The sequence below is a fragment of the Haemorhous mexicanus genome, chromosome 5 (assembly GCF_027477595.1).
Source record: "Haemorhous mexicanus isolate bHaeMex1 chromosome 5, bHaeMex1.pri, whole genome shotgun sequence".
NCBI lineage: Eukaryota > Metazoa > Chordata > Aves > Passeriformes > Fringillidae > Haemorhous > Haemorhous mexicanus.
Window position 1 is genome coordinate 4,794,554 of NC_082345.1, and position 1,037,978 is coordinate 5,832,531.

The 1,037,978-nt window shown below is 44.1% G+C and overlaps 15 protein-coding genes and 1 long non-coding RNA gene across 25 annotated transcripts; 8 read left to right on the forward strand and 8 right to left on the reverse strand.

Annotated features, from left to right (window-relative positions):
- Positions 1-244: 244 nt before the first annotated feature.
- Positions 245-19,525, forward strand: BID (BH3 interacting domain death agonist). 2 transcript variants are annotated; one of them, XM_059848098.1, is made up of 6 exons: positions 245-338; positions 12,913-12,979; positions 14,863-15,049; positions 16,342-16,484; positions 17,295-17,498; positions 18,668-19,525. In XM_059848098.1, exons 2-6 carry the CDS (start codon positions 12,971-12,973, stop codon positions 18,677-18,679), a joined length of 555 nt encoding a protein of 184 aa, XP_059704081.1. In that variant the 5' UTR covers positions 245-338; positions 12,913-12,970; the 3' UTR covers positions 18,680-19,525. The 2 variants fall into 2 exon arrangements, with proteins under 2 accessions (XP_059704081.1, XP_059704079.1); XM_059848096.1 differs by lacking the exon at positions 245-338 and adding an exon at positions 11,418-11,526.
- Positions 19,526-19,745: 220 nt separating this feature from the next.
- On the reverse strand, positions 19,746-58,961 carry BCL2L13 (BCL2 like 13). Of its 3 annotated transcripts, XM_059848093.1 has the most exons (7): positions 58,784-58,953; positions 52,661-52,818; positions 44,277-44,387; positions 43,194-43,350; positions 41,175-41,244; positions 35,937-36,080; positions 19,746-26,988 (listed from the first exon to the last, which is right to left on the reverse strand). In XM_059848093.1, the coding sequence occupies exons 2-7, from the start codon at positions 52,779-52,781 to the stop codon at positions 26,182-26,184; spliced, it is 1,410 nt and encodes a 469-aa protein (XP_059704076.1). In that variant the 5' UTR covers positions 52,782-52,818; positions 58,784-58,953; the 3' UTR covers positions 19,746-26,181. The 3 variants fall into 3 exon arrangements, with proteins under 3 accessions (XP_059704076.1, XP_059704077.1, XP_059704078.1); XM_059848094.1 differs by lacking the exons at positions 19,746-26,988; positions 35,937-36,080 and having other exon boundaries at positions 41,175-41,264; positions 58,784-58,955; XM_059848095.1 differs by lacking the exons at positions 19,746-26,988; positions 35,937-36,080; positions 41,175-41,244 and having other exon boundaries at positions 43,242-43,350; positions 44,208-44,387; positions 58,784-58,961.
- Positions 58,962-60,123: 1,162 nt separating this feature from the next.
- On the forward strand, positions 60,124-71,024 carry ATP6V1E1 (ATPase H+ transporting V1 subunit E1). The gene is made up of 9 exons (XM_059848099.1): positions 60,124-60,282; positions 63,635-63,700; positions 64,597-64,706; positions 65,186-65,252; positions 67,031-67,120; positions 68,347-68,415; positions 68,810-68,904; positions 69,752-69,839; positions 70,409-71,024. The coding sequence occupies exons 1-9, from the start codon at positions 60,250-60,252 to the stop codon at positions 70,469-70,471; spliced, it is 681 nt and encodes a 226-aa protein (XP_059704082.1). The 5' UTR covers positions 60,124-60,249; the 3' UTR covers positions 70,472-71,024.
- A 10,646-nt stretch (positions 71,025-81,670) lies between these two features.
- On the reverse strand, positions 81,671-181,584 carry LOC132328251 (chromatin remodeling regulator CECR2). Of its 2 annotated transcripts, XM_059848100.1 has the most exons (19): positions 181,323-181,584; positions 132,416-132,510; positions 112,434-112,617; positions 111,615-111,754; positions 111,040-111,144; positions 110,389-110,438; positions 107,938-108,107; positions 107,138-107,215; positions 102,210-102,366; positions 98,384-98,513; positions 98,058-98,095; positions 97,881-97,972; positions 97,481-97,607; positions 95,666-96,099; positions 94,426-94,554; positions 93,525-94,341; positions 90,608-92,012; positions 89,642-89,747; positions 81,671-89,435 (listed from the first exon to the last, which is right to left on the reverse strand). In XM_059848100.1, the coding sequence occupies exons 1-19, from the start codon at positions 181,506-181,508 to the stop codon at positions 89,430-89,432; spliced, it is 4,449 nt and encodes a 1,482-aa protein (XP_059704083.1). In that variant the 5' UTR covers positions 181,509-181,584; the 3' UTR covers positions 81,671-89,429. The 2 variants fall into 2 exon arrangements, with proteins under 2 accessions (XP_059704083.1, XP_059704084.1); XM_059848101.1 differs by lacking the exon at positions 107,138-107,215.
- Positions 181,585-208,530: 26,946 nt separating this feature from the next.
- On the forward strand, positions 208,531-229,456 carry ADA2 (adenosine deaminase 2). Of its 3 annotated transcripts, XR_009486723.1 has the most exons (11): positions 208,531-208,708; positions 209,696-210,021; positions 212,341-212,566; positions 219,144-219,354; positions 221,901-222,028; positions 223,084-223,174; positions 223,475-223,583; positions 224,520-224,677; positions 225,494-225,696; positions 226,341-227,176; positions 228,274-229,456. XR_009486723.1 is itself a non-coding variant. In XM_059848103.1 (10 exons), the coding sequence occupies exons 2-10, from the start codon at positions 209,709-209,711 to the stop codon at positions 226,447-226,449; spliced, it is 1,548 nt and encodes a 515-aa protein (XP_059704086.1). In that variant the 5' UTR covers positions 208,531-208,712; positions 209,696-209,708; the 3' UTR covers positions 226,450-229,456. The 3 variants fall into 3 exon arrangements, 2 of the variants coding, with proteins under 2 accessions (XP_059704086.1, XP_059704085.1); XM_059848103.1 differs by having other exon boundaries at positions 208,531-208,712; positions 226,341-229,456; XM_059848102.1 differs by having other exon boundaries at positions 226,341-229,456.
- Positions 229,457-234,572: 5,116 nt separating this feature from the next.
- HDHD5 (haloacid dehalogenase like hydrolase domain containing 5) lies at positions 234,573-242,476 on the forward strand. Its single transcript, XM_059848104.1, has 8 exons — positions 234,573-234,668; positions 234,751-234,951; positions 235,148-235,260; positions 236,069-236,162; positions 236,595-236,628; positions 236,985-237,159; positions 237,460-237,648; positions 238,259-242,476. Exons 1-8 carry the CDS (start codon positions 234,588-234,590, stop codon positions 238,614-238,616), a joined length of 1,245 nt encoding a protein of 414 aa, XP_059704087.1. The 5' UTR covers positions 234,573-234,587; the 3' UTR covers positions 238,617-242,476.
- Positions 242,477-247,239: 4,763 nt separating this feature from the next.
- Positions 247,240-248,766, forward strand: TMEM121B (transmembrane protein 121B). The gene is made up of 2 exons (XM_059847797.1): positions 247,240-247,416; positions 247,699-248,766. The coding sequence occupies exons 1-2, from the start codon at positions 247,240-247,242 to the stop codon at positions 248,764-248,766; spliced, it is 1,245 nt and encodes a 414-aa protein (XP_059703780.1).
- Positions 248,767-252,762: 3,996 nt separating this feature from the next.
- Positions 252,763-273,519, reverse strand: IL17RA (interleukin 17 receptor A). The gene is made up of 13 exons (XM_059848106.1): positions 273,347-273,519; positions 267,094-267,118; positions 265,081-265,227; positions 263,250-263,374; positions 262,135-262,261; positions 260,711-260,758; positions 260,466-260,623; positions 259,215-259,292; positions 258,710-258,785; positions 258,611-258,625; positions 257,295-257,396; positions 256,221-256,262; positions 252,763-255,627 (listed from the first exon to the last, which is right to left on the reverse strand). Exons 1-13 carry the CDS (start codon positions 273,479-273,481, stop codon positions 254,126-254,128), a joined length of 2,580 nt encoding a protein of 859 aa, XP_059704089.1. The 5' UTR covers positions 273,482-273,519; the 3' UTR covers positions 252,763-254,125.
- A 1,660-nt stretch (positions 273,520-275,179) lies between these two features.
- Positions 275,180-734,054, reverse strand: CACNA1C (calcium voltage-gated channel subunit alpha1 C). Its single transcript, XM_059848110.1, has 48 exons — positions 733,451-734,054; positions 664,091-664,414; positions 659,565-659,668; positions 470,899-471,038; positions 463,884-464,023; positions 443,502-443,663; positions 441,713-441,909; positions 421,451-421,554; positions 415,312-415,484; positions 394,903-394,993; positions 385,605-385,631; positions 383,514-383,674; positions 382,487-382,712; positions 376,280-376,487; positions 375,344-375,464; positions 373,413-373,527; positions 372,257-372,377; positions 372,060-372,129; positions 366,295-366,427; positions 364,524-364,653; positions 360,857-360,916; positions 357,388-357,494; positions 355,875-355,962; positions 354,712-354,819; positions 353,727-353,779; positions 353,487-353,633; positions 352,425-352,626; positions 351,762-351,920; positions 350,456-350,566; positions 333,213-333,296; positions 332,457-332,540; positions 313,187-313,219; positions 310,158-310,286; positions 306,198-306,263; positions 303,077-303,168; positions 301,734-301,899; positions 300,775-300,902; positions 298,046-298,142; positions 297,303-297,405; positions 295,576-295,677; positions 294,170-294,297; positions 292,945-293,079; positions 291,147-291,499; positions 288,803-288,931; positions 288,258-288,367; positions 286,217-286,320; positions 282,690-283,007; positions 275,180-282,440 (listed from the first exon to the last, which is right to left on the reverse strand). The coding sequence occupies exons 1-48, from the start codon at positions 733,578-733,580 to the stop codon at positions 282,144-282,146; spliced, it is 6,570 nt and encodes a 2,189-aa protein (XP_059704093.1). The 5' UTR covers positions 733,581-734,054; the 3' UTR covers positions 275,180-282,143.
- On the forward strand, positions 721,304-761,371 carry DCP1B (decapping mRNA 1B). 3 transcript variants are annotated; one of them, XM_059848107.1, is made up of 9 exons: positions 721,304-721,463; positions 722,752-722,792; positions 724,965-725,092; positions 743,903-743,969; positions 745,745-745,880; positions 750,035-750,163; positions 750,915-751,754; positions 758,436-758,678; positions 760,418-761,371. In XM_059848107.1, exons 1-9 carry the CDS (start codon positions 721,329-721,331, stop codon positions 760,496-760,498), a joined length of 1,800 nt encoding a protein of 599 aa, XP_059704090.1. In that variant the 5' UTR covers positions 721,304-721,328; the 3' UTR covers positions 760,499-761,371. The 3 variants fall into 3 exon arrangements, with proteins under 3 accessions (XP_059704090.1, XP_059704091.1, XP_059704092.1); XM_059848108.1 differs by lacking the exon at positions 721,304-721,463 and adding an exon at positions 721,859-722,249; XM_059848109.1 differs by lacking the exons at positions 721,304-721,463; positions 722,752-722,792 and adding an exon at positions 736,512-736,565 and having other exon boundaries at positions 725,013-725,092.
- Positions 761,372-777,971: 16,600 nt separating this feature from the next.
- Positions 777,972-900,832, forward strand: CACNA2D4 (calcium voltage-gated channel auxiliary subunit alpha2delta 4). Its single transcript, XM_059848111.1, has 40 exons — positions 777,972-778,078; positions 782,805-782,886; positions 787,933-788,049; positions 789,524-789,583; positions 791,181-791,343; positions 794,615-794,746; positions 795,662-795,722; positions 796,648-796,798; positions 798,329-798,403; positions 799,485-799,574; positions 805,792-805,905; positions 806,977-807,055; positions 809,108-809,241; positions 810,120-810,137; positions 811,379-811,456; positions 812,700-812,780; positions 814,944-815,018; positions 816,002-816,088; positions 819,300-819,371; positions 823,612-823,673; positions 824,361-824,428; positions 824,545-824,590; positions 826,056-826,153; positions 828,315-828,408; positions 829,344-829,439; positions 831,593-831,720; positions 835,637-835,717; positions 876,562-876,623; positions 877,735-877,749; positions 880,157-880,201; positions 881,132-881,194; positions 886,674-886,744; positions 887,609-887,684; positions 889,466-889,518; positions 890,442-890,497; positions 891,843-891,863; positions 896,675-896,792; positions 898,944-899,056; positions 899,332-899,414; positions 899,845-900,832. Exons 1-40 carry the CDS (start codon positions 777,972-777,974, stop codon positions 899,929-899,931), a joined length of 3,312 nt encoding a protein of 1,103 aa, XP_059704094.1. The 3' UTR covers positions 899,932-900,832.
- Positions 849,744-860,134, reverse strand: LRTM2 (leucine rich repeats and transmembrane domains 2). Its single transcript, XM_059848112.1, has 3 exons — positions 859,980-860,134; positions 855,553-856,143; positions 849,744-854,039 (listed from the first exon to the last, which is right to left on the reverse strand). The coding sequence occupies exons 1-3, from the start codon at positions 860,044-860,046 to the stop codon at positions 853,585-853,587; spliced, it is 1,113 nt and encodes a 370-aa protein (XP_059704095.1). The 5' UTR covers positions 860,047-860,134; the 3' UTR covers positions 849,744-853,584.
- Positions 900,833-906,180: 5,348 nt separating the features above from the next.
- On the reverse strand, positions 906,181-950,847 carry ADIPOR2 (adiponectin receptor 2). 2 transcript variants are annotated; one of them, XM_059848113.1, is made up of 8 exons: positions 950,703-950,847; positions 928,365-928,600; positions 915,881-916,000; positions 913,914-914,085; positions 913,308-913,494; positions 912,057-912,244; positions 910,644-910,837; positions 906,181-908,943 (listed from the first exon to the last, which is right to left on the reverse strand). In XM_059848113.1, exons 2-8 carry the CDS (start codon positions 928,530-928,532, stop codon positions 908,812-908,814), a joined length of 1,161 nt encoding a protein of 386 aa, XP_059704096.1. In that variant the 5' UTR covers positions 928,533-928,600; positions 950,703-950,847; the 3' UTR covers positions 906,181-908,811. The 2 variants fall into 2 exon arrangements, with proteins under 2 accessions (XP_059704096.1, XP_059704097.1); XM_059848114.1 differs by lacking the exon at positions 950,703-950,847 and adding an exon at positions 950,321-950,468.
- Positions 924,239-927,990, reverse strand: LOC132328066 (uncharacterized). Its single transcript, XR_009486673.1, has 2 exons — positions 925,080-927,990; positions 924,239-924,321 (listed from the first exon to the last, which is right to left on the reverse strand). It is a non-coding gene; the product is annotated as an uncharacterized LOC132328066 (long non-coding RNA).
- A 7,795-nt stretch (positions 950,848-958,642) lies between the features above and the next one.
- WNT5B (Wnt family member 5B) lies at positions 958,643-1,029,198 on the reverse strand. The gene is made up of 5 exons (XM_059848116.1): positions 1,029,109-1,029,198; positions 974,446-974,576; positions 973,501-973,748; positions 967,696-967,988; positions 958,643-960,320 (listed from the first exon to the last, which is right to left on the reverse strand). The coding sequence occupies exons 1-5, from the start codon at positions 1,029,112-1,029,114 to the stop codon at positions 959,862-959,864; spliced, it is 1,137 nt and encodes a 378-aa protein (XP_059704099.1). The 5' UTR covers positions 1,029,115-1,029,198; the 3' UTR covers positions 958,643-959,861.
- On the forward strand, positions 994,166-996,887 carry FBXL14 (F-box and leucine rich repeat protein 14). The gene has a single exon (XM_059848115.1). It carries the CDS (start codon positions 994,226-994,228, stop codon positions 995,426-995,428), a length of 1,203 nt encoding a protein of 400 aa, XP_059704098.1. The 5' UTR covers positions 994,166-994,225; the 3' UTR covers positions 995,429-996,887.
- Positions 1,029,199-1,037,978: the final 8,780 nt, after the last annotated feature.

Here is a 1,037,978-nt window from a genome sequence, read left to right on the forward strand (position 1 = left end):
AAACGAAAATCTGCGTTTACATGGCGAGAAGTGGCTGTAGATGGCGTACGAGGAGCCTTTGGCCAAGTAGCACCAGGTCGGGACCCATCAGAACTCCAGAGCGCGGATCGCGGTCGGGAGAACAGCGGGGGAGCCCCGATCGGGCGGGTCCCGGGCCCTTCCGGGCCCTCACGCCCTCAGCCGCGCGGGGCTGGGCCCTCAGCGGGCGCGTGCCGCGCGCCGCGCCTTCCCGCCCGCCCAGCCAGCCTCCCGCGGCGGGGCGGGGCGAGGCCGCCGGGCGTCAAATATATTCCGCGTCCAGCCGCCCGCATAGCACTGCAGCTCCGGCCCGGGTCCTGGTGAGTGTTGCAAGTGGCTCTCCCGCCGCGGGAGCGGTTCGGCGGCGGCACCGCGTCGGGCGGGAAGCTCGCGGGGTGTGCATGGGCGGTGTCCCGGCCGCGCTCCGAGACTCGGTGCTGCGCATTCCCGCCCGGGAAGCGCCGGTGGCTGTGGCGGGCTCGGGGCGAGTGTCGGGCCCGCTGGCTTCTGGGCCGCGGGGCATCAGCGTCGGGGCCGGAGGTGCCCGCTGCAGCTCGCAGCCCCCCAAGCCTGGGGGGTGAAATAACCCTGCGGGGGTCCGTGTGCGCGTTCTCCTTTTTCTTCTGGCTGCTGGAAACTCCTCTGCCTCCCGGCCGATCTCCCGGTTCCTTTCTGCCCGCGGAATCTGGCCTTACGTTTCAGCGGTGCGGTTCTTTCTTCCTTTGCTCCGTTTCCTGCTCGGTCGCTGCCCCTGTCCCGCTCGTCCCTCCTCGCCCGCTGGGAGTGCCCCCCATTCTGCCACCGACCCCGGCCCCTGTGCCGCTTCCCCCGGCGGGATCCGGCCGCTCCGCGCCTCCCCTCGTCCCTGCTTCTCTCGCGGATCGGCCAGCCTCCCGCTCAGGTTGTGTTTCCTTAAACCACAAAAAGTTCTCTTTGCCTTTGGACTCCGTGGTGAATTGCAGCATCTCGCCTTTAGTTTCTGGTGAGAGTTGTCAGACACGAGCGGTGTTGGCCGGGCAGTGCAAAGAGTTAATCCTGTGGTGGCGACCCCTCAGCCTTCCCGCAGCTGCGGGATGTGGGAGTGGCAGCTCCAGCAGGAAGGCGAGGTAAGGCAAGGCGAGGATTTCTAACAATTGCGGTAACCTAACTTGTAGGAAGAGCAGGTGATTTGTATAGATGAGTCAGTTCAGCTATTCAGCAGAGCTTTTCTCTCTGCTCCTTGCCTTCCCCAAAGCCGTGGGTGTCTGGCTGCCTGTGGAAGTGGTGAGCGCCTTTGGCTGGCCCTTTGTTCCCCGTGAGCAGCACTCACATTCCCGGTGGCACACGGGTGTGTTGGGCTCAGGGCGAGTGAAGGCTGGAGCAGGAGACTGCGCAGTGTGTGTGAAGTGGAAAGGGACGGAGTGAGCAGGCTTCCTTCCTTAGAAGAATATTTCTGTAAGTTACATGCTCTGGTGATGATCTCTGTGCCTTGGAGTGACACTGCCTCTGAAACTGCTGGGTTTGGTGAAGGGGGGATGTTCTTGTCTTCTTTTAAACAATATTTTGTTGCTTTAATAATAATTTTTTAAAGAAAGAAGGCATAGTGCCTCAGAGTTATTTAAATCTCCAAAGTCTTCATTCAGGAAGCCAATGCTTATGTCAGAAATGGTGACATTTTCTTTATGTCTCTTGGAGTATCTGGGCCATAATCTTGTCGTGGGATACTTGTTATCTGTTCAAAACGGTTAGAGTGTTTGATGGAGGAAAGAGCAAAGTAGTTCCCCGACAGGAAATTGTTTTTGTAGTTTTTGTTTTGGTTTGTTTTTTTGGTAAAGGACTTTTTGCAAAAGTCCACCTGTGGGGAAGAGTGGTTTTTGTTCTGTTATAACTTCTTGTCACTAATCAGACTGAAACTGTTTTCACCTGCCTGTGGAAGCATAACATCTTAAAAGGTGTTATTTAAAAAGAAGGGGTTTTCTGTGTGGTTTTTTTTTTTCCTCTCTTTTGCAACCTCTTTACATGACTTTAGTGCTGTTCAGTGTCTTTAGGATAATTTTGCAACACCCAGTTTTGGAGATCTCTTCTGTGCCACTGATGTTACACAAAAACGCTGGGGGAATGCATTTATAAAAAGTAACATTCTAGTACCCTATTATTCCCTTGGGATTTCTGCAACCTGTCTCTTCCCATATTCTTGTCTTCCTTTCTAGGTCTCTTGTCTTTCATTAGAGGAAACTGGCAGGGCTTAGGGACCTGCTGAGGTGAAACACTTAATTTTGCATGTGCAGAGTGTAACAGTTGATTGTGAACTTGTGGATAGGCTGCCCTGTACCAAGAAAGGCTGAAACCTCCCCTTCTGATTTGTCAGCCCGTTCTTGTTTGCATCTGGTGACATTTGCTGAATTTAAGAAGAAAAAATGTGACTGATTTTTGGTTAGGTGCTTTTGTTGGGTTCCTGCCCTCCCAATTTCTTAAAACCAGATTAGGCCAGCTGAGGCTGTGAGTTCAGCTCAGTTTCTCACTGTGCACAGGCAGCAGAACAGTGTACAGCGCTCCACCAGGGCTGCCAGTGCAAACCTGGAGCCTGTGCTCCTGGGATTTGGGCATGCCTGAACCCAGAACCAGGACACTGCACCTCTGGGTAATGTGAGGGCCTTGCAAAGGTGCTCAGTGTGGCTTTTCATTTCTGTTAGATCCTAAACCAGTAAGAACTGTGATATATAATTAGGGAATTATATGGGGGGTGTGTATATTCACTGAAACTCTCACCTGAGGTTATTTATGCCATGTTTCCCTATATTGTGTTTTTCCTCTGCAGCAGGATGACAGGAGTCATCCACACTCAGCAGGAGTCTGAGGAGCTGACAGATGAAACAGGGTTGGTTTTTTTTTCTGTAATAGAATGAAAATGTTTAGAGTGGAAGCAGACACATAAATCTAGTGATTTTGGCCTTTGGAGACCTTCCTGGGGCATCCTGGTGCTGGGAAGTCATCAAGGTGGGGGGGGAAGAAGGTGCTGTCTCTAATAACTCTGAACAGGTTTTGTGCCTGGTGCAAGGAGTGCTGCTGTGACTGTGGAGGAACAGCCTTGAGATGTTGGTTTCTTGATAAGGCAGCTCCTTTGGCCTCTGGGTATGAACTCCCCAGCAGGAAAGAGCCAGCCTGGTCTGCGGTTTCTCTGCTGAGGGGAATTGTGTGCAGATGGGCAGGTTTCATTTTCTCTGCTTAGCAGTTCCTAGAGGACTGAGCAGAAAGAGCAGAATTTACTGTCAGTTTTGGGTTGGTTTTTTTCTCAAGGAACTGGCTTCTCCTTTTTTTCTTGGCACGCTATGGCTTTTTGTCTGTGCCAAATTACAGAGTTTTGGGGGCTGGAATTACCTACACGTCTGTGTGCTGTGCGAAGCCAAGTACATGGAGGTATTTCTAAGTAGTGAGTGGAGGTCGTGGCTTAGCCAAAGATGCAAAACTCTTGGAGGTCTGAGCCCCTTTTAGTTTTGGATGGCTTTGCTTGGGGTTGGAAGAGGTTGCAGGGTGCTGAGTTTAGCTTTAACTAAAGCTTATCAGTTATGATTATGGTATGTGCGTGGGGGGGTCCCTTCCTCAGGTATTTTACAAGTCTGATTTTTTTGACCCAGACAAGATAAGAAGGATATAGGCAAAGAAGGGATAAAATATAGAAGGAAATGTTGAGTCACACAGTGTGCAATGTCATTCTTTAGATTTGGTAGCAATCTTTTAAGGTTCTGTGATTGCCTTGACTTGTACCAGATGTCTGTAGTGAACCATGTCCTGACATCCTTCTGTTAGCTCATCCATGCTGGGAAGAGAACAGGACTCTGTGGAGCTGCCAGTGGTGTAGCTTAGGCACCTCCTTGCACCTGGATGAGATGGCAGGGATTGCCTCCTGAGTGCTTTCTGAAGCAGCTGCTCCGTGTAGAGCATAGGGCTGTGTTGATGTCTCTTCCACACCCTTCTTGGCAACAGCTGCTCCAAGAGTCCTTCAGCCCCCTCCCCTTGAGTAGCCCCATGACTGGGAGCCTTGTTAGCACTGCCTTGGACACTTGGTGACTTCTGCTCTTGATCCAGCCTGCTGCTTTCCCTGTCTCTTTGCACCACCATGGCACTGCTTGACTCGGGTGGGCTTTGGCTGGGCTGCCCTTGCTGGCAAATATGGGAAGGGGTTGCAGCCCTTCATGCATTATGGGAATTCTGCTCTTTCTGTCATGAGAGGACTGTGTCCTTGGGGCTTTAAACTCCTTCTACCTCAGTAGCTTGCTCCCCACTTTCCTGTAAACTATCAGAGCTTTTATTCAGCTTCACTAAAGTATCAGCAGAGGAGTTGGGCTGGCGCAATCATGGCACACACGGATGTTGCATTCTTGTTTAAATGTCTGCAGACCTGCTCTATTACCTGATAAAATGCTGTTGCTGTGACCTTTGGTCAGTTTCTACTGCTCTTACTGCTGTTTATAGAATGGGCAATAGCCAGGTCTCTCAAATATTTTGGACTATTTCCTTAATCTTTAAAGGGCACATATGTTCCTTGGTAAGTGTAGCTTCTGGTTGTTCAGTGTAATTGCTGTAACACCCATGTGTTTGATTGACAGCCACGTGAAACAAATCCCCTTAGATCAGCAGTTGCTGTATTTTGGCTTTGTAAGCTCTTCCTGTGTTTCAACATCAACCTATTCCTCCTAAGGTAGAACTGAAAGTGAAATGGTCTTGCTTTGTTTCATGCACAGTTGTCTGTTTCCTCCTAGAAGAACAGATGTTTTCTCACTGTGTGTGTAGACCTACAGCTAAGAGAGCCTGTAGGTGTTGAGTGGAAGAAGCAACGTGCTGAGGCATCTCCTGTTTGCCTGGCACTAGGAAATGTGTACTCCTGCAGGCACCTATTTGCAATTTTCCTGTCACGGTTCCCAAATGGCTCCTGCAGCGTTTCTTTGAGTATTTTCTTAGCTCTGTATCACTGTGAAAGGTGTTTAAAAGAGATGATGCTTTCTTTTATGCTGACAGTGTATGAGCTGCTGCTGTCAAACAGCATTGATCACAGTATGAATGCTGCTTGGAGTTACTGTTATTTTTGGCTGCCTGGTTTGATACACAACTTTCTTTTTAAGATTCTTGAGGATTTCTGGGCTCCTGTCATAAGAGATTCCTTCAAGATTATCATGATTACTTTTTAAAAAATATTTTTGTACTGGCTTCATCAGTTTAATTGCCATGGTGGGAATGGAGGTTGCAGTGCAGCACACAAGGAGAAGGGAATCAAAGGATCTGTGTCAGACTTTCCTTCTGGGGATCATATCAGGCTGTCTGTGCTGGTGCACAGTTGTTTCTTAAATCTGAAGCATGTAAGAGATGTTTACATCTCTGATACACTTGATGTTTAGGAGAAGGAGAGCCTGTTGAAAATCAATTTTCATGTTTTGGGAAAGATGTCAAATATTGACACAGGGTTGTGGATGCTGTCAGAGCACATGAGTGTGCAGCTGTGAAGATTTGTCTTTGTACCACTTTCTTAGAAATGCTTTGGATGTTTTTATGATGAATGTTCAGAGCCTGAGAGGGTGAGCAGGCTCCACTGAAGTAATTCTGGGGAATACCAGCTGTGAGAATTCCCTTGACAGTAAATTGTCCAGTGCACTGAATCATGGCTTAGCAGCTCAGCGAGTGCAGTCCTGGCTGTTGCATCAGCGCCCTTGTCTTAGCTAAGCAGGGAGCTCCTGAAGTTCTGAAATAGTGTTCTTTGAATGTGTCATTTCTGATGGGCCACTCTGGTCCAGTATTTAAACTTCATACTGAAGCATTTGTTTATTCCAGAAAGCAGTGCAGATATCCCTGGTGCTTACCAGTCTGGAAAGGCAGATCTTGCCTACTCCTATGGCCTGAAAGGCAAAGGGAATGCTACTGTTAGGGGCCACCTGTGTCCATAAAGCTGTCTTTTTGAATTCTTTTTTTAATTACTTCTGACCAGTTTCTTGCTTTGCTTGTCTAACTTGCCAGTCAGGCAAAGGAAAGACAGATTTACATTCCTCTTTACTGCTGGTATCAGCTGTGAAATGCATCCAAGTTCCAAAATGACGTGGCATTCCTGATTTTCTGACTGATGGCTGGTCTGTGCTCATGCTGGCACTGAACAGTAGTACATGTATTAAAACTAAAATCAGGAGCATTCTTTTGTCCCGTAGGTGGCATGGCAGTTCTTGTACCCAGTCCTACTTTCTGAGATCCTATGGCTGAGAGCCTGTCCAAGGGGCACCTGCAACTCTCAGAGCACTGTTGCCAAGTGCTGGGGCTGTGTCTGCTGCAGGAACTGGGCACTTTGTCACTGCTCCAGTGTAAAAGCAGCTTTGCCAGAGTGCAAGGGTGCAGTGCCCATGGCCCACCTGGGCCATGCTCTAAATTCAGAAGTAAGTCTTGCATTTCTCTGGTTGGACACCATCACTTGCACATCACCAGTGATGGCTGGAGTTTGTCCCAGTACTGCCTGCTCTCAGTCTGTTTGTCCTTCCTTGATAATGTCAAAACACTGGAACTGTGATTCCTCAGTGCTTCCTGCTTTTCCATCATTTCCAAGAGGCAAACACAAGAACTGCTTGCACATGCACTGTGCCATTACAGCAGGGGTCTGTCGCAGCTGCTGGGCTGCAATAGTTACATTTTGAACAGGAAGCCAGCCCTGTAAAGAGCAGCAATCATGTGTTGTAGTGGTGATGGTGCTTTTTCATCAGGGTTTGCTCTGCTCCCTCCAGCCAGGCCCCGAGGAAAGATAGAAGTATTTCCCTAACCTTAGCAAGGAGGTGAAGTGCAGGAGGAGCTTGCTGGGCTGGAGTTCCTTTGCTCAACGGCAGAGGAGAAAAACTCAGCCCAGTGCCAGATCCAGGAAACTGCCTGCACTCTGCTAGCCTAGATCCAAGTCCTGCCCTTGCCTCTCAGGCCTGGCTGTGCCCAAAACATGTGGAAATTCTGTTTGGGTCCAGCTGTAGTTAGCTGAATTCAAATTCCAGCTGCAGGCTTCCTGCTGACTCAGTTTAAGCTCAGCTGTGTCTGTAGGCTGGCTGCTGAAGAATAAAATATTGTCATGCTGCCTCTGTTACTGATCCAGTACAGAAACCACGCTGATGAAAAGTTCCTGCCTACCTGGTTTTTTTAAGAGCATTAGTAATATGGCAGTGCTCCTTCTTACTCATTCATGTGCTGCATGGGGGCTGGTCACCAGAGCTTTTTGAGCCAAATGAGAAGGGTGGTTGATCAGGGATTTTGATGTTTTTCTTCCTAAGAAGTCAAAGTACTGCCCTGATAACTGAAAGATTGCTGCAATTCATGTCATTGTGAAAAGACAAAAGACCTTCAGAAACTTAAATAAATTTCAATCAAAAAAGCCTACTGAGAGCTTATTTTTAGAATTGTCTCTAATAAAGTTTTTTTTTTTTTTCCAAAGAGGAAGATAAGCCCCCTTTAAACAAAGAGTGAAATGTTTTTCTAAGCCAAAATACACAGCTGAGAGTGCTTGGTGTCCAGGCTGGGATGATAATTCTGTACTAAAGCAGCATAAAGAAGCAAAAGTAAAAATGCCCCAGCTAAGGCAGTAGTTAAGTATTTGGCATGTTTTTCATCAAGGGTATGAGGAATAAATGGCTTTATGTTTGTGCTGGGTTTTGTTTTCCCTTGCTGGAGAAGTTGGTAGTGGCATTACTTACATCCTAAAGAAGGAGGCAATCTGAAACTGAAAGGAAGAGAAACAAAAGCTGAAAGCCTCAAGAAATCAGCTGTCCTGCTTAGGAGTATCAGGCCGAGGTCGTCCTGGTTGGATTTTAAGTAGTCTCATCATTCCTGACTGACAGGGCATTCCTTCCAAGAGCCAAGCAAATAAACTGCAAGTGACTGGGGGATGAGGTGTGTCCTGCTCTGGGCCACTGAGCTGCTGGTGTCTCCAAGAATGCTCCGCATGGCTTGTCAGTTTAGCACTTCCAAAACGAGCTCTTGATGTTGCAACTTCCCTCAGAGCCAAATGGGTAGAAAATACCCTTGGTTTGGAAGCAGTGTTCCCTGTGGCAGGGAAAGTCCTGACACTCTCCAAGCCAATAGCTTTGGTGGTAAGCAGATGTACCAACCCATCCTTTAGTTTCACAGTTTTCACAGCTCTGTGTGTGTGCATCCATACATGCCCAGAGGGTCTTGTTGAGCCCATCCTTCACCTGGCTTACACATTGCAATGTCTCTGTCCTCCTGCCACGCTGCTTCTCTTTCCAGAGCCTAGAAGCAAATTCTGCTTTAGGAGTGAGTCTCAAATGAGGCAAAATCTTGAGGCGTTCTAAATGCTGTTACAGGCTGGCAAATCCTTTGCAGGGTAAGGAGCAGTGGGGGCAGATTTCCTGTGGTAATGATAACATCCTATTTGCTCAGCACTCTTGGTTTGGCACACCAACAAGGTACCTTCCCTGGGCTGTTAGATCCTGTTGGGTTTATGGGCTAGAAGTGGAGCATTGCTTTTGGTGACTTTGGGCTCTGTGATGTGGTATTTACCTACACTCTCCTGACCTGAAGTGCTGCAGACAACAGTGGCACAGCTCAGAATATCCTCAAGTAAGGAACTTCCTAAGCCTGTGGTGCTGTTTCTCTTTCTTTATTTTCCAGTAGTGACTGGATATGTAAAGTAGTTGTGCCTGTGACATGTTCTCATGAGGACAGTAAAATTGAGTGGTTATGGTTTGATATATGGATTTAAAATGTCAGGACATACCACATACTTGGTTTCCCTGCTGTAAAATGATGCCCTTGCTCTGTAGCTCAGCAATGAAATATCTGCCTACAGGACAGGGAAGTGCCACCAGGCCCTGGAATGGAGAAACAGTTACTGTTTTACCTCTGCCAATACTGATGTCATCCTGTCTGCCACACCCAAAGTTCTTACCTTTCAGCTGCCGCACAGGGAAAGCAATTCTCAGATTGGAAGTTTTTGACTTTGCAGTGGCTGATGCTTTATTGTAATTTCTGCTTTGGAGATTTTAATTGCTCCTAACTCAAACGTGAGACATAAACATCTTGACAGCTCACACAGTAGGTCTATTGACCCGTAATCCAGGCACAGTATTAAAGGAGTCAGTCTTTACAGGTCTGTGCCTTCCCTGCTGAAAAGAGTGTTTTCCTGACCAGGCATATCTGCTGGAGCTGAAATAGTAACTCCAGGCTGAGCTGTGAGGAGAGGTGAAGAATCTGAGGGGAAGTGATGGTAAGCAGAGGCACTGTTTGTGGGGTGGCTTCTTTTCTGAGCTGCCTTGAAGATGTAGCACAAGTGTGGAGATGAAAACTGATTTGTAGGGTGACTTAGCACTGCTGCAGGGATTCTGGGACCTGCTGCTGTTGTGGCAGCCCTGAGAGCTGTGGGGAGCTCCCCCAGCAGGTAACCATAGTGTTACACAGTGTGTGAGGCTTTTCCTTTGGATTACCCCTCTGCTTGATGTGGGAGAGAGCTATGGAGTGCCAGTTGTCTTGCAGTCCGTGTTTCTCCCTCTTTTCCACCCTGCAAACTTGCAGTGCCATGTCTCCTTCCCCTGGAGTCAGGGGGTTCTGGCCCTCCCTGCTCTTGGCTCTAGTAATGCCACCCTTCATTGCAGGGCTGCATATGGGCAAAGCTCCTCTGGTGAGTTCCTTGTGAGATTTAAAGGATGGTGTGACTTGGGGATGAGAGGAGGAAACACAAGATGGGACACCAGACCTGAGGGAGCTGTGTTATTGGAGAGCAGTAAGTCCCTTCCCTCAGGGTGTGCTCAGCCCCATCTAAAGAGCCCTGGAGGAAGCATCCACAGAGTTCACTTGTGAAAAATCACAGAGTTCACTTGTGAAAACTGCTGTGTGTGGGTGGAATGAGGTCTTTCCTACTGCACTGGCAGGCTGCTGGTGGATGTGCTTCTCCAACTGTAATTGTTTTCTTGCCATATGCCTCTCCCACAGTTCTGCACCCCATGCAATGTTGAGTTGGAATAAACACGCCCTACCTTGATTCTCTAGAACTGATTTAAGGGTCTTAAACTTGTCATTAAAGTACCCCCTTCATTTTTTTTTCCTAAGAAAGAGAGAGAGAACAGGTTGTAGTCTGGAAAGCTGGTTGTAGTGTTGTGTTGAATGCTTAAAGACATTTAGTGATTTCTCAGAAGCAGCTCATTTCTCACAAAGAAATATGAGCTTCTCACAAAGTTCATTTGTCTAATGAGTGAATTGAAGTAAAAAATGAACAATGTATTAAAATTAGTTGATGCTTCAATTAAAATATCATATTCTGTAAAAATTCATTCCAAGATTTCAGCAGTACTAAAGCAGTTTTAGCAAATGTTCTAGTTTGAATCTGAGTCTGAGTGCAGATGGTGTTTGTACCCTTTATCAGTCTTTTCTCCTTTTCCAGCTAAAGATTCTTTTTACCCAATATAAGGTAACCTTTTTCCCTCCACCAGAAACAGTCTCAAACTGAATCTAAAACTACCAGGATTCCAAAGTCTTAATGATTAAAAAATTTGAATGGTATCAGCATGATTACATTTGACTTTTTTGGGTTCTTTTTTTTGAGATTCCATTAAGGGATTTGACTTCTCAGCAGGAATTCATGACTGTCAAAGCCCTTTGCATTGATTCAAAGTAGTTACGTGAAACTTGAGGTTCCTGTAATTACTAGTTGACTAAAATAAAAAGTAATTTGCCCTGTACTGTAGAAGTAGGAAGCCATTTTGGGATGGAGTGAAATCCTTTTTCCTCTTTCTGGTGTGTTTTTGACCACCCAAGCAGAACTTTCTTATCTGAGGGCAGGTATTGCCTTCAGGGTCATTCACTGCATGGGTGGTCAGTCTTTGGTTTAGGAAATTCAGTTTGTGAAGTTGTGTTCAGGCTCCCTTGTCTTCATCTTTTGCCATATTAGTACTTTGGAGTGTGGTGGAACTTTTCATTGTTCTGTTTGTGTGTTTATCTGTGTAGGAGTAGACAAAATTGCTATTAGCAGCTATAGTGGGTGACTTTTTTCAGTGTCTCTGTTTTTGTGGACTTGGCCTGAGGAGTGTCTGTATCTACACAGAGCTGATTTGATCCCTGAGGGAAGGGAAGAACCCACATGTGTTGTAGGTCTCTTCTCCCTGCACAGCCACTGACATCTGCAGGTGCAGCTGGCACCTAGCTGGGCTGGAGCAGTCTGTGCCTCTTCATTTAAAGCAGAGAGTGAGAAAATTGCATTGAAAAGAAATGTTATCTCTAAAACCAGAATATGTGCAAACTGAGCCTTTACCTAACCTACAGAAATACTGTTTGTGTGGACAAGTTTGCACAAAGCCAAAGTCCTGCCACAGACTTAATTCTAAATCCTCACTTTCCTCTTAGTCTCAGTGTTCTGTGTCGAGTTCTCACACCTGAATCAGCATCTGTGTCTCTTCCAGCAAAGTCAAGCTCAGAAGAAAAGTGACCCTGACCTGTTTCAGAGCCCCTTCAGGTCTCAAAAAACAGGACAGAGGACTCTCCCCAGCCAGAACACTCCTTAGGGTAGAGGTGAGTAGCAGCAATAGGGATTTGAATGGAACAGAAGAAAATGCAAAGCAGCAAGGGATAAGCCTGTGTTGTAGCTGTTAGTCTGACATAATTTCATGAAAAGAAGAGCTCATGGTTAAGAGGCTTCCTGTGGGCTGCTGTGTGTTTCAGACATGGCAGATTGTGTTTTGGTCTTGGACTTCTAAGAGCCTTTGAAAAGTTGGGAGATTCATGGTTTCTTAAAATATGACTGTGGTTTGCTTCAGAGTTTGAATTTCTTTCTGTTTTCACTTCCCTCTTTTCTACCAGCATGCTTAGTTAAAACACAGATGTGAGGGATTGTTGTGATGTAGTCATTTATCACTAGCCCAGGTCTTTGATGGTTAGCAGGCCTTTTGTTTGGGTTCCTTAGTGCTTCCAGCCCATTTTTGGTGTAGAAGGTGCCTGCATAACAACCAGGTTGTTGCCCTGGGTGAAGAAGGCTTGGCAGGGAGAGAGTGCCCACTTTCAGCCAGGCCCTGCTATCAGGAGTTGAACCAGAGACTTGTGTGTGCAGCTGTGGGACTGTTGTGTCTAAGGCACCAAATGCAAGGTTCTGACCCACCCATCAGCTGCTCCTGGCAGGATGAGGAGGGAGCCCTGTGCTCCTACATCTCCCCTTTGTGAGGGAGAGAGGGAGCTCCCCTGTGCTTTCCCTCGCTGGGTGCCTTTTCCCTTGGGCTCTGTCCTGCTCTCTCCCTTCTTCCTAGCTAGCCTCCCTAGAGGCCTAGCAGAGTTGCACTCATGTGACTGGAAGCCTCTGTTGGCACTTGATCCAACCTTCCCCATCATGATATTTGTTGGGAAGTATTGAAATGAGCCTGAGTATCCACGTGGATCTCTTGCCTTGCATGGAAGGTGGGGAGAGGCACCCTCAAGGCCCTCCCCACCCTGCCCTGGATGTGCAGCAATGTCAGCTGGGTTTTTAATTTCAGAATATTCTGCTGTGCATGCAGACCTGTCAGCTCACCTGCTCTCAGAGGTGCTCAGAGTTCCTCTCTGATCACCCTGCTCTTCATTCCAGCCTCTGGCTCCATGGAGGGTTGTTCCACACTTACCCAACAGCAGCTCTTGGCTTTAAAGCCCTGTTTGTAGGTTGTGTGACTCCTCTGTCTGGCCCAGTCTATGGCAGGAAGGAGATTTGTGCCTCTCATTTACGGGACCCCTCTCACTGAGACAGTTGTAGTTTCCTCAGCCCTTTTTCATGACTGATGGTGTGTGATGGGTAGCTCTCTCCAGAAATAGGGCTATGCATCACTAAAAGGGACATTTACTGTGAGACATGGCCAGACCCATAAGTACAGCTGCAAGATGTTTATTTACGGGATTTTTTTTCTTTTCACACTTTTCTTTCTTACTCTTTCACAGGACGAGGATTCCTGGTCTGAAGCAGAGGGTGACACGAGCTGCTGTCCCTGAATCCATTATGGAACAGGTTAGAGTCAAACATGTCTCAAGTCAGCTATTCACAGTGTGCAGTGGTTCTCTGGTGCACTTGTCCTGAGATAATTCCAAGGGGATAAGTCTCAATGTTGGCTGGTGTCCTTCTTGAATTTCCCAGAATTCTGCAGTGTTCCTGGCACTGCTCTGAATGCAAGGAAGTGGATGGAAACAGTTAGGTTGCAAGCTGCTTCCTTGCAGCTCTCAGTGTGACACTTCCGCTTGGGACTGCAAGCTGGAGATGTAGCTATGTAAGAGACTACAATGTTTATTGACAAAGCTACAAACTGCTGAAACTAATAAAGGAATGGGCAGAGCCCTGTGATCAGTGCATTGCACTGGTTTTATGATGCTGCTACTTTGCACACTTAAATCTTACACATTGAACTGTAACTGAAATGTCTGTCATCCTCCCCTAGCCCAGCTGATTTTAGGATATAATTCTAACTCCCTACTCTGCCCTCCCACAAACCTTTTGAACACAACATGATTTTAAAAAGTATCAGTGATAAACCCAATGACCCGCCCAGCAGGCCGTAGATGGGGATTGCCACTGGTGCCCCAGTGAGCTTGGGTGCCAGGTGACCTGAACTACTGTCTGCAAACATGCATGCTCAGATCATGGAAGGTATGCCTTCTGTTCATCTCTGACTGATCATATCCTTTATTTTCCATTTGTTTCCATTTCTGAACCCTGCCTTTTGTTGGCTTTGTTCTTCCTTTTGTCTGCCCAGTCAGATATGGTTATGTCAAGGTTCCACTCCCCAAAACTCCCTTTCAGTTACCAAGTTCATCCTGGCTGCACATTGTCAGCATAACAAACCATTCTTCTTTAACTATTTTTCTTCTCCCTAGATAAAATTAGGCCTAAGTATTTTCTTACAGGCAGACCATCTACATACCAGAGTAAAGATTTTCTTTCTTTCTTTCTCTGTGTGTGTGTCTCTGTGTGTGTGTCTCTGTGTGTGTGTCTCTCTGTCTCTCGTGCTTATACCACATCCTACTCTCTTACCTGTGCATCTAAATTTTTTGGACAGTCTCCTGGTTTTTTGGAGGCCTTAGTTGGTTATGAGGCCTGGTGTTCCAGTAGGACCTCTTGCTCACATCAGTCTGCCTGTCTCATGGACCTCCTCAGCCTAATTAATTTGGGCACTCTGTGCTACCTTGCTTAAAGGCTGCAGGTTGCGTGGCCATGGAGACAGCATGTGTCCATTTACTGGGGGTTAATGTGGCAGTGGAGGTGGCACTGATCTGCCATCTCATGTCAATTTTCTTGTGAGCAGCTGCTTGGGTCTCTGTGAGGAGCTGAACAGGTTTATTATGGAGCTGGTTGAGGTTCCTTTGAAGAGGGAGAAGAAATGTGAACCTTGCAGGGTTTTGCAGCCTTAGTCTCTTATCTCTATTTCCCACCTTGTTACTGCTCTGCTCTGATTACATGGAAGTGGGGAGCTCCTGCCTTCTTTATGCACAGCAAGGAGAATGCCCAGTTCCCAAATACAGGGGTAAAACCCTTCCAAACACAGCTGTCTGAGAAGGGAAATGGATGGGTTTTGCTGAACTCACACCTGTTTCGAAAGAGGAACTCGGGTTGGGGTTGCTGCCATTGCCACAGCTGGAAAGGTGAGGAGAAGCTGAGCTGGGTTTTCAACACCAGTTTGTAAGAGCAGAGCCTTCTGTCATTCCCCATGGGACAGTCCTGTGTGGGTCCACATCTAGGAGTCAGTCTGCATTTGCTGAGGCCATGTGGAGCTGATGCTGTTCAGGGTGCCCAGAGGAGGCCATGGAGACGTATTGGGGTTGGAAAACAGTACATGCCTAGATGCTCTGAGTGGGACATTTTCTAGGCATGGGCTTAACAGTGATCTCCTTACGTTTCAGATCAATGGACCTCTTCAGATGGAGCATGCATTGCTGTTCACCTTCCTGGAGGCATCCTCTGACTGTAAGTTCAAAGACCAGCTGCATTCCCTGCAAAGCCAGCAGATCATGTTGTACCAAGGGACCGATGACGATGAGCTGCAGACCGATGGCAATCGGAGTGGCCACTTCCGGAATGGTGACCTAGGTGAGCAAGCTTTTCTCCATCCCACATGTCTCCCTGAACATGGTGGTTTTCTTTCCCCATTTCCTGTCTTTGTTTGTATTTATTGTCTGTTTCAGAGGAGTAATGTTTTCTCTTTTGAGAAACTTCACTGTGTGGCTGTTGGTGGTGTTGGTTGGGAATTTAACACTCAGGTTATGACAACTGGTGCTTAGCACTTTCTCTCTCCACGGATTTCTAGAGCACCTGTCACTGGGTTTTGTCTGCAGCACATCAGACAAAGACACAAAGCTGCCACTGGTGATAGCTGCCCTCAAGGAGTGTGATACTAAGCAGTTAAGCTAGGCCTCACGCTGCTCCTCAGGCAGTATCAATACTTGGGCTAGGATCATGGAACAACTTGAGTTCTGGTACTGGGTGAATCCCTTTCTGCCCTACCAGTCTGGTGAAAACTGTTCCTCAAGTAGCTTCTGGTCCTGTTCCTGCTTTGCTAACCATCTGCAGGGTGGCTACTGCCCCTTGCCCAGGGTGTATCAGCTGGCACATGGACCTCAACTGAAGCAGGGTGAGGAGGAACTGCCACAGTAAATAGCCCTCTCACACAAATTTGCATAGGTCTCATGCTAAAAGCAGGTAGGACAAGGTGTAAGGTTCTCAGCTGAAAAAGGACAGATTCAGACTAGATGTAAGGAAGATTTTTACGATGAGGGTGGTAAAACACTGGCACAGGCTGCCCAAAGAGGTGATGGATGCCCCACCCCTGGAAACATTCAAGGTCAGTTTGGCTGGGGCTTTGAGCAGTCTAATCTAGTTGAAGATGTCCTTGCTTATTGCAGGGGTTTTGGATGAGATGGCCTTTCAAGGTCCCTTCCAACTGCAACTGTTCTATGAGGTGCTGTATTTTAGGTGGTGCTTTAGAGACAAGTCCTGACAAGTCACTTAAAGTCTAGAATAATGAGGTTGAAAAAGACCTTCAAAGTCTTGCGCAGCTTCTCAATTCCCCTTTCTGGGCAGGATGTTGGCAGTAACTGTCCTGTTCAGATTTTGGTTGGACATGTTCTAACATGCCCTGCAGTGATTTTTTTTTTGGGCAGGGTGCAGCTGCACTTTACCTAAACTACAGATACAAACCCCTGTTTGCCACAATTTCTTGTAAGCAACCTGGGTACACTTAAAGAAATCATGCTTAGACCTGTCATGAATACACTCAGGGGTGGGAAGGAGGTTGCTAATGGATATTGGCAAAATGCTGTCACCTGTACTGGACCTGGTCTGACTACAGCCTGTGAACTAAATTCTGCTCTTTGTGTTGGCAGGGTTGGCTCCAACAAATGAAGAGGTTATCCGGATCATTGCTGCTCAGCTTGCTGAGATTGGAGACCAGTTTGATAAAGAAATCCAAGAAAGAGTAGTCAATGGCCTAGTGCAGCACTTTTTGAATGAGAATCTGTCTAATGAGGTGAGTGAAAAGCAGCCTGATAAGCAGTTCTCCTTTTAAATATTCTGCATCCTTCCTGCTGTGACTTTGCAGGCATCTGAAAATTAATCCCAAACATTTCCCTTTAAAGATTTGTTAGAGGTGATTCTGTGGCAGAAGTTAATATGTTAATTGGGTTCCTTGGGCTCATCTCCCTTCTACAGATGGTGAAATGGTGGTTGTGGAAAAGGACTGACTTTGAGGCATTTTGTCCTTCTTTTGATGGCCCCATGGCTTGTCTTGGAAAATTAATGGTCTGGCTAAGGCTTAGTTTTAGTATTTAAGATCTTTGCACTTTGGTGCCGAGTCCTGTATATTTTCTTGCCATCATAAGGGTAAAAATTGAGCAGGTTAGTGACAGGAGCTTAACTTGTGCTTGTTACTGAGCACTGAAGAGACAGCAAGCCATGAGACCCTTGTCTGATGCTGTGAGAGTGTTCATAGGCACAGTGTTGGGAGTAGCAGTGGGTTTAGGCCCCTTCCTAGGTGCAGTTGACCCAGCATCTAACATGCCTCGCTGCTATGCAAGGGAAGTAGAGTTTGAGGTCTCTTGTGTTAAAAAGGAAAAGGAAGGCTATCCAAGGATTAGATCTACATCTGGATCAAGTGCCATAGTTTTTTAGGGTTGTTTTTTTATGTAACAGGCTGGTTGCCATCGCTGGGAGGAAGAGGAACAGCATCCTGGAGTGTTGCAACAAGCACATCAGTTATTAGCACAGCCCTGGCAGGCTGTGCTGAGAGCCCTTGCTGCCACAGCTGTTGCACTGAGATCCCTTTTTTCCTTCCATACAGGAGATAAGCCGGCACATGTCCAGGGTAGTGAGAGAGCTCATACAAGCCATCCCCTCAGACATGGAGCAGGAGAAGGCCATGTTGGTGCTAGCAATGGTCTTGACTAAGAAAATCGTGAATACAGTGCCCTCCCTTCTACGCCGTGTCTTTGACACCACTGTGAACTACATGAACCGGCAGTTCCACAACTACATTGTTGAAATGGTGAGTGCTGTCAAACAGCTCTGTGGGAGTCACAGCCAGCCTTTTAGCTGCCCTGAGGGGTGGCTTAGCTCTGGACTGCCTATGGCCTGCTGGCTTCTCTGTAGTGCTCTAGAGGTTGGGCCAGAAGGCAATGTCAGTCCCTGCAGAGCTCTGGAAATGAGTGTGCTTCAGGGGGTCATGTCACATCTGCTTGCCCCCCCTGTCAGAGCAGCCAGTGAACAGAGTGCATTTGTTCTGTCAGGCAGAGAGAACTGTGACTGCTCCTCTCCTCCTGCAATCTCCTCAGCGAGCTCTACAAGTAATATTCTGGTTAATGATTCTTTCATTCCCTCAGGGAAAGAAAGCCTGACCTGAGCTCTACTGGCTGCATTTCCCCAGTGTCTTGACCCTGAGGTCTCTGCTCTTGTCTTCCTCAGCTCCCTAGAGCTTGGGAGAGCTGGAAGGGGAAAGGAATTGCTCTTGAGAATTAACACTAGCAATGACAAATAGTCAAATCCGTTCTTGTTCTCTGTTGGCACTTGGGCAGAGGTGGGGAGGCTGTGCAGCTCACAGGCAAGCCAGACTAGAGGCCCCAGCTCCAGGAACTAAGGGTTCTGGGGAGGGGAGAGGACAAACACACTGCTGGTAGGACTCAGTGGTCCTTGAGAATGAGATTTGAGTGGGCAGGACTGTGATCCTTGCCCCCCTGTGAAGCAGAGGTGACACAGTTGTGCTCTGCTGCAGGCCTGTGGCACCCTCCTCCACTGCAGCTTTGCCAGGGACAGTGCTGGCAGCAACCTGCAGCTGGGCCTGGCTCACACTGTCACTTTGCCTCACCCTGGGCATGGTGTCACTGTGTCATGTCCTTCAACTCTGCCCTTCCCTTCACTCAGTTTGGCTCCAGGGTGCTGAGTTATGTCTGGCATAAGTCACTTGTGTGAGACTGGCCCGTGCTGCTGCCCCAGCTGGCTAGCAGCACCAAGGGCAGGGAGAGGGCTGGAGCTGGGCCCCGGGGCTGTCCCACACTGTCCCCGTGGCCGTGTCCCTGCTGCTGGCACAGGCAGGAGCACGGCAGGTGGCAGTGTTGGTGCACGCTGGAGCTGCCCTGGGCAGGCAGAGGGCAGGGCTTGGCACGGGAGAAGAACCCTGCTGCTGTTCATAATGCCCCTTCTGTTTCTCTCTCTCTCCAGCTGGGTGAGTGAGCTCTCCAGGCCTGTGTAGAGCACATGAATCACAGAAGACTTTCCTTGATGGACGAAGATTATTTATCTTTAACTTTTGATATACAGCTGTGAAAGGGATGGCAGAGTTTCATAGATAGGCTTTTGTAGACTAGCACAGCAGTAATAGTAGTGTGAGCTGCCTGCCAGCTCTGCCAGTACCTGTAGGGAGTAGTGCTTGCCTCTCTCCTTTCACAGTATTTTAAATTTAGCAGCAGCAGCTTTTATGCAGAGCCTGCCTTGTGCCTCCACAGGCCCAGTGGGCACAGGGCCTGTCCTCTGTGTTTTTTCTAAGCAGCTGTAGTTTAGTTACTCGCTTCCCAGCCCTGCTGCAGCTGAGCCATGCTTGATGTGTTTCCCAGGAAGGCCTCAGGCTATAGAATGGGTGGTTCATCAGTGGGCGTGGGTGGGAATCATGTTTATCTTGATGAGAAGCTGGAAGCCAGAGGGAAAGAGCCCTGAGGGATGGGGGAGAGGGGGGGGGGTGTACCCAGAGAAGGGTGACACTAGGATACTTCAGTATCAATCACCATCCACCTGTTTGCTTGAAAAATAAAACTGACAGAAAAAAAATGTAAAGAAAAGGGTGGGGTAGTCAAAGGGAAAGTTTTTTGAGAATGCAACCTGCATATGCCTAAGAAAAAGTAGTATATTTTGTAATCACCTCTCAGGCTGAACAAACTTGGACTCAGGTTGTTTGAAACATAATTAGACAAGGTGGCAAATGTGTCACCTGTGATCCAGCTGCCTCAGGACTTTTCCAAGTATGTAAATATTTTGTAGGGTTTTTTAACTTAAATAAAATGTTCATTTCTGATGGCTACCACAGCTCTGCAGACTTTCAGTCTCCACCTGAAAATTTTTTGTGCAAGTACTCATGGCATTCTTCTAATTCACCATGGCTTCTGATGCAGCTGCCAGCAGTAGAGACACTCTGGTCCTGTCCCTGTGCCTTGCATAAGCAAGTTTCCTGTAAGTGAAACCACCTCTTCTTCTGGTGCCTGCACTAAAACAGGGGGAGAGTGGAAGCACAGAAGCAGTCTACACGTTGTTTTTGAAAACTGTACCATTTATTAAAGTGCAACCTGGGGGCATGGTCTTACAGCAGTGTCCCATTAGCAGAGGGAATAATGTTCATACCCCTTCACTTGAACTGAATATTGAACAGTGAAGCTGGAAAGAACTTTCTTGTCAAGGTGGAAACACTTTTATTAACCAAATGGCACAAGAAGCTTTAGACAGTTTTCCCCAAAAGGGCTGCACTTGCACATTGGAAGGAACAGTATGTTGAGTTCCTGGGATAATGGGTGACCTGAGGACCAGTCAGGGTCTCTTCCCCCAGGCAGGCCTCTTGAGAACAGAATCCAAAATCCCTGCAAGTCTGTCACTATTTGCTTACACCCAGCAGAAGCCTAGAAGAAGAAATCTCCTAACCTGCAGCTTCAGAGTCAGTCCCATTAGTCTTTACTACTTAACAAATCAAGTGGCATTCTTTTGGTCTGAGTGGGTTTTTAGGTTTACAGTTGAATAAAAGCTTATCCTGCAAGTTAAAACTGAGGAAAAAGCCCCTAAAGGTATAGCAGTAAGATGCATCCTCTGCAGTTTGTTGTGTCCACATCGATAGTGTCCCTTCCCTGCCCTGCAGATACTGCAGGGAGATCAAAAGCAGCTTCCACTGGAAGCCAACAGGAGTTCCCCCACTTCTACAGCATCACCACAGACCTCTAGCTTGGAGGAAGCAAGTCAGCCTACCCAAGAGACTGAAAGTCAGTCAGCTCTAAGTAGAAAAAAAAAGTGATAAAGTTATTTAACTTAAGGAGGTGGAGCTGAGTGATGTGTTGTGGTTCCTCTGGACTTAACACTACTGACCCTTCTGAGCTGATGTCATTCCCCAGCCAAGTCCTGGTCAGGTACCTTCACTGTACCAGACACAAACTGAATTCTGTTGCCGAGACCTGGCCCTGCAGTCCCTGCTCCTTCTGGGCTTAAGAGATTGCTCTACCTGAGTCAAGTAGTGCTAGGTTAAATTTTATAAACACCCCCCCTTCCATTTTTTTTTTGTTATGGCAAGAGCTTGCACTCTTAAGCATAGGTACGTACATTAAGTCAAAGTAATACTGTTCTTGCAACCTTCCTCGTGCTGAAATTAAGCAGTCCAAGCCACAGCTTTTGCCCTCATTAGGTAGAACAGATATTGTGCCTCACTCCTCCATGTTTCACAGAATCACCTAGGTTTGGAAAAGACCTTTGAAATAAAGAGTCCAGTTCATGACTGAACACCACCTTGTCACTCAGACCATGGCACTGAGTGCCACATCCAGTCTTTACTGAAACACCTCCAGGGACCATGACTCCACCAGCTGCCTGCAGCCTATTCCAAAGTCCAATCACCCTTTTTGTGAAGAATTTTTTCCCAGTGCCCAAACTAAACCTCCCCTGGCACAGCTTAAGGCTGTGTCATCCTGTCCTGTTGCTGTTGCCTCAGAGAAGAGCCTGACCCCCCTGGCTACTCCCTCCTTTCAGGTACTTATGGAGTGACAAGGTCTGCCCTGAGCCTCCTCCTCTCCAGGCTGAACACTCCCAGCTCCCTCAGCTGCTCCTTGCAGGATTTGTGTTCCAGACCCCTCACCAGCCTTGCTGTCCTTCTCTGGACTCACTCCAGCCCCTCAACATCCCTCCTGAGCTGAGGGCCCAGGACTGGGTACAGCACTCCAGGTGTGGCCTCACCAGTGCCCAGTACAGGGGAAGAATCACTGCCCTGCTCCTACTGGCCACACCATTCCTGATCCAGGCCAGGAGCCACTGGCCTTCCTGGCCACCTGGGCACACTGCTGGCTCATGTTCAGCTGCTGTCAGTCATAACCCCTGGTCCCCTCCTGCTTGGCCACTGTCCAGCCACTCTGTCCCCAGCCTGTAGCACTGCAGGGGGTTGTGCTCAAAGTGTAGGACCTGGCACTTGGTTTTGTTGAACCTCCTATCACTGAACTCAGCTTCTGGATCCAGCCTGTGCAGGTCTCTCCCAGAGTCCTCCTACCCTCCAGCACACAAACACTTGCACCCAACTTGGTGTCCTCTGCAAATTTGCTAATGTTAAACTCGATCCCCTCATCCAGATCATCAATAAAGATACTAACCAGGAACTTTTCACTGGGACACACTTTCTCCCATTGTGCTCCAAATACGAGCAGACACAAATAAAGGCCAAAATATGACATTCTACTGAAGCCCTGGGCTTTCTGATGCCTGTAGGCATCACACCTGGGCCAGCCAAGTGCACCTCTCCACCCCACTCCCCCCATTTCACAGCAAAAGATTCTAGTAATTACACTCTGAAACTCTGTAACAGGAACTTGCTCTGGCTTAGTGAATGAGCAACTGCAGAGCCAGAAGCATTTCTAGTTTTAGCCAGAATAGCAACATCTACTTTACTAGGGCTTTGCCAGTACTTCCATAACCCTGTAACTGACACTGAATATAGGGAAAGTTTATAACCTCAGATTATTTTATCTACTACATTAAAATGAAAGAAGACCAAACTTCAGCAGCTTGCTTGTTTAGTACTAATTAAACTTTTCATTTGTGACCATGAGAAAGCATTGATTAGTTAAAAAATCCAGTCCAAAGTTTTAGCCTAGCTGTGATCAGGGCTATGGGAAGGAAGGAAATGGGATTCTGGCAGCAAAACTTGTTCTGTGTAAGAGCACTCAGCACTGTAAGAGTACTCAGCACTGCAGCTTCCACCTGGCACTTGAGCTACAGCTGCCTGAACACAGCCAGAGTGAAAAATGAAGCCCTCACAAACAGCAAGGATGGATTCCTGTAGTGCTGACTTGCCCCACAGCTCAAGGGACTCGGGAGCCCACCAGGCTCCACCCAGCACACAGGAGCTGCAACTGGCTGGGACAGGGCTCTGCATCTGCACTTTGGGAACACAGGAATTCTGTCTTTGCTCTCAGCCTCTTGTTCCTGCAGTGCCAGCTGAAGAAATTCCATGCCCAGCTCCCAACTAAGCATAGCTTAAAATTAAGCACAGCTGAATTTAGGTTGCACCTTACCTTGAAAGTCTTTCCCTTGACAGCTCCTTATTGAGCATGCTGCCCACTGCAGTTCCTTAAGTATTTCCCACTTTTTTTCACAGATCCAGCCCTCTGCTGTTTTAGTATCTCAGCTTTAGGGTACGCTAAGGATAAAGTGAAGACAGAATGGGTCTAAGGTAGATATTTTGTTAAAGTACAGGCCACTAGAGGACAGATATTGAGGCACTTCTGAGAAGGGTATGAGCAACACAAGTGAAAGTAATTCTATATGCCCTTTTGCAAGTATCTAGCTCCTGCCTTCCCTCTGCCAGCTAGGAGAGATCCACTAAGGAGAAGCTGCATCACACCTTTCAGGGTAACTGGACCCTGCAGTTTAAGGTTACTGTAATATATTTGCAGATGGGGGGAAGAAAACTTCCATTTTTTAATTCACACCTCTTTAACAGAGCAGCCTCTCAGGTCTGTAGGAACAGTGCCATCTGAGCTTACCCCCCCCCTTTGGTGACTTCCATAAGGCCTGCCCCAGCTGTGACCACAGGACTCCAAACTCTGCAGAATTCAACCCCACAGCTGACCTTTTTAACTAATGGAGTGTTCCTAGAGGAAAGAGACTCATACAATAAATTTTCTGAATATGTGGTCGGTTCAAATTCTTGCTGATTTGCCAAATCAAAAAGACCCCAGAAGGAAAAGAACATTATAAAGGACCAAGCAAGCAAAACATACTGTGCAACTGATGCCCCATGAAATGTAGCAACACACCAGACACTCAAAGCTTCTGCCTGACCATGAAAATGCCTAACACAGTCATTTAGTTTCCTTACTACTGCTGCCACCTTCTCACTGCTGTGCGTGGATGCCTTTTATTTCATGCCCCACTGTGCTCCTTGTGGCAATAAGTTTTTAACTTCTTCCCTTGCCAGCCTGGATTTATTCTTGTTTGTCCTCTACCCATCTCCACACTACTACTGAAACAAGCCCCTCTACAGAGAAGATGAAGTAACACCAGCTCCACCCTCCCCTATTGGTACACAAGTTATCCAGAGAGTCCACAGACTCCATCACTGCCTCAGAGTAACCTGCTGGGTGCCTAGAGGTGGGGCTGTACCAAAAGCAGGTTCATTGTCTTCAGGAAGGAGGGGCTGCAGGTTAAGAACACTTCTCTCCCACAGTGAACGTGCCCAGAGAACCCAAAGCCAACAGCAAAGCAGGAGAGCCCTGCCCCAACCTGACCAAGCAATAAAGCTGCCCTTGCTACCTCAGAGACTGTACCATTCCCTGATAAACATGACATGTGAAAGGAAGCAAAGCTGTTCCTGCATGTCCATGGAGATAAGAGACCTCTCCTCCATGTGGGGGGAGCTCCTGCAAGGGGCCAGGAGGGGGAACTGCCCTGCTGGGAAGGCAGACACCAGAGAGCCCGTTTGGCATGAGGAGGTCCCAATGACCCCTTCTGGGGACACAGCACAGCAATGAGTACCAGCAGGGCACCAGAAAATGGCAAAAAAACCAGTCAATTCCTTTTTGCAATGTGATAAAAGATTTGGGTTTGTTTTTTTTCTTCTCTCATAAGGCCAACCTGATATGTTTTGTACATGGAAGAAGAGCATCAATGATCAACAGTACAGTCCAGAACTCCAGAACTCCAAGTTCAGTCCACAGCTGCAGTATACACACAACCCTTCCTCTCAATAGTCAACTTCACACACACAGAGTTCAAAATCCAATAAGTTTTCTACAAAATCCATTTCAAAAAAGCTTACACAAAAATAATTCCTCAGAATCTGACACATTCTCTTTCCAGCATCCTGGGATAGGAAAATGCAGCAAGAATATCCTAAAATAGAGAATATGCTAAGACCTCTTCATTCTGAGATCCCTTAAGAAACAGGCTCATCAGGAGATGTACTGCAGATGTGGTTATTTAGAAATAAGAGTACCTTGTCTTTGTGCTTTGCGAAGACTCCCCCATAAGCTCATGTTTCATTTCTTACATTATCACAAGTTCCCATTCACCTTCCTCCATCTGGTCTAAGCCACAGTGCCAGCACCAACCCTCAGAGATCCATCAATTCTACCTGGGAAGCCCAAGGTGTTGCCCACGGAGCTGCAGCTGGACAAGGACAGACACACAAATGTGCTGAAAGAGGAACACTTGCGGCTGGATCCCACTAAGGAGCAGGGCAGTACTTGAAAGGCTTCTCTCCACACACACGTCAGGTGTTGTGATTGCAGGAAGGGGGATTTCCTTTTTTTGCCAAAGTTAATTACTCATAATTTGTGAACCTGTAAGTTGAGGTAATTACAGATTCACAGTCACAAAAGAAATCGCACTGAACAGCACTCCGGGCCAGGTCAGGAACAAGCAGATAGAGATGTTTAATGCTCTTTTGCTCAGTTACTAGAATCCATTGCTTTATGTATCTGGGATTCTGTCACAGGCAAGACCAAGTTAGGACTAAATACACTCTGTGCTTAACTTGGGAAAGACAATGCAGACTGCAGCGTGACACAGGACAGCAGAGCATTTAATATCTGAATTGCACTTGAGGCACTGGCCTTGCTTCCACACGGGTTTGCTCTATTTTTGCTGAATATACCCAGATATCAGAGTAGTGATCCCAAGGGCACCGTGTCCAGCATCAATTTCGTACCTCTGGTAACTGAAGGGCTTGCAGAAAGGTGGGCTGGGCAGGAGCAGAGCAAATGGATTCTCAAACCAGCAAACAGCAGTGTCCCTCCCACCCTCCTGGGCAGCACCTCTGCCCCAGGAACACCAGGATGCTCAGAGATAATACAGCTATAGAGAGGCAGCATCTTCACAGGATGGGGCTCCAGTAAACGTTAGGGACCAAAACCAGTGTGAGCCAAGAGGTAAGAATAAGCACTGTCCCACTGGGGCTTAGGAGGAACCTGGAAGGTTACGAGGAGCAGTGCTGTACCTGAGAGGAAGCTGAGACAAAAGGGACACCAGCCTCTCGCTACAGGACTCAGGTTGGCTAATGTTTGTTAGGAGAGGCTCGGGGGCGCAACGGGAAGTGACAAGACAGCACAGCTGCAATAGCGGTCAATCTGAGAAGCCAAAATCTCCAGGGGCTGGCAGCAGCTGGCTCTCCCCTTCCCCTGGGGATTTTTTGTTCCAGTTCCTAGAGTATGAGCACCCCTTTCTTCAGCACCTGCACTTTTAGTTCTTAAATTTGCAGATTTTTTTTGTTATTTATTTTTTAAAAACACCCCCGTACTTTAATCACGAAAAACCAGTCCCCGCCCCGATTCTACTAAAAACATGATTGTCCGTAGCTGGAGGCTTATTGAACAACCTCACCTCATCACCACTGAGTTACTCAAATGTCCAATTAAACAGCAGGCAGCTCAACCTTTAGGTAACACAACTACAAAAATTGGATGTGCTCTCTTCTCTCCTCCCTCCTCCTCGAGAGAGCTCCATTACTTTTTCCTAAGCGCCAGCGCTACTCCGACTGCCACAGCCAATATAGCGACCGCGGCAGCCCCGCCGTACAGCAGTATAGATTTCCCTTCTGGCAACAGGATAGGCTTCTCCTCTGCAGCTGAGGATTTCTCTTCTATTTCTTCCAAATGGCCCTCTTTCCCCGCTTTTTTTTCCCCTGGAAGTAGTATTTTCTCAGGTTCTGGTGCAGCCTTTTCTTCTGATGGGGCTAACTTTGGGACAGGTTTACTTAACACAGGGATTTCAGGTTCAACAAGCTCTTCAGCTGCTTTTCCCTTTTCCTCCTGTTTTGTACGCAGAAGTGCCGAGGGATGTGCTTTTTCAGCAGCAGCAATTTCAGGTTTTATTTCCTGTAAAGAAGCAGAGGTTTCTGGAAATGCTGCCTGTATGGTCTCTGCAGCACCAGCTGGCACCACTGCTTCCTCAATCCCCTCTGGTATCTCTTCCTTCTCCACATGAACAATGTCGGAGTTGGAAGAGTTGTTCTCACTCCTCTCTTCAGCCCCTCCGTTGCTGTCCAGGCTTTTGACCTCTTCGGGATCCATGGCCACCTGCTGCCAGGACTCAGGTCCCAGGGACACTGGCAGGCTCTCCGTGTGCCAGCTCTGACTGGCCGACAGGGAGACGGGCAGGCCCTCCGACTGCCACGACGTGGTCACCGTGGGGGACTCTGGGGGGCTCACTTGCCCTGAGTTGTCACTGGTCAGGATGTAGATGTCATTGCTGTCCTCTGCAATGAGCCCGGGATACTCTTCCTCTTCGGATTCCAAAGTGAAGACTGTTCCCTACGAACAAAAAGGAGGACACAACACGTGAGTGATTCCTTCGGTGTTCCCTCCTGTATGGGACAGAACAGGACACCTGGAAACTTGGTGAGCTGGAAGAAAGATGAGAGGGCCTCTGCAGGAGCAGCAGCTGCCTGACCTACATTTCAGTAGGGATTACAGAACCCAGCTGGTCCAGCTGGCGTGTCCAGAGAATGGAACCCCTCACATGAGCTTTGCTGGGAGCTCCTCCTTTCCCTGACTTTATCACCATGACATCACCAAAATGCACCACATGGTCATTATTAACCTGACAAGACACTTAAGTCTGAAACCAAACTGCAATGGAACAAAGAAAAAGAAAGCAAATGCAAGTACACAATCCCAGCTGAATACCACTCCCCACTCCTTTCTGTGCAAGTGCTCTCTATTGCTTGTCTGTTTTCATCTACCAGTGTTCCTCTTATATTAATTTTATCCCATTTCCAGTGCTATGTGAAGCCTGAATTTCTACTTTGTACCAGCAAGTTGGAATCTTCAATAAATCTAGTATTTTACTACAGTTTTAGCTATTTTTCAACAAGTTCACTTTCAAAAACTGCCATCGTAACTTTGGCTACACAACTGAAACAAAGAACCAAGCACAGACATCCAGAGATGGTGACAGGGTTTGCTTGCTTTTATTTAGCTAGGAAAAATCTGTAGGCATCCTTAAAATTTGACAATGGGTTTCAGCTGGAGAAACTGCAAGTGAATACTGATTCCCTGCAATCAGTCCAGTTCATGTACTGGGCTCTATGTTCCATGGTCTGGAACATCCCTTTGGCCAGTTCAGGTCAGCTGCCCTGGCCACGCTCCCTCCCAGCCTCCTGTGCCTCTCCTCATTGGCAGAGCATGAGACATTGAAAAGATTGCACAATCACTGCTTTGACCAGCAGGTTTTGTCCTGGATGTTGTTAAGTAGGAAATACTTTCACTGGAATATAAGCCACTAACAGACACCTACAATCAAAGTAAATTTTTTATTTCCACAGGTGATACAGACTCAGAAGAACTGCAATTAAACAACAAAAGAATTAGGGGTAAAACCTGCAGTCTCATGAACCTCTGTACTATCCTCCTCATTGTTCAGCTCTCCACTCCCACAGATCAGGATGATTTCCTGTCCACACCACATCACAACACACTAGACCATGTCTGTGGTGTGACATTAGAATAAAGAACAGGGACACACACCACTGATAACAGCTCTGCTCTTGACATTCCAATGGAAGTGCACACATGCACTGACTCACTCAGCATGAGACAAATACAAAAATACTCCAAAACCACTATGCTGCTGAGGATTTGTGAGCTCTGGTGATTGTAGCAAAAAAACAAAACAAAACAAAACAAAAAAACACCAACAAGGGCTACACTGAGATGGCCTGAATTCCCCTGAAGTCACACACTGTGCACTGGTGAAAGCCAAGAGGCTTTGAGCCATGACTCAGCAGCCCACAGAGGGGTGAATGGAGCCACCTGTAGTCATGGGGACAGTGGGGACAGAGACTGCCCTGAAATTACAACCAGGCAGATACTTCTAAATACATACTCTCATTGGAGATCTGCTTCTCACAAAATACAAGCAAGATCTGGGCACATCCAGAGGGTAACATGCAGGATAAACTGCTTTGGAGAGGGTAAGGAAATGAATGGATGGTTATACAAGGAACATGGGCCATCCTCCTAATTTCAAATACCTTGTTAATAAGTGTAGCAACACTACACCACAGCCTGCCTTCAGCAGGGAGGGAGGAATCCCAAAGGGACTCAAGAGTTTTATTGTTCCTTTTCTCACGCAAACTGTGCTGACCTCAAAAGAGTTATCAGCTGCTGGCTCCCTATAAATCAGAGCCTTATGCAGCCTGGCTGATTCCTTTCTGTCTTTACAGACAATTTACCTTCCGTGTCAGTGCCTCAGGGCCACAACTCCCCAGGCCTGGACAGACAGATCTCCCTGGCAGGGAAGGCTGGGGCAGAGCTGACACACTGGCAATTCCAGCACTTTTTCGTTAAAAGCTTATGAAGCTTTAATTGAAAATCCAGACAGTAATAGGCATTATTTAGGATACATGATTAATATTTCTTGAGCTGAATTAAGATTTAATACGTAAAGTCAAGCGGATAAAGCTTGGATTTTGTGCTGGTTCAGTTGAGGTTTGCACTTTGGTTGGTTTTTTTTTCCTTTTAAAGCAGCTGTGATAAAAACTGAATGACATTTAGGACAATTCTCTTGATTCATCTACAGATGTGACCCAGAAGCAAAGCTCCAACAGGCAGATTATTTCAGGACAGGATGGAACATGTGGAAGGATTTTTAATAACCTGAGGAAGCCTTATATAAGCCCTACACTTTAGCTTTAATAGTAAGTAGGGAATGTATGTAAGCATTTCTTTATCTGCTTTGTTTATTGTAAATAGACAATACACTGCTTCAAACCAGAAACATCAAGGTTGCTCTTTTTCATATTTGTGGTTGGAAACTTGCAAACATGGGAGTGCTTTTCCTCATCCAGCATATTTAGAGGTAGAGGTGTGGTAGAGAAGCTGGAGTCCCTCACTGCAGTTCCTGCCACTCCTGATCCCAACCACTACCACTTGAGGGAAGAGTTGGCACAACTTATGAGGAGACAGAGAACTGCACATTTCCCTGCTTGGTTAGAACACAGCAAGAATGGCCACATCCCATGAGGCAGTTTTGGGGAAAAGATCAGCTACAGAAATCAATCACTGTGCTCAGCCTATAGGGTTTGACCCAGGAATGCTCCACAATCCACAAGTTCCACTTCTACAAGTGACAGGAAGCACTGTTAACAAATGTGGCACACCCTGCCCTCAGGAGAGGCTACAGCCAGTCTACCACAGGGTGAGCCACACTGGACAGCAGCAAGATGGTAACAAAATAATGGAAAAAAAGTCTGAAAGCTCCTACAATAATATAGTACAGAACTCTTACTTAAAAACACCTGTTAACTTTCAGTTATGATTTAAAAACAGCAAACATAACAAAACCTCCCCCAAAACATAGAAACTGACTGTTGTGTTGTCTGTATCATCTTTCAGTTTTCAAATATGTCTATTATTAAGTGTATACAAACAAACAGGCTCATTACCTATAGTATATATTTGGTAAACACAAAAACCTTTAACTACACATAAAGAAAAAAAATCCTTACTTAAAATAATAATTTCAGCATGATTTATGCAAAGCTGCTTCTGGTGCCAAGAGATACTCAAATCAAAATTCTGAATGTCTCAAAGATAAGAGCAACTCTTTTCTCTACAAAAAATAGTAGGAGTAGTAACACACATTGCATCTATAATAGAGATGAGATGAGATTAGAACAGGAGATCCCCATTAAGGTGTCCAACAGAGCATTTGCTGCATCTTAGAGCAGACTTTGAATGTCCTGCACTGTAAACTCCAAAGACCAGGAAAATGCAAAACACTGTCTAAAACTGCTGTTGAAGCTTCTTCTAGGGTTTGGTTTTAAGAGGAAAAAACCTCCATGTTCCCTGAGCTTCAATCCCTCAAGATGAAACTAAACAGAGCCACATAAAATCCCTGAGAAAAAGAGTATCCTGAGGTTCAAGAGGAAATGCTTGCAGAACACAGTGTCCCAGGAGAGCAATCTTGGCTATGATAAAAATTTTGACCACTCAATTCAGCTAGGAAGTTTCTTAGGTGAGGGCACTGACTATCTTGTAACATAACCTATCCCAGAGAGAAATGAAGTTCCAGAGGTGCCTGGACAGTGCTCTCAGGCACAGAGTGTGTTTCAGGGCTTGGACTCAGGGATCCTTGTGGGTCCCTTCCAACTCAGGAGCCTCTCTGCTTCTGTGGCCACCTTCCCTACACCAGTGTCACAGCAATGAGCACTGGGAACCCATCAAATGCACTTGTGCTTAAAATCCAGCGTCTGAAAAACAAGAGGCAAGAACTGGCCTATGTCCAGGGATCCTAAGGCATCTCCCATGGGGAAATAAGCAAACTTCCACAACAACAAACTTCCCTAGAGCTGGGAATGTGCTCATTGCATGATCTGTAGCTGTGGCAGAGGAGCAGCTGTGTGCTGGAACAGGGGTGCCTGTGCCCAGGAATGGCTTCACTCCCACCTGGGTGTACTCCCTGTCTCCATGCCCAGCCCAGACCCTCGTGGAAGTCAGATCTGACAGTATCACCCAGCTAATCCTTCAGAGAAATGCATTATAAAGAAGCTTCTGACAACACTCAGATCCAGAACAAAACATTTTAAAAGAAGTCCCAAAAAGCCCTCAAGCACTTACTGTGCTTCTCTGTTCATCCCCCTGAAACTGTCAAGATAGGCGGAGCCAAGAAAAAGAGAGCAGAGTTCTTACAAATAGGATTGTACTTTTTATTAAGGAAAAAAAAAAGGAAAAGAAGGTCGAGTGAACCACATCAGAGCACTCTGCTATTGCAGCCACTGCTCTCATTCCCTTCAAGGAATGCAGAAATTATCCTCTTCCATCCCTGCCTTCCAACCTAACCTCTACAACCAGCAGAAAGCCAGCACCAAAGCAACACCCTTTAGGTTTCAGTCTTATGGGTTTAAAATGAGGTAAATTCAGTTATTCATAGACCACTTCTTCAGATTTGAAGATGTTGGAAGGAAAAACAGAAAGGAGATCTAGTTGCTCCTTTACTATTTAATGTCCTTTTTCAGCCACAGTGCCTAAAAATTTAAAAAACCTATTACTGTACCAAAGAAATTGCATATAAATAAAAGTGAAAAATTTGCTGCAGTATCCCATGACACAAGAATAAAGCAGAATTATTTCAAAAGGAAAATTCCTTTCTAGGACTCCTCTAACTAGACTGCCTTTTCTTGCATCTCTGCAACATTCAACTTACTTCTCCCTCCTCCAGCAGAGCACGTCTCTCTATTTCTGCACTGTCATTCCCAGGGCAGACACCTGGACTGCTGCAGGAGATTTTCATCTTGGGAAGCACAAACTGACTACCTCACTTCCCTAGGATGACAACTGCCTCTTTACTCTCTTTCTCCTCCTGATTGTTAACACTCTTCAATATGTGTATTATTCAATCACCAGCAGCAAAGAAAACAACTAAACCAGCTGCAAAGCACAAGACAAAACACTGGAGACACAGAGAAAACAGCTCCTCTGAGACTGAGATAGGAAACTGTAAACACTATGGAAATTTCAAGCAAATTTACTTTTACCCCTTCAACATGGGCAGTTAACAAGTTAAATGCAAATCCAGGTCTGAACTCCATGAGACAAGACCCTTGGGAAGGTAGAGACAATTTCTGCCACGGGTCACAATATAACTCCCAGGCTGAGAAGAAAGGTTTTATTAACTGCACTCTGATAAACAGGTTCAAACAAGGGAAAGCAGAGGGGCTGGTAACAGGAATGGGAACCAGAGAGAGGAAAAAAAAAGGCACCTAGCTTCCAAGAAAACTTACACTCTTTCCTCCTTATAGACATTCCCAGATATTTCTAAAAAGATGAAATCTAACCATGGAAAACAGGATCTGCAGAACTTGAGAAGAAATAAATTATTTGGGAAGGGATGGGAAAGGAAGAGGGGGAAAAATCCTTACCAACAGACTGGTCTTACTGTGCACTTTTCCAGGAGACCAAGAATTGCTTCTGATGCAGCAGCATTCAGCCCTGGAGAAGTCAGAGAGAGCAAAAAGGCAGGGGAGGTAGGAGGAGAGAAGGGAGGGGAGAAGAGGAAAGGGGAGGGGAGAAGAGGAAAGGGGAGGGGAGAAGAGGAAAGGGGAGGGGAGAGCATGTACACACTGCCTGTCTGTGTCTGTAGAGCCCTGACTTTGCTTTTGGGAAAGAAAAGAACAAAGCTACTTGTAAATCCAGCTGGGTATTGTTTTGCAGTGGCTCAAGATGATGAAGGAAGAAGGTCTGAGTAGGAGCAGTGGACCCACTGGTCAGGAGGAAGAAATGTGTGTCCCCCATGTGTCTGTTTAGAGAACCTGGAATGCCCAGCATGCTTTTTGCTCCAAAAGAGAGGTCAAGCTAAAACTTCAAGAGTCAAACAGGTAAATGCAAGACTTGCAGTCAAACCCATCAGAGCAATTAGTGAAAGAGGGAACATAAAACTATGCCAGCCATTCCCTCACCAACCCAACCAACCCACCAGTATATTCCAGTCCCACACTGTCATCAAAGGTTAGCTGAATTACAGTTTTAGTGCCTGAAGGGAGAATGGGAGGGGAACACTCATTGTTTCAGCACACCATCTCAGCACCATATCCCTGTGGGACTGGCATGGAAAATAAAAAAGCAACTTCTCATCCTCCCGTATATCAAATTTCTCATTTTCCATAAGCCATGCCAATTTCTTGAAATCTGCTGCATAGCTACTCAGTTTGTAAACCTTTATTCCCTTGAGCTGGAAATTTTGCTTCTGGTTGGCTGTCTACCATCCTCAGTCAGATGCTTTCCTAGACCCAGAAGCCTCCTGAGCTCACAGGAGAGCCTCAAGTCTTGCACACATGCAGAAACCCAGGAGCTCTTCCAGCTGCATCGTGGCTGCAGAGAATGATGCAGCAAATGGATGACACAGCTCTGTGGGATTCTGACTCCACAGATCTGCAGTGAGGCACAGGAAGGGCTCAGCTGACCCCTTACCTATGACTGGCTACTCCTCTCCTGGCAAAGGAGGGCAGTAGCCCTTCAATCCAAAAACTGAGGAAGATCCCAAATGGTGCCAAGGAATGAGACAGCACCAGAAACACTACAGAGCTTTTCAGGTCTGCCCCTGAAAAGCTGACTCCTGTGAAGCTCTCCTCTGCTCCAGATCCACAGAAAACCAGGCAGGCTATTCTTGCATCTCACTTTTAAGCAAGCTCTTAGCTGCTGCAAGAAAGACCTAACTTTGTACAGCTCCAAAATAAAACAAAAATTGAACCTCTTACTGTCACAGCAACATGAGTCACTGGAGACTCCCAGGTTTACACATTGCCCTTATGACTCAAGCAAATTACTGTCAACTTGATCCAGCACACAGAGCCCCTGTGGCAGATGCTTATCTTAAAAAATGCAAACACTCCAACACTTCCCTGTGGCTACCAGCCTGCCAGGCTCTTCCTGGCCCTTCTCAGAACTCAACCCCTCCCATCCTGGCCCCATGCCCTGCTCCCAGCACTGCCATCCAATAGACTGGGAACAAACCAAGAAACACACCACAGGGTGAAAATGAACCTTTTCCTTACAGGGAGGAAAAAATAAAATATAAGCATATATTCCCCTTCCTCTACAAAAAGCCACATGCCCAGTGGGTCCCCAAGCCCATGCCCAGAGCAACTCACAAAGATTAGTGCAGCTACATTAATTCATCTGGAAAGGATTTTCATCACCTAGTCTCTTTCCTCGCCTCTTGTGCTGTTCCAAAATTAGCTGTGCCTTGTTTGCTGCACTGCCTGTGTCAGTCTGATTTTCTGCCTGGCTGGATGTGCACAGACAGGCTGGGAGCTCACTGGACACCCCCTCCCAGATCTGTCCATCCCTGCACAGCCAGGCAGACACCAAGCATGGAAAGCTGTTTGTTTTCAGAAGCTTTGAGCTCCGTGAATTGTGTTTACAGCAGGCCACAAAAAGGGGCTGGAGAACACAGCACAGCTCTTCTGGAGGTCAAAAAACAAGGCAGAAAAGCACAGGAGCACTAACATTAATCTGTGTAAAAGCTGCAAGTAAGGGCCTGCCCAGGGATGAAAATACTTTTGAGATATGAGTGCATTTATCAAATGACCCAAGGTTATTTGGCTGTGTGCTGTTAGTGCTTCTGTCCATTAAAGACAACAATCCCTCCCACAGGCCTTGTGAACTGCTCTCCACAACTGCCAGGAAGAGAACAGGCAAAGAAGGTGCAGATATTCTGGAACAAGCTACTCTTCAAAAAAACACTCAGGTAAACTCTTGAAATATGAGAGCTTCTGAAAGAGGTTTTTCCTACTAGTACTTTTTTATCACGGGGTTTTCCTGAACAGCTTTTCTTTTTAGAATAAATCAGCTTGCTGGAGCCATTTCACAAATCCCAGATTAATTCCATTCAAATCTGGCATTCTTCCCAAACCCAGTAATCTTAGGCTCAGCCTTCAAGACCCAGCTCATCAGCTGTGAGCTGCCTTTCTGAAACATTTCTAAATGAAACTTTCTCAGCATGCCATGACTCAGGAACACTGCTTACCATGAATTAAAGATTTCTACAAGGAAAAATGCAGCACAGAGAAATTCTGATTGCTTATTCTATGCATGTTCCTCTACAGCTATAAACTCTAATATGCATTAGCTATCTTATCACTTATTATAAAAACAAATTAGTACCTATTGATATTTCTGTATGAAGTGCTCCCCAATTACCCATCTGCTAAGAAGTCTCTGAAATTTAAGAGGAGGAAAAAACCCAAATATCTTTTCCAGCAGTCACCAGAGGATGAAGATACCATTAAAGGAGGAGCTTCTCAGGTATATAACCTCTCGTTACAGGTGTCTGCTTCCAAATGCAGTGCTCCATGTATATTAACAGGGCAGCACAAAGCTCACCATACTGCAACAAATGAGCACCTTAACACACACTGTATGAAAATCAGTTGTTATCTGACACCTGAGCACCTCTTCAGTTTCAACAGCAATCCAACAAACCGTGCAAAGAACTGGAACAGACTGCCTGGGGAAATTGTGGAGTCCAATCACTCAGGTCTTTAATATCAACATCAGAAATGAATGGGTGAAAGTCAATTCTGCCTTGGGGCAGAGAAGAGAGAGAGATGACTGCCCCAGATCCCTTTCTGGTCCTGACTTCCTGATCATTTTTTAAATTTCTTCTTCTGAGTCATTCCTCCTTGCATCTGCTTACTTCTAGCAACCCCTCTTAGCTTTCACTCCTACTAGGATCACACTTAGAAATGAGGTCTTCTTACCCATCCTCCTTGTTCAATGATATAATCTGCAGAATAATCTTCTAGGTATGTCACCCCAAAGTTCACAAGGGCACTCAGTGGTTCCTGGCCCCTTCTGGTCAGCTCCATCAGAAATTGTTGTAACAGAACCAGGGGCACCAAGACCTTCAAAAAAAAAAAAAAAAAGGAAAAAAAGGAGAGTGAATAAATAAATGCAGAAAGCATTATCAATACTACTTTGCAGCTAGAACAGAATTCATGTGTTCACAGAAAAGGTCTGAGTCTTCAAGTCCAAATGTACCAGGGGACTATGCACTTCATTTCTGAGAAGACACAAAGCAAACACACAATAAAATGCAAAGGAAAGGAAGCACTTAAAAAGGAAGCACTTAATCTGCTAAGCAAAAACCCACAGTCTAATTGAGTTAGACTAAGAGAATTTCACATTTAGAATTAATCTAAGAGAATTTCACAGAACACCACTGCAGTGTTTTCTTAAGCCCCACATTTTTTCCTAACACAGGGTTCAGGTAGAGAAGCAGAACAGGTCCAGAACTTGCTCCCAGAGGTGGAAAGACACAACACCATAAATAGCTCAAAGGGATATGCATCCACATGCAAACAGCAAACTCATACACATTCTTGAAAAGGGACACTGCACTAGACAGTCTCTTTAGAAATTCACACTTAGCTTTGAGGCAGGACAGAAACACCTCCACCCAGCAGCACAGCATTACAAACATGTTTAAAATGACAAGCACAAAGCCCTTTCCATGTCAAACTCTCCCTCTGATGCCAAATTTAACACAGAGAGATCTTCCTTCCTCATTTCCTACTCCTATTCCTCTTTAGAAACCTTTGCTCAGCCTTAACCTAAATTGCTCTGGAAGATGCAAGACTGTGAATCCACCTCCTTCACATTATACAGTTCTAGACACTTCCTTCTGACATTATGTTTTTGTTTACCTATACAACATGCAGTTGAACTTTTAAACTCTAAATTTATTCTCACAGAGCATGCAAGTGGCCCTCTGGGCTTTGTTCATATGCAGCACCTCGCCAAGGTCAGGAAACTGGCATGAACTGAAGCCATTAGCATCTGAAAAAGCTTTATTATGACACAAGAGAAAAATATTTGTTTTACTGCATTTTAATTGAGGCAACTGCACTGCACATCTATTCACTGTGCAGACTGGAATGCTGTTTCCCAGCTGCACAAGGGAGATGAAGGCTCTGCTACTGCTCACAGTCACTCCTAATGCCTCCTTCCCTCTCCAGTCTCTTCCCCCATCAGCCTGTTTTTTTTTTCTGTCAATATCCTGCACTACTATTACCAGAAATCACTTCTTAGTGTGAAAAGCTGGAGGAGGATGAATAGGCAAAGTAAGCTGAAATTGAGATTTGTTCTAAATTCATGGTGGCATCACACTGAGATTGACTACTAAAACCAGATAGGGCCTAAAAATGCCCATAATCTGATAAATTTAAAATGTTCCAGCTGATTAACAAAGGAGTCCAAGAGTGTGGCAGACAGGTTATGTCACAGACAGACAGAGAAATTATAAAATAAATTTATAAAAGAATTTAGAATATATTTATTTTTTATTGTATTTAGAATATTAAATAATTTAGCAGAGCAGGTTATGTCACAGACTGGTAGAGAAATTATAAAAGAAATTTATAAAAGAATTTTCAAAGAATTTAGAATATATTTATTTATTTATTATATTTAGACTATATTATAAAAAAATTTAGCAGAGCAGGCCTCACAAGATCAGGCCTGCTCTGCTAAATTAATAGCTGACCTGTCACTTGTTCTAAGTGCAGCTAAGTACTTTGCAAGTTCCCATGCAAAAACAATCTTGGTAGGAGTAGTTTGTTAACACAACAACCAATTCTTGGGGACAAAAACAACTAGCACCTGCATAAACATTGAATCTGTCCCATGAGAATCAGTGAGGAAAATATGTAAACAATTCAAGAATAGAGATTTGATAGACAAGTAAAATATCTCTTACTGGCCAATGGCAAGAAAGCTGTTAACCAATTAAAGGTGCACACAAGGACTGTAAAAACTGTATAAATTGAGTTGTGTGAATAAAGAATTGGCTTTTCCTGCATTAAGAACATGGAATCTCAGCTGACTTACTACGACAAGGTTATAGTACTGTTGTTCTGTGCTGAACAGTTAACACTGGTAACTGTTAACACTTCACCAGGGATGTGTCACTGTGCCAGAAGTTTAAAAGCATTTTAATTTTAAAACTGTTGGGGTTTTTGAGGTTCTTACAATTAATCTCAACTCAGAGGCAAAAGAGATGCAAGATCACAGTGCAGAGATATAAGGAACAGGTCAAGATGAGGCATCAAGAGGAATCAAAAAAACTCAAGCTCAAAGCTAGGGATTTTTCAGAGGCTTTGGGCACACCCACATAACTCTACAGCAGCATGAACACTGAGATCTCAGAATATTTGACATTTAATGAGGCTGAAAGCAAAAGAAACAAAAGCTTGGGAAATGAAGGGAGCTAAAATGCTGGCATAGTGAATATGACTGCTGCCTTCTTCCTTTGCCAGCTTGATGCCAAATCCACCCATTCAGCCCAAATTCAGCAAGTCTCTTCAGGGCTCAGAGTGGGGGACCAAGCTCAAACTCAAACATCCAATCCCACACAGACCAACAAACACCACCCAGCTTTCCCTTCCTGCTGAAATTCTGACACTCCTGCCTCTGAGACCAGCAGGAACAGGAGAGGCTGGCCCTAAATTCACAAAACAAATCACCTCACAGTACTTCCATGGAAGTTAACAGAAGAGCAGCTGTGTGAACAGTGGTGAGAATTAACTAGAACAAAGTAAAAATACAGCCTCTGCAATTCAAAGCAACTGCAACTCCCTCCACCAGGATGCCTGGGAAGGAATGCTAGGGGCCATTTATATCTTGACTGAAGAAAAACACACAGAGAAAATAGCTGGCAGGAGAAAACTTCTAGGGAATCATTATAAAACCCACTTTGCTATCAGAAGATAGCTGATTGTGTAAATGAAACATTTGTGTCCACTTTTGCAGTCTCACTGTACAACATTACAAATTAAAATGTACACAAAAAAGACACAAAGAAAGTTCAGAGGCTTTGAGGAAGCTGTATTTTTTTGAGGAAGCTATATCCAAAATTATTGCAGTTCTGTGTACCTTTTGACTATCTCAACTTAAAATTAATCCAATTCTTCACATGATTATTTCTTATATTTTTGTTGCACTGTTCTTTGCCCCCATTAATCAGTAAGAATGGGACACTAAGATGACTGCTACCCTACTCACCAGTTCAACTGGCTCTCAGTACCAATATCTGTTATCCTTTCAGATGATGCACAACAGTGGGATTATGCCTTCTGGATATATGTATTTAATATTCAGTTTTAGTAAAAAGCATAAAAACTCAGCAGTGCAGTACTTAAAAATTTTTTATTATGTTCATTTTATTATAGACATTCAATTTGCCCGGTCTGAGGTGGTTTGGAATTAGTTTTTTTTTAATGACAGCCTTATTTCAAATAAAAGATGAAGACCCTTGTCCTTTATAGAATTCAACATCAACATGTTTCTCTAACAGCTTCTTCAGAGTAAAAATTAAGCTGAGCTGAGATGGCAGGAGGGGTATCTAGATTTCTTCTGTTACAAAACACAATTCTGATTAAGATGATAAAGGAAATTAAAAGGAAATGAAACCAACACACATGTATTGCATCTCCTCAAAACAAGGATTATTGAAGGAACTGCTGGGCATTCCTGGAGCTCCAAACTACCAGAAAAACAATACAAACAGATGCTGTGCTGGGGTACAAAACTTCCCCTCTGGTTTGCTTTTATGGCATTTTCATATGGACTGTGTGCTGTGTGTTTTGTAGCAGCACATGTTACAGGCAAGCAGAGTTGATGACAAAGATGTTCTGGATGATGCTCTCCACCACAACTGATGGGGACTGAAATCCACTGAAATCCTGAGCCCCAGGAGCTGCAGGAATGCAGCAGCAATGAAGGCTGGATCATAAAGCCCCAAATGCAGCCCACTCATCCACCCAGGAGGATTGATCCATCTTCAGGAGGTGGGGACCCAAAGCACCTGGACCTGAGAAGCCCCATGCACCTCTCCCTTGCCAGCTGAGCCACAATGACTGGTTTTATGCTTGGTTTTAGCTTTCACCAGCTGAAAAGTGAAATGTGCTAGCTTAAGCCACCTTCTTGATAATCAGATTTCATGGTTGTTTAAACCAAAATGCTGTGAATCACAAGATGACAAATTGAAAGAGCACACACATAAAGCAATGATAATTGCTGGAGCCATGGGCAGTAACTTGTCATGCAATGTTTATTAAACTGCTTTACAAGGGCCCACACCCTTGGTTAGATGAACAGTTTCTGAAGTAGGCAGGGAAATCTAGTCAGGGAAAAGTTTTTCTGGAAAAAAAAAATGTAAAGAGGAGGGAAAAGATTTCTTGTTCTATTTTAAATTTAAGACTACATTTTAACACTCAAATTGTGACTACATTTGCAAGTAGTTATTTCATTCTTTCATTCTTTTTTGATGCCCACTGAACCCATCAGAGAATGATTACGGTGATGAATTTGAGCGAATAATGAAAGATGACTGGAAAGAGTAATCTACTCATTCTACATTAAAAGTCATTTAAGATAATTCATTTACAAATTTGCATTTTGTTTAAAAAAGAAGATTCCTATCATTTGAGATAACTACTCTTGAAACCAGGTAGGAACACCATCCCTGCATTTTCTGAACAATTTCAATATCATAAAGATACGGTCAATTTTTATTTTCACCATGTTCAGCACTCTTTTTTACATTTATTTTAAACCTGACATTGGAACAGAGAAAGAGTAGAGAAGTGTTCTGAAAAAAAAATCTCAGATTTCATTCCAAAACTGCTGCTGAATCAACCTTCCTTGAGAATTTAAAAAAAATTCATCAAGCAACATGCCTAACTTTCCATTTTACCAAACTAAAGGAAGGTTGACCTAACACTTCAATTCAACAACTTCTAGCTAAATTATCTATAAAACTACCCACTATGTGCACACCTACCACTCTGAGAATGTCATTTAGTTCATACTAAAACCAAGTTCTTTCTATTTCTGGCCTTCTGTGAAGCACAACTGTAGCTAGTACAAACAATATGGACATCAAGGAGACACAAGACACATCCAAGGACATATCCAAGTGCAAGTGACTGATCTGGTACCTTGTTCCACCCACTGGCATGAGCAGATGCCTCCTGCGTGCGCTCCCGATACTCCTGATACGTCACCGGCCTGCAGAAGTTAAACCAACACTGAAAGTTATAAAAGGAAACAAAAGAACATGAATAAAAGAAAGTTCTCAGTTTCCAGAGAACAAAATATTTGCATATGTATTACAGCAAGTCATTTTCAAGAGCTAACAAGTCTTGTGGTTCAGGACATAAAACACCAGCACCAGACAGGGTCAGGAAGGCATCACCTTTCTCCCACTTACACACTTTGATATAACTGGTGAATTTCCTAATTATTTGATACTCTACAACTTAAAAGACATTAGATAAGTAGGTTCTCTGACATGCTAGAAAATTTCTAAGCTCTTGCATATGTTTTTTTATAATCTAGGATTTGGAAGACAGAAAATTCCACAAAGAAATTCATACCTGAGCTAGAGGCCAATGCAGGGTAAAATGCTATGGACTACTACAGACTGTTTGACTGCATTAACATTATGTGCGAGTTGAAACCTTTATTTGCAAGACACAGCACTTTTGATCACAAAACCTCTTCATACTTCAGTAGATACCTCTATTCTAGATTTATCACATCTCTATTTCTCTGAATTGGGATGATAAAATTCCTCTCTTCCATACTCTTTTCTCCAAGATCATTTGGCAGCTAAGAGTCAATAACAGCAAAAGTTTTCTGCCAAGTGACAGCAGAAGATGCACTGCTTCAAAAGCAACTGTCAGCCCATATGATTACAAAAAGCAAATTCAGACTTCAGTTTAATGGAAATAGTGGTAACTGGCATTGGACAGAAAACTGCTTATTGAACTCCAGGAACCTGTCATAATCTAACATCTACTGTACCCTAACACTTGTTTATATGCATATCAGAGGGCAGGAAAATAAAAGCCAAATTAATAAGCATTGCATCAAATAGCACTACTCTAGCAACAGGGGGAAAAGAACTGAGTTAAAACACAGTGGGGAAAACATAATTTGGGTTTGTCATTTTAAGGGCATCCTCTTGACTTCCTTGGCACATTAATTCTTTGAAACCAAATCTAAATCAATCAGTGGGATGAGCAGAGCAGGAACAGCTGCAGGAAGGATATTATCAGGAGATTAAACATTAACTCTAGTTTGCCTTAGAAAACGGCAACGTGGTTTCATAGGCATTTCTGACTTTATGTATGTACATGCATAAACAAAAAATTATTTAGAAAGCAAATATTTTCCTACAGAAAACATAGGAAGCCTAGAACATCAGAATATCAACAAACTAGAATAATTTAAATGCATGGCTGCATTTATACAACTCTTCCTAAAGCAGCACCTCCCAACTCCAGCTCTCTACCAACACATTTTGGAGGTCACTCAGAAAAGCCTCAAGTAGTTCCTGTAGATCTATTAAATTTATAACAGAAAACCAAGCAACCCCAACAATTGTACCAATTTGCAAAGACATTAATTAAGGTACTAGCATGCCAACTGCAATGTGCTATTTACACAGTAAGTTTAAGCTGGCAGGACAGCTGTTAAGGCACCAAGGCTAGCCCACATCTGCTTCAGATGTACAGCTAAAGGTTGGTCACAAGGTCTGTAGCTACAATCCTCTCCAGGAAACCCTCCCTCTCCTCATGGGCCAGACCACAAACAAACCCTCAGCTCCACTCTATAAGGCTAAGGACATTAATGCTACAGCCCAGCATTGATGAAACTGACAATGGCAGCTGCCAGTTTCACCAGCAACTCAAACTGCTTGAAGCAGCCTCAAAATTCAGCAACAAAAGCTTAGAAAAATTTTAGAACTTACATTGCTGCAAAGGGTAAATACCACAAAGAAGTATTTGCACATTACATTGCAAAACAAAACAAAACAAAAAAAAAAACCCAGCCAGATAAAGGAAGATTGAAAAAGAAAGAAATGCAATACAAGATGCAGTCTCAACTTCAGCATTTCAGCAGCAGTCACAGTGCAAAAGGAAACACCCTTGAAAAAGCAAAGGGAAACTCACTTGCTAAGCAAGCTCTGCAGTGCTTTGTGCAGATGTTCCTTCAATTCCTGGGACACTTTCTCCCCCAGATGAGCCAGGCAGTCTTCTATTGAGCTCTCTGGATTGGCAGGGCTGAACACTGGGGAAGTGTGGCAGTCAAACCCTGTAGTGGTAAATGCTGAGAGAAGAAGGTACACAAAATCAAACAGATTCACAGAAGAACATCAGCAGTGTCAGATTTCTTATCCCAGCAGTTTACACAATTTACATAAGGGATGAAAAAAATCACAGCTTGGTAGTCAAAGAATGCAATGAACAAATCATAGTAAAATTGTCCAAATACATTCTGAAAGTGCTACTTACAAGGCAGAGATGACTTTGAGCTACATTTCCCCATCAGCTCTTGTTTCACAATTGCATCCTAACCAGCAAGTTTGCTGAATGTGCAGCTGTTCTCCCATTTTAAGCTGATGCCAACCCTGGCATCTTCTCATAGTAAATTGGCCCACACATGGACATCTCTGCAGCAGTACTAGAGTATCATTTTTTAAAGTATTATTTTGTTCATATAACCTTTTCCTTCTCAGTTTAAAACTTCCAAGGAAGCTCCATATGAAAGAACTTAAACAGCTCTAGCGTGTTTCTATTTCAGATTTCTCATTTGACACACATAAAAAGCAAAAATGGGTTTGAAATCATTCCTTGCTGGGAGTCCTACAAAAGCCACATCTACAGGTCAAAGCATACCACAAAAAATAAACCTGGTGGGAGAAATCTGATGGTCTAAGTCCACACTCCTTGACATATTAGCTCCTGAGGACTTCTGCCATCAAGTGCAGCAGCTTAAGGGCTGCTTACTTTTCATTATTTATAGTAGACTATTAAATGTCATCCAGTTGTTTGCTTTGGCCAGGCTCCACCACTCCAAATGGTAATGCTTAACTACTTTACTCCATGTGGCAATGTGTACAAATCTTGTGGGGGGAGGAGGATAAAGAGATTCAAGGCATTCAAAAATCTCTTTAACTGGAGTACCTGTTACAAATTAACCACCATTACAGTGCATAGAGATTATGGATTGAAACTGGAAAACCTGAAGAGCACCTTCCAAGATTTCTTCATCAAGACGTTTTAGCTCCTCCTCGATTTCTATTTTAATCTTCTCCAAAGCCTCTTTCTCCAGAGCATGTTGTGCCATAAGCTGTTGTTGAGTCCCTGAAAGAAACCAGAGAAATCATTTAAATGTTTTAATTTCATGTTTCAAACAAGGTAGATAATAGTACACAGTATTGGAATATTAAGTATAAAGGAATTTGAGGTGCAAGTTGGATTTCAGACAGCAACAAGTATGATCCCTCCATAGGACTTACTACAAAAGTTTTATTACACAAACCCAGAAACAGATAAATTTCCAGGCCTATTCAAGGTAGAACTGGTGCTTTAAATAAAATCTTAAAAATAAAAAAAAAAAAAAGAAGAACTGTAGAGGTACAAACAGCATACACAGGAACTTTAAAAGCAACATCATCAATTTAGGACCAAAAGCAAACAAAGGCACATCAACAATCAGCTATTACATCTAATGCATTTATTATCAAACGACACCAAAACAAAGCAGACTGGCATAAGCTTGATTTTTAGCAGCAAAATATAAAATTTATATTGATGCCTGCAAAATCTACAACATTCTCAAAACAACTATGCAATGGCATCAATGAAGAGTCCAGAAACCTGTGAACTGTGCATCATTTCCCTGGCCATGAGGAGTCCACAGGCCACAATTTAACACTGGGTTCACAAGCAAGACTGGAGGCAAAGGACCTCACAATTGTGAGTCAGTTGTCAATTCTCCTCTCTTAACCAAGAAATTGAGGAATTTGAAATGGCTACATATCCCCAGAAGTCACATTTTCCAAGTGCTGACTCTAGATAATGGTAACAAGTTGTTTCAGCCATATCAGTCAGGGTTACACAGACTCTCAGTCATCTTAATCATTATGCTGTACCAAGAGACACAAAACTGTTTCCAACCAAACCCAGGTATTGAGGACATCTGAATTTCTCACCCTTTCTGCACCTACACCCAGGGCTACAGTTCACCCAGACATCCAGACGATGCTCTGCTCTACAGACATTCTTCACTCAGTAGAAGAAAACAAAAGGGAAAGGATTTGTATCTGTAATGCTGGTGTCATCTGACTCAATTTCCTACTTATCACTTTCACTTCACACCCAGATCTTCAGCTAAGTCCTTTAACAGCCAGGGGAGCCTTCTGGCACATCTTCTTTCATTCCTGTTTTGAAGGCACTAAATCATAATTTGGTGGTCTCATGAACGACAGCTTTGTGGCCTGTTTCCTTTGGTTTGTTTCTCTGCTGGAACTCACTTTATGTGTTGTTTTGCCTTCCCTTTTCTTCCACAATGGACACATATAATCACTAAATTTCATTAAAGGATGTGTGAAAACTGTGAAAGCACTTAACACACACAGCTGAGTAGTTAACTAAACACTAGTGAAGTACATTGTGCATTTCCTGGAATTAAAAAAAACCACTAGACAATTAGCTTTCAAGGTCTCCTACAATTAAAAAATATGTTAAAAATCCACAGTATCAACCCACTGAACATGTGTTAATGCTTAAAAACTCAGCACAGGGATCCCTCTAAACCAATGTATGCTTAAGTCAGTATAAAATGTTTTCATATATTTCTGTGACCAGTCAGTTTAATTCCATTTGACTTAACCACACATGTTCAGAATAACTTCTCTTAGCTTCTTAAATCCCTTCCCAAGTAGAATCTCTGCCACTCTGAGTAATAAATTCCAGAGAGGAGCAAACTGTTCCTGCTTTTGGCTCATGCCCTGTCAGTCCCTCTCAGCTGTTTCTTTGAAGACCTGAAGACTCCACTCTGGAGTCAAGTGCAACAAGTGTGTGCAAATTCACCCCTTGTGTGAACCTGTGCTTTCCCTGAGTCTGGAAGGACAGAGGAGCACCCATTCTCACAGGAATAATGTGACAATGATCACTCATGACAAGCTGTCATACCTGATAAGAAGTCACCCAGAAAATGGAAGGAAGAGAAATTCCACTGCTGCCAGTGTACAAAAGAGCTGTTTAGATAATCAGCACTGCACTCAATGGTTTCCATCTCCCAACACCCACAACTTTGCAGCAGCTGCTGATTCTGAGAGCACCTGACTATTCAGCCATGCCAAAATATCAAAACCCCACCCCTCCCAGAGCAGTGACTTTGCACTGTTTATTCCCCAGATAAAGAATGGATTCCAGCTTTCTGCATCTCCTGGATATTGACTGCTACCAACAAACACTGCACATTGCAAAGGTCCTAAGTGAGGGCTATGTTTTTCTCAATTATCCAACTTCCAAGTCATAGAAAGGTAGAAGAAAACAGGAAAACCAGCTTATTTTAGGTGAGAATATATTTTCATTATCACAGATGCAAATGGTCACACCAGAAATGGTGTTTGTAAGAGCCATAATAAGCACTGAATGCTTTCCTGTGCTCAAGAAATGGGTTTGCCTCTTTTGGACTTTTGGTAAACCAACTCTGCAAGGCTCTTCTCAAAACCAGCTTATTTTAGGTGAGAATATCTTTTTGTTATCAAAGATGCAAACACCAGAAATGGTGTTTGTAAGAGCCATAAGAATTGAATGCTTTCCTGTGCTCAAGAAATGGGGTTGTCTCTTCTGGACTTTGTTAAACCAACTCTGCAAGGCTCTTCCCACCCCAGAGGCACAACAAACCTCTGTTACATGCTCTTACACAACCAAGTTAGTGCATTCTACTTTCTATTTATGGAATAAATGTTCACTTTGGCATAATTATGTTCCTGTTAAGATTTTGGGTTCCAGGTATCTGGAAGTAACCTAAAAAGCAGAGGAAAATGTGTTCTGAAAGTCCATCAAGCACTGAATTAGGGAGCATCTGACTACTAAATAAAGGTAATACTTCAGTAAAACTCCAGAAGCTCAGAAACAATACAAGAGTAACCCGTTTGCCAGGGTTGATCCCAGGAGGAGGAGGTTTGGAAGTCATTCATCAGAGCTACAGAGTCTGCACATCTCACTCTACACTGCTTGAGCCAAAATTTCAGCTAACAAGGAACAACAGGGACTATGAGGAGAGACTGGAAAGATGTTATGCCTTTTTAGCTCAAGGGAATGAAGGATGATTGGAAAAGAAAGCCACTGATGTCACAGATTGCTCTTGATATTTTTTCTTTCATGCCTGTAATTTTAATTTAGCAGTATCTTCATTTTTGAGTTCTCCTAGTCTCTATATTAACTTCTTTCCAGTTGACTTAAAAATTTACTTTCAGCATGACTGTAATATTTCTTTAACATCTCACACTTTTTAAAACATTAAGTAAGACTCTAAAATTACTGTAAGCTCTGTAAAGTGACAGACATACAAAATCTCTTTACAACTGTATTTATCTGCTTCCTTTAATAAAAATACATCCATTACACCAGCAAACTCCAGACCATGGGCTGCCACACATGGATGTAGCCCTTGATTTAAGAAAGGTTTAAAAGAAGCTCTTGCTAAACCATAAGAAGGCTCAGCTTAAAAGAAACTGAAAAAGTCGAAAATATTAAAAAGATACAAGATATTGCCAATCAACACTATTTTTTTTTTTTTTTTGTGGGCAGAGAGGAAGCTTAATCAAGTGGGAATTCACACCCCAAAAAGCTCATTTTCCTTCTCTCAGTTCAGGGAAGAGCTCCCTTATTACCATGAACTGGATTGCTCTGACAGCCCAAAAGCAACCTAAAAAACTCAGTTTCCTACAAGCCAACAGTAGGTACCATGTGTGAGAAACCAGGAAAATGGCTCAATCACTAACTCCAAACAGCACTTCATATGGTCCTTCCAAAAAGACAATAAATGGCCAAAAGGACATTGTGCACCATAATTGGATTAAAGTGCTGTGGATAGCATGAACCTCAGGGAAACTGTAAAACTGTCAAAACCTTGCTCACCTCTTGACTAACCTATGTCACCATGCAGTAGTGCAGTGACTATAAATCTTTCAGATGTTCTGTAAACTAAGTGATTATTTATGATTTTTCACTCTGTCAAGAAAAACACAGAAAACCTACTTTTCTTCACAGTGTTTGTTGTAGCCACAAGCTCATGGGATGGTTTCAGGAAATGGGGAAGTAGATTAAAATAGAGAAATACATTAAAAGTCACTCCTTGATAAAATATAAAGAAACATTTATAATACAAATACATTGAATCACAAAACCAAAGTACTTTGACTCAGTGGAAAACTTAGTAGTACTAACAACTGCAGCACAGTGGAAGCTTCTGTCATGAGAGTGACTTCAGGGGGAAAGTGTAGAGATGTTTTCCAATACTTAATTATTTTCTGTGTCTGAACCAGTACTTATAGGTATGAAAAGAGTTCTGAAAAAATACAAAGCATCTCTCCACAATCTAATGAACAGACAACTGAGAGCTTCCACACATTTTAAATACAGGTACTCATCTGTTGCCTCAAACCACACTGACTTACCCAGGTGATGCTACTCTGTGTGTTTTATCAATTTATCTGATTTGTTCACCTACCAAAAAGTAACTGAATATACTGCTCCTGGATTTTGCTTTCAATAAACTGCAGTGACTGTTATGCAGAATCATTATTCTGGAAAAACTAATAGGAAAAATCTCTCAAAGCACTGGCCAGTTAAATTTGCTGGATTTACCTCTGGAGACACTGAAACCCATTACAGAACACTATGGAGCTATAATGTTTAAAGACTGGCTTGCCCAGCAAAACTGTCTTTTCTTCAAGAGTCTGGAAAACCATGGATGGCTTTCTCTTCAGTCCCTGTGCTGAAAAGAAGATAGTAAAATAAAAATTTCCAAGTGCTCATCAGGTGTTGATTTAGATCAACCTTATTTGCTTGAAGCCAGAAGTGATTTTAGTGCTTGTAACTAAAGCCATCCTTCTTGCAACAAAACCAAGACCAACCAAGAGACCCAAAAGGACACCCAGCAATATAATTTTCTATGTAATTTCTCTGAATTTTCTATTCATTGAATAAAAACCCTCCAAAAACCATCAGTCTTGCAAAGCACATTAGGCCTACAAAGAATGAGAAGTTTTAATTGGAAACCTATCAACCTATCTTAAAGTTTTATTCTTATCTCTGTTTTTGAAACAGAAAGATGCACACCAGAAAAAAAAACTAGTACAAAATGCAGGAAAACAGAGGCAGAAGATGGTAACAGAGGCAGTTCTGGCAGAGATTGCATAGTACCACTCCTGTTGGGAAGGATCACTTTTTTGGTTGGGTGTTTTTGGGTGTTTTTGACCCACCAGATACACCTTCTACTTTAACTGGAGTGTCAAAACTTCACTGAAATCTGGGACACTGTGGTAGGAGACTCAAGGGAAATACAGAAATCCTACCAACACCTAAGGCACCTTTTTTCTCATCTCCCATGTTTGGTACACATGCAGTGGAAAGGCAGAAGATCCCCAGTGGTGACACAAGGTGGCTGGAACTGGGATCCGGCACTGAACTGCCCTCTAGAGGAGTCCCTCACTCTCCCTCTCAGGCAGACAAGGAGCTTATCTCCACCAGGGCAAGCTGAAACTTGTCTTCCTGGATACTCCCATTTCACTGAATATGATTCAGAAAACTTACCAGGAGTACAGTCTTATTTGGATCTAAGAAAAATAGATGAAGAAAAAGTATTGCAAAGCAGAGTCAAGGCCTCGTATGAATGAAACACAAAATACAGGGGTTTGTTCTGCAGGTGGAAAGGAAACAGGCAGTAGGCAAAAGTGCTGCTTCATTGTTTCCCATGGAAGGTCTGTCAGCACAACATCCATCAAAGCAAAATAAGATTAAAGACAGGTGTTTTTTATTGGAATCCTCTCAGTTCACAAATCAATGGTGTTCAGCCATAGAGCAGAAAGACTCCTGACCAGCATTTTGAAGTGCTACAGAAAACTACAATGGAAGGAATTTGGGATCACTCAAAGTGTTGTATCAACAACTAGTGATGGTGAAACACACTGACAAGCAGGAATGCTGTGCTGCTGTCACCCCTCCTGTGTCTGTCACCAAATCCAGAAGTCTCCTCCTCAAGATGGGATTCCAGACAACAACAGTTCATTTCCATTTCCCAGCTTTCCATCTCTCGTTCTCACCAGGTTTCTCAGCTCACACTGGGGACTGTAACACCCAGCTACACCTCCCAGCAGTGCATTAGGCAGGGCAGGAAATATCCATTATGGGCTGTGCTCCCCTCCAGGGGATTGCAGATTACAGCAAGCAGGCATCAGCCAGGAGCCAAACAACCAGGAGATACACACTGGGTATATAAACTGCTCAACAGTCTGTGGGGATGCACACAGCACTCTGAAATAACCACACACAGCCCAGCAGTGCAGCTCAAACACTGCTTCCTGACAAGCAAGGTGAGCAAAAGTAGGAGAAAGGGTTTCTAAAATGTAGCTAGTGGACAAAAGAAACCTCTCAGCAGCATGGAAGGCAGAAACACACCACCAGGAAAAGTGAGTTAGGAAAGAATGAACAAATCCTGAAGCAGGAGGATAAAGCATTTGCTTAGTTCAGTACAGCCTGAAGTCCATTCAAAGCATTACAAAACAGAGTGAGAAACAAGCTGGCAAATTAAAAGTAAGGCAAAATTATTTAATCCAAAGGCTTTGATCAGAAAACTGCAAAAACACTGAAAGACAGACCTAATTAAAGTGAAACATGACCAGGAGAGGAGACATTGTGGTCACTGTCTGGTTTGGGGAATGAGGTGGGGAAAATGTAGGAAGATTTCCTCTCTAGAAGTTGTAAAGTATGAATGCTTTAGAGTATTTTAGTAGCAAATCCAACTACAGACTGCTGTGACACAAACTAACACATCTAAACAACATCTGAGAAGTAGTCCTCTTAAGTCACTACAAAATGTTCATGTAAGAATTTGTAGCTTCCTCTTTAGAAATTTTAAATATACCTCTATAATTCAGATTAGAAGCTCAGAGGTTCCAGTAATGAGAATCAACTGATTCTCAAAAGAAAAGGTTTCATCTCAATTTGCAAATATTTCAAAGGTAACTATAGCCAAATCATTTTTAAAAAGCTTTAAGACTTTCCCTTTCTGAATCTTCTATTTCTAGAACAAAGCAGACTCTTACACATTGAACCTTTATATGTACCCAATACATTTCCAGTTACAGCCCAGTTATAAATGGGTGGGATGTTCAGAATGAGATGTCATTGCTAAAATAAGCACATTTTTCAACAAAGGGATTTATGAAACAGCTAAGGTTCCTCTCCTTTAATGGACCACAGATGGAGACAAAGTGGAAGTAGCAAACATACCTTAAATACACAAAGGTATTTATGAATTACAGTTCATGAATTACATAACATTAATTTAAGGAATTATATATAATATAACCAGCACGTGCTATGTGATTTAGTACCAAACTGAAAAGCAGTTCTGCCATAACTTTGTTACAGTCTTTTCTTTTCAGGAATTTCTTACCTCATGACAGGTAAGTTCAGTAAATGACAGCATATGCATTCTTAAATGATTGTTCAAAGAAAACAAAGATTGTGAAGATTGTCTCTATTTGGTTTTGGGTTTTTTAAGTCTCCTTTCATCAGAATAAGTTCTGAATCACAGAACTAGTAGTGACTAAAACATCATTAAGAAGTGACAAGTCACCCAGGCAATCCTGACAAACAGCATTGCTTAAGTGCTTGCCACCACAAAATAAAGAACAGTTTTACCTCCCAGCTTCATGTGAAACACAATCTACCAAATTTCTTTTTTTCTGCCTTCTATTTATTTATTTATGCTCTTTTATCCATAAACTTGTCCTGGAAGAAATATCTGACTCTGTGAAGTCCTTGACTTTGCATAAATAAATAAATAAACAGAAGTAGCATAGGCCACATCTCTGTACCAGTACTGACTGACAACAACAGCAGCCTCAGTGTAATAGGGCGAAACTATTTAGCACAGGAGATTGCTCAAGACACCACTCAGTTTATGCCAGTAAACATCACCTCACCCCTGCTTACTTCCACTTGTGTCCCAAAAAAATAGTAAGCATGGGCTGAAATTCTCATGCTGGTTCAACAAAGGTAATATACACCCATCCAGAGGTAATATATATCCATCCAGAGGTAATATACATCCTAACCTCAAGACACATCTAAAACCACTTACTTGCTTCCTAAACACCAACCAGCCCTGGCATAGCTCAAATTAAAACAGTAATCTACACACAAACAGCTTTGTTTCCATCAGCATCTCTCATCTTTCAATTGAAATTTATTCATTTTTCACTGAATAAACCAAGAGGTTCATTACACCGAACATCAGGCTCACGCTCTGCACCCCTGCAGAAACACCTCAAGAACTAATTGCAAATCCAGGTGCACATGGAAATGGCTAGAGATGAATATGTAAATATTACCTTGAGTTGGAGGAGGAGGATGCTCCTGTGGCTTCTCCTGTGCTAAAAGGCCCAGGTAGCTGAGCACTACGTATTTGGTTTCATAGTGAAATCCTACAGGCACGGCAGTAGCGGACGCCATCGGGGTGGCTGTGCTGCACTCTGGGGAGCCAGGAGGGCTGTGAGGGAACAGGAAAGGGGTTGTTGTTGGTTGGTTTATAAGGCTGCAACATGCAACAGGTCATGAACCCACACGTAACAAGGAATTATGTAACAATCCAGCAATATCCTGATATCCTATGCATTCTTATTTTAATAAGAACCATGCGGAGTAAGCCCAGCTGTGCCTCAGTGCAGCTCCTGCCTGCTGCCAGCAGTGGCATTTCCCACTCCTGCCTGCCACAGTCACACTCCCATGGAAGCAAAACAAGCAGTCCCTCAGCACAGGTTTTTGTCAAGTTGGTGTGGCTGCGGAGATTTATTTTTTGGGCTATCCATTGCCCCAAAACAGAATTATCAAAAATTGTTCCTTGTAAAAAATGTGTATATGATACAGAAGAATTTTCATTATGATACTAAAGGTGCTTCTATTTTCTCTTTTTTTTTTTTCTTTCAAATAATCTGGACTATTGAGTCTATTACATCATTTACGTGAAAAAATTGCATTTAGAATTAGAATCATCCTGAGTCTATAATTACCATGGGTTGTGAACTAATAAAAAAGTGCACTTTTTGCCCCCACAAATGTGTTTAGAAGATTGACCTTAAATTCTACAAGCATCTTAGTCCAAGTCACAAACTTGAAAAGGACAGAAGTTGTTAGAGACCAGGCAAGTGTCTTTCTGTTAGCTGTAATTGTGTTTTAATTGGCTAAATTTGCAGGACTGGTAAACTTAGGAGTGGCTATCCTCCAGTATCTGAAGAGTCTAGCTCTTAATTTCATTGACTAAAATGCTCACCCATTGTTTGGTGGTTCCATTTAAACACATTGGTCAGAGATGTACTGATGCTTTTTCAATGACAGTAGGTTTCACAGTTAATTTTTTCCCAATATTTGTAGCATTTAATTCATTTTGATGAAGTTCTGTATTAGATTCTGAGTTTACACCTCAAGCTGAAAGTGTAGCCCAAAACCAGGATGAAGCAAGCCTCAGTAGGGTGGAGGGAAATTGTCAACTGGCAGTTTTCCACAACCTTTCTTAATTCCCTGCTGTTACAAGAACAAAACAGCTGGAGTACACCCCACAGAAAATAAATTCCATGCTTGGAAGTATAAGTCAGGGCTCAGAGCCTATGGATTTTTATGGAAGTTAGAAAGAAACCATTAGTCTCATGTTTTGACAGATTCTGAACATTTTCTTAACCACAACATGTGGTAAAAAGACAGGTTCTGAGGACTCTCCCTTTCCCAAAGCCTCCCATGAATATTTTCTCTGCTTTCTCAGATTTGCTACTGTGATGCTTAAAAATTGTAACACAGAAAAAGTGACCAAAATTGCCTCGAATTAGTTTTACTGTTCCAACAACAATGGAAAACATCCGGTCAACAGAGTAAATTCCACATTCATTGGAGGGATTGGAAGAACAGATGGTTGTTTGTCTGGATTTCTCACCCAGACATTATTAAGTATAAACCAGAAATCCACACCTAACAGCAACATCTGGCCAAAGAACTCCTCCCTGTTTCACTCGAATTGTTTTGTTGCTTTTTTCAAATATCCAAATAAGACCTTCAGGAAAAACTAAGGTAGAGAGAAATTAAATGCAGCATGGTAAAAAGTAAAATCCCAAACAACAACATGCAAGTGGGGGAAAAGCCATGCAAGAGATTAAAAGGATGTTTGAGATTAATCAACATGTTCTAGCTGGTTTTGTTTGGTGAAGTCTGGACAACTACTTCCCCCATGCTGTCAAGTTAATGGATCAAATAATACTATCCAGGGCTTTCTTACAAACTCTTCAAGTTAAGCTCTCCAGGACTTCAAAGAGTCACTGCCAAACAAGCAGTAGCCCATTTTTGGCCACCAGAATGGATGTGTAAATGAAAAGCACACAAGGAAGATTGTGCTACAGAACAGCTACTGAACAGGCACTGAAAGAGCCAGATAACTGAGTAATGTGAGATGCAGTTACATTTAGATTTTTTATCAAGTTTAAGGTTTAAAGCAGTTAGAATGAGCAAAATGCTAAATACAAGGAAGAGAAACTAGACCCTCTCAAGAGAATTATGGATTGCACTGGAAATGCCTTGGGACTAAAAGAAAGAATCAGGTTCCAAAACCAAAGAACAATCTGCAAATGAAGCCTTGAGAATAATAATAATAATAATAATAATAATAATCTGAGAAAGCAAAAGAAAAGCACTTGCCTGTCTAGCTGTTCAAGATGCCTGGGCTAACTTCTAATCCCTCCTCCCTGAGAAGGAATTCAGATTAACAGCAGTTGTACACTGGTTACTGAGGATAAACAGAACTAGAACTGGGCTGTGGCATGGTTGCTGTGGGAATAGGTAGCTTGGCAAAGAAAAATTTACCACCAAGCTAAAAGCTGTAAAAGGAAAATAAGTGGTGTAAAATTGGCTGACTATTCTCTTTAGAAACTCTAGCTTCTGAAACCCATTCAGTACTGAAAACAGAAAAGGGCTCTCTGTTGAAGACCATACTATGGCAGCCCTGCCTCTTGCTCCATGTATTTAAAAATGCCTGAAAGCCTTTACCAGAAAGGTTGGGTTGTGTCTTTGCTGCAGCTTGAACCAAAGTAGCAAATTATATGCAAAGGAAACAATAAACTTGGAGTTAACATTTATCTATGCTGCCTCTTCCACCCCAAAGTGCTCCACAGGCAACACATCCTGCTTCAGAAACCTAAGAAATCTCAGCAGAGAAGAACCACAGCTTTTGCACAACAGTTACCCTTGAGCCTCTTCCAAAACTGAGATTTTTATAGAGCAAAAAGATCTGGAAAAAAAAAACCCAAACTGCTCTGAAGACTTTAGGATCCATTACCAATAGAGCTGCTCTTCAGACCACATGCAGTCACCACATCACATGCTGACATCACCAGGTGGGAAAGGTGCCATTCTCCAAAAAGCAAAAGCTCCCCAGCCTGTTTCAGTTCTGGTTTGTTCAGTAGAGATCCACAGCCCTGAAATCAAAATGCTTCTCACAATGCCTACACAGTGAATGGGAGCTCTTCCAGACAACCTGAACTGATCTCTCCTGAAAAAAATCAGCCTGACAGATGGTCCAGAGACATCCAGAAACTGTGCTGTGGACCAAAGAACAAGTCTGGATATATAATAGATTATTCTTCAAAATATAATTCCAAATCAATGAAGAAAATTAAATTAAAAAAAGCTGATCAAACCAAGCATGATATCCAAAGCAGCACAGTGCAACAGGGAGGCCTAATTCACAAAAATTACAGCTCAGCACTTCGGAGGCAAGGAGGGAAAAAAAAAAACAGAGAGAGAGGGAGAATGAGACCACTGATTATTTAAATAGTAACTAATGTTTCCCTGTGGAAAGAATGATTTTAAAAAAATTACCTTGGTGGATATATTTTGAGAGGCAGTTTTATAATGAAATGAGAAAGGAGACTTAAGAACTTGAATGGAAGAAATCTTCAAATTCACATAAAAGAGTGTAATGAGTGGAAGTGCACTTCAGAATCTCTGACCTTCCTTTGAGAGAAGCCCACAGCACAGTAACTGAATGACTCGTTTAGGATTGAGAATGACTGGTTTTGTTTACAAAGACAAACACAGAAATATTGACTCAGATCCTGTAAATATCTCAGAAAAGGCCATTTTTCAGGAATGAGGGGGATTGAAAAAGGACACAGCTTGAGAGACCAGATCAGAGGAAAGAGAGCTCTCCACTAAAGGAGCAAAATGGAAGAGAGTCCAGAAAGTGTTTAAAATGAAAAGCTTGTACAGGAGATGCAATGGAGCAGAGGAAATAAGGTGTTACACAGACTCCCTAAGTCTCAAAGCCAGGGCAAGAGGGCTGCTTCAGGTTTAACAAGATCTCTGCAGGAATACTGTCCTTAAAAAACTACAAAGATCGACATTGTTACCAATTACTGCCTACAAAAAAAAAAAAAATCACCTTTCCCAGTTCCTGCACCCTTGGGGGGTAGAAGGCTATACCTGTTGATGCTGACTTAGCTTGTCACTCCTCCGGCCCTGCTGTCACTTGTTTCATGTGGGCTGAGCTGCTCAAGCGACCTGAGAGCAGGAGTTGCAGCAGGACTGACATTTCCCCATCTGTCACGTCCTAATCCACAGCAGAGTTATAAATTGGATAATGGGCAGCACAAGCCTACCAATGAATACAGTGAATATAATCCCCAGCCATGAGGCCAGGCTGTGTTTCAGTCCCTATCTGTAAAACCCCACTGTGCATCAAGACATGTTTACTTGCATCATTCAAACCCCAAAATGCAACATCACTGCTCTACTGCCCAGAGCAGTTCAACTGGTTTTTACAAACAACATCACCTACTGATTTCAGAAACATCAACGCTGCCAGAGCTTTTTCCAAACAGCAGCAGCACCACGGCCCTCAGCTTCCAGTCCAAAATGGAATCACTCCAGAGCTGGATGCATTCCCCACCTAGAGCCCAGGCCTCACTCACCAGTCACCCTGAGCTGCTGTGGCAGAACACCTCCTGCTGCTGCTGAATTACTGCCACGCACCCACGGCCCCGGCCAGCAAGCACTGAGCCGAGCAGGGGCAGGCACAGAGGCAGCAGGATGGCAGCACTGCAGCTCAAATCATTTTTAGGGCCTCCTGACCTCGATATGCTCACGGTTTGGGTCGTCTTCCTGACATCAATCTCTGCAACAGGCAGCCACTCTCAGCTCAGCTGCATCTACAGCCTCGGTGTCCTTCAATTTCAAGGAGTTGCAGGTCTACAAAGCCACACCCCGTATCAACAAGATGGAAAATATTCAGGCACTCTGCAGCCTTACCAGATGTGGGGATTTTGGGTGAGACTTGCATGTGTGGGCTAGTTAAACCTTGCAGCAGTTTGTCTCTGAAAACACTTCCCATAACAGGCAGGACTATCCAAAGCATCCAGTTGTGATCAACTTGGGAGATAAATTCTCCGGAGTACTTTTCCAACTGTGTATGAGGGTATGACTAAGAGACTGTTTATAATAAACTGAGAGCTACTCAGTTCAAAATTCAAACATGTCAGTTCCTACTGGAAATGAATCAATACTGCAGCCACTACTGATCCTCTGGTGGCACTTAATGGATGGAAAAACTGGAAAACATAATTCTTCTTCATCTGGACAGTGGCTGTAGCTGACCTTTGACAGAAATGCAATTACGTGAGCATTCTAGGCAAACGCGGTGATTTCTCTTCTAGGAAGAAAAACAAAAGCTGCACGCGTTATCCACTACAAAGGTCCTCAATCCTTTGCAGCTTCAAACCATCTCACCACAACATTAAATTATGACAAACACAGCTTTTATCACCGAGCTCCCATTCACCTTCTGTCTTAACATGCCTGTTTGGGTTTGAGAAGCCGAAAAAAGCCGTTCCAAGTTTCAGCGGCGCCGGAGCCGCCGGCGGGAGCGCAGCGTGAGCCGCTCAGTTACTACGGCGATGAATGAGATATTTATACCCGGGCGGGCGGGCACGGCGGCGGGATGACTCACCGGCGGGGCCGTGCGGGACTCGCAGCCTGCGCGCTGCCGCGGCCCCTGCAGCGGGGGAGCCGCCGGCTCTCCGCCGCCGACGGGGGCCCGGCACGGCCCCTTCGCCACCGCTGCCCGCCGGGTCTGGGGGTGCCCCGGCGCTGCTCCGGGGATGTCCCGGGGTCCGCGCGTCCTTCGGTCGCGGCGGGGGTGGGAGGGGCACCGGCCGCCAGGGGGCGCGCCTGCCCCCGCCGCGCCCCCGCCGAAACGCGCGCGCCCGGCTCGCGCCCCCCGCCCTCCTCCCCACTCACGGACGGGGATGCGCGCGCGGGAGGGGAGGGGGAGCGGGCACCGGCGGCCCAGCGCGCTCCCGCTCCCCCACCACCCTTAAATTAATGAGTAAACGCAGACAGACAGATAGGGAAAGAAATAAATAAACAAAATAAACAAAAATAAATAACCAGCCCGCCCGCTCCTACGCCCGTTTCCTCACCTGCGGGCGCCGCGGGGAGGAACTGGAGGAAGAGGAGGAGGCGGAGGAACGGCCGCAGCTCCCGGGTCGCTCCCGCCGGGGGCGGTGAGGGGGGGGAGGCGGGCGCGCGCCCGGTGCGCGGGCTCTGCCCTAATTTTCCGCCGCCGCCATGATGGAGGGGGCGGGGGCAGGAGCGCGCGGGGCGCGGCGCGGCGCGTGCCGCGCGTCACGGCTCGCGCCGGGGGGGCGGGGCCAGGCGGGGGCTCCGCCCGCGTCACTTGGCTGGGCGGGGCTGGGCGGGAGCGGCTCGCGGCAGTCACGGAGCCTCTGCCGCCGGGAAAAAGCGTGGGGAGGGGGGGTTTGTGCCAGCCTCCCCCGTTTTCCTCGAGGATTCGGGAGAAAAGGAGCCGTTGGCAGTGCAGTTCCCGCCGCCCAGACCTCACGTGGCTACAGGTGTGGGGTCGGTGGGTCACAGTCCCAAACCGAACGCCCCCGGCAAGGCAGGGGGTACATGGAAAATAAACAGCCTGGATATAATTCCAAATGTATTTGTTATTTTATCTAGCAATATTTATTTTATAATAGTAGACATCATTATCATTTGCTATTATATAGTATTTTTTCTTTATTAAAACTTGGTTTTAATATTATTTAGATGGTGCCTGAAGTAATAGTAAAGCATTCTCCAGACCCAAAGTACCAGCTGATTTTCAGCATTATAAAGGCAATATGAAAAGTCAGCAACGTTACACACAGAGTTTTATCATAAGCCTATCCACACAGGGGAAAAAAAAGTGCAGAAAAAATTAAGGAAATGGAAATAAATAAGGAAGAAGCACTTGACAGTGATTTGTAGAGGAATGGTTTTCTCTTTTCCACCAAATGTTCCTGCAGAGTGGAAGTGGAAGCCTCTTGCCGATTAGAACAAATCAATACTATTATAGATTATGAAGTTTGCTTGAATTTGTAGTTTGTTTGAATTTTGCCATAATTCATTAATTATGAAGTTTGTTTGAACTTTGCCATAAAGAACGGCCGCAGTAACAGCGCTGCTGCCAGGCCCTCCTTGCCCTCCCTTGTCCGGCTGTTTCCTGCGTCCTTCTGCTTCTCCCTCCTGCCATGGGCAGCCCATGGCGCTGCCAACACAACGCTGCTTTGGGGCCTGACAGGCGAGCTCGTTCGCTCGCATTTCAGCGCTGTCTGCTGCAGCTTTAACTCCCTCTAAACACCTCAGCGACACTGACAGTGACACTGACAGCGACGCGACACCCACCCCGCTATATATGGCGGTGTGACGTCACTCCTTCCTCGCGTTTCTATTGGCCCGGAGACACGGCGGGCGGGGCGTGTGGCGACCCCGCCCCGGCCGTGACCCGAACCGGATCTGATTCCGCTCGCGGCCACCGACGGCACCGGCCGCGTCTCCTGGGCCTGCGGCTGCCACCGTCACCGTCACCTTCCCTGTCCCTGTCCTTGTCACCGCCGCCATGGCGCTCAGCGATGCCGACGTGCAGAAGCAGGTAGGGCCGCGAGCCGCGGCCCGAGCGGAGCCCCCGAGGGGCCGCGGGGAGCGGGGCTGGCGGCGCCGGGCCCGCAGTGCAGCGCTTGGCCCGGGCCTTCTGTCCTGGGGTAGGAAGATCGGTGGAGAGGAAGGATCCTGGCTTGGATAGAGGAGTCTCCGGACAAGGCGATTCTTCCCCTGCCGGGGTGGATGCGCCCACGGGGAACTTCCTTGAGGCGTTTTGGTGCCGCTTTAGGCCAGGTTGTAACGAGAGGGTTCCCGAGCAGGCTGTGTGCTGTCTGCTGGGTTTGGTTGCACCCCAGGGCCGGTAAATGCAGAGCCTTAGATGAGCTCTGTGTTTTTACAGGCTGCTGGAGTATATGCTTAGAGGTGAGGGCTAGTTTCTTTTTCGGTGCATGTAGTGGGAGATCCAGGGAAAGCGGCCTTAAGCTTAGACAGGGGAGATTCACATCAGATATTAGAAAAAAATCCTTCACTATTAGGGTAGTCGGGCATTGGAATAGGTTGCCCAGGGAGGTGGTGGAATCAGCATCTCTGGAGGTGTTTGGAGGTGTCTGGATCTGAAGTGGTTTAGCGGATTAAAGGTTATGGTTGATGGTTGGACTGGGTGATCCCGAAGGTCTCGTCCAACCTTAATGATTCTACGGTTCCCTAAGGACTTCCCATCTCTTTTTTTGCTTGTAGCTGTGTTACCTGCAGTTAGCTGTACCTTAGCATTTGGGTGGGCTGCTCAGTGTTCCTGAATGCCCTTTTCAGCTCTACATCCTAAGCAGGGTGGTGCAGCCTGGGGCTGGCTTGCAATGGAAACTTCCAGCCCTGAAGTCTGGCTGTGCACAGTCCTCCAGAGGCAGGACACCCTGTCCCTGTTGACAGTAAATACTGCCCTCAGCTAAAAAAACTGCTTTCAGCTGGGTTGGAGGTGGTGTGTGGTGTTAAAGGTCGTGGGGATCCAGTCAGCACTGGTCTGGGGAGTTTCTTGCAGGTGATGAGCAGCTCAGTTGAGTTCCCTTTGTCCTCTGCATCACAAGTACTTGTGTCTCACTTTCTCATTCAGTAAACATAGTCTCTTGGCAAGGAAGCATCACAATGAAAGTAAAATTGGTAGGTTGCCTTCTCCCGAAAGAGAATTGTAGCATTACATTGTATTTCTTTTATCTGCAAAGCTCAGGGTTTTTTTCCTGCCTCTTCATGAAGATAATAAAAATAAAGCTGACATTAGGGTGGTCATGCTCAGCCAGAATGGACCTGAACTTCAAAGGGCAGTTCAGGCTCTGGTGAAGTATCAAACATGTAAAGCTGATAGCATTTCACATCTGCAGCATTCCTGTCAGTGCTCTACACTCCTGAGCCCAGGATGATCCTGTTAACTGGACAGTGCTGGTGGCTGGCAGTCCTGCATGTGGATCAGTCTGGCATGAACTTGCCAGCAGGTCTTCTTAGCTCCTTGCCACCACTCTTCCAATGATTGTCACTCTGAAAATCATCTCTGATTGAGACTTTTTCCCACTGTTAGACTTGCTTTGTTGTTCTGTCGAAGCTATTTAATATATTGTTCCATTTGGTCACTTCTAAAGCCCATCTAACATCTACAATTTCCCTTGGAAAGAATAATCACACTGCTCCCAACAGGAAAGCCCCTTCTTCCTTTCTATAGGAAATACTGCTTTAAAATAAGTCTCTCACTTCAAAATACATTTTTGTCACTGTTATTAAAACTAGTCCTATTTATAGATGTGAAAATCTTACTTTGTATCTCTCTTCGTTTCCAGAAAAAGCAAAAGGAGATTTCAGTAGCTCTTGAAGGAAGTAACACTGTTCAGTCTTATCAAGCATTCCATATTAGCTTGCTTCCAGCTCATTCCTTTTCTTTACACAGTGGCTGTTTCCTGAACACCCAGAACTGTTTAAAGTGCTTTTCCAAAATTCAGAAACCTGACTACACTGGAGGAAGTGACTCAGTAACATAAGGGCTGCGGCTGCTAAGTTCTCAAGTCTTCTTCAACAATAGGCTATTCAGCAAAATAAAAACCTTATTTTAAATGCCTCTCTTGTCCTTTCTGAAATGCAGAGTAGGTAGACAAGCATTTGAGAGTCTTTGCAGACACTAATTAAAAGAAAACCTGCTGATTTGATTTTTGAGGATGTAGATGTTACTGTTCACTTCTTCCACTGTGTTAACATGTGTTTAAAATCTTCTTGTCTCTTCACTTCTGTTTTTTCATCTCTATGGGCTTAGTGCTGCACATTGGCTCAGTTTTCTCCTTGGCACATTTCTAATCTCTTTAAAACATTTAATTTCAACATGAGATTCTATTTCTAGAGTCTTTTGTGTGAGTTTATTCAAACTGGATTTTCTGCAAAATATGTCTCATCACTAAGTGCAAGCAGAAAGTCAGTAGGTTTTAGGGTCTGCTCCATCTGGCCATGGAAGTGTCTGTACCTCATCCCAGTTGCAGTTTGGTTGGGAATGAGTCCTTCCAGTCTGCCCCAAATGGGAACCTGAACTGAGGTCTGGTCACAGAGAGGCATGTGATGCATGAACAGAACTTGGTCTGATTGCTTTCCTGCTCTTTCAGCTGCTGGACCTGGGCTTTGTAGTGCTTTGAGGTGGCTTCAGAAATGTTTTTCAAGTAGAACTTCTTGGTTCCTGTGAGGCTCTGAAGCAGCATGTGACATTCTTGATGTGGTCTGGGTCACAGAGCATTGCTGCTGCTGTCTCCTTCCCCAGCCCCTCCAAAGTGACCTTATAGGTTTTTATTACAGAATACAGAATTTATTACAGTTTTCCAAGAGAAGGGTCTCTGGTGTTCAAAGGAACTTGTGGCTGTACAGATCTGACCAGAGTGGTCAGTGGCACTTTGCTTTGCTTCACTGTGCACCTGTGGAAGGCCTAGGTTCATTCAGATGCCATCTATGTAATCTTTATGTTTCATGGAAATGTCATAACAAACAGACTCATTTTGCTGTGTGAGGATTTTTGAAGTCTGGGAGTTGGGCTTATTAATGAAGAACAAAAATACCCAGCCTTGCATTTATACAAATTTACTTTGGGGCTGGTTGGTTTGTCTTGGGTTTTTTTTATGGTTGGTTGCATACCTGAAGTGCATTCTTCTAAAGGCAGCCAGTGAAACAGCATTATATAGAATTATTGGGGAAAATAGTTTTCTTGTAAGATATGTCAAGATTAATTGACTCTTGTGTATGCTCAGTGAAATTTCCTTGCAAAACAATATTATATGAAATAGTAAATGAATATGGAGGATCTACAGATGGGTGGATATAAACATCTACTTCCTCTGGTCAATATCCTTTCCTACAGAAAACATTTTCTTTCCTGTCCGCTGTTACAGATCAAGCACATGATGGCTTTCATCGAGCAGGAAGCCAATGAAAAGGCTGAAGAAATAGATGCAAAGGTAAAAATGGAAGTTCTCTGTCAGTAAGTGCAAAAGGAAAACTGCCTCCCACATCCTGCTCGGAAAGTTGCAGTCAGAGAGAACTAGAAACTTTTGTAAGCTACAGCTGGTTTCTGTTTAGTTACTACATAGCAAAAATTGTACCAAACAAAGGTAGCATTTCTTAGCTTTTGACAAATGAAAATGACTCAGAGCTGGTTTTGGTCAATGTTTTGGTGGTTCTTGAATATAAATATGTTCATATCAAAGTTCAGCTCTTTTTGTGAGCAATCAGGAGGGCTGAGAGGTAACGTGATTCAATTAGATTGAGTAGAACACCTTCCCCTACTAAATTAGTATTTAAGGCAGGAGTTGAATTACTTGCTGAATGCTTCACTTAGGTCAAGCCACAAGAGACTGGGTTTAATATTAACCTGGTGTTAAGAGTATAGATGTTTACTGAAGAAGGATTAATGGTGCCTTTCAGCCCCAACAATCTGCATTATACCACTAGTGAAATGCCTTGTTGGTATTGGGCTCAGCATACATGTTGCTGATAATATTTAATCTCCCTTAAACATTTAGGTTAACACAGATATTTAATCAGTACTGAAACATGTATTCCTGAAGATCTGCAAACAGAATTTAGAAGTTGAGATTGGATTCTCAGATATAAGTGGGACAATTATCCACATGTTTTTACATTCTGTCTAGTGAGGCTTTGCAAAAAAAAAAATTAAAAGCTGTGCTGTCACCCTCCTTGTGTAAGAATTACTTAAAGAGGTGAAGGGTTTTTGTATGGAACCATAAATTGTATCATCCTATCCTGTCTGTGAATGTGCTCTGTTACATTTTGGTTCTGTTTTTTTCAGCCCAAGGAATCAATTTCCACTTCAGTTATTTAATTTTTACTGTAGGCAGAAGAAGAATTCAACATTGAGAAGGGTCGCCTTGTTCAGACACAGAGGCTGAAAATCATGGAGTATTATGAAAAGAAGGAGAAGCAAATTGAACAGCAAAAGAAAATGTAAGTTGCTTGGGCTAGACAGCTGACTTCAGAGCCTGAGCTTGCATTTTGTTGTTGATTTTATACAAAATTCTTCTGCCCTTGCAAACACTGAAATTGTAGACAACATATTTAGTTCTAATTAGGAGTTCCTGTTTTTTTCTGGGGAGAAATGATCAAAGCTGAGCTGCAGTGGTATAACAGTGTGATGAAAGAATCCTTCACATTTCTTTATGTAGTTAACATCTAGAACTTTACCCTGGTCTGTTACCCTGGGACAGATGATCATGTTGAGTTTAGTTTGGCTGGGTCTTCACCAAGAAAGGGATTCTGCAGTTTAATCTGTTGTGCAAGTCCAAAAACAGATTCAGACAGGTGAACAGACCTTGGTTTTAAGTGTTGTAGAATTATTACCTTTAAATGCAAAGTGTGCAGTTAAATGTTACAGTTCTTCTGTCAAAGGCTGATGGATTGATTCAACTTTATCATGCAACTTGCAGTCAGATGTCCAACCTGATGAATCAAGCAAGGCTGAAGGTCCTCAAGGCAAGGGATGACCTTATTGCAGTGAGTATCTCTGAAGTAAACACACAGTCTCTGTTTCTGCCATATGTTAGGAAATAGAACTGTTCTCTACAGAAAATATGATTTTTGATTGAGTGATGTTTGCTTCAACATACAAAAATGGCTTTCCAAGCTGCTCTGAAAGGGCCTTGAGGATTTAGTCCAGCTTTGCTATCTCCTTATTTTCACAGTTTCCATTACCTGCTGTTTTAGGGAAGTACATTGGTCTGCCAGGAACATTGCAGGCAATGTTGTATCTGTCATTTGCACAGTAGCTTGTTTCTTTAAACAGCAGCAACTCTCTCTTGCACAGTTGGTAGAACTTGGAAATTCTGTTTGCCTGAAGCAACGTTTATTTGAAAAACCCAGCATGGCATAAGCAAGGAGGCTTAAACCACCACTAACTGGGATTTTTGGTGTCTTTCAAAGGCCCATAGGCCATGAAAAGTTTTGCTTCTTGTTCTGGTGACCATTGTGTGTGTTGACACAGAGGGTGAATAATCATTCATCAGAGCAGGCTATATTCAGGCCTGTTTGGGCTTCCTGTGTTTATCTCTCACCACGGGCAGTGTGTCCCCATTCTGCTCAGGGAGCAGCTTTGCTGTGCTCTCCCACCTCTGAGATAATTTGGGTGTTCCATGTTCTGCTAGATGGGGCTGTTGAGCTGTTGGAAAAGCTTGAGAGGCCCGTGGAAGTCAAAAATAAAAGATGGGATAAATGTTCACGTTGATGCTACCATGAAAAAGAAGAGTTAGCAGAAGAAAATCACCAGTTTATTGATTCTTTAAAATGAGTTTCAAACTTTAGATTGTATTCCCAGAGAGGGGGAAGGTGGATTGCTCAAGGGCTAACTCTGTTGTCTTAGTCTCTGCTGGGTAATCTCTTCCTCATTTATCTGCTGACTCAACCTCATGCTTCTGAGTAATTCTAAACAGTCTTCCTCATTTTAAGACATTTAAAGTCACATGCTGCTCACTCTTTCTTTCCTTATCAGATCTTTGGCTTCTTTTATGAGAGATGAGCAGTTCCAGAAATGCAGTGTTTCTCTAGGGAGGACAGAATAACTAGGTTTGACCATGACAGTAAACTGTGATAGTTTTATGTCTTCATACTGATTGTGTTACTGTGCACTCTTTTTCTAAACACCATGAGGTAGGACAGGAGAGTTTCTCTGTCTGAAGTATTTCTGATGGTTCAGTTTTAGGAGCTTTGAGTTGATTTTTTAAAAATTTCTTAAAAATTCAATCCCATCCAATGCTGATTTGCTGAGTAAAGATAATCAAGACAACTACTCAAAAATTAAAAATAAGCTCTCTTTTTAAAATTTTGATTTGTGTTTACTTACAATTAAAGAATACCTAACCTGAATATTACTTGATGGAAAAATAGTTTGAATTTCTTTGCTCGGCCATAAAGCTGAAAAAAATTTATTTGGACAACTGTATTATTTTACATGAAGCAGTTATTTACTACATATTTAATTTATCTAAGTTAACATTTAAAGTACCATCCTTTTACTCCTGAGCTCTCCCTTTTTCACACAAAAGGAATTATTGTCAGGTTGTAATGAGGTCAGCCCAGGGCAGGAGGAGGAGAAGTGTTGGGCAGGGATGGTGTGCCATGCACAGAGATGGAGGTCTAGCTTGGATGAACACCAGCTGGAGTGTACATTTACGTGTTGGCAGGGTGTGAGAGCTATAATAGAAGTACAGAAAGTTGGTAGGCATGAAACCAAATGCCAAACAGATGGGCTCTGCTGATCTGATTTCTTCTGAATGTAGGATTTGCTGAATGAGGCCAAGCAGAGACTTGCCAAGGTGGTGAAGGATACTGCCAGGTACCAGACACTGCTGGATGGACTAGTTCTACAGGTAAATATTTAAATTGTAAAAAATAGATCATTGCTGCCCTAGCCCCCTAGGTTTCTTTTGTCAGAAACAGCCCTCTAAAAGTTACAGTTGTATTGGAGTCTGGATCAAATGCTGAGCTGGGTGATCCTTGAGTTTTAAACATCACTTCAATATCTTTGAGTCTTGGGTTCTGAGCAGACAAGGTTGTGGCTTACTTTGAGCTGTAGAACCTGGGATACCAGCAGCAAGTGCATTGTAAGAATAATTGCAGGTGTGCACACTCATTTTAGGGTGCACACATGGAGCTCCTGTAGCCATGAGTTGGCTCAAGTGCTCCTTTGTCAGAGGCTGTTCCTCCAAGCCCACAAGTCAGTCAGTACCCGTCTGCTTTGAAAACCTTTCCAGCATTTGAGACTTAATAAGCCTTGACAAATGTACTCTAGTATGGAATGAGCCTGTGACAGAAGCAGGCACAGAAAGCAGAAGCCAGAGCTTTGCTTGCCTTGGGCAGGTCAGTGCTGTGAGCTCTGGTGCCTCCTTCTGGCACAGACTGGTCCTGTTGCTGTGAGCTCCCAGGAGCCATCCACGAGCTCTCCTGTCACACTTGATGGCAGAGTTTTCTCAGTAGTGTCTCCTACCAGCATGTGCCACCAACTGGGTGTTGTTTCTTTCTCACACTCAGGTCTGGTGTTGCTGTACATCAAAAAAAAAACTTCCTTGTTCTTGCAAATTGGCCACACTTCTCTTGGCTCGTTATGTTAGATCCAGTGAGGGATCTGTGCTCATAGCTGGACCAGATGATGATTGTAAGACCCTTCAAACTGGAACTAAACTCATTTTATTCTGTTCTAGCTTCAGGTATTACCACAGGAACTGCAAGGCAGGAGTTATTAGAACAGGCATCTGAGACTGCTGCATGTCTTCAAGGCCTTGGTTGCATGCTCTGTCTGCTTAGACAGTAGTGATCATTATGTGTAGCTGGCCACCACAGTCCTGATTTTCCATATGTTTAGTTGCACTTGAGTTCCAAAAACATCATCCATATTTGGGCTCTTCCCCAAATATTGGTGCTGTCCTCTCAGAATGGCTGCGTGGGGTGAGCAAAGATCTAAATAAATGAGGCTGATATTGCTGGGACTTGAGTTTCAAATTGATCAGCTTCTTTCCTTTCTTGGGGTTAAATAATTGTGACAAAGAAAACATTGAGCTCCTGAAACTGAAATGGTTATAATGGTTATTCCTTGCAGGGATTCTACCAACTGCTTGAGCCCAGATTAGTTGTTCGGTGCAGGAAGCAGGATCTCCCCATGGTTAAGGTGAGACACCTGGAATATTTTGACAGTGCCCTGCTCACTCTCAGCAGAGGCTGAGACCTGACTGCATGGATTTGCTGCTCAGTCCCCTCTCTGTGTGGTATGGAAACAGGCTTTGCTTGTTGCACTTCTATTGCAGCTACAGTGTGCTCCCAAAGTTGGGGGTCATTTCCCTGCTTGGATATTACTTTGGAAACTTTAGACATGGCCACAGTACTAAGAATAATAACTGGGTTTGGCTGAAAAGCCAAACTGAAATGCATTTACTTAATTAAAAAAAAAAAAAAAAAAGAGGCCTCAATCCCTTTTTTCTATTAGTACAAGTGATTGAATGCTCAAACCCAGGTGCTGCAGTAGCATTTGTCAGTGCTAACTGGAGGTTTATCTTGTGTCCTAGACTGCTGTACAGAAGAGCATTCCCATCTACAAAAATGCCATAAAAAGGGATGTGGATGTTCATATTGACCAAGACAGCTTCCTGCCAGAAGATATGTAAGGAAAATGGGATTGTTTTGTACAGGGCACTAACTTAATGCAACTTTTCAAGCCACAGCTCACATTAGTGTCAGAAAATTAAGTATGGAATATCCTCAAAGTGGCTGCTGCTGTTCTTGTGGACCTGCCACTTCTTTGAGTTTATCAGACACAGGTGCTGCAGTTTTCTGCAGACAATCACTGTCTCCACCAAAAATGTGAGGAAAAGTTTTGTGCAATCTCCAGCCTGATCCACAGTACTGGAGCAGGAAATAAGTGTGCATAGGAACGGAACCACTGATGTTTTAAGGAGAGAGAATATGGGTGTAGCCATGCTTTCTGTCTCAAGATGAAGCAGACTGAGTCTTGAGGTGCTGCAGGATAATCACTTGTTGGGGTTTATGTCTGTTCTGTCTGCAAGGCTCTGTTTCCATATGGTATCATAGAGGTACCACAGACAAAGCTGTATATTCTGTCATCTTTATGTATGGGCCAACAAACAGTGCTTCTAGCTCTTTTCCTCACTTCCCAAAATGTGACAGCTGTCTTAATAACACAGAATCAGAAGCTGTTTTGAAGGGACAAATTGCAAAGCTCCACTTCCATTTAAAACATGCTAATGAGGGTCCTTGCACATACACATGGTCCCTGATAACTCCAAAGATACTTTGTGCTGCTGCCTCACTGGATCTCTTTGTGCTCATTCCTATTAAGATATGATCAAAAAGATTGTTTTTTAAAAAAAGAGAAATGTGAGCCATGTATCTGACTTCTCTATAAATGCTGATTTGGGATATGTTTGCCACATTCTGACCCTGACCCGTGAATTTCACTGAATTATTTCTTTTTTGTTGTCCATCTTTAGTGCTGGAGGTGTTGAAATCTACAACAGTGATGGTAAAATTAAAGTTTCCAATACCCTGGAAAGTCGGCTGGACCTTGTAGCCCAGCAGGTGAGTTTCTCCAACAACCTGGGTAAATAAAATACAACTAACTAGTTTGTTCTTGTAATGAAATCCTTGTGTTTCCAAAGTCACAATAGTGCATGGCATCAGATTTCATTGGGAATGACAAGTAGGAAGTTATTTTTGAATGGAAAGAAGCAAATTACAGCAAAAAGCATGGCTTTCCCCAGAATGATTCTTTTTGAATTAAGCTTAAGCATAAAACTCTATAAATTACGATACTGGAAGCCTCGGTTATGACTGCACTGCAGTCAAGATGCTGAAATGCTGAGGCTAACTTGAATTACTGAAGCTAGCTTGAGTACAAACTTTGAGACCTATTACACCCAAGTGCAGAAAACCCTAGCTCTGGCATCTCTTTCATGTGCTGCAGTACAGGCAGTGCTTTCAGTCTACAGAGTAGCAGGCAATGTGTGATCAAGGAAAGACTTCAGCAAGCTCAGATGAACTGACTTGTTAATTTTGAAGCCAACCTAACTATCCCACAGTGCCTGCAGGAAGAACCTACAGCAGTTTTATTGCCCATTTCACATAACTGATGTGTTCTTTCTCTACAGATGATGCCAGAAATCAGAGTGGCTCTCTTTGGTGCTAATGCCAACAGGAAGTTTTTGGACTAAGCCTCTACGAGAGAAGGTGGGATCTGTTCCACTGCCATACTGAAGGGGATGCAAAAGCATCTGCTAATTTAAAATCTTGAAATTTAACATTACTGTGTCATCCAGTATCTGTTCTTCAATCGAATAATTTTGCATACCTGCTGTGCTTAGCCTCTCTACTTGTGGTTAGAATGCATTGCTCAAAGGATGTGAAGACATACATATTCATCCAGAAGTGGCACTAGGAAATGGAGGCACTTGGGCTCTTGGCTTTCCTTACACTGTTGTGACTCTCTAAAGACAAGTGGTGCATTTAGGGTCACTCTCTTTGCTTTGGCCATGTCTCTCTCAGTTATCTGATCTGTGAAGTAAATTACTATGCTGCTGATCTCAAATCCCCTTTCAGTTATGGTCTGCAGTGTTCTAGAGGGCATGTATTCCTTCCCAAGGTTAGTAGTTCGATTTATGTTACTTGGTCAGGCATTTCCTGTTCTGTATATGTGATTTAAAAAAAAAAAAAAGCCTGAGCCTGTAAAACTCTATTTATTAAAATAAAAATGCGTGTGTGTATGGAGTACCTTGTCACTTCTCTCTGGGGCATTGGCAGCAGCCTTTGAAAAGTGGGATTGTTTGTGCAAGGACTTCCTACCTGAGCTGTGTGTATGAGCTGTTCTGTGAAGCTGGAATTCAAGAGCAAGGAGTAGTGTCAAGCTGTTTGCAGGAATAATGTTGGATTGCAGGCAAGGCTTTTGAGTAGGACTCCGGGATTCTGGAGCATCATTCTCCATGAAAAATGGGTCAGTAGTTCTGCTCCCTCTATCTTCTGTCACAGGAGAGAACTACAGTAACACAACTGTGCTGCTTAGATAAAACAAACACAATCCATTTCCCATCACAAGTTTATTGCTTCTGTGCAGGAGATCCAAACTGTACCCTGACTCTTCCTAATGCTCACTTTTGAGATTGCTTTCATGGAAAATAGAAGCTGATGAATTACAACTAAATATGTTTTGAAATCATCTTCTTTAAGGATTGCAGTGAATCAGGAACTGTAGGGATTTTACATTGTGCCATGAAGGGCATTTGCCAAGCTGCAGCAGCACTGGTTTTTATGCAGTGTTTTTAACCTGAGGCTCTAATGTGTGTGCCCTCATGTAAAGCAGACTCTAAATGCTAGATAAGCCTTTTATTGTCTCATTCCTCTCAAATGGAGATTGACTAAGGAAATCCTGATTCCAAGCTTATTTAATCTGTTTCTGGAAGAAATGCTTTAAATTTGCTCTTAGGAAATAAGATTGCTTAACAAGGTTGGGGTTTTTTGTTTTACTGCTCTTTGCTGCTGCTTTTAGGTGCCAGCTCTTGTTTTCCACATAGATGGTTATGGTATTTATTTCTTCACTTGCTTCTCAGCATGTTTCTGTGACTGGGCAATAAGTGTGTCTGGATTAAAGTCCCCTTCTTTCTAGATTTTGGATACCTGTTAGAGCTTTTATCTTTGCAACAGTCCCTGATTCAGCTTCCTGACTAAGCACTGGGCTCTTTCTTTGTGGCACACATGTGGTGAAGGATAAGCCTTTGCTTATCCATGTGCATGCTTAGCTGTGTTGTTTCTTGATTCAAAGAGTACTTCTTGAAGCAGAAGTGTTCTAGTCCTTTCTGATGGTTTCAGCTCATCAGTAAGCTATGTGCAGATGCTTGTCTGTGACAAAATGAGACTGTGCAGGATCTGATGGTCTGCTTCTTTCATGAAGGTAGCAAGACCTTCACAGATCCAGGTCTTGCATACTTTTGAAAAGCAAAATAATAACTACCTAAGTGTTTGACTGTGATTCTCACACTGAAGTTATTTACCTTTTACTTTTTCTCTGTTAGTTTTGTATCTTCCTTCTCAGGAAAGAGGAAGAAACTTGTTACACTTGGATTCAAAAATTGGTGTCCTGAGGAATGTGTTCAGTGTTAGTTAATGACAACAGTGATTCAAGCAGGTCATTAAGAAAGGGTCTCAGATTTATGTACCTCACAGCTGAAGTCCAGGACTAGGGGGGTTTGTACCCCCTATAGCTCCCCCCAAGCTGACTGAGGCATTATCTGGAACATCCTGGTCCTTTATTCCAGGTAAGAGGAGCTGTTACTAAGTTTTTTAGAGGTGTAGAGGAAAATGGGATATCCCATCCAGGTGTACCTAGTGCAGTTAGCAACCCTGTTATGTCTTCATCCAAACTTCCCTCAGTGTTTGTACACAGATTTTTGCAAGTCAAATGTGAAACAAAAGCAGCACTTCAGGACAATTGCAGAGTTCCTCCTGGAGAATTTGTTGCAGCACAGTTTTGTAGGTTGAGCTGTTCTGCTGAAAGTGGCCTGATGACCCAGGGCAAATCAATGGGAATACTGATCTTTATTCATCTTTGTATAAGCATGCATAATATTCCAGTTGGGCACAGTAGACAAGCCCTAAGCCAGATCAGCACTTAAAAAACTGGACAAGTACAGGGAGCAAAGGAGGCATTAAATGAGGAAAAAATTCACTGTAAAGTTGTGATGGGAGAGCCAAGCACTGCAGATTAACAGTGAGATGGTTGAGCCTAATGGAAAAGGAGTTAGGGAAATGGATAATATTGCACTTGTTCTGCAGAGTTGGCAGTGGAAAATTTAAGAGCAGGCTTGACACCTAAGTAGTCACCAGAGGACTTGAAATGTTCCTGCACATCTGAATCAAAACCCTGTTTTAGAAGGTAGTTTTCACACTTAGGTGTATTAACGTTAATCAGGCTGTATGAATGATCCCTGGAAGTGCATGCAAGTGTCCAGAGGAGAGAAAGCCTGGAAGAAAACACCCAGAAGCTGGCAGAAGGGTGGTACCTTGCTTGTTGCATGCCCCTGTCCTGACCTGTTGATGTTAGCAAGCAGAATCTGCATCTCCTGGAAAAGAGGAAAGTGTAAGCTCATCCCTTACACAGCCTAACAGCACACCCAGAGCAGCCAGGCTGGGGCCACCTCCATGGACACACTTTTCAGCCTGTGCCTGAAATATCTGGGGAGGTTAAAAGAAAATTACCCATTTATTAATTTCCAGAGAAAGTGCAGTGAAAGGGGAACAGAAAAATTGGGAAATAAAAGTGAACCACCCCAGGGGAAAATTCAAAGCAAAAAAATTTCTTTAAGTGAACTTTGAGCTGTTACTCTGGAGAGCAAAGATTTGATAGTGCAGCAAAGCAACTTGGCAAAAGGTGTTTAGCCCTAAGCAAGAGCCCAGACAGACTTCAGTGTGGTTTGGCTGGGTGTGCTGTTTGATACAGGCAGCTCAGAGAGGCAGGTGGGGGCCCCATCCTGCCTCTCAAACATGTTTGCAGGGAACAGGCCGTGACAAGAAGGCCCTTCCAGGGCTGGGATGTTCCTGCTGCTCTCAGCCAAAGCAGAGCTGGCTGGGAAACCCCAAATCTGTCTTCCTAGGCATCTCATTCAGAGCATCCCATACTGTTTCTTTGGCTTTGCTTTAGAGAAAGCAAGAAAAACATCTGTACAGGAGCATTCTTGGGTAAAAATCATACTGACAATGTGCCAAAAATGTCATTTCCCAACCCTTGGTACATGCTGGAAATCAAAAGCTGTGGAAATCGAGGCTACCACGTTATTTTAGGTAGTTCAAGGCTGATCTGTTGGGAGAGACTGCAAAGAAACTATCAAGGGTGGTCCCCTCCAGCATTTCTAGAGGCTGTTTTTCCTTCCTGTGTCCCCAGAGGGTTTGCAGGAGATCAGTTCCTTTTCCCAGTCAGCCCCTGGCCCACATGTGCACTGCCTGGACACCAAGTGTCTGCACAAACCCGAGCCCAGTGCAAACCCTGGGGCTGTTCTGTGGCTGCAGGTCCCAAATACAGAGGCTGGAAGTGGGCAGGAGAAGGGAACAGCTGTCTTAGCTGGGGAACTGAGCACAAGTAAGGGAGAGAGGGACACCTTGAAGTATTCCTGGTAGTGAGAGGGGCAGTTACCTTTTGCAAACCCTCTTTCACCACACATGCACAGTCTGCCTCGCTCACCTGGGGCCATTGCCTGCAGTGCCACTGGGACTCCTTTGCCCAGTAAAGGCCACTTTTACTCAGGTGGTTACAGACAAAACCTTTTTGGAACATCTTCTGAATGAGAAGGAAACATCTGAGTGAGAAGGAGAAAGGCTGCTGCTTCTCCTCAGAGGGCTGCAGAAGGAGAGAGGAGCCTCACTTCCAGCAGCAATACGCCAGAAATTAATCCCAAAGCAGTGCTTGGGTGGCAGCACAAGAAAATTTATTCTGTCTAAAAAATTATGATTGTTTTCCCCTCATGCACAAGAAATAAAGCAGTTCAAGCACAGCCAGTTGTTCCATGCTTCTGCTCTCAGCTGGGAACACTTAGAAGTGTTTGACTATCATCACTAGCCAGGGCTGGGACACCAGGAATTGGGAGGCTCCCTTCACCTGCTGCCTGGGTGACTTGCCAGGTGTCCTTGCCACCACTGCTGGGCTCTGTGGGGTAGGACTGCTGAGTTGCTGGACTTTAGGAATGGGCATGTGAGAATTTTAGCACTGAAGGCATCCACATCCCACCTCTGTGTGGCAGGAAGTGCTGCTGTTCTGTGTGCTCTTGAGAAGAGCACGAGCAGTTCATCACTCACGCTCTAAAATCCAGGCATTTGAAGTGTTAATCCCAGCATAACAGTGGCTACAGCTGCAATGCAGGTTAGAGGTGATAACCTATTAAAAACCTTTGAAAATGTTCCTTCTCTAGCTCTGTCAGTGCTGTTCTGCAGTAGGACATTCCTTGGTCTCCTCCACGTTATGTTGGCAGGCATGAGCTGTTTGCTTTCATCCAAGCTGAAGCATTTGCCTTTCAGTTTCACCAAGTGACCTCTTTGTGAAGTCATCTGGAGTTGTAAAGTAAATTGGATCAACCATCTGGCTTTTTTTTCTGTTCCCCATTTAATACATTGCTACCATATCTCCCTGCATCTGAATGGTTTTATTGCTCTGTGCTAAGCATTCATTTTTCATCCTGTGTTTCCCCTTTTCATGGAGCACCAGCTACATGTAGTGACTGGAAGGTCTCTGGCTGTGTTGTACTGGGGGAAAAAGAGGAAAGAGGCAAACCCTTGGAGCAAAACCTTGGATCTCACCAAAGCTTGGCTACTTTATCTCCATAAAGAGGTGTCCATGCAGTGATTGGGTTTGTGGCATTCAGGCATCACCTTTTGCTTTGATTTCAACCCTTTAGCTGGTAACTTAAGCCAGCCCTTTTGGTTGTGCACCCATACTGGTAAAAGTAAGAAACATACTGGGGGAATATGCCCCAAATAAATATGTTGATTTATAAATTACATAGTACTGCTGTACTAATTATATTATAAAGCCTAGCAAAACTATAAATTAAAATAGGATTATATAAATACGAAATTAATATGTTTTATTTATTAATAGTGCAAACTGTATTCTCCTCTTGCACCCCAATAGTGTTTTCGTCTGCATGCACCTCACTTTGGAGACCTGTGATGTAGCAAAAAGGCTTTCCATGCTGGTGAATAATGGGAACCCCTGTGCTGGAGGTGTTATATCACACCCACTCCATCCACAGGAGTCTCAGGACTTCAGAAGAGGCTGGGAAACTCCCCCAGGACTATGAGAGGATAAGAGGGCTGCAGGAATTTGCAGGGGGCAAAGGCAGACGTCTCCAGGGGTTTTCCTGGTCACTGTGGGAAGCTGACACCCCTCAGCTCCTCCCAGCCATCGTGGGTAGGAGGTTCAGGGGTGCTGCAAACACCCTCTGGGTGACAGATCCCTGTGCCTCCCACCCAAGCAGCACCAAGTGCCAGAGGCAGGGCAGCAGGGCGGAAAACCCGTGAGGCTGGATGTGGTTAGTGGGAGCAAAGGGTGCCTTCCCCTGCTGGGAGTGCCAAAGCAGAAACAGGGGTTTGGAGAGCAAACAAAGGAAGGGAAGGGAAGGGAAATATCTTGGAGAGAAGATAGAGAGCATGAGGAGTCTCTTGGGAGGCACAGGGGGTGTGTGCACACACGTGAACAGGAGGATGCAGGAGCAGAGCAGCCCCTTTGATCTCCAGAACATCTGCTCCCTCCGTGGGCACCCACCCACCTGTGGGGCAGGCCCAGAGCCAGGCGTGCCTGGGACAGGGGGCTGCTCTCCCAAAGCCTGCTGCTGTTTCCCATGCTCCATGGCCCCTGTCCTTCAGAGCACCCAGGCAGCATCAGCCCTGCTGGAAAGGCAGCTTGTGGCTCCAGCCCTGGCTCCTCGCTGTTCCCACACCCGCCCATGCCCAGGGCAAGCGCTTTGTGCCTGGCTTTAGCCCCTCAAACCTCTCTGAGCCACGTGGGGCTGTGGCCATGGCATGGAGGGGTGTCTGGGCTGCAGGGAGGGCAGCAGAGCAGGGCCAGGGGAAAGGAGAGCAGCTTCTGGGACTTGGATTTCAGTGAGGCCTGAGAATGGGTGCTCTGAGCCCAGACAAGATGACATGGCCTCTGAGATGGGCGTGGACACAGGATGGCAAGGAGGGCTGTGTTTTGTGTTTTGGTGGTGGCAAGTGCTAAATGCCAACAGGCCTGGGGTCAACACCCGGTGTACAAAGTGTACAACTGATCACAGTGTGAGGGGATGTCACAGACATCAAACCCCAGCCATTGACTGCAGTGCACACAGACAGAGAGGGGTTTGGGCTTGGTGTGAGTCAGGCAGACAAAATACAGATGCAGAGGGAAGTGGCGGGGGCATTCAGGCTATCAGTTGGCATGGGAGCAGAGGATCATTCCTACAGAGAGGTCTGGTTTGCCTTCTCCAGACTTTCTGGGGGACTTGTGTACCTCCCAGTCCAAGGAGCTACCTCACACAGCCTAAGGTTCTCAATTTGAGGTGTGAAAAGTCCTTTCCTTTATCTTCTCCTCCCCAAGCTCAACAGAACCTCATGAAACAAGGAAATAAGCAGGACATTTCTCCATATCATGCTCTGCTGTGCCTGGAAGTGAGCACTCAGCTGCTTCCTAGGGAAAAAACTGCCCTGGTAGTCATGCAAGTGATGGGGCTGGAAAGGAAGGTCTGGGTGTTACAAAGCCATGCTTGGTGTCACAAAGGGGACAGGTGAAACATTGCAACCCTCCCTGCTGACCCCAAAAGCTAGGTGCTCTCCAAGGGCCTCATCAGGGGGATAACTGACAGAGGAACTTCCCAAGGGAATCTGTGCATTTCCCTAGGGAAGCAGAGATCAGAGGGAGGGAGGCAGGGGCAGGCAGCCAAGGAAAGCAGAGTAGACTGGTATGCACAGGCTGCATTTCCTCAGGGGAGATTTGTTTCATATGCAGGTATGTCTTCAAAGGGGACACCAGGGTGCAGGGGAGCACCAGGGATGCTCCAGGGATGAATTGCCCCCCTGGGAACTTGAGTGGAGAGGCAGGTGTCTGTGGGAGCCAGCCATTTCCCAGGAGGGAGTTCTAGTTTGCTGCTGATTTTCCTAACAAACACAGTCCTATGGGATCTTCCAAAAACCCATGCAGCCTGAAAAAGCCAGGGATTAATAGGGGCTGGAACTTGGGAGGTTGTAAACCTGCTGTCTTCTCCCATTTTGCCCAGGTTCCTGCTAGAATTAGGTGCTGATGCAGCTGCCTGGTCTGCAGGGCTGGCTCTGGGCACAAGCTCTGCAGGACATCTTTCCCCACTCTGCTGATGCAGTAAATTGTAATCCAGTATCCCTCTCGGGAAAGAAAATGAAAGCAAACTCTCAAATTTCTCTTGTGGCCCGCACAGTGAAGTTTCCCTCACTGGATCCTACATTGGGAAGTTTGAGTTTCCAGCTGAGCATGCCCCCCTGCTCCTCACCAAACCTGAGGGGCAAAGCCATGTCCTTGTGCCCCCTGCCCCTCGTAAAGGCTCCCCCTTCTCCGCTCAGCTCTCTCCCCAGGCCAGGCAGGCTTTGATGGATTGCAATCCTCCTCTGCCATGGTCAAAACAAAGGTCACGGCCCGAGGAAATTGCTAACAACTTTTGCCCACCGGCCCCGGAAGAACAGGAGCATTCGTGACAAGGGGCTGAACTTTTTATGATCCCTCCACCCTGGCAGCCTCTTTGGGAAAGGAATTTTAAAACGTGGCCATGAGGCTTCCGGGAGCTGACACTTCTGTGGAGGAGGGGGCAGCCCTGAAATGCTGCCCCAGCCCATAGCAAACCCCAGCCCCTGCCCCTTCCCACCTCCTCCCTCTCCTCCAGCAAAATCTCTCTGTCTCTGCCTTGGGAATCGCCATTTGGGGGCTCTTGTTATGGTCCAGAACAAGTTTACTTTAATTTTAGCTCTTGGGAGACCCCAATATTCATTTTGTGAGTATATAAACATCCAGGCACCAACACTGCACCTCAGACCAAGCTCATGGCTGGAGCAAGGAGTTCAGGTACATTGTCATCCCACCAGGCCAAAGCCTTTGCTTTGCCCTCCTGTGCCTCTGACTTCTCCACCAAACAAAAACTGCAGCTTTGTGTGCTGGAGGGGACACAGCAGGGTCCCACCCTTCAAGAGATCCCCATCTGCTTGGGGAAGTTGCATTTTACATCTCAATGTGGGAAGAAAAAAATCAGAATTTTAACTTATGAGTGCATTTATTTTTCCTAATACCTACAAGTGAACATTTCTGCAATTGGAAATAATTTGATTTAGCCTAAAACTGAGTCTTCCTGAGCTACCCCAAAAGTTCTAATCTTGCCTTTCTGTGAAGTAGTCTCTCCCATGCTAAAGTGTGGTGACTAACAAGAAAATTCAACATGGGAACTTTACCTGCAAGAAGCTTTATTTTTTAGAGAAATACACAAAACCAACCAACACCCTCCCCCCCAAAAAGGCCACCAAAACCCAAAGCCAGAAAACCCCCAAAAACCACGGATCATGCCAAAGACATTCTGGTTCTTCCTTCACCATTAGGCATTTCCAAAATGCTGCATTTAGCTCCATTACAGCTGCATATCCTCCAGCTGTAGCAAGGCCTGCCTGGAATCAGAGCTTTCCCAGGGTCTGCCCCATCATGGGGGTGAGCAGCTGCCATTCATTTCCACACCCAAACTGGGCACTAAACTGGTCCCTGTTGAAACTGATTCATCAAATGCATCCCAAATTCAAGCCTACATGAACAAGTTGCTTTGAAGTGGCTTTCTTTTTGGGAAAAAAATCTGTGTTTGGGAAGCATCCCTATTCTCAGGGAAAAGGAGGCTAGAGAGAGTTTAAAGCCTCAGCCTAAGAGCTCAGGAAAGCTCCCTTTGCACAAGGGGCTGGGAGTAGCTTTGCCAGTTCATGGAATAAAGGAAAGAGAAGAATCAAGAATTGTGGATAGTAATAGAAAGAAAGGTAGGAAAAAATAAAAGGACACGTGGCTTGGTTTGACACTTTGTCAAGATCAGGACAAGGCATTTCCTAGAGCACAGATAAGCTTTGTCTTTCCCTGGGCTGCAAGGCAGCTCTGAAAGCAGCAGCTCCATCCGCCCCTTCCCCAGGACTGGTTCCAATTAGTGCCGACCCCACTCTGTGCTGGCTTAGCCCCAGGATTAAAAATCTCCCTGTGCCAATTCCCTCTGACCCAAACACTTCCTGGGACTGATAGGGGGACAAAATTCCTCCCCTTCTTAAATTGGACAGCTTGCTGTTGTCTCCCCAAACTCTGGCCCCTGTGGAGGGGAGAGGGGAGGGGGGGTTATGTGACAGAGAGCAGCCCTTCATCCTCCCCACGAGCAAGGAGCCAAGGTCCTCAGAAGCCTTTGCAGGGCCTGGAGCTGCAGCTGTTCTGGGAAAAACTCTGCAAACATCAGGAAAAACCTGATGTTTGACTTCATCTGCCTGCCCTGGACATCAGGGGCAGCTCTAGCACCTGGCTGGTGGGTTTGGTGTACTCAAGATGTCAGGGTGCAGCAGATCACATCTCAGGCTCCTCCAAAGGCCCAGCATGGGAAGTTGCCTACATGTGCTCCTGTGAGCTTTGGCCAGAAAAGATGCTGGCTCATGGCTTGGCCAGCAAGTTTGGAGTCCTGCACCACGGAAAAATATTTCCTGGGCATCTTTTTGCATTGGCAGTTCTGGTGCTGAGAGCCAGGAGAGTGTGCTCAGCTTGGGAGCAGCCCCAGCCCCAGTGAGGATCCCACAGGAGGGGCAGATGGAGCCCACAGAGCAAGCAGGCTACGCTGCAGGGCTGTTTTGGCAGGAGATGTGAGCGTCTGTTACCAGCCCTGGAGGAAACAGAGGGAGATTTCACTGGATAGAGCTGAGGAGGAGAAGGAAAAGGCTTGCAGCATGCACCTGGGAGCCTTTGTGCCCCCATTCTTCTGCTGTTCATCCCCACATGCTTCTGTTTGCTGGCACCAGCTTTTAAGGAAAATCACCTTTATTTTGTCCTGATGTAAAGCTGCAGAATCAGCAGAACTGAGCAAGTTATTTATTCAGGGAGGTCAAGTGCAAGCTGCCTCCGTGCACCTACAGCAGGCACCTCCCAGCATGAACCAGTATGGCCAGTGCCTGGCTGTGATGCTGATACCTGGTGAGAAAGAGCTAAGCTGCCTTTGAACACCTCCCTGTGGGGAGGGCTGCAACCCCTGCCCCATCTCACATGGGAGATTGAATAAACAGCAAACAGCAAGTGCCCTTCTGGGCCCAGTACTCATTTGGACCACCACACACGAGCTCCAAAGGCTTTCCATTCCTCTAACAGCCCCTGAGGGCCATCATTAACCAGCACAAAGGGGAGTCACAGAGGTTACATCAGCTCCTCCTTGGCAGCATCACTCCATGGGCTCCATTCAGGGCAGTCATCACTTCTAAAGCAGAGAAGTTTCAAGTGGGTGTGGGGACACAGACCACCTGTGCCCCAAAAGCATGGTGTGCTTTGGGGTGAGAGGTAGGCTTCCCTGCACACCTGGGCTGCAGGAAAACCCACAGCCCACCAGGGACTTTGGGGGGAAAGCAGTGACAGCATCTCATTTCCACGCTGGGTTGTTCATAGGCAGACAGCTGTGCTCCTGGACGGGAAATGATCCCGATGAGCTTTCCAGGTGCTCTCCTGTAAATGGGTTACAGGTGGTACAACGGTGTCTGACTGCAGTCCAGGGCTTTGTGTCTCTGAAAAAAAGCCCTCTGTGTTATCCTCCCACCCCCATCCGCTTCCCCTTGCAAAGGAAGAGGGAGACCATCCAGGAGACAAGAAAACACACATACAGCAAGGGTGATTGCTATTTTAAGAACGTACTTTATACAAAATAACCAATTCATATGGAAATAAAATCTACAGACCTCCAAGGATCAAGATTTTAAAAAAGTTCTTTAAAAAAATTACCCAACACACAGTATTAAACTAACTATTGAGGTAACTGTCGCTCTTGGGGAACAAAGGTAATCAGCAGACCAAGACAAAATATACACAATATAAAAATAAATAGCATTCCCCTTTCCAGTATTGACCAGGAAAGTTCACACAACTTTGCAGCAGCAGGAGAGAGAAGAGGATCCCTGACACTGTGCTCTACAGGATGGGGAGGAAGGAGAGGGCTCCTGGGCAACAGGTGATGGAGAGGTGCAGCCCCTGAGGCCCTGCTGGGGACAGAAGTGCTGGGATGAGCAGCTCCAGCATGAACTCCTTCTTGAGCTGATAAACTGAGCCCATCCAGTCCAACCCTTCCTGAACAGCATGAGCAGCTGTTCAGCCCAGTTTCCAATTGAGCTGAGGACAAGCAAGCCCAGTCCTCGAATGTGACACCCCAGCACACCCAGCAAAACACGCCAGTGTAGAGCCCCACTGCAGAGGTCAGATTTCCCCCACTGAGGGACACAGGCAGAGGCATTTTCACAGCTCGGTGTGGGAGGTCTCTGCAGCAGCCTCAGCTCACCCTCCTGTAACCCTGGGACAGCTGTAAGCTGTTGACAAGGGCCAGGCTTTTGCCCCCATGGCCACTAGACCCCTCCCTGCCCAACAACAAAAAGCACAGCAACATAAGAACTGCCTCACCCAAAAAGAGAAAGGCCCCCGTTTTCTCCTTGTGCCCCCGACAGACAGATTACATTCTTTACAAACTTACAATAATACAAAAACAACCCCAATGTTAGCCAACTTCAGAAAAATGAATGAATGTAGTGGCATAGGCTCCCCCAGTCCCTCCCCAGCAGTGCCAAGTGAAGCAGCAGTGGGTCACTCTCCTCCCCCAGAGGCATTAAATCAGTTCTCCACCCACCCCTCTTCCATGTGCCCTGCTCTGTGGATGGATAGATGGATAGATGAGGCTCAACTTTACCCAACTGCTCCCTTCCCTCTCTGCCTTCCCAAACACAGAAGCAGCAACCAGCTCTCTCATAGATACCTAAATCAACCCACCAGTCTCTGGGAAAGCAGGAACATGGCATGATAAAATGCAGGGCCACAGAGAGCACCTTGCTTCCCAGAGACTGTGAAAACCCCCCAGTGTGTTCCATAGCCACCTTAGCCCTAAAACAGTACAAGAAGGTCAAAGTTGCACTGTTGCATGTTATTATTGCTCAGAAAAAGATCAGGCAGTAGCATTCACTGATCCATCAAGGAGGAGAGACACGAGTTTCCACAGCTGTACACAGTATATGCACAGGCATTTTTAACCTAAACCCTCCTGGAGGTAGAAATGCCAGGATCACATGTGGGAGCCCTGCACTGGGACCAGGAGCAAACCCTTGTACTGGCAGATGGACAGATGGACACTGCTGTGCCTGGGTGGCAAACCCCAGGGGCACACAAGAGAATACTTGTGAGCCACTGAGGACACCCTAATTTCATGAGGAGACTAAATGTGCCCTCCCCAGCTGCTGTCTGTGTGTGTGCAGAGGAGGCAGCTGGCAAGGCCAGCCCTGTGCCCTTGTGCTCGCGTAGGCAGCGAGCTTTCATCTCTGCCCTTGGCAGCCACCGACTGCAGGGAAGCCAGCAGAGGGAAAGAGGCTTGAAAGCTGCAAGCAAGGAGAGGGGAAGGGTTGGCATATGATACAAAAGGGAATCAGAGGACTTTCCAGACTAAGAGTTGAGGCCTGGGCTCCTGGAGCTGCCTGGCTGGCTTCAGAAAGGGAGATTGCTCCCCTGCCGTGTTCCAGCGTTTGAGTGCACCAGGTGCCTGCAGGTCTCTTACTCATTTCATGTCCAAAGGAGTCCCCAGTGGCTCTCTGGTCTGACTTTGTTCACAACAAGGGAATTGTGCTCACACAGAGTCAATTCTGCTTTCATTTAGAAGATATTCCACTTACTGCCCTTATGCTAAGTGAGCCAAGAGTTTCCAAATAAAAGGGACTCGCTAGAGTTGGTGAAAATCCCAATTAAGCCTCAGTCCTAATGAATCCTTTGTCCCCTCTTTCCCTGGTGGACGTAGCGCTCTCCTGGATGCGCTGTTCACTTTGATATCCACGTTTCAAAAAGAGGAAGACCTTTGCCAAAAGAAATTTAGGCCATGGCTGCAAACGAAGGAAAGAAGCCCTCAGTCAAGGCAAGACCAGCAGTGTAAGATCTACAAAATGCTCCACAGTCTCTCAAATCCTGCATGTCAGCCAAGGTGAGACAGTGATCAAAAAGGGAAGGGCACAACACAGCTCACTTCAAAGGTACACTTGGATGTTACTATCTAGTTTCAAATCCATTAAACCCTGTCCTGAATTTCCCTGCCTAGGGATGGACTGAACCTTGCCCTGGTGGTACCCAGGGCAAGGAGCTCCTGTTGGGAGATAGCTGGAAATGGGTCCCTCCCCAGCTCTTTGTCAGAGTGGGAGGTGGGCAGAGTGAAAACCAGCAGGAGCAGTTCAGTATGTGCTGGTTAAAAGGGTTCTCCTTCACTCCATGGAAAACAGGTACGGATGGGGAGAGGCTGCAAGGGCAAACTTTGAGATGCTCTCTCCCTCACAATAAACACAGGCTCTTAAAGCTCACAGGGGCTGCAGCTGCAGCCCTCCTTGAACAGTCTGCTATCTCAGTCCTGGCCTTGCAGGAAGGACCTGGCACTCACACAACTGCTCTGCAACCACCAGCACCCACCTTAAAGCAAAACAGGAATTCTGCAAGAGCAAACTCCTCTGTTCCTCCACTGATGCACCACAATAAAAACTTTTTAAGAGGTTGCTCTGATTAAGTACAGACCCAGTTGCATGGCTGCTCTGCAGCAAAGGGAACCAGGACCAACTACACCATCACAGATTGCACTGCTGGCCCTCTCCAAGCCACCCTTAGGGATGACACTTCCCTGTCACTCATTTCAGCACCTTCTCTGAAATTCCACAGAGCATACATCAACACAGTCTTTTCAGAAAAGGAAAGGAGAACAAAGCCATCAAGAACAAAGAAACCACCCTGGCTGAACAGAGAGATGAACAAAAACCTGACAGGGATCAGTGGAGAAAATAAAGAAAGGTTGTTTTCTAATTATACTTTCATTTTAAATGGAGAAGTGTTGGGGTGAGAACCTGCAGGGAAGCTGCCTCAGTCAGCAGAATGAAAGACAGTCTCTGTGACTTGCTTTCAGATAAGACATCATAAAGCTGATAGCTCTCCAAGACCCTGAGAAACCACACTTACAAAAATATACACAGGCGATTTGCTTCGAAAAGTCTGCATGGAAAAGGCATTTGGCAGACAAGAAAGAATCAGAAGCTTCCAAGAAAAGTGTCTCCTCAAAGTCACAAATCAAACTAGTTGGACCTTGAAGCTTCAAATTTGCTTTCCTCTTTTGTCCTCCTCATTGCAGGCTGGTGCCTTGGATTGCTACTGAGTGGTTTGGTGGGTCACACCATGGAATTTATAGACTGCAAACTTCTTCTAAGTTTGCTATCAGTCACAGTGAAGCCTCAGTGACTGCCCTTTCCAGTTGAATTGTCAGGGCCTGTATCACCTAAGATGGCCAAAGATTCAGAGTCTCGGGGGGATTTTATACAAGAGCCTTTGCAAAGGCAACTTGACATCCAGGGAGCTTGGGAACACCACACACCACTTAAGAAGGAGGAAGTGGTGGGGAGAGCAAGAGGATAAAAAGGTAGAGTAGCACACAAAGCTCTTCTGAGAACATTGGAAATTTTTGTTGTGCTTGAGCATGGTCAACTTCATAATTGTTCTATGTATTATATAATCTCATTTAACATGAAATCTGTAATTATAGCAGAACACATCCTCCAGATGGGAAAAGTAATAGCTACAGGAAATTTTGCAAAGTCACTAGTTCAGGATGCTTTCTGAAAAAGGACCACCTGGTAATAAATTGTACAACAATGCTGGGAATGCACTGCAGTTTCACTGTATTGTGTTCAAAATTTAAGATAGTGGCACAAGCATGGCACTCAAAAGCCATGTTATTTTAAAGTGCAGCTACACTTCTCCTGCACTGCAATCCAACCCGTGGCACAAAACACCACTCTGTACATAAACAGCTGCAATGCTACTCTTCTAAATCCCTCAAACCTATCTTCCACACTATCTACAAAGCAGCATTGTTTGGAAATCACAAAATTCACATTATCTGTTCCTCCTTACATTTGCACAGGTATTCCAGCCCAGCAATCTTCTCCCAGGGCTGTTCCCTCTGAGGGGAATCAGTTTTCAGTGATTGGCTCAGATTGTAGCTAGCAAGATTGGGCTCTGATTTTGAGGGGATCCCTAGATACTGTAAGAGGGAAAGAAAAACCCCCAACCCTCACTTATGAACAAAGCATTTAAAAGTCTGGAAACTCCAGTCTAAGACTCCATCAGCACCTCAGCATGTCCTGTCCTCAGGAAAGCCCAGCCATAGCTCCCTGTATTCTCTATAAGTACTTGTCTAACAGAAACCATCTGTCCAACAGCAGCTTGTTAGCCACTTTAATGAAAATTACCGACTACATCAAAAGCCATTTACCTAGAAACCCTCCAGAGGAGTCAGCTTCACTTCTTGGTTTTGTTTTCCACACCTGTAAGTCAAACCCTTCTCCCAGATTTCCCTCATGTCAGGTGAGGGTATCTATCACTGTCTAACACTGCACTACCCTCTCCAGGCAGACCACAAGAAATTTTTGCCTTCCTTAGTTGTCTCCTGTTTTGTCTGAGGCTTGGTACTCATCCAGAGGCCATGACCACTAGAACCATGTTTTCAGTGCCAGTTCCAGCTGAAGTGTGCTTCAGCCTTCTTGGAGAGTTTTTATAGCATCTAAAACCCTCCTGTTCTGCAACGTTTACAATAGGCTGAATGAGAGGCCCATTCAATATTTCAGCTGGCTGTGATACAGAAGGCAGGCTGAACTATGGCAGGGCTTCTTTGCTGAATCTACATTCACATTTCCATAGTTTTCAATGCTTTGCTGCAAAGTGTACTTTCCAGTTCCTCTGGTTTTAAATCTGTTATTTCCAATTATTTTTATATCTACAGCGAATAAGACTACTTTACAAGGAGAAACAACTGTGTTTGTCCCAGCTTTGTTGCCTTAAAGAGGAGTTATACTTGCACAATTTTTCATTAATATCTACTACTGCTTCCGTGGCTCTGTTCAGTGAAGGATCTAGGCCTGCCTTTTGGAGCAGATGGGGCACCTCTGAAAACCACTGCCAGCTGATGAGCCAGATTTGGGACAAATTTGTAAGAGACATATAATGTTCTTGGCTGGGGAAAGCAGCCACCCATTTCTCAGTCAAAGGTCAACCTTCAGGACAATCTCTTCCAGTTTAGATCAATCCACCAGTCACAATTGCTCCCTGACAGATGAATACAAATGGAAAAAAAAAACCCACACCAAAAACCCCACCTTCCCTTTCCTAATGTAATGGCATCTGTAGATAGATATTGGAAATCATTCTCAGTACATTGACAGATGTCCCAGGCAACTGCCTGGCCTAAGCAGCCAGCAGCTACAGCTCCCAGGCTGGCTGCAGCAGTGGGTAAGAACTGCATCTGGAAGCACACTTGTGCAATCACACAAAGAATTTTAACTCCTTGGCCCTAAACAGCTCATCAGAGGCAAAAGTACTGTAGCAACAGAGAAGTGAGGCTCACTGGGCACTAACATGGCAGTCATGCCCAACTATTTCAGGAAAGAATATTTCTCATCTTTTGGGCTTTTTGTGCTTCCAAAAGCTTAGGACAGAAGGAGCAATGGCTCAGTCAGATGCTACCTGCCATTTACTTGAACAGCTTGTAGTAGATCTACACAGCAGGACAAAGGCAGCACAGCCATGCATCCTGGTGCAATCCAGCTAAAGATTTGGGTGATGGCACCATCCAAAATAAGAAAGCAGACAGAAAAATCCTCCAGAAACTGGAGACTTCCTCCTCTAGCTGTTATCACATAGACTAAAGGGCATGTTGCTCTGTCCTTCTGCTGCTGCCATACTCTGTCCCACTCCTTGGCAGACCCTCTTTTTAACCACTGTCCTCTCCCAGTGCAACCAGCAGCCTGCTCACAAGAGCTGTGCTCCCAGCAGCTCTTGCTGCCCAGTCTCATAACTTAACAACTCCCCTATTTTACTCCAGCTTCCCCAAGAAAAATCAACTTCTTGTTAGCTGTAAGATGTGTCTAAATGCAAATGAAATTCCTACAGAACTCACTTGAACAAGCAGGGGCTGTCCAAGCACTGGCACAGAGGGTTTTTCCCAGTGGCCCTGTAGGACCTGCTGCTTGACAACAAAGTAAAACCAACTCAGTTGGAGCATGCAGCCCTTTTGTCCCTCAGCTTCTGAGCCAATCAACCTCAACATCTAACTCTGAATGAGTGCTTGAGTGCTTCCCAATTCACCTGCAACTTGCAAATCCAACAAATGGCTCACACTGCAGTAATCCTACCATTCCCCCAAGGCAGCCTCTTGCTCTTCCTCCTCAGCAAAAGTGCTCAGGAAGCCTGTGGCACTTTCAGCTTCACTGCTGCTAAGAAGTGAATTTAGCCCAGGGTCAGAGAAAGAGGTGGGGACTCGGCTTCTCTTCTTGGGCAGCAGGGCAGTACAGATTTGCACAAAATTGTTCTACTGGATAGGTGCTGCTCCACCTGCAACTACACTGGTTTCACCAAAATAAGTTTTAAGATGACCAGTTATGCCATTTTCTGTTTTCTAGGGCACAATTTCTTCTATCCGAAAGGCAGGGAGAAGGGTACTATACTAGCAGAAGGGACAATGCCATGGGTGTCCTGCCCTGCTTTCAATTCCTGGTCCTGGTTTCCTTGTTCCCCCATGATGACAGGAGCTGGAAGTGCACTCAGGCCCTGGATCCAGAGGGGTGGAGGTGAGGGTGAGAGGGGAAGGAGGAAGAAGACAAGAGAAAAAGGAGGACATGTTATGCTCCTGAGCAATTCCCTCTATTAAGTCAACCAGCCATGGGGTCGTGTCTTGGTTGCAGAGGACAGGAAGGAAGATAGCAAATCATCCATCACACATTTCCTCACCTCTCCCCACTGCCCCCAAACCCTCCCCCTTATCCTGAAAGATTTCAGTGTGATATGATTGTAAACAGTTAACGATTCCTCCAGTGCTAAGCCCACTACAAGCTGGGCCCACCCCCTCCCCCATTATGTACAATACATTCACCAACAACAGAAATTTATTTAGAAAGGCAACAGGTTCAATTCTGTAAACTGGATCCAGCTCCAAAACACACACGTTAATACTACAAGTAAAATTCCATCATCATCCTCTTCCACCCTGAAAAATATACCTGAGTTTAGCAGTCAATGAAAGTTTCCGCCCCCACCCCCGCCCTCCCCACCCGAAAAATCCCTCAAACCCTGAATGAGACGCAGTCTCCTGTCACAGAAAGCCACTAGTTTGGGGTGCCCTGTGATGGTGAGCCAGCTCCTTGGCTGGCTGGGCCCAGCACCTCTGTGGGTTTCCAGCACAAAATCCGGCACGGCGCCGTGCTCCGCAGACCCGGGAAGCTCCATGCTGCTGGGGCGAGGGGAGGGTGGGAGCAAGGCCTGCCCCTCCTCTCCCTTGTCCAAATCATGTGTGGCTTTCGTCTTCATGAAGTCTGTCCTTTCTTGGACTAGCTCTGGAAGAGGAAGAACAAGAGTTGGAGCAGCCTTAGAAAGGAACAATCTCATGATTGCATGCAACCAGTTCAAAGCTAACACTAGTGATGTGCCCAAGTTCACAGCTTCCTCCAGTTCTTCCCACCCTCATCAAACACCTCAATCCTTTAACCATCCGGAGGAGAAAGACTTGCATTTCAGCTCTGCTCTCTCTAGCAGCCCTTACTTGATCCAGAGGCAACGCTGATGGTTTTTGTGATGTCAAATCCTCTCGGGACATAGTTGCTGTAGGCATCTTCGGGAAAGGAACTTGAGCCTGATGCATTTGCATTCTGGAGTCAGGTTGAATGGAGAGAGTTTTAGCACATGAATGTCAGGAGCAAATCCCCACTTTTGGTTAAAACTACTTCACTGAAGGCATACATACAACATTAGCATACAAGCATTTGTCTTGTATATTCTGTCTGGCTTTCCCCCAAAACACAGCCCTCAACCCATGCCATTTCCCCAATGGCTTAGCTTTAAGCCAAGTTCCCTGAATACTAGAAAAAGGAAGGACTTGATGCTGTGATGAGGACAAAACAGTAACAGTTGAGGAACAGTCATAAAAACTGAACAGGGAATTGTTGGAGTAGCAGTATTTTCCACTTGGGAATAAAATGTGATACGCAGTCTCAGTGAGAAGTAACTTTCTGTGATGGAAATTTGACACAGAGAGAAGGGGCAAAGCAAGAGGAGGGAAAGAGAGGGAAACATTAAGGATGCTTATAACAAGAGGCACACTTCCACTTTAGTCAGTGACTCTGCCCCACTACAAGCAAGATTAAATAAAACATTTGCAAAGAAAATGGCAAGAGTCCGTGTGATTAAGAGATGCTCAACCCTTGATGACACATTAGCAAAACACTGTCAGGGGAAGCTCAGCACTGGTGTAGGGATGAATGAAGCAGGCTGACAGGTTCTCCATGACAGAAAGTGCTCCTTGCTTTAAGGAGATGCAATGAGACTCTCTCTCCATCTTAGCACTCTTACTCCAAGAGTGCAAGAGCCACCTCTTAGCCTTTCAGCATGACTTGCCATCTCCTGTGACTCGAAGCCATATCCCTTCAAGGGTATATCCAACACTGAAGGTCACCCAGGCATCGCCCCCCTCCCCCTCCACCTTGCCTTCTTGCAGAAAACACGATCTTACCCCGAGGGTCTATACAAGTCCTGGGGTGGCCCCCCCATGCCACCTCCACTGCCTCTCTGATCCATCAGCAAGGCCTGAAAGTGACCCATGTTCTCCTCTCGGCAGCGGTACAGGGGGCCCTCCTGAGAGAGGCCGTTGGCCTGGCTGGAGGCTGGATGATGAGACAGGTGAGAATTCATGGGTGATCCATAGGTCCTGGGCTGGAAGTGGCTGGCAGGATGCCGGGATCCATAAGGAGAGCCAGTCTGTAGCATCACCCCATGGGGAGGGAAAGCCGACGGGCCGAATCCCATCCCCGCACCCAGGTGTGGCGGGGGGGCTCCGTAGAGGAACTCCCCTGCTGCCACTGAGCTCTGCCTCTTCGTGGCTGCATTGTGGTTGTCCAAATCAAGAAACTCTTTGGGACTCTCCGGTCTTTCCTGGGACTCCTCTGACTTCTCATCTTCAGGCCCCAGCTCCTGCCCGTCGCTTGGAGAAACCTCTTTGGCACTCGCTACGTCCACGCGGTTGGGAGAGGCCAGGGCGGCGCTCAGTGCCTCGCAGCCCTGCAGGCCGGCGGGGCCCCGCTCCGGGAAAGGGGGCCTGCCCAGGGACGGGTGGGCACCGGGGTGCCCGCTGGGGCTGGCCTGGGCGTGGAGAGGTCTCTGCCAGTCCGAGTAGCCCTGTGGGCAGCCGTAGTAGGGTGGTCGCTGGTAGTGGTGGTAGGAGGGTTGGGGCTGCGGCTGGTAAGGATACGGCATTCCCTGGGGTGGCCGGTACCGCGGGAAGACGCCTGGATGGGCGCTGCTTGGCTGGAAACCTCGCGGGGGAAAATGCTGGGGGTGGGAGGCAGGAGGAGGTGGCTTCCCCCCCATGACAGGGCTGAACCCCTGCAGGCCTGGGTTGATGTGGTACCGCCCGGCTGAATTCGGGTATTCCAGACCGGACATGTAGAGAGGATGAAACTGGTTGGGGGTGGCGTCCATGGAGGTGGCGTCCACGCCAGGGAGGCCGGTGCCCTGTCCCATGCAAGGCACGGCTGCTTCGGGCAGAGCCTTTCCCCCACCGCAGAGGGGCTTCTCCAGCAGATTGGCACCCAGCCCCTTCCCCTCGGGGCCGGCTGCCGGCCCCTCGCCCGCCGCTCCATTCTGAGGCAGGGGAGCCCCTCTTTCGGAGGTGGGCACCAGGTCCCTCACACAGCCTGGGTCGCCGGCGTAGCCGCTCTCTGCTGACCACGCACCTTTGCCCTGCCCTGCCTTCAGGTCGCCCTTCACAGCGGGGCCATCCCCCTCCCCATCCGGGGCCAAGGCGCGCCTCGTGCACTCCATGGGCAGCGGGGGCTTGGGATGAGGTAGGAGTTTGGCGTAGGCCCCGTCGGGAATGCTGATGCACTGAGCCTTCTCATCCACGCCTGCCAGTGCATCCACTGAAAGAGAGGGAAGGAAGTCAAACACGTCTCATTTTTGCAAATGTGGGTGATCTTTAAGAGCTGCTTCTTTTAAAAGTGCTCTTTTAAAAACTGCTCATGAGGTTGTATCTCTCTCTGAAAGAAGGCACACGTAGACACTGCAGTTTGCAAGCCACCACTAAGTCACAGCCCCTCTGGAGTAACATGGCACACGTGTTTGCTCTGACACAGAGGTGTGCAGAGACTGCCCAAAGGAGAGGCAGAGTTGGGGTCCACACGACAGCAAAACAAGGTGTTGGTGTACTGGCAGCTTGATTTCAGGCTGCCTTATACCTTCCGGTAATAGAATTGTAGAATAGTTTGGGTTGGAAGGGATCATGTAGTTCCAACCCCCCTGCCATGGAGAGAGACACCTTCCACTAGATCAAATTGTTCAAAGTCTCCTCCATCCTGGTCTGGAACACTTCCAGGGATGGGGCATCCACAGCTCCTCTGGGCAATCTGTGTCAGTGCCTCACCACCCTCATAGTAAAGAATTTCTTCTTAACATCAAATTTAAGCCCACCCTCCACAAACCCTGTTTGCATCCAGCTTTGGCAGAAGCACCACCACGTCCTGAGATACTGCAGAGATGATCACAGCCATATTTTAACCAACTGTGGCTCAGAGATGAGACTGCTCTGTCCTGCAATCACTCAACGTTCTCCCCTGTCTCTGTTCTATATCCAGCCAGCTAAATTATGATGATAACTTTTAAGCAATGCCACACAAGGAAAGAGTTTCCTCTTAGTGCAAGGCACACAAGGGATTGATAAAAGATACAAGGGTTTTGATCTCTAGTTTACCAGCTAGAATTAATAAAAAAAAATTTTTTTGATCTCCGAATTTTTTTGATCTCTACATTAGGTTTTATTTTTAAGGTTCTTTTTTTTTTATTATCTGTAGTTTACTGGATAGAACAAATGAAATTCAACCAGAAAGAAACTGGTAAGGGCATGCATGACATGTTGCCATCCCACCTGAACTGATACAGCTGCTCAGGGGCTTTTGGGCAGCACTGGCGTGTGAAGATTTTAAGATGTTGAGAGCTCATAAGGCAGATGTGCATTTCAGAGGAGAAGCTATACTTACACACACTCAAAGGAGTATATTTAAGGCATTTATTCACATAACATCTCCTCTCGTTACCTAACTCCAGATCCAATTTTTATATTAACTCCAGGTGAGCTCTAGAAGCATTAGACTATGCTTTGCATTTGCACCTCATGGCACACTGATAACTTGCAGGTAAAGCTGGGACAGAGGGGACCTCTGGCAGGCCACAGTGAAACAAAACAGCCCTAGAAAAATCTAAGCAATGCCCTGAGTAGAAAATGCATCCTAACTTAGATTAAAAAAAAAAAAGGTATGCATAAAAACTCTGTTCCCCCCCAGATATTTAATCAAGATTTGAATTATTTTCTGAGCGGTGGAGGTGACAGATGCAGGCAGGGAAGGTCAAGTGCTACCAGTGGGCACTCAGGGCGTTACCTTGGTTGCTGTCCATGTCCATGGTCTGGCCGGTTGGATCCTGTGAGCTCCCATTTCCCACGGCTTTTGGGGGCTGGCCGCTGGCAGAGGCAGCATGAGCCAGCTGGGGAAAGGGCCCGGGGAGGTGCGGCGGGGGCGGCTGGCGAGGGTGGTAAGGCACACCCGGCGGGCACACGCGGGACGACAGCTGCTGCATGGCGATCATCTCCGGGCTGTCCAGCATGGAGTCCCCGCCCTGGCACCCTCTTTGAACCTGAGGAGGTCCCCCAAAGAGAGCGGCCGGCGGCTGCGGCATCCTCTGACCGGTGCCTTTGCCGGGCGGTCGGATGTACCCTGAGGGAGGCACCCCGTGAGGTAGGAAATTTGATTGCTCGCTCCACTGGCTGGGAGGCAGCGGCGGCCTCATGGCCCGGGGGTCCATCATGTGACCCAGGACCCGGGGCTGGAGCGAGGGCCCCGGCCCCATGGGCGCCTTCTCCTCCGGCCCCACGGCAGCCTGGCCGGCAGGGCCGTGGCTGCCGTTCCACAGGGCCGGATGTGCGCGGTTCAGGTACTTGTAGGGCCGGTACATGTGTCCGGGGGGGACCTCCGAGCCCTCCGGCGGCTTCCCCGGGGGCCCGTTGTGCCGTGGCGGGAGGAAGCCCTGCTGGAACTGGGCCGGTGGGTAAACACCATCTGGTGGGGGGCCGCCCACGCGGCCCAGTTGCAGGGAGCCCAGCCGGGGGCCCAGCCCGGCCACGTGGGCCGGCGCCGCGCAGGCCTGCTTCTCCGGAGTGCCCAGCCGGTGCCCGCGGTGCTCGCTCAGTCCCACGGCCGGCTGCAGAGAGAGAGGGGGGGTCTCAGTGAGAGCCGTGGCACCTGCGGGGCCTGGGGTGCTGCACCCCACGCAGGAGGGGCTTACCTGCATGGCAAAGTGCTGGTGCTGCTGCACCGGGTCTCCGGGATGGGGCTCGGGCACTCGCGGAGAGCCGTACAGTTTGGTGGGATCGGATCCACGCAAAGGGCCGAAGGTTCCTGGCACTGCTGGTCTCTGAGGGATGGGAGGGGTGCAGGGGGGAGAAATAAAACAATTTGTGAAGTGTATAAAAGCAGCAGAAGTACTGCAGGTGAGGGGAAGCCAAGGCTGGAGTAATCACACAAATAAGCAGCTGGACTGTTTTGGAGGTACTGTGGAAAAGCTGCACACTCTCTTCTATGAGGTGACACAGCGTTATCAAAGCCACTCTGTCACACCTCAACCACTCACCCCTGAACTTAAGGCTGCAATACACTCACGTGCCACCCAAATACTGGGGGGCAAGAAAGAAGGTTGGAGGGGGCAGTGATTTGCTTTAAGAAGAGGAATGGACCACAAGAGCATAGAAGCAGGAAGACAACAGGGAATGTGCTGGATTTCCTTCAAAATACTCATTGCCTCCAGCTCTCCTACCACCTCCCACTATCTGCAGCATAAGAATCACTCTAAAAGTTTTGTTTGATCTCTAGCTAAAAGGACAAGGGATAGCCTAGATCTCAGGAGAACAGCAGATACACCACACCATAAGCCATCACTGGTTAAAATGGAAAAGGCAGTGGGTGAGGAACAGCCCAGAAGGGAGGCAGAACAGAGGTTGCATTCAGAGAAGAAGTGCTGGGCTAAAGATAGGTCACTGCTGCAGTCCAGGGTGGCCTTTGTTTGATTTAGTTTACTGCTTTTATAAATACACAAGCACAAAATGCAGTAGTACACAGATGGCACGAAGTTACCAGGCATCTGTAAACAATTGAGACAAAAGACCAGATTGTTCAGCTTCATAAACTGGGGGTTAAGGGAAGAAATGTTACAGCTTTCCATGCACACTGGGGCTATTCTCCAAGGAGAGAAGAGAACAGGGGCAGTCAGAGACATGGCTGTCTCTCAGGCCAGCCATGAGAAACATTAGGAGATTGACCCCACCTAATGCGGCAAAGACTTAAATTTCACCATTTTTAATCTAAAGGCTGAAAAGGTTTCACTTGGAGGAGCCATAGCTCTGACCCTTTATCTCTGGGAAAAGGTTCCTGACGTGCACCAAGGATTTCATGGTAGGAAGTTTCATTCCCCCTTACCTCCCTCCCTCCCTTGTCCTGATGAGCAAAGGACAGCAGGAACTGCTCCTTACCATCTGTCCAGGATGTGGCACGGGGCTGGGCATGCCGCCGTACTGCAGGGAGCGGGGGAAGCCTCGCCCGTTGGAAGGGCCCCCTTCTCGAGCAGTCTGCATTGGGTTGCCACTTGGGTCATCCACAGAGGACGAAGAGAAGGAGGAGGAAGAGGAAGAGGAGGAAGAAGCGGGAGCCCTGGAAGCAGCTCGATATGGTGGAGGTTTTCCTCCATTTTCCAGGCGTTGCTGTCTCTTGCCGGCCCCATCTGAGTCTCGTGATCGAGTCCAGACACTGCCTGTGCTGGAGCGGCCGGTCCGCCGGCTCCTCTTGTCTCGTCTCCCGTCCTCTCTGATCCAAAACTCCTCATCTGTGTCTCCATCTTCCCCAGGGAAGTGCTTCATCATTGCTCGGTGGAAACACCTCTCCAAGTTGTAAGCCATCTTTGTGTATTCTGCAGTCAAAAACCCCCAAGAATGTCAGAGCCTTGTAGAGAGAAGCAATTAAGCAATTATGCAACATCAGATAAATCATCTCCCCTCTGCCAAGTTTCTCCAAGGAAGACTTTTGTTTCTAACTAGTTGGCTTTGGTTCCTAAACTCCATAAGCAACACAGCATCAGTTCTGTTCAGTAACCTCACCAGAGGACAGGCACACAGGCATGACAAAGTACCACTGGCAGCAGGGCCTGCAGAGTCAGCGTTAACTCAGTGTTCCAGCCTAGTGCCAAGAATTACATTAGGGGAGCACCACCTCTGCTCACAGAGATGTGTGACCTGCACAGTTAGCCAGCAGGAGTGCTGAGAGAAGAAATGTGAACTTCCAGCAATGCTATTTGATTACTTTCAGAGGCTTTTCTTGGACTCGTTCAGGTCTCTGCTGTGGGCCACAAGACAGAGGAAAATCAGCAAACACATTTATCTGTGTAGTTTCCAAAGCACTTGTTGACCCTGACACAAAAGCTATTGCCAACGCCAGCGTCCCCACTGCATCATTTCTACTGGACAGTTCTGCTGAGACGAACTTTTACTTTTTGTTGAGTGGATAGGAAGGAAAAGACATGTGAGAGGTGCTGGTAACAAGGCCTTGAAGCAAGTGACTTTCCAGTTGTTTCCACTAAACTAACCCTGAAGTTCCTTGAGGAGCAGAGCTCTCCCACTGGCAGAGCAGGTATGCTTTTACTTGCAGCCAACAGCAACAAGCTGATTTGTTCTTAATGTTGCTCTCCCTTTCTCACCAGGTGTTGCTGGCAAGACAGTCTGCAGTGATGACCCACCATATGGGAACTGATTTCTTATCTAAGCAACACACAGAATTTTAATTGGCATGGCAATTAAACCCAGGATTTCCCATTTGCACACTCACATTGTTCCTTCAATAGCCAAGGAAGCTAAAAACTACATTTTCCATCCAAAGGACAGGCTTGGTTCACTCCTCACTTTCCTGTGGTACTCAACAAACACTGGCAGTTAACCAGACTGCAATGGTTTTCAAAGTCTGTATTGGTTACTATGAGGAAAAGGGACATACATAAACACATGAAGGGATGAGCTCAGAAAGAAACAGACTTTCCTCTTTTTGTGTTTTCTGCCTTCACCATCTACAAACATGGCAGTCCTTAGTATGCCATGCCCCAATTCAGCATGACCAAACTGTGCTAAAAGCCTCACTAAAACCCAGTGCAGGTCTCAGTAACTATTACCCTTTAATCTGGTCTCCCAAAAATATTCTGCAAGAGAAGAACTACAAATCAAGTACTGGTGAGAAGGGAGAGGGCACTGCTTGATTTGGCTGAGCACTTCAAATAGACAAATTTAGCATCTTACTGCTCTTACCACTGCCTTCGCCATTGTACTTGAGACAGTTCCTGAACATGGTCTTCATATCACCCACAAATTCATCCTTGGTGCAGTACTGACCTCCATTCAACTTCTTCTCCATGCTGGAGATATCCATGGGGGCCTGGAATACAACCAAACTTCCCTTCAGTTACAGAAAGCATAGTGGGGTGTACAAAGTTAGAGCTCAAAGAGGGCATGGGCAGCAGAGGATGCTCTCCAGAGAGGCAGCCATCCATCTTTGGATTCCTTGACTTGTAAGGCTAGAAGGGACTGCCAGAATCATGGAGATGGACTGTGAGAGTAATACAGCCCATCAAACTTCAAAACACTTTCAAAGAACTGCATCCCAGCCAACAAAGTGCATCAGTCAAGATGGCTGGGCCACTTTCCATACCTTAATGATCTGGTAGTAGTTGGGAGCATACGATTCATCAACGGGCTCCAGGAAGGGCCAAGAGTCCTTGTGAGCCTTCACCACATCTAGAACTGGCAGCAGCAAGAGAAAGGTGAATGGTTACACTCACACACACAGAGAAGTATTTCACTTGGAGAAAGCTGGGGTGGGACTAACCTTTGTACATGGCTGTGAACTCATCGTCCAGTTCAAAGCTGTAATGGGAAGCATGACAATGAATATGCAGACTGAGAATAGATAAGACATGCTCTGTACTTCATCTTCTCCTCCACCCATGCAGTGCCATAATGCTGGCCAACAGGCCTCCTCACAAACACTCCTCTCATATGGATCAAACCCAGATGTTTCTCAGCTTACTCCTCTCACTGTTCTCCATCCTCACTTCTCCCTCTGCATTCCTGTGAATGATCACACTCCTCTCCTTGCCATACTTACTCTGCTTCAATACACTTGTGTGCTGCAATGCCCCATTGTGTACTCACATGTCCTTGGTCCTTCGCTCTTCCCTGCCAGGGGAACTGGGATCCAAGTGGGAAAGCTCAGGGGGCAGCTCCTTCCCCTGTGCCAGCAGCCAGGCCCGCTCTTCACGAAGTTTCCTCCTCCTGGCCCGTTCTGCAGTGGGAAGAGATGAAAAACCACTCAGCACTCTTTGCCCACATTTTGCAGGGAAACAGAAGGTGTTTCTGCAGCTCTCAAGACCTTCAGTGAGATGGTCTTGTTCTTTCAGCAAACAGCAGCACCAGCACAGGAGCAGGTGAGGTGAGAATACAGTGCACCATCAACACGCCTCATCATCCTCCCTTGGTTACAATCACCAATTTTGAAGCACCACTGTAACAGAGTCTGCCTTAGGCAACTTCCAGAAATGGTGGGGTACAAAGAGAGAAATTCAACACCCAGTCCTAGGCACAGCTCAAGACTATGGGAAAAGCTGGCTTGTTGTTATCTTCCTTTAGGGGCTTCACCTCAGGCAGGTGAACTTGAGGCAGCTGCCTTTGCATGGAATGGGATGAAGAGCAGTGCTGAGGGAAGGAAGTTCTACCAGCTGAGTGGCAATGAGTAACTGGGGTAATTTTTACCCTCCATGGCTGGCTTTGGGAAGATTGCTCAGGTAGGTCATCATGGCCAGCAGCCAGAACGAGCAAGTTGCCACACACGAGGGCCACTGGGACAGCTTGCATTTAAAGAAGTGAGACACAGGAAGAAGCAATGCTGGTAATATAACCTGTGGTTTGCAACTAGACAGCTGGCTAACAGATTGCTTCATAATAGAAAGTTTATGGGCTCTTATGAACCTCATTTCCTTTTTCTTATAGGAAATCTGAATTCATTTGACTTGCGAAACACCTGCGGTTGGACCAACCTTCTGCAGGAGCAGAATTCTGTGAAAGTAATGTTCAGAGAGAGATGTCACAGGAACAGGCCATGTCAGGGAACACCCAGAGTGAAAGAAAGATGAGGGAGACTTGGCTAACATCCTCTAGCAGAGGCTCTGCCTTTGGAAAATGCCAACTACTCAAGAGATACCAGCTCTGGTGGAAAAATGTTTATTAAAGTCCTACTCTGTCAGTCAAAAATAAATTTGGGATAGAGAGCACAAGAAAAGTAGGAATAGCTACAAGGTGAGTAAAAGATATTTATTCACAGATAGGTCAAAGACTGGTAAAAGAAAGCCCAGGTTTCTTGTTAGAAGACTCAAGGTAGCACTGAAGTTGGGATTATAGGATTTACATCTGAGGTGTCCTACAGAATCTAAGAGAGTTGCATGACCAGAAGTCCAACATCCAATTTCAGGTAACAGAGAATATCTGAGTCTGTCCAAGCACTGTTCAGAATACATGCTTCTTTCATAAAATTAGCAATCCTTAGATAGCATTGCAATGGATGCCTAAGTGAGAAAGCTGAAGAGAACATGAAGTGATTATTTGGGCAGCGAATGGAAAATCTTGTAACAACAGCAGCCAAGAGGTAAAGCTTGTGCAGATTTTAGAAATCCACCATTTTCTGCCAAGGATCTGACCTGGTAAACTGACAGGAATCAAGGAGTGCTACCCTGGTACCAGATCTCAGCTAGGATTAATAGCAGGAGCCTCTACCACAGCTAGTGATTAACATTGTGTGTTCGAGATCACTGGCAGAGCTCATTCTCATACTGTTGGCCTGGGTTGACTCCTACCCAGCAGCTTTCAAGTATAAATAATGCTCTAAAAAGTATCTCAACCAGCTAGAAACTCTTATATGAGAGAGATTATGTTGAAGCAGCACCTGGAAAGAGAACTGGTAAAATCTAACCTGCTGTCATGGTAGAAATCTAGAAAGCTTCCCTAAGTTATAAATTCAGGAGAGTACAGATGGGCCCAGCAGGAAACTTGCTTCCTGGGGGGTGTATTGGAGTTGGGGGAAGTGTAATCTCAGGCTGGAAACAGGAATGTGATGTAAAAACAGGAATACCATCCAAAACTGAGAAGAAGGTGAAATTCATCACAGAAGATATTTCACATCTCCCCTCTACAGAAGGCCATATAAAATTAATATTACATTCAAAACAGACTGAAAATTAGAAGAAAATCTCTGTTACCCTAAAATTTCTGTTGTTGGATGTCCAGTTTTAACAAGTCTGAACCAAGTAAAACAAATGACATAATTTTCAAATCATTTCCCCTCCATCATAAGAATTGTCATGACAGCAAATGCTAGTGGTGGATGTGCTTGGCACTAAGAAAAGATCATTAAGAAGCCAGTTTTACCTGGAGAGCTGCTGGTTCTGGGGATAAAAAATACTGTAGTGATTGAACTGAACAAGTCAACATAACCCTTGCAAACAGCTTTTGCACCAGCTTAAAAGAAGATTTCTCCTGACTAAGCCTAAATGGACTAGAAAAGAGTTTAAACTAAGTGAAAGAAACTGCACAAAAAAAAACTAAAGCACCTGTGCCAATAAAAGCAAGAATGTATGCTAACTTGGCTTAAAAGAGGCTACTGCTCAACCTCACACCAGTTTCTTTGCATGGCTCTGATGCCTCTGAATCCAGTGATGTATTGATTGCATTTACCCAGAAAAGGAAGTGGCTTATACCAAACCAAAACCATTTTACAGGAACATTTATATTTGCAGCTCATGTGGAGCTTCAAGACTAATTTTGTCTATAAAGATGAAGCATTAAACCACAGAGAATATGCAATTTGCCAAGGGAAACAGATATCTGTGGCAGATATGGAAGCTGGATGTGCAGAGATTTAAAGCACCTGATTAGCTAGGACTAGCAACCAGGAATATACAAAGGCCAAGGAAGTAATTGGTTTTTCTAATGGTTAGAAAGGTAAGCAGGTAAAAGAAGCTATTCTTAGATAACATCTGGCCTCCTACCAAACATCTGGTAGCAAACTGTTTCGTTTTGGAAAGTTTACAAGGTTTGCATGAACTTTTTTTTTTTTTTCCTTTTCTGATTCTTTATCCACTTTGGGACTCATGATACTGATACTGCCCCACATTGCCACAGTTTTCTGAGGATGTTCAGCCTTTCTGTGGAACTACAACAGCCCAGCCAGTCATTGTGGTTAAAGCAGCAGCTAAAGGAATCCCCCATAAGGGAGGCCAACAGAGAGAAGGTGATCAGAAAGGAGATTGCCTGACACCCACACCTACATGTACTGGCTGAGTGCCTGATGTCTGTGCCTTGTTCTGATGTTTTCAACACAACATGGTTGTTTGTTCCAGAACAGCTTAAATCAACATTTAATTCACAACCACAAACGTTTTAGACCAACACCTGAAATTGCCACCTCTAGGGTTCTATACAGCCTGGTCCCTTTATTTTTAGTTCTCCAATTGGTAAGGCCAGCAGCAATATAAAAATACTATTCTTGCTACTCCCATGTTATCCCATTCCCTTTCTCCTCAAAGGGAATTCTTCTTTTATCATGCATTGGGCCAAAATAACCAAATGCTATCCCAGTGAGAACAAAGCAAGCTAATCCTGTACACAGGGAAATCATGAGGAGGCAACTGGGGAGACAGAACTGAGAAACAACATGAATAGCAGGAGAAAAAAATTCGACAGCTGGGGCAAGGAAGAAATTTAGCACAATTTGAAGAAGACAACACAGTCTAAAGGTGCCCTAGAGAACAGCCACCAACACTGAGAGGACAGACAAAGGAAAAGAAACTACAGTCAGACCAATTTATCAGAGGTAAGCACAAGAAAAGACTCTCATTGGTAAGTCTGGCAGGGGAGGAATGCAAATGGCAGACTTTAATTCAAGATCTCAGTCCTGACTTTGAAAGCTTCCACTCCTGCTCCACATTACCTTCCACTGCTTTGACCTTCTCCTCCATCTCCCTCTTCCTCTCCTCCTTTAGCAGCTGTTCCTGCTCTCTCTTCTGCACTGCTATAAGGATCTGGCGCTCCTCCTCTTCCTCTCTGCGCCTCTGCTTCTCCATTGAGCTCAGCACATTTGGGTTTACCTGTAACAGAATGATGCACCAAAAACTTCAACAGTGGCTCCCTGAAAGCTGGGCAAAGGCAGGTTTACTTTAGGAGGTATTAAAGCACACCTACAATGAATGACTGGGAGGAAAAAAATGGGAAAAAAAAGGATTTGAATGTATGATTTCCTAGATGAAAAGCAACATGGAAAGGGAAGTTATTTGCCAAGCAATGAAATCCTACTGACACAAGGACAATGGAAGGAGAAGCGATGGGTTAGACAAGCTGCCATTCTGTCAGGGATGCACCGTGTGCATTTCTCTTCCCTTCTGGGCAAAGGATTCAGGCTGTTGACACCCTTACACAACACCTCTACCTCTTCCAGCTAGCAGAGCTCTGACTGTAAGTGTGAGAAGGACTACTTTGCCAAACCTGTCTCTGCTGCAAAACACAGAATACTTCAACAGGAAAAGCGTCTGGTATAGCCTTGTGTCAAGGTACCATTAGGAATGTTTTCCTTTCCTGTTCAAAATTTCTGTGTGCTAATCTCCCCTGAACTGGCTCTCATTTGTTTGTTTGGACAGTTTTCCTGCTGAGTCCCAAAACCAGTTCTCTCATTCAAGGACACCTGGCTCTTTACTGCCCCACTTTCTCACCTCCCCACTGCCAGCAGGCTGCAAGGCTGTGTTTGATCCTACTTAAGACTTCAGGCTTCCCAGACCAGGGGCTGCCTGCTCCTATTTCTCCAGTAAAGTATAAGGTGTGTAAAGTATATGGAAGTGTGGAATTATCTTTATTACCTTAATTTAGTTCTAAGACAAACGTATCAGTCATCCACCAGCCACTCCTACCCCTGTCACCAAGATATGTCTGCCTTATCAGCAGGGAATATCAACCAGAAAAGAACAATGTACATACAGTTTGCTCCAACTTCACTTTCAGGGAATAACCAGCAACCACCACTTAGGCAGAAGGCATTTCCTGAGGATTAGCAATCAGCTGGGGTCCGTTGGCTGCTGCTCAGACCATCAACTTCTCCAGGCCCATTATTAATCCCCAGAGAAAGAAAAAAAAATTCTGGCACCATGACTACTATTTTGTCCTTGTTTCATTGCCCAGGAATGGAACCTGGGGGTGTTTTGGTGAACGCCTAGAAATGTTGTCTGGTTTCACTGCACATTCATTCCCCCTCTGCCTCCCCTTCCCCTACACAGCCCTGCGCTGCCCTACAAACTCCCACTCCACTTTTCTGTAGATAAGCACCATGCACCATCACCAGCAGAAACTATACATTAAGAGAATTATGCTTCAACCACCAACAGTCACAGAGAAGTGTCCAAGAGAGGGTCATGGGACTCTTGACAAAATTAGGACCATACCATGCATCTAGGGACAGATTGGGCAATAAAACCCACCTATTCCATGTTGATCCTTTAAGGTGACACCCAGAGCTTCATCTCACCATGAGAGAACCATTATGTTATTTTCCATTTTATATCTTTGTCAAAATGTTATCACTTTAGTTGTCTATCTCTTTCCTAGGGACATCATTCTGTGAGTTCAGGTGCCTTGAGATTAGACAGCTTGTCCTCACAATCAGTTTGATGTTTGTTTTTCAACCCCTCATTCCATCCAATAATTCCTAGTTATGCTCTTCTGGGAGAACATAAATCCCCTTTTTCTTCAGTCACATTCCAGCCTTTACCTTACGGACTTCCTCAGACACACACTACTCCCACATTTCTACAGTTAGATTAAATGTTTTCTTGTAAAGCAATCCTTTCAGCTCCTTGGCATGATTACTCCAGTTGTCTCTCAGACCTTTCCTCCCTGATCAATATCCAAACACCAAGATGCCCAGGATTGTGCTATGACAAGGACAACAGGTCAAGAACCTAGAGAATTGGGTTCCACATTTCCACTTTTGATTCTTTTTATATCCCTTTCTCAAAAGCTCTGCCATCTGAATTGCTACTCATAAACTGCAAACAACTTCCTTTCAGACCTGATCCTGACCACTGTCAGTTTTCCTCTGACTTTCTTGATAAATCTTTAAATTGCAATAGAAACCAAAAGAATCAGGTAAAGAGGAGGAACCCGCCACCAAACTTGGTATGCCAAGATATTTTAATGAGGATGTGACCATCAGCCTTTACATTCTCAAACCAGTAGATGTAAGCCAGCTTGGCATGTTAGGATTTCTTTGATTGCTGGTACACAAGTGAGACCTTCCCTTTCCCTGGATTAATACAACTTCCATCACTCATGGAAACAGGAACACAACATCCAAGCTGCAGTGCTCACACCAGGACTTCTCCAAGCCTGCAGGGCACACTCAGCACCCTCAGCTCTAATGGCATGACACAGGATCCACAACAGTCTCCAGACCAACGCAACACAAATATGGCATCAACAAAGCACTTTTAAACAAAGGAGAGGGTGTCATCCTACCAGATCTAGAAAGCAAAGAAAAGGGAAAAGCAGAACCCACAAACACAGTGTAGTGAGCCCCAAGGACTGCACCAGACACCCATAATTGCACTTACTCCCTGCAGCACTTGCAGGGCAGCAACAGTGCTGCATGGGCTCTTTGAGACACTTCAGACACAGAAACAACCTGATTTTCAGAGGCACCTCTGCCTGCTGTCCCACCTAAGTCCATTGGGGATGAGTGTGCTCAACTCAGGGTTAAAAAAAAAATACACAAACATGAACCAGTAAACTCCTACTGGGTTGGTGGAATCAGACGCTTATTGGAATGACAAAAGCAAGAACCAAGCACAAGATAAACTTCCTTCCTGACCACGGAGGTGGCAAAAGGAGCTGGCAAAAGGACAGGAGGCTTCTCCAGCTTCCTCCCCTCTCAGAGGATAAATACCACAGTGACCAAGGCATCACCACCTCCTTCCCTCCGGCAGAGAGCACTCCAGGACAACATCAGCTGCTGTCCCCTGGCCCTGGGACTCTGAAAGAGCCAAACTTCTGCCTTTAGCTCTGCTCTCCAGACACTGGGTATCAGACTTCAGGGGCAGAAGGCCAGAAGGCGCGGGTGCCCTGAGTGCCCTGGCCCCTCATCCGCCAAACCTTCCCTGCTCAGGTTTCCGCAGCAGCGTTCTCCTAATGAGGGTGCTGCTCAGGCGGCTCTTAATGAGGAGCTAATCTGAACCACCTGTTGAGAAATCCACCGAAGGATCAGGAGCCCATGGAGCAGTTACATCTCCAACTCAAGCAGCAGCCAGGAGAAAGAGGTCACCTGCACCAGGCTGAGGCTTTCTCCCCCAGGCTCACCGGCTGCCCACCCTGGCTTGAGGAACAAGCCATCAGGCATGCTGGCACTTCCCTGGCTGTCCCGTGGCAGGGATGGCTGCCACATCCTGCTGGGGAGCAGTGTGACCATCACCTCTGTGGCGCTGGCTGGCTCCCTGTCCCGGCACAGCGGGTGCCAGGAGGGCCCCTGCTCGCTGGAAAGGTTTCACTGGCCCACAGGCGGCAATTAACAGCCCTCAGCCGCTGCAGACCTGGAGCACCTGCGGTACTGATTAGCATCATTCAGGCTCCATGTGTTTCCCACTCCCCTCCTCCTCTGGGATTTCTGCTGCCTGTGAACAAACACGTGTCCCTGTGCTTCCTGCATGGTGGGCTTTGCAGAGAGCAATTCTGGCCCCAAACTGACCAGCGCTGGGGTCTCATTTTCCTCTCGGCAGGCTTTTATCTGCAGCATGATGAGAGGTTCTTCCTTCCTTTTATTCATCTGTTTCTAAGTAATTACATTTATTGCACAGGGACCTGTACTTTCTCCTTTGTTTTGGGGGAACCCCTGACTCTAGCTCACATGGCATATTCCCTGCAGCCTAATTTCCCAGGGTTTGACAAAACACCAGGTAACTACGTTTCCATTACGTCTACAGTGAGAGATTATGCCCCAGCCTGATAGAATTGAGACAATTTTTTCCTCTGAAGCTAATCTGGTGTTGTCTGACCGATTGCTTTGGGTAGCAGTTACCAGTTCAAAGACCCCCCATCTCCACAGCCCCGTGTCCCTGCCTGTGCTGGTGTGACTGTTAGGGGCTGTGTGGTGAACTGGATCAGAAAACTGATCTATGTTAAAAATAACCCCGACCAAAGAAAAAGGTTATATTTAACTCCAGTCATTTTCCTGGGTCTGGTTCACTGCACAGACCCTCAAGCAGCAGCAGTGCTGTTGCACTGATGGGGTATGGAGGAGATGAGGGTGAGGAGGCATGGAAAGCTTCGTTTAAGCCCACAAGGCTGCAGTTTGATAAGCACTTCTTTAAGTAGCCTAAATTGTGACTTCCATTTCCAGCTGACCCCCTCCTAGCTCAGCTCCATACTGCATCAGTCATTCTCTCCCTCGGCGCTATCTACACCCTCATGAGTTTGCAGCCTCACGTTTTCCCCTTGGCTGAATTTCTGTCATTTCCCTTTGTAAGCCGGTTCTTCTAGCCCTCTCATCCTTCTTCAACTTTTCTTTGAACTGCCTCGAATGTGCCAGCACTTTCATTGAAGTGGAATTCCCCAGACTGAGCGCAGATTTCCATATGCAGCTGCAGCGGGGTCTGCGGCGAGGCCGGTTCCCTCTGCGATGCAGAGGGCAGCACCTCCCTGCTCGCCATAGAAACCCCGGGTGTCAGCCTGCCTTTGACGGGCATTACCACCCATCTCTCTTTCAGCACAGGCACTTTCAAGCGACTCCTTCCCACTGAATGGCGATGCTGCGGTTTATTTCTTCCCCCAGGAGGCATCTGCTCTGCCTCCCTCCGTCGTCCTCCCCCTCGCACCCCCCCTCACCTCCTGCTTGATTGGTTTGATGGGCTGATGGTCAGACATCCACCTGGGAGAAAACTCTGTCCGCTGCAGACGCTTCTCCTGAAACAGGGTTGAGAATTGAGGGAAGGAAAAAGAGAGTGGAGGAAATTAGGGCACATCGGTGACACTGGCAGGAGAAACTCGGAGGGCTAGAAGTGACCATGAAATCCCTATTAGCTTTACAAGGGTAGCAAACAAGCAAACTGAACTCAATCCAAGAACAGCACGCTGACTGCAGAGCCTGTTTTACAAAGACATCGAGCCGAAGGATCCCTTTCCAGATCTGTCCCACCTGGAAACACTCAGCTGACGGACAACACCCTTCAGAGTTTTGGGGCTTAGCTAGGACAGCTAAGCAGCCAGTGCCCCTTCAGCAGAGCCAGCAGAGAAAGGGCAGTAAAAGTGGAATCACAGGCAGTTTGCATAGAAAAGCCAGGCTGTAAATCGCAGCAGTTCAAAAGCACAGAGATCCCCTGCTAGCAGGAAAGGGCCACAGGACATGGCTGAAGACAGTAACCCCTTCAGCCACCCTACCTACACTGCTGTGCAATCACCAACCAGATCCTCGAGCACCGACTCCAGCACTGCCACTGCATGGGGGAGAGTCTTCCCCCCATCCACACATCCTCAACAGCCCCAACATTCATGACACTTGCAGGCTGTAGGTGCAGGGAGCAGAACGGGCTGACAGGCTGCTTGGATTTAGCTCTCCTTCACTCAGCAAGCATCCATGCTCTTGGAAGTGGTCAAAGAGAGGTAAACAGGATGTCATGTCTCCTCACCTTCTGTGCAATCATGTTGCAGATCTCCGGCAGGAAGTCTTCACTCAAGAGTTTGTAGAGCTGCCTCTCTCTAAGGGAAGTCCTCTCTCTGAAGCTCTCTGTGACCTGCCTCCACTCCTCTTCCGTCTGGCACAGCAACCACCATGTCCCACGGCCAGGCCCCTGGGACCCTTCAAAAACATGAAAGGATGTTATCTCCACAGCAGTTATGACTAACAGCTCCTCTCAATCCCTTCTCTTCTCTTCTCAGGGCTCAGGAAGAGCAAAAGACACTGGCAGTGGCCACTGTTACAGAAAACATTCCATTTGCTATAGACCCAAAGCTCTCTTCATGCACCAGAAGCACTGCTACCTCTGAGAGTGATGCCAAGATAGAGAGGAAGTACTCAGGGGAAGAAATAATGGTGCCACATGGCAACACACAGGTAGTGTGACATCCCTGTAGCAAGCCCACATTCCAGTTATTGCAGACTAGAGAAAAGAATTTAATTTGTTTTTTGTAATGGGGGCTGTCAGCCAGAGCAGGACATAGGGAACTGCAAATGTTTGATTTAGTCTGGCAGCAGAATAAAGTCATCAAAAAATAATGTAATTTGAAATAAGCTTTTTTTTTTTAAAAAAAAAAAGCACTGCAAACCATTTCTGCAGGGAAACAAATCCTCCTGCTCCCTGCAAATGAAATATTTTGTTTGCAGGCACTTGAAAGAGCAGAAGAGGAAGCAAAGGACAGGGTTCATCAGGCTGCCAGATGAGAGGGAAGTTCCAAAAGTTCACATCCCATCCCGGCTTGATCCAGAGTGGGATTGAAGCAGATCACCCACTGCTCTGAAGCATGTCCCAACCACCAAGACACTTTGAGAGCTGTTCCACCTTGTGTGAAACATTTGAATATTAATTGTGAAGGAAAGGCTCTCTTGCATTGTGGTTGGAACACCCACCTGGAGATAGGGAATGTGGTTCCTGCTCCACAAATGTTTACACAGAGCAGGGAAGCCTCATGGGTTGCAACTTGTATGCTTTTGCCCCAGGATGCTCTCTGAGCAGAAAAAGGTTGTTGCCCTTTTTTTTGGGGGGGGGGGGTGGGGAAAGTCTTGGATCAAACACCTTAAGACTGAGGGGTTCTCAGCTCCCTCCAGACTTTTCTAGGGCTAACCACTGGCTCCCAGAAAGAAAACAATGGTCATCAGCACCACTGGCAGATGTCATGCACCTTCTGAACACATTTTCAAGCAAACTAACAATGAAAAACAAAAAGAAGTAAAAAAACTGAACCTGACTGGGCCTTTTGTGGATCTGGGCTGCGAGTGGCTCTGACATGCAAGCTGTCAGGTTGCCCTAGGAAGGCTGGAAAGCTGCAGGGTCCCTCTAGCACCTGCCCTCTGTCAGGTGCCTGGGGTGCAGGGGCAGTGGCACAGTTTCAGCTCTGTGAATGCACTGGGGACTGGTAACTGAGATAGCAAAGGTCCAGCCATGTGCTGGCTCTGCTGCTCTGGCTACACAAAGCCATCCATCCCTTGCCCACGTGCAGCAGGGAGCTTACCTGCATCCTTGTTTCCCATTCCCTTGCCAGCTGCCCATGGACAACTCATTTCAATAGCAAACAGGACTGAGGCACTGCTTTGTGCCAGCAGAAGATTACTCTGCAGCTGAAGTGACACAATTTGCTGGAAGACAATGATCTGATAAAACCCCCAGCGCCTCATGCGCATCGCTCTGGCTCTGCCGCCCGCTCCCGGCTCCCGAGAAGCCGGAGTGGCCGCCAGGAAATCTGAAGACAAAGGGCAAATGGAGGGAGGCACAAGAAAGACAATGCCACCCTTGCCTTTTATTGTGAGGCAACAGGCAGGCTGAGTCCCTGGGTTTTGTGGAAGCCAGTGGATACACATGTATGACAAATGAGTCCCAGCTCCCTTGAACTCACTTTCACATCATGTTGCTAACTCGCTTTTTGCCTCGTTAACCCTTAGCTGGGTACCCCCAAGACATCGTTTCCCACTCTCAGCCACCCAATGGCCACAAGGAAGGAAAAGTGAGAGGATCAAAAAAGTTCTTCCTTCCCTATCTTTGCATCACTGCCTCCACTCTCTTCCCCATCTGAAAAAACACAGCTGCTGACAAGAAGGGTGTGTTTTTACCTTACCCCTGGGAGACTGAGGACTGTTCAAAGCCTGCTTTTTTTAGGAGCCCTTGAATTCCAGTATATCCCAGTAGGTTAGGTTTCTTCAACCCAAACTCAGCCACGACAAAATGGGAAGCCTGTAGGTGGCCCAGGCTCCCAAAAGTCAGGCAGTCTGTAAGACAAACCCCTCCTTCCAAACTTGGCCCCAACCACCAGCAGAAGGACTCCCCTGAGAAAGGCTGGGCTGTCTCTCAGGCATCAATCTGGGTTTTGGTAATTTAAGAGTCTTATTAGTGGGTGGTATCAGCCCCAATACTGCAAAATCTCTTTACCATTTCTTATCTGAGTCTCGTGGATAAGCAAGCTTTCTTCTGCCTTCTCCCTACCAAAAAAGACAGAGAAGGAGTGATACAATAAGTACATTACTTCACATCACAGCTGTTTCTGAGGAGAAGAATAGGGAACACCACAATTATTCAGTGCAGAGCAAAACCATGAAAAGGACACTGCAGAACACAGGTTTGATACATATTTTCAAATATATATTTATCATAGCTTCATAAAGTTTTTATAAGAGAAGGGTGCAGGATGAAGTTTGTCAAGTACAGTATCTCAGTTCTTACAGGAAGCATCCCGAAATCTAAATGGACTCAAGTGGCCAGGATTTCTGGCTTCAAGACACAGAATGAAAGTATTGTTTATCAGGAGCAAATTCCCTAGCACTGCATGGTGGAACTGGATTTGAAGTGAGGTGATTGGAAGAGTGATGCCCACTGTTTCAGCAAACCTTCAGCTCAGTCAGAATTCACTTTGGAGAGTAATCAAAGCATCCACCAAGTCTGAGCTTGTTTCACTTCTGAGTAGCTTTGAAATTATGGCTGTATGGTAGATACATAGTTATTGGGGGAACCCCAGAAATACATTATACTTCCCTCTGGGAATGTATGTATTTTACATCTGTTGGAGGAAGAACCCTTCCATACCTCAGCAAATTTTCCTCCAGTAGTTTTTTCCGCTTTGGAGGTCGCCCTCTTCTCTTGCCCGTTTTCCCAGGAACATTTGGGGTGTTTTTCTGCCCCCCACATCCCCTGAAAAACAGCAAAACCACCATGAAATATCTGCCAGCACGGGAACCGAGGCCGGCAGGATGGGAGAAGGGCACGGAAATCAGAACAGCTGCTAGGATCCCAACCAAAGGAGGGATTAAATCAGAGCAGCAACAGGACGGGGAGGGGAGAGGAGGGATTCCCACTGGCTGGGAGCCTGATCTGGGAGCCGCCGGTGCGGGGCAGCCAGGCAGGAATGCGGTGGGGCAGGCAGCATCGCTCCCACAGCAGGCTCTGCCGGTGCCACAAAGGCTGCAGGCTGCCTGGACACAATGCATGGCTGCATGGCAGCCCCCAGTCTGCTTGGCAACTCCAGTCCCACCCGCGCTACCCCTCCCCAGGCCCCGCTCCCCCCGGCACAACAGCAGTCAGGCGGAGCCCCCTCCAGCCCGGGCCGTGCCCCCCTTGCCCCTGCACCCAGACATGGGAGGGGGTGTGTGTGGGGCTGTTACCTGTCTGCAGCCAGCTCCCCGTTGGTTTTGCCCTGCACCGGGTCCTCCTTGTACATCCTGGTGCCGTAGAAGTACCAGTACAGGGCGCCGCTGCTGTCCTCGCCCAGCGGCTCCACGCGGAGGCTGTCGGCGTCCAAGCCCTGCGCCCACCGGGAGCCCCCCGCCAGACGGTGACAAGTTGAAAAGCGGCCACATTGTCACACAAAACATGATGACACCCCTCGGTAAACACCTCCCTCCCTCCTTCCCTCCCACCATGCCACAGCAGCAGTACAGCTGCTCCTCCCGGCCGAGCTGGGAAAATGTTACTCCAGGGGGAAGATGACGTTGTCTCTCTGTCCAGGGAGGGATTTAGATTGGCATCTCTAATTTGAATGGCCTCTCTCGTTTTAACATTTCATCTCTGGTGCTCCTGACAGGGAAGGTCTAATTAGTGCTGGCGACAGTCACGCACAGCCCTGAGAAGCTCCCTCCCCCCTCCCCTGCTCTACCCTCCCCCAGCTCCCCCAGTATACTTCATCCCCCTTTCATCTCACAGCATCCCTCAGCAAGGCAGCAGTCTCTGCTCTCACAGCCCTGCCATTACCACTAAAGCACCTCCAAATTTACTCTTTGCAGAAAGAGTGGCCAATGCAGCCAACTTCCTTAGTGACTCCCATGTTATGAATACATCCACACAGGACAAGGGCCCAAGTTCTGAGTAAGGCAGACAGGGGCAAACTGCTGACCCACTGTGACCCCTTCTCATCCCAGGAAGATTCTGATCTGGCCCAGCTCCTGTGGCCACACATTTTCCCTCCTCCCTGCTGCCCAAAGCACCTTGAGGAGGTCGAAGACATCGTCAGCGTCGAGGCGGTAGTCACAGAGGCGGTGCAGGATCTCCACCCGTGTGCGCAGGGGCAGCTCCTGGAAAGTGCACTCCCTCAGAGGGTTGGGCTTCCCTTCCTCCAGCTCCCAGCGGTAGTTGATGATGTCCTCCAGGTAGCTGTGAAACGTCTGGGATCTAACCAAGGAAGAAAAGAATCTCACATACTTACTGTAGTTTGCCATGTCCAGAAACACCTGGTGCAGCAAGAAACTGCAACCAACACAAGGCAGGGACAGAGAGCACCCGAAGGAAAACTATCAGCTATGGTGGGTGCAGCTCCATCATTCACATTCCCAAAACACAATCATTGCAACATCACAGGATGTCATCTCACAGGCAGCTTTTTATACACAGAGTGTTATTTCTTTCTAAGCAGAATGAGCCAAACATGGTAGCAACTCATCTCCTTTCTATCCCAATGGGCAGTGCCTTGTGCTAACATTGACAGCCACCCTAAACTAAAATGGGGTGCAACAAAATTTATGAGTCTGCTCCCCTTCCAACTCTTCCCATTTGATGTGGAGACGATTTTCTTCAGATTTTCCTTTGCCCTTCACAACTGTCATTGCCAAGCCCTTCTCTACTTCAAAAGTTTTCATGCCATGGGGTTCAGTGGCTTGAGACTTTGCATAGCTGATTGCTTCCTTCCCACTTTGCTGCTGTTTGTGGTCCCTGGCCTCCTCTCTCTCCATCCCCACAGGTGCTGCCACTTTCTGCCTGTTGCTCCATTGGTGGCTCTGGCAGGACATCTGCACAGCCCACCTCACACACGTGGCTTGGACACTGCCACAGAACAAGGCTCACCCCCAACAGGAGCACACCTCCCAGAAAGGAGTCAGTACAGAAGACTCCCCCATCTGTACTCTTCCAGATCATCAAGATGAACACTTGAGCTCTTCATAAACATTACTATTAAAATGATATTTTCGATTTTCTAGCTGGGTCACATTAAGTCCTACTTTCACTGCCAGGAGTTCATCATAAAACCCAAGGAAGCAGATATTTCTCACCCTCATCTAGCACTGAGAGTGAATGTCCCCATATGACAAATTTAAGACCACTGATGGAGCTTAAGGCTAAAAGAACTCCTGTCTATATTTCAGTGAGACTTAAGCTTTTAGCCTGAATGCTCAAAATTTCAAGGGAAGGAATTTCAGGAAAAGGGGCCATGTCCCTAAATATAAAACTTTCTGAAGATCTGTCCATATGACTTTGTGTCCTGAGAGTTGCCAGGCTCGGTGTCAGCCTGCTGGAGTTGTGTACTCTGAGCACAGCAAAAGGGGACCCCCCCCCCAGGCCCCAGCCATTCTTGCACACACGGGAAGTCCATATGCCAGCAAGAACACCACTGGGTACACATTCCCACCAGCTCTCAAAAAGGCAGCTCCACTTGATAGGTTTTTGGCACAAGCAGATTACTCTATATGATTAATGGAACAGCGCCAGCACTACAGAATTGCATTTCCCTGAGAAATTGCTAACTTCTACAAAAGCTATTATATTTTAACAAAGAGGTGGAGGAGTGTGATCCAGCTGAAGAAAGATCATTAAAAGTCAACAAGAAGTTAGCTATTAGACAGGGGTCTTCACACATTGGGTAAAGACCAGACTTCTTTGCAAGGACCATGATGGGACAGTGACTGCGAGAATGAAGGAACAGATGCCTCAAGCCATGTCCACCTGGCAGCATTTCCCTTCCTCCTTGGGTAGAGAGAAGTACAGATCACCCTGCAGATCTCTCCTCACCAGCCTGCTTCTTTCTGACGTCAAATGCAAGCTGACCTCCCAGAGATGTCTGCTCTCACCATACCACTGTTGCCAGCCCTCTGGCTGTATTTAACAACAGATGCTTGAGTGTACCTGGACCTAGTGCCTTCTGCAACCTGGAGTTTGCTCCATCTGCATGACACAAGCCAAGCATCAGTGTTCCCAAGTATTGTTGTTTCACTAATGTCAGCAATCAGACAAATGTAACTTGGAACAGCCCCCTATGCTGACAAAGTTCAGTCAGAAAGAGAGGACTGACATTTTATGAAATGCCTCAGAACTGCCTCAAGTAGTAATTTTAGGGTGAAAACTACAGCAATCATCCTTTTTTAAAGTGAGATATTCAGTACACAGTACACCTACCTGAAGTAGCTGTGCATTCCTGCATTGTCTTTCTCAAATATCCCAAGACCAAACTTCAAGCAAGGACTTTGATTTGAGAACGGGAGCAATAATAGATTCCCGTCACAGACTTCTTAAGAGTGGTATTTGATAATGTATCTTAAATGTCATATATTTACAGAAGCCATTAGATTAAAACAAAAACAGAAAGAAAGAGAGAAAGAGAGATAGAGTGAGAGAAAGAGAGAGACAGAGAGAGAAAGAGAGAAAGGCAGCTTTGATTGTCTACCCAGAACAGAAACAGTGACTAGACCATCTTTTCCTGAAAGCAGTAAAGCATCACTGGTATTTGGATGCTTAGTCCAGAACCAGAAGGCAAATGATTGTAAGCTCTCAGACAGCATTCAAGTTTCAGCCCCACAACCTCAGTTCTTCAACTCTGACAGAGTTCAAGGCAGAAGATTATTTCATCAAATCTGATACAGAGGTGCTGGCTATTTCCAATAAAATGGACTGAAAAAGCAGTTTCCCTATGATCCTGAATAACTAGCAGATGAAAAGGATTGCCAGAAAGAAACCACAAAAGTAAAAGGGTTCTATCTACTCCTATTTTTTTTTTTCTACCTATAAAAAAGCAAGAAGGCATGGCTCAGACAGATACTTTTACCACTTGCACGAGTTCACTTATCTTGCTCTATCTTTTTGGCTGCTCTCAAAGAAAACTGATCCAGGAAGTCGTTTAATTCCAGAAGATCATTTGAAATCTTTGCCTATGTAACTCTCCTTCCCCCTAGGGACTGGCTCTGTTGATTTAACCAATTTGGTTTTAGTTTGACTTTCACATAAGTGGCTAACACTAGAAATTTCCGCCGTCCACCCGGTGTTCAATGCATTACAAGCTCTGTTCTTAAGAGTACTTTTGAGTTCCTACCCCCATCAATTTTCAAAGACAGCTACTGTGCATTTGTCGCTTTGAATAAGGATAGAAATAAGAACCAGAGATGGGAAACAGATGTCTCAAGGCATTCCCAATCACTCTCAATCTTACCCAATTTATATTTTCTCTCTTAATGGGAACCGACTTCTTTTCTCCAGACAAATGTATGGTGCTCGTCTTCACCCTGTCTGCCACACCTACAGTTAGTTTCACTTACCCCATCTCTTATATTTCCCTTTGAAAAAGTTTCTGAAACAGCTCTCTTGGTTTGGAAAAGAAAACATGCAGAGAGGACAGCAATCTGTGAGAACCCTGCCCTTTGGGCTCTTCCCTGCCCAAAGCAGAAATGCCCAGGAAGAACTGTTTAGAATTACCTATAAAATTAAAACCCAAGAATCAGAGAGACTGGATCCAGGAATGGAATTACCTGGATACAGCCTGTTAAATACCCTTCCTTCAAGCTCAGCAGTAGGACACCAATACACTTGTACACCAATACAAGTCCTACAGAGTCTCTGCTGCAACTGAGAACCTCCAAAAACTCTTTTGTAAGTGGGAAGAGGACAGGAAGGAAATCACTGAGCTGAGGAGACAGATGTATTTCTTCTCCAGAAGTTCTAAGCATCAATGAGATGTGCAAAAACACTCAGCAAGTGGAGGCAGTGTTAGGTCAGTCATCTCCTTTTCTCTACAAACTGGAGCATTCCCAAGGAGGTTGAACTGGTACATGGGCACATTTTGTCTCAGGGCATCTATCCAAAGGAAAACCAACCCTCTTCTGAAAGTAAATTGGGAGTCTTAGAAACAATTTCCAAGAAAAGTGTGAGACTACGGGCCATGACTCTCACCACCTCTCAACCACTTCCTGATGTATAGCACAGGCAGCTTCCACACAGCTCAGTAAGCAAGGAAAAGTACTACAGAGATCAGCTCTAACAGATCAGAAAAGGTACCTTGAAGAACTCTGCAACTCTAAAACTTCTCCCATACCAACTTGACTAGCACCATTAATATTTCATAAAACAGATAAACTTTCCCTCACTTGTCAAAACATCCCTTGCTTTGCAGTTGCCCCGTGATGTGCAAAGCAATTTGGATAGCTGTAGTGGGGCAGTGGTGGAATGGTACATGCATATCTATGTGCTACATCCCATGTGGATGCAGATGATTTTTCAAGAGCCCAGTGCAATTTTTAGTCTTATCCCTGGCTACACTCTGAAATCACAGGGCTGTTGTCAGAGGTCCCTATCTTTTGCTGCAAAGATTAGAAAGGAGGTCAAAGCTGAATTGCAACTGTGGTTGAAAGTTTTAATCATATCTTGCATATACAAAGAGAAATCTGGGGCACAGGGAAGGACACGACCTAGCACATCTGTGTCAAAGGGGAGGAACAGCATCAGACAATCCACAAGAGTACCACTGAGGCTGCAGCTCAAGTTGCCTGTGATCTTTAGCAGCAGCTGCAAAAAAATCAGGGCATAAAGAAGATGGAGCAAGTTGAGGGAGGGGCTCCTCTCCACCATGGGTATCAGCGCCCAGAGCAGCCAGAGAAATGATCCAGCCCTGACAGCTCAGCGCCGCAGCCCGGCCATCTGCTGCCCGGCTGCCTCCCAAAGAGGGAGGTTTCTCTGTGCTCCAGAGAGGGGAGCTGAGGACTCCTCCCCCTGCCTGGCAATCCCAGTGTTTTCCCCTGCTCAAAGGAGAGGCACCCTTCCCATCTCCTGGCTTTGAACGCGTGGGGTCATGCTCTGCTGTCAGAAAAAAGAAGCTTGGTCACTGCTCTCGTCACCGTGCCCGGCTTCCTAGAGGGGTTCCTTTGGAGACCTCGGGAACAGAGGGTGAGAATTTCACAGAGCTGATGGGATACATGGAAAAATTTGGTTGGAGCTTCTGGTGTGCAAGTTTGGCAGGGAACAGCTGCACCTAGAGACCCCAGCCCCACAGGGACACTGTAGGAGCAAACTCAATGTGAAATTCCTTCTGAGCAAATTGGGGCTGCAATTATGTGTACAGACACACAATGCTTATTTTTTTTATCCTCATGCCCAAAGGAAGCAGAGTCACTTGTGCTTTTAGTTTTAAAGACTCCAAAGTAAATCAAATCTTGGCTGGAAAACTGTAAACAAAATCAAGCCAAACAAACAAAAGCTAAACCAAACACTGATTCAGTAAGAGAGTCCCCGTGTCAATCTGTGCTTCCTGCAGGCAGCATGCCATGGCCCAAGTGTGGAATTACTGTCACAGCACATTGCCCTATCTGGTCTACTGCTGCCAATTTTTTTACAAGCCCTCCCCCCACACACATCTCAAAAAAAAACCCTAAAACCCACCCCTCACAAAATCTCTGGTCCTATGGGAGCAAATATTGATTAAAGGAAACATTAGGGTAAGGAGTTGAAATACAGGAGACAAAAATTTACCAATGATGTTTGGACACTGCTGGCACACACAAATAAGCCTTCTGAAAGTGTAGATGCCAAATAATTGCCTGGACCCACTAGCTAGAATATCTATCATGCTGACAGTGTTTAAAGTCTCTTGTTTCATTTAATTTACAAAATGCAGTGGAAGAGTAAATACTGGCATGCTCTGGAGCTAAAACTGCTGGGAAAAGGCAAGGCTGACCTGCATCTAATCCCAGACAGTATATTGTTCTTGAGATTAACACCAAGAACCCTGACAAAACCAGAGGATGACAGAGAACAGGGACAACAACAGACCTCTTCCAACTCCTGTCCAAGAGCTGTATGTGGGAGGAACATGGAAAACAAGACTGGGAGAGCTCAGCCTTTCTACCAAAGACCATTTAAACATAAATGGAATGACTCTTGAAGTTCCTATTACAGAGTTAGCCACTAAGGGAAATAATAGAGGTGATACTTCTGTCCAGTAAAAGCTTTAAAAGCTGAAAAAGACTCAAATGCATTCAGTCACCCAGCACAAGTGTGGATTTTAGGAGGTTCTTAGTACTAAATGAAAAAAGACTTCTTGGGCATCTAATTCACAGCACACAAGAGAACTGGCTTTGCCTCTGTGTTCTCTCTAGTTAAAAAAAAAAAGAAAAACCAACAAAAATCTAGGTCTTACCAGAACAGACGTTTTATAATGGAATTAATTTTATGGACTGAAGATATTTCACCTTATGGGCTGGCACCTTTTAAGTTCTGAATTGGCAAAAAGGCACCAGCTTGGTGTTGGGAGTCACTCAGGTGTTAATGAGAGCATTAACTGACAGATGGCATTCAAGATATTTCTCGCCTCTCCAATGAAGACAGCTCCTTTGCTGCAGCAGAGATCAGGAAAGCTTAATTCTTAACAAGCATACAATGCTTTGGCACAAAGGCAAGCCCTCTGGAAGGGAATGGGAAGGATTCAGGGTTTGCTGGGATGACCTCAGTCAAACATCATTAACAGGGTCAGGAGAAGCAAAGCCTATTTCAGAAAAAAAAAATAATAATGTAAGGGCCCCCATGATCAATCTATCGTGGCTTGTCAGAAAGAGAAAGCTTGGGCTGACCTTAGAAGCAATATGAGTTACTACTACCAGTCTGACCTTGAGCTCTCATGTAACAATGGAGACCTTTTTTTTACTGTATTAATGAGCTTTCTTATCTGAGGTGGGGGAGGAAGCTTCATGGACCAGCTTGTACCTCACCTTCAATTCACCCTACTGAGAAACTAAGTCAAGTATGATGCAGGGGGAAAGAGATACTGCCCCATCCTCCAGGGGAGAAGAGGGTTGGAGAGGAATCCTTCCAAGGCCTGTGTGTGCACCTGGCTTGGGAGGTGTGCAAGCAAACAGGGAGCACATATTGCTCTGACCAGGGGCCAACCTGTCACCAGGGTGACCAAACTGCCTGAGGCCCAAGGGACATGAGCACCCTGAAGGGCCTTTCCACAGAACATTCCCTGCAGCAGAGCAAAATGACCAAGGAGATCCAGGAGTCGTGACCTTGGGCTTCAACAGCCACATTTAGCAGTGCCACTAGCTGCACCACTGATGGGGACAGACCTCAAAAATTCCAGCCAAGGACAGTCTAGAGGGAGCAATAACTCCACACCATACTTGTGACAGACCTCAGCAAGGTCCAACAAGGCAGAGCTCTTGTGATGAAGAAAACAAACACTCAGACACATCCTGCTTTTCAGAGCCTGTTTTGAATCATGGCTGGAGAAAACCTGCTGTAGTGGCTGTGAACAAGAGTACAGCTGACATTAATGGACCCTGAAAGAGCTCACAAAGTAGGGAGGAAGAAAAATTCAAATTACATTGATCAGACCTCCAGAGTGAAGTATCTCCTCCCAGAGTTGTAAAGACAGCAGAGATTGCTGGAGCACAAGGCCATCACAAGGCATGTACAGGTCTGCCTTTTGTCCTCCACGGCAAGCTAGAACTAGTTTTTTGAATGCAGACATTGCCCAAACCTCAGTAATTCTGTGGCTTACCTGTGTGGCCATCAGGTAAGGGAAGAGAAAGACATCTGAAGAGTTAAGCAGGTGGATGGCACTGGGCTCTCCACACAAGGACATTTTTCTTCACCATTGCTGAACACGGGAATACAATCTTTCTACATTAGAATCATTGTTTTGTTTCAAAACAGAAGGACAAAAGATTACCTAGTTAGCAAACATTAAGTAGCAGCAGCTCTTCCCTAAAACAATCTGGCCTAACTCCTGGATTTGGTGGTCTGAAACATGAGCAATTGGAGGCTTCCACATCCCTGAAAGATACATCCATGTCTTCCACAAAAGTAAGGGACAGCAGAGTAATTTCAGCACCCTAGCAATTCCTGTTCCCTGCTCCTCATTTGTCCATCCCATAACTCACTTTCAGAACTGAAATGTGGCAGGGACCACCTTGAGAATATGCTGAAGTGATGCTTAGAGAAGACATCAGGGTTCTGGACTTTTCTTCCAACACAGTAACACTAAGCTAGGACAGGAGGTTCACCAGCAGAAGGGCAGCACAAACCTTCTAAAGAAATCCAACTTTCATGGTTGGATCTGATTTCTGTGGTTGGATTGACATGGTGGACTTCCCACCAGAACTCAGCATTCATCTTTAGGAGAGGGGAAAAAAATCTATGAAAACCCATGGCTGTGTCTATAAGAACACTCCTGCTCCTTGTCTTCCTCCATCTTCCATGCAATCAGCCCTGGGGAAGCTGGAAGGGGCGCTGGCAGACGTGCTGCATCCCACAGAGAAGCAGAATGGGAACAGCTCTGGAGCGAGGCAGTGTCTCTGGGGAGGCAGGGAGAATGGAGAGCTGATGTGGGCTGTCTGCTCTAATAAGGGATCACACCACAGGAGCATGTGCTGGCTTGACAGAAGCAAGTGCAGCCACTTAACCTGGCTATGACAGCTGAAGTGGGAGCATTGCTTTGCCACCCCCAAAAACAGGGGGGTATGAAGAAAGAGAGGGGAAGGCACAAGGTCACCACAGCTGCCCACCCTTCAGGAACATTCCAGGTCTCCTTGCCCAGATTTCTCACCCCAGCTACAGCCTAAGCAACCATGCCAGCTTGGGCTCCTTAGCATTACTAGACCACACTCAGCAAGTCTCAAACTAGATGGAGATACCCTTTTACCTCCCCTGAGCTGGTAGGTGCTGCTTCCCACCCCTTCTCCCTCACAGGAAGGACAGGAGGCAGCAAGTCCACACCTCCCAAGGAGGAGCTGAAGCCATCTCACACATCAGTGTGGCAAAAGGGCATGCTCTGATCTTCCCAGCTGCCTGTGGCCCACGCTTCTCCAGCGATTTGGCTCTTATCTAGCAACAACCCTACAAATGACACAGCTGCTGGGGCTGCCTTGTTTGTTACTTTGCTGAGGAAAGGCAGAAAAGCAGCAGAGATATCAGCACAGATACAGCACTGTCCTGCATTGGTCTCTTCTGGAAAGGCTCTTTCCTTAGGCTGGCAAATGCCAGGGACACGCAGGAGTGCTGAGATAAGTGTCTATTTGATCTTTTTCCCTCCATTCACCCTGGGTTTTTCACTGCTTTATGTTCACAAAACGCCAAGGCAGCTAATCAGTGCTCTGTGACCCCTGTTAATTGGGCTGTGTGAGAGAAAGGCAGCACTGGCAGGAGAAATCACACATACCTGTTACTTTGAACTGTCCTGTCATGTTCTGTCTCCCTGCTTGCAAGAGCTCCAAGCATCCTTCTGTGAGCCAGGGCTGCTCTGTTTTCATCACCATCCCCAGGATCAGCAGGAGGGGCCACAAGTGTTTTGTGGTGTGGCCCTGCCTCTAACACCTCAAAGCACAGGGAGGCAACAAAAAGGCATATTGTTGTTTCTCCTTCAGTGTGAGAAGGTGAAAGTAATTTTAGGTGAAGGAAACATGACCTGAAGGCACTGATGGCTCTTCTTTCACCTATGCCCAGCTGCTCCTCTCTGCCCTTATCTGCCTTGCTGTTTCCTCCCTCACCCTCCCCACCACAAGAGAGGAAGGAATGAGCAGATGCCCAGCATCCATCTCCCCTTCCCAAGAGACCAGCAGCCTACATGGCCAAGTGAGCCAGGCAAGGAAAGTGATTGGTGTGAAGATGTGAAACATTGGAGGGAAAAGGGCTTGGATTTGCCAAGCCTGGTGGATTATGCAGTTCTTGGAGGATGAGGAAGACACATATTGCTAACTAGATGCATGCTGGGTGCAGGGACCTGCATATGATTTTTAGGTAGAAGCAAGGGCTGCTTCAGTGGTTTTGTTGCTTGATTAGGAAAAGGAAGAAATAGGAATATGGTGTCAATGCAACCAGAGCAGCCAAAAACACCCCAAACAACAGTTGAAGGTTCATGGTTCCACAGGAAGAGAAAATCCTGGGGGGAAGGGGGATAAACAGGAGGATACATACACTGCCCAGACAGATTCAGGGAATATTAGTAGGACTAAAATAAAATTTATTTGTCTTTCAATTCTAGCTCAACCCCTCCTTCAAACTCAGTAAGTCTCTGCACAATCTCCACCAAGGGACGACTTGTGCTCTCACTACATGCAGGGTTTTGGACAGAGAAGCAAGAACTCCACCCCCCACTATTGATGCTGCAATTTGAGTGAAAACCAATAATGACAGATCAATGAGTTGGATACGTGGATTAAAAGAGGGGGAAAAAGAATTCTGCTAAAAGATCCTGAAACATCACTATGTTGAGCAAACTGTATTGCTATACATATTTGTGAAAACATGAATTAACATAGCATTAGATGAACAGAAAGGATTATTTACCTTGAATGCATAGAAAGAACAGACAATTCGAGACAGTTTTAAAAACTGTCTTGTTCCTTAACAATATCTGGATAAATACAATAAATTAAGAGTGATGATGCTACTTTCCATGGGCATTGCTGTTTTTGACTCAGGGTGACCATGTTCACACCAAATGTGTATTTAAACACACCTGCCAGTTTTGCTGACACACCCCACAGATACTCTGTATGTCACAGTTTATTCAATTTTACCTTAAGGGCACTACCCTGAAATCATGAGTCAAAGGGTGCAGGAACAAATCAGTTGCATTCAATGTGATATACAGCCTGTGAAAGCAGCAAGGGTAGCTCTAAACTGCAAGAGGAAAACAGCTCTGTAATCAGTCACTGACATGCATTATCAACCATCATGTTGAAACTTGCACTACAGCTCCAGCACAGAGGAAGGCTTGAAAATAGTGCCCTCAGTTCCTTGAGATATGGCTGAAATTGTAAAATGCTGTGCATCTGGAAATACACAGGAACTCCCAGAAAACTCCTGCTGAGAAGTTTGGTCAGACTCCTGCCTGTCTGAATGGGAAGAAAACTCCAAAGTCTGTCAAGAAGAGGTTTCTGCTTCTTTGGTGGGGGTAGCACTGAACAGTTCAGCAACCAAAGAGGAGACAAGCTGAGTGTCCCCAGAAGGGTCAGCTACTCTGTTCCTGCCTTGAGGAACCTGCTGAGCCATGTGAGCCCAAGAAAGAGGCAATACCAGTTATGAAAGCTTTCCCCAGCAAGGGAAGCACAGCAGGTACTACAACAGGGTGGTTCCAGTTCTGATGCCATCACATCTTACACCTGATGTGCCAAGGGAAGAAATTATCTCACACCATCACCTATGATAAATTAACAATAGAACTGAAAATGCCTATTACACCTAAAAAGCTTTGCTGTCAAGCTGTGATTCTACAAGAACTCACAAGGGAGATGTCTAAGTGCAGGCCATCTCCTGCCATGTGATGACAATAATCTTGGCTGGGGAAGGCCAGGGAAAACAGCTTTCATTAAGCAATGAATTCCCTGGCACGCTGGTGAATAGGCTTGGAGAGCTGAGCAGAGCTGGAGCCCAACACTTCCCTATCCAACAAGATCTGTCACCACAGCTACACTGAGAATATGAATTTTCCCCTCAGAGCATGTTCAGAACAAGAGACAAGAATCTCCCAAGACCCTGAGGTACACAGAACTTGGTCATGTTCAAAATCAGAAAGTGAGTGACAGAGACCAGTGGCCAAGGCAGAATGACAGGAGGCAGAAGAGAGGTCCTGAGCCTCAGAGCCAACAGAGGCTATGTGCTAAAGGCACAAACACTGGTACCAAAGGATGGGAAGATAATGGCAAAAAGATGTTTTCATGACAGGTTCTGATGTCAATGGCACTGGTGCACAAGACAGAGGGGCAGAGTAAGGCTGAAGGAACAATGCTCTGACCCGTGGAGCACAGCTGGTCCCCTGGTGAAGCTAAGATCACCAAGATAAGACTAAGCCATGCACAACAGCAGGCTGGATGACACCAAGAGAGTTAACATTATCAGTAAATGATGCCACTTTTTGGATGTGAAACAAAACCAAAGAACCTGGGTTCTCCAGAAAGCAGTACAGTAAATCCAAGACAGCAGCTTCTAGGGTCGGTTTTAGAGCTCAAAAAGCAGTTCCTGGACCTGAACACAAAACCACCTGACCTGGACATTTCTGCAAACAACTTAGGAAATGCAAGATACCTTTCTCCCTAATAGGTAGATTGGAAACCAGATTTTTGTCAGCCTTGTAAAAAAAGTCAAAGGCAGGAGGGTCCCCTGGCAGCTGAATTCAGTGAAATGCTGAATCTAAAAGGCCCTGGTCAGCAGGTGAACATCCTCCAGTCCCCACATGGATGGATGCCCCCCAGCACCCCTCAGGAATTCGGAGTGCTGCATTCTTTTCCCATTTCTTCCCCAAGGCTTATCAGACACCGAGGATGGGAATGGCTCAAAGGCATAAGGATCACACAGCCAGGACAGCTTGAAGCCCGGGGGCTTCTGCATTGCTGGTGTGTCAAGTACCTTCGGCTTTAAATAACAAAGGGCAATCTCTTGAAGGATCCAAACAAAAAGAGCCAGTGTCAGAACTATTAGCTAATCCAAAAACTAGTTGCACGATGTTTGATAGAGGAAAAAAAGGGAGCAACAGAGATCTGAGTGCTCAAAAGGGAATGAACAAGTTCCTTTGGGGAAGATGACTGGGGGGGATTTGGGTAACGCTGGTGGGGGGTGAGGGACACCTGGGTTCCTGCACGATGGGTACACAGCCAGCACATACTGCTCTGAGCTGGAAGAGTGCAGGGAGGGATGCTGATGGCCACACAGACAAATGAAGGGTGAGAACAGCTGCTGCACTCCCTGCTCCTGCCACAAGCTGCTTCACTTGCATGTTTTTGACTTTTAAAGCATGGATTTTTTCTTCCTTGTTTAGTGTCCTGTTCTGTGACCTCAACAACCAACCACACAAAGTGTGCCCCAACAAGAAACATGATGAAATGAAGATCAAGCCACAGTACCCTCTATCTCAGGAGAGATGAGCACAGTCTTCTGGATGGTCCAGAATAAACAAATGTATCTACAGCCCAAATTTCATCTTGTGATTGAACAGCAAGGGCTTTGGTTTTTCTGCAATGACAATTTACTTCTCCCATCGATGACCTCCACCTGCATCTAGCCAGGCTTCAATATGTACTTGCCAATTTTAATCCACATGCTTCTTTCTTTCTACTGCTGTTATTTGATTCTTTTTGAGAAGCTCCTTGGGGGCTGGAGCTGATTAACTTACAAAAGACCCAAATACATCTCCTATATTCTGAAGGAGCAAATAGGAATGGGGCTTACATGCTCCACATTGAGACTGGAAGAGGATCATTACTTGCTATTCATTCCTGGATCCTTGAAGAACAAGTGAAGCCAGCTTAATGCTGCATTGTTCATTCCTAGTGCCCATCAACAGAAAGCATGCTCCCAATTCACTGCCACAAGGAAAGACAACAGTGTTGCTGTGCCATAAGCACTTGTGATTGTCTGGGGGATGCAGAGAGGACCTTAGGGTATTACAGTGATGGTAAGCACTGTGGGGAAGAAGCTGGAGTTATTGTCTTGATGATGATGATGGGGAAATAGGACACATGCCTGTATTACAGCACAAATCCATATGAAACAAGTCCTTATGTGCCTTACTGCTCATAGAAAAATACACTTCATGTCAGAGAAAAGAGTCCCCTGTGAGGCACAAAATACCTAGTGTGGGGTTGCCTTGAAGCAAATAAGCTTAGGAAATTCATTTCTTACAACCAGCCCCACACATTGTAAGCTTCTGGAGACCATGGATAAACCCAAATTTTTACAGATAAATAGGTCCTAAAGAAGTCCCTTTTGGGATTTGTTTTTGAACAGGTCTTTCATCTTCTTTTCTCCAAATTTTAAACCACTACATTGGTTGAGGCAGAAAGAAACTGAGGAAGGCTGGAAGGTAAAATGGGAGAAAAAGTAAAAGCAAAGGTGACTTAGAACAGAGACTGACATGACACACCACATCATCACAGAGGCCTAGCAGCTGGCCAGCAGCTATTCCAGCTGTTCAAGCCCACTGAGGCTAAAAGGCTCCAAAAAAATTACTTCAGATCTTCTCCAGTATTCACCCTTGGACTAAACATTGGTTTCTGAACTTGGATGAGGTGCTGGGAAGTGGCCTGCAAAACCAACTGAGCTGGAGCAAAAATCCTGCACCAGTGTTTAGAAGCATCACTGCAAGCCTCAAGAGTGAGGGCAAAGGTTTCACATCAGGGGAACTTCCACACCCCATCTGTCTCTCTACCCAATCCTTTGCCTTCTTCCTTGAAAGGAGAAGATATTTTCACTTGCCTTCTCAGTTTCTTTTTTCATCATTGCTTTCTTCTTCTCTCCAGAGTACTTGGTTTGCAACATCAAGAAGTTATAAATACAGCTGTCCCTTTCATATTTCATGCTCTGACACTGGCATGATGACATCACTGCAATCTCCTTTGCTGACTGTTCCCTGTTCTTCCTTTGAAGTTTAGCCACCTATTCCTCCCTGTCAATGCTTTGCATAACTCCCTCTCCCCAGCAATCCAATCTGTTTGTCTCTCATCCATCTGCCCTGACAATAACAGCACAGCTTTTCCTTTTTCTTTCACTGATTTCAGTCCTTATTCTCCACCACTATCCATGGAATAGCACTTCCAGAACATGCTACCAACTTTTCTTCAAATTCTTCTTTAAAGATTCATTTTATCCATCTGAGAATCAAAGACATTTACTTAGCTTTAGTTATATTTCAACTCTATAATTTTATTCCACTGTGCTTCTCATTAATCTCTGAATGACCGTGTTATTTTACTGCTGTAATCTCATCCTTCCTTTGCCAACACCTGCCAGCTGCTTCATTTTCACTTTTTACCCTTTAAAAGGCTCACCTTGCATGGCTTGGCTATTACTATAATAAATATTAAAATTAGATTCAAGATGAGCAATGCAGCCACTTCATCTCCCTTGCCCCCTCACAGAATCTCCTGTGCTGAGATACCAGGCTGATTCCAGAGGCCATCCACCAATATCCATGATGTATGCAAGGCAGCACTTGTTAAAAGTCAGACTGTAAATAATGCTGATCTTGTTGATATTCACTTGGCATTCATGAATATGACTCTGAGTTAGTGAGGTGCTTTGTGGCCAGGCATGGAAGCAGTTGTTATAACCAAGGTCACTGGCACAACTGCAAGAACTGACTGCTTAAATTCCTTCCAAAGGTGGTGGGCACCAGGTCTGCTGCGACTGAGCTTAGGCTGGCTGTTCCAGCCTGAGGTTATGGCATGGGCTGAAGTGGTGAATTCATTCAGCTCACTCTCAGTACCTTGCCTTAGCTCTCTCCACAGTCTAGCTCACACAGTATCCATGAGACTGAAATCTCAGCTCTGCTTTGCCATTCCCATTGACCTGTCACTTTATCCCCCAGACCAGACTGACAAACAGCAGTTCTGGAAGGACACAGCTCATGTAGGCACATGCACAAGGGTGATTTCAAGATGCTATGCTCTCTTTTACCAAAATATGAGACCTGGGGTAACCCCAAAGCACCTGAAAGGACACAGTCTGCACAGAATAAAGGACAAGGCTGGACAAAAGTGACAAAGCAGAAGGAAAAAGCAAAACACCCAGAACTATTAAACACAGTCCTCAGAAACTGGTATTGCTCCTCAGTAGGTTAGAAGATTTTAGATTATCTCTCCCTTTCTGACGAAAGCTCAAATAAGTGATTACAGAACAAGTGTTAGAAAATACACAGAACAGACACAGTGTCCTTGACTGGCAAGTCAGCAAGTAGGAAATACAGCTCTCAGATGCCATACTGGGAATGTTTCTCAATGCCACCACTAAGGATAGGACAGAAATAATTTAAACAATTGTGGGGAAGGGAAGAGGATTTAAGGAATATCCTCTTATTATCCCTAACAGAACAAACCAGGTGCAAACTACAAGCCAAAGACTGCAAGGATGGTTTAGGGATCCCATAAGAGCTTAAGGAAGGTGCAAAACCAATGATCTCCTTGAGAAGAAAAAAATTCCAATGCATTAGGGAAGAAATAACAAGAAAAAAACAACTGAGATTCTAAAGGAAGCAAATCCCCTCTGGTGGCACAGGAGCCAAAAAGAGTTTTCAGCTATACTGATGGACCAATCCCCTGAGGTGTGAAAAAAGAAAAGAATCTCAAGGGGCATAGTGGGGGGAAAAAAAGGGAAGAGATTGTTTTTCGTCCTCCTCACATTCTGGCCTTTGTGCATGTTGAAAAAATAAAACATAAGAAAAAGCAGCAAAGATGTTTTTTGAGACAAAGCAGCATCATACAAAATGCCTCCCAATAAGAAACATGATAAAGTTACTGAAACTTTTTATGCCATCACATTAGAAAAACAGCAAAAGTGCAATAACAGAACATTGAAGAATGAGTTTCACCCAATGAAAAGCTGAACAGCAGGAGCTTTTCTGGAATATTTTAGTTGAGTGTACACATCCATGTCACACCATCACTTCTTACTTAAAAACAGCTGCAGAAGGCTCCTGCTGCGGCCGCTGCCGTTAGCTGAAGCTCTGATCTTCCTGTCTTCATACAAGTCATCAAGCCACATTTCCTGCTGGAATTAAAGTGGCAGCCCCTAGGGACTGTGCAGCTACCCAATTTATATCACAGAGAATCTGAAGCAAGCACCAGGATTTTTTTCCAACCGCTTAATTTTTGTTTATTTTTTTGCAACCCCTGAATTCTAATAAGAGTTTTTCTGGGCATTTGCCTTTTGAAGCAATTAAAAGAAAACATAGACATTTTAAGATCTGTGCAAAAGAGCTGGGAGCAGGAAAAACCTGTGGGCAATCTCACTGGTATCAAACCAAAGCATGCCTTGGGTACCTATTGCACCCATAGTAGTTACATACAGATGGTACATGGATACTATGAGGGGTATTTATAAAACAACAAAAGCTGCAGATCATGACACACAAGTATTTTGGCTCAGAGTAAAAACAGAGAAACAGGGAAGCTGTCCTGGCCAAGTGCTCAAACTACCTGGTGCCAGGCAAGGACAGCTACAGGGTCATTGCTAAAGATGCAGAAATGCAGGCAACTGGTTTTTGGTCTGTACTTCTACAGAACTTAACACAGCAAGAACCAGGTCAATGGAGTGTTCCTAACAGCTATGATAGGTTATGATAAATAAGACTTTGGAGAAGATCACATAGCATCCCATTAAACAGTCTCTGTAGTTAAACACAGATATCCATAACTCAAAGAAAGTCTTATGTTACCAGACAACACTCCTTAGACACCAAGCAGGGTAAAAAGCAGTCTCTCTTGTATGTGATTCTTTAAAAAAAAAAAAAAAGTCTGTCATAAATAATACCAAAATCAAGGCAAAGTTGCTCCACTTCAAAACCAAAGATCATAGAAGCCTACAAAAGTAATAATCTCTTTTTTTTTCCAAAGAATGGAAAGCAAATCAAACTACAGCATGTTAAATTGAGCATTAGAAGGGCTCTCAGCCACTTCCAAAATTACTTGAGAGCACATTATAATTAGCAAAGGTATGTGACAGTTTTATACCCCTCTATGATGCATGATTAAAGCCAGGCAGCCCAGTCCTGCGCACCGTCAAAACAGATGTGACAAGAACTGCAAGCTGCTCCCAGACAGACTGTGAGAAAGCATAGGCAGATAACATTTTGGCCATCAAAGATGTAAGACCCGACACAAAACTAATTAAACCTCAAAACCCCTCAGAGAGGTAGGAAAACTGAGGTTTTATGAAGCATCCCATACTTGAGCAGCAGTGCCCCAGCCCGAGAGCAGGGATGGGAACAAGCTCCTGCCTTTCTCTCTGAGGTGCAACAAGGAACAGAAATTTACAGCCTTGATAGGAACAGCTCACAGCCTCAGCACGAGGATGCAGGGCACAAATGCCTGGAGAGATGCTGCAGTAACACCACCAGGGTGATCTGTGACACTGCTGATTTTTCCCACCCAAAACTGATACCTCTTATCTGTCTGCAGCAGAGAAGAATGGAGTCCTGGGCCACTGTGAAAAGCCAAGTCTAAACCCCACACAAATCCTGCCTCTCACATTTGCATGGCTTTGTCTGCTGAGCACTCAAAATATCAATTAGAGGCTCAGCTTCCTACCACTAACTGAGGAAAAACAAGGTACAGAAGAGAAGCTGTGCATCAGCCAAGGCCTATGCCTCTTGAACTGGGGTTAGAGGGGGAAAAAGGTTTTGCAAGGAAACATGCAAGGAACATGGAGAATTTTAAGTGTGAAACTGTGTGGCAAGTTTGTTTCTAAGATGTGTATCCAAGCCATCACTTTTATTCTTATTTATCTTCAGATTTTCATATTTAGACTACATCTTAATGCTTCTTCTTTCATGACATCCCCCTGCATACAGCATCTTTCCCTTTTGTTTCCAAGCAGCTTCCCCTGTTGCTTCCTCTGCAGTGCTTCAGAGCTCACCTCTTCTCTTTAACATCCCAGCAGTTTCAGGCAGTTTTGCTGACATATCCCTTAAGCCATTCCCACTGCACTGCTCCTGTTGTGCCCTCTTCCCCATCTCCTCTGCAGAAATTTCTTTCCTCATTATCCCCTGCCCACGAGGTAACCCCCTTCTACAGGAGGCTGCAGAAATGGTGCAGCTGGTTTCTCCTTCAGGCACCTCAGGCCTTCCCCAGCACTACGTTTGGGTGACAGACAGACAGACAACTTGCCAGTGTCCAACGACTCACCCATGATCCATCCCTGAATTTTCTTAGTTAAAAGAGTTGCAAATGGGGAGGCAATTACACAGTGCAATCACTCAGTGGACACTTAGATCTGGAGAGTTTTGGACAACCTCACAAAATTCATGAATTTTATCAAAGACAAATCCTCCACTGCTGCTACAAGGGTAAGCTGGTTCAGGTGGGCAAAAACACTTGAGCCTCTACTTTCTGATGGCTTTGGTATGAAGAAATAAACTTGCTGCATGTTTACAAGCAGGTATATATTGCTCTGTGGCTATTTTGATGAAGAAGATACACATGACTGCAGACCCTTTACAATCAATCATTTGGAGATAGTAAAAGCAGTGCAAAAAAATAAAAAAGGTGCCTGATTCAGCTCCTGATACCCACTGATGCTGAATGTCTATGCAGCAATGAAAAGAACTTAATTAAGTGGCATGTGCATATATAAATCAACTATATAAATTTTGTTGAACATAATCAGTTAATTAGAAATAGAGCTCTCAATGCAAGCACCTATGGTTCTGCCTCTGCACTGGCCTAAAGCTCTCTACCACAGGGGGATCTTAGGGAGCAGGACCGCTTCCAAGCAACTGCATGTGTTGCCAAGCTGTCTTTGTCCCCACAATTATGCTTTGCTATTAACATGATTCACAAAAGAACAAATAAAACACACTGCAACAAGCCTTTGCTATCACTGGAAGCACATTTTGCTGTGAGAGTGGCAGTCCTCTAAAGAATGATGCTCTGCAGATGTCTCCATTTGGGAGGCTGCTTTAGTGGACACTGACAAAGTGTCTCTGGATGTCAAAACCTCAAGAGAATATGTCACATCACTTTCCAACATCCTGCAGCTGAAGTGATTCCAATACTTTTATTTCTAAGAAAATAATCATTGTTGTCCCTATGTAAAGCAAATGGAATCTTTCATGCAAGTGAGGTGTGTGCAGAGCAGCAAGTTTTATGTTATGCCATACATACAAATGTTGAAAACATATGTGATGACTTAATATCACTAATTTGACCAAGCAGAGTGCAGAGCATAACAGCAGATGTGAATGTTCACTGTGAGTGCCACAGCAGAGCATCAAACACGCTTTTGCACGGCATCTGAACAAAGGACTTTGCTTAACGGCTCCGTACAATTAAAAGCCTCCAACTCAACCCAAGAGAACCCGAATTCCCTTTCACTCTGTGAAGCATCTGGCCTGATTGCTGGTGGCTGCTGATCACTGCCATGTCATCACTCCAAAGCCGTGAAACATCCCGCCACCGTGTTAATTAGCTCCCCTTGCAAAGTGCTTAAGCCACGGAGCGAGGTTACTCACGTGATGTCTCTGCGCTGATAGCAACCTTGAAGAAGGCAAGCGATCAGGTCGCTGATAAACTCCACATCATCCCCGTGAAGAGCAGCTTCCAGTTCCTAATGAGCAGAAAGGAGAAAAGAAAAAAAAAAATCCAACCATTAAAGTAATTCCTTAAAATTTCCTTCTAGCTCATCTGGACCAAAAAGACACAAGCAGCCTCACGTATGGGTACGGCAGCAGAGCACACATGGGGTAAACTGACCTTCCTCATCATTAAAAATACTGCTTCCACTACCTCTTCACTGCAAGAGTTTATGGGAAGACCTTGAAAGGTTTTTACTGAATGTCACTCTCCAGCCAGAAGACGAATGCTTTTGTCTGGGTGCAGAAAAATAGGGTTCAGTGAGGTTGAGATACACTGCAGCCTAATAAGAAAGGCATGATTTCTCTCATGTTCACCTGATGGACAGGAATCAACAGTTCCATTCTTCTGCTTTACCTCCACTCACTGAGGCTGGTGAGCTCAATTTAAAAGATGTGCTCAGAAAGCAGGGCACTAAAAGCCACTTACAACCCAGAAGTAGCAGTTTCAGATGGATTGCCAGAAATGGCTGAAAGCTAGCAAGCAAATGCCTCAAGAAAAGCAGGCATTTTGATTATTTAACTTATTTCTTAATCAGCTCCTTTTTTTGTCAACTCCAGTAAGAGAGAAAGGATGGAGGGATGTCAGACTTTGTGACCCAAAATCTCAATCCTCAGTGGAGAATATCATGGCTTGTTCTAGCACAGCAGAGTTCACAAAGATGTGATGCAGAAATCGATCCACCAAAAGGATAAACTCCTGAAATTTAGTTATTATGAATTTTGCACATATTGTAAGAAATATCTTTTTTTCAGCTAGCAGTTTCAAGCTTTGTTTTCCAAATATCATTTGGTTAATTAGAGTTTTATTTGTATGCCAGAAAATTATTCACAGTAAGAAAAATCCACTTTCTCTAAGACTTATCATCACTAGCATACAGCATTTAACAAGATTTAATATGGATAAACAATATAGGCATAAGAAGCTATTCTTTTTGGGTTTCAGAGTAAATAATGGATTGAATACAAATTCCTACTTGAATGTTACTCAACAGACTGTTACACAAATAGCTAAGCTAATGGCTACAGAATAAAGGTTAATGGCCAGAGAATAAAGGATAAACGTTTTGGCACTTACCCAATAAAGAAGAGAAAGTGCTTTTTTTATTAGACCGCAGTAACTGCAGTAATAAAATTATTGATAACAGATTGCAGCTTAAATGCTGCTTGTAGCTTTTTATTGGAAATATATTAATAGCATATTTTCATTACCAACACTGCTCTTATTTACTTCTTGTGCAACATGCAAAGTGCTTAAGGAGCAGAAGCCTGACACCTGCCCTGTGAAGAATGCACTAAACACCTCTATTACACGTGGGAACTGGAGGTAAGGAAAGGGCAGCGTGCAGCCAAAGCCTGACACAGTGTCTCTGCCACAGAGATGGGGAAAGGACCAGGAATCTCTGTTCTCTGCTTCTAGATGAGCACCCTGCTTAATGACAAGTTAACACAAAATCTGCAGTTGCTGCTTGCCATCCCTTGGACAGAGTGATGTTATTGTTGTATAAATAGTAATCACGTTATATAAACAGTAATTACCGAGTGAATTCACTGACAATCATGGAATGTCCCGAGCTGGAAGGGACCCACAAGGACTGAGTCCTGCTCCTGGCCCTGGGCCTGCCTACCACCTGATAAGTGGCTAGTATTTTAGAAGTGTTGACTTACTTTATTTGTAAAATATTTTAGTGGACATATGCCTTCTATAAATATACCTGGAGGAGAGGGGAGCAGGGAGGACCTAAAGCACATGATACGCTAAACCATCCCAGGTGTGTTACCACATTACCACAATAAACCTGCAGCTTGTGAAAAATGACATGTCAGAACCCAGAATGATGGGCAGGGGGAAAGTAAGTCTCCAGGATGCCTCCCTGCATTCAGCCTCTCCTTCATCCACATACACTTGTTCATTAAAGCTGTCAGTCAGCAGTCTGCCCCTGCTAGGATGTGACAGCCTTTTGTATGAGGAATATTTAAACTGCTTCCCGTGAGCCTTTTCAGCCTGCTGTTTGACTAACACTCCTTCAGCAGTGGCCACAACTGCCTCAGATAGCCCCTATCTGCAGCCATTGTTTTCCAGGCCCGAGGGTGACCTTTACATTTTTGGAGTTGGCAGGTCACCCCAGGAGCAGGGGGGAATTCCTGGGGCACTGTGCAAGATGTCACTAAAACACCTGGATGGGCTGTTCCCCCGCCTCTCCTCCTGCTTTCTCCCTCCCAGAAGGGTGCTCCTTGTCCTTGTCTCCATGGCAGGTACAGCACAAATTTTGGGGACCCAGTCTCAGATGGATCTCACAGCCACTGGATAAAGGGGGCTCTGGGCATGCAGACCAGCGTGGGGCTGGTGCAGAGTCCCTGTGCCATGCTGGGTTAAGGGGCTCTGGAACAAGCCAAGATTCATCAGCACACACAGCATGAGGCCACTGAAAGCCCATCCCTGGCAGGTGTGAGGTTTTCAGTGCTTCTGTAGAAAGACACCTGTCCCATGCTCCCCAATGCCATGGGTGCTTCCTTGGAGCCCATCCTGATCTTCTGCTCCCTGCCAACAGTAGCACTCAGTGCCAGAATATTACAGTAAAGGCACAGTCCAAGTATTACTGTGATTATTTGTCTTGGAAAAAAGTTACTGACATTGTCCTGTAATGTTTCTGTCTACATTTCAACTATTGTTGCTTGTGACAGAAGGGTAGGAGCAGTGAGAGGAACCTGATGAATGAACACAGGGATTGAGCAATGACCCCAGGGCTGGGTCTATCAGCCCTGTTTATCTGAATGCCATGATTTTCTATCCCACTGGATTCTCCAGCTTCTGGTCCCAAAACACCCAAATTCTAGACTCTTCCCACACACCCAGAGTGCTGTGGGAATGACAGACAAGCTAGAAGGATGTGATGCAAATCTGAACATCTCAGGAACACAAACAAAGAGTTGGCATCCCTTCAGGTTTTCACCTAATGCTTCAGCCCACATTTAGCAGGAAGATTTTTCCAGCCTTCTCCCTTCAACAAGGGACAGCCAGCAAAGCAGCACACTGCTCAAGCAGCACATCTAAACAGGAGATGAATTGATGCCAGGGACTCTCAAGAGAAAGAAGCCACTAAAACTGCCCTGGTCCTAAGGGCAAACCCTGCCTGGGTCACCCATCCCCACACTCCTCCAGCCTGGCCAGGACAAGCAGCTCAGCTTCCTCCCCGCCACCATCCTCCCCACGCCTCCAATCCTTTTGTTTTTCCTCTTTTCTCTTTGAGCACTGAGCTGTGAGCACAGAAATCTGAACCTTGCCAAAACGCTTTGGGGACAGCATAGAAAGGAAACAGAAGAGGCAGCAAATCAGCAGAGGAAAAGGGGGGGACACACATCTCCTCCTCCTCTAGCTGGAGAGAGCAACAGACAGGAGAAAAGCAGGATTCTCCCCCTCTCCAGCTGGCGTCACACCTCATTAGGGAAAAGCCTGTTTAACGTCTTTCCCTCCCCCCAGCCCGGTACTAAATCCCCCCTGAGTCAGGCAAGGACTGTTGGGAAGAGGCAATTGCCAGAGCAAGGGTGGGAGCAAGGGTGGCCACCTCTCCCAGGAGGAGCACTGGCCCAAAGCAGGGCCAGCAGGGCGAGTGAGAGGCACCATCCTGTCTGTCCCCACTCCCTGGGAGAGGGCTGGGTACCCCCACCCAGCACTGGGGCAGGGATGGGTAACCCCACCAGCTGGGGGCCTGAAACAATCGCTGCTTTGGATGCCTGTTTGCTATCTGCCCGGATTTTTGAGTCAACCTTCCCGATGAAAGTAAACAAATGAATCCACAACAGCGATGCCACTGTCACCAAGCTGGCATGGGGTGACCACGGGGCTGCTGCACATGGGGTTTTTTTGAGCTGTGGAAAGCAGCCAGCCAGCCTCCAGCTCCTGCTGTAGCAAGCTGACTGTGCAAAGGGCAGCCTCACAAAGCCCGGGGACTTCATCTCAGAAGACAGACTGCCCCAAACCTGGAAGAGCCCAGTGTGAGCAGGCTGGGTGCTGAGGTACAGGACTATAGTTTAGAGGTTTGTCTGTGCTGGAGCTGATTCATCTATAACTGAATGTGATGGACATAACGAGTTTAAGCACAGCTAAGCCTTGTCCAAGTTAGCCATCAGTTTAAAAACCCCAATCCCTTCAGCTCTATTTCCATACAGCTGCTGTTATCAGCTTTCCATTGCAATGCTCCAAAGTGACTCAACAGGCTTTAGGAGATCACCCAAAGCCACCAGTGGGACGTGCTGAGCCAGCCCCAGCCCATGCTCTGAAATTTCAATGCTGTCACTGAATCAAGTCAGGATGTTCTTTTCTCCTCACAGATAATCAATGACAACAGGCATCTGGACAAAAGTTTGGCAAGCTCATGCCAAAGGGTAGTGGGATTGGGCAGGAAGATGGAAAGTCAAGTGCAGGCCTGAAATGCTTCCAAGAAGCACCATTTATCCCTCTGGTGTGAAGTCAGTGTGCTCAGCCCCCAGCACCTTCTCAGAATGCCTGAGGGAACCAAGCCCCCACCCAGCAGCTGCCTGCAGCCCAGTGCTGTGTTCTCCCTGCCTGGGATCCCTGCCACCATATGGAAATAGTTTCCAAAATATGAAGCCTACTGAGAGTGCTCTGCACAACAAGGCAAGAGGGCACTGCAGGGTATTAGGGGTGTTCCTAGGGCCAGGGTACCCTGGCTACCATAAATTCAGAAAGAAGTTATGGCTCCTAGTCCTAATGGATTCTCCCACACATGCCATCTTAAGTGGCTGTTGGAAACACTGTGTGTAATCCAAGTGTGCAGCTGGATGCACCTCTCCCACCTTCCCCAGAGTCCTGCAGGAGCCTGCATGCTGCCCTCTCCCTCTATGATCCTCCAGGGCTTTAAGGTTTCCTAAGCTAAAAGGATCCCCAATCTCTTCGCTCTGCCTTTCCACAGCAAGGAGAATGGTGCTGAATGCCCTCCCTGTGCTCCTGGCAGTGGGGATAAAGTCGGCAGCTGCCTCAAGGAAACACCATCATCTTCACCTCACCCTCAGGACCACAAGCTCAGAGGGAGCCAAGCTGGCCTTCTACAGTGGGTTTGGGGTGTGAGGTGAAGGGGTTAATGACACTCATCACCACAGTGGTCCCAGCTCCTCTCTGAGCCTCCATTCTGGTGTGTGCAAAGGTAAGGGATAAAGAGCAAACACCTGAGGGAGGAAAGAAGCTATTCTGTCAGAAGGGAACTATCATTTGGGGAGGGGGACAAAGAAAGATCAGAAAAGGATTCCCTTTCCCTGTTTCTTCAGGTTCCCCCTCAATGTCTGTCAGTGCCTTCTGAGATGTACACCTTCCTCGACTTTCTGAGAGCAGACTTTGAAGGCTATTTCAAACATGTTGTAAAATAGGAGCATAATGTTACTCCAGGGCTAGGCAGAGGTGTGAGATGACAGCTTTGTATGAGGGAGATTGGCTATAAACAGAAAGCCAGGGAGAATTTGTCACATTGCCTCCACGTTATGGCTGTTTGCAAAGTACAAATCCCACATGCTCCCTGCTGGTGCCAGCAGCACCAGGGGTAATGTCAGCCATCCTCTCCTCCAGCAGCTCCCTCCAGCTAAGAAAAGGGATGCAACAGACACTGAATTCTGCTCAGCTCAGCCTAAGCAGGTTTGCAAATGCAAACTGTTTGCCATGCCAGTGGACATTTTGGTCAGGCTAGAATTTCCAGACTTGGTTTAGAGGCAAACTTACATTGTGTCTTCTTTTACCCCCACTATCAGGATTAAAATTTGGGACCACCGTGCTCCCTATGTACCACCTATCCCACTTGCCAGAACAGTTGGAGTTCTCCATCCACACTAAGCTGCTGCCTGATCTCTCCCTCCCCTATTTGCACAGCATGCTGCTCCTTGCTCTCCCAGTGGAATTTTTCACTGCTGTGCAATACAAACACAAACGAGCAGCTCACTCACGTTGGATGGCTAAACTGGACTGAAAAGAGATTTCAGACTGATCAATCCAGTCTCCCTCATGCCCACAGCCATCTACCAGTGCTAATAAAGCTTTTTTCTCCTCCTAGCTCATCTTGCCTGCAGTGCAAGTGATTTGAGAACTACATTTGTTATGAATGTATGCACTGTCATCACTTTAAAGATGTAAAACTGCTACTCATTCCATTTCTTGCCCCTGGCAAAGAAGCTTTTCAGATGGACAGGGTGCAGCTGAAGTAACAAGTGAATAGTTTCTGTTTAGTATTTAGCTATTAGTACTTTATGCCTCTAAAGCAGTTGCCATCCCAGAGCATCAAAGCATTTCAAGACCATTCAGCAAAGCCTTGTGTCACCTGTGAAGAAAGGGGAGGCACACACCCACATGCAGAGCAATTTTGCAGACAGCCCCACTGACACAAGCAATTTTGCAGACAAGCCCCCCAGCATCCACACATGGGTCTGCTTCATTCAGTGGTGGGGCTAAGAGAGAAGCCATAAGGCTTGACACTTGATGCCACTGCAATCATCTCTCCTTTTCTGCAGTTTTACGAGCAGCCAAAGCCTTTGGAGATCATGCTATTTCCCTCCAAAGGATAATTTCTCCCTTTCAAAATAATCCCCTCTTCCTTCAGTGCAGATAATCTATGCCATTTACCATAAGCCAGTTATGCTGGCTGAGGGGCAAGCATTGCACTGGGCACTGAGCTGGCTTCACAGCACATTTTAGGCTCAGCAGAAACTCCAGCCTTGGCTTTGCAGAAGTCTTGCAGACCCCGTGGAAGAATTCCAAGAGGCCTGTGAAGGGCAAATAAGAAAAGCAAGCCTATCACCAGTCTGCCTAAATTTCTAATCAGGGACCTATGCCTTTATAGAAAAAGTATTGGCACTGTGGTCTTAAAAAACAGACAAACCAAAGCACTGCCCTCCTCCCCCCCATCCCAAAGTAGTGCCCAAGCCACAAGTTCAACTCCTCCAGCTGGAAATAGCCTCCAAACACAACAGTGTGAGGGGAAACACAGTCTGTTTGAATTGCATCCTGTTTGCCTCACCCTCAGACAGAAAGGTATCATTTCTTATTGCCTAGAAAAGCCCTCTCCCAATAGCTGTGCTTGTATGGAGTATCAGAATTATGCAGATAATTAAACTACTCACAGACTAGACTGCTCTAGGATTCTGGTTTTGTTTTTTTCCCCTGCAAAGACAGAGTGAGAAAAGTGGTGAGCAGAGATTGGCACCATTCTGAAACTAACCCAAAATACTGTACAGATCTAAGATAGATCTATAGATCATCACTAAGCTCTTGCAGTCCCATGCCAGCACTACCTTGCTGGTAAAACCCAACCAAAACAACCCCAAACTCCTTCTCTCCACATCTGCTGGATTTAACATTCCCATTTATGGACTAAGTACTACCAGCAGTTAAAGACTAAACATTTTAGCAGGTGTGTTACACAGCACTTTGGGTGAGCACAGTCCTGGTGGTGGGAAACAGCACCAGCTCTACCTGTTTGGATGCTGTTTCTGGAAACAACAGCAGCGGGTTAGCGATGCTCCCTCCCCAGACAATTCAGCTGCACGATAAATAAAGAACAGCTGATCCTGCCATGTCACCATCTCCTGTGGTAAGAGGCTTCCTGGGTACCTAGTGGGAGTTCTGCTAAGCTTTTAAGCCCATTGGCAACGTGGGGAACAGTCTGTAGCTCCAAAGCCAAGAGGCTCGAAGTAATAATCCGATTTCAAAGCTCCTCCTCCTCTCCAGCCAAAGGCAGCAAGGGAGGATGAGATCAGACTGTAGATGCTCTTCATTTTAGGTCTGGCCATTGCACTCATCTGCTCAGCATGAGCACCGGGAAGAGGAAGGATGAGTGCCAAAATCTGGAATGGATTGCTTGGCTAAAGTTTCTGCAAAGATTTCAAAACTTACTGGGAAAATATTTTTTTAAAGGGAATTTTCACTGCTTTTGATACAGCTGGACTGGTCTAGCTAAGCAACATCCACTCATGCAGTTCCTGCACTGGCCAAAACTCTAGGGGGATTTACTCCCTGCCATTATGAGGCACCAGGGCATTCAAGCCATGCAGCTGGTTTGCAAAAATCCCCCCAAAACTTCTCCTGTGCAGCAACCAGTGCTGCTCCTCTGGCATGTCCATTGCTCCCCCCTCCAGGATCTTATTAGCTGCCAGGTGATATGCAAGCCATGAAACAACTTATCTCCACGAGCCTGGAGATAAACAGAAAGTCCAGATCATCCCTTAAGGAGTCAGGTGATTTCCCCACATCCCTTCTGCCCCTCAAACAAAAACAACAACAGAGGAAGACAAGCTCTTGCTCACCACTGTCTGAAAAAGCAGGGTGAAACAGTAAAACACATTCAGGTAGAAACAGGCTGTAAAGCCTTGCTTTTTCCCTTTATTCTGATCTCCACAGCCATCCATTCTTCTGCCTCTCCTTGGATGCTGTGCAGAGTGCAGCCCACAGCACACACCACAAACAAACCCTTCCTGGGGCTCAGTGGGGAGGGTGGCCTGGAAGTGCTGCCAGCACTGAAAACTCTTCCTTGCTCCGGGTGGGACAAAAGAAAAGCCACCAAGAGAGAGAGGGAGCCAGCAGCCACACACAGGTGTCCCACGTGTTTCTGCCACTGCCAAGATGAAAGTGGGTGAGTCCCACCTTTCAAAGTTCCAGTACCATTTTTTTTCTCCTAATAATTTAGCAGAGAAGGATTTGAAAAAGTATGAGATAGCTGCCTACTGCTATCAGCCCTGATGAAGCAGCCAGGAGCTACTCAGATGTGTGAGCTGCCTCTTTGCAACAGGCTTAGTCTCAAGCCTAAGAATAAGTTTTAAAAACATGTGGCGTAACAGTTGCTAGAACTAGAGCTAATGGGTCTTTTCCATACTCTTAGATCTGTGTCTGCCCTCCTCTGGATTGCCAAAAGCATCATCTTGTTTATATATCAGGCTTTCTAAACTTATTCCATGCTTATGCAGTCCAGACATACTTCAATACAAAAATTAATGGTTTTTATACAATTTTTAAAAATTTTTACAACAAAGACAGATGCTACCACCTTAATGAGATGTATGTGCACTAAGGGATAAGCTTGAAATAGGGAATGGTGCTTCCAGGCAGTTGAATATTGTTATACAAGTCACACAGAGCTGCTTCCTAAGGCACGTCACTGCAGGATCCAATGTCAAAATAAATACAAGAACTTATCTCTCCAGATTCACACCCTATCTTCAGCCCTGTCCAAAAAGATCTGTATTTCATTGGGTATGTGAGAAAGACCACCCTGCCATAGTTTTTAGAGCCTGGTTGGGCTCAGAGCCTCTACCCCAGCGACTGCTGCCTATTACACCTTCCCCATCCAGTGCTTGTTCAAAACATCCTGTGGAACACGAGGTGCTGCCCTAATGAAAGCCCAAACAGGACTGCCTGTGACTGCTCTTGGGGCTAGGAGCAGCCAGGAGCACCATGGGAATTCCATTCCCTTCCCCAGAGCTGGGGAAAGGCAGAGGGGAGAAGGAGGTGCTCAAGAAAACAAAGCAAAAGCTGGCAGCCCCCAGGTTTTGAGTCGGAGTAAAGTGCAAAAACTCAGGAGCTGCTTCTTGCAACACACCACAAGCAACCCAACATTCTGCCCGTGGCCTGAAGTGACCATGAACCACCATCCACTTCACTCCCATCTGGAAGGAGCTTGGCTCACACGTGTGTTTGCCAAGGGAAACAGCACAGAGCCCTTTGCGTGCTTGGGAGTCGTGCTCTGCGTTTTACTCCACATCTGGCAGGGCTGCTCCATAAAAAAGGTGATGGAGTGCTTGTGGCTCTCCTTCCAGAGCATGGGATAAAAATCTTCTTCAACACACACGCCATGTAGGAATTCTTCTCCAGCTTAATTTAAAGCTGTCTTTATAGCCAATAAATTTGCAGATTGCTACAAACACTTGGCTATTTACAAAAGAATAGTTATATCTGCCAGAAACGGCAAATAATTATTATTATGATGTTCATAAATGTTAATGCTAACTACACTCTTAAAACATATATTATAAAAAGAGTTGTAATTTGAGAGAAGAGCAGCAAACTATTGCCCAGACACAGAGGAAACCAGCTCTATTGCTATACTTATTCTACAGACATTAATTGGAGTACCATTTTCTTCTAAATTTTCCTGACATCCAGAATATGAAACAAAGACAAAATACCCCAGTATAATAAAACAATGATTTGTTTCATTATACTTAAACAAAAAACTGACCCAAAAGTCTGTTGCATCTCATAAACTGTAATAGCCAGTTTTGTTCCTGCAATTCAGTGCAGAACTGATGACATTGGATTACCCAAAAATCTGCACAAAACACTTTGGTTGGATGAAATAGCTGATCTGCCTGAAGTGGGGGGAAAAAGCTTGCAATAACAGATAATTATATAACCAGCTTGTAAAAGTGTTATTAGTAGGGCATGGGATCAGGAAAGGCCTGGCTTTTATTCTCACTTCATGCATTCACAGTGAGAGCTAAATCTCTGTCCGTCTCTCCCTCCTCCCCCACCCAAATGTTAGATAATTTTTAGCCAACCCCGTAGAACACTTGCAATCTTTGAGTGAAAGCAAGGCTGAGGTTAATGTACTGCTACTCCTCTAACATTCAGATGCTGTGTTCCACTTTGACAACAGAAGAGAAAACTGGAAAAAAATCTCCCCTGCTGTTCAGATAAGGTAGCTTGAGGACTCAGGGGTAAACTCCAAAGTTCAACATTTTAGTTTGAAAGGACATTTCCAGTCATTGGCTACTGGAATTCAGATCTTGAGATCCTGACTAAGTGATAAAATACAATAAAAAAGAGACAGCTTTGCCAGAAGGTCTCTCTTTCTTTCAAGGAAGGAATGGGAACATTAGACATTCTATACATTAAAATGCATAGCAGAGCAAAAACCCTTGCATGGACCTTGTTCTCAGTTATCCACAGCTGGGTGTCTCTGGAAATCTCTGCTCTGCTCAGGAGTAAATTTTGCTCCTCCTTTCTCAGGAACAACAGAGTCGAATCCAACCAGGAGAAAAATTAAACTGGTGGCAACGAACCTTGAAGGTCTGACAGTGACCTGCAGCACCAAGGTCTCTGAAACTGCTTTCATTTGCCAGAACATAAATTAGATTCCTCACTAGGTATGGCACCAGGGTTAATGGGAGCTTTATAAAGCCTTCTTTGAACATACAGATTATTCCTTTCAAAAAACTGGTTTAAAGTACAGTACTGTGAGCCAGGAAATCCATTCCCAGCTCTGCCAGGCTGGATGACTTCAGGCAACCCACTTGACTATTCTCTGCTCTTTCTCAATGTGCACAGCAGAGACAAATACCTAAATCTCCCATGAGGCTGAATACAGCTTAACTCTTCACAGACCCCTCCAAGCAGATGATGTTTAGCCATTCCATACAAGCAGAGTTGCTCAAACTTCTCCAAACAGAAGGTGCCACAAACACCAGAAAAGGACACCTGCACTCATATGGGCAAGAATCCTGAGTCACAACTTCACCAACCACATTTTTTTCAGCAGTGAAGGAAATGTCTTATCCTATCCAGCATTACTGTCCAAAGGAGGTGCTCAAAAGGAGCAAAACTGAGAAATTAGGAAAAGTTCAAGTTTAGGAAAAGCCATGCTGCTGCCTGGACAACTCAACGAACAGCTTTCCTCCTCAGGGTCTGATTTCACCGCAAGAATGTTAAAAACAACTTCAAAAGACAACAAAATAAATTCAATTAAAAGAATAATGAAGCATTTCAAAAGTACAATACAAAAAAATACCAGAACTGTGAGATGACACAGAACATTCAGTGCTGGGAGCAAGGATCACTACTTTCCTTCCTAACAAATTCATCCTAGGCATCTCCACTGTGAAAAGCAATACTGGCTTAGAGTCTCCTTTCAGAAGGTGCCTGCCATCCCTCCCAAACTGTCATAGTTACATCCTCCTCATATTTTAGTGTCCCTGTAGTAGCCCCCTTCAAACTTTTAAATAAAATTCATACAAAACATTTGAGCATAAAACAATCCCATGATTTCCAAAGCTCCTTAAAAGAGAGCATGGAGAGCCTTACTTGTGCTCTGCACTGCAACATTTCAGACTCACATCTTCCCAGACTGAGCACAGCTCTTTTCTGCACACCCCTGCCCTTAGATTAATGCATTCACATGCTGCTGCTGTTTAAAAAACCTACTTGCCCACGAGTTCAGGTGACTCTGACCTGGTCACTCCCAGGGAACTCAGTCCCACTGTATTGATGTCTGGCAACATTTCCTCTGACTCAGCCTTGCTAATATAATAAAGCTTCAGCAAGAGGAACTCCAAAGAATGTTTCCCAAGTCATTCCCTTCTAGCAAGCAGAAATCTCAGGAAGTCGTTTGAACTCAATAACCTCCACACCATTTCCACACAGTCAAAATAGAACAAGAAAAGGCAAACAAACAAAAAAATCACATCTTCCTCTGCAGCCTACAAAATTTACTCATTCCAGGGTTTCTTGCACAGAAGACAGTTAAGCAACCACAACAAAGTAACGTCACTTCCTTTTCCTCCAAAATAAATTTTAGTGTTGAAAAAGTTCACCTATTCATTTACTATGAACAGCCTCAGTCAACACAGGAGCACATCCACATCCAGCAGTCAAGGAATAGCATTCAGGACTATCTTTGTATTGATTTCCAGCTGGGGTCCAAAGTTAGGAATTTCCTTCCCCCCTCTTCCCCAGCAGTCCATTGATCCAAGAAGAAAGAAAGGGAAAAAAAAATCCTAAGATGTTCAGACTCGCTTTTGTATAAACTGAGATATCTTAATTATTTTTCAAACAAAACCAAATTATATTTTCCTAACAGCAGTTGCAAAAGAGCTAGAGCAGTGTGATCCATTGCTATTCATTCCTTTGGACACAGATCCAATCTTTCAGCCACTCTGTGCTCATTGGCTATATGGAAGGTAGAGCAGCAAGGAGCACTAAAGGATTAATTCTCACAATAGTGGGAAGCAGGAGTCCCAGCTCTTGGGGGGGGTGAGTGGGGGAGAAGGGAGAAAGATGAGTGAGTAGGCTGCATCCCTGGTCTTCGGACTTCCTTGCTGTGATTTCATCTTCTACATAAAATTACCTTAAAAGGGAGCTAGCATGGAAAGAGTGCCCCAGCAACTTAAAATGTAAAAAGCATTACAGGAATTTTGCTTTAAACCTGAAAAGACTACAAGAAGGGGTTATATGTGAGATAACTCATGGCAGAGCTCAGCAGGGAAGAGAATAGCTAAGGCACAAACAGTTCATACTGTGTTTGTTGTGAGTCACACAGCAGCTGAACAGATTTATGATTCAGATGTTTTAGTGTTGGTTATCAGCGATTAGCTCCAACTGTTAGAAAAAGAGAGAAAGAGAAAGATTAAGCTTTTGTCTGCTCCAGCCCTCATCCTTCCTTTGCCTGGCAGCAGGGGTTACTGATTGTTTCTGTCCCTTTTTTAACATCAGAATGGCTCTGAGCCACACTCACTGCAGAAGCAGATCACACTGTCGATATTGCCATCAACATCAGATTCAGCAGTAATCACTGAAGCAGTGACATCATTTGTTCAGGTACATATGCAAGTGGATTTGTGACATTTGGTTATACAGCAGCTTTTAAGTGTGGGGTTTTTTCCAACCACAGACACCATTTGGGACACAGAAAGAAGGACTGGGCTGACAAAGAAGGACTGGTTTTGTTAACTTTATCTTCAAGCTCTGTATGAGCCCAGTAATAGACTCACAAGAAGACTTCATGCATCCTTATGGCATTTAACCTCACAACACCCATGTGGGCTTCTCACAGACAAGCTAAGTGACTTGCCCAAGATCACACAGGAAGCCAAATGCAGAGCACTAAAACTGAGCACAACAACTCTCAGGCTAGACCTCTGGCCATTGCAGCATGAACCAGTTTCTAATTTAGTTTAACTGAACTTAATGCTCAGCTAACAGATTTCTGCCAATCCACTATTAGGTGGAGCTCTACATTAGAGATCTGGGCTGTTCTGTGAATCACATCTTGATGTGTAAATGTAATGATGAAGCCTAAAGGATATCCTCAGCACCTCCACAGCTGGAGGACCTGAGATGCTGCTGACCTTCCAAACCACACTGCAGCTAAATTCCGTGGCTGTGGATGAGAGGGGAAGGAAGGCACTGCTCCTTGATCACTGCACCCACAGGGTGATGTATATCCCTGTCACAAAGGTCCCAAGTCCTTATGGGAGCAACTGAACACAGCACCCAACTTTTCAAATGCTCAGAGCTCATCACAACTCCATTCTGGAAGAGGCTGTACACTCTTAGGGCAGAGAGAGGGAATCAGGGCAATTTAATCATCTGCAACGTTGATATACATATAGCAGTATAACTGTGGGTTATACTGCTACAAAAACAGAGTTTCCCTGCAATACCTTGGTCAGAGTCACAGCAACACTAAGACTTGCACCTGATGGCAGATTCCTCTCCTACAGGTCCAGCCAGCACTGCTAATCCAAGACAATCTGGAGAAATGCTTATGTGCTGACCCAGTGTTCAGCATCAGCAACAACCACGATGCTCTGGGTGTGTGTCCAGCCTGGCCCCTGTGTGTTCCCTGCCCACAGAGCCTGTCTGTGTGTGATCCAGCGTGCTGGGACAAACAGGCTGCACATCTGCACACCTGCACAGCTGCACAGCAGGGCTGCAGCAGGTCCAACCCAGCAAAGGAACATCAGGCTTATTAGGCAGAAATTACATGCATCATGTGAGTGATTTCTATCCAAAAGTTCCCAGACAGGAACAGAGGAGGCCCCAGACTTTCCTGGACTGCTTCTGAAAATCAGAGCTGCTTTCCTTGAGATGCTGTGCACGGTGCAAGCAGATTAAGCTCCATTAGCATGAGACACTTTTGAGCAGTAGAAACTAGAACTAAACTTGGAATTAACTGGACTGGTGTAAAATTATACCTTAATGCCCACAGAAACCAGATTAGAAGACAGATGGTGAAGAGGAAAGAAGAAAAAAGAAGAGTGGATTGGATATACATATGTGGATTTACATTCTGTGAGCTTGGCACACATCTTAGAGACATTTTTTTATTTCCAGCATAATAGAAAGTTGCCTGACAGTGCTGGTAGACTAGATAAGGGAGGAAAAAAGAGCAGATGCTTTTGAAGGGCTTTGTAGTATGACTCTTTGACAGAAATTTAGAGATCAAGGTGGGTAGGAGCACTGGAGGAAAAAAGCCCTTTCAGATATGGAGGGAGCATAAAAAGGCAGAAAAAATAGGAAAAGGAAAATTCAGGTGAAGGAAGAGTAACTGTCAGGGTCCAGATCACAAGCAAGAGTGCAAGAAGCAGAGATGCAGCTCGGGCAGCAGTGTGCAGAACCCTGAAAGTAGAAGCAATGTAGTGGAAGCTGTCAAAAATGAAATAATAATAGTGGGCCTGCTGAGGAAAGGAACATAAAACATCAATACATGTCTGTATGAATGCAGAGTGAATCTACACTACAAGCACTGCACACAGTTCTGGACCCCAGATTTGGGGAAAAAGAAGACACAGAAGAACTGATAAGCTGGAGAACAACAGTGATTAAATGCATGAAACAGCTTCTGCAGGAAAAAACAATTATGCAAAACAATAAAAAGCCAGAAATGGCATGGAGAATGAATGAGTGCTTGCAGTCTCTTCTGAAAGAAGAATGGACAGACAGCAAAGAAATTATCAGGACAAACAACAAAAAGGAGACACTTCCTTGCAATAATTCTTGTGTCTCTTGGCCATGGAATATTATGGATGCTATAAGAGTACATGGGTTTACAGAAGTTAACAGAAGGTGGGGGGGAAAATCTGTCAACAGCTGTTAAGTACAAAATGAAGTTTCTGAGCTGTAAATGAGCCAGAGACTGGTAGCACAGTCTAGGGAAGTATCATTGCTTGATTGCCCTGAACTGACACTCTTCCATGGGTATCTGCTGTACAGCAAGAGACAGGATGCTGGGCTAGGGGGACCTTTGATCTAACCCTGAACATCCATTTTTGTGTACAAGGCAGAAAAGGGTTTCTATTCCATGCTGAATCAGGCTGGGGACACTAAAATTTGACCAGGAAAGAACGTGACTTAGATGCTAAATGCAGAAAATACTGGTTGCCTAGGGTTGAATGTCAGAGAGGAAGGAAAATGTGAGGGTCCTAAAAAAAAATAATAAAATCTTGTTACAGCATTAAAACCGAGGACAGAGATTAAACTTTTGATGGCAAGTATGTGCATGAATACAGAAAGCTGCATTTCAGATGTAGAAGGGAATAGAGACTTGATTCCACACAACTTGAGATGCAAGGAGGGAGGAAAAAGAGGGGATAAAAGAACAGTATTGAAGAAGACTCCCAACATGTAAAAACTCCACTCCCCTCCAGTGCCTCAAGCTATAAGCAGAGTCAAGAGAAAAGAGATGAAAAATGCAGTTTGACACGCTGGTTCAACTTGCACAGATGAATTTGAGATGAGGCAGTGGAGATGATCACGTAATCAAGGTACTGGGCAGACACGTGGAGATCAGAGTTCATCCCCCAGCTGAGCCACAGACTTCCTTCACAATGCTGGGCATTTCACTTTGCTGTTCCACAAAACCAAGAAAATATTTTCTTAATGCACAGGAAAGCCATGAGGCTGAATTCCTTAAATATCCAGGATGCACTGTGGGGGCTGAAGAAGCACAGTTTAGGACAGCAAACACCCAGCACTCCCAGCGTGGGATGAAACCACAGCAGCAGGGACAGGGGAAAGAATTCCATTGCAGGAAATCAGCTCAGGGAAATTAAGCCCAAGAAGGTGTGAAGGGAACAGGTTTTCAAGCCAGTCAAAATATAAGATGCAGGAAGTGTGCTTAAGGAGCTGGCAAGCTTGCAATGGCTCTGAAGGACAATGCTGATAACTATAGGAAGGAATCAGCCTGACACTAACAGGAGGAGAGATAAAAGGGATAATTTGGTACAATGTACCAAGTACTGCAGCATCTGTCTACATCCAAGATACTCTTGGTACTCAGAAATAAAGAAACAATTCTTAGCCTAATGTTTTCAATGCTTTCTACTGATTCCCCATCCCCCCACCCCTCAGGAATATAAGCCTTTAATTATTTGAATATTAACAGTATCACTAAAGCAAATATAAACTTGGAATATAAACTTGGAATACCAGCAGCAGCACAAAATCCTCAAGAAGAGCAGTACAGGCTCTACAGCAGTACAGGTTTGGATCCTCTGCTTTACTCTTAAATGCTTAGCATACACTAATATCTTTAAAACTTATCTAATGGTAAATTTGAAATTAGTCTAACCGGTAAGAGCTGAAGCTTTCCCTGCCTTTTAATCAATCATTTAAATTATACTTAGAAACTCCCAAACCAAATATTTGCCAAGAGGTGTAAAACAACTCCCAGACTGAACTGGCAGAAAACACAGAAGAGCCCAGAATAGACCTTACTGATAGGATAAATTGAGCCTTGACATGTGTGGAGCCCATCTGCGAGGAGTACGCGCTTCATTTCTGTTTATTCCCTTCACTCTGGGTGAAATTCCAGGGGTAACTTTAGAGCAACACTGCCCAGCTCCTCCACCTGCATGACCCCTGTGCTTGCTCACAGCCATAGGCACCACTGATGGCCAGGCTATGGGGGGGTTTTAGGGGTTTTACTCCTAAAATTGATTATCTGGCTGAGTTTTCTTTGCTGTGTTATTTTGCAGTGGATCAGCCTTTCTCTGCCCATCTCACATGCCCTGGCTGCTGCCAAGCACCTACCCACAGCCTGACCACAGACCTGAGTGCTCAGGGGAAGATGAGATGCTCAGATGGGCCACAGAGAGCCTACAGACTGGAAACAAACCAGAACAGCTGGCTAACTGCACTAAATCAGGTTTAGGTGCTAAGCATCTCATTTAAGAAAATGGAACACTAAACTTCATCATCAAACCAATTTTAAGAAAGTTGCAGTGCATTTTTCAACACAATTTTTTAACCAAATGCACAAATACAGGTCAAAAGAAACAGTTCATTCTGCAAACAGGAAGAAACAATTATGATTTTGTAACTTAAGACATTAAAACAAATTCAAGTAAATGAACATTAAAGCCATAAATTGCTCAGACATGCACAGAAGAAAATACTGACTTGAATGCAAAGACTTAATTTGGCTGTAAACCTCCAGATTGCAGCAAGATCCAGAAATAATCCAACTTTAACTAACATAAAAGGCAAAAAATGCAAAAATCATACTCAAATGATGCTCTGGTGCTTGCTTGTTTGAAGTTAAAAGTTAAAAACTCTAGTTTTAACAGAGCTGGTTGAGAAGTGTGAGGGTAAGGGGTTGTCAAGATATTTGGAAGAGCTTTTCAAATATCATCTCCACAGTGAGAGGCTGGGCTGGCTACACCAAACAGGCTGGTGTAGGAGAGGAATAGGAGAGGAATAGGAGAGGAATAGGAAGGCACGGAGAGCACAGCCCTGCAGGGGCCCTTGGCGGGCGCCGGTAACGAGCAGCTCAAGAGCAGGCGCTGTAAAAACCCAGGGCAGCCTGCCACTGATGCCTGGAGTCACATAAAATTAATTTAAATTGGAAACAAACTGGCCCAGGTAGCGCTGGCTCGCGCGAGTTTCAAACAACGTTAAGAGCACATCACGCGTTCTGCTGGCAGCTTGGTCATTAAAATTAAATAGGAAGTGGCAAAGCTGCAGGGCAGGTGATACCCTGGATTTGTGTATAAAAAGCAACAGTGAGCTTGGGAATTACAGGCACTTGTAAACCTTACTTTAGTACCTGGTAAAATGGCTCAACTGGGTAGTTATGAAAGCTAGATTAGTGCCATACAGCAGGCTCAGATTAGCGTGGTGTTTCCATAAGAAAAATGGGCACATCCGTGTTTTCTATAAGGAGTGCCAAGAGAGTGGGTAAAGAAAAATTGGTAGATATAATTAATTTGAATTTTCAAACAGCCTTTGGTAATATTAATCACCACAGTCTATTAGGGAAACTAGTCATGGGGTGAGAGGTAAACATCTGTCAATAGATTAAAGCTAATTTAGGAAAAACGAACAGCATGAATAAATGGCCAGTTTTCAAGAAGGTTAATGGGGGAAGCCCCAGGGGTGGATACTATGATCAACATTTAATATATTAAATGATCTGGAAAGGGGCATATACAATGTGAAATAGGGGGAAAAAGTTGTTGATGACACTGCTCTAAAAATTAAATAAAACCAGCAAGAACTAATAGTACAAGTCTGAAGCACCCACCCAAGTTACAGCAAATAAATGTTACTGCACACAAGTGCAAGGTTATGCAAATTGGCAAGGAGAGTTTGAACTAATTGTAGACACGGATGGGTTTCACATTAATTGTAACCATTTGGAGAAAGATCTAAGTGGCCTTGTGGACAGCACAGGGAAAACATCTGCTTAGTTTCCAGTCATCGTCAAAACCACAAACCAGATGTGGAGCTTGTATTAGAGGGAGATAAAGAGTAATATGGAAAACACAGTTTTGCTCTCAAACGTGGCATTCAACCCATTTGCCTCTGTAACAAAACAAAACCTCAGAAACTTAAAAGCCCAGAAGGAACTGACATAAATTTACAGCCCCAGTAAGATGCTCATCTGAGAATGCAGTTACAAAACACACACGTTACAAAACTCAAAGACTCACTGCACCCTTGTTAGCATGACTTTGGATGGCCTACAGTCCATTAAAAACTCTGCTGAATAGGAACTCTAATGATTTTCAAATTTCTGGGCTTCGTTCAAGGGGCGGTAAGAAAGAGGTGAAACTATCCAACCATATGATAACATAAAACAGTCAGAGAAAGCCATCTGGATGCACTTATTCTCCATTCCCACCCTCTTTTTCTCCCAATAGGACAGGAGCAAGGAGTCGTCCAACTAAATAATAGACAATAGATTTAAAGTGATGAAAGAAAACATTGCTGCACCCACACTTACAAAAGTAACCCACAGAACTCTTCTGTGCAAGGTATTTATTGAAGCAATAATACTAATGAGATTAAAAACCCAAAACATCAACAGTGTTAGCAATTGGAGTCAAGAGAATTCTGCAGTTTTCCCACTTGTCTTTATAGGATTTCACTCTTTCTTCCAAGGTACCTAATATTAGGCATGGCTTGAGACTAGAAATGAGAACAAGCTGGGCCAGAGGCCTCATCCAGAACCTGCTCAGAGGGTTCACTCTGAGGAGGTGGATGGTTTGTACATTAAAGTAGCTCAAAATGAAAGAGGAAGGAAACTGGGAAGACGCGATTTTAGCTTCATTGTGTGAGTTCCATTCAAGGAAAAGATGCTTTAAATCACCACATGAACAGCAGGGGGAAAATGCTGAGAAACAGGGCTTTTAATCTTTAAAACATTCAGTGAAAAGTGGTAGGAGCCAATATCAACTCTGCAGTTACTACCACCAACTCTTCCACCCAAACCAAAGGGGGGAGACTTTTTTTGCAGGTCTTCCCAACACTTTCCTATCCACTCAGATTAGAGAAAGGCCTGAAAAGCAGAATAGCTGTGGCTGAATTGCAATGTGCACAGAGCAAACCTGGAGTGGACATTGCTGTGATGTTAAAAGAGGAGGAGGGCTGCACTTCTGCCCTGGAGGTCAGGTACCATGGCCCACTTCAGGCAAAGAGAAAGGTGGGTGTGAGATTACTAACCTGATGGCCATCCACCATCAGTGTAAAAAACAGTATTTAATGAGATGCCAACCTTTTCTCCCTGTGGTGAGGGAAAACATCTCCATCAAAACCCAACCTCTGAGCAGAGCTGGCTGGCTTCCAGAGCACTGACATGCAAAGCAAAACCATTGTATATATGCCATCTAATTCCTTCTTAGACTTTCCAATAAATCCCAAGGCACTTGTTCAGTACCTAGCCTGAATCTGCCAAAAAACCACACAACTCAAGTGTCCCTATTCTCCTCCTTTTTCAAATAATTCTAGCATTGGCTACTGAGATGAACCCATGATATTAACCATCCCCTGCTTTCCAATCCACTTTATTGGGGGAAAAATTCAGGGACACAAAAGGCATACAAAATTCTATTTCTAACCCAGGACTATTTGTGGGCTACTCTGCCAGACACAATGTATTTGTCTAGTTTAAGTGTTTCAAGAGCAGAACTTCCTATTCCTGCTTAGGAACACTTCTTTGTGTTTAGAATTATTTTTGTTCTCCTTTCTTCTATTATTTCAATCATCTAATTTCCTTGTGTCTCTTGGTGTCTCTGTCCTACAGATGGAGGTAAGTATTCAGTATATTCAGGCCTTTCAATATTTCTTTCCAAAGGGATCATTCTCATGTTGTTATTCTGGTTGATACTCTGTGACTTCCCCAAAATTTTAAGAGGTTTTTTGTACCAAGACATCCAGAAACAAAGTTACACAAAAGGGTAGGGGCTACATTTAAGAAGAAAAACATCACACTTTTACTACCTCCCTTGATCCATCCAGTGATCTGCTTTAATCCATAAAACAACAAAAACATGACTCACAATGTTTTAAAAATTATAATAAATACTGGGTGCAATTTGGTTCTCTGAACTGGGAAAACACTTGGATCATGTTCTCTAAGTACCTTCAAGAACTGAAGGTTCAAGCAAATAAGAAATAGTGGTTTTGGCTAAAAGTCACAAGACATGACACACTTGTTCTCACATCCAGAATGTTCCCAACAACTACCTCTGATTTATATTATTTATGTCCACGTGTGATAGTGGACATAAATAATATGTCTTTCCAACTTGAATTTCTTTATCCATACTTTTAATCCCTCTTTAGGCTCTTGTACTTTTGAGTAGCATTCCTTCAGCATTTTTTTTACATCAATGAATTAATACACTGCCTACTTCTTCCTCTGAATTGTCAGTGAATTGGAGACAGAAACGACTTCTGGGCCCTGTGGCACCCTGATAAATATCCTCTCACAGCACAGGTTAGTTACAGGCTTGCCAACAGGAGGGAGGGAGGGAGGGAGAGGGTTTGATTATTGCTTTTTTGGTTCTCAGTATAAATTAAGAGGCACAATTGAGATAAATCAGGTGTTTTCTAATAACTAAGTTATAATCATGTGTTATCTACGTTGAGTGACACCACTTAATACAATGTCATATTAGCAGTGCTTAAATTTCTCAAGCAAAGCAGGAAGCCTGAAATTAAAGAAAAGGCTAAGAGTCAAGTCAACTTCCATCTAAAGAATTGCTCTATGTATTTACATGCTATTAATCAGCATGAAGTCTCATTTTAAGTCCACTTTCAAAGGCCCTGTGTTTTGGGCACACCAGAGGAAGCAGTTGGCTGATGAGGGCAGGTTATTGGAAGACAGGACTCACACAGACAAATTTTCTGGAAGCACATGAAGGGTCTGGAGCTCATCCACGAACACCACACCATGAGAGCTCTGCAGACCACGTCATGTGCCAGCAGGACAGTGGTGGAGCAGCCTGGTTTCATTTCCTTCCCCACTGCCCCCCTCCCTTGCCTGCCAGCCCAGCTCTCTGTGCCACCAGAGGACCTGGTCCTGATTCTGCTGGCAAAAAAAAGACACAGGAAAGGGACTCTGAAGGATCACTCACATCTCTACATGCTGTTAGCATTTCCTCAGCAAAACTGGGATGCCTCAAGCACAACAGATGAATCTATCTGCCAGATCAGGCCAGACCAAAGGTCCTCAAAGCTCAATATCCTGCCCCAGACAGGGGCTAGCAGCAAATGCTTGGTGAGTGCAAGAATGGTGCAAGCATACCATCAGGCTTCCCCCCTACCAGCTTCCAGCAAGCTGTGGCTTAAGACTTCCTGTGCCAGAGATTGTATCTTTGTGCTTAATTGCCCTCGATGAACTTCGCTTCCATGAATTTGTTTAATTGCTTTTTGAACCTATCTCAACTTCTGGCATCCACAACATCCTGTGGCAATGAATTCCAGTTTAATTATGTCTTGCATGAAAAAATACTTCCCTTTTGTGAAGGAAATTACTTCCTTCAAAAAAAAAAAAAGAAAACACCAAAAAAACCTCCCTCAAAACCATCAACCAACAACTATCACTATGTAAGACTCCAAGTTCTGGTAGATTTGCAAGGGCTTTAGAAAAAACCACTGCATTCAGTTGTCCCCTCTGGCCTTCTGCAAAGGTTATTGCCCAGACTATTAGGCAAGGGTGCTGGGGAAAAAGGTGGAGCTCTACATCATGATGGTTGATGATGGTCTAAACAAGTTGGAAACTTGCCCCAAGTGAAAAAAGAAAAAGTCTGCCTATGCTCCTGACTGTTGCATACACTTGCAAAAATCCAGTGTTTGTTCCCTGCTAGACTGCAACAGGGTCTTGAATTCTAAAAAGTATCCTGTGTTACACTTGCATAACTGTAGATGCTGCAACCCAATGCAAGTGATCATGAAGAACATCATTCTTTGCCTTGTTAGCATAATTCTTTTTTGTGGGTTTAATGGCAATTTATTCTCACTGTTTCAGGTCCACAAGAAATAAACCGAAGTACAGGAAAAAGACTGTGGAGACAATATTCTGTAAAGCTCTTTCTACTCTCCCCTCCTTTCTTGACAACCCAAATAGCACAAAGAATCTTTCTGCACATTGGGTTTTTCTGATACAGAGCAACTTTGGCAAACTGTAAGAGCAAAGTCTGAGGGGGTACCAGGGCTGACAGCAATCTCTGTGACAAACCAAAGCACTGGTGGCCTTTGCATTGCCAGGAGGAAAGCAGACACAGCCATCCACAGTTCCTCCTCACTGCCAGGTAAAGCATTAACAGGGCTGACTAATTCTCTATCTCCTCTCTGCTCCTCTTAATCTGCAGCCCTGCTTGAACCAGGCCACTCCACATTATAAATAGGTCTGCTTAACTGAGCTGAACACCTCTCACTTAACCCAAAATGAATGCCAGTGGCTACCCTGCAGTAACACAGTCCAGGTGCTGGAGTCTGGCAGGGGCTGCTCACTCCAGCACTTCCATGTGCTCCTCTCACAGCTTTAACACCACAACTGTAGATGTTAAAAAATTATTTCCCGACAAACCATGGGGTATTTGGTAATTTTTGGAGACACCGGAGAAGGTTCTAGAGGGCTTTGAAGACTCAGGCATTTTAGCCTTTAGTGCACAGCCTAAAGGAGAACAACACTTCCACTGCAGGCAAGCCACCTCACCCTGTGCCAAAGCATGGCAGGGCAGGAGCAGAGAGGAGAAGGGGAAGGGCAGCTCTCGGGGAGATCAAATTCCCCATGTGAAGACAGGAAGCTGACAGCTGGCAAGCACTGCCCTCCACATGTTTCAGAACACTCCTCCTCACGTTTTACCTATTTTTGTTATCATTTCTTGCTGACGTGCCCCTAGAGTGAGGCTTGGGGCCAACTTCTCTGGATGGGTGACAGCCACCAGAACAACCACAAAGCTCAGCATTCAGTTCTCCTGAAGCCAGGCCCTTCCTCTGCATCGGCCGAACACAGAAGTACACTCAAACCCCATTTTATTTATTTATACACGTTGCTGCACTCTCTATTCCTGGCAACTGGTGCTCATGACATAGTGGCCTGGGACACGCTGGGACAGGGCTCTGGGTCACCTTGCAAGTGGTGGCAGCAGCTGCCTCCTGGATCAAGCGTCTATTAACCAGCAGCTCGGGAGGGCTCTAAATTAAGTTCTCTGCTCCACTCCCAGAGAGGGGGAGGGAGAAAAATATACCACCACCAAATCCTTCCAGCAGGACTCCCTGGAGTTTCCCCAGTGCTCCCTCCTGTACTTGCCAGGATAAGCCACCCAAGGCTTGGTTTCTGGACCGTGCAGGGCCGTGCTCGTTATTCCAGCTGCCACAGCTTTCACAGAACACGCAGCCTGGTTCTGCTGGGTGGTGGTGGCACACCACTCCTCTCACAGCACAGCCCCAGCCCTTGGACCATCTCTGCCTGCAAGATGCCTGCACAGCCCCTACAAACCCCACTGGCAGAGTTTGGGGCACCAAGGGCTCTCAGGCCCAGTTTCAGTCATTTCAGAGGGGAGACTGTATAAATAGCTGGTGTGCACAAACTGGAGGAGCAGCAGGGAAGGAGAGAGGGAGGGACAGAGGGAGGGGGAATCTGAAGTGTTGGGCCCCAGCTGTGAACTCCTCTTGTTTTTGTTTTAGGGTAATTAATGTTCCCTTGAATAGAGCCAGGGCATGGGCTCCTGTTTCTGCAGCTCTCAATGCTATCAGCAGCCCGGGCTGGACTGGGCTGGGAGCTGGGGGGAGGTTTGTATTTCCTGCCATCCCCAGTAAATGAGGTAATGCGAGCATGGGGGCTGGAGGCAGGGCACAGCCAGGGGGACTCCCCAGAGCCCCCCAAGCCCCAACAGCCTGCTCCCCAGAAACCTTTCCAGAGAGCCACTCGCCCCTTCCCACTCGGCCGTATTTATTAATTTTGCTGCCAAGGCAGAGGACCCTCACTCCTGTCCCGCTGCCCCTTGGCCTGCTCCCCTCTCCCACCCCTCATGAGCTCCCCTGATGCCTGAATTAGATACATTCCCCCTGCACTCCCAGACGTCTCCATCCCCTGGTCCCCTGACAGAGCAATCATTTATCAAGTTGTTTCACGCGTTGTCGGGGAGGGGGGCCCCGGGGGACGGGGGTTTGTTTCGTCCCTTTGTTGGAGCTCCACAGGACCGTCCAGCTTAGTCTCCAGCCAACTGCTGAGAGTTGCCGGAGTCCGGGAGCAAATGTTAAAGGGGCTGCCTTTCATCTGCGGGCTGATCCTGCTGCCTTTTCATTTTATTCTTCCAGCTTCTGGGATGTTACTTGCTTACACGCCCCCACACCCACCCCGCTATCATTCTGCATGCACGTCTTTGAGGGAGCAGGAGCTTATTTTCCATGGGCTTGTCTCCTCTCCTTCCCTCAGCGGCTTCTCCTGTCACCAGTACACTCAGCCTCTGGGAGTATTTTTTACCACTGGCCTTTTTCTCATCCTAGAATGCAAGATACCATAAACCAAATTTGGTTAGGGGCGAGTCCTGCTCGTGCAGCCCATCCCTGCCTTGCACGCGTTTGGTGTACTGCAAGCTTTTATTCCCCATGTGCCTGGGAGATGAGTAACTACCTAGAGCACACCACCATCAAAACAGAGTAGTTAAAATCAAAAGAAAAAAGAAGAGACCGTTTGGCAAAAGAACTAAGTAACGCTAAAGGAAAAAAGAAACATTTTGAGCACTCTGGTGCTTTAAGTGCTCTGGTGTTCCCCACATGTAGGGCTGGAAGAGGGAGGATCTGGTCTGTGCTGCAGATCGCCCACGGTCACGCAGCAGGCTTGTGGCACGTCACCTCACCCTTCTGCACCACACCTGTGAGACCAGAATCCTGCCTGGCTCCCAGGGATCCTGCCTGCCTGCACTCACTAACCAGCCACGGACACTCAGGATTCCTGGGAGGAAGGAAATGTGGAAACAGTGCATTAGAGGTGTGTACCTGCACCCTAAAAGTTCTCAGCTGCCAGCTGGGGAACAGCTGAATAACAGAGAGAGCCCAAGGAGATAGGAATCCAAACACACCACTTCCTTCATTTACCAAAGCCCCTACAAAGTGCTTGCAAGTCTTATGGCTGCATACATTTTTGGACAATTACAGTTAGTACAGTTTGTATTCTAGCAAGCTGCCAAGACTGTCCTCTGTGCTTATGTGAGCATTTCCCAGCTATAGCTTGTTGTAATCCTTAGTTTAAAGGATGGACAGGGCTTAAGGGCAAAAACAAAGTAAAAAAAAATCCCACTTGCTTAGCAGCTAAGTAACCATTGTAAATTCCACACATTTCACAGCACAGAGGGCAGAAGCTGCCTGAGATCTGATGTATTCCTCTCACCACCTTGCCTCCATAACTCTTCCTTGTGGAGGAGAGCTGGATTCATTTGCTTCCCAAGTCAATCAACAGAGTTCATGAGTCAGCCAAGGGAATGCTGAAAAGCAAGAGGGTATGCTCCTGCCCCCAGGAACTGATTACTCTGCCTCTTAATTGTTCCCAGATTCTATTATCCCTGAAGAGACTGGAGCAGCAGCAGCACCAGCCAGCTTGTTGACAACATCCACCCCATACAGCCAACCTCATCAGACATGGAGAAATTTGCATTTTTGCAATCATGGATCTGTTGAGACTACAATAGTTAGGTTATTAAAAAGAAAAAAGTTAGGTCTTACAGACGTATATCAGAAAAATCATCTGTCTTCTGAGTCTGAGCTGCATATCCCACAATTTTGAGTCTGCCAGTAATCACACAGTCAGAAAGCCATCTGACACCAGGACACTGCAAACCAACCACCAGTAAGGCACTCTGCACACTGCTGATCCAGGCAATTCCCTCCATTCTCAGCTCCTTCAATTCCAGTAGCCTCAGTACTCATTTTTCCCCCTATTCCCTCCTGTCCTCCCCCAAATGAGGACAAGCAAAGCTTTATTCCACTCTTCACTCATTGTTACGTGGTGTATTTCAGGTTTTACATTGCTGCACAGCCTCACTTATTCCTACTTCTTTCATGTATTCTGTGCAGGCTGCTGAGTCTCTGCAATGGTTCAGGTGACAGCGTGTGAAGGGGGAAATGCCACATTCAGGACTATAAAACCAACCTGAGGTCTGTCCCATCATTCAAACCCTTTACAATAGTAATAAAATGAGTAATCACATCTCCATTACGCTTCATTCAGTACATGGGAGTGTGAGACTAGGAAGTAAAGACAGCTGTTCAATATTGATTTTTATCCTTCTTATTCTTTATGTATCCCTATGCCTAATTTGCCACATTGCTTCCTTGCCTGGCCACCAAATAAGCTATTAATCGCTTCACAGACCTTTTTCTGGGGTGGCCTCCCCACAGCCAATCTCAATCCAATAAGCATTAACTTTTTTCTCAATCTATTTACAAGTTAATGACTTTTAATCTGATTTGACAAATGAGAAATTGGTGGGGAAAGAATTGATCAACACTAGCAAAACTCACCTCTCTATTTAAGAGGTGCACCTCCATTTGAGATTGTCCCCCCCACCCCCAAAAAGAATCCCACAAGCTCCATCCCTGGCATTTTTATGGCAGCATTTAAAACACAACAGAGACTTAATTGTTATTTTCCCAGGGCTGGGAGAAGGTGGGGAGGCAGCAATACACCCCAGAGGCAGGGAAAGCAGGGAGGAGTGTGGTGCCTTATCCGAGGCCACCAGAGAAGCTGTGACAGAGGCTGGCTCTTCCCTGCAGCACTGCTCCCAATCCCACCTTCAGCACCAAACATTCAACACTTCCTAAAGCTGAAGGTTGGCCATACAGTCGGGATGCTTCAGCCTGAACCAGAAATGCCAGAGCAGCACTGACATAAACTCAACTCTGCCATTTTTAACACATCTCCCTGGTTTGGCTCCCTGTGCTGGCCAATACCCACGGCTGCTCCTCAGCTGGCTAACTCAGCAAATGAAAAACATGTCCTTGACTGGATCATCTGGATGACCAGCTGCAGGGAATGGAGACACATGGAAGGAGCCAGGGCCCGAGCTGGAGCTCTGGAGCACAAATGGTGAGTGAAGGAGCCTTTGCCCTCTGTGCTTCAGCTGATGCAGTAACTTATGCCAGCCTCCCTCGGCTTCACCTAAGCTCTTTCCCACTCCCACCATAGCATGTAAAGCATTTTGTTTCCACAGCTGAGAAAAGAAGATCTCCTGAGCTGCTCTGGGGGAGAGCACCACTACCCAGACAGGTAAATAAGATTTCTTGTGAGAAATGAGGCATAAGCAACTCACCCAGAGTCATAAGTCTGCAAAAAAACAGTGCTGAGACTGAAAATGCAACTTAATATCAGTATGTTTCAGCTGGAAAAACCTATCCTTATTCCTTTATTCCTACTCCTATTCCACTCATTTTATGGCTTTATTGCAAGCCAGGCAACCAAAGTAATTTCAGTTGAAAAAGAGAAACAAACCAAAATCCCTCCAAAATTTAACTTCTGAAACGTGGGTCATTCCCTCTCCTCCCTGCACAAGCACAGCCCCACAAAGTTGAACTGGTGGATGAAAAGGAGCTGTCATCTCTTAGGGCAAAAGAGGGGAAAGCTCTGGAGCTCACATCTGCCTTGCCTCTGGCTAGACAGATAAAGCACTACACCCTCCTGTAACCAACAGACATCCTTTCTTTCCCTGTGGCAGCCTCCATCTCTCATATCCTGCCCACTTCCCAGCTTCTTTAGCAAACAAGGTGAGAACCACACAGCCAGAGCTTCCTTCAGTGTACAGCCTTGGTTTGTACTCTCAGCATCACCTACCAAACAGAGCGAGCCCATGGAAAAAGCATACCACCCTGTAATTAAAACCAATCATCATCTACAGGTACAAGGCACTGAATTAAAAGTTGCAGTGATTCCTGTCAAGAAACTGAATTTGTAATCATTTAGCATCGGTTTCAACACAAAAAAAAAAAAAAAACCTCCCAATAATGTACAACAAACCCCTCACTCTCATGTCACAGAGGTGATTTGAAGCAGGCACTTTCTCTACCATCACCACCACTTGAGCTCAAATACAAATTACATTAGCAGGCAATATTGGTCTTTGAATGCAGCACTGCAGGAGAGAAATGCTGAAAAGTGTGCAGGAACACCACCATTTACTGGGCAGCTTTACCTAAAGGTGAGGCAATGGACAGCAGTTAAAAGTGCTTTCCCTCCCCCCATAGCTAATATTTAGCTCTTCAGCCACTTATATGGTTTGCAGCTGGATTTTCATGGCATCACTATTGCTCACAACTGCCCTGCTAGGAAGTTTGGGATTCTGCTTACAGCTGGTGACATTTTCTGTATTTACAACAGTACTGAAGGTGAAGCATTATAAACAATAATCAGGCATGCCAATACTTTCATTTTTAAACATAAGAGTCAAAAAGTGAGATTTAAGTTTGATGTCTTGTCAGAGCTGGTACACTCAGTTCCCCATCATCATCCCTGGAGAAAAGAGGGGAACACCTTCAGAGTGATTCATGTCACTCTAAAATAGACTCCTCTCATCTCTCCAAGTTCAATTTCTTTCCACTGACAGTGATAAATGCCTGCATGATCAGTCTGACATGATAGTCCACTCTGAACACTAAATTATTCTTGCCCCTTTGCTCATCCCCACTGCTTATCCAAACTCCATAGCACGGTATGGCTGGCACAACTATTTGCCAGGCCACTCTATAAGCCAGCTCATGAAACTAATCCAGGCAAAAAATAACTGGAGGGAATGGGAGTTGAGGTGTTTTAGGATTTTTTATCCACTGTCCAGATCAGCTGCCTGACCTGTTTCAGTGTAGCCCCAGAAAGAGTTGCACTGGAACACCTGTGGAGGTGCTGATAGGGATTTAGAGACTAGATAAAACCACAGATTCCAGGCATGTAGGAGTGGATGAAAACAAGCTGTGTATTAAAAGACCAAAGGCCAGAACCCTTGGCTATCTGTTCTCAACAATAAAACAAATAAAAATCTTCCTGTCTGGCCTAAGGCATTTCTCTCAAGGCAACAGCTGCTATTTTGTGTGGTGCTTACCCACAGGTCCCATTTGGAGTGCCTGCATAATGACTCCTGAAGTAAGGTATTCCTGCACAGGCAACAACCATCCCTCAAAGGCAAACTATTCCCTACAGAATGAGAAAAAGAACCAGCAGTTTCCAACCCTGACTTATTGTCAGTTCAAATGGAGTTTCAAAAAAACACTAGCAAAAGGTGTATCCCTGCTTCAGGACTAAAAGCTCCCCTTTTGCCCAAGCTGAATTTCAGCAGTTTTAGACCATGCATTGCTAAATAATCTCTTAACTCTTTTCACAATTCTGCTTTCTTTTGGGGGAATGGGAAAAGAGAAAGGAACAGAGAAAAGCATTCAGGGAATAGAAAAGAACAGAGAAATTATGCAATCTTCAGACCATGGTTAACCTAACCTACTGTTGGTGACAGCCTGAATCCAATAAAGAGGTTGGATAAAAGACTTCCAGAGGTCCACTCTGACTGTATATTTTTGTGATTCTCTATAGGTGTTTCCTTGTCAGTCTTTTCTGAAATCAAGTCTTGACTGACTTTCCTCTCATAATGGTCCTCATTAGTCATTTACACCTTCAAGCTCTCAGCCTCCATTTAGCACCACCTCTCTGTTCAGCTGCCTTCTCTCACTCAATTTTCCACAGATGACATAGCACAAAATCAGGTGCACGGCATGAACATGCAGGAAAAGCAGCAAGCAAAGCCATGACACCAGAGAGGGACACCAGGGAGGCAACACTCCACCCACCATGACCCAAAGAATGTCAGGAGCAGGCACCTGGGGCTGCATTCATGTGCCTCTGTGTATGCCAAGAGGTCCACAAAAAGTTATGGTTGAGTAATGTTCAACACATTTTGGACCTTTGGATGGAAGGGGAGGCATTAATGCACCCTGCCTCCAAGCTTCTGCAGGTGCTACTCCCCATCCCACTTCTTATTGCACCCGGGAAAAAAGTAGGAAAATAAATCAGGGAAATCAGGATGGTTCCTTACTTCCCAGCTATAGGAGAAAGGGCAGCTGGAGAGAGGATTTCCCCCCTGGCTGCAGAGGAGCCAGCCACTCTGCTGCAGATCTTGTTCCTGCTGCAGGGGGAGGAATGGAGACTCACTTGTCCATTCTCTGGGCAGAAATCCTGGACTACAAATAAGAGGTTCTATTTAGCAGCTGGGTGTTGGCCCTACAGGAGGGCTCTGCCCTAAATAATATCAAGCATCTGCCTCTAAAGCAGGAAACATCACACAAGAAAACATCCCCCAAGTACATGAGTTCCTCTGCTTCGAAGGAACCCAGAAATATCCCCACCATTCAGCATCTCCTCTCCATCCCCTGCCAAGCCAGGGTGCCAGGCCAGGGCTCACAAGCAATGTGCTAATTTCTGTGCAGTACACCCAGCCAGCTCCTCAACACCCAGGCACTTCCTCTCTGCTCCAGTGTGCAGAGAGAGCCCTGCTAATTTCTGTGAGTGTCAGTGGGGAAATAAGCACTCAAAAAAAAGGCAAGATGGGGGACTTGCAGAGCCCCTGCCATTTGCTTGGCTCAGACACAACTTCAAGGACTGCAGTAATGGTCTAGAAATCAAACAAGTGGCTGATAGCACCAATTAACACCTTCCAGCATAACAATACCTTCATCTCATCTCTCCCCATTCTCTCAACAGCTTAACATATTGGCACCCTGAAGGACTCCCTCCCAGACAGCAGACAAACAGCAATGTGCAGGGGAGTGAGGAAGGAAGGTGTGTGCACAGTGTCCCGGTGTAAGTGAGGCAGCACACAGTACTGGCGGTTATAAAATATATTAGAAGAAAAGAAATCAGAACTTGACTTGAGGCACCTGAGCAGGTGAAACAAATCTAAAGATTTTTCTTTTTTAAACAGACTCAGGTCTTTTTTTGTTAATAGCTACAAGCTGAGATGATTTTTTTTTTTTTAGAGTCTTCCAAGAAAGAATACAGTGCCATCTTTGCACATGGGGAGAAAAGCCATATGAACAATTTTATCAAACTGGAGGAACATTACAAAAAGAATTTTCACATTTCCTTCAGAATAAAGAAGCAATAAACACAAATAAGTTCTTATGCATAAAATACTTCTTCTTTAAGTTTCTTGTGTGAATGTAAGTTTGCAAGATCAACCACATGCAAGAGTCTTGCACTGCAGGAGCACCTAAGCCTGTTCCCATGCACTGCATTCTCAGCACTTGGATTGGGTACAGCATGGAGCAACAGCCAGCTCTGGTGAACAAACACAGAATAGCCCCAAGAGAAAACTTCGGTTTCAGAAGAGGCACTACTTTCTGCAATTAAAACATGAGTCTGGAGTACTTTGACTTGAAGACACTGGACCTGCTCTAAATTTGCACCAGTGTGACTGAGTACAGCATTGTGCCTGACAGGGAGAGGAAAGGGGCATGGACTTCTCTTTTATTCAATAAACTGTTTTACTAAAGTTATAGGGCTCTGCATTCTGAGATCCCCAGGGTTACAACAAAGCCGAGCTTATGGACAGGCAACACCTAAAAAGTGAACAGCTTCTGGATTGAGAGCTCTTAGGGGGCTATTTTTTTATTCTCCCAGAACTTGTGCTACTATTTAAAATAATAAAACAATTATCCTTGCCTGAAAGGAAGGCTAATTACCCTTCCCGGTGACACTGCCCATCCACCTTCAGACACGCTGGAGGGGTGGCTGCAGCTTGGGTGCATTCCCAGCAGGGAGAAGCCTCGGGCTTTGCTCCTCACTGCTGCTGGGAAAGGAGCAGTAATCCCAAACCTGCTGAACCAGGCTGCCTTCCACCACTGCCCAAGGGCTCTGCCTCCAACATTGAAATGCTAATCTGACTTTGTAAACCCATAAACAAAAACAAAGAGGAGGACTCAAGAGGTAAAAAGCCTCCCTGAACTCCATCCCCAAAGCCAATCTCCAGCATTCAGGCTCTGTCTGATGGAGCAGGATTTTGCCCACAGGAGTGAGTCCCACAAGCTCTGATATCAGAATTGCTCCAAGGGAGCATCTTTATGGTCAGATGCGTTTAAATGGCCACTTCCACCTCACACTGGAATACCCTTTGTTTCAGAAATCTCTGAGAACAGCTTTCTACTGCAGCAACAGCCCAGACACAGATCTGCCAGCCTGACTTGCTGCCCTTTTACAACAGACACCATCAAATATTAACAACACTAAATCCCAGCTGTAGCTGGGCTCCAGCTTGACCTTGCATGCACTGTGCCCTCTTTCCCTGCCTCCCCCAAACCCACACTTTTAAGACCCCTAGCTCATAAAACGGGGGCAAGCACCTTCCCAGAGACCCCGGCTGGGAGTCACAGGTGGGAATCACAGACCTGGGTCTGACCCAGGGAGGCAGAGGGGACTGGAGGAAGGATAGCAAAGGTTGGTTTGTGGGGAGAGCGGGTCCAAGGGCTGGGAAGTGGAGATGCTAAATCTCAGAGATCAGTAGGGACACAAGGACATCCCAAGGCTCGCTGGCTGTTCTCTCTGCTCTCCCTTCACACCCTGCCAGCACACCCACATCTGTAGGGAGCCAGCACAGGGGGTCATGCCTCACCAGCCAATGCTCCCTGCCAGAAGGAGCACTGAAACCATCTAATTACCCTGAAAGCTGCCCTTTTGTTTCCCATCCTCCCTGTTTTCTTCTGTCTCCTGACCTGTTTTCGAAAGCATTTTGGGCTGCCTGTCATGTGGAAGCCCGATTTTAAAGACAAAGCAGTGGGGCTCGAGATATTTATCCCTCTGCTGGCTCCAAGGACACTGCTGCTACAACCAATCTTCAGGGAAAAAGAGGACAGAGTCAGCAACACGGACCACGGGGAAGGGGAAAGCTGTTCTGCATGCCACAGCAATTCCTGACTGGGGTAGCTGAAGCCAGCCGTGGTTAACTCAGGCCAGAAGGTCCAAGGGCTCTTCTCTGCCAAGTTTAGCTCTGGATGACAGTGAAATGTGCTTAATTTGACAGTTTCATTTTAACATGTATGGGCAAAGTCTAGAAGGAGACAGTGGCAGCAGTAAGGGAAGAGAGTTGGATTATTATAAGGTAGCTTTTCTGTTGCTTCAACCCAGTGCTTAGCACTAAAAATGGATGCAAAAAAATTATAGATGCTAGCTCTTCACCCTAGCAATGAAATGATCAAACACAGAGTGTCTTCAACACAGTAACAATTCTCTCACACGTTATAAAAATCAGCCTTTCACTATAAATTTCAAATTGCCACACCTCCAACATCACAGAAGCTGAAAGCTTGGGCATAGCACAGGGGCTGGAGAACACAAGGAAACTATTTTTATTACTTTTTTCACTTTTTTTTTCCCCAATCTATAATAAAAGAAAGTTATGACACTGACATGATTTCTGTGTCCTCCTCAAACTGTTGGAAATACACCCTTGTGAGCACGTGCAAAGTGCAGTTCCAGGAACAGACACTGCAGGAGTAGAGAGAAATAGGTGGTCAAGAGGAAGTAGAATTGGTGGAATCCTTCCAAATGCAAGGAAAGAACCTGGCTTGTGCCCACGTGCCAGTGAGGACAGGGAAGAATAATGCTTCAAAAGCACAGGAGAACATCTTCAGGTCTCTGCTTGACTGTCTCTTCTCAAGAACTGTCAAGTGCAGGTTTTCCTTCTCCCTGCTTTTCACCAGGTGATCGTAGGTGATGGGATGGGTTACTGCACATGCCTTGGCATCAACTCCATGAGCCCAGTGCAATCTTTTGGCCATTTGGACACAGGATGTGTTGGTAACCCATTGCCAGACACACTGATCACAGACCAGGTGTGCCAAATTAAAGTGAAAGGGTACAAGAGGCTCCTGATAAGACCACTCTGGCTGTCCTGCCGTGGCTACTTCGTGACCACCATCCCCTTCTGATCACAGTCCCCACACTGGGGAAGCTGCCCTCTCCATTTCACACAAGTGCATCCCAGGCATGCAGGGCAGTGAAGGGTTAATTTAATTAGTTCTGTGTGTGCTCAAAGAATTACAGGCAACTTCATTTAATTATTAAGTAGCCAATCAGGTAATCTCTGTATCTGATTAGCACACTAATGAAATAATGTCTTCCAGTTCAAAGCTGTCATTCCAATCAGGAGACAGCCCTTCAGCTGGAAGGAAAAGCTGGCCAGGTTTCCATGGGCTCAAGGCTTTGGATTTTGAAGAGGGGAGCAGGGAGCAGAAACATTCCCACCTTCCCTCTCCTTTTCTCTGCCTCTGCACACAACAGCAGCAAGGCTCCCTGATGCTCCAGGCAAGCATCAGCACCACCACCACCTCACATCCCTTCTGTCCTGCTCCCAGCTGCACAGGAAGGCTCCAGTCTACAGAGCCTGCAGAGTGCCAGGCTGTTAAGGGTATTGCCTGGGCACTGCCAGCTGAGAGATCTGCTAAATATGTGGGGCATGGCTCTGCTATGGTCCACATGGGAGAAGAGGCACACAGCAAAGCCATTACAGCACTAAGAGGAAGCCAGAACCCTTCCTCCCTCCCCCCTGCCACGAGCTGCTCCTGTGTCATAGGCAGTTATTTCCAGCCTGGGGAAAAGTGCAAGGCGGCAGCTGTCACACGAGGCAAGGACTTGCCCCTTTCAAGCAGGGATTTCAGGACTAAATGACCCATTACAACTAACACAGCTGCAAGAACTGGGACACTTCCACACAGCCCAAGAGGGGCTTTGGCAGTGGGGGAGGAAAGCAGGAGACAAGCAGAGGGTTAGGATCATACTTCCAAGACCTGGTATGGAGTCTTCCATCCCTCCACCTTTTAAGCATTAGCTCAGCTGTCCTCTTCCAGTTGCTGCTGTTCAGCCTAAGCACAGCAGGGTGGGATGTGCAGCCCAGCCCAAGCCTGACACACACCTCCCCTTCCTCACAAACCACCCCTGCTCAGACCCAGCTCAAACTCCCTTTCCCAAACAGCAGCAGCAGCTACTCCAGTACAGCATGGCTGCTTTGTGCATAGCTGCACACATCCTAGCTCCTAATTAGCTAGCCCAGGTTTATCAGAGGACCTGCAGCAGGATGTGGTTCAGCAGAACCAAACTACCCCAGCTTCTATCCAAGGAGCCTGGCAGATGTTGCTGCCCAAGCTCCAGCCTGCTCTGCTGCCTCTGTGCTTGTGCATGTCCTCACTGCCAGTTTAAACACTAACTCATCTTCAATTGCCACAGCTGCCAGCGTGTCTTCACCTTTCTGAGCTCCAGATCATCTTCCTGATTATGTTTCCACTCTGTCGGTGCCTCTCCCAGGGAAAGGGCGGAGCCTCCAGGATGCTCACACCAAGCAGCGCTAGTTTTAAGTCACCACTCCAAAAACAAACACTGAGAGAATCACAAGAGGAAGCAGGAAAATTGTGAGCAGTCCCCAGCAGCCAGCCAGCCAGCTGACTTTCTATGAGAATGCTCAAGTGTTGACACTTTTTGTTGACCCTTCTTATCCTGAGTATATCCCATGAACAAGAAACAGCGCTGCTGAGAGGGAGGAGACACATCTCCCTCTCTTCCCTCTGCTGACTACAGCTATTCCAACTGAAGGAAACTGGTTAGATCAAGAAAGTCAGGCTTGGACAGCACAATGAAGCATCCAATAATAATCAATCCCTTCACAGCAGTCTCCCTGCCAACTGGCTAAGGACTAGGCAATGATTATAAACTGTAGCTGCTACTCCAAGAAAAAACAACACAACATCATATGGTGGCCCTTAAATTCTGAAACCAGTCCTGCTTACAAATAAAGACAAGGCTTTCTAACTGCCAGTCCCAAAAAACACTCAGCCCTGAAATCCAAAGTTGGGTTCATCCCATTTTGTGTTTCACTATTCCCAAAAAAACCCAATCAATTAAAAAGCCATAAAGCTTCCATCACTAAAGTTAACAGAAAATTCTGGAAGTGCTGGGAGGGCAAGTTTAACACACAAGATGCTACGGTCACCCCTCTGTTGCTGGCATCCCACTCACTACCCGAGGAGGTGTGCACAGGAGGACCTGGTGGGGCAGGGCTGCCCCAGCACTCATTAACCAGCACAGATGCAATTTGAGCCCAAGCACAAGGCACTGAAGTGGCCACCTGGGGACCCGCATTCCTTGACAGCTCTGCCCCACACATTCCAGCCCCTTCATCCCCAGGCCCTGAAACCAGGTCAGGGAGGCACAGCATGACCTGATCTCCACCTCTGATAGCACCAAGCCCTGTCCCATCCCCTCCTGCCACCCTTGCCACAGTCAGGCCAGATGTGTTGCCTCCCCGCAGCGAATGAAAAGCACAGAGCAAGGATACAGACACCCACCCACACATGTGCAGGGACACCCTCTCAATGGCACAGCTATTTGCAGAGCAGCCATCATCCAAAACTTCCCAAAATGACAAAGTCCGGGCATTTGGCAGGTCAGATGTTTACTACAGAGAGCAGTTTGTTCCACCAAGGGACTCGCAACACCCTCCCAAATTATACATTTCCCTTTAGGGGATGCCACAGCAGCTGGAATCAGCTCGATTCTCACATTCCTTAATAAGCACTTCCACTGGAGAGCAGGGTGGATGCAGGGCATCAGCTGCAGTTACTCATGACTGAGAGCTGGGCTCCCTTTCCCCATGCTCCCAGCACTATCTGCAGTCTAAGAATATCCAGCACCACCCACCCTGCTGGGGCAGGGGGAGTCAAGTGGTCCGAGCTCCCAGGCATTACAGGTCTCCCTGCTAGAGGAGACTTTCACTCTGCCTCCCCCAAGCAGCAGCCTTCAGTGGGGCCCCTCGATAGCTGGTTGAGATCCTACAGATCATGGAAAGATAATCCATTGCACTACTAATGCACTACTGCAGCTGTCCATGGAGAAAATCCCCTTTCAACCAAAAAAGCCCCCTCAAGCCCTTTGATCCTCTCCAACTCACAATTATCTTAAGGGCAAAATAGTCTTCAGTGCCTCTGCACCTTGTATCAGGCTGAAAGAAAGGAAATCGAGACTGCTATTCCCTGTTTATTCTACATGGCTGCCCTGTCCGACAAGGCAAGCTGCTCCAGCCTCTTCAGCACAGGCAAACAATTCCTGATGGATAGATATCTGCATTGCTGGGCCACCAGAGCCACAGTGAAACCTTTTTCCCTGTGGGAATTTTTTTATTTTGCTTTTGAGACAAAGCCTGAATTTTCTCAAAAAGAATTTTGCACTATTCTGGTTTTGTGCAAGACTCTCAGCTCCAGTGAAGTTTAACTGATTTCAGCTGCACATTCAGGACTGACTACGGAATGAACAATTTAAAGGCTCACCGCCTAACTCCAAATGAAAACTTTTCTAACCTTGAAAAAAGCAATCTATCAAGGCTTGATATAATCCAAAACCCTTTCACAGGGAGGGTCTTACTGATAAGGTTTCTTCCCCAGGTGCCCTCATTGCTGCATGACCTGTTGTTACCTGTGCAGGCTCACTCCACCTGCTACCAGGGCTGCAGTGCGATAAGCGTTTCTTTCAGCAGAAGTGTCAGCTATAAAAAGCCCTTCCCCTCCCTGCTGCCTGTTTCCATTCCTGTGCCACTGCTTCAGTCATGCTGGTACAACCCTTTTGTGGGGTTGTGGAGGGAGCTGGCTGGGGGAACTGCTTCTGGTGAGGCACTGCTCACTTTAGAGCAAAGTTTTTAATCCGGGTGAGCAGTTTTACTGCTGGCTGTGACAGTGGCAGGAGCTGCTGCCCTGGAAGGCAGGTTGAGAATCCCTCAGGTTCCACCAGACACTGCTCATGAGCCCACACTAACAACACAGGGGAAAAATAAGCCATGTGATGGCCAGCTCTCCAGTGAAGAAAAAAATATGAAAGGAAAAAAAGTCCCTTCTCTAATGCTCTGACATCCTATTAATTTCAGAGGTACTACACTTTATATGATGGTTTTTAGAAAATTCATCTTAAATTCCCAACAAACTACTACTCCTTGTGCACATTTCTCCATCAATCAACCACTAATAAGTTTTGAATTCTGGACTGACTCAACCTAAAGCAGCAGCAGTGCCAGAGCCTTGGACAGACTTTCCTAGAGGGAATGCTCAGCATACTTGGCCACTCCAATCATCCCAAACATGTTAACATGCCAGTGCACACGTGTGACCTGGGAAATGCACGGGACACAAATGACAGAACCACTGCAAGAGGAGGGTGCAGTAAAGAGGAGAAGCAAAGGGAAGCACTGAGAAACATCACAGGCAGGGACATGCAGGGCTGCCATTTTCCATGCTCAGATTGAGAACCCTTCTGAATGCAGGACTCACTTTTACTTACAAGTGTAACATATTTTGCATTTGAAAATGCTTTTCACTTCCACAGAGAGCCGTTAAGGTTGTGTATTTATGGGACATGAAGAGACTTGCATGGTAGGCCAGTAAGGGTTAGGCCTAAGTGAGGTCACAAAATACCACAAGAAAGTACAGAGGAGGTCTTTTTCCTTGCATATTTTCCAGTATTTGAACCTTTCCAGAACACCAGAAGAGGGAGCCTTTGACTCCTCTCCCATGCTCATCATTTGTTTTATATTAGCGACAATGACAAGCTCTATTAAGAGTCAAGCTCTTTAAGTGAACTCTCACCCTTTGCCTCCTAAAACAAACAAAAAAAACCCAAGCAAGAAAAAACCAAAAAACCCCTCCAACCACCACCCTCTTTGCTTTGTGTTATGGACATATAAATATTTTTGCTGCCACACAACTCCCTACATACAGGGCTCACCAGAAAGGAGAATACTAGGTCTGCTTTCCAACCCTTTGGCCATACAAAGCTCTGGCCCCTTTACAGCAGGCTTAGCTGGAGAGAAAGAGTCTGAGAATTAACAGCTTTACCAAAGAGGAGGAAAAAGACCCTCCAGAGCTCCTTTTACATCCTCAGCCCCAGCAACCAGAACTAAACCACAGCTAGAGTTTCAAGAGCCACAGTGGACTGACCTGGCAGCTTGCAGCCACCAAAAGCAGGAGGTCCTGCTGCCACCACAGACCAAGAACCCCCACAAAAACCCAGCCAGGACCCAGCAAGCAGCTGGGATGCTTCCAGGAAAGGGACAAACCACAGAGTCAGAAGCGTGGCTGAAGTGAGGGCTTGAAAGGGAGCGAGATCTTCTTTCTGGCAGCCAAGATCTTTCTGGCAGCCGGCAGCCCCCAGGAGCAGGAGAGCTTCATGTTTCACTGCCCCCTCAGCAGTGCAGGCACTCTCCTTCCCACCAGGCTGGATGTGTCTGCCTGACCACACTGATGTAAAAACCAACAGAGACACCCCCCTCTGTTACTGAACCGAGGTAAGTTACTGCAGGGAAGAGCTGAACCTTAGTGCACCCAAGGGTGAAGAGCCTGCACTGTTTAAACCAGACCTGTCCTAAAACCACGCTAAACTGGTGGCCTAGCCCAGGGCAGGGGTCCCTGAGGACCATTATGCCCCTCATGTTTCAAGTAATTTGGTGTTAACTTTACATACTGCCTCCCCTAGCCAGCTCTCTGCAGTCTTGCCCTGGATAATACCAGCAGCTTTGCTTTTTCAGTGGAAAGCTGGTGTTTTAGCTAAGCATTTATAGTATATAAAGAGTTTGTCAAGAAGTTGAGCCAGCACTGAAAGGCGTTGCCACGTTGGGCTGCAAGACCACCTCTGAGCAAAGCAAAGACCTTGACTGCCATCAGCTCCTAGTGTCGAGTTATCCCCCATCCCTTGCAAAGGCAGTCTGTAAAGCCCTCCCCAAAAAAGCAGAAAAATGAGTGTTCTGGCAGTAAGCAAACTGCACTCTCCCCACTTCTCCCCATCAGCTGTTTTCTGTTCCTCACACAAAAGGCTGCAAACCCCTCCTAATTGCAGGAGCCTTCCACCTAACAGACCCTGCTCTCGAGGCCCTCCTCCCCAGGAACTGGGGGAGAACTGGGGCACAATAGGAAGGAGACCGGCTAAAGGGAATAGATCTGTTAAATTAACGCATTTTCTGTCAACCAAATCAGCTGCCCCTAGTGCTATTGTTGGTGAAACAATGGAGACCCCAGGAATGGGCACCCATTAAAAGGAACAAGCCTGCTGAAAGGATACACTCTGAGGCACAGCCTTGTGTGTTTAACAGGATTCTCTACTGTAAGGAAGGAGGAATCACTAGGCTGCATTGTTCCCACCACCACAGCAGATGCTGTTGCTTCTGGTAACGAGGAGGGGGGGAAAATTTTTTTTTTTTAAATTCATACATACCTACAATAATGTTTACATGATAAACTTTTTAATTCAGGAATTTTAACTCCTTGGCTGTTGCCATTTCTACCCATAGCTCTCTTCTGGAGGAGATTTTTGCCTGAAAGAAGTCTATGAAAGCATCCATTGCCATTACAAAAGTTAATTCTTCACCCTTCATGCAGGCACTTAACAGATGCCAGGGGCAGAATGGCACAGCTCTGCCGGCATTATGCACTGGGAGAGAAAGACCACAGTTAAGCAGGTCTACATATAAAGCTGCAACACTTTAAAGGTGTTACTTTTAGCTGCTTTGGTTAGAGCAAATTCCACAAGGAAAAACTTTTAAGGCCCGATTTAGATGCGCTGTGCAGAAGTTTAAATCGGTTGATTGAACTGGCACAGGTTTGTTTGTGGTATTTGGGTCTTCTTGAACAAAGCAAACTGCAAAGTCACATTTAAGTTCCTGCACAAACTATTATGGTGTTTTTTTCTCGTGGGGAAAGACTTGCACCTGATTATCTTAAATCAATCTTAAAATAAACTCAGCTTAAACTGTTAAACTTGTGGGTACACAAACACTTCAGCTAACACCAGGCACGATTTTCAGTGTCAGCTGTGCCAGCAGAAGAATTGCCTGTACTAACATCACATAAAATCTGTAGTATCAGGCTCCATGTGCTCCATCAAATCCCTGAAATTCTTATCGTGCCCCTCCTTCCCTTCTGCCTTCTACTGCTACAGTCATTCCCCAACTCCCCTGTCACCTAACTCAGATCCATTCAAAATGTTGCTGTCAAAATAACCTTCCTTATCCATTGTTCAGACACCCTTTGGCTTCGTGCAGTCACTACTTGTTTCTTTTCACAGGCTTAAGATAACATTTTAACTCATGTATCAGCCTCCTGAACTACCTATTCCTTTTTTTTTTCTTGTGGTTGTTATTTTGGATTTTTTCTGGTTTGTTTTTGGTGCGGGTTTTTTGTTTTTGTTTTTTTTTTAATCCAATTACATTAGGGTATCATTATATAAAAGGTAAACACTTGTGTAAAAGTTTAAGATCTACAGTCGGGAAAGATGTGACTTGCATTTGAAATGGAAACTGCTTTCCAATTTGCAGACCACTTGAAGCAACAGCTCTGAGAAGTATCTCTCTGCCTCCCCCCTCCATTAATCTCAATGAACTCTAGAGCCCAGCACTGACATGTAGAGTGTTAATGATTCTATTGCACACAGAATAACTAAGACACCAAAAGCAGCAATGTAAGAAGTGGTGCTGGAACAAACATGGGGAGAGGGATGGGGCACTGCAGCAACTGCACCAAACAGCAGATGGGACAGGTAGAAAGAATAAAACCAGTACGGCCCTTGATTTTGTTTGGTTTTATAAACAACAAACACCCAGCTCACACCCTCGGATGAAGCTGATGCTGCCCAGGGGAAGCAGAGCCATCACAGAGTGACCTTAGTGTATAACCCAGATTCACACAGTGGTCCATAAATGGGTCTCTCCACACAACAGGACCAACACTAGCTTTTTGGTATATGTGAATTCCATAATCTTTTCCAACCCTGTCTGCTCTCTGTACAGCACCTCTCCCTGCACTGCCAGTTACTCTACCTTTGCTCAGACAATGTGTTTTTTTCTAAAGCAAGGTGCTTCACATGAGAGGGAAGTTTTAGTCAGTAGATCTGTTGTTCACTGTTGCTTCAGTCCCTGCCCACTCCCTTCCACTTCAATGTTGCCTACTGTGATCAGGCAAATGGCAGGAGGGATGGACATCCCAATAACAGAACCATTCCACTGAAAAGGCATTTAAACTCAGAACTACCCCCAACAACAGAGCTGACCTACATGAATTCACCATCACTTTCATCAGCTTGCAGGACCTTCTTGCTGCATTGATCTTACTTAGATTTTAAATTCTTCTGATAAGAAAGCACCTGGCCATCTCAACCACCACAGAGCAGGATGAGGCACCTGTAGACATTGGATATGTTACTGTAATACCAATCACAATGCAGCACCAGACCCAAATAGCTACAGAGGGGTGGAGGCTGCACCTGGGTACCAAACCCTACTGTCTGTGTAATTAACCCCATACCAGCCACTGACAGAACAGGAAGGTTGTGCCATTTTGGTGTCGTGGATCACAAGGGACACACCCAAAGGGCAGAGCAAGGGGATCCACAGAGAATTTTCAGCAGGACTTAACATGATACGACAGTGGAGGTCAGAGCGTATTTGGCCATCCTGCCCTCACTAGGAAAAATTCCTTTCAAAGTATTAAAATTCTATCACACTGCTTAACACATTATATTTTTTTTCTTTTAAAGCTGTATCTGGTTTGCACAGATAGAAGAAACCCTGTTCTCTGCTCTCTCCTTCTCCAGCTCTCCCTCTCTCCACACTCTTCCTCCTCCTGGGGGACCCAGGGGAGCAGTAGCAGCTGCTGGTTTCTAACAGCCACATAATATTCCTGACAGAAGGAGCCTGTTCAAGGACCTGCATGGAGATACCACACTAGAGAAGGAAAAAGGCAGGCAAGAGCAGCAGTGCCCTCCCTGCCTGTGGGTGGGAGGAATGTACCTAAAGGCAGAGCCAGAGCCTGAAGTGCTAGGAAGGGGCAAGAGGCAAGGAAAAGCATCTTAAAGCCCTAGTGAAGTTAACAGCAGAGGCAATTTGCCCAAAGGTGCTTTTAAAAACCGCAGGAAAAGATTTATGTTTTCCCTGTGTAATGTGGCTTTTCCCCCTTTTCCAAATAAACCAAGTTACAACAATGTTTTGACTATTTTCAAGCACGTTCTGGAAAGTCAACCACCCCTCGACCTACCCAGGTAGAAGTTCCTAAATGTTGGAGCTCACAGCTCCTGAGAGCACATGCCAAAGAGCTGGGTGGCCATGCCACACTGGCTCCTGTCCAGCGTTTTCAAGCTGTGCTGAAATACGGTTGAAAACGTTAAATATTCTCCCAATACTTTTGACACAAACAATCCCCACAGCTGCCAGGAGGACATTTCAGTTGCAGAGGGGAAGGGCACACGGCCAGGAGATACTTTGACACAAGAGGTGTCCCACATTACAGTCCAGTCTTGAAGAGGGAAATAAATCACTAGCTATCATCACCTGCACTAACTTGACTGTGGAAAGCATCCTTTCTGTCCATCAAGGCAATGACAGCCAAAAAAACTGACTGCCCCACACAGCCACACCTCCTCCAGCTGCAGTGCTGTTAGAGTAGGTAAGGACAAACTCCCTGATGCAGATCAGTGCGATGCAGGGAGGTTGGATCAGATGACTCAGTGTGGTCCCTTGCAACCCTATCCATTCTGTGATTTTACAAACCACCAAGAAATACGCCATGACAACCAAGCCAACAGAACCAAAAGACCACTTTGAAGTGGCACGCAAGTTTTGTACAGCAGATGGCTGACAAGGCAGCCATTTAAAAGAGGAGGAAGGAAAAAAAAAGCCAACCCACCCCAGAAGGCAGAAGTGCTCTCTGCCATCCTCAGATCCATGTAAAAACACAGCATGAAGCTGAACACGTCCCGAAGCACCCGCTTCTGTCCCACTGAACTTTTGACCTGCTGGCGGTAGCTGAACCCCTCCTGAGCCCATTGCCGGGTGATGCTGCTGCAGCAGAGATTTAAAAAGAGGAGCCCAGGCGCCTGCATCTGCCAGAGCCAGCCTGAGGGCCAGCTGTGCCCACCCCCTCCCCAAACAATGCCCAGAGTCCAGCCTGATGGATGTGCCTCTTTCTCCTTGGACACCCCTTCCCTGCAGTCTCTGGCTATGCACAGGTCCAGCAAAAAGAAAAATGAAAACATTTGCTTCCCAGGTTTCTGCCATCCAGCTGCTGATGGCAGTCCCACATCTGGAAGCCTGGAAGATTCACTTTCTTTCGAGCCAATAAGTAGAGGGTAAAGGGCTTGCATTTTAGATGTGAAAAGGAAGGGGAAAAAAAAAAAAAAAGAAAAGCTCTATTCTGCCTGCCTAAACTACTAAAGGCCCCAAACTTCTCAAATACCCTCAGCAAATCTGCTCAGCACAGGAGGGATAGGTCCAGATGGCCTATCATTACAGAGCCTTCCAGCTAGCTATGGAGAAACCCACCAGAAGAAAAAAAAATATCAGGGGGGAAGAGGCAGGGGGGGGTATGGGGGGGAAGAAAAAAACAAAACTACCCAGCGCTTTTTAAAAGTTACCAACAGAACACCACAAATTAAAGACCAGGTTTCGTCTCATTTGACAACTGCAGGGACAGTAGCACTGAAATCTTAACCTGACCCTGCTGAAATTGGAGGGAGAGTGAGAGCAGGGGATATTTGTTTCAAGCAGAATTAAGGCTTGTTTAAAACTTCTGCCTTTTGTAAGGATATTGTATGAGTTTAGCACCAAACTCCCCCCTGGAGATACACTGGTATCTGAAAAACAGCAAGAAAAGTGCCAGCAGCCAGAATTTAAGCTCAGAGGAGCTCACACCTCCTAGGAAGAAGAGAAAATCCAAGAAGAGACAGCTGCATCCAATGTAAGACCATCCCTTAGAGATACTGGACAAACATTAGCTGTGAAGCTCAAGGGGTTTGAGCACGAGCATCCTCCAGCTGAAACCCTCTGAGCTTGAGATCTCCATTTTCCCTTCTGCATTCACAGATTCACTCCGTTTTACTCAGTGCCCAAATGGACTGGGGCAATCACCCCTGGGTTCCTCATGAGGGGCAGGAACTTTTGAGGGAAGGGGCATTCCCCAATTCGTTGTTCAGCCACAAGCACACCTCTCCACAATTACCAAAGCTAAAGCAAGAAAACATCATTCATACATGAGCACAGATTCACTTTTTGGTAAGATAGCTACGGTTTATTTCCCCCTTAAATGTGTTTCAAATCCTGGCATCTCCACAAACCCCTAGAAGAACAGCCACGTCCATTTTAGTCAGACACCCCTAAAACTCAAGCAAGTCTCAGAGGTAGCAGTGAGACCAACCAGAAGGGGCATTGGTATTATTAGATCCAAAACCGTGGAAGAAATCTTTATGCAGCTAAATAAAGCACAAATAAAAAAAACCCCAAAACACACAGAGCAATACTCTTAGAAAAAAGTGCAACTCCCATCGCTGGCCATTGGTTTCAAACCATGAACTATTCGAGCAAGCTCTTTGTGCAAAGATCTGTTCCCAGATATCCCCAAACCAGTGGTGAGAGTGGAACAACTACACCAGGCAAGAGGTAAGGAGATGGTGAGCTTCAAGGAACAGCAACTTTTGAAACTGCTTGTGCTGCTCTCACTCTGCCGGAGAAGGAGATTTACTCCACGTGCCCGAAAGGAGCAGAGCTCTGACAGCCGCATCCATCCTCTGGCAGCATCCCGATTTTAACCGCAATTTCCACCGACCCTGGGACAATCGCCATGCTTTAAAACCCATTTCTGCCAAGGGCTGCCGGCCATCCACGTGCACGGAGGTTTTTTTGGACGATGTTTTCGGTGTGCTGCTTCTGCTCTGCAACACCCCCAAAACCAACACGCCCGCATTCCTCCTCCTCCTCCCGGGCATCCCCCCCAAAAAAACGCAAGTTAATTTGTTCCGAGTGATGATGTTAACTCCCCCAGCCTAAGCGTGCTCCGGGAAGCAAAGGGGAGCCCACATTTACTTCATTTGTGAAGCAAGCCAGATGCTAATTGCCTCTAAAGGTGAAAGGCTAGTGCCTTGGCCCTTTTATCATTGTAAATTCAGGTTCCTTCAAGACTTAACGCTGCTGGGCCCGGAGAGCCTCCCCCTTTAATGGTTTGGCATCAATAGGAGGGGGAGGGGAGTTCTCTTTCGCAAGAAGTTGCATCATTGAGAGATCTTATCCCCTTTCAAGATTTCGTACGGCATAAGGGATTCCCCCTCTTCAGAAATCCACATCCTGCTCGAGGAGTTTTGCTCTTTAGGGCTTCGCGCATCCCATTGAACTTTTAAGCATCTTTGGAATTCGCATTCACGGGGCAATTACTGTCTTTAAAAAACACACGCCACCACGTTATTCACCCGGTTTATTGCCAACGCGCTGGCAAGAATAGCTTTTCACAGCAAGCACAAAAGATTTCCTACCAGGACACACTTTGTTTGTAACATTTGTAGCCGGCGCACAAAATATTTACGGGACATTAGCGGCGCACATGAAAATAAGAATTAAAATCAAGCAGGAAAAAAAACAAAAACCAAACAAACTAAAACCCAAACAAGCCACACGAGAAAGTTACAAGGGAAAAAGGGTCAGAAGGCACGAAAGCCGAGAGCGTTCCCTCCGTGGGGCACAGGGGCGGCGGTGAAGGCACCGTCGATCCCCCGGCGGCTCCGCTGAGCCGCACAATGAGCGGCGCGGTGCCCCGCGGAGCCCTCCGGCCTCGCCGGGGTGGGGAAGAAAGGCTCGGCAGGACCCTCCGCGCCCCCCACCCCGCGGCGGCACCGGCCAGGTGGGGACCCCCACCCGCAACAAAAGGAGCCGACCCGGGCACAGCTGAGCGGGCTGGGCAAACCCCCCCAAGAGCAGCCGCTGGTATCCCCGGGGGAGGTGGGGGGTTACCGGGCCGGGCCCGCCTCTCGCCGCCACCATTTTGGGCACGGGGGACCCACCGCGGGCTCCGTGCCGCGTCCGTCCCCCCGCCACCTTTGTGTGCGGACACCGGCCCGGCGGCGGAACAATGCGGCCCGGCGGAGCCGGCCCCACTGCGCCCGCGGCCGCCCCCGCCGCCCGCGGAGCCGGGGGGCTCCTGCCCGCCGCTGCCCGGGACGGGCGCGCCGAAAGTTTGCGAGCGCGCCCGGGAGGGACGGGGAAGTTGCCGGCTCCGCCGCGAACGGAGCGAACACACCGCGCCGCATCCCGGCGGAATGCATCCCGGCTCGCCGGGGCCCGGGGGTGCGCCCTGGCACATCGCGGGGCAGCGGGAGAGGCGTGCTGGACCCGCCGGGCAGCGGGAGCGCAGCGGGAGCGGCGGCGCGGACACAGCCCGCGGGCTGTCCGGCGGGACGCGGCGCGGCGTCCGCGGGGTTCTCACCTCGATCTCGAAGTCGGGCAAGCGGAAGGCGGTGCGGAAGAGCGAGCAAAAGTGCGCGATGGCCGGGACTTCCCACCAGGAGCGGAGCTCGTCCAGCGCCACCGCAGCCGCCGCCTCGGGGCCACCGGTGCCGGCTACGCTGCCGCCGCCGCCGCCGCCGCAGCCGCCGTCCTCCTCCGGGCACATCTCCCGCGGCCGCCGTCCGCCCGCTCGGTCGCTGCCTCCTTCACTCCGCGGGCGGCTGCGTGTGCCGCCGCCGCTCGGCGCTGCGGCCCCGCCCGCCCCCCGGCGCCACGCCGCTCAGCGGCCGCCCCCCGGCGGCCCCGCGCTGCCCCCTCGCTGCCGCCCGCGCACGGGGCGGCTCAGGGCCGGCGGGGGCGCTGCTGCTGCTGCCGCTGCCCCCCCTACCGCGGGCGGCCGCCGCTGCGCGGGCCCATCCTCATCGCCCTCAGCGCCCTCGCCCTCCGCCTCCCCGCCGCCGCCCGCGCCCCGCGCAGGAGCGGCCGCGCCGCCGGGAACAGATGGGCGCGGGGGGTGCCGCGCGGGGCGGGGCGGGGCTCCGAGCGCGGGGGGGCGTGTCCCGGGGCTGGAGCACCAATGGGAAGGCGCGATCGGGCCGGGGGCGGGGCGGAGCGGGCCCGGAGGGGCGGGGTGCGGGGCGGGGCCAAAAGGCGTGAGGGCGGGGCGGCGAGCGGCCGTGCACGAGGAGGGGGCGGGGCCCGCGCTCATCACAACAACAGGCTCCCGGCACCGGCCCGGGCACGCCCATTGGGGCGGGGCCATCGCGGGGGGCGGGGCCGGCGGGCGCGGCGCTCTCGCACGCGGCCGCTGTGCCGGTCCCGGTGCCTTGGCCGGTCTCTTGGCCGGCACCGGCAGCTGCCGAGGATGGCTCCTGGTGCAGCGAACCCCTGGGAATCCCCCAGGGTTTCTGCTCCCATTTCGTGCCTCTGAGTGAGGGAGCCCAAGCGGCGCTTCTTGTTCTTCGCATGCGGCGGCCACGAGGAGCCGGACGCGCTCCTGTGCCCGGGGACAGCTCTGTGTGTCACCCACACTCCCGGTCCCCCCGTTCCTCCTGGCTCGGAAATGAAGAGCAACGCTGCCCTGTTTTGAATTGTATTACGGGAAAACGTTCAGCGACAAAGAGGGATTAATTACCTGCTTGTGGAGCTGCCTTAATGGGACAGAGTTCCAGTGCAACACCGAGCAGCTGTGACCTCGTGTGTGTCACTGCAGCACCTGACAACCTCTCTGTGGCCACCGCAGTCCAGCTTCAAAACAGCTGCAAAGGATCACTGTGCCCAGCTGCCTCAGCTTAGGTTTACACCCAGTGAAACCAGTGTGAAACTGGAGTTCAACCACCCCACGGCAGAGCAGAGTTAGGTTGTGGCTGAGGGCAACTCCTTCAGAAGTGCACTAATCCCGCAGCCTGGTCTTAACTAGCGTGGATGCGAGGATGCAGTGAAATGCCTGAGTTGGAGTGGGGTTGGGATATCCCCTTTCAGGAGCAGCCTGAAGCTCCAAGGGCTCGGGCTGCAGATTCAGGTTCACACATTGCAGGTACCGTGCTCTGTCTCTGACTCTGCGGGAAAGGCTCGTGGCATCAGTCACTGCCATCCCATTGCTGCTAACACCTGCTGACATAAAACAGTCTGATTCCAGCATGCACTTCTGAGATCTACAGGGTTTCCTCTCCCTTTTTCCACTCTAAATGAACAATATCAACAGAGAGTAAGTTGAAGTATAAGCTCTGTGCTGTGTCTCAGGCCACTGCCTAGCAGCCTGACCAGGGAAAACAGGCTGAGGATGAGAACAAGCTAGTTTAGAGAAGAAACAAGTCAAGGAGCAGCAGCATGGCTCAGCAAGAATGAAGTTCTAATTTCATTGCCCTTTTTCCTATTGCAGGATCAAGGGATACCCAGTGAAATTGGAAGGAAGTGAATTTAAAATGGTGCAAGGAAATATTTGTACCATGTGTAATTAACACATGGCATTTGTTACCACGAGGTTTCATTGAGGCCAAGAGATTAGCAGGATTCAGAAAAGGATTAGACATTTATATGGATACCAAGAACATTCATGGTCACATTAGACAGGATATAAATAAATTTTAGAAGGGATATAAACTGTCAGGCTTCAAGGCACAATATAACCACTAACTGATGGAGAGGGATTAGGGAAAAACATCCCTTGTGGGCGGGTTATTCTATAATTGTCCACTATGGGGTTTCTTGCACCTTTCTTTGAAGTATCAGAGGGTAGCAACTGTTGGAGTGAGAAGACTGGATTAGGAAGGCTGCCAGGCTCATCTGGTGAGGCAACTGCTGTGCTCTTGGGGGTCTGTGAGGGTCACTTGAGAAATGGCATGGCTGAGAGGATGGCACAGGAGGTGTCATCAGACACCTGATTTTTCTTCAGACACAGACCTTGCTTTCCTTCACTGTAAATTTCACACAGAAAATAGATTTCCTGTGCCTTCCTCACCAAGGTTTTTGCCAAAATGTACTCTATTTTTTAAGTGGTTTATTAGTTATCTTTCTAAGTTCAGCCTTTGCATCTGTTTTCCCTAAAAGCTTTTGACTTGGTTCATTTATTGTTTGAAGGAGACCAACATGCTATACTGAAACCCTGCCTGTGTTTCAAGGCACAATGACTGCAAGACTTGGTCTTGAGCAAGACAGAATCTGATCTCTTGTGTATTGTGTCTGCCTGCACTGGATTGAGCCAGCTCCAGCTCCCTGCAGTAACTGTGAGAGGAGAGGGCAGGCCAGCTCAGGGCACTTTGTCAACATGCAGGAGCACTATAAAATACCAACAGTTCTGTGTGAAAGATCTAGAGGTGACAAATCCTCAGGCACAGTTTTCTTTGGGCTAGTTACAGAATTTTACAGTATTACCTAATGCCCAGTTCTTCCATGGAGCTAACTTTTGGTGCCCTGGCCATGGAAGGGGAGTTTATGTTGCATTTCTGTCTTGCTCTCTGCTGACATTCCTCCCTGAATTCCTGCAATGTCCAGCTGTGGCTTATCTTACTGCTGCATCTTTGCTTGTTCTTGACACTGGGTCAAACAGCTTTGTAGTATCCCCACTCTCTACCCTGCTAAGAGCTTTGTGAACTTTAAATGAAGACTCCTAATCTCTCTTTTTGTCAGAAGAGCTACGATACCAATTTTGCTTAATGTTTTTTGGAATTAATTTGGCTCCCTCTATCGTCCCCATTATTTCTGTTGGAATGTGTTCTCTGTTATATAGTTCTTTTTATTCCAGGATGCTAGGGGCTGCCCACAATCACTTCAGGTTGTTTCCTTTTTCTAGATTCTTACACTGTTCTTAAAAGACTTCTTTAAACTTCTTATTCAAGCACAAAAAGCCCTGCTCTCCCACTGCTATTCAACAGAGCCTTGGTGAATACACTATGGCATTTCCTCTTCTTTGATCCATGTGCTCCTTCTTTTCCAAGCCACCTTTGGTTATGAGTTTCCTGTCCATAACTAACAAAACCAAAGCCTGCTCTGGCCAGTGTCCTTTCCAAGTATGCTATATTCTTCCTCTGATTTTTTTTTTTTTTTTTTTTTTTTTTTTGCCTAGGCTGCTGGTAAGACTTCCCCTACCACTGATTTTTTAGCTCAATATCCAGTCCTGGCTGCTCTCTACCTTCCATACTTACACTCCTCCCCTGTCTTCTGTGCTTTTTCTCATTCTTTCTTCCCAAACTGGCTGAAGGTTGAGTCCTTGTACCATGTAGAGCCACACTGAGGCTGATGGACCCAATCAAAGCCTCTTGTTTTCATTGTTCCAGGTCATCTCTGGATTTGTGAGCTCACTTTCTGGAAAAAAAAATACAAAGTGCCAAAAGAAAATTTTAAAAAAGGTTGTAGAGTTGCAGGGACTGCATGTCCCCATTCCTGTATGACAAACCATTTAATCTAGAAACGAAAAGAAGGGAGGAGTGTTTTCCACTTTCTCCAGAAACACTGATCTAAAGCTGAAATGTAATGCTAGGTTGATAACAGGTAAATCTCTTGTAGGCTGCCTCTGAAAGATAATGGATTACTGACAGGCACAGGGCAGTTCCTCACCAGTTGAAGTGATATTATCAATAATAAAAATCTCTTTTAAAAGAACTCCTAACTTCCCTGCATTTCCACCAGCTGGCTAAAGCCCAGTGGACTATGTTCTTATAAACTGGGTTCAGGAGGAACTGCAGTCTTCCCTTGTAAGGAATCAAAAGGAATAAAAACTTGCAGAAGGACCAACCAAACCTCAGATTCTGTTCTTACCAGCAACACATTCTCAGAAGGACTTGGCTCTGGGAAGTTCAAGTTTTCCTAAGTCAGGGGAAATTATTTAACAATAGATAAAGCCTAACATGTCTGTTCCTTCAAAAAAGAACTTTTGCCTTTCTGGCTGTGAAGAGCTCCATCTCCCTTTTCTAGCCTGTCTGAATTTTACTGCTTCCTTCCTTGTGTTGACCTCCCTCAGCAATCAAAAACCAGCTACTCTCACTGCCTTTGCTTCTTTTTGCTGAGTTATGAAGTAGAAGACAGATGTGATTTAGTCACCTACTTTTACCCCAAGCTACTTCTACCTTCTAGGATTCTTCATATTTTGATCTATCTTCAAGTTCCTTGTTCCCTTTTCAATGCCTCCTGAGCAAAGAGGTTTTAGTTTACATAGCACAGTGGAAAAGCGTTCCTGAACAGAGCAGAGTCTGCAGTATTTAGCACTGGGAGGTCTGGCTTTCACCCCTGGATCTGCTTTTCCTACTCAAACAACAAATCAAGGAAACTGAGGCACACACAGTGAAAATGAAGGCACAGATATTTCTGTGGTAGAGCTAGAGTCATGGAGGCAGCCAGAGGGATCACAGAAGAGGTGTGGAAGCAGATGAGAATTTTTGCTTCTTTTAACTAAACCAGGAGAGTCAAGATAAAAAAAAGCTATGTTGCATAATTTTGATAATTACTTCTTTTGAGCCACTAGTTATGATTTCCTAAGAAGTAGAGAAAGCAGTGGCACACAAGGGGCTGACATAAGAGGCATGAAAGCCAAGAGGAGTTGTTGAAAGAGAGCAAAACAGATTTGAAATAGAGGACAGTGTTGCAGTCAAGAGACTGTGTAGGATGAGAGAGACACAAGGGAAGCAGGGGATGAGAGAAACTGGTAAATTCTCTGAGAGGGGGAAGAAAATACTAATATTAATTAGCAGGGAGTAAGGAAAAGTCTGTAGTCACAAACATTTGTGTAGTGGAAGAAGCTGGAATGCTGTGAGGGAGAGAGAAAGAGAGTGGGGAATGTTTGAGAGATGGCAGTTGGGGGGGATAAGCTGAATAAACCAAGAAATGCCCAGTAAAGGCAAGGTCTGCTGCTGAGTGGGATGCTGCAGGGCTGCATAAGAAGGTGAGACAAGGAAGACAGAAATTGTGCAGTCTCAACAGCCTAACAATGTGAAGTGTTAAGTTATCAAGAGAAAAGATGAGGGAGTCAATAAAGAGGAGAGCCAGTTGTTAAGGCAGAGAATAGAAAAGAGATGGGTGGGCACAGACAACAGCTGTGAAATGGAGGCACGAGAGAGAACAGGGGCAGTGCTGGAAAGCGTGGGAGACAGGAATTGGAAACAGAAGTAGAACAAGAGAAAAGTGCTATTCCCACTGCTTTTGGCATTGTGGTGCAGTGAACCAGCTTGCACAGGTCTGTTGCTGGAGTTGGATATGTGGTATCAATACACTTCAGCTTCAGCTGCCACCAACAGGGCTGCAGCTTTAGCTGGGACACAAACACTTCTCTCCAGCTTTGATTCACCAGGTTTCCCACGATTCCTGCAGCCTGCATCCTGAGCAGTGTGGGTTTGAGGTTCTGCTGAAGAACCTGTTGCTTGGCTGGAATGCACTCTCCAACTCCTCAGGTGCAGACCCAGCTGTTATGTCATGGGCACTGCAGTTGTGAAAGAGTTGTGCAGGATTTCTTTTGTCTCCTGGATGTACACATTCCATTTGTCCAATGTGAAAGCTACTGTGAAAGCAGCCACTCTGAGAACCTGATGGATTCTCTTTGCAACACCCCAGATATTTACTGCACAACACTATTTTCAGCTGAACAAACCCCTGGAAAGGAGAAGTAATTTCACATTACTGAACTGAAGCCACGCTTTCCATGAAGCAAAGCAGCAGTTGCACACACCACCATTGGTTTAGGCAGAAAATTAGCAACATTGGGTCTCTTTAGCTTGCATGGACTCTCTTCCTTGAAAAGCATCTCCCTCCTGGGAATTTGGCTAGCACTGATGTGGCAAAGCACCCTCCATCACAGCTCCTCTCCTGTGTGCTTTCTTGAACTACATATCAAACCAACAGATCTAAGCCTTAGGTCTCAACAGATTTTCTACTCCTAACCCATTGGGGCTGAAAACCACAGGTTGTAACTTGATGTTTTGTCCCCTAGAGAGCAATCAACAGGCGAATGAGAATTTGTGGCAATGGATTTGAAGCCAGGGAATGTGAATCTTTCCCCAAAGAGCAGCAGAGAGGGGCCCACTGCTGTGTGGGGGTTTGTTTGTGGTCATCCATGCTCACAGCTGCTGCTGGGTACATCTGGCAGGGAGATGAGTCAGACACAGGCTGGCTTGAACAGCCACAGAACAAGAAGGGGAGCCAGTGATTTGCCCTGGAAACCTCACTGGGAAGCAGAGTGGAGACACACAAACCCCTAGGCTTCTGTGCCTCCCCAGGTCTGCTGTCTATGCTCCTGCTGTCCACAGCTATTCCACAGGCAGGCAGCAGTATTTGGGCATAAACAAGGAGGTGTTTAACTGTTTCCAGAGCAGCAGTTAGTGGTGCTGATAAGTGTGCTGTGTGCTCCAGGACTGACTCCTGCAGCCTGCCTTGAACAGCAGTGAGGGCTCACTGGGACTCACCCACAGCCTGAGCTCATCTGGCTCAGGTGCAGCACTCTGTGCTGAGGAGCACAGCACTCACAGGCACAGGGAACAGCCTCAGACAAATGCAGAGGATGCTGCACAGCAGGGCAATGCTCCATGCACAGCAGCATCCTCATCAGTCACTCCAGCAGAGATAGACTATGCTCCTAGAGGGGAGTTAAAATTCCATTTTGCTTACAAGCCACGACAACTCAGCTCTCTGTTCAACACCTTCCTAGATGGGGATGGTGGTGTGTGAGCAGAGCTGGCAGAGTGGCTGAAAGTCTCTTTGGTAACCAGGTTTTGTAGTCTGGACCTGAAGAGGTGATGTGAGGGAAAGCTGTACCTCTTGTGTAAAGCTGCTGATCTCACACGCTGTGAGAAGTGCTGAGCACCTACTGCACAGAGGAAAGGGGCTGCTGTTCAGTGCTGGTGCCAGTGCTGTGCTCCCCACAGAGGTTTCTGGGCCAGATGCTGTGTTGGTGTAAACCACTGAGCCCATACAGATTAGAAATGGCCTGGCTGTGTGCACACCAATTCCTGCAGCTGTGGTGGGGTTGGAAAGGCAAAGCCCGTGGTTGTTTCAGCCAACACAGCCTTTCCAAAGCTTCATTTGACACCCACCTGCCAGTTGCTTTTCCTGCTGTGCTGCTTCTGTGGGGAGTGCAGCTCTCCAGTGCTAACTTGTTGTGTCTTCAGCAGAATCCATTTCCAACATCACCAATACCTCCACACTTTGCTGCTGCATTTGACTAGAGAGATATTCAAATCCCATTCCTTCCACAGCAGTCAGCAGAAATTGAAAGTGATTGATCTCTAAATCTTGCTAAGGGTGGGATACCAGGCTGTGCTGATGCAGGGGTCTAGAAATAAGGCAGAGCCTCACAGAGGGTTGAGCAGCCATCCAAACATTAGCAGCACTGAGTCATGGTTCCAGCTCTTTCACTGAATTGCTCTGTGACTGTGAGTAAATCAATTCAGGTATATTTTCCTCATCTATAAAATGGGACTGGTCATATTTAGATACCTCAGGGAAGTTGCAAGACTTAATTAGCAAATGCTAGTGCCTTGTCAGTTCTCATTACCATGGTATCTGTGTTTATTGCTCTGAAATTGTAAAATGCTACTTACATGCTAAACATTATTATTCTACATGAGATGGAGTGACTTAATCCAGTTTCTCTGTAAATACCAAGGGCAGGGGGTTGACATTCCCAGTCTTGGCTTTAGAGTGAGGTCTGCCTTACTTGTAGAAAAATCTCCCTGACATATAATAAAAATTATTCATTTCCAGATTCCTAATGTAGTTGCTCTTGAAACAGTTAAGCTGCACTATTACTGGTTCCCTTACTTCTGTATGTGTAAATAAATTCACCTGGGATAAACATAATTTAAATTGGCTTAGACACAATGTCGGTTCCAGTGTCAGGAAAACAGAACAAGGTCCATCAAAGATTTTCAAAACCTGTCAAGTCACTTGGAGGAAAGTGACTATAGGCAGCTCAAAATGGGGGCTGGCTGGCAGATTCATGGACTTGAAGGATTTTGGGCACCCAGCCTTGAAAAAAAAAGACCTAGTGACTAATCCAGTGAGTCATCTCCAGACCTTTCCCAGAGCAGTCCTGCTTGTAACTGGGGAGTTTTGAGATACTCAGCTTTTTCTGTTGTGGGTGAAGAGAGCTTGAATGCAAACAGGAGCAGAGTCTTGAACCTAGGGGCTGTTAGAAAAGACCTGGGATGCTGAAAGTGGGACAGGGAGCTGCCTGCACCCATTCTCACCCAAGCCTCTCCAGCAGCTGTGTTGGGGGGCCTGGATAGCCAAGGGCTGACAGCAGCCTGGAAAAAGCAACCTGCTCCTCCCACTGCATTTCCCCGGGGGCTGGGAAATAGCTTTACACTTTGCAGGTATCACTTTCATCCTCCAAGGCACCAGAAGCACACCTCTGTACCTTAGCCTGGTGCTCAGCTCAGAAAATCAGCTCAGTGCCTCCCCAGGGCTGGATGCAGCCACACAGTGACAGTGGCTGCTCAGCTCTCTTTGTCAGCAGCCCAGTTTAAACCAGCAGGGCAGAAGTGGAAAGGAGAGACCTGCCTGCACTGTTAGTGACACTGTGACATCCACTGACTCCTCCAGCTGGCTCACTTTCAGCAGCTCTCACCAAACACCTGAGGCTCGGCTCCAGAGGTTCCCATGCTAGCAGGATATCAATTCAAACTGCTGGTGCTCCTTACAGTTAGGCAGGAAGGATGCTGCAGGCTCCTGAACAGAGATCTGATAAACACATCACAGTCTTGGCCAGAAGAACCTCTAGGTTCCTGTTCCCAGCTCCCCAGAGAGCTCTGTCAGTGCACTTCTGCTTTTCCCTGAGCTCTAGACGAGGATCCTGCTGCAAACCACCTGCCTGTGGTGGAACGGCTGCACCTGTGGAAGCACTGGCTTGTTTTAAACCTGTGACCCAGTGAAAATACAAGTAGCAGGCAATGGAGAAAGGAGAAATTGGCAAGAGAAGGGCCAGCTGATTTATTCCTTCTTCTGCACTTAATAGCTTTCGAGGTTTGGCTTTCCCACACCCAGCCTTCCTGGGTCACCCTCGTGTCTGAGCTTCATTTTCCTGCTGGGAGGAGAGGGATGAATGCCAGCAGCTCTGTCTTGTGCCCCTGCCCCAGGATACTGCCTGCCCTGCTAGACCAGGCACCAGAAAAACCCAGCCACTCCAAGTTAATCCCCCAGATCAACAATCCCATTTGCAAAGTCCTCAGCACCCAACCATGCTGCAGTTATCTGAGGGGCCATCTCTGCCTTGCCTGCTCCCAGGGCCACTCCCAGCAGTGCAGGCAAAACAGGGTGACTCTGCTGGCAGCTGGGTGACCCTACTTTATGCTCTCCTGAGGGCATAATCTGCCCCCAAGCCCCAAAATGTGGCAGGAAGGCTTTGATTTATACATCTAGACAAAGCCCCACAGGGAACAGCCATATGGAAATAAAACCTATTATGCTTTACAATTAGAGAGGGGGAAAAGCTTAGGGTTAAAATATGAAGTGGCCAAGCTATTAACCTTCTCATTTAGAATGAATGGTCACTAAATTACAGGGCACATCTCCTCCCTCCCCCAAAGAATGGCCTTATGAGGAGTAGCTGAGGGTATTCAGCCTGGAGAAAAGGAGAATCAGTGGGGACCTTCTCACCCTCCACAACTACCAGAAAGGAAGTCGTAGCAAGGTGAGTGTTGGACTCTTTTTCCAGGTAACAAATGATATAACAAGAGGAAATAGATCCAAGTTGTACCTCAAGAGGTTTAGATTGTATATCAGGAAAAAATTTCTTCACCAAAAGGGTTATCAGAGACTGGAACAGGCTGCCCAGGGAAGTGGCCATGTCACCAGCACTGGAGATATTTAAGACATGTAGATGTGGCACTGGGGACATGGCTTGGCAGTGCTGGGTAATGCTTGGGCTTGATGATCATAAAGGTCTTTTCCATCCCAAATGATGCTGGTCTGTTATGTGAACAAGCAATAAAGCATAATTCATCCTGTCCTGAAAATATGATCAAATCCTGGCAGTGAGCCACAGCTGAGCCTGAGTGGGCTAAGAAACTTAAATCAGAGAACCAGCACATCAGGCAAACAGCAAATCCTCCCACCACCTCTTGTCACCACAAACACCCAGCTAGTGCTTGTGCTCCTACCAAGGACACAAAATGTGCAACCTTACCTAGACTCCATGGGGGGACAGCTCAGTTTCCACAGGGAAAATGTGCATTTGGGGAAGGAAGGGGAGGGAGTTTTCAGAGATCCTCTCTTCCCAGAGGCAATGTTGTACCTAGATTTTAGCCAGTCCTGGTGGTTAAAATCTCCTTGGTAGTGTTTGGGCACGGTGAGAGATGTGGTAGAGAAGTGCTCTCTCACCCACCTTGGGTGGGAGATTTATGGTGCAGGATTTATCAGTTCTCTTTCTAATGCAGAGCCTCTGAACAGCCATCACAACTCCACCCTCATCTTTCCAAAGCAAATACTTTGTTCAACTGATTTTCCTTTCCCATGAGAGAGGGCTACCATTGGTCTGAAGCAGCATCATAGAAATCCAGTTGAAAGCAAAGCCAAGCAAAAATTCACTGAGCAAAATATTCAGATACCATTACAACAGTGATATTAATTATAAACCAACCAGACAACCAAAATCCCCCTGCAGCCTTTCCAAGCCCAACTTTGAAGACCATTCTGGGGAAGATTAACAAACAGAAAGAAAAGCAAAGCAAAGATGACTTGAAATAAAAGAAAAACCAGCCAAACTAATTCCTTTGATCCAGCTGAGAAAAAAAAAAAAATACAGGAGGAAAAGAGCTGGCAAAAATAGTATCCTTTTGGGGGTTTTTTAGTGCTGTTAGTATCAGTGATCATTCTGCCTCAAAATCCCAGTTCTGATAGGGGTGTCCTTCATGCCAGCCTCCACCACTGGCCTTCTCAGCTCCAAATTTCCTCCCACCTGTGGGATGGGGGACACAGAGGAAGGCAGAACTCTGCAGTCACAAGATTTGGTCAGAGTCAAGAAGTATTTTAGGTACTCCTCATCCTTTTCCTGCTGTTGGCTGCTGCAGCTGCTGTGCCCTGTGCTGTTTGTTTGTAACAGAGGGGGAAGGACAGAGGCAGATTTGCCTTTGAGGACTTACCAGTGCTCGGGGCTCTTCACCAGCTCCTGTCTCCAGCCAGAGCTCTTACTCCCATCCCTCTCTTGTCCTTTCCTAGAGAGGTGCCTTTTATGGTTTAGCACCAATTTCCTGAAAATAATAATGAGCTTAACAAAGAACCAAGCACTTAGTTCTATTCTAAAACTCACTCCACCTGCCCATTTTAGGTGAGTACAGCCTGTAAGTGCCTTTACTTAAAGTCTACAAACTGCCTGAGACTGATTGATGTGTCCCACGTGTATGTGTTTTACCCATCACCTTGGGCTCTACACTGGGGTTTGATGCACAACCACAGCTGAATAAAACAGCTGATCTAAGAAAAACCTTGATCTAGTAGGACAGAAATACTTGTGTTATAGCACAGGGAATAGTTCTGGTGTTCACTTATGCCTTATACCATAACTTTAGCAAAAAAACCCCACATCTAATTTTTAAAATTAAGCAGGCAGATGGATTTGCTTAGCTGTTTCTGAAGCTCTGGCTATGAAACAGCAGATCAGTGTCAAGCCCAACTCTGTCACTGCAGCCATACCCACCGTGCCAGAGCCTCCCTCTCTCCCCACACAGAGATCTGCCCTCAGAGCCACTGCCAGCAAGGCACTCACAGCACGAGAACAGCTAAAATTGCAGTGCTGTGACAAATATCTGCCCCTCCCAAAGTGCTTCTCCAAATCTGAGCTGATAGCACCTCCCTGGGAGCTCTGCAGAGGAGCAGTGCCAGCACATCCACCCTCCCTGCAGGACATCCCTGCCACCACCCAAAGGCACCCAGGGCCAGGCTGCCAGCAGGGGCTGGCCCAGGGCACAAATTCACCTCTCACCTGTTTATTCTGGAGCCATGTGGGGGTTAAGGCTCCCTTTCCCAGTTGCAGAGTGACCCAGGTGGGGCTAATGAGTGCTTGCCTTGCTTAGCTAATTAGAGGCACTGAGAGCAGCAGGCTGCAGCTCTGGGCTGGGGCACTTGCAGAGGAAATATAGAGGCTGTGGGGTTTATTTCTAGCTTTGGTTGTTTTGTTTTTTTTTTTTTCTTTTTCCTTGTGGTCAAGTTAAAAACCTCTGGCAGGATAGTGTAGCACAGATGGGAAAGAGTAGAGGGAGGAGGCTCCACAGCTCTCTTCTAATCTGCATTATTCTGTGGTATGAGCAGGAGGCAGGAGTAAAAGATAAGGAAGGCTGGACCATTTGTTCCCATTCAGAGACAGATTTTCAATGTGTGATCTAAATCCTTCAAAGGCCAGCCTAAGCCTCCCCACTTGCACAACTCACCGATCTCAGCAGTGTGTAGCACAGCCTGCCCAGGGCCATTCTGTGGGACACTTATGGACCCCACAGTGCTCTGCAGGGGCCTCACCCTCCCTCCCCACCCGCGATGCATCTTCCTCTCCGTGGTGCTGCCCGAGGATGCTGAAGGAGAGCCTTCCCCAGCAGGAATGTTGGGAGAAAGGGAGCAATTACAGCTGCTGGGCTGGGCACTCCTGCCCTGCCCTGGCCCCTCCCGTTTGCACATCCCAGAGCTTTTTGCCATTGGGGCACAAGACCGGGGACAGACAGACAGACAAACAGACAGATGACTGACAACCGAGAGCCAGAGCTGCTGCCTGCAGTTCCCACCCAGCAACAGCAGGGCAGAGACTGGGGATGGAGGGCAGCGCTGGTGGGAGGGTCTGCAGCACGGACCGTGCCCAGCGGGGATGAAATCTGCTCGGGAAGGTTTGGGGTGCAGGGCAGGGGGTGATGCTTGCCAGGGAAGGTTTGGGCTGCAGGTCAAGAGGTGATGCTTGCCAGGGAAGGTTTGGGCTGCAGGTCAAGAGGTGATGCTTGCCAGGGAAGGTTTGGGGTGCAGGGCAGGGGGTGATGCTTGCCAGGGAAGGTTTGGGGTGCAGGGCAGGGGGTGATGCTTGCCAGGGAAGGTTTGGGGTGCAGGTCAAGAGGTGATGCTTGCCAGGGAAGGTTTGGGGTGCAGGTCAAGAGGTGATGCTTGCCAGGGAAGGTTTGGGCTGCAGGAGGTGATGCTTGGAGGTAATGGCCAGAGCTCTAAGGCAGCTCCTGGCTGTCCCATGTGTGGCAGTGGGCTGGCCAGAACATGACAGCTCGAAGGGATCTGGGTTTTATTACAACATCACCTCTATAGTAACACACCCAAAGAAGGCCTTCAGCTGCTGAGGAGCCTGCCCTGTGCTCAGAGGCTTGACCTCAAAAAGTTGTGGTCTGTGATTTCTTTTCCTTGCCTGCCCAGCTCTTCACCTACAAATTTCAGCTGCTGCTAAAAGGTGTTTCTTTTTCACCTCACTCTTTGCAAGCTGCATTTCCCTTGCCTCTTTCTAGCTGTTATTTAGTGCCCTTCATGTTGTTTTCCCCTGGCTTTTTCTTTGTTTCTTTCACAGGAAGCAGCACATCATTATGGCTGGTCTTTCTCTAGGGCTCTCCTAGCCCAGGTCATTACTTAGCTGGGGAGATCCAAGGAGGTGGCTGTGAGACCTGTGAAAAAGCAGCTAATCAATTCAGAAAATCATCTGGGTGGTAACCCCACTGTCAGCTTATTTTCTTCCCTTCCACTTAGACATCAAACTGGCTGAAGAGGACTCTGGGGAACGAGGCAGGCACTGAGAGCTCCTCCTCTGCAGACACATCTGTGTCTTTCATCAGCAGGGCTCAGGGAATACCACTAACAGGAGAGGAAAAATCTCTTTGGAGCTGAGAAGCTCGTGCTCTCCATCCTCCTGCTCTGAAGAGACCTTGCCCAATGGGGAAGCAATCATTTGAAAAGTGGCTAATGCACTAATGCTGCTTGGCAGAAAATGTCATGTAACAGGCAGAACTGGGGAGGACAGGGACAGAACACACAGCAAAGAGGATGTTAAGTTATGCCAGTGAGCAGACCCTGGTAGCCCAAACAGCTTGCAGTGGCTAAGTGGAGCAGTATTGCAATAGGACATGCAAATGGCCTTCCAGTGAATGAACTTACTAATTGTTGCACTTTGCTTTTGCTCAGTCTTCCTCTGGTTTGTGTCTTTGGGGACTGCATCAGAGCAGGGAACACTCAGAGCCATAAAGCCTTTACCATGGCCAGTTTTAGTCTCTATTGAAATAGAGATGCCTCATACTCTGGGACTCTGTGGTGTCATTCAGCAAAGATAACCATATCAGAAAGGCATTCTAGGCCAGCTAGCCCTCTGAAGGGGGAGTGTGTCACACAGCCACAGAAAGGTTTGTGTTGGGAGGGGCCTTTAAAGGTTATTTAGCTCCAGCTGCCCTGCAAAGAGAAGGGAGACCTTCAGCTACATCATACTGCTCAGAGCCCAATCCAGCCTGACCCTGAATGTTTCCAGGGATGGGGAATGAACAACTTCTCTGTGCACCCTGTTCCAGTGTTTCATCACCCTCACCATAAAAAATTTGTTCCTTATTATCTAGTCTAAATCTAGTCTCTCTTAGTTAAAACCAGTGCAGCTTGTGCTATCACAACATACCCCACTAAAAAATGTGTCCCATCTTTATATTTCTTATAAAAACCTATTTCAGTACTAAAAGGCCACAATAACTTCTCCCAAGAGCCTTCTCCAGGCTGAACAATCCCAATTCAGTAGTTCCTTACAGAAGAGGAGTTCTGTCCTGCTGATCACCTTGCACAGCCCTCATTCCCCCAAGTCTCACTGCCATCCATAGCCCTCCTCTGGGAACTGGCCAAAACTTCCAGCCCAGGGCATTGCCATCCCCCAGCCCCCCAAAGCTTTTTCCATCCCATGAGGGGTCAGGGAGGGTGTTGGGGCCAGAGTGGGACATGGGGAGCCTTACATTCCATCCCAGGGGGCCCCAACCAGAGGGACACATCCAGCACCCCCAGAGCCCTTAGCAGCCACCTGCCACAGGGACTAATCCTCCACTGTGCATCAACAAGGATTTTGTCCTCACATCCTAAGAAAGGTGGGGAGGGAAGAAGGGTATTTTATACTCCTTTGGACTGAAATGATGGAAATCATGTGGGCTGCTGTTGTGTTTTACTTACATGCAAGATGTCATTGAGCCAATGTCTCTTCCATAAAGCAAGGGACACTCACACATAGCCAGGCTTTCTCTATTTTCCATGCACAGTAAAGTGGTTCTGTATTGATTTAGCAAGAATACTGAACCCTCTGCAAAGATTTGCTGTAAGTTCAGAATGGGAGAACAGCCTGAATTTGAGGTTTCCTTCCTTCTACAAGGTTAAGTCACATCCTTAGGTCTCCTTTCAGAAAGCTAACAAACCATGTTAGAAGAAAGGGAAAAATCTTTAATGGAGAAGCCTTGCACTCAAGAGAACACACAGCACTGACCCAGGCCACAGTTCAATTCTTGGGCTCATTTCCTGCAGACACACAGACAAGACAAATGCACACCTTTTTTTCCTGTTAGTGGCAAACTCTCATGCGCTTCTCAGCCAGACAACTTTGACAAAGGATCTCAGAGAGAAATGAAAGGCTTTAATGTTTGTGAAGAGTGAATTAGTGCAAACAAATTCCTTGAAACTACTGCTTTAAAAAAAGCCACCTCAAATAGAGGGAGAAAGAAGGAAGCTCAACTACCTTTAAAGACAATGCTACCCTACAGGGCAAGTTCAGTATAAAATCAAGACGTGCATTTGCTTCCTTTGGTGACTCCAGCACTTAAAATAAAATAAAGCTTTTATCCTATTATATTTTAAACCATGACTGACAGCAGAAAAACAGTTCTTGCCTTATTTCCTCTATTTTACCAACATGAAATGTTCTACCCATGGATTTGGCCAGTAGTCTGGAAAATGTCAAGGTTAGGAAAGGCTGAGCTTCATTTGCTTTTCACAGATCTGAGTAATGAATTGTTCATTTTAAAGTATTGTTCTAGCTTGAAAAGGGAGTCTGTAGTGCTGGCATCATAGGGTTCCACATCTGTCTCTTAGTTGCTCTGGACTACATTGGCTCAATTTATTAAACAGGGAGGGATTTTTATGCTCTGCAACCCTGCAAACTAAACAGGAGGCCTGGGGCTTTAGTGGGGCTTTTCTCTTCATGTGCACTTATCAACATGGCAAATTTTGCTCTCTAACACTTCAGATCAATCTCCTACATTTGTGTTCCTATTGCAAGAAAACTGACAAACCCAAAGTGCAGGAAAGGTAAGAGCATCAAGAACTTATTTTTGACACTAGACAGAGTACCGACTTATAATTCTGAATGCAAATAGGAAGCAGAATCCCACAGTAAAAACAAAAGCAGAGTCCCCAGACAGAGTTGGGTAAAAGTCATTGTGGTTGCAGCTTGATAAAGCTCCATGAAAGAATGAGCAGCTCAAAAAGATTCACTGGGAACTCATCTCTGTTTTTCATTGTGTGAAAACCAGAGATATTCAATTACATTAGAAATCATGTGAGGGCAATTGGAGGCAATCCCTTTTCACACTGTGCACATTTACCTATGGAATGTGCTTCTGCCATGTGTGATGGAGCCCAGGGGTCTCAGCAGGATTCAGAAAAGAGTTCAGCAGGTCTCAAACATTTTTATAGGCAATATTAAAAGCTATAATTAAAGTAACAAAGGCTGCTAGTGATGCAAGCCCTGCTTGCCAAAGCTGAATTCAACCTTTCCCAGTGGAGTTTGGGAAGTGTTTCATCAGTAGGGATGTTCTCCTGCTTGTACCTACAGAAGATTTTTTGTATCCCTGCCCATGATGCAAAAACAAAGATCTAGAAGAGAGCAAGAGTTAGTCTTATCAAATCAGTTTTTCTATTTTGTTTAAACTGAGCATCAAATTATGCCCACTGTAATCCTGACCAGTCCTAAGGGCAATGCAAGGTTGGAGGGGTGGTGTCCACCGAGTCCTGACCCCCATAAGGGCTCGTGTTGGACACTTATGAAAAGGTGCAAAGAAATCCTTTGCCTTAAACAAATGTCTTGGGCCAGCGAGTTCCACAGCTTAACTACTTAGGTGGGAAGCAGACAGGCAAACTTTCCTCTTATTAATTTTTCCCAGAGGTTGATTTCACTGGCTCTGCTGCAGCAGTGGCACTTCCAAAGAGAAAGTTCCTAAATATGTTCTCTCTAAAAGTGCTTTACCTGTTTGAACACCCCTGCAGTGTGCCAGCTGCAGTTGCTGAAGGGCTGCTGGCCCAGTGACACAATTCCCCTGGGCTGGAACAGAGACCAAGGGTTTGTCAGCACCCAAAAAGGGCCTAGCCTGGTGTCTGCTTGATTGTGTGAGAACCACTGGAGTTACCCCATCACATCCACACTCTCAGTGGTTTGCACACAAGTGATGTCCTGTGGCAAGTGCTGCCAAGTACAGCAGAGGAGTGAAGGGGGAGAAGAGCAGCCCCCAGCCACAGCAGGACCCCAGGGCAAGCATGAGGGCTGCAGCCTAAGCAAGACAACAACACGTGTGAGCCCGCCTCAGCCAGGTGGATTTAGCTCCTTCCAAGGTTTCCACTTCTTTCCTGGCCACTGCACACAGCTTGAGTGGCCCAGTGGCTGCTGTGGGGATGGAGCCTTGCAGGAGGAGCTGGAGCTGAGCATCCCTGGGGAGGCTGTGCCTGGGATTTGCAGGGGGATATATTGGAGGTGGGGAGCAGGTGGCACAGTGCTGAGCTGCTCAGCTGTCGTGGGGCTGGAGAGGGACGGACGCAGCTGGGTGAGGGGAGGGAAGGGAAGGGAAGAGCTCAAGGTCTGGCAGTCCTTCTGCTTTACAGGGCTGAGGAACAGCAGAAAGGGATCCAGCAGGGATGCAGGGCCCTGTGTGGTTCTGATCCCAGGAGGGGCAGTGCCACGAAGCACCCTGCAAGGGGGCACACACAGGGTGTGTGACAGCCCTTGTGCTGGGGTGACTACCCTGGCAGCAGCCCCTGCTGTGTGCCAGCAGGGCCTTGGCAGAGCTCTCTGGGGCATAGATTGATATCTGCTCATGCAAATAACCTGGAAGTGTCCCCCGGAGTGGGACAGCTGGTCCCCGTAGCGCTTCTGGGAGCATTCTTTATGTGCCCATGTGAGTACCCTGGCAATCTCTGTTGGGGCTTGCCAGCAGGGGCCCTGGCAGAGGCCAGGAGCAGCATCCTTGTGGCTGAAGCCATGCCAGCTGAAGCTTTCCAGCAGCAAGGCTTTCTCCTGCCCTGAACAAAGAACCAATGTGGCCAGCATTATTGATTTGTTTTGTGACTCGTCTCTTTTAGTGTGGCAGGAAAAGACCAAGAGGAGTTTTAATTTGTCCAAATGGTTTTAGACAAGGTTAATAAAGCTCATTGATAAATGGCACTTTTCATTAAGTTTTAATTACAGTGTCATTGCAACATGCTGGACATGCATAGTTTGATTTTTCCATTTAAGGTGATGCCTCAGCAAAGTTGGTGGTGTTTGTTTTTTTCATTTAAGGTGTGCTTCCCTGAGTTCAGTGATTAATTTCCATTGTGGACCAAGGAGCTGCCAGGCTGCTGGAGAGCCTGACTGCCTCAGTGAATTCCCTTTGGCCCCCACCCCATGCTGGGAATTTCAGCTATTTAGGCCAAAATGTGAACCTAGCACACTTTTGTACCTTGATACATCATCATCTTGGTCCAGCAAGGGTGCTGATGGCTGCTAGCCATGTCTCCTCCTCAGGGACTGGTGAGGATGCTGAGGGTTTCATCTTTCCTGCTGTCTCCCACAAGTGGGTTTGGAACACCTGAAAGAGATGCAGACAGGATCTGGCTCAGGTCAACTCACAGAAGGGTGAACAAACAGAAGATACCAGGACCACTGGTCAGTTAGAAGCTCGATTTGGCTGATAGTTCTCTCCAGAGTGAAAATGTGAATACTGTTTTAGCTTAAGAAGCTCTGTGTACACACATATTATCCCTGAGACAGTGCTTCCTCCTGTGTACTGCACTCACTTCTGTCCCCAGCTTGGTTTCACAACTTTGTTAAAACAGTCATTTTTAAGCAGTTTACAATGTCACTATTTGCTCCCTTTCTTAACAGCAAATTTCCACATTCTTTCCATGTAATCTTTATAAAAGTGGAGAAATTCACTGCTGCAGAAGGCAGAGGGTTTTCTGGTAAGGACCTTTCACTTTAAAATGCACACTGCTGTTACCATCAGCATTTGAGGAGCTGTGGTGCTTCAGCCTGGGGATTGGAGCAGATTATATTCATCCCTTGCATTTCCACCTGCCTTCAGAAGGCTCACACAGCATGGTAGCTGGTGCCAGCGCTCTGAGATCATCCCCTGGGGGTTTGACTGCCTGGGTTCAGGACTAGCTTAGATAATCACACAAATGCCTGGTGTCTAAGAGAGCTCTGCAAGAAAGCTCTGTAAAAAGCCCTGGTGAGGGCCTGTCAGGCTGCTCACTAGCTCAGGCTCTTGCCCTTGCTCCCCAGCTGGGCTGCCTTGCACCTCCAGCTGTGCCATGTACCCTGTTTGTGTGGACCTTGGCCTGTGGACTTCAGTCCCTGAGCTGACCTTGGATCTGTCTCGTCACCGTGGGCTGGCCTGGCAGTCACTGGGCTGTGGCTGAACCTGGTTGCCATGCCCAGATCTGCTCTGCTCTTCTCACTTGGCTACTGTGTGCCTGCACCTCTGCCAGTCTGGCCACTGCCCCATGCCTGGCTTCTGCCCCCCCAGCTCCAGGCTCACCTTCCTCCAAGGAGCCAGCCCTCACAGGTGACACCCTGATTGATGCCTACATCCCTGATGGTGCCTGTAATTTTGCCTGGCAGAGTGAAACCACAGCAGGAAAGAGTCACCCTGTGTCTGCAGAGGGCATATTGGTCAGGCAGAATGTAGAGAAGTTCTCCCATATTATAATTCGAAGCAGGAATGGGCAGCAGCATTCCTGCACCCATGTGCCACATACCAAAATCTCAAACTGAAGGAGGCCATGGGAAAGGGGAATTTCAGACAGATGGTGAGCCTGGAGAAAAGGAGACTCAGAGGTGACCTTATCACTCTCTACAGCTCCTGAAAGGTGGCTGTGCTCAGCTGGGGCTGGGCTCTTTCTCCAGGCAGCTCTGACAGAACCAGAGGACACAGCCTCAAGCTGCACCAAGGGAAATATAGGTTGGATATTAGGAAAAAGGTTTTCATGGAAAGAGTGATGTGTTCTGGATAATGTTCTGGAATGGCTGCCCAGGGAGGTGGTAGAGTCACCATCCCTGGGTGTGTTTAACAAAGCCTGGGTGTGGCACTGGGGGCCAGGGTTCAGCTGAGGTTGGACTCGATGATCTTTGAGGTCTCTTCCAACCCAGTGATTCTGTGAATTCTGTGAATAATGGCTCCCCAACAGCCACTCTGGAAGGGCTGTGCTGGGTGTGCACTGGGGTGCCAGGGTGGGCTGGGCCCTGCAGCTGAGCTGGCTCCCACAGCTGGGGGTTCCACGAGAACAACACAGAGCCACTCTCAGAGCTGGCAGGGAGGTTCAACAGACAAGACTTGCTCACCAACACTAAAACAAGGTGGACTTGAGGTCTTTGTTCCTAGGGTGGGCTGAAAAGTAGTTGCATTTTCATGGACTGTTTGGGTCAAAGACCCCATAAGCCTCCTTAAAGTCTCTGTCTGTGCCTGAACTTTGAGTTCAGTGATCTCATTGCAGCTTGCTGCTGAAGGTCTTGTAAAAGTGGCACTGCTCCTTGCCTTTGTCACCCTGTTAGGTAGGGTGCCCTGGGGACTTGGCTGCTTGCTGTGGTGAGGCAGGCAGTGCTGCAGGGCTTTAGGGGAAGAGCATCTCTTGGGGAGGAGCAGGGATTTAGCTGAAGGTGAGATTGTACCTATCACTACCTACAGGGTAAGGCTGGGAGGTGCCAGGGGACAGGAGTGTGTTGGGCTGGGTTGAAATGACTCTGAAGAACAGGATGAACAAGTCTAGGCATGCCAGAAATGCCCTGAGCTTTGTCTGTAACCATCACAAGTGGCTGGGCTCTGCTGTTCAGGGTGTACCCTGGGCAGGTGACTGCTGCTGGGATGAGCACCCTTCACCTTGCTTTAAACTCTGTTGCTCAGGTGTTGCCACAGCTGAGAGCAATACAAATCCCTGCAGAGCACAGCCCTGCCTAAGGATCTTGGGGGAATGAGGTTTTGCTGGCAGGGCTGCTAGTGCTGACTGGCTTGAAGCCAGTGTCTGCATTTGCAGCATGGTATATGGAGGTACCTCTAAAGGGAACTGTGCAGAAGCCTTGTTTTGACATCTCAAGGCTTTAATAAAGTTTGGAGGTTTGCCTAGGCAGGATGAAGCTTGGCTACAACACAGGCACTTTTGGCCAGTCTTGTTTTAACCCAAATGCTCCTCACTACTGTTAATTTTTTAGTATAAACCCATTCTAAATGCTGACTTGCTTGTCTCATGCACAGGAGGAAAAGAAACTATACAAAATGGGGTGAGTCCTGAGCAGCTGAAGGTCAGGTGTATCTGCTGATGTGTTCCCCAGCCTTTGCTATCCTCTCTTCCAAAATATTTCTGGAGCCTTAAGAGTATAAGATAAAGCCATGGCTCTGGGATGCAGTGTAGAATGTCTCTTCTGGTGTGACTTCCATGAGAGGCTAGGGTCAGAGAGAGAGAGAGAGAGAAACATGGTGCAGTGTCCCTGCAAGGCCTTGCACTGTTTACTGATTGTGCTTGAAGTGTGTGTGATGGTGGAGCCCTGTGGGTGATGCAGGCACAGAGAAATGGAGAGGCAGGGACATGAGAGAGGGGATGGTTGACATGCAGACACAGGATGTCCTGGCAGAGGTCACAGGAATGCTCACAGCTGCAGAGTGACCACAGACGAACTCAAATCCTCTGTGATGGACCCCAGGGACAGAGGTGGAGGGATAAGGACAGAGACATGGCTGGCTTTTGGTTCTGTTTGGGGAAGTCAGGTGGGTGGAGTAGGAGGCTGGGAGTGGGGAGGATGTTTATATGGAATATAGCTCCTAGGAACAGGAATTTTGCCTACTTTTATGCTAGGGCAAATCCCTCCAAAAGCACACTGACCCCTGTGTATCCATGCCCTAGCACAGCCTAGAGATGGACAGACATCATAGGTCAGGCAGGAAACCTGACATGAATAATGCAGGTAGCAAGAAAAAAGCAAGAAAACACTTCCCATGGTAGCACTGGGCTTCTACCCTTCCTAAAGTCGTCCTCCAGAGAGAAAGTCAAGCACACTTACTAATCCTGGATGTTTTGGTCTCCTAGTTTGCTCTCATTTTTGTCCCTGTGGGTAGGAGAAGAAGAGAATACAAGAATACAAATAATAAACTTGAGGCTCTGGGAATCTTTGCACAGAAGGCTTGATGACAGCTTGGGACCTGCCTTGGATGGCACTGAGCCCCTTTCCCAAGCACCCAAGGCTCTCAGCTCATGCTGTGGGAGCCCTTGGCAGGCTGCTGTTTGCCCCCAGAGCAGTGGGGTGTTTATACACACCAGCTCACTTGGTTTTGTGCTTCCCCTTTCCAGACCTGCAGGGTGGGGTGACAGCAGCAGGGAATTGGGGTTGGCACGTGTGGAGGGCTGGAAGGAAATGATGCAGTTTCACTTATTTATTTGCATGCTGAGCTCCAGCAGCAGCAGTGACAGGCAGGTGTGTGCGCTGACTGTTGAGCCCCTCTCCTTGGAGGGCAAATGCTGATGTAGCTCTTTGGCTCCTGGAGCTCTGAACCCCCCTGCTATTGTGAGCAGAATTTGAACTTTTGCAGGAGTGCTGGGAATGGCCCAAAGCACCTTGTCTTGGTTGCTGGTCAGAGGAATTCATGGCTATTCTATTTGGGAGCCAGGCAATGATTACAAATCAATGACTCCACTCCCAGAGTGATTCATCATGAACCTGGGAATTTAGCCCTTTCCCTGGCTCTCTCCATCAGCAGCTCCTGCTCCTGTGGCATCTCAAGTGTCTTATTCATTTTGAGTCATTGGACAGTAATGGATGTAGCTGAGCAGGAGAGGAAGGACAGATGCACTGAGACACAGTCAGGCAGCAAAGGGGAGCGAGGGTTTTTGAAGGGGCATGGGGCACCTTGAGGGTGAGCAGAGCTTGGCTGTAGACTGGGCAGCAATGCTGCCAGCAAGACCCAGGGCACAGCAGCAGTCTCTCTGCTGCAGGGCTCCCACTGGTGTCCCTGCTGGGCTGGGAAATGCTCCATGTTTTGGCCTGGCTGGGCACAAAGTGGGGTGGAAAGAAATAAAAATACCAATCTGTGCCCAGCCAAACCAAAGCAGGGGTTATGTAGTGGTCCAGTGGGGAGGTTTTAATGATCCCAAACATCCCAGGACAGCCTATTCATAGTAATAATTTATAGCACTTAGCACTGTTACATGTTCTTAGCATTTTGCAGAAACTGGGAGTGCTTCAGAGCAGGGATTGGCCCTGTGGTCTCACCCAGGCCCAGCAGAGGCAGGGACTCTCCAGAGCCTGCCCTCACTCACCTGTGCACCTGCCCACCTCTGGCTGTTTTCCTGCCCCTTGTCCCACCTCATGGTTTCCTTCTCCAAACTTGATTATGTCTCTTATGCAGACTTGCTTTACAGCAGCTGCTGGCCCAGGGACCACAGCTATTGCACCAGCAAATACAGCAAATAACCACCACAGCTAGGAAGGGAATTGGTTCCATTTCACAAATGAGGCAGCTGGCACAGAAAGAATAGCTAACTGGTGAGCTAGGAACACATTTCCCAGCTCCAGTCCTCTCTTCCCGGCCTTACAGTGATATTTCCAGAAAGCAGCTTGGATTACAACATGTTCAGAGAGGCTAGGAAGCTAAAAGGCAGCCCCACCCTCTGTGCTCTCAGAAATGCTCCTTGGTTTGCATTTGGCTCACACAAAAATGGGTGTCCCCCACAGAAAAGGACTGCATCACCCCTAGGTTTTGCCTCTGCTGGATTTAGCACTGCAGCTTCTGCTGCCACCCACACACTGCCAGGCTTTAACTGGGGCTGGGAGCTGCAGGGGCACACTGCAAGCTGACCCTCCACAGCAGCAGAAGGGACTCTGCAGGACCTGAGCTGAAAGATGAAGTGAAAAACACACATCTGCAAGCCTGTTGCTGCCTCTGTGGTCCTTCCCCCTTCTTGCACCCCCAGAGCTGCCCACACTCTCCATGCAGGGCTGCTGCTCCTGCCAGGAGCAGGCTGGTGGACACAGCAGGGTACAGGCAAGAGGGAGAGGTGGGGAAATGCTCTGGGAATGGTACCTGTCACCTTGAAGAGGCTCAAAAGGTTTGAAGGAAAGCAGTTCACACATAGAACTGAAACTGAGGCAGGGGGAACTCGCTGTGAGCACCCAGTGCTGGCCACCAGCTATTTAAAGCTTCAGATGCCTCTGAGGTGCAGCTGGGCATAAAGAAGGGGCACGACTGCAGCTTGCACAGACACACCCAGGACAGGGGCCTTGGGACACTGCTGGGTACAGCTGCAGCAGCTGAGAGGTCAGCAGGGGCTAGGAACCACCCCAGAAACCAAGGAAGAGCTGGGCTGCTTGGTGAAGGAGCAGGGCATGCCTGGCTAAACAGCATGTGGGACCAGAGCCAGGGAGCTGAAGACTATTCCAAGGGCCACACAAGACTGGACAGGAACTGCAATCATGCTCCTGTGGACAGACACAGAACTATTGCAAAACCTCCAAACAGGCTACTTCGTTCTCAGGAAGAATGCAAAGAAGCTGGGAGATGTGTTGGTGTGGAAATGACAACTGTAACATTCCTGTTAGTCCTTGAGACAGACCAAGTCTTCCTGTACCACACCTCAGCTCCCAGAGAAGCCTGAAGCCAGGGTTTTGGATGCCTGCAAGCACTAGATGAACCCAATCTCCCAGATGTGGCTCCTGGTTGTCCTCTTCTCCCTCTTCCCACCTTTCATGTCCAGACAGATCCCACCTAAAAGCAGGTGTGGTCCCATTTCACCAGGATTTTTTATTTTCAGAGCATGTATCATAATTTAATAGAGAGCAAAGCCCCTCAAACACCTCTGTATTTGCTAGTCCAACCCCTGCAACATCTGTACAAAACTCTCCTGGCAATGTCTGCAATTGTTTATGTGGAAAAGTCCCATCAAAGAAGTGTTTGAGCACTGGACTTTGGTTCTGTTTTTCAAACGTGATTTGAAAGGATGAACCACTACAAATCTCTGAGGCCCTCTGGCAGGCATTCCCAAGACCCCTGCCTGGCTGTAAGCTGTTTGAGATCCCTCACACAGCATTTTAACCCCCCTCAGTGCTCCACAGTGGGAACCTGTCTCTAGCACCCAATTGCTCACCACAGAGCCAGTTTTCCAACTGCCTGGGCTGAACTTGGTTTTATAGAACTAATGCTGGGCTTTACTACTACAAGAAAATTAAAGCAATTCTCTTCCTTCACTCATATTGCTCCCTTGAAGGTATTTGGAGGCAGAACTCTTGTCCCTACTGAACCATCCCTTTTCACTCCATGTGCTTCCCTCCTCACACCTCCCACCCTCGAGCTGCTTTCATCAACCAGTAGTTGCTGCTGAGCATATTTGGGTCATCTTTCCACTCCACTGATCTCCCTTTTTGGGAGTAGGATCATCTGGAGACTCAAGGAATACCCATCCTGCTGAGGGGCAGGCAAGGGGGCAGAGCCGCCCTCTGGACATGCTGCCATGGACAGGGCTTGGGGAATATTTGGGATCCCTGCGTGGATGCTGGGACTGATCTCAGTGACAGCAGGGAGTGAAGGGACCAGGAGAGGAGGAAAAGCTGGCAGGTGTCTTGGCTGGGACAGTCAGGGAGGGGAGGATGGGGAGCCTGAACGCCCTGCTTTCAGTCCCTTGTGCCAGCTAATGAAATTTAGCATATTATTTATTGACCAGACTCTACTGTCTCTGCCTCAAAAACAATCTTTGCAACTGCTGTGGGCTGTTTTCAAGAGTTCTTAACTTACAAGACCTTTCTTTTTGTTTTAATATTTAAAATGATTCAATTTTTGGACTAAATTAAACCAAATGGACTTTGGTCTCCCCTGGAAGCTGTTTATGTAACATCTGTTTTAAGTAGTTTAAAACTCCTAAGTTTAAGTAGTTTAAAACCCCAGTTCGTTGAACTGTGTGAAATAAAATGCTGAAATTACTGTACTTGTTGTGATTGTTTTTAAATAAATCCATCCCCCCTCCACCTGACTTGCTTCCCAGGCTGGAGTTTAGCCCTGTGTGTCTCAGGGCAGCCACCTGGATTGATGCCTGCCCCATTCCCAGAGCTGGCAGAGACTGGGCAAGAGCATTTCGAGGTACAAATTGCTGCTTTCTCAGATGTAAAGGCATTAGCGAGCAGAGTTTGCAGCGTCGCTGGCATTAAAGGCTCTGCAGCAGATCAGGATTAGATATCCAAGCCCGTGTGTATTCCTGGGACAGCGAGCAGGGTTCGGAGCCTCCTTGCACCAGGAATGCGCTTCTCCCAGGGTATTGAAAAGCCGCATGTGTGTGCCAGGGAACGCGGCACGGCTGCACAGACAAGCCCCCAGAGATGCCCTCGCTGTCAGGCACCGATGGGTTAAAGATCTGGGGGGGCTCCCCTGAGTGACCCCGCTTTTTTGGCAGCCCCGCTCCCCCGCCGCTGCTCGTGTCCCGCTCTCTCATAACCTCGCCTGCCGCCTCCTCCTCCTTATATATTCATGAAGCAGTGCAGCTGGGCTGAAATAAAAGCTGGGCTGCACAGGAAGAGGAACTCCGTGTGCCTGGCTCGGCACGGCCGGGACGGACCCTGCTCTTTATCTCCCTCTTTATCTTTCTCCGTGCTGGGGCAGCGCTGGCGCGCAGGAGGCAGAGCCGCTCCCCGCTCAGCGGCTCCGTGAGCTCTGGATGCCAGGAGGAGGAGAGCTAACAGTAAGTGAGTCAGTCCCAGCACGGCTACGATAACACTTTCTGGGGGATGTTTCCTTTTCTAAGCTCAGAGCCAGGCCTGGTGTGGGGCTGCAGCTACCCCTGCTCTGTTTGTTCCCCTTCAACCCCCAGGACCCACTAAAGGGGCTGGGGATGTTTTCCTGGACCTACAGGTGGAGGAGAGGCTGGAAGGAGAAGACATGTGCACAAGCAAAGCCTTTTTATGTAATTCACATAGGCCTATTTCAAAATATTGAGCCCTTCTCCAGCCTGTTTTGCTCTGGAGAGATTGGCAGGGAGGGTCATTAAAGCCTGGTGTTGAAGGATTATATTGCAGTTGTGCTTTTTTGGGGGAGAGGGAGAGTGCTCAGAGTTCAAACGTGCCTGTCTCCTGAGATCCCTTACTACTCCTATGGTCTCACTTCCATCCCCTTTCCTCTGGGATTGCAAGGAAAGGACATACCTCTGTTACTGCAGAGAAAGCCTTACCCCTTTCCTGCCTGTAAATTAACCATGGGGATAGCTGGAATATACTAAAAGGGTGCAACAGGAGTTTCTCTCAGCTGGAGGGAATGGGGATCTGATCAGCTCAAGCCAAGCCCCTTAGTTGGACATTATCAGCACAGCCAGCACCTTGGCAGCAGCACTCCTTATTCAATAAGAGCTCCATCCCAGCTTGCAAGCAGCATCCTGACCCCACCAATCCCCCATTCCAGGGCTGGCCCTTTGCCTTATTGCATGGTGTGCTGCCAGTGTGATCCAAGGAGCAACATCTCTTCACCCTACCCAGCCTTGCTGTGTGTAGTCAGCAGCCACAGGGAGTGTGCTGCTCCATTAGCCCTAAATTCAGGGGACACCGGCACCAGGTGTCCCTGCCCGTTCTGAGCATCCCATTAATGCTCTGCATGATGGGCCAACAACTTCACATCCCATTGCCAAGGTGCTCCCTTCTGACCTCTGCTAATGCCTCTGTCTTTTCTCCCTGTCCAGGTACAGCTCTAAGATGAAAGCTCCGTCTGGGCAAGGCGTCAGGCTGGCATACCTGCTCCTGAGTCTGGCTGCCCCCTGCCTTCCCAGCCCTCTCTGGAAGGACAGGGACTCCCTGATGCAGGAGGAGAAAGCCCATCAGACAGGTGGCAACTTGGTGCTGAGCAGGCAGGAGCAGCAGCTCAGTACAAAGCTAGTAAACCTCAAGAAGAAGGAAGTGGAAACAGCCATAACTACAGGACAGTTCCCTCCAAGCATGCACTTCTTCAAGGCAAAAAGCCTCATTGACCAGAGCACGGTGTTCAGCATCTTAAAGCGCATGCCTAAAGGTAGGCTTGGCTTAAGGAGTCTCATCTTACTCCTCCTTTCTCATCTTTTGCTTTCTGAACTGGGACGAAACACAGGATGTGGGAGACAAGCTTCTGGGAGCTGTAAATTGTGCTCACTGGGTTTCAGGAAAAGGCCTGAGGAGAGGAAGAGGGGGATGGATTGGGTGAATACACATTTCCAGCAATTGTGGCATTTGGTTTAACTTACAATATGGATCCTTAAGTCTTTCAAGAGTGGACAAGGGACAGAGGAAGCAAAGACAACAAGAAATACCAGACATCCCCATTTACTCAGCATGTTCCAGCCAGGGCCTCTCTTTTTCCCACAGACACACTCCATGGACAGGCTACCAACCTTATCCTGTATCTCAGCCAAAAGTGCTGCATCCTCCAAAGAGGTGCACGTGGTTCTGTAGCAGACCTGGAAGTGTGCTGGAAAGTCTGGGGGCACTAGAGGAGGAAGGGGCTATCTCTAACACTGAAATCTTTATGTTCTTTGCTTGTTGTGTACAAGTCAAAGCCTGTGTACTTCCAGCACTTCAAGTGAGCTTATAAAAGGGAGAGAGAGCAACATTTTACACAGACAGGTAGTGACAAAACCAGGGACATCAGTATTGAATTAAAAGAGGAGAGATTTAGATTAGATATTAGTAAGTCTACTCAGAGGATGGTGAGGCACCAGAACAGGTTGCCCAGAGAAGTTGTGACTGCCCCATCCTTGGAAGTGTTCACAGCCAGATTGGATGTGGCCCTGAGCAATCTTCCCAACTTCTCCCTCCCAGTCTCTGCTGTGGGATGCAGATCCCAATCTGCAGATTGCAATGCTGCAGATCTTGCAGCATCCCAATGCATTAACAAAAACAATTAGTGTGTCAGAAATGTCATTATTCTTTCATGGCTGAATTGAGCAGTTAGGAATTTAAAAGTACCCCCCTCTTCACCTCCAGTATCATTGATACCAAGTGGGAGTCAAAACAAATAATTAACACTTTTCAATCCTGGCGATGTTTAAATGGGCTCTTGGAATCTTTGCAAGGGCTGTAAGGTTTTAGGGCCAAGATCACATCCTTGTAGCTGTTTGAGTAGGATTTGATCAGAGCCCCCAGGCTCTGATGCTGTTGTTACAAGCACTACTGTAATGTCTGTTGCTGCTCTCATAGGGAAGAAGGTGACATTGCCAGCCACAGGAGGGTCAGACAGCTGCAGCATGCCCAGTCTGGTGCACCAGCTCTGCTGGGAGCAGCAACCACAGCTCCTCAGCATCTTTACAGCCAGACCCTCTGTAGTGGGAGATCATAGACATGACTCTATATTAGATTAGTCCACTGTAAATTATAGTCTGGAACCTAACCTAATGTCAAATGCATACCAGTCTTGTTCTTGCTATTCATGTTCTCCCTTTACCCTTTAGGGCATCAAAGCTATTTTGACTAAGAGGTCCCCTCTAGACTAATAAAATACATATCTAAGACTTCAGCTCTCACAGCATCTTCCCTTTACAAAGGGGAGGCTTAGTTCAAGCACCAATAACACCAGGAGTCTTTGGAAAAGGAGAGATTTCAGCAAAATGAAACGATAAAGAAGGTGAGCCTACAGAGGATGCTTCCTGTGCCAGGAAGACTGGCAGCTGCCAACATACTGCACAATAACAGAGCATCCCAGAGGCCCTCTGTGCTGGCCAGCAGCAGATGTACAATGTAAGCAAGCATGCTTTTGATAAGGCACAGAAGTAAACTGTATTTCTGCATCTGAGTGCAATTCCCCAGAGTAACGTGGTCTGGGATTTTGGTGTATGCCAGAGCTCCAGAGAGCTGAAAGAAGAGACACACACTAGGCACAAAAATTGGAGCTGGGATCCAAACAGCTTAGATACAGAGCTTTGCTTCAGGTGTGCTCCAGCCAGCATGCCATGTGAACTGCTGCCTCCTGTGCAAGTTTCTCTTTAAAACAGTGGGGCCTGAGCCAGCTCACAGCAAACTCTGCCTGAAAGACCTTTAATAACTCGGAGCATTTTCCATCCCAGTGGAGAAGCAGAGCTCCCTATTGATTTCCCCCTCCCTGTGCTCCCAGAGAGCTGTCATGCTCTGCCTGCCCTGTGTCTCATGTGGAGGGGGCCACATTCTCCAGCCTGGGGGAAGCAGAGCAGCCGTGCATTCCTTGCGGGGAGAATTCACTCACAGCCTTCTAAAGCATTTCCAGACACCCCCTGGATGGGCAAACAAACTGGTACCCCATTAAACCTGGGCAAACGAACTGCTACCCCATCAAACCTTCTTCCCAGCTGCCTGGGCTCACCAGGACATCCTTGTCCCCCACCAGGTGCTGTGCTCCACCTGCACGACTTCGCCATGCTGAGCATGGGCTGGCTGGTATTCAATGCCTCCTACCTGCCCGACTGCTACATCTGCTTCACCCCCGCGGGCTCCGTGCGCTTCCGCTTCTCCCGGCCGCGCCCGCCGCCCCCGCCGCCCGCGCCCTGCTCCCCGTGGCTGCTGCTGGACACCTACCGGCGACAGCTGAGCGACGTGGCGGAGTTTGACAGAGGGTGAGTGGAGAGGGGTGGCCTCTTGGTGCTCCATTCTGGTCCAGCTTTCCTGTTTGCTCGCTGCTCTGCGAGTCAGGAACTCTGTCTAGGGCTGTGCACGTGAAAAAGCAAATAGCACTGAATGTATGGAGGGGCTTGACAGCTAGCTTGCAAGCAAAGCTGAGTTAATGGAAGAAATAACAATTGATGATTTTCGAGTGTATCTATAGCAAAGAAGAAGACAAAACTGTCAGCATAGAAACTTTTTTCTTCTTAGACCCTGATCACGAGTGTATGTCACGTCCGACTTAACAGTGACAGCAATGCAAGAGTCTGAAGGCTGCTGCTTTAAGTACACCAGAGTCAGGGACCATAAAAGCTGAATTTCTCTGTGCACACATGCTGAGGACAGAAGCTGAAGAAGATTTATGAGACCTGGCCCCAGCTCTCCTCAGCACTGAATGGGTTCTCAATGTGGGACAGGGCTACATGGTGCCCCAGCCAGCGAGGTATCCAAAACTGGATGAGGAAGCCAGGTAGCTGATGAACAGGCTCTCCCCAACAGCAGAAACATCCTTTGCAAAGTCATTGTTTTGATTCAGAGCAAGAAGTTGGGTAAACTATTTATGTCAATTACTGCACTAGCAAAACCCCTCAAACTTCCCAAAATAAAACCCAACCCAACTGTCCCCCCAAACAGCAAACTTGTTTTCTGCCTTTGAAACCCCAGTGGCACCCACCACCTGGAAGCACGAGGCACTCATTCCCAACATGCACCAGAAGCTGTGGCTCACCCTCCTGGGCACTGGCTGAGCCAAGGAACTCCACACACAGGACACCTGCCTGGTTTGGGGGCTCCTTCCCCTCAAACACCTCCTGCTAACAGAGCTCCTGCCCTTACAGGCAAGGCTCCTGCAGCTGTCCAGCTGCTCACACCTCAGCTGGCTTCCCAGAGCATCACTCACCCTCCTGCAGGAGCTCCTTTCCCTGCAGGCAGCTCCTACCTTCACTCCTGGCAGCTTTTTATCAGGACTGGGCTTGTCTGAGCCACCTGGCATTTAATCACTTACAGGTGGCTGGGAAGAGCCTGGCTCCCCCTCTAGCCAGTGGTGATGGAAACACAGAGTCCTACCTCCCCATCCAGGGGCCATTGATCCCGGGACAAAGCCCTGCTGAAAAGGCCAAGAGGAAGCATGCAGCTCTGCTGTGGTGTGTGGGGGGCTGGAGAGAGCACACTAAATAATGCATGAAGTCAGACACTGAGCGATGAGGACAAAGGAAAATATTGAGTAGCCATCCATTGAGAGGGCACCGCTGTCCGTGGCGCTCCAGGGGCTGGGGTCTGCAGGAAAAACAGTGTGGGGTGTCATGTAATGACAGACAGTATTGCCATGCCAACACACAAGGAGAGGGCTGGACTGAGGCAGTGCAGATGACCCTAATCCTAGCATTTCCCAAGTGAAACTTGGTGGGTTTTACTGCAGTGCTCTTCAGTGAGGTTTGTGCTCTTAAATAGAGACCTTTTAACTCTTAGTGAGCTGGTATCCCCTCCACATAGAAGCTGTCTGGGCTCTGTGCCCTGCAGGTCTGAGAAGGAGGTCAGATTGGGAAGCTGAGGAGCTTCCAGACTTGTGGCATGGTATTGCCTTCCCTCCCCAAAACCAGCAATGGGCAGGGCAGAGGGGTCTGACTCTCCAGGGCATCCACCATCCCTCTCTTATGGAAGTCCAAAAGGGAAGGTGAAAATGATGCCAGACCCTGGGCTCTTGACCTTTTATATCCCGAGGTTCAACTGCCCTGACACGTGATGGATGAAATAAGATCCAGTGAGAAGTCACTGATCTCTGCCTTCCAGAGAGAAAACTGGTTCCCCATTAGCTGCCTTCCATTTCTGCTGGGAGTGATGAGGAAGGAAAGATGACAGCACCAGCTCTCTTCAACCACACTAGGAGACCCATAAATAACGTGCAAGAGATTGGATTTTGAAACAGCTTCGCTTCCTTAAAGCCCAAGCAATTGCACTGGGCATTTAGAAGTATCTCAGGAGCAACCCTTCACTGCACTTCTTTTCAGTTGTGTTTCCATGGCATGATGCCACTTTCTAGCAGAGGCTGAAGGGCAGGGCATCCTGTACACCCTGTACACCTGGGTGACTGGGGCTGTGCCTTGTGTGGTTCCCTCTGTTCCTGTGTGGAAACACTTGTTTTCAGAGGCAGTACTGCCACATTCCTCTTCTTTTGTATTTGCCTGACAGTGTTTAGAGCAGGACTTCAGAGTGGCAGGCACTGCTCAGGGACACAAGACAGAGCCTTGCTGCAAGGGTCTCCCCAAATGTGGAGGGGAAACCGAGGCAGAGGCCAGTGAAGAGATTTTCCTCAGCAAGCATGTGCCTGAGCCAAGAACAAACTTGGATTTCTGGCATCCTGGGTGCTCACTTAACCATTTGAGTATGTTGTCCTTCATTTCTTGCCCTTCCATGCTCATCACCACAAAATCACAGAGGAGTCATTAGGCATAATGTGCAAACACACCAACAACAGCCACGCTGAGGCACTTCCCCTCCCATTCTCATCTAATCCCTGGGCACTAGTCTAGGGGTTAGGAATGTTTTTGGCCGTCTGGAAATAGGTCTCTAGCCAGGAATAGGCCCCAATCTGTTCTGCTTCTCAGTTTCTGGAAACTCTCCCAGTCTCTTGAACATGTGCATCCCAGGCTACCTCTCTCCTGCACTCCTCTTTGCCCTTGAGCACTGACAAGCTGAGAGAAAGCAGATGTCAGAGGAAAAAACGGATGGATAGTTGGGTGGTTTCAAGGAAGCATCAAGGGAATATGGCAGCAGGGAAGGGCTCTCATGCAAGGCAGGGTGGATGAGCAAATGTGAAGGAACAATGGAAATGTTTCTGAGAAGCTGCACCTCTATCACCTTACAGCATTTCTGACCAGGAAGGGGTGGAAGAAAGGGGAATCTGCAAGATTTTTTTTGCTGTTTGCATTTTTACGTACATATACGTGTGTGTGTGTGCTTTGGAAGTGGCTCCTTTTGTTTGTTTCCCTCAAGAGAAGGTCTAATCATTCCTATTCAAAGCACACATCTCATGGACCAAGACCCTGGAGTATTGTGTTACTGGTAAGCACCCAAAAGGATGCTCTTAGATGAGCTAGGAGACCACAGGCCAAGGGACAGCGAAAGGAAAGGAATTTTGCTGTCATACTTAAAAGGGAAAACAATCCTCACTTATTTTCTTCACAATGAATTACAATACAGGAGAATGTCATTCTTTCCCTCAAGAAGCAACATAATGGCTGCCACCTCTAAAGCAAGAGCATGTCCCCAGATATTTAGGGAAGCAGCATTGACATTCCAGCTATTTGTAAAATACCACTGCACACCCCCCACCAGCAGCACAAGGACTGAGGCCGTGCCCAGCAGAGCTCTCTATCACCAGGATGAAGTCATCTGTGAGGGAGCTGACACCACAGCCCAGGCTTCAGGGACAACTCCCCTGGGCACTGGCGGCTGCCCCGGCTGCCATCACCTTCCCCTCCGTGTCTTCTGACTGCCTTATCTCACAGAAAAATAGGGCAGTGTGTGCAGTAAGAGGGGGGGAAAAAAGGAATAAAAATCCACTACAGAAACAAAGCACTCCACTCCCTCTACAAGCCTCCCCTTGGGGAGAAGAAGAGGGGATGAGAGAGAGAGAGAGCAAGCGAATGAACCACATGTGACAGATGTTAGTCACACTATTTAATGCACCACTGGAAGACATTTAGATACCACGGTGAGGAGAGGGGCATAATTACCCATTGAGAGCAGAAAAAGGAGCAGGAAAAGAATCCCTTTAAAAACGAGGCAACAAAACCTTTCACTTCTGTATTATATAGCACAGGAAAGGAAAACAGGGGAAAAAACCCAGGTAAAGAGAAAGCAAACCCACAGTTGAAAACAAATAATCCTTGGCTGGTCATTTTAGCTGTGCCCCTTTGGGCATATGCATTGCAATAGCATTGTTCAGTGCATATATGACATGACATGGAAGGCTATTTGTAGTCTGCACCTGATCACTGGCAAAGGCCCATTCCAGAAAAGAAGCAAAAAATGAATGTATTTATGAAGCTTTGCTTCATCTACATGAGCTACTGATGGCAAAAGCCCCCAGACCCTTAGGAGATTATCTGGTTATCAAGGATGGATCACTATTATGCAATAAATCTTCAACAGTTGTAAGGATCAATAATCAGTCTCAAAGGGAAGGGGATTATAAAGAGAAGCACAATTTGATTTATGTGCTTTTAGGAGCAGGGTGGTGTGGGGATTTATGGCTGTTTCCAGCCCAAGAGCACAGGCTAAGCAAACAACCACGAGTTTGTACAGCCAGATTTAAAGGCGGGGAGCGGAGCCCTGCGTGCGCTCATTGCTGGAGGAGCCGAGTTCTCACAGGACAAGGGGAGAAAGTGGTGGGAGCCCGACTAAGCTCCATCCTTATCTGGAACGGAGCTGCCTGCAGCGGCGAGATGGGGCTTGCACGGCCTTTTGATCCACGGGGAGGTTTTTCCCTGAGCCGCTGGGAACGGCCCCGCTCGGCTCCCGGCTCCGGGCAGGTGCCGAGCTGGAGGGGAGCTGCCCTTCGGCCACGAGGGAAGGGGAAAATTCTCCTTCCCCCAGCTCTTCCCACACGAAACCTCCCCGATGAGCAGCAGCACAGCCTTTCTGCCGGCGGCTGCCCCCTCCGCAGCTCGGGCAGCTGGATCAGCGCCTTCAGGATGCTCCTGACTGCTGCATTCCTGGTTTCTGGGGTGATGCTGGGGTGGCTCCTCGCTGCCTGCCCCTTCCGTGGTCCAGCTCGGTCTTCTCTGGTTGCATGGATTACTGAACAGTAGCTGGGGTTGCCCAGTGTCCCGCGAAAATGGCACCAAAGCCCCTATTGTAATGCATGGGAGGGCAGAGCCCAAGTTGCTGTGGAAACCTTAACTCTGAATTTTCCTGACTGTTGAGCATTTAAAGTCTCATCCTTAACCGTAGTAGCATCTCTTTTATGTACAGGTTTGCTTCTAAAATTGTTGCTGGCAAAGAAATTAACAGAGTGAGGAAGAAATGAAACTGCAGGCCCTGGAAGAGAATCCTTGGAGAGTGAAACAGCAGGCAAATCCTGGGGGAACAGGCTCTGGTTTATGGGCAGGATGGAGGGATTCAAAAGGCATATCTGCCCAGAATGTCTCAGTCTATGAATTTGGGCCAGATCACATTTTACATCTGTAGGGGGGCTGTGGGGGTTTAATTCCATCCACAGAAGTGTCCTGGATGGAGATAATAAGATCACAAATGAAAGCCACACCTCCCATATAATAGAGCAGAGCACTGCACGAGGATGGGGGCCAAGACATCAAACAGGAAACATTATTAAAGATCAGTAGCTGTTATTGAGGGGAAACAATATACCCAGATGAAAGCTGAAGCACGGCTGAAGGTATTTCTGTCTGAACCTGTTTAGCCCCTGACACGAGATAAGCACTGGGCCAACAAGAAAACATCTGCAGGTTTCTGTGATGGCTTCCATTTGTCCACCCAGGAATGAAGTTCATCACCCCTGCATTGTCATTTAGACTTTGCCCACTGGTAGGAGAAATTTGTTATGAACTACTCTTCAGGAGGAAGAAGGAGGGCTGTTGCCAGAGGCGGGGCTTCAGATGGGATGGAGGCTATCAGCTTGCCAGAGGATGGTGGTGTGGCACAGATGCTCACCCTGTCCTAAATACAAGCTGTCACCCACAATTAGATATTCTTGCAATTTACTGGCTCCCTTAAAGTCTGCTTGATAAAACTACCCACTGTCTCTCTAGATTTCTGAAAGAGACTTATATGCCAGCAGAGTGTATGGAGGAAGTAAATACATTTCCATCACACTAAGGAAATGCCAGGACTGAGATTCTTATCAGCTGTTTCCCTGAAGTAGCTATCAGCAAGGCAGGTGGGGAGTCAGGTTGGTTCTCAGAGGCTGGGAAAAATGATTTCTGATTCAGAACTGTCTTCCCCTTGCATTTTTTTGTTTGGCATATTTTGACAATACAAAGGTACCAGGACAACTTATGAGCTCAGCAAGCAGGCTGGTGGTGGCCCAGTACATGGCATGTCCTGCAAACCCGTCTGCCTTTTAGGTGCTGAACACAGGACAACTGCTGTCACATCTTATGTGCATCTTATGCATTGAAAATTCTTGGGAAAACATATTGTCTGCAGGAGTAATGTGCATGCCTGCTTTCAGATTAGGGATACCCTGGGTAGCAGAATATAATTGATATAAAAGATTTTCAGGTTAGGGATACCCTGGGTAACAGAATAAGATTGATATAAAAGGACCATACTTGCTTTTGTAACTCTGTTCCTTGAAAAAGGGACAGTGGGCAGATTTTAAGCACCTACTCCTACCCTGCTTACAGGTCAACATGTATCATATAAATTCTGTGCCAGTCATTAAAGGAGTAAATACAGGTGGCAGAAAAATGACCTGAATGCTTCCTAATTGCACCAGTCACTGTTGTACTGCAGTGCCAACAGGCTCTGTTTGCTCTCCTCATTCCTTCTCTTCTCCCTTTTCTATAGCTTGCTGAGAAACCTGACCCTGGTGACAGATACCCCTGAGCTGGCCTACCCTTCTCAGAGTTTCATTTGGAAAAGATTTGAAGAAGTCTTTCTCATTGCCTCTGGACTTATCTGCTATGCACCTGTGTTCAAGGCCTATTTCTACCAGGGGCTGCTGGAGCTCTATGAAGATAACGTACAGTATGTTGAGATAAGAGCTATCCTGCCTGCGGTACGTGGGGTTTGGCTTCTCTAGTAGTCTTTTAAATCCTTATTTCTCCATAGCTTTTCTCAAGCCCTGTCTTGAATTTAGTTTTTGGATGTTTGCATACCTGCCCTTCTAAAGATGCTGGAAAACCTTGATCATATTCAAACATCTTTCTTGGAGATTTGCATAGGCAAGGGCTTGAGAGACTCTTTCTTCTTAATGGCTAAGGGAGATCCTGCTGTGACATTAGCACAAAACTACACTGTACAGTCAGACTGGGAGCTGGGTCAAAATCTTGCTCATTGGGAAGAGGTAGCTCAGTTTTGCACCAGAATCATCACCTGTTCTGTGGCAGCTACTCTGAACAAATTTCCTGACTTGGATAGAGACTTATTCTGGAATAGTTATGCTATTTTAAATCCTCAGCTTATTTCAGAATGATTACTCTGAATAGGTGAGTCAATCAATTGGCAAAATACAACCTCCCACAGTTTGCAGACAACCCAAAATTTTGGCTATGTATATGAAATATGAACTGCTGCTTTCATTGCCATTAACACCAAAATCTGGTAATGGCTCAGGCTTTTCACCCACAGCTGGTCTTGCTGTTCTCCAGGCCCACTCTGCCCTAATGCCTCCCCAAGCACCAGCAGACCACATCACCCTAAGTGTTCCCACTTTCCCAGTGACAATTTTGTCACTGCAGACACACCTTTCCCATGCAATTCTCCAGCCCAGCTCCATGCAGGACTCCATGGGGGTGGGAGTTCTGTCAGTCTATCATACCTGAGAGGAGAGGGAAGTATTGCAAAGGGGAGTTAAAAAAAAGGACGTGGAGAAGTCTAAAAAGTTTACATGAGTCTTACTTTGCTGGGGGTTGCCACAAGCCAGTTGCTCTGAATTCAGCCACCACCTGTCTTTGGGGTGCCTGGAAAGAGAAAATAACAGCAATGTCAAAATGCCTGTGCTGTGAGGCAGCGCGAGCACTGGCGTCCCCCCAGGCCACACAGGTTTCCAGGCCAAGAGTATCAGCCATGATACAAGTGCGTGGGCCTGCCTGGAAAATACCCTGCCTTTACCATTAGCCCTTAGACACGGTTGTAAGTCCTTTTGAAGAGAGGCTTGGCAGGGAAGATTTGCTTCCCATCCAGCTCCTGATGCTGGCGGCAGCCGTGGGAGCCTGCAGAGCCCTGGGGCTCCCCTGCAGCCGGCAGCTTTGAGCTGTGAGTTCCAGTGCTGTGAGCTGTGAGCTCCAGTGCTGTGAGCTGTGAGCTCCAGTGCTGTGTGCTGTGGGCTCCAGGCAGGCTGCCTGCAGCCTGGGTACCACGGCAGGGAATGCCAGGAGCTGCAGTCACACTGGGATGGAGGGCAGCATGGGCAGTGAAGGGACAGGCAGGCTGAAGCTGGGGGAAGAGGGCAGGGAAATGCTTCCTCGGGAAAGTCAAGGTGAGCAGGGTGTGACAGGAATAGCAAGATGCTCGTGTGGCTGGAGAGCCTCCACAAGGCTCCACAGCAGTGCTGAGGCTGCAAAAGCTCTCCTTGCAGCAAAGCCTGCCAGAAGTGGCCCCAAGGTAAAGTAAATGAAACTGGGATTTAGTGTGAAACAGCAAACACTGTGGAAAAGCCCCCTAAGCCCAGCTGTGTTTGCAGATTCAGCTGTGTAAAGTCTCACATTCCCATGGGCTGCAGCTGGGGAAAATTCCCTCTGAGCATCTGCAGCTGCCCCACGGCTGCTGGTGCCTGCAAGGGGGACACCGCGTTGTGACGGGGTGTGGGGCTTTGTAGGGACATCCCTGCAAGGGACAGCACCAGAGGGGAAGTTAGGGAGTGAAGTGGAGCAGTTGAAGGCTGGAGGAGAAAGGTGACAGAGAAAAGAATGGTGAGTAGGGTGAGAGGAGAACTGATGGAGTGGTTTCAGTTGCTGTCTGTGAGCTACTCCAGGCAAGGCCTTTGTGGGTACACCTGTAGGTTCAGGGTCTCCACCCCTGCTGAAATCAGGGCAAAAAACAGCCCTGGTAGTGAGGAACCTCCAGAGCAAGCTGATCAGGCAGAGCATGCCAAAAGGATTATTTTTCCCACTTTCCAGCCAGAGACCTGGGAAAGCATGGCAAGACTAAATGACTGACTCAAGGTCATGAAGGAAACTTCTGGCAGAGGGGAGCAGGAGCCCAGCTCAGCTGGTAGCTTATGGAGCTCAGCCATCGCGTGCCTTGGGGCTGCCTCAGCTGACAGATTACCACTGCAAGGCACAGAGCATGTGTGAGCTGCAGACAGCTGGACAAAACACTGCAGTGTTGGATGCAGACAGGAGTAAGAGGTCACGGTCTCCAAGGGGTTCTCAAGGGCGTTTGCTTGCCACGTCTGAACACAGAGAAACTTGTATCAAGGGGGAAGTCCCCTCCTTGGTCCTTGCCAGCTGGTAAAGGCTTGAAGAAGGAAATGTTCTCCAGAGATTTTACTGCTTTTGTTTTCCTGCCCTGTTGTCAGGACCACAGCACAGATTTTTGTCGCTTCATTTCTCCCACCTTCCAGTAAAACACCTCTTCTAACTACTGCTTGTCACGCTGCAGGTGTATGAACTGGATGGCACCAAGCACGATAAATCATGGTCTGTGGCAGCCTACCGGGAAGTGACCAGGCAGTTTGTGAAGGAGCACCCAGACTTTGTTGGAGCCAAGGTTATATTTGCAGCGCACAGGTAGAGGCTGAGCAGGGCTGAGAGCGGCTGTGCCATGTGCAGGGCAGAGGGCTGGGAGAGGCAATGCTGGGCTGGAGTGCCAAGGTTGGTTGGCAATGCCCACGTGGGTTGTTGGAGCTGGAGTGTTGACTCCTGAGACATTCCCTGGCACGTGTGAAAGGCTGAGGGTGAGAATTCATCCATGTGGGTCTGCCTACGTGCAAGGTGAGCACCAGAGGAGCATCCATGCACCCTGGGAGTGGGAATGAGCCCAGGCAGGGCTGCCTGTGTGTGTGTCCAAGCCATGCCTGCTCTCCTCTGAGCCTGGATGTACTCCCCAGCCCTGCAGACACTGAAGCAGTGACAGCAGTGCCTGTGTCTGGGCACTCGGTGTGGCAGAGGTCCCATGGGACCTGGCTCACGCCGCTCCCTGCAGCCTGTGTATGGCATGTTCGTGCTGCTGCCCGGGCAGGAGGGCACAAGGCTGCCCTCCAAGGCAGCCAGATGCCATGAAGTCATGTGAGGTGATCCTCAGCAAGTAGAGCAGATCTCTCAGCAGCACTGACTTGCTCTGGTTTGGCACAATGCCCTCTCCAGTTCAGAGCTGGCTTGCTCTCTGGCCAGCTTGAGTATGGATACAGTCTGCAAAATGCACCAAGAAGTTTAAGTCTGATAGGGCTGGAAGAAACCTAAATGGAAAACTCTTGAAATGCAGTTACTGCCTAACCTCCCAACAAAACAGCTGGGAGGAAAGAAAAAAAATTAAACATTTTCTCTCTACACTGTTGTGTTCCCTTCCCTGCTTGGTAAATGGGAAAGCCAGTGAGTTAGACAAGCATGCCTCAACACAAGTGACAGCAGGTTCTAGCCAGGCATTTCCTGGTCATTCACGGGATTTGTTTCCTAATATCAATTTTCTACTGCTGTTCCCCTAGAGACCTGAAGCTGGTTGTCAGATTCAAGAGCAACTTGTATTTTGGAAATACCCCTGGGGGCCTTATTCCACAACTCAAACTCTGAGAAGGCAGGCCCATGGGAGTCAGCTTCTGCAGCTTTTTCTCTCTCTTGCTCTCTAGGATGCTGAATGTCTCCCAGATTAAAGAAGCCATCGTCACTGCCATGGCACTCAGAGCCCGCTTCCCAGACACCCTGGCAGGCTTTGACCTGGTAACTGTATTTCTTCTGGGGCTTCACATTAACCCCTGGTGATATAACCACACATATCCCATGGCATATGTTCTCTACCAGAGCCAGAACCTCTGCTGCTGTACTGAAATCAGTGTTAATGAATTGCAAATCCTCCAGCTAAGGATTTTGTTCAGGGTAATTGACAAAATCCCCTGAAAGAATCAGCTCCCTACCCCACAGCATTGTAATTTCAGCACAGCTGGCACCTCATTTATACAGAGCTGTAAGTCCCACCATCTTCCCAAACGTGCTCAAAAATACCTTTCTGCTTTCCCCCAGGTTGGTGACGAGGACAAAGGTCATTCTTTATGGGAGCTGAAGGATGCCCTGACCATCCCATATTCTATGGGGGTCAACTTGCCATACTTCTTCCATGCTGGGGAGACTGGTGAGCATGAGGACTCAAGGCTTGTTACTGCTTGCAGAGGCAAGACTGAAATCTTGCAAAGAGCAGAAGCAGCAAGCCTGGCTCGCTTGCTGGCTGTATCAAGAGGATGTGTGTGCATACATGTGCACATAACCAGTTTCCCCTAAGCTTCTCCCCTTATCAATTTGGGGCTGTGGCAATCCCACATGACCCCTCCCTGCTTTGATTGTAGGTGTCGTATTGCTCAGCATCTTTGACCTGGTGTGACAAGGAGTCATGCATAAGAGTTGTTGCTGTAGCCATTTCCCCCTTGGAACAGCACTCACTTCCCATCCACAACAGCAGCACAGTCCCCCAACCATCATTTTACAATTTAAGGTGAAATAATGTTTGAACCAGATTTAAGTCTTAACTGAACAGGCTCATCAAAGCAACTGATGTACCCTTCATTCCTGGGGCAATGTATTATTATTGGCAACATATTATTCAGTCTGCATTGGTGGAATTTATCCTAACCAGGAGAGTCTGTCTAACTTGTGCCTTGTGTGTTGCATGTTGACATCAACAGAAAAAGTGTGGTTACCCTGGGCTCCCTTTATAGCCACAGGCAGGAGCAAGCCCTTCTAAGCCACAACACATCTCATTCTAATGCACAAGCTACTCCCCAATAATTGTTACTTCTATCCATTGACAAGTAATGGAGTCCAGCATAATTAACTCAGGTGCAAGAGCAATACTGTAAACATCTAAAGCCAGGTGAGATGAGTGGGTATCTCTATGCTGGGCAATATCCTGGGCAGATTTCAATCCCTGTTTCACTGAAAATGCAAGTGGGAACTCTGAGCATGAGCAACCCTCTCACTCACAACTGGGACATCTATTAACAAAATCATCTAGAAGTTTGAGGAGCTTTATTTCCTCACAGCACTGCAGTGACTCTTGTCTGTCTCTGCTCAGACTGGCAGGGCACCTCTGTTGACAATAATGTGCTGGATGCATTGCTACTGAATACCAGCAGGATTGGTCATGGACTTGCTCTCATTAAACACCCAGTAGCCAAAAATTTGTCTCTGAAGAGGGATATTCCTGTAGAAATCTGCCCTATCTCCAACCAGGTATGTTGTTATGTGGCTGGGTCACTGTAAAGGGGTTCACCATAGCTGTGAGGGTCAGCTGGGGGGCACCTACAAGTTTTGATGCACACAGGCTGGCTTAGTTTCCTTTGCAGCACCTTACATTGCAGTTTGCTATGTAAGGTGCTGCAAAGGTGAATATATTTAAGGCTTGTAGTGCCATTCAGCAAAAAAATAATTTAACTTCCTATCCAGAGGAACCTGGGAAGACAGTCCTCCATAGTGGAGATGAGGCCCAGAGACAGAGAGGTGCCTTGAGAGACATAATTGAAAATACTTCAAAGCCAGGAGGGCCAGAGGCTGAGAAGCAGGGATTGTAACTGGAAGTCCTTGGTTTTGCAGGTTTCATAACCAGTGGGAACTCCTTTGCAGCACATTAAAGTGGTGCCATTGTCCCCTGGGTGCAGCAGAAAGGAGATTTACTGGAGTGACCCTTAAGGGAGAGAACCCTGATACCAGCTCCAGACACATCAAGCTAAGCATCACAGGAAATGTGTAACCAAAAGACTGTTCCTGAATTGCTCACAGTCAAATTGTTCTAAATAAGCCCAAGTTATTCACCCCACTGGACTTGATTAAGGTGATTTATTTAAGAAATTAATCTCCTTGTACAGTCAGTGGACACAAGCTGCTTCCTCCTGCAGCAGTTCAGAGCAGAAAACATTCTGAACAGTCCTCTGGAGCCTGTCCCTCCCTTACCACACTACCTGCTGTCACAGGCAGCCCTGGCAGGTGTCAGTGTGACACAGCTGCAGCAATAACCTGCTGAGGTGTTGTTTCCCACTCTTCCCCACCCAGGTCCTGCTGCTGGTAGCTGACCTGAGGAGTCACCCTGCAGCTGACCTCATGGCTGAAGGGCACCCCATTGTGATCAGCCCTGATGATCCCCCCATCTTTGGGGCAAAGGGAGTCTCTTATGACTTCTATGAGGTGTTCATGGCCATTGGAGGGATGAATGCTGATCTGAGGACCCTAAAACAGCTTGCACTCAACTCCATAAAGTAAGTTCATCACCTCTCTCACCTTGCCATAGTAATCATAAGGAGACTATCAGCTTTCCCCCCATGCTTGCATTTGGGTTTTGGCCCCAGAGTCTCCTCAGCCACAGGAGCTGAGCTTCTGTCAATCCAAAATCTCCTCTGTGTGTCTTGTCCAAAGGCAGGACACAGGGAGCCCAGAGGCTCCTCTACCTGTGTTCTCAAGTGCCTTTCTCTGACTCCATGCCCCAGTGTATTCCTCCTTTTCCACTCTTTGGGAACTTGCCTCTACCACCTGGTTCTGGGTTTGGGAGAAATTGTATGTCTTTGTATCACTTGTCTATTTCTGCCAAAATTTGACTTGCTGTAGTGTTTGCCATGACTCATCTGGGAAACACTCAAGAAAACAATTAGCATTTAGTTTGGGTGTGTTTAACCCCTTTTTCTATTAACTGGACAGTTCTGAATGTCCAAAAATAGTTTGGATGTGAAGCCCAGGGTCTTCCTGCACATTCCTTGGCTCCTGCCTGTTTTACACCATGTTACTCTGTGTGGTGCAGGCATGTCCTGCAAGGGTTAATCTCTTGCTGCCTCCTGCCTTTTCATTTCAGTGCTGCTCTTGAAATAGCTGCCCCCTTGTCTGACACTGACTTTCCTCCTCCTCACAGATACAGTGCCATGCTACCGGATGAGAAAGCCAAGGCCAAAGAGCTCTGGCAGAAAAAATGGGACCAATTTGTGGCTGACCTCTCTGATAGCTTTCTAAGGGAGCTGTAGAGAGAACAAGGCTCATCTCAGAAGGCATTTGGCAAGCTAGAGTGAGCCAGACTGATTGCTAAGAGGGAGACTGCTTCTTCCATGTGACCTGAGCAGATGAATGGACGTCAAAGTCTCACCTGGCAACTCTGCTAAGCCAGGCTTAATGGGCTTAAAGCTAAGAAGGAGCTGCACCATCCTGTGAAACTCATGGACTGGAGGTAAAAGGGAGCAGTGAGCCTTTAGAGCAACCACAAGAAATCACCCTGCTCAAAAGAGTCAAAACAATTAAAAATTGCCAATGACCAAATCCTGACATCCTTATTCAGGAAAAATATGCTTTCCAATGAGAGTCAGCAGGAGATTGCCAACACGAGGATCTCTGAATTTTGCCTTATCATTACAAAATGCAGACCTTGGCCGGAAACAGCAAAGACAAACATCCAACCATTTGGGCCACTGACCTTCAAGAGAGCAAGGACTGAAAATGACTCTTGTTATGTTTAACCCTGGGCCTGCTGCCAAAATAGCACTGCTAGGTCGAAGAACCAGTCATAGGTCTGATGTCTGCTATTTCAGGACCTACCATGGCTGGAAACAAGCTGGTGGAACTTGCTCCCAGAACATTTAAGCCTGGTTGCACAATGATCATAAAGCCAGAAGAGAGGTGCCTCAGTTGCCAGCAGTTTTTTTTACTATAAAGTCTTTTCCTGTCCTCTGGTCAAAAGGAAGACAAAACACATTTCAGGTTAAGTCAAAAACATCCTGGCTTCCCAGACCCTGCTTGATTAAAACTATCCCTCTGCACAAGGCTGTGTTAACACAGACATTTATAGGAAACACCTTTTGGTTTCAGGGAGTTCCACTACCAGCCTTTGTTGCTGTACTGATTGTGCAAATGTGGCCCTACTCAGCTTGTCAGAGAGATTTTCACCTTGGTAGAGAACTGCTGTGGATATCCACAGGGCTCATTTGGATCTCTGTGGTTTCCAGCTCCTTGGCCGAAAAAAAAAAATCCTACACAAGAAACAGTCTCTTGACAAGCTGATTCCCTGTCTTAACATCATCAAAAATATCAGAAGGAGAACTAGTTGCAGGGAGACTAAAAAAAACCCAACCAAACAAAAACAAAACAAAACCTCAGAAAAAAGCAAACTTAAGCAGATTGCTAAATAAATTCAGAAAAATCCTTCAGCACATCCATGCCAAACATGCAGCCAGGATCAAAGAGCATCTTTCCCTGACTTCAGTACAATCATGCTGGTTTGCATCAGTCAAGGAAGAATTGACAAAAATTCCTACTGAAAGACATCTTCCTCCTCTGAACCACAGACTTGCAAAGGCTGTTGTTTCCTAATCTGACCAGCCTGGGCCAATTGGCTCTCTTTATGCTTTCTGTTAATTGTCTCAAGCAGCTTGGCCAGAGTGTTTATTTCCACTGACCTTGGCTGGAACACCTTAGCAGGAGGCAAACACACTTATTACAGAAGTGGATCAAGCTGCACAGCCTGTGTGCCCTGTTTGAAACTGCCCACAGTTCACAGGCTGCAACTTCATCTCTGCCTATCCCAGAGAAAATAAAAACCAACCAAAAAAAAGACACTACAAATCCCATCACAGAACACAAATAAAATCACACCAAACCACAGGTGTGTGTATTGCAGAAGGCAGCAACACAAACCACAGAAATGAAAAGTGAGAACCCAGTCACACCCCTCACTAACTGGGGGGGGGTTAAGTGCCTTACACCCCCAGTCCTTTCCAGCCACAGCTACCTCTACTCCACCTCTCCCTGCCCACACCCCCAACATTTTCCTCTGAAGCATCCTGATGCTTTTTTTGCAGACTGACCTCTCCTAGGCCTTGGTACAGATTTGGTCCTGGGAAGGAGCTTTATACTGGAGGAGTAGCCAGAGCAGAGCCATCCTCCCTCCTCCTGCATGGGTGTTGCATCCAGAGCTCACACTGAAGACCCCAGGGTAGGTTTTGGTCATGGCCAGGTTATAAATGCTGACTTGAGAAGTGCTTTACTTGCTGAGCAGAATCACAGCAAATAAGCAGAATGGCAGCTGACCAGCAACCCAAAGCCCTGTCCCTCTCACCAACCTGATCTTTCAGCTTTGCTATATGTGGATGGATGAAGATCTTTATTTGCTATGAGTTGATTCTCCCTTAAATAAGCCTCTTTGCTGCCAAGGTGAAGCTAATCATTACAGAGCCATTGTGGGAGGAGCTGAGCTCCTCACACAGGTTGACCCATGCCCCTTCCTTTTCTACCACAGCAGAAAGCTTTCAGCTCTTCCTGCACGTGGTCTCTTGAGGTCCTGAACCACTTTTTGCTTACCTGTAGTTCTCCTTTCCCCTCATTACCTGCAGGAGTTGCAGGGCTAGATCTTCCATTTGCCAAATGCTTGCTGGAACCAGTTGCTGTGTCCACTTTGTTCTTGCTTTCCTAGGAAAAGCCTGCTGTGCACATGGCCATTTACCTACTTCACAGCTGTGCTGTGATGGGGCCAAGTGCCTGGAGCCACCAGTGTGTGATGCTGTCCAGGATTACAGCAGAATCAGGTTTCTGCAAAAAATCACAGGGGTTTAAAATGGCTCAGGTGTGATGCAGCCCTCAAAAATGTGTGACAGAGGGAAGGCCAGCCTGCCTTACTGCTGGGAATCTGCTCTTCCTTAAAGCATGTCTTAACTGGGAGAAAGGTGCAAATTGAGAAGCCCAGGCTGCATCCTCACCTCTCCAGGTGTGCAAAAAAGGAGGAATTTAGGCTGGACCACAGCAGTTATAAAAGATCAATTCAATTAATTCAGTTCCATTCAAGCTTTGGGTAAATTTGGCTGCAGGGCTTCACTGAGACTCAGCTTTTAGTAGCAAAATTCCAAGGGTTTTGCTGCCAGTCTGCTCCCTTTTGCCCAGTACCTTGGCTCCCTGCTCACATTTGTTGGCAAACACATCACATACAGTGCTCTCTTGCTTGTCTCTTTCAGAACATAGTCTATAATTAAATTTTCAAGCCTGTCTTAATCATGGGGGTTATTTTTCTTTTTTTTTCCTTTTTTTTGTTTCTCTTTGTTAAAAAGAACAGGGGATACCTGGATTTGATGGGATGTTTTAATCTGGAACATGCAGTAGAGGAGGATGTCTCACAACACTCAGCCTGGAGTGACCAGGGAGCCTGAAATGCCTTCTCAGCATGCTGCAAAGGGCAACTTGATCTGTAGAGCTAACAGAGTGTTAAGCCTGAGTCACCTGGCCAAGACACTACACAGGACCCCTCTTGCCTCTTCCCCAAGCCCCACAGCAGCTGCACCCAGCTCAGGGCTGTGTTTTGATACAGAGATCACCTGACAGACAGAATTTGCTCATTCTGCCTCTCCTCCCAGTACAGTTTTGTACCATCTCTGTGGTGGTTACAGCATGGGAAAGTAAAGGAATGACTGGAGGTCATTTACCTCCTTTTAGCACGATTTTAGGAAGGGAATAGAGGGAAGTGAGGAGAAGGCTAAATGATCAGCCCATTCTTTTCAAAGAAAGTGAATTCTTTGCAAATAATTGCCTTGTGGAGCACCAGGTGACTCCAGGGTACAAGGTGAGGCTCTCTGCCCAAAGTACTGCTGGTGGGCATGGGAAGAAAGTGCCAGCTTGAGAGAGCTTCAATATCTGAGATGAAAGAGGAGGAGGCAGCCACAAGGGTGGTGGGAGGCTGAGTAGAGCAAACATAAAGAGGCAAAAAGAGCCTGCTTCAGTCTCCATCCAGACTCAGGAGCAAGGAAGGAGAGTAGAAAATCCATGGAAGTTTCTACTACAGTTACTTCAAGCTACCATAGCAATACTCAAAGCCTTATGCCTGTTATCTCCCCCATCTGTCACTCCCGGTGGCCTCTTCAGGTTCAATTTGTTTAAATGGGAGGTGGATGGAGCTTTGTTTGCAGCACAAGTGTTTGCTGCAGAGCATCTTAGGCTGCCTTTGGGGCAATTTAGAGGATGAAATGTTTTCCTCCTGGTCACTGCCTGCCAGGAAATGGCTGATCCAGCACTAGTGGTTGCTGTCAAAAAACATGCCAATAAAAACAGAGGAGCAAAGTAAGTGCTTGAAAAAAGAGATAGGCCCAAGCAAGCAGCTGGATCTATCTGTCATGTGAGCCTCCATCACTGCAGTGGGACTATGCAGGTGCCAGATGCTAAGCAAAGCCCTCTGGCCATAAAACACAGGGCTGCAGATGTGTTTTCTACCAGCTCCAAATGATCAGCCTGGTTCAGGTTTTCTTCCTATCTAAGTCTCTGAATTAGTCTCTTCACAGGTAGCAGAACGACATTTCTTTGGTCAGAAACCTGTAGCTCTAATTGGCTCAGTCCTTAATTACTTTCTTTCCAGGCTTGCAGCAGTTGCAATCACAGCAGGTCTATCAAGTGTTTTCTGGGCACTGAGGGACAGGCAGGTGAAGGGTCTGGCTCTCCATTCTCCTGGTTTGTCATTTTTATCAGGTTGTGTCCTCCCCCTTGGTCATTACAGGATAAGAAAGGCATTTTACTGTATTTTCTCAACCTTTAGCTTGTCCATCATTCCAGGAGCAGGCTGCAGCATGGGAAGAGGAGAGATAAACTGTGGGGGGAGGGTTGGTTCAGGCCATTAGAGCCTCTGCAGTAAGGACAGAGATGGAAGGTAGGGCTGCATTCAAGGGGGGTGCAGAAGGTCAGGAAGAGGGGGGTGATGACAGGGCTGTGAGTCCAGGGAAAACAGAGCTGCAAAGTTTACACAGGGACCCACGGGAGAAGGCTGTGGGCAACTGGCAGTTTTACTTGCCTTTTAGTGAGCTGTGAAAGGGGGTGGGAGACATCCAAGCACGGTGTGGACAGGGGAAGAAGAGGGAGTCTCCTATGGGTGGTGTGAGAAGGGAAACAGACGATCCCTAGGGGTATTTGGGGTACAGCTGTTACTAGATGTGCCTGCAGAGGAAACCACGAGGTCCATCCACGTACAGCATGCGGAATGGGAAGCTCCAAGCAGACACAGAGAAATTCCCAACGCTTGAAGGGAAAAAGACACAGGGAGCATTCAGCACAGGGATGATGGGCTACAGCCTGCCTGCGGGTGCAGGGAGGGCTGGGGCTCAGCAGGCTCTGCACAGCGCGGGGCTTGGCAGCCCTGCCGCTGTCGGTGCCAGGCTCAGCCTGTGCCCGCCCGCTGGCAAAGCCCCCCGTGTCCGTTTAAAAATAAGTGCTCCAGCCTGTTGGACAGCCTTGCTTGGAAAATAAACAGCAGCGCTGGCAGCCCGCAGGGGCAAAGCACACGCACACTTTGGGGACACCTCTCCAAGGGCGGGTACCCCCAGAGCCCCCTTGGGAGCAGAACAACGCCTTTCTTCCCCTCCCTCCGGCCAGATCCCGCATCCCCACCCGCATCCCCCGTGCCCGGAGCCTCCGAGCCGGGGCGCAGGTGAGCGCTGCGGGCCCGCCCGTGCCGTGGAGCAGGAGCGCCTCCCGCAGGGATGTACCGGGATAACAACCTGCATCGGGGGGATAAAACCCTCACCCCCAAAACCCCCACCCCCATTAACCCCAGCCCCAAAATCCCCCACCTCCAAAACACTCACCTCCAAAACCCCCACTCTCAAAACCCCCACCCCCAAAACCCTCTCTCCCAAAATCCCCCACCCCCAAAACCATCCTCCCCAAAAACCCCGATCCCCAAAACCCCCACACCCAAAAACCCTCACCCTCAAAAACCCCTAGCCCCAAAAACCCCACCCCCAAAAATCCCCACCCTCAAAAACCCCCACAAAACCCTCTCCTGACCCACAAAACCCTCTCCTCCAAAACCCCCACCCCCAAAATCTCCAACCCATCCCCCTCTCTCCCCCCCACCATAACTCCTGGATATTTAATACACTAATATTTTTTTCTTTTTTTAGCCATGAAATCTCTGTGATAGGGAACAGGCTGGATGCCTCTCCCAGATCTTTTTTACACCTCGGGAATGGGAAGAAAGGGGCAAAAGTATCCCTACACTCAAAATAAAAGGGACTGAGAGACCGCCTCAATGCAGTTCAGTCCAGAGGCGCTGAAACACGCAAGCAAAAAACCCCAACCCATCTAACTTGCCAGTGGCTGTATCATTAAAAGGCCATAAATCCACGTTAGCAAATACCCTAAGCAGAAATCACAGCAAATCAATCACATTTTCACTCTGCCAGGAGGGACTGCCTTGGTGGACGGGTGAGAAGCACTCGAGACAAGGCTCCTGTGTTTGTCATTAATTTCAGAAAGTCTTTCAGAGTCTCCCTCTCTGACTATTTTTCACTGACAGCCAGGGAAGGTGAGGGTTGGAGGCCTCTGGTTTGTACCTAGTTGAGAAGGCACACTTCAGAGTAGCTGTAGTGTGCTGATGGAGAAAGTTTTAAGCCCAGTTCTTCAAGGAGCTAAATATTTTCAGTAATGTCTCCAAGGCCAGCACAAATTTTGCCAGAGCAGGATGAGCTGCAAACACTTCTGAGAAATTAAAGTGATCCTGGCAAATTGAGGAAATTACAAAAAATAAACGGTAGGTAATTCAGTTAAAGCAAAAGCACTTAAGGAGGAATAACCATCTGTACAAATGTATATCTCTGAATTGCCAGTGCTTTAATAGCTCTGCAAATAGGGCTCTGGGTGTTAAAGTGGGTCAAAAACAAATTAAGGTTAGTGTTCATGGCAATGGAAGCGTAAAAACAAACAATTACACCGTGTAATTGATGCCTAAAGTCATACGTGTTAAACCTGCCCTGTCGAGGGACTCAGGAGATCCTAAGCCCAGTCAGAAAGCAAACAAACATTGCTTCATCTCCATGGATGTGAAATGAACCTTTTACTTTCCCCAGGTTTGGAAGGGCCTCAGTTGAATTCAGCATCAAGATTTCTGTTTCAGGGTGCAGAAAAGAGGGATGCAGTCTGTCAAAGAGTAAAAAAAAGTGACCAGAGTTTCACAGACCCTTATTTATCTGTAGGAAAAAGGGTTTGCACAGGAAAGGCTGAGCAAAGGCAGGGCGGCAACTCACAGAATTCTTAAGGTTGGAAAAGACCTGCAAGGTCATCAAGTCCAAACTGACTGACCACCACCAGACCACGTCAACCAGACCATGGCAGTCATTGCCACACCCAGTCATTTCTTGAACACCTCCAGGGATGCTGATTCCACCACCTCCCTAGGCAGTCCTTTCAAATACCTGACCACACTTTCAGTGAAGAAATTCTTCCTGATGTCCAGCCTGGCACATCTTGAGCCGATGTCCTCTTGTCCTGTCGCTGCTGCCTAGGAGAAGTGCCTGACCCCACTGGCTGGACCCTGCTGTCAGCGAGTTGTAGCGAGCCATAAGGTCTCTCCTGAGCCTCTCTTCCCGCCCCAGCTCCCCCAGCTACTCCGCACAGAACCCCAGATCCTCCACCAGCTTCGCTGGCCTTCTCTGGACATGCTCCACACCTCAATTTCTTGTAGGGAGGAGCCCAGAACTGGACGCAGCACTCGAAGCCGGACCTCCCCAGTGCCGAGCACACAGGACAATCCCTGTCCCGGTGGGCTGGCAGAGGTGCCAAGGTGCGGTGCAGTTCCTGGGCATGCAGATGGCAGGCAGGGCGAGCAGGCACCAGTCCGACTGAAGCCAGGCCGCCCGGCCCGGGCCGACGCCTTCGTTATCACGGAGCCCGGGCTGTGCAGTGCTGGAGCGCTTCCCCCACAGACCGAGGGAAGCGATTCTTTGACTTTGTGAAGGGCTGAGATAAACCCGCTGTGATTGCACTGCAGGGCTCAAAGCCTTTCGCTCCCTCCTGCCCAAATCTCTCCTCGCCGGTGATTCTGCACGCCCCTACCGTGCCACGGCTGCTTGTGGCCAGCTCACCCCTTTTCCCGGTGGGTCCCGCCAGCTCCGCAGCTGCTTGCAGCACCCGCTCCTCTCTCCAGCTCTCCCCAAACCCGCAGCCCTGCTTTGCCCCGAAGCAGGAGCACCAGAACCCTTCCCTGGCAGCACCACTGCCCGCAGCCGCGGTGCGGGCGGGCTGGCTGGCAGGCCGCCGGCCGCTCCCCGCGGGCAGCTGTAGGCTGGGGCGGCGGCGTGCCCGGGGCCGCAGGGGCGGATGGGAGCCGTAGTCCGGGCGCGGGGGGAGCCCGAGGTGGCCGGGGCGGATGGCGCTGCGCGGCTCGCTGCGGGCCGGCCGGGCGCTGCTGCGCGCCCCGGGGCCGCCCGCCCGCGGGCTCTGCAGCCGGGTGCGTGCGCGGAGGGGCGCGGGGCGGGCGCGGGGCGGGCGGGGAGGCTCCCGGCTGACCGTGCCCTCCGCTCGCCTTGCAGCCGCCGGCCTTCGGGTTCCTGTTCGATGTGGACGGCGTGCTGGTGCGGGGCAGCCAGCCCGTGCCCGCCGCCCGCCGCGCCTTCCAGAGGCTGGCGGACGGCGGCGGGCGGCTGCGGGTGCCCGTCGTGTTCCTGACCAACGCCGGGAACTGCCTGCGCTCGGCCAAGGCCCGAGAGCTGTCCCAGGCGCTGGGGCTGGAGGTAATGCTGACGGGGCGGCGGGAACAGCGGCAGGAGGGAGCCCGAGCGATCCCCGGCAGGGCAGCACGGCGGGTGCCCGGCCTGGCCGCGGCCCGGGCGGCTGCACAGGGGCTGCTGGCAGCGGTGCCAGCCGATCGCCGGGAGAAGGGGGCAAATCCTACCTGCGGGTCCCAGCCGGGCTCTCTCCGTCCCGCAGGTGTCTCCGGAGCAGGTGATCCTGTCCCACAGCCCCCTGCAGCTCTTCAGCCAGTTCCACCAGAGGTGCATGCTGGTGGCCGGGCAGGGGCCCGTGGAGGAGAATGCTCACAAGTATCCTTTGTGCCTCATGGTGCTCTGTGCGTCCTGCACAGCAACCAAAGGCTGCTGCTCCTGCCCTAACCCTACCCCTGGCACTGGCTTGCTCAGCTTCTGAAGCACAAGGAGACACAAAGGTCACCAGGCTTACCTTATGGGGCAGCGTCCTTATGGACAGGCTCAGGTGCTGTTGATCTTCATGGTGGTCACTTCCTGGCTCCCCTGTTCAGTGTTTGGCTTCTCACACTCATGACTTCTCCTGTGATTCCTGTTCTCTTGGTGGGATGTGACCATGAGGACTCCATCAGCTTTAGGTGTCTCATTTTTGAGATAAAAGTTGTGCTCCTCCCATTCTTCCATAGCAAAGCCCATTAGAGATCACTCCCAGCTGTCCCACGGATAAGGTTTTCCCCAGAATCTGACAGCAGTTGAAGGAACTCAAATATGACAGGGCTTTGAGCAGTCTGGTTCTCCTGTGGATGGCTGAAGCCAAGATGCCCAGATGAAAAGCACATGTGGTATTTGGTTTAGCCAATTTCATACTCCTCTCGTGCAGATGATCTTTTCCTACTGTGATTTTTTTAGCATTTGAATGTTTTAGGAGCTTGATTGTACAATGTATGTAATTAGTGGAAGGTGTTTTTTTCTGGCTGAAAGCCATGAGGTTATGCTTTACCACACTGCTCTGTTACTAGGACTTGCATTCCTTAATCCTACAGATGCTTCTGCAAATAACTTACAGAAAAACTGTCACTTAAAAAAAAAAAAAAAAAAAACACCAAACAAACCGGTCCCCAGAACATTCCTTGATGGTCTGAACTAGCCTGGGGTTCAAGCACGTGGTCACCATAGAGGCCCTGAGGAAGGCATACCCCCTGTTAGACATGGTGGACCTGAGCCGAAGGCCGAAAGAGCTGGTAATTTCCTGAAGCATCAGCAGAAGGCGTGATCTGGGGCAGGGTGGTCACAGCACACAGCAAAGGGACAGGGCAGCTGTCAGTGAGCTCCCTTAGCAGGAGCCTGGCACTGGCACTGAGCAAGCAGCCCCTCTGTTCTTCCCAGTGTTGGCTCCTGCGGGAGGGGCAGTGACTCTCCCCTCTCCTTTCTCTGCCTTCCATTGCTGTTCCTTACAGTTGGTTGGCATCTCCAGCTCTGTAGACAGGAGTACAAGATCTGTGAAACCCCATCTGGGAGGGGGGAAAAAAAATATTCCTTCAGGATTCCAGGTGGCTTTGTCCTGCCTTATTATGGAACTGCCTTGGCAGGTTCAAAGGAGGCATTTTTAGTTTTGTTTTGGAGATGGCATTAGGTTTTGCATTACTAATCCAGCCTTCCTTTTTTTCTGGCAGCCTCCTCCCCCCATTGGCTTCCCCACTATAGAAGGTAAGCAGAGGCCTGTGTTTACATATGAGCAGCAAGCAGAGCTAAGAGCAAGGCAGGCCAGCTGGGATGGGAGCTAATGGTGTGCTGTCAGCTCACTGCTGTCCATGGGCAGCATTGGAGAGGGTACAGCCAGGAGGGAGCCTCACTGCTGGGAAAAGCTGGATTAAAGCAAATTTTCCCTGTGCTGTGTGCCAGTGTCTGGAACCAGTGGTGCACATGGTGCAGAGATGTCAGACTGGAGCCCTGGCTCCAGCCACATTCCACTGGTAGCTGTACTTGCAAGGCAGCCCAGCACAGGAGGTTAGCTGGTGCATGCTGGCACTGTGAATTTCCAAACAGCTCTCAAAATCTTGCAGGGGTGATTCTGTTTGGCGAGCCAGTGAGGTGGGAGACGAGCCTGCAGCTCATTGCTGATGTACTCCTGAGCAATGGGAACCCTGGGGCAGAGCTGCAGGAGGTACCATACCCTCATCTGCCTATCCTTGCCTGCAACATGGACCTCCTGTGGATGGCTGAAGCCAAGATGCCCAGGTGAAAAGCATGTGTGGTGTTTGGTTTAGCCAGTTTTATACTCCTTTTGTGCAGGTGATCTTTTCCTACTGCAATTTTTTAGCATTTGAATGTTTTAAGAACTTGATTGTACCATGTAATTAGCAGCAGAGACATGAAAGCTGCATGAGAAATAAAAACTAAAACCTGGGGGGAAGCAAAAGCCAGACCACTGTCTGTGGAGGGTGTGTGGGCACCGTGTCCAAAACAGGTAATAACCAAGGAATGCTTGCTGCTTCAGTGCTGTTACTGGGGATGCTGATGACCTCCTTTCTGGGGCAGGTTTGGCCATGGCACTTTCCTTCTCTGCTTGGAGAGCATCTACAAGAAGGTGACAGGCAGGGAGCTGAAGTATGAGGCCTTGATTGGCAAACCCAGCCCCATCACCTACCGCTATGCCCAGTACCTGATCCAGCAGCAGGCAGAGAAGCAGGGCTGGAAGGCTCCCATCCGACGCCTCTATGCAGTTGGGTAAGAGATTTTTTCCTGCTGGTTTCCTTAGGCAGTTGTAAACTGAGTGCTCTTTAGTAGTGGTGGGGTTTTTTTTGGTTGGTTTTGGGGTTTTCTTTGCTTACTTGCTGGGTTTTTTTCCCCTCTGGGTATTTCTAAAGTTAATACCAAAATTCCGATGGTCTCTTTGAGCCTCGCACCCTGGAACAGAGGCTTGCTGGCTTTTTGTACCCTACACAGCAAAGCTGTGGACTGTCGGATGCAGAATGCACATAGAGTCACTCAAAGACAAAATTAAGAGACCCAGATGTAGTACTGTTAGCTCAGTTTGGCCAGACACTTTGGGAATGTAGGATTTATAATCCAGTCAAGGCTGAAACTGCTCTGGGTGCTTGGGATGTACTGTCTCTCCTTTGAAAGGTGCACGTGTCCTGAGCAGGACTCACTGGTGGGTAGACTCACTGCCCCACTCCAGCTGCTCCTCTTGATGTTAGCAGCTATCTCCCAGCCCTTCCTCCTTCAGTGCTGTCTTAATCTCAGTCCCCCAGAGCCAGAGGGCTTGCTTCTCATTTCTGAGCCCATTCTCATGGGCTTGTTTCTCCTTTCCATTTCACACCGTGACCTTATCCAGGGATAACCCCATGTCTGACATCTATGGGGCAAACCTCTACAACAACTACCTCAAGTCAGCTCAGCAGAACCAGGTCCAGGCTGGGCTGAAGAGGAGCCCACAGGCAGCCAGTCCCTATGCTGAGATTTCCCTGGAGCTGAGGAATGACTGCAACAATTCAGTGGAGAGCTGTGAGTCCATCCTGGTCTGCACTGGGGTCTACCGCCACAACGGCACCGTTGCCAAGCAAACAGAGGAGACAGTGTTCCATGGACACCGGGACTTCTGCTTCGACCTCAGCCTGGTGCAGGCATCTCACATAGTGCAGGATGTGGATGATGCTGTGCAACTTGCTTTTAAAAAAGAAAACTGGAGCTAGGGATTCAGACAGGTGTGCCTAAAGATCTGCTGTAAGGGGTTTTATGTACCGGAAAGAGGGGAAGAATGGGGAGGGACCTGGGGTGATTTTCTAATCTAGCTAACGTTTTAGAAAATTCCCTGTTGCAGCACTAAAAGCCCCTTAATTTTATTGATACTCATCTGCCATCCTGACAGCTGCCCTCAGACTTTCAACTGTGACTGTACATTGCTGCCAGCCATAATTGAGCCATAATGGAAACAGGGTATAAGGAGTAGGCTTGTCCCAGCAATCCCAGTTTTGTTCAGCTCTCACAGCTCATTCTTTTCCACACTTTGTGTGCAAAGATCAGGGAACCCCACCCTCCTCTTTATGGGGTGTTTGAGGGCAAAGCTCTTCCCCACATTTGCTGATGTAAATGGCCAGCATCAGCCATTTGTAGAATGTGCTGTTTGTCCACGCTGTGACTTGAGCACACCAGAAGCTGGGCTGTGGTGGCTCCATCCCAAGAGAAGGCTTTAAGTCTTAACATTCTCCTCGTGAAGATAAGTGCCTACAGACTTTAACAAATTCTCTTTGCCTGGGGATTTGCCACTGCATCACTGTCAGCCTGAAACAAAGTTCTGTTTTGCAGTCATCTGGCAGCTGTGGAGAGGCAGGGCCCCTCAAAGGAAGCTTCAGTAGCCAGAGCAACTTGCTACAGGGCTGAGGTGAAAGTTATATTGTTCCCTCCCCCCTATTTAGCATTCTGTGAACACCCCTGCCTTTTCACATCCCACTAGGGAGCCAGCAGCCTGTGCTCAGCAGCAGAGGAAACCACCACAGAGTTTGAATTGGCAGAGTTGTCTTTGCCCAGAATTCAGTGCTGCAGCAAGAGGCTTTTTTGGCACCCACTCTGATCCCAACTGTTGCAGGGAACATCCACCTGCTCCAGCTGGCACAGCTTCCAAGAGGGGCCCTTCTTTGGAACAAGGGCCAAACAAAAAGAGTCACAGTCCAGCTTTGCTCCTTCCTTGCATGCAAAGATTCAAAGAGAAGATCAATCAAGCCAGGATGGTACCAGAGCCCAGGCCTGACCTTTTAGAATACAAATGTCTGTGTCTTCCAGTTCTTTTGTTCCTCTCATCCCTCATGTGGTTTGCAGCTCAGGGATACTCCATAGAGTCTGACCTTTGGTCCCTTCTCTTTCTTTAACATGCAGGTAGAGTCCCCCTAACATGAATTAGCAGCTGGGACTTGCCTGCCCAGGAACATTTCCCTAACAACATGCACCTTCTGCCTCTGTTCTCCTAGCTCTCCTATCCAGAGAAAGATAAGACTTGTGTCTCCATAGACATTCCAGAGAAGATAAGCAAGGTTTGCATGAGAAATTAATACGAAAAGATTTGGCTTAGGAAGGAGTGTCTTACTTCCAGAGGAGCACTGGGATTTTAGAAGCACCAGTCAGCCTGTGTATATGATGCAAAGCCTCGGAGCCAACACAACTGAATTGATTTTCCTAAGTACAGTCAGCTCACACCACACTGAAGTATCAGAAATGGGTCTGCTCTGCCTCTTCTTTCCTCCTTCCTGCTTTACCAGGCAGTTCCATACACAGGGTGCAAACGTATTCTGCACAGAACTTTGAGTTCTTCATTGAAATCTCAGCATCCATGTGCACTGAAATTCTGCTCCAGCAGCTCTCCATCCTCTCAATACTGATGTGTCTTCCTAGGAAGGTCACTGCAGCATAGGCTCTATTCTTAAGTTGTGCCAGGCTCTGTGTGAAGCAGATCAGGTGCTCTTTCAGTTATCCAGGCAAGAGTTCCTTCTCTGTTTCTCTGTCCTTCCCTTCATGAATAGGAGCAGAAAAATACCTCTTTGCACGTGTTTCCATCAGTGAAATCCACAATGGGAAGTAGTTTCTTCCTCTCTTACCATTACTTGGGGTTCTTCTCCTTTGTCTCATCAGGACAAGAATTGCTTGGCTGCTTCTAAAAGCAGCTGTAATGGGAGGAACGTGGATTTGAATCCTTTTCCTTTCGCTACAGAGAGAAGGAAATCACCATTTCATCTTGTTGCACAAAACAAGGGCTTGTCTCCAGTTCCCAGAAGAGCAGGCACAGGGAAGGACTTGGGATATAACACAGGGAAGGTCCTTTAGCTGCAGCACCTCTCCACAGTCACAGCTGTGCTGTGCACCCAGCATGCAAGGCCTGAAACTGGAGCCCACACCCCATTTATTCATAGGGTATCTCCAGTGTCCCTCAGCCTTGCTTTTCAGAGGTGCCATCCACTGCAGAAAGAGGAACACTCCCTTTGCTTGTAGTGCTTGCTGACTTGAGTGCTAACTTTCCTGGCGTTCCTGGGAATGGTCCTCATAGCCAGACCTCAGGGAGCTGTTTGCTGGCAGAAAGAATGAGCCACACCTTCAGTGTGGTGAGTGCTGACTGCAGAAATGCTGAGGTCTGTCCATCTGCAGCCAGCCTTTGGCAAAGCTCTGTCTTGTTCCATGGTAGAAGTGCCAGTTACTCAGAGAAAAGGTGCTGCTGAACCACTGTGCCCTGAGGGCTGTGGCACCTCTTCCAAGGAAGGAAGAGGTTTGCATTTGCACAGAGAGGGAGCCAGGCATCTCCATCTTTGGAATAGCAGTGGAGGTGAGCTGACTGATGTGAATCTGCTTCAGATGCCAAATCTGCTTTTAGCTCTGGATTAGTTGGTTTTTTTTTTCCCACCAGTCTTAAAAATGTGTAGGAGGAACTTCAGTGATAAGGAATTTTAAAAAAATGCTTTGCTTGCGAGTTGAAACTGAACAGAAGGAATCTAGAAATATCTTGTACCCTTTGCCTAATTCATACCAAGTAAGGTTGCATAAAAAACTCTGCTTTGTTACTCTCTGCACTAATTAGCCAGATGGGCGGCCCTTGGTCTGAGCAATGCAAAGACCTTTCCCCTCTTCCCCTTCTTAGCTCCTTGAAACAGTGCACTTTGTCCAAGTCCCTGCCTGGGAATTGCATGGACCCACTGGATGGAGTAGGAGATCTGGCTTCTCCAGCTGCTCTTGGACACTGGCTTGATTCTGAAAGGTTTCTGTTAATGACATTGCTTGGCAGGTCTCCTCTGTTCCATGAGTTGTGCTAGAGTGTTGTACAGGCTTGTAGCTTATGTCCAGTTCGTTTATGGACACCTGTGATTGCCAGAATTCAGTGAAATCCTTTTACCTTGGAACTGCAGCTTCCTGGAGTTCGCTTCCAGCATGGCTGGAAGGAAACTTTTCCTTTGTCTCATGTATTGCTCAGAAGAGGTTTCTCCAAAGCAGTATGTCTGTCCTTTGTGGCTGTCATCCTTCTGTGCAGGTTATGGGACCAAGCAGGAGAGGGGACTTCACTGCTGGTCCAATACCTTAATATTTACATGGTGCACTGCCCTGTACAACAAATAGGGCAAAGACCTGATCCTAACAACTCTATCTTCCAAAGATGAGCAGGTTTTAGTCAAGCCAGAAGGGAGCTTGCAGCTGAGGCTAGCAGGAAGGAACCAAGGGATAGACCTTGTTTTGGATCTGAAACCAAGAGCTTTCATGGCATGCAATAACATGGTGGCCAGAGAAGTCAATTCCTTCATTCCACAGGACACATGCAACTGCTATCCTGGCATTCAGGGAATTAGATAACACTACTGTCCCCTTCTTCCAGTCTTAACCCTGCCATGTCTTTCTCCCTCCAAGAAATGGTAATGTTTCAGATTGTGTCATGTGCACTGTAGAAGAGTGATTATATATCATTCAGAGAAATCACAAACTGATTATTTTAGATTTCATATTAATTTCAATGCAGTTACAGAGTTGCTGCTTTGTTCAACCACATATGTAAAATAATAAAATATGTTTTCTTTGAAATTAATTTTAACTTCCTGTGTGTACATTTAATGGGTATTGTTCTGTTCTCTTTCACATCTTTGCCCTAGAAGATTATTAGGGCAAATTCTGTTTTCTTTTTTTTTCCTATTCTTCAAGCTATTACCAGATTTTCTTGCGAGAACCACCCTGAAAGATAGCCCTTCAGCAGTTTAGTGGCAAACTTTCAGACTAGAACCAAAAGCTTCCCCTGATTTCAATGGAAAATTCAAGAACCTGCTAGGTGAAACTATCATCTTTAATAATCTAGAAACAGCCAATCCACTTGCATTGTTTTTATATTTCATCAGAAAGTTTCCCATCTACAAAGTTCACAGCTCACAGGAGGCAGATTAGACAGCAAAACAAGTGTGATGCAGAGTCCTGAGAACTTAACTTCATGTTGAAAGCAACAATTATAAAGCAGTTTGGGGGGGACTGGACAAGGATTCCCAATCTCAGCAGAAAGAACTGAATTATATTCTACATCCTGGAGAAGTGACCTACAGCCCCAACCTCTAATAAATAATGGTAAAAAGTGTTAATCAGTCTCCTCCTTTTATGCAGTGCTCTGGTAGTTGGAGCACTCACCCAAGATGGGGCTAATCAAGGTTTAGTTAAGCAGGGAGAAATCACAACCTGAAGCTCCCAGGTGTTTTTAATCACTATTGTCAGAGCACGAGGGCAGCCTAGACTTAAGGTGTCCCTTGTAGGAGAAGCTGAGCTGGAAGTTGGAGTCCCATGGAAATCTTACCCAGCCCAAGGTGCAGAGTTAAACATTGAAGAAGAACCAACTTGAGCAAAAGGATTGAGAGCCCTGGAGGAGTTTGCTCCCAGGGGAATGCTGTGAGGAATGCCTGCCAGGGTAACCCTTGGGAAGTGCTTGGTCCCTGCTTGCCCTGGTGCCTTTGGGGGCCTTTCCAAACCCTTCTATTGCCAGGCCTTCCTAACCCCAATTATAAAAGCAAAAATCTTTATGGTTTTTTTTTTTACTGCTGCAGTTAATTTGATGAACACTATGCACTTACAGACCTGCTTAGATCCAGTCTGCAACAGTTTAAAACCCTGCACCAGCAGGGCAGCGATGTATTCTCTAGGAACCAAACCTCCATCAAGAAAACACTTCTCTTAATTCACAATAATAAACCTACCTTTCCTTTTCAGTCATCTAAACTATGAAGAACTTTCACTTTCTCCTCAAAGTCAGATCAATAGATGCTCTATGCTAAGACTGAGTAAAGACAAAATACCAAAAGCAAACCCCAAATCCACTCTCCAAGCCCCCTACTCTGCTACAAGCATGAAAAGAAATGTCTTGGCACTTTCTGCTGGCATTGAAAGCTCTTTGAACCGAAATGTAATTACAAGCAATAGACTGTTAACACTTCAGTGTCCTTTTGAAGAGGATCTGCATTCCCTGAGCCATAACACAGGATCAGCAGTTCAGGTACAAAGGCTGCGTTCGGAAGCCAAGGCATCGTTGAATTTTGGTCCTGGCCAGGTGAAACTTTTTTACACTTATCTGTCACTTCAGCCCTGACCATTTGAATGGGTTAGATAAGTGCAGCATAAAGTGTGTGTCAGAGAATCCCAGAAGCTTCCTTTCCCACACAAAAGGCATTTTAAATATGGTTGGAGCAGATTATGCTCGAACTCCCTGAGATCAGCTTTGCCTCTTTCCCTCCCACTGCTGCCAGTTTCTGACAGCTTACTGCAGGGTATAATTAGGTATCTAGTTTCTGGTCTTTCTTTCAGGCACATATCTGCCCTGTTTTTCTTTTCCTTTTTTTCCCTTCTCCCAAGAATTTGAGTCATTATTTTGTTTCCTCCCAAGTTCAGCCCTCAAGAAAGTTTTGCCTTCCCCCAGCAGGGGTATTTTTGAGGGCACACTTGTTTCCACTTGCAGTGTAAACTAAAAATGGTAGCATTTTAGATATTCAGTATGACTATTGCACAAAACTCTGTCTGCTGTTTGCCTTTAAATATATGTATACACACACACATTTCTATGCATACACATCAATACATAAAAAATCCAAAAACATAGCTTGGGAGCTACTAAAGAGTAGAATCTATTTATAGTTTAGCTTTTTAATGTTTTAACAGCAATGGTTAAGCACTAACACATCCAAGGACTGCACATTGCATTAAATAACTGGATCACATGGGAAGCATCATCTTGTCATATCTCGTCCTACAGTGTGCTACAAAAAGCTCTTCAGTGCTTTCTCAAGTAGAAGTCATTTCTCCCCTCATTCCCATTTTAAAGCAGAGGCACAATTTCTGCTTCCTTTCTTACAAATAAGCTCCTTTCTTATCCTCACCTCTTTGTTTATGTTGTGTTTGCACTGCTGGAGCCCATGCTCAGCCCAAGGAAGCCCTTGAGCTTCCACCATCCTACCTGGTGTTCCCCCATTCCTTGTCATAGCTTTCCTTGCCATGCAACCACAGGTCCTCCCTGTTCCCACCTACCTACCTTGAATGCAGGAACCTTCACAACCCCAGCAGGCATCCTGTGGTGTCTGGAGAACCATTTCCACGAGCCTGCCCTTGCCCTGCTCACACAGCCCCAGCCCAGCAGGCCCCCTGAGCACCCGGCTCCCTCCCAGCTGCCTCAATTCCCTGCTCCCAGCTCCCCACATCTGGGTGGCAGGGTCAGAGCCCATTTCCCAGCTCTGCTCACCAGCTGTAGGTGACAGCCCACCCAAAGCCCAGGGATCCCCACCCAATTCCCTTCACCCCAGCAGGTGGGACACCACACAGCCACCCAAAGCCTTGGGGAATGAGGCTTCTTTGTGAAATGAGTGCCTGGATCTAAAGCAGAGGTGCCAGGGCAGCATGTGAGCATGTCCAGCCCATGGCACACAGGGAATTGCACTGCTCAGGAAACCCAGAGCATGACAGCCAACGAGACAGAGCTGTCACTGTCTGCTGCCCAGAGGAATGCTTAGTTTTCACTCCACATCCTCTTGTGGAAGTGGAAAACACCCCTTGCAGCAGAATGTGGCAAGAGCAATTTAGCTAATGCTGAGGGCTGACCACACACGAATCATGGCTTACCTGAGAAGAGTCAGGTGAAGGCAGCCACCCACCTTGGACAAAAGCCAGGATCCAGAACATAAGGATGTGGTTTTACCCTCTACCGTGGGGCACACAGACTTACACTGCCATCCAACCCAGCCTTTCTGTGGAAAAGAAATGAGGAGGCACAGCTGGTGTCATTCACACTACTCTGAGCTGGGCAACTCCCAACACCTGCAAGGAGCATGAAGGAGCACCAGAGAGAGCAATCATCCTCCTTGGCCATGGACCCCAGCCTTCTGCTCCCTATCAGAGACCCTCCACAGAGCCTTCAGTGAAGTCTGTGGGGTTGTACAAAAATTGTAGACTTTTGCAGACAAAAATCTAAGCAGTTGTTTGGCCATGGATTTTTCTTGGGCAGCAAAGTCAGTCAAAGAGAGAAAGTCTTCCCCTGATTGTTGCTGTGTGCCCAAAGAAATCTTTGTGTCAATCCACCCCAAGTTCTCCCTTTCCCTTTCTCAGTTATCTCTTTGCTCCAAGTTTAAGCATGAAGTCTCCTTGTACCCCAGACTGATTTCTCCTTGTAGCCAAGAGCAGCCAGGGCCACTGACTGGAGCAGGGCTCCTCAGGGAGCCTGCAACAACATGTATCAGATGGTTGTCACTGCTGTCCTGGATGTCCTTTCCCAGCACCAAGCAGCGTTCGCTCAGTGCCATGTGTTGATTCAGCAACATGCTGAAATGTGAAGCTATTTTGGATCTTTATCACAAAGTATAGTTAATACAGACGTTTGTGGAGACAGTTTATTTGATGTGCTCCACATCATTGTCAGGCAGCACCTGGCTCACCACTGGTGGGCACAGGTACAGATGAGGAACTGGTGATGCTGAGCACCAAGGCACTTTGGAACATGTTGTGCCAAGCCATTAGTGCTGGTGATAAACAGATGCAGCCAGCTATTAAGCTCAATCCAAGGCCATTAATAGTGGGTCAATAAAGGTCCTGATTGTTGCTTTCAGTAGAAGTAAGAACTCCAGAGCTATTCATACCAATTCAAAGGCTCTGTCCCATCATGGCAAACTGGGCAGGGCCCTCAGCATGTGGATTGGCTCAACTCAGAAAACTGGTGAGATAAAAGACACTTACTTTGATGAACAAACACACCAGACCAATGTAGGGGCAGATGAATATCCAGCAGCACAGATGAGCCAGAAATGAGCACTTCATTGTAGGCTCTGTGCCAGGCCAACTGGTCTTTGTCTTGGCCAGCTTAGAGAGACCAGGGGAGACTGAAGCACTTCCGATGTTAGGAGTGGGTGCCGCGGGGCTGTGGCACGTCCGTGGGGGACTCGCCCCACTCGCGGGTTTCCTGCGGGGCAGGAGGCAGGACGCTCCCCGAGATGTGGAAGGGGAGCATCTCTGGGGACAGGGCGGGGGCGCCTTCTTCACCCTCCCGTTCTCGCCCCCCTCCTCCCCTCCCCCGGCCGCGCAGCCTCCCCCCCCAGCCCCAGCCCCAGCCCCAGCCCACCCACCGCCGCCAGCCGCCCGCCCCGGCTCCGGCAGCTGCTGCGGCTGCTTCTCGGCGCCGCCCCCGGGCTCCCCCGCCGGCCGCCGCCGCTCGGGCTCTCCGCACCGCTGCCGCCGCCGCCGCCGGGCCCGGGGCCGGTGCGGGGGGCGGGCCGGGGGCGGGCCGGGGGCCGCGGCGCGGCCGTCGGGCCCGGCGCGCCGGCTCGGGGGCCGGGGAGGACCATGCACCGCGCTGCCTCCAACCAGCGCTCGGTCTCCTCCTCCTCGGGCTCCTTCCAGCCGCCGCCGCCGCCGCCGCCGCCGCCGTTGCCGCCGCACGCCGCCGACCGGCAGCCCCTCTTCCAGAGGGGCTCCCGCAGCGGCGGCAGCCGGCGGGGCTCGGGGTCGAGCTCGGGCTCGGCGCGGGCCCGCCGCCCTCGCAGCCCCCGCAGCAGCGCCGAGGAAGAGGAGGAGGAGGAAGAAGAGGAGGAGGACAGCAGCAGCATCAGCAAGCCCCTGGTGCCGCCGCCCGCCACCCCGCTGCCCGCCGCCGCCTCGCCGCTCCCCAGCAGCAGCAGCAGCATCAGCAGCGGCGGCGGCGGCGGGAGCCCGGGCCGCAGCATGACGGCGGCGGAGCTGTACGGGGCGGCGGCGGCGGGCGGCGGGGCGGGGGGCGGTGGGGCGGCGGCGGGGGCGCTGCTGGGGCCCGGCGGGGCGGGGGGAGGGCGGCGCTGGGGCTTCCAGGCGCTGTCCCTGGTGCTGCTGCTGGGGCAGGGCGCGCTGCTGGACCTCTACCTGATCGCCGTCACCGACCTGTACTGGTGCAGCTGGATCGCCACCGACCTGGTGCTGGCGGCCGGCTGGGGCATCTTCTTCTGCCGCAACAGCCGGGCGCGCCGCCGGGAGCGGCCCCCGCCGCCCCCCGGGCCGCCGCCGCCGCACCCGCTGCTGCTGCACGGCCCCCCCGGCGGCCGCGGGGCCGGGGGCCGCGGGGCCGGGGTCCCCCCCCGCGGCGGCGACTTCGCCTACGCGCACCTCGCCTGGCTCATCTACTCCATCGCCTTCACGCCCAAGGCGGCGCTGATCCTGGGCACCTCCATCCTGGAGCTGATCGAGCTGCGCCTGCCGCTGGGCACCACCGGCTTCCGCATCACCCTGGCGCTCTCCGCGCCGCTGCTGTACTGCCTGCTGCGGGCCATCGGCACCGAGGGCGCCGGGCAGCTGCTCCTGCCGCCGCAGCCGCCGCCGCAGCACCGCGCCGCCGCCGCCTTCCTCGCCACCTGCCTCGACCTGCTCGACAGCTTCTCCCTGCTGGAGCTGGTGCTGCAGCCCGGGCGGCCGGCGCCGCTGCCCGCCCCGCTGCGCTACCTGCTCATCGCCGTCTACTTCCTCTGCCTGGCCTCGCCGGTGCTGTGGCTGTACGAGCTGAGCGCCGCCCGCCCGCCCGGCGCCGCCCGCCTCGCCCTGCACCTCCTGCTGCCCGCCGGGCTGCTGGACGCGCCGCTGCTGGCGCTGCGCTGCCTCCTGCTCCTGCGCTACCAGCAGCCGCTGTCCCTCTTCATGCTGAAGAACCTCTTCTTCCTGACCTGCCGCGGCCTGGAGGCGCTGGAAACCTGCTGCCTCCTCCGCCCCGCCGCCGCCCCGCCGCCCGCCAAGTACGGCCCGGCCACCGCCGCCCCCGCCGCCGCCCCGCTGGCCCACGGGCTCTCCGACGTGGACGTGGGTCCCCACGGGTACGTGAACGCCTTGGCGGTCACTGCCCAGGGCTGAGCCCCGCCGGCCGCCCCCGGGCCCGCTCCCGGCAGAGTCTCTGTCTCTGCGTTCTGCTCAGGTTCCCTCCGCCGTGGCCGAGCAGGGGAAGGGGACGTGGGTTTCCCTGTCAGACTCCCGTTCCCCTCCTCCCTTCCTTATGGACAAATCCAGCAGCGGAAGCTCCGCACAAACCCGACTACCTGCAGGAGCAGAAAACGCACCTGTCCTTCATGACAAGACTTCTTCCAGTGCTTCTGCATCTCCACTGTCTGGAGGGTCCCACTCCCTCCCCCCGTCCCAGGACATTGTGTTGCTTTGTCACCGAAAAGGTTCAGTTTTTCCTTTTCATCCTCAACAGGGACCAGTGCATCTTGTCCCCTCCTTTAAGAACTCCTGCTGACCACAATAATGAGATGCAAGAGGGGCCTGACCAGCAGGTGTTGCCTCCGGGTATGGGAAGGACAGAAGGAAGCACGCTTTGGTTTCCCGAGGTCTTGCAAAGCTGCTGCCTGTGTTTCCCAGGCCTTTGTGTACCAGCTAAGGAACCTCTGGAAGCACGCTGGCCACTCGGTCACTTCAAGCCCATGAGCCACCTTCTCCTAGCCAAAATGTCTACCTCTGTGCTTCAACCTTTTGCATCTTACATTGACTTCACATGCTAAAGAAACCAGTCCAGCATGGACACAAACCAGGGCTTAGGCCCCATTTCATAACCACCAAGACATTTATTTCTGGTGAGAACAGGGTTTACAGCAGCCTCCTGCTGGCATCCCCAGGTGCTGGGGCTCTCATTTCTCTGTGAATATGCATGTTTACGGGATCAGCGTTGGTTTTCTTTTACACAGAGCATAGGGTCTTCCTTTCCACAGCCAGAAAGGCTGGAAAATTTCCTCTGGCCCCCTTCCATGCCTGCTTGAGAGAGCAGAGATGGGGCTCAGCCTGCAAAGAGCCCCCTCTCCAAGAGCAGAGCAGAGCAGAGGACGCTGGCACTGCTTGGGGTGGGCTCCATGCTCAGTGAACCAAACATTTCAGCACAGAAAGCAAAGTGCTGCAGGAGCCCTCAGGGCAGAGGTGCTCTCGAGCTTTGGTGAAAGCCCATGGATCAGCATCCTGTTCTCTGTGTGCATGTGGTTTAGGGTAGGTGGGGAAAAATTGTTAGTAACCTCTCATAAGAACACAGTTTTCTTTGGTTTTAAGCTCCATGAATGTTGGGTGGGGTTAAGGCCTGCTCTTCTGCCTGGCTGCTGCTGCTCCTGAAACCAGCCCCATGGAAGGAGGAGCACACAGACCACGTCTGGAGGAAGGACTTTGCCCCTCCCAGGCTTATATTTTGTTATCTGGGCAAGGCTGCAATAATTGTGAAAAACAACAGTTTCCTGTTGCAAGTTTTTTTTTTTTTTTTTCTTTCTTTTTTCAAGCTGTCCTGATGGGAAGGGGAAATAAAGCACAACCAACTGCTACCCACAGCAGGACTGCAGGCGCAGCCCAGACTTCTTCCGCTCACACATTTATTCTTTCTTTCAGGGCTTGGGCTTCAGAGCCTCTGTCCCACCTTCCTTGTCACAGAGTGGGATCAACTGCCTGCTCCGGTGGACTGCTACAACAAAATGTTTACAGTCTGGTAACTTCCAGCTCCCAGAGGCAGAAGTGGGGCTGCCATGGGGCTCTTCTCCCCCAGCTCTCGCTGGCTGATGGGTTTTAAGGGGCTGGAAAAGCCCCCAGAAAAGATGGGTCAATAGTGCTGTTCTGTTCAGAAGTGCAGCTAGGATGGGTGACTCGCTGCCAACTCTCCTCGTGCCAAACGGAGAGTTGGCAAAAGCTAGGCTTAACTTTCCCACCAGTGCTTTATTTTTAACCTGAGCCCTTACATGGGCAGTTGTGTGAATTTTGGCCAGTGGCCTTTCTCTTCGGTAACTTCTTCTTGTCTGGACAATCTTGGTGCTGTGAGTGACTGTGATTGTAAAACTTGGTACTGTGAACTTTTCCTATGTGATGTGAAATGTGTTGAGGGGATGCTAAGTTCCTGGCCAAAGGAGGTGTAATTACAGGCATATTATGCTTGTACAGATATTTGTTTCCTTGCATCTTCCTTTTTCAGCATTAAATAGGTAGTAGAAGCTCAGAAATAATTATTCAAGAGAGAATAAGGTGATACCTGAACCTAGGACTACTCCATTCTTCAGTCAAACAGCTGAAAGGAAAAAAAAGAATCCCCAACCAACTTTGCCAAAAACAAGCTGAAGGAAAAAAAAAAAAGTTTTTCATCACCAACTATGTTTGGCTACTCCTATGGCCAAGTTCCCAATAGCACCAAAGTGCTAATCCCTAATACACTGAAGCATGAGCATAGTTGAGACATCAGAAGAATCACAGCACAATTATTAATGAGTCTTACTTCAGTACCCTTTCATAGCCCATAACAAAGTTGCTGTTTCAAAAGTGAGTGCCTTTTTCCAGTTAGGACATTATTGAGAAAAATGGCATATTTGAAATTTATCTGGCCATGGCATTCTTAACCCATTGGCAGTGAACTCACAGTTCAGATTTTTCCATGAATGAAAAAGTTGCCTGGGACACATGACCCTGCAAAATGACACTTGTGTTGCATAGAATTCCTTTGTAGAAAAAGTTGTTCTTTGTGGTGCCATGGTTTCTAGGTTGTTAGGAAATGTGCTGTTTGGAGAGTGTTAAAGCTCTTGTAGTTGCCTATACTGAAGCCCCCTTGCAACTAAAAGGGCAGCTCTGCTGCTCCTGCAATTACTATTAAAAAACATTTAAACATCTTCAATCTCTTGTTTATAAACCTGCTCCTCCTCTTGAATTCCCTCCTCTTTGGTAATTGAGCTCTTGCTTCCTTAAACTTTTCTGTTTGCAGAAGAGAGCTGGTGGTACCACCAAAGTGCAAACAATACCTCTCCTGATGCACCTTGCACAACTCCTGTACATTGTGCCAACATTAAATTACTAGTCCAGGTCAGTAACACTTTGCTGAATGAATTTGTGCCATACTAAGACACAGGTCCCTTGGGATTCTGTTACACAACACAGTTATTTAGCATTTTACTGCTCTTTGTTTGCTATCCTGACAAAAGAGATGACTACTCCCAGGAGGGGAAATGGAAGTGAGAGACAAGGCCTGTGGCTGATGGACACTTGGCATCCCCCTGGCATTAATCAGAACTTGTATTTTTTAAAAAGCAAGATTGTTAAAATAAAATTAGAAACTTGTGACTGATCTTGTTCCTTTTTTTCCTCCTTTGATTCTTGCTGGGCTATTTGATTTTCTATTGAATAGGGACCAAGAGATGCGTTTAAGTTACTTGTTTTCCTCACACTGGATTGCTGAAATAGTGTCTGGATTTTCCCTTCAAACAAACTTTTTGTAAGTGAAAGCAAATTCTAAGAGCTGTAACACCAAGGGAGTTATTTGAGAAGGGAATGACTAAGGCAAGGAAATTCAGATGACACTTCTGAGCTTCCTATTTAAGTGATTTATAGGAATTTATACCACTTGAAAAAGACTCATGGGAAAAAAAAAACAGATTTACATGTTAATTGCTGTAAGATAAAAGAAACTTTTAGAAGTGGGATCATCAAGATGGCAATTACTGACATAATCTGGGAAATGGGTTCTCACTGGAGAAGCATTGAGATCACAGCTGCCTCTTGCTTAGCTCCCGTTGGCTTAGATTGGATTCCTGTTGGAGCAGGAAGGCTCCCAGCCTTAAGCCTGGATCTCTGCAGGGACTGTCTCTTTGTTACTAAGCTGTCCCAAGAGTCCTGCACGGAAATTACAAACAATTCCTTTACCACTCCTTTTGAAGGGATGTAGGGATACTTCCCATGGCTGCAGGCCCTCAGCTCTGTCCAGCTCATCTCCATGTTGTGCTTTGCAGGAATATTTTGACATTCATGAGCCAGTTCGGTTCTGTCTCAGTTTTGCCTCAGATTCCTGTAACAAATACTAAGAACTCAACATAAGGAGTTGGGCAGAATTGAGGACACAGAAGTATATAAGTGACTATAGCCAAAAAAGTATTCTTGGTTTTTAATTTAAGGAAAAAACCCCAGAGGTTGAACACAAAATTATAAAATACACACAATACAAAACAAATTGCAAGACAAAAGAATAGATTCTTTTCTGAGACATTAGATTTTAAAAAAGGTGAGAGAAAAGATTTTTTGACAAGTAAACTTAGATGGACGGGAAGGCAACAAAGGAGAAAGGCCTGGATGCATTTCCATCTCACAGGTTGTTATCCAGTGATAAGAAACAGGGTAAATGCCAGCCTCACCATCACTGCTCCTGGAAGAGGAATCCCTTAGTCTGTTCAGCATTTCACTGTGGTTAACCTGAACTACCTGTGCTGGAGCTTAAACCCACACAAGTATATCTTACAGTTGTTTTTGCTCAGCCTCCCTTAACTCAGATATAATTTCCACTCTAAAACAGCATCTGCTGAGGAAACAGTTTTTCCTCGTCCAAAATAGTCCTTTATTTCCTTGTGTGTCACTATCTTTATCTTCAGTTCACATCTTCCTGGTGCTAAGATATCCAAAAGCAAACAGCACTGCAGCAGTGTGTCACAGAATACACCAGATTCCCCTGATTCTGTATTCAGCCCCACATTTCTTAAAACTGTAAAAAAATCCCAAATTCCATTTCTTGGCCTCCTCTTCTCCCTCCACTGCTGCTGCTCTCTCCCAGTAGAGAGGCAGGAAGAGTTATGGAGGCTCTCAATTTAAGCATTTATCCCACTTATTCTCAGCTACTCCACTTGATTTCTGAATGACCATGGAAATGCAGCTGCAAATGAATGATGAGTGGGGGAATAAAAAAAAAATCTTTAGGCACATTTATCAACCAGGTAGAGACAGCCCTAATCTAGCTGAAATTTAAGGCACGTGTCTTTAATATACTATTTACAAGGAAATGTTCAAAATGTGTATTAAAATGGCAATGCAAATGTCACCATGTTATCTAAACCTATTTTCTAAACCATGCTTGTGACTTTTATCCAGTGCAATAGAATCAGCACAGCTGGAGGGCATTTTGAAGGCACGAGTGGATGGGCCACATTAATTTTCCTGCCACCCATCGGTGAGAATTCAGTGTAATGCTTTTCCCCAAGGATCAGAACCACTGCCTGTTCTTTCACAGGGGTGGCCAATACTCCTGGCTTCTCTCCACAGAGACTGGAAGCAACATTCCACATCTGCTGGGCAGTGCTGCATCCCAGCAGCACAGGAAGATCCCAGCACAAAGCCATTTACAATACAAGGACAAGGATAGTGCTGGGAATGCAGCCTCAGTACTGCTCTGCATGGGACCACCTTCCATCCCTGTATTTCAAACAGGGCAGGTCCCAGGCAGAGCCTAAGAGTCCTCCAAAGATTGTTCAATGTCCATCACCTCTGCTGGATAGCTCCAGCTAGAGTGCCTCTGAATGTCCTGGAAAAACAGCTGCTTTTGGAGGCTCTTCAGACTGTTCAAAACCTCTGGAGAGAGTTCATGGAAGCCCCCCTGTTGTTCCTGATCCTCCTCCTCCTCTTCCTCCTCCTCCTCTAGAAGGTCCTCAGGAGGCAGAGGGGAGCATCTGGAGATGTAGCCCTGGTCTGACTGCACTGACTGCCTCTGGTCTTTGCATTGGTCATCAAAGACCAGCTGGTGCTGCTGGTCAGCCTCCCCCTGGCAGAGATATGGCTCTGAAGGGATGACACTCTGTTGATAAAGAGGGTACATGAGTCCATTCAGATGGTCACTCAGGTCATCTGACAAGTTTGCAGGACTCTGGTCAGCTGCTGAAGCTTCAGAGCCATCGTGGAGAATGACATTATTCCTCATTGGAAAGCTTCTCTCCAGAAGAGGAACTCCTTCCATACAGTCCTCATTGCTCAGCACATGGTGACTGAGTATATTTCTATCTTCCATGGAAGAGACTGGCTCCACTACCTGAACTGGAGGAACATCCATAGGAAGGACCACAGTCTGGGAATTTGGATCCCCACATGGATTAAGCTGAGGCTGCAGCTTGCAGCCTGTACTTTCACCTTCATGCATGTGGAGGCTGATGGTGTAACAGCAGCCAGGGTCAGGCTCACGTAGGTGCAGCTGCTGTTTCACAATTCCACCTGGCTCACTCAGCAGTGAATCCACCTGGCTCTCTCTGTTCAGGGAGTGTAACTCTTCATCACTATCCAAGCAGATGGTTTCACTCTCAAACCAGTCCGGGTGCTCAGTCTGCCAGTTCTTGAACTTCTCTATGGCCTCTTTCAGTTTCCTCCCACTGGGGGTATCGATGTAATTTTCAGCTGTGATTTCCTGGATTCGATGGATCCGCCCAGGTTCAAACTTCTCCAGATCCTGAATCCGAAAATAAATATCCTCAAACTTGTCCATCAGTTGGTATCTGGACGTGACATTGAACAGATCAGGTATATCTCTCTCACTACTTATTCCCTCAAAGTAGCAAACTATGTACATTCCAAAACAGGCTGGCTTCTTGAAATCTGGCAGGATCAGATTCAAGGCTGGGGTGAACAGGTCTCCCACTGGCTTTTGCTGATCTTGCTTGAGACACACAGGGTCACTCCCGAGCATGGCCTGCCATTTGGCCTGGGTGCCCCGAGAACACAGGATGATGATCTTGGAAGACAGCTCTTCCATTTCCTTCTTCTGCCGCGTGAGCCAGGGCAAGGGCCCCAGCTCTGAGATGTGGTGGTCCTCCAGCAGATCCAAGGCCACAGCAGTGCCACAGACTGTCATCAGGAACTCAGCAAACTTCAGCACCACATCCACGTAGAGCAGGTGATCAGCAGAGTACACGATCCAAACCTTCCGCAGCTTCAAGGGCGGCAGGGGCAGCTCGGTGTACGGTGCTGATGGAAGACAGAAAAATATTAATTACAGCCACATTCCCCAAATTGTAATGGTGTGAGTCAGCACTAATCAGCATAGGAGGGTATTAACAAAACTTTTAAGCTTTAATGCTATTTTGGCAATGTATGTAGACAACATCTAATTTTGTAAATTTATTACGAAAGTACGGACACAGTGAAGCTGTGATTTATGATAATGCCCAGATGATTCATCAACTTTCACCTCACAAAAACACTGCAGCAGGTTCAAGAGGTTTGCAAATATTACTGTATTCTCTAGTGGAGAGCTGAGTGCACCCACCCCAAATCTGTTGTTGCTATGGCCTAGATGATTAGCAAAGCTTCTTCTGCTAGTACAGCCTTGGCTGGGTCAAAAGTCTCCCCACATTCCAAAGCAATCACCTCCCATCTCACAAATACAGCATTTCAAATTCCATATACAAAGCTTCTTTTAGCTAAACAGGAAGATCCTAAGGCTAACTTTTGGTTTCAAGAAGCATCTATAGAGTAGCTAGAGCCTACAAAAGCCCCTTCTGGGCAACTGTGCGAAACCTGCATGAGAGGTGCTTGAAAAAACACAGGTGGCCTCTTACCAGCTTGCAAATTGTCATGGTTGCATTTCCCTCGCTGGAGCCCTGGAAGAGAGAGAGTCACTGTCAGTTCTGAAAACATGAAGTAAGATTAAATGCTTAAAATCACACCACCTTCCACAGATTAGGTTAAAAAAAAATCTTTAACTGTGTAGGGAGATAAAGCTTTAAGGAGGGAGAAGTCTAATAAAAAAACATACTGAATGAATAAAGACTCCTCTACAGCCAGCTCTTCTGTATTTTTCCTTTGAGAGGAGGAAGAACTTTCACCATCTCCCCCAAATCCTGGTAGTCTCAAGCACAGAATCCCCAACTGCTCTGTGCCCTCTCTTTAAGGAGAAGGAGCTTTTGAAATATATCTTTTTCTTAAGAAGCCTTTCTGAAGAGGTGACTAAAATGTCCCTAGCTGCATCTTACAGACAAATTTGATGTTAAGGAATTTTCCAAAAGATTACCAATTCTTCCTCTCATGTAAAAAGAAAACAAAGCAAGCAGTGAGTTACACACCTTCCCTGAGATAACTGCCTCATGGCTGCAGCACAGAAAACCAGGAGATATCCCTTAAGCACCCAGTTTTCCAAGTTGCTTGATGTCAGTCTCGGTCCTGTGGTTTTTTTTTTTCCTTCCACTTCAATTGAAAAACCTTATCTAATCTCACAATAGTATAAAATTAATTTTGCAGAGACTCTGGGGAAGAGGGGGAAGACTACAGTGTGGCCAAACAGGAAGCTTCTGTCCTGCAACACTCTTATGCAATGCAGGGGAAAAAAGTGCAAAAATCTGCAGGAAACAAAAGGCTGAACTACAAAATTCCTTGTTCCCCTCATGACCTGTGAAGTGCTATGAACATGGAGCATCAGAGAGGATAAGCTGTGGAAGGCTTTACTTATCTAGTGGATGGTATAGGACATTGCAAGTCCCATAATGTAAAACAGAAGATGTTTTCATAGGCATTATCTCAGTGGCAAGGCATCAGAACAGCAAGGAACAAAACCACAATAGGAATAGGTACAGAAGGAGTAAAAAAAAATATTCTTTAGCATTGGATTTTTTCTTCCTGGCTGGTATGAGCCTCACCTGCTCGTTTTTTAGTCATACAGAGCACAGCTGTTATGACTGACCCCACCAGTAACACAGAGATCCCAGTGATACACCAGTAGAGCCATATCATCATATCATCTGCAAAACAAAAAACACTCCTCAGACACAGAGTTTCAACAAAGAGCAGGTCCCTGAGCAGCAGAAGCCAAGGAAGGAGGACCCTGGCTTTGCTGAGTAGACCAGTACTTTCCCCTTATAATCCACTTCTCCAAACCAATTCCTGCTTGCATGGTGCTGCTGCACCCCATAAACTTGCTCCACACAAAGAACCATATGTGCAGCACACTGAAAACACAGATCAAGAACCTTCCTCTAAATAGCAATGTTTACCCAGCTTTGACAGGCATGCCACCCATGTCCTGGTTGTTCATGTAATCTAGCTTAAAAAAACCCTACAAAATCACTATTTTGGGTCAAGAATTTCAGTTTACAGGTGTTTTTCCTTTTTTAATTTTTTTTTAATCTTGGGCAAAAGATCCTTACAGGTGTTGCAGCCAAAAAAAAGATGTCAAATCATTATGCATAAGTTATCTTGACATTCATAAAAATGAATATATGCATGCTATTCTCTCCAAAAGCTGCTTTATATTATGCAAATTTTTTAACACTGAGCAAAGTGACAGAAAGTATTTTATATTAAGACTCTTCTTGTCAAAACTGCTTCTCAAAGAATTCTATGCAAGTGAAGTGTCTCTGAAAAAAATTGCTCTTTAAGGTTCACACTGCATACAAATACTTGCCTCATTAAATCATGGTGAAATCATTCTTAGCACAATTAATTCTGAACTCAGTGTTACAAGGGGACTGTTAAAGAAATTTTAGACACCAGGCTCTCATCTCCATTAGAGAGATTTACTGCATATATTGATTATGATACCTGGCTGGGTGAGCTTGGTGGCTCAAAAGAGGGACCCTGAACAAAGAAATCCCTGAACAGTTAAACCCTTATGACCTAAACTCTCCATCCCTCACATGATGTTCCAGACCAAGAGCACTATTAGGGTGTGAGGTCAAAACATTGGTTTGGTGTTTTGTTACCAAGTGGTTGCCACATTCTGATCTTCACATCCTCTGAGGTTTCAGTGGGAGCTTTGGTGGGTTCCCAATATGGTTGGTACAGTTCATGCACCTCCTGTGTACCACCTATGGGTTGTGCACTACTTTCAAATGTAAAATTTCCAACAGGGACACTTCCTGCTCATTGGGTCATTTGCAGGAAGGATTGTTTCTCATTCTACACAACAGGAGAAGAGCAGCAAAAAAAGTTTCAAGGTATTGCAAGAACTTCTTACCCGATGGTTCTGTACCTGCAAAAGACAAGAGTTATGTTAAAAATTCAGTTCTCAGCTGTAAAACAATAGGAATCTAATTTACAGAGAAGTGGTTCTCACTTGGAACTGGTTCACATGGGATGGAAGCAGAGTGTCTCAGACAGTCTGTGCCACAGTTTGCAAAGAATGGCTGAATCTGCAGTTGAAAAGAATCCAGAAAAAAGAAGTTATTCCTAACAGAAATTTTGTTCCCCGATTTACTTTCTCCCTGCCTCAATGTTCCTTGTATTTTAGGAGAGAGACACAGAGTTCCCATTTCCCTTCAGAAAACAAGACTAATCAAGAATTCTTACACCATACATGACAAAGGCTGTGAGCTCCTGAAGTTGTGTATTTGCTATTCTCACTTCCATAATCTCTGACTTGGCAGCCCTGTACTAAGGAAAAGCCACTGACTACAGAGAATACCTACATAAAAAAATCTTTCAGCCACAATATTTCCCTGATGCAAGTAATTACAGATTAGCCAATCTCAGAACAAAACACTGTGAAAAAAATTCCTGACATTCCTAAGGTGCTGATTGAGAAGGAAGGACACAGAGACAACAGTGTGATCCCACCCTACCTGTACTTTGTATCTGCAGCAAACTTTTATGTTGTTCTCTATTCTGATTGTGACATTCACTTGCTGTTGTAGTCCATCCTGCAGAAATCAGATGCAAGTTATAAGGGAAGGAAGAAAACGGAATGAAAGCAGGAAAAAAAGAAAAAGCTGACATGAAAAAATGGAGTGATCCAAAGAAGCAGAAGCTATTTTTTCCCTTTTGAACAAGAAGCCCACGAGAACAGAATGGCTAAAGGATGTGGCCACCATCTCTGCAGCTGTCCTGTGTGACAATGCAATTAAGACAGCAGGCCAAGATTGCACAGGTAACAGGAGATAATGAGGGATGTACCTCGTACAACTTCAAAGGAGTTAAACTTACAGTTTCTTAACAATGTAGATGTCTTCAGCTTTGTAATGTGTAAACGTTAACAAGCTTCCCTGTTTTATTAAAAGCAGCTGCCAACACTACTTCTGACACTAGAACAGGCAAGTAAGTTGCCCTTGCTACCTGCTGTACACAGTCAATAACAGGATAACCTAATTCTTCACAGTGATTAGCAGATACAAACTCCAATATAAGGTGCATTCCCTTCCACCAGGGAAATACACAGCTGTCCCATCAGTGTCAGTAACAGCTTAAACATATCAGTGCATGCAGCACTAAGGGTTTTAAGTGTTAAGGAAAAGATCAAACAAACTGAATGCCAACATTTCTGCCCTCAGACAAGGAAGGGTGGAGAGTGATTCCAAATATTCAGTATTTCTCCTCCTTCAAATGCCTGAAGGGAAACATTTTTTATATTGGAGCACAGTCTGGACACTTTGAGCTTCTCAGCAACACAGACTGCAATACCTACAGAAATTGATTCTCAGCTTGAATGAAGCATCTGTTAGTAAATCACTCATTCTTGATATAAAAGATTTAATTAACACCTTCATGTGATCATCTCTGATAAAGTACTTCAATGATTTATTGAAACTTTGCAGTTCAATTTTGGTAATTTGCTTAGTCTTAGCTCCCCAGGCACTGGCTTGAAAAAGGTAATAAAACCCAGATAGTCAAATAGAAAATTTGACTTTGCAGGTGTTTATAGGCTGCTTCATGCATTACAAAACCTCTTTTTTGATCTTTTACCTACCAAATTCCCCTTTCCAAAGACAATTAAAAAATAATCCCTTGAAAATTGTTGTTCAAATGTCCTGGTTTAACAAGCATTTTAGATGTTTGCCTAAATCTCCAGAGCAGGTATGACTTGGGAAGGGACTTACCTCAGTGAAATCCTGTGTGATCATTTTACACCTCCTCTCATCCTGGTAACTGGCCACATGGATTTGGTACCTGGCCGGCTCCATCCATGGGTGGAAGCTCACAAGCAGAGTTGAATCATCTAGACTTTCACCCTGGATCCTGGGTTCCCACAAGCTGCCTGGAAGTAGGGCAGATATTCCCACGTTTCTCAACTGTCAAATATTCCAACAGAGCACCCACGTCTACATGACTCAAATATTTTTACCTGTCTTTATACATGGGATGGTTCTTTTCATCAGAGAATCCCTGCAGTCTGCAAGAAAGACCATCAGTAGCCAGTCAGAAACATTGTACTTCCATTTAGGAAAAAACCACATTTTTTTATCAGAAGTCAGAGACCTAACCAAGCTCTCCTAAATGAGTAGACACCTTTGTTCTAAAGCAGTGGCAAAATTCTGTAGAAGAACAGCACTGGTGTCCAGTCCACTCACTGATGTCATGGTGTGTTTGGTTCTTTTTCTTCTCATAACAGAGGAATTGAATGAGACCAAAAACATATCACACTTAATAGTACAGCAATAATGTAACACTGGTGCAGAAAGGGTAACAACAGTGGAATTAAAACCTCATGTTCATCCCCACGCCTTGTAATCACACCTCAGCAACAGATTCCTCCAAAAGCATTCTGACACAGGAAAATCAGGAGTCTGGAATCTTTCTTAATCCTAAAACACTCTTCCACATTTCTGATTCCCTTTATTTAGCAGATTGGCCCTGCTTTTTGGGACTTCCTTCAGAGTTAAATCCAGAGTTACATATTCAACATTTAGTAATGTGGGATTTACAACTCTCAGCCTTAAATTATGTCTCTCCTCCAGGGTTTGGACAAAGGAAAAGGAACAACTCCCTGCTTAGACAGTTGAGATAAAACATTTCATATCTCAAATTTCCAACTTGCGAAGTTACCAATTTTAAACTCTATGAATTTACACTGTCTGTGTAATTCATGTGTAAGCTCTAACCAGCAAAGCTCCCTGCAGCTGCTGAGCTTAACACCACGCATTAGGTTTCTGAAGAATAGTAGAGAATAAAAGCCAGGAAGTTCTTAGTGTGAACAGGCAGAAGAAAGAGTATGAGGGCTGAAAATGAAGTGCTCCCTTCTCCTTTTCCAGCTCACATTGGTTGACACATTCCACACTTTGCCACATTATAACTACAAAGTCAGGTCGACAAATATGAGCAAGTTAATAAAAAAGTTAAGAACCAGTTTTCAAAATCTGTATGAAGCACCAAATATTTATGAAGCAGTCAGTGCAGCCAGAGGGATTGCAGATGCTCAGCAACTTTGGGGAGCACAGTAAAAATTCTTTTAGTGATAGGAAAATTTTCACATTGACAAGAAAGGGTCAGGCACCCAGCACTACCAAGTTCCTTGGTAAATTATGCTTAACTGTGCCTTTGAAATTGACCTTCACATGTCTAGGATTTAGTACTAGAAGCCAGATTTCTGATTTGGAAATTCTGACCTGTAATTCCAGCTGCCACAAGCAGAGGGGCAGCTCTGAAAGATTTTAAATTAAGTAAAAGCAGCAGTGATGTCAGGTTCATAAACCCCCACATTCCTGCCACAGGTCCACAAACAACCACATTCCTAAACTCAAGGCCTAAGTGAACTAAATCACCTCTTACCAGGCATTGTGAGAGACGTGGACTTGCAATTGTAGTCTCCATTTACACCCAGTTTGGGCAGGTGATACACAGTCACTTGGTAAGTCTGGCCAGGTTCTACTTCAAAACGGTCAAAAGTGAAATTCCACTGAAAACAAAACACATCCACAAGGACTTTAAAGGACAATGTTGTTCTTTAAGCACTGAAATTAACAGCTGACCTGGCCCTGTTCCACTGTGTTCCCTCATCCCATGTAACCCTTTAACTGAAGCTTGACTATGAAAAATTGGAACTCAAGTGTATTAAATATACCCATCTCTTTGTCTGTCTCAATTCTTCTGTTTAGAATTAGTTTTTTCTTGGGATCTTTGAGCTGATACAAGTTTTATGCCAAACTATTGTGTGGAACGTCCACCAAACTACATTCTGAACTGAAAGGAAGCCAGAATAAAATGTGCAGTTTCAAGATGGAAATTTCAGTCTAGTATGAATTTCATAGGACTTTGCAAGTGCTAAGCATTTAGAACTGCATTTATACATATATAGTTCTGTACCTGGCCATTCCATACATATATTCTTAAATCTGTACTGTTTTCTGCATCAGCAATGCTGTGCAAATTATGGGACAGGCACTCTGGGAGATTGGTATTTGATAAGTGGCAAGGTAACCATGGCCAAAATGTGTGTGGTTAAGGAATGAACTCCTTATTGTTTATATTCCTTACTGTTGTGGATGCTCAGCACTTTTCTGATGAGTTTCCTAGAAGGAGTGTAATCTGAACCAACCCAAGGTTGGTGCTTTCCTCCACAACAAGAGAGTACAAAAAAGAAGTGGAAGCAATAGTAAGAGTTGAGTTTAAAAGTTATACAAAGTCATGCCTTCAAGCAGAATGCAAGAACCCCTAGAATTATTTGCTTTAAGCAATTTCCCAAGTGACGACACATGCCAGGCAACTAAAAGCAGCCCACCTGAAGGATAGGCAGAGTGAAAGAGAAATGGGAAATGACAGCAGATCTCAAGTCCAACACAGACTCTAAGCAGCCTGTAGATTTTAATCAATACCCTTGCCATAAAAGAGTCAAAGCAGAAACAATTCCAGACTAGAAAATGTAATTTGGAGCCCTCTGCACTCACCCGGCCTCCATCGGGACGGACCTGAAGAGGCAAATTGTTCTGGAAGTCAAACTGGGCACAGATCTGCTGATTGCTGCTGACCTGCATGACGGCGAGCTCGGCCCCTTCCAGACAGCGGATGCTGGCTGCAGGCACAGGGACAGAGGGACAAATGTGTTCACCTTTCTCTCCTCTGCACATGGAGGGGCTGCAGCCCTCACAGAGAGCACTACTGTGCCTAGCCCTGCCAGTCTAACTGCTTTGAGGTGCTGAGGATCCCAACATAAAGATAAGTGGCCATGGAAAAGCAAGCTTGCAGGGCTGACTAACAGCACTCAGCCTAAAGGCTGTCCTGCATGGCAAAGCTACATCTGTGCAAATGAAGGAGCAGAGGAGAAGGTGACTGCATTCTCCACACACCCTGGCAGTTCCACAGGTGTGGCATTGTGCTGAGCTCTGCCTCTCAAAGCTGCCTCGTGCAACTTAGGTGCCAAAGCACCTAAGTAGTAGGTAGCCTGTAGTCAGGCTAAACAGAACAAGTAAGTTTACTCAGTGTTTCCTTCAACCTTCTGCTGAAACAGACCTATGTTAGTGCTGATTTCCAGCCTTCCAGTGATAAGAAATCTGTCAGATACCCAGGGAAATTGTTCCAATAGTTAATTACCTTGGCAAAGCTACATCTGTGCAAATGAAGGGGCAGAGGAGAAGGTGACTGCATTCTCCACACACCCTGGCAGCTCCACAGATGTGGCATTGTGCTGAGCTCTCTCAAAGCTGCCTTGTGCATCTTGGGTGCCAAAGCAAACATGCCTTTATTTTGGTACACACAGTCCCAGGGAGAGAGCTGACAAGCACAGGTGAGTTCAATGACTGGGTTACCTGAGTCACACCTGCTTCTACACTACCATAGCTAGAGACCATAACTCTACAGCCCTCAGACACAGCCCCAGCAGAAGGAAGAAATGAATGTGTTTAATTCTGTCTCAAAGCAGTGCAAAACTTTGGACAAGAGTATGCAACGGAAGCATTTACAGACAAACAATCAAAGATATTTGGACAGTGAGAAAATGTGACTTATTGGCAGTCATTTAGGCTGCAACAATGAGACAATTATTGCTTTACCAAGGCACACAAAGACAAGAATACACCCACCAAACAAAATTAAGCAGCCAACCTCTCCAATTTCAAAGATCTGCTTTCATGACTTGAAGTCATAATTCTCCTCTCTATCTGTTGGAATGCTGGATGCTGAGAATTTTAAACTTTCTGTGCTTAAAGGCACAGACCCACAAGAGAACACTGCATTTGACCTGAGGCTGTGAAGAAGGCTTCCAAAATTGATTGATATTACTGGGATTATGGGTGTGTAGTTGGTTAGAAGTGTGTAATATCACTGGGTGGAAAATTTAGAGTTTGGGATTTTAGAATATAGAAATAAATATGAAGCAAGATGGAGGTTTTAGGGTGGAGGCAGGTTGGTCTTTACCTTCTTATTCATGGGTTTGGGTGATGTATTGTAATTGGACAGAAAAGTCTGCATTGTGGGTTTCCAGGGATCAGTTATTGGGTTAAAAGGGAAAATAATCTAGGTGTCCTTTCTTAATTGGATAGTTTAGTCTTAGAAGACCTTGAAACAAGAGGTAGTTAGCCTTTTTGTGCCTTGCTAATGAAAAGCTGCCAAATTCATGGTTGTGAAACTATTTTACTGATAAGAAATAATAAACACCTGAGTCTGAACATGAACTACCACCACAAGTGCCTTCAATCCAGACCCAGAGAAAGCAATATCTATCCTTACTAGATCACACCTTTTTCCTCTGCTCCACGCTCAAATTAAACAACCACCACTTACCATCTGTGGCCACTTTCCACTCTATCTGAAGCACAGGGACCAGTTTTCCATCCTCCTTACGGAAAACATCAGAAGAAACGTGGAGACTGCTTGGAGCAGAGGGAGTCCAGGCAGCAACCTGCAGCCAGCTCGACTCCATGCAAGTGCCTGTCCAGCAAATGAAACTCACACTTAGAGTGGGGCTGAGGAAGCTCTGCTTAATTGCAATTATGATCTTCTCTTTGGGTCAGGTTTATCCTGAGGGGAAAACTGGGTAACAGACTGCTTCCAGCTCAGAAAGGCAGTTTTTAGTATGGAAGTAGTCTGTAAATTGCCTGTAATAATCTGAATTTATTCTAGTAACTTCCACTTCCTCTTTTCCTTAAAATCCGTTAGTACTTGTCACAATCAGTGTAGTCAGGCTAAAGAGGTCAAGTAAATTTACTTAGTGTCTCCTTCAACCTTCTGCTGGAGCAGACCTATGTAAGTGCTAATTTCCAGCCTTCCAGTGAAAAGAAATCTGTCACATACCCAGGGAAATTGTTCCAATAGTTAATTACCTTCCAATAGTTAATTGCCTTGGTTAATTACCAAACTGCTTCTCCTGAAATTTGAATATACATCTGAATTCAGCTTCCAACAATTGCCTGTTATGCCTTGCCTAAATTAATGAGCTCCCTGGACAGAAAAATGAACCATGCTTGTCAACAGAGTGTTAGGGAAAGCTGGTCCTGTAAAGTCATCAGAAAGTGAAATCAGGCATGACAGGCATCAGACAGACATGATCTACTTAGGCTTTTGTAACACATTTGACTTCTCAGAGCATGTTAAAAATAGCACAGTCAGCCCCCCCCAAAGTACACTTTGGGTCTATTTTGATGGATATGTGAAGGAAACAGTGGAAAGTGGGCACTATCCCTTCAGTCAAACAGTATGGCTTTAGGCTCAGGAGAAATTAGACAATCCTCAAATGCTCATTTTACAAAAAATACCAACAAAAAGCCTGACAAGAATAAAGTACCTTTCAGCAAAGAGCGTACTGAACACTAAAAAAAACCCAAAAACCAACATTTCCCCTAGAGCAGAAAAACATAACAAAAGCCATAAAGCAGAATTTAAACCAAATATTTAACTTAAGCAGCATTTTAATGCTGGTGCTGCAGTTTGGCTTAGCTGTGCTGTCAAGCTGTATCTCAGTGGCTGTGTGCCAGTGGGAAATATCCAAATGATCCCACCCAAACCCTCTCCTGCCAAAGAAGTTTTAAATCTGGTTATTTTCAGCATAGTCCTCTCCCTGATCTGGCAAGCCAAACAAAAATACTACTGGCTACAAAAATCCTTGTGTCAGTATGACACAGGGTTGGGCACTGAGGCAGGAATGAGCTTGCTTAGAATAAGGGCTGCAAGGAAAAGCCAAGGAGCTCTGCAGAGCTGCCCAGTTGCCTCCAGGTTCCAAACGGGTAATTTCAGAACATTTTCCTTTGTTTTAAGAACATTTTTCACAACATTACCCATAATTATATTAAGGTCTTTCAGATGCATGCCATTGCTAAGACTTGACCCCTTTACACCCAATAATTTACAATAATTGCTCTCAACTGCACCCCTCTATGCCCCTTTTTTAATTCTAGTTCATACACTAATTTTTCATCAAGTACTATCACAATGGCTTGTAATGAATATTTACTGGCAAACTTGTCCTTAAATTCCCATTTCTTAAAAAACTGATGATCCCAGCTTTAAATAGAAACTAAACAAGTTCGGTTGGGTTTTACTCATGCCACTGCCTACCCCTACACTCTATTCCAAAAAAGACATAAGTTTCCATTCCTCTTCTAGCTGGAGCTTATAATGGATCAAACTGGAAACTCCCAAAGCAAGGCATGATAGCAGTGCTTCCCTTTACAATTCTGATTCTAGCAGGAAAAACATGCTGTATGAACCTAGTTAAAAAAAGAAAAGAACAAAAAAAATAGGAAAAAAAAAGCGCACGATCTGATGAGAAAACTGCAACAAATAAAAAAAATTACTTACTATTTCTTACGAGACAGTTTAAATCCTGTGGGGGAAAGAAACAAGAATATTACTCTCAGAATAAAACTGACAGCAACTTGCTTCTGCTCAGTGTTGGGAGAGGGACAGGAAAAAGCACTTCAGTGATGCACACAAATTGGAAGAATTAACCATGATGGAAACACTGGACTGAGTTGTTAATCATAAAACCAAAGACAAATGCATGCAACTTGGGCACAACTTATGTGACATCTCTGAGATCATCCAGTCCAACCTATGACCAAACACCACAGTGTTGAAGAAAGAAAAATTCATCATAATTAGACACTTATTAAGAATAAAGATGCTCTGATCATAAAGAAGCAACCACAAGTTATGTGGGCTCTGCCTGGCTTCTACCAGTTATGTTTTGTTTATACTGGAAGCCCCCATGGTCACCAGGCAGAAGCATGTCAGCTTGCTTGGTTAGTGGGATGAAAATCCCAGTGAGAAGGAAGCCTGAAAGTTGTCACTGACATGGAAAATCAAGAGGAGGGCTAGGTTTGCTCTCACCCATTTCCTATGCCATGACAAATAAAGCTGGATATTCTTGTCAACCACTGCCACCATATAATTCATTTCAGTGGAGCAGGGAAGGCAGCTGGGTTTTTAAACTCTCTACAACTTCCTAAGGTCAACTGCAAATGTATTTGGGGCTTAGTGTCCAAGAGTATATTTACATTTTTAGGAAAGGGTGCTTGAACAAGCGAGATGTGCCTTTTTGGTAATGAAAATACTTCAGAGATCAATGCTCACATTTCAGCTCATGTATCTGTTCCTTGGAAGGAAAGCAGGAAAATTTGGCATTAAGCTCCTTATGCTTACATAAAGAATAAAACCTGAAAATCTCTTCCAGGCTTTTGCTACACAAGTCACAACAATACACACAGGTATAAATCCAGCCTTCAGGCACCCTTCACAAGAAACACATCCATGCTTCAATTACTGTACCACAAATGCACCCAAGATAGAGCTATATTGAAAAACAGCACCTGCAACCTAAATCCTTCATTAATGAAAAGAAAAAAGAAAAAAAAAGAAAGAAAAAAAGAAATGAAAAGAAGCAAATGCTAATGAAACCAAACTGGCTAACTACAAACACTGAAAAAGAGAAAAATAAAAATTGTGAATATCTGCATGGAAGAATGGATTAAGCTATGAAAAAAAAAAAATAGTCCTAACACTTCAGACCCTTAATCAGACTTTTTAAAGTAAATTATGTGCCCTGACAAAGCCCCTTATGTGAAAAGGTGCAGTGGTTTTATCTGAGATGGAGTTAATTTATTTTCTTCACAGCAACTGCTATGGTGCTTTCCACTGAGGGCAAAGAGTGAGTGGCTGCTCTGGGATGAACCCTCAAATGGAAACAAAAATAACTGGTACAAACCATAGGGATTTTTTTCTAATGTAATGATTTTTGTTAAAGCCTGTCACTTAATATTCAGTCATTTTGTTCTTGTTCTGTTGCACAATTATTATTGTGCATGGCATCACAACAAAGCCCTTATAAAAAATATAAGGCATTATTAGCCTGAAAAGCAGCAACATCTGCTTTTATTTGAGTGCTGGTGCTCTGCGTCATAGCTGACAAGACAAGTGAGGAAATGCTGCATTTCCCCTTTTTTGTTTAATGATCAACATGAATATTGATCCAGCACAGTGTACAAAGTGATCCTCTCTTCCTCCAGGTCCATTATCCCAGGTGAAGCATTCACAAGGATGTTCCCAGCTTTAATGAGGCTGTTGTGCCCTTTCTGACATTTAGTAAAAACTCCAGAGCTCAATGAGGAGCCATCTGTCTGTCAATGAGGATTCAGAACTGACACTTGTAATTAAAGCCCTTCTTATCTTTTCAACACTGTTTCTGTGGGGAAAACCAACAATATTTTATCTGGTATTTTATCACCAACAGTATTTTATCACCTTTCCCCAACCCCACTCAGAGTTTTCAAGGGACTACCTACACATGTATTTTTCCTACCCTGCACTAACCTGTCTACCTGCTGTGCCAGCAACTTTTTTACGTGTAGCTGATTATACTGAAGTGTTTTAATCTGCCATCAGTTAGTCAAGCATTTAACAGGTCTGCCACAACAAGAGGGAAAGGATTCTCCCACTACAAGGCACCAATTAACTCCTTGGTCCTCTCCCTTCCCATTCCCCAAAGAACTACAGGGATGACCCAAGAGCTGAAAATGCTTCTAAGAACAACACATCCTTACAGGAAGTTCTCACTATTGGCATAAGGAAGCAAAGATAAGCAAAGATAAAGCCACGCTGCAGGCAGAGGTATAAGAAGCTCAAGGAAAGATAAATCCTAGAAAACACTTGCCATGAAAACCCCCCTCTCCTTTTTGCAGAATACCCAGGTGAACAGGTCTGGGCATAGCAGAGGGCACACTTTTATACCAAAAAGTGTAACTCCAGACAATGACATTCAAAAGCCAGGAAGCAATCAGAGCAAAAGACCAGTTTGGTATGCAGCACAGTAAGTTAACCAGTGTCAGATTTGCACTGGCTCCCTCCTCAGCACCTGAAGGAATACTTGTTGGTTTTTCCTTGTAAAGGTCCTACCAACACAAAACCTTACTTGATGCATTGGCTCATCCAGAGGACATTAACAAAGCTCTGGACAGCAGAAATATTTAACTTAGTTTCCCTAGTTGAGTGTACTGGTTTTGGCTGGAATAGAGCTCATTTCCTTCCCAGTAGCTGGTATGGGGCAGTCTTTTGGATTTGGGCTGGCAACAGTGATGATAACAGAGATGTTTTTGTTCTTGCTGAGCAGGGCTTGCACAGGCCCTTTCTGCTTCTCTAACACCCCTGCCACCAGCAGGCTGGGGGTGCAGGAATTAGGAGTGGACACAGCTGGGACTGCTGAGCCCAGCTACCCACAGGGACACTGTAAGGCAGCAAACTCAGCATACAAAGCTGGGGGAAGAAAGATGAGGAGGGGGATGTTGAGAGTGATGGTGTTTGTCTTCACAAGTCATTGTTATGCATGATGGATCCCTGCTGTCCTGGAGGCAGATGAACACCTGCCTGCCCAGAGGAAGTGGTGAAAAACAACTCCTTGTTTTCCTTTGCTTGCATGCATGGCTTTTCCTTTACTTATCAAATGGTCTTTATCTCAACCCACAATTTTTCTCACTTTCACCTTTGTGATTCTCTCCCTTATCCCAGTGCTGGGCCATGTGGGGCTTACTTGCCAACTGAGCTTAAACCAGGCCTGAAAAGCAAAGCTACAGATATGGGAGGCATAAATATGAGAAGCAGATGATTTTGAGGTGATGCTGAAACTATTCTCAGCAGGACAGGAACAGTCAACTCTTGTCTACTTGCTGTATTTTCACAAATATGTAAGCCACTGTTTTCACTCTTTTTAAATGATTTTTGTTTTGCTTTTGACATAAAAAAAGAACAGACCATATGCTGTGGAGAATAAGAATCTAAATGAAATAAACCTGGGAAACTGAGTAACAGCACCATCCCATAACAATTCAATTAAAGTAATGGGAGGCAAAGATTTCCCAGCAGGATGCTGTGGTAACTAGAAAGAAACCACTGGGAGCCAGGCAAGTGTCCAGTATTCCTTTAAAGAGTAGCTGCTGAATAGGAAGGGCTCTAGCTTTCCAAGATCTGCCTTTCACCTTTGAACCATTCTATGTATCTTCTGAGACTTGGATGATTTGAAGTTTACTGCAGTTTCCCTTTTCTAATTTCTTAGCAAAAAGGAGCAGAGATCAACACATGAAAATATTACAGGAATAAATGCTGAAGGGTGATTTGTTTAAGGCTTTTAGGAAACCAGCATCTTTTACAAAATTGTTTTAATTTCTTAAAGCATTTTTCTCTACAGTTTCTAACTTTTTATCTTGCCCTCATATCAATTCTCAGCAAAATAAAATTCAAAAGTTAAAATTTCTTCAACACAATCAGTTCTAAAGTTGTCTTTATAATATTTTCATAGTTTTGAGCAGTAACCCTTTTTAAGCTGAAGTTTAATAGTTTTGATCATTAATCCTTTTCATGCCAAGGAGTCCTGAAATATTTTAACAGCACTCATGGGTTGATCATGGATTACTGTTAACATCCTACACAGCAGAAAGATAACTCAGAGGGGAAGGATAGAAGTCAGTCAGTAGCAAGGGCAAAATGAACACATTTGCAAAGGAGACCAGGGAAAAACTGTCCTCACATGCACCACCACCATGGCTCATCTTCATGAGGGATGTTACATCAATTCTTCTCCAGAGACTTCCAGTGAAGCAAGCTGGCAAGATAAATTTCAGAGACCAAGCTATGTACAGCTACCCAGCCCTCAAAGACAGCAGGGTTATAACCACTGCCTTCCTCCAGGACACCCAGGCATGCCATGTCCCAAAATAGTTACAGCACCAGAACAGCACAGTGATTTAACACTTGATGGTGAAAAAACAGATGGGTATTTAAGCTTGTGGGATGTTTTTTCCCTGCACATAAGAAAAAAAGCCCCTGCAGATGACATGTATGAGCAATGGTTACTGGTAAGAGCTGGATTTGCAGCTGTGCTATTCAGCCCTACAGCTGAGCACATCTGAGAGAGTGGTGGTGAATAAAGCCCATTAAGTGCATTTTTTGGCATTTTAATAAGATGAGCTGTTAACAATAACTTAGTTTTCCTTTTAGGTGTCTATTGATACTGATATAACACTTTCCCTCCACCACTTAATCTGCCAAGCAGCCTCTGCCACATGATGGTTTTGCTGAGGAAGCTGCCATGGCTCAGCCTGACCTGCTCCAGAGCTCAGCAACAGCAGCCTGAGCACGGTGGGCTAGACAAAGGAAGTGGGATTCACTCACCCTGCTCAGCTGCAGCTCTGCTTTTGAACCACACCACAGCCACACGTTGGGAGGGTTACCAAATCACCCACTGAAAACAGCACAACCCACAGAAAGGGAAGGGGGAACTGTTTTTAACTGTCACAGCTTCAGTTGATGGGGTTTTTTCCTACATGAGTCAGCAGCTTCAAAACTGCTTAAACAGGCTGCTCCTGGGCTTAAACTGACTCCTTTTTCTTAAGTCTATCTGCACTTTGGAAATTGGCTTTTTGATAGAAAGGGCAAACGTAGCAGCCCAGCATTCACTGCTCTGTGTGCACACCAGAGTGCAGGACAACACAGCTCCTGTGTGAAAGCTGGTGATGTTTTGGTGAACCCCTCACCCAGTTACTGTGGTCACATTTCCTAAAAAAAGAGGGACAGACAAGACAAAGCCCAACCACCCAAGGACTTGCAAAGTTTACATTTTGTAACTCTAAAATGTCCAGCCTAAAGTAAAATTGCAGAACTGGTCTGTTTTCTTGGGGTCTCTTTAAATAGGAGAGAAGGCAGCAGAGCAGAGGTCTGGTAAAACAGGGGTAAGGATATAGTCAAACATTAGGAGAAGTGTCAGACTAGACAAAAAGACAGGAAATGTGTACAGGAAAAGATTATAGAAGCTTTCACCCCAAAGAACACATTTTGTTTTACATTTGTCTATAGCTGTACCTGACTATCTGCCTTTTTCAGATTGGTGAAAGTACACCAGGGCAAATAAAGCTGCCCAGCTTAGACAACAACTGCCCATTTTCCTGTCTCACTGCTATTGTTAACAGAATTAAAAAGCAAAAGCAGATCTCTTCCCCCCTACACACTCTTTATATGTATCTGAAACAAAAGAAACACCCCAAAACAAAAAAAAAAAAATCCAAAACAATCGCCAAAACCACGCGAGAGAGTGACCAGCTAGGAGCTCCTACTCAAAGTTCGTTCATGTTGCTTGGCTCACTTTTTATAGCGCCACTGGATTGGCAGCTCCTGTCTGGCCGGTTTCACAGCGAGAAAAGGCAACCAAAATATGCCTGCTCAAAAACCTCAGGCACATGTTATGTTCAATTCCCCGCGCACTCCTAAAAACCCCCTTATCTGCAAGGAACTGGTTAAAACTTTTAGGACATTGGGCAACGTCAGCTCTTAGCAAAGACTCACATCCTGCTCAGGGACAGCGGCCGCTCAGCCGCGGCCGCTCGGAGGTGCCCGTGGCAGCGCCTCCCCGGCTGGGGCAACCCAGCGAGGTGTGCGGTGTTCCCCGGGACTGCGACACCGCCCGGGACAGCGACACCGGGACAGCCCGGCCCCGCGCCCCACAGCGGGGCGGCCGCTCCCCGTCCCACCATCCCGGCTCCCCGGGCCCGGCGCTCCCGGCGCCGCTTACCGGCTGCGAGCAGGTGAAAGGCGGCGCGGCGTCCAGCAGCAGCCGCAGGGCCACGGCGGCAGGCGGCCGGGGCAGCAGGAGCGGCAGGAGGAACAACAACAGCAGCGGCAGCCGCCGCGGCCCCGCGCCCGCCATCGCCACCGCACCGCCGCCCGGAGCTTCCGGGCTCGGGCCGGGCGGGGCCGCACCTGAGGAGGGGCCGGGGCGGCGCGGAGCGGGGCCCGCCCGCCGTGTGGGGCCGGCGGGAGCGCGGCCGGGGCTGGGCGTGGCCGGGCCGCGGGAGCGCCGAGCGGCTCCTCCCCGCCGAGAACAGCGCCGTGCGCTGAGGTTGAGGTTAAAGATCCAAACCTACTTCGAACTGGGGGTCGTCTTCCTGTTCGCGAGGTCTGCGTGCTCGTCGCATAATCGCCAGGGGTGGGAGGGACCGCTGGAGATCATCCGTGCCAACAGCCCTGCCAAGGCAGAGTCACCTGGAGCAGGTCCGGGTGGGTTCAGGATGTCTCCGGAGAGGGAGACAGCACTGCCTCCCTGAGCAGCTGTCCCAGGGCTCTGCCACTCTGGGTGTAAAGAATTCTTCCTCGTGTTGATGTGGAACTCTCAGTGCTCGTCTCTGGCTTCGAGTAAATGCCGTGAGCATTAAAAACTGACATCAGCAGCGCTCTGCAGCTGCCGAACAAAAAGCATTATAGGTGTATGCTCTGCCTTTCCGGCTGTGGGGCTGCTCTAAATGGATCCACTTCACAGGGGACTCTGCAAACCTGTTACTCATTCCTGAGGCTCACCCCCTTTCAGCTGTCTCACAGGTTTTACTCCAGGTTTCGCTCTGTTTTCACACTGCAGCACGGCCACAGCCACTTTCACCTGTTCTCTGCCATGGATTTCACCTAATGGTCTCACACAGAGCTGTAACTCAGCTGAGTGGCCAGCTCAGGGAGTTTTCCAGCAAAGCTGAGCCCTTTGCTGGGTTTTGACCAACAGCTGTGAGCACGGTGGTTTCCTGTGGTTTTGTGGTGGTTAATGTCTAATTGGTGGCCAATCTGAGCCTGCAGATAATGAGATTTCTGTTGGTGAGCCTTCTGCCCTGCACTGATGACACCTACAGGTTTTCATCACCCCTTGGGTTTTAAACGTTTTGTGCCACCACGATTTAATAGTAACAGCAGTGCCTGCAGTTATGACAGTTGTGTGCAAGTTAAGGAAAAATATTTATATATACACGTGTAACTGAAAAAAAACCCCGTTCTTTTTTCTTTAGGCATTATTTTACTGAATCTTAGACTGATGTACTTGGGCTGAGCACGCTGTGATTTATAATGCTGCAACACAAACACAGTGCTCAGCTGGCATTGCAGTGTAATTTCCTGACAACCGTGGTAGAACACATTTGCGCAATCGACAAGCAAATGTGTGGAACGTTACTTGTTATCATCCCATTAGCTTCATGGCTTATGTATATACTAATTACACTGTATTTAAGCTGAGGGCATTAATTTTCTGTTGCATGTGCTTGGTGAGAAGGAATCCAGTGGAGAAAATGTTAAGCGTGTGGTTGCACGAGTCACGCGTTGGACATCGTGACATGGCAGAATTTCCGGGGTGACAGCAGCACAGACAGCGGTTGGATTTCCTAAGCTGCTGTTTAGTGGGGCAGGCTGTGGCTGTCCAGACCATTCTGCAGCCCCTTAAACAGGGACAAGAGCCCCTGAATGGCAGCAGGGCCACCCATGGGAAATAAGGGGCTGCAGGAAGCTGTCCTTAATTTTCAGCCCCTGCTGGTAGGAGGGAGCAATGTCAAAGGAGCTTTGATACCATTTACAATATTGAACAAATCTGGACATTGTTTAGAAATTTATTAGCAATTTTAAAATAACATCATTCCTTAGATAAAAATGCAATCTTACAGGAATATACATTTGTCCCACACAGAGATGACCCTATAGCTCACTGAGGGCCATTCACTCTAACTTTCCTCTGTTGATTTTAAAACGTGCGAGAGGGCAAGACGGACTCTGGCACTGATGACAGGCTTACATGACGGTTACAAACTGTACAGCAGTATTTACAAAAGCATTTCTGTGGGTTCATGAAAACTAGATATAAAAGTGTGGAAGGAGGTAAAGAATTGAGACAGGGAAGGGCTTGGGTGGAGGTGCAAGGGAGGGCAGGGAAGGTGGGCAGGGAGTGTAGGGAAGAGTATGAGAGGAGGTTTATATCTGGACTGATTTATACTTGAGAGAGGTCATTTTACAGCTCTGGGCAATTCAAATGAAGGCAAAACACTTATATTTATCAACATTTATAGCTGATGATCAGAGCAGGAAATGGTGCTCCAGGGCCTGAACTTAAGAGGTGCTGAGGAACCCCATCTTCCCTGAAGTCACTGGGAGACACTGGTATGCAGTACCTGCTGGGCCACACCCAAACCATGCACGGACAGTACCCCCCAGACCTTAAACCCTTTGGATCCTGCAGTGCTCAGTCCTTGGTGCTGATGTGAATTCAGACTGAGTGAGAGATCAGCTCCTAAATTACACTTTCACTCCTGAAACTGGACTAGATTCCAACCACTTCTTGCCAGAATTCACCCAAAGTGACTCATTCCTTGCTCTATCAAGCGGCAATTGTTTGGAGGGAGATTCATCATTCAGAATTGATTTTTAAGGCAGTTTTATAAGTATCTCCCCTTTTTTTTTGTGTGTGATGCAGCAATGTTTGTCAGAGATATTTACAATGTCACTCTTCCTCCTCCAAAATCTTCCCACATTCAAACTGTTAAGACTAAATAAGCTTGAAACAATCATTTCTATGAGCAATCATAAAGTTGATGATGCTTAGATAGTATTGGCTGCCAGTCTACCTAGGTGCTTGAGATGGGAACAGACTGACTTAGGATGCTTAAAATACTGAAAGCATTTCAGCATAATTGGGAAAGAGCTAACAGAAAAACACAGGTATTTAATCACCTGAATGATGATGCCAGCAAATGGGGTCTGAGTTTGTGATTCTGTCTCAAATAGGAAAAAACTTTGGAAAGGGGCTGTTGGAACGCTGGCAGAAAATCTGTGTTTGAGTGGAGTGACGCCTGCTCTTGCCTGGGCCTGTCCCAGCTCCCCTGGGCCTGGGATGCAGCCTCTAATCCTGGCCTAAGGAAAGGACCAGTCAGAGTGCTGCCAACTTCAGGTCGAAGGAGTGGAGGCAGAGTGCCTGACATGGGGTAGAAAAACAACAGCATGGGAGTGTGGAGACAAGCTCCTGATCCTGCCTAACTAAGCCCTTGGTAATGCTACTGAAGATTCCCTCATTACATCAGTCATTGGTGCTGCTCCTCTCAATTAGCCCTTTAGAAAGGGACTTGATTAAGTTGCCTAATTGTCCCCTGCCACATGAGATCTCTGCCGTCCTCTGGGGCTCTGTGACACCAGCCCTGCCTGGCTAGAGCTGTGCCTTTCCCCACCAGCTGTGGCAGACCTGGCAGAGGATTCTGTAGGGTATCTCAAATGACAGTGGACACTCATGTTTAGGCAACTGAGTCGAGCCCTGTGCCCCTAAAGAAGGCCTGGTTTTTATGCTCAAGTGTTATGTTCCCCATAAGGGGGAGGAGAAGAATGGAGGATTTAACTAGAACACTAAAGTTTGTATCAGAAGAGGGTTTTTTTTTTCATTCCAGTGTGATGCTACTGAGTTTTCTGAAAGCAATTGGAGCCCAATCTGTCTTCAGAACAGGACGTATCTCCTGCTGTGCTTCTGCCCTCACCCACCCAACCTCAGGGAGCTGTAGCAGCAAGGCCAGAGTGGTTTCAGCTTTCCAGAAACAAAGCAGGAACAGAGATAAAAGCTCCACGGACTGAGATCCCATTGGAAACTTTCTGGATCCCTGGGCTTGCTCACCCAGAATAAAACTTTAAAAGTTTCACAGCATTCAAAAGAAGAAAAAAAGAAACCCTGTGCAGCTATTGAGAATTGTATTTCTTAGACTCCTTTGAAGAAGAAAATAAATGGAGGAAAGATATAATTAAATTTTTCAGGGCCCAATTCTGTTTTCCACATCCTTTGCATCAATACAACCTCCTTGACCTCTAATGCCCTCCAGCCTCATGTTAGCAAGATGGGAATCGAGGCTTCTAAAGGCCTGGAATGTTTTCTTTATATGCACTACAGTTTTCATTATGAGAACTGGCAAAATCTCACTGCTACCAGAAACCTCTGACTGGATTCTGGTTCAATATTGTTGTGCTCCAAATTCCCCATTCAGTGTTGCTCTCCCCCGCAGTGCCCCTGCTGTGGGGACAGTCACAGCAGGACCATGGATGTATCTCAGGATACTCAGTTCTGTCTCAGTAGGGCTGCTTCACTTCAGCTCCCTGGACCAGTGGGTTGGGGTTTCTCATCTACTCACACAAAGCAAGGCCTCCAACTCCACCTGTGACACAGGTGACCAACCCCACGGGCTCGGGGTGCTGCCACCTCGTCTGGTTGTGTCTGTGTGCAAACGCGCATACATTTCATACAGCAATCTGAAACTCAGGCAGAAAAGACACAGGAGCCTGGCTGAGACCCATACAACTGTTATATTGGCGTCAGTCTAAAGAAAGCAATGATACATTGCTTTGGAAATTATCAAGAAATGTAAAAAATGCATTTGCCCTTTTTTTTGTTGTTGTTGTCGTCGTAGTCACTGGGGCAGGGTTGTGAGTCAGAAAACAAAGCAGAAATAGATGCGGTTCTGTACATGGCGCCTCTCTGGTTGTCCCTCCGTGCTGGGGTGGCGTGGGCAGGGCAAGAAAACAGGCGAGACCCCTGCAGTAGCAGCAGCATCTACACACCATCATCGTCCACATGTCCAGCTGAAGAGGCAGATGATGCACAAAAGGTCTGTGGACAACGAAACTCCAGCTCTGGATCATGAGTTCCACTTGCTTTCCCATCACGTCAGCCACACAGAAATAGGGAAGAAAAAAAGAAATGCACCCGATGTGGCTGACCCAGTACTGTCTGGACTAATGAGCAGGAGTGATACAGGGAGGAGGTTTGTTGTTTTATAAGAAATGTCTTTAGTCTGCAGTGTCCTCTTGTGAGTCAGAGATGCTCAGAGGCAAACAGCAGATCATTTTCCCCATTCTTTCCTTCCACGCCACTTCTCAGCCATCGGTTCCTTCAAAGCTTCCATCCACAGCACAGGGATTGTACCCACCATCCACTCCCATACACAGGGAAACACTCCAGGAACTAAACCTGCCCCCTCCTTCCCACTGTCCCCCAGCCTCTGCCTCACTTGCAGGAGGCAGCAGCTCTTTGCTCAGGCCTGTCACAATGTGCACATTTGGAAGTACCTCAAATGAAAAAAATAGAAAAAAAAGCCACCCTCCCCAGAAAGAGAAGTTTGGACAGCTGGCACCAGCAATTACTAAATTTAACACCTACCCCTCAAACTGCAGAAGTCATTTGCCTTCTCTGCTAGCCACACATTTTCCACTCTGCAGCACCTATGGGGTCTTCCAGGAGAGAGTGGGGTTTCCCCTGGCCATAGGCTCTGACCCCGAGGGAGCAACATCTTTCACCAAGAATGCCTGGGGCACAGTCCTTCCTGTCATTTTCCTTCCCATCAAGAAAAATCCTAAAAGACGGGCTGTCAAGCATCCAAAATGTTCATTGTCACCACTAATTTAGGTAAGCACTGTTTTTCAGGAGTGAAGAACCCCTGTGTTCCATTGGGAGGGTCAGATGGACTTTGCAGTGAAAGAAAATGAGTTAAGGAGCCCTTGCACTGCATTTTCAGGAGCAACCAGGCACGGGCATTCTTCCCTTTCAAGTCCCTTTGGAGCACATCAGCAGCAGCAAACTCACAGGGAGACACACGTGTGTGCCCATCTCTGTACAGGCATCAGGGATGAAAGGATGAGACTGACCCACACCAGCTGGTCACTTTCTCCAGGGAAGCCTTGAATGATGACTTTGATGACAGATGCTTGTACAAATGGATTCATATTTCTCTAGTATTTGGTTTTTTCCAAGGTATCTTGAGCTGATACTGGCCAGTTCAAAAAGTACAGACAAAAATACTTTGCTATTTCTCCTTTATGCCCCAGAGAATCAAGAAGAAAAACAAGAACGTCACAAAAATAATGTAATCAATGTATGCAGTGAAGGGTGTTCTTGGACATCTGCAGAAGCTCAAGATTTGAATCAAAGTTTAGCTCTGAGTCAGATCACACCTCAGAACCAATCTGCAAGTTTGTGAATCATCCTGAGGAGGGAAAAAAACCCAGCAGTAGTCTAGACAAAAACCAGTTGCATAAAATCTAACAATACCTGCCTGTTTTTTCAGCCTCTCTCAGGGTTAGGGCCAACCATCAGTGTGAGAGTTTCACACTTAGCAGTCAGGAATTGTGGCTGGGACATGCTGTGCTGCCAGATGTTGTGTGACTTTGTACCCTCCACTAAAGTCTGGGAAGAGGATTGAGACCATGCATAGGAACACCAAAAAGTCACTTAGCACCTGCATCTTGACCAGCCTGCAGCAATTCTCCTAATAAAGATCCACAGCTCTCTCCCTCTGTTTTCAGCCCAGACCAGGGTTAGATAACTTTACTTTGCCAACTGTTCTGATTCTTGCATTTCTTATCCCAGGATCCTGCTAAAATTGATCAGGGTTCAGCTGCTTAAAAAAGTAATTTTGAAGCCAGATTTTTTTTCTGCCCCGCTCCTTAAATTGCTGGTGCCAGCTGAAGGTATAGGATGGATCTGCCAAATGGGCTTTGGGGGTCTTGTCACCCTTGAGTGGAACAAGACCTTTAGAGGAACTCAGCAAAAGGAAAGAAAACAAAGCCTGAATAAAATGTCCCAGTCTTGGGAAGAAAGATTCTCTACCGATAAAGTCATCGTGCAAGTTAAAAGGGAGTGAGGAAGAAGGAAAATGAACACAAGATATGCAAAATCAGTAACGTTCAACCTGTCAGTGGATTGCAGAATAGTTACTTACACCAGGTACACTTTGTTCATTGTACAAATTAAAAAAGGAAAAAAAAATAAAGTAGTACCCTTTCCCCAACCACACGTAAAAAAGCACTTAAAAGTTCAAAGGTAAAGCTTGGCACATTCCAAATACGAAATGACTCACTTGACATGCAGCAAAATATACAAGAAGTGATTCTTTTTTTTTCTTTTTTTTTTTAAACAAACTTAATTCAATTCATTATCTTTGCTTGGCACAATTGCAATTCATTTTAAAAAAATATTTGAAAAATACTGAAACTGACCTGAATTCAAGTATAACGGTTTCTTCAACAGAAACATTATCAATGCAATAAAACATCACACGGAATATATTGAAGCGTAACGTCTTCTGGTTTGTTTTTCTTTTTTTGTTTCCCCCCCACCCCCGTAAATTTTTTCTTTTTCTATACAGTTTTAATGCCGACACAACTTACAATTTTATTTTAAAATTAATATTATTGCATTGTTTTTGCATATCTTGTGGAACAGAAAATGCAAAGTTACTGATTCCCTTTTCGAAAGCAGAGACAGTGGTTTGTTTTTGCATTCGAATGGCCCCAGATACAGATCTCCTGCAGCTCAAACCAGGACATGGAGAACTGCTCTTACACACACACACACACACACACACACACATACACACATGCACACACACTCGCTCCTATTGCTCCCACACTCACAGATACACTTAGCACTAAAAAGAACCCAAATCAATCACTCAAATGTGCAAGACTATATCAAGTGCATTGCCTACTATCTTTAAATTATAAAACAACAACAACAAAAGGTTTCAGTTGCTAGTAAATAAAATTACAAATCCTCGGTGTACATAATGGTTGGTAAAACTCATCTATCATTATACTTCTACCAAATTCCAATGGAGAAACCACCCCCGCCCCAGTTTAAATAATACAACATGATCAAACCAATTTAACATCTGCAAAGGTGAAAATAAACCAAAACAAAAAAGGTAGGTGATTACAAAACGCTGTAAACACTCCCTTCTCCCTCAAAATAATAATAATAATAATAATAATAATAAAATAGTCAAAATAAAAACTGCAACATGCTTTCAAGAAAATACCAAACTGCGAAACAAGAACTCTACACAGGCCCAGCGGCCTCTCAGCCCCGCCGCCATGCCTGCTCTCCCATTGGCTGGCACAGTTGGTGCACTAGCTCTGATTGGCCAGCAGGAAACCACCTAAACTCGGATTGGCTGGCGAGAGACCGCCCGAGCTCTGATTGGCCGGCAGGGGCCGCTGCCGGAGTCTCGGCAGGGCTGGGCCGCGCCTCGGGCTTCTCCTGCTTCCTCCTCCCCGTGGCCGTGTGGGAATCCACAGCAGAAGTCTTCCTCTCCTTCCGAATCAAAGGGCCTTGGCTTTATGGAGACGGTGAGGCTCATACAGAACATGTGCAAAATGATTTTTACAAGCAAGGTTGAAAGACACCCGTTTGGCGCAGGGTCCTTTTGGCTAGGGCGATCCACAGGAAGCTGAGGTTCCCCTTCGTGCTCCGGAGGCAGCTGTCGTTCCTTGTGCAGGGACTGAAAAAAAGAGGGAACTGGCTCTCCTCCTCTTCTTCTCCTCCTCCTCACTCTTCCCTCATGGACACGTGCTGGGGTTATATCCACTCCTGAAAAGCTTTCTTACACCACCCAACTCTGCGACTCGTCCCAACAGAAATGAATGAAGAACGCTGTTCCGGTTACTCCAGGTCACGAGAACAGTGAGGCACTTCTGAAACAAACCCATTAGGAACATTGAAACAAATAAAAAACCAGCATCGCTTCCAGCCCTGGCAACTACAGGCTGCTGATATAAATCCTGCTGTCCTTGAGCTCCTCCTGACTTATCCTACAATCCGGGTTCTGCACCTCTTCCTCTTCCTCTCCTGCACTGTCCTGCCCTGGGTCCCTGCAGTTAGCAAAAGGCAAGAGGTTGCCATTGGGGCTCTGCTTGCTGTTACCATTGAGAATGTTGTCTGCTGCATTTTCCATCTCTTCTATCGTCATGTCGCAGGCGTCTGCGAGCTCCTGGGTTGTGACCTCAATGAACTTTGGATCTTGAGCAAACTGCATCAGTCCTTCCGAAATCAAGACCTTCAAAAGCAGGTGGGGAACCAGAACACAAAGACACGCGTTAGTACCCTGCAGCACCAACCCTGCCACACCTCCAACACAACCCTCTTCACTGCCGTGTTTCCTCCTCCCATTCATGCTTCTAAATCTAGGAGAAGGGCTCTCCTACTCCTGGCATTGCGGGCAGCAGCGGATCTGCTGCCCTGCTCTTCCAGGGCCATGCTTCTAGCCGGCCGTGCCACAGCATCCTCGGCGCCCGTGCGTTCTTACCGCTTCCACCAGGCTGCTGGCGCTGCCGTGGAACTGCCGGCTGCTCCCTGCGGTGGGGCTGGGCACGGTCAGGGACACGGGCCGGGCTCTCCTGGGGCTGCCGCCGCTCTCCGGGTACCGGGAGCCGCAATGCACGGACGGCAAGCTGCTGTTGAGCTTCTCCGAGGAGTCCGCCCCTTCGAGCCGCAGCGTTGGGATGCTCTGTTGCGGCCAGCCCCGGTTGCAGGGCGTGGCCGGGGGCGTAGCACACAGCCGAGAGAACATGGTGGGGGAATGGCTTCTCTGGAGCAGGGGACTCAGGCCGGCCACTGCTAGTGCCTGCGGACACAGGAGGGACAGCGTGAGTGACGGCTTGCAGGGCTGGAACAAGGATATCGGAGATATCTGCCTCCGACGAGGGGGAGAGAATGATGCATCTGACTCCATCTCATCAGAAGGCTAATGAATTACTTTATTATACTATGTTATTCTATAGTATATTGCACTCTATTACATTACATCTAAAATGAATCTGCCAAGCACTCAACTCTGCACACAACTGCACTCCACTGCCCTCATCTTGTGACTGTCATGACAATCAGCCGACAGTCCTGACACACACACACCTGGCCCTGATAGGACAAGGAAACAAAACACCATCACTGTGGGTAAATAATCTCCATATTGCATTCTACTTTGGCACAACACAGGCACAGCAAATAAGATAAGAATTGCTTTTCCTTTCTCTGAGGTTCAGATTTTCTCTGTGAAGAGAAAAGTGGCTACACAAGGGGGTGCTGGAGAAACCATCCGAGAAAGGCCTGGAGAATCTCGAGGCTTGTGAACACAGCTGCCAGCTCCTTGAAGGGTTTGGATGTGTGCTGCAAACTCATTTTGCAAGCTTTCCTTTAAATGATGTGCCCTGTGCTACTGCCAAGCACTGGATTGGAAATTTTCAGAACCGCAGCTCTTTAGCCTGGGAGCCACAGCACTGCCTGGAGGGGTGCAGCCCCATTGTCACAGCACTGCCTGGAGGGGTGCAGCCCCATTGTCACAGCACTGCCTGGAGGGGTGCAGCCCCATTGTCACAGCACTGCCTGGAGGGGTGCAGCCCCATTGTCACAGCACTGCCAGGAGGGATGCAGCTCCATTGTCACAGCACTGCCAAGAGGGATGCAGTCCCATTCCCCCTGGTTCTGCCAGAAATACCACCTCTTCTCCAGTGAGGGAGACAGCAACTCATTTTCCCACCACTGACACCACACACAGCACAGGCTTTTATTGCCAGTTGCTGTTTGAAGTGTCTGAACAGATACCAGTTATGAATTTTAGTTGTGTGTGCAGTTGGCAATAGCTTGAAATCCACCACTGGATTTTAAGGCATCTGCTGTTGGTGGGAGGATCAATATCTGATGATTATACTTTCAGCCATCCAGTCCTTCCTGTAATGATATACACAACCTCTGAGTCATTCAGCCTCCTCTTAAAATGAATTCCTCTTGTTGCCCGGGGCTGATCTGGTGCCTTATTGATGGTGACTGCTTCCTTGTTCTATAAGCAAGACTGTCAGAGTCATGAACTCATCTCACAGAGCTCATGGCTGAGCAATGAAATAAATGCATAGAAGCTACAAAAGTGTGTGGACTGTGTTGTGTTCAGGTTGGAGCAAGGCTCTGTGTTTAGTCTAAACTAACTGTGCAGAAAGGCACTAGAAAGCCTCCCTGCTCTTCAATGCCTGCCTGAAAACACTGCCTCAAAGACATGACTTACACAAGACTTAAACTTGCCCTTTGGTGATGCTCCTTCCCTCCACTGACCACAGTGGGACTGAACTGACTAATTTAAATTAGACAGCTCAATTAAAGCTATCTAATGTTCAGTGAAGCTCAGTCCATCTGCCACTGAAATCCTTGGGAACTGATAATTATGTTGTGCTGGTGACTTCAGTGTCAGAATAAAAGATTTTTTTCATTCTGAAAAAAAGAATTCATTCTTAGTCACCTGCAAGTTCACCAAGGTTTTCTCAGTAATTAGATGTCAGACTCCTATCAAATTTCAATGAGGAAGAAAGCCCTTAAAACTTCTGAATAAGTCATATCCTGCAGGCTATGATGGCCTCAGCACATCCCTTAAACTGCCAGGACTTCAAGGAGAGACCTGGATCTGTCAGGCAGGACAACAGAACCAATATTTCAGCTTGTTGACAGACGCACAAAATATTTTATCAAAAATGTAAGGTTCTGAGAAAGCTGAAGGAAGCTGTGTATGATTGCTTTGAGCTTCAGCTGAACACATTTACATATCATAATGTACAGGTAGTCCATGAGAACACCTCTTCAAGCCTTCACAGCAACAGAATCCATTAGGTTTAGCAGAGGCAACCTTTCCATTCTGTGGTCTTATTTTAGGCCCTGTTGTTGGTTAACATTTTTATAAACAGGAACATTGCTGAGTGTTGTCAGCTGGCAGCCAGATGCCTCTTTCAGGGTAGCCCTTCAGTCTGGCTGGGTGACACTTTTGTGGGCAGAGCCCCGTCTCCCTCAGGTTTTGGGCTGCATGGTAGGATGGGGAAGGGTGAAGAGGTTAGGAGGGAGGTGATTCTGTCAGCTGTATGTGTTGAGAGGGCTGGAAGGCCTGTGTTCCCTCTGCCTGGCCTGCCATGGGAGGGCAGGAGGGCTGCTGCTGCTGTGGTGAGCATGGGAATCAGTTTCCTGACCAACCCTACCTGCTCCAGCACGTTTTCTGGTTGTCCCTGCCACAGCTGTAACTCTCTGCAGACCACTGCTTTCTGGAGCTCAAGAATTAAAGGGTAACTCTCTGGAAGTGGAGGTGAGGAAAGCCAGGGAGCCTCAAGCCCACCCCTCTCTCACTCTTCCCATTCTTGCTGTGTGACATTTTCTGCCCTTGTGGCAGCCTAAAGAAGCAGCAAGGCCATTCTACCCTGCCTGGGGGGATTGCACAGAGCAGGATGCCACACCTGCAAGGCTGGCACTGCCATCTGCACCTGTTTCTTTTATGGGTGACAAAAAGAGGCATCATCAAACCAGAAGACACAGCTCTCCTTTGGAGCCTTGACAGCTGGCTAATCATCCAGGTAGTGTTTAGGCATACATTTGCCAGGCTGCTGAACACAGTTACAAAGGGCTTAAGAAGCTGATTGATGACATGTAATCAGTTTGTGTTTTAAAATTGTCAATTACACTTACTGGTTACCTTTAATTAATATTTGACTGCGCACATTTTATTCATGTGCATACTGCCATCAAAGCCAGGGTAATTGCACTGCAGCATGCAATTTGGGTAGTTATTTTCATCTTTTTGCTAGAATTTTATTTTATTCATTCACAGTCATCCATACAAGGATGACTGTGGCTGACTCCAAGGTAAATATTCCTGCAACAATCTGGGAATGATAAAAATCCTGATTGCTAGAACCTGGGCCTTTGGTATGGGTAAGAATCTATCCCAAATGGTTTTTAAACAGTGGGTTGGGATGCTCTGGGGGGCACTGCAGGTGGCAGGGACCACATCTGGTTGTTAACACTCACCTGATGATGGACCAGATGCAAAGGCAGGACTGTCTTCTGTGAGACATCCACACCCTGGTTTTTCTGTCTTTTCAAACACTCTAAGTGAAAAGATGCTCTTCGACCTGAAACAGCAACACACACAACGTGTCCATCACTCATAACACACTACAGGAAACCTGTTTGCAGTTTCTTTTAGTGCAGTCCCACTGGACACACAAAAAAGACACACATGCTTTAGGCTCTTCCCCTCAACACTGTGCCCTTTCCAAAGCAAATGTAGTTACAGAAAGCACTCAAACATCACAAACCCATCAACTCCACCTTCCAAGCAAGCTGCAAGGTGGGATTGCTGCAAGGTGGGATTGCTGCAAGGTGGATTCTGAGCATTTTTCTCATTTAAAACACGAGCAGCTGATTTCTCTCCCAGGCAGTGGCAGTGCTCTCAGACCTCTGTGGCTGAGGCAGACCTCAGCAGGATGTGACAGCTGAGACTCTGGTGCTGGGCAGGCAGGGACATTGTGCTGCTTAGATGACACTGGCACCCTGCTTGCATGTGATCTGTGTCCCACAGCTGCCAGACACACCACACTTTGTGAGACTGTGTCTCTAGCGAGGTCAAGTGCAACTGAATCCATCAATGGGGAATTTACTGGTGAATGGAAGGTGACTTAGACAGAATTGAAGCACTTTTGGAATTTGGAGAGAAGGGAAGAGAGAAAAAAAACATTTTAGAGGGAGCTGCTGAAACAGTCACAGTTGTTTACTTGCTATAAAAACTTTAATTATATATTACATAATTAAAGTTTTATATATTTTTTCTATATTTAATATAATTAAACTTTACTTCTCTAAATATGAGAAAGGTACTCCCAATGAGGAATTTCAAACAACTGAAAAGTATGTTTATGATCAGGTGCTTTACTTCTGAAAAATGGCAAATAAATCCTGTATTAAAGATTCAATACATGGCACATTAAAATAGTTTGTGCTCTTGTTCATTTTGTTGACATTTTTCTAAAGAAGGAAAGAAAATTACAATTCTGAAAATAGTCAGTATCTATAATATTGGATTGCGGAGAAAAAGCCCTCTGAAGGTTGTAGAAAATATGTTATAACCCAGAGAATGAATGTTACAATGTAGGATAAAAGAATTTCCTCTTTCCAGAGAAAAAACCCCAACTACTAAAATGAGTATGACATCAGTATATAAATAGTCATTAGAATGTAGTTAGTGAAGCATTGTATCAAGGGCTGACAATAGATATAGAAGTTGTCATTGCCTAATATTTTAAGATTTGAAATAAAGTAAATGTTGTTAGAACAGTGAAGCATCCTGAAGGATTTCAGTGAAGACTCAATAGCCTCACTTTAAACATGACACTACCTAGTCTGTCACTGTTATTCTGTAAAAATGTATTTTATACACACAATTCTTTTTAGTTTCTCCCTTCAATGCCCTTTTCCACCACACCAATACTCAGAAAAAGGCTGAAAAATGCTATACCTAAGAGTTCATTTTGTCACAGACTCTTGATACTTTCATAAAACCTTGTGATGCATGGGTTTCATCTCCAAGTGAAGCACTTGAAAATCTCCAGGTCCAATTAGAGCAGAAGGCAAATGCATGTTGTATTAACTTAATCTGACATTCAGTGTGCTCCTGGCAGCAGACAAAGGAGACAATCTCTCATTTCTCCTTGCTGAATACATACAGAGCAGAACACTGTAGGCTCAAGGCTCACCTATTCAGTGACTCCCTGGTGATTGTTTGGAGAGCCTACAGCTCTCAAATAAACTGCCCTAATTCACAGGCAGGCTTGATCAAACAGATCCCAGGGACTGTCCAAACAGCCACAGGTTCATCTGCAGAGTGGCTGTGAAGCCAGCAGAGCCATGTGTGCCTGATCAGCATTGTCTGCACGCCCTGGGATTCCTGCTCTCGTGGGCTGCATGCAGCAAACAGCAACACCCGTGCCCACCCAGGCTGGGATTCCATCAGGGAGATGTGGGAACTCCATCAAGGTGGAGGAAGCACAGCCCAGCCCTGCTGGGAGGTTACCTAGAGCTGAGGAGCACAGGAACCCCTTCTTTGGAGAGTGCCGGGTGTCCTCTCCTTTGCTGTGTTCTGGTGGAGTGAGTTGTCTGTTTTCATCATCTTGGTATGCAAGCCTGGGGAGGAGAGCAGAGCGATTTAGAAAAGCAGCTGATGTTGGGCAGAAAAAGCCCTCTTCCAGCAAGGAAGCCAGGAAGGTCATGCTAGCAAAGGCATGCAAGGCAAGCTAGCTTTAAACTAGTACTGGTCCAGGAGCAGTAACAAGAGACCATGAGGCAGAGAACTCTAAAAATGAGCTCTGGGAACATCAGGAGGTAGAAGATATCTCATTCAGAGAAAGAAAATCCTAGGTGAAAAATAACCTTCTTAATGTTACTTCTAAGGCTGAACTGCATTTTTAAAATAAATTATTTTCTCATATTTGAGTTGTCTAAAATTTTCTGACCTTCTCCCATAAATGGAAACTTCTGTAGAAAAAGGTCACCTCTTCCCACCTCTCCCCCTTAATTAAAGAACCACCCAAACACCTTGACTAAAGCTGCAAAGCTCACATTTCGGTAGAGAGCAGGCTTGGTTCACTACAGTACTCAATGTCTTCATTCAAATTTTCATCATAAGTCTCATCCTGAGACACTTCCTCTTGGCAAACAATTGCCAGCTGGCTGTCTCTGGAACTGGAGCTAATGAGCAAAAAAGACAAGTCAAGATATGGAGATGGTAAAGACAACCTGTTACAAAGACAAGAATGACAGGCTCCATCTGTCCCAGTTTATTATAATGCTGAAGAGCCTTCATAGGAAAATCAATGACTGAATAGAGCTACAGAGTTCACAAATACAAGGCAGCAATCTTTGTCTGTGTCCTTTTTCTTAAACTGTAAGTGTATTTTGTCCTTTGTGACTACCTGCACTCTATGAATGTGCACATCCCACTGACCACATTTCCATGATACACCTCACTGAACTCACAGTAAAGTCTGGGATGGGCTCTCAGGAATAAGCTTTTTCCCTTGTTGCAAAAGGCTTGGTTATGGATTTCAGAGAAGCCTCCTGGACATTCACAGTAACCTTCTCATCTCTGTGATGTGGGGCCTTTGCCTCCCAAATCCCTCAGTCTGCACCAGCTCTGCCCTCTGCCTCCTGGTCATGTTCTCATCCTTGCTGGCTTTTCCACCTTTTGTCCCTTTTTTAACTGCAGAGTGCTTCTACTGAATTCAGTGGGATCTGTTCAAAGCCTTAGGTGTGCCAGCCCTGAATTCCCTGCTTGCCACCTCTCTGTCCCCCTGTTTCACATTTCAGCACTCATATTTTACTTAATTTGGACTTTGCTTTTTCTGAGGAGTAGAGTAAAATCTGGAGGTACCTTGAATCTTTGAGGTATGGACATGGAGGTAGTGGAAACTTTTTCAGTTTCTTTCTAGCATTTGCAGAAGAGAGCAGGGTGGCTTTTTTTTTTTTTTTTCATCTTTTAGGGACTAGAGGGGCAACATTATCTTGTCATGTGGTTAAAGCAAAAACCATAGGGAGAAATGTGGGTATGCATTGTGTGAAAGAGCCTGTGGGGCAGTGCTGCAGTGACCCTCCTCTGAAATGGGAGGCAAGTAAAACTGCTAAGGTGCAGAGGTGGAAAAAGTCTGTACCTGGCATCTTCTCCTGTTCAACTGTCTGTGTTTAGCCAAAACCATACAGCATTTTTGCATGAACATGCCAGGGTGTACTTCACTGTGTTATGATCAGAGGATGTGTAGATGTGTGAGCCCAGCTAGAATTTCTAAAAACCCCAAATCTAGAAAATAGCAGAACATGGACTGCTACTTGCCCCCATTGGGGAGTATTTTCTGGAGCTGTCATAGTGCTCAGTATCTCTATTCCAGGCCTACTGACACCAAAAAGGAGTGGCCATATTCAGCATTAATGGGAATCTGGAGTTTGAACAGGATGAAGATAGTGGGTCTTACAGCCAGGCAGCATGAGGGGGGTATGGAGAACACCTACCGTGCCAGTGTCTCGTAGTAATGTGTCCTAATGCAAGGAACGTGCCCAGGGAAGCAAGGAGAGAAAAGAACACCCTGTTAGCAGTGTCACACCAGCACCAGTTCAGCAGGGAGGAGGGCAGAAGGGAACACATCTTGTGCAACTCCCTGTGGCCTCCCTCAGGAGGGCATGAAATAGAAAAACCACAGGACTCTTCACTTGGGCAATTCTGAACCCACTGAAGCTCCTCTGCCTTATTGTCCTATCCTGTCCTTTCTGAGGGCAGCATTTGGCCACCTTTTCACACTGTTCACTCTCTGCACTGAAAAAAAAGATCCATCTCTTTCCTGCTGTTTCTGAAAGTATTAAAAGAAATCCCCTACTGAGAAAAATTATATTCCTTTTGTGTTAGTCATCTGTGTGTGTGTAGAGAGCCTGAAAACTCTCCAGAGAAGGGGATTTTCTCTGCTTTGTTTCCAAAAACCTTGCCTCCCTCCTCCCAGAATGTCTTTGGTGACCTCTGCAGGGATGTGACCTGCTGAATGAAAACCCACTGACTTCAACAAAGCTCCCTATTGGGCTATTAAGACATGAAGAGCAGTCTCCTTCAGCTACCAGTTGATAAAACACCTCCCTGCAGTGAAGGAGGGATAAATAAGGTTCCCTTTGGATTTTACAAAGGTTTCTTCCTGATAAAGCCCAAAGAAATTGAGTGTCTTGGTCAGTAAGAGTGCTGGTGCTTTGCAGTGGCCAATTGGTGCATCTCTGTGGGCTTTGGCACGAGTGGAGAACCAGAGGGCTCAATCCAGGCTGCAGGCTGGGCAATGTCTGGGAGTGACTCTGGCTCAGCAGCAGTGCTCTGGTGTTTGCATGCACCTTCCAACACCTGCTCCCTTGGCTCCCTCTCTGCTGGGACACTTACCTTTTGGAGGGGAGCTTCCAGGGAGCCTCCTGCACACATATGGTGGGTGACAAGGGGGTCCCATGGCCCTCCACCGTGCTGACAGTGCTGGGGTAGCTGGGTGGGCTGGGGAAGCGACACAGGGCAGTGTTGTTGGCATTGTTGATGTTGGCATTGGAGCCTGAAGATGAGTAGCTGCTGGGAGTGAAGGTGGAGTCCACCAGCTTCTCGTGAGATGGAGACTCGGTATCGCCGTGGTTGTTGCCAGACTTGTTGATGTGCAAAGGTCTCTGGGTAGTGAATGTCTGGGGGAACCCACTCCTGCCATCACTTTGGTAGTAGCTCACATGGTTTCCAAACAAGCCTCCAGCTCTCTGTCAGAGAAACAGAAAGGATTTTTCCTTTGTGAGTGAGATGTGCAAGGGTCCTGCTGTTTTCCTGCTTAGACTGTTCTTGAGGAAATAAAAAATGAGAACCAAAGTGAGCATGGTGCTGGTGTTCTCTTTTCCAGAAAGCAGTGTGAGGACTTTTCTGTCACAGAGACTAGCTACACACAGGCTGGGATTTCAGAGGGCTGGCTGTATGTCTCCACACCTCCCACCAGTCCTGGGAGTCCAGGACGGGGTATGGATGCAAGAACCAGGCACCTGCTGTCTGGTTTTCCCAGTGCAGTTACAAAGGAACATTTAGGTATGAGGGGGAATTTGAGAAGAGCACTAAAATCTAGTAAGTACTTGGAGGAAGAAATGAAGAGAAATTTAATGAGCCAGTTATGTACTGTTTAGATGGGTAATGAAAGGGACTGACAGCATCTTTCTGTAAAGAAAGGAGGAAAATGCCAAAGGAGAGGAAAAGTTACCAAAGAAAACAATTCTAATAAACAAGAATGAAATAAGAAAGAAATGTTTTAGCTAAGTTGCTCCGAAAATTTTCTCCTTCCATAGGAGCTCTGTTGTGACTTTGTGTACTTTTTGGAAGGATGCTACCAGTGCCACTGAAAGGAGTGAACAAAACACTAAAGCTGCTGCTCTGCAGATTGCCAGATGGATGCACTGATCTGTTCTTTAATTTAGGTTTTATGAGGGAATCTTCCAGTGAGAAGTTTCCCTTGAGAGAAAGAGAGAAGAAATTGAGCTAAAACTGTGCAAAGACCTTAGGACCTTTCACTTAGGACCTAGGTCCACCACTGTTTTCTAGTAAGATTTACCAAACAAGGAGAGCCCAGTGAAAAACAGAATGAACAAAAGAGAATGTTGTTGCAGTGTGATTTCAGGGTTTACCCCAGAACCTCAGGTCCCTCCCTGAAGATTCCCTCCCAGGTGTGTCCATCACCTTTCCTTCCCCCTCCCTGACCCCTGCTGAGCACTGTGTGTCAGTCCTGGAATTCCAGAGGGGCGTTGAGTGATTGGCAGATTCAAAGGATGCCCTCTACCCCTGGGGGCATTGGGCCATCCAGGTGTCCTTTGTCCCTTGAGACCTCCCCTCCTGTACCTGGCTGGTGGCTCCCTACCCCTTCCCTGCCCCTCTCCCCGGGGTTAAAAGGAGCAGCACCCACACGGTTTGGGGAGTTCTGTTGGAGCTGTGGCTGGGTTCAGAGGCCTGTGGGCCAGAACAAAGCTCTGGACCCAAACCCTCCATCAGAACCAACTCCTTTCCTTCACCATCGCCTTAAAGCTTCTCTGCCAGAGGGAAACCCAAGGAGCAGACCCTGTCACTGGGGGAGGCTCCATCCCACCACCACCAGAGCTCCTGCATGCCTGGACCTGCCTCCAAAGCACTCTGAGCTCAGCCTCAGCTCCCAACCTTGTTCAGAACCTACCCGGAAGATATCATCTTCAGAGGCAGCAGAAACAGCTTCTTTCATGGCCTTGTCCAGCTCCTCTTCAGCTGTCAGGTCCCCAGAAATGGCTCGTCGGATCTCGGGCCCGATGTCGTGCAGTGTGCGCAGCCCAGCCTGCAAGACAGCAAACTGTAGAGCTTCATATCTCCGAGTGGGCACAGGAGAGACAGCAGCACTGCCATTCCTTCCTAAACACTGGGGAGCCCCTTCAGTCACCACAGCACCCCCAGCTCCTAGAGAAACACCAACAAACCCTGTTCCTTCATCTCCACCTCAGGGAGGGAGAAACTTTTGGCAATACAAACCAAGGAATGTTTGTTGCTAGTCCTTGGCTTCATCACAGCAGGACACAGACATAAATCCACTGGCTTGACTAAGCAGGTCTGCGTGCTTTCAACTCTGGGTTCTCAGATCCACAACCAGAAGCTGTAGAGCAGCCAAAGTTCCAGCTGAACCATGTACTCTGGTGCCTCAGAAAATCTCTTATTTTTAATCAGCAGTTTAAATATGGGTTTAATAACTAAGCTTCTTGCATTTGGACCTGCTAAGTCCTCAAACCCCTCACTGACTGGAGTCTGTTCCAAAGAGTCCATCCAGGGTGGTAAGCTGTGGGTGTACTGTGGCCTTGTTCTGTGTTTGTGCCCACATCACAGCAGTTTTCAGCTTGCTGAAACTCCAGAGCCACCCTTTTTCCTCAAAGTATCCTCGAGGGAAATAAATAGTGCTGCTTGTACATTCAACAGGGTTTTCTCTTTCTCTCACACAGCCTGGTAATCTGCTGAGTGAACATGTATCACAGTGGGGAACAAATCCCAGTCCTTACTGTCCATTGGATGGCCTTGGCACCCAGATATGCTTTTTGCTTTTTAAGTGATTTTGTCTCCTGGCAACATGCACTCAGAATGGGTCAAATGTACGTGGCAGTAAGCAAATGTCTGTAGGACACTTCATACCAGTTCAAAGGATTCCAAATGTCAAATATTACTGGCAGATTGATAAATTATGATTATGCCTCACTTGTGCCTTTCAGAGCTAAGGAATTATGAACCCATGGTACACAGGCATTTATCCAAAAGGATTGATGTGATAATTCAAGTGGTCTACAAACTCCTTTCCAGTAGCAACCCCCAGAATGGTTGAAGAGGGAAGTGGGGCCACCTGTCTCTACTGTACCACCCCTGTCCACTCGGGGCCCGCTTGTCACCTGTAAGGAGAGCGCGTTGCGCTGGGAGGGCTTCCCCACCAGCCCCTGCTCTTTGCGCTTCTTGAACTTCCTGAAATACTCCTGGATCAGGAAAGTGGCGTAGAACTTCCCCACGGTCACCTCGTCATCTGCAAAGGGGGAGGTGAAAAAATAAATTAAATAAGCAGCTGATTTATTGGTGTATTTGCTTCCCACCAGCCCCTGCTCTTTGCGCTTCTTGAACTTCCTGAAATACTCCTGGATCAGGAAAGTGGCGTAGAACTTCCCCACGGTCACCTCATCATCTGCAAAGGGGTGGGTGAAAAAATAAATTAAATAAGCAGCTGATTTATTGGTGTATTTGCTTCCCACCAGCCCCTGCTCTTTGCACTTCTTGAACTTCCTGAAATACTCCTGGATCAGGAAAGTGGCGTAGAACTTCCCCACGGTCACCTCATCATCTGCAAAGGGGGAGGTGAAAAAATAAATTAAATAAGCAGCTGATTTATTGGTGTATTTGCTCATGTATTGCAAAAACACTGGGCACTGCAGTTCATCTCTGCTTTTTATGGCATCAAGATGCAGGGCTGAAGGAAGGGGTTGCTGTGCAGCCAGAGCTTGCTGTGAGCAGTCAGGAGCAGAGGTGCAGGTGGCATTGGGGCAGACTGGCTCTGCTGGCACAGAAACCCTGCAGCAGGAGCACATCTAACCTTTGCAGTCTCTGGTGTTGGTTAACCACAAAGGATCTCGTTATAGCAGCAGCCTCCCAGTCTGGGTCAACACATGCTGCTGTCCTGTGACAGCCTGGGGTAAGACTTATTCACAGGCTGGCTTGCCAACAGCCTCTGACTGATCATCCAACCCAGGCTGCCCTGACCCTTCTCTGAACTGGAATTCTGCCCCTTTGTGCCTAACATGGGTGTGAGTGAACAGAAGACATCACCTCTCCCCTGAAATGCAGTCACAGCTGTGTTCCCACACAATAAAAACTGTCAGCCAGCCAAAATGTGCACTATGTTTTTCTCCAGGTAGCTCTCCTTTCTGCAAACCCACTGGAAATTTTAGAAGACATGGTCCACTGAGTTCAGAGCAGGCTGAGCAAGGCTCAGGACCTGGCTGCTGCTGTTGGCTGACTGCCAAGGGCTGTTTTGTGCCCATGGGGCCACCTGGAAAGTCAGTGAATGCCACCCTGGATGCCGATGCACCAACTCCTGTTTATGCACATTTCTTTTTTCCCCTGATTTCTCAGCAGCAAGAACAGCATATTCATGTTCATACAGAACAGACCTCAGCCTGATTAAATGCTGATAGCTTTGAGAAGAAAGCCTGTCCCTTCTATTCCACCTGATGATCATGAGGTGCAGGACAGGTCAGGTGGGGGAAAAAACCAGAGATATTCAGAGACAGGGACAAGATCCTGCACTCACCACCTGCAGGAGGCACCACCTGGTCCAGCAGCTTCATACTGGTACGCTTCCAGATTTTCTTAATTATTGCTCTCAGCTCTTCATTGGCTTGCTCCAGGTTACCTGCAGGGTGAAAATCATGAGAGACAGGAATTAAGCAGACCCTGCAGAGGAGCAATTTAATGTCTGGCATGGAAGTCTCAGGAGGTAAATATCAGAGTGTTTACAATAGTGGAAAGTTTTGGACCAAGAGATGCTCAGATCATTCCTAAAGCTCCCTCACAGCAAGAGGTCTTCTTTCTTCTTCCTAAATGTGCACAGTCATCTCTGGGTAGGGAGGTGACTTTCCTTCTAGATACCCATTTCCTTTCAAATGAGTCATCTTCAGTTTTATTTCTTGATTTATGTACATTCAAACCCCTCTCTTCTCTCTCTCTAGGTGTCTGAAACCAGTATCTTGTCCTCCTAAAGGTGTTTTTCCTGCAGTTTTTCTTATTTCTCCCCAGCACTAAGGCTCCTGAGGGTGTTTTACAGGCTCTGCATGGCAGTAGTTCTTGTAATAGGATGCAGTGAAGATAGGGAGATGGAATAACTTGCTGAGGATGCAACACATGGACAGCATCAAAGGCAGAAATCTGACCCAGCAGGGCTAATTCCAAACTCCTGCCCTGACCACTTTAAGATCCTGCTAAGACAAGAAAGAAAGAAAGCAGTTTGAGGCTTTAGATGGTTTCCCAGGAGTTCACTGGCAATGAGTCCAAGAGTTTGAGGCTCTCTCAGACAGACAAGAAAATGGAATCCTTTTTGGGTCTCTGTTTCATAAGACACAAGATGTCTTACAGGGATTGTGGGTGGCTTTTTCCTCAGGAGAGTCTCTTGCACTACAGTCAAATTCTGTTTAGCACAATTTTCAAGGCCTTAATGTAATTTTTTGTTTTGCCACTATTTTTTGGCTCAGCACTGTACAGCTGGCACTGTAAGGCAGAGTTCTGCTGGTCACTGCTTCCCCATGCCTGAAATGTACTGCAGCCATCCTGAGGCAGAGGTGTTTGCTGTGAATCACAGACCTACACTCTCTTTCAATGCATCTCATTAATACATGAAGCCAGATTTTGACTCAGGACCAATATCTTTCATTACAGCAGGTGACAGAGAGCAACAAAGAGGACAAGCTGAGCCCCAAATCTTGTCTGCTTTCCTCAAATATGCCTGCTGTCTATGCAAGCTATTAACAGTCCCTTTACTCCTCATCTCTCTTTACAACACCACTGTTACTACAATGTAATGTTAACTCCTGCTAATGGAAGCACAGGAGGAGTTTTTGTGAGATGAGACCCTTGAGTCCAAGCTCTTTTTTCTCCCTTGGACTGGAAGATCAGTGGCAACAGCAGTCAAGAAGTGGCTCAGCTCTGCAGACAGGGTACAAAAAGGAGGCTTCTTTGCCCTTCTCCTAATTGCTGTGTGAGCAGACATTGATCTAAAACTTTAAACTTTCAGACCACTGTGAAGAATGTGATCAGTAATTTGAGATGATACTACAGGAAGCACCAGCTCCCTAGGTAGTGGGAAACACTGTGCTTTCCCTAGCAGATATTATTCCTCCAAACCTCTTTACATAGCTTTTTGTCCCACGTGCTGCATATGAGTAATTTGGATCCTTTTAAACAAGTTGTCCCTCTTAGTTTATTCCAGCTCAGGACACCTTGGCATGAACAGCTTGGTATCCTTGCAGTCAGCAAGCTTCTCACCTTCTGTCTTGATCCTCAGTGCTGTTCTGACCAGTGCAAAGAGAGTGGCATTGAACATGACAGTCCCATCGCTGTTCAGTGGCATATTCATGGAGACCAGGCGCTGTGGGATGAAGAGGAGAAAGACAACAATCACTGCCACACATGGACTGAAGCATGCTCCTTCTCAAGTCCTCCTGATGCCCTCCAGACCTGCCATCCCTCTCATGTGAGTATCCATGGCCTGTGGATTAGTTACAAAATGAGAATGGCCTGTTATTTCTACCTCTCCTAATCTGTCTGGAGATGGGTGTTTGACAGTACAAGCAGAGTTCTTGGTACTTGAGAGCAGAATTTAGCACAGATGTGCTCTCTTCAGCAGATAAAAGGCTGATGGCCCTGAGTAGTGCACAACCCACCTGCTGCTGACCCTCCAGCCCTGGACTGGGTGGTTGGAGACCAGAGGAGCTGGTAAGGGGCACAGGGCATCCCAGGAGCTGTTCAGAAACACTGTTGCTGGCTCTGCCTGGTGGGCAGCGAGCTGGGATGTGCCCCGTTAGTGAGGCAGGGTCAGCTGGAAAATGCCACGGCAGGCGGTTTGGTGTAAAACAACTGGCCTGGTGCAAGGCAGCCCTGCCAAGCACGGAGGCTGGAATTAGATGGGCTTTAAGGTGCCTTTCAGGCCAAGCCATTCTGTATTCTCTGGCTGGTGCTCTGGTTTAGCTGCTGTGAGGCCAGGCTCCCAGAGCAGCAGTGTGCCTTACTTTGCAAGCCACCCGGTGAGGGCAGAGCTTCCCGAAGCCCAGCGGGGGCTGGATCCGCCGCAGCAGCGTCACCACGTCCAGGTGTTTGATCCGTCCCCTGCAGAAGAGAGCACAGTGAGGGCTGTGTGAGAGACAACTGCTCACTTGGAAAATATAAAAAGGTTTATTAAACCTTAACAAAAATACAACAAAGGACTACTACATAAGAAAAAAGCTGTAGCACTGGGAACTGCCCCTCATGCACACCACATGGCCAGTTCATCTTCAAGATGGAGCTCAGTCTTTTATACTACTGGGGGTTGCATCAGCCAGCCCTGGCCCCTCCCAAAGTCTGTCAGTCAGCTCTTCTTTGCCATTTATCATTGGAAACTGCTTTCTTGTAACTGGATTGGAGGTCAGGTGTTGCCATGCTGCTCCCCCTAAGCACCAAGCTTTTCCATTCCCAACTGCCCCATGCAAGGGACACATGTGCAGCCTTCTTTTTCCTGTCCTAGACAACCCAGGCTGTTTGATAGTCACACTACAAGGGGGAAAAGGGAGCTATGGGGAGACCAGAGGACATCTAAACTACAATAACATAACTACACATCACTAAAGCTTTTCTTAATATTCACACAATAGTTCTCTTTTAACTGTGAGAGCCACTCATCCCATTATCCATCTATAACAGGCTGCATCCTGACCAGGGCTGACCTGCTGGCCTGCCTGCAGAGTGCAGCTACAGCTAATGATGTCACTAAGGTCTCCCCAGCCTCATGCTGCTGCTCCCTGTAACCCAGGCATAGCTTAAAGTATTATTTCAGGCCTCTTGCATCTGGTGCCTTCTGCAGGATTTGCCCGGCACTCGTGTCACTGTCATATTTTCTGGAAAAATCTCCTTGCCCAGGATTTTCTCCTTGGAAGCTGAGAAGCCTCAGAGAAAAATGAAAACAATAATGATCTGATTCGCTTCTCCTGTTTTTTGCTGCTTTGGAATGTGTTTGGACATTGGTTAGCCACAGGTGGTTGTTCCATTGGTTTCCCGTGAATTGTTTTGACTTATTGGCCAATCAGTGCCAAGCTGTGTCAGGACTCTGGAAGGAGTCATGAGTTTTTGTTATTATCTTTTTTAGCCCTCTGTCTGTATCCTTGCTGTATTCTTTAATATAATTTAGTTAGTATTCTTTAATATAATATAGATCATAAAATAATAAATTAGCCTTCTAAGAACATGGAGTCAGATTCATCATTCCTTCCTGCCATGGGGCACCCCACAAATACAACACTCATATAACTTCTACTAGTGCAGAAATCCCAGCTGTCAGTCATACTTGAGTCAATACTTGCAAGAATTGACCTCAGCCTTTTCAACCTTGCAGTTTCTTAGTGCAGGAACAGATAATTTGGGATTCTCTTCCCACCACTGACCTGCTCAAAATAAATATCTGCTTATTTACTTGTTGGGCTGAGGCCTGTAGCAGGCAGAGAGGTGTAAAGGATCTATTTCTTTGTGGTTTACCTCCCACATAAATAGCCCCAAGCCACTGCCTTTTAATACTTGTTTATGCTTTGGGCTGTTTTGTGAGCACAAAACAAAGAACTGAACTTCCTTCACAGCAGCAGTTGGGTTTCTCTTAAATTTGGTAAATGGCATTTCAAAAGAAGAATTCTCTCATGGGAGGGAGGAAAGTTAGCAGAGCCGGAGGAGGGGCATGGGACAGGGATGGGGAAGAGGAATAAAAGAGATTCCAATTTATAAACAGGCAGGAACAGGATGCCATCTGAACTGAGTGGCTACCTATTATATGGCTTCAGCCACCGCAGTCTGACCTTCAAGGAAGCACAAATAGTAGCATCTGTTTTGTTAACAAATGCTCTATTTATTACAAGTCTGTGCTTATTCCCCATCCATATTGAAAGTCCCCAGCCCAGGAAGTCACCGTGAAGGTGAAGAAGTGTTGAAATTCATGTGTCACTCTCATAATGTGACACACCCTCATGTATGGCAGAACCTAAGCCCAGACTAATCTCAACACTATGTCTCCTAAAGAGATCTGCTCTCAGTTTACACCCAAATCTCTCTCCATGGCTTTTGCATTATGAAAGGGGCTTTGCAATTACAATTGTCAACTGTACAGTAATGCCACAGGGATCTAAATGCATGTTAAGCCTAAGCATGTGTCAAACAGAGCATATAATACTGAATGCCAGTTAAGCCCTCATGTGAGTTGTTGTAGTGTAACTTTATATCCCTGCAAGTCTGCTCTTGTGAATAACCCTACAGACAGTGTAATGCAGCCATGAGAATGTACAGGTGGGCATATATGACACAGGAAAAAACAGAGGTTTGAGCAGAGCAGCTCTGCTGTGAGTACAAAGTCAAGCAAAAGAGTCACAGCTCAATATCACAAACAAATACAACAATAATCCAACCCCCAATCTCTTTTTCTCAGTCTCCTGCTCCCCTAAGTCTATATCTCTCCAAAAGAAAGTAAAGCAATGGCCTGACAGGCAACATTGCAGCCTAAATGCTGAGATTTCTGTGAGTATCTTTGCACTTTTGGCTTATAGATTCACCAGCAGTACCTGGTGGTGATATCTATTTTAGAAGTTTTGTACCAAAAAAAAAAAAAAAAAAAAAAAAGTGTTCCTGCAGGAGTAACATGGCACTTACTGCACTGAGTCTAGAGAACAGAAAATAATGGGCATGTTCTCCCGAGGAGCTCTGATATCCAGGCTGGGCTACTTACTTAGCTTCAGGGTCATACTCTGCCCAGATCCTTTTAAATTCATCCAGGTGGTGTGGTCCTAAAATGGACCAGTCCCGTGTCAGGTAATCAAAGTTATCCATTATAACAGCTACAAAAAGATTGATGATCTGCAAACAAGCACAGAGATGATGTGATGGATGAGGCAAGGAACAGTACATTTTACCAGGTTCTGCATTTAAGGTCTGTATTTGGACTCACACAACAAGGAAGCCATTGGGGTTAGCTTCTTTATTCCCACATGCCAGCCCCCCAGTTTAAATGGGAAGAGCCCAAAGGTGGAATATTCTCAGCTGGTTACATTTTCCTCCTCCTTACTAAATGGATGAGGCACAAATTTGCTGAAATCTTATTTGTGCTGTTGTGGCTTTTTATTTACCTATGTCTTTGCCTGGCAGAATGAGCTGGGATTTATCTTCAATAGGGAGTGGGGCTGAGATAAAAGTCCTTTCTTCTGGCCCAAGACCAAAACTTTAGAAATGCTGCTGCTGTTCCCTGGGAGGGTTTTGGGCACTGCTGCCAGCTGCAGATCGTGTGCTGTCGCTCTGAGCAGTGCTGCACTGCCAACACGGAGCAGATGCAAGTGGGATATGTGTATTCTCACAGTCATTGCTGCTCAGCAGCCAGAAGGAAGGTAGGAGGGAAGGTGGGAAGTGTGGCTGAGGCGTTGCTAGCCTCAGCACAGCCCACAACAGACTAATTTGGTTTTCTCATTTAGGGGGAGTGGGGAAGAGCACTCCTTTGCCGTGCACAAAGGCCAGGGATTGGAAGCAGAGCATCCCCCAGAGCTGGAGGGAGGCGGTGTTGTCACTGAAAGGGTTCTGCTGGGAAAGACCCATGGGGAGATTTCCCCTGTTTGAGATCACTCTTGTCCTGTGCATTGCTGATCTGGGGAAGCAGAGGCTGAGTCTGGCAGGCAGGGTCTGGGCTGGGGCACTCACCAGGAAGGCACAGAGCATGTAGAAGCTGATGAAGTAGAAGACGGCGAAGCTGCTGCCGCACGAGTGATCGGCTTCCGTGGAGTTGGCCGGCTCCGACTCCGGGTCACACTTCTTGTCTGGGAGACATGCCAGCATGATTTCCTGCCAGGCCTCACCTGTGGCACACCTGGGCAAGGAAAAGGGCAGGGGGAGACAGCAGTGACCTTGGATGTGACAGGGACTGGTACATTAGCAGCCTGTTCCTGATCCCGTGAACGTTAATGAGAGTTTTGTCATTGAGGTCAATTAAGAGCAAGTTAGACTGATGGCTTTGACATCCCCTGGCATATCCTGCTCTGCCACTGTCATATTTTCTGGGAAAATCCTCTTTGCCCAGGATTTCTTCTCCTGGGAAGCTGAGAAGGCTCAGAGAAAATGAAGACAATAATTATCTGATTGCTTCTCCTGTGTTTTGCTGCTTTGGAATGTGGTTGGAGATTCTTTATCCAACATGTGAATTGTTTTTACTTAATGACCAATCCCCATCAGGCTGTGTCGGACTCACGAGTTTTCATTATCATTCTTGGCAACCTTCTGTCTGTATCCATTCTCTATTCTTTAGTATAGTTTTAGTATAGCATTCTATAATAAATATCATATCATATAAAAAAATAATAAATTAGCTTTCTAAGAACATGGAGTCAGATTCATCATTTCTTTCCTGCCATGGGGGACCTCGAAAATACCGCACTGCTTCTTTGTTTGGTTTTGTTGCCATCATCAGCTTATCATTTCTGACTGGCTTTTGCTGCTGTGGGTATGGGGCTCTCACATTCCAAGCAGAATCATGGAGATATGTGTGACATGGCTGGGGATTGCACCTAAAGAAGTCCTTCAAAATTATGACAGTGTTGAATTTGTGTCAACTTCCCACGCCTTCAGCACCCCTCCCTGGCCCCAGCTGGAGTGGGATGATGTGCTAAGCTGAGCTGGACGTGGCCATGCCTAAGCACAAGTTCATCATGTCCCTTTCCCTGCTAGAAGACACACTGGCCAGATTTGAACCAAACAAGGTATTGATGCATATCAACCTTGGAGAGCACTGAAAACTGGCTACCTTCCTTCTGTGTAGGAAGACTCATGTCCCTCCCCAGCACTGAGTGTAACCAGGGTGAGCTGCTGGGCTACAAGAGACTTCATGGACTGCTCCTTCCATCTGACATAATTCCCAGGCTCCCCCACTGAAGGACAACATGTTACTACTCACCTCAGGAGCATGACACGGTAGAGGGAGATAATCTGTGCCTGAGAGCAGAGGAATGGTGCTCCCAGACTGACACAATGCAGAGCTGTCATGTACCCACCTGAAAAGCAGCAGCACTGCCTGGGGAAAGGTCTGGAAATTATTGTTGCGGTTGATTTCTGTGGTGTCGTTCAGCGCAATTTTACCAAACACCTGGCAGAGAGCAGAGGTCTTTTCAGATTAGCCCTGCAAAATCCCCAAACCTCTTGTCACCCCTAGCTCTTGGCCTCACCCTGACTCTGATATTTAATAGAATCTGCTCTTCTATTAAAATAAATTTCTCTTTGTCTTTCATATTTGTTGTTGCTTCCCTGGCTTCTGCTTTATAATCAGAAAAGCACTAATTTTGCAATAAGAAACAAGTTGTGTCAAAACAAGGTGTCCTTCCTTATTCAGACACTGATTACATGATGTGGGGCCTTGTTTTAACAGGCATTCAACTGGGAAGGGAGTCCAGCTGAAACAAATCAGTAACAGAGAAGAAAAGGCTCCTTCTTTCATTGCTTATCTATCTTTGTCAGGATGAAATGATAGCAAAGGACCAGCAGCTGCAAAGCCTTGAGCTTCCATCTCTGTGGGGGGCCTGCCTTGGATCTTCACAAAATAATGTCAATACATTGCCTTGGATCTGGAATTGTCCAAATGCCTGTTGTCACCAGCAGGTGTTTCAGGGGTCCTCCTAGACTGCAGCAGCATGAAGATGATGACCAGATCTACCCAGCCAAGGATGCCCTAGAGCTTCCTCCCATGCCACATCAACCAAGCCTGCAACCATCAGCAAACCTTTTTAGGGGCCTGTCTTTGGGTGTGAAGTCACCAGTACAGCAGTTTCAGGCTTCTTTAAAAAATCTTGGGTAGCTGTGGTACTTTCAGGCAGTGGGGCTGAGAGCTTAAACAAATCCTGTGTGGCAGAAAGGTCTCTACACAGCACAGTCAGGACTGTTTATTCCCCATTGATAAAAACGTGGCAGAGATCTCAGGGACTGGGAGCTGTAATCTCTCTGCAGCCAAAACAAGCAGCAGGAACAGAGCAGCTCCTAGAGAACATCCAACTTCTTTTCAAGGAAACGTCACTGATAATTAGCACCCCCAGAGAAACAATGACACGGAGAGGAGCACAGGGACAATGGTGGGATGGCTTTGCCAGACGGGAGGGAGGGTCAGCACATGGCAGTTTTCCTCAGGGGCTCCTCATGGATGCAGGGGAACTTCTCCTGCCTGGCCAGCCCCATGCCACAGGCAGCTCTGACGGCCCTGTTGCACCAAGCTTGAGCTGAGGCAGCCCATATTTATCATTTCAGGCAAATGTAGAGAAGGGAACTCCCCATGATCTTCCTTTCCACCCTACAGCTTCCCTCACACAGGAGGCAGCAGCTGCTGTGGGTGTTTTGCATTAGGCACCTGGGAGGAGCTGTAAGTGGGGGTTCCTCCCTCACAGCCTCTCCAATCTGTGCCTCCTGGGCCATCCTAGAGCAGCTTCATCCATCAGCATCAATCTGGATGTTTTCCACTTGAGCACATTAGGAAGTGAGGCTTGAATGTTGTTACGCTCCAGGTTGTGGCAGTAGCTGACATAAAGTAGTAGGTCTCCTTTATATGGGAAATTCTGATATTTTTATCAGTTCTGGTACATCCAGTCTTTCATGGTAGCTGCTTAATGGAGTGAGGGATGATTTTCCTTCCTATGTGCCCCTGTGTGTGAGGGAACTCTGTGTGTCAGCATGTTCAAGAGAGTGCACACAAAATGTCTGAGATGCCATTTGGACAAAAAGTGATAATCACAGGTCTGTGGGCTCTGGGCAAACAAGGAAAATTTTAAAAGTTGTTTTTCTTATTGGAAGACATGAGGGCATGAAGGGACCTAGTATAGATGAATGTGAAAGGCAGATGTATGATCTTCAGCCTGCTGAGATGATTTAAACAGAGGCTTGAATGTAAGCCAAGGGTTAAATAGGTAACTTAGGACTAGCTGAAAGAAAAAGGAGTAGAATTACAGAATAAAGCATCTGGCCCTGGCAGTGCCCTGACCACTGTAGACCCCATCTGTGTGGGTGCTTGGAAGTCACTTATAATGCTTTGTACAGTGATGTAATACCAGCTTAATACTCTGAAGTGATTTTCTGTATAGCACAGGTAATTCTGTAAGATCTTGGCCATCTTAGGTATTAAAGGCAAAACTGGCAAGTTTTCAGTATGAGCTTAGCGGAGTAAATGACAGCTGTCATTACTGGGGCTATTGAGATAACCTGTGGTAATTCAAGAAAACATTAATTTTATTTTTCATGGTGGGGCAGGGTAGATGGAGTTTGTGAAAACATGTGATTATAATAACAGGAAACAAAACGTGGTCGCAGAGGTCAGATGAATTTCATTACAAATTCTGTTGTCATTGTGAAGCCAAGAAACCTATCATGTTTGAAGACCTCTGGAAGCAATTATGCCATGCCTTTCCATACTGTGGCCTCTGATCCCAGATGGCTGACTTGTCTGAGAACTTTGATTAACATGGAAGTGGAAAGTGAAGCTTAGCTTGAAACACAGCACAGCAAATGAGGCTGGGACTGTCACAGGCTGTGCCTATATCCTGTGCTGTCCTCAATGGTCTCTGTGCAACATCAGTTCCTTGCACAGGTGAATGCTCAGGATGATTCCAAGCACATTTTGCAAACTGAGTAAGATGTTGTATTGATGTGAGTGTTGGTACATTGGGTTTGATCCCATATTTACCCTCATGGATGTAGATCAAAAGCTGCTCTTTACAACTCAGTGGAAGTTGTGCCAGTGTGAAAGAGATGCAAGAGAACATTTTGGTTTGCTCAGTGCAGCATGGCCATAAGCCCACTTAAAAAACTGTTTAGGATGAACAAGCAAGGCAGTAAATCGTCCTTGTGGATATTCCTTCAAGAATGTGGAGGGCAGGCATAGTCCTTTTACTGTTTGCCTATTGTGTTCTGTCCTTAAATGGGTCAATTTTTTTATTTGCTTGCTTTTTTTTTTCTGGACCGTGTTGGAAGTACCCAGTCAGATGATGTTCTCCAGCCAAGGTTAGCTTCCACCTCACCTTACTGTGTGAAAACATTGCTGTAAGCCCCCACATCCACACACTGATCTAGTTACCCTGTTAGACTGTTCCCATGCTCTAGCAGAAGACAGACACACCGAGCTCTTTAAGCATCACTTACCTGCATCCCAATCACAGCGTAGATGAAGAACAACATCACTATCAAAAGAGCCACATAGGGGAGAGCCTGGAAACGAAAGAAGAAAAGAGATCGCTGTGTCTCTGCCTGGTTCGTGCCGCTGGCTTTGGGACAGGGGCGCGGCTGTCCCCAGCGTGGCTCTGTAGTGCGGGCAGTAGCCACTAGATGCCTCTGCAAGCCCACGCTTGGTTTGCCCGCCCAGCCCAGCCGGCTCGGATCTGTGCCATGGGGGATGGATGGACGGATGAATGGATGGAGATCCGCTGCCTTCCCACCCTTGACCGAGCCAGTTATCTACACCTGCTTACCAGGAGGAGAAAGCTCTCGCAGCCAGCATTACTCTGGCACTAATGGCAATGTGATATTTCCCTGCATCCAGAATGGTGAAATAAAAGATGCAACAGGAATCTTAATTCAAGGCATCTGCTACAATGACTGGTACCACCCTAAGCAGCTAAAGCAGCATCAGCACCTTCCTGTTGAGTGCTGGGTGTCCCTGATGGTGTCTGCCATGCACCGAGTGTCCGTGATCAGCTGCTGGAGAGGAAATGCATAGCCCTGACATGCAGAGCTGCCTCCCAGGGAAGGGGTCAGTGCAATCAGCCAGGTGCTGAGTGCTCCTGGTTTCCTCCACCACTGACAGAAATCAAGGGCTTGGGACTTCATGGGCTCAGGCTTTTTGAGCAGGAATCTTTTGAAATATCTAGCACTCAGAGCAGAGGCTTTCAGACCTTGCTTCAGAGGAAATGGGTGGGCACTCTGAAAATATGACCACAGGCCCTGATCTAGATTTTAAACACCCAATTTCCCTGAATATAATGAGCCTACAACATTATCAGAGGGCTGCAGCACGTCTGCTTTGGAGACGGGCTGAGAGAGTTGGGGTTGTTCAGCCTCGAGAAGGCTCCAGAGAGACTCTAGAGTACATTCCAATACTTAAAGGGGGCCTACAATAAAGACATAGAGGGATTTTTTTCAAGGGCATGCAGTGATAGGAGAAGGGGTTCTAGTTTTAAACTGAAAGAGGGCAGGTTTAGATTAAATATTAGGAAGAAATTATTTACTATATAGATGGGTGAGATATGAACAGGTTGCCCAGAGAAGCTGTGGCTGCTCCATCCTTGGGAATGTTCAAGGCCAGGTTGGATGGAGCTCTGAACAATCTGCTCTAGTGGAAGGTGTCCCTGCCCATGGCAGAGTGGTTGGACCTAGGTGATCTTTAAGGTCCCTTCCAACCCAAACCCTTCTGTAATTCTAAATTCAACACAACTAAATCCTGCAGGAAAAAATGAGGGAATATTTTCACTGGCCACCATGGAAATTTGTCTAAGATCTGCATAAATCAGCTCAAAGAGATCTGAATATTAAAATGGCAAAAAATAATCAAATCCTTCGGACAATGTCTGTAATCATCTTGAGTCTCAGGACAGATTCCTCTGGCTTTTTAGGGAGCCAGACAAATTGGTATGTTTAGCTCACAATGTCACTGAAGAGACCACCAGCTCAGAACTGGGCTCCAAACATTTTGTGATGATTTAGTTGGGAATTGATACAAACAATACCTAAGAGCTCCTGGGATAGTGTCCAGACAGGACCTGAAGTGTATAACCTTAACAGTACTTCTAAGATGTATAACCTTAACTGTTTTCTGACAGTACTGCTGTTTTCCCCATCCAAATGGGGATGAGAAACTGTCTTCTGTCCTGTCTGCCCCTTCACTTCCTTCTCATGTTCTGCTCAGCCCATTTCTCTCCACTAACACACCTTCCTGCTCATCCCTGCCCCCTGTTCCCCATGGCTCCTTCAGCTTCCCATATTCTACATTTCTGTCTCTGTCGTCTCTGTCCTTCCTTGGCGTTACCACTTTGTCCTTGTCATTCCCACGGCCCTGCTGTGCCCTCAGCACCCTCTCACTTCCTCCTCCTCCCACTCCCCAGGCTGACCCTGTTGCTGTCTCTGCAGACGGAAACCCCGCGGAGCATTTTCCCACCGCTCTGACCGGTGCCCCAGCTCCTACGTCAGCCCTTCATGCCATGCCCAGGGCACGTGGAAGCGACCATGGGACCTAACTCCATGGCTTCCTTGCTTATTGGGCTGCCCTGTGTGAGCAGAGATACTTCCTGGAAGCATGTGGGGACACTGAAGAGCCTGTGCCAAAGTCTGCTGGGATCCCACATTCTGACGGTGGGAGCGGCACAGTGGCTATTCTTAGCTACCAAAGGAGCCTCCCGGTAGTTGCAAGAGGAGGCGCTTGGAGCAGAGAATTCCATGTTATAAATGGCTAAAGGCTTTCAAGGGAAAAGGCACTTGCTTGCAATGCTGCCTGTTTTTTCCCCTCCCCTGCTGTGGAAGATCCCTCCCTCCATCCTTTCTCCCACCACCCTACAACCCTTCCTGAAGTGACTCTGCAGTTGAAGAGGTCTGGAGGTCACTGGAGGGAAGTTCCAGGTGCTCCCTTTCCCATCCATCTCCTCCTCCCCAGCCATGGGCCGTGACAAGTTCAGCTCAGGGCGAGCTATTGCCAAAGAGGCTGGAGGGGCACAGGGGCAAGGGGAGGAGAAGCAGGAACTGGAAAGTGTGACTCTGTCCCCTGCATCAGGGCTGGCTGAGCTGTGCCAAGGGAATCTCATTCCTACACATGCAAACAAAATGGTTCCCAGTGGCACTGCTCAAATAACAACCTGGAAGTTGGCAACTCTGCAAGCAATGGAAAAAGTCAGTGTGGTGTGGATGTGCCAGAAACCTGCTGTGCAGGGTTGGGTCCTCTGGCAGTCAGGGAGCATGCAAAATGAGTCCTTTGCATCAGCCTGGTGGTCTGGCTACTGGGACCACTGAGAGCTGCACTGGAATAAGTCCGTGCTGATCCCTGGTGTGCACGTGTGCTGCTTCTGCTGAGAAGAGACAGAAGTTGCAATGAGCTGCTGCACTGCAGGCTTTGCTCCCAGCTTGTGTTGTCACTGGTGAGGTTTGAGTTTTGAAGTAAGGGTCAGTTCCTTTTCCAATTGAGTCACTACCAAAGCTATTGACCACTTGCAGCCTCAGTCTGAGGGCTATATAGGTGCTGTTTCAAGACTTCTGTGTTGCACAAGTTACTCTTTCATGCTTTTGCCCAGTGGTGTGTTCTGCATATTTGCTCATGTTTAGACCATCATTTGTATTCCTGTGCTGTGTTTCCCTGCTGATTCCTTTGGATAAGCCCCAGCTAACATCCAGGTTGTACCAGTCCAGTAAATCCAGGTCAAGTACTTTTAGAATGCAGGAATATGCCATGCTTCATCTCTGTCATTTTACTATATGTGGCTAGGTTTTTTCTAGCAAATAACTGGGGTGTTTGTTTTCCTCCAAAGGTGATGATTCTTATCCAGTCTGATATTCTTCACTTCCTCCTATCTACTCTGGAACTTTACCTACCACTGAAATGCAACCTGTCTCCAGGGAAAAAAGCAGCAGCAATTTAATAACTTGGCATTGTTACCAGCTCAAAAGAGTAGGGCTAAAAAGGTGAATTCTTCCTGGATGAAAGCATGGAGGCCACACACCTCTAATACTCACTGGAAATCCTCAAAACAAGGCTTAAAGGAAACTTAATTGAGATGCAGGCCTCCCCCCCATAGCTGTGTATTTCACTTAGAGTTACACATATGAAATACAGCTCAAATAAGGAAAAAAATAAAAGAGATCAAAGGGTTACAGACAGGCAGTAATTGAGTTGAACTGAACTATTAAGGCTGTTCAGGAGGATCTCAAGCAATTCCTCATGCTTTAAAGATGAAACTCATACCCAGGCAGTCATTCCCTGCGAGTTCCATTTACGTGACTCATTTGTGCCACCTCTCCCTGGGCACCTTTGAGCTCGGGCACTGGGGTGAAACCTCTCCCTGAGAGGCCACCAAGGGAAATCAAAAGGAGTGAGGTCTTTCTTAGAGATAAGCGAAGGAATACCTGGAAGGACTTGATGAAGGTCCAAAGCAGTGTCCGGATGCCCTCCCCTCGGCTCAGGAGCTTCACGAGGCGCATCACGCGGAAGAGTCGGAAGAAGGTGATTGAGATGCGAGAGTTTTCCTCTGCGTTCTGGAAGCCATTGGCACAGAGGCAGGAGTTACAACAGCACGAGAGCAACCAGGGCCCTGGGCCACAGAGGAGGCTACGCCGAGGCTTCACTGCACTGTTCCTTGTCCTGCTACTGCTCCCTGGGCTTCCACTCCCCGGCACCCCAGGGACAGGCCAAGGCTGCTCCAGCTTGCCCTGTCTCCCATGGTGGTGAGGCTGCTCTAGTGGCCTCTCAAGGACATCAGCCTCTCCCTTCAGTTTGTCTGGGCTTTCAGGGATTAGGGATAGGATATGCTCATGCCCTTCCAATGCATCTCCTCACATTGGAAAGAGGCAATTCCCCTTTGGCCTTGCACTGGAGGAGAAAGACACTTTCTCTTTCGGCCTGCCTTGAGTGTTTCACCCCAGTGGGTGTCTCAGCCAGCAGTTCTGCTGAATCTGGTGTCAGGCACCAGCCATGTTCTGCTTGCTCTGCTGGGAAACAGGAGCAGGTCCCAGATTTGCCCCTGATTGCAAAACCCCACAACAGGGGCACCCCAAGGTGTGTGCTGCTGTCACTGGCACCACTGCCAGCCTGGCTGTCCCTGTGCTGCTGTGGCCGTGCTCCTGTGGGCTGGCCCCTGGTCCCTCGCTCCCACTGCTGGGCCTTTCTCATTTCTCATGACCCCTTTGTATTTCCCACAGTCTGCGCACTGACTTTTGTTTTTTTAAAAACATTTTATTTTGGCTTCGCTGCTACTGTTCGAGCATGGAGTATTTTAAAATAGTCTTTCTTCTGGCCTGTTTTTTCTCACAGCATCTGCTTTGTCCCTAAGCATTTTCCCCTGGGGTTGTAACCAGCTCTGACGTTCCTCAGCCTTCACATGTGTGAAGGCAACATCCATCTGAAGGCTGCTGCAGCAGCAGGCTCACCTGGCCTTGGCAGAAGACTTGCTGCCTAGCTCAAGGGCACAGCAAATGCCAAGTTTTCCAGTTTATTAACCCCCTAAAATATTGTGCCAAGCCTGTGGAGCTGGTGCCTTCCAGTAGCAGCACTGTGGGAATGTGACCTCGTGTCACAGGGGGAGATAACACTGTCACCCTGCCACTTGACCTGCTGTGGAGCACAGTGCATGGAAACCCCCTCTCTGTCCCCACCCAGGCTGCAAAGACTGCAGTTTGAGTCTAAACACCACCAAAAGAGCAACATTTAGGAGGAAGAAACAGTGCAGATCACCCCTGCTGTTAACTACTCACCACTGTGTAAACCAAGAGAGAACAGACCCTTTGGATTTCCTGTCACTGGGCAGTGAAAACAGCAGCTGCTTGCCTGTCTGCTTCTGATAAAAGCCAAGGCACAGGAGCAGCCTGGGTGGATGTTTCTGGGATGGAATGCCCAGATGCAGGTGTGTACCTGGGTGTGCTCCTGCTGCTGAGCCAGGGTGAGCTGACTGGTGCTCAGCTCTGTCCTGTCCCTATGCAGGGGCTGTAGCTGGGTGCTGGGTGTGACCCCTGCTTGCACAGAGAGCTCAGCACCATGAGCAACAGATCAGGATTGCACCCAGCTGCAGTTTGTCTGTCTGTGGTGTGTCTGTCACCAGGTAACTTCCTCCAGGCTGTACCAAAGGCTGACACTTGCTGCCTGTGGAGTAACTGGGTGAAAAAATATTAGGGAGTCAGGCTGTGTCATGAAAAGCCTGAGTGCTCCCTACACCTCACATCATCCTTGTTTCATTACTTGGACATCAGGCTGTGGGCTTCAGCAGATTGGAGGGAGTTACTCTGAGGTGAAGGAGGGAATGTGGACTCCAAGGAATCAAAAATCATGGGACTGAATACTCTCAGTGCTACAGTCCCAGAGGGATAACTGTAAGGTCAAATACCTCTTCCAGTCCTGTAGAAGCCAAGCTCTAATACCATCTAAAACAGAGCTGAGGTACCAATTTAGAGGTTGCATGGACAGCAATCATGCTGCGGTTGTGACTAAAAAACCAGAGTTTTCTTATTCTACCTGCTGTTCTTCTGGTTGGCTTGGCTCTTTAGGTGGCAGCAAGTGGGGACATGGGTCTGGCCAGAGGTTTTAGTATTCCTTTGTCCTCCCTTGCTGAGAGGAGGCAGCTACTGTAGGCAGAAATTTCTCTCTGCCCTCCTAGTGTCCTGGAGCAGGCAAAGTCTCAGCAGCAGATAAAATAGAACAAATCCCTCCCTGACGCAAATCTGCAACTTACTGGCATCAAACCACTTAGCCAAAAACTCAGCCATGCCTCAGAAGATTACAGTCATTTTAAAACTAGGTGGCTGTAGATTAGCTGATGCTTGAGTAGCCCTGCTTACTTCCTCCTGGCTTTCATCCAGCTTTTTGAAGGCATATCCTTGCCAGAGGAGGGAGGTTCTGCAGAGTGGCAATCCAGAAACTGGAGCTCTCTGGGGGTGGTGTGGGAACTCGCACACCAAGGCAGCAGAGTTTTGTGCACCATTGCACCAGCTACTCTTTTTTTGTGCAAAATATGAACTCAAGTGTTATAATGAATCACCTCATCAAAGAGGAGCTTCAGTCCCAGCCCTTTCTTTCCTGGAGGCTTGGACATGAAGTCACGTTGCAAACTCATTCAGCGTCACATTGACAGTGACACAGGGACATCCTTTGTGGCTAACAAGAAATCTTACCAGGTCCAGTTCTCTCTTGGTGGTTCATTAGAAGGCAGAACAACAGTTAACTTGACCAAAGGAAAGCTCAGGATGCACAAGAGATACACATGTGCAGCATATTCACAGCTCATGTGAACACCAGACTCACACCAATACATGACATGGCAGCTTCATGCACAAATAACTAGGCTGGGCTTGGAGAGAGAACTTGTGATCACGGAGAAGAGAAAAAAGGAGTGTGTTAGAAAGAGTGTCACAGAAGCTGGGAGGGTGGTCTGTATTTTTGGTCTTACCATAGAGGAAGAGCATTGGGTATGTTCAGCTGGCTTTAAAGAAAGGCAGACAGAAATAAGCTGTAATAAGTCTCCAAACAAGAGCCCTAGTAAACTAGGTCTTGGCTAACACAGGAGCAACAAAATGGCAGAAGAGGGCAAAAGGGAATTTGAAAGAAATGCACAAGAGGCTGGGCTTATTCCCTAGGATGCCCAGGATCAAGGCTGGCTGTGGCAGAAGTGGGTACAACTGCCTCTCAATTTGATGTAAGCTTCCTCCACTACCACCACATGGGTCACACCCAGTGTCGCCTGAGTGCTGGACACCCTGGCAGTGGAGGTACTGCACTGGTAAAATGTTTCTTGTATCAGCACTATGGGTTCAATACAGGGCCTGATTTGGCTCTCCAGCTCAGATCCAGGCCATGTCTGCACAGGGACCAGCCAGCTTCCAGTGCATCCATCTGATTTGTAAACCCATAACATCCCAGGGCTAAAGCAACACTTTCTGTTTTTACATCCCCATTCCCTTCCACACAGTTCTGGGTTGGGAGAGTCTAACTGGCTCTTGGCAGCCCTGCAACACCCAGCACCAGCTGTGAAATGTGGGTTGGTGCAGCTAATTAGCTCACTCTGCCTTTACCCACCTCACAGCAAAGCTCTAGGCACTCAATGGATGTGTTCTGGGAGGCCAGGCTGAGCTGAGCCCAGCCCTGGTCACGCCTGGAAGACTCAAACTGTTGCAGGCACTCTGCCTGATATTCCTTGATTAACCTCTGGGGCCATTTCCAATACTGAGAGCAATTCTAAAATATACCCAAGGCTGCAAGTATCCTTAGGTGTAAGAAGCAGAATTGTAAATTAAATGAAACTGTCTTTATTAGGAGTCCTTCAGTTCAATAGTAACATAATCCTTCAGGCCTAACCTCTACCATATGCCAAACCTGTCTGCTGCTTTAGCAAAGTGGGAACTGATGTATTTCTTCTTCTGCCAGTGTCAGAATTCCCCTCTAGTGCCATGGAGGTCTCCTGCAGCATGCTCTTGCTTTCCAAGGATGCTGCAGTAATCAAACTGGCATTGTATTACCTAAAAAACCCCTGTAGTTTGGATGCACAGCCTATTTTGGTGATATGGGCAAATGAGAGCAATTAAAAAACCCAAGGTACACCAGCTCATTTAATAATTTGGGTTAACTCATTGGTTTGGTAGTGTCAGCTTTCATTGCTTTCATCCTCCTCTTTCACGTGTTTGCTCTTGTGTTTTCAGATCACATACAGGCAAAAGTTGGTTGAATACCAAATGAAGAAGCAGTGCCCATAGAGACATTTCTTACAGGTCAGGCATAGATTTTGATTTTGTGTTGCTAGGCAAACATCTTTCCAGCATAGCGTTTCTCTGTCCCATCCCCCTTCCTCTTTCTAGTTCTGCAAATCACCTTTTCTAACAGTAGAAGGACCCTTATTCTGCTGCTTGCTGCATTCCTGGTAGAAGGTACAAAGGTCCTTCAAAATAACTGAAGGAGGCCTGAAAATTTTCAGGATTCTCCATCCTTCCTGGCTGATGGTGTTTGTGCATCTGTGACTGACAGCCTGAAAAAGCCTTTTGAGGTGCTGTGGGATATTGTGCTTTCACTGTCATTTCTCCTCCTATTCCCTGAGCTAACCTGGGCTGTGTTTTAAGCTGTGGCCAAAAATGTACCAAATTATATGACTACCTATGGTGGAGGCTCAAAAGCAGCACTGGGAAGGTTCTGCTGATGCTGGCAGGTGGGATTTGTACAAACTGTGGCACTGTGGGCTGAGGTTCCTGCTATGCCTGTGCACAGTGTGTGAGTTCACGAGGGGGAAACCAACCCCCAGCTTTGGGTGGCTGAATACATTTTTGGATATCCCCAAAGGTTTCAGAAAGGAGACAAATCCTACCACCTGTGCCAAAGGGGCACCCCATGGACCTGAGCACAGGTATGTGAGAGCCCATTACTGGAACTTTCAAGTGTAACCATTCTGAGCCCTAAAGCTGAGAGAGCTACTGCTAGATTATCCAAGAATCTTCAGCCTTGCCAGTGATGTGGAATGCTAATTTTAGGACAAGGACAGGCAACTGGCACCTGAGAATGCGGTGGTCACATCAGTTCCCAGAGATGGAGGTGTGGTGACAAGTACTTGGAATTAAAGCCAGTGTCTGTTGCCCATCTGAAGTGGACAGGATTTCATTGCTACAAATCTCAGAACATTGTGGAAAAACAAACCCTCATCTGTCTGATGTCTCTGCAAGAGCTTTTGGAGAAGCTACACCACTGAGCAGAAAGCACTCTTGGCTGTGTCCCTGCTCCTGCATGGGGTTTAACCTGCAAAGGAACTTCAGGCCTTCTGTCCTGCCCTTCTCCTTTGGGGCACGAGTAGCATGAGCACACTGAATGGGAGAGGTCCACAGCAGGGACATCAGTCAGAGGTGATGTTCTGAGCAGTTTCCCTCATACAGAAAAAGGATCTGAAGTATAAAGCACAAGTGCAAGGCCATATTTGGAGTGATACAGAAGGAAACCTGCAGGCTGAGTGGAAAAAGAAATATCTGAGGCAGGATGCACATGCGTAAAGACACTCAGGGGGATGAGTGCAATGAGAACTGTTTGGATATGTTGTTTTCTTTCTTTTTATGCCACTATATTTAAAAAGGCAACAGAGTTGTAAAGGAGCAGAAGAGCCCAAGAAAGAGAAGAGAAGGTTCTAGAAGCCCAAGTAAAAATTTAGTAGGATAAAAACTGAGTGATCCCTGAAACATGTCTGAAAACCTCCTGAGAATATTGTTTTCTGCACACATCTCATTCATATTCTGAGTGTACCAGAACACCAGCTTTTTAAACAGACAAATTACTTGCTGCAAACCTGTGAGCTTTCTTAGAGCCCCTACAGGCACAAAAGAGGAAGTCAAAGCTTGTGCCCATCATGAAGTCAGGATCCCAGGTAAGGAAGTCTCTGGGAAAGAAGCCAGGTTTATTCAGTGGAGAGATACTTAAAATCTCAGAGGCCACAGCACTGGATAAGGGAACTGTGCTCCTGGTAATCGTGCTCTGCCTGGCTAGGTGGCAGTGGGGTTTACTGGGAACTACTTGTGAAGAACACAACCCCTCCAGGTCCTGTTGAACCTCCATAATGTCCCACAAATCAAACTTGGTGTCTGAAAAATGTCTAATGGGTTGTGCTTTGGAAGCTATGAGAGGATAAAATTTGCACTCCAGAAGAACCATTCTCAATCTTTCAAGAGGAATATGTAACAGAGTCAATATAGTAGGGTATTTATGCTGCAATGCAATCCATTCTGAAATTCTGAGAAGGGATGATGTGGCTTTTCAGACCTGTAAAGACAGCAGCAAAAATATGAGCAGAAAGGCTTTGTATATTCACAGTAGTATCAAAGTTCCCTGAAATAGCCATGCCTTAGAATATCGTATGGATAAAGATTTGGAAGAAAACAAGAAAGTGTGTTAATAGGCAGATTCAAATGAAAGTTTCAGTAGGAAAATCCTGAGAAGAGATATTAATCCCACCTCATCCTTGTGGAACACTGGAGACAGAGGACCATGTTGGGAGGTTTGAGCTCCTTTTGGCTGGTTTGCTGACAACTGTAATGGCTCTAAGAGAAGCAGCACCTGGAAATGCCTGAAAGGGAGCTTCATTAGGTTTGTACAGTAAGTTTAATCCATATTACCATGGAGGCTCCTCCTCTGCTGGGTGAGTATCAGTAGCTGTTGATGACAGGACAGGCAGGCAGCATTCCCACTGCTGATGGTAGAATTCTTTTACACCACAGGACACACTGAAGTTTAGTTCAACTCCCTTGAAGTGGACCTAGCCTTTGCTAGGAAGTCCAACTGATCTTTTCCCTGATGTTTGAGGAGCAGAACTTCCTTGCTGATAGTTTTTTACTTTCTAACAACACTTTCATTCGTAGGGAGGAATCTCTTTTTTGCAAGAGACAATTCAACCTTTGTGTTGTGGAGAGCACTTGAGCAGCTGAATGCACAATGTTATACTTGCTTCACTGGAGTTGTCTCAGTCAATGCAGAGGTACAACTGCAGCCTCCCAGTTATACCTGATAGCCCTAGGTTGGAAGAGATGAGAGGAAATGTGTTTTTGAGTTGCTGGCACCACAATGTGACAGAGTAGCTTCATATTTCTCAGGAGAATGAGTGGTCAGATGCTTATGCTGCCTTTTGTAGCAATCTGTAATGGCTCACAATCTGAGGAAACGGTGGCTCATGGATGAAGCATCTAGGAGCCCACTGAGAGCAGCTGGTTGCTGGTGATGGATGTCTGCTAAGGTATTTCCTTGTTGTTGAATTTGGAGAATGAAAAGTTACCCATGAAGATATTGGAAACATGACAGTTGGTCTGTCAGCCTTGTCCCATGAGGAAGGGGTGATACATGTTCACTTCTTGCTTTTTTCTCCTCAGGAAGGGTGCCTCTTTGAATCTGCTCTGCATAGCTTCCTGAGCAGGCTGAAGTGTTGTGTAGTTCCAATATTTGTAGGATATTGGTCTTTTCTAGATGGAGGTCTTTAGGTCTCCTCCAAGTGTTCTACTTCAGCCATGCTGCATCTGTGACTGTGGACACAAGATGATGTGTGGCAAGAGATGTTTTGGGAAAATTAACTCATCAAAGTCATAAGTAAGATGTGCAGGGGAATTAAAAACACACATTTGGCAGTGAGAAACCCCACTGCTCTTCTGAGATGTTTCCTTTCCATGTGGTTACCCTGAGATGGGATCTGCAAGGTTGTGAGTTTCAAGAAGAACAAGAATTTACCAAAGTATGGGGGGAAAAAAGGGGTTTAGAAGTTATCTGTGCCATAGAGACATGGTAAAAGAAGGCACTAGACATCCTCTTGTATTTGTAGTGTCAAAATTCTGAAGTGACCTCAGGAGGCTGAGTTGCACAAGTCTTTGTGGAGAGCTGGAAAAAGTCAGGGCTTCAAATCAACCTGACTGCTGGCAGGTAATAGTCTGCCATTCCACTGGGGAGTCACCACAGCCCCTTCCAGAGCCATCTGTCTGCCACTGCTGTCTGAGGTTTTAATCACAAGAGCCCTGGAGAGAACCCACCAGCCACCAAAAGTCTGTGAGGTTATTATGAGGCCAGGCAGAAATGTATCTGGTATTTCTCTGACAGGGAATACTACTGGATTGCAGATGGCATAATTGTAAATTCCCACAACCTTACAGTGAAATCAAATTATTAGCAGGGAAAAAAAAAAAACAAAACAAAAAAACCAACCAAAAAACCCCCCCAAAAATTCCCCCAGGACCAAATCAGAAAAGCTTCTCAAACTGTGCCTTCTTCCTTTAAGTATGGAGCTCTTCAAAAATTTCTGGGAACATTTTGAATAAAGCAAGCCAAAAATTCTTTTTTTTTTCCCCCTGCAAAAATATTTTCTGTTAGAAGAATGCTGATGCTGAAAGTCAAATGTTCTGTAGAAACATGCCAATTCTGAAACAGGCATTTCAGAAATGTAAGGTTGAAATCTCACATTTTGTCCTCACACATTTTAATTTGGTTTACATTTCCATTATAAATCATATATAACTGAGAAAAAAAATCAATGCCAGATTAAACCGCTTTTACTTTATTTCAGCATATGTCTTGAATCTTGATTATTTCAATAGAAATGATCTTTTACTGAAAGTTTTTCAACTTTAAGTTTTCCTTCTATTTTAAAACAGAAAAAAATATTACAAGGGGCTTTTGGAAACAAAAAAATCAAGCCTCCCTATAGCTGTAATCTGGGTGAAGCACTGGAGGCTTTTTTTGGATCATTTAATGCCTATTAGAAAAGGGCACCATCTCACAGGAAAACAGGGAATTTAGGGGTGTGATGCTGCCTTTACTGGGGCAAATGGTGAATACCTTGTGGATTTCCCTGGAAAAAGCCCTGAGGGTGGTCCAGTGCAATATAAAATGCTGATACTCAGCTCTGCAGAGGAGACTGAACTCTCCTGCAGCAGGGAGTTAAAATTTCATTTGTTGCAAGGAGGGGAATTGGGGAAAATGCAACATCTGCAATGAGGTTTGCCCTTACATTTCTGCCTGCATTAACTCGTGGGGGCCAAGAGACACTGAGTGTCAGCTCATCCAAATGCAATGTGTGTGCATTTATACTTCACTGATTCCACATGATCTCAGACCTCAGGGGAACCATTACCATATCCCTGTGCAACAAAAGCCTATTTTGAATACAGTTAATAAGGGCAAGGTAACTTCTTAAGCAAATGAGTCCTGCAGCTATCAGTTTTTTCCCCTTCATTTCCTATGTATTCTAAGATTTTGAAATTCTGGATCTTGCTTTTCTAATTAGCTTCTAATATGCAAATAATCTCAATTTGAATAGCTTATTAATTAACTAATTTTATATATATATATATATGGAAAAAATTGTCAGACAGAAGTCTTATGGCTCCAAGTGCTTAAGGTAAATATAAGGAAAGTCAATCGCTTTTATTTGGTCATGCAGATTACCCTAGATTGACAATTAGAGTACAAATAATGAAAGGGCTGTTTTTTCACACAGCTAAAACCTCTTTTTTTCCCCATGACTTTTAGAAAAGCAGAACAATTGGTAAAGTATATCTATGCAAATTATTCTTAATTTTCAGGATGTTTTAGTAATCCTTCCATTAGCTTTGGGAAATCAAGCCTTATGATAATCAAGCCTGGGGGGCTCCTGAGGAAGCAGCAGATACTAACCACTATCAGAGATGTAGTGCCCATCTTCAGGTACAGCTACTGGTCTGACTCAGAGAGGCAGGTGCAGTTTGCCTGTGCTTCATCATTTGAGTTCTGTGGGACAGGCAGCCAGAAGAAGCCCTAGAACATCTGGATGAGAAGGTGCTGAAGAAACTGAGCCATGAAAATAAATGTTGAAAGGCTATATATGTGCAGGGCTTTTTGTTTTACAGGTGGAGTGACTTTGAGGATCTCCTGTATGAGTAAGAGAGGAGAGGTTTTGCTGGTTTGAATGCCTCTGCCAGGAGCCGTGTGTGATGAACTTTTTTTTCATTTAACTTGGCTTTTCATTTGACCAGTTCTTGATTCACAGGGCAATGGCTCCCAAAGGAGATGATCAGTCTGTCCCAGCCTGCAGCAGCCTGAGGGGGATGACCTTGGGAACAGAACAGGCCACTGAGCAAGATGGAGACAGAGCAAGAGTGCGAATTCAGCTTCCCAGCTTTCCTCACTTTTATTACCATCCATGCCAACAGTGTCCTCATTTCTGTTCCTGAGCAGTCCAGTGTGCTTCACTGCATTTCCTAAGGCAAGGTTAACATGGCTTTTAAACATCAAACTCAGCAGTGTATTTATCACTGTGCTGGAAAGGGCAGCCTTCTTTTCCTCCACCTCTTTAGAGAGATTTATGTCCTGAATTACATTGTTCATTGTTCTCTTCCCCTTTTTTTCATTGTCTGGGAGGGAAGGAGAGAAACCTGTGGGACAGGTTTTCCAAAAGGAGCACAGCCTGTATCTGGTTTTCATTCTGAGTAACGGTTATTTTCAAATCCAGGTTGTCCCATCCCAAACACCCAAATAAATCCATCATCCTGACTCCTTACCTGCAGCAGTGTTGTGAAAGCACAGCTGCTGTGGAGGGCTGCAAGCTGGCAGATGTTCTCTGACACACTTGGCCTGCTCAGGTTCTTGTCTACTAAGACCATGACACTGATTTTGTTGTCAAAATAAAATAGAAGAAAAAGACTGTTCAAAACATCCAAAGCCAGTCCAAGTGGCTTTGTTGTGCACTGTGGAAGAACTGATTTTTCCATTTCTTTTAGCATCCCACAGCCTGCCTTGGAAATGAGAATGGCAACAGAGATGAATTTCCTGAGCCACTGATAGGCAGGAACTTTGTGTTCAACACCTTGCAATGCTCCATAGGTACTGAGAGGGTGAGTGGCATCTACAGGCTTCTTCTTCCCTGTAGACTGGTGATTTATGAGGATTTTGGTGATTTGAGGAATTAAACAAACTCCCAGAGGCATGTCTTCTCTGCACTGGATATTTGAGCACTTCTGCAGATATTTGTTAATTATTTCTGAATTAGCTGATGGGATCTCATGGTGTGGGAAAAGGACAAGGAAGAAGGAAAAATGAAGAACAGAGTGAAACTTGGTGCTTTCAGTGTTTTGGTGTTTCTGGGGTTTCTCTGGTCATCCTCAGGCTGAAAGGAGGAAGGGAGACCTTTGGAATTTGCAGGGTTCCAGCAGCACATGAATCCAGAAGGAAACTTCAGTAGCATCTTTGTTGTGCTGCACAAGTCCTGATTACACTGGGGTATCAAGGTTGGAAGGAGGCCTGTGGTCTGCAGCAAAATCCCCACTCCTCAGCACAACTCTGGGGACTGCTGGAGCCAGAGAGAGACTGGACCAGGAGCAGATTTTCCTGGGAAGGGAGGCAGGTAGGCTACCAGCTGAAAGATTCCACATGCAGTGTTGCCAGGACCCATCCTTTGGGAATCCCAGAGGCTCTGGGACAGTGTGAAGATGGATGAGCCATCCTGTGCTTTGATGAAGGTGCTTAAAGAAACTGCACATGCTGGTGGAAGCAGGAGAAAACCCAATCCACCTTGGTTTCAAAGCAATAGGTCTGAGATTGCAAGAGGCTCTGGATGACTGTAGGTGAACTATCAGCCCCTGTCAGTTTTGTATAATTAATCTTTGCTCAAGGGAGGATCTCCAGAGATGCCAGCAGCCCAAACAGAGAGATTGTTATGGACCATTTTCATCTGAGATTTGTAGCAGCTAGTGTTTAATTCCCAGTCTGTGTCTTTTCGTTGACTTTTAAATTAGAAAGTTATTTAATGTTGATGCAGAGCATTTCCTAGGAAAAAACCAGTCTACATGCTCATTGGATTTCTGTATGATATTATGGGATAATAATATGATACAATAAAGTCTGAATGTGTCATTCTGGGATTTGAAATGCCAATCACAGGCATTATCAGAAAACATTAGAAATGGTCATATGGAGACTGGGAATAGATCCTACAAAACTACTGAGCAGCATTTTCTTGTTCTACACATCTTTCCAAGAAATAATTATTATTGATTTGATGAAGTCTTTGGTAAAAAAACCAAGGGTAGGGACTGTATAGACGATATTAATGCTCACTCTGTGTGATTTACTGTGCTCAAGTATGGTCAAACAGTTGAGTCTCAAATTCCCTGTCTCTAAACATCAATTTATTTTGATAGTTTCTTATTAACAAGTGTTTCTTTACTGAGGCATCTTTGCCTTCATGTCTGTTCATGTTATATAATGATGTCTGGCTTTGGATGAAGGAGGTTTTCTCCCAGCCCCTCAGACAAGGCCCAGCAGGCAGCACTGCTGGCTGGTGTCTCAGAGCTTCAAAGTGGAGCTGGACAGAACAACTGGGGTGCCACCAGCTGGGATGTCCCATTACTCTGCAACAGCAATTAGAGCAAAAGTCACATTTTTTGGCCATCAATCAGCTGCCCATAAGCTGATTCCAGTCCCCACAGCTTGGTCATCTGGCTGCAGCAGGGAATGGGTCCCATTTAGCAGATTCCCAGGGAGATACAGGAAGCAGAAGTGGTTTTGTTGGCATGTTGTGCCAGACAGTCTCCTCAAAGAACAGATCAGAGAGTGAAGGTAAGAGCACAACCATTTAAAAACCAGATGTCTATTAGGAAATAACAAAAGAACCACCCCAGTTGTGTTTGCCTGGCTGGAGCATGAGAATGTAGAGGAAGCAAGGCAAGAGCTAAATGAGGGTGCTGTATTGACTATATTAGAAAGGGTAGAATTAATTTATATATGTTTACCTTTGATTACAAATCTGGGTGAGCAGCAAAGCCCCCACAACTGGATGTGTATTTGATGGGAGGTCTGTACTTTTGGGTTTGCAGACTGGCACCACCACCTTGCTGAAAGGCTGCCCAGTGCCTCACACAAAAACCCTCTCCAAGAGGAGCAGCTCTTCCCCTGGACTGGTGGGATCTGGCTGAAGACAGAGAGGAAAATCTACTCCTACATAAGATAGAGGGGAACTTCCTACTGCCTTGCTGAAAATGTCTGCTGCCCAAGATTTCAGCAAAACTGGGAGAAAAATCACTGGGGAAAAGAAGATGGGGGAGAAGAGCAAGTTAAAGAAGAAAACAAGTAAAATGTGCTTGTTTGTGTCTTCCCTTATTCCATCAACTCCTTTGCTTTCATTGCAACTGTCAGTGCAGCCTGGGATGAGTTAGAATTTCTCTAAATAGGTACAAGATGGTGCAAGCAGTGAGGTCTTGTAGCACCAATAGTAAAAGCTCTTGTGATTTGCATGAAGAGCAGGAGCTTTTGGAGCAAAACTGAGTGAGTGAAATGCAGGGGTTTGTGCCCTCTCTGGTACTGCAGCCTGTGTATGGAGAACAGCGACACTGGAAAATTCCTTGGGCATTCTCAGCAAGGTAGGTCTGAGAAAAAAGAGAATTAAATGCCAGAAACATCTTTCACTGCTTCAGGGAATTGCCTAAGATGACAGAACCAGCTGGATTTGAACTCACCCAAGCACCTTTTTGACCATCTTAGGATGCTTAGAAATCATTAATTAACATTAATATATTTAGAGATGATCTAAGGAATCAAGAGTGAAGAAAAAAAATCAATAGATTTTCCTGTGGATTCATATAAAGATACAATCTCTATTAGAGTTCAGGGAAAGTTAAAAGAAACTTCTGCTAGGCAAAAGGAATGATTTATCCTGGCTAGCAAGCCAATGGAAAAAAATAATCAGCTTGGGGTAGCTCTTTTTAATTTAAGTGTTTTAACTAGCTTTGTGGAAAAACACATTGGAATTAAAAGGAAAATGAAATATAGCTGTAATATATCACAGATGTTGATGCCAGAATATTGTAGAGGGTTTTTTCTTCAAAGTACTGTGATAGAAAAACGACAAGTAATATGAAATGCTGGTCAGAAAATCTGGATATAGGCTTTTAAAAGAGCTCTTTGTACTGAAATGTAGATGTCATACACTTATTTTTACTATTGAACCAACACAGGACAAGGTCTGTGGTCTTTGTGTTCCTACTATTACCTTTTACTATTATTATAGCAATAATTTACAGTCAAATAAGAAAACAGGACTTCTGCTCTAAAGACCTTAAAACCCAGCAAGGCTTTGGGTATGTGCAAGCCTGCTCTAATTAAAAGCACAATTCACTCCTCAGGGCACTCAGTGAGATGCTGTGGGCCACCATTTTAAACATTTTCACTCAGAAGGACTCCAGACAGGTTTATGCATCAGGTCTTGCAGTCATAGGGCTGTCTGATTTTCTTTTTGCTGCTTTCACATTTAGCTTCTAAAAATCTATTCTCCTGGATTCTTTATCTTTGGTTTCTCTTATTTTAATTAATGAGAATGTGTGTGGTTAAATTTTTCCAGTAAGACAAATTTATTTTTATGCTACTCTTAAGTCTTCCCTGCATCAAAATACATTCTGATTTTTCCATGGGCCTGGAATAATGTCAGAAGCCAAGTATAACAATTTTGTGGAAATCACAATATTGAGGTACATCCTTAAAATTGGGTGGTATGAAGAGTCTTTCAAAGTGGGAACTACCTGCCTTCTTCTTATGGTGCTAGCACTGCTAGCAACAGCTCAAATACTCAGGTAAACTGAGGAAGGAGTCATTTGCATTTACTATCCCCTTCTTTTGCAGAAAATACATACTTTTTTCTGATTATCCATATTTCATATAGATTTCCATACAGAAAAAGTTGTGCAGTTACCAAAATCACCTCTTTTAAAGAGCAAATCACATTATGAACTCTGGAAATGCACTCAAAATACCAACATTTTAAAGACAAGAGTATAAATTAAAAAAAAATAAAGAGGCCCCATTATCATGACAAGTATATACATAAATAAAACCCAAAATAACCCTGTTCAAACATGGTTGTGGTTGGATAGCCATACCATACTTCTTTCTCACCAGTACAGGGTGAAAAACATGCACTAAAATTGTTGATTAAGCATGGGAGGTGATCAAATTCAAATTGATCTGAGCCTAATCTGTGCAAGAGTCCAGGGCAGCTCTCCTGATGTTCTTCAAAGGCAAAATAAAACACTTGCCACTGCTACAGCTCACAACCATGCTTCAACATGGTTTCCTACAGCTGGGGCCACCGTGGTGCGTTACCTGAATTATTCCAGTGATAAAAACACCACCAGATTAAAAAAAAAAAGAAGAAGAAAAAAAAAAAAAGGCAAACTCAATCCACCCTCCCCCCCATCAATTTTAGCAGTAGTTTTTCCAAAAAGAAAACAAGTAATGTACACAAACATATACACGCACACAGGGAGAGCTCAGGACTACGGACAACTTCTGGGATGGCAGCAGTAAGGGTGTGACAACACAGGATGTCAGAAGAAGCCACTGTGCTTCTCCAGCCCTTTGCTACATCATTTGGAGGCCTCTGCTCCCCAGATGGCATTTGAGAGGGAGAGAAAGGAGAGTGGGGGGGAGATGTGTTCTGCCTCTTTCAGAAGGTTTTGCTGAACGAGCTTGCGAGTTGTGGGAATCGCAAAGATTTGGTGGCGGCAGCCGACGGCCAAAATCTGAGCAGCAAAGGGCGTGGAAGCGGAGAGAACCAGACAGGCAGAGAAAGACAGACAGACAGACAGGCACAGCGACAGAGATGAATGGCAGTCCCAAGTGAGGTGCAGGCTGGATGCAAGTCGTCCTTCCCGCGATCCTTGCTCCCTTGGAGGGGTGTGTGCCCAGGAGGGCAGGGCCGGGCGCTGCAGTCCTGGCGCAGGCGGCGGCGCCTGGACGAGGACTGCAGGGTCTCAGCCCTGGTTCTCTGCCTTCTGACACATTGGTTGGGAGTGAAAATGAACTCAGGGGGTTTAGTGTGGCTGGAGAAGGGGAGAGGAAAGCGAGGGAGAAAAGGAAGAAAGGCAGGGTGTGGGTTAAAAGGGAGGAGTGCAGGAGGGGGTGAAAGGGAGATTTAGGTATAGGCTTTCAGATATTCTAAAGAATGGGAGCAGGAGCTTGTGGCAAATAATATGAAGCCTCTTGACACCAAAAGCAAGATGATTGTAAAAAAAGGCCTCATGCGCCTGGTTTAAGCCTGAGCTGCTTTGCATCAGAAATAAAATAGACTAAATGAGAAATCACTGCACAAGTCTCCAAGTCTTGGGAGCTCAATGCTTTGGTATTTCTCTGGCCTTACTGCACCAGCACTCAGGATTCAACCGAGCTGCAACCCTCTGCTGACTTCTTAACAGAATTTGGAAAACTTTCCAGAAGTGCAAGATATAAAGTACTCTGCTCTCTTGAACACCTGAAGGACAAACATCAAACCCATAAGGCTGAGGCAAAACAGACCTGACCGACATTTCTTAGGGAAGTAATTCACCAAGGTGGGGTTTGTGTTTCCCTAACCTTCTTCACAGAGAGGCTGCTTCCTGAGGCACCCAAGTCCTCTGTCTCCCAGATGCCCACACACAACACTGCACTCCCCTCCTGTCATCTCTCCCATTAAATCCCCACTATTTCCATCAACCCTCAAACCATTTGCAATGTTCATGCTTAGGGAAACGTGAGCTGCTGCAACAGGAGGGCATTTCATGCATGGAAATGTTCCATTATTTCATAAAAACCCTCAAGTCACCAGTTCCCTATCCCTGACAGTTCTCATCTTGTAACCATGCTCACCCCCTGGCTCATCACATCTGCTGCATGGCCTTGTGTACCTGTGCTGGGTAACTCCTCCTCCCCTGTGCCTCCTGCAGGGCTCACAGACACACTCAGACACTGTGCAGCTGTGGCACTGAATGAGCAGGCAGGGTGGCCACCAGTCCAGATGGGTTTCTCAGTCATCCTCACGCACCCTCAAGCACAGCTGACAAACACAGAGGCACCTGCACATGCAGACGTGCTCAGAGGCACCAGCAGAAGCCCTCAGAGACAGGCCCACAGATAGGCACAAACCCTCCCTTCCCTGACAGCCTTTCCAGACAGACAGATGGAATCAAACACTCAACACCCCCACTGTCACTGTGCTGCTCTGGAGACACACGTGTTCCCACCTGGACATGGCCCTGGAGCTCTCACACATCTGCAGGCATGAGCTGCCCTCTGCAGCTGGATGAGCACCCCCAGAGGCTCCTCCAGCTCTGTGGGCACTGATATGAGCCTTGCTTTGATGGCAAATGAGGACTGAGCCATGCAGCCTCTTTGGTCTGACACTGGCAGGGGGAAGGATGAAGGAAAAAGGACCCTGTGGACCAAGGAAAAGTCAGTTTTCCCCTCTGACCAAGGGGCAGGAGGTCACATGAACAGCTTTCCCAGTGACTCAGGGTCTGACTGTGTTTCTCTCATTACTTTGGGCACTGTGGCACAAATGGAGCTTGATTTTCCCATTTGATACAGAGCAACAAGCAATAATGAGAAACTTTCTTTGCCTGGAGGAGGGGACAGCAGGCTGTTAGTCACCTTTACAGCACTCAACTCCAGGCTGTGTCTGCTGACGTGCAAATGAAGGAAGTGCTACTCTCTCCTTGGAGCTCTTCTGGGATGATACAGTCCAAACCTACTGGGTTTTATTCAACTCCTATCAGATTTATTTCCAATTATAATAGAGAGTAATAATTTTTACCACCTCAACATTTTCTTCTAAGGAGCTTAAAATGTTTCGCAAACTCTAATAACAATGCTTTTTAAACAGAAGGAATAGTAACAGTCTCCAGTGATGGGAAGACTGAGGTACAGGGATCTAATCAAAGTCCAAGGAATATAATCCACAGGCCCTGCATCCCAGGCCTCACACATTAGACCATTTTTCATCTTACTCCCCCAAAAGTCATTCTTTGTCTTGAAGACAGCTGACACATGGTAGAGGTGGTCTCTGCCTTGGAAGTTCTTTTTTAAACAAAAGATTAAAAAGTCCTTTCCTCCCTCTTAGTTACTTAAGAAGTGGCATATAAGTGCCCCAAAACTGAAACACTGAATATTTCAAGAAACTTTTGGGAAAAAAAAATAATATTTTATGGCTAGAAAATTAGTTGTACAGCAGTCACTTAGAGGAAAGCTCTGAAAATGCAGCTTCAGAGTGATGCAATTTAAATCTGAATTTGGCAGAAACTGTGCCACCCTGAAGTTTTTAAACCCACCAGATTTTGACCTTCTCTGTGCCCTTTGCACTTCCTCAGTTGTGTGAGATAACTCTGTGTGTCTGTGGAGCTCCTTGGGGCAACTTGGGAGATGTTCCCAGGATGCAGGAAACAAGAGGGCTCAACATGATTGGACTTTTTGCTGGACAAATTGCCCCACCATGGAGGTGTTTTATGTGAAGGCTTCCTGAAGGACTCAGAAATGCTGAGGGGGGCCTACCCTGCAAGCACATGGGTTCCCACTAGTTTGGAATGCACAGCCATGCTAAGGAACTGCTGAGCTGGGCATGCAGGTGCACACTCACCCACTGGCATGCAGGGGAGCATTCCTGCATTCAGGAAACTCCCAGGCACACTCACAGTGACAGGATCACATGGGCTCAGTTACACACACAGCAACCCCTGAATCCACCTACACAAATACACATGAAATTCTTGTGCTTGCATTCACACTCCTTTCCCCCCTCACATGGATTTATGTCTGGACACTCTCCTGTGGATTTGTAGCCCATACAGGCATCCAAACACACTTAGGGACATGGAGCACCATTAATGGAGTGCACACACAAACACCCACCCATGCACACTCACATATATCTTAAGGAAGGTTTTGGTCTGGGAAATTCCTTTTCAAGGAACAAAAATAAATGTCAAAAGAAAAAATGAAAGACAAACCAGAACATGGGGAGCAGCACAAACAAGAGCAAGCACATACCTTCACACACACTGTGGAGGCTGTCAGTCAGTCAGGGCTCTCCTCACAACTACAGCTCAGTGCCTGCTGGGTTTGCTCCCCTGAGTGCAAACGTGTCATGAACCTCACAAATTTCAGGCTATGTGCCTATGGCTGCAGGTCAAACTGACCTGGGCCAGGAGTGTCCATCTTCCCTTCTAACTGACCACAATGAGAACTGGCCCTTCACTTCCAGAGCAGCACCTTCCAAGATCCTACCAAAGCACTCTTCAGCTTCTAAGGAGTTCAGCAGAAATATTTTACCTGCACCTGACCAGTCTAAACATCTCCTGTCAGTGGAGCTGGTTGGCATTTTGGGGTTTATTGCTTCTGGCCTTTTCAGAACCCAGTTCTCTTGGAACAAGACAAGACAGTGTACAGAAACACAGGGCAGGGCTTGCTCAAAGCCACAGACAGCAAGGAAGCAACAAGCCCCTGAGGAAAGGGGAGAAGTGTGTCTGATAAACTGCCTCACACTGCTTGGCAAGATGACAACCGTCCGTCCAAGATGGGCTGCTACTTCCAAAGCCCATTTTCTACAGCTGTAACATATCAAGTGCTGCTAGCAGGGAGGGAATCTGACAGGACAAACCAACATACAAAACATTCTCTTATTCAATAAGGGTTATAAGTGCAAAGGGATTTCAGAACATTTCAGAACAAACTCAATCCACAGCTGCCGCTTATTTATCAGTGCATCAAAAGGTTGTGCAAGTTTTTAGTAACAAACATTAGAAACTAGTAGCAAAGGACTTGCCTAGATAAAAAAAGAGAAGATTTAAACATGCCAGGTAACAAAAAGATGTGTGCAGAGATCTGTAAAACTGTATAGAAGGAAAGGATTCTTTAGAGGAAACAGAGGGACCATCACACAATGCTCTTCACAGCCCTTACTGAAAGAGTCAGGGCCAACCCTGCTGCCTCCTCACCTGAGACAGCTGCTGGTTGTTTGGACAGAGGCATGCCCTCATTTTTTGTAGGCTTCTGTAACTGAAAATTGGATTCTGGGCCTTGCCTGACACGAACTGGAATTGAGACAGAGCCTTGTGGCTGGCAATTAAGCACAGCAGCACGGGCAGCCCTGGAGACTGAAGATCACAACAATCAGCAGCAGCATGTCTGTCTCAACAAGATGCTGAGGATGAATGAGATTTATACTGCTTAAATTTGATGTCTGGGAGCTGGGTGTCTAGACAAACCTAACAAAGCTAGACACTCACCAGTCACCAGTGGGCACCTCCAAATAGCAATTTATTTCCCTGTCACAGATGTGTCCAGGGTGCCTGGGAGGGGAGCATCCCTCACCACTAACAGCAAGAGGTCACCTGGCTGTGACTCTCTTCCTCTCAGACAATGGGAGCTAATGAGGAGATGAATCTGAATTTCTTCAAAAGGACCTGTTGGATTTTCCTGCAGTCTAGGATTTCTGACTATTTATGCACCAAAACAAAAGGATTTCCTTCCTTTCTGCTTAGAAGACTTTTGTATGGATTCAAATACGTCAGTCAGGGAAGTCTTATTGATGTTTAATATGATTCATTTCCAGTTAACTGTGCTTATTCCTTCCAGGGCCATTTACAGTTCTCCCTCTAGGCATGAGAATTGAACTTTTCCACAATCTGAAGGCTATTGCCAGGTTCCCTACTTAGTTTGCTTGTGACAAGTGTGGCAGAGAATTGGTTTTAATTTCACTCTTAAAAATTAACACTCTTAAAAATCAAACTTCAGTCTCATTGTAACATCCCTCTACAAAGTCAGACTAGTCTAGATATCTAGATATCTACCAAGGTATCTGCTAGGTAAATATCTACTAGATATCTACCTAGTAAAAGAGTAACCAAAATTGTTTACAACATTCTGTGGGAAATGTTGTAAGCAACTTTTTGTGTCCAGTAAGCAGGACATTTAAGAGATGCGAAATAAAAGTTCCTTTTTAGTTAAAAACTATTTTCCATTGTTTCAAAGGACAAGAAAAATAAACTAGTTTAAAAAAAAATCATTTATTCAAAATCAAAATGTTACAGCTTGAATAAATATTCCTGTTTTGGAATTATAGAATAACAAGGAAAAAAAGAAAAAAAAAAAGAAAAATTTGAACAGAAATTAAACTAGAACCAAAATACGAAAATATTTTGTTTGGAAAGTTCCAAGTGAGGCATTTTTATTTTTCAAAATGCTGCCTGATTATTTTTCTCTAAACACAACACTGAGTGAAAACTATGCTGCCACTTCTCTGCTTGCAATGGGTTGCCTTTACAGCACACAATTCCAAGATGGAATGTTTATTCAAGAGCCACATAATTTTGAAAATTTACGAGTGATTTGCTGTTCTTTAAGATATTTACAGCAATTTTCTTTCAATTTTTCTATTTTCCTGGCCTTTATAAGCTGCATTTTACAGTGTAATTTTTGTTCATGTCATAAACCCAATCACAGTCTTTCTTTTGGAAATCTGTTTCCTGCCTGTTCTTTGTCTATTTATCCTGTAATTCTATATCCATCTACCTCCAAAAAAAGAGATATAGGTAAAGAATTGCCTGGTGTGATTTATTTCCTGCACACCAGATGCTCATTTCAGTCTCCGTGGCTCACTCAGTCCTTCACCTGTTTGCTGAGATGGGCAAGAGTGGGGCCAATCAGTGCCAATTGGGCTGGTGCAGTTTGAGAGATGGAGCAAATCAGGTTGCAAACAAACAAACAAACAAAAAAGGGTTGGAACTCTGGTGCTTTGTTTTCCTTTGGGGTTTCTGCTTTATTTTTATTTTATCTACCTTAGTTTATTATTATATTCACATTTGAAACAGAACATCAGGAGCAGATTCCTCTAAACAGAGACAATTTGGCCTTTATTTCTTTTGGAGGAAGCCTGAGTGAGGAGGCACAGGGAGGATTCCTGTTTTGGTTCCCTCAGTTCCACCTCGAAAGAACTGACCTTTATCTCTCTGTGGGGTGGAGAGTATTGAGCTGCCATGGGAAGCACAGCATGACACTGGGCAGACCAAAGTCCTGTTCGAGCAGCTTCCCATGGCACAAAGAGCTTTTCCACTTACACTCCACGTTTCCCATCACTTTTCCTGCTATACAGTTTAATTCATGCCAGGCGGATTATGGAGGGAAGAAAATGATGCAACAGTCAAAAAGTCCTTTAAGTCGTTCCAAAAAAAAAAAAAATTAAAACAGAAGAAAACCAAACCAAGTAAAATGCAAAAAAAAAAAAAAAAAGAAAAAAAAGAAAAAAAAAAAGAAAAAGAGCTTTGAAACGAAACAAAAAAATTCTGAAAATAAAAGAAAGGAGGAAGGGGAGGGGAAAAAAAAATAAAAAAGAACCCGGGAAAGACGAATGTTAGAGCAGGCACGATCATGGACAGACGCCAGCTACTTACGTTCACCTCGGTGATTGCTATATCAACAATGCTACCCACAACAATCAAGGCGTCAAATGTATTCCATGCATCACAGAAATAGTGCTGCATGTGGCAGAGAAGCCAAGGAGAGAGAGAGAGAGGAGAGAAGGAAGAGGAAGAAAGAATGAGAGAGAGAGAGGAAAGAAGGAAGAGGAAGAAAGAATGAGAGAGAGAAAGAGAGAGAGAGAGGAGGGAGAGAAAGAGGGAAAGGGAGAAAAGAGGGGAAAAAAAGTAAAAAAGTAAAATAAAATAAAATGAAAATAAAAACAAAACAAAAGCATGAAAGAGGGAGAGAAGAGGAAAAAAATAAGAAAAGAAAGAGGTTATGTGGGCATATTAAATAGTCTCTTACCACTCTACAGTATTGGTTGCTCAAACCTCTGTAACGTTTCACATGATGGAGGGTATCAACAAAAGCCTGGTTAGTCAGAAAGTTACACTCAAGCATGTCTACCTTTTGGAGGGAAAAAAAGCACACACACCCCAAACTCTGTGCGCTTTCACCAGTCACAGCCTTGGGGCCAGCTATGACAAGTGAAAAAGAAGGAGGCATTTCCCCCCCTCCTTTTTTTTTCCCTGGGAGAAGGAGAAGGACGACGGCAAGTTCAATAAAAGCATGACTAGAGGGAAAAAAACCAGAAAACAAAAAGAGAGAGAAAAAAAGAGAGAAAGAGAGAAGGAACAGCAGAGGAGGAGGAGGTGGTGGTATCCTGGGGAGGGTAGAGTAATACTCACATTAGTTTCACTGAGAATGACGTCTATAATGCTGCCAATTACGATGAGGAAGTCAAAAACATTCCAAGGATCACTAAAGTAACCCTACATAAGGAAGGGGCAGGCAGGATGGGGATTAAAAAGGAATGTTAGACAGACAAAAACAGTTCAAAATTACCATTAGAATTTCTGCCCTGACACCTCAAGGGTTTTCCTCTTAAGTCTACTTGTTGTGTCTCAAGCTGTAGCCTAGGCCTGGGTTCCCTGACTCGTGTGAGCAGCCCCTCTCCAGCTCATGGGATTCCAGAGAAGCCACCCCTTCCCTCCAGCTCTGAGACAGGGGATGAAGGGAAGTCACACAGATCATTTTGAGCCTTGCTGCTGGCAGGAATGGGGCTTGCAGGACCAGCTCCTCTAGACATCTCCCTTCCTGGCAATGCAGCACCCTTCCCATTTGACTTAGTGGGGAGAGTACAGGGATAGTGTAACGTGTTTTCCTCAAAACATGGCTCCCCACTGTCAATATCAATCCCCCAGTCCATGTTCCAATTCTGTGCTCTGTGCTGGCACAGGGAATAGCTGGCTGCTGTGCCATGGAGGAGAGGGCACAGTCAGGCTGGGGATGTGCTATCTAAACCTCACCTTTCTCTGTACCCAGCCACAGTCAGTATTATTTCAGTCATTAGCCTCACAGTTTCTTTCAGTAACACTTTAGGTCCTGTCTCAATAATACAGAGCAGGACTGGTATCTCTGTTACTCTGAAAGCACACCTGCACCACAAAATGGAGCTGTGAATGTAGCCTGGCTTGTTCCAGCAGGAGCAAAGTTGGCATTAGCATTGCCCAGAGCCAGACCTGCTGCTCACTCCTGCTAAGGACAGTGCCACAGCAGCACTGTCACCTTGGCTGTCCAGGACAAGCGATGGCTGATGACTTCAGGGGCCACCCCAAACATCTCACTGTCCTAAGCAAAACTCAGGAGATGCTAATCAGCACTGCTTACTGTCCTTATCCTGCATAGTTTTTTGGTGGATAGGCTGCAAGGACACAGGACCCTTTTGGAGAAGGTCCTGCTCAGCCTAGGAGAGGAACCTCTGCATGTAAACTTCCTCTACAAGTCAATGTCACAAGCAAAGAAAATTCATCCTGGCTCACTGAGCACCTGTGCCAATCTCCTGCCCTTGCCCTGCAGTCTTCAAAGGAGGCAAACATGCAAAATCCTCCATGCTCCTTTCATGTGTTTGGTTTAGTGAGCATGGGCTAACCTGACCTCCCTGTTTCCCAGCTGCAGCTTGTCTCCTGTGAGACTGAACCCGAGCTGCACTGTGACTGCTATTCTTAGTCCAAGAGTCAGGTCATGGGTAAAGTGTGAGCCTGTGTTCCCAGGCAGTGTTGCAGAAAGCAAAAAGGAGAAAAGAAAAAAAAAAAATTAAAGACAAGAAAGAAAAAAAATTTATCCCAGTACTGGCACTGTACAAAGTCAGTGTCAGCTTGGGAACCTCAGATTACTGTGGGTTCAACCATCACGTGGAGCAGGCACTGGCAAAAAGTATCTATCTATCTGCTGAAACACTGCCTCCATGAGACTTTGAGACTCACATTTATGAACAACATTACACTTTGGGCAGGGAAAAAAAAAAAAAAAAAGAAGCAGAAAAAGCCACTGCCCAGCTGGATCCATGCCAGCGAGGGGAGCTGGTAGAGGCGACTTTGAAATCTTCTCCTCAAAACCAGAATAAAACATTTTCATTCTGCAGCCTGAAATAGGCAACTCTCTTAGCAGATCTACACTGGAAGGAGCAACCATCTCATGGCTACACATTACTACACAATTAGCTACAACAGGGAGGAAGCAAACAGGAGCAAAAGCAAATTCAGAGAATATTATTATTCAGCGTCCAGCCTAGAAATACACAACAAATATTAGAATGGATTCAGCGGTGATGTCCAGCATCATTAACAACCAGATGGACCTGGAATAAAACTGTAATTAGACTTCACCAAGAGGAAGGGGAGGGAGAGAACAGCAGATTAAATTGTAGAGGCAAATGCATTTTGAATAAATAAAGGATAGACACAGCTCATACAGAGTTACACAAAGTGCCTTTGCAGCCTGATGCGACCTTGGCAGACAGTGCACTTGCAGGATCAAAGCAGAGAGTAGAAGACAACAGACCCAATCCTCCTGCCCCTGTCCATGGGCACAGTCCTGCAGAAGGCAATGGCACTGCCCACATGCCAAATGAATATGTGTGTTCAATAGCATGGTTCTCTTCTATTTCCTCTCAAATTGCATAGCTTAGGAATTATTAAGAATTTCAGCAGGAATCCAAACAACTTTTAAAAAACCCCAAGAGTTTGATTTTGGGCAGCTGCAAGGGTAAAGATCTAAAACGTGTTGTTTAGATGATAACTTTTAATGATTTTCAAATCTCCAGTGACAGACATTTGGTATTTTTACTATGATTGGCATCATACTGCAAAGAATGTTTTTGGTGTAACTAAATTTACAATTTTTTTTTCTGAGCAGCTTCTTACATAGAGCCCAATAATCATTGCTCTGGTAAAAGAGCATTTGCTGTTGATACAGAATCCAGGTGACAAGTGGCATCAAATCCTGTCCTCAGATGACCACCAAAGCCAGTCAGTGATTTATTGCCTCCAGAAGTAGCAATACAACCTCTGTGGAAGCAATGACACTGCACTGACAGAGCTGGCACGTCTCAGGAGAGATTCAGGCCTGGAAAGAAAAGGTCCCTTTTTCATTGCCATCAAAAATAGCAGCTTTGGACCTCTGAGACACCACAGTGTATCTGGAGTCACTCTGCTGACTTCAACAGTGTTGCTCCAAATTTACACTGCAAGTTCTTTCTCCTGGGATGCTCTACTGAGTCTCAGCAGCAAGATCTTGCTTGAAAGTCATGGGCTGGTCTGCTCTGGGATCCCAGAAAGAGCATTATCCCAGTCTGTTATTGTGTGGCTGTAAGGCAACCAGAGAGCTCTTCCTCCTGTGTCTCTCAGATGAGTGATAGAGAGGAACCATGGATATGAATGAAGTTTTACTCAACCCCACATCCAAAATGCCAGTGTTGGATTAATGAAACACATGGATTTTAAAACCTTCCTTTCCTCCTCACCTGCTCCCTCTGTGTTTCAAACAGAAGGGTGAAAAATAGGAAGATATTATTCACAGGAAGAGAGCTCAAGGAAACAGAGAGCACAGACGCTTCATTGGGGTGCAAGGTGATGGAATCCTCCCCTGAAAAGCCACCCACCCTCCTTAGAGACATTTACCTACCCCTGGGACTTTGCTTTGGGTCAGACCTCGTAACCTGGTCACCAGTTATGAGTGGGTAATGACAGTGAGCCACACCCCTTCAGGATTTGCCTCTTGTGGCCTCAAAGCACCTCTTCAAGCCACATTCCCCACTGGAGTGTACCAGGGTGGCTCGTGAAAGATGAACTGAATGAGGGAAGAGCTTTCACTCTAATAAAGAGGTTGTAGTTCCAAAATATTTTTTCCCACCAGAAAGTTCTGCATACTTTTCCCAAGAGGGTGGAGGTCTGACTGGAAATGAATTGATGGCACTGTTTGTTTTTGCAGTACAGGAATTTAGAGTGTAATACCATATTTTACCCATAAAGGGAGAGGCTTGACCCTGATTTAGCTATTATTGCATGCCACATAATGGCATCCTCAGGGGTTTACTGGGGAATGGTAGTCACCCTCTCTTGTGGGATGACTTTGGAGATCCACGAAGCTTTTGGGGAGAAAAGAGGACAGAGAGAGACCAGGAGGATTGGATTGAATATTCAGGAAGCATGAAATAGCCCCACCAGTAGAGCACATTTTTTCCCATTTTTTTCCCCCCCAAAGGTAGCAAATGATAGTGTATCACCACATAATCAATAAATTTATGAAAGGCTGAGCATAAATATGCAGTAGCTGACTGGAATGGAATCTCATTTGTGTGAGAGGAGCAGACATTTCAAAATGAGCATGCCAATCATTCTTAAGTTTCCTAGTTGCAGAGATGAGCTATTAAAGAAACTAGGGTTTATTTAGGTGCTAATGGAGGCATTGACATCTCTGGACACCATTTCTTCTACTTTTTGTGAATATGAGATCCTAAATAGGACATCTAAGAAGCCTCAATAATAACAAGAGGGAAAATTGCCCAAGAGAGTCTATCTGAAGCTCAGAGTCACCTGGAGCCCATAACAAGAATATGTGATAGCTGGAGTGCTGTGCATCCCCACAGAAGCATAGAAGTCCTCAGGGGAAGGGTGCTGAGTAGTGGTACTGGCTGGGTTTTGAGCCCTGTGGGACCTGCAGGGTCACTTGTGTGTTGGTTTACACGCAGTTTTTAATCTGCTTAGTCACAGGTTTTAATTTCTGCCTCTTCTGAGGTGGCTGGCAATATTTAACAATCCCCTCTGAGAAAAGGTCTCTAAAGATGAAGAGCAGAGCAAGGTCAAGGCTATTCACTGGGTGGGATGGTCCTCAGTGGAAGGACATGCATGCATGCAGGTTTGTATTTATGAATACAGAAATGAAGCATCAAGAAGGAGAAACTAAGACACAGAGATAACTGCACAGCTTAAAAGGACAGCAAGATGCAGGATGACCTTGCCACCACTTCTCTGAAATAATCCTGCATGCTAAAACAACAAAAGGAAGCATCAAGTCTAAATCAGCTGGAGAGAGTACATAGGAAGGAGAGAGAGGGGCTGATACCCTGATACTCAGTGGGATTTCTCAGTGAAAATTTCCTGCTGATTGGAAAGGGCAAAGCAGACTTTGCTGGGGATTTGCAAAATGAGATGAACTGCTAGTCTGGCTGATATTTAGTTAATAGAAGGACTCGTTTTTGAAAATGCTGCAGGCTTTTTAGAGCTGTGAGAGTCAGTTCTCAAACTTCATTAAAAGAGGCTTTCCCTGGAAGTACTTTTGCAAAAGGGACAGTGTTGAGTCAAAGGACATTTACACAGTTCCACAGCTCTTGGCACATGCTCTCACAGCAGATTTGGGAGATTCACATGTGTCCTGAACAATCTTACAAAGCTACAATAGCTCCTGCCATGGACCAGAGATGTGTGTCAGATGCAAATTCTGTTGTGCTAAGATAGCATTTAGCCATAACAGCAATCAGGGAAATTAGCAGAATGTTAATAGAGAAGGAATCAAGTGGAGGATGCAGCTGCTTGGAGTTCCTGACAGGCTGCAGGAAAACAGCATCTATTTGCATACTATCTATCAACTCTCATCCACTGATGGATTAATTCTGAGACAGAGTCCCTGCAGTTCACCTACCAGTCACTGTAATGAGTCACTGCTGCAGGGAATTAAACAAGGCTCCCTTCTACTCCTTCAAATCTTTCCACAGACAAGCAAAGAAAAGAGGAGCATTTCATCACTCCAGACTGTTCTGGTGAGTTCTAGAGGAGCCTCATGACTCTTTGCTTATTCCATAAGAAAACAAGACCAATTATAGCCCAAGATGGACACTCAAAAATGTTGATGTTTCCCTTTATCCTCCCTCACTTTTTTCATGCTCTCTCTCACAATGAGGGCACCTGTGAAAGCAGACAGGTGTCCCTTGAGGTCTGAGGGCCTGGTTGGGCATCCTGACACTCTTCTTGACAGAAACAAAAGAGTTGGAGGACCTGAATGGCTCTGTGATCAGGAAACAGACCTCACATGTTTATTTCTAGGTTGCTGGTAGAAAACTGAGGTGTCTCATTACTGGCCACTTGGAAGTGGACACCTTTTGATTATTGAGGTCCTGTAGGACCTAAAGCAAATTACAGGTCTCACCTGTGCTTCTGGGGAATATACCTTCATCACAGGAAAAAACCCCAAAAAACCCCACTGCCTGAACCAAACTCCCTAGGCCACTCTTTGACAAAGCTATTAACATTTATGGAGGCTGGAAATACAGAATCTCTTTTTTATGCTCTACACACCTAGTGATAATCGGTAATGTCTGGAGGACATGACTAGAAAAGACTGTATCATATCTGTGAATGGAGAATTTCCATTTCCAGATTTTGCAATCCAGTTCATTTCACCAGACTTGTATTTTCTAAAGAGCCCTGTGAGTGCCTCCATGCCCATCTACATGGACTCATGGGATGGTTTGGGCTGGAAGGGACCTTAAAGATCCTTAAATATCCATCCAGCTACAATCCCTGCCATGGTCAGGGACACATTCTACCATCCCAGGTTGCTCAAAGCCCAATCCTGCCTGGCCTTGACCCCTTCCAGGAATGTGGCACCCACAACCTCTCTGGTCAGCCTGTGCCAGGGCCTCACCACTCTCACAGTAAAGATTTTTTTTCTGATCTAACCCAGCCCTCTTTCAGTTTGAGGCTATTCCCTCTTGTCCTGTCACTATGTGCCCTCTCCAGCCTTCTTGCAGGCCCCCTTCTTCAGGTGCTGAAGGTGCTGGCACTTGGTGGCACAGTCATCTTACACCTCCCTCTATTTCATTTACTGTAAAGTGGTTGAAATACACAGGCTCTCAGCCACAGGGGAGGCTTGAAGTGCAATTTCTGGTCCCAGGTCCTCCAAAGGCTGGGAAGGAAGCATGACAAAGGCAAGATGGAAGCATTTATTCTGAAAGCATCTCTTAGACATAGAAAAGAGTATATTTCTAGGCAATATGCTGAGAAGGCCTGAGGAAACTATACCAGTAAATCATGCTGAAACTAGATGATTCAACTAGCTGATCCTGATGTAATTTTTGGCCTGGATTGCTCTTAAGTGCCTTTGAAGGAAGGGTGAGTAATGCCTCTGTACAATAATGACTAAGGCCTCCTTGATATAAATGCATGAAAATGGTGGCAGAATAGCTGAAAGGTCTCTTATAAATTTTACTGTCCACCTAGAAAATCAGATAAACATTCTTGACCTTCCCACAGGTATTTTGTGACACAGCAATACCCCTTGAAGAGTCAGGCCCTTTTTCTCATGAGCAGTAAGCTCACAGCAGTCAGTTAACAATTACTGCCCTGCAGCCAGAAACCAGACTTGTTCTCAGCAAAGAGAAACAAAATCAGCACCAGTTTTAACCAGAAAGACTGAAAAATGAACGTGATGGGTGAACAGATCTTTTATCACAAAGGGCATTCCATGAGAACTTTGCTGTCAAATTCCATCTGGAAGAAGCTGCAAGTGCTCAAAGACTTTGGAAGGTCTAGAAGCAGCATGTCCTGATGAGGGCCAATAAATAACTCCTGAAGGCAATAAACCAACCCAGCAATATGAAACAGTCCTATGAAAAGAGCTAAAGGATGGGGTTTATTGTTTGAGATAGTCTGTCTCCTAAAGCAGGACTGACATCCCAGCCCAGGCAAGAATGATTCAAAAGAAGGAAAACTCAGGCTACAGGAACAGAAGTGCCACATCTCTCAGAGTCAAGAGTCACTTCAAGTTGTGGGAAGATGAGACAAGGGCAAGCAGTGGGTGAAGAAGCATTCTGAACAGGGGGCTGGTCTTGGAACATCTTCCCTCTCTCTGTATGAAGCAGGGGAAGAGGCTGTGGACTGCTCTGACCTGGCTGCTGAGGGGCAGAAAGGCACAATGTCCCAGAAACAGCACAGTGGTTATGAGCTGTAGGTTTTTACATCGTTTCTTTTTCGGTTACTCCATTTTCATAAAAGGCCTAATTTTATATGGATTAGAGTAGATAGTAAAATAATACTTATTTTTATGTAATCCATCAATCATAACTTGCCAAAAGAGGATGATTACTCTCATTCGACTCTTGGGGAAGCAGAAACAAAGAAAACTAAAGTTTCCAAGGTCTCCAAAAGCCAGATGCATGAGAGAAGGGAGATCACCTTTCTTAGATGTCAGCCAGGTGACCATTTGTCAGTGGAAATATCACTTTCTGACATGACAAATGGCTCTTAACAGGTGCTGTATCACAGGCTGTTATCTGGTACCATTCTTACATGAAGAGTCACATCTCTGAGAGCTTTGCACCCTTTAAAATAACCTCGCAGGAAGTGACAGAGGGCTGGGATTTTTTGTCTGTGGCTTTTCCCTGGCACTGTTCCCATTCCAGGCTGTTGCTGCTGCTGTGAGTGAGGCCCTGGTTCACCATCCCACTGGGCTTTTAACATCATGTGGATAATTTTCTGTATTAAATAATTAAGTGCAATAGCTAATACAGCGCTTCCCACACTGTTGCATTGTGCAGTCATATAATTATTTTTGATCATTTATAACGACATTAAAACCCCCAAGTGCCAGACTGAAAATACATCTGTCATAATGTTGCAGCAATATGCAAATTCTCTGGGTATGTTTGCTGCGAGGGAAAAGGTCCTCTATCACTGAAGGTCTCACACAGCTCCTTTAACAGCCTTTTCTGCCTACTGAATTCTCCACTGATCCTTCAGAAAGCTGGAGCTTGAACAGCTCTGGCTGATCCTTGTTAGAGATTTCACACATTCTCTGTAGTAATTAGAGGATCTATTTGCAGAAAATTGCTGGCCTTGTCCTCCAGGAAGGAGAACATCCTGCATTTAAACAACAGATCTAACACAGGAGCAGCAGATCAAACAGCCTTTTTGTCCCTCACCAACTGTTTCTACCACAATATGAAAGGACAAGTTCTTTTCCTGAAGAGGGAAGTTTGTTCTGGATAATATTTTGTTGTTGGCCTCTTTCTTAGGGGCAACAACAAAGAAACCAAATAAAGTGCACTCTGCTCATGTCTTTGTGCCAGATATATTTATTTTCTGCAATAAAATGGGAAAGAGCCACTTTATACAGGATGTCAACCAGTGCTGACAAGGAAGGCTTTGATGCTTCCTGACCCAGATTCAAGTAGAGTTATGAGCTAGGATTTAGGGGGGAAGTTTCATTTCTCATCATCCATCTTGTTTCTTCTGTTACATTCACCTACCAAGTGTTTTTCACACTGCATGACTTGTTTAGGCTCAGTCACGCCTATGCCATCTCAGAATATAAGCATATGCACAATAGAACAACTTTAGTCTGGCACTACTTTCTTCTCCTTTAAAGTGTTTGGAAGGGCCAGATTTCCTCTCCCACACACACTCGGGAACTGGTGAGGAGCTCAGTGAAATCTAGAAGCCATCAGAGAGGCTGTGCTTTCACATGATAGAGAAGGCAGCTATCTGCTAGCTAACTCCTCATTTGTAGAAACTGCAGCTAAATCAACTTCATCCCTGAGAATTCTGTTGCAAATTCCTTTCTCTGTATTAACTGGATGATTTATTATTCAAGGCTCTACTTGATGGGCCAGCAGTCTAAAGCACTAGGAGTAGTGCTCCTGTGGTTCCCTCTTTTTCAAATTTCACTTCCTTGTAACAAGTTGGCAGCACTCTCTCCTGAGTAGTTTCAATTAAGAACCTGGAATGACAAATCCAGAGGGGTCTTCCATGGTCTGTGAGAAAGCCCCAGTGCTGAACTGCTGGGAGAATGCTGTGGCACAGACTGGGCTGCAAGAGGCTCACTTTATTCCTTAGCCTCTCTTTTCCTCCCTTTTCCTGGACATGTGGGCAGCTAGAAATTCTGTCAAGCAAGCAGCTTCCAGGAGCAAGTCTACCAGCCAACTGTGCCAACCCACTGATGTGCATAAAGGACTGGGATGACCTGGTCATCCATGTCCAGAATAATTATTCCAAGTATTTCTTCCCACCAAAGTTACCTAAACATGCTGCTCTGACATACAGTAGTTTTAGTATTTACTTCTTCAGAAAGGCTTAGGAAAGAGCATACACAGCATACACATATTGTCTTTCAAGCCCATAGGTCTGGAAGGAAGAAGAAGCTTCCTTCCAGACCTATGGACATGAAAGACAATATGCTCAAGTCTGCATGCTGTGTATACTGTGCAAAATGATGGGAATCCTGGCAGACAGGTAATCACAGGAGAGAGAAAGCAGAGGAGTGATTAATGAAGGGAGAAGATATTTTTTCCCTTTTTCTAGTTTATTTCCAAAACCATCGAGGCTGATTCAGCAATTCCTTGAGAGTCTCAGGCTGACTTCGCACAAAATGCAGTCACTGGTATCTTTATCTGGGCATGACCAAGACCTCAGGGATTTCTGGGTGTATGGCAGCTGCTGGGCTCCCTGGAGCAGCTGAGATTAATTCCAGCTGGGCTACTGGTGGTATAGAAGATCCAGAGGAACATACAAGACATTCAGACTTCACCACAACAAAATTTGGGATAAAAAAGGAGACTTTCTGGGGTAACCTGATGCTGCATTTTGAAACAGGGCTGAGTTTAATCCACAGAAGCAGGGAAACATACTGTACCAAATTTCTACTGCATCTCATTCTGATGAGACAGTACACAGGAAGGCTCTGTGGCTGAGGTTCTAATGAGTTTGAACATGGAGACCTGGGATGCCTGCCAGGGAACTTTAGAAGCACAAAAAGATGCTCATTAGCTTAAAAGGTATGGGTTTTAATTCAGTTTTTAATTTTCTAAAAATCCTTTCCCTTTTTTTTCAGTCCCATTTCTGTTTTTCTTTTCCTTGCATCACTTTTTGCCCGATCACTTCTTCCTCCATTTTATTAATACTTTACTATTTCAAGATCTTAAATTAATCTTTTTCTTTCTGCCTTAATGGATATTTTATCTTTTCCCACTCTTCCTTATCTGTATGGCTTTTCTTCCTCCAAGGGTTTTCTCTCTTTTCCTCTCAGACCTGTTGGTTCTTGTTGGTTTTGTTCTTTCCTTTTCTTCAGCTAACAAACTGCCTTACCTGATCATTCCTAGCTCACTACTCCTTACCCAACATCAAGCAGAGCTCACTCTTCCTTTTGGTTAAATGATGTACATTATTCCCCACCCACAGGTTTTGACACATAATCAGCTTTCTTCAGCTTTCTTATGCCTTTTAAAGCATTTCTTTCACCCAAAGCCAGGGTGGTGGTTGGAGGCTGACCTTTCTCTTGCAGGGGGTACGTGACTCAATCATCAAATACTCCACATGTAGAGGCTGCCCCTCCAAAACAGAAAAGAAGATCCTGAAGCTGAGGAAACAATTAGGTGGCTACCAAGGTTAAGGACCTGCCAAAACCAGCAAAGAAAGTCTGCAAAGTAAGAGCCACTTGACCACCATCCCATTTGGCCACACAGCATTGTGTGGCCACAGTCCATGGAGGGAGGCAGCTGCCTGCACCACGGGCTCACATTTACACAGCTTAAACCACTAATTTATGCCACCATACTGCATCCCAGAGCATGTGATTTTTAACTAAATATGATTCCTGTTGGATGGAGCTGAAGTGTTATTCAGCTCTGAGCAAAAGACCTCTCAGTTGTAACCAGTTTTCCTGATTTTTTTTTATCAGTGCAGAAAGTCTTTACTTCCCTTTCTCTGCATAAGCTGGAGAAATAAAACACTGTGATGAATGATGCCAGGACAGCATCCTAAGCTATACAGGTATTTCTACATGTACTAGAATGAAGAAGTACAAAAAGCATTAGGTTTCCAAAATTAACCAGCATTGTTTCTATGGATATAAATTTCAGCTGTTTGTGAAAATGCTGAAGCCTCTATCCTGACCAAGGAATAACAGATTATGGTTTTGGTGAGAAAGAAGAATGTGAGTAGTATGAAGCAGCCAGTGTGACTTTAGGAGAGACTGCTCAAAGATCTGTTTATAGGCATAAAAGCATGAGAAATGTACTGGTAAAAAGGGAACAAAAACAGATGAGTCATTTTGCAGGTTTTAGAAGAAATATCTGTACATCAAACGCATGATAAACGCTGACTGAGACGAGATTAAAGAGGAATAAAGAAGTGCAAATGCATCAGGGAGAAACACTGAGGACATGTAGATCCATCAGTGCATGGAGGCTGAGAAATAACCATGGGTGGCACTTGTGACTTCCACAGCACAGAGGGTCACAGCTCTTCCTGGGATCACATGGGACTGTGTGCCTTGTGCTGAGTGTGAAGCTTGTTTGAAGCAGCCCACTGAAGTCCAAACTGCTGCACAAAAATGACATGTAAGAGTGGCAGGAATGCAGAGTAAAGTAGCAGTGATAAATGAGGGACTGAAGGAACTCTGTGAGGCGGGACAGATGGCGTTTGTTACAGGCTGCTTTACAAGTAACATCCATAAACACCCAGGGAAGAAAGGTGCTGACAGTGTCTGGTAAATGGAATAGACTTGTGAGCTGCAGTCTCTCTGATAGTCATAATTCCACAGAGGAAATCTCCAAGATTCCCTTTCCACACGCAGGCACAGATTTGACAAAATATATGATCATGTGCTTTACTTTATGCATAGCAGTAGTTCCATGGATATGTCTTCCCTAGTTTGAGATGACAGGCACAGCAGGAGAAAATTCATAGCTCTTGGATTAGTGGTCCTGCCCTAGCTAATAAGGGGACAGATGAAGTGTTTCCTGAAAGAAAAAGTAGATGTGGCTCATCAGGAAAACAGCCCATTCCAGGGAGCTGGAAAGATCTGAAATTCCTGGAGGAATATCCATCCTCACATTAGCATGTACATTGACAGATGGTGAGGCTTCATATGAATAGGAATTTTAAGTCACTGTCTTTAACTTGAAAAGATAAACCCCAGGCAGGTTTTGTAGAGCAGCTGGCCCTTCCTGGACTGGTTCTTGTGGGGATTTCTTCTTTAAGAAGCTGGAACAGTGGTAGCTGTGAGCACCACAGACAGCACAGCACCTCATTCCCCTCAGTAGTTTTCTCTGGAAAAAGCCTGAAGCAGCAGCAGCTTTCTCCATGCAGGAATTGGAAAATAGCTCAGCAGACTGGCTGGAGAATTTATAAAATTAGAAAAACAAAGCAGCAAAAGGCCTTGGCTCAACAGCATTACTTTTAGACTGTCTGTCTCTTTGAAGTGACTAGTCTTGAATCAGTTTATGAGCATCAGCCAAAACAAGCACTGAGGTCCATTTGAGAGTTTTGCTTCAGAGCAGCACATTAATTCTCTGTAAGGAGATGTAGGGCATGTAGTGGATGTTTTCTTTATCAGCACCCCTAATCATCCCAAATTGCTCGAGCTCACTGTTAGCACACCCTCCTGACAAAACTGCAGACATGGATGAGCTGTGTCTGACACAGAGATTAACCCTGCAAAAAAATGGGGTAAGTGACCCTCTGCACCAAAGAAGTGTCACACAAACACACAGGGTTCTCAGAAGCCTTGTCCCAGCCTGGCATGCACTTACTGTGCCACAGCAGCAGCTGCTCCAGCTGATGTACCCCTCTTCTCTACAGCCTCCAGGAGACCAAGCAAACCAAAACACTGCTCACAGAGGATGGCCAGCAAAAAGGACAAGTTTCAAAGGGACTTGCTGACCAGAGCAACCAATCACAGCAGTAACAGTATGTTTAGTTAGGAAAGCCCTTGTCTTCCTACTCCCTTCACATACTTTCTGTAAGTGTTAGGAGACGAGCCCTGACTTGGACTTGGCTCCTTATTCCTGCAGCTGGCCTTTCAATAAGTAGAGCCTTGCTCCCACCACAAGAAATAGGGGCAGGGCTGAGTTATCCATGCTGGTTCTTTGTAGACAGGCACATGCATGAACCTGCTCCTTATCTCTGCAACTGATTGTGTTTGCTTTTTTCACCTCTACTACCAAGAGCAGAGAGTCAGGAGAACATCTCACAGAATGGAAATGAAGAAATAAAAAAGGGATACAGTAAAAAAAAACCTATTCAGTCAGGCTGCTGCCTTTTCTGTTGTTATGCAGGTAATTCTCAATAGCACTGGTGTGCATTGTATTTAGTGGACCTTGGCAATGGTAGATTAACAGCTGGACTTAATGATCTTGAACGATCTTGATGATTTCCCAACCCATTTTTCCAGCTGAATCTGTGTGTCTGTAATCGTGGATGCCACTCCATGGGCATCAGCAGGAGCTCTGCAGATTGGGCTTCCCCTAAAGCTGTTCCACATGGGCACATCCCTGGGGTGACTTCTGTGAGAAGGTAGCACTGTAGGAGCTCCCAATACCTCAGGGAATCTGTCCTAGTTCCCTTTCCAACTCTCCCTGGTGAAGGTATGAATAAACAGCAGCTGGTTCCACCTTGTGCAGATGGAGAAAGCCTCACCCCTCTGTTGCTGCTGCTGCTGCAGACCCTTAATTCCAAGGTGCCTTTAGGAAGTGGCTGTGCAAGGGAGAGTTCTGTGGTGGCTGCTTCAGAGCCACAACTCAATTCCTGCTTGTCTTGCTGCAGTTGAAGGTTAAGCTGCTGCATCCACAACTGGGTTAAGCACCCAAAAAAAGGAGAAAACAGACTGAATGTTGGCAGCTTCAATTCTGTGCTCAGTTCTGTTCTGCAACATTCTCCTGGGGCTTGTCATCAGAACACAACACCTTCAGCTAACCAAGTTTCCTCCTGTCTTGTTGTCAGTCATAAAGCTTACAGCTCTTTTATTTTAGGGTATTCTTCTCACAGAAAAGAGTGATGTTTGGGCAAAAATTCAAAATGAGACAAAGCAGCTTAAACAAAGGCTGGTTTGTGTTTTACTGCTCAGGAAATGACAGACAAATCTTTCTGCAGCAGAGATGAGCATTTCATCTTGCCATTTCCCATCTGGGAAACACTAATAACACTCAGCATCTCATTTCTTTGCCGGGGGGACTTGGTTGGCTAGAGGGCATAGGTAATGATGTTCTCCCAGGTGACAAAGAAATGCTTTTAGTCTTTCCCAGTTGGTGTTCCTGGGGACAACTTCCATCTGCAAATGTAGTTTGGCCACAAGGTCTAGCCAAGCGGAAGATGGAGGTAACTACTTTCTCCAAGCTGGAAACTCCCACTTCAGATCACATTCTAGGCAAGTTCATCTGCAGTACTGCTGTGCAACCTGAAGAGAAGCAGACAGTGCTCACCAGTGCTGGTCCACATCAGTCCCAGTGGTCATGTGGAAGAAGGGGTTGCCTTCTTTGGAGAACAGGGAATGAAGGCTGCAGCCAAATCCTTGTACATAGCAATGACAAGTTACACAAGGAATTTGGTGTTTCCAAACCCGAGTCACTGAACTGGTACTTAACATAATTCAGTGTGAATATGCTGCAGGAGGAAAGTCTTTTTGCTGTGTTAGTTGTTTTCACAAGGTCAGTCCTGTTTTTCTTCCCTGTAATTCTTCAATTTTTAAAAGTTGGGGCTTCTTTCATTAAGGTATTTAATTAAAATAGAGGTATGAGTTAGTACCATCTTTGGCATACAGGCCAGACCAGGATTTGAAACATTTGTTGTTAGTGCTGGCTATTCTTTCACTGAGGTTGTTGTCTGAGTCCTAGCTTGAAAGACTTCATTAAGACTCTACTATTCTTGTGATAAACTCTCACTTTTACTATAGTTTAGCAGCTGGGGATTTAGTTTGGAGATTACAGAATCATGGAAATTTGGGCTGAGGTCTATTCCATTTGCCTGTCTCAATTCAGATCATCGATTCCTAAACTCTCTTAATTTAAAGATTCCCCCAGCTTAATTCTAAATCCTCAAACTATAAAGATTCCACAATTACTTTAGGAAATCTGTTTCAATGTTTTGCCATCCACAGACACTTGCTTACCCTCAGCTGATATTTTTTAGTATTTCTTTGAGCAGGAAAACTTGAAAAGGAGATTGAACAGAGGAAAGTAAACCACAGGAATGAGAAAGTACTTGCACCATCATCAATGCCATTTCCTTACTGTTGGAAGCAACCATGTCAGGTAAAGCCTTCCTTGTACATGTACAGAACTCAGTATTTGACCTGGCTGAACTTCTCCCCTAAATGTTCTGAACCAAATTCATCTTCTTGAAATCTAAGAATCTCCTGTGAAGCAGAACTGCAAAATCAGAAGAACATTATAAAGCCTGTGAGATGCACTTCTGGGTACATGGTGTGCAGATAAAACTTTTATGAATGACAGAAAATTTGCCCACTAACAGACATGGTGAAGTCTCAAAAATCAAAGGTAGATCTCTGCTGAAAATTAAAATCTCTGCTGAAACAGATAATGATGCTTCTAAATTTCTCAAGACAGTATTTGGGATCTCACAAAAAAACTCCAAAACCCGGTCTTCAACAGGACTACCAAGATGCTCCTAAATTACAAGAGAACTACATCCAAGATAGGATAGTGATATTGGGCTTGGGTGAAAAATAAAATTGTGACTATTACAAGAAGAAGTCCTGAAAGTGTGGAAGAAAGAGAGAAGCTGGGTGGGAATAAAGTCACCATGGCGTTGAAAAGAAAAAAATAAGGCCAAATTCAGTAGAAATGGAGAGCAAAGTTTCTGAAGTGAGGATGAGGAAGATGTTAGATTACACCTGGGAGGAGCTAAGTTCTCTCATCCCTTAACTTTAACATGAAGGACAAGCATGACTGCCAGACATAAATATTCTCATTTTCACCAATTCATAACTGATCCTTCAGAGAGCATCTTGACCATCTCCACAATGTTTCAAAGCATCCTTCAAGACACAGCCCCATGCTTCAAGGTACCACTGAAGATATGAAATTACATGAGGGACCTATATTTAGGTATCTGGATTCAACTTTTTGTGACACATCACTGAATTTAAACCCCTCCAGAAGAAAGTCTTGGGTAATTCTGTGAGGTCAGGATCTTTGCCCTTGTCCTGCAGCAGCTGTGAGAACTTAACTAGAAGAGCTTGGAGGTTCTAATCATACCCCACAGTGCAGCTAAACTAGCATAATATCATGGCCCAATGCACAGGACAATACTTTCAGACAGGACCTGCTGGGGTACTGAATAATATCAATGAAGTATTAAATTCAAAACCAGAGCAATCCAAACCATCACTGAGATGTAGCCCTCCCAGAAGAAACATTTTTTTCCAAAGCTCATAACTCAAAATGAGTCATGCTTGATTAACTTCACTTGGGTCAGGAGACTAATCATGAGATGCTATTTTTAAATTATATAAGGAAAGTCAGAGAGAGAGCATTAGAATAACATTCAGAATGGAAGACATGTTACAGCCTTAGCAGAGTGTCACTGTGATAACTTAATGAAAACTAGGAACCATGTCTATTAGCAGGTGTTGCTTTTTTCACTTTTTTTGGTTTTTTTTGGTTTTTTTAAGTGTGTCTACTCTCCAGCAAAAATGTTATTAAATATAAGTGAGACTCCAATCCAGAGAGCAACTGTCCAGCTCAGTTCTTGGTGGGGTAATAGATGAGAAAGTTTCACCTCCTCCTTCTCCTCACAGCTGCCCCGCACACATGCACACACACACAGAGGCCAGGGAAATCTACTCCTCCTGCACCTACCTTGGGTTTGAAGGCAATTAATTTCAGGACCATCTCCACAGTGAAGAGCCCAGTGAAGAGCATGTTGAGGATGTTCATGGCTTCCTTGAACATGCAGCTCTGACCATAGTGCTGAAAAAGAGCATCCCAGCAGGAGTGTGAGGATAGGATGTGCCAGCAGTCAGGAATACATAGGGCCCCTCCCAGTCTCCCTTCATGCCAAGGTTCTCTTAGGAAGACCCCAGCATGTTTCATTTTTTCAATTAGGAATTCCCATTTCCCTTCATACAGAAGCACTCATAATGCCTCTATCCATTTTTGCCACCTGGCTCTTGATCTCCTCTTTTTAGAAGAATCTTTTTGAGGAGTGGTTACCAAAATCATACTTACCATTCAAATTCAGGGCTCATTATAAATTTGCACAATGTTACAATACAATCTTCAATTGTGTTTTTTCTCAGCCTTCCCTCACACTTGGATTATTTTTTTGTTTGATTGTGACTGCACAGAGAGCAGGGGTTTCACTGAGCTGTCCTCATAATGATAACAAACCATTCCCCAAGTAATTACACTAAATTCAGGATTCTACAAAGTACATGAGCAGCTCAAATAAAATCTTTCCCATATGCATTATCTTGCATTTGTCAACTCTGAATTAAATTTGCAATCATGCTGCCCATTCACTTAACTTTATTAAGATCTTATGAAGTTACTCTCCATCTTCTATTGATTAATTCAGGCAGTATTTTCTGCAAGTGTTGCCACCTCACTTTTCATATCCTTGTTTCCAGATCATGATACTTGAACTCATTGCACTGCCTTATTCTAAGGTCACCTTCCAGTTCATCTTACAAGACCCCATTTGTAGTTGCTTAACTTTAATAAACTTCAAGCAGTTGGGATGGATTTTCATGACTTGTATGGGCACAGGGTGATTTATTCAAAGCAGTTTCAGATAAAACAATTCAGCTGCAGCTGAATGAAAGGCCAAGAAAAATACAGTATTGAGACCTTTTCAACATTTTTCTTGAAAGGCTCTAGTACTTGCAGGACTCTGTTTAGAAACGAGAAATTTGTTTTTAAGGGGTTAAAACAGAATTGTTGAAAGTGTCGGATATTAGCAGGAAGAGGGAGAGTTAGATTCCATATTTCAACTACATGTCATCAGAAGTGAACAGGGTACAAAGTTTTTTTTTTTATGTGCTTGTCCCTCTCCCTCAACACATGGTGTGAAGGTGAAAGTAGGTCTCAACCTCAGCCATTTGTGCATTTCCCCCAACAAAGTCTACAACTTCATCACCTAGAGGTTTTCTGCTTGCTCACTTACTTGCATGGCCAGGCAGATGGTGTTCAGCAGGATCAGAACGAACATCAGGTATTCAAAATAGGTGGAGTTGACCACATACCAAACTTTGTACTGGTACTGGTTTTTAGGGATGTATCTCCGCAGGGGCCGGGCTTTCAGGGCATACTCTACACACTGGCGCTGTGGGAGAGGCAGGGGACATTTAAAACTCAAACCCAAAATATCAGGGTGGTCAGCTACCTTCAAATGTAATTAAAAATACAATATGTTTCAAGTTTTTTTCTGAAATGAAAAAGCTTAGTAGAAGAATTTCTGTTAGGTTACAATGTGAATGTGCACATTCTACCTGTTAAAGAGTTCTACATGCAATTACTTTGGCCATTTGCTTTGGCCAGACACTGCTGTTGTGTTCATCTAATCTCAGTGAAACAAATGGTACAGCAAACATTTTTAAGTAATTGTCCCTTGAGCAAATCTTAGAGCAAGATATTTTTTCTACCTGGCTCCTAAAAGATGTCAGCAAAGCCAGCTTACAGATCTATCTTATTGGCAAGCTAAACGTTTTCCTCTCTGCGTGCATCTGCTGCCAAGCTTAACATTTTCCTCTATGTATGCCTTTATCTATTAAAAGCTTATTCTCAATGCATTTTCTACCTTTGTTGACAGCAGGGTGTTGTAAATTACCTGGTTTTTGTCCAGCTCACAGTTCTTGTACTCTTGTTCTCCTTGTTCCTGAAATGTGACGATGACGAAACCAACGAAGATGTTCATCATGAAGAAAGCAATGATGATGATGTAGATAATAAAGAAGATGGAGATCTCAACCCTGTGATTATAGATGGGTCCCACATCCTCCATGTGGGAATCAATGGACCTATACAGCAACCTGAAAGCAAACAGGAGCCAAATGCAGAGAAAATCTGCAACTGCCTTGAGGCCTTATAGGTGATGTTATAAAGTTTAACTTTGTAATTTTCTTCCACTTGTATTGAAATTAATTTGCTCAGAGATGTCAGACTTGCACTGATCTGAGTGCAAAGTTTGCAAAGGAGAAGACCTGGCTCTTACTAATTCTACGTTTGAACCTGTTCAAGGGTGAAATGTCTTCATAGCTGAACAAAATCATGCTCTTCAGTTAACAAAAGACAGGAGAGTCCCAACAGAGTTATTGGGAACTGAGTTCTGTGAGAAAAGGGGATCCCAGGAGTCAACAGTTGTTAATGCTGCTGTTGGCATCACCAGGTGACGCAAGTCAGGGTCAGCCCCCTGCATGTCCATGTCACCCTGAGTGACTCTGTGGGAGTCCCCAGCTCAGGTGGCACAGACAGCAGGGTCTGGACAAACACCCCATGTGTGCCAGTACTGCAGAGGAAGTGTTTCATACTGCCCTGCCTGCTCCACGGGGAGACTGACACCTCAATGCTGGAAAGGACCTGACATGCATTTTGCATTCATTTATACATATAATAATGGTAACAAGTACAGGTATCACTGCTACCAATGAAAATCATCTTCTAAGAACTAGAGACAGTGCATTACACTGTTTACAAGTACAGTAAGAGAAATCCCTGTAGGCCCTGAGGAATTTACAAAGTACATAATACTGCACTGATACTATTGCTATATTTAAAACTCTGGACTTCTTTAAATACCTAGAAAGGGAAAGACTATGCTCTGCCTTTGAATTTTCTCTTTTGAAATGAATGAGGGCATTGCTAGTGTTGCACTGGTCCCAGAAACACTCACTCTGGCCAGCCCTCAAAGGTGGAGACGGTGAAGAGGGCCATCATGGCAGTCAGGACGTTGTCGAAGTCAAACTTGCTGTTCTCCCAGCTTCGGGGCTGTATCATGGGCTGGCTGACCTCCCCATCCTTGTAGGTGATGTAGTACCCTCTGTGGGGGGAGAGGGCACACACAACGTGGCACACCTGCACTGCCAGGCACTGCCAGTGGCCAGGGGCAGGGATTGGAAAAGCTCAGACCCACCTGCATTCTGCTTCTGTCTGCTTGGAGCTGTCAGTGCAGCTGTACAGCTTGCCCTAGGAAAGGAAGAAAGAGGAATGAAGCTTCTGCTTGTACAGTACTTTTATGTCTGTCACCATCATATTTTCTGGAAAAATCCCTTTGCCAGAATTTCTTCTCCTGGGAAGCTGAGAAGCCTCCGAGAAAAATGAAAACAATAATTATCTGATTCACTTCTCCTGTGTTTTGCTGCTTTGGAATGTGGTTTGGATATTGTTTATCAACTGGTCATTGTTTGATTGGTTTCATGTGAATTGTTTTAATTTAATGACCAATCACAGGCTGTGTTGGGACTCTGGAAGAGAGTCACAAGTTTTGATTATCATTCTTTGTAGCCTTCTGGCCGTATCCTTTCTGTGTAGTATAGTATAGTATAGTATAGTATAGTATAGTATAGTATAGTATAATATAGCATAGTATAGAATCCTTCTAAGAACATGGAGACAGATTCTCAATTCCTCCTCTGTCCGGGGCACCTCACAAATACTACAAATGTGTATGTCCTCAACATTTGTCAGGAGGGTGGTGAAAGGCAAGGAGATAAAAGCAGGCATAAAGAAGGGAATGAACAACCCCCATGGTCATCTGGTATGCCCCTTCCTCTGCATGGTGGGAGGTAGAGAGCCTGCAGGGACCAATGCTTTGGAGCAGCCCCCTTCACCTTCCCAGGACCACGTCATGCCAATGTAAAGCTCTCTATGGAAGAACAACATTACTGATAATTTCTTCTGATCACAGATGATGGGCAAGAGTTCTGCATATGCCTGCCTCAGTTTTGGAGAGCTGCTGGCAGCAGAAGCCCAGGTAACACTGACAGTGCCCCAAATGTCTTGCCTGTTACACACAAAAGAACCCATTTTCCCTTCCTCAGGCTTTTTATGCTGTTTTTCTCCCCATCCCTGAGTACAGCCCAATGTAGTCGATGAAGGAATGGGTCCAATGGTTTTACCTTAAACAGCTGAACTCCAATGCAGGCAAACATGAACTGCAGCAAAGTGGTGACAATCACAATGTTCCCGATGGTTCGGATGGCGACAAACACGCACTGCACCACGTGCTGCAAATGGGAGAGAGGAACAAAAGTCACTTGTGGGGTTGTTCTCAAATGTTCTGGCTGAAGGAGAAGCCCAAGAATAAAAATAACAAGAAAAAATTATTTAAGCAGTACCCATTATCCAAGTAATGTCTCAGGAAAGAGGACCAACTTATTTAATTCCTTGCTATGCTTTTAGAAGCAGGCAGAAGAGGGTAGGAAATACCAAAACTCAGCTCTCTGAAACTTCCTGCATAGCTGGGCACCCAGCAGCACATAGGAAGGAGTTTATCTAATACAGAAAGGTTGTGGGCCCATCTGTAACCCTAGAAAACCACATCATTTCACCTCTAGGCTGATGAGGCCATTCAGCTGAAAAGCAGCTTGTCAGAAAAGAAGCTGGCAATCCTGGTGGACACAAAGTTGAATATGAGCCTTCACTACAAAGATGGCAAGTGCTCTCCTGGGCTGCATTAGGCAAGATTTTAACAAGTTGAAGGGGGTGATTCCTCCCCTTTACTCAGCACTGGTAAGACTATGCCTGTTGTACTGGGTCTAGCTCTGGCTCCTCAGTACAAGAGAACTGTGGGCATACTGGAATAAGTCCAGTCCAGCAAAGAGCCACAAAGATGGTTTAAGGGATTGGAGCATCTCTCCCACAAGAAGAGGCTGAGAGAGCTCGGTCTGTTCATCTGAGAGGAGGCTCAGGGGAATCTGATCAATGTAAATTAATGGCTGAAGGAAGGATGCAGAGGAGCCAGAGCCAGACTCTTTTCAGTGGTTCCCACTGACAGGACAAGGGGCACAAATTGAAACAGCGTAGGTTTATCTGAACATTGAGAAGCACTTCTACTGTCAGGGTGACTGAGCATTAGAACAGGTCATCCAGAGAGGTTGTGGAGTTTCTCTCCTTGGAGGTACTCTAAAGCCTGGGCAACCTGCTCTCAGTGGCCTGGCTTGAGCAGGACCCTTCCAACCTCAGCCATACTGGGATTCTCCTGAAGCATTTCTTGAACCACTGCAAAAGCCTGAAATAATCTGAATTTATAGTTCATAGAATGCATTGGGAGTTTTCTAACCTTAAGTCCTTTGGCTCTGTTGATGGCCCTCAGTGGCCTGAGGACCCGCAGAACACGCAGGATCTTCACCACGTTGATGGCACTGGACCTGGAGGAAAGTATTGCAAGGTTTGAGAGATACAGCAACATGGGGAGTGTGCAGCAAGGACAGACCTTTGAAATTCTGCATAGCCTGAGACTGCATAAGGGATTTATTCAACTCTGCCATGGTACTTCAGGGGTCAGGAAACCAATTTCTGATGTTTTCTTCAGAGGTCTGGTTTCTTGTTCTGGATTTCATCATCTCTGCTTTATTAATGGAGGGGGAATGGAACACGGGCAAGGTGTATTTTTAGAGCAGGGAAAAGAGATTCTGTAGATATCTATGATATAGAAATTGTGCCAAGATGTAATCATTACCAAGGCATTTTCAGATAAGGCTCAAAGAAGCACTCCACTGAAATATTTGTAGAAGAGTGAAAAGTCCAGGACACTCTAGCATTAAAGGTAGACTATCCACCTAGAGTTTGATCCTACAGTGTGTCTGGCCCCTGAACCCACAAATCATTTAAGTGTGTACATAAATTTAAGGATGTGAAAACTCCCACTGAATTGACTAGGATGACTTATGTGCTCACTTTTAAGTACTGAACATAACTACTGCAGCAGAGCTCTCTGCCCCTTCCAAGACTAAACCCTGGCTGAGAATCTTCCTCGTGCTCAATGACATCATGTCCTCCTACTGATTTTGGGAACAGTTTTAATGTTAACACACCAAGAGTCTGACTTAGGTCTGTAAGAAAGAAAGGTCAAAACAAGAACTGTGCCATTCTTAAGACTGTGACTGAAAGTCCAATGGACCCAACAAATTGTCCTACTTGACTTAGTGTGCAACTTATGTGAGCTGCTAACCTATGATGGTAACAACTGGGAGCTTGTTTCTCACCAGATGTGAAACTAAAAGGGGAACTTCCTACTCAACACATAGTCAAGTAAATCTATATACTGCTAAGTAAATTAACAGTTGAACTAAAGGAAAATATCATGACAGGACAGACACTACCACTCTGAAGAGTCTTACCAAACTCTTCAAGTGCTTGATGGCCTTCCATTGACTAAGACTCACAGCATCTTAGGAAGTAGGAAAACATTATCTACCTCATTTTCCAGAGGTTATGAAAAGTCTAGGAGGGAACTGTAAGTCACTGAACTGTCCTGAACTGATTCAGTGAAACAAAGGCCTTGGAACAAAGCTAAGTGTCATGATTCCAAATACACCCATTTTTTGTTCTCATTTGCTCTTTCTGAAAGATTTCCCCCCTCCAGGTCACCAGAGTAGAATTTGCCAGTCACTACCTCCTCTCTTGAGGATGAATTTTAATGGCCTTGAACCATCTGAGAAAAACACCTCATGAATACCCCAACAGGCTCATGAGAAAAATCTTACCCAGATAAAACAACAAGCCTGAGCCATCCCTCCCAGCCCAGCCCTACAATCCCCCCCAAACCAGCCAGCTGGAAATAGCTCACTCACTGGATCCCAAAGGAGATGAGAGAAACGCTGACCACCAGCAGGTCCAAGATGTTGAAATAGTTCCTGCAGAAGGAGCCCTTGTGGAGGAAAGCCCCGTAGGCAGTCATCTGCAGGGAGCACACGGAGACACAAACACACTTTGCCATCAGCAGCTGCTCAGGAGCCAAACCCACCTGGCTATGCTCAGAGTGGATAACTGGGGAGGGGGCAGTATTTCTATTGTTGGCAGACAATTTACCCCCAGACCCCAAAGGAAAGAAAAGAGAGTGAAAAAGACAGCAAGATAACTGTGAAAGGCCTAACTAAAGACAGCAAGGAAAAGATGCACTTTAAGTGCACTGGGTACATAACATTTAGAATTAGCAAAGCAGCAGAATGACTGTTTGCAAAAACTACTCTTTGCAATCATATGCTTCTCCCTTTTTCTTCAGTGACAAAGGATACTTGGATTATATAAAGGCCTCTCTAGCAAAATTGAATAGAAAATACAAGATAAAATGGGCTCTTCTGTAATGCTTTTCAGTACTTAGACCAGCTGCAGTGGACAGTTGGCTGCTCTTCCCTTCATGAAGGAAGAACAGAATCCCTCAGGGACAAGATACTTTAGAGCTGAACTGAAACAACAGGAGGAATTACTGCTCTCTTCAGCTTGGTCCTTCTGTTCAGATCAATCCCACATCCCTTTTCCTATTAATTTTTACTCTAGATGTAGTTGCGTTTTCCCTTTAGTTTTCCTTACAAAGCCCAGGTTGTATTCCTTGGAAAAGGGTAATTTCTTTGTAGAGGTAATCATTATCAACATCACTGGGCAGAGGGAGGGAAAATACATATTTTGCAAGGTTGGCTCTGCCCTCCCTGGGTGTGATGGGGTATTGAAAGCCTGCTGGCTTTGAGGAGGATGTCACAGCTCCAGAGCTGGGTTGAGTGACAGAGTTCCCTTACTGACTAATGAGCCTGGCACAGTTAAAGAGGGTGAGCTGATGGGGTAGTTGCACCACCTACCTTAGATTTGGTGAGTGATCTAATGTAGCTGCTTTGAAGAAACCCCATCCCCACAAGTGCTAATGTTCCTTCATGAGGAATTCTCATTCCCATCCAGGAATACAGGCTTCTAAGTTTGGACCTCTGAATCTCATCTAAGTTAGGTGTCTAAAGTAACCTGAGGTAGACACCATGAGACTGAGCTGTAGCCAGACTTGCAGCTGAGAAGTGTGAACTGGAAAGTCAAACTGGAGTTTTCTGGCTCCCACCAGTAGCTCAGGATGGCGTATTGGCTGGAAATTTCCAGCCTGTGACAACTTTATTCAGAGCAAGGTGGAAGGGCACATGGCATATTGAATTATTTTCTTCACCAAACATCCATGACATCAGGGAACTGACTATCAATCAGACAGAAATTAGAGGGGGAGGAAGTATAAACTCTGGTCTTGGCTTAGAATTTATACTTGTAGACACATTCAGTTGGGGAAGGGAGGAGGGGTTCTTGCCATAACAAAGGTGGTAAAGATGCCCTTTACTGGTTAGATTTTGTATGGCAATCTTGAAAGAAAGACACCATTGAAATCAGGAGGGGAAGCTCTGCTGAGTTTAAGTTCAGTACAAACTGTGGTTCTCTCAAGCCTATTTAAGGATTTTGTCATCTCAGAAGAGACTCTCAGGGAGTGTATAATCTGTATCTGCCTCCCACCTGGGGCATAAAACAAGTTACAGCCTTTTAGGATGCCAGTTAAAAATCCTTGGCAGTCACCTTGCCAACATCCACCACAATGCAGGTGTTTTATAAGCAACATGGGGGCAGATGAAGTTTGTTCCTCTGCAGCCTTGAACATCCCATGGCCATTCACTGTTTTGTTTTCACCACCTACATTAACTTTGCTGTTTTGCAAAACAATGTGCTCAGTGAAGGCAGCAGAGAAACATGCACTGAGAAACCAAACTCCTAGTGACTTAAACTTATGGTCCTTGCACTATTCTCCCACTTGGACTTAGAGAATATCCAGGGATGTTGTCATAAATCACTGAAGTTAACAGGAGGACCTTGGGAAGGCCCAGGCTGGGTTAAGTTCTGCTTCCACTGAAGTCATTAGGAGTGTTACCCCTTCCTCTAGAGCAAGCAGAATTAGTAATTGTGAGTCCAAACAGGTAACCTTGAACTATCATGTCATTTTTAAATGTTGCTGTTGGGATATTTTCCTTTTCTTGACAGGCCTTTTGGATCTGCCATGTGATCTGTGCACTTTCAGATTTGTTGCGTAAACACAGATGCAAACAGCCCACAGGCATAATGTGTACATCTCCCTGGAGAACATTATGGCTTTGGAAATTCCAAGTCACATCAAAAAAAGCACGTTTCTCTATAAAAATATGCAGGGGCCACCCTGCTTGCCAGCCTTCCATATAGATACTGTTATTAGGGTCTTGAGCTGAAAATTTGAGCAACTCTAAGGCGCTGCCTGCCAGCACTTAGATTGCTGAGGAAAAAAAAAAAAACCAGCTGCCAAGTGAACCTAGCATTTAGAAAGCCAGAACTTTGCTCAATTACTGTTATTTAAATTATTAGCCTACCAATTTGAGAAAATTAGAGTTAAGAACAAGGCAGCCTATTTTTATTTTCTTTCAAGCTAAACCATTCTCCTGCACGTTCCCCTTGGTATAGAGCACGTTCCTGGGAAATGGGAAGCTGGGTTTTGACGTAGCAATTTTCATTGGCAGCTACTGTCCTTGGTGTCTCAGGGATTTGTACTCTTGGTTCTCTCTCTACACCTAAAAAGTGAGGTTTTGCACTGTGCTCCCTGCCTCCGACTTTGCTGTGCTCGCAGAAGACATCAGCCAGCATTTGGGCTGGTTTCTGCAGAATAGAGACCTTCTTTTTGGGTGTAGTCTGTGTAAGAGGTGTGTGCATTCAGAGTTTCTTGCAGAGCAGAAAAATCCTGTTTTAGAAAGACTGGCCAGGGTGGAGGGAGAAATTTATCAGGGAATGGCCTTTTTCTTGGTCCTCTCTTACATTTCCCAACATTGCATCCTTTCACTGCAATTCTCCTAAAAAGCATTATTTTGCTATAGGCCCTCAATTACTAGTCTGAATAGCAAAATTTCCCAGGAGACTTTTAAAGCAACTACAGAAACTTCAAATGAAAAGAAAAAAAGAAAAACAACCCTTTGTGTAGAGATAATAACGGGGTTAAAAAAGAAAAAAAGAAAAAAGGAGAGCAAAAGAAAGAGAAAGAAAGAGAAAGAAAAGAAGAAAACAAGTGTATTTCTCAGATTGGTTACCTTAAGAATAATTTCTAATGTAAAGATACTAGTGAAGACATAGTCTGCATTGCCTAGGATCTGAAAAATAAGCACAGTTGGGTTAGTGGTACTGAGCGTGACCCAGGAACAAACAGGCGTGTGTGTTAGCAACAGAGACTGGCAGAAAACCAGAAAGCTTGGGAACAAGTAATGGTAGAGAAGATGGGCACTTTACCTTCAGAGCAATTTCAATGGTGAAAATGACAGTAAAAACTATATCAAAATAAAAGAGAATCTGTAAAAACAAAAGGGGATAGGAGTGGGGAGGGTAGGTCAGTGAGTGATCACTCGAGTGGGAAATCACAGTTAAAATCAAATGCATGAGTTCTTGTCACGAGGGAATGAGGACAACTCTATAGGGAATGGCTTTGGAACAACGTCCTGTTGAATGCAGTGAAGGTCTTGGCACAGAGGACAAGAAGCACATTACATGAAATCTTTCCTGAGTTACAATCCCATGAGCGCTATAGAGGCAAAATAACTTTTTGGTTGCTGTAGGATATTTTTTCTTTTTTTTAAATCTCATAAAGAACATTCAAGGGTTTTCCCAAATAGGATTCCAAACTGAGATTACAAAGAATGCCTGGTCTCTCAGTGGAAAACATGAGATTCCTTCTTATTAGCTTCCATTCAGTCTTGTCCTGTGCCTCTCTCAAAGGAAGGAAAGCAAACTGCAAAATCATATTCTAGCTATTTCTTTTCTCTGTCCTGAATTGTTCTGGATTAGGATGAATAACAAAGACCCTGCCAATTGAACAGAATCCCAGCCCTTGTCTTGCAGCCATAATTTGGTCATTTGCTGAAGGTGCCTAACTTAGATCCTGCATCTTTCTATTTGCATCCTGACTAACCAGCCAGCTGAAATGCTCATCATTCCCAGGAACCTGGGCCTGGTGGTGGAGAAACCCCGGGCAGGCACAGCAGACCATAAAAAGTGGTGTCACAGGAGGCAGTGAGAAGTCAAGAAGTGTAAAGGGGCTTTCAAAGTAGCAGCATCAAGGACAGGAATGTCCTTCACTGCCAGTTTGTTGGCATCCCACAGTAAACGGGAGCTTTCTCACTGATTTATGGGGCCAGAATTAAACTCTCTTTGTTTCCAATATATTTTAACATCCCGATCCACTTTAGTGCTATCTGCACTACAAATGTTGAACATCAGAAGTATCATACCCATGTTTACTGTTGTTTTACCATAATCATGTTTTAAACCAGAAGGCCAATATGTGGAAGCTGCAGAAAACTGATAATTTGTGAAATTTAGACCTTTGCTGCTAAAACACTAATAAACATAAAACAGGAAACTGCCTGCTCCCATCCCACAGGGGTTTATTGTGTCTCAGTGCCTGTATCCTCACTCAGATTTATAGGTGGCTAAATTCTTACAGCTTGGTATGCAGAGGGGCAGCTACTGCAAGCTCCAGGGTTATTTCACATTGAACTATTTAAGCACAATCCAAATCTGGGTTGAATTGCAGACACTGCATGTCAAATGGGGGGGATGTATCACTTACTGCTACCATATAACTCAAAATTCTTCAGGTCACCGCTTAATTTTTAATCCCGGATTCTTCTCAAGGCTGTCTTGGGCTCTATCAATTTTTGCAGCTTAGAGAATTAAGAAAGGGCCACTTCAAAGGGACATATCTTGATTTTAACCTATATTAATTTACATAAATTACAACTGGAAATATTCTTTTGCCTTGCTGCTTTGTAAGCCCTGATATTTGATTATTTTATCAATGGAATAATTTTATAATCAATAGGCCAGATTCATGGGTACTCTCTAACTTCTTTGCATGACTCCACCAACATAAAGAAGCTGCAAACTTGATTAAAGTGAGGGACTAAGCTGTACCTGTTGCTGCTTTACCTCACCAGGGGCCTGCAAAGGATCTGGAACACACTGGTGAATGTGGCCCCAAAGGTCAGCTAGCAAAGATGAAATCATGCCTTATGAAAATGGTCACTGCCCCTCCTGTGCAGGCAGACCCATTTATCAGCTGGCATATTTGTTATTATGTTCTAAATATGAACTTGCTCTAGAACATATTAAAATGAATGAGCACCTTGCCAAGGTGCTAACAGGAGAACATGGTGAGCACAGTCTTAGCACTTGCTTGGACTTCAAGGGCTGTTTGGTCAGACTGGGCTGGCACTTCCAAGCACTCTCTGCCTGAGCTCTGTGTGACACAGAAGGACACAGCCTGCCCCAGGAAGGAGCAGAGCCTAATCCTTTCCACCAGCCCTTGCTGGGCTCTCTGTCCCTGTTTTCCTGCTCTGGGATGGTCTGTGTCAGCAGCATCCCCAGTCTGCACAAGCCCTGGAGCACAGGCTCATGCTGAGTGAAGGCAGAGGCAGCTTTGCTTTCAGCTTGATTTCAGCTTGATTTCAGTTTGCTTTCTTCCTTTTCCTCCCAGGCCTCCGTGTGGGCACAGGGCAGGACAGGATCTCACTGTTCTACTGTCACAGTGCCAAGCCAGGCCACATTTTCAACCCAAACATCTTGCCAGTGTCCCCTTGTATGATACATTTTAAACATCTGTACCTGCAAAAATTAAACACAGATTTTCATGCAACACCAGTGGCTTCACATACACAAAACAACACTTTGCCTCAAACCTTCAGCTCTTTAATCCAGGACAACCAGCTCTGCCTCTTTTTCCCCCCTCTCATTTAAATCTCTCTGCTACAGACTCTGTGACAGTTTCTGTGGCATGTCAGGAGCCCATCTGCCAGCTGACATGCTGCAGCACTAATAGATATTGGCATTCAGATATCCCTACATGGTGTGCACCCTCATTTGTGCACAAGTGGGTTATTGATGGCACAGGTTGGATTATTTAGCATCCTCCTTCAGGACAAAATGCAAAGCCACTCTGAGATATGCTCGGGAATAGACTTCCATTAACACCTTCTCTGCATGCACATATGTGTTCAAATGCATGCTCAGGCCAGGATATTTCAGGGAGCATTAAATTAAGGTTTTATTATTAAACAAGGAAAAACCATCCCACTTTTCAATCCTAGCAAATTCTTCAGGCATCGAGGCACCAAAATGCCACTGCAGACCAGAAATCAGAGGTCTTGCATATGTCTGCTGACTCCTCATTTCTGCAACGACTCCTGACTAATGGAAACAACCACTGGCAAAGTTAAAGGAGCACTGAGCATTTCAAAAGGCTAATAAGAATGGTCAGGAAAGAGGGTGAGAATGTATCTCTGTGCTGAATGCTTTCCTCTTCTCTCCCCAGGCAGGTAAGGAGAGAAGCACAGCATATTTTCTGAGCGTTATCTCAAATGTAATGATAGCTTTGCGGCTTGTGTTCCAAAAGTCTGATTCTAACCATGATGACATCAATTTCCCCCCCGAGTGACAGCATCAAACTCAGGAATATTACTCCTGATTTACACCAGTGTAAATGAAATGAAAATCAGGCCCTGGGCTTTTTAGTTTAAAAGACAGCATGTGGCAGCAGAACAAATGTTCCACAGGGAACCTGAAAATCCCTCAAAATTGAATTATCTGTATCCACAATCAATGTTTTTAAAGCTCCTTTCTACTGCTTTAATCCTGGGGAACAATAATTTTGCTTCAGCCTCCTGTTCTTCCTTTCCCTACACACACTTCTGAAGTGAACTAGAGGCCAGAATTCTGCACTGACTCATGTTTCCTGCAAAAAAACCTAATGATTTCACACACAGCCTACAAAAGGCAGAAATCATGGAGGACAGGCACTCCCAAGCCTCTGATGCAGCCTCTTCAGCCTTTCCTGGCTTCAAATCATGATCAGCTTGTCCCACACTTGCAATACCCAGTGAGGGAAGGAGGATGTGGAGCATACTTGGTTCCTAAAGGAGAGGTGTCTCACGGGGTCCTCAGCTGCCAGGGAGATGCTGCTGAGCAAGATGAAGAACAGGATCAGGTTGGTGAAAATGTTATCGTTAACGATGCGATGGCAGTGCACACGAAACCTGCGAGAGAGAGCAGAGGCACAACATTATCTCTCAAAGAACAGCAAGACCTGGAAACATTTCCCCCCTTCTCTTCTGCCAGCAGGACTGGAGGATTGCCCTGCAGAGCATCTTCCCTCTGCCCCAGTACAGGGACAATGTGTGCAGGGCAATGCTGGCTCTCCACCCAGGACTCACACTCCATGTGTTTGAATGGAGAGCAATCACTCCCTCCTGACAGAGCTTTTTGTGATTTCCATGGGGTCTGAAACCTGCCAGCCCAGAATGATATCCCTTGCTTTCATTTATGGAACCATTCATTTATGGAACCATATGATTCATTCAGGAGGAAGGCAGCAGAAACAGGTTTTAGGGTGCCAATGTCTTTCTGAGCTGGGACTGGAGCATCCCTTAACAGCAGCTGGAAGGGATCCACCTTGCTAACAGAGTACAGGCCTGGCCAAATGGATATAGGGAAGCAAATGATGAGAGACATCATGCCATGCAGGTTGTATGCTAAACATAGACCCACTTGGTGCTCTTAGTAGGAAACTAGAAGGTAAAGAAGGAGCAGTCTCCCATCAAACTTGCTTACTGGAGACCGTTACACCACTTTCCATATGTTGGTAGCAGGATGTGAGGAGTTAAACCCCATAATAGCTCTGTGCATAATTCTACAGGCACTTCATTAATCTATTTAGCTCTACTCTTGGCTGTTAGAGATCCAAGTCCCTATTACAGCAATTTTACAGATGACTGCAGAGGTTAATTTAGTTCTACAAATGACAGGGGGTGGGTGGCACAGCTAGCATTACAGTCCATGAGCCCCAGCCATCCTCAGTCCCTCCCTGTTACACATACCCAAGGAGGAGTGGCACAAGCTCAGCTGGGACAAAAATGGCTCTGAATTCAGTGGTGCAGGAACAGCCCTGCCTTCCTCTGGGCTGTGTTTGAAGGCTGAGTCCTTAGGAGGGACACTGGAATACGTGGTGCTGCACAGAGCATTGGGCAGTGAGCTCACTGCTGTGCCCTTGCAAAGAGAAACTCACCTGTCTCCTAACAGCCCTCCACCCACAGGTACTGCACATCTCTTCTGGAAAGGAAGGTGTGACAACATGAGGCTGCATTGCAGGAGCCCAGGGGTGAAGTGTGAGAGGAGGACTGTGCTCCCTAGGCTCCTCTCAGGGCTATGGATTCTCCTTTCCCTCTCATTTCTTCTTTTTTGCTCATTCTTGATGTGCAGCAATGAGCAGAGACACATGAGCTCCCTGCTAGGAGTGGATTTTGGGCAGCCTTTAGGACAAGAAGCTTCTACCTCCCACTTGATTGATTGCATGATGGCTCTCCTGCAGTTTGGACCTGGCTGTCAGGAAGTTCCAATTACTGACTTGCCTCTGTGTCCCTTATTTCTGAAGCTTTCATGATTTGTGTCCTCAATCATCCTTGCACGTGCCATGAACTCCCATTGAATACTTCCACTGTACTCCCTACAGTTGTGCTTTCACAGGATTGATTTCATGCCTTAAAGGAGAGGTGGGTCAGAGGAAGCCTCTGCTATGAACTGCTGAAAGGGAGCTCTGCACCTCATCACTTTTGGGGCCCAATGTGAAAGGGGTACCAGCTCTTCACCTCCTTCTTCTGGCTAACCAGTCTCTCAAGTACCTGTTGTTAGGACTGAAGATGAAAAAAGCACTGGCATCAGGCATGGGCACAGCCTTTTCCTTGAGGTGCAGCTCAGACATCGGGCGAGGTCGAGGGCCAACAGGCATCTCAGGTTCTTCCTCATCTTCCTCTGCTGCAAACAAAGAAGCATTTTTGTATTTTATTGCAAAACACATCCCATTCCAAAGTGCTGAGGCATTTGTCTCTGTCATAACTAGACCTAAAAACCATTAAAATAGGATGCTGAAGCCTTGAGTTTCCTTGCCCTTCCTTCCTTTGAGGCAGTGCCCTTTACCCAGTGCTCACCCTGGCAGACACTGGTCTTGTCTCTCTGTAAAACCATTAGTGCTGGTAAACCTACAACATTCTCACAACAATCTCCTAGATGCCTCACAGTTCCTTCTGCAAAAAAAAAAAACAAAAAAAAAAACCAAAAAAAACCCAAAAAAAAAAAAACCAAACAGAAAGGTTTGTTTCCTATGGCTTTTCTAAGGTTTGTCTTCCAATGGGTCATTTGAATCTTTCTTGCTGAGGTCTAGACCCATTATTTGTTTTCTTATTTTCCATGGACACAGAAAATGAAAAATTCCTCTTGCAGAAAGCTTTTGCATACTTGAGGGCCACTGTTGTGCCTCTGGGAGAATATCTGGTTCCTAGAGCAAAACAGCAGCACCCTTTCCTGAGGTACTGGGTTCCCCAGCTCTCTGATCACTCCTGCTATTTGCTTCCACACTGTCTGCAGAATTAACCTACAACTGAGGTTTTACTGCTTCAGATGAAAGCTAGATTACTTCTTATATCTTGTGATATTATCTTCCTGTTAAATGTCCTTCATGGAGACTTTTCATTATACTTTGGCATTAATTTGCCATCAGTGTCAGATATGCATAAAGCACAGATTATTTACCACAGAGCAACAATCTGGCCTGTCACTCCCCCTCTGCATTTCTGCTGCTGGCTATTCCCAAAAGTGGCGCTTAGACCTCATCCTTACTGAAGGGCATATTTTTTTTTCTTTTGACCATTCCTCCAGCTTACCAAGATTGTTTTTCTTCTGTTTGTGAGCATCTCCATGGAGCTGCTGCTACATCTGGAGCTGTGTCTGGATGAGCACATGTATGCCCCAGAACAAACAGTGAGCACATAGACTTACACTGATCAGAAAGTCTTAAAATTGTCCCCTTTTATAATTTAGTGGAGGGGAAGGTCAGAAAGATGGCAATGAGGCTGAGACTCTTGAACCTGTGTTATCTCCAGGGAGATCAGTGAGCACCCTCAAGATAGAAAATGCAGACATGAAGGCTAAGTGGTACCTGAAAGAAAAGCTTCTGCCTTTGAGGATTTCTTCTACCTGCTGAAGGCAGATGTTGTTTTGTAAATGACATGATAGGATTTTGCTGTTTTAAAGATCCCAATCCTCTCACTTAATCAGGAAGACAGGAAAAAAATCTTTAAGAAAGGAGCCTGACATGTTAGATACAACTGATTCATCTTCCAGGCAGTGCAAAGGAGGATACTCTAATTAAAAGGTTCATCTTGAGTCCATAAAGGGAGATAAGCTCCAGGAATGGTATTCCTTTAGGGTGAGATACTGTACTTGATCTGGTTACAGGACACATCAGAAAGAACAGATGAATCAGCACAGATCCTGATCTAGATATCAGAGAGAGGAGAAAAGTGCCCTTTTTGAAGGCATGCCATTATTACATGTAAATGGGATTCTTTCTTTACACTTCCAGTACCAAGAGTTCAGCTCAAATTCACTTGATAGATCTTTGCATAAATGTTTGAGCTGGTACATAGAGTTTGTACTTTTTAAGTCAGTCTATTTTTTAACAGCTCAATTTTATGTGTAATATACTTCAGAATACTCTTTCTACAGTCTTTATCAGTTAAAGAAACATCTTTCAGAAGTACTTTTTTACACAGGACTTGTAAAATAGGTGTTAAGATTAATGTGCAGGTTTATGTAATATAACCATACCTTGCACGTGCACCTTTTATCTGTGGGCTTCAGAGGAGGCTGACAAAGAGTGAGGTAAGCAAATTCTTTTTCTTCTTGAACAGGCCAGAAAACCAATGCCTGGGATCATGTGGGATATTTGAAACTCATACTTAAGAAGAGTATTCTGGGTCCCTGCTCTGCGCCTTCAGTGTGAGATCATTCTTCTTTTATTACTCAGAGGAATGCTTAAAATACACTTTGAAATGGGCATGGAGCAATGACTCTGGAAAACAGACCCTCAGCAGAGGGATCAGCCCCATGAAGACCATAAAGAACATTGTTCCTCTCCTCTTTTTCTCCTGTCTGCCATACAGCAAGAAATATAATGACTCTGGGAACCAAATACTTTCAGACTGAAAAATACATTCAGTTCCTCAGCCATAGATAGAGAGCAATGTTCCACTTTTCACTTGGAGTCTAGGGCACAGAAGAAAGGAAACATTGAGGGCCAAATTCACAAAGAATAACATGATTACAGCCTCATCCCAGGTCACTGCCCATGCTATCTACCTCCACATAGGAGCAGCACAACTGCTCATATTTGTAGAAGCAAATGTTCTTTGGCTGTGGAGACAAGCACAAACAGGCTACAGGGCAGCATCAGTGAGAAATTCGATGATGGGGAATATTTTTTTTTGCTGTACAAAGACCAGACCTCTCGTATAAGGACATTATTTTGCTTCAAGCTCCCATGAATCATCCCAAGCTTTTACCTTCATCTGACGTTCCGAATTCTTTGTCTATTTCTGTACTAGACTGCAAGGCTAGCTCCCTGTCTTCCTGTAATAAACATATCATCATAATAATCCTTCTAGTGTACACAAATCTCTGGGAGAACTAGTCTGTCCTTCCTAAAAAGAGACCAGGTGACCTGAGGAGCTGCAACCATTCTGGGGCTGAGGAGCAGCACTGTGCAGCAAGCAGAGTCAGGAGAGGTTATTGAGAGAACTGCTTTAAGGAGAAGAAACAAATCAGAGATTGAGCAAGGCAGGTTAGGAAAGGCCCTGTGTGAGGAAAAACAAATGAAGTGAGCAGTTCAAATGGTTTCTGAACACTGAATCTTCAGTCTTCACAAAGAATTGGTAAACAATTCAGGGAACAGGCCTGTTTAGAAATGGCATTGATGCCATACCATGGCAAGTGAGCAAGATGGTGTCCCTTTGCATTTCTAATAGGGGACAGAAGAAAACCTGATAATCCATTCACATTTTAGGTTGTGTTGAAAAGTATGCTAAGAGAGGGATTGGTACCCTGAGGCAGGTATTAAAAGTGTTTTCACTTCATTTTCTGCACTCAAATTCTATGCATGGCAAAAAAAAAAAAAAAAAAAAAAAAAAAAAAAAAGAGATGTAGTGTTTTGTTATATTTTTCATTTATAAGCTACTCTTCCTAAGCTGTCTACAGAAAGTAAATAAACCCCAATTCTATTAGCAGTAGACTTAGAATTGACATTCAGATGACTGTTATTTCACTTGAAAAAAATGCAATTTTCTGCAAATCCAAGCCAGCTGAGAAACAGAAACAAAACTGTATCAAGCTGTTTTAATTTGTGTTTCTTACAAAAGACTCCCACAAACCCTGTAGCGACTGGGGATGTGTGTCCAGTAAGTGCCTGGGCCTACAGAGGTGATGGAAAGATTAAATCCAGAGTGACCTGCCTCAGGCAGTGCTAAAATAGCATTGCACAAAGTTAGAACCACACTCTACTCCTGATAAATTTGCTATAAATATGGAAGAATACAAGTACAGCATATGTGAGGACTTCTTGTACTGAAAATCAAATACAATGAACAGTTTTCCATTTTGCTTGTCTGAAGCTCTTGTCCATCTACTCAAAATGTACTTTTTTACCCTATCAAATCAACCTATTATCAGACATTTATTTATTAGGAATCATGGAATGGAAGAGAAAGTGTCTTATAGCCTATTATAGCCTGTTACATAATCACAGAAACACAGAAGAGGAGAGCAGGGAAGGATCACAAAAGGCCCTCTGGTTCATGCCTCTGCCAAGCCAGGTTCAATTAATTATTATATCTAAGCCTTTTCTGGGAGACGTTTTTCTGACCTGTCCTTAACAACATTCAGTGGTGCTGGGCTTCCACAACCATCTCTGTGAGCTTTTACAGCCTCACCATTAGAAGATTCTCTCTGCTGTGAATCCTATTAAATCTGTTGCTTCATAATGGAGATAATTCTCCTCCTATCTGTAGAAGGTTTTTATGCATTTGAAGATGTTTCCCCTGCCTTTCCTTAGTCAAATGAACAAATTTTACCCAATCTTAGTTCTTGCTACCTGCTAGCATTGTTTTCACCATTCTCTTCTATTCAGCCCCACTTCTCTTAACCCAAAAAGAGATATTCCAGATTCCAGAGGTCTTATCAAAGGTGAACACAATAAAACTATTGCTTTGCTCTGATTAGCTTCCATTGACCAGTTAAAACCAACCTATTACTGGACAAAAGGCTCATTCATTCTCTGTGTTGTAAATCTCACTACTTGCTTGCCTTTTCAAAGACAGCAAACTGTTGCTGACATCTGTTGAGCTTGTGGTCATAAGATTCAGATCCTTTTCTCAAGGACTGTTACCTAACTAGCTGTCACCTAAGATCCTTTATTTGTGAATTGTTTATTCCTGTCTATGCGTAGAGCCTGGCACTTTCAATTTTATTTAGACCATTTATCCAGAACCTCAGGAGCTCTTTGAATTCTAATGCTGCCCTCCAGCACGCTTCTTGTCCTTCCTAGCTTCATGTCATCTACAAATGTAATAAGCATATTGCCTCTTCCATCATTCAGGTCATTAACAATGAACTGAGCTGAACTCCAGACAGGCTTTGGGTTGTACAAACTCACTTGGGCTATCACTACCCTCCCCATAAAGGGCCTGATCATTTCTCTAACCATCATCTAGACAATATTTTTCTAGTCAGTTTAGGAGAACACTGTAAGAGATGATCAGAAGCCTTAGCTAAGTTAAAGAATGTGACATCTAATTCTTTTCTCTTGTCTACAAGTGTTTTCAGGACCTTTCAGAAGAAAATAAAGGTGGCTTGATGTCGTTTGCTCTTGGCAAATTGTGTTGGCTGCTGATCATCTCCTTATGTTGTGGTCATATAGTTTAACCCTTTGTTCCAGCACTTTTCCAAGAATGGAAGTTGAACTGACTAGCTCCAATCCTGTCCCCCATTCAGGGTCTGTTGAACAATGCCTAAAGTTCTGAGATTTCTTCAACCAATCTTTCAAGTGTCTGAGAATGACGTTAATTAGGCCCACCTGACTTGAAAACCAGCCTAACTAATGCTACAGCTTGTTTCTTGCACTTCTAGGCTGAGATTTTATGCCTTTAGAGTTATGCTGTGTCACATTGTGCTTTTTGATTAGAAAACAGAGCAAAAAGGAATTCAGCACTTTCCCTTTCATGACTGTTGTGAGACTTCCCTGACCACCACTAAGTACTGATAAAGCACACTGAAACCAGTGTCATATGTATATTTTCAAGCAGGTTTTTATATGATTTGATTCTCTGTAAAACTCTGTATTTTCCAATAAAGAGCTTTACAGGGAACCAAATCAGATATGACTGATCAGTATAGGGACTTCAAAGGGCCAAGTGCACACCTGTGCAAACACATGCAAGGACACCATCCTGTCCCATCATGAAAGCATTTCCAGCAGACCTGCTACCACAATTTGGCTTTGTGTACATTAGCAACTGGAGCTTTGTTGAGTGAGGGGTACAAGGAAGCAGATGTGTACCTGGTGCTTCTGTTGTGGGATAAGGGCTCTTTTCTTCATTCTCATTGGGCTGATAATCATCCACGTTGATCTGACAGAAATGGAAGGAGAAGCATCAAAGCCTTTATCAGACAAGGCAGACAGTTTTTATTCCCTGAGAAACTCAAGCTGCTCATGCCATCACTGCACAGAGGGTGCTGGCTGCCAGCAGACCTTACCTTGGTAGCAGGTGGGGACTCTCCATCAGCAGTGATTGATTTCAGCTCAATTTTCTCCTCCTTTGTCTCTTCCTCCACAGCTGTTTTCTCCATCTCCTGTTTCTTTTCGGGACTAGCAGTCCTAGCAATTTTACAAGATAAAAACCAAAGAGTTACAAAGCTGCTTCCCTTTCAGGAACTTCATGTAGTACAGCACACACCATGAGAACAATCAGCTGGCTGGCATCTCCATTCTGAGTTCAGCTTCCATACCAGTGGCTCCACCTTGTCCTCATCTGCAGGCAAAGGCAGGGTTCTGATCTATTTTTATAGGGTGTCCCTTATTTTGTTGCTTTCCCAATGGCATGTGTTTGTGTGTGTGTTTGTGAAAATGCATATTTTGGGTCTGTCACCTGAGATCCCTTTGCTCACCCAATGATAAAGGCATGGACCATTTTCAACCCATATCTTGTGAGCTTCCAACTGGATTGTCTACTAAAGTTTTGCCCCTCACTGCACCCTTAGAGAGAGGGAAATCTGCTGAGCTGCATGCAGGATGAAGCAGAAAGAGCTGCACAGGAGATGCCCTCCAAGCAGCCTGGAAGACAGTGAATAGGAATAACCAGGAAGGAGAGGCTTCCCTGCTGTTGGCAGCTGGGAATGACAGAGAAGCTCCTCATCCAGCTTGTGCCCCTTAAGTGTCTGCAGAAACACTAAAAGAAACTGGCAAGAGAAGAACAGCATGTGGCATCAAAAGAAAAAGAAGCTGCTAAATCTCATCTTGGGAATGACAGAAAATATGCCTCGTGGCCCAAAGCAATCAGAAGATAGTAGGGAGATTCAAATGGGATTGACACCATTTCACACTCATTCTCTGCTGATGCTCTGAAAGCTCATCAGTAACCCAGACTTCCTTTCTTCTGCTCACACCACTGCAACTGGGGGGAACTCCTAGCTCACATTTTCTCATCTTACACTTGGAGATCCTTTGCATAAAAATTTATATATACATAATTTCAACTATAATTACATTAATCACATATATAATCTATATACATACAGATAATGACATATATTACATATATACACATGTATGTATAGGTATCATATTCATATCTATCCATGCTGTGTGTGAGTACAGGAATGTGTGCAGATAGGTGTATGCAAATGGATTTACCTAGCTAACTTTTTCCTTTCTTTTTCCTCTTCCTCCTCTTTCTGTGCAGATGTTAAACTCTCAGCATCAGCAAGGTTGTCCACAGCAATGGCCAAAAATACATTCAGCAGGATATCTGTTTGTGTGCTACTTAAAGAAAACAGGCTTTGAAAACTGCAGAAAAAGATTATACCAAAGGTTTCTTAATTGAAAATTTTTAGCAACCTGTCATCAGATCTCTTGGATTTTCCAAACTTCCATTTCACACAACTGCATATCCATCATGCACAAACCTACACCTTTCTTCCACACAGATAACACACTTTGTGGGTTTTCAAAATTTCACAACAGGATGGCTGATGTAAAACAGCAGATTTACAGATTTACATTTTAGTTTCCAGTTTCCCAAGAGTGTCTCCCTTTGTGCAGAAGATCCCACTGAACATAAGAGGAGTATGGAAGGCTTTGCATCTTTTGACAGTTTAGGTTGCACCGGTGGATTTTATGGACAGCAAGCTTAGGACTCTGGTGAGCATTTCTGAGGTTAATTTAGTCTGGACAGTGAAGGGTTGAGCTGACAACTCTGCCATCTCCTAGCAGAGAGTCCATGCATGGCCACTCATGCCCATGTAGCTACAGGGCAAAGAATCACAAATGTTTTCTTGTCTTACCAGGCAGCGTTCAGATCTCATGTTACAAATCTGACCACAAGGTTGTTTTATACATTTCCTGAGTGTAGGTCTTATTATACCATGATAACTTTTAAGCAAACCCTGGTTCAAGGATTAGTCTGGAAACACAGACATCCCCCCCCTCCCTGGGCTCCAAGGTCTAAAGGCTCCAAAGTCAGCCAGCATTGAAGAGTTGGCTCACATTTTCACAAGGGGATCCAAGTTGTAGCTTTTTTTTCAAGCTGTCAGCCAGATTGCCTACCTTGACCTTCAGATAAGTGGAATTGCACCACCTCACTTTGAAGTGAGGGCATGTAGGTCAACAAAAATGTCACATAACAGGGTTTGAAAGATGTGAATTATGGGCAAAGGCCAGAAGAGCTGGGCTAAGTCTATAAGGTGGCTTTATAGAGGCATCAGTATAAAAGGAAATGTCACCTCTGACACAGGAGGGCCATTTATTAGGGAAGCAGAAACTAAACATGGACAAATTTGGAGCAAACTGAGATAGGGAACAGAATGGCAGCTCTATGTTATATGCAAATTCCTGTGAAGAGACACTCACAGCACAATCCTGCAATGTGCCGTGTGCCTCCTGGGGTGAGCACAGTGCCCTCACTTCACCTTAAAGCCAGACAGAACTGAAGTTATTCAAGACCAGCACAGGCTGGAAGATAACAGAGCACAACATTTTCTGTTTCAAGAACATACAGATTGCAGGGACTGAAATGGAACACAGGTCCTGTTAGTTTATACATGAATTAATACATGATCTCACATAAATCAATTATGTCAAACATATGTTACTCCTACTACAGCATTTGTATATAGCATATTGCAGATTATACATATTTTTATTCCACATAAGGTTTGGATTGAAGCACATGGAATATATTACTAAAAAAGTCATTAAAGTAAAAAAAAAAAAAAATGCAGTAAGTACAGTAGGAACACCCAGAGATTAGTTTGTGGAGAAGGCAAGGAAGAAAAACCTATGAAAGAATTAAGGGGAATGAAAAATGAAAATACTAAACATGTAAAGTTACTAAATAAAAGCTAGCATGTGGAACTGGCATTTAGCTGGCTCTTACAACTGTTTATATGCCTAAGCACAAGCTAAAACAAAATGAACTTTTTAAACTTTTGGTAGTGTAAAATTCAGCTAAAATTCAGACCTAGGGAAAAATGTGAGGTGTGAAATTCACTATTTTCTGACATAACAAAGTAAAGAGTGGTTTTAATTCATCCCCTCTTGCAGAAAAGAGTAGCATCAAAGGATACAGTTTCCACAGATGAAGAGGATGATGAAGTAAATACAGACCAACATTCCTGGAAAAGAGGGGCCGCCATAAGCCATGATCCCATCATACATCACCGAATTCCAGTCCTCCCCAGTCAGGATCTAAATGACACATTCCCACCAATAAGGGATACAGTGTTAGACCACACAGAGAATTTGAAAACCCCATTAACACAAAGATACCCACTGTCCTAGAGAACACCCCCTCCCCCAGCATGGAGCTGATGGAGACTCTGGCAGTGTCCATCTAGAACATTAAAAAAACCCCAAAAAACAAAAAACAAACCACAGAACAAAGAGACTGCAAAGAAGGTCTGCGCTCAAAGTGCAAAAAAACCCTAAACAGTGTCTTCTTGAAGATGATGGCTGAAGGCAATGGCTCTCCTAGACAAATCCATTCAAGTCTCCCTGTGGTTCCAAGCATTTCCCTCCCATGCCTGTTGTTTCAGACAGGCTGCACAGCCTATGGCACTGCCCTAGCCCAGCCCTCCAGGCCATTTCCCTTCTCACATCTCAGTGAAATCATGGTCCTGATGCTCTTGGTGGGTCACTCCCAAAGCTGCAGAGGGCTTAAAGGTCATGGGATTACTGCTGTGAGCAGGTATTTGTTCCCCAGAGCAGGCAGGACAGCAGCAGGGCTGGGCTTTGGCATCAAGTGCTGCCCTGAGACATGGCAATGGCTGTTCTCTTGTCCTGCCCTGCAAAGACCCCTTTGTGTGTGGCCTTGCAACACTCAGGGGTTTTATCTTTGGTTCCCACTTTGGGAGGGAATACCCTGTGCTGGCAGCACAACCAGGCACCCTGCTCCTGGAGCTGTCAGGGTCCAGCCCCACCCTGGGGACTGTCAAGCAGCAGGACCTGTCTTGCCCCATGAAAACACAAAGTGTTGGCCCCACAGAGACCACTCATGCCCTTACCTGAAACACAGTCAGGAGGGACTGAGGGAAGTTGTCAAATGTACTCCTCCTGGTCTGCATCTCATCAAAGTTAAACTTGCCCCCAAAGAGCTGCATCCCCAGGAGTGAGAAGATGATGATGAAGAGGAAGAGAAGCAGCAACAGGGAGGCAATGGAGCGGACTGAATTCAGGAGTGAAGCCACAAGATTACTCAGGGAGTTCCAATATCTGGGAGAGAAAATAGAAGCAGTTAAAATCCTTCAGTTGGAGACAGGTGCTCATGGACTGCACAGGATATTGGTTCAGGCTGCCTTCTGTGGAAAGCAGGCATTTCCAAACACCCTGTTAAGCAGTGAATCATTGATGTGCCTCCCTGAGATAACGAGACCTACTGCAGCTAATGAGTAATTTTACTACCACACGTGTACATACACAATTCCCTCCACTCCCCACTCCACACACACACCCAGAAGATTATTACAGCACTCTCCATCTAAGGCTCTGCACATCTTCTATCAATATACAGTGATTAGTTCTTGCTGCTTCAGTGAGTTACATTCTAACCAACCTCATTACAACACTCACAGATGTTGTGGCAGCCAGAATACCTCACTCCAGAGAATGGCCTGTAATAACTAGCAAGAACAGATGGGGAAACTGTTTGGATGCAAATACAAACTTGCCCAAAATTTGGAGTGTTGTGTGTGCTTGGGCTCACTCACAGAGCAGTTGCTGAGCTCTCTGGGACTGGGAGGAATGAGAAAGATATCAGTGCTCCTTTTACAAGGACCCTAAAGCAAACTCCAGATCTACATTCCTTTGGAAGACCACACCATCACTTATTTTTTTGGTTTTCAAACCTACTATACTCCTTCATACAGGCTGCAAAACATTTTCAAATGGCTTCATTCAAAAGACAGGATGGTTAAGACCTTTTCTCCCAGTGTATTCAGGCTTGTGCCCAGTTCAGACTCATATATGATGAAGGGAGAGGATCTTCCTGCCCCACTGGTTCCACTTTAGGGTTCAGAGAGATGCCAGCAGCATATTTGCTGCAGCATGCAAGTTTGCATTCTTTCTCAGCCTGCAGAGTAGTCACAAGCTGGAAGGAGGCTTTAGAAAAAAATTCTGAATTCACCACATCACCCATGAAGCAACTTCCACTTTGGTCTTTCGTCTGCTCAATCACTCCTAAACTACTGCTTAGCTAGTCATGAGCTCTTCTCTTTTGTGCTTTGAGGCTGGAGAGCTTTCAGACTGGGCTGAAGATCAGCTGCCATCTTCCAATCACCTCATTTTGATGCACATTATTAGCAAAGCCTCAACAGCTTTCACAGGTCAGCAAGGCAGCAATGTTTGCCTGGGCTCTGCCTTCTGTCTGGCCTGCCATCATGCTTTGAGAGTCCACCAAGGCCCTCTCCTCCCTTCTCCCAAGGCCCACAGCTTTGAACATTTCTTCACTCAGAGGACTCTATGTTTTTAACCATGAAGACAGAAGTTCCAGGTCAAAAGGATGGCAGAGTGGTGCTCTGCCTCTTCTGTGGAAGCCTGATCCTTCAACTCATCATTTTTTCCTGAAGATAGTATACATCCTCATTAGAGACAAGGGTTCTTAAAATCCTAGTTAAATTAATATTTTTAAAATATTGATCTAAAAAGAGTACTTTTCTTGTCCTGTGGAAGGCAGGACTGCCTGAGCAGCCCAATCGCTTCAGGAAGATTAGCAATCTGATCTGCAGAGGGACACCACCGTGTCCTCTCAAGTTCAGCAGCAGGCTCATCTCCAAGGACTGAGCTTCAAAGAGAGCTGTGATGTTTTCCCTCCAGCCCAGCTTCAGCACTTCAGAGAAAACTAGGATGCTTTAAATTTTAACTGCAATTAAAGAGATGAGCAATGAAAAACTACAGAGCAAAGGTAAGGGCGTGGAAGCTGTGGGCTCAGTGCCACCAAATATCCACATGGAATGTGAAATGTAACAGTTCCCTGTGCTTGCAGTTATGCTCACAGCTCACATACTTTCACACTTTGGAAAGAAGGGAAAGTGACACAGGAGAAGGGAAAAATTCATTCTGATGAAAGTCAAATGAATTCAGCATTCTTAAAGCAGAGGTTGATGGGCTCCAGAATATCTCCAAGTTCCCCAATGTCAGCCAGAACATACATTTTCTAGGTCTTTCTAGCAGTGCCCTTAAGAAGCAATGAAGTTTCTATAAATCTGAACAGTCCCAGTGACTTAGTTTAAGCTGAAAGGCTTTGCTATCTCAGCTCACAACCCTGCAGAATTCTATCAGCTCTGCATTTCTTACAAATGGCTCAATACCTGGCATTCAGATTCTTACATAAGTGTCAAGCTTCAAGCAATTAACTGAGATGGCCTGGTGGTAAGATTAGTGCTGTTTTATCTGTGCACGAGTGCTAGCTAGCAACACAGCACCACTAGAAAAGTAAATAAACCAATCAGGGAAAAAAAAAAAAAAAGAGAAAGAAGAGGATAAGAAATGCTTGACTGATCAGGATGTGAAAATAACAGTAGTCTTATCTCAGGGTCCTAGAAGCCTGACCTGAGGTTAGCATCTGTCCTATTTGGTGGCTGCAGAACTACCATGAACTCCCTCAAAATGAGATCTGGGGTTACTCAGGAAAACACAAGGGTTTCATGTCAGCAGTGGCTGACGCCCAGAAAAAAGGTCTCACTACTTCATCCCCTCTGGTCATCACCTGACCACAAAGGAAAAATCAGCGCTGGATGCTGCATGGAATAGGAGGGTTTGGACCAGTCAGCTTTTAGAGGGAAGTAAGAGAGAAAGCAGTGCTGCTGCCTCAGATTTATGGGGAAAAGGATGTGCCTCTGAACAGCCCCCACTGCAGATCCTGGGCCCTTGAGGGTGCCATGAACGAGGATCTGCAAACCCCCAGGTGAGCAGGACCTGATTGTGATCCCTGCTCGAAGTGGAGCAATGATGCAGAGGAGTCAAGTGGTTTGTTCAACACCTCACACAGCAATCAATTGCAGAACTGGGTTAGAACTTAACCTGCTCTGCTCTCTTCCCTCCCCTCTCTCTCCCTTGCCTTCCCCTATAGCTTTAGGAGCCCATCTCTGGCAATCACAGGTGCAGGGTTTAAAGCAGCAGCAACAGCTGGCAGACTCATTATTGGGAAGCTCCCCACCCTGTTCATCCCATATAAAACCACTTTGACTGTGATTTTTGACAGAAAGTACAAAACAGGGGGCACCCCATCTCTCCTCCCTACAATTCACAGTGACTTACCTAGTGGCAGGATTAGGTATAAAACATCAAATTTCTGCATGCTGCCACAAATTATATTACTTATTTTTTAAATACAAAGGGCTATAATACATGTAAAGCAGTAAAGGATTATTTTTAATGAGAAAATAATCTGTCTTCAATAGCAAAGTGAAATGTTCTGCACAGCACTTAAAAAATTAGGGAGAATAAAACAGATGACATTGTCTGCTTGTCTAATGTATTTATAATTTTGGCAGAAATGTTTGGTCTTGAAATTCTAAATGGTGTTTCTGAAATAATGTATTGTTTATCTGATGGTATCTTTATTTGATCCTATTCTATTATGGAGCTATATTTGTGTTTCTTGTAGAATTACATCACCTTGATGACCCAGAATTTGTTTGTGTGTGGTGTTTACCATGGAAAATCTATGTAAATATATAAAGAGTAGTCTACCTTCTGATATATTCTCACTAGAGTAACTTTCCTGCTTTTTCCCTTTCTAATATCCTAGATTATCACTATTCCCACCTCCACTGTATGCCCCTATATGCTCATGAATGTATGTTTGATATAAAACAAATAATTCTATAATTATTGTTTGATATAAAACAATAACAATTCTATATAATTGTTTGATATAAACTAAATAATTCTATAATTCCTCCTGCCCCTCCCAGCTTTCCAGTGTTGTATCTTTCTGAATCATCATTGCACCCAGGTGAGGTATTCCAGCAGTGCTGATAATGTCATTAATAAATCTTCATTGCATTTAGAGCTGAGTGAACAATAGAAAAATGTGTAATTTAATAGAGAAGGTAAAAGTTTGGCTTTAAAGCCAAAGTATTCTGTCCTGCAGTAAGGACAATAGTGAACAATAGAAAAATATAATTTACCAGAGAAGGTAAAAGTTTGGCTTTAATTTCAAATATTCTGTCCTGCAGTAAGGCATAAGTGATCCTAAAATTCTACTTTGGAGGCTCGTGTTAGGGCCTTCCACATGAGGGTGAACTTCACCCACAGAGTGAAGAGTTATGAAGAAAATTATGAATAATTACAAAACATATAAATTTGAAGCTACTGCAGCCTACTTGTCAATCTTTTAGGAACAGGAAAGAAAGAAAGAAAAATCTGATTAATACATTATGCATCATGAGTTCTTCCTTAGCTCTGTGCTTTACACACAGACCCATGCACAAATTGCAGGAGACATATTCCAGGTAACACTTTTTCCAGGCAAAATTGTATTTTAATTGTGCTGCAGAGTGAAGGCAAATGTAACCAGTCCTACTGCTGATTGGTTCCATCATCTCATTTCTGCCAGAAGCTTTAGGAATATATGAGTACTCCACCAGCTCAGGCTTTCTAAAGTTTTAATGATATTCTCTCAGTGTTTGCCTTTCTATTAGAGAATTCTCTTAGCTAGCTTATATATTTTGTGTAGGAGTGGAGACATGTCTTGAAAAAACAATGACCTCTCCAGGATGCTATGTTGAAGCTCATATTTTATAGCTATTGGTACGTCGCCCTGGGTGTATCTGATTACCCAGTGCCTGAAACAGCTACTGCTTTCCTCAGAAACCAGGCTTGGGACTTGGGAATGGATAGATCCAGGAAAAACAATCCCCAGACCAGAGATCCCCACTATTTCTGACAGAGCAAAGATGCCTTTCTTGCTGGAAACTCTTGTTTCCCCTCTCTGGGAGGGAATGTTCCCCTCCGGAAGGTTTTTCCCTCTTCTAAGATCACACATCCAAACACTTTTCCCCCCTTTTTGGAACAGTTGTAGGCTTGCTTTGGCCTCTGTCTCTGAGACTGTGAACCAATTTTCTGTCTCTGCCATCTGACCCTGAGATCCATCCATCCTGCCAGAGATTTGAGCCGCAGAAGCTTTAAGGACAAATCTTGTATGTTGCACAAGTCCAAGTCTGTTGCTTTATTTCTGCCTCTCAGCTCAGCCATCTTGATGATCCAGTTTTGGACTTGTTTTTCTCTTGTGCTGTGTTTTCTATCTCAAATTTGTCAGAAATTTCCTCTGGTGGGGGGGTGGCGAGTGTTACAGGAATTGTAGGGACATTTTCATGGCTGAGCAGGCAGAAAAAGAACTCTTTCACCACCTCAGTCAAGCTTTTTGTAAGGTGTTGGCTTATGCCCACATGGGAAAAGGCAGACCTTGTGCTACTTGGGGCAAGAGCTTGGATGGATTTGTTGCAAGAGCTCTGGGTGAGTTTGAAGCTGATCTCTCCTACAAACTCCCCTCAAGGTGAAAAAGCCCTGCCAAACCAAGCTGGTGTTTTGGAGGTATCTGGCTCAGCAAGCAGTGACTGTTTACTAGATATCACTGTGCCTTTATGCAGAGGGAGAGGGGGGAAAATGGAAAGGGAAAAGAGGAGATATTGGAAGCTGGAAAGAGTTTGGTTTCTTCATAAAATTGCTGCTTTGTGATGGACTCCTTGGAAGGGGAATAGCTGGCAACATCCTTTGCCTACAGCTGCTGGTATTGACACAGTCTCCCACTCAGGTCACTGTTGAGTCTGCTGGAGCTGGCATGGGCTCCTCAGTCAAATGCTGTTTTGGCTGGAAGCCTTTCAGGCTCCTCTCTGTCATCAAAAAGCGTCAGAGGAGGTCACAAGGCTATCAGCTGTTTTGGTTTTCTTTGTCTTTTGCAGATAGTTGCAAGAGCCTGAGCTCAGTTCACATTATTCCAGATTTCAGTTTAACACTTTACGTGGTGTCAGGTGCCTCCAGCTGCCTGTGCCAGACACCTCACCACTCACAGTAGGGGATAGATGTGCAGTCTGTACAGCCCTCCCCACCCTGTTACAGACTTCAGAAGATGCAGACTGTTAATCTAGCACTCTCACTACCTTTTAGTGGTAGAAAGAGTGAAAATAAAAAAGGATGTGAGTGACTTGTACCCATACATGCTGTGCATCAAGCAGCAGCCCTCCTCCAGCCCCAAAGAAGCAATAAAGTACCTTGTGATTTTAAATATTCTGAGGAGTCTCACACATCTCAAGACCGAAATGCCCAGGGGTGACATGATCTTTGTCTCCACCAGGATGGTTTCCAGGATGCCTCCACACACAATGAAACAGTCAAAGCGGTTGAAGAGGGACACAAAGTAGGCCTGGAGCCCAAGGCTGTACATCTTCAGCAGCATCTCTGCCGTGAAAAGAGCTAGCAGCACCTTATTGGCAGTGTCTCATGAAAAGCAAAAAGAAACAGATTAAAGAAACTTAGTCAAAAGATCAGCACAACTGATCATTAGCCCTTGCTTCTAAGAAAGCAATTTAAGGATCAGCCTTAAAAGTTAACTTTGTATAGCTTGGGTCAAAGACTGGGAGCAAAGAAAAGCGTGGGCATCTCATTCACAGAAATGTTTTAGCAAGAGGGTTGCAGCAATTCTCATGTACTGCACATACAGCTGCAATATATTACACAACCTCCAATGGCAGGGACACGCCTTTCCTGCACAACCTGCCTTCACACCCGTCATCTGCAGAGGAGAGTGGGAATAGAAGAGCTGCTGTGCTACCTACTGTTGCTTAATTAAGCCTTTTCAGCTGCTCTCACCTCCAGAGAGAATTCAGTTGTTCTGCAGACAGGAGAACTTTACAAATCACTCTTGATCACCTCCCTAATAATTAGAATTTATCATAAATGCAATTTCAGGGGAAACCTTGGACAATGTGAGGTTCCCAGTAGCTATCCATAAATTGGGAATCCAGTTGCTGCAAATATAATTTTAGCATAAGCTTCTGATTTCACCTACACCCAATGGAGCATGGCTTTTGCTGGAAAGGACATTTTTACATTTTTTTGATAACTTCTCCCACCACAGGCAGATAAGTTAATTGTATTTTTTAGGATCCTGCACAGGCACAGGACTGCTTGGAGCTGTGCACACTCCCTTTACATGGTGGGGTTTAATGCATCAGCTCTTCTCTCAGCTCCCTTTTTTGACACCCTCCATAATAAGCAGAACCAGCAGCTCCTCCTCACCTTGGACCTCCGTGAGCCAGTCTGGCTGGTTGTAGTGCTCAGAGGCAATGGTGAGGGTGTTGAGAAACACGAGGAAGATCACCAGCCAATAGAAAACATTGGACTTGACAGCAGCACGGCACTTCCTTCTGCAGAATCGATTCCATCGGCGCCAGTAGCGACTTGAAAAATTGAAGAAGGGAAAGTTCTTTTCAGAGAGGGATCTTTAGGCTATTGCAGCTCTCTGTTAAGGGAGACTCTAGTCTTGATTTATTGTTCAAGGATGGTAGGGAGTAACTCAAGTTCACCCTGAGAAACATTCTCTCATCTGAGTCGACACTTGTGAACATCCCTCCTATAGCTATAGGAATAAAGTTTGTCCTAAACCAATTTGCAAGAGCTTCAAGCAATACTTTTATCTGAGTAAGACATCCACTGCAGAAAGCTCAAGAGATTTTTTAGCTCAGTTGCCACAAAAATAAATATTCTCCTTGTACTTGATTTTTGTGGCCTGCAATGGCACCTTGCCCAGCCTCAGGACAGTCAATAGAAAAATACTCTATCACACGGAGCTGAAGGATTAAGTCTTTGGAGAGGTGAGGTCAAATAAAATCCAAAGAACACTTCCAGCATTCAGCAACATTCAGGAGTAAGCCCTTTACAACGGCTACTTCTGAAAAAAATCCTAAAACTTAGAGTGTTTCAGCATCTCACCTTCATGCCTGGAACTAAGGGTACCATTTGCTAATCAAGAGAGTTTTTAAAGTTTGCCTTCCATGAACACATCCCCTTGTGTCACTGATTTCTCAGGGTAATTACTAACCACAGAAGATATTTAAAGCTAATTACACACCTCCTACTCTTCAGAATTTAACTTGCATAGCAACCAGTTTCCAGGCAACACTTGCCACTGTATAATAAATCTAATAGTTTTATATAGATACTACATACATATGTGTGTGTGTCTGAAGTGACACACACATGCACCATGTTACAGAACTTTTCTTGGCTACTCTTGCCCTGTGTATAATTTTCAGTGGCAAACTAAAGCCATGCTTGAGATCAGGGGTCTCATCTATAGGAACTAAAGCCAGACCATGTAAACACAATGTGAACAAGGATTTTGTAACAACATTTTAACAGGTGGTCAAATCTCAGGTGTTTCACCTATGCAATTTACAAAGGCACCCAGTCTATCACAAATACATTGCATGTTTTGCAGTGGATTTGGGACAAGAAATAATCTTCCCAACTTCTAAAATGGGCACCACACCTAGACATTAATGTTGTCATTAAACTATTTGCAATCTCACATGCTTTTTTTGTGTACTTGTGCACCAATGTGCATGCACATGACAATGTATGGTGTTTTCTGTGCTTTTCTTTCTCTCTTTACATGGGGATGTCACACATGTGCTTCCCAAACTGACATCACTCATTGCTCCTTAGGTAAGCAGAAGGACTCAGTTACACATTTGCTCCAGTTATTCTGAAAATTCATTTAGTATTTTATAAAGCTGACTTTGAATTCAGGGTTATGGAGGCAGCTGAGATCCTGCCAAAAGGGTAGAAATGGACCTTAGCAACCAAGCTCCACAAGTTCAGTCAGCCTCTCCAGTGAAACCCCAGAAATAGCCATCTTAGGACTGCTTCACTTTTCCAAAAGCTCTGAGTCAACAGAAAACCAAACACCACCAGAGAAACTCCCCATGTCCCAGGCTGAATGGGAGAATTTCACAAGTAAGATGCCAACTTCATTGGTTGAAATCTTTACAATCAAGCAAAGCAGAGAAGTTCAACAAAGAGAGCCTTGAGCTGACAGGGTTGATGTTAATGGATGTAGTGTAATGATGTGGTTGAACTGGGTTTTTATTTCTGATTTTGTATTTTATGGTTTGAGATACAAAGGTAGCATAGGTAGGTACTTCAGTAGTCAGTACTCCCTGTGCCTTATTTCAGTGTGAAACTAAGAAAAAATTTATTACTAAAATCTGACATATTTAGCAGGATCTCCTAGAATCACCACTGCATCCCAGCAATGCTGGTGTAAACCACTTCAGAAAAGAGCAAAAATGGTAGAAAGGAGGAAAAGCAAAAGTAAATTTTATTTACCTGAATTTTGATTTTGAGATCCGATGCCTGAAAGACAAGAATTGCCATTAGAGTCTCCGAAGCTGTCCCACACCTCCCAGGCTGTTGTGAAAACAGCAATAGAAAGAAACAAAGTTAAGCTCAATGCATTTTTTTAACCCATGCTGTTTTCCCTTCCGTCTGTTGTAAGTCAATGTAGGCACTGGGCATGGCTAGAATTCCCCAATAATCAAATCTTGGGTTTTGGTAGGACACATGAAGCAGAAGTCATGGTGGGATTCTACCACCTATAGATATCAGTGAACTCTACAGCTGCTACCAAATTTATTTCTGAAGTATGACTATTTTTTTTCTTATATTAAATTATGTATGACTTTATACAGACAGACTTGTGGCTTTCACACATCACCTGTCACTTCAGGATGTATGTACACATTATGAAACAATAATGTAAAAATAATGGGTTTTTTTTAAGTAATTGAAGGAAACAGTGCATGGCAAATATTTTCAGACTTAGATACTAACACTTATTTGTCTTTCTTATTTATGCAAATCGATTTGCATTCAGATGGGTCTGTACAATAACAGATTCTGTTGCTAGCAATGACATTTTGAGAATTAAGCATTCCAGAAAATTTGGCCATATTCCCACTATATATGTGTTTAAATATCTAATTCCATGCATTTGGATTTATTCACCTACATAATCTCATTAATCCTTTATGAGAAGTCACAGGCAAAGCTAGAAATAGGCCCCAGTCTTTAAACCACTGCCTTGCTCTGCTTGACACATGTCCTGTAAGGCCTTTGAACACTCTGGCTGTCTTTGGGTGAATCCATAGTGGTGCTCAGAGGGAAATAAATGTATGTGGATACAATGCTGTAAGTTAGAGGTGACTTGGGGAGCAGCAGAAATGAAACTCTGGGGAATGACTATGGAAAAAGAATTTCTGCTGGGTTGAAGCACTCCTTGAGGTTCCCTCTATGAGAGGAAAGTGGGTCATTGTTGACAGCAGTCAGCAGAGGTCTTACTGCACTGCCCAGAAATTGAATTCACTGTTAGTAGAGAGGGGAGAATGTAATTCTCCAAGCATCTAACACTTCTTACTCTAGCAGCCTTAACAATTGTCCTGCCCCTGCTTGAGGACATCAGTTACTGACAAGTAATGAGTGATAGGTCAGGTTCCTTATCTGCAAGAGGTTTTAGTCAGGGGAACTTTTCACCAGCAGATGGGCTGAGCCAAAAAAGAGAAAAGGGCCTTTGCAGCAAATACCCAAATACGTAATTCCTGCTATGTCACAGGCAGCCTGTCTAGGCCACACACTGGGCAGCAGGGAGGGTACAGACACGTGCAAGACTCTTGAGGAAGAAGAAATAATGCACTGGCAGAGCAGAATGCTAAATTATGCTGCAGAGACAAAGCAAGTTCTAACAAGGATGCCAAGAGAAGCACCTACAAAACACATTCTTAATGTTAAAGCTATTCCTGCTTCTCACTGAGAATCCTGGCTTGGTGATCACTACCTACGGACTGTAATGGAGCAGATTTACAGGCAACAGGAAAGAGGGCTCCAAGAGGGGAAGTGAAAAGATGTAAAAATCACAACGAAGCAGAAAGCTGAGCATTGGAAAGGAGGTGGTGAGGATTTCGATAGGAATAGTTTGGCAGGGACAGAGGGGGAGAGAGAGCAAGAGAGAAAAACAGAGAGAGATGAAAGGGGATGGACAGGGAGTGTGAAATCCTCTGGTGACCTCTCTGGTTAATGGTTCCTCAGTGAGGGAGCACTGGAATCTTTTATTTATTTAAGCAAAAGAGATGCAGCAGGTGTAGTACTCATCATGCATGTGATAATTATATCTTTGGAGCATTATGAGCAGCAGCCAAGTGCATTCAGTGCTCCCACAGGTTACCTACAGCCTTCATCCCCCTCCCTCCACCTTGCCTTACTGCTGTGGCAGAAGGCTTTATCACATGTGGGTGTGCTATATATATGGAAGAGGACAAGGAAGGAGGATTAGATTTATATTTAGAGGTAGAATCAGAGAGTGAAATGGAATTTTGGAAATAAACTGTATAATAAATGTTTCTGAAAACATTATGCATGAATCTGAAACATGTTTTTCAAATGACTCTTATGATTAATTTTTTTTTTAAGAACTTGGGTTACCAATGTCACATAAAAAATGCTTTTATGGCATCATTAGGGGCTGTGAAATAGTCTGGAAATTGTGCCACAGTGTCTGTGACACTCCAAGCTGTCACTTAATGGGTTCAGAGTGGGCCAGATTCTCTGCTGAGTTTAAACATGGATCTCTTGCAGCTCTGGTGTCCTGAAAGGTTTATGTCATTTATGGGAGAAAGAGGGTGACTCCAATTGTGTTCAACTCGGGAATGCCTTGAGAAACTCTTGATTAAAATTATGGCATAGGAGCCTAATGAAAACCACTTGAGATCCCTACTGAGTGCTTTTATCACAGGAACCATGTAACTCAGCTTGTCTTTTAGAAAAACAAACACAAAAATCAGATCTCTGTTTGACTAGCTATCTTTGAAATTCCCTAGAACTCCTCCAACCTTACATTGTTATGTACAACACACAGACAAGATGGTGAAATTTAAAGGTTTTTATCAACATAAACTCTGGATAATCAGCATAATTCAAATGTAATGAGATATTCCACATTCTGAGAGATAAAGTTCCATGTTCATGTTCACCTCCTTTGTGAAGGATGCGACAGTTTTGTGTAACAGGGATTGAGGGCTCTGTGAAATTGTACACACAACAGACAATTCTAGCATTCACACAGCATTCCAACTCTGGAAAAATCTTGTAGGTCACCAAGCATGACACAAAGGCCACATTACAGTTGTTTTCTGGGTGTGGACATTATCAAACATGACCATTATCTAACTCTCTGGTCACAACTACTTTTATGTTGTAAGACCCCAACTTAGAGGCAACCACGTCTTCAAAAGCTCTCCTAAAAACCTTTGGATACCAGTAAAAGCTGTCAGAAAAGCAGCAACACAGAACTGGACTTTACTAAGCTTCTAGGTTATATGAAACTTTGGAGAACATGCAAAGAGCTTCCCTGGCCATATCTTACAGATTTTAGTGCTGTGAGAAGTCAGTCCTGGTGTGACATGGATTCTGTTTTGGGGCAATGTGGTGCATTTGTGCATTAACTGGTAAGGTGGCACAATAAGATTCTACAGAATAGCCTTAAAATTGGATCTAACATAAAATTGAGTTGGTTTGCTGTTCAACAGGCTTTCTTACAGGCTTGGAAAACAGGCCAGCATTTCAGCATTCAGTAAAAAATACTGCTCTCCCTGTGGCAAGTCACAGGAAAAGCCTATCACAGAATCAGAGGCAGGAATAAAATTCCTCTTCCATAAGGGCATGCTGCTATCCTTTAGACACACACCTAGAGCTGGCTGTGAATATTAAAATTCACCTAGCTTGCAATGAGTTGGAGAGCAGTATCTGAAACTGACACATAAGGTTGATCCTGTGAGTTTTCCTACTGAAGTCAGCAGTGGTTTCAGAGCTTTTGGCAGACTGCTCTTCCCACTGTTCCTGATGTGATGGGAACTTTGGTTCCATCACATCACAAGGAGCCCATCTTCTCATAAGGTGAAAACCAGCAACATCTACAGCAAACCTGCAAGAAAACTTTTACCTTTATCACTGGCTCTTGTACTGATTGTTACAGGAACTGCTCAGGAATGTATTTCCATGCCAGAAAAGCACCAAGGGAAAAATCACTGACCATTCAGCTGCCAGGGAAACCTTCCATTGCTCATAAAACTTTCAGGACACTCTGTTTTCAGTTGGAAAGCCAGTGTAGGTTGTTAGTTTTTGTTTATCCTGTTTTATTGTTTGAACTGTCTTTGGTGGAAAAGCAATTGAACTGTCCCCCATATGTATGGAAATCCTGGCTAAGGCAAAAATGCCAAGTGGGTTATTGTTTCAATGAAAGCAGATAATTTTAAGCTCTCTTTCCCTTTGAGCTCAAGTGCTTCACTTTTCTATTGAGGCTCTATGGAGCATTAGCTTCCACAAAGGTCTTTTTTTGAGCTAATGCATATGTATAAAAGCAAGCTCTATTGTGGCACTCCAGATCTGTATGGTTGTATTAGAAAATTAACATCCTGCTTGTATTGGAAGATTATATATGCTGACACCCTGCACAGAACAGATTACTCCTGATTATGAGCAATAGCCTGGCCTCAGGAATCTGGGTCCTGCACAGCAGTAACCCCAGAGGCTCAGGGAAATTACTTGCTAATGGGAAGCTCTGGGTGTAAGAATACCCTGCAAACAGAACCCCACTGCTCCTGGGTCTGGGTTTGTCCCACTGGTGACTGCTGCAGAGGGAAAGTGTTTTTGTACCCTGAGGCAACAGGTTATGAAAGCTGTGACACATCAAAATAAGAAAAGTTCCACTCCCAAATGCTGTCCTTGAGGATAAAAGCTGTTGTGCTCCTACTGCAGGGCAGATGTCAGCCCAGTACAAGGCAATACCATGACAAGACTAATATACTGTGGAAGTTGTGGGATGATTTTCAATGTCCTGTGGAAGCCTGCAAAACCATTTTCAAATTCAGATGCCTGAAGTACACTAAAGTGTACTTCCTTAGGAAGTGAACTGTGCTGTGCCACAGCATTCCCATTGCCAGCAGAATTGCACCAGAAATCATTATGAATTAAATTGGTTGGTTTTTGTTTTGTTATAGTTCTAAAATTCTTAGATTAGTTCTAAAATTCTCAGAGTCCTCCTGAAACTCCTGCTGGTTTGAAGGCTGGCATTACCCCAGACAGGACAGTTGATAGAGGCAATTTCTGTAGTGTGGATACTAGAGAAATAAAAGCTTCTTTGAGACAATTTATCAGTAGGAAATAGTTTGTGTTTGAGAGGTACTCTCCTGATCTCACATAGCATATGTCTCTGTGGAGCTGAGAAAGGCTGTCAGAGAAGATCTCCTTTTCCAAAAGGCACATTTGAGCCTGGCTTCTCAAGCAGATCTTTCTGTCAGTCACAGACCCAGACTTTCAAAACTCTACAGATTTTAAAAGAACAGAAAGAATAGTGAGTAATTCTAAGTTGCCTTCAATGAAAAAGCATTTTTCTTTCAGTCTCCTGGGCATCTTTTTTCCTTTTATCATGAGTGCATTTTGATAGCAAGCCCAGCCTGTAACTGTACTGGTGGTGCTGGGGTGTCAGGCAGCTGGATGTCAATAAATTAAGAAATACATTGCCTTTGACTTGAAAGCCCCACATTGCTTCAGTCCTGTCTGCCCAGAGCAGCCTCTGCCCTCTGGGAAAGAGTGTGTTTATAGCAAAGCAATGGGGACTCACAGCCACAGGGTGAGTTTAGAGTGCTGGTAAAGACACTGAGACTCATCTGCAACAGGTGAAACTCAACAATTGAACAAAAATCTTGGCTAACCATTCCAACTGCAGAAGGAGAGAGTAGGTGACTGCTCAAAAGTCCAGGCCTAATCTTCAGCTAGAGCAAATCAGGATGACAGGACTGTATGCTAGTATATTATTAATGCTACTACTCAAAATCTAGTGCTTGATGAGAAACTTTTTAAAAAAGCTCAACTGACTCCCCACATGAACTTTAACTGTTCTTGAACACTGGGCCAAATTCTGATTCTTAGTCAGGTTCTAATAAAAGAACACACTCATTCAAACATACATTTTATATGTTCCAGAAGGAATATTGACCTATGGGGGGTTTGAATGAGGACTCAGTAAAATGAAGAGCACTTAGTATTTCTTGAAACAATGACAAGCTGGTTTCTTTGTCTGCCTAAGTGTGTGATACAGTAATAAAGAAACCAGAAGGGATTCTAAGCCTCAGAATCAGAGGCAGGTCTGAGTTGACACATAACTAAGGAATTTGCATATCCACAAGTTTGAAAGAAATATTTCACAAAAGCAGGGAGCACTGGCAAAATTTGTATCTCACTCCAGAATTTCATAATCAGTGCCACAGCCATTCATTTTCATGGAGGAAGGAGCCTATCCATCTCAGAGATGAAAAGAAATCTGAGAGAGGCCTTGAGGATTCTCAGCTGTCCTTGGGTAAGGACTAAACAAACCCCCCTCAAAAACAGATTTTGATTTGCCTACTATACATCACCCATTTCCAGATGAAGTGAAAAGTGGCAAGGAAACTGTTTATCTCTCTGAATCTTACATGTCCCGCTCTGCTGAAACTTTGGACCCTGTTTTAACATTTAAAACATAAGAAGAAGAAATGAAACACTGTTTTCCTGTAATTTTCCTATGTCTTTTTCCCTAAAATACATTGGACTTAGCCAAATCAGGCTTCTCCTAATGTCAAATCAGGGTACTGCCATTCTCCCGTGAGCACGCTGGGCTATTTTAAGTAAACTCCATTCTAAGCCATGATTACATTTAGAGTTGGGTTTAACTTCAGCCCTCCTGGCCACATTCCAGCTAAGATAATTATGTTCTGGTTGCCGAAATTCCCAATGCAGTTTCTGCACAAAACAAGTTATCCTTCATGCAACCCCTTAAACACTTGTGCCTGTTGTTTTTAAACACCTGTCACATTCTACCCTGAAGGTGGCTGAACTCTAATGCTGTGAAAACAATCCCTGCATTTACAGTTCATAAAGTGCTTTAGGATCCTTTGGGATTAAGAACATTAAATGAATGCACGCTGTAATATTAAAAATACATGAAACCTTAGAGTAACTGCTGCCATTCTTTTTGGCACAGTGTCCACACGTATGAGGGACTTTACTATGCTGACATATTCTGAAGAAGCAACACAGCAAAGCAAAACCATCCGGGAGGTTCCTGGAAAGCAACAATGCCAGCTTTCTGATACAGGCTGTGGAGGTTCCCACAAGGAATGATGTGCTGCTCCACCTCATACTTACAAACAGGGAAGGCCTTGTTGGAGTTGTGAAGGTTTGGGTCAGCTTTGGCTGCCACACTGGACCAGATGAACCAGGGTGGTTCCTTCCAACCTGACCCATGCTGTGAACCATTGCTGCAGAATAAAGAGGGTTCTCCAGAGTGGATCCATCTGATTCTTCCTGTACAGTGCCAAGAGCACAAGCAGCTTGGTGGGATGCCAAAGAAAGGGCTAAAATGCCCCAGGGCTGTGAACACATCTAGCCTGGCTGCAGGAAAGGGTTCATAATCTAAATTAAAAGACTCAGCAGGTTCCCAACAGCAGGCAGGTGGAGGAAAGTGATCACAAATAATTTCTCTGGGGGCTTCTAAGTCACTGAATGACTCTTGAAGGAAAGCAGATATTGACATTACAATATATTCCACATGCCACATCTCATAATGCAGATCACAGAATAACACAGAATTGACTAGGATGGAAAAGATCCTTGAGATTATCAAGTCCAGCCTATGGCCTAACAACACCTTGTCACAGATCATGGCACTGAGTGCCACATCCAATCTGTACTGAAACACCTCCAGGGACCATGACTCCACCAGCTGCCTGCAGCCCATTCCAAAGTCCAATCATCCTTTTTGTGAAGAACTTCTTCCCAATGTCCAAACTAAACCTCCCCTGGCACAGCTTAAGGCTGTGTCATCCTGTCCTGTTGCTGTTGCCTCGGAGAAGAGCCTGACCCCCCTGGCTACTCCCTCCTTTCAGGTACTTATGGAGTGACAAGGTCTGCCCTGAGCCTCCTCCTCTCCAGGCTCAACACTCCCAGCTCCCTCAGCTGCTCCTTGCAGGATTTGTGTTCCAGACCCCTCACCAGCCTTGCTGTCCTTCTCTGGACTCGCTCCAGCCCGTCAACATCCCTCCTGAGCTGAGGGCCCAGGACTGGGTACAGCACTCCAGGTGTGGCCTCACCAGTGCCCAGTACAGGGGAAGAATCACTGCTCTGCTCCTACTGGCCACACCATTCCTGATCCAGGCCAGAAGCCACTGGCCTTCCTGGCCACCTGACCACACTGCTGGCTCATGTTCAGCTGCTGTCAGTCATAACCCCTGGTCCCCTCCTGCTTGGCCACTGTCCAGCCTGTAGTTTCCCAGATCCTCCTTTTGGCTTTTTAGGGATGGGTGTCACATTGTCCAGCTTCCAGTCATCTGGGACCTCCCTGGTGAGCCAGGACTGAAGATAAAAGATGGAGAGAGGCTTGGAGAGTTCTGCCAGCTCCCTCATCACCCTAGTATGGATCCCATCTGGTCCATTCAAGTAACATCCAAGGGCTCAAAGTAGCTCCCAGGTTAGGACAGAGCCTGAAAATACTCCAGCATGATACAAGCTATGGCACTGATATATTTAGCTCATGTGTCAAGGGAATTTGGGGGGAATAATGAATTACCCCACAGCATAAAGTCCATTTTTGTTTAAATAATGCAAAAAGGAATAAAGGACTCCTCTTGCCTATACTTGCTGTCTGTGAGGCTAAAAAGTACACCACATATTATGGCATTTCTTAACAGCTATCTCACACATCTCCACTTATTACAATGGTGTAATTTCAAGGAGGCATTAATCCCTCCTAATCGTTGAATTTCTTTATCACTTACAGCATGCTGTTCAGCATTTAAAGGGTGTAATTTGGTGTGAAAGATGGGAATTACCCTCAATGTATTTCTGTTATGATACACTGTAAAGTGTAGAAGAATCTTTAGAAAAATTAAAATAGACCAGTCATTTCCACTCTTCAGTATGCATATACTGGCTTTGAAAGACTATCACCAACAAGGAATTTTAAAATAAGAACACTGCTTCAATTGATCTTCTCAGCCTCTCCTTTCACCCCTGGTGGGTTTTGTTCATCTTGAAAAGCCTGACACTTGCCTGGCTTTCCCCCGCAGCTCAACCCAGCCCCTGACACATGATCTGAGGGCACAACTCTCACAACACCACTTGTGGTGTGGCCACAACTCTCTTCACAGAGAGTAGCCGGCACAACTCTCTCCCAGGATTTTCCTGGGAAAGGCTGTGAGAAGCTCAGAGAAGAAGAGAAAACAATTCTTATCTCTATTCACTGCGCCTGTTGTTTTGCACATGTGGAATGTGTTATGGAGATTGTTTACCCAAAGTGATTTGTTAATTGGATTCTGCTGAGGGTTGTTTGGATTGATTGGCCAGTCAGGTCAAAGCCGTGTCCTGTCACAGGTTTTTCTCTAGTATTCTTTAGTATAGTGTCTCTTTAGTATGTAATTTAATATAGCATTAGTGTAATATAGTATAGCTTAATAAAGCAATTGTCAGCCTCCTGAGTAACAGAGTCAGAGCACACTACTCCCACGTCGGGGGCTCCTTGGGATGATATCTGGGTACTCACGCCAGCCTCGCGCCGCAGTTCTCGCCTTCCATGTCTGCTCCGGGAACGTTGTCGGTGTTCACGGACTCGGTCTCGCTGGTGGGCATGCTCACTGCAAGAGTCAAAGGGAAGAAAAAGAGAGAGATGGCCATTAGAACCCGGCACACCTCTTGATGAGTGCATGACTGAAGGAGCTGCCTTCATGGAAGGACCCTCAGATGCAGCTGCTGAGGATTAAACAATTTGTTGAGCAAGTCTAGTGCCTCCCTGTACAGAGCAGGTTGGGCAGGTAAACTTCAGGAGCATAAAAGTAACTCAAATGCTAAAGAGAAGGCAAGAAGCAGCTGCTCTCTTTCTTTCAGTGTCAGTTTCTGGAAATTTTATGAATGAGAACCACTGGAAAGTAAAAACCCTGACAAACCCAACAAGAAGTTTGTTTGATTCCATTGAACATTTAAAAAAATGCCTATTTACCTGCAGCAGCCCAACCACCTCACTGCCCTCCCCAATCTTTTGTGCAATGACTAGAAGACAAATAAAAATTACCAGGATTGAGATGCATGCAGATAAACAGCTTCTGTTAGCCTGATAGCAAATACCACATGAAGAATACCGATGGCTCATCTGTCATTTACTAACTATGAATGTGATTCAACCTTACACCTGGAAACTGGACCTAGAGGTATAAGAAATTCAGAGAATTCAGACTCTCTGACCCACTCAGATATTACCAACAAAGAAGCCAATTTATGTGGACTCTGGTGCAGCTTTATATTGACTCTCACCGTTAAGAGCTGGACAGAACCTTCTAGGCTTTTACAGAAGCACCACGGAACAAACATCAAATGAAAGCAACCTTAGGTGTGAACCTCTCTCATCTAGGTTCAGGAACCTGTTTCTAGTTGTTCTCAAACCTAAAGATTTTATTTGTTTCTGCAGACTAAAAAAAAATCCCTCAAACCCACACCATTTTAATTTCCCCAGTAGCTCACGGCTCCTGCATAAGCTCCAATCACTCTTTACACATAATCTTAAAGGCAGAAAAATGGACAGGATCCAATATATATCCTGTTCCCTCCTCACTCCTTTTGGAATACACAAAAAAAAGGAGAAAATATACTTAAGATTGAATGCTGGAGGAGTTAAACAGATCTCCCAGGAGCCTGGTAGAACTTCAGGACATAACCTGTATTAGCTGGATACATATCTCAGATGAGGCTTGATAGCACATGCTGTTAGCTGTTGGTGAGATTTCTAACAGCCTGCAGGAATATGTAACTCAGTAGTAAGAATATGCCTATTGGTGGGTCATTGGTGCAAAATGAGCCAATGTAGAAGAAACAGGTTCTGCATTTCTTTTGGGAAGATGCTCATGGGGCCATGGTCTTCTTTCAGGGGCTAAAAAGACATCAGAAATGTTCTTTCAAAAATGTTCTGGGTTACTGCTTTGAAAGCATTACGGTAGAAATGTCCCTCAAAATGAGCTATCTTTCCTTCATCCCATCACAACAATTCACATACCTCCAACACACTTACTGGGAAATCTAAAATTCTTGTACTGTGTTCTTAGGACCACATGAAATAAGGGACTCTATAGCACTTTTGACATAACTATGAAATATTGTACTCTAATGGTGCCTGCTCCTTTATGAAGACAGATGTTTTAATAATCTTGTCTATTTGGAAAGACAAATTAAGGAATAAACTGAATTCATGTTCTGATATACATGAAACAGTCAAGTAAGCTATGAGAAAAAAAACCAACACTAAAAATTAAATTTTTTTGCCCAGAGTAAGCCTTGCAGGAATAAAACCAAAATGCTGATATTTCACAAGTCAGTTTGGAAGATGAGGTAAAACACTTTCAAGACATATTTGAGCTTATTTGCAAATGGAAAACTATTCTGAAGACATTAGCATGAGATTGATTTGCAGAGCAGCTTGTTATCCTGAGTGCATGAAGAGGACACTGCACAAGCAACAGACAAAGCCAGGCACTCACATGCAGGAGAATAAAAATCAGATTTATAGGCCAGTCTGCACAGAGATATACATACACATATACACATGCAGCGTGGACACAGAGTGCAGTGGAACATTACCATGGCTTTCTGTGGAGTGACTAAACCAAGCAAACTTTCCTTTCTTCTCATCAGGCAAACCAGCTGGAGGGCTTCCTTTCACAGACAAGATGGTCAGTGTCAAGTACCAGGAACAAGACATCAACAGAGAACATGCAGCCAGTGACAGGCAAAAGACAAAAACAAGGAACTCAGCTTACACCTGATATCCACTTCTGTCTGAAAACTTCATCATGTGAGTTAAACGTGCAAAATGCAAAACAAAGGTACACAGAGGTATGAAATATCACTAACAGATTGTCAGACCATAACTCTCACTTGCTTTCTGTTCTTTTTTATATCCGGCTCTTGAGAACGTGAACTTAATGAATTTAAGTTTATGGGTCATATTCCAGAGACATTTTAGAGTGTGCCCTGTACATCCCTGACCTTACTGCTGCAGAAAGTCAAACTTCAGTAAAGTGAGAGGTGCAGGTGCAGTGGTACATGGGCTGAAGAGACCCCAAGGATCACTTTGCTGGCACCACCTCACAGGATTTACACCTCACCTCATTACACTGCGCCGATGGAAAATGTTAAGGACAATCAAAAGTACTAACATGGTATGAAGTATTAGAGGAATGATGGTCTAGAGGGTAAAGGTCAGGACAGAGGAGACATTAGGGCTGAGTTCCCCAATGCCATGTGCTCTCAGAAGCACAATCGCTTTACCTGGCACATCACACCACCTTCATTCACATCACCAGGGGACAATCAGGTGTGCAGTGCTGCGAGGTTCATTCAGGCCAGTTAACAAAACCAGAAAACAGAAGATGCTGCTGGAGAGTTGTGCATAAACAGGGGCTGAATATGAGAGGAAGTAGACCAAGTACAGCCCAGATGGCTTTCTTATCTGACTCAGTTCTCAGAGAAGCCAGACCCTGTGCCCACACCCTGGCTCCAGTCTAGAAACAAGGCAGGCATTTTTTGCAGTCCGGGTAATTAATTACTGGAACCATGTACCAAGAATGCTGGTGGTAAATCCACCACAGGAATGTTTTAATCAGGAAGAGATGTTTTTTCCAAATGGTGGGCTCAAGTCCAGACCAGAGTTGTGTTTAGGACCATGGCATACAGACAATGCTGTCTCAATGGCCATTTCCTCCCTGTAATTTTGGGAGTTGAGACAAAGGCAAAAAATATGCAAAGGCTGATACAAATCATGGTGGCTTTGTTTACATGGGAATCTCCCTTTTTTAGATGTATCATTGAACCCATAACCCACTGGAGTTGATGAAATCTCCCATTAGTTACATATTCTCTTGGTAGCATAGATGGCAATTCTTTTAAAGGGAAGCAAAACAACTTTCTAAAGGCAGGCAAGTATCTCATGGTCTCAACAGAGTGCAAATCATAAGGACCAATAGGTTTGATATTCTCTCTCCAGTTCCTTCTGAAGCCTTTGCACTTCTCACATTTTGCCACAGTGTGGCTCATCACTGAACATAGACTTTTTCTCCTGGACTACCTAAACTCCAATTCCACATCACTTACATGGCATTGCTGCAGCAGTTAAGGCAGCAAAAAAAACTATATTGCAGCTTCCTTAAAAGCAAATGTGAAAAAATGCTTTGTGTTAATTCTAGCTCTGAGATGAGACCTAAAAGACAGAGAAAAATAAGAGCAGAGTCTGCAATCTGTGGCTGACTAGACAGTTGTGCAAGACCCTTTGAGAGCCTCTGTTCCATGTCACTGGCATCAAGCTCTGATACCAGCTCTACTCTTGCACTAACATATGTCCCTCCCCTGATGAAATGCCCCATGGGCATGCAATGAATTATTGGATGGCAGGTTGCCAAAAGACAGCCAACCACTGAAACAGAAAGCTGGCACAAGCAAATACCCTTCTGTGCAGTTCTGAGACGATTTTTCCTTCACATACTTGGAGAACAATATTTGCTTTCCAGTTCAGAAAAATCATTTCCACTGCATCTTGCATTTATGAAATTCTTGTCATCTTGGCAGTGGAAGTAATTTTAATATTCAGTTTTATTTGCATGGATTATATAATGCTGTCACACTTCTTGCTGAATCTCACTTTAATACTGTGACATTTTAAGACTCAGAGGCAAACATGCTTGGGCAAAGGGTGCCCAGTTCCCAAAACACAGACAAAAAAAACTTTTCATAGGTTTTAGTGGGACATATTACTACATGACTCTGCAGATCTGGGCATTAACTATAAAACTGGATATATTGGAGGCTATTTATATTGTCTGACTTCCCCTCTCCCTGATTTAGCTGTTTGAGTTAGGCTACAGAGGCTGATAGAAACCACAGGTTTTCTGAATGCCATGTTGATGTGTTCCTCAGTTGTACGAACTGGTTAAAGAAGACATTTACTTTACATCGTTGGGTAAGACACCTGACTTGAAACAGTGGGACTATCCAGCAGTATTCATGGTGAAAAAGACTTGCAGTGGGTTTTTAGATTTAAAAAAGCCAACAATACATTTGATTGACTTGTATAATATGCTCACTCAGACTCTAATTTCTCCAGTATGCCAAAGTCTACTGGTAATTAATTACTTTGCAAAGTATGGGTGTAAATAACCCCCTTTGCCCACACTGGCATTTGAGGTCAGAGAGACCTGAAGCCACTTGCCCATCATTTCACTTTATTGTGTCACCTTTGCCATATGACCAAGCTTTTGTACATACCTGTTCAGTTTCTCTGCCAGGGACGTGTAATTCTGCAGTTGCCCTGCCAGCCTCTCTGAGAGGTGCAGATGACACACACCACACTAAGTGCTAAGTTCTATAGTTATTACTGATGCTAATGTCTCCCAAGTGGGACTCTGCACAACTATAAAGCAAATCTAAAGAGCAAAGTAGTCCTGTGAATTCTCCAGCTGGATTTCTTTTCCTATCAAGCACAACGAGAATAAATTGCAATACCCAGGCTGCTTCCTTTAACAGTATGTGTATCAAGTGAATGACTTTGTCTCTGGTAAAACCCTGCTTCCTGTGGTGCTTTTCATGCCCATCATTTCATGAATGAGTCTATGGGCAGAATATCAATTTACTCGTGTTTTTTTGTGGAGAGCTCTCATTTTAATTAATATATGAATATTGCCTAGCTTTCCTCTTCTGCCTGTTTTGAAAATGCTGCAGTCATTCATCTTACTCATTAATTTAAATAAGATACAGCTTTCACTCTGCTCCATGCATGCAGTGCCTTGGGAACAATCAGTGGCTATGCTCTTAAATGCAAGCAGCATCCAGAAGGTAAATTGCAGAGGTAAGACATTAGTTTTCCATGGATGTCCTGATTTTGTCAGGAAAATATAGTAGATGTGACTGGGGAATTCTTTAGTGCTTTCTACTTTGAAAAGGAGCTCTGTGTCAGGAAAGCTTATACAGGAGAAGAAGAAAGAGAACTTGAAAACTATGTGTAGGATTTTGGTGGCTGCATGGCTCCCAAACTTAGACAATGTGTCAATAAATCTAGCACAGTAAAAAATACCCAGAAAAATTGTGAAAATACTTGGAAAAGTATTTTCTAAAGGCTCAGAGACTAATACTTATAAGGAAAGTATTATACTCTATATTACATTAAACACATGTAACATACACACTTCGCACAACCTGATTTTGGATGATGCACAGATGAATACAGCAAGGAGAACGAGCTGGATTCACACTCTCACTCGAGGTCAGCCACAGAACGCAAGGATAGCAACAAAGAGGCATCAAGTAATTGCCAGTTGCATCCACTTCAGCCAAACAGGAAAAGGCTTTTGGTAAAAACATCTTTCCATCCATGAAAGGCACCACAACCTCTGTGCAGGGCCAGGACCTGTGATCACACCAAGCCCAGGCTGGGCACTGGGCTGCAGCACAGAGGCTGGTGCAGGGCAACACTGCTTTACTGAATGGAGCAGCACAAAGCAGGAGCATTGCCAATACTGAGATGGAGTGTTGTATCATCAAATGTTTCATTCATAGATAGATTATCCATTTTACAATATAAATTGCAAAGTGTATATTTTATTTATAAAGGCTTGTTTTAACTCATCCTTCTCCCCTTCCAGAGAGTCACCATATGTCCATACACATGTTGAGGGGAATAGCGATGGGCTACATAAATCTATATCTTGTGGAAGGGGAAGAGGAGAGAGAGTGAAATGTATGAATTGTGCAGGCCTGTGATTAACAGATCTGTCATTACCACATGCAGATTACTGCATACCTATAAATGCATTACCTCGCTACTAATTAATCTTCCTGGGATTTATTTTACTGTAACAAACTCCTCAGCTAGTTTGAACAGCTGCCATTTCCTTTCTTTTTATAGCAATATTGACAGTAATATGCTGGATTCCATAATTACTTGTTCATTACAGCCAGTGAGTGGAATGCATATGCGCAGAGGACCAAGTAATGGGCACAGTCAAACCACTGGCCCTGACTAGTGACAGCCTTTGCCAGTGGCACACATGTTCTGTTCTGGATTTGAAAGGAAGAACTTCAAATCTCTTTGCATTTCCTGCCTGAAGGACAAAGATTTTGTTTGCATAACCTGTGGTATCTCAAAATATCTTGTAAGCACAGGCCATGGGACTCACCCCAAAGTAGACTTTGCAGAAAGGAGTCTAACTCTCTGCTGAAAAGGGCAAGAGGGGCAGTGTCCCTGGATAACTGCTGTGCTGCTGAGCAAACACCTGAGTCTGCTGCAGGAGCCCATTCCTTGCAGAGAATCTGCCTGCAAGGGCAATGCAAGCAACTCTCACAATCCCTGTGGCTGGAGGACAGATTGGCTGGGTCACAGGGTGACAGAGGTGTTACCAGAACACACCTTGAAAGATGTCCCTCTCCTGAATCTGGATCCTCCTATGACCTCCTAAACTGATTTTCTTGTCTGAAAAATGACTTGCATCATTTGCCTTGCTAGGAGCAACAACAGAGGTGCCAAAGTGCAAGGCATTTATTTGCCAGGACATGGTTTATGGTGTTTCTTTTGCCAGTGTAATACTTTTTAGCAACCTCTCTGGTTCCCCTCAGAATTCTGAGGCAATTCAAGGATGGACAGACAAAATGAAGGAAAGGCAAAACTACTCAGGATCTCTGACTCTTTCAACAGCACTTTGTGAACAAATTACAACAGCCCATTCGTAAGAGTTCTACAAGTTTTCTCTCTCATTCTTTACGATTTTTAGCAGAGGAACTAGGACAGGCAGCAGAGCCATCAAATGCTCCTGAAACAAACCCACAAAATTATATGTGGGCACAAAAACCAGGACCATCTCACCAGAAAAAACAGGATTCCATTATTGCAGGCTGGTCTTGCAGGCGCCTTGGAAATGGGGGCATGAGAGCTGCAAACCCTGCAGATAATATGTTGGGAAGTGATACAAACATTGATCATGAGCAAAATAACTAATGGCAAAGGAAGTGCCCTGGAGACAATAAAAACCACCAAAATATCCCTCTGCTTTTTGTGCCTCTAATAATCATGAAGTTATTCATATTTCTCACTGGCACTGTTATTAATGAAAATAGACAGGACACAGGTTTTCAGCACAAATGTGGTTTCAAAGCAGCCCATGTGCTGGGTTCTGCAACTGCAGCTCATTCTGCAGTTCCTGTTCATGGGGAACTTCTGCAACTGCCCACCTACACAAATATACACCTGCAGGATGGGATGGTAACTCTGATTAGGGTTTCTACTTCAGCAGCAGCATCTTTGTTCTTGTGCACAGCCCTGTGAATCCATCTTCCCTGCAGAGTCTGGGAGAAGCAAAAAAAAATTATAGAAGCTCCTTCCAAGCTGATCTGCTTAGGTCATCAGAAACTCTCCAGGGAGTCTAGGTGTCTGCTTTACACCTGGACTGCTAAGCTTCAAAGTGACTGAGATGCAGCTCTGGCTGTTTGATGACATTCCTGCCTGTCAAAAGCCATTTCAAGGTGGGTGATGCCTGAGAACTCAGTGAGTGGCCTACAATTTGTGATCTGCAGCACATAAGAGGATAGGTGGGAACAGCAGGGACTGTTTGGGTGGTGCAGTGGGTGGGAAATCATGCCCTGGTAGCTCACAATGGACATTTTCCCCAGAGGAAGCCTGCACAACCCTATACCCAGGGATCTTAGGCAGGAATTGTGCCAATGAGAAGGTGTATCTTCTCTGGTGTAGAAGAAGGAAAGTATTATCCAGGAGGCTGGCTCTTGTTGGCAGACAAAACAAAACAAAACAAAACCCCAAAACCCCTAAAAACCAAACAAAAAAAATCCACCAAAAACCCAACAAAACAACGCCCCCCCCCCCCAAAAAAAAAACCCACCAAAAAAAAAAAAACCCCACCAAAAAAAAAACCAAACCAAAAAAACCACAAAGAAAAGTGAATGTGAGGGAAAAACTATTATTTCAAAGGACAAGCAGAACAACTGGGTAGTGACTGGGACACAGGCAAAGAGATGGTAGGAAGGAAAAAGTGACGGAAAAATTTAATCTGAAATACCACTCTGCAAGCTGGAAGAGTACAGTGTGCTCCCTGCATTTGGGAAAACCCAATTTAAGAGTAGTGTTTAAAATATTTAAGCATTAATCTTATGAAGAAAAAACAGCAGCAAGGCCCTGTCCATCTGAAGAGACAGTGCCTGACTGAGATGAGTGCTCAGCAAGTGGAGACATTTTCTAATAGCAGGATTCATGTGGGATGTGTGAGAAGGCTTATGGATGATGCTTTCCTTGATGGCAAACAATCAAGAAATTCAGTTCACTGATCAACAGATACAGCAACACACGCAGTTAGAGATTTAGGTATCTCCCAGCCCCTTGGAGTTGTGCTCTTGCACCACACTGAACAGATTCAATCCAGCCTCATGACCTGAAATGGAGCTCACCTCTCCTATTCCCAAATGTGCCTAAAATTCTTTTTTGAAGCCCTACTCTGTTACATTTCTTCTGTGCCCAGCAAATAAAATGCTTGTGATTTTGTGTGCTGCTCCTGCATGTGGTGTTCTTTCAGACACTTTTACTAACATATTGACTAGTCTGATACTAGACACTATAATCACAATATCATGAGTCAGAAGCACGAGACATGCTAGCTGGGCAGGCTGTGTATTACTGTGCAGCCAGAAGAAAAGCAAAAATTGAAGTTAAAGAGCCTTGCTTTTGAAGTCAGCTTGTCAAACATATGATTAAAGCTTTTCTACCTCTTGAGCAAGGCATTGAGAATAGGCTAATTACCCTGAACCAAAGAAACAGGCATTTTATAGTGGCCTTGAAATAATAGATTCCTGGTTTGCAAATACTTCCAGCATGCAGGAGAGTCAGGGACTGATAACAACAGCTTGAGTTAAGCTTAGTGTGGGCAGGTGTTATGCAAGCTGCCCTCACACAGCTGTGTTAAAACAAGTCACTCATGACCTGGCATAGCCCTGTTATTCAGCTCCTGGTTCTTCCAACAGCCACATAATACACTTACATTTTGATCTGCACATCTGTGAGGATCCAGCAGCTCTGCCACTGCATCCTTGCTCTGATGCTTAACCCTTCTGCTGCTTCAGACTATGGATTTTAATGTAGTTGGTAAAATCCTCACCCTGATCCAAAGGGACCCTTATCCTTGGGTTCACTACAAGTCCTTTACAGTTCAAACCTTCAGTTTGAACATGTCTGAGTGCAGCCCCTCCTGAAGGGGAAAAGGAGAAGAGAGATGCATCATGCTGTGGTTTGTGAACTTTGTAAATAAGAGTGAGGATGTGAGCAGCCCTATGAACACCTGTGGGCCCTGAAGCTGAATTTGAATTTAGGCCTTAAGATCTGAAAGGCCAATTCTCTATTCTGTTGTCTTGTCTCTACAATCCTGCTAACTGAAGAGCTGCTGTCATCAGCAGGCAGACTCAGTGCCACAGCTATTTTCAGCTCAGTTCCTCAGTTGGAAACATTTTCCTTCCCCCGCCACCTCTCCAGGCTTGATGTTGTCTGTGAGATAACTGGCATGGAGAGACCTGCTTTTCTCCCCAGCAGCAAACACAAGAGATACAGCAGAGATTTTTATCCCACTAGCAGACTGCACTGAGTGGATACCCAGTAAGCAGAAGGGAGCAGGCACAGAGTGAGGGTGTGACTGCTGCTCCCTTGGAGCCGTGCCTGCACCAGGGTCCTGCTGCAAGCTTCCCAAAGCACTGAAAAGGGCTGGGTGCCATTCACAGCTGTCAGCTCTCCTCAGCTGCTCAGCCCTGGCTGCCAGTTTGGTTACATATGTGCCAGTTCAGCTGTGTAATGTCACCCAGACTCCCTGTGTCTGAGCTGTGTCTCAGATCTCCCGTCAGCCACAGCTCATCGCACAGCTCTGCTGCACTGCCCGTGCAACAGCAGGGTCAGTGCTCCAACCCCACCTGTGTTTAAAACAAAGTACTTTTATCTTTGCCTTCCTCTGTGCTTGCTTGTGAATTGACTTAAGCAAGGGATGAACTGCTCAAGGTGCCTGGCAGTCAGGGCTGGGGCAAGGTGGAGGAAATGAGATTTTTCCCCAGGAGAGCTCTGCTAATGCACCTCCTGCATCCCTCAGTCTGTCCTGGGCTCTTCCAGACTTCCTGCTCTGAGCCCTTCCCAAACAGAGCTCTTGGTCTGGGCTTCAGTATTTGCCTCTCTGCAAATGAATCTTCAAGTATAACATAAAATACATAAGGGAGGACAAAGAGATTCATGATGAATATACACTTAGACAAGGAAGAAAAAAACCATCATACCAGAACAATTTCTGTTACAGCTGGTTCCATCATACTTTTCTAAGACATTCAGCTTACAGAATCAGTACTGAAGGTTCTACTTGCACTAAACTTTTCCTACATGTCTTTGGACTAACCACACTCAATTGCCTTTTCTGAGGCACTGGATGACATTTTTGACACCCCATTTGGTATATTCCCTCCAACTATCACACTGCAAGGGTACAAGCCTCAGCTGCTATACTTGACCTGTCAGTGCACAATGAAGGTCTTGGCTATGATGAGGTGTCTAAACTGGCATTAGATTAATGTGTTTAGCCAGCTGAACCCATCTTTATTAGTTTTAATTTCCTGTAAAAAGGAAATACATACAACATACTTTTAATTTCTGTGTATACAGCGCCAGACACACTGTGGCTTTGATCTTGGCTGACATTACTGTAATAAAACTGGTTCTCATCCCCAGCAGTTGTTTCTAACTCAAAACACATGTTTCATGTCCCTCAGCTACCGTTCCTGAGCACCACAGCCCCTCTCCTGACAGCTCTTCATACCACAGCAAAACAATGCTCAGGATTTCAGCTATCAGTCCTGCTCACCAGTGCTTTCTTCTCAGTGAAGAGGCTCTTGAGACAGCATCTGCAATGGTGACTTACTTGAAAACATTGACCATGGGCCATTCTCAGTGACTGCAGCAGGAACTGCTGAGTACCCCATAGTTTTTAAAACTGCTTTTTAAGTGTCCTTGCAAAGATTTAAGAGCACACTTTAGGCATCTGCTTAAAAACTGAGATAAGAAATGGTCTTGCCCTATGAATACTCAGCTTGGGGGTTTGTGGCATTTCTTCCAAAACTATTCTGTGGAGGTGCTGGTACCAAATGCTTTCTATGCCTCTCTAACCCTGGGAAATAAAGCAATTAATCAGAAGGTATAGAAAAGGCAGCTTTCTCACAGACTAATGTCATCTCCTGAGGAGTAGAACCAGTGTCAATGGATTAATGTTGACAGCTTCAAGAAACACTTGCCAACAGGGCAGGTAGAGATTAAATTATTTGCACAAAGGTGTCTTTGCCAGCTATACAAACAATGGATTCCCTCTAAAGCCTTACCTTCAAAGATATTTCTATGTAACAAACAGGTACTATAAGAGAATTCCTACATCAACACAAGTCTCTCCTAGCAGGGAAAACAGAGGTGTTATCTCACCAGTCAGTGTTTGCTAGGGAAATAGCTTTTATCGTGGATAAACTTAATGCCCTAACATTAATGTCAGTCTCTCTATGCTATAGCTGGTCACACACCACTGCTCCAGCAGCTCTCAATATAAAGTTGTTTGTGCTTCAGGACACAAGATCCAGGGAAAGAAGGAACTGGAAGGACCTGTGAGCTGAACAAGACAAACCAAACTCTCAGCTGCAAGAGAGCAAGAGCACTGTAGATCACTACAAAGTTTTTTCATTCAGAGAGGATATTACAGGAAGAGCTTTTTTCCCAAGATGACCTGGAGGCTTATCTAATTGCTGTAACCTTTGATGCCTGCAAGGGAGCAAGAAGAAAAATATGAGCCTGTGAGCAAAAATTAGCACAGTTTTGGAGTTTGGTCTCCATGCTGGCTTCCATTCTCTCATGCAGAAGGGGCACAGAGATTTGGTGCTCATCACAGTGACCCTCTTAGGATCAGATAATTATCTCAGAGCTGCTCACTCAGTAAGCTGGCTGATGGAGTCAGGCACATGCCTGAATGTAGCCCACCTTCCTAAAATGGGGGAATTTCCCTGATTCCTAGAAACACTTTTCCCACTTCACCAAATTGTATCAGGCCTTCTGATGATCTGTTGGAACAAATCACTGATGAATTATAGGTTGGTGCATTGGCCACAGCTTCGTCCTGAACACCAGCAGCTTCTTCTTTTGCTCTCTGTTCAAACAAAGGGAACATTGTTTTCTCCACACTGTGCTTTGACAGAAAATGCAGGCTTGAGCTAAACTGCTTTAAAATCTTGTTGGGTTAGGTGGGATTTACCTCCCTAGCAGTAACTTACCAGCAGAGAAGGAAGGGGAAGAAGAAGGTTTTCATATTGTTGCTTGCTTTTTGTTTTATGTTCAAATCTTCCTTTGAGTTAGAAAGAAAGAAAAACTGGGAAATTGTGAAATCTACAGGACAATGAACTTAAAAGCTGCTTTTGCTAAAGGCTGGGTTATTAAATTATATTGCTAACAAAAACCAGAAAACCAGACCTTTTGATTCACTTACATGGAGTGAACATCCATACATTCAGGGGAACAAAAACCCCCTTGTATTTCTTAAAATGATTAGTATGATTACTGTGAATTGCCAAAGAAGGAAAATAGTTGAAAACCACCCTGATCAAACTTGGAAATGCCTTATGTGATGCAATCCAGGATCAAAATTCTGCTCTTTCTGCTCTAGAGGGTAGAAAATGAGGTCAGAAAATGAGAGCCTATGCCACTGGCACTGTGGGGGTGGGTGATAATGAGAATATAATTTAGATTTCCTGCATCTTTTTTTTTTTATTGGACAAAGTAGTCCAGAAAAATATTTCACCCCTCTCCAAATATCACCCTGCATACACATATTTCAAGAACCAATCTTGTAGCTGAAGCATTTTAAAGCATAATTTAAACCCCTAAGTTTTAAATTTCACTTTGTTGAGAAGATTAACTTTTTTTCCCAAGTATTTCCTCTGGGAAAGGGAGAAAGACAAAACAATCAAGGATAAGGATCTACTGCTTCCTTGTTTTTTCACTCACAATAATAAAAAAAGAAAAAGACGGCAACATATGAAGAGAGTCAGGAAGAAAATCTACTCTCAGTTTTGATTTTATTCCAATAGGAAAAAGTCAAATGTTGACATCATAGTTTTATTGAGATTGATGGAAAGATGGAAGAAGAATCACCCTAAGTGATCTTTTTATTTGTTACTTGAGCTGCACAGAAGTTATACAATGAAACTGATGCTTGGAAATGGCAGCTTTACTTTCACCTACATCACTGAAGAACATTGCCCTGGGTACTCTGCTACCACAGCCAACTGCAGGGTCACTATAAAGCCTCACAAATGCTCTTCTTTTTGTTGCTGTTGTTTTTAATTATTCCTCAATAGGATATCAGAGTTTACCTGGATCTGATCACACATTTATTTCAGCATAGTTATGGGAACCACATGCTTGTAATGACTGTGGATCACATTCATGCCAGACACAACTGCATTTTAGCCAGTGGAATGATGCACTGGGCACAGAGTGCTCAGTGGAGTGCCCAGTGCTGGAAGTGATTTCAGACCCCAGATGCCTCACACTCTCCCTTTGGTGGCTGCCAGCTACACAATACTGAAGTGATGTGTGAACACTGAGAAGCCTCTGTGCTCCAAGACCTCCCACTGGGCAACCTTTCAGAGTGCTGACATGAGCATGTTTTGTTATTGACCTTGGATGAAACCGATTGGAGCCCAAGTCCTTACCCAGGCAAAATCCCCAGGAATTTCAGTACAATTTTTGCCTAAGGACTGTAGGAGTGATTCAGCCTAATGTGAGAACTAATGTCCTAGAAGCTTTTTCTAGGCAGCATCCTAATTATAGACTCAAGCTTGACATCTGTAGCACAAACCCATGCTGCATTTTGCAACCTGAGCTTTCCTGTGAAGAACCACACAACAAAAACAAAGCTGACTTTTCATTCACAAAGGCCTTTCATTAAGTGCCCTCAAACTCTCATGTTTATATTAAGAGCAGTGTATGAGCTGCTTCAAAAGATGACAAGGTAGGAAAATGCCACTGGGTTTATTTTCCATTGGGCACAGCACACAGCTGGGAGCTGCTGTCACTCCTGTCCAAACAAACCATATGTTGGAACCTCTGCACATTAATACATGGATTTTTTCCCCTAGAACAACCTGTTGGCACAGTATACACTTCTTTTGTCCCTTTGTCTCCAGGTGAAAGAGAATAGATCTATCCCAGTTGCTAAACTTGTGAAGTACCTATCAGGTGCCCTTGTGAAATGCCTACAAATTGTTGGCACTGCAGCTCATCTCTTCTTGGTTACCAGATGATTATTTTCCACATCAGTGGACAATGATAAAAGTAGAAGAGATTGTGCTTTCTTCCTCTTTAGATGAGGTGTTGACAGATAATAAATCATTTTACAAGGCTGGCATTGATTTCCTTGTATTTAGATATGGAAAGCAAAATGCAACCACATTCTATGATGCCTTTCTCAAGCCACCAACTGGTATTGGAGGAATTAAATTAATAAGGGTTTAATTTTCCAGCCTGTGCCTCTTAGAGCTTTTGTTTAGATGATCTTAAATCCCATGCAAGTCCCCATGTGTGTTTTTTTAAATTGCTTTTTGACAATATCTGTACCTGCCTGTCAAGGGGTGCTTGTCCATGTCCTTCCATGTGTATGTAAAATAAGTACTGTGTATGAAACTAGATTCTGTGGATGAAACTAGAATAATACAGAATGAACTAATTTGCTGTTGAGAGACAAGTTGAAGTATGTTCTGCTAAACAGAAATTAACTCAGAACAGCCTCTTTTTGCTCATACAGTAAGAAGACAGGGGTTTAAGGCAGTGAGGGTCAAGACTGGATGTAAAATATATATCTTTTAAATAACCACTCTCTCATTTTCCCCTCTCTATCTTCCACGTTGATTCCCCAGCTGTGCACTTGCCCATTAAATTTCATTGCAGAAGATGGACCAAGACTATTTTAGGCCACCCTGAAATTTTAGCTTGTAACCCAGTCTTTGAAAATCCTTCCTACCTTAGGCATTATCACAGAGCACCCTGATATTTTATTTCAGGCTGAACATAATAAGTCACTAAAGTCAGAACACTAAACACATGATTTGGAGCCACTGAGAAGGCTGACATATTTATGAACTATGACATATGAAATTACTAAATATACAAATTGAACAAATGTGCAAATTGAAGTTGGTGTTCTTTTACCTTGGTATCATGACTAGATCTGTACACAAAGCTCTCTCTATCCAACAGCTCCACGTCACTGACTTTCCCAAAGGGCTGCACAGAATTTAGTGACAGCTTTCATTCAAGTCTGTGGAGGGTATTTTGTCCATAACCTCACTGAAATCAACACAGTCTCCTTGTGGTGCATAAATTGGCTGTGCAAAAGGAGGTCAAGTCAACAGGAATTAGATAGGTAAATCCTAAAATGCCTGGACTTTTAGGGACAGGTGGTCAAGCTTTTTTCCCTGTTGCGTAATTGAGTCAAACTACTATTGGAGTTCTTGGAAATAAAGCCCTGTTTGGGTTGAAATTACTGAGGCTTCTATTTCTAGAGTTCTTAAACTCTTCCCTTCTATTTAAACTACCATCTCTCCTGTTCTCATTTATGGCCTGATGTGCAGAAGCACAAATTGTTCCCATGAAAGACAGATTTTCCAAAAGCTGTAATGGTCTAAGAGGTACCAATTTCTTCTGAAATTTTGCTTTTGCTGCTGAAAAGTTCTTCCTTGTCTCAAAATAATTTTCTTCCAAGGAAGACTCTCATAAACCTGTGATTAAATGCAGTCTAATTCCCAGTTATGGTGATGTTCAAAAGTAACAGTTGAAAGAGTGAGACAAAACCTATAGTCCACCAAAAACTTAGTTTCATTGATAAATAAACCTGTGATTAAATGCAGTCTAATTCCCAGCTATGGTGATGTTCAAAAGTAACAGTTGAAAGAGTGAGACAAAACCTATAGTCCACCAAAAACTTAGTTTCATTGATTCCTTAGAGGCAGCAAATTCAGATATTAATGAACATTTCCAAAGGTCACTAAGGCACTACAGCAATGCTCTGCCAGTGAAGATTGAGGACTATTTCTTTTAAAACTGATTAATTTTCTAATATATATTTTAAAACCTGCCTGTATGTCTGTACTTTTTGTCTTCACTTGTGCACTATTCCCACTTCAACAAAGATATAAATCTGCATGTACAGACACACACTTTTCATTATTTAATGCACCACCTGAAGTTTTATATGATTTTGATAGGCAACACATTGATTTGTACTGGGGTTTTTTTTCTGCTGTGCTACACAAAAATTTAATTATCTACTGCCATCAGTCCCATTACAATAGGGCCTTGAAGAATGATTAGACTTAACTTTAGTAGGTAAGCTACTTGCAAATCAGTTCTTAAATTTACAGTACTATGTTGGATATGACTTAATAAGAAGGATTAATTGTCTGGAATCATGGAATGCCTTTACAAACCACTGGGGTTTTTTTACTTTTAGGGACTCTGTTGACATTAGTGAGGTCATACTCTCACAGCTCATGGTAGCACCAAATAGAACTGAAATAAAGGGAACAGAGGAAGGACAAAATCTGAGCACTCAGAAACATCAAATTAATTCATCCTGCCCATTCATAGATTCTCTGCGACCCCACTGCAGTCTGTGGGAGTTTTGCCAATTAATTTCCATAGGAGGAGAATCTGGGTTGGACTGAAGTTTCCTGCTCCTGCCCACACCAACAGATACATTCCAGACCACTCTCAGGAAGGGAAAATAAAAGTGCAAATTCCCAGTAACTGTAGCAACAGGAGGAGCAGTTTTCTTTGCCATCACGTAATTTTGAATTCAGTAGTTGTTCTGTGACATGATGTGTTTCTCCCCTCCATCAAACTAAAGTTTTCTTCCAGTGTGGAAGGCACATCAGGGAAAGAGCACAGAAAAAATCCATCAACACAAACAGCCCCCAGAAGCCTTTGCACATTTCCCACCTCACATCTGTCACAATGGCAAATCCATGTTTGCAAACAGCATGGAAAAACTGTCTTAAATGTGGTTCTTCCTCAAAGACAGAGAATGAACTCAGCCTGCTCTGTGAATGTCTCTCAATCCATGTGAGTGACAAGAGGTGATGAGGTCCGTCAGCAAAGTGCCAAGACCTCTGCTATGGAGAGAAGAGCTAAAGACTGCACAGGATGTCTAACTCTGGTGGCATTTATCTTTCTTTTTCACCCTTTCCTTCACTAAGATGCTCTCTGTTGTATCCTTGGACTTGGTAACTTCATTAAAGGCTGCAAACACCCAGTGAGGCTTTGGGCAAGGCTTGAGAGGCTCAGGAAAGCAGCCGCTTATGCAAAATATGACTGATGATGCCCTAAGGATTGTCACAGGCAGTCAAACCAAAAGGGGGTGCAAGTGAATTTCTCTTCCCTTCCACCTTGTGTCCTCCATTTTACAGGAGGCAGTGCCCATGCTGACAAGTGGGCAGCACTCTCTACAAAGTTAAAAGACAGCAAAATCTGCCTCTGTAGCTGCCAAGGACAAAGAAAAGATGGAAAGCATATGTTCTCTGTGCTTGGGATGATTCAGTTTAGGTAGACTACCTGGGTCAGCGCCCAGATGGTGTAAACTGCTGAGTCTCAGAACTTACATTAGCTGAGTCTCTAGATTAATAAGTATTTTTTACTTGAACTTCTGAACTATTCTGATACTCTTTATTTAAAAAAAAAAAAAAAAAAGCCAAGCCCCCAAAAAACCTCAGAGGAAAAAGCAAAGAAGCAAAAACTGATGTGACTTCTTTAAAGTATTGGTGTGAATCACTGTCAGAGGTCAGGCAGGAGCACATGTCCTCTGAGCATCAGTGCAACCCCACTGATGCAAGGGCCTCACCTGAAGTTTATTGAGCTAACACAGCAGCTTAAGGAGGCCTGAACTGCCCTACGTGCTTCAGACAGCTGTCATTTGAAATTCTCAGGGCTGATACCTCAAAAGTCAACATTAATTAGTCACTGAACAAAGTGTGCTTGAAAGGCAGTAACAGTCAGCCATGGAGTTCAGATGCTGTACTAGAAACAGAAGGTGATGAGCTTTGATAAGCACTCGAACAAAAGACACTGAAGGTACATAGGAGGCAACTGAGCTAAACACAAGAAAACAAGGAAGACATTGGGGTCTTGGTGATGTAAGCTTGGACTGGGAGTAGGTGGGATTCAAATGTCTTGGGAACATTCAAGCCAAAGGGATTCATGAGGGAATTTACATCTGTGCCATCTGTCCTTTGCTTATTTTGTAGTTGGCTTTTGGAAGAGAAATAATGCCATCTTTCTCTTCCAATTTAACCCTACTGGTGATTGACTGCTGGCAGGAATGCCAAAACATTCCACCCAGGAAATAACACACCAAAAATAAACCTCACCCTAAACAAAATGCCCTGCCCTGTCACTTACTCACAGTACCTTTTCTGTGATGTTTTCTTAAGCTGAAATCATTACTTCTCAGTTCTTCTGACTCAGATGTGAGAGGACTAATTTTAATAAACCTTGTCCTACAAAGCTCACCTTATCAAATTGACCAGGAAGAGCTGACAGCAAGCTGGACATGTGTTACCTTTCAGTTCTTAATATCACCACCCACAAAAGGGCCTTGTTAGCTCAAATACGGGTTGACCACACTCAACAGTACATGCAGTAAATCCTCATCTGATTTATTCATGTATGGTATGCCACTGAGCAGCAAATTTTGGACATGATTAACACAGTTATTTCTGAATGATTGCTGAGGTGAAAGTAAACTATATGAGCTATGAAAATACCAGCATAAAAATTGAAATAATCAGATTTAGGAAAAGTCTGAGCAAGTCACCACAATGACTCCTTCAAGTCCAGATACCTAAATATTTTATAACCTTATACAATCAGTTATAACCTGATATTAATGACTTAATTTTTTTTTTAAAGAATTTCATTGTTTTGGCAGCAATAGTGGTTCCTAATATTCTGAATGTCATGAACATCTATTAAAAATCTTGCTGAAGAAGAAAAGCAGAAGTTTGCCATGTCCAGTCTTCCTGTTACTGGAATATATGTTTGTGATGGGATCATCCCATAGATTTTGATTGTTTGGTAAGAAGGGTGTTATCTAGGGACATGTTTCATGTCTTCTTTTCCAAAATCAAACAAAGAAAATGCACATTCCCATGATGAAAGCCAAGAGTAGAGCCACTGTCCATGAGCTTTGTAAAGGTTCTAAGTCTGACATTTCCCAAGTGTACAACCAGCAATGACAACTGCTAAGTGGCTCTGAAGTGTTACACAGCCCATGTTGGTAAAAGAGAAGGTGGCAGAAGATTCAATAAAGGTAATGAAATGTTGGGGAAGCACTGCTTTCTTCAAGCCCCTCATTATTCAGGATTTCTAATAAGGAGTTGTTGGTGAATTTTCACTTTGTACAAACACCTTGTCCACTCCAAAAAAGAAGAGTAAGAAATAAAACCCTCAGAAGAGTAAATGAATAGAGGGCACACTTGTATTTTAAAACTTTTCTCAGTAGTGGACTTTACCAGCAAGTATTGACCTTTCATCAGTTTAATTTCAGGATCTAATGCCCCTATCACAGACTGAACACCGATCTGCAGAATATCAATTATTTTACACTTTCTGCTCCCCATGGTTTCCCACAAGCATTAAATTGGAATCATGTAAAAGCATATTGCATGTCTCAGGAAGAACTTGTTCTTCCTTAGAAGCCACCTCAGCACTACAGCAGATGGGCACAGGCTTTGTGGCTAAAAGCACGGGGAGAGACAGAGAAGGGGAGAGAGAAAAAGAAAAAGAAAGTGAGAGAAGAAAGTTGCTTACTGTTTCGAGGCTTCTCCTCATCCATGCCTTCATCTTCATTTTCTGGATCAATATCTTCTGCTTGAGTTATCCAGTCTAAGTATCCCTTCAGATCCTCCTCTAGCTGCTGCTTTTCCCGAAGCTTCTGGAAATCGCCTCGAGCCTTGGCCTTTTCTCTTTCTTTAGAAAACTCCCTAGCAAGAGGGAGGGAGGGACAGGACATGGGTGGAAAGGAGGAAGAGATGGAAGAAAAACAATGGGTTAGATTGATTTCCACCAGAAAGTGTCCTCAGTCTGTGTAGCACATCCAGCTGTTTCTATTCTCTCCAGACAAACACATGTATGGAGCATCCTTGCTGTGCACACAGATGTAAAACAGCTGGAGTGTCCACATATTTATCAACACTTAGGAAAAGACTGATACCTTTTTCAAAACTTTCCTTCTCAGCATTTGATTGACAATTCAAATAAGACATATATGTAACATTTATGTACAATTTTGTGTACAATACCAGACATTTCCTAACATTCTGTAAACAGTTGATATTCTCCATCAGTTATCTACAAATGTCTGTATGAATAATGGTTAAAGATGAACTGTTTGACAATAATCTGAAATCTGGAGAGTGAGCTGGTGGCTCTAATTTCTAGCCAGGTTTCAATCTGTGTCTAAGATTTTATATTTCAACACAACTAAATTGGGCTAGTATAAGTGTAATTAATGGTACTCACAATCCTGTACACATTTAATTATGGATAATTTCACCCACAGTACTGGAAAATATAGTTAAAAACTCAGACCTCAAAGTTTTACTGAAGACTTTCAGCATGCGAGGGCGTTATCTGACATGAAATATATTTTTCAAATCTCACACTGGGTGGACAAGTACGATAAATTATGGGTAGACAAAAGTAATAGATTTTGCCAGAAAGTGGACAGGGCAAAACATTTGATGATAGTTTTATGAAAGAACACTGTTGAGAATACAGACTTAAAAAGGGGCATAAGAACAAGAATTTCCTGTTGCTTTGTTGTAATCCTGTGTTTTGGCTTTGCCTTCTTTTTGGCTGCAGTGCTGTTTCTTCTTCTCTTTCAGCAATAATATTTTTCAAGAAATGCTGACCTCCCTTGTTTAGAGACTCATGTGGTTCTAAACCAGGTTTTAACACTTGTATTTTAAAAAGTAAGTTTAATGATTGTGAAAATTGTTGGACCAAGAGTACTTAAGCATTAAGTCTTATATCTGCTGAAGCAGATCACTACACAAGACACACACAGCAGATAACACAGGCCACTCTTTATAGAAAAAGAGGTAAAGCCATTCACCCCAGTGCATTATCCATTACTGTTGCTGAAGACTGCCAGCAATGAATGGATTTAACAAAATGCTGCTCTACATGGCATTTGTCTTAGGTTTGCACCTGCAAAAATGAAAAGGAAATCTACCACTGATTTTGGTGGTAATAATATTAGGATAATGAAAATCCTACCCAAAATGTGAATTTTGTGAGTGCCATGTGACTGAGGTGGAGGTGGGTTTCTAACAGTGATGGTGAGGTACTTTCCTCCTGTTGGGTTCAAAATCTGCTGAAAGACTTCCATGGACTTCACAGGCATTGGATCTGGTTTTCAGAATTCTGAGCTGTGCATGAAACCAGCACTGCAGCTGGATCAAAGCAGGATGATTCCTTAACTTCTAGCCAAAATATGTGACAATGTATGCTAGTGTCATCTGCACCCCTGTTACGCTGCTGAGGGTTCAGGTCCTCCCAAGGAAGTGTGATAAAAAAGGTGGAGGTGAGGAAGAGAACCACTGGCTTATCTGGCCTGAAGTTAGCTCTGAGTCCAAACTCAGCCTCAAGGCATGGAAAAAATGAAAAATGAAATTTTCTCATACTGGGAGTGATATTTTATTATTTACAATATAAAATAAACAAATAACCCCAAAAATAATAATAAAAACTGCACTAAGATTGTTAGGAAAAAATCGATCAATAGTGGTTATATTTTCTGCTTCAGTAACACCTTTCCCCTGGGTCTGCTGTAGTGCTGTATCCAAATTAATGAATTAACTCTTAAAAAAAAATCACTGAATGAATCTATGTGTTACTAAGCCTGTTTGTTACATCAAATTCCAATATTTTGATTTTCAGCTTGTAAAGTACTATTTTAGAATCTAAAACAAATGGGTCAAATTTTGAAATGGGCTGAACCTAGAGTTTTCTAACACAATCCAAAATACTGTGATTGCTTCGTGTAAATGACCTGCAATTTCAGGTCTCTTCCCTTTGTGCAACACATGACACTCCACATCTCAGATGACTCTCCAAAGAAGACAACTGGTTTAAATTGTCTTAATTTCCATGCTCTACTAACACTAAACCATTGAGAACAGGTGGCTCAGGAAATTGCTACTGCAATTCAAACCACCTCCCACGTGGAATGGCAGCCTGTACTCGGGCACATGTAGCTCACAATCAAGAGTTCCTATCAGTGGCCATTTTCCATCCCATGGCAAGGGAGCTGGTGGCCTCAGCCCAGGGTGTATTGCAGGCAGGTGCACACATTGCTGCTGCCTCCAGCACAGCTGGCAATAAATGGTCACTGTTTGCAGCTCCAGCAGGCAGGCCAAGGACCACAGAAGCTTTTGATGGAAGTGCCATGTTCAGTCTAGAGATTGTCTTCTCAAAAAAGGCTGCACAATCATGGCAGGGTAAGGTCAACAAAGGCTCACAGAATTAGCAAGCAATGTGTCTCTTTTCAGTGAACCCAAAACATTGGAATAAGAGTGGGTGAATCTGATTGTTTTTACCACAATTCAGTTTGTTTCTCTTTGGTTTACTTCTCCCAGAAAATTATAGAAATGGCTGCCAGTGGGAATACCAGAGAGCAGAGTATTCTGGAGAGTATTTCTCTGTGTGAGGTTAGAGTGGGTCAAGATCATAAACACCCAGCTCCGCATTATGTGCTGTTTCAGAAAAAAATTCTCTTTCCTATCCCAGGGATGGAATTTAGGTTATTCTTGTTGATATGATTTCTCACATTTAGAGGCGAGATGGAAAGTGAGCAAAACAGCAGAATTCTAACAGTTCAAAACTCTTTCTTACTACTCAAAGTGGAGCACAAGGCTCCAAATCTCATCCACCCAGAGAAGTGCACAAAGGAATGGGATGGGTTGGAAGAGAAGCCAGAAAATTAGGAAAAATACCTGAAAGGTCACAAAAACTGCTCAAGGAGGAGCTACAACCATATCCAGCCTCCTGTTTACTCTGACCTCTTTCTTGGCAATAAAAGCATCAAAAGCAGCTGTGTTTTGCAGGATCCTCTCCAAGCAGAAGGAACCTCTGTTCTCCTGCCCTCCATTTGCTTTAGGCAACTGCTTGTTTGGCCTGTGACCTGGGATTTGGATCAAAATAGAAAGGAAATGGGACTCTGTATTCTTAGGTGTAGTTGTCTGAAGGTTGAACCCCCTCTGCCTTTTTTTTCCTCATTAATTAGCTGAAACAGATAACATAGATGTGAACATCTCTGATCTCGAGTGACTTCTTATCACTGCTCAGAGCAATGATGTGGAATTGTTTTGCCTGGGCCTGGGGAGGTCTACTATGTGATCTGCTGACTGGATATTCCTTTGGAGCACATGAATTTTATATTGTGCTCAGCCAAGTCAGGAGGAGATTACAGCTCCACATATAAATACTCTGACATGCTATTTAGGCTAGTATATGATTAGTAAATTCACCAGGACCATGAATGGATGACACACCTGAGATAAAACAAATTACAAAAGAGCTCTTTCAGCAGGGCAGAATTCAGCATATCATTTTGCAGGTGCAATCAAGGTGTCTTTGTGAGTACAATTAATTACACTCATGCATTCAGAAGTGATTAACCCCCCCATAAGCTAATCTGTCATTTGTGAAGCCTACCTACACAACATGCCTGCTGAAGCTCCTGAAATAGATAAATGGGAAAAAAAATCAGAGATGCCCAGAATGGCTATTTAGAGATAACCAGGAATGCTGCTTTGTATCTAGAACAGACAGGTGGATCATCAACATAGATCAGACTAAAAGCAATAGCAAGTCTCCCTGAAAAAAAGCTGAATCTGCAAAGTGAAGACACTTTGTAACTCAGCAGAATTTAGAACTGCTTTAGAAAGTTAATTGTTTAAGAACTGCTTATATAGACCAAAGAAAATTTGGAACATTTCTCCCATAATTTCTGTGTTTTTTCATGGATGCAAATTCTTAAGTTTCTTTTTACTTTTCTCCAGTTGGGGACATTTTTGCAGAAACAGTGCAGCTGTCATAACACAGTGAAGACAGCCAGAAAGAGTGACTCACAGCTTAAACAAGGTGAACTTCATCTTTGATTTCAGTTCCCTCTACAGACTGTTTCCATCTCCTACCACTAGCTGTGGTGGTTTAGCTGCAGTATGGCAGGAGGTGGAACATTTAGGCCTCAAAACACTTTCTTGAGTTGAAAATGAAAGAGAGAGGAAATTAAATTGCTAATTATGCACAGGTACAAATCCAAGTGGAGGCAAATTGAATCAGCAGTGCTTCAATACTAAGCACTCCCCATGGTTGGGCTCACAGGCACTTCTTATCCAATCAGATATACCATGTAATTGTTAACAACATTTCTATAGGGTCCTCTGATGGAACAGATCCCTTTCCCTGTCAGCTGATCATCATCCCTCACTAGTGCTGACATCCTTACCTGCTGGGCAGAGTATCCACCTGGAGGAATGAAGAGCTTGTGTTTCAAAACTGTACCAGAGCATCACTCTCCAGATATGCAAACACAGACTATTGCCTAACACTTCATTACTGAGGATTTTCTCCACACTTCCATTATGGTGTGGAAACCCTTCTCCTTGCAGCAGCTCTCACAGTGGCTTCAGTGGCTTTTCCTTCAATGGAGTCATGAAGATAGAAACAATACCTCCTGCAGACTTTCTATTACCTCTTTGCCAGATGGCCAAAGGTAGATCTTTTTTCCCAGTCCCCTGCTGCCCTTCCTATCTTGTTGGCCCAAGCACCGAGGACGTAATTTCTGTGAGGCATCAAGTCCTCTCTCCTGCTCAGAGATCATTTTCCCTCTCTTTTGATCAAAAGACAAGGGACTTCAGGGCTGCTTACTCAGGCAACAGGTACAGGCCCTAATCAAACTCATTTAGAGCTCATCAAAGAGGCAGGATGGTAGAAACAAAAAAGAGGATGCATAAAAGTCCTCATACCATATTTATCCGTGTACATAGAATGTCTGTAGCCCCCAGTCATGCCCAAATATGGAACTAGAAGCCTAATCCTAGAAGATTTTGTTTTTTAAATCTTGCAAGGAATGTTTGCTGGCTTGATTCCTTAAATTATGTGTCTCCCCAGGGGCAGTAAAGTTTTTAACTACTGGGGACAATACCCATTGTTTTTAATCAAAGCTACTAAAATGATGCTTTGCAGCGAGGGTCGTACTGCAGAACTGAAATGCAGCTAAATGTCTGTATGTCTTAAAAATGCTTAAACACTAAAAGGACTTTTCCTGCTTCTCTGTTCATCCTTGGAAAAGGTCAGAGGGAAATGGTCTTTTCTCCCTGCATCATGCCAAGTTTGCAATCTGCACAATAGGGAAGATGGGCTTACTGAAGAAGAAACGTGCCCAAGACTCTCTCCAGGGAAAATAGTCTCCTGGTAGGCTGTGCTTTAGATGTTCTAAACAACGTGAAAATTTCTCCTGTGAGAAGACATAATTTGGCAGGAATCTCATCCTACAGATGTAAAGGGATTTGTCTCATGCTCTTATTCCTCCTTCAGTCCTGCTGACTCTTCCAGAAATTCTACTATAATCCCCTTCTATGGTGTGTGGATTGCTTTGCCCACAGGGGAGCACAGTGCAGTCCTCTTCCCTCAGTGTACAGGTAGAGAAATGTCTTACAGACAAAATTTGTCTTATAGTCCTTTGATTTAGTCTAAGGACTCCTTCTGTGATACTAGGATTGCTGTATTTTGCTATTGGCACAGCAATAGCCTAGGCCTTCTCTTAAGGTTCTTCAGATCAACCCGCCACTGACTGTTGTTTTGGTAACCAGAGAGTAGGAATAGAAATACAAATTTTTAAAAATAAACAATAATAAAACATTTTCCTGGTACTGCTTACCCGCTAAGTACACCGAGAACCAAGTTAAGTACAAAAAATGACCCTATGATGATTAGTGTAACAAAATAGATCCAGGGCCAGTCCCTTCCTATGGCATCATTGACCTGGAAGAGTGGAATGATAATTAGTGAGACAAGCTCAGATTCTGAGCACTGCAAGGCTCCAGCCAAAGAGATCCCAAGTCACCAGCAGTAAGGTTCTTCAATAGCCAGTTTTCTGGAAATTTATGACAGGCTGACATAAATAATTTTGAAGGCCCTGAGGCTGAATTTCTCTGTCAGGGAATAACACCGCTTTTGTTACCTGTATGTTATTTGCAATATTTGAACATTTTGTCAAAGTATTTCAGAGCTGATGTGAAGCTTCCTTGGATTCAGATTTTTAATCCCTCTGAAAGTATCCTGGTGACAGGGAAGAACCCTTATTATGGAGTCTTGCCCTGTAGCATTGGAAAAAGGACACCAAAACTGTCAGCTTACCCGCTCAACACACCAAGAACCAGATTTAGAACGAAAAAGGATCCAAAGATGACCAGACTGACAAAATACACCCATGGTAACTCATAGCCCATAGCGTCCTGCATCTGGAAAGACGAAGGAAAGTTAGAAGACAGAGAGGGAAAGCAGAAATGATTAGGCAAAGGAACAGATGGAAAGGTTTGTAAATAGAGCCTGTGGTTGGTTTACACATAATCATACCAAGTGTTTCTGTTTGTTCTTTCTGATGTGACCACTCCTTTGTTTTTTTTCATCTATTTCCTCATTGATCTATTACTAGTCAGTGACTAATACAGCCTAAGATATAACAATATGCCCTACTGGCACTTCCTTGGATGGTCAAAATTGTGGACTTACTTTTTGGAATTTACTTAAAACACCACAAAGGATCCACCCCACAAATTCTAAACTTGGCTTCTCACATATATGACCCTCTGCTCCCAGGGAAAATACTTCTAGGTTTTTTTAGGCATTGCCACAGTGTACTGTCAGATCACATTTACTTCCCACGTGTAGCACAGGTACCTCAGAGAGGAGCAGGTGAGAACTGGGCAAATACTGGTCTTTCTGTGTAAATCTTCACAGTTTACCACAGTGAGGGCAGTAGCTTTGCTCTTTCAAGGAAGGTTTTTTCAAGGCCCACCATGTTCTGACCTGGTCAAGTGTTTCTAAACCTTCCTCACAAGCTTCATTCTCTTGTCTTGAAGTCACTTGTCACTTGTCTTGAAGTTCTTTTGTCACTTATCTAAACGCAATTCCTCCACAAAGGAATACTAGGAGAAGCTGAGAGTGTAAACTGAATGACATGGATTTCACACTACTTCAAGCATCTCCACGAGAAGCAGGGAGAATTATCTTAGCCCCAGAACCTGAATTATGTGAGATCCAGTTCTAGCCCATAATAAGATTTTGTATATATTCTAAAAGCATCTAGTACATAAACTCTATGTCATCTTGAAGTCTCCTCCAAAGTTAAAAATTTTGGAAAGTTGCTGGATACCTTAATAGAATCTCACTTTCATAATGGTATCAAAAATACCAGAGTCCCTTCTTTACTCTTCGTAAACAATTATCTTTGAATCCAGAAATAGCATCATTAAAGAAACAGATGGTGGTTAACATTTTCAGGAGCACTAAATTGATTTATGAACATAAATTGCTGAATTTAAAGTACCTAATGGCATAAAGAAATCTACATTCCTTTGTTTTCCACTCTTTTGAAAATTTTGTCCTCTCTTTCCAGGAAAATGCTCTTTCCTTTGCCACCTAAACATTTGCTGGAATCACAGGAGAAATCTCTTTCCTTACACAGGCAATGAGACACAATTCAGGGGAGGTAATTTCACTCAAGATTCACAATAATTCCTTCAGGAAAGGAATTTCAGACCTTCAAGAAGACAAGGCAGGAATGTAACACTAATATAATCAGTTCTTTGTGGATGGACGCCCATTATCCATTTTTCTTTCAAAGGAGAGTCACTAAAGTTCTTGTCTGGCAATAGTCCACAGTCAATGGACTGATCTAGAGCTCCTTCTCAGGGCTCCTCCAGCTGTGACTGAAATAGTTGACCCATTAAAAATTAGCTCAAAATCTGCCTCTGTGAAAGCAATTCATCAGCTCCTTCCTCACAGGATAAATACATTTGGTGGGCAGAAGAGTACCTGAGCTGCTAACATTCCCTAAGCATAATGAACTTCTTCCCTTTTTATAGTTTTGCAGGATTTTTCAGTTAGTTTATAAATCATACAAATGTCTCTTCATGCTTGCAAGCCACATTTCATCCCATGTGACCAAAAAGTAGCACCCCTGGTGTCTACTGCACATCAGGGCTCTAATGAGAACAAAGCATCCTCAAGTATAAAGATGGAACCAAAAAAACTCACCTGAGATCCCAGCTGGGAAACCAGGAAGGCAAAATGTAAATGCCCAAGTTGGAATTAAGAAAAGAAATGAGATTTAACACCCTCTCTCTCTTACAAAGAATACCAATATCTATTTAGAGCAATCTGCACAAACAATGAGTATGAATGACATTGAAAAACTACCATAAGAATTTACCACTGTGGGCACAATGATGAATTGACATCCCTCTAATTATGATAGATGGTGATAAAAAAGCCTGAGCTGCATGGCATTTATCTATCATCAGTTTGGGATTTTTTTGTCAGCTGGGAAAGTCAGTTGGAAAAGTAGAACTTCTCAAAGCTGTGGTACAAGAGGATTGTAAAGAACAAAAGCCAGGGGGCCAGGTACAGAGGTCATATTCATGTCAGGAGAAGGACAAACCTTCCCTGGCATGAAGAAATTTCCAGAGGGCAAGAAGCTTCCACCATGTCCTGGTAAAGTATCTAACTAGAATATAGTGTACTCTGTTATTCCCAATGCCTGCACAATTGCATAACAATTGTACCAGCTAGCATCAGCACAAATTAGTCCTGTAAAGCAGACCTGCATTCTGGTACAGCAGAGCATTTGGGACTTCTCAGACTGAAAATTTCAGAGGTCAGCTTTTCATCTCCTTTTTATTGCACGTTTATCTACATAACAGAGAAGCTGAGGGGCAGAGGCAGCAAGAGCTTCTCAAGAAGAGAGAAACTGCCAGTATTTGGCAGACAGCAAAGTCTGTCTCTGTTGCTGGACTTCCCTATGTTTGGTGCTCTCATGTCTTTTTTTCTTTAGTAGCAGGTGAGATTATTCCATTATTATGAGGTGAGATTATTGCTGTGGGACTGACCCACAGGCAACAGGAATGTAGGTTATATGATCATATAATGTTAGGTGTTTGTTAAATTATGTTAAAACCTCCCTGCAGTAAGGAAACAGTAAGCTTACTGCTTGCTCCTGGAAAACAGCTGCAGGAGAAATGCAGAGAAAGAGGTTTGGTGAAAGCTGGGGGGAAAACAATAGGAATAGGCTTATTCAAAACAGTAACAGCCAGGAGTGTTGCCATTTGCACTCTCCTGAATGCAGAAAATGAAGTCTGCAAAATCCATTTTGTACTGTTGCCCCCAGAGAACAGGAACTGACTCAGTTCTTGGTTACCTCTCCAGGATGAACAACTCCTGGTACACAGCTCAGTTTTGTGGTGCCTGAGTCAACACTTCTCCCTGAGAATTTACTACTAACCCTAGAAATCCCAACAGAAAAGATATATCATCTTCTAAATTCACACTTCTAAACAAAGACTATAATGTCACCCAGTTGAGGTCCAAATTATAACTTTCAGTCCAGGTGATGGCAACCTGATGCCAGCTTCAGCATGTGTGGAACAACAGTTACATCAGCTGGAAGCTCAGAATGAGTGGGAAGCTGCAGATTGTCATTTATGGAAATAATACTGCTTTCTGGGTCAAACTGCCCAACCTATCACAGCTCACATCTCAACACTTACATGTCACTACTCTCAACAGTGAGGAAGCTGGCACATTTCAGAGCATTCATGCATCATCTCTCAGAGAGCTTGGAGATAAGGATTCCTTCTCATTATTATTTCCTACATACTCTCTCTGGCACTGTGGGGACATCATTTGGCTCATTATGCCTCAGCTTTCCAATCTGCAAAGTGGGAAACTACCCTGCCTCACTGGGTGCTGTCAAAGAAACCACTCAGTTTCATGATAAAAAGAGGTTATTTCAGCATATACAAGGTCTGCTGGAAGAGCTCCATCTTTGCCAAGCACCCTTAACTGCTCTCATGCCTGTAGCATTTCAGCAAAGGCTTTTCTCTCAATGGTAGGCAATCACCCAGAAATAACACCAGGGTTTTAATTTTGTATTCTGCTGATCTCAATTACTATCAGCAGTTTCAGTAGGGGCTAAGGAATAAAAGCGTTTCTTAATAGACCTTTGTGCCTCTCTCTTCTGGTTCTTCAGAAGACACAGGTGAAATCACATTGGCAAGGCCACAGGAGACATTCAGGCATTAGTTGTTTGGTCATTTTTTTTCTTTCCCAGGGATAATAGTCTGGCACATTTGCAAGTGTCTCATTCCTTACACAGGCACCAATAGTTCAAAGACAATATAATATAACCTATTACCATAGTGGTTGAGCATCACCAGGCACAGGCTTTCAGTCACTTAATGGGAGGGGTAGGCACAATTCACTAAATTCTGCTGACTTTACAAGTCACACACTCACACCCTGACCCTTTGTGGTGAATGTCTCTCAGAAACAGCAGAGGGTCACAGGAGAAGTTTAATCCATCAGAAAAGGGCAGCTGGAAATCAGTCAATGGAAAGCAGCAAGCTGAATAAAAAATGAAATCTGCCTTGTTCAGGGCACAGTGCTGGAGAGGTGCAGCTTAATGGAAAGTAAGTTAGGGCACCTGGGCTAGGCTTCTGTTCCTCAAATAAATTGTTAATTGATTTCTAATGACTATAGAATGGTGTGATAACACTTTTTAAAATGCTAGTACTACAAGTATTCTATGATGAAGTGTAGTATTCTATAAGGGAGTGTAAAACCATGCACAGAGTAACATTCATTGAGAGGAGCAGCATATGTAATAAAATTAAAGGGCAGCAAACTTGGAAATTTTGCATAGACATGCTATTTTCTGTAACCCATCTGTGGAATTTACTGCCTCAGAAAACAACCTAGCCAAAACTAATGGCTATGTCCAGTAGGAAGATCTTTACCTGAAACCAAGGGTTTCTTATGACAATCTAAAATTGGAGATTATTGGGAGCAGGAGACAGCAGAAATAATGACTTAACTGTCATTAAATCTGTCCTCCATCTTGAAGACTTTGTTTTGAAAACCATCTTTTTCAGGAACACTACTTAAGCACCTTCCTAACTTTTGGGATGTGTAGAAGACATTTCCTCAGCTCAGATCAAAGATCTCATGGTAGGCTACTGGCAGGCAGAGCTCAGGGGATGCCTAAAGGGCCATGCAGGTATTGATGAGAGATTAGGACATTTATCATTGATCAAAGAGGTTTTGCTTCAAACATAAATTTTCCTTTTCCACCTCCTCTTTCCTTCTCTGCCCATGAATATTTGTGTGAATGCATTTCATTCACATATAACCTCATGGACCATAACACTTTAAACTGCCTTTTTTTTTTAAAATAAGATGATGCAGTTTTGCTTTGTGAGGGAAAAATGTTCTCTGCCATTCTTTTCAGTCAGAACCTGAGTCCAACTCCAATCATAATAAATAAATAAACAAAATAAATATATACTATATTCTATATAATTATTATAACTATACAATAATTATGATATATAATTATAATAATTACATAAAATATATTATTATATAATATATTTATATAATAAACAAAGTATGGTGCCTTACTCTTCACAGCTACAGTTAAGTTGACAATATTAAAGAAAAAATATTCATATCATAGATAGGAGGTAAACCCTACATCTCAGACTAGGGTTATGTGACCTGGGAAGTAGAGTACTCCTACTCTTATACTATTTTCTTTGGCTTCCATTGTATCTCCACACTGACTTCATTAAATCTTTCTTTGTTTCTGAAACTTCACTGCTTTTGAAATTTGCACTCATAGAGTCAAGGAACAAAAAAGATGTTTTAAATCCAGGTGTTCCTTCTGAAATAATTAAGTTAGGGTGAATTTCCTGAGAAGTGTCTGCCTACATCTGTCCAGTGAAGAAGCAAAATTTTGAAAGATCTACCCTTCTTCATGCTAGATATATTGCATCAGCAGAAACAAATGAAGAACAAAATATTCATCCCAAATGAGAAAAATTATATTGCTGGCAGTTCCTAACATCTAACTAACAACCATAACTGGTGACAGCAGGATTTTTGAGGCTGCTCTGCAATGAAAAAAAAATATTTTGCTCAACAAAACAATATCTTCTGGTTAACTTCTCAACTGCTAACCAGACTTGGGCTTAAAACTCCTGGCTCTGAAGTACTATAAGTCTTTATCTTGAAAGCTCTTGGGAGTAATCAGGGGGCATGTGATGAGAAGGTTTGACTCCTGTCTTTCCCTCAACTTCTGCTTAGAGATCTGAGACATCTGGGAATTGTCACATTTGGTCTTAACTTGCAGATGGGTAATAGGATTGTGACTATTGAGGCTGTGACACAAATACATCAACCCCTAAATATGCAGAAATTTAGTGTCATTAGCTCTGGTAACGAGTCCTGTACATTATGTTTTTATCTGATCTCTAAACTGTGCACTTCTTATGTTATAATGGGGCTTTTTATGTAATACTTGTGATAAATATATTAACTATGCAATTTTTAATGTATTGTAAAACCTTGCTGCTTTTAACAAGGAAACTGCTTATTATTATTCACCATTTCTAATTTTACAAATCTGTAAATGCTTAAAAGAAGCCCCAGAAATACATCAATGAGGTGAGACAGAATTAAAGGTTGAGTTACAAGGGACACAGTATTAAAATTTACTTTCTCTGTATGATAGGCTCAGTAAACCTACTTTTTCCAACCTGTGGGACAAATTATGAGATTGTTTCTTTAGAAGTAAAATCCTGCATCTCCTGAATCTGCTGGTTTGTTTGGAGCCTGAACGGTGTGAGGCTGCTGTGTATCATGTCAATAAAGACATGAAAAATGGCATACTTTTGCTTGATAAATTCCTGGTTGCCCTCCATATACACTTCAAGTAAGTTATAGACACAACATACATTCACCTGACTTCACCATTCAGAAAAGGAGCAAGGAAAGAATCATATTTCCTATTACCCAGCACATATCCTAAAAGGTGGATTTAGTGCATTATTACATAAGCATGCAGATTCCACCTTGCAGATCCTCCATTATGTAAAATCTAATTAATGGTCTCAGCTTGGTTGGTTTTTAATCCAGCAATCATGTGTGTGCATAATTTAAGGCACATAAATGAATAATTCCACTGAGGCCAATGGTCAATATTATTGTTACCAGTGGAAATGAGCTGATATGCACAAGTGCTTTGCTTGAATAGGCTGGGGCACAGAACTGGGAGGAATGTATGATTAGGAATTAATCTTCAGAAATTCCTCAGTAAAAAATTGAAGCTTAATGTACCTACTGACTAAAAAATGACAAAAAACATTTAAGCATTTCCATCTATAAATTTGAGTGCATCAGGAAAAGTATTACCATCTTGTTGACCTGGAATAGTCCTTCAGATGTTCTAAGTCTTTAGGACAGGTGAAAAGGAGTGGGAAATTAATGTCTCAGATCTGACTCAAGAGAGAGAGATGGGGGTAAAAAAATTACAAAAAGTCCTAACTTTGTAATAAGCAAAATTGTAAAAAACTAAAATAAACTAGACTTTTATTGACTTAGGAGCAATGGCTTAAAACACTGGTAAAGGCCTCCAGATGTCTTTGCTCTTAGTCTGGGTAGAATTTCTTGCTAAGCATCAACACCCTAATAATCTTAGAGGGACTCTAAGCCACAGTCACTCCTTAAAACTGTTCCTAAATTCACATTTTGTTGCTGGTGCTATCAGATGGATGCAAAGGAGACACCAGAGAGTTCAACCCAGCTTCAGTTTGAACAGATGATAGTCAAAGGAACAAGGAGCACTTGATCAGCTGGTCCTGTTTTGACAATCACATTTCTTTTATTTTGAAGTACTGAAGGAAAAAGGAAATTTTAAACTAAGTTGTCTTCTCCAAGCTTTTAAGGCTCTACTTACTGTGTTACCTCAACTATGGAATTTTAAAAATTCTGTATGTGCATTCTCTAGGTACATATAAATACCTATAACTTTTTTCAATGTCTTCATGAGAAAGGCAAGACAGAGCTGGGTGAAGACAAGGGCACAGGGATCATAAACCAGGGCAGAGAATGCTCCAGACAGGTTATTCTGCTGTAGAGACACTCTAGGATAAAAATGAATAATTTAGGCAAGATCCATCATATATTGGAAAAATAGTAGGACAGTAGGAAAAAAAGGAGGACTTCAATGTTTAGCTTGGTTTCCCAATCATTCTGTATGCACTGTAGTGATAGAAAGAGCAAATTAAAATTTCACTCTGAGGCAGAAACATTGGCAATTTGTACAGAATTCTCTGCAGGAGCTAAATGGAGCCATTAACTGAGAAAGGACTGCCTTGATGAGGACAACAGAAACATCAAGATTAATTTGCAACAGAGAACCCTTGAGAAAGAATCAAAGAAACTGCAGCAATGGAAGATGAGTCCAGAAGAAGAAGAGTGGCAAACAGATCTGAGAATGGGGAGTCTGCAGAGGTTCCTTCTTCACCTCTCCTAACAAAGATTGAAGGTCTTCAAAGATGCTGAATCTGCTATAAATTTCCTCACCCAAGTACACCTGCCCTGATCCAGGTGAAGCATAACTTGTGGTTTATTAATTAAAAGCTTTTGGTGTAGTTACAGCTCATTGCTACACTGCCTGATCTCCCTGACAAGAGTCTCTAGAAGTGACCAAGCTTCCCCACACAGCCCTGCACAGAAGACAAATGGAAACAGGGGCTCATGCTCCAGAGCCATAAGAGAACACACTCCTGCAGGAAATACACCTTGACTGGCTCGAGCTTCCTGGGGACCCTGTGCAATGGCAGGAGTCCCACAGAAGGGTCCTACCTGCTGTTACCTGCTCAAGAGCAAGGTGGGAGCTGAGATCAGCTCTGCCTCAGAACCAGGTCACTGCTTGATGGCAAAGTGAAAATGTGTCAGATAGCTCATATGAGCTTCTCCAAAGTTATAAAGGAATGCCACTTTGCTGTCACATGGAGCAAACCATGTTTCCTTTGGTTGCATGCAGTTTGAGGGAAGTGCATTGCTACCAGTAGAATTTGCCACAATTATTTTTTATAGCAGCACATTTTCATCACTCATTAAATACAGGCCCCTTTTCAAGGATATACACATTTTATCAGCTGGGAAAGACTGTATAAAGTCAGAGAAACATGGAAAAAATCCCAACCTTTCAACTATCTAGTCCCAGATGACTGATACTGACTGTTGTCACTGAGTCCTTCCACTGTTTTTTAGCTCTCAGTATATAAGCACCGAACTCCACAACATTATTTCACTCATTAGTAAAGTTCCACATTCATATTTTATCTGTTTTCACCTGGGGTGCCCATTGTTTTTTACAGTCTGATGTTCTTTATCACACCTACCCATTACAAAAAAACAAGGTCTGTGTCTGAGGGTAAGGAAAAGAATTACAGCTTGCATTCAAATACCAGCAGGTCAAAATGTCTGTGGCACACAATGCTTCAGCTGAGCTGTTTCCCACTGCAGGTTATTTCTATTGAAATTGCTTCCTGATCCCATACTTCTCCAGCACAGCAATTTGTCCTTGCTGGAGAGATGGGGAATCACAGAACCATTGAGGCTGGAAAAGACCTCTGGAGATCAAGTCCAAGCACCAGCCTAGAATCAACACCCTGTTCAGCACTAGAGGGGAAATGCTGAATGTGTTTGGCAGTGTCCTAGTTAAATCTGTGGTTTCAAATGCCCTTCACCCAAGTTTACTGTACAACTTCAACAGATGGCAAAGGCCATTTAACTTCACACTTTTCCAAACAAAGGAAAAAAACCACTAGGCTCTCCCTTCTCTTAAAAAATCCCAGCAGTGTTACTGGCTTTTGTTTTCACAAAGTGGCAACTTTTATTAGCAACCAGTAATGCTCCAAAGGGACATGCATCATCATGGCAAATCAGCTATCTGAAGAGTGGATTTGCTGACAAAATCTCAGCATATTAAATTTTGTTAGTACAACTACCTCTACTCAGCTAGGGGAGAGGAAACAAAAATAATCATTTATACATCCTCCCATCCCACCTGTAATTTTGTGCTTTTTTGAGGGACTTCTCTGTTTTTCTGTGAAAACTGGAGGGTGCTACATATCTCTGCAGCATGTTTGGCAATACAGGGATTCTGAACTCCCACTAAAAACATCAGTTACACAGCAAGAAATCCTTACATCAAAGAAAAATTCTAAGCTCCAATAAAACTCTTGCTTTGCCACCTCACTCACTTTCTCCAGGCTTAATATGTAAAAGAGAAAAAAAAAAATTGAATGCATCTCAATTCAGTTTAACATGGAACATGTTAACCAAAAGTGAAATATTGAAATTCAATTACTGCAAAGTGATAAAGCAACTCACATTCTAGAGCATGCTGAAACAGCTGCACTTTGAGGATGTAAAAAATTCCCCTGAAACTGTTCCCTCAGAAGTTAGTTGTTTTTTTTCACTGGTGGCTCAGGTCACTCTGTCTGCTCTGAAGCTGTCTGGGTCACACAGACCAGTGGGGAAAGAGCAGGCCAGACACAGAGCCAGGCTGGGCTCTTGAAGATGTGAGGCCCAGACTGAGCAGGTCTTCAGGACCTTCCACAAACACATCCTGCAGTCTGCTGTGCCAAGTCCTTGCTCTTGATCCATCCTGCTTGTTACAGATGACTGACAGATCATTTTCTCCAGCTCTTCTGTACTCAGCAGCTGCCATCAATAGTGATATTACTTTGGTCTGTTTAATACTCTGCTCTTCATGGTTCCTGAACAGTGGATCTGCTCAGAGGAGGTTCCTGCCATTGATCCACCTGCAGTGTTCTGCCAAAGCAGAGGGGCCAAGAAGGGCCATGAAGGCTCTCCTTTCTCTCATGTGACTGATTACATGGGTGCTTGTAGACTGAATGTGCAATTTACAGAAATGCCATGGAGCAATCTCCAAAAATTGTTTGGACTCGTGTGACTTAATCAGGATTTTAATTCAGAGTACCAGAGATAAAAGTCAAAGAGATTTATGTGAGTTGCTTATTCCCACATAAGTGTGTACAACTTTTTTTTTTTTTTCCCTTTAAAAGGAAAAGGTTGGGTTTTGAAAAAGTCATCCAAGAGCCCAAAGGCTATTTAGCCACAGTTCTTTCATTATAGCCACTGCAGCAGTTCCATCTCTTACTGCTACTCAGTTATGTAAAAACCTTTTTGCCCTTTAAAGTCTTTGGAAATTCACTCCAAAAGAATAAAGTGTTCAATTCAATTCAAGCATAAAAATATCCCCTATGGTGGTACATTTCCAAATATAAAACTTTCATTTAATCTTAGAATTCTGGGCTATCCCTTCCTATCTCTGTTTATTTTGTGTTTACATTTGCATGGCTGATTATCCAGAAAGGATTTTCTGCCTGTATAACTGTATTGCTGTTTTATAAATGCTTCTATTTATCTCAGTGCAGTTTCTTCCACGGCTACATCAGAACAGTACTGATTGCTGCATGCACAGGAATATAAAAGCACACACTATTCATTGATTTCCATAGTCAATTAAGTCCTTAAAAATAAAGATTATGAAAAACAGCCCTGTAAGATGTAGATAATCACTACCTTCTTTAAAAAGTGAAGGCAAGACTGTCAATTATTTTTTTGCACTTGATCAGTATATCCCAAGTTCTTCCATATCCAGTTCAGAATCTAGGAATCCTAGGAAAATTCTACATTTTAGATAATTAATTCAGTTTCCAGTTGTGAAATCACATCCAAAATTCTCAATAAAATGTACAATATCTAGAACTCCCAGCACACAGATAATAAAAACCTTTGTCTGATAGGCACTCAGGGATACTGTAAAAGCTCTAGAGGTTTGCTGGAGAAGTTATAATCAAAGAGCCTGAATGAGCTGCAACTGCACTACTGACACAAAACTGCCCCTTCTCCTTTTTTTGTGAGTCTTATAAGCAACATCACATAGCCAAGATCAACACAACATCCTGACTGATTTCTTCTAGATGTGCTTTAAAAGTCAGTACAGTCGATGCTCTGTGGTGAATATTCATAGAACAGTTTGGGTTTGAAAGGACCTTTAAAGGCCATCTAGTCCAACCCTCTGCGATGAAAAGAGACAACTTCCATGAGATCAGGCTGCTCACAGCCCTGCCCAACCTGACCTTTAATGTTTCCAGGGGTAGGGAATCCATCACCTCTCTGGGCAACCTGTGCCAGAGTTTCCCCACCCTCACTGTAAACATTTTCTTCCTTATAGCTGATCTAAATCTGTCCCCTTTCCATTTTAATTCATCACGCCCTGTCCCATCACTACATGCCCTTGTAAAGAAAGCCTCTCCAGCTCCCTTGTAGGCCCCCCCTAGTACTGGGAGGTCTTCCTGGAGCTCTCCTTCTGTTCTCCAGACTGAACAATCTCAGCTCTCTTAGCCTTCCACAGAATGACAAAATTTCCTCACAGGAGATCTCCTCCAGCCCTCTGATCATCTTCACTGCCCTCCTCTGCACTCATCCCAACAGCTCCATGTCCTGCCTGTGCTGGCCCCCAGGGCTGGATGCAGCACTCAGGTGGGATCTCACCAGAGCTGAGCAGAGGGGCAGAATCCCCTCCCTCCCCTGCTGCCCACAGTGCTTTGGATGCAGCCCAGGACACGGCTGTTTGAACATTTCTATGTTATGTCCAGCCTCTCATCCACCAAAACCCACAAGTCCTTCCCAGCAGGAAAACTGATACCTCTGGTTGACTTCTAAACCCTTCATTTTACACTTCTGATCTCTTTATATTTTGGAAGATGTGCTCAATATTTTTTTTAGGTCTTCAGTTTGGGTGTAGTTCAGAGGGTTGGAGTTACAAGGAGGCAGTTCTAGAGTGGGCCATGGGTGCAGATAAACTACACCCTTATGACCACTCATCATACTGAGCCCTCAAATCCTGCCCAGGCAGAAATCCCTCTGAAACCAGTGAATAAAGCCAATAGTAATGCACTAATTCTCTTTGCAGGCAGGAAGGACTTGATATTCACAGTAACACTGTTGGAATTTAATTGTATTGCCCTTTGTCTTAAAAGCAAGTTAAAATCAAAATAAACAATAATTTAATAAATGGTTCTATACCTATGGCTTGTATCCTGACCTTGAGCCTATCTCCTTGTCTTTTTCTTTCCCAGGATCTGGGTAATGAACCAGTCTGTTATTTGTGAATTTGTCTAGTAGATATGGGTCCGCAGCTAAAAAATCTGCTGATGTATTTTTCAGAAGGCATCAGTCATCATTTCTTGATAAAACTGATGGTAGGGCTCAAGAAGTGCACCCTCAAACAGAGGCACTCAAAATCCCAAGTCATGTATAAATGTCCCAGTAGTTTAGCTCTTAATTTTATAGCTCTGGGACAAAAGATTAAAGATTAAAGACAAGAACAGTCTCTGTGGTGATTAGACAGCAGCAATTAGAATACAGTCTAAAGAAGAACAAAAGAAGAAAGAAAAGTCAAAGGACAACAGAAAGACAGGGCTATTAAAAGGTCCTTCCTACACAGGAGCACTGGGCAGAGGGTCTCTATTAACACCTCCCATAACCAACCCAAAAAAGCTTATTTTAATAGAGAGTTTCTTTTTATATAGAGGAAGAGGGCTGAGAAGTCCAAAGTTGAGTTCTGAAGGGCTCATAAAGACTTCATTTCACACAACAAGTGTATTGAACAAATGTTCAGCAGCAGGTTTTTGAGGCAGGTGCCAATGAGTAAGTCACTGCTGTTACTCACTTGCAAGTCAGTGGTACAGCAACGATTACAGTTGCATGCACAGTTGTTAACAAGGAAAAGGAAAACAGATTGAGGCCAGCATTTATGCAAACTAAATGTGTAAACTGCTTTTTCAGTGCATTGATGCTCTGGCCCTTCAGTGCTCTGAACTATGGCCCCTCTCCCCTTACCCACCACTGTTACGGCAGATGGAGATGAAATAACCTCTGCAATCACAGTGATGGGCTGCTCACAGTTGCATGCTTATTCTTTGTAAATTTTTCACATTCATGCAAACCCCTGCCAAAAAGATGATTTAAAAAACCTCAACCCCACAACAATAAAAGCCCAGCATTTTCTTGGAGGGGAGGAGGTGGGTGGGGAATAAACACCATGGAAACATGTAGACAGATATATTCTTAGAATCAGTTCATTCTCTTTTGTGGAAAGCCTTACTAATTCAAGCTTAAGTGCTGCAAGAATAAAGGGTTAGAAGGAAAAACACAGCTGGCAAAAATTGGGGGTTGCAGCTCTGCGTTTAATGTCTTCCACTTTGTGGCAATATCTCTGAATTTCTCACATCGTCCTCATTGGCTGCAACAGGCTGGAGGAGGGGGGTGAGAAAAGCTCACAGAATCTGTCAATGCTGTCAGCAAAGTAAATTACATCTGTTGTTCAATTTGTTCCATTCTGATTTTATGATGGGAACTGTAAGGGTGACTGTAAGCCCATGTTTCAAGCTGATTTAGTGACTCTTGAAAGTATGACCTCAAAGACTGAGAGGTGGAGGGAAGTTCCAGGACAGCCTGTATGTATGTCTGTATCTATAAGTGTTTCTCTCTGCTACCCCTGGGGATGAGATGCTCCTGAAGGTTTACACTGACTCAGTCTCACTGAGCTGTGTCTCTCACTTCACTGTGGTGGCTCTTCTGCACTGTTCTAGACTATTAACTTATTTTTTTGCCTTGGAGCTGGGGAAGACTAACAAGGATTTTTTAATTGGAGGGAGTCAACTTATTATGTGCCAGTTTGGACATCTCTTCTAGGGACAGGTTAGTGTCCTGGATGTCATCCAGGCTTGGCCTTAGTCCATCTATAATAATACCACACTCTTAAGTTTACACTTAGAGCCTTGAGGTAAATTGTTCCTGGAGGCACCGCACATTATTTTCAGAGACTCCACCAAGTATTCTGAAGTGTTGTCCAAATGACATGGGTCAGAGCCAAGACTCCAAAACTGATGGCAGGCTTAGGGTTGCTCATTATTAATAATCTTCAAGCAGATCAAGCTGAATTACTCAATCCTAGAATTCAAGCTGTAAGGGGCAAGCAGAAAAACTCAGGACCAGGTTCTCCACTACCCAGCAATGTGAACAGCCCAATACAACAACATCTGGTTGTGTTTTGCAATTTCTCTGTGCTTTGTTTTCATTTATATGTAAAATTGCTTAGATGCAGGGCAGTGGAGAGACCAGGCATGTAAAACTGAGGCTGCAGTGGATAGATTTGCATGCAGTGTCACAGGTCTCCAGCTGCAGAGAGCACATTTCACACAAAGATGAAAACCGTTCTAGAGACAGGGCACTGGCCAAATTGTGTTTAACTCAGAAACAAAGCTTCCCCTGAAGGAGAGTAACAAGCTGATTAAAAATAATTTAAAAGAAGATCCATTAGAGAAGGTTGAAAGAACTGAATCTCCTCAGATTAGAAAAAGATTAAGGGAAGACAAACAATGCCTACAAATATTTAAACACTCTGTTATGAACTGCTCAGAGATTAATTTTCCTCCTTAGTCAACAAGACAATACAAAATAATGGACTGCAGCAGAGACTGATTACAAAATACCAAATGATTCCATTTGCAACATCTGGATTTTCATCTGCTGCTGGAAGTTTCCAAGATGGATGGATCTTCAGAAATGGGCCTTGGTGCTTGCACCAAACGAGCTGCTAATGCTGGCTGATCATACATTAAGGAGAGTTTTGAGAATAATAACCTCAAATCCTTCTAGAATGCATAGGAAAAGTTATAATGGGACAGATCACAAGAGTGCCTGTCTGCTCAGTGGTTCTGTGGACTGAGTGTCCGTGAGACAAAGGTGCCTGGATGGGACAAAATAAACTTGTAAGACTGAGGCAGTACAGGAGATGTGTTTCTACAAACACTTAACACTCCCTTCCACAAAGATCAATTCTTCAGCGAAGAGTCAACAAGGCTGTTTTGCACAGATTTTCATCCTGTCCAATATAGTTATTTCACATTAAAAATTTGGCTCTTTTAAAGTAGTTATCCTGCCTTCCATGATAGCAGTGTTAACCTGTTTTCCCTAACATTTTTCTTTCCCATTTCAAAAGAAACCAATCTACTCACAAGTCTTATCTGCTAAGAGAGAGAGAGGAGATTGGAAAGTATATTGATCTTAGTGATGTCAAGTCCTTCTAGGGAACAAAAGTTTATTGCTCTCCTGTCTCTGATTATCTTTTGTGAGGATGTGGATCACAGGCTGGGAAATAGTACTCCATGAGAGAGGAGACAGGCTTCCCTGCACAGGTGGAAAGGCTGCACAAGGAAGCACGAAGGAAGAAGAAGGAAACTGAAGTTAAAATTTGAAGAGCTATTAAGTGAATTAGGAGTCTAGGGCTTGTGGGAGGTCACACAGCTTTCTAACTTTCAAACATGCAGCTTTAACCTTGCAAACTGTGGCACAGGACAGACATTGCTTTCATGAAATAACTGCTATATTTTTCGGGGCAACATGCTGAAATGTGCTAAGCTCCCTCCATTCCCACTGAGAGGAATGCAGAGATCTAAGAATTCATCAAAAGTTGGATTGTTTTTGGTGGTTTTTTTTGTTTGTTTTTTTTTTTTTTTAGTAGAAAATAAGAAGACATAATGGAGAAGCATTTATAGAAAAGCTCAAAGCAAGGGAATTGCTCCATTGTCTCAACACTTCCAGCCAAGTAATTCAGCCCGGAGCTTTATCTGTTGTTCTGCTGAGTTTTAGGTCAGGCACACATTTTCAGGTTTAAGAGAGAAAAGAAAACTCTCTGCATCTGCATATATGTCCTTGGAAGACTAATCTCAACAGATACCAAGGCCCTGACTAGGCATCTGTAAGTCCTCACATTGTACTATGACTGCATGTGAGAAATCTCAACAGCATGATCAAGATTTTGCAAAATACAAAGTGAGATCCTGACCTTTTGAAATTAATGAGAATTTTGCCATTGACCCCAGCAGGACCCCAGATTCAATCCTTGTTATCTACCCTGAATTGCAGAGGAGCTAAGAGCTTGACAGTCTGCTTGAGCTTTGAATTCTCAGCACTTTTAAATATTAGCTCATTAGCTTACATTGTTAAGTATAATGAATGACCTCTGAAAATCATCACCTAAATTTTTTCTCTGCAAAACTGTCCTATTTGCAGCCAAAATTTTCTTACACTGTTTTTCTATCTGTACTTTCAGTTTAAAATGGACAACAAACTCTATATTTCTAATTTAAATAACTGTGCAGATTTACTCCCTTATAAAACAAAATTTAATTCTTTTGACCTCAGTGTGGTATCAGGAGATTTTTCAGAGCTGATAAGAGAATAGCCTCCTATCTCTGCACCCTGTGGAGATGCAGCTCCCAATGGGTTGTCTATGACAAGTCCACTCTTCCTCAGCCAAAAAGGCAAAGACTGGGGAATAAAGTTGTGTATGAGTCAGACTGCAGTAAGGAAACAGTGGCTCACAGTAAGTTTAAGGTAGATGTTTGTATCCTAGCTCACTAAAATTCTTCCTCCAGCAATTGAAACGTTGCATCTTTTCTATCCTTTACTATCCAGAGTACTCTTCCTTTTGATCTGGATAAATTAAGCTGGAATGCCCTTGTCATGGACTCTAGATCTGACTGAATAAACCACAATAGATATGGTTGGAAATGACAGGAAGTGAGAGTGTGAGTGTTTAGAGACTGTTTCTACATATAAATGTAAAAGCAGTAGTGCTCCTCCTAGGTGTGCCCTGCAGTAGGTGCCCCAAGCAACACCTGCCCCCAGCATGGCACAGACCCCTCTGCAGAAGGAAACACCTCAGGATCTCCCTCACCAAAAGGCAAACACTGATCAGAGCTGAGTTCTGTCTGCTTTGTCAATATAGCACAAAGAGGCAAAAGTCAGATGGGACAATTGTATTCTTAGGATTGTTTCCAGCAGCTTAACCAAGAATGTCTGCCAGCTCAGGTGTTCAGGTGTTTACTCAAATTTTGTATTTTGTGGTCTTTAAATATAGGTGATACTTTTTTTCCTTTATATAATAAATTCCTTCCCCTTCAATTGCTGGCATTATTTTTCTGCAGTGCTAACTCTTATCTTTTGTAGTGTTGCCTAGGAATAACTAGGAGCTGATGATAACAAATATTTCTGCTCTTCCCAAAGCAAGCATTCTAACAATACCATTATCAAAAAAGCTCACCATATGCATGCCCCTAAAAATAATGACCATCCATCTGTGTTAATTTAAGGTCTAAGTTCAGCATTCTGTCTCCAAAGGAATAAAAAAGACCAGCTCAGGAAATCAGTGAAGAAAAAAATCTGGCTGAATATCAAACAAAAGCCAACAACTAAAACCCAGTTTGCTGCAGGGACACCATAAAATCAGACTGTCTGCTGCAGTCATGGTAGAAAATCTTCTCTTGGAAGTGAGTATATGCTTTTGGCTCCTGTTATTAGATAACTGATAATGAGCTAAACGTGATTCATATCAAGTCATGAAAATGACACATGGGCCCTGAAGGGTGGGAATTTGGAAGGGTCTTTCATAGCACATGAAACTGATGATAACTTGCAGAGAGGTTTCACAATTGTGAATAGTATACAGGGCCAAAAATATTTTCATTTCTTCTTCTTCTAATATCATTTACTCTCTCCCATTTCCTCTGTAAATAAATCCTCTCCATCACACACAGCATGGAGAAACATGCTGAGCTAAATGTGGTAAAAAGGCAGGGATGTTATATGTAGCCATAGTTGAACTGTGGAGCAATTTTGCCCAGTTTCTCTTCTGACTTTAACTTCTGCTCTTCATTATTTTATTAATTTATACCCTCTTTTCTAGTAATGGCATTTTTTTTTTCTCTGAGACCCAGACTCCCCTTGTGGTTTGATCTCTGCCCTTTATCTCAGACATTAAAAGGAAGCTATAGCACTATTCTAATCTAAGCTTTAGAAGATAAAGAGACAACTTCTAGCTGTTCCACACAGAGACCATCTTTTGCAGATAAGCTAAATCTTCAAAGGGAATTCTTGCAAACTCTAAATCACTTATGGGTAGAAGGCAGCTTTGGGCTCATGTGTAAGAGAGAAACTTGTTGACTAACAGTGCAAGCTGCCTCGGTCCAGATTATCCTTCTGTGTGTTTGAGCCTTCTCAAGTCAAACTGCATCATGCATTTTAACACATCCTACCATCTGGAGATCCAGGTGTGTCATGACATGCCAGACGTACAAGCTGGTGTGAGTCTGGGTCAGACTTGCACAGCACAGTCCTGCTGTGTATGAATGAAAGCCCTAGGTCATGACATACTGCTGCAAAAGCTGATGGCCACAGCTGCATCCAGAAACCCATTTATCTATGATTTACTGGTGAAAGCTAAACCTGACAGTAACTCCAGCAGTATATTTGTATTGCAGTGAATTTCCCAATATGTTAGGAATTAAAAGGTACAAACTCAAGCTGCTGAAATGCCCAGAATTAGGCTACAGGATAAGATGAGTCTCCATTTATATTACTGGTGATATATTTTGACTAAACATGCGAGCATGATTGATACCAGTATCAGAGCTAATAGCATTAGAATAAATTCTTCCATGACAAAAGTCATAATCAGGAGCACTGCTGGAATTTGTGAGGTCTTTCTTATAAAACCTATGAGCTGATCAGTGTAGTGCCTTTGTAACTCAAATGCCATGGGTAAAACACATGGCTGTTTGTCACAAATTCTTCTACATCAGTAATCTGGAGATGTACAAGATACTTCACTCCTGCAGAGAGGGTCTTTCAATGACTTTCTCCTCAACCAAGGTACATTGCAAACCTTCAAATCAATAAGCCACCTGCCATAATTAAAAATTAAAATATCAATGGAAAGTCAGCATTTACATTTGGTTTCATTGCACCGGAGAACCCCTCCCCTTTACTGAGCAGTAAGCTGAGTTAATTCAGGCTCCATGCTAGCAACCATGCCTTCACTCTAGAGAACAAGCCAGAAAGCTAAAGCCCCCAAGTTTCAACCTAGCTGTGAGCATGAGCAGGACTCAGCCCGGCATTTTCGGATACGTACCCAGTAGAGCACATCTGTCCAGCCCTCCATGGTGATGCACTGAAACACCGTGAGCATGGCAAAAGCAAAATTGTCAAAGTTGGTAATGCCATGCTTGGGTCCCTCCCAGCCCGCCTTGCACTCGGTGCCGTTCTGACACTGCCGCCCGTGGGCAGACTGGGGGGCACACGGGGACGGATCATCTTCTGCAGGTGTATCTTAAAGGAGAGAAGGGGAGAAAACAGCTGAAGAAAACCATTTGGCACACTGAGAAGCAAGTGAAGGATATCAGATTTCAACAAATGTATTTTGCAGTGAGTTTGACAGATTTCTCAGGAATACACAGGCAACTGCTCGCTGTCGAGCCTCACTTTCTCTTTGCAAAAAATAATAGCCAAGCTGTCAAATTTTATAGTCAAAACACAGATGAACTTTTCTTCCCCCAAAGCACACCCTCCTGCAAGGAAGAATTCATGCCTTTCAACATGACAGGGAACATCAGATCAAGCCTATCATGTTTCATTAGGCTGTGTGTCATGGCCAGCTTTCTCCTACTGCAGCCACCTGGCATCTGGGTTAATCTGGGAGGCACAGCCCTGGCACTGCTGGAGGAGGCTGAGCCCCTGCAGCAGACAGGCTTCAGTGCTCAGGAGACAGGCTGAGGTGGCACTGGGCCATCGCTGAAGTACAGCAGGGAGTGTCTGGGGCTCTGCTCTTTTGGCATTTAGATGATGTGTGGCATTTTATCAATAGCCCAGTGGCACTCAGAAACTCCAAGACTGCTGCTTGATTATCCACCCCTTATTCTGTACACGTGTTTTCAAAGACCTGACTACCTATACAACAAAGCAAACTAAATGCTTTGGTATATAAAGAATGCTCCAGAAAACATTTTTAGAAGCACAGTAACTTCTGCAACGTGATTTTTTTAAATACACAGATTTCAGATCTTAGTGCTGCATTTTTAACAGATGCAGGTATGTATGAACGTGTAGGGGAGTGGGTAATTATGTCTGCTTCTCATCTTATTATATGGTAAACAATGTAATTTTCCAAAATTGTGATCACATTCTGATCATTAAAGAATGCCAGAAACAGTAATATCAGGATTAGATGCTGTAATGTAAATACTTCCAGACAGAATGGAGAAAAATACACCCACTTTAAAGATGCAAACCACAGTGACAGCTCATTATAGTTCTACCATCATGTCCAGAAAATTAAACCTGCCAACATTATAAAAGCAGAAAATGTAGAACTTTTGAAAAAATTTTCTGCTGTAAACTGTTTTCTTATGAGCTGAACTGGGTACTAGGCATTAATACCCTCTATTACATGAGAAATATTTCTGTTCAAGATCAATAAATCAATCTAAAATTAACAGATGGTTACATGAGTGACAGTGCAATTGTTTTGAAATGTGAATATTTCTTTCTCCAAATAATATGAAACAAATAAATTTCATTATGGATTTGATGTAAAAAAGTTTCTTCCCATTAATATAATTTTATTTTATTTCTGGTTGCACTTCTAACCAAAGTTGCAACCTGTGACTAAAAAATAAAAAGGCAGTGCCCTGAATTATGTGTTCCTTTACAATGATACTGGATTAAAACAAAGATGTATTTGTGCATGACATTAATAATAAAATATATGAGGAGTTCATTTCTGTGACAGTCTGCAGCAGTGAAATTGTGAAACCCCTAAGAAGTACCTAAACACTGAGCAACAGCCACCCATCTCCTGTGCCAGAAGAAATGCTCTGTTAGACATGGGGAAAGCCTCGGATGTTTGTGTGTGTTCCCCTTACCTATCAGGCCCCCTTGCACATGGTAGCAGGTCTTATGCATCTTCCCCATGAATAACTCCAGTCCAATGATGGCATAGATAATAATGACAAACAGCACCAGCAGGGCAATATGCAACAAAGGGACCATGGCCTTGATAATTGAATTTAAAACCACCTGGAGACCTGCAGAGAGAACAGAAGGAAGCACTTATCAGCAAGAGAACAAAATTCAGAGAGGCAATAAATTGCACGGTAGTGTTTCAGTTTTATTTTTTCCCCTTCATTTGAACTTATTATCTTGATGATGCAAAGATGTACATTTACAGATTACCTCCCACCAGAAGACCCCCAACATTGCAAGAATTTACCACTGCTTCCCAGATCACAGACCAAAGTGAAACAGGTACTACCTTACCTGTCACCAAAATACCCCCATGCTGAGGAGGGAATATGTCAGCTAGCTTGCTTGTTCTTGAAAAGCAGACCTAAGGTGTTGCACACAAGGTGTTGAGGAGAGTTAAGCAGGGGAAAAACAAGGAACAGCCAGGCCTAAAGAGGGACAAAACCCATGATACACATGAGAGGGCAAATGCTGGGGTGCACAGAGCTGCACTCCAGAGCATGGGGAGAGGAGGCAATCTGAAGTCATGTCCCTACTCTGATGCTGGGTGCTTCCAGAAGTCAATCCAGTCCCAGGCAGAGCCTGAGATGCCCAAGAATCACCAAACCCATATTGAGTGAGAGCTCCAAGCCCTCTTAGGATCTTCCTGTGCTCCATATCCACCTCATCTAACTTCCGTCTTAACAGAGGGAGAGTCAGAGCCAGCAGTGCTGCTTTTGTCCCGAAATTTATGGATCACCTTTTAACAGAGGTCGACCAGAAACGGATATGAGCAAAATATGATTACATGACTGTTAAGGTTGAAAGTCCTAATCATGAGCAAGCCAAACATTCATAGAATGGCCCAGGAAAGGTGACTTGTAGACAAGTGTTCTAAATCACTAAGCAGCTGTACCCTCAGATGCACTTGACTCAAGCTGCAGATTCATGTGCCTCCCTCTGTCTCCTTCCTCTCATTTTGTAAAACCAGAATAATAAAGTCAGCATCATAAGCCTTTAGTAAGGATTTGCATTTACAAAGATCTTAAAGTTATCACTTTGAGTAGGAATGATGGCAATCACTGTCAGTGGCAAGTTATTAATGATGGAAGTATTGAGAGGCCTCTAGAAATCTATAGTCTACAAATAGCCAGATCAGAACAATTACAAGCTCATGATTTTGCAATGACTGAGAGCCAGAAGTCATTAATGTCTCCTGCAAATGCTATCATCTCCTCAGAGAAGTTGGTATTAGCTGTGATTTTTGAAAAATGTGATTCATGAGTTGTAAATGTCTGTTATACATCTGCCAAGAGAGCTTGTGATAACTAATAACTTTTAAAATCTATCATCTAAGATCTTAAGCTTTTTTTTTTCTCCCAAACTAATTTAAATACTTTCTAATGAGGATGACACATCTCTTGACAAGCACTTTCCCTTGAAGACAATCCACTTATCAGCTTACAGCTAAGGCTGAGACTGCCTTTGCTCCACAGCTGTGATGGAACACAGCAGAAGCAACCAAATGTGGCATCAGCTGCCCTGGCCAGCAGCATCCCTCACTGCTGCTAGCAAACACAGGCTGGACTCTAACATCTCTCAGATGTCAGAACACTTTCTCAGGTGTCTACAGGTGGTTCAGCTATCTATCCAAAGGTAATGCCATTCAGCATGAAACATTCTGGCTTTCTTAGAGACTCCTACATGAGCTACATTACTGACAGCATCAAAACATCCTGCACAAGAGTGGGCCACTCTGCTTGCTCAGTTGCCTCTGGGTGCTTTTCTCAATAAGCAATATCTCAGGGGGAAAAAAAATATTGCTGTGTTTATATGAGGCAGTCAACCTTTTCCTCTAAATTCCCACATCTTTCAGTCTACTAATTCTAAATATGCACCAAAAATGAAGGGCAGTCAACACCAGCATTGCTCCAATTCCTTTCATTGGTCAGGAATTTACAATCCCCAGAAAATTAAAACAATGTCTCACCTTCTCCCAAACAAGGTACAGCCGTACAAGAAAGTTAAAAGTCTACAGATGGCTGCAAACCTGAAAAAACTCCCACAAACTTTGCAGACTGAAATACTTGTTGCTTCAAATTAATCTTCACAAAAGCAAATAAAAGCCTCCCTTTTTAGTGACCTTAGGAGTCTTGTTAATCCAAAATATAGCCAAGCTTATGAGGGTAAGAGTTCTAATATCAGGTTTTATGTAATTTACCCTTAATTATTATTATTAATTAATTTTAACATTCATTTAGGTTATACCCAGTACTCTTAAGCGGGTACTGAGGACAGACAAAAAGATGAACAAAAAAGCTCTCATTTTAAAAACAGCTTCATTAACACCCACACCATGAAAGGGCTTCAGCCTACTACAGGTGTCCAGAGAAGAAAATATCTGCACAAAGCAATGCCCTTTGTGTTAACAAAGCAGTGTTTGTGAAAACAAAGGTTTGCACCATAAACCTGAGACGATGTTTATATGGTCGAGAAAATGTACCACCAGAAGATGTACAGCACATTCAGGCAGCTTAGAGAAAAGCTTCTGGAGGATAATAAGCCAGCTTTGAAGAGGATATGAGGTACTGAGTGCCTTTAGCATGAGCTGATGTGTGTGCTGTGCAGTATCCCTTTAGGGCATAGCCTGTTTTTAAATCTAGATGATTCCAGTAATTGGCAGACATAAATACGTTACCATCAAAGTATTCAGAGAGTTTCTAAAAGCTAAAAAACACTATGTGGCAACTTTACAAATGCCCTCAGGAGATGTAATGGATGCTATCTGCAGAGGGGCAAGAGACCCATGCACATCACCAGGCTCCCCACACTGTTGTTGAGCTCATTGCTGCTGCCTGCAAATTGCTTTATTCTGTCAGGCAGCCACTTGCAGCACAAAGAGCTGCTGCAAGGAATGGCACGAGGAACCATGCACAGACACTCAGAAAACTCCTTAAACTGGCAAAGGGGAGAACTGGGAGAGCAGATGAGGAGGGATTGAAGGACAGGGGAGGAGCCAGGGGTATGTGGAACAAAGCCACTTTTTAAATAAAAACCTCACACACTTCAAAACACATCAAATCTGCGTTCTGAAACTCCAGCAGTGCAGGTGCACTCCTGATCAGAGTAAATCAAGGAGAACCATCCCCTTATAAGCAGCCACAAGGATTTTTCTAACCAATGGTGAGAATTCTACACACTTTTATGGGCTCTTTCTCTGTGCAGGGGAAGAAAAGAGAGTTCAGCTTATAAAAGAATGGTTTCTCTGTCCCAGCTCATGTATGCTCTCAATCTGTGCATGGTGCAATACATAGGAATCACCCCACATGGGTGTTCACACCATTGCATGTCTTTGGCATTTTTTCTCACTTGTGGAGGTAAAGCTTGCAGTTCTAGCAATGAGCTGTGCAGCTGATAATCATAATTAAATCAGAGTGCCTGGTGACCTGGTCAGACTGCAGAGCTGGCCTCTGGATTTAAAGGAGATGATGCCAATAACTGCTTTCTAGAGCAAGGCCAAGTTTTTACAGCGCTATTTGGAGAGACTGGCAAGGTCAGCACTAGCCAACCATAAACACAGGGTCTTGAACTTAAGTCCTTAGAGGTAAATATAAAAATAAAGGGTTTTCAAATATGTGGCATTCTAAATCTACTTGCTAGTGTGCTGGATTCTCTGCAGACATCTGTTAAGGTGAAGCATCTGCCTTGAAGAGCTCACTCCAGGCTGGACACAGAGAGCTGCACAGGGATTAGGGAAAGTGCAACGAAAGGGATTGTTTGCACTTTTTCAGCCCACACTTTTAATCTGTTAATAATTGAAGATCTTAAACAACTCTTAGTATTTATTTTAAAAGCACTTCAGTTTACCTTTAAAAAAATCCTCTTGGCTCTGTTCTGTTGGCTGACGCTGATTCCATAAATGTTTCAGCAAGGAAAACATGTTAATGCTGTTCCCTGGGCTCACAGAATTTAGCATTTATTTACACTGATAAAACATTTTAAATATTTATTACATAGGAAAAACATTGCTTGTTATACCAGGTCAAGCTCTTTTTAGCTCTGCATTAACCCAATAGTTTAGAATACAACTGGGAAGAAGAGACACTATGAAAGAACAGAGGAAAAAAGTTTATACCAAGCAACATTGATCTTTCTCAAAGCTATGGGAAATGCACTTTTAGGGCTGCTGCAGGTGTTTTAGAGCTATTATATGATGCTGTGTTTTTCTCTCAGGAAGATGATGAGAGGGGCTGGTTGCTGTCTCATCGATTCAGGCAGTTATTGAAGAATGTGCTTTATCTTTGAGCATGTGAGTGTCTGCACCTAAAGCAATGGGATTACCTACATATCCCCTTGTGTACTTACAAGCTTTTTTGGATTTCAACCAATGTTTAGCAAGATTGCACAAGAAAAAGACCCAGCTGCTAAAATGCACTTGGCATTGTTGCATTGTGAAACATATCCAAGGAAATGAATGGTAGGTTTGCTAATAAAGAATTCCTCTCAAGAAAGACATGCCTATAAAAAGTAAGACAATTCTTAGAAACACCTAACTTGCCTTTTTCTTTTTTTTCAACACTGTGAACTTTCAGACCTGAAAAAAATCATCTTTCTAAGACTGATTCTGCCAAGTTTTTTCCCAAAAATAGAATATCTCTTTTTTGTTACAAAGTGGTGTTCATAAATTCTTAATTAATTAGTGCATGAGTGTTGATTACATCATATTTTCCTGCCCTTTTTCCCTTTGGTTTCCTGTTCTTTTGTCCCCTCCATATTTCCTGCCCTTTTTTCTCTCCTTTTTGACCTCACATTCCCTGCCATTTTTCACTTCATGTTTCCTGTCATTTTTTTTCTCTCTTTTTCTTCCCTTTCCCACTTTATTTAAATACTTCAAATATTGGAAAAGGAGGATTTCCTCTGAATTAAAACTCTTAAAGCCAAGGGAAAACAAGGATTCCCCTGCAATTTAAGCCTTAAAATGATGCAAATGGGGGATTTTCCCTCAACTCAAACCCATAAAATGGCATCAGAAAGGTTATCCCCTTCCATTAAACTAGAAAACAACAATTCCTCTTCAAGTAATACCTTTAAATCATGGGAAAGGTTGGTTTTTTTTCAACTGATACCCTTAAAATCACAGGTGAAGGGGGATCCCCTGCAATTTAAACACAGACAATAATGGAAAATTAAATTTCCCCTCAAATCACTTTCCCCTCAAACTCTGGGGTCACTGGGGCACACTAGGAAGGGACTGGCGGCACTGGGCAGGGGACTAGAGGCACTGGGATGGGATTGGGAAGATGAAATAAAAAAGAGAAAGAAAAAGGATCTTCCCTGCACCCCCTACCTGCTCAGGTGTGCTGCTCCCCTCTCCTGTGCTGCCCTGGGGCACACCTGAGCAATGCCCCAGGAGTACCCAGGTGTTCCCCCTGCCCTGCAGATGCTGTCACTGCCGTCCTTTGGGAGATTCTCGGGGATCACCTGCTCCAGCAGGTACAGGAACCCCCATGAAAGGTACAGAAACCAGTAAAATAAAACCCCCCTGAGAGCAGTCCTGAGCAGGCTGGGCCCTCCTCATCCTCACTGACCACACCTGGGGCTGCTTCACCCCCTCCTCATCCTCACTGACCACATCTGGAGCTGTGATTTCTTAACTTCCCAAAAGCTTTTTAGATCTCATCCTGACCACCAACATTACAATTTATTTTATTTGCAAGGACACAGTGACCAGGAGCCCTGCTCTTGAAGCAGTCAATGCACTTTTTGGAGCTATTTGGACATTAGGAGTGCTGTGGCAATTATGAGCAGCTAGCAGCTTTTGTCCAAGGGGCAGTGTGTTTGGACACTCAAACACTGCACCTTTCAGTTTGAGCCCTCCCTTCATCTGAGCCCATTTTCTGGGCTCAGCCTCTGCCTGCTGCTTGCTATGGAAGGGCTGTGTCATGCCTGAGTTCCGCAGGCAAAGCTTAAAACATTCTTAGGATGTTGGTCTCAGAACTAACATTCAGGCCTTGCCAAGCAGAGTCCTCTCACAATTTTCATCTGTCTTCAATTTTGGATCAAGCTTGGTTTGCTGGACAGGGCAGTTTCCTGTTCCCATCATCTTAGCAGTTCAGTTTACTCTGAGTATTCTTCCTGAGCTCACTCTTCCATTGGTTTTTCAGGGATGTATTTTGCCTGCACCAGGGGGTTGCCAGAACCAGGGCTGTGAGCAGGAACAGTCTCATATAAATGATCTCCTAGAAGTGAGCAGGAATAAAAGGGAAAGGAGAGGACCATCCCTCCTCTGCTTTCCTATACACAAAAAAACCCCACATTTTCATACTTAAGGCAATGCCATGGGTGGGGGAAGCAATTCTTTTTCTGCTAATACAGTTCAGAAGAAAACTACTACTTTGTGCAAGCAAGGAGGAAGCAGGGGAGGATTTGTGACTCAGCACAGGGCCTGAGTCAGATCACTTCTGGGAACCACTCTGAAGTGGTAGAGCTGATGCACCATCCCCAGCCACAAGCAAGGCCTACCCACAAATCACATTTATTTCTGACGATGCACTGAGAGACTGCCACTACAGTTCTATTTCCAAAGCACAAGCAATATAACCAGGAATATTCCCCAAAGTGGATGTTTATCACTTAATAAATGTAGACATTGGCTAGGAAAATTGAAAAATATTAAATATTCATAAATATGAAAGGTTTTATAGCAATTTCAAAGGAAGCCTGGAAAAAACCAGACAGTTTTAGCACAAAAGGGTCCACAGTCATGGCAAGACATCTTAAATAAGTACATCTACAATGATTTGTGAGAAAAAATATTGAGGACTTTCTTCACCAGTGTTGCAAAGGGAAATCACATCATACAGTTCATTCAAGGACAGCTGTACAATAACAGTTTGGGGAGGTAGTCTTTTTCTGTCTTGCTGGATTCTCAAAATGTTAGTGGCAGATTGCTAGATAAAGAAAATTCTGTGGGTGTAGCCCAGCATTCTTGGGGCTGCAGATGTCATTTATATTTCAAGAATAATAGGGAAGGTCTTGGAATAGTAAGGAAAGACACAACACAGGACAGAAAAATAGCTGATGTAAAAAGAAATAGGAAAGAAAATTTTCAAGCTGCAGGGTGACTACTTTTGAGTAGGCAATGCCTTTTAAACATACACAAGCACTCAATTCAAAACCACGTGCTGTAAAAAAAAAGAAAAAAGAAAGTCTTGGCATCTGCTCATGATGTTCTCATTCCTGCATTTTCAAACCATGTCTTCATTGACTTCTCAAACCCAAATAGTTACACACAAGGGGATTTGTGCAAATGGGCATGTGGATATGAACACAATTGCTTTATGTTTGCCAGGTCTTGCAATACCACCCTTGCCTCATCCTTTGAGACGAGAAAGGATCAGCAGAACAAAACCAAAAGCCACAACAAAACCCCAGCTCTTCTTTCTGGATCCTTTTCCCTTGGGAAGCAGCTTGAGCATGCTCTGCCTGCCAGAGTGACCTGACTTAGGCAGACAATGCAGCTTGTCCTGAGGCACGGAGCCCCAGCTTGAAGAGGATATTTGGGCTCCTGGGCTCTACTGGAAGAAACCTCTAGTACCACTCACAGAAACATCCCTCTTTCCTCCTGGAAGGGGGGGGGGGGCTTTAACTTTTTTTAGTAGCCTTTTGTTCAAAGTATGTAATTATCCACTTTCTTATAAAGTTGCTTGATGACTAAAAAGACTTTCTTCATCTTTCCAGTTCCAACATAAGAGGTAGCTCCTGCAAGTTTAGCCTCACTCTCTAACAATTTGATTTTAACTCAGTTCAGCTGAGGATGATATCCAGGCAAGACCTTCTGACTTTAAATGTAAAAAAAAAATCAAACTCAAAAATGGTGTGGTGTCCCTTCCATGCAGCTACCTGAATATAGAGGAAGAGCATGGAGAGAAAAGCAGCAACTAAGTGCCTACAGAAAATTCCACATTACAGAAAAAAAGGCCATCTTGAACAAAACCAAAATGGAGTTCAGTGAGCAAACTCCAAAGCTGTTTTGAACAAAGACCACAGTGTGCTGCCAAGTCGTCTTACACAGAGTGGGGAGGTTGAGGTCAAATACTCTCTGCTGGACAGAGACTTCTAAAGATGGATTAAAGTTAAGGCAGGTAAAGGGCCTTCAGGAGCTCTGGCAGTTCCTAGGCCAGTGAGGATCAGCTGTCACTATTTCCCAGGAAATAGCTTTGATTTTCTGCTGACAGGATGATCATGGACTGAGAAAACCATTCATGGGGTCACTGTAAAGGTTTTATCTGTTCTTATCCGCTGTGAAGGACTACAGATCAGAAGAATTTTTCTTGGCTCCTCTTCCTACAGTGCTATCCAAACCCAAAGACAGTCTGGCCCAAAGACTGTCCCAGTTCTCAGTGAAATGACCCATCATATTTCTATTTTTTAAAATTTCTTCATGTGCAAGAACAGCTGTGATAGGGAACAATATTTACAGGGGGAAATTTTGGTCTATCCATGCCACACAGATTAAATCAGAAAACTTAGGTAGGAATATGTCAACATGATGTACTGTTTTCAGTCTGGTCAGGTGAACATAAAAAACAAAACCCAAGCCAAGAGTCAAACAACCTCTGAACTGAGATAATGATGGAAAAGCCTTGTTTCAGAATGTCAAATGCTGTTGTATACAGCTCTGAAAAATGCCCTAACACATGTCCTAAGGAAATAGTTTTGCAAACAAGGAACTTTGAAAACCTGGAAGTGCTAAAGCCTCATGGTGGCAGAAATGGGCTCAAAGCAATTGGGTCTCAATCATTTGAGTGGAAGATTAATGACATTTGGGTTACAAACACCTTTATAAAATTGTTTACATTTTTACAGCTTATTGATAGAATTCCTCAGGTAAGTGGACATTAGCCTCCTTTCTCTATTATAAATAATAAAGAGCATTTTATTTGTTTGATGTCCTTCTCCAGATGTTCTAACTCATCACTTGTGAACAGGTTTAGAAAAGACAAAAGCTTAAAAGTTATCAAATGTTAACAGGGATTCAGTAAATGTAGAAGTCCAGCCAGGGATGATAAGATTGCTGCTTTTTAGTACGTAGAGAAAAATATATTGATGAAAGAAATCAATCTTCTTGCAGGTTAAATGCTCCAACAAACAACAAGTGGCTTACTATGAGCTGCACAAAGCTTGAACTTCTCATGATAGAAGGATTACAACAAAATATTGGATAAAATCTAAAACTTTGTCTTTAGATGACTGTGAAGAAGTACAGCACTGAATGTGACAAATGATAGGTTATGTAGCCCTGGAGAGGAAAACTGACCCAAGCTCTCAAGGTGGGATAGTGCTCAATGAGCACAGATGGGACTGAGCTCTGGAGAGACACAGCGTGGCATTTTCAAATCACTGTCATGGAGGGTTTCTAGGAAAATTTTGAGAATCTAACAAAAGAAAGCTATCTGACCAGGTAATTAAAGAGCTGATACAAACCCCACCATGTGTGATCATTGCTGTGTTACTGTCTTGGTGCACATGTGGGATTTGTTTTCTCTTCCTAAACAACTGAAAAAAAAGACATGGCCAGATAAATCTGAGCAACTCTGACTCTTAGTTTTAAGAACAAAGAGTGGATTTAGGGATTTATCAACTCAGTGGTTAATCAGTCCCCTCTCAGAATACCTAAAACTCCAGATTTCTTTCTTCTTCCACATTAGTGAGACTGTTCCTTTCGATTTTTATAAACCTGATTAGACTTAAAACTCTTCTTGCACACATCAGATAATAAAATGCTTTGAGGGAAAAAAAAGCTCTCTGTCATAATAACCAAAACGTCCTTTAGCTCACGAGGCAGCCCCAGTATGTTTGGACAGAAAAATTAATGGTTGCCATTTTCACAAAGTTGTATTTTTCCAAAGAAAGAATGGTTCTTTATTGGTATTTTATTTCTTTGCAACTCTCTTTACAACTTGCACATTTCAAAGGCTTTTTGTACAGATTGTGTATGTGTTGCTAGAATGCACTGGAATTAAACTTTTTTTTTTTAAATTTCCTTTTACATATAATAATCTGTCAAGGGGGAATCATAAGGCTCTCCTGCTGCAATCTGATCAGCTAAATAAAACTCTTAACAGATACAGAAATCTACAAATATAAATCTGAGAATAATCTGACTTCCTCCAAAGTAAATTTTTAAAGTGAAATAATCTCAGCCCTGGAATATGAAAAGCAAAAGGTGGGATGAAGTCCGAGTTTAAATTTTCACCTATGTTGTGAGGGGAAGGGTGAGACTCAATGCTAAGTTCTTTCATTGGGTGCTGTTCATGTGAAAAACCAAAACTGTTATATTTAGAACAAGTCTTTGTAAAGCCTGTGTGTAGTCATACCTGGTTGTATTGATTTGACTTCTGATCAAGACATCAAACCTGATTAAAAGGAAATTTATCCTTTGGTAATTTTCAGTACAAGTAAAAGCCAATGTACAGAAACAACCTTCAAGAAAATGCCAACTGTAGAAAAGTCCTGAACAACTTATCGCAGGGAAAAAAAACCCAGCCAATAACCAAACCCAACAACCAATCAAAAAAGGAGAGAGAAACGTCAGACAGGCTGCTAGCTTAATGTGTGAGCAATAATAGAAAATAACCACCCCCAAGAGATTGTACTTCTGAGATCTATAGCATTTGATATGCCCCAGTTCTCACACCACTGCCTTAGCCCTCTGCAAGAAGGGTGTGTGGTTGAAAGATGAGATGCTTGAAGAAAGTTTAAAGAGGATGTTTTGTAATCCTGTAAAGAAATTGAATTTCTATAGCCATTTCCACTGCTAAAGAAAAAAACATTTAGTAAGGCCTATGGAAAGAAGTGACAAAAATAGAATTTTTATAATTTCTTCTATTTATTTTATCCCGTGAGCTACATTCTGTCAAAAATGCTTCTGATGTAAAACTGTTGAGAAGCTTTAGCAGTACAGAAATTGAAAAAAAGAGTCTTTGCAGAGGGTTAGCAGATGTTTTCTGAATTGTGATTGATGTGGCAGGGCAAAGCAGCAGAAGATAATCTAAAACTGAAAAAATAAAAGGCATAGCTACTCAACTCATAAAAAATAGTTGCAACAAAGGGCAAAACACATATGGGATAAGTTATTGTTACATGTGTTAAACAGGAATTGGATTTGCTTCTGGAAAAAAGGGAGATTAAGAAAGATGTCTGATCTCCTTCCCTTTTCCTTGGCACAAGGAAAACTTAGATAAAAAGTTAAAAGACTGGGCAGGTTAGGTGAGCTGTCATTTCCATACTTCTTCATGATCAGAACAGCAAATTTGTTCCATCAGTGAACATCTTAAGCACTGAAAAGTTTATTGGTTGTTCATACTAGCCAACATGCCTGTGCTCTCATCTAGCACAGCAATAGCAAGCAGACACAACGAAGAAGGCAGTTCTTAATTTCAGAGAAATCTACATTAAAGAGAAGAGGGAGGTTCTCCTATAGATTTATGTAGACATTGAAACTTAAAAATATTATTTCCTCATCTTTGCCTGTACTTAGTTCATTATTTGGTTTTGGATTTTTTTTCCCTACTACAGCACTTGAACAAGATGCAATATTATTATAAATTCAGACTATCACTGAAAAAAAAATACTGGCAGGCTTAAATGCATTCAGTGGTTGAGGGCACTATCTGACTGGTCTGCTGCTCTGTGCTTTGCTGATATTTTAATAATGCTCTGTGAAAATCACAACAAGGACCACAGGCATCAAACAAGGCTTTTAGAAGGCTTGGACAGACAGAAGTAATTCAATTGATGCCAGAGTCATGGAACATCCATGTACCATCTTAAGTCCTGAGCAAAACCTGTGAACTCTCCTGTGTCCCACTTTTGAGTTGACTGCTACCCAATGTGTGTGTGCCAGTTACATTCTTGGGACAGGATGAGAAAGAGAAAGCTAAAAAGTCCCATCAGGGCAGCAGCACGTTAATAGACACACAGTTACTCTAGAGAAAATGAACAAAGTACATCAAATCATTGCTTACAAGATCTTAAATTAATAAGCAGTGCAAAATTCAGCCAAGTGAAATCAAAGTATGCAATGACATTTGTTCTAAGCTTGGGAAGACACCAGATGCAGTAGAGGTGTCATCTGGGAGAGAATGTAAGAAACACCCAAAGCAGAGCATGCCCTTTGTACTTTGATGTGGAACAGCCAAATCTTCCCTCCCCAGCGTGGTGACAGCAGCAGCCAGAAATTACAAGTGAGCAACTGGGAACCCAATGTGTTCCTGTTTGTACCAGTTAGCTACAACCTGTACAGATACAATGCAAACTGTTCTGAGGAGACAGCAGATGGCATTCTTAGATTTTTAGATGCTTCAGGACAAGCATCTTGGTGGCGTGGCCTCCCTTTCAGACCTGTGCCCTACACCCAATCTGAATAACTTTGGGCATTGCTTGAAGAATGTAAAAAAGGTACTAGAAATGTCTGATCCATCCAGAGCCCTTCTGGAAATTCTCTTACTAAGCCAAGAGAGATTTTTTTACTATCTCCCTCTCTGTTCTTTGATGTCAGCATGCAGTTTGTTTTCTTCATTTGGAAGGGACTGCCTATACCCTGATGTGGTCCCATATTATGATATTGGGATTTTTCCTGTTGTGAAGACATGCTGAATAATCATGCCAGCATGCACAGTAACTCGTAGGATAAAGGCTGAGGCAGTTATTGGGTAGCTTTGCAGTCAGTGTTATTTTTAAAAGAGCTGCATAGACAAGATCAAATAAATATTTCCCTGTTTTCATTGGCATTCCTTAAATATGAGAGAAATCTTTATGAGAGCAACAATGTGCCTCTGTGAGTAATCATCCTTAGCAAGATGAACCCCTCTTTGCTACTACTAGACAGACTTCTGCCATAAATTACATAATTTTGCAGGCTGTACCTCTCAGGGAAGCAGGCTTTGATTCCTGGTTGTGTAATCCCTACTCACAGGGATGATCCTTAACTCAGGGAGATGCTAGGCTGGAATCAAATTACTCCCTTGAGTAACAGTGACTTAAGTAAATAAAGGACTTGTAAGCATGTGTAGAGTTTGCAGTTAACCATGAAGAAACAAGCCTAATGAGGACATTTAGTTCAGACTGTTCTATCCTTTCTAATCCACTCCCTCCCCATTTGTAATGAAAGCAAAACAAATTGGCCACTTGAGATTAAAAACAGCGAGGCAAGGACATGGGAAAGGTGGTGCAACTTGTCCTCTCATGGTTCTGTATGTGCTGGAGAGGTGGCACAGAGGGTTAAGAAGTCTTGCTCAAGAATGAAGGAGAACTTCAGGGATCTGCCTGAGAGCACGTTTGCTACAGCTCCTGGATCTGAAGAGAAAAGGAAGTTTTTTTGGCAAAAACTGACATTATCTAATGTAAAAACAGCAAAATTTCAGGCAGAACTAATATTTAGAAGCCAAATTTTGCCTAAATGTACATGAAGTGATTCCCTGTGTTGTCAAGGACTTTTATCTTGTAGGTTTGGTGGCAGTAAACTGCTAAGTAAGGATCCTAATAAGGATTTCCTCCTTATACAGCTTACTGTATTCTTTAGTTCCTAAACACAGACCTTTCACACTTGGGGAGCTCTGATCAGGCCACTTCTATCTCCTCCCACTGAAGGCAAGCCCCAATCCTGCCGTGGTGTGCAGGTCATAGCATAACCTCAGGAGGGCAGATTTAAGTTCCTTACTTCACTAGTGACAGTGAATAAAGGCAAATCACATGCAAGACGCACCTGTCAACTGTACTTTGCTAGAAGCATATACAATTTAAAAGAAAGTAGACTTCCTTACAGTCACTGGCTCAACATGTCTTTGCCATATTCCAAAAACACATGGTTATCAAGAGGTGCCATTTTGGATTCCTTGAATTCTCTGTGTTTGTTACCTCAATTACATTATTTCCTCAACTCTATGTTGTAGTGTTAATTTTCTCTCACAGAATAGAAAATAATGAGAAATTACAGTTGAAAAGTTTGATTGGGGGCTGAAAAAAAAAATCCTGAATGCAAACCAGATAATTGCATTGGACGTGCTTTGTTTCAACAGCTGCAAAATGGAATAATTGCAATGGGTTGAGCTGTGCTGTCTCAGTGGCTGGGAAGGAGGAGGGCAATCCCAGGCCACACAGTCAAGAGCTTGGGAGGGAATAGGATGAATGTCACCACTGCACATTGAGATACAGAGAGAGAGAGAGCTGACAACATCGAGGGCTGCTCTTGGTCCTGCTGTCACCCTCCAGCAAAGTGGCTTGGCAAACCCCATTGGAATTGTGCTACAGATGAGAATATTGTTTTTTCCCTGGGAAAGAACATTCGAGGGTGGTTAAACATCAGCATTTTGATCTCCCTCCTCTACACAGCCCAGACAGAATGGAAGGTTCCAGAGGCAGATTTCCTGCAGCAGGAGCTGGGCTCTCTACATGGTGCTTGATCCCTCCTTACTGGCCCAGCCTTCTACACACACCAGGAAAAGAGGCTCTGAGGAAGTTTCAACTACAAACAAGTTCAATTTGGCTTCTAGAATTATTCAGGTGTACAAGGATTATGCAAGATAGAAAATATTGAACCTGTTCCCCCTAGTTAAGTACACTACTTCTGAATCAGGTGTAGTGGAAGACAAAGTCTCTGCTATAGTATCAGTTTCTAGCTCACAGCATTAAGAGCTCTTCTTATGGGCAAGGAGCATCAAACACCCATTTTACTATAAATCATCCAATAGCAAATTACAAGTCCTGGAATCAAAGATGAGATAGAGCAGTTGCTTAGCCTTACATTAGAAAGGTGACCATGGTGGTTCTGACATGTCTCTGCTGTCTTAAACTCTGTAAGTTACTCTATATTTTGCTACAAATGTCCCCCCATATTTTTTTTCAAGGGGAGGTATCACTGAATTATGAGCCCATACAGAGAGAATTCCCCTGTGATTTCAAATTATTATATTAGAATATATCCCTTGAAAAGAGGGAGAAAAAATATTGCCAGTCTTAGTGTTAGGAACAGTCACTATTGGAAAATACAGACTATAACCTCAATATCTTGTAAGCATTTGAAAGCTTTTGCTCCTACTTCTCCACAAAAACCTGATTGTGATTTAGCACACACAATATATTTAGGTAGTCCCACACACAAAAACACCTAGACAGGAAAAAATCTGGTCCTATCTGTGATATCCCTGCTTCATCTACATGCAATAATATAGCAAATTAACAATAAAGACAACTGAGTGACTTTGCCAATCCAGCATCTCTCAAATCAGCAAAACCTTTCCTCATGCATTACTCCCCCCATAGAGCCCTCAGGGGGTATTTTACTTCTCATCTTCATTGCTGTATGTGGTGAATGTGGCATAAAATATATAGACCTGGATGGCTCAGATCTATCAGGACATTGCAAGGAAAGGCAGAATACTTTCCTACCTCTTACAAAGCTCAAATAAGTATTTTGATTAATGCCAGAGACTTTGGGATAAGGATAGAAGATGTGGCAATGAGAAAACACTGCAATAAATATGGAGTAGAGAACACTGCTGAGACAGAGAAAGCATTATACATTTTAATAGAGCATTTCAGGGCAGATTACTAATTGCAATGAGACAGACCAAAATCCAAAAATGTCTAAATTTTTCATCCACCTTGTCTGAATGTGCCCAATTTTCTCATAAACTCAGTGTAATCATGGACTTCAACATAAGCATCAGTTTGAAAAAGTATGTGTTCTGGTTAATTATTTAAATACACCTAAAATTAGTCATCTCTAGGCATTCACACATGAAAATTCTGGTCTTATTTAACTCAAAAATGTACTCTGCTGGTTACATGCTGCTGTGTCACTAACAGAAGGACATTGCATTGTCATGGGGAGGGTTTGGCTTAGGTCCTTTTGCTCATCCTTCTCTTTCCCTGTTATACAATTGCTGCATCTCCAGCAGACCATGTAAGTACTGGTGCTAGAGAGCTACCTACACTGCCTGTGAGTAACTCTCCTGCTACAAGACTCCAGTGAAGCTTGAACACATCACAGTCTTAGCTTTCTGTGGTTTCAAAATAAAAAAATAAGAGAGACATCATGGCAAATTTTTGTTCCAATGGAACAGTCAAGTTTCCTCTCTAGCTTCATTAAGAGTAGCAGGGTCTTCTGCCCACATAAATCTGTGTTGTCAGCAGAGGATCTTGTTCAAAACAGAAATGTGGAGCACAGCAGCTACTCAAATCATATGAATTCCAAATTGTCTAGGAGAGCTTATCAATTAAGTCTGGCAAATATCAGATAGGCAATAACCAGTGGCAAAAATGCAGTTACATTAAGACAAAGTACAACATAAAGAGAATGAACAGAATGTGTGAGGTGGTATAATTGAGCAGCATGAATAAAGGTGATAGAAATGGAATTTTATAAATTAAAAGGGCATGAGCTAGCATGCGTAGGAGTAACTCATTGCCCTTTCCAATAGTCAGGAGTGATTTTCTTCTTTAATTGGATCATGCTTCTTCATTGCCCAATTGGATGTTTCTTTTTGCCCTCCTGAAGCACAGGATGTTTAAAGCAGGTTTTGAAATATGTAATAACATAAAACCAAGAGAGAAGAGTAATCAACAGAAAACTCATAGCACAAATGGGCTGACTTGATTCTGTACCTAGAAAGCTTTACAATACTTTACACTCTTGCCAAAGGAGATACTGGGTAAGTTTCCAAGACACTAAAGTGATTAAGTTTTGGTAGACATGCTGATTTTGCACTTGTCTACTTATGTCCATCAAGGGAATTGTTTTCCTTCTCTCTCCCTTCTCAAACCACTATATTGATCTTAATGCCACACGTCAAGACAGGTGCTCTAAAACACCTGTGAAGTTTTCCTTACAAGGAGACTGCTTTGGTACTCCAGCAGTAAAGTTCTTTCAGCAACCAAACCAAAGTGTGCAGTGCAAGAACCGTGTTAATATGACAGTAACAGAATAGTTGAACAGTGAGATCTGCCCTGTGTATCAACGATATCAAGCTCTTAGATCTTATTTTCAAAAGTGACTTTACTACCATGAAACCTAAATAAAAAATAGTCACCATTCATCTACACACTAATGCCAGGCTAGAAGGACTCAGTGTGGACTATTTTTCCAGAAGCAGTAGGACTTAAAAAAATGTTGTGGGGAAAAAAATGTTTGCTTAATTAGCAATTAGCTCAAACTCTATTTTGAACACAAAGTAATGGCCAGCACTGGGATGACAGCTGTGGGAAGTATCTAATCTACTGCTCTGCCATACACCTCACACATAAGAACTATACCTCTTACTCCAAAAAAAAATTTTCTGGAAAAGAACTCAAACTATTTTAAAAAAGAATCTAACACAAAACCCCCTCAAACCAAGTCCAATTGATCCTTATGGAGTTTCTTGGAAATGTGTAAATATTTAACACTATTTTTTAAGTTGTACTGGGAACCCAAAGACTTTGAATTCAGTGCCTTTGAAGGCTTCTCCCGTGATGGTACAGTTGCTTTCTGTGACACGGATTAAATAAAAGCCTGTCTTATCTTTTGAACAAAATGTCTGTTCCCTATGACAAGTGGTCTTGTGAATGTCCACATAACCACAAAGCATAAAAGTGTCATCTGTTCTCTTAAAAATTATGAAATTTTGATGTGCCCACAACCATCATCCAGATGTAGTCTTCAGGCTTTGTTGAATTCATGCTCTCAAACCCTTTTGATTCTAGGAGGCACTAATGTAATTTGGGGCCTTGGACAGTTTGATCCTAAGATTGTCAAAGGTACCTATTTGCTTTTCTGCCCATGGGTGAACCAACTTTGCTTGCACAAGAACCACTTAGTGCACAGACAGGCCCCCATTTCTTGGTTGAGATATTCACTGGCAAGAGACAGCCAAGTCCAGGAATTAAGCATGGAACTTGGAAAAAAGGGACTGTGAGTTCTTAATATCCTCTATCCATCTGAAGATGTTGGATTGTTGTGTTGTTGACCTAAATGTCTAGTCCTGGTAGCCAATAGGAGATATAAATAATTAGAAGCCACTTCTGGAATTGTTAAATCTTGAACTTTTGTTTCCAGCTTTCAATCTGAAAAATGCAGACACCAGTGATTTACTTCAGAGGGCAATTAATATTTCTTTACCCCAACTCAAATCAAACTTATGTGGAAATTCTCTATATGCTGAGACAGGTCTTTAAATGCACGAACCTGAATACAAAACATGTCCCTCTTAAATTGGATTATTTCCTATGGATTGAGCCAGAGACAAAAAAATCCCCGTAAACTCCTTGTGACTCAGAAAAAATTATTCCATGCTGCAAGCCAATCTCTCCACCTCAGACAAGCTATTTCCCAAGACCAATTCTAATGAGTTTTAGATTTGCATGCAAAAATTCACCATGTGTTTCAAAAATTTGTTTTATAGGGATCATTGTGCTTTACACACTTTTTTCCAAAGAGTGGTAGTTAGATCTGGACCTCAAGCCAAGCAGCAGATGTTGGAATTTCCATGCAGAAGGTGGCTGCCAGTGACCCAGAGGATCCCCTCTTACTAAAGAGCTCCTGCTTCCATATAGAGTCTGTTAAGTGAGAAGGAATTGCAGCGTATGTTACATTCATGTAATTTTAGGAAAAATCTGTGCTGGTTTTTTTTCCTTACAGGGGAAAAGCCTTCTGCATTTTGGAAGGGCAAGGAAGCAAAAAAGCATTTCTTTATAAATGGCAAAACACTGCAAGTACAATGTTAGTAACTCACCCACTGGTGTTTATGATGCCTCAGGGACAGAACTTGAATGGGACCTGAGACTTTACTTCTAAACCTCTGCACTAAACTTATGTAAGAATGTAATCCTGTAATGTGCTATTTATGGTTAGCTTAGGCAATCTTATCTAAAAGGCCTCATGAGAAAAGTTATGCTCTAATACATATGGATGCGATACCATCTATTCTAGGCTAATCAACAGGCATTTGTACAATTAAAAAATGCCCAGTCAAGATTGAGGCTGCATTAGCTACAGATCTCAGTAGGCTTTTTAAAGCCCCAATGGCCCCCAAGAAGCCTGGTTTAACAAATATGTCCCTAGTCAGAGCCAGAAAGATTAACAGAGGGTATCTTGTCAGATGGAGTGGATGGTTCACTTGTTTCACACTGCGCTAGCATTTTGCTGTCTAGACCAAGTGTTTGTTAGTCTGCACCTGGCTCTGTTCTGGTACAAATTAAATACTCCTTGATGAGAAAACTCACAAATGGACTGTTAGATAGTCTATGTTGGGATCAAGATCAGATATGAACCGTGTCAGGCTTACTTCCCCCAGCTTCCTCAAGCCCTCCAAGAGCACCGAGCACACAGCCAAGCTCAGTCTGTATCAGAGCAACTGATACCACAGAGTTTATGGCAACTCAACTCAGGGTTCTTGCATGACTAAGGTTAGAAGTACTTTAAGATACCAGTCTAGCAAGATCCTCAAATAAAAATAAAGTACTCCCTACAGCTATTCTGGAGAAGATTAACTGATTTTCTGCTCACTACATTTCTCTTTGCTATAATCCTGGAAACCAATGACAGTTTTCAACCACGTCTCTCTCCATAAGGTAAACAGGTCCCATCCATAACAAACTCTCAAGCCAAATGATATAATTTTCCCACATTGTCATGTCCATATTCCACCTCCACAAGGGAACTAGCAGACTTAGTTACTCATAGCTTCATTGCAAACAAGAAAAGGGATGAAAGACTATCAAAAGCTGCTTGAGGACTTTCTCAGAGGCATTACAAATAATTTAAGAAAGTCAGACTAACAGAAAAGGTATGTAATTTTCCTGTTTTCTGTTGCTTCTAAACTGTTCCCAGTTCTCTTGATCTGAACATCACATACAAAGACAAAAATGCAATTTTAATGAAAAAGTGTGTTTCCCTCCAAAATCAACACACATGATCATACAGAATTTCCACCAAAGTCAAGAATTCATAATACCAAACTTCAGCATTTAAAGGATTTCATGCTTGAAATCACAAACCCCCTGGATCTACCCCTTTCATTATTTAAAAAGGTTGCACAATCAGACTTGACATACCATGAGACTTCTCTTCCTTTTCAGCTCTCCTTTGGCCATCCTTTGATTAATGTCACGCTTATCACAAATACATACATTTGAAAAAAGTCTTCCCCCACACACCAAAAATAATCTGTATCATGCTCTGTCTCCAAAATTGTTACAAAAATTACCCCTGCTGCATGTCACACCACAGACAGAGCTGAAAAGAAAACAGTGGTATTACTTACTAGGGACTCCAGACACCAGCCGTAGTGGACGCAATACTCGGAAAGCCCTCAGTGCTTTAACATCGAATCCGGCACCTTTTCCTCCTATTGAATTCCCCCCATCTGCTTTGGTTGCTTGTTCTAAAATTGCACTAAAAAGCCTGTAAAAAGAAAGAGGAAACAATCTGTAGGCAGGCAGCAAGGCTTAGGCTGAACAGGAACAGAGATCATCACCATCATATCACCCAAACTATCTCACAGACCTGTGAAGGGTGTCACACCTCTCTCTGACATTCCCATATGGTGGAGGAGAGACAGACTCTTCCCATATGCAACAGCCTATTGGGGATGTCTATACCATTTGCAAAACACTTATTTCTGGAGCAGACATAAACATGACAAAATGCTCCTCCTTCATACTCCTCCATGGCTCCTTGCAGCCAGCTATGGGCTACCAACACTTTGCTGTCTTTATTAACCAACAATCCACCTCGGGGAAGAAAATCATCACCCTTAATTAAGCCAATTATTAATTATCTGGCACCCATTTTACAAAGAATTAAAATTCACTAATGACACTGCAGGTAGAACTTGGTGTAAACTCGAGGACCCTTGAAGGGGCAAGTTATAAGATAGAGTGTATGCTCATACTGTGTGCTTGTGGATCCATTTGTAAATCCCCTGATGCACTGGCTAAGGAGAGTGCAAAACTGTAGGAGTCTTATTATTAGAATGTTTTATTATACCAGCCTTAATGTTTTATCTTGGCTAATAGGAGTACATTCTTTAAGAAGATGTCTCACTCAGAATGCATTTTAAGAGTCAGAGCAAGAAAGAAAAGGCAATGTTCTTCTGTAAAAATCCTGAAGACTCACCCTATCTGTTAATAAGAACTTGATTTAATAAATTAGCTTTCAGGAAGCAGCTTCCATTTTTCTGGTAAAACATTAGTACATTTTGGGGGAGAACGGATTCCTCATGAATTTGCTAATGATATTGCTTTCAGCTTTGAAATCCTCAGCTTGAACCCAGCCAAATTCAGTAGAGGTTAAAAGCTGTTCCAGCCTAAATGGATGTTTGCAGCTCTGTAAATAAGGCTTGCCTGGGAGTGGCAGACCCCTTGGTCTGTTGGGTGCCATGGAGGTACCACAGACAGCTTGAAAGAAACTTCCTGGGATGAGAGAACCAGTCCAGATGGAGAGCCTGAATACAGCAATGGTTTCTCTTACAGACTTTGCAGTCTGTGGTGCCCCTGTCAGGATCTCATCCATATCCTGACTGGCACATTCCACAGAGAGCCCCCAGACCACAGGTCAAGCAGATACTGGTTTGGCTGATTGCTTAACAAGCAGCTCCAATACCTGCAGAAAAATCTTACTGATGGGGTCACAAACACAGAGAGCTTGCCCTGGATATTAAAATAAAGATTCATTTCCTGAAACATCTAAATCAACAGATTCCCCCAGCACTAAATCCACATAAAAATGTGGATTAGAGAACCACAAATGTGAAATTGCTTTCTTAAGCAGGTTTTTGCTGTTTTTTTTTTTTTTAATTCATATTGAGAGTCTTATAAAACTTGTCAGCTGTGACTGAGGAACTCCTAACTGGATCTATTCAAAGCATCAACTTCAAGCACTGCTGAAAGATTTAACAACTAGGTAACGAGCATGGGAAAAACTGTGTGTGAGGAGGTTGGATGCTGAGTTTGTAGGTGTTGCAGAAGCAGGATACAGAGAAGAAAAAAGCAGAGCCTATGAGAAATGCTGCAATGACTACAGATATCACAGAGACAGACAAAGGTTGATGCAAAGAATGTGAATTATTGGAATGTATGTATTTCTTAAGCTGTGTACACAAATTATACAGTTGCAATTATCTGCTGGTCTTCATAATAGAAACACTGTAGGTCAAATTTGGCCTAATGTACTTTCAGTAAGTGACTGATTAAGCTCTAGCAATGTGCCCTGCTTCACATTCAAACATTTCTATCTTTCTAGTCCACAGAATTCCCATAATAGGTGATGAGTGACATACCTATACAACAGACCCAGTCTCCTGGGGTCCTCTAAAGGAAAAAGAATTTACTGAAAATGGCTTCTAACACTGTTTTTCAGCTCCAAAATGAGGAATCTCAAGGAACTCTGAATCAGCAATTTTGTAAAACTGGGGGTCCATTTTCCTGATCCCCATTTTTACTGGCCCTATGTTTTCCCAAAGAGCAGCTCTTGGCACTGGGCACCATTGCTGTTTCTGCTGCCACTTGTACAGGGAGCAAACCAGACTGCTCTAGAATTCTGCTGCCCAAGCAATGTCCTAAATTAGTTCAGGAGGAGCAGAAACACAACCAGTAGGACAGCTCACTCCTCTGGAGATAGAGCCTGCATTCCCAGGCTAGTGCAGCTCCACCACAGGCCAGCTGGTCTTATTTTTGTGCTCCAGCACTGGCATGCTAAATGTGCACTTTTGAGGTACCCACAGTCATCTGCTTTTGTACTTCAGGAATAATTTGCAGTAATTCCTGCTGCTCCTAATTTTAAAACCTACATTTAAACTTGAATTGCATTACTCCTGCTAATCCTGCTTTAATGTATTTACTCCATGCTTTATATCTCCCCTGTACTAATCCTGCTTTTTCCTAATGCATTACAATTTCTTATTTCTCCCATTTATTTCACTCTCTGCCTTCTGTATTGGGGTCTAGCCTGTGCCCAGTGTGGCCTACTGAATCTCTACTCCATTCGTTAAGATTATAGAATATCTTGTCAATTTTTCTTCTTTGTCCTCAGCACCTCCCTCAATCAGGCATGGGCAGACATCCATGATGTACAGGTACCTAATGTTCTTGGTTTTATCAGCTAATTGTTTTCTGAGACTAAAACAGCCAGATGGATGTTAAACTACTGATACAAAAGATGAGGCCAGAGCCCTTCTATCGTATATAGGACATTCTGCTCCTTGAAGAAAACTTTTTGGGAAAGTTTTCGGTAGGTATGGCGGAGTGAGGTGCAGTTCTTTATCAGTAGGTGAGTTAGCATGCTCCAAGCATAGGGTGACAGAGAAATAGGAGTTTGGGTGGTACAAAAAAGGTAAGAAGGCTAATCTCTTGTGGCCACTGGAAATCTCACCATTAAACTTCCCCTCCTCCAGAAACCAGATACCAACCTTATTTACTTCCACCTAATTACTTTCTGACAGTGTAAATTCATGCTCCATTTTAATTTGGATATCATACTTTCCACTGATGAAGCACAATTAATATCACCTTTATTTCTGGATTTCATTTCTGGCATGACCACACCTTAACTAAATTCATCTGACAGACATGAACTAGAAGAGCAGAAAACCAATTTTTTATCACATGCTCCATGCTTTGTTTGGGGTTTTCTACATTTACCCGTGAAATAAGAAGCTAGCTTCACTGGTTTTTTTTTCTTGTATTTTTCTATTTTTCTTTTGACATTTGATATATCAAAAGGTTTTTCACTTTGCTAGATGCCCCAACAGGAGCATGATAAGGCTGTAACCTGCTCTTCATCTCTTCCTCTGTGGGGAGCACACTGTGATTTTCATAACATAAAAAAATAACTTGTCAAGGGCCCCCAAAATATAGAAAGAAAACAGAGGCCTTGCTATTTCTAAGGCCAAAAATCAGCAGAAAAACATAGCTGAAAAAAATCCTCTTAGGTATAAAAGCAAGAGTAAAGCACAAAGGTTTTTTCCACAGTGTTTTACAGTTCATCTGTGATTTGTGAGTGTGAAAATGTTTGGATCTTCCCTCTAGAAACTCCCCACAGGTCTTCAGTAAGACAGAAGCTGGGACCACATTTTCCAGTCTGCTCTGACTTCAGATTTTGTCTGAATATCTTCATTGCTTCCCTTCCCAAACAAGACTATAGTACTGCCTTTCAAATTACAACACCTTCTTCTCTGGCAGTAGTTACAGGTCCTTAGGGAATGACTGTGCTTGGCAGACAAACCACAGCACTGCCAGGAAAGACAGATATTCTTCCATCACAATATTGTCAAGCTGGTCTTCTCTCAAGAGAAATTTCATAATATTAAGGGCCATCACTGTGATAACTGAAAATTTTAGTGTTTTCCTAAAGAAGAACAGCAAAAATGAAGGAAGTGGGAGACAATTTGCCTAACCATTGGTGCTCATGGGTTGTGCCTCATTGAGTGGCTTAGGGGTCTGGTTTCTACTATTAATTAATAATGTTGGTAGACCCTCTGATTGATACCCTCACCCAGACATTCTTCAAAGCAGTATTTAAAGTGCTGCTGTAGCAAGGTCAGAGGCTATTTAAAGAGAAGTCAGATTCAAACTCTACAAGGCATAGCTGATGAATAAACAGGTCTCCCACACTTTAAGAATAATAAACTGCTCCAAGCCTACAGTCTAAAAAGCATCCTTTCACCAGAAAACAGAGCAGTTGTATTCAGTCCTTTCCTCTGCTGCTGCAGCATGTTCCTATGGCCTTGTTAGAATCACTGACTCTAAAACCCCTTTGGATACCAGGGGATCTATCTTCAGAAGGCAGGAGAAAGTATACAGGAATACTGTTATAAAAGTTTTTACAGGAACTGTGACTCCCCTCTAAAATTTATACCTGCTCCTACACACGTCCATTTTCCTGTTACTCTACTGACAGGTTCATTTTAAGGTAAAGGAAGCCAGATGTGCTATTTTCTATTGAAGTTATATATGGTGAACTGAGTATAGGTGGATTTGAAAGTTCTAAAATGTCTTTTTTTTTTTTTCTTTGCTTCTCCTTTAACTTGCAACAGTACTTGAAGAAGTGCTTCCCCCCTAGCCAATGTTTTGCAGCATCTTTGGAAATGAGAGATGATTGGTAAGGCAGAGCAAGCACAAATGGCAATTACCACAGTCACACCATCCTTTGCCCCACATACCAAATAAATCTCTCTGCCCTCTGCCCCAGTGTTCAAATTATTCAGCTTTCTCTAATAACTCCATCAATAGGTAGAAAAAGGCACCACAAGGAAATGTTATCAGCACTTGCTTTCTTCCTCCTTCCTCTCTCTCTTCCAAATTTATTTTAAACCTTTTCCATGGGGCTTCCTTCCTGGCAAAATATTCAAATACACTGAAGTTTAAACATAATGTCACTGAGGGATTTCAGACAGCCCCTAGGAAAAGAAGACAGGGCAGGAGAGGAACAGATGGTATCACCAAGTGGATTTTGCAGAGGGGCTGTGGAGAGGAAAAGCAGCACACCAGCCTAGGCTGTGGTACTGTACCAGTGAGTTTAAACAGATAAACATCAAAGGGACCCATCTGGCCTTGAAGTGGAATCTGTCACTTGAGATTGTTGCTATTTAACAGAGACCTTGGGGTCTTGGCCATGTTTATTATACTCATGTAATCCTTCCCCAGTTACATTTTTTCTTCCCCATCTACTGACTAAGAGCTGCTGGAGGCAAAAGCAGATAGAGGAGCTGAGAGCTGCAGCTTGTGTCATTGGCAAGGGAATTAATTTCAGCCTGAATATCATCTTGCTGATTAACTGCCCTCATAGGAAAATTGAAAAGGACTGTACTTAAACTAGATATAATGCTGCTCTGTGATTTCTGGAGTCCTCCTGTCTCACATCCAATGGAAAAGAGGAGGTAATGTGTCCTCTCTTTAAAATGCCTCTTTCTCATAAAAATGAAAAGGGAATAATCAAATTCACAGGAGTTTTGTTCTTCAACTTAGGCAGCAATTTCCAAGCAGGTAAGATATCTGAGGGCATTCAAAGGCAGAACCAATGATGGAATTGGATATCATTACCAGGGGAGGGGGTGGGGATTTTCCAGTTTTCAGGTACTGACATGCTAAAGGATCCTCTGTCTGTGGGTAGGAAAAAAGGAGAAGCACAATGGGCATTGCTGTAAGGAGAAGCTTTATGCCCACGTAGAGGCAGAGAGGTCTTGAGACTAAGAATAGGCTTCAGCCTGTCCTCCCTCCCCCTCAATGGGAATTCTCTTCCTCCCACTCTTATCCATGGTGATGGGGAGTGGGAGGTATTGGGAAGCACACAGCACTTTGCTGATTAAATATTTTGGGGCCAGCACAAAAATGGTCAGGAAGGCGTATTGGTGTGGGGCAGAAATTGTGAGGGGGTTTTGATGATTAGGAGTGTCCCTTCTGACGTTTTCCCTAGGAGATGATGCAGGGTTTCCTTGGGGAAGAGGTGAAAAGACTGCAAGTTTTTGTGGGCGAGGAAACTCTCTAACAATGGAGTGGTGGGAGGATGGGACAAATTATTCAGGCAAAGAAATACTTGTTCCCTTTGTATTCAGAGGTAGTTTATCCTTCACCTCTTTCCTTCAACAACCACAATTCCAATCCCTTGCTTATCTCTAACCCTTAGGCAGAAAAAGCAGAAGATGTATTATTTTGCTTTTATTCAAATAAATTAAATGCCAAACTTGAAAAACATGGAGAGAAATAAGAGAATTAGAAAGGTTGCAGCCCAAAGTGGTAATTTGATCCACAATAGTAAAACTAGTCTTTAAAGAGGTTAAAAGATTAAAAGGGTCAAAATTAAAAGTGTTGAATTCACCAGCTGAGCAGTGCAATTGAACTGAGGAACTTTTTTTTTTTTTTTTTGTAAGAAGGAAAACATGGGATTTAAATTTTTCTTCCATCTTCCAGAATGAGAAACACCAGCAAAACTTCAAAGGATGGCAGAATATATCTGTCACCAAACCCCTAGTCTTAACTCAGGGACTACCTAGATATTATTTTTAAAACTTCATACAGATTTAAAAACAAATGCATTTTCTTGCAGTTAAGCCCATTCAGGCAATTGACTTTATCTAACAGCTTTGGACTGCTTTCTCTTTTTACCTCTAGGTCCCAAAGAGCAGTTTAATTTCCCTGTCCTGCAAACCATTAAAACAGTGTTTGCCAGAGGAACAGGATGGACAGCAAGGTCTAACATCACCCATAGGTAACAAAGCATTGACCCACTCTCATGGTCCCAAATGTGGACAGTGCCTTGAAAAACAAGCTGTTGGTACTCACCCTACTACCACAATTATAAAATCTAGTAAATTCCAGCCATTGCGGAGGTAAGCGTTGGGGTGAAAGAGAAGTCCGTATGCTATTACTTTTAAAAATGCTTCCACTGTAAAAATTATGAGAAAGAGATATTCCACTCGTTCCTGGGGAAGACAAGAGAACAAGAGAGACACTGGTTAGTGTGACAAATCACAAATCAGGATGTTTTCTTCTGTCCTAGTCCACCCCTGCAGCCTCCCGCTCACTGGCTGCCACCAGGGTGCACCTCCCACTCTGAGCTTGCTGGCCAGAGGGTTTTGCTCCTCAGCCTTGCATGGCCTGCAGCCACTCTGAGAGTACAAGGGGCAGTAAATTTTAGTTCCATTCTGAAATTTGCTGCCCTTTTCATGGCAGGGACTGACCCCTGAACTGGCTTGTGCAAAGCAGGAAGGGAAAGGGTCGGCAGGAAGTTCCCAGCCATCGGGGCAAATATTGATAGCCATCAAGAGTGAGCTGCATCCAGCACTTTTCTGCCTCTGGAGAGGAAACATTGCTGCATGCAATACTGTGGAGAGAGATGGGGAAAATCAAATGAGCCCACCTGAGACTGATGTGTGTGTCAAACTGAGCCTTCTTTGGGATTCCCTTTTCTGCTGCTGGGGACTAAGTAGGCTGAATATTGGTGATAAGTGATTCACAGATCAGGCTGACTAATGCTAGAGGCTTTTAGTCATTCTGTCAGAATTGTACATATCCCTGCAAAATGCAGGCTGCAATTAAGCATATCCAAACAAAGGCTCTTCCAGTTACAGTAGAGCCTGATTTAGGCCAAGAAAGCAGGCTTTTGGAGTCAGTACACAGGCTCCCCATCTCTCATCCTCAGGGCTTTTAGCCCCAGTGTGGAATAAGGATAGCAGTATTGCAGAAATGGTAGGGATCTCCACCTAAGTAGGAGGGAAACTGCAGCATTAGGTAATCACTACACAAGTGCTGCATGGCAAGCTGAGTGGGAGATAAGTACAGGAAAACTAGATGACAGCAAAAGGAGACCAAGTCCCTACAAGGTTAAACTACAAAGTCATTAGAAGTTCACACTGAAGAAATACAATCTGAGATAAATACAAATTAAAACATCCTAGGCATTCCTGACATATCTTAAAGGATATCCAGCACAACAGTCAGAGGTCACTATTTTTCTTTTCTGCTCCAAATTGCAATTGCCCTGTTCCTCTGTCCAGCTGAATACATGTATGACATTTTCATATTATACAGCAATATAGAATGAGCAGGATTATAAAAAAATTAGTTCCATCATTTGACAGCTGCCCATTCGAATATCTTCAATTCAGCTCTGGATAATTAACAGCTCACAAGAAGCCTGCAGATCAAAAAAAAAAAAAAAAAAAAAAAAAAAAAAAAAAAAAAAAAAAAAAAAAAAAAAAGCAATTCCCTGTTCATCTGCATGCTTACATTAACGTGATATTTTAAAAGACTGAGAAACTCCATCTGACAGTAGCAGCACATGTTTGTGCTTTAAAATACTGCTGGTTTGCCTCAGACAATGCTTTCCCAATGCCTGCAGTATCCCCCAGTGCTTAGTACAAGGAATGCCTAAAAAAAGAAAAAGTGTCATTCTGCAGTTATCTGATCCAGTAGTAAAGCTTTTGAACACACCCACAGCACAGAATTTGTCTGTCGTTGTCCCAGATGGAGACACAGCAGCACACCAAGGATTTCCCTTCCCTTGAACTCAGAAAAGGAAACAACAGTATTGTATGCTGTGTTCCCAGCTCTGCAAATAGTAAGTGCTGGCAACCAGGGGCCTGAGCACAGGAAAGAGCTCCATGATGTCTCCATGAAAGGACTGACATAGTGGCCCTTTTTTCTCCTTCCACTACAGATGAGAGCTGAACAAGTGCTGACACACAAATCGCAGCCAAGCAGACCCAAATGATCCATCTCCAGGCACTCATTTGTAAAGCAGGACCAGCTTTGTGGAATCTCTCAAACAAAACCAAAAAAAAAGCAAAATGACCTCGTGATGGGAAGTCCATGTGGTCTTCCCAACTGCCCTGCCCCTTTGTGCTGCCCCATGGCTCTGCCAAAATGGCCCAAGACCCAACCCCACAGACAGCTCATGGGAGCTCTGCCTCATAGAGGAATGCCCCATGTCTGCAAGGACAAGGTAAAGCCTGTGTAGAGATTGAAGAAAGATGAAAATGGGCTGTGAGGGGGAAAAACCTGCCCTGAACTGAGGATGGAAGTAGGGAGTGCTGTGCCTGAGATGGACAAGGCCTCACTCCTCAATGAACACCTTTGAGGAGGGAAACAAAGATTTCTTTTATGGCAACCCAACCCAATAATTAGTCTGTCTCACTCCCTGTTTCAGCCAGGGCCTTTGCACAGTTGTGGGCGAGCTCTTTTCCCCCTCTCACAAAAAGGGCCAAACTACTGCTCATCCTGCCTTTGAGGCTGCCCTGCACACTCAGTTCATCTCCCCCCATAAACACACCCAGGATCACGACAAAGTGTTGCAGGCCCTAAAACCTCTTTTAGTAGCCACAGCTGAGATGGCACAAGGGGGTGTGGAGGAGCCCACCCACTCATTCAGCAGCTCCAGGGCCCATTAGAAGCAGGTGGGCAGAACAGGTGAGGTGGAAGGCCTAAGGCTGAACCCATGCCCAGCAATTTACCAGCAGACATTGCCACTGGCCCCCAGGGACAAACGCTGCTGCCAGCTCTGTCTGGCTTTGTGCTGCACAGCCCCAGCACTGTGCAGGCCAGCACAGCCTTTCCACTCCATGAATTTCACTGAAATACCTGTGCTAGTGCCAGCAGAAAGAGTCCATGAAAGAAGAGACTTGGGAAAATTCTGGAATAACTTTTTTTTTAATTGCTATTTAAAAAATATTTAGTGCTGTACAGAGCAGACAATATATCAACAACTAACATGTTCCATTTGGCTGGGTTTAGGAGCCTCATATCTTTTCTGTCTCTAAAGATGCCTATGGGAATACAGACATTTTTTGTTATTGTAATAAGTGCTGCTTGTTGAACCATGTAGTGGGGGTAATAATATGCCAAAGTATTGCACACAAATGCATGCATATACATCTATACATTGATATATACATATATGCAACTACTACATGCTGTTTGAATAAATTCCTTACAGTTCTTCAGCTAAGGTGGAAAGATCCATAAAAAATAAAATTCTATAAAAGGTTCTGAAATTAACGTAAGATACAGAATGTTGAGCTGAGGATAGATTTTATGATCCTCTGCACTTAAATTAATGATTTCAGGGTGTAAAACTGAAGGAAAAATACTGCTGAGATTAAACAGTGCAGCTGCTCCAAGACCATTTCTGAAAGCCACTCCTGCTCAGACTCAAGAAGAATTTGAAAAGCCTACTAAATAATTTGTGTCCCCTTTTTTTCCTATAGCATAAAACTAAAGAGCCTTTATGAACAGACCACAACTCAGTAATGACTGAGTTCCCCAGAATGTGGACTGCAGCCCCAGTTCTGATGCCACCTTGCCCAGAGAGGATAGAGATGTGACTCAGCCACTCCCTGCCTCAGGTTAGAAGTGACAGGACTCTCTCTCACCCTCAGCAACAGCAGAACAATGAATTTGTCTCTGCTAAATGGGCATTTTCACTTTTTATTGCTCATTGGAAGCTTTGCTCTCACAGATGAGATAGACCACAGCCCAGTGTTTCAATCTCCCAAGAGACACAGCACTGCAAAGTATCCATCATCCCAACTTCTCTAAGAAGCTAATTTGGTACAATTTTAGAGGAAGCCAAGCTAGAAAAAGATTGGTATTTCTCTCTGAGAGAGTTCCCTGCTGACAGGGAGGGAGGGAGCTGAGCACTACCTTTGTGGACTGAAAGGAGATAGAAACAGCATTGCTCCTTGAAACACTAATCCAAACCCCAGCATCAAAAGAGGGGGAACTTTGGAGCTACAAGAAAGAAGGAACAGTATTTCTTTATTTGCCTCTCAGAAATGGGAACTATGGTCACGTGGCTGAGGCATGTGAAGCACACTGCAGGCTGCAGAATTACAAACCAGGAGCTTCCTCCCCAAGACAATAGGGACATAAATGTTTTGAAAATCAAAAAAAAAAAAATGCCAACAAAATATGACTGGAAGAAGAGGAAGGATAAAAGTTTTAGAAGGTGGAACAGTCCCTGGAGCACATATGTTCTGGGGCTGGCTGTACCCCTACTTGACTTTGTTTTGGGGCTTTTTTGTAGATTTAGGACATGAGCATCAGCTATCCTAGCTGATAGATAAGCCAGCACTAACACTGCCAAGAAGAAACCTGTACATCATCTTACTCATAACAAAGAAACAAATATTAACTTGCTCTTAAGGCTGTAAGATATATTACCCAAAGAGGATTACTATATCATGTATGAAACCTCTCTAATCCCATGTGTCTTCCAAAGAAGTCATAGGTTTGGTTTTGTTTATAATTTTTAAACTGTAGCTAATGTAATCTTGGGTTCATAAAAGGAGCCTGAAAACAGGAAATCCAAGGAAATGACTCTAGGGTGTCATAAGGCTTTTCTCCTGTCAGAAAGTGAGTAGACCAGTGCTATTTCTGAGAAATGGTCATCAGAATGATTCACTATATCTTGATCCCAGCTCTCTAAACTCCATCCATCCATCCATCCATCCAGCAGCACTGCTTGGTTATAACATTTTTATTGCAAGAAAGATTAAATCACAATCAGGTTCTTGCATTTCATACACACCAATCTAAGAGCTTACAATTCAGTCATTAAATGTTTTTTCAGACTTTGCTGTCTCTTTTTCTCTCTCCTTGCACTCTGACCATCTTGCTACAAGCCATGTTTCAAAAACTACAGTTTATGTGTTTGAAGTAATGAGTCACAAGCACTGAGCAGTTAGAGCCTTTATGGGGCTGCCTGTTTGACCTCAGCTACATCTGAGCCTGCATTATTATTCCCTAAAGCTTCCTTAAACATAAGAGAATACATCTCTTCAGTAGTGCAAATACCAGATATCCAAGGAAAACAGCAGTATTTTAAGGGCCTCTGTCATATAGGATGTTTTGGCAATGCTTATGAAAATAGGCTCTGAAAGATAGATATGAATCAGAGTGGAAGCACTCAGACCTTCCCCTAGTAGGGAAAACAATCTTTTCTGGTGGTCTGTAAGGAGACTGAGCTGCAGTGCTGGGAAAGGTGGCCCAGAGACTCCATGAAAAAAGGTTTCATGATTCTTGGATTACAGGTTACCATCACATCTGGGATATGGGTATCCTCACTGTGTCAATATGCTAAACAGGAGACTACTGCTTGCATGAATAACTGTGACCTTTGGTGAGGAAGAGCCACATGTGTGCACTCAGAGGATCAATTCAATAAAGAAATTGTTAAGACAGGTTTGTTGACAGTGAGATACTTCTGAGTATATTCACTTACTCAGAAGACATTTTCAGCTAAGTATGCATGGAAATATTCAAGCACATGAGGGAATAAAACTTAAAAGACAGAACATGTTTGGATTTTATTTTTTTCCAAAAACTACTGTCCCTGCAGAAACAAGTGGTCACATCCATTTAATAGAGAGAAAGGGATGATAAGATGTCATGCTGAACATAACTCCATTTACTGCTATTTCTGCTCCTAAAAAACAGCATCTCTTCTTCACATTCCCCAAAAGGAATATCCCCAAAATTAGAGCAGAAGAACATTCTCTGATTTTACCTGACAAAACAAGCCCAAAGAAGAAAGTGGGTGACTACTACTGAAGTAAAGGTTAAACCACCAATCTGGTAAACAGAAGTCAGGAGGGCTTCTGAAAGGTTGGATTTCCAAATATGATCAGCACTGCCTTCTCTCCACTCCAGCCAAAGACAGTGTCAGGCTTTCAAATGAGCAGAGCTAAATTCATACCAAGCACTGCAGAAATACCAACTTTTAATTAACTCCTGGTAAGTGGGGGATTCACTCACATCTGCCTTAAAGGTGTCCAACACAAGAATAAACGAAAGACAGAATTCTCACTAATGTGAAAGAAGCAATTATAAAACAGGAATATAGTGCAAGCCAGCCTTCAGTACTTTATGATTATTCACAACATGCCCACGATGTATTTAAAGAACTTCCCCTGAAATGAATAGAAGAGAGAACATAAATAGTTCTAAATTATTACAGGCCTCATACACATGCCCCATATTCAGGGGATCCTTGGCAAATCAATGAATACTTCATGCAGAACTCTTTTGCACAATTTAGTCTATAAGGCCCTAGTTTTTCTTAGAGCACCTTGGCAAGGATCAAGTTGAATTTATTTACTGGTTTAGCGGAACTATGCGGTGTGTCAGAGTCCAATTGTAATGCAGAGCCAGGGTAGAAGGGGGTTCTCCTGGTTTAGGAGGAAACTTCCAAAAGGATCCCTCTAGAAAGCAGATTCAAGCAGCCCCTCCCCCAATTTGTTTCGGAAAAGATTTCCTTGGAGAAAAGTGGAAAAAACCTGTTTATTTAACAAGTATGCACAGGCATAAAAAATGAATATTAAACAATAAAACCTCTCGCTGTTCTGAAGAGGTGGCAAGTTCAGAAAGTCCTTTTCATGGACTTTTGCCTGCTTCTTTTCCTCCTCTTCACTCTCAGAACCAGTCTTAAAGGTGCAAACCAACCTTACCTTGTGCAAACACACTTTCCCTTCCAGTCAGCCATGTGCTCATGCTCACTCAAACCAGAACACAGATGATGAATGCCACTGCTGTTCTGATTTATCATCCTTTCACCTACATTTATCACTAACAGAGAGTGGGAAAATAAGCCCCAGGTAATAAAAATGTAATTATTGGGAGTCCTAAATTTCAGAAAGAGGTGACATGCCAATAACATTTGGATGGCAATGCAATAGGAATATTGTTTTAGAACTTTTATACTAGAGAAGGTTCTGAACAGCTGGATTAACTTTGAAGACAATCCTGCTTGAAGATAGAATTTGAACTAGACAACCTACAAAAACCCCTGTTCAACCTATATTTTTTCTGAGACTAAATGCATGCTTTATAACTCTATATAAAAACTCTATAACTCACAATAATCTAACAAACTTGGTATTTCCTTTCCATTGTACATCGATACTTCCCAGTGGGATACCTAATTCTTCATAACAGAGATGGTCAAGAAAGCACCTTTCAGGATAGACAGAAAGGATTATACATCCATTTACACTTAAAACTTGAACTCTGGTGCCAATTAGACAATGTCGAACACTTATAAGATATTTCTTTATTGTCTTTGTCTGGCAATAGCAGAAATCTCTTGGGCATTGTTGCTCAAGATTTTTTTTTTTTTTTTACTAAAATAGAACAATAGAATTCTGTCTATAAATGAGTCAAATCCAGAGAATATGTTCCTTATGGGTTCAGATTTTCTTTGGCATGACCAAGAATTGAAGCCATACAAACAGGCCATGAACAAATATTCCAACCTGAACAGCTCTGAAAAGGCAAAGAAGGTTATATCCTATTTTTTTTTTTTTTTGGTCCACTACTCTGATTAAACTGAAATGAACTGTCACTTTATATTTTGCTCAGACCAAGAAAAGATTACCCTTCTAGGAGGAAGCAAAATCAGGGAAGGCAGCATAAAGTTTAAGACTGAGAGAGCCTCATTTAGGATCTCTGCATAGAAGTTAAAAGGTGGCAAGATGTTGTTACCATGCCTAGGATTTAAATTCACCCCTAGAAGAAGCTTTTACTGGTTTCCTTTATGCATTTTTGGGGCAATGAGGCAGTCCAGTGTCTTCTCCCAAGGTTAACACAGCCATTACAAACACCCCCATCATTTTTCCATCTACCAACCACTGGTCAAGACCAGGGTACCAGAAACATCCATTTAAATCAGAGCAGCCGCAGTAGAGCAGCTGTATCTAATAGATCATCACAAGGCATAAGTGTCTCATCCAGCTCCAAAAATGACTCAGATAAGTGAGAAATTGGCTACCCACCATGCTCAGGTGTCTGCACTCAATCATGTACACAGAGAAATACACAAGTCCAGCAGCCACAAAGTATTTCAGTGTTCCTCTTAATTAATTTTTAAAATCATTATTAATCTTAAAAAAACATGCTAGTGTTAACATTGAGTGTTTTGTTGCCAGACAGAACTCTGTCTGTGTGTGTATTTATTTCTACTTAAGGAGGGATTCTAGGAACTATCTAATTAAATAATGATTCATTAGGATAGTTTCTGAAAGGTCTTCTTCAGAGTGCATCATCAATGATTTTAGTGTTTTGCACCACCCATGAGCCCAGTCCTAAAGGAGCAGGTCTGGAGTTCTTATCACAATATCACTTTAATCTGACCATCATTACATAATCAGTGCTTTCAGTACCTTCTGTTTCAATGAGTCCCTAAAATTCTCAGTGGTAGGCACAAAGCTACCCAACCATCTGACTGCTAAAAAGAAGTAACCCTGCTCCCATGAGATTTTTATTTTCTAATCATTTACATTATTTCAGGAGCTAATGATTTAACTGCTTGCAATCAACTTTATGGCAACTATGGTTTGTCTGCCCTATAAACTTAGACTTGCCACATCAACAGGCACAGTGGGAAAAATTCATGGTTGTATTCAGTCATCTTTCCAAAAAGATGACCAAAAATTTGGCTCCAAAATGAAGGATTGAATTCCCAACAGAGCTCAAGATGGGAATAGTGAGTTCCTTTGAACATATACCTGTAATGAGACTTTCTATGTGCCAAGGATTTTTACAATCCCTTCATGGATAAGAGGTGTGGAAGAGTTATAATCCATACCCTTAACATAATGAAGAATTATTTCTCTCAGAAAGTTTTGGGTTTTTTTTTTTATTTGTTTTGTGGTTTTTTGGTTTGTTGGTTTTGGTGGTTTTTGTTGTTGTCGTTGTTTCTGTTTTGATGGGGTTGTTTTGCTTTGTTTTTGTGGGGGTTTTTTTGGTTAGTTGATTTTTTTGTTTTTCTTTTACTTTTTAAAAATTCTCTGGTCCTACAAAGTTTTTAATAATTCTAGTGCATGCTAGGTCAGGCTAAAGTAGAATCTTAAGCAAGGAGAATTTTGCTACTAATTTTGTCTGTAGGCTGAATTGCCCATTTCTTTTTCTTTACAACTTCTCAGGTAACACTAAAACATTATAAACTGTCCCTAGGCTGCCTTGCAAGGAGAACTCAAACTTGCTGAACCCCCATGTGCTGAACTGACAGAAGGGTTGGTGTTGCCTCTCCCCAGCAGCTCTTGACACAGAGAACATTTCCAGAAGGGATCAGCATCCAAAGGAAGGAGGATTTGGGCAGCTCTCCTGGGAAGAGGTCTCAGCAAACACAGGCTCCTCAATGAGCCATGGACACACCCAGCAATGTTTAGATTCTCTGTGGATCACTCTCAACCACTGAGTTAAGAGCCAGAGCTGCAAGTGAGCCCCTGCAGAAATCTGGCCCTGGACCTCTGTTTTTAGACTTTTCTCTGACTGCCCATGCAGGAGACCTCAACAAATCCCACTTTTGAAACATCTCTGTCAAATGCATTTTACTCCCATCACTCTTGCACATTTTGGGATGCTCTAATTTATGTTTTTAATCTACTACAATTCTTTTATAATTGTTTGTGCAGTGATGCCTGACAGGGAATGCTTTATAAATAAATCAAATTTATGGCTATTTATAACCTCTCTCTCTTGAAATTTCTCAGGAAATAAATTGGTCCCACAGCTCAGTCTTCTAGGGTTGGGGTTTCTCTGTAGACATTCATACAAACACACAATGTGCATGCATGAAAGGAAGAGAGAAAGGGACAGAGAGAGGGAGAGTGTGCACGTGTGTGTGACTTTTCTTTCCCTGAGTAACGTCAGGGCATATTTAACATTCTGTTCACAGTGCTCAAGACAGACAGGATAAACACAACTGAAGGGGATGAAAAAAATTAAAAGTCCTTGCAGCCTCTTCATCTCAGGCTCCATCCTTCCTTTCCTGGGACAAAGGTTTTCCTGTTTTGTTTACTACCCCTGAGTAAGTTTCTCTTCAGTTTCTTGCTGCTTGAGCAGACAGGATACATGAAATGAGGCAGATATAAGGACCTCTGACAACCAGCACATAAAACTCATTTTATTTCCTTAATGGAAGGCTAATTGGTAATTAAAAACATCACTGTGACCTGTGCAGTACCCAGAGAATAGAAATTGATTTCATTTTAAACAGATAAAGCTCACAGGGCTGCAGCTCTGCAGAGTAGCAAGACTTTCTGGGCAAGGAGAAGTGAAAGAAGTCCTTCAGTTTTTAGCAGGTTTTGCTAATTTAGGCAAACCAAAAAAAAAACCCCAAAGAAATTTGCCAGTTCTTCAGTCCCTTGGTTGACTCCCAAGAGCCACTCTGCTGACCCTCACTGCAGCTGCTACTGATGGTGAAATAGACTCAGGGACAAGAAGCTGGAAATTGGAATTCAGACTCTTGCCCGGCCTCCTCCAGTCAATCCAGGGCAGGAATTTTCCTTTCTTGTAAGACAAGTGTGTGTCTTACCCTCCTAGGTGTGTGTATTGTAGGGATAAAGAGAAATTAAAACTCTTACTGGGTGCCAGCAGCTCCTACCCAGCCAGGCTGGAGTACCCCCAGGACACTGCACCAGCCCCACAGAGCTCATGGCACTGCTGGGGTGGCTGCAGAGTAACATGAGGTTGTGTCATAAAAAAATATTTGGATTTGCTTCAAACAAGCCAAACACACAGATCTGGGAATGTTAAAACATTTTTGTTCAATAAAAATGTCTAAACATGAGGCTCTGCTATTTCTGCACTTGCTGAAACTCTCTAGAATGTCCCTTTACAGACAAGGGGAAAAGTTAGAATACTTCCAACTTTTCCTTCTAATATTCAACAAAAGCAAGTTTTGAAATAGTAGAATTTTCTGACAATACCTAGATTTCCACCAGCCTGACTGGCAAACCAGCAGGAACAAAAAAAAAGAGAAACAGCTATGAAATGGGTTAATACATGCTCATGTATTTAATTAATTAAAAATAGGGAAGAAGGATTTCTAATTAAGTTCAGACACTAATAAGGAATGAAGATTGCACCCATGCCCTTTTTTTGCAATTGAAAACTCTGTAAATAAATGTGGTGAGCACAAATTGTCATGCCAGAAGAGAGGCATCCCATGTACCTGTATTTTCTTTTACCATGATAAACCCTTAATATTTATTCTCATGCAGATAAACTTAAAATAAAAAAATAAGAAAAATATTATAATCTGGACAATGAGAGGTCAAGAATCTTATTAATATCCTGTAATGTCCTTTAATTAAACTCAGCTTGAGTAGCTTCTGGGCTGGTTTGCTAAAAGGTGCATTCTTCCTATATTCCCTGGCTGCAGGGGCAGCTCTGTCTCCTGCAAGCATTGCAGGCTGTGGGATCTCTGTCTAAAGGGAAAATTTCATTTCAGCTGGCCTGTCTGAAAAAGAAATAAAAAAGGAGATCTAAATCCCACCCACAAACAGAATTCCCTTTTATCATTTAAGTCCAATTCTTATGGCACCCATCACTCAGGGGGAACAATCCTGGTGAAAACAGCTCTGAGAACTCAGCCAGATTTCCTCTACGTCAGAGCTCTGCTCAGGGCTGGCAAGCATCCTGCAAATGGACTTGAATTACAAAGATTTCATGTTCACTTGATGAAAATAAGATGTTACACTCTGTGTTTTCACTCCCTCTGTTCCCAAGGCTCCCTTTCTCTTCAATCACCCTCAGGCTCGGAGAAAACAGGATTCATATTGATCTGTCTGAAAATTATTTTTAATGCTATTAATGTTATAGGCTGCTGTAATGGACCTCTTCCAAGTTTTTCATCCTGACCAGTTTTTCTGACTGACCTGCAATACACTAAATACATAACTTGCCTTGCTGCTGGCCAAGACCCAGCTCCCAGAACAAGAAAAAAAACCCTAAAAACATAAATTTGACAAACATGATGAAATTTCTCATGAAACAAAGACCTGATTTTGAAAAAGATTTTAAATTAAGATTTTAAATTAATACGGATGTCATTTCCATCAACTTCTAGAAGGTCTGTACAACCAAGAACTAAAGACAGTAAACTTTGGCCTAGTAACAGCAAAAATATTCTACACTAAAACAAAATCAAATTGCATAGACTTGGGGGATTTTAGCATTTTCTTTTATTTGTCTACAAGTTGTGCTAAGGCAGTGCTTTGCTAATGTTTGAGTTCAATGGGGGAACTAATTAAAAACTATAATTAAATGGAATAAGCTGCTATTATTTATGAAACAGTGAAAAGGGTGTTAAAAGAACAAACAGACATGGAAAGAATAATGTTGATATTGCCTCTTCATTCTGTTCTGTCTTTGGTACTGTTAGTAACACACAGATGGAAGGGGAGCCAGTTTTGCAGGTAATAAGCATTGCTCAGTCCACAGTTTATCCTTATCCTTTGACAGACTGCAAGAACAAACACAGCAACTTAAAATTCATTCATAGAATATTTTATGAATAGAAAAGGAGTCGATGATTCAATTCTCACAAACGCTTTTGTGTTCTGCTGAAGTCTTCTCATTTTAGTCAGTTGGTCTAAACTGAAATTTTCCAAAATACTTCCTTCTCTCCTAAAAATTTCTTCCTTATGGAATCCATCGGGATTCATGAAGATGTAGAAAAACCCTCATAGGATAGCATGCAACAAGGACTTGCCTTAAGCCCCTGAGCATGACTCCACAAGCAACTTTCCACAACTTACATTCCAAACAACTCTGTCACTTGCCTGGCCTCTGTTTCAATCTCCTATGCTGTCTCACCCTGCTTTATTTCAAACCCAATTTGTTTTCACAAGGAGATTGAAAAAAAGCCATAAGCAATGAGGACTATGAAACCACCAGCCAATGGCAAATGCCATAAAATAAAATAATTAAGGAAAATTCTTTAATTTTAATTAGCTTCCCTTCTGCAATCATTCCCTTCATGAAAAGTTCAATTACCAAGAACCAGTGCTGTTAGATTCACTGCACTATATTATAGTTAGCTGGGCTGTTGCACAGAAATGGAACTGACAGTAAAATCTCTTGTACAGCTTGCCAGATATGAAACTAATAGGGCTGAATTATCCCACAAGTCTTCTGGAGCTGCCTGAAAGGATGAGATTGCCAGCCTGAAAGGATAAGTTTGTCTCATCATGTAAGTGCTTTAGATCTTCAGAGAAGGCTGCAGGAGTTATATAGTCAATCACATACTGAATGTGAGTCAATGTCATGCTATTGCAAAACAAAAAAAGCAAACACCACACTAGGATGTGTAAACAAACGTACGAGCCACAAGATGCAAGAAAAATTCCTTCTGCTCCACACAGCGGGGGTGAAAGCTTGGCTGAAATTCTGTGAATGAAAGGATGCATGGATGGACTGGGATGATCCAAGAGAGATCAACAGGGATCTCCTGAAGTGTACAAAAATTACCTGAGAGAAAAAGCTGTGGTGAGACTGTTCAGCACAGAGAAGGTGAATCAAGACAAGGCTCTAGACTGCTGCAGAGAGGTGGTGAATAATTCATTTGCCCACCTTCACTTTGGATACCAAAGGAAGTAATGGTTTTACACTGGCATGTGAAGGTTCAGAATGGACATCAAGGGAACCTTTCCATGGGATGCCAGTATTGGTGAGAGGGCTGTGACAGAGCACACTGGCTGGCAAGTTACAGACTTAAAATCCCTAGAGGTAATTTCTCCTGTGGGATAGAATAACTAAAATGCCCTTCCAGGGTATCTACTAGCCCTAACTTTTGTATTCCTGAGGCTCTAATAGATGTCCATGGCCTCAAGGTCCAGCCAGATTTGTCTCATCAGGGAGGCAGCTGTCTGTTGGGCTTGGACAGAAAGACTCCAGGGGACAGTCCTTCTCTATTCATGAGTGAAAAACCTTTCAAAATGTTTCTGACACCCATGCAGCTAAGGCAGATTGAGGCAAGAAATCTATTAGTCATTTGGGATTTCAAGGAATGCTTCCATGTGTCATCATTTGAAAAATGAGCTCAGTATCTCTCTTGGGGGAAACAGAATTCAGGCTTCTCCCCAGGGCTGATCAGTTTGGAAATGTCACTGCAATTGTGCTGGGATGGAGTAAGATTTTCTGTTCTTCTGTAGCATTTTCAGGGTTTTCAAAGATTATGTTGCAGAGCCCAAGTTAAGAGGAGGGATTTTCCCCTCCCTGGAAGGACTCTCAAGCACCATGATTCTGACTGATTCTCATCTAGGCTGGTGATGTTTATAACAGGAGTTTCTCTTCCTCAATGGATCTGGTTCTGAAGGGCATTCAGGAACACGACCTTGTGAATATTTAGTCTTCTTTTGATCTCTTTTGCCTTAGGTCCACAGAGCCTCTGCAGCAGAAATCTATGAGATTTGCTGAGCATATTTGTAATTAATCCCAGACTTAGACAAACGTGGGGATTAGTGGATTGCTGAACTCCTTATGTCTCTGGAGCAATGCTGGAGTTTCCTTGTTACAAGCAGCAGAGAAAGAGTCAGAATTTGGCTTAGGCCACTGAACCTACTGATTTCCATAGATCAGAGAAGTCTTCAAAGCAGCAATACTACCAGCTTGAATAAATACAGTCTCCCTCATCCAAAGGTTGCAATAAGACTCCACAGACAGTAATGAATGAATTAAAATATAAATCATACCCCATGGGCAAAAGAGAAACTGTCTCTATTTCACAATTAGGAAAATTGAGAAATATATAGGATGAAGGTATTTGAAGGTTTAAGGTCTTCCAATTCATAAGTACCCATTTTAGGACCATGACAGCCTGATTTTACTCCTTTTTATTTCCAGAGACACCAAGTGGTTTGTTGACTAATTGGAGTGATGATGCCTCTAGGGATAGGAGCTTGGCACAGTGACTTGACTGATTTAACCAGCTAACAAGCTAATAGCAATTTACAGAAGACAAACCTCTGACAAGCATGAAAAGACCCTGTCTAAATGTTTAGAAATCTGTTTAATTCCTGGTGGATGAAAACTGAGATGTTGCTGCCTCTGCCCCTCTTTTGTTGCTTAGACTCCACCTCCTGCCTCATGCTTCTGCCATCTCTCTAACCTTTTGTCTCTTTAGTTATTTTGTCTTGCATTCCACTTTTCTTTTTGGATGCAGGGATTTCCAGAGGTTCAGCTGAAAGCACAGACATCTGGATCTCCATGTCCAAACCAAAACTGTTCAAAACTGAGAGACAAGTTTGGAAATTGGACCTACCTGATTACCACCTCATGAGAAAAATCGGTAGAGGGATAGTGGAACCCTGGGGGGTTTGCTGTTCCACTCCACAGATATGGTGTACATAGCAGGCAATGTTTGGGAGGTGCCAAAGAAACTTCTTTATCCCAAAAGATGTTTTTTTGGCTCACTTTTGCAAACTAACACATAGTGCCCTAGGAACACACCTATTATTTGGTGACTTTTGCACTGTAACATCATAATGACACCAGGACCTCACAAATGCAACTGCAGTGCCAATGGGGACCAGAAGCACCAAAATTCTCTCTCAGCAGGAAATTATCTGAACAAGTTACCAAAAACAGTTCAGCAGCCTTTTGTTGCAACATTTTTACAGGAAGATATGGTATATCACAGCATGATGAATTCTTTGCATTGCAGCTGGTTGGAACTTTGACTTGCTGAAAGCTCAGTTTTAGCTGTCAAACCCAGAGCTGATTGCAGACTGAGGTGCAGAAGCTGCCTTGCACAGTAGGGACAGGCAGCACTCACCAGAGAGGGAGTTGCAATACTTATCTGCACAACACAATTCTCCTGTTCTCTATTAACCCTAACTTGGACCAGTTGACAGGGTCCCAATAAAGTTGAGTTACACCCTGTGCACCAACTTGCTGCTCCTCCTACCTGTTGCCATTCTTTCTTTTCTCTGCAGAACCAAAACTTGTGATTCAGTTTGAGTAAAACAGCGCCTGACAGGATGAACTCTCCAAGACTGCAACACAGTAATGCAGAAGGCCTCTGCTCTTTAAAATGTAGAATAAAAACCAATTATCTAAAAAGATGGTGCACCTAGGGAGTGCACAACAAGGGGTACATCTCTAGGTGTCTCTTGTAAAACAGGCACAGAAAAGCTCACTGCAACAGCACTCCTCCTTTAAGGCCATCAAGGGAATTCATGCTGTGGGTAGATTGATGAAAACGGAGATTCCAGATCAAATTCTGAACAGATCATAAGTAAAAAGAAGGAATATTGACTTTCTATTGACAGTAAGCATTCTTGCCTCCTGCAAACTCACCACACTCCTTAAGAAAACCCTGCTGGTCCACTTTGGGCAAGGTGGTGCAGCTCCAGAGCACTGCAGCGTGAGCAAGGAAACCCTTCCCAAGGAGTGAGATCAGGGCTCTGATAACCAGAAAGACTGGTGGAGCCCCAGAAGGAGGGATATGGGCTGCTGGAGCCACAAAAGGAGGGATATGGAGTTATTCCAGCCCCAGATGTGCCCACAATACCCTTCCCTTCACCAGGACTCCTACTCTGCACTCTCCCAAGAGGAGTTTTACAGCCCTCAAAAATAATTTTTATGGGTCTGCATTTTATCAGGCAGTATTTCTGAAACACTACAGCTTTAGCAGTTATTCTTAACTGTTTAAGAATATGCTGGTGTTTAGGTAAAAAACACAAGAGTAACAGGTACAATTAATTTCTGATTTTCACTCTTTGACATTCAAGCCATTTAGGAGGAAAAAGAGAAGTGCTGCCATATATGCAAGTCTGTGAGCATCAATATATTTTAATGGATACATTTCTCTCTTATATCTAGCCTCTGATTTTTCCCACCTCTGAGCAAGACCTGAAAATGAACTGCCTCATCTGTATTGCTCTGTAACCCAAAATTCCAAGTTTCCTTAGGAAACTTTCCTTTCTGAACAATTTAATATGATGTGATATTAACATCCCAACAGTTCCCCCCTCAAGAATTAGAAGTGTCACTCTTTGTTTTGACTAATTTCTGCTAGATAAATAAGGTCTGCCTCGATTAGAAAAATTCCCATGTTCTGCACTTTTTATTTGACTGGTGAGGCTTTTTTACTTTGTACCCTGAGCTCTTCAGTGGCTTTGCCTCATTTAAAATCTGTATCTCTGCTCAGCATGCCTGCATTCCTGTGGAGAGTTGCTTAATCCCTCTGTATACTCCCAATCTGCCTGCAAGGAATACACAGAGCATTCCCAGATCTTTAAATGGAGGCAACACAAAAAAATCTCCTTTCTTTTATTAATAGAAAAGAATTCCTGTTCTATTTAAAAAAGAAGAAAACAAAAATCAACCAAGCCTCCTCTTTTTTGGTTTTATCCTTTTTTCCTGCTTTACTCAATTATAGCTGATTAACTGCCATGACATATGAGTCATACAGGATCTAGGACACAGGATGTGTTCAGAGTTGCTTAATCATGTTCTAATATCTAACATGTACACTTGTTTGCTAGGTAAGAGAGTTGTGCATGATATTTACATTGTGCCATGTTAACTTGGGATGCTAAAACTAGAATGGACAGAGAATGATAAACAAAAATTATACAGGCATATAAAGAGGAAGAAAGAAAAGATAAACCAAAGCACGATGAGAAACAGACTTCCAGGGCATGGGAAGAAAGAATTCACATTCCTTTTTTTTTTTTTTTTTTTTGTTGGGCCACTTGTAGGTCTTATCTCAGTTATATCAATCTAAGGTCAAGGTACCTTCCTTTTCTTGGTGAATGTCTGGTTTTATCCTAAAAGCAGACAACCTTTCAATACCTCAAATTTTCCTCATAAGTACCTAACTCCCAAATGCCCCTAAAACTCCTTCAGCTATGAGGAAAGCCATCTGTGCACCAAATAATGACTTTTGCTGCCTGTTTTGAAGGGTTGACATCTGCCTCTAATCACTTAAGGAAAAGGACATCCTATATCCAAAAAAATATTTTTTTTTCTCCTCTCCCTCCCTCATTACAGCATTTATCTCTCAGTCAGCACATCAGCTTTCAAAAGAACACACAGAAAGAAGCCAAGCTGTCTCTAGGTAAAGCTGAGGATCACAGCACTGTGTTCAGTGGTGGGCCAAGAATGGTGGAGAAAACAATTTAGCCCAAGGATTCCTCTCTAAAGAGTATTTTTTTTATGGGTAAAACAATAACTAAAAAAGATTACTTGACTGTGAATCTTAGTCAGGAATAACAGAGCTACATAAACAAGATGGAGGAAAGAACAGAAATAGGATGTGCTCAATATAAGCAAGGATATTTGAACTCAGAGTACTTCAGAAAGGTAAGGAATATGCAAAATTAAAAAAATTTATATTTGGCCAGCTTCTCCTGAAGGCACTTGACAGCTGAATGTGGTTTTAAAAGGCCTGAAGGCAGCTCGCCACAGGGACTGAGGCAGGGCAGCTTTGCAGGAGAGAGGACAATGGCATTCTGCAAGGCACACAGGACAGATGCCTGTTTTAGAGAGATGGTTTGCTGTCTCCAGGGATCCTCATTGTGCATACAAGACAACATGGAGCACTGCAGCAAGCACAGTCACAGAAATAGAGCTTAACTTGGAAACTGTTTTACAAATTAATTGCTTGTTACTTCGACTCTCCTTTGTTTTTCTTCCTTGCACTTGATGGCTTTTGTCTCTTGTCCTCCTACCTGTGACTTCTCCCATTTTCATCCCACTTTATCTCCCCTATTTAGATACATTTTTTTTTTTTTACTTCTGTCACACTCTGACAGAGTTCCTAAGCTCCTGATAAAACACTGCAAGCACCCTATAGTAATGATGTTTTTAATCCCTAGGCCAGTTTTTTTTAATGGAAGCTTACAAGAGAAATGTGTTCCTTGGGAGTCAGCAGAAGCTGACAATGAGACATGAGAAGTCCAAACAAGACAGCACCAGAAGCTGCTGCTTGCTGGGTGCTCTGGGCAAGACTGATCAATTCTGCAGGGATCCCTCAATGTCTCAATGTCTAGTCCCTCTCCCTAGGCTTCATTTCTCTTTTTTCCTCATTTTTTACCCTTAGCCACTCAGCAATTTTCTCGTTAAATAACCTTTAAACAAAAATTCCCAACTGTTGGTCCAGACCTTTGGAGGCAAGAGCTTCTAAACTTCTAACATGTACTGTGGTCAAAATGACTCCATAGCAATTCCCAGAAAACCCCAAAATTCCAGCCACATTCTCCATGCTTTTGTCAGTCCTGCAAAGGGCACAGCAGTGAATTAGAGCCAATCTTTTAAAAGCCAACCATCCAAACTCTGGTCTCCCTGTCTGTATCAAAGCATTTACCAATGCTCCCTGAGCTAATTCAGCAGCTCTCTCTGTGTTTCATGGAAAAAGATAGAGAGCTGTCTTTTCCAGCTATGCCAGGAACTTTGTACTTTTTACACAAAATTTTACAATTAATTGCCTTTGTGGCAGATAAGCAGCTTATTCTTTTCCATTCCTCTTCATATCTGATTGCCAGGAGCTGTCCAAAATTGGTCCACTTGGTTTTCAGTCCAGTTATTCACCTGCCCAGAAGCTGCTTCTTGCTGGGTATTCTGGGCAAGACTGATCAATTCCCTCTTGTCTAGTCCCTCTCCCTAGGCTTCATTTCTGTTTTTTCTCTTTTTTTACCCTTAGCCACACAGCAGTTTTCTTGTTAAGCAGCCTCTGAACAAAAATTCCCCTTCCAGCAGCACAAACATCTCAGTGACATGGCAGAAAAGCTAAAACACAGAGAGATTAAGATATTGCTTCAATTTATTGCCCAATTTAAGTTATCGAGGCCCCAGCACTGCACACAGATCTCTCTGAAAACAGAATCTGAAGGGCACAAAACTCATACCTCAGTTCTGCAATGCTTGTTCAGAAATGTTACCACTTTATTACATCACAAGTGATCATAAAAAAAGCGTCTCCAAAACCAAATCACAAAAGAGCCTTATAAAAATTCTTTAGGTGCAAAGGAGGGAAGAATACCAACAGATCTGTGTTGTTCACCAATCTGCTAAAGTAAAAAAAATTAAAGCCTACTGATTTACAACATTGGAAAATAATTAACCTGACTCATACAATTACTAAAGGACATTTTTCTCCATAATCCAGTAGCCAACTTCATTTTTCATCCTGTTGAACAATATTTCCAACATTTTTTCTTTCCCTGATTAGAAAATAACCTTTTTAGTCTTGTTGCTTTTTAACTGTTATTCAACAAACAAAAAACACCCTAAAAAACTAAAGGCAAAAAATAACCCAAACATTAAACAACCAGAATATCTCTGTAGGATATTTGCTGTGTGGGGAAGATTATTGAGGGAAGACACTGAAATCCTCTCAGCCTGATCCCTGCAGGGAAAGAGGAACTCTACTGCCTTGAAGTTGAAAGTCAAGGTTCAGGAACAAAAGTGACAATGGCAGTGGAAACACTGAAAAGATGCAGAAATTAAGTAATGCCAATTATCTTTGGCTATGCTTTTGGAAATATAAATTCAACCTACACAACATGAATCTTCAACAGCACTGGATGGTCTTTTTACAAGAGCATGTAGTGACAGGACAAGGGGTCAAGGCTTTGAACTGAAAGAGGGCAGGTTTAGATTAGTTATTTGAAGAAATTCTTTACTGTGTGGGTGGTGAGACAAAGGTTTCCTGGAGAAACTGTGAATGCCCCATCCTTGGAAGTGTTCACGTACAGGCTGGATGGGGCTCTGAACAGCCCAGTCTAGTAGAAGATTTTCCTGCCCATGGTGGGAGGGTTTAAACTAGATGATCTTTAAGGTCCCTTACAACCAAACCATTCCATGATTCTATAACTTTTTTAAAAGCCAATGGGGCTCCTTACAAAACACTTTTGTTTGGGTATGCTAACATCACCCGAATGAATTTATTTGTCTATATGAAATTATATGCCAGCAGGAGTTTTCTGGTTTGCACGGATGTTAGCAACAATCATTTAAAACTCAGCATTGATGCCCAAGCAACAAGGAGAGAGGACCTTTGCTTTTTTTTTTTTATTCAATTCTTACCAATTTGCAGAAGAGACATCAAATTCTAGTTCTCTAATTGGCCTCTCTAACATTCAGATCTTTCGTAATCTCTCAGATTTCACAAGTTACAATAAGAAAAAGAGAGAAAATCTATTTCTTCTATCCTGGGCTACCACAAACAAAGTCTGAGCAGGCACAGTGATGGTTTACATGGGCCTTTCAGCAGCACTGAATTAGGGCAATTCCTGTCTCCTGCAGAAAATGGCAAAGTGCTCAGGAACAGGTGAGTATCTTCTCACATGTGGTCTTCTCTGGGCAAAACAAACACACTGGCTGGCTTCAAGCTGCAGATATTAGCAAGTTAATTATTGCCAGCTCGTTAATTATTGCTGCTGTTCCTATTATTTTCTACTCATCATCTCTCCTGTAACGACTCACTGGCTGCGTTGGAGAAAGAAATGTGTCTGCGGGTAATGATTTCACTGCTTTTCCTCCTCTACCCGCCTCTCCGTCGCTCTTTTATATTGAATAATCACTTATGTGGTAGTTTAATTAGCTAATTATGAACGTGTTTGGATATTTTAAGGAGGAAGAATCATTGTTTACTTGTTGGTAATTAAGTGGGTTCCATTTGATTTTGGCGTTGGGAAATTTACGAATATTATTTTTCTGCGTGGAGCTACCAAATATTAAAAACCTAATTATTTGCTTATATCTTGGTGCACTGAAAGGAGAAGTAAATTTCCATGACTGTAGGCTTTGGGATTCTGGTGGATTATTATTAGTATAACCAATCTAGATTTACTTATTAGGATGCAGAAAGAGCAGTCAAGAAAGGAGACCAGTTATGGATAGAAAGATCTGATGCATTTTGTACACCTTGCACAATACCCAATTCACCTGTCTGCCATCAAAGCCAGCACAAACAGCTTCCACTTCCCTCCTCTCCCCATAAAGGGGAGGAAAAAGGGAAGCATCTCAGTGGGCAAAAGGAAGAATGTGGGCAAAAGGTAGCATCTCAGTGGGTCACCCATGGTACTTGTATCTGTTTGCAGCAGCTGTTTGGGAGCCCACATTTCTCTCGTGCACCCCAGAGCTGCTCTCTGCCTGATTCTCCTGACACTAACAAACAAGACAGGCTGCCAGCAAGCACCAGCAGGCCTGGGTGGAAGGAACGAGCAGGAGCAGTGCAGGCAGACACACCAAGACTCTCTCTTTTCCAGCAGGATCCCGAGAGAGGCAGTCAGGAGCACATCTGCTACAGCTCTGCTCTGCCACGAACGGTGAGCGATCAGATTTATACAATCCCAGGAAAGTTTTAGAATGCACAGGCTGTGAAGCAGGGCTAAAGAAACTCATGCAAGCCTGGTTATGGTGTACCTTGAATATTGGTAATAATTTCCAAGATCAGGTCCCACCTGTGGCACTCATCCTTCCTTTCCAGTGGGGGACAGCGTGGAAGGAGATGGATAATGCAGAAACAATACAGCGTGAAGACTTTGGCCTCCTCACTGCACTCAGTTTGAGGAACATACATTACTCAGCCATTCCAGCTGACCTGAGTATGGTTTTAAGACCTCCATTTGGCAGTTTCAGGGGCAGCTGAGAAGACATTTTAGTCTTTGGTAATGTAAAACAAGGAGTAAAACGTGCAGTGCACTGTCTCAGGCAGAGAGAAACAACACGTTCCTGCCAGTCTACTTTATGTGACAGTGTCTAGAAAGGAGAGATGCCTGTAGGAAATCTACACTTCAGTTCCCTCCCAAAGGCTGACTTTATTTAAAAAAAAACCCTGCATAGCTCCTATGGTTTTCAGCAGCACTGCACCCAGCATGATTAATGGATAACAAGGATAAACAAACCAACCTGCCTTGTAATGTGTCCCCTATTCTGTTCCATTTCAAGCAAATTTTAGGGTAAACCATAAATCAGCTCTTCCACACTCCATTTTGCACTTTCTTGTATACTGCTGGTTGCTCTTTTCAAATGGTTTTTTTTTTCTAAGAACTCCGAATCTGTTTCAAACCAGGACATATTATAACAAACAGCACTTAAATACACAAATCCTGAATTTGCCTTAAAAGGTCCTAATAAGAATAGCAGAACTGTGTTTATAAATGTTTTTCTTTGATTTATAATTTCTGAGGCTTTACAACACGTTTTCAAGCTGCAAAAACTATGCAGGCTAGAATGTTAATATTTTTAAAACTGAAGCTGAAAGAAATGTAACTGCAGAGGGCTGGGCTGTCACAAAATAATCAACTACTGTGAAACTCAAGGTAAAATCATGGGATTTAGCAAGACATGCAGATTAGACTAAGAGTGCAAGCAACATCCTTTGCAGCACTGCAGAACCCATCCACACCCAATTCCTATTTACAAAGGTCCCAAAATTTAAATCCATCTTACAATGTGAACTGAAGGTCATTGGAGATGGGTCCAGCTGCACCAGCAGGGGACAGAGTCCTGGAGTCAAGGACCTGGGCTAAATAGAACCTGCCATCAGCTTCATCCTGCCATAACCTTGAGGCCATTGTCAGAGCATTCCAGGGAATTTCAAGTGTCCTGGTGTCATGTGAGAAGAAAGTTGCTCTCAGGTATTCATATCACAGCAATTCACAACTTCACAGTTTAATAATGACATGTGTGCAGTGAAATTAGATGTGTGAGCCTTAAGCCTCCATGCCCTTGCACCATTTTCCCACAAGTATGATTTTTTTTAAAACTAGAGTGGAATTACAAATTGAAAGCAGAGCCTAGTCCAGCATTTCATTGTTAATGAATATCTTGCCTATATGAACATTTTATTGCCTCAACACTTTAATAATCTAGTTTATATCATTTTCCTAACCTTATTTTTAATAATCAATAATTGTTCTTCCCTCACTATTATGACCCATCTGAACTGACTAATTAATATTAAAGGCCAGTACTTTTCTTGAGGTCACAGATCACAAAGACCTACAGCACTGTGACAAGTATGTGAAACACACATTTATATCCCACAATTTGGAGTTATGCTCACTCCAGGGCTGGCCAGACTGCAGAGCCACAGACAACTGCTGCAAGTTTGCAGCTGGAGCTTTGTTCACAGCTGGGGCAAAATCCTCCAAAATTTCAGAATCTTGGAATCAAATAATGACACTTGTCTTGTGCAGAGCCCCTGATGAAGGCTTGCTACATTTTAAGCCAGCAATGCTACCTGTATGTTTTAAAAAGATCACTTCTGTGCCAGAAAAAAATGTTGTAAACTCTCAGCAACATATGCATATGATCAAGAGCCAAGAAGATTCTTATGTCTCATTATATAAATTTACAAAGCCCCACCTGCATTAGGAAAATGTCTTAGTATGTCTAATCAATTTAGGCACAGTGTCCCTCATGTTTCAGCCCAGGTATTACAGTCATTATAACCCAAGATCTGCAGAGTTCACTTAAATTTGATTTTTTGCAGATAATAACTGCCAAGGATAGAAAAAAAAAAGCCACAATACCCCATTTACAATTGTTTTCCAGCCCCAAAACCACAACAGAATGTGCTGCCTAGCACAGAGGCCCCACAAATGCTATATATAAAACTTAGATTTCTGTTCTTATTGTTGACAGAGTAGGGGAGAACGAGGCAGAGCAAGGGGAGGCAAAATGCCTTCAGAGATGATCAGAGAAACAAAGAGATTTACTCATTTTTTTCACCCCTGGCCTTGAAGGACCCCCCTTTTTCTCATTTGATGGTTAATGCCACACAGAGACACAAACTTATTACGGCAGAAGCAAAGCTACCAATAGCCCAGACAGCAAAATCAGAATAATTGTAACAGTGGCAGTTGAAGGAACAGGGCTGAGCTCTAGAGCATATTCTTCCCTGCAATGCTTTTATTATGCTCACATTATACAGATGGAGCTTCCACTACTTGATTTCCAAGCTAGGCAACTTCACAGTCAGAATGTTCCCTAACACTTCAGTGGCCATCTTATTTGTTAAATACTACTAGTTTTTACTCTATCTCCTTTCTCCAAATCGGCTTCCAAACCCAAGGAGTTCTCTTTTGAGTCTTTTGGGAATATGTTGCAAAGAAATCAACCCTTATTTATTCAGTGCTTAGGAAAAAAACTCTACTAAAATAGGATCAGAGGAATTTTAAACCAGGGCGGGAAAGGGAGTACAGATTCATCCCCAGAGTATGTAAAACAGAAATGAGATTGAAAAGTGAACTAGGCTCAGATAAAGTCACCTTGTTTCAAATTACACAATTACACATTCCCAGGGAAGATCTCTGGGCTGTGCAAGCAGCCAGCCTGCAGATTGCATCTTTGCTCCAGGTTTATCAGCTGGTGTGAGGATGAAATCAGCAGCAGGATAAGCGAGACCAAAACAAACACAAGTGGTTTTGCTCCTGCAGCTGGAGGAAAACCCTCCAGCCACGGGGCTGCAATCAGGACAGGCTGGAAGAGCAGCCTGGAGCCAGCACACAAGGCTTAATCACTGGGCTCCAACTGAACTGCAGTGCACCACGCCTCAGCCTTCTGGTCCCCCCATTATCCCTGATTTCCTGCACTCCTTCAGACCCAGCATTTAGAAGCAGCCAGGAAATAGATTTAGACCCAAATGGTGCAAAGCCCACTCAGACCTCACTGTTTGTTTATAACTGGAGTGAACACAAGGATGTATGTGCATTAAGCAATGCCCTGAGGACTGGGATTCTGCCCAGTGCACTTCCCTTCTCCCTCCCATTCCCAAGAGAACAAGAGTCCTCAGGGTCAAGGCTTGTTGTGCAGTCTGGAGTAATAATGGTTACCCTAGAAAATATTTCTCTTTATTAAGGCATGTTTAGAAGTTGTTATTTTGGGTTATTCTAAGTGGAAAATACATGAAGCTGCAGATGAAGACTGTTATATGTACAAATTGTGTTAATATAAAAATTTTTTCATGTACAGATGGAAAACAGTAGCTTGCAGATAAGTGCATTGACCTTTTCCTTCTGAAGCCTGCTCTTCAAAGACTGCAGGAATCTGGGTCTGGAGAAGACAAGTGACATTCCCTGAGGTGGGCAGCAGGAGCATTTCAACATTGTAATCAGTCTCAGGTACATGCACCTCACAGACCATAAAGGATGCTGCTGTCATAAATCTACAGTAAAATAATTTAATTTGGGGCCTTAAGATTCTGGAATTGGAGAAAGTCATACAACTAGCCACTATGATTTGGAAACTGCTGCTCCTGGACTGGAAGGAGATTAAAAAGGGCTCAGTTATTTGGTTTGCCTTTAGCCTCTCCAAGATGGACTGTTCTGGACACTCATTCATCAAGAAGGCATCCACATTAACTGTCTCACCAGCTTCAGGAGGTGCTTTGGTGGCCCTTACTGGTAAAAAACCGTGTGTTGGAGGACCTGGAGCCCTCTGGGGCTTTCACAGCTCATGAGGTCCCTCCCTAAGGCAGCCTGGTACAAGAATTTATCTGTTCTCTCTAAAATCCCAAACATGCACACTTGCACTAACATTTCTTAATAGGCAGCTGAAAGGCAGACGGATTATTTCTAATACCCCATCCTATCATCAGAGGTCCTGATGTCATGAAGTGACCCACACAGAGTGTGGCATGCTCCTCTTCAAACTTCACCTACATCAGCAGGAGGAAGGACAAAGTAACTGAAGGCAAGGACACCAAAATGCAATATGCAAAGTCTCTAACTTTAGACTAAAAAGGTAGAGCCTGGAGGGAGGGAGCTCAGGTGATCTAAATAAAGCAGCACAAACAGAGACAACCTGGACTTTCCTCTGGCTCATTGCTGATGCAAGGAGTGCCAGCAATTTAATCCTGGGAAAGCTCCAAGGCAGAACTCCTAGGGCTAGCAGACCCCACCAGCTGCACTGGCAGAACACGCTGGCACTCTGTTCTCCTTTTGCTGTCCCAAGGTGGCTGGGTGAGTGCAGCCAATCTTGTTAGCAGAGGGAATTTTCTCAGCACTGTCCAAACAAATCTAGGACATTTCATGAGCCAAGATATTTAACTCCCATTTGCCTGACCCAAAGCCAGTGTGTGACCTTCTCATCCATGACTCCTCTGAGACAGTTTGGCCGTGTCTGGCATTGGAAGGTTCCAGATCAGCCTTTAGGTAGGGGAGACCCAGCAGCTGCTTGATCAGAGTTAGGAGCACTTTGGAAAGCATCAGTTACCCTTCTTCCCCAAATCTTGACCTGATGATGGTACAGGAGCACAAGTACCCTGTGAGGTAGCACAGAAGCAAAACCGAGGTCCTTCTGCTTTGAGGTTATCCTATTGTTCTGCTTTTCTTGTTTGCTCCCTCTGTCCTTCCCACAATATCCCACACCCTCACTGCAATATCCTTCTCTCTGGCTTCAGCCAGCTGGAAGTGCTACTCAGTATCTCCCTACTTCATTGCCTCTGTGCAAGCCACAGCTCAGGGAAATGTGTGTGCAACAGTGAAAGTTGGGGAGAGTGGGAAAAGGGCATATAATCAAAGAACTAGGAAAATTCACTTGTCAGGGCACAAACAGCAGTAAGGACAATTTCTTTCTATCCTGGAGTTAAGCAAATGGGGCAGCTGTCAGCCAAATGAAACCCAGGGAAGTAGGGGCTCTTTCCATCAATGGAAATTCAGCAGGGGTTAAAAGTTCAATAGGAGAGAACACTAATATGCACTGGATAAATCTCTTAGGATTGCAGTAATAGGAACAATAATATAAAATTAGAGACACCGTCAGGTGAAAAATTTACTCAGAAAAACGCAGGCCAGCAAAAAATGAGACAAAAGTATTCTGGTTCCTGGCTGGGGAGAGCTAACTGGGTCAGAGCCATCTAAAGATATTCCTTATGTGGCTCTCTTATCTACCTTCACTTGTGAAAGAATGTGTGCAGTACTTGGAGTAATGGAAGACAAAGATATAGTAAGAGAGTTCTCTTTGCCCCAGAATTTACCATCATGATAAAAGATTTCATTTCACCTATCTAATTAATTTTTACAAGTTTTCCTAGGTCAATAAGGTGCTAATCTTTGTCCTAAACAGAGATTTAAAGAACTAACATCAACAGTAAGCTTCACTCACAGTTTTGTGATTATATTTAATGAAGAAAATTAAAGACAAATATTATTTTTCTCATTTTCAGGAGAGAGACCTTGCAAAAAACCTCGTCCCACTTGGGGGAAATAGAATAAAACATTAAATGTAAGTGTGAATATTAGAGGAAGGAAGAAAATAAAATATGTTTATGTTCTACAATATGAGAATCCAAAGAACAATTTTGGTCAAGATGACAAAGGTTTAAACACATTCTAAAAATATAAGCCATGTAGAAAGTTACAGGAAGGTAAAACTTCCAGTATCTGAAATGACAAATCTAGGGATCATAACACTGACTCTTTGCAAGGCTCCACTTTAGTCTCCATGATAGAAAAGGAAAGAGGAAAACGGTATGAGGCAAGCAATTATTTGGGAGGATAAAAGATCCTCTCTATGACTAATGGAGGGCACAAGAAGCTGAAAAAGGGAAAAAAAAGAGCTGTGGGCCCTTCACAAAAGGGAGAAAACCCTGGAGCCAGACATAAGAGGCAAAGGTGCAGAAAGATGCACAGGGCCCATGGCAGGAAGGGAACCATGTCACAGGACATGGACAAGTAACAGGAGGCTGAACAGGGCAGGAAAACACAAAAAGGCCAGAAACACTTTAGGTGCAAATGCACTTACACACCTACACAGCATAAGATGTGAAGCTGCGCTGGTGATTACTCTGGTTGGTTCTGTTTGGCAACAAATCAGAACAGATCAAAACAGGAAGTCTAAAATTAAAGAGGAAGCAACAATCACCAGGACAAGGATAGCATCTCACCAGGAAACACCAGGAGATGTGCTGCAAGGAGGGAGGGGACTCCAGACCAACCACCCCGAGGCAAGGACAGCAGTCTGTGCTACAATTTTCTCTACTCCCCAGCACCCAAAGAAAGCTATGTAAGGCTGGCTACATACAGATGGAGAAGTTCTTCTATGCATAAAGAGAACTGCAATGATTCCCAGCAAAAGCAGAGGACATAAAAGGTGTGGAACTCCTTTGTAGCTCCCTGTGGACACCTTCCAAGGCCAACGAGATGCTGAGTTTTCTTGTCAGAGTATATTCTGTTCTGGAGGGAGGTCAACTGCTTAATGCAAACTAATTAGGACACAACACCCTTTCTTCATTCTAATTTATACATTACTTTCCTTTTATTTGTGCTCACAGTCCTGTAGCAAATAGAAGAGCAGCTTATACATGTGACTAGTATTAAGAAATGTGTTTAATGTACTCTAAGTGCCTCTAATGAAATTTAGTGTCCAAGGGAGGAGACTGCACTTTGTGACCAGACAATTCTCTGCAGACCACATGAGACACAAAACTAGGGTTTGCAGACCACAGTCAGTCAGCTCTAAACTACACAATAATGGAACAAAATTTTCAGCTGCACTAAATTCTAAAGAATAGAGACTGCCAGAAAAACCTGAGTATCTTTTGCAGAATTGTAAAATTTGTGGCTGTAGGGAATATAGCATACATGATGTATCTGAAGCACAAGCATTTGACAAGGCATCTCAGGAAACATTACTCACAGAATTAATTTGCTTGGATCTCAACAGGGACAACATCAACCAAAGCAAAAGCAGGCTGAATGACAGTAAACAAAATCTGGGGTTTGGCTCTACATCAAGTTTGTACACTTAGATTACTGGAATATTATATGTAAGTATGTTACTCCACTTTTTACCTGACATCTTCATCACTCTTCCAGAAAAAGTGAAGAGTCTATTAACAAAGAATGGCATGGTTAAAAACTAAAAGAAAAAAAGAATGGTTAGAAAAGTTAGATCAGAAATAAGAAAGTTAGGAGAAAGAGTTAAAGGCTGGAATGACAACTGGAAACCCCAAGCACATGAGGACAGCAAGTCTGACTGTGGCCACACAACTAGTGGCAGGGTTCAGACCGGCCTCCCCACCAAATTCTACCCACCAGACTTGCTCTACCTGCACAATTTATTTGCACAGGTACATTAGGAGCCTTTGCAAGCTGTGAGTGCTGGCTGCCCAGAAACAGACAAAAAAAAAAATTCTGTTTTACAAGGAGTTCTATTTACATGGGAAATCCTGTAATAAACAGAATATCTGGGAATTCCCGCATTGATTTAGGGATCTTGTGACCTCCTCACAGTCCCATGAAATAAAATGGTTTTACAAGACTGTCCCTCTTTCTAGAGCACTCAGGTATATTTCATTCACTTTGAGACATCTCATTAACTTAAACAAAAATGGAGCTAAAGCAGTAGCAGAAGAGAAACAAGAACATCCGGGGGCTGATTTAAAAGAAGATGTTAAGAAAATGAAATACGCAGACCTTGGCTCGAAGACAACAAAGAGAAAGAATACAACCAGAAATGACAAATACTTGAAAGCTATAAACACTATGAAAGGAGAGGAATTTTGGGTTGTGCAAGAAGTAGTAAATCTATGAGTAATGACAATAAATTATGAAAAGATAAACTTTCATTGAAACATCAATTTGTCTTTACAAGTAGTTCTAGTATGACATCAAGCAGTCTTCCAACAGCAAGTTCAAAAGCTCCATTGCTAATGGTATTTCGAAAGATTTTGGACAAAAATTGAAAGTGCTCTATAAGGAAAATATTCCATATTAGGAGCCAGAGAAGTTTCATGATTTAATAAGCTTTTTCCTTACTCTGACTTCTCTGAGTATCTATTTTGAAACAAGCCATTAGCATAAGATTCTCTAGCTCACAAAGACAGCAAAAGGCAATTTATCTTCTCTTGCTCAAGAGGTCCCACAAATTACACAAGTATTACACATCACTTATTGAATACTGTTTGACATCACTGCGTCTCAACTCAGTGTAACCTGTTTAAAAGGAGGGAAAAGATAAATATGCAGACCTTTGCAAAGAGACGAAGAAGGAGAATTCAACACACAGATCTCTTTTATACCTGAAGGATATAAACCACAAGGAATCAGATGCAGAAACACACTCAAGAAATGGTAGTTTAAATGAATTCCTCAGAGTCCAGGACTAGGCAATGGTAAAGTCAAGAACTGATTCCAGGGGTATCTTGAAGATGGACACTCAGGATTCCCTTGATCATGTACATGCTTATGTCAAGACTAAAAGCTCATTTCCTCTAAAAAATTTTACTTTCAATAAATCTAAGCAAATCTAAGAGGTACCAAGAAACCTGCCAGCAATCACAGAAAATGGAAGGTGTTCAGCTCAAACGAGTCATGTGGTGGAATAGACAAATTTAGCTGTATGAGTGGAATGTGACAACAGAAGCAAAAACATTTTTATATTAAAGCTACTAACAGCACTTTTCACAGATCACAGAACATTCCGAGTTGGAAGAAACCCACAAGGATCATTCAAATGAATGGGACTTACAGCCTGAAGGGTCAAAAGGAAAAGAATCACACCTGTTACACATGCCCAAGTTTGAATCTACAAATCATGTTCTCATTGAAATATCTGGGTGATTTTTATAGCTACTGGGGAACTGAAGAGAGACCTTTCTGACCTTAAATGAGGTAATTACTTTCAAGTTCTGAAAACATACTCAATGCAACAAGAAAACCCTTCCCAAACCTTAGTCCTGTAGAGAAGAAATAGCAATGTTTGTTTATGTAGCTGAGCACCAATCATGTCCCTTTCTACTAAAGGTTGTCATGTCAGTGTTGGCAATGGCTGCAGATAATCCAGGCAGCTAGGCTTGGAAATCATCTTTAAAAGCCTAATGATTAATCAAGTCTGGGTTTGCAGTATTTGTACTTTCAGGGGTCACAGACAGCCTGATGAGAAGAGTCCAATCCCTTGGAAATTAATTCAAGTCCTTCTAAAGGGATGAAGCAATTGCATCACCAGTGGAAAAGGAAAGCATCAGCTGTGAGTTACTGCTCACTGATGGAACTGAAGGGCAGCAGCTGGATCCCAGTGGATCACTTTGCAGTTGCCCACAGCTCTCGTGCAGTGGCTTAAACCTCTGCTGAGAGGCTGAAGTTATGGCTCTTGTCAGCTTAAGGCAGAGAGAATTTACTACAGGATCCTAAGAAAACAGGGGGCAGGGCTGATAGGATCCAGCTGCAATCTCAGTTAGCAAATAAAACTTAGTGACTGCACCTCTAAGAGCAAAGTGCTGCTGGGTTCACACTGCGGGTGGATACCTGGCACAGTGACTCCCTGCTCAGAGTGGCACATGCACTGCCACAAGATGAGGCTTTCTGTGGTGTCAAACCACCAGTGAGGGGACAGTGCCACTCCTTCACACTGGGAGATGGGAACACTCCCATCTCACAGGCAGTCAGGGCTCCCTGGCTCCCCTGTAGCAGCAGGAGGCTGAGGTTTCAGGGGAATGTGTGGATACACTGGCTGAACCATGCTCCAGAGCCCATCTCCCTGCTTTGAGAACTGAGGTCTCCCAGTGAAAGAAAATCTGGGCTTGAAGGTTTTTTGGTCTCTACAAAACCTGGCTTTTCCTTCAGTTTAGGACTTGGAGTGAAGCTGAAAGAATGGGGAGTGGAGGGAGAAGCACGGCCTACAGCTATTGCACCAAATAAAAAGAAAAAGAAGCACTGGGGTGTTTCCCACAGGATGCACCCCCGGGCCACTCCAGGCAGCAGGAAGGGGAACACACCCATGAGAGAAAAGCAGGGAGCCTTTGTGTAGAGCACAGCCCCTCTCACCCCAGGTACAGCACTGAAATAACAAGAAGGCTCTGGGTGGCAGACAGGGAAGATGGAAGTCACTGTTTTTGTCACTCTGGAAGGACACTGGGAAATTACTAGGCAGATCTGTAGCCCTGACTACACTCCCCAAAAACTCCTCTGTCCCAGCTTGCTTTTCCTTCTCTCCTCCCCAAGCAGCACTGCACAGCTCAAGGCAGCCAGCAAGGCAAAAATGCAAAGTATCACTAAACACAACAGCTTTTTAAATGAAAAAGCTGAAAAAGACTCAAGCCTTGGCCAAAACATGAATCACCAGAAAACTACACTTGCAGAGATCCCCATAAAAGGAAATGTAAATAATCATCCCAAGCCCCCAGCACATTCAGACACCCTTGTGCTCATGTGCAGGCCAGCTGTACTGGGCTGAGTGCATGTGTGGGTATTGTTGTGCACACAAGCGTGCCCATGCCTGGAAAGCAGTAAGAGAAAAAAATCAGAGAACACAAGAATAATTTTGGATGGGAGCAGGAAATCTATAGTAGCACAATATTCAAATAGGGTCTATGGGTCTCAAAGGCTGCAAAAATAAAGATCATACCCACCAGGTTTCTTTGTGAGTGCCCTGTACTACTAAAAGCAGCAGTGTTTGAGCTGTTCTGATCCCCACAGCTTCCCTCCTGCCTTGGAGAAAGTGGCACTGAGACACAGGAGGTGACAGCACTGTGCTCACACAGGCACAGCCAAATCCTGACCACTTTCTTCAGAAAAAAGATCCCCATAAAAGGAGATCTGAGGCTTTCCCTTTGGGGCTCGGGACGTGGGTGGCTGTGCAGGCATTACACACACAGCCACTCTCTCTGTTCAGCATTTTAACCCATTCCTTGGTGGTGTGGATTCAGAACTACTTGGCCATTTCAGTGCCCAGGGTTGTGGAGAAAAGGCAGGGAAGCAAGAGGAAGGGGATGGCTCAGAAGATGGGTTGGGCTCCTGGCTGCCCTGACCTCTCTGGGTGAGGCTGGCATTTGCCACAGCCACCACCACTGCACAACTTGGCCAGTGAGGTGCTCGGAGCAGCCCTGGCAGTTGAGCCTTTGAGTCACACTCCCAACACAAGGCAGACAGAAGGGAGGTTCACAGAGGCAGTTGATTCAATCCAAACAACTGCTATTGGAGGATGATTTCATTAATGAATTATCCCAATTGCAGTTTAGCTAGTGGGCATGTGGGAAGGCCAAGTCATCGGCTAAAACTGAAGTGATTTTCTTTTGTTGTGTAATTTAGCTCTTTGGGAGGTGTCAGTTACCAGTGTCTAGCTGCACACAGAGCTCACCACACAATCCACAAGCTCATTTCAGCTCACAAGGTGAAGGCAGCTCCCATATTCCAAAATGCTTTTTTGATGGAGTGTCACCATAATATTTTCTGAAAAGTCTCTTTGCCCAGGATTTTCTCCTGGGAAGCTGAGAAGCCTCTGAGAAAATGAAAACATTATCTCATTTGCTTCTCCTGTGTTTTGCTGCTTTGGAATGTGGTTGGAGATTGCTTACCCACAGGTGTTTTTTTCATTGGTTTCATGTGAATTATTTTTGACTTAATGACCAATCATGGTCAGGCTGTGTCGGGACTCTAGAAGGAGTCACAAGTTTTCATTATTATCTTTTAGCCTTCTGTAAGTATTCTTTAGTATAGTTTAGTATATTGTTCTTTATATAATATAGTATCATAAAATAATAAATTACCCTTCTAAGAACATGGAGTCAGAGTCATCATTCCTCCCTTCGTCTGGGAACCACACAAATAAAATAATGGAGAACAACCACATTAACAGAGTTGGAGAAGGGGGGAGAGCACAATGAGGAGGTGACATCAATAGGAAGTGAAAAGAAGAGAAATTCACCAAAAAAAACAAAGGGAAAATGGGAAGGAGGGAAGGAAGGAAATAAAAAATTCAAAGCATACAGTCAAATGCAAATGTACTAGAAACTGCTAAACAAAACATGTGTTTTAGGGACAAGTTTTAGTTTTCTGAACAGAGACATTTTGAAAAACTTGAAAAATTTCCTGAGGCAGCCAAGCAGACACCCAAAGAAAAGAAAAGAAGATAATGAGGACCATGAGGAACAGTAGCAGTGTCAAATATTCTCATTCTCCAACAATCTCATCAGGTAAAAAAATCCCTGAGCTGTTTGAAAATTTGTAGCCACTACTGTACAAAGCAGGGCAATCCATCACAGGGTGATCAGACTGATCAGCTACTAAATCCAAGAAGAGGCATATTTGGATTAGGCCTTTCTTGAACTTCTGTGAACTCTTTAACATCCATGACACCCTGCATGAAGGAGATCCACAGATGTCTCCTAGGACATGTAAAAAGGCAAGTTCTTGTGACTGCTTTGAGCCTGCCCTGTCACTTGCGAGTTTCACGTAATCCTTTGCCTGTCAGAATTCATGCCTAGGAGAAGATAAGATTGGCTATTTCCCTAGATTCCCACCTTGTGGCAGTTGTAAAAACAAAGCACAGGCATTCCATGCAGAAGCTCTGGTGTTTATCCTACTTGTGCTTCCCTGAATGAGCAAGTTGACTTTTATTTTTCTTCTGTACACTTGCTATTGTACATGGTTAACAAGACAGAGGGTAGTCAGATAATCACACTCGATGAAGCAAGCTGGGGGAAGGCAATCTAAATGTAATTTCTTACATCTTCCCCTCCTCAGAGGGCTGATCCTGCCTTGTTAACTGCAAACCTCATTGAGTAGCTTCACACAGACTTTTATACCCTTCACTAATGCAGCCCAATTGGAAATGGCTTTTGCAGGCTAACTGTGATGCAACACTGTCTGTGTCACATGTGTGCTCCTGTCCCCAGCAGCTATCCTGAACAGAGGATAAGGGAACAGCTTACTCCTAACACTACCAGGCACAGGAGATCTTCCTTAGTCCCAGAATTTGCACCTCTTCCCTGCTGTGGGAGAAAGATCCTTTTGTATGACCTGGAAGGGAAAAGTGTGATTTATCATTAAATGCAACTGCCCTCTCTAGACTCACTGATTCATTTGCTGTCTGGACATTCCTGGAGGAAATACAAAGGGCAACCTTCAATATCTATCAGCACATCAACACACAAATTCCCAGCTCTCTACAGCAGTACTGCTCCTCCAGTGCTGAGGGTTGCACTTTGGGGGGAACCACACCAGGCTTTTTTCTCTTTTCTGCACATCCCTTCTCAGAGAAGGAATAAAGAATCTCCTGTGGAAGCACAAGAGTGGAGGCTAAGATGGGATATGTAAACACAAAGTGGGAAGAACTGACAGATCAAGCAAGGAGAGGAGAAAGAATGGAGAAATGAAGAAAAGGAGACAAGTGGGGAGAACTGAGAGGACAGCTGCTCATGTGATGCAGCACAGTGACCATTTTTAATTGGGTCGGCTCTATGAGAAGGCAAATGACAGTCTGTTTTTAATGTGTATTTTTGAACTTATGTAACCTCAGCACGCTCCATTATTGCAATACATTTTATTGCTAATCATTTCCATCTGCAAAACCATCTCTTTGTGAAACAAACTGTATGCAGCACATTGGAGCCAAAGTTACAGTTGCTGATTTTGTAACTGAATCTGGACTTGTTTGGGATTGCAAGAGCTGACTGCAGGTTTTTTTGCACCACTATGTAAAGAAATCCATAATTTTAAAGCATTTTAAAAAGAGCTTTATCTTTCAAGAATTCCATACCTATATTCAAAGTTTGAAAAATTATAGTAGGAAATAATTTTTAATGCTTTTAAACCTGGGTGTGAAGGTGCAATGACAAAAAGCCTCAGAGTTATAAAGTAAGACAAAAGTATATTGTTATGCATCCACAAACACATATGTGCAGAAAGGACAAGCCTCCCCAGAAGACACTGACATATCTTTAGTCAGCTACTACTAGTAGTATAAACAAAACAATAATACAGACATGAAACCCTCTGTGGGAGAGCTTTTTAAATCATTGCATATGTATGTAACTGCTTAAAAAAATCCATGTGGGCATAAAGTTTGGATTTTGACTGCACAGAAGCCAAGAAACGTGGTTGTGGCAAGATGTGACTTATTGGCTTTTTGTAAAGCTGCTGACCTTGTAAAAATCAATACAAAAAACCTGAGGAATTTGTGGAGGATATGATTGAGGAAGAAAAGCACCTGAAGATACACTTTTACCATTGAAACCCTTAACCTACAACTACTCCCATTTGAACCTCTTTTGTTTGGGCTAAAATAGCATGCTCAGTTCCACAGACATTATTTTTAGAGACCTGTACACTCCATCTGTACTTGCTGCTTGCTCTAAGTATTCTTCCTTTGAAATAGCTGTGACAAGAAGAAAAAATGAATCCACCACAGGTGGTATGGGTTCAAACACCAAGCTAAAGACACAAGAAAAGTGAGGATGGAAAGGATTCTCCCCATTCTGAGCAGTTCCTATACAGCTCTTGGACAATGTTTATTCCTCTATACAGCACCAGCCCAGCTTACACAAACTATGAGCATTATTTTGGTAGGAAGCCATGCCAGAGCTCTCCTAGGGGTGTCAGCCTGAGGAGCACCTGTTCCTTTCCTGATGGTGATAAACTGCTGGATGCTCTCTTTAAAAGTGTCAATGCACAGAGCCAAACTTTATAGAAGTACAGAAAACAATACAAACACACACAACTTTCCACTCAGTTATTTACCTGCAGGATCTATGAAATCTCACAGCAGCTTCTGCAGCACAGCTATCAAAAGTATAGTTCAGCTGTGACTGAAGACAGCTGGTTACCCAAAGTACAGGTTCCCTCCTTTTTGCAGCAATATAAGAAGCCAGGTGCTGGCTGCAGACATGAGCAGGATCTGTCAGTGAGAAAAGCATTCCCTCGTGAGGGAATGTGCTGTTTCTGTGTGTGGCAGGGAGAGAAGCAGCTCTCTGCACAGGGAAGAAGCATGCAACCTGCAGCTGCTCTAAAACTGAGCCTCAGGGCTGGAGGCTCTGCTGCTTAGACTGCTTCCAGCCATGGGAGGAAATCTGCCTAGTTAAAGACTAAAACAGAAAAAGCCTTTTCTAGTCTACCTACCAGATCAGGTAGAAAACAGAAAAGGAGATATCCCAGGCCTGATTACAATGTCCCCAAGCACTTAGAAATGTCATTTGACAATGACAAAGCTGTGGGTCATTGTGTCTTCAGCAACAGCAGCTGCTTGCAGAGGTTCACTCCATACCTCAGGCTAGCTGGACTAGTAAACTATTGTGAAAAACAGCTGCCTGAAAGTGAAATGCAGTAAAAATAATAATAATAATATTAATGATGAGAAATACTAGATGAGTCTGAATTAAATATTTTACTTAAAATACAAGAGAAGGTCGTATTGCAGCAAGAGATGAGGGCATTTAATTGCATTCCTCTGTATCATAAGCACTAGCAATAAAACTGTTAATCCAAGTCTAGCTGTGCCTCAGAACAATACATCAGCTTGAACCAAGAGCAGCCCAGCTTGGCTCCCAGATCAGAAAGTCAGAAAAGTCTCACGCATTTCTCCACTTACAGATCAAAACATCTTGAGAAGACAGGACTGTCTTGTGGAACAGTATAGAACCCACACAATGCAATGTTTAATCATCTTTAGATGTTGATACTACCCAAAGTAAGTATTTTAAAACTAGTCAGTGGTAGGGAAAATTAGGTGCATGGGATTTTCAGCTACTAATGGAGGGCTGAAACCCAGAGTTAGGAGCTGGATTTGGCTCTTGGATCAGCCCTCTCATCAAGCAGCCAAGGCAAAGTTTCTGCTTTGTTCTTGCCTGCACATCCCTGCCTCAGGACTTGGTTCTCCTCAGAATCTGGGGAAATGTAGAGCTCACTGCTCTGGCTGACACCTAAGGATAATTAATACCAAGGATAACAGAGAAAGATTTTCAGTGCAACCTCCTAAGCAGAAGCAAAAAACAAATCCAGAAACCTGGGGTAAGTTTTCACAGAGATAAAAGATGTAAACTCAGCTTAGAGACGGTGCTGCCTTAAGGAGGTATCTGAAGATCACATTTCCTACAGCCTCCAGAAAATCCCATTTTCACACTATCTATAATGCTCTCTGTTCATGTGTGCAGAAATTGTCACTTGTTTACACCTACCCCATATCTGGAGAGACAGTTACAGCCTCTTCATGGGCAAATGGACACTTGAATGCACTTGTGCATTGCTCTGCAGGCGTGTTCATCCACTGGCATTCTGCACAGTTTGGGCAGCTACTGCAAATCTGACTTTAACAAGTCAGTGCCAAAAGCAGAAACGAACTTGGATGGGAAGGTCCAGATTTATACACACACTTATTTTGTCTCCTGGCTTGTCTAAATTTGGGAGGGTGGTTATACATTAAGGGGAAAAGAATGGTCTTTTAACAATGGATCCGAAACTCCTCATGCATGCATTTTCAAACCTGATTGGATTTTGATTTATGCTGACTATAAAATTAATATTTACAACTGTACCTAATTGTTCTCTTCACAAAGAAAAAAGGCATAATGGAACAAGTAATGTGAAAAGGGTTAGTAAGAAATCCTAACATGAGCTCTGTAAGTAGCACACCCATTTCAACTCATCTGCTCTCATGTGCTAATAAAAATCTTTTAATTCCAGCCTCCTGAGATTTCGTATGTATAGTACCTCCTGGTAGTTCCATCAACACACCCACACTCTCCTCTCAAGCACGGATGTCCCAGTGCCTGAGTGTCTCTAACCACCACATACAGCACCAGCAGCAGCATAGAAGCAAAATCCTTAAATAGGCAGACAGAAACCAGGACAAAAAAATGCATCCTTCAACTTGCAGCTTCCTGAGAGTTTGAATAAACATATGTTTAACCCTACAGGGGTTAACATTTCCAAGCAGGAGAGCTATGCCAGCTCTTGGGGCTACCAGGGAAAACTGGAGGGCTTTTGGTTACAGTGTCTAACCCGAGGGTCAGGGTATGAGGTTCACTGTTGCTTCTTGGAGCACAGAGTTCTTCAGTGAAGCATGTGCTAGAGGAAAAAGCACTCATGGAGACACAGCCAGAGCTCTGAGCCAAGGTACAGCCTCACCTCAGCAGGGAGGGAGGATTATCTGCCTGAGCTGTTGAGTCAGAAGCTGCAGGAACACTGCAGGGCATTGCTGGCTCCTGGCACATCCTAGTCCCTTCTCTGTGTGCCACAGGGAGGCCTTTACATAAATCTTCCCTAGAAATCACCCAGTCTGTCAGGGAATTTATGCTTTACAATGCACAAAAAATATCAAGTTCCAAAAAAGGAGTAAGTTGTGACACCATCCCTTGCATTTAAACTCTGGCAAAGCCAGGTACTAATATCCATAGCATTTCATCTTTAACAGCATTATTGAATCCTGATATCTGTGGTATAAGTTGTTGATCCATCAATTCTACCTTTTCTCCAACAGGGAGTGTTTTAACTTGGCAGATTTTTGTTCCTCCCCTTATCCTCAGGGAATCAGAATGAAATCCCACAGGGAACTGTAAACTTCCCACTGTGACCCCCCCAGCCCAGTGCAGAGAAAGTGCTGGTTCTCCATCCACAGAATTTGCATGAATCCAGTTAAGTAATCCCAGGGTACCTCGTGCACTTTCCTGTAACAAGAGGAATTCTGCTGCCCAGTTCTATAGCTGCAAATCCAGTAAAGATTATTAACAAGACTGAACAGGAGAGAAATCAGAGCAATCCAAACAAGAGTTAAAACATCATGTTAGTCATTCTGCCAGAGAGTCTTACATCAGAGCTATCTAGGAGGAAAAGAATGCTTTTAAGAAAGAATTTATCATTAGCAGAGATCTCAAAAAATTTCAGAGACGTTATTCTAATCCATGAATCAGCATAAATACACTGGCACCACAGAACCCCAGATCTTTGCATGACACTTTGGGTGACCTTTGTAGACATCTGCAGGCAAACATGCACAGCCATCTGGGTGTGATGTCTTAGTCCTTTCATGACATTTCAGTCTTCTATTCTTGCATATTTAAACCCCTCCTCAAAATTACCTTTTTTTATTGGTTGTAGTTTGCCATTAACCTTCTTTTTTTATTTGAGTCCTTGTTCAAACTTACACCCATTTATTACACTAAATAGGGAAACCTGCTTCTTTATCTCACCCTTAAAGGTTTCAGACAAATAAACCAGCAGAAGACTAATAGACCAAGCAGCCTTTTTCAAAACCAAGGTAATTAGTATGACATGTAAAACAACAGTGAGAGCAGAAAAATTACACTCCTGCAGAGTCTCTCATGAGGAAAGAGAAGACCCAAGAGCTGTTCTTATAGGCAATGACAAAGTGTGAACAACACACTGCTCCAAGATTTGCCTCTGGAAATGCAAAACAAGTCAAAGGGCAAAGAAATTCCACATTTGAGGGAGCTGTTTCTGTATGGACAGGGCAGGATCTGCTCAAAATATTCCCAGAGAAGATGGCATGTTTTACCTTCAGCTTTGTCTACTTCACAAGCTTCTAAAGGCTATTTTTTGTTCTGGGTTGGTAGTTTGAGAGCTGCATTCTAGAAGAAGCTGCTGGAAAGCATCCAGAACTGCAGCTAACCTGTTATCAGGCACCAGTAGTTGACAAATCAACTGATTATGCTCTGTTATGTGCACCTACAACACCTAAAGTGACTCTCTTGTCCTGCCTTCCCAACATTTGGTTGAAAATGCCCCTATCAACATGTACCACTCCAGGGCCTGTGAGCTTCACATTACTGCCTGTCCAGAGGAGGTGCCCAAATATGAATTTGTGAAGGTAACATCACAATGTCAGGAATTTCCTCACTCATTTTACTCATCCTTCACCTGTTCCTGTGGGACTGTACAAAACTGCACTGCAGCCAGGGCTGGTGTGGCTTGTGGCTCCCAGAGAAATCCAACTCTGTAACACTTAACCACATCCTCAACGGAAGCAAGGAAGCCCAAAGTTCTTGAATATCCCCCCATAAAAATGAAGCAAATCCTTTTCTCTCCACAGGGAGTAAAATCTTTCATTTGAATTCCATCTTTTTGTTTTAAAACATCAATGCAGCTGTTGGAAACAAAACAAACGTTTCATAATGAAGAATCAAAATATTCTGTTCCAAAACTCTGGAAGGAAAATGGTAGGATGTTCTGCTTCTGTTCTTTCCCTGTTTTATTTATTTTGTCTAATTTAACACACATCTTTCAAGTATTTCAAATTTATTGAAATTACTTTTGGAGAAGGGAAATACTTCCAGAAAATGTCTAACCAACTCCAGAAGTTGTGTCAGTCACTAGCACTTGTCTGTCTCTGCACAGTTGAGTTAATGTGCCCAGTGAAAGGCTGAAAACCTTGAGTTTGAGATGGTTACACTGGTAGCTGGAGATTAACTGCTGTTGATTAACCAGAACATGACATTTAATTATCAGCACATTTGGTGTGAGATGGAAACACCAAAAGAGTTGTTTGTATTCTAATCTTTCCTTCTCTTTATCTAGTTAGCTTGGGTTTTGCAGAAATACAGACAAAATTTCACAGAAATATTGAATATTTTGTCTTTTGTGTTCAGAATTGCATGACAGCAGTTATCCTTGAAAGGTGCACCAAGAATTAGATTGTCAGCAAACAAATAAAAGATATTTCTGTATATGAAAACAGCATGAACTTTGAATTTGGAGGAGGATCTGTTTAAATATCAAAATAAATCACCGCTCTCACTTGTTATTTACTGTGCTTGTCCTAATCATATAATGCCAATGCATCTATAAATTGCCTTGTCACAAAGTGACTGCTGAAAGTGATGAAAGCTGCCATTTAATCAAAAAGCCTAAATTAATCAAAAAGGAAAGGAAAGCAGGCCCAGTCCTGCCATTAAGGCCTTTTCCTGCTCCACCAGGAATGATAGACATGACAGACACAACTGAGGGAGTGCAAAGTTAACAGAAAAAATGACAAAAAGAGGGAAAAGCTCTCAGGCCTCAGTGCCAAGGCAGGTACCCTGGCTGGCCCAGCCTCTTCTCCAACACACATCAGGATACTCTACAGTTTTAAGTGAATTTGATCCTCACCTCCTTTGTTCTCAAGATGGAAATAAAAAGTTCTGCTAAGAAACTGCTGCATCCCACCACAGAGCTGAGGCTTCACATCAGGAGTGGACACAATCTTCCTGTTAAGTGTGTAGATCCTTTCACAAACAAACATTCACAAGCAAACTGCTTTTGGATTGGGCAAGACAAGCAGCACAGCCCTTCAGCATCACTTCTCACCTTGGAGCTGCTGCCAGGCCCCAGGCTTGGTTTGCACAGCTGAGTGACCCATCCCTGCTGATTAGAGGAGTGGAATAAACATGGGCTTGATCAACACTCAAAGTTGTGCTCCTTCAAATCCTTCTAACAGCTCCCAAACATGGGGCTACATCATTTTCTCTTGTAAGGGAATGCATTCCCCCTCATGCCAAGGCAGGTTTGTGTGTGAGCCCTTCACCTGAGGCTAGCCAGCAATAACATCACACCATGTCAGTGATGCCTCTACACAAATCATGGCATATACAAGAGAGAGAAAAGAGCTTTTTAACCAAAAGGACACCGTGGCTTGTGCCTATGATCTCAAACAGGAATTAGAAAAAGGATTTCTAACCAGAAAAGACTGGAGATCTCAATGACTTGAGACCAGCCTCTCAAGTGAGAGAGACTATTGTAAAATGGGGTTTGACCAGCCTGTAAGAGGGATTACTCTGTGGTTTGACTGCAGGACTAGGAGACTTGGCTTCAGTGATTGTTCCAAAACTTTAAGTTTTCCTTTCCCTTTCCTTCCTTTTCACAACTGATAGAGACAGAAACACTTCAGCAACAATGTCACCCACATTCCTATGCAGAAGCCAAAAAAGAGCTATAGAAAAAAATCTAAATCTCAGTACCTGACCTCCACAAAGCCTTGAAGATCTTGGTAACAAACCAGCTGCACATATGCACAATTTCTTCCTGATGCCAGCTACAAGTTCCTTAAAACACAAGGAGCTGACATTTATACTTTTATGCAAACCAGACTAATCACTACTTTTATTCAAATACAAGTCTAATCTTCTAACCTATTTGCCCATTGCAAGACAGGTTGAATTGCATGTTGCACAGAAAAATGTCTTTCTTTAGCATGTTAAATTTCACTCCTTTCAACTAAGCCAGGACATCCAACTCGAGCCTGACACCAAACCATATATTTTTTCATTCAGACAGCCAGTGAGGATGCTGCCATGTGATACCACAAGTTCCACGCAGCCTGCATCTGTTTCAGGGCCCAGATAATGGGCTAACATTAATCAAAGCAGAAAGGATTCCAAACCAAACTTTCACCACTCAGCCCTTTCAGGATACCCTGGAAAGTTACATAATTGGTGTGCCATACAAATAATTAGGGATGCCCCAACATTTCTATTTTGTACAATGCACTTTTCAGCTTACATTTGATCTCCCCAACTGCTTATCCTCTTCTGGTTCATTCTGTTACTTCTTAAACAAGAAGTCCTCTTTGCTGCAATTACCTTACAATTCTTCCAGTTGCTCCTTTCCAGAGGCCAGGCACATGTGCTCCCCTCCATTTCTCCTTACTTACAGACTCAACCCTGCTCCTCTCAGCATCTCTCAGTGATGGCACAAGGAGAGCACTCCTTTCTCTTCTCATGTGTGTCAAATATGCACTTTGCTGTGTGGGTCCCACTGGTACAGAGAAAATCTGTTTGCTATTCTCTGCTTTCTGAAGGTGTCACCAGTAACAAACAACGTGGCATCTGCTTCTTGTTTGTTGCTAGCAAAGGGTTTTAGAGCTCAGTGATTTCTCCATGCAGTATTCCAAATTAAGAACATCCTTCCACTTCCATTGATAAGTGACGGAAGGTCAAATTATTTCGTTTATTTGCTCTTGGAGATGCCCTACTAATATTGTTTACAAAAAAATAGAAATGGCAAAATAGAAATGTTCTGCCTGTAAAGACTCCTGCAACTTTCCAGCTTCAATTATGACACAGCTCTGCCACATCTGTTAAAAAACTCATATTGCTGAACAGAAAAATGGCATTTTCATTCCCTTTTAGTTGTCATGTTACTCACTTTAAGGCTTCTTGATAGACCAACCCCTTGCCAACTCCCAGAAACTGCAGCACAAAGAAACTCAGAGATCCTCCAAAGGAATTCCTGAAACTTTTATCATAACTTGTAATGAGGCTAAAAGGATCCTCATGATTGCATGGAATTTATAGCAAATTGTCACTCAGTGTCAGTAAATCCTGCTACCAGAATGGTCATGACAGGAGAAGATCCTTTCTGATTGCCAAGTTACTCTCCTGAAGCACCCAACCTACCCTGCTCAGGATCAGTAACAAGGTGAGTCATGACTCTTTTCTTAGGTATTCAAAGCTGCCACCTTCCAAACCCCCTTCTCCCTTTATGAGAGAAAAGGTGAAAAAACCAACCTATAAAAGCAACCTTCCACCCAACTAATGGGTAATCTGATTTACTGAATTTATTTCTCTCTCTCCTCAGAAAGATAAAGATGTTACTAATGACTCCACAGCCTCTGGTAATACTGACTGTCTAACTGTAAATTTTCCTTGTGGACAAGAAATAAGTTACAAAAATAAAGAGATTTGAATTTATTTCTGACACACATTTGTCAAAAATAGCTGCAAACAGTTTGGGGGTCCCTTTTCTTTCCATTTGCAAAAAGCCAGCTATAACAGACAAAAATTCAAATGTCTTTGAATTTTGAGCTCTCTTGCCTGATAAGCAACTGAGAGAGCCAAGGAGGACAGAAGAGGAGATTATATGTTATGGTCAGCTGAATTAAACCATCCAGATACTAAGAAAAGTCAAGGACAGTCAGAGGAAATTCTCAGTGCAGCTCTGGAGCAAGCAGTGTGATAAAATGGGAGACCAAGCCCCCAGGTACAGGGACAGTTCTGGCTGCAGGTCACCATTAATAAATTTTAATTTCTATCAGCCAAAATGTCAGTGGGCATTTTTGCTGTCACTTGTGCCATCTGCATTCAAAGCAAACAGCACATGAGTGTATGGGACAAATAAATCCCCAAAATAAGCAGTCAGAAGAGACTGCAAATCCTTTTCCAGACAGACACAATTATGTATGGCTCTCTCTTCTCCCAAATCTACCAAATTGGCACAAAATTGAGAAGATTATGGAACAAGAAGGACCTTTCCAGATTGAGCAACCAGGTAGGGCAGTACAAAGATTCAAGCAGCTGTTAAATAATTCACATTAATAAATTAAGGACAGCTGGGACTTCTTCAGTTGATGTAATGCACACACACACCCCAAACACTGAAAACATGCCCTGGGGTAGCTAAATTTGGTGACATACATGAAAATTGCTTTTCAGTAAAAGAGCAAATATATTTTTACTAATAATTGTTGACATAAATCAGAGTGTCTGCCAAAATATTTACACTCAATTTGATTACAATAATGATCAGAGAGCATTGTTTAATTTACTATTCATTCAGTTTTGGCAACAACAACACAAATATGAAATAATTGTCTCTCTCCAGATCTTTCACATGTATTTAGTATATGTTAAATTATGTATTTATGTGTGTTCATAATTTTGTGTACTTTTATATATAAAAGTGTGTATATTTTTTAAATGTTTTCATTTGGCAAAACCAGAATCATCCCCAGTGTTTCTGATGCAAAGCAGCAGGGGTGAGTTAGAGGTTCTGTACCCTCATTAAATTAGCACTAATCAGATCTGCACCCAGTCCACATTTTTTTGCTACTGCCTTGAGAAATGACACATTCTAACTATGAATGAATTTTTAATTCCACAATATTACTATGTACTTCTAGTTCAAGACAATATTTTGCAGGTGTTGAGGTAGGTAGCTCATGGCCACACCAGAATACCTGGCTGGTGGCAGCCACCCCTCTAAAAATGTCCTATGCAGATCACAGCCAACTTTGTCAAGGAGCTTAAGAAACCAAGAACTCAGGCTAAATTTTCTGCATTGCACTGAATCTCTCTTTGTAAATAACCCAAAGACCAGAAATAGACTTTGACTGAGTGCAGCTTGGTTGCGCTGAATGTGATGAGTGCAAGGGGCAGGATCCACCAGCTGGCCCAGAAGGCAGAGGAAGGACAGGGCTGTGCTGCTGCCTGTGCTGGCCTTCAGCATCCCCCTGGTGAAATGGAGGCCAGACCTTTATCTCAAATGTTCCCTGAGACCAGAAGTGAACCAGGATTAACCCTGATCTCTCTTCTGCAAAATGCCATTAATGGATACATCCAACAACCATCAGTGTGTGCTTCAGAGGGAAAAAGGGGCTGGTGGGTGCAAGAATTACATAAACTGTCAGGAAAGAGAAGATCCACTAGTGGAGGAGTTTTACTTTGGTGCTCTCATAGTGGCCTGAGCACTGCTGCAGAAATATTCCAAAATGCATTGGGGTTTTCCTTCTTTATCATATGGTGGCTGCCAAAACACCTACCTGGCTCCAAATTATTTGGTCACTAACAAAAGCACTGGCATTGCACCATCTCCACAGCAGAGTAATCTTTTAAAGAGAATTTCTCACCTTGGGGGGCATTTTCTGCTCTGTTTACAGCAGCAGCCTGTTGTGAGATCTTTAGCTCAGGGCCTTCATTTCTCATTAAGATTCTCAGCTTCATGGAGAAAGGTTTGAGCAGCAAAAGCTTCAGGCTCTGTGCATGTCAGAATGGTTTCATGGCGTGTTAAATTCAAACACAGCCATAAACTGAAGCTTCTCTTAAAGCAACTGGAGTTTCTATTAACTGCAGCAATTACCAAAAAGTGTCTGTAAACGTTTCAGTGTCTGGCTCAGTTCTTTTTCCTGGCTGGAAGGCAGTTTAGGGTGATAGAATAAAACACCTTGCAGCAAAGAGCTTTTTTGCAGTTACAAATAAAATAGAAGGAAGGTATACATAGTGTTAAGAAGTAATAGCAGCACTTTACTGTGCCTCCTATCTGCATCATCCAGAACAGTTTTGAAACACTAATTAATTAAACATTTCAGCAGCCTAGAAGATGTGTGAGAATTATTCTCATTTATGGATGGTTAAACATAGGCTCAGGGAAGTTAGATGTCTTATCCTAGAACACAAAGCTAACTAATTGCAAACCTGGCGCCTGATTTTTTCAGCACCAGACTCTTGCCACTAAAATCATCTCGTGTCTCTTGGAAATAAAAATGTGGTGAAACGATTTCTGGACGTGCTCAGTTGTGTGATCCCCTCAGCAATGCAGGAATCTTTCACAAGTAGCACTCTTGATGGATGTGCTGTTGTGCATTTAGATGTATAACTGCAGCAGGTCCTCCTCTACCTATTTTCCTAAATCATCTGTCACATGACTCAGAATAGGTATCTTCCCCAATAATGTACTTCTACTGGATTATTTCATGTTGCTTCTTTAAACATAGGGGCTTCCTTTTGCTCTGCCCTCACTGTCCAAAACATTCCAAGGACTTCAACAACTCCTTTAATATTATCAAGGCTTCATCTGCTGTTGTGTCTGCCCCATCACAAAGATCCTCAATGTATAGAACATCTCATGGGAAGGTGCAGGGAGAACTAAATGGGACAACTGGCAAGGATTACACAGGAAAAAATGCATGACTTCAGCTTTCTTATATAACAAGTATGTCAAGGTGATGAGTGAAGGTACAATGCTGGGGAATGAAGAGTAGCTGCTGGGACAGTATGGACCTCAATGACATCCACATGCAAAAATGCAGAACAGTAAACACTGACTTTGAATCTTGGTGTATCCTGTGGTTACCTGATGTTGATTTGGTCCTTATTTTAGAAGATCAGTGCTAATGAACTACAGCTGATAATAAAATGCAGGCTAAACTCCCCAAGTCAGGCTTGTCTGCCATGGGTAAGGGAACAAGAAGCTAGAATCTCTAGCCATGAGTTCTAACTATTCTTCTGAAAGGGGGACTTCACAGCAGCTTCTTCCTCCTCTTCCTCTCCACCATTTTTCCTGTACAAGCTTTGACCTTTATTGTCACTCCTCAGCACCCCCCATCTCTTCCTCCTACTCCCAGGATCCTCCAAAACACAGATTTAGACTCTTATGATAATCACTTTTAGCTTCAGGCTTAAGACCAAGTGGAATCTGTGCATCTAGAGATTATTAATGCTGCAATTTGTGATCCATGGGATGCTTCAGCACACAAGAGCAATCCCTCATATCATCTGTCTACCTCCCAGTCAAGGAAAATTGACACTCTCTAAACCTTGATGCTTCCCTTGAGGAGATGGCCAAAAGGAGCTTTCCACAGACTGTGCAGAAGGCTGGGACATGAATAGTGGTGAGCATCCACACAAGGAGACAAAGAGGTCAGAAATTAGGCCTTTCTCTTACATGACACAGACATTCAAGAAACAAAAAGGCTCAAAGACTCTTGAGCAGAGCTAGACCTGAATTTAGTGCTCAGAGGCCTCATGGAGTTAAGAAACTTGCTGAAAGGAGGAATCTGGATAGTTTGTGCAGAAGGAGACCAGATAAAGCGAAGAATCCACAGATACTGTGAGCATCTCTGTGCCTCAGTTATGTGCCTCTCAAAAAACCCCTTGTGAATTTCCACACTCATCACAAGCAGTGTACAGAAAAGGGCATAAATAAGCAAGAGGAAGAAAATACCAGAGTTGAGGGTAAGGAATAAGTAGTCAGCAGTGATCCTGAGGAGAGAAGGCAAATGAATTGCACACTACAAAGAGAATCAGTTGACAGCGAACTTCCACCCACTAAGTATTGGAGAATTTACAGCTTCAGTAGCTCTGTATCAAGAAAGAGGGGCTCTAAGTGGTGGGATCAACATACATCAGCCCTCAAAAAATGTGGATATTATACCCTGGTAGGAAAATACAAGGTTTCTTATAAGGAATACCCATGGTTTGATGGGCTAAAGAAATTTTATATTTTCTAGACAGAGTGCTTTGGAAAACTCAAGTCAGTTCTTGCCCTGGCAGATGTTCCTTGAGAAATAAGATTTTGGAGAGTTTAACAAAAATAGCTGTGGCATTTGCTGTTAGATAGCTGAGTTCATTTAGAAAAGCTCTTTCTGCAATAAACACTTGCACATCTTTCTATTACTTACTTTGCAGAATACAAGATCTTCTTTTGAATCTCCCTTAGGAATTGTTCAAAACATTAATATAATAGTACACAACTACAGTCCACAGCCTGGTAAGCACTCACAAAACACACATGAAAAACTCATGAGAAGGGGGGAAGAGGAGTAAAAAAAGTTTCTTGAAAGCATGTGCTGCAGTTGTGGCAAGCATCATTCCCAATTTAGGGGTCAGGTTTTTTTCTGAAGAAATTACTACCAGTGCTAAAAGAGTGGCTGATCTACAACTATAAACACAACTATAAAAAGACTACAGTAATTATCTTGTGTAGCAAGGCACTCTTTTCCCCAGACTGTGTAATTGAATAGAAAAAGGCAAGAAGTTTCTTACCATGAACCCCCCACTAAACCCTGTATTATGCTTCAATTCAGGTTCTTAGCTCCCCTGCCAGTCAGTGGCAGGTAACATCTGTGGCTGTGCAGAAATGCAGGTTTTTGTCCCAGAAGAACCCAAAAAAAAAAAAAAAAGAAAAAAAAAAATCCATTCAGGTTACTTAAACTGTCAAATATTGAACTTGTTAGTTTTGAATAGTTTCAATGATAATTAGCTTAGCTCTCTAAAGGAAAGGTCATCTTGAAATGAAAAAGAACTATTTTTAAAACTAAAAAAAATCAAAATGTATTGCAAATTTGGAAAATTTCTTCTTCCCCAAAAATATTTGTCTTTAAAAATTAATCAAAACTAACTTGTGACATTAACTAGGTCAGTTTTGATGAATCCACTTATTTAAAAAATATCATTTTCATGGAAATGTTAATGACTGGCTCCGTGGAGTTCCTAGTGGTACAGAACATGCTGTAGTGTCTCAGAGCTGGAGTCACCAATCTCACTGGCCTATAACTTGTTGACATAGGAAAAAAAATATTGGGGGGAGAAAGGTCTTTGCTAAATTGGCCTCTCCCAATAAACTGAGAGGGTTCTTTCATTGGAATCAGCTGGAAGGCCTCTTTAAAAGTTCTAGGTAGGCGAGATGTTCTACTGCATCTATCTTAATTTGATTACTTAAAACTGATCTTGAAGTAGTCATGAAGTTAGACTAACATAATGAAGCAAATCCCTGAAGCAAGGATAAGGGAATCTTGAAGGACAAACATCCCTACCAATAAACCAAGTCAAGAAAACTCTTAAATTGAATTAAACCATCCATAAGGGAGTGTTACATTTTGCAGTGAAAGATGACAGATCATACTGAGAAAGAGAAAACATTTTACTACTATAAACATTCAAGAGAAAGTAACCAACCACCAGCCTCTGATTTTGCCATGGAACAATTCCTGCTCCACCTGTCATCAGAAAACAGCCCCAGTCCTTCAAGAATGAGAGTTGATTAATAGTTTTGGTGCAAATAATCAAACTTAAATCGTTAATAATGCCAGCTTAAAGCTGAAGAGCTAAGTTTGTTCTCTGCAGTGTTTTTCTGCAAGGCAATTGTACTGCTCCTGTGATCCTTCCAGCCTGTTTTCAATGTGAAAGAAACCTTTTTTATATGGTGAGGAACCAGTAGAAGATGGAGAGTGGGAGACAGGATAACAGCCTGGAATCCTGTTCTGGGTGGTGTCCTGAGTGCAAGGTGGAAGGTACAGGGCACAAGCAGAGTGTGAAATTGCACACTGATGCAGAAAGGCTGAGAGAGCTCCAGTGCAAAGCCAGCGGTGTTGCTTTTTGGTGGCACAAAGGTTTCAGATGTATGACAGGAAAGGCAGCTTTCCTTTTCTAAGTGTTTTGCAACATTCCATTAACTGTTTTCTTGTGATGCACAGGACAATCTGTCACTGCAAAGGGCACTGATTATTTTTCTTCTCTTGGATTGCCTCTTAACGTGATCACCCTTAATGTGATCACTCTCAAGACTAAGAGCTTTCTCCATTTATGATAAAACATGAATAAAAACTGACAAAGAGATAAGAACTCTTTTTTAAGACTTCCCTAAAAGGCTGAGGAGTCTAAACAAAGGAGTCCTGATTATTAGCTCAGGACAACCTATCATCACTGCTGCATGGACAAATTGCACTGCATGCCAGAGCACATTGAAGACACAATAATTTATCAGCCAGAAAGCAGAAAATTGCACAGTGCATTGTGACTTCCCACATCACATTTCTTGCCTTCAGGTCTTCCATTTCTGTCCTAGAGAGACGTTGCAATGCAGTGTACAGCTGAAATGGACTTGGGGAGGGTACAAAGAAAGGCAACACGTGGAAAAGTGCCAAAATCTGAGCACCAAATTAAAAACCCTGCACTAGGTATTCAGTTGAGGGGTTCTGCTAGACTGTAACTCAAAGCAAGAAGTGAATCCACACCGCTAGCACAAACACACATTCTGTGACTTCTTATCAACTATCCCAAGAGCTGATGGAAACTAACCTCTGAACTTGGGCACCTGAGAAAGGGAGGGGATGTGAATGAGTACCCTCCTGTATGTAAAATCTGGGACAATATGAGAAAAATCTGGTGTCACTGCTCACAGGGGAAAGAGTATTCAGAGTTTTTCCTTTTTCCACTTTAAACAACCTAGAATAGGAAGGCAGCACAACAGGAAAGTCAAAGGAATGGACCTCAAGGGAGTACACTTCAGCAATCCCAGAGGGTTGGCAGGAAAGGTCTCCAGAGGATGGTCTAAGGAAAAAAGGATTAAGGAGAGATGGATGCTCTTAAATGAAATAATTCTTATGGCCTTATGTGCCAGCTGTTTCATGATGGAGAAAAGAAGAGTGACACAGTAACCTTGACTAGACCATGAGCTCTTCACCAACCTGAAAAAATGAGAAGGAAGCAAACCAGCAGTGAGAACCAAATCAGGTTACCACGAAAATGTACCAAAGCCCAACAAAATTACATTAAAATACAGAGGGTTACTCACTAACAGTGTTCAGGGTACAAAGTTGGATGTAACCAATAAGAAATGTTAAGAAATCATTCAGTAAAGTGATGAACAATAAAGGAAGGCTCAAGAGTATTCTGCCGTGAAACTGAGCATGAAAGTCATTGATGTATGAGGTCAAAAGGGTCAAGTTGTTAATGCTTTTTTGTGTGTTGATCATCACAAAAGACAAGCTTTCATCAGACAGATATCAGCTCTGATTCCAGCCACAGAAGAGCAAGAGCTAAGTCTTTGAATAGAAAAAAAGCTCCCCCAATTAACAAGTATTAGTTAAATTCAATTGTTTTCAAATTTCCTAGATTTAATGAGCTTCATTCCAGACCAAACCTAAAGGTTTGACTGATGAGATCTAGACCTTCAAGCAGTTGTTTTGATGAGTTATCAAGAAAGGTAGATGTGATGTCTAATATCTTACCCATTCTCTAATTTTTTATTTCTTAAAAGACATTAAAGAAGAATTAAGTGAATTAAAAACAGCCAGTTTAACTTTAATTTCTGGAACAAATTATGAGATGTTTGTAACTATATAGAAGGTAATTATCAACATCCAGCAGAGATTTGTTGTGGAAAAAATCCTCTCACACCAATCTAATTTCTCTTTAGGACCTGGTAGCAGAGAGAGAAAAGACTAGGGCTGTACAATTCGACTCTAGTAATGTACCTAAGGCATTCTTATGTGCTGCAAATGTAGAAAAACTAGACTTAGGTAAGAAAAGGTTTAAACTGGTAGGAGCACTGTTTCAGAGATTACTTCACAATAAAATCATAATTGATATTGAAATATTGATTTGTATAAGTTAATGTGCAAAATCATCTTTCCATTCAATAGAAGGTTTCAGGTCTGGGTGCCCATTTCTGGATGCTACACAAGGACTGATTAAAGCAGGTACAAATTGAGCAAGAGAAACTATGGGAGGACTCAAAACTGTGATCCACAGAGGTCTACCCATGGCACTGATAGATCCTAAGCATATTCCATGTCAGAAGTCCCCAGATAGTAACTTTCAGTAAAGACTCAGAAAGGGACTGTCCCTATATATTTCATATTTTAAGATCAGTTCCAGCTTATCTACTCTGGAAAATTAATCTTTTGTGTTACATGTGCTTCAATCCTCCAACCCAAAATGATTGGACACTGTCATGGCAGTGTACAGTTTTACAGTGAATATGTGTTAAAGTGTGCATATAGAAAAATACATATAAATATATGCATATATATACACACACAAAACAGTGTAGAATGCCTTCAGAACAAGCATTTAGATTTCTATTTCTTAGAGTTATCTTTCAATATTCAGCCTGTGAACACCTCTATATCCTAAAAGTTGCTACTCTTTACCCTGCTCTATTTACCAGCTCATTCATTACCTATTCTCCACATCCCAATCACATTTTCAATTAGCTACATCCAGTAGGATTTGCATTCTTAAATCCCCTATTAACAGTTATTTTAAAAAATATTACTCCACACTTAAAGGCTTGTGTTTCTTTATTAATTACAGCTAGGATGTATTGAAGAGTTTTAAGATCTGCTTCCAGGTTGAAATCTGACAGTGCCTGCCCTTTCAAAAAAGAGGATTCCTGTCCTGGACGATTCCATCAGAAGCCATGGTTGCTCTGTGAAGGGCTCCCCTTGCCCAGGGCAGAGGTCATTTTAAATGATCATGACTGTACTTAAAGATGCCAAGGCCTGCCATCAGAGCTACATTCCAGCAATCCCCACTTGAGACTGTGGCTGGACTTCTCATGTCATGTTCTTTCCCCTGTAACGCAGTCATGGACGTGATAGGCTCATAGAATGCCCCAAATCAGAAGGGATCCATCAAGATCATCAAGGCCAACTGCTGGCCCTCTGCAGCATCATCCCCAAGAATCTCATTGTGCCTGAGAGCATTGTCTAAATGCTCCTTGAGCTCTGGCAGACTGGTGCTGTGCCCATTGCCCTGGGGAGTGTTTCCAGTGCCCAACTACCCCTTGGAGGAAAAACCTTTTCCTGATACCCAACCTAAACCTGCCCTGGTACAGCTTCAGGCCATTCCCTCAGGTCCTATCACTAGTCACCAAGGAGAAGAGGTCAGTGCCCCTCCCTCCTCTTCCCCTTGTGAGAATGTTTAAGATCACCATGAGTTCTCCCATCATTTTCCTCTTCTGAACAGAACAAGTGCCCTCAGCATCTCCTCACACAACTTCCCCTCAAGGCCCTTCACCACCTCTGCTGCCCTCCATTGGACACTCTAATGGCCCAATGTCTTTTTAACATTGTGACACCCCAAACTGCCCCAAACACAATATTCAAGGTGAGGCTGTCCCAGTGCAGAGCAGGACATTCCCCTCCCTCACCCAGCCAGTGATGCTGTGCCTGACACCCCCAAGACACAGATATCCCTCCTGGCTGCCAGGGCACTGCTCTCTCATATTTCACTTGTCATTCACCAGGATCCCCAGATCTCTTTCTGCAGGGCTTTCCCTCCATTCTCTCATTCCCCAGATGGAAAAACTTCCCTATCATATCCTCAGATCATGCTAGAGCTAAACGCCCCACTGCTGCAGGCATGACAGCTCAGCCAATTTCCTGCCAGGTTTGCTCCAGCCCAGCTCTGTGCCCCCTCTCTGCCCATGCCCCCCGGTACCACTGCAGCAGCTGCAGAGCTGTGCCACCCCTAATTATTCCCAGCAGTGCCAAGCTGGAGGCGCTGCTGTCACGGAGGATGGCAGCAGAGTGCAGAGCATGACAACAGCAGCAGCAGGTGGGCAGAGCAGAAAAGGCCAGATTACTGTCTATGTGATTACTGTCATTTATCTCAAGTCAGGCAGAAGGCAGAACATGCTCTGCCTTTGCTCGTTCCTTCCCTCTGCTGCTACAGAGCAATTCCTGAAAACACTGTACAGGGATGTTATGTGCTTGTTAAGCTTTGTTTTAAGTACTGAAAGCCACCACTGTCAGAACAAGTAATTGCCCCTTGCAGCAGTCACAGGTTTTTCTCAAACACATGTGCCACAGGAAAATAAAAAAGGAGGCATCCAATGTTAGAACCAACTTGAAAAGCTGTTGGATTTTTACAAATTCAACATGCCTGTTTTTCTGTCTTACAGTGTATTGGCCAGAGCAGCATTTGAAATGTAAACAGGAGCTTTATCCTTCTAGCTCTGCCTTCTTGAGGCAGCAGGAGTGTGATGCTGTCAGGGCAGCTGCCTGCTGGGAGAGCTGCAGGAAAGCTGATCAGCTCCAGTGCAGAACAGCCATTGCACAGGTGAAAGAAGCACTCCCCTCTAATGCTGGGATTGATCTAAAACATGATCCTGCATCTGGTTCCCATCTTTGCTAATTCTTCTCCCTGATATTTAGCAGAGTAATTCTGTGTCATAGCTAAGTGTTTTCAATTCTGGCTGTCAGATTTCTAAATTAAATCCATATATTTAAAAGCATACAGACTTTTGTATCAATTCTTTATACAAAAAATGTTACTTCTGAATCTTAAAGCAGACTTGCTAAATTTAGCCAAAAACTTAACACCATCACAAATACAGCCTTCATTGCAACACATACTTTCCTCCTCCAAAACTGGATCCAAACTTTGCTCCTTGGCCTCATCATTAAATTAAGAATAGATGATAAAATAAGACTCAACTAGAGCCTGTGTCCATATGAAAAGTAAATCTATTTTGAGGCCTGAAAATATTCCATTGGTCGTGAACTAGAAACAAAATTGAGAAAAGATTTGATTTTGGAGGGAAAAGTTTTTCCTTTTCATATTAAGGGATCAGAAAAGTCTACAGCCCAAATGAGGTTTAACAAAAACATCCTGCATAAATCTATGGGCCTCCTGAGGGTTTTTTCATCACCTGCTCAGACAGGGGAGAGAAAATATAACAAAAGGCTCATGGGTCGAGATAAGGACAGGGAGAAATCATTCAATTACCATCACGGGCAAAACAGACTCGACTTGGGGAAATTAAGTTTAATTTACTACCAATCAAATTAGAGTAGGATAATGAGAAATAAAACCAGATCTTAAAAACACCTTCCCCCCACCCCTCCTTTCTTCCGGGCTTAACGTCACTCCCCATTTGCTCTACCTCCTCCCCACCAGCAACACAGGAGGATGGGTAATAGGGCATGCAGTCAGTGGTTCCTGCCACTCCTTTTTCCTAGGGAATAGGATTCCTCACTCTCTGCTGCTCCAGCATGGAGTCTCTCCCATGGAAGACAGTCCTCCCTGAACTTCTCCCACATCCTTCCCCAGAGGGGGCTGCAGGTCTCCACAAACTGCTCCAACATGAGTGCCATGCTTCAGGAACAGGCTGCTCCAGCAGGGTCACAATTCCTGTGAGCAAATCTGCTCATCTGCTCCAGGTGGGCTCCTCTCTCCATGGGATTACACATCCTCCCAGGAGCCCACTCCAGCACAGGTTTCCCATGGGATCACAGCCTCATTCAGGCATCTACTTGCTCTGGTGTGGGGTCCCCAGTGGGCTGCAGGTAGATTTATGCTCCACTGTGGACCTCCAAGGGCTTCAGGGGCACAGCTGCCTCACCATGGCCTGCAGGGGAATTTATGCCCTGGCATCTGGAACATTCTCTTTGCCCACCTTCATCTATGACCTCAATGTTGGCAGAATTGGTCCTGCCACATATTTTCCCTGCTTTTGCCAGCTACAATTACTGTTGCCCAGCAATATTTTCCCCCTCTTTTTAATTTGTTATCCCTGGGGTGCTACCCCTGTTGCTGATGTGCTCAGCCTTGCAGAGCAGAGGACCAGTCTTGGAGCTGGGCTGGGATTAGCTCTGTTGGGCATGGGGAAATTTCTGGGAGCTTCTCATGGAAGTCCCTGTGGTACCACAACTTTTCTATGAAAACCTAAAACAGGCATTAGTGTGAATGAAAGATAATACATGTGAAAAATGTAGGGGCATTTAAAACGTATTGCGATGCTCATTTGTCTGTCTGAAAAAGGAAGTTTTTCAGGGCTGCCAGTTTCGTGTGAACACAGTCTACTTATCCTTGAAATCAAAACTTATTTGCTCCTGCTGTTTGTAGTATGTTCTGCTTTAAAAACAGGCTGTGGGGAAGATCTGTGTTGGAATATTAACATAGCTCCTGGTAGACCAAACGTTCCAAGATCACTGTGAACATGGGTTATGCCTTGGCTATTTTTAGTCAGCCGCATAACTAGAGAGGCTTCACCTCACACCACATACACCCAACTACTAAACAGCCATCTCCTGGTCAGATACGCCCCTCTGCCCTGAGAGCACACAAAATCCCAGAAAAGATCAACAGAAAAGGTTTTCAGTCTGCCCTGGAATCAGAACATAGTGCCTTAACACCTGCTTCCATTGCAATCTCCCTAACCAGCCTATTCTCTCCAGCCATTACAATTTCAAGGAAAACAAGTAGTGAGTGTACAGAAGACCACTTCAAGCAGCTCTAAGCATTAGGTTGCCAGAGTTACAATTCCTTTTTTTTTTTTTTTGGTAGCTCCAGGAACTCTTTGGTGATTTCCAGCAACAAGGCCTGAACACCAGCAGTGTGATTTCATAAGGCAAGACCAATGCATGAATAGAAGTGGGTCTTTACTGGGGCCTCTGACCTGACCCTATCTCCTGTAACAACAGTCCCCTGACCATGGAAATCCAGCAGAGAGACACAGCAAAGCTTGGGAAGGGTGAGTGGAGATGGGGAGAGCCAGGGAGGTCAGGAGTGCTGACACTGCTTGCTCCTGCACTCTGCTTTGGCAGGCAGTCCTTCTACCAGAAGGCCAAGGAGGGAGATATTCCCTCCAGCCCCAGATGTCACAGCTGGTGAGGGCCAATTTTAATGGGAGTAACTAAAGGTGTAGCCTCCACAGCTTCAACAGGAATAAGCAAACACAAGCAAAAAATCCATGTGAGCACATGTGACAGCCTGCACAGGTGGGTCAGAAAGCTAAAGAAGACCACAAGTTGCCCAACATTTATGTGATGAGTGGTTTGAGAAATTGTGGCCTTGAAGCATGATTTCCCAGTGCCCAGTTGGTGCCCTCTCTTGCTCTCCTTTGCTCCTGAAGGCCATGACAACCTTCCCTGAGATGGGCTGTCCTGCTCCTCTTGCTGCATGCAGGCAGCAGGAGAGGACCTTGGTGGCACTGTATGGCAGATGCTGCAAGAGCTGGTGCCGCCAAGAAGAGGGACTGATGTGTGGAGACACAGCTGCTCACTGGGGCACCTTACAGCAGCACCCAGGTCATGAATTAGCCCTGGCCAGAGCAAAGGCCAGGTTGGATGGGGCTTTGAGGAACCTGGTCTAGTTCTAGACATCTAGAAGATGTCCTTGCCCATGGCAGAGAGGTTGAACAAGTCAGCTTTGAAAAGGTCCCTTCCCACCCAAACTACTCTCTGGAAGCTACCTGACTAAAACACTGAGTACAGAGGACCAGAGGCATTACTCCTCCCATGACAGGGTTAGCAAAACAAAACAAAACAAAACGCCCAAAACAACCAGCTGCAAAGGGGTCCCAAAAAATCCCACGGAGCTGTGGCTTTCCAACTCTGCAGCTGCTCTCCCAGGAGGGAAAGAAAAGAGCAGATTTCCCACCTGCTGCAGAGTCCCCAGGAGCATCCTGTCTATCCAAGTACCCACCAGGCAGTGCCATTCCCACCTGCCCCTTACTGCCTGCTCCTGCCATGAGCCTGATCAGCAATAATTAACAGACTTACTGAGCTTAAAGCGGGGGAAAATAAAACCCCAAACTAACCCAAAAAACCCAACACCTCTCTGGTATCTGCCTCCTCCTTGACATATTAACTCCAGATACCACACACACGCTGCTGCTTTCAGTCTGCATAAGATAAAAGGTGCGACAAGCCGACCTGGGGTTGCCATGGAGACCAAAAATCTTTCCCAGTGCCATGGTAACTGACTCCAGGATGTGCTATGAAAAGCTGACTGCACACCCGAGTTGAGCGGTTTCGTATTTTTAAACCAATTAACTGAGAGTTCAGTTAAATTAGTTGCTGTTTAAAGAAAGGCACTGTCAAAATGTAAGACATATTAGTTGCTGTCTTTTTTTTCCCTAGCCAAACAGAAGAAAACAAAACCTTAGGGAGATTACCAAGCTTCACTTGATTGTTTCTGAAAATCAAAAGCCTCATCTTTCCACATAAGAAATTCCATCTTTATATTTTTATACCAAATAAGAAGGAAAGGACAGAGCAGCTCTAAGCCTGTCTCCCTCCCATGCTTGTATGTCCTTGCATGTCCAAGTCTCTGACGTCACTGAAGTTTTAAATGTACAAGAAATAAGCTTCTAGAGGAGAATAAATAAGGCTTCAGTAATATACTTGAGATAAACATAATAAAACTGCAATGGCATCTGGACATGGCACAGCAAGCATCAGCCACATTCAGACCCTGAGCAGTGAGAATGGCAGCTCTCAATCAGCCATGGCTTCTTTGTACCTCTGCTTCCCCACTTTACTGAGCCATGATTTTCCCCTCTCTTCACAGTATCCTGTGATACCTGTGGACTAAAAACTCCCAGATTTCATCAGCAGGCAGTTCAAATCTGTTCTTTTCCTGTTTTGGGCACATGTATCACAAACATGTTCCTTTCTGTGAAACTTGACATCCAAAGCTTTCGGCACACAAGGCTGCTACTGATAAACCATGAGTTTTCAAAGATGCTGCTCCATCCTCTAATGGCAAATGTGCAGCATGTAGGTGCTGCTGCTCCAGGCTAGAAATACAACACAGCTTAATCTTTACCACATGAGTAGGAAAGAGTGGAAGTGGACAGGCACAGGGGACTTAATAAATCTAAAACAATCCACTCTCCAGTATAGTGCTAAAAAGGCTGAGCAACACCTGGGGAATACCTGCCAGTGCTACCTGCCTTGTTTGCAGAGCTGTCTTTGTCAGCTGAGGTGGAGAGAGCTCACCAAGGACAGCCACATTCCCATGGTTCCTCAAGGACCTCCTAGAGAAGTCTGCTAATTCAGAAATCTGGTTGGAATCCAGCTCGTGTATTTTGGGGTTCAGAAATCTGGCCTTCAGAAGCAAGAAGAGTTAAAAAGAAATAAAGAACATGTTCATTTCAGTGATGTAGGTGGCAGAGCTCTCCTACTGAAACAGCGTAAAAGAGTGTCCTCGTTTGACCCCGTTGTAAAAGGATACCTGTGCTGGGGACTGAGAACTGGGCAGGTGCCATGGCAGTCACACAGCACTCCAGGTAAGGAGACCTGAATCCAATCTTGCCTCACTTTCAAGTGTGCCTTTCACCTGTTTGCCTGCATGGCAAACTCATTTTTATCTTAGCAAGAGCTTCAGCAAGAAATGTCTCTGGAACGTGGCAGCGAGTACAGCACAGCCACTCTGGACTCCCAGCACATGTCCTGAGAGGGGCCAGGAAAAAGGTTACTGATTCTGCAAGCTTTGATATGAAAACTGCCATTGCTAATAAACAGCTGGTAATAACTAAGAACATTTTCTTTGAGCTCAGAGTGAGCAAACTCCTATTTCTATATAAGGCAGCTACTGCATCAGTAGGTCTAAAAGAAAAACGAAAACCAACTCTACAGTCTTTGTTCAGAAGACAATTCCTCTCTCATTTTTAGTTATTCTTCAGTTAAAAAAAAAACCATTGCATTAAATACAAAGAAATGTTATTTTGACAGAACTTCTCTGAGGCACATTTCTGCAGAATCACAAAAAGCCACGCAAAGACAAAGAGGGATTGCTTATGCCAAAAAATTACTAGGCAGATACTAGAGTAAACATGTTGCAATCACCATGGAAATAAACCCCTAAAGTTTTTGACAGGTATTTTCTCAAGAAATGAGTCAAGAGTCTCAGCAAAAGACATACAGAGTAGCAGTTAGAATCCATATGTCTCCTTCCCTCAAAAGAGGGAATACTTGCTCGGAAATAAATATTATGGATATTGAATAAAAAAAATTGGTGAGTAAAGAATGCCAAGGAAGCAGATCAGAGATATTTTGATGGCAACTACTGGAGAACACAGCACTGGCTGATCAGCAGCAGGAATCCATCTCTGAGTTTTTCAAGAGATGCTAAAAATAGCTGCAAGTATGAGATGCCAAACCAGCCAGCTAGTTGAGGAGAAGCGAGAACAAAAGAGGAAAAATCCCAATGCATTACAGAGACGATTTATAAAGAAGCCAGCAGAAAAACCAAACCAGGAATGTACTTCCAGCTCCTGCCCACATTCTGTTCTGCCTCATATTTGCTGCACATTTTATTTAGAAAACCTTTTCTAGACCCTTGACTCCAAGTAAAATCATGGACTAGGCATTTGGTGCTAGAACAGATTTGTCAAAGAGGTTCCACATGGCAGAGACAAGCACTCTACACACAGGATTTAACCACAATGCCTCAATGCACTTCAATGCAGTCTCCTCTCAACTTTGATTTGTACTCTGCTACTCCAGGGACAACTTTGAGTGGATCATCCTCTGGTATGTGTAGCTACATGCTCAGTTCTGTAAGAAAAGTAAATCGTCATCCTGGGTGGCTTTCTTTTTATCTGCTCAGGATGCTAGTGAAGTTTGTCTTAAACCAGACAATTAATAAGAGATTTAAGCACATGTCAGACTGAAGTACAGATTGAAGCATTGGCTGGGAGGGCAGATCTGTGCTTCAGCAAGGAACCTACAAAAACCAAGTCTGACATTCTACTGTAGATTGTATTTCTTGAGATACAGAATTAAATTAGAGACGGAGATGGATGAAGTATGCCTGTCTCTGAAAATAGCCACCCATTCTTCTTTACCATGCTGTAAAGTCAAACATTTTGAAAATATTCTGTGTCCTGGATTGCTGTGGCTACGTGGGGAAATAGTTCTTTGTCTACTATGAATATTCTAAAAGTAGAAGCTTCCTAGATGCAAGAGAAATGACAAGATAATTAACAATAAAGAATTCACACCTCCATTTCCTCCTTTCCTGACTAAATGCGATGCTAATTGTTTGTAAACTGGATGAAAATAATACCTGCTTGGAAGACACAAAAATTTCATTTTCAAGAGTTGTCATTTCAGCACAGACATATACTTCCACAACCAAAAAGAAATTATCTGCACTTTTGTTCTCATCTAAAGCAAATCTCAAAACTTTTCAACTAGTTTTTGATCAAATATATATTCGACTTTTATTCTACAGTTAAATGTTTATTCTACTTGCATAGAATATTCTGCTTGTTTCTGCACTTCCATACTGACCCTCAAAATATCACGAAAAATCCTCTTGTCAAAACACCCTAAACTCCTTGGAAAGAGGTAATTCCCCAAGTTTTTGCTGGGGAGTTTTCTCCCTGGAGATTTTGAGCACGGTGCCAATAGCAGAAGCCTGTAACTACAGTCTCCCAATGTTGTTACCATTTGGCTTTTCAACAAAACACATCCAGGTAAAGTCTTCCACCATTCCCACCTGAAATCCTGCCCTGGAGCTCGATCAGGTATGGCTAAGGGCAGAACTCCACTTGTAGTGCTTCATCAAATTAACTGACTTCGCTGCTCTTTTCTTTCCAGCTACCCTGACATTTTACCTGTTTACACTAAATGCACTTTAAGAGCTGTATCAACAGCAAAAGGGCAACTGGCAGACCCTGTGTTATGCATTAGCAATCCTTAGCAGCACTTCCAGCAAGCAGATAAGCAGCACCAGCCAAAAGAAAAGAAATTACAGAGGTTGTACGTTTTTTCCCCTCCCACCCTTCATATTTTGGTACAAAAATCAATGGAATGTCTTGCAAACTGATGTCCTGAAAGAGGGAAAAAACTTTCTTAAAAGCCTCTTTGGTGAAAGAAATAACATCTTCAGGTACATTTCCAGGGGAAAATTGTCATCCTGAGCTGCTCCCTCCAGAGCCAGGCAGAAATTAGTCATGGGCAAAGCTCAAATACCTTGAAGGTTCAGATGGGCATTTACAATATCTGATGCTTATCATAATCCCATGGGTCTGCCAAAGAGTCTTTATTGTGGTTTCTTGATGCTTCTGCACAAAATGCAGAGATAGGAAAAATGTGATAAATTAAGGGAAAAAAGTGGCCAAACATTTCTGAAGTACAAAGAGAGCTCCATTTGAGGTTTGTGGGAGGACTGCTGTTAGCTGTTATTTTATCTAAACTGGCTTATGTACCCCTAAACAGCTTTCATGGCTGGACTGTTTGGAATTCTTCTAATCCTTTAAGCTACAAACACTACTTTAATCATATCTTAACCTGTTATCTCAAAACTCTCAGGTACCATTTTTTTAATGCAGCAAAACAAAGAATTACATAAATTTCTGTGTGCTAGCAGAGATTTCACTGATTTGGGACAAAGACAGGAAAAGTGGTCACAAACAATCATTAGTGTAGTGAAATAATGTCTTATAGCAGTGAATCAAGGGAAAGAATCACTACTGTATGCAATGCTCTACAATATCTGATCATGAGGAAAACTAGAAATAGCCAGATAATAATTCCACAGCTCAGTACAGACAGACACAAAAGTGAATATTAACCATACTTATTGCACCATTCACATACTAAATTTCACTCACTGGACTATAGTCAAAACATCATGCAAGCAAAATAGGCTTCACAGCAGCATACAACATGGGCATATTTTTCCATGGCTTATCAAAGTTGTGCCAGTGCTCACAGATCTGCAAAATGAACTATAAGATTATGCAAAAGATGAGCAGATAGTTATCACTTCAGATACTTAAGTGATGGGGGGAAAAAAGTCTCTAATCCTGATAGATCAGTCTCCCAGGCAGAAATATTGATGTTTGTGTTCCATGGGGAATTCTGTATTATGAAGAGAAATTTCAAACCAGAGCTGGAGCAATGATGTAAATGAAGAAGGAATAAAAGCAACAGGGAACTGCAGCAAAAAAGAGATAAAAGAGATCACACCAGGCCCAACCATCTTCTCCTAAGAAAGTTTCTGATATAAAAACTTTCCATCATCTATTTCTTGCTCCATTTCTGCTGAAAAGAAAAAAATTATTCCATTATTGTGGAATATTCCATTATTCCATTTCTAAAGACAATCCCTCTATGAATTCATAGTGAAAGAGGAACTAATTGTATGTGAGGCCTCAAAGAATTCATAAAAACAATATTTAATTCCTTGCACTAACTAGCCCAGTGTTAAATACACTCACTCATCTATTCTGGTATCTTCTTTGCACTCTTCAATTATTTCTTGTAAAAGACCTGCTATAGTCTATCTGAATATAATCTGTCTTTGAAAAGTGCTGTACTGCTTTAAAAAAAAAAAAAATTTAAAAAAATCTGCAACTTTAAATGATTCTTTATCTAAAACTGACAAAATTTTACATGGAAAAGTCAAAAGTCTGAAGAAAAAAACATATGAAACGCAGATAATGTAATCTGCATCTTCCTACTGCTAAATCTGGCTCTGTAAAGTGAAGAGTTGCAGGTGCATCCCAAATCCATGCACTTTTTTTACTCTTTTGGAACAAAGTAAAAAGATTCTCCCTTTAGAATCTAAAATTTACCCTTTTGAAGCAACAGATCAAATAATGGCACAAATTTAAAAAGAGAAAAACTGAAAAATAATCCACAAAATCAAGTACTTTAAAACTTAAAAGTAGCTTTGAAGAATGATTTGCTTGTACCCTACTATGGTTGTACCATTTCTGACACTTAGAAAATCAAACAAGAAAACCCAAACCTCTGTGGTAGCACTCTGCTGCTACTGGACATTTTCTCTCAAATGGTGACAGATCTGCTTCATTCAGAACATGCATTTTTTTAAGTTATATGATACATAAAAATATTACAACACAGGGGGGAAAAAACCCACAAAAGCAGGCTACAATACTGCTAAAGTGCTTAAAATAAAATGGTTTGGGGCTTTTTCTCCACAGATTTAACATCAGAGGCTCAAAGATCTTTTAAAATAGATAACAAGTGTAGCTCTCTTTCACTGGCAAAACAAAGATAAACATCTTGATAATAAATGCCTTTACTGAGAAAAGAATGACCAGCCTTCATTTCCAAGCACCAGAAGTTTATGAAAAACAGCAGGAAAAAAAAAAAAATCAGAGCCTGTGACACCAAGCCAAGATGAGTTCATGTGTAACAAAAAGGTTTAGAGCTTTTAGCTCCTTGGATAGTTAACAGTCCAGTGGCCCAACATCGTGGGTGCTTTTCATGTTACCAAAGCCACTTGCAATTTATTAAAGTGTTCAAAAACTTCAGGTTCCAGAAGAGGCATTAAAAAACATGCAAATCAAATGTTTTGACATCAGCTCTGACAAACAGCAGAGACAGACTGAAAGAAAACCCTGAGCTCAGGTTATTTTGGTTAAGGGTTGTTGATGTAGTGTTTCCTTAGAGGACAGCTGCTCCACAAAGAACAATTAAGAATAGTTTTGTCTCTCCTTTACACCTGTAGAATTCAAGCTTCATAAGGTTATCTTGGAGTAACTAAGGACAAATTGGGTTCATGCAGTTTTAATTCCAGCTGTCTGTACCAAAAAAGGCATATCCAATTATAAGTTTGCATCCATTCCTACTTTTGTTGTACAGAAAGTAAAGAACAAAAAAAAAAAAAAAAAAAAAAAAAAAATCCCCAAACCCAACAGACAACAAATATCTTTATTGTATTTGAAGCATGTGAGAACAGATGCCCCAGATAGCTGAGAAATGGCCAACTCACGCATTTCTCAGAAAAATTTAATTATAAACAACCAAAGACCTATTTAAGCCACATGTTTATATTTAAAAATGGGGTAAAAGAACAGATAGGTTCTACTTGTTACCTTCTTGCTTCAGGCCTCTGCATCCATGGTAACACAATTACCATCTCAGGGCTAGAATTGATCAGAATTTTTATAATTACATTCAGCCCTAACAAATCAAGTGCCTTGTGCTCTGTTTGGTGGGGAGGTTTTTTCTTTTCCATGTGAATTTTATAGAGTTACTGCCTCAATAATCTCCCCCCACACTTTCTTTAATTGCTACTAAATGGTTTCTTTTTCTAGTCCTCTTCACTACGAATCCAATCAGCTGGAAAATCCTGTATAAAGCAGGGTCAGCTATGGATTAGCTTCCATGTCTTTCCCTGTGTCTCCTTTGATCAGTTACATTTTATTGAGAAGCATATCCTCAGCATTAGAGAAACAGAGCACAATGAAACAGCAAGGGGGGTTTGAAGCCTTGCCTTATCACTGGCCCTTCTGCAGTTGCTACATTAATTTTGTTGACTTGCAAACTCATGGAAAGGCCAAGAAAAAGTGACTTTGTTATCTTCCAGTTCTCATTTGCTATTTAGTGGCTTTTATTTTGAATGATTAAGCACTCGTGTCATCTATGTAATTCCCTTTTACAAAGGGATATTCCTGGCTGGTTTTCCCAGACTAGGAGCCTGCAATGCCTACCCTTATTCACAGGTAGAATATAGAGAGAGAAAAAAAAAAAAAAAATCGAAAAAAAGGTGGTCTGCCTTAGCTATAAGGACATAGAGATAACTGCAAACCAGTGCTAAGAATGAAGGACAGAATTTAATCTGTAATATAAAAAAAAAAAAAAAAAAAAAAAAAAAAGAAAAATAACTAATTTATACCAGGTAGCAACCTCAGAACTGGAGAAGGCAAACAAAGGAACACAATTGCCTTTGCTGCCTAGAGTGTGTGGGAGCCAAGGCAGGAACAGCTTGGGAATGCCCAGGTTTTAGACTCCCTGTGAATTGCTGAGGTGCAGCTCAAGTGAAAGCAAAGTCATGTGTATCACACTTGCTGAGCATTCCTGAACAAAGAACATAGCTCATTTTCTTGTGCTTGTAGATTAGTTCATATGGCAGCACTTGTTCCTCACAAATAAGTTTACCACATCGAGCAGATACTATAAAACCCCCACAAAAGAAAGAGGAATTCTTGGCTGTTGAACGGCCTGCACTGTCTGGAACACATTGCCCATAAACCAGGAGGACAGATAACAAAATCTGTCCATTGGAAATCACTGGAACTTCCCCAACACCCAGGGCAACCAGGACTTGCCAGGTTTCTAGAACAGAGAAAACAGATTTTCAGTTCCCTTAGCCAAATGTTCAAAGCTATTGAGAAGACTAAAAGGCCTAATAGAGCCAAGTGAGATTTTCAGACACAACTAACCAAGTCAGGCATCCATCTCCCCAGTCTAACCTGCTTATGCACTTCAGAAAATCTCATTAGGCACAGATCTGCATCTTCAGATACCTGTCTGCTTTCAGACTCTGCTTTCTTTCCTCTACAATTCAACCTTTTATATCTGCTTTTTTGCCTATTCTTCCTTACAAGATGCAGTAGGCTTTTGACCTTGGGAAAAGAACCCTGGAAAGCTTTTTTATGGGGTGTTTTTTAGAGGAGGGACTAAGCACAGAATAATACCTCTTAAAAGAATAGGCTCAACAGCATTTTTTTTCCTGTTTAACCAGCACAGCCGTAGATTATAAGGAGTTTGGTTTCATTACATAACAACCCATCATTGTTCCCTAATACATTATCTCATCAGGAGGGCCCATTTCAGAGAGGCTACACAGACACACATTTCTTAATAGCAGAGCTAAGTGGCAGCATGATCTAGTGGATTAATTATATAACTGGCAACTAGGATTTCCTGGTCGTAATACAATTTTAAATTTACATCTTTAAATAAAATTTTCAGACAATTAACAACATTGGCTTTACAAGATCTGTATGTAGCTTATTTGTTGATTAAAAAAACTCATTTGCCTCTTTAGGAGCTTTTTTAATTGTGCTTATCCTCACTACAATAAGAAACTTTTGGGAAAACAAGTTAATTTCAAAAAGCTACAATAAATACCTCACAAATTTTCAATATTGAAGATAAGCCAAAACAGACAACATCTTTTACCAATATTCTCATAAGGAAAAAAAAAAAAAAAAAAGGGGAAACCAAGTGGAATCTTAGAGTTCTTACCAATTTTGGCCTTAAAATGAGACTAAAAACACCTAAATGAATAACTTCAATCAAAGTGGTACCCAGTTGCTGACTGGAGTAGAAGTATATATGAATATATATTGATATTCTAAGAGACCCTTGGGTAATGCTGCTCCTGCTCTACCTGGAAAAGCTACACATTTTTTTGTTATGAAATATCATGCAAGACTATGCATTTAACACCCACTTTTATATCTTCTCCATATGGTACCAATCCTTCTATAAATGTAGACTGCGTGGCTATCAGGATTTATGAACAATGTGTGCAAGTCAGGCCACTGAAGTAGATTCTAAAATAAAGCATGGTAGATACATCCCATATGAATTCTTCCCAAGACTCTCTCTTTTTTCTGAGATTTTTATTCAAGAGCAGCTAAGAATCAAAGCAGAAGAGTTTCACTCTTCTGGAATCAGAACACCTTATCAAATTATCCTAAGTGGTTTTGCTATACAATTATTTTAATGCTCTAGACATTGTTTCATGCTGAGATTTATGAAGGCTCACAACAAAACCTCATTTTTTAAACAATGCTGTGATTTACCTTTGTGCAGTGAAAAATGGAAGACAGAGAATCAGTCCACTCTGATTTTCACATCACCAGTGGCAGAGCCAACCTCAGTAACAAGAGTCAATCCAGTTTTTAGGGCTGAAAGGTTTAATCCTCCTCCTTTCATCACATACTTTTAAATATTTGTTGGTTCTATTTAATTCCTCTGTGAGGGTTGAATATGATGTGGAATGTCTTTCATTCCTCCTTATTGCCTGCAGCTTCCATCTTATGGAAATTCTCTCCAGATGAGTGACTGAATAATAATTGTATTGATTGATACCCATTGTCCTTCACAATAGGAATTGCCCTACTGGGTCAAATTTATGAAACAGACTGGCAACAACTATTCAGGATCAAGGTGGCTGCTGCCAGTCAACAGCCAAGTCTCAGCTTGCCTTAACCCACAACCAAAGCCTGTATATTCATAAGAGAGATCATCTTGGCCCCTAGCACACTCATAAATTAAGCCTGAACCAGATTTTGAATCTGACAGGAGAAGATAATTTCCATTCCACCTGATTCTAATCTTATTTGCACTGACTTTTCACTAGTGCTGATTCTGTTAGCTTTATTAGGAGTGCTCCTAATCTTCATCATTGTAGATAAAAATAAGAATCTTACATTTCAGGTTTAAAGTCTGACAATCTTTTTCCATCTTGAAAAATTTGCAATTCGCTCTCATTCTATGCATGTTAGTGAAAACCTGGAGTCACTCCAGCTGGAGACTGGAACTTTTTTGGCAAGCAGATAGCAAGAGAAATTTAGCAACAGTTTCTTTTGCTCATGTAGCAGACAGCAGCTCCAGTAAAGAAAATAGTATTAATGGTCAAAACTGTAAATTCTAAAATCTTTCCTCTCTTTTAGCGTGGAAAAGAAAGTAATTTTATCACGATAAAACTTATGGAAAGGAGACACTTTTGTAGTTAAAGACTGACTTGACATCAGTCAAGGGATAATGAAACTTCGAGAAGATGCTTTTGCCAAATGAGATTAGCTAACAAACTCTAAAGAATAATAGCACAGCATATTTAAGAGGAAAAGTATAAAATTTTTCAGCAATAATTTTTATTATCACAATTCATATCATTCTGTTAGAACTTGCTGCTAATTTTTGCACAATGGAGGGGAAAGAAATGCTAAAAATGTTGGCGTAAATTGAAAGCCAGCCCTCCCACAGAATCATTTTAGATAGCTAAGATTATGCACAGTATGAGTTACAGGGTTAGTAATGTAATTTGAATAAAACTTAACAATTATCTCTGAGCTACAGATTGTCACAAAGTAATGCTTGATGGACAGAAGAGAAGAGATGGAAGCGATAATATTTAATAGCAAGGAATCCTCTACTTGTCTAATATTTGAAAATAATCTATTAGGTCATCTTTTCCTTTGCAGATGCATTGGTTCCTGCTATTATCACTATTCAAATTTCTTTCTTTGGGATGGAAAAGAGTTTTGTCCAGGACTGAATTCAGGCTGCACGAGCAGGCACAGTCATGCACTAGAGCTGAGAAGACCAAAGGATTCAACTAATGGGGTCCCAAGGGGTGGGAAGTGAGCCCTAACCACAAGTCCTCCCTCCATTTCTTGAGTTGGAGTCCCTGATTTTTATTTTTTTCCTTTCTTTTATTTTTTCCCTTTTGTTTTTCTCCCAGGCCTGCTCTGAATGCATTCATTCTCTTTTTCACCTCTCACGTGTATTCTCCTTCCCTGCTTTTGGTTTGTTTGGTTGTTTTGTGATTTTGGTTTTTCTTCTTTTATGCATGTGGATCTGGAGGACTTCCCCCTCTGGGAAAACAAAGGGGTCATGTTGTTTCCTTCACTCCAGCGCGGTGCAGGACAGTGATGCCTCATTTCTCTACTAGAAGAGTAGTATCAGTATTGTTTTTGAATTTACAAGCAGGTACAGTTTAGGAGTGAAACTGCACTAATCAAAAATCAAATAGATTCCACAGAACTTTCAAATAATATTTTTTGTAATTTTCCCAGCTGCAGTTACAGTTTTTGCTTAAGCCTGGCTTTGATATGGGAATTGCTGTGATTTAAGTAGCTTTGGCTTCAGACTGAATAGCAGATAAAAAGAAGATCAATCAGAAAGTCACATGAATGTAGTAATTTTGAAATTGTCCAAATAATTAAATGTTAAACAAAACAAGGACTGGCCTTAGTGTAAAAGCTGCAGGGAACTTTTAATATTTCCTTTATCCATTTCAGTGGAATATGAAGTCAGATGACATTTATGCTAAGATGATAGATTGGTTGATCACTGACTTGAAGAAATGAGCATTTAATTACACAAACTTGATTTCCCTTCATTAATCACTGCATGTCACATGATCACTCATCAAAAATTGGCATCTATTGCTCAAAGACTCAAACTGCCATTTTTAATGGCACTTTTCATGAAACAAGAGTGTGCCAAAACATGCTTGTATTACAATGCAGAGAAGTTCCATTTTTAAGGGGGAATACAAATACACATCAGTAATTCAATGCAGATTATCTGTTACACTCAGCAATATCTTTGTGGAAGTGGTGGCTCTGATCAGTCAACTCAACAAAGCTTTCTAGAACTTCTGAGGGAGAAGAGACAATTGAAATTCAGATGAGTGGCATCCACTGAAGCTTGGATGTCTATTCCCTATTGTTTTTTGGGAAAGTATTAAACTTGCATGAATTTTGTCATACATCTTAATACCTCCAACAATGAAAGCTGATGTACTCATTAGCCTTTACAAGACAATGGCCATTTTAAGGCAGCCTTTCAGTTTGGACATTCCTGCATTGTCAACTGCAGAGCTAAAAATGCTGCTGGAAATAGCCCCCAAGTGGCCACGTGGTAGAAAAAGAGGTGGCTCTTGAAGACATTAAGAACAGACAGTTGTAAGAATGCAGGTAGCTCAGACAACTTTTCTTGCTGGTAAGAGGTTTCAAGTTTTGGTCAGCCCTAAAGTGGTCAGACAGTTGGATTAGATGATTATTGCAGGTCCCTTCTATTCTACTCTAACCTCCTGGCCACTTGGAAGATATTTGGCTCTAAAGAATCCATGTACCCCTTCAAGTTCTAGGAAAGCTTAAATATTACAGACATAGAAATAAAGGCTACATAAAAGACCAATTGCTTTCATTAAAAAAAAAAAAATCTAACTGGAAATATTTTGCTCCTGTTTCATTACAGGCCACTACATCTGAAAAGCTCCATGAGTCAGCTGTCCAAATCCCATCATGGGACTTTGTCTTGAACCAAAACAGAAGAGTACTCTGAGCTTGCTAGGAGCTCACTCAACTTAGAAGCCCATGGAGGCCTTTTAAACTTCTCCCTAAATATCCATGTCAGAAAATTAATTTTATTTGCACCTCATAGCAACTCATTCTGAAAATGAATCTTTGGATTCCTAGAGATTCACATGCTTTCTTCCCTGAGAGTAGATAAATTGAATCTTTATCCTATGTCTCCCTGCTGCAGGTGACAAAAAGGCAGCCAGCCAAAACTGTTTGTGTACCCATCTGTTCTAATTAGGCCTCTGATCACCAATGTCTGTCCCTCTGAATTCTGCCTTGCATTCTAGTCTCCCATAATTTAGCTTTTGCACCAATGACCTTTGAGTAAAAATATCTTTGTTTCATTCCTGAACCATTGAGCTGCCAAAGCACTGTTATTCCATTACTAAGCATTCCAGTCTGCATTTGTACCTTGCATTCACTTGATCCCCTTTACAGAACCCATGAAATTTTATAGCTGGTTGGACATTCCTGCCTTCCACAGGGAAAGTCTGAAAAGGCTGGGGCTGAACATCAATGTGTAACATTCATCCTTTTACAGTCTACTCTTACATACCTCAATTACACGTTATGTGCAGCTCTATAGCTTCTAATAATTTCCCACTGTCATGGGGAGACTCAGAAAGGTATCACTATATGAAAATAAAACCCAAAATATGCTGCAGAAAGAAGCTTCAGGACCACATACAGCCCTGTCTTTGCTATTTTAATGCAATTTGCCCTTTGCAGAGAAAGCATTTCAGAAGATAAATTTAAATTATTATGAAATTCTCCTCCCTGACCCACACCCCTTCTCTAAGCTTCTTACATATTACATTTTTTTACTGTGGGAATAGCTATGTCACAGTGGGAGGATTGTCTGTCCTAGAAATGTATTAACTACCCAATAGACAGGGGGTATGAAAAGAATAAAAAGGGTGACAAGATTCCCATTTTCATATACAAATAGACAGTGTAGTAAGTAACAGTTTTGGGACAAGAGTCTCCTGGGAAAAGAATCCAATGTGAAGGGTAAAAGGATTTCTATTTATATATTATGTTTCCAATTGTATTGTTCACTAGGTATGAAACCTTTTTTTTAAATCTATGTCTCCTGGTGTCTTGAAGAAGAACAGACTATTCCTGCCTGTCTGACTCATGTATCTCTGGGCAGTCAGACCTTCTGACTCACTGGATAGTCAAAAATCTCAGATTAATAATAGTGCATGGCTGCTAAAAATAGGAGCCACAGACCCTGGGACTGAACGTGGGCAGAAATAAACACATTTCCTCTGAATACCTGCAATCAGTAAAACATAAACAGAAGTATTTGCATTCTGCTCCTTTGCTTGCATTGCATTCAATCTTGTTGGAAAACTGGGTCTGAAACTGCCTCTGCTGTTATTTCCAAACATCAGCAAAGAGATCTCAACCACAATTACACTGTGTTTCCAACCTGTACACCTGGAAGCATCCTAGTTATGTTTAATAAGGAATCCCCAAACTATTATGGGGTCATACCCACACTACCCCAAGCTCAGCACCTTTCACATTCCAATGCCCAAACATGTTAGAAGTATTTTTGCTTAGTTTATTCTTTCCTTGCTTTTGGTTTGTGCCAGCCAGTTAGTCATTCTTGAATTAATCAGGAACGATTTCATGAAGATACACTGAAAAAGAGGATCTGTCTGTGAAATTTTGCATACTTGGTTGCTAACTCTTTAAAGTGGTGTGAGCATTGTAGTGTAAAGTATAAAAGTAAACTAAACAGCTTAATCTGGTACCTAGTCCTATAAAACTTCCAGGAAAATTCATCACAAAGGCCCAGAGTTTATTCACATTGCCTTTTATCCTGGATCTGGTGTTGATGCTGAGACTGACAGTTCACTTGTCCATCAGCATGGTGAATTTGCATTAGTGTTTCAATTATATTCATTTAAACCAACAAAATAAATTGACCTGTATGGTAAAATTTCCCAGAACTGTCTTCTGAGTTGATATGATGAAGGAATTGTGATCAAATACAGAATTAGGGCATGTGATCAGAAGGAACTCCTGAAACTTAAATTTTTGATCTCCTGCATCAGCACATTTTCTGACATAGAACCTTCAATATCCTTGACACTGTCTGAATACTCTTGTCTTGTAAAATGGCCCCACATGGGTTACCAAGACACCTGGATTATCAATACCAAACAGCATCTGATTGCTCAACTTAATGGCTGGGAAGGTTAGGGAATTGTTAACTTCAAAGAAAAATTAAGCATAGGAACTCCTAAAAAATCTTATCAAACAGCCATCTTTGGAAAGCAAAATTTTAGACTTGAAAAAGATTTAAAAAACTGTCAGAATTGAACAGACAGCAGGGCTTTAATCAGGTTCTAGATGCAACTAGAAAAAAAACCAACCAAACAAAATAAAGAACTAAAGCAACAAAAGAACCCAAATATAACAACAACAAAAAATCCCCACAAAAAAAAAAAAAAAACAAAACCACAAAACAAAACAAAAAAAACACCGCACATGTAGATAAGAAAACAGGTCTCCAAACACTTCAATACTTTTTCTTACCCTAAGTACTTGCACTTGTGCTCACAAATGTTTCTACTGGGCTACCTTTTAAAAATATTTATTCCACTTTGTTTCAAGGAGTACTTTTTGGCTCTAATTAGAGATAATGCTTCATCTAGCAACCCATTTTTGCTGGTCCCTGGAGCAGCATTTTAAAAGAGGCTAGGCCAGGATGAAACAGAAAGGATGAGGTCTTGCACAGCCAGTAAAGCTGCAAAATAGATATTGAAGGAAAGGTGGGGAAAAATCCATAGAATTCTGAAAAAAGAAATAAGATTAGCAAGGATTAAGGTGATTCAATGCCAGAAAACAGCTCTTCAACCCAGTTGTCCAGTGTTTGACTTCTTTCTTAACTCCTATCAAGTCTAGGCAAGAGTGCTTTGTAAGAGAGTGGTAAAAATCCAATGTGGCTGCCAAAAATTAGCCCAGATTGACTAACAGACTGAAATGGCTTCTATTGAATGCACCATTGAAGTGGCTCTGAGAGATGTAAGTAGACAGCTGTGTGGACATGGAGTCTTTGACAAGAGCAGAATTTATTGTATTTATGTCACAAGTAACAAAACTGAGGTGCTTGTTCTTAAACCTCTGGTCTACCCTTGGCAAGAATATCACAGTCATCAAGAGCATTCACAGTTTATTAGAACATCAGCTTTCCATCATCTTTAGATGGAATTTAGGTTGAAACTGTAATCCTTCTGAATTAACCCACATTTTTCTAAGAGAGCCATGGAATTAAATGCAGGAATTAAAGCTTGCTTACTTTGGCAGAGTCTTGTTAACACTTGAGAGCACACTCTCACAAGTTTTGAAGCCTCCATGGCATGGTAATCAAATGACCTAGAAATATTTTTTTTTTTTCTTCTCTTCCCTTCCATTCTCTCCAGGTTTTGTTTTCTGAGTACACTCTGAAACTACAACCACAAAAACACTCATAGAAATTACTAGGTGCTAGATCAAATTTATTGATTTGACATTGGTTGAAAGAAGTGGATGCAGAGGTCCACAGAAGATCCTTACTTGGTGAATGCACAGAAAGTCAATGCTGGGAGCCTCAAGATGCACCATCATTATATAACATGACTTGTACTGGTTTGGTAAAAAGAAACTTAAGCTACTTCCTGTCATCATTCCTTTCTGGATGATGTGTCAAGATCTAACCTGTTACAAAGGATTTCCTGCACAAGTATATTCGGGGTTTCTTTACATTACTATAATAAAATAAACTGAATTCTTATTCTCCTTTCAGTTCCCACCACACCCTTCTCCATGTAAGGGGCACCATTGTTGCCAAATGACCTTCCTGGCAGTCCTGGCAAGAGACAGAATTATTAGGCCAGTAATGATAATTTCTTTGTGATTTATAGCTTTTATTATTGCATACTTCATCCTCTCAAAAGCATAGATTAAGTGTGAAAAGCTCAAGCAGAGCAGTGATACTAAGCATACTTCAGAATAGATTATTCAAGTGCATTTTAATCTTTCAGGCAACTTTTTTTTTTTAAAAAGTCACTTTATAATGAAGTCTTCACAGTATTTACCACTGTATTAGAGCACAATTCCAAGTAATGACAAAATCAGACTGTTGAGCAGATTTTCCAGAAAACCTCTTTGCCATAGAATCAAACCAGACACAATTACACCAAGCACACTCTCAGCAATAAAGATTCAAACGTGTATCTATGAAATTATGAACCTCTTCTTAACAGGGTGCAAATGCAGCTCCTGCTTGGACAGCTACACTTTGGTCCTATATAACATACAATCAGCTCCTAGTCACACACCAGAATTTCCACATGCAATGATTAAGACTTTCCTACCTCCCAAGCCAATTAAAACATCTGCTATCTTCACTGGGACCACAATTTTACAGCATTGAAGCGATAATCATTTTTTTTGCCATCTCACATCATTAGCTCTTTACTGCTTTGGAGGAAAAAAAAAAAAACCTGCATTTTGCATTAAGACAGCCCTGATCCCATCACCAGTACATGTCACACTTCAGCGAGTCCTTCCACTGGGGATAGGCCCCGGGCAGCTTCCACACCTGCTCTGGCACATCTATTAGCAACTTTGACCCATAATTATCTTGGGCAAAGCCCCAGCTGCAATTAATTACTGGATTTTCCTGTATCCATGTGCACATAGGAGCCCACACAGAGAGCAAGCTGAGCCAGGTATCACAGCAATATTTTGCTTGTTCTATTTTCCCCAGCTATCAATGCAATAGAACATTGGCAAAAACTTACTAAAAATCTACATACATTTAGGAAAAACCTCAACAAAAAGCATCCTGCAATAAAACAAAGAGCTTGTTCCTAAACTTTGATTCAGCTAGGACTTAATGTTTTCGTTTCTCTGCCTTAGGTAAGTTAAAAAATAGGAATTACCAGCGTCTGAGTTTATTTAAATATCTTGCACAGATGCTAAGCAAAAATACCTTATGATAGGTATGCATAAAAAGGGGAAAAACAACTCAATCAGTTTTATCCACATCAGCTTTTTTAGAGAGTATTTTTTCCTCTAGAGAGGAAAATTTCATCCATAGCTCTATACAAAATCTCTTCTGGTTTCTCTGGGATATTTTGTATATCAATACATATAAAAAGCCCCATGAATTAATTATACTGACTACAGCAATGTTCAACCAATGCATCTAAGATAAGAGACCACAGATTGCACTCACTTTTGTGGAAACACAGGATAGGCTTAGGAAAAGAAAAAAGTTTAAAAATTCAAGAGACTTCTTAAACAGGAAAAAGAATGGATGAAAAAAGGTAAAACATGATTTTAAATCTCATTTGAAAGTACAATATACAGGCCTAAATAACAGTGGGGGATCCAAACACCTCAAGTGCTGAAAAAAAGTCCTCAAAAATCTGACCTTGGGCATAAAACTAGAGGTTTTGGATCTTAGTTAGCAGATGAGAGATACTGGGAGATAGTGAGCTCTATATTCAGGAATATCTCTATGAACCAAATGGAAAGAACAATTTCTGCATTGCTGGGGGGGTTGGGTGATGTCATTTTTCTTTCTTATGAAGACACTTGTCACTACACCCTCCTAAAGTCCAGATCTCTGACAACACCAGAAGTAGAACCTTGTGTAAAACATGAGTTGTACATGGCTAACCATGAGATGAGAGTGAGTGGATTCTCAACAATTCTTTTTGCCATGGTAAAATTTCACAACCAGGTATTGATGTTTGGTGCTAAAAACAGGCAACTCTACAAAGAATCCTGACCACTCCTCAACTACCTTGAGAACTGAACAGAATTGTTAACACATCACCTGGACACACACCAAAGCACAACATATAATTAACTAGCAGTATTAACTAAGGGGTGGAGGGGGTGCTGTGGTTTTTGCTTTTCTGCTCAGAAAATTGCATTTCTTCTGTTGTGCATCTGTTAGAAGCCATTAACAGATGAGCCATTACTGCAAATCCCAAGTGTAAACGATGCCAAGACAAGGTCTCTTCCCAAGGTATGGGAAGTAGGTCTTACTCCAGTATGGTTCCACTAAATCAAGTGTTTCATGGCTCCCTCTTGCACTTGTACAGATGTTTTCAAATGTGTCCAAGTTTCACTAATAGAGGAAGGCTGTTGTTTCTGAGACTAAAAGGGAGATTTGCTCATGGTCAACCTTCAAAACTTCCCCTGTTTCGCTATGCTCTTACACAAATGCCTTTTTAGCAAAATGTCTGCAGGGGAGAACATTTTATAATTATTCTTTGTCCACAGGACTGAGCTAGTATTTCTACCCTTTTTACAAATAACATTAAGAGAAAAATAGAATATTTTCATATGCCTTTCTGCAGAAGTATTTTGAGCAGCTATAAAAAAATTACCACAGCTTAAAACACCAGTGGCCATTTCGCTTAATTTTTGACAGCAAAGTCCATCATATTTGTTGATCCATTAAGAGTGAGTGATAGAGATTAACCTAAATTGAAATCTGAATTTCAGATCTGCTCTGCCTGCTTTACTTTTCATTGCTCCAGCAGCAGTTCTGTGGGATCACAGAGTCAGAAGGCCAGGAAGAACCTTCAGAAGCCATTTATTACAACGATTTTCATCTATTGAAAAGCACAACTCCCTTTTGGGTAATATATCTTCATGCAACAATTATGTGAATAGGGGCCAGAAACATCAAGGTCAAATGCTATTAGATATAACCACTGCTAACACTTTAAGGTTCTTTGAATTCAAGAGTAGCATGACCCACTGTTTGAAAATCACCAGTTTATTTCATCTCTTTAACCATAATTTACTCCTTCTACATGTTCCAAGGGAGAATCAAATACACTTACATCATTTTTAACAGATGTTTGCTTAGTCTTTTGGAAAACTTCCAATGAATAAGACTCCACAGCCTTCTTTGGCAATGTATTTCAAAGCTTCACCATCTTTATTGTTCAAATCTCTTTCCTCATATCTAGTCTGTACTTCCTGTCTCTAGACTAAACATTCCTAAACTGCAAGTCATGCTTTGATCCTTCTTCCTCTGCACTCTCTGCAGCTGGTGCACACCGCCCTTAACATGTCCTACCCAGGACTGCCTCAGTGCTTCATCTAAAGCCTTGCCAATGCTCAGGAGGACTGAAGGGGTCTGTCCTTCCTTCTGCATCCTGTTTTCCTGCTTGTACATCCAGAGATTGCATCTACTCTCCTTAAAAGACCATGAGGGGCTATTTGGCTTTGTGCTGACTTCCTAATATCCCTTCCTTGCTTTTCCTATCAGAGATGCATCTTGCCTTTGCCTCAACAACCCCTGGGTGCCAGAAGAGCCATTAGGGCCCCTAGCCCTCAGGAATATAATTTACTCCTGCTGTGACCTTCTTATGCTGGAACTAGAGCAGTTCCCAGCCTACACAGTAACAGAGCTGTGTCCTCCAAGAGCACCAAGCAAACACAGCCTGGTAGGCAGTGGAGGACCTAAAATGAATGGGTACCACAAAGCCAGCAGGTTTCTAGATACATTAATTCCTGTTCTGGTTTTGGCTGGGATAGCTAAATTTCTCCCTGGAAGCTGGTATGGCTCTGTGGTTTGGATTTAGGATGAGAAAAGCATTGATAACACACTGAGTTTTCTAATTGTTGCTAAGCAGTGCTTACCCTAAAAGTCAACAAGTTTTCAGAATCTCAGCTCTGGCAGTGAGGAGAGGCAGAAGAAGCTGGGAGGGAGTGTGGTCAGGACAGCTGACCTAAACTGGCCAAAGGAATATTCCACACCACAGCACTTCTTGTTCCACACATGAACTGGGGGGAGCTGGCTGGGAGCTGCTGATCTCAGGGGAGACAGACTGGGCATCCATCTGTGGGTGGTGAGCAATTGCATTGTGCATTGCCTGTCTTGGGGTTTATTCCTCTCTCTCTCTTTTTCCTATTATAATATTTAACTTTATTTCAAATATTAAACTCTTCTTATTTCAACCCACGGTTTTTACCTTTTTTTGGATTCTCTTCCCCATCCCACTGGCTGGGGAGAGGGGGAAGTGAGCAAACATCTGCCTGGTACATAGTTGGTGCCTGGGATTAAACCACGACAATCTCTATTTTGTTTCTATAGCTGCAAGGCAAATAAAATGGTAAATCACACAGCTGTGGGTCCATTGTATTCTTATATCTACAGAAGGCAAATGCATACAGGCTAGAGAGCTGCCAGAATAATGATTGTGTAACTTCCCAGGACTAACGCTGCAAACCTTGTTAAAGTGGTTGCTACACTTACTGCTTCTGCATCTTCTTTTACAAAATTCAACTCAAAAACCTAGGATGCTACAAATTTACTTTTCAATATGAAACATTATTTTGCTAGAAAATGTAGACACTGATCATTTCAAGGGAATTTGAGCTAAACCACGTGTCTTTTTTTGGATAAGTGGAAAGCTAGTTAAAGATGCAAGATAGTACCTAGGCTCTGCACTGCTGGGAGCTTGATGTTACAATTGAAAACTTCTACATTTCCTCACCTGCTGCATTCCATTATGGGATCTTGTCAGCAGCTCTGGCAAGATATAGATATTTTTCTCCTTTTTTTTTTCCTGCCCTTGCTCCATGACTCCCTGACATCTGTCTCTCCTCCGTTCTTTCCCCTTGTTTTTTTTCCCCCCCAAAGGAGCAAATAGTGTTTTCCCGACTTGTCCTGAACCATACAGCCTCCTGCCCAGCTGAGGCAGGCAGCCTTCTCTTGATTCCATGAAAAGTTGCTGTTGCTTTGCTTATCACACCTTTAATTTAGAGGAATGAAGCATTTTGAATATGTGATTATAGATCTATAAATTCAGACATTCCAAAGCTTTAAATGCCTGCTGGAGCCCTCTTATATTCGTTATGTCCCTTACCACGTGAAGAGGTTCAGCTGCAGGTCCAGTCAGGAATGGAAATATTTCAATAGCCCTGAGCAAGCCTTTAGGATGACTGCTGACCCCAGAATAATTTTCATACAGCACACACAACCAGTGAGATGACTGCATCATTATTTTTTAGTTTCTGAAATGAACTGAGGAGTTCCATGGAAAGTAAGCTTTCCCATGGGAGTGCAGTAACAGTGTGTGGCATTGAGGGCATCCACACAGTGCAAGTAACAGTGGGAGGAATCCAGGCTGCACATTTAATAAACAAACATGACAATAATTATACAGTTCCTTCTTGAATTGGCCAGCCCTGTTCTTCTCAGTGGATTCCACAGACACTAAAAACAGATGCCTGAAAAAAGGTGTTCTTGATGAGCTAATTCACAGGTGCTTATGGACAAATAAGGACTCCAAGATGTCCAATAGGTACAGCAGCAAAGCATAAAATCTAAGGTGTAGATGTACTCTAGAATAAATCTGGCTGTTACACACTTGATTCCTGTCTGCAAGAAGAGGCATTCTGCAATTCTGCTCTCAAGTCTCTGGTATTTTTTTTTATTCCTGAGAGAGAGAGTCTTTCTTCTCCTGTATAATCCAAGGGACCATGCTGGAACTGTTTCCATTGACTGAGTTTAGGGCAAAATATATTTTTTACCAAAAGCTTTATGAGTCCTGTATGAATAATAAGTGCTAGATGAAAGACCCAAAAATCAAAACAGTTACTGTTCTGGAGGAAAGGTTTAGGCTTCTCTCTAACACATTTTTTAGTAGAGGAGAACCTGATGGCTTTAATCCTTCCAAGACTTCAATAAAGAAATCAAAGCATTGAATCTCACACTTACTCCATGACCTTTGCTGGGGGAGAATGTGCAATGATCAATAGCAGTAGTTCTGCTTCACTTGAGCAGAAGTGGCCTGAGGAATTGCTCTTTCTCCACTTCCAGAGTCCTCATTGGAGGAATCCTGAAGAATCCAGCCTTTCCTCCACATGAGCCACTGTCTGCACCAGGCTGCTGGGAGAGCCAGTGAGAGAACAAACCCTGCGGTGCTGGCAGTCTGTGAGCCAGCCCACAGCTCCAAGGCTTCTTTTTATCACATGTAAACAGCACCATCCCTCAGCTTTCTCAGTGCCTCTATGAAAACAGCATGTGGAGGCACAGAACCTACCTACTGCTCAACAACCTACACACCACTGAGTAACAGTAAGAAGCAGCTTTTTCCTCTCTTCTCAGAGACATTTGTCCTCAGATTTTCCAACTGGGGTTTATTTAGTCCCATCTGCATTCCTGGAGACATCACCCAAATAGCCACTGTAGCAAGTAAGCCCAACCCTGTGCACATCTAGAGAGAAACAAGAGCAGAGAGAAGGGTATCACCTAAGTACCTGTAGATGCTGCCATGGTTGTATCAGAGATTTATGCAGTTAGAGGCAAATTACAGAAGGACTTCCTGCAATACTCAGCTTCCTACTAAAAACCTCTGCCTGATACAGAGCTGAGGGTTCCTGTTCAGAGAAATGAGTTTTCCTGGGATTATTTTTGGTCAAAGTAGAACTACAATTTTCCCTTGTCCAAGCCTTCCTACAACACCCAGTTTTCACTGACACAGCTTATGATGTCACAACTTTCAGAGAATCTAAATCAAGATCACACTTACAAGAGCATTAGCTGGTGATAGTTTCATTAGTTTCAGACCAAAATTCAATTTTTTTTTTTTTTCTATTGAGCTTTCCCTTGACAAATTTTACCCACACATAAGCACACAAAAACCCCCCAAACAAATAACAACAAAACCCTGGGTCTAAAACAATTCCTTTCTCCAAACTGGAAAGGAATTGACCAAGACCATCAATTTTAAAATATTTCAGAGATATGAAGGTATAACAGCTACATAGGCTATACAAACACTTCAGTGGATGGTATCCAAATTCCACAGCCACAGATGAGAGTACAAAAACCATTAAGTAATATGTGAGTCCCACTGCAGTAGTCCCAGAGGAAAGACAGACCCTTTCATCCTAAGGAAACCAGTTTATAGCAACTAGGTCAGATTAGTGTCTAAGAAGGGATTACTTTTAGGAACCTTATAAAAAAACAAAGTTGTAAGCAGAGTCAGTGGTTGAGATTTATGCCTCCCTCATGGGTAGGGATCAGCTGAGCCTCTGTAGAGCCCTTCATCAGAGAGTGTAAGCTAGAAAAAGTGGACCCAGGCAGATCTGCTGCTATTAAAATATTTAGGGAATATGCAATTCCATAGGACCAGGCTGCAGTCACTTTCAGACTCAACCATGCTGCAGATGAACTGCCAGCTACTGAAGCTTCCAAATAATGACTCAACTCATTAAAAGAAAATCAGTCACTGTCAAAACCTCTGAGTAAGAGCTCAAAGAGTTGAAGACATCACTCTCTTCCTTGTGGCTTTACAAGAACTGAAGTTGGTTCATGGCAAATGAGGGTTTGCTTGCTTAAACACAGCTTAAACTCAGAGGTAGGAGGGAGAGGTAGAAGTCAGTGTATACAATTTTGGCTTTTCCTGGTGAGAACTAATCTGACTGGGGACAACTCTGTGGGAAAGTGTTTTATTTATGACTGGTCCATGGATATTATATAAAGCATTCTGCTTTTCCAAATGGGTCTTGTAGAGGATTTTAATAATAGTGACCCAAGAGGGATAGGTTACAGTGCTATTAATATCTTAGAATATGAATATCTTTCATGTAGCAATGGATACTGTGGACTTCTTTCTCTGCAAAGTGCCAGCTGGGTAACAACTTTCAGAGACCAGAAAAGAAACACATCACTGTTTTGCAACACAAACTTCTGAAACCCCCTTGACTAATTTCCTCAGCTGTTTTTATCTTTCATAACTAAAACTATTTACAGATTAAAGTAATTTTACATAAATATTTGATGCTAGACTTCATTATGAATCTGGGTTTAGTAACAGCGACTAAGACAGAACATTTCACAGACAGCATTTTCCAATACAAAATCATTTAAGCATCTGCCGGCTGCAAGAATAAATGTCTCAACCAACTTGTCAGAGCCTGTCAGGCCTATAATTATGTTCTACAGCATTAAAAGAAACTACTTTTGATTGTGTGGGTATGAATTGCAAAAATAACAATACCAAATTACGAAGGCTACCAGCAGAACAGTCTCAGAGAGAACGTGCACAGTGTTTTCTGGCCAAGGGCTCCTTCTCTGTTGTCCCCTCTGATGTGTGCAGGGGCCCTGGCAAACCTGACATCTCCTGGGCCACCCAACTGCACAGGTTTTTCATTGCAAAGCTGACATGCTCCCCCTCTGCTGAAGATTCTGGTGTCTCAGCATACTCTGAGAGCCTCCAGCCTGCCCACCTGGCCCTGCCACACCCTCAGGGTCAGCTGTTGAATGGGAGCCCTTCAAAGGACACAGCTGGCAGTGGCAGTGTAGGATGTGGCAATATTTCCTGTACGTGACAGCACAGTCACCACACACACTCAGCTGATCATTTGAAATCCTTGATGGAGTTTCAGCCTCACCCCCTAGCCCAAACTCTTTGCTGAGATGGCTTTGGGCTGTTGTGGAGCTCTCAGACTCCTCTGCACCCCAGACATCTGCAAACATTTAAATAGCACACAAGCATCTTCCTTACAGCCTATTTCTAACAGGGATAGGGTTACAAGTTTCAGTATTTGCTGACTTCAAAGAACAGGGCCTTCTAAGCAGTGTTAATTTTGAACTGAAATAGCATATTTTCAGCTCTCAAATCCAAAACACATCTTCTTGATGATCAAACTTTAAAATTATACCTATGCCCAACCTGTGTTTCTCACTTGCAAAGCGCTGAATTATTAGTTTTACTGCTTGTAATTAGCTGGATAGTATAGACATTACCTACAAATGATACAGTATGTGCTAATTATATGGATAACAAAACTACTTAGAAACAAAATAATTTAAAATTTTAACTGAAACAAATTAAATGTTAAATACCTAATCATCCAACATTAGAAAAACTCAATTTCTTATTAAAATCTTAAATTTGATCCAATCTCCAGAGATAACCATCACTTTTAGTAAAAATAATGATTGTCAATGTATGCTATCAAAATCTTTATTACCTTGTCTGCTATTTCAGCCCATTAGAAAAACTTACCTGTAGTCAGATAGAAACCCACCACAAAACCCAAAACACATGAAAGGCTTATGCTGTCACATTAGCATTAGGTGACATGGGAGAATTAATTTCTATGATGCATTCTTTTAAAAAAATGCACAAAATTATGCTAGGCAGCAGACAACATGGAGTTCTGCCAAAACCCCCACAATGCTGTAAAATAAGCAAAGGAAACCCTCATGAAGTCACACTCGAGAAAGCCTGAGGATGAAGAGGGAGGGGTTGTCATTCCCCTGGAGCCTGGTTGCTTTGCACAGAATTCAGTGGAAAAATGGCAATGGACTTCAGTCAAAGTGGAATTAGGCTGCTAACACTCAAGACCTGGGGGCCGTCATTTTCTTTCAAGAGACAATTATCACTCATGACTGGGTCTATATGGTCTTGTTTTGTTACAATTCTGCACTTAAGGAAGTTGTCCTTTGTTACAGGGTGCTTATAAAGAGATTTTTAAAATGGTGTCACAGGTAATACGATGCGTAAGTCAGAACTAAAATCTTTATCTTGAACCAAGAGAAAAATCTATAAGAGTAGCTGTACAAAACACATGTAAGAAAAAGATTTTATTTTCTTGAGAGTTCTGTTATTCTTTGCAGTTCTGGCTGGATTTTAGTCTTGGCACACAGTCAGAACACTGGTCACGGCTACATTACTCATAATTTCATTTTTCTTGTTGCATCACCAACACAAGCTTTCATAGCCTCACATACAGCTGAATAATACCCCTTAACTATTCCTCAAAAACCCTAATAACAAACAAAACCCACAAATGTACAGTAGGAACTATGAGTCTCTGACCAGATTAAGGAAAACAATGCTTGGATGAGGAAGAAAGCCTTCATCCTTTCAGCAGAAGCTGAAGAGGATAATTTCCTCAAGTGGTCTGACTGTTGGATCAATCCATGCCTTGGGAAGTTAGTCACCAGTCAAAGGACATTTTCAGGAAAGCAGACTTGCTTTCCCAAATACAAGCATCACTCAGATGGGCAGAAACAACCTGCAGGAATCTGTCAATATTTGTTATGCTTCACTTAATGGACAAATGACTTCTCCTTGACTTCTCTGCAAACACCCAGCCACATCTTTTCCAACCTTTATCAACCCACTGCTCCAACCACAATCGCTCCCCATGGCATCCAACCCATCCTTCCCAAGACTATTCCTCCCTGCATCAAGCACATGAATCACCCAACATATTTCTTCCCACAGTATTGCAGAGCTTTGTCACTTCTGCCAGCACTGGGGACATCAGGAATGCTTGGTGACACCACGAGATGCCATTTCTCCCAGTGGCATCTTCCAGGCTACAGCAGAAACGGCAACAGGCGTATCAGACAGCACACTCAGGCAGGCAGAGGTGTTGAAGTGCTCAGATAACAGATTCTGCTCACAGCACTATTTCCCTGCTTCCTTGGAGTCAAATTTAATAAAGTTGGATGGAAATGTTTTCAACCAGTAAGCAGGCCTGCTGGCATGGGTGATCATAGATGTTTTATTCCAGGAAAAACTCTTCCTCTTTGTCATCAGGGATTATGTGAAATGCACGATGAGAATCCCAGCATTTTGATAGAGAAAAGATTCATCTTTATTAAAAGTCTGCATCTGAAATAGTCACTGAGATTGCTTAAAAATTATTTTCCAAGTTGGCAGCAAATAAAAACCAGCTCTAAGTGAAGATTCCACCAATTATTTGAGACATCTACCTTGAAGTAGATGAATTTTATATTAGACACAAACTGCTCAATCCTACCCTAAAGGAGTTGGCCAAGGAAGTACAAGTGGAGGCACTGGATTAGAGATGCAACCATGCTTAACTCTGCTATTTGTTTAAACAAGGCTGCTAAACGATTGAGATTTCAGGAACTGTTCAGGAAAAAAACTGAGGTGGATCAGTGGAACAGTTGAATTTTTATGTTTTATCTTATTGGACAACCATTCTACATGAGTAATGTTCTAGAAAACCAGGATTAAAACCTTTTAGAGGTATTACCTTGGGATCTTGTTTATTTCAAACTGGTCTCATTATATTACAGTTAAGTCAGCTGTGTGGTGAGCGTGCATCAGACAGTTGAGATTTTCAAGTTACATTTCAATTAAAGCTCATAAAGTGGCACAAAGACCACAGGAAAAAATCTCAATTTTCAACTGTGTTGCAGTAAAACTGACAGCGTTTAGAGAGACATAGTAGAAACCAAGAATGCAATGTGAATTTCTCATTTTATTGCTTGTGCAGCTGTGTCTCAAGGGTATTTTGCATGGGACCTAGAAGCTGAATGTTATTTTGCTACTAAATTCTCATCAGGAAGGTAGAAAATGTACTAGTCAAATAACAAAAAATGTTAAACACAACAAAAAAAAGCACCATCTGGGCAGAAGTTTTGTTTCTCAATAAAAAAAAAAAAAGGGGTAGCAATTAATGTAGAGATGTGTGACCTTGGCTGAAATATTTGACAACGTGCAGATAGTCAGGAAAATATATTCAGGAAATTGTATGAGTACAGCACAGAAGTAATAGAAAGTCATGTAGAGAGACAGTCACAGAGGTTAAGAGAAAATGGGATGCTATGGCTACTGGGGAGATGGGGTAGGTGGGAGGGAAAAAAAAAAAAAAAAAAAAAAACAGGGAATGGTAAAGCAGCAGCATTTTGTGCAGATAAAGCTGATTGAACAGATACATTTATGAAATGCTCTGATCTGGTGAGAGAGATCATGTATGGTACAGGGCACTCAGGCCCACTGCTGATCCTGCCCTGAGGATGCTCTCATGCCACTGCTTCCAGCACTTGCCATGTGCTACTCACTGTTTACTATGAGTTGGGCAATCCAGGTTCCCTTCTGTTCAGCTAGGAATACACAGAAATTACTATTGGCATGCTGAAGCTTTGATTGGTGTGAAATGTGGGGTTTTGTAATGCTGCAGAGCAGACTAAGCACACCAAGGCTGGGATAGCATAAACAGAAAAGAACTAGTCAAAAGTGGGAAGTTCAGCATGTCACTAGATAATTCAGCTTCTTTATCCAAGTAATATGCCAAAACTCAGTCAAAAAGCCAAAACATCATGCATGTTTTATAGGACATGAAATACCAGAAAATTTCAAAGGCAAAATTTTTTTGGTCATTAATTGTAATAATTGTCATAAACTGAAAAGCCATACTTTGAATAAAAATAATTTTGGACTGCATGGAATTTATGAGTCTTGTAATACACTGCAATAGTCAAACAAAGGGCATCACAACTGAAAAAGCTCAAAGGAAGGGCCTAAGCCAGGAAGGGAACAGGGATATGCACCATCTCAATAGAAATAATGACACAGGACCACAGAAATTCAGGTGAACAAGGATCAACATCACATTGACCCAAAACTTTTTAGTTCAGCAGCTTGTACCTCTAAAGTAAAATGACATTTTCAATTCCAAAAAGAAAAATCAAGAGGGTACAGGCAAAACTGTAATTTCCTCTATGAGAAAACATGTTATTAGAAAATTGCTAGTGCTTCAGGAAAAAAATAGTGTGTGTGTATATACATACATATATATTTACATATTTGATATGCATTTTATAATAAAAGTCTCCATACATAATCAATCATTTCCCCAAAAATCAACAGAGCAGAACAGTTTCCTGATTGCAAAGGAAGCAGATGGCAGAGAAGGGTCAAGCAGGGCTGGCACATGAAGGGACCTGTTGCTTTTCCCTGCCTGCAGAGTTGCTCAACAACTCACCTTCCAGGGGAGAGGAGCATCACTGTGCAGCCTTAACCCAAATCACAGCTGCTGCCAGCTCCAGGCACAGCATCTCCCCCAAAAGTGCCTCCCTCCTTTACCCAGGGTGTGACTCCAAAACTGCTGCAGCCAAAATCATCATCTTTCAAACAGTCCACAACAGACTACAAGAAGATGGGTTTGGAATTGGCTTCCTCTGATGCATATTGTGAGTCACCCAGAAGCCTCATGTTTCAGATGTTTGTTATTAGCATTAAGCCTTGTTTTTGCTCAACATTTGTTTTTACTAGATGCTATTTTATCCTGGGCCTTAAGATTTTTAATCTTTTTTTTCTCCAGGAAGATTTTTCTATGTGTTTTTTTCTGTGGAAAACCTGCAATACACTACTTGTTGGGATTGTACAGCTTACAAAAGAGGAGGTTATGAGCCCTCTCCCTCTGGTGTTGGAGTTAGCTTTAGTGCTTTTTGCCCAGTCATGATCCCCTTAAACAATCTTAGATCATATCAGCCCACAGACTGAACAAGTCTTGAATGGGAGCAGGGATTAATATTTGGGAGATATTTACTTATTTGCAGTGCTGGTCTTTTTCCTTTCAAGAAACAAAGTGTTTAAAATTATTTAACTTAGCAGGGCTGGAAGAGCTTTGTTTTGTTTTCAATCTCTCCAACAACACTTCCCCTACCTATTATTTGCTCAGAAACACTTGAGTTGGCTTTTAATTCTGCATGGAGGGAGCAGAACATGAGGCAAGTCATACAGCACCTGGGATTTCATCTTCTTTTTCTCAGTGAAGACAGCAACAACTTTTACACAGTGCTCCATATCAGTGGAATTTAATGTAGATAGTTGTCAAATGGAAGGTATGGGTGTCAGGGCCCTCATTTTATCCTTCTTTGGGGTTGTCACCAAATAGTTGCAGAGAATTTTTTCATAAACAAGAGGAAGCCAGGTCAAGATTTAGTATGTAGAACTTTAATAGAAGAAATTAGAGCAAAAGAGATTTCTTTAACCTAAACAGATCAGGCTAACCCTAAACTGCACTGCAGTGTTTCAGACATAAAATGCCACAGAGTGAAATTTACTGCCCCAACATCAAACCTCCTCACATCAACCCCATGGTTCACCTGGACTCTTGAACTTCAACAATATGCATACTCATACCTAAAATTTGTAGGAGCCAAGAAGCAGCAAACTGAATAAAAGGCAATATTTTTAAGCATTAGGTAGTTTTCAGTGAGGAGGGGGATAAAAAGTTCCTTTTTTGGAAGCTGTAACTTTGCCTGCACAAGGGACCTGAGCTGCACTTCTGCAGTCAAAAACACCCTCAACATCTTGTAACAACAGAGAGATAACGTGGTTATCTCATGGTACCAGAGAACTCAGGCTCACACTTGAGATCAGAGTTCCTCAACAGGTTTTAATCAGATTCTGGTTTTTCCTGTACTGGCAGAGAAACTCAGGAACATAAGGCTGGGCTCAAGTGCAACCTCTGCCACTCTGGGCAGCTGGCTAGAAGTCAGCTTTGCTCTGTGCAAAGCCTGATCTCCAAGCACAGCTATAAGCAGGAAATCAAACATACCCTTGGTTAGGTACATCATGAAGCAGCTCTGTGATTAAGCAGCTCTACTGCAAAACTCACCAACACAGCCCCAGCTTTGCAGTGTGGCAGACACGACACAAAAAAAAAAAATTAAAAATAAGAGCACCACATGAATTTATCAAGATACAGAGCTTATTTAAATACGCATCATATTCTCTCTCTCTTCCTGCTCAAGTCCTAACTTCACTGCAACATTATTAATATATGACACATACTTGTGAATCTATGCTAGAACTTCATGCAGCTAATGCAGAAATGTACCAGAAATCTTACCATGCCCTGTTTTCAAATGTGAAAGACACAAACAAAATGGGTGAAAATCTGAGTTTTCACATTTGGGAATATTTACTGAACATTTTGTATATTCTGAATGAACCTTATGTAAGAGTCAACATGTTCAAACGGCCAAAAATAGGCCTGGAAAACTTTGGTGAGCAAATTCACCATAGTTCTTTGAGTTTTATTTTTAAAGGCTATGTGCTTTGCCTCCTTCCTGCAGCTTTTGTTTCCTTCCAACAGACTGTAAAACACCAATATCTAAGGATTTAAGCAGAATCCTAGGTTAGAGATCTACACCTCAGTGTTTGTGGTGTCACTCAACAGTAATGGAAATATTTCCATTTATTTTAAACAAAACCATGCCCACCAGAAAGCCCTACCAAAGCACACCTCAAGTTAAATAAGCTCCAGATGAAGGTATTTTACTCTTGGAGTAGGAGATATACATAATTTTCTGCTTATTGTCTCATTATTGCATTGCTTGAACAAATGAAGAAAGATTAAGAGACCTAAGAAAGTCTGGACAGCCAAGATTCTTTCCTTACTCGCTCCCTCCTCCTTTATACACCATTGCTACCTTTAATATCCAAACATTATAAGTAACTTTCTCAAAGATAGATCCAAACTAGAGAAAGTTTGGCCAGAAAGCAAACAAAGAACAAGAGGGTTTGGATTGAGGAGGACAGGGCCTACACCCTCATTAAAGAAATAAAAGCTCTCCCTGCCTGCAAATCACTGCAACCTCCAAAGAGCTTTTGGATGCAGCCTCACCTAGAGCTCATCAAAGCAGGCTATTCTCAAAGTGACAAAGGCATTAGCAGACCACACTCCTCATCTTCTCAGTTTCTATTTCTAGACCCACTAGTAATGCTGGGAAGAGAAGGATTTATAGATATTCTCAGAAGATTTTGCCTGTTTTCAGATAAGTAGTGTTCATACAGAATTGATTTGCAGCGTACTCAAAAGTAAAAAAAAAAACCAAACCCACAACCAAAAAACATAATGTGAGGAATTTATGTCCCCCTAAAAAACAGTAATTGTATTGGTTAGAAATTGATGTGATGCAATGCCCAGAAGGAAAAGTTATGAAAGAAAAGAAAAATTTTCTATTAGCTTATGTTAGTAACACTTGCTGCAGGGTAAACAGCAGCTTTTGCTTCAGAAGTTTTTAAATTAGTGAACAAAACATACTTCCAGAAATCCTTGCCTTCTTCCTTGAAGTCAATCCCCTCTGAGGTGCAAAGTGACCATGGTAAAGGGACTGACTGTAAGTAAATGAGGAATTGGTTCAACACAGACTGAGCTGCAAACAGGTAAGAAGGAAGTGGAAACATTCTTTCAAAAAAATACCAGATAACGCAAAAACCCTGGTCATGGTCTAACCCTGAGTGGAGCTAACCTTTATCCTGCTCAGCTACCAAAAGAAATAGAAGGAGCCCACAAGAGCTGCTGTAGGTTTAACACAAGATAGCATTTTCCAGTACACATTCCCTGGAACACTCTGATGTCCCCAAACATTCCATGAGAATTCTTGAGGAACATGCCCTTCCTTTGGGAAAAGGGGCTTTAAGAACATTGGAAAGTTCATTGTATATACCTTAATTTATTAAAAACATCTTCCTCTTACATCATACTTTAATTTTTTTAATAAAAGTCTTCATTTAAGAAGCATATTATGAGCAGTGGCATTAGAAAGGTTGCAAATCTGGGAAATGGAAAAGAAGCAGCTGTATTGTCCTGGGCCTGGGCAGAGGAGAACTGCAGGGTTCCACACATGGGAATCTTCCCAGTTAAGGGCATGGACTCAGAGCAGAGGTTCTAAACCAAAAAACCACCCTCAGGAAAAAGTGCTGCAGAGCATTTTAGGACTAGAACTGAATACAGCTGTAACTTGTTACAAAATGAAGGAGGGAAAAATCACTTTCCTGAATTAGAATGTGATTGGCATATATATGCATATGTGTACAGGATTCCTATCCTTGAGGTATTGCTGACAGCCAGAAATTGATCCTGTGTTCTGTTAGATCTCCAGCAACTCAGGAGCTCCAAAGAGACATTAATTCAATATTAATTCAATATTAACTTCACCTGAGAAACCTGTCACTGACATATCTGTAGTCAATGCACTGCGAGGTGAACAGAGTAATATTTTATTTTGCTATCCCCAGTGAAAAATTTGGTATCAAGTTCTTAAGCATTTTCTTATTCTGCTGAAGAGGACTGATTGCCAGCCTGCATTCCCCTTCATGACATACCTAAAGTATTCATTACAATTTCTGAATGTTTTGGACATTTATTTTACACGTGCTGATGGTAATCTGGGGACAATTTGTAAACCAAAGGGCAATTTCTGCTTGTATTTAAAATATTTATAAAAAGCAATTATTTTACTCCATTAAGGATGTCACCTTAGGCAATTTATTCTGTTCAGCCATAGCCATGTAACAGGGGAACTCCCTCAGAGAATTGAGCACCACAGGAGTAAGCAATGCTTTACTGTACATGGCTAGGAATTTCCTAAAACCAAAAAAGAAAAGCATACATATTCTGGCTTATTCTATATTCTAGTTAACTTGCACTATTTCTTCTTTTATAGACTTTTTTCAACTGCAATTTTGTACTTGACCCAAATTGTCCCTTAAGTAGTTTTGTCAGCAGGTTCCTCTGAAGCTTTCATTGTCAGCCTTTGTTAAGTATTTTCTTGCAATTTCTGTCAGGGAAACAGGTTTGTACATTCATGTTGGTGGGACTCCTGAGGAAAAACAATAACTATATTGCCCAGATTAAATCCCTGATTCAAAACCACTGCCTTCAGAATAGTTCCTGAAGCTATAAGGCAGCAAAATGTCTTGTCCTTGTTGCCTGGGCTGCAGATTGTCTGACCCAATTTCTTCATTCCTCTTAATGCTCTTCAAATCCTCCTTGACACCTGGATGAGCCCTTTCACTTGCCACTCAAGCAAACTATAATCTAGTGGCACCCCTGTAAGCTCTCTCAGGCTTCTGCTTTTTCCACTTGTCCAAGCAGCTCCAGACTAAAATAAAAACATGCAAAATGCACGTGGATAACACACACAGACAGAGCTTGCCAAATTTAGATGTGCTCACAGGTTAAATCCTGCAGGTATGGATATAATGTTTTTGACACTCAAGTCCACAGGGCATTGAACACTGACAAAATTATAACAGGTCAAACTTGTGGTCCTGGTGATAACACCCAACTGCTCAGTGGGAATGCTGGTGCTGAGGTTTAAATTAAGCCTAGCACTGAAGTCTGGGAACTTTTGAAAATATCACAGCTCAGCAAACCTTTTACACACATGAAGTTAGTGAGCCACATTTGTAGCTTCCCTTGCAGCTAATCATAAAAGCCAAAATTGTATCTTCTAACAAAAGGGTCTCTTGAAATTTGAGGGTAGTTTATACTTAGGAAGAAAGCAAAAAAATGAGAGAAAACACACAAAGGGCTCCTGCAGAGCTGTGGGGTCAGCTTCCCCTCATTCCCAGAAGGTGGACCGAAGTAGCACATTACATCAGTGCTCCCTTCAGCCAAACCCCAGCTCCTGGGGGCTTGCTCTGCTCCCACCTTCCTGCCCTGGCAGGGAGAGGCAGCTCAGCCTGGAGCCCGAGCTGGTCTGGGCAGCCCTCCTGCTCTCCAGATAGGGGATGGCGTCATAAGAAAACCCTGCCACCAATGTGCAACCCTAGAACAGCGTTTCTGTCAAAGGCTTTGTGTTTGTCAGGTCGAGCTGGTGTGAATGATTACTGTATCTCATTTAGAGCCCAGCCGAGCCGGCTGGTGAAGGAAACCACCTTTAAACACAGCTGGTAAATGCTCCTCGTCAATAGTGCAGCTCTCAGTGCTGAGAGCACTGGGGGTGAGGGGTCATTTCCCCTTCTCCCCTTCCTCCTCCATGTGGGTAATGTCATCAGGAATTTAGACACCTCAACCAACAGCAAATAAGCGAGTTCAGAAAATTTGCAGATAAAATTCTATATGTGTTGAATTTTCAGTATTTTTTCTCCTTCCATTCCACTTCCTTTCCTGCTTGTGAGATCACAGAGTCATTCACAAGTCGATTGTGAGAAGCACTAACACATTTTTGGGCACCCTATTCCTTACTCGATGTTCAGAGTGGCCAAGCTGCATGAGCCTGGTTTATACATCTCAAAACCACTCAGAGAACAAAAGAATCTGACATCCCTCTCCCCAGCAAAAATACTGGCCTCCCTAGCTATTTAGGGGTGCAGGTTCGTGGGTTTCTTAAGTAGCTGTGGCCAGGATGGTTTATTAATCTTCCTCAAGCCAATTATTAAAAAAGATAAAATGTTGTTTCTCCTCTCTGTCCATCCTGCTCTTCCCACTTTCTCTAGTTCCCAAGCACAGATACCACCGTGGTAGTCTCAAAAGTTAGACAGTTGAATATCAGACTTACAAACCAAAGCACTCTTATCTTGAGGATATCTCTACTAACCCAAAAGCAAACCCCTCTTTTACTAAGCAAATAAGGATTACTTCACAAAAAGTGTTCACAGGTGTACAAGTTACTGGAATAAGGCATCTTTGCCCCACCTGGCATGGAAAGTGTTGACAATGACAAAGCAAATGAATGCATGAGCCTTCAAAATCATATTTTTAAGCACACCTTTACTTCCAAGAGCACTACTCCCAACCTTTTAACACTGGAGTGATTTCTTTACCTATTTGCCAAGAAACTACTGCTACTTTCTGCATTCTTCTCACACAGACAAGTGTCTGTTTTCTCACCAATTAATAAATCAGGTAAAACAAATGGAGCAGCTCAAGATGACCTAGCCCTCTTGATGCCAAAGAAGGCATTTGACTCTTGGTTTGTGTTTGTGGTGCCTTGGCTGTCAGCAGGACACACGGGATGTGCCCCCAGGAACAGGCACACGCTTTCAGCTGCGGGTTGTTAAGCTGCTTTTAGCACCTGGGACATACAAGTGCTATTAGCAGGTTACTCACGCCAAGCCCTTTCCCCTAACACGGCCATTACCCCGTTATCTCACCGGGATTATCTCCGCATTACATTACAGCTGTTGCCCTCTGCGGTGCCTCCAGCTCACTGCTGTGGATTTCGGGCACTTGGCATTTCTGGAATCTGCCCTGGATAGAGTTTCACTTGGTGACTATTCATATTTGTGTATTTCATACTGATGACTTCCATTATTAGCTCATTTTTCTATTATAAAACATAAAGCCAGGGCTGCTGCCAGCAACCAGTGATTTTGGGAGCTCGTTTGGACTGTATTGTATAAAGGTATCCAAAACTGCTTCAGAGACCTCTGCTTTGCAGGGCTGGACAGGGCACACCCGAGGAGGTGAGCTCCTGCTTCACAGAGCCCATACTAAAGTGTTTTCACTTCTCTGCCCTTGATCATTACTATAAAAGGAAGGAAGACACAGAGTTTCAGCAGAGTTAAGTCAATTTTTAACTAGCTAACATAGTGTTCCTTATTGCTAGAAAATTCTGGATCGATGAAGCTGGAATTTTTCATAGAAAAGGGAGCTCATTCCCAATGGAGAATTTTAATGACCTGGATGTAACTTCTAGGTCTCTGTATTTCTTTGGGAAGCCATTTAATAACATTTTAATAGGTGAAAGAGAAAGATCTCCAGGATGCAAATTAATTTTATTCAGCCACAGAAGTTAAAGAGTTCTCTCTTTGACACTGAAACCAATAACTTCAAGCAGCCTTGTGTCAAAGTCAACGTAGAGATTTGCAGAGATCAATATTATCCCATCCCAAATAGTTAACCAGCTTTTCAGCAGCTGTGAGGAGCCCTATACAGAATGTACACATTTGAGAAGTATAGCACATTCTCTAATTCCCAAAAAATTATATATAAACATGTCTGATCAGCCCCCTTTAAAGGAGAATATAATTGATTTTAAAAGTGGTAATGCTTTAGGCTCAGATGGATTCTGATTACACATTATCAAATAGTTAAAACAAAAGGCTGTGGGCTCTTGTGCAAAAGCAATGCAGGGGAAAAGAGATGACAGTTTTTCCTTTTACGTTTATACACAAACATATATTTGGATGAGATATTACTTACTGTACTAAAGATCTGCATCTGAGCAGTTGTAGATATTGCAATAGGATCAACAGGATTGTAAAAAAGAAAACCTGAGAAATTCAGGCTCAAATAAGCTCCTGTCATTCATTTCAGTGGCAGGGGTTACCTTACACCTGGGGTCAATGGACACAAAAAAGACCCCTGAACACACTCGGGAAAGACAATTTAAAAAATTTCCACCATTTAGGGTGGGACCTCAAAAAGAAAATCCAAATACATTTAAGTAGCAAGGCACTAAAGCTGCAGTAGCTGGCATATCATAGACACAATTCATGGGATGTGTTACCAAGGAGATAATGTTAATAGGGAAGAAACAAGAGAGTAGGAGTGGAATTAAGTAACTATTCTCTCTGCCTGTCGAGTCAGTTGTGTTCGTGTATATGGAAGGATAAATAATCTATTTTTAAAAAGCAGTGAAAAGCATAGCTCTATTTTAAATATAGTTACTGCAGAGCTGAAGCTTTAGCTCAGTGTAAGGGTTTGTCAAAGAAAACAGCTCAGGCAGGAGGGTGGTCTTGTTTGTTCCACCCCTCCCTGAACACCTTTTATTTTTTGAGGAGATGAGTACAAATGGTTGGGAAAAAAAGCAATTTTTGATAAAAAATAATGGATGCCTGGAGCTCCCAGCACTTCCTCCTGTCCCCAGAGTGACAGCTGTAGTATTAGTGTGCTCAGCCTCTAAACAACCAGCAGCTTTAGGTACACTCCCAGCATACAAAAGCCCTCATGCTGCAGCAACAAAACACTGAAATTTCTCCATCCCCACAACTAATTATTAAATTACTGTATTTATTGAAACACTGACAAAACAAAATGCCCTTTTGAAAGCTGACTGCTTGGAGATATTTCAGCTTCAAATGGATACACTGTGCTTTTTTTTTTTTTTTTGTACAGAAATTAACAGGAGCTATTTAGAGTTAAGGAAAATTTCTCATCCAATAGGTGGTGCTAAGAAGTTCTCCAGTTATCTAAACAGCTGATATCAGTATTTCTAAAAAAAGGAAAAAAGACAGAAAAACACTCCAAAACCCACTTAGAAGAACCAAACCCAATATTCTGCAACAGCAGACTTCCAAAGTACAGTTATATTTACTATCATAGGATTGTTGCTTTCCTCTGAAATAACATTTCTTTCATTAAAAAAATCCTCCATCTTTTTCATCAAAACTGCATCTGATAACACCAGTTTGTGTGTGGCTGCATGATACCAGTGACCAGCTATTCTACTTTCAAATTTCTGCTCTATTTTGTATGTCCATCATTCTTTAAAGTGAAAGGGGATTTAATACTCCTACCAAATTTCAGAGTGATATATTCTCTCTTCCAAGGCACCAGATTTTTTTCTAATCGTCCAATTGTAACACATTATTGAACACAGGAACTGGCTTCTTGAGGAATGCATGAAACATGAAAACAAGGTCCAAATCATCTATTTTTAGGTGTCATCTCATTATGTTCATCTTCCCTTCAAGTGATGAAAGGTTCACATTTATTCAGCTACAAGGCCAAGACTAAGGTTCATTTTCATGTGAGCTCTGTAGCACAAGAGGGAAAACTAACTCTGGTTTTAGGAGATGAGAAAGAGATGATAGAAGATTAAGGTAGAGCCAGTTTGTGGGAACACATTCAATGAATGATTGGATTAAAACATCAAGCCACTCCAAATCTCTACAGCAGAAAGAATAAAAAAAAAAAGTTGAAATACTTGTGGTTCAGAATGTTTCAGCTTGTCATTAAATTTTTTAAAAAGCATTTAATTAAAAAAAAATAAGTCTTCCATAAATAAAATGCAATATTTTAAATTTTAAAAATTTTTCAGGTCCCAAAACATTTATTTTTGCTTTTTCATCTACCATTTTTCAATTACTTACATGGCACAAAACCTTCATAGTTTTGCCCATTTTTATCATGTTTTCAACATTAGCTGAAAACTAAGTACAACTTCACAGAAGGCACTGAACTTCTTTGTCTGCATGACCAAACTATAGCCTTCAGATACTAAATTTACACATTAAATTGCCATTTCTCAGCTCTTTCATCACGAAATGGGAGAAATTCCTGAATTTTCTTGTCTAGTAAGTAACAAATGGCACTAACACAAAAGCAAGCACAATGCACATTGCACAAAGTACTTTGATAATTCATTTCCCAAATGCCATTTATAGTGCTGGTTATTTATGATAATATTTCTTACGGTAATAGTAAATGCCCTTGGGCATATTTTTATTACTTAAGACTCCTTTGGTTTTAGAAGACTTCAGTACAGCACTCTGCAGTTGAATTTTTGCTAAGTGGCAGGGAAACCACCATTTTTCTGTTGGGCAAATAAACAAAAATTTGATTGCTAAGGTTTCTTACATCTTTTAAGAGCACTCTGGCTTCCTACACTGCTTTAGATTCAACTGCTCCTGAATATCTTTCAATCATTGGCATAAGAAGCAGGGAAGAGATTAAAAAAAAATTTTTTTAAATTTCTATATTTCACCCATTGCTGAAGCCTTTCCCACCTCAGTTCAGGGAGAAGGGAGTATTTGTAGCAACATAGAAGGACAACATGTCAAGCTGATCCTATCCAGCCAAAAGAGTGATTTAGAAGAGAGGAATGCATCTCCCAGAGCTGGAGAGGTTGACATCCCAAACCTTGCAAAGAAGCACAAGTCATGACCATAAATAGGTTGAATGCTGGAGTTTTCCAGCTATGTTCACGAGGCTCAATGCCAATTTTCAAGCACATGCTTAAATTTTAAATTTTTAAGCACATGCTGGGGGTCCAAAGGGGCAGTCTGCTCACTCACTCAGCTCCTCATCCCTGGACAATTCCTATCCACCTCAGCTGCACTGCAAACCAGCCATGGCTCTCCTGCAGGTTTATCTTTCACCCTGATCTGCCTCAGCACAGAGCTGCACAAGAGATGTGCCAGAAATATGTAATTAAAGGCAAGAAAAATACAAGTGCACCTCCCTGGCAAGGTCCACAAATGATAATTGAACCACAGTTTTGCTTTTATTTGCCCATTATCTTCAAAGAAAACAAAAGCCCTGCAATATTCAGCCTCTCCATAGCCCCAACATTCTGAATATTTTTTGTTCAGCATTTCTTCAAGATTGCAGCACACTCTGATATTGCTGCACTGTTCTAAAAAAACACCTGATGACCTCAACTACACTCCCCAGGTGCTGAACACCAAGATGTTCACTTCTGGGGCCTTCTGGGAGATGGTAACAAGTCACCAACACCCTGGAGAGCAAAGGAACTGCCTTATAGTCATGAATAGTTCCTGCAAGGATCATAGTTCACATGAGAGAATCTGACTTAGCTTGCAAACAGAAGGAGGGAGACCCAACAATATTATGCAATCAAGGTGTAAATTGGTGAAAACACTGCAGTTAGCAAATTGAAACAGCTTCATTGCCTTAAGCATTCCCAGTTTTGAGGGTTTTTTTAATTTTAGAGATAGCAACAGAATTTTTTTTTTTCATGGAACATTATAATCTACTCCTACTTGTCACAAGTAGAAAATCAATGTATCCAAGAAATACCAAAGCAAATTGAACATATATTGCTCCTGGTTTGTCCCAAATTTCATTATTTGCAGAGCTGTGATGGCTTTAACTTTCTTATGCCAAGTGGGCTGACACCTTTAAGATATTTTTCATAGCCTGAAGCTGTTTGAGCAGCACTTCCAGACCAAAGCCCTGAAAACAGGCTGGTGTTTGTCCTGTTGAAGAATAAAGGTTCAGCATTTCTGGTGCCAGTCAGAAATCAAGGCCGTCAAAGTGATATTATATTCTCTCTACTGCAGCAGAGTCTTCCTGTTCACCTCTGCTAGTTTGCTTTCCCATCTGTCTGTCAAATTAACAGTAGAATCATCCAAACCTGAGAATATTCTTTACACAAAACATTGTCAGCAAAAGTCATTATCAAAACATAACAGGATATTTTGTTCATTTATTTCTGAGTTATTGGTATCAAGAGTATTCCAGAGCCCATTCCTCTTGAGATTATCGATATTATTCTTTGTCAGGTAAGGATAAAATATATCAAAATGTTTAGAATTCTGAATACCACTTTTAACATGGAACCTTCGAATGACCCTGATGTTGGAAAAACAAGACAGAAAGAATTTCACAGTTATTAATGTGTTAGCTTAACTCAGACGCAGTGTTGAATGCCTTCTTTGTAAAACAGTTTTAACAGCATTTTGCCTAGAGCTCAATTAGCAAACTTAAAATATTTGGTAATGGACTCAACTTGCAGTTTCACACCACAATTAAGCTGCATCTACAGTTAGAGACACCTGCATCTCATTACTTTAGATGTACACAGAATTAGCCATGTCAGTGACTTAACAAGAAACATCAGGTAGCTGTGATCTCAAATGGCCTAAAATCCCTGATTTCTATGACAAATCACAAAACTTACAGGATGAAAAGACTTTTTTATACCAGCAGAGACCCACATAATGATGGTCCTGCAGCCAAGCCACTGTGTATGCCCTCCTTGCCCTCAGCACACCTAATGCACAAACTGTACTCATCTCACAGCCTCTTTATTGCCCAGGAAGCTTCTGTCTGCCAGGTACAACTCCATCCATTGTGGTGTTGCTCTACAGGGCAGACACATTTAGTACATAATTATTCAAAGGTGCCAAATTTTAATAAACCATATTTTTCAAACCAGTCCACTCTGTTAGAGGGAAACCCTTTTAGCTTGACTGGCAAGTTGACAATTTGGCATCCCATCATTTTAGCAAGCTACACAGCTTTTGAGCAGAATTTAATTAAAATTGGCTATACTACATACACTGCCTTGCAGTTTATAATACAATTTTCAGGTCAGATGCACCTATTAGTGCTACCTTTTGATAGTCACAGCTCTCCCAACCAAGCACACTAAATATTACTCAACACAGGCTGCAAGAGCCACTAGATAGCAGCAAATCAAGCTGTGTGTTCAGCAGTATGTGCAGTGCCCTCTCCCCCAACCATTCACTGCATGTACAAGCAGCTGTGCTCTCAGCATTCCCTGTGCAAAGAACACTCAGGAAGGGAACACTACACAGGAAAAACACAGGCTCTCCATAAACCACACATGCCCTGGAAACACATATATGATATAATAACAGCTAACAGGCAGCAGTAATCTCAATAAAAGAAATGCAGGCTAGTCAGGTGTTCTACTCACATGGCTGCTTGTGCAGAGGGATCAGGAGATTTTGCTCAGCAGGTGCCAGTCTAAAGGGAAACAAGCTCAGCCTCGAAAGGACCCTTCCTCCCGGGGGATCCTGTCTTTATGTCCCACTCTGCCCCAGCAGGGAGGGGCTCTTTCACACCCCTAATGGGGGGTAATGAAGGACACCTGGGCAGCCCTCTGATCCTTCCCACAACACTCTGGGGTTCCCTGTTCTGCACAGGTGCACCCTCTTAGAGGTGATTTGCTCTAAGGAGAACAACCTGTGCTGGCCAAATCAACACCTGTGGCCTTTTCAGCTCAGCAATGAGTCAGGTTCTGCAGGTAACACACCCCTCTCAAGGTCACTCCAGTGATCTTCAGTGATTCCTAGAAGCAGAGAACTGAAGACAGATTTCTTCACCCTGGTTTTCAGTTCTTTTGCTACTTTCCATACTGTGCCACAGAAGGCAGCAAGTGGACTTGCACTTTCATATTTTCCTGGATATCAAAGCTGGTGATGTTCTTGAAGAAAAAAGATAACCTCAAAGGCTTTAGTAACAGGCATTTCTTAGCACATGTGAATGCAAGAAAAAGCATAGATGGAGGAGAGAGTACAGAGCTGGGCAGAAATTCACTGCAGCTTTGACAGCACAGACAGAACAAGAGGAAAGGGGGAATTTCACTGGCTCCCATAAGAGGCCTTGAAAAGATTAGATCAAAGGAACAAAGCTGGTGCAGTGATATTGCACAGCTCCTGCTGCCTTCTCTGGGACAGCTGGGTCAGGGCTGTTCCTGCAATCTCTCAAGAAGTGTTTTGTTCCTCTTTGTGACAACCACTGAGGAGACATGAAACACTCAGGCCTTAACTCCCCTCGGTGGAGAGGCTCCATAAAGCCTCAGTAAAGTCAATGCTGGTTTGAAATAGCCAGCTGTGTGGCAGGAAAACCCAAAGGTGCACTACTCCACTCCACTGGAGGGAGGAAGCAAGCTGCCAGGAAAGATCAATGAGGAATGAATTGTTTCCTGTTGGGGATGTTTACATTTTAAGCACTCTGACCATAATGGAAGTGACTGAAATTAAGACTGACATACCCTTTGGGAAGCAGCAATTCCTCACACCACAGACTCACCCTGAGCCTCTGTGTAGATGACCGCATAAAACTGCAAATTTTCAGATCAGAAACAGAGTTTTTGCAGCTGTTCAAGGCTGGGCTTTGAACTTGAAGCAGCTTTTTAGAATACATCTTGGGAAAAGATGGTACACTGTTATGTGAAATGACTGACATAAAAAGGATTAAGAAGAATTTCTGGCAGTTCCATCTTCCACAAAAAGAATTGTGTGTGCTTATGCAGGTGCAATTGCTGTATGCAGGTGGGTGTAAAAATGCACAGTGACTGTGGGTATATGCAAGCAGGGAAGAAATAGAAAAGAAAAAAATATTATTACTAGAAAAAACCAATTTACAGATGTTTTTCCATAACATGTCATTATTAAGAACACAATACTAATGAAAAAATGAAAAGCAAGTAGAAGTGTTTAAAGTGCTAGATGTGGAGGAATCATGAGAGAAATCAAACAAACAGCAACAGATCTCTTCCATATCCTATTGCAACTCCAAGTCCTTTTCCCATCCTAGATAAAAAAAGTTCACTGCCATGGCAGAGACCACAGACTCATCAGTAGGTGCAATATAATTAGAACTAAATTTCAGGTTCTGGATCAACAGCAATCAGGCCACAAAATGCAGATGCTCACTCTTGGAACTGCTGGAAGAAAGAACTGGTAAGATTTTAATAAGTCACATTCATACCCTCAGGAATCTACCCTCAACCTTCAGGAGACTGAAACAACGTCTAAGCTGAAATAAATCAGTAAATTGAGGATACAAATACATCCCTTCATGAACTCAAATCCTGAATTCCAAATGGCTGATCATGGAAGGAGACACATGCTGGGTAAGGCTTTTTTGATATTCTGACAGCAAAAGTCCATCTGAGTCAGTCAACTAAAAATACAGCTTAAAAAATGGAAGAGGTGTGACTTACTGACAAGTCTTCTCACCCACTCTTTTATAGACTCAGAACATGATAGATGGAAAATGGAAAAACATTTGGGTAAATTGTAATTAGAACTCTGCACACAAATTAATAATGGAACAGTGAGGGAGCTTCTGCAATGCAACAGTTCAGGTCCCAGCTAGGAAAGAAGAAGGGGAGAGGCTGAGCCAGAAGAGGCTCTAGTGAGGGATTCTCCTTCACCTCCTGTGCCAACTGTCCTGCTGCAGCGTTGGTCTGACAGAAAATATGTTAAGAATGTCAGGAATATAAATGTGACGCCTGAAGCACTAGATTACTGAGATGCTCACACAATTATTTTTCCTTTCCGTTCTTCTTTTTTATTTTGACAACTTTTAAGATGGGTTTTTCAAAGCCACCCATTCTGGGACTACAGATCTTTTAGGCAACTTGAAAAATCTCCTTCTTTCTGTCTGCTTTGCTTGGTTTAACAGACATGTCAATTGTACCTCTCAGGAGGAGGGCTAATAATTCAACTTCTTGTGCTCAAAGTAACCAAAAAGCTGGCATCCACTCTCAGGTGTTCCTGCTCAATCTGAACATTTGGAGAGCTGTAATACCAAAGCAGACATTGCTTTTAAACTACTTTAAAAGATTATGTTCTCATTCCAAATATCTAAATTAAATCTGATCTTTGCATAACATATACAAGCACTAAAGAATTTCTTGTCTGTGGATTAAAGAGATTCTTTGTTTGTTTGTTCTGCTTTTCTTAAGCTTTTATGGAGGCAGAAAAAGTTATTCCTTTCCAAATAACCTGTTTGGAGAAGAATACAGTCCTGGGCCCCAAATTCTAGTTTTGCAAAGAAATCTAGTTCACTGAGTGTGGAATCAGGTCACCATGATAGTGGAAAGCATTCAAGAAGAGCTCACACAAGAAATCTGGAAAATTAGAATTCTATGCAAAGAATCCCATTACACTAGAGCTGTGTTAAAACAAGTGCACAGGACACTCTTTGTGCTGGCAGGAAGCAGGACAGCTAACACAGCACAAATTTAAGGCAGTAGTGAAATGCATACAGCACCAAAGAAAGATAAGGAAATTTGACAAATACGTAACTATATGTACAAATATAGAACTCAGGACTATTGTAGTGTGCAAAAGTAATTTTAAATAGTTCATCTGCTTTAGGGAGGGAGCTATCCTACTTGCAGCCTCTGGTGTTTAAACATGAAGGTTATTCATGTCTGGACCTGGGCTGGCTAGTGTTAGGATCAGCTGGCAGCTGTCACATATTCCCTCAATTCTGTCTCCTTGTGCCCAAACAAGGCTGCTGACTAATCCCATCTGTCCCTGCAGCAGGTGAGCCTGGCCTGTTTGAAAGGGACCACAGGACATCTTTTATGAGTAGCATAGCACAGTGGTGCTGCAGCATGACAACAGAAGGCAGAAAACATGGACTTGAGACATGAGCTTTACTTGAGTGAGGGACAGTGAGCTTTCCCCACTTATTGATGCACACAGCAGGAAAATGCATCATGGCAGGCTCAACATTCCCCCTTGAATATCAAGTGGGTTCAACCCCAAGCAAATCTTGAATGCATTTCCAGTGTTGGGTCAGCAGTTTTCATTTTGGGCCAGAACTAATAAACAGCCCTTAAAATGCAGAGGAAAACATATTCTCAGGGAATTGCAGAATCACAGAATCCTTCATGTTGGAAAAGACATTGCAGCTTGAGTCCAATCTTCAAGTACCACTTTGTCAACAAGACCTTGGCACTGAGTGTCACATTCAGTTGTTCCTTGAACACCTCCAGGCATGGTGGCTACACTACATCCCTAGGAAGTCCATTCCAAAATTTAACAAGCCTTTCTCATGAAGTTATTCCTCCTGATGTCCAGCCTGAGCCTCCCCTTGCACAGCTTGAGGCTCTGTCTTCCTGTCCTGGTGCTGTTGCCTGGGATAAGAGCCTGACCCCCCACCTGGCTACAGCCTCCTTTCAGGGAGCTGTAGAGAGCAAATGAGGAGTTTCCATCAACTTCCTTTTTGTTGCCTAGTGGAAAAGCTTTAGATCTGTCCCAGCAACACAAGTAAAGACTCAAACAAATGGGAGAACCTAATTAATACACTATGAAAATATTATTGGCAAATATCTGAGGAAAGAGAAAAGTCCCACGAGTATCTAGTCAGTGAACCAACCACAAAAATCAATACACTGACAGCAATTGTGTGCTTCAGAAATTGCAGACTACCTGCCAAGGCATGGTGGACAAAGGAATTTGAATTATATTTATAGTCTTCTAATAAGTATTCTATTCCATGTTACAAGATTTCATACCAGTGAATGCAATTCCTCTTGCATTTTTTTTCCCCATACCTGTACACTCAGAATGATCAACAAGAACCACCTCTCCAGCACAGTTGTACCTAAAACATGCTGAAGGTTATGGCTTTAATAATTAAATATTTCCAGCAATTGTTTGAAGATGCTAAAAAAGGTTAAGAATTGTTGTACTATTTATGTTTGCCACTATGCATTGAAAAGAAAACTCTTAAAGTTTAATATGATATTAGTGGGAACTCTTGCAACCTGAGATATTGCTTCTTAGATGTGTTTGTGGTATTTCATGTCACATTCCAGGGATCACATCCCCCATGATGGATGCTCAGTGTACAACCAGAGAACAGGCTGTGAGTGTGTTGTAGACCAAGGCTAATCCCTACAGAGCAGAGAGGCAGCAGATACTTCAGCTATCTCTTGTGAGACATTAAATCAGCTCAGGAAATCAATAGCAAAAGGAAGATATTCCTGTATGGTTCAATGCTATGAAAAATTTTGTTTCAGATTATCCAGACTCAAAATTAAATATTTTCTTCTCTTGTCCAAAGAAAACAAAACACTACTAACAATTTTTTGAAAGAAAATTTAAGCTTTCCAAAAGACAAGTTTTATTTCAAATAATGTTTCTAGAAAATGTTGCAATAAATAATAACACAGACCAAAGAAATCCTCTTTCATTTACAAACTGCTTGAAACTGTTGCAAAACCTAATCCTCTCAAGAGATATCCTATTCCTAAACCATAAAAACAAATCACTTGTGTGATTCTCTCTAACAAAGACAGTTTCTGAATTGGAAGCTGCAAGAGCATAATCAAAATTTTAGCTAGATATCTCAAATTGTACTGTAAGCTGGATCAAATATATTTTGTTTGCTGTCAGAAAAGTTCAGATGTATGTCTTATACCAGCAACCTTAGTGTGTGTTCTCAAAGCAGGCTTTGAGAACCAAATTTAAAACAGGGATGTGTGAGATGCCCATTGCTACATTAATAGATGAGCATCAAAACAAGTGTCCATGATGAAATATTGCTGAGACATCATAATACAAAACCAACCAGAAAGATGTCATGTATAGAAACAGGACTTAGCAACCAAAACTAAGTGGAAAAAATAGTCAAGAGTAAATGTTACCAAAAGCCTTTTTCACTGTTGTGGCAATAGCTGTAATAAATAGTCAAGACATCCTTAAAGCTGCAGAGACCAAGAGCCCTTTCATTTGCCCTTCCTTATGTATCCCACTGGGAAAATGTACATCTAATTTTGGTTTCATGCCTCTCACCTCAAAACAAGAAGTGAACAAAATAATGTATATTCCTGTATATATCTCTGCTACGTCTACCTTTTAGTTCTGCACCCACAACTTCTAGTACCATAGGAGAAAAACCTTCTATTCCTTCAGAAACAGATTCCTCTGAAAGACAGTCCTCAGAGCCATGAGAATATTTATGGGTGATTAAAGTACACTCAGAGAATTGTTTTTCTTGGTTTAAGTTCAACTTGGATTCCAGCTCAGTTCCCATTCTGAAGAAAGGACACTTGAACCAAAGAAAACCCCAAATAAAGCTTGTTGGGAGCAGTTGTCTCTTTAGTTCAGATATTTTGACCTCAGCTTACTCACAAAAACAAGTTGTGCCAGACACTCTGAGTAAAAACAATTCAAAATCAATCAAATCAGAGTTTATGATAGGACTGAGAACAATATTTAGGTAACAGCATTATGACCAGCTTAAAGGTTGACTGTGCATTTAATTTTATATTTAAGAGGTCCCTTAGCTAGTCTCACTTTTAGTGTTGAAGTAATAGCATCTTTTTTGCTAATTAAATCTTAATATGCAACAAAGGAGAAGCACATGAAAACAAATCCATTTTGGGGCTTCATGTAAACAGCTCTGTTCAAAGACAAAGTGTGAGATATACAGCCAGCCTTAATGTCCTAACAAGAAAGGGGATGAACCCTGGAGCCACTGCAACCCCAGTGTGGTAAACCTGCTTAGCTCCATGTCCAGGTGCAGACCACCAGGCCAGTGGAGCATTATTTTATAACCATGAGTGTTTCCCATTTCTAAAAATATCTGTAATATTTTTTAGCTAATTTCATAGAAATACCATGTCAACGATGTAGCAAGTGTTAAGTGCTAGTATAGAGCTAAACAAACATTTGGTAAAACGTGCTGTTGCTAATTATATTAACAGCACATTAAATTCTCATCTGGATTCAGATTCAGGAGTAAAGGCACTTCATGACACCCCACAGAATAAAGTTTCTTTATAAAGAATCACTTCACAAAATATGAAAACAAGGGAATACAGAAAAGAAAGAAAATAGAACTGGGCAAGCCATAGAGCCAGTTTTCCACCCAGTAAGGAGACATGAGCAGCCAGATTCTCCAGGAGGGTGCCTTGGGAGGATGGGATAAGTGAAGGTTCACCATGGCTGTAAGACTTTATTATCACACTCCTTTAGGTAAATGCAAAAGAAATTGGGACATGTTTTTAAGATATATACTTAAGTATTAAGAATAACACTTCACATCTACCTCATCCGAAACTGTTCAGATATTTAAAGATGATGAACTGAGCCATCACACCTTTGAGACAAAAGACATCATTATTGGTTTTAGAATTGTTAATGAATATAAAATTAATACATTCAGGTGAGGAAGCCATGACTGTGTTGAACTCAGTAAATCTGCCACCAATTTCAATCAAAGCCAGGATTTCACTCAGGGCTGAAAGGCTGGAAGAGACTTTTACAACTCAACAAAGAAACCCAAAAAAGAAAGGCTGAACTTCATATGTTTATTTGAGAAAATATTAAATGAGGCAACCATGGCATGGTGTAGGGATGAAAAGATTCCTTGGGAAACAAAACATTTTGGAGGCACAAGCCATTCACATTGCCAATATGCAATGAAATACTGTCTCAGAATGTGCAAGATGACCTCACAAATAAATGCAGTAAAATATTTGTATTAAGTTGTTTAGGATTCTGTCTGGAGATTAGCAATTTTCCCAGTATGGGGTCAGCTTTCAACAAGTTTTTCCATGCAAACACATGTTGCTAGCAACACAAACATGCTAAGCTTCTTTACTTAGAAATTACACATTTTTATTATAGTGACTAACACTCCTAGTCTATAAAAAATAATATCAGATGAAGAAGTAACTCACTCCAATTGCAACAGGTATTGTGATATTTCATTAAATATATTACATTTCAGAAATAAATCAAAATAGGGGGCTGCCCTTTATTATTCATAGCTTACTTTCTTAAAGAAATCTTGAAGCCTTGTGCAGCCTTTCAGATTTATGCTCTAAGAGCTGTAAAAGCTCCAGTATTCTCTGGAAGAATGACAAAATGTCAGTTGATCAGTCATCTAACAATTTTTAAATCTGAAATCATATTTTAAGATATTTCCCATTTTCTAACCTTTTTAAAAAGAGGATTCTTTACATATAAAATTCTGAGATTATCTGCAAACAATCCACTTGATTTTACTAACTCTGTTAATTTAGTGACCTTATCCATATTTTAAATTACAGTTTTCAATTATTGAGACGTCACAAACCAGGGATGAGCTGCCTGGGTAACTCTGACAGCAGCTTTGACTGCATAATAAACCAAGCCACTGAAAAAACATATTTATCCTAAAAATGTCAAAGAGGAGAAACAGAAAATGTTGTTAAGTCTCGTAGCCCAATGATGAGTGTTGAAAAATGACACAAATTCTACTTATAGAACATATGGCAATAACTAATTCATGGGCAGATCAAAAAAAAAAAAAAATCAACCCAAAAGATATAGTCAAAACAATGCTATCAGCAAATTTATTAAAATAAAACTATATAATATTCTCTCTCATTTCTCTTTTGAGAGTTTGTCTTCTCTGCCTAGACAGTCACTGATAGACTCACATGACAAGGCAAGTGTATGCACAATCAGAAACTTCAGATGACTTCCAGAGTACTTAGAAATTTCAGAACCAAATTGTCCAGGCCAGTAGTAAATTACACCTCCCCACTAACCATTACTAAGATATTCTATATCCCCAATAACTAATAGTTTTTCAGTATCCTAATTCATCAGATTACAGTATCTCCATGGTCAAAACCAAGTTTAAACAACGTGGCAGGGGGTGTGGGAAAAGGAGGCATGGGGCAGAACAGAAGAAGCACAAGCACATAAGGAAAAAGTTGGCTTCTAATGAGAGAAGCAGAGCTCAAAGGGTGTATAATCTCCCTGTCTGAGCTATCATGAATAGGGCTCTAAAATCTCTGTGATAAGATTATGTTTTCTGACAAAAAGAAAAATCCTTTTGATACACCCTGCAGATGAAAGTGGAGCAATTCTTCTGTAAGTATTGATAATATTTTAAAAATACTTCCAATAAGAGACAGTCAATGTTCTTTTTAAATGAATTCTCAACCCTTTACAGAAGAAACTAAAATAAAAGATTGGCAGGATAGAAAAAAATTAGGATAGAAAGAAGAAAATCTGCAAGCCGTCACCGCACAAGTGACTCACAGATTATCCTTCCATCTTTTGACTCTCTTCCATAAAATGTGGCAGAAGAAACATTGCAAAGCAAAAGAGCAGAGGGCTGAACATGTCAGACAGCTGAAATTAAATGAGGGGTCAGCAGTATTTTCAGGCTGACATGCCAAAGTTCAATTTCCTCTTCCAAACTGGAGGTTAAGTGGGACAGAAGAAACTCCTCAGTAACTGAAAGATGCAAAGGAGGGAATGGGAAAAAAAGTAGAGGAAAACTTCCTTAGGAATGATAAACCCAAGCAAATGGGTGCAGGGTGGCAAAGAGGACAGAAGATTTGTCTACAAAGAAACTTCCCGAGGCCTTAATGAGGGCAGTTAGCACAGAACAGAGTAAAAAGAAGGCAGGTGGGAGTGGGTTATCAGACAGGTTGTCAGACTGGAGGAGGAGCACCTGGGGCAACACCTGCAAGTTATTAACTCAGTAAGTTTTCAGACATGGCAGAGAAAGTTACAATGTGGAAATGGGAGGGACAGATGAAGTCACAAAGTTGTTTAATTAGAGGAAGAAAAGAAGAGGGGCAGAAGAGGTTGGAGGAGGCAGTATGAAACCAAGATGAATAGCTAACATCTTCCTTTCTGAATTGTGACTGTGGCTTAGTGCATGCACAGGCAGCAGGTCTGGGCTGGTTGATTTCTTTCAGGCCACATCATAAAACAAGTAGTAATCCCTATTAATATCTCTCTGAATTAGTATTCCCTCAGGGCATCTAAATTTCTCCTGCATATTGAAGTAATTTTGTTCATTGCTTGCTCTCCAACAAGTCACTGGCTGGAGCCTTTCATAGCTGTCAGTATTTTGACAGTGCACGAGCATTTAATTCTATGCTGTCCTTACCCTCTAAGATAATTTTGCTTGAAGACTTAAGTCAAGTCTCCCCAAACTTACTTAGCATTTTGGTCCGTAACAATGGGGAAAAAAAAACAAAGTTTGTGTGCCTTTGCAGGATTAAATCTATGTTTATATTCCTGGTGAGAGAAGTGAAGACAGCAAACATATGCAGTCGGTTCTTCGGGAAGGGAATAAAAGCATGCTTGGATCTCAAAGAATGAAACCTCGAGAGTCCTTGTTTGTGGCTTAGCAGAAAGAATCCACCTTGGCTCTGCAAGGGATTTGTAAGTGGATTCCAGCAGAGTAGAACTAGGCAGGCAGAAAGAGCAATTTCATGCCTGTATCTGGCAAGAAGAAGGTGATGCACGTCACAAAAGTGCCTTTGAGCACCAACATTTACAAGTAATTTGTGCATGATCTATGCCTCTTACCTGTGTAGTAAATCAGCAGTGATTTGGGGCAATTAGGGGTGCCTCTACCCTCTGGCTGAGTAGAGCCCTACTATTATTAAGTGGCAGAACTGGATTAGAAATTGGTATTTCTTCATGTTTCTTTTGCATAGGAAACTTGCTGCATGTTTATAACAGAATTTCCAAACAGCTGATTCAAAAGGCTTTCCTTAGAGGACAGCAGCACTCAACCACTTTTTTTTCTGAAAGCAGCAAATTCTGCCTAATAGTGAGGATTCCCCACAAGCAAAGGTCTCAATCAGAAAAATGTTTGATGTGTGTGCAGGGCTCTGGCCATTCTTCATTTCTTTCATATAGTTAGGCAAGCTTCTATACTGCAATGACCTAATTTCAGGCAGGTTTTTTGGGTTTTTTTTAAATGCTGGAAACTATGACTTACCTGAATTTGTGGAGCAATTTGTTAGAATATCAATTTTTATGTTTCTCACACTTCTTGCCCTGGAATACAGAATTCCTCCCTGCAGAGTAAAATATATTTCCCCATCTGTTCCTTTAACTCTCTGATGGAAGCTATCCCACTACTGACAACCAGCATATCAAAACTGCCACAGGAAAAAAAAAATTCTGCCATTTTGTTTTGTAGGCTGGGGTCAATGTAACAGTATAAGCCACTTATCCTTTAATCTTCTTTTCATAGTAGCAGAACCCTCAGAAAGATATCATCCTGAATTTCCTTTCTCAGGCTCGGCAGCAGCAGGCTCCCATTAAAGCAGGCTGCTTTTTCTTCTCTCTCTAACTGTACTTACAGCAAGGACAAGATGGGAGCATCTGTGTTTCAATCCAGAGTGACCTTCCAGAGCAGGAGTAGGAGCAATTACCTGCTAGCACTACAAGCACTCCCACTAGGAAAGCGTGTTAGCATTTTGTGTGTCATTCAATTTTGTTTCACAGTGGCAGCTAATATCTGTTCTTTGCCTGCAGAGCTGGAAGAATGGAAAACTATTGTCCTGTGACAATATTTCCCTTTTTAGTCTGTGGCACACCTTATTTTCCTCCATCAGTGCAGCTCTAGAATGCAGTACTATGTCCCATCATTTGGAGGTAGAAAGGAGAATGAGAAAAAGAATGGTAACAGTTTTATCACAACACTGAGAACCTATAGTTCAAACCCCACATCTTTTTACTATGTCTAGTAATTTTTCCAACACAACAAAAGAGGATCAGAGGGTCAGAGCACCTGATACTCAGGCCCCTACCTCTCCCCCATGTGAAGTTCTGCTGTAAATTCAGATGAAATCTAATCTGTTTTCTTGGATCAAAGCATCCCCACTCTATACATGATGTAAAGTGCTCTAGCAGACAGATCCCTGGTTCAGACCTCCCTTTAGGATTTTAAATCCTGTGGACACGTAGGCAGATCAAAGCTTCTGCTCTCAGAAGAATCTATTTAACATGAACCAAAACCACACATGAGAAATGTAGCAAGAGGAGGTAAGTGTGGGCAATCACAGTACTTGTTTCAAAATTGTGCTGCTCCTCTGTATCAGAATGGTAAGGCAAAGCCACCTTTAATTTGGGCTGTAGTGGGATAATTAAAAATAAAGAAGTAACACTGAAATAAACACTTAAGCAATGGGAGTGAGTCTGGAATGGATGTGGAGCACAGACAGGCACAGAGCTGGGAAAAGAGGGCCTAGGCCTGAGCACTGCAAGGGCTTCATGGATGTATTTATATCACATGGGGCCCATCACTTCATTCTAAGGTGTGGTTCACTTATTTTGTCAGTCACAGTGTAGAAAGTGAACTCAAACTTTGTTTTTTGGTCACTTTTTTCTTCTGAAAAATTACTACCTGATGAGATGCACACAAAGCTTTACAAATATTTATCCTGCATCATTTTATGATCAGCAAAGAGAAACTTCTACAACCTGAAAGTCTACCCAGCTGTTATAATGCCCTGAATATAATAATGGGAATATTATTTTCCCAGTCTGATGTGCAGCAATTTTCAATCCTGTTAATTTTCCAACTTGTTCTTTTCCAGTCCAACAAAGCCATAATATTTGCTGAGGGCATTCAACCCTGATGGACTAAGACAGTGTGGTATGTAAGAACTAAATTATTTGGCTTAGTTTTGGAAGTGATTTGTGGTCCTGGGAATTACTAACTGCCAAAATATTTTAAAAGAGATGTCCGTACAAAAAAGAGTATCTCTCAAAAATATTCTTATTTGAAAAAGTATTCTTGTTTGAAAAAAAATTCTTGTTTGAAAAAAATCTTTTTACCCTTAGAGACATTCAATTATTTCTTTTTAGAAATAACTACAGCAACAAAAGGAACAAGCAATTGTTAAAAAATGAGGGCACATTTGCCCTTTATTTGTATATTAAAATGTTAGTCAAGACTCCTGTTATCAGATTTCATGAATGGACAAAAACTTATGTAAGTGGTATTTTTATACTCTCCAAAGATTGGCAGTGATTCTGCAGGATGAGGAAAATGTAATTCAATTGATATGGTGCTTAACACAGCCCTTCATAGACTCAAACAATTCAACAGAAAATTTGACCATTTAAAAAATCTTTTAAAATTAACTCACACATAGTAATGTCATTAACAAGGTTACTGGAGGTGTTGAGGCAAGTTTCCTTTTAAGTGGGAGGATGAGATGAATTCTGTGTGTGAAAGCCCAGCATAAGGCTTGAGACCTAACACATTATTATTTATTAATACATATAATTAATGCTATTAATATTTAGCTCTAATGTGAGTGCTGTAAGCAGGGTGGGTGTGATGCACAGGCCTCAGACTGGCAGAGGAGATTCTCTAAGTCAGAGTTCCACTTGTGTTTGACTCATCAAATACCCTGCAAGAGCCTGAAAACAATATTTTCAGAAAGGGCTTAACTTCTCAGCTTTGCCATCAAGCCTATACTCAATACAACACATCTGAGTCATTCTGTTTACAGAGCACCACCAAATCACTGAGCAAAGGACAATATGGAAAACAGAACAGCTTGAAAACCCTTATTAAAGTAACACCAAGTGGAAATTTGCACTTAACACTGTAACACGACCTTCCAAGAGGGAGGAAAGAGAGGGAAACAGCAGAGTACCAGCTGTGAAAGAATAGGCTCTGTTTTCATTCCAGATGAGGTTTTCTTATCTAAGCTGTCTGGTCTACACCAAATGCACCAAGATGTTAAAGATCTCTAGACATTAAAAAAATCTACTTACCAAAATTATACCTTTAGAGTAAAATATGAGATTTAATAATAATGTAAGGCAGACAAACCCATTCAAATGTGCAGTCAGGAAGGGCACAGTGAAAAGAGAAGCATGCAACAATGCATGCAAGTAAACAAGGAAGAAATCTTTCTAATCCAAATCCATAATTCTGATCCAAATGGATTCAGATCTGTAGCTCAACTTACTGCATTTTGAAGTAGAGGATGCACAAGTATTACTTACTGCAGGCATGAATAAAAATAGAAGGAACTATACAACTCCTAACACCATTTGAAAATTAAAATTCAGTAAATTTAAGAGAAACTGAATTTCTGAAGTGAAATTTATTTTTTTCTTACTCTTTCTATATTAAAGTTGAATTAATTCACATGGGGAAGCCAAAGGACAAGATGAGTTGCATAATTTTATTGCTAACATCAGGAACAACACAAGAATTACTGGTGTCCAAAATGCACTTCTGTGGGAATATGAGTCTCATTCCTCACTCCAAAAGATCTCTGTAAGCCTTGAATGTTTTTGGGGGTTCTGGGTTTTGTTACGTTCTTCTGATGCTACAAATGATCAGCATTCCAAGGTAAAGGTATTAGACACGACTCATCCAACCATACCCTGCCTATGTTCTTCAGAAATTGTTCTAATTCCTACAAAGTTACTGAATTTAAAAACATAAGGGATATAGGAGAAACAGATCCCTGGCATTGAATTCAGTCATTGTTTGTTCATCTAAAACCAGTCATCCCTATCCTTCTTTGCTGCAGGAAGACCTTTTTTTTTTCAAATGTCTAAGAATGATGAGATTCGATGCAATATGACCACCAGACAACACATTCCAGATGTGGAGAACACACATACTGTGTAGTAAGGATGTCAAAGATAATTTGTAATATTTTCAGATGTGTATTGGGCATAATTTTTAATCTGGTCCCTGCTTGGGGTGTTTATCTGAGAGTGCACCAGGTGCATATTAACTATGGATAAAGTACTTCCAAGCTATTATGCCAAAGCAGCAGCTTGTTACAGCTTTCATTTCACTGCTTTTATTGTTACTGGTGGTGATAGAAGTAAAATCAGTGAAATGGCACAAGCCATTGCTTAGGAGGCTCCTGTACATGTTCAATTCTGCAGGGTTAGGAGGACAGACATGGAAGGACAAAGGCTGTTTATGAGTTGCTGGGGTCACATATTCCCACTGAGATTCCAATTTCCAGTGCAGGTAAGAGACAAACCCTGCTTTTCAGAAAGGAGCTTAAATTGCCAGGCCAAACAGGTGCCAAAGCAGAATCTGGGACAAAAAATATAAGCTTGCCACAAAAATGCCCTCATGTCCTAACTCTCCCAAAGGAGTGCTTGTTAGTTTGTGTGAGCACATATCTTTTGAGAGCAGAGAGAACAGAAATATTTATTTTTGGACTCTGGAAAGAGCTCCATATCCCTTCCTATTTCTCTGTGTCCTGACCAAATATTTTCCTTTCTCCTAAGAGAAACAGTGGAACTTTCTTACTGAACAAAAAATGTATTTGAAATTTCTTAGATGCTTTTGCATTTTGGAGAACCAAAACCATCCATAGAGCCTGTGATGTTGACAGAAGGTATTGTTCATCTTCCCTCCACATCACTTTACACCGTGTTTAAACACAGGTGAACTTCTCTAAGATCATAAGATACTTTCTCCCATCTTTTTACCAGAACAGCTAGGAAGTATAAATTCCATTTAGTGGTTGCCTCTCTTATTCTTTTTGTTTTGTTTTGTTTTTCAGTCTCTGATTAGAACAGAGCACAGCTCCTTCCTGCAGTAACTCTTGTGATTGTAGAGGTCACACACCTATGAGACCAGGTTTAAGTACACAGTTCTTAAAGTTGACAGAGATGGAACCAGAATATGTGATTTCCCCTTTCTCCTATCTGGAAGCTCCTCCAGAAAGGTTTTGCAACACAGATGTAAATTCAGACAGACAAAAGTGAAACAAAATTCATGTCAAGGGAACATCTTGGTCCTATATCCCTTGTCAAGGTTTGGTTTTAGCAGCTGGCAGAGCTGAGCTCCTGCTCAGAAAGCCAGATAAAGGCATGGCCAGGTATGAAGCTGTGTGTTCCACTGCCTCAGTGCCCTGAGCACACTGGTTCTTGGAAATGACTGGGAGCTCATTTTAATTAATTCTTTTTGAATGTTGTTGTTAGAGCTGGCAAAGTGCTTAGAGTACCCAGCTCAAGGACCTGTTTTATCATTTATTGTGAGGGGCATGCTTTTGATGCTGAAACAGTCCATAGGTGCAGAACCCTAAATACCAAAAGAGAAGTGGCAGCCAGGCACTGGCACTTGAGACATAAGATAAAATAGACTAACTTCCAGAGCATTTGATCTTTTGGCAGCAGGAATTATCAGGTTTCCAACATAACATAAGAGGATAAGAAAGAGTCAGAGAGCTGCATTAGCTGCCCAACAAGAAAATTGCTTATAATGGCATTGTCTCTTAATGTGCATTTTACACCACTGCTCTCTGTTGAATAGTACCCAATTTTTTTATGGGTGTGCAATGGCCCTTCCAGTTCCATCAATATGAGGTGGTGTCTCATTTAACTCATGTTGTTTGTGCTCTTGGAACAGCACCTGCTTTTACTGCAAGATGTTCTCAGACTTTACCAGGAAGTTCTGACTGGCTACAACAGGCAACAAAATGAAGATGGGGATCTGATAAGGTGAAAAACTTGGTTAATGCCCTCTTAAAATTGAAAAAAATTACCAAATTTAGCACTAAAATATTTTCCAGTAGTGTGAATCTAGATTGTTTTGGGTTGCTATTGCCTCAGATTTCAATAATTTATTTAATTTCTTCTCTCCTCTGGTAAGACTAGATTTGAAAAATCCACTACTACAGCTGACATGTGTAGCAGGGACATGTTTGTGGACACAGGGTAAAGGTTCTTCCCTTTTGGAAAGGGGGAATTTAAATGTCTTTTCATTGTTTTTCATCAATTAGCTTCCATGTAAGGAAAAAACAATTTTAATATGAGGAAAAAAAGAAGAAATTTTCAAACTTTTATCATCAGAAGAATGCAAACTGAGTAAGAGTAAGTAATTAATTTTCCCAGCATTAAATTTTTTGGCTAGTTTTTTTTCATTGTCCAAGTCTGGGGAGCTACCCTTCCCTGCTGCCAAATCCTTAACCTTAATTTTCTACTTCATGTTCTGTTTCTTAGTCAAAAAAGAGTGTTTGGTAGCCAACAATGAAAAGGTGAAAACCCATAAATAGTCCTGGGTGTTATACCTGTAAATGCAATTAGAATTTCAATTTAAAACAAAGGAATGAAATCATTTTAGTTTCTGCAAATAAAACAAATGCCAGTTTGTAAAAAAATTCTACCTTCAAAATATCCTGAAGGCAGAAAAAGCCAAAGACTTAAAAAAATTGATTGCCAAGATTTCTTCTTCTTTGAAGCACTACCACCAACTTTCTCAGCAGATAGGACCAATCATTTTAATCCTTCAGCTCCTTATTCTCGAAATAGAAGTAATTGTATTAATTTGCCAAAAAAAGGGTGGGATATGGCTTTTTGTATTATAGACAGTGTGGTACTTGAAGAAGTATTTTTTGATGTCAAACTGCTGGACATTAATAGATAATTTGAAGAGCTGCAAATCAGTACCATCTTCATTAAAAGGAAGACTAAGAAAAATATTTATATGACTCTGCTATGTGTTTCCACAGCCAGATTTCTGAAAATAAGCTTCTGACTCATGTTTAAATATTTAGAAAGGCAGTGTGGTTTTAAAAAGCACAGAACACAGTAGATACCCACCTGGGATGATGAAACATGTAGAAGCCTAATTTTCATCACACCTTTAAACTTTACTTAAGGCCTGGTCCTAGATATTCTTCTAATTATATCACTTGAATTTTCCATCATCTGAGTACCTCAAATATTTGACTTTGCAGAGAAGTACAGAAGAACCAGTTAGCCTTTTCCCCCTCTTTGGACATGGCAGTGAATGAGAAAAACCATCTGCCATTACTCCTTCCCTCATTCCACTTCCACAAATGTTCCAGAAATGTTCTGGGACCAGAGGCACAACCTGAGCATGGAGGAGCCTGAGTGTAGGAAGGGCTCCAGCTTTTGCAAGGTAAAGGAAAAGGCTCTTGCTTGTTGGCCATGCCATGGGGAAATGTTCCTTGGAAACAGATCAGAGAGATTCCAAGCATTCCTGTACCATCACTAAAGCTGTGTCTGCTCACTCAGCATGGGCCCTGGACTAAAGGTGGGTGGCAGAGGAGAGAACACCATGAGCCTGAATTATTATTTCATACAAAGAGAATGGCACTACAGTGAGTGAGATTAAGAGAATGCTCAGCATAAACAATCTGAGGAGGAATGCAGAATGTGTGGATGATCATCCCCAAATGGAGACTCTGCCTAAGCCATTTTAGGTGCTTTTAGGTTTCAAAATAGCTCCAGAGTGCTAAAGTCTAAGTCTGAATTTTTCAGAGAGGATTGTAGGAACCAAGCCTCTGTGAGTGAGGGATGCCCCAGTAAAATCTGAGGAGAAAACTCAGGGCCTTATTCAAAGCTGAATTTTAAAGAAGGTTTCTATATTTTTCTGTTTCTTATTTTTGCACTGAATTTCAATAGCAAATGCCTTTTTGAAAAAATCAAAGGAAGATGAGGATAGATGAATCTAAAATAAACAGAGAACTCTTACTTGTTTGTGGAGAGAACACAGATAGCTGAAGGCAGAATCTGTACCTAAATTATTGGGACCTCTAAGTTTTAATTAATACTGTCACAGGATTCATGGTCAAAGCAAAACAAAAGCTATTGGAGGGTTTGAGGACTGTGACCGATATCCAGCCACACATTTGCTCAGCAACAAAGACAGCAAATGCAGCTCTGCATAATGAAGCATCTCAACATCAATATGATGCACTGTCATACCATCCTGCAAAAAAAGCAAAAGCCAATCAATTCACAGTATTAACAGAATGGATTTGGAAAGCTCACAGGAAATGCTTTGAGACAGATCCTCAATCACCAAGCTGCTCCTCTACTCAGGACAGGATTTAGACATGGAAACCACCAGCAGGCCAGAACTGCCCTGGCCAGCATCCAGCCAGCCAGGGGTCTGAGGTGCAGGAAGCAGAGGGGAAGGAAATGAGTGGTGTTGGTCACACAGTGTGTGAGCCCTTACAAATCACAGCTAATGGGGCCATATTAAAGCTGCTGTGCTCTCTACCAAGATTGCCACCAAGAGTCAGGGGCATGGAGAGCACCACAGCATCATCCAGCCTGGGAGGAAGGGAAGGGGAGAGGGAGCCTACAGGGACACACACAGAGGACACAGGAGCTCCCTACTCACCCAAGAACTTGGGCAGGGGCCAGCAGTAGCAGAAGGGAGGACACTCAGCATTCACAGACCAGCTGCTTTTTCAACTCTTGGTCTGACTAAATCAGCTTGAACTGCTTTCAATATCTCACATTATCAGCCTGATCTCTGTTTTCCTGATCTTGAGCTGCTCCAGGCATCTCTGGAGGAGAAGGTGTACTGCATCTTGTCAGGGCCACCACTGCCCCAAGAAAGATGTAGGTGATGCTTTTTCTCTTTGACTTCCAAAGTCTGGGAAGATGGGTGCAGAACAGAGAGGAACTGGACTGTCATCTTCTCCTGCTATAATACAGCCCATCTAGGAAGGGACAAAAGCTACCCAGATCACACACAGGTTACAGGACACAGAATGGGATGGTCATGGGAAACAAATGGGGAGTCAGTGCTTCCTACTGTCTTTCCATAAAGAGTGAAGTTGACCTGAATATTTCACATCAGGTTCAGTTTAGAAAATCTACTTTTCATTTGCAATCTATTCAAAACCTTCCCTTCAAATATCACCAGCAAGTGTCACAGCTCAGTTCCAAAGGGCACTCTCCAGACAGATCTCACTGTGCTTTTCTTGACACCATCAGATCCCAACACAGCCAATTACTGGCACCAGACTGAGCAGGAAGTCTGTTGCTGCAGCTGATCCCAGTCAACAGCTTTTTTAAGAGTAGGAGAGCATTTGCAGGGAAGGTCAATGTGCAAAGTCACGCAGAATTGCAGACCAGAAGCTGTCCACCCAAATAAAAATGGTGAGCAAATTTTACAACGATTTTCAGGCTACCTAGAAACTAGGTTTGAATTCATGTGAGATTTGATTTGCATGGCCTAGATGATCTGCTGGTAGTCTAAGAGGTTCTGAGCATCCAACACTGAAAAATTTAATCATCTGTTTTCTTTGAGAATTTCTTTAGGATTTACTATAGGGAGCTAACTTTACTTGCTGGAACAAGACTTTAAAATCAAAGCATTTCAGAAACTGAAGAAATGTCCAGATTTATTTTTGGAGGAGAACCAAGGGACAGAATGTAAAATCTGGAAAGTGGAGTAAAAACAGAAACAGAGGAATAAGTGGCCTTTTTCTGTTCTGAACATTTCTTAGATTCCCAAGTCCTCTGCTAGCCATCATCCAGCTCTGGGTCTAAGCCAGTTCTCCTGGACTGTACACATCTAGAGGCAGGAATGAGCAGATGATGTATCCTGGAACAGAAGCCTGGCAGCACAGAGAATGGAAGAGAATTAAGTTCATGAGGTTAGACTTCATTACGAGGCAAGACCATCTCTAGCTGTACCTGAGGACTGACTCTTGCCAGCAGCCTTCTTGTGGATGATAACAAGAATGTGGCCTAAGAGCCAACATTTGAAATATGAGCATGGTGTGATATTCTGAAGGTGCAGACTGAAAACAGGATTTAGCTTCACTGGTCTTGGTAAGCACATCTGATTTCTAAGCCTTGATATTCAAATATGGAGCACTGCAGGAGGGAATAAAACCTCTTAAAATCAACTGGTAAATATACTTATTTTAACAAGAGAAATTAATTAAGCTTTAGAGCCCATACTTGTAAAAGAAACTTGGGATTTGAGATTTGTCACTATCAGAGGTGATGGAAAAGGTTGTGTTGATTTCTGCATCCTTAGTTTTAGATGCTGTTCTTGGTATTTTTAGAGTATTCAGCAGTAAAACCTCTTTTCCATTTTATCCTTGGCCTCATTTTTCCCTATGTTGAAGCTTTTTTTACCTTTAACTAACCTGAAAGAACTCTTAGGATCCTTCCTTCTCCTTTCAAATATTTAATCTACTCTTTATTTATCAAATCCTCACCAAAAATATGGAATGAATCTCAATAACATCAGTAGGATTAGCCACGGACCCCATGAATTAAACTGCAGAGGTCTGAAGAAATTGCTGACATGCCTTTATTGAAAATACAGAAAAAGAAATGCACAAGACAGATGAGCTAGTAAATCACTGTTAAATCCCCTGAATGGCAGAAAATCTTCTGATTCAGCCATGTTGCTGTCACTGTTTCAGTTTGTAGTACCTTGGTACTACACGGTGGGAATAGGTCATTTCCAAATGGAGACTTTGCAAAGGACAAAAAGAACAGACTTCCAGGTTTGTTAGTGAATTATTTCTGGAATCTGGTTACATTTGAAGCATTTTGTGTTTGTAGGTAGGGACCACTTTTCAGTAGCAGGAGGAAGCTTTGAATGAGAACTATGTCTCTCCTAAGACCCACATATCCACAGAGTGCATTTTTTAGCCTTGTACCCCAGATAGATTTCCACCTAGGGAATTATTTCTTAACTTTCTGATATGCCCAGAAATGTCTCCTCTAAAATCCTGCTGTAACTGTGGATATTTTAGCACAATTGCTCTGTGTCACTATGGAGGGATGTTCTAATGGATTTGTTTGGTTGCCAAACAGCAAAACCCAACTATTACAGTTAAGATAAGAACTTCATTGGGTGAGATGTGAATGTATGCCTATTATGCTGCATTGCCTTGGATGACACAGGCCTGGGAACTGGAGTGAAGGAAGGGGGTGAGGAGTTGGGGTGACAGAGGAGGAGAAAGAAAAAAATCTTTGGAGGTATTTTGACTTGAATGAAAAGGATTTCATGATGTTTTGCTGCCTTCACCACCCATGCCCAAACTGCATCTTGCTCCATATTACACACCAGCCTGGGATGATGAGCCTCTGCAGCCCTATGATTACAAAACTTGGCAGCTGCTTGCTTAGGGTGCCAATGAGGAGCAGAAATGTGGAAAGAGTGGGGAAAGAAGAAAGTACTTTGTAAATTTCCCAGCTGCTATATTGGATTGGCAAGCAAACAACCTGGAAAGGTTGTGGCAGAGCCATTGGCACAAATACAAAACAGAATGTTTAATTTAATAGAAGAGAAAAAAACAAACCCTAACCAGAAAAGAAGTTATACATCTGTATTGTTCTACCCATTAAACTACATTAACACAAATTCAAAAGGTGCACTCCAGGCCTTTGCTGGCACCAAGACCTTTTATTCATTAATCTTCTTAATGCAGCCAAAGAACTTTAGAATTAAAGAATATGTTGTTGCATCTGTGATTCCCTGAATTATTTTTCCCAGCTCCATACATCTTGTTAGCTGATCACTATATGTTAACAATACTCAATAACTTTGATGAGAATGGAAGGTGTCAATTTGCAGAAAAAAATTATCTTATACACCAAGATGATCTTCCTTAACTAGAAAAATGATAGATCAATATGCTGGAAACACTCTGTTTTCTTTGACAGACGATATACAGGTTTTACTCTTGGGAGAAGATGGGAAAGAAGCATAACCCATATATCAAAATCTTGCTATGACTGCAAGCACATATGTTAAACCCAAAGTTGTTTTTTCATAGAGGAAAAAAAAAAAGAGAGGGAGTAGGAAGATCAAAACAAAAACACCATCTCAAACCTACTCTAACCTACATATTCACACATTTTCTCACATAGATGCTCTTGTTCCCATCTACCCCAGCAAGCCTGCATCTACCCACCTAAATAGGATGCTCATCACCACTGCTGGCACTTGTGCACCAGCAGTCACATAAACTCCCTTTCTCACCCACATACACGTCAGCAGTCCATGGGCTGTTGGTCTGTCACTACACTTTAGCCATGACACAGTGATGTCACCACAGCCAGAAGACAAAGGTTCATTCAGTCTCCTGGGAACAAAGTCGAGCAAACTGACTGTAGTTACTTAGTGCTGGGGGGCTTGTGCAGCACTCAGGGGGTACCACATCATCCTTGTTCATCCAGTGTGCCCAGAGCCTGGTAAATCCAGGGATAATGACAACATCCATAGCCTTCCTCTCCTGCAGTAACAGCCAACTTTTCTGGCTGTCAGTGAGGACTGAACCAAAACACACACATAGAGGAGACAGAAGGCACAGAGTTCCCCTAATCAATATAAGTTTTACTACACATCATAAAAAGTTTCCATCAGACCCAACCTTGCTTCAACCAGCATAGTAAGAGAAGCAATGACAAGGCCCTTCAAAAATGCAAAAATAGGTCAAGCTAAAAATGCCCCCAGCTCTGAACTTTATTGCAGTCAGTGGGAGTGTGGCTGAAGTGAGTTTGGCCTTTGAACTGCAGAGAGAATTTGCACTGCATTAATCTAAAGTCACCTTTTTTTTTCTTTTTTATTTACTAGTGGAGAGAGAGACTTATAAGCAAAAGGACACCACTAGAGAAAAATGCTGCATTGAGAAAATAGAATGCTTAGGAGAGCAATCAAGCATTACAGTTGTTGGTATTATGTCTTCTTTGTAGACTATAGATCAAGCAGAGTGAAGAGTTATCATTCTGAGGTATTTGTGTTTCATGTAATAATGCCTTAATGATTCAATTAGCATTGATTCTTTAGCTGCAACAATATTTTCTGACTGATCTAGTAATTTAGCTCTCACTGTTGATTGATACAATTCCTATGAGTAATAAAGCAGTTTGAAAGAAATTTATTTAATAATTCACAGAAGATTTTAAAAGAAGATTTTTATTGCTTCTGCCACTAGTAATCCCTAAGATTTCAGAAAGTGAGTTCTTTCTTTTAACAGCCTGGCATTTTTAATAGTGAGTCTTTATTAGGAAGTCTTTTTTCCCACCTGGCATGGCTGGAATAATTCCATATGAAAATATTCACTAGCCTATAAGTGGGGAAGATTAAGACAAGTGTGGGTGATCTGAGGATGAATTTATATTGCATGTAATGTGCAGAGACCACTTAGAAACAACACAGGCAACTTGTATAAAGACAATAGAGAAAATCTGGGTTTGAAACCCAGCCAGAAATCTCACTAGCTATAAGGAAATAATATTAAGTGTGATTGGTATTAGAGCAGATCTCCGCAGAGAGAGTTAAAATGGTTACTGAAGGTTGTCAGAGAGAGATACTCAAGCTGTATGACACAGAAATTTCTTCTAGCACGAAAACGGTAGTAAATAGATGAATTATAACATCCTCCTAAGTGTTTTGGGGAAAAACATCTGTTTGGGAACTTCTGCAGCAGAGGCTTAACCAATAACAGCTTCATAGTCTTCGTGATGATTCCTGCTGTAGCAGCAAAAAAATATATACAAGGAAAATTTCATTAGCCTTTCAAAATAGCATCCTCCCTGTGATTTCTGCTTGTCCATGTTGAACAGTGCCTCATAAATCTCCATGCTGATAAGTAGATCCTGTCCAAATGAAATGCTTTTTTAATGTGTTTGTATGTGTCTCTTTTTACATGTATTTATATACACTTCTTATTTCATGATGGCTCCCTAGGCAAAATCCCTTATTCTACTCTATTAATTGGCTAGTGCTTCCTAGGAAAAGCAGTTCTGGAACACACGGGTTTTCCCTTAAGTCATATTGTTTGACATTTATTCTTAACTCAGTGGGGAGCAATCTGACTGAAAAGACAGTGTGAGGAGAAAAAAAACAAACCACCAACTATTTCACAAACACAAAAAAAAAAAATAAAAGAAACCCACATGAAGTTTGGGGGAGGATTAATCCTCACTGGGATGTATCAACTTTCCTGTTAATTTCAGTCTTTCAAGGAGAATAAATAGCTCTGGGTTTAAAACACAGACCAGGGAGACTGAAGACATCAGTTCTCTTCCTCACTCTGACTAAACTCCCTACATGACCTTGAAGATAAAAGGTTTTAGTTTGAAGCTGCACTCAAGTTACCTGCATTTGCCCATATCAGCCTTTTGCAAATATACTGGTTCAACAGGTGTCTGCTTTGCTATGAGATAGTGCTTTCACAATTTGGGGATGAAATTCAGAGCCTAATCTTCCCAAGCTTTAGCATCCTATCTTGCTCCTGCATAAAACAGCGATAATGACTCTTACCTAGTTGTACTTCACAGGCATGTTGCAAGGCTCCATTCATTCATACAATATTCATAAAGCTTGCTGAGATCCCCAATAAAAGATTATACAGAGCTACAAATTATTGTTTAATGGTAGAAAATAGAAACATGGTGTGTGGAATGCAAATGATTGGGAGATGTGGTGGCTTTGCTCTGGCAGATAGAGGTTGTCTCCTTCCACTGAGTGTCAGCCAGCCTGCAAATGTGAATGCAACAAAGCTGTGCTACAAAAAGCCCCTTAGCACAAGGTTCTTAAGAGCAGCAGAGGGTCTTTCAAACAAAGTTGTACAAATGGCAGTTTGTACAAAAAGGAAAACAAAACTGAGTATCCACTGTAGCTCTGTTGGTCCCTCTCATACTGTCAGCTAAGGAATTCACACATGCAGTTATATTTCCCCATTCTTTACTTATAATTGATATTATTTATATACCTAGGTCATTTAATTAAAACATTTCTAGAACAGGTGAACAGGAAATGAGTGGTGCATGAACAGGAGGTGATGGCTTGGTTGCTTTCATGCTGTTTTAAAATGAATGTGAAGTACAGAATAGAAAAAACATTTAATCTTCTTTACTCTTTCCTCAACGTGCTTCTGTCCCTGCTACACAAATCACTATTTAGCAACAGAGAGCCTTCTGCCCAGTCTTGCCCTGTTTGGTACAATGTTCTGTGAATTTGGGATGTCCCCAGTTTTCCTGCTCTTCCCAGCCACAGCTACCAGCACTCACTCATCACAACCATACAAAGGATTGAATGTACTGGAGGATGTGCTCACAAGCTCACTGTCAGCTCCCTCAGACTTGCTGAGGAGCAGATCAAAGTGCCTGCCCTATCGCCTCCTCTGCCTCCATGCCTGCCAAGGTAGAAAACCCCATAAACCCCACAAATAAGCACTCTTACAGCTGCAGGGGTAACACACACTTGAGTGCATCAATGACACCAGGCAGGCCAGAAAAGGGTGAGGCAGATCCTCCCTCAGCCCTTAGTGCTGAAATATCCCAGGAGAAAACAGAGCCACCAGAGCCATTATCTCAGACATCAATGGGACCTTGGCTGTTTAACAGACTATAGATTAAGTGTTTACAGATCTAAAGCCTTTCCATGTTTTCTTCTTCTGCTGTGGAACTGAGGCATGGGTTGTTCACTTCCAGAGAAGGGAGGAAAGCTGAATCAATTCAACTTCCATTCAGGATGACCAACTCATGTTTTAATGCTCATCTCAGTTTAAAAGAAGTAAAACTCCTCCAGTACCATTATTTTTAATCCCAGGATCTCATCTAATATCCTCTTATGAAAAAGTATGACCATAAGAAATGTACAGAGCACTGTAAGGAAAAATTTAAATATGAAACTGAGTATAAGGTTTACATTGCTTCCAGGGGATTGTCTATAAGTGGAACTTACATAACCACTTAAGTGGTTTCTTTATTTTGCTTCTTGGTTTAATATCATGCTATCAAACCTCTGATGAGAATTTCAAGGAGGTTTCCTATCATGTAGTCTAGTTAAATCCTTTAAGAAAGAGAAGAGATATATAAAATAAGTTTTTGCAATATATAATTTAGAGATAGTGAACATTATGTATGAACAGGAGAACACATTTTCCTCCCAAGAGTTGTGACTATGAATCTCAAAATATACAATATCACAGAAAGGTAATTCTTTTTGATTTGCCATAAAGTTCTGAGGTATCATCTGTAATTCACTAGCTTGCTCATAAACCCATCCACCTCCAAAGCCATATATTTCCAGATAGGCAGAGGAATTCTGGTGAACATTAAAATAATATGGTCTCCTTATAATGCTGTGAACTCCTCACTTTTGGGTTTCACCTATTATCTGCAGTGTTACTCAATAAGGGCTGTACCCCAAGGGAAGTGGCCAGCTTGGTGGCCAGCAGAAGGAAAGAGAGAAGGAGGAAGAATGTGCTGAGAAGTGAAATGTCAGCAGGAGAACAAATAAGCAGGATATCCTTAAGTTAAAATCATTTTAGTAAAATTTAAGGCAAATATTGCAGAGAGAAATATTTTCTCACTGGACTTTCACTTTCACTCAACAATGTTATAACCCTAATTGTGGTTGACCTCATTTTGGAGTGTGTCCCCTGCTGCACCATGTGTGTTATTAGCAAGCAAACCCTCTGGACAACAACTGACTCCTCCTGTAGCTATAGAATGTTGAGGGGACATTCTGTATACCAACAATTTTTAAACAATAAATTCCCACTAGTGAGAAATGAAGACCTCACTACAAGTTTGGTAGCTTTCAAGCTACCAAATAGCTGGACCTCCTCCAGGATAAAAATCAGTAAATGTAATTTACAGTAAATGTAAATAATTTTTATATGTCACTGGAAAGACACTTTTTCCTAGATTTGTAAATTCTTACACTTGACCTAGAACTTTTATGTCAAGGACCATTAATTATCTTTCAACATGTTATACTAAAGCAAACACCATTTTTTGAAGATTTGCTTGAGTTTGAAAGGATGAACTAAATTAACACAACTCAATCATATAAAAGACTTATTCATTTGACTGTATCTTTTCCTTAGCTGGCAGCTCCACCACTCCTGTACTGTGTCTTGCCTGCAAATTGAAAATTACTTTTTTCATAGTGCTGATTGTTTTTAGCAGTTTAGTATTGGTGATTCATGGCTGTGGGATACTAACAGGAAGCATAGAAATTATAAAGAGCAGCAGATATAAAATATAAAGATCTAACAGAACCTATGACTGCTTCCATATAACCATCCTTCTCTTTCACAGTTCCAGTGGGTTTTCAGATTCATAGGATCATATTTGAAATCCATTCCCTTCTCTGGGATGATTTACTAAAACTGGTTAGTGCCTTTAAGACTCAAAAAGATAAATTACCACTGTCTACGCACTCACTAGATGAAACTCAGCAGAAAGCCCTATGCCCTACAAGACAACCAAGGGCAGGGAGTTGAATATAAAAGAATAGTATTTGAATAGGGAGGAAAAAAATATTAAATCTTCCTTTATTAAATAGTAGAAATATTGATGTATTTATATTAAATATAAACACATTGGAAATAAAGTTCACAATGAAGTATATTGAGAACTTGACAGTTCTTTTTAAGAGCCATTACTGCATCCTTTCCATCTCCTTGAGTACAATGTCAAATTGTTCCCTATTGTACATTTATTAACATTTTGTCCAGTCTATATTTAAATGTGTCAACATAAGGGTTCCCACCATTTCTCTGTTCCACAATCTATTCTCCTCAGATCTAAAATTAACCTGTTACAATTTCCTGTCATTAACTCTATTTAACCCTCTGGATCCATCCTAAAAAAGGTTCTCTTCAGCACTAGATTTACACCATTCTAACATGTCCCCACTTGCTCTCTTCTATTGGGCAAAAATGCTGGCACAGGAGACAAAACTCTTGCCAGCATATGAACTTTGAGGCTGTTAACTGTCCCATATTAAAATGTATTTTTTTCCACTACTTATTACTGACATACTAGAAATCTTGCTAGAAGGTTTTCATCCTACCTCAAGCTGAGTTTGGGGGAATTTTTAAGATTATTTCAGTAAAGATAATTGTGCTGTTAGCCAACTGGAAAATGTTCTTTCCTCTATGTTCTGTCTAAGAACTCCAGTGAAATCTCCTTTGAGCAGGCCTAGCATGGCAGATTAAGAACAGAAACCTGAAATATGAATAATCTTCTTTCCAGTTCCTTTTCTTTTTTTTTTTTTTTTTTTGTTTATACACACTTAATTCGAGCAAAACCTTTTTTAATCTCTCAAGACAAACTCAATAGGAAAAACTGTATTTCACAGACAGCCACCTATTGCTTTCATTAACACTGTGATTGCTCTTGTGAGCTCCCATTTTCTGGAGCATTTCTGGCAGCCTGTCCTGCAGGGCTCTGATTATCCTCAATAATCAATGGATGCTAAGCACGCTACCCACGGCACAGGAGGCCCTCAGCCACTTAAGATTAGCAGCATATCAAAAACATCACAGGAGCAGCCACTTGCTGATATTAAAACTGCTCTTTCAACCAAAAAAAAAAAAAAAAAAAAAAAAAAAGCCAAAACCCAAAAGGAAGTCTTATTCCTGATGCAAGCAGAGCTTGCTGCATTTAAAATGTGTTATTAACTGTATGGAAAAGTGGTCAAACTCTTACAGGAGGAAGGAACTTGAGGGGAAAAAATGGAAGAGAATTGTGATCTATAGCATGTGCTTTGCACACTGTACTGGCCCATCCATCATGAGACACAAAGAATTCCCTGTTCATGCCCTAATAACTACTATGGAAATCAGGGGTGGAAGAGGAGCGTGAACCAAGGGGAAATTTGACAAAAGCACATGTTTCAGCATATGTTATAAAGCAACTGCAACAATTTCAAGTACCTTGGGACAAAAATCTGTCTCTATGGCCCATCAAGTCCAATTTAAGGCTTGTTTGAGCTAATTAGTTCCTTCCTACAGCTGAGTACGTCCTTCAGAACCAAGTGGTATCATGTGGCTGTCCAAATATTATCTGATCATTTACATGAGTAACTTTTCTACAGCTTCAAAGCTCAGATGATCTATTCAGTGGGGTAGGCTGGATGGACTGACTAGTCCCTCAAGATGAGCAGAGATGAATACTGCAAATATAAGACTTGTAGCCAAGCCTTCCACTTGATAGCTCATACAAGGAATACATTTGATGTTGGATACCAAATAATGATTCCCAACTGCACCAACTGCATAAGGAATATCAGAAACGAGCGCCACTGTCATTCAAATGAAATACTCAAGGCAAACTGCTTTGTTTGCCAAATGTTACCTGAATTCAAATAGACCAAAGAATACTAATCCTGATAATCAATAAAAATCACCTTGACATAGCTTTGCTTATACCTTGTTTTGCTCTGGGGAGTAAAATAGATATTCCTCTGATGCCTAGAGAGTCTACCTGGAACAGAGGCTAGACAGAGTTAAAGGAATAAAGGAGGTCTTTATTATAAGGCCTTCAAAGGTTTCACCTTGGGCAGTACAAGAGCCCAGCTGTGGCTCCACCTAAGATGGACCCAAGATGGACCCAAGATGGATGACTGGTCATGAGTTTTCACACTTTTATAAGTTTTGGTCCATTTCCATATAGGCGTTGATTGTCCAATTACAGCTTCAGGTTGTGAAGTCCCATCCTCCCAGATTGCTCTCCTCAATTCCCTGTTGCTCACACTTTTGGGCCCAAAGCTGCAACCCTGACCCAAGGTCTCAGGCTGGAAAAGGATTGTTTTGTCTGACTAAGCTGTGAAGAGAACTTGCTAACACTTTATATGAAGTTCAGATTTACACACTAAGGCATTACAGAATCTGAAAAATATGAAATCTAAAACTGAAGGCAGCTCCACTTACAGAACTTTCTGGTCAGTAATATTTTGCAAAGTACAGCAGTGTGAACTTGCTTGAAGAACTTTTGTGGGGGGAAGAAAAAAAGACAAAAACCAGGAAAAATATGGTTTGTGATGTCTCCAGATGCTACAGAACAGTAACTATTCTACATTAAAAACTGGGTTATCCCTTTGGAGTGCTTTGACATTCTGTGGGTTCCTTAAAAATTCTGGGGACCACATAATTTACAAGTGTTAGAAACTGTTAGACTTTTTAATACTTAACCTTATAAGAAAATATGCAGAACCCAATGTGGAACAGGAATTACAACAGTAAAATTCAATGCAAAAAGAAAAACAGGAAACACTGCTGAAGCAAAATAACATTCATACATTTACAGTATAATATGTGTTTAAAAAGAGCCCTTACAATCTCATACAATTGTTTACACTCCCAATACCTAATTATGGAAGACAATTAAGAATTCTCTAAAGACATTTAATGGAAAATTGGCTATTAGTCTTATAAGTGAAATGGAGATGCTCTTTAATGCATTTCCATTTCGTAGGTACAATAAAAGTCAATTAGATGTAAAAGGTCTATAAAAAATGAATGTTCTGGATTCACACCATCTATGAGCAAAAATGCTCTTCATTATCAAGCATTGCCTATATGATGCCAGGAATACAACCAACACATTCATTTAGAAGAACTCTGAATTCCCAAACTCAAATACTACAACTGAGCTCATGGTATCTGCAAAATATTCCAACTTATGTGTCACAGGAGGAGAAATGAATGATACAAACTCCTTTGGATTTGCTGAAGGGGATGATTGAATATGTGGAGATCTCACTCACAAGTGGTGCAAAGTCTATGAACAACCACATTCCCACAGTCATGCCTGAACACAGCTTCCAGATGTTCTGGGCTGGGAATCCCAGGGTGCCAAACAAACTGCAAAGCTTCCATGAGAAGCTTCAAAAACACTGGGGCAGTTAGCTTGAGTTGAACTCTGTGCTGCTCTGATTAAAGAGCTCCTGCTAGCCAAGATATTCAGTTTTAAAGCTAGCTCTGCTGCTTTTGCACAAGCTGCTGTTATATATGCCATTGTTCCAATCGATCTGTCAGCTATTTCAATTGAATAAGGAGCTGCTTCTGAGTCTTATAATTCCCAAAAGATTTCATGTAGTGTGTATTTGGAAAATATTTCTACAACCTTCAGTATATGTAAAAAAATGTATTATTTTCTTTAAATACAGGTATTATTTTCTTTATAGCTTCTGATGATTTGAGCATATGAGGTCAACACATCCGTTTGGAACCAGACAATTTACCACTTCCCTTCCTGGCTCCCTCTTTTGTGGCCCAACATTTCACAGAAGCTGAGCTGAATCCTGCCATCAGTTCTTACTCTCCCTGGAAAGAGGTGTGAATATATGACTGAAAATGTTTTTCCCTTTGCATAGTTTACATTTGTGGTGCCCTTACTCATTGCAATCTCACAGCAGCAACATGTGCCCTTGTCACCACGTGGCCAGAAGGGTTGAGATTCTGCAGCTCCCAGGCTCACAGCTTGTTCAGGATGGATTAGGCCATCTGCTCCTCTGTTCCACAAAGAGCCAGCAGATTTAGGCTGCCCTGAGTGTCTTCTGGGGGCTGCTCAGACTGGTATTTTGTCTGGAAGGTCACTATGGTATGAAACTCCAGCAGGAAAGACCCTTTATAGCACAGAAACCTCTGTACTGATCTGGCAGCATCTTTGTTCCAGGGATTCTGCTGCTGCCTGTTGAAGTGTACTTTATTGTGGCTGATTTCCTGATAGTGGAATTCACTGCTCACAGTATCCATTTCATCTTATATTCCTAGCCATTTTTTATTAAACAAAAGCCTTCAGCATTTTGAAATATCAAGGGGATTTTTAAAATTATATTTATTTAATGATTACTTCTGGCCTTATGTTTATTAATGCAGTTTCTTTCCCAGCTTCCCTTCTGAGCCTGTAGATGTGTAAGAGAGAGAGGGACAGTAGGATACTGCCTTTGTTTTTAATCTGTTTGCATTTTAAAACTACATTATTTATTTAGTATTACTGAATTTTAATGTTTAAATGAGTGATTCCTTTTTTAAACAAACAAAATAAAACAAGAAATGGAAAAGTGCTTTATATGTAAGAGCAGTGTTCTAATTCTGCTGGCTTCAGAACAATTGTCTAGGCAGGACAGGGCTGTTGCTCTTAGGCATTACCATATATAAATAACCACAGCTAACATTGCTAGCTGACCAAGATCCTGAGGCAAAAGTGATTTTTTTCCCATCAAGAGATGAATAGCACCTGCACAGAGCAGCTCATTTTAGAGCTGCAGGGTGGTCCCTGAAAAAGAAGCGTAGCTGTTACCAAGTCCAGGGACTCAAAAGGCTGCTCTCTTCAAGGAATGGAACAATAAGCAAATCCCCCTGGAAGCCTAAGGTGAGGGGAGGCAGATAAATCTAAAAATTTCAGGAACCTAAGGGGAGGGCATGGAGGAAAATATGCCTGATAGAAGACTATCAAGGATCAAGTGGAAAAGGATCAAGTGGACAAGAAAGCTCAATCAGGACTGAAAAAAAGACAGTTTTGTCTTCTGATAGACCTCAAATTTTATATGGGAGCAGCCAGACTTGTACAAGTCATGGATGGTGCAGCTTCTACCTCGGTGCTAATTTTCATTGTTGCAGGGAATTGAGTGGGTTCCAAGGGTCAGATATTTTTGCAAGGAAACTGTTTTGTGAGAAGGTTTCTTCATCCTCTATCATACAAAAGGCTGGAGCTACAAACATAAAGTATTTTTGACCAAAGTCCTCTCAATCTCAGAAATATCTTTTCGTTAGAAGAAAATTTACAACATATTGGGATTTCAAAACTATATTTAAGCTTAAAAGCCCATCAGAACATCAGTGTAAAGCAAAAATGAAGACAGATAAATGACTGTACAAGTTAATTCATTTGCACTGATATGATCCATTTGATCTAACCATGATTAAATGTACACTGTCTCACCCATGGTTGCTACAGCACTAATGCATACACCCAGCTTCTGTCTGCATCTGTCATTACAAATGTTCTGTCACAGTAGAACACACAGAGAAAAAGGGAGCAGCAGAGAGGACAGTCTTCCAAGATGCTGAGTGCTACTGAAATGACTCTGCCACAGCAAAACTGCAAAAAGCAAAAGTGCTGCTGCACCCACCCCTCTCCAGCACTGCAGGATGAGCAGGTGTGCTCTGTAGACAGGCAAAAGATGCAGACAAGCACAGGGGAGCAGCCCCCTGAGCTGTGCCAGGCACCCCAAAAGGGTTAACCCTGGCTGCCAGGGCCAGGGACAGCACACACACATGTGTTTAGCACACCCTGACTAACTGCAGCGCTGGCGAGGCTGGAGCGATGCCGAGCCCCGCGCTCATGCGCGATGCGCCGGGTGAGGCATTGATCTTCTTGGCTTTAAATACCCAGAGAAGCCTGCAAAGCTGCAAGAAGATCACATCGATATATTTACCCCACAGGCTTCCCTCTCCCCTCCTGTCATTCTGTTCTGTGTCTACCAAAGGTCTGTTGTGAAACAATCTCCTGAGCCCTGTTGTGTTGTAGCTTTTCTCTAAGGCGAAATGAATTTCCCTTGGTAACAGAGACACAGCACCTCAGCAGTATTCCCCCTCTGAATAGCTTCTCATTTGATAGTGGAGCTATTCAAAATGGCATCTAGTATTTTCTTCATAAGATTTCAGTGCTGAATTATTGATGAATTAGAGTGTAATTTTAAAGGAGCTGTAATTTAGCAGAACAGCTGGGTGAGTGATAAATAGAGGGTTGGCACATTTTCTCGGTGATAAGTTTTGCCTACAACACTACTACATCCAATTTCAAGGTCAGGACTCTCATTCTCAGGCAGCACTTAGCTTTAGGAAGAAAACCAGCAAGGCACGAACATAAATTCCCTCACCCCCACAACTTCTAAATGAGGCAGGTAGGTGTTATGATGTCCACTACACAGAAAACTGCATCTTGTGAGACAGAGTCCTGTCCAAAGTCTGACACCAGTCACCAGAGAGATGTTTCAACTATAAGATCTCTGAAAGCTGGCTAAAGATTTTTCAATTATATATTTATTGGATTTTTCCTGAGAGATGTTGACAAATTGAAGTCAAGACTTCAAATGAACACCTATGCCTGTATCAAAAAAGACAGATACCCAAAAAAAAGGAGAATGGTTTAACCAAGCTCAGTTTGGCAGAGAGAGAATCTAAATAAGTAAAAGAGAACTCATTCTCTAACCAGAGTGGGAGGTTTAAAACTGCTTCAGTAAGCATAGACTTCATCATGGAAAATGAATACCTGTCCTACAGCTCTAGGAGGAGCTTCTTTCCTTTCTTTGAAACAGCTCTCCATCTGCACATTGAGTCAATATTTTATATGTTGCAACATCTCATGGGACAGGGGACAGTCTTTCTGCTTTTTCCTACTAATTGCTTCTAAAGTCCAAGTCAAATATTATCCAGAAAGTTTTGCAGAAAGATAAATGAAGTTGACATGAGTGGGGATACAGTTATCTTGATCTTATAGATATATCAAAACCAAAATAAAATTGGCTTAGTCCTTCAAGCAAGCATTCTGATATCAGGTGAGAGCTAGAGCAAATTCCACCTCCTTGTGAAGTGGGGTAGAACTTGTACAACAGAGAGAAAAACATTATGAGAGAAGTTACTTCTGACTATGAGAATCTTGTTGCAGAGGATGCAGAATAAATAGAGGCAGGAAAAAGGCAATTCAATTTCATGCTAATTTGAGCATATTGTACTGGAAAGCAAAGGTTTCAATTTATCAGCATCTATTTTTAAATTATCAAGTAACAAATATATTATTAGGATTATTATTATTATAATCCATATTCCTCTTGATCAGTTCACTCCTAAAATCTAATTGTTTAGGGAATCCCTTTTAGCAAAATTTTGTTTTATTGAATCCCTCAGTTTTATCAGCTTTCAGAGAGCATTTATATATATCTGTATTTATTTATTCTTTTATTATATAGCTCCAAATGAGGAGATGCTAACACAACTGCTTTTAAACTTATTGAGTTAATAAAGGTCAGTCCAAACCAATCCTGTAAGCTGCCATTTGGAGCTTGTGCCATACAGACCCTACTGACAGCCTTGTGATCTGCAAATTTGATTCTTAGTGTCATCTTTTCACTGCAGATCTTTGAAAGGACCCTGTTTGAACTGTTTTCCAATAATGCCACAGGAACACATTACTTGAGGTGTACAGAGAGCATTTCTGTCTCTCACCTTCCTCCATCTGGACTAATTTATCCAGGCCAGTTTTTTGGCCTGGTTAATCTTCACTTTAAGAAAAACCAAACCTAAATTTTTTTTTTTTACTTATTTGTTAATAGAATTCTGGAATATGACTCTGATAAAAGTATGGAGAGAATGGCAAAGGTAAAAGGAAATATTTAAAAAAAAAATTTATGCTGGCTTTCAATCTGAAGTTACCATAGCAGCAACTTCAGCACACTACCTGAAGACTGGAGAGAAACAGATAAATAAAACCTGGCAGAGATAATGTTAAAACCTAAAGGTCTGTTGAGAAGCTTCTCTATTTGCATGCATGAAAACAAGCAGAGATGTGTGTTGTTTTGATTCTTGGCATCCCTAACTTGACAGAACCATGCAGAAGGTCTCCTTGGTCCTCATTTCCTGTGGCAGTATTCTGCAGGCATCCTTTGTGAATTAATTTCTGGTAGGTTTATATAATAATACAGGTCCACAGAAGCCATACTCACTGATGATGAATGAGTGTTTCTTTTCAGTTTTCTACAAATGAAAAAGAATGCCTAATCCCAGATGCTATCAACTCCCTAAGAATAACCTAATCTGATGTGGGATCTCTGAATTGAATGCAGATTCCTAATGCTTATCTAATGACAAAGTGATTTGTTTTTGCAAGTCTTGGAGGACGCCTCATGCATATTTGATATTCATGCATACACAGAATCAAAATCTATGTGATAAACTATATCCAGTTGATATTCAGATGTGCCACTGATCTTTTACATACTGATCTATTTTGTTTTAACATTTCAAACCACTGGCTCCTTGTTTGCACTGCTGAGTGCCAAAACTATTATATCATTGAGAATTATGTCATCCACCAGATTACCTAAACATGGTCACATCAAGATGCTGGATCCTGCAGCCTGCCTATAGCCACTACTATTAATTTCCAGAGTTCATAAAACTGATAGCAAAAGTAACACCAAAGAGCCATTACTGTTGTGTAGGTCCAAGACAGCTCCGTTTGGCTTCAGAACAAAGTTTATCCTCAGCTTCAAAAACCTCTCCAGGGATGAAGAGGGCTTCTTGCTTGAAGTTTATTGTTTTTAAGAAGGGATTTCCTCACTATTACTTTGCTGGGTACAAATGAACAATAGAGAACATAAATAGACCTTCTCAAAGGTTAAGAAAGAAAATACTTAAGTTGCTTAGATGGGATTCTTCTCTGCTACTAATGTACATGACAACTATCTCTCCATGCTAGATGGAAATCAGGAAAGAGATTACCCAGTTCAGTCCTACAACAATGTTAATGAGATTTAGTCATTTACTCTCAGTGTGGTTCTCTCACTCTTTGTCAATTATGCCATTTTACCTGTCCCTTTGGCTTTTATTTCTCCAGTGGCTTCTCTGTGCAACTAATAACAACAAGTAACAGTAATGAAAACTTGCATTTTAATGCAGTTTTTGTTTGAAAAAAATAAACACACAGCTACAGAATATAATTCAGGGCCTGGATACAGAAGAGTGTTTAAGAAAATTATTAACTTTAGACATATGCAGCAGCCTTACTGATGCTTAAGTACTTCCCTGAATAGGTTTTGCAAAAGATTTTGTTTGTGTGATGTATTTCCACATCACCTAAGATGCAAGAATTATTATTTTCCCTGAAGCTTTATCTTTTTGTTGCTGAGAGTGCTTATGGAAGTTCAATTCCCATCACTTCTAGGATCATATTTCTACATCAATTGAGACAGTCTATGTCTCAAAGACATTATGATGCTACGTGGACAAGGAAGACAAATGTGGAGAGAACTGAGGGCAATAAAAGAGTAACAGTAAGTAACCACCAAAAAAATGAGAGCTGGGAGAACACAAACCCAAGAGATATATTATGATTTTCAGAAGAGTGGAGCTAAAGGATGCTAATAGTGGGAAGGGAAGGCCAATCTCTTCTCATGCATTCCCATAGACTTCAAATACACAATATTGTCTAGCTTAACCTTAAATTTTGACTCCTAATTTCTGCTGGCTTGGGAAGTTAGAGCACCTGCCTTTAATACTGAACCACAAACTTGAATGTCACAATGTCCATTCAAATCCAGTGCTTCCAGTGCAATTTCTTAGAAGGAAAGTGGAAGTGTACAGAAAGAATTTAACTTTTCAGACAGATTCAGATTCAGCTATTCCTAAGCATAATTTATGCAATTTTTCTTGTGTGGAAATTAGTGACTGAAATATTTAACTAAATTAAATTGTGTGTGAAGAGATGAAACTTATAAAATATGTATTGAGAGACTCATGAGTAAACCTAAAAAAAAGGGGAAAAAATCAGCTCACATAGAGAGGTCACATTAACAGCCAAGTGTGAATCTGTTCAGTCAGCTGAAAGAATTGATGATTGCCCTGACATCAATGAAAAGATATAATTACCAACTAGACCTAAATCTCAGTTTGTGCAAGGATTGCAAATCTGCTTCATTAAGACCAGCCACTCATAAAGCCCAAATGGCTGTCAGTTTAGAAAAATCTCACTGCAATCTGCTGAAGTTTGTGTGCTAAAAAGTGTCACAAGGATTGGCAGGATGGCCTTGTAGTTTAAAAAGAAAGTTTATTTATGAACTTGGACATGCCTGCTTCATTTTAGACCTTCAGCCTGCACATCAAACACTATTTAATTCAAGTTCTGATCTGCAAGGTGAAGATAATAATATGTGGCCTTTTCTTAAAGCATTTCATGATTCTTGGCTGAAAGGACCTATAGAAGTGTTAACTATTTATTATTAAGCAAATTGTTGTTGAGAATGACTCTGTGGCAGCTAACTGTACTTTCTTCACTTCAAAAACACATCATCTCTTGCAATGGAATTCTCTCCTAATCCCAAAATATTCTTTCATTGTATTATATTACCACAAAAAAGCCTCGAGCAACAAGCTCCCACATTTTCATTCATTCTTTCTTCAGTCAATGTGAAGTTGGTAAAGTGTCTGTTTAAATAATAAACAAGTGAAAACTGATTAAGGAATTCAGGATTGAGTCAGGAAAGTATCATTTTCCTATGCATGTGGAAGAGGAAGCAGTTGACCTTCCCTAGGCATTATCTTTGTTATTATTCTTAGTTAAGAAAAACACCCCTCAGCATCACACAATATACATTCCAGCTCTCATTTGTCATGCTAAATTTATTCAGATAAGTTTTAAAATAGCTAAAATTATTTACTCAAAAAATTAGGCTTATCAAAGATGCAAAGCACATTGTTTTATTCCCAAAATCTTCAGGAGCATCTCTAGGTAGATTGATTAAAAAACAAAACAAACCCCAAAAACAAACGAAAAAACCAGGATTAACATATTCCTGAGTTCAAAATGCATTTGGAAAAAGCACATCCATAACAATGTTTTTATTTTCAATTCAGCACCCCTGTCTGAAAAATCACATATCTGAACAATAGCCCTCTAAAGCTGATGTATGTCTTTATTTTGACTGAACTACATCTGGCAGACAGTTCCCAAAGCCTTTCATAGACCACTTAAATTCAGAGTTTTATTTTCAATATGCAATCATTACTCCACTTCAATACAGAGCTACTGCTAAGCAGATGACAAACACTAACAATTTCATGGTACATAAAATTCTGCCAGTTGATAATGCCACTCTCTTTCTGTCCAGGTTCAACTACTCTAGAAGTCGTTCAGAAATTGAATTCAGTGTTTGATCTTCATGCATGTGGATTCAAAAGAAAATAAGCAAACTACACATCACCATGAAGTCTCTTTTAAGACACTCAACACCACAGCTATCAAACAGGAAATAGAGTTTCCAAGAAACAGAAGATCTCTGCAGAAGATTTTCCTTCATATGAACACAATTTCAGTTCCTGGAGAACAGGTAGAAATCAAACTTGCCTTGAAAATATTCCCTGCCATTTTGTTTCACAGGGAAAAGTAGCAAGAACGTTCTAGTCATGAAACTCACAAAGAGCTCAGCAGAACATCTCCAAAAAAACTTGCATGTTTACCACCACAGCACCCAGAGAACAGCTCCATTACAAATTGTCTGGAAGAAAACACATTTTCCCCAATCCAGAGTTCTCTAAAGTTTATGAGATGTGATCAGCAGAGCAGGCTTTTTCTACAAACTTCCACCACTTTTCTTAAGTTTCTCTTTTCCACAGAGGCTAAATGGTCTAAATGCTCCCTCCACTGATTGCTTGAATGCAGATCACTGCTGTCTCCTGCTCTTTGCTTCCCTGCACTGACTGCTCAGTCACTTCCACCATCTTTAGCAGACCATGCCCTCACTCATAAGAAGCTGGGAGAGAAAACAGACACTTTTCCATGGGAAGATGGAAGTGAATGGGGTCTTTGATTTGTCTTGAACAGATCCATTTCTACAGGTTGGCAACCACAATGAAAACTTCAGGGACACATGGTTTGAGTATTACTTGCTGGGCCTTGGCAGAATCCATGTTTTTTCCTACCATGCTCTGCCCGTTGCTTGTAATTTTCTCTGAGATCCTGCCTTTCATCTCTCCATCTTCAGACACTTGATGTCTCTGAATTTTTCAGGCATCTTTCCTGTGCATCAATGACCTTCAACTCAACCCTCATTCTGGGACCCCAGTTACAGTATTAAACATATCTTTGCTTTGACATTTTATTAAACAGTCATCCAAATGTGTGCAATAAACACATTTCAAGATACTTCACTGCAGTGAAAACATTTTCCTCCAATATCCCTGTGAATACTGTTACCCCTTTGTGTAATATTTCACTGTAATATTAATTCCTCAGTGTCAGGACCTGTCGTTTTATTTGTCTGTAGAGTGCCACAAACATCTGTGGCTCTGTAAAAAAATAAAAAATAAAGTCAAGAAAATACCATGTTCTTATTTTTCCCTAACAGTTTCTTGTCTTTCTCACCTATTAATGCAAAGTCAGCCTGAAAGTTTATCACAAGCAGACTGACCTTTGCTTTAGGTTTTGTCTTAAAATAGACATGCAGTGTTGTAGAACAAGTGAAGAGCCTTGCCCATCTTCTGCTGTTTTGCTACATGGCAATGGCTCAGATGTCTCACTCTGCTATTTCAAGTGGTTAACTGCATTATCTAAAGTAAGCCTTGATTGTCAAAGCTTGAGCCCATATCCTTCCCTGTTTTCTCTGAAGGTAATGCAATTTCAGATAAACGATTATTTCATCTGATGAGAAAATACAATGACAATGCTCTCTCTAATGCACTGAAAGGATCTGAGCACTAATGTCTTAATACACTCTAATGAACATTAAGAAAATATCTTTTCATCTTGTGAAAGGGAAAAATTTTGATTGCAGAAATGCATCTATGATAGCAACACTACACAGCATTGCATATTCTGCCCAGGCTGATGATGCTTACAGAGCACACAATACAAAGCACTTCTTTTTTTTTTATATGCTTTTGTTCCTGGATTTTAAGTAAGATGTTCAAGGAAAGCGTGAGGGCAATATTTTGAAGTTACATAACACACTGTCAACCCTTCACAGTTAAAAATAAAAGCATTCAGACTCTGCTTCATAATTGTAATTTACAATGAAGAGTTGCATAGACGTATTCTCCTAAAGCTTTTCAGTATTTATTCCTCTTTTTAGCACTGTGAATCATCCCACTTCTCTCTTCAGGCAAGTTACACACACACAGTAGCTTTATTGGATTAGCAACAAAAAAGATCAGCTCCAAAAATGTTCCTGTTTTCTGCTTTTGTTGCTTACAGACAATTGATAGAAAGTTAAAGCAAACTACCAGCATACCCCTCAAAGCTGCTGTCAGAGTTCACCTCAGGTTTTGTTTCTCCCCAAAACTCTCCCATACACTTCTCTTCTCTTAAGTGCTGCATATTTGCAAGATACAGTTACACCTCAGCTGGGGCAAGAAACTTCAGGGTAAGACAAAGAGGAATTTGGGAAGAACTGGTAGGAAGATGCACGTGGCTGGCAGGGGAAACACCTGACACAAAGGTGCTCCCAGACCTAAATAAAGGAGACAGAAGCAGCATTTTTATTCTTTAATCATCAGGTTTGAGCAACTGAGGTGCCAAGAGACAACAAACTATGGCTCGACTAACAATTACAATCCTGTATACTTTTCTAAGAGCCTACCAAGGAGAAGAGTCCTTCCCCTCTATGATAGTCCTATTTATAAAAGCTGCATTTTTCTATAAATTTTTAAGGCTTTTATTTCCAAAGGAATGATGAACTACAAGAAACCACCTGTAACAATGCAGTGATTGCAGAAAGAGTTGTAGCTTGGATGTATTCTAAAGCATTTTCCATCGTGCCAACAGCTTGGTCGACAGATTATGTTATTGAGAGAAAATAGTGTTTACTGTGTCAGCAGGGTAATTACATCTGGGAAAAAACCCCACATGAATGCTCAGAATCTCTCCCCAAAACAGAGGCACGTGCTAAAATAAAGAATGATGTCTGTACAAATATTCTCAACCTAAAAAGAATTTTCTCTTGCAAAGCTCCCAGCACCCCATCTTTTCCCCCCCTATCTTCCAAAGGTGTCACTCATCTTCTATCTTATCACTGTGAGCACAGTGCAGCCCAGTGCTGCCAACTCCTTATCCTGGAAGAGAAGTTGAGTGATTAGAGGTTTCTCTTTTGTTTATGTATTCTTTCCAATAGCTCCCTCTCTCTTAATAGTAAAAAAGACATATGTTTTCCCACTACAAAGTTTGTCTAAAGCTTCTACTAACAGTTCCTACAGATACCAAAAAGACTCAGAATGTCCCCAAGCCTTGTATTAAGGCCTTAGGGTGAATTACAAAGCCCTGAACCAGAAGTAGAGGCAAAAAAGATCATTACCTCACCTTTAAAGTGCTAAAATAAGACTCTTGGAGGTCTTGAGTAAAATAAGTCACTAACCTAAGATACACTTAACTTTTCCAGAGGCCTGAATAGGATTGACAAGCTGTAAAATTATTAGCAAACATTTCAAAGCTCCAAATTGTACTGTAGATTTTGGATCAAAATGAAAAAGAACCTCTTTATAAATATTAGATTGAACCATTTAAAGTATTTGTATTGATTAAATTCTTTTAAAATTCGTATTTATTAGAATTTCCACCAATCTTTGCATGAGAACCTGAGCAATCTAACAGTGATATCTAGACTTGGAGTAAAGTTCAATTACTGATGGAATGAGACTGTACTGATTGACACCTCACATAGCTAAGGAATTTAAAATAACTCCATGCCTTTACAATATTGAAAAGTTATCTCCCATAAGTAGATCACTATCTTGACAACAAAATCATTTAAGTCACAGGGTTCAACACTGCTGAGTACTAGACCAAGAAACTAGCATAAGTCCCAATGATATTAAACAGAATATTCTCAATCAGCAAGTAGAATTTTATCTGGAGCTTTATAGCAATTTTTTTAAAAAACTCAATCCAAATTACTAAGTGCAGCTGCTTGAAATTAACATAATTTCACACACCACATAATAGAGCATTTTAACCATGAATGAGAAATGGTGTAGAAGGCAAAGCAAGTGGTAAAAATACTAGATGTCACCATTCCTTGTAATATATATACCTGCCCGTTCAAGTTCTCCCCCCGAACATCTCCTAAATCAAGATGCGTATCCTATAAATTCGTTATTTCTGTAGTTTGCAGTAACAAAGGAATTCCAGTCAAGTTTAAAACTATGGAATTGAACATTAGCATTTGGTATTTTACTACTGCTAATAGACTTTTGAGATGACAGCTACTAAAATATCAGACCAGTCACAGAGTATTCTATTCCTCTGAAAGATACAGGAAATGAGTATATCAAATTAGTGCTTTTCTATTCCTCTTCAAGATAAGGGAAATGAGTATATCAAATTAGTGTTTTTATGGGCAACTACAGGCCCCCAAAGGGAAGCATACCTGGGTTTTAATCAAGTATGTTTGAGTATTGTTGGGTAAAAATTAAAAACGTTTCACTTCTACACTACCAAAACCCTCAAACCTTTACCGATAAATAGTAACATGTAGAAAATCTTAGACATTAAAATGCAAACAATTTTTTTAAAAAATCCCAAACCTACAAATTCATCTTTAAAATGAGAAAATCCAAGGCAAATGACCTACCTGCCAAGTACAGTGTATCAAGCCTCATGCTTCTTTCCCAGGTAAGACAGGGAATATTTGAATGTGCTGGTGGAAACTCAGCAGGACCCAAGAGATGCTGGTGTCAGTCACCTCATGAATACAAGGCAGAGGCTCCCACTCAGTTCTGAAAGCAGGCCCTGGGAGGGATTTGTCCTTGCAAATATTTTTGAGGGAGCCTGATGTCCCAGATCTCTGTTTGCGCTGGATCTGCTCTCTGCCACTTCATCCCTTCTGTGTTTGACCATCAGCACAGGCACCAAGGCTGCCTCTTTGCTCTAAGGAATCTTGTTCAGAGCTGTCTTACATATTCAAAAAGGCAGTGACAAAATCCAAGACCATGACACGCTGTTTATTGACCACTGTCTTTACATCGACATCAACCCAAAAAGAATGGCAACCCAGCAGGTATCATGTCCAAACAAGAATGACTCAGAGCAGCCTTTTTATCCCCACAGAAACTTCTGTGAGCAAAATCAAATTTGAAACTAGCAAACCTTCCAGGAAAAACAAGCCTGCTTTTCTGTAGATAATACTGATTTAGTTTTAAAATACAATGATTATTAGGTTGTGATTTTTCTGAAAACCAAGCAAAATTCAGCTTTTGATTACCAGTCTGAGGGCATTCTTGATTTTACTTTTGCCTCCATTATGATTAGTGCATCGCTTCATTTTCACACTACGAAGGAAAAAACTACAGCATGATGCAGTATGCAGGAAACCCTCTACTGTCCTACCTCTGTCCTGGTTTTGGTTGGGATAGAGCTCATTTTTTCTTAGTAGCTGGTAAAGTGTTGTTGTTCCAGGTACAGAATTATGTTGATAACACACTGATGCTTTCTGTCAAAACTAATTTTAAAATAATCAAGAGTGGTCTCATGATGACTGGGACAGCTCCCTCAGCTCTTTGAGCAAAGCAATGTGTCCCAACATCCAGAGGAGAGAACAGTCCTTCTGCCACAGCTTTCTGTAGCAAACTTTCATGCCAAGATTCCAGAAACTCAAAAACTAGATTTTTTATGTTTTGAGTGAAAGTAGAATAAGCAAAAAAAAAAAAAAGTTAAAAACCCTTACATCTGAACTAGTATTACATATTGCGTTAATTTACAAAATGACATATAGCTTTCTCCTGTTGCTGGACCTCAATGCATTAAATGCTCCAAATTCAGCTCTGTTTTACAACCTCAGCACAAAAGTTGCAGGTAAAACTGTAGCATCAGCTGTAGCCCTGATGTCCTGCAGAAGGTGCACTTTCCAGACATGAACCACCTGAATGTAATCAGGAAATATTCCATCAGCACAGGCTGGTTGCCTCTGGCTGAGAGCAAAACTCACAGAGAGTTAAAGGAAAAGCTTTGCAAGCAAGCCAAGGAACAAAACTAGGTACCAATGCAACTGCAGCAGTGATCTGAAGACAACGAGTGCACAACAGTCCGGATAATGACTCAAAAGATGAGATGAATTCAACAGCAGTAGATCTCTATTTCCTGGCAAAAACTGGAACCCCTGGCAACGAGTTCCTTCTTTCCTTCGCCCTCTCCCAGCGCACAGAGGCCCTGGCACAGGGCAGCACCAGGAGCAAGCGAGGGGCTGAGGCCCTCAGTGGCCATCATGGGTCCTTAATGGCCATCAGGAGCTGAGGCCCTCAGCTGGCCATTACGGCGCTGTGGCTCTCACCACTATGGAGTCGTAGCCTTTAGTTGCCATCATGGGGCTGTGGCCATCACAGGCCTGTGGTCCACAGATGTCATCATGGGGCTGTGGCCCTCCATGGCCATCATGGGGCTGTGGCCTTCAGTGGCCATCACAGAGCTGTAGCCTTCAGTCGCCATTACGGGGCTGTGGCCCTCGGTGGCCATCATGGGGCTGAGGCCCTCAGTGGCCATCACAGGGCTGAGGCCCTCAGTGGCCATCACGGGGCTGTGGCTCTCACCATTATGGAGTTGTAGCCTTCAGTCACCATCATGGGGCTGTGGCCATCACAGGCCTGTAGTCCACAGAGGTCATCACGGGGCTGTGGGACTGCATGGCCATCATGGGGCTGTGGCCCTCGGTGGCCATCACGGGGCTGTGGCCCTCGGTGGCCATCATGGGGCTCTGGCCTTCAGTGGCCATCACAGGCCTGTGGCTCTCAGTTGCCTTTACAGAGCTGTAGCCTTCAGTTGCCATTATGGGGCTGTGGCCCTCAGTGGCCATCACGGAGCTCTGGCCCTCAGTGGCCATCACGGGGCTCTGGCCCTCAGTGGCCATCACGGGCCTGCAGCCCCCGGCCAGGCCGAGCCCAGAGCAGCAGCGCCGTTGCCATGGCAATCTGCTGTTGCCTGGTAGCCGGCAACTAAGAGTAGACTAAGAATTAGCAAGGCCTAAAAATAAAGGTGTCAGGTTTTTTGGTTGGGTTTTTTTGGTTTTTATTTTCCCTCTAGATGTTCATATGTAACAGGCAAAATAATAATAAAACTCCCTCAAGATCTCGGCAGTTACGGGGTTTTTCTATTCCACAGGCTTTGATCACCTTTTAAAATTAGTACATTTTTCTAAGCAACGAACACAACTAAAACATGACAGTGGGAAGATATTTCAAATCAATGAAAACATGAGACTAAAAAAGCAGGAAAGGAGATAAACTGTTCTGAATATTCAAAGAAACTGACAGATAAAAGACTAAATCCTTTCTAAATCTCTGCCTCAGCAGAGTAAGAAAGCGTGGCAGCTCTGCTGGTTTACATCACCCATGCAGGAACTGTCCTGTACTTAAGGGATAGGGGGAAAATGGATTTAATTTTCATCCCTAAACATTCTGTATACGTATGGACCCTATAAAATAGGAGAAAATGCAACTTAGGAGATTATGCAACCAAGGACATCAAGGGCTTTGGCATCCTCGTACTGAAGAGATGATGGGAATACAGGATGTGCTGTGTCTCACTGCAAGAGGGCTTGTGAAAGCAAATGTTGCAAAGGCTCATCCCCAAGCAAGGAAAGGCTGTTGCAGTGAAAAATTTTTCAGCAGAAATTACAAAGAGAAAAGGTAGCCTTTCGTACTTCTTCCTAGTTGCTACATGGATATATTACAAAACAAACAAACAAAGAAACAAAGCCAGAAAAACAAACAAAAAACCACCAAACAAACAACAAAAAAATATAAAGCAAACTGAAATCTAACCACAGGTCACCCCAGGCCACATGGAAAGACAGATCTGCATCATCTTTCTTCCCAGGAGCAAGTATTTTAAAGGAGAGAAAGCTGCAAGTGCCCCTGCAAACTACAATATCAGAAATCAAGTCTAATTGTAACCACTTGTGTTTTACAGTTATTGACTCCAAGATCTGCGTGTGTTTGTGCTACTGGATTCCCTGAAACCATTCCTTAGAGGATTCAAGGGATAAGCCCATGGCACAAATACTGCACGGTTGGGCCAAACTGCTTGTCAGGCTGACTTCCTTCACAGGAAAAATTAGATGTTGAATGAAATATTGAGTCTGAATCCATTTCAATGTACAAAATAAACAATTCCTTTCGATTGACTAAAAAAAGGAATTTTACTTTTTTTTCCCCCCTTCATTTAAAGTAAGGACAATTTGATGGAACACTAATTCTTTCTATTAGGAAACACTTTTTTCTTCCTTTTTTTTTGTAAGCTGAAAAAAAATGCAATGACATAAGCCAAAAAAGGAAATATGAAATTGAAAGTAACTTCAGATTTGAACAGTGTAAACTTTCAATGCTTTAGATGTTAAAATGAAACATTTGGTAGTTTTTGAACATTGTTGCTTCAAATGAGTAACTTGGCAACAAAAAAAAGCCATTTCTAAAACCTTGGATGTTGCAAAATCTGTTTTTCAGTAGCAGTGTAATCTGGTGAAATGTTCAGTCTTCTACCTCAAGCACCCAGCCCAGAAAAATATTTCCCCCCTAAATTCTGTGTTGTATGGAACCCTGTGTTTAGAAAGGCAGAGCACTAAATTGCACTATAAGGACAATGATTCCCTCACTTTTACTTTTTTCTTTTCCATGTTTCAATGAATAATGTATGGTCTTCAGTGTATATTAGTAATCAATGGGAAGTGGAAAATATCACAATAAACACTTAATAGCAGCATGGTGTATTTTAGAAATGAAGGCAACAAATATTAAAAAAAAAAAAAAAAAGGCCAAATTTGAGTGGAAAATTACTCCCATAAATGAACAAGAACAATACAAAGGAAGCTAAAACAATGAGACCAGTGTTTCTTACTAGCAGCTGTTTGTTTTAAGAAAGGACTGAAAATTAAAAAGTCTCTTCAAGTTTAAGACTCATTCTAATCCTCTTCCTTTTGTTCTGGCATCCATGACAGAATTTTATACATTTTGTCCTGCTGAGTATCAGATAAGATCAATTTATACAAACATAGGAAGACACACAGAACTCTTAATGTAACTGTGTGTTAACTCAGCTGATTTCAGAACTCTGCTAGAATTTGATTTTTGTCCAGATGGGCTTCAACTCCCCCAAAAACACTAAGCAGTTGCAAGTGTGGTGACAATCTTTAAGGAGGCCACAAGCTTCAATACCAAAAAAATCTGACTTGATTATTCCCTCTTGTTCCATCCCTTAGGGAAAGATAAATACCCATCCCAGGGACGGTTTCCAGAGATACAATGTTCTCTGAAGAACAAAGGAGTTTATTTTAAATTCTCTGACTTTCTGAGCTTTGTTTCTAAAGCACAACTAGGGATTGCTCAGCCCAAGCCAAGTTCTGGCATATATGGAGGTACCAGTTCTCAGCTCCCCTGAGGAAGAGCACCGAGTGGGATGACTTTATAAAGACATTTTATTCCTGTGCCATGCTCGAGATTCCCTTTGTCTCCAGCACTGCTTAACTAAGCTAGGGACACAGTGCTGCCCCCAGGAGCCTTTGTTTTACCTGTGCTTCTTTTTCCTGTAATAAGACATTCTTTTGGCATCTTCTAATGCTTAAAAAAAAACAATCAACCCTCTCCCCCAAAAAGAAAACCACAATGGCAGAGAATTTGCATAAAAATAACTTTTACAAAATTGTAAGTTTTTTTCCGCATGTTGATGTCAACTAAGTTTTAGACAGAACATTGTCAAAGCTTTCCACTTCAGGTGTTGAACATAGCAATTAATCTACTCTCACACTAAATTATTAATTGTTATTGCAAATGTAAAAATATTGTATATTATTCTTAGTGAGGCAGTGCAATAAAAAGTGGAAGTAAAATTAATCAAAATGTTTTGATACCACTAAAGTTATTGCTATATTTTGAATTTCTATCCCAAAAATGTTAAATATTCCAACTTGAAATTATTTTCTGCCTGAATTTTGAAATTTCCCATAGAAGAGGAAAATTGATATTTTAGACACAAACAACTGTCATACATTCACATGAATCTTCTGGGGAAGATAGTAAAACCCCAGAAGAAACAGCTAAATAGAACACACTCAAGAAAAAGTGATTATTAATTTATCTTCAGAATATTGGCATTAACATATAATTTAACTACAAGAAATTAATATATGTCTCTTCCTCTAGCCTCCAGAATAGTTTTATACTTATTCCCTTTTTCTTTTTTTTCTTTCATATCCACATTCTATTTTATAGTTAGAACAACAGTTACCCCATAAAATACAATGAAAAAGCTCCCACAACATTAACTCATTTCCTTGCAACATAGAAATAAAAGCTTTGTGTTCAAATAACAAATGAGGGGAGTGGGGAAATGCATCTGGTTGGAGCCCCACAACAGGAAGCTTGTAAGACACAACAAACCTCTCTATTAATCTAAAATTCAGATGTTGCATTGTGAAGGAAAAAACTGCTGATAAGACCTGTAGCCAAAAAGAACATAGATCTCATTCTAGTGCAGCACTAGATCTCATCTCCTCAGTTCCACTGGACCATTGCTCAGTTGGAGAAAATTTCACCCTAATTGCAAGGTAAAAGCATAACACATCATTGTAAAAGTGGTTTGTCATCTGAGAACATTTTTCTTTTAGTTCCAAATATATAGCAGCACAAAAATATTTATCCTTTTCCTTCACTGGACTCTTCTGTGATTTTGCTCAGTTGCAGCTAATTCAGTAGTTACAGGATTCTCTCTCTACTCTTGTCCCTTGACTGGGTAAGAATTGCAAAATCTCTGGCTCAAAAATACACACCTAAAATGAACATATATAACTTTTTTTTTTTTTTTTGCCAGTACAACTCTACTTAAACCTAAAATGTAGAGTAACATTTTCCCTAAAATCATCGAGTTTCAGGTAATTTGTGCTAAAAAACTTATAAATGACTCAAATATACTTAAAAGACTCACAAATCTCTTTATGGATTCTCTTCTACAAAGCAGCCCATTAATATAATTCTGTAAACATGAACAGGAGCTACACAACTTTTTTATACCTAATTGCCTTAGGAGCTCCTTTAAGTTCCTTTTCTTCTTCCTATCAATGAGGAAAATCATGTTGATCAAAGTCAGACAGGCTCATTTTTGACTTTTAGATCAATTTATATGTTTCCATTGAGACCCTAGATTTGGAAGTTTATGGCACCTGTAAAACCATGGGCTTGCATAAGTTTCATTGAGAGTCAAGTTATGCTGCAGAATATTATCAGTGATGATGCACAAAGCAGGAAGAAATCAGGCTTGTCTTTCTTTGCTAAGTCTGCAAGGCTGACAGCAAAAATATCTGTAATCTAAATATATTTGATCTGAAGTTATAGAGAAAGAAACATGACAACCTATCACACCTTTTTTCTTTTTAAACAAAGTCACATTTTGAGAAGAACTGCAATTTCAGGAGTCTTTCAAGTTTTGAGGTCTGAGTCAGTTATGAAAGCTGAAAGTGGGCAAAATGAACATGCAAATCTCCACCAGGTACCTTTAGATTCACATCAATCATTTTGCATACCCCTTGGAAGGGTGGCTTTCCCACAGAAATGCCCTGGAGAACTGAACAGAACTTTGTCCTTCATGAATGATCACAACATCCCATCTCCTGGCAAGCTCTGGAAAGCAGGCTAGAAATCACCCTGTGCTCCATTGCAGTGGTTCTGCACCACTTTCCTGAGAATTGCTCCCCAAGAGAGGCCAGCAGACCTGTCAGCCTCCACTCAGCCTCGTCCCTATCTCTCCACCCTGCTGCTCCACCCTCATTTCTTCACAACACCCACAGCAATCCACCACTGCTGGGTTTTTCCTCAAAAAACTCAAGAGGGATGAATGCATTTTGAATACCAGATGCACCATCTGAAAGGCTCAGATCAGAAAGTGATCTATATTTTCTACAGTATATTAATTTTTAATTATTCTAGCCCATCTCACTGAAACAGACTCATCACCTTCAAACAATAAACATATCCATATGGAATATTGGTAAGACTGGCAGGAAAACAACAAATTTACATAGTGAGTGCTTTTGAAGGTTTGATCTCTTTTGTTTTTTGATTAAATGAAGGAGTTGATCACTCATCTCTCATGCCTTGTGCATGCACTAATTTACACTAATCCATACCTGCTTTGCTGAAATTCTGACCAAGATTTTATGTAATTGCCATCAAAATTAGAGCACCTTACTTCTTGGAAGAAAAGGAAAGATTTGATCAGCTTTAGTTATGACTTTAGGTGAGGAACAAACCAATATTACATGATAAATTAAACACTGACTTTCAAATACAGCCCCAATGACTAAAAAATAGAAAAGAAAGGTGGCATGACACATCCTTTTTGCTTCAACTAGTAAGAGAGACAAAGGAAAAACAAAGATGTTGATCAGCATCCAAAGAACATGAGGTTCTTGAATATGGATATTTACAACTCTTTTGAAAGTTCTCTGACATAGCACAAATCTCTAATTTACAATTTTCAAAGAAAATTTGAATGTGACAACCAAAAAAGAGTCAAATTAAACCTAACAATTATCTTCTTTCTCAATAATGGAGTCTTCAAATACACACAATATTTAAAGTAAAATTTTTTACAATTCCAATCTATCTTTGGGATGAGAATCCTTATGCAGAGATGCAAGCACTAAACCTCAACTAGATTCAGCTCTACCTAAAAGGAAGAACAGTGCAAAAGCACACACATGCAAAATAAAAGGGGAAAAATGGCCCCTTAGGCTGTTTCAGCAGATTTACACCACATCTTCTGCCTTCTGTTCTCTCATGATGAGAAGCCCAACTCACCCTATGTTTCCTGTATTATTTCCATTAGATTTCCAGGCTTCCCCAGATACCTGCAATGACAGCTACCCCCGAAAGACTTTCTGCTTACCCCCAAATTTGCATTATTACTCCGCATTGTTCTCCACATGGCTTTACCCCATTTCCTGGCAGCAATGCTCCTCATTTGCCCCAAAACCCATTGACCTGTCCTGTTTGGGCAAGGCAGAGCAGAGGTTTGCCCAGAGCTGTGCATGCTTTGTTGATGTGATGTCTCCTCCTGTGCTGGTTGCTTGACTTGCACCCTTGTGTTGCCTGCCTGACCAGCTCCTGCCAAACTCCACAGACAATGGCTGAGTTTTCTCTGCCATTCTGTCACTGGAGCCATTAACAGAATTTCCCTGCCATGTTTTTTGATAATTGTTTTAGGAACTCATCACCTCTGAGTTATCTGTCAACATGCTAATTTTGATTAAAGTTTGCCAACAAACTCAAAACTTATTAGCAGGAGACTGACAGAAAGGGCTGTCACTTAGTTTTTTCTTCAAGAACCTATGCAAAAACACAGTCCAAAAAGCTGTCATTTGTGTGTTATTCTTTCTTTTGTCACAAAACTCCTCTCAGATTGCTATAACTAATATGATTTCAGTATAACTTTTGTAATATTACACTTTTTTCCTTGGCCAGCTCAGCTAGAGCTTCATACAGAATTAGGAGAAATTGCAAGCTGTTTTGCACAGTCCCACAATGTGTCACTCCCACTCCAGGTTATTAAGCCTCAAGAAAAGAGCATGAGGGGAGACCTTTTTGCCCTTTAGAAAGACCTGAAAGGAGGTGGTGGTATGGTGGGGGCCAGTCTCTTCTCCCAAGTAACAAGTGACAGAATGAGACCAAGTGGCCTGAAGTTGTGCCACAAGAGGTTTAGATTGGATATTAGGAAATGGTTCTATGGATTGGATATTTGGAAATGGTTCTTCCCCCAAAGTGTTGCCAAGCCCTGGAAGAGGCTGCCCAGAGCAGAGTTTGAATCACCATCCCTGCTGGTATTTTCAAGGTGTGTAGAGGTGGCACTTGGGGACCTGGTTTAGTGATGGCCTTGTCAGAGCTGCATTAGTGGTTGGACTTATTTATCTCAACATTCTTTTCCAACCAAAATTCTTTGATGATTCTATTATTCTAGTTTCTATTTCCCTATTCAGTCTCTCTCTCACTTTCCTCCTCTGCCAAAACACTTCTATTTGTTTTTCAGCGTGGAAAACAAAGTGTGGCCTTGGATTGGTCCTTCTAATAAGATGTGAACTTCACCTTCTTTATAGAGGAAGGGTATCTAAGAACACACAGGAAAAATCAGGGCAAACTTGCCTGAAAAGTATTCCATTCTAGTCATTAAGGCAGCTCATAAAGGGGTGGCAGAAGGAAAGCTTTTTAAAAAACTGAAATGCTGCTGCAATATCTTTGATGGGATTTCCACCCCTAAAAATTATTGAGCATTTTGTTTCTATGAGATTTTGCCTTTAAACACATTGATTAACAATTCACTATAAAATTAATAAATAATCAAGAAAACTGTCAGTTTTCTATCAAAACTTTCTGCAAAATGTTAAAAATAAATACAATGCTCCCTTTTCCATATAAGTGACTCCTATTTCAACAGATGGAGCATGCAGCACTGACCCTTTTGATTGAATGAAACCACACAAGAAGGTCATAATATTTTATGCCCCTTCTTTCAAAACAGTCCACAACCTTGTTCTTAAATTTCTGTTGTATATGCATCAAATGCAAAAAAGATTAATTGCAATAGATGAAAATACTCTTCTATTTTCATCATTCCAGAGATTTATTTACTGTGGAAAGAGTTATTAGTTTAAATAGGTACGTGGTTTCTGAAAAAATGTGTTATTTTCCCAGCCCCTGACACAGTAGTACAGGCTTTAATTTCTGTTCTTTCAGGTAGATAACTTTTCTGGCTAGTTCTGCTCTCCACCTTTGCTACATTCTCCAGCTATAAGAGGTCTCCAATGACCAGCACTGAAACCTGTGACTTGCAAACTCTGGCCTGTGGAGCACTTATTGTCCCTACAGACTCCATGCAGAATATTTCCCTCCCCTGACTCAAGAGGGAAATATTCCTTCCTCGAGAAGCAACACTTCATCTGTAAAGAATGACAGAAATTTTATAAAATCTCTTTCCTCCCACAGAAGTTTTTTTAAGATTTGGAAAACTGTTTGCCTCAAAAATGAAAAATATTTCATAATTTTTTAAATTTAAAAGTAGTCCCAGTGCTGTACTGTAAAGAACATGGAATCTTAAAACCCCTTCCCACAGCCAGGACAACAAAGCTTTTAATCCTAGACAGCCTAAACTCAGCTGAAGACTCAGCCACAGCTGTTGTCTTCCACTTCCTCCTGATGTAATAATCCTGTTCTGTATGAATAAGTAGTAACAGGGACAGAAGAATGTAGCCCTCACTCTTTAACAGTCTCTTGTGGGATGAGGAAAACCAGCTCTCACCTGCTCACTGCAATGAACAAAGCTACACTTTTCCAGCAGTCAAACCATTCCAGCTGAAGTGCTGTCCCACATTCCCAGAAGGAATCACAAGAGAACTCAAACCCCAGTTTCCTGTGTCCCAAGTCAGTGCTTCATCAGCCACAACATTGGCCATGCTAGAAGTGCTGCTAGCCAGGAATCCCACCCAAGATTTCAGAACCCCTTCTGATTTAAGTTCTGTCAAAAGCACTGGATTCCTACTAGAGCTTTCTTTTCAGTGAACTCACTTTCAGGTGGAATCATTTAGATGAAAATAAAGAAGTCCTTACCAGCCCTATTCACTGCTGTTTTGTGACCATTTTTTAGGGATTTGCAGATCCTTATGGAAAAACAGACTCCCAAAATCAAGCATTAGTCAGTATTTTGCTAAGTTTAGATTCTCTTTGTTGTTCCTGGTGGTAAACTGTAGCCATATTTGTCCACAAAGAAATGTGAACAGGAAAGGACCAGGAAAACCTCAAACTTTCAGAGTGACCTTGGGATATTAGCACCTCAGGAATGCTTTCATTGCTCACAGGGAAGTAGGTACTGAAGGACTTATTCATCCTGGTTTTGTGGGAACATATAAATCTCCAACATCTACCAGATGATGAGCTTATTTCAGTTGTGACCCATATTCCATTTATTCCAACCCCTAAGAAACCAGCCAACCCTACTTCACAGCTGCAGATGCAATGGATTTTGGACTCTATTAGGGTAAAACACCAGAGCAGTGGTGCTGTCCACAATATTTGAATGGGACCCTCCAGGTATATGATATTACACTTTCTGTTATCAGTCTTTCTGCTGCTCTAAAGAGAAACATGCACATCAATTTAACATGGATAGGCTGTGGAAATAATGCAAATAACATTTGTCTGTACATAACATTCCTCACTACATAAACCTGAGCTCCTTTTACTTCACCAACATGCTCAGCTTTTACTCAGCTCTACTTCCACCATTTACCTAGCACCAAGTCTTGTAGCAAGGAACTTGCCCAAAAGCATAACTTGTAATTGCATCTGTGGGCAATGTTATTCATGCCTCTGTGTGGTTATTACCTTCTCTGCTTCAAAATATGCAGGGGTTGTTTGGGTTGTAGTAAGGAATGAAAAAAAAAAGTTCTATTTTTTTCTATATAAAATCAATGCAAATTTAAAATGAAGCTAAACTATTTTCCCAGCAATGCTATAAACCACTAAATTACCCTTTAAACATGGTATTTTTCTATGTAATTCTTACTCCCTGAGAACTTGTAGGCAGTAACTATACCTCCTCTTCAGCTTTGTTTTCTAAGCAGGACTAGTGAAACTACTGCAATCAACTTGATAGATAATGGTTTTCATTCTCTTACTCCTTCTGTTATGACTTCCTCCACCCTTTGGGTTCATTCACATCTAACATTAAAGATCATGTACTACAGGATTATTACCTCCTTCAATCTATTGGACTTCTCTTGACACAAGGAACACATTAACCTCCTTCTCAGCTAAGTTAAAGTGGAAATTCACACTCACCCTCTAGCCAAACTATAACCACCTCAGCTTTTTCCAAAATGTTCTTCCAGATGATACCAGCATTGCTTCTTGTTAGTTCCTTAAGGCATTTTGTGCTACAAGATTACATCTGATTTTTACTACTTTGGTCTAATCATCAAGTTGTTCTCATATATCAAATCTTATTTGGTAGTTTAATGTCTCATAACTCAACTGACTGCTAACATACATCAGCATGTTATTAATTTTTTTTTTTTAATCAAGAAATAATATATTTAATGAAACATGTAAGTATTCAAGGAATTTCCAGAGGGGGAAACAAAAAAAACCCAAATCCACATCTGGTTACACCAAAATAGGACTGCTCCCTAATGAAATGTCAGACCTTGAAGAATGATAAAATTTGCATTTCCAAATCAGATTATTGGAATCTCTTCATGTTCTCTTTATTGTCTACTAAAAAAACCAAAAATTCACAAAAGACAAAAATACTAAAAAAAACTTTGTTGGGTCTCTCTCACACATCCATCTCTACTGGCCACAGACTCCTGGTAAATCTTTGATTGATGATATACTGGCAACTACAAACATGTTAAAGCATTCTAATTATGCTTCCCATTTCATCAGCTCTAGATATGATATACATGCTCCCTGATTTTCCAGGACACATCTATTCCAGCCTCTAATGAGATTTAAGAAGCTGACAGGAATGATGGAAGATCTAGGAATATTCAAGCTGTGAATGTATTTATGCCAAAGATTATAAGCCAGTTCCTAGCTATGAAATAGCTTTCCTCACATGACTGAAATGCCATCATCTCAGATATTCTATTTCACACTATTTGTTCCATCTTCATTCCTGAAGCAATGATACTTAGCATCATAATGTTCTCCCTTTCAGGATTACTTGAACAACAATCATCAGTTCCATTCCAAGGAAACAAAACCTGTTCCACTCAGAAAGTTTACAGAAAGGACACCAGCATGGTCTGGTGTGAACACCATCTAAGAACAGTGGTGGGTCTGAACTGAAAGAAAACTGAGAAGAAGTGAGTATTTAGTTCCCTAACAGAAGGGCAAATAATGTGAAGACACATCTTAGCAAAATTAAGTCAAGTTAAGGAGCAGTAGAGGTGAACCCAGGTCAAATCAAGGAGCTGGTGCAAAAGATGGGAAGAAAGCTGTTTGATTAGAAGAGTCTCATTGAAGAAAGCAAGACCACAGAAAAAATACCTACATATATGTAATAATATTTACATCATTAAAAAATGGTAGACACCATGCTATGTTATTAAAGAACATTAAAAAAAAAAATGTTTTTGTCGAGAGAGAGACCCCGGCAGTTTTAGCATTTCTTTTACCTATATGTAATTGCAACTGAAAATGATAAGTTCTTCACAAAGCTTCACTATAAACCAAATAAATAGGTATAGTCTGAAATAAAAAATTGAAAATTTCATTTCTAGTTCTTCATTGCCTACATAACAAAGTTAAAGACACAGATATCTAATTCCTGGAGCATTGAAAAGATTTTTAGATAGTAATTTTCTATCCATATAGGCCTTGTTGCTGCAGAAAGCAGTATGATTTTCACAGGTGTATATTAGCACAGAAATATTACATCTAAGTGTTCTGGATTCTGTTCATCTTTTTAGTGCAATTTTGGAATCACATGAATTTACATGTTCATAAAAGACTCATGCTAATGAAAAAGAACCAAATTTGTCTTCAAGAAATAATGCCTTCCATTTTAATATCCAAAGAAACACACAAATGTTGAAAACCATGTTTGAAATAAAAAGATATCTAGTTGCTAAGAGTTCCAAGCCCTCATTTGTTTTGTCTCCCAATGTTATATGCCTCAAAATTATTTAGAATGGAAGTATTTCCTTTACTTTTGCAAATTCAGTTTGCCACCAAAAAAGATTAGAACGGGATTAAAAAAAAATAGTGTTGAAGTGTTCTGAATTGTTAAAATATATCACATTTTCCTACTTCATATATATCAGTTTTCTGTGATGGCAGGATATAACTCAGACCAGACTTCATATATATATATATAGAAAACCTTGCCACAGCATTTTTGATAAGATATTAGCAAAAACACTTCATCACAGATGTAGTCAAGATGACAGGCTGTGGGATCTCCATTCTTAAGACAATCAAAACTCTCCTGGACAAGGCACTGAGCAATGAGTTCAATGTAACCTCAAAGCTAGCTCTAATTTGAGTGGTGGCTTAGACCAGATGACCCTGAGAAGTCTCCAGTAACCTAATTTGTTCTGTGACTTTGTCTCCAAGGTCAGCCTTTCCAGGTTAAGGACAGAAGCATCCTACAACTCTCACGAGTACAGGCTGAGGTTATCACACTCCTGTGATGATCCTTCACAGAGTCCCACCTGCTGCTCACTTGCCAGGTTGGTTTTCAAAGCACACCTTGCATTGCATGACCACCCCACCCTGGCCAGTCATCACTCAGGCCTGCACACATTTCCAGCCCCTCTGAGGTTTTCTGTGAGCATCCATCCTGTCACAGACCTCAGAATCCTGAAGGAGGAGGGATCCCAGTGCAACTCTGAATGGGAGCTTCTGTACTTTGGTCTCATTCAGACATTTCTGTTTGTACCACAAAGGGGAGCAGAACATTCATCACCACGTTGGGTTCAAATGGGAGATATGTAGGGGCAGCAGTCAGAGGATGATGGGTTTGAATCTGGCTAAGGCATTCACAAGCAAGTATACGAGATAAGAGACACCTTCAACAAAGATAGGAATGATTTACATTCACAGGACCAAAGGTCTCTCCAGCTTTGTTAGAATTTTTGCTTTCTTTTTAGTATAACCCAGTAGACATGACTGAGTTAGATTGCTGTGGTTTACTTCAATTTGGACTTCTCATACATAGTGCTGAGTAAGAAAAGAGCCTTCCAAAATCCAACAGTGAATTATTTGCCTTTGGGCCATTTGTTTATCTCTGCTAGTTCTGATTTTTTACCTGACTGCTCCAATTAAACTAAATATGTTTGTAGGGTAAATACTGAAATAACTTAATCAAAGTAACATTCCCACCATCATCTGTCACGCCACTCCACAGTCTTACTGATTACCCTGAATAGCATATGGAAATAAAGTAGGATGAGGTAAAACAAAAAGTACCATGATTTTATCCTTCCTAATGGATTAGTCTTCAGATATCTCCAATGATTCTATTTTAATCTGTCACAAACAAAAAAGATACAAATGCAAACGGCATGGGCCACAGTTTCCTAGCCACAGCGTGTGGCTCACTGATGCTTATTAATTAGAATTTCAAGAAAATAGAAAATAAATTCTCATTAAAGAACCAATATTATGTTTCTCTGTGGAACCTACTCCTTATGAACTTATTGTGGTGGTGTAAAAGAATGCAGAAACTGGCTTTCTGTTTCAGATGCCTGTGCATGCTTGCACACAAAAACAGTCTGCATTTTCCTTGTTGCTACTGAAGTGTCAGCTTTGGCTTAATTTTATTATCACTGAGGAATATGCCTCTCTGACTTCATCTGACCTTTAAGAGAGCTGCCTGCTAATGCTAATAGCATGCTGCTGTGTCTGGAGCATACCATGAAAGAGACTGGCTGTTAGATATGCAGTGTACCCTCAGTCAAGGAAAACCTTTTTAACTCCTGAGCAGTGACAGGCAAACCATTGGAGACTTGAGGTTCTGTTAAAGCACACCAAATGCCTGATTTCCCAAACCTCTTTGGTCTTTAAACACAGAAGTCTGGCAAGAACAGATGTGGGAATTTGTGCTTCTTGTTTTGCGGTATTTGGTTGATTCAGTATTATTTTTCCATGAGAAGTTTCTGGTCCCTCCCAAGCCTGGCCTGGCTGGAACAGTTGCCATTCCATGGTGCAGATCATGAACAAAAGGCCTTCACTAGAACAAGGAAGTTTAGAGTTCATAAAAGTGAACCAAAGTGGATTATCTTTAATAAAATGAAATTGTTAGACTCTTGATTGTGTGATTGCAATTAAAAATACGTGAGAGACTTCACAGTTACTTCAAAAGTAATCTGATCTAGGTTTAGTTCAAGGACTTGGTAAAGACAGAGCCAGTTCTAATTTTATCTGAGCTGATTCACCTATTTGTAATGGCTGTCCTACGTGCTCTAATAACCCAGTCCTGTGGATCTTAAACCAATGCTGGGACATAGGTTTCAGGTTTTTAAGACTCTGAAGAGGTTTTTATGCTGACAAACTGGCAGCTTGACCAAGCATATCTTACTGGCTCCCATTAAGGGGCACATACTGTGTAGATTCCCTAGGACAAACAATGGGACAGCAGGCAAGAGAGTATGGCCCAGAAGGAAAACAAATTAACAGCCAACTCAGAACAAATATTAGGGTATAAAAACAGCTTTACTGTATTAAAGGTAAAGAAAACAGCAGCGAGTGTTAGAACAGAGTAAAGGATTGCAGAATACATTTTCTGTGAACACTCAAAAATAGAATTACTACTGACACTATTGTCCATGCCACTGGAAAGGCAGCAGGAGAAGAATAACTGAAACATCAGTCATAAGAACAGAAGAAAGACAGGACTGCACAGTTCAATACCTTTCTTTATATTCCTGCTCTTCATTTTCATTTTATTTTAGTTTGGACAAAAATAAAAAAAAAAAAAAAACCAACAAAAAAAGAAAACACCTTTTACAGAATTAGAAATCAAAGGGGTTGACCCAAAGAACATCTGCACCAACATCACCAAACTTTCCTCTCTCCCTCCCCACACTCCATATTCCCTGCCAGTGCTTTTTAGCATTGGCAAAGCAGAACTCCTTTGAAAGGCATTGAGGATGATCTTGCATGAGGATGATCACTCAGCCAATTATGGTCAAATACCAGTGGTGAATTTTCTGATGTGGGCACTACTGATGATTTATAGAGACCATTACTGTAGCAGAGAAACATTTACTAGAAACTGGACTGGGGCCACCAATTCATTTCACACAAGCTACTGGAGCAAATAAAATGTTTTCTTGTCTCATTTCTAATTTGAGCCAAAGTTATTTGGTTCCTTTAAATCAGTATTTCTCATTAGCCCGCTTTGGGTTCAAAAAGGCTGCTTACAAATTTTGTGACAATTTATAAGGCTTTTAAGCACTTAGTTTAGTCTAGTTCATTGAATAAGGGTTAAAGTAACTGAAACATCACAGTGAACATACTCAGGCCTTTTTCCAAATTTCTTCCTGTTTTTCTTGGAACATTGCAAAACAACAAAGAGAGTTTAATAACACAAATGGTATTGCTTTATTACTGGCTTTCATAATTCTTTCTGATCATTTATATGGGGAACTGCAAAGAAGTCAGCTACAAGTAATTTGGTGCATAGATTGACACCCTCTGTCCACATAGGGTCCTAATGGAACAGCAGCAGAACACACACATAAAATGGATGGAAGCCACCCATCATATTCAACACTGAGTGACTGTGTAAAACCCCATCTAGACCCAGACAACTGAATCTAGACATGAAACAAGTCCTTAGGTTCCTACTGCAAGAGCTGGAAATGAGTTTTATTTACAGATGAAGGTATTCTGGAGCCTAGAAGGAAAAACAGAGCCCTTACCCACTGCATTAAGTAGCATCTCTGCAGCTGAGTATGACATCCATCTTGGGGTTTTGAGACATTCCAATACAGATCTTTACTCCACTTATTCAAGGCAGTGAAACTTAATTTTTTTTAAATAATTTCTTAGCAAATAGATAGAGAATAATTGCCCCCCAAAGTTTCCTGTTGGACAGATCTCATTATGTATAAATGATTGACTCTCTGCAGACCAGGCTTGAATCTCTGCTGTACATTGTAGTGATTGTCCTAACTGTGGACATGGATTCAGCTCCCCTCACTTGTTCCACACTGTAATTAAGCTCACCAAGAATATACCTGGCAGGAAAAAAGCCAGGAATGATTCTGTAGCCTGGTGGTCAGGGCATTTGCTGGGTAGAGAAGCCACTGCTTTAAGCTGCTGAGCTCTCTGAAGTCTTGGATCTGAATCACTGCATTGAGTGAGGGCCCTGGGCACGGAGCTGCCAGTGGCTGTTTCAGGTTCTATGTTTTCTCATCTTAACTATAAATTCCTCTTTGAGACTAATTAGCTTTTCCTGCAGGAGCTGGTAGTGTACACTGCTATAAAAAGTGGCTATTGTGACACACACACACATGTTCCAGCCTGATTTATGCAATTACATGATTGGGACTGAATTAGAGGACATAATTGCTGGGTTCTCTGTCTTTAAAAATGAGGCTTCTATCAAAAAAAAAAAAATCACTCACTGCCTTGCTTCCTCCATCTCTGTGTAAACAGGCTACCACAGGAATCTGGATGACTCAAGTGAAGATCTGGCATAAATGAGGCATATGATGGTAAATATGATAATGCCATGAATTTAACCACCTTCCTTCCACACAGTTTAACAAGCACACTCTGGTGATCATGTTCCTCATCTTCTTTCTCCTCATGCACTGAGGGGCCCAAAGATGAAAGAAACAGGAAAAAAAAGGAATAACCAATCTCTCTGTTATTAAATTCTTTCTCCCCTCCAGCCAAATCTAGGATAGCAGGACATTCCAAAACTAAGGTGTACAATCAAATTAATGAATATCACTACCTATGTTATATAACATGCAATACATAGCTATGTTTTTCTACTATCTGAAGGTGCTTCTGAAACAGAACTGCTACTTCAAAGGAAATGAATGAACCTGAAAAATGTAATATTTTAAAATTTTACCTGGAACGTAACTGTGAACATGAGAAGATGAAATAAAAGTACATCCTGGCAGTACAGTGTTCTGTGCATCAGAGACAGGACAACGCTTGGCTCAGAAAGAGATGAGACATGTATTTCTCATTGGATAAGACAGCCAGACTTTAATCCAGAACATTTGATTTCACAGCTGTAAGCATTAAATTTGCTAAAAAGAAATCCTGAACCCCAGTTTGGAGTGCAATGCTTCAGCAAAGTGAGGTAACCGGATAACAAACCCCAAACCTCCATTAGGCAAAGGTCAGTCACCATCTGCAAGAATATTTCAGGTCATCTTTTCTCACTCAAACAGCCAACTTTGTGTGACTCAAGTTACACACCCTTAGTTTATGTTTGTGCTACAGCAACCAGTGCCTGAGGACAGTCTCCCAAAATGTATTGTAACTGCACAAATAGATTTTGTTCCTTGGTGTGACAGTTAAAGATGAAAGATGACTATGTAGGCGGAAAGACTGCAGGAAAGCAGTAAAATAAGGAAATGCCCAGGGAAGAAGAGCTTATAGTTTTTGGTTGTTCCCCACCCTCACCACAGTTAAGCTTGTTTTTTAACATGAAAATTCTGTTTCCAAGCAGTTAAAAGCCAGTCTCATTGAAATCTGTGTGGTTACACCAATTTACACAGTCTGAGGATCCAGCTCTAAGATCACTGTTTTTTTGGGATATTTTATTGTAAACTGCTTCATCTTCACAAATAACTCCTCACCATAGGAGCCTCATATGGGCAGAAATGATCTCATCTCACTGGCCATCCATGAGCTGTAATTAAATAACTTATAGTAGGAGTCTTGAGGCTCCTGCCTGGTTTTAATTGTGTTTTCATTAGAGCAAGTATTGTTATTGTGCAAGTGAACTGCGAGTTCTGCAGCAGGGCCTGAGCTGCCTTTGCAGAACCTCTGTGAATCACAAGCTCTGGCTGAGCTATTACACCCTAAGAAATGAAATGCTGCAGCTCACAATGCACACAGGCCTCTTTAAAGCTACTTGATTTAAAGGAAAGCAACATCCTTATTTTCTTCTTTTACTTTGCTGCCAAGAGAAATAATCACAATAAGCCAGGACAAGGGAAAGCAGCCTTATGCAACAGACAAATGGCACTTGCAAACACATTTACAAGTCTCGTGATGCTGTTCGAGTAATGCAGGCACAAAATCCTTCCTTACAGGGTAAAAAAAAAATAAATAAGGATGGAACCAGAAAAATGTACCTTCCAACTGAAACCAAGCAAGCAGTCTGCATATAAGGCCCAGGCTATGCAGTTTTGGTTTAACATCTGCTGCAAGAGTAGCTTTCCTTCCAAAGCCACTATGGTTATTAATATTGAGAAAATAGGATTATTGTCTCAACAGCACAAAGATGAAAAACTATTTGTATCTGCAAGCTGTCTGCTTATTTAGAAAGCATTTATTCCCTCTTGATACACATGTGTAGAGCAACTTTGTGAAAGTGATTTTTTGAGTATTTTTTTTGTATTTCTTTTCCTCCCTCCAGATGACCTGTGATTCTTTTTTTTTTTTTTAGAAAGCATACAAATTCTTGCATCTTCCCACCACATGCACGGGAAGGGTTTCCAAGTGATTAAGTTCAAGGACTCCAAATCATAATATTAGAATAATAAAGAATGATCTGGAGGGCTGCCTACCACAGGAAGCTTGCCCTGAAGTACATAAAATCAGCTATTGCCATTACATACAGAGGTAAGTGTCTCTCAGACTGTTTTCATTTCATACGCTAGCTACAAAGAACTGGAAAACACTTCAAAGGGAAAGTGGATGAAAATACTGGCCCTGATGATGGTTGCTAGGCACCAAGCAATGCAGAGAGGACTACTACTGGCCAAGCTTCAAGCAGATTTAGATATTGTTCTAATGAACATAGAGTGTCATTAAAAACCAAGGTCTGATTTAAACAATTTTGACCAGAAGACTGAAAAAGCAAAATAATTTCACCTTAGCCACATCTTCAAAAACAGTTTCAATACCCAGGTAGTTGAACTCAGCAACAGCTGAAACACAGCTCATCATACTGAATTCCCAAGTAAAGGAAGATTAAATTGCATTCAAGACTCCTCATGAGCTGCAGTTCAGTGGTTCACTTGCAAAGTGGGAATCCAAACCCTAACTCATCCTTGCCACTCAGCCCAGCCCCAGAAGGGACATTCCTGTGTGCCAAGTTGTGCCACACCACGAGGCACTGCCAGGGAACTGCAATCCCTGGGAGTTCCTCTGGCACAAGCCCAGGTTAACATGGACCTCTCTGTGGCTATTGTTAAACAGAACAGAGACACAAGGAACTGGAAAATAATCTAGGTTGGAAGGGACCTCTGGGGGTAATCCAACCCAATCCAGGCTCTGGGCACATTGCAGACTTCAGATCTTTAAAAATTTTGTCCTTAAATAGATTCAGTTTCTAAATCTTCACAGTTTGGGGATTTTTTTTTTTTTTTTTTTGCAAGTTCAGGTCTTTGATCAAAGTTGGTTTTGTGGATACATGATGTTTCCTCAGCCTTATCTGTCATTTCTCTTCATGCTTTAGATCTAGAAACTGACTGGGAATAAAATAATATCCTTAGTCATCCCAGATTTTGAAACATTGATATTAACTTCTCCGTTTTTGTTTTTCTGTTCAAAATGTTTAGTTTGGACATCGTTTGATTCTGCTGCTCTTTTTTTCTCCTTATATTCTGATTATTACTACAGGAATTTAAATAAAAGCAATTTTTAACAATAAGTCTACAAATTGCCATCACTCCAATCCAAAAAACTTCAAACAATCCTGTGCAAGTCAAGGAGAACAGGAAACTACATCAAACTACAAATATACACAGAGACATAACTCTGTTCCAAAAGTTTCATTTTCATGAGGCCATACTGAATTTCTCTATTAAAAAATTGTTTTAATGAACAATTTCTGCAAAAAAAATTCTTTAGGCCATCTGGTATTAGAAGCAGAAGCCTCTGTTTAAATATTCACTTATCTTACATCACATCTTCAGAGCATTTTAATTCTTTTGCACTTATCTTACGATCTTTTAAAAAATATATTTTGAGATTGTGTCATAAATTGTGCTCCAATCTACTAATGGTGTTTGGATAGAATTTCCACTTTTTAAAGGTTTGTTAGACTCTAATGAATTGGTTCTTTTTCATGATTTATTGTGTCAAATTTAATACTTTTATTTTGTTATTCAATTTACTCTGCTAGCAAAATGCACATAAATGGCCTTCTCCAATTTTATAGTTTAGGTTTTCTCTTGTTTTTTCCATCTAACTTTCAACCATATTTGAACTATTTTTCTTCAATACATGCAAATTGGTCTCAAAACACCTCTGCTAATAAATTGGATTCCCCCCACTTAAAAACTGAATTACTTCTAGCTTTCTATGGAGAGGATTGGGCTGTAAATTTCAGCCATTATAAACTGGTAACAAAATGCCATCACCCTTTGAAAAAGTTATCTCCCTCCTGTCTCCAGCTCTTCAGCCAGGTTTTGGTCCAGACCACAGCAGAATCAGCCCAGGAAACAGAAATTTAAATAGATTTTAACCCATGATCATACAGGAGTTTTTATTTTTTTAGCTTCTGACATGTTGTGTCATGCTACTGTTGGTATCATTTGTATTCACTAATATTTGTTACAAAATGTTTATCAAGCAACTGCTTGAAGCTGGCATTCTATACCTGTTCCACAGCTTCTAAAGCAGTGGTTTAATTCTCAAATTTGCTGAGCATACTGCTTCTGCTTGAATTTTCAGAACAAAGAATCAAAGCCATAGAAATTCTTATTTTTTTCCTTAAGAAAGTGTGGTTTTCAAATTTATTTGACATGCTTTCTTTTCTTTTTCATGATACAGCTAGGAAATTTAACAGGTAAAGCAGAAAAGCCTGACTAAATAGATAAAAGCTTTTATATCAATACTGGAATTCATTGCCACATTCTTCATACACAGACACAAAAATAGCTTTAGTCTTCCTTTTTGGTCTTAATACAAATACACTGCCATGAGTTTATCCAGAATATAAATTTTGACATTCCAGATCAAAGACAGCAATATCCAGCCTGCTGAATTTCAAACACAACCACAGGATCAAAGTTTTGCCACCCTGATACATTAAAAAAAAATCAGAAAGAATAATAATCAAAATTATCCTACAAACTCATATCCAATACAGCCAGATCACTGATCAGGTCAGTTAATCCAGATTGGGGAGGGGCCAGTTTCCAGCATTCCACAGAAAAACACAAAGTCTCCATCACACCTTTGGATAAGGTTAGAAAGTTGTGACCATGTGGAAAGCACAGAGATGTAAGGAACTTCACTGACTCCCACAGGCAGTGGGACCTCCTATGTCAAAATCTGTTACATAATTAAACTATGATAATCATTTATTTCCCCAACTGGAGTCCAGCTTCCACATTGTTGTATCAAAAGTCCTACAAATTAACAGCTTTACAAGCATTTCACAAATTTCTGTGCACAGTTCTGTGTGAATAAAACAAAAACACTTGTGTCCTAGCAAATATATTTACCCTTGATTCAATCACATGCCATAAAGTTTATGAAAAACAGAATTAGGGTAAATCATGTTCAAGGTCTTCTTCCTTGTCCTGGCACAAACTAGAAGCTGCCCCCAGTCAATAAGTTAATTTTACCTAATGTAGCTGGAAGAGTGTCAGGCCTGTCAAGGAGATAGACGTGGTCACAGCTCTCCCCTGCCAGCTGCACAGCTTCTCCAAATCACTTGTCATGCTCAAAGAAAAGATGCAAGAGTCTGTCTTAATCCACTGCAGTGTCACACCACAAAGTCTTCAGGACAGTGACTCAGTGCAATGACTGATGTTGAAGGATTACACTATTTGATTTAAATCTCTCTGGATGCAGAAGAAAAATCTCCTCCTCCACCCTGGTCCTAAACCAACATTTTATACCATGTAAATCTGTAACAACAAATCTCTCACCAAGGTTTAGACTTGAGGAATGGGATGAAGAATTTAGTGTCTGTATCTCTTCTTGCTTTAAGAGGTCAAGGAAGGCAGGAGAAGCAGAGCTGCAAAGGCCACAAACTGAGGGTGCAACTTATCATGATGATTCCATTACAAATTGCTAGTTAAAAAGCTTATTTTCTTTTTTTTTAAAACGAAGTTATCATAACTCATAGTTCTTTAAAAACTATGCACTCTTCAATCTTGAATAGTCATCCACCTGAAGAGTATCTAAAGGCAATGGGAGAGTAGAGCCCTACTGCTCCTTCTCTCAGCCTCATCCAGTTACCTGATTGACTTTTAATTCCTACACCACAAAATTGAAAACCCTTTGTAAATTAAAAAAAAACACAACCCTTTAGCCACAGTCTCAAATCAATCACCCAAAAATTAATTTCAAAATGCTGTGGCTACATCCATAATCATTGGTGCTTAATCAGTTTAAGGTATGACAGCTCTCAAACCTTAAATCACAAAAACAAAGGAGGTTTGGGCACAAGGAGAACCTAAACACAGAATGTAAGCAGAAATATTGCAGAAAGTGGACTGGTTAATTGTAGGGGGCATTTTCCCCCCTTCTAATCCTCTGTGAGCCAGAATGGGCATAAACACCCAGGTTCTGAACACCTGCCAGCAATGTAACAGAGTCATGACATTTATTCCAGGCAGAGGGAAAAGCTCCATAAAGATGGCAAAATCCCACTTTATGGAATTCTTTTATTGGTTGTTTTAGTTTGCTTTAAATTTATTTTGTCCTATTCTTATCTTTTTTTTTTTTTATCTTGTATGCATTAGATACAGGTGAAAACATAGCTATCATAGTTAAGCTACTTTTGTGAGGCACAAAAAAAATCCAGTGATATTTTTATATTCTCAAATGATTTGTTTAGAGACAGTGGTACTTTATTGCACTTCTAGACATGCAAGAAGCAACAAGACACCTCTTCTTCCAGTTGTACCATATCAGAAAAGGTACCTTAAAAAAAAAAAAAGATGAACTTCAGTTTTACACTGACAGAGACAGTGATATGACAGAGTAATCCTAAACCCTCTCCTCCTGTTTTGGTAAATTTAAGAAACTGAAAATGTTCTGTAACTTCACTTATTCTTAAAAATAGGCTGGTAAAGCAGTAATTGCTATGAGATCTGCCACTGGCTTTGACACGTCTCTGTCTTCAGGATAGCTCTTGATACACAGATAAGCTCACTCAGATATCAGCTTGTATTGGCAGATAAATTCTCTGCTCTCCTTGTGAAAAAGGAACCTAGAACTTGGAGAAAACTGCTCAAATCACACAGAACTGGTTCTTCCAAGCCTACCCTGGAAGATTTGGGGCAGGGATCAGCTTTAGTTCTCTGCAATGCTTTGCACAATGGGGTTGGGCCTGGCTCTGAGGCTTGGAGCAGCTTTGGTTCTTTAAATCATTTCCATGCAGTCTGATGGCAGGGATGGCACACACAGATCAATCTGTGCACACTCCACACTGCTGAGGCAAATATTCTGTGCTGCTCTGGTGTTATTTCACTCCAGAGAGCAAAACTGAGATGACAAGACTCACTTCAATCTGTATTGAAGATAGATACTGTGTATTCTCAGCAGAATACACAAAATGCTTCTAGAATCAGCTCTAGCCACCTGAAATTCAAGCTGCTGCTTCAATTCTGAAAGCCTGCTGCTGCTGTACTGCTTCCACCTGAGCAGGGATGGCCACAGACCCTCCTCCACCCTCCCAGGCACAGCAAATGCTGATCCACAGGCAGAACTCACATTTTGCCAGCCACAAAATGTTCATATCAGTAATGAAGGGACATAGAACCTCTCAGAGCATCAACGTAATGTACAAACAGTGAACTGATTCACAATTGTAAACAATTCCAAAATCCATATTTGTACATTATCTTGCTCATGTTGTTTGATATAGTTCAATGCTGCTTTAAAAAAATCAGATAAATATTAATAAATGCAGCTTCCTTCTCTTTTCCAAATAAGTTCTTTCAAGAAGCAAGTGCATAATTTTACTGCTAATGACTATTTATCTGAAAATAACATAATTTAATTTGGAGAGAAATTTATAGAAATGTTTACTTTTCCACTTTTAAATTAGTCTCTTAAAAACTGCCTATCAGTGATACCACACAGAGCCTTCTCAGAGTCCATAGTGCTATTCACATAATTTAGGTCACATATATTTTTACTGGATTTATTTGTGCTGGTTGAATTAGGCCTATCAGCCTGAGTCACTTATGGGAAAGTTTCAACTCAAGGATTTTTATAACCATTTTATAACTCCTTTGTCCTATGTACTATCAGAGTCTTTTCAAAAGTGTATAATTAGTGTTCTTAATAGAACTGAACTGCTTTTCATAGAATCACTGTATGAACTATTACTAAAATGACAAAGGCATTGTCATGATACATACACTTATAATTTACAAGTGCAGAATATTATAACCCCTCGTGGATGACACTTATGTGGGTCCTGTGACCTTCTCATGACATTGCTAAAACTGTTCTATTTAAGGAGTGTCAGACAGGAACTGATACCTGTCCTAACTCCAAGTACCTGGCTCTGGAATGAAAGCAAATGTAGAGAAACAAACATATCACTATTTCCTCATTAGCTGTGACTGGATGATTGTTTTCACATGACAGCTCTATTCTTAGACAAGTTGTGAAAATAGGAATGATATAACAAGAAAGGTTCTGGTCAGATTTCTTGGCCATAAAAAATAAAAATTAAGAAAAAAAAAAAAAGGCAGCTTCATCAACATTTTCACAGAGTTTGAATCCAGGTAAAGTGCAAGAAGTGAATGTGATGACCTGAAGAACCATCATAGGATCCCCTTAATCCTGTGAGATGTGTTCCTATATTGCTGGCTTGTTTTGAATGTGAGGTTTCCCAGAAGTTTCATGATCCAGCAGGTGGCCAGTGCTGATCATCCTCCACATCTGCTGATACAGAGGGCACAGTGGCCCATTGGAAGCCAAGTAGATCCAAACACAGATTAAGCAACACAGCAGATTTGCTTCCCCATCTTAAACTCACAGCTGTAATTCCAAATTGCACTGGAGTCTTTTAACATCCTCAGGAAATTAGCAGCAACTGATAGCAGACCATAAAAGAAACCTTATCAACAAAAGATGAATTTAACAGCAAAATTTTACAGAAGTACAGAGAAAAATATCTCCATTTACAAATGCATCAGTGTCTGCATTCTAATGGCATCCTGGTGATAAATTAGCCAGCTAAAAACAATTTTTCAAGTTATTTTTACCAGCTTTCAGGATAGTTTTGCTGAACTGCCTTCCTAGAAAATCTGAGAATTGCCAAAAACTAATGCAAAACCAGTAGGATATTTTCCAACATAAAGAGTCAGCACCCAGACAACACTACAGACTGACCTAGATGCCACAGGGCTCATGCCAGGCTAGTTCCTGGGCCCAGAGAAATTCCCTTTCATTGCTAATAGAGAGGGTGAATGCAGTCCCCTCTGAGTTCTGCAAGAGCCAGCTTTAGATGGGTTCCAGGACGATCTCTGCACAGTGAAAAACTGGCTAGGCCACCTTGCAAAAACACCAAACTGGTGCTGTGCTTCCTCTCCACAGAAGTGGCAGGACTGAAAGGGAAGCAGGTACCTTGTAAAAACAGGGTAGGACACCCCAGTGTGACCAGAGCTGGCGCTTGCTGGTGCTGTGTGTGAGCACTGAGCACAACTTGTCCTCCTAGGCTGTCTTCTAAGGAAGTTCCCCAGTCAGGAACTTTATTGAAAAGACTGAGAGGATTCTGTTCCAGCAAGGTTTCTGAGGCCTTAGAGGGATCCATTTTTTCAGATATCTGGGACACTTATATCTGGATTCAGAGTGGCTGGGGAATTGATGAAAATAGGGACAGTATCTAGACCATGCTGCTAGGTCTGTTTTCCTTGGAGAGAGGCTGAAATGTCTTGGGTCCTGCCATCTCCTTTACAGTCCTTGTATGTGACTCTCCACTAAAAGCTCCTTGAAATAAAGCTACTGAAGGACATCATGAATATAACAAAGTGTCACAAGTCTGATGCTGAATTGTCAGCTTCTTTGTGAACCTACGTTGCCAAGACTAAAGCAGGGTTCACAGTGCCACTTCACAGATTTCCAGTTTCTCTTGCTTAAGTGCAGTGTGAAAACAAAAATAGATTTAAATATACATGTTTTGAATATAGGGCTATGTCACCAATGAAGAAACCAACAGTGAAATTATCTCACTTCCCCTTAATTTCTAGTTGAAATTGCTACCTCAGCTTAATATCACTCTTTTAAGTCTTTGTACCTTCCTGAGATGAAGGACTTTTGCTGAATATTCTTTCACAATTACTAAACTCCCAAAACAAACACTTCCCTATTTAACAAGAAGAACACTTTTACAATACATGACAGCATCCTGAAAGATTCAGGAGAGCACAGAATTTAGTTTTGCTCTTGGAAATGCCAAGGTAATGCACACATGATCAGCATTATTACATGGATAATGTGCTAATGTGACTGGCAGGAATCTCTGGTGTGTTTGGTTTACCATGATGACCAGCCTAATTAAAAACCTACTGAGAGTGAATTAAAGATATGTTCTTGGGAAGAATTCTCCCATGTGAAGGGATGCAAAAGTACAAAATTCCCTGTAAAGGTTTTACCTATCACAATCAGATTTCATGTCCCAAATTCACTCAGATCTAAGTCCACAATACATATGAAGCCAAACCTTATTACCAGCAAAATCAGCAGTTTGAGATAAAAGTGCATTTTCAGATGTCCATCTGAGTTTGGTGGGTCCTACATTACTGTCTCAGGGAGAACATCTCAGCTGACAACCTCGAACCTTCCTCTTTCCTCAGATTTAATTACAATAACAAGCCACAAATCTTCAGCTTCACTTACAATTATGTTCTCTTAAACCAAACTAAAGGCCAGGCTGGACAGGCCTTTGAGCAACCAGTGTCCTTGTCCACCTCAGGGGCATTGGATCTAGAGGATCTTTAAGGCCCCTCCCAGACCAAACAATTTTTCCTCTATGAAAAGCCAAGGACTGCTGACCTTAAAAGACAGCTAAAATACACTGGTTCCTTTCCTTTTCTTCTCTTCCCCTCCATGCCAGCTGAAGGTTGGCCACAAAGCCATATTGCAAAAAGCATTGTACTTTTTCTGTATTTTGAGCCCCAAAATTCTGGTTTTCAGGGTCCCCCACCACTCCAAAAAAGACTTCATCTAACTCAGAACTGTGCCCCCAGGAGGGACCAAAGCCAAAAGCCAAAGGGAGATCAATGACAATTCAGGCTTGTACCTCTCCTTCATCCTGCTCCCAGCCTCCAATTATTTTCAGCTCAGGGGATTTCCTCAGCTGGATGCAGTTTATCTAATTATTAATCCTCAATGGACCTGCCTTCCAAATTCTTGTTCCACTCTCCCCTGGAGTTAATGTAAACTTTCTGCATTTTTATACAACAGTAACACTTCCGACTAAACCTCTTGCTTGTTGTTGGAGTAATGTCAGAGGGGAAGAGTAGGAAGAATGAGTCATTCCTGTCTCCTGACTCAACTTTTGTCCAGGAATGCTATTTTTCTGTGAGGCTACAGGGAATAGGTGGGAACTACTGCTCCTTGCATAAGTCAGTCATTCAGCTCCCAAGTGCAAAACTTCATTTTAATGAGCTATCAAAACAAAAGGTTTTACTGAAAGTCATGAAAGGCTGCTTAAAGATGGAAGCTGACCAACACATAAAGCTTATAGACTTCTCCAATTCACTGAAAGCAGACTGGCAAATGAACTTTTGCTCACTGAAACAGAACATCAAGTAGCAAGAAAAAACTTACTAAGAACTCAGCCTATTTATCAGCAGTTCAGGGTAAGATTGTTTAACAAACTCCTTTTGTTGTTACAGGATTACGAGTATTTCAACAACCAAAAAAAAATTATTTAGGTTGAGAAAGACTCAACAACCAGCATATCTGTAAAATACCACAGACTCTAAAATCCAGAACAAAGCTAGGAGTATTTTTTTAACTGAACATGATGAGACAATGAGGAGATTTTCATTTCTAAGTAAATAACATCCATATGAGAATACAGGGTTTTGTTTTCCTCCTGCCTCTCTTCTCCATGTTCTAGCACTCAGTGATGAAAGCAAAGACAGTATAAATCACTACATGCCATCAAGGCAAAACTGTCCCTGACAGTCTGGCATCATGCCCAGGATTTTACTCACTCCGTGATGAGTGGTGTTCTCTTCAGCTCAGATTTATCCAGCCTCATCAATAAATACCTCAAGCATGGTCACCTGATGGGCATGATGAGATTAGATTCCAAAACATTTAGGGCTGTATACGTTATTTCACTATGGTAAAGAAAATGGCAAATATCCTGCAGCGGGAACAATTTCTTTCCCTTACATTAAATGTCTGAGCAAATTCTTGTACAATCCTTGATGGCCAGGCATAACATGAGGGCTTTTTAAAAATTTACTCAATGCTTCTTCTGTGCATTATTCTATGAGCCATCTTCTGCTCAGTGTTTGCTTTATAATCATCACCCCTTTACTCACCTATCTATGACGTGGGAGAACATGTTCTTATCTGTGTTTTAGCAAGCAAGATCTGGATTTGCTTACAAGCTTTTAGTCCTTGTTTTTCTGAATCAGACCAGGGGATCTAAAATAACAGGTTTTAATATGGCAAGCAAATAGAACAGACTCAAAGCTCACAATCAGTCTCTTGCTCTGTAGTCCAATTAAAGCATATTTGATGGTAGCAGAAGAGAATAACTCCATAATCACTTGTGTGCAATACAGGGCTCCAGCAGGTACAATGGAGAGAAGATGGAGAGACATGTCAGGAGTAACCAAACAGCAAAGGAAACACAACATTTTGCTTACAAGCTGCTCAGGTGACACTCACTCACCCACTGAGATCAGCCTGCATGTTTCCAATTTTGCTGAAGCAGGGCAGGCTTAAGTGTATTTATCAGAGAATTGGGAACTATTGAACAATTAGTCTCAGCATAGCCAAAAGCAAAGGCATGAGCTTGGGATCCAGGAGCACAGGTCAAGCTTATCAAACTCTTATTACCCATTGGAGAGCAATAGTTTCTCAGGGCAGCTTCTAGATCACATCCAAGGTCAACTGAACACTAGCATCAGGGCGCAGCTTTTGGATACCATGGCTAATAAGATTCCAGGATGCCCAATGAGTTATTAACTTCTTTGCTGTGTTAGTGACAGCAAACTCGAAAGCTTTATCTACCTCCAGTGGCCATCCTTCAAACATGATGCTGATGAGTGTTTTCAGGAGAAAGAACAAAAACAATTATCAGCATCTGGAAAGAGTGAGAACCAAAGGAAAAGTTACAGCCCTTGTATTACAATCAAGCATAACCTATCCGAATTTACATGGAGTTAAGAAATACATTTTCATTCTCAGTGTAAATTTACTGTAGAGAAGTAGAGAAATGTTTGGAGGAAAAGCCCTCTCTAGTTTTTCAGGTTATATCATCCTTTAACAGCTTTCAATTAGAAGTACGATTGCTCTTACCAGTATGTTATAAACATCTTCCCTTTTCTTGATAAAGCAGTTATAGCATGAATTTATATCACCAGCAGAAAGCAACACTAGAGGCCTGAAATCATCACCTCCCACTTGAAAATATAGTCTGATCTGTGGAATTTGCCTAAAACTTGGAATTTGTGCTCACCTCTGGGTCCTGCTATGGTCTAGTTTGTTTGGTCTCTCCCTAGTCCCACAGGGTCAGACATACTTTCAAGAGGTCATAGGCCACTTTATTTTAAGCAGCTCAATGAAAAAGGAATAATTTTCAGCTCCCTATGGATTTTCATGCTTTCAAAAGGTCAAAGGCTCTGCAGAGCCCAGTTTGCCTTCTGGGCTGGAACAGTAAAGGCACATGAGTTTCTGTAGCCAGAGGCACCCAGAGCAGCGTGGCTGTCACTGAACTGAGCCGTGCTCAGAGCCACACATGCAGATGCATCGATCAGAGGCAGCTTTGAACACTCCTGACCTGAGCTGAAACACTGCCCAAGGGAGAGCAGTGCAGAGCCTCACCTGCTCTGCTCCAGAGGCAGAAGAGCCTTCTCTCCTGCCCAGACTGCTGAGAGGACCTGCTGCCCACCCCAGTGAGACAGGAGGGAAGGTGCAAGGCAGAGGGAGAGGCTCCCCTCCCACACATGCAGCTGCTGCTGTGTCTGCATCAAAGGCAAGGGAGCAGCTCCAGCCTGGTGCCTGTGCCCTGAACTTCTGTGTCAGTACCACTGGGTGCTTTTGGAAAAGAATGGGAATGACAGGGAAAAGACCTAGCTCTGACAATTACACAGCCTCTCAGTGAGAGCTGTGGTGTGGCTTGCTACGAGCATCACCCAGAAACATCCATAACCTTCACCCACAGGAAGAGCTCAGAAGTGGAGCCCAGCAAAGGCAGAACCAGGCCCTTCATAATTTCTGCTTCAATGAAATGGTTCAATAGAGGCATTAAAAAAAAAAAAAAATAAAGCCCAAGACATACAGAAGAACCAGTGATACAAAAATCCTACTTGGGAAATTTCTAATTCTTTCAGAATTGTTTGTGTCCAGTGAAACTTTTCTTTGTATGTGATTAAGGAGCAGCAGTGGACACACAAACTGGCAGATGGGTCTGGTTCATGTCTGGGTGATGGAAAGAGGGAATGAACCACTGTTTAAAACCTGTTCAAACCCGGGTTTAAACACACTCCTTAAATTCACATCAGAGCCCAGAAGGGCTAGCTGTGTACCATGGAAAATGACTAGAGTAACTAGGATGAACTGAGGGAAACCCATGAGCAGCAGCCTGAACACAAGCTGTGATCTGTCTCAGTCTCCTTTTTCAATACATATTGAAATGTGAAAGCAAAGGTAAACATTTCCAAAGGGAACTCTCAGCCAGCACTGAATTTATTTCAAGAGCTATTTACCAGAAGTATTTCCAGGGTTTTATCAGCAGTTACTTCTCTCAAATACCACACTGTATTTTCTCTAGATTAGCTCCTGCTCTTTTGTACTGCTCAGTCCCTCATATTGCCATATCCTCTGTACTAGGACTGCTAAGTGCAAGCTCAAAAGTTTGCAGAATTAGACTTTCTGAAAGTTACAAATGAATTTCTGCATTTATTTTTTCCTACTCTTCTTCTTTCACTCCACAAGACTTCAGTACAGAAAAAACATCAAAAATATTCAAACATTATCATATTCATGGCCTCTGAAAGGCTAAAACATTCAACTTTGCTTCAGCTGCTTCTTCCTTTTTCCCCTATGAGCTGTCAGATACTTGCATGATGCATCAAAAGGAAAACAAAGCAGCAGCAATGCTGGTTTTATCCTAGGGACAATGAAATTGAGGATCAAGTTGATCTGGACATCAAGATTTATAGCCAATATTTTTTAAAAAAGAGCTGAAAATGGAATGTCATTTTTAAGCATATAAAATGTAGTAAACACTTAATTTGAGTAAGTAAAGGGCAATGATGCTGCTATAAACAAGAATTTATTTATGTCAGGAGGAAAGCATCACACCCCTGAGATGGATAAAAGTTGTGTAATTTTCAAATAAGAAGTAGGATTCAATGAAAACATTAAATAAGAAGATCTATAAAAAAGCCAGGGACTTGTTTCACAGCTAAAACTTGGTTCAGGTTGAATAAGGGAGGAATATGTCATGGCTAATGGCTTATAACAATTAGCATACAGGTTGTTTGGGTGAAAGGAGATTTATCAGCTTTTTGCTGGTCCATATCAATGCAACACAAGTTGGAAACCCCAGCTGCACATCCAGCCCAGACATCTCCATGTAGGTGCCAGCTTTTACCTACTGCTCTCCCTACTTGGACACACAGCACTGGATTTTGCAGAAAACCCCAGATGAAGCTCCAGTATCACCCTCATTGATTGATTTGCACATGATTGTTCAGTATTTGCACAAGCAAATGCCCAGTTGGGTTCTTGGACTCAGGAGGTACCTGAGGCATTTAGCAGAAGGAGGAAGCTGGAATTCCTCTATTTCCTTCCCTTTGTGGCAAGGACAGCAGTGATTTTAAAGAGCAGAAGCAGCAGATTTCCTTGTTGTACAGCAAAACAATCCTTACCAATTAAATTCCCCAATACCTGCCACCACAGTGACACCAATCCTGTGTGTGAGACCTTCCTTTGTCATTGCCATGATTTAGCCTCTGCTATAGAAGCTGTGCATTCCCTTTGATGCTATTTCAATTCACATTTTTCATCTCAGCCAACTGCTCCTGAAGGGCATTGATGTGCCTTTTGTACAGACTCAGGCATTATCTTGATGACCATAATGAGGAGAAGCTTTCTGCTTGTTTATTTTTAAATACAAGTTTAGATTGTGAAACAATTATACAACTAGATCTTGAAAAAATCTTTTGTGACCACATGTTTGCCTGCACAATCTCATCTAAACAGGGATTCTTGTTTAAAAGTGACTCAGACAACAAGGCCACACAAGGATAACAGCACTGTAAGAGGTTTTCAATGGATAAAAATAACAATAATAAAATTACATGCAAGTTCCGCTTTTGTGTGAGGTTTTATATTTGAGGGCATGTAATAGAACTGAAACATTTTAAAATGTCCACATAAAAAGCATTCACCATGCTACAGATCAAAGAGTTGTAGTAAAAGATTAAGCACATTTATTGCTAAGTAGAAAAACATTTCAACATACCAGATGAAGATAACCATATGCAAAAGACGTTTGCTTCAGTTCCTAATATAAGCTACCTAAATATAAATTTTACAAGCAACAGACAAGGACAAACCAGCAGAAGATGATGAATTCCAAAAGCCACAAGCTCTCCACCAGTGCAAGTTTATCAGGACAGCCTGAAAAACAGCTGCACACTTGCCAACACAGCTAGCCAGGGAAGCACACACATCTCATTCCATTCTGGAAAGCTTCTGCTGAGGGAGCTGGGCACCTCACATGTGCCATTGCCAAATTCAGCACACAGGGCTAAAGGTGCTGGCACCCCTGCTAGAGAGGCTGGAAGGGAACTGTGCCAGCAGCAGCCCCAGGAAGGGAACAGTTTTCAAAGGTGCTCCTCTGGCTGCTCAGTGTTCAAGCTCTGTGTGGGTAAGCTCACCACGAGCACCAAGACATCAATTTGCATCTTATGTCTACCAAACTTTACAGCAATACACCATTAAAGTGTCCACTGAGCAAAACATGCATTCCTTGCTGTCCCAGAGATCGTCACAAGCTGTTAAGGTTGTGGCAAACACAGCTGTGCAAAGATGGTCCATCTCCCTTGCCTAGGCTCAGCTGAAGCAGAACTTGCTGAGGGTTTCTCCAGGAGAGAACCTGCTGAGCCAGCCTTGCAGCATCTGCCAGAAATGCAGCACACTGCAAAGAGATTAATGAATGTTTCCTGCTGCTTGCTGGAAGTCTTTCCCTAACCAGTGGTCTCTCAACATCATATTCTTCATCAAGAATTATCTTTGCTAAGTGCAGGCTCTTCATGGGAATTGTACAAGCAGAAAAAGCAATTTCATTCCATAAGGTTATAGACAACATCAATTATATATTGTCCAGCATTTTTGAGGTGAAATCCAAGAATGGTCTCATTTTGTTTTGAGGCTGTCATTCAGCCAGGAGGACTGAAGAGCTGCTATGACATACAGACCCTCATGTTGTAGGAGTTAGAAAGCATAAGAGAAAATAGGAATTGTCCTTGAGAGGAACAGCCAGTCAAAACTCTGACAACCACACAAAACATTCCTCCCTTTTGGCAATTCTGTCCCTTGGCAAGAAGCACATCCATTATTTTACTTCTGAGGGAGCTATGAGAAGTTCTTGGGGTTTTTTCTAGTTTGAACAAGTCCATGAAGCATTGCCTTTAGAGTCAATGATTCTGTACACGTCAGCAAAGCCCAATGTTCCAGCAATTGTTTGTCAATGGCATGCACTGAATTAGTGGATGGCTTTTGGTGACAGCCAAACTCCAGTGAAGTCAATGAGAAGCTTGCCTGACTTAGAATGGGGTATAATACAAACTACACATAAAGGAACCTAAAGGTGATAAAGGAATATAAAGGAATTTAAAGTTGATATGTAATATGCTCGATTGAATTTCTAGATTTTCTAGATGCTTATTTCCTTCCTAATGTCATTAAAAGATTCTGAAGAGCTCATGAACAGAACAAGTCAAACACCCCAAAGACTTGTAGAAGGATAAGGATACTTGTATTAAGAAGGACAATACAAAAATGACCTGCCATTTTGAAAATTTCCACTGCTTTTAAAAGACTGATACATTTGCAGTGGCAGGAATTAGGACTACAGAGAAAACATCACTACTTAAATACTCTTATTTGGCCTGCTCCCACATTTTTTCTGTCTTTTTTAAACAGGTAAAAAAGAAATCCAAATGAAACACGCACACACAAAAATCCTACACTGAACCTGATGTTTGATAAACAAGAATAATTACCACCTGAAAAAAAACCCAGCTAACAAATTTGTTAAGATTTAGAAAGCCTACAGATAAAGAAAAGGGAAACGGCAATCAGAGCTGTCTACAAAAAGGGGATAAATGGTTTAATGTTTGGACTAACTAGATAAACTTGCCATCAATCAGAACCAAAACATACAACTAAAATTTCAAAATCACTGACACAGAAACATACAACCTACAAATTTCACGTAACTCTTTTCATGGAGTTGGATTAGTTAGTGTAACAGTTTATCATTCTTTGCATTTTACACAGCTTACAGTCCTACTGCCATGTCCATGCCTACTGCTGGTGTTCAGGCATCACTGGGATGAACACTGATTTCAAAAGCAAAAGGCTCAGACTAGGAGAGCAATGTGTAGAGAATGAAGCTAAAAAAATAAGGAGATAGAATGTTCACTGGGATTAATTACTTGGTTACAGTGTCCAGGTCTAGGAAGAGAAAGGGAATTCAAGAGTAAAATTAACAAGAGAAGTGGTCAGGAAGCTGAGTAAGCAGAGCACTGAGGTCAAATGAGAAAACAGGTGGGAAACATGAAACCACTCTGGAAGGGAGAGTGCAGCTAGGAGGAAAATGGAAAAGGGACAAGTCTGTTAGAATGTGCACTGGAACAAGGAGAATTACTTGGCAAGGATTATGAATTTAAAAAGCAAAAAAAGATATGGGGGGGACACAGCCATGAGAGATCTCAGATCCCATGAAGAGATGGCAAACACCAAAAACACCAACAAGCACAGACTGAGTGAGGACTCTGGGGCCACTGGTACAGAGAGAAGCTGGGATTTGGTCAGGACTCTGAACCCAACAGTTTTGTTCCTGCTAGTAATACATATGTCAGTCTCTGCTTTATCAGTTTCATCTTCACAAAGCCTAGGAAATGACACGACTATGTTTAAAAAAAACAACAAAACCCCTACTTTTTACATTTCTTTTCTAGTTACTGACTTGAAATTGACTGCTTGGAATTCTTGGAATTGACTGCTAGGGATTTTCTTCTTTCTTCACAGTCTTTTCTACAGCATTTATTGTTAATAGTGTGATGGAGAAACTGAGATGGCAATTTATCCAAGGCCACACAGCTTGCCAATACCAGGACCAGAGCACAAGTGGAATGCCTCCCTCTTAAACCCCATGCTTATTCTTCCACCCTGTGCTTCTCTGCAGCTAGGGGTGCTGAGTATCACCCTGTCAGAAGCAGGTTGGGAAATGTTGAACCTAAACTCCATTTTATTCAGCTTCCTCAGAATCACACAGTGATTCACAATCTTTCTGGAAGAAACCCTCAAGGATTTTTTGGCACAATTTCCTTTCTTCTCATCCTGACTCCAGTCCCTTTCCAGCCGCCTCAGCAGCGTTTTTCCAGCTCCTGTCACTCAGCCCTCCCTGCTCGAGCCCTGTAAGTGTGTGAGCTCCCCCAGCTGCAGCAGGGCTGGCATCAGGCCCAAGGTAATAAACCTATCAGAGCTCATTAGCTTGGTGTGCACTCTGTCCCTCACCTCCCACACTGTCATCCTCTGCTCACTCACTGGCTGGGATCTGGCACACACCAGGGTGAGGGCAGTGATACAGCAGAGCCAAAAGCTTTTGTGCAGTGTTCTTCCTCACCTTCACCCAGAAAAGCTACCCTTCCTTTTCCCAACCCTCTCACCCATACTTTGCTCTCTAACAATTCCTGATTTCACACAAGAAAAATTGAGCCTGTTCCGTGTGGTGACTCTAGAATTCTCTGATACAAAATTGTGAAGTTTGTTATGCCAGTGTACAGAAATGTAATAGATTGTCACATCCACATGCCTATCTATGTAATAGATAGACAGTCCAATGTAATAGATTGTCACAAAAGATAGTTTTAGAAAAAAAAAATAAAACAACTTTCTCTTTTTATCAAACAGAAATCCCCTGTTCTACAGGATGCTCCCATAATGACCAGGTAATAAAGCAGCCATACTTCCTGTGTCCATAGGCAGACACAAACACTGGCAGGCACAAGAACTGAGCAGCAAGCAGAAATCCCATCTTTCTTTTCACAGAGTCCTATTTGAGGTTTAACAAATTAGCCTGAAGGTCACATCCCATTTTTTTATACCCTCACATCTAAACACAAGAGATCTTCCTTTACATTTAACTAGTGTACTGCAGGACTTCCCTCCTGTAAGAAGGACCAGGAAGGGAAAGCAGAACTATCAAAGCAACAGAAGGAAGATTTCCCTGCTCTTTACCCAAAGTATAAACAACCAACAGAGCTGCCTTCCCTGGAACGTGTTGTAAACCTTGGTCTTAACCTCATTATGTTATCACCGTGCTGTGACACTGACCAGGCTTGTGCCATTTGCAGCTGCCAGTAAAGTGACAGAAGCATTTTCCTCTCAGCTTCCTATCTTAGGCAGTCTATAGTTTTATTCCTAAATGTCTGTTATCTCTGTCCTAATGCATAATTGCAGGGATAACAAGCAGAAAGCCTCTGTATCAGTCACAGCCTCTGCTGCAGACTGACTTGAATTCCACTCAAACCAGCTCCAGTTTTTCTGGTTGCATTAACACACAACTGTTCTTTTTGTGCAGGGTTATACATGAGCTTATTTTATTTGTGAATTTAAATTAAGGCTCAGCAAGTTCACTGATACAAAAAAATAAAAAAATGCACCTAATGCAATTGCCCTCCATCTGTGTAAGTTTACTAGTTTTCTAGTACTTTCCAGTAACAATAGTTTTTAGTTACTTTTGCAGTAACACTGCAAAAGTAACACATAAAAACTGCTGAACCAATTTCAATCATTTTTATGAGTACATTATACTATCCTGGCATATTTCTTAAAGCCAGTGACAACGACACTGCAGTGAGCATAAAAATAGGAAATCTGGGGTCTAGGATAAATATTCATTTCAAAGCTGAAAGGGCTTCACAGTTGAAGTTACTGCCCCTAGACTTGATAAAAAAGGCCTGAATTATAGGAATTTTATAGATTTATAGGAATTACTATTGTAGGAAGACAGATTGCAGAGAAACAGGCAGAATATCTATGTGGTGTTAAACCTAAACTTGTAATACACAACAGCTATTCACAATTCCTGGCTAATGCAAAAGGGAAGGAATTATTTACTGGACTCTCCTGTATCTAGTTTCAATGCTCACCACTGAGGCATCATATCAAATAGGTCTTGCAGCTAAAGACAAATGGAGACATGGAAGAGGTGACTGGTTTTGTTCATGTACAGGGGGAAGGCACACAGCACTGCCTGTGCCTTATGTGACCAGTGGCTGGTCGTGTGTGAAATTCACACAAAGCAATCATTTATCAAAGCATTATTTAGGCACCATTTTTCTACTTTTACAGAGAGAAGGAAAGAGGGCATTCACATAACCCAGGATGCCTTTCTCTTCCCACACCACCACCCTCTACTCCATTAGCTTGTAGAAGGCAATTGATTGAATTTTGACCTCAGTCACCAAGGAAAATGTTATTTGAAAAGTTATGATGAAACTTTGGAGAAGGAATACTCTGAGCCTAAGGCAAATCTGGCAGCTTATTGGAAAAGTGTTCTGGCACTTTCAGAGTTTGTAAAACAGTTGCTGCCCATTGTGTTTTCTGTAGATAGTCTCTTGTGCCTCAAGAAGTTAGAGATGTCTCAGGAAACCAGGGATGTGGGAGCTCCTGTGATAGCTTTAACCCTAAACCAGCTAAATTGCAGCATGAAAATGAATCAAGAGTTCTGGGCAGCTAGAAAAATTGTGTATGGATTCAATCACCTTTCTGCACATACACACATCTGTGCATGACCCTCAGGCACACACTGCACACAAAAACTCCTTGCCTGTGTCACATTACAGCCTCGACTTCATGGCTGCAAAACAAATCTGATTGTAAAATAGATGTTCACAGGTAGAAAAAAAAAAAAAAAATCAAAGATGAAGTGAGTACATGAGCTTTTACTGGAAGACATTATTAACCCCAGATTCTTTCCAGTCTCTTCCATGTGCAGTTTGGCTCTTTGACAGTAAGGTCCCGCTCTTGTACAGTTCCTGCCTGATGGAATAACTGTAACTCTCATCTATTCTTTCATTCCATTCCAAAACACAACTAACACATATTTTTCACCCTTATCTCACCCATTTGCCCCCCATTCCCTCCCTTTTGCTCTGGACTTCACTCACAGAATGCAGCACATGCTGTATACTCAGACAGTGTGTACACATGCCCAGGGATAAGAATGGAAACTGAGAAAGCAGCAGCAAAACACGCAAAACCCAACAACAGCACACACAGACCAACAGGAGAGCACAGCCTACTGAGCAGCCACAGCTCCAGGCTTTTCTCTACAATTTTGAAAGGTCTTAACTTCAGAAGTCCACACCAAGTATCCCATTTTCCAATTTTAATTATTTTTTCCGTGAAGACACAAAAAAAAAAAGTGGAGTCAAGCAGATTACTCATTTAACTTGCTTCTTCCCCTACTTCTGTGAAACACCTGTTTAGGTAAAGTAACAATTCCTCCTCATCCTCAAGGCTGTAACATTTCCAAACTTTCCTGAGACGATAACTCTTGCTTTGCTAGGATTTTTTTAAACTCCACCAACAAATAACAAGAATTTTTATAGACATTCTAAATGATGCAAAAAATGTCTTGGAAAACAGATGCAGAGTGGAAACTCAAATCACAAGGTGCACATATTTCTTGATAGCAGAACAGTTTCAATACATCTTGTTCAATTACAAAGACACTTCCAGCCTGGTTTTAGCCAGCAGTCTCCTCACTGAACTGAGGGACATCCCCACAACCCAATTAAACTCAAACCAAATTGTGAGTCCTCTAACCTTCAAATCTGCTTCATTTCCCTCTTTGAACCCTGCAATTCACAACATGCAATGAACATACCTGTTTTCCTCACCAGGAGATCAACTGAATGCGTTTTTTATTAAATAAAATACACTTATTTTTGAGAGGTGACCTATTGAAGTGTTTTGAACACACCACAACTCATCATTGTTGAACACTAAGTCACACCAACAAAGGACAGCCAAAGAGACACAAGACCAACTCATGTATACTGTATGTGTAGAGAGTAGTTAACAATCACCACCTCCTGCTTCTCTTTTTGTACTTTTAGGAGTTACAGTGCAAATGCACCACACTACAAGCTTTTGCTCCTTTTTTTTTTTTTTTTTAAGCATAGAAGTATTGTTTCAGCAATTCCTAAAGTTTGCAATGTGTTTTCTAAAACTTCAAGAGAGATTTAATCAGATGACTGACTTCCAAGAGCAGCATGAATCTTTTTTAATTACAGTGTCTGTCAGCCACCCCAGTTGTTGCTACTTTAGAAGTATGGCTTTTGTTCTCCTCCACTGTTGCTCTAAAATTTCTTCAGTCTCAATAAATTTTATTCAGGAAATAGCATCCCTGCTCCTAAACTCTGGGAGTAAGTTTTCATCCTGATTCAACCTGACAAGTAGGAGATTTATTCACATATTTGAGAGGGAAAGAAAATGTTTTCTGCTAATTCAGTGAACTGTGTTCCAGAGCTGGTTTGTGTTTTGCCCTTACTGAACAGAATTCTTTGCTATGGCTTCATGCTAAGCCAAAAGTAAACACTCTTCCTTTTCATACAGACAGCTCAATCCCAAAGTACCAATGCTGCCATCAGTGGTGACAGATGAAAAGCTATATTCCCCCAAAAAGAGGGAATGATTTAAAAAACAAAAACAACCAAAAATTTTTTTAAAACCCACCAAACCAAGCAAAAACCACCAAGTGCACAAATATTGTTCAGCCAAATCAATGCATGTGTCTGAAATGCAAGCATTAATCAGTCATCAAACACCTGAGAGGAGGACAGCACCATTTTCACAATGGCACACAGTAAGAAAAAAACCACCAGATTTAAATCCCTGATTAAAAACATCTCCCACAAATACCTGCAGTTAAAATTTACCAAGCCCTTTTGCAGCATGCTAAAATTTGTTAATCTAAACATCACATACAGCACCTGTGCAACTTTTTGGAATATTCATCTCCAAAACCAGCTCCACTGAGACAGGTAATAAAATGAATTGACAAGACATAGCAATCAAAACCAATTTTTATGTTCTAATCTTTGATGGATATATTTACATTCCCTACCTTCACAAGTCTCCATGATCACTTCTCAAAAGGAATTTTAAAATAGCAATAAACACCATTGTGGACTTACCAGATTGGAATTGGTGGCATTGGAATCATCTTCTGGAAAGGGGATATAGATAGCTAAGGCCACACAATTGGCAAAAATAGTCAGTAAAATAATTATTTCAAATGGTCTGAGGAATGGAGTTAAGGAAATTGTTCCAATATGAGCACACAAAAATAAAAGAAATTTAAAAAAAAACAATATTTATCAGAACTCTGTTTAAAGAAAGCATTCCAAGCCTCTTATACTCTGAAAAGAAACATATGCCTTTTTAAGTGCTTTTAGGAGCTCCCAGCCAAAATTCTTCCTAATATGTCAAAAGCAGTGTAGGCCAGTCACGTGCCAGAGTAAACAAAGGTTTCTTAAAAGTTTTTTCTTCTTTTACTTATTTAGATTGCATTTTCCCAATTTTCCTTCGAGCGTGGCTGCACTACATAATAAGATAATAATAATAATAAGAGAAACCTGTACTATAATGACTGCCCTTGCTCTTTTTATGATTATTTTTTCTTGACTGTTTTCATCTGCATTTATAAATTCTCAGATAATTTAAACAAACATTTTGGGGTTTCTTTTCTTTTGTTGTTGTTGCTGTATTCTTACCTCCCTTTCTGTTTCTCCCTCATATCTTGGAGTTAAACATGAGGGCCCAAGCAATAATAACCATGGCTAGAAGATGTTTAAAAAAGCATAAATTTTGTTAAGGTACAAAAAGTCTTTGTCCAAAATGTTCTTACACTGCACATTGCCATGTATACTTGTTTTGCTTAAAAATTAAGGGAGTATTTCTTTTTCTCTTATTTGCATTTCATTTGGCATCAGAGGGAACACAAAAGTTCAGTATTTTAGGGACAGCAGGAAGCTGAGAGTCCCTTCTGACAAGGAAAGTGTTCAGAGGCATTTCAGCCTTGCATCAGCTTTGCTGGGGAAGAGAGAAACCAAATGTTTGGAATGTTCAACAAAGAAATCCTGCACAAGCTCAGTGCCCCCCTGGCTGTCCAGGGGAACCAAAGGGCATTTTTCTACTGCACTTCATCTACTTCAATGGTCTCCCTCATCTCTGCTGCTGTGAAGTGCCTCCAAAGGCAGCCTAGAGACCAGATTTATGGTCTGTCTACATTCACTGGCCTGCAAGAACATCCTGGAGGCTACTTCTGGGATAACCCCCCAGCACTCAGGAGGGGAATGAGGAGCAGGAGGGAATGCCAAGCATAACCTGTGCCACAGAGTGCATTTGAGCATGGCTTTATCTACCATGGGGCTGCCAAATGTCAGCACAGCATGTCTGATTTTGGTCAGCAGACTGCTGTTCTCAGCAGGCTTGAGCAGAAAGAACAGGAGATCTTTGAATGTTAAGCTGAGCTGCAAGATATACACAAATTCCAGGCACCTGACTGCTGTTTATACTCACATGCATTCTGCATTTCACACATGGAAGACTCTGAGGGCTCCAGACTCACCAGACTACTGTGCTTAAGCCTCTGAATAATAGGAGATAAATGGTACCACAGAGGCAGAAGAGCAGATCAGGACAGGAAGAGAAATTTACATGAGAAATCAGTAAGACTTCTCAGGTGTGTACTACCCCAGGCTGTTTGTATAATTTTTATTGCTTAAAGACCTGGATTTCCACAGGCTTTCATTTTCTTAATCACTTTTTTTTCCCAAAATTTTTTGTTTGTTTCTTTTGGCAGTATTATTATCCATTTATTTATCACTGTTTACACATATTTCCTTTCACTTCAATTCTCTTTTTGCACTGTAAACATTAAAGTCTATAAAATCTACAAATACACTGCACAAAAGGCAGAAAATTAAACACACAGCTAAATCCTTGCAAAATAAGGTAATTACTTCATTTCACTTTTTCTTGAATGCAATTGCTCATTCAGGCTCTTAACACTCTAACATTTGGGTAAGAAACACTACTGAAGTACTATTTGATATTTGTTTAATATCAATTATACTTAAACTTTAGTGGTACAACAAATTAAGCTAAGCCTTTCTCAGTAGTTTTCAGCAAGTAGGAAAAGTCAGAATATAGAATTAAACTAAACCCTGTCACAACCCTTTGATATTGCTTGTTGCCATTGAAGTGTTTCATGTTTACAAATTCCAGATGTCCACTGAGAGGTTCTGATGGGAAAGAAATACTTCCATCAACTCGCCTAAAACCAAGCAAAACCCCAAACTGCAAGCTTCAGCATCTTGGTGTTGCTTCAGTTGCACTGTTTGGTCATCTCTTGGTCTGAGCAGTTCTGTACCCTGGTTTACAACACCTCCTACCCATCATTTGTTGCTGAACTTATTCATCTATCAAATGTTACTCTGAAGACATGTGGTGACTGGGGTGCTGCTAAGAAAACCAATATTCAGTTTTATCCTGTTAGTCATCACCCATCATCTCATGCTTAAAGTATCAGACTTATGTCAGAAGCAATAAAAGTAGCAAACTTAATCAGGGGATTAAAAATTAGCATCTGAAGAAGTAAGGAACAGGCAGGCAGGTAGTTTAAGGACATGGAAAGATTGACAGGAGCATTTTTAACAACTTCTTAATCTGAAAAGTATGTCCATGTCAGCAATACCTGATATACTCATTTTCTGTTTTCACCCAGCATCCCACCAGACACCCAAGGGAATAATATTATCACTTCGTCTTAAATGCCTTAATTCATTTTTTTATCATATTAACTACTGCCAAGTTCTGTACTGCCTTTCCTTGAAATGCTTATCTACCCCTAAAAACATTCTTTTTCTTTTGTATTTCCTGAAGAACCCCATTAGCTTGTGATTACTGTTCAGGGTTAATCCTGGTTTCTCTTTGAGGATGCAAAGGAGGCATACTAAATTTCAATTTGAGTTCCATCCCAAAGACTCAAATTCCAGCTTGCACTGATCAGACTGGGATGACTGAAAAGGCTTTGCTCTTTGCACTCAGTAAGGGAATGATCAGACTCTCCCTGACTTTGCAGGGAAGCAGCACCAACCCCTTCACTCTGCAGCTCTGTGTCAGTGGTTATCATCCATCATCTGTGACACCATCTGTCTCGTGTTCAGACTGTCAGATCTGGCTCTACACTGCTTTTGGACATGTTACTTTAACTGTGTTTCTTTCTCTCTTCTTCTAGATAACCATTATCCATTATACAATACTGAGCCTTATTCTTTTAACCAGAATTCCAATAAAATTAACAGTTCTCAGCCCAGTCTCAGGGACTTACTGCACACCTTTGGGGGTTTTTACCTTGCCCTTTTGCCCCATTCTTTTCTCCATACTGTAGAAAGTGTGATGTCACATGTTTAACAAAAAGGTGTATGGTTCAAAGCAGCAGAGCTTTGGACTGGTGACACCTCTAAAAAAAAAAAAAAAAAATTAAAAAATAAAAAGGGGAAAGCCAGCAGCTGCTATCAATCCCATAGACTGATAGTTCTGACCTCAGATATCTTGACTATCTCTCATGCATTTCCTGGGCCATACATTTTCCAAAGAGCAGAATTCAACCAGTCAGCCTTATCAAGCTATTCAAGCTTCTAGTGGTCTCTCACACCAGGGTGTAGTTAAGATTTCACTTCTAATCCTCTTTCCACACCTGCCCCCCTTTCAGCATAAACCACCTCAGTTAAGACATCAAAAATTATTCATGTACTTCGAGTTCCCAGTGGTGGAACTTTCAGCGTGATGCACAGATTCACTCTGATGCATGGATTGCAAACTGATGCATGGATTTCAACCCGACACATGGATTTCCACCCAATGCATGGATTGCAAACCAATGCACAGATTTCCACATGGTGCACCACTGATTTCAACCCAATGCATGGATTTCCACCTGGTGCATGGATTTCAAACAGATGCATGGAGTTCAACTCAATGCATGGATTGCAAACCAATGCACAGATTTCCACACGGTGCGCCACTGATTTCAACCCAATGCATGGATTTCCACCTGGTGCATGGATTTCAAACAGATGCATGGCGTTCAACTCAATGCATGAAATCCCACCTGATGCATGGATTTCAACCCAATGCATGGATTTCTTCCACCTGATGCATGGATTTCCACCCAATGCATGAAATTCCACCTAATGCACAGATTTCAACCCGATGTATGAAATTCCACCTGATGTGTTGAGTTCAACCCAATACATAGATTGTAATCTGATGTATAGATTTCCACCCAATGCATGGATTTCCACCCAATGCACAGATTTCAACCCAATGCATGAAACTCCACCCGCTACATGGACTTCCACCTGATACACTGATTTCCACCTGATGCACCACTGATTTCAACCCAATGCATGGATTTCCACCCGATGCACCACTGATTTCACCCCAATGCATGGATTTCAATCCAACGCATTGATTTTAACCCAATGCATGGATTTCCACCCAATGCATGAAATTCCAGCCAAGGCACCACTGATTTCCACCCAGTGCACCACTGATTTCAGCCCAATGCATGGATTTCCAGCCAATGCATGGATTCCCCCCGCCATGCACAGGAGCTGCTGTTCCCAGAGGCCTGCCTGGCCGTGTGAAGGATATTTCCATTCGACGATGCTGATGCACGCCCTCCGGATGGGATTCTTCAGCGTGAGGCACAGCAGTGCCCGGGGAGGACGGGTGGCTGTGGTGGTGCCCTGCTTCTTCTGCTTGCCATACTGCTGCCGTTTCCTCTGCGTGGAGCTGGCCGTGGAGATGGTGGCATTGCCAGCACTGCCCATCAGCTTGGCTTGCCTGGCAGCATCGATGGCAGCCTGCCAGGACAGAGCTGCCCCCGGCGTGGGGATGTGCTCTGGGGCAAGCCCTGCAGCTGCATTGGCATTCATGTTGGCATGAGCTGGACGGGGACTCCCATAGTTGGAACCTGCAGGGGGGAAAAGAATTAAAAATAAAATAAAACAGAAATTTGTGAAGATGTTTTTTAAACTGTGGAAGAGATAGCTAGTGTTTTTTTTAAACCTGCAGTGCAGGGAATTCAAATTCTCCATTGTAAAGTAATACCACTATGCAATCCTTTGTCTTGCAAGAGATTCCCAATAAGACTGATGGATGCTGAGCTGTTAGAAGTGCCTCCAATCAATGCACCCTACAGACATTCAGAGAAAAGAAACTATCCTTTCCTTTTCACCCATATATTTTGCAAGTTAGACTGTTTGAAAGTTCAAAAGGTGAGGCTAGTCCTCATCACCTTCTCACTCAGACATGCAGCATGATGCTATCTGGTACATGGCAAAGAACCCAAATGAAATTGCCAGGTCCTACCACAAAAATCTTCATGCTTCCTGGAGATTACCCGAAGGTGAAATTTTGCCAATAAGCTTAATTGTCCCTGCAAAAAACCCATATATACAGGTCTAAGAACAGCCTGAGCAGAAGGTTCAGTGAAGCACAGTGAAGTAGAAACCAGCACACAAGGACACAGCTGGTGGCTTTTTTTGCTCTGTATGTTCCTGTGCAGAGTTTAGGCCAACCACATGTTTAGAAATTGGAACTAATTCCATATCCTAATAAACTGCTGAATCAATGGAGAAATTTTTTTTAAAAGCACAAAATAATAAGAATGCTGAAACCTGGCAGTCCCAAGTTTTGCAGCTTCTCTAGCCAAAAGTGAGGAAGTATATTCATTTGCCCAACCCTAACAATATACACATCAGGTGACATGATGAAGGTGTTGAGAAGGTCTTAGCAGCACAAAAAATAAAGTCACTTTCTCAAGCCAGTGCAGTTGTTCCAGTGTTTCAGTAAAAACAGCTAAGTCACCTGTTCCTCTTCAATGAGGCTTTTTCTGTAACCCAAATTAAAACCCCAATCACTTCAAGAGGAAAGAATTTTGAAATTTCAAAACAGATTTCTTTGCTCTTTGGGCTATGCTTCGGTTGAGTTCTGCAAGAATTTGTGAAATATTAACTGAATTTTATCCCAGGCACTTTACAGAAAAAAATGTAAGCCCTGTTAAAAAAGGGAAACATAGAATCAACACAAAGTCACAGCAGGAAACTCTGATTAAGAAGAATGCCCTGTTTATGTATGTCCTGTATCAGGTTTAAGAGACTATTTAATTTGTTGTGGACTTGTGAGTTTGCCTGTGGCCCATAATTTGAGGTACAAGTAAAAGGAGGCCTGAGAGGTCTGCAGATCTTTTTCCTCCACAGCTCAGCTTCAAAACCCTGCCCACTCCTGAGACTGCCTATTCCTGATTCAGGAAGAACCTGAATGGGGCCTCCACTGACATCTGAGCAGCAGAATGTGCTTCAGAAAGAGTGCACACACGGGGGCAGAGAGTGGAAACCCAGTCAAGGAGTTAGAGCACCTGTTTCAAAGCAAGCTCAAAGCCTCCTGTTGACCATGTTCCACTTTAGATGAGTGTAGAAATATGGTGTTATTAAATAGGACAGCTGGGCTCCTGCAGACTGTTAGACAAAGCTAGGGGAAGACCACTTGTGACACAGCTTCTTTTACAGTATCAGATGAAAGACATTTAAAACCAGGGAGTTGGAAAGCTCTTCTTGAATGGAAATAATTACTCAAGATGCATATTTCGTAGCTGGATGTGCAGTGCCAAGGTAGCACAGCACTGACTGCACTACAAATGAATGGAAGCAGGTGGAATAAATACAACTACATTGACACACAGAGTGCAACAGGCTATGCCTCTACCTAGAAAGCATTCAAGATTTGTAAACTCATCTCACTGCATCACAAGGAAGGACATGACAGAGTCAGATGTTATTGTATGTCAGGCATTGCTGTAAGATTTCCAGGCTGTTACAGAGCAGGGAAACCCAAGCTTGTCTCTGCTCACTGAAAAACCTCCTTGCTGCAAACCAGCCAAAGGAAGCTGATGAGTAATATGACTCTGATTTGTGAAAGGGAAAGCTGAAAGAAACAAGAAATGGGAAATGGTTAATTCACATCCCTCGCATTTTGAAAATGAAGAAAAAGAGCTTTCAAAATCCTACAGGCTAAGCAGATTTCCTCGATGAAGCAGGCAATCAAGTGGCAGACAAACTTAGTTTTCCAAGGCTAAGCAAATTGTACACAGCACTACTCATGGGATACGTATTTATTTTCAGACTTGTTCCAGATGCAGTTTTTCTCTTAGCATCTCTTTGACCTCCCTCGCCTGAGGCATGCTGGAAAGGAAAAATAAATGGAAAATCACTCTAATTATTCTCCAACTCCAGCTTTTCTTTAATACTGACCCATTAGAGTGGAGAAGAAAGATGTGTGTTTTCCAGTAAAAGCAAACTTGCTGATCCCTCTCCACAGTGTTCTTATCATGCTGACTAGACCATGTGCTCCTGTAAATAAACAGCTGCTGCTACTTAATGAAGACTTTTCTGCAATTTGGGAACACGTCAAGTTCCATCATTATTACTTCTTATTAGTTTGGTTCCACATGAGGATCCAAGTCATGCATTTTGACTTTGATGTGCCAGCAAAGTTAAGGATCCAGCTTTTGGTGGTTTTATTGGTTTTGCTTCTAATATGATCAGCAGTCCCATAGCAAAGTGCTTTGTCTCAAATTAATTTCAAATGACGAGTCAGTAATGACAGATTCATATTAACAAATATTACAAATATTGATTACTGATAAGGATCTCTCTGTTTTATGAAGCTCTGAGGCTGTAGAGAGGATCTGCAGTAAATGAGAAATGGCAATGACAAAAGATTTGTTCTGGAGGTACTTTATAGAAAGTTTGAATAAAAGAGCGAATCTCCCACAGCTACATTCAAGAACTGAACAAATTTTCAAAGACAGCATAGCCAGAGTTTCAGGGAGAATGAAATTCCAACCTATAATCCAAATGCTATGGGTTAATTCCCAAGAAGGAAGGAGAACACAGTTCCTATGGAACTTGTGAGGCACCATGCTGAAATTTCACCTACAGCACTCATTGCTCCCCCACCACAAAACTTTGCTGCAACCTGACAGCTGCAGTTACTGGATTTAGGTTTTTTTTTTTTTCTTTTTGCAGTGCAGCAGTGAAATATTCCACTCAATTTCCCTCCTACAAATAAAGTTTCCCACTACCAAATACACCATTATTCAGCTGGATGCTGACCAGAACTAGGAAATGTTGATTGAGCCCCCACCCGAATGCAGTAACTCACTCCACAGCATCATCACCCTGCTAATCCCCACCACCCTTCAGCAAGAATTTCTGCTGTTGACTGTGTCCAGCTGGTGCACAAAATTCTGCCCTCTCAAGCCCTTCTGTGCTATGGATCATTAATTTAAGCATCTAAATATAATTAAACAGAAAAATCCATATATGTGAACAAGTTTGATTACAAAGTCTTTGGAAAAGACTTTCACTTTAAAAAAAAAAATGCAGATTTTTAGAACTTAGATGCAGAAACAACAGAAACACAGGTCTTAAAAATCAGAGTTAAGTCACAAAAGTAGCAGGTAAGGTTGCTCTACCACAGGAAATGAACCACGCTGCACAGAGTACCTGATGCTGAAAGCTTACAACTAAATCACCAAAACTGTCATTACCAAAACCACTATTAAAATACACAGTGATGACCATTTTAAGTAGTATTTGAATTCTAATACCATCTGTCATGCCACCTATTACTATATCCAAAAAAGCATCATAAAAAACCCCAACTATGCAGTGACCATTTGAAACAAGACATGGGCAAATTAATGATTCAATGGAATCTCAGTTTCTGAGGGGTTTTGCCTTCATCTAGTTAGCCATACATTTATTTTAGAAAAGATTTTGCTTAGATTAATTATTTAAATGAAAAATAGACCAATCCTGATGTGGAATGTCATTATTTTTTCCCCCCAGATCCTAAAATTGCACACCTTGAAACTGCTGTGTTTCCCCCCAAAGCAGAGGAGAGCTGGGTACAGTAAAAGATGAGATTGGTTAACTCTGTGTCTTAACTGCTCTCACAATGAAGGCAAAAAGCAAGTAGGAAACTGGTCACACTGCTAAGGTCAGGTGTGAGACTAGTTCAAGCCCATGGGATAAATGTTATAAAATATTGAAGTGAGAGGTGTGAAAATCAGAAGCACAAAGAACAACACCAATTAAAAAGTCAGTGCATGAGATCATCTGTTAATGAGGAAGAATGTGGAAAACATTGATCCATTAACCAATGGAAAAATGGGAGCATTTGATATATGATTCCAAGAAGGATTAAGTATTAGATGACATTTTTGCATCAATTTTTACTAAAAAAAAAATCCATCAAGAGTTGATGACTAGCATAAATAAACCCCAAACCAGAATAGGTGTAGTTTCCAACTGTAAAAGGGAAACAAGTCATTGGATAATGTCCATGCTTTCAGCTACTTTGGTGGCTATTTTGCACCCTAGAGTGTCCTGGAATATTTAAAGCACTTTCTGAAGTAACCTCAAAGCTGTTGGCTGCTGGCTGGAACTCATGGAAGACAGGAGAGATCTCAGAGGACTCAGAAACTGTAAGAGGAATCCCCAGTTAAAAAAAAAAAAAAAAGTAGAAGGAGGGGAAATTTACATCCAGATGAACTTCAGTTTCAAAAAAGAAAAAAAAAAAAAAAAACTGGAATAAGTAAAATAAACAAGCATCAGAAAGTATTTTCAGGACAAGTAGAAAATGAGCAAGAGACATGGACCTGTCATGAACACATTTTATCAAAGAAAACCAGTTTCTTCCAGAACTGAGCAACAGAATTCACAGGCAAAGTGGAAGCAGTAGGTCCATGCCTCCTGATTTTAATAATAGTTCCATGAGGTCTTGTATGATACTTCACAAGAATTCTAGGGTCATACAAGCAAGAAAAAAATTGGTATGTCATGAATCTGAAACCAGTGGATGCCTGGGAGCAGTTAGCATTGCTGCACATCTAAACTGGGGGATGTGTCACAGGGAGGTACCCAAGAGCCTGCCCAGGATCTGATTCCATTCCATGTTTTGATTCTGCTCAATTAATGATCTGGATGATTAAATGGTGAATAGTGTTATTAAACAAGCAGGTAACTGTGAAGCTGGGAGGTAAAGCAAATACACTGAAGGACAGGATCTGAATTTAAAATTAACTTCATGAATTGAAGAAAAAGTCTTTAAAACAGGATGGAGTTCAGCAGGGACAAATGCAAAGCATTTAAGCAAAATGAATCATCTGCCCAAATTATTTTCAGAAAAGCCTGGGGGGTTGTATTGGATCCCCAGGAGAAGTTGATATTGCCATACAACAGAGCACAGGTTGATATTGTCACACTGCCTTCTTCCCATTAAATTGCAGTCATAACCATGGAGTGCACGAACAGGGATAAAACCTGAAATGCAGTGGGTTTGCAGGCTTGGCTTCCCCCAGCCCAGACAGACTGGCTCAGCTCAGGCTGCTCAAAGTGGGCAAGGAAACCAACCCAAAGCCTGGAAAACACGAGCCATGAGGCAAAATCACAGGAATGGGAATGGCAGGACTCAGCCTGCTGCTCCTGGGGATGGGAGGCTGGCATGATAACAGCCTTGAAGCATGTCTATATATGTAATACATATATTTTAGTCATATATGAATGTACTTCAAAGAACAGAAAGGTCACATCCATCACCAAACTCACAGGCAATAAGCAGTGGGTTTTGCAGTGAGAAAAGCTCAGGCTGTACCTTCCACACTCTCAAGTCTGTCAGACCAGGTCAGAAAAAATCTCTATCTTCAATCACACACCCAAGGTGAGGTTTCTAGTGAGCAGTAGTTTCTTTTGTTCATTTAAAGCAAGTTTGACACGAAGAAAAGCCTGTGCACAGAAAGATGATGTATTTATTTCATCAGTTGGTCCATCAAAAGGGACCCCTCTGAGTAAAGCCTGCTTCACTCCAGCCTTTAGAGGATCAGCTACACCAGCACCTCCTAAGGCTCCTGTTTCCATCACTGTGTTCATCACCCCATGCTAGGGGCAAGGATGGGGATGCTCAGGACCATCAACCTGGAACTCTTTCCTTGGTTTTAAAACCTCACTTTGCACATTTTAAAAGCTAATAGTCTTTCTAAAGCCTAAATTTTAGCCAAATAGACTTCATAAAGCCTAAATTTTAAAATCCTAATAGACTAACCCTAGTATCTCAGGACAATGACCAGCCACACACAAAATTTAAAATCTTGACATTAAATAAACCCCCTTATTTCTATGAGACAGCAGGTTTTTCCAGGAATCTTTAGTAACTTTTCAGTTGCCATGCCTTGAACCTTACTGCAGTAAATGCAAGGCTGCACCCACCTAAAACTCTTTCTTTTAAGCATGATTTGGGTATTTTTTCCTTATTAGCCTTTTGAAAAAAAGTTGACAAGACATTAATTCTGATATCTAACAGCTAAAGTGATGCTGGGGCTTTTCCCCCCCAAATAAAAGGTTTTTCTGAAGGCATTCTCTAAGTACAGGTAGGAATTATAATGAAAGCTGGATTTCAACTTGGGCTAGGGATTTTTCTATAACAAAATTTATAATAGACACATATAATTTAGATATCACATCAGGCTAAGACTCAGTGTAGTTTTTAGCCCAGGTAGGAGAGTTAAGAATTTCTCCTGTAAATTGTTTGGGGGTTTCAGAACACACATGCACATAGAAAATACATTATTTAAGACAGCTTGTTTGCCATAGTTGAGACTAAACATTTTCTTTAAAATCTTAATAAAAATATCATTTTCAAGAACTGCGCTTCACACAACATGAGATCTTGGTTTTCCTTTATTTCCCTGCTCAAAAGCAAGGCATTTTTTTCTGCATGCCACTCACAGAAGATGCAATGAGCTCCAAGCAATGTGAAAAAAAGTCCATTTCAATGAAGAGCCCAAGTGCACAAGCTGCTCTCACTTCCAGTACCAAATGCCTCCAAGTTAAATATTTACTCCTGAAAATTAACTACTGACACTGTGTGGCAAATTATTGTCATTTTGCCAACACTGTTGAGGTTTTGAATTTTCTGAGAAAGGTTCCACATTGATAGAACAGGCAGCACAGTGGATTTCTGGCTCATGAATGAGGCACAAGACTACAAGCAATAATAATTCCCTAGGCAATATATTCCCTACTGAAATAAATTATGGGACAACTCTTCCTTAAAATCACCACCTAAACATTTCTCTCCATGCAAAAATGCCATATTTCAGAGGATGTTGCAAATAAAGTCATTCTTCTATATGCATAAATCTTGGATGTACAAAACATCCAGACAGCAAGACATAAATTTTTAGGATTTCCCTTACTTTTCTGCTTGAAAATGCTGTGGTTTTCAAAGAGCAAAGGTCAGGTGTTTGGGGTGGTTTGGAGTTTTTGAAGTTTTTTTTTCTTTGTGGCTTTTTGGTTTGTTTTGCTTTTAGAAGAGTGGGGAGAAAGGAAGGGGCTCTGTTTGTTTTGCATCTTGGGTTTTTTAGTAAAAGACACCATCTTTTACTTGTTGTAAAAAATAATTGTATTCCTATTTACTGATAAATTTAGGGTTTAAAGCAACTCTGTTCTGCCCCCTTCACCAAAGAGACATCTCCAACCTTGCCCAGGAGAATCTAGAAAGCTCAAAGTTTGAAAATTCTCTGCAGACACAAAGATCCATCCGGTTTGGGAGGATTTTTTTCTGTAACTGTGGACTCAAAAGAAACAGGCTGGGAAGTTTGGGGTTTTTTAGAGAGGAGGAAGAGGGGGAAAGCATGAATAATAGGACCATGGGCAAGTGCCTGATGTTGGCAACTGATGAGAGGTAAACTCAGCTGATTCACAAATTCTATTAGGACATAAATTTATTAGGGTGAGGAGGTGTCAAGAGGGCAATTTCCTTCTAAACACTTGCATTTTTTTACATTTTGTGACTTTCAAGCTCCAAGAAAGCCCAAAGAAACCCACAAAGAATCCTTCTTGGGTTTCTCGAGATGAGTTTCTGGTGGCTCCAGAAATCAAGCCAGGGAACACTTTCCTTCAACCACAGCTCAGTGAAAGGTTCATAAAACTCCAAAGCAGCAACAGAGGAGCAGAGACAAACACCTCTTTGCTGAGAAGAGGATTTGTATTTGTCTGAGAGAACCCAGATAGCCCCATGTTTGAAGGAACAGCTAGAGAGGGTATTTTTTACAGAAAACCCACAGTTCTCCTGGGATAACACCATCTCCAGCAGAGCTCAGAGCTCAAGGGCAGGTAAATAAACCCCCAAAGTTCCTCACCTTGAGGCAGATGTAGATGCATCTCTCATGGTACATTGCTTTGATACATCATTTTAAAGTAGGACACCTATTTTTAGGGCAAAACCTTTGCAGAAACATGCTCACACATCGTGGTGAGCTGCTTGGAGGGACACCAGGCTTCCTGGGCAAACTCCAGGCACAGATCCTCAAACAGAGACACCAAGAGAGAGCTTTCTTGCTTAAATGCAATTTTTTTTTTCCACTGTTTGTCTAAATTATCATTACCACCATCCCAGATCCTGGGTGCAGGCACATTTTTGGTAAGATTTCCTAGACTTCAGTAAAATTTCTCTGGAGATTATTTAACTCAATAAATTGGATTCTTCTGACAAACCTGCCATCCTAACTGCTTGTCATTTTCTTATTGGTGAATGATTACTCTTCACTTAGTGAGTAATCTAAATATAACTTCCTTACAGAAATTAAGCTCTTGCACCTCAGAAATAATCCTCACCACATTAGATGGTCTCCAGATTCCTTGTCTGAAAATGCAGAGTGGGATAGAAACCAATACACAAACCTGTTAATTTTATTTGCCTCACCCTACCCAAACCATTTAAAAAAGGGATTTTGTCTAAACCCCCTCCAGAGTCAATGCAGGGGATCATTTCTTCCATCCTTAGGACAGATTTCTGAAACACAACTGAAAGCAGCTCAAAGTGCCAATCTCTCTTACTGTACAGAAGTAATCTAAAACACAAGTTTAATTGCACAACAAATTTCACTGGATTAAATAAGATTAAATGGCTCCCATTTATCTGGGGGGAGCACATGCATGCCCATGTGCTTGTGCACAAGGCAGAGAGCAGTTCTGCAGCTGCTTTTGGCCCTAAGCATGTGACACAATTTGGAAAATATGTACAAGCATATGATATCTAAATAATTCAAAGCCTGCGATTTCAATAGTCTTCATCCCAGAAAAATCAATCACAGTTCTTCCACAACTCATAGTATACTCAGTCCAGAAATAGCAGTCTGTTCCCATTTACAGCAGATGATGGCTAAAAAGCACAAAGGGATCTCTGTGCAGGTCTGTATCTGAGTTACAGACAATAAAGGCACACACATAAACAAGAAACCAAACTTTGCACCCAGAACTAGGTGGAGATCAGTCCTGACAGACAACAGACAGTGGCAATCCTGACAGGCTGAGGGCTTTTGCTTCCTCTTGCTGTTGATGGAGTCAGCCTTCAGCTGCACAAACCCAGACAGCAGCAGAGTTTGTGGGGAAGAGCTCAGCAAGTGCAGAGAAGCAGAGTAAAATCTCAACTTCCTACACCAGCCATAAGCCCTGGCTGCCAGCCCTCCCTCTCAGTGGCCATTCCCACAGCAGGAAGTCATTAATCTGCATTATGACACAAGAACTCTGATTAAAAGGGACCTCTGAAGGCCATCTGCTCCACAGCCTCCTCCTCTTTTAGCCCCCTCCTTCCAAGTGGTCAAATTTCATCAACATCTTGGGCTCCTCAGCCAAACTTTGCAGCATTATTGGTATCTCTGAGCCTGTGCAGGGTGGTGAGAACTCACCCAAATCAAAGATTTATTCAGGTAGTGGCCATACAATTTAAGAGGAAAAAAAAAAAAATTATATATATATATACACACACATACATATACATACATATAAATACATATATATATAAAATACATATATATATATTAAAATACATATATATGAATACATAAATATAAATGCATCTATAAAAATAAATATATATGAAAATACATATATATAAATATATATATATAAATACATCTCAATACACAATCTCTCCAATTTCCAGAGGTACCTACTACATGATCCTCAGTGAAAACCAGACATTAGCACACACAAGCAAAACAGGCACTTAGAAACTATTTCTTGCTTTCCAGAAAGGCAAAAATTTATTTTAAGCTACATTTACCTAATTTTAGATCATGCATGCAATATCCTAATAAATTAAAGATGCACTCCCTTCTTGAAATGCAGGCAGGTTCAAAGGAAAAGGTATTTATAAGATGCTTCAGTGTCAAAACTGACTTTTATTTCAGCTATTAATCTTAGTGTTCTAAAAACCACATTTTTCTATTTTTAAAATCTGATTCTTTTTCTTCCCCTGCTGCTTGGAATTAAACCAACAAAATATCACCAAAACCAATTGAAGAGGAAAGTTTTGAAACAAACTGTACAAAAGGTTCAATCAAATTCTAAGAATTAAGTAAGTAAAAATAGAAAATTTTGGTGTTTCTACTAATTTCAGTCACCTAATTAACGTTATCTCATTTTTTTAATACCTTTAGACAAAATAAAAGTATTCAAACAGGAGGGCTCTTTGTAACTTGGCATCTTTAAGGTGTTTGAAAGAGATCATGCAAAAAGGGGCAAAATTTGAATTGAGGGAAGAATAAAAATTTCTTCTATTCTCTCTTTCCTTTCATCCACAAAATCCTCAAGAGAATGCTGAATACACAACATGCTCTGCACACCAAGGAAAAGGAAGTCCTTGTGAACCTCCCCTCAAACAAACCCACAGAAAATTATCAACCACATGAATGCAAACCATTCTATACAACAAAGGAAAACAGTGGCTTGGGTAATATTCAGGGTGATATTAAAAGATAACTAAAAAAAAAAAAAACCAAAACCATTCATTTACTCAAACTAGACCTTTTTGGTCTAGAGGTATCACAGCATTAACAGATTTAGACTCATATTTTTATATCACTTTGCATAGAGGAAAAACTAATTTTACTGGGTTGTTTGGTACCTAAAGTAATATGTTCTATCTCCAGCATGCAGACTTTAATACTTTTTTAGCTCCTGGTATCTTCTTGCTGCATGTTCCAAGTCTAAATATTAAGCATGTGTAATATACAGATGCAAAAATAAGCACTCTTGGCTTGCTCTGCTAGTTGTGAGCATTCCCAACCTAATAAAGGCACTAATCAGAAGATTGCAACTGCAGCAAAGAGGGGACCTGAGGGTGAGAGATAATAAGAGGTGGGGAGAATCAGCAGGAAACAATCTTTGCAAGCACCTGTATGAGGAAAACCAGCATCTGCTTTACATCCCAGGCTGAACACTGTCACACATAACCCCAAAATAGTTCTTGAGTCACTGGGTGACTGCACAAAGAGAGTTAAGCCTCTTCTCTGTGACCTTTTCTACAGTGGATGCAGACAAATGTTTGAGGCAGTCTTTGCAGATTCTTTCTAAAAATAAAGGCTCCTGTTTATAGAAGAGCAGGTCCATTGATCATGAGTGGATGGACAGAGAGCAGAGCAGAGGTGGCACGAGCAGATCCACGCCAGGCTTGCAGAGCGCTTGGTGAGAGCCCAGGAGGCTCTGGGTCAGCACTGCCACTGGGAGAAGGCTCTGGCTGCTGCTCCTGCTCTGCCTTTGGAATTTGCAGATCTCACCAAAGATGGTGAAAGCTGAGGCTCTTGTGTTCCTTTCTTCCACACTTTGCAGGATCAGCATCACAAAAGAAGCAAAAAATTTCCTATAAACCACTCATCTGGTCAAGAGATTCCGTGTTTCTACCGCTCATTAGAGAACAAAAAAAGAGGAAAACACAAAACCCCAAACCAACCAACTAACAAAAACATAACAGAAGGCCTCAAATCATCCAGCCTATCTAAAAATTGCCATAAGTATTTTGCCCTCTCTGGAGGAAGGAGGTGTGTGCAGATTAACTCCCTTTCCATGACTGAGCAGCTTTGTCCTTGTTGGCTTTTTTCACTCTGGACAGAATGAACCAACACACAGAGACAGCCCTGAACGATTTCCAACCTAATGCAAGCCTGAAAAGTCCAGGGAACTGAAAAAGAGAGCTATAAGAAATGTAGAGCAGGATAACATCTTCAATGAAGGGCTAAAAATAGCTGAAGCATCTAGTCTTATGTAAGAGAGAGTTATAAAAAATTGATCAGAATTAATGAGCACGAGCACGTGAAAGGTTTTTGACACACCTCTTGACCCTTTCAGCTTAATGGAATAACCCTTATTATATTGAATATTTGGTAGCTGTAACTAAGCAAAGTCAGATAAGGTGTACACTGGTAACAATGGAGAGCGACAACCAGGGGAAACTTAACTGGGAAATGTCAGGGGTCACTTCTGACATTATTTCACTTTGTCTCCCCAGGTCAGGTCTGCTGAATTTTCTAACAACACTTTTGGTGATCAAACAGCAGAATTCAGAAACTGCTGGGAGAGATTCTTCAGCCTGGCAGATGTCCTCAAAAATCTGTTACCCACAGAGAGCCCAAGGACAGCAGGGAACTCAGAGCTACCAGGATGATCTTTAAAGTGCACCAATTGGAAATGTCTCTGTACAAATGTGTCTTTTCCAACATGTTGAGGCCTGCAGTGGGATAAATGGAACATTTTCACATGTAGGCTGGGGATCCCCATTGTCCTTATTTCAAGTTATTTGCAGTACAATGGCTTAATCAGAAAAGTAGTGCTACAAAAAGAGTTGCATTATTTTAAGCAAATTACTCCCACTTAAATCCATACATTTCCTGAAACATTCTCTTGTTTTGAGTCATTGTATCATTACCAGGCACAGACAGTAAATGAGCATTCAAAAGCAAATGGTGAAACGATGACAGAAAACATCAGAGACAACCCTATACAAAATTACAGAATAGCTTTTCAAAGAAGCAAAACATATGTTTGTGATTTCTTCAGAAAGATTAAACTGGAAGCCACTGATGGTAAATACTGCATTTAAAGGTTGTTATTTAATTTAAAAATCCCTTTACTTCCTATTTTCAAAATTCAGATTTCACAGCTGAGTTCACAAAGTTCAACTATTTCACCAGCACCTCATGAGAAGGGCAAGCATTGCTTTGAGCTGCTCTATCCCACTGCAGATGCCAATTTCTGCAAGGAGAATCTCTGGCTGGTGCTCTCCAGGAAGCTGAAATTGCTGCTTCACAAATCCTGGGTGCTGTGGCACAGCCTCTCTCCCTGGGCACAGCAGGATTTGGGTGCTCCAGAGCTCGTGCAGAGGGCAGCACGACAGAGCCAGAGCTGTAAATCCTGGGCAAAGGGCCCTGGAGAGATCCTGTGATACAGAACGACTTCATGTCCCTGCTTGTGGCAGTGAGAGGGAGAAATTTGAAAAGATGCACAATCTTTGAGGTGATAAAGGAGCACAGATACAAAGAAAGAGTGTGCTGCCCTTTATTTGTGATGATTTAAACTTTCTCTGCCAAGAGAGGCTCACCTTTTCTTCTGATGCCACCAGAAGCATTGCTCCCCTGGCTGCATCCTGGGGGACAAGGGCTCTCCCTCTGGCTGAAAGCACAGATCCAGCACACTCCACCTGGAAATCCAGGCTCTGGCAGGCAGAAACCCATTTGCCAACATGTCCAAGGTTCAAAAAAGTCACCAAGTCCATAAGACCAAATGAATTTCACACCTCAGTTTATCTTCTCTTTGAGACCCTGCTAGAAAAGGAGATCTCCATGACTCAAAAATGGCACTCTCAAAACCAGGCACACTGCATTTATTGAGCCCACACAAACCAAAGGGTTACAGCAGAGAAGCCTCTCTGCATTGCTGTCACCCAGCTACTCCTCTGGAGAATTTGGTACATTCCAGCCAGCTCAGGTACCCACACTAGCCAGGAAGCAAAGCCTGAACTGATGAGAGCACAATTCCTCTGATGCTGTGTCTTCTGCCACACTTGCAATCCCTCTCTGACCCTGGAAAACCCATCTCCCTCCTGAAGCTGCCTGTTCTGCACTCACAAAGTTTCCCACTCCTAAACATAATCTTGGGGAAAATGAATTGTTCTCACAGCACAGGGGTTTAGCAGGGATATTCCTCAAGAAGCAGCTTCCATGAATTTCCAGCTGGGATTTTTCCCAAGTTGTGATTTCCCTTATCATGCTTTTCTTTGCCAATTTCTTTTGTTTAACAGCATGCATCCAGGCAGGATGGATACATTGAATGCATTTGCATTCACACAGGCCACCTGAAACACAGGTGACTCAAAACTGAAATAGTCACAGAACTCCTGTCTTCCCACTATGGTTCTGTTGTTGACAACCAAAATTAGAAACAACACACATGCACAAGGTAGAATTCAGTGCAGTAGTTCCAGCAACCTGAAATCTGACATTTAGTCTAACTTAGCCACCAAAGCTTTAGTGACATAGTCAGGGCAGAGTTAAGTAGCTCCCAAAAAAGCAGCTTATGCCACCTGTTTCATATATCTGTAATGTTCTTTGGCCATGGCTGCCTTCTTCTCCACTGACTACACACAGCTCTAAAGGATTAGCTCTAACTAGACAATTTAAACACCTACAGTGAGGTAAAATGAAATCTATGCCAAATGATCAGTTTTACTATAGGAACAATGACAATTCTTAGGGCACTTCTCTCTTATTTCATACTATTCTATTTCTTTCCAAATCTTTCATAACACAGCCAGATCTCTCCAATCACAGTCACTTATTCATTCTGGTCCACTAAGCAAATTATGCTTCTGCCTATATATACACACAACTGTGTAGGCACAGTGCAACTGCAGACATCTCAAAGACATTCTAATGGTTCCCAAGAGTAGATTTTTTTTTTCCCCAGCTATTTGGAAACAAAAAATAAAAATGCCTCATGATACACACACTGGAAAGATGGCAGATAAAAAGCAGAAATATCTGTGTATCTAGGTTTCTAGTCAAGCCCTAGAGGTGCCTAGTGGTGAGTATGTGTAGGTTTGGGAGGAAGAGAGAGGTTTAATTCCTCCTATCCAAGTATGCTGTGTGCACACCCCACAGCACCATGTGCAGTCCCCAGAGAGAGACCAGACAACAGCCCCCATTCCTATCAGATTCCCATTTGATGACAGCAATATCTGCATTCAAGAGAAACAGACTTTGTCTCTGCAGTTTATATCCAAGAGGGAAACCACACAAATCCTGATCATAAAGCATCTGGTTCAAAATTCACAAGGCTGTGCACTGACTGCCTATAAACCTGTCTGGTCATTGGTTTCCCAAGAGATCAGCCCCCTTCCATGGCTGTGACATCCTGACTGTAAAACTGATCATCACCAGGGAAAAGATTGCACTGACCAAGAAGAGAATCCTCTTTACTTATTAATATACAGCACTCATTACTGAAGTTAAGGCTGCTCAGAATAATTGGTGCTAGGGCTGCAGGCAGATGACTCAGCCTGGCCTGGGTAACCAAACAGGACATGGAAAACTACTGGCCATGACATGAGGAATCACCAGGAGTGGCAACAAAGGGAGGAGGTGACAGGAGTTACAGGTGGCACTGTGAGAAATGGCCACATTGCACACACAGCTCAGAGAGACTTGTCAGAGAGGAATAAACTCCACACTTAGTTGAGGAAGGTACTGGAGTCCTACAGGGGAGTGTCCCAGGGACAGCAGTGCCCTGGTAACTGTGTTAGGAATGTGAAATAAGGCTAGCATTACTGAAAACCAGCACCAGAAACATCAAATTTGGGTATGGAGGTGGAAAAGCTGGTGCAGTTGGAAAAAAAAAAAAAAACAAAGCAGGGTCGGGTTGTTTATTCTGGAATGACAAGGGAGACACAAAGGCAGAGAAAAAGCAAGTCAGCAGAAGTGGAAAGAGATAAATCATGGCACAACACTTGTAGGGGGGCACCCATCAGGAGCCCTGCTCCTTGATCACCACAGCTGGAGCAGGACAAAATACCCAGCCTGAGGTTCTAGCTGTACCACAAGACTCAGACTTGCTTGTGCACTCAGGGGGACCTGGGCAGGGTTTGTTCCCTCTGATTTACAGACACAGGGATAAAACCTCCCAGTATTGCTGTGTCTGTTCCAGGCTTGATGATAGCAGTAACTAAACACCATTTCATAACATGGATCTTATTAAAATTAAATAACTTATTAATTTCTTTGCATGCACCTCCTAGGGTGATATCTTCACTTAAGCACACACAACATAGCTGATGAAGAAAGAGAAAATTAATTTTCTAAGCCTATTGACCTGGCACGTTGGGAAGATGAAGAGAGCTTTTAATACTGGGAGATGTTCATATTACAGGGACCATGGCCATGTAAATTTATAAGAGGAGAAGTAAATAACTTCAGAGAACACATTTCTTTTTCAACCTTGCAAAAGGAAATAAATAGAGCTTTTGTGGAGATATGAGACTTTCAGAAAGTCTCCATCCTAACAGAAAAATAAATTAGAATACAGTCAGATCCTCTAAATTTCCATACTCCAGTCTTTACATTAATGCCCCAAACAGCACCTGACAGTCTGTCAGATCTTTTGTATCTGCAGAATCAGGTTTAGGTACCTTCTACTGCTTTTGTCAGAGCAACTACCTACATGAACTAGAGGTTTAAATCCAGGGCTTTCCATCTTCTGCAGTAATTCCATCTCTAAATAGTATTCTAAAATAGTATTCCAACACCACTTAGGGAGAGGAGTAATAAAATCCACCAATGTATTAAACCATCTGGCTGAGCTTACATCACATTCCTCTTGAAGTATCAAACACCACCAATACATGCTAAAAGAATAAATTTCCTTCCCTCTGATATTTGTAGAGCTGACTCCACACAGGGCTTTCCCATCCATATTTCTCATAAATAATGAGAAATTATTTCTGGCCCTACAGCATGCATACCAAAATCCTCAGGAACACTCAGTGCATTCTGGGCACTGATGTTCTCCATCAGAAACTGCCTTAAAGCACAACAGACAAAATCTTGAGAATGCACACCCCAAAACTAAAAGAAAAAAAGTGTCCTGGTGAAATAAGAGCAAATTCAAGGCAAAGATACCAGCAAAGCCCTCAACTGGGAAAATAAAGAACTGCTGACCCATATGTACTTATTTAGATACAAGACTGCCTTGAAACAGCAGGATGTGTGCTCCAGTCAAATGCATATCCCTCCACAGAAGTACTCCAAGCTGTGTGAACCACATTGCAAATTAAAAGCACTTAAGGAGATGTCTAAGCATGATGTTTCATAGAAAGTAGCAGAAGTTGCATTCTCAGCATTAAAAACTTCCTGCAGTGTTTTGTTGAATTATTCATCCTGGGAGATGTGATCCTTTTTTAAGCATTTCACATTTGACCGTGTGCCATGATACAGTCCCAGGGATTCTGCCAGGCACCTGTAAAGCTCCATGCTCAATTTTTCCAAAGTTTCATGTCTGAATTTTTTCAAATTTTATTTTAAAATTCTTTGCTTGTCTTTAAGAACTGCCAGTAGCAAGTCCCTCTTGTCATTTTTGACTGATTTCCTGGCATGCATAACATCTTTTATCACTGCATGCAAGCTGGGACACAATTTTTCATCTCTTATGATCTTTCTTGACACCCTTTGCCTTAAAGCAGAGAAAAGCCTTCAAGTCATGTTCATCTTAGTCTTTCACTCTGCTTTTATTTCTGACTTTTGCCATAATGGCTGAAAAGACAAGAGAGACTCAGAGTTACTCTAGTCCAGCCATCATTTGCTATTGCAAATCCACTTCACTGCAATCCATTTCAAATCCAAAATTTAAATGAAACTATTTACTTCTTGGTCATAATGTAAACTCAAAAAACTAAAGTAAGGATTTGGGTTTTCAGTATATACCCTCAAGAATGTGTTCATTTCTGATTTAAGTAATAAGCTTAGTTACACTGAGCAAATAGGAAACAATTCTCAAAGAAAACTGGAGAATTGAATTCTTTTTGAGAACTCAGCAGTGTGTGCTGCTACCTGCAGGACCAGCACATCCCAAACACCTGCTAACAAACATTTCACACTCAGAATTTGTGCAATTGAGCCAAAGCCAGTGAGAATCTGCCAGGCAAGGTACTGGAGCTCTATGGCTAAAGCCATTCACTGATTTATGATTCAACTTTCGATGCTGCTGGCACTAAACATAACCAATGCCTGCAAATCTCAGGCTTTTCACTTAAAATTTTCACTTAGGTGAAGGTGATGTAAAAGATTTCATGTAATCCATTCCTAGCTATTGCTCCTGGATACAGTCACACTAAAGTTCCATTAAACCCACAATTAAACCTGATCACTTTCAATTTTCACCCCATAAATGCCTTTTACTTCTCTCTAAAGACACCCATTTGAATTTAAATTACACCTGAAAACACTCTGTGCATCTATACAATTTATAATAGGCAATAATAACAGGCAATATACAATTTATAAAAGCAATAATAGGCAATTTCATTATCATATGTGAGTTTCAGCACACAGGTGAAGCTTTCCTCCCTGCACGAGTCTATTTGTTCACAACCCCACAGAGTGATGAATACTATGGATTTCCTCTGTTTTCTTAATGACCCTAGGGTCTATGCAACTTCATTTGCTGACTTTGCTGTCAATAAGTTAAATTCATCCCAAGGAAACCAGACCCCTTCATACTTAATTCAAAGGTCTCATATTTACATGTAGGGTCTGCATGGAAAATGCTCTTTTGTGAACTAAGTGGAAGCTACAAGATGGAAAACTCAGGAAAGTTTGGCATTACAGAGCAGTCTCAGCTTTCAGCTTCCTGATATTTGTCAATCTGCATCAGAAATAAGGTTCAACACAAATCCTCTCTGCAGTGTATTTAGGAGCAATAATTCATTTTCCTCTCTGTCTTCAACACACATCAACTTTAATCCCTGTATTCACAGAGATTACATTTGCTTCTCACACAGGTCATTGTTGCATTCCTGGAGCTGAAATCCAGGATCTCTACTGCTACCAGCTGTATCCCACAAATTGCACTTTCAAAATCATCATTTTTGCCAGTAGTACCTGAAACTGAATACAGCTGCTACCTAAGAGTTGAGCTGAGTTAGAAGCAAAGAGACACAAGTATTCTTTTTTGTCTGTATAAAAGATTATTTCTTCTGACAAAAAGTGATAGAAGAAAGATATCACAAAAAGTGATATCTGATGCAACAGTAATGTATATTAAATTTCAAAAATTATATCTTAAATTTAAAAATTGAGGCATCTTAAGAAGACTTACATCCAGCCAGCCATAGTGGAGAATGGGAGCCTTTTTTTGTCCCTAAAGAATCTGAAATCTGATCACTAACATGACTTTGTTCCTACAATGCCTTTAGGAAGAAATGTTGAGTTAATTACTCAATTAGAGCATATTTACTTTGTAATTATAATGTCATGTTCAGTCATATTTAATTGTTTTTTCCAAAACACCCCAAGGCAACCATACACAGAGTGGGTTAAAAACCTGAATATTTTAGATAAATAACAATGCCATTTAGAGAAGGATATTTTAAATATATCATAGAGTATTCTATAAGGTTGGGTGGTTCTCAGACAATATTTTCCTTGCAGCAATTAACTCTTTAAGGTTCATGTACAAAATTCAAAAATAGTTACTGTGCAACCAAATTTCTTTTTATTACTGTCTCTGGTTTGAAAACCACTAAGTTTCCAGTCACCCTTAACAAATATTTTATTTTAATCTTCTGTCTTTTATTAAAGAAGCACATTTTCCCTCCCTCCTACATTTGATGAGTTTCTTGGTGTCCAGGTGAGACTTGTGGATTTCTTTTATTTCTTGACAGATGCCAGGGTAAATAACTTTTTTTCCCCCCCAAGAACAAGGCTTTAACTGGTGCTCTGCTAATTTCTCCCAGCTGTTGAAGGACATTCAACTTGCTGGTGTTTTTTCATGGATTCTGAATATTTTGCCTGCTGAGACAGCCACTGAAATTTAGAATTTTCTAAGTGGAACTGAAAAAAATATAGATACATAGAGGAAAAAAAGGAAAATTGCAGAAGTCCTCTACAAACACCATTTTAGCATACCTGTACAAGCTTCTAACACCCCAGAGATTCCCAAAAAAGCAAACTATTCCAAAACTGGAGTGATGCACTGAGGCAAGAGCCCCTCAGATTGCCTCTGTGTCTAATAAAACACTTTTCTGTGTTCTGATAAAACACAGCAAAGTGGCAGCAGCTCAGCTCCTGGGTGACATTGGGAAATGAGCTCTCCATCTTCAAGAATACAGACTGAAATACACAGGGCAGACACCAGAACAACGTGTGAGTTTGTTTGTTTGTTATGAAGGAAATTAAACTAAAGGCTGCAGTGAGTTTGGGTAAGCTCCATCCTCAAAGACATTCAGGATTTGCCTGGGCATGGCCCTGAACCTTTTTTAATTAAACCTGTTTGCAGTGGGGTGTTGAGCAGCCCAGCAGCTCCCTCCCATCACATAGGACCATTTTGTTTAATCCTCACTTCCCAGAAATGCAATTTTTGCACTGAAACCTGAGCCAGGCAGAGCAGCAGCTCCCAGAACTGTGGTTTTGGGAAGGATGCCTGGGAAGGTGACAGAGAGAGCAGCCCACCTTCAAAGCCATCAGCAGTCACTTCTCCTCAACCTCATCTCCTCCTGAGGATGAACTGTGCTAATCATCTCTCAGCTCTAGATTGCAACAACTCAACCTTGCTATCTGGACAGCTGCCAATTTGACCAAATAAAGACAAAATGTGATTCCATCAAATCTTCTGTCACCTTCTACAACACATATATCAACCTTTTCTCCTCCTTTTTTTTTCTTTTTGCCCTCCCACATCTCTCATGGACCAGCAAAGGCACCTGTCCAAAATCACACAATCTTTAATGGTGTGTTTGGGTTTCTGGAGGAAATTCAGCCAGCTCTTTTGTTCTGGAAATCTCTATACATGGTACAGAGACACCTGTGACTCTTCCAGCTGGAACAGACCTATCCTGAAACAATCCCAAGTTCTTAAAGAAGTTTATGCTACTCTCATGATTTTGCCTTATCCACAGAAACTGACAGGAATTCTTCCATTTCTTTCAGAAAAGGGTTTATATGTATTATCGACTGCACCCTGATGTATTTCACAACAACCCTGCAATAGCAAGAGTTGCCTCCAGGATCATAAAACCTCAGTACTGGATATCAGGGATCCCAGCAGGACCCTTCCACCACCTGAACCCACACCTGCTCTCTGCCAGCAGCACCACGACCCCACCACTGCCCTCTCTGCACTCAAGACTGATTGGCACTTCCTCCCTCATTAGAAAAAAAAAAAAAGAGAAGACTGAGAAAAAGAAAGTTTGACATAGCTGAAATGCACAGTGATGCTTGTACTCCAATAAAACAGAAATTTTCTAAAAATGGTAATTTTTTTGGTTTTTTATCTTTCATTGGTAATATTACTAAGAAGAAATGCCAATTTTATGTTAGGTAATAGAGGAACTATCAGAAAAAGGAAGAGTGTTCAGTGGCCACCCACCAACATGTCTGAACTCTTACTAGCATTTTCTCTTTTTAAAATTAATGATGCTGAAATCTAGTAATAAACATTTTAATGAATACTCTTGCTCTCAAATTCCTATCATCTCCACTATCTAAATAAAAGCAGATAAATGATTGACAAAAATATACTGGGTTTGTATACAGACCTAAAAAAAAAAAAAGGGAATTGAACCATTTAATAACATTATGTTTTGTAAAGCATATATCTGCCACTGGTAAAAGCTTTCTTTGGTGTTGATCTGATTTGTTGTGTTCAATAATTTAAGAGAGACTTTTACTGCACACAGTCACATCTGTTATGCTGGTTGATGGTCAATAAATTTAGAGAACACTTGCTCAGAGGAGCTCTTTTATTTGCTGTTGCTGAACTTGAATGACTCTGTTCCTCTCATTATTTCCCAGAAAGGGTTAAACAAGACACTTCCCAGCAAGCTGATGGCCACAATGACAATTCACACACAAGAAGTAAATGTGACTGCCATTCAGGTAAACCCTACTTTAAGCATGGATGTAGAACCATTTCCCACAAAACTGAAAGAAAGTAAGCCAAAACTGAGTACATATGGCAGCACTGCAGTTAGAGAACATGTTCTCTGAAGTGTGTTGAGGAAACAAAACAAAAAGATGAGGACAAAGAATTCAAAGTAAATATCTCGGTGGGATAAATTAATTCCACGTGGCAAGGCTGTGTCATGTCTGTATAGTGAATTACCCAGATTTCACCCCAAAAACACATTAGAGAGCAATAGAGAAATAGAAAACAATAGAGAGCAAGAGGGGGTTCATAGAGGTGCCTTGGCTGCAGAGAGCACAGGTAAGTGCTCAGGACAGCAGGGCAAACTTCAGGAAGATCCTGCCAGCAGGAACACGGATGATGACCAACCAAAACTGGTCTCTGTGACTGGAGATAATTTCAAAGAAAACCTTTTAAAAGTATATACTTTAAATTCCATGCCTTTTGCAGGACACTTTAATACTCCTTTTAAGGATAGGAAATGCTTGAAAGCACTTAAATACCTTTCTGAAGGCTCTACTGGCAACTTTCACAAATAAATGCAGTGCACTGTATTGTGCAGAATGTCTAAGTACTGTTACTTAACACTATGTTAAATATTTCTATATTACACTGCTATATCATATTATATTAAATTAAATGCTTTACACCAATCAAAAGTTCCAAGTACTTTGAGGCAGAAGATAATACCTCATAAATACAAGTGTTTATTGTTAAATCAGGGGAGGTTGGAATTCTAGTGCTGCATCATTAAACAGTGATTCAGACTCTTTTTCTCCAAAAATCCTGAAGATAGGCTGTTTCAGACCACACAGAGGTATTCTTTATGCCCCATGACTAATGCCTACTCTGACCAAACCTTACAGCAAAGCAAGAGCACAAGGGAAAATACTAAAAAATGACGACTAAGTTTGCTAACATGGTCACTTTGTCACCATGGAAAGAGTGTGGCTTCTCCTACACGTGAAAGCATTGCCCCAAAACAAACAGGAAATAAAATTGATATTCTGAAAATAGAGCAGAAAATTAAAGCAAGCATCCAATAAATTCTAGTGCCTGTAGCCAATGGTTTTGTTTTGTAGCACAGCATGAGACAGATTTCAACTCTTCAGTTGAAATCAGCTGTGAAGTGTACACAATCATCTCTATTTATACCTGCAAAGTTAAGAGGAATTTTTGTGGGTTTGACCCTCATTTCAGGTCAGAAAATGCATCAGGGAGTATGCTGGTGACTTGACCCTCTCGCTATCAATAGGCTTCCGAGAAATAAAGGGTATACTAATTAGTTCTTAATTTAACAGATTCAGGAGATACAAGGACTATGAGAAGAGTGTCTTACAGGGAAACATTTCAAGAACAGGGTATGTGCAGGTTAGGAAAGGAGGTTGCAGGAAGACCTAATTATGGTTGACAAATACCTGAGGGGGTTCTCTTTCTACAAGCAGCAGGTAGAAATCTGTTCAAAATATGCAATAAGGACAAAGCCCAAAGGCATTATCTGAAATTGAAGGCAGGGTAGTTCAGACACGGCAGCAGAAATGGCTTTTCACTCAGAGGATCATTACTGCACGGAATAAATGACCTACCGGGGGCTCTTCAATCCTAATGAATTTTATCCCGGGATAGGCACCGATGTCTCTCCGAGCGGAGAGCCGGGCTGGCCGCAGCATCCCGGGCAGCGCCGCCGGGCTGCGCGGCCCTGCAGTGCCACCTTCCGGGAGAGGTACAGGGACCCCGCTGCCCTCCCCTCCCCGGGGCTGACAACCACAGCAAAACCCTTGCGGAGCCTTGGGCTCCTTCCCTGCCGCACCTGCCCAGCGCAGACGGCAGCGAGCGGAGAATTTGATGCGCGTCCGAGCAGCGCCGGCCACCCCGAGCGGGCACCGCGGGGCCAGGCGGGCTCGTTCCGCTCCCTCCCTCCCTCGAGGGGCTGCAACACGTGGGGTTGCAAACCCATTTTCTATCTCATTTCAAGAGAGCAAGTTTTCAACAGCGTTAAGAGGGAACGCGCTAAAGATGCCCGTCTAGGATTCCACCCAGTCCCACGTGTGCATTAGATGTGATGTAGTTAGTTTTGGAAGCTTTTGCTGGCGCTTCTTGGGTGGGGTTTTGTCATTTTCTAGACGAACATAAGCTGTATCAATGAATAATTACTGTTAAAAAAAATACTCCATTGTGTAGCAAAAAAAAATTAACATTGTGTCTCCGCATCAACAAATAACACACTATTTACTTGCCTTTGTGCAATACGAGCCTGTAATGAAAGCACAGCAGGCTTAGCATCCAAAAAACAAGGAAATTCTTACTTTAAGGCCAAAAATTTTCAGGATACCTAGTCACATCCAGAAGTGTAAAACAAGTATTATTACAAACCTGTCCAAACTGGCAGTTAAGAAGCCAACAAAGCCCTTTCAAACACAATTCCTCTCCCCCACAGCCCTCACAATGTCACTAATGGCCTCTCTACACTTTATTTATTTATTTACCTTGAGTGAGCCCTGTTGGAGCAGCTCCCCTGCGGCCCAGGTAGCTGAGTGTGAGCTCAGGTGGGCTGACAAGGGGCTGGCTGATATCAGACCTGATATCAGACAGCAGCTGCTAGCAGAGGCCTGCTCACATCAGTCACACCTCAAGAACAGACATCAAAATTTGCCTTGCACCACCAAGAACCTGGAACATTCACCTTGCTGCCAGCAACTGTGCAGGATGCAAGAGCAATGACTGATCTAAATCAGTCTTGCATGCCAGAAGCAAGGAGTAGACCAGGATCCCAGACCTGGCTTCATCTTCTACCCCCCTCCTACCACTACCTTGTAACTGGCAATCTGTGGCTGCTTTAATGGCTCCATTCCACCTTGTGATTGGTTTGCTTCCATCTCCTCACCACCAGGTTTTCTTGACTACTGATCAATTTAACCTTTCAGGTGCTGTTTGCATAAAATAAAAAGAGATTGTAAATAAATGGCAACCTGAGCGCTAGCAGGGAACAGAACTCTCTTCCACCTGGTTGATTTTCTGTTTGCTTTAGAAGTTGCTCTTTCACCTGGGAGTAATGACAATCTGCATCAAGAGACAGATGCAAAACTGTTCCTCCAATTATATAATCACTGCAGCTGATAAGGAGGGAGCTGGATTTAGGTTGCCATAGCGTTGGCATATTGCTATGGAGGCTGAGCTCTTCATCCACTTTATCAGCGCTGGACCAGGAAGAGCAGCCCAATTATGCCTGCTGAATGCATGTGCTGCAGACTCGCTCCCACTTGGAAGAAGCACTCCGGATCAGGGGCTGCTTCCTTTCCCCTCCCACCTCATTTCGATGGAGCGCTCAGGGGTGGGGGTGCTGGCTGGTTTTTATTCTTTTTAATCTGCATTTAATCGGAAGGAGGGTGGTGTTATCTCTAAACCCCACTACCCTTCCACCATTGAGGGCCGCCACAGCGCTGCCGCCCCTCCCCAGCTGCACCTCCAGGGCTCTCGGGGCTACCTGGGGGCTCGGCGGGGCACGCTCGCCCCCGGAGCAGGTGTTGGATGCCGGATGACAAACACGTTTGTCAGCAGGGAAGTTGTCGCCGGCCGAGGCAGGGGAGGGGCTGCCCTGAGGACCAGGCGGGGGCCATGAGGGAGAAGCCGGCCGGGCCTGGGGCTTTGCTGTGGGGACAGAGACACCCCGGCAGCTGCTCCCGGCGGAACGCTGCTCTTCCCTCGCCGAGGGGAGGAAATGGCTCTGCCAGCTCTGCAACACCGACGTGTGTGTGTGCAGCCAGGGCTGGAGGGAAGGGAGGGGAGGGGGTGACACCATGCAGGTAACGGGATAAAAATAACTTCAGGAACGGCAGATCGGGGTTGGGCGGGGGCGGGGGAAGGCTTCTGGAGTTTGGACAAACAAAGTTTTACTACAGGGAATAGCGGGGGACATTTGCTAATGCCGAGGAGCAACAGCACGGGTTGGTATCCATGATGCAGGCGACCCTGCGAGGAGCTCGGCGAGAAATCACTTCCCCAAGTAAAACCCAACTTTCCTTTTAATACAGGCACCCCCGGTGTCCCTCGTTCTCTCAGCATGAGCGCATGTATGGTGCACATGTGTGTAAACAGATAATTCTCCCTTCCCCTCCCCTTATGTGTGAGAGATTGGAAATAGCGTAAGAGAAGGGAAGGGCTCCTCTCCCGGTGCCTTGGGAAGCCGTACCCAGATAGAGGTTAGGGGGACCGGGACGACGTTAATTGGGAAGGATCCCCTAATTGCGGCAGCCCTGCGAGTTAATCCTCGCTTGACACGGAGGAGCGGCCGCTCCGCGGCTCCCCCGAGCCCCCGGCCCCAGCGCGCAGCCCCCTCCCCGGCCGCCCCTCCTCGCCCCTTCGCCTGAGAAGGCGACGACGGCGACTTAAAGCAACTTTTCTCTGCCCGGGCTTTCCTAAGGAGCAGCCGTTCCGTGAGGGGCTGCGGCGATCTCCCCGGAGCACGCCCGGCCGAGGGGAGCTGTGCGCTCCGAATGGAACCCGGTGTCAAAGGCTGTCCTCTGCCTGTGGCGGCGGCTGAGCTGAGCCGGGAGATAAGGGACAAAGGGCAGGGGAGGGAACGGTTGCTAGGTCCTCGGAGGTAAATCTCAGGCTTACCTTGATGGTTTTCTTCTGGAATGTACATCCTCTTGTTTTCATTGACCATTTAAAACGAGTCCAGAATAATCCCTCCGAAAATCGGCTTGGTAAAATTCAAGGAAGAATGGAGCTGCAGAATTTCCCCTTTTATTATTACCTGATTCCCATTATTGCATCAAACACCAAAAACTGATCCTTTCCACTACTGCCTCCTTTAGTGAAATTGCAATGCATCCTCAGTACATCCGGGCCCCTTCCAAGAATTTAGCACAGCACCTCTGGCTGTTAAACCATAAAAAAGAACAGGAAGGGGGGAAACGAGAGGAGGGGTGGGGGGAAGGAAAAAAAGCAAAAGCATCCAGGACAAACCTCTGAGGGTTAAATGTCTTTTTAAAATCCACCAACTATAAGATTAACAACAGGAGGACGAGGCAAAAAGAAAGGGGAGATGTTCAAACGCTGCTGCTCCTCCTCTTCAAAGCCATTCTGAGCGCGTTGTGTTGGCAGGGAGCTGTTTCTGCAGAGGAAGAGAGCACAGTCCCAGCCCCTTACTCCCTCCCCTCCCTCAGCGCGCTCGCTCCCCGCTCTCTGCCTCTCGCCGACAGACAGACACACTGAACGCTTCCAGATGTTCCAGCTGCGGCGCGGCTGCACGCAGCTCCCCGCGCACGGCGTTGGGAGACGCCGGACTTGATCTGAAAGTTTAACACGCTGCCTGCCTCCACTGCGCCTGCTGAAGCCTCGCCACAGACATGACGTCAAGGAGGCGAGCTGGAGCCGGCTGCTGCCTGGGGGAGCGGGGGACGGAGCGGGGAGCGGCGGGGGCCGGGCCGGGGCAGGGGCCGGGCAGCGGCACCGGCACCGCTCCGATCCGCTCTCTCCCCGGTGTGGGCTCTGCCCTGCGGTTCCACTACGGAATGCGAGTGTGAGCTGCATTGCAAGGAGCACGGAACCGCTGGCATGGTCTGCGAGCGCCGAGCGGGCTGCGGCTCCGCTGGAGCCCCCGCGGGCAGGCAGACACGGCACGGCAGGGAGGCAGCGGAAGGGAGAGGTACCCAGGGGTGAGCTGCACAGACGAGAGGATGCACAGATGTTTAAACAGATTAATCAAGCTAGGATTTGCAAAATCCTTGGTGGAAACGCCGAAGTGCTCCGCTGGTATCCCACCACTTGCCTTAATTATGCCTGTCATTTGGCCCTCTATAATTGAAGCCTCCGCAGAGAGCGAAAACGACTCCTTTAAAATGAAATGCGAACTGAATGCAGTACATGTTAAACCTATCTGGACTCTCCGAGCTGCCATGTTAAACAAGAGATGCAGAGTCCTAAAACACTCCTCAGAACCACTGCAGAAACTGCCACAACCAAAAGAACTGAACCACTCTGACATGCACGGAGGTGAACGCCTGGAATACCGAGTCCTAGGGGCAAACCCAGGGCTGTAGACTCTCACCATAACCGAGTACCCACCTAACATCACATGCATGCAATACTATTTGGGAAGCTTAAAATACCGTGGTTATTTCCTTTCAAGTGGTTTTCCATTTTAACTAGAAGAAAAGAGTATTTACAATTCGTAATACCCCCATAAAAGAAATACTTTTGAACAAACTTAGTGCCTTTCCTACAGATGCCTTTCAGTGGGATGTATCAAATATCCATTTCCTCATGAGGCTTCCTCCCCATCACTTTAATTGAGTTGTCTTTCAGCTGGAACTCAAAATACTATAGAAAGCACCAGCAGCTAATAGATTCATGGAAAGAAAACAAGAAAAAAAAAAAAAAAAAAACACCACCACACAACACATCCATTTGGAACTACAAGAAAAACTAAAGAAAAACTAGAATAGATATAAAGTACTTACCAAAAACTGGATGCAGCCAAATCACTTGTCCTAAATAAAGGTCATTTTGGTTTCTAATAACCACTGATCATCACAACTTCTGCATTAGATGCTATTCAAAGGGTAATTAACCAACACCATATTGCCATTGACCGCACAGAGAGGCACAGCTTTATTTCTGACTCAGGAGGAAGGGTTCCTCTGAGCAATTAAAATACACTGTCCTCTCTTGCCTAGTTTTTGTCTAATAATGTCACATGCACTTACCCATTTAATTTACCAGATCAGGCAAGATCTCAGCTAGAGGTAGAATGACAATTGGCTTTCATTTTCAGTTTGAGTTTCTTTTTTTAAAAAAGTCAAGTCCTCCCTTCACCATTATAAAAAGGACTGAACAGAAGATACTTCACTGCCTACATTTGTTGTGTAAATGTACATTTTGTTTTTCTCTTGTGACCACAAATCCTTGCCATTTTGAGTTGTGCTAACTCCATTTTTTCCACCCATGAGTCAACTGAGCCTTGCATGATTCACCCTTGCATGGACAAGGTATCTTGGGAAGTGAACGCATGCTGATCACCCTTGCCCAGAAATCAAACACTGCTGGAGCACCTGTAAATGTTTCTTTTGCATTTCTTGGGTCACATCCTCAGCTAGCTGAAGATTAATGTACAGTATTATTTAAACAGTTAAAATCCACATAGCCCTGCTTTCTGCCAGCTCACATATGTATGCAGGCACATACACAAGCTGTCTCTGACACCTACAAATCTTTTCCTCCGTTCTTTATCCCTCTCTGTCTCTGCCAAGCTCCCACAGTAGGACACAAGTTGGGCCAATTACCAAAAATCAAATACCAAAGAAAAATAGAACAAGAAACAACACTATTAGCTGGCGTTAATTTCTCCAGCATAAATAAAAATCTACTATAACTTGAGGTTTCCTTACTCAGCAATTCTAGTAAAATAATTTCCTATACAGAGAAGTGGAAAGAAACTGATTGTAGGATTAAGATGGAAAGATCGTGCTAATGAATCAAGTGGGATAAGAGTGAACACCACATCTTCCCCTAAAGTATTTGTATTGTCCAAGTACACAAAGAAGATGTAGCCCATGAAAATAGGCTTGGTAAAGAGGTGACACTTGAAGTAAAGCTGCTTTTAAGATTTTTTCTTAATGTGATTACTGAAATGCACATTTAATATGGATTCCATCAGGTAAGACCTTGAGGTGTTAGCCTTCATAGAAACTAGGAAAAGTAGCCTTCTTCAGAGTTCAATCCCCACAGACACACACCCAAAGAGTATACAAGTGAGAGATCAGCTTTAAAGAAAATTATGAAAGAATTATTATTTCAATACAAAATCAATTCAGAAGTTCTTAGTCCCTACCTGATACGGCAGCCAGCAGATTTGGAGGTGAGATGGACAATGTAGAGATCAGACACAAGGGTATCTATCTCACACTGGCCTGCATCAGTGCTTGGGGACTTCCCTAAGCCCATGATGATAGACTGGACAAACAATCCATGTATATTCAGCCTTAGACCTCTCTAAGGTGGACATAATTTTCTATCCCATGAAAAGGTACAAGAAGAAAAATTGTTCTCCAGTTGCTCTGAGAACAATTGTGATGAGGGCCATATAAAGCACCAGGTCAGAGATTCCTGAAGAACTGCTATTTAAAGTTGTAAAGTGTCAAAAAGTGACTTGCAGGGTACACACTGTGAACATGCAAGTCCAGTTTTCATGCCAGGAATGTTTTGTTCTGTGTACAATATAGCAGCCCTTCCCTGTTATCCAGCCTCATAAAGAGTATACTGGGCACAACAACTTCTTCAAAATCCAGTATGGGACCTGCATCCATCTTCAGAACAGAAATCACCTGAACAGGTTGTGCAGGAGAACATTTCCCTGCTTCCAACAGGAGGAGTCACTATCATGTTGTTTGGAACTATGGGGCTAGAAAGCAATGGGATGAAGGCAGAGCGGAGTGTGCAAAAACTCTGCACTGAACTATTTTTATAACTTATGACATTATTTGTAAGGCTCTTTTAAGCACTCTCAGAATTTCTAAAATGATGTAGGGTTTCCACTGGGCCTGCTGCATGGGCTGTCTAATTGCAGTAGATTATGCTCATACAATTTTGGCAGTAATGCCTTCTACTCTAAAAGAAAAGGGTAAATTATTCAAAAGTGGAAAAGAAATGCATTTTATCCCAGAAATGGTACTAATGCCCACAATACAAATGCAATTCCTTCCAGGGCCAGCTCAGAGAATTGGTGCCAGAGCTCTGTATTACTCTGCTGAAAGGTATTTTTTCCCCACAGATTTTAGGTTTTGCACCTCTGCCAACAAACAGAGAAGGCTTCCCATAAGAATCTGCACTTTCTTGCATTGAAGACTGTGGGATATTATTTTAAATAAATGACCATTTCAGCCTAAAGCAACAGCCTGAGCACACTAAAGAATCACTGTTCATGAACAACATGATGCTCCTAACTCCTGTCATTTCTGACAAGACTGCATTGTTAGTTCACACACACTAAAATACCAATATTGGGAATTTACTGGTATTGCACAACTACGATGTAATTTTTTTTTAATGAAATATTGATGATAAAACATTTTTCTCATATTTCTCATATTCTTGCTGTGGCAAGAATTGTTCTCCCAGTTATTTTTGATTCTTTTGAACTATATAGCATCTAAAACTGCATCATCTCCCCCCACTTCTTATTTGATAATGAAAAAAAATACCTTTTTGGACCTATGAATATAGATTTATAAAAATGTTCTTTATTTGACTTTTCTTGGTTGTTTAATTTTAATTGAAATTAAAGCAATTGATAATCCCATCTAAAGTTATTCAAAGTGTGGTCAGGAAAGTGCAGACACTTCAAAATTATCAGCTAGCTAGAACACAGACTTTCTCAAGATAAAAAAAGTCTGGGGTCGAAGGGAAGCAGAAGACTAATGAACAGGATTTCTAGGTGATTTCATTTCTTAAAATCTGGAACAGTTACACGCACAGAGGAACTTTTGAAATTTTATACAGTGAAAAAGACATGAACTTATAAGTCTTTAAGGAGATGTACAATGAAAAATGAAATTTTAATCCAATCAGCCTACATTGGTGAAAAGAATCATGCAAACTCCTGAGTGTATCTTAGATTTTTGCCACAGCTTACACAACAAAGATTGAGAGCTCACTCCCATTCTAATCTTCCATCATAGTTCTAGAAAATACCCAAGAATATGGAGTTTGTAGCTTGTTCTTAACTAAGAACCACACAGAATTTTGAATTTAGGGCAAGCTCAAAGAGACTATTTTGGAAGGGAGGGATTCTTCAAAGAATAAATGTTTGCAAGTTGCTGAGGAAAACCTGACAGTGACTAGAAGAACTGCATGATGCTGACATTTGGAAACCTCAGTGGACCTAATTAGCAAACAATGAAAAAGTGAAAATAAGAAGGCAATGCAGAAAAACATATTTATCTAGGAAAACCAATTCCAAGTATAAAATTCATAAACTGAGTTCAAAAAAGAAAAAGAAATTGATGTTGGGGTGGGTTGTAAGACCAAGTTCCTTCCTTGTCTTTTGGAATTTAAAGATTCAAAACTTTTAAATTTGCTTTGTCAACACAGAAAATTATTGACAAACTCAAGGAAGCCAGCAATTTGGAGTTCTGACAGATTTTGGAGGATTTGCAATAATCACTAATGAGATAAAATAGTCTAAAAATACATCATCTTATGGATCAGGTGCAAGGAAGATGATTAGATTAATTTGTTAGAATAGTCAGTTACCATGATGTTGGCCTGATACACAATGTCAACATTGCATTTTCAACAATGACTCTTCCTGTACTGAAGGGCTCCACTGCTTAGAAAGTGTATCTGGTTATAATGCAGTCTTTGTGGTGTTCCTCTGGCTTTTTAACCCCCAGTTATTTCTCTCCAAAATGAAGAAAAACACAACTCACCCAGCAATCAACCTCCAACTTCAACTGCAGCACCTTTATTTTGTGTGATCTTAAAATCTGTCCCACAACTTGCAGTTCTCCTATTGCCTCCTGTTAAGATGACTGGTAATTGTGTTGAGGTGAATAAGGATTTTGTGGTCAATTCAAAATGGGCACTAAGTTAGAAACAACTTCCATATGCACAAATTCTTGATTTCAACCTCATTTTCTAGAATTGTATGGTTACAGACTATAGACAAACCAATGTTATCTCAGCACCACCTAAGCATTGTGTTAGACTTTTTGCAAACTGCCCTTTAAAACAAAATTAGTTCCAATAGACTGCTCAAAAGAGCTCTTTCTATTTAAAAAAATAAAAGTCAAAACCCCAAAAGCAAATGCTATGCAAGCCCTAACTGAATTACACCATCAGTGTTAAAAATGTATATTTCACTAAGGTGCCATCTTGATTAATCCCTCTGCTAGGACATCCTAAAAACTCATTTAGTGGGACTTTAAAATGTTACAGGAGTTCTGAAAGTGTGAAACAAAAGTGTTTAGAGGTGCTTTTTGCTGGAGAGATATTTAAGGTATCCTGAAAAGTTTCCTGAACACTGTAGACATTAAATCTGCTCCTGTAGCACAGATCTGGTCTTGCACACAACAATTATTCAAATAGCTTTAATTTAAAAATGGTTGTGTGGCTGTCACTGTGAACTCCAAGACTGCTGAAAATAATTCCAAATACATGTAGCAATATGTAATGGGTGGCTGCCTGAATATGTGCCCTCCAAAGCTTCCCCAGCTGCAGTGGAACCTTGGTAGAACAGAAGCAGAAAAATAGGTGAAGTGACAGGCAGCAAAGTCAAGAGCATCATTTGATTTGGTGGATAATACAGTAAGGTAGCAAGATTTGAATTGATATAGTATAAGAAATGTTCATTTGCAGTTTCTCAAAGAAATCTGAAGCTTCAGAAGCTGAGAAAAAGATGTTACACTGTTATTTAAACTACCCCTCCAACACACAATCAGAACAGTTTATGTCTCCACTTTTAATTCTCCCATCTTTGTCTAAACATGCAGACAAGCAAAATAAAACAATAAACAACTTTAAAGTCTTTGCTCACTGGTTCCACATGTTCTGAAGGAATAGTCTATATTTCCTTAACAGAAATGGTTAAGAGTTCAGTTATTTTATAATGCCATCAATGCATACACTAGTTTAAAAGAGTTGCATCTGCAGAACACCAAGGGACCATGAATGACCAAGCTAAGCTCCCAACATACACAATAAGAGGAGGATGGAAAGAAGGAAAGAAAGCAAGAAAGAAGAGAAAGAAGGGACAGTTTTATCTGAAAGTAATGTATCACCAGAAATAAGTTTTCCAGATCAGGTTTAATATCCTCTTTGATTTAGGGGAGAATAAGAGAAAAATAGATAAAGACCTATTCTGCTTGAGTTTCAAAGAGAAATAGTTTTACAGTGCTGGGAAAACAGGTAGATTTCAGAATAGGTTACATCTCTGGCTCAGACTGCTTCAACTATCATTCATAACTCACCCTTTTTAAAAGCACAGTGGAATTTTTAAGTCTTTCTCTGATATTTGCTTTACACTATGGGAAAAAAACCTAATGCTTTTTAATAAGAATAAACAAAAACAAATAAAATAAAAAGATAATGGAAAGCTCATGCCAATTACACATATAGCAAGCTCATGTAATTGCATCATTTAATTCTTTGACATTATCCTTTTTCCTGTCCCCTTCTCAGCTTTTCACACTGTTTTCTTAAATCAGAAAAAAAACCCCAAGTTGTGAAGAACTGAGGTCTTGATCCTGACAAAATGTAATGATACTTTTCATAGGAAATCTTTCATATTGGTAAAAACCAAACAAATGCCTGACCCAACGTTGCACAAGAGCCAAACTGTAAAGAGAACAGAAGACCCACTTCCCACTTTGTTCCCTGATTGCCTTTTCAGATGTCCTCTACGTCCCATTTACCTGTGTTTCCATTAGACAGTGTGAGTCTTGTGACTTCAGAAGAAGACTGGATGAGTGAAAGCAAGATGAACATTTCAGACCTGGCTCCTTAACTAAAACCCTGAAGAAGCCTCTGTCCCATTCCTCAGTTTCTTCTTCTACACTTCCAGAGCAAAACAAAGCCATGCTCTTTACAAACAAGCATGAGTGCTCACAAAAAAAAAAAAACCACAGCATGATCCAATTTGATATGAAAACATTTTCCACACTGTAAGCTGTCAGGCACTGGACCATCTTTCTTGAGTCTAAAGAGTTCTTCTCTTACACTAAGCTCCAACACAAAAGGCTCAAAATCTTACTCAGTTCCCTCTGTATCATTGCAATGCAAAAGGCTTGATCATTTTGCTATTAACTGAGTAACTGTTGGACATCTTTCCTCTTCAGTCACAAGAGTCTGACTTTTACAATTATTGTATCATCTGCTGCCATCTCCTGAAGAAACACAGCTTGAACTTTGGTGAGAGGCAGGGAAATGGAGATATCCACATTCTGAGCTTTCTGCTGGTCAGTGCTGCCTGTCAATCCCAAAGGAAAAGCATAGCCTCAACGTTCCAGGCTGCTAGATGCTGAGAATGTAGAAAATGACAATGTAGGACCTTTACATCCCTCTGATTCCATTTCTCTCCCATTTGAATCCATGGTGGTTGTGGCAATTGCTACCACAAACAACAGGGGCTGCTGGCTGCAGTGCAGCCTGGGGAAGGAGCCCTTATCAGCATGAGCACAACAGCAGAGCAGACAAAATCCACAGAACACGGGCTGCACAAAGAGCACCTGATTTAATAAGGCATGTGGCTGCTGTTCTAACATGAACAGGCATAGGCTTGTGCCCAAGGGATGGACTGACAGATTTCATGTTTTGAATATCTGTATTTAGCTCTACACTACTGTACTGCTGTTTTTGCAGCCCAGCGGATGTCTACAAGCAAAAGACATCAATTAGTTGAAGAAGGAAGAAACTAGGGAGGAAATTCTGCTCTCAAAATAAAATAGGTTGACAGAGGAAGAATGCTACAGAGAGGGGGAAAAAAGGCAAAAAAAAAAGAAAAATGCACAACAAAACCTAAACAAACCCAGCTTGGCCCAGTGACCCAAAGACATGCCAGTAAGATGATCCTGACCACAGCCTGAAATGACTCCATATCTATACTTACATAAATCTTTCTTTTTGTGCTGGTGTATCAGCTTCAGTTTACCAGAAATAGAACTACAAAAATAGATCTATAACCATATATAAACAATTTTTTCTTCCAAGCTCCTCCAGTTTTTAAAAATCATTTTAAAATCATACAGCTATTTTTAAACTAGATTTTTGCAGCTTAACTGGCCTAGCATATCAAAACAATGTAGTCATCAAGAGAGTTACAAAGATAGAGGAACAAGCACACTATGAAAGAATGGCAGATGGTATTATTGTCAAAATGGAAGTGAGCTGGTGGTCAAGTCTAATAATTCATTGAAAGCTACATCATGCCTGAACTTTCACACATGAAGAACACAAGGTTTAAATGTCTCTAATTTATTTTTAAAATATTCTACTGACAAATAACAAGCAGAACCCACAGATGCTCCCCAGAGCAGGGGAAATCCACATGCTTTCCTGGGGAACTAAACACATGTATTTGTTAAGATCAAAACTGTTTCTAGAGAAGCTGTTGAATCTGACAAGATTTCACACAAGAATTATACCGATGTAGGTCAATTGCCTTTACCAAATTACTCCCAACTTACATTATTACAAATGAGATCACGACGCCATTTCATCGCCAATGGAAGTAAAATCTAACCCGTAAAGATGCATCTGCACTTGAGTATTCAGCAGAATGCAAGTGATGAATCACACTCTTGCCCTAAGAGTGACACAAAGGAGCAATCAGCTTGAGCTGATGTTCTGGCACCAGTTAAGAACACACTCGTGACTCCCCGTGTTCTAAGTTCCTCAGTCCTTGAGATGAAGCTCCCATAGTTTGCAGCAGCATTAAATACATCACTGATGATATTCAGAGTGCATTGCATCCAAAAAAAAAAAATTTCAGAGCACAGAAAAAAGTGTTTAAAAATAATTTTACTAGTCACAATTGACATTTGAGTTAAAGCTTCATTTTGAATTAACACTGCACTGTACTTGGAAATCGGAATTGAAAAATGCCATGTGAAATGATTTATTGTTGTAAGAACTTGGTCAGAATAGGAATATGAAAAGGTTCAGTGAGATGTGGAATGACCATAAATTGAGCTACCAGTTGTATGTTACAATTACAGAGAGATTGCACACCAGGCAGCACAGTGAAACCCAAACCATAGTTGGGCTAGCTCAGTACTTCCAGGAGAATAATGGAATCTGCTGACCAGCTTTACTACATCTGCTATTACCCCAATTTCTTCTTGAAGTCCCATTGGATTAGTAACTTCAACTGATCAACTGATTTTGCAAAAGCTCAATTGCTGGTACTATGGCAAGTAGGACAACTAAAAGCTGGGCTATGCTGGAGCGAAGGACCAAATTGCCATGATTATATAGAATTTTAACTCCTTCAAGTATTGCAAAACATTGACTAATTCTTAAAGTATCCATGAAGACAAAAAATAGGATCTTGCTCTTTATGCTTGGATTCAACCTGACTAAATTGCAGGGATCTTGGAAACTTTGAAGCAAAATGATACTTTGGGAGGTAAGATGCAAGGTGTTTTCAAATAAAGCAGGGTGTCAGGTCAGTCCTGTGCTAGGAAATTAAAGGGTGAGTAGGTGGCTGCTGTGCAGTATTCCTGGATGTTAACATTCCCCTCTCTGTCCATAATTACCTCTGAGAATAAATGTTTAATGGACCCTCACAGAAAAGTAGCTTCAACTCTGTAATTTAAAAAGAGTACTTTTTTAAAAGAAAAAGAACACTTTTTTATAAAAAAAGAGTGTTTCTTTAAAAGAAAACTTAAACTCCATGCCAGATTCCACCTACTTTTTGTCTTTCTTTATATACTCAGTGCTCCAGCATACAACAAATACTCTCTTCCTAATACATCAAACAAGAGACTTTGAAGTGTTAGGGCTTTCAAAGACAAAATGAATGGTAGACCAATAGTAAGGGGTAAAAGTGAAATCACAATTGGACACCCAATTAATTTGCTGTTTCCTGACAGCCATGAGTAAGGAAAGCTACACAACTAAGGCCATCCTTTCCAAGCTGGTGGAACCAGATAGTGTGATGTGATGGAGTTAATGTTTGCACCTTCTCTTGACTAATCAAGAGTGCTGCTTTACACTGGTTTGGGGAGGAAGGCTGCAAAGTCAAGGAGATCTGTAATACTAAGAACAGATGAAGAAGGAATTTCTCCCTGTTCAGACAGGATTTGGTTTTTATAGTCAGTAGCCAAAGTTTTAGGCAGACTTTTATCTTCAAAGTTTTATTTAAGAGTGCTGTCATAGTATTGGGAATACCTGTCTTCAAAATGCATTCAAATTTGCATTTTTTATTTGGAGTTGTGGATCATTGCTCCGTGGTCACTTCTCTTCCCCCCAGATTGTGCCCTAAGATAATATTTCAAAGTCAAAGCAGTAACTCACAAGTCATTTCTTTTACTCCCTGACACAATTTAGCACTTTACAAACAAAGTGCAAGAGTTCATTTCTCTGAGCTGAAAACACACCACAGTATCTTACACCCTTTTCCTGAGCTTCAGAAGAGAAATTCAGGATATTTCTTTACTCTTTCAATCTCATCAGTGTAGGATTTCTCAAATAAGGAAGCATTTCCAAACAACCCAAATTTGGAGACAATTTTGATACTGGAGCATTAACAATTGCCACCACCCTCAAATCACCTGGGCCACATCCTGCAGGACTTACATTAATTCAGCTAAAATGTTAATCAACCTAAATAGTGGCTTCAGATCAATAAGAACTTCATGATTTCACATACTGTTGCACTGCATTTTTAATAAGGATGGATTTTCAAGTCCACATAAGTTTCTGTCACAGGCAATCAAGGTAAATTTTGATCCTAAATAGTCCAGTTTTAATTGTAGTCTACTTCAAGAACACACTTTCATCTTAAAACATTATACTTTGTTGGTGATGGAATCCCCATTTATCTTCCTTTAGTAAGCAAAATTATTTTTCTAATACTATTTGCTTTATTTTTAATTTGAGAGATCTCATCTCTATGGCTTGTGTTCTGATATTTAGTATATTCTCTTCTTTAATAAATAGTAATTAAACTACCAGTCTTTGCATTCTATAACTATAAAGAATTCAGAATTTTTAAAAATAGTTTTCTTTATAATATTTAATAACACAAAAGCCACTCCAAAACCTAGACTGGAAGAAAATATTTTCAGCTAAATTACATTATCAAACTTCATGCAATTTCTATTAACAATATCAACTAAAATCTGGTTTGGCTTTTCATACTGAAGTGGTACATCTGATCTTCTCAGGCACAAATGCTATTTTTAAATAAAAAACTGCTTCTATAAATATTTCAGCTTTAAACACCCATAATTCAGTTTCTCTTTTTTTTTTTTTTTTACATCTAGAATTGCAGCAGGGCCTTGGAGAGGTTAAACAACTACAAAAAAACCCTAACATCCACTTAATGACTGCTAGTAGCATTTCCCCATGTTCAAAGCAGACTGTCCATAATTCAGAGGACAAGACAAGGTCACTAACAAACATCAGTGAACTATGTCTGCTTTTGCAAGTTCCACATAAAAATAGTGCATCCCTAGGAACACAAAACAGACATAATAGATTGGTTCACATCAGAACACACACTAACACAAGAAGCTAATCATCTTTTGATTGCAAGAGGCTCCGGCTCAATTATTTTGCAACACTAGCAGCAGTCTCCTTTGTGTAGGGTTAAAAGAAAGGAAAAAAGTTGCTTTGTGGCCTTAAGCAACCAGAACTAATGCCAGGATCAAATTAAGCTCTTTGTAGACATAACTAAAAGGCTGCATTTGGCCTGTTACCATCTACACATTTGGCAGAGCTGGACCCAAAAAACTACAGTGCACATCACGAAGGCATCGCCAGCTGAATTATCCTCTCCCACCAGAAAACACACATGCAGCAGGGTGGGAATGAAGCTGTTTTCCCACCTCCTTATTTCTTCTGAATGTAAAAAGTGACTCCAAGAGGGATCAAGGTACCACTTACCTGCAGCTGTGTGTACCACAGAATATCCAAAAAAGCAAAAGCACACTGCACTGCCCTTTCTACATAACCTCCCTTCAGCTCTGAACAGGGAATTCACTCACCAAGTGATCTGAGCCATGTGCTCCCCCATAAATGCAGGGGGAAACCACGTGGCCACCATGAACTCAATGGGTAAAATGTCAGCCTGTGAGAGGCCAACACGTGGAAGTTACTACAAGTAAGCTGCAGGAAAGTTAAAGCACATAAAGAAGGTGCTCCTGAATAACTGGCTTTCATAATAACAAAATATCCAGGAAAAGAGTGCTGTCCTCCTGAATACCTGAGTGACAACAGCTACTGAACCCTCAGAGAGATTAATGACCTCTGAAATACTCAAAACCTGTTATTGGACGCTTGCTGTCATTGAGTTCCAAATGATAAGCCAGAGAACACCTTAAAATACTCTATATTTACATAAAAGATGTACTAGCTGTCCCAGCTTCCCAATCCACCCCACACATGCCCTCCCCCCCTCCAAAAAAGGAAAAAACATGCAACACATTTTACTTTTGTTTCTTCCATACTTGACAATGTTTCAGCTATTGATTCATTGCATCTTTACATACTTTCCCTGTGGTTTTTCATTCTTATCCCTCCGTAGCTTTCTGGGTTCAGATCAGATTTAAAGTACCAGAAAGAGAGAAAGACAATTTCTTCCATTTCTTTGGTTTCAAGACATATCTTGATTAAGCCAAACTCTTGCACCCTCCACCCTTCAATTCCCAGCCACTACACAGAGTTACTAAGGATGTTTGTACTGCCATCTTCCCATCTTTTCCTTCCTGTACCACCATGGAAGGGTGGGAAGAGCAGATTTGTAAGTGCAGAGTAATTTATTATCGCAGCTTACAGAAAAAAGAACACACTCTTGACATGTCCTTGCCAAATTCTCCCTGAGGTAAACAACATCACTTACATAGAACACTGTCAATACTTCAACTGACAAACTTTCTAAATACTGGAAATATTTCTGAAATAATAATTCTCATTATTGTTTTGCCAGCAGAAAATTGTCCATACATGATATATTAGGTATCTTCACAGGTATTTCATTAATATGGGCAAAGCTGTGAATGTAAAGAGGGTAATAACCTCACCAAGCTACATGAGATAGACTACTGGCCATTAGAGGTAGAAGATAAAAATGACAGTAAATTCAGAATGACATTGGTCATTCTAATAAGAATCCAAAGCAAAACATAAACAAACAGTATCAGCATGGATTTTTTAAAAATTATTTCTAAAAGCTACAGGCCAACAGATAAAACACATTAAAAATTTTCCTCTTGAAACTTTTTTTCTTGAGAGTGTCCATTTAACTTAAAGTCAGACTCTTTAAAAAGAAAGGGAACCAAGAAAGTCCTCTATTAGAAACTATCCATAATTATTTCCAAGTTTAGCTTTGCCTTGAGAAGCATTTTTCTAGACCAGATCTCACAGGTGCTCATGGTTTTGCCCTAGCCAGACCAAAATGATGGAAGTGAATATCTAAAAGACTTGATTCACTTACCAGATACCTGGGCAGGACATGCACAGGCTTTACCTGGGAATATGGAGGGTAAAAAAAAGACAAATTCTTGCTACTAAGATTTTTGTGACTGGACAAACAAGAAGAGACCTAAAAGTTACTGAAGTCACAGGGCCATACTGACCTCAGGCATCCTAAACAAAAATGGAAATATTAAGTATTCCCTAAATCTGCAGTTTCAAAAGTTACCAGGAAGGACTTGGTAAATTATTTCATCTCTAACCTCAAACATGTGTTGCTTCTTCACTCACACTGACCAAATGCAGCCTTTCCAACCCTATTTTTATTTTTAAATAAGATGAATATAGTATTTCTGCATCTCACTGAGGTATTTGTGAAGTTGTATGAGACCTTGTAATGAAAGAACTGAAAATCCACATGAACTACAGTGTTACTAAATGGTACCCTGTCATTTGATTTTCATTTAAAAATAACCCCTCTTTAGCACAACATAAGTACAAGGCAACACTACTACAAGACATTCTTTTCAGTTTTTGATAACAAAGTTTTAACTGTTTGGATTGAAATTTCTCAGGGTGGAGGTTGAATTTATTCTGCAAGTTTTTGGAGAAAAAAACCCAGTCATTTTTAAAAGAAGGGTAAGAAGTGCTTTATCCTACAATATTCAAAAATTCACACACTAGAAACTCCCAATGAAAATGGGTAATAAATGCTTCAGAGCCAGGACTTGCAATCTGACAAGCAACGTTGCCCAGATTTCAAGGCCTTCTGTCATGTACATGACTTGAATCTTGTCGAGTTAAAGTTCCATAAAAGAATTGTGACTTCCATATGCTCAGTATGGAAAAAGAACAGGCTATAGGGCCAGAACCACCCCAGAAAACAAGAGGCACTGAACCTAAAACTAACTGGAACTTCACCCCTGGATCCCTACAGCAGCTGTAGCCCCTGTTTTCTCCTCAGGGCTGGCATAAGAGTACGATCACCTACACTTGTTATCAGTTTCTCCTGTTTTCCAAATTATGAAATAAGGGCTATGAATTGAAGTATTTCAGCTGTTCTAATAAACTGTGCAATAAAACCATTTTGTGTCTCCAAATTTGGGGGTGGGTGGAAGCATTTGTTTCAGGAGGTGCATACCAAGAAAGTGATATCCAAAAGACTGTGTGAATGATACAATAATTAAGCCTCTGTGAGTAACACCATCACTCTGTTTCCATGGAATTATAATATTTACATTATGTTCAAGTACTACTTCCCGACAGAACCCCTGGAATGCCTTACTTCTGTGATATTGATTTCTCTTCTCTACTTTTGGAACTAAAAGACTGGGTAAAGAGGTTGGATTTACAGTGAAACCCCTTCCCCTGGGAAAAAGGCAGATCTCTATAGAGAACCACTCTGGTATCACTGTAACTCCCAGCAGGAGTCAGAGTCTTTGCTGATGGACAATAGGAAAGAGCAGGCTGAACATCATTTTCCAACCTACAATGCCATGGTCATTTGGAGACAGCCACCCTGTCATTTGGTACTCCAAATCAAGCTGGAATGCTCCTTCATTCCAGCAAAGCAAGCAAAGAACTTGTTGACACTTCAATGAAGGCGACTAAGGAAAATTAATTCTCCATCAAAGTGGGACAAAGGCTGTTCTTGCATTTACTTCTCTAACAAAATGCCTTGATGGCCAAAGTCAAGAAAAGTTTAAAAAAAAAGTTAGGAATTTGGGCTTTGGAAGACAGAACTCAACTTTTACACTCATCTTCAAAATGTGATTTTTCAGCTGCAGATTATCAGCTGTTCTTCTGGGACACTAAATACCTCTATGAGCCCAGACCTTCAATGACCTAATTATTCTGTCTTATTTTTCAGTAATCTGTTGTTTTCCTTGTCCTTTGGTAGGATAAAGAAATGTCCTACTTTCTGACAGTGCCCTCATGAGTGCTGTATCCTCAAAAAGGGAGGGGGAACAAAACCCCAACCATGTGGAAAACTTCCAGCCATGAACTTGTGCCTACTGATGGTGCACAGTAAGAGCACAGAGAATGCTCTTCCCATTTTATAACCTGTTGCACTTCCATGTTTGTAACTCTAAAAGGAGTATTTTTAATTACAAGTTTTTTTCTGAAGCTTTATACCAACTGAAATATGCAATAGTTTGTACTATATCACATCCCCATTTCATCTCTGAGGATGTAACATACAAGTGTCTAGCTGACTCATTTTCCCATATGACAGATTTCTGATGCTCTGGACAGTCAAACTTCTGTTTTCAAATCATACAAAATATTTCCTCCCCTCATTTGCTCCCCTTTGATTAGTTTAGAATGATTAACTGAAACAAAACTATTATTTGCATAAGCCATTCCTTTTTTCTCATACAAGACATGAAATAATCTATTAAAAATAAAATACATTCATAAGAATTGGATGTGATCTGAAAACCCTTTTCTATTCTCACTTAACAGAAGTTATTAACTGCTCTGTACATGTATATGAAGACTGTCAAAAATCCTAACAGCATGCTGGGCCTGCATTCCAAAAAGTCATTTTGGGGCCTCCTTCTAATCCCTTTCCCTGGAATAATGCTCTCTGATACACATCTCAAAAATCCATGTATCAGAGACTGGGCAGCAATTGACTCTGAACAGTACAGTCAGTTCACTTCCCCAGAACAAACAGCAATACCTGCTCCTATTAGCCTTTTTACTCTCCTGAGAATCTTTATGTAATGTTGCATTAGTAGCCTTTACTAAATTAGAAAGCCAAAAGGGAAGATAAATCAATATGAATGTACGTTTGCTGATATTGATTTTTCCTCTCATAGTCAGCATGGGAATATTGTGGCTCCTATTAATACAAGGAGTGGAAGAGCTTTAAATGGTTCTGTTTGGATAATTACCCAGTAGTTTGGGAAACTTATTCAAACTTCTTTAGTTTGTAATTTTGAACTAGACACTTCATGAAATCAATTCCTTCTCATGAATAATCATGTTAATATGTTGATGACAACTTCTTGATGTGGCTTATCAAGAAGATGACTAGGAGAGGCAGTCAGCCTAGTATTCATAAAAAGAGGATGAGGGGCTAGAAGATGTGAAGGTCAAGGGCAGCAAGGCTGCAGCAGACACAGCATTCTGCAGTTCAACATCCTGGAAGAAATTGAGCAAGAGAAATAATGGAGTCACAACTTTGGAATTCAGACTATATTTCAGTTTGTTTGGGAATGGGCTGTGGGGGATCCCCTAGAACACTGCCCTGCAGGGCTAAGTGACCCAGGACATGTGGCTGGTCCTCATAGACCCTCTTTTGAGTGCACAGGACCAGGTCAGTCTGCCAGGCAGGAGGGAAGCCAGCATGGCAGGAAGCCAGTACAGATGAACAGGGAGCTCCCATTCCAGCTCAAGAACATGGAGATGGAAGGTCAGTGCCAAAGCTCAGATTCAGCTGGAAAACAGAGATTAAAGGGCAGAAGGGCTTCTGTAAGTACATTGGCAGCAAAGGGAAGGCTGGGAAGGATATGGCCCCACTGCTCAGTCTGGCAGGAAAAGCAGTAAAAAAGGACATGGATAAGGCTCAGGTACTCAGTGACTGATTTGCCTCACATCTTTTTCTGGTTTTTATTTTTGGTTTTTGGAGGGGGGAGGGGTATTTTGGGGGTGAAGGGGTTTAGTTCCTCATAAGGTTTGTCTTTAGGCTTTCAGAGTCTCCAAGCCCAGGGTCAGTCTCTGGGAGTGGTGCATGTAAGCCAATAGGACATATCCAGATCTCTGGAACAACACAAGCTGTATCTGAAGGTGTGGAGAAAGGTGGCCAATGTCACTGTAAAGTTGTCCTCTCATTTTTGAAAGGTCACAACTGTCAGGTGAGGCTTTTGATGAACAGCAAGACAAAAACCATATCAAACTCCAAGAACGAGGAGGCAGGGAGCTCCTCCTGTAGGGCAGTCAACCTAACCTCAGAAAGATCATGGAATAAGTCATCTTGGAAGCCACATCCAAGCAGGCAACGGATAAAAAAAGAACAGCCAGGTTGGAATTACCAAAGGCACACGATGCCACACACCCCTGACTATCCTATGGCAAGATCACCGGCTCTGTGGACAAGGGGACGAAAATGGGTGATACTTACCTTGACTTTAGCAAGGCTTCTAAGAGTTTCCCACACAACTTTGTAGCTCAGTTGAAGAGCTGTAGATTAGATATGGAAGAAAGATGAAAATTTCCCTGGAGTGCCACAAATCACAAATGCGAAACACTGCACCAGGGATGGAATAATCCCATGCATAAGAAGAAGCTGGGAAGCAGCTTTGCACAAGAGAGCCAGGTGTCCTGGTAGACAAAAAGCTAAACATGAGCAAATAGCATGCCCTGGCTGTGAAGGAGCCAAACCACATCCTGGATCCCCTCACCAAAAATGTTGCCAGCAGATCACGGGGGAGTCATTCTGAGAGCCCACGAATGGAATGCCCCATCTAGTTTTGGGCTGCTCAGTACAAGACACTGCAATAAGAACAAGTCCAGAGCCTCTAAGAGGATTAGGGGGCTGAGGCACACACTGAATGAGCACAGGCTGAGAGAACTGGGCTTGCTAAGCTTGAAGAAGAGATGACTAGGATAGACCTTTATGCTATCTTCAGGTGTTCCAGAGGAAGGTATTGAGCAGTTGGTGCCTGTCTCTTATCAGAGGTATGCAGCAAAATGATGAGAGGCAGCAGACAAGTCATAAAGGAGGAAATTCCAATGAGGCACAAAGAATTTATTTTTTTATTATTATGAAGGTAATAAAACACTGTAATAGGTTACCCAGAAGTGCTGTGGAATCTCCATCCCATTGCTACTACTTTAGTTTAAGTCAAAGATCTGTTAAGAAACACCTGTTCAGAAAAAGCAAGTGTGGGATCTTTTTCTTGTTATTGTGCTTCAACTGCTCTAGTATTCTCATTCATAGACCAAAGATCATATTCCTCAGTATCATAGGGCAGCTCAGAATCAATGCAACTACAAAACTAATGTGGTTATCATTCCCTCCTAGTATAGCAAGATGGATCAGCCATGTGAAAGGAAAAACCCATAAGTCAGGCAATCTTATTCACTTACACTGAATGAAAATGGAGTCATCACTGATGGAGCTAATGCTGATGGGGGAAATCAGACTTCAGAGAAGCTTTGCAACAATTCATTGCTTGAAATTTTTCGTGATGAGTAAAATGAGCCTCTTTTGGGCCTGGGTTTTTTTTTTTTTTTTTTGTATACAATCACACATACATATACTACCTAAGGCTCAGACAAAAAAGCTTGGTTTATATAATTTTTGCAAACTCCCTCCATATCCTAAACCACATTTCAAACCACTGTCTCTATTGACACACTTTTAGGATAAGTATGACTTTTATGATAAAACAGAACTGCTATTTGTCAGCTGGAGTTAATGATACTTAGACATTTGAAAATGTTAGACCACATCATCTCTCTTGGAACTGTACAGAGGGCTTCTATGTCTTGTGGCAACTGTTGCCAAGTAGTAGGGAAAACAGAGATGCTTTCTAGCAGCATTTATCATTTCATAAATGCTTCCTCAATCATTACAACATTTTTATTGATGGTCAATCAACTTCTCCAACAATTGTTAAGCCTACATCTCTTTCTTGCTTGAGAGAACATGTCTCCTGGTCTGTATCCCTCAGAAACCCCTCAGAGACAAAGAGACAGAAATTCTGTGATGCTGTATCTGCTTTCCAATTGCTCAGTGCTGTGTGAGGGGAGACTCTCCATAGTTCTGTTCTGTAGCAGCAGCCACTTCCAACAAGGTCACATCAAAACCAGCGATTAAAGTGACCTAAAAAACGGTTGTGGCAGGACAGTTCTTGGTAATGACAGCACTATGCTTACCCATCCTTGTGCTCAGCATTTCCTTCCATCAAAACACTCCTCTAACTCTATTTCCAGTTGCATTATCTACCTGAATTTTCCTTCCTCCAGACCCAAGTCTGTCATTTCCATTTAACTTTGTTCCTAGCAGATGTCCCATTCTGGTGGCAAACCTCCTTCAGTTTTGCTTGCATACCAATCCTGCCTTCCCAATCAAGCCCTGTTCCACCTCAGCCCTGCTTCCTGTAGTCCACCCCAAGCTTTCTGGTCCTTCTGACCCCTCATGACTGCAGCTGTGATTTGTGCACCCCACCTGCCCAGTCTGGATGTTTCTGTATTGCACCAACAATGACAACACTCTCAGGAGTTTTCTTCCAATCCTTGCCTCCCCTTTATGATATGTTGAACAGAACCTTCAGATTCACCTTTCAACCTGAACACTGCAATTCTGAGAGCACCATGAAACGCTGTTATCAGCTGACCTTTTAATAACAGAACTCCCTCAGAAGCTGTGTGAAACAGTTGCAGAAGGATTTTTCCTTAAAGCTGCATAGCAAGTCAAAAGTAAATAACAGAAACCCCCAGCAAAAAAGTCCTGAGCCTGATTTAGTTTTACATAGTCTTGGTAGGTTTACTGGTGCCTCGATGACACAGCAATTTCATTGTAGATAAGAAAGCAAGGTCAGCTCAATATTACAAGATTAATTTAGGATGATAATTAAATTAACAGATTCGGGCAAACCAGCATGAAAAATAAGAGGGGGAAAAAAATAAGGAAAAAAAAAAAAGAAATCCTGTTCTGTTACTTGTTATGGAAGCTTTCCTTTGAAAAATCCATGCAGTTCATGTTTCTGTCAAGCGAGGTAATATGCCTGTAAATTTAATCTGACAGAAGAAGCAGCACAGCATCAGCAGAAAATGACAAAATCAGATTGTAAGAGAAGGACAGCCAAATGCCTTCGCAACTCTCAGAATCCACCGAGGGAAACAAATTCACACAACTGTAATAAACCCAGACTCAGACACTCACCAGAGGTTTGTGGTGCTAATACCTTTAGTTTCCACTTCAAAATCTCATTCAAAAGTGCTTAAATCTTGTATTGGCTGCCTGGTGGAAGGTGCCTTTGCCTAAATCCAACCCTTCTGAAAACCAGGGATAGACTGCATTTATTGTTTCCAAGGGCAACACTTCAAATGTTACCAAGTTTTGTTTTCTGCTTCAGTTACACAAATCTGAACTCCTTTTTCTACCCAGGCCTTTCTTCTCATTATCACAAACCCTAAAGCAACACAAATAAAGCCAAAAATGTAGGTTTAAAATAAAAATGAAGTGCTCTTACTCTTCCACAAGCTGCAAGTAATTGCATTTAAAACATAGAGGCAATTGTGGATCCTTATTGCAAAATACTGCATAACAAAAGGGGAAAAAAAGTCTATTTTCAGTTTGAAAGGAAGCTTACTTTAAAACAAATATTTTCTTCATATTTTCTAGTGAAATAAAGCCAGCAACAAATAAAAATAATCACCTAAGGTGTTGTGCCAAAATCACACTATTAGAGGTTAGGTGATGTCACCTTAAAAGACACTTAAAATAGCCTTTAAGTCTAATTGTAACTACAGAAGGTGTCTTTGTGAGAGCCTTCAGCAGCTCTGCCCACCTGGGGGAGCAGAGCTGAAATAGCCATTAGTAACACAAGAATTTCCCACAGCAAAATCCATGGGCAGCTATCAAAAAATACCAAAGCATTGGGGGAATAAATTTAAGACAGAAAAATCACTTTATTATTTGCTTGATTTCTTTAACTTTAAGGATCCTTCCTTATATTTATCTGCTCTCTGAAAGTCAGTATTGTTGCAACACTCTTCATTCACTTATACCTAAAGCTATGAAATGCTGAATCAGTCTTTAACAAACACTAAGATTCCTCATTTAAAAAAACAAACATGTCAACAAAACCCAAGAGGATACTTCTACCAGTTGAGAAGGAAATAATGCAAATTCTCTTACTAAAGTAACACTGTAACAGCTAAAAGTGTAAAGTTATTCAGACTTTCTCCTTCTACTTCCTCAATTAGCTCAAACAAAAGCTGGTGGGAATGGTCAGAGCTCACAAAAAGATATTTTGTCACCGCAGGCACAACTCCCCAGCACTGTGGATTTCTCTGCAGCAGCAGCGGCTCTGAGATGACTCCATTCCCTTCAGAGGGCAAGAGCTGCTCTTCCAGGTGAGGCATAAAAATAAGGTCCTGACTTGGTATAATTATCTAATGAAACTTTCCATACCAGGAATTAATTAAATAGGGGCATCTTCTTCGTAACTGGTTGGAAAATACCTCTTTTAGAGCAACAGGTGTTTGATGCTGCCAAATTAAATGATGATTACCAGGGAGATGTGGCTGGAAAGGCATTATCTTAGGGAAGATATAATTGTTGCTGTACCTTATTAACCTATGAGAAATAGCAGGACTGCCTGATCCTCTTCAATATTTTGGTGGCTTGTCTAGCCAATCAACCAAGCAAAGAATGAAACTGATGTCTCAAAGCAGTTTATGTCAGTTTATCAGGACAGCAATAAGGTAATGGCTATCAATAATATTTTATTGAAAACTTTATCACAGACAGTTGTGGTAAGAAAACCACAAGAGAAAAAAACACATACTAGCTCCAAATGGTTGCCTTCTCAGGATAAAATCTAGTGTTAAATTTTAACTTTAATTAAAGTAGCACGGGGGTGGAAGTAAAGGAATTTGCAAAGTTAAACCTTATAAGAAATGTTACTGCAGTTAGTGAATTCTGCTACATTAAATAAATAAAGAAGGAAGAAAAAGCCTTCTGTAAGTTTTGACAGTATTTTTTCTTTGCTATAGCAGGGAAACCAACAATATATGTTTGGAATGTTATCAGCATTAGAGAGAGACTGGAGGATGAAATCTAGAATTTTATTAAGAGATCTGTCAGAATCACACGCACAAATGTTCAGCTATAGAAGTCAGGCAAATTTTGGGGATAAAGGCAACACAACCAGGAAAAATATTCCACACCCATTCTTTATGTTTATTATATTCTCATTTCTGCTTACCTAAAGACAAGACAGTGAAATCATACAGTCACTTTAATCATTGAAAATCTAATACTGATCAAATTTAAAACTTTAACTGACTAAATATACAGAAGGAGAATTTTTCTTTTTAAGTTTTCCTGAATGACAATAGAATTCAATGCAATTATATTGGTAGAGACTCTCCTTTCCACCTCCTGAAATAAGCCTTTTCCTTGTGTTAAATTTGCTTTTACAGCTGAGATTATGCCCTCTGAAAAGTGACCGAAGGTAAATCAAAAAGAATTCCTCACAATTATAATATGTACAGAGGAAGTTAGAAAGGAAAAGATGTAGCTCTACTAATGACAGTAGGTAACTTTCCTCTAGCCCTCACCAAGCTAAGCCACTGGCAGAAACTGGGCCTTTAGAAAGGTAAAGCTCAGTACCCTACAAATAAATGCATTGCAAAAAAACAAGTAAAGAGTTATATTTTTGCTAAGTGATTATGACAATAAGTTGTCATTATCTTATTGCAGGGGGTTCCATACTGTTGCCTCCTTATTGCAAAGGTCTCATACCTTCTTGGTGTTTCTTATGAGCAGCTCCTCAGAGCACTGACTCTTTCTTCTTCACACAGCAGCCAACTGACTCCAGTGCCCTTCCCAATCAGCCACCCCACTCTTGTATAGCACCCTTCTTCTTATTGGTTACACCTGTGGCCTGTTAAAGTCAGGCCAGATGTTAATCTTTGATAATTGACCCAGATGCAACTCCTTAGGGGTAAGATTACTTTGTACACTATCTTTATTTTCTTACATTCTATCCCACTACAGTAAGTCTGTTTAAAAAAAAAAAAAAAAAAAAGTCCTTCGGTAAAAAAACAGGCTCTTACATGCAGGAAAAATGCAACCCTCAAAATCACAGTAAATGATAGCTAATTATTTCATAATTAATTTATCAGAATTCCAAATCCAACAATGCTGAAGAATGCTCTCCCATTCCTGCGCATAGGGGGATACAATATAAGAAAATGAAGGTAGTATTGAAAGGAATCTCACTCCTTAATGAGTTGCAGCTGAGCTAATTATTAGAGATTAGGAACAGGCCTGACTCTAACAGGCCACAGCTGTAGCCAACAAGAGGAAGAGTGTTATAAAAGGGTGGATTGGTTGGCTGAGCTGGAGTTAGTTGGCTACTGCAAGAAGAAGGAAGAGTTGGTGCTTAGAGGAGCTGCCTTTGAGAAATATCAGGGAGATACGAAACTCTAGCAATATGGAACCTTTGCAATATAATGACAACAAATGGTGACCCTGATGTGACTTTGGGGAAAAGGACTCAACTACTAAACTATATGACCCTGTGGATTTGGGAAAAAGGACTTAAATACTAAACACTATGATCCCATGGATTTGGGAAAAAGGACCAGGGGCGAGTTTACTAAAGTAACTGTAAGAACTAGAAAAAGAATAGTTCTATTATTTAGTACAATGTGTTTATTGATTAGTGGAGCTATTTATTTCTCATTGAGCATCAGTATAAGATTTTGAAGATAAGTACTTTGAAAACTGAGAAAAGCTGCAAAAATGATCCAACACTTAAATATATATATATATTTGTACTGTAGTATGTTTTCTGAACACTTGTATAACTATTAGTTCTAAATGAAAGATATGAATGTGCTATAATGTTAATTTATTTGAACATGTTCTTCTAGAAATGCTGCAACTCCATAGTTTAAAAAAAGGGGGGGAACTGTGGGGGGATACAATATAAGAAATAAAGGTAGTATTGAAAGTAATCTTATCCCTTAAAGAGTTGCAGCTGAGCCAATTATTAGAGATTAGGAACAGGCCTGACTCTAACAGGCCACAGCTGAAGCCAATAAGAGGAAGAGTGTTATAAAAGAGTGGATTGGTTGGCTGAGAGGGAGCTGAGGTCAGCTGGCTACTACAAGAAGAAGGAAGAGTCAGTGCTTAAGAGAAGCTGCCTATGAGAACTATGAAGGAGGTACGAAACTCTACCAATATGGAACCATTGCAATATAATAACAACACCTGTGTGGACTGACACTGCAGAAAGTCTCAAACTTCACCAGAGAGCCACACTGCAGACAAGCACATGCCTGCTAAGAACCTAATGTGCTGGGGTTTATCTGGGGGCAGGAGGGGAGCTGTTTAGAATTGGAATGAAAGCAGCTGGATTTAGTTTTAGTGCAGAGTGAGTGTTTTAATAACAGCAACAGATGAAACTGTAATAGTCTGACCCTGTATTCATGAAAAAACATTCAGCAAGTAATAAATTACTAACAAAAAGGCTAAAATGGTTTTAACCATTAGGGCTGGAGTTAAGAAGTGGTCTCAGAGTGCAACCTAAAATTTCAACTTTTGAGCATGAGGAAAGTGCTCCAGCGCAAACCAACTGAGAGCCTCAATAATAGTGGGCAGAAAAGAGCACATATTTCAAATTATCTGTGCCTGGGAAGAGATGCAGCCAAAGTCTAGCACAGTCACAGGGAACTGGTTCCCAAAGGCAAGAGGGGCTGAAAAACCCACATATTTCAGATGTGCCTGGGAAGGGATGCAGCCAGGCTCCAGTAAAAAGCACAGGGCACTGGCCCAAAGAGGGAGTGCTGCCATGCTGCAGTACTGAAAGCAGGTGCCCAGGAATATGTGGAGCATGGGTAATCAAGCCTTGCTGGATCATTCTGGCTCTACCAGAGCAACCTGCTGCTCCCAGGAAAGCAGCATGCTGGAAGGCTTCACACAAATGCATTTGAGTGTCCCTGGATGAGTAAGAGGATCTGAGGAATGCTGCCTCAGCACTCTCCCCTCAAGCAGGCGCAGCAGTGGTACCACCAGTCAGAGTGAGAAGAAAATTGCAGCAGCCTTTGGGAAGGAAGAAAAAGGAAAAGGCAGCTGCCATGCAATAACCGCTCCAAAGGGGCTGGAGAAGAGGAAGTGAGGCAAATGAGGTGCTCAGCATTACACTGGCTCAAGCAATTTCTGCTGTTTATCAGAAAAAGGTGCAGCTCAGAGGAAGGAGCGAGTGTGGGCAGGTAGGCAGGCAGCCAGGGGAGGCTGTGAGCTCAGCAGGGCTGTGAACACTTGTTTCTCACACAGTTCATTTCCCCCATCTGTCTGGTTCACACTGAGGCCACACACACACCTGTGCCAGGCCAGAACCAAGGTGCCAGAAGGGCAGGACTGAATGCCTGGGACCTGGGGCTGGGGCAGGGCTTGCACGTGCTCAGCAGTGCCCCCAGATAAATCCACAGAAAATCACATGCTCAGTGCCAATAATTTGTTGGAGGAAGCATGTCTGAATCTTTAAAAGTGGCACAGATCACAGAATGTGAAGGTTTAATAACTGCTTGAACAACCCTCATGAAAATGTTTGGCCTATCTTCACATTTGTTATTAAAGGAGACCTTCAAAATGTCCTGCTGTGTGGGTTTTGCCCTTAAATTGGCCTGACTATTCCCTACACAAAATCCTTTTCTTGCCATATTAAAACGAAAATGTGGTTTGGGTTTTTTAACGAAACAGTATCCAGGTAGGTAGAAGACAAAAAAGTTACATTCTAATTATATACTGCATGAAATGATGACATTTTGAAAGCTAGAAAATTACTTTGTTTCATAAATAAAATTACAGCAAAATCATTCAGACTTGATTTTACAGTTGTCATGAACTACTGGATTACTGACTGTAAGAAAAAGAACCATTGTTTAAGTAATCAGTGGTTTTAAGCTGTGACTTTTTTGCTAAAACATCCTTAATTTTTTTTTTTTTTGAGAATTCACAGTGTTTCTCTTCATAACAGAGTCTTGTTTCATTGGAAAAATTTTAGTCTGCTATCAAGTGATCCCATAAAGCAGGGCAGAACTAATGGCTTTATTAAGTATATTTACTTCAGGCTAAATGGAAGGAGCAATTACATTCCACTTATGCAGGAAAACAGCTGGAACCCGCTGAAGGTACCTCAGAGTGTAACAGAAAATATAAAAAGGCTTGGTCAGAAGCCTGACAAGTTTGCTGACTCAAAACACAATGTCAGGGAACTGTCTGTCCAGCTGTGTGAGAAAGGGGCACTGGGACGTGGGAGGGAGGTGGTAAAAAGCAGCTACAAACAGAAACAGCTGAAATATCTGACAGGACAGTCTGCTTCAAGAGATTTGAGGGGGGGGGGGGGGGAGGCAAAAAAAAAATAGCAGGGCATCTTTTATTTAAGTATTATTGTTGGAGACAGGAAAAGCATCTGTAAAGGAAAAGTCAAGGAGTGGAACTCCAAGAGTTTCACACTTCTATCCTTGGTGACAACTTTGGACATTGTGTAAGCAGGAGAACTGCCAAAGAATGGAAGATCACGGTAAAGAGAAGCCCCAGCACATGAGGAGGAATGTGCTTAAGGGTGCTTGGAAACTGTGAATTGAGAACTATTTAATCAGCAAAAATAAACTAATGTGCAACTGTTAATTATTTAAGCGAAAGCTGACTTATCTTTCCTACTTACTTTTTCTTTTGGTTTTTTTGTGGTTTTTTTTTTTCCCTCTGCTCTGGGTCATGCTAAGGACAGCAGTTTTCCTTGTCCACCATGAGCCCATGCATCTTCCTTGCTGTTACAGGATCTGTAGGTCAGCCAGAGCTTTGCAGTGGAATTGCTTAGAGCCATTTTCCTACCACAAGCATCACAAAAAACCACAGAATTCTAAACTCTAAAGCTGTATTTCATCATAGCCCCAAATGAAACAAGGTGGCTTTAGACAAGGAGGAAATGAGAGTGAGACAGATTATAACCAGAGTATGTTCAGATGTTTCCTCTCCTAATAGATGCTTGCAGAGCAAGCTGTAGGTCTTATTCTTAGTGATGCAATTTTTAGTGGCCTGGGATACAAAAAAAAACCTATAGAGTCTCTCTTAAGTCCCAAAAACCAGCCTTTTTTTCTGTCCTTTTTGACAACATGGCTACTCCTAACTCCACTCAAGAGACTCACTGTCCAGGCATTTAATTCTATGAATTCCCAGCTTACTGTCTCTCAATTCTCTCCTATCCTCACTTCACACAATGGGAATCTTTTACCTAGGCTTGCCCATGTGCTCTTGGAACAGATGCTACTGCTCTCTCTATCCCACTGGCTCCATCTGGCCTGGAGCAAGAAGAAGGGAAGAAAAGACAACAGCAGAACTCATACCCTCTGTCCAGCTGTCCTTTTGAATATGTTGTGTCAGGAATATTGCAAACAATTAAGACAGCATCCACTACCACCACCTTGGTTCTTCCAGGGCATCCTGGAAGTTCTCTGGCAGTAAATATATCACCCTACAGCTTCTCTACAGGGAAGGTGGTGACTGCCTCCAGAATGGCTACATCAGTGTGAGGTGATGAAGTAAAAAGAATTTGCTCTTGCAGGGGGTTCAGGCAGGAGGGTTAAGCAACTCTTTTCCATGGAAGTATATATTGAGCTTATCTGTATGCCTCATAAAGCTCATGTATTTGCTGTAAACTGTTGGTACCAACAGATTAGTAATAAACATGTGTGCCTGCCGGGAAAAGGTGGCAACTGAATCCTTGGTCTTGTCCATCTGTTGCTCGCTGTTTGTATAACTCCATTTTATAGCATGCTTGTTTAGGTTTCAGCTGCTTGTCGCACGTACGAGTGTATATATATATATATATATATATATATATGTATATATGTGTTTGTGTGTATATTTATGCACACGAGGGCTGTGTGATGGTTTAGCTTGCAACGCTGTTCCTTCGGCTGGGTGCAGGGGTGTGTGAGGGTGTGCCAGCAAACACGGGCTGGGCGATTTTACAGTTGTCAGGTACACTTGTCATGTACAGGGAGAGCAGTGATCCGGGCCTACTGCTCTCCCTGGCCCAGGGGTCTGGAGCTGGGCGGAGTCCCTCACGGATCCCTAAGCCCTTCATGGATAGCCGAGCCCCTCATGTATCCATGAGCCCCTCATGGATTCCCGAGCTCCTCATGGACCCCAAGCTCGAGGGCACACGGGCTGGACGCGCTCGGTCCCGCTCTCTGGAGGGACACCAGAGCACCCACACAGACTCCCTGAGCTGTTCGGTTCGAAAGGGACCTCTGGGGATCATCCCGTCCGACCCCCGCCCAGGCAGGGCCACCTGGAGGAGGTGGCACAGGAACGCCTCCAGGTGGGCTTGGAACGTCTCCGGAGAGACCCCATGGCCACCCTGGGCAGCTGTTCCAGTGCCCTGCCACCCTCAGTGCCAAGTTTTTCTACATACTGAGGTGAAACTCCTCGGCTTTTAGTTTGTACCCGCCGCTCCTCGTCCTGTCGCTGGGCACCGCTGAAGTCTGGCACTTTCCCCTTGGAGATATTTACACGTATTGATTAGATCCCCCTTAGCTTTCTCTTTCCTACAGAGACCTAAAGATGGACTTAACTCCCCCCTCAGAAGGGGACAAGCAACTCCCGCATGTCCCCTCCTAAGGGATGACCCCAGCCGCAGCAGGAGCACCACAGCACTCCCAGGAGGACAGGTAGGAGCTGGAGCCACGAGGCTCAGCCCGGCTCCCTGTGTCGCGTGTGGGACGGCGCGTCCCTGTGCTGCTGTGCACACACAAAGTGACCCCGCGTCCCTCTGTCCCTGCCGTCCCAGCCCTGTCCCCGACCCGCCCCTCGCCACCGCCCGCCATCCTGAGCGCCGGGCGCTCGGCGCTCGATTGCGGCGGCTGCTCCCGGGGCGGCGCGGCTCGGCGGTGGATTGGTGGGGGCTGCGCGGCGGGCGCAAGATGGCGGCGGCGCTGGGCCGGGGGCTGGACATCAGCCTGGCGGCGCTGCGGCAGCACGACCCCTACATCAGCGGCATCGTGGACGTGGCCAGCCAGGTGGCGCTCTACACCTTCGGCCACCGCGCCAGCCAGTGGGTACGTGCGCGCGCCCGCCCCGCCCCGCCCACCGCGCGCCGCGGGGGCGGGGCCTCGCCGCGGCACGCCCCGCCCCCTCCCGGCACGCCCCGCCCCCCGCCGAGGTGTGAGGGTGGGGGAGCGGGAGGGGCCCGCCGGTGTCACCCGGTGTCACCCGGCCGTGTCCCTGGTGTGCTACGGACAGCCACCCTGAGCACGCTGAGGAGCCCCAGGGTGCCCGGGAATGGAGCTCTGGGAGGCTGCAGGATGGAGGATTTCCGCCACGTGCGGGGGAGGATGCGGTTTAACCTGGGGCTGTGGGAGAAAAGGGTTTAACTTGGGGCTGTGGGAGGCTGTGGTTTAATCTGGGGTGGGGTAGGCTGAGGTTTAACCTGGGGCCATGGGAGTCTGGGGTTTAACTTAGAGCTGAGGAGGCTGGAGATTAGCCCAAGGCCAGGGAAGACCGGGGTTTAACCCAGGGCTGTTCAGGCTGGAGTTTAACCCAAGTCTGGTTTTTAACCCAAGGCCATGGGAGACTGGGGTTTAACCCAGGTTGAATTTTTAACCCAAGGCCATGGAAGACTGGCGTTTAACCCAGGGCTGGTTTTTATCCCAAGGCCATGGAAGACTGGAGTTTACCCAAGGCTGTTTTTTATCCCAAGGCCATGGAAGACTGGGGTTTGACCCAGGGCTGGGGTTTAACTCAGGGCTCCAGGCCTCTGGCGCTCCTCTGCCCTTCCAACACCTGTAATGGAACCCAAATGTGTGCAAAAGAGTGGTGGAGTTACCAGTGCTAAAAGCATTGTGGTAAGATGTACAAACGTAATTATGCTGGGGAAACTAGGTAATAGAACATTTAGGGTCTTTGCAGGTGGTTCTTGGCTTGTGTAACACTGAGACTCAGGGCCTGTGTTTGAAGAACCTGCCCAATTTGTCTTCTATGGTTTTTTCTTCCATTTATGTGTGAAACAACCAACCCCAGAAGGTAGATGCCCTTTGAAAACTCCTCTCTCTGCCTCTTGCCTGTGTGTTGTGCTCAGGTGTAGCCTAGAATGAACCAGTGCAATGTTTAGTGCCATGGCAGTGTGCCTTCAGCCTTTCTACCTCAAACCCTGGGTTAGCTGCATGGTGACCTGAGCTAGCTCCAGCCTCTCACCACCAACCCATGAAATTTGGTTTAGTAATTTTTTCCTGGCTTGGGTGGGAGGGGTGTAACTGATGATACTGGTAAAACAGAGGAAAGGGGGCTCACTGATGGTGACCAAAACACTGCCCTGTTTGCAACTTTCTTAATGTTCCTTTTCTTCAGGAGAAGACAGATGTGGAGGGAACGCTGTTTGTTTACACAAGGTGAGCACATTTTGACATATACATGTGAAATCTGTGGATATGGAAAAGCTGGCTGGGATGGAGCATGGCTGGATGAAATAAAATGCTCCCCTTTGTTCAAGTGTGAAGAGAAGCTGAAACTGCCAGAAGCAAATGTGGGAAAGAAAACTCTCTGAAGGAGACGTGACCTTGTATTTTGATAAGACTTCCAAATGTGATTTAAATATCAGTATGGGTAAACTGTAGAAATCTTCTGTGATGGTTTAAATAGGATTTGCAATTTAAAACTGTCTGAACAAAAAAGAGTGAAATAAATAATTATATTGCTGAAAGGAAGAGAATGGCAGAGCTTTTGAAATATCATGTCCCCTACTTAGGGAACTTTCTTACTACTTGTGTCTGTTCATTTTTCATGCATATTTCAACCAACATTTTGGATGATTTTCATGCTTTCTTTTAGCAGCAACTCTTGTTGTGGCTTTCAGAGCATAATTTTTTGCACCATTTGTTCTAGCACATGTGTTTGTTCTGTTGTGGGGGGTTCCATGTTGGTGCCCCAGCATTTCGCTGTGACTGCTGTTAAAATTAGAAAATTGCACAGTTAGCAGCTCTTGCAGTAGCTGCTGAGGTGTAACACCAAAGCAGCAAGTTACTTTTCAGCTTTTGTGTCAAAGAGGATCTGGTAGGAGAGCTGAGAAAGCAAGAGAAGGTTTTGAGAAGTGTGTGAGGTGACAGAGAGGCCCAAGAGCCTGTGAGTGTTGTGGGAAGTGGGAATGCTGGTTTCAGTCCCTGCAGGTCTCTTGTACCAGCAGTGGCAATGGTCATCTGCAATTTTTCTAAGCTGCTCTCAGGTAAGTGGAGATCAAATGCTGTAAATTTACCACCACAAGAGGAAAGCAGCAGCCCTTTGTTGTGCTGGCACTAGGTGGATGTGGTGACTTGTGTGCTGCAAAACAGAAGCAGTATTTCCTGGTATGTTGGTTTCAAAGCTCAAGAACTGACAACATGAAACCTGGTCATTCTGGTATTGTTATCTTTCACTGTTGTTTTTGTTGCCTGAGGAAGTTTCCATTTAGGGCCCAGGTTGCTGCCTGGCTGCACTTTAGGCAGCAGTATGGAAGAAATTGTGAACTGTGAGTAACAGCATGCATTGCCCTCATCATCAGTTTTAACTTTAATTTTCTGTGACTTCAAACAAATTTATGAATTCCTGTGGAAAGCACTTTGCCAGCAGACAGTTTGGAAACCAGTGGTGCTGCCTTTGTTTCTTCTCATTACCTTAGTCACAATGTAAAAGCATGTTGCCATTTTACTTGGGCTGACTCACTCACTGCCCAGCTCATCTTTGTGAATTCGAGGAACAGTCAAAAATCAGATTTCCAACTGGATGAACACCAGTGGAAGTGGACTGCTTGTTTGTTTGAAGGGAAATACTGACCCTTGCAAACAAGGATTATTTGTTTGGTTGACTCCAATCCTGTAATACAGGTTCCTGTATTTTGGTTTCATAGAGAAATGCACACACCAGCAATTAAACAGAGGTGGCACTTTTCCCAAATGTTTAGCCATCATCTTTTCCTTTATTGCCAAACTTGGTTTGAAAGGAGTGTCTCCTGTCAAGATCATGAGGGGTTTAACAGTTTTATCCAAGTGACTTGAAGTGTAATCTCCATGAATGAGCATAATGAACTTAGAGTCATAGCATGGTTTAGGTTCATCATTTATCAGAGATTATTCAGGGATGGGAGAGGATTCACAGCTGCTCTGGGGCAACCTGTTTCAGTTTCTCACATGGTGACTTTTATGATTACATTTTAGGTGGTATAGAAAATTCTCTCTTTGATGACTGTTAGTATCTGCAGTCGTTCACCTGAGTGCTGAGAACTCGCCTTGCTCTGACTTGTTTTAACTGCTAATTTCTAGTCCAGCAAGGAGCTGTAGGGTAGATGGTGGCATTGGATCATGTGATGCTGATGGTCTGTTTATTTCTCATACATAATGTAGGGCCTTGCCATAATTAAAAGGATTATCAAAACTCAAGAGTCAATTGTTATTTCCTTGGCAACAAAATGAGATTTTTGTAGCATCTCTAAGAAATAAATAAATAATGAATTTGGAGCACTACCCAGCAAAGAAATTCTTGTGATTTCCTTTTCCCTTGACTTGATGGGATTTCTACTTGTTCCTTTTCAGATCAGCTTCTCCAAGGCATGGTTTCACAATAATGAACAGACTGAGCATGGAAAACCGAACAGAACCCATTACTAAAGACCTTGATTTCCAGCTCCAGGACCCTTTTCTGCTCTACAGAAATGCCAGGTGTAAGTATGTGACACATTGGGTTAAATATTGGAGTCAGGTTCTCTTCAGTCTGTTCTTGGCTAAGGTAGTCCAAGTACTTAGACTGCAGCATTCAAGGGGTGAAATTGAAGGAATGAATTTTGCTTTTTTGGTGTTCTGAAAGAGAAGAATTGCTCAGTGTTCCCTAGAATGCCACTAAAGAAAGTATTAGGATATGCTTAGTAATCTTCTCATTTAATGAAACAAATTGTGGATGTTTGTGGTTGCCTCTGTTTGATGGGCTGAGAGAAAGTGTGTGTGTGTTTTCTGAATACATCCCAGTCACTGCTAGGAAGTCTCAGTGTAATATTTGTAGTCTTGATTTTCTGTATAAAAATAGCCAAATGCAGCCAATCCAAGCCCTGTGTTCTGCTCCAGCTCCAGAACACTGTTCTTAGAGCACATTGGAAGGCAGGTTGCTTCTCAACTATTAGGCGTAACTCTTGACAACATAATGCTGAGTCTAATTTAAACCCTGCTGAAAGACAAAGTTATTACTTTGGGCTTTCTGTTGATATTGCATGATTATCTTTGCACAAGAATTAGCAAGTGTCAGGCAAGCTCAGCAATGAGTGGAAGACATGAGGAAGCTTATTTGTGCATACAGATCTGCACACAGACTGTTACAATGTGCAGGGAGCAGTTGTAAATTCAGTTTGGAGCTGTGCTTGGAAGCAGAGCTGTAGTACCTGATCTGGCCTTTGTCCTTTATGCATAAAAGCAAATTTCAGAAATGGTTTATGTGAGCTGTGATGCTCAGGTGTTCCCTCTGGATGAAGTAAAGGCAAAAGTAGTCCGTGGCTTGCAAACAGCCCGATTTGATAATCTGCTAGACCTTCTTATTTCATAAACTAATTTGGAGTTGGGAAATATATCAAGAGGGAATCCTGTTGTTCACACACACTATGTGGTAGAAGAAATAGAGGAAGAACATTCTAAATAGCCTAAATGAAACTGCTATTTTTGAGACTATTTTCTAAGCTGACAAAGAATTGGAATTCAGAAGGAAACTGAAAAGACTTGCAGACATCTCCAGGCTAACCTAGACTGGGCCAGACATTAGGATTTTAAGTACTGTGACACTTCTTTATTCCATCTGTTTTTGAAGGCTTTTTCTTATGTACCTGTAATCTTGTTTAATCTCATTTTGAAACTTCCTTAGGAGTTTATGTATGTATATGCCAATATCTACCTTTTGAAACCTGATCTATTAATTTTTCATTTTTGTTGACACAAGTGGTATAATGAGTAATTAGAAGTTGTCATAATTTTGTGGTGACAGAAAATAAGTTTTTAGTCTGATTACTGCACATAAATTGTAATTTGTTTATTTTTTTACTAACAGAAAAATCAGGGGTTGGGGGATGTAAGCTCTTTTTTCACAAAGAGACTAAGTGAAAATTTTAGATTTGCAGGGTCTCAAATATAAGTAGCAGCCTGTGCTTCTGAGCAGGATGTCTGGGTCTGTGGATTGATTTTTACCAGGGTTAGCTGTTTGATCTAACCATGGGTAAATCTGTACCTCTTCATTGAATTGAGAGTTTGGTTGTCTGAGAGCAGATTCATGTTTGTTTTTACTAAAAAACCCCTATAAATTCAATGAGTATCAGGTGAGTTCTGGTATAAAGTTATGTTACCCCAAGCTGTTTATCTTCCTAAAATATTCTTACAAAGGTTAATTATTGTTTCTTCAAAAAAACGGAAGGTTTTGATACTTCAAAGCAAAGGCTGTTGTTTTCTCAGATTTTTGTGAATACATATGTTTCCAGAGCAAACTGGAAGACAATTTTTGCCAACTCATTTGAGTTGTCCAGATTTTCTTTAGGTCCCCACAGTTCATGTGGTGATTTCTTCATTGAGTTGCACATACCTCTTGCTCTTTCTTCCTCATTTTGTATTTCAAAGCCTTTGCAACATGTAATAAAGGGCTCTCCTTGACAATAAGTGTGGGTTTTCACAAGGGTCTCCTCCAAACACAGTTCTGAATATCCTCTTGAATTTTCTATATTAATATTTTCTTGCTATTGTACAACTTGCCTTTATAGTTTTTCCAAAACTTAGGCTTGAGGTTTATTGTTAAATGAACTTCACAAAACTGGGGTGTTTAGGCTCTTCTGTTGTAGTATTATTTCTGTCTCCTGCTTTCACATACTAACAAGGAGTACTCAGTAATAGCTGTTTACTCTGCAGAACAGTGGATGGTTTAACAGTAATACTTAGACTTATCTGGAAGCAAATTATCTTTTTCTAACCTGATGTTTGACTTGGTGACTTCTTAGGCTGCTTTTCCTACAAGTCTCCTTATTAGATCTAACAAAACTAACAATTTCCTCTGCATTTTATATTGCTGGCCCTGCCCATTGTTTTATTTCTTCCAATATTCAAAATTCATTTTGTACAGCTGAGTATCTGTGGCTGGTTGTATCTCACAGTCTAAAATAAATCTTTTTGGCAGCAAAAGGTGGTACTTGTATACTGGACAAGCCCAACAACATTTTGTGATGTAACAGCTATCCTTTTGTAAAGCTTGCTTTGAATCCAATATATAATCAATAGAAAAAAAAATTCCAAAACTATATACAATAAATGTAAGTTTTAGAAATGCTTAAAATAAAAAAGGTGTATTTCACCTTTTTACTTTCTTTTTCCATATTTCTTTTATTGTTTCATATGATCCTGGTCATCTTAAGTTGAATTATTGTCTGAACACCATGTTGGAGGCACAGTTTAATTCCAGGACTTTTCAGGCTGGATTTGGGATCCATGCCAGTTAATGTTTGCTCTGATCCACTATTTCACAGCAAAGTTTTTTTTGGGAAATCTGTTAGGGTAGAGCTGAGGTTATTCAATTCAGAGCCAGGAGGGAAGCTCAAATTACAATTTTCATGCCAGCAGAAATCTTTGTCCACCAAGGAACAGAAGGTTTATGGCTCAAACAGGCAATTTTCAATGTGACCTTTAAACTTCTGTAGTTAACTGCAATTTTAGATGCTTGCTTTCCGAGAGCAAGACAGTAGTTCTGATTTTGTTTAGATGATCTAACAATTTTAAAATTTTCATGAGTTATGTATTTGACCCATCTTAACTACATAATTATTCCTTTTTTCATTAGTTTTTGGTGATAGTTATTGGGAGAATCAATAGAGCCTGCTGCTTAAGCCTTGATGCTGATTGATATGAGATAGTTCTGAAGAAATACATAGCAGTAAATTATTGACTAAATTACCTTAATTTTCTCCCTTTAGCAGCTGTATAATAATTACAGCTATTCCCCACTCTCTACTGTACCAGGTGGTTTTGTCTGTGTGCTGGGTCAGGGAATTATTTCTGATTTCACTCATTTACCTTTTCATCACTGAATTCTGCTTTTGATGCTTATAGCAAACAGGGAGTTTGGGGAATATTAAGTTGCTTATCTCAGAACTGGCTTCACCTTGAGCATTTTAGCTGCCAAGAACACAAGATCCTACCTTAAAATAGTATGCTAATTGTGACAATGATCTGATACAGGTTAATTGGGTGCTTTTCTGCTATATTGGGTGGAGAAAGAAACTGTGTGACACATCACCCAGAATTTCTCTCTGACAGTGTCTGTACCTATTTGGACACAGAAGTTACTTTTCACTTCTGTGCCACACTGTAGCAAAGGCTTTGCTCCTGTCATCTCCTAAGCCTGAAATGGAATAAAGCCTTCCTAGTGAAAGGTGCCTGCTGAATTTGGGCCTTTGCAGAGGTTCAGCAGGTGATACCAAAGCAGAGCAGACATGCCTGGTTTTGGCAAATTGTGTCCAGACACACGTGGTCTGTACATAACCTTACACTAGTTTCAGTTTTCACTTTAACCTGCTGCCATAGGTCTGTCAGAGCCATGAGCATTTTGTATTATTCTCCCAGATTTTTACACTGCAGAGACATCTGGTAAATGGGATGGGAGGGAGAGGGAAGTTTGCCAGCTGTCTAAAGAAATTTTGTGGGTTTTATCTGTGGTTTTTGGGTTTGTTGGTTTTTTTTTTTCCTTCCCCCATAGTTCATAATTATGTATGAAAATTTTACCAAATATATGCTTGGAGGCAAGTGCTTGTAAAATGTTTAGGAAAAGGTAACAGTGTATATTTTCCTCCAACTATTATTTTTCATTCTTAGATCACAGCATCCATGAGCACTCTCAAATAGAGCAACTCATCTTATTTTGAGACTGATTGTGGCTCATTTTAGTTCACTCTTCTAAGGAAATACATCCTGATAAAAATACAAATGGATTATACGTGTCCCACCTCTGCAGTGACCCTGCAAGTAGCATTTCTCTTGTAGAAAACATCTTAGCTTGAAGACTTTACAAGTTTACTTCTGAAGGGAAAAGTTAGGAAGCAACAAGAAGAGCATCAGAGTGATATGTAAAAAAGAATTTATGATGAAAAACAATCCTCTTTTGGCTACCATAGTGTATTTTTCCCCTTGAAATGTGTTCATCATCTACAGTATATTATTGTGTACTTGTATACTTTAAACCTCTTTCTTATGATTTTTTTTTTTATTTGAGAATGAAACCAGCATTTGGTGGTAAAATTTCCTTGTGTACATATTTAGACTTGACTTTCTGCATATTGACCAATAAGCTACTCCTTGCTCAGTTGAGACAGGCAAAATAGATATTCCAGCCTTTGTCTTTCTGATGTAACAGAGTTTTTGTTTGATGTTCTTGGTTTGGGTAAAAATACCAGTTTAGAAAGGAGAGCCTTCTTTATCAGCCTCTGTCTTGCCACCATGCAGTATTAGGTCCAGTATCAAAACCCCAAAAGGATGAATGTAGAAAGAAAATAGAAATGTGTATTCAATTGATTATTCCCCAAATGCTCATTCATCTTTCAGAATTTTGAAACAAATACCTGTAAATGTGTTTAACTTAGTCCAGTTTGTATTATTTTTTCTCTAAATGTCTCCAGAGCAGTGGTCTACTGATGCAGAAACATTACATGGCTTTCTGTTGCTGCATCATTACAAAAATGCAGTGTTTTTGTCACAACTGAGTAAGTTAAAATCTTTTTTTTTTTTTTTTTTTTTTTTTTTTTGAGCTTAACTTTGTTTGCAGAACTATTATTCTGGCCTGCTACAACCTGCATGTTTTGTTTAAGAAAATATTTCTGTAGTTTAAAACCCTTTGAAAAGTGTCAATTTAAAATGAAAGTGCAAACTCAAACTGTAGAAATGCTAAATAATTTTGGCAGAAGGGCCTTGCCTTTCTTAGGTATGTATTCTTCTCAGCCTGTTTTTTTTTTTTTTTTTGCTAAACAGTTTTGGGTAAAGCTCTTTTTGAAAAGTCTGCCTGGACTGACTAGTGCCATTTTTCAGAATACAAATGTTTGTGTTTCACCTGAGGTTCTGTCCTTGGAGACATTTTTGTTTCAGAGATACAAACAAATCTCTCCTCTTTTCCATTCCAGTTTCTCTCCTTTGATCAGCATTTTAAAAATTCATTTGTGTATCCAGCAAGACAGAACAACAGCAGAGGTCATGATTATCTTCCTGGATGTTCCAGGCCTTAAAGTGAAACCTCAGTTTTGCTGAGAGTGTTGGAATACTAACACTCCTGAGCATAGGCATTCTCTTCCTTTTCTAAATTTCCCAAGGAAACATACACGCTGAAAATAATTAATGGTTTTGTAAGAATTAATTCTAAACCAAGAAAATGAAGGATGCAGCAAGAATTTTGTCACATTGCATGCTTTTTTTTTTTTTTTTTTTTTGGAAATCTGTTTAAGTTTCAAGTTTCTGTCCAACTTAACTGTTTTATAGTTTGTAATCTGCAAATTTTCTTGAGAGAGGCAAGCAAGCTTCTTCTATTTATTGGATTCATAGTGATGATAAATTTTTTTTTTTTTTCATGCAAGATGGCCTCTGGCACTCAGTTTATTGACTTCCTTGTACCTATACTCAAATTACCTGTTCATAAACCAGTTTATAAAAACACAGATAAAGGCATTACTAATTTTCTACTACATTTTCCATACAGCTCCTGCCTTTGTGGTCTACACTTCAACTAACCAATGATTTTAATGTGCTTAGAAAATGGTAAAAATTACTTCATGTAATTGAATGTCCAGGAAAATAATAAACTGCCCCTTGGAAATAGTATAGATACCAATTTACATTTTTATCACTAAAACCATAAAATATATGCATTTATATGTTAGATTTTCATGCTTTCTGTCTCAATTTTCAAGGCTACCTGAAAATCTTTAATGCCTGCCTGCTGAGATAGAAAAATATTATTATAACTTGATGGCATAAGTTAATAGTGCAGTCAGGGATAGATGGGCATGCAGCAGTGCTGTCTCTAGGAAGGTGGGTTTTAACATCAGTAATTATGGTTTAGCAGTCAGGTTATTTTGCTCTCCCCTTCCAGAGTGCACAAACTACAGGGTTTGAAACCTGTAGCTAAACTCTGCTTAAATCCATGGAAGGAGGAGTGGATTTTTAACCTAGGGAAGGGAACATGAAAATGAATTAAAAATAAATCAATTGAAAAAGTGCCATAGAATATAGGTTTTTTATGGAAACTTGTAGTTGATCATGATTTCTTCTTTCCCCATACTGAAGCTGCCACTGTTCTGAGCAGAACACTGGACTCAGTGAAGTGCAGAGGCCCCAGCCAAACTAAATTATTATTGTGACTCTAGAAGTAGCAGCTGTTAATTAGGTCAGCTTTAGGGTGTTTGGGGGTTTTTTCTGGGTCTTGTGGAGAGTAAATATTCTATGATTTAGGTTTTTACGGTTCATATTAAAAAAAAAGGGGGAGGAACTACAAAATTCCTTTTTGTTTATTGTTTTTAAAGCAAAATTGTTTGTACTAATAAGTATTTCTAAATTTAGTTTTTCCAGGGCTGCCTTATTATTCATCTTTTGCTTTAAACTAAATACAATTTATGTTTTTCAGTGGAATTTGTAAACACCCTTGCTGAAGGCCTTAAGTTTTAATTTTTGATGCGTAACACCACGTCCCCGTTCATGGCACCCAACTCAGCACAGATCTTTTCTATTCTGACTTTCTAAAGAGGACCTTTTAGTTGTTTCTTCCTCACCCTTCCTACCCTGAGGATTTTGTGCCAATTGTGGAAGCCTTTGGCTGAGCAAAGCAAACAGGTTTTGGTTTGTCAAGTGGTTTTTGCAGCTGTAACTGTGATGACTGCAGCCATCTTTTTGCTTTAATGTTGTTTTGCTGTTGTGTGTTGAAGGTGCTTAAAAAAAAGGAAGGAAAAGAAGTGCAGCAATGCTAATGTATGTTTTCACTTTCAGCCCAATCTGGAAGTCAGAGTATGCCATGTGAGAAGAAACAGGCTAAGGAGCTAAGACAAAAGGCTGTGTAGTTTTTAGATGGCTAATAATTATTTTGTGTGTGGTGCAGCTGTATCTAAGCTTGGGCAAACAAATCAGTAGGAAAAGGGTATGGAATAGAGTTAGAGCCATGTATCAAACATTCCACCTTTGGGGATGAGTTTCTGTATGGGATGGCAGGAGAGTAATGCTCCATATATCAGCTAGACACAGTCTTTGATTCCCATTTATGGATGTCAGCATATAAGCAACAAATTAGCTTGTCTGGAGGTTTACTGTGGAGAGTGTAGTGCCAGTGCTGGGCATTCCTGTCGTCTTTTCGAGATAAGATAGGCATATGATGCAGTAATGCTCAAGAGTTGGGCTTGCAGCAGATAATGATTTTTTTTTTCAGAGGGGCTATTTTCATGTGACTACCTGTATACCCTCTGCTTCACACATCCCTCCTTGCACAGCATAAAATGCTAGGTGTTTCAGGAGCAGGGGAAATATGTGCATGAGTGCCTACGTATTTCTCCTGCAAACAAGGATATTCCAGAGCTGGTTGCTTTTCACAAATCCCTTGTGTAACCGCCTTTGCAGCTTAATCCCTTCACATACGCACACATGTATTTAGTATTTTCAGCTTTCCTATGTTTTAAACTTCTTAGCCTCTTTGTCTACAACAACAAAAAAAAAATTCTTTTTTTTTCCTTTTACTTTCATTCAATTTTTTTAAATGGAAGTGGGAAAGCAATGTTCATTAGATGCTCAAAATACAATATATAACAAAGAGAAACCATCCATCTACTTAACTCCCCAGATTTGAGAATTACTAGAATTATCTAAATCCTGTGGTGGTGTGATCACACATTCAGGGCTTCCCAGTACATTATCACCAAATACTGCTGTGAGGTATTAGGGTAGTCTCCTACATTACACAGATTGCTCTAGTTAAACAGGAAGGCAACACTTACAGCAGCTCTGAGTACAGTTTCTGTGCACACGAGTGGGTGATGCTGTCTTACCTCCAGGTTTGATGTAGAAGCAGTTCAGCTGAGTTTCATGCACCAGCTTCCCCTTGTACTTGGCGTCGGGTTCCCCCGGCTGATGGCTGGGCAGGGGGTGATACGCTTGTCGAACCAAGGCTTGAAACATTTTAAAATTCCAAGGAGCGTTGAAGCAGCTGAAGCTAAGTGTATTTTCTAGAGATAGTAAAGGCACATTCCTTTTGGTTAATTTCCTTGCTTCAGGGTTATGTAATAGCCTTGTACAGAAGTTAAAACCTGAATATTGTTTTAAATTGCTGACAACTGGATCTTCTAATCTAGGAACTAGTTTCTATCTCTTTGAAATGTTTTCAATATAATTTGCATTCTCCTTCCTTTTCTTGCTGTTCACTCCTAATCCTTTGCTTGTCCTCTGTGCCTTGTGCTCAGTTGGAGCCTCCTCCTCCCCCTGTCCGTTTTTCAGGAAAACTTGGATTGAGAAGTGAAGATAATGGGCGCCATCCACCCATCAGCTCATCACCTCAGCGAGCCATGACGATCTCTGGTTTCTGTATATCCACACGGGCTCCTCTGATAATATCCTCTTGTGCTTGAAAAAAAATAGGTTTGCTTAGCAGAGGGTGGACTACACTCCTGACATAGCCAGAAAACTTCTTTTGGAATGTGAGCTTGCTTACTCACACTCTTTTATATGTGTGTGTATATATATAAAAATATTTGTAACCTTCTCTCAAAACATGGAAGATAAATATGTGAGCAAGTGTATCCCACAGCACATATACAAGCTGCTCGCTTCTGTCTAACTTTGATTTAATACAAGCTCTTGAGTGCCTCATCAGTGCTCTCTTTGTCAAAACAAACCTTAAATCGGCAGTAAAGAATACTTTTCAATTACAGGAGGGAAGAGGAAAGAAACCCTTCCCAAGTGTAAGATAGCATACCCTTTAAAGGACAAGGAATGTGTTATATACAGAAACATGGTGCAAGTGCTCCAGTGGAATTTCACTCAGGCTGCAAAGGCAGTGTTGCTTTTTTGTCTTAACTGCTGTCCAAACCAGTAACAGCACTGGGCTTAATGCCTGCTGCCTGCTCTGCTTCAATGGCTGTGGCTGCAGCCCAGTTGTGGGGTTTGCAACAGGGCCTCCTTTCACAAAGCATAGTCTTCATCATGCATTGCTCAAAATCAATCTCAGAAAATACCCCGGTGGGTTTTTCCTGCTGGCATCGTTATTTTGGACATACATATGCCCAGGACTTTTAGAGCCTGCTTTAATAATCCCTTTGCATAACAGAGGTATTATTTACATGCATTAAACCAACCAGAGAGATTCTGTAGCCAGGGGGGGAAATTAAGTAATGTAAGATACAAGCTTCAGGTCAGAACTAAGCAATAAGGGAACTAAGAAGATTCTTTCTGTGGATCATCTGCTGCTGCCCATTGTCTTTGACAGGATATGGACTTTCTGTTTCAGCTGCACCAATTCTTTTGGCTCGGTCAAGCAAACTGCCTTTCTGTAAAATTTCAATATCTTTCCTAAACAACATGCATTGTTAAATCCTCTGTACAGGCATGTGTAGCATCTCTCAATTAACAAGTTCATGAAATTTCATAATAATTAGAAAAAGGAGAGAAATAACATTGGAATTTTTTTTTCTGAGGCTATGTCTTCCTGCAGGGCTTTACTGCCTTCTGTTTATTGTTACCTGTTGTTTTTATTCTGGTGAATATTTCTCTTTCTAACACTCTTAACAGAAAGCAAAGTAGATGTTCAAATTTGCACTGAGAATTAAAAACTGAAGGAGGGGAAAGACTGAGGAAGCAGATGATGATTACTGTTAAGATTTATTCCTAAAGGATTATGCATAAGCTAGTAAAACACTGCTGACTTCTGAAGCAAAATGAAATAATTATTTTTACTTTGTGTGGAAACAATACAGTTGCTGCAGTGAAAATAGTCCCATGCAAAAATCCCAAATTTTTATTTAAACATGACTGTATCTCTAGTCTGTAATCAGGGATTCAGAGTTGCAGGGTACCTCCCAGTGCTGCTATTGTGAAATATCTAGCTGCTAATATAAAATGAATTTGATAAATGTGAGGGTTTTTTTTTTCTTTTTCAGTCTAATTACAGGTTAAATAAGGAACTGTTTACTAGTTAAATTGCATTTTCTTGGTGACAAACTTGATCTCGGGGGTGCATTGTTTCTCTTTTTGTTCATCTACACAGAATGTTCTGTATTCTTGCACAGAATGTCTTGTGTGCAAGGTTATAGAAAAGTCAGTAAACTTCTGAACACTAACTTGAATTGGTAAAATAAAATTTTAAAATTTATACAAATATCTTAAAATAGAATTACAGTAATCAAAGAAAAAGTGCAACAAGGTACTTCAAAGGGGTATACTTCACAAGAAAAATGCAGGTGAAACATTAATATTAATACTTTAATGATCCTTCAGCTTCCAAGCATGTAAAAATGCAGTGACCATATGTGAATGATAAAGGGTTCAGGGTGAAATTTAGCTTGTGAACACAGTGTGAACCTACCCCCAGTTTGTCTGTCGTTCTGTGAGAACAGTGAACATCCTTTCTGTGCCTGTGAAGTTGTATTATATTGCTAAAAATTGTACTGCAAAGTTTCTGTCTGCAGCTCTACAGACAAGCAGATGTTACTGAAGGCAGTGTAATAGCTGACTGCAAGGGAGGAATGGTTACAGAAGAGTAGAGAACTCTTTAATGAGTGGACTATAACCTATTAACAGGCTGTGGCAAAGCAATAAAAGGGAATGCATAAGATATGCTGTAAATATCAACTAACTGTTTGAGGTCTCAGGAGGAGTAGCTGACTTTTGCCTATTTCTATGTGGATTTTAAAAATTCTTTTTCCAACCATTTTAGAACTAGAGATGGTGTAGGAAAAATTAAACAACTGCCTACCCAAAATGATGTTGTGTATAGAGTATACAAATGGAAAAATACAAAAATGGGGGTTTAAATTCTCTTGATCTTAGGGTATTTCTTATGCGTTTCTTGTTACAAGAACAAGGATATACAAGTAACTCAGACTTTTATTGTTGCAGGCTAAGAACTCAGTCCAGATCTGCAAATGTATTTCCATTACTTAGGATCTGAAGGTATGCAGTGGTGAAATAAGAGATGAGATCACAACAGTCAGAATTAGAAACATCATGTATAGTTAAGGTTGCTTATTTTCTTCATGAAGCCTGTTCTGAAGTTGTTCATTATTTTGTGGGAGTTAAACCATTTGGAGTGACAGCTCATCATACTGATTATAGTAAAAATTCAGGTTTCAGGAAAAAATGACATGCTATTGAACACCTATTTGAGGTTAAAATAGTCTTCTCTTTTATCCCCTCTCTTCTAATATACTGTAAAATGGCATTGTCAGAGTTTGGAAAACAATTTGACCTTGAACTTAACTATAGATGTGGAATTAGTGGTGTACCTTTGGCAGGTACCTCAGAGATGCACTTTAAAAATAATTGGGAACATATTCTTAGATTGGACTAAATTATAAATGAAAACCTTGATGTGAGGATCCTGGTGAGTCCTCTACCAGCTGTGTGTGTCACAGCCAGCAGAGCAGCTCTTCCCCATGGGACTGGAAGCCCAGATAATCCTCAAGAAACACACGGAAGCTGCTGCTTTTCTTAACATAGTGGAAAGAAAAAGGCTGAAAATTGAGACACTGAAGGTAGCTCTCCTTTCTGTTCTTTCCAATAAAAGCAATTTTTTTGTTGTCTCCAGGTTGGAAAAGCTGTGTTGTCCCCTTCTTGATTGAACAGTGTTCTTTTAGCTTTTTTTTACAAGGTAGGAGTGAAATGCACAGAATCAAGAAAAGGTTTCTAGTTTAACTTCTTCCACTTGTGACAGTCTCCTTTTGGTATAAGCCTTTCTGCTGATGGAAGGTATTGGATTTATATTTGGCCTAGATTTGTGTAAGGCATTGTTGTGTTCTGCTCAGGTGATTTCTGTAGATCAGGGCCTGGCTTCATTTCAGTGTGTTGAAGACATGTTTAATTATTTGCTTTAGAAAGTTAGCAGAGAATATAGAGCACAGGTAAGCTAAAAAAATAATCCTTCCAGGTGTTGAGGAGTTGCATTTGTTTTCCAGTAAGCCCTTCTCTGATGGATTTTATTTCACAGGAACTCTGGTTGTGTTGAATGAGGATATTTGGATGTAGATTTTAGCTTATGGAACTCTCGTCTGATGGGGACATTTTGGAAGTCTATTGTGAAATAGTGACGGGAACCATTTGTTATTTAAGAGAGCCTATTTATAAGAAACAATATTTCTCAAGAACAACTTGTTATTTCAGAAATTGATAGCCTGGCATCCACAGCCTGCCTGCCTTAATTTCAGTGTCATGCATCATCATGATTTAAAAATTATTTGGAACTGATCATGCAATGGCAAGAGGTGTGACTGGAAAACCAGAGGTGTGGGGAAAAAAAATTCTCTAAGCCACATGGATCATAACATAGATGCTATTCCTGTGTCAGGACTAAAAATTTCTTGTAGCATCAACAGAAGGCATATTTAAGGGAAATCTTGCAAATACAGTTTGCATTTGGGCTCTTTTCCAAAAAAAGTAAAGAACCTGCTGATGGACTCTTACATCTGCTGAGCTTTATGGAAATAAGTGCATCAATGGGCTTTAAATTTTCCTGCAATACTAACAGAACTTCAGCTTTGAGGCCATTTAAGGGGCTTTCCAGTGACCCTATTCTGTTTGACAGCTACACAGTTGATTTTTCTTCATAAAAATTTCTGATAAATTTGTATTAAAGTTCTGCCTGAAGTCAGTCTCTCACAGTAGAGTCACAGACAAGATTTATTAAACCATCCACCATGTCTGTGCTGTCCTTTTTTTGCCTCATGAAACCAGAAATAATTACTGGCTCTATCTGGAAGTCTGCAAATTGGTCCCCCAACTTTCACAACTGATAGATGATGGTAGGAATATTTCAGGGTCCATTCTATTAACAAAAATTTTGTCTTGATTTTTAAGGCATAGTTCCAAGAACAATTAAACAGATGGTGGTGACGAACTGATTCTTGACTTCAGTAATGTTGCCAATCACTGCCCACTCTCAAACCATTTGCTTTTGGGGAAGGGGGTCTGGAGGGGCTTTTTCATTTTGTGGGGGGTTTTGTTGTTGCATATTTTGTGGTTATTTTATTTTAGAATAAAATTGTTTTAACAGTTCCCTCCTCAGTTGAATTTCACTGGTTAAGCTGAAAAAAGGCCATGTGTAATCAGTGCTTTGCATTGACATATCTCTGAGTAGGATTCTTACTCCTTTAACAACTGGTTTGGTTGTTTTTAGGGGATTTTTTTGTAGCTTGCTTGTTCATATATAATATTTTAAACATCTGACATAATGGAAATACCAGGTCACCATTTTCCCTGTCTTTGTTAACAGTTCTCCAAATAAGTGGATCAGGAGCTTTATCAGCCTTTAAATGAAAGAAGAAGTGTCTGATAATTTAACAGGCAGGGCCTTTTCAGAGCTTTTTAGGAATTTAGATTAAGCACATAGCAAAATACACTTTTTTTTTGTTTGAAAAACTCTTACCTTGCTTCAATTTGTTGACTTTTTAATGCCTGAGGAATCATTAAAATTTTGACTTCTTTTTCAAATCTTCTAGAAATACCAGGATATTGCCAGAGAGAAATTTCCATTATTTAGAACAAATACATTTACCTAATACATATTTTGTATTCTGCAGCTTTGCACAATATTGAGAAGCAAGAGGCCCAAAAATCCCAGTCCTGTTGATAAGCCACATTTCTATCAATGTGGTATAAAACTGAAATCTTTTTCTAGTGTTTGGGTTTAAGTATCTAAAGAGCAAAATTTTGATTCTGTGTTTGAAAGAACTTAAAGCTTGCTTAGAGCTAAAAGAACTTTAAGACTCCTACACTAGGAAATATCAGAGTTAAGGCTGGTTGTGCAATCTCTCTGTTTATGGACTTTTATATTGTGTGGTTTTCTTCTTTTGCAATAAGGACTTTGTTTCAGCTGTCAAACAGTTGGAGTGGTGTTCACATCGAGAGGCTACTCAGTATTCTGGCTTTTTCCTCATTACTCATGCATGGCCTTTGTTATATGCCACTAGAGTTCTGCACTAGAGTCAGAATTATTGAGTTTTCATGTTGTTTTCTCCAGTAATCATCACTATAAAAGCTGGTAACTCATGAACAAAGAGAACTGTTTTACCTTGCTCAGATTAGAAACATTATTCTTCCCATTTCACCAATTGGGATCCTAGGGCAGAGTAGTTACAATTAGAATGAAGTGTCTGACTTTAATTACTCAAGCCAAATTTTTCCTTTTCCAGTGTATTTATTATTCATGTGTTCAAAAACACTTCTTACAGATTTGGATTGGGGTGATTGGCGTTTTTGCAGGCCACACACTCAAGTCTTGCACCCAGGTCTAGGATCTTGACTCAGACACTGGGAAATGAAGCACACACAGCCAGTGCAGCCACTTCAGATAACATTTCACAGCTTGTGTATCATTGCATAACATCTCTGGGATGGAATTCAGCTTTCCAGGATAGTGTGCAGCTGTCTGTGCTCAGGTTTTTTATATTTCTCCCTCATTGCACTCCTAAACATAGCAACGTAAAGGTGCCTCCCTGCCTTGCAAGACATGGATACAGAAACTTCTTTTTAACATAGCCAAGTGTGGATTTACATATTCAGGAGCAAGAGTCTAGACTATGCATAGAGCAAAATACCTTAAAAAGCATGGAATCAAGAATAAAACACAAAAATTTCAGACTTGGGGTTTATTTATTTATTTTGAATACCAGCAAGTATAAAACAGTTCCTAGGTACAGGGGAATCTCTAGTCAGTAGTTATTTCTGTATCCATTTTTACCAAGCTTGAAGACTTTATGCAGTCTGTGGGGGAATAGCTTTTAAGTCACATGTTACAGGTACACTGAAACAAAAGCTTTCATAATGGAAATGTCTATCCAGAAGACAAAAATCTAATCACTGGAATAATGAAGAGAAAAAAAGTAATCCTAGAAAATGCCTTTCTTTTTAATAGAATACTTAACACGAATGATTGAAGTTGATAAGAAATTCTGTATTATCGTAATAACTAAATTAATGTTTCAAATATTGAGAGGTTAAAAATTGTTATCTATAATTCTGGAAGATAGCAGCTGTCAGCTTCTGCATATAAATAGTATCAAGTGTTCTAGTGTTTGTGAGGACAGGAGAAATCCGTAGCCAAAAAAATGAAAATTGTAAGGCGGAAGCTTTCAAATTGGCTCTGAAGTCGTGATTTCAAACTTAAATAGTGCCCTTCTTGAAATTCAGTCACTGAGCTATTAAAGGAGCTTCACAGATTTGGGTAAAATTTTTCATTTTGATTTATGAGTGGCCTGCCTTTTATAAATTCTAAAAATTCCAAAGACTGATATCCTTAATAATTAATAATTTCAGTCAGTTTATTTAAGTAATTTATTTAGCTTCCCATTCAATATTAATTGGATCTTCTTGATTTCATAGCTGTATTATGTTATAGGTTTGTGTAATCTTGTTAACAACATTGTAATTGTAGCACTTTTTTTCCTTTTAATGTCATCAATTCATTACTTGACTTTGATTTTATTTTTTTCTGGTTTTTACAATAATCTCTTCTTACATAACTTTATGGTTGAGGCTGGGCCTGAAGTGTCTTAATATTTCCTCCTCTGTTTGGCAGTAGAAAAATTTCCTTTGTGTCTCTGATGTTTCATGATTCATTTTTAACATGAAATTACCACTCTACACATGATACTTAGATGTGGAATTCTATTTTGTCAAACAGTCTGACAGAGTGGGAAGGCAGATAAAAGTAATCTGTTTATGTTTAATCCTGATAAAACAGGCAGTGTTTTCATGCTGCTAGAAAGCTTACAGTGAAATTGTATTGTGTGTCTGTGTGTGTGCCAGGTTCCCTGACAGTCACAGGTTGTTATCAGTTTAGGTTCTCATTCTGGTTGTGGGGTTTAATGTGTTGCCACACAAATAAGATTTTTTTTTTTTTTTTCATTTTGTCTTCATCATTAATCAAGATGGAGGCCATCAATGTTCATTCTTACTACTACTCTCTACACTTTTTTCTCTTAAATACAGAATATCGGAGAATATAATACTGTAGTGTGAATTTATGCCTTGGTTACTTCAGGTATCTCAGATTTCCACAAGTTGTTGTGTTCTCACTGGTCCCTCATTCTCACATGCATAGAAGAGTTCAGGGTGTGTTGTGCTGCCACAAGCTCAGAGATTGTTTCTCAGTATATTTCAAGTGTTCATCTGCTCTGGACAGATGGGAGCAGTGTGGAAGGAAGAAAAGTAGGACTGTCCACTTCTGAAAGATTTCACCACTGAGTGGGTGAGCTCTAAGCTCAGAGGATGTTGGGTTTTGGTCTTAGCTTGCTTTCAGCTGTGCTTCCTAATTTGGGCTGGAAATACCATTTAACCAACGGGAGAAAGTAAATGTGGGTGGGTTGAAGTTCAGCTAAGCTCTAGGCTAAAGGTCTCTGGATCTGCAGTATCTTAACTTAAAACTGGAGTTAAGATGGGATATATTGTTGGGTGGTGGTGTGGTTTGGTGTGGTGGCACAGACTCAGTGCCCTTATTCTGTGGCCCAAATAGGTTTGTAGTTGTTGGAATTGTATTTCAAAATATTAGTTGTAGCTCTGTAAAATCTGAAATCTGTCATTATTCTGGTTATCAGTTTACTTGTGTTTGTCTCTGAGTTGAGGTAAATCACCAGCAGAAGCAAGCCAGTTTGAGTCTTGCAGCTTCAAAAGGCCAGAGGCAGTTTGGCATTTCCAAGGGACTGTCAGCTTTCAGATTTATTAGATATTCATCAATAGTCTGTGACATGTCTGTTCTGTTGGCCAAAGGTGAAGGTGTCCAACCTGTGCTGCATAATTGATGGTGCCACCAGCTGTGGCAGACATAAAAGAAATTTGGGAAGATGGAGCAGATGGCCAAAATTTCATCAATACTCTTCTCCATTGGAGATTCTTTTATAAAGAATAAGAATCTTGATTAAAACAAATTTGGTTTGTCTGGGATTCTCAGTCTGCTTGCTGTGCTGTTGCATTGAAGAATATGGAGTTACTTGTGATTTGGACAAATTTTCAGAGGTGTTTCATCAGAAGGATGTGGAATTTTGCATAACAGGTCAGTGTTCTGGAACCTTATGAGTTGTTCGCACACTTTTCTAGAGATCCACTGTTTATTATTAAACACCCATTGGAATATGCTAGAATATTAATGTGGATTTGAAATGCATGTTTTAATCTTTCTGTTTAAAAAACTGAGATTACTTGTGCAGTTCAGCTCTTAAGTTGCACATTTGTAGAACCACTGGTACATATTATGTTGTTTGCCTTTTTTAGGTGAATAATAGAAATCATCTCACTTTTCAATAATCATAAAAAGGACAGCACATATTTTACAAGTTAATTTTTGTATGTCTACAGGATGTCTGATTTGTGAGATATTTTAGACTTTTTGCCAATGTACTGTGTATTAAACAGCTGGGACCATTTTTAGTTCTATAGAAGAAAACACACAGCTTTAAATTTGGGGGGAATGGAGAAAATAATATACTCATGTCTTGCAAGCAGCTGTACATTCATTTTCTTTCCAAATGTTAACAAAGCCAAGGTACACTTCATATGCCATGGGTTTGGCTCTGTGGAATTGAAGGGTTATTGCTTTTGGACTCTCCTAATAGTAGGAATTATTACATCATCAGGGTCAGTGTTGCAATTGTTTTTGAACAGGTTCTCAACCCATTTCAAATGAAATCCATTTTAAAATGAAATGCTGGAAGACATGCTAGGAACTGCCAATTCCTGGTAAGGTTAAGAGGCAACTCTTGTCTGCAGTAGGGTAGAGAGGGAAGGAGGAGAAAACCCAGGATCTCTGTAGAAAACAATGGGCAGAACTATAGCAAATCTCCAGAGAGGTGGAGATGTTCATCCTGCTCCACCAGCTCTGATGTTCTGTAAGACAGACCTGAACATTGTTTGAAAACTAAACAGATTTTCCTACTTCCATATGCATGCAATGCTCCCTGCAGCATGCTGGTAGTGCAGTCAAATCGATATGACAACTGAAATAAAGGACAGAGAAAAAGATTTTAAAGAAAACCCCCACTGGTTTAGTGTTCTGAAGAAAAGGATCAAATACCTTTGCCTTAATTGAATATTTAAGAGCTTGTAATTTAAATGCCTAGAGATGTGCCTTTGATCTTTTTTGATTTTATAGGATCTGAGGTGTCGTTTCGTGTTTCTAGATGGGGAAAACATAAGATGAAAATAAATTTTAAGATTAATTTACAGGTCACATTTAAATATCTACCAGGAAGAATTGCTGTTTGAGAAGATGCTCACAGTTTGTGTTTGATGTGCATTTACAGTGTCCATATATGGGATTTGGTTTTATGATAAGGAAGAATGCCAAAGAATTGCAGAGCTCATGAAAAAGTAAGTGATGGGTAAACAAGACTTCTGTGCTTTTTTTATGTATGTTTTTTGGTACATACATGCACATTTTATGTTTTTAGGATTATTATGCCTTTCTACTTTAAATTTACAAACTTTGTTGCAAGTGTCAAGCCTGCATTTCATAAAATCATAAATAAGTCACTGTATTGCAGTAATTTTTCCTAATTTGTAGTGCAGCTCTCCAGCTACATCAGAGTGTACCAGTTGATATGCTTTATTTCCTGATGACTCAGAGACCTATTTTGAAGAATTGTATTCTTTGGGGGTTTAATATATCTTTCAATTTGGGAAGATTTTATTTTTTAATATTGTTACATTTCTTTTTTATTTCCTTATTTCAATGTAAGTGCAAGATATCATGAGGTTATGCTGTATTAATACAATTGCTGTGGGTTTTGTCCTGCTTGTACAGCATGGCTGAATTCCTGCTTCCTCATTTCTTAGCAATAGATAGAAAATTCACTTTGTTTTTGGCATTTAAAGCAAGACTTCAATTAGCTTTAAAGTAATTGCTTTGATGCACATAAAAATGCTTTTCTAAATGTTAAACTTTAATTTTGCAGTCCAGCCAGAGGTGAAGATTTCACACAGAACTGTGTTCTCAGATTTTAACCTAAGAATGTCATATGGGTAGCTTTTTTCAGTATCACTCTTCTCTTTTCATTTCCAGGATGGACAGGGCTCATTCTTCTGCATTGTTTGCTGGGACCCTTTTTTTAAGGAGTATGTCCTGCAGGTTTTCATGTTTGCTTGGAGAGCAAGGGAGCTGAAGTCATACAGATTTTATCAACATATGCAATCTACATTTTTTTAGAGCTGTAATGTGGAGGATGTAGTAAAGGACCTGGGTAGGAACAGGCAGTGATTGGTTGTTCCAGCTGCCTGTGGTATATAGGGCAGAAAGGATTTGTGATAAAATACTGGATGGGAAGGTAGTCATCTTTCCTCCATATATCCTTTTTTTTAAGTAATACCTGCTGCTTTTCATTTTGCAGTGACAAAACAGTGTGAAACACAGACTGGGACAGTGGTGGGGTTTTGTTCAGTGGGGTTTGTTGGTTTTGCTGTATATCCTACAGCTCTAAAATGAGTCAGCTGTGACCCAAGAAATAATTGATGGGGATGAATTTACAGAAATAAACAATGAACCCTAGGAAACCCAGGTTTTTGACAGCTCATTTTAGTTAACTAGCTCAAGTTTCAGTTGGTGGTGATTAGGTGCTCTCAAACTGGTAATTTACTACAATAAAACCTAGTTTTCAGAGGATTCATGCAAATGTAAACCATGTGTAGTGGTTTATAATAGCAGTATTTCATATAGATAAAAAATACCCTGTTGCTCAGCCAATTGGCTGTGTGTTTTAATTCTCAGCATTCTACAATAATAATAAAACAGCTGGGGCAGGAAATTGGTCATTTGCTAGTACTTAATGCCTGATTTGTGTGTGTGTTTGCCATCCTCCACCACCAGCAGAACTGAATAACACTATAAATTCCCTGCTCCTTCTGGGTATAGAAATTGTGACTCAGTTATGGAAATTTTATTCTATGGTCTAGTGTAGTCGAGATTGGAGAAAATTAATCTTATGTCAAATGATGATTTTCTAGAGATCTTTTAATAGCGATTTTTTTTACTGCACATTTTAACGTAGACAGGGAAAGACAAATATTTGAGTTTCAATTAAGTATTGTACAGTAATTGTGGTTTTTATATTTATTTGTACTTTTTTTCTCATGTATCCTCCACTTTTCAGCCTAACTCAGCAGGAACAATTCAAAGCACAGCAGGGCACAGGAACAGGGGTGTCCCCCATGATCATGAATTCTGCTAATAACAAAGAGGTGGATATCCTAAGGATGCTTACTAAGGCCAAAGATGAGTATACCAAGGTGAGACTTGCTCCCACTTTACATTATGAAACATAAAAGGTTTGATTTTGGGTTTTGAATAGTTCTACTCAAAGTGATTTTGGACAGTGTGCTCTCTCATTTTGTGTAGAAGTGGCTGGTAAAAAAAACTTTGACAGAATTTGCTACAAATTCAAAAGAAATTAATGCTGTCAATAACAAGTTCTGGAAGGAGAATGTGGATATGACTATTTGTTGAATAGCAGAGGTTCACAGCAAGTATAAATTACCTTTCATTCTGACCCTTAGAGCTCTTGTGCCTGTTGAGGAGCACCTGCAAGCTGTGCCCTCTTTCTGGGTGAAGTATTTACCTGGTGATAGTTTCTGTGGTTTGTACAAAGGACTTGGTTCAGGATACTTTTACTGATTTTTTTAATTGTGGTTGTTAGCTCCTTTCAGGCACTTATGGAAGGAAATGAAAAGGTTGAAATGTAGTATGATTTCAGCCCGTGGGCTGCTTTGGTCTTCTGAGGCTTCTAAATAAAGAAGTAACTAATGGACTAATAATGTTCTCTATTATTGAGCAATCAAAAACGTTTTACTTTGGGGAATAAAAATCTAATAATTTTAACTATCCATATATAAGCTGCAAATTGTTACAGAGCCTGCAGGTTCCTGCTGCTGTTTCCTGTATTGCTTATGTGCTGTCATGCAATAATAGAGCTCCTAAGTGTTCCATAAGAGTCTGGAAATGTACATATATCTTAACTTTTTATCTCCTTACATTTCTTGTGTTTATTTTTCTGAAATGTAGCTACTAATAAAATCCTCAGAAATATCATAGCAAACTATTTGAGCTAGGGTGAAATGGAGCCTTTTTTTACTGTGTCTAGTTTCTGTTGAAGCTTGGGGCCTTTGTATTTTCTGTAATAGAGATTTAATGTGTTATAGTGGACAAACACTTCCAAAACCTGGTATTTTCCCCATTATTTAATACTGAATCATTATCTAATCCTGGCATCAGAGAATATGATTTGAGATGTTCTGAAATGTTTAAAGGGTTTTCATTAGATAACCTTAAAAATACTGTAAATGGAAAACTGGAAAATATTAGGCTGTCTTCAGATTCTGTGAAAAGAGGGTGATAAATCTAAAAGATGTTGCCTTCCATTTCTGCATTAGCACACAGAAATCAAGACAAAGGAGAGGAAATTCTGCTGTTTAAATAATAGCTTTTAGCACTCTTTTCCCTTTAGAATTTTTCGCAGATTTGCTTCTTACTTTAATCTTTCTGCATTTAAGGGATTGCCAAGGACATAAAAAATAACATAAAAACTTCCTCCTCATCTGGGACATGAGTGCTAGGAATGCCTGACCTCTTATGAACAGGATGTGTATGATTTCTTGTATTGCTAGTAATATAAATTTCTAAAGAGTGTGATAAATAAAGGCAATGACAACCATTTTTCTATTTAATGTCAATATGTTTCAGAGCAGTCATGCTTTTTGACTGGTTTATGACATCCACTTTCTTGTCAGTGTATGTTTTATTACTTACAGTCTGATGTGCTGAAATTAGTTATGAAATATGTTCTTCTCTTCTTTGAATTCTGTGTTTATTCAGTGAAGAGTGTTTTAAAGTGTTGGAGGCTGCAGAATAAGAGCATCAATCTTCAAAATTTTAAGGAATTTTACTCAATTTTTAAGAACGTAACTAATTTTGAAGTTCCTTATTCCCAAATTATGTTATACATTTGGAGATTACATTACATGCAAAATAAAATACACAGCTTCCCCTTCCTTTTTGAATTGATGGAGCTTTAAGATGCTAAACCACTGAGTTATTTTTTTAAAATCTGATTCTTACACACTTGCCTTCTCTTGACCCTCTGGTAAAAAAAACTGGCCTCACTGACAGCCAGGGAGAAAACCAGTTGAAGAGTTGCAAGGGTGCAGAACAAAGCATGACAAAATGGGTTTCTCCTTAACCATTGTGCCTTGTCTTGTACTGCAGCCCAAGCTCTGGGTTGAACTCTGTGCTGCACAGTTCCTCTCTCAGCATTTTGCATTTCCAGCTTCATACTGTACAGGTAGAGTATCAATCTCACAACACAAAGCAGTTGTTTGCTTTGAATATCTCTGACTACCAAACTTGCCAAAATTCCCTCAGTGACTTTCTTGGTCTTTTTGATCCACACGGACTATATGTGTCTAGTTTTGTTCCAGTGTTGCTGAGCCTTTCTTTGGCTTGATCTCAGAACCTTTTTGATTACTTTGCAGTCTTTTGTAGCAGCAGAGCTTTGAACAGGACACGTGACTAAAGGACAGACCTGTGACCAAGGTGTAGGAGTTGCCAGATGTTCTCTGGTTCTCTTGCTACAGAGCATGGTGGGATTTCTTTCATGCTGCTTTTTGCTGTTTGTAGATAATAGCATCTGATATCTTTTTTACCTGTCTAACTGACAATTGCTTGAATTGCCATGCTAGTGCTCCCAACTTACTCAACAGCAAGGCTGTGCTCCCCATCTGCCAAAATGGCTTTGAATTCTGAGCTCCAATAGTTACAGATGCCTCTGGAATCATCACAGACTTCTTTTCTCTTCCATGTGCTTCTGTGTTTGATAGCAACCTACTAGCCTTGTTATCAAGTCACAGCAATGATACCAAGTCAGGTCAATGTCATTCTTGTGTGTACTGATGCTCATTTGGCTGAGGAATTTGGTCTAAAATATGCTCATATAGTGATGACTCTGTTAAACACTACTGCTTCTCACCTCATTTTTATAGGCTTAGTTCTGTGATTATGCAGGATATGACAGTGGAATCTAAGGTACTTAAGGTTTCTGAGGAATTCAGCCTATTAAAATATCCTGAGGAAATAAGGCTATTATTTAAATTCTGCAGAACTCACTGAGAAATATTCAAGAGGATGTTATCCATAGTGTTAAAGAAAAAGTTTATGCGCTTTTTGCCCAAAAGGTTGGGCTGAAAAATAGCAATGAAAAGAAGATACATTGAAGAAAAGGCAGAATCATTAGAAAGAGAATTATTTGGGGGGGGGGGGAAGCTATTTAATCTTACTGACGTGCAGGTTTGGTCCAGGGTCTGTCTAATCTGACAAACAATTGAAGGTGTTGAGGATCTACTAAAGCCCCTTAAGTCCCCCCAAGAACTCCAGTTCTGGTTTACTGGGCAACTCTGGAACCATCTTGGTTTTGTTTATTTGTTTATTGTCAGAAATGGGTTAAGTGATCACCTCTGTATGTTTAAGAGTGGGGTTAGAATTAATAGAAGAATTAATAGTTAATAGAATTAACTTCTTGTTAAATAATTATTTTAAAAATCTTTCCAGTTTCTTGGTTTCAACTGTATCAAGTGACAAGGTCTTCAAAGAGATTGTCTTCTTTTCTACTGACAGTAGTGTTTCATGTATACCCAATGCTTTTTTAGTTTCATTGACTATATTTTTATATATAGCATCTTATTCACATTTGCCTTTTCCATTTACATTTTCTCTATCATGGAGCATTTTATGTGGTTTTTTTCTGAATTAAGTCATGCCCTTCTCTCTCCACATGACATTTTTTGTCCCTGATCACTTTTAGTAATCTGTCTCTGCCCATCTTTTTCATAATAAGAAATCCTACTTATTCTACATATTGATTAAATCTTTAATTGCTTTTCTGTACATGTATATGCATCCTGCAAGTTCCTACCATGTGAAGATTTATGTAAAAGAGTTTAGAGTTATTATTCTACTTTTTGACAAAAGCATTTTAAATTATCTTTATGGGCACATTAATCCTTCATGGATCTAAACTTCTTCTAGCTGCCTGTTGGATGCAGGAAAAGCATGTCTGTTGCTTGCTTTTTAAGGTGCTTTTAAAAAGTATTTTATGTTTTTGAAGTGCAGTAAAAGCACAATGCCAAAAAGAGAACTGAGATTTAAATTAGAGGGAAGTCTTATACCAGGGAAATCTTGGAATCAAGTGTTCAGTTTTACATATGTCTTGTGGTTTTAGAAAATTAGGTTGCAGTTGCTACAGTTCTTCTAATAGCATTATACTTCATCATCAGTGTTGCAGTTATTACTTTTGGTTATTGAATACCTGGTTATGTCTGTATTTTACTGTGGTTGGGAACTAGGGGAAAATACATTGTCACACATACTAAGAAATCCTTTTTTTCTGTTGCAGTGTAAGACCTGCTCAGAGCCAAAACAAATAACCAGTTCCTCTGCAATCTATAGCAACCCCAACCTAATCAAACCCATTCCAGTGAAGCCCAGTGAGAATCAGCAGCAGCGAATCTCCCAGCAGAGCAAGGTAAATTCTGTGGTGTTTTCTGACTGCTGCTGCTGCACTGAGCAACAGGAACACTGATTTGAGGTCACTGCAAGAATTTGAGATGGAACCATTGTAAGGAATGATTTTCAAGCACAACTAATCTGGTTTGTAAAAGCACCCTAAGCCCCACTGTATGTTGGGGAAACACACAAACTACAGACATACTCTGCTGATGCAACAAAGAAATATTGGTCTTTCAAATTTCAGGTGCTGTTTTGATCACAAGCTGATCTAGTCAACTGCTGGACCACACTTTTTGTGGGTTTTAGTTTTGTTTTTGGGTTTTTTTTTTTTTCCCCAGGGGAAACCATTGAAATAAAGAAAAGTCTCTTGGTATATCTTCAAGCCAAATCACAGTGCAAAATCCTAAAAATTGAATTCAGCTATGACCAGCAGATGCACAAGAAGTGGCTCTACTTCATACACAGGCAGATTTCTGTCTCTTACTAATATTGTACTGATGGCTGTAAAAGAAGATGCTCTTTCATGTTATTTAAAGCAAAGCCACTGCTATGTCTCAGATTCGCTGATTTTTCTCCCACATTAGCAGCTTGACAACACTCTTCTTGCCCTTCCTATGTGACAAAACTATTAAAAATCTCTTGGGGAAAAAAGAGCATAGCAGCTTTCTCAGCTTTTCATTGAATTCTGCTGGCTAAATATTGTCACCACTTAACGTAACTCCTGCCCGAGGGAGCCGTGTTGACTCTTTTCCTTTGTCCCCTCGCAGAACGCGGATCCTGAACCCCAGCACCTGTCTTTGACAGCCCTGTTTGGCAAGCAGGACAAGGCAGATGGCTCCGAAGCGCTCCCAAAGCAGCTCCAGGAGAGCCTCCCAGTCAGGCAGGGTGTGGTTCGCTCGCTGTCCTACGAGGAGCCCAGCAGGCACTCCCCCAGCGCCGAGAAGCAGCTGTGCCCCGCCATCCAGAAGCTCATGGTGCGGGGCACGGAGCTCCACCCCCTCGCCGAGTTCCCCGAGAGCCGTCTCTGTGAAAATGGCAGCATCCCCCCCGTGGGGGAGACTTTCACAGGCCTCTTCCAGCCCGTGACTTCCCACGGCATCACCACGGCTCACGGAGCTCAGGACACTGCTGGCACTCAGAGCCTGCTGCAGAAATTGCAAAGTCAGTCCGGGGCGGTGGCTAAAATGGAGCCCAGTGCCACAGGACCTGTGAACTCGACAGCTTCCGTGTTCAGCAGGACTCCTGCTCCTGTTGGAGCACCAGCAGCGCCAGTAAGCAACATGAGCCAGCCCCCTCTGGTGTATTTCAATGGGTCCCTACCAGGCCAGACTTTAGAGGCTCAGACACTTGGTAAAGAACAATCCAAACTTCCCAGACAGCCACTTCCTCTCTCTGGCAATCAAGCGGCCAATTCTGGGGTGATTTCACCTCAAGAATTATTGAAAAAACTCCAGATAGTGCAACAAGAACAGCAGCTCCATGTATCCAGCAGACCAACGTTGGCAGCTAAGTTCCCAGTTGTTACCCAGAGCAGCAACACCCTGAAACCACTGGATTCCTGGATAGAAAAGGCTCCAGGCACAGAAAAACAGAGCACTCTCTTCCAGGTAAATGGGAAACTTCATAAATAAATACAAATCCAGCAGTCTTTTAAACTTGATGTTTTCTGAGGTCAGAAAACAGAGCACTCTCTTCCAGGTAAATGGGAAACTTCTTCATCATAAATAAATACAAATCCAGCGGTCTTTTAAACTTGATGTTTTCTGAGGTTAGACTTGGCTTTGTTGTCCTGCTGCATGTTGCACATGATTCATTTTGCAGGTGATAGTTTCCCAACATCGAGTAAGTTCTGATTTACCAAGATGTGATATTGTAAATCCTGAAGGCCACATCTCTTACACATCAATGATGACCACAAATACTGCAGTGCTGGGTTATTGAAAAGTCACCTAGTTTTCACTTGCCATACTTGGGCTGTTTTGTGTAATTGCTTGCTACTCAGTGTAATGTTTTGGGTTTAATAATTATTTTCTGCAAAATTAGTCATAGCTTTCTCTGTGTAGATGTGCATTCTTTTGTATGCCAGTTGCTAAACAGCAGCTTTTAGAAGTATTTGTATATTGGTCAGTTAGTTATCTTGTACCACACCTGCTACTTCTAGATATTCATTAGCTATTTTTCTTTAATTTGCTGTGTATTATTTTGAAAAAGGTCTTGTGCCTGAATGATATCAAAAAATTCTGTTTATTTTGATCCTTGAAGTCAGATTGGTGTCTTTAAAAATTCAGGAGGTGTTAAGAGACCGTGTCTCTCTGAGTATATTTTTATGTTCTTCAGAAAAGCAACATGTGCAATTACAAAATGTCCCACCTAAAGCAACTACTGTCTTTAACAACTTCATTTTCTGTAGGATTTTCTACACTAGACTGTCTTCACATGTCCTGTCTGGGAATGTATCTAAGCCCTTTTCAGCTTCCTTTTTTGGGGATAGGCTGTGGGGTACTGGAGTCTGATGTTACTGATGCCAAGTATTCCCCTTTCCAGTGTAAAGCTGAAAAGCTGCTTTTCTATTCCATTCTTGTATTCCTGTTTATACTTTTTCTTTTTTATTCTGTTTTTCTCTTTTATTCTATTTTTCTAATTCTGTCAAAACCTGATTGAAAGACTACAGGACATTTCAACATGCTAGAAAGTTCTTCTATACATGAAGAGGCTGAAAGAGTCATTTAATAACAAAAGAGCCACATCTGTCACTAAGTTTGTGACAGGTCAAGTTTTCTAATTCCATGAGAGAAGTGGGAGGAATATTAATTTGATACAGCAAATAGCCATCATTTTTTTTGTTCTTTTAATTAATGCAGTAGGATTTGAATCTGTATGAAAGAGTTTTTTGGGGATTAGTCATTGAAATTATTCAGAATCAGTTGCTTGCAGATGGTAACTCTGACTTTCCGGTGGAGAGCTAAAGAATAAAAGGAGGATCCAAAGTCAAACAAATTGATTTGTTTTCACTGGGAACGGAACTTGCCTGCTTTAAATGTAAGAAATTGTGTGATTCACTGGTACATGTACTGATAGCATGAGGGAGGACATAATGAAGGTAAAAGTAAAATGAGGCAAGTCCAGGCTCTACATTGTAAGTCAGTATGCATGAATAAAAAATAAGGAAATATGCTGATAGATTTTTCAGATGAAAAATCCCTACAGATGCTGCTATGGCAAATGACTTTAATTTTGTATTTATGAAAAAGACAGTGGTGCCAGTATTAGTTGCAATATGGAAAGGCAGGCAATTCCTGAGGTCGGGTCTAATGCAATTGCAACAGTTTTACTGCTTGAGTACGGATAGAACAGCAGCTTGTGAGAAAAGAAAAGTCTTCTCTGGAACAAAGCTCATTCACTGTGATTATTGCTGCAAGTTTGCCTTAAAAAAAAAAGGCAGCAACTGAGATTCTCAGTCTTCCTTTGCAGGGCTGTGAGCAGAACAAGGAGACTCAGGCTGTTGAGGAGTGGCTTCCCAGGCTGCCACAGCTGCTATCAACACATCAGATGCATTAAATTTGGAGATTTAATGCATAGACTAAAAATGATAACAAAAGTGTCACTAATTATTGCTTAGGACACCTAAAGCTCTGCAGTCTGGGAGGAATGGCCTCTTTCATGTGCAGCAGATTGCCACAAAAGTAAAAGCAGGGAGGCTAAAAATGATGGAAGGACTCTGTTCCTTTGGAAGCCATGAATTAGCCACACAAAACATGCCTGCTTTTGAAAAACAACCTGGAAGATAAACAACTTTTAAAACCAACATTAATCTTTTTATAATATTATCCTTGCAGTAGACCAGAGGCTTCAAGTGCTGCCATGCCTGCAGAGTAGATATTTGAGTGAAATTGAATTGGCACAAATATATCTGCACATGCTCATGCAAAATTGATCAAAGCAGATTCTGACAACAAGTGCAGCAAAAGGTTTGTTCTGTGTAATTATTTGTCTTTTGGTATTGCCTCTCCTACTATGCATCAGCATACAGAAAAAGCAAAAGTCTGACAGGAATAGAGAGATATCTGAGCAGTGTCTGTTGTTGGAAAAAATCAGATTAAAGGAACACCCTAAATCCATCAGCAGCACTAAGAAAATGTAAGCAATAGTCCTTTCCACATCTGACACATTACAAGTCCAAGTTTAAATTGGCTTCTGCTGCAACTCCATATGGTACAAGAACTGTGATCTCCCACATGAAAAGGAAGAGACCAGTAATCAAAAAAATGGGAAAAGAAAAGAAAAAAAGGAAAAAAAGCAAAAGCCAAAGAATAATACTTGGAAGCATTCAGCCTGGTCTGGTGCCAGCCCTGTTTTGTGAAATATTGCTTATGCAGACAGTGAGTAACGTGTGCTTAAGAGACAATAAAAAAGCATTAATCTACAGTGGGCTTTTAGGGGTATGTTTAGTGTAAGGGATGTGTTATCCTGATTATAGATACATGCATGCTTAAGTGTTTATGTTAATCAGAATTATGGTTTTAAAAGTGCTTACAATAACCCAGACACAAATTTATCATTTCTTCAGAAGACCACGTATCTTGCAGATTGTTTTTCACATTTCTTGGAGCATTGTTCCATCAACACTGTATTTTGTACATAATGTTACTTACATCTTCTGAGTATGTGCATGAAACCCCAGTGTGTGTGGTGTGAGCATCACAGCACTGCTTCTCTATTGTCCTGACTGCAGTTTCAGCAATTCTATAATGCAAATAGGTGCATTAAACTTGTATCAAAAAGCAATTTCAGCTTCTGTAGTTACACATCAATTAAAATATTCTAAATTAAACTTGAAAGACAAAGCAAAGTTAGCCTTGTAGCCGGCTTTGTTTTGATTAACTGCCTTTAAAGTTCCTGAACCATTCTTAGAATTATGTTCTCAGTTTTAAGCAATGCCTCTGAAAACTGTTCAGGTGCACAGCACACACTGGGTGCTGATGTTCCAGAGGAGCACTTGCTCCACCTGGGATTCTGTTCACACAGGAAGCCACAGAAGGTGCCAGTTTGCATTGCAGGAGACCCAGTGCACTCCTTGGTTTGTGGTGTTACGTGAATTTGCCAGCTCTGGTGTCATCCAGCTGCCAACAGCCACAAAGAGCACCCATCTGATATCTTAGTGAGCTTTTGGGCTTCAGGGAAAGGATGTTTGATACTGCACCAGTTATTCTGCACATTTTTCTTGTTCTTCCTTCATTGCTGCACAGCTGATGGCAGACTCCTACTCTGTTATTAGTGACTCAGAGATTTAAGTGTTGACCTGACAGCTGGAGATAATGGATGAAGAAGCAGCTCAGTTTCTGTGGGTCTGAAGTTGATCAACAGTATTTTGGAAGGGCTGTTATGACTGGTGAGAAGTTACTCAAAGCTAAAAGATTGGTCCAAAGGCTGTCAGTGTCCCTACAGAGCATTTACAGTGCCTTCTGCAAAAGAATGGTGTTACAGGAATTGCACAAGATCAGCATCTTGTTTTCTAGGGTGTCAGCTGTCCCAGTGACTCAAGGTGATCTGAGCTGAATCTCAAATGAAAATTTTGCTTTATTTTTAAAACAAACCCCAAACAATCCATGTTTTTTACGTAAAGGTTTATTCAATGGCAGAAGCTTTGAGCTTGTGCTGTTGGCAAAAAATACATTGTAACATTAAGGACAGACATAATGCTATGCACTGAAAAAAGACTCTATTCTTCTTCTGACACAGTGTTTGAAGTTCTGCATGACCCTGTGGATGTCGGCTGTGTCACCAGCAGATGGCAATATTGCTCATTCCATACAGTTTCCATACGCTTGGCATGTCCTACCTAACAGACCTTTCTATCCAAAGACAAAGTGTGTTTTCTTGTGTCTTCATGTGTCTCTTAAACCACAACATGTGCTTGTCAGGAGGAGCTGTGTATTATTAAGGGCACAGTTTGTCTCAGGTTTTGCTTGTTTGCCTTGGGCAAATGAGAAAAATATCTTTGGATTTGGAAGGCTGTGTTATCTGGGGCTGACAGAGTCTGCTGTAGATTAAGCTCTGTTAGTGGGACACTGTATCTCCTCCAGCTGCTCTCAACCTTCCCTTTGCAGGAGGTTTCTGCCCTTGTAGAGCAGTTTTGTATATGCATTCTTGAAGTCACATTAGGAAGAATCATCTTGTTTAAGCAAGCCCTGCCAATTTTGCTGGAGGTAAATTAAAGAGAAGTTGCTGCAGCAGTGTGGATGAGGAGAGCAGAAGCACTGGGATGAGTATCTGGGGGTAGTTGGTGTTCCACAGGCAGGACAAGATCTGTGCAGAGTCTGAAGGTCTCACTCTACAGAGGGATGTCAGTTTGGACTCACAAGTTTTCTTCTAAAATGAATGTTGTTTTTCAAGCATAGGTGTGCAAACCTTCAGTCAGTTTGTAATAACTCTGCTCAGTCAGAGGCTTGGAACACAGACCTGGTCATTGCTGTTTTGATTACATACTGTGGGGTTAGAAGAAAGCTGTAGTCTAGAGTTTTATAGTACTCTGTGTTTGAGAAACAGACACAATATTTACCTAACTGGGTAAATTTTGGGAGAAAAAAGCGAGACTTTTGGAAGCCTTTCTGCTTCCTTAAATTTTCCATAAAACAGCCCAAAATCTCAGTCCTCTTTGTTTCTATTTCTCTTTTTATCTTGGTCTCATAAAAATTGTTCAGAAATGTCTTGGGTAGAACAATGATAACTAGGAGAAAGACAAGCTACAAAAATGTGATTGTTCTTTAATGCTAATCTGTGTGGGTTTGCATACCTAGATCAACCTCAGTTCTAGTTTCTTAACCTTAATTTTTCTTCAAAATTGAAATGTAATCCAGGACACAGACTGAAGTGATTCAGTAGCCTTTCACCTTAATATGGTAGCAATAAATTGTGCTCCAGTCCAAAAGGGAGGAGCTTTGGTGAGCTTGTATCAATTCCTTTGTATGGACTTTAAAAAGATTGGATACTTGAACAGCAAGAAGATGGCTGATTAGGGTAAGATTTATTACTGGAATTACCTGGAGAGAGATCTGATGTCTGCAAGCTGAATGAATTAACTTTCTATTATGTTGTATATTACATATAATAGTATTTGCTAATATTATATCTGATAGTATTTGCTAATCCTGTATGATTTACAGATCCAAGATTCACTGCAAAATTTGAAGGTAAAAATTATTTGGCAGGTGTGCAGATTAGTGTGGTTAGGATACTGAGGGAACTGCTGCAGCACCAAGGTTCTCTTTGAGGGCTACTTTGATTTTGTCAGTTGGTTGTGTGTCTGTTCTGTTTCTGGCAGTGCCATGAGCTCACTATGGATCTTTACCTAAATCACTGAATCTATGGTTTTGTTTTCTCTCTCCTTAAGTAAAATGAGAAGGTAAAATACACACATATATATATATTTATAAAGTAATTTGAAAGTCATAATTGGAAAATATTTTCTAGTGTTAGGTACAGGGGTATTGTATTTGCAAGGTGCCCAGACAAAGAAGGGAGTGATGAATCTGTCTCCATGTTCTTAGAAGGCTAATTTATTATTTTATTATATTATATAAAAGAATACTATACTAAACTGTACTAAAGAATACAGAAAAGATACTTACAGAAGGCTAAAAGATAATAATGAAAACTCGTGACTCTTTCCAGAGCCTTTACACAGCATGACCTTGATTGGCCATTAAGTCAAAACAATTCACATGAAACCAATCAACCACCCACCTGTTGGATAAACAATCTCCAACCACATTCCAAAGCAGCAAAACACAGGAGAAGCAAATCAGATAATTGTTTTCCTTTTTCTCTGAGGCTTCTCAGCTTCCCAGGAGCAAAATCCTGGACAAGGGGATTTTTCCAGAAAATATGACTGAAACACAGAGGTTAGTCTTTAACAGTGATATTTGCATGGGTCATGTTCTCAAACTTCCTGACTTGCTGTCCCTGTGGAAGACTTTACAGCTGCATTCCCTAAGTGCTGATATTTAATAGTAGTCTGATTCCTGTAATAAAATGCTGTTGTCCTAAGATCATTTGCCTATCAGATAGATTTATAACACTTCAATCCATGTCTGCAAAATCTCAAATTGGATGGAAGACCTTTTCATCTGGAACTAGATCCTCGAGGTGGTGTTGAGCTGGAGTTGTCCATCACAGTACTGATCTCCAGCAGCCTGTGCCCACTGCCAATCTCTGCAGTTCTCACCAGCTCCATTCCTGCAGAATGAAGCAGACAGTTTTACCTAATGCCTGTGTTTTTATCTGGACAGGTCATCTCCCCTCAGCGCATTCCTGCCACCGTGAGCCCCACCCTGCTGATGTCCCCCATGGTGTTCACCCAGGCCACGCCTGCTCCGCCCAAAGCTGCCGAGAGCGGGCGCCTGGCAGCGGCGAACCCCGAGCCCGGCTCGGGCAGCCTGCTCCTGCCCCTGCCAGCCCCAGAGGCAGCCGTGCCCAGCAGCACCTCCATCACCAAGATGCAGCTGCAGGAGACACTTCTACACCTCATCCAGGTACAGTGCCAGGAGTTCTCCCACTTGGCTTAAAATCCTGCTGCCCACTTGGATACAAGCACCCTGTAATTGTTGTGTCTGACTAAAGGCAAAATGAATAATTAAATAAATATTGGAAGTTGGGCTATTGTGCCAGGATGATGTGATAGGCTCTCCTTGCACACTGCTGGCTCAACTGCATTTTGATTAATACATCTGATTTGGGGTTCAGGAAAGGTAATAAATTTGGTGGAAAAGAACAAAGATGACTGAAAGCTTTGTAAGGTCAGCCTCTGAGCCAGAGAGACCTCTATTATATTTTTAGCCAAGGATAAATAATGGGTGATTATCCTAGCTGCCAAATATTTCAGAGATGTGTATAAGCAGTAAAAGGAATTCAGATGGGAGATTAAAACTGCAGGATGAGTGTGAGCAACTTTAAAATGTGGGCTAGATAACATGAATGTATGTTAATTCAGTTTAGCATTTGAAATAGAAAATTACATTTAAAAAATTTCTTGCAGCTTTTCAGGTTTAATTGTGACAAAGCATAACAATGTTATGTATAAGATGATTCTTTACTGCTTTGGCATGATGCATAATTATGATTTTTTTTTTTCCTTAACTTGCTGTGTGTAATATCTGAAGAGTAAAAGTTGAGGAGAGATTACGTAACTAAAAACCTGGCTGCAGAACACAAGGGGCAGAGAAACTCATCCAGTTTGTAGGTCAAAACTATGTGCCTGTATGGCTTTGGAATAAAATTAAAAGTCATTATTGTAAGTTTCTTTAAATTTTATTTACGTGACAAATTCAGAAAATAAATAGTATCTTTAACAAGCTGGAGGGCTTTCTCATTTTTCCCTGTACTTTTATTTTGGGATTAAAAAAATATCACATTATCTTGCCTTTACATACTTTGGGTGTCTGGATACTATTAAAACCATACATGAAGTTAAAGAGGAAAAAGTAGTCAAGGAAAATAGGGGGTTACCCTCTGTAACTTTGTACTTGTAAAATATATATTTAACCCTGCTATTCTTGGTGGTAGTTAGGATTAACTGAGTTACCTCAAAATTATTCACTGCCAATTTGTTAGCTGTCATTTTCCATTATATAAAACTACAATCTTGGATGCACCTAATTTTCCTTAAATATTATCTTGATTGTAATTATCCTCATATGTTTATGTGAGCTACTTATAACATTCTTTCTTAATGTGGGCTGACTCATTCTTGCAAAATGTTCTTCAGAAGGAAAAAGTTAAGCATCAGAGCAAAAGGACAGCATCCCTTAGGGAGCATTAAGCCTAAAAGAGCTAAACAAGAGGCAAAGATTTTCCCAGGTAGGATTTTGGTGTAGGATCACAATCCAGAGTGTTTCATTATTCCTTCAGACATGCTTGGAATTATCCCTGACGTGATAGAGGATACAACTAAGGAAGTCTCTAGGTAAATGAGGGCAAAGAAGAGAAATAGCAGGGCTGTAACTTCAGTATTGTCACTGAGTTATGCAACAATACTGGACTCAATTTAAATGCACTGTGAGTTTAGAAAATCTTCTTTCTGTGCACTCATTGCTCCTTACTGAGGTGCAGTCATGGGAAATAAAACAGATCTTCGGTGAAGGAAAGGGCTTTGCTATTGTTCCCTTTTATAAAAAAGAGTAAGACTAAAAAGTATCAGGTCCATAAAATGAAATAACCTTTTAATCTCTTTACTCCAGTTATCCTGCTAACAATTACCTGTTTTGTCTTTCAGAATGATGACAACTTCTTGAACATTATTTATGAAGCATATCTCTTCAGCGTGAGGAAGGCAGCAATGAAAAAGCCTATGTGAAAGATCATCTCTTAAATCAATTTCCACGGCTTCCTGAACTGCAGGAAGAAGATTTTGAAATTTTCAAGTATGATTATGTTTGAAGAAATGAATGGTCTTAGGTATTTTGCATACACTTAGATTCTCCTTGTTGGCAAATACGTGTTGTACTGAGAAAAAGTGAGCAGAAATGGATTGTGCCTTTAGCGAGGGGAGCGTCACAACGCTGAAGAATTAATCGCAAAATATCTTAAATTATTTTTCTTACCCTGGTCCGTACTTAGAGTTGGTTTCCCGGCATAAGGACTCAGTTCTCAGGATGCAGTTTCCTTTTTCACTTGCAGCGTGGTTACTCATTGCCGAGGTATTTGTCCCTGCTTTTCCCTGAGCCGTCCTGCGCAGCTGTCCCGGGGAGCGCGCCCGTCCCTGACCACATGGTGGCAATGTTGGACTATTTTTAGGAACATCAAATTCCGGCTGAAATCTTGGAAAAGGAGATTTCGGGAAGACTGATCATTGTACTTAGTTGTCTGGAAAGCAATTTAGAAGAAGTGTCATGACTTCCCCCGAAATTTTTGTAGGAAAATCTTTTTCTATTTTGACAAGAATATTTTTAGCTAGATGTAGAAATGGGATTCTGCAGGTGTTTGAGGAATTGGGGGGGGGGGGGGGGGGGGGGGGGCGGTTTGTGAATGTGCTTGGCTGTCACAGAACTCTGGGGTGACACTGGATTCATCTTTCTATTATTCCAGGTCCAATCTGCATAATTATAAGCAATGTGAAAATTTGTTAAGGGAAATGCTACCTGGTGTAATTTTTTTTAAGTGTGTTCCTGGAGCACAGTAATTTCGTTGATCCATTTCTAAAGAAAATAAAAATGGATAATCCCTCCTATATGCTGATTTCATTTTACTGCACCATGGGCTATAGATTTAGTTTGTATGACTCAGAAATGTTTTTTACACTTGGCAGAAGACACATGAGGTTTTAAATCATTTAGAATAAATGATGGAAAGGATTTTTATGTATATTTTTATTAGCATCTGCTGCTGAAGTGCCAGTTTACTACAGTTTAGGAATCCACAGTTGTTGCTGAGGAGGCATTTCTTCTGTGGGTGCAGAGAACACAAACTGTAATCCATGAATGATTATTCAATCTTCTTTACTGTGGGCACTGCTGTAGGCACAACTCAGTAGCCTCATCTGTGAAAGTTCTTCAGTGTCAGTCTCGCTGCAGGTTTCAATTACTTTGTAATTATTCAATTCAATTACTTTAGAGTTGTAATGAGTCAAACAGTTGCTCCTGCCCCATGCAAGGGTAGGGGGGATTTGCTGCCATTTCTTGGGAAAGGCTCTAAAGAGGTTGGGGGAAAAAAAAAAGTCAAGAGCTACTTTCTTTCACATAAAGAAATAACCCCAAGAAACTGCTGGATTTTCCCTACATTAAGTAACTGGTAGACAGCAAGTCACACTGGTTGCATGTTGTTAGTTCATGATTCTTGCAGATTCAGTGAAATGAAAGTGTTGATCAGATACCAGGAAAAACAGACTTTAAAGATAGCAGCAAATTCTAATCTGTAACCTTCATAATTTATGTAGCCTTTATAATTGATAGGATTCTGCTGAGTTAATTGGTATTATTTTGGAATGAACTGGTATGGAAGATACTGCAATCTACACAAGAGTTTGAAACTAAATACATGCATAATTGGTGTCTGTGATGTTGGATTATCTGAGAGTGCAATTTAAAGACGATGAGGACACATAGTTAAGACCTCATTTGACATGTAGAACTTCTGTAATTGGTGGGTAGAAATAATCCTTAAGCAGCTCAAGCTGTCTGGATAATAGATTTTCTAGTTATGGGGCAAATATTTTATTTACAAAAAGGTGAGTTGAAGTTTTAAAAGCATTCTTATTTATTACTTGTCAGAGCAATTAACAGAAATTAAAGGCATGTTTTTTACAATATCTCTTAACTCTGGGTGCTTACAAAAACTGTACTATTGGCATTATGTTTGACAAGCTGAGGCTTATCTTAAAGCAGACAGGGATTGAGGTAATTCAGGGTTTCTTTTCACTGCCCTCTCTTCTACATCTACACCAAGTAATGCTGGCAGAATTGGATTTCTCTCACTGTATTGCACTGTAAGGGATTTCTGGGATTATTCAGAAGGCATAAACTTGCCTTTTGTGGAGTGAAGAAAAGTTGTTGCTAAAGAATGGAGGTGCTGTTTTAAAGTCTATCCTGCTTACCAAGAACAGTAGTAAGAAGATGGAACAAGCTCAGAAACAAGCCCTGAGTTTTATGACAATGAGCAGAAGAGGAAAAGTAGTGAGATAAATCTGTGGAGAAATGAAGCCAAACTTCTTGTCTAGGTTTCCATCTCAGAGGACAGGATCTGCTTTTTCAGGTGCATTTGAGAATTGGAGACTGAGCTTGGGGTCATACTGGAGTGTACAACTGACCCATGTCCCTTTCTACTGCAACCTGAACAGGCAGTACCTGTCTCAGGAAAGGCTTTATCCAGAAATACAGTTGGAGTGTCATGGAAACCTGGAGGATTCTCATGAAATACTGAAAACTTCATCCCTGCCTTTTGGCACTGTGGGTTTTTAGCAGCTCTGTATCAGCTGGCAGTGTCTCTATGCAGCCAGGTCTGTGCATGATACCAAAAAGGTGGTTTGGGGTTGGTAGATCACCTCTGACTATGGTGGTTGCAAACATTTGGATTCCTCAATTTTTAATTATTTTTTCTAAGACACTGCTAGAACTATGAGCTCTTAGGCTAACAAGGCCTTTTGAGAAGAAAAGACTGCAGCAGTTTAGAATTGCCTTTCTTTGGGCATGTTTTATTTTTTTCTTTATCTGAATATGGGAAAAAAGAGAGCAAGTAGACAATCAGAAAATATATAAGGATCACATTTACTCTACTTTAGATGATTTCACAATATGCGTGTCATTTTATTGTTTATGTACTTCTTGTGATACTGCTCATTTTGAGTTGTGGTTTTTTGGGGTTTTTTTCCTTCCAGCAGAATTAAGTAACTTGTACATTTGGGACCAGCAAGAATTCCAGAAGCAGTTGCAGCAGTGCTTTATGCATTAATCCCATTCTCAGCCTAGAGTTGATATTAGTTTTCAGTGTAGTTCCACTTAACCATTTTCCACTTCCTTAAAAAATTCCACACCTATTAAACTAGAGTGAGAAGACAAGGCGTAAAAAGTCAGTGAAACATTGAACCATCATTTCTGTCTGTGTCTATCATGGAAATCCACAACACTCAGTGAAAGCATCCAAATATTTTCTCACAGAAAATTCCACTCCTTAATTTGATTTTTATTCACTAGCTCTCTGTTGTTCCTGCTTGTTGTAGCTGCAATGGGGATAATTAAAATGGTGCAGCAAAATAAAATTTCCCAGGAGCAGGATGCAGGCAGCTGAACAGGCAGGATGCTCCACCTCCTCTGACAGCCTATTTAGAATGTGTTGAGCTTTGAACTTCTGTTATAAAATATGAGATACCACTGTCTCTTTAGGACATTAAAATCATAGTTCAGTGTTTCAGCAAACTTGGAAGTCTTTGCTGAAGAAAAGGCAAAATTAAAAGACATTTTTCAGTAAGCATTGGAGGCTCTAATGAAAAAAATGTTATGAGAAGACAGCTTTACCCAGAGGGGTCCCTGAAACCCAGGGAAAAGCAAAATTCCACTCCTGGAGATAAATAATGCACTAAAAATTTAATCCTCAGTCAACCTACAGTAAACTTTACTGCTAATTCTGAAGACTTTAAAGAAACCCTTACAAGTCTTTGCCTTTTCCAAACTCCTGTGAATATCTCTAACAAGCTTGTTCTGGCCTTCAGATGTAAATCTGTGCACAGCTCAGTTGGGAATACTGGAGCAGGGAGCTTGGCATGCACAAGCTGCAAGTGGAAAATTGGGTTCTGCAAGACACTGAGGAAACAAAGGTTCTGGCTTTATAAATACTTTGAGCTGGCTCTGCTGCTGGAGAGGAAGCCCATCCCAATCACTCACTTCTAGCTGCTCATCCCTGCTCCCACACCAGTCCTTTCTGCCTTTTCCCATAGTTTTTCTCTTTTTTCAAATTTCAGATAGCTACAAGGTGCCATGTCTTGCAGCAGAATGAATGCAGCATGCCAAGGTTGGGTTGGATGTCGTGGGGCTCAGAGGGAAGGCACTGGATCAGGGCATGGATGGGTTCTGCAGCCTTGGGCTGGGATGTGGGGAGGCAAAGAGGCAGGAGCTGCACTGAACTGATCTGAGGTGTAAGAGCTGAAATGAGGGATGTGGGACTCCAGGCAGCTTTTCAAAATGCAGTTTATTGTATCCAAGGTGTTACAGCAATCCAGGGTCATGGGTGACAGAGCTGTGCCTACAGCTGTCAGCTCCAGCTGCAGGCAGGCCTGGAGACCCTTAGTTTAGGTTACAATGCATTATATACTTTTCTTTGCTGAGCATCTTAATACAGTAGAACCAATCTGTACCTTAAATTTTATCTATAGCCTATCATAACTACTATAATTACCATATTCATGTTGCTATTCTCCAATCACTAAAAGTTAGTACATTGCAGTTTAAGCTACAAGCTGGTTTTCAGTTTTCTTGCAGTGGAAAATTCTGAGACCTTTTTTCTACTTGCAACATCTGCTGACTTGTTTGCCTGTGCTCTCTTTCTGCTTGGTAAAAACATCATCTTGTTTGAGGTGGGTTTATCCTTTGCTCTAAGCCATAAAAACCCCTTCTAACTAACAAACCCTTTGCCTCCTTGGTTATCCAGTAAGACTGGCTCAGCAATTCTTTTCTTTTATATCAAAACTTGCTTTCCTTGCTATTCCTTCTTCAGATTCTACATTCAAAAGTCTTTCTGCCAAGCATACATAGCTGTGAGACTTTCTTGTCAAACTTTCATCCTTCCCAACACTGAGGTGCTGGGGAAACTGGGATCCAAAGGCTCTGCCTCTTGGCTGGCATCAAGACTTGGGAAATGCCACAAGTACCAAAAGGTGACTTTGTTGTACCCCCTACCTTGGCTGACTCTGGGAATCCAGGAGTGTTTGCAGGTCCCCTCCCACAGGGCAGCTGCTGATCCCGAGCCTAATCCCAGCACAGACCCGGTGGAAAGATGGGATCTGGCCAGGGCAGCTCTCAGCACAAACCTAATTTAGCCAGGGGGATTAGAGTGTCTGGGCTAAAGTTAGCCTGGGCAGCACCTTCCCCAACCCCAGCACCCTGTGCTGAACCTGCACTGGCACCACTGTCAGCCCCCATGGTATTTTCTGGATTCCCTAGATGGAGGAGGAATTGAGAATCTGACTCCATGTTCTTAGAAGGCTTATTCTATTCTATTCTATTCTATTCTATTCTATTCTATTCTATTCTATTCTATTCTATTCTATTCTATTCTACTCTACTCTACTCTACTCTACTCTACTCTACTCTACTCTACTCTACTCTACTCTACTCTACTCTACTCTTCTCTACTCTACTCTACTCTACTCTATTCCATTCTACTAAACTATACTAAATCTATACTAAAAAGTAGAGAATGGATACTTACAGAAGGCTAAAAGATAATAATGAAAACTCATGACTCCTTCCAGAGTCCTGACACAGCCTGACTGTGATTGGTCATTAAGTTAAAACAATTCACATTGAACCAATGAAACAATCACCTGTTGGATAAACAATCTCCAAACACATTCCAAAACAGCAAAACACAGGAGAAGCAAATGAGATAATATTGTTTTCCTTTTTCTCTGAGGCTTCTCAGCTTCCCAGGAGCAAAATCCTGGACAAAGGGATTTTTCCAGAAAATATGACATTTTCTCAGAGTGCAGCAGAGGGGGGTGTGAATCTGCCCTTCAGATTTGTGGGGGGTTTTTTAATTTAATGGAGATTGTACCCTCAAACCAGAACAGTGTTCAGATATAAATCTGGCCAGCATGGAAGTGAGTGTGAAATGCAAGAACCACGCACTGCTTTAAGTATAGCTGAAAAAAAACTACTGAAACAAGCAGGAAATAAGTACTGGAAAGGGTAAAGTGGAGAGGAAAAGGAGATTTTTACATCACTTTAAAGAATAGCTTTTGGAGAAAATATGTTTAATGTAGGAATGCCTTTCCTTTACAGCTGTTGTGGAAAGAATTTGAGTGTCAAGTAATCTCCATGCTTCTTTTCAATAGGTGAGCAACAACATAAAAACAATCCAATAAATGAATTTACAATAAACATCTGGTGTACACAATAGGAAGTCACTGCACATTTTCTGAGAGCAGCAGCTGCACTCAAACAGGTAATAAAAAAAACCCCACACAACATTTTTTAATAAAATTTTTTAAAGCATACATTAATTAAAAAATGTTTTTTCTCTATTTGGACACAAATGCCACAAAAAACAAGGTAAGCCCTGTAAAGGCAGAAGGAAAAACCCTCCAGCGTGTGACTAAACAAGAGAAAAGAAAGAGAAAGGATGACATCTTCCTGTCAGCAAGAGAGTATCCTGCTTCCATGCCATGAGGGAACTCTGGAAAAATGCTGGTATTCCTACAGCTGCTACTGTGTGCACAGAGGATATTAATCCCATGGTTAGATCCTACATAAATATTAACATTTTTCTTGCCCAAGTGCTGCTGCCACACCTCTCTTGTTACACCATTTGTCTGCAGGTACAGCCACCCATCCCAGATTTCTTCAGCAAGACCTGAAATCTGCTTCTCAAACATCCTAGAAGGGAGAGAGAAATTATTAACATGTCACTTCAGAACCCTGCCCACCTGTGGCTTTTTCTTCAGCACTTGCCTGTAAATACGAGGTTGAGAGGGAGAGAGGAAAGGAGCGTGCAGGCTCTTGGCAGCCCTCCCAGAGCAGGGCTACTCAGGCTGGGAACAAAAGCTCTGTTTTCCTTCATTTTTACTGCTGCTTTGCAGTCTGGCTCACCAGCAGCTGCCTGCTTTCTGCCTGGAGCAGTAGCCCCAGACCTACCACTTAGCACAAGTGCCTGCATTTCATTCAGCTGAGCAGGGTTTCTTTGTGCCTGAGGCTCCCCTCCTGGATCCTTACCAGGGCAGTCCTGCCTCTCCTGGCTTCTGCCATGGATGCAGCAAGCTGCAGCCAAGAGCTTCAATCAGGGGAGCTGCCAAGATGCAGAATTGTACCAAAGTTCAGCAATCACCTACTGAACGCTGGAAGTCTGGCAGCAGAGCTGCAATTCCCATCTCTCTGAGAGATGTGTTTGCAAGCAGCATCATTCTCTTGCTTCTGCTAGCTCACTCTCTTTCTCTCCTGTTTTTCCCCCAAAGGCCAAAACCTAGTGCTTCCAAGCTATCTGTGCCCTCCTCCTTAGCCCTGCCCCAATTCCTAAAATCACCACCTCCAGCTCTTTCAAAGCAGCTGCAGAGAGATGTTGTAGCCCTCATCTGCCCCATGAGCAAGCAGAGGCCATCACCACAAGCTCCTTTCACATCCATCACATCCCACCAAAAGTGTGCCACAGCTCAGGAATGTCTCCGAGTGTCAGCAAGACCACAGGTGAAGATGATGAATCCTGTAACAAATAAAAGCATTATTGTCTTTGAGGAAAGTCCCTCCAGGGATCATAAAGTAGGAGCTTCATCAAGTGAAGGGTAGAGGGAATGAGCAGAAATGTAAAGTTGAGGAGTCTCCAGTCTTCATATTTCTCCTTTGAGAAATATGAAGAAATTATGACTGTGTACTCAAGAAAATCCAGTAAGGACTTAGAAATTAGTGAATATTTCTAAAGAGGTGTAAAAAATGGAAATTTTCAGCTCGCCTTTAGGGGAAGAAGTGAAGGTGTAGAAATCAGAAGAGGGAGCAGAGACATAGAAGAGCACAAACCAAACATGATTTTGTCCAGGAAAACTTTCACTTCCTTGGCTAAAAGCAGAAATTTAGAGAGCATTAAATTTCAGGACACTCAGCTAATCCCTCGCTGCAGGGGCTGCTAAATCCAGCAGACAAAGGCTGGCCAGTGTCAGTGCAGTGGGCAGTCACATGCCCAGAGAAGAAGACAACAAGCCCTCGTGTCCCTGCTGTGCACACCTTGAAGCAAGCAGGTTATGAAAGGGAAAGATCTCAGAGATAAAATATCAGCTTAGGAGGTGACAGGCAGATAGAAGTGGGGCTCTTTTCACCACCCCATAAGAAGCTGCCTAATTACCCTGGACAGACAGAAGGTGGGGAGGAGAACAGGGGCAGGTTCAGATACAAAACAGAGGGGCACAAACACTCTTTGGGTATTAAATCTGAAGTGCTCTGCTCATTTTCTGGAAGTGATGATTTCATAATCCCCTTAAGATGAGAACTCTTAACATGATTTTCAAAGATTTCTATTTCTTACATATATCTTTGAAGTCTTCAACATTGCTCTACAGGTGCATTTACATAAATAGCTAGATAGAAGTGTCTAAAAGTGCTTTTTATACACATTACCCTTCTAAAGGAGAGAGAAGGATATATTACCCCACTTAAAAGGGACATGAGGAGCAGTTCCATAACGGATGTATGGAGGTCACAGAAGTCAAGAGGCAAAGGCAGAGACTGATGCTCAGTCACACCCCACTGGGGCTTCACTCCTCTCCCAACACTTCATTTTTGTTTGCAGCCAACTGAGAAATCCCTCAGTCCAGCCCAAACTGCTCTGTTTCCAGATCCAGCCCTTTGTAAAGAGAACAGCATGTTGTGCAGGCAGCGAAAATTGGAAAAAGCAAGGAGCAGACAGAGGCAACAGCAGCAACCTAGCAACCAAAAATTAGTCCAGACAAATCCAGGATTTCTGATATTATATTCCTTTCCCTTTGCAGGTGCTGTATCACCCAGCAGGAATCCCTTCCCCTGTCCCTTGCTCTGCAGGATCCCAGTGGCTGCCACGTGGCAGCCTGGCGTGCCCTGAGCCTGCTGTAGGCCAGGCAAAAGAACAAAGCCAGCAGGGAGTGACCAGAGCAGCAAGAGCATTTTCATATGCAGCTCCTGTATTGATCAAAAAATAAATTACAGTTGCTCCCAAATATGCTCTCTCCAGCTGTGTGACAAAGATGACACTAAGGAGACCAGTTGGTGCAGGATTCCCATTATCCTTCCTGTCCCATTAGCTCTGCTCTGAGTCTCTGATGTGATTTGAGACGTGCTGCTGTCAAAGCTGTTGTTGTGCTTCTTCCTTAGAAATGTTTTCCTCTTGCCTGATGACTGCAGCAGCTTAATGGGAGCCTGAAAGGGGTTTTGATGATCTGTCCAGAGGTGAGCAATTGCTACTGTCATTTCAGAAAAGACCAGAATTACAAAAAATCCCTTTCACTGGGAGAGGAAAAGGCAAAACTTTCTGTTGTAGCTCCTTTCCCCCAAACATGACTTTGCCAGAACAGGATGGGCTATTGAGCTATTGAGGTCTGTTTCTGCCCTTGGCCACCCCAGTCTCCATGTGTTAGGGAACAGACTGCTCAGCAATGCTGAAAACAACCCACTGTGGGTGATGAAACAGATAAAACATCCTCCTGACTACAGGGCACAGGATCTGCTCACCTGATCTGCACAAAACCCCTGGCCAGGGACTGAGCTCGCTCTCTGCTCTCTGCATTTGTTTCTACACCTTCATGGCCCTGAGCTGCCATGGCACAAGTGGCTATTTTCTGGAGCTCATATCAATTTTCTCCTTGGTTAACATGTTCAGCAGTGTACTGAATCCAGCTAATCAGTGTCTGCCCTGCCAAAAAGCAGGAAAGGGGCTCCATGGCTGTTTTAATGTGTTGGATTTTTGGGCCCTCCTAAGCAATCGATTTTAAGGAGTTCTTGTCACATCAACCTTCTCTGCTTCCATCTTATTCCATACTAGATGTGTAAGGCTATCCCTTTTTAATCTTTAACCTGAGTATGACCAGCATGCTGTGGAATTTGGAAGTCTACTGGACTCTCTCCAGCATTTTGGGAGGACTGTGAGAGCAGTGAGCTCCTTTCTTTCCTGATCACCCTCAAGAGAGGTTTGTGAGATGGCAAAGAACACCAGCCTGCCCTTTGCTGCTGCTGACCAGTAACTGAGGACTGTGACAACAGCATGGCACACTTTGAAGGTGGCCCGGGAAAGGACTTCTGGAATCCTGGGCACAGTTAGTTCCCATCTCCAGGTGGGATAAGGAAGATGAGGAGGATGAGGAGTGCTGTGTCTCTGGCCCTGTGTGCTTCCCTGGCAACCACAGAGGGCCACAGCCAATCCCAGGAATTCACCTCCCAAATGAGCCAGGTGCAGGTTGAGCATTTGCTGGAGCAGGAGAGCAGGTGGAGTGTCCTGGGAGGGGTGGCTGTCCCTGTGCCTGGTGACAGAGCATGAAGAGCCTTGAGGCTGGGTGACAACATCTGCTGGAAAACCCAGCTGCTGTGTTTGGTCCTGGTTTCCCTCCAGCCCTGGGTGACACTCAGGGGCTGCCGTGAAGTAGCTCAGTGGCTGTCAGAGTGTGACACCAGAGATTGGAGCACAAGTACAGCCAAATAATGCTGCTTCTGTCTAGGGAAGTTATAGGCCTGGCCAGCAGAGCAGATCTAGGCTTAAACTGCCCTTATAAAACTCCAAACTGAGAACAGCAATTAACTCCAGCATCACTTGAACGAATTAAGCCAAGGTCAGAGCTGCAGCAAGCAGCCATCACTAATGAGATTTCAGCGCCTGCTCTGCCTACTTTATGCACATCAGATTTCCTGTGAAGGAATCCCTCAGGGCACAACTGTTTGGCTTCTGTCTGAAACTTCAGGAGCCTGTGGCTCAGAAAGATGAAAACTTCAGCCTCAACGCTGCACTAACGAGAAAGCAGGAGTTGGAGTGCAGCTTTGGCAAATGAAAGATGATTTGAGACAGACATTGCAAGTTGGAATAGAAATTTCCTTTCTTACAACACAAAATTTAGAAATATTTGCTCGATTAAAAATTTATATTTAAATTTTATGTATATAAAATATTATTTATGGATACTTCTTGCAATCCTACATTCCACTTTTTGTCACGGAGGGTGGACACAGTTCTTGGTTTTATCTCCAGCGTGCTGCAGGCTGCTCTGTCCCTGACCCAGCAGTTTGCTGAGCTCTCTCTGTCTCTCTCCTGCCTGTCCCATGTGCTGCCCAGATGCTGACAACAGTGGGGGGAAGCAGAAGGAGCCAGGCTGCTAGAAACTGATTTTTTCAGGCTTTGTACACTGCTACACGTTCCAGCAGTAAGAGAGAGGTTATTTTCTCTCATAACATATGTCCCCAGACCAGGCTGAATCCTTGGAAACCACTCTGTCCTGGGGGCTGGCAGTCTCCTTAGGCAGCACCCACATCAGGAGGAGATGCCTGAGAGCTGGAGATTCCTCACCCACCATAGGGAGGGACCAGCTCCATCACCCCACACCAAGGAGGGCTCAAAAACATCAACAATAAAAAAAAAAGCTGGCAAGAAACACTGGTTCACTTCCTCAGCTTGTTAGTGCTCCTTGAAGGAAATCAAAGAAGGCATTTAATGATCCTTCTGGGCACAACGTGATTTGTATCTTCATCCTTTCAGGGCAGGCTCATGGCACCAAAGGCCCTGGGGTGGAGGGAAATCTGTTTGAAAGCTGCTGGCAGAGAGAGATGCTGTCAGATGTCGAAGGGAGGAAGAATGAGTGTGTGTTATGGAAGTTGGCAGGTGACTGAGCTAATTATGGAGTCGGAGGCAATTTAGGGTGACGGGAAGTGACTTGAATTGTAACCAGAGGTTAAAAGAGTTTAAAAGGAGCAGAGCTGGCGCTGCCATGCTTGGATGGGTGAACACCATTCCCTGCCAGCCCGCTGAGCAGCTGGAGGTCAGGGAAGCACCTTTCACACTCACTACAGGGTAATTTCACAGCAAAACACAAAACGGTGTTAATTGGATGTGGAAAGCCTTTTGCAGAGCCTTCCCCCACCTCTTTCTCTTCTTCAGAACTGTCAGGGTATTTTTAATAACAATTGATGGTTGCCTAAAATCACAAAACATGTTTTCATTAATATTCATGAAAGAATGGACAGTTTTTATCTACACCTACATCAATGTGTGGTAAAATGTATCCAAAGCCCAGCTTTTATCTTTAATCACACTGAAACTGATCGCCTCTGATTTTTGTGGGGGAAAAAAGTGGTCTCGTTTTCAAAGGAGAAAAGCATGAAATGTTATCATTTGTGACCTAGAATTTTGGCAAAGCCGCTGCCTTCTGTGAAATCAAAAGGAAGGGAAAAGAAATAATAGACTTGTAAGATTTTTTTTTTTATTGAGTTCTGAATATTCCGGAAATTCTGATACACATCTCTACAACAGGTCTTGCCTGAACACTCAGTATCGGCAACAAAAATTCACAGGAAAGATTCAAAGGTTTTCAGCCTCTGAAAGATGAAAAAAAAAATCTTTCTGCCCTGACATTTCCATTTATTTATGTCGTGGCAGCATGCAGCAGCTTCCCCAAGGATGAGGCACGAGTGCTGTGCCAGCCCACAGATGGAGAGCCCCTGGCCCTCAGCGCTGCGCTGGGGAGAGGCAGCTCAGCTGTGCTGATGCCATCTTCCCTGACAGGCAGATGTTCCATGCCTGGATCACTACAGAGAGGCCTGAGCCACCCCTACTGCCAGGGAACAGAAAAACCTCCCTGGTAAACTGACAGTGTGATCCAAACACATCAGGGGAGGGCAGGGAAGCAGGGGGCTTTGCTGCTTTGTCCCTGCAGATCACTGCCAAGCCAGAAGAGGGTCCTTGGCACTGGAGGCTCTGCTGTCTCCCCCTGCAAGAGCTCAGAGAATTATTGTATTTCCAAAACACCCTACAGCCATGACCTAATAAATCCTTATCAGGATTTCAGCAAGTAGGTGAACCAGTAACATCAGAGCATAAAGGCAACTATGATCTCTGTGAACTCATCTCTGTGCCTTCCCCACCTGCTGACCCTGACAGTGGAACAGATGGAGGAGGGACTCTCCTTTTTTGTAGTCCTGCCAGGCTGGAACAACTTTAATTTGGCCCGAATACCTCTGTCCTGATAACCTTGCAAAATCCTGAATCCTCACTAACACAGTGAGCAGAGAGAAGGAAGGATCTGCAGTGTGTTCCCCAAACAGGGTCACTGCATCATGCCTTTAATACAAAGGATTTGGCAGCTAGATGTGCACTGAGTCAAGTGTCTTTGCAGCAGAGATTGGCAGAATGACTGCCATCATTTCTTCAGGCACTTGATGCACCAAAATTCCTGGGGCTCCCCACAGAGCAAAGCCTCTTCCCCAAGAAAGCTGCTCTAGTGCAACCAGTTTATCACAAAAGGCTTTAATCTCTTTAAAAATGGGATTTCCCTTTCTCTTAATCAAGTTCCTTCAGGTGGACTTGAAATGTAAAAGATTAAGTTTAACCCTTTGATAGCAGAGAGGGAAGGATAAAGTTCACTTTTGCTCTGGCTGCTTTTGTGGCAGCACACAGGAAAGCTGCATTCTTGTGGGGGAGAACTGCTCACAGTTTTCCCCAAACAGAGCATCTGCTTTCACTTACTTTTCCTTTTCTTTTTTCTTTTTTTCTTTTTTTAATCCATTCTTCTTTTCCTTGCCATGGCTTCAGAGGTGGTGGCAAAAGGCTCCAGTGCTCTTTGTTTCCTGTGCATTCTGCTCTCCCTTGGTATCTCCCTCTGTGCCCTGAATTTCCTACTGCTCAGAAGACTGTGTCTGATGAGGGTTTAAAATGCTGCTAGCAAAAACAAATTTAAAAAAAAATGCTCATTTCATCTTGGAGTATTTAAACAAGTCTAAATTTAGAGCGGAGCTGTGGAAAAAAAACTAAAAAGGAAAAAAGGCAAAGTAACCAGCTGAAGGCATTAATTAACATGACACCTATGTGGCTGCTTCTATAAACTGCAGGGAGAGCATGTGGCTTGCAGATGAATGGGTCTGCAGTGGGCTCTGGGAGGACATGTGTGGTCCAATTCCTCCTGCTTCCCAGAGCTCAGCTGGGATTGCAGAGCTCCTGATGGGACCAAGTGGGTTGGGAGGGCAGCACTCAGCTGGGGACACCTCCCCTGGCCCAGCTACAGCACCACCACTCGTGCAGGAGCAGCTCCTTCCCACTTCCATCAAATCCACACCTCTGCAAACTCAGCTTGCAGAGCTGCTAACTCTCCACAGCACTGAAACTCGATGCCAAGAGATCTGCATGGCCAGTCAGTAAAACCATGACTAAAAGTACTCTTCCATCACCGCCTCTGGCAAGGATCCCCTCTCCTGGCAGCTGCTGGCACAGAGAGATTGGGTTCTGTGGTATTGGCAAACACTGCCTGCCTGCTTTCCACACCACCCCAGGGAATGGTCACACCTGCTCACACAAGGCAGAAACACCATCCCCATGTGTCCTCAACAGAACACCAGCTCAAACCCAGGGTGATAAGCAGAGTATTTGACCAGGGTAGAAAGGAGATTTTGTGGCCAGATGCTCTCTAAGTTGCCCTGTCAAGAGATAATGAGAGGCACAAGGTTACAATCTCAGATAAATGCATCTGCTGGGAACAAGGGCACACTGTTTGTTCCCATCATGGCTTGTTCTACATACACTCTCCTCCTATGTATCCCACTGTGACACTACACTTCTTAGCCAGTCTTTTGGTGATATTTGTTCTTTTCCTGGTCATTACATTTGCCAGTTTCTTCCCATAACATGATAATCCAAACTCTGCTTTTAGTCAAACCAGAAATAAATAGAGCAGGTAAATCTCTCCCCTGCCTGTGTTTACAGCACAAAATCACACTGGTATTTTTTTTTTATTGCCTCATGCTTTTGCAAATGTAGCTCTAAATTGCTGCACTTGCTCACCTCGTATCTCTTGCAGCCTTAAGTTCTCACTCCTTGTTATGTATTTGCTTTCATTCTTTCTCACAGACTTCATTTTCTTTTCCCCCAGTCAGCCCCTGCTGTTATCTCCTTCCCTTGCTCCAACTGTGCTCACACACAGTGGAGGCTGAGCTCTGCAGAAGCAACTGGATGCACACTAATCCCATTAAGGCCCCTCCAGGCACCTGGGGTTTTCAGTTTTCAGTGCTATTTTCATTTAATCTTCCAATCTTACTTCCTTGCAATTTTAGATCATTAAGGGGTTAAGTGAGATATATCCAGTAAATGAGATAAATCCAAATAAAGGGATTTGGATCTCCCAGTTCAGCATGCTGCTGTCTCATTGCCTTCTCTACCAATGTTTCAGGGGTTACCAAACACACCCAGACAAGGGCTCTTGCCAGAACCCATCTGGATTAACCTGGGTCCCACTGTGCTGCAAACAGCACACTGAAGAGATCCTGCAAAAATCACTCACAATACAATTTATATGGCTCCTTGCAAAGTGGAGAAAAAATGTTATCTAAAATGTTGATGGTCCTGCCTTCAGATCTCATTTCAGATTTTTTTTTTTTTTGTTCCAGTATGTGAATTTTTATCCTCTCTTCCCTCAAGTACTCAGACAGGGAAGCCTGTCACCCTGGATGCCACCCCACAGACAAATGAAGCCTTCATTGTCAGTCTTCCCAGCTCCTCTAAGAGCAATTTTCTCCTATTTTCTAGCTGCAGGGGCAGGAGGAGGCAGCACATTTTGGCCACTTGAGAGAGGTGAATTACATGGGCCCAGATCTGCTCTGCCTGTTGCCTTCCAAAGCTGGCTCAGGCAGCTGCTGTGCAGCCAGGTGATGTGCTAAAGGCACTGTCTCTGGAGTGTTTGTTGTGTAGAAATTGATTCTTTTGTAGATTTTAAGGTCAGAAAGAACCATTTTGACTTTCCCATGAGCCTCTTGCACAGACTAAAAAACATAAGAGAAATTTATGTCCTCCAGGCCCGCAGCTTCTGCTTGAAGAAGATTGTAATTCTCAGTAAGACATTCAGTCTGGAGTAAACATTTTAATAAATGACAAAACCATTCTATCCTGAGGTGAGTTATTCCTGGAATTACTTAATTCCTTACCACAGGCTTTCAGCCTCTTCATCATACAATTTAACCTCTATTCAATGTTTCCTGGTTTTATTCCCTTTTCAGTATTTCCTTTGTCACTTCTATTATCCCATTTAAACTGCATCTGTGCTGGTTTTGGCCAGGATTCAGTCAATTTTCCTTATAGTTGCCATCTATACTACAGGCCTTTATTTTATTTCAGTGCTTTGACAGCCAGTTTCCCCCTCCATGTCCTTAGAAAAACCCAACAATCTAGTGTGGCTTCACATTTTACATTAAACATTTGCATTTTACATTAAACAAGCCATTTGTAAATGTGCTGAAGATGATTGGAAGGTACTGTAATAAATGGCTTAATTCATAGCCATAGAGCCAAGCTGTTCAACAGGTTGAAGCAGTAATTTATGCTCTTTCTGCTGCCATATCTGTAGTTATTTATAATTCATACTTCTCATGATGATAATGAGCTTCCACAGTGTGTCCCTCATCTGAGTGTGCAGTTTGCTGCTTCCTGCCATTCATCAGGCTCAGCAATTGGGCTCCTTTGATTCATTGCTCTCCAGACACAGACGAGGGGATGGCAATCTCAAGTGAATGTTGGCCAAACTGAAAGGTCTGGCTATTAATAAATAATCATTCACATTAGGAGGCGATCAGTTGAAACTGGCAGAGCCCTTCCTTTCATGTCCCTTTTGCTTTCCACTGCCCATTTTCCCTCCTCTGTCCTGGCCAGAGACCACAGCTGTGGTTTGGAAGGAGATTGCTTTGGCAGTTGCCTCGGAGCTGTCCAGGATGCTGCCGAGGCTCTGCCCGGCCTCATCATCCCTGTGCAAACCTCAGCACCGGGCAGGGGCCGGCAGGGACCCGCTGGTACCTTCAGGGCTCCCCCAGTGCCCCCGATGCCCTTTGGACAGGAGATAACGCTGGCACGACCTGCGGGAGGGACCAGCTAGGCAGAGATGGAAGCTCTGGGAAAGCTTTGGGGGATGTGGATGCGACCCCTTTAAAGCAGGCACGGCCTGACCTCCGGCTGGAGAAGCCAAGACCCGTCTTCAGAAATCAGAGTAATCCCGGGTGATTTTATCCCACTCCACTTCCCTAAATCTGCGTTTGCTGCCGCTTGGCGAGGGGATTAAGGGCTGGCAGGGGATTACGTAGCCGCTGCAGCTCCCAGCGCGGAGCTCCCGCCTGGCGCGGCCGCTCCGGGGCCTGGAGCCGATCCCCACCCGTGGGTGCGCACCCCTGGCCGGGGCCCGGAGTCGATCCCCACCCCTGGGTGCGCACCGGGCCGCGGCTCCCGCACGGTTCAGTGCCCTGGGCCGGACACCCCCGACGACGCCCGGCGGCCGCGGCGGCGCTCCCGGGACAGAGGCGGCCGCGGTGCCCCCGGGCCTCGGCCCCGCACCAACAGAGCTCCCAGGCCGGCGCCATGGCGGGGGCCGCGGGGGAGCTCCCTCAGGGCAGCAGGAGCGGCGGGGAGCCTCCGCACGCCGCCGGCCGGAGCCCGTGCTGATGGCCGGTGCCTGGAGGATGGGGCCCTGGGCCGTGCCGTGGATGATGCTCTGTCTTCTCTGCCTCCCGTCCCGTGCCAGGGCCCAGACGAAGATCCCGCTGGAGACGTGAGTAGTTTCTGTGTGTCGAGGGCACGGACAGGTGGGTGGGAATTGCCTCCCCGGCAGTGGCAGGCGCGGCGGGGACAGGCTGCTCCGGGGACAGGCTGCTCCGGAGGGACACATGGCTCCGGGGGCTGGCACTGCCCTACCTTGGCTCCTGGCAGAGGACACAGGCATGGCAGCCACCAATTCTGTGTCCAGGTCTAGGCTAGGATGCAAAGTCTCTTCCTCCCTACTCCTCAAGCAATGATACTCATCTCCTTTAGTTAAGTATTTTGACATCTATCAAAGCTCTGCTTAATGCGCTGGGCAGCAAAAGACAAAACCAGTTTAAAGACATGTTTGTAAAACCCCAATGCTGCTGCTGCTGCTGCTGCTGTAACTTGCAGAGGTGCCACCATGGAGGCAGATGGGAGAGGCTCCAGTTTGGCAGCTCCCAGTTGAGCAGAGTGGCTTCAGTGGGCACTGCTGGGTTTCAGGATGCCAGGAGCACCCAGGGGATGCACAGCACTGGCCAGGTTCTGGCTGGGGAAGGTGCACATGGGGTGTTTGGGCCATGATACACCTCTTTGTGCAGAGCAAGGTTTACAGCTCCAAAGCTCTGGTTCCTTGCATTGGTCTGGATCAGTGCTGGCTGAAAAGGGCCTGGGTAATGCACACAGCCGTGGTTATTCACCTCTGTGGCTGTCAGAGGATGTTAGTGAGCGAGGCTGAATAGAGGAAAGAGGCCTCAGCACTTCTTGCTGGTGCTGGCTCCACCTCTCTACAAAAGGCGTAATGGCCCTTCCCAGAGCTCTGGAGCGAAGGATGAGAAGCTGAGCTGCAATACAAAGCACACCCAGCCATGGTTTGTGCATGCACTGCACATGCAGGGACTCTTGATGCATCTTTTGGAGTCTGGGTTTGCAGTGCTCCAAGGGCTGCGTGTGTCCGTGTGACGAGCGGCTCCTCCAGCGCTGTCAGGGGCAGAAAGTTCCCTGCCAGCAACACGGCCCTGGCAGCCCCCCAGGAGCCCAGGAGCTCTCAGCAACCCCAGTTTATAAAAACTTCACCTTGTTAAGCTGATTTGGACGAGTTAAATCCTTTAAGGATTAGAAATGTCAGCGCCGCCATTGGTAAAAGCTGTTGTGGGGCAGCTTCTGAGGTACTGGGATAGGGTTGTGGGTGCAGGACAGCAGCTTGGTCTGGAGAGGAGACAACACTGCCAGCCAGTTTGAGAAGGAGACATCTGAAAAATAAACTCAAGACAGCTTAAGCCCTTGTCTGCATTTGGGGAAATCGTTTTTATTCAGAAATTGCCAATAAGGCCCTGACAGACAGCCACCAACACAGCCCATCTGCCCAGGAGCTGCAATGACATTGTCCAAGAGGGTCTCAGGAAACTTTGCTACCAATTCTATTCTTGCACTATCAAGCCCTTCCCCAGCAAAAGTGCTTCTGATTTGGGTTGCACAGAAAGGACACAGAGGTTACAGAAGATAAAATTCAACTTCTGCCAACTTCAAACCAAGCAAATCAACTTTTCATGTCCAGGATAAATACCACGTAGGAATACCTTTTGGCATTGAAGCCTGTGGCATTTAGAAGCGAGCCTGTCCTTTCTGCTGTTCTTGTCACAGAATACAAGAGCAAGGATTAGAGGCAGACAATCTCTGACCAAAACCTTTTCTGATGTGTTTCGTTATAATATGATAGCCCTTTACTACTGAAAAAAAGAGATTTACGTCACTTTGCACAATTTGGAACTTATTCCTGTGCAAGAACGAAGAATAAACAATAGAAAAAGAGCTTTTCTCCTCTGGTACTAAAACCAGACCAATAGCTGAATTAATCCCTGGTGTTTCAAATCCACTCATGAATTTAACCAAAACACAAAAGTTGCCCTTTTGAAATGAAATTTCAGTAGAGAAATAGATTGGCCAGAGGCCCAGAGGGAGTAAGTCAGCAGAAAATGGCTCTATTTCATGGGTTACATGGGGACATTTTGGGGACACAAAAGAAGAGTCCTTCAAGCAGCAGCTGGGTTCAGTCAGGGTGAGGTGACACAAGGCTCAGTCGGGCTGTGCTGCTCCCCAAGCTGTGTCTGGCTTTGCTGCATCGTGCTTGGATCACCGCCAGCTCTTTCCAGAGCTCGCTCCTAACTCCAGCAGTGCAAAAATCTGCTCAGTCAGTTCCTGGTGGTGCTTCTGGGGTGCAAGTTCAGCTCACAAACCACCTCTTCTTCCCCACTGGACACAGCCCTGCTCGTCTGCCAGCCACGGCGTGGGCAGGAGTTGGGGCTGGCTTCTTCTTGAGGTAATGGAAGCACTGGGAAATGCTGGTGGGAGAGGCAAAGATCAACCTGGTGTGGCCTCTTTAGGCTGCTCCTGTTGCCTTTATACACCTGCTCCTGAGCTGGACAGAGCCAGAGACCTTAAAAGAAATTTCTCTGCAAGCTGATGAATTTTAGACTGACCTTTTCTCTTGCTTGTTTATGAAAAAAAAAATTAAGGGAATCTATTTAAGTTCAGCAGGCTGCCCTTAATTTCCCAGTATTCTAAGGTTGCTCATTTCCCTGGCAAATAATTGTCTTTTAAATATGAAAATGCCAGTGTTTTTCTGCCTCTTCACTTTCCTACTTTGTAGCTTCCATGAAATGCCACCAGATATTTTTAATGACACAGACTTTAGCCCTGTAACACAGGGATTTGAGACCTTTGAGCCCTCTCGTTCCTCTGTGCCCCTTAACTTTCCAACCAGTCCTCCAGAGCTGCCAGTTTCTGCCCCTCTCTTTGTTCCCCCTGTCTTTGTGCCTCATTCTTCCTCTGCTTTGAGACCAGAGGCAACACCAGTCCCTGAGCCAGAGGAGACATCCCAAAATATACAAAAGCCCTTTTTTATTCAAGTTCTGCTGTTACTGGAAGTTTCAAGAAGTTGCTCAACTGCAGCCACTAATCAAAAATTCACACCACAGACTCTTCCACCCTGCTGGGTTCAAGAATGTTGAGGGCTGGAAGGAGCAGGGGCACACTACACACATGACACAGAACAGAGGATAGGGGAGGGAAATGGGGTAAAAATAAACACCCCTGCTAAAATTACTATCCCTTCATGTTTAGGTTCTCTTTTTCTACAGTAAAAGGCAAGGAGACTGGAGAATATTAGTTAAATTCAGCACAAAACATCTTGTACATAAAACTAATAAAGCCAGTAGCAGCAGATGGGCATCAATTTAAATGTTGATCCAGAGATCCTTATATCTAAGGGAATGATTAGTCACTACTACAACAAACAGGAAAACATCCCATGGGATCCCTGTTTCTCGTTTCCTCTTTTATTCCAGGCTTGCTAGAATAACTCTGATATAGCCCAATAAATCCTGGTCTCCTAGAAAATATCTGTATGCTTTTTTTTCTCTAAGGATGAAATGGTGAGATAAATGCTCTGGCTCTCAAAATAAGATGCAGAGCACAATGAAAAAAAAAAGATTGACTTCAGCTGGTGCTAGTTCACACTGAGTGGTTAAATATGAATGCCTCATTGCCAATTAAGGATTGATTTAAAAAGGCACCCACTCTCTCATGCTTTTTTTATAGCAGTGGAGAGAGGTATGGAGCTGAAGCTTTGTCTTTGCTCCAAATCGTCCCCTCGAGCTGCCTTTGTGTTCCTGTGTGCAAGAGGAGAATCTAAGCAGGCTTTCCTAGGTAGAAGTGAGCTTTTTGTGATTATTCCACCATTGCTATGCTGCCTTTACTCTTGAGCTCATCTCTGTCTTGGTGTGTTTTTTGTGGTGCAATGCACTGGGAAATCAGGCCCTGAGGTTAAAGCCTGCCTGGGACTCAAAGAACTCACCTGGAAGCTGTAGGTAAAACTTTGCACATCATAAATAAGTGGTGAATTCTGGTAAGTGGAGAGGGCCACTCATTGCATTAAATAAATCTCTGTTAAGTGAATCCTTGTTGAGGGAGCTGCCTAACATTGCTTGTGTGTGTGCTGATGAAGTGCTCTGTCAATTTTGGGAGCCGTTTATTTTGGTTTGGATGGCTTAGTGTTCAGGCTGCTCCTCAACATCTGAGTGTTCTCCATGTGGGATTGCTGCCATCCATTATTTCCAGGATGGCACAGGTTGGGGGTGCTTCACAGTGACAGTGTGCATAATCTGCTGTGTCATTATCAAGCAGCAGCACCACCAGTGAGAGCAGGGCATTTGTCTGGCTCATCAGTCTCTGGCCTGCCCTCCTGGAGGAGCTGAATCCAAGGGGTGAATCATGACACCTTCTCTAAGTCCTGACACTTATTTCTCTTCAGCAGATTTGGCACTGGGTGTCTAGCCCTTCACCCCAGGGCCTGTCAGGAAAGACAAATAGGTGTCTGCAGAAAGCAATTTATTTCCCTTTGCTAGCAACAGAAGGAGCTCAGATGCTATCTAAGACCAAATTTCCACATCCAAAGTTAGGTGAGACGAGTTCAAGGCCAGCAGAACTCAGTGTTTCTCCCTGCTCACCAGTCTCCTGGGCGGAATGTCCAAGAGCAGCACTGTCTCCTGCCTTGCTGCTTGTCTGGCTGAAGTCTGGGGACAAAACATTGCCACTGTTAAGAGAGTGGCTTAGAGAAATACAGGGGTTTGTACTCATGATGATGGAGTTTTACCTGTCTGAAGAAAACTCGGCAGGCTAACCAGCTGTCTGTCTAACCAGATCTGCAGATTTGGTATTATTAACACAGGTTTTCCTTCTTTTGGCCCTTTTTTTAGGGTGAAGTCCTGGGCAGATGCCTTTGGTGGGGAGCTGTACTCCATTGTGACTAAGTATTCAGGCTCTCTCCTGTTGCAGAAGGTAGGCAAAACCTGTGAGGGTTCCCTTTGCTTCGTGTGCCTCCCGAGGTTTCCCCCAGGGTGGAGGAAAGAATAATGCACTGGTGGGCAGCTGTCTTTTAAACCATGGAGCTCCAGACCCCTGAGCCCAGAGTGGTGCCCTGTGGCCATTCTCCATGAATGGAGAGGGAGATCTATTCAGTGCCTTCCCTGCATTCATCAGCCATTGCTGAGCACCACCTTAATTGTACCACTCTTTGTTAAAAATACTTTTTAACAGCACTCATGTTTCCCCACTGATGATCACTTCCTTCTCTCCCATGCTGACCCTTCAGTCCTCCTTCCCCAAGTCTCTCTGCTACTCATCACTCACCTGCTCATTGTCACCCCATCATCCTCCCCCTGCATCTCTCCAGTTGACACTAATTTTTTTTCTTTTTGCTTTCTCATCTGTATTTAGCCCAGTTATTTATCAGTTCTTTGCATTTTGCCCTTAAGACTCTGCTTCAGGCAGGTGCCCTGGAAGCCAGGGAGGCAGAGCTTTTCTTGGCCTGTTCAGCAAACAGGCACTATTGCACTGAACTCTCTACCAGCATTCAAGGGTGTAGCTCCAGGGCCTTTAAACAAATGGTCCCTTTTGCAGCTGTAGAGAAGCTCCTTAAGTCAGTGGTGAATGGCTGCTCCTCTTTCAGACCTGGGGGATCTCTCCCCTGCCCCTCCCAAATGCTGCTCTGGGGGCCTGGTGCCTGCTGACTGCATGGAATGCACACTCCACTTTGTGGCCATCCAGTTCTTTATTCTTTACTCTTTCTCTGATACAGGCCATGAGTTGCCCCTTACACTTTCTAGGTGTCAGACTTCTGTCCTAGTATTACCATAGTCAGTTATACCCACATCCCAGTGCAGAACACGGGATTTGGGTATCACATTCCTTGCCTTGCTGTTAAGCCCTGTTTCCCTGTCCCCAGAGTGCTGCTTTTTGCCTGGAGTAAGGGATCATATCCTGCAGCACTAACTTTGCTAGGTTTGACCAGGACAGGTTTTCAGCATCCATCACCAAGGTCTGTGCTGATCACCAGCTCTTCTTGGGAGGAAGGAGTTACCCTGCAACAAAAAGCTGTGAGCCCTGATAAAGGAACTGGCACTAACTGTGAGGCAGCTGCAGCAGGATGTGGATGCAAAAGTTGGGCTTTTAGCAGTTGTGATGATGTTTCTGCATTGTCTGTTGTCCCCTGGGGTCCCCAGGCCATAGCTCCCAGAGGCAAAGGGAACAATGTCTGTGACTCAGAAGGAAAATGTCACTTTGAGCAGGGGTACAGATGATCTTGATCCAGCCTTGCTCTCTAAACACTCCAGCAAGGAATCACTTCCTAAATTCATGTTGTGATGTGTTCTGCCCTAACTTTAACTTGTGCTGCTTAAACTGCTTAAGTTATCTTTCAACCCCACTTCTTGAGCTTTTCCATCTCCCCTTGTTTCCCTGGGAAATAAGGAAATGAGGGAGAAGCAGCCAGCGCTCACTTCAGTCCTTCTCTCAGCCTCCTTTTCTTTAGGTAGGAATTCCTCACAATTCATCTCAAAGCAGGGACCATCCCAAGAGGGCTCCCACTGCATCCCTGGCAGCTCCAGCACTACAAGTGGATGCAGACAAATCTCTTACTATTAAATATCATTTTCATGCACCCAAATAACTGTGCAGATCATCTCATTGGCACAGATTGTGGGCATGTTAGGCCTGGAGAGCCAAACACACCAAAGTCTAGAAATTAAACACATGGATTTACCTGCTCCCCAGGCACCTTACTCTTTTTTGGGCCATTACCTGCTTCACATCAGGTATTTCTCTGCATGCATGGTTGTGCCCAGACCAGCAGAAGGATGGGGAGCACAGTGCAGAGGTCCAGGTGATTATTTTCTCGGTGCTTGTCTCAGTCAACAGGCATTTTGTCTCTGAGGAAATACAGAAGGTGCTGTCAACTCAGTTTGTATCTTATTTCATATCTCCCTCATGCCTAATAGTCGTGAAGTGACCAGCTTATTGTAGCTGTGAGAGTCATAATTTTTCAGTTACTGGATGCTTTGCATATAAACCTTGTATTTAATACTTGGCATAAAGTTTCTTTTGTAGTTTTCAGTTTGCTTAGTTTTGTTTGGACTTTTTGTTTGCTTCTTCCAGAAGAACCCTAAAATCGTGTTGCAAACTCAAGTAGTTGACTTCCTACCAGGCTCTATCATTCCCAGAGACCTGATGAGCTAACAGACATCCCTTGAATCCCCAGGAGCAGGCTTTTACCCTGCATCACAGCTTTGCCCTGCTGTTATTAGAAAGCCCAAAAAACATGGCAAAGAACAGACAAACTTGAGAAGTTCAGTCAAGACATTTTCCTGGGTGAAGATGAAAGGAATGTCTTTCACACTCTTAATTTAGTTCCACTAGCAGTGAGTAATGCAGCACTGTGTACTTCAATAGGCTGAATTTTATGGAGGTGGGAACAAGAATATATACTTGGTGACATATCTCTGTTCACAGATAAAACTTAGGATACTGAATTCTGGATATTCTACTTTTAAATCACCACCCCCGTCACGGCAGAAGGGGAATCTTAATGAATTGCTCCTGCTGTTTTAGGAGAATGCTAAGTGCTAGATGAATAAGAAAAGGTTTTCTGTTAGAGCTGAGCTAACTTTTTGGCCTCTTTTCAAACATCAGATCATTTCAGCCAGTTCTCCCAAGCGTGACTCCTGTTCTGTAACTTAAAATGATCTGATAGCCTGAACCCCAAGCACTGGTTGTACAGGATGATCCTGGCCAGCTACATGCACCTGAGGTGACTTTCAGCCATGATGTCTGGAGATGGTGTTGAAATCACAACTCTGTTGCCCACCATTAGAAAATCTTGGTTGAATAGTCATCAACAGGCAGAGATTTCCATGGCAGGAATACAGGCATGTAGTGGTTTGCTGGTTCATTTGTAGGAGAAAAGCTCAAATAGGATTTGAGCTCAAACCTGGTGTATTCCTTAGCAAACTGGAACTTTTGCAGAAAGGATTTTTTTTTTGTGTGTGTGTGTGTGTTGGGGTTTTTTTTCTTCCCATCTCTGGCTGGATCTCAGGGCTGAGTGCATGCCATGAGCAGACTGCTTTTGATTTTTCACGATTCCTTTTACCCCAGTAACATCTACTTGTGAGTATGTCAAAATCAAATTTAAAAAAATTAACGGGGCGGGGGGGAGGAAGAGCCCTGATACTTTTAACTGAGGCTGTGCTATAAGGTAACTGGTGGCAGGTCACTTTGTGAAGTGCCTGCTTGCCCGTGCTGGTGTGTCCTCCCTTGGTGAGCTTTCCCAGGAGAGATTACCCTGCTCCCCCCAGCAGAGCCTGATTAAAGCCCAGCCTGGCAGAGATCACTTCTCTGCTGGCAGAGCTGTGACACAGAGCTGAAGGGACAGACACCAGCTGGGCGTGTGCTGCAGTCTCTCACCAGCCAGCACCGTGGTCAGGGGTTGTGGCTGCACATCTCTTCTGGCAGTGTGATTACCCCAACCTTCCTGCTCAGTCCCTCCTCCTCCTCCTTCCCCTGCCTCTCCCAGCTCCCCAGCCCCAGCAGAGGGGATGGGAGGCCTGGCATTTTTAATCCAGTAAAACCCTTGCTGTTAATCATGCCAGACAGAGCGAGCAGCCTCCCTGCCATGCCTGCTGAGGGCTAGATGCTGCTGCTATTTCTGTCTGACCTCCTCAGCCTGCCCCATCCTCGAGGCATTTCTTCCTCTGCCTGTGCCCCCTGCCCTCCTGCATGGTCAAGGAGTTTCTTGAACAAAAGGGACTCCACTGGCTCACCCTAAAGACATGCAAAGTCCTTTCCCTGCTGCTTCCCTCTAATTCAGAAGTGTCACTAGAGAGCCCCTGCCATCTCCTTGCCCTTTTCACCACCTCATTTTTTTTTGCCCAGCCCTGGCTGAGATTGCTGCTGTGATGCTAACACAACGTGAGGATGGAGGGGGGCTGTACACACTGCAGACAAAACTGATGATGAGGATCCAGGGAATTGCAATTGGTTGCCTTTGTGTTTCCAGACTGCTCAGGAGATAAGGCTCTGTCTATTGTGAAATAAGTTAATTGTCCTGTGTCCTTTCACAGGTTTCATTAATCTTTCTTTCTGGCTATCTCTGTTAGCAGTGGGATTTTTTGGAAAGGAGAAATAAAGACCATCTTAGCCAGTCTTAAAGACCAGCTTTAAGGAGGCAGATTATGCTTGCAGTTTAGGTGTACTCTTGGGTTTTTTTTAATTCCTAGGTTGCATGAAATGTGGTGAGAATAAACTGGTTATCTCTAAAGCTGTCAGATCTAGATCCTCCTCATTACAGCACCTCTCCCCATCGGGGCAGCAGCAAGTAGCCATGCTCATAATTCCTAGGTTCTGGGAATTGCCTCTGTTGTGCTCTTGGCCTGAATTATGCTCCTGGGTGCCCAATAAGTGGCATCATATCCGTCAGGGCAGTCTCCCCTGTAAGCACTGAGCAGACCCTTCTTGCTGGAGACCTGGCAGGTTCTCTCACAGATGGGGTGGCTCTGGGGCAGGACAGCCCCTGCACTGCCAGGACATCTCCCCAGCAGTGCTCCAGAGCACACAGGATATAGGAAGAGCTGCAATGACAGCCCATAGCTCCATTCCCTTGCTCTTCCCTCTGCCTTAAGTGAGCTGGAGGTGTGTGATGTGCATGAAGCCACTGTGGATGTCATCACAGTGCATGGTTTGGGTTTTTAAAAGTTAGCCTTCTGCTTCTCTCTAATTTGTAGGCACTCGTAGCTTCAGGTGCATTGCTCCTTTCAACAGTCACAAGCTCACAGTTGGATCAGTTGTTTTTACTTGGTCAAAGTGCTTTGAGTTATGGCCACTGATCTCCGCATCCTGAATTACGGGGTGGAAAAGGGGGAATACAAAGATGGAAGGTGATAAAATCAGAGCAGTTGTTTGAACACAAGGACAATACTCAACTAGCAATGATAAATTCATCCCTCTCCCTAAGAACCTCCTGCTCAACAGGATTTTCTTCCTTCCCTTGGGTAGAAGTACAAAGATGTGGAGCCAACCCTGAAAATCAAGGAGGTGGATGGCTTGGAGCTGGTGAAGAAGTTCTCGGAGCAGATGGAGAGCATGCTCCGCAGGAAGGTGGAAGCTGTTGAGGTATGACCACTGCCTTTGGGGCTTTGGGAGGGAATTTGGGTCCTGCCAGCCCTGGAGCAGCAGGCACAGGCCTCTGCCTGCACCAGGAGTGTGTGGGTGCAGGGGTTGTGTGAGGACTTCCCTGCCCAGGCAGGAGCCTGCTGGTGCAGCTGGCTGCTCACGCTGAGCTTTAAGCAGACACTGGTGGGAGGATGTGGGCGTTCAGACAAGGGGATGCTGGCTTCTCCCTTGGCTCAAATGAGAAAATAAGACAAAAACAAAGTCTAGGAATAAATATGAGGGAATGAGCACTCTTTTAGGAGACAAGCTGTTTAAAAAGGGGGAGAAGAAAGCCTCTCAAAAGTGAAAAATCCAGTTCATCCTTCCATAATGCACTCTAGCTGCTGAAGACTAGGGGCTTGTTTCAGCTGTGTGTGTGGCTCAAGGGGAATTTCTGCACCTCCTGAGCACAGGCTGCAAGGAAGGTGCTTGGATTTCCAGCTGTGTACATGGGGAAGTGTGGAGGAGGTGGCAAGGGGTCTGTAGCTGTTGCAGTGTGGGAGATCAGAGCAGGTAATCATTCTGGCCCCCCTTGCTTCCTGCATCTAAGGATTTATCATATTCCTGTGTATTTACCTACTATGAAAAGCATATTTCTGTAGTCACAGAGCCTTGACTGTTTAAGGCTTCTAATGTGGAAAAGTCATCCAGAAACACATCATTTGAATCTCCAAGTGAAATGTGGGCATATTTAGTCCCAGAGCTTTGGCCAATAACATTAAATTCTTAGCCAGACTTCTCCAGTGTTTGGATTGCCTTATCCTTTGTGAAGGAGCAAAATGTAGTTTTGCTGAGACTGTTGCTGATTGTGCAACCTTGAAAACATGTACGTGTTTAGTTGGATCCCTTCCCAGTCTGTACCATTTGAGAATTAGTGCCCTGAAGCATCATACTGGAGAAAACTGGCTGATTTTATTGCCTTCCATAAATGGTAAGAGTTTATAAATGGCCACAGCATCGCTGAGCCCTTTACAAAATCCAGTCATGGTCTTTGTCTCAGTAACAATGCCAGACTGAGACTCCCACAAGGCCTTTTCCTTTGATGAGATACTGACATCAAGCTGGGGCTGAAATGCCTTTCCCATGGTTTTTTGGAAGGGTTCATGGAAAATGAAATTAAATCTGTCTGTTGTTCTTCTAAATGGACCTGTTTCTGTTTGTGTATGTCCTGCGATAGCTAAAATTGCTCTGGGGTTTAGCAGGGACTCTGGAGTAAGTAGGTGTGAATACACTTGGCAATAAATAGCTGCAAATAATGTACCTTCCAAGCTGTAAAATTGTAGCACAGAATGGCAGGTCAGCAGGAGAGGAGGGGAAGAGGGAAGTTTATAACTGGTGAAGTGGTGAAGGAGGCAATCGCTGATACAGCTGGAAGAACTTCTGGAGGGCTTTGCTCCAGCACCCACTCACCTTCCTTTCTGTGTGCTTGCTTTAGAGGCTGGTGGAAGCAGCAGAAGATGCAGATCTGAACCATGAGTACAACTCCTCGCTGGAGGTGAGTTTATCCTGGTCAGTGACAAATGTGGCACACATTCTCAGGGCAGAGAAAGAACGGGCACAGCCAGGACCCCACCCCCCAGGTTCCTGGGCTTAGGAATTGCCTTGTCTGCAGGACACTCAGAGACTGCTGCAAGTAAGAGACATCCTTGGCAGATCCCAAACCTAGGAACACCAAAAAGATTTGTCCCTGTGGCTCTGGGAGGGGAAGGATTTGGGAAGACATTGGGCTGCATCATATTATTGGCATTACTTTTACTGCACTGGCCAACACTGTCATTATGTGATGTTTTAGTGCAAATTAGCTGGCACTTTGTGGGTTACTTGACTGGAAAATGAGCTAAAAATTGAGTGTGAATGAACAATGAGGAGGATGCTGTTACAAATACTCACAGCAAACCATTAATCCAAATGAACTGAGTTTCTCACCATCTTTCTTAACAGCTCCCATCATCTTTTCTGTACCAGACAGACACCCACTTGTCAGGACTTCCCTTAAGGTGAAAGTTTGGTGCTGTCGAAGCAATTTGGATAATTGGCTTTCTGTTAATAACTGTTTGTTGTGGCCAAACTGTGGGATTATTTCTGGTGAGGGGAGCTGGAATGAAAAGGCTGTGGAAGGAAATTGTCTATCCACAATACAAGCACAGACAGCTCAGCAGAAGGACAGGGTACCCCTGCAAGTACATGTCTCAGTGGTGGGAAAGATGAAAACACTCCTTGAAATCAAGCTAGTTACTAATTCAATCTCACTTTTTATTTTTCCTTTTTTTTTTTTTTGAGAGTCCCTTTAGCCATGTTAGTTGGGTCAGCTGCATTCACAGTAAGGGGCGCATGGGTGAGTTGAGGTACATGACTCTGTATTTGCACACTCCACTTGCACCCTCTGAGTGCTGCTGGTGCTTGAACACTAATCCTTATGTAACCTCTGGCTCAGATAAAGTCAGCAAAAGCATCTTAAAAAAGAAAAGGGGTCTTAAAAACATAGGTTATCCAAGGACAAAGAATGCCGTGGATGTACTAAAGTGACTGTGGATGGTAAATCCCCAGTGACCTTCACGGGTGGGGGGGACACTGCATTGTCTTTGAGCACCTTCTGCTTGATCCTTTGCTCTCAATGAGTGCCTGCTACTTGGAGTGCCAGAATGAGGGGATAATGCCAGCTGGATGTCCAGCAGTGAACTCAGTAAGGGACAGCTGCAGAGACAGGTTGGGTGAGGTCAGCATTGGTGTGTCCTGTGCTAAACCTGGGAGCCAAACCCTGTAAGACACTTCACCTTTCCAGCTAATCCTCTAAGTACATCTGAGGGGCCACAGGAGGCTGCCACCCTGCCCCTGTGCTCTTCAGTAGCTCTTAAGCAATGCTCCTGGCATTGACAGTGCTTTCAGTCATATGGGCATATGACAGCAACAAACTGGCCAAAAACCATCATTTGGGCAGCTTGACACTTCCAGTTGGTAATAGCTTGTTTGTGGCTCATTTTGATCCTCTTTGAAGCTCTGATTCTCCATATGTCCCCTCTTTGTTTTAAAGAGTGCTGGTAATAGTCTGTCCTATTCTCTCTTTGTCTTTTTTCCATTGTCTTCATCAACAGTTTGATTACTACAACTCTCTCCTGATTAATGATAAGGATGAAAATGACAATTACGTGGAGCTTGGGGATGAATTCATTCTGGAGCCAAATGAGCATTTCAATAACCTGCTGGTGAACACAACCTACAGTGATATCCAGCTGCCCACCAATGTCTACAACAAAGGTAATGGCCTCTACCTTCTCACTGCTGGCAGGTTGGTGTGGAAATTATCAGCAGCAATACTGGAAACAAGGATGGGAATAGAAAAAATAACTTACAGAGGAAAAAAAAAAAGGCACGGTTGGAAAGGTTCTAAGGGACAGTCCTGTTTGTGCCGTCACTGTGACAGGGCTTAGATACAATCTGCTCTTGGAAAACCTCTCATGGTGGACAGGCCTCCATCTCAGGCAGGCAGTGTGTTCTCCTACAGCTCCTCTACCCAACCAAAGGCACTGTGAGACAAACTGGGATAAGACTTTATTGGTAATTGTCACTCTGGATGAAAGGTTGGCTCTGTCACGGCCTTTAGCTGTCAAGAATCTCACTGCTGACTGTGCTCACAACTGCTGTTTTTTAGAGACACAATAGAGACAGTTCTATTTCTCCCATGATTTCAAATCAGTTCCATCTGCTCTGGGAGCCCCAGACCCTAAAATCTTGCTCACAGCAGAGCGACCAGCAGAGCTGGGTGTGGGTGGGTACAGCAGAACTGCACAAAGGAGGCTGCTGCCCACTGCACAGTATGGAGAGAGGTGGTCAAACAGCAGAGAGGCACTGCCCAGCCAGCTGATTTCTTGCCCTACACCTCACCATGAACCAAGCAGCTCCTCTGGCTGTGGCTGCAGGATGAGCAGATGGAGCAGGAGGGCTGCTTCCATGCCCACAGCTCCTCCAGGGAGCCGTGTCCCACAGTGCTCACTCCTCCTCTTGCACACAGCAAGCATGGCTCTCCACAGCATTTCTAGCTCTACCTTCCTGCAGGACTTACTTTGGCCTCATCCCTGGGGAGTCACAATTCAGTTTTTCCCTCACTTTGACCAAAACTGCTTTTAGTAAAATGACTAAACAGGAAGAGGTAGGTGAAAGCCCCACCCTTTTTGACACTAATACAATTAATCCTACAATGGCCAGTTTCTCATGATTCACTGTTTCTGCTGCTGCTGTTCTCTTTGGCCTCCTGAGGCAGTGAGTCAGCACAGACACCAAATATACCCTGCCTCCTAGGAGTTCTTGGAATCTGCAGCTTCCTCTTGGTTCTGGTATAGACAGGTAATGCAATGGTTGGCTCTCACAATTAAGGGATTAATATTATGTGTATGTGTCTTGGTTTGAAAAGACAGGTGTCTGCTTAAGGGAGGTAGGAACCTCCCCTGAAATGGAAAATGTAAACCCCCTCCCTCTGAATTATTACGATTTTAAAATTAAAAGGCTCTCAGGCAAAGGTATGGGAGCAGGAATAACAGTTCTTTACTAGGAAAACTAAAAAAAAAAAAAAAAACACCAAATGTAATAGTGCAAACAAAGAAAAAAAACCACTGACAGAGTCAGAGTGTGACCCGACACCCTGTGGGTCAGGGTGGTGGCAGCAGTCCCATTAAATGGTGGCTGCAGCCCTCCTGCAGTGCCACGTGTGATTCTGTTGGAGCAGGGATCCTGGAGAAGGGTGGAGTTTTCCTCTGAAGGTCCAGGGGTGGTGTAGATGGGCCTGGTCTTCTTCTGGGAATGCAGTGGAAAAGGCTGCTGTGGTGTACCCAGTGCCAGATTATATCCAGGTAGGAATGCTTGGCTCCTCCCCTGGGCTGAGCAGCTCCCCATGGGATAATGGAATTTTATCAGACATGCAGAGACACTCACTGGCCATGGACAGAAGAGATCTCCTGGAGGGAGGATGGGTTGTGGAAGAGATAAAGAAAACTGTCCAATGAACAGAGGAGAACTGCTCCACCTCTGACAGATAGGAATAGAATACCCCTATTTCCAACCTAAGACAGTATGATAAGTTTTATTGATGTATAGTTATGCTATTGTGATTTGTTGTCCCCACAGTCCCCTTTCCCCCACCCCTGTATTGTTGTCACTGGATCACCTTGATAGCCAGGGCATTTGGGAGGAGAGCAGGCGTGTTCCTAGGAGGTGTGGCATGGCAACACCTCACCTCCAGTCAAGTTGCAGAAAGTGATCTTGTCAGGAAAATTAATTCACAAAAGGAGACAGAGGAGTTTTTACTTTATTTGAATAAAGGGAGAGGCCATGGTGCATTCCCCTGGGGTCTCTCAAATGTCTGGAGGACACAGCCTCCTTTTTATCCCAATTTCCCAGCCACATTTCCCTTCTCTCTTTCCCCATTGGCTGAGGTACTTAAGAGGTACAGATTTCCTGGAATGCCTGATACCAAAGATTTCCTTCTAATGTATGACCCTCCCTTTTCATTTTTAATTCTTATGGAATTCAGGGTCTTTCCCCATTGTTTCTTTCATCTTTCAAGATCCAGTTTCATATATCAGCAAACCTACAGTTTATTTGTAAAGGCAAATATCTTTTTCCATTCATCAGTCAGTGGAATCCTTCCCATTTTTTCTTTCATCTCTCAGTGCTGGTTTTGTCTACCAGCAGACCCACAGTTTGTTTGTAAAGACAAATCCATCATTCCTCTCAATCCCCACCAATGGATGGCAAGGAAGAGTTGACTGATGGACTTAGGTAGAGGCCAGGGTTACCTAGTGCAGCACCAAAGGTATAAAAGGTGGAGGAGCCATTCTGTGGGTGAGCACATGGTGGTCCATGCTCCCAGTGCTGTCAATTTTTCCTTATTCACTCTTTTGTTGTACTTTGTTAAGGTTTAATAAACCTTTGGAATGTTAAAAGTGAGTGTTGTCTCTCACCATTCTGAGGAGATGGGGGCATGGTACGACAGCCCAGGCTTTGTCAAGAGAAGAAAAGAAAGAGAGCAAAGAAGAAAAGAAAGATTCAATGAGGAAAAGAAGAGAGAGTGCAACTGTGTAAATCCTAGGGCTCCTCTGTCTTAGGTAGTTACACCCAGCATAAATTTAGACAGTCCTTGTAGAAAAGCTGTCAGTGATGCATCAGCCTACTGCTTCTCAAGAGCTGCACATCCGCTGTCAGGCAGCAGTTAAACACTGCCTGCAGGCTGTGCCAGCTGTGTTCAGCACTGTGATGGCCTCCCTGGGCCTCTGAGAGCATTATTCCAACCAGATGTAGGGCTCAAGGGCAGGCAAGAGAAATGGGGTTAATTGGACCCATCTGAGATCACCTGCAGTGGCCAGTGGTGGCCTGGCCTCCAGGATTCACTTGAATGGGCAGGAAACAGGATGCCTCAATGTAAAAGCTTTAGACAAGGTTGCATTCCTCCTGAAGCTGCCTTTGTTCCCATCTCTCTCCTCTGTCAGGGGTGGTGAATGTCCTCCCTTCTTTTACACAATTTTCTCCCCCACAGACCCTGCCATACTCAATGGAGTTTACATGTCAGAAGCCCTAAATCCTATTTTTGTGGACAACTTTGAAAGGGATCCCACACTGACCTGGCAGTACTTTGGCAGCTCCACTGGATTCTTCAGGCTGTACCCAGGTAAAAGAGTAGAGGTTGGCTTTGCTCTTTCAGTACCACACAAAAATCTTGCAGGACAGGGCCTGTGCCGTAGAAGACTCCAATCTGGGAAGTCTGGGGCCATCCCAGCCCTGAGAAGGAACAAAATAGGCTGATAAGGCTGAAGGAATTATTCTGCAGGCATAAATCCCTTTCTCCCATTAGAACCAGCCCCTCAGACACACTGCTCATGCAACCCCAGAAGAGTCTTCTGGCAGGAGTCCTCCAAAAAGTTCTCAAGACACCATAGCAGGGGCCTCTACTGTGGGTTTGAGTGGTGGCCAAAGCCTCTCTGAGGACACACGTGGCAGATGCAGCTGGCCAGCCTGACTGGCCATCCACTCACCAGCTGTGAGTGGCACTTTAGGTCACAGCACAGGAGGGAGGTCCTGTGCTTGCAGGAGCCCTTGAGATGCTCTGCAGCCTGCCTGGTGGCCACTTGGTCAGATGGCTGCATGCCCTTGTTCTGTGTCCTGGCACGTGCTGGAGAAGGTGACAGCAGAGATGGCTGTGAACAGAGCCTGTAGCAGGGAATCTGGGATGCATCCCAGTCACTGCTGCTGCTTTTTTATGCTCTCAACCAAACTCTGGGAGAAAAAAATCTGTTGAGAACTACATCAAAGTGAGAACTCAAAGAATGAGCAGTTGCATTGCAGTTGAACCGACTATGCCTAGGTACATTTTTCAAAGAGAAACTTAATAAACAGTTTACTCACAACTGCCAAAGACCAAGGAGCTCTGCTTATATTTCTGCAGAATGGCCACTGCTGTGCTGGCCAGCCTACTGTGCTCCCTGGGGTAGCCAGGTCTCAGCAGGGAACAGCAGCAATGCAGGTGCTGGGGAGCAGCTGCCTGCCTGCTGTGAGTGCTGATTGCTCCTCTTGCTGCTCTCCTCAGGAATAAAGTGGTTACCAGATGAGAATGGAGTCATCTCCTTTGACTGCAGAAACCGTGGCTGGTGAGTTTTGGAGAGACTTGGCCAAAGCACCTTTCATCCTTCCTCTCTCCCCCTTCTCCCAGGTGACACCTTGGTGAGCTGCTGATCAGTAATTAATGTCCTGTGGTGCTCCTTAAAGAGATGGGGGTCTGGTATTTTCTGAGACCCCTGTTGTTGGAAGGAATGATGAATCTGACTCCATGTTCTTAGAAGGCTAATTTATTATTTTATGATCTATATGGTATTAAAGAATGCTATACTAAACTATACTAAAGAATACAGAAAGGATACAGACAGAAGGCTAAAAGAATAATGAAAACTCTTGACTCTCTCTTCAGAGTCTGACACAGCTTGACCCTGATTGGCCAATAAGCTAAAACCACATGAACCGAATGAAGCAATCACCTGTTGGATAAACAATCTTCAAACCACATTCCAAAGCAGCGAAACACAGGAGAAGCAAATAAGATAATTATTGTTTTCCTTTTCTCTGAGACTTCTCAGCTTCCCAGGAGAAAATCCTGGGCAAAGGGATTTTTCAGAAAATATGATGGTGATGGGGGAGTACATAAACAAAGGTAATAGCAGGTTGGGAAGCCCTGCCAGCAGCAGTTTTCTCTGTGGCATCTACCATGTGCCACATGGAAATTACACTTCTGTTGCTGGGAGGTGGTGGGGATATTTAAGTTTCAGAACTGTGGTGTGTTTACTCAGTCTGCTCAGCATGACTAAAGCAGACTTGAACAATTGTCACTCTTGGGTGTTTGTCTGCAGTAGGCTCAGCCCTTCCCAGTGGAGGAAATGAAGTGCTGGAGCCAGCCTGTTCTTGCTGCACAGCTGTGGCCATGGTGCACGTGGTGCTGTGGCTGGCACAGGGACAACAACATGCCCAGCATTCCCCCTCCCTGGCTCTCACCCTTGCTTGCTCGTGCTCTCTGTTGTGCAGGTACATCCAAGCAGCCACCTCTCCCAAGGACATTGTCATAATTGTGGATGTCAGTGGCAGCATGAAGGGCCTGAGGATGACCATTGCCAAGCACACCATCGTCACCATTTTGGATACTCTGGGAGAAAACGACTTTGTCAACATCATTGCAGTATGTCTGCCTCCATTCCAGTGCTGAGCTCTCTCCTGGTGCCTCACACCCCCTCCTCCTTCCCCTCAGCAAATCACAGTGACCTACCTACAGCAGCACTTGGATTGGGGAAATTCCCCAAAGGACCCTTGGGGAGGCAGCTTCGTGTGGTCAGCAGGGTGGCTGCCAGCTTGTTTCATCTCCTCCACAGAGGATGTTGGCTGCATCTTTTTGCTTTTAGTGATGTGACTGCAACAGATAAGGGCTGAAGAGAGACACCTGAGCTAATAATTCACCCAGCTTGCCCTAACACTGAATTTGGGTCCAGCAGCAGCAGTGTAATCCTCAGGATAATGTTTCCAGGCTAGAAAACTACCACCACGTGCCTTTTTGTGCACCAACATCCTGCAAGCCTGCCCTTACAGTTCTGAGTCCATCAGCTGGGCTGCGTGGAGCTAGGTCAGGAAGCTTCAGTGTTGCTCTCTTCCTTTTTGAGCCCTGGCAGGGTGAGGATGGGCTGGTTCCCCACAGGGAACACCAGTGACCACAGAAAGCAAAACTTCTTTCCGTAGCAACACTGGTGCCATGTTAAAGACTCCTTGCCTTCTAATTTTCAAAGCTAATTCAGACACCATCTCCTTCCCCAGGCTTCTTTCTATGATAGCTTGCCAGGGCACTGAGATATAAATTCTGCTTTTTGTTGATAGCTTCTTATGTTAGCTAATTAGAAACTCCAGTGGCAACAATCCTGTCTTTATATGACTGGACAGATGGAAGAGTGAACAGTGTTGGCAGAAAAATCGAGGGGGAGTCATTAAGGAGTTTGAAATATCATCTGTTCTTCAAAAACAATCCCAGAAATACCATATATATATATATATATATATGTGTGTATATATATATTCCTTTACTGCGCTCACACCAAAAACCTGCTGGCTCAGAGACATTATAGCCTGACCTAAGTTCCTATTGATCAGCTGAGCATCAGTGGCCTCTTAGGAATTGCACTCTCCTGAACCTTGCAGGAAAAGGTTCACAGGGGCCTTACCAAGCTTTTCCTCACATGTCAGAGCCTAGAATCATCCACTCCCCTAATTATCCCACTCCAGTGGATGTGTGCTAACCTGCTTTGTTATTGTCCAGCTGTGCACCAGAGGCTTCAAACTTCAGGTTACAAGGTTCAGCTGGGGACTCACAAAGTCTCCAGAAGTGAAAACTATGTGCAGAAAGTGCTAGAAGCAAGGTCAGGGATACATGTTCATAAAGTGTGGATAAAAACTTTGTGGTGTGAGTGGGGAAAAAAAAAGTTACTTTGTATGTGTAGATATGCTTAGCTAGAACTCAGCAAAACACTGTAATTAATGCATTATTCAAGCAAACAGAGTCATCAAAATCCTAGTTTGCCATGATAACTATAAACAATTTTTAAGGGAAATAGGTATAAAATGGCATCATGTTCCATGCTGCTTACTGAATATCCACCTAGGACATGAACCCATTTTGTGAATTTTCTCCTATGACAACCCCTTTCTTCTCCTTTTCTCTTTGCAGTACAATGATTATGTTCATTTTATTGAGCCCTGTTTTAAGGGTATCCTGGTCCAAGCAGACAGAGATAACAGAGAGGTGAGTACCAGGCCCCTCTCAGGGTAGCTCAGGTAGCTCCCTTCAGGTAGGCAGAGCACAGGGTTGAGATGCTGTGAGATGAAACTCCAGGGACAAGGAACAATGTTTGCATTTCAGAAGCCAGCACCATTTCAGGGCTTTGTGCTGGCTCTGTGGCTCACCCTGAATTACCCCAAGGTGCTGTGACACAGGGTCAGCTGGTAGGTGAGCAGCAGTCACAGCTTCCCTGGGTCTCCACTGCTGCACCACCAGCAGACCTAGCCCAGGCTGCCTTATTAAAAACTGGGTGCAGAGGGCAGAATGTCTCCATCCTAGACACCCCACATCCTCAGCCCCCAGAAATGAGAATAGTCAGTCCTTTCCTGGTGAATGGGTTCTCAGCCTGGCCTGATCCTTCATCAGGGTGGATTGCCAGCAAGCCCTCTCTGAGGAGGGGTTTTGCTGCTCTAATCCAGGAGGGTTCAGCAGCCCTGAGGTGGCCAGCCTGTGTCCAGCTGCTCCACCACCCTCCTGGCTGACTGGTATTTTTAGCTTCTCTCCCTGTTTTGTTTTTCTTCTTCTTTCTTTTTTGTTTTTTTAGTTTGTATTACTACATCCCTGTATGCCTTCAAAAATCAGATTTCTTTCCCAGATTAGCCCTAGGCCACAGAGTATGACTACAGTGGGTGACGTCTTTGCAGGGGTTCCCAAAGGATTCCCAAGCATCCTAAACACTATCTTGCCAAGAGGGTTTAATTTAAGCAGATCAATGCTGCTTAAGTTCTAGACAAGCATTCAGTTTTTTTCTTTTTCCCTATCCTGTTGCTTTTGAGATGTTTTATTTTTCCTGAAGGAAATTATCCAAACAGGATATTTTCTTTTTCCTGAAGGAGTAGATAAGGGCAAGTCACATTTCCAGTAGTTTTGCCCCTTCCATGATCTTACATGGATCCATAGTGGTTCACAGTCCAGAGACTGAGAAATGCAGTTCTGCTGGAGCTGCATGGGCACAGCCTTTTCTGGGCTACCCTTTCCTGCCCTGCTCAAAGGGAACACCCTGCCTGCAACTCATTCCTGGTTTTTTTCCTTCTCTTTTTGCCAGCACTTCAAGCAGCTGGTGGAGGAACTGCAGGCAAAAGGAGTGGGGACTGTGAGCAAGGCTTTGACGGAGTCCTTCAAAATCCTGAGAGAGGTAAGAGTTGGTGCTAATGCTTCTGTGGGGCTCAAGTGTCCTTGCCCAGCCCTGCAGTCCTCTCCCCCAGTGACAGCACATCCCTCAGGCTCCTGCAGTGGGGAGTGGGCAGGAGCTAATCTCATGGATTCCAAATTTGTCACAAGCAGTGTGCAGGGCTCACCCATCTCAGGGGAAGTGTTAGTTTGTGCATGATAGCCACAGCCAGTGGTCCCTGCCCAGGAAGGATTAGGAGCCAGCAAAGCTGTGGCCTCAGGAGTTTTCTTAATGAGCCCCACAACTGGACATTGTCCAGGCACCTTTACAGATGGTGGCAATAAAATACAACTGATAGCTGGGGGCCACAATTCTGGTTGTAAGTAATGTTATTAGGGAGCAGTGATGATAATGAAGACATGGAAGATTATTCTTCAGATTTATTTCAATGTCACTTTGCTGAGTATCAGTGCTCAGGGAAGAAATCACAGGTACAGGAGAACAATCCCTCTGAAAAGAACCATAAATTATTCATTGCCTCATTGAATAGGAAATTCAGTAGCCTGGAGGAAAACATACAATTTAATTCTGTTTCTTAAGGAATGGCAACAAGAAAAAGGACCAAGAACCAGCTGAATACCCCCATCCCCTCATGGCACTGTTTATAGTGGGGTTGTGGATCACAGAATCATAGAAGGGCTTGGGTTGGAAGGGGCCTTAAAAGCTGAGACAGAATGCATCCTCCACTGAAATAGCTGAACCAAAAGTACCTCCAGGGAGTGTTGCCCATGCACCCCAGTGGATTAATGTGACTTCACTGCAGTAATAGAGAACAAACTCCTTGGTGGGTAAAGAATTTATTTCTTCTCTCTATTTAGCATTAAAAAATGCAGTCAACAATTTCAGTAGTCATCACTTGTCTTGATTCTTGTTGATTCTCTCTTGCTCTATGAGCTCTAAACAGCTCTGAGATTGCACTTGGACAGTGCAGCACCCAGTGGTGATAGAACCTTCTGCTGTTACTCACTCACAAGGTGAAGTACTGCTTCCCTCATGCATTTGGCTATCACCTGGACCTGGGGAGAAGGCTCAGGCATTGAGCACCTGCAGATGAGGAAAGGTGTCATGCTCTTCTGTGCCTAGGAAATGGGTGTTCATAAAATAATATCTTTGTTACCAAAGAAATACGTGAAACAGAATGCCTTAATATCAGCAGCTGGAGCACCCCAGGCTCTGCAAGTACCACAGCTTAAGATAAAAGGGTGTCCCCTGCCAAGTGGGGACATGGGGTTTAAGGGCTCTCTGAAATCATCTCCTCGAGTTTCTTAGACCTGTATTGGTAATAGCAGAGGAAAAAGGTTTTAGTCAGTGTGCCCCAAAACAAATCTGTGCAGTCAGTCAGCAGAAGGGGGAACTTTGGTGGAATTGACTACCCCCTTCTCATCAGACAAAATTCCCACTCTCAGCTGTTCCTCAGGCTCTGCTGTTATTGCTCACGGGAGCACACGCAGGAGAATGAAAATTGCAGCATCACACTGATGAAACAGGCTTTGCTGATTACAAGAGACAACCAGTAATAATATCTGTAATGAAAGTGGCTGCAAAATTTCCCTGGTAGTTTTCCTCAGTCCAATTGCTTACAGAATTAATAGCCCAGCAGAGACCCACTCAGTGAGGAATGAGTAGCAGAGAGGGGTTGAAGAAGAGCACAAATCTCTCACTGTCTTTGTTCTCCTCCATTATCCTCTGGGGGAGACAGGGCATATTTTAATCCATGACACAATTTGCAGATCAGTTTCAGGAGAACAGCTAGTCAGAGACCCCCTGTCCCTCTCTGCCATGCTCAATAAACCACTTGAACTCTCCATTTCAATTTAGCCACAAACCAAGTGGTTTCAATAAAATATGCATCCAAGGGAAGCCATGATCTTAAGCAAACATTTATGAAGTGCTTCAAAATTCTCAGGTGTTAAGTGCTATCTTTTGAGGTCTTTTCTTATTTATTAAATTTTAATCTGTCTCGCTGCTCTCCTCTCTTCCTTGTTTCAACAAGCTTGGCCTGCCTTGTTCTCTCCCTTTTTTCCTGCAGGATTTATACCCCATTGTTCTGCTTCCAGGCTGCCTCCCCTGAAACACCATCCTCCCAACAGTGTGTGAGTGCTGCAGCTGAGAGCTATCAGGTGCTAAGCAGAGCAGAATAATTGCCTTTCCTGTTTTACACACTGTAGTCCTCTTAACAGGACCTAAGACAACAGCTACAGTTTTTTTTTCAGGCACTGTCACATTGTTAATTCCTATTCAGCTGATGTGTCTCTGCAGCATCCCTCCCCAGGCAGTATCCACCCTCCTCTTCTGTGTTCAAGCCACTGCCTCTGCTTTCCAATGTGCATGTGTCCTCCTTTCTCAGGATACATTCAGAGCAAGTATTTTCAAAGCTGTTGCTTTTCCCACCCTGTGGAGGACACGAAAAGCCAAATTCTGCTTTCCAAGGCCACCTTGGAATGATATTTTCTCTTACTACCAGGCTGATATAATCATGCCTTGACTCACTGCTGATCTCAGAAATCACATAAACATTGAACTTAATTGAGTGGGTCATTCCAGAATGGCTATAGGTGGAAAAAAGGTGATGAAACTGGTAACAGACTAGATTTCAGTGAGACATAAAATTCTGAGTAACTTGAGCAAACTGGTGCCATTAAAAGAATGAACCTGTGTGCTGATTTAAGTGAAAAAAAGTTTGTGGCCTCTCACGTCTCACTTGTGTGTATTCATTTACACATTCACAAGATTCATGTGTTACTGATTTTTCTAGCACCATGCTAGATGTTTAAGGCCAGTTTATCCATCCATTTTCTGTGTTGTCAGTTGATTCCCTCTTCATCCCTTGGGATCTTGTATAGTCCCAGTCAGGTCTCAGCCCATGAGGCAAGTAGTTCAGCTACACCTTCTGCAATTCTTTCCCTTCATGCTGAGCACAGATTATTCAAATGCTTTAAATTAGTCTTTTCTTTAGCCCTGCCACTTTGTGACCCTGCCTCTAATTCATTCATTCTTTTCTCAGTTTCTTATCACTTCAGCAGGTACCCAGCCATTACAATATTTTCCTTTTGAGGATAAAGGATGGAGGCTCTAAAGCATCTCTGCCTGACCATCTCCCTCTGTTTTTTATCATCTGGCATAGTATTATTTTTACTCCCTTTCTTGTTTCTTCTCTGAACACTTAGAAATTGTTTCATGATTCCAGTCACATTTTTATGGACCTGAATTCTACAGCATATTTTTCAGGATATGCAAAGCTCAGACTTCCCTGTTTACCAGTTCCAGTTATCTTGCTTAATTCCCTTTCTTGTTTCTCCTTCACTGGCTTTGTTTTCTTGTCTACTGCTGATTTTCTCCCCATGAGATGCTTTCCACCAAGTTTGAATTTTCAGTAGTTCTGGAGGCCATTCCAGAGGCAGGTCTGCATAATAATGGGGCAGGAGGAGATGGAGTGGGGCTGCTCAGTCCCCTGGTCAGAGATGCACATAATCAGCACGCCTGCCTGCACATCTCTGGGCCATGCTGATGGTTCCTATTGCTTCACTGGGAATTCTGGGCCAGCCTGTAACTGCAGAGTAAAATGCAATGAGCAAACAAGGGAGTACAGGAAACTGTGACCCTGAATTAATTAGATCATGCCTCTTAGTCCTGGCAATGTGACTGAAGTTACACAGCTCTGTGCCTCCTTCACTGACCCAGCTCTAGCCTGCATTTCTTCAGACATCTCTTCTGTGTATGTGTTATTCCTCATCTCCCCTTCTTTCATGCTCCTGAGACTTCAGTCAGAGCAGGGAATTATGCTCAGAGCTTGCTGCAAATGCTGTCAGATCATTTGCTACAGCTGCAGCCAGTCACAAAGGACCTAAAAACCAGGGATTACCTCTTGTTCATTTGTTTTCTAAATCTGTCTTTTTAATCTCCATTTCTATGACACTGATGATCTCATTTTCCCTGTTGAAAATATCATCTACTCCTGTAATTAGGAGATTGCTGGTTCTGACACAACATCCAATTTCTCAGTATCCCAGAATTATGAGTTCTGAAGTAAGCTTCGTGAAGAGATCTTAAGTAGTTTGATGAAATGGTGGGTGACCTTAATTAAGTGTTAATTTAATAATAATAAACAGACATATTGTAGATTGCAACAGTTTGGAATAAGCTGCTTTCGTAACCCCAAGGTTCCTGTATCTGTGATCTGAGCCTCTTTCTGACAGCCTCTCCTGCACCCTGTGCCTCTCTGGTGGACACTCACACTGTCTGTTCTCCCTGCTAATCTGCACTCAGTTGATCTCTGTCCTAGAAATAGCTCACTTGAGGCTCTGGTTTTTTCCTACCTGCTGATCTTTTGCAAAATCCCATGAGGCTCTCACCCGCTTTTTTCCTTTGCTAAGAGCCTCCTTTGCTTGTTCCTGTTGTACACCCTCAGCCTTTACTGCCTGCCTCCCTCTGAATATGCTGCTGTGGGGACATGAGAGAGAAGGAGCATGTCCAAACACCTCATCCTGACTTGGTATTTCCCAGAGGTGTTTCACCTGAGAGCAACTAGTTAGAAATGACCCTATTACAGCACCCTTCTGATCACTTCTGATCATCTGTCCTGGTTCTGCTCAGTGATACAAGCAGGGGCACAGCCAGAGAGGGTTTGTACCTGTGGTCATTCAGAAGCTGTTGAATCCATTCTTCCTGCAGTGTAGTTGCAGGTACTGTGTGAAGTTGGAGGAGGCAGGACTGATAACATAGATGGTGGCAGAAGGGGATGTTATGGTGATATTGGCAGTGAGCCTGGTAATTTCATAATAAGGGACAGTTGGAATGTAATTGTAGGAGTGGGGAAATCTGGGCTTGGAACTGACTTCAAGGTATTCATGGTCATGTTAATCTGCAGTGGAACCACAGGACCAGCCACGTTGGTGAAGGCATTTGTCTATCATAACATAGCATTACCAAACCCTAAAGGAGTTGGGAATTGAACCCTAAAACATCTAAAAACTCCCAGTTCATGGCCTGTGCTCTTGTTCTCCCATCCAGGGATTTCATGTTATGCAAGTAATTGTGCCACTTGGATACCTTTTTTTCTCATAAGATATAACTATCCAGTTTAAAATTGCTGCTGTTTGATGTTATCTTAATCACCCTTCAACTGGTCTCCTGTATACTCTTCATCTCATGCTGTTGCCTCTCATTAATCTTTGTTAGCAGGAGAGCTGTTGTCGCTCCTTCTTCCGTATTTTTTTTGCTCTGCATCAGTTTCTGTACCCTCCTCTGTTGATCAGACTTTTCCTTCTCAGAGCATAGCAGCAATGAGAGGCGGGACAAGGAGAAGCACAGAGCTGGAAGCTGCAGCCAAGTGGCTGCTCAGTTTTGTCCCTGGGATGTCCTCAGCTGCCTCTGCTGCTGGCTTTAGCACTGTGTTGGTGCTGCATGAGACCCTCAGTTCTCTAGAGCAGGTACCTGAGGGCATGGGAAGCACATGGAGGAGGAGACAGGCAGCATTCCAAGGCTGGTTCTCCCTGGCTGGACAGGCAGGGTCTGGCTCACTTGTAGGAGCACATCTGTCCAACACCTCTGCAGGTGCCCTTGGGAGCATGGCACTGTTTGTACCAGAGTCCTGGTGCACTTCTGCTCTGCCTGAAGTATCTCTTATGCATAAATAACAGATCATCTGTCATGTCAGTGTATGGCCTCTCTATCTGGCACGTCCATTACCTTTCCCAGCTCCAATGGCAGTAGCCTTCTTTTTTCATGTGCTCCTGCCTTTCTTTGCTATTCTTTGGCAGATTGATGGATTCACCCTGAAATAATGAGTCTGATTTCCCACTTCTCTCACATTTTCTGCCATAAAAAGTGACAGTTACTGCTGTCAAATCAGAATTGCCATGTTTATGGTCAATCTATAGTTGTTTTGCATAAACTAATGCGACTGTGCAAGATGTGAAGCAGCAGGGAATCACACCCTTCCTCCACAGCACTTATTTTCTCCTTGTTATTTTACTTCTGCAAAGCCTCCTGTGTCTGCATGTGCCAGGCAGGGCTGTATAAATAAAAAAATCTATATGCAGCATGCAAACACAATCCTCTTTCTGAGCGGTGTGAGGTTTGCAAGTGGAAGTCAGGATGTGGCCCACTGTGAATAAACAGAGTGCAGTTCCTCAAAAACAGCCTGTGGTGGATAAGCAGTGCTCTCCCTCTCTGTTTGTAGTTCAGAGATGCTGGCCAAGGAGGTTTGTGTAACCAAGCCATCATGCTGATCACCGATGGAGCCGTGGAGGATTATGAAGCTGTGTTTGAAAAATACAACTGGCCCGATCGGAAGGTTTGCCTGGGAAGTGATAAATGGAAAGGGAGGGGGAAAGGTGCTATTCTGCTGTGCTGGGAGGAGGAGAGCATGAGCCAGGATATCAGGCAAAGCTGATATCACATATTCCAGTACCTGAGTACCCATGGGCACCTGACTGTAAATGCAAATGAAGCAGCCAGGCAGGAGCCTACTGTGGTGACTTCTGAGAGGAGAAGATTACAAATGCAGATCCCTAGGTCAGGGAAGCTTTTCTTTTTCATACACTTTGTTTTCTAAAGGTGTGGGCAATCTAAATGTTCTGATAAGATTATAAAGACTGAGTTGAGTATTTCAAAATTAAAAACCAACTTTTGCTAAGAGTTTTAATCTCATGTAGGACTGTTTATAACTGGTCCTGTTCAGGAAAGGTTTGGCTATTCTGAGTTCTTATGGTGGCCAGGGGAATGATCCAAACAGCCTCTCTAGGTGCCTTCCAGCCCTGTTTATTTTGATGTCTGTGATTACAGGCTTGCACTAGCAGAGCTGGCTGTGAAAATATAATAGACCACTGCTCATCCTAAACCCTCTGATTTATTTGTTTACCTCATCCCAGCTAGCAGCAATGCACAAAGGGAGAGAAGCAGCCTACTGAGAGACCAGAGCAGGGGGCTGTTAAAACAGTTTATTTCAGGATTGGCTCTTTTGTTGGTGGTCAAATGCAAGAAAAATGGTAAAGCTCTCTCTAAATGATTCATGTGGCCAGCTGTTCCCCTGGGTAAAGGATTCCTGGGAGCTATAAACCTCTCTGCTGTGGTTGCTGAGTGCCTGGCAGAGCTGCTATCATAAAATCAAACAGAATTTGCACTTTTGCTTTGTTATTCAGACGATCCTGGGTGCTACTTGGCTTTCTGGGCTTATTGTAATTGGAAATTAAGTTCCAGGCCACAAAACAGGAAACAAATGGTGCGAGAGGCTCCTGTCTCTGTGTGAAGGCAGAGCTATTGCTCTCACCACATTCACACCAGTGGACAAGGGGATGCCAAACTTCAGCCTTTTGGATTTGGTAGCACATCACAGCCTCATTCTCCTGTCTTTGCATGCTCCTAGGTCCGGGTGTTCACGTACCTCATAGGACGGGAGGTCACTTTTGCTCCAAACGTGAAATGGATTGCCTGCAACAACAAAGGTGCTGTGTGGGAATGGTGCCCAACCTCCCTGCACCCCTCCAAGGCTTACCCACCACTGCTGGGGCCCACAAGCCCTTGCTTGGAAGACAACCTAAGGAAAAAGCAGACCCTGCTAGCCCACGTGAAGTGTGCCTGTGTCCAACTAACACAAGTGCTCCGTGCTGAGCCACCGCATTTTCCTGTCACCGTGCCAAGGGACACTGTGACCAAGATTCATGCTGGCTGTAGTCCACCTTAGTCCCCTGTGCTTATTGTGTCCCAGTTGCTGGCTTTTGACAATCTGTCTAAAGCTCTGTTAGAGAGCCTGACATCTTTTGGCTGAGGCATAAAACAAACATTGCTGCTTTAAAGATTTTACAGCAATTTTCACAAGGTCTGCAGGTTAACCCCTGTATCCCGGCCAAATTCTTTGTATGTAAGTGATTTTCACTGAGGTACCAAAATAGCTTGTTAATCCCACCCCAAACCCACTCTTCTCTCTAACTGGCATGAAATTAATGAATGAGAAAATCCATCCACAGTAGGTGAGTCACCTCTATGCATTTAGGACCAGTTAAAAAGTCAAGTTAGCACTGTCAGAATCTGCAAGAGTAAAAGAAGAAAGGGAAAAAAAGCCATCCATGTTTGGGCATGATCTGGCTTCTGGAGACAGCGATGCTGGTTACATCAGTGTCCTATATAAACAGGGAAAGGAAGGGAAAACTGAAGCTGGGTGTCAGGTACAAACTTTTCCAGCCTGAGCAGTGGTTCCAGCAGAGCATGAAATGCATGGGAACATTTGCTGCTGAAAACAGTTGACAGGAGAGTTGCTGGCCTGTGGAATGTCTGTGAGCTGGGGATGCTCAAGGCTCAAGCATTCATCTAATTAGCACTATGAATTGCGCATAATATTTTTATGTTTTGTTAAATGAAGCAAACCCCTGGGTTTTAAATTCTATATTCAGTCAGGAGATCAGTGACAGAGACTTCATGGTACTGTTGGTTCACTGTAAAATGTCAGAATGCATTCTTCTGAATAACCAGGTAACAAAAAGGTGCTCTTTGCACTTGCATTCTCACTTACCAGATCTGAGCTGTGCAGAGGGCTCCCTGATTTTGATTCTTCTGTTTCAATGCATTGTATAACTCTTTTGGTCCTTGTTTCAAGCACACTAAATCTGTTTGCACATCACAAAGCTTGTCAGAACATGAGTCCTTTCACATGTTTTCCTGGTGATTGGAAAGTTTTCCATCTGACATATTCTATTCTATACCAAGTGCAAGCAATGCCTGTGGTGAGAAGCAGGACACAAGACTTCTTATGACATTACTCTGTGTTAGCCCTTCTAACCAGCAGCTGCTTCTGAGGACCTTTTGCTAACTTGAGAACATCCTTCCCCTACACTCCTTGTTATGTTATTACTCTGTGTTAGCCCTTCTAACCAGCAGCTACTTCTGAGGACCTTTTGCTAACTTGAGAACATCCTTCCCCTATACTCCTTGTTGTAGTTTTAGACTGCTGTGTGTCCAGCTGCAGGGACAAAGCTTTGGAAATCAGTAACTTGCACTTTTTATTCTGCTTCCAATGTGTAGAGGGAAGTAGTTGCCATCCTTGGATGTAAAGCTAGGCAGACTGAAGAGTGCTTGAAAAAATCTGGAAGAGGAAGTGGGAAATTGATCTTACTATAAAATAGGACAGGGCAAGTGGGTAGCCTGGTGAAAACCTTTGCTTGCATATGTTTGGCCTTCCAAACTAAAGGCAGTCTGATTAGTGGAAGGTTTTTCCTGACACCCAAAGCAACATTTTACATCTGCTTTGCACAGATCTGGTTGTATAAGACTCTCTTGCACATTGTTTCAGCATTTTTGTAAGAACAGAACCACTGCTTTGAAACTCTAGATTTCCATGGATGCTTTTGGATATTTGGCATGTCAAGGCCCATTTTACAAAGAGCAGATTACCCAAACTGGATGGATACTGTCTTTGACATTCAGTTTTCTAGCTTTGCACTCATTTAGAACCAGGGGAGATGTGTCAGCAGAGTGACTCACATCTCTGTTTCTCCATGAAGGCTACTACACTCAGATCTCCACGCTGGCAGATGTCCAGGAGAATGTCATGGAGTACCTGCACGTGCTCAGCCGGCCCATGGTCATCAACCACGACCACGACATCATCTGGACCGAAGCCTACATGGACAGCGCGGTAAGGACCTCGGGCAGGAGCCAAACCCCAAATAAAGTCCTGAAACCTAGGTAAAACAAGCCAGGAGTTGGTTGGTTGATAGAAATTACTGGTCTCTGGCTCTCCTGAGACAGACAATATTTCTTTTCTGCTTGCTCCTGGAGCTGAGGTGTGTATGCAGACTCAGGCTTGAATCTGCAGTGACTTAGGTGCCCAGGACTAATCACACAGGCACAACATCACCTAAGGTGTGCTTCTGTGCAAGCAGGGTGCCTTCTAAAGGATTATTCACACAATAGATTATTCTTGGCTCAGGGTAGGGTCACAGAGACTGATTTCCTCTAGCCCAGTTGCTAACTGCAAATTGTTTGCTACTCCAAGATAAGAGATTTCAGCTGAGGCAGCAGGCTCGCTCTTTCCTTCCTAAATTAGCAAGAGCTAACTCACCACAGTGGTCTTGAGCCCAGCCCTGTGGGCAAATGACACGCTGCAAAAGACCAGTCAGTCAGCACTCCCAATGCCCCCTGCTTTGTCTCAGGCTTGCCCTGAGGGAAGACATTTGGCTCTGTGAGGCTGGCGTGGGGATATCTTCTGTTGCATGAGCTGTGCCAAACAAGGGCTGGGACATGGTACTTGAGGGTATTAATCAAAGCCTTCAGAAATGCTACTAATTACCTAGGAAGTTTATTTTATCAGCAGACTTGCCACCTCTGACACTGGTGTATAGAGTCATACTTCCCAAGGCAATCACAGGCATTTGTTTGCTGAACGTTTTTTTTCTGCATCTTGTTTCTTGCCTCTTGTCTTGCCATTCTCTTCCTCTGTACCAACCTCTCCTGTCTTTGACTCATTCCTCCATTCATGTATTCATTTGTGTGTTCATCCATGTCTTTCACCAGCTGCCACAGTCTGAGGAGGTAACTGCACCCTGTGTTTTGTGCATGTGCTGTTTCCCTTGTGCCAGTCAGTGTGTCAGTGCCAGCCTTCACAGCCACAGCTGGCCTGTACATCTGGAGGGGGTGGGGGCTGCAGCACTAAGGGTCCTCTTGCACTGGCAAGAAGAGGAGAGGAAATGCTGGATGTACTGGAGAGCTGTGCTGTTGGTTCAGAGTAGGTAGGGCTGCCTGTGTTGTGCAGTGGCTTAACTCACCTGATCTCTTTTTCTACGTGTCCAGTAAGTGCAAGAGAAGTTTACTTGCTGTGTGGTAGTGTGAGTGTTGCTGTAAATGGGAAGATTGCACACAAAATCATCCAGAGAAGTAACTCAAGATACCAAGTCCAAATCTCCATCAAGTGACTAGATTGCTGACTTGCCCCTTTATGGCTCCCAGTGTGCTCTGTAGTAGGGACTGGAGGTCATTTCTTGCCTTGCTACTCACATCAAACCAGAGATGGAAGGAGAGATGTTACTGGCAGCAAAGGATCAGAATCTTTTGATAGCTGGGTGTGTTTGGGAGACTCCTTTGCACATGACTTATCTGTTTTACCTCCTCTTGTGTGCTTTTAGAGCATCTGTCCTCTGTTGAATTGGGAACATCTCTTATCCCATTACATATGCATGTCCTGTATCCCTCATAGAGATAGGAAAAAGAGACAAAGTGATGATCCAAACAGATACACCACAGTGACCTAAGGTTACATGGTTGAGTAACAAGTGTATATAAGTAGGCTTTGTGTGTATTTGTGCCATTTAAATATTTGTCTGTGGTGTTTTTCATTTGTGGTATTCATATGTTTGCAGTATAGATGATACCTTGTTTGTGATTTTGCTCATATTTGTGTTGTTTTTCTCTGTTCTGTGCTGTATGTGTTGGTGTTTTTTGCACTCTTTGTATAAGTGCTCATGTCTACACTCACAAAAAGTGGTGGGTATAAATTGTGCCACCACTTCTTCAGGTTCTTGTCTCTTCATTAAAACAACTCTTCATTTCACTGGCTTTCATCCCCTCCTCTTCACCCCACAAGAGCAAGCATCCATCCCACAGTCCTCTTGGACACTGAGTATTTAAAAGTGTTGCCATCTGTTTCCCGAGTGGTGTGGGAGACAAGGAGGTGGCCAATTGCACATCTGGGGTCCTTGGGAGTTGCAGCTCCTTGCGCTGGTGCTCCCTGGGGTGCTGCACTTGCTGACACAAGTTCTCCTGTTGTTCTGTGGCAGCTCTTTGCATCCCAGGCTCAGAGCCTGCTGCTCATGACGACAGTGGCCATGCCAGTGTTCAGCAAGAAGAACGAGACGGTGAGTGAGGCAGAGACAGCAGAACTTAGTGGGGCTCTAAAGCCAAAGGGCCTCTTAACCAGCATTCAGCCATTAGGGAAGGTAGCAGAGCTGTGGCAGGGTGGATGGGTGATCATTTATCTGTCAGAATGATAGTCTGTGATTTCTTTAAAATACCCCTTAAATATGACGCTTCTTGTTTTATTCCCTTCCATTTTCAAACCAAGCCTAGTTTACAGACCCTGAAATTTCAGGCTGGAAGAGATCATTACCTTGTCTAGTCTGCATTTTATTGCAGACCTTTACATCTCACACAGATGAGCCAAATACCCTGGTTTTGGCAAAAGCATCATCGACAAAGGCATCCAGGCCCAAGCTCTCTCCATTATGGTTTCTAACTCTTTGGGAAAAACTGGTCTCTAAATTCTGCTTTTAATTTGTCTGACCTCACCTTCCTGTCATAATGGCTTCCTCAGATTAAAAAGCCTGTACCCTTTAGTAAGTTCTCATGGGAAGCATCTTCTACACTGCCATAAAATCAAACCTGTTTATCTTGATAAGATTAAAAAGGTTGAATTATCTCGATGATTTGATAAGGGCATTTCCTCTGGGGTTTGAAACCCTTTAGACACTCTTTTCTGTAGCATTTCTAATTTCTCAGCATCCTTTTAAAATGGAGAATGGTACCTTAGCATTGCTGTTCAAGGGATAAATTCTTCATCCAGGTCCTACAAGTGACTGTTCTCCACCTGGGGCTGGCTGTAGCCTGCATTAGCACAGCACTGCAGTGAGAGCCCGTGTGTATTTTTTCTGTAGTGCATCTCCATCTTTCTGTAAGCTCTCCAGATGCTTATTTAACAACCAGATCCCCATTTCCTTTTTTCTGGGTTAACAGTTTAGTATTTGGCATTTGATTTAGTTGGCCCAATTTATCAACCTGTTCATGTTGGTTTGCATTATTTTCTTGACCTTATTGGTGTTTACACATACTGAATGCAGGGGTTTGCCCTCAAAACTTGTTTTCAGTGATTTTATGTTACTACTGAATCACAGTATGAATACTGACTAGTGTTGTGTAGAATTACTCTTCTCCATAAACACTGGAATAACCTCTATGGAGTTTTTGAAGTATATTAATTGGTTTTGAATTTCACACAAGCCTAGAGGGGACGGGTGAGAAACTACTAGGGAGACAATAATGTGTTTTCAGGTATAAAACTACCCAGATTTTGCTTCTGAAAATGGATTGTCCTTTGTGTTAAAGCGATCCCATGGCATTCTTCTGGGTGTGGTGGGCTCTGATGTACCACTGAGGGAGTTGTTAAAACTTGCTCCACGCTATAAGGTAAGACTGAGATAATAAAGTTGGTTCCTTTGCACAGCAGAGTCACTACTCACACTTCCATGGGCATGACTGAAAAATCACTTCTCTGCTCTGCAGGAAAAACTGTGAGCCTAAGAGTTGTTGGATGTAGTGGTGTGTGGTTTCCATATAGCACATATGAAATCATTCACTACTACAAGCTTTTAAGCTGCTTCAGCAACACAAGGACTGGGTGATCCAGTAGGTTGGCAAAAGGTCATGGAACCTTTGCATCCTGATGGTCACCAACCTAAATCCCTCAGAGGAGACAGCCTATATTAGAAGAATTGAAGTTTTATATCCAGTTCCCAGGGGACAAGAGCTGCCATGCCAGCTGGCAAAAAATGTACTCGTTTCACTGTCAATATTCTTAGCAGAAAAACTGAGGGCTGAATGGATTATGGAGAGCCAATTCTCCTGTCATGCCTAGAGGTTCCTTTCTCCAGATCATCATGATGGTTTCTTGGCAGGACAGTGTACAGAAAGTTGGCTCTCACTCATTTTGTGCTGTACCTGGATAGAGTATTTGCTCTCCGGAATTGTTAGTCAAAAAACTTTCCATTCTGCTCTGTGTTCAATGTATCTTAAAAAAAAAAAAAATAATGTTCATCCATAGGAAATTCCCCCAGAGATGCACTGTTTGGTTTGGTTCTGCTGTAAGTTCCAGGCAGTGACCCTTTGTTCAGTCAGGCTGCACAGCAGGAGACAACGAGCACATCCAAGGACCACCCTGAAATCTGGCAATTTGAGCCAACATCTCAAGTTTTTGTTTTCTCTTAAGTAACTGTCAGACAACTACTACCAGTGAGGCAGTTGTCCAAAATCTGATTGCTGAAGACTCACAGGACTGAAAGTGCTGTCAGAAACTGTGAATTTCTGTGGTACTTCCAGACATGGATGCAGGGCAGACCATTAACAGGCAGCTGTAGGAAATGATCCTGCAGGCAACCCTGGAACTGTGAGTGTCAGGGTGCCTGCACTCAGCATGCAAAGCTGCCTGCTTTGGGTCAATTTTTATATGATTTCTGCATAAGAGCAATGCCTTTTTATCTCCCTTTCCCCATGTCATTCAAAGGGCAGATATATGGGCTAAGGAGGGTCACTGTTCTTTCCTCTAAGCAGTGCCAGGAGAGGAGGGGGGAAAATTTGGATTTCTTTATATCAGCAGCAGGACATATCTTCTCAGAAACTCCTCCAACTCCAGACCCGTTTGGAAACCTAGGGTCCTCAACTTGAATTCCCTGGCACATGGGCTCCAAATGGACCAGTTCCAGCATTCCAGACCTCTGGAGCTTATATATTAATGATTGTGCTTTTAGTAGGCTGGGAAATTTCAGCTTTAATGGGCCAAAAAAGAAATTTGCTGATCCAGTGTCTTGGTTTCGCTTTTGCCACGCTGAGTTAAGCCAAGTGTGTTTTTCAAAAAACTGCTTCACATAGAGATTGTCCAAGGATTAGGTCTGTGATGTGTGAAATACAGAATTGATTCCCTGAGTGCACAGACAGACTGTAAATTAGTTACCTCCTTAATTCCCTACGTTATCCCTCCAGGACTGTCTCTATAGGAATAGAGTTGGAACATATTTTTTAAGATAGAAACTTTATTCATTGTTGTTTTCCTTGAGATACCTCATGTTTTGGCAAGCACAGGCTATGTGCAGATTTTTAGCAACTCAGGATGTAGCTGGAATTTGCATTATATATGGGCTTGAGCTGAGTAACTGCTCTCTTGGAAATCTCTCACAGATCAGGTCAGCCAGTGTCTGCTCTTGTTAGATTATGCTATTCCTCAAAAAGTATTTTAAAACTACAACATTCCCCATCATTGCCCATTTCCTGTGCATCTCTGCTGTGGAGAGCTCTGTCTGCCTCTGGGTGCTAATTGTCCACGATGACAATCAGACTGTAGGAGGGCATATTTTTCTGAATGTGTACACAAACCAACTACCTGCACATCCTTTTGTGCATCCAAGCACAGACAGGGCAGACAAATACCTGCTTTGGCATGGATTCCCTTTTCTGCTGGTCAATACCTTTAAAAGGAAAATATCTCTGGATATTGGTGGTGTCAGGGTATGATCAGCACCCATGACACAGCAGTGTTGGTAGCTAAAGCACTGATTATTGTAATGTCTCTTTCTGCAGCTGGGTGTCCATGGCTACGCCTTCCTGAACACCAACAACGGCTACATCCTTTCACACCCAGACCTCCGTCCTTTGGTACGTGGAGCTGTGCATCTGAGAACCTCTGCTGGCTTGAGCACAGTGGCTTTCAGTGCTGCTTCTGATTTCTTTGGGGTATTTGAGCTGTGAAGGCCACCAGCCTCTGACATACAGGCACCCAGGAGAAGAAGGCCCAGCTGGCCTCATTGCTGAGATGCCCAGCACGTGATGATTTTACATTTTAGACAGACCCACCTGCTGGTCAGCCCAAACCCACCTGCTGGTCAGCCCAAACCCTCCTGCTCACAGCTAGAAGCATTAGTGTGGTCACCACAAGAGAAAGCTGCTGTGAAGCCCCATGGTGGTCCTGTCTTCAGAAAGGCAGCTTTGCCCAGGGTCACTACGGGCAGTGGGAGTCACTTCAGTGTGTGAAGAGAAGGGACATGCCGTGATTCCAGGGCGGGGCGAGACAAAGCCAGGCAAGGGCGCTGCTTTATCCTTCCAGCCTCAATTGGCCTCTCCCAGCCCGATTCACGCCTTCTCCCTCACCCGGAGATTAGTGAAATAGCCCTCTCGGGTCAATTAGTTCTAGGTGAAAAGTCTCCCGTGAGTGGAGTTAAAGCCTGACTCCCATCAGAAAAGATCTCCTGCTGGTATTTTAATGTTAATGGGATTATACTCTTAGCTGCAGGGAAAAAACTGATTTCCTGCAGGCAGGGGTGTTGCACTGATCTGTTTAGGGGAAGGAGGCCATAGCCTTTGCCTGTAAGTTCAGCTGTGTTCCTGTTTGTCCCTTGCTCCTGGAGCAGCCTGTCCCACTGGGACTCCCCTAACCCCTCACTGCCAGAGTAAAGAAATACATGATGTGGGACCAAGAAATTCTGCCTTCTGCACAAATTCTGCCTCCCTAGTCAGAGAAGAAATGAGACACCCCTATTTTACAAATTACACACAAATTCTTAAAGGGTTGATTTAGGAATTGATCTAGCTACTTACTTGAATATTTTTCTTTTTTCTTTTTTTTTTTTTTTTAATTCCAGTATAAAGAAGGAAAGAAACTGAAGCCTAAGCCGAACTACAACAGCGTAGATCTTTCAGAAGTGGAGTGGGAAGACCAGGATGAAATAGTGAGTGTCAGAAAGTGGATTTAGCCTCTCGTAGCACCTTCTTTCTACTACTTTGTAGGCCTGTATGAAAGGTGTGGGGGGCACTCCTGCTGTTTTTCTGTGCCTGACTGGCTCTGACTAACAGAGATGAGTGGTTTACAAGAGGACAAAGCATGAAGCTCCCCTGCCAAGTGCTTGTCTTCCTTCCCAGTATGAGTTTTCCTTCTCATGGGACAAAGAAGTGCTGGGAGGAGGAAGGAAGCACTTTGGAGGATGCTTCAGGGAGACAGTCTGTGTGTACAAGGCCTGATGCTGCCTTAATACAAAGCCAGAGTAGGTTAGGAGTGTGGCAGTGTCCTGTGATGTCACCCACACATGCAGTATGTGAGATACAGCTGAAGCCACTCCACTAATGAGATCAGAAACAAGGAGGAACATTCATCAAGAGACTAAAGCTTGCAGTCACTAATGGTAATAAACACTGAGGATAAAGACTTGGGAAAAACAAATTCCAGAAACCACCTTACTGCACAGGTGTAGAGTTACTGAAAACAGTAACTGACCAGAGGGAAAAGATTTAAAAAAAAAAAAGCCAAACCCTTTTGTACTGTCTTTTGAGCAAAATTATTAACAAGTGATAATGAAGAAACAGTGTACACCTGTAACAGCTGCACACTGCTGTTTTGCACACCTAGGACCCCAGGTAAAATGAGAGTATAGAGAGGTTCCTCTGTGTCTGGTTTTGTTTTACTCAGAACAAGGAGGAAATAGATACTTCAATTACTAAGATAAGAACTGAATTTGGAGTAAGATAGAATTAGCTGTGAGACACATGCTTCTGGATTACAGGGGAGACTGCTGAGATAAACAGATCTGATGCTTACAGATATCCACTTAAACAGGCAGGACAAACAGAGCAGCAAGAGGATCAAAGTAGCTACTGCCACTGGTGTAGGCCAAGTATAAAGGCAACATCAAAGGAATTTGGGAGGGAGAAGAGTGGCAAATTGAGAAAGGGAACACAGCAGAACTATGTAATGTGGAAAGCAAGACAAAAATAAGAGGTTTTACATGCAGTGGAACCACCAAGATGCAAGTTGCCAGCAGCTTTGTTGTAGGTTCACTGATCTCTTATAGGACTTCACTCCCATTGCAGTTTTCTTTCTCACTGGAGCCACTTTTAGAGCTACACCTCTTTGCCTAGTTTGCTATTAAAAAAAAATCCAGGAAATGAAAGAAATCTGCTTTGCTCTCATATTTATTTGGCTAGTGGGCTCCTGACCAACTGACACTGATACCTGAATGCAAACACAATACCAAGTGTAAGGTTTCTGTCCATAGGCAATCAGAGTAAAACTACCCAGGGGACAAAAAAATCATGAAACCAGCATGAGAAACAAAAGCCACTTTGTCTTCCTGTACTGCATCTTCCAGAAGAAAGAAATGTTGCAGTCACAGAGGGTGCAGAGACATTCAGTGACGTGAGCAGTATCTGCAGTGTGACTTCAGCAAGTCTAGAGGCTCTCAAGATACACCCACTGCAGCAGAAAGCTGCCAACATTTCAGCACTCATATTTGTAGCTATGGTATTAGATCAATGACAGACTCCACATCAGTTGCAGTATAATCTCAGCAATGCTGATAAGCAGCACATTCAGGCTGGAAAAATATGCCCAAGTGCTAATGATGTGTAATACAGCCAGCTGCAAAAAGAAACCCAGGAGAGGGAAGTTGGCACCAACTGATGCACAATGGTGCAACCTGCAGCAAGGGTTTGGGCTTGCCTGTAAAGCAAAAGGGATATTCATAGTGAGAGGGGAAAAAGGAGAAGGGTCAAGGGGCTGCAGGGGAGCCATACAAGGAGTGGCTCAGGTCTCTTGGTCTGTTCAGCCTGGAGGAGGCTGAGAGGAGACATTATTGCAGTTACAACTTCCCTGAGAGAGGAAGAGGAGGGGCAGGCACTAATCTCGTCTCTATGGTGACAGTGACAGGACTCAGGGAATGGCCTGGAGCTGTGCCAGGGCAGGTTTAGGTTGGGTATCAGGAAAAGGTTTTTCCCCCAGAGGGTGGTTGGGCACTGGAACAGCTCCCCAGGGCAGTGGGCACAGCACCAGCCTGCAGAGCTCAAGAAGTGTTTGGACAATGGTCTCAGGCACATGGTGTGACTCCTGGGGATGATGCTGTGCAGGGCCAGGAGTTGGACTTGCTGATCCTTGTTTCCAATTCAGGATATTCTATGATTCTAAACCCAGAACCCATAACAAATCCTGCAGGCTGTCAGACGAGAACAGAGAGTATTCTGAGGCTCTGGAAGAAGGTCAAACACTCTTAGCCAAAAAGGAGTAATAGTACCAATGTTTTCATTTCCAAGATGTGGGCCTTGGGAAACATGAGCTTCATATTCTAGGTCTGTAAATAACCCACATCAAACAGCCATAATAAACAAAAGCCAGTGCAGTTGAGACTGGCTAGCACCTGAATGGAGGCCTGTTTCTGGAAGTAAGGAAACAATTTGTGAATGAGTAAGTTACTTCCCACCTGTTTTTTTCTATCCAGCCTGAAGCAATAGACTTGATATGCTCTGGCAGGCTGGACCTGAAGTCAAAGCCTCTGTACTTGCTGAAAAATTTCCTGGATCTTTCTTGCAAGAGGCTGGGAGTCACTGTGAAAATTACATTTTACCTTTGGAACCTGGGCTGAATAAAGTGGTCTTCTCACTGCCTACCCTGCTCTCATATAGTCTTGCTTTTCTGCTAAATATCTGCTTTGCTGCAGAAGTGGTGCTGAGTACAGCCTATAATTTATAAATCAGTTTTTAAAATGTCAAAGATCTTTGGATTCAGTCTCAGGGAGTTAGTGGGTTTCTCAGTTTTCTCCTCTTCCAGGCTCTCAAAGCACTGTGCTAATGAATTTCTGGCTGCCAAACAGTAAAGTCTGTAACTGGGACTGGCAATTTCATAGATTCCAGATCCTTTATTTTTGCTCAAAGACATATCAAGATGCTTTCAGGATAAACTATTACTATTCTGTATCACTTATCAGCTTGACTGTCCAAGGATTCTGATCGCTGCAAACAGGATTTCTGTTTAAAAGAAGCAAGACAGAGCTGGGGAGGAGGGGGAGCCAACAGTGATTCTTTCTGCCAGCCCTGTGTGTTAATTACAAGTGGCTCTGTTAATTCCTCCTGGGTCCTGCTTGGAGACACTAACAGCAAACTTGTTCCCCTCTGCAGCTGAGAAGTGCTATGATCAATGGGGAAACAGGCTACCTCTCTATGGATGTGAAGGTCCCTGTGGACAAAGGGGTAAGAAATTGTCCTTCTGTTCAGGTCACCCAGGGGAGTAGTGGATGGGGAAGTGGGCACTGAAAAACCACAAGGGATGTGGTTTTCCATGTTCAGTATTCCTGAGTGTGAGGATTTCATTGTTTCACCATATATATAACCCATGTGCTAAAGCCATGCAAGAGAACATCATTAGAAGTGCTCGTTACACCTACCAACATTCTGCTCTCAGAAAGGTACTGGAAACGTCTCTCAGCTCCCTGCATTGTCCAGGCAAAGCCAAAAAGCATGTTGTTCATTGTTTATAGGGCTGTGAAATGAATCAGAGATCCTCAAGAGTTAGAATAGAGGAAGACTATGCAGAACTGACTTAGGCAGAAGGAGATTTGGAGACTATTTTGCCACCCTCTTTGCCTACCCAAAACCACTCATGAAAACCTTGTCCCTCACTTCGTCAGAATGTGATTTCCTTTATCCAGGTCCAGGATTAAATTTCTATGCAAATATTTGCAGATGTTTTATGAAAAGTCCTAGTGAAATGGAGACTTTTGAACACTCCCTACCAGCTTCAGGGCAGGTTTATACATCTTCCTTTGGAATCAGTGCAAAATTATCTTGTACATTTATGTTCACTGGTACTTTTTCATTCACATTTATTTAACTCTCTCGAAGATTTTGGCTTTCATCATTTCCTGTTAGGAAGTATTCCAGAGTCCTGCAAGTTACACTGCCCAGAAGTCTTCTATATTTCAGGAAAATTTTCCATCCTTTATAGAGAGCATTTTTTTCAGTGGCTAGCTGAACTGTTCCCATGCTAAGCCACAGTCAGCATTAATTCCAACAAACCAAATGCTCATAGCCACTGCTGAAATGGGGCCATTTCCTACTGAAGACACCCCTCTGTTTCCTCTGAATGGTTGTCCTGCTAGATCTTGTCACAACATTTTTTTTCTTTCTATTCTTGGTGTTTGTAACTCCCATGGACCTGTCAATGGCTTTGCTTTTCTTCTCCTGAGCATTGCTAACATCTGCATTTGAAATATTTGCACACTTTGCAGCTATTATGATTGTTCCTGTTGACTCTTCTATCATTTCTGGTGCCCAAGTACCAGGGCTTCACTGAATTATGTGACTATTTCCCTGTTGCTCTGCACAGAGCACCTATTCTCTGCAGTAGGATATTTCTGAATAGGGAGCCCCCAATCTCCTTTCTGCTGTCCCTTCAATTTTTTTCTCCCTCCCACAACTGCACTGGAACTGCCGCCCTCAATTCTGTGTTTCTTAGCTATTTTTTCCAGTTGCCATTTTTCCACATGAAACCCACTTCTCCTTTCCATCCAGCCTTTCTAATTTTAAGGGCTGTTGAGACACTTTTTTCAGTATGCAGAGAAATGTTCTGTTTTGTCTTACAGATAGATCCCTGTACAGAAGGGCTGCTAAGGCAGAGTCTGTTCCTCCCATTAGATTTTGTTCCCTCGATGGCCTGTTGTTTACTGTTTCTGTTTACAGTTCTGCAGCTGATTCTCCCTCTATATCTTATTTAAGCCCACTTTAACTGATTTTTTGGAATAAAAGTTCATGAGAAACTGTTTCGAGTACTTTATATAAACCCAAATATATTGAATGACCTTTATTTCCTTCATCCATTACTTAAGTTATTCTATCAGAAAAGTAATCAAGGTTTTAGAGCAAGACCTATTCTTTGTAGGTCTAGATTGCTTCTTTTGCTAGCTTAACCCCTTTGTGCACCCTCAATAACACTTCTTCTGAGTCATCCAGTGATATCTTTTAGTTCAATATTTTAGAGACATTCTTCTGCTCCCCTACCTAGGAGAAAAAGAAGATGACAAAAAGCAGCCATGATAAAGAGATATTATTTGTTCTATTCTGCAGCTCTGGAAGCCTTATGAAGCACAGTAGGGGACTGAGGCTGAGTCTGTGACAATTTTACTATTACCAGAATACACATGGAGTGGAAACCAGAAATGAAGCTTAGTAATTCCCACTTGTACTCTGCTAGCTGATGAAGCAGAGCAGCATTGAAACAAAGAAAGTGCTGACAGAACCTTGAAACAAATAGAATGAGGCACCCAGACTGTGGAGAGAAGACCTGAGTGAAGGGATAGAAATGATTCTGTCAGCCACGTAAATGTTGACACCCCACATTGATTTCAGGAAGGTATTGAGAACAGAGTGAGATAGAGAGGACAAAACAAGGAGCAAATACAGGAGGTAGGGGAGTTCTAGGGGCAGAAATGCCTTTGCTTGCAGCTTGAGTACAGAAGGGCTGTGACCATGAAAGCAAAAGAGAGGACATGGGTGGAAGTTGTGGCAAACCTCTGGTAATGGCAATAACCAGGCCTGCACAGCATCCAGTCTGGAAATCCACATGTTCTCAGACTGCAGGGGATGGCAGTCAGCCATCCTGTCACTGTGCCAACATGCCCATGCTCTCCTCCCTTGAGCCCTGCTGTGTAGCAAAGTCCTGCCTGATCATCCTCAGCCCCACTTGGCTTAGGGGTGGCTCTGCTTCTTTTCCATGCCATGGATAATTGGTGGTACCTCCAGCTGTCTTGGGGTTGCCTGAGCACTCACCAGAAGAGGGGCAGGTCATGGGTAAAAAGGAGGAGCAAAACAAGGCCTGCCAAAGGAAGGGATCTCAGGGCAGTGGCTAGGTCTTTTCCATGCCTCCCTGCTTCCATCATCAGATCAGACAGGCAAGAAAAGTGAAGGTTAATACTTTTCATACCACCCACAGCCACCAAAACACCACCAAGTGATATTCTTTGGGGGTGTCACAGCCCTTTGGAAGATCTTGCAGATTAAGAGAAATAACTTAATGGAAAGGGTTGTTTAAAAATTGTGATGGACCACCCAGGTGGTGGAGTCACCATCCCTGAAGGTGTTCAGGAAAGGCCTGGATGTGGCACTTAGTGCTATGGTCTGCTTGACAAGGTGGTGATAGGTCAAAGGATGGGCTTGGTGATCTCAGAGGTCTTTTCTAACCTCAATGATTCTGTGACTCTGTGTGGTCTTGGCCCAGCAGAAGACCCTGTTGTTCAGCAGTACAGTTGCAATGCATGGAGAGGGGGGTGGGGAAAAGGGGTTAAGCCACCTTCCACCTCCTCACCTAGCAATATCCTGAATGCCCATCACATCTAATGATATCCTCCATCCCTGTCAGCACAGTGAGCCCAAACTCAGTGCACATTGTGGAGCTGGAGCCCTCTGTGCCTCACTCCACTTCCAGGGCTGCTCAGCTCAAGCAGGTTAGAGCAGGCATGGCTTTCCCTGGGGAATACTGAGTTTTCTGTTCACTCCCCTGTCTCCTACACACATCCTCTCACCTCGTTCTCAGACTGGGTCTAGGATTTTAAACATATTAGGGTTCACATACTGGCATAAGGCTTGGATAGAAACTTTCCAGAAACTTTTCTCCTTTGGAAAAGCGTTCCACTGAAATCAACACTTTCCTACAGGAAAAGGCCAGTCTGGCAAACAGATGAAGTTCTGAAGCAGCTTTCAATAATCTGAAATGTCTTCAGTTGAAATGTCAGTCTGAAAAAAATATTTGCGTGCGAATCAAAATGGCTTGGATTTGAAACAGCACTTTTTTTCCAAATTGAAAATGTAATTTTTTTTTTTAACAAAATTGGAATATGCTAATGTTTTGTCCCACTTTGGTGTGAAAGCAAATGTCAGGAATTATCAGCATTTCCCAAAGGAGTGGGGAGACTTGGCCCTGGCTGCCCACCCACGCAGAGGATAGGTTTGCCATTCTGCCTCTCCTTCAACTCTACTCCTCCTTCCTGTCTGCCCCTGAGCCCCACTCCTGCTGGAGATGATGATGATGATGATGATGATGATGATGATGATGATGATGATGATGATGATGTGCAAAGCTGTCAAGGTTGCTGTGTCTAGCAGAAGAGCAGCAGGGCCCCAGCACATGTGCTTGGAGGGGGCGAGAGGGAGGGCAGCTTCCCCCAGCCCTTCCTGCAGCCAGTGCAGGAGCCCTAGAAACAAAGAAAGGTTTATCTGAAGCCCTTGTTGGAAAGATAGAGTGGCTGCCTGGATCCTAAAAGTCTCAAGGTGCTGGATATGCTGAATACTGCATGTTGATCCCAGCCTCCAGCCAGCCCTAGCAGGGTGTGAGGTGTTGGTTTTGCTCAGCCTTGGGGACATTATCCCAGGCCCCTATCACCACTATGCCCTTGCTCTGTCAGATGGTCTCTCTTAGTCATTCATTCTCTTATTTCAGAAACGAGTTCTCTTCCTCACCAATGATTATTTCTTCACGGACATCACTGGCACACCCTTCAGGTGAGCAAGGACTCGTGGCACCAATACAGTGTATCAGAAGTCTGATCAGGGACAGCAGATCAGTTCCTTTTATTCATAAATATTGCTGCAAGTCATGAGTAGAGCAGTAGGAATAACTGATTTCTTTGTTTCTATTTCCATTAAAATATGATTTGGGGTCAATTCAAAAGGAATATTATGATTTACATGAAATTCAGAGTCTGACAGCTATACCTTAGGTAAAACATGTTTTATTTCAGAGAAATGAGACAGCTTAAATTTTCATTTCCACTGAATATGGTTTACGATACTGGTGTATGGCTTTAAAAAAACGTCGACATTGTTATACACTGAAAATTATAAAACAACTAATAACAAGTGAAGGAAATTGTGGGGGGGAGGGGCAGGAGGGGGTGTTGGGTTTTTTCCCCCAGCTGAAATTGTTTGAAACTGGCAGAGATTTGAGAAATGTTATCATTGACCTGAACCTACAATGTTGGCCCAAAAAATTGTCACCAGCAATGCCTCATAACTCTACAGACAGGTTCCTTAGCCCCCTGTGCTGAAATCGGATCTCATTTAATCCTCTTCCGATGATGTTCTTTTCTTTAATAGCTGTGGAGGGAGGTAATGTCATTAAGGGTTGTAACTGCAAGCAATGACACCTTTGCTTGCTGACAAGCCCTCTGTTTTCCCTCTTGCCTGCAGCCTGGGTGTTGTGCTGTCCAGGGGGCACGGGGAGTACATCCTGCTGGGGAACACTTCAGTGGAAGAAGGTAGGTTAATCTGAAGAGGACAAGAGAGCTACTCTGAATGTCACCAGTTCTCCTTCAGAGCCTGTATGTGTCTGTCTGCTTCCTCACTCAATACTCCATGTACTCTCTGGTTTCAGGTTTGCATGACCTGCTCCAGCCAGACCTGTCTTTAGCAAATGAATGGTAAGTGGAAGACATCCTGTCAGTGACACAGGACTTTGTCACAATGTTTGGGCAAAGTTCCCAGCAATCTGGTTTGAGTTCACCACCATCTGTGACCTAGGGAAAAAGCAGTGCTGTTCAGATGCTGTACCTGCAAAGACCTGATTGTCTCCAGGCAATTAACTTTTCCCTCTTCCTTTGGGAGATCCCACCAAGACCTGGCACATTCCTCTCCTAAGAAACAGCTGAGATTTATCCTCAGTCTTCTGTGCTCACACTTACTTTGTTCCTCCTCACATTGCTCAGAATTGTCTTACAAAACCTACACTATGTCAGACCTGTTAGGCAATTTTGTTGCAAGCTTGGTGAAAGATTGAAATGCTTTTTTAAATCCTAGTTTATTTTTGGTTGGCATCCTTCTGAGCTGTGCCTAGACCTAACATCTAGTGAACACGGAGGTGATTTATGACCCCCATTTCAATAGCAAGCAGAACTTACAGTTTTGCTTGGTTTGGATATGAAACAGGGTGAAGCACGGCACTTTCCATTTATTGCTGTGAGGTTTGGGGTTTTCATGAACCCAACATTCAGTCCCACTCAGTCACATGAACCCAGGCTGTATCAAAGCCAAAATAACTATATTCAAGCAGCCCTGCACCCCTTCTCACCTCTCATTACGCTGTCAAGTTTCACAAGCAGCACATTTGAGACACAAACAGCAACTTCTCCTTCTTCTACTCCTGACTTCAGGTGTCAGCTTACCACACTTTACATATTCATTTCTCTTAGACTTTTCTCATAAATCACTCCTTTCAGCCCCTTTATGAGTTTTAATTCTCTCTTATAACCCCTTCCTCTCCCTTGTCCTGACAATGGAGCAGCCAAAATTGGATGCAGGATTAGAAGACTGGTTTATTTTATAGCACAGAGCATTTCTAATACATTCTTTCACTCCTCCCAAAACTGTGTCCTGAGGCTCCTGCAGTTGTGTCCCCATGGGACAGCTTTTGTTGTCACCATATCACACTGCAAGATTATTCCTCATTGCACACTTTATTCCTCTGTCTCTTATTTTTTCTGCTCCTAGTCTGGTCTCACATTGCACGTGACCCTCTGCTTTTCAGGTCTCTCCATCACACTGTTACTGTCTACACAGGCACATGTACATATCTTACACAACATAACACAGGAAACTGCTGGCAGGATTTGGAACAGCTCAGTTGTGTTGTGAGCTGATGCTGGAGAACACAGCAACCCCGCTGAGCACAGCAGTCAGGATAATTGGTGTTTGGTTTAGTGGCAGGGTTTGACTTACAGCCACACTGTTAGATTGAGAGTGAGCACAACATGCAGCAATGTAAAAGTAAAGACTTTGCAGACCAAGGTTTCTTGCTGACTTTCTTTTCACAGTTATTATCATCCAGAAACCTCTGTTTGACTATGGTTTCTCTTTGCCCTTTTGGATTTCTTCTCCCCTTCCCACCAGGATTTACTGCATCACCGACATTGATCCCGACCACCGGAAGCTCAGCCAGCTGGAGGCTGTGATCCGTTTCCTCACTGGAGAGGAGCCTGACCTGGAATGTGAGTCCCAGGCACTGGAAGAGCCCTGCTGGGGTTTTCCTGTACCCATCACAAGGGAGAGGGGACTGTGACAAACTGATTGGTCTCAGACTGACCCCTGTGGCACTTGCTTACACAGGCAGGACTGAACTCAAGCCCAGATTAATTCACAAGTGGAAATGAGCTGAGGATCCACCTCCTTGTCTCCATCAGAGAATTTTCTTCCATTTCAAAGCTGACACATAACTCAGCCTTATTGGAGGTCTCAGCACAGGAAATACTGGAAAGTGGAAGGCTTGAATGGAGCTTGGCAGGGGCTGCACACCAGGTTTAAGACAGACTGACTGGCCTAGAGGGGACAATGGCAGAAGAAGCCAGGAAAAGTGCTGAGACAACTCAGTTTCCAGGGACACCAGGCATCATCCTCCAAGGGCTCACAGTGCCCTCAGAGAGAGAGTTTTTTCCAGAACAAGGATTATTAATTTTGTTTTCCAAGCACAACAGCTAACTGATCCAAGAGAAAAAAAATGGTTACAGGATTATTATCTTTCCTGCTCCCCCTGCTGCTCATCCCTTGCACCAGGTCCCATTCTCCTGCAGCTGATACAGCACCACTGAAGAGTGGAATCTCTGTGGGGGCAGAGATGGACAGCTGTGCATGGGAACTCCTTACAGCAGTTTGGTTTTAGGATGTCCTTCAGCCCCCTTGGTTGTGCCAAGTACAAGCTTTTGTATGTAAGGCAGCACCTCAGAGGCACAAACCTTTGGCACAAGGATGGGAATCTCTTAAAAGCAAAATCAAACTGTAATCCAGTAATCCTTCCTCTCTTGCACAATGTGAGCAGAGCCCTCCTGGCTGTCCTTGGAGTAGGCTGGAAAGAGGAGATGTATGCTTTGAAGAGGCCAGGGAGGAGGAAAGTTTCAGGAGAGATGACTTGGAGAAATATGCAGGCTTGGAAGTGCTGTGGAGGAAAAACAAATATGATTTGAACACATGACTCCTAGACATGGGGGGCCTCAAGACGAGAAGATCTCATGGTGAGGTCTGATTTTGAAGCTTGAATAACAACAACTATGGAGAGAAGGATCCTGAAATCTGTGGCAAAGAAACTTGGGAGAACTTGAGCTAAAACATTAAGGGACACCTGGAACATCAACCCAGAAAGTTTCACTGCCAGAAACACTGAAATGGTGGGGTGGCTCCATCTAGAACAGCACTGAAAGGGGCATTTCTGGGACAAGATGGTCACCATGTTCTCACAAATTAGTGCAAGTAGGGCAATACAGAAACAAAGCAGGTCAAATAAATGGGGTTCTGGGGCACGTCATTTAGCACATGACAATACCTTGAACTTTCCTAATCACTTCTTAGCTCCAGTCCAAAGTGGATTAGACTGGTAGCCTGGACTGGCTTGAGCAGCTGGTGAAAACCAGGACAGGAAAATATTTTGTCACTCACAGGAAGGAAGGAAGGTGAACAGAGAAGCCAGTGAGCAAAGGGACAGAGTAGAGACCACAAAAAAGTTTCTAGTGGTTTTGAAGGAAGCTACATGAGTGGAAGGTGTTGGCTGGTATCCTCTCTACAGGATGCCCAGAGGAAAGGTCAAAGGCAGGGATTTGAGGCAAAGGCTGTGCACACCCTGCTCAATGAAGGAGTCGAGTGACAGTCTAATGAATAACTTCATTTGAAAGCCTCTCACTTGCCCACACTTCTTTGGGCACCACACTTTCACAGAATTTCCGGGGGAACTGGTCTGATGATCATGGACATTAGGAAGAAGTTCTTCACAGAAACATTGATTAGTTTTTGCAACAGCTGCCCAGGGAGCATGTGTAGTCACCATCCCTGGAGGTGTTTAAGGAAAGACTGGATATAGCACCCAGTGCCATGGCTTGGTTGACACAGTAGTGTTGGGTCATAGGTTGGACTTGATGATCTCAGAGGTCTTCTCCAACCTCATTGGTTCTGTAATTCTGTGATCTTGGCTGTAACATCCGCTCCTGTGTTTTCCACTACCCAGGGTGTTAGACCTCTTCTCTGCCCTGTAATGGGGGGCCTCTTTTTTGTGTCATATTGATCCACTGTCCTGGACAGGCAGATGCTCCTTACTAAGGGACTCCCTTAAACATCTAGAGAAAACATGTCTTTCTCCTGATTTTTGTTGTTCTTTTTTCTCCTTAGGTGATGAGGAGTTGGTCCAGGAAGTGCTGTTCGATGCAGTGGTCACTGCCCCTATGGAGGCCTACTGGACAACACTGGCCCTCAACATGTCCTTGTAAGTGTAGGAGACATAAATATGGATAGAACACTGCTATGGATTTATGCAGTGCCTGAAATAGTCACAAACTTCTGCACAGCATACAAGAAACTGTGGAAATAGCTCAAAAAGCTGATAGAAATAGCTCAATAGCTTTAGAAATAGCTTGAAAAGTGTCTCTCAGGAGTGAACTCCAGTAAGCTGGGCCTCCTTGTGAGGGTCTTTAGTTTGGTGAGGGTTCTTCTAGTGGAGAAAAGGGAGATTGGTATTGTCTCTATTGGTGGTACCTCCAGATTGAACCTCAGGAAGATAGTGAACAGGCTTGTTTCAGTAAACAGCTTGGTATTTTATTATTTCCTTGAGGCACCTGTTTCTTGTGGTGTCTTGTATCATGTCACACAGATCTTCTTTCAGCAGACAACGTGCTACTTACTGATATACATGGCTACTGGACTCCTGTTTCAGTTCCTTGTATCCCTACACAAACAGAAGCTGAGCCAGTGACAATCCTGCTAGGACACATACTTAACAGGACAGCTTTAAACAGCTACACCAACACACCCCCTTTAGTTACATTCTGCTACCCTGGCCAATCTCTGCATCCCTGATCCAGCCATTCTCCTTCTGCAGTTCCTCTCCTGCACTTCAGCCTTGTGAGAGTAGCCTGGAGCAGAGCTAGCAGGGGCAGAGGAGCTTATTGCCTACTTAAAAGAGAATGAAATAAGCAGACTTCAAAAGTTTAAATCTGAGCACAAGTCTTAAACCTGCCAGTTGTCAGCCAGTTGCCATTAGCAGGGAGGAGGCACTGTCACTCCTGGTGTAAAGGGTTATATTGCAAATGAACTTGGGACCAGGTCTCCAGATGTGGCTTTAAGTTTGAAAGGCCCTCACCCTGGATCATGGCTGTTTTTGTGAGAACTGTTTGCTTCTGCTTGTGTATTTCTGTTCCACAGGGATGCTGAGGCAGGCATTGAGATGGCATTTCTGGGCACTCGGGCTGGGCTCATGAGGAGTGCCCTATATGTGGGCTCTGAGAAGATTTCCAACAAGTAAGTCCCTAAGCTGCATTACAGGGTTTCTGTCAGTGTCTCTGAAGGGCCAGCATGAAATCACCACCAGCCTTAGAAATGCTTTTGGGGAGACAGAATGGAAAGGAGCAACACCTTGATGGCATTAATGCTGATTCACAGAATCAGTCGGGGGCCTTTGTCTACCTCTGGTCCTTTTGAGGTTTTCTTAAAATACTGTTCCAAAGTGCATTCATTTGAATGAAACCCTTCAACCATTCCCTGACTTCAGTCAGCTGACACAGAAAATGCCCACAGTTACTCCACATCCCCAGGACCCTTTTGCAGTGCAAAGGCTCTGCACTCCAGTGCCCCAGCAACATTCCAGCTTGGCTGTCTTTGATCTTTCTGTCTCAGTTCATCTCCCAGATTTATGCTGGTCTGCCTCTCACACTGCCCAGCATTCCAGTGGCAGCAGCATCCCAGTGCCTTGCAGTGAGGCGTTAAGCGATGTGACTGACATCTGTCACATCCCATTCACTCTCTTGTTCTCTCCCTCAAGGCAGAAGTATGTGTGCACTGAAGGGTTTTGACATGGAAAGGGTAGTTTGCATTCTGTTGCATTTTGGATATGCATTCTCCTGTAGAAAAGGACAGGTTACAGAGGCATACCAGCAGATGGAACAGGAAGGGACCATGTGGGTGGTGGTCATTAGCTTCTCAGCAGCTGTTTCACTGACCCCAAGTTTCCCAAACATGAGTCCTGCCCTCAAGCTCTCCTGTGCCTGAAAGGTGACACTCTTCATGTGTTTGAAGCAGTCTGAACAACTCAGAGTAGTCAGTCTCTGGCACCAAGGGAGAAATGCCGTGTGCTGCAGGAGGTTAATGTGATAATTCCCAGTGCTCATCAGGAACAGCGTTCAGTGCTTCAAACAGTCATAGTCACCACACTGCAGAGAGAGACCCCCACATATCTCACAGGAGGAACTTCTGGAATCCCCTGAAAGGAAGGAATCGTAAATGAGGCATTATGATGTCAAAATATACAGCAAAACAAGTCTGAAAACAAAGGGATTTGCCAGGCAAGCTGTGTGAACCTCCAGGGAAACAAATGACCTGATTTTCATGAGGTCTTGCCTGAGCACCCACTGCCTGTCTTGTCATGCTCCCAGGACACAGCCTCTTGCCTTCAGAAGCATCTCTTTGCTCAAGCACTTCAGTTCCTGCCTCTCTAGGAATCACAGAATCATAGAATTTGTTAAGGGATTGGAATGGACCTTAAAGATCATCTGTTCCCAACCCACTCTGCCTTGGGGAGGGACACCTCCCATAGGCTAAGTTGCTTAAGGCTTTATCCAGCCTGGCCTTGAACACTGGCAGTGCTGGGGCATCCACTGGGGCATCCTCTTGCAGCAACCCGTTCCAGCTTCTCACCAGCCTCACCTTAAAAGATTTCAACCCAGTATCTTACCTAAATTTCCCTCTTTCAGTCTGCAAACATTTCTCCTTGCCCTGTCACTGCAGTTCCTAACAGAGTCACTCTCCACCTTCCCAGTAGCCCCCCTTCAGATACTGGAAGGTTGCTATGAGGTCTCTGCTCTGAGCATCTCCTGAGGAGATGAAGATTTACACACAGCTTCATAACCTTATGTTTGGGGTGGTGGTTTTTTGTAGGAGACTGCCTAACCCCTTCCCTCACCTGCTCTCCATTCCCTGCAGTAACTAATGGCCACAAGCACCTGTGTTTCCCTCGCCCACCTGCTCCCCCTGCGCACTGCGGGGGGAGCACTTTGGCTCTGCTTGCAGGGTGTCGTTCCCGGTAACCCCTCCGTGCTGCCCGCTTCCCTCCCACCCTGCCCGGCCCTCAGAGCCCGCGGGCCCGGCCCGGCCGCACCGCCCGCCCGGGGCCGCCGCCGCGGGCCTGGCCCGGGCCAACAGCGGCACCTGGCGGCGGGCGCGGGAGGCGCGGCGGGCGCGGCCGCCCCACAGGAGCGAGGGAGGGCCCGGCCCGGCCCTGCCCCGAGGGGACAGCGGGGGACAGCGGGGGACAGCGGGGACGCCGCCTGCCCTCACCCGTAGAAAAAACCCGGGTGGTGGGGTGTGGGCGATGCGCCCGTCCGCAGGTGTCCCACTGCGTTGCCCCGAGGAGGGCTGCCGCTCCCCCACACCGTGAGCAACGTGTTATCTCCCGGCAGGAAATTCCTGACACAGAAGGACAAGGAAAGCATCTTCACCATGGACCACTTCCCTCTGTGGTACCGCAGGGCGGCCGAGCATCCCCCCGGCAGCTTCATCTACAGCATTGTCTCAGAAGATGATTCAGGTAACCCCAGGCTAAACACAGAGCAGAGGGAAAGAGAAAAAAAGCTTTTCACACCTCGCATCCCACACAGCGCCCATACCTTTATCCCTGCCTCCTGCCTAGTGGGAAGTGCTGGGACCTGCCCTCCTGGCCTTACCTTCACACCAGTGAGGGGCACAGAGCTCATGGCCAAGATGCTGAAAGATGAAGCTACGAGGTGTGAGGAAGGCAGTCAGGAATGAGCAGTGCAGGGCTATGGAGGAGGAGAAGAATGGAAATGCAGGGCTTGGGTAGATGGAAAGGTGTAGAGAGGCGGGAGCTGGGGGAACACAAAGTACTTGTGGGGCTGGAATACACATGAAATGTGAGAAGGGAACAGGAGAGGTGTTGCACGAGGAATGAGACACATAGATGTGGCCAGGCTTGGGAGGAAACAACATCAGCCCTGCTGGGTGACAGTAACAGCTGGCACTGGTGAGGGACCAGCAAACAGTCAGGAAGTCTAAGTTCAGAGGGTGTCATGTTTTCCATCGCCACTTTCCATGACAGGAAAGGATGGGTTTGTTATGGAAGAGGGTGGAGGAAAAGGGTGGAGAGGAAGGCTTTTCCACAGCATTGGTGTCCCACACAGCAAAGTTCAAACACTAGAGGAAAGTAAGGAGTGGCTTTTCAATATCTCATGCTTTAGGTGTTGGTTCCTGTATATTCCTGTGAGAATGCAGTACCGGCCAGGACCTTCTCAAAGGCTGGAAGAGAGCAAAAAAGCCTAAAAACAAACAAGCAAAACAAAATATTCATGTGAGACTCCTCCACACAAGGCAAAGAGCCCCTCTGTGCTCCTCCCTGGCCCCCAGCTCTCCATCTCTGTCACAGAGCTCAGCAGTGTAGCTGTTAAAGCTTTTTGTGGCACAGTGGTGGGAGTCTGGTGGGTGGGAAAGCAAGTAGCAAAGAGAAGAAACCAGCCTAGGAGGCAAGAGATGAACCAGGATGTATAGGGGAAGGAATGGAAAGAGAAAATACTTGAAACCTACAAAAGCCTCTTTCTCCCCAACACCTTTACATCTCACTTAAAAAGCAAGTGTGGAGAAAGGGGGAGAGATGGCAGGAGGGACTTTTCACTCCTCTGCAAGCCATGGCACCTGCTCTTTGGAATAGAGCGTGGGTTGGAAAACCAGGCAGTGACATCCAGTGGGACTTCCTAGGGCAGCCATTACCCAGGCCACAGTAGCCACTGCTGGCTAAACACTGGGGTTGTGGCTTGCTGTGGCTTTCTTAGAAGTCACAGCTAGTTTTGGATAAAGACCGAAGACAAGGAGCTAGCACTGGTCTTTGTTTTATATGGCCATGGGTCAGAAGCTTAAATCAAGTCCAGAACCCCACTCACCTGGAAACCTGGTGCCTGCAGGCACCTTGTAAGAAGTAGCACTTGGCCCTGAAGACCTTGTGCCCTAAATTATAAAGGAGATTATTAGTCTTTAGGGATGAGCAGCCAGGCTCAGAGGGACTGCCGGGGAAGGGCCAGGAAATAATACCCAGTGCTTCTGAGACTGTGGTTTACTATAAAGCTGCGTCCAGGCCCTTCCTTGACATCTGATGAAGGAGGGCTGCCCCACATTTGAACCAAAATAGGCCACCCAGTTTCTTATTAAATTCTGTCAGCTGCTGAAGTCCCCTTTTCATGTTTTCCACAAGTCCCCTGCTGTGGCAGGCGGTTTTCATGGCAGATGGGCTTCTAATCACCTAAGAAGGAAAACCCCCAACAGCTCTCTGTTGGGCAGCAAACCAGCAGGAAGTGACTGCAGGTCATCAGAATCATTTATGCACAGCACCTCCTTCTAGTGTCCAGAAGTCTCAGGAATAAAAGGACAGCAGGGAAGCCTCTGCATGTCAAGTAGCACTGTTCTTGCAACCCAGATTTTTCATGTGTTAGGTGGGATTTTTTTTCCTAGAGACCCTAAGTATATTTTGCTTCTTTGCAAAATAGAAGCATCCTTGTTCCCATCCTTGAACAAGACATTTGAGGTTCACCGTTTTCCTGATTTGGGGAAAATTTGGGAGAAGACCTCTAAAGGGGTTCCTCTAGAAAGAAAATTCAAGTGGCCCCTACCACAACTGGTTCCAGAAAAAATATTGCCTTGGAGAAAAGTGGAAAAAACTGTTTATTTAACAAGTAAAGCATTCACTAGCACAAAAAAATTGACAATATTAAACAATAAAACCTCTTGCCAATCTGAAGAGACGACAAACTCAAAGTCCCTTTGTGGGCTGTAGCTCAGCTCAGTCTCTGATCAGTCCCTCCAGGGCTGGAAATGCCACGGCCCAGCCCCGGCCCAGTGCCCACAGGTGGAGCTGCTGGTGCTCTGCTGGGTATTCCATCCAGAGCAGGGTTAAACAGGTCCAAGAAAAAGAAAAAGCACAATCCCGGGAACTTCTCTGCCTCAGCTAGCTAAAAACTAACTAAAAGCAAAGGAGAGCTCTGTCCTGCTGTCTGTCCATGCTGCAGACAGCACAGCCCAGGAGCAGGAATGTGGAGGAGCCAGTGCAGTCCCCCAAACTCCATGCTTCTTCTCTCCCCCATTCACCCTTGAAACCAGTCTCAAAGGTGCAAAACTATTATCCAGCATAAACAGAACAGACAACTGGGGATACAAGCATCATATAGCCAACCCAGAACAACCATAAAGGCAGGATCATGCTCAAGGAGTGTGAGCTGAGTATTTATTTCACAAAGGTTTTACTGCTTTTGACACACTTGAGCAGGTTAATCTGGCTTTGATCAAAAAATAAAAACAAAATAGCGAGAGCCTCCAGGCTAAACTGTGGTGGGCACTGAATTGTGCTCTGGACACACCTATAATGATGAAGGCAGACATGGAAAGCAGTAACAATTGATGGAGTTGTGGGGAAGGAAAGAATCCCTGACCCATCTGTCTAAGGAAGAGATTTCCAGAGAGCATGTAAGGAGGGAACCAGGTGCAGACTACATTGATCAGACTGGCCTTCAAACTGTCCCTTGGCAGTTCCCAAAGAGGTGCCCCAGCTGAAGCTAATCTAATCACTTAAAGAATATATATAGAAATGGAATCTGCCACATGGAAAATTGCAGGCTGGAACAACTGCCCTGACAAGGAGAGATGGAGTTCAGTTGCTTGAGCCTAGCCAGCCATGCGATTTTAAATGCCCCATGGGAGCTCAGACTTCTGCACAGGGCTGGCAGATGTGTCACAGGACCTACAGGATGCTTAAAGCAGCAGCTCAAGGATAATTGGGAGACCCTGGGGCATAAGAGAGTTTAGGCAACAAAGTCCCAGAAGGCTTTGTTTCTAAAATGGAGTGTGTGCTCTGGAAGCTGCTGTGTCTGCAGTTTGTAGGGCTGGCCTGGCTTGGGTAAGAGTTAGACATAAGCCTGGCCTTTGGTGTGCAGGTGTTGTCAGAATTAGCTGTCCTGCTTCTCCTCTGTCTACAGAGTTTAGATGGTGCATTGAGCAGAACAGCTCTCTTGCTAAGAGAAGCTCTTCATGCCCAAAATCGAGGAGGCCAATCCTCTACATTTTATCACAGAATAGTGGAACATTTTGGGCTGAAAGGGATCTTAAAGGTCACTTGGTTCCACACCCCTTGCCATGGGCAGGGATGTCTTCCATGAGACCAAGTTGCTCAAACCCCCGCCCCCCATCCAGCCTTGGACACCGCTTCCTTTATGTTGAGGATGCCACTTTTATCATGAGCCATAAAGAGAAAAATAAAATCTGCTCATAGCCCATTAGTCTGCTTTTGTATCTTGAAAGTTGCAGCCCTCAAAATTCTGGGATGTTTGAGTTGAGGAGTATGTACACACTGTCCTGGATGGGAAAATGTGGGGGCAAGCTGGTTTTGCTGCATTTTATTCCTCTCTGCGGGTAAGCTAACCAAGCCTGCTGTATTTGTGTCTTGACAGAGGGGGGTGGCCTGCCAAAAGTGGTGACAGTGAGCACAGCTGTGTCTGTGTCTGTGGATGGAAAGATGGGAATTGCTGCAGGTAGGACATTCTGGTTTCTCTTTTTGTCTTGAATGAAATGGCTGCATCTTGCATTGAGTGTGGGAGCTGAGAGCTGTTAGCTTGTCATTCAAGAGAAGTGACAGGAGCCACAATAGCTTGTGGTATTGAGAACTAGGCTCAACAGAGAATAATGGAACAGGTACTGAATGGCTGACAGGCTTCTGAAAGGGAAATGGGCTGCTTGAGTGGAAGCTTCCCATCTCCAGTGCTGGTGAATTTGTGGATTGAGACTCTTTCTCTGGAGCAGGAGTAGGTTGGGAAGTCCGTGCAGGTTTAAAACATTGCAGGAAACGCTTTTGGTTTTGGAGCAGCTTCATGTTTGTGTGTCCCCATTGTTATCTCAAATGAAAAATAACTTCTGCTGATTCAATGGGCATGTTGCTAGAACTCCAATTCAGACCTATGGATTGCCAAACTTATTGCTGTATCTGAGCTTTAAACTCCTTTTTGCAGACCTTCACTAGACTGCACCTTCTTTTGGAAAATTCATGTAGCACATTATTTCCAACAGAACCCAAAGCTTTTGAAGATTTACTATTTTCTATACTAATTGTTTCAGCCTTTATGGAAGTGCATTGAACTTAGAAGCAAAACTGAGCAGCCATTTAACAAAATAAACCATTATCAGTAACCCTGGCACCATATCCAGTTTAACCACTCAGCATAGGAGTACTGGGGTAAGAGAAGATGTAGCTTCATGGAAATTGTTTTAGACCTGGAAACAGTGACTAAAGGAAGGGGCTGATGGAACAGGCAATGGAGTTATTATATGCTGTGATGCAAAGCTTCTTGGGAAAGAATGGTTAGTGCTAATGGAGCTTTACATGGTGGAAGGAATGACTGACAGAATGGACACCAAACAATAACTTTGTTGCAGGAGCACCGTGTAGAGAGAAGGTCATAGAGTGGATACCTTCAGATCACAGTTTGCCATTGCTTTTGCTTAGGCTGGGTAGGAGACAGGGAATGTCCTTCAATACTACTAGTCAGTAAAACTGTAGCAAATTAATTTCATCTGATGAAGCATTCCTTAGTTTCCAGGATTTCAGTAAGTTCTAGCTGACAGTGATAGTCCTTAATTATCACCTGGGCTTTGAGAAAGTACTTATAAGCTGAAGGAAGTGTTATGAAATAGAACATTTCACTCTTATGCCCAAAGCCAGAAAATTATTATGAAGTCTGCCCAGAGGCACCTGTGAACAGAGATGGTTTCAGCAAAGTTCACATTAATAGGTGCTTGGATGATAGAAATTGCTCCCAAATCTGATACCAGCTGACACTGTTGTACCCAGCAGAAAATGAAAGAGCATTGAAACTGCACCAAGGGCCTCTGTAAAGCAGTGAAACATTTTTCTAGACATTATTTTGAGAGGAAAAAATACCATTTTTTAAAAAAGAAGCTTGTTTTTCATGCTCTTTTTCCTTCCCTTTTGTGACCTGGGAGTTAGAGCAGAGGCACACAAGCAGTTCATCTGTGCTGTGGTTCAAGCCCAGCTGGAAATCAATCACCCCACAGCCACTCACCCAACCTCCCTCTCACCCCTCCACCCTGGTGGATTGGGAAGGAGAATCAAAGTAAAACTTGCAGTTTGAGATAAGAACAGTTAATTAATTGAAAATTAAGTAAAATACAATAATAATGGTAAATGATGATGATGATAAAAATAAAAAGGGAAAAACAAGCAATGCAAGATACAATTGCTCGCCACCCACTGACCCGTGCCAGACCTCTCTTCCCAAACCCAGACTGGTCCCTCTTCTGGGTAACTCCCTCCCATTTCTGTAGTGGGCATGATGTTCTGTGGTGTAGAATGTCCCTTTGGTCAGTTCAGGTCACCTGTCCAAGCTATGGTCCCTTCCATTTTCCTTTGTTCAGCTGCTCACTGGCAGGGCATGAGACAAGGAAAAACGCTCTTGACTTAGGATAAACACTTAGCAAAAAACCAAAACATTCTCATTATGAATTCAAAACACAGCACTCAGCCACTGAGAAGAAATTTAACTCTACCCTAGCTGAAACCAGGACAATCTGTCTCTCATCATAAATTCAAGGAAGGAAACTTCTCAGTGGAAGCAGTGGAGCAAGAACAAGTGGCACAAGGATCTGGCCCTGACAGAGCCATTTCTCTTCTGTCAGCAGCACTTTCCACAACCCCTGTGGAGATTTCCACCCACTCAGTTATGCTGAATAGTGTCTGTGTGGACATGCTGTGAAAGGGCAGGATCCTTTGCAGAGGGTGGAGGAAAAAGCAAAGGGTAGGGAAACAAAACCATATTTTAAAACAATAACAATAAGGTGGAAAAATCCGTCATTTTTGGAAATTATGCAGAACCAGTTTTCTCGCTGGCAGCCACGGAAACTGAGATGAGAAATGAATTTTCAATTGCTTATGTTCCTTAAAGGTACTACAGTCCCTGTTCCTAGCAGGTACGTTAGGTGACCTGACCAAAAGCATCTTCTGCTACTCTCACACATGGTGGGTGTTCTTCACTCCTGGTTTCTTATGCTTTGTTGAAAACAGCCCATCTCTGATCCATGGGTATGGGTGGGCTAAATGATAGCATCAGGGCAAACACGATCACCCAAAGGGTCTGAAGTTCTTCATGTCCCCAGCTGTAGCCTCCACTGACTTCAGCAGGAGTGCAAGGGTTCCATGAGGTAGGTTCCTTGTGCTGGCTTGGGTCTCAGTTAACGTTTGGGGGGGTGTTCAGGGAGGAGAAAAGTGCTATATTACCATTTGCCTTTCTAGTAGTGACTAAGGTTCATCATCTGAATCTTTCATACTAATAATCATTTTCAAAAAAGGGCAGTAACTAGTGGTCACGCTACCAATTGAAATATTATTTTTTCTTGAAGGTGTCAGTTTAGAGAGTAAGTAATCTCACTTTCTTTCCCCTCACAGTAATACAACTATCCTGAATGACTAGATTCTGGTTCTAGGGGACTGTGAGGGGCTGCAGCAGAAATGATGCTGGACAGACAGAGCTGCAACACCATCCTGGGTACAAGAGATGGGTGAAGGAAGGGGAGGGAGTGTGGAGGCACACAAGAGGCAATCAAAGCAGAATGGGATGCAGATTGTTGTTATTGTTATTCTGATGGCATCAGCCCTTACTGGGATTGATACCATGGTAATTTAGTTATACTAGCAGAAGTTTGGTACCCAGCCCTGGTTCCCAGAAAACCAAATATCTGGGTAGATTTGTAGTTTTTGAATAAATGCAGCCACAGTTCTGTAAAAGGGGAACAACAGAGACTTTTTAAGTGCCCCTATAAAAGAACAAGTGGTATGAACTGGCCTGTCATTCTGCCACTGATCATTACTGTCACTTGTTTGATTGGTGGTGCTTGAGGGGATTTGTAAGCACTTTGAAATGTTCACTATGCATGCAGTGAAAAATTAAGCTCCAGGTTTTACAGCCGTGCTCATGAGGAGGGGGCACCCTCAGTGCCCCCATGGGGAGAATGCCAGGCAGCATTGGGCCCCTTTTTTCTGGCAGATGAATGGCAGTCCAGAGCCAGGGCAGAGTAAGGCAAACTGGTAAAATCAAATGTCCAGGAAGATGACATAAGCCTGGCTGCTGTCAAGGAGTGAGGGAGCAGTCAGATGGAATTAGAGAGTTGCAGTCTGGAGGGCTGAGAGAAGGGATGGAGGGGGAAGCACAAGGGCCTTCTTCCTCCCATTTCAGTCTGTCTTAGCTCAGTGGGAAATCCCAAAATGGGTTTGAGGGGGAGTCCAAGCTGCTCCTCTTGCCATTAGAGGTGCTACTCCACACTCCAGGTGAAGAGGTGGCCAAATTGAGGAGGGAAAGGTAGTGTCCTTTGCCCTGCCCTATCCTCACCCCTTTTCATCCATCCTCTCCCTCCCCCATGGGCCTGGGAGGGGTGCACAAGGGGTTCAGGGTACACACAGATTTCTTGGAGGACATGGTGGAGCTAGGGCAGGGTACACCTGTGTGAGCTGAGTTGGTGTGCTCTCTTTGGTGGGAAGCCACACAGGCAGCTATACCTGTTTCTTGGAATGAATATTATCTACCTGCTATATTGTACTTTGGCACTTCAAAGCACTATGCAAACATTAAGTAATGCCTGGATGATTAATTATAATTAATTAGGAGGCAGCTGTTCTCCTGGGATGTCAGTCCAGTACCTTTCACGCACACTAACTCCATTGGAAATGAGAAATAAGGAAGGGGGATGGCATTCTCCCCAAGCCATGTCCTGCCCCAGATAGCACTGTCATCTGCTCCTTCCCCTGAGTCAGTAGCCTGGGGCTTTCTGATCCTCAGGCTGCAAGGCAGAAATCACATGGAGTTCCTGACAGAAGCTTTTTGTGATTTAAAGCCTGAGTGAAACTGCTGGAATCTGTGCAGGAGTTCAGCTGTCACTTCGGGCTGTGGATGACGTCTCTTTCATTGCCTGACCTTCTGGCTGTTCAACTTCTGGGGCTGTCAGCTGGCTGCCAGTCCCAGCAGGGACAGGTGGGGTTAGGTCCATGACTTTCGTGTGGCAGGAATGGGAAACAGACAATAGGGCATGCACATGGTGCCCAAGAAAAATAATCCAAATGGGCACTTGGGAGATGCAGGCTTATTTTACACAGCACTTCTCTCCTCTGTTGATATTGGAAGTAGCTGCTCTTACCAGCAGTTATTGGACTGCAGTGAAGTCATTATCCCATGACACCAGCAATTCATGCAGATGTATTTGGGGAGAGCCCTAGGCAAGCTCAAACCAGGGGCAGAGAAGAGAAATGTTGTCTCTGTTTTAAAGACAGAATTTTGGGACACTGAGTTATCAAGACCAGTATTTTCAGAAGAGTTCTGTACTTGCAGCAGGAGCAGATTTTAAAAAAAAGTTTTGATTTTTTTTCCCCAAAAGAATTTGAAACCTATCAGTCTGAAAAATAGGTAATGGGGAGTAATTTTGCCATTTTACCTCTGCTTAAAATCCAGCCTCTGTCAGTCTGATGGAAGCTCTTAATCTGAAAAGCAGTTCCTGGCCAGCTTGATGTCTCTCCATCTCTCCCTTGGTCTTCTTCTTTTGGCTACCTGCTGTCTGCTACCAGCAAGCAGGAACAGGAGGTGCAGGTGGCTTTTTCAGCAGGACTGTTGGTGGGGCATCTTTTCAAGCTAATCTGCACACAATTCCATATTCCCACGGTTTTGTTGCTTGGATGGATAAAACATTTCAACCTTCTCTCTGGAAAGTGGCAGTAGCATCAGTAGAAGCTGTTAAAATGCATGGAAATAAGCTCTAGCATAAGCACCTTTTCCATGGAAATAGCTGCATATAAACTGGAGAATTAAAATTATTTCACTAGGCTGGTCCAGAAAGCAGCATTAAGATACCCATATAAAATATGAGGGTAGCTGATCTCTTGAATGTGTACTGCAGTATTCAGAAGGAATGCTGTCCCTCTTTTCATGCCAAAGGTTGTGCCAATGTTACCTCAGTGCAGAGACCTCTCTGAGCCCCTGAGGCATCACCAGGTGCCTTTATGGAAATCATGGACCCCCTGGCATGCAGTGGTATGATGGATAAAAAGAAGGAAGACAACTCATTTTTAGCCCATCACCTGATGTGTCTGGTCTCTGCCTGATGCCAGCCCCTTCTGGCAATCCCCAAAGGCCGAGCAGTTTCTCACGCATCCATTTGATCCGACAAAATCAGAGCTATCTGAACAGGCCGTGCCCTGGAAATGAGTCATGGAAAGCGTTAGGGACACTCCTATGGCAGAAATAGTGCTGATTTTAGTGCTACCACAGCTGTGCCTTCTCCACCTCTCAGGACATCTGTCTGGAGCTGTTATCAGTGGGTACACACTTGGCTGGCCTAAGGGTTGAGATGTCAGTGTCCCCGTGACATGTTAGTGTGCCAAAACCAGCATCTCTTGCACTCTTCATCCCCCCATCTGCCTGCCCGCCACCCATTGCATTCTGCTTACACAGTGAGCCTTGGGGGATGCCTGTGAACACCCAGGCTGCTTTTTGGGGTGTTTCCAGGGCACACACAAACTCTTCCATGAACCAGACAAAAATGACGTGGTTGCGTTATTTTGCACTGGCTCTGGTCTTCCAAACTTTGCCTTTCATCAAGGTTTGGCATCAGTGCTGGGGCCACATGGTTCCCTTTTCAGAGCTGATTATCCTCCAGCCAGCTCAGTGAACAGGAGAGAGAGCAACATCTGCCTACAGAACTTCAGCTAGATGTCTCCATGCAAAGACAGTAACTGGGGACAAGAGGGACAAATAAGTCTATTTTGACCTCAGAAGAATGCTAAAAATAGTAATGTGAGGTATCTTTCATAGCATTCTACCCTGACTAGACCTTAGCAATTTCCTTTTCTTCCATGGTGTTTGTGCTGTCTGCATAGGTTATAAGATCTTCAGCACAGGGACCATGCCTCTCCCCTGTGTGTGCAGACATTGTTTATTGCCTTGGGAGGAGTCCTTGTCTGGGAAAAAACTGGAGACAATAGCCAATTCTGTAGAGTAAATATTTCTTTGTAGTCTCTGCTGAATGCCTGATTTTTTGCACTGCACCACTTACTAGGGAAAAAGCTCTAAGAGAGTGAGCCCTACCTTCCTCAGCCCATTCAGGCAGTGCTTCACCCAGCACACACCTGTGGGTAGGTTCCTGTGCCTAGGGCCTGCCCTCACCAGCCCTTTCAGAGAATTTTCTCAGTGGGGCCCCAATAAAAAATTGTGAGCAATGACTTTTCCCATTTAGGGTCTGGTGAGACATCTGTCCCAGGATATCCTCAGCCCTGGAGCCTGTTCCAGGCTGGAGCTCCAGTCCAGGACCACGCTCTTGCCCGTGTGTAGCAGAAATCTTCTTGCCCAAGGTTATCCATCACTGCTGCCTCTACAGCTCCACTGATTGCCATGGCTGTCACTCTTGAAGTGAAAAGAGCCCTTGACACTGACTCAGGAGAGACTTGCATATAGCTGGATTTTTTAGATTGGCACCCAGCTCCTTTGCCATGTTGCCTTTGCTTGCAAATTATTTGATATAATTTTAATTCCGAGCCGAATTAGAGCAGTGCACAGGTTGCCATAGCAACCATTACCTTGTGCCTTTTGGTCTGACTCATTGCAGACAATTACTCTTGCGATCCAGGATTCACAGATGTGATAGGAGAAGAATCATGTGCTGGGCTTTCAACTTTTTTTGCTTTTAATTTCCTTCCCAGCCTCTCTTCCATTAACTCCTGCCTACCCAGCATCAGCAGGGCCCTGTATCCCCACCCAGGGGTGCTCGTGGGAGTGCATTGGATGTGTAGATAAACGATGTGCGAGGTGATTGGTGCATGCATGTGTGTATCTGCGTACATAAAGAGCTGCTCTGCAGTATGTTGTAAGATCCCTGGGCTCCCTGTGTGCACATCTCGCTGGGGACGTGCACAGACATTCAGAACCACAGAGCAATTTGCACTTCCTCCTGTCTGTGGTGTTTTCCAGGTAGTTGCAGGATTGATCTGTGTGGCCATGGAGTTCTACCAAGTGTTCAGGGGCTGTCAGTAAGCACTGGGTATTTGGGGGGACTGACAAAGTGAGGGTAATGAATGGTGCAGGACCTTCATTTGAAGCTGTGTGAAGATCCACAGGCTGCCAAGCAAGTGGTACTGGCATCCCTGACACCACCTAAGTCTGTGTGAAGGCAAGGCCAGTTCATTACCCCACTCACAGCTATCCTCCTGGTGCCCCATGTCTTTTATGCAAAGTGCACAGGGTAAAATGCTGTTGTCTGTAGCCTTAGCCCAGGTATAACTGATGTCCTGAGCTCTGTCAGCTCCTACAGTTCAGCAGACGAGCAAAGCCACGTGAGAAGATGCCAAAAAGGAGCAGTCTGTAGATATGAGGATGAAGATGGTAAATGTCACAGAAGAGGAGGTTGTAGGAAATGTTTTGTGTGATGGTTTAGCTTAAATTCAACTGAGGCAGAAGCAGACAAGTTTTGCAGGGTAAGAACCACAGAAACTTAGCAGATCTGAGTACAGCTCCAGCCTCCTCCTAAGATACATTCTTTTAGCCACCAAACTCATCCTGAATTCTTTTTCTCCTGCCCTACCTATCACCTAAGGCACAGATCTGCCTATCATAAGGCTTTGTAATGGGACTCTGACTGCCATCCCTTTTCCTTCAAAAGACCTTTTTCTTCCCTTCTCTCACTGGGACAAAGAAACCCCACTCACAGGATCACAGATAATTCTGGTTAGATGGCAACTCTACACTCTGCTGCCCAATGTGTGGAGGGTGTTCTGCTGTTGACTCATGGCACTGCTTTCACAGGCAGCAGTGCAAAGTCTGGAGTGTGGGGAGGGAGCAGTTGAGCTTTTGGGGACAGTGTGAAGCCCCCATTTCTGTGAGGATCCTGATTCTCTTGCCCTCTATCTGTCTGTGACAGCAAGCAGCTGCTTAAGCTGGCTCTGCAGAGAGACTGTGGAATGGAAAAAAGCAGACAGCAAAGAAGGCTGCCTTGCCTAGCCCTGCCCTGCCCTGCCCTCCCTTAGAGGTCAGAATTGTAGGGATAAAGTGAGGATTGCTTACACATCAAGCTGAGCTAGACCTTGCAAAGGAGGTTAAAACAAATGGCTTAATATTCTTCAGCTATTTGGGGAATAAAAAAAAATTAAAAGAAATAAGTAGGGCCACTTCTGGTCAATAAGAGTGAAGTTGGGATCAAGGAGTCTGTAGTCTGAGCAAAAACTAAAGACTCAGTGCCCAAGTTATTGATAAGGACAGAAATATCACCCTTGGGGAAAGAAACAAGCTGAGTGCTGTGAATAAGCAGCTCAAGCTGATTAGTGCACTCACAGTGCTGGGTCTGGGTGCTTTCTGGCCCTGGGAGAGCTGGCATGTGGAAACACACACTTACAGCAAAGGCCTTTTTTCAGCTCTGCACACAGTGGTGACTCCATGCAGTCTGCAAAAGTGAAAATTCAGCAGTTAGGATTAAAGAAGGACAAGAAATAAGTTTGTCAGGCTCGGCCTTTCAAGTGTGACCTCTGCAATGTGTGTAGCATTTTGGAGGAGATCTTCAAGGAAAGTATAATTATTACCAAGAAGTTAGGGGGAAAGGGAGTCAAGCAATATGAGTTTATCAGTTCTGGATAACACCAGGCTGAGCCAACATCCTTCTTTCAGATTATTGTTTTTCTGGAAGGCAAAGGAAATTCCAAAGGTTGTAAAGCATTGCTATGTGCCACATAAGGAACAATTAGACTGGGGAAGATCAAGTGAGGCAGAGGAGTTGTAAGTGGCAGGGAGGGAGAAGTCAATCTGAGAAGACAGCAGCTGCAAGATCACCAATCAAAGTCTAGCAAAATGTTCCTTGTTACACTCCCCATGGTCACCCATGGGATTGGCCTTTGCTGATATTATCCTGAGATCCTGACTCAGATAGGGGAGAGGGAAGGGGTATCCTGGTGAATCAACACTAGAAGGCATTGCTAGTACATGGAAGGACCAGGATATTGTAGAGGAAGCCTTATTTGACCTTGGCAGGAGTACCAGAAACAGAATGAATTTCAGTAGTAGGACAGACAAGGTCATATGCTTGACAGCTAATAATAGAAATCTTCTGTAAGCTGGGAACTCTGAGAGATCTGGCAGAGAGCACAGCAAGCAGGACTGGAGGCAGTCCTTGTCTTCTGGGAACTGTTGAGCCAGTTTTGCCAAATCTCAGTGAGGATCCTCAGTGCGGATCATCAATATAAGCTCCCTGATGCCCACATTAAATTCAGGGAACCATTGTTATCTGCCAAGACCTGTCCTTGTTGAAAGGCAGCTGGATAGACTTAGTGGTAAACATATCCTGAGAAAGCTCAGGAAAAAAGTGCTGGGATCTTCTGTATTAGGTGATGGTGGCATGATGGTGAATCACAGTGCAGTGCAGCTGGGGACAAAGCAAATGCTGTTCTCATGCTTAGGGAGGTGTTTCCCAGTGGGAAAACACAGCCCTGTGAGACCTCCCCTCTAGTCTGTGTTACAGTTTTGGTCAAAGGACTAAAGGCTGAGACAAGAGCAGACAGGATGGGCAGATGACGAGAGGAAAGGGAAGTCTGGCACTGAAACCTGGAGCACCCAGCTTGTTTAGCCACATGCAACCAAGGACAAAGAAGACAGGATTGCTGTAATGAATGCATCTTGGAGAGCACATTTAAACTAAAGCACGTTGTATGGAGATAGACTAGTACAGACAGGCTAGCAAAATACTTAGGGTGCAAAACTAGAAGTGGGTTTCTGTCTGTTAGGGTAATGCAGCCTTACTGAGAATCTGAGGTATAAAGACAATGGATTTAAGCTGGAGCTTGAAAAGTGTGTAAGAAAGTGATGGTGCCTTGAATAGAAAGAGCTGAGACTCTGCTAGCCTGTAATCCCTTGACCAGGGAACAGCTGAAGTCCCTGATCTCACCATGTCACAGAAGGAAAAACAGCAACAAGCAAGGTAAACAAACATTCAGGGAACTTCCCATTCACTGCAGCATTCTCCTTGGGCACAAGGCAGGGCATTCCTACCCTGTAGTTCCCACACTCCATGATTTTAGTCATGACTGAATAAAAATAAGCTTGTTAATGCAGCTGAAAGCCCCAGCACAGCACCTAGGAGGCCAGAAGCTAGGGCTGACCTAAACCCCTCTCTCAGCCTTTGACATTGTGGTGGTTTTTCTTGATTGCTTTGGGTTTTGCAAAGTAAAGAACAGTGAGTAGAAAAACCTCTGCTTATGATAACAAACCCTTAAAAAGCAGATGGGGATGTGGGGGCTGGTGTGTTTTGTGACATTTGAGTAGACCAGAGCAGGGAGAATCTGAGAAGCAGCTGGTCAGAGGCACTCATTGAAAAGGGAATGATCAGTCACAAGAACACAAAAATAAAGGGGAGAGGGAAAAAAATAACTGGGGAATCCAAGACATTTATGTCCAGTGAGAGATATGAGAAAAACAACCATATGAGACTCTGAGTGGATGAAAAAGTGGAAAATGCTGGAAGGGGATAATCCTTTTAAATAACTGGCTAGATTTTCTCTTGCCAAGAATTGTATAAATCTGGAGGCTCATGTTTAAAATGCACTGAATTTATACTAATATAAAGGTAGGATCAGAACCACTTACCCATAATCTTCCTCCCTCAAAATTACTTGTTAGGGTTTTGTCCTAGCATTTACATTTGCCTCCATCTTTAAAGCAGGAACAGTGTTCACACAGCCTGGTGAGACATTCTTTGGTGGGAAGGAGTAGAGGAAAGTGGCAAAAGCCATGTAGTGTCTTCAATATAGAGCACAGATACTGGTGGATGAGGAGAATATTTCTGAAAGGAGGAGAAAAAGCTGGAAGCAATGTGACAATAGGCTCCAGTGTTGTTCCAGAGGTGAGAAAATGCTTTCAGTGAAAGTCTTAATGAACTCAATCTGCCTATTGTACCTAAAAGAAGACTGAGAGATAATTTGATTTAAAGTGCCTCCACAGAGAGCTGCTGGTTACTGGAGGTTTATTTTTTTCTAATCTAGGAGAGAGAATAACAAAAAACTGTGACAGAAAAACCAAACAGATTAAAATTAGTCAGTAAGCATGAATGGTAACAATGAGCACAAATAGGTATTGTCAGAAGATACCAAGGGAAACAATATTTTTTCTTGAGTATTTTTCAAATCAAAGGTAGATGCCTTTCTGGAAGATTCAACTTAGCTGCATGTAAGCACTCACTGTTGGTCTTTCTACAGGATAGTTTCTCTAACTTCTGTTTCATAAACTAGACAGATTGAGCTCTTTCAGCCTTTCACAAAAAGGCATTTTCTGCCACCCCCAAATAATGCTTGTGGTTCTTTTCCACACAATTTCCAAGTAGCATGCGATACACAGAAGGTCAGACTGGATGATCTAAAGTCCCTTCTGGCCTTTATATTCTCTGAATCTCTGCCTCTGTGAATTCATTAATGTTTGCAAGCTCCCAGAGAGCTGCCAAAGGCAAGCACTATAGAAATGCAAAGCATTGTTGTTACTGTGCATATTTCCCTTGAGCTTTACGTGGAGCTGGTTGAATATCGCAGGGTATGGTCTGTGTGTATTCCCTCAAATGAAACACCTGCATTTCTCACTCCTGCAGTCCCCTTTCCAAGTTGATTTTCTGCAGCTGTGCTAACAAACAAGTTTATTCCCAAGTTAGGATTCAGAAAAAGCAAATGTGAAGGGGCAAATCTCTGCCTGGAGCTCCAAGCAAAGAGCAGCATGTTGTTGTCCTGGCCCAGAAGCTCCATGCGAGGCAGAGTTATTATTAGCATCATGCCTTGCTTTCTCTTTGTCTCCAGGTGCCCTGCACATGGCCTCTGCCTGGCTGCAGCAGAGCAGAACTGTGGGAAAGACAGATCTGGCCCTTGTTGGCTGCTTTTTCCCCATTCTCTAAAGGGAGAAGAGCTGTGAGGATGCTGCCTTATCCCCAGATTTCCAGGGCTGCAACAGATGTAGAGGGCGCCCCAGAATGATGCAGGAAATGTTTATTTACTCACATTTCACTCTTTAACTGTGTTCATTGGTGAATGCTTGTTGTATTGCCCATTATTCTTGGAGAGAAGTCTTTTTGGCCCTCAGAAATCCTGTGCTAGGACTTGCATTTATCTGGTTGGAGGATAGAAGCTGACCCTCCAACCTGTGCTTCCAGTCAGTGCTAGCAAACCCTCTTCAAGCCAGCACAGTGAGCTGCTAATGGACAAGATACTGAGGAGGAATCCTATTTTATATATTTTATCTGTTATATGTACAGAATTACGTGGTTATTATATAGGGTGTTGTATGTGTGCCTGAGTAGGTATGTAAGCAGGACAAACCCATCAAATAGTAATCAAATTATAATAAATAATTGCAGAAAATCACAGCCTGCTCCCAGACAGTTCATGAACTGAAAAAGCCTAGAGTCATCAGATGAGTGTGTTGGCTTTGCTTTTTTTCTGCTCTGTGTTTCTGGTATTATATGAACTGCTGAGTAGTATCTGTGTGCACTCCTCTACCTAGCTGGAAAAATGAGATTAAACTATGTGTCATAGACACCATGCTATGTGTCATAGACAATAATGGTGATTCTCCTGCAGCACATACCTTTTTAGCAGAACAAATGCCTCAGCTGTGAGCAGATTAAGAGTAGCTGGGTTCTGCTCCCAGTTTCTCTCTAAAGATCAGACTGAGCCCAGCAGGGTGACAGAGTACAGCAGTGAGAGCAGGCTGGCACAAGGGTTTGCTTGTGGTGGGGTTTAACATCCTGCGTGGTTCCACATGCGTCAGGATGAGCTTATTCTTACAGCAAGGGAATGTGATGAATTGTGTATGCTTAGCACTGAAAGTGGCCAAGTGGGGAATTTAAACTTCTTAGCTGTGTGTGATAGACCTAGCCAGGGAACAGCTGGTGGAGAGACTCTTTTAGCTCTAGGGGTAGCAGCTTGTGTACTTTGGGGTGCAATAGGATTAGATAGCGATTTCCATCCATTTTGAAATAACCTTGCTCAAGAGGGTCAGGAAGCTGGAGATGTAGGAACCCATAGCTCCCTGTTTGTTTCATTATGTTCTAATTAAAAAAAAAAAAAAAAAAGCTTTTGGAATCAAATTTGACCTGAATATAACTCCGTTGGCTCCTGCATTCTTACCCTAGGGATTAATTTGGCCCTTTCTACTTTTATGTAATGAGCTGATTGCCACAGTATCTTATCCTTGTTATACAATCACCCTTGTCTGGCTGTGTCCCTGGAGCATTCTGTGTGTGTGTTTCTAGATCTAGGGTCTCACCTTCACTGACTGTGTGTTTAGCCCTAGAGCCTCACCCTGACTTATACTGATATGTGTCTGTGCACACTCCAGCTTCAAACAGCGTGTGCAGACAAGAATATATCTGTGGGAATTGAGGGGCTTTCTCCTTTGGCTGGCTGTGTCCCTGTGGTGTTTGCTTCTGCAGGGGATAGGGAAAGAGTGAGTGGTATTATCAGAGATCTCATTTAAACAAAAAGGAGCATAGGAAAATACATTCTTTATTATTATTCTGTAACAACAAGCCAGAAATATAATATACCTTTAAAAATTTTCTGTCTCATGCCAAAGAAACCTCCATTCAATCATTTTAGAAAATCTTGTCGCTCTCCCTCAAACAGTAACAAAAAAGAAAAAGGAATTACAAGTGCCATCTGTTCCCTGCAAGGGATGTGCCTACCTGTCCCACAGGTGGATGTGTTGGGAAGGGGGAGCAGGAGGGGTGTTCCTGGTGGCCCTGCCAGCCCAACATCACCCTGGCATGTGTTGGACCTGGCAGCCCCAGAAGACCCTTTCCTGAGGCACCTGCATGTGTCATTGGAGCAGCTGCCTGCAGCAGAGGGTGCATTCAGGGGGATTCCCCCCTTGCCCAGCCACGTCTGCAGGGACAGCAGGAGCTGCTGTCCCCACACACCAGAGGAACCCCTTGGCTGGGCACACAAGGAGCACTCGGTCACATTCTGTATCCAGCATCCCACAGAGCTTTGTTTCTGCCTGCTGAGGATGCTGTGCTCCCTGCAGTGCCTGTGGGCAGTGCAGCAGCTCAGTCACACCAGGGCAGCCTGATTTCCAGGTGTGCTGGGGAACAGAGAAAGAGCCTGTTTGCAAACAGTGCCATGAAGAGGGCACTTCCCAGTGAGCCCAGTTACTCTGCTCTGCATGCAAAAGGACAGGTCCTCATCCTGCCAAACAGAGTATTTGCTTTCCAGAGGGGAGTCCTCATAGGCAGCCTTCGTGTTTCCCAGCAACACTCAGTTCTCCCCTTTCCTGTCTTCTTTCCTGGGTGGGTTGCTAAACATAGCAGTCCCTTGTCTAGGGTTGAGATAAATCCAGACTTTCTGCTGTATAAATTAAAACAAAAAAAGGAAAGGATGGGCAAGGTCATCACCAGCCCCACAACACAGGATATAGAAAATATTATTAGCAACAAAGAAAAATTGGTCAGGGCAGGAGGAAGTCACAGGGAAGGTGCAGAGAAAGGAGGATTTCACACCCTCAACCCCTGCATTGTCCCCTACCTTCTTCCCATTAATTTCACCTCTAGTCTATTCCCTTAAAAACGGTCTCTCTCTTATCTCACACACACACACACGCACACACACACACACACACACACATATATAGATCCCATTTGTTTTGTGCAATATGTCACCATTATTTGATGCAAGTAAAATATAGATCTATAAATATACCGCTCTGACTCAAGTCCCATTTCAAGTATGATTGCGGAGTCCAGTATGGTAAAGGGAGAGGTTCCCCTGAGAGGGAGGTTGGGGAGAGGTTTGGATCCAGCAGGAGTCTGGTCCTGGCTTGCTGGGAATGTGGAACAGCAATAACACGCATACGGAGTCTGCAGTGCACCAGTTCTGCCCTTCAGAGCGGGCTACACTTGGAGCAGATGGGATGGTTGGAGTGGCTGTACAGTGCGTGGGGGAAGAGTCCTTCCTCCTCACATTTCACCAGCCCCCCTCCTTTGCTTCCTCTTCCCCACAGTGTGCTGGAAGCAGGGGGAAAGTGTGTGCTCACACTGGTGGGAGGGCTGATTGCTTCTTCCAGTTCTTCCGTGGCAGCCTGATCTTCTGCTTCCCTGAAGAACATCCTCCTCTGCCCCATGCTCAAACAGTCCAGAGCACCCTGTCTCCTTGGCTCTGGTGACCCTGGGTAGACCAGGAGGGATTTTGCCACTCCAGGCTTTGATTAATGATGTTGTGTGCCCACGGGTCAGTACAGCCGCTTCTCTGGGACCAGAAGGAGTGAGGAGCCAGTGTGCATTACTTCCACAGGGATCCAGTCACAGCGAGCAGGAGGGCTGTGAGATGTCCGACAGCACTGGGATTCAGATGGAGCAGGTGGAAGAGGTGATGTGCCCTGGCAGGGTGCAACTGCAGATCATGCAGGGCTCTGAACACAGGTTGCTAGTGAAACACCCTGCAAGGCTGGGCTGGCTGCCAGCTTGTTTCCTGATGGCAGGGATCACACCATCCACAGGCACAGTGGATGCACGACCTCCGGTGTCATCTTCCTCGCCCAGGAATACCCACTGTGACGGGTTAGAGTAGGTTACCATGGCAATGTGCGCTCTCCCCTGGAGACAGCATTTTATCCCACTTCCAGTGATACAAAATGAGAAATGAGTCCTTATGTTGAGTTCCTTTCATTTTTTTTTTCCCCTCTCACTTTTTTTTTTTTCTCTGTCAGGTCAGAATGAGCTAAGACTAATAGGAGGCACTGCAGTCTGAGGGCTTTAAAATCTGGTTGGGGGAAGTCACCCTGTGTGACAGTGGCAGTGCGCACAGCTGTGTGTGTGGGCACACTCAGGTGGAGCTGTGGGTGTCATTGGACCACCCCAGTGATGGTGAAGGGTGCATTTGGGCTCTGCTGCCTTCTGTGCCAGACCTTTCCTGAGCTCTCCCACATATGCCACACTGTGCTCCAGGTTCCAGCCTTCATCTCAAGACCCTCCATAACTCTGCCCACTCTTTTTGGTCACCCTGGCTGCATCACCCTGTTCCACACACCGTGCCAGCCATGGCAGCTTCTGGGTTGACTATGTGTGACTTCTTCCCCTGACACCTTCCCCTAGGCTCACACTACTCAGCACGGCTTACGCTCCTGGTGAGCCACCTCCTCCTCCAGTCTTTCCTGATGACCCACTTCTGATCTGCCAATCAAACATTTCTAAATGGAGGCTTCATATCCTTACTCTCTCCATTTATTTGAAAAGACATAAAATAGATAAGAACACACCTTCTTTTTTTTTTTTGATGCTGTGTACTTATTTCCACAGACTGGTGCTATAATCTCAATAACTTTGCCTCTCTCCATCCTCTTCTGCCAGTTCCCACTGGCTCTGCTCTGTGGCTGAGATGTTTTTGTTACTCCTCAGTGGCGCGTGCATATTTTTTGTCTGAAGCAGGTGACACACACTACTGTGATCAGGGTAAGGTAAAGTGGCTGGATGTATCCATGGCTGCATGCAGAGGGCAGGTCAGCAGGGGCATGAGTGATAGCTCTGCATGTGCAGGTGGGGTGCCTGGATGCCTGGAACTGGGACTGGCTCTGTGTGTGCATGTTGGGATCAGAATGAGTCAGTGTGTGTGTGTGTGTGTACAGGAGCATGACTCTGTGCTGTGCACCTGCAGCAGATGATTTGTGTGTCAGCTCAAAGGCTTGGACTTGGCCAGGAGCAAAAAGAGGTACACTGTGCTCCCTGGCAGTGTTTTAGGGTGATACAGATATCTTTCCACCTCTAAAAGTGAGAAGGGAAATCTACCACTGACTGTTGCCCTACCATAGGGACCTTGCCTCCCTTCTGATGTAATCTTGGCAGCACTGATTTGTAGGGTAGGCAGCAACTTCGTGTCACACAACAGCAGTGACCTAACAGTGAGGCATGGACACTTCTGGTGTCCTGCTCCCCACAGAAGGTTTCACACAGCTGCTCTCTGTTTGCACAGAACTCCTGACAGGACACAGGATGACTCAGGACCGAAGCTGAGAGGATGACACAGGGTCCCAGAAGGTGCCAGCTGCCTTTGCAGCAGGCATGTGAGGGAAGCTCTGTGCGAGGGCATGAGGCACAGCAAGCACTCGAGGTCTGACTCTACTTTATTTGTCTGGGAGGGCCCAAGGGTGAAAGGGCACAAAATGGGCCTGGGGCAGAGGAAAAGAAATTGAGCCAGGTGCCCTGACCCCCCAGAAGCATGTTGTACTACTTGGGTGAGTGGAGCAATAGCACAGTCTGTCTGGGAAGATGTATTTTGGGAGGACCCCATGCTTGACTGCTCTCAGGTACCTTTTTTCATCGCTGTCCCTTCCTTCCTAGAACTGTTTCACGCCACAGAAGAGATTTGCTTTTGTTCTTCATGTTCACCTTCTGTGTCACCCATGAGTGGCTGCCTCTTCTTCAGCTCCCTGTGGTACTTGGCCATGAGGGAGGCATAGATGCAGCCATAGGCAGCTGCCACCACCATCATGATGCAAACGATGCCACAAACCACCCCTGCAATGATCACAGTGCCAATCGCCCGGCGCACGCTCACAGGCCTGTACCGCTGTTTCTGGGGGCATCCCACACTGGGCTCCACTTCTGTTTCTGGGCCTGATTTAGATTTGGAAGGAGCAGGGCTTCCTTTAGTGCAAGGTGGGCCAGTATTGTCCAGCACTGTAGAGCTGTTCTCGTCATCCAGCTGCGAGCAGTAGTTGAACATCTCCATGGGCACCATCCGCATGTCCTTTCCTTTCAGCTCCTTGGGCAGAGTGCAGGCCAGCTGGTCAATTTTCCCACCTGTTCCAACAGAGATAACAGGAGTCAATCACAGCTCCATGCCCATACAGAGGCAGCAAGGTTAGATCCTCAGATGGGGTGAGTTCATGGGCCTCCATTCACACCTGATAAAGTATTTTCCCTGCAGAAGCTTCAACCATGTCAGCTGGCCAGTATGCCTCTGCCTAGGTTGGGTTTGACATTAGAGCTCCTGGTGCATATCTGAATAGGCCAAGACATGAAAGCCCTCTGAAACCATTTAAGTCAGCCTCATACTGTTTAGTGAGTTATGTAAGTCTCAGAGGAACCACTTTAGAAAAAGAGAAATTAAAGCAAAAATGTAGGACCAGGCTGTACCTTCTCAAAAAAACAACAGATACACATCCCGTCTTCTGACAACTAATCCATCTCTGTGAAAATAATGACAGATGTTGAAACAAATGCTTGAGTGAGTTTGTGCAATTTCCTTGAAAGGGAGGAAAAAAAGCAAAGTTATGTCTGCATGCTTTCCACTGCCTTTGTGATATGGTAGTCAAGAAAAAAGAACAAATCCAAAAAAAAGTGCAAAGTGGCACTCGTATGCTTGTTTGAGTCTGCTCACACAAATGCATATTTCAGACTGCAGTGTAGCCATAGGCAGAGATAATCTCCTTGCAGCATGGCTGTGATCAGCAGGGATGTGACAGCTGACTGTTGCTATCTGCATGATTTGAGACCCTTTCTTACTCGTTGGCTCCAGAAACAGAGGGTCAGGCCTTCAATCCTCACTCCTGTAAAATGTGCCATCTTTCTTTGAGTTGCAGCTCCTGAAAGCATGTCATTCCATCAGCATTCCTGATAAATGACATGTACCTTTCTAGTCTTCTGTGTTTCAAGGAAAATCTGGAAATGCAAACTTGTCAAAAACTGCTCCATTTGAAATGATGATTTCATAGCCAGTCTAATTTGGGGCCTGGCTTGTTAATTTGAGCTGTAGGTTGGTTTCTCCAATATGAGTTGCACTGTTTTTCCTAAGTGTCAGTGTTTCCTAAGGTTCTTTTTTTTGGCAGGAAACCTGATGCTTTACAGCCAAATCTGACTTCTAATTCTCTCATCTTAAGAAAGAGAATGGGATGGTTATTTCCAAGTGTGAAAAGCATTTCTTCTTTTTAGGCAGAAGGAGTAAGGTGAACTCATAATCCTAAAATTTTAATTTTACTTGAGGAAAGTTCTTCTCTCAAGATTAAAAAAAAACCCCAGGTAATAGTTCAGATTAGAAACAAAACAATGAAATAGGAGATCTAGGGCTGCTGGGAACTTCACAGACTGCTATATGAAGGTGCAGTGGCACTAAATTGTAGCAGGGTCCTCATGCTCTTTGGCTGAGACCTGTCCATCAGGTCAGCCTGACCTGCCAGTTGTATCTGCTTCTATCTTTTGTATCTGCTCTGACAGTTGCATCTGCTCCTGTGTGTTCCCTGCCTGCCTTTTGCTTGCTTTTCCTGGAAGACCAGCACTCCTCCACCTGCCTCCCCTCCCGCACGCGAGCACCTACCTCGGTAGGAGAACCACTCCATCCAGTGCTTGAAGTCTCGGAGGTTGCAGTCGCATTCCCAGGGGTTATCCCCAACCTGGAGATGCTGCAGGCTGGTCAGAGGCTCAAAGGTCACCCTGTCCAGGCTCTGCAGGCGATTGGACCTGAGGGAGAGGGAGCGGAGAGCAGGCAGGTCATCAAAGATGCCTGAAGGGATCTGGGCCAAGCCATTGATGGAGAGATCCAGCTGGCGCAGCAGGGCCGTGTGCTGGAGCAGGTCCTTGTCCAAGGCCCGGATGCTGTTGTTCCTCAGCTGGAGTTCTGTGAGGTTCCCCAGGTCACTGAAGATGTTCTGAGGGAGCTGGTCCAAGAAGTTGTTGGATAGATCCAACCTCTGTAGAGCAGAGAGGTTGGAAAACACTGCTCCTGGCAGGATGCTGAGTTTATTGTTGAGAAAGAGGAAGGTCCTGGTGTTTGTGGGGATGTCTGAGGGAATGGAAGAGAGGCCCAAGCCACTACAGTCCACTTCCAAGTTGCCACTGTTGCACTTGCAGGAGGAAGGACAAGCAAAGAAGGACTCGGCAGCACATAGTGAGAGCCAGCAGCCAAGCACTGGAAGGTGAAAAGCAGGGAAGGAAAAGGACATGGATTAGATCAGTGCTTTCCCAAACTCACCCACCACTGACTACAACACAACCCTCACTGCAGGGCTTATCACTGCAATGCCCTGCAGTGTAATGAGTTTTCTCACAGTCTCATTCCTTTACCCCTGGCCTGCATCCTGACAGCCTGACTTTCCTCTTAGCCTGTTTTTTTCAGAACAAGTAAGTAAATATCCTTCCAGTTTCACAACAAAGTCAGAACAGTGCATCCCAGTGGATTTTGCCAACAGATACTGGAACACTGGTGCCTGTCAGAGGATAATGGAGCAGAGAGTGGTGGGAGGTGTCACCTCTGACAGAGGACAGCTCTTTCTAAACAGTCAGGGTAGAGACAGGAGGAGCCAGGTATATTTAAGAAGTTCCAATTTTTCACAAACAGATATGTTATTAAAAAGCTTTTAAGAAAAATTAAAATAACCTACATTTCAGGTGTTCTCCTGCAGTTTGAGTCCTAATATTTGTGATTGATAAGACTCAGATCTAAGACTCTAAATCAGGGTATTACCATATTCACAGTGTGTCATATGGGCCTTGTGTCCACTTTTTAATGAATTTCATTACAAAGGGATGACCAAGACAACTGCTAAAAGGTAACAAGGAGTCCCTAAATCACTGCACACCTGGTACTTGCCATTGCTCTCAAAACAGTTTCTGAATCCCAGAGCAACAGCCCCAAAAGTATCTCTGAGTGGCCAGTGACCCCCCACAACTAGAGGTGGTGACTGAGTACAGATCCAGCAATTGTTCTTAGTAAGAACTTTGGACACACTCTGGACTACAGTCAAATCATGGGGCAAACCCTGAATCATGGTCACCAACTGGGCAGACAACAGACATGCAAAGAACAGTTTAAACCACATCTGACCAAAATGGCCCACAGCAATGGAATGAGGAAAAGAGATGTACATTGGTAACTGACAAAAGCAGTGTCAGGAAAAGGGTTAACCCACACACACCCTTTCTCCTACACTATCTCAAGGTTGGACAAATCACAAATCAGCATTTTTTAGAGCTGCTGTGCATTCCAGACATGGCTCCAGATCCTGCCAGTGGCACCAGGGCACTAGTTACCAACCTTCCCTGGGAGCCACTGACTTTTCAAACTCTCATTTTTGTGACAAAAAAGCATTATAAGCAAGAAAGAAAGCTTTGTGCCTCTTGTCATTAGAGGAGTAGGAGTTATGTTTAGGCAGACTATGTAAAACATTTGCATCCTTCATCTTAGTTCCTTTTGTGGAATTGAGATTGCACAATGAATTCCACTATTCTTCAATGTGGGAAGCAAATTCAGCTCCCTTGCAGTTTTTAAGGTGACAAGTTTGAGCATTTGACAAAAACTGAAGCAGGTTTGTCTGTGCATCATGCCTGTCCTCTCCCTTTCTCACTTTTCTTCAGAGAAGGCAGTCACTTGGGTTGGTAGAGTCTTTTGAGGGGTGAATGGTACCTAAAGGGAATGCATTGATTGTCTTGCCTTCCTGAACAGGCAGTCAGGTTCTTCTGTCCTGTTCCTTCAAGGAACCAACAAGCAGGGGCTTTACTTCTTAATCCTAAAGGAATTGTGAACAGACTGCAACAAGAGAGAGAGCCAAAGGAGATCTATGCTATGGAGAAACTCGGCCTGGAGCAACTTTGCAGTCAGCCTTGCTCTTCTCTTCCTCTCTTCCCTTGTGCCACTCTCTAGAGTTTTATCTGACCTCCATCCCATTTTTTTATAGCAGCTTTGCTTCTGTCAGTGTTGTGCCTTCATACTCCAACCCTGTCATCCTGCACGGGGCAAGTTTTGTGTTCCCAGTGATCCTTGTGAGAATTGGCAGATTTGTGGACTAGTAGTCTAAGGAGAACTATCCCATTTGAATTCTAAGCTATATGACTTTATTAAGGACCAAGGGGTAAATGTTCAGAGATAATATATCAATTCTCTCTTATTTCATCTGTCTTCACAATTATTCAATAATTTTTTACTATCCTACAGTTGAGATCTCAGGTGTACATCAACCCAGACCATGCCAATAAATGTGCTCTTTTAAGGAGAATTATGGATCCTTCTGGTGAAATGTAAGGCAGATCTTTACCCCGATCACCTCTGTGCTTTCTTGTCATGCAGAGGCTGAAGCCCACAGCAGAAATTGCCATGAAAGTAGATCATAGCCAATGGGCTAGTGCAGTACAGGTACTGACTGGCTGGCTGATATTTAATTCTGTTCAGAATCTGTCACACTCTTGTTGTAGGAAGGGAATTAAAAGAATGGGAGCCAGAGTGGGGAAGGGAAAGAGCAATGAGTCATTCAAGTGACCCCGTCTTTTCCTGGATGCTTAACAAAAGCCCAGTATTAATAATAGATTGGCAGCTGTGATGATGAGATAACAGCTGCTTTGTACACCAAGAAAGGCAAGAGCAGCCCATGTGTAATGCTATCCAGGTGGCATTCTGCTCAGTGCTTATCTCTCAGAGTGCCTGGCCGCCTGCAGCGCCGACTGGGTGGCTGTGGGGTTCCACCAGTGTGTATGCTGGCAGTGGCTGGCAGGAACAGCCTCAGGCAGCTGGCTGTGGTTATGTTCAGGAAATGGATTTATGCCAGGCTTCTGCAGCCATGTAGGATATGCCAAAAATGTCTTGTTGTTACCCATATATTGCTGTATGCTTTTGGAAATATTTTACTAAAATCATACAGACAAGAGATCTCGTTTTCATTTCACATCCATGAGGATGTGAGCTGAGGCCAGGGAATTCACTGCGTCGGTTAAGATGCAGCTCTACAGGAAAGAGAGGCAGGGAAGCAATAGACAAAACTTGAAGCTGTCTTCCAGCCCTACAGAAGGATGGATAATAAGTGTTTTTGTGTTTAGGGAAGATCAAGTTACTTTGTGGAGTGTTTGGTGACTCTAGTAGGTGGCAGAAAGATGATCCAGGTATATCACATTAAGTCAAGACTCAGTAGCATTCATTATAAATAATTTAGACAGTCTAGTCTGTGAGGATGGATTACAAAGATGTTTGTTTTCTGGAGAACGAAGTAATTCCCCCAGCTTTTTACAGCTGCAGCTCCAAATGTGACCAGGAGGACTGGAACAAGGGAACCACAGACCTACTTTGTGCCTGGGAATGCAGTAGTGAGGGACCCTCTCCAAGGGTCCCCTTTACTCTGCTGTGGTCCCCAGGTATTTCTCTGAGATGCAGATAAATTCCCAAAGCCCCACATCACCCCAGCAGTGCCTGCCCTGCACTCAGGGGTACTGTAGCAGCTGCCCCAGCCCACTGGGAACATGCACAGGCTGAACGTTTACAATTTAATTTGAAAGAGAGCTTCTTTATTTACTCCTTGATTTTCACTACATGTGGCAGTGCCCAGTAGGAGAATTCTGCCTTTACATTCTGCATTTCCCTCTAAAATCTGTTCTGACTTTTTCTGTGAAGAGCTTTGCTCAGCAGCCTGTGTAAAACCCCAAGCACAGAGAGGAGCCTGCAGCTCATAGGATACTGATTTGAGAAATGTTCAGGGTGGATCTTTGTGCAATGGTGTCTGTCGTGCTGTTTCTCACCTGCCTGGCCCACTGGAATTCAGAAGCAATCATCACTCGCTGTCCCACTTTAAGCCCATCTTCAGCTTTAGAATATCACTCTCCCTCCCAGCTAGCCTGGCCTCTAAAGGAATCAGGAATTAGTTCAAACATCTCCATTCTTAGCTGTCCCTCTCCCCTGTTCTTAACCCTGATGTGACCTATTTTCTTCTCATTCCCTTGACAAACAGCAATACTGTAGTTGGTACCTGAGCAGGCATTACTTACGACAAGCCTCCTGCCACCTCATGAGGAACCTGCTCCTCCACCGGTGGCCAGCACTTGCAGGCAGCATCGTGCTCTTCTCCAGCCTGTCTTCACATCCAACAGCCAGCCTGGCCCACAGCCCCACAGGGAGAAGGAATGACCTTGTAGCCTGCCTGCCAGGTCCTGCAGAGGGAAAGCAGAGCTGAGCAGATGAGATTAACTTCGCTGAGTGCAGCACACAGGGCTGAGCTCAGAGCTGTCCTTTCCCCTCCCCAATTAGTATTTTTCCTCTGAGGGATCACTTCTGTTTTGGAGGAGAAATGGAGGGTGCTTCAGGAGGTGCAGTGTGTTGAAGGGGCAACATAAATTCATTTTGAACCTCACGGTGCAGAAATAAAACCTGATTCACCTAAGTACCAGAGAGAAGTTTGTTTTTGACTAGCCTGCTATGGTAGCTACTTTAGCTTCATGCTCAAGGTTAACCTGATGAATTACTAAGGTGACCCTGCCAGGGCAGCAGACTCCGGCTCATTCCTGTCGCCTCCACGCAGGCTGGTGCCACCTGTGCATCCTCTGCCTGACGCACGGCTCAGGCTCGCTGAGATCTGGGCACCAGCGGCTGCCAAGCTGCTTCTCTCCCAGCTCCTCCTCCCCCCACTCCACCACACCCGTCCCCCCACCCCCCGTGCCGTATTCCCTACCAGCACTTCCTGTCTGTTTTAAGGTAAAATGGATGTGGTGGCTAGAGCAGCACAGCTTCAGCTTGGGGATTTCCCACTGCAGCAACTGCAGGAGCTGAAGAGCGAGCGAGCCTCGGAGGAGAAGGATAAGGAAGGACCTGAGGCGGGGGAGACTGAGTGGGAGTGTTGAAAAGAGAGGAATTGCATCTTAATTAGTAGGAGGAAAAATCCTCAGTCTAATTAGAAACCCAAAGACCATAAAACTCTCCCCTGACAGTAAGTGACTGACAACAGGTTTCAACTTCCCTCCCGCTTCCCTTTTGGATACAAGGAGGCAGGAAAAATGAAAACACCACAAATCCTTCTGTCCCCCTGTGTACTCTCTGACGTGCCACCCACAGTTACAGCAGCAGATAGATGGACACGTTTCAACCAGAGTACAGAAATAAGCCATCCTCCATCCCCTCTGAGGGGCTTTGACAACATCCACGGTGGCTGTTTTAGCTGGGTGCTGCACTGCCACCAGGACACTCTCCCCTCACATGTGCCAGGTTCCTACCCTCCCCCAGGCTCCCAGACTGATTTATTTTATATGGGAATGTAAACCACCAGGAAATATTAAAATTAGCATCTTGATGAAAATTACGAGCAGGTTCAGTACCTAGGCTAGCACATTTGCAAGGCTATTTATTTAGATCGTTTACCTAAATGCCAATGCACCAAACACCTCTCACAGTACAGAAACCAATTCAGCCTTCATTCGCTGCAGCCCCCCACTCCCCAAACTGAGCTGGAGCCCTTTCTCTGCAGTTCCCACTGAAGGAGAAGCTGCAACAAATAGCTGTCCCCATTTGGTGCTTGTGCTCGACCTGACCAGGAGACTTTCAGCCTCCCCCATAGAAACCTCTCCATCCTAAATGCCGCCCCTGAAGTCTCCTGTCCCCGCCTGTCCATATGGAAAAGGAGGATGAAAAGCTGCAGGCACTTACCTGGAGGGGTTTTGCCTGCAGCCACTTCCACCCGACTCCCCGGACACTGCCCAATTACAGCCTCTTCCTTCCCTCTCCCTCCTTGACTTTCACTCCCCAGCAGCAGGCTTTCCGTGTGCTCTATTTAACTCCCTACAGCACTGGAATAAACGGCAGAGTTAAGCTGACAGCCACAGAGCCTTATCTGCCTGCTGGATAGCGCCAGTCGATCAGCTCCAAATCCTGTTGCCAAATGATCACGTCCTTGCTCTCAGCATCAGGGGCAGCCGCCTGCCATGCTCTGCCTTTCCCTCTTCCCCACCTTCACTCCATCTAACTTTGTCAGGGTTATAGATAGCTCTGTTCCTTGTGCTCTTGCCTTTTGGCTCTGTTTTGTAACACCCCATCTGTATCAGCTGGCTTCGTTCCAATTAGGGGGGCTAAGCAATTTAAAAAAACAAAACCAGCTTCCTGGTGCTTTATGACACGGTTTCCCTCTGAGGTGTCCCCTCAGCCCCCACTCAGGCCATGCACTGGTGTCTCTCCCAGTGCTCTCTGCAATTCATCCAGGCTGTCCCCAGGCAAGGATGGGGGCCGAGGGCAGGGCAGGGCTGGCACAGCCGGGTGTGAGGATGGGGACAGGGTCAGGGTCCACCCCCAGCTCCTTCTGCTCCAGCAGGGCAAGTCCAGCTCTTGCACTCATTTCTGGTACCTCACGGGCGCCTCTTTCCCTCAGGCAGCACCAAGGCTCAAGCAGAGAGTGCAGGGTGGGAGGAGCAGCCATGTATAAATAAGCCTTTTCCCTATGTTTAGAATTTATTACAGTGCATAGTGATTAACACCTGTTCAGGCTTTAATGTCAGTCTCCTGCACTGCAACATGCACTGAGATGGAGGGGCCTTGATAAACCCAAGATTATTTTAAAGCATGTCACATATATGCCACACTCCCCACTCCATAGATAGCAGCCACCCTGTGTGCACTCATACACGTGTTCCCAAGACTTAAAAGCAGCTACCTTCATGTACAAATGCACAGTCACCAACCTAGCTTACATTAACAAATGTGTGCACGGAGCTGGGCTTGCACATGTTCCAGGGACTCTTCTGTAACCCATATTTATTAACCTCCATGTCTTCCACAAAGCTGCCTGCTTCTCCAAGCACACCATATGCCCAGGTGACAGAGCAGTAGATTTGGAATACATAGAGGTTCTTGGCTGCTGAAAGGTGAGGGTCAATGAGCTTCTGCATTTATACCTTGAAGAAGTATGTTCATGGAGAAATTTTAATTCCAAAGATCCAGAAAAAAAACCAGTTTCTCCTACGCACCTACTGCCCATAAGAACATTATACCCTTAGTGATTAATATTCCACAGTCAGGAGAGAGCAAGGAGGCAGAGAGGATTTTTAAGAGTTTCTTTTTTAAAGGTTTCCTCTGACTTGTCTTGAATTCTGACTTAATTAGCAGTTTTCTTGTGGCCCAAGAGATGCCTTCTGCTCTGCAGAGCACCAGGCCAACTTCACAACTGCTGCCAGTGCAGCACTGGGAATGTGTAATCTTGGGGCAAATAGCACCTGCCCACACCTCCAGGCTCTCCAAAGCAGCACCCTGGCTGCTTTCAGCCTGACAGCCAGGGATTTTTCCAGCAACCAGCACTCTGCCAGACCTAAAAGTGCTCCCTATATTCCCCCAACTCAACAAGAGAGGCACCTTGCCATCTGTTCTGGCATTGCTTGGGTTTGGGAACTCAAGACTGGTCAGCATTGCTGGAGCTCTGAATGCTCTGAAGTCACCCAAGGGCTCCACAAACCAGGCATTTGTCTTTCTCATGGGCTTTCTAGATGATTCCTTCTCCCTAGAGCAACATGTCAGCTGGATGCCCTGTTATCCATGGGGCACAGAGGCCAGAGTTGTCTTCCATGTGCTTGGAGTTGAATGTCCTTCCACATTCTTGAGAAAACAGGGTTGCCTGTGGGGCTGGTGATGGCCTTTTCCTATTACTGTTTCAAACAGGACAGCAAAAGACAACTTTTTTAGTTTCAGCTCAAAGCAACAAAATGAAATCATCTGTTTCTGGCCCATGGGCTCCAGTGACCAAAAATACACCAAGCTGAAGTGCCACTTGGACATTTGGCCTGCTGTCAGACTCTAGAAGACTCTCTAATGAGGATTCCCCTAATTAGATTGAGCAGGGAACTGGGGGATGCAGAGGGGGTTGTAATGACTCCGCAGCACTTGCCAGGGCCTGAAAACTCCAGCAGGCACTATTCCTGCCTTGTGCCTACTCCTCTGTGCCCAGACACCAGTAATGTTTGCAGTATCCACCCCAAAGCTGTAGCCTTTGTGGGGAGGGTCTCAAGGACCATGCTAGAAGAGTGGGGAGGTTTTCAGTTTACTGTATCCACATACTGTCGTAGTAACTCTTCCCAGTTCTGTGTCACCTTCTATCCAAAGCTTGCCACGTGCTCTATGAATGGCTCTTACAGTAGCTGTCAGGTGGTGTCATTTTGTGTTTAATGACCCCCAGAAGTAAGGCTGCGGTAAGAGCCAGTTGTGCTTCTGCTCTGGGTAGGTGGATAAATTCATCCCATTCTCCAGACAACAGCACTGAGGCTAGCTAGAGACACGGGGGACTGTGTCACTAGGATGAGACACTGTCAGAAACAGAGCCCAGCAACCCCTGTCTCTGATTATCTCTCCAAGTCCCTTGCACTAACCCTTGGATCATGGCTGAGGGATCAGACTCCGTTAACAGCTTGGCTTATGAGCACTGCCAGGGCATGTGGGTGACCTATATTACAGAAGGGTAGGTAGCAGAGACTGCAACAGATGCCAGCAATAAATTATCAGAAAGTATGCACAGACTTTCATCCCTCCCCCACACTCTCCTTCATGGCAAAGTCCCTTTCCCCTTTCCAGTGCTGAATTGCTTTAGCCTTTATCAGAAAAGCAGCAGCATGAGAGAGGGCATGGAGGACGCTTTAAGGAGATTATCTTCTTTCTTTCCCCTTTCCTTGTTGCTTTTAGGATTCATGTTTTATTGCTATCACCCATAATGGAGAGGGACAGTGGTACCCCAGCATTTAGTGACTAACACATGTTGTTCTGTGCATGTCCCTTCATCTGCCCTTGGTGGGGCAAGTGGCCACAGAGACACATCTGTGTGGCCTGACTGCCGCACCACAAGTGGCTTCAAGTGGCTTTAGATGGCATGGAGACCTCACCCATTCAGGTCTCCCAATAGACTTGCTAGTTGTGCAAGTTTTTGATCCCAAGAGGTGACATTTTCTCAGGGGCAGCCCCTCTTTGTTGTCTCTTTGGAATGCAAAAACACTCAGAAGTGGCAGAGAAGCTCAGCAATGATGTAGAAACATCCAGTGTGTGTCACTGCTCCAGTGAGCTTCCAGGCTGAGGAGCTGGGGGCTTTATTTGCAGCACTTGCTGCAAGCACATGTGTTCAAGATTCATTAGTAGTTGTGCTGTCACAATCAATGGAAAGCATATTTTAAATTCATACAAGAAACCCAGCTGCAGAAGAAATAGTGCCCTCTGACTTGCAGTGATCAATCACAGCTAAGCAAAACACCTCATCCAGAAAGCTGTAAAGCAAGCAGAAAAAGTGTAAAACCCACTTGGTCTTGTAAAGGACTCTGCCACATTCCTGGCCTGGTGTGAATAAAAACCTCACCCTTTGTGATATGAAAAGGTCAAAAAGCTTCAGATTTTTGGATTGGCAATGTAGGCACCTCTGAAATGTAAATGCGTGTTGATGGTAAAAAAATGTTTCCTCCCCAGGACCCTCCAAGAAAGATCAACTTTATCCCTATTTTGTGGAAGGGTAAAGTATGGTGCAGGTAAAACTGGCTGCTGATTTTGGCTGGCAGAAATTTCAGCTGCCTTGCTTTTGATACTTCATCATTAGTCCACATCAGTTCCCCACTCACTCAGGATTTTCAAAGCTGTCAAGTGCAGCGTTTGCACTTGGGGTTGTAAATGCTGTCCTGTCCTGCAGAGAGTATTTGTAGGCCTTATCAAAGCTACACAGAATAAAAGATTTTTGGCCAGGTTTTCCCAAAGTTTCCTGACAGGCCTGTGGCAAAAACAGGAGAGAAGCCAGTTTTCTTGATTCCTCATTCCATACCTTAAGCAGAAAACACTATTTGCATCCCAAGCCTCCCTGACCAATGGACAATAATGAGACTGGGAAGTTCTGGAGGAGCTGGAAATAACCAAGGGCATAAAGCCTCAGCAAATCCTCTGAGAAATACAGACCATAGGAAGGGGAGACAGAGAGGGTAGCACTGCTGGGAAAGACCCAGATTGCTGTGGAGATGTGGAATTCCTTGGGAAGCTGTGGAAGCAGGTGGAGAGAGCGGGATATCCAGCCAGGAGTGACAGGAAAGTCCCAGCACAGTGAAAAGTGTGGCATATGGAGGAGGCCCAGAGCAGCAGCAGGAGGAGAGCTGAGGGGGCAGTTGACAGGAAGAAATCCAGCCATGTGTGTGCCAGCATCTTCTCCAAGTCTTACGGAACGCGACAGACCACGTGCATGTTTCCTCCCCGCGGAGCGGAGGCAGCTGAGAAGGGAAGCGGGTGAGGGAGTGGGAGAGGGGCTCAGAGGAGGACACGTGAGCTGACTACCCAGTTTCCTCCTCTTTTTCTTGCCACAGGGTGATGTTTTTGTTCTTCTCACTCAGTTGGCAAAAATTGGTAACCAAGTGAGATGTGGAGGGGGGTTCTACATGAAGGTTCAGATAACATTTTCTGATCCAGCCGGGAACAGTTGGCTGTGGGTGGTGGCTTGTCACCAGCCCTGCCAGTTCTAATCCAGATCCCAGTTTTTCTCATTCTCTCAGCTGTGGAGTGAAGTGCCTTCCCTACAACTTTAATTTCCTGCAGGGGTTAATCCCATGGTAAGTGGTAGCTCAGGCCCTTAATCCTTTTGCTCAGTCCCTTGACAGAAGGACTGCAGCCACTCCTGCCCTGGCAGGTCTGAGGGAGGCACCCTTCTGCTCCCAGTTCCTCCTCTACACCCCACAAGAATCCTCCAGCTCACTGGCATTTAAAATGCTGCTCCCTGCTTCCTGGCAAGCCTACCCTGGAGGTGTGGGTGGGTGGTACAACCAGGAAAAGGTTGCAAGCAGAGAAGACAGCTTGATGGGAGAATCCTGGTTCTGTGGTCCTCATTCCCATCACTGCTGTGCTCACAGGTACTTTCTGCACTTTTTGGCTGGATGGTGCTCTGAATCCCAAAGTATTCTCTTGTTTTTATTTGGGTGGTGCTCAAGAAGGAAGGTGTGTATAGGCCCGCATTTCTGAAGGATTCTCTTAGGGGTCAAAAATTTTAACATGGCCCAGTACCTTCCCTGGGTCTCTTACTTAGAGTCAAAGGATGCAGCAGATCTTTAAGAGGGAAGGTGCCAACCTGTCTGAGATAAGAGATACATTTACCCTAAGAGAGTAGTAGATGGAGGTGCACCAATTTAGCAGCAAGATAGGAAAATGTAAGTTTTTAATCAATATACGCTCTGTCCCTGGAGCGCTAGGCCAGACTGCTGCTGAACAACATGACCAGACTGCCAAAACAAGGGGCTTCCAGATCGATATCAAGAGACCCCTGTTACATCTTACGAGGGTCAAGCCACTTCAGCAATGAACCTTTTCTCCTTGCCTCATTCCAAAAATGAGGCACGCTTTTGCAAGCCTTGGTGATCCCTTGCACATAAAATGCCCCACACTTGCTTGTTTCCCATCATTCATTTCTGCATTAGCCCAAAAACTGGTTTTGCTTTTTTCATTGCCTGAATTTTGAAATACACTGGACCCTTGAGCTCACTGGCCTTCCTTATGCTTGGCTCTTGTTACTCTCTCTTCTGGTGGAGAAGCCAGTGTGGTGAAGAACTGCTGCCACCAAGGCTACTCCCCCTTTTCCTCACTCCCCTCATTGGCTGTGCTTCCCCGGGTGCCAGGCTCCCAAAATGAGCTGTAAGGGTCGTGGCTTGTCACTTTGGCTGCTGGAGTAGGAGGAGAGAGAATGTAGAAAACACTGGGAAAGTGGAAGAACTTAACTAAGGTGTCATGAGGCTGTATCCTGGGCATGTCCAGAGGGGCAGGGACCATCCATGCCTGCACAGTGGTGGGGCAGAGCACAAGATGCTGGCAGTAAAAATCCTCTCAGTTCTTATCATAAGGGGATCAGCAACCCAGCATGCACATAGCTCCTGGGAAACCTCCTGGGGAAAGGCTGACTCTCATCATTCCCACACAATGCATTTGTACTGGACTCTGAAGGAGACCTTTTTCTGCCTTAGTGAGTTGCAGAGATCTGCCTCACTTGGTTGCCACTGTGGCACAAGGTTGTTGGTGCTGCTTGTAAGAACCTGGAGCTGTTCTGCTGCCCCATCACCTTCCCAGAGCATCCAAGAGGGGCAACCCTGCAAAGTCCACACAAACTGCATGGGATCTGGGCTGCTGCCTTCAGCTCCAGGGGTGCCTGCAGATCCCTGGGACACATTTATGCTTTTTACAAGCTGGGAACATCGCCCATAGCTCAACAAGATGTGGTGACAGCTCTCACAACCCAGAGCTCCAGCTAGGATCTTTGGATGCATCTGGGTTAGCCCACAGATCACAGCCTCATGCTGCAGAACTTGCTGAGGCTGAGGAAGGTCTGCAAATTTGATGTGACTTTAGATTTCTACAGGGTTTGCAGCCACAGAAGAGATACCTTTATGGCAAGGTTACATCCCATCAAAATCACTAGAAGTGGTGTGAAGAGCAGGGCTCACCTTCAGCCCCTCTGGCCCCACACAGGTACCTCAGAGCAAAATCACTTTGGGCAGCACTGGCACTAGGGAGTCTCACCAGGAGGGGAAAGGCAGCCCAAGAGATGAGTGCCAAGCCAAGTTGCCTTTAACAGCTCATCTCCAGTCTCAGGGTGAGGTCTTGCTTTTTTATCCATTGTGTGAGAGCATGGATCATGGGGAAGGAATCTTCCCAGCCTCCTTGAAGTGAGGAGGAGCGCAGTAGCATGGCATGACTTCCAAGAAAAACTTCCAGGCTTTTCTTGCAATCAGTCAAGAGATTCTGACCTGTATGGCTTTGCTGTAAATTTAAGTCTCAGTCCTTCCTGTGATTGGCGTGGGGCATTTATGCAGGACATAAATAATAGACAGTCTCTTGTATTCCTATTCATAAAAATATAACGAGGAAATGGTTATTTTCATTAAAAGAAGAAAAAGACTGCCATATGATAAAACAGGCTTGCAAAGCCAAGGACTTAAATGTGAGCTTATACTTGCCCAACCTTCATTCAGCCACTTGCATGGATGCAGCACAGCACTGCTTATGCTCACCCAAACAAGTTCCATTTCTTTTTTTCACAGGACCCTGTCCCATACTCTGTGCAAAGGACACATGATACTCAAGCTAACAATGAGGATGTTGTAATAAATAAGGCTGGTTTTATATGGTCAGAATTAAATAATTAACCACAGTTTTGGCAGGAGGCCACAGTCTGTACATTCCTAATTTTGCGGGTGCCCAGCACGAGACCCTAGGGGCCATTTTGCAGAACTGCTGAACACTCACAGCTGTTTTCCAAAATGATGGCAGCTTAGCCAGCAAACTGGTACAATCTCAAGGACTCAATAGCACTGAGAGCCAAGAAGTCCCAGGCCCTTGTCCTGCACCTGCTACTCCTTCTCTGTGTGGTTAAAAGGGGAAGTCTCTTTCCCCTTCAAAAGCCAGGAAAACCACCATTCTCTCTTGCCTCATCAGGAACATAAATTCTCTATCATCAGCTACAAGGCAACTGTAGCTGCTAACATCTTCAGAACAGCACAAAACAATGATTAGTGATGTCTTGCCTGCAGGGCTTGCTTGGCAGGCAGTAAACAAATAAAAGAGACTCACATTTTGCAGTACCCAGGAAAAAAAAAAAAAAAGAGCCCCTTGCTTCACTCCTTGAGCCCCATGTAGCCAAGTACCCTGAATGAAGCAGCTCATGAAAATACAGTGTGTGATCCTACCAGTCAGGACTGTAACCCAGTGCAGTGGCACGCTGCTTCCAGAACTAGTATTTCCTAACTTTCAACTGCTTGTTGTTGAAATATTAATAATATATTTCACATAATCCAACCCCTCAAAGATGAAGCAAGTTTTCCTTCTTTGTCTTGAGTCTGGAATTGAGCTAGTTTATAGAAAAAAAAAATGCACATCATCTTGCTGTTATCATCCCCTCAATCACAGAAAGCTTTTTTGTGAGCCAGCATTTTGGTAAAGCCACAGCAGGAATAGGGTATGTGTGACAAGGTATTTCCCTGCAGCAGGAGGAACATCCCAGAACTCCCACTCCTGCTTCTTTCCAGGGAGAACTGAGTGTGTGTCATGGTGTAGCATGCTGAGGCACTACCCAGCTGGCTGGGGCATCCCAGTATGGTCATCTGAGCTATGGTTTGAGCCACCCAGGACTGGGACAGTTGTCAAGCAGTGTAAGCAGCTGCTTTTAACCAAACATGGCAAGTAAAGGAAACTGCCTGCTCTGTCTTTTGACTCAGCAACAGGCAAAAGTCACGAAAGAACTACCCAGAAATGCCCTCCCATAGGCTCAAGCCTCTCCCCATCCTGTTCCAGGCTCTGTTGCTCCCTGGAATGCTTCTGTCTAGGTATCCTTGTGGCCCCATGCTGACCCTCCCACCCCTACTGACACACAGCTCTGCCTTCATCAGTCTTCTGTGGTGCAGAAGAGCCTAGAAAATCCTTTCTGCATCAGGCTTAAAAAAAAAAGCCAGAGGAAGGGCAGGAAGCTGGAGTGACTCTTTAAGATGTCTGAGTTGAGAGTGCACCTTGCTAGCATGTGACATTCACTTTGCAGGAGAAAAGGGTAAAGCTATGATCTGGTATAAAAATTACATAAGAAGGCTTCCTCCCTTTCTCTTTGCAAGCAGCCCCTTTGCTCAGGATTTACCATAATTCCTCCAAGTGGCCAGGATGCCCTAACAGAGGCAGCACTGATGTCTGACAGGGAGACAACTCCCGCAAGCCTTTCGCTCATGTGGAATAATTCCCTTGCAAATGTTGTTTGCCCACAGCAGTTAGAGGAAAATCCACCCCCGCCCCCCAACAGATCTGAGCCACAAAGCTCTGAAGAAAAATGGTCTGCAGTTCTGGAAAGGCTCCCTTCTCCTCACTGCTGGGAAGGTCCCTTGCTTTGGGACAAGTCGCTGTCTGTGTTTAAGGGTTCCCCTGTCTTTTAAGGGTTTCCTTCTCCTGCAATAGCATCAGCTCTGGTCCTTCCCCAGATGTGATCTGAATTTCTCTGCCCACTCTTGAGTGGCAGGTCAGACTCACAGCAGAGCAGTGCTGTATCCTGCCCACTGCCGTTCCCATCAGGGCTGTGCTGGATGTGGCACATTCAGGTTACCTGATGGTCCACGTGGTGGTTACCTGATGGTCCACGTGGTGGGCCTGGGGCCCAGCTTGGTCATGACCTGCTTGGAGCAACAGCTTCAAACACCCTCTCTCCCCAAATCAGGAGAGCTCCAGTTTAACATGTCACTCTTAATTAGCAAGAGATGCAGGGACAGTAATAAACTGGTCAGGCAGAGGGAGGAGGAGGGGGCAGAATGCCCTGTGTGGGATGTGTGTGTGCACGTGTCTGTGCATGTGTATGTATGCACACACACACAGACACACAGAGACACAGGCAGGCTAACACTTACATATATATATGCTCCTGTCCACAGTGTGCTTCGCTTCAGCTCGTTTGGGACCTCACTGTCACTCTTTCCTCCCAGTCAGGGCTGGAAAAGGCTGTGAAGCTTCTCTGTGCTGTTTCACCCACCCCCCTCAGTGCTGTACCTTCCACCCAAAAGTTCAGAAATCACAGGCTCAGCCTGCGGAGATGCTGAAAGCAACTCGGGACTTATTTTTGGCTCTGCTTGTGATTTGGCATCCTTCACTTCATGTCCTGTGGTCATGTCCATGAGCACACACCCCCACACACTTATACACATACACCCCCCCATTCCTAAAGCTGTGCACTGAGTGCTGAACCTCTTTGATTTTGGTCCATACTTCTCCATTTTAGGTTGTTCTTACTGAGACAGCTGAGTCCAAAATGATAGCCAGCAAAGCCATCACAAGTCAGGAGAGTGGCACCTCTCATTGACCCCTGTGAGAGCCCCGGGGAGTGGACAAAAGTCAGGGCTCACCAGGAGCTGCCCGGTACGGGGTGACCCCAGCACTGAGTTCTCAGCCTCAGAGCTGCACCGGAGCCGCCTGTGGTGCAAGGAAAGCTGCCGGTGCTGTTCTCAGCTGGGAGAAGTTGCTCCAGGCTGCCTGCACTGAGACTGGACTGGAAGCAGTAGGAACAACCTCTGCAGCAGGTTTGCCGTTCCGCTGTAGGGCAGAAATCGCTGCCCGTCAGTCTCACACAAGGCAGCCTTTGCGCTGCTGCCCGGCACGCAGCGCTGCCCTGCCTGCCGCCCCCTCCCCGGGGAAGCCGCTGCCTGGGGGGCAGCTCCACTCGCCTCGCTTAGCCGGGGATGGGGAAAAATGCAAAAGGGAAACGTCTTTACTTACCTCTCTCAGGCTGGAATGGACCCTCCTGTGAGAATGGCAGCTCTCCCAGCTCTCTGAACCCGGTACAATCCCAAAGCAAATCCAGCAGAAAGTGCCTCTGTTCTGGACCCTAGCTGGCAGGAGCCCTCCCTAGCCAGCCGCTGGCCTCGCGTGGAGGGCAGGGGAGCCGCACAGCGAGATGACAGCGTGGGAAAGGGACTGTAATCCTCCGTAAATAATAAATAGGGGGAGAGAGAAAGAGAGAGAGAGGCGGGAGAGGGAGCGACTGTGCGCGGTGAAGTGACAGCTGGGGGTACATCTGCGATGGCAGCAGCACACGCACAGGAACGCGCACAGACAGTGCAGAGGAGTCACCCCGCCAGGCAGGCAGGATCTGCTCCCAAACACCCAGAGGAAGGAGCTCGGGAGGTTTTCATTTCTCTCAGTGCATCCTGGAGAAAGGGCAGTTGCTGTCAGTCCCTCTCTCTCCCTCATCCCGCCCTTGCTGCCATCCCTCTCCGGGTGCCAGGAGCCGAGGGGCTCGAGGAGGGGGTGAGGAGATGCCAGGGCGGGAGGAGCTCCCCACAGTCCCCTGAGGAGGTAGATTGGTCAGGCACAGGTTACAAGAGAAAGCACCGAGCTGAACAGTTGCTCTCCTCCCTCCATCTCTCCACCGCTACGGCTTGATGACAATAAACTCAGAGTGAAAGGCATCAGGATGAAAAGGGACAAGCCCTGGCTTTTGTATAGGAGCGAGGCAAGGGGCTGCAGCCATGGGGACACAGCAGGGAGAACCCGGTGGGCTTGGGAGAAAGGTACCCCTTTCCCACCCCCCTTCCAGTGCTCCAGAGACAACTGGTGGGGAGGCAGTGCATCCAAGAGGGAGATAACTGAGAGGTGCCCACGGTGGGCAGCACAGCCCTGTGTCTGTTTCTTTAGGGATTCAGGGAAAACTTGATGGGTGCTGTTAGGGGGTAGTTGGGTTGAGGGGAATGGGTGAAAGATTCACAGTTTGTTTCCCTGAACTTTGGGTGCAGCAGAGTGTGTTCAGCTATAGGTGCGTGCGTCAGGTGCTGTGACATCCATTGGTGACAGGCATTCCCTGCCCTCCCTGACATTGCCTGCTGGTACAGGGATTCAGTAAGCAGCCAAATCCAGCCCACTACCACCACTGAGATTTCCTCTGTGCTCTCCCATGGGCTACTGTAGCCTTCCCCTCCAAAATCAGCCTCCTATCTTGCCTTCCTCCATCTTGATAAGGACCTCAGTAGCTCACATTTGCAAGAATTACTGTTTTGTTGATCTATTTAAACTGCCCCTTCTATCAGGTCCAGTATCATAAAACAGGCTGATTTGGGCTTTTTGTTCATTTTAATGAGTCTGGAAGTTATCTTTTGAAGTGAATTTTTAGAGGACTCAAAGTAAAATTTCAAGTTACTAACTCAAGAGGGAAAATAAGAATATTTCAGAAATAGGGACTAGAAAATGCAAATGGATGGTACAGGCATGACTGTTCTGCTGTTCTGGTGCCTTCCATTTGAATCACAGGTTTTATGTAACAGTTGGACCAGCTACCATGAAAACAGGTTGTGAATGGCAAGGTAAACCTTGATAAGCACTCTGCAGGATGCAGTCCTGAGACTTTGTTCTGCCTTTTTATTGTGCAGCAAGAATTAAATCTTGGGGAGAGCTCCTTATGTGAACAACATATGGATAATCAAAGAGAGAAGCCAGAGACTGCAGACAGAAAGAGGGGCAAGCAGAGGATGTGCTAATGAAGCAGGCATGCTCAGCAGAGGCATGAACAGGTGGAGGGGAAGGCTCTTTCTCCACGGTGAGCAGCAGTGCACAGCTCCAGGGAAGGCCCACTTCCTGCTCCAGGGAAGACAGCCATGGCTTTGCAGGCAGGGGAGTGGCAAGTGGTGCACAGCTTTGGGTACCATGTCAACACAGTGATGCCTACCTGTGCCAGGTGTTCAGGACTGCTTGTCCTTGTGCTTTATTGCATTGCTGGGCTGCTGCAGTGGCACAATGCATATGAGTAGGAATAAAACTGTTAGCCATGGTCTCTCTGGGGATTCTGCAGCGGCCACTCATCATTTCATGGACTTCAGATCTTCCTGCTGATGCAGTATACCCTTTGCCACCAGAGCAAAAAGGCTCATTAACAATCAGTTGTTCTTTGGAACAAGCACAGAGGAGTTTATTCCAGTTTTTTCCCTCTCACTTGAGCTATAGCATCATCTTTATCTCAGACTGGATCACTGCTTTCCTCCTTTCTCCTTGACCTCACAAACAGTGTGAAGACACACAGATGACTGTTTGTTCCTAGCACTGAAGTGGAGTTCATTGTGGCCTGCTTTTCCTCAGCTCCCGGGTCTTACTCAGGTCACCCAAATGTGTGAAAGTTTCTCACAGTTCTTGCCAGTAGCTGCCACTTTCTGTCCCTGCCACTGGCCACCAGTCTGACCCCCCTGGGTTCTCCATCATGTTGCAGGCAGCTCTGTCCAGGCTGGGTATGTGCTGCTTATGCCTCCTGGGCAGAACCAAGGATTTACAACCAGGGACTAAAACCTCTCTGAAGAACAATTTGAGGCCAAGTGTTCCCAGTGGCAAAAACATGAGCCACTGAGTAAGTCTGCATTGCAAGGTTAGTTATGTAGGTATCAACTCCTCTTCAAGTCTTATGAAAACTATATGTCCTGGGTAATACTCAGTCCCATTGATGTGATCTGCTGTGATAAGGGGAAGGACTCTTTCTTGAGATGGTTTGGAAGGATGAATTTATTTAAAGCTTTGTACCAAATTGGGTGCGTGGGCCTCATGGGACTCAGCAGCAACAGCACCGCTTGCCTGCTGTCATGGCGTGTCGGTTTGTCAGCAGGGGCACCAAGCCAAACCATGCCTGCTACAGCCTCACTGAAGCTGGGGAATCTTCACCCAGGCCAGACTCAGCCCTGTCCTTCCTCCTTTGTTTGCATTCTTTGTCCTGTCTGGTTTGTGCTCTGCGAGGCTTAGGGCAGTGCCGCTCTACAGAATCATTCCTTTCCCCCACAGACAGGCAGTCAGATTCAGTTTACAGCAGGGAGAGCTGGATGAGAAATGTGCCTCTGATATATGGGATTTGTAAGATATACCAGCAGTTGGAATGTGACAAGGACACTGGTGTAAAACACACAGCTGATGCCAAGTGCTGGGGTCTCTGTACATGAGGCAAGAAAATACACCATTGCATACTCCAGTTTTAATTCATACTCATTTGAATTAGAGCATCAGATCATACTGTTAGCTTAAAAGCACCCACACGGCATGATTCAGATTTAAAGGATCTGTTCCCCCCTTTGAAGCTCCTTTTAATTCAGAGGAAATCTGTAGAAACAGCAGTACTTCATCCTCCTGATATTGGTTGTGAAAAAGGCCCCAGATCTCCCTCCCTGTATCTTTTTCTCCCTCACTTGCACTTTATGTTCTATTTCAAGGTCCTGCTTGAGGCTGTAATTCCTCCAGAGCTCTTGGATTCAACTAGTTGACACACAGCCCAGTTGTTCCCCATCACCACGCCAGGCTGTGCACAGCTGCACTGGTTAGTGTGTGTGCTTGTAGGCAGCCTACCCAGGGACAGCCAGCTTGTCCTGTCAGGGAGACCCTGCACTGTTCCTTCTCCTCTGCAACTCTGCCTTAATTCAGGAGCATGATGCTAGGAATAGAAGGGAAATTAAGCCAGGAAATTAGGACACACTTCATTAAGAAACACACATACACATAGAGTTCTGCTTAGCCCACCGTGCACTAGGCTGGGACCAGGTAACAAATCACTATTCATAATCGAGTTCCTGTCAAGTGGCATTCATTATTCTGTGCTTTCATAGTGGCTTAGGAAAAACCTAAATCTCTGTGGTTCCCCCTTGAGACAGGTAGGTTTTCAAATTAATCCCTTCCTCACTGGCCTACTTTATTTCTGATTGATGCTGTGTGGTATAAGAGTTGAGGCTGGAGTGATCACAAACATCCGTTCTGGCCAAGCAAATCTGAAAAAGACAAAGGCAAAACCACATGCCACTCTGGGGGGGCTTTTGGGGGATTTCTTTTTTTTTTTTTTTTTTTTTTTTTTGGTGTTGTTGTTGATCTGTTTGTAGTGTTCATGGTGTTTAGTGTGAAGGGAAATCTCAGTACCTTGGTACAGTCAGTGTCCCCTTTTCCTCTCCCTTGTTAAACCCCTGACTCTCACTTGGCAGTCTGACTCAGCTCTTACCATTCACACTTGGAGGCAGGTTGCAATTGTGATTTCCATCCCATCACCTTGGGCAAATATTTACTCCTCTTTTCCCAGCTTGTATTTGTCTTTAATGTTCCTCTTTTGATCCTCCCCTCTTTTTTTGTTCCCTGCAGCGGTGGGTGTGCAAATAAAGCTGGATTTGCTGCAACGCAAGTTTTGGATGGCCATGCAACAGGTAGGAGCATCAGCAATCATGCAGTGACACAATTTAGTGCTCTTTGTCAGCAAGGTCAATGCTATGTTACATCACATATGATGGCATTTTAATGAGGGCTTTTGTGGAATTCATATTAAGAGATTTATGACGTAGATTAGTTTGAAGTCACACATTTCTGTAATCCTTTGACAGCACTAATGCCGTGTGAGCCATGAGTCTGTTCTGCAGATGCTGTGGTGACAGTGTCAGCATTCTGGCCTGGCATTAGCTGGGCTGCATGTGACACATTTAATTGTGGAAATATGCTTGTGCTCATTCAGCCTTTCAGAAGACTCATGGAAATCTGCAATTTTGGGCACACAGGAAAAAAATCTACTGCCTTCTCTTATCGTCTTGATGATGATAACAAAATGGTACCAGCTTGCCAAAATAAAAATTGTTTGCTCCAGGGATAAGCTTTTGATTGTTGTCCTAATATTAGGTACTCTTCTGGACTGAAGGAAGTGGAATAATTAAAACAACTCCCCTGGTATGGGGAGCAAGACAAATGAAACACCTTTCCCTCATCCCCCAGGGGCTTTCTTCCCAGGCTTTGCTTTCAGGGAGGTGTGCTGGAGGGGTGAGCATGGCAGGACCGTAGCAGCACACAGCAGAAGCAGCTCTCTGCTGTCAGGAGAGGGAGCTGTCATCAGACAGGGATGACAGAGAAGGTAGGAGGGCAGGAAGCTGCTCTGTGGTGACAGGAGCATCCTCACAGGTGGGGATCACATAAACCTAACCTGAGCTAAAAAGAGTTCTGCAAAGCACATGAGTGCATCCTGAAACAGCAACAGAGAGCTTAGTTTTAAACATCCTGCTCAGGGCCATACCCAGGCAGCTCTCACACAAACAAGCCCTTGTGGATGTTAAGTGAAGCTGAGAGGGCTTATGAAAGCAGGTGAAGGAGGCCTGTGTGCCAAGTGGCTGTGAGCTGTGGCCCTGGTAGGTGCTGGTGTGAAAAAAAGCTCCATGTGCTTTCCCAGGATGTGAGCACCATTGGACAGAGGAAAGACTGACAGATTTTGTTTTCTCTCTCTCTCCTGCCTCACTGATGCCATGCTGCTCTGGATGTCCACGCTGTGCCTCCCAGCCCAATGACACTGATGTAAGTGGACAAAAGCTGGGGACAGGGAGGCATCCTGGCATGCCTGGCTTGGCTTCCTAATTGTGTCATTTGTGTGCCAGCATATCATAGGCACTGTCCCTTGTCTGTAGTCTCTGGAGAGGGTCCAAACCTGTCACGGGCTGTGTTTGTCTTCACAGTAATTAAGTGTCTTTGGCAAAGCTCAAAGTGCTCTGGGTCACAGAGACCTGACCAAAAGCAGGAGGATGCTGTGAGGTAGGCTGGTCTCTAAGGAGGGAGCTGTGCCCATGAAGCAGCAGGTGTCAACTCAGAAAAACCAGGGAGCACAGGCTCAGTTCTGCCCCCTCTCAGGGGCTCCCTGCAAGCTGCCATTGCTCCCAAAGCAGGGTCCTGGCTGTGGTGCTGCTGCTCTATGGCCAGCCCAGTGCCAGGCACTGCTGGAACTTCTCCAGGTCTGGAAGTGCAGTGGCAGTGAGACTCAGCCCTCACACTGCTCAGGAAGATGTGTGAGACATGAGCCCTTCTTGTGGAAAACCGCTGTGGTTCACCTGGGTTTCTGTTCTGGTATCTGAACCCTGGACTCTGTATTTGTTATCCCCCAAGGCCATAACTGTGGTTTGTTGTGACCGTGTTTCTCTGCTGACCAAAGGAAAGAACCTGCCAGGGTGAAGCACAAGGTGACCTCTAGGAATACATCCAGGGAAATAAAACAACCACGTGTTGCTTTGTGGTGAGGCAGGGGTGAGGTGGTGCTTGCAACTGTGGATAAAGGAATTTATTTTTTAAACCATCATCCCTAGAGTCTCAAAAAGCCAGCTGGATTCAGAGTGTGAACATGTGATATTGCAAAGCTGTGGGACTTGAAACAAACTCAGGCATCTCCAAACCTCCTCTGAAGCTGAACAGAGGGACAGAAAACCAGTTTTGTTCTGCAAAACTCAAGGGGAGAAGCAAATTCTAACTGAAAGTTACGGTCTTGTTGTGGTCTGGAATGGGCAATTTACGTCTTGTAACTGAGAATCACCCAGAAGGGGGGTTGGATTTTATGTCTAAGGGTTTTGAGAAAATAGTGGGTAGCTGGCTGAGAGCAGACAGGCTATGTGCTATGTCAGTGTCCTTCCCCAACCCCAGAAAACCTCTGGCAGGAAGGGGACTCCATGCACAGAAAAGGCAACACTGTGTCAGCTTTCTTCCCTCTGCTGCTGGAGAAAATAGAATTAAAAAATAACACAAAGAGACAGACTCATGCAGCCACAGCAAACTCTGAACAATTATGAAATCAATAAGCACCTGAAGGGCTTTGTTACTCACCACTTAACCCCTCGTGTGCCCACCCAGTTCAGTGTTGTGAAACACATGTCAAGTCCACTACGCAGAAATTCTAAATGAAAGAAGTGGATGGTGCCTTGGGCTACATGTGCACCATTCACATCCTATTTTATCATTAGCTCTCTGGAGAATAAAGAAACCAACAGCAACAACAAAAAAAAAAATCCCTGCCTGAGAAGAACCCTGATCTAAAATACCATGCTATGTTCTTAGTCCAGATACTAACAGATGCTGAAATGCATGCTGGTTTCTCCCTGGTGCACAATAACCTTTGCTATTGCCCTTTCTTTACAAGTGCCTCCTCTGCTTGGAGTGCACAGGTCCTGCTGGGCACATGTCAGGGAGGCAGGTGCAGGATCTGAGCCCTCGGGGGAGGGGATGTTGCTGATAGAGGCAGGGAGCTGGAGTGGCTGACCTGGGGGTGCTGCCAACCTTGTCCTGGTGGAAATGCCAGCTGAACTGCAGAGCTGTCTGGGATACTGTTCTGCAAACGTTTAGCCCAGCAGTCCCAAGGGGGAGACAGTAAGATGAGCTCGTGCCATGTGCTGAGGGATACACTCAGTGCAAGTGGCTCTGGTGCAGCTGCAGGTTGAGCTCTGGGAGCCCCAGGCAAGAGGCTGTGACCTGGCACTGACCCTTTGCGCAACAAAGGGCACCATGGGGACATGTGGGACAGCCAGGTGTCCAGCCACCTGGAGACACAGCAGGAGCAGATGTCCCATCAGGATGACCCCAGATGATCACACATGGGCTGTGAGGGTATAAAAGCCCAGTTTCCTTTGTTTGGGGCCTCTCCTCAGAGGCATGGGCTTGAGCTCTTTCTGTGTTGCTGCACCATTAATGAATTGCTTTAATGTTCTGGATGTCTGAGAGCCTGCAATGGGAAACCTGGAGATGAATGAGTAAGGAAAACTTGTCTGGCTGTGGGAGTGAGGGGTGTATGGGGAGTCAGAGACCTGTGGGGTCACTGTAGCTGCTGCTGCCTCAGTCCCAGCAGTGAAAGCCTCTGGTGGTGGGGGAGTGTCTGCCAGAGCTCCTGCATGGTCAGACTGGGAAGTTTCCTTCATACCATGGTTAATTCTCTGCTTTCCCTTTGCAGTGCCGTGGCTTTGATGGTGCCTGTCCACTCAGCTGTCAGGATGATGTAAGTTGCCTCAGTTTCTTCTCTGTACCTGTGGTGGGTGTGATTGACCACCTGCTGTGGAGATCTCTGTCTCCCCAAAAAAGGCAGTGCCTGTTGCCTCCTCACAAGATACTGCACATCTAGGGGGCAGGACCTCATAGTAATGAGACAAATCTGCAGTTTAGGTCTTCCCCCGAGCTGGGCCAGGGCAGAGACATTGGGATTCCAGCCAGTGAAAGTCCATCTCCTTTAAATCTGTCTCCCTGGCATCCCAGATCTTCAAAAAAAAAAAAGTGGCTGGCAGCATGACATGCATGCTGGACACCTCTCTTTGTGTTTATGCCACTGCTTCAGCCTTGGTATCAGGAATATGTGAGACAGGAGCTCCTCTGCCCTGAAAAGTGAGATCACCAGAGATTTTTTTTGTTGGGTGTCCATGTAGGATTTTCTCTGCTTCCTAGTTTTGCCTGCAGGCTGCAGGAAAGGGTTTTCATCTAAACTCTGTGCCTCTATTTCCTGCTTTGTAAAATAAAAGTAGATCAGCACTGATACTCAGTGGTGGGGAGAGGGTTATTTTGTGAGTGGTTATAAAACTCTGAAATCTGAAGATGGAAAGTATTAGATACCATATTACTTAAGAGAAGAGCACTACAAATATCCTGTCTCTTCCTGAAGGATGCCTTGCCTTAGGTGTGGCTCACAGCCTGCTAGGCCTGCACAGAGCCCCAGCTAGAGACAAAATCTGTCACAGCTCATGGACTCAATACGTCAAAATGGAGGCAGAGAGAGAAAAGAATTGTGTTAAACTCATGGTAGCTGAGCTGTGGGGCTTGATATGGAAATGCCAAGGCTGTTGGCATCATCACAAACCCACACTGCTCCATCCTGAACACAAACAGGGGAAAAGCCATAAAAGCCATCTTTATTATTGCTTCTCTTCCATCTCTGCAGATTCTGAACTGTTTCCTCATTGACAACAATGGCTTTATACTTGTTTCCAAAATACCTGAAGAGGTAAGAGAGCATAAGAGGAGGAGGAGAGTGGGGTTTGCTTGTTCCTGAATAACCCACCAGAGCTGCTTAAAACAAATGAAGTTGAATTGTGTAATAAGGGTGGCTGTGGTGTAATTAAATTCAACTGCACAGTGAGGGGGAAGGCTCCCAGCAGAGTGACAGCACATCCTAGGTGGGGAAGGAGTTTGCAGTGATAAGGAAGGAACTAGTCAAAATATCTTTTGATCAGAAGAAAGGAAATTAGACTCTGTTCCCTTGGCACAGATGCTATTGAAAGATGATCTGAGGAAAGGGAAGGGAAGGGAAGGGAAGGGAAGGGAAGGGAAGGGAAGGGAAGGGAAGGGAAGGGAAGGGAAGGGAAGGGAAGGGAAGGGAAGGGAAGGGAAGGGAAGGGAAGGGAAGGGAAGGGAAGGGAAGGGAAGGGAAGGGAAGGGAAGGGAAGGGAAGGGAAGGGAAGGGAAGGGAAGGGAAGGGAAGGGAAGGGAAGGGAAGGGAAGGGAAGGGAAGGGAAGGGAAGGGAAGGGAAGGGAAGGGAAGGGAAGGGAAGGGAAGGGAAGGGAAGGGAAGGGAAGGGAAGGGAAGGGAAGGGAAGGGAAGGGAAGGGAAGGGAAGGGAAGGGAAGGGAAGGGAAGGGAAGGGAAGGGAAGGGAAGGGAAGGGAAGGGAAGGGAAGGGAAGGGAAGGGAAGGGAAGGGAAGGGAAGGGAAGGGAGCAGCACTTTTGAGTATTCTGAAGTCAAAGCAGGTGTTCTAAGCAGGAAAGGAAACTGAGGGGATTGTAAGAGCAAAATGCTAAAGGCAAAAAATGAAGACAAAATAATTTAAGTAAATTGAAAACAGGAACACACCTATAGAATTGGAGAATTTACTGGACTTGCAGAGGTGAAGGGAGCAAGGGAAAAGGCTCAGAATAGAAATAAAAATAAGGTGTATGGTTCCACAGCCATTTCTAGGGAGCTGAAGGGGTGCAAGTTTGATGTGATGTCCTGTGCAGCTGGATAAAGTCAATATTACCAGCCACTGCATGGTTGAGCTACACTTTTCTGTTCTCTGATAAATTCACCACAGAGCTGCTTATTTCAAAATAATTAAACCCCATAGTTCTGGACATCAGAAGGTGATATGTGGGAACAGTCTCATAAGCTACTAAGCAATAAGTCGATAGTAAGAGTGGGCTTAGAGAAGAAGTGGGAAATGAAGGGGTTTTGTTACTGACAGAATCATGGAGTTTCATTAAAATTGCCATTGTACTGGAGTTAACAAATGCAGTTTGGGTATTTCCAAAAGACAGCAGGTCCACTCCCAGAAATTGCTTTCTTCAAGATGTGACAAACTGGTTGAAATGGAAATTAAGGTAATGAATTCCTGGTGGATGTGATTGGCACAAGCAGCACAGCTTCCAAAAGGAAGAAAACTTATCAGCTATAGTTCTTTGAAAGCGTGACAAAATCAGGAGATAGGGAGACTAGATAACCTGTAGAATTTCAGTTCTCCTCAGCCTTGAACAGAGTCCCTTACAAGAACCTGGTGAAACAGTGAAGCATGAAGTAGTGACATTGATCTCAAAGCAGCTGGGACAGAAGAGAAAGAAGAATTTTTAGATGGCTATGCAGATGCAAAACATCATCTATATGAGTCCCGTGGTTTCCCTCCTGGACTTGGGTTGGTTAGCATTTTCAGAATGGGCTGGCAAAAGAATAAGGTGAGACTGTGCATTCTGCAGGCACTGCACAGTGAGTTCAGGGAGGCTGAGAGGAGACTCTGAGAGTCACAGAGCAAAATCAATCAGCAACACAGAGGCACCAGGGGGAATAAAAACAGATACCAAGGGGAGTTTATTGCAAGGGATAACCAACCTCTTTTCTGTAGGAAAGTGAAAAGTGCCCTCCCCAGCGCACTGAAGAGTCTGGTAGAAGTGTCCCTTCAATGATGTGGTGTGCAAAAAACGAAAAAACAAATAGAACTTGAGGACTAAGGGAGGGAAATGCTGTAAAAGTTGCATTGGCTCCCCCCTCTGGGTGGCCAGGCCCTCCTGAGTTTTTAGGATGGGCTGGTGGTCTTAGGAACTGCTGTTTTCTCCTCTGACACCCATGGCATTTTCAAAGACACTTTACTGACTCCTATGACATGTGTCCATCAGCTACACCCTTTAGCTACCGTGTGTCCTCAGCACTGCCCTCCTGGGTTCTGCCTTGGTACTTTTTCCTGCATCTTATGGAAAATAGGCTTTTCCATAGCTCATCTCTGAAAGTTCTGATTAGCAGAAACATGGCATTATAGTGGATTTGGGTAAATTATAAACATTATCAACATGCCTCAGGCATTTTGGCAAGCACCAGAGCTGTCCTCCTCCAGCTTTTACCTTCCCTGACTTCAGAGAGTTCACTACTGCTTTTTTTTTCTTTATCCTGTTCCAGTTACTGTTTTTATTTCCTGGTGACACCATGAGTCTCCACACCATTAAACCCTACAGGGAATTCAAGAGATGCCACCTGGATGTTGCTGCATGGGATCACTTGCTGCTGTGTGGACTTCCCTGTCCCATCCTGTAGTCTTTCCTTAAGGCATCCCTTTAAAAATGCCCAGAAAAATCCTGTACCTGGCTTTTTGTGGGTATTTTGGCTTTTCTGCCTCCAGAGCTGCCTGCTGTCTGCACCTCCTTCCCTGGGTGACCACACTAGAAAGCAGAGCAGCTTTCCCCAGGAATGGGGTAAGGACACATGGCTCAGGCTCTGCTCTCCTCTGCCCTTGGGATGAGGGATCAGGGTAAGGGATTGGCTCTAATAACCTCTGTTTGAAGGCAGCAGGAAGCTTACTGGCAATTGGAAACCACCATGGAAAAGGGACTCAGGATTTTAATGAGTGACAAGTTGGAAGCTCCCTGCAGGATTACTTGGGGAAGAATGGGTAATCTCTTAATTCGAGCTAATCTCCATCCAGTCTCATCCCAGAGGGAGCAAAGAGTTAAAACACAGAGCCAGCAGAAGGGAGTGAGTGAGAACCAGGTGCTCTGGGAGGAAGGGAATAGAGGTGACAGGGTCAGGCTGTGCTGCAGGGAGGGCTGCTCTGCTTTTTCTGTCATGTTTGCAGCCGTGGCCCCACAGCCACCCCTGAATTTTTAGCTGCTTCTCACTGCCAGTCATAGGCACAGCTGTGGATCCCAGGTCTTGAGCTCCCTCCGCCTGCTGCATCCAGATGTTCCCTCTCTCACTAAACCTCTTTTTCTAGGATTGCTGCCTACTGCCTGAGGCATTTTGCAGAGGATGTCTGCAAGCTCTGCCCAGGTGGGACTCCAGCAGCAGGGTGCAGAGAGGCAGCCAAAAGGCCAAGATGCCACCAGAGCTCAGACTTGTGGAGAAGCAAGGACTGGCTCTGTTTGAGCTGGAGGAGGAGGCTGCCTGCCTGCCCAAAGCCTGGGCAATTTGGCAGATCCTGTTTGTCTGCAGTTTCTGAGTGTACAAGAAGTGTAAATTGCTCAATGAGCCAGCAAAGCATGGATGCATGTGAGCAGTGATGTAGCTTTTGAGTCACATGTGTGCTCTGGGTTGCATGTCTTTGCTGTGCACAGCCTGCACATGTGCCTGCACACTCAGCTGCAGGGGGGAGTGACACAGCATGTGTCACGCAGGATGTCAGAGCAATGCTTCATGCTGTCAACCTCTGAAATGGCAAGGGCCTGTGGAAACTTGCCCAGAGATGGGAGTTAGGAGAAACACAGCAGAGGGATGTCTAGGAGAGCAGCAGTCACTGGAGGAAGCAGGATGTAATGAGAGCTGCTTTACAAAATGATGCTCCAGTACAGGACAACTTTGGTTTCTGCCTAGTGATGCTTTTCTGTGTTACTGCCTGCATGGGGTACCTACAGCAGCAGTAAGCTCTGAATGTCTGGTTTGGTATTGGAGGCCAGTTTGCTCATGCCTTTCTGAACACACTCCCTGTCCATACTCTCTCAGGCACTAATAGCTGCTCATTCTTATACCTATACAAATGATGTCCTGCATGGAGAAATTCAGCCAGACATCAGCATCTCTCGACAGGATGGGCCTCCTTTACAGCCTTGCAGTGGCCCCCTCTCCTTGCCCCACTGCCTGCAGCTTGCACTGTGTTAAATCTCACTGCTGGGTCTGCAGACTGGTATTAAATGGAAGCAGCTGGCCTCTTCACCACCCTAATCAGATTGAAAGAGCGAGGGAGGTGAAAAAAGTTAGTGCTTGCTCAGGCACATTTGACTGTCTGAGACGATTACAGCCTAAATGCTCGAAGGGGAGTTGATGTTATGCATCAATTTGTACAGTGAAATGACTTCTAAAGCCTTTTGGGAAGAGGCTCCTAACCATGTAACACTACTGTTAGATGATTACCATGTGATCTTAGGTAAATCTGCCTAAGAGTTTGGACTTTTTTTGTGGAGATGTCCCACTCAAATAAATGAAATCATCTGTCATCTGCTAATACATGCTAAATGACTGCTAGCCTATCAGTGGAAAAGCAAAACATCCCAGACTGTGTGAATGCTTCCATAATGCATGGGAGCTATTTACTCTGTCAGGACCCATGAGCCAGGAAAACAGACAGAGGACAGCTCATATCCGCATTTTTATTATTTACAAACATTTCATTTACTTGCCTGTGAACAACACAGTGGACTTGACAGGTTTGAAGCATTTTTGCAATATATTTGTCATGGTTTAGTAATCAGGAAGGCCAGAATTGTTTGTTTGAGGAAATCTTTAAAGCAGCAGTTGGCAGATTTGAGATTGGATCCTTATTTGAGGTTACTGACTCCAAGGCATACATGGAACCAGAGGCCCACAAGCCCCACCTTTAGTTCAGGCATGCAAGCAGGACTGGGGGGTTGTTGTTCCCCAAATGCAACATAGTTCTAGCTGTGTCAGTGCACAATATGTAAGCTACAGGGATGGGTGGCTTTGTGTTGTGTTGTTTGGGTCACTGCCTGCTCAGAACTCCCACAGCAGTGAGCTGTAACATTGCATTTGCTACCTAAAGAAGTCTGTACATTACGCTTGTGCATGGTGGGCCAGTTCACCTAGGGCAGCAGGAGAGCAGAGGTTTCCAAAACCACTGTGGCCATGGGTAGCAGAGAGGCTCAGATGGAAGACTCAGGCATTCAGACCCAGAGAATATGGATTCCCAATAACCCATGAGAGAGTCCAGGCCTCCAGTGATTCAGCATGCCTGGGTCTCTGCAGCTTGAGAGTTTGCCTTTTTCTGACAAGCCACAAGGACTTATGTGGGCTAAATCTTTTCCAAGCGTGGTAGGAATGGTGCAGGATGCCCAGCTGGTGTTGGGGGAAGTCCTCCCTCAAGCTTTCCAGCCAGCCAAAGGACAAAGTTCAGCATTGCCTTCTTACAAAAACCCTCCTTGTGTACAGCAGCCTCCAGACAAGCTAGATCAGCTGGAGCCATCGAGCCTTTGGAAATTTTACAGTTAATGCTGTTTTTCCCTTTTTATGCTTGCAGACTGGAAAATTTTTTGGTGCAGTGGATGGCTCAGTGATGACCCAGCTGCTAAACATGGGCATGTTCAGGCGGTAAGTGGGGGATCTCCACACTGTACTTCTTGTTCTTTGCTGGTGTGTGGGTCAGAGCATGTTGGTCCCTCTGAGAAGCACTTGAGCAGGGAAAATGCACATGCTGGTGATACTGGTGACTCTCTTATCCAGACACAAGAGCTCTTTTAGCTATCTGCCCCATCTGCTGACTGGCTCAGCCATCATCAGCACACACACTGTTTCTACTCATCTCTTGCTCTTCCACCTGCTGCAAAACACAGAGAGAGACTGAAACTTCCAATCTCTCTGTGGCCAGAGAGCAGCTGCTTCTCTGTCTTTTCCAGGGCAAGATGTTATGGGAAGCATTTCTTGGCATTTTGGGTACAGAAGTGCTTCAGTTCTTCCTGCCACTGGGAAAGCCTTTCTGGGGAGTGGTTGTCTGAGAGCCCCACAGATGCAGCATTGCAGCTGGCTGACCACACTTCTCTCTCTCTTAAAAAAAATTCTGTTCACCTCACTCCACTCCCTCAGCTGATGTCAAAAGAGAGTTCAGAGTTTCAGTGGCTTGAAAACAGGAACTAGGGGGACCAATTATAATTGTAACTACCTGAGGTAGTTACAATTATAATTCCTGTGCTTCATAGCTTGCTTTACTCACTGTGTGAAATTAGGGACATATTTCCTCCTGTACTGACACAGTTACATTAATCCAGAGCCTGTATTTCTTGCTCTGCAAGATCCATCTCTGGCCAAACAGCAAAGACCCGTGTGTGCAGGTCACTGCTTTCCTGAGTCCAGGAAACAGTTCATACCTGACATTTTTGAGAAAAAGCTGACGTGTCTGTCCCGTGGGTGGTTGCATTTCCTGCTTTTGACTGCTTGCCTGTTGTGTTTTGCTTGCAGGGTGACCATGTATGATTACCAGGCAATGTGCAAGGTGCCCTACCACCACCACAGCGGCGCCCGGCCCCTGCTCAGTGTACGTAGCTGTCACCATGCAGCCCTCCCTGGCTGGGCTTCCTCCTGCAGGCCATCTCCAACATTCCCCAAAAGACTTCAGGAGATGTTTGCTTTCAGGATAGGACTGTCCAAACTCACCTCAGGCAGATTCCTGAAGCAGTGGTAGCCACTGATTTTGGTTTCCAGTGTGGCTCTCTATTGCCATATAGGATCTCACTGAAAATTGGAAGGACCAGGGAAGGAAGAGGAGCTAAACTATGGCAGGTTCCCCTGGGAGCCAAGCAGTCAGCTACCAGCTGAAATGAACAGGAATGCTTTTACAGGGCATGGTTTTACTCAGCTCAAGGAGGAGAGTTGCAGTGTCAGGGAACAGAGCATCTGGGGAAAACTGGCAGTCATTGGGGAAGGATGAGCGAGCCTGGAGCAGGAGAGGGAGAATGCTGGTAGCCCAGGGAACAAACTAACAGAGTGAAGGGTTCTACCAGTACCCAAATGCAACCTCTCTTTAGGCTGATACAAACTCATACTCCAATCCCACTCCACCTTCCTAACCTTGCCTCAGACAGGCAGAACAAAGTAACTACTTAACACTTAGGCCACTTCAAACTGCTTGATACAGCCCTAAACAGGGATGTGTTCATTACTGTTATGATCCTCTGATATTGGAAGGAATGCAGGAAGTACTCTTACAGTGTGACATTGTAATTTTTTTCCAGTAAAAGAATTTTCAACAAAGTATTGCCTTTTACAACATTTTTAACAATAACACTTTTAACAATGTCTGGTTTGCAATGGCTATACTTGAGCTGGCTAGATAACACATGGTGACCATAGTGAAAATATTTGTTTGATTATATCCTCCAATCCTGATCACTGAAAGAAATGTCACAAACTGTGAGCTGCCAAAATTGAAGTGAATTGGGAAGAAAATAAAAAGGTGAGCATTTAGCCTCCATCTCTCATCTTCCCCTCTTAGAAAAACCATTGAAAAGGAAGAAATCAAGAAAAGTCAGTTTTTCATATACAGACATAAAAATCAGTCAAATTGCCAACCATCTCTACATTTTACTATTTGCTGATTTATTTTGCCTGAAGAGAAGTCATCAGTAGTGGAACATTATCCTGCATCCCGTGACTGCCACATCTGTTTTGGGTTTGAGGACATGGGCATGATTATGAGAGGGGGAGATGAAAATTAAATGTGGTTACCATGAGAAAAAGAAGCAGCAGTATCCTCTGCAGATGAATTGTCCCTGGGATAATGCTGGATTTCCAATTTGTAGCTGAAAGCAAGAAGATGATAGAAGTCATGCCATCTTGAGGAAAAGCTGGATGAAAGCACAGTTAAGCATAATCAATCAATGGCAGATAATACTAAATCCTGGGCAGTGCTGTCACTTGTCCCAGAAACACCACTTGCTCTCAGAACACAAAAGCATCCTAAACTGGTGGTGTCCCATTTAGCTGGGTTTCTCTCCTGCTCTGAGCTCTGAAGGTCATCCACACTGGAGAGAAATCATCAAGCAATTACATCTTCAAAGTCCTTCATACATTCCTGATAAACTCCCTGACCCTCATGGGGAGGGGGTGAGGAGGTATTATTAGTAGCAGGGCAGCTCTGCTGCCTTTTGATGTATTTTGAACATTTTCCAGTGATGCCCAGACCTTGTATTTCCAGCCTGTCTTCAAGAGCTCTGATCAGTGGAGGGACTTGGTCTAAAATGTGGGGTCCTGCATAACAATTATAAATTCTCTGACCAGGTCCTTATGATATTTCTCATTTCTTCTTTTGTTCTCCAGCCAATTTATGCCTTTGTAGCTGCAGTGAAGTGGCTGATAAGTGATTTCCTCATGTGAGTACCAAAAGGTGGGGGTGTTTGGGAGGCTCAGACTACGAGAGGCAAGAGCTGGGAAAGCTGCAAGTGGAAGCCCCCCCATAGGGCGTTGCTGTCAGCCTTCTCCTGACATTCAGCTCTGCACTGTGCTCCTGGGAGACAGAAAGCTATTACTATTGCCATTTTGAGAGGCAGAGGCCCACAGTGGGTCTGGGATTTACCTGAAATCACTCAGTACAAAGTGCCTGAGTCAGAAATAGGACTTGGGTCTCCTGGGGCTCTGTGCAGATCCTCGGTGCCGAGTCCTCTTGCCCGTGAGGAGCGAATGCATATCTTCCTCTCACAGAGGGACAGGGCTGAAGGCAGCGAGCCAAGCAGCTCAGGTCTGAGTGCCAGGCAAGGGGGGAGAGAGGGGAGGCTCTCCTCTAGTTTGGGCTCACCTCAGACTTCTGGGGTGAATCAGAGTTCAAGCTCAAATTAGGATGGAAGTGCCACTGCTCAGCTTGCAGGGTGTGCAAAAGGGGAAATGTGGTAAAGGTCCAGCTCTGAGGGTTTTAACCAGTACAGAACATTTCCATGTAGCTAACTGCAAGCAGCCAGAGTCTGGCCATCATGCCTGCTCCTCAGGTGGGTCCTATAGTGGCTGAATGCCCTCCCAGCCTCAGGGGCTGCCATACTTGTTCCTTCACTGACAAGCCCCTTGCACAGGAAAAAGCCCATTCAGATCTTCCACAGTACAGATCCCACGATACAGAGCTACATTCTAGCATGTGGAGAGGGGAAAAAAAAAAATTAAAATCTAAAAAATCAGACTTGCACTGCCAGAAATTTGTAGTAAACATTTTTGAACTGATACTCACTGGGCGACAGGGCCATCTCCCTGACACCTGCATCCTTCCAGGCTGCTGAAAAAGCATCCTCTGTTCTTGCTCTTTTGACAGCTTCCTTTTGGAGTTTAACATGAGTAGCTTCTGGCACTCAGACAACTTGGCAGATGGTGAGTACACAAGAGTCCAGCCACCCCATAGCACGTGAGTGTTGCAGCCACTGGTGACAGAAGAAACTGTAGAGGGAAGCCTGGCCTGGTGCAAGGAGCCTGCCCTCTGCCCCACACCCCTTCCTCCACAGACACTGGAATGCAGCTTTCAGATCCCACCATTTCCCCCCATTTCCACCCCCATTCCAGGCTGGTCAGGGTGAGGTCTGTGCTGCTGGGAGCACTCTGCTTGCTCCCCTCAGGGTAATTTGCTGAGGAGAGGGGTGACACTTTTTTCTGAGGACCCCTGCCCTATGTGCAGTGGGATGAGAGAGGCCATCAGCTGCAAATAACTTCAGTAGGAAGCCTACCCTTCCAGTCTGCTACAGGACAGGACAGAGCAGGGGTGGAACAGCAGTCTCTCCAGAGCCTAGCAGAGGTCCCAGGAAGACACACAGAAACCTCAGCGTTCAATAACACACAGAGGGTCTTCTCTTACCCACTGGACCTGCTCTGGAAGAGAGAAGATGATGGCACATGGTATTGCACAGCACCAGAGGGGTGTGTCTGGCTTGAAATACAGTGACCTGTCCTGCAGCTGAAGTGCTGCCTGCTGGAAACACCCCAGGAATCTCTGCAGTCCCATCCCAGCCCCTACAAGCAGGGGGGCATGTTAATGGCCCTGAGGAGACTCGGAGGGGAAGGGGAGGTGTGTTCTGCACAGCCAAGAGGGGGCTGTATTTAGTCTTGCTAATTATTGATCACTGGTGGTGCCTTTAGTGGAGACAGTGGTATCTTCCATGCCAGCTGTGGGGCTGGGTCTTCTGCACTGAATTCTCCTGGCATAATGGGGAAACAGTAGTTTTTTGAAAGCAAAATTCCCCTCTAGAGAAGGAGGTCTGTGGGTGTTGTTTAGGTCCCACTCTCCTCCTCCAAAGAGGTGGCAGTAGCAGCTCAGCTGTCCCCTAAGCAGCCCTGGCTGCTGTGTAACTCACATCAGGGTAGCAGGAGTGGCCCTATGCAGAAATTGGTGAGGAAGAGTCAGATGAGCAGGTGCAGTACTCATGGCAGTTCAGGAGAGACTGCTCATTCAGGGGAACAGGCAGGTGTGGCATTCCTGCTGTGGATGTTCTGTGGCTGCAGTCTGATTTAGTCTGTACTTGAGGAGAGCAAGAAGGGAGGGGGGATGTCACTGCTGTCCTACTCATCACCATTTCCTTTTGTGCTTCCTTCATCTCTTTCCTACATCACCTCCATGACTGCTGTGTGCAAATTCATGTCTCCATGTCACTGCCATCCTGTGAATCTCTGAATCTGTCACGTGTCTCCATCATCACTGTGTCTGTGTGTCATGGGACTTCTCCAGCCAAGGCTGTTTTCCATCACTGTAAGTAGAACCACCTAATAGTTAAAAAAATAGAATTAACTAGAAATTCCTAGGCTAGGAAAGACTTTTTTCCACCCTTTGTACAGGGGGGGACTTGCAGAAAGGCGTGACAGGGCCAAGGCAGAGCCTGGCTCTGTTTCCCTGCTCTGCAAAGAAGAGATGCTGTTGCTCATTTAGCTGGCTGAGCTGGTGATTGAAGGTCTGTCACTGAGAAGTTGATAAAAGAAGGAACATATGAGTCTCCTGAGGAGCTGCAGTCACAGACAGCATCATCACTCATTGCTGTGGGCTGGCTGGACCTGTGGCCTCTGTTCCATGGCATGTCCTTCACCGTGGTTCCCAGCTGGCCCATTCTCTTCAGCTGTTATTCCCAAACCAAAGACCAACCTGTGCCTTCTTGCAGGAGAAACTACACAGGTCTTGTAGACTACAGTTATTAAAAAGTAACTTAAGTCTTCTTTTCCACACACCATGGCTTAGCTCCTTCTGATAAATCCCAGCCCAGCTCTGGGATAATGCAGGAGGACTTTCAAGTGGTTCAACTGATAACTCATAAATCCGCTCCTACAGGCGAGTTAGAAATTCCTCCAAGACAGAGTCCAGACTGTGGCTGTGTTTGTATCTCCCTGCTTCCATATCTAGCTTGTGTTTGCCAATTTGCTCTCTGCCCAGCAAGACATATGTGTGAGACAGAGATGGAGAAATAGAGACAGTTGGAATGTGTCTGACTGGATGGAGAAGAGGAAGAGCAAGAGAGGGTGTCTGCAGATGAAAAAAAAGAGTGTCCATGTGTGTGGGGGAGTAGCAGGGTGGAAGAATGCTATTGGGGCTGGAAGAAATGGATTGCACATGTTGTTAAGAAGGGGCTGTAGATTTTTGCCAGAGATGTTAACATTTTCTTGACTGCACGCCAAGGCTGGTGTATGCGAAAAATATGAAGCGAAGGAGACATTTTGTGAGAGAGAAATTGAGCACACACATTTTTTCCGGGTTATGTGCAGAAGAATTAACGATCAGGGATCTAATGCACTCCCTTGCCTGACTGTGTACCTCTGGCTCTGCAGCACTGAGCCTATTTCTGCTTCCCAAGTTCTCCTGTTTTTTGGGAAGGTGAGACTTGCTGTTGGAATATGGGCGTGATGTATTCAGACTGCATTCATCATACAAATCTGTTTATCAGAGGTGCTGAGAAGACATGTTTGCTGCCACAGATTTTTCTCTGCTCTCAGCATCTCAGTTTCTCTCTGTGTTTATAAGGGCTTCTGCTTTTATGGACATCAGCACAGGTTTGAAAGCTTTTAATTAAGCCAAAAATACTTCCAGCCAAGGCATGCAGCCTAGAAAGAACTATTTCTAGAATTCTTTAGATCATAAAAGTTTCTCTTTTTTTACTCCATGGTAGTGTACTCAGAAGATATTTTACAAGATAACTGGTTAAATTCTATGTTTTATATTGGTAACTAAGTGGCAGATTTTGTCATGTGTCCCAGAGTAAATCCTCTGACTCGAGTGCATGATTTATGCTGGTGGCAAAGAGTTCACAATCTGGGCTCTGTAGTTCATAACAAGGCACAGCAACTGCTTTTGCTGCTCAGAAGGATTGGTTGCCAAATGTCTGACAAAAGTCTTTCTGGAAGTGCAGATGGTAGCAATGACAGCCTGGAATTAACTCACTCTTTGCTATAAAGTTTGCAATTTGTTATCAGCTCCTCTGGCTGTTTACTAATCCCTGACCAGCAGACTCTGAGACTGCTGATAACATTTTGATGTCCAGTGTGTGCATGCAGAGGCTCAGCCTGAGCCTTTTGCTGATGATGTACATGCTACTGGGCTTCTCTGAACCTCTCAATGCTGCTGCAGCTGCATTGCTTCCCAGCAAATTAAGTGTCAGCAGGCTTAAGCATAATCTCTGTCATAGGTCTTGTCTCTGTGCAGGAGTTAAATTTTAAAGCAGCTTCTTTTCATTAGGCTTGTGCCAAAAAAAAAAAAAAAAACACTAACAAAAATACTTCAAGTCTGTGCAGGCCACTTCTGCCAGTTTAAAAATCCACTTTGGTGCTGGCCACGTTTGTCCTGGGTGTGGTTCATGCAGTCTCTTTAATTGACTTTTCCCTTGCAGGGCCTGGGAAGGGAAGCCCACCATGACAGCCCTCATCCAACACTGGCTGAGGCTGAGAAGCCTCAGTTCAATTTCCATTCTGCATTTTCCAAGCTGGTGGTCTCATCCACCCCTCCCTGCACCCTGTCCTTCACACCACTGTCCTTTATATTGCTTGAACTCCATCTGCTTTGATGATGTTATAACAGGAAGCTAGTAAAGGATATGCTATTATAACAGGAGCTAGTAAAGGATGTCACTCTTTACCAGGGACAGGGGAAAAATGAGGTCCTGGTGTGTCAGGGGTCTTTCCCCCTCATGACATGAGCCATTAAATTCTTGCAAGCAGTTTGCCCCAACTTTATGAGGTCACATTTGTGGTCATCACAGTGATTCTTCTGAGCAAGACCTGCAGTCCATTGCCCACGGCTGTGCTGCACTGGCAATGCTGTAAATCCAGGGGCAGCTCAACAGGACAGTGATGGCTTGTGGCTGAGGGACCAATGTATGGACTTGCCACAAGCATGTCACCAAGAAGGGCAGTGACCTGCTTCAGGGTTTGGAGCTGCTTCCCCAGCCTCCAGTACAGTGAATTAAGGCTGAAAGAAATGCTGCTCTGTTTCTCATACTCCTTTAGTCTTAGTTTGGGGACTTTCCTGGCCAGAATACACTTACCTGCAGCTGCTCAGAGCCAGTGTTTGCAGCTTCTCTCCTTACAGCATAAATGGGGATATTCTGCATGCCCCATCAGAAGTGTCTGAAATTCACCTCAAAAACAGGGTGTTCTGCTCATCCCAGATCTCCTCAGGACTGTCAGTCCCTGTGACAGGTCCTAGTCAGAAGCATTCTCCATCAGCAGGAATGGGAGAGGCTTTTCCCTGCCTCTGCAGAGTGGAGTTTGCACAGAGGGACAAGGAATGGTGGCAGAGCACAGCCAGACAGCTCCTGGCTGGTGGCAGAGGTGCTGCCGGCCCCTGGAATGACAAGTTGGGTTGATTAATTCAGTGTGAATCCAGGGTGAATACAGAACGAGGCATTGTGCTGCAGTCAGGCTCTGTGTGCTTTTGAATCCGTGCAAAATGACCCTCACTATGTCACCAAAAGGTGGGTCCATAGTCTGGGAGGATTGGAGCAGGGGGCTGCCTCCTGAGTGCTGGTTTTTGAGACTTCTGAAGAAAAGCACAAAGTACAATTACCAGAGACTCTGCACTGCAGGGAGGGGTTTGAGTGCCCATCATATTCATCTGGGCAAGGCATTAGAGGCAAGATTGGGCTGCAGTTCCCGGCTCTTAATGGATGTCTTGTGTTGCTGGATTGCTATGGTGGAGAGAAAAATCAGAGAAAATCATGCGGTTTTTCTCTCTCTCGTGTAATCCACATTGTTTAGACGGCAGGCTCTGCGGGGAGGTGCCTGCTCCGGCAGTGCCGGGGGAGAGGAAACCATTGCTCTCAGCAGTGAGGGTTTTACAGTGATGCAAATCACCCATCCAATCACGGATGCCCTCTTGATGCCTCTCACCATACATTTGCTGATTAAAACCCAGGTTGCTGCATATAAGTTCTCAGCGCTTCTGCTGCAAGGGGTAAACTGGGCGTCCTCCAGGTGAGGAGGACCCTCTTCCCTGCTGGTCCCCCCAGGAGCACTGCCCGTGGCTGCTGTGTGGGTGGGAGGCTGCAAAGTGAGGCTTTGTGCTCAGACCCAAAGCTGATGTAGAAACCATTTCTTGTACTTGCTGCTGGCTGAGCCGCAGCCACCTCTGCCCTAGCAACAAAGCTTCATATTTCCATCAGCAGCGGTCCCCTGTGTCCCACACAGGCAGGAGCTGGCTTTGCTACCTCCAACTGCAGAAAATAATTGCCAGAAAGGCCCAAGGCAATAGTTTCAGGCAAGACAGATTTTGCTGAACTCCTAGAAAGAATGCTCTTGCTTCTTGAGGGAGGCTTAGTGAGGTGGTTCAGCTCCCCCTCATCCCCAAATTAGTTTGGGAGTCCTGCAGGGTGTGACTGATGAGTGATGGAGCAGCTGCTCCCTCCAGGAGCCGGCGCTGTCCAGTAGCTGGCTCTCTGCAGGTCCTCGAGTGCTGTCATCTGTTTCCCTGTGGTCTCAGGCCAGATCTGCTTGCTGGTGGTGGTTTCTTCTTAACATGACATATATTGAGCCCCTCCAATTTCCTGTTGTGGGAAATGTCAGTAGGCTCAGGAGGGATCAGCAGCTGATGGGATCCCCTCCCGCAGGGACCACAGCCCTGGGCACAGGCACAGCTTCCAGTGTTTATAAACAGCATGAACCAGCACTGGCTTAGGCAGGAGGGATTCCATTGTCACGGCTGGTTCAGTAGGACCCCCGAGCTCCATTGAACAGGGAATACCTGTGCCCGAATGTCCCTGCCTGCCTGGCCAGGGGGCCCTGGGTGCTGTGGCCACTGCGGCCCCTCGGCTGCAGTTTGGGCATGGCAGGGTCCGGGGCTTGCTGCGGAAGGCGAGTGGCGATGTTGGAGGCATTTTCACATAGGCTGGTTTTCCCACACCACCTAGTGGGAGCAGGCATCACTGCCCGCCTGCTCCCTGCAGCATCCTCTTCCCCTTCTTCTGCTCCCGGCCACCTTGGGAGGGTAGCTGCTCCTCCAAAGTCCATCCCCAAGTCTGGAAGGTTCCCAATTAGCTCGGGCAGGTCCCGTGTGCCCCTCACATGTGTCCTGTCTTGTCCCCCCAGCTCACAAGCACAAGAAGCACGACACGCTGCAGCCCTGCGACACCGAGTACCCCGTGTTCGTCTATGAGCCGGCCATCAAGGAGACCAACGGGCTCATCGACTGTGGAGACTGCCAAAAGTAAGAGCCACAGCTTCCCTTCCAGCTGGGGACCTTGTCCCAGGGCTGCTGGGGGTGACAGCAGCGTCAGAAGGGTCACCTGCCACCGTGCCTGTGGCACAGCCACCATGACAGCCACAGCTCTGGCCACAGAGCCATGCTGGACAGAGAGAGGTGAAGAGACCAGGGTACTGATTCCTAACAAAAAAAAAGTGTTAATAAGCAGAGGTGGCTGGAGAACAAAGAGAACAGCATTTAAATATATATATCTTTCCATTCCAAAGATTTGAGAAAGGAACTTGTTCTGTTCTTTCATGTTTCTGCAGAACTTTTCTTCTTAGAAAGTTTTCCCTTTTTGCAATACGCTTGGCTTTGCTTTTCTTTTTTTTTTTTTTTTAAATTTTCCCCCTTTTCTGTATTTCTACAGAAACAAAAAAAAAAAAAAAAAAAGAAAATAAAAAGAAAAGAAAGAAAAAGACAAACCAGGGATGGGAAAAAAAAAAAGTGTTAGACTGAAAGAACTGAAAACAAGAGTCCACTTTTTTATTACCCATTTTCATTGTAAGTGAATGGACAGTCAAAAGTAACAAGAAAGTCATTGTAAAAAGAGGCTGTTTTCAGGGGTTGCACAGTGCCATCAGCAATCTCGTGTGGAAAGGTGACAAAAAGATGAGTTTCCACTGATCCAGCTTTTCCTAACATGAGGAGTTAGGAACAGATCTGACTGGAACTGCTCCTAAAAAAAAATCCACAAAACAATTCTACCTAGTCTTTAGTATTGGATCAACTGCAGGAAAGACTTAAAGCTCAGAAAAACAGCCTCCACTAGCCAGCATGGCTATGGGAAAACCACAGGCTTGCCAAACATTGTTTCAGAAGAGATTGCAGATTTGATGATAACAAGGTATTCTCTTAATCTCTGGGCAGATCCAGAGGAACTGAGTGACCTCTTTGGGTCACAGATCTCTGCTACAAACAAAGCCTGGGAGCTGCCCCTCCCCTGCTGGGGGCAGCACCTCACCAGCGCTGGATGGAGCAGCAGGTGCTGTGTCCTGCTTGGCTCCTTTGTAGTTACAGCCTCTGGTGCATCTTGTGCATTTCTTATCCAGATATCTGGGACAGACACCCCCCCACCCCTGCCACAGGCTCTGTGGAGCATTAGCCAGGGCCTGGCATGCAGGCATTCCTGATGACATTCCAAAAGCTCCTGGTGGAGCAGGGCTAGGCTGGGTGCTCCATCCTGGGCAGAAACATTGGCTTGTGGGTTGATGCATGGGGATCTCTGTCCTGGTGACTGAATCTGTGAAGGCTGCTTGCCAAAGCTCCCAAGGCAGTCATTAGTCAGGGAGCACTAATGACATGGTCAGCTGCTGTGTGTGGCATTCAGCACCTTTAAAAGGGGACACACAAATCCCTGGAGGCTGGAAGGCAGCAAGGCCAGGTGGTGAATAACCAGGGACACTGGGCACTGCTCCAGCACAGTCAGCTTGGCCAGTGCAGTGGGCACATCCCCACAAGCCTGTATTTCTATTCCAGAAGCCCTGCCACCAGTGCAGGCATGCAGAGCCTGATGTCCCCAGCCTTCCCTGTACCCGGTGGCTCCAGGACATGCTGGCTCCCTGCCAAACACCAGCTGGTCAGTCCTGTCACACCAGTGTAGCCCACAGTGTTACTGGGTTCCTCTATTTCTCTCTCCAGTAACGTGAAATTTAGCACAACTTTGCTCCTCCCAGGACCACAGAATAGAGACACCCTTGCACTGTACAAGCACACCCATAAATACACATTAAATAGGCACTGGAATACCTCTGGGTGAAGCCAGGTTTTGCTCAGGTGTCATCTGCTGTGATGTGCTGGCCCATCTGGGCAGGGCTTGTCTTGGTTTTGGCTGGTTGGTTGGGTTCTTGGGTTGATTTTGACTTTTGTGCCTAGCATGGAGTTACGGATTTGAGCCAGTTCAGAGCCAAAAAGAAGGTCCAAAGGCACCTGTCCCTGGCCTGCTCACTGGTCTCTCCTGCTTTCTGCTGGCACCCTGTTTCCAGTGATCTGTTTTCTTTCAATTTCTTTGCTGTGGTTCAGGCAATGCCAGGACTCCTGCTCTGGTCTGAAGAGTTGTGATTTTTTCACTTTTCACTTTGCTCTGTGCTTTTTTCACCTGCTCTTCCCTTGCAGGATGTTTGTGGCACAGCAGATCGTCAGCAGTAACCTCCTGCTCCTCGTCACGGACACTGTCTGCGATTGCAGTGTCTTCCCACCTGTCCCAATGGATGCAAAAGAAGTCAAATATATCCTTCCACGCACAGAGGGATGCAGGGCTCCACAGGCCCTGTCATCTCCGTGTTTGCCAGGGTGGAAAATGTCCTTCTGCTGCCATTGCCGTGGGGGTGGAGAGCACGACCTGGCTTGGAGAGGTCTCCAGCCCGTGCAGGGTGACCTGCCCTTCCCTCGTCCTCCCGGGTGGTGCAGTTCCACCCGGCCAAACTTTCATGGGGTCCCAGAGGGTCTGTGTGGCATTCATCCCCTTCCCTGCCCGCCCTGCCGGTCCTTAACAGCCTCGCACACAACGCCTCGGTGAAGTGCGAGCGGATGCGCTCCCAGAAGCTGCGCCGGCGGCCGGACTCGTGCCACGCCTTCCACCCTGAGGTATCCCGGGACACCGGGGGCAGGGAGGGACAGCTGGCGGCTGGGTGGCACCACGGGAATGCCCATGCCCAAAATGCACAAATGTCTCCTCTTGCACCCTTGCATGGGGTGTGTCTCACTGCTGGCTGGCGCCAGACCCAGCCGTGAAGCCCCGAGGGGGCTCCTAGCAGGATTTCCTAGCAGGATTTCACCTCTGTACCACCTGGGAAGGGCTTGAGCTCGGAAACCACAGGGTCGGGGGCAAGCACACACACACCTGCACCCTGCTAGGAGCCGGGAGCCATGGGGCTTCCTACCCACGGATGGCTGCTGTGGCCACCAGGAATAAACCAGTCCCTTCCTTGGCTCCTGGGGTGATCTTTCGGCCACAGCCATCGCTCCCTCTTCCGAAGGCAGCAGGCAAGCTGACCTCTTGTCTCCCATCTCGCAGGAAAATGCCCAGGACTGCGGTGGCACTGCTGGGATCTCCGTGTGTCCGGCGCTGCTGCTCCTGCCCCTGGTGCTGCTCCTGCGGTGACGCTGCCCGCGATGCGCCTTACGCGGCAGGGACCCGGCGGGACAGAGCCGTGCCGGAGAGGGCAGGACATGGGGTCCCCTTCTGGGACACCCTCCGCCACTTCCCGAGGTGTCCTTCACCACAAGGCCCAGCACGGTGGGAGCCGCTGCCTCCTCGGAAGCCCGTGGCAAAAGGAGATGCGAGAAGCAGCAGGGGCAGCTCCTGGCACAGCAGCTGCTGAGCGGCTCCTCCCAGACACCGCTCACAGCCGGGGCTGCTGCCATCACCGGCGTGGAGAACATTCCTCATCAGCCTGCCTCCCACCGAGCCACCTGGGCTCAGAGGGGCAGAGCTGCCTCTAGGAGAGCAGGAGGGGCAGGGGACACCACCTGCCTGTCCCTCAGGGTGAGCCACCGGGATTTTGAACGCCCGGGTCTAGAAGCAGCACGTCCTGGTCTTGGGGGTGGTTCTCAGCCGGGCCCCCAGGCGAGGGATATGGCACCAAAGCTGAATTGCAGCAGCCTCACCTGGGGCTGGGCAGTGGGAGGCAGCACAGCTCAACCGGAGAGCTGCAGCCACCCCAGCTCTGCCAAGGAGACCTCTCCTAACAGGGCTAAAGCAGCATCCAGTTCTTGTCTAGATGTGGACTTACCTCTGGAAAGGGGTTTTGTATGACCAGAAGAGACCTACCTGCTCTCTTCATTGCAGAAGCAGCCAAGAAACAGGCACTTTTCCCCTGGGAGCAGCACTGCCCTGCTCATTGCAGCTGCCCTTGGTTGTGCCCTGCCCTGAGCCTGGCATTCCCAGCTGCTGGGCACAGGCCCCTTCTCACAGAGCTTTATGGACAACGGGTGGGAAGCACCCATTTTTCTTTTTTTCTTTTTTTATGAACTGTTCCATACCATCTCATTAAAAAGAAATATATGGCATATTCTACATAGACACCATAGCTTCAGCATGTTTGGTGGGCATCACAGCCCTACACAAATCCCAGAACAGGGTGCAGGGTGTGGCTGGAGGGACTGTAAACACGGCTGTGGTGACAGCAGGGTAGCACAGCAGGAAGGCTGAACCTTTCTCTGGTCACTTCGGGAGTGTCCTGCACCCCTCCAGGCCCCCTGTGTGGCTTGTCACAGCAGGATGTCACCTCCTTCAGGACACGGGCCCTCCTCGCTGGCTGCTTGACGAGCAGCACTGCCCACTTGTGCCCTGCCACGTGCCTGCCATGGCAGCTGCAGGCTCCTCTCCAGGGCCACCGTGTCACCCACTGCCACAGCCACCACTGCCAGGCTGGACTCCTGGGCAGCTGCTGCACAGAGCAGCTGGATAGGAAAGGGCTTCATCCTCACAGCAGCTCTGTCCCTGCCCTGCACAGCAGGCACCTACAAATGCATTCCAGGCATGCTGTCCTTCTTGCCACCCATGTCACCTGACACTAAGGGCACAGGATCAGTCCCAGCCAGGACCTTGGAGCTCTCCCTGTGGGGTTTTGCCTGGCTGAAGGTGGTGTTACAGCAAAGAGGAACCACTGCAGTACTGGAAATAAAACTGGAGGTGGAGAAGGTTCCAGGCATCAGAGGCAGTGACCTTATCAGAGCCAGCAGCAGCCAGGGAAGGTGAAGGGAGGACAGCGGGAGAAGGGGCAGCTGTCAAGGCTGAGGAGCTGCTCAAGGAGAAGCCCCTGGCTCAGGGTACCTCAGGGCTGGCACAGCTCCCCCAGCCCCACGTGCCTGCCCGTGGTGCCTCTCAAGGATGACCTCCCTGTCAGAAAGGATTAGCAGCCCCATGTCCACTCAGCTTAAAGAGGACATGAAAATGCACATTGCTCTGGATGAGCCATGCTTGGCTTCAGGTGCACTAATCCACAATAAACACGGTCCTGCAGGGATACCTGCACTGAGTGAAGATGAGAGCTATGCCTGGCTTGGTTGGCTCAGGGAGTTTGTCTACAGGTGCTAACTGCAGGGAATGGGTCAGGCGTGAGAACTGGATTATTTCCTAAACCGAGAAATACAAGCAAAGGTTTTCCTGACCCAAACCTGAGCACACACAAGGAACAGCTTCCTGGGTTTTGAGGGGTTTTTTTGCAGCAAAGCAGATCATAAGCAAACCTACACAGTTCTGGGCTCCAGCACGGGGTTAAGCAAATTCTATTTCATGCTCTGACAGAGATAGTGACTCATGGCCCTTTCAGCAAGAGAAAAATCCCCAGGAAGAGCAGCTGCCTTAGCTTCCAACTTCTTCAGCCATGTGCTGGGCACAGCAGATGAAAATAGGTCAGCAAAAGCAAACAGCGAGCAGAGGCCAGAGGATCCAACCAGCAGCACAGCAGCTGTGAGAGGAGCCATCTCTCACTTCCAGCTGAGCAGCATCCTGCTGCCATCCTGATCCCATAAATCCCAGCTGTCCCTCCTGTGCCATCCACCCCTGTGAGCACACAAAGCAGAGCCAGAGGCAGCAGGGTTTGTTCTGTTGGAGGAATATGCAACGGGAGAAAATTCCCGAGTGGTGTTCTGCAGACAGAGCTGTCCACCAGACCACACCTCACTGCTGCACACAGCTGGGGCTTCACAAACCCCAGTTCTGCAGCTGATTTCCTTGCAGGCAGGGGGCAGGGAGCTGAATTCTCTCTGTGACACTCCTCCCAGGCTTCACAACCACCGCACTGCAGGCTGAGGTAAGCCTGGCTCTCCCCCAAGCGCTGTGGTGGGCAGGGACACACACCTTGCACAGCATCACAGGCACACAGGAGTCCTCCCCTGAATCATGGCTGGGGCAGAGCAGGCTGCTGGCTACACCTCCCAAGTGTGGCCACACGGGGATGACTTCATTCTACAAAATAGTGGGGAAATCAGTGGGATTTACAGCAGCTGTTTGCACAAAAGGAGGCTGGCCTGAGTGGCTTAGGCTTAGCAAGAGACTGGCACATGCCAGGCTGGGCAGAGCAGTGGCCACAGCCAGGAGCCACATACCCCAGGTGTGTTGAGAGGTGTGGGGGTGTGTGTGCCCATCTCTGGCTCAGGGAAGGACAGGTACCACAGTTCTGCTCAGTTTCATGCACACCTCAGGCTCCTCAGAGTATTTTCCAGGATGCTTTTTCTGCTGAGAGAGCCCAGTGGCACTGTCAGCACAGAAACCCTGGGCTCTCACAAGCCTCTGCTTGCAGGGGAGGGGGGCTCAGGGCAGCCTAATGCAGCAGATACTTTTGTGCTAAGCAGATGCTCCAAAGCAAACAGAGAAGGAGCATCAAACACCGTGTGCCAAACACTCCATCACCAGCTGGGCCCTCTCTGAGGGGGAATTGCTGCTCCTGTCCCCCCAGGCACTGGGGAGCTCCCCCATCCCTCAGCACTGGCTGTTCCCCCCCACCACCTCTGCCTGCCCTTGACAGGGGCCTTTACACCTCCTGTCACTCAGCCAGCAAACACCTCTGTCACTGCCCTGTGACATCAGCCACAGCCACAGCACTCTGGGATGGCCCCACTCGGACGCCACCGAGCACGTTTCTGCTGTAAATACCCACAGGAAATGTCATCAGCCCCTCCTGCTTTGCTTGCTGCTGCTGCCTCAAATTTTGGGAGCCCTGGCACCCTGCCTTTCCCCAGGCAGGCCTCTGCTGGCAGCAGAGGAGGGCTGGGCACTGAGCCCTCTCTTCAGACCTGTTTGGCTCTGCAGGGCCAGGCAGCTGCTGCTGTCCTTCCCACCAGTGCCACGGGGAGCAGAGGGATGTGCATGGCTGCGCCCTCAGCTCTCTCCAGGACAGGCTGTGGGATGGTGGCAGGAGCTGCACCAAGGGCTGGCCTCTCACAGGCAGCAGGAAAGAGACAGGGAAGCCCCCACACCCCCACACCAGGGACTCTGGCCAGAGCCCCGGGCTGCTCTTGCTTGTCTGTCCCAGCCAGCAGTGACCTTCTCTCCCCCTGGCAGCAGGGGCTGGAGCCTGCTGTCACCTCCTCCTGCCAGGCCCTGAGGGACAGAATATCGCTTTCCAAGCTGGCAGGAGGCTCCCTGGCAAAGGCAGCAATCCCAGGCTGGCTGCCCCTGCAGGCAGCAGGAGGGGGGAGCTGGGCCAGAGCCAGGGCAGAGCCCCGGGCTGGCCGCAGTGGCCAGGAGCCAGCAGGGAGGTGGTGGCAGCAGCCACTCCCTCCCAGGAGGGCTGGCTTGCTGTGCCAGCAGCAGATGCCACCCCACAGCCCATCTGCCAGTGCCAGCCCTGCAGCCTGGCCACAGCCACTGAGAAAACTTCAGACTGGGGAGCTCAGCTCCAGCCAGCACCAAAACAACCCCCAGGACACAGGCAGGGGTTGGGCAGGGTTGGAGGTGAGAGCAAAGCCAGCCACTGGAACTGGCTGGGGTGGCATTGCCTCTCTAAGGGAAACACACCATTGCTCTGGGAACCCAGCCAGGCCAGTGATTTTCCCATTTCATTTACAACCAGACCAGTTCAGTTTTAAGCTGTAAAGAGACTCTCTGCTCAGTGGTGCCACTACAGAGACGAAGCTGCTACTGAATGAGATCATGGTGAATCTCCAGAGCAAGCATCTCCCAGCTCAGGAATACCAATGCTTCTGTAGTTTTCACATGAATTTTACTGGAGAAAGCCAAAGGTGAAGCTTCTGGAAACGCCAGAAAATTTCATCACTATGACAGTGGTGAGACACTGACAGAGGTTGCCCAGAGGAGCTGTGGCTGCCCCATCTGTGGAAGTGTTCAAGGCCAGGTTGGACATGGCTCTGAGCAACCTGGTCTGGTTGGAAAGGTGTCCCTGTCCATGGCAGAGGGGCTGGAACTATGTGATCTTTAAGGTCCCTTCCAACCCAAACCCTTCTGTGCCTCTGTGATAAGATCAGGCAAATCAGCTCCGTGCAGGAGTGCTGGGCTCCCATCCCGTTATCCCTGCCCAAGGCACCAACCTTCAGTGGTGAACAAGGAACTGCTCACACTGCAAGGCTCTCACAGCAGCTGCCCAGGTCACTTCTCCTTCACTGCTCATTGTTCAAACAGCTGGAGATGACCAGGTGTGACATTCCCCAAGTTGCCATGCACTTCAGGCCAGTATTCCTTCTTCAAGAGCAATGTGCACCTAGGAATTACCACATACATTCTCCAAGGAATCCATCTTTTTAAGCAACTCTGTTCAAGCCTCTTTAGTGCTCTGCACTCCTGGAAATCAGCCTGGAGAATTTCAGCCCAGGCATTCCAGGCAGATACAGCAGCACTGTGCATCAGAAGAGTTTGGTTCAAACAACCAAACTTGCGTGATGCCACGCAGGAGGCAGGGGTAAAAAAAAAGAGAAAGGGAGAAAGAATTCAATTTTGCAGGGAAGCCTTTAATAGCTCCAACTAAACCAGGCAGCTCTTCCATCCTAATCATGCCCTTCATTTATTTCTCTAGAAAGTTGGGCAGTGGCCTCAAACACTCACCTTGATTGCAGCACTTTAATCCATACTCAGGGTACTTGGCAATGAATGAAGCAAGTGATTCTCAGGAGAGGGCAGAGCAAGGACACAACTACACACAGAAGAGGTGGGACATGCAATTTTATCCTGCCCGGCCAACTTTTAAGTATCACTCTGCTTTCTGGAAACAGAATAAACCCAATTCATATTCAAATGTGGCAGGTAGTTTTAGTGTAATTTGTGTGAAATCTGATACCAGCATTCTCCATGTTCTTTGAATTTGCTTTTCAGTAAAATGCCAATAATAATAATGGTGATAATAATAATCCATCCTGAGACATCCATCAAGCTGTCCAGCTCATTAACACGAGCTGTGTCTGTTACAAGTCACTGCAGAACACTCACCTTGAGTGAAGGAACTGACAAAAAGCACAGCACAGCTGTGGACACCCAGAGCTGGTGAGAGCCAAGGCAAGAGCAGGATTAGGTGTTATCTTTCCAGGCAGTTCCCAGACATTAGGAACTGACAGCCAAGGAACAGCAGAAGGCCTCACTGGGCACAGGCTGTGCTGGCCACCACCAGCCCCTCTCCCTGCCCAGTCCAACCCCACTCATGCCAGCCCCTAAGCCTGCACACCAGGAGGAGATGATCAATCCTTTACACACATACAGGAGAGGAGGCATTTCCTCTACATCAAGAATTTAAGTTCAGGCCTCCTGAACTTCTTTTCTTTATTCTCAATTCATCTAAAACTTTGCCCCCAACCACCAAAGTCTCCAGCAATCATCCCCTCTTCCCCCCAGCTCTTGTGCTTTGCACCCTGTGCCCTCGTGCCCACACAGTGCAGAAAGACCCAGACCAGACAATAATCAATTTGGTTCTTTTATTAGCAGAAGTTAAGAATACAGCAAGTAATAAGATCCCATCTTACATGGAACCATCACCAGAGTCCCCAGCCATCAAAACCCCAGAATGTGCTTCATTGCTTCCAACAGTAAGCAATTGTTAAAAAGAAATATACTGAACAAGGCCACTATTTAATGGGGAAGGAAAGAAGCTGTAGGTCCTAACTATTCTATGGCAATAACCTGCACACAGAGCAAGCAAGCCTCTGACTGCTGAGAGTAAGGCATTCAGGTGCCAACCTGGGAAGAGTTCTCAGCAAAAGCTACAGAAAAGTGCACAGCTAGGTTGTTTTTATTGGAACACACAAACTTCTTGAACAGAGAGACTGGGTTAAGAATAGCAGGTGGAGTACTGTGTTTTTGTAATAGTTCTGTGCTCTGCAGGACCAGGTTACAATCACCCTTGGAGGAGTGAACGTGGGATGATCCAGGATGGAGGCTGCTGCTTCTGCTGGTACTGTTCAGAGGTATCCCAAAGCACCTTCAGCCAGCTCTGATTCTGATATGTACCACACCTGGCTCAGACACCAGCACACTTCCTCCAGGCACCTCCCCAGCCTGTCTGGGATGCCAGTGCTATTAGCCCTTACCAAGGGAATACTGCCCTTTCCTTCATTTAACTACCACAGAGCTGGGATAAACCACTTCCAGCCCTACAGGCATCCAGTGCCAGGATCCTACTGAGAACACATCCCTCTACACTTGCAGGCTGCTGCAGCACCTCCTTCTGCAGCTGACCTTGCTCTCAGAGGCTTTACTCCACTCCAGGGGTGAAGCCTTAATGCCCACTCAGCTTTAGGAGGGCATTCTGCTCCTACCTGACTCCATTAGACAAAGCAACTCCCCAAAACACACTGTGACATCCAGGGGATGGGAAGATCTTTGCAATCCATCTCTTTCCCTTGAAGAATGAAAACTGAAACTTGAGGGAATCTTAAAAAAAACCCAAACCCAACAACAACAACAACAAAAATCCACCCCACACAACAACCAACCACCCTTTACCTTCCTTCCCTGTGAAATACTGCACGGTATGAGCTGTTTAACTCATCTGTGAGAGAGGTAATTGCTCTGAATTTCCAGCTAAAGCCTCCAAGCAATACCTGTGCCATAACAAAAATGTTCAAGTTTCACCTTACGACTCCAAAGATTCTCCTTCAGTCTGGCTTCTGACTGGGCTCCAAAGCTCAAGCTACATCAATTACACAGGAGAAGGGTATTTGCCTCCCCTTATATAGGAGGTGTGTCTGCACCACAGCAATCCAGCTGAACTCTCAGGTTTAGGCTTAAGAAATACCAGCAGTCCCATTGCTAAAGCACAGATGGAAAGCAGACCTAAGGACCAAAAAAAAAAATTATTAAAAAAAAAAAAAAAAATAGGGATCTATTCCTCCTTAAAAGAAAAACCTGCAAACTGCCTGGGCATATGGAGCCTGACACACAGGATGGTTGGTAATGTGCCTGAGGTCTGCAGTGCCTGTTAACTCCAAGTCCTGGAGCACACAGCTTCCTCTTTCCAGTCCATCTTAACCTCACCTCTGTTTCCCCTCACATGCTCAACGATCTCCTGACAAGCCTATGACCATCATCCCTCAGAGCAAACAAAGCAGGCTTGCAAATGGCAACCATCCTCTCCCTGGGGGCCTCTGGCTTAGGCAGGCACTGATGGAGTTGGACTGTTTGCCATTTCACATGCAGTTATCCCACCATGCTCCAGTTCCTATGATGAGACCCAAACCAACCAGCTGTAGGATCCATGATCCCAAACCTCCCACTGCACACAGGCTGGGAATGCAGCTGGCCCCCCACTGGGGCAGGGAACAGATGCACCTTTCCAGGCACTGGAGCAAATCCATGTGCTCACACTGTGACCTGGATGACACCGTGATTAATCCTGCCTTCACAACCCTCCTGTGCATGTCCTGAACCTACTCCAGGTGCTGGCCAGGACCCCACATTGCCCAGGGCATGCTGGCCACTAGGAAAATCGACAGGGCCAGCGAGCTTCACTCCTGGGAATTTTACCTGGTCCTCCTGCAATCGTTTATTTTGTGCAAAATTGAAACAGTGTGTGGTACTTGCATGTTGCATTCTTTACAAAAACCCTTTTCCCCCCACCCATTGTTTAAAACATTTATATAAATTTTATTTAAACAGAAAGTTAGAAATCTTATTTACATTTTGTTTTTCTCCCAAAAGAGCATCTAAAATCAACGCCCAAACCCTCCGAGAGGATATAAATTTAACCTTGACTTTTTTTTTCTTTTTTTAAAAAAAAGGAAACTGCTAAGCTATCCCTCCCCAGTTCTACAAATAAATATGGCATTGAACAGAAGCCGATTTGGAAAGGGTCCTCTGTAGCTCAATCTGTAGATCCCAAGAATAAATTAGGTTTTCAGAATTTCCTGGTCTTCAAATTGATTTATTCCATTGCTTGAGGTATAGAATTTATCTTGGTTAGTCAGAATCCCCATGAAGCTCCATGCCTCATCAGCTGAAACTTGGATTCTTCTTAGGTATTCCTGTTGCTAAGCCAGGCTGTCGGCCCGCACCGGCGGCTCTCGTTTGGTTCTGCCCTCGGGCTGCAGGCGGCTCCTACTGCATCCCCTCCTCCTCTGTGCAGCCCCCTCCGACCGTGAAGCGGAACTCCTGCAGGTTGGAGACTCCGTGGAAGTGCACGAAGGCGCCAGCCACGACAAACACGTGGAACAGCTGGTGGGAGTGGAACTGCAGAGGGAAACACCTGGGTTCAGCTGGGGCTCCTCTCTGCCCCCCAGACCCACGTTCAGCTGAAGTACGCGGTGACACCGAGCAGTGCCACGAGCTGCACAGCTCTCCAGGCTGTGTGTTAAACCCACCCCTCTGCTATCTTGACCAAAATAATCGAATTCTCTGCACACACACGTCCCCCCCTTCACTTCAGAGTCATCTGAACCAGCTGGTCAACCAAAAAGCTTCTTTCCTTACATCTTCCTCAGGTATGTCTCCTCCAGTCTCCATGATTCTTTCCCTAATATCAAGTTTCCCCCACCCACCCACTTGCTCACCCCACTATCCCTTCTTCTCCCTCTGCCATCTTTAGCAAAATAATCCAATTCTCTGCACATACACATCCCCCCCTTCACTTCAGCGTCATCTGAACCAGCTGGTCAAACAAAAAACGTGCTAAAGAGCTGCTGTAAGTCATCTTTGCAAAGGAACAAGGAGAATTTCAGAACCTTAGGCAAAAGGCTTAAGCAGGACACTTTCAAAATTAGTTCCTCCACAAGACACACTGGTGGTTCATGGACAAAAATGGCCCTCTCACACAGATAACAGGTACAAACTCTGCTCTGGTCACAGGCATAAGTTTTACCAAGTAGATTCTGCATGCTGGTATTTTATTTCTCTACCACAGAGAAACAGAACAGACAAACGTGGTATTTTATTAAAACCTAGAAACAACTGGATGTTTGGAATGAGTGCCCAGGATGTCACTGACTGGAGTAGAGCAGAATGAGAACTGTGAGAGAGCTACGTGACAAAGCATGCCCTTGTCTGAGGGAAGCCATACCAACATGGATAATGCTCCTGAAATATTCCTACAAATGTGTATTTGCAGGCTTCATGGGAAGCTTGGAAAAGAGTTGGTGGTACACCAGTGCTTTTGGAGCTTAGCTCATTATAGTAACAAAGCAACCAAGCAAACTGGTGCTGTGCATGAGCTGCTCAAACAACCCAGGTCTCATTCTCACTTCTAGTCTTCTTTAGGGATCCTAAACTCTCCTCAGTGCAAGGACAGTGGCCTTCCAAAGGTCCACTTCCCCTCATCTCTATTCTTGCTCCACCCAGCTTCTTTCCTTACATCTTCCTCAGGTATTTCTCCTCCAGTCTCCATGATTCTTTCCCTCATACCAAGCTTCCCCCACCCACCCACTTGCTCACCCCACTATCCCTTCTTCTGGGTCAGAGATCCCCCCAAAGCCTGCCCTCTCTGTCCAGCATTTTCAGTGGCTATACAAGATGAGGAGCCAGACACGGGGAAGATCCCAGAGAACACACTGAACATCAATGAAATGACCATGTACTGCTCTGCACAGAAGCAAGGGAAAGATGTGCCTTTGCAGGATCCTCAACACACACACACACACACACACACACACACACACACACACACACAAATGTTTGCAGTTCCTTGCCCATCTGTTAAAGCTATCCAGGAATGTACTGAGGGGAATCTGCACACAGCAGTTACCTCAGACCAGCCAGGTTGTGCCAACTTGGGAAGAGAGGCACCAGCTAAGCCAGGCTCAGAGAGCCCAGAGTCATTTGGCCCCTGAAGACCTACTGCTTCTGGTGCAGTAAGAAAACATTGACACAACATCCTTCAGGCTCAAGGGGAACCAGCCTTCCAATTGGTCTCCTCAGCAGTGACTCAGTAGACTCACCCAGATGTCACACTTGCCAGGGAAGAATCTCTCCGGGATGCGGGCAGCATAGAGTGCAGCACCAGTGATGTACAGGCATGCCATGAGTGCCAGCCAGCCTATCTGCCCCATTGTGGCTGCTTTCAGGAGCCCCTCAGAGATGACAAAGTGCAGAGTGGGAATTACCCCACTAAGACCCAGACCTAGAAATACTCCTGGGAGGTAAAGAAAATGCGGGAGAGTCAGGTTTGAAGGCAGTGGTGGCAGAGGGAGACAATGAAAACACAAAAGCTACGGAAGGAAAACTCAGCATTTGCCAAAGCAGCAGAGGGGTGCCAGCTCTTGAAGCTGCAGGTCCCCAGAAGAGATTTATCAGAAAGGAAGCTAAAGAATGCACAACTTCCTTCATATACCAGAAGCTACTCAGTTACATGTCCCAGCAGATAGCTGGAATATTTCATTTGCTGACTGTGCCTGCCAGCTCCAATGTAGGTGAGGCCAGTTCCTGCTCTTGGCCTGTAGAGGGAACTGAGACCACACAGACCGAGCCTCACTTCACCACAATGCTCAAGAGCAAGACAAGGAGACACAACAAAGAGACTGTTTATCATTTGCTGCACAAATACTCCTACCAAACAGAAAAGCAGCATCTGTGCTCATCTGATCTGCCATATAAGAGAACACTGATTATTTGTTTAGATTTTAGCAGCAAGGACAGAAAACTTGTAAAAACAGGGGGCATGGTGGGAATATTCATGTCCCCTACAGAGATTTTAAGTTTGGAAAGCTGAATGCTCTGAAGGTACTCAAACCTGTCCAGGAAATCTAGATTTACTGTAGACAGCATGTGCAGGTTAAGAAACAAGAAATATTACTATTCAACCCAGCTGTGTGCACATTCCATAGCTGCCCCCTAAAGCTCTCTTTCTTCCTACCTCAAAATGTGAACCCAAATCTGAAATCTGGTTTTGTTCTTTTGATGATGTGAAGAGAAAAACAGTCTTTATCTTAACTCTGTGTTTTATCCAGGCAAATCATTCACATTAATTCAATCATTCAATGATTTGCTAGTGTCTGAGTCTAGTGTTTAAAAAAAAGCACAAGCACAACAAGTACACATACACACACCAAGCAGACAGTCATTTTTTGAGAACCAAGTTGCTAGATGCAGCTAGAAATCCTTTGCACCACCTTTCCTACTGCATGTGTCACTGTCCATTTCAGGAATGCACTTCCAGGACCTGCACCAGCCCTTATCTGTGCATCCAGCTGGGTACAATACATGCTGAAAGAAAACCCACCAAGCTCCCAGTTCAAGAATATTAGGTCTATAAAATTAAACTCCCTTAAGTCTTCCCAAGGTGGTTTTTCCAAGTGGCAAGCAGGAAGCAGGAAAGGCAGTCAAGAAGCAAAACAGTTAATTTCAGGTCTTACCTGCCCTTACACCCCGGTATTCAGGGGTGGCAAACATGTCCCATTGTGAGACAATTATGGCTGCAATGCCCAGGACACAAATCACAATCAAGTAGATGAAGCAAGGCTGAGGGTTGCAGTAGAAGGAGTAGTACAGCCATGGTACAAAGCTGCCCATTATGAGGAGTGCAATGCCAGAATAATCCAGCCTAAAAGAAAACAAAAATCGGTGTCATAAGAAGTGAGAACCTTTGGAAATCCTCACACCTACACACTCTTCTTTAGAAGAGCAATTGTCTACTTCTCACTGCAACTAAATTGCTCTCATTGCTGCAGCTAAGGTCCTGACAGCAACTCTTCCACCTACAGTGATGGGCTGCCTTACAGCCAGCCAGGAAGGCCATTTCTGAGACAGACATCAGCAATACCTTCAGCAGCCTTTAGACCAAAGCTTTGTGAGGAAACTCACATTTTAGCTTCAGTTGAGGAAAAAAGCACTGCAAGAGCCCTCTAAAGACAGGGTACACACACACAGTATGTTCTGAGAACACAGCCAAGGCAAACACTTCAGTATCTGACAAGTAACAGTTAATTGGGCATCAGCTTCAGCAACCGCAGTGGAATAATGCTGCAATTTTTCAACCATGCTTTTTTTTGTGCACCCATGTAAAAAAGGAAATCCACAGCCCCTGCTTTTTACCACACCCTGATGAAATACTCCTGCAAAAGGTGAAGGAGGTAATTTTTCAGTAGGGGACTTTAACTGCTGGGCTACTTTAGAGGTGGTCTTGCAGATTACAGAATCCTGGTTGAGTAGTTTTAGGAAATATCAGATATTCAGCAGCCAGCCAAAAAAAGAACGTGCAGTAAAACCAAAAGACCAAGACTTCTTGATACACACTGTGGAACTGTCTTATGTAAGTTTCAGGTTCAAAGTCAGAACAGCTGAAATGACAAGAACTAACGGTTGCACTAAAAATTCAAAGTCCTGCAACCAAGCTCAAGGCATATTACTTACAGCAGCAAGATGCAAGCACATGCCTGCCAAACAGCAGAAAATGATGGAGTTTTAAGACTCAAATGACAGCACAAAAACTCATGTTGAAACAAACTATAATTAGAAGAAGCTGCATTAAATCTCTGCTCAACTCTGTTCCAAAGTACATGCAGTCATGAAATGAACAACTCCCACACTGGGGCTCCAGGCACAAATCCCAGCCCTGTTTTCCCACCTGTTTCCTATTTGGCCTGCCCTGTTCTCGAGGCACTTACTTGGAGAAGAGCCGGGAAACACCTTCTGAGTGGCAATAAACTGTGTGGAAGAGCCATGAGAAGGAGAGGCAGAGTATGGCTCCCAAGAAGAACAACCCAACAACCACTTTCTCCTGCACAGGTGCTACGAAGGACATGTTTGGCCGGAACATGTAGAAGATTCCCAGACAAAGGAAGAACACACATCCTGAAAAACAGCAAGGCAGAGAGGTGTCAAGTTCATGCATACTGAAAGCTTTTCTTTCTACAAGCATCACCTCTTCCCTTCAAGGCTCTCACAACTCAGAGAAGCTGCAACTTATGTGTGTTCCTGTGGCAATCCCAATTAACACCTACACACTTGGGAAAAGAAGGATCTAACAGTAATTTCTGATTAGGAAATGTTTAATGCATTGGTTTGTACAGTATGCCATAATTAAGCAAGTCCAATCCAACTCTGATGGGATAAAATTAGGAGAGGGATACCAAGCTGCTAATTTAACAGGTTACTAGTGGAATGCTAAATGCTGACAACCCCACAGACCTTTCTATCTTGCTCTCTTTTCTTTGAGAGCAACAAAACCATTGGATGAGATTTAGGATTAGATGAAAGCAAGCTGAGAGTACCTAGGAGATGAGTCCAGATGTTGCCAGTCTCTGTGTGTATTCTGAAGATGCTCTTGAAGCAGGCCCTGAAGGAAGGCATGGGTGGTCTGTGGCCATGCAGCAGGTAGTCATTGTCCTTCAGCCAGTCAGGCAGAACGTCGTGGGGAATCACTCTCCATCTGCCCTCCCACACCTGGGGGTTACAAGAGTTCAGTGAAATGCAGGCACTGGGGCTCCTTCAGGGCATGGAAATAGTCAGAAAACCCACATTAGTACAGAGTGAACCTGTGAGTACAGTAAACAGAGGAGAGTTGATGGAACATCTCTGGGGAAAAGGTTTTGCACTTGAAATATCATGCTAAAGTCACTGTTCCCAGTTCAAAACTGCACCATTAGGAACTGCACCATCAGAGAAAGAAATACTTCAGCATTCCACTGGGCAGGAAGGCTATTGGGTGTTTTTACTGCTAATGAAGAGAAAACATTTAAATTCACTGCCACCTTCTCCATTTAATTGAAGAAGCCTACACCTGGTTCTCTCCAATAAATAAATAAGCCTGTTCCTCCACCACAAGCCAACCTGACTGTGTATCTGCTAGCATTTGGGGAAGGCTAGCAAAAGAAGCTACCCATTAGCAATAATAGGGGCCAGAAAATGTGAAATTGTGAGAGGCCAGCAAGAAGAGTCCAACCCCCTAATTCAGATCGGGGAAAAAGTGCTCCCAAGCTCACAAACAAATAGTGACAGAGCAGTTTAGGCAACAGACTCATGACTCTAAATTCCATGGGATTTCTTCTTTAAAGGGAGCCAGGGGGTTTGTGCACAGAGCTATCCTTGCAGCTGGCTCCACAGGAAATAAATGTGCACAGATGTTCCAGCACTGCTTCAGTAACACAAGACACATGGAGGCTTCAGTGGGGCAGCACCACCAAGGACAGGGGGAGCAGCGAGCTGCTCTATGTACCGGGGCTGTTCCTGCAGGCTTCCTTGGGCTTGCTGGCTGGCTAGAGTTACAGGAGCAAGGCTGAAGGTTCCTGAAACACTGAGTTTAAAAAGCTACATTCTTATTTCAGTTTCAACAATCAATTCTCCACACTCGTGCATGGAAGCAAAACAAAGCCATTCAGAATAACCAGCCCAGTTAAAGACTGGGTTCTTAAATACATTCAACAAGAAAATAACTGGTTTAGTTCATCAACAAAAAATGTGAATTGAGGTAGAAACAGAATGAGGGAATTCATTTTACACAATCCACCCTACGAAATGTTTTAAAAGATACAAAGATGCATAGTAAAATAAAAAAAAATCAACAAAAGCAAAAAATCAAAATGATCCATACACAAAAGACCACCAAGTCACTAGAGTCCCTCTGTAAAAATATCAAAAATAGCTCATAAAACCAGCAGGAGCCAGTGTATAAAGGGGCAGCATTCCTTTCAGCAATAAAGGAGGGCCAGAGACTGACACACACCAGTGGCTCTAAAAGTAGCAAAAATTGAGCCAAGGTCAACAGTGACAAAATCTACAATGGATTGACTTATGTATGGTTTCAATACAGCATTGTTTTCAAGTCAGGGACAAAGCTTATTCTACAATAGATGCAAATGGTGCTGGGAAAGCAAAATATTTGCAATGCTGAAGAAATCAGGTCAAATGACCTTGTAAGTCAAAGTGCCTCAAACCAGAAGGCTTTTGTTCTGCTTTGCACACACAGGTGTTTTTCAAGGGACACACCTGAGTTGCATGATCAGCTTTGGAGTGTCAGTTGTAAATCCCTCTTGTTCCATGCTCTACAATTTAATCCTGTATGACAGAGAGATGCTGAGGAAGCACAGTATTGGCACTCAGAACACAAGATGCCCATTTGGGGACAGTGAGAACCCTCCTCTCCCTCACATCAGCAGTGCAGCTCCTCCAAGTACAGTCTGCTGCCCACTGGAGCTTCCTAAAAAAGGAAATGACTTCAACAGTTTCCACGTGCCCTTACCTTACACACAAATTCTTCCATTCTCTCCATAGCATGGTGGGCTTGTAGAAGAGGTGACATTCCCATAAAACCTTCATCTTCTTGAGGTGGGTCATCATTGTGTTTATTATCCTCAGAACACTGGAGGGGGAAAAAACCAGAGAAAACACTTTGTAGAAAGATGAACAGAGGAAGGTGATTCTGTTTCCCATACAAAGCTATGATTTGAGCTCTTGGCAAATAAAGAAGTCTCTCCTTGTACAGCACTGAGAAAAGAATTCAGAAGAACAAGCAAAAAAATGATTACATTCTTAGGTATCTGAGAACAACTCACATGTCTAATCCATTCTGCATGTTTCCAGCAGGTTTGGAAGCCAGCAGTGCTCCTCTAAGTCACGCTTCATTAAATCCCAGATATGGAGTCTGAGGCTTGCAGCCTTCCCACCTCTAGGGAAGGATTACTCCCTATTTTATGTTTCAATGTCACTGTGCCAGTGTTAATGCCTCTATAATGTATCTGGCATTTCAGGGTAATAAAAGGTAAGTCAAGGAGAGGCATCCATTTACCTTGTTAGAAATGTTTCACCTCAATTTGCACTCCAAATCTGAAAATCTATTCTGTTTAACTGACACCTCTGTTCAGCTTGTAATCCAGTATGGAATTTACTCATTCATTTGACTTTTCAAGGTATTTCAGAAGCTACTATGAAACTCCTGCCATTTAGACAAAGGCAAGTCATCAAAGAAAAGCAGTAACAGGGATCAGAGTTTTAAGCCAAGCTCAAATAAAGAGAAACATCCATATCTTCAGGGTGTACCAAGAGAATTATGCAAAGGAAAACTAAAATAATCCACTGAGCTGGGATATCAGGCTGGTGCACATCATTAATAACTTTACAGAACAGTGTGGTAGTTTTCTGCTCTAGCATGACTTATCACATCATCTGCATATTTTGATACACTCCAGCTTCCCATGGAGGAGAAAAGCAGGGGGCCATGGAAGTTCTACATTCCTGTTTGCTTCCTACAATGCTCATGGCCCATCAAAGACTCTATTCAACATTTCAACTTCCAATGAAAACAAACTGGAGGGAGCTAGGAAGGAGAGAAGGAGCTTTCTGCACCCTCGAGACAATGCAGAAAGCTGCCACATACCCCATGGCCAAGAAAGCTCCACAGTCTGCACAGAGGGAGACTGGCCTCCTCCTGACTTCCCAGAACAATTTTCCCCCTCCTATTCCCACACCATGGTTAACAACTTTAAAATCAAGATGATGTATCAATAATACCATCCAAAGTGACTGAGAACATAGAATATAATCTCACTTACTTTATCTACAAATTATGATCAGTAATGTGCAGATTACTGCCCTGAACTTTCAAGCCAGGGATGGGAGCTGGCTGTGCATCTGTCCCACATTACAGCTCTCTCCCTGGTGTCAAGCCTTATTAACTATTTCTGTCTAGTTAACTCAATAAGCTGCTTAAAATTCTCATTTTGAATAAATAAAAGGAGACTTCTTCCAGCCTACAGTGAGCTATCCAGAGCCTTCAATATTTCTGGGGGTTGTGACAGAGAAATGACATGTTCATACTTGTTTTGTACCCAAGCCTTGCAATACCCAAGCCTTGCAGTAGTCACTGAAGCTTCATCTTTCAAAGAGCTCCCATCCCAGTTCTTGACCCAATTTTGCTTACCCAGAATGCAATTCCTGGTGTGTAATACACACTACACATCCTTCAGGTTTTATGTATGACCTCCCATTTGTCCACACTAGGAAAGCTGGGTTGCATAAACAAATAACCCATGTACCTTGTACCATCTACTCACCTTCATTTATCATTCCAGGGAACAATTCCTCTGAACAATATCTTATATTTTACAGCAATGATTGCTATATTGACCAGCTCTAAGCAGATTCTCTAGCAGAAAAAGACAGTATTAAATACACTCACTCTGCCTAGGTTAGCCCATTAGTCCTATTCAGAGAGGCACCAGGCAACAGAAAGATGCAAGTAGCTTTAATATCCTTCTAAAATAGGCACAATTCCTGTTAGGCACAGGAATAAAAAGCAAATTTGGTTTCATTCTGACTCAACAACATTCACTGACATTGCTGCCCCACACTGTCAATTTCACTGGCTTTTTCTGCTAATGGAGCTCTCTAGGATTCTGGGCTTTCAATATCATAAATAATTAACTCAAGGTCATAGAAACACAGAATGGATTGGGTTAGAAGGCAGCTGTAAAGATCAACCAGTCTAAGTGCCCTGCCATGGAGGTCTGGAGGAAATGCTCATGATAGCCTGCACAATTTAGAAGCTAAAGAAACCTTTGGTTTCCAAGAGCATGCCTTATGGAAAAGCAAGGCTGGCATCTCAGTGCCAGTGCATTTGAAAGAAGCAGCACTGCTGTGCCTTTTGGCTACTCTAGAATTCCCTCCCCCAGCAGCACACAATAACCAGCTCAAATGGGGTGGACGAGTTAGTAACCCTCAATTTACACAACTGGGTGGACTGAAGGAAAAAAGGTCCCTTACAGAATCAAAGCCTGTATTCATTGCAGTCTGCCCAGTGACTCAAAGCCAAAAAATGCTCATTTCCCTCTCTGCACATACTCCCATTTCTAGAATGATGGGAAGGCTTAAATTTGAACAGACTGTAAAGCTTGAAGAGCACAGCTATTTCTGAGCTAGTCCAAATTTCTTTGCATTTTGGCCACGTGCCTACAAACAAATCATTACTGAGCTTCTTTTGGTGATAAAAGGAATTCATGTCATATACACAGTCCAGATTACTGCCAAAAAATGGAATTGATTTTACTATCTCCTTCCTGCCATTAAACTTCAAAATTAGGATTCAAGGGGAAAAAAACCTAAAGCTAAGCTCTTAGTCCTTTTCTTGCTAGGGAGGCAAAAGGAAGCCTGTTCTGGAACACCCATCCTCCCTTGACTCCCTCCTGTAGGGTCTAATTGGGAAGAACAGCAAACTGTGCCTGTTCAAAGTCAGAAATCTACAGTGGAGGGTAACACCAAAATCAGTTTTCACTTGGATATCTGAAGGAGTCTACTGACCTTCAGTTCTGAAGTCAATGACTGAAAGGAAAGAGTATCCCTCTCCTGCTCAGAAGGCATCTTGTAATATTTCTACTGTGACAACTTCATACCTCAGGACTCATTATTTTCTCCTCTTCAGCTGACTGTATCAGAAATTCAAGAGTAATTCTAGACCACAACAACATAAGCAAGCACATTCTTTTAGGACACATTTTCAACTATTCTAAGTCCTGCCCACAGAATCACATTTTGAAATGAGAAACATATTGGGTAAATAATATCACTTGCCTAAAACTGTGCAAGAAATGAGAGCCCAGAAGAAAACTCTGATAATCCCACTTCTAATGAGCTATGGTATATCCTGAATTAAGTGCTTCAAGAATAACTTTTGCCTTTGTAGTTTCTAGGCCATAAGCCAAAGGGATTTTCACTCAGCTGATGTTTCACATGTTCTTTTACATCATCCAATTTACTCAACCTCGTTTAAAGCATCTCAGATTTGACTAAACAATTCTGTGAAGTCTTCAGAGCATTTCAGACTATCTTTAAATAAACCCCCTGGTTTGTAACAAGCAAACTTGTTACAATCAGCAGCTGTCACTCTTCTGCTGAACACAGGCAGCAATGTTTCCAGTCTTTCACATTAATCAAAAATCATGGCTTCTGGATATGTACACTTTAAAAGGTTGGACACTTAACTCAATGGAATTGCCAAGCCATTGTCCCAGTTTTAATCCTACTCCCTTTGCAAATTCACAAAGTGTTAAAGCTACTAAAAACCAGTACAGGTACCAATGAGACAGAAATTATCCAGCAGATGTATAAACACAATCTGAGTTGAGTAATGGTACCAGAGAATAAAATAAATCTAAAGGACAAGTGAAAATATCCAGAGGAACCAGCTTTACTGATTTATCAATATTCACTTCATTTTGGTAAGTGTTACAGCTTCTTTTGTGATAACAGTGACAGACAAGAATGTAAATGAAAAGGTAGAAATCAGACTTAATTATATAACTTTGTATTGAGAACCAAGCTACACACTTCCAGGGACAGATTATCACCTAAACAAGAATTCCAGAGCGGATTTTGGTAGGGATCAAAAAGGTTTAATACCAAACCCAAGGCTTAGAGAACCAGAGCAAACAAAGAGCAAGAAACCCAAGAGCTTAATTGCACAGTGCTGATCATTAAGTAAGTTTAACAGTAAAATTTCACTTTTATAGCAATGGCACAAAAGGTTAAAAAAAAATGTTTACATTTAGTACAAGAATTTCTCATCTGAATGCAGTCCAAAAATGTCAGATCACACAGCCAAAGATCCTGTTACAGAGAAAAGTGCAGTAAAACCTGCTCTAGTAGATGCAACATATTTCTCTTGTCTACTACAACAGCTTATCCTTCTCACACAGACCAACAGTTTCTCTACTATCACTCTCAAATTTGGTAACAGACACGCTGTTTAATAATGTCCTCACTATGGAAAAGCCTGACAGAAGAAAGTTGTAATTGCAGAAAAAGACTCCAGAAACATTTTTCCCAGTTTTGACTAAGTTATGTTCAATGGACTTCAAGCAAAGTGTATTTTCTTGAGGTCTGTAGTTTCTTGATGTCAGTTTAAAGATTTCTAGAAAGTTTCAGAGTTTGCCCATGACTGCTCCTTGCACAGGTGACAAACAAGTTCTGGTTCATCACTTCAGAAAGTGCTGTCAATGTTGTCATTTGTGTGTGCAAACTAAAAGACAAATGAAATCTGACTGGAGCCACCTTTCACTCTAAAAAGTGGTCACCTTCTCCCTCACCCCCATGTGACCAATGCCCACCCTGCCTCCCAGCAGAGACCAGCAGCTTCCAGCAGCTCCCCCCAGTTCATGTGCTGGGCTCTCTCTCCATGGTCTGGAACATCCCTTTGGCCAGTTCAGGTCAGCTGCTCCCTGCCAGCCTCCTGTGCCTCTCCTCACTGGCACAGCATCAGAGAAGTCCTTGACTAAGGGAAAGCACTGCTCAGCAGCAACTAAAACATCAGGGTGTTATCAATGTTACTCTCACCCTTAATCCAAACCACAGAATTGTACCAGCTAGAAGGAAGAAAATTAGCTGTCCCAGTCAAAACCAGGACAACTAGCAACAGCAGTAAAACTCTCCTGGGCCCCAGAAAGGGCACAAGTCCTCTGCTTTAGAGTTTCTTCTCAGACAGAGTCATTACTCAGTTACCCAGGAGCCTAACTGACCATGCACACACCTATGTAGTATTAAGCTCTGGAGTTAATGAACTCCCATGTCTCAAAGTTCAGCTGTCTGTGATGCCAAATCACCACCAAGATGTCACCAGTGCCCTAAACCTACCACCACAGGAATTTTCAGAGCATGATACAGTCTGAATTTGTTCTAATATTCTTGCTTCCTTCAGCTGTTGACAGACACTCCCCCACTGTCTTCATGATCAGTGCCTTGGCAAAACTCTGTGCCTTGGTAGGGACACAGGCAAGAAAGCTCAGAAAAACCAAATGTCTTGATTAACACTGAGTCATGGCATGTTATATGACACAGCACTTTTACATTATTTTCTTCTTAAAACTCAAGTTACAAAACATATGTTGCTGCCTTTACAATACCACTGTCATCCCCCACATTAAACTGAAGTCACAAAGTCTAGACATGACTCTGAGTTTTTGCTCTTGTTTTTCTTGATCTCATCAGATGAATTATTAATAGTGCTTAACATGACATTCAAATCATTTTATGTTCCTTGGGGCAGTGTGCCAGATTCAGTAACTCGAGAGCTTTCAGCATAATGGCCAAGACACGTTCAAAGCTATAACATAAAAATGTTATTTTTTCTAATGGCAGTTCTGTAACATCTCTTTCAGCTGGCCAGATTGCTTTTTTTCAGCAGCAACTCCTCTGTGCCCGTTCTGTCAACTGACCTTTTATCAACCAGCCTTTTGTAAGGGGGAAGCAGCAGTAAGTGCAGGCTGCCATGCCATTTCTCCTAAAAGCCTGTTGCACATTTTTCAGAATTTCATCAACTTATATTCTTTGAGTTGTGAGAAATAAACTGGAAACAGCATCATTAAATTTTCCCTGACTTCCCCTAACTTCTGCACATCCCAAGTTATTTTAAAATAACAGCTTTGTCCTTAGAATTCACACTTTCCCTGACAAGCTTGTAAACACAGCCACACCAGTTTCCAAAAGGAAACCTCTAAGCAGGGTGTGCAAAGCTGCCTTTGCTGTCACTGGACCAAAAAAAGTCTTTCATTAGCACAGTGCAAAACCCCTTCAGGCCCATTGGTCAAAATGTCAAGTACTTGGAGGTTCCTGGAGTTTAGTGTTTTTCTTTTGTAGGTCACTTTCTTATAGAAGATACAGTCCATTTAATACAGCACTTGAAAACAGCTTTACACTACTGGTCACGGGTGACTGCTTGCTGGCACTCATTAAAAACAAGCACTAACATTCAAAACTCATTTAGCAAATACTCCCAGGACAAAGTCACATTTTGCAGCAGCCTTGCAAGAACACTCTGATTAGAACTAGCTCCCTTCTTAAATATCTTCAGATGAAAAGGGTCTGTTGAATCTCTGAGCTGGTTTTATACTGATTTTCTGTCAAAGCCCAATATCTGACAAGGGCCCAGGGTCTCAATGTCACCATGTGCTCAGCAGTAGTTTGGGGAAGGGCCTGTAGAAATTGTTTCTACTGCAGAAGAGTCTCATGTGCCATTTTCTACTCCTCTGCCATTGTTAATCCTGACAACACAAAAAGAAAACAAGCATGCTGGGCTTATGGAAAAAGAAATGCTCTGTTATAAAAATAAACAAAGAGAGATTGAAAGTGTACTGCTGAACTTAACATAACAGCAGAGTCTATCAATCTGCAACAGTTGGAGGAAGATGCAAGTTAACCCACCAGTACAACACTATTTTTTTCTCTTATATCACTGCAAAATGTTGACACCCCCCCCCCCCCCACTGCTGCCCAAATCAGGCAGATAGGATCTGGAGAACAAAGGCAAAACCCATGGAATCTAACCCCTGTGCAGGGAAACTGTTGTGCCAGTGAATTATAAACAGAACTACTCCCTCCCTCTCCTAGTTTCAACACACAGCACAGCAAGCAATGGTTACAAAACCTGCTGACAGGCAGCAAACTCTGAGCAGCAACACTTGCCCTCCCAGAGCACAGAAACACTCCCCAGTAAGAGGACACAGCTGAATCCAGCTGCAACTCAGCAACCACCACACAAGACTAATTCCTTGGTGCTTCAGAGAGAGTTTTGTGGGAGACAGAGCAGACATGGAGAATGGCCATTTCCTACATGTTACCATCCTTCTGGGCACTGCCCATGCATGGCTGACTGGATCCCCAGTTTGCCTTTTCTGCAGACTTTCAAGCTCTGGCAGTCTGTTCATAACCCAGGCACATCAATGCCAGTGAGGGAGGCACCAGTGGGGCCTGGAAACCATCTCTATAAACATTTCCCATTGCCTTCATGCTGTCCAAGTGGGAATACTGGGAGATATTCTGCTCTGTGTATCCAAAAATGCTTTTCTGTAGAACAAAAAAAAATACTATATTCAAGCATTTACTTTGTGACTAGCAGTATGAGTAAAATTCACATTACTTCCAGTTCTTAGAACAGCAAGTGAAGGAGAAATGCAGATGTTAAGATCTTTTGATCTGAAGCAAAATGTCAACTCATATGCTTTCAAAGAATTTAGATTTCTTCCCAAGAGTTGCAAAAATGAAGGAATGGAAGAGGTGATAAAGAAATCTACAGAATAACAACATTTGAACACAATCAGCCTTAAAACAAAAGGAAATGTGCTTTGGTGGGAAGTCAAACTTGATTTTACCAGGCCTCTTCCATTCACACTTTACCAAAAAAACCTGCAATGCAATGGAGGAAGAATTCCAGAAGCAAATGCCAAGATTTCAATCATAACCCCAAAGAACTGATAGAAAAATGCCAGACTGAAAAGAAAGCTAAATTGTTTGAAACTTGCAAGTAGATCTACAAAGGATGAAATTTCACAAATTCAGAATTTACAAATATTTACCCCCAGAAAAACTATTCTTAAGGCCAAAATGTCTCTCTTTGACCTTCAAGACTTCACCTTTTTCACTCAGCTGGCATGCACCAGGAATCAAATAGACAATTCCATTTATTTACATGCACCCTTCTGCAATACCAAAAACTCTGTCTGTAGTCTGCTCTTGTAGATAATACGTAAAAACTTGTGTAACAGAAAATGCTTTAAGTTTTATGAGTCAAGTTAAAAGCCTTGAGTCATTTGCTCACCCTAAATTACTCTAAAAATTCTCTTTGGTACCTGAAGTTCTGTTACATCCTTCTGCCTTCCTCCTTCAAGTCACTTTGGTATTTATGCTCTAGAAAGATTCCTGTAAGTACATGGAGATATCATGAAATTTGTCAGAGGTCAACCAGGTTCTCCCTTCAAAGCCCATACTCCCTGAAAAGCAATCTAGAGGAGTATTTACCCAAATTCCTTCTGCTTGAGGGCTACACAAACCTCCCCCCAGAACCTTACTGTAGGTTATCAAACACTTCAAAGCAACAGCTCTCCACCTTATGGGCACATTTTGGTGCCTCACAGGACAACTGCACAACATCTCAGCTTCAGGGAAGATGAAAGGAATCATCCAAGCACGGGGAAAACCCATGACTGGAACAAAGGCAAAGAAAATGGTTCTGTTGTTTACCTCCTGTCACTGACAGGTTAAAGTACAAAAGGCAAGAGTCAAGCACAGGGTTTCAGGGCTGCATAAAGAGCCCATTCATCACATGGTAAGAAGTCACATGCATTTGATTGTGTCAGCTTAACAAAGTCACAGTAGGAGAGATTTCTTTAGGAACTATCACTGCAGGAATTACAAAGGCAGTTAAGACACAGAAACTCTGGGAGAGGAGAAAGGATGCTGTCCCGAAGGCAAGGCAATCCAGGATGCTACAGGAGGGAAGCACCTGCTGAAAAATGCCTTATCAGCACATAGTGGAAACCAGAAAAAGGAAAAGAAGTTTAAACTGCTGAAGGAATGAGAAGAATTATGTAGCTTTTGCTTTTCTCATAATCATAATCTGCTTATCATGCAGACAAATGGTTTCTATTGGTCCAAGTGACAGAAAGCTCACCACTCACCGGCCACTACACTAATTTCACATTGAAAGAGAGCAAGATGTGCACCTAGTTCTTGAAACTGGTACTGGGAAGAGGGATATGGACATATTTGCACTCCAGGAGAGAACAGAGAGTTATGGAATAAAATACAGACTGAGAAAAAAGGATACTGATGTCCTATGATTTGTATCTTCTCATAGGAATTGTTATAAAATTGGCAGATTAACAGCACTGGCAGAAGGATGCAGTTGTGTTATTATTTTGAATAAGCATGTTCTATGCTTATGGCTAGTAATTCTTTGCTACATGTATCTACTGAATGCCACAATTTACAGAAAGCAGGATCTTTCATTTTCAGTTCACAGCTACCAACCTCCCAGGTAGGTGCCAGGGTCAAAAGCCTCAGGAAAAAAAAAAACTTTTAGGAGTAAATCTTATTTCTTAATATCATCTTCATTTTCTTAGCAAAAAAATTCCTTATTACTTATGAGGACCAGTATTTTGGTCCATCAAAATTATAAGTACATAGTATACAAAGCAAGCTGTGAGGAAGATTGAAATTAATTCTGAACAACAACATAATGACACGCTTCCATGCCTTCCTTCTTAGAAAAGACTATTAAAATAATTCATCAAAAATTCATCAACTACTACCTCTTAAGAGCTCAGACTGCTTACTGCTACAAGTGGAGCAGGGGATATACAAGTAGGGAAAGGAATCTTGTATAGAAGGGTTTGGAGAAGAATTTCTATAAGAGTTGCAATGATATAAGCACAGTAATAGGAGGCACTGGGAAAATAAACAATGCCATATTATCACAGGATAAAAATATACATCTTTTTACACTAACACCTCAAGTCCTAGGCCCAATACATTTTAGAACACATATTTACTATGATAAAAGCTTTTCCTAAGTAGAAGCATTTACAAGAATAATAAATGACAACAGTGAGACACAGCCCCCACTGCCTTCCCTCATCCAACAGGGAATTGCTGCCATCGGCTCCATGGTGGCTGCATTCAGAGTGGGCACTACCTGAGACCTTTATAAGGCTATGTTTAGCTTGGTTGCCACCTGGCCAAGAACAATATCCTTATATTACTGTTATCTAAACATGAATCTCTTCCAGCCCAGAGGAAAATGAGGCTCTGGAACTTGGAAGTCACGCTAATGAACCAACACATGTCGCTCTGCTGAGACAGATGCACAGAGCCAGAATGCACAGCAGAGCAGAAGAGGGAATCCAGGCTGACATTTGAGCAACAGCTGTGCTGAGGCTTACACAAGGCAGAGGAAGATGTATAGCATAATGTTTTTTCCAGATTATCTGGAACACTGCAGAATATCACATAAGAAAGGCCATTTGGCAAGCCAATATTGGCACTTTTGACAGCAAAGTGTTTTGGGATGGTCCATTAGAAGCATCAATTATTCAGCCCTTGAAGACAAAAACAATTCTAAGACATCATACTAACAAACTCAAGAAATCACTGAGGACAGGAATAAAAGGATGAAAAAAAAAAATTTTAAAAAGCACAAGGCCATATACAGCAGAGAAAGTGATGCAGATTAAGATGTAACAGCAAGACCCAATCGGAAAAACAAATTTCTGTGACAGCACTTCAGGAGACCAGGAAAGAGAAATCAAACATGAGGAAGCCAAACATTTGTAGTGAACCAAAACGAAAAAAACACAAACATTTGTTGTGGATGAAAGCAAAAAAACCAAAAAGACAACATGTGCTATGAATGCCTGAAAGAGAGAATGAAAGTATTTCAACTGTTTCATTGCCAAAATGTCAGAATTAAACACTGATTCAGCCAGATAATTTCTGATTAGCTAAGCCAATGTACAGAAAGAACTAAAGCACATAATCAGTTATGGACTTTTACCTTGGGTATTCCATCCACACGCTACAGGTAACTCTAATTATTCAGCCAGGACAGTCAGAGGCAAGAATGAAAGCAGCCTTCAAAGCAGATGATCCCAACACACCAACAGATAAACATGTAAATTCAAAATATCTGCTAGCACAACTCAACTTTTCTTTTTCTAACCAGTTTTGGCCAAGATTTTGCACTTTAAACACATGCTTCACAACCTTCCACAAAATGGAAAAAGACTGGGTGTTTCCCTTATCAGGATACTGAGAATGTTCTAGAGAAGTTATTGCAGTACAACTGTGAGTGCATTGGCTTGGCTTACTAGACATGAATACCAATCCTGACTTCTCATTACAAGAATGCTTGGAACTAAATTCTGTAAGGGCTCCAACTCATCAAGCTGAGAAGGCAAATACCAGTTCTCACGTCAGCTGATCCATGACACTGGGCCATGCAAACACCCAGAACTTGTGGCAAATGCAATTACAGCCACAGCCCAACATACATTAAGTAGCACCAGCATGTTTTTGCTGCTGGCTAAAACCACACAGTTACTGTGACTAAGCTGATACAGTAAACTCATTAATCCATGATAAATTGCATAGTGAGCCTAAGATGAATGCCTCTTCCACTTAACTATGCTGATATCCATCTGAATACATCCTGGGAGAAGCATTAATTACAGTTCTGGAAATCTCTAACCAGAAGGTACTTTTGTCCAGTGCTTGGACATTGTCTTTGTAGAACACCTAATAAAGCTGTGGATGCCTTTCTGCATGTAATGGATGCTAAAATTTATAGAGGTTCATGCACCAAAAACTTACAGACCTTGGCTCAGAAAATCTGTGAACCAGCAACTGCTAAAGACTGGGAGAGTGTCCTAGGCAAGTAACACAAAGGGCTTCCCCATCCTTTGCTATTCCTCATGAGTCTGTTACTGGCTACTGTCTGAGATAGGATATCATGCACTGTTCAGACTAATTACAGCAAGAATGCTTGCAAACAGATTTTTCTGTCCTAATCATCAAAAAGATCCCAATTAGCCATGGTTCTGATTACATGCAGCCAGAGCCAGTACTTCTCCTTTCACTTACAATTAATTGAAAATTACAGAACAAAAAGCTTTTGGTATGAACAGCATCTCACCAGAACACAAACCAATACAAGTCCCATTTCTTTGAGGACAAAATAAAAACATAAAAGCTGGTAAAACTAGTTATGCCCAGTCTTGTCACCAAAGTGCCCACACATTTATTCAACTGAATACTTCTGGAATCTTCCTGGTATTGTTACAGTTATTTAGCAGGCACTAAAAGGCTGCAGGCTCATGGTCCACATTTCCGAAAGTTAGATTAAAATACTGAAGCGCTTAGGTCAAAACTCATTTTTCCTTGAAAACCTAACCAATCACATGACTTACATTTTCCTGGTCAGAAGACAGTGATGGCTCCACTAGAAGAAGGCTCTCTTGAGAGCTGTCCTCTTCAAAGGCTGCCTGTGCTGTTGCAGGGTCAGACATGTGTCCTTTCCGGAGCCGCAGACCGGGCTCTGCAGAACCAGCATTATCGAGTTCCGTTGGTTCGTTCATGAGATGCTGGAGGCCTTCGCAAATATTCTCCTTCCTCTTGGGTCAGTTTGGCTGATTACGTCTTGGCTCTGGAAGAAAAATCCTTTGTGTAACTCAACTGAAGTTAAAAAGAGGAATGGAAAAGCTGGCTGGAAGAAGAGCTTGCTTACAAGCTACCAAACAGCTATGACAACTGCTTTTATATGTGCCCAAAATCCCACGGGATCAATTACACACATTTCTACACTGCTGGGTAATGAATTCTCATCTTGAGACCACTAAACAGTTTCATATCCTTGTGTTTAACACAAGTTAAACACAACTTTGAAAGGTGACAGAAAGTGAGCTTCAAAAAGCAGTAAATCTACAAAACCACAGTCAACTTTTAGGAATTATTTCTACAAAATTGCAAGCAGCAAGCTGTTAATATTATTTAGAAATACACTATTTATCACAAGTACTCCATAATTATTGCATTTTTGCAGGTATGAAGCTCATCCAGACTAGGCTTCACCAAAACTAGGACATTAAGTACTAGTATAGCAATCAAGCAAAGCTCAAGCAGAGCTCAAGCAGCAACTAATTTTAGACAGACTGCAAGGAGGGCAGTAGTACACAGTGTGATTATGCTTCTCTTGCTTAAATTAACATGGCCACAATCACTGCAAAGAATGGGTTTGTATCTTTACATGTGCAAGGAATTAGAGCAGACAAATTTAAACACTGTTCATTCCATCAGAGCAATCAAAAACAGGTAAATCCCCCATATAACAATAACCCATGGTTCCTACTCAGAAAAGTGACTGTCTTCTACACTTACTACAAAAAGGATTCAGGGTAAACCTAACTCAAAATGCTAAAGATTTGATCAAATTCACAGAAAATTGATGACAAATTAACATTAATCTGAGCCCTCATCAAGAGTATTTTTGGTTACCCATCAGTTTTGTACACCCCTGTGTGGTGTCACTTCAGCAGCCAGTTCAGAGAGACCTGTTTGACAGTGGCAGCCTTGGGAGGCACAGCCTGCAGAGAACTTTGCAGTCTGAGTGCCAGAAAGCATCAGAATGTATTATGAGAGTGAAGCCACAGCTGAGGCTTCAGAATCATTCTGAATGACAATCTATTCTTTTTGCACTAATCACCTGGTGGCATTACTGTAGCACCTAAGTGCTCTGATGTGACTAACACACAACATTAAGACAACCCATCAAACAAGTTTTAACTTGCCAGTATGCATAATTAAATTGGAATTTTACTGCCCAATAAAAGATGCTGAAATTTGTTATAATTTAGGAGGGAAAATTAAAAATACAAGATGGGGAATTGATATTGGCAGTTTTGTAATAAAATGTCACCTCCAAAAAGCCAATAAATAATGTATTCTGTCCTTACAGGAACTCATCTCATTTACATATGATCACTGCAAGATAATTCTCAGCTCTGACAAATGGGCTATAGTTAATTTTGCTGCAGCAGTTTGTAATATTATATCCCCTCAGCTGCCTGGCAATCCTCAGAGGAGAGAGCTGCTAATGAGCAGGTAACAGCCTCTGCAGAACTAAATGATACCTCAAGTTGTCCAGGTTCAGTATGGCACAGTGCTTTAATCACCCAGGATGCTAAGGTGACAATCTGACAGCAGAGCAGATGGCATCCCCACCTTCCTGCTACCTTCACTGCAGGGTCAGCAACCTCCATCTGAGATCCAACAGCTAAAATGGCCACAGCTGTTTACTTGGTAAACACAAGAGCCACATGAGAATGAAGAGGAGGTTTAGCAACATTACACAGGAAGCTCAGTGAAGACGTTGAGCAATTAGATTTTAAGAGCAGGAACAAATATTCAGGAAGCCACAGAACTGAAATCTTAACTGTTTTTCTCATATTTCAAGCAGCCAATTCACAATTCTATTTTTATGCAAGAAACATGAAGACATAATCACACTGCCATTTGGCAAAACTGATGTAAGAAAGAAAAGAGTAAGCAACAACAGCTACACTTTGAAATGAAGCTAATGGGCATCTTAATTTAAAAAGCAACCTATAAGAGACAATTTCAGTACAGTACTGTGCTGGTTTTGGCTGGGGTAACCATTACATGTGATGGAGCCTGGCTTTCCTAAAGGGATGGCTGAACACCTGCCTGCCCATGGGAAGTGGTGAATAAATCCTTGGTTTGCTTTGCTTGTATCCACAACTTTTGCTTTACTTATTGAACTGTCTTTATCTGAACCCACAGATTCTCTCTTTTATGATTCTCTCCCCCACCCCACTGGGGCAGAGTGAGCAAACAGCTGTGTGGGCCTTAGCTGCCTGCTGGGGTTAGACCACAATAAGTACACTGAACCAATCTGAAGCTGTAGCTAAAACCAGAAAAATGCAGGTGAGCAGAGCAGGTGTTTATAAACAGTTACACACAGGCACACCCCCCTGCCTGCTATTCCACACATTTCAAGCAGGTAGTCAGTAGAAACAGCAATAGTTAGTTCCACAGATTGGGCAATTTCATGAGATATTTAACCAGCAAGTTTTACTGGTTCTCCTTTCAGCCAGATTTAAGCAATAGCATTGCCACTGTGTGCTGCACTACCACCAATATTGCCTAATACCTGTCCTTACATCACCTCTGTGACATTGTGAGAGCAATGCTCTGGGACACAGTACAACCACACAACAGGCTGAACCACATTTGGCCAAGATTCTTGCAAAAGGCTCTCCTCATAAAAGAAGATAGAGGAATGCCAATTTACATCAGGCCTTGAGGATTTACTTCACCAGCACTCACTGCCAAGTATTCACTAAGGTTAAAAATAAAACATGCATTTCACCTCCAGCAAGTCAGATTTGCATTAAGCAGCAGAGCTGATCTTCAGAGCTCTGCAGAAATAGAAGTTGTTGTTTCTTGAAATGACAGTGGGATTGTTCAGTGAACTAAGATGTTTCCATGTCATTCATGCAGGATCCTCACAGTGCTAAACATGCTTGCCCTAAATGAGCATGCAAAGATAAGCAAGATAAATGCTAATCCAAAAGCACCATTACTGGGTTTCACTTCTTTTTAAAAATGTACTACTGACTAAATGCAACTGGAAGGTGCCAACACAGAAGTACAAATAGCCTGTAATAGTTGTTCACAAATGAAAGAAAGCAGTGAAGATTATGAACAGGAAAGGCATAGGCAGTCTGAGTTCTATCATAAAGTTTCTATGACTCACAGTTCATGAAGGATGACCTTTTCCTAAGAAATTAGGAAATTTAAGTATAGTAGAATCTAACCAGAAGATGATGGTTGAACCATTGTGAGGGTACTTACTGCCCCATTCTGCCTAAGACTGCACAGTTCACAAAAACAAAAACTAGAAAATGGAAAGCTATAGAACACTTGAGGTCTTGGAAAATATTGTTTTGTGTCTCATTGAGATTATCAGTCTCATAAATTAAATCCTTCAACATTTTTTGTAGCATACAAATTAAAGGTTTCATTAAAATTAGCTTCCATTTAAAGAGGAAGTTGCCATGATGACTTAAAGTCTACTTAATGACTGCATCCATAATATCAGCATGTAGATGAATCAGTGAGTTCCTGCTGTGCTTAAAATAAGCTGAGAAAAGCATCTACTGAGTTTGGTCTGCTGGGTTTTTTAATATAGAAAACTTCTAAATGCTCCATCAGCTTTTAGAAAGGACTTAGCAGTTTAATGCAAGCAGGGTTCTAAACAGCCTAGAAGCACAAAATGAGGCTTTAGTCAATTCAGTGTGCTGCTGCCTTGCCACACAGCCCTAGGAGCAGCCACAGCTGCTCCCTCCACCCTGGTCCAGCAGCAGCCAACCCCACAGGAGGACAGCCAGTGCCAGTCTGAAGCTCAGCCCTACCATCTTTCCAAACTAGAAGGCAGCATTATTTCAGCATTCACTGCAGCTGTGCAATGTCACAGGAGTCAACACCCACAGCTACAGCATATTTAGGACACTGCTTCCCTCCTAAAGATAAGGAAAGACCAGTTACACAGACTTAAGCACCACAGGATAATGCCATCACTCTCTGTAAGAGCCCTTCCAACCTCCCAGAACTCACCTGGCACAAGGTGATTTACTGCCTCAGCTAAATGATGACACATGGTAGTAAAACAAAAAAAAAACACATTAACAGTAGGGTTTGTAATTAAATTTTAAAACTCTGTCACTCCCTTTTGAGGATAAAACACAGTCTTGGATGGTCAGACTACCTCCCACTACCCCTAAGCAAAGCAATCTCTCCAGTACTCCACTCTTGTCAGTATGTTCTTCCCTGTAAGCAGCATGAGAATTATCCTCAGAAGGTATTTAATTCTGTCTGTAGCTGGTCTTTGGAAGAATGAAAATTGCTTCTCCCTACAATCCCCTCTCAAGTGCCTTACTGGCAGAAACTTTCCTGTTCAGGTAGGCAATGGCATCCCCTGTATGCTCTTTCCTTGCTGATCCTCTCCCAAAGCACCCTTTAAAGCAGCATAAACAATGTATACACAGAGGATGATTCCTTCCCCCTAACAGACCTTAAGTTATCAAAAGAACAAAAGACCGTCATGAAAATTTCAGGCTACACATTTCTCAGAACATTCATTAATGCTTAATATTTAATGAAGGGCTTGAGTGCCTGAAAAATCTTGTAAGAGAAGCTGTATCAACCTACAAACCCAGTCTTGCCTGTGTCCATGTGCCATGACAGCTACAACCATGCAAGTGGAATGGCAAAGCTGACTGAACCAAGACTTCACCAAATCCCAAGAGGTTTAGGCAAAGCCTTAGTAACAGAATAGGCACAATTCCCTTCCCAGAGCTGTCAGCACAAGTACAAATGGCAGAGCACTTCCACTACACCCCATGGACAGACTGATTGGGTAAGAACACAGCCTATAGAGAGGGTGATGGGGAATTTTGTGCCTATGGAACAGTTGATTCTGGCTACCTTGAGTGAAATAAGGTATACTAATTGAAATGCAGTTCTCTCGGCACATTGTATTTATTCTACTCTCTCCTGGTAGGGAGGCTTTGTCTCAAGTAGTCCCTCACTAATAGTATTGTAACACCAACTTGAAATAAGGGACTTTCATCTTCTTTTTTTTTTTAATTTTTATTTTTTATTTAACAGTCTTTCAACGATTGAGCTTTTTCAATTCAGGAGTTAAACATCCACAGTTAACATTCTCTAAAGCTACAGTCAAAAACAAAGCAAGTAAGGGTTTGTATGAAACGGGAGGGGAAGGAAATTCTCCCAGAAGACTTTGTTTTCTCAATGTACCCTAAAGGAAAAGTACAAATCAGCCTGTAAAAATTCTTTGGAGGTCATCTTTAACAAAGAGGAACAATGAGGAAGTAATCCAACACCTCTTTTCTTGATGTAATTTCCCTAGATAAAGAGGCATCTACAAAACAAAGATTAGACTCCCGCAGAGGGTCAGTGGCCAAAAAGCTGTCTTTTTAACTTGTAAACTGTCACTGGAACTTCAGCCCAAGCTATTTCACAGCAGGCTGCAGAGGCAAACAATCAAGCACATTCTGATGCATTTGGATTCAAAGAAAGGGAACAAGCCAGCAGCCTGCCTGCATTATCGAAATGCTTCCATTTCAGAGGATCCCATTACATTGTTACAACATTTGTCCAATTTGTACTGCAAATCAGACCCCATTTTTTTAACTGAGAAAAGAGTTCTGTCAGAGGTTGGCCCACCCCCAGAGCACAATGTCCAGCCCTTACAGACTGGATGACTGCTGTAAATCAGTTCTACTCTTCAATAAACCAAAACCAAGTGAATTGTCACAAAAGCAGTACAGAACTGAGAACGAAGTTCAAGTTCTTTCCACATTACATTCCACAAATACCCACAGCCCAGCTCTGGAAAAGTTGCTTTTGGTTCATTTTTCATTAAGTGGCTTGGTTTCTCCAAGTGAGAAAATCCCATCTTTTGCTCTTTCATGATTTTATTTCTATGGCATGCTACTCACACCAACTTGCTTCATGACTGCCAACAACAAAAAGATGCAGTTCTCCTATGTTAGTAACACTTGGGATCACAGGCTGTCTACAAGTGAAAGACTGAAATCAAACATCACTTTCCTCTTAAGTGAAAATTCAGAATACATACTTTTAACTACTGCCTCAAGGACATCCAATTCACAAAACTCTTGGGAGAAGATGAAGAAACCAAAGTATTTGGAGAAGGCACTAAAATGCAGATCTACACCATGAAACTGAGGTTACTTCCTTTAACCCCTCTACAGAGAGAATCTTTGCATGGGAATGTAAAGGGCACCAAGACAGCAGCAGTCACAGGCAAGCACACCCCTACCCTTCCTCCTAGGAAGCCTGAGTTTCAATCTCTAAAAACTGAATCAAGATCTTTTACTGCTCCAGAAAATGCTCCAAGGCCTGGAACAATTGTACAAAAACAAACACTGCAGCCATGCCTTTAAAACCAAAGGGGAATATGCACATTTCAGGCTGAGGACTTCCAACAGCAAATCATTAGGACAGCTGCCTTCAGTGCTTCTTAGTGGGTATCTCTTTATTTAGATGTGCAGATTGAAGGCCTGGCTGGTGCCCAGAGGGGGCAGTTCCACTTTCCCCTCTTTGGGCAATAAACAGCTCCACTTCTCCCAGCTGCCCACCCCAGAGGCACTCTGATGTTTGTCACATGCCCTTCCAGGTGACTCTGGAAAAACAGAGGGGAATGAGATCATCATTTGCCATGAAAGACACAAATGCTGTCACACACATGAACTGCACTGGCTCAAAGCACTGCTGGGGAAACAGCCTGGACAAGGTGCCAAAGGACAGCACCCCACCCCAAAGGTTTAACTGTATATTTTATAGGCAGTATTGTCCTAACCTATGGAAAACTGGCAGTTATCTCTTGGCCCTAACCTTTAATTGTTATAAATGTACACACCATGGCCTTTATTACAACCTCTTGGCCAGGGGCAGACCACACCTGCCACAGCAAGCCATCACCTTACCAAGATCACTCATTTTAACAGAGGCTGGGCTGTAAAAAGCTGACATTCTCTCCAGTTTTTGGAAGCACCTGCTCTCTAGTTTTATTGATAATCTTGATAAACTTTATTCATGAGGTTGTGAGCTTGCTCATCAGTGTTTTGTGGTCGACCAGGTCAGGTTTGCAAAATGTTTCCATTCCAATATTAGTAAAAAAATAAGAATGAAGCAAAGTTACTGCTTCACTTGCCCTCAGCAATGGCATTTCTTCAGCTGAAAACAGCACATATCCCTCTCCTCAAAAGCCATAATGTTGTTTGCCACAAGTCAGACAACTAAAAAGTTGCTACTTTTGTATAGCAAAAATGCTACAGGAGCACTGTAGAAATAACATCCACATCCACAGAATTGTATCAGTCTAGGATCAAAAAATTGGTGCATCATCTTTCACATTCCTTCTTAACAACCAAAATCCAAGGAAAAGAAGCAGATCCACCATTATTAGACTGCATCTAATTTATGCCAATTAGAAGCAGATTTAGTCAAGTGGCTGAAGTTCCACAGGTAAAGCTGCTTATTAATTACTTACTTCCTTAATGCAATAGCCAGAGAATAATTTCAGTTTTAAAAGACAAATATTGTTGAGAATTAGGAAAAGCTGATGTGAACATTTAGTCTCCTCTACATTTAGTGCCACTCCTTCAGATAAAAATTTATTTCGTGGTAAACATAGTTCATCTTGAATTCTGAAACAAGACCAAGGACACTGATATCGTAAGACACCAGTGATGCAATTTAAAAGCAGAAATGTTCAATTAATCTTTTACTTTCTACTGTCCTATGACTAAGGAGAGATTTCAAACCACCCAAGTCTTCTTTTGAGAATACTGCTAAAATGAAGTAGGGCTGTACCTTGAACTCAAAACACATCAGCATGTCCAGGACCAAAAGACTCACACAAAATGTCATCTTGTTTGACCAAAATACTTTCTGCTAGTACCATTGTGTTCCCCACAGAGGTTTTTGCTGCAGTGTGTGGTCTAACCAGCACACCCATCCCAGTGTAAATTCTAAGACTGAAACAGTTTAATATCATGAACGTGTTTCATGTTAACTTATAAGTAATCAGGAATCATTTTGTGAATATACATGTTAGATGTTTTCCATGACTTAACAACACTTATTGGTGCATTCAAACAACTATTTTGGGAGGGGGGGGTGTATGTGTGTGATCTCCTTCAACTCAAAAAAAAAAAAAAACAACCACCAAACACCTCAAAACCAGAAAAAACCCCAAACACAATGGAATAATTAAAAAAAAAAAAAAAGCTGTAAATGAGCTGGTCAAGGAGGAGCACCTACCTTCTAATACTTTCAGTGCAAAAAAAATATTGTGTCCCTACTTTGAAGCATGTAATTGCCATCCACCCTTTGTGACAGAGCTACACTGCTTGCTAAGCACAATGAGGACTGGCTGTAATATTGGATTAGTGACAATCAGCACCAACACAGGAAAAAAAAGATTTTTTTTTCTGTTAAACTATTTACAGAAGATAATTTACAACATAAAACTTCAACAACAGCAGATTAAGCAAAAAAATCCTCAAGGGAAACAGACACAAAGTTTACACTTATGAAAATCTCTTATTACAAAACAGGAATAAAGGCCTAATTTCACATAAACAGAAAAAGTTGAAGGTCGACACCCAGGTTGCCTTAACCATGTACAGAACACAGCATTTACTCTAACTATGAAATTCATAAAAGAAAACACAGCATGATGTGAAGCACTTCAGTAGGCAATGCTGGATGTATATCATAGTTAAGCACTACTGGCTACCCTCACACCTACACAGCTCCCCACAAGGCAGGGTTAGACAGGATTGCTCCAGGATCATTCAGTCCTGCTCGAGTGCCTGGAGTCATAAGAGGGTCAGCAACACCCTTCCTAGACTTGCAAGTGACATGCAGGGATGTGGGGACATAGAATGAGGGGAAAACCATAACCATGGAGCTCTGTGAATGCAGCAATGCCAGCAGGAGCCCAGGTGCTCCCCACTGAGCCACAAGGCCAGGACTGAGGTCTAGCAGGCTTCCTCTGTAAGAACTTCAGCTTTTGTGCAGTTCAGCTGGGACAGCAGCTTTCCCAACTGCCCAGATGCCATTGACTTGCTCACCTTGGTGTGATATAACCTCTAGTTATATTCCACAGAAAGAGGAATTTACAGTGGTGCTGAGAAACACTGGCCTAGCATGCCAGCAGTGGAGAAGGCAGTGCACAGGAGCACAGGCATGGGAAATGAGACAGGACACAGCCTTGCCACCAGGAGACCCCACAGCTAAAGAACCCATTAATGCACAGTTAAAAAATGCAGACCTGTAGCTGGGCAAACCTGGCTTTAGGTTTAGGGGTAACAAAGAAATTGTACCTGACATACATAAAGGGCACCATATATAATAAATTCAGAGATAACTTTAAGCTTTAGATCAATGAAGAAAGAAGAGGAATAAAAGCATATTAGCAAAGATATCAGGGAAACTCATGTGGATCCTAGAGAAAGGAAAAAGAAAGAGGCAACATCCAGCTCATACTCCCCCCAACAAATGACTCCTAGGGCTGATAACCTCCTTTACATCTCCAGCAGTCCAAAGCTGCTGACCCAAAGACCCAGAGCAGCAATGGAAGGGTGAAAATAAATCACAGAGAAGAGACAGAAACCAGAAAGTCCTTGTGTTACAATTTGGCAACATTTTCACATCAGTAACTGCAACATTCTTCTTAGAATCATTAGCCAGACGTTCAGAAAGAAAAACTGAGTCACACTGTTAAGATTTCCATAGTACCAGCAATAAATTCTGGGCCATACCTGCACAAATGTCACTTTTATAAACAGACACATGCATGAGGGGTACTTCCTCTTTGACCATCAACAAGAACATAACAACAAAGGTGAAGGAATGCAAGACTCCATTCGTTGTTGTCTTCTAAGTGTTACAGGAAAATTAAAATAGAATAACAAGGTCTGAAACAGCCCCAGGAAAAGCAACCAAATGGGCCACCTGAACTGGCAACATTACCTGCCCAGAGAGGGAACTCTGTGCTGGGGTGACCTGTCAGGGTTGTTTTGTACCCAAGAGCCTTTCACACACATATACACATTCCTACAACAGCACCTAAACACAAACCAGTGAGCCTGGCATTCACTCTCTGTGCTTTCTGTTTGCAGAAAGAATCTCTAGATATCACAGGAGACACTCCATTGCTTTATGAAACTTTTGGAACAGGAAGGAAACGTGGCCAAGTCGATAAGCCTTCACAAACTTAAGAGTAGGAAGGGTAGAAATTTCAGTTGATTTCCTGGACAAGGGCCCAGACAAGGAACACCAGCAGAAAGCAAGAACTGGGTCAGCAAACTACTGAATAGTTATTTGTCCTAGTTTTCAAATACTTCCTGAAGGTACTCTTGCCCTAGCCCAACTGCCTCTGTAAGGGGTGTTAATACATGTAGAACTACACAGATAAACTCTTCTGGAAAGAGGAAAAAAACACCTTAGTCTGACAACACCTACTGTCAATGGAGTTAGGAAACAAAGAACCTCTTTCTAGGATGAGTTTGTTCTCTCTCTGTAAGAAAAATAAGCTATCTAATGTAATTTTGATGTGTAGACAAGCTACTGTATCAATGGGTGTGACTGAGATGCAACACAGCTCTCTAGATTCACAGACAGAAGTGTGCACAGACAGAAGACACAGGCCAAGCTCCTCAGCAGAGACTGAGTGCTACATACAGAAGCCAGCCACGAATTTGTATGCCAGAGATGTAGTCAGGGTTCTCTGGCTGAGAACTCCATACAGGGGGTCAGAACTGAACAGAGCAAAACCACTGCCTTACCCACTGGTATCCCCAGGTACACCATTATGGAAAGCATGAAAGGCTCTTCCAGTATTGACAGCACAGTAGTGGCACACATGATTTTGGAAAAAAAGGAGACACTGACAGGCTGTAAGTCCTAAGAAAGTCAATAAGCAGTGCTGTGAATTTAATACAAGAGAAAAAGCAGAAGGAAAACCTCGGAGGACCTTCAACCTGCCCAGATAACCAGGCAAGCCCTGACCTATGCAGATAAGAAAGCAGCTGTAGCTAAGTAAACAAGTAAGAAGTGAAATAAGCCTTGAACTTCTGAAATTCAAAATCCAATACCTATTTTTAATATATGCTAGTTAATGTGTAATAATTTGTAAGTTCTACATCACATTTTACATATTTACTAAATTATTTGAGAGAAGGTTTGATTTGTGATAGGAGAGAAAGCTTTATGTGAAACCAGAGGTGAACACTCAAAATAGCAGTTAAGATTTCAACAAAGCACAAGGTTTCCTAATCTTTGTGTCTACAACAGCACCACCCCAAACAACAGTAAGAAAAAATGAAGATCCCAACCACTGCCCATCAACCAAGGTAAGGTCACACAGAGTTAGCAGATCAGGCTGGGTGATCTCAAAAACAAGAAATTCATTTTTGACACAGCAATAGGCAAACCTTGGAACCTTCTGCTACAAATGAGGATTCACAGGAAAAATGGACAAATATGCAGTGCAAATCCATCAAGCACATGAAGCCTCCTTTAGCTCTAAAAACCTCTCTGAATACCAGTGCATGTCTGTTTTAAGTTGCTTGTACGTTCATGCTTAGAAGCTATTTTCTTCCTTAGGGGATGGACATCCTCACTAAAAACTCTCAAAAACAGAGTCCTCTCTGAGGAAGGACAGCAAAGGGCCTAATGCATTCAAACAAAATAAAACAGGAAGGAAGTCAAATTATTATGAGACAGAAAATAAAAAACTCTGTAGAAGAAAGGATGAGGGCTGAAACAGAAAATTTCCTAGGGACAGCAGGCAAAGCACCCTAAGAATATCAATAGCTCCCCAAAGGCATCCAAGAAGCCAGCAGGCACTACCCGGAGGGCCTCTGGCCAGCAACTTACATAAGAGGACAAGGGGAAAGAAAAACCCTGTGGCTGTCAGGTTTCTGCCTTCTCCCCTGAATGGTCAGCTTGGCTGGGTGGCCCTGCAGCTTGGCCAGGTTTCAGACTCAAAGGGTACAACTAGAAAGGTCAGGGACAGAGCACAGTCCAAGGCTCAGTTAGAGGTGCTGCAACCTGGCACATTTGGCAGCCTCATGTCAGGACTCCATGCTGCAGCTAGGGACACATCAGTGACCCTGCCATGAACACGGCCAGGCACAGCTCTCACACTGGCCACACCTCAGCCCCAGGGACACACACAGCCTGCTGAGCACAACCAGCCCAAAGCTGCTCGGTGTCTCTGCTTCAGGGAGGTCTTGTCACTTTGAGCCTGGGTGACACACAGGGACAAGAAAACTGAGCGAGTGAAGCACAAGAACATAAAGATGCTTCTGCAGCAGGGCTTCAAGGCAGGTGGGAATCACACAGCCTGCCTGGATTACACACAAGGGGGTGCTCAGAGAGTCTCAGGGGGCAGAAGCCTAAGCAGCAACTCCACAATGAAGGCAGAATCCTGAGCCAGAGGTAGTTTTACAAGTTTATATTATAGGTCCCCTGGAATTTCAAGTTTCAATGAAATTAACTTGCTCTTTTCCAGAGACTTGAAGAAATCAAAACACTCCGTATGCCCTCATTTTTGTTCTTACATACAGATTAGATAAAATCTGTTAACTATGATTTTTAACTTCTTTCAGAGATAGTGTTTAAACTGTCACACAGCAATTTGATGTCACTGATTTTCACTGACGAAAGTCAGAACAGTAGGTGCAAATGGAAAAGAAAAAACTAACCAAAAAAACACCACCCTAAACAAAAAAAAAAAAAAAAACCACCAAAGTGACATAACTGAAAAACAAATGAAATAAACCCTTCAAAAATTCATTGCTACAGTTTTCCTCCTGAAAGGGAAAAGAATGACATCTTCTAGTCCTGTCTCTGACTGGTTTATATTCTCCTGGAGCTCACTTCAACAATCAACTCCAGTCTGGAAGCCCCATTTGTCACACACTGTCACCCTGTTACAGAAACATTCTAATTTCTCGTAAGCCTCGTTTCTGAGAAATAAACAGAGAACAACAAAACAGATCTTGTACCTTCCACATGGAGTAACACACAGCAGTTATCTTAACCACTGCAATAATTTTCCCCAACACACCTGCTCTCTCTTGATAAACAACTGTGCTACCTGTGAGGAAGGTAGCCTCAAATTCCTCCCTGGTTCTTGATGTTGGTATTCAAGCTTGGGAAGGTTACAGTCCAAGATTCCTACAACAAAGATGTGTAAACAACATGAAGGCTGTTTATCCAAAAAAACAAAACCCTACGTAATAAATTTACATAGAGAGGGAAAAAAATCCCAAGAGTATGTGTCCTACACAGCAGCTTGTAAACATTTACATCACACAGGATGACAAAATGCATGCATTCATCTAAATTAACATCCTTCCATTTTTGTAGGCTCACTCACTCAGATAACTTTGACTTAAACTCCACAGAGTTACAGCTAAATTGCATAAAGATGCATCAGCATAAAACCAAGGAAAGCAGGAAGTTTTCAACCATCTCCACTATATCATTCTCTACAAAATGTTCAACTTAACTCCAAATACCATATCTTATTCCAACTCTATGCCAAACAAATCTCTGCCTCGGCACTTGCTAAAGCTGATTTATTACTGTCAAATACATTAATCTGCATGTTAATCTGCCTCAGGTCACTTGAAGTTAGTGAAAAGGGACCTTTGTCAAGCCATATAAAATGTTGCTTTTGGTCCACATGGGAGTTTGAAATCAGAGCTTGGGAGAGATCCTCTACGACATAAATATTATAGCACGAAAACAGCAAGGAACGCAGAAGACTTCCTGTAATCCATTTCCATTTTCTCTGCTTCACTTCATGGCATGTTGTTAAAGCCTAAAAATTTCCCTAAATGAAGGCTGAGTTTATCTTAGGATCCTGTGTCACTGGAGTTGTAAAGCACCAGCATGACAGCTTCAATCTGACATTCATTGCACTCCAGTGGAGGAGGGAAGGCTTGTAATTTATACAACCTACTTCATCCATACTGCAAATAGTACACCAGCCAGAAAATCTGGCTCCAACATTACACACACTACATTATGTACAGTGAGTGCTGGTATATTTCTATACAAAGCCTTACATCCAGCAGTTTAAAACCTCCCCAGTTGCCTGGCTTCCTTATTCAACATTTCCAAGAGAAAGCAGAACTGGTTTTCACTAGCAGACCACTTGCTTCCTAATATAATCAATTCTCTAGACAACTTACCAGACGATCCAAGATTTCAGTACAAACAAATCAAAAGTTCAAAGATGAATAAAGACTGTTGGGCAACCCCTGAAGAGAAGCAGTTTTAACACACACATCCTGCATGCTTGCTTAGCAGCTGGATCACCATAAGCAGCACAATATATTGGTACTGATCCATTACCTGTCACATCCCCTGAAGAAGCAGTCTCGGATGCAAGCAGCAGCAATGAGTATACTCCCCACCTTTCCTTTTTATGTTTGCCTAGTAATTAATTTTAAGTGCCAGCAATTCTCAATTGCTCCGTCATTAGCATGACTAAATGTCATTCTACGATAGGAATTATGCAACTATGCTTTGGTCAACCCCAAATACCACCACTGTTACCTGTGACTCTGAATGTTGTAACAAATAACATGCTCATGAACTGTTCATTTATTACAAAGACATTACTTCCATTACTGTCCAATTCATGAGTCCCTTCAGCTTGAAATGAGAAAGTGTTACCTCAAAACAGGATCTTCAAGAAGGAAGCTGAGCTTTAAGGAAGTTTTAATGTCCACATGTGATAGTCTCTCAAAATGTAATGTGATTTCCAGTGGTAGTACAAGAACTACTGGACACATCACACTTACTGCTAAAAGAACAGGAATGTGGAATTGTGCCTTTTCAAGGATGGCCTTAGCCTACAGAAAACACTCATGTGAGTCCTGCAGGCAGATAAGCCCTCAGGCACTTGTATAATAATGAACTATTGAAGCAGAGCCAAGACATGAGTTTTCAGAGGAAAACAGTCATGGGTTCTGTGATCATGCTTTGTTTCTCACAATTACTTTACTGTGATGGGTAACAAGGGGCTGTTTGATCCAGTCAACCAGTCCAGAAAAAGTCAGCTGGAAAGGGTTTACAAGGAGGAATGAAAAACTAATGTGCTTTGAGAGCATCTTGTACCACCTTTCCAACAGCATTTTAAGACTCTGCTGCCCCCAACCCAACACGTGCCCTGGTTATTCACAGTCCTGCAGAGCTGTACTGCTACATCAACCCTGACCTTATCTGAGTACTTGAGATTGTGGAGTATTATCTCTGACAGTCTTGTACATCACCTCCCTTTGCCCACACTGACCTGTACCCTGAAGTCCTTCCAAATCAGTTGATACCACTGGCATTTTCAACAGCATCACGTGCTGCTTGGGTGTTTGGGACACCAACAGTTAGGCCAGGGCTCTGAAACTTGGTCAGCTTCTCCTGCTGCCCATCAGGGAGAAGCTTAACTTAAAATTGGGTTTGCCTTCAAGACAGAATACACCTTAAAACTCTAGAGCATAGGTTCAAGGCTAAATTAGAAGACTTTTACAGACAAAGTAAATAAAACAAATAGACACTGCCTCAGATACTTTAGTAACAAGTCACTTCCTACTGAATCAAAGATTTTTTTTGTAACCCAGAAAGTTTTAACATTTTATTACTGACCTTCTTTCTTTACAGTCCTGGTTGATATAAGAGCACCAGAAGAAACACCTATGAAAAATCCTAACAGAGAGAAATGAGGCTTTAGCAAATCACACTCTCTGTTTCTGGGGGATGATCTAAAAAGAGAACAAATAATTGGTATGTATTTCTATTTAAATAATATTATATTTATATTTAAATTTCCTCTTCTATACCAAAAATGTATTTGAAAATTGCCCCTTGAGAAAATCCTTACAAATCAAGTCTAAGATACCTAGCAACTTACTTCCCCCCATTAGTGAAGCTCATAAAAAGGAAAGGATTTTTATAAGACATCTCTTATTGAACTATTTCTGTAATGCTGCAGATTTCACATGGTTGCCACTTATTAAAATGTCACAGAGCAGGAAGTCAAGAAGCAGTTGCACTTAACCATGGACATTAAGATAACCATGACACCAGCCATTTTCAGCATCCTCCTTCTAGCTTGGAGCATATAAAGGTCAGAAAACCACTAAGTAAAGCTTTTGTTGACTTTGTTATGCTTTTCTCAACTCTCAGAACACTCACCTCTGAAAATAATCCATTTTGTTCCCCACTGAAGGTACAGCAGGCAGAAAGCCAATAGTTGGCAATTTGTCACATAGCTACTTTAATAAAAATTATGAATAGGCTCTTACTTTTATTTCTACAATCATGTTCCATTAAAGCAAAAAACTATTTGCCTAAAAGATTAATACTGAGAACAGTGCAACATTGCTGTGACTAGCCTTGCAATGCCACATGCCATTCTAGAGAATACAGAGACACACAAATAATTCTTAAACTAACACAATTTGCAAAGCACATTGCTCTTCACAAGCAAATTGGCTGTATCATCTCATAACTTCTGGAAGTACCAGATTCCACCACCACTAACTTACTTCCACAGCTTTAGTGCTTGTCTAATACATACCCACAAATTCCACCAGCCATGGAGACCAACACTTACATTAAAGCATTAGGGAAGAAAACAGAAAAAGTGAATCCTTCAGTTTACACCTGGGAATGGCAACTGCTCAGTCTCAGGAGCAGCCCACCAGGAAATGCAGTGCAGTGTTCTTCATGACAAAACCACACCTAAGCTGTCAGCTGAGAGATGCTGAAATGCATGTGACTCTTCATCCCAAGTCCTACTAGCCAGCCACCTCCTTGTTCCTTGTTGCAAATGCTGAAATCCCTTTCCCTGCAGCTAAAAGCCTGCCAGGACTCTCAGGACTGACACGTGGCCAGTCTCAGCTATACTCATCTTTGCACTGCATGGCTCTTTCAAACAGCTCCCACTGCTGTCCAGGAGATATGGAAACAGTAGTACAGGCAAGAGTTAAAGATTAACTTATGGAATTTTACCAGCAACTAAAAGAATTTTACCCTTCAGATTTAATCAAAGTAGCCAGAGTTGGTATTTGCTCTCAAAAGACAGCTTTTACTGCTTCCCTTCAACTATCTCATTTCCATCACAAGTTCTGCATTTTACAAAAAACAGAAACAATGTACAGACATGGGACCTTGAAGTCCTTATCATGGCTACACCTCCCAAAATCTAGTATCACCTACCAAATAGTCTGAACAAGAAATCAAAGGAGCACAAGTAAGGGCCTTCAATGAAGTCTGTGGAATTACATGAAGAAAATATTTCCTATAGCAGGAAGGCCCATGGCTACTTCCCCCAAGGAACAGCCTGTTACTTAAATATCCATAAACATCCAATTTACTAACACACACTTATGACAACATTTTGAGAAAAATCAAACTTGACAAGGAAAAAAAATCCATCAGTAAGGAGCTAAAATAGGAACCTTGCCAGAGTGCTGTCATTAAAACAGAGAAAAGCCCACTGAAGGCTCCTACCAGCAAAATGACCCTTATCTAGAAGTTGTGGAACTGCTGAACACATCCAGTGATCTCCTAAAAAATTCCACAGCACATAAATTGTCATCCTCTAGACCTAAACAGAGCAGCACAACTGACCTTGGCTTCAAACCAAGAATGGCAGTCTCTGCAATCCTCTAGAACCAACACGTTGGGGAAAAGGAGCATTTAATTTGGTTAAGGAGGAAAACTAGATGAACAGATATGAGAAATTGCTTTGGTGTACTTGTGATAAAGCAGCCTAGTGACACCTTGAACATTTAGCATTTTGAGAAAAAAATACTAGCAGAAAGAACACAATAAAGCAGGGGGGGAAAAAGGAAGTAGCCTTAACCATAGCAGGTTTGTAATGCACTTAGATGTGTTGGCAGAACACTGAAATATCCACTTTGAGTATTCAGATATGACTTTCAGCCCATTCTGCAAGTAAATTGTCTACTCTCTTGCCTACTGCTGTCTAAAGGTACCTCAGAGCCAATGATTACAGCTCTGCCTGTTCCAACACTTTCCTCCTGTAAATAGTGCCTGACTATTTTCTGTTCTCACAAGGGCTTAATTAGTCCTGTTCACAGAGAGCTACAGCAGCTGGCACATCCCTGCAGACTACACTGCATTTTCACAGCTATTGAAATCCATCTGAACCACACAGCAAATTTTTCTGCACTAACAATTATGTGTCCTGTGAAATTTACATCCACCTATATTTTTGAAGAACCCTTTCTGCAGCCAATTTAACTACAGGACAGCCCTGAGATGTCCCAAAATCACTGACCCACATGCAGTTCACAGAAGTCCAAAGAACCCTGCCTGGTCAGAAAAAGAGAGCCTCTCCTCTACCAACAGAGCAGCAGAGACCTGCAACTCCAGAATACATGAGTAATCATGTTAAATCAGAAAGCAAAATACTATTTAAACATATAATATTTGCTTTTCATATTTCTGAGCACCTTAATTTTGCCAACTCACTTTAAGTTCTTTGTTGTTTCTCAAATCAAGTAGCAACAGCATAAGCTGTGTGGCACCTCCTTTCCTGAGAGAGGCTGCCTGCTTATCACCTCACCAGCTGCCACGTGCAAATGTGGTGAGCAGCCCTCTGGAAACAGAAAGTCTGTCACCCTGTCCTGAAAGGGAACTTTGAGATTTATTGTCAAGCTGGGCTAAGATTCTATTTTTCATGTCAAACCATTGAGACAAACTTTCCAGAAAATATATGAAATCACTGGGCAAGTTCAGTTTTACAGTTACATGATGGTAGAAGTCTGCATCTCACACTCCACAACCCAGAAGGCAGGAGGTTGCTCTCTTCAAAGCTCTGTAACAGGAACTTTGTGAAAACAACTCACCTCCTGCTTCTTATTAGCTTACACTGACCTGCAACATCCTACTTCAAAAGTCAAATGTTCCAGTAGTAGGAACACATTCAAATAAACAAATGAAAGTTCAAAATGTTTTCAGAAATCAGTTTCCTAAAGAATCAGAACAAGAACCTTATTTGTTTCCATAGTCTTAATTTTTGAAAACCAGTTTCTTTGTTACACTTCTCTTGACAGAATGCTTTAAAAAGCAGAGGCAGACAGTCACCATGTTAAGCACAACCAGCTGAAATGAGTCTTGTAAAAAGACAAGGCATTTAAAAAAAGGTCTATCAGAAAACACTAGTTTAATAGCCTTCCACTTAAACACTGTCCCAAATACTTTTTCATAATCAGCACCATTATCTTGTGTAACGTCTTTTCAAATCTACCAACACCGTCTGTCAGAAAATTCACTGAATGACTCAGACAGACACTTTCAAATCATAAATACTCAAAACTGCTAGTTCCATTTCAGAAGTACTTCTGTTCAAGGATTTGAATTGCTGATGGCATAATAATCCAACGACCTCCTAAAGTTTCCTTATCAAGATTTCCCCATGCACAAACAGCATGTCCACTGACGAAAGCAAGCCTTGCTGCTTTGCACAGTGCCTTGGACAATATGGTTATGCAATCCAAAACCCATAAAACTTGCAAAATTTTTAGTGCCTAACATTGAGTATCTTTTGTACATGAATGCCTGACACAGTTCCTTGAACATGCAACTGAAGACATGAGATAACAGCAGAGATCCCAGCATTAAAATCACTGGCATTACATGCCCTGCCAATTCCCATTAATTTTCCTTCATCACAGATCTACAGAAACACTTGCCCAGAGCAAGCACAGGCTTTCCAAAGCTCAGCCTTCTAATCCTGTGTCCAGGAGTCAGGCTTTCAGTCTGAATCTCATCCACATGGCCAAAACCACTGGTCACTAGCCACTTGCCATACTCATAGTGATGTCACCAGCTCTACAGCACTGATTCAAGTATATTAGGGCAAAGATTGGGGTGTGGGGTGATGGAAAGCCCCATGGGTCCGGCTCTCTTGTCTCTTTAAGACAAGTTAAGCTTATCTACCCATGGTATTTTAAATCTAATTTTGAGAATATGCATATAATATATAAGAATCTGCTGGAGAAATTTTCACCATGAAAGGTTTTGCTTGAAGTACACCAAAAATACACTCTTGTCCCTCACACCACATTATGTTTTCAGATCTGATTTACGCTCAGAAAGCATCATTTTGAAAACCTGGGCTAGGTTGGGATGCAGCTTTTAGCTCCTCCATCACTTATTCTGATTCAGTTTTCCACATTAGCAACTATCCTCCACGGCTTTGACAGCAAAGCTGCCAACAACCTTATTCACAACCATATTTAGTTGTCAGCTCAGACAAGGGAATAATTTCTGTATTGTCTCAACTAATCTTACACTTCCAACACAACAATATCCTCCTTTTAAGTTGCCTACTAACACACACTTATAGTCTTCTTACAGGTTTAAGTGTCACAGAACAGATGAAGTTCACATATTATTAATAAGTTATCCCTACAATGCAAGCACCACAGCAGGAAATCTTCCTAACTGCAAGTGGCTGGCAACCCTACAGGAAAAGAAAAAACGAACTCAAAACACAAACTTCCTTTCTCCTATAAACAAGGCTAGGTCACAGCCAAAGATAACAAGGAAAACTGGCCATGTTTCATGATCCTGCTGCACCCATAACTCCAAGACACAACGCCTACTTCTGTTGATCACAAACATATTTTCCTCTGTTACAGCGGCTACCACAAATCTGAAGTAGTCTCAATAAGGTTCTGCAGCAAACAAGCACCTCCACACTGAAATACTACAGAAAGGACTCAGAGGATTTTTACAATTCTGAGTGCTGTGCAGCACAGAGCTCTTCACTGACTTCCAGAACAGACCTGTGAAGCCCAGAGCCAGGATGAAGCCAGAAATTCGATACTCCCTGACACTGACTACAGCAAGGGAGTGAAAACAGGAGTTTAAATTACACTCTAAGACATCAACTCAAAACCAGATTATGCCAAGAAGGGTTTGCCCAGAGAGCCTGGCCAGTTTCATAAAATTCGATCTATTTTTAAAAATAGACAACACGGCTGTGATACTCAAGACAATTCAGCTGCCTGAAAAGCTTCATTGCTGCACTGAAGAACACAAAGTTTCTTTAAACAAGAGGTAACATCTAAAAGCTTTTCTGCTGTGTGACAAGTGCATGATAGTTTACATACACAAAGTGACAAAGCTCGTATAACAAAAAAAAAAAAAAAAAATCTAATTTAATGGTTTTCTCAAAACAAATGTCCACACATCTACTGAAGCCACAAAATCATCTGACTTGTAAGGCAAAGACAAACACAAGAAGAAACTAACACTGCTTGAAAACCCCAGCAAAGAACAACAGCTGTCATCTCTTTGTTTTCCAGCCGATTACCATATGTTTCAACGTCTTTGTTGTTCATCCCAAGCAAACAAGAGATGAAGACCCGATTCTCTCAAGAAAAAAAAAAAAAAAAAAAAACTTTTAAAAAAGTTTCTTCTGATGCCACTTGAGAATATCCAAACTGTGGTTACCTTAATAGCAAATGTTTATATTACATTTATCTACTGTTGTTAACTCCAATGTTTATAGATACAAGCACTTAAAAACACTCTGCTGTCACAAAGGCTCCCATACTGTGCAAGCGGAGGAAGTATTACTTATAGTGCCTCCGTAAGAAGCTTTCAGGCGCAGCAGCAGATTTCCCTGCCCTGACAAGCAACAAGTGCACGAAGGCTATAAACAAGACCCACTTACGGTGCTCTTGACCCACTTAGAGCGCTCCACTGGCCCAAAGCCTCCTGCTGCAGCCGGCGATTCCCGGTGCTCCGCCGTGCCCCCGAGCGAACTCGCTGCCCGCGGGCTCCGCTCGCCCGCAGGGCCCGGCCCAGCCCGGCCCGGCCCGGCCCGGCCCGCCCGGCGCGGCCAGCGCCCTGCGCCCGCCTCTCGCCCCGCCACCCCCGCCCCACCGACACCAGCGCAGGCCGCCCGCCCGCCCGCCCGCCCGCCGCGGGTCCCTCCCGCCGCCCCGAAGAGCGGCCGCACGCCAGGGCGGGGAGCCCCGGCCCCGCGGGCGGCGGCCGGGCCGCGCAGCCCCCGCGGAGCGGAGCGGGGCCGCGGCTCCCGGGCGCTCGCTCACCTGGCAACGGCCGGCGGAGGTGCTGCCGCTGCCGCCGCCCCCGTCCCGCGGCCGCCGCTGCCGCCGCCACCGCCGCCCGCCCGGCCCGGCCGCCGCCTCCTCCGGCCCTACGGCGTCACCATCGCACGAGGCCGCCGCCGCCAATGCGGGACGCGCCGCCGCGGCTGCGCGCCCGGGGCCGGAAGGACGCGCAGCGGGCCCGGCCCGGAGCGCGCACGGAGGAGGCGGCGCCCAGGGCGCGCAGCCGCACCGAGAGCGGAGCGGGGCCCGGAGCCGGGGTCGTCCATCTCCCTCCCGGGAACAGATTCCTGGAATATGTGGGGAAAGAGTTCTGAGAAATCGAGTCCAGCCTGTGGCCGGACACCACCATGTTGTCTAGACCATGTCCACTCTTTCCGTAAACACCTCCAGGGACGGTGACTCCCCCGGCTCCCTGGGCAGCCCATTTCTTCTTCTGTAAAGAAATTCTTCCTCATGTCCAACCTAAGCCTTCAGCTGGCACTTTAAGACCAAGTGCTCTATTGTCTGGAACAAGAGCCAGACCCGCACCTGGCTGGACCCTCTTGTCAGGGAGTTGTGCAGAGCCACAAGGTCTCCCCTGAGCCTCCTTCACTCCGGGCTAAACAGCGCCAGCTCCCTCAGCTACTCCTTGTGAAACGTGTCCAGACCCTTCACCAGTTTCACTGCCTTCGTATGAACTTGCTCCAGCACCAAAAAGTTCTTCCTGACGTGAAGGGCCCAGAACTGGACACAGCACTCGAGGTGTGGCCTCAGCAGTGCCCAGGACAGGGGGACAGTCACTGCCCTGCTCCTGCTGGCCACGATCTTCTTGACACAAGCCAGGATGCCGCTGGCACTCTGCTGGCTCATGTTCAGCTGGTTGTTGACCAACGCTCCCAGGTCCTTTTCCAGCCAGCTTTCCAACCACTCTGTTGTGGTATTCACATGCTCTCTGAGCAGAGAAAAGCTGTGAGAGAAGCAGAGAAGGAGAAACAATGCTTATTTCTGCTTGCTGCTCCTGTTGTTTTGATCATGCGGAATGTGTTGGAAGATTATTTACCTGAAGGGATTGCTTGATTGGATTCTGATGGTGTTTGATTGACCAATTGGATGTGTGTGTGTGCGTGTGTGTGTGTGTGTGTCGGGACTGTAGGCTGTCAGTCACGGGTTTTCCAGTAGTTAGTTAGAAGTGTGATGTACTATAGTATCTCTTTAATATAGTTAAAGAGATCTCTTTAATATAGTTAAAATATAATATAGTTTAATATGATCTTTCTGATACCATGGAGTTCTGCACATCATTCTTCCCAGACATTGGGGTCGCCTGATAATCTGATATTCTGTCCCCAGCCTGTATCACTACCTGGGATTGTTGTGGCCACAGAACAGAAGGGATTGGCAAAGAACAGAGTTTCCAGCCCCCAGCGATGGCCTCCAGGCTGGAGGGGAGTTCCCCTTTTTGCTGCTTCCTGTGTGCCCTCAGGCAGTGTCACCCTCTCCTCTGGGAATCAGCGTCAGGGGAAACCCCAGCACCTCCATGACCACGAGGCCAGCTGTGGGAACAGCCCAGAGCTGTCCAGGCACAGCACAACTCACTGCAGGAAAGGTACCCAACAGAACACGTACCAGAAAGGACAAAAAGAATCATGATCAGCATTTGTAAATCCCCAAACAAAAATAATAAACCCCCTATTATACCACAATGATCATATCATGCTCATGGCCTCCATCCATCAATCTTCTCCTGCAGGACCTGAAGCTGTCATTAAAATCTCTTGTTTCTTAGCTCTGTTTAAATGACAGTTGAGATCTATTTTTGTTTTTGCACTAGAAGAGAACATTGGGAGGGGACCTGATTGGGGTCTGAATGTGTCTGAATGGAGGTGCCAAGAGGATGGAGCCAGGCTCTTCTCAGTGATGCCAGGCAATAGGACAAGAGGCAACAGGCAGACACTGATGCACAGGAAATTCCACCTGAATATGAGGAAGGACTCCTTTACTGTACAAGTGACCTGCACTGGAACAGAATGTCCAGAGAGGGTGTGAAACCTCCCTTTAGGGAGGTATTCCAGAACCATCTGAATACAGTCCTGTCTCACATGCTCGAGCAGGGAGGTGGCACCAGATGACCCACTATGGTCCCTTCCCACCTGACCCAGTCTGTGATTCTGTGGTGTGGACATCCCTGTGTCCAGGGCAGCTGGAGGAGGGGGAAGAAGCCCCACTGGACAGACTGGCCTGCCTGTCCAGGGCCCAAACACCTGTGTCTGGTGTAGAGGCACGGAGGGGGAGCACCAAAGAGAACAAGAACTTGCCCTGTTAAGGAATGGGAAGTGTTGAGTGAGCAGCAGGAAAACCTCTGTGATGTGGAGATTTCACCTCCCAAAACAATGTCCTTGGGAAAAATGGTGGAAACCCTACACCTGCATGTTCTACAGTGAGACCAGTCAAAACACAAAGGGAACACTACTCTGTTGGAGGACAATTTAGCAATTGCCAGGGAGAATAACTGGATGATTTGGAGAACCTGTCTGTAATTTGTGTGGCTCTATGTACTTTAGTGCTTTGCTGAGCCAATACGCTTGTCCCCACACCCAGAAATTTTAGCTCAAACCAGTGACTGTGAATGACATAGTTAAAGGAAACAAAATTATCCCTATAAATTAATATTTGAGTTATTTTGATCCCTAATACCCAGAAACAACAAATACATCCTGCCCATTCCTTAAAACTGTTTATAAAACTATGATTCCCTATTGTCTCCTTTAGAATATATCCCACCTCGCACATTCATCAAAGTTTTGTTATTGTGAAAGGAGCAAGGTAGTTACTGAACATTTCAGTTGCACTCTTACACACACTTGGGGTTTCTCTCATCAATCAAAATGCATTTTGGCAGCCGTTGGGCAGCAGCACGGGGAGCAGCAGCTGCAGTGGCTGCTCCAGCTCCACCCCGTGCCTGTCGGATGAAGTATTTCCTGCCCTGTCTTTCAGGATTTCTTCTGTAAAATGGCGCTAATGATTTAAAAATATTTTGAGCTTCACTGACGAAAAATATACGTAAAAACTGCATGTCATTTTCATCTGTCATTTCCTGTCACCATAACTTAACGTGTATGCAGCCAACTAAGAGGGAAAACGAGATACGAATACTGATTCAATAAATATTAAATAAAGGGAATTTGGGTAGTTTATTCTGGTTCAAGAGCCTGGGAATCAAAAAGCAAAGCTGTGCCCTGTAAAACACATTTTCAAAAACAGAGTTATGTACTGCCTGGGCATTTGCAGATGATTCCTAGAAAATGTAGCAGTAATAAAATGTTCATTGCCTTAATTCCTTCAGAATGTGTTTGTCCTATAGACACAGCCCTGTGATTTGTGGAAGTTGGCAGGTCATTACTGGTTAACTCTGTTCTTCCCGAGCTAGAGAAAACACATCTGCCTGCGGCAAATGAAACTGAGCCTGGCCGGAATCATCACAATGAACTGCAGAGAGCTGCTGCTCTAAAAAGACGGTCTAGGTGTTTGCTCAGGCCAAGCAGATGCTAAATCCTTGTGCAGTTCCTTGAGGCTGTGGACAAGACAGGGTTACACTTAGGTCAAACACTGGGTCTACCCCACATATTTTCATATTTTTCCCCTGAAAGGCACTGTTGTCCTTGCATCCCATCCAGCCCATCAGGCATCATCTCGATTTTTTGGGAGTCTTGTGAAGGGCTGACACAGCGATATGGCACTCTAGGAAGAGCCACAAGACAAATGATGATTCAGAATAAAACTGCCTTAGGGTAAGCAAGAGCCTGGACCTTTTATCTTTTTTTTTTTTTTTTTTTTTTTTCCTTTTCAGGATGTGTGTTGCTGCTGCAAGCCTTCAAACCGTTTCACCTCTATTGGCAAACATACCTGAGCAGCTCCCTTCTGAAGTCCCCAGGACAGCTGCCACCATGTGGGAAAAGGAGAAAATGGATGGGAAAATGGCCTGAGGGAGACACTGCAACCTCCCAGCAAAGCCGCTCTGCTCACTCTCTTTGTATTTCTTTCCTTATCAGAGTCTTCCTCTCCTCTAAAAACACGAAGGGCCCCACCCTCTCCACCCACTCAGTCCCGCTGCTGAAGTCTGGAGCACCCACCACATTCCAAACAGCTGGAACTGCTGCCAGTCCTGACAGCTGGGGGGCATCAGAGCCAGCTTGCACTGGGTGGGGAACTCAGAGGTAACTGTGACATTAGGGCAGGTGTCCAACTCGAGTGTCACAGGGCGGTATTTAGTAGTTCCTTTTATGGCTGCTGCATTTTATCTCTGCTCACAGGGAGAATTCCTGAGCCTGTTTGCTCCCCCTTTCTGTCTTTCTGTCTTCAAGGAAATGCTATCATGTAGGTCATACCTTTTTGAATTCTAATTAAAAAAAAAAAATTAAAAAAAATCAACTGTCATTTAAACAGAGCTAAGAAACAAGAGAGTATAGTAACAGCTTCAGGTCCTGCAGAAAACTGATGGATGGAACTGTGATCATTGCATCATACTGTGGGGTTTATTATTGTTATTTGGGGATTCACAACTGCTGATCGTGATTCTTTCTGTCCTTTCTGCTAAGTGTTCTGTTGGGCACAGAAATTTAACCTTTGCTTATCTTTGAGCTGGTTATATTTAGACTTCAGAGCTGGTATGGAATAGGTGGCCCAGTCCCAAAGCCTGGAGCTGGGACAGGCTACCCACTCGACAGTCTTTGCATCCACAAGCCTTTGCACACAGGCTGTTGGCACTAGGGAGTTAGAATCTGGCCAGGATACACATCTGCACCAAGGAGATGGGATGCATCTCTGTGTCCCAGGGATTAGACATAGCCAGAGCCTGCCTGTGAGAAGGGGATCTGAGATAATGTTCACATCTGCTGTGTGTCTGTCCTATGACAGCTCCTTCACAGCCTGCCCTTCAGTGAATTTCCCTTTACAGAGTATCTGCTAGAAACTACTTAACCTGAAATAGAGTTAAACAAAAGCTAAATGAAAGTTAATGACCATATAAGCAGCTGATTCTGGAACAGCCTTGTGACAGACACTTGAGAAATGCCCTGTAGTTACTGGAAGGTATTTCCCAAGGTCTCCTTGGGATGTTCTCTGGCTGTGTCAGCAGATGAAAATACTGTCTATATTTCTGTAGCCACAGGTGATGAGGAATTGCTCCCACAGTGTAATTTAAACCTACTAGGGTTCTCTCTGCATGGGGTCAAGTGTGCAGAGAGGGGCTCTTGCATGTTTGATTTCACATGACTGAACAAGATCTGCTTCATTTGTGTTTTCTCAGGGTCCATAGGGAACAAACTTTGGTCCATAAAGAAAGTATAAGTTACACCAGTGCTGCATGTCTGGATTCAACATGGCAGTTTCCTGAATTGCAAAAGGCCACCCTGCTACACGAGCTCTGAGCAGGCACAGACTTTTTGGGGAGAAAGAATGGAAGCCTTCAAATGATTCAAGTGGCCTGAAGTTCAGCAGTGTTAAAAGGTTCATTTGAATTTTCTCACAAACCTCTCAGAACCTTCTTTGTAGCATGATTAATATCAACTGAAAGTTTCTGTTCTGGGATCAGCTATTGCTCAGCTTACCTTGCAGCAGAGCACACTGAGGCCTCATTCATTCCCACCATAACTTAGGCAGTAGTTGCCAGCTGGAAAATGATGACAGATTTGCATCCTGTTCTGCTCTGTTTAGGAGCCCATGTTCACTGCCTTGCTGTAACACTATATTTGCACAGTGCCTTTAAGCCCAAAATATTGTAGTTTTACATGACTTAAGGGTGGCCATTTCTATCAGCCTTGAAGTGCAGCAACTTCAGGGCTGGAATGTGGCAGCCAGTTACCTGACCACAGTATATAAGTGTACTGTGTGAGTGTCTTATCCACATGAAACTGCAAACAGAACTTGAGCAGGCAGAGACCAGGCTGACCTCCCTAAGCCTTACTTTAGCTACAAGATCTTCAATACCCATAAATAAACAAGCCCTAACTTGACCTCTCTTTTGTAGCACAGCCCTGCCTCCAACATTGTGCCAGAGCAATGCTTTGCTGCTACAGACCCTCTGAGGCTCCTGCTGAGCCCCCCAGCAACCCCCTCTGACCCTGCAAGGTGCTGCTGAGGCTCTCTGTGCCAAATTGAGTGTCCCCACACAATGAGGATACAGCTGCTTGCCTGCCAGAGTTAATGAGCAGAGAACCTCAGCCTCCAATTAAACTTTTTTTCAGCCACGTTTCTCAAAGATCTTTACAGAAAAAGGAGATATTCTGCTCTTTATTTTATACAGAAGGAGGCTGGAAGCTAAAATGCAAAGAAATTAAGTAACTATGTGAAAATTACAATGCAGATTATCAGCAGAGCTCAGAATTAAACTCAGCTCCCAGCCCCACCACACCCCTTTCTATCACTTTGTGCATCAAACAAGGCACAACTTAAAATCCTCCACTTTTTAACTACCATGGGAAAGAAGCAGTTCTGCTGCAGCTTTCTGTTTGACTTCCTTTGGATTTGCATCAAGCCAGTCTGGCTGTGCTTTTATTTCATCCTTACTACCACCCCATGGAGGTTCTTTTATGTGTGAGTGCCATTGAAATTAAGTTTGAAGCTAGAGTTTGGTGGGATCAAATTTTTGGATACAAAATTCCCAGAAAATCTAAAATACTGAAACCTGAAAAAAAAGAGGGAGGCAAGAAATCGAATGGTCACTTCTCTCCTATCACTATATGGTCCCAGTCCAACAGGAATTGCTGGCTCCAGCCAGCCTGCCAGAGGTCTGGAATGCTGGGACAAAAGGCCAAAAACCATATTTTTTTCCATCCAGACAACATTTTAGGTGGAAAAAGAAGGACATATCCAGGGACACCCAGCCCTAACAATGCCAAATTTTCCGCTCCCAGAGTTGTTTACACCCACAAAATTAATTGTGGTGCCAAACCACAAGGAGAGTTGTGACTCCCTAAAACGTGTGGTCTTTATCAGAAAGGCCAGATGAAGTAATTTTGAACTATTAGACACATGAAAAATGCCTGAGGGTGTCATATACAAAGAGCTGACACCTTCAAGCACTGATGCAAGAAGGATGGACAAGAACATGAGGTGAGGGCGGTGGGAGGAAAGGTCTTTTTCAGATGTATCCAAGGTAGAGCAAGTTTTATTACTGGGGTAGAAACAGAGTATCCCAGGAGTGAATAGCTCACACATTTGATCCCATCTTGGGCTCAGTCCAGCTCCCACTGAAGTTTAATGGAAGTTGGATCAGGCCACTGCACTCACATTTTTTCCATGCATGGAAAACTATTTCCGTTACTTTGAATTACAATACCACTGGCTTTGGATTTTATGTAATAAAGTAAATCTAGACCACTGTTTATACTCCAAAAAACTGCATTCTGGGATGCCAGCAAATATATTGCCTGTTGGATTAAAAAAAAATAAAAAAAAAAAAAACTGGACACATTGGTTTAAAAAAACAACAGCTCCTAATTATTAAGCATAATTTCTCTTCCTTGTGCTTTTCTGGAGTCCTCAAGTATTTGAAATATGAAAGGTACATATAAATTGTTCTCTGGTGGTTGAAATGGCGGAATCTGTAAAACTGCAATGTTTTATAAGAAACAGAGGTTTAATATAAAAATAATAATCTTCATGACTGGCTCATTGCTTATTGGCATATTTTAAGCATTTTAAAATTTACAGGGAAAAAAAACCAACACCCTTGCAGTGTCAGTAACAAAGCGGATGTATATTAGCAAACCCTCATATTTTGGGAATTGGCTTCTCTTGATTGTTCTGACTGCAAATGAACTCTGCAGATGCTGAGAGGTACAGGAAATGTCTGGTACTAGAAACAGCATTTGCTCCCTGCTTTATGAATTGGATTGTACTTAAATCCCAATGTGGTAAGACTGATTAGCAGACTTTGGTAATGCCTTCTGCCCTGGTACAGTTTTATTATCAAGAAAAAACACAGAGAAGACTTCCACAGTGAACACACACCCACACCCTGGGAGCCAACATTCCTGTAGTTAGCTTATGCCAGGGAAGAGCACAGACCCTGCCCTCTTAAACACAGAGCAGCAAAATAAAAAACCTCACCAAAAGAATAAAAAAACCCAGACATACACACAAGTACCAGAGGGAAAGAAATGTCATTGAGGGGCATTTAATGTTAGAGAAACTGTACAACTGGGCTGGCAGTGAGGAGGATTTAAGAGAGCTGAACAAGGTGACCACCTGCAGCCACTTCAGAGAGAACTGGCAGGAGGATGAGGAGTGCAGCTATGAGCATGTGTGTGTGTGCAGCACTTCTTTCCACTGACAAATATACTCTGCAAACATCCCTGGCACCAGCAGCTTTTCCTCTCTATTGAAAAAATAAGTTTCAGCATAGGATTTAAAGGGAAAGAAAAAAAAAATCCCTCACACACACAGCCACGTGGCTTGAGCTGGGCAGACTGCCCTTGGCCCAGGTGGTACAGAAGAGCAAGGTGCTGGCTTCATGGGCACTCCCAGGCTGTGCACTGGTCAGCCACTGGTTGAACCTTCCTTCTTCATAACAGCAGACTGTGAACTTTCCTCTACCCCACTGTGGTCTGGGGAGCATCCAGGAATGGTTTACAAGACTGGGGATTTTAAGCCATACTCACGTAGCCTTAGCTAACCTTTCCTCTAATGTGACAAAGCCCTTTAGAGGGACCAACAATCAGTTCCAAATTTCCCAGTGCAGGATTTGAAAACTGAATAACTAAGACTCACCATTGACTGGCTGTAATTTCCAATGTGCAGTAACTGTTCCAAAATGCTGAGATTTACTGATCACAGAGAAGAAAGAACCCACTCTTCTTCTCACTGGCTTTCTTTCTATAATGAAAGAGCACATGCTGGTGTGCTTTGCCAGCACCTCCTCAGCTTCTTCACCCTGACTGAAGCATCCGAGGGGAGATGCACCCAAAGACAGATTCCCCAGCAGAACTGAAGGAATGTCAAATTAGTTGGCCTCATATGTGTGTGTGGGGGGGGAGATTTCAAAACCAAAATGTCTCTTAAATAAGCTTCTTTAATTATTATAATCTGTTTATTTATACAAATATAAAATATATTTATATAGATTTATATAATATAGATTTGTTGCTTTGGCAGCTCCTTTCATTTACAGACGTACTGGTCAACGATCTCTGTGCACTTTTTACACTTGACATAACAGCACCAGTGGAACTTGCAGTGGCAGCGCTCCACCTGCACGCTCTTGAACTGGTCGTAGCCCCGGCCGCAGCACATCAGCTCGCAGCCATCCATGCCCTCCGAGGTCTTGTTGCACAGCCTGCCCTGGGTGCCCAGCGAGCCCGTGGTCTCGTTGCGGAGGCAATAGTCCGGGCTGGGGTCCACGTAGACCAGGTCCTCCTGGGTGGGCATGTTGAAGCGGTTGTTGACCAGCTCCAGCTTGCCCTTGCGGCTGATCCTCATGGCGGCGGCGCTGTCGTACTTCTCCTTCAGCAGGTCGCCCACCTTGCGGAAGTCGGCCAGCTGCAGCCAGCAGGTCTTGAGGCTGCACGAGCCCGACACGCCGTGGCACTTGCAGGCCACGTCTGCCAGCTTGTACACGGCCTGTGGGGAGAGAAAGGCAATCAGGCAGGGCTGTGTTTATTCCTGCTGCACTGGCAGCTGCTTAATTACAACGAATTCATCGCGCTCTCAGAACTGCTTTGATTATCCCGCAATTTCTGTTGTTTCGCCCTTCAGAGGAGACAAAGGTCTTCTCCTCCCCCTGTTGCGACTGCTGCGTTCCTGTTCCCTAAGAATTTCTATTTCTGGTCACACTGCCTGCACACACGACTTCCTCACCCCACCTTCTTTCCCTCTGGCAGATTTCTGGCTTGACAGCAGGGTCAAGAGCAAGAGAAAAAGAGAAGGAGCCCTCTTTGCGTGGACTCTGGAAGCTCCCCACCTCACAGACTGTGGGAATCCATAAAGTCAGAATGTTTTGGGAAAGCTGCAAAAAGCAGGCCTCAGAGACAGCAGAACTGTGATGAGAGCTAAGCAGTAGCCATGAGATAGGTCAGCAGAAAAATTATGTAAAAAGTAGAAAAATAAAGACAAATAGAGCAATGGTCTGTGTATTAACGCTTTGTCTAGAATAACTCCCTAAGCTGCAGAAAAGTATATCAAGTGAGATATTAAGAAGTTCTAAGCTTGACCTCCACAGTGTGGCATGTTTTTACCATTCAGTGCTGCAGAGGGAACACCTGGGAACCAGCCCATTTCCTACTGCCCGCACCAGGAACCAACACTATCATTACAGGGATACATCTGCATCCTTTGGAAACAAATCCATGGGCCCACACCCTTTCCCATCATCTGCCCAGAAAGGAGCTCATCCAGGGACAGTGCCCAGAGAGAGGCAGGCAGGGCTGGTGGTGCACAGAGGGACCCATCTCCCTGGAAGGCAGCTCGAGGTGTTAGCATTCAGGAACACATAATGATTATATGCAGGTGCTTTCATTGAAGAGCTCTGGGTGTCAGGGGTACAGACCCAAATCTGACTCTGACATGGGTTGAGGATGAACATGTTTTTATACTTTAAACATTACATAACTACATTTTAATGGTTAAACTTATATTGTGATTTCATCTAAGCATGTATTTTTGTAATTTCTATCAAACCCCCTAACATCATTTCTCACGATTCTTGTTACGATTAAACAATAATTATACCCAATTACCAAACAATCATCACATCTAACAATCATATCATTTATCATAGTCATTAAATGATTATACAGGTGCAGCCTAACATTTTCTCAGGGCTCACCCGGCCTATCTTTCCTAACTTCCCTGAACATTTTATGATTTTAGAAACATTTTATCCCTACACTCTGAGAGGCGCTCCCCAGGTGTCCCTGGCAGTGCAGGAGCCCTCCCCCTCGCTGCGTTCCTGCGCCATCTCGTGCCCGGCTCCCTCCACTAGCACGGCTGTCGCCAGGCAGAACTGCCAGGATTTCAACAGCACACGCAAGCTACCCGTGCTGTCTTTTCCCAGACACTTCCAGCTACATTTTCAGGGGCCTGCGGGGGCTGCAGATGCATCACACCCCTGGAAATTCAGCATCAAAGTTAGCAAAGAGTCTTGAAAATTCAGAGTGTAAAACCCTCATCAGGGCAAGCTCAGGAAGTGAAGGGAAACTCTCCTGTTTACAATCCTCCTCTCCATGCTAGCTGGGAGGTGAGAGAAATACTGAGAAATAAAAGACCAAGGAAAGTAAACTGAAATGCAGGTTGGCTTTGCTCTTCCCATTCATTTCAGAGACAGGTACCAAAGTGCAATGCCACGTGAGCTCCTGTCAGCTCTCAGGCACTGACAGAGAGAGCTGGGCATTCCCTCACTGTCAGAGCTGCTCTGTGTTACAGCAGCTTAACCCCCAGCCCTTGGCTCATCATCCTCTCACCATCAGGCTCACATCTGCTCTCCCAAAACCATCCTGCATCCTGCAGTGCTTTTGCCAGATCCTGCATGCCAAGAAGAGACGTTTGGCATCAGCTGCAAAATTACCACCAGCTGTATCTGGTGGGGGAAGAGCAAGGAACATGAGAACAAAACAGGGTGCTCTGAAAGAGATGGTGATGTGTCTTCCAGCCAGGTTTTCTGCTGAAAAAAAAAGCAGCCAAACCCAGAGGTTTCTTTTTTGCCTCACTCACTGACACAGAAGAAAGCTTCCTAGCTCTCTGCTTTCATGTGCCAAGATGATTAAGGCAATTGAGCATACTGCAAGCAAAACCTTCTGCCTACAAAAACGTTCTGGACCAGCAGGGAGAGGTCAGAGTTCTCCTACAACAACTGGTTGCTCCTTGCCTAGCTAATGTCTAGTGCTTTTGACAGCTAGTGAAGATTCAATTTGGCTTAATGGCTAAATCACATGGAGGCCAATCCAGCTCCTGAGAAAGTCAATGGAGTGAGCCCTTAAAACAGAAAAGCTTTAGTTCTGCTCCTCAGAGCTCAATTTACCAAGGCAATCCCTCACGGTGCAATGCAACAGCTACAAGCTGGGAGTTAAGCACTTGTCTTGGATCAAACTACAACTGCAGAGGACCAACCACACTCTTACTTAAGGATTTCTGCTGCACTATGACCAGACAGGCTACAGCTAAATTTCCTGAGCACCAGACACTTACTATATCCTCACTACACTGCCAGCCTGCTTGTTATAAGCCTGTGTTAGCACTTTTTGGTTATGGTTCTGTCAAATCCCAGGCCACTCATGCCTCCCTTGCCCTTGCATGTGTTTTTATAAAGTATTATGATTCTTCCTAATCCTGGGCTTTGTTCCTTTAGAAAAACACTGTAACTCAATCCCCTTCAGTTAATGTCATGGGAATGAGTTCACTCTGACTTGGCTTTAGGCAACTGATGCTCAAAACATCTGGCCCATGTGGGCAGGAGCTGTACTGGGGAAGGCGAGTGCCACCAGTGATCACAGGTGAGCATGGTGCCACTCAGCCCCCCACTGCTCCCACCACCCAGGTGCTGTGGAGCCAGCCATGGCTTCAGCTGCTGAATGACTCTCCCCCTGTCCCCCTTCACTGCCCAGATGAGGAGAAGCAGAGGAAATTGGAGAATTCCTCTCTGACAGAGCTCAGGTCAAGGTAGAGAATAACAGACCCCACATGCAGTTCTGAGGGCAGGACCTGACCCATGGCCATGCCACTTAAACAGGCTGAAAATGCCTCTAATGGAAGGGCTTAAAGCCCCTTCCCATAAGCCCAAGTTCTCTTCCAATTCTTTTTGTGCAGGAATGGGAGCAGGAGGAGAATTAATGGGTAATTCCTCTGTGGTCAATTAACCAGACCCCCTTGCAGGCTCTTCAGGCAGTGGCTGGAGTGACTGATGACTGAGGGCTGCCATATGCTGACTGGGTAAACACAGTGGGAGGACTGACTGCCACAGCCTGCCAGACAGAGCCACAGATAAGGAAGGGGGGCAATAAGAGAGGGTAATGGAGACCAGTTGGAAGAAAAGACAGATGGAAGGAAAGGACATATTGAGATAACAGCCAAAGACAAACAAACAGGAGCAATAAAGCCAGAAGCCACCACCACAAGGACTACGACGTGGAGTGAAGGGGTGATGGGGTCAGGACTGCCTGAAAGATAAAAGACATCTGATTCCCTCCTGTCCCCCCCCCAGCTCCTTCTAAGAGCCACAGAGAGAAGGGACAATCCTCTCCCCTGCCACCAGAGCTCCTCAGGATTCAAGGAGAACTTTTTCATTCATAGGAAACTGAGTGAAGGGACATGCCAAAAATCTGCCTATAAATCAGAAGGTATCAGCTGAAACCCTGGCTGTGAGAGCAGGGCAAGGCTGCAGTGGGATGGCAGCTGGTGGTCACTCTGCAGTGCTCACTGCTGGGTCTCCAGCAGTCCTTTTCTTACAGCATAAACTTCTGGGAATGAGGAGTTACTTATGCACCTTCCTACTTACAGAACCAGTATCTCAGAAATTTAGGAATGCAGGACTAGACAGGACCTCCTGGGTTATAAAGTGTGAGGTCTTGCTACTATAGGCACTGCTTCAAGTAATATTTTCCCTAAATGCATAGGATGCCCTTTTAAAAGCAATTAGTTTTTCACCCACCATTATTCTGATTGCCATTCCAACAATAAAATATCTTTTTTTATTTCCAGCCTATATGTATTTACTTTATGCCCATTTGCTATGGTGCCAAATTGGCCTTTTGCTTAAAAAGTACTTTTCCTTCCCTATTATTTCTCCTACGAACACAGACATCAGTCATATCCTCTCTCCACTTCCCCTTTACTAGGCTAAATATGGCAAGCTGCTCTAGCACACTTTCTTAAGAAAGGATTCCTATCCCGTGGGTCAGCCCTAACAAGCCTTTTCTAGTCTGAGGTCATTTTACTTGGGAATATGAGAACACACAATACTTTGGGGCCTCACGAGAGCTTAATACATGGCATTAGTATTCCCCCATGTTGTATAAAAAGACTTATGTCTAGTGTGTTACAGGATATTTACCACCTTCCAAGCCATATTACATCTGCAGCCAGGTGCAGCCAACTGCTGAGACCAATTCTTTCCTACTCTTTTCCTAATGACTAAAGATGTATTTCATGCAAGGCCTCAAATGATGGTCTTAATGTTGTTTTACTGAGTGTCATTAGCAGCTGTACAAAATTCAGATTCTCCTCTGTGGTCATAATACCTGCCACCTTTGCATCAACAGCAAAGTTCATCAGCCCATTCCTAGCACTTGTGTTGAGGCTCAGAAACAAAAATCCTAAGGGCAAGTCCTTGATGAGCTCTGCTAATTAAGCTCCACTAAAATCAAGCTACATTCTTTCACACAACTTACTGACATCTTTCCTTGAACCAGTTTTTTCCCCATCTCACAGCTACTGCAAATTTCCTTACATTTTCCAGTTTAACCAAGAACTTCCCATGGGGGAAATACCTCAAATGTTTCAAAGAAGTTCACATAAATGCAACCTATCAGATCTAGTCTGCTTTTAGAAAATCAGTAATGTTCTAAATGATTGTGTGACCAAGCTTTGAAAAAGTCTTCTCAAATTATTTAATATTTTCCTCTGAGATATCCAGTGTTCCCCACCCCAACTCGAAGCCCCAGGCAAAGCACTCACTCTGGGTACCAAAATTTCTCTGCCTTTAGACTCAGCCCCATTCTCACTGGCTGTCTCCTTTCTTCCAATCTCCTCCAGTGTGCAAAGTTTAGAAAACTTTTGCTGTTTATTTTATTAGCCATTTCAAGGTCTGACTCAGCATGAGTTTTACTGTTCTCACCTCCTCTTTACACTTCTTGACCTCTAAGAGCTTTTCATTATTTACTTGCTATCTTTTTTTTTTCCCCTCCACTGTTAGTAGGCTCTTGATCTATTCCTAACAGCTTCTCTGTGGCAGTTATTCATTCAGTGAGGTCTGGATATTGTTCCTACAACCTTTTTTCTCTTGTTGGCATGCAAACTTGTAATGGCTTTAGCATCTTGGACTTGAAAAAGTTCCAGACCTCCTCCACATCCAGTTCCTCAGCTGAACTTATTAACCAGCTCCCTTAGTTTATCAGAGGGGTTTTTTTGGGGGTTTGGTTGGTTGGTTTTTTAAAATCTATGAGCTTAATTACACACTGGTTTATACTTCCCTTTAATTTAATCTAATCTAAAATGACTTCTGTTCCCTTAATCTATGTTACTGCAGTTCACCTGGCACCTCAGCCTAGGGGCCATACTCTGTCTCTGGACCCCTCAAGGCTCTTGGAGTCTCATGTTCTCTCCTTGCTTTAGGCAGGGTATTTATCCACACTACAAGTTCATGCTCCAGACATGTAGGATGTCTAAAGCAAGTAATTCAGAAAAGAATGTCACATTCAGGCTACTATCCCACCACGCACAGCCCCCATTTCCTAAGCAAATGCAAAGCTTCTGCCCATCCAAGCCAAAAAAATCAATCCCAAACCAAAACTCAGTGAATTATACAGCTTTCAAGCCCAGTTTTTCACCTACTGCAAATTTACCCCAATTTGATTTTGCAAAATAACCATGAAGTACTTGCAATGCTTCAACCTGACGCACCAATTTCACTACCAAAAAAATGGAACAAATCATCTTTGGTGTCAAAATGAAGCTGAAATTACATGCAGAAAAGACAGACATCCAAGGGAAAGGGAAAGATAATTCAGTAACAATTAGAAGGAAGAAAGGGCAGAAAATTGATAAGGAAACTAAGGATATTAGTTAGAAATGTGCAGAAGAGCAAGACTAAGTATACTTAATGGGATTTTTTAACATGAATTAGAAATAAAATTAACCTTTGAAAAGCTTACTTCTAGGGAAGAATGACAAAAATTTAAAACACCCTGGGGAAAATGCACAAATGTTCAAGTTAGTATTCCTGTTCTACTTTTGGAAAGAGGCAGGATTACACAGCTGCACTGCATATGAATGATGCTACACCTTCCAGGCTATTAATCACAGACAGAGGAATTGTGTGAAAAGCAAAAGTGCATACACTGAATGCATGCAAAAGGGGTATGGGAAAATTGGAAAGGGTACACTAAAGTGACAGGAAAGTGATTTGATGGCTGATGAGAACCTCTGAAAGTGAGAGAGTCTTCAATCTAGTTTGTCAAGAAAGAATGGTGAATAAATTACAGTAGATAAATACTTGTATGCCAGGGAAATTCTGATTACTAAGAGGGTTTTGGATTTAGCTGTAAAAGTCAGAAAAAGAACAGACTGGAAGCCGGTGTCAGATAAATTCAAATGATAATTAGGTTCAGAGTTGAAACAGTCATTAATGATGGCTATCACACTCCAAAGAGAAGTGATGGATTCTCCATCCCTAGGGGTCCTCAGATCACAAGTGTGAATCTTCTCAGAAAATGTTTGCCACCTAAATGCAAACTATTTACTGTGCCCAGTGCCAAGGTAACTGAACAAGGCCTGAGTTTCAGAGATGGCCAGGCTCCTGGCATTATAGTCCCAAAAATCTAAATGATAGTAGTAGAAAATAACTAGGGCATAGGTTGGACTCGATGATCTTAGAGGTCTCTTCCAACCTCATTATTCCTGTGATTCTGTAACACTATGTGCTTAAAGGTTCTTCTTTTCACCACCAGCCTGTTACTTTCAGAGCTAATTTCTTAGACATAAACCTTAAAAAAAGGCCATAACAGCACCTAGTTTATTTAGAAAGGGCTTAAATGCCTACATATGTGTGCCATACAGTATCTCAACAGACCCCAAAATTCACTGGCAACGGAAACCTGACATTAAAACCGGAATACTGTCAACACTGTCTGTAATATTCACAAAAATGCAGAAAACTGACTGTATGCTTTTATTGGGGCACCACTGGAATATCCCCCATCAAACCCCCAAGGAATTTGCTATCCAGCCACCCACACCCTTCTGAGTCTCCCTCTGAGACAAAGGAAAGATCCAGAACCGCTCTCACCCTGCGGCCAGCCTCGTTGTTCTGCAGGTTCATCAGCATGCGAGCCTGCTCCTCGGAGCCTCGCACGTAGTTCTTCTCCCTCTCCTTGGCATCCACGAACTCCTTGGCGAAGCGGTAGCCGTACTCCACGTTGTCCCCGCAGCCGCCCCACAGCCAGTCCCGGGGCAGGTCCTTGGGCCGGGCGGTGCGGCTGCAGCCGCAGCTGGACAGTTCTCCCTCGCGGCACGCGCGGCTGATGGCGTTCACCACGCCGGCCGCGCTCACCGCGTAGGTGAAAGCGGTCTCTCGGCTACCTGGGAGAGAAGGGAGAGCAAATTAACCCCGCACAGGTCTCATTTTGTGTGCTGCACACAGCCAGGAGCACGCAAACGGGCTCCACGGTGAGCTCTGAGAAAGTGAAGGTGCACAGAATTTACTGGAACTAAAGGATGTGATGGTCAAGTGCAAGGGATCCATCCTGCTCTGGACAGCAACTCCAGAAGCAGGGACTGCTCATCCTCTTTGCCCTTCACTTATCCTTTCATTCTAACATGGAGAAAACTCTCAACCAGCAGGAGGGTTACTCACTTGCTGAAAATACAGCTGCTGACTTAGCCACTGCGTTTGCCAATAATCATTAAGAACAAGTAACGAGGTTGGGTCTGTGCAAAAGGAGTACTCTGCTTAAGCCAGTTACTCTCTGGAATGGTTTTCATTTAATTGGGACATGCAGTCTTTGTGGGCTCCTCTTCACTGGACTTATTTTAGTTTACATAAGGTCAGCTGAAAATTATTTGTAGACAAAGTGAAGGAAACTCATTTTTACACTGCAACATCAAGGCAGGGGCTCTTTCACTGCCTGCAGAACCACAGTGCTGGAAGAAGTAAAACTCCCATGTAGTCCACAATAAATGAAAAGACTTTTCCATTAGCAGACTTACTAGGGACTGCCCTGCTTGGCGTGCATGCCCTACACAGCTGGATCAGGTCTCCAGCTCGGTATTCCTGGCAGGGATTCAGCCCCAGTGTGACCGGGGCACCAGCACAGCCAGAGCACTGCATGAGACCAAGCACCAGGAGTGCTGAGTGTCTGCAGAGAGGGAGAGGGACAGGGAGGCAATCCACACCTACACTCTCACCACATGTCTAATAAATAGCTGAACCAACACCTTCAGAGCCATTGTGCCCATCACCAAACTTGCAGGTGATAAAGAGAACAACCACCAAAGCTTCATTAGAATAAGCAATCTAATTGTGAAGGGCTGCTTACACCAAAACCCAGAAAGATGCTCTCCAGCAAATTTTGATGACTTCAAAGGGCAGATCCTCAAAGCATAGTTTATCACCAGCTCAGGAGGCTCTCAGTGCCAGCTCCCTCAGCAGGACTGAGCTGACACATTTGGTCTGTTCTTGTTCCAATTTGCACGTGCTGACAATCCCTAATTAATAGCAGCTTATCACCAGCTTAGTGGTAATGACCCAAGACAAAGGCAAGGCTGTAAATGGCATCCACCTGGCAGAAAAACTTTGGATTTTTTACCCCACCTAAATGAGAGATGAACACCAAGGGTTTCTGCTCTGGAACACAGCTGATAAAATGCTACAGGACACATAACACAGAAGGGAGGTCTTTACTCACAGGTCATTAGAAGAGGACTATGGTCACCAAACCTCCCTGGTCCAAGGGATACAGAGGAGTGATTCCTAGTTAAGGCAACTCAGATGAGACTGGCCTGTAAGGGAGTCAGGTTAACTCTTCAGTAACCAAAATCAAGCTTTTACTCATCTAGTTTGTTTTCCATGTTATGGGTCTTTTAAGGTGACAGTCCAATGTGCAGTTTTGCCCCTACCGGTACGGAGAAAGCCCTGAGGACACACCAACCATCCTTTTCAAGGAGAGCACTTCCCTGTCTAAAGAGATTAAAATAAATGTACAGGAAAAGACCTCACACTGTGACAGCTCTGCAACAGAGACTGCATGACTCCAGGTGCTTAGCATCCTTACAGCCTGACTGAGACCCCTGAAAAGACACTGGGATTTACACTTTTACTCTCTGTACTTTAATAATCTCCACCTGTCAGGTGTAGCAGCACAACTCAGTGTACAGCCCCTGCGTCTGCACGAGTCGTTCAGGCTGCTGAGGATGGTGGTGGCACAAGAGGCTGGAACAAGTCACAGCAAGGTGGGGTTCTCCCCTCCACCTTGCTGCCCACAAAGCAAATACTCGGAAAAGTATTTGAGTTTTCGCTCATTCTCTCAAAGTCCAGCCCAGTCCCGCACCTCTGTGCTGCCGTCTCCAAGGACTGGGCTGTTATTCCCGAATATAATCCACACGGCTGCGGGTCCCAGGAGCGGTGCCCGGCGGCGGGGAGCTCGGCGGAGCTCTGCTGCCCTCCTGTGCCCGCCCGCCGGGAGCCGGGGCTGCGGCCGCTCCCGGGGCACCGCGGCTCGGGCAGCACCCAGGTAGGGCTGGGCTGCCAGGGCTCGCCTCTCTGGAGCTGCTCGAGAAGGAAATGGGAGAAGAACGCAATCCCCCCTCCCGTCGGGGACACAAAAGTGTGTCGCTTGAACTTTTTTAATGAAAAAGTTTTCGTTTCAGCTCATTGTTTTTAAAAGCATTACCCCAAAGTTTGTAGATCTCGAAGAAAAACAAGGAAAAAAAAAAATCTCTTTGTTCTCTGTTTTATGACTGTCTTCTTTTTTTTTTCCTCTTTTAGCATTTGAAAGGGCAGAAGAGATAAGATCTTTGGCTCCAGAAATGATTGGACTAACCTGGAAACCCCAGCCTTGCATTTAGGATTCCTCTGAAGGAGATATGTTCTCTCCTCCCCTGAGGAAATTCTAACATGACCTTTTGGGGTGCTCTGTCCTCTTCCCCCTCATAAATGCAGCAGTAAGGAATGTGTCTGTATGCAATGTATAGAGCTATACATACACACACGTGCAGTCTAAAATCTGTATTGACATAACAGGAAGCAACTTCAGAAAGACATTTTTTTACATCATTATATATTGTTACTGAATAAACCACATTTAAAAGCTAAGAGCAAGTCTCACAACAACACAAACACTAGGAGAAAACAATGCTCCAAAGCAGCCTACTTCAGTGCTATGGGTGCCCCTCCAAAAGCTTTGTATCACTGGACTGCCTCACTCCCATGAAAAGCACAAAATGAAGGTGTAATGATTAAACACAGACCAACCAGCTCTCCTGTTCCTGAACAGAGTCAAGTTCTGTGAAGGGGAAAGGAAACTGATCTTCCAGGTTTCTAAGTGCTCTCACACGGATCTTCCAGGCTTTGGCCAAGTCAGGTTCTCCTCCCCTCTCACAATCCAGCGCAGCTCCAGAAATCACATAACATATGCCATGCTCACATTGGTGGGTGGGCAGCAAGGGTTGTTGGCACACTATGCACCTTCTGGGTCCTTCTTATCTCCCTTCCTCTCCCTCTCCACAACAATCTGGCACGTCTGTGCACTCTTGCAGATATTCTGGTCTCCAGACCTTTCTCGTGCCATTGGCACAGAGTACAGAAAAAGGGCTGTGCTCCAGATTTGGGGCTCAGAGGCTGAAAACAGGAGACAGACACACAGTATGAACCTAGGGAAGAATGACTTTATATCTGGCATAACCTAAGAGATTGATAGGCTTTGTCTTCTTCCCCAGTGTGGAAAATCTATTTGCTGCAATGATAAGCAATGACTCATTACAGTGCAGGAAAATGTAAAATGGAAGGTGAAGCTATAAAAAAGAGGAGAGACAGCATCTCCCTAAACAGCAGCTTATCACTGACACAGATAACAGCCTGAATCACCAAAGATCCTGGAATACCCCAGGACACCTTTAGTGACATTTTTCTTTTGCGCAGTCTGGTGCTGGAGCATAAACCTCTGAATGTGCTCTAACTGACCAGAGAATGGTTCCAAAACTCTGTTGGGATAGGTTTGCAAAGAGTGGGCAACTGCAGGCAGCCACCTCAGACACTGCCATCAGCAGATTCCTACCACAGATACGACAGCACTCAAAAAATGCATGCACACACAAACCAAATGGCAGGAGCAGGACTAGTGGCCATACCCATCACACACCTACAACAACTCCACCAAAACACAAAAAATCTACTCCCAGTCTTAACTCATAGGATCAAATTCATTTTATTGAGGAGAAATCCTCCCACTTCCACTATCCACTCTAGTTCCTTCTTCCTCTACACAATCTGATTCTTCCAGAGCTTTTCATCCTTCAGCTCTGATCTTTGCTCTCTCCTACTTCACCCTTCTCCTCACATGGACCCTCTCACTGCACTAACCCAGAGTTGCAGGAAGCTACTGGAGAATGAGGATTGCTCCAAAAGGGAAGATTCCTACTTTATTGCATCCTTGTGGAGTCACAAGTATTTCTTTGGGGATTTGAAATTTACAGCATTCTTTAGGAGAAGTTATACATGAGGGAGTGACATCAGAAAGGAGAGATTGAGGTATATTTTCTGTCCTTTGGTGGATGAAATTTCAGTTTTCATCCTCCAAAGCACAAGTTTTAACAATCTGGGATTGCATGCAGCCCCATCTGGCCACCACCCTTGCTATCAGAAAGTGAGAGATCAAGGATGCACAGATGCCTTGGATGTGTGTCAGGAACTGGAAGTATTTCCAGGAAAAGCCATTTCCCAGGGGAGCACCCCAGAGAAAAACTGTTGGGCTATGAGCTGCGCATAAAGGGAGGAATTAGAACAGGTCTGGTGTGCTGAATTAGGAATTCTGCAAGATTGAGTAACACGTGCAGAAATGTTCCTAGAATTCTCTAGGGTGACACATGAATTTCAGGATCAAACAGAAGAGATCACAGGACTTTGTGCCCTATCTCCTTAACACCCCAGAGGTATTAAAGATGCATTGTCTCTCAGTGTCCTGCTGCTTATGCAGTTCTTTTGAGAGTGAAGCCAAAACCAGTGTGAGCAATACTTGGGGTACAGGAGCTGAAGGTCTTTTTCCATCCCTCGAGTTCACAACCGAGAAATAGTTCTGATTCTTCTGTGTAAATGATTGGCTTTGTGGGTGGGAAACAAAACCTTCAGACAGGGGTTGTGGAGAGTGAGGGAGTGTGTGTGTGTGTGTGTGGCTGTTTTAACACCTTTTCTTTATTGGCCTGGCTGTCGGACATATCAAACTGAGCCCGGATTTCTCAGTTTCTTGCCATCAGATGACTGCATTTCAAAAGGAGCTGGGACAATGTAGCTAGGTCACACCTCAATTCAAGTGCAGCAATGGCCTGTCAATGTGCCTTTTACGGCCAGCAGGGCAGGAATTATAAAAATCTCTAAGGTTTACATAGAAAGTGGCACTACGGTGAAGTGGGGGAATTTCCATGCCCGGAGAGTCCATATTTCCCACATCTCAGGGCTGCATTCCCTGTTCGAGATGTTGGGAACGATAACACGGGGCCATTGCTCCTGCCTCCAGCTTCTTCCCTCATTACCTTTAAAGAAGCCCACCAAACAGAGGCAGCCCCCCTCTTCCTGACCTTCCTGTGCTCCCCCCAAAAGAAACTGTGTCCCCCTGGCCCCCCGCTGCCCCAGCTGGCTCCTGCTGTGGCCGAGGTGCATCGGTGCCACCAGCCAGGCACAGGCAGCTCGCAGGCAGCACTGGGGCAGCGCCTGCACACCAGGGAATGGGAAAGCTCGTTAAAGGCAGCTTTAGGAGCCGCGCTAATGGGGCTCATCACTCCTGCGTGTGCATTTCAAGGACGGGATAGAGGGACAGAGTGGCTTGCGCCCAGCACGGCCCTGTACTGCTGGGTGTACTTCTGTACTTCCAGGTGTTCCTACCTATTTTCATGACCCTTCCAAAGACGGAAGTGTTATCCACCGTGCTGCAGTTCCACCGCCGCTGCCGAAACTGGTACTGGCACTCCTTGATGGCGCTGCGGGCCCCTTCCCCGATGAACACCATGTGCTCCTGGTAGAGCTGGCAGAGCTTGCGCTGCCCGGGGGACAGCCCCGGCAGCTGGCTGCACACCGGCTGGGCGCCGATGATGTACATCTCAGGCCTCTGGATGGGGTTCATGGCCAAAGACCTACGATGAGAAAAACATCCCAGGGAGTCTAGAGGGAGAGGCCCCCTCCGCGAAGCGCCCGACACCTCTCCCCACCAGCCCAGCCCAGCCCAGCCCCGGGAGCCCGGGCGCATTTCTCATGTCAGCTGCCTCCCTCAGCAGCTCTGCCAGATGCGAGGCTTTTCCAGGGCTCTAGCGGGAGTAACACTGTTCGTTTGTAACCCGAGTTTAAACACAGAGGACACCCGGGATGGGGAGGGGGCAGAGAGAAAGCTCAGCACTTTCCCTGCAGAAGAAAGCCAGCAGCTATTTTACACAGCGCCAGCGAGCGATGCCTGCCTTGGAGCCAGGCTATTTTCCGCTCTTCGGGGGAAGGGGCTCCACGGCTGCTCCCAGGGCTTTTGGCAGCGGGTAGGAAACCTTACCCATCCACTCCCTACGCATTCCCTACATCCTAAAGCCCGGACGGCATTTCAGCGAGCCCGTACAAAAGGAGCCCAGAAATGCCTGGAAGAGAGGGGCTGCGTCCCACCACTCCCGAAACTGGGCAGAGACAGCGGGAGGGGGGAAACCCGGAGAGAAGCGAGTCGCTGCGAAAGAAGCCCGAGAGGCAGGGAAGTTCCCGCGGAGGGCGCAGGGCAGGAGCAGCCGCACGGCTCGGACGGTCCCGGTCCCCGGCCCGCGGCGGACAAAGGCGCCGCCGGCTCCCCTCACTTACCACCAGGAGTTGGCGTCGGCCACTGGCGAGGTGCAGCTGCAGAGGAGCGCGGCGGCGAGGGCCAGCCTCGGCCCGGTCATGGTGGGCTGCGGGGGCAGCCCCCGCGGAGCCGGCCGCCGGGACGGGGCGCCCTGTGGAGAAGTGCCGAGGAGAAGCCCTGGAGCGGGGCCTGCGTGCGGCGGGGGCGCGGCGAGCTCAGCCCGGCTGCCGCCCCCTCCCACCCCGCAGGACCCTCCCCCGGCCGCCGCCTCCCGGGGGCTCCGGCGGCGGCCCTGCCTCCCGCCCGCCCCCGGCCCCGGGGCAGGGGCCGCGCTGCCGGGGCTCCGCCGCCGGAGCCTCCCCGTTCGGCCCGGGGGGAACGCACAGACAGCAGGGCTGTTCTCGCCCTTGCGGGCGTCGGGAGGGTCTCCCGGAGCCTCCGGGCGGCCCCCGGCTCGGCCGCCTTTGAAGCGCGCCCCGGTCCGGCGGTGCCGGGAGCCCCGCGGCCGCAGGTGTGCGGGGAGCCGGCGGGGCACATCAAAGCACCACGCTGGCCCCGCTGCCTTTGTAATGCACAGGCGGCTCGGAAATGAGCGGCCCCCTCCCCAAAACGGCCTCCCGAAGGGCCCCACGCCACGGCCCCAGCCCCGTGCCCCGGGCGGGGGGTCTGCGAGGCTCGGCCGGGCCGCCAGCGACGAGTGCAGATAGGGCTGGCATCGGAGCCTGTTGGCTTTATGGACAGGGGAGGTTGGCAGGAGAAAAGCTTCAAAGGCTCCTCTTGTCCAAACACCCTCTCCTTTCCCCACTGGAATCACCGCGAACCTGAAAGGCAGGGCAGTCCGGCAGCTCCTCAGCCCTGTCTCTCCCGGACACCGGCAGAAAGCAAATGCAGGCGTCCTGCACCGTGCAGGTTCTTCTAACGTGCTCCACACACCCTGCCTCCTTCATGTCGTAGGGAAACAGCCTTATCAAACCATCGACGCTGCCGCTGCTGCCTCCATTTCTACAAGGCTTCCCACTATCCTGTTTTACCTTGCACCACACGCTTCCCACCTCTCTTCCCCGGAAAAATCCCGCTTCTGCCCCAGCCTCCTCACCAGGCCTGCTGTTCCCCCAGCCCTGCCCCGGCAGCAGCGGGTCCCCAAAGGCAGGCGGGACGTGCGAGTCCCCCCAGGCTGCGGGGCACACGAGTACCCAGCCTTGCCGTCTGCCTCCCGAGCAGCACCCGAGACATGAATCACCAGCCTCGGCAGCTCAGACTGCTGAAGTATATTTTTTATCGAATTCCTTGCACCCGCCACGGTGGACTTGCTGTGTTTGTTTGCAGCACGCTTCGCTTCCTCCCCCATCCAGATGTGCTGTACCTGCAGCTGGTGGCCCATCTCACCTGGCAGGCAGATGTGGGGCTGCAAGTGCCAGAATTAGCCTCAGGACAAAAAAGCCTTGTGTGACCCAGCACCTCAGTGGGAGGGGAGTTTTACTGCTTGGGCACAGCGGGATCCATGTCTGAAGAAAACAGGGTGACTTTATTCACATCTTCTATATCCTCCCTTTTCCTCCTCCCACAGCCACGAGCGTGACGGAGGGATGGCGAGGTCTATGTGTGTATAGCCACGCATACATGTTTTGGGTCTGTTTCTATAGGGAATAGACAGAATGGAAAGTTTATCTCCCTGAGTCTGGGGAGGAAGGAAGTTATGTATGGATGAATGGCTTTTCCATGACAAACAATGAGTCTGCACAGACATGGTGTGATGTCACCTAAAGAATTTCCAAGCCAGCCGCAGATACAGAAAACCTTTTCGCTGGCAGAGATGAGAGCGTCCCACCTTTCCATCTCACCACGGCCAGAAAGAAGAACTAGGGCAGGGGGAAAAAAATAAAAGCCCTCACTGTCTCACACACACACAAGGCATGTGCCATGTAAATAGATGACATGATGGGAGAATCCAAGCTTTGCCCTCACCCTGCGGGTTCTGAGAAAGGAGTAAACCATGGCGAGCCGCCCGGGTGCCTCTCCCAGCCAGGAATGTGAGACGGCAGCAGCTGATGAGGCAGTTCCACAAATACAGGTGATGTCAATGTCCATGTGAGTTTCTCTGAGCACATGTGCACAGTCACAGCACAGCCAGGACACAGCAGCAGGCAGCCCTGCACTGGTGGCCCACTGACAGCACCATGGTGTGGTAGAAACTAAAACCTTTCCAGCTGGGAAAGCCTGGGAGATTGCTCATGTGAAACTTGGTCCAGCAACATAGGGCATTAATGGCATATCTCATTTTAAGTATTAATATGCACAGGGAGACGATGATTAACAACAGTAAAGTGTTATGAATACTGCTGGTAGCAACCTGACTACCAATGAGCACAAGCAAGTGCTTGTCATCTTATTTTGAAACACAAGACATAAGTATTGCTGTATGGGATAAGATGGCTTATGCAGCCAGCCTAATATCCTGTCAAAGGTAGCAACTAATGGAGTTCCTTCAGCAGGAGAGGTCTCAAACTCTGATTCTACCTAAAATCTGCTGCTGGTGAAAGCAACTGCCATTGAGCTAATATGTGAATTATGGAAGTGAGTAATTTTTAAGGTGCTGGGAAAAATTTCTTCACTGGCTGTGTTTATGACTTCAGATAAAGTGATAATAGCAGGTGAGGCATTGCTGCAGGGATTTAGACTCAGCCAGCAACTTCCACACCAAAAGCTGAAAAGCACTTGCCTGGTGGCCTGAAGAATATGGTCTTCACCTCTTGCATCTGTTTCCACTTGCCACCAAAATCCTGAATGCGAGGTTTTGATTTTGTAAATAAAAAGCTTAGGTTATTTTTTAATCCCAACTGCAGGACTGCTTCAAACAATTTTGAGAAGTTGTTTGCTCAAACAGGGGTGGGTAGGAGACATCAGTGAAATTTTGTGAGGATGAGAGGTGGGGTGAAGCAGGGCTGCTGGTGGGCTGGGATGAACAGAATCAGCAAAGTGTTAGGTAGGACAGCCCAACCTCACTGCAGGCACACCACCCCTCCTGGCCATCATCCCTGTCCATCCTTCCTCATCCAAGTGACTCCCACTTTCACCCCAAACCATCCTTCCCCTGCAGCAGCCCACTCACACCAACTCAGACCACTGCTGCTACGCTAGGGGATGAAACAGCAGGAGGAAGAACTCCAAAACCACAGGTTTCTCTTACTTCTATGGCAAAAGGCCCCATCTCACCCCCTCCAGTGGGCATGGATCACTCAAACAGCAGAAATGAACCTGCTTGAGCACTGCAGGTCTGATGCTTGCACTCAGAGTGCTAAGGATCACCTGGGCCAAGTAAGGAGCTGTTGCCTGAAAACAGGACATGAATCTCAACCCTTAGATTAAAGGTCTAATGCTTCTAAGAGGGCAGAGCAGTGGCAGCAAGCCTTCATCTTTGTAAGCCTAGGCATTCTGCTGCATTCAACAGTCTGCTGCCCTAGGCAACTGTCTCCTGTGTTGGCTGGCTGCCTGAAATTTGTACCTGTGTTTGCCTTTGTTCACTTTTCAGAGGTGACAACTGTGCATGAAGCATAAATTTACACATCCAGTTTCCAAAGTCACAGTGAAGCAATTGGAGAGCTATCACTGCTTTCTGAACACTGTCCCTGCCATGTTTGCTGGAGGGAAGCTGCAAGACTCCAAGAAAGGGAGGTCACGTCCATGAGATCATTTGCAAAGATTTGGCAGACCGTGAAAAAAGTTGAACCCTTGCTGGAAGACAGCCCTGATAAATGAGAAGGGAGGGTTACTCATGCAAATTCCTTGTCCTACCCTTATTGTTTCTTAAAAATTCAGGATGTCCCCAAATGTGACACAGATCTTTATTAAGAACTATAAGGAGTGTTGAAAGAAATCATCACTTCCACATAACTCCAGCGTTCCTCCTTTCTGCAACTTGTCTGATTTCTTCTGGTCTGGGAGAACTGGACATACATTCTTGCTGTAATGATCAAGTGCTTGAGTTCCTGTTTATTTTTGCAGCTTGACTAGAGTTCAATGCTTGCTTTTAAGGCCTCACAATGTCCAGTGCATCCAGAAACACTTACTGCTTTCTCTGACACAAGACACTTACTCAAGATGTGAAGGATATTCACTGAAGTAGAGTCTCCTCTGCTTAAGGAGCCAGTAGAGATGCACTGCTCAGTGTCATGGTTTAATCCCTCTTCCTCCTCCTCCTCACCCCAGCTTGTATTGCTGAGCACAACTTCATATGGGGTATTCCTTTGGCCAGTTGGGATCAGCTGTCCCAGCTGGGTTCATTCCCAACTCCTTGTGCACCCCCACCCCACTCAGTGACAGGGTGGGGTGAGAGGCAGGAAAGGCCTTGACTCTGTGCAAGCACTGCTCTGCAATAACCAAAATATCCTGGAGTTATCAACACTGTTTTCAGCACAAATCCAAAACACAGCCCCATACCAGCTACTATGACGAAAATTAACTTTACTCCAGCCAAAACCAGCACACCCAGGAAGGAGGCTTTCCATGTGCTGCTCCAAGGGGAATCCCTGCCCTCTGGTTCTGTGCCATGGACCTGCTGCTGACAGCATCAAGAGATGTATCATAACGTCCTGCTATCCATCTGCTTCTGGCAGACAGGCCTTAACCACAGCTCTTACTAAGACTTCAGGAATCTCATTAAAGTCACATACTTGCCCATTCAGCTGAACCAGTTTCAGAGGGAGTGTAGATTAAAAAAAAAAAAAAAAAAAAAAAGAAGAAAAAAAAAGCCAAAATCACTTGAAGGTAAATTGCAGTCTTCACACAGAAACCTAAATCATCTTTTATCTCACCACACCCTGACTAGTCTCGTTCTGTGCTGCTCCTCTGATGCCAGCCTGTCCCCTCTCAGCACTGTACCACCACATTGCTGTGCTGGTGTCAACCTTCCCAGATCTAAATGCATTCATTTAGTTGTATTGCTATTATTACTTAAACAGCAACTGGAGCCACCTCCATAGGTCCAGACACAGCTGGGGTGTTACAGAAGGTGTAATAAAACCCTCTTAAAGTATCCCAGTGTATCATGTCTGCCCTTTTGTCTTGACATTGCCTCGCTTCACTGAATTGTTACGCACTGTCTGTCTCTGCTGGAAAGGCAGATTATTCCTGCTTATATCCTGCTTGTTTCTTTTGGTACTTACAGGCTCGGTTTTATCTCCTGATGTGCTCATGCAGTACCTTTTTCTGCATCTCATCACCTGTCACCCCAGCTGACAGATCCAGATTTCCTTTCACCACTACCTTGCCCTTTCATTTTTCCATGACTCCTCGGCCAATGACATCCAGCCTCACTGTCACCAGGGCATGTAGTGCAGCAAATGCCAAGATATACCTGCCAGTCTCAGCAGACTCAGTGACAGCTGTCCCTGAAGTGCCTCACAAGGGAGAGCAAGAATGGAGGAAGCTTGCAAATAAAGCAGAAGTACTAGACAACAAAAGCAGCCAGATACTAAACATTTTTGCCTTTTAAAACCAGAATATGTACAAAGGATAATGATTCTATGAATAAAACAATTTCTCATTTGTGAAAAATACAAAATATATGTATAGCCTAATGAACATTGTCATTTTCAACACAGTATTTCATGACAGGCAATGAGCTCACTTGGAGCAAGACCATCTCACCCTCTACAAGAAAAGAATCAAACTCCAAAGATTATTCAGGACATGATCCTTCTTCCTCTCAAGGGGATTCAGTGGTACTCATACTCACTCTTACAGCAGATTAAATCCTAGTGTTGAGCCAACCTGGTCCACTGAGACCAGCACAAGATGTCCCAGAGAAAAGTGCAAGAGACTCAGCAGAAGCTGCATATGCTGAAACAAAGCTGATTTAGATTTTCTGAAATCGAGAAAGAAGCAACACAGACCCATCCCTGCAGGTATACAGCTGTCTGGAAACTCTCTACATTTGTGATATTCCCATGGACAGATCCAAGCCATCCAGTTCCAGTTTACATGAGAAATCTATTTGCATGTTGGCAGCCTCAGTTGAGAGCCAAAGTCCTAAACCAGGACATGTCTAGCCCAAATTTTGCCCTTCTTGTTCCCACGACTATTATAATACCAGGGTTTCTGGGGCTTCAGCAATCATCCATAATCACAAACTGAAACCTTCTTAGCGTCCTCTATTTATATGGGAAAGTCCCATAAGAAATTAGACCAGTTCCACTATGTATAATTATAGATCTAACAAATCTAGATAAATATATTTGAAAGAGGTACCAAGAATTATCCTCTGCTGACCGACCAGCAGATTATTTAAGATGCCCACAGAGTCACAACTTCCTTGCCAGACAAGCACCCCATCTCCTTCAATTGCACTAACAATTTCATCTTCAGAAAATGCCCCCCAGGCCCCCTCAAAAGAGCCATGGGAGGTCAGGTTGAAACACAAGCCCAGGCAGGATTAGGAAGCCCATGATGCTGCTCCCCAACATCAGATTTCCAAGAATGAAAGACTCCATCCCTCACGGCCATCTAGCCAATATATAGGTTTCCCAAATGTTAAATTTACACAAAGGATTAGCCCTAGAGGAGAGTAAGACATGAGAAAAGTGAAAAGAAGAACAGACATCCCTCCTTTGTTTTCCAGAGGCCAACCCTGGGAGCTGGTTTGCTACCTGCTGTATCTGACCACAGCACAGACCCTCAGGCAGTGACAGGAGGGCACCTGGTCCTGCTGGGGAGCTGATGCTGCCTGCAGGATTTGTATGAGAACTCTAGGCTCCGATTATGGTGGTTATGAGCACACCCATCAGCCCTCCTTGGAGGTCAGGAAGTGTAAGAACACAAAGTTCTCTGACAACATGAGCAAGGAGGCAGAGCAAGGCAATCCAAGTCAAAGCAACTTCTCTGCAGAGATTTTAGGACAGGCCAAGGGATGGAAACAGTTGGATGACTTTAAGTGTTCTCTTCCTCACTCTCATCTTGGAAAGCATGGAGCACCTTCATCCTCCCTCAAGGGCTGTCCAGCTACCCCCATCCCACTGGAGCTATCCCAGACCAAGATTTACGTCTTCACATCTCAAAGGCCTGGACCTCATTTTTGCTCTGGCTATAGATTCCTTTTAGCTTGTTCCACATTGTGTAATCATTACACCAACCGCCAAAGGAAATCAAATATTCAAAGTACAGTTAAACTGTTGCTCAGTGGTTCTTAATTCTCCAGGAGTGAATGACTGGAGGAAATGGAGATGCACTGTTTACTGCTGTGTCTTGCACATTCTGCACCTCAGTGAAGGTCACAGGGACCAGCATCAGACTGGATCAGATCAAAACCCTCCTGTCAGTTAAATCACTGCCAGCAAAGCTTGACGTGTACATTTCCAAAGGAAACAGTAAACCATTGGAATAAATCCAAATTCAGTATAATTTTTATCCTTCCTAACAGACTCTTCAAAGACGTTCTTATAAAGTCTAGTCTAATAAAAATCATAATGGTCAGCTTTTCCTCCACTCTAGACTTGCAAAGCAAGCACATACACCCATCCCTTAAACCCCACAACCCTGACAGCCACTATTTTTCCTTTACCTTACAGAAAGGGAAAGAGAGGTGCAGGAGGGGCTGAGTGACAGGCTGAAAACAGTAAATCTGTGGTGCAGATTTTCCTCCATTCAGTAAAGCATTAAACCAGGTGCCTGAAAGTAAGTATATCCCTACTCATTTTTGCTGAATTGGGATCAAAATTAAAATCTGCTTGCTTTCTCCATTCTTTCAACCATCAAATACTTCTGCTGTCAATTAAATGTTGCTCCTGCTCAAATACAGTGGATTCAAATACAGAATGTTTTGGGAATAGTGCCCAAGTGTATAATTGCATCATCTTCATAGTTTTCACAAACAGTTTCCAAACCAAAGAGAAAAAGCTTTTTTTTTTTTTTCAAACATGCTTACTGTGTTTTATATTAAAAATAAACTTAGTAAATGTTGAAGCACCATAAATAAAGCCCTGTCTATATCAGGACATTACATCAATTTAACCAATTTCAGAACTTATCTTATATACTGTCACACTTCAGTGAAGGAATTTCCTGTTAATTCTGGGTGCAAGAGATTTAAGCTAAACCTATTCAAACTGTCTGGGGAATAGACTGCATATACATCTGTACCAAAAAGGAGATTACTTGATATCTCAACTTCATTCTAGCACCAATCACTTACGTGCAATTTGAACTGCAGAAAATAAAGGTATCCTGTTACAGATCTTGTTTGTAAGTTCACTGCCACAGGCCCAGGGCACAACTGCACAGAGAATGAACATCAGCCTCCTGGACAGGAACTACACAAAGCTATGATGCTGCCAAAGCCCCTGTGTTATCAGGTCAAGGCCTGAAGTGCAAGACCACGACAGCAAAAAAAAGGGGGAAAAAAAAAAATCAGTGAGTTAAAAAACTGATAACAAAGCATTAGCTTGAAAGATGGCTCTGTGTAAAATTACCTGACTTGTAAAAGATGAAGTTTCCAGTATTTGTGCTAGCATTTGCTGCTTTGTAAATCCTTCCCAAAAAGGAAAAAAAGAACAACTGGAAAAGTAACTGAATCTGCTAGTGCACTTTATTCAAATTTGTTCATTTTCATTGACTTTGCCTCAGTTTTCAAAGCATATTATATAGATATTTTAACTGCCAAAGCTATCCAAAAGCTTTCCAAAAAAAGCTGTGCTTTTTTCCTGCTTCTCTCGCCAACACGAACTCTAATGTGACATTTTGGTACAGACACTAGAATAGCATCCATCTCCTCCTCCCACAGCTCTGCCTGCCCAGCAGGGCTAACCAAAATCAAAACTTGCTTTACATCAACACAGCCAGTGCAAGTTGTCACCAGACTGGCTTTCCACCCATGATGAGGCTTTCTGAGCACATCCTGTGCTCCACCAGTGGCAATTTCATCCTCCAAATAGCTCAGCCCACACCTAGGCTTCAAAACAAGGAATCAGATTTCAGAGGTGCCTGTGGAAAATTCTGTTTTTTCCTTTCCTGCTTTGGACATGAAAAATGTTGTAGTCACCAGAAACATAACTCCAAGGGGTTAAATTATCTGGAAAAAGTAGGTGGTTATCTAACACCTCACCTACTCAGTGTACAAGCCCATGAATTTGGCCCTGAGTTGTTCTGAGAGTCCAGATTGTAACACCCACATTTTGCAGCCCTTCAAACATGGATTTAAAAGTCACTGTTCCCACAGCAGGTGCAGCTGGGCTGGGTAAGCCTGCCCAGTTCGGATCACTGTGATCCTGCAAACTTCAGAAAGGCACTTGGATATTTTGACTTCTAGTGCCAACCAGTTTCCAATCCAGTTTGCTATGGAAAGCTGAGCCAGGGCAGAACTGCTTCCTTTGCCACAGTGTGGGCTGATGTCATCTTTGAAAGATCATGCACCTACAGTGTCATATGGTGAGACACTGTCACCAGGTCTCAGGATCACACCTGAAGAAGGAAACGAGCAGGTACTGAGTGACAATTCAGAGAGAAGGGCATTTTCCTCAGAAGCAACCAGTGCTTGGAAGACTGAGGCTTTGGCATCTCCTGTGGCCAAACTGTACCCTGGGCACAGGGTGGGCATCAGGTGCCCTGCAGGGACAGATCTGCCTCCCCTCCCCACTCACATCACACCTTTATGCTAATGGCACTCTCTGGCCATAGAACACGTGCATAAATATCCTCCAGTGAAAACATGTAAATATTGTTATTATTTAGTCCATGCTCACACTAAACCTTGTGCAGAACTTACCACACACAACTGAAGAGTCTACAGGAGATGGGTTTTTTTTAAAAGAAAAAAGAAGTGTTTATTTTCCCCTTGAAACTAAAGGGAAAACACATACTCAGTGGGAGAAATCCAGCAGGTTAAGTTCTTCCAACTGCCACTCAAATAGAGAAAATTAAAATTATCTATTTTACACTACAATCCAAAAGAATATTTATAATTCTGGAGCTTCTTTCCCCAACCTCCTGAACACATTTATTCTCTCTGGCAATATGCTATTGAGTAAGTGGACTAGACATGGATAGGGAATTTCTGTAGGTGGAACAGCTGTACATCTGGAATGCAACCTCTGCTTTATTGGACAACTACAAAGTTCTTGCAAAGAAAAATGTGTTTGCCCTGAAAAAAAAAAAAAACAAACCAAAACAAAAACCAGCGTATCCACAGAGAAGATAGGAATTGCTCATCTTGCAGGAGAGGGAAGCAAGCTGCATTGCATACAGGGGTTAGAGTTGTGCTTGCAGGTGTGGACCTCAGAAAGCTGCTGTCTGAGGATATGTGCACCATCCTTGCAGCAGGCAAGGTGTAGGATGAAAGAGGGAATTGCCTGAGTCTCTACACTGCAGGGGAAGCAAGAAATCCTATTAAGGATTTATGCTGTTCCAGCAAAATAACTTCCTCACTTGAAGCAGAAGCCAGCTTTTTCACTGTCTTGACTTTGCTCGTGCTGACAGCATGCAGTTCTTCAGTCAAGCCCAATGCCAGCTTTGTACAGAGAGATTCAGCATCAGGAAATGGGCTAGCAAGCTCCTACTCCTGCTCTCACTCACAATTTCTTTTGCCTCTGAGATGCACTTCCAAGACTTTGAGTGAACAGCCCTCCTGTTTCTGAACACTTGTAGAGAGAAGTTATTTACTACAGGAATGGGTTTGAAAATACAGTGATGTGCACATTCAAAACTATGTTCTGGAGAAGGCATGCATGGGACACGTCTGAGGAGACATTTGTGCGTGGTGTGTAATAATTATAATGTGTTTTCATTAACACAGTGTCTCCTCCACACACAAGGGAATGTAGCAGAATGTATCTAAAACCACATATCCTTACAAATAAAGGGACAGAGAGAGAGAGTTTCATACAAAGGTTAAACAAAAAAATCTGTTTAATGTCACTTTGGGGATTACAGGAACTGGAGTAAAACAAACATCCAGAAGAAACTTTGAGGGGTTGCTTCAGGAAAAGCCTGTGTGTACCACCATATCTGCATATTCAATATGTCTTGCTGGGACAGCTTGGGAAAAATAGGAAGCTGGAAATTTTCAGTGTGGGAATTAGATGGAAGAATGTGAACCATTCTAAACAAAACAGAGTGAAGTTGCCAGCTGACTTGCTAAAATGCCAGTGCTCTCTAGGATCCCTTGAAACAGAGCTGAGGACTGGCCTTGCTGCTCAGGGAGTGGGTAGGGAGCCAGGAGATTTGGGCTGGATTCCTGGCCCTGCAACAAACCCAGCATGTGACACTGGGAAGTCATTCAGCTCTCAGTTTCCAAACCCCAATTTCATGCATGCACTTCTGGGCACCTAGCATGAGACAGAGTGAGCCCAAACATCCCAGACTTCAAACAAGGGTAAGCTGCAGGTACTCACTTCCCATCCATGAAGAACACACATTTTTGGGCTTAGTTTCATCATGGATGAAGCAGGGCTGAAACCTGCAAAGGAACCTGAAATGCTACAAAGCTCCAGGTAGGTATTACATGATTAGACATCTTTTGCCACAGGAGAGATGCTATGGATATGCAAAGGACAGTCACTGAGTTACCTGTTGCTTCCCACGTCCTGTGGCAATTATTGCCATTCTATAAATATTTTCACAGATTTCAATACATCTGAAGACTTTTGTTTATGTTTCCTGCTTCAGGGCATCAAGGAATAATTTTCTCACAAAAGGATTCACTGTTCCAAAAGAAACCTAAGGAATACAGATCAGGATTGCTGGCAAAAAGTGTGGAACAACAACACTGACAAGACTAGGAAAATACTGGATCTCAAGGGTGAAACAGTGGAAAGAAAGAGGCTTTTCCACATAATTTAGTCAGCATGTATGCTGGGGAAAAAAAAAACAAACCCAGAAGTAAAAGCCATATTTCTAGCATATACTTATCTGTGTGCACACATTTAAAAAAAATTTGGAACCATCAGAACTAGAGAAAGTCGTATTCTCATTGTACATGAGGGGGGTCTGGTCACACATTAATTTACATTATACTGTAGGCAAAGGTTTGTAATGGACTTTTAAAAATGAAAAGTGTAGACATAAGTTGAAAGAACAAGTGTAAAACAGAGATCTTGTTCTACCCCTTTATATTTCCATCTCCAGCATGGTGAACTCTATACTTTCTTCCTGCACTGTTTGTGCCTGCCCTTAATTTTACCCCCACATTTCCAGAGAGGATGTCCAAGATTTTTGTCATGCACAGATAGGTAACACGTGTTGGTGAATTTAATTGCCTTAATGGAGGTTTAGAGTTTCCACATGAACCCAAGAACAGAATCAAGAATGAAAAAAGTTTCTGAAAGGGACATCCCCCTTTGCAAACATTTTTTTGTGCACCCATTACAGTTGCACCAGATAATTTTCAGAGAATCAGGGGAATTTAGCACAAACAGGCTCTGCACTGGTACTTCCAGGATTAAAATGTTACATTAGCCTTCCTTTGGCCAGAAGCAATCCAAATCTTTCATTAAATGTAACATTCTATTTTGTGTCTTTAGGCTGCCTTCCTTATAAAACTATATTTTCTAATTCTCACCTTTGTGCCAAGCTCTAACTGTGAATCTCATTTTCACAGCATGTTTCCAAAACAGTATTGCCCTATTTTTCAGTTTTCCTCCAAGAACTTACTTCAGAGCTGGTGCTCATAAGGCAGGTGACATAACTTGGTCCAATTCAAGTGAACTGCCAATTTTAGAATGCCATTTACTACCTGAAAATGTGCTGGTGGCCACAGTCCAGAGAGGGAGGAGTCAAAAGTAATGCTGCAGTAATCCATGGGTACAAAAATCTTGTGTTTTAAGAGCCACACAGCTACATCAGTACCCTCCCCAAGCTGAGCTCACCCTCTTGTGAGGTTACCTTTCAGTCTCACTGTGGCAAGAATATATTAATTATTTGTCCCTGCACCTCACTCTGGGGGGCCCATGCAAGGCTTGACTGGAAAGCCCAGAGACTGATGTCTTATCTTCCTTGCAGCTTCTGACAGAGAGCACAGGGAGCAGCTTCCCTGACAGCCAAATACCTCTTACTCACAGGCCAGTAATGCTACATCTGCCCTGACTGCAGAGAGGAGATGCACCCTCTCTGCCCCAGCCTCAGCCAACAGCCAGAGCATCTCCCCCAACCCAGGGTGAACGTGTTGGCTGTCAGTGGAGCTACACACACAGAGCATTCATCCACCTCTGCTGGGTTTTGGACTAAACAGCTGTTACAAGGGAAGATTTCACAGACCTGCTGCTGTAACAGGTACCACACAGCATGTCAGACACACATGTTTCTGCTGTGACTGCAGGGGCTGTCCCTATTAGATCAAGTTGTAGAGGTCTCAGAGTTCAATCCCCAGGAATGGCTTATGAAAGCAATTACCACCTGAAAGGTTTCTTTGTTTTTGTGCCACTGCTTTTAATAATAACGATTGCATCAGATATTTTCTGCCATCTCGATCTTTGGTGCTGCTAATGAAGCCATGACAAAGCCCAACACTTAAAATAGCACCCAAGATTTAAAATAGCACCCAATACAATGAACTGCAAACATTTCAGGTTTGAGGTTTTACATCCTGCCCTCCCAAAGCACTTTCCCTTTGATGATTTTAACCATTGAGTACCAAGCTCCACATAAGCCCTGAAGGGTGGGACATGCATGGCCAAACCAGGGAATCGCCTGCGGGCAGGGGCCCAGGTCACCTGCTCTGAGCACCAGACAGTCCTGTCCCACAGAAGCAGACAGACATACAGACATGAAAGGCACATGGCATTCGAGGGAGTTGTCTGGGCAATCACAAATTGGTTTGATTCTTCAAGCAATCCTTTCATTTACGCTTGGTTCAATCTGTTACAGCAGCAACAATCGCTGGCCAATTTAACAGCAAAACTGGGAATATAATCCTGACCTCCCACACTTCACACCCTCTGACCATTCCCCCCCTCATATCAGCAGAGTTGTGTTGTCAGCTACTGACTGATAAGGAAAAACAAGACCTGAAGAAAATACCCAAATCCATAAGAAGAAAATACCCAATATCCTGAAGAAAATACCCAAATCTAACCACATATCCACAGTATATTGTATTTTGAATAAACCACCTGATTCTAGGAAATACATGGCACATGAGAATTTGTGCAGGACAAACCACCTAATCCTAAAATACATCCTCATGTAGCACCTATTAGAGACATGAAGCCTGCAAAGTAAAAAAACACAGTTTGTTTTTTAAGGAAAGCTTCATAGTGACCTAGTCTTCACAACAAAGCTCAATAGGCAAAAGGATCCCAGTATTACAATTTCCAAAAAACCTTCTGATCAGTTACATTTTCTTTACATTCTCTGATCAAAAAATGAAAGATCACAAAAAATAAAAATGGAAAACCAGCATGATACCAAAGGAAATCCATTCACTGAACACCCTATGCTGATTTATATATGTGTGTGTGCATGCACACAGATACGCACACATGCAACACAGAATCTCAGAATCATTGAAAAGTTTGGTTTGGAAGGGACCTTGAAAGGCCACCTAGTCCAACCCCCTGCAATGAGCAGGGACACCTTCAACTGGACCAGGCTGCTCAGAGTCCTGTCCAACCTGACCTTTAATATTTCCAGGAATGCAGCAGCCACCACCCCTCTGGGCACTGTGTGTCAGTGTTTCACCACCCTCAGTAAAAAACTTGTATCCAGTCTAAACTCACTCTCCTTTAGTTTAAAACCATTAACTACTGTTCTATTGCAACAGTCCCAAAAGGACCCTTTTGGTTTCACTCATACACAAAAAAACATTCCCCAAACTGAATCTGAAGAAGCTCCACTAAACCAACTTTAAACCCAGTTTAAGACCATGGGTTGTATCAGACTTAGTTGATTTTTGTGGCCATGTTTCAAATCTGATGAAGAAGGTCTGGAAGCCAACTTGTGAAGGCCAGCTGTAGCCCCATGGAGTGTGGCTACATCTAAGTTTAAATGGATCAAAAGAGAGAGAAGGGTTAGCTGGGCATGGTCTTTATTGTCCAAGTGTTTTTGCATCACTTCTGTCCTGCAGTCCCAATGGCCACAGCCCAGAGGCAAAAAAAAGCCAAAGGCTAAAAAGATTCCTGTGGGTAAATTCACAAGTTTTTCATTCCACAGCTAAAGCTGTGAAAATGCAGAAAGCACATGGAGTAGGATGGCAGAAGAAAAGTAAGGATAAGGAAGGACTCTGTTATCTCTTAAATGACTAATTTGAGCCAAAAGTTACCCTGCAAACTGACAGGCAAAAGTAACAAACAAGGCCAGGCTGAGATGGGAGCTAGAGAGAGACCTGGTGGATGTTATACCCAACCATGCAATAAAAGATGCAGGATGGGCAACAGTGCAGCTTTATCAGCACAAGCTGCTTCCAATCATAGAAGCCACGAGTGAGTTATGTGAATCCTCCTGAACCCCTGCCAAGCAAAACTGTACAGCCTCCACTGAATACCGGTGTAACTGGAGGAAAAAAATGAAGCATTTATCTGGCAAGTGCTTTCTAAAAGAGAGCATGGCTGTCAGGAGCTGCTCAAGGAGCTGGAATGCTAGAGATGGTTCCAGGGGGATGGAGCAGCCATCAGAGTGCCTAAGAGACAGGCAGGGATTTTTAATAAAATGCAGTTTATCACACGGTGATTACCACCTCCTATTTATACCACATGAGATCATGAAAAACATGGCACATATTCCTTTACTCCTGGAAACACAAAGTCAACCCAACAACCATGTGATAATTTGGCCCCTTTCATGCACTTTGTCTTTCCAAACCTCTATTTCCAAACATCTGTCATTTAGACTGAGAAATAAAAATCTGCTAGAATAGTAACTTCTGTGCCTTCCTCTCCCCCAGATCAACACTACAGTAGATTAGGATTACGAATCCAAATTCCAGGCTGTTCCACTCAACATGTAAACCTTAACTGTTCACAAGGAAGGACAGATGGTCTAAGCATATAACACATGAGAAAGAGAAATTCAAAGTCTCAAGAAAATGCATTATCTATTTCTAATTTCTGCTGGCTACACACAAGAGGCATTACAGACACAATGTGCCAAGATACAAAGAAAAAAGTATTTCAGGTAAGCTTTTCTGCCTTGAAGAGCACACCTTTTCCTGCTCCCCTTCAAATGTGGTTTGAAAGGCTCAGGGAGAGGAAATTCCACATTATTTCCATGGTAAGATTCTGCAGTTGAGTTTGGGATAATACGGTGAAAGCCTTCATTAGCACTCTTTGAGAATGACTTGTAGAACTTGCTTGTAGCTTTGCCAGTTATGAGTAATGCAACAATCACTGAGACACTTCTGTGCCACATTTCCTTCACACATTGCCTGATGTCTACTGGACTCAGCCTTCTTGTGAGGGATCCCACTGCCTCCAGACAGGGAATCCCTGCCACGACAGGCCTGTGAGATGCCACACCTTTCTCCTCACTCCATGGAAATTCTCCATTTCAGTTGTGATGCTCTACAGCTGATCTAAGCACAGCCCACCTACAGAGAAAAAAAATCTATCGCCCCTAATTTTTTGCTTATTAACCCGATGGTTAACCAACCTCCCAACAGCACAAATTGCAAAAATAATCCTACAAAGGTAATTTATACTGGGCAACACCCCAGTACAGCTCCTGTGTGTGACTGCGGCTCCACAGTCACTAAAACCAGGTCTGTGCATTGCTGGATCACTCAGGAGTACAAATTTCTGCTGGATCAGGCCAAGGCATGTGATCAGGCTGCTGCTGAAGGAGCCAGAGCGCAGGATGCGGGGCCAACACCAATCCTGCTCTGGCCACGTGCCAGGCACAGGGGTGCAGACGATACCTGATCTGGCTGGAGCTGAGCACAGTGACACCTGAGCCGGCATAAAGTCTGCTAGTAAAAAGTTAACCTGTCAAAAACTTCTTGAATTAACTTGAGCAGGCAGGGTGAATGAATACCAGGTCAGCGCTTCACATCATGTGGCCACCCCATTTTGGAGCCAATAATAGGAGCTGCACTGCTGGCTTTTGTTGCTCTGCCAAACCACAGCCAAATGTTGATAGTGATGTTTATATGCATGGGGAACTCAGTGCAGGATCAGGGCCTCAGAGTCCTTCAACTCGCCTTGCCTCCAACTTAAAGCAAAAAGGAAGGGAAAAAAAGCAGAGTGAAACCTAAATGTTTAACCTCTAAGCAGTCAACAGAATCCACTAATATAGAATGTGTTTGTGAAGGCGGAGCCATGGCTGCTTCTGTAGCAGATAAATTTAAATAGAAATTAGCAGATAAAATAGAGCCTATTCCTTCAGGTTAGTGAAGGCATCAGTACAGCAAACACATCAGTGACTAGGCTGATTTGTGCAGTATTTTAGCAATCCAGACAGTACTAAAGAGACACCCTGTCATGTTGAACTAATGCAAACTTTTTCTTTACAAAGAAAAGGTAGTCCTGCTCTTCTGAAACTGTTTTGAAAAGCCTTACCTGATCTCTGGTAGAACTTAAACCATTTTTAACACCGCTGCAATACTGCCCAGTGTTGAGATGTACATGGGTACCATTACACAAAGCTATAGACACACAGGAAACATGGTTTTCAAACACTCTTTCTTGAAATTGCTGGAAGTCACTGGAAATTGCTTGGTTTATGTGAGTACCTCAACAATTTTCAGAGCTAGTTCAAGGAGGCCATTAGCTGAAAGCCATTTTCAGAAAATTTTCTATTTCCCATTACAGAGGCCCTAAAACAGTCCATGCAGAGATGTACAGCAACCTTGACAGCTACCCAGAGCTCTGAGCTGATTACAGCCCTGTCCTATCGCTCCTGCAGGCATGCCTGGACAGAGGGTTCCCAAACTTTGCTCCTCAAGGCTGTCACACTGCCTCACAGCCGTGCTGCCAACCACAGCAGGCAGCGCTCCAGCCGCAAGGGTGAGGCACCATCCACCTTCTCCTTGCTACCTTCCACAGCTGCACAAACCCCTGCCCCTCCTCACGGGACCCAGGGCACCCAGAGAGCTCGAGGAGTTACCAGCCAGCTCAGCATGGCCTTGGAAAACCTCAGTGCAGAGGTGGTCCAGTGGCAGATACCGGGGTGAAGCAAGGGGACTGGCTGGAGCACAGTAGTGAGCTGGAGTCTCCAGCTGTGTCAGGGGAGATTTAGGTTGGATATTAGGAGGAATTTCTTCACAGAAAGGTGATTAGACATTGGAAAGGACTGACCAGGGAGGTGGTGGAGTCACGGTCCCTGGAGGTGTTTATGAAAAACTGGATGTGGCACTCAGTGCCATGGTCTGGTTGATCTGTTGGTGTCTGGTCATAGATGGACTCGATGATCTCAGAGGTCTTTTCCCACCTAACTGGGTCTGTGATTCTGTGAAGCAGTGCTGCTCTCTGCATCCCTGCCACCCCTGTCCTGTTGGGGACCTGCCATCCACGGGTGACAGCACAGCACGCACCATGGCTTCTCTGCACCGACAGGGCAAGAATTAGGATTAGTAATGCATCAGGGAAAGCACTGCCAGCAGGTCGAGGGAAGTGATCCTGCCCCTTTACTCAGCCCTGGTGTACTGCATCCAGTTCTGGGCTCCCCAATCCTAGAGAGTCCTGGAGCTCCTGGAGAGGGTCCAGTGAAGAGTGACACAGAGGATGAGGGGACTGGAGCATTGCTGTTATGAGAAAAGGCTGAGAAAATCGGGCCTATTCAGCCTCAAGAAGAGGTGACTGAGAAAGGACCTCTTCAATGTAAGTGAAGGATGAGTCAAGAGGATGGAGCCAGGCTCTTCTCGGTGACACCAGGCAACAGGAGAAGAGTCGACAAACTGACTCACAGAAAGTTCCTCCTGAACACAAGGAATAACTTCTTTCCTGGGTGGGCGCCCATGCACTGCACCAGACTGCCCAGAGAGGTTGTGGCGTCTCCCTCTCCCTGTTCACTCAAGAGCCGTCTGGATGCCACCCCGTGCCATGTGCTGGAGCCGGGGGTGGCCCCGGTGATCGCTGAGGCCTCTCGGGCCGGGCCCGGAGCCGCGGTGGCGCCCCCGGCGGCGGCGCGGGGCAGCGCAGCACGGCGGGAGCGGCGGGGGCGCCCCGCGGCCCGCGCTGTTTCCAGGGCGACGGCTCGCCGTGTTCCGGACCGTACCATTGCGCAAGCGGCGCGGGTGGGGGCGGGAGGGGAAACAGGCCCGGCCCGGCGCCGCCTCCTCCCCGGCTGCCTCCTCCCCCCCGCGCCTGGCCGCGCCTCCCCCCCTCCCGCGGGCCGGAGCGGCGCCGGGCCCAGCAGCGCGCGGCGCGGAGCGGAGCGGGCGGGCCCGGAGCGGCGGAGTCGGTACCGGCGGCGGGCGGGCCGGGCCGGGCCGGGCCGCGCCACCCCCTGCCCTCGCTGCCTCACCGCCGGCGCGGGATGCGGGCGGCGCGGGGCCGCGGGCTGTGAGCGGCGGCAGCGCGGAGACAAAGGGAGGCGGCGGCGGCGGGGCTCGGCGGCCGGCGCTGGGCACGGGGCGCGGGGGCCGCCGCCGGGGCGCGCCCGCCGGGATGCGGCGCGGGGCGGCGCGGCCGCGGCAGCAGCGCGGCGGCGGCAGCGGCGCGGCCCGCCCGGCGCGGCGGTAGAGGCGGTGGGGCCGGGCCGGCGGTCGCGCAGTAGCGTCTCCCGCGCCGCCCGCGCCGGCGATGTGAGGGCGGCGGCGGCGGCAGGAGGAGCGCGGCGCGGAGCGGAAGGCGGGCGGGCCCCGGGCGGAAGCGGGCCGGGCCCGGCGGCGAGGGGCAGCAGCGCGGCGCCGGCGGGGGCGGCCGGGCGCGGGCGGGCGTGCGTGCGATGGAAACGCACATCTCGTGCCTGTTCCCCGAGCTGCTCGCCATGATCTTCGGGTACCTGGAGGTGCGCGACAAGGGCCGCGCGGCGCAGGTGTGCACGGCCTGGCGGGACGCCGCCTACCACCGCTCGGTGTGGCGGGGCGTGGAGGCCAAGCTGCACCTGCGCCGCGCCAACCCCTCGCTCTTCCCCAGCCTGGCGGCGCGGGGCATCCGGCGGGTGCAGATCCTGTCGCTGCGGCGCAGCCTGAGCTACGTGGTCCAGGGCATGGCGGACATCGAGAGCCTCAACCTCAGCGGCTGCTACAACCTCACCGACAACGGGCTGAGCCACGCCTTCGTGGCGGAGATCAGCTCCCTGCGCTCGCTCAACCTGAGCCTCTGCAAGCAGATCACGGACAGCAGTCTGGGCCGTATCGCCCAGTACCTCAAGGGCCTGGAGGTGCTCGAGCTGGGAGGCTGCAGCAACATCACCAACACCGGCCTCCTGCTCATCGCCTGGGGCCTGCAGCGCCTCAAGAGCCTCAACCTGCGCTCCTGCCGGCACCTCTCCGACGTGGGCATCGGGCACCTGGCGGGCATGACCCGCAGCGCGGCCGAGGGCTGCCTGGGCCTGGAGCAGCTCACGCTGCAGGACTGCCAGAAGCTCAGCGACCTCTCGCTCAAGCACCTGGCCCGCGGGCTGGGCCGCCTCCGCCAGCTCAACCTCAGCTTCTGCGGGGGCATCTCGGACGCGGGGCTGCTGCACCTGTCGCACATGAGCAGCCTGCGGAGCCTCAACCTGCGCTCCTGCGACAACATCAGCGACACGGGCATCATGCACCTGGCCATGGGCAGCCTGCGGCTGTCTGGCCTCGACGTCTCCTTCTGCGACAAGGTGGGGGACCAGAGCCTAGCCTACATCGCACAGGGCCTCGACGGGCTGCGCTCGCTGTCCCTCTGCTCCTGCCACATCAGTGACGAGGGCATCAACCGCATGGTGCGGCAGATGCACGGGCTGCGCACCCTCAACATCGGCCAGTGCGTCCGCATCACCGACAAGGGCCTGGAGCTCATCGCCGAACACCTCAGCCAGCTCACGGGCATCGACCTCTACGGCTGCACCCGCATCACCAAGCGGGGCCTGGAGCGCATCACCCAGCTGCCCTGCCTCAAGGTGCTCAACCTGGGACTTTGGGAAATGACTGAGAGTGAGAAGGTCAGGTGAGAGGAGGAGGAGGGTGCCCCGAGACCTCCATCTCCTCTGGAGGGACTCACTGACTGACTGACTGACTGCTGCAGAGGAGGAGAGAAAGAGAGAGGGGCATGCACAGAGACATGCTACCCACGCACTCTGGCACTGCAGGGAGGGACGCAGAGAAAGAGGGTATATCCTCGACCCTTCTGTGCTGCCTACCTATCCTTGCTGTGGAGGAGGAGGAGGAGGAGGAAGGGGGACCAGGAGGACACAGAGAAAGCACCTATCCATTTTCCAGGTCATGCCTCAAGCTCCATGCTAGGGAGACAGAGCGCTCTCCCTTCCCACAGCATCCTTCCCTGCAGAAGAGGTAGAAACCCACACTTATGCACTGGGGCTAGAGACACCCCTCTTTATCCCCACTCCCACATTCCATCCCTTCAAGCACTAAGGATGGATAAAGAAAGACCCTTGTTCTGCCATGCATTCAGAATAGATTATTTTTGGTTTATATAAAGGAGAGTGGAAATGGAAATGGGAACAAAATATAAGTTAACAGCAGCAAAGGCTTCCTAGTTACATTTGTGTACCCAGCCACCCAGTCATCCTGTGCTGGGCACAGACAGAGCTTTTGATAAAACAACCATTCCACCTCTGTGCTTGCCCCTCCCCTGTCAACACATTTGTGACAGAAATACTGCTCCCTAGGTACATTGATTCCCCCCCCCCCCCCACTTTTAAATCTCTCTTCAGTCTCCAGTTTCATGTTTTTCTCTGCTGTGGGTGGATACAACCTCCCACTATTCCAGTTCTCCACTGCACTGAGACTAGCGATAGCTAGAGCCTCCCCTTTTGTCAGTATGTTTCCATGTCATCCTGCACTATGGGTAATGGAAAAGTCCAGGCACTCCATTCTCCCTCCCCTTCTCTCCACTGGAGATGAATACACCATTTCCTCCTTCTCCTGTCTCTGTGGGGACTGGACACAGACCCCACTCTCTTAAGCCTTCCTGTGCTCTGGGGGACTCTGAGAGTTACTGAGACTTGTCTTCCCTTTCATCATTCTCTCTTTTTCTCCCCTCCTCCTCCTTGGCAACAGGGATAGACATATCCAGCCACATATCCATTCCTCTCTGGGTTGGGGGTGAGCAGGTAGAAGGGAGTTCTTGCTCCTCTCTACCTGGGGGACATGAGGAAGAATCTCCAGCTTCATTTCTGCTTCATTTGAGATACTGTGACCTGTTTTTATTTTGAAATGCATAAAAAAAATTACTGCTACAAAAACAGCCTCTTACTCTCCCATCTATCCCTTGCTTACATCCTGTAATTGAACCCAGTTTTCCTCACTCATTCTCCCCCTTACAGTATTCATTTTCTTACATGGTTTTATTTTTAAAGACATATGAAGTTGCTGTTCTTGTGGATTTTTAAGTACTTTTTTTTCTGCTGAATATATTCTATATATATAAATATATATATGATGTCTGGCTACCTCGTTTTAATTTGTTACCTTTTTTTTTTCCCCTCCTCAAAAGCCCTGGAATTCTTACAGGAAAGAGATTTTGAGACTGAAACATTTTTGTGCCTAGACTGGAATAATGCCCCTTGGGTTTGTTCTTATTTTATCCCCTCCTCTGCCCACCCCCCCCTTTTTTTTTTTTTTTTTTTTTTTTTAGTTTTTAATTTTTGTTTTTAGGCTTACCCTACTGTGTCCCACCTCCACATTCTGGTTGTGCCTCTCCCTCCCTCTTCACTGGGAACTGGGGACCCAAACTGTGCTTCTGCATTTTTACTCTTCTAGCACAAATATGTAACGTGAGAATCCACACTGAGGATTGGGCTACTGTTAACAGAAATGTGTAAAATGCAAGTTTGTTTTAAAAAAAATTTATATATATATGGATATATGCAAGTGGTTTCTCCTCCCCTCCTAAGCCACCTACAAAAGGTCACTATGCCAGGCTTCCTGTTTGTAGGTGGAGAGGAGCAGAGCTGGCCTACAGGCCCCAGGGCTGCCATGTGAAGGGGAGGAGACTGAAGTTCATCTGTCTTATCTCTGTTCTGTCAATAAAATGGAGCTGGGTCTTTAGATTATTTTTTAATCATTATTTGAAAGAGTAAGTTTGGGTTTTGTTTTGATTTTTTTTGTTTTGTTTTGTTTTTAAATATCTTGGCTTTTTTTTTGCTTATCTGTTCAAAATCTCAAATCCTCCACAGTAACAGCCAGACCACGGAGTTAACACAAACCCGGAGACCCCTATGGATTAATTGTACTGTTTGTGAATTTGTATAAAAAAATAACAAAGATCCTCTTAAAACATTTTATATTCTTACAGTAAAAGGTTAAACATATTTATATAATAAAAGAGGAAATATGAAGTATGTTTTTGAAAAAAAAAAAAAAAAGCCGTATCTGTGTTGTCTGTGCTTATTGAAGACGTGTGTGTCTGTTGGGCTTGGTAAGAACAGCCTTGTGGCTGATGGTGGGATTTGGGGCTGGCTCTGCTGAGCGATGGAGGAGAAGGAAGGCAAGGAGCCTCCTCCTGTGCAGGATGTTGGGTAACATCACCAGGAGGAGTTTGTAAGGAGGGAGTTTGGCAGGACCAGCCGTGGCCACGAGGGTGCTGGCAGCATCCCTGGGGACAAACCCTGTTCAGACTTCTGCTGAGTCTGAGGTCACACAAACCTAAAGTGCTGAAACTTGCAGCTGAATCGACTACTTGGTGATAGAGGACAGCATTTGTGAGGAGGGGAGGAAGGCCTGTATTCCTTTTTTTTTTTAAGCTCCAGATGAATTGCATGGCAGAGGATTTTTTTGGTCATTTAAACTGTGGCCCTGCCCAGATGGAAGACCCATTAAATAAAAACATTTCCCAGTAGTGACAACCACCAAAACCCTGCACCCTTGCAGACCTGGAAAATCTGAAACATCTTGGTTGATTTCCACTGCCCAGCCGAAGATTAAAGAGAAAGTAAAAAGTGGAACCGTGTTAAAAAAAAAAGTTTGAATAATATAAGGTGTCCTTTGTCCTCTACCATAATCTTTCTCCTCAACGTTATGACTTTTAACCCGATGCGGTCCCTTTTTAGCCTCCCCGACGTGGGGTGTTTCATTGTTGCAGGAGATGGAGCTTAAGCGGTGTTTATAGGGCAGCCACAAAGCCCGTCTCCCCCAGCCCGCCGACGGGGCTCGCTCGCCCGCTGCCCCCTTCCTGCCTCGAAGGAGGGGGAATGCGAAATGGTGGAAGAAGGCAGAGCCATTGTTCAGGAAAGTTAAAAGAGGAGCTGTCCTTGCTTGCTTGCTCAGTCATGCATACTCAATCTGGCCGGGCCCGAGTCCCTATGGAAAGGAGGAGGGCGATTCTTCCCCTCTTTTTAACATTCCTCTCCAGGCCTGGCTGTATTTAAGCTGCTTTCCTCCGCGCCGAGGAGGAGGGAGGGGGATGGTCTGAAGTTCCTGTACATTTGCATTTTAAGCACTTCCAGCGCTGAGCAGGCCACTTTGTTCCCCGCTCCAGCAGCCGCGGCTGGGTGCTGCTCCAGGTGGGATGCCCTCCCAGAGGAGGTGCCCTCGCCCCCCGCACCTGCCTGCCCTGCTCAGCCCCTGCCTCCACAGGTATTTTGGCTGAGGCTGGACTGGGCATTCTTGTGTTGCCAGCTCTACCCACCTCACCTCTTCATGCAGTGCTGCATTTCAAAGGGGAAAGTAGTGCCTGACTCCGGCCCTGTTAAAAAGAAACACCATCTCCTCCACATCCTAAGGACCTGGACTATCTCAGGGTCTAGACTTTGGGCGTGTGTTGTTCTATTCCCTCCTTTCCAAGACTTCCAAGCTTTCTGCTGGGAGTCCATTGACAAAAGCTGCATTGTTCGCTTCAGGGAAAGCCACCACAATTGGATCTAATTGAGCCTGACACTATATCCATCTTCCCCTACTTGGAGGGAGGTGTTGGGGTCTGCCTTTCCCGCATTAAGAAAAGAGTTTACAGTAACTTCTTGATGGAAAAAGAGCATGTATGTATGAGTGTTATAAACAACAGGAATTCCAGATCAGGTTCCCATAACAGCTGAAAACGTAATTGCTCCTGGGGTCAAGCAGCAGTCCCAGCCAAAGATGGGGAATGATAAACCTCTCATAAAGTAGGTTTGTTTCTGCTGGGTTTGGGTGAAAATGGCATCTCCTTATTAAGCCCCATGTTCACATGGATAACAGTGGGACATCTGTATTTCAATACAATGTGTGTGCTCATAAGCTCCATAATCAGAACTAGGACAGGATATTTTTTTCCCTAAATAATCCCCTGAACTTCTTCTCTCAACTCTTAAAAAAAAAACCCAAACCAAAAGCATTACCCACACGGCCCAACATCCCCTTTTAAGAGGAACACAAGCCAAAGGAAGTTGCCAAAACCAAAGCTTTCCTGAACCCCAGTTCTTAGACACCCTGGACTGTTCCCGTAGATGGAGCAAGTGCTCCTCATACTTTCCCCTCATGCTCCGTTGTGACAGCACCTCCTTGGACACAGACACAGGCCAACAACCATAGACCAATTACCACATAACTTCTCAGCATAACCAACCACTCTTGAATTTTTGAACATGACTCAGTTGGAAACTGGGGTAGAAAACCATAAAAACCACTCCACTACTTGGAAATGAGCTGGAAGTCTCCCATCTGTGAGCCCACAGTGCCCCAGCAGTGGCTTTGGTGCCAGCCTTCACTGCTGTGCCCAGCAAAAGTGCTGGGGAGGCAAGGCACAAGGCAGGGCACGGAGGGTGGCCCAGGGACCTGCTTTGTGGACAGCTCTGAGGAGCAGAGGGGCCACGCTAAAGAGGTGGCGGCAGAAAGCAGAGCAGGAACGATGTGGAGGAGGGATGAAGTGACTGAGCAGGAGAGGAGGCAGCCAGGGACTGAGCGGCAGCAGCTGGGGACGCCAGCTCCAAGCTGCAGTGAAGTCCTGCGTGTACGTGGGGTCCCTGGTCTGCGGCAGCAGCTGCTCCCCTCGCCAGATCCATGGATGGCTCCGCTCCCTGGGAGCTGGGAGGAAAAGCAGGCTCCACCTGGGTCCTACTGCCCTTGGACTAGCACATGGGAGGTCCATGCATGACAGATTTACACATTTTATACCTTCCCGCTGCACGCTGCGGGTTGGGCTGAATCGGTTTGTCATGGTGGCTCTGGGGGCCTTTGTTTGGCGCTAATAAATAACGGGGTCACGGGGCAGCTGTCAGCCAAACCACCTGGGGCCTGTGCTATGGCCAGAGGTGATCTCCCTGCCAGACAGCACAGAGCTTACCACAGAACCTGCCCTTTGGGGGTCAGGGAAGGGTTGAAGTGAGACCTGGGTGGCCAAGAGGCTCACAGATTTTGGATCTAAAGCTAGAAGTTAGCACAGGCTACCATTAACAGCTCAAGGGGAGATGTCCCTGGATCTGGCAGCCTCGCTATGTACGCATGTGGGATGCTCCTGGCAAAGTGAACCCTTTTTTTGTTTTCTCTCTCTCCCTCTACCTTAAATGCCACTCTTTCAGCCAGCAGCTCTTTAACAGTGCCTTCTGTGGAGGAAAAACATAAATGGATAAACTCAACTGGGTGGTGCAGGCTGGACCCCTCAGGACATCAGCGAGGCCCCGCGCCAGAGCTGCTGGCTGGGCTGCACTGACACTCCCCACCATGGCCAGCCAGCCAGGCCGTCCTGCTAAATTCCCCAGCCCCAAGCTGCACGAAAGAAAGAGCTGGAGAGGGTTCATCAGGCTCCTGTGCCAGAACTTAAGCCTCCATCCACATTTGGCAGGGATGCTAGTGCTGCTCCCCCTTACTTAATTACATTTACCATATGCACTAGCTCAATGACAGCCCAAACTGAAATCGCATGATGGAGATTTTGAAAGATCCGAATCTGATCTGTCCTTGCAAGATGAATGGAAATGGGATTTTCGTTAAAAAAATTCTTAAAATCTGTGGTGTTTCTTAGACAAGGTGTCAAAAGTTTAGTACCAGTGACTGGACACATGCCCTGAGCAAGTGTTTCCACATGAGAGGGTTACTGAGACACAAGCCAAACTCATATTCTGCTACAGAAACTAACCCCGATCTAGAAATGGGAACCTCCTCCTAGTTATTTTCCTTCCTCTGAGTCTTGTTTCTCTGGGCACAGTCTAGTGATTTCATGATGAAGCAATTTCCCCTCCCAGCTCTGGGGAAAAAAAAAAAAATCCCTAACAAATTTTATCTGAGCTTGGTCCTGTTCCTCCCTCTCCTTTGCCTCTTTCTCTCCCCAGATGCCCCAGCTTTACAGCCCTTGGATATCTTTAGGGGTTTGGCAGTTGGCATGCAGCATCACAGGGGCACACAGCATCACACCAATCAGCTCTCTCCTTGTTCAGTGAGCTGAAATGCCAAGAAATCCCTGCCATTATCTCCTTTGGAGACAGCTGCAGTGGCACTCCTGGCTCCCCAGCTTCAGCGTGGACCAGGGGCATCGTTCAAGTGCCATAAATCCCTCCTGCTACACCCTGGGTAAAGCCTTGCAAGGCAGCCATACCACAGGTGAGCCGGTTCCCTCTGCTCCCCCGGGCTCCTGGAACTGGCAGGGATGCAGTGCCCGACTTGGCTCTGGCACATCTCCATCCGCTCGGCCAAGGCACCCTATCTATGCAAACTGCCCCGAGGTGACGGGGATAACGAGATCCCTCGGGTCGCTCGTCTACCTAACACCCAGGAAAACCAGAAAAACAGATGGAGACCGCGCTGCTGCCTGTGGTGCTAGCAGTCGCATCCTCATCCCGATGCCGATGCCATTGCCATCCCGATGCCCGGAACGGCACGGCCGGCTCCCCGCGGGTGCAGCGCGCGGCCGGCCCGCCAGGCGGCAGCATTGCCCGCCGAGTGCCGCCGGCGCTCACGGCCGCGAACGAGCGGCTCCGCTCCGGCCGCGGGAGCCGCACCGAGCCCGCACCGAGCCCGCACGCCGCTCTCGAGGGTCACCCGTGGCGCCAAGTGGGGACGGCGAGAAATCGGATGGACTAAAGGGCTCACCCGTTCAGCCCTGGACACGAAGCAGCACGGCAGGGCAGAGGCGGGCGGTGCAAAGGGATGGAGCAAACGTCATCATCACCACTATCAGCATTTGGGGATGGTGAAGGGTCCTGCACCATAAGCTAAACTGGAAAGCCGCACTTGGCATAGCTGAACTAGGAGTCAGTCATAGAACGAGTGAATGGTTTGGGATGGAAGTGATCTTAATGATCATCTAGTTCCAATCCCGCTGCCATAGGCTGGAACACCTTCTGCTATGAAACAGTTGCTTAAAGCCTAATCCAGCGTGGCCTTGAACACTTCCAGGGACAGAGCATCCACAGCTTCTCCAGGTAACCCATTCCAGGGCCCCACCACCCTCACAATAAAGACTTGCTTCCTGGTAAGCAATCTAAACCCAACCTCTTTCAGTTTAAAGCCATCCTTCCTTGTCCCATCACTACATGTCCTGGTCAGAACTCCCTTTCCAGCTCTCTTGCAGCCCATCTGGGCACTAGAAAGCACCTCAAGGCCTCCCCAGAGCTTGCCCTTCTGGCTGAACAATCCCAGCTCTCTCAGGCTGTCATCACAGAAATGCTCCAGCCCTCTGATCACTTCCATGGCTTTCCTCTGAACTTGCTCCAACAGGTCCATCTCCTTATGTTGTAAGTTGCATCAATGCTCCCCATCATGCAAGAACTTCACACCCCAGCCAGAAGAGCTGCCTCCTGGTAACTATCTATCCTAAACTTAGCACTTCTGCCCTAAAACTCCATCTCTTGACATCTACAGCTTGACAACAATTTTTTTTTTTTTTTAAGCATGCAAGTGTGAGAGTGGCAATGGAACAGGACCAAACTTAAAGTAATGCTTAGATTATTTTAGTTTGGTTTTGTTGTGCAGGGTTTTGCTGTGTTGTTGGCACAGTTACTCCACTAGATACCTCTGTAGTGTTTAAGGTATCTGGAGCTGTATGTGTGTGTCCTTTTTAGCACATAAATTTAAACAGTCTTTTTTATCCAGCTCTCTCACTGCTGCTAAAGGTACAGTGATGGTGTCTTTTTCAGAAGCAACTACACCTTATAATTTACAGAATTTTAATAATTAGCTTCTGCAGACTCATTACACACACAGACATCAAAAAGGGAAAATCAGCAATAATGGGGGAAGAGAGGTGGAAACAACTTGACTAAGGTGATGTCCCAGATCTGCGTGTGACCAAACAGTGCCTGGCATCCACCCCTTCCGTCTCCAGTCCAGCTGGTTTCTGCCACTTGGAGCAGCAAAAATGGAAATGAATTTTCCAGCCTAAGGTAGTCCTGGAGAGGGAGGGTCAGGACAAAGAACATTTTCCTATTGTTCCACAGCAGACTCACTCAGCAGCCTGGAAGTGCTGGTGTACAAGTGTGGGCTGTGGAAGAGCTCCCAGCAGGAGCCCCTCCAAGAAGCCATCTCTCTATCTCTGAGCAAACTCTTCAGCTGCCACAGCTTTTACTGCAGGCAGTGGCCAGTCTGACCCAACAAATGCAGAGCTGACAGCCCTGCAGGGACATGTCCCAGCACAACAACAGGTACTGTTCTGCCTGCAGCCCTCCAGCTGCTCCCTGGACATCCCCACCAGGACTGTCCCTGAGCAGGGACCACCCATGTGGATCAAAGGCACCACAGGGTCCCTAAGGCTGCCAGTGCTGTCTCCTCTCACGGTCTCCCTTCCCCAGAGTCACCTGTCCATTAGCACAGACCTGCCCGGACCACACCAAAGGCCAATCGAGCAACAGCAACTTCTGCTCCCCACAGCCAGACCACACTGCACCAGGGCTGGTGCCCGGGCTGCCCACTCCCTACCCCTCACCTCCCCTGGCTCTAATGCAGGAGCCACGGGGACATCAGGGGGAACATGAGGAAATATCTCCCACCCACACCGGCCAGGGAGTCAGTGGGACAGGGGAGGCTGCATGTGAGCGGCCGGGTGTAACTTCCACCCTGTCCCTAGTGCCAAAAACAAGCATGTTAAAGCTAATCTACCCCTGTCTCAGCTCAACTGCTTTTCTGTGACTAAGCCCCTTATAATGGTTTTACTAAAATCCCCTTTTGATGGAAAAAATCCCAGCTGGAAGTTTCGGGCAGCGGCACAATGTGCAAGTCTGCGTGTCCCTTTCCCCAGCTTCACAAAAGCCTCTAATCGAGTGGAAAATTTGCTGGAGGCCAGAGGTTTAGGCCTGCAATTATTTTTTAAGGGATTATCAGGAGAGAATGGCGGTACTTTCGACCCTCCCTCTCTTTGTGCTCTGCTCTGTGCTGCTTTCAGATGGACTCAGCCAGAAACCTAAACCACCGCAGCTGGATCCAGCAAAAACCAGGGCTTGGCTGGGCAGCTTGCCTCCTCTCTGTCTCACAGGACAGATCCCAGACTCCAGGTTAGATGAGTCCCCACGCAATGAACAGAAGTGCTTTTCCACAGAAGCAACACTCTCAGATTTTTTTAAAGAAAAGCTTGAGAAAAAGCAAACTATTCCAGCCCCGTGAGCCTCAGTGAACTGAAAAACCAAGGAGCCAGGAGGGATGAGGTCCATTGGACAGGCTGGGCTTTGGCTCTGCAAAGCCATTATGTAGGAGGTCTTACACAAGTTACTTGCAGCAGGCTCCAAAAAAGACTTGGCACAGAAGATGTGCACACTGTAACACCCAGCTTTTGAGGGCTCTGCTCCAAGGGTGGATCCTGGCATTGGGGTCCTCAGTGCTTTAGTGGCCTCTGAGAACAGTCCTACACCACTGAGGATGCAAAACAACTCAATGCCAGGTACAGAGCCACTCATGTCAGCACACTGAGCACGGGCAGACCAGAGGAGAGGTGTGGAGGTACAGTTGTTGGTTTCTCTGGGTCTGGATTGAAGGCACTTGAGACAGTAATTCATGTTTGGACTCAGGTGTTTATTATTTCTTATCAGTAAAACAGTCTCACAACTGTGAGTTTGGCAGCTTTTCATTAGAAGGCACAAAATGGCCAACAATCTCTTGTTACAAGGGCTTTTAAGACTAAACTATCCAATTAGGAGCTGACACCTGGATTATTTTCCCTTTTAACCCAATAACTGATCCCAAGGAACCCCCAGTGCAGACTTTTCTGCCCAATTACAAAATGCCACCCAAACCCATGGAGAAGAAGGAAGAAGAAGCATGAAGAAGAAACCCAGGACAACACCCTGTGCCCTCCATCTTGCTTCCATCCACAACATACTAAAAATCCCGAAACCTAAATTTCTCACCAAGTGACACACCTACACTACCCTCTATAATCTATTTCACACTTTTGTGGATTCCAGTCTATCTTGAAGTCTAGGAAACTTTCTCCATGAAGGAGGGTCAAAGTCAGTGCTCCCCTGGGGGTCAGGGCAGCCCAGAGCAGACAGAGAAATATTCCCAGTGCCCTGGGTTTCCACAGAGAGGCACTGCTGGCCCTCCTGTCCGAGGGGCTCTGTGCCTTGCTCAGAGCTCCAGGAGCTGCCTGCATTCACACCTGGCCCAAAATCAGGTGCTGCTCCTCGTCCATCAAACTGCCACAGTCCTGCTTGCCTAACAGCAGGTGAGGGTGAGCCACAGTCAGAGAGAGCAGAGGTGTTCCCTGCTTCCCAACAGTAGCCTAAGGAAGCAGGAGACCTGCTTGAATCCCTGCCTCCCTTCACTTCTAACTCATCCCGTGTGGAGAAGGCACAAACCAACCACAGGAAAAAGGGCTGCTCCTCACTGCTCCCCTGTCAGCCACACTGCAGTATGGATGATTATTCCAGACTTGGAGCAAGAAACAAAACATGTGAAGGAAGCAATGGCTGAAGATCTCTCAGCAGGTGGCATAAAGCAGCTGTTGGCTAAAAAGGAGAAGCAGGCTGTGATCCCTGAGCTTTCCTGTATAAGATGTTTCAAAACTAAGTGGCAGCTGCCATTGGGGCTTTTTGATCTTATTGTGCCTGTGTGTGCTGGGTGTGCTCTAAAAGCACCTGGGTAGGCTGAGGGGTCAGGATGCTTGCCTTCTGGATGGTGGTCAGACTCAAGCACTTTGGGGCAGGCATTTAACTAAAAAACTCAGCACCCGAGGGGTGTTAAACCAGAAATAATTTAAAAACCCTAGACAAGCACAGAGAAAAAGTCAAATGAGGTATTTTTGGAATTATGATGCCTCCAGGAGCTAGGTGGTGCCTAAACTGGGGATTTTGATTTTGCAATTTTGAATGCTGCCTAAATGTCATTTGGCTTTGTTTTGGTTTTTTCTTGGATCAATTTTTTTTACCCCTCTCTACCTCATCTCCACCCACATGGACACTCTTTTTGCAGGAGTTAAAGACAGTAAGATAAAAAAACAAATGGCCAATCCTGCTCAAAATTGCTCATTAAGGCTGATATGCTTTGAGATACGCTTTGAGTCTCCTCTCCAAGACACCTTGTGAAATCCAGCATCCCAAGAATGCACAGTCACCAGTAAAGAGTAACAAAGGATGTGACCTGTGTGATTCACTAGTGGCACTAGAAGTGTAAGAGCAGCTCCAGCTCCAACTTCTCACCCAAATAAATGGAGCACCATGCACAGTGCCACAGAAGAGCCATCCTTTACTACCTCCAAGGAAGCAGATCTTCCCCCAGCCTGCTGTTCTCGAGCACCACTGGTGAGCCTTGCTGTTGGAGCCATAAGTCTTTCTGCTTATACAAAGCCTGCTCTCCACAGTTAACCTTGAAAAGCCCTACTTACAGTACCACTGAAATACCATGGACTTCCAGAGATCAGCATCCAAATTCTGCACAGAGGCAGGATCATACATACTTGGGTCATTTCTGAAAAAGGTTTATCCTTCCTGTATATAGCCTGCAGCCCCCTTACTCAACTACTTCTAGTTTACTTCTAATAATTTTTCTCCCTATCCACCTCAAATATTTTATTTTCTCTCCAGATTAGGCTGTGTTTTTAATGCTCTCCACAACTGACAACAGAAAAAAAGTTAAGGAGTTCTCTGTTTCAGAAAGCCTCTTCCATCCTGGATGAACACTCCTTTCCCTGAGTCCTCACACTCAGCTCCCTCCCTGCAGATGCCCCTCAGATGCTTCAGTCAGCCTTGTGAAGAGCCCAGTTATCAAGCTGCATTGTACAAGTGGGTTTCTAGATGTGTGATAAACATGTCTGGAAACTATTACTATCCTCACAAGTATTTGCGTCCCACAAGAACAGAATCCTGACAATGTAAAGAGATTTACCTCACTGGGATGTTACAAAGATTTCTCATGTTTCAATATTATAATATTGTTAAGGTATTTATTTTAATGAAGATACAACTTGTCACATGTTCATTTCTGTACCATTCATGCCACTTCCCTGAAGAACAAGCCCTGCAGAGAGAAGGGTTTCAAAACACGTCTGCAGTCACTGCTCTGGAGCTGTGCTCTGTCAGAGGCTTGGTGTTGAAAGGACTGTCTATATGTTCAGCTGCAAATTGTTACAAACATTCAGGGAAGCTGCTGTTTCCAGAAATGAAGGACAAGTTATTCTTATTATAAAAGCTGGGGAGTTTCCAAGGTCGCTGGTGTGCCAGCAGAGGATCCAGAGCCAGGACAGATAATCATGACAGAAGAATCTACAAGTGCCTGAGGACCACCTAAGCAACATCTGCACGTCTCGTGCACCAGGTGCTGCTCCCTGGAGCACATAATTTGGGCATGCACTCAGTGTGCCACTCCTACCAGCTCCTGGCTTCCACCAAGCAATGTCAGTGTCACGCACTGCCTACAGCGACGTGCAGAGCGAGGAGCCAGCCCCAGCTCAGAGAAATCTGTCATTTACCAAGAATATGTGGTGTCAGTGCAAATCCAGCCCACAGCTGGGAACTGGCAGGACATACTTGAGGTATCACACTCACAGTGCCGGAACAGAAAAACTGCTTTGCCCACAACCACCCAAAAACTGCAGGCAGTTTAAGTCAAAGGCTTAAAAGGAGGCACACAGAGAAGTTGGGGGTCAGGCTCCGAGAGGGACACAGATTCACACTCCAGAAAACAGGCTGCAGAGAGGAGTTCATCCCAGCAGCAAGTGTCACTCTGCACACAGATGCACCTAAAACAGCTCTGGTGACTTCGTCCACGGAGCACCTCACCTTTCTGCATGAGCTGTTCTCAAAAGCTAAGGCTGAAATCCAGGCAATAGTTCCCCACTTTCTAAAAAAGCAAAAGAAAAAGCCCCACCCAATACAACAAAGAAAAATAATCAAAAAAACCATCCCAAATCAAGAGTCTGCTGTAGCACAGAATGAAAAAGTGCTTACTCTTCTTCAGGAGCAGATTATATCTCTTATATCAGGCTGAAGGTGGCCATGGAATAGGATTCAGCACATGGATGCACTTCTGGAGGATCTTTATTTTAATAAATATGCAGGGGGAAAACCTCTCTCAATACAAATCCTATGGAAAATATTGCTCCTGTAGACAGAAGAGAGACCAGTTCTGTTTGTGTACTCAGGCACTGCATATATGAAGATATTTTAGAGGCCTCTATACTTAGCCATTGTGGTTTCAATCTTTCCCAGGCCAGAGCTAGCTGTGTAAGCATATAGTCAGCACTAGCTAAACAAGTACTTTTGAAACTGTACTATTATTACCAAATTAGTTAAAGAAGGTTTCTTTTTTTTTTGAGGGGGGGGGGAGGAGGGGAAAATCTAGACTTCAAGATAAAAGCATAAAACAAGCTCACCAAAAAAAAACCAAACCAAAAAAACCCACCTCAAAACTAAACCCCATCATCCTTCCAGCCCTTAGAGTGAGATGTGTTTTTTTCAGTATCACTTTTCATTTAACTGCAGCCAGACCACTCCAGGTCATGCTTTCACCTGACCTCAGCAGGATGACAGCCCTGGGTCCCCAGGGTGCTCCAGGGACACCAGGGTGCTCCAGGAAGCCACAGGGGTGACTCAGGCAGTCAGCTCCTTCCTCTGAGTCAACACTGCCCCAGTGCTCAAGCACCACGCTGAGGGCACTGACCTGTTGTCTTTCAGAGGAAATAAATGAGGACCTGACCACACTGGTGGCTGGTAAAGCCAACACCAAGCTGGCACAAACACTGGAGTTTGGCTACGTGACTGCTCCCTGTGTGTGTAATTACACTTCTGCCTTCCGCCCTGCTCGGTCCTGGACTGCTTCAATGGCTGCTGTGTTTCACCCAGCCCTAAATGCCATCTGAGGCTGGGAGGAACAGCTCCAGCACTGCCCAAAACTAAGAACCTGGAATTTTACTGCTGACCCCACCTTTGGTTGACTGCATGACCTAAGCAGGTCTCTCCCACCTTTTCCTCTCCCTTGCTTTCCCTACATGCAAAGGGGAGAGCATGAGAAGAATCTCTTCTGTAAAATGCACTGAAAGACACTGGTGGAAAACCCCACATAAGAGAGCACCATAAAGGTGAATTATGTGAGACAGCATTATTAATTAAGTATGCTGATTAAACATTCTGGGACTTTATTCAGTAGAAAAGGCATTAGGGAAAATAAGGAAGATTTGTAAAGAAAGAAGCAAAGCCTTTGGATTTGATATAATCAAGATCTATGATCTTTCTTTAATTCAAGAGAGACTTGGATTAAGTACCAGACAGGTATTTCCCCCTTTGATCTGAGGGAGTTCAGTGATGCCTTCTCTACAGAAAATTCTCAAAAGGTGCTGAACATTAGCAGGAGGGGTTTTTTTCCCACAGGCAACTCTGCTGCCTATAATTACCTGAAGAAAAACTCATCCTCTCCTTCCCTAATCCCAGGGCTCTGATGACATTCTACATTTGTGCTGGGGACTCCATTCTGGAGCCATGTGACATTTACAACACGCAGTCTGAAAAACACTAAGGAAAAACACTGGATCTGAGACTTGGCACAAGCTTGCTGAAGGTTCACTGCAAGGTTCCCCAAAGGTTTGTGACTTCTCAGCACAACCAGGAGCAAGTTACAGTTTGGCACTGCATCTTGCAGGCTGGGCAAGTAAAAAATGTGATCAAACTTGGAAGCTTTGACCAAGATGCACTTGGAGAGTTTCAGTTCAGTTTAGGCATAAGCTCAGTTCCAAACTCATAGGCTGGAACAGGGAGCAGCCAAAGGATCTGCACTCACCTGCATGGCAAAGGGCTCAGTCAACACAGGTGACAGGGACTCACAGAGACCTGGCCACTACCAGCACAGACACAGCCATGGGAACACCAGCACTGTGGGTCAAAGAGGGAGTCACTTCTGAAGCAAATCCCCCACCAGTCCCACCACCCGTGCAAGTGGTTTGCAACTTTGAGAAGTCTTAGAGCTTGCAAATGGGATTCTCTCTGGAAGAAATTGCACAGCAGACCATGCTTGAGGAGGATACTCTGTGCACCCACGGGATCAGACAAAAACTAGTCCAAAATGACACTCCCCCACCCCACAGTGTTCTTGCATGGGTGCCAGGTCTTCAGCACCACCTGAGCCCCACCAGGTCTGCTCCTTCCAGCCCACTCTGCCACAGCCACCAAGAACTGGGACTCTGCTGCCCAAGAACTGGAATGCAGAGGTACAGCAGTAACCAATTATTTGGGATATCTGCTTTTGAGCACCATCTGCTGGATATTACAACTCTTCATCCCCTCCAGGCCAGAGATGCTGACAGGCTACCTGTGATCACCCAGCAAGATGCTGGGGTGTGGAAGCAGGGAGCCTATCCCAGGCACCCCTGGGATGCCCCGGCATACAATGTGCCAGTGCACATCCCACACTGTGTGAGGGCACCACAGTGGATAAATCAGTGTCCACTGAAAACAATCTGAGCCCAAAGACACTCACCTCCAAGAAAAGGCAAACCCAGCATCAGCCTTCCCCACACGACTGAGCTGCTTACAACTCAGTGAATCTGAATGAAACACTCTGCTGAAAAAAGATGCCTATAAGAACACCTAAAATGCATTGTTCCCCAAGAGGATGGAGCTGCACAGGCTCTGATGATGTAACATTTCCTCCTGCAGCTCTGACCTGCAGAGGTCACCTGTCCACCACAATGCTGGAGCAGATGACTGGCAAAGAGTAACTGAGACACGATGCGCAAGTGTCACCTTGAATCTACAGTCCATGAGGAAAAAGCAGCAGCCTCATATCCTACATTTCAGCCTTCAGGTGATTAGAAAGTTGTGGCCACCTCTGATCCCAGTAATCATTCAATGCAGAGATGTTCTGGAATGCAAGGCTAATTCAGTGACTCCTCTAAGCGAGTGTCTACTGTCAGATGTCTCCCAGGAAGGCATTGGAGGTTTATAGGGCCAGGAAGAGCTTTTAACTGGCTAAAGCTGGAAGACTGTCCAGGAGAAGGAAGCCCCACACACCTTCTAAATGAGCTAGATTAAAATTAATAAACTGTGTGCAAGATTTTTATCCATATATCTAATCCTTTCTGCAAACTACTATGTTCTCAGTCTCAATTATTTATGTGCTGTAACAAAAAAATAAGCTTCACGTGTGTCAGATGTTTAATTTCAATTTCACTGGAAACCTTGTATTACATAAAAGTATACACAGGAATGCCTGGTTTACTTCTCTGTACTTCTACGTTTATATACTTCTGTCATGTTGCTCTTTATTACTCTTCACTCTAATGAAGGATGCATAGTCTTTTTCAGTCTTTCCACACCTCTAGGCATTTTCATCACCTTGTTCTCTTAAATATTTGTAGCAGGGTGATCAGAAATTAACTCATGATATTTTATTTTTAAGACTGGAGTCCCAGAGAATCGCTTGTAGGGCAATCAGAAATGAAGGCATGATATCTTATTTTGAAAACCCAGAGAACTGCTTGCCTTTCCACCAAGGAGATCCCACACATCCCCAATGCCAGCAGGCTCCTCCTCAGCCAAAGCCAGGGGAGAAAGGGAGGAAGCAGGGCTTGTTTCACCCTGTCACACTGCAGAATCCACGACCACTGGAGCAGTTCTGGGCTCCCAGCCCAGGCCAGCCAGCGTCGGCTGTGGTAAGGCAGCAAAAAGGCATTAACCCTGCTCCCTGCTAGGAAACAAAGTGTCCCACTCATTCCCGAGAAAAGTTAAAGGTACTCATTTCTGAGGGACTTGTGGGGTGGGCAGACACAGCGCAGCTCTCCCAAGATAGCTCAGAAATAACCTGGGAGGATCCCAGATGAAGGCTGGGTGTCTTCTTACATCTGTCTGGTTTCCGAGATGGAGTGTAAACAGTGGCACATTAGCTCAGATTAATTACAGGCTGCCGGTGTTTTGCTTTCATGTAGCGAGCTCTGGGAACATAACACCAGTGATAATTAAATAGCGCCTGCCATCAAAGGGCTCCAAACCACCCAGCAAAGCAGGCAGGCTGCTCAGGCAGGGCTGCAGGGGTGGCACACGGCAGCAGCTTAGCAGGACACAGGAACACAGCACGCTTGTTTAGGAAATGAGAGATTTCTACTGAAACTACAGAAGGAATTATCACGTGTTTTACATTAAGTACTGTACAGTCAGACCTGGGCAGGATAAGCATCAGTGCCAGGATGATCCATTTACACACAAAGTTTTATATCCCATGAGAAAGATTATTTCTCTCATGATAAAACTCTCTACTTCCCCCTCCTCCCCCCGAACAATGGCTCATTAATGATTGAAGAAAAAAAAAAAGTTATGCCACACTTTATTTTCTGCAGGGTGAGAAAAAGCAGAGAAAAAACTCATGGGAGTGGAGGTAATTTTCTGTGTCACCACATCCCCTCCTTCCACACACTCCACTGCCCACTGGTTATGTGAGATTTTGTGCCAGGCTCACCAGGGCAGCAGTGTCAATACTGGGGTGGATGATCAAACCTTCCTTCTCTTGTGCCATATCCCATCTGGGTTACCACATCCCTACTCATTTCCTTTTCTGTCTCTGCTTTTTCCAGACTCAAAGCTGCTTTTCTGTTCTTGCCCCATTCCCTTGAATCAATGCCCACCAAGGTCAGGGAAGACCCTGGTCAGCTGGGATGGCTGAATCAATTGCTCCTGTAAGGCTGAGCTTCTCCCCAAACCTGCAGCCCTGAACCATCTGATGTTCTCTTAAAGATACTAAAATGAGAAGCCATGTGGAAGCCAAAGGGACAGCAGGGGTTGCCAGGACAGAGCTTTATGCTCTCACTTGGAACAAGGAGCAGAACCAATGGAGGGTGCAGGTTTCTCCTGCCCACCACCTCACATGGCCTTGCAGAGAGGACTGGGAACCCGCAGTGCAGGTACCCAGCATCCCAAGATCAGCTGCCCTTTGCAGGCAGGATCTAGGGACATTAACATACTGAAATGCACACCACATCCCTTTAGTATTCCCAGAGTAACCCAGAAACTCCAGCCTGACCATCAACAGCACTACTGAAGGGCAAAAACTTTGCACTGTCCTCATGAGCCCAGCATTATCACTGGTTTCACACAGCCTGCCCTCTGTGCAGGGACAATGACTGATTCAGCAAATTTCACCTTCCCCAGACTTAAGGCAAGGCCACAGATGCTCTCCAAACCCACTTGGGCTGCAGCCTGCCCACTAACATGGGACAGCCAAAATGCCTGGCCAGGAACAGATCCACAGCAATGACAGCCACAGGGAAATGGGCTTGAGGAGAAAGTAGGAGAGAAGCAAACTTCACAGAGGAGCAACACTGATTTTTGAATGGTTAATTGTATGTTTCTGTGGTTTAGTTAATAACTTGAAGTGAGACACACACTGCCATGCCACCTCCTCAGCTAACAGAGGCATCTTTTTGACACACCATGCAGACTGCCATTGTCACATAATGGTTGAATGAAAGCCATGAATATTAAAAGCCATGAATATTAAGTCTGCACCCACAGCATTTGAAACAGCAGCTGGAACACACTGTAAGGCACCAAGCAATAAAGTACAAGAAACTCAAGGAGATCAAAAGCTACCAAACTTCTACAATATCTGCCAGTATTGATCAATTACTTACCTCCTTCCTATGAACCATGGATAGTCAAAATACAGGACCAGACACAGAGTCCACAAATGAAGCTAAAGAGGAAGTACTTCTCTGCTCTTTCACACTCCTGGGTAACAGAGAGAATAAACTACACCTGGGCTGGTTTAAACGGCAATTGTAATCATCTGCACTCTCAGCTGCTCACAGCTATCAGGGCCCAGGTAAAGCCCACTAAGGAAAGGAGCCAATCAGGCTTAACAGAAGTCACAGAGGCTGGGTTAACCCTATAAACCTCCCTTCCCAGCCCTCGCCCTCACAACTCAACCCTCCAAATTAAATCTGGAAGCCTTCACTGCCATTAGCATGAAGTGCATGTCCTAGAGCCTTTGGATCTCTCACTTTAGACCAGGACACCAGCGTGCCACGAGCTCTCTGCCAGCAAAGCTGTGTGGCTTTGGTCTGCAACGTGTGGCTTGTGCTGCAGGAATATTCAGGGACCCTAATGTGCAAGGCACTACAAAGCATGAGACAGAAATTAATTCCCATAGTTACCATTCTCCTAGATAAATGTAAAACCTTATACTGAAGAGTTTTCTCACCTCCTTTTTCAGCAGGACAATTAAATAGCAATACTGGCATTCCTCTCACTTATTCCTCTCACTTACAATGGCATAAGGGAGAAGACTGAAAAACATACTCAGCTGCCAGAGATGTGACTGCAGCATGTCAGATGTGCAGGCAGGTGACCCTGGAGAGGTTATGGATAAAGAGCAGGGGTTTCCACCCACTTGTTTGCCTGAGTATGTACCCCAGAGCCCCAGCAGATTTATGTCACCAATGCAGCCACAGTGCCCTGCTGCTGTTATTTAGATGTGGCAGAGAAAACAGCAAGCTCAGGTGAGCTGTGTCCACTCCTTGGCACTTCCACACCCCAGGAATATCTTCCTTTCTCCTGAAATCACTCCCACTGCACTAGCAGAAACAGCAGGGGAAGACAAGCCAAAAAGTAGACCTAGAAACTGCAAAACCCAAGCCCTCTATAGTCACCAAACTGCATCTGTTCCTCGCACATTTTGTGGAAGGATACATTTCTGCTCCACCACCAGTGAGAGCTCAAGGTCTCCAGCTGTCAGTGTGCTGCCAGCACTGGGGTTCTGATATATTTAGAGCCCACAGCATCACACCAGCTCCTCTGCTCATTAAGCCATGATATTTGAGCTATGACTTTCATTGCTGCTTTCAAGGTAATCTATCTGAACAACCTCTCACACTGTAAATCTGGTTGCTGAGCAAGAAAAATATGGTTGCCCCAATGTGACTTTGTCACTGCAATGAGCTCGGCTTTTTATTTAGAGAGCAGGTTTCATGTCTGTCTTACAAGGACAAACTCCCGACCAAGACTAAAATTCTGGGTGAGACAACTGACCAATACATCTGACCCAAGGCTGAAAATAAAAGCTGGCTTCCCACCTTAGTTTCCAAGTAAACTCCACCAAATGACGCAGCACCCCATACTGCATTTCACAGGAGTACAGATATATTTAGCTCAGCATGCCCCTCCCAAGGCACAGTGTGGGGCACAACTGGCTGAGCAGAATCCAGGCAGGAACAGGGAAATAAAACCAGGCAAGCCATCCTCTCCTACTCAGCAGCATGGCTCTTGTTCACTTGCTTTGTTTAACATAAACAAACAAATAAAACCCCAAAACAAGGAAACCTCGCAAGAGGAGTTTTATTTTCAGGTCAGGCAGCAAATCCAACAGTTGTAATTATGTCCTGGAAATTAGCAGTTTCACTTATTTGTGTTGTTGGGTGTTCTTTGCATTTCCATCCAAGAGTCAGACAAAACCAGCATCTAACCCCTTCCCCAGAGGCTTGTGAGAAAAAATGGTGCAAACACCACACACAAGCATCAGTACATGTGAACATGGAATCTCCTTCCATGGATGTGAAATGGGGAAAACCAGCCACCTGAACAGTGATTTTGGGTGCCTGAAGGAGCACACTGGCTGCTTTTGGGATCTAGAAAAGTGCCAGAGGGAAAGGAATTTCAGTGGAGTATAGACAACTAACTTGCAAAAGTCTTGGTGTACTTCAGAAGACACCTCTCCTGCAAGATGTTTCCAGGGGATCACCCCAGGGCTGTGGGAAGATTAGAAAATAAATGTAGCTCTAGGAAGCTGAGTTTTTGCCCTCAGGGCCCTGGGAAGTGATCTTCTCCTCAGCCTCCATCAAATCAGATAACAAACAAGCCAAATTATTGTGATTAGAATGACAGAAGGCAGTAGCTGCTCAGAAGCATCCACCAGGCAGGGTTTTGGCACCAGCAGGTTGTACAAGGTGATGAAGCAGAGATGTTTCCAGCCAGAAAGCTACAAGAGGGCTGTCTGCCTTCTCCAGAAGGGCTGTCTGCCACACAGGAACAGGGGGCATCTTCCTGGCTTCCATGTGAGGCAACCTCCTGGCCTCGGCTGAAGAAATTACACACTCAAGTCTAAGGTATAAAAGACTTCTCAAATCAGGAAGATGATCCATTGCATACTGGAAATGAATCAAGAAATCACAGCAAAACATAACCAAGTTGTGTGAGCGGGAGTATCCTGTCAAGACCCCTGGCTGCAGCTTTGCCTAACAGGGCTGGCTTTAGTTCAAGTCTCTGGGAAACTCTCACTCCAAAGGATGAACCTTCAGTTCCCAACTGGCCCAAGCAGAGCGCGATTCCTTAAGGAGCCCTCAGTGCAAAACACAAAACCACTTCTCTTATCATCTTCCTCATCCCCAAAAGGGAGGCAAGGTGGAGTCAGGGAAGATTTGTGGCCATGATAAGACTTTAATGTCTGAGTAACACTCCAAGCACAGAGACTTTTTGATTTCTCAGACTTGCACTACCTCATCCTCTCCTGTGACGGTTTAAGGGGCCGAGTGGAGTGGCTGTCTCCTAGACTTTCCCTCCTTTCCCCTAAAGTGTGCTCTCTTCAGGCCTTAAATCCATGCCCTTTCCTCAGCCAAGAGAGGCCAAGCACAGCTTTTTGCTCATGTTATTGCTGCTCCAGACAGCCAGGAGAGGAGACTATTATTTAAAGATGTGCAGAGTGAGACTGGGATATGATTGTAGTTACTACCCCTGGGCACCCTGCAGCAGAGGACCACAATGTGCTGAATAATCCTCCTCCTGCAGGAGAGCTGAAGAAACCTCTTTTTCTTATCAGACTTTTCAAAAAGCAATAAAAAGATTTTTCTCTAATTAGAGGTTGAAATATTGTTTTTCAAAACTCCTGCAAGTAATTCCTATCCTACAGGTTGTATATGTGCCACTGACAATGTCTATGACCCAAACACAGAGGAATGACAGGCATAGCTTCTTATCCCTGACTGGGTGAGTACAATGCTTGGAACCAAATTTATGATGCAAATATGTGAAGTTAAGATTTCAAAATTCAGGTCTCTTCAGTAGTGCCTGCTTTAGCACAATACCATAATGAAAATCACTACTATCCATAATGAAAATCACTTGTTAAAACACAAAGAGCACAGTAAGCTCTTAAAACACAAACACCACTCTTCCTCTAAATACTGGCCAAAAAGGTTAACATACTCACCCAGCTCATCACTGTTCCAGTGATGCAATGTTTGTAACAGTCCTGCCATGCACAGGAGAGGTTTCTGTGAGAACCAGGCTTTTCCCCTGCAAGAACAAATCTCCCCCTCGTTTAGATTAATTGATTTCACACATAGTTGTTTATGTGTGTGGCCTCCCTTGATTTTCCGAGCTCTCCTCACTCCAAACAAAACAGCTTAGGGATGTAGATGGAGCCAACTGCATCTGGGAAGAGAGGAGATAACACCTCGAAGCCAGACAGAAAAGGACATTTCTTGCTTCAGAGGCTTTTCTCTGGATGACACTTTGAGGCAGCCTGACAAAGCATGCTTCTGGGGAACACCATAAAACTGCTTCAGAGACACGCTGCACAGAGCCCGGCAGGAAAAACCTCCCCACAATGGTGGGAAGGGGCAAAAGGAACTTCTGAGGAGAAAGATATATGGCAAGCTGTGGGACTACAAACAATAGATGCAACCAGAAACTGTCTTAAATTTTAAAACATCCTGATTTCATATAACAGCTTGTAGCTAGACTGGGAGAGCACCAGGACCCTCATTTGTGCATGGAACATGCAGCAGGCAGCTGTGCAGCGCACTACCAAATGCTGCTTCAGAAGGAAAATTTATCTTTGGAAAGAAATCTGGGTATTAATTTGAAAGCACAACACAGAGCAAGAAAGATTGACTGCCCTCAGCCTCTCCAGCCATGTGGATACACCACGGGTTCAATCTGCACTGAATTACAAGTCATCACTAACAAAGTACTGAAGTAGCCAGCCAGCAAAACCAGTGGAAATACACTTTTGTGGATCTGGTCAGAGAATAGAATCTCAGTTCCCCAAGAAGGGCTGGGATTTCAGCATTTGCCTGCATCCCAAATAGGGATGTAAGGTCAAAACATTACACTATTTCATAGCATGAACAATTCCAAATGCTCTTGATTTGAAAATGCAGGAGTGGGAAGGAAGATATTATTGATAGAAACAAAACATTCAAAATGTTTTAGCAGAATTTTCTCTGTCTACCAGCACTGTACAAATGTATGGGCCCTGGAATCCTGTCTTCCATTTTCATCCCCGCTGTGCAAAAAAAAAAAAAAAAAGAAAAAAGATGTGGACAGACTGGAGAGGGTCCAGAGAAGGGCCACAAAGATGGCAAAAGGAGTGGGGAGCTTGCCAGTGAGGAGAGGCTGAGAGAAGAGGGCCTTGAGAAAAGAAGGCTTAGGGGAGATCTTATCACCATCTTCCAGTATTTAAACGGTGGCTGCAAAGAAAATGAGACTCCCTTCTTACAAGGAGCCACATGGAAAAGATACAGGGTAATGGGTTACTCCTGGGGAGATTCCAACTGGACAGAAATGGAAAATTTTACACAATGGAAACAATCAGCCTTTGGAATAATCTCCCTAGGGAAATGGTGGATTCCCCAACACTGGACACTTTCAAGATTCACTGGACACTGTGCTGGGCCATCTTGTTCAGACTGTGCTTTTGCCAAGAAGGGCTGGATCAGATGATCCTTTATGTCTCTTCCAACCTGTTATTCTGTGATTCTGTGAAAATGAAATGTTGATCCAAAAGGAGAGATTTTGGGTGTTGACGTGAAATTTAAACTCTTGTTCTGGATATCAATATAAAATGTCATTTAAATGTCAGTTGGAAACAGAAATCATTAGGTTTTGAAACATCACTACAGAAAAGCATATTTTTCTTCTGGAAATTTCAGTTTAGATCAGACCATGTTTTCTTCTGGGAGCTTTTTTTTTCATTTTACCAGCTCTGTGTTTGTTTGTTGTGCTGCTTGAGGATTGGACATTGGCTACAGGCATACAGATGTCTGCACTGAGGTTATCCACACTGGGGACACACTGGAGATTCCTTACAGAAGCCCACTGGCACCCAGACTTTCTTAGGAACCTGAACTGTTACAGAGTAATTAGATATTTTAAGTTAGGGAAATGGTCCAAGGTGTCAGATGAGTAGCAAACAGAAACTCACTTTGCACACAGAGGAGGAATGGGGTCTGCAGATACTTCTGGATGCCCTCCAAAGCATCTCCTCTCCATCAGCATACAAGATCACACATCTCTCTCCAAAGGTTGGCTTTGCAACACCTTGGAGAGGAAAAGGCAAGTGGGCCTCTGGAAGCACTAAACTACCTATAAAAACTCACCACTTATTTAATATTATTCCTTTGCAGAAACAAACCCTACAGACAAAAACCTAACACCAGCCTCAGTAATCCACAAAATTTCTGTGCAGACATCTTTAGGCAGATGTGCAACTAGCAGCACCTTGTGCCCTGTGCAGGAACCACCAGCCAAAAGCTGCTGTGGAAGCAGGGACAATGACAGAAAGCAGCATTTCCAGCATTTACCTGTTGCTTCACACCCATGGTGTGGAAAGCCAGGGCACTGGGAATATTTCTCTGTCTGCTCTGGGATGCCCTGACCCCCAGGGGAGCACTGACTTGGACCCTCATTCATGGAGAAAGTTTCCTAGACTTCAAGATAGACTAGAATCCACAAAAGTGTGAAAGAGATTATAGAGGGTAGTGTGGGTGTGTCACTTGGTGAGAAATATAGGATTTGAGATTTTTAGTATGCTGTGAATGGAAGCAAGATGGAGGGCACAGGGTGCTCTCCTGGGTTTCTTCTTCATGCTTCTTCTTCCTTCTTCTCCATGGGTTTGGGTGGCATTTTGTAATTGGGCAGAAAAGTCTGCATTGGGGGCTCTTTAGGATCAGTTATTGGGTTAAAAGGGAAAATAATCCAGGTGTCAGTTCTTAACTGGATAGTTTAGTCTTAAAAGCCCTTGTAACAAGAGATTGTTAGCCATTTTGTGCCTTCTAATGAAAAGCTGCCGAACTCACATTTGTGAGACTGTTTTACTGATAAGAAATAATAAACACCTGAGTCCAAACATGAATTGTTGTCTCAAGTGCCTTCAATCCAGACCCAGAGAAACCAACAACTGGTACTGCCACACACAGGACAAGGGCACAGCACAACAATTTACAGGAACTAGTCATAAATGCAAAGCCTCAGATTGCCACTCATGAAGACAGTCTGGCAGATCCAGCCAGCACAATGCTGAGGTCTGCCAAGAGAAAGCCTTGCCAAGGCAGGAGTGACAGGACCAGGCGATGAATTTGATGTGATGATGCTGGTATTAAAAGCCAAAGGCTTCTGTACATGTGGACAGAGCAGCTGAAGGGAAAAGTAAAATGTATTTAGGTGGAGTCACAACTGTTGACTGAGCAAACCAGCAGCATTTGCCTGAAACCAAATGGAGAACAGACTATGTTCAAGCAACTCTGAAGCTTTTAACATCAGAACAGCACCTGTGAGCTGATGGACTTTCTGGATGTCACTGTACAACTTGGGAATGGGTGTTGCTTTGGAGCTCTTTCAAGCCCAGGTTGAGCTTAGGAAGCTATGACCACCCCATGGCAGCCTCTGACACCTGTCCCAAGGTCTTAATGAGCCACAATTTCCACAGGACTGAACCCTATCCCCTGGCTGATTTCAGCTTTTTGTAGTTCACCACCTCTTTTATCAGGAGGAAGAATGAGTTACTGAACCAGCTGGGAAGTAAGAGAGAACACTCCTTGCTGCCTCAGGGAGGTGCAGGAATTGGTAGAGGTAACCAGCAAAGCTTTCCATGCCTGCTCTGAGGCATCCTGTGGTGGCCAGCTTCCACCTGCCCAGCTGGGGATGGACTGCATGAAGCACCAGGTTTGCCAACTCAGATCTCACCCAGGTTTACCAAAAGCAACAACAAACGGACAGAACTTTCTCGAAAGCAGCAAGAAACTGACAGAACTTTCTCTCTAATGTATTTAAAACACATTTCCTAGTTCAGCCTTGTCCATAAGCTAAAGTAAGGCTTAGGTAGCAGAAACTAACTGTGCCTAAACTTAACTGCTATTCCTATTGCTTCTAGCTCAGTTTTATGTTTGAAAGCATTACCTGGCCTCTCTAAGCAGGGCCTGGCCCAGACTTTCAAGATTACCCCACTAAACTTTTTTTAGTTCAAGAAATGGGGAAAAAATAAAATAAAAGAATACACACTCCTGCCAACACCCCAGTGTCAGCTGTGCTGACAAAGATGCCTCCATGGTCACAGCTGTGCCCACAGAAAATGCTGTGGCTCCCCTTCTTTCACAGGCTGTGGCACAGACACAGTCTAACACAAGCAGCCAAGCTCAGACAGTAAATTGTTCCTGGTGTGTGAGTCTGACCTAATTGGCACCATTTTCCTGGAAGATAAAGAAGTTTTACGTGTCTTGTAGATAAAAGTTTGGGTTGTTACCTGCAATGTGGTTTTATACCACTGGGGTGCAACTGCTGTTGTGCAGAAGTACAGAGCCTTACCTCTTCTCAGCATGCTGTGGAGGAGAGCTTTGGAGCCTTCCAGCAGGCTCCTTGGAAAACAGCAGAGATGCTGAAAGGGCCTGTGAAGCTTCAGTAAAAACTGAACAAAGCCAGTGCTGCACTTACCAAGCCTACCCAGCTGAAAAACCTCCTTGCCATTCATAAAAAAAATTATTAGAAGTTCATTTTGAACATTGGCAAAACTCCCAAACAGCTAGTTAAGAATAGGTGGAAATGGGGAATAGTTAAAAAAACAGAAGAGAAATAAGGACAGGTAATTGGCCATAACTCACAGGAGCACTCATTCCACTCTACCTGTACCCAGGCTGTGAAATCTCCACAGGTGGAATAACAGCTGCAGCCACCCACAAGGCTGCAGATGTTGCTGTGAAACCTGGTTTGTGCACACCACACATGGGAGTAGGAGCTAACATATTGGTCTAAAACCAGAAACTTCCATTGCAGTGTAAAGAATAATGGGGCTACTCCACAAATAGCTGCATCATCTCAGTGTAAGACTGTAAAGCTTCAGTTACTTTTCAGAGATGCAAAACTGGGCAAAATTGACAGGGATGACAGGCACAGGACACTACAAACCTTTCCAGCTGTGACACAGAAATTATAATGGCAAAATATTTACTAAACAAAACCCTGACATACCCAGGACCAGTATTTACAGTAATTACTAACAAATCTGAGCCACAGAATATAATAAAGGAACCTGCAGAATTGCTCGAGCTGTAAAAACAGAGGAGGAAAAAAAAAAAAAGGAACTTAATTTGCCTTTGTACAGTATCAATTTTTTATGATTGGAGACAATTTCGAAGTACTCAGGAACACCTCAGGGAGTAATGAACCTGACAGTCACAAAATTATTTTTTCTGAAAAATGTTCCATTAATGAAGACATGCTTGGGCTCATATGTCTCTCTCGACACTCTGTGATACATAACAAAGCTCAGAAAGGTTTTCCAGCTAGGCAAGGGAGATTCTCATTTAATTTGCTTTACAGCTCCAACTTGTCCATAATAGAGGTGCTACAATGCTTCAGGACTCAGTTAAACAATGGCAGCAAACCAGCCAAAAAGCTAAATACAGAACAACTGGAAAAGGAAGACAACTTTAGAGAGACCACTGAAATATTAGTATTCCTGTGACTTTTGTTAACCCTCTGTCCTTAATGATGGACAAAACCAAATCCAAAACACATGTTCCAACCAATCACTTCAGTCTCCCTCACCTCCAATCGAGATGGGAGAGCTTACAGAAAATGTATTTTCCCTCAAATCCTTCAATGTGCATTCACAAATCTCTCTCTACACAAAGACAAAATGTTGCTCTGCTTTTCTTCCCCTAAGACAAAAAGTATCAAACCCTTTGAGCCTTTCCCACGAGCTACTTAAAACCATAAATTAATCAAAACCAAGAGCGCTTTACCCATCCTTGCAGACAACAGTGCCATGAGCTCTCCAGCCACAGACCCATTCCCAGGAAAACTCACTCATTTGAGTGGAACATTCTGCATTAACTCATCTCATTCTGTTTTGCTCCAGAGGCTGAGATGAAGCTTTGCAAAATGAACTAGTCACTTTGAATAATCAAGCCCAGACTACTCAAGAATGCCCAAGTATTTGAAATAGCTGAACCTCAGGGAAAAACAGGACCTTTGACAGCATTTAGAGCTGGATACCCCAAATCACCAGTCAAGACAGCCCTGGCCTGCATTACCTTTGCTCTGAATATGTGAGTATTAAACCCGAGGCCACCGGGTTAGCTCAAAGAGGGGCAGAGGAGGCCAGGACTCAAACCACCTCTCTCATGTGGCAGACCACAGCATTAGCTGCAGGCATGCCTGGAAAGAGAGAGCAGTCAGGGGTCTCTTGCAGGGTTAGGCAGGACACGAAAGGTTTGATCCTGATGGTTTTATTTAGATGGAGAAGGCTGCCAGGTTGGGCCATATTTACTCTCTCAAACTCAGAAATTCTAAAGAAAGTGAATTCCATCCAGCCTGACAGAAACAGGAGCATTTAATGTCCTCTTCTTGTCCCTCTCTCCAGGTCCTGTGAAGATGAGGGGCACATCACTCACTTCTCAAGCAAATTCATACAAAAGCCAGCTTGGAGAAGCCCATCTCTGAACAAAGTGAAATAAGGAAGATGCCTTTGCAGGGAAGCACCTACTGCTTCCCCACTGCTGGATCCCTATGGGAGCAGAAAGAGGCACTGTCCCTTTAGAGCTGTCCAGGGAGCAACTCAGCATGCCTGGTCTCTCTGGGAGCAACCACAGCCAGGGAGGAAAACTGTGGGCTACAGTGGGACAAGGGGAGATTTCCTGAAGCCCGCTGCAGAATAAACACTCAGAGATGAGAGGACAAGGGACCCTCCAGTCCTGAGGGCTGTGCAACCAGATTTAAAAATAAAACCTAGGAGAGGGAGAACTGGCTTGCCCAGGACCTTGAAAGAGCCAGCATCCACCAAGAAGAGGGAGCGAGCAGCAAACCACGAGCCCGAGGCAGCCAGGAAACGCGGCAGCAGCAGCCAGACCCACAGCCCAGCCACAAGAGAACAGGTCGGCTTAGGAGGGATGAAGCTGGCTGGGGAGTTAAATTTAGACAGGTAAACATTCCGAGGGGAAGAGATGGGGTTCACACAACCCTCATGTTTGCCACTGCCAGCCCCTGGGGAGAGCCCTTCAAAGAACTGCTCGGGGGCTGAGGCACCTCGGAGTAGGGCTGTCGGGGCCAGTGGGTTGGGAGCACACATCTCTGTGGGGCATTTTTACCCCAGCATTTGCTCCAAGCATCTTCCTGCCTGGCAGCATCCCCAGCAAGCAGGAAAGCTATTGAGAGAAGCATGGAGGACACTGCAGCATAAAGAAAGGTGCAAATCCTGAGTACACAGGGTACAAAGGGACCTTGCAAAGGAAACGTACCAGAGAAAACCCAACCAGCAATATGGCTGTGGCCATTTTGTGTCAGAGCCTTTTTGAGCTCCCTTTCAGAAGGAGAAAAAGAGTAAAAGAACCAAAACCAAGGAGTTAGTCTTGCAAACTCAGCCAGCCTCTAGAGCTCGAGTCATCCAGACCCTGTGAACTGGAGGGGACACAGAGCACTCCCTGCTCTGCCTGCAGCCCTGAGGCAAGCCATGAGAGCTCACTGCCTGTTTCACAGCTCCAAGGAGAAGGGAAGGGTCCCCACGGGCACACACACCACAGCCATCTGCAGTGGGCTGCCAGCAGCTGTGCAGTTACTGGGCAGGGAGAGCATCCCCACCCTGGGGAGCTGCTGTGCCAGGAATAAGCATCTGCCCCAGGGATGCCCAGCTCCACCTCTCACAGAGCAGGACAAGGCCTGCCTGAGCTCCATCAAGTCCTAAGCCAAAGCCTGGAAGGGGGTGGTGGATCACAGGCTCGGGTCTCATCTGTAATTCTGCCCATATGGTCTCAGCCAGCTGTCTCTTGAGCCCAAGAACTTGCACTTTAGTAGAATGTCCCTTCCAAAGGGACACCCCCTCTCTATTGGAAGATTTTAAGAGGAAATTCTTCTTTCTATTGGAAGAAGATTGAGAGAACCTCAATGAGCAAGCACATGCCTTAAGTCCTCTTGAATTAGAAAGCTCTCCAAGCACCAGCTACTTTCAGAGCTGCTGAAAGCAGTCAGGTATCCCACCATGCTACATCTTAATGTTCTTTCTCAAATGCTACACAGGTCTTCATTCTTTAAATCTCCCATTAGAAAAGGACTTTTTAGTCTGGGAGAAATTCCCCTGAGCCCTCTCTGCACTGCCTTCAGTTTTAATAAAGTCTGTGTGCCTTCTCCCAGGAAGTGAAGATCCCTTTCTATGCAAAAGTGGAATCAAATCACAGACTGCCCTGTGTTACATAACATGCCTTGGCTGTCCATATTCTGATTTTACAAGTGCTGTGTTTAGAAGTCTCTCTGAAATGCTCAGTGTGTGTGTGTGTGTGTGTGCATGTGTGTCCAATTTATTTGGAAATGATGAAATGGTTTTCACTCGAACTTTGATCAGCTGCTAGAAAAAAAAAAATCTTATGAATAGAAACAATTTATATTCATTTAAATGAGCAATCATGCAGTTTTCAGAAAAGAGCTATTTCCCTGTGTGCCTTGAAACCCAAACCCAACAACTTCAGGACAAAAGTATCAAGATGTGAAGCAGTCCAGAAACAAAGGGGCCTACTGGGCTAGAGAAAGGGACAAATAGCTTAAAGGTAACTTTAAATTTCACAGTATTTGATCTCTTCCTAAAAGAACAAGCTCCTGGAGACTTTGCTATACAAGAATGTTCATTTTTCTTTAAAACACAGGACCCTCGACTTTCTAGACCCAGTTCTTTCCAAATTTCAATTTTTTTTTCCAACTGATGTAATGAATTCTGGCAGATTGGGAGGGAAAGGGCTGAGAAAGAAGACTTCTCAGGGCTGGGAGCCTGCAGCCACAACTTCAGTTTCAGCTTTCCTAAACCGAGATCAGTCACATGTGGAAGAACATTTTCAATGTCCATGCACCAGAGACAAAGGAAAGGACACAGGGGCTGCTGACAGCTCCTGAGAGGAGAGGTGTGCTAACACTGAAGGAGCCTGGGAGGGACTCCTTTCCAAAGGGAAAGGATCTGCTGCAGACACTCCTGGGCACAGAAATGAATGAGCAACAGAGCCTGTGAGCAGATTAAACCCAAGGCTGGAATGGGGCCAGCTCACTTCCCCAGCTCTGCCTCCTGACCCGCACTGGCAGCTCATCCTCATGCTTCTCTCCTCACAGACTCAGCTATTTTCTTTAAAGAAGGATAAAAACCCAAGTAGTTGGGCTAGCTTCTCTGCACACACGGCAATTCATCCCATACCCTGGATGTTTGGGGTGAAAAACATTCCACCTGAATTCTTGCAGAGCCAACCTTTACCTTGGCTAAACCCAGGTGTCCATGCACAGGACACTGGCTTAAGAGGAGTCTGTCTCTCTCTTGCCAACCTTGAGAAAGCCCACCTCTTTCTCTTTTGGGAAGAGCATGTACCCAGCTTGGTTCTCCATTTACAACTGCACCTGTGTGACAGAAGACAGGCACCTGCAGGTGAAAGTGCCACCATCAGAAAAAGTGGTCCCTTCAACTCACGTGTCAATGCCCAGCAGCAAATGTGGGAAGGAAGGGCCATGACAGGCTCACACCTGAGCACTGGTGGGCTGTGGGGAAGGCTGGGGACACTCTGGAGATGTGCAGGCACCAGGCAGGCTCCAAAGGGACAGATGGACGAAGATGAGTGTAAAGGAGAGACAGACCTTGTGTGTGCCCGACGCTGTGTGGGCACAAAAGCTCTCATAAAGGGCACCAAGAAAGAGCCCCCAACACCTAGGCAGATAAACAAGCATTGAGGGACACAGTCCTCTCATGCAGGTGAGTGGAGCAGAGCAGACTGCAGTGGAATTGTGCAGGTGCACACAAGGAACACCATGCACAGGCACCCAAGGTTTTGGCTATGAAGAAGTTGAAGCAAGAGCTTAAGTGCCAGTACACGTGTAAGAAAAAGCTCTGTCACCAAAAAGCCTGACCCCAAAGGTGAACAGGTGAGTATGTGAGTACAGGCAGCGGGGCAAGAATGATGGTGATGATGATGCACTGTAGGGCAGCCAGGAATGCATTAAGAGATAGGTTAAAGTTGGATAGGGAGACTTTACAGGGACACTCACCTGATGGCAGAGGAAAACTATCAAAAACATGGGGCAATAAAGTACATCAGAGCACACAAAAATATGTTTGGGGAAGTTGTTTTACCCACACCACTAAGAAGGGAAGTATTACACCACAATTCCCAGAAGAAAAAACAAGTTTCATACAAGAGCGTGTCTGTCACAGACATAACTGGGATGCTCATGCCCTGGTCCTGTGAAACAGGGCACACTTTCATTTCTCCTCTGGGCTTCCAAGAGCACAATGACCCTTTCCCATGCCACACGCCATGGTTTGTGTCGGCACATGCTGCCACACCACACAACACGGGTGAGAAGAACACTGGGTGCTCACACGAAAGCCGCTGTGCTCATACCCAGGGAAAGGATCCTCCTCCTCCAACAGTAAAATCCCTGTGCTCACAGTACGGTCCACCTCACTGGAGTAACATCTGTCTCGTGAACTCATGTCTGTCATGCCTGAGGAACATCTGTTTCATCAGCACAGCGCCTGCCACCCGGAGGAGCATCCCTCGCGCCCCAGCAACATCCCTCACACCAGGGGCCGGCCCCTCACACCCCGGCAGCGTCTCTCACGACAACGCGGGTCTCTCCCACCGCAGTAACACCACCAAGACCACCCCGCAATCGGCCCCAGCCCCGCGCTCCGGTGGCCTCTCCGCTGCCCCGTGTCGCTGTCGGGCTCACCCGGGGGCTGCTGCCCGGCGGCGGCGGCGGCTCGGCCCCCGACGGCCCCTGCCCGCGATAGGGGCCGGCCGCCGCGGGGGCTCCGCTCCGCGCAGCCCGATCCCCGCAGCCCCCGCTCCGCCCCGACCGGCGGCCGCCCCGGGTCGGGGGCGCCTCCCGGGGTCGGCGGCAAAGGGCGGACGCGTCTCCCGGGCTGGGAGAAGCGGCAGAACCCCCGGTACCGCCCGCGTCGCCTCCCGCCCCTTCGGGGGCCGTACAGGGAGGCGTCCGGCCCCGGGACGAGCCGAGCCCGGGGGTCCGCAGCGCCCGGCGCGGCCGAACCCCTCCCGGCCCCCGGCCTCCTCCTCCCGCCGCCGCCGCCCTCCTGCCGCCGGGCCGGGGCCGCCTCCTACCTGCATCTCCCGGGCGCCGCCGGCGGCAGCGGCAGGTGAGCGGGCGCCCGCGGAGGGCACGGGGCTCCGCGTCCCGCTCGGCGGCGTCGCGGCGGCCGGAGACCGCGAGGGGACGCACCTGCCCCGGGGGCCGCCGCCCCGTCGCCGCGCCGGGCCGAGCCCCCCGCCGGCTGCGTGAGGGGAGCGGGGGGACGCTGCCGGCGCTGCCCTCCCCGTGCCCGCGGCGGCGCTGGGCTCCGGCAGCGGCGGCACCGAGCGCGACTCCCGGCCGAAGTTGGCGGCAGCGGCGAGTGCCGGGCCCGGGAGGTGCCGGCGGATCCCGGGGGCTCCGGCCGCCTCCGCCCCGCCTCCCCCCGCCCCGCACCGCCCCCCGCGCCCTGCGCCCGCCCCGCCGCGGGCACCGCCGCCGCCGCCGCCGCCGGGATGGGGCTCGCTGGGGGGGCCCGGGCGGCTTCCCCGGCCGGGGCGGGCGGGGGGCTGAGCTGCGGGCCCGCTGCCGTCGGGGGGGCCGTGCTGGGGAGCGAGGCAACGACGGGGACAGAACGCCGCGGTGCCGTGCGCTGGAGGCGACCGGGCTGGCTCCTTCCCCCGGCCCCCGCCGTGCCCGGCAGCGCAGACCCTGCAAGGAGACTCGGACACTCGTGTGTCGCTCCCAGCGCATCCCTGCCGTGCTCCCTCCCTGGCTGTCCGGCCCGCTGCGGAGAGCTCCGTGCCCTCCGCTTCTCACTGTGGGGGCTCACGGGCATCCCGCTCATGGGGCTCCTGGCCCGCGACACAAACGTGCTGGGAGCCAAAACCCCTCCGGTACGGGCAGCGGGGTTCCTGGCCTCCGCCAGCGGAGGGCTTTTGAGCTGGTGACCTACTGCTTCATCTCAGCAGGGATTTTTGGCATCTGTCTCCCAGTGCGGGTGGGCGGCTGGGTTGCAATGAAGGTGCGAATGAGGCAGAGCCCGGTTCGGGGATGCTGGTGAAATAGACTGGCAAAGTTTGGCAGAGGAGACAGCGCATGAAGCTCTTGATGGGGCTGGCACTCAACAAGCACATCCATCCCTTGCGTGCCACACCAGGAATCACACTGGGGGCTGTCCCCCACCTTCCTTCCCATAAAACTTCACAGATTTGCAGCCAGATCCCGTTCTCACTTTTCCTGGCAGAAGCAGGAGTAGCTGCAGAGGCATTAGCAGGATCACCATAAATTTATGTTGGTGTAGCTGTGAGCGGTGCCTACCCCCGGGACTGCTGGGCAGCTCAGTGCACAGAGACAGGATTTTCATGCCTGGTCTCCGAGCTTGGTGGCGGCTCTGCAGCAGCCAGAAGTTACACTTGTTGTGTCCAGGTCCCCATCTCTGGGCCTCACATCGTCAGGCATCCAAAGTCCCCACACAGCAGGAGCTGCAGAGCCTCATACACAGTGCAAAGAGTACCTTGCTGCTCCTACACGTACACAGACTCACACATGTAAGGATCCAAATGGAATTGCATCAGGGAGGCATTTGGCCCCCTGGAATTCCTCAAATTTGTACTGGCTTGGGACAAAATTCAGCTTGAGACACACACTGACACAAGCATCTTGTTTCAACAGCTCTGAGCATCCATTTGGGTTCAGAGTGGAAATACATGAGCATTTTTAGAGGAGCAGGTAAGTGTCTGAGTACAGGCTACACACTATATGTAATTGAATGCTCCGTCTTAATTTATGACCAACTGCACCAGTGTTTCCCACTGCAGTCATTAATGATACTTTCTTTTAGGGAGTAGGAGATAGAGGAGGTACATCTAGAGAGAGGTAAATAGTAACCCAGTGTTTGTGGCAGGAAATAAGGAGCCATTGTCTTCAGCGCTGTCTAACTAGAAAGATAATAGTTGGTGCAGCAAATGCCAACTAATTAGAGGGCAAAGGAAGTCTTGAAATTGCAGCTGGCTGCAGGAACTTTGAGGTGCCAGCTTTTTTGCTGAGAGGTAAAGCCTGTTTACCATATGGGCTGCTCTTCCCTGCTTGTCTGTTGGACTTCTAGCTTGCACATTGAGGCTGTGCAGAGGAGAGGCAGGGTGCTGATTTGGGGACCCAGCAAACAGCAGGGAGCCCTCCTGGGGATCTGGAGGTACGAAGGGGAGTGTAACAGAGCTGAGGCTCAGTAACAAGTCGCTTGGTCTGTAGAGTAATGTGCTTTTCCACTTTTGGTGCTACAAGGGATGGCTGGCCACAACAGGTCAGCAGGGCAGAGATCCTCATCCAACCTCACAGGAATCCTCTTGGGGCTGGCACTGCTTCACACCCTGGGATGGTGCCTTACATCAGGGTTAGAGGGAGCAGACAGGGAAGGCAGAGCCACTGGACCACCAGCAGAGGTGGTTGGGCAGCACTGGATATGTGTGCTCCTCAAAACCTTCAGCTATGGCCATGTGGATTATTCCAAAAAGAGACCAGGTTATTGAAATACCATTCTGTATATGCCTCAGCACAGTCCATGAGGAAGATGGGAATTCCTGCAGCTTTAATCCATCCTTGATGTCTCTACTCCTGCTATGGTGGGACAAGAAGGGCCATTGGGAGAGAGACACGTGTGTCAGGGTGTGCTGGATGCCAGGAGGGGCAGGAGGGACAGCTGGGGTGTGCATCTCCAAACTGGGTGGGAGTGATTTCCCAGCTGACCACTTGGAGGGCATAAGAAGAGGTGAAGTGTCCTGAGCCAGCAGGAACGAGGTGCATGGCCTATCTCAGAGGTCTGTGTCTCACAAGGGGGATGCCTTGGCAGTGCTGCCTCTGCTGAGGACAAAAAAACCCCACAGAATGAGTTGGTCATGGTGTTGGTGTGGGTGGGTGATGACAGGAGACCACCTTTACCTTACGGTGTCCTCTCTGCTAAAATGTCTTTGTTTTCTTCCTTCTTTTATCCTAGTCTCCCCCACAAGATTGCTTTATCCTCCACCAAAAAAAGCTTGCAAAAAGCAGCCCATGCAGCCCCCTGAACAGCACAAGCTTCTTGATTTCTCTTCATCTCACTGGAACATTCCTATTGCTCCAATTGTCCTCATGCTTCTCCTTCTCTTCTACTACATCTTGTGTCTGTCCCCTCCTGGTCTCTGCTACCAGTGAGCAGGAGGAGGGTGGGGAAGTGCTCCAGCCGTTTGAGATGTGGAAATACTAAGCTCACTCTGCAGAGGAGAAGAGCAATTTAAAATGTATTAAGGAATATAAATCCCTCTCAGTTAAGGGCAGGACCCTGCAGAATATATGGAGAAGCAGGAGACCTTGTCACTAGAAACTCAGCCGTGTGGCTCCAACTTCTCCTAAAGCAGGTGTAGCCCAGTCTGTGGTGCTCATAAGCTCTGATCTATTGGCAAGTTTCTTCCATCCCTGTTGGACCTGCACAATCATCTTCCCCCTGGTCAGCCAGTCCTGCATCCAGAGTAGAGCTGAGGCAGAGATGATGCCTATCCTGGGACAGCTTTCAAGGAGAAGGAATATTCACTGTGCTTCTTTCATTGACATGGATCTTTTTTTTGTCCTTTACCACTTGCCCCTGGTGGGGGCAATCCCTGTGGTGGGATTGCTACTACTAGTAGAAGCAAGTGAAAGGAAGTGAATTTGTGAGGAACTGGACACGTTTCCAGCAGAGAGATTGTTATGAGTCAAGGTGGAATTCATGGAATAAAAAGCTGGAAATGGAAAAAAAAAAAAAAAATATTGAGTTCCTGCCAAAGGAGAGCTCGTTCCAGACAAGCTACCTGATCTGACCTGCCTTGCAGGTGTGAAAACCTTCATTGACCCACCCCCACATTCTCTACCTGCCCTTGCAAACCCCAAAGGAAAGCACCACCTCATTCCCAGCTGCTGTCCTCGTGGGAAGCAGCCAGTTTCCTTGGGGCGTAGAGCTCATGACCTGAGCATCTGAGGCACTCCACAAAAGGAAATATAGGCTAAACATCTGAAACATTTTCTAATGTTGACGTCTTTCAAGTGATGGAATTGTCTCCCCAGGGACACATGGATGCTCCACTCCTTGAGTCAGAGGGGCAGGACCCGACAGTGCAGGGGAGGGGAGAGGCATTGTTGGGAACCTCAGTGCTCCTGCACCAGGGAGAGACAGCAAGGGGGGAGAGGAAATGCATTAGATGACTTGAATCATTTCCAGCTCTAATTGCTATGATTTTGCAGTAGTTTTCCCAGCCCCAAGTATAACATTAACCATCAAAGTACGACTTCACTCACGGTCAATTAAACCAGGATTCATCTGGCTTGATGAATCCAAGAAAAATCCATCCTGGACTCAGGGACACCCCGCTGAGAAAAGACAGGAGCCAGACTGGGGCTGGTCACTGGTCATCCTGTGGGATAGGCAGAAGCTGCTGCCTTTAGAGGTGGACATCTCCAAGTATTCCCTTCCCTTCTGCCAGCACAGGACACAAAGGGAATGCAGCAAGTGTATGATGTGCAAACACCTTTCCTCACCTCAGTGATGCTCTAGTAGGGTCCCTGGGATTGATCTCCCTGTCTGGATGGTCCTGCTGGCTGGGGGGCTGCTCCAGAGGTCCAATGAAGACAGCCTGCAATGCTGGCTGACATGTGCAGCCCTGCCAGAGCCAGGCTACCTCTCCACATTCAGTGGCTACACTTTACTCTCTGTCCAGTTTGTCCCTGCCCTCCTGGTCCTCCAACACGCAGATCTTGGAACCCATCAAGGGATTCAGTGTCTGGAGCTGCATTCCTGAATGCCGAGGTCCACAGGAGAGCAGGCCAGGGAATGGCTCTCCCACTGCAGCTCTCCTCCTTGCCACTCCATGCTCTTCCTCCACAGTCCTGGTGCAAAGAGGGGAGCCAAGCCATTTGCTGGGTTTAGAAAACCAAGAGATGAAGTAACAGGAAGCCCTTGTGAAGACTCTGGGGTTTAAAGGACCCAGCAGTACCCAGGCTGACCTGGGCTGCTGTGGGGTGAAGCCCTGGCTTGCCTGTCTCCATGAATGCAGGTAGCAAGGCTGGGGAGAGCACAGGGAGTTCAGGTCTCCTCATTTAGCCCTTTAATCATTAGTCAGGCACTCCCAGCAGCAGGCTCTGTGCGCTGGCTGAGTTAAACTGTAACTGCCCCCTCGGCGGCCCCCACCAGGATCCCTGGCTCCAGGGACCAGGGCAGCACCAGCCTCCCAGCGAGTGCCACCAGCCCTCACTGTGGGCTGGCAGGGACAGCCTGAGCACAGGCTGCTCTGGGAGAGCAAAGGGATGGATAGGGCCCTCTTAGCTGTTGTTCCACGGAGCTGGGAGAGCTCCCCCATCTCTCCCTCCTTTGGACAGATAAGCATCACCTGTCCCAGGGCACTGCTGGGCAAGAGGGACAGGAGATGGCCCTGGGGCCAGCCCAGGGTCCCACATACAGACCCAGCTCCATGATGTGGGGAGGCACAGGGCCACGGCCATAGCCAGACAGTGAGGTAATCTGCCCCTGAACTTCCCTCCTCTCAGACCAAGGCCCTCAGTCTCTTCTACTTGGCTTAAACCCTGAGGTGAAGAGTTGTACATCCTTTCCAAAGTTTTTATCGGCATGAATTATGAAAACTCTGGATATTCTTGTCCATGAGAATGGCTGATCCTGTTCTAAACTCTTCCTTCTTGGCCTCCCCTGCTTCCTGTGGTAATGAGCTCCTCAGTGCAATTAAACCCAGGCTGTGCTGGTAACCCTGGGATGGGCTTCAGCAGGGGCCACAGCTCATGTGTGTGCAGCAGAGCCCCTCTGTGTGTGTGTGTGTGTGCAGAGAGGTGACAGTGCTCCCCTGCCTGCTCCCAGCCCCAGGGCACAGCCAGAGCTGGGGCTGGCACCCTGGGCCCCCCTCAGTGCCTGACTGCCAGGGAATGAACCTGGAACCCTCCCCTGCCCCACTCAGAAGGGGATGGTTGCCCTGCCAGCCCTCTCCCTCCAGAGTAATGGAGTGATGCTGCAGTTCCCACAAATCTGGCAAGAAGGAGTCTCCCAACAGCTGAGCATCCACAGGTGGTTGTGGGGGAAGTGCACACAAGGCTCTAGCTGGGATCTGTCAGAGACAGATGAGCCCCAGCATCCCCTTCCCCTGTAGCTGAGCAGCTTTCCTTTTCCTTTTCCTTTTCCTTTTCCTTTTCCTTTTCCTTTTCCTTTTCCTTTTCCTTTTCCTTTTCCTTTTCCTTTTCCTTTTCCTTTTCCTTTTCCTTTTCCTTTTCCTTTTCCTTTTCCTTTTCCTTTTCCTTTCCCTTCCCATCCCATCCCATCCTTTTTTCCTGTGAAAGGTAAGCAGGTCTCTGGCTGGATCTAGCACTGATGAGATGGAAGGGGATTATTCTCCTGATAATCACTGGGATTTTTACCACGCAGCAACTTCAGCTAAAGGAGGAACCAAACACAATTCAGACATTGCATCCAGCTTTCCCATGGAGCATGGAGATATGTGGGGTCGTGCCAGGTGAGAGGCAGAGGAGGGACAAAGACAGTCCAGCCTCCTCTCCCTGCCTGGCCCCACAGGCACTGCTGCAGGTGGGTGTGGAGGACAGAACCCCACAAACCCCAAACCTGGGGTGAGAGCCACTCCCTGGGCTTGCTTGGTGCCTCTGTGTCCCTGCTGGCTTGGGCACTCCCGGCTGCAGGGCCAGCCTGACACCCTGATGGCCCTGGGGACACACAGGTGACGCAGCTGGCTTTGGGGAGGGTGGCACATTCTCTGTGGCCTGGCAGGTGGAAGGGAAGGAAATGAAATGTGCTGAGACACCAAGCCAGCAGGGTGCGACCAGTGCTGCCCTGCCACCAGTGCCACCAGTGCCACCCTGCCTCCAGTGCCACCCTGCCACCAGTGCCACCAGTGCCACCCTGCCACCAGGCAGCTGAGGCAGTGGGCTGAGGCTGGATGAGCTGGGAGAATCACTGTGCAGAGCAGGACAGTGTTAGGAGGTGTTAGGACTGACTGTGAGGCTGCAGAGGTGGGATGAGGGCAGCAGGCAGGGAGATCTGTGGCATAGTGTGTCTGCCAGGCCTGTGATTGCTTCTGCTGCCTGGGAGGGATGTCACACAGCCTAGGGACAGGCACTATTTACAGCTAGTGAAGCCACAGCACATTTCCTGTTTTTATTTCTGGGTCCCACAAATCCCAGGGACAAACTGGAGAGTGTCAGCGAGGCTCTGCAGCTCCTGGCTGTGTTGCTCTCACGTCCTCCTGCAAACCAACCTGGTGACAATAAAGCCTTTGTACGAAAACCAGCATGTTTTGTAGGCTCCAGAGTGCCCTTTGATGACAAATGCCTTTGCTTAATAGTCTCACCTTCACAGTGAGAGCTGAAGAGAACACAAATATAATTCCTGGACACTGAAGCTTCTAAATAAATGAATAGATAGATAGATAGATAGATAGATAGATAGATAGATAGATAGATAGCATGGGTAATATATGGGCTTACACAAACACCATCACTAAAACATGCCAAGGAGGCAGAGGTGGAAACTGCAATAGCCAAAGCATCAGTGCAGTCACAAGATACAAAGAAGGAAGAAGCCACATGGCAAGAGATATTTTTCTTCCAAGGCACTCAGATGTTGCCATGAGCATGGTCCTGGGGCCCAGCCACCAGACAAAGGGCTGTGCATGGCCACTGATGCTCCCATGGCACAAGGAGCCCTTGGCACATCTCAAGGGCTTGTTCATGGAAAAAGTGTCTGTATGTATTTACACATGCAAGAAACTAAAGATGTAGAAACCAATGAATTCTAGCTCAGAATCCTGTCATGTACTCTTGCAAAGGTAAAATTAAAAACATCAGAGTTCTCCCATGTAATTTAAGTGCAATTGTGTATGCATTTTGTATTTTCTATGGTTGACATCCTGAAGTGATGACTTGGAATTTTCAGCTTGAGACACAGATTTTCCAGGATGTGCACAGCACCTACCTGCTAACACCACTTGTGGCATCTGAAGTTACAGCAAATCACTAAATGTTTCATCATATCCTGGGACTGTAATTATACACACCAGCAAAAAACCAGAGAAAAACTCCCCAAAAAACCCAAAGCAAAAAAGTCCCAAAGAAGCCCACAAAAATAGAAGACATCATGATTCATGCCTCAAAACATATTTGCTCATGTGCTTAATATCTTGGTTTTTACTCTGGGGGCTCCTGTCTCGTCTCAGCTTCCAAAGGTGCTGTCTGGGAGGATCTTTTTTGTGGATTTGATTCTTGTTTTTGAGCATTTGCTGTTCACTGAAGCTACATTTTTCTTGATTTCCCTCCAGCAATGAGAGCTGGAATTCTCTTTTTTAGGTTTCTTTTTTTGGTAAATGCAGATGAGGACCCCCTTTCCATCCCAGGGCTTCAGGGGCTGTGTTTGGAAGAACCAAATTTCATGGAAGATTGTAACCTTGTCTTTTGACACCCTTCAAGACACAGCTTGTATAAAATCCCTTTTATAGCAGCATGAATAACATCAGGCACAGAGATCTGTGGAGAGCAAATAAGCTTTTGTGAGGTTCAGAGGGCCCAGATCTGCTTCTTGTGGACCTTCATGAGGATATAAGATTGGGTTTTAGGGGGCATCACATCATTGTGGTGAGTTATGGGAACTTCCCCAAGCACACGGCACCTAAACCCCATCACCAGAGGCACCTAAACCCCATCATCAGAGGCATCAGAACTCCATTTAGAGGCCAGAACTGCAGCTGGCACATGCTGACAGACCAGGGGGAGCTGGCCTTTGGCACATCTTTGGCTGATTTGCTCTGTATTTTCTTATATTTCCTCAGCTCTTCCTTGTTGAGAAGGTGTTAGCAGTTCATGGAGTTGGGGCTGCAGTGTGGGTGTGCTTCAGGACACCCGGACAGCCCAGACCAGATCAGATTTGGCTCCAAGCTGGCCATGAAGTGGT

Bases quoted from the DNA above. Each gene is read 5' to 3' on its own strand.
- BID (XM_059848098.1), top strand. The intron at 15,050-16,341 runs GTGAGCAAGCTT...TTGTGTTGGCAG, and splicing joins CTTCCGGAATGGTGACCTAG to GGTTGGCTCCAACAAATGAA. The intron at 16,485-17,294 runs GTGAGTGAAAAG...CCTTCCATACAG, and splicing joins ATGAGAATCTGTCTAATGAG to GAGATAAGCCGGCACATGTC.
- BCL2L13 (XM_059848093.1), bottom strand. From the start codon at position 52,781: ATGGCGTCCGCTACTGCCGTGCCTGTAGGATTTCACTATGAAACCAAA. The intron at 44,388-52,660 runs GTAATATTTACA...GGTTTCTTTCAG, and splicing joins TCCTCCTCCTCCAACTCAAG to GGACTCAACAACAGCTTATG. The intron at 26,989-35,936 runs GTAAGAAGACCT...TTTTGTTCGTAG, and splicing joins TCATTGAACAAGGAGGATGG to GGAACAGTCTTCACTTTGGA.
- ATP6V1E1 (XM_059848099.1), top strand. From the start codon at position 60,250: ATGGCGCTCAGCGATGCCGACGTGCAGAAGCAG. The intron at 60,283-63,634 runs GTAGGGCCGCGA...CCGCTGTTACAG, and splicing joins ATGCCGACGTGCAGAAGCAG to ATCAAGCACATGATGGCTTT. The intron at 65,253-67,030 runs GTGAGTATCTCT...TTCTGAATGTAG, and splicing joins CAAGGGATGACCTTATTGCA to GATTTGCTGAATGAGGCCAA.
- LOC132328251 (XM_059848100.1), bottom strand. From the start codon at position 181,508: ATGTGCCCGGAGGAGGACGGCGGCTGCGGCGGCGGCGGCGGCGGCAGC. The intron at 132,511-181,322 runs GTGAGAACCCCG...TCTGCTCATTAG, and splicing joins TGCCCGACTTCGAGATCGAG to GAACTGGAAGCTGCTCTTCA. The intron at 98,514-102,209 runs GTAATGTGGAGC...TTCCCACTGCAG, and splicing joins GAAGGTCAAAGCAGTGGAAG to AACGGGCCAGGAGGAGGAAA.
- ADA2 (XM_059848103.1), top strand. From the start codon at position 209,709: ATGAAAGCTCCGTCTGGGCAAGGCGTCAGGCTGGCATACCTGCTCCTG. The intron at 222,029-223,083 runs GTAGAGGCTGAG...CTTGCTCTCTAG, and splicing joins GTTATATTTGCAGCGCACAG to GATGCTGAATGTCTCCCAGA. The intron at 223,175-223,474 runs GTAACTGTATTT...GCTTTCCCCCAG, and splicing joins CCCTGGCAGGCTTTGACCTG to GTTGGTGACGAGGACAAAGG.
- HDHD5 (XM_059848104.1), top strand. From the start codon at position 234,588: ATGGCGCTGCGCGGCTCGCTGCGGGCCGGCCGGGCGCTGCTGCGCGCC. The intron at 235,261-236,068 runs GTATCCTTTGTG...GGTCTGAACTAG, and splicing joins GTGGAGGAGAATGCTCACAA to CCTGGGGTTCAAGCACGTGG. The intron at 236,629-236,984 runs GTAAGCAGAGGC...AAAATCTTGCAG, and splicing joins TGGCTTCCCCACTATAGAAG to GGGTGATTCTGTTTGGCGAG.
- TMEM121B (XM_059847797.1), top strand. From the start codon at position 247,240: ATGCACCGCGCTGCCTCCAACCAGCGCTCGGTCTCCTCCTCCTCGGGC. The intron at 247,417-247,698 runs GCGCGGGCCCGC...GGGGCGCTGCTG, and splicing joins CGGGGTCGAGCTCGGGCTCG to GGGCCCGGCGGGGCGGGGGG.
- IL17RA (XM_059848106.1), bottom strand. From the start codon at position 273,481: ATGGCGGGCGCGGGGCCGCGGCGGCTGCCGCTGCTGTTGTTGTTCCTC. The intron at 265,228-267,093 runs GTAAGTAATTTT...TTTGCTGGACAG, and splicing joins AAACTGTCTCGTAAGAAATA to GCACTTGCATGGAGTCGAGC. The intron at 259,293-260,465 runs GTAAGTCCCTTC...TGATTTCTGCAG, and splicing joins TCACACAGGATTTCACTGAG to GATGGACTACAACAGCAAGT.
- DCP1B (XM_059848107.1), top strand. From the start codon at position 721,329: ATGGCGGCGGCGCTGGGCCGGGGGCTGGACATCAGCCTGGCGGCGCTG. The intron at 725,093-743,902 runs GTAAGTATGTGA...GTGCATTTACAG, and splicing joins GCTCTACAGAAATGCCAGGT to TGTCCATATATGGGATTTGG. The intron at 743,970-745,744 runs GTAAGTGATGGG...TCCACTTTTCAG, and splicing joins ATTGCAGAGCTCATGAAAAA to CCTAACTCAGCAGGAACAAT.
- CACNA1C (XM_059848110.1), bottom strand. From the start codon at position 733,580: ATGTTTCAAGCCTTGGTTCGACAAGCGTATCACCCCCTGCCCAGCCAT. The intron at 421,555-441,712 runs GTACGTATCCGA...CCACTCTTCCAG, and splicing joins GGACAGATGTGCTCTACTGG to GTCAATGATGCCATAGGAAG. The intron at 360,917-364,523 runs GTATGCTCCACA...TTGTTTTTACAG, and splicing joins ACCTCTCCTTTAGGAACCAA to ATTCTCTTTTATTTTGATAT.
- CACNA2D4 (XM_059848111.1), top strand. From the start codon at position 777,972: ATGGCCGGTGCCTGGAGGATGGGGCCCTGGGCCGTGCCGTGGATGATG. The intron at 794,747-795,661 runs GTAAAAGAGTAG...TGCTCTCCTCAG, and splicing joins ATTCTTCAGGCTGTACCCAG to GAATAAAGTGGTTACCAGAT. The intron at 807,056-809,107 runs GTGCTGTGTGGG...TTCTCCATGAAG, and splicing joins GATTGCCTGCAACAACAAAG to GCTACTACACTCAGATCTCC.
- LRTM2 (XM_059848112.1), bottom strand. From the start codon at position 860,046: ATGCTGCCTGCAAGTGCTGGCCACCGGTGGAGGAGCAGGTTCCTCATG. The intron at 856,144-859,979 runs GTAAGTAATGCC...TTCACCTTCCAG, and splicing joins GAGGTGGCAGGAGGCTTGTC to TGCTTGGCTGCTGGCTCTCA. The intron at 854,040-855,552 runs GTAGGTGCTCGC...CTGTTGGAACAG, and splicing joins GGAGTGGTTCTCCTACCGAG to GTGGGAAAATTGACCAGCTG.
- ADIPOR2 (XM_059848113.1), bottom strand. From the start codon at position 928,532: ATGAACGAACCAACGGAACTCGATAATGCTGGTTCTGCAGAGCCCGGT. The intron at 916,001-928,364 runs GTAAGTCATGTG...TTCCCCCTCCAG, and splicing joins TGTCTTCTGACCAGGAAAAT to TGTTCTGAGGATAATAAACA. The intron at 914,086-915,880 runs GTAAGGGCACGT...TGTAACCCCCAG, and splicing joins TGGAAGAATTTGTGTGTAAG to GTGTGGGAGGGCAGATGGAG.
- FBXL14 (XM_059848115.1), top strand. From the start codon at position 994,226: ATGGAAACGCACATCTCGTGCCTGTTCCCCGAGCTGCTCGCCATGATC.
- WNT5B (XM_059848116.1), bottom strand. The intron at 967,989-973,500 runs GTAGGAACACCT...CTTCTCTCCCAG, and splicing joins TGGAAGGGTCATGAAAATAG to GTAGCCGAGAGACCGCTTTC. The intron at 960,321-967,695 runs GTGAGAGCGGTT...CTCTCCCCACAG, and splicing joins ACAACGAGGCTGGCCGCAGG to GCCGTGTACAAGCTGGCAGA.